This window comes from Oncorhynchus mykiss, chromosome 9, assembly GCF_013265735.2.
Source record: "Oncorhynchus mykiss isolate Arlee chromosome 9, USDA_OmykA_1.1, whole genome shotgun sequence".
Classification (NCBI taxonomy): domain Eukaryota; kingdom Metazoa; phylum Chordata; class Actinopteri; order Salmoniformes; family Salmonidae; genus Oncorhynchus; species Oncorhynchus mykiss.
The window spans coordinates 55,231,331-56,231,523 of record NC_048573.1 but is presented as its reverse complement, the minus strand read 5'-3'; the positions used below and the strand labels follow the sequence as shown (position 1 = coordinate 56,231,523).

Below are 1,000,193 nucleotides of genomic sequence, written 5' to 3'. Positions count from 1 at the left end.
CACCTGTGTGTAATCAAGTCTCCGTATAAATGCACCTGCACTGTGATAGTCTCAGAGGTCCGTTAAAAGCGCAGAGAGCATCATGAAGAACAAGGAACACACCAGGCAGGTCCGAGATACTGTTGTGAAGAAGTTTAAAGCCGGATTTGGATACAAAAATATTTCCCAAGCTTTAAACATCCCAAGGAGCACTGTGCAAGCGATAATATTGAAATGGAAGGAGTATCAGACCACTGCAAATCTACCAAGACCTGGCCGTCCCGCTAAACTTTCAGCTCATACAAGGAGAAGACTGATCAGAGATGCAGCCAAGAGGCCCATGATCACTCTGGATGAACTGCAGAGATCTACAGCTGAGGTGGGAGACTCTGTCCATAGGACAACAATCAGTCGTATATTGCACAAATCTGGCCTTTATGGAAGAGTGGCAAGAAGAAAGCCATTTCTTAAAGATATCCATAAAAAGTGTAGTTTAAAGTTTGCCACAAGCCACCTGGGAGACACACCAAACATGTGGAAGAAGGTGCTCTGGTCAGATGAAACCAAAATTGAACTTTTTGGCAACAATGCAAAACGTTATGTTTGGCGTAAAAGCAACACAGCTCATCACCCTGAACACACCATCCCCACTGTCAAACATGGTGGTGGCAGCATAATGGTTTGGGCCTGCTTTTCTTCAGCAGGGACAGGGAAGATGGTTAAAATTGATGGGAAGATGGATGGAGCCAAATACAGGACCATTCTGGAAGAAAACCTGATGGAGTCTGAGACCTGAGACTGGGACGGAGATTTGTCTTCCAACAAGACAATGATCCAAAACATAAAGCAAAATCTACAATGGAATGGTTCAAAAATAAACATATTCAGGTGTTAGAATGGCCAAGTCAAAGTCCAGACCTGAATCTAATCGAGAATCTGTGGAAAGAACTGAAAACTGCTGTTCACAAATGCTCTCCATCCAACCTCACTGAGCTCGAGCTGTTTTGCAAGGAGGAATGGGAAAAATGTTCAGTCTCTCGATGTGCAAAACTGATAGAGACATACCCCAAGCGACTTACAGCTGTAATCGCAGCAAAAGGTGGCGCTACAAAGTATTAACTTAAGGGGGCTGAATAATTTTGCACGCCCAATTTTTCAGTTTTTGATTTGTTAAAAAAGTTTGAAATATCCAATAAATGTCGTTCCACTTCATGATTGTGTCCCACTTGTTGTTGATTCTTCACAAAAAAATACAGTTTTATATCTTTATGTTTGAAGCCTGAAATGTGGCAAAAGGTCGCAAAGTTCAAGGGGGCTGAATACTTTCGCAAGGCACTGTATATATATATATATATATAACATTATACTGAATGCTAGAATTTTGTATAATGAATCGAAAATGAAAAACTCTAAGTTTTGAATCCGGCGTCATTTGTGTATCAGTTCATAAATCATGTGCCATGGAATCAGTAATCGAAAATCTCTTCCCAGCTATTTTGCAATCTGTATGGCACAGCTGTACATTTTTTGGTCCTTAAATTAAACTGGAATACTTTTTGATTTATCACAATTTTCTTTAACCAATTTTGGCAGGGCTGACAGACATGTTCATTACTTTCTCCCCCTTCCACTTGCCTCTTGTATTTTCGGTAATGCTGCAATTAGCTGGTTGTCATTTTGGATATAGCAGACATTTCAATATATTTGTGTTAGCTGCATGTGTGACAACCTCACCAGTCCTATTTATGATATCCTTTACAAATATTATACCGTAAAAAAAAGAAAATTATCCAAATATGTTTTTTTTTAATATAATTGGTATATTTGATTTTATGTACAAAAGCTGAAGAACACATATGCACATCCAGGTACTTTCTGCCGGTGCTGGAGTTGAAGTCCAACTCATGGAAATCAGAAAGGAAAACAGCTAATTGGCACTCCCACACGAGCAAACAGGAAGGGTAAACGTCAGTCCAGCCATAATCCTAGAGAGCCACTAACGTGGCGATCAACCAAGTCCCTCACATCTGACTCCAGTGACCAATCTTTTGTGGGAAATCCCGATGGACGACGTCCTCGAATAAGCCGTCATCCCGACCACCACCCACATTCGTGTCCCCGCAAGAAATGTAGGAGAGGACTACGTACGAAGACAGCAACACCCGAAATGCCCACCCCACACACGGAGCAAGACACGGTAATAAACTTGATACATGTTCATCTGACCTAGGTAAGGGACTATTGTTTGTCCCAACATCATAGGCCAAGGACTTTGATACAGTTATAGACTTTCAAAAGTTTTCCTCAGTTTGAGACTGACTGCATTTTTTGGTAATGGGTTTGCTCCCTATGCACCTGCCAATGTTAATCTATTGAACAATATTAATAACCAGACTGTCAAGCCCTGGTCTTAGTATTTTGTGTTTTCTTTATTATTTTGATCAGGCCAGGGTGTGACATGAGTTATTTTATGTGGTGTGTTTTGTCTAGGGGTTTGTTGTAGGTTATGGGATAGTGGTTAGTGGGGTTGTCTAGAATAGTCTATGGCTGCCTGGAGTGGTTCTCAATCAGAGGCAGGTGTTTATTGTTGTCTCTGATTCGGAACCATATTTAGGCAGCCATATCCTTTGAGTGTTTCGTGGGTGATTGTTCCTGTCTCTGTGTTAGTTTGCACCAGAATAGGCTGTTTAGGTTTTCACGTTACATTTATTGTATTGTTCGTGTTCATATTCATTAAAGATCAATCGAAATAACCACACTGCATTTTGGTCCGCCTCTCCTTCGACAGAAGAAAACCCTAACACAGACAGGAAACAGTGCTAACATTTTCCCATTGATAACCTGAATGACAATGAACCCGACTTTCGCCCTGAGGACATGACAAGGGAAAATACATATTTTAACAGGAAAATAACATTTTTACCACCTAAAAGAAATCCCTCTCTTGAAACATATTGCCGCCTAGTTGAAAAATATGTATATAATCTCCTGGCTAAGAAAATATGTCCACAATATGTCCAAAGCAGAGAAAGAATATCTTAAGGAACTGAAAAATGACTCCAGTATCATTATAAAACCTGCCTACAAAGGAGGTGCAATAGTGATACTAAATGCAGCAGACTATGAAAAGGAAATTCTAAAACAATTTAGTGATGATGAATTTTATAAAAGACTCCCAAAGGAGTTACATTTTTGAATGAAGGGGAAATTACAAAGACCGAATATGAGATCATGAAAGTTGACTGCCCAACCACACCTCATATACTCTTTACCCAAAATTCACAAGAGCATGACACCACCTATACCAGGCAGGCCCATTGTGTGTCGTAATGGATCTCTGACAGAGACCATTTTGTGAAACCCTGTGTTATCTCCCTCCCCACGTATACTAGAGATTTTTAAAAAAAATCTGTGGACCATATACCTGAAAATTCTATTCTGTGTACTTTTGATGTTACCAGTCTATATACTAACATCCCCCATCAGGGCGGCCTAGAGGCCCCCATGTTCTACCTCAATGAACGTCCCCCTAATGCTCTATCCAGCACCAATTGTATTATGGACTTGGCTGAACTGGTACCAACCTCCAACTATTTTCTCTTCAGAGGAGACTTCTTTCTCCAGACCAAAGGGACAGCGATGGGGAGCACTATGGCTCCTAATTATGCAAACCCATATCTAGGAATGTTTAAAAAACAGGTGGTGCTGAACCCTTTCCTCTCCAATATTCTCCTAATTTGGAGTTATTGGATGACATTTTCGTGATCTACACAGGCACCCAGGAAGAACTTTTGGAATTCCATCCTTACCTAAACTATATTAATGAACACCTTCACTTCACCATTAACTAGGACCTATCACAAATCAGTTTTCTTGGTGTGATGATTATTAAGGACAAACCCTCCCTCTCTACAGATCTCTATAGGAAACCTATGGACAGGAATACCCTCCTTAGAGGTGACAGCTTTCATCCACGTCCACTTATTAAAATTCTCCCTATAAGTCAATTCAGTCGTATCAGAAGAATATGCAGCTCTGATGCTTCTTAAGAGAAATGGACCACGGACCTCACACAAAGATTCAAGGAAAGGGGGTATAAAGACAATTGGGTAAAACATGCCAATGATCTTTTTGAAGGTCTTTTTGAAGGTCAACCAACATTCAAAGGAAAAGCAGAACATGTCCCATCATGCTCACCATTACTCACTATTGGGGGAGGCATTTAAGGACATAATCAGGAAGGACTGGTACATTATTGATACTGACCCACAATTGAAACCCATTTTTAAATATTCCCCACATGTGGTTTTTAAAAGCCCCTCAAACGTGAGAGATATTGTGGTTAAATCTGAGGTTCCGGAAGGTAATTACAAATGTGGCCAATTTGCTCAATGCAGCTTTACGTACAAATGCAACTAATTTACCCTCCCCCTCACAGGACAAATATTTAACATCAAGGGCCTGATTACCCGCATGTCCACCAATGTTATTTACATGTTGAAATGTCCTTGTGTTCTGTCTTACATAGGGAAATCCCGCAGAAGCCTTAAGACACAGATCAGTGAAGACCGCAGCAATATATGGACAGGTGAGTCAAAAAATCTGGTTGCTGCTCATTTTGTACAAGCTGGACATCCAATTAGCTCTCTGAGATACATTGGAATAGAAATGGTCAAGATGTCACGCAGGGGACGGGACATTGAGAGAAAACTTCTTCAAAGGGAATATTTCTGAATGCACAGGCTCAACACACTGTCTCCTCGTGGCCTTAATGAGGTGTTTGACTTGAAACCGTTTTTATAGTTTCAATATGTGTATATTGTGTTGTTTTTTAATCCTAATTGAATATTGTATGTATATTACTATAAATATTGATCACATTCCCTGTGTATAATCATATAATCACATAATATTGTGAAACTATTTTATACATTTTTTACCTCATGTCTCAGGAAGTGATGTCACTGAGTACTGCCCCTATATATAGGACCTTCCACCCACACCTGGGATACAGATGCCTGATGAAGAGCAGGGCGATAAGCAAATAGGTAAACTGGGATATGACCAAAGAGTTAATCAGCATGATTTCTTTATTCTCATACTGTTTATTATAGCTTATAAGAGTCTACTGATGCACCCATGCTTCAATATAAGAAATATATATTTTTTTTAAAACACTCATCAAAATCCATCACTTTAAGCTAGACATATACAGTGCCTTGCGAAAGTATTCGGCCCCCTTGAACTTTGCGACCTTTTGCCACATTTCAGGCTTCAAACATAAAGATATAAAACTGTATTTTTTTGTGAAGAATCAACAACAAGTGGGACACAATCATGAAGTGGAACGACATTTATTGGATATTTCAAACTTTTTTAACAAATCAAAAACTGAAAAATTGGGCGTGCAAAATTATTCAGCCCCTTTACTTTCAGTGCAGCAAACTCTCTCCAGAAGTTCAGTGAGGATCTCTGAATGATCCAATGTTGACCTAAATGACTAATGATGATAAATACAATCCACCTGTGTGTAATCAAGTCTCCGTATAAATGCACCTGCACTGTGATAGTCTCAGAGGTCCGTTAAAAGCGCAGAGAGCATCATGAAGAACAAGAAACACACCAGGCAGGTCCGAGATACTGTTGTGAAGAAGTTTAAAGCCGGATTTGGATACAAAAAGATTTCCCAAGCTTTAAACATCCCAAGGAGCACTGTGCAAGCGATAATATTGAAATGGAAGGAGTGTCAGACCACTGCAAATCTACCAAGACCTGGCCGTCCCTCTAAACTTTCAGCTCATACAAGGAGAAGACTGATCAGAGATGCAGCCAAGAGGCCCATGATCACTCTGGATGAACTGCAGAGATCTACAGCTGAGGTGGGAGACTCTGTCCATAGGACAACAATCAGTCGTATATTGCACAAATCTGGCCTTTATGGAAGAGTGGCAAGAAGAAAGCCATTTCTTAAAGATATCCATAAAAAGTGTTGTTTAAAGTTTGCCACAAGCCACCTGGGAGACACACCAAACATGTGGAAGAAGGTGCTCTGGTCAGATGAAACCAAAATGGAACTTTTTGGCAACAATGCAAAACGTTATGTTTGGCGTAAAAGCAACACAGCCCATCACCCTGAACACACCATCCCCACTGTCAAACATGGTGGTGGCAGCATCATGGTTTGGGCCTGCTTTTCTTCAGCAGGGACAGGGAAGATGGTTAAAATTGATGGGAAGATGGATGGAGCCAAATACAGGACCATTCTGGAAGAAAACCTGATGGAGTCTGCAAAAGACCTGAGACTGGGACGGAGATTTGTCTTCCAACAAGACAATGATCCAAAACATAAAGCAAAATCTACAATGGAATGGTTCAAAAATAAACATATCCAGGTGTTAGAATGACCAAGTCAAAGTCCAGACCTGAATCCAATCGAGAATCTGTGGAAAGAACTGAAAACTGTTGTTCACAAATGCTCTCCATCCAACCTCACTGAGCTCGAGCTGTTTTGCAAGGAGGAATGGGAAAAAATGTTAGTCTCTCGATGTGCAAAACTGATAGAGACATACCCCAAGCGACTTACAGCTGTAATCGCAGCAAAAGGTGGCGCTACAAAGTATTAACTTAAGGGGGCTGAATAATTTTGCACGCCCAATTTTTCAGTTTTTGATTTGTTAAAAAAGTTTGAAATATCCAATAAATGTCGTTCCACTTCATGATTGTGTCCCACTTGTTGTTGATTCTTCACAAAAAAAACAGTTTTATATCTTTATGTTTGAAGCCTGAAATGTGGCAAAAGGTCGCAAAGTTCAAGGGGGCCGAATATTTTCGCAAGGCACTGTACACAGTGCATTCAGAAAGTATTCAGAACCCTTGACTTTTTCACAATTTGTTATGTTACAGCCTTATTCTAAAATTGATTAAATAAAACATTTTCCTCATGAATCTACTCACAATACCCCATAATGACAAAGTGAATACATTATTTTAGAAATGTTTGCAAATACATTACAAACAAAAACTGAAAAACATTACTTACGTAAGTATTCAGACCCTTTGCTATGAGACTTGAAATTGAGCTCTGGTGCATCCTGTTTCCATTGACAATCCTTGTGATGTTTCTACAACTTGATTGAAGTCCACCTGTGGGAAATTCAATTGATTGAACACGATTTGGAAAGGCACACATCTGTCTGTATGAGGTCCCACAGCTGACAGTGCATGTCAGAGCAAAAACCAAGCCATGAGGTCGAAGGAATTGTCCGTAGCGCTCTGAGACAGGATTGTGTCGTGGCACAGATCTGTGGAAGGGTACCAAAAAATGTCAGCAGCATTGAGGGTCACCAAGCACATGGTGGCCACCATCATTCTTGAATGGATGAAGTTTGGAACCACTAAGACTCTTCCTAGAGCTGGCCACCCGGCCAAACTGAGTAAATGGAGGAGAAGGGCCTTGGTCAGGGAGGTGACCAAGAACCCAATGTTCACTCTAACAGAGCTCCAGAGTTCCTCTGTGGAGATGGAAGAACCTTCCAGACAACCAACCATCTCTGCAGCACTCCACCAATCAGGCCTTTATGGTAAATGGCTAGACGGAAGCCACTCCTCAGTAAACGGCACATTTTACACAACCTGCTTGGAGTTTGCCAAAAGGTACCTAAAGGACTCTCAGATCATGAAAAATAAGATTCTCTGGTCTGATGAAACCAAGATTGAACTCTTCGGCCTAAATGCCAAGCATCACGTCTGGAGAAAACCAGGCACAATCCCTACGGTGAAGCCTGGTGATGACAGCATCACGCTGTGGGGATGTTTTGCAGCGGCAGGGACTGGAAAAGTAGTCAGGATCGAGGGAAACATTGAGGAAAACCTGCTTTAGAGCGCTCAGGACCGGTGCAAAGGTTCACCTTCCAACAGGACAACGACCCTAAGCACACAGCCAAGACATCACAGGAGTGGCTTTGGGACAAGTCTCTTGAGAGTCCTTGAGTGGCCCAGCAAGAGCCCGGATTTGAACCCAATTGAATGGAATGAAAATAGCTGTGCTGCTACGCTCCCCTTTCAACCTGACAGAGCTTGAGAGGATCTGCATAGAAAAATGGGAGAAACTCCCCAAATACAGGTGTGCCAAGCCTGTAGCGTCATCAGTTTGCTGGTCCAATCAGAGGGCCGAGTGTGCAATTCACAAGTCAATCTGTTGCACGTTATTTTTGCAAGGGCTTGCAATGTCTTTGGCTGCATGGAGAGTAATCCAATGAGACTCTGTGCCACAAAATAAGTGACAAAACATTACAAATCCTGGCCAGCTCATTTGAAGTCATCAGTCACAAGTCAAAGTCTGCTTTGGTGCAAACATTGGCAGAGCGGACAGACATACAATTGAAATTGTTAAAGACAGTCCAGACTCCAGACATTGTATCAGTGACCACCAATCATTTGAGTTAGATGTTGAACATTGGACAACTAGGATCCCTTCTCTCCTTTCTAAACACCTCTCTTTTCGCCAAATAAATGTTGTAAGCATGTGACTTTCAACGGGTGCCAGGCGAGTGAGGAGTATTATTTTAATTAATGCAGACGATTTGTGTGTGTGTGTGTGTGTGTGTGTGTGTGTGTGTGTGTGTGTGTGTGTGTGTGTGTGTGTGTGTGTGTGTGTGTGTGTGTGTGTGTGTGTGTGTGCGTGCGTGCGTGCGTGCGTGCGTGCGTGCGTGCGTGTACACCACTTGCTCTCATAACTCACCTCTTGGTGTCTAAGAGCAGGCGTGATGTGGATAGTCTGAGAATGCCTTCAGCTAAAGGTGTATTAAAACTAAAACCATTCATCAATGGACGTGTTGACTATGAGTTGCCATTGCATCGAATACAGATAAGCTCCCCGCCAAGAAAGAATAGGACACATACCAATGCAAGTGACCATCCTCCATTATGGAACTACAGATGTAGCATCTTCATTTGAGCTAGTTTGTTAAAGGAGGAAATGTATTCTGCAGCAAAAGGAAATGTGAATTATTATGTGGATTGTAATTAATGGACATTTTTGTGGGGGTTGATACATTTTTCGTATGTGAAAATCAAGTCTGAAATGTTTAAGTGGGAATTACCATCTTCAGAAACCTTTTGAAACCTGAAATACACTGCAACTTCTTCTGGGTAGGGGGCAGTATTCGGAAGTTTGGATGACAGGTGCCCAAAGTAAACTGCCTGTAACTCAGGCCCTGAAGCCTGATATGCATATAATTGGTAGTATTGGATATAAAACACTCTAAGGTTTCCAAAACTGTTAGAATAATGTCTGTGAGTATAACAGAACTGATATAGCAGGTGAAAACTCGAGGAGAATCCATTCGGGAATAAAACAAATTTGACCACTCATTATAATGGCTGTCTATGGGAATATCAAATAAATACCTCCCAGATTGCAGTTCCTATGGCTTCCAGTTGATGTCAACAGTCTTTAGAAAGAGTTTCAGGCTTGTTTTTTGAAAAATGAGCTAGAATTTGTAGTTTTTCTAGGTGGCTCCAATTTTGGCTGTAGTATTGTGGCGCGCTCCAGTGAGGGCGCGTACTTCGTTATTTATCTCCGGTAATGAACATACTATTCTCCGTCTTAAATTGTATAATTTATTTACCTATTAGGGTACCTAAGGATTGATTAGAAATGTTGTTTGACTTGTTTGGATGAAGTTTATTGGTAACTTTTGGGATTCATTTGTATGCATTTTGAACAAGGGAAAGCGGTGGAATACTGAATCCAGCGGCAACTAAACTGACTTTTTTGGGATATAAAGAATAACTTTATCGAACAAAACCACCATTTGTGATGTAGCTGGGACCCTTTTGATTGAAAACAGAGGAAGATCTTCAAAGGTAACTGATTTATTTTATCGCTATTTCTGACTTTCGTGATGCCTCTGCTTGTTTGGAAAATGTTTGTAATGCTTTTGTATAGCAGGGCGCTGTCCTCAGATAATGGCATGGTATGCTTTCGCTGTAAAGCCTTTTTGAAATCTGACAAAGCGTCTGGATTAAGTTAAGCTTTTAACTCATGTATAACACTTTTCATTTTCATGAATATTTAATATTATGAATTTTTTATTTTGAATTTCGCACTCTGCAATTTCACCGGATGTTGGCCAAGTGGGACGCTAGCTTCCAGGGGAGATACGTTGCAACATCAACAACCAAATGCTCCCACATCACGAAGCTGGAGGCAGCGATGCATCCAGGGCAGGTGGTGGCAGTGTCCCAGGGCCCTGAGTAGGTAAAGGCTATGCCTCTATTCTAGGGACAACTCCCAGCAGCTGTTGACAGGATATGAGTGGAAGAGTGGGGGATGGATAGAGAAGGGGAGCGAGATCACAAACTGTATTCATGAGGAGGATTCCAAAGGCTTAGGAATCACACAATGGCTCTGTCACTGTTCTAGGGACACCTCCCAGCCGCTAAGAAGACTGGCATGAAGGAATGGGGGATGGAGAGAAGGGGATATCTGACTAACTGTATTCGTAAGGAGGATTCCAAAGTTTTGGGAATGCCACAGTAATGTTGTTCCAAATATAGCCTGGGTTTATGGCCCTAAAAACAGCAGGCATGAATACTGCATCCGCTCTGTATTTCGCCACCTGTCAAGGAGCGTTAAGGCACACATGGATGGAGAAGGTAGGGATCTTTAGCATGAGAGATTTTCCATTCACCTATGATGCTTTTCTACACCTGCAGGCCAGATAAGAGGGATATACCTGAACATTTGCTTCCAGGAGAAGACACAAAATGCATTGTTGGAAAACATTGTACATTGTGCTGTATTTCCACTGCAGATGGAGTACTGAGATTTCAGTATACCCCTAACAAGCTTACTTTCTTCTCAACAGATTAATTGTTGCGTGAATCTGAGATAATTAATCCACCAAAAACATGGAGCTCAGAGCACAAACCATGCATATCAACAAATTCATTGACGCACATCAGCACCCCACACAAAGACATGATGATCGGTATGATTAGAGGAATATACACATGGGGTGGATATGTACCCCATTCCATTGTCTTTAATCCAGTCATTTGCATGGTATTCACACACAGCTATGGCAGTTTCTTACACATGCAGCTGCAGTGGTGTGTGTGGTGTGGCAAGCCTATGGCACATCACGCATTGGCTGGTTGAAGCTTGGCTGCGTGGCACGCTCCCCTGCACTCCTGAGCTGTTATCAGTTAGGGGGAGTGATGAGCTCTACAGCAGACTCACACAACTCAAAAACTGTTTTCTGAATTAGTAGATAACTGGCCCTTTTTCTGGGACTCCCCCACAAACAGGACCAAGCCTGTTTTGCTGAGAAGCCACGGACTCCATCCAAGCTGGAGGGGTGCTCTCATCTTATCTATCAACATAGACAGGGCTCTAACTCCACTCGCTCCACAATGAGATAGGGTGCAGGCCAGGCAGCAGGCAGTAAGCCAGCCTGCCAGCTTAGAGGAGTCTGCCACTACCACAGTCAGTGTAGTCAGCTCAGCTTTCCCCATTGAGACCATGTCTGTGCCTCAATCTAGGTCGAGAAAAACTAAACATGGCACTGTTCGCCTTAGTAATCTCACAGGAATGAAGACCTCCTCCATCCCTGTCATCATTGAAAAAAGATTGTGATAATATCTCACATCTCAAAATAGGACTCCTTCATGTTAGATCCCTCACTTCCAAGCCGGTCATAGTCAATTAACTAATCACTGATCATAACCTTGATGTGATTGGCCTGACTGAAACATGGCTCAAGCCTGATCAATTTACTGTGTTAAATTAGGCCTTTCCTCATGGTTACACTAGTGGTCATATCCCCGCACATTCCGCAAAGGTGGAGCTGTTGTTAACATTTACTACAACAAATTTCAATTTACACAACAAAAATGATTGCATTTTTGTCTTTGGAGCTTCTGGTCATGAAATCTATGCGTCTACTGTTTACAGGTATCCTGGGCCGTATACAGCGTTCCTCACTAAATTCCCGGAATTCCTATTAGACCTCGTAGTCATGGCAGATAATATTATATTTTTTGGTGACTTCAATATTCAACTGGAAAAGTTCACAAGACCCACTCCAAAAGTTTTTTGGAGCCATCATCAACTCATCGGGTTTGTTCCAACATGTCTCCGGACCTACACATTGCCACGGTCATACCCTGGATCTAGGTTTCTCCCGTGGAATAAATATTGTGGATCCAAATATATTTCCTCATAATCCTGGACTATTGGACCACCATCTTATTACGTTTGAAATCACAACAAATAATCTACTCAGACTACAAAAAAGGATTATCAAAAGCTGCACTTTAAATTCTTGGATAACTGAAAGATTCCTAGATGCCCTTCCAGATTCCTTCCACATACCCAAGGACATTGGAGTACAAACATCTGTTAATCTGTTAACAGAAAATACCCAAGCCTTGAAGCAAGCTTCCAGAAAGTTGGAACAGAAATGGCTCTCCACCAAACTAGCCTGGAAAGACAGTGATGTGCACTACTATAGTGCTGTGCACCGTAACGCTGCTCTATCAGCCTACTTTTTCAAACTGATTGAATAAAATAAAAAAAATAGAATAAAACAATCCCCAAAACATTTTTGATACTGTTGCAAAGCTAACTAAAAAGCAGCATTCCCCAGGTGAGGATGGCATTCACTTCAGCAATGATGAATTCATGAACTTCTTTGACGAAATGATTAGAAGGAAAATTACTGACTCCTCTTCGAATCTGTGTATTTCCCCAAAACTCAGTTGTCCTGAGTCTGCACAGAACTGCCAGGACCTAGGATCAATGGAGACACTCTCGTTTTTTAATCCTGTATCTCTTGACACATTCACGAAAATAGTCATGGTCTCTAAACCTTCCGGCTGCCTACTGGACCCTATTCCAACTAAACTGCTGAAAGAGCTACTTCCTGTGCTTGGCCCTCCTATGTTAAACATAATAAACAGCTCCCTATCCTCCGGATGTCTACCAAACTCACTAAAAGTGGCAGGAATAAAGCCTCTCCTGAAAAAGCAACTCGCTGCCATCCTGAAGACAAATAATGTCTACAAAACGATCCAGTCTGGTTTTAGACCCCATCATACTACTGAGACTGCACTCGTGAAGGTGGTAAATTACCTTTTAAATTACCAAGGCTTTAAATTACCAAGTCTCTGCATCTGTCTTCCTGCTCCTAGACCTTGGCGTCGCTTTTGACACCATCGTTCACCACATTCTTTTGGAAAGATTGGAAGGAGGAGGAATAAGGTTCTGGAGCTGTTTTTCATGGTTCAGGCTAGGTCCCTTAGTTCCATTGAAGGTCAATCTTAATTTTATAGCATACAGTGACATTCTTTGACAAATCTGTGCTTCCAACTTTGTGGTTACATTTTGGGGAAGGCCCTTTCCTGTTTCAGCATGAAAATGCCTCTGTGCACAAAACACCCATGCATACATCTATGTGGAAGAACTTGACTGGCCTGCACCTCAACACCATCTAACACCTTTGGGATGAATTGGAACGCCGACCATCTAACACCTTTGGGATGAATTGGAACGCCGACTGCGAGCCAGGCCTAAGTGCCCGACCTAACTAATGCTCTTGTGGCTGAATGGAAGCAAGTCCCCGCAGCAATGTTCTAACATCTAGTGGAAAGTCTTCCCAGAAGATCGGAGGCTGTTATAGCAGCAAATGGGGGACCAACTCCATATTAATGCACATGATTTCGGAATGAGATGTTCGACGAGCAGCTGTCCAATAGGGCTGTGGCGGTCATTACATTTTGTCAGACGGTGATTGTAAAGTAAATAACTGACGGTCTCAGAGTAATTGACTGTTAATTAACAAACACAAACCACTGATGCAGACCTTTGGAACATCTACATTTTAAAAAGTCAAATAAATGAATTAATATAGCCTACCCCATCACAATAAATACCTTATTTATTTTAGACAGGTGTAAAGAAACATGGTATGAAGAAAATGTAATATTTTTAAGAAGAACAGAACAGGATACTCTGAGTTGTCCTTATGTTATGCCCTGATCTGGCCATGCCATATGGCTGTGGGCTACACTAGTTCATTTAGCAGACAAGATTTCCTTATAATTCTGTGGCATTATTTTATAGTATGAAGAATCAACTGAAAATAGCTGAATAAAAAAGAAAGGATATTTTCTCGAAATGATTTGAGGGAGTGTCCACATGCGCACTATTCTGTGTTGAGCGGTTAACAAAGAAACAGATCCTCCCATATGCTTAATTTAGAATTCTTATTAGCCAATGCCTGTCACGTGATTGTGTATTTCTCACAGGCTACAAGTGAAGACAGATACATCAGGGATGCAACTACATGCGTCCTTATCCAATTCCGAGGCGCCTATTGAAGATATTGGAAGAACTGTCCACATACTTTTGGTCAGTCAACAAGATAAGTAGGCCTAACGGAAAGCAAAAGCACTAGGTTATCAACTTTTGAATTATGGGGGATAGTAGATTAACATATGTCAATCTGCTATCTAATATCCCCCATAGTGCAAAAGTTTACCTATTCTATTCTGTGTGAGAAAGAAATATTCCAAACATAGTCTGGGACAGTTGTGGGATGCGATAGATCCCAAATTAAGACAACCACTAGCATAAAAAAAATGTTTTAACCAATGAGGCTGACGCAACAGATCATTTACTTTAAAATGTTGATAAACTATCAGGATATTTCTTCACATTACAAGCGCAGTAATGCCCACACAGCAGTAGGCTATGAGCGTAAATGTTCCCAAATGCATTCAATATACGGGAAAACACCATTCTCAAAAGTAACCGCAAACGTGATTCTGCATTTAATGATTTTATTCTAAAGATGCATTTTTATGGTGAAAAGGATCTTCCACAAACTTGAAAGTCACGTATTGTATGGATTTTTTCCTAATAATAATGTAAAATTAACATCTGCACAGAAAGACTCATGTGAAGGCCAAATTACAGAGGAGGAACTGCTTGAGGCAATTGGGGCCTTTAAGGTTGGGAAAACGATGGCATACCAGTGGAAGTATCCAAAACATTTTTTGGTATACTCAAAGGACCATTATTAGCTTGTTTTAACCACTCCTATATAAATGGTAGATTATCAGACATGCAACAAGAAGGTCTGATATCATTATTACTAAAACAGGACCCAAGTGGTATATATAATGATCCAGTCCATTTAAATAATTGGAGACCTCTTACACTTCAGTGTTGTGGTGCAAAAATCCTAGCAAAATGCATAGCGCACAGAATTTAAAAAGTATTGTCAGATATTATTCATCCTAATCAGACAGTTTTTTTACATGGACGATACATTGGAGATAATATAAGACAAGTACTGGAAACAATAGAACACTATGAAATATCGGGGACACCAGGCCTGGTTTTCATAGCTGATTTTGAAAAGGCTTTTGATAAAGTACGACTGGAGTTTATATATAAATGCCTAGAACATTTCAATTTTGGGGAATCTCTTATAAAATGGATTAAGGTTATGTATAGTAACCCTAGGTGTAAAGTAGTAAATAATGGCTACATCTCAGAAAGTTTTAAACTCTCTAGAGGAGTAAAACAAGGTTGTCCACTATCGGCATATCTATTTATTATTGCCATCGAAATGTTAGCTGCTAAGATTAGATCAAACAATAATATTAAGGGATTAGAAATCCGTGGCTTAAAAACTAAGGTGTCATTGTTCGCTGATGATTCATGTTTTCTTTTAAAACCACAATTGGAGTCTCTCCCCGGCCTCTTAGAGGATCTAGATACTTTTGCCATCCTCTCTGGATTAAAATTAAATTATGATAAATGTACCATATAACGTATTGGATCACAAAAAAATGCTCATTTTACATTACCATGTAGTTTACCAATTAAATGGTCTGACGGAGATGTGGACATACTCGGTATACAAATCCCAAAAGAAAGAAATGATCTCACTCCAATACATTTTTATAGAAAGTTAGCAAAAATAGATAAGATCTTGCTACCATGGAAAGGAAAATACCTGTCTATTTGTGGAAAAACACCCTGATTAACTCCTTAGTTATATCACAGTTTACCTATTTGCTTATGGTTTTGCCTACACCTGCATTTTAAATTATATGAACAAAAAATATTGCATTTTATTTGGAACGGCAAGCCAGATAAAATTTAAAGGGCCTATTTATATAGCGAATATGAATTCGGTGGGCAGAAATTATTAAATATTAAAGCATTAGACCTCTCACTTAAGGCATCAAAAAAAAAGTTATACTTAAATCCAAACTGGTTCTCTAGTATATTGGTAGGAATGTCTCATCCTATGTTCAAGAAGGGCCTTTTTCCCTTTATTCAGATTACACCTGCACACTTTCGGTTGTTTGAAAAGGAAATAATCTCCAAAATATCTTTATTTTTTAAACAAGCCATAGAAAGTTGGTTGCAATTTCAGTTTAATCCACCTGAAAGGAAGGAACAAATAGTACAACAAATATTATGGTTAAATTCAAATATACTCATTGATAAAAAAACTGTATTTATCGAAGACATTTTAAAAAAAGGTATAATTTTAGTGAATGATATCATAAATGTGACTGGTGGAGTTATGTCACACATGCAGCTAACACAGACATATGGAAATGTCTGCTCTACCCAAAATTACAACCAATTAATTGAAGCCTTACCACAAAAATGGAAGAGGCAAGTAGAAGGGGGAAAAAGTAAGGAACTTGTATGTCGGCCCTGTATTAAAGAACATAAATGGTTAAAAAAAGCAATGCCATATAAATTGCAAAATAGTTGGGAAGAGATTTTCGATGTACCCATTCCATGGCACATGGTTTATGAATTGATACGCAAAAACAACGCCGGATTCAAAACTTCAAATTTTTCAATATAAATTATTATACAAAATTCTTGCAACTAATATAATGTTATACATATGGGTGATACAATCTTCCCAGCTCTGTAGATTCTGCTGTGAGGAGGCAGAGTCATTAGATCATTTATTTTGGTATGTAGCTTGTTTTTGGTCACAGGTCCAGGAATGGCTGAAGAATTGCAACATTTGCCTAGAACTAACCCTACAGACAGCAATACTGGGTGATTTGAAAATAATAGTCAATCAATCAATAATATAATCATTATTTTAGCAAAGATGTTTATTTTTAATTTACAATCTGTAAAGCTATGGGAATTGGAAGGTTCAATTATTTTGTGAAGCATCACAGCACAGTTGAAAAATATATGGCATATAGAAATCCGAAATGGATGATGTTGAGCGATAGATGGAGATTTGCAAATAAATTCATAAAAAATCCTACAATGTGATTTTCTGGATTTCTTTTCTAATTTTGTCTGTCATAGTTGAAGTGTATCTATGATGAAAATTACAGGCCTCTCTCATCTTTTTAAGTGGGAGAACTTGCACAATTGGTGGCTGACTAAATACTTTTTTGCCCCACTGTAGGTATGTGTATGTATATATGTGTATATGTATGCATGCGTGAATGGATATATATATATATTTACCAAACCGAATATGGAGGATTTTAAAAAAACTTGAAAGTCATGCGTGCCAGTCAGGCTCTACACCTGTTGTAAAGCAGATTCATGTGCTTAATTTTAAGAAGATATTTGGCCAATTTAGTTGTGATACAAACCTTATCAAAACATATAGGCCTATGGGCTACATGAGGTGTGCGACTATGATTTGAAAAAGTTGCAAAAAAAAGACATGCTCTGTTTCTTGAATTACTATTCACAAGCTGGGCATCATTCACTAGTGATAATATGTAATTCACAAGTGATAGGCTAAAGTTGTCCCCCATCAGACTATACTTGATTTAATCTTGTCTTTACATATACTAAATAATATATGTGTGAAATTTGTTTTGATTTAGAACTGACCATTGTCATGCACCTGTCTCGAACACAAAAAACAAAAAACAAAAAACAAACATGTAATCTATGCCAACCAGGTAGGTCGTTGTTATAAAGAGAAGCAATGTGCTTAATACTACGAAAGATGAGAAGTACTTTTAGTGGGTCTAGCCAATAGAAAACTGATGGGATCCTCCTCTTTTTAATTGAGGCCATCACTCTGTTTTCTTACACAATTGCATAGCGTATAGACTCATGGGCTCTCATGTAGTGTTTGATTAGATGTTCGAATACATTTACATTGTTGTCAGAGTGGTTAGAGGGACAATAGAGTGCTGTGAGTAACAGGCAGTTAGCAAGTTTGGTAGGCTACTAATGACAATCAGCAGCAGCAGAGCCTGTGTTTCAGACATAAGGAAGTTATTTTACTTTTAAACTTGGCCAAAACAGACACACGAGTTCTAGGTCCCAAGAAACAAAGACTTCTGCTGTTTGATCAGACAATTAATCAATTAATCAAATAAAACTATGAAGGACCTCAGCATTACTTTGGACCCTGATCTCTCTTTTGACAAACATATCAAGAATATTTCAAGGGCAGCTTTTTTCCATCCTCGTAACATTTCAAAAATCAGAAACTTTTTGTCCAAAATTTCTGCAGAAAAGCTATTACATGCTTTTCTCACTAGATTAGACTACTGCAATGCTCTACTCTCTGGCTACCCGAATACAGCACTAAGTAAACTTCAGTTAGTGCTAAACACAGATGCTAGAGTCTTGAATAGAACCCAAAAGTTTGATCACATTATTCCAGTGTTAGCCTCTCTACACTGGCTTCCTGTAACGTTTAGGGCTGATTTCAAGGTTTTATTGCTAACCTACAAAGCATTACATGGACTTGCTCCTGCAGGACTTTCTCATATAAAGCTCAAATTTTAATGGAATGGTCTGCCTATCCATGTGAGATAATGGTCTGCATATCGACCATTAAGTCTTTACTGAAGACTCATCTCTTCAGTAGGTTCTATGACTCAGGGCTGCAAAGGTGAACGGCAAGGCACTGGAGTGACGCACCGCCCTTGCTGTCTCTGCCTGGCCGGCCCCCCTCTCCCCACTGGGATTCTCTTCCTCTGACTCTATTACAGGGGCTTACTAATGCTCTTCCATGCCATCCTAAGGAAAGGTGCATCACGTCGTGCCAGGCTATACTCAACTTGAGTGGGATGAGTCCCTGACATGAACTTCCTGTCCGGTTTTGTGCCTCCTCAGGCTTGTGTGGTGGAGGAGATCTTCGTGGGCTATAATCAGCTTTGTCTCAGGGTAGTAAGTTGGTGGTCTGTTGATATCTAGTGGGGGCTGTGTTTTGGCAAAGTGGGTGGGGTTATACACTGTCTGGTTGGCCCTTTCCGGGGTTATCGTTAGACACGGCCACAGTGTCCCCCGACCCCCCATCTCAGCTTCCTCTATCTATGCTGCAATATTCTATGTGCTGGGGGTCAAGGCTCAGTCTGTCCTATCTGGTGAAATTCTCCTGTCTTATCTGATGTCCTGTGTGAACTTAAGTATATTCCCTCTAATTCTCCCATATCTTTCTCTCTCTCTCTCTCTCTCTCTCTCTAACATCCTTAGGACCATGCCTCAGGACTACCTGGCCTGATGACTCTTTGCTGTTCCAGTACCCAGTCCACCTGGTCGTGCTGCTGCTCCAGTTTCAACTGTTCTGCCTGTGGCTATGGAACCCTGACCTTTTCACCGGACGTTCTACCTTGTCCCGGACCTGCTGTTTTCGACACTCTCTCCCTCTCCCTCCCTCCCTCTCTCTCTCCCTCTCCCTCTCCCTCCCTCCCTCCCTCTCTCTCTCCCTCTCCCTCTCCGCACCTGCTGTCTCAACTAATGAATGCTCGGCTATGAAAAGCCAACTAACATATACTCCTGGGGTGCTGATCTGTTGCACCCTCTACAACCATTGTGATTATTATTTGACCCTGCTGATCATCTATGAATGTTTGAACATCTTGAAGAATGATCTGGCCTTAATGGCCATGTACTCTCAATCTCCACCCGGCACAACCAGAAGAGAACTGGCCACCTCTTAAAGCCTGGTTCCTCTCTAGGTTTCTTCCTAGGTTCCTGCCTTTCTAGGAAGTTTTGTCTAGCCACCATGCTTCTACATCTGCATTGCTTACTGGTTGGGGTTTTAGGCTGGGTTTCTGGATAATAACTTTGTGACATCTGCTTTAAAAGGGGCTTTCTAAATACATTGATTGAAATGTGATTGATTATTAGCAGTCTCTGTCAATATGACAGTGAGTCCCTTTCAGACAAGCACGTTTCTGGTGCCATAGTGTTCCCTTTTTACTGCTATCATTACTAAAGCATTAAGCATGTTGAATTATTCCCAGAGCTAGAGCTCTGGCTAGCTGGCACCATCTGCCAACCCTGGAGTCTCTCCTTTGTTTTCTGATTCATCTTACAGGGATCTACTTACTCCCAGCTTCAAAGGGAACTTGGAGAGCCTTTGGTCTTGATGACATGGATTTCATCCCTGGACTAAAGGTTTTATAGCAGTGTTCTTTCCGCGTGAAATGTGAATATGGGAGACATGCTGCATGACTGGGGTGAAGCTGAACCACCCTGTTGTGGAGATGTCAGAAGGAGCCTGGGGGAGCTAAGTAAAGAGATTATTACTAGATCCTCAAAGGCTCTCGACCCATAAGCCTCCACATGTCATCTGAATTGGGAGGAAAATGTGCTCTTATAGAAATTAAACCTACATTTGTGACAATCCTTCACAATTGATATCTTACAAAGGAAAGACGGAATACCGGGGTAGTATCGTTACGTTGAGAGTTCACAAGTAAATATTTCAAAGGTAACGAGACTCAGTGACCACAAAGCCCAATAGAATTCTACATTTCAAAAACACAAGATTAAGGTGCATGGACAAATGCCATATCTCTCCAGCGTAGTGCCTTCACAGTCCCTGTCTGGCTGTTCATGCTCTGACAATGTACTGGGCTAGCCTTAGGGCCCTGTCATTCTCTGATCCAGCCTAGCCTGCCATGAAGAGGAGGGCTTTGAATAGAACCATCTGACTGACCTGGGCTGTGTCCCAAATGGCACCCTATTCCCTATATAGTGCACTGCTTTTGACCAGAGCCTTGGACTGGACAGGGTGTTTGAGGCCAGCTGATGGGTTTATACAGAGGTTTCTATGACTTGTCAGAAGCTGTTGTTCACCCAGAGCTCTGAATCACAGGGACTAATTGGCGGCTGGCAGAGTTGTACAGTGTTAATGGGCTATTGAGAGGTGATGGCAGCCTGTCTAACTGTACATCAATCTGCATCGCACCATAGCATAGCATACATGGCCGGTGTTAACTGAAACTAAATGGAAAGGGAGTCTCCCTTGTCAGTTTTCATCTTCCTTCTACTTTTAACTCTGTTAAGGAAAATAATCTGCGTCACTGTCATCCTCATCATCATCACCAAAGTTACAGAGGTCAAGCGCATTGAACCACAGTTAGGGAGCCGCTGCACTAGAGGCTCTCTCTGTTTTCCCCATGACAGAGATGCCTGTGTACGTACCCCACAAATTTCTATTTACTCTTTGCGCTTTTCTGACTCTAACTTTTACAGTTGGTTCAGGACCAAAATCTTTCCCCCTCGTGCCAGCACGCATCCCTGAAATATTATATTATTCTTATAAGATAACTGTGGAGAATGAGAGACAGGTTGTAGTGGTTTCTCTCTCCCCGCACACACTCTCTCGCTCTCTACCTCCCTCTCTCCACCCCTCCCTAGAAGGCTACTGATTCTCTTATTTACAGGCTTGTTGTGTGCATCCTGGGTTTTAAAACAAAATACGACCCCTTAATTATTTACCTCCTCCTGCTTTATCTCAGTCCCTCGCTCTTTTTATCTCAGTCCCTCTCTCTTTTTATCTCTCCCCTCTGTCTCTTTTGCTGACTTCTCCACTGTGGAAAACAAGAGAGAGAAAACCTCCTCTTTGTAGCAGAGCTTGGCATGTACCACACCAATTCCGTGTAAGGCACAACTTTAAGTGGAGCTTGGGAGCTGATAATTGCCCCTTTCATCAGATAACATCAAACAAGAAGAGGCAAAGCTTGAATGGGACACTACAATCTAGCCTACTGGCTAAGAGGTAGACAGGTTAGCAGCCCCGAAATACAGCCACCTGTGCTGTGCTTGAGTAGGAATTACGTTTAATTAATTAGTCACTTGAGTGGTAACATTGGGTGTGCACCTGCTGAAAAGCAGCTGAGAGTGCAGGAATTACAGAGAAAGTTACTGGGTGTGTTTGAATGGGTAATATAACAATATTTCACAATCTGAAAGTAGCATTAAAAGGTAGCTAAGTGAATAGGAAGATAAGGATGGATCAATGACAATTTAAATATCTAGAATATGACCTAGAATGTGTGGACAACTACAAATACCTAGGTGACTGGTTAGACTGTAAACTCTCTTTCCAGACTCATATTAAGCATCTCCAATCCAAAATTAAATCTATCAGGTACAGTTGAAGTCGGAAGTTTACATACACCTTAGCCAAATACATTTAAACTCAGTTTTCACAATTCCTGACATTTAATCCTGGTAAAGATTCCCTGTCTTAGGTCAGTTAGGAACACAACTTTATTTTAAGAATGACTCAATTTTGTTGCTCCCAACCTAAAGACAGAAACTAAAACAGGAAACGCCGGTGCTCAGGTCTGTTCAACACTGGTCCGACCAATCGGATTCCACGCTTCAAGATTGCTTCGATCACGTGGACTGGGATATGTTCCGCATAGCGTCGGACAATAACATTGATGAATACGCTGATTCGGGGAGCGAGTTTATTAGCAAGTGCATCGGTGATGTTGTACCCACAGCGACTATTAAAACATTCCCCAACCAGAAACCGTGGATTGATGGCAGCATTCGCGCAAAACTGAAAGCGCGAACCAATGCTTTTAATCAGGGCAAGATGACCGGAAACATGACCGAATACAAACAGTGTAGCTATTCCCTCTGCAAGGCAATCAAACAAGCTAAGCATCAGTATAGAGACAAAGTAGAGTCGCAATTCAACGGCTCAGACATGAGAGGTATGTGACAGGGTCTACAGTCAATCACGGACTACGAAAAGAAAACCAGCCCCGTTGCGGACCACGATGTCTTGCTCCCAGACAAACTAAACAACTTTTTTGCTCGCTTTGAGGACAATACAGTGCTACCAACACGGCCCGCTACCAAAACCTGCGGGCTCTCCTTCACTGCAGCCGACGTTAGTAAAACATTTAAACGTGTTAACCCACGCAAGGCTGCCGGCCCAGACGGCATCCCAAGCCGCGTCCTCAGAGCATGCACAGAGCAGCTGTCTGGTGTGTTTACGGACATATTCAATCCATCCTTATCCCAGTCTGGTGTTTCCACATGCTTCAAGAGGGCCACCATTGTTCCTGTTCCCAAGAAATCTAAGGTAACTGAGCTAAATGACTACCTCCCCGTAGCACTCACTTCCGTCATCATGAAGTGCTTTGAGAGACTAGTCAAGGACCATATCACCTCCATCCTACCTGACACCCTAGACCCCCTCCAACTTGCTTACCGCCCCAATAGGTCCACAGACGATGCAATCGCAATCACACTGCCCACTGCCCGAACCCATCTGGACAAGAGGAATACCTATGTAAGAATGCTGTTCATTGACTACAGCTCAGCATTTAACACCACAGTACCCTCCAAACTCGTCATTAAGCTCGAGACCCTGTGCAACTGGATCCTGGACTTCCTGACGGGCCGCCCCCAGTTGGTGAGGGTAGGAAAAAACATCTCCACCCCGCTGATCCTCAACACTGGGGCCCCACAAGGGTGCGTTCTCAGCCCTCTCCTGTACTCCCTGTTCACCTATGACTGTGTGGCTATGCACGCCTCCAACTCAATCATGAAGTTTGCAGACGACACTACAGTGGTAGGCTTGATTACCAACAGCGACGAGACGGCCTACAGGGAGGAGGTGAGGACCCTCGGAGTGTGGTGTCAGGAAAATAACCTCACACTCAATGTACACAAAACAAAGGAGATGATCGTGGACTTCAGGAAACCGCAGAGGGAGCAGCCCCCTATCTATATCTACGGGACAGTAGTGGAGAAGGCGGAAAGTTTTACGTTCCTCAGTGTACACATCACGGACAAATTAAAATAGTCCACCCACACAGACAGCATGGTGAAGAAGGCCCAGCAGCGCCTCTTCAACCTTAGGAGGCTGAAGAAATTTGGCTTGTCACCAAAAACACTCACAAACTTTCACAGATGCACAATCGAGAGCATCCTGTCACCACCTGATACGGCAACTGCTCCGCCCATAACCGTAAGGCTCTCCAGAGGGTAGTGGGGTATGCACAACGCATTACCGGGGGCAAACTACCTGCCCTCCAGGACACCTACACCAGGAAGGCCAAAAAGATCATCAAGGACAACAACCACCCGAGCCACTCCCTGTTCACCCTGCTATCATCCAGAAGGCATCGTCAGTACAGGTGCATCAAAGCAGGGACCGAGAGAGTGAAAAACAGTTTCTATCTCAAGGCCATCAGACTGTTAAACAGCTATCACTAACATTGAGTGGCTGCTGTCAACACACTGACTCAAATCTCTAGCCACTTTAATATTTAAAAATTGGATGTAATAAATGTATCACTAGCCACTTTAAACAATGCCACTTTATATAATGTTTACATACCCTACATTACTCATCTCATATGTATATACTGTACTCTATACCATCTACTGCATCTTGCCTATGCCATTTGGCTATTGCTCATCCATATATTTTTATGGACATATTCTTATTCATTCCTTTACACTTGTGTGTATAAGGTAGTTGTTGTAAAATTGTTAGATTACTTGTTAGATATTACTGCATGGTCAGAACTAGAAGCACAAGCATTTCGCTGCACATGTGTATGTGACACTTTTTTTTTTTATTTGATTTTGATTTATAAGTGAAATAATCTGTCTGTAAACAATTGTTGGAAAAAATGCTTGTGTCATGCACAAAGTAGATGTCCTATCCAACTTGCCAAAACTATAGTTTGTTAACAAAAAAATTGTGGAGTGGTTGAAAAATGAGTTTTAATAACTCCAACCTAAGTGTATGTAAACTTCCGACTTTAACTGTGTATTGCACTGGTTATCCCCAAAGCCAACACTTCCTTTGGCCGCCTTTCCTTCCAGTTCTCTGCTGCCAATGACTGGAACGAATTTCAAAACTCTCTGAAGCTGGAGTCTTCTATCTCCCTCTCTAACTTTAAGCATCAGCTGTCTGAGCAGCTTACCGATCACTGTACCTGTACACAGCCAATCTCTAAATAGCACAGCAGACTACCTCATCCCCATATTATTACTTACCCTCTTGCTCTTTTGCACCCCAGTATCTCAACTTGTAAATCATCATCTGCACATGTATCACTCCAGTATTAATGCTAAGGGCCTATTTATTGCCTACCTCCCTACTCTTCTACATTTGCACACACTGTACATAGATTTTTCTATTTTTCTTTTATTTTGTGTTATTGTGTTGTTGTTGTTTTTGTCACACTGCTTTGCTTTATTTTGGCCAGGTCGCAATTGTAAATGAGAACATGTTCTCAACTAGCCTACATGGTTAAATAAAGGTGAAATAAAAAAAGAAAGAAATAAACAATGGCTGCAGAGAGCGTGATCACACAGTCGTCTGAAACAGCTGATGCTGTCATGCATGTTTCAGTGTTACTTTCCTCGAAGCGAGCATAGAAGTTATTTAGCTCATCTGCTAGGCCCATGTAACTGGGCAGTTCTCGCCTGTGCTTCCCTTTGTAGTCTGTAATAGTTTGCAAGCCCTGCCACATCCGATGAGCGTCAGAGCCGGTGTGGTACAATTCAATCTTTATCCTGTATTGACGCTTTGCCTGTTTGATGGTTCGTCGGAGGGCAAAGCGGGATTTCTTATAAGCTTCCAGGTTAGAGTCCCGCTCCTTGAAAGCGGCAGCTCTACCCTTTAGCTCAGTGTGAATGTTGCCTGTAATCCATGGCTTCTGGTTTGGGTATGTATGTACAGTCACAGTGGGGATGATGTCCTCAATGCACTTATTGATAAAGACAGTAACTGATGTGATGTACTCCTCAATAACATCGGAAGAATCCCGGAACATATTCCAGTCTGTGCAAAACAGTCCTGTAGTTTAGCATCTGCTTCATCTGATCACTTTTTTATAGACCGAGTCACTGGTGCTTCCGGCTTTAATTTTAGCTTGTAAGCAGGAATCAAGAGGATAAAACTATGGTCAGATGTGCCAATTGTCAGGCAAGGGAGAGCTTTGTATGCATCTTTGTGTATGGAGTAAAGGTGGTCTAGAATTATTTTCCCTCTGGTTGCACATTTAACATGCTGATATAAATGAGGTATAACTGATTTAAGTTTCCCTGCAGAGCTTTGACAGCTCTTATAACATAACTGCAATCTCAATGCACTCCATTGATACCACATCTTAGCTAAATCCATTGATACAGCTTAGCTAATGCTGACATAACTGTGTGCTTGTTACTACAGCCTGTCTAGTGCTTTAATATTTTTGGTTCTGAAGATTACCTTTAATAATGTATGCAGGTTTTGAGAACAACTCTTCTGCTAGCATTTATCACTTTGTGACAGCTCACCCTGAAGATAAAGTATTCGCTCTCCTGGCCAGAAGAAGAGGAGTAAAAATGAGAAATAAGGTCATAAACATGAAGCGCCTATTCAGAGGTAGTTAAAGTGTCCTACAAACAGGATCCTCCTGAAAACAATACCTCCAATTAGATTTAACCTTGATATCTATCCGGGTAAATCCAAGTCATTAACATAGGAGAAAACAAGGAGAATATCCCATGTATATTTCTGTGGATCCACCAGGATGTAGAGTCAGACACTCCACAGATGCAGTAGAAAATGTTAAACAGGGATGAAGGCTGTTAGAGCTGCCAGAGGAAACAGCTACTTTAGAGGTCGAGGAGGCCCTGAATACCAGTAAAGCCATTGGGGGAACTTGGTATCTTGAAAAACAGTGTGGTTGCTAGATACTACATATGTAGGATCTTCATTTGATCACTATTATGTTGCTGAGCATTTTTAGTGTATTCAAAGTTTGTCATTTACACTTTCAAATGTCTAAAAGAGATTCTAATAAAATCAAATAAAATCAAATCAAATGTCAGACTTGATTTGTCCTAACAAAAAATCTTTCAACCCCTTACAAAACATTTCCATTAATTATAATCCACAGAATAATTTATATCCTGTTGCTGCAGGATAATTTTCCAAACGGGCTCAAATTAAGATCCTACATCTGTAGGTGAGGTAGAGGAACTGATCATGCTGAGATAGACTGCAGGCCAAGGTAGTCTAGTGCAGTCTGTAGGAAAGGTCTGTTTGCTCAGTCTTGAAGGACAAACAATCTTTGGTTAAGCCTGATGAAAAAGGACCCAACAATGACCTATACTACATATTCGTAACATGCTATTCAGACTGCCATTCAGCAGTTGGTATAGGATCAATTTACATTTTGCACCAAATCAACACTCAAACAGCACCACAGGGCTTCCAAGCAAATTGAGGTCCTTGGCAGGCAGTATGAGAAGATTGAAGAGACCTCAACTAATGCTGTTCTCCGTTGCCAGTCTGCACGGCCACTATGCTTTTCCATGCAGTTTTTCTGTGTGGTTCAGTCTCTAGCTGAGAAATGGAGGTAAATAAAGGCATTAGAGTCTAAAGAACAAAAAAACTCTCTGTTTATATGAATACAAAATATGTACTATAGAGAAGTTAATGAAAAAATCAGAAATACTCCAGAGAAAAATGTCATTTTCGATGTCTGCATTAGTTAGAACCTCTGAAATGAACGGCCCAATTATCATCTGAGAGCCACTGATTCCACTAAGATGGTTTCAGCTGAAGGAGGCTGTCTTCAATGTACCTGTACCCACATTTACTGTACAGCTGTTCTCAAGCAAGGCAGAGAGATTTGCACAGTTACAAATGTGTGCTGTGGTCATACACTGCACAGAGTACCAGTAACATCCCTGCATTAACCCATCAATGTGGAGCTGGAGCATGTGTGCTCAGCAGTGCACACCAGAACGCTGCAGACCAGCAGCGAACGCTGTGTGGTGGTAGAGCCAGGGCTAATAGATACAGGCTTTGTCTTTGTAATATAAAGCTCTGTATATCTGATAATAAAAGTCCTGTCAGTTTATATCTACACTCTTAGAAAAAATGTGGTATCTATAAACTTAAAGAGTTGTTCACTTGTCGCCATAGGAAATGTAAATTGAAGGTTCCAGGTAGAACCCTTTTGGTTCCAGGTAAAAAACTTTCCACAGAGGGTTCTACATGGAACCCAAAAGGGTTCCTCCATGGAACCAAAAAAGTTTATCCCATGGGGACAGCCGAAGAACCCTTTTGGAACGCTTTTATATAAGTGTATGTTGCCAGCAGCTGCTTTGCCAGGCCTCTCCCCTGCTCTCACACATAACTCCCAGGGCTCGAAGCGGGGCATCACGGGGAGAGAACAAGGGTCACAACCACTGGACATATTAATCATAGAACCTGGGGAAATTTCACCACCCCCCCCCCCCCCCCCCCCCGGATTATGCACCCCAAGGTGTAGGAATAGGTGTAGGAGCTGCAGGGAAATGTCAGTATGGTTCCTGTCCAGGCACTCCCTACACTGGGAGGATGAAAGGGCCAGGGCATTGATTTCAGTTCAGGGAGGCAAGAGGGAGCGAGGGGGGAAAAGGGTACGAGAGTACAGAGAGCAAGGCGGACTGGAAAGGGCCTTCAAAGTAGCAGTCAGTCTATCCCCAACTGAGCGAAATGTCTGATAAAGTGTGGCAGTACCCAGGTGGATACAAATAAATAGCTCAGTACAAACCCAAATAATTCAGGTCACTTTTGGACATATCTTTTACACTACCTTGAAAGCGCAGTTGGACTTTCTTTTCAGCTACTTTTATCATCTTAGACCACATACCTGTACAGCAAAAATTTCACAAACTTACCACAATCAAATCCGATTCGGGGTTTGACGTGAGCCATGAAAAGCGCTTTGCAGCCGCACAAAGAGACATGTGAAATGGGATTTGCAGATGATCCATGACAGGTAAAGAGGTGGGATTGTCAGTATAGGGATTTCAATTCTTCATGAGGCTCACACTCCATAGCACACACATAGCATGAGGGTGCAGAGAGGTTCAGGTAGGTTAACCAACAGTAATACAGCAGGTCTCCTCACCACATTACCCATGGACGGATGTACGGGAAGCTCTATTGTTTGACCCATCCTGCCCCTAGAGCGAGGGGGTTCGCAGCCCTCCGGGCTGTTGTCTTAACCTGTGTGATTAATGGTGCATTAACGCCATGGCAGGTCTTTCATTTCTCTCTCTCGCGCGCTCTCTCTCTCTCTGTGGATCAGGCATCATGTGTTCACAGAGGCTCCCACTCTGCATTTCAGTGGGGGGTTTTCTCTTTTACTTTTTACATTTTGTGGAAAATGGCATGACTTCTGTTAGAATGGAAATCAGTACAACTTCTCTCCATGGAACACCTGGTGAATTTCCCTGGTTAGTTAATCACAAAAGTCCATGTGATTGGCTCCTGATTGGACCCCCCGCCCCCTTGTGGTAATATTCTCTATCCATAATGCACTACTTCAAGGGAAATTATCACAGCAATGGGAAGCGAAAGATCGCTGGTTCGAATCCCCAAGTAAACTACGTGAAAAATCTGTCGATGTACCCTTGAGCAAGTCGCTCTGGATAAGAGCATCTGGATAAGGTATAACTGTAATTATGTGTGGTCTACACAAACTAGCCTTGCTCATTTATCATCAATCCACAACAAACACGCTAGATAGAAATTATTAGGTCATCTCAGCTCATTTACCATATATCCAAAACAAACAGGCTAGATAGAAATTACTAGGTCATCTCAGCTCATTTACTGTATATCCCCAACAAACAGGCTAGATAGAAATGCCTAGGTCATCTCAGCTAATTTACAGTATATCCACAACAAACAGGCTAGATAAAAATGACTAGGTTATTTCAGCTAATATCAGGTTAACACAATCACGGCAGAGACAAATAATATGCTCCTCTCTCTTTACCTCCTTTAGCTCTGTTAGTGAAGACGTGGGAGTGAAACAGCTGAGATTTTAATCACACTGATTGACCAGCACATCGATTCCACCACACAACACAACCGAACTAAACAGGGGGCTCTCCTCTCGTCTGCTTCTTTTGATTAAAGTAATAAGGATGTTTACATGGAGATCTACAAAAGTATTCTCTCTTTTAGACATGGTAGAATCCCTGCAAGAAGAGCTCATGTACCTGCTTCTGTCATAGCTAACACACCCACATTCTGGACCAGCTTTACAGTCGAGTTGCTATGATTACAATGTCAGTAAGATGTAGAGATAAAGCGATTTGAGGCAGATTATTAACCTAAACATCTAAAAATGACATGACTATATGATATGTGCATAATATACTAGCACATATTCTTTGAGTTTATGTAATGGTTCAACAACTATGAGGAACAATAAACCAGCTTCTAGAGAGAAGGTTCAGCAGCACAATTCTACAAATGAGTAACAATCAGTGTGACCAGCTGTTATTATCCCTTCAGATTACTGTAGAACTGCGACAAAGGGGGCAATTAAAGAACGTTTACCTGCAAGGCTGGATCTCTGAACAGATGTAATTATTGCATGAGGTATAAATCTACACCATGTAGCTAAGTGTGCCCATTAAATGTCCATGTTGTAGCTAGTTAGTTACTCCTGAACAAGGCATAAAAGACTCCATATTAATCAAACAAATGTTCACCTTAATCAACGTAATAGGCACATTAAAACAGATTTGTGAAGCATAGTAAGCATAGCAAAGATTAACCAAAGTATACAGCCATTGTCTTGCTGGTCACTCAAATTAAATGGTTTGTGACCTACACCTACAATGAATAGCACCAAATAGTGTTACTTTTTACTTAATAGTGTCATTTTCAGAATTCACAGACACTAATATAATCATAAAAAGATGGATGACAATACTAGCCTCATCCCAGATCTGTTTGCGCTTTCATGTCAACCCCTGTTTTGGAATGCCAATGAGTGACATGATGGCACAAACAGACAGGTACCCAGGATATGACAATAAGTCTTGTGTCATGAAGATAAATATCCATCTCACATGATATCTATCAGACTGAATAATGCATGTGATGGCACTACACGTAATCACTTGTATGCCACAGAGATCTTGTGGATAGGATATTGTGTTTAAAGTAGAATTTCAACCACTCAAGAGTAGGGTTCACCAACTGGTGGCCCACAGGACTGGTTTTATTTGGCCCTCCAATTTTTCTGAGAAAAATATTTATTTTTATTTTTATTGCTGGACATAAAAAAAACTGTAAGAACACCAGTTATTTTAATTTGGGAAATCTGTTCCCAAGTATTCCCATGCAAAATAAAGAGACACGTGATCATATACAAATGTCTGCATAGTTTGAAATGATCATGTTTTTGTTAAATATATCTGTTTGGGATTATTGTTGTCAAATTGCAGTCAATGATTTGTAATTATGTTCCAGCCCCTCGACCATCCGCTCACAAAAACATCAGCTGAATCTAGTTGATGGTCCCTGCTCTAGAGTTTGCCAATATGTGTCATTTGTATTCTTAATCCAAGAGTTATTTAACTGACATTAAATTCAATATTCTATTGATATTGGCTGTTGGAACCATTGCTTTGGAAGAAAAATGTGTGCACAAAGTCATCCTAAATTAAAACCATGACCATCAGACACCATCAGATATCTATATCTAAAGACTGGCAGAATCGCAAGTTCATGAACCCCAGACATCATTGATCTCAACTGTGAAGTCGTCTTGGTGATATTCAGTTGTAAATAATATCTCATATCCTCAGCATACGGGCTGCATATATTTTCTCCACGTCTCTCTGTCTGTTTCCACTGGACAATGTTATCCCCTTCATCAGTCTCAGTGACTGGACCAGATGGCCCACCATCCTGAGTTAACACATGCCATCTGCCCAGTCAACCAGCCAGCCCAGAACGTAACTACAGTATGATTACCAGCACACTCACTCCTAAAGGGTGTGTGGTGTGTGGCGCCATTTTGTTATAATTTATATATCTTGTTTGGGATAGAGCACACATTGTATACTGATTGAATCATCTACAAAGATACAAAAAGTTGAATGCATGGCCTTGTAAATTGTTGAGTAAGCAACTCGTTGGTCAATGACATTTTTGAAGGGCAATCGAAGGCATTCATGTTGAGGTGATGCATTGCCTACTCTGTGATTGAAGTACAGTGCCTTGCGAAAGTATTCGGCCCCCTTGAACTTTGCGACCTTTTGCCACATTTCAGGCTTCAAACATAAAGATATAAAACTGTATTTTTTTGTGAAGAATCAACAACAAGTGGGACACAATCATGAAGTTGAACGACATTTATTGGATATTTCAAACTTTTTTAACAAATCAAAAACTGAAAAATTGGGCGTGCAAAATTATTCAGCCCCTTTACTTTCAGTGCAGCAAACTCTCTCCAGAAGTTCAGTGAAGATCTCTGAATGATCCAATGTTGACCTAAATGACTAATGATGATAAATACAATCCACCTGTGTGTAATCAAGTCTCCGTATAAATGCACCTGCACTGTGATAGTCTCAGAGGTCCGTTGAAAGTGCAGAGAGCATCATGAAGAACAAGGAACACACCAGGCAGGTCCGAGATACTGTTGTGAAGAAGTTTAAAGCCGGATTTGGATACAAAAAGATTTCCCAAGCTTTAAACATCCCAAGGAGCACTGTGCAAGCGATAATATTGAAATGGAAGGAGTATCAGACCACTGCAAATCTACCAAGACCTGGCCGTCCCTCTAAACTTTCAGCTCATACAAGGAGAAGACTGATCAGAGATGCAGCCAAGAGGCCCATGATCACTCTGGATGAACTGCAGAGATCTACAGCTGAGGTGGGAGACTCTGTCCATAGGACAACAATCAGTCATATATTGCACAAATTTGGCCTTTATGGAAGAGTGGCAAGAAGAAAGCCATTTCTTAAAGATATCCATAAAAAGTGTTGTTTAAAGTTTGCCACAAGCCACCTGGGAGACACACCAAACATGTGGAAGAAGGTGCTCTGGTCAGATGAAACCAAAATTGAACTTTTTGGCAACAATGCAAAACGTTATGTTTGGCGTAAAAGCAACACAGCTGAACACACCATCCCCACTGTCAAACATGGTGGTGGCAGCATCATGGTTTGGGCCTGCTTTTCTTCAGCAGGGACAGGGAAGATGGTTAAAATTGATGGGAAGATGGATGGAGCCAAATACAGGACCATTCTGGAAGAAAACCTGATGGAGTCTGCAAAAGACCTGAGACTGGGATGGAGATTTGTCTTCCAACAAGACAATGATCCAAAACATAAAGCAAAATCTACAATGGAATGGTTCAAAAATAAACATATCCAGGTGTTAGAATGGCCAAGTCAAAGTCCAGACCTGAATCCAATCGAGAATCTGTGGAAAGAACTGAAAACTGCTGTTCACAAATGCTCTCCATCCAACCTCACTGAGCTCGAGCTGTTTTGCAAGGAGGAATGGGAAAAAAATGTCAGTCTCTCGATGTGCAAAACTGATAGAGACATACCCCAAGCGACTTACAGCTGTAATCGCAGCAAAAGGTGGCCCTACAAAGTATTAACTTAATGGGGCTGAATATTTTTGCACGCCCAATTTTTCAGTTTTTGATTTGTTAAAAAAGTTTGAAATATCCAATAAATGTCGTTCCACTTCATGATTGTGTCCCACTTGTTGTTGATTCTTCACAAAAAAATACAGTTTTATATATTTATGTTTGAAGCCTGAAATGTGGCAAAAGGTCGCAAAGTTCAAGGGGGCCGAATACTTTCGCAAGGCACTGTACTTCTATACATTGAGCAGTCGGCCATACCTTTACAGTATTGAATAGATTTACAAGCATAACTATTGCAAATCCTGCATGCTTCACTGTGCAAATCCTACAATTTCCACACTTGCACAAGCAACCAGGAATTGTATAACCTGAATTCAGCATCTGCTCTCTCCTTTTAGGGAGCGCCATACCTTATTGTAAGGCTTTAATGTTTCATGGGATCCTAGCTTCCTTTGCTCCAGGGGAACCCACAGGCATATAATGCTGGTCAGCGCCATACCTTATTATAAGGCTTTAATGTTTCATGGGATCCTAGCCTCCTTTGCTCCAGGGGAACCCACAGGCATATAATGCTGGTCATGCCATGATGACAGGGAAGATGTCACTGGTGTAGAATCTTGATCATTAGCATGTTGACCTTTGATGACGGATAACCAGGGACCAGGGGACTAATGTTGATTGCCTGAAAGAAATTGATAGTAAGAAGGCTGTGGAAGCTGTTCTGTTAGACTTCAGTGCAGCTTTTGATGTCATTGATCATAACCTATTGCTGAAAAAAACGTAGGTGTGATGGATTTGCATCCATCCAGCCTTATTGTGGATTCAGAGTTACCTATCTAATAGAACACAGAGCATGTTCATTAATGTAAGCCTCTCTCATACAAATTCAGTTGATTCAGAGTTACCTATCTAATAGAACACAGAGCATTTTCATTAATGTAAGCCTCTCTCATACAAATTCAGTTGAGTGTGGTGTACCGCAGGGCACCCGGCTAGGGCCGTTATTGTTTTCTGTTTTAACTGATGATCTTCCACTGACCTTGAGTAAAGCCTGTGTGTCTATGTAAGCTGACGACTCAACAATATACATGTCAGCTGCAACAGTAAAATAAATAACTGACACCCTTAACATAGAGCTCCTGTCAGTTTTAGAATGGGTAACCAGCAATAGGCTGGTACTAAATATCAAAAAAATTAAAAGCATGCTTTTAGGACAAATCACTCACTCAACGCTGAACCTCATTTAGAACAACTGGATTACTGCCCAGCTGTGTGGTCATGTGCGGCAAAGAGGGACATAGGTAAATTGCAGTTGGTCCAGAACAAAGCAGCACGTATCGAACTTAGATGTACACAGAGCGCATGTGTCAGTAACATGCATGCCAATCTCTCCTGGCTCAAAGTTGAGAAGAGATTGACTGCATCACTATTGGTCTTTGTACGAGGTATTGATGTGTTGAAGGTACCAAACTGTCTGTTCAAGCCGCTGGCACACAGACAGACACTCATCGCTATAACACAAGACATACAACCAGAGGTCTCTTCACAGTCCCCAGATCCAGAACAAAGGCTGGGAAACGCACAGTATTTAATAGAGCCATGACTACATGGAATTCTCTGCCACCCCGAGTAACTCAAGCTAGCAATAAAAGCAGATTAAAAAACCTCATCAAAGAACACCTTACTGCTCAAACGGGACTGTGAAGAGACACACTGTGACACTGTGACATTTCCCCAAGAGGACTGCAGGTGAAATCTTAACTCAGTCCCTTTGCCATAGTGCCACTCACCTCTCGGTCAGTCACACACATGGAAATTGACATCTATGGAAAATAACTGAATCTGAAGCAAATCTGTCCAATAGATAAATGTGTGATATTTAAAGGCAGGGCAAGTTCAGTCAAGTCCACTGTCTTGCTAAGGTAGATTTTCCAGGCTGATCGTCTTTTCGGTAGTTGAGAAAGTTTGCCCTGATACAGAACAATACACACCAGGTTTGCAATCCATCTTCGATTTCAATGTTTTATAGTTTGCAAAGTTTCAAGGTTTTGAAGCTCAGTATTAAATGTAAGAAGCAGAAAGACATTGAGGATTCACATTCATTCTCATGTCACACCACGTGTCAAAGTAAGCTGTTTAGATCGAATAGCTCTGGAAGCCTTAAATTCCATAGTGTGCAAAACTTCAGTGATGTTTGATTGGGCAAGAGAGAGAACAAGAGAGAGAGAGAGCAAGAGAAAGAGAGAGAGTTTGGAACCAAGGACTGATCACCCCAATCCACAAAAGTGGAGACAAAGTTGACCCCAATAACTACCGGGAGATATGCGTCAACAGCAAACTTGGGAAAATCCTCTGCATTATCAATAACAGCAGACTTCTACATTTCCTTAGCGAAAACAATGTACTGAGCAAATGTAAAATTTACTTTTTACCAAATTACCATACGATAGACCACGTTGTCACACTGTACACCCTAATTGACGAACAAACAAAACAAAACAAAGGCAAAGTCTTTTCAAAAAAGCTTTCGACTCAATTTGGCATGAGGTCTGCTATACAAATTGATGGAAAGTAGTGTTGGAGGAAAAACATATGACATTAAAAAATCTGTGTACACAAACAAAAGTGTGCGGTTAAAATGTACAAAAAACACACATTTCTTTCTACTAGAATCTGAAGTCAGATACATACTATACATACCTTGCCCTAAACATCAGTGCCACATCTAACTTCCACAATGCTGTGAACGATCTGAGAGACAAGGCAAGAAAGGTCTTCTATGCCATCAAAAGGAGCATAAAATTTGACATACAAATTAGGATCTGGCAAAATATGCATGAATCAGTTATAGAACCCATTGCCCTTTATGGTTGTGAGGCCTGGGGTCCACTCAGCAACCAAGAATTCACCAAATTGAGACTCCGCATGCAGAATTCTGCAAAAATATCCTCTGTGTACAATGTAAAACACCAAATAATGCATGCAGAGCAAAGTTAGGCCTATATCCGCTAATTATCAAAATCCAGAAAAGAGACGTTAAATTCTACAAAGACCTAAAAGGAAGCTCTGTTCACAAACACAAACAGATCTCACAGAGCCCCAGGACAGTCTAATTGTGTTGCGGTCCTGGGGCTCTGTGGGGTCTGTGTTTCTGAACAGAGCCCTAGGACCAGCTTGTTTAGGGGACTCTTCTCCATGTTTATCTCTCTGTAGGTGATGGCTTTGTTATGGAAGGTTTGGGAATCGTTTCCTTTTAGGTGGTTGTAGAATTTAACGTCTCTTTTGTGGATTTTGATAATTCATGAGAAAACAAAAAGATAATTACTTGACACATTGGAAAGATTTCATAAAAAAACAGAGCAAACTAGAAAGCTATTTGTCCCTAAACAGAGAGTACACAGTGGCAAAATACCTGACCACTATGACTGACCCACAATTAAGGAAATCTTTGACTATGTACAGAGTGCCGAAGGCAGACCTGGCTCTCAAGAGGAGGCAGGCCATGTGCACACTGCCCACAAAATGAGGTGGAAACTGAACTGCACTTCATGACCTCCTGCCAAATGTATGACATTTTTCCCTCAGATTACACAGACCGACAATGAATTCAAAAACAAACACAAATCCAGAGTGCAATCACAGCAGCAAAATTTGTGACCTGTTGCCAGAAGAAAAGGGCAAGAAGAAAAGGGCTCCCAGTGAAGAACAAACACCATTGTAAATACAACCTATATGTACAGGTATACATATACATATAGGTTGTATTTACAATGGTGTTTGTTCTTCACTGGGTGCCCTCCTGTCTCAGCCTCCAGTATTTATGCTCCAGTAGTTTATGTGTCGGGGTCTAGGGTCAGTTTGTTATATCTGGAGTACTTCTCCTGTCCTATCCGGTGTCCTGTGTGAATTTAAGTATGCTCTCTCTAATTCTCTCTTTCTCTCTTTCTTTCTCTAGGACCATGCCTCAGGACTACCTGACATGATGATGTCCCCAGTCCACCTGGCCGTGCTGCTGCTCCAGTTTCAACTGTTCTGCCTGTGATTATTATTATTTGACCATGCTGGTCATTTATGAACATTTGAACATCTTGGCCATGTTCTGTTATAATCTCCACCCGGCACAGCCAGAAGAGGAATGGCCACCCCACATAGCCTGGTTCCTCTCTAGGTTTCTTCCCAGGTTTTGGCCTTTCTAGGGAGTTTTTCCTAGCCACCGTGCTTCTACACCTGCATTGCTTGCTGTTTGGGGATTTAGGCTGGGTTTCTGTACAGCACTTTGAGATATCAGCTGATGTACAAAGGGCTATATAAATACATTTGATTTTATTTGATTTATATGTATTCATTTATTTTCCCTTTTGTACTTTAACTATTTGCACATCATTACAATACTGTCTTTATTCTTTTGGAACTTTTGTGAGTGTAATGTCTACTGTAAATGTTTTATTGTTTATTTCACTTTTGTTTATGATCTATTTCACTTGCTTTGGCAATGTAAACATATGTTTCCCATGCCAATAAAGCCCGTTAAATTGAAATTTAATTGAAATTGAGTGAGAGAGATAGACCATTGTAAATACAACCCAAATTAATTTATTTTCCCTTTTGTACTTGAACTATTTGCACATCGCTACAACACTGTATATAGATATAATATGACATTTGAAATGACTATTATTTTGGAACTTGTGTAATATTTACTGTTCACTTTTTGTTTATTTCACTTTTGTTTATCCATTTCACTTGATTTTGCAATGTAAACATATGTTTCCATGCCAATAAAGCCCCTTGATTTGAATTGAGAGAGAGAGACAGAGAGACAGAGAGAGGGGGTGAAGTGAGAGAGAGAGAAAGAGAGGGGGGAGTGAAAGAGGGAGAGAGGAGAGAGATGATGGGGAGAGAGGGAGACAGAGTGAGGGCGAAAGATACAGGGCGAGAGAGAGACAGAGAGAGTAAAATAGACAAATCAATATTATTTTATTATTTGTCACATGCTTTGTAAGCAACAGGTGTAGACTAACAGTGAAATGCTTTCTTACAGGCCCTTCCCAACAATGCAGAGAGAGAAAAATTATAGAAAATATTATAACATAAGGAATGACACAATGAGTAACGATAACTTGGCTATATACACGGCTATGTACACGGGGTACCAATAGTGAGCCGACGTGCAGGGGTACGAGGTAATTGAGGTAGATATGTACATATACTGTAGGTAGGGGGAAAGAGAATAGGCAACAGGATAGATAATAAACAGTAGCAGCAGCTTAAGTGACGAGTCAAAAGAGGGTCAACGCAGGCAGTCTGGGTAGCTATGTGGTCAACTATTTAGCAGTCTTATGGCTTGGGGGTAGAAGCTCTCTCATCTTCACTCAATGCCTAGGTTTACCTCCACTCTATTCACATCCTACCATACCCTTGTCTGTAAATTATGCCTTGAATCTATTCTTGCGTGCCCAGAAACCTGCTCCTTTTACTCTCTGTTCCAAACGCACAAGACGACCAGTTCTTATAGCCTTTAGCCATACCCTTATCCTACTCATCCTCTTTTCCTCCGGTAATGTAGAGGTTAATCCATGCCCTGCAGTGCCTAGCTCCACTCCCATTCCCCAGGCGCTCTCATTTGTTGACTTCTGTAACCGTAAAAGCCTTGGTTTCATGTATGTTAACATTAGAAGCCTCCTCCCTAAGTTTGTTTTGTATTCACTGCTTTAGCACACTCTGCCAACCCGGATGTCCTAGCCATGTCTGAATCCTGGCTTAGGAAGGCCACCAAAAACCCTGAGATTTCCAACCCTAACTATAACATTTTCTAACAAGATAGAACTGCCAAAGAGGGCAGAGTTGCAATCTACTGCAGAGATAGCCTGCAGAGTTCTGTCATATTATGCAGGTCAGTGCCCAAACAATTTGAGCTTCTACTTTTAAAAATCCACCTTTCCAGAAACAAGTCTCTCCCCTTTGCCGCCTGCTATAGACCACCTTCTGCCCCATTTGTGCCCTGGACATGATATGTGAATTGATTGCCACCCATCTATCGTCAGAGCTCGTACTGTTAGGTGACCTAAACTGCGACATGCTTAACACCCCGGCCGTCCTACAATCTAAGCTAATCTCACAAAAAGTATCAATCAACCTACCAGGTACAACCACAAATCCGTAAACACGGGCACCCTCATAGATATCATTCTAACCAACCTGCACTCCAAATACACCTCTGCTGTCTTCAACCAGGATCTCAGCGATCACTGCCTCATTGCCTGCATCCGTAATGGGTCTGCGGTCAAACGACCACCCCTCATCACTGTTAAACGGTCATTAAAACACTTCAGCGAGCAAACATTTCCAATTGACCTGGCCCGGGTATCCTGGAAGGAAATTGACCTCATTCCATCCGTAGAGGATGCCTGGTTATTCTTTAAAAGTGCTTTCCTCACCATCTTAAATAAGCATGCCCCTTTCAATTTTTTTTAACCAGGAACAGATATAGCCCTTGGTTCACTCCAGACCTGACTACCCTTGACCAGCACAAAAACATCCTGTGGCGTACTGCATTAGCATCGATTAGCCCCCGCGACATGCAACGTTTCAGGGAAGTTAGGAACCAATATACACAGGCAGTTAGGAAAGCAAAGGATAGCTTTTTCAAACAGAAATTTCCATCCTGCAGCACAAACTCCAACAAGTTCTGGGACACTGTAAAGTCCTTGGAGAATAAGAACACCTCCTCCCAGCTGCCTAGTGCACTGAGGCTAGGAAACAGTGTCACCGCCGATAAATCCACGTTAATTGAGAATTTCAATAAGCATTTTACTACAGCTGGCCATGCTTTCCACCTGGCTACCCCTACCCCAGTTAACAGCCCTGCACCCCCCACAGCAACTTGCCCAAGCCTCCCAGATTTCTCATTCACCCAAATCCCGATAGCCAATGTTCTGAAAGAGCTGCAAAATCTGAACCCCTGCAAATCAGCCGGGCTAGACAATCTGGACCCTCTCTTTCTAAAATTATCCACCGCAATTGTTGCATCCCCTATTACTAGCCTGTTCAACCTCTCTTTCGTATTGCCTGAGCTCCCCAAAGATTGGAAAGGTGCCGCGATCATCCCCTCCTCAAAGGGGGAGACACTCTAGACCCAAAATGTTACAGACCTGTATCTATCCTACCCTGCCTTTCTAAGGTCTTCGAAAGCCAAGTTAACAAACAGATCACCGACCATTTAGAATCCCACCGTACCTTCTCCACTATGCAATCTGGTTTCCGAGCTGGTCATGGGTGCACCTTAGCCACGCTCAAGGTCCTAAACGATATCATAACCGCCATCGATAAGAGACAATACTGTGCAGCTGTATTCATCGACCTGGCCAAGGCTTTCGACTCTGTCGATCACCACATTCTTATCGACAGACTCAACAGTCTTGGTTTCTCAAATTACTGCCTTGCCTGGTTCACCAACTACTTCTCAGATAGAGTTCAGTGTGTCAAATCGGAAGGCCTGTTGTCTGGACCTCTGGCAGTCTCTATGGGGGTGTCACAGGGTTCAATTCTCGGGCCGACTCTTTTCTCTGTATACATCAATGATGTCGCTCTTGCTGCTGGTGATTCTCTGATCCACCTCTACGCAGACGACACCATTCTGTATACATCTGGCCCTTCTTTAGACACTGTGTTAACTAACCTCCAGACAAGCTTCAATGCCATACAACTCTCCTTCCGTGGCCTCCAACTGCTCTTAAATGCAAGTAAATCCATGCTCTTCAACCAATCGCTGCCCGCACCTGCTTGCCCGTCCAGCATCAGCCCGACGGTTCTGACTTAGAATATGTGGACAACTACAAATACCTAGGTGTCTGGTTAGACTAAACTCTCCTTCCAGACTCACATTAAGCATCTCCAATCCAAAATGAATCTAGAATCGGCTTCCTATTTCGCAACAAAGCATCCTTCACTCATGCTGCCAAACATACCCTTGTAAAACGAACTATCCTACCGATCCTTGACTTCGGCGATGTCATTTACAAAATAGCCTCCAACACTCAGCAAATTGGAAGCAGTCTATCACAGTGCCATCCATTTTATCACCAAAGCCCCATATACTACCCACCACTGCGACCTGTATGCTCTTGTTGCCTGGCCCTCACTTCAAATTCGTCGCCAAACCCACTGGCTCCAGGTCATCTATCCTTTGGCCGCCTTTCCTTCCAGTTCTCTGCTGCCAATGACTGGAACGACTTGCAAAAATCATATATATCTCCCTCTCTAACTTTAAGCACCAGCTATCAGAACAGCTCACAGATCACTGCACCTGACATAGCCCATCTGTAAATAGCCCATCCAACTACCTCGTCCCCATACTGTTATTTATTTTTGCACATTCATCTTCTGCACATCTATCACTCCAGTGTTTAATTGCTAAATTGTAATTATTTCACAACCATGGCCTATTTATTGCCTTACCTCCCTTATCTTACCTCATTTGCACGCACTGTACATATACATTTTTATTGTGTTTGTTTATTCCATGTGTAACTCTGTGTTGATGTTTGTGTCGCACTGCTTTGCTTTATCTTGGCCAGGTTGCAGTTGTAGATGAGAACTTGTTTTCACCTGGTGTACCTGGTTAAATAAAGGTTAAATAAATAAATAAATACTTTTTTAAAAAGCTGTTTAGGGTCCTTTTGGTTGCAGACTTGGTGCATCAGTACCGCTTGCCGTACAGTAGCAAAGAGAACAGTCTATGACTTGGATGGCTGGAGTCTTTAACAAAAGAGAGTGTATTCATCTCTTCTGAGAGGAGAGAGGGAGAGGGTAGGTGATCCATTACCTGGGACACCATGCTGACAACTCTTTGAAGTGTATCAGGGGTGTAATCATTCGTCAAACAGTTGCAAAATGTTTTGCAACTAAAATTAGAGTTTCTATTGGACAAATTCAGGTAGGTCACTTCGCCTTCTGTTTGCTTCCGTTTAAGAAACGTTTTGCAATGGAATCTGTGTAATGAATAAGCCCCAGACTTTTTATTATTTTGGCTTTCTGTAGAGAGTCGTTCATTAGGGAACACTGCACAGTCACACAAACAGCCTTCATTGGATTTGCACATTAAGCCGATCCATCGATCCACTTGGATAAAACTTTGGCCAATGTTGCTTGGCTGTTTCCTTGATTGTTGCCTTTCTATGTTCTTTCTGTCTTCATGCCACTGCACTTCTCTAGATGTTATTCTATGCCAGACCCTGTGTGATGTGAGACTTTATTCTGCGAGATCATAATATTCAAGCTGATAAATCACACATTTTGTGTGAAATTATGCTGTTGAGATTCACTTTAGGCTTTGATTCAAGCAAGCAATCATTTCATAAACCAGGGTGTGATTCATTGCCTGTACCAAGAGGAATCTCAATATTGACTTTCTTTTCGTGTCTCAATAAGACACGGCGAGAGAACAAATTAATTTCTGAAACTACATGGACAGAGACTTAGAGAGAGAGGCTTAGCAAGCAAATGAGAAATAGAGAGTGAGCAGTCCCTTTTGCGCTCAACTTTAAGCCTAGACCAGCAAATAGCTGTGTCTCCACAGCCTCACTGGAAAGTCAGATCCAATCCATTAAACTGGCAGTAGGGGAACTGTGCACAGCCCTCTGAGCTTCTGATGCGGGGAGCTGCCCCTTACCCACCAAGACCTCAGGCAGCCATGGAGGCATGACCAGAGGAGCCGAGGAGAGGGCCAGCGGGATGACCGAGTCCTCAATCAGCACGACGCCAACACTGTCCAGAATATTAATGCTGGGGAAAAACAATAACTTAAGTTGCTGAATGATAATATGGTTATAATTCCTTTATGTGTCCACACTGGGAGTACATTGCTATTTCCAGATTTACTCAGTCCTAGCAGCAGGTGCAACGCAAATTAAACATTGGGGACAGAGACAAAAAGTAACATAAGGTTAGGAGAAAGAATAAACTATCAAGGTAAATTGTAAATTAACAGTTTCATGGTTTAGCTTTGTTTTGGTGCTTGTAACAACACCAAAAACAAACTTTTCACCTGGTGTCAAAGCTTAGTAATTCTGTCCCCATGTGTTGTCATGTGAAGTAAACTCATCTCAGAGCTGTTTCCTTTCAATTATGTCTTGAAATGATGTAATTTAGCACAGCCAAGGGTGCAACCACAGGCCACTGAGAAGAACTATCCTGCCTACCAATTAAAGATTTCAAATGAGTAATCCTGCCCCGTTTGTTGCAACGGCAGACAGCAATAACCATGAAAAAAAATCTGAAAGATGTCTTTCAGGAATTATCTGAATCCATAAAATGGCAATATGCAAGAGACTAAACCATGTGCAATCAAGTATTATGCATTTAGCTGACTGAGATCAAGGAACGGTCATGAGAATACAAGTGTATTTAATTACACTTTAAATCAATTCATTAGGACCTAATCAATGGATTTCACATGACTGGGAATACAGATACTGTATGCATCTGTTGATCACAGATACCTTTAAAAAAGGGTAGGGGCGTGGATCAGAAAACTAGTCAGTATCTGGCGTGAACACCATTTGTCTCATGTAGCGCGACACATCTCATTCGCATAGAGTTGATCAGGCTGTTGATTGCGGAATGAGCCACTTCAATGGCTGTGCGAAGTTGCTGGATATTGCTGGAAACGCTGTCTTACATGTCGATCCAGAGAATCTCACGTCTGGTGAGTATGCAGGCCATGGATGAACTGCTACATTTTCAGCTTCCAGGAATTGTGTACAGATCCTTGGTACGTGAGGCCGTGCATTATCATGCTGAAACATGAGATGATGGCGGCAGATTAATTGAATGATAATGAGCATCAGGATTTCATCACGGGATCTCTGTGCATACAAATTGCCATCGATAAAATGCAACTGTGTTCATTGTCTGTAGCTTATGCCTGCCCATACCATAACCCCACCGCCACCATGGAGCACTCTGTTCACAATGTTGATATCAGCAAAAAGCTCACCCACACGATGCAATACACGTGGTCTGCGGTTGTGAGGCTGGTTGGACGTACTGCCAAATTCCGTAAAACGACATTGAAGGTGACTTATGGTAGATAAAATGAACATTCAATTCTCTTGCAACAGCTCTGGAGGACATTCCTGCAGTCAGCATGGCACCTGCATGCTCCCTCAAAACCTGAGACATCTGTGACATTGTGTTGTGTTGCAAAACAGCACATTTTAGAGTCGCCTTTATTGTCCACAGCACAAGGTGCACCTGTGTAATGACCATGCTGTTTTTAATCAGCTTCTTGATAGGCCACAGTTGTCAGGTGGATGGATGGGTATGCTAATTTGGTATAGAGCAGACCTAACTCACTCCATTAAATTAATCAAAACAGGAACATTTTACATTTGGCTAGAAATTCAAAAGCAAATGATCTTAACAGAGAAAAATGTCCTCCTGTGTGCTACCTATATCCCCCCTCTAGAATCCCCATACTTTAATGAAGACAGCTTCTCCATCCTGGAGGGGGAAATCAATAATTTCCAGGCCCAGGGACATGTACTAGTCTGTGGCGACCTAAATGCCAGAACCGGACAAGAACCTGACACCCTCAGCACACAGGGGGACAAACACCTGCCTGCAGGTGGCAGCATTCCCTCCCCCGTATGCCCCCCTAGGCACAGCTATGGCAACATATCCAACAAAAACGGGTCACAACTCCTGCAGCTCTGTCGCACGCTGGGTATGTACATGGTCAATGGTAGGCTTCGAGGGGACTCCTATGGTAGGTACACCTATAGCTCATCTCTTGACAGTAGTACTGTAGACTACTTTATCACTGACCTCAACCCAGAGTCTCTCAGAGCGTTCACAGTCAGCCCACTGACACCCCTATCAGACCACAGCAAAATCACAGTCTACTTGAACAGAGCAATACTCAATCATGAGGCATCAAAGGCAAAGGAACTGAGTAACATTAAGAAATGCTATAGATGGAAGGAATGCTGTTTGGAAACCTACCAAAAAACAATTAGGCAACAACAAATTCAATCCCTTTTAGACAATTTCCTGGGTAAAAGGTAATGGTGAAGGTGTAAACTTGGCAGTACAAAATCTTAACAGTATATTTGACATCTCAGCTTCCCCATCAAATCTAAAAATCTCAAATAGAAAACCAAAGAAAATGAACAACAATGACAAATGGTTTGATGAAGAATGCAAAAATCTAAGAAAGAAATTGAGAAACCTGTCCAACAAAAAACATAGAGACCCGGAAAACCTGAGTCTACGCCTTCACTATGGTGAATCACTAAAACAATACAGAAATACACTACGGGGAAAAAAGGAACAGCACGTCAGAAATCAGCTCAATGTAACTGAACCACCTCTGGGAAAATTGGAAAACACTAAACAAACAACAACACAAAGAATTATCTATCCAAAATGGAGATGTATGGGTAAACCACTTCTCCAATCTTTTTGGCTCTATAACAAAGAATAAAGAGCAAAAACATATACATGATCAAATACAAATCTTAGAATCAACTATTAAAGACTACCAGAACACACTGGTTTCTCCAATTACCTTGAATGAGCTACAGGACAAAATAAAAACCCTCCAACCCAAAAAGGCCTGTGGTGTTGATGGTATCCTTAATGAAATTATCAAATATACAGACAACAAATTCCAATTGGCTATACTAAAACTCTTTAACATCATCCTTAGCTCTGGCATATTCCCCAATATTTGAAACAAAGGACTGATCACCCCAATCCACAAAAGTGGAGACAAATTTGACCCCAAAAAACTACCATGGGATATGCGACAACAGTAACCTTGGGAAAATCCTCTGCATTATCATTAACAGCAGACTCGTACATTTCCTCAATGAAAACAATGTACTGAGCAAATGTCAAATTGGCTTTTTACCAAATTACCGTACAACAGACCATGTATTCACCCTGCACACCCTAATTGACAACCAAACAAACCTAAACAAAGGCAAAGTGTTCTCATGCTTTGTTGATTTAAAAAAAGCCTTCGACTCAATTTGGCATGAGGGTCTGCTATACAAATTGATGGAAAGTGGTGTTGGGGGTCAAATATACGACATTATAAAATTAATGTACACAAACAACAAGTGTGCGGTTAAAATTGGCAAAATACACACAAATTTCTTCACACAGGGCCATGGGGTGAGACAGGGATGCAGCTTAAGCCCCACCCTCTTCAACATATATATCAACGAATTGGTGAGGGCACTAGAAAAGTCTGCAGCACCCGGCCTCACCCTACTAGAATCTGAAGTCAAATGTCTACTGTTTGCTGATGATCTGGTGCTTCTGTCACCAACCAAGGAGGGCCTACAGCAGTACCTAGATCTTCTGCACAGATTCTGTCAGACCTGGGCCCTGACAGTAAATCTCAGTAAGACCAAAATAATGGTGTTCCAAAAAAGGTCCAATTGCCAGGACCACGAATACAAATCCCATCTAGACACCAGTGCCCTAGAGCACACAAAAAAACAATACATACCTTGGCCTAAACATCAGCGCCACAGGTAACTTCCACAAAGCTGTGAAAAATCTGTGAGACAAGGCAAGAAGGGCCTTCTATGCCATCAAAAGGAACATCAAATTCAACATACCAATTAGGATCTGGCTAAAAATACTTGAATCAGTCATAGAGCCCATTGCCCTTTATGGTTGTGAGGTCTGGGGTCCGCTCACCAACCAAGACTTCACAAAATGGGACAAACACCAAATTGAGACTCTGCATGCAGAATTCTGCAAAAAATATCCTCTGTGTACCATGTAGAACACCAAATAATGCATGCAGAGCAGAATTAGGTCGATACCCACTAATTATCAAAATCCAGAAAAGAGCCGTTAAATTCTACAACCACCTAAAAGGAAGCGATTCCCAAACCTTCCATAACAAAGCCATCACCTACAGAGAGATGAACCTGGAGAAAAGTCCAGAAGCAAGCTGGTCCTGGGGCTCTGTTCACAAACACAAACAAACCCCACAGAGCCCCAGGACAGCAGCACAATTATACCCAACCAAATCATGAGAAAACAAAAAGATAATTACTTGACACATTGGAAAGAATTAACAAAAAAACTGAGCAAACTAGAATGCTATTTGGCCCTAAACAGAGAGTACACAGTGGCAGAATACCTGACCACTGTGACTGACCCAAACTTAAGGAAAGCTTTGACTATGTACAGACTCAGTGAGCATAGCCTTGCTATTGAGAAAGGCCGCCGTAGGCAGACATGGCTCTCAAGAGAAGACAGGCTATGTGCTCACTGCCCACAAAATGAGGTGGAAACTGAGCTGCACTTCCTAACCTCCTTCCCAATGTATAACCATATTAGAGACATATTTCCCTCAGATTACACAGATCCACAAATAATTTGAAAACAAATCCAATTTTGATAAACTACCATATCTACTAGGTGAAATTCCACAGTGTGCCATCACAGCAGCAATATTTGTGACCTGTTGCCACAAGAAAAGGGCAACCAATGAAGAACAAACACCATTGTAAATACAACCCATATTTGTGCTTATTTATTTTCCCTTGTGTACTTTAACCATGTGTACATTTTGACAACACTATATATACTGTATATATATATATAATATGACGTTTGTAATGTCTTTATTGTTTTGAAACTTCTGTATGTGTAACGTTTACTGTTCATTTTTATTGTTTATTTAACTTTTGTATATTATCTACCTCACTTGCTTTGGCAATGTTAACACATGTTTCCCATGCCAATAAAGCCCCTTGAATTGAATTGAATTGAATTGAGAGAGACAATGAAACCATGGCTAGTCACACTGAGAGGAGATGTAAGGTTTGCTACCTTGACTAGATCCTCCAGGGCCTGTTGCATTTATTCACATAATATTGAAGTCAGATTGATGATTGTAGTTTATTATTATATTCAACATAATTTCTACATAATGGTTGGATAAATGGTGACCCCTCCTCAGCCCTGTCACTGTTCCTGGCCATCCCCCCTCCCCTCTCTAACAGCCAGGGTGACATGTCTCACAATTCTGCACAAAATACATCCTCCAGGAATCAGAGCATCAGGGTACAACCAAGTATATAGTAATATGTATGCAGAACAACTGGTCACATGGTTCTATAGAATATGCATTTTATGCAGAACAACTGGTCAAATGGTTCTATAGAATATGCATTTTATGCAGAACAACTGGTCACATGGTTCTATAGAATATGCATTTTATACAGAACAACTGGTCACATGGTTCTATAGAATATGCATTTTATGCAGAACAACTGGTAACATGGTTCTATAGAATATGCATTTTAGGCAGAACAACTGGTCATATGGTTCTATAGAATATTCATTGTATTCAGAACAACTGGTCATATGGTTCTATAGAATATTCCTTGCATGCAGAACAACTGGTCACATGGTTCTATAGAATATTCATTGTATGTAGAACGCTGGTCACAACATTTCTATAGGATATCCATTCTTCTTTGGCAAATGACAGGTGTGGCAAGGACTGGAATGTTAGTTTAAAAAGACTGGCACCCAGACTAATTCACTCCTCATAACCCTGGGTACTCTTTCTTGGCACTCAATCAGAAGAGAGCACATGATCCCTTGCTTCGCTATGGCACAACCCCAGAAGGCAGCCCTTGTTATGTAACCCACTGGCAGCAACTAGAATATGCAACAGATGCTGCAACAGTTAACAGGCAGATATCCCTTAATGAAGGCTAGCTACTGTAACTGTTGGTAGGCCAGACACAAAATGTCTGGGAGAGACATAAGATGCCCATACACAGCTCGTTCTTCCTTCTGTGGTTACAGAGACTACAGGGGGTATAATAAAGATTGTCTTTAACAGTTTAATGTATATCTGCTACGATTGGAGAAAAAAAAACAATCTTCATTCAAGGCTTAGGGCCCTCACTCTGGGTCTGTGAAACCAGCCCTACATGTGTCCTATTTCCTCACTCAGGCTTTGGCAGGAACATATATTTTCATACAGGGAACAGAGGCTACACACTGGCATGCCTGTGGTGCCCACCTGTCTGCATGGGTATGTGGTAAATAGTCCACTCCACCAATATGGAAGTATTTGCCCACTCAATTGTTAATTACCTCAGCTGCCAGTGCTGCCACCGTGGAGCTGGGCCATTAATCATGTTAATTATCAGCCTGTGCCCCGTCGAGGAGGGGATGGCAGAGGAACCACTGGGTTTGGCTGGCGACCCTGGTACTCTGGCACTGGATGGAGGACAGGCCAAGTATGGATCAACAGCTGGGTAAACTGTGTTTGTGCTAACAGTGCTGGACTGGCATTCTGAGGTGATGGCCCCCTCCAATGAGTGCTCTTGATCCCTCCCTCAGCGCAATAGGTCTATATGCATTTCAGTGTAGGCTGGTGAAGGAAGGAGTAGAAGTGATACCAACATTTACTGATGCAGTCCTCATCTGAATACTTGTCAAAAATAAGATCAGGAAATATTTCATAGATATACGGTAGCTAGGTGGTTTGAAGAACAACATTTTAGACGTTGAATTTCAGAAATTGTAGAATTCTAACGCTCTCTTAGAATCAGGTCAGAGATAAATACCCTTTTCCAACTTATAACAAATAAAAACCTGTGTTTATATTGTACCCTCTGATATTGGCAGCTGACTAATTCAAACTAATGGGCTTCCGAGTCTGATCATGGGTAGAAAAGGACAAACAGACAGACAGCTGTATGATAATTGTGAAATGATGTCTTGGTGAGAAATACAATAAATTCAGAAAGCTGCATGGAGAAGTCAATAAGAGCAACAGATTGTTGTCAGAGGGAAAAAACATGAATTCTTCTTGTGAATCCTGTCTTTATCTTATCGTAGCTTGTGACTCTTAACTGGAGCAAAATGAGCCTGTTTGTTTTACAACATAGAATCATAATTTGTCTTAACAGGCCAGTTAACCGTGTCCCTCCTGAGGCCTGCTCCACCTGTGTACTCCCCTTGAACAAAGAAGGAAGTGTGTATCAGCCCGGCAGATAAGAAAATGAGAAAAATTACCTAAACGTGGAAATGTCTGATAGGAAAGGGGGGGGGGGCAGTGAAAAGGAGAGGTGCCCTCCTCCCCTCCCTTCAGTGTCCATAGAGGAAGTATCAGGAAACTGGCAATAAACCTCCTGGATTGTGACATGAGGAGAGATCATGGTGCCCTGTCACCGGTACTCCCCTCCCATTGATTAAGGCTTTTCATCCTCCACTAGCCCCGGCTCTTAGCTCTGGGGGTACCAGTGCTTTCTCTTGTTACATGCGTAATTTCCAAACCGCCTTCATCCCATCTTGATAGGGAACTAATAGAAACTGTCTATCTCTCTCCTCAGTTCTTCATGTATATTACCACTTGATCAACTTGCTTTAAGGCGATTAGACATGTACCATGTGACAAAGGGGGGTGGAGAGAGAGAGGGGGGGGGGAACGGAGCAGCACTTTCTCACAAGCCTTTTGTTCCTGAGCCCCTTTGTTTGGTTTAAAGCCATATCAAGCTACAACTAAAAGCCAAGCAGCAGGATCTCTAGAGATTGATTCAACAGGGAGAGCAGAGTCAGTGTTCTTACGTTATCTGATAGCTTTACAGATAATGATATGAGTGCTAAGGGCTGTCTGCTGAGGCACGTTGACTGTAAGCAGTACATGGACAGTACATGATGTACATATTTTATTTAAAAAATGGCCTCTGCTCAACACAAAACTAAGTCAAACCTGAGATATGAAATCCACTTCCAAACGTGACCTCTTTGTTAACTTTTCTATTACAAAAGTGCTACAAACTACATTTACTACAATGGCACATAGTTTGTATAATAAGACTAAGTAGCATTATCTATTGATGTATATGGCTTTTGGATGACATCATTATGCTCTCCTCCTAGCTGACCTAGGCTACACTGACACGATCCTCTAATAATCCTATATTCACCCCTCAATAAACCCTAAGATCCTGGGGCCTTTCTTCTCCTTGGTGACTGCGCTAAACTGTTTGTTGTGAAAAGAATATCCCATATATAATTCAGTACTTCTCCCAGAATTGTTTTATATTTGCACAACGCAACCATGGTATGTCTTTCTTTTGTAAATGTTTCATATTTATTGACCCAGAGCATGCTGCATGTCCCAATATTATGCAAGCTTGTGATGTTTTACTGTGAAAAAGAGGAGCAAGAAAACATCTCTGTAAATATTGACTGTGTTGAAGACACTCTGGGGATTTGTTACCAGGGGACATCTGGGTTCTGTCTAATGCCCACCCATTAGTCTTTCCATTCAGACTATGCACATTTGGGTTAAATAATTTCCAAAAGCAACCATTTAACATCACAACAAAATGTTATGAGGGCTTATTTGATTTGACAAAGAAAAATGACTGGTTCTTACATTTTGTTTACTCTTGTGTATTCCAGCATAACCGGATCAAACACAGTTTATTTATGTTTTAGCTTTTTTTACTGTGGTGTTAAGTTCAGGGCACAGAATTCCACCAATGCATGACAGATAGTACACAAAGTTTCCTCCGAACTCAACATTTGTGAGAAATCTAAGGACTAGAGGGGATGCTCATGAGACAACTATTTTACGAGAGACATTGGAATAACGTGAGTCTGCACTCAAATCAAGTCTTTGATATTTTTTTTAGCCATCCTGAGGAAAACCTTTGCGCTGTATGAGAATCCACATTTCCCTCCTCAGCCTTGCCATGGGAAGTCAGTCACAACCCTGTGATGCCATTCAGTTTCACAGCTTCTCTCTGATTAAATTAGCTGGAGCTTCATGTAGCCCTGTGTTTGTGTTAGCAGCTTCCTCCTCTCCTTCCCTTTGTTCTCAAGGAAAGGCATCAGACCATCTAACTGTGATACTGTACATTTTCAAACTGGGCCCTCAAATTGGAGCTGAATCAGACAAACAACGTTCCAAACAACAGTTTCTTTTGATGATTTATCAAGACCCAACTGCAGTATTAATAATCAAATCAAAGTTTATTCATCATAAACACAGGACTGTAATGTCTGGGGTGTAGTGGAGGAAGGAGTCAGACGCAGGAGACAGAGAGTTCAGAGAAGGCTTTAATACACCGACCAGGTGAAAAAGCAGACGCCACTCAACACAAATACTCCAAACCACAGGGGAACTAAACCGTATCCAAAAACAGCTCACGTACACGAAACAGCCGTGACACACATGCGTGCACAACAAGTACACATAGAACAATCCCGCACACCCAGCAGGCGGGCCGGCTGGCTAATAAAACCCAACTAATAACCTAATTAACAACAGGTGTAACCAATAAACAGACAAGGAGGGGGAGGAAAAAATCAGTGGCAGCTAGTAGGCCGGTGACGACGACCGCCGAGCGCCACCCGAACGGGAAGGGGAGCCAGCTTTGGTAGGAATCGTGACAGGGACACAGTGGGGTTTAAAGGATGCAATTAAATGCTTACTTGCGAGCTACAGTACTTACTACTATTTTGAAGTCATAGCAGAGTAAAATCAAAGAAAACATACTAGTGTGTGAAAACAATATGCTAATGACACAATAATTAAAAAAAATATATATATAGTATACTGTCCATTTCCGTCAAAATACAGACTGTAGGATACCCCTCAAGATGGAAAATTACAAAGGAAATCATCTGGAGCCACCGAAAATACATATATAATATCCAAATGTGGAAAATACTTATTTTCCTGACATTTGAAATCAGGTTCATATTCGGTTCTGAATGAAAGTTGAAAAGGCTTTATTAGTCCTGATTCCTGTGACTAATCAATTTGGCTATTTAAGCTCTGAATATCAGCTACCCAACATTATCAGGAGAAGTTATCCTGAGCCTGTCACGGGTAACTTGGTGCGTGATGGAAGAATCAGGCGCAGAGAGCATATAGTTCCACAGGAAGACGTGCACTTTTAATATCGCACAGAAAATAATGCCCAACAAAACCGGGCGCGGAAAATGTGGACCAACACAACAGGGTACCAGGTCCAGAGCACGAACACCAAAAAAACATACACACATAACATATGAGTAATCCCGCACGAAACAAGGGCAGGTAAACGTACTATAAATAAGGAAGCCAATCAAGCACACAAATAGACAGGTGCAACTAATAAGACAAAACAAACAGACAACGAAAAAGAGATCGGTGTTGGCTAGTAGGCCGGTGACGACGACCGCCGAGCACCGCCCGAACAGGCAGGGGAGCCAACTTCGGTGGAAGTCGTGAGAGCCTATTTGCAATGTGTTTACACAGTGGGAAATGCAGAAGTATTTTCTTGAAACCACTGATCATGACAATTTAGCCCACGGGATGAAAATCCTGGACAGCAGCTGTGAGTAGCCTGACTGTCCATTCCATATTGTCCATTTACTTCTGTCCTGTTTTTAGGATATATTCTTTGTTAACATGTCAACAAATGTTTTATTTGATTGGGCACCATTTAGGTTAGGCTATTTGAACGGAGAAACCTGCATGATGTAAAAAGTTTCCATCTCATTACATTGTCATACATTGTATCTCCAGCCTGTAAGCTTAAAAGAGGTCACATACTCTTTCTACCATATCCTATATCTGCTACATAATTTATGTTAGATTATTTTTTTGACGGAATGTTGGTGGAGCGCTGCAGAGATGCATCTCTCCAACAGCACCCTGGAGAGGCACGCTTGGAATGGACATGCAAAATATTTTGCGCCCCTGCCTTAAACAAAGTGGACACTGCTTATCACAGGGTGGCATCAGAGCTCACCTAAAAAGCCCATATGCCACTGATTGAGAGAAAATGCCATTGTTTTTGGGCAGAATGATGTGAGGTTTTATGTGTTGTTGGAGGTGGGTCTTGGTCAGTTTAGCTCAGAAAATGCACACCGATGATGTCATTGGAAACACTTATCTTCCTCTATCTTTTTTCACTACAAAACATAGAAACGTTCCATTTTCACATACAGTATGTTGATGTTGGGGTGGTGCTGGAGATGGTGAATATGAAGTTGAACATTTTAGAAATGTTCCTTTCAAATGAAATGAATGCATTAAATGCACTCACAGACATGTAGGAGGAACGTTTCCTCTGCACGAGTCAGACGTTCAGGGATGGCTCGTCTGAAGCATTCGAAGAGAGCGGCAGTCGATGGTGCACTTACTACTTTCAGGTTTCAGGTTATGATGCTGTAGGAGCCTGCTTCCATGCTATAGCATTAGTATTGATTGGGGAGATTCTACAAAGTCCTTATTTCAGCACAGGTGTAAACAAAGAGCAGATACAGCCGATATGATGAGGACCTCACACCAGGTGCCGGTAGACTGGAGCAACATGCCTCTATGGAAGTTCACAACAAACATTGTGAAAAACCTGTCGTATTTGATTATGTGTTTGCCTGTACCTTTTCACTTTCTAGATGAACAAAACATATCACCCTAACAAAAAGGAGATCCAGTCTGCCAGAGATTGGGTCAGGGACCCAAGTTTAAAGAGTTTAAGCAAGCTTCAGGATCTCGAATCTCAGGAGGACGTTTTTAAATATTTTATTGTGGGTAATGGGTAGTCATAATTATATTACAAAGAGAGACCAGAGGTGTGAGACAAGAGCTCAATAGAGGAGGGATATGGGTGTTAGACAGACATATCCTGTGTCACTGACTAGTTCTCTGCATTATTAATCAGTGACTTAACAGCAGTGTAAATAAAGTCTCATTATCAGCTAGCTGAAATGTGGCGCTAGCTGGAGAATGGAGAGGAGAAAGGCCATGGTCAATGATGAGTATTCTCTCTGAGTAAGAAGCTCTCACATATTATCCAAGCCCCATTATGAGATATAGCCTACACACAGTAGCCCTTCAAACCAATAAGGAGACACAGCATATAGAGAGTAAAAGAACTGAGGAATCAGCCGCCTGCTTCTTATCACGATGTTTCAAGTTTTATTCGTCTTATGTGCAGGATACACATGGTATACACTGTCCATCAAAATGCTTACTTGCAGGTACCTTCTCGACAATGCAAGAACACTAAGAAATAATCAAATATAAGAATATGAACATAAAGTAAATGTCTCAGTAGAATATAATAAATATTTTGGCATAAGGCACAATTTATAGTACAATATTTACACATGTACAGTATCAGGGAAGATTGTAGCCTATTTGTGTTCAGAAAGGGAATTTGCTCATTTGCTCTATGGTGTGTGCACAGTACAGTAGTATGAACAGTGGCGACGTTCATTCAGGGCATGTGGTGTCGAGTCCCAGCTGTTTTGAGCCCCACTTGTTTCGCTAAAAAGATAAATACAAATAAAAACATTAGCATTTTTTTTCTTTCTGTTTTGCATGTTATTTTGGCAATTATACGTGTCACATATCAGTTTGCAAACAATGTAAAAAATATATACATATAATTTAGTTTATAAAGCCGCATACAAACAGTCTCATTTTTGCTTTCTTGAGTAAGGCAGCTCCAAAATGCAGGTGTTTCAGCCTAGCTCAGTGCTTTATGTGGTGGTGGGGCAGCCAGCGAAAAATATGGAACATAGGGGTTGGTAATGTTCTCTCGTTGTGCCGTGGTTGGCCCAGTGTTCTGTCATCATGGGGACACTACGTCACCGCAACATCACGGGTAGAGCTCGAAAAGTCTGTCGCTGTATATTTCAAATGTGCTGAAGAAATAGTTATATTGACTATGTCCGTTCTAGCTCGCTAATTAATGTCTTAATCGAAATTACGGATTGCCTCTCATCAACCCCCTTATGCCATAGTTTCTTCATCTCAATTGTCAGTAGAAACCACATTTGCAAGTCAGCCTTATCAGCTGTGTCTTTTTAAATGGCATTAAATGAGGCTGAATTAACTGTTTTGCTGATAGCCAGGTTTAGCAGTGTCTGAAAAGAAAGCTCTGATGTTGGGACAGCTTCATGTAGGCCCTAACAGTTTGTGGGCACTGTTTGTCACCGTTATAGTGCAATGAATGTATTGTTTAGTGTTGTGTTGTGTTGTGGTTTTGCTGGCATGCATCTCCAAACATTTTGGGGAGTTTGCCCCACCAAGATTTACATGCTAATATCGCCACTGAGTATGAACGATATAGAAATGCTATCCATTGTGAAACGTCTGCAACAAGAATAATATAATGGGGCTGTATTGTCGATGATCAGTCTGATCGACCAAGATCATTTTTTATTAGGCCTAAATGTGTGGGTTTGATGAAGCAAGTAAGATTCTAAAACAAGCTGAGCTGAGCACTCAATTATGTCAATCAAGTGGTTACAGTATGGTTTCATTGATGAACACACACTTCAAGTTATTGTCTCATACTTATCTTAATCACGCCAGATAATTAATGAGCATCTGCTGAGGAGGAGAAGAGAAAAGCCAACCAGACAGTAAGTTAGCTAACATATCCCTACAATAACTGATGCTACTTCTCCTTTCCCTTGTCCCTAGCTTCCTATTGTCCCTAGCTTCCTATTGTTTTGTTCACATTCGATTGAAGACAAGGAGAGCATAAGGATGCATAGTGAGTCATGACCAGTGTGTGCTGACAGTGAAACCTACATGGCTCTGCTGCCTTTCGCATTCATCTCTCTATAAGGCACTGCCAGACTAATAAGAAATGTGGATGTGAACAGTGGATCGATAAGCGTTTAAGGCGCATTATGGGCAGTCCAGAGTAAGACTTTGGGTCTTGGTCAGTTTAGCTCAGTTTAGCTCCCGAGTGCCGCAGCGGTCTAAGACACTGCATCTCAGTGCAAGAGGCGTCACTGCAGTCCCTGGTTCGAATCCAGGCTGCATCACATCCGGCCGTGATTGGGAGTCCCATAGGATGGCACACAATTCGCCTTGCGTTGTCCGGGTTTGGCCGGGGTAGGCCGCAATTGTAAATAAGAATTTGTTCTTAACTGACTTGTCTAGTTAAATAAAGGTTCAATAAAAAAATAAAAATAAATGTATTGCACCAGCGCAATAGTTAAATTAGATTAAAATAGTCTAGGACCAAAGGCTTTAAAGAACTCCAACATTAAACCACACAATTAAAGACAACAATATTCCATGTAAAAACCTTGAGGCAATAGAGCATCAACGCTGACATGATAGTCATGTTCCTATGCTAAAATAGATCCCCGGAAGGTGAAATAATAGTTAATTTCTTCCTTGTTTCCATGTGTTGTTGGATGCAGCCATTGCTGTGACATATGAAAATAAATCAAACCAGTGGGAGGAGCAAGAACTGGTTGATTGTTAAATCCAGGATTTAGTGGCTTTTCTAGGCAGTGTGAGCCATGACTTAGGAAGTACTAACTCTGACTCTCACTAGCCCCTGCAGATGGGCTGAAGATAGGAATTGATAGGCTGCTTTTCTGGAATTGATACAGATAGACACAGAAAGTGTTTTTGCAAGAGAAAGGTGGGTGACTCTGATATTCCTTATAATAGGGTAATTGGGTAAACAGGGTAAATCAATGTATTTTGCTGCACATAAAACCTATTTGTCTAAATAAGACTAATCACAATAGAAAGGGACATTATCAGGTCTTGGGGTGTGAAAGATCTATTCTTTTCAAGATTTCTGCTTGCTTGTGTGCCATGGAGGAAATTGATTTGAGAGAGCCACTCTCCATTTATGGATCTGTACCCTAATCATGTTTGTATGGATGTTTGCATACATGTGAGACGCCAGAAACACCCATGAAAACTTGAGTGAGTGTGCTCAGGGAAACAACAGGTGTGAATTATGACACCCCCCCCCCCCCCCCCCCCCTAAAACAATGACGAATGCCTCGACTTATGAGATGAGGAGGCCCCCTCGCGAGTTAAGAGAGGGGAAGCTGTACCGCCATACTGGGATGAATAAATTGTTCAGTCCATTGTTAATATCGTAAATCTCAGGAATTACCCACATGCAAACAGATGTCATCTCTGATCAGTGTCAATAGACTTCTAATGAAGTGGATCAAACTGTGGCACATTTCAGCTCTCATGTACTTGTGTGATCAGACTAGACACTGTTTGTTCACAGTGTAGAGACATGCCCACACACAAGCATGCACACAAACCAACACCGACAGCAGTAGGGGCCTTCACACGTTGACATCATATTAACATAGACAAATCGCAAATACCCACCCACTGGCAGAGCCATGTGGTTGTGCAGGTATAATGAAATGGTTGCTATTGTAACTGAAGACCACAAGCTGTGTCCAAATTATGCTTGATACAATCCTCAATGGTTCATGACTATGTGCCAAATGATGTCACGTGGACTCAGAAACTGTAAAAGTTGGACACAAACCGAAGACAGAAAAATACCAACTGCTCTATATTAGAAAGAATCTGCTATTATGAAAATATTTAAGCTTGTTAAAATACAGGCGGCATTTTGATCTGGTTTTAGGGGCATGTTGTTTTGGAGCTGAGAGATCATCAGACTGTGATAAACGCTCCGCAGGCACCAGGCCCCCTGATGAACAGATGGCCGTAGCCAGGAGCAGCAGATGAGCTGAACCGGAATGTGGACCGGACACTCCATGAACATGGAGTCATTAGAAAACTCCAAAGGAAAGAAAGTTCCTGTCTCAAACCTCCAAATATTTTGACTTGAGGGAACAAAGTGGCATCTGATGGTCTGATGGTCTGCTCCCCCAATATGTTGTTTTGGCTCTTCTAGTCAAAGCAGGATCCAGTAAACAGCATGTTGACATGTTCAATAACACACAATGAACCTGAAAAGGGATCATGAGGAACTCATTGAGATCCTTGACTTCGCATACTCTAACTGTAACCTGTGACGTAAGACGTAAGACGGACAACAGGTGTATGTAGGGGAGTGGGTCGGTGCATTAACGTTGAACTGTCAGTGCAGAAAATGAATTGTGTTTTTACCTAAGAAATTGTTCATTGAAAATCAAATTGTTCATTTAATCTCCTGAATTGACTGAATAAAAAATGGAACTGATCCCAACCTGAGCAGATATAAAATATATCTCCCACAAAAGACAATAAATCCACTTAAGCCAAGATAGTGTGAAAGAGTGAGGTTGTAGTGCATCCAGTTTGATTCTCTATTTCTATCTCTTCCACTCTCCCACTCTCTCTCTCTTTCTCTCTCAATACAACCTCTCTCTCTCAATAAAACGTATCTTACTCTCAATACAAACTATTTATGTCTCTCCACCCGCTCTCTCTTAATACAATGCTGAAACTGATTGGATCTGACAACCTTGCCAGACACTGTCCTAAACATACATTGTATATTATATGGAATCATCGTTGCATTGACACTTGAAAATAAAAGGGACGAACACCAGAACTTGGAATTATTGAGAAGCTGGTATAGCCACACACAGGCATATCCCATTACATGAATTATGCTTCTGGTGATAAGGTTTTCCAATGCATTCCAGCACATCTTGGAAATTAATTAAATCCAATATTCAACATTAAAATCTTAACAGGCACACAAAGCAGATATCTCACATGAATAGAATCTTAATTGAATTAATTGATTTCTATTCTGACTCATACCTGCTGCTTTTCAGTTGATTAAATCCCATTATCTATTCTCCTCTGAATAGCTGCTAAATAGAGCAGAGAGAACAGAGGGGCTTGCTAGGGGGGCTTGCTTTGACACCGCTGATGAAGGGGCTCATTGTATTGTGTAGCCTGTAACGAAGAATGTTAGCCTATTACAGCCCGAGCCCACTGGGCTTTAGAGTCCTTGGAGGTGATTCATCAGGTGACAAACCAAAAAAATAGAAAGGGATAAATGTATGTGGACTGCATGAGTGCACACACGGGCTGGTGCAACGGATTTGCACACACACACACACACACACACACACACACACTGAAATGAAACCAGTGAATATCCCTCAAACATTTAGACAGACAAGGATTCACACCCTCTGGATTCAGATCACTTGATGTCAAGGAACATCGAATAACTTTTTGAAATAGACTGCTCTGACCGTACTCTCACTTTGGACCCCAGTGCGCAATAATTAATCAAGCCAACTGTTTTCATAACTCAAATATCCATAACTCAAATATCACGATCCATCTGACATCAGGACAACATAACGTAATCTTTCTCCCAACCCCCAAGCTTTTTCAGTCATCTAAAGGATGAAAATCTACAACAGAGCGCAGCTATTCTGCAGCCATCATAAATATATATTTGTTTTATAAAAAAACCTAATATCAGCCGATGCATAATGTGTATGCATTGGATAAGTATTCATTCAATTAAATATCATCACGTGTAGCAGACCACATCATTCTTTCGCATGAGCTGAGAGAAAATTAACTCTTACCTTTGAATGAAACCAACTGGATTCTATTTCAGAGAAGTGAGCTTTATAAGAAAGTTGAATTGATAGCGTCCAAATGTCTGTTTTCAAAGACTGTCTTTCAACAGCAGATTTACGAATTCTTCCGAGAGCACTCCTGTTTGGTTAGAACCCGAGCTCGCACAAAACAGGTGTAACTGGATACAATGCAGATGTTTAGTCCTGTTGTGCGGGATACAAAGTATGTGCAGAAAAAAATCATGAGAATAGAACCTCCAGAATAGAACATGTCCAGAAAGCTCTCCAAATCTCACGGGTCTCTAGAACCCCTAACAAATCCTGTCACTTCTCGACAGCAAAACTGCCCAATGATTATGCATCCTGAAACCGCTGTCCATTGGCGAGTGGTGCTGAAAGGGATTCCTGCGCTGGAAATGTTCTACCTTCTGTGACTGTAGCCTACGAAGCAACCCCCTCCCACACTGGAGGAAATTAGTCTTTAACGGTTTACCACAAGAAATCCCTCCGAATGCTCAGGTTATCGTGCAATCCTGACACTGTCAATGAGAGGGATTGACAATAAATAGTATGCTCCATTCCAGCATGCTGAGGAGAGGGGCACCGCAACATCGATACGGTAAATATTATATCAAAATCAGTTGCGGTTTAATGTCCCCGAGGTCATGCTTCGGTGCAAGCGACTAGAAAACATCCTTAGTGGTGAGATACAAACGAATTATGAATTAACTTTAGAAAGATAGTAAGCAGGGAAAGTTGAACACCCACGAATCTCCTCTAATCTTTTACACACTTTTGTCTAGCCTTGTGTTAAAGCCTACGAAAGAAGCTTTAGGCCTACTATGTATAAATATGCGCATGTAAGTGAAGAAATTCCTTCAGGTGTCTAGACAAACTTGGATGCCTTTTTCCAGCACATTTTTTCTTCTCGTTTGCATTACCATCTCCTCACTGGTTGTGAAGAACAACATGTCGGAGTGTATATTGGGTTTATGATTGACAAAATTAGATTGTAATGAGCTTACGTCACACTGGCCATTCTCTTCGGGCTCTTGGCGAGCAATAGATGCTGCAAAACGCACGCACTCACGCTGATATTTGCATTATATCGGGCGCTTCAGCACTTAAGTTATGACGGTACTTTGGGGCCAGTGACACGCAGTTCGCTTCTGGGATATCCAAGCCCTGTCAAGGTTTTTGGAAAAAATATTTTTGGGGCCCCCCATCAAGGGGCCCAAAACAATGGGTGGCCCCCGCTTTATGGCTGAGAGACACATTTAAGTTTTAAAGTCAATTTCCTGCAATTCTACCCATTTTGCCATGGGGTGGAGATACATGTTTACAGTTTTAAAGTTACTTCCCAGCAATTCTACACATTTTGCCATGCTATGTTATTGATATCTGAGTGAGTAGCTAACAAAATCAATGGGGGTCAGTATTCGACCATGATTAGTACAAGTTTAGATAACTGGATAGACTAACTTACCAATCTGAAAATTGTTAGCTGACATCGCTAATTGAGTCACTGTCAGTGGCTGACAGAACAAGAGAAAAACTGCTGATGGACAACCACATTTTGAACTTACACCTTGTGTATTCTATTATTCTAACTCTCAACAGTAAGTTGAGAACCCAACTGAGTTTATTATATTATTATTTATTTTTTTGTGGTCGGTGGTCCCTATGCAGATGCTTATGTCGCTTATGCCTGGAGCCGACCCTGGTCATATTTAATCTATACCAAATTTTCCAATGTAAAGAAAATCAATATATTGATGCTTTGTGGTGTAAATGTTAAATGAAAAATATTTGGTCTAAATGCAACAATGCATACACCTATAATAATAATGATAATAACGACAACATGGCCAAACTTTGACTGCATTGACGTTGCCCGACTCTTTGGATCTGCAATCATGAGAAGTTGTCCTTGACTAATTTAAGAAGAGGACATTGTGAGACAGAGAGCAAAATGATACGCTGGGGGAACATTTCTTGCTATTTATGCCTTGGTCTGCAGGTTTTCTTCGATTGAAAGACTGTGTGGTGGAACTACAGGGGTGGGTGGAGTGCAGTAGGATTTTCCTCTGCGATTGGTCAATGAATTGCATTACATTCTGAAGGTGGAAGGCGCCGACTAGTGCCTAGTTTGGTCAACAACATGCTGTTCATCTAGAGTCTTGGCCCACTTGGCACACACTGGTTGAATCAACGTTGCTTCAACATCATTTCAATGAAATTACGCTGAACTAACGTGGAATAGACATTGAATTGACGACTGTGCCCAGTGTGGGGGTTACCTTCGACGTGTAGATTAACATAATTTCTGAGTGCTGACATTCTTGTTAGGCTACTCAGTTAGTGGTTGGATATTGGAACACCAATATCCTTCAATTGAGAAGAATAATCAAATATGACACACACACACACCATCCAATATGTACAATGATTAGAAACCTCTGTACAACCCTGAGGTTAATCCAGAACAGGCTTTTCATTGTTCATTAAGCTAAGGCTGCTTATGTTTGTCATTATCTTCCTGATTACAGATATTGATTCATTAGTCCCATGATCACTTCATCAGCCTGTTTACTGCGTCCTTCCAATAATGAGTGAACAGCCTCATTCCAGCTTCCCATTCCAATGGGAAAGCAGCAAATTGTTCCTGTTTGGGTGTCTGTCTCAGAACATTACCACAACACTGAGTAGCCAATTTATATCATTTTACACCATAGAGGTTCTATTCCATGTGTAATTCTATTTTTGGAACATTCCCAAACCATTCAATGGCCGTCACTAAATAACATACATTATGTAATTAACATTTTCCTGACAGCAGTATTACCCATAGCAGCCCCAGATAAAGGTAATCAAAACAAAAACAAAATGTCGGTCTCAAATTAGGACTGGGAACTATATTTATACTACAGAATATTCCTATTAATTTCTTCCCTTGTAACATAGATTTTTTTTTTTTTATATAATTTTTTTTCCCAACCTTTATTTATCCAGGTCATTTTTATTGAGATAAAACACAGCTGAAGTCTGAAGTTTACATACACCTTAGCCAAATACATTTAAACTCTGTTTTTCACAATTCCTGACATTTAATCCTAGTAAAAATTCCCTGTCTTAGGTCAATTAGGATCACCACTTTATTTTAAGAATGTGAAATGCCAGAATAATAGTAGAGAGAATGATTTATTTCAGCTTTTATTTCTTTCATCACATTCCCAGTGGGTCAGAAGTTTACATACACTCAAATAGTATTTGGTATCATTGCCTTTAAATTGTTTAACTTGGGTCAAACGTTTTGGGTAGCCTTCCCACAATAAATTGGTTGAATTTTGGCCCATTCCTCCTGAAAGAGCTGGTGTAACTGAGTCAGGTTTGTAGGCCCCCTTGCTCGCACACGCTTTTTCAGTTCTGCCCACAAATTTTCTATAGGATTGAGGTAAGGGCTTTGTGATGGTCACTCCAATACCATGACTTTGTTGTTCTTAAGCCATTTTGCCACAACTTCTGAAGTATGTTTGGTGTCATTGTCCATTTGGAAGACCCATTTGCGACCAAGCTTTAACTTCCTGACTGATGTCTTGAGATGTTGCTTCAATATATCCACATACTTTCTGTTCTCATGATGCCATCTATTTTGTGAAGTGCACCAGTCCCTACTGCAGCAAAGCACCCCCACAACATGATGCTGCCACCCCCGTGCTTCACGGTTGGGATGGTGTCTTTGGCTTGCAAGCCTCCCCCTTTGTCCTCAAAACATAATGATGCTCATTTTTGCGTGTTGGTGGCAGGGAAGTCAGGCGCAGGAGAACGAACTTGGTATAAACGGAGTCATTTAGTAAGTGCTCACAAAACTAAAAAAAAAAAAAACTAAATATACAAAATAATAAAAGTGGGTACAAAACCCATCGCACACCAACACATAACTTGCAAATAACATACAATCAATCAATCTCCGACAAGGACATGAGGGGAAACAGAGGGTTAAATACACAACATGTAATTGATTGGAATCAGGTGTGAAGGAAGACAAGACAAAACCAATGGAAAATGAAAAATGGATCAGTGATGGCTGGAAGATCGGTGATGTCGACCGCCGAACACCGCCCGAACAAGGAGAGGGACCTACTTCGGAAGAAGTCGTGACAGGCTGTTTTTGATTTGCACATTTTGTACCAAAGTACATTCTTCTCTAGGAGACAGAATGCGTCTCCTTCCTGAGCGGTATGACGGCTGCGTGGTCCATTGGTGTTTATACTTGCATATTACTGTTTGTACAGATGAATGTGGTACCTTCAGGAGTTTGGAAAATGCTCCCAAGGAAGAACCAGACTTGTGGAGGTCTACAATTTATTTTCTGAGGTCTTGGATGATTTGTTTTGAAATCTGCCAAAGCAGCAGTTCCTCTTCCTGGGGTCCAGCAAAATTATGCAGTTTATACCATTTTAAAAACATTACAATACATTCACAGATTTCACAACACACCGTGTGCCCCCAGGCCCCTACTCCACCACCACCACTATCTACAGTACTAAAACCACGTGTCTGTATAGTGCGTATGTAATCGTGTGTGTGTGTGTGTGTGTGTGTGTGTGTGTGTGTGTGTGTGTGTGTGTGTGTGTGTGTGTGTGTGTGTGTTCGTGTGTGTCAATGTTTGTGTTGCTTCACAGTCCCCGCTGTTCCATAAGGTGTTTTTTATCTGTTTTTAAATCTAATTATACTGCTTGCGTCAGTTACTTGATGTGGAATAGAGTTTATGGCTCTATGTAGTACTGTGTGCCTCCCATAGTCTGTTCTGGACTTGGGGACTGTGAAGAGACCTCTTGTGGCATGTCTTGTGGGGTATGCATGGGTGTCCGAGCTGTGTGCCAGTAGTTTAGACAGACAGCTCGGTGCATTCAACATGTCAATACCTCTCATAAATGTATGATTTTAAAAGCTGTCTGAGCTTTATCAAAAGCCAACGTCAAACTGTGTCATTCGCATAAAAATGTTAATCAGTTGTCTCAACATGTCTCCCAATGTTGTTGATCTAGATCAGTGGTTCCCAAACTTTTTATAGACCTGTTCAAACTCCAGCTGCGTACCCCCTCTAGCACCAGGGTCAGCGTACTCTCAAATGTTGTTTTTTTCTATCATTGTAAGCATGCCACACACACACTTTATGATACGTTTATTAAACATAATAATAAGTGTGAGTTTTTGTCACAACCCGGCTCGTGGGAAGTAACAAAGAGCTCTTATAGGACCAGGGCACAAATAATAATATACTAATAATCAATCATTTTGATATAAACTTTGATATAAAACTTTATTTGTTCATTGAAAATTGTGAATAACTCACCACAGGTTAATGAGAAGGGTATGCTTGAAAGGATGCACATAACTCTGCAATGTTGGGTTATATTGTAGAGAGTCTCAGTCTTAAATAATTTTCTAGAGGGCCGAGAATCCACTCTCACATAGGTACGTGGTTGCAAAGGGTATCAATGTCTTAACAGTGTGATTTGCCAAGGCAGGATACCCTGAGCGCAGCCCAATCCAGAAATCTGGCAGTGGTTTCTGATTAAATAACATTTTCATTGAACCGCTTGTTGCAATTTTGATGAGGCTCTCTTGTTCAGATATTGGTAAGTGGACTGGAGGCAGGGCATGAAAGGGATAACGAATCCAGTTGTTTGTGTCATCTGTTTTGGGAAAGTACCTGCGTAATTGTGCACCCAACTCTCTCAGGTGCTTCGCTACATCACATTTGACATAGTTCGTAAGCTTGAGTTAATTTGCACACAAAAAATCATACAATGATGGGAAGACCTGTGTGTTGTCCTTGTTAATGCAGACAGAGAAGAGCTCCAACTTCTTAATCATAGCCTCAATTTTGTCCCGCATATTGATAGTTGCGGAGAGTCCCTGAAATCATAGATTCAGATCATTCAGATAGGCCAGTCGTGTGAGAAACTCGCCATCATGCAAGCGGTCAGACAAGTGAAAACGATTGTCAGTAAAGAAAACTAAGCTCGTCTCTCAATTTAAAATAATGTGTCAATATGTACAATATGTACAACAGTATGTTGTGAAAGCATCACATGGTTGCTGCCCATATCATTGCATGGTGCAGAAAATACACAAGAGTTCAGGGGCCTTGCTTTAACAAAGTTAACCATTTTCACTGTAGAGTCCAAAATGTCTTTCAAGCTGTCAGGCATTCCCTTGGCAGGAAGAGCCTCTCGGTGGATGCTGCAGTGTACCCAAGTGGCGTCGGAATCAACTGCTTGCAAGTGCATTACCACTCCACTATGTCTCCCTGTCATGGCTTTTGCGCCATCAGTACAGATACCAACACATCTTGACCACCAAAGTCCATTTGATGTCACAAAGCTGTCCAGTAGTTAAAAAATATCCTCTCCTGTTGTCCTGGTTTCCAGTGGTTTGCAGAAGAGGATGTCTTCCTTAATTGACCCCCCATAAACATAACGGACATATACTAGGAGCTGTGCCAGGCCCGCCACGTCTGTTGACTCATCCAGCTGTAACACAAAGAATTCAATGGCTTGTATGCAAAGCAGTAATTATTTCAAAGCATCTCCTGCCATGTCACTGATGTGTCGTGAAAAAGCGTTGTTTAATGGAGGCCTTGCCTGTATAGTGTTTTGGGCCTTTTACCCCAGCATTGTCCCAGCCATATCCCCGGCAGCAGGAAGAATTAAGTTCTCCACAATAGTATGTGGCTTGCCTGTCCTAGCCACTCGGTAGCTCACCATATAAGACGCTTCTAGCCCCTTCTTATTAATGGTATCTGTTGCTTTTATACATGTCTTACTACTCAAAAGTCTTCTTAATTCTCACTCAAAAAACTCCCATGGCTTATTTTTGAAAATGGCATGTTTTGTTTCTGAATGTCTGCGCAAGAGTGAAGGTTTCATCGAGTTGTGAGATAGTACTTTTGCACATACAACACACTGTGGCTGAGGAAAGGCACTACTCCCAATATAAGTGAACCCAAATCAATGTAGTTCTCATCATATTTGCACCTCTGCGATGGTCCAATGTCCCTGTCTGTTGTTCGGTGCTTTCCCGGGTAAGTGGGCAGTAGCTCTTTGGCTGCATCAGAATCACCACTGTCAGTGTCCATGCTACCTGGGCTAACAACAAATGTAGAATTACTGATGCTAGCATTGGATGTGCTCGTGGAAGCAGAATAACTTGTGTCGTCGACAGGTACAGGTGTAGTTCTGCTGGAAGTAGCAGTACTACCAGTAGAGCTGGTATGTGTCTCTATGGACGCGGGCCAATTTATAAATTTTTGGTGCGAACGGAATGAGCAGCAGCTACGTTTGGCTACATAAGGACCGTTAGTGGAATTCCCATGAGAGAGTAACGGTTAATGTGATTGGATGTTAATTATTTGACTACGCTACCTGTATTTGACATTGTGATGTTGTTTCGCTGAACATTAGATCGTTTACATTTATTTTTGGCAGTGAAACAAGGCTACTCAGGTGAGAAAAAAAACTCACCCAAATGTATAGCCCCGTTGGAAAATATAAATGGACTGTTTGAAAATGTGAAGAAACGGCATTGCACATACCCCCACCAAATTTGGGAATACCTGTTCTAGGCAATAAACAACAGCAGACCTAAAATGGATCCTTGATGCACACCAGAGTGCAGCTCTATGATGTCAGACTTTACACACTGGGTTCTATTTGACAGGTAGTTCACAAACCACTCCAGAGCATGACCAGCAATCCCAATCCACTTCGGTCTCTGCACCAAGACAGTATGGTCCACGGTGTCAAATGCCTATGACAAGTCTATAAACACAGATACACAATGCAACTTCTTATCCAGGGCACAGTGAATATCATCCAAAACCTTCAAAGTTGCTGTAACAGTGCTGTGGCTTGACCTGAAACCTGATTGCAAACCACTCAAAAAATGGTTTTCTTGGAGGTAGGCCTTAAACTGACTATTGACTAGGGACTCCAATACTTTTGCCAAAACAGGCAATTTAGATATGGGCCAATAGTTGATCAGTAGAGTGGGATCACCTCCTTTAAAAAGAAGTAGGACAACGGCTGTTTCCACAACTTGAGGATTTCATTAAGAGAAGGGTGAGAAGGAGAACCAGGAGAAGAAGTGCTCGGGAGTGTCAGGAAATGTTGCAGGGGTTAAAGGTCAAATTTACCCCCCTTTCAAATAATCCACCTGCATCATGAAAATGCTGATTAAAAGAGTAGAGGTTTTCTCAGATACTACCTGTGAGTCTACCAGCAATAGTTTAGGAAGCTGTGCATCTTTTTTGCACTCCAAGCCTTTCACTACCAAACCTTTCACTACTTTCACGATTCAGATTATCACAGAACAAACATAGGTACACTGTAATGGTTTAAGTTGGAAAATTGTACAAGTATCAACAGACTCAATGTAGTCGGAGCTCCAGTCCACCCACATTCGTCGCCACTCAACTCGCTTGTACTTGTATGTGGATAGTTGAGATTTCCTAACATAGTCCATGCAGAACTTATCTCTGCATGTTGGAAAGAGACTGGTAGAGCAGACCCCATCTCCCTTACCCAGCAGGGTCAGAGCAAGGATTTGTGATGCCGAAGGGCTGCAGAATCTTTCCATATAGCCGGGTCACTGATTTCCACATCTCTAGGCCAAGGTGCTAAGGATGGCCAGAAAACCCAGCAGCAAAGATTTCATAACATGCCATTCATAATTAATGATTCAAGAAAAGCAATCTATTATTGATGATCTAATAGTTGCAAAAAGAGGGCTTTTCGTGTTTTGCGGCATAACCTGTCACTTTTAGTCACATAGAGAGAACCAGAGAGAGTACAAGCTCTTTTGTTCAAGGACATTTCTATGAAACTTTCCAAACTATTACGACTTCTAATGTGATTTCCTGTCCTTAATCCCCACCATAAAAATAGGGTCCCTTCACAGTTTGTTTCAAGCCGAATTACTGGTGATTCTTACAAAAGCCCATTCACATATAGTACCAGTCAAAAGTTTGGACACACCTACTCATTCAAGGGTAGTTTCTTTATTTTTCATATTTTCTACATTGTAGAATAATAGTGAATACATCAACACTACAAAATAACACATGAAATATTTTGTAACCAAAAAAGTTTAAACAAATTAAAATATATTTTATATTTGAGATTCTTCAAATTAGCCACCCTTTGCCTTGATGACAGCTTTGCGCACTCTTGACGTTCTCTCAACCAGCTTCATGAGGTAGTCACCTGGAATGCAAAGGGTGGCTACTTTGAAGAATCTCAAATCTAAAATATATTTTTAATTGTTTAAGGCTTTTCTGGTTACTACATCATTCCATATGTCTTATTTCATAGTTTTGATTTCTTCACTATAATTCTACAATGTAGAAAATAGTAAAACAAAAATAAAAACCCTTGAATGAGTAGGTGTGTCCAAACTTTTGACTGGAACTGTATATACATGTATATACCTTGACTCTTTCCAAAAAATGTTAGGTTTCGTCATCAATCTACACGCAATACCCCATCATGACAAAAACAACATTTTAAAAATGTTTGCAGTGTCTGACCCTTTACTCATTACTTTGTTGAAGACCTTTTGGCAACTATTACAGCCTTGAGTCTTCTTGGGTATGACGCTACAAGCTTGACATACCTGTATTTGGGGAGTTGCTCCCATTCTTCTCTGCATTTCCTCTCAAGCTCTGTCAGGTTGGATGGGGAGCGTCGCTGCACAGCTATTTTCAGGTCTCTCCAGAGATGTTCGATCGGGTTCAAGTCTGGGTACTGGCTGGGCAACTCAAGGGCACTGGCTGGGCAACTCAACTCTCTTCCATTTAAGAATGATGGAGGCCACTGTGTTTTTGGGGACTTTCAATGCTGCAATGTTTTGGTACCCTTCCCCAGATCTGTGCCTCAACACAATCCTGTCTCGGAGCTCTATGGACAATTCCTTCGACCCCGTGACTTAGTTTTTGCTCTGACATGCATTGTCAACTGTGGGATCTTTTTTACACAGGTGTGGGCCTTTCCAAATCATGTCCAATCCATTGAATTTACCACAGGTGGACTCTAATCAAGTTGTAGAAACATCTTGAGGATGATCAATGGAAACAGGATGCACCTGAGCTCAATTTTGAATCTCATAGCAAAGGGTCTGAATACTTTTTGTTTATCTGTTTTTTTATTTTTAATACATTTGCAAACATTTCTAAAAACCTGTTTTGGCTTTGTCATTATGGGGTATTGTGTGTAGGTTGCTAATGATGATGATGATATTATTTTTTATCCATTTTAGAGTAAAGGCTGTAACGTAACAAAATGTGGACAAAGTCAAGGGGTCTGAATACTTTCCGAAGGCAGTGTACACACACACACACACACACAGTGGTGGAGATGTTTCTTTTGTTCAGTGCTGTAGGGAAAGTGTGACCCTAGGAACTGATAGACGAGTGCTAAGCCCAATGACTCAGAGTAGGGTTCTGGACACCAAATCAGGGACATGCCAGGTTGTCTGCAGACTGCGCCATCGAGCCCTGCCCTCGAGGAAGCCCTACCTTGACACCGTGGATCACCTCCCATGCCAAGGTGGCTGCAGGTGGCCTTTCCTAAACACTGCTTCCTTTTACATGAGACTTGATTCTATCAAACCTGACTACTAAATAAGTGAGGATCATCATCTATAATCCTGACAGTCAACATTGTTATTGGAAACTACTGTATGTTACCAACCCATATACTAAATACTGTTCCTGACAAATAGCAAAATAAGTTAAGTGCACATTTGTAAAGCATATTGATTGGTGTATGGCGGGCACAACATTCGCAGTAGCTGAAAATAATAGGGCAGGTAAAGAAAATGGGTGTGACTTTACGTAAAGTCCTCAGGTGTACATGAGTGGCCATTACACCCATTGAAGACAATTCACTATTTGGATTTTGGGAGTATGGGTAATTGCATTGTTGTTACCCAGGTATAAGAGGAGCTTCATGTAAAGAGTATTGGAACTGATCCCGTATATAGCTTTCTTACTTTCTCGTGTTCTTCTTATTTCTTATTTGTATTTATTGTGTTTTTGATCTAGCTTGTTATTTTTAGTGCTACATTGATATTCATTACTGCATTATTGGTTTTGGAGCTGGCAAGAAAGACATTTCACTGTACTCGTGCACATGACATTAAAACTTGAAACTTACCACATTGGGTGTGCATTGCAGTTTTTCATATTTCCCCCTGTAGCTCTAGAAACACAAATAATAGCATGGGCTGAAAGCAGTGAAGTGACAGGGGGAAATATATACCTTCTATATACCTTCTGTAAGCTACAATGTTGAAAATGGATTGTAGTTCATGAGATATCCATGGAGCTTCCTCAGTGCTTCTTCTTTATCAGTCTCTGCAGCTCATCTTAGAGAGGGGTGTACATATACGGTACCAAATTATTACCATATTGTGTGAACATAATCTAATTTACAGAAGTATGTAGTGCAGCAGCTGAGTGTTATTGTTGCTGTATGTGTTGCAGGACCCTGCCTATTGGGTATACCAAGACAACTCTGCTATTGAAGCAGGATCAGGCATGAGTAGTATGTGGCTTTAATCTCAATTCAAGCAGTGCTAGTCGCAAAACAACAACAATACATTCAATTTAAGTTGGATGAGCCTCTAAGTAGCAAAGTGGTAAAAACACTAAAGCACATAATTAAACCATTCAAACATGGAAACATGGAAGGTAAGATGTTTTTCTGCATAAGGATTTGCAGACATAGCCAAATGCATACACAATCATGATGAGAACAAAACAAACTCACACACGCTGACAAAAACATTGTGTGGCGTACACCAATCAAGGCACCTGTTCCTCTTCTTTGATTTTGTACTTGCAATGACCCACCATCTCACTCCTTCAAAACAAAAACATATTGATGCAGTGCTTATAGAGCTTTTGATTCCAACCCAAGCCACAAACCAAATAATAGACACGGGTCCCCACTCCACTGCCCTCTTGCCATTAAATCCCAAGAACTTGTCTGTTCCCTTCACCCCTCTCCTCTGTTACATCATCTGTGACCTTTCTATTGGATGTGGAGGCAGCCAGACTTTACCCTGAGTGTACACATCATTGAGAGAAAGATAGAGGTCATTACAAGCTCTGCTCTCAGAGAGGGTCTGTACTTTCAGAGAAAACAAAGGTTGGGCCCTGGTCAAAAGTACTGCGCTATATATGGAATACAGTGCCATTTTGGATGAAGCCCTGGCTTTAATTGGCTCCTGGAGACTGTGATATGGCATAGACTGTGAAACAGTCTGGATGTGACAGTTAAGGCTAGTCCTTCTCTGCTGTCTGTTCTGCTCTTTGTGTCAGTCCCATTAACCTTTCTCTTCCCCCTCATTCCCTGCCTTTTCATGTTTAATTAAGGCCACTATTCAAATTAGTAGGGAGAGGGGAGAACAGCGGCTTTGTCTTAGATCATGTTTAAGGAAATAATTGCACCTAACTGTATCCTGATAGGTGTGCTATCAAGAGGTGGAGGTTCTTTGTATGGATAGTTTTGAACAAATTGCAGAGTATGTTGTTTTTATTGCAAACTGCTTTCAATACTCTTTATAGTGTATGCTTGGTGGTGTGAGTGAGTATGTGTACCTGCAGCCTGCCTGTCTGTGTGTTTGTTTTTCCGTATATTGTGCCATCTCACTACCCACCAATTACTCAGGTAGAAATCAATAACATTTTAAGACATGGAAGGCAGAGAACCCTCGCACCAAAACACGACAACACATTATAACAACAGCTCAGTACTTCATTGAGAAACTAAAAACTCCAAAATGAAGCTATGAAACTGCCCTTTGGGAGTGTGTGAGCTCTGGTCTGTTGTCAGTGCAGTGTAATTAATCACTGGCTGTAACTACATTCACAGGGTCCCCGTAGGTTAATTGGACTGCAGCTGCAGAATAGCATAATGGGATGATTTATGCATCTAGCCAGCCAGGTGGAATGCCACCCTGCCCCCCAGGTACTCAACCGCCTGCCCGGTTACTTGGCTGGATGGATGGTTCCCTCCTGTACCCCAGCTTCTCCCTGCTACTCGCTACCCCAGCTACTCCTGCATCCCCTAAGGCCGAGCAACTGAAAGGTCACACTCCCCAGATACCCTTAGGAGGGTTCAAAGGAGAGTAGAACAGTAAGGGAGAGTCATTGAAGGTGTGATTCCTGTACATGACCCTGGCCTGCACTGGACAGTTGAGGGTTCGAGACAGATCAAATCAAATTGTATTTGTCACATGCTTCTTAAACAATGGGTGTAGACTAACAGTGAAATGCTAACTTATGGGTCCTTTTCCAAAAATGCAGAGTAAAAAAAATGAGAAAAAAAATGAAATAATGACACAAGGAATAAATACACAGTGAATAATGAATAACAATAATGAGTACAAATAACATGGATATATACACTGAGTATCCCTTTTGCCCATAGAACAGCCTTAATTCATTGGGGAATGGACTCTACAAGGTGTCAAAAGCGATCCACAGGGATTCTGGCCAATGTTGACTCCATTGGTTCCCACAGTTGTGTCAAGTTGCCTGGATGTCCTTTCGGTGGTGGACCGTTCTTGATACACACAGGAAACTGTTGAGCATGAAGAACCCAGCAGCATTGCAGTTCTTGACACAAACCAGTGCGCCTGGCAGCTACTACCACACCCCGTTCAAAGGGACTTAAATATTTTAGCTTGCACACCCTCCATGTATCAATTGTCTCAGGTCTTAAAATGGTTCTTTAACCTGTCTCCTCTCCTTTATCTACACTGATTGAAGTGGATTTAACATCAATAAGTGATCATACAGGATCTTTAACCTGTCTCCTCTCCTTTATCTACACTGATTGAAGTGGATTTAACATCAATAAGTGAACATACAGGATCTTTCAGCTGGATTCACCCAGTCAGTCTATGTCATGGAAAAAGTAGGTGTTCTTAATGTTTTGTATAGTCACTGTACAGGTAGTACCAGTACCGTGTTGATGTGCGTGCGAGGTGATTGAGGTACAGTAGCTATGCTATACAGTGAGCTCCAAAAGTATTGGGACAGTGACACATTTTTTTAAATTTGTAATGATATAATGACAATGAGGTTAAGTGCAGAATGTCAGCTTTAATATAAGGGTATTTTCATCCATATCGGGTAAACCATTTCAAAATGACAGCACTTTTTGTACATTGTCCCCCCATTTTAGGGAACCAAAAATATTGGGTCAAATTCACTTACAGTTCCAGTCAAAAGTTTGGACACACCTACTCATTCAAGGGTTTTTCTTTATTTGTACTATTTTCTACATTGTAGAGTAATAGTGAAGAGATCAAAACTAGGAAATAACACATATGGAATTATGTAATAGCCAAAAACTGTTAAACAAATCAAAATATGTTTTAGATTTTAGATGCAAAAAAATGTGTCCTCCCTCATCGTAAACGGCACTGACCACCACTGGTATAGGTAAGGGTAAAGTGATAGACTGAGATAATAGACTGAGCTGTAGCAGCAGCGTATGTGGCACAGTAGCAGCAGCAGTGTGTGTGTGTGTGTGTGTGTGTGTGCGTGCGTGTGTGCGTGCGTGCGTGAGCGCGGATAGAGTCCAGTGCAAGAGAGTTAGTTCAAAAAAGGGTCATTGCAGGTAGTCCGGTTAGCCATTTGATTAGCTTTTGGCTTTGGTGGCGCAGTCGTGGCCCTCTTCACAACTGTGTGGGTGTGTGGACCGTGTAAATTAGTGATGTGGACACAAGGAATTTGAAGCTCTCGACCTGCTCCACTACAGCCCCATCGATGTGGATGGGGGAGTGCTCACCCCTCCATTTCCTGTAGTCCACGATCAGCTCCTTTATTTTGCTGACATTGAGGGAGAAGTTGTTGTCCTGGCACCACACTGCCAGGTCTCTGACTTCCCTGTAGGCTGCCTCATTGTCGTCGGTGATCAGTCCTACCACCGACGTGTCATCATCAAACTTGATAATGGTGTTTGATTAGTGCATGGCCTCGCAGATTTGGGTGAACAGGGAGTACAGGAGGGGACAAAGCACACACCCCTGAGCTGCCCCCGTGTTGATGGTCAGCTTGGAGGAAGGAAGTGTTGATGCCTACCCTCACCACCTCGGGGTGGACCATCTGGAAGTACAGGATATAGTTGCAGAGGGAGGTGTTCAGTCCCAGGGTCCTGAGCTTGGAGGAGACCATGGTGTTGAACGCATTGTAATCAATGAACAGCATTCTTACATGGGTATTAATTTTGTACTGGTGGATGAGGGCAGTGTGGAGTGTAATAGAGATTGCGTCATCTGTGGATCTGTTGGGGCAGTATGCAAATTGGTGTGGGTACAGGGTGTCTGGGATGATGGTGTTGATGTGACCCATGACCAGCCTTTCAATGCATTTCATGGCTATACTGTAGGTGTGAGTGCTATGGGGCGATGGTCATTTAGGCAGGTTACCTTGACGTTCTTGTTCACGGGGACTATGGTGGTCTGCTTGGAACAAGTTGGTATTATAGACCGGGTAAGGGATAGTTTGAAAATGTAAGACACTTGCCAAATATGCTTACTAATGATGGTGTGATCCCATTATTGGGTACAGGCCTGGTGATGATTTGTATAATTGTCTAAAATGCTTTGAATTTCAGATGGGTACAGCTATGCTCTGCCATGACACGAAGCAATACTAAGCAATGAGAAAGCTGTATTTTTTTGTCTGTAGGGTTATAAAAGGTAAAAGCTGGTCTTGATTTGATCAAAGCGTCTCATACTAAGTCATCACAAATAGGAGAGTTATTATGGTTATTTCCTTAAGTGTGCCTGTATCCAGAATGATTGTCTCATTTTAGATGACATTTTAAGAGAGACTTACAGGAACACGTAGGGTTATGTGCGTTGTTCAAGGGCACATCGACAGATTTTTCACCTAGACACTCTTAACCGCTAGGCTACCTGAAGCCCTTTCAAGAGCCTATATCACCTGACATGTTATACTGTATGTCGCCCATAAATTTGCTTTGACGCCTGGAGAGTTGTAGTGTGAGTGCCTATTTTCTTTCATCACAATGACACCACACATATCATGATTACTTACAGTCAGTCAGAGTATGGTGCAGAGAGGATCCTATAATGTAGAGTGGGAAGGCTCATACATCAAAGCTCAGACTACGCAATCTCTGGAAGGGTTTTCTCTCTCAGATACTGCGGTCCCATTACCCAGAGATAACCACACTTTAATAGTTAATGGAGCTGTGCGGCCCCCATCTGAATTACAAATATAGCCATCCGTCTTGCCCAGAGCCCTGCAGGCCAGGCAGTAGCACCACAGTCTGTTTTCAGACAGAAACCCTAAACATTCATCAATAGACAGCAATCCGACACCAGGGTCCAGGGTTACGTCCCAAATGGCACCCTATTCCTCAAATAGTACCCTACTTTTGACCAGGGCCCATAGGGCCCAAAGTAGTACATTATGTAGGGAATAGAGCACCACTGTGATGTGGTCAAGGCTAGAGACCGGCTGCCTGGTGTCGGGGGGGGGGGGGTCTGTTCTGACAACTGATATCACTCCAGACACTGGCCTGATGATTACAGCTGGATTTCTTGGGAGTGTCCATACTACACTTGGCAATCTCCTCACGATTGATGCCAGTAAAGGAAAAGTGTATTGACTTCAGCTTGTGATTGAAGTTCTTCTCTTTCCCAGACAGAGTGCCTCTTCAGACCAAAAGAAAGGAGGAAGTGTCTGCCAACCTTCCTTATCTGCATTTGGAGGAACTCCAGTATTACTGTGTGTTTAGATATTCACCCCTCCTCTACTTTGTTTGCAGGGATTTCAATGCAGAGGAACAAATGTTAAAAGTTGCACCTGCAACTCAGTCACTTTGTAAAACATATTTGTATACCATGTATCACTATGCTGTTGAGTCGGGCTCAAATGTGTCTTATCACAGCCCTCTGTAGAGATAGCCTTTATCTTCTACCAGAACAGACAGAAGGTTATGATAAATCTGAGCACGAACTGCGTCAGTAAGTAACCAGCAGCACCGATGCAGCACATTACCACCACCCCCTCCCTCCCCTGTGTCTACAGCTGCCACGGAGGGAGGCGACAGGCGGGCACCCTCTCACCTTCGATCAATCAGGTGAGAAGGAGAGGAGGAATTCTAAAACTCCAGATGTACTGTCGCCAAGGTGACTCTCATCCATTAAAGCTACAAACAGAGCTGAACATAAACTCATCAGAGTCATTGATGTTGTCTGAGTTCCAAATCCCTCCCTGGGTTTGCTGTAGACTGGCTCAAAGTAATTTAGCCTAGATAAACAGATTACTTTATTTGGCCCTTGATTGTAGTTTCAAAGGTGTTGAAGATTTTCACAAAACTGAAGGTCATGTAAATTTTGCAATAGTGCCGGTGCCACAACAAATGCAGGTTAAGGTGTGATTAATTTTCCTCAGCACAATTTTTTGTTGTTGTTTTATTGTTTTTGTATTTTTAATGTAAAAAATTTTTTATTTAGGCCTAAGGGCTTCCCTAATCACACGAATCCAGCTGCAAAACTGATCACACAATCTTTATCAAGGCAAGACTACCCTCTGCTGGAGTTCATGTAAAGAGCACTCTAGTATGTCTGTCTCCAGTCACTCTCTCTATTCAGAGAGGAAGAGGCGAAGCAAGAGGGTTTACTCCATCCAAAATCTGTCCGAGTTAAGCAGATAATGAATTATTACGCAAGTGGAGAGTTTTAGTATGGGGGCAATGAGAGAGTGTTGAATTTAGTCAAAATAAAAATGAATTGCTATTTTGATACGTGAGGCTTTTTGATCTAATAGAAGTTTTGAAATGCTTCGGTTGTTACGAGTGTACTGATATAAGTGTGATGCATGTGACATCCCGGATACTTTGAGAAAAAAACACTTCATATGGTCCTATTGAGATTCGAGACGGTCATTGGGTATTCATGAGGCTAGCGTAGCACATCACTCTCCATTGAATACAGGCTGTTATTCATTTAGTATTTAAAAAAGACTTAAAATAACGAGATGTATCCACCAACACATATAGGGCGGCAGGGTAGCCTAGTGGTTAGAGCGTTGGATTAGTAACCGGAAGGTTGCAACTTCAAACACCCGACCTGACAAGGTACAAATCTGTCGTACTGCCCCTGACTGACTTGCCTAGTTAAATAAAGGTAAAAAAATATACATATATAGAGGAATGGGCAGGACGTCCCGCTTGACGTCCCGCTCTGTGGACAATGAATCCCATTGTTAGGGCGGAGACACAAGCGTCTTGTCATTATATCCAGTATCTCTGTAGAGTAATGGCAGCAACCTGTATACCTCACCGGCCATGTTGCAAAACATTTACACAAAGACTGCATTCGTAAACTATTCAGACCCCTTAACTTTTTCCACGTCAATCTACAAACAGAAAACAGTTTTTTAGAAATGTTTGCAAATTGATTACAAATAAATAAAAAACCTTATTATAAATATTCAGACCCTTTGCTAGGAGACTCGAAATTGATCTCAGGTGCATGCTGTTTCCTTGGATCATCCTTGAGATGTTTCTACAACTTGATTGGAGTCCACCTGCGGTACATTCAATTCATTAGACATGATTTGGAAAGGCACACACCTGTCTGGATAAGGTCCCACAGTGGACAGTGCATGTCAGAGCAAAAACCAAGCCATGAGGTCAAAGGAATTGTACTTAGAGCTCCGATACAGGATTGTGTCGAGGCACAGATCTGGGGAAGGGTACCAAAACATTTCTGCATTATTGAAGGTCCCCAAGAACACATTGGCATCCATGATTCTTAAATGGAAGAAGTTTGGAACCACCAAGACTCTATTAGAGCTAGCCACCTGGCCAAACTGAGCAATCGGCAGTGAAGGGCCTTGGTCAAGGAGGTGACCAATAACCCGATGGTCACTCTGACAGAGCTCCAGATTTCCTCTGTGGAGATGGGAGAACCTTCCAGAAGGACAACCATCTCTGCAGAACTCCACCAATCAGGCCTTTATGGTAGAGTGGCCAGACGGAAGCCACTCCTCAGTAAAAGGCACATGACAGCCGCTTGGAGTTTTTCCAAAAGGCGCCCAAAGGACTCTCAGACCATGCAAAACAAGATTTTCTGGTCTGACAAAACCAAGATTGAACTCTTTGGCTTGAAAGTCAAGCGTCACGTTTGGAGGAAACCTGGCACCATCCCTACGGTGAAGCATGGTGGTGGCAGCAATAAAGTCCTGAGTAGGGTATGAATACAGTATGTAAATGTGATATTTACGTGTTTAAAAAAAATATATTTTGCAAAAAATGTCTAAAGGCCTGTTTTGCTTTGTCATTATGTGGTATTGTGTGTAGATTGATGAGGGTGAAAAACAATGTCATCTATTTTAGAATAAGGCTGTAACATAATAAAATGTGTAAAAAGTCAAGTGGTCTGAATACTTTCCAAATGCACTGTACATTTTACGGACACAGTATATTATACATTAGTAATCTATCTTGTTTTTGGGGGGCGTTTTTTGATCCCACCATTCAGCTCTCCTCGACCCCTCCCATCTATCTCTGAATACCATATAGTTTGGATTTCTATTTGCCATATATTTTTCAGCTGTGATGTTTTACAAAAGTTCTGAACCTTTCTATTATCATAGTTTCTACAGATTATAAATCAAATAAAAATATTTTTGTTAGAGTATTATATTATTGATCGGTTGACTATGACTTTTTAAATCACCCAGCAGTGCTATTTGCAGAGTTAGCTCCAGGTAAATGTTGCAATTCTTCAGCAATTCCAGAACCTGCGACCAAAAACAAGCTACATATAAATAGGCCAGTTTAATTTTGTCTGGTTTTCCATTCCAAATAAAATGTAATATTTTTTTGGTTATATAATAAAAATAAAATAAACAGTCATTAGAGTTAATCAGGGTGATTCTTTTGGCCATGTCTGGTTTTCCAATACCATATGATGTTGCTTTGCTAGAATACAGAGATAAAATCAGACGGCAATGGCATGGAGGAGGAAGGTTGCAGAGATTGTTGGTGAAGAGAGATATTCACAACAATCCCACTGGGCACACGCTGGTTGAATCAACATTGTTTCCACGTAATTTCAATTAAAGCATCCGAACCATTTGGGCTACAAACTAATATTACCACTCTGAAAATATGAGATTGTCACGAACACGTTTTACTCTATGACCCCTAAAAGTGTCGCGGGACTCGTCTGAAGGTAACCCGGTGCTGGTTAGGGTAAACACATGTCCCGGATTGTGCGGGCCCTTTGTCCAGCAAACAAACAATGTCCTACATTTTATTTATTTTTACCAAAAAAATTGCATTTGTTTCGTATTTCAGTCAGGCATTCCAGCCTGTCTCTTTTGCAGCAGAGCGCACGAGGCGAAGCGAAAAGTTTCTCTCGACAAAATCTGTCCAAAATAAACCCAATGATTTTCTCTGTGTTTATTTTAGACCTAAACTTTTCGACCGCCTTTGTGACGACGACTCCTTGTTAGGGCGGAGACATGCGCATCTCGTCATTATGTGCAGATCTCTGTTTGCAGTCACGTTGCTCTTTTAAAAATATATAAATCATAAGGATGAAACTGGTGATGTAATTAAACACTTCTCCATTCGTTGTTGAGATCTGATATTCTGTGCAGCGCATGTGATATGTAAACCAATGTTATATTCAACAACCAATCACATTTGTAAAATCCTTTCGATCTAAATTCCAGTTTAACTTGGAGGGCAGTTAAAAAGGTATTATTTTGGCATAAGAGCTACGAAAGTAAATAAATAACTATATTAGACATATTATATTTTGTCAAATTTGTGAGGCTCTCCATGCTTATTAGTTTCTCGTTTAACATATTTGCTGCTAATTCACTTAATCCGGTTTTCAATGTCTTCCTTCCCAACTGTTTTAAATTCCCTGATACCAACCAAAAATATTTCCTTGGTCAAGTATTCGCAGATTTTCATCACATTTGATCGCTCTTTGACTGTCTGTTGTGCCATTTATTAATGTGTTATTCGGTGCGTTCATATGGGACAAATTCAATATTTTATCAAATATATATATATATATATTTTTATACCTACAAGGGTCCTAAAATGTCTTGCTTCCCACTGTGCTACTACGTCCACAAGACGGTGCCAGACTCAAGCCCTTACTCAGCCATGTACACTACATGGCCAAAAGCATGTGAACACCCCTTCAAATTTGTGGATTTGGCTATTTCAGCCACACCCGTTGCTGAAAGTGTATAAAATCGAGCACACAACCATGAAATCTCTATAGACAAACATTGGCAGTACAATGACCCATACTGAAGAGCTCAGTGACTTTCAATGTGGCAATATAATTTTTTAAAACTAGGCAAGTCAGTTAAGACCAAATTCTTATTTACAATGACGGCCTACCGGGGAACAGTGGCCTTGTTCAGGGGCAGAACAACAGATTTTTATCTTGTCAGCTTGGGGATTTGATCCAGCAACCTTTTGGTTACTGGTCCAACGCTCTAGCCACTTGGCTACCTGCCACCCCGTCAATGTCATAGGATGCCATCTTTCCAACAAGTCAGTTTGTCAAATTTCTGCCCCGCTAAAGCTGCCCTGGTCAACTGTAAGTGCTGTTATTGTGAAGTGAAAATGTCTAGAAGCAACAACCCGTGAAGTGGTAGGCCACACAAGCTCACAGAATGTGACCGCTGAGTGCTGAAGCTCATAGCGCGTAAAAATTGTCTGTCCTCGGTTGCAACACTCACTATCCAATGCAGCACAAGAATTGTTCACCGGGAGCTTCATGAAATGGGTTTCCATGGCCAAGCAGCCGCACACAAGCCTATATCACCTTGCCCAATGCCAAGCATCAGCTGGAGTGGTGTAAAGCTCACTGCCATTGGATTCTGAAGCAGTGAAAATGCATTCTCTGGAGTGATGAATCACACTTCACCATCTTGCAGTCCTAAGGACTAATCTGATTTTGGCAGATGCCAGGAGAACGCTACCTGCCCCAATGCATAGTACCAACTGTAAAGTTTGGTGGAGGAGGAATAATGGTCTGGGGATGTTTTTCATTGTTCGGACTTGGTCCCTTAGTTCCAGTGAAGGGAAATCTTAATGCTACACCATACAATGACATTCTAGACAATTCTGTGCTTCCATCTTTGTGGCAACAGTTTGGGGAAGGCCCAAATGACAATGCCCCTTGCACAAAGCAAGGTCCACACCGAAATGGCTTGTTAAGATTGGTGAGGAAGAACTTGACTGGCCTGCACAGAGCCCTGACCTCAACCCCATCAAAGACATTTGGGATGAATTGTAACTCAGACTGCGAACCAGACCTAATCACCCAACATCAGTACCCGACCTCACTAATGCATTTGTGACTGAATGGAAGCAAGTCCCCGCCGCAATGTTCCAACATCTAGTTGAAAGCCTTCCTCTAAGAGTGGAGGATGTTATAGCAGCAAAGGGGGGGACCAACTCACTATTAATGCCCATGATTTTGGAATGAGATGTTCGACGAGCATGTTCGACGATACTTTTGGTTATGTAGTGTATGTATTTCTATAGATCTGAAAGGATTGTATAAGCAATATGCTAATAGTTCCACCATGGCCTCTGATAGGGTCAGTAGAATGTCTGCCATATTGCCAGTGTTGGGTTAAGCTACTCTGAAAATATAATTTACCAAGCTAGCAATTACTTCATGCTGGAAGAAGTTAAGCTATACACTAAAGCTAAATATAGTTTACTTAACTAAAGTTTCTTTGAAAAATAGTTCACCACATTCAAACTACTTTGTGATAAATTATCATATCGAAATCTGAAATGTCATAGATTAAAACATATCACTCTGGAGACAGATGTTAACAGAATGTGTAATTTAGCCCATTAAACACAAAAACTATGTTTCAAGCAGTGGAGACTGCTGAGGGGAGGAAGGCTCATAGAAATGGCTGAAATGGTGTCAATGGAGTGATATCAACCACATGGAAACCACATATTTGATGTGTTAGATACCATTTCATTTACTCCATTGCAGCCATTATTGTGAGCCGTCCTCCCCTCAGCAGCCTTCACTGGTTTCAAGTGAGAATTAAGCAGGCCTGATGCCGGAAATGCAAATAAATGATTGCCTACTTCACCCATATTTTATTTTATTTTTGCTAAAAAATTAGTGTGTGGTTTCAGTAGTTAGCTACATCGCTGCATGGCAAAAAAAAAGTCATGAAATACTGAAAACACTACCAAAATGTCATTTTAGCTCAACAACCACCAAGTTTCTGCAAATGTCATTAAATGACTAGTTGAGCTACATGTAGGTCATTACTCCCCAATACTACATATTGCTTACATGTATCCAATCCTTTCAGATCTACCATAGTGCATAGAAGGGTAGAGGATGGGCAGGGGTTGATTTGGTATAGGCGTTGAGATTTTAATGCAATTCAAATTCCATTTTACATTCAAAGATGCATTTTGTTATTCCTGTTATTATACTTACATCAGAAAGGTTTCAACCCAATTTTATTGTAAAGTTTTGTCAATTACAGCCTTTGCATAATGAAGGGCATTAGATGTAGGGAGGGCTATGCCTAAATGGCGCCAAAGTCTGACCCAGGAATGTCACCCAGAGGATCCTTACCTAGAGGGTTCAGGATGTGAAAATTAAAGTGGAGCTCTGACTCGCACAGGAAATTATTTTTCCGAATGATGCATCACGGTGAAATTAGGTAGTGCGATATGTTATTTCAGTTTCAAATAAATACCAGCACTTTATTCATTAAATGAGCAGCACGCGCCACTTCCTGTGTTTGTGTGAGTCAGCCATTACTCATCATGAACTTCAGTGAATCAGCCACCATCCGTTGCCACCTCACCTCCACCCGCCCCTTCCGCTTAGAAAAATGACACTCTCTTCCATCCCCACCCACCTTGCCTTGCCTCTGCATGCCCTGTTCCCTCGTTCACCCCTCCTGAGGTCCTGTCTGGACAACTGTGCTAAGTGTATGTTTATATGTCTCCCTCTTCTCTCTCTCTTTATCCCTTTCTCTCACTCCTTCTCGCTCTCCCTCCCTCTTTCTGTATTTCCCTCTTACAGGACAAGTGTGTGCGTAGTATGAGTCATTTCCAGATCCAGCCTGGGCCAATACTAGCCGCACACGCAGGGGGAAACCCAGGCGCAGGCAGGAATAGGATGTTTTGGTCCACATCTGTTAGTCAGTTTGGCTGCAGAGCTCTGTGGTTTGCACAGAGCCTAAAGGAGGAAGAAATATAGGAGAAAGGGGGTTAGCATGCCAAAGTGGGCCAAGACCCCCCCAGAGTTTATTAGGACTCCCATAGCCTAGAACTGCCTGTGATCGTCCACATGCCAGGAGACGGTTCTCCAGAGAGTGCTTTAAGTCTGGAATGGAGGTGATTGGCTTTTTGGTGTGTTTCATTTAGTGTTTTTGCTGAATTTTAACTGGAATGTTTTGCAGCCTTTTGTGGTTGGTGATAAGAAAGCCATTTGTTTTTAGTTCAACTGCAATTAGGGGAGTTTCCTTATCACTTTGTAATGCTGAATTATGCATGATTATTTATCCATTGAAATTAAAGTATTTATATTCAAGCTTGAGTGTTAACTGTCAACAGACTGCTTTTTACTGCAACCCAACTCACAATTTAGAATACAGGTGTTGTCTACTTGCGGTGAAATACTATTTGGGGTATGTATTTTAAATACTTTACTGGGGAAAAGTTTTTTAAAGTCCAACTCCAGTCTTCTTTTCAGCTCATTTATCACCTGATTTACTTCAAGGGATACTTCAGGATTTTGGCAATATCTACATCCCCAGAGTCAGATGAACTCGTGGAATTGTATGTCTCTGCAACTCTTCGTGCAGTTTAAGGAAGTTGCTAACTAGCGTTAGTGCAATTGCTAACTGGACGTCTATGGTAGCAGCTAACAGCTAGGGCCTTTCCTCTTTTGTTCTCTATTGTTCCTCTAGCAAGGGGGAGGCCGATGACATCAGACCAACTCCTTGAATTGGCTTACTCCATGAAGTAAAAAAAATAAAAATAATAACCATTTTCTCAAAACATATGTGTTCACACTTAAGTGTCAACATTATTGTATTTATACGTGGGATATTGTTTTTCAACAGGAAAGGTAAAGAAATAGTGAGTCTTTAAGCAGCAAGGCTCATCCAATCTTTGGGTGGAGGACATTCCTTAGACACACACTCACTGGGCTGGTTGCCCTGTGCTCATCAGTATAGAGAGCATGGCAGAGGCTTGGGGAGGATGGGGGGGTTGTGGGTGGATGAGTTAGGGGGACTGGGGGGAAAAAAGAGAGGAAGGAAATGAATAGAGTGAGAGGGGGAGCTGGCGTGCCAGGCAAGCACATGCTGAGCAGAACATTTGATCCATTCAGAAAAAGAGAACTTCTCTCCATTCATTCCCCATCTAGTCTCCCCCATTACCCACTCATCCTATTTGTCCACCATGTACTGTAGTATACATACACGGTATATCTCACCAGATACTGTACACACAGGCTCATACTCTGAAGCCCCTGTACTAACTCAATTCACCATAAACTAAAATCTCTATTTACCTAACTCTTTTGTTCACCTAACTATTTACATTTGAAACTAACACAATTTCTTTCAACAAGATACTTTTAAAAACAAATTGAAACTGGGTCAGAAAATGTGTTAAAAGTATCCTGTGAAACTGCTTTTTGTTTTGTTGTAATGTTTCAGTTGTACCAGCTGTTATTGAAATGATTCAATAATGTGTCAATTGCTAAATAAACATATCACACTGGTGGTTGTAATTACTGCATTATTACATTTTACTTCACTGTTCACTGTTTCTTTAAAATGACTACTTGAGCAACACATAGTACATTTAAGCAAATGTACATTCCAGTAATAATTGTTTTGTTTTATGTGTGCTTATTGGTGTGAAACTGAGTCCTAGACAGTCAGATGGAACCAAAGATAACAATATAGCAGCCTAGCAGGCACATGGAAAGCATTTGTTGAGCGGGGGGGATTGGGAAGTGTTCCTGTTCCGGCTTAGGAGGATGGGAGGTGTGTGTCTGGGGGAAAGGCGGCAAGGTGTAATACATTTCACCACAGTAGATGGCTCCTTGTCATCTGTCCCTTATTCTATGTTTGGGCAGAGTTTGGGATATGGAGCCATTTGCTGTTAAAAAGGTGTATTCCAATGGGACATCAGTTAATGGTTTGACACCTATCTCTCTCACATGCATTGTGAACCCATCAACTCCAGGTTGGGGGGGAGATTTACATTCAAGTAAAGCTATAGGTCTAGTCGAGAGGTCTACCAATGGAGGAGGGTGACTATGCATACACTACGGCGGCAGTTACGTCATGCAGTAACCACGCCAGTAAACATAATCTATCTGATAACAGACAGAGGTTTCCTTTGTTTCTTTTCATTTCATGTTTTCTTATCTAGCTTGTCTATCTCATATATTTAAACATCTTGTTACAGTTCACAGAACACACCTTAAGCCAAGTTTATAGCTCATAATATGAATCCTTAAGCTATATGGCCAAACAAAAATGAATTTTTAAAAATGGCACACAGTCCTGAATGAATTGAAACCATTAACCACACTATTAAAGCAAACTCCTTAATGTATAGATACACTCAAAGAGTGGGACACCATTTTTTATTTTATAAATGGAGAACATGCTAAATGTGATAGGCAACAAGCCTACTAGGCCAATTTACAATACTACTTTTTAAAAACGTGATTTCAAGGTACATAATTTCTTTCAAACCAAGGGAGATATTTCATTGTTTAATATTGCTGTGGGAACACTACAGACTGTAGCTTTTACCTGGCTGTAGGATTAAAGGCATAAAGAAATGTCAGACTACAGGTTAGCCACCTGGACGCTGAAACAATACATCTGGATGTGAATGGGGGTTGGGGATGGATGAAGGGGCTGGGGTGTTGGGTTGATGATGGTGGCCCACTTATCATATCTCCGCCCTCCAATGTTATAGCTCCTGTGAGGACGCCTCTTTAAATTGCCCTAAACTCCTTGAGACTGGCGCATTTTCTTTATCTTGGGGAAAGACAGACATCTATTTTTAGCACGCTTTGGATCTGCACTTTCGCCTGCTTCATTTTAAATAAGGTAATTTTAAACAATCCTACAGTATTTTGTACTTACTTACTCTTGTCTAGGGATTATCTTCTATAGCATACGTCTATTTGCTGTGCTGCACACTGGAATATAAAGGGGCGGATTTTGTGTAGCCGAGTCTCTGTCGAATAAAACAAGAGTTTTAGCTAAAGGATTTAACCGGTAAAACAAGCGAATGGTTTGTGGGTGAACCATTCGTTCTAATTCGGCGGAGGGCCATAATCTTCAAGGGATCAAGGTAGGAGCAATCCAACCTATTGCAACGAACACAAAACTGACCTTGCAGTCGGTCACGTTTTCATTCTATTTTGACATAGGATTCGATAGGCTGGAAGCGTAAATGTTGTAAATGTGATTCGATAACATTTTGTGGACTAAAATAACGATATTGCATACAGTCTTATTCCGATTGAATATTCCTCTTTTTGTTTTCGTTTGCGTATTGTGCTTGATGGAGCAACGGGGCACCCGTAGCGACTGGGTTTTAAACATTCAGCCTATACCAAACTAGGACATTTCACTCTGCTGTATCCTCGCATGCAGTTTGCATTTCTAAGTTATTACTATTTGTGCAGTTCTTGAATTGTGTCAATTGCATTCATCACATTGTTTTCGCTTAAATAAAGATTTCCTTGGTAGACTGTCTCCATTGTGCGCGGACTCCGTCTGTATGTAGTGTTATACACAACCGGTTGATGTCACCCCGTTTATTTATCAGTAGTCCACGGATGCAGCACAGATGAGACACAAATAGTGCTGCAAATACATTGGGACGTGTCAAATGCTTATGTCACTGTACTTACTATGTAATAACACTATTAAAGGACCCTACGGTAAAGTGTCAGTTTTACATACAACAATAGAGATTGTAGTATATGGAATTTACATGCATTGTGAAAATAGACACTATTATTATTATTCTTAGGATTACACCTCAACATGAGTGATAAGGGCACCATCTCAACAAAAGAGGGAGCAGAGAAGAGGGGACGTGGAAGGCCAAGAAAACAGCCACCGGTGAAAAGTGGTTCTGATGTAAGTGTCTTTATAACACAACATTACTTTCTCTGTGTATGGTAGATCATGTGTAGGCCCTGGAGTTTGCCTGCAGAGGAAAAACTAAGGCCCCCCCACCAACCATGGCTGTGTACATCTGTAATGGTCATCATGTGTTCTGGCAGGTTGTCCGTGATATGTAACCTGAACCCCTTAAACCAGTAGTAACCCACATACTCTTACCTCTGCTTCTAACTGATCGGTTTATGTAAGCAAAGTAGAAGCAATGTTTTCCCGTAGCAGTCTTCACTGGTCTTCATAAAGCTATATTATTGTTGGGTTATAGTAAGCCACTACTTCCTACATACATACTCTTATTGTATGGTTTGATTTAAACCACTGTCATTTCTCTAGAGCTTGTTACAGTAAATAGAACTTGGCAGCCTGTGACTGTGACCACCTGTTAGTCCTAAAGTAGCAACGGGTGTGAGTTGCACTGACCTTGAACAGCACACTCTTTGTGTCTTGAATAATAAAGTATTCAATTTAAGAAGGTGTGTGCTTCACATCATATACCCTGTTGTGTTTGCCCTCCAAAAAATACACTTAATTTATTGTTGCGCCCATAGTGTCAAACCTTGGGATGCAACAACTATAGAACCGCCATTTACATGTTTTCATCTTTGGCTGTAATGTTGTGCTGTCCGCCTGACCATTTCCCATATTTTTCTGCCAGGAGCCCAGTGGGTCCCCTACCCCAAAGAGGCCCAGGGGAAGGCCAAAAGGCAGCAAGAACAAGACTGTCACCAAGGGCAAGGTAAGGCAATTTGGTAGCCCTATTTTTACACAACTGAGTGAATGTGACCTGCTACTGTCACTTACGCTTAGCAGTTATCCTGCCAGAACCCGCAGGCCCCTGTTGACCACAGGTTACCATTAGGGTCAGATGGAGCAGCTGTCACAAGCTCCTATAGCTGCCCCTATGGTTTTAACTTGATATTACCTGAGTTTTCAACCTCATCCTCATAGTCAAGCACAAAGTAATTTTCATGTCCCTATGACGGTTGATGATGATTTTGTTATCACAAGGGGAGCTAACCTCATTAGTTTCAAAGGATGTCCTGTTGTTAAGTACGATTTATACGTTAACTGTACGTTTTGTCCCTTCTCGCCTCAAGCGTAAAAAATAACAGGACCATAGCTTCCCTTTCTAAGATCTTGGTTTACTGGCTGCTTGAAGAAACACTCAGTTTTGAGTTAATACTTCCCCCTGGCTTCCTGTCCTCCAGCTTCCTGTAGCTTGTCATGCACAGTGTGGTGCAGGTGCAGCAGGCTGCAAGACTGTTTCCAAGCTGACATTACACCCCCCCCCCCCCCCCCCCCCCCCCCAGAACACACATCCCTAGTTTTTTTCTCCCCGTTGTCACCATAGCAACAGGCGAGTTCTATTCCTCGCCCCAACCCCCACGCTCCTCTAAGCACTGTGTGTTGGTGTGTCTATGTGTATGTGCAGGGAAGGGATATATGTGTATATTTGCATGTGTGTTTAGGTTCAGGGATTGATCTGAAGTGGGCTAAGGGAAGGGATATATGTGCATATATGACTGTGTGTTTAGGTTCAAGGATAGATCTGAAGTGGGCTCAGGGAAGGGATATATGTGTAAGCATGCATGTGTGTTTAGGTTCAAGGATAGATCTGAAGTGGGCTTGTTTCTTCTTGCCCAGTTTCACCAGCTGTCTCTGAGCCCCAGACCAGGTGGCCAGCGAACTGGAGTGCCCTGTGTGCAGTTCCTGTCAGCTTTCAAGATAATAGCCAATGAACCTGATGCCCTCAAGCCATCTGCTTTCTTATAGTAGTATTAGTGCCCTCTAGTGACAGTAGATTAGCAGTTTTCTGTGCAGTTAGATTAATTGTTTGTTTTTCTTCCCTCGGTTTCTACAGAAGACACCAGCAGCCTCAACTGCAGGGATGAAACGCAGGGGAAGACCTAAGAAGGAGGTAAGATTATCATAGGTTTTAATATTATGGTTAACTAATGCCTCTCTCAGTAATGTCCCTTGACCCTGACACACTCCTAAATGAAAAACCCTTTTTTCATCGGTCCACTGTTATTACAGTTCCATAATGTTTTGCATGTTATTAGCTACGTTTTCAAGATATTGGACTTTCAAGAAGCAAAGTTTCATGTTCCACATTATGATTCTGAAAAACACATCATCATGGTGCTGCAAAACACATCAACATAGTGCTGCAAAACACATCATCATGGTGCTGCAAAACACATCATCATGGTGCTGCAAAACACATCATCATGGTGCTGCAAAACACATCATCATGGTGCTGCAAAACACATCATCATGGTGCTGCAAAACACATCATCATGGTGCTGCAAAACACATCATCATGGTGCTGCAAAACACATCATCATGGTGCTGCAAAACACATCATCATGGTGCTGCAAAACACATCAACATGGTGCTGCAAAACACATCATCATGGTGCTGCAAAACACATCATCATGGTGCTGCAAAACACATCATCATGGTGCTGCAAAACACATCATCATGGTGCTGCAAAACACATCATCATGGTGCTGCAAAACACATCAACATGGTGCTGCAAAACACATCATCATGGTGCTGCAAAACACATCATCATGGTGCTGCAAAACACATCATCATGGTGCTGCAAAACACATCATCATGGTGCTGCAAAACACATCATCATGGTGCTGCAAAACACATCATCATGGTGCTGCAAAACACATCATCATGGTGCTGCAAAACGCATCATCATGGTGCTGCAAAACACATCATCATGGTGCTGCAAAACACATCATCATGGTGCTGCAAAACGCATCATCATGGTGCTGCAAAACACATCATCATGGTGCTGCAAAACACATCATCATGGTGCTGCAAAACACATCATCATGGTGCTGCAAAACACATCAACATGGTGCTGCAAAACACATCATCATGGTGCTGCAAAACGCATCAGCATGGTGCTGCAAAACACATCATCATGGTGCTGCAAAACACATCATCATGGTGCTGCAAAACACATCATCATGGTGCTGCAAAACGCATCATCATGGTGCTGCAAAACACATCATCATGGTGCTGCAAAACACATCATCATGGTGCTGCAAAACACATCATCATGGTGCTGCAAAACACATCATCATGGTGCTGGAAAACACATCATCATGGTGCTGCAAAACGCATCATCATGGTGCTGCAAAACACATCATCATGGTGCTGCAAAACACATCATCATGGTGCTGCAAAACGCATCATCATGGTGCTGCAAAACGCATCATCATGGTGCTGCAAAACACATCATCATGGTGCTGCAAAACGCATCATCATGGTGCTGCAAAACACATCATCATGGTGCTGCAAAACGCATCATCATGGTGCTGCAAAACGCATCATCATGGTGCTGCAAAACACATCATCATGGTGCTGCAAAACGCATCATCATGGTGCTGCAAAACGCATCATCATGGTGCTGCAAAACACATTATTATGATGCTGCAAAACACATCATCATGGTGCTGCAAAACACATCATCATGGTGCTGCAAAACGCATCATCATGGTGCTGCAAAACACATAGTCATGATAATGTGATAAGTGACACTTTGCTTCTTGAACATCTAAAAAACTTGACTGCTGACATGCAAAACATTTTGGGACTGTATCAACAGTGGACTAATCATTTTTGAATGGATTTTTCCTTTAAGTCGCCACTGTTTGGTTCCCCTCCACATGCTCACTGCTGCCAGAAATCCCAACGGTTAGAATGCTTATGGCTAGTTCATACAAACAAAATGATGTACAACGAACAATCTAACTCGTCATCTGTCCTGTTCCCTGGCGTGTCCTAAACAGACACAATTTTGTAACCTAGCAAACTCTTTCCAGGTGAACTCCAAACCCACCACCCCTGTGATTGGTTGAATTAAGTTGGGGGAGGGGTTTCAGTGTCTACTACTTATCTTCCACTGCTATTCAGCCACCAACAAAACAAACATGGTGGCTATTGTGTGCAAATTAAAACATTCAACTTAACCTTTTCTGTTTGCAACAACCAGATGTGAAGTCAACTACACCTGGAGTATATTGCTTAATTTGAAACAATAAATATTCCAGACAACTTGCATTGAAGAAACATTCAGGATGACTTTCTTGCAACAAACACAGTTCTGATGAGGAATTGTTTAGTTCTGATGAGGAATTTACACATTTTGACCTAAAGCTGACCTCTGGGACTCGTCTTCATGCGATTCTGAAAGGACGAGGTAAGCAACGATTGTTGAATTCTCTAAACACAACACTATGTAAAATAAAACTATTTAAGACTTACATATATGACAATATAGTTTAGCTTGTTTTGAAGTAGTTGTGTTTTGCATTAAGGGGAATGTGTTCACTAGATGTTTTGTGGTATTGAATTTGTTGTTGATTAAACCTAAACCTTTAGCTGTCCTTAACTGTAGATAACTATCCTTTCATGATAACTCCTGTCATGACTCTTTATTTATCTTTAAGGGGGAACAAACACTGGCGGAGACCTGGGACTGAGGAGAAATATGAGCGTTGTCTTGCCAGCGCCAAAATGCATGCTCTGTATTTATGTCAGGACAAAGAGCTGGAGCAAGAGGGATGGAAGCTAGTAAATAGTTCTTATGCAAGGGATATGGTGGAAACTAGGATGCAACTAGTGGTCAGTTGTACGCCAGAGATGTGCGAATGTTTTAAGTCTGTATATCTCCCGGGCTTGATTGAGCGCCAGCAGAAAGAGCTCAAGGAACTCTTGGCAAGCCTGCACTGGACTGAGAGACTTATTAAGGCGTGCTATGCATCACTATGTACAGTTGAAGTCGGAAGTTTACATACATTTAGGTTGGAGTCATTAAAAACGGTTTTTCAACCACTCCACACATTTCTTGTTAACAAACTATAGTTTTGGAAAGTCAGTCAAGACATCTACCTTGTGCATGACACAAGTAATTGTTCCAACAATTGTTTACAGACAGATTATTTCACTTATAATTCACTGTATCACAATTCCAGTGGGTCAGAAGTTTACATACACTGTGCCTATAAACAGCTCGGAAAATTCCAGAAAATGGTGTCATGGCTTTAGAAGCTTCGGATAGGATAATTTACATTATTTGAGTCAATTGGAGGTGTACCCATGGATGTATTTCAAGGCCTACCTTCAAGTGCCTCTTTGATTGACATCATGGGAACATCAAAAGAAATCAGCCAAGACATCAGAAAATAATTTGTAGAGTCTGGTTCATCCTTGGGAGCAATTTCCAAATGCCTGAAAGTACCACGTTCATCTGTGCAAACAATAGTACACAAGTATAAACACCATGGGACCACGCAGCCATCATACCACTCAGGAAGAAGACACATTCTGTCGCCTAGAGATTAATGTACTTTAGTGCGAAAAGTGCAAATCAATCCCAGTAAAGGACCTTGTGAAGATGCTGGAGGGGGGGGGGGGGGGGGTGGGGACAAAGATTGTACTTTTTTGGAGAAATGTCCTCTGGTCCAATGAAACAGAAGTAGAACTGTTTGGCCATAATGACCATCGATATGTTTGGAGGAAAACGGGGGAGGCTTGCAGGCCGAAGAACACCATCCCAACCATGAAGCACGGGGGTGGCAGCATGCTGTGGGGGTGCTTTGCTGCAGGAGGGACTGGTGCACTTCACAAAATAGATGTCATCATGAGGACGGAAAAGTATGTGGATATATTGAAGCAACATCTCATGACATCAGTAAGTTAAAGCTTGGTGGCAAATGGGTCTTCCAAATGGACAACGACCCCAAGCACACTTCCAAAGTTGTGGCAAAATGGCTTAAGGACAACAAAGTCAAGGTATTGGAGTGACCATCACAAAGTCATGACCTCAATCCTATAGAAAATGTGTGGGCAGAACTGAAAAGGCGTGTGCGAGCAAGGAGGCCTACAAACCTGACTCAGTTACAGCAGCTCTGCCAGGAGGAACGGGCCAAAATTCAAAATTCACCCAACTTATTGTAGGACGCTTGTGGAAGGCTACCAGAAACGTTTGACCCCAGTTAAACAATTTAAAGGCAGTGCTACCGAATACTAATTGAGTGTATGTCAACTTCTGACCCACTGGGAATGTGATGAAAGAAATAAAAGCCGAAATAAATAATTCTCTCTACTATTATTCTGACATTTCACATTCTTAAAATAAAGTGGTGATCTTAACTGGACTAAAACAGGGATTTTTTACTAGAATTAAACGTCAGGAATTATGAAAACTGAGTTTAAATGTATTTGGTTAAGGTGTATGTAAACTTTCGACTTGAACTGTATGTTCTGTTATAGAGCTATTGAGGAACTGTCAAAGTTGAAAACTTTGTCAGCCATTTTATTTACAGAGAAAGAAAATGTGTCTTTGCCCTACAGACATGCTTTTATTGAGTCGATGGTGCACTAGAGTGAACCACTGTTACTTGTCTGAAACACAGATCAGTTGGTCTTTCATTTTACTTCATTCATATTGTATCTGCTTCGTATTATGTATATACTATTTTCTACATATTTACACATCCAACCTTTGTTGTCGTTACTATTTTTTTTTGCACAATTGTATGTTAAGTTAATTGTGAATAAAACATGCACTGAAAATGTTTGTCTTGAGTGAGTCTTTGACCCGATTAGGTATAGTTGACTCCTAATAGATACTGTTGTTTGTATTGCAAATCAGTTATTGTAGTTGAAAGATTAATGCACTGTCTGCTGGTGACTTAAGAGTATATTTAATCCAATTCCGTTTTGTTGTTGGTGTGAACCAGGAGAAACATGGGTTGACCGGTCTGTGTTTGGTGTCTTTTCAGGAAAAGGAGGAACAGACAGCCAAGGAATCATCATCTGAAGAAGGAGAGGAGGAGGAAGACCAGTAAACTTGCTACCTCGCTCAACATTCTGACTTCCTGTCAACCAGAGCTGGACTGAATCTCCAATACTGGTGCCACTCCAACCCCTGTTCTACTGTTCACTTTCTTGCCTTCTAGCCAAAGGAGGGTCAACAACACAGTTCATCCAACCTCTATCTGCAAATGCACTGGAAAACCAATGGATGTTTCTCGACAAGCATATATCTCAAAGAATCACAGGACAGGTGACAGACAACACTTTCTCTGTGGGTATGTCATGGTATTGCAAGTCTTTTATATTGGACTAAAGTATGCTCTGATGATGAGTTTTTGGACACACATCTTTCAAAGGACTGTAGCTTAGCGGTACTATTTTTTCCCTAACACCGGTATCTTGAGCTGGTATGGCATATACACTTATTTCCAGGTTTTCTATTGGACAAAAGGTGAGTTTTGCCTATACTTGCTTTTTAAGTGTGAAGTGGTTAATCTATCCATTACACCTACTTACCAGTGATCTCGAGGATATACAGTATGATCATTAAATATATGGTTATAGAAAAGTTATTCATGTAAATCTCTGTAGTAGACATCTATCTCCCTGTTACTCCTGATTGTGCAGAATTGTTCCTCCCTCCCACCCAAAATAAGCTGTCCCTTACTAGTCTCTCTGGTGTGACTTGTGCTTGTCTCCCTATAGCCTCTTTGGGGCGCCACTGGAAAAGGCTTGTGTAAACTAAAGTGTACTGTTATTAATCAAAGATCTGATCAGACTGATTGTTTTTTATCATGTTCCTCCGGGTCATTACGTGCCCTCAAATACCTGAGGAATTGTGCTGCTTCGACGTCTACGAAAACTCAACATAATAATGTCATAATGGCTTAAGGGTGGGTAGGCATTCATTGAGTGGGGAGCTACACTCCCATCAATCCAGGGAGCTTTTATTGAACTCTGGCATCTGCTGTTCCTCTTAATGTGGTCCTCCAGTCTACAGTACTTGTTGCGACCCATCGCCACTTGGTCAGTTCTAGGTGAAACAAACTGTGGTTGCCCAAACTAGGAGCTGGATTGTTACTATTCTGGCACTGTTTTATCCAATGGGTCTGTATAATAGCTGATCATTCCATTTCACCTCTTTACACGCCCAAGGCCGTGTCATCATCACTTTGTACAGGATGTTGAAATACTCTGCTCTGTCTGTGAGGATACAGTCAGTGTCTGCTGTCTACTCTAGAATAACTGTTTTTTGTTGTTGTTTCGTTGTGTTTCTCAGTGTCAGGGATCTCTAGATCACAGTCCAGTTACTGGGTCTCTCCTCAAACCTACAAGCTGCTACAAACTCAGTTATAAAAACCCGTAAAACTGCATTGTGCCTGACAAGGCCCAGAATCTCATACTCACTTAAGTTTCCCATATTGCATTCTTCAACTGGTTTCAAATGTACAATGTAACCTCTGGCAAGTGTTTGAGAAATGTTTGTATTACATAGTCTGTGTATTTTCTGTATTTTTTAATCTGACTGTAGCTTGGTATTCTAAAGACAACTGCCTAGCTACTAGTGAAAGTGTGCTCATTTGCCCCCCCCCCCCCCCCCGGTTTTTAAACCTGGCTTAGACAGGTCACTAAGCCGATGTGTAAAGTCAGGGAGGTCTGGCAGTTTTGCAAACTGTGTTCGCTGACTGTAGTCGATTAGCCAGCGTATTCTATCTTTTTAATAAATCTTACTTCTGGTGCACTGAAATGTTAGCTTGGTTCAGGTTGTCATGTGTGTGTTTAGTGACAAAAACTGGGTGTTCTCTCCAGCTTGTAATTCCCTTGTAGGCCTCGTGCAGCTTTGGAACCGTGCTCTTTTCCATGTATAAGTCCCTAATGGCACCCTATTCCCTTTATAGTGCACTACTTTAGACCAGAGCCCTGTTCAAAAGTAGTGCACTATATAGGGAATAGGGTACCATTTGAGGGGTATCATGTTCATGTGGAACTCCGGTAATGAAATATATCCAATCACAGCTGCAACTATTTTGACAATGTACGATGTCCTTATGTTCCAACATCATCCATGTACAATAATTCATGCAAAGTTGAGATGGGATCATTCTTTTAAATGTACAATGTCTATATTTCTATTGTGCCCTATGACAATTTGTATCCAGAAATGGTCAATAAATACAAGAATGTATAATTTGTTCAGTTGTCTTGTTCTGTATCCTTTTCACTTAAAATATATAGGCCTACATTGTGAGACTAACAAAAGCTAGACTAATGTATAGATTAGTTTATCCTTGGCTTATTGCAGCTCTTTCTCAGTTTCTCCCAATTGTCACTGACGTTATCAAATGTTTACATGTTTATATTTATATATATATTCTGGATTTCTTCAGAATTCGCCATGGCAATTCCCCAAAGAAACTGTTAATAGTAAGCAGGGTTGCCATGTTTGGAACAGTGCAATGCATTTTAATCAAATGCATTATTACAGTTGAAGTCAGAAGTTCACATACACTTAGGTTGGAGTCATTAAAACTAGTTTTTCAACCACTCCACAAATGTCTTGTTAACAAACTATAGTTTTGTCAAGTCGGTTAGGACATCTACTTTGTGCATGACACAAATTTTTCCAACAATTGTTTACAGTTTATTTCACTTATAATTCACTGTATCACAATTCCAGTGGGTCAGAAGTTTACATACACTAAGTTGACTGTGCCTTTAAACAGCTCGGAAAATTCCAGAAAATGATATCATGGCTTTAGAAGCTTCTGATAGGCTAATTAACATCATTTAAGTCAATTGGAGGTGTACCTGTGGATGTATTTCAAAGACTACCTTCAAACTCAGTGCCTCTTCGCTTGACATCATGGGAAGATCAAAAGAAATCAGCCAAGACCTCAGAAAACAAATTGTAGACCTCCACAAGTCTGGTTCATCCTTGGGAGCCAATTCCAAAACACCTGAAGGTACCACGTTCATCTGTACAAATAATAGTACGCAAGTATAAACACCATGGGACCACGCAGCCTTCATACCGCTCAGGAAGGAGACGCTGTCTCCTAGAGATTAACGTACTTTGGTGCGAAAAGTACAAATCAATCCCAGAACCACAGCAAAGGAACTTGTGAAGATGCTGGAGGAAACAGGTAGAAAAGTATCTATAGCCACAGTAAAAATGAGTCCTATAGCGGCATAACCTGAAAGGCCGCTCAGCAAGGAAGAAACCACTGCTCCAAAACAGCCAGACTACGGTTTGCAACCGCACATGGGGACAAAGATCGTACTTTTTGGAGAAATGTCCTCTGGTCTGATGAAACAAAAATAGAACCGTTTGGCCATAATGACCATTGTTATGTTTGGAGGAAAAGGGGGAGGCTTGCAAGATGAAGAACACCATCTCAACAGTGAAGCACGGGGGTGGCAGTATCATGTTGAGGAGGTGCTTTGCTTCAGGAGGGACTGTTGCACTTCACAAAATAGATGGCATCATGAGGACGGAAAAGTATGTGGATATATTGAAGCAACATCTCAAGACATCAGTCAGGAAGTTAAAGCTTGGTCGCAAATGGGTCTTCCTTATGGACAATGACTCCAAGCATATTTCAAAAGTTGTGGCAAAATGGCTTAAGGACAACAAAGATGGAGTGGCCATCACAAAGCCCTGCCCTCAATCCTATAGAAAATGTGTGGGCAGAACTGAAAAAGCGTGTGTGAGCAAGGAGGCCTAAAAAACCTGACTCAGTTACACCAACTCTGTCAGGAGGAATGGTCCAAAATTCACCCAATTTACTGTGGGAAGCTTGTAGAAAGCTACCCAAAACATTTGATCCAAGTTAAACAATTTATAGGCAATGCTAACAAATACTAATTGAGTGTATGTCAACTTCTGACCCACTGGGAATGTGATGAAAGAAATAAAATCTGAAATGAATAATTCTCTACTATTATTCTGACATTTCACATTCTTAAAATAAAGTGGTGATCCTAATGGACCTAAAACAGGGAATTTTTACTAGGATTAAATGTCAGGTATTGTGAAAAACTGAATTTAAATGTATTTGGTTGAGGTGTATGTAAACTTCCAACTTCAACTGTATATGTTTAATGTGCATGGGAATTAAATCATAGACTTTATAAATAGTGGAGAGTAATATGTAGCAGTTCGCATTCAGGAGAAAGTCAACTATTCATGTTTTAAGTTTCAATTCCACATTAAAATAAATGGAAATACCTGATGTACAATGCGTGTACAAAACATTATGAACACCTGCTCTTTCCATGACATCGACTGACCAGGTGAAAGCTACGATCCCTTATTGATGTCACTTGTTAAATCCACATCAATCAGTGTAGATGAAGGGAAGGAGACAGGTTAAATAATTATTTTTAAGCCTTGGATTGTGTTGTGTATGGACATGTATTGTGGATGTGTGCCTTTCATAAGGTGAATTGGCAAGACAAAAGATTTAAGTGCCTTTGAATGGGGTATGGGAGTAGGTGCCAGGTGCACCAGTGTGTCAAGAGCTGCAGCGCTGCCGAGTTCTTCACACTCAACAGTTTCCCGTGTATATCAAGAATGGTCCACCACCCAAAAGACATCCAGCCAACTTGACACAACTGTGGCAAGCATTTGAGTCAACATGTGCCAGCATCCCGGTGAAACGCTTGCGACACATTGCAGAGTCCATGCCCCGGCGAATTGAGGCTGTTCTGAGAAGTTGCAACTCAATATTAGGAAGGTGTTGTTAATGCTTTGTACACAGTGTATGTTTAAATTCTTATCAAGTGGATTCCAACATACTGTACATATACATGTGCTGATAAGGTGATTGATTTCAATGGAAGCCTTCATCCTTCTCATCCTGAATTCATGACAATCACAAATGCAAGGAGGAAAGGAGGGTAACTTAGAGCACATATAATTCAAGGATGAATCACTGGTCACTTATTTCTTAAAAAATATGGGTGGCTGAGGTTTCCTGAGTACTGTATACAGTCAGGCCTATGGTATTCTTCAAAAGAGATTATTCTGCTAGAAGAACAATCCTCCTGGTACCCTGTCTTCCCAACAGGAAATTTTTAGGGCAGTAGTCACAGCTAAATAGTGGAGGGGAGTGGGTGGGGTAGGGGAAGGTTGGTTGACTAGTTACATTCATTTGCCATCTCTTCTCTCTCTAGACATTCTCCTTCTGATTTCACCACCTTTTCATCATAACATACAGTATCTGTATGATGACGAGGAGGAGGTATTGTTTTGGTTGCTTTCATAATGGCATTCAAAGTGCCACAAACAGGGAAACAAAACAGCAACTTAAGAAATCAAATTGATTGATTGCATACCTTCTGTGTAACTTCTATTACATTGAATAGTGAGGGATATAGTAACCTAATTTTACACCACTAAAACTAGTAGTACAACGGTAAGCATCCCACCCAAGGTCAAGGCTTTGCTAATCTCACTGGAAACAATAGACATTTAAGGCAAATGTAACACCAGTGTCTTGTTTGGATGGATGGCACCATCTTAGTTTCAGTAACGCCCACATTATGACACACACAAACACAGTAAAACAAATAAAAAAAACTTGAATAAATAATCTCAAATAAATAAATGTCCACCAGTAATTACCCTAAACCACGACATGTTGGCTATGTCGCAGCTTTCGGGCACAGGGGCATGGCATCAGAGGTTCACAATCACATAATAACCAACCTCCTCTTAGCTTAGAGGCTGACGCTGTACAAAGTAAATGCTCCAACAGAGATGATGACTGAGGAGGAGCATGATGCGGAATGCATGACAGGCTCCATGCTTTTCCTAAAACCCCTTTATGTTGAATGACTGACAAATCTGGCATCTCAAGGGTTAACTCCACTGATCTGTATGATGTCACAGATCTATGTCCTGCTCCAACACACTCATGCATGGGTATCTTTCATCAACAGGGGTCTTTGCTGCTGGTATGATCGTGCCCAACCCTTCACCACCTGCAGACACAAAGTCACATACTAGATTCCAGATAATCTGACTGTCACCTGAGTTTTTCTTCATTACTGTTGTATATGGCATGCATTTGAAATAAACACTGTGTGCAAATACCTTAAGTGACGCACAATGTGTGCCTAAAGATGACTTGACTTACACCAGAGTTGGAAACGACAGGTCAAGCTCCAACAGATCCAGCTAGGGGAGTTTCCCCCACGCGTCCGACACACAATTCATACCGAACAGAAACGTAAAGTGATATCAAGTCGGGTGACAAGACTCTCTGGGAGTTAAATAGAAAGGCGTCCGACGCGCGGTCAGGATGCTCCGGATTATTATTCACATATAAGCGTGGGGTACATAGTTGTACCGCATCTCCGCAAAATAAACCTACCTTTACATTTTAGTCATTTAGCAGACACACTTATCCGGCAGACCAAGTTCTCAAATGTCTACATTCGTTAATATCTTCATTCATAAAAGATGTTTAAAAGGCAGCACTTTCAGAACTGATTTTTTTTTTACAAAGATGAAGCACAATGCGGCTCCATTTGATTCTACTACATTACATAAAAAGGCCTTTATTTATACGGGGCCAATGTTGCCATCTAGTGTTTGCAAAAGTGCCACATAGGGAAGGAACTCAGATGTTACTGTAGCCTATCAATTAATTCATAGACAAAGACGAGGGTTAAATCATACCTTAGTATCTTCCTCTTTCCACAGCATTTCCTGTTCAACTTCATGTAATTCTTCAGAGGGGTCGTAAGTATAGACTGGAAGCAACTGGTGCCGAAGCCTGTCAATTCTGAAACACACAACAGGAAAGGAGTATACCGTAACATGGTGACCAATGCAAGAACATAATTTTTTGACATTATTGTAAGATTTCTGTGTATTGTTCAAAAGGAGTTGGCCAATTTAAAAGTGCACTATGCATAAATCACTCCACCATTTTCTGGTTGCTAAAATTATAATAGTTTGCCTCATTTCAGTTTATGTGACAAAACAAGCAGACATTGTGTAGAGAATCCTTGTACCATCTAAACCGCTGTGAAATATATATTCCATAAGCAAAAATATTTTATTTTCAGCAGTTTAAAGCTGGCGTACAGTATCAAAAGCAAAAGACACAAAAACTAAACTTAAGGAAGCATAGAAATTAGCGCCCATAGAACAGATCTACCTCAGACTGGCTTTCAATTTATTTATATTTTATTTTACCTTTATTTAACTAGGCAAGTCAGTTAAGAACAAATTCTTATTTTCAATGAAGGCCTAGGAACAGTGGGGGGCAGAACGACAGATTTGTACCTTGTCAGCTCGGGGGTTTGAACTTGCAACGCAAGTCCAACGCTCTAACCACTAGGCTACCCTGCCGCCCCAGGGAATGAAAGCTCTAAAACGAACATTTCTATGTGAATTTGGCCAGGTCACCCAAAATGTTACATAATGTAGCTTTAATAAGTAACCATACACCTGCTGAGAGCAATAAGGAAGAGAATAAAAGGAAGTTACCTTCTCTTCTTGCGCACATACAGCACCTACAATAAAAAAGATGACTAGTTTAGCTGGTTCAAATAAAATACAGGAGATGTTATGTGGTCATTTTAAAGGTTATTAAATCAAAAGCTTTAGCTCATCAAAGTAGTACTTCTTAACTGTATCACTGTAGGCCAACATGTGATGTTCCTGTTAGCCACTCACCACAGCTGCAGCTATCCCGATGAAGGTGATCAGGAAGAATGGTACCAACAATGAGCTGACTGCCACATCCCTGTCTATGGGGGCAGGGGGCTGAGTAGTGCTGTTCATTGCATATGTGTGGGTAGAGGAAGAGTCAGGGGCTGCTAGGCTGTCCCAGCCAAGCTTCGGAAGCAGCAAATCCCCAGTCGGATTGACAAGTTAGGCGGTAGCAGTCCTCTCCCAGTTGTTTTTTCCTCATCCTTGTCGCTCATGTGACTTCCACATGGTCTCTCCCCTTTCACTAATCAGTGTGAAATATGCCTAAGAGGTCCAAAAGAAAAAACAAGTAGAAATCACATGGTTAGGCATACGAAAGAGGAAAAATGGCAGAGAAATCTTCACCCAAATTTGATACAGATAGATCAAAGTGCACAGAGTAAATAGTTTCACTAATAGCTAGCTATGATGGCAAACTTTTTTATGGAGGCCTCTAATCTGCTTTCTAGCCACCGTTTCCACATGAAACGGTAATAGTAGAGAGCATGACCCATAATAGAAGTCACATTTTTGGATATGTCCTACATTTTTACCTAGTAGTCATGTGGTCCACACAACAATGTCCATATTATTCACATGTGTGGGCCCGGGTAAAATGCTGCTCAGGTTGGACTATCTGATTTAGCTTTAGCAAACTAATACTCAAATTTCTAGCAAAATTATTACAAATAATTGTAACAGATTCAGATTTATCTTATGTGCGCAGCACCCAGGCCGAGGCACGTGAATAGCATACATCAAAAATACTGGCCACCACTACACTTGGTTGTATGATGGCTTTGGGTGGCCAAAACCGTGTAGGTCAAACGGGGCTTTAACCCGATGTTTGGTAACCTAGTAACTAGCTGTATTTCTTGGCTCGTTAAAGTTGCTACGCAAACAATGTCATGCATCGTGTGTTTAGCTTGCTGAATTGAACAGCTCCAGCTAACGTTGTCACAGACCAACTTGGTAGCACAGCTTTTGGATTATGCAGCTCAATTTATTTTTCACTTTGGCGTATTGCAAGTGTCTTAGAAGAGTACCACTGCGGATAACCATATTGCTAGCTCTAAATTATTTGTCCAATTTACCTTAAATCAGGAAAGTGATTGTAATGAACACTCACCGAACGTTGCTCCTCTTTCACTCTGCAGCTAACCAGGAAGAAAATATAATAGCCCTTTGATTGACAAGCCAATTCATGGAAGCAGGGAATGGGAGACGGAGGAATGCAGCCAATGAAGCGTCTCTGGAACAGACAGAAGCTGAGTGCTATGCACCTGATGCATCGGTACGTGTCGCCAAACTCATACTGTACACCATTTATTAAGGCCTGTCATATCAATTTACCAAATACTCTGGTATTTTAATAGGCCTATTGTATGGAGGAACTGGTAGTCCGTGCAGTGAGAGGGTTGACTTACAGCATTTCCCTCCTTCCATGAATGCAGAAAGATGGAATTGCAATTACATTATTTCTCAGAGCAACTCTTTTCCGCATCCCTCTCCCTCCATTGGGCTCTGCACCACCAATCCCTTCCCCTCACTAGGCCCTCGAAAACATAGCTCATGTAAACATATGACTCTATATCTGGCACATAGGCAGCCAGTTCAATACAAAGTTCAATACCAAGAACTGCAGGCAGACACAATGAGAGAAGGCCCAGGGCAGATAATGGACCACACTTGGTCAAATTGGGAGGGGAAACAAACATGTACAGTGTGAACCATAGACTAAGTAGACCATGGTGACTTATAGTAAACGTAAAGAAAAAAGATGAGTCCTTGCTCAGGTATGGAGAGGATGGGCAAAGTAAAGAGCAATCATATTTGGCACTGAGAAAGTTTGTACTGGTGGGAGACCTCTACTCATGTTGGTGCTTGGGAGATGAAATCATCTTTGTACTTGTGGTTCTATGTAAACCTACATTAAGGCATGGGCATTTACTGTACTTTGACTGGTTGCTCTGCTGTTTATGCATGATTTGAACCTAGAACATGTAGATTATTTGGGCAGTTATAAAGAGCCTATCTACAGCGGAGTAAGAGCATGAACTCTGGAAAAAAATATATATATTTTTTAAATTATAGATTGAATAAACATAAGAAATGTGTTTACATTAATCATACCTGCTATTTCAATAATTTACAATGTTTTGTTCAAGGACAGGGTCCTCAAAGTCACTTAATGGTAAGTAAAGCAGTAGATACAAATGTGTAGTAAAGCTATAAAGAACTGTAATAAAGATGTTTGATGAGACAAGAATGAATATGGCAAATTATTGTGAAAAAAAGGCATGAAAAGTCATTGTTCAAAATTATCTTAACCCACCCCCTCTCTTTCTGTCTATTTTTTTCTCTTTCTCTCTCTTTCTGTAGTTGGGTCTTTGAGTGGGAATCCGGTGTGGGTAAGTTGTGCAGCAGCCTCCAGGAATCCTCATTCCAGGAACTGTCATTCAATCGGCTCAACAAATACACACACAGACTCACTCAAACACCTCTGCATTAGTGAAATACCATATTACTACAGCATAAGCCCCAACCTTCTCTGTGCACACTCACAGCATTTTTCTGCAATGTTGTAAGCTACGAGGGGGAGATTGTTTTTGTACAATAATCAATGAATGCCCACATTGAAATGAAAGGAAAAATCTGAGACACTTCACAAAGACTCTGTGGTTGAACTGGAGTCAAACAGAAACAGGCTTAATCATTCTGGGAAAGGTATAAAAAAAAACTCCCCCCACTCCCTGCAACACACGCCCTCTCTCAGTTTCTATGGTTTCCTCAAAGAGCACTGCATTTTCCCTGTCTTTATTTTCCTAGAAAGAGTGGTGAGCTCAAGCTGAGCTGAGTCAACATCAAGGTATTAAGCAAAATACGGTTAAAATGCACTTTTGCTATTCTCAATCATTCTCAAGTGGCATATACAGAATCAGTTATAAAATAGGCAGTTATCAAATTTCTATGGCTTATCTAAAAAAAATGTTTTAGCTTCTGTCACACATGAAAACAGATCAATGCCATATCCCAATGGCTCTGCCAAATGGTTGCAAATACCATAAGAGGCTCATTTACACTGTACATAAGGAGATGTAGGAGAATTTTGGAAGTATTTTTTGCTCATTTCAAGAGATGGTTATTTCAGAATCTCGAAGATCTATAAAGGAACCCAAATTTAGACCTGAAATTGAGTAACACAATGCAGTCTTAAAAAACAACTAAAAGTGTAATCAGCTGAAACTACACAACCTTGATAATGACCAAGTTACACTGCAGGATTAAGAGAAAATGGGAATGGATAGGACACTCAGATCAGCCCCCTTTGCAGCATAAAGACATAAAGACACTATAAGACAACTAAGGCAAGACGATGGTCTGGAATCCATCATCAATCAAATTCAATCCAATTTATTTATAAAGCCCTTTTCACATCAGCATAACAAAATCCCCCATAATAAAAGCCATGGTACATCAGGTGAATTGGTTGAATACTGTATAGTGTTTTTAATTAATGTGGTCCATTATACAATAATCGTTCTTTAATACTGTTTATAGAACAATAACAAAGCTTTTATCTATTCCCCTTTGTCATGTTCTTCTAACTGTTATTTATTTCAGCATTCCATTTCAGTACTCTCAATTGTTAATTTAGTTTAACTAACCTAAGATGGTGATAGGTAGGTGAATTTTGCCTCTGATACATAGCAGTTAACAGCGTTGGGCCAGTAACCAAAAGGCTGCTAGTTCAAATCCCAGAGCCGACTAGGTGAAAAATCTGTCAATGATCCCTAGAACAGGGCACTTAACCCTAATTGCTCCTGTAAGTCGCTCTGGATAAAAGCATCTGATAGAGGACTCAAGTATAAATGTAAAAATACACGTAGGGATTTGCTAAATGATCATCTAGGAACCAGCATGTATACAGCTGAGAGCCAATTTTCAACACAACATTAGGACATTGATCATTGATGTCCAATTAAAGTCTAATTCAGGAATATCAAAACATCAGATGAGCATTTCCTACAGCACAAAAGGGTATTCCAGCAAGAGGTCATGTAGCCACCCTGGCAAGGGTAAGTCCTGGTGACAGCGAGAATGCTGGTTAATAGTGACGCGGCAAAAGTGCTGGAGACTAGGGAAAACTTTATGGAGGGGGCAGATGAGCTTGAGCTGCAGAGTTCTCTCTACTGGGGGCGGATGGGTTGCTCCTCCTGTTTCCTTTTGAGCCCTGAGTCTCTCCTTTTAACTGACCAGAAGCTTATAAGTCAAGGCATAGTGCTGCACCAGATCTACAGCCCCCTCAACCCTCCGCATTCGTGGCCATGCCACAATCACAGAGTCGAAGCCAAACATGCCAGTGCCATGCTCTATGTGGAGGTGTGTGGGGCCAAGGCTGGTCTTCACAGACAGGGTGAGGAGGTAGCCCTGGTAGGAGATGTCCCGCAACAGGAAAATACCCTCTGGAGCTTTATTCAGAACTTGTTTAGCCTGAGTAGCTGTCAGGGGGCCCCAGTACCAGCCTGAAGAACACTGAGAGAGGGGAGCATGAGGGAGAGGGACATGCGGCTGAGAATATTAGATTCATAAGTGTGCAATACGTTTAGGCTGTCAAATATTCTTTACTTAATGTCATCTGAATTTAAATGTTAGGCTACATTCATGTCAGATATAGCAGGCTATAAAGTTTCAATTCTGCTTATTTAAAAAAATACATTTCAATCTGTTGTATTTCAATGTAGTCTGAATATTCTAATAAAATGGAAAATGTGTTCAGAGTCCTTACACGGCAACTGAAATAGTCCATTAATCGAAATGTCGGCCTACAATAATGAAAATATGCTAACCTGACTCCCGAAGATGAGACATGGCTCTTTGCAACAGTGCGACATCCTCTCTTAGTCTTGACGCACTTTGACATGACTCCAGCTTGCAGTCCTTTAGCCGGATTGCGTTGAGGGATTTGTCAGGGGCACTGATCGGTATAATCATTGTGCATGACAGCAGTGGAACACTTGAGGATTTGAGCGTCCAAATGGTTCTCAATTTGTTTGTTGACCCAAGGTCTGGTAGGAGTCACTGTCTGCTATTTCAGACACGCACTGAGAATGCAAACAGACACACAAATCATCTAAAGTGCAAGTATTCATTTTGTTACGTTACAGCCTTATTCTAAAATTGATTAAATAATTGTTTTCCTCAATCTATATACAATACCCCATAATGACAAAGCAAAAATATGTTTTTAGAAATGTTAGCAAATGTAAAAAAAAAAAAAATCAACAGATACCTCATTTACATAAGTATTCAGACCCTTTGCTATGAGACTCGAATTTGAGATCAAGTGCATCCTGTTTCCACTGATCATTCTTGCGATGTTTCTACAACTTGATTGGAGTTCACCTGAGACAAATTCAATTGATTGGACATGATTTGGAAAGGCACACACCTGTCTATATAAGGTCCCACTGTTGACAGTGCATGTCAAAGCAAAAACCAAGCCATGAGGTAGAAGGAATTGTCCGTAGAGCTCCGAGACAGGATTGTGTTGAGGCACAGATCTGGGGAAAGGTACCAAAAAATTTCTGCAGCATTGAAGGTCCCCAAGAACACATTGGCCTTTATCATTCTTCAATGGAAGAAGTTTGGAACCACCAAGACTCACCCTAGAGCTGGCCGCACTGAGCAATCGGGGGAGAAGGGCCTTAGTCAGGGAGGTGACCAAGAACCCGATGGTTACTCTGACAGAGCTCCAGAGTTCCTCTGTGAATATGGGAGAACCTTCCAGGTGGACAACCATCGCTGCAGCACTCCACCAATCAGGCTTTTATGGTAGAGTGGCCAGACGGAAGACAATCCTCGGTAAAAGGCACATGACAGCCCGCTTGGAGTTTGCCAAAAGGCACCTAAAGACTCTCTGACCACGAGAAACAAGATTCTCTGGTCTGATGAAACCAAGATTGAAGTCTTTGTCCTGAATGCCAATTGTCACATCTGGAGGAAACCTGGCACCATCCCCACGGTGAAGCATGGGGGTGGCGGCATCATGCTGTGGGGATGTTTTTCAGCGGCAGGGACTGGGAGACTAGTCAGGATCGAGGGAAAGCACAGAGAGATCCTTGATGGAAACCTGCTCCAAAGCGCTCAGGACCTCAGACTGGGGCGAAGGTTCACCTTCCAACAGGACAACAACCCTAAGCACACAGCAAAGACAACGCATGAGTGGCTTCGGGTCAATTCTCTGGATGTCCTTGAGTGGCCCAGCCAGAGCCCGGACTTGAACCTGATCGAACATCTCTGGAGAGACCTGAAAATAGCTGTGCCATCCAACCTGACAGAGCTTGAGAGGATCTGTAGAGAAGAACAGGAGAAGCTCCCCAAATACTGTTGTGCCAAGCTTGTCGCATCACACCCAATAAGACTCAGGGCTGTAATCGCTGCCAAATGTGCTTCAACAAAGTAGTGAGTAAAAGGTCTGAATACTTATGTAAATGTGATATTTACATTAACTTTTTATACAGTGGCTTGCAAAAAGTATTCACCCCTTGGCATTTTTCCTATTTTGTTGCCTTACAATCTGGAATTAAAATTTATTTTCTGGGGGTTGAGCAGTGAATTTCAAACACATATTCAACCACAAAGACCAGGGAGGTTTTCTAATGCCTCTCAAAGAAGGGCAGACATTGAATATCCCTTTGATCATAGTGAAGTTATTAAATACACTTTGGATGGTGTATGAATACACCCAGTCACTACAAAAATACAGGCGTCCTTCCTAACTCAGTTGCCGGAGAGGAAGGAAACCGCTTGGGGATTTTACCATGAGGCCAATGGTGACTTTAAAACAGTTACAGAGTTTAATGGCTGTGATAGGAGAAAATTGAGGATCGATCAACATTTAAGTTACTCCACAATACTAACCTAATTGACAGTGTGAAAAGAAGGAAGCCTGTACAGAATAAAAATATTCTAAAACATGCGTCCTGTTTGCAACAAGGCACTAATGTAGTACTGCAAAAAAAATATGGCAAAGCAATTAACGTTTTGTCCTAAACACAAAATGTTTGGGGCAAATCCAATACAACACATTACGGAGTACCACTCTCCATATCGTCAAACATAGTGGTGGCTGCATCATGTTATGACTATGCTTGTAATCGTTAAGGACTGGGGTGTTTTTAAGGATAAAGAAATTAACGGTTTCCAACAGACACTGTGAGATTAATCCACCTTTCAGCAGGACAATAACCTAAAACACAAGCCAAATCTACACTGGAGTTGTTTACCAATAAGACAGTGAATTTTCCTCTTAGAGACTTACCCAGGAAGACTCACAGCTGTAATCACTGCCAAAGGTGATTCTAACATGTATTGACTCAGGGGGTTGAATACTTATCTAATCAAGATATTAGTGTTTTATTTTTCATAAATGTTTTACAAATGTAAAAAAAAAAATCTGCTTTGACATTAGAGTAGTGTGTAGTTCTTTGACAAAATGTTAATTAAATCAATTTGAATCCCACTTTGTAAAAACAAAATGTGGAAAAAGTCAAGGGGTGTGAATACTTCCTAAAGGCACTGTACATGCGTCCTACATGTGTCCTAATAATTCCACTCACTATATTGAATAGTATGGTCGTTGGACAAATCTTAGACTAAACTTTTAGTCCTATATATCGGCATTTGAAAGTGTGCTATTTCTCACCTACTAAGTGGGAAGACCCCAAAGGGCAAACCCAATATTTTTTTATAACTAACTAAATCTCATTCTTCTGTGGTTCAACCCTTGAAATAGCCTACTCGGAAGATCTTCTCTAACTCCTAGAACCAAATGACAACTTTTTCACGTTTTTCACAGTTTCAACGTTTCACAATTTTACATGAAAATTGTATAGTTTGCGGAACGGTTAGGCTGGATACCTAGGCTCTATATCGCCTACATCGTCAATTGGCAATATAGAACATGCTTACGAATACACTAATGAATATGCTGAGTAAAGTGTGATGGGATTGAACTGGAAAAGTATTCGTGTTAATGCTGCAAACAAAATATTGTGCTGAATCTCAACTCACGTCTCCCTGAGGCATGAAGCCATTTCCTGTCATAGAAATCGTATGGCAGTTACTCCTGTTTGGGCAACATACATTCAATAACACAGAAAATATATGTTTGGCTGCCACAACTGATCATTATTTTTACCTGCACTGGTTAAACAGGTCATGTCCTCCGAAATTCATGATTGAAGCCTTGAGCGGACACAACGATGGAAAGATCTGTTCTGGAGCACTTGTTTTGTTTCCAGCTGGATAATCAGAACATTTCAGGAATATAATCAACAAATCATCCACAATGTTCCCCACGAGCTGCCTGCCGTCTAAATGCACGATTTGACGCTCTATCGGTCTGGGCGATTAGTTGTTTTTTAAAAACATTTTACAATGTTTCCTTCTCTAGTTTTAATTGTTGATCGAGCGCACGTCTTTCCAGGAACATTCCCAGAAAGACCGGTCACGTGTGTGTGATTTGGTCTGGCTCCGTTCCAGCAATCCATGGCAAAGACAATGAAGTCACCCACAGACACAGTGGAGCGAACGGAAAAGGGTTTAGGCCCACTGAAAGGTGCATTCCGTAAAATGTGCGATATGACTTTACATTATAGCTCGGAATAGTGGCAATAACATGCTTACAATGCATAGCCTATTTATTCATAATTAAAACATTATTTGTTAATTTGCCAGATCCCTTTAATTTCAGTAGGCTATAATAATATTCTTATTTCAGGGTAATAGGTCTATACCATAGGCTATTTTGTGCTTGTATATAGAGGATAAACACGACTTGGAAGCCAGTGGGGGGAGCCATATGAGGATGGGCTCATTGTAATGGCTGGAATGGAGTATTCTAATGGAGTAGAACATGTGGTGTCCGTATGGTTGATACGTTCCATTTATGCCATTCAAACCGGGTGCGGCTCCTGGACTCAGAATGTAATACAAACCAGGTAAAACGAGACCAACCAGAAACATCACAACTGCGTTTATACTGTACGCTTATTCTCAAATATTGAAACGTGAATACCGAAATGTGTAGCCTAGGCTACGTTCGACTATTCTATCTCCGGTGGTGCGTAATTTACGCAGCTTTTTAATAATGGCGTCTGTACGAGAGATGCGACCAGGTCTTCAAAAATGAAGCGAAGAAGAAGTCTATTCTAGAAATTTCGAGACTTATACAGGGTTTCAGTAAGTGGGCTGTGAACGTCTTCCAGTGATTTTGTTCACTTTTTTCTTTTTTGAGACCCCGAAATGATGAAGATCAAATCGAATCAAACGCGGACATATGACGGGGATGGCTACAAGAAGCGCGCCGCCTGTCTGTGCTTCAGAAACGAGAGTGAGGAGGAGGTAAGTCCGAGGCTAGAGTGGTGTGGTGGAACGGGCCTTGTGAATAAACAGTTTGCCACGTTGCCAGCAGATAGTCTGGGGGTAGCGATTCCGAATGAAGAGAAGAGGGCGAGTTGTCAACGAAAGGCATATTTGGTGGCGAGAAGGCCTACATAGAATTGCTGGCAAGACGATCACCGGCGGTTGCCATGTTTTTGTGTCAAAAACTATTACAATTCTCAAACTGACATTAACCGTAGACGCCTAGATTAAATGTAATGTAATTGTATTTCCCCAGAGTTGTCTGAGTTTATGCAATGCCGTTTCAATTTAGTTTTGGGACATTGCAACAAATTCTGCAATGTGTGCATATCATCAAAGGAGTGGGCCAACAAAAAAATGTAAGGCATGGCGCAAATGCATCCATGACATGCCTTGTGCAAATAGAGTACCACAGTTTGAGTCATAATACCCATAAAACCTAGTGGTCGAACAAGGAAATGGTTCCAATCGTTTTTCCACCATTAATTTATCTCATATGAGATTTTAGAAACACTTAAAATAAGGGCTGTGTTTCGTGTATGCTTACCCTTGTGACGTTTTGATGATACAAATTTAAATCTCTCGGACAAGGTGAAATGTATCAATATATTCGCCTGTTTCCCCCACCAAAAAAAATGAAAAGCTAATTAGCTGCGAATGTGGCTATCATAAAGAACTACAAATGTCACGATGACCTGGATGAGACTGCCCCAAAAATAAGAATCTCTGGATTAACTATCTAATGTTAGCTAAATGTAGTCATGAAGAAATTGGCTACATTTCTTTAAATTGACAATTCTGTGAACTGTCTTGTGCAAGATTTAAATTGACACAATACCTGTTAGCAAAGGTGGCAGCTGGAGATGACTTGCAGGGATTTGTACTCTTGCTTGATGTCTACTTTGATGCTAATTGGCATTTTCGAATCTGAGAGTAAATGTAGCTGAAATATATTGATAAAAGTCACCTTGTCTGAGAGATTTACCTGGTTATCAAAACATCATGCCAGGGTAAGCCTACTTGAGCCTACAGCCATTATTTTAAGTGTTTCTAAAATTCCCTATGGGAAAATGAAAGATGGAAAAAATTATTGGAACCGTTTGACTGATAGGTTTTTTTTGTGGGTATTATAACACCTGGGGGCTCAAGTGCTTGATTTCTGTTATAGGCCTATATTAGTGCTCAAGTAATGGTATTCAATTAGAGCAACTCAATCTTGTGACGGTAGGGGCATATTATCTGAATTGAAATAACTGTCAATCCTACAGGTGTTGTTGGTGAGTAGTATCCGGCATCCAGGCAAGTGGATCGTCCCTGGTGGAGGGATGGAGCCGGAGGAAGAGCCCAACGTTGCTGCTGTTCGAGAGGTGTGTGAAGAGGTAGGCTGAATTACTTGTCAACTTGACTTGTGCATGCAGAGTTTTTATTAAGCAAGGAGCTCATGGGAAGTATAATTTCACTTCTGCACAGGTGGCCTTTAAATGGTTTGGTTTAGGCTTATTAATCTGATCCGATTTCCCCAAACATCCTGTCCTTCAGCAAAATTTTCTAGAAGGGTTACGCTCATGCTAAAGTGTTGCCTAAAGCTCTTAAGGAGGGTACATAACGTATTTCACTTCTCCCTAACTGAAGTTAGCGTTTTCTCTTATAACAAATTAGATCTTCCAGTCATTTTAAGTTTATTGCTTTTCCATTAAGTGTATTCAGCCTCTTTTGTGAGTTCCTTGTGATTGATATTTAGCTCATTTGTCAGTGAAACACAATCTGATGCATTGTTGTCTTTGCAAAATGTTCTTGCAGGATTTTTTTTTGTTGATGTACCAAGTTTATACCTGTTACCTTAGCAGCCCTTATTTCAAGCCTGAAAAATCTATGCGTTCTTTGAGTCTAGATGTTCCTCTATGGAAGCTATGGACTAAATGGGGATGGAGGAGCCTCTTGATTGAGAGTCCATGTTTATAAATAGAGTAAAACTGTAACCTGAAGAAGAAAGTACTACGATGACGCCATGTTAATAGGAACTGACCTCCCTCTCCTTCATGACCATACACAACCATGGCCTCCCCCCACCCCGTGACTGAAAATGGCATCAATTCTCAGAATCCCCAGGTCTCATCGGGTGAAAATGCAAAAACATTATCACAAGTGTCCTGCTTTTACTAAGAATAATGATTTTTTTTCTGCTGTTTCATTTCCACTGGCCATGTTGTCTTTTCAGGCTGGTGTCAAGGGGACATTGGGGCGTCTACTAGGAATTTTCGAGGTGAGATGAGAAAATTGAAGATTTTACATAATCCATTTTTTAAATGTCTGTGTGGTTGTCTTTAAACTTGGTGGGAGGAACTGCTCATTTATTTCCACTGATTGCCTCCTAACCTTGAGCACTGACAATTTCTCGATTTACTCAGAACACAGACAGGAAGCACAGAACATATGTCTATGTCCTCATCGTTACAGAGATGTTGGAAGACTGGGAGGACTCTGTGAATATTGGTATGTTGTTTCTAGTTTTTGTGGTGTTTGTGAAAGCTGTGATGACTGGACAATCATTTTTGTTATCAAATTGATTCATTGACACACAGATTGGCCAGTAGATCCTACTACTATTGTAGATCCTTCATAGTCATGTTTCAGTCCTTAGTTAATCTAGACTAAACCTGTTTGTTTTTGTTTTTTTCCCTTCCTGACTCCCCTTTGGTCTTTATCCCTCTGACAGGGAGAAAAAGGGAATGGTTTAATATAGAGGATGCCAGAAGAGTGTTGCAGTGCCACAAGCCTGTGCAGGCCTCGTACTTTGAGGCCCTACAACAGGGCAGCCTGAGCAGCAACGGGACACCCCTGGTGACCACGATAGGGGGAGAAGAGCACTCCCCTACCTACAATATCAACCAGAGCTCCAGATCGAGTATAAGATAACTAAAACACAGAAACTCCTGGAGACTTCTCCACATCTTTTACCTGCTTATTTTTCTTACTTAATCCTGCTCCTACTACTTTTTTATATCTTCAAAATATCAACAGAAATGTTTGCCTTGCCAGCCTTCTTGTGCCAGAGTGGAGGTACAGACTTGACAAGTGTTGGGCGAAGAAGATATAACACTTTGTAATTAAAATGTTTTTTTTTGTTGTTGCTTTTTACTAGTGATTGCATGAGATATTCCCAAACTCTTGTCCTCCTTTACCTCGGTTCCTCTCTCATAAATCTGAGGTTTGATGAATGAAACTTTCTGCTTTGGCGACGTAAAGTATTGGTATAGAATGTGTTTACAGAAGAAAACAGGCTTTCCAGGGTCGTGTTTTGCTAACACTACTTGAAGTTGCCACACCCCTTTTTATATGGCATTCATAAGAATGACAACCTCTCACCATATACCGTGACAGATCGTTAGTGTAATACCTACTCCCAACGGTGTTAAGAGTTATAAAGTATGAGTCTATTTCTGTGTGACATTTTCTATTGTTGCTTTTTTTCATATATTTCCTAATCCCCTAAGAATGAATGGCTTTAGGTTAGATAGGCTTGTGGGAAAGTTTCTTGTTTTGCATGTGTGGTAAAGCTACATGGGTGTGTCTTGTGTGACGCAAATTGTAGGAATGGAATTATCTGGTACAAACAGTCTCCCTTTGTATTACATTGTGAAGGTAGCACAAGCTTTGGTGTTTTGAAAGAGAAGCTTTGATAAGGGTCTGACAAAAAAAACTACTCCCACAGTAGGGCCTTTAACCACACTGGGGCACATCTAACCAGAACATTGAAATCTAAGTCATCTGCTGTCTCACATCTTGTCAGACTATGAAGATTTATTAATTGGTTTTATAATTCATTGACCAGAAAGACAGAGAATTGTGCATGTTCTCTGATCCTCAGGGGAAAGGAACAAGAACCCAGACTAGTCTTTTGAATCTGGTTGTGTATCAGGAGGTGGGGAGTAATGTCTTTAGGTGTTTGTGCTTGAATAGTAAGGCTAAATTAAAATGGCACTAGGAAGATTATGCCACTGCTGCATAACATGTGGACCCCACTCTAGACCCCACTCATTGTTATGGTTTCCACTTTATTCGATAATCTTATATCAATTTACTTTGTTAATATTCATATTTATTTTCTTATGTTATGGTGATTGATTGCAGATGACGGACATTTATCAGTCTGTACTAATAGCCTTTGTGTGTATTGTGTAAGTTGAGGGCTGATTGGTGTGTATTTGCGTGTGTGACTATGGATGCATTTAGACAGGCAGCCCAATTCTGATTTTTTTTTTTCTCCACTAATTGGTCTTTTGACCAATCACAGATCTTTTTCAGAGTTGATCTGATTGGTCAAAAGACCAATTTGTGGAAAAAGATCAGAATGGGCTGTCTGTCAAAATGCAGCCAGTGTGTGATGCAGGAAAAGAGGTTGCACAACCTGAGATGCAATGCCAAGGTAAATCACCTGCACGTTGGTGAGTACATTTACACTCATGATTTCATCAATTCTAAATTGTATTCCTAACAAATGTTTACACTGTGATGTAGTTCTGCTTTTTCCCTTAAATTAACACTGGACTTGTTTTTTGTCAGTGAGATTTTTTTTTTGTTTGTTTCTTGAAAAATACTTTTAACAGGTCTTAATATATTGTCTACTTTTGGTATGTTCATTGGTTGTTCAAATTAATCATTTAAATATTTTAAATGCCGTATTTCTGACGAATGGATGGATGCCGAGTCTCAGAACCATAGTGATTCTGGCCCTGTCAGGACTTGGGAACAAATAACTGGGATTGGTAGATATGTTAATGAGCTATAGTCTGTCAATGTAGAGAGCAAACTCTCCTACTGACCCTGGAGTTTGGTACTGTCGTTTGCTCGTCTCCCTGGCCCACAAATGAATGTGTAGATTCTTCTTCGCTCACACTTGTCATCTTGTAGTTGCTAGCTGGTTTTGATGAAGTACTTACTCCTGAGACCTCTGTGCTAAACAGCTCAAAACCCTGATGGGCTAGGTATGTGATCATTTCAATTATGTTTCAGGCCCACCAAGTTACTCTGCCAAGAACAAACAATGTAAGGTGTCATGTTGTCCATGGTGTGCGAAACTGTCTGGCTCTGGCAGAACAGCTTGTGCCACTGAGCATTTAGGCAAGTATTTGGATATTCTTGCTGAGCTGCATTGGTCCAAATTTACACATTGACCCAACAGATCTGGTACAAAGAGCTGTTCAGTTTTCAGCCTCCTTTTGTTCATCTTTGAACTGTCTCTTGCCAATGTTTAAGTTTTATACAGCCTCTTAACCTTTATGGCCCTAGCCCTGTGGTATCTTGAGCCCTCAGTTGGCTAGTTTTGCCTAGCTGCATTGCATTTCCTTCAGTTGGTTATGCAACATTTATGTATTAGTAACTGCCTATCATGTGGAGTTTTGGTCCCTTTCAACATTGACCCTGAACATAAGAATGTGACGTTTGCATGTGAACTGCATTTTAATTTCTTTTGACTACTTGCCTATGGCACATGTAAAAATAGAAAGGGTTAGGCCTACTCATGGTAGTCATAATATCGCACCAGGACGTAATGACATACATGGCTTTATTTCCCCACTATAGGGCCAGTAGGAATTTCATTATTTTCCTCAGTATGCCAATGTCTTGAGGCCTGTCATGAGGTTGTGCCATGTACTGGCTATGGGTCATCTAACCAGGTGATGGTAGTTATCGCAGTGTTTCCCCCATTCTTGATTACTTCAGTTTACTGGTAAGGTTAAGGGTCTTAACAGGATAAATCAAATGAGATATTTCTTGAAGACTGGTGTTCAGAAATTGTTAGTCGTTACGTGCAATGGTCCAGACAGGCATTTGTTCATTGTTCAATTGGCCTTGCAATTATATGGCTAAACATCTCCATGTTGTCAACTCAGATTTCTTCAATGGGTACAAAGTGTAAGCCTGAATGTAAAATGAATTGTGCCAATTAATAAAAACACCAGTATTTCAGTTCTCTTTTCTTTGGGTTTCTTTCAGCTGATGGAACAATTCGTTCGTAAACTAACCTACTTTGAAAATAAGCTTAGTCATTACCACCTACAAATTCAAGTGTATACATCTTATGATAATGAGCACTGACATCTCATGCAATTAAATTCATGACACATTGAGATTACACCAATCACCTTTTATTATGCTGTACAAGAACAGTCTGCTTTACTCCTGTGGTGGTTGCTGTCCTCTGCCACGTCCAAAACCGCCTCTCTGCAACACAAAGTTGGTATGTTTTCGGTCCTTGAAGATCTCTATTGGGCTACAATATCGCATGGCACCCATCCTTGGAAAAGTATTTACTTACGAATTGGAACTCATCTGCACCAGCACCTGCTTCAGCCTTCTTGTCTACACCAGCTAAAAGGACATTTGATCATCAGACAAGTAAAGTATTAGGTAACTTTCATTCAATTTACCATGTGTTGCAACGTAGGTCAGCCACCATGGAAAATATTGGTATTGGCCCAATGTTTCCATATTGGTGCATGCTTATCGAACATAACAGGTGATTTGGGTACTCACGTGGTGCAACAGAACGTCTAGTTGTCTCGGTCTCCTCCTTCACGGTTAAACTTGGCTGGCCTCTCAGCTCTCTCACCCTCCATACCTGAAACGGGAGGACATTTTACACCACTCATCTCCAACCAACTGGCATAACACCTGCAATGTTCACCACAATACATCCATGAAGGAAACATGCTAAGTATAGGAATCAGTCAACCCTGTAATACTGATTGGCAGTAAACTCAGCAAAAAAAGAACCGTCCTCTCATTGTCAACTGCGTTTATTTTCAGCAAACTTAACATGTAAATATTTGTATGAACATAAGATTCAACAATAGAAATAAAGTGAGTTCCACAGACATGTGACTAACAGAAATTGAATAATGTGTCCCTGAACAAAGGGGGGATCAAAAGTAACAGTCAGTATCTGGTGTGGCCACCAGCTGCATTAAGTACTGCAGTGCATCTCCTCATGGACTGCACCAGATTTGCCAGTTCTTGCTGTGAGATGTTACCCCACCAAAGTACCTGCAAGTTCCCAGACATTTATGGCCCTAGCCCTCACCCTCAGATCCAACAGGTCCCAGACGTGCTCAATGGGATTGAGATTGGGCTCTTCGCTGGCTATGGCAGAACACTGACATCCCTATCTTGCAGAAAATCACACACACAACGAGCAGTATGGTTGGTGGCATTGTCATGCTGGAGGGTCATGTCAGGATGAGCCTGCAGAAAGGCTACCACATGAGGGAGGATGTCTTCCCTGTAACGCACAGTGTTGATTGCCTGCAATGACAACAAGCTCAGTCTGATGATGCTGTGACACACCGCCCCTAGACCATGACGGACCCTCCACCTCCAAATTGATCCCGCTCCAGAGTACAGGCCTCGGTATAACGCTCATTCCTTCAACGATAAATTCGAATCCGACCATCACCCCTGGTGAGACAAAACCGCGAATCGTCAGTGAAGAGCACTTTTTGCCAGTCCTGGTGGTGGTGGGTTTGAGCCCATAAGCGACGTTGTTGCCGGTGATGTCTGGTGAGGACCTGCCTCTCTCAACCTATTGCGGACAGTCTGAGCACTGAAATCAAATAAAATTTTATTGGTCACATACACATGGTTAGCAGATGTTAATGCAAGTGTAGCGAAATGCTTGTGCTTCTAGTTCCGACCGTGCAGTAATATCTAACAAGTAATCTAACAATTTCACAACAACTACCTTATACACACACGTGTAAAGGAATGAATAAGAATATGTACATATAAATATATGGATGAATGATGGCTGAACGGCATGGCAAGATGCAGTAGATGGTATAGAGAAATTGTCCCTAGAATTTCTAAGCAAACAGCTGGAGGCAGGGCTTTCTCCTATTGAGCTCAATTTTTATGGAATGGTCTCCCTACCCATGTGAGAGACGCAAACTCGGTCTCAACCTTTAAGTCTTTACTGAAGACTCATCTCTTCAGTGGGTCATATGATTGAGTGTAGTCTGGCCCAGGAGTGTGAAGGTGAACGGAAAGGCTCTGGAGCAACGAACCGCCCTTGCTGTCTCTGCCTGGCCGGTTCCTCTTTCCACTGGGATTCTCTGCCTCTAACCCTATTACAGGGGCTGAGTCACTGGCTTACTGGTGCTCTTTCATGCTGTCCTAGGAGGGGTGCGTCACTTGAGTGGGTTGAGTCACTGATGTGATCTTCCTGTTTGAGTTGGCGCCCCCCCCTGGGTTGTGCCGTGGCGGAGATCTTTGTGGGCTATACTCGGTCTTGTCTCAGGATGGTAAGTTGGTGGTTGAAGATATCCCTGTAGTGGTGTGGGGGCTGTGCTTTGGAAAAGTGGGTGGGGTTATATCCTTCCTGTTTGGCACTGTCCGGGGGGGTATCATCGGATGGGGCCACAGCATCTCCTGACCCCTCGTGTCTCAGCCTCCAGTATTTATGCTGCAGTAGTTTGTGTCGGGGGGCTAGGGTCAGTTTGTTATATCTGGAGTACTTCTGTCTTATCCGGTGTCCTGTGTGCATTTAAGTATGCTCTCTCTAATTCTCTCTTCTCTCTCGGAGGACCTGAGCCCTAGGACCATGCCTCAGGACTACCTGGCATGATGACTCCTTGCTGTCCCCAGTCCACCTGGCCGTGCTGCTTCTCCAGTTTCAACTGTTCTGCCTGCGGCTATGGAATCCTGACCTGTTCACCGGACGTGCTACCTGTCCCAGACCTTTTATGATTATTTGAACATCTTGGCCATGTTCTGTTATAATCTCCACCTGGCACAGCCAGAAGAGGACTTGCCACCCCTCATAGCCTGGTTCCTCTCTAGGTTTCTTCCTAGGTTTTGGCCTTTCTAGGGAGTATTTCCTAGCCAACGTGCTTCAACACCTGCATTGCTTTCTGTTTGGGGTTTTAGGCTGGGTTTCTGTACAGCACTTTGAGGTATCAGCTGATGTACGAAGGGCTATATAAATAAATTTGATTTGATTTTGATTTGAGTACAGTATATACATATGAGGTGAGTAATGTAGGGTATGTAAACATTATATAAAGTGTCATTGTTTAAAGTGACTAGTGATACATTTATTACATCCAATTTGTCATTATTAAAGAGGCTAGAGATTTGAGTCAGTATGTTGACAGCAGCCACTCAATGTTAGTGATGGCTGTTTAACAGTCTGATGGACTTGAGATAGAAGCTGTTTTTCAGTCTCTCGGTCCCAGCTTTGATACACCTGTACTGACCTCGCCTTCTGGATGATAGTGGGGTGAACAGGCAGTGGCTCGTGTGGTTGTTGTCATTGTTTTTTTTGGCCTTCCTGTGACATCGGGTGGTATAGGTGTCCTGGAGGGCAGGTAGTTTGCCCCCGGTGATGTGTTGTGCAGACCTCACTACCCTCTGGAGAGCCTTACGGTTGTGGGCGGAGTAGTTGCCGGACTAGGCTGTGATACAGCCAGACAGGATGGTCTTGATTGTGCATCTGTAAAAGTTAGTGTTTTTGGTGACAAGCCAAATTTTTTCAGCCTCCTGAGGTTGAAGAGGCGCTGTTGTGCCTTCTTCACCACGCTGTCTGTGTGGGTGGACCATTTCAGTTTGTCTGTGATGTGTACACCGAGGAACTTAGAACTTTCCACCTTCTCCACTACTGTCCCGTCGATGTGGATAGGGGGGGTGCTCCCTCTTCTGTTTCCTGAAGTCCACGATCATCTCCTTTGTTTTGTTGACTTTGAGTTTGAGATTCATTTCCTGACACCACACTCCGAGGGCCCTCACCTCCTCCCTGTAGGCTGTCTCGTCGTTGTTGGTAATCAAGCCTACCACTGTAGTGTCATCTGCAAACTTGATGATTGAGTTGGAGGCGTGCATAGCCGCGCAGTCATGGGTGAACAGGGCGTACAGGAGAGTGCTGAGAACGCACCCTTGTGGGGCCCCAGTGTTGAGGATCAGCGGGGTGGAGATGTTTCCTACCCTCACCACCTGGGGGTGGCCCGCCAAAGTCCAGGACCCAGTTGCACAGGTCAGGGTCGAGACCCCAGGGTCTATGGTGTTAAATGCTGAGCTGTAATCGATGAACAGCATTCTTACATAGGTATTCCTCTTGTCCAGGTGGGTTAGGGCAGTGTGATTGCAATTGTGTCGTCTGTGTACCTATTGGGGAGGTAAGCAAATTGGAGTGGGTCTAGGGTGTCAGGTAGGGTGGAGGTGATATGGTCCTTGACTAGTCTCTCAAATCACTTCATGATGACGGAAGTGAGTGCTACGGGGCGATAGTCGTTTAGCTCAGTTACCTTTAGCTTTCTTGGGAACAGGAACAATGGTGGCCCTCTTGAAGCATGTGGGAACAGCAGACTGGGATAGGGATTGATTGAATATGTCCGTAAACACACCAGCCAGCTGGTCTACGCATGCTCTGAGGACGCGGCTAGGGATGCCATCTGGGCCGGCAGCCTTGCAAGGGTTAACTGGTGGAGGGATTGTGCGTTCCTGGTGTAACTCGGACAGTTGTTGTTTCCATCCTGTACCTGTCCCGCAGGTGTGATGTTCGGATGTACCGATCCTGTGCATGTGTTGTTACACGTGGTCTGCCACTGCGAGGATGATTAGCTGTCCGTCCTGTAGCGCTGTCTTAGGCGTCTCACAGTACAGACATTGCAATTTATTGTCCTGGTCACATCTGCAGTCCTCATGCCTCCTTGCAGCATGCCTAAGGCACGTTCACACAGATGAGCAAGGACCCTGGGCATCTTTATTTTGGTGTTTTTCAGAGTCAGTAGAAAGGCCTCTTTAGTGTCCTAGGTTTTCATAACCGTGACCTTAATTGCCTACCGTCTGTAAGCTGTTAGTGTCTTAACGACCGTTTAACAGGTGCATGTTCATTAATTGTTTATGGTTCATTGAACAAGCATGGGAAACAGTGTTTAAACTCTAGGGTATGTGGGACGTGTCCCACCTGGCACACATCCAGTGAGATTGCAGAGCGCCAAATTCAAATACAGAAATACTCATTATAATAATTCAGAAAAGACAACTATTTTGGTTTAAAGATGAACTTCTTGTGAATCCAGTCACGGTGTCAGATTTCAAAAACGCCGAAAGCATACCTTACAATTATTTGAGAACATATCCCAGCAGACAAATCATTACAAACAGTAACCAGCCAAGTAGAAGAGTTACACAAGTCAGAAATAGAGAGAAAACGAATCACTTACCTTTGATGATCTTCATATGTTTGCACTCAGAAGACATTCATTTATTCAATAAATTGTCCTTTTGTTCGATAAAGTCTTTCTTTATATCCGAAAACCTCAGTTTTGTTTGCGCGTTTTCCTCAATAATTCACAGGCTCAAACGCAGTCACAACAGGCAGACAAAAAAATCCAAATTGTATCCGTAAAGTTCCTAGAAACATGTCAAACGATGTTTATATTCAAGCCTCAGGTTGTTTTTAGCCTAAATAATCGATAATATTTCAACCGGACAATAACATTGTCAATATAAAGGTAAACAAGAAAGGCACTCTCTCGGTCGCGCGCATGAAAAAGCTCTGTGACATGGCAGGGTCCACTCATTGACTGCTCTTACTCCCTCATTTTTCAGAATACAAGCCTGAAACAATTTCTAAAGACTGTTGGCATCTATTGGAAGGCATAGGAACTCCAATTTGAGTCCTAAGTCAATGGATACTGTAATGGCATTGAATAGAAAACTACACACAAAAAATCCTACTTCCTGAATGGATTTTTCTCAGGTTTTCGCCTGCCAAATCAGTTCTGTTATACTCAAAGACATTATTTTAACAGTTTTGGAAACTTGAGTGTTTTCTATCCAAATCTACTAATTATATGCATATCCTATCTTCTGGGCCTGAGTAGAAGCAGTTTGATTTGGGCATGCTTTTCATCCAAAATTCCAAATGCTACCCCCTACCCTAGAGAAGTTAAACCCTTTACAATGAAGATCTGTGAAGTTATTTGGATTTTTACAAATTATCTTTGAAAGACAGGGTCCTGAAAAAGGGACGTTTCTTTTTTTGCTGAGTTTAGTTATATTTTTACAGTGCACCCTCATGAACAGTCCCCAGGTGATGAAACATATGGGCCTTTTCACAATTGGAAAAAGGTCAAAGGCAATCGAGGAGCGGCGGAGAGGGAAAGTGGACGAAAATGCGCTTGTATGAAATGAGACTCATCTAATCACGTGTCATCAGGCGCGTTGGAATCCCAAAATAAATGTATAAAGTGATAAACATTTGGCTAGTTATGCAATACATTTTATAGATTTAAATAGCATTTTGTTTTTAAATGTTTACATGATTTTCTCCTTCAAGAAAACAAAAGCAGATTCAAAGGGTGTGGCAGATTTGAAAACTCTTCCACAAAGGACTCTGGTAGGATACACTTGTGCTTCCTCGCCAAAGGAGACTATCGGAATGGAGAACAGTCTTCCGTTTGCCTAATAACGAATTGACACCAGCCGCATTCAAAACTGGGAACTCGAAAATCTCCAACTTCAGTGCGTTCAAAACAACTTGGAACTAAGGGGGGAAAAAACAAGCTCCGACTGGGAAAAATAATTTAAAAATGGTCATCCAACTCGGGCCTCTTTTTTGAACTCCGTCTTTCCGACCTGAAGATCACCGACATGATTTGACTTCGTATTTTTCCCAGTTGTTTTGAATGTGGCAACTCTCCTCGACCACTTATCGGTTTCCGGGTCATGAAGGAAAGTATTTTTCCCCAAATGAGAAAAGGCCACAGTCATGATATGCAGCCTACCTTTAGGCCTGGGCCTAGCGGTCTCAGGACGCATCTGGCGACGCAGAGTGGCAGGAACAATCTCTGGGGGCAGATGCAGGAAGTCCCTCAGGTACTGGATGCCCTAATTGGTCAGGTATCAGTAGAAGTGGCACCAGGCAAACTGTTCCTTCACATACCCAGTTGACTTCAAAGACCGCAGAGGGAGGGTCACATTCAGTTGGACATTTTTCCAACTAACCAGTATAATTTTTTACAGCTACATTACTGGGTGTCAAAGACAAATTTCCCCGTAGGGACAATAAAGTTGATCCTATCCTGGTTTCACTCTCAATCATGTGACACTATATGAGGCACCAGAATAGAGTACAAAATCTAACCTGCATGGCCTTCACAACGTGAATGTTGGGCACATTGTTATCGGCCAGCTCCGGGTGCTTAGCCAGATGCACATCCTTTTTTTGCCATCATCACTCCCTCCTTGAAGAGGAGTTCGTAGATGGCTATACAATTCTTCTTGGGCATCAGCATCTGAAGGGGCGGAGAAAAACATGGCCGTCAGCTGTTTAACAGACCGCTCAAGTTAACGTTACATGCAAGAAAGGTCAACAGGCATCAGCTGTGCCGTTGAGACTTCCCCCATGGCGTGTAAGATAATGGTCATACGGCAGCTAAAGATACTTGGAATGCCGGCTACCTCAACTGAATTGACCCACTGGGTAAATCAAATACATTTCTGATTCTGGGTGTGTATCCAAAAATTCAGGACATGTAGTTAGTTAGCTGACTAAACTACACAGCGAAGGACGTTTCTGATGACTCCAACAGTGGAGCAGAGACCAGGCTTTGTGGAATTTTGCTCCAACTACATCGATTTGCCCAATGTCAATACTTTCATAATTACACATTTTGTATCACCTACCATGTTTGTCATCTGAAGCAGCTTGCTGAAATCCATACTTTTTCAATAAACAATAAAATACAACTGACTGTTTGCTCATTTCTGTTGCTTTAAGATGACAACTCTGCTCAAATGCCAATTGAATCTCAACAAGGACAGTCTGTTGTGGTTCATGAACGTTTATTGAAAAAGTATGGATTTCAGCTAATAAAGGCATGCAACTACAGAGAACAAATATCTGTACAAGGTTTATTAAGCGTTCCATAATTACTTTTTAAATATTGACCTTGGGTGAATCATGTAGTCAGAAGATTCCACAAAGCCTGCTGCCTGGTCTTTGAGTCATCGGGAACTTCCTTCACCATGAGTGAGTTCAGTCCGCTAGTAGTGAGCTAACTAACACTAACTAGCCGGCAGCAAACACTTCTAACCTAAAATGGACCACATAGAAGAGATTAACCAAATATGGTATAAAGGTTGAACACTTGTCAGTGTCTCTAAATCATGGCAAGTATGCCTAGTTAGCTAACTGGTAGTTACAACTAGCTAGTTAACTACTCGCTTTGCTAACGTTACCCAACTAACAGTTAGCTAACTACATAATGCCTGGGTCCCTCTGGGGGCAGTGTAGCACTACACTTTTTTAAAAACATCGGACACAATGTTTAAGGCATACACCGGGATATAGGCGATAAAGTTACAATGAGCTAGTTATAAAGCCAAGACTATGCTACATTGTATTATTGTATCAGTGGAACGAATACAGCAGGGCAAGCCAACTAACTAGCAGCCGCCATGCATAGTTATAAGTAGTGCCGCTAACGCTTAGGTATTCGTAGAAACAGTCATAATAAGGGCCAAAAAAATAACATTTAAAAATAAATGTTAGACTGTTTCAAGAAGCACAATTTAGACACCACTTTCAGTTATGACAACGCCATGTCTCATGATGTTTGGGATCATACAGAATGATTAAAGTAAGCTGTTTTTGTACCTTGAATGCGTGTTTTGAGACCGGAGCCGAGAGACCGACGCATGCGTATTGATGTGATTTTATGCAGCACAGCCATGATAAATTAAAACATCCCTGATTATCGAACTGTCAATTCATAATTCAATATTAATATGTTTTTGTGCAGGTGTGCCAATGGCATTTTGTTTGAGTGTTATGGTTGTCTATATTTTACATTTATTTTTCAGCCAGGTACAGGACAGGGAGGGAGGGAGCAAGGGTGACTGGGTGCTGTGGTGACGTCACATCAGCAGCATTCATGATTAGGCTGCATTTCATAGGAAATTCATTATGTAATGTACTTTATGATACTAGCAAATATTGTGAGTGGACAACCGGAATACCAACCTGATCAGCTTTTGCCAAGGCAATGATAGGCTAAAGAAAAAGATTGCCCCTCACCCCAGCCTTTAGTGCCTTCAGAAAGTATTCACACCCCTTGCCTTTTTCCACATTTTGTTGTGTCACAGAGTGGGATTAAAATTGATTTAATTGTAATTCTTTTGACAATGAGCTACACAAAATACTCTGTAATGTCAGTAGAATAAATTCTGAGATTTGTACAAAAAAGTATGAAAAATAAAACGCAATGTCTTGATTAGATAAGTATTTAACCCCATGAGTGAATACATGTTAGAACCCCTTTTGGCAGCAATTACAGATGTGAGTCTCAAAGAGCTTTGCACACCTGTATTGTACAATATTTGCACATTTAAAAAAAATATATATTCTTCAAGCTCTGTCAAGTTGGTTGTTGATCATGGCTAAACAGACATTTTCAAGTCTTGCCATATATTTTCAAGCTGATTTAGTCAAAACTCTAACTTGGCCACTCGAACATTCAATGTCGTCTTGGTAAGCAATTCCAGTGTATATTTAGCCTTGTGTTTTAGGTTATTGTCTTGCTGAAAGGTACGTTTGTCTCCCAGTGTCTGTTGGAAGGCAGACTGAACCAGGTTTTCCTCTAGGATTTTGCCACTGCTTAGCTCTATTCTGTTTATTTTTATCATAAAAAACTCCTTAGTCCTTTCTGATGACAAGCATACCCATAACATGATGCAGCCAACACCCTGCTTTAAAATATGAAGAGTGGTACTTAGTGATGTGTTGTGTTTGATTTGGCCCAAAGATAACACTTTGCTTTCAGGACATAAAGTTAATTTCTTTGCAAACATTTTGGCAGTTTGACTTAGTGCCTTGTTGCAAACAGGATTCATGTTTTGGAATATTTGTATTCTGTAGAGGCTTCTTTCTTTTTACTCTGTCAATTAACTTAGTGTTGTGAAGTAACTACAGTGTTGTTGACCCCATCTTCAGTTTTCTCCTATCACAGCCATTAAACTCTGTAACTGTTTTAAAGTCACCATTGGCCTCATGGTGAAATCATTCCTCTCCTGCAACTGAGTTAGGAAGGATGCCTATATCTTTGTAGTGACTGCATGTATTGATACACCATCCAAAGTGTATTTAATAACTTCACTATGATCAAAGGGATATTCAATGTCTGCTTTATTTTTACCCATCTACCAATAGGTGCCCTTTGTGAGGCATTTGAAAACCTCCCAGGTCTTTGTGATTGAATATTTGTTTCACTGCTCAACTGTATGTGTGGGGTACAGAGATGAGGTAGTCATTCAAAAATCATGTTAAACACTATTATTGCACACAGTTATTCCATGCAAGTTATTATGTGACTTGTTAAGCACATGTTTACTCTTGAACTTATTTAGGCTTGTCATAATAAAGGGGTTGAATAGTTATTGACTCAAGACATTTCAGCTTGTCCTTTTTAATTAATTTGGAAACATTTCTAAAAACATAATTCCACTTTGACATTATGGGATATTGTTTGTAGGCCAGTGACAAAAAAAATCTCAATCAATGTTAAATTCAGGCTGTAATATGACAACATGTGGAAAAACTCAAGGGGTGTGAATACTTCCTGATGGCACTTTAACTGTCAGAGAGCAACACACAGTGTAGTTTATCTGTTATGTATGATGTAAACCCATAAACCTGTTGGTTACACTTACAAATATAGCCTAGTACTAGTATGCTATGCCCATTGAGACATTTAAGTAATTTTCAAGGGGTATTCAAAACATTTGCAATTACCAATATGTAGCAGGAAATCTTGATTGCACTTTTAACCTCTTAAATGTAAGGTCCCCATATTTTGGGACCCTATTAGATTTGTTTTATTCAATTCAGTCTGGTATGAGAACGGTAGCCCCTATCTGCAAAGCAGGGTGTACGCGGAAAGCTGAGTATCTTGGCTATTGATTGGTGTCTTAATATCTTTTGTATGACTTGCTACCATATATGGGTTTACGAAAGAATAAGGGCAGGCAGAGCAGATTACCTCCTTTCTAGATGGCTGCTACCTACATTCTGTTTAAGGTTGTGAAGCATAAACAAATTAAACACGGAATACGTTGATACACACCGAAAGCCTGGACTCCACAGATCATGATTATATCTTATTTGTCTGCCTGTGACCTACCATTATTGATCACCAGCCCCAAGAGTTAAAATGTTTATTTTACACATTGTTTTCACCAAACAGCGCACATCTTACAATGTAAGCTTTGTTTTGGTCTGTGTTTGAGCTATAGCTACTTCAAATTAATCCTTCGGTTGGTAGGAACAAATCTAGCCTATTGCCAATGTTATTTGATGATGTATGACTTAATAGCAACATCGAATGTCCAATGAGTGACTATATATTTGATGTTACCCGCTTAAGCGCAGTAGGGATCTATTACACAGGGGATTGGCTACTATGGCACCTTGACAGTCTTGTAGCCAATGAGATAAATTTTCCAGGGATATGCAGTTGACCTGGGTGGGACAAAGCAAGCCCTAGAATTTATATGTAATGCGAACTATTGCTACCTAGCTTAGAAACAACTCACGACCACACCTGATACCACTTACTAAAACATCTGTCCATTTATAGTTGTTAGTTTTATCAATCCCATTTTTTTCTGATATTGTTCACATGTTGTGGAAGCCATCTGATGTGTTTCCAGCTCTGGGCATCAATAATTCACGTATAGCTTGTCAATGAAAGATGACTTTAAAAATAAAAAACTGAAAAAATATATTTTATGTGTGCTTGATCTTATGTATTCTGAACTATGTAACTGCTATCTATCTTCTGATCATTTCCTCCCAAGCTCCCAGATGTCTTCTTTCCAGATATACTAAGTGTCAGAATCATGTAATTACACATGAGTAGTATTTACCTTGTGTATGACTAATTAGGCGAAATAGCCTTGTATGAGTTGTACTACGCCCATTGAGACATTTATGTCATATTCAAAGGGTATTCAAAACATTTGCAATTACCAATATGTAGCAGGACATCTTGATTGCACTTTTAATTATAGGAGTGGGCCCATAGCAATGGCCCATGACCCATAGTGAGCTACAGCCTCGCAGCATTCGCTAATCATATCACACCATAGGCTACAATGTGACTATATCGAAATTACTGTATGACCAGACCAAAATGTTTCCAATCCATCGTATTATGTTAATGACAAAACTCTGATTGTGGACAATATTGAAGCGTTTAAAGATACACGCGATAGCTTTTTGTTGGACCATCCCCCAATGTGCGCGAGTGCTTTGCAGCTCCCCCTTGCTGCGTGCATCGTGATCTCGCAGATGCAGAGCCTCTTGCAGAAGAAGCAGGGTCACCTTCTGTCATTCCAAAAAGAGAGCTGATAAACATTTAGAATATATTTGGATAACACGCTTAGCCTACACCCTGGTAAGTCAGCCATGCATGTTTGTCCATTGTTGGCGTTACATAGTGTCTGTCCATGGTTATATAACGCTAGGGCAACACAGGGATGAAGGAATCTCTCGCATGGTTCCTTCCCATACATTTTTCTCTCTAAACGACGTATTCTTCATAAATATGAAATGAATACTCTAATGTATTGTTGTCAAGACCTTGATATAGCCTATCTTATGCCAGGTATGTTGTTATTTTGTATGTTGTAGACTGTTTTATGTTTCACATGTCATTTCAAAAATGTGGTTGTGCTAAATTGTAACATATTTGGCAATTTCTTATTGCTTTAGGCTACGTTAATGTTTTTTTTTATTAAAATGTTTTGTTTCATGAGATTCTACGAGAGATTATGTTTTCCACCATGCAGATGTTTTCCTCTGATCACATACTGTCACTATTAAGTTATATTGCCTGGTTATTCCTGAGTTTTGACCTTATATGGGCTATATAGGCTCATGTTTTCCTTGAGAAATTGAAGCATGGCTAAGCGTTTTCTGGGGGTAATTGTAACAATATAACCTAAACTGTGTATGAATAGAGATCGAATAAAATTACTTTAGGATAAAAGACTACAGGCTATCGGCCGCAGATGCTATCACCACACGTCCTTAAGAAAACAGACTGACCAAGGTTGTGAGATTGCCGTTTATGCCCCCTCCTAGCACGAACAGTGAGAGGAACTAGACAATTGAGGTAGCCTGGACGAATAAGCAAGGTCGCAATGATGCTTCTGAAAACTATTTAATAAAGCAGTCGACCAACGATTAATAGTAGTCTATATTTATTGTTTAGTAGGCTATCAGGTGCAACATTTGTAATATGTAATGCCAGAAAATCGTAATGCAGAATAGGGTATGAATAGGGTATTGAATACTAATGAGGGCATTCCGGTCTGCTGTTATGTAATAGCCTGTCATAACACAGTGCCATCGTTACTCTATCGTCATTGTTTTTCTCGGTGGAAGCACTGCTGCTCGCCTCACGTATCAATAACATTATTGCCATTCATGGAATTGTATTTCCTATCGTGTGTCTTAAGGAAATATATCTCAGCACAGTCAAAACAGAAGATCTGGTAGTCTGGTAGAATGCACATGCCTAAACATTTATGCAGTTTGGAGATGTTTATATCATTAGTGATTCTTCTGCACCACTAGTGATGGCTGTAGGTGATAGCCAGTTCCCAGTTGTAGGCTGTGTTAAGGGGTTGAATAAGGGGATGTTAGGCACTTTAGAGAAACGGGTTGTTTATGCCTCGCTCATCAGGGTGTCAACACTGTCCATGAGGGGATTGACTGCCTCAGCATAGTTTATTGATGCTGAGGAAGGGAAGGTAGCCTATTACCGCCATCTGTTCTGTCCGTTGTCTCTTGGGAGCTGTCCATGGTGCTGAAATTGAGCTCTGGTGGACCGCACTGTCTGTAAGCCTGTCAGCAAAGGTGCCAGTGCCCCTGAGTGAGCGAGATGTGGCTGCAGAGGAGGGAGAGGATGGACATAATGCAGTGAGGGGAATAATCCAATTGTAGTGCGCCATAAGCAGTTGTAGCGGGTTCTTTTAATTAGCTGACTCCATGTACTCTCCTATACCTTGGAGTGGAGTCTTTCAACAGGAACCATTCAATATCAGTTGACTAAAATGAATCTCTCTTGTTGATTGAAACTGAGTCCATGCTTGGATTAATCTGGAATATTTTCTTTATTCATTGTGCATTGCAAAAACACACTTGCAGTGTTCCAAGTGCCCACACAATCTCTTGGAGGGAAGCTAGTCTTGTTGGCACCAACATTCAAAGAGGTCATGCACTGCATCCAAGTCTCTTGACATAAACTGTGTCCTGCCTTCACCCATTTGTTTGTTCTCACAGACAATGTCAGTTTGTCACTGATCTTGGATTAGTTGAGATTCTCTGTGTCATGTCTGTTAATCTCTTGTGGGCAGACTACATATGACCAATTACGTGATACTTTAGTTCTTGGTTAACCAAAATTACATGTCTGTGGGTGAGATGCTCAGTTCCTATAATTTCCCAAAATGGAAGCAGACAGGGAAGCCTCCACAGTGACATGATTCAAAAGCAAACTGCTACAAGTGCCATGTGTGCCCAGTGCCCATCATGTAATATGAGTCATCTGGAAAATGTGTCTATGCATCTCTGTTGTGATGGAAGAAGGCGTTAATAAAAGTGGGGCACCGGCCCTCAACACAAAGCTTGCCAGAGGCAAACACAACTGCCATTGATTTCTGGACTTGTATTGTGCTCTTAGTTTCTGAGAACCTGTTGCAATTATTTTTTTTCTTGTAATGACATACAGTAACTGAGATCAGAGAAGTGTGTGGTGGGCAATTAGTTAGAATTATAATATCTGCACAATTCACATGGTTATTGCATCCCGGTAGGCCCTTCTAACCTTTGTCTGTTTTCCCTAGCTTACACTATTATCTTCAATAGCCTACATTATTTCATATTTGAGATTCTTCAAAGAAGCCACCCTTTGCCTTGATGACAGCTTTGCACACTCTTGGAATTCTCTCAACCAGGTTCATGACGTAGTCACCTGGAATGCATTTCAATTAACAGGTGTGCCTTGTTAAAATTGTATTTGTGGAATTTATTTCCTTAATGAGTTTGAGCCAATCAGTTGTGTTGTGACAAGGTAGGGGTGGTATACAGAAGGTAGCCCTATTTGGTAAAACAACAAGTATTTATTATGGCAAGAACAGCTCAAATAAGCAAAGAGAAATGACAGTCCATCATTACTTTAAGATATTAAAGTCAGTCAATGCGGAACAATTCAAGAACTTTTAAAGTTTCTTGAAGTGCAGTCGCAAAAACAATCAAGCGCTATGATGAAACTGGCTCTCATGAGGACCACCACAGGAAAGGAAGATCCAGAGTTACCTCTGCTGCAGAGGATAAGTTCATTAGAGTAAACTGCACCTTAGATTGCAGCCCAAAGAAATGCTTCACAGAGTTCGAGTAACAGACACATCTCAACATCAAATGTTCAGAGGAGACTGTGTGGCCTTCATGGCCTTCATGTTCCAATTGCTGTAAAGAAACCACTAGTAAAGGACACCAATAAGAAGAAGAGACTTGCTTGGGCCAAGAAACACGAGTAATGGACAATAGACCGGTGGAAATCTGTTATCTGGTCTGATGAGTCCAAATTTTGGTTCCAACCGCCCTTGTCTTTGTGAGATGCAGAGTATGTGAACGGATGATCTCTGCATGTGTGGTTCCCACCGTGAAGCATGGAGAAGGTGTGATGATGTGGGGGTGCTTTGCTGGTGACACTGTCTGTGATTGATTTAAAATTCAAGGCACACTTAACCAGCATGGCTACCACAGCATTCTGCAGCGATACACCATCCCATCTGATTTGCGCTTAGTGGGACTATCATTTGTTTTTCAACTGGACAATGACCCAAAACACACCTCCAGGCTGTGTAAGGGCTATTTAACCAAGAAGGAGAGTGATGGAGTGCTGCATCAGATGACCTGGCCTCCAGAGTGAAGGAAAAGCAGCCAACAAGGGCTTAGCATATGTGGGAACTCCTTCAAGACTGTTGGAAAAGCATTCCTTATGAAGCTGGTTGAGAGAATGCCAAGAGTGTGCAAAGCTGTCATCAAGGCAAAGGGTGGCTACTTTGAAGAATCTAAAATATAAAGTATATTTTGATTTGTTTAACACTTTTTTGGTTACTACATGATTCCATATATGTTATTTAATAGTTTTGCTGTCTTCACTATTATTCTACAATGTAGAAAATAGTTGTTTTTTTTTAATAAAGAAAAACCCTTGAATGAGTAGGTGTGTCCAAACTTTTGACTGGTACTGTATGTATGTGAGTTTTATCCACAATCACATTTGTGGGTTGTTTTGTATGTCCAGTGCTTGACTTAGACAAGAGTTCACCGGAGCTGAGTACCGGCACCTCAAATGTTCTACTGCTTGAGCTCCTGTTCCTCTTGTAGAAAATGATCTCAAAAGTATTGTGAAGCTCCTGCACCTAAATATAAACAGTACCGGCACCGAGAATGAGTATCGGCACTTATTTCAGTCCAAGTCAAGCACTGTGTAGGTAGGTATAATAACATGCTTCACTTTTCTTGCTTCTCAGTGTGGTTGTGGAAACTGCTGCTGCTTAGAGCCTGAACGTTTGTTTTTTAGCATTCAATTATGATTTGTGCTCATGCATCCAAACGGCTCTTTCACTGTAGTTATCATCCAGAGCAGTGGTATTCAAGCCTTTTCAGCAAGGACCCAATTCTTTTTACCATAACTTTTGGGGACACAATTTTTCCCCTAAAAAAATACTTGCGACCCCACCACAAATCTAATGACACAATCGGTAAATACATTTAAAAACACTTTTTACATCAACAAATAACCTTGAATTCATTGCATTTATATCTCTTATCAAAATGAAACGAAACCAATAACTACATTTACATCTTTCTCAAAAACGTTTGTATATTGTCCAATACACAAATTTTGTTCCTAAAAAAATGACATGATTTTGTGTACATTTTGGCGACCCCACTGCAGGTCCCCCCTGACCCTGACTTTGAATGCCACTGATCCAGAGAGTAATGGAATGCTCTTTAATTCTGCTGCTAGTGACCGGTCTGTCCGAAGGAAAGCAGTGGGAATAGATAGCAAGCTTAATCACAACAGAGGAAGCTAACCATAATAGAATAGGGCACTCTATGTAGTTTTTAATCCCCCTCCTCCTCTTCAGTCTTTATCTGTTTTTTATGTGTTGAAACTTAACTGAGGATGAACAAATATAGCTTTGCGGAACATGGAAGATTACGTCACATTGTATTTCTGAGATGTGTCACTTGAAATTTGAGAAATATCAGATTTGCAAACTGGCTGTAAACGACAACAACTTTGTATGGTCAGTGCAACATTTTGGCAACTGTGTTATCTAACACCCAGCAGGTAGCCTAGTGGTAAGAGCTTTGGGCTAGTAACTCCAAGGTTGCTAGTTCAAATCCCTAAACCGACATGGGATATGCACTTTTCACACTACACACTTGTATAGGTTACATGGTTGTACAAGTGCGAAACAGGACAAATATAAACACGGTGTTGGGTTTGTTTGCTAACAGAATAACAGATTACCAGTCTCCATTTATATAAAACATTGGATGATCCTCAAAGATTGAACCTTGTTTTCATGAAGAGGTTGTTACGGTGACTATATATCACGATTAAGAGCAAAGGGCTGGTGGTGCTTTAACAAACAGTAGTATTAATATAATTTTTTTACATTGAAATTTGAGTAATTTAGCAGATGCTCTTATAGTGAGTGGATACATTTTTGTTTATAAAACAAAACAGTATTATCAGCGTTTCAGTGACACCAGAATGGACAGCGACCATTCAGCCAGATTCAGCACCTAAACAGCGACCGTTTTCTCTCATAGGTTCTGCTCCGAGGAAATCCCTAGCAAGATAATGGGGAGTAGGTCACAGGAGGTTGGTGGCACCTTCATTGGGAGAACGGGCTCGTGGTAATGACTGGAGTGGGATAATTGGAATAGTATCAAATACACCAAACACATGGCTTCCATCCATTTTTATGAGTCATCCTACCCTCAGCAGCCTCCATTCAAGTTGGCCTATCTAGGAAGCTGGGAGCTTGGATGGCGAATGGCTCCTCTGAGAACTACTGCTAACCTGATTCAGCCATATTGACTTTCCCAACCAAATGTTAGGAAGCCTTACTCATGTCTCAGTCAAATTATCCAGTGATTCATAAAACACAACACATTCACTTTCTGTGGGAAGCCCGGTACACTGACATTTGCCTTCACATTTGCCATGACTCACAGGCACCCTTGTCTCGCCTGCCTCTCTAATAATCCAAAATTAAAGTTCCAAAAGTGGAACAAGAAGTTGCACTATTAACTTATGTTATTAACTATTTTTATTTTCAAATGCAAAGTCTTCCAATGTAGATTTACTTATCAAATACACTTGTTTGTCTTTTACTCAGATTAGGAAATATGTTGCCAAGGTAACAACTTTTGGTTTGATCAGTTGATGTTCACTTCAGATCTCATTAGTTGAAATACAAGAGGGAGAGAGAGAGCTCCTGCTCCTCTGGAGCGAGAGGCCTTATTATTAAAGATGCAATATGCAGAAATCACTCCACCATTTCCTGGTTGCAAAAATTCTAATAGTTTGCCTAATTTCAGTTTATGTAAAAAAAAAATTCAAAAACAAGCAAGTGTAGAGAATCCTTGTACCTGTAACGAGTGCGCTGAGAGTCGGGAAGCAAGTTCAGGGAGAGACACAAGCAACGCACCGACATGAAAACAGAGTCAATAACACCTGAGGAAAGAACCAAGGGGAGTGACAGATACAGGGAAGAAAATCAAGGAGGTGATGGAGTCCAGGTGATTGTTATGAGGTGCAGGTGCGCGAGACGATGGTGACAGGTGTGCGGGATAATCAGCAGCCTGATGACCTAGAGGCCGGAGAGGGAGTATATGTATACTTTATATTTTCATCTGTTTGAAGCTGGTGTACAACACCGAAAGTAAAAGACACAAAAACTAAACTTAAGAACTGGAATCATAGAAATAGTGCACATCGAACAGATCTACCGCTTCTTAGACTTGCTTTCAATGAGAACTCACATTTCTATGGGAATTTGGTCCGGTCATCCAAAAAGTTACATGTTGCAGCTTCAAACCCGGGGCGACAGGTAGCCTAGTGGTTTGAGTGTTGGGCCAGTAACTGAAAGGTTGCTGGATTGAATCCCCAAGATGACAAGGTAAAAATATGTCATTCTGTCCCTGAACAAGGCAGTTAACCCACTGTTCCCCGTAGGCCGTCATTGTCAATAAGTATTTGTTCTTAACTGACTTGCCTAGTTAAATAAAGGTTACATTTTTATTTGATTTTAAAAGCCACGGTAGTGGTGACCTTTCACAGGACAGGCATGCTGTTATTGAGTGTCTATCTTGTTACAGCTCTCATATTTGTTGCATACAAACTGTGTATACCTAACATTAGGAACACCCCCACCCCCCTTTTGCCCCCAGAATAGCCTCAATTTGTTGGAGAAAGGACTCCAAGGTGTCGAAAGCGTTCCACAGGGATGATGGCCCAGGTTCACTCCAATGCATCCCACAGTTGTGTCAAGTTGGCTGGATGTCCTTTGGGTGGTGGTACACACAAGAAACTTTTGAGCATGGAAAAACCCAGCAGTATTGCCGTTCTTGAGACAAACTGGTGTACCTGGCACCTACTACAATACCCCATTCAAAGGAACTTAAATCTTTTGTCTTGCCTATTCACCTTCTGAATGGCACACATACACAATCCTTGTCTCAATTGTCTCAAAGCTTAAAAATCCTTCTTTAACCTGTCTCGGCCCCTTCATCTACACTGATTTAAGAGGATTTAACAAGTGACATCAATAAGGGATCATACCTTTCACCTGGGTTCACCTGGGCTGTCTATGTCATGGAAAGAGCCGGTGTTCTTAATGTTTTGTACATAATATAATGTGTGTGGACATGACCTATGTGATAGTGTTACCAAGAGAGAAGCTCTTGGATGGTGCGGGTCCAAGGGGTCCCACCGTGAGAGCCAATCTGTTAGTGGGAGGTGATAGTCATTTGTTGTTGCTGTGACTATATGGAGTCCTGTTCTCAGAGCAGGCAGTGGTGTCTGACAACCTGTGAAAGTGGAAGAGGGAAAGGAGGGAATGTGAGAACAGTGAGTCTGAAGGATAGCCCGGCTGTCTTATCTCTCTAGGCTGCGGGGAGAACAGGAAGGAAGTAATAATGTGATATCTCCCTTTATTGGCTGGGATGAAGCCTTTACCAATAGGTAGCTGAGGCACAGCTAATAATCATTATTCTCTTGTCTGTGCTTAAGACAAAATGCTTTATCTTCCAACCTCTGACATTTTATCTTAACATGATCGTTGGCCATTGTGAAAAAGATGACAATGATTCAGCTTCAGCCCCAGCCTGTAGGGATGGACTGGATGACTCAGCTTCAGCCCCAGCCTGCAGGGATGGACTGGACTGACTCAGCTTCAGCCCCCGCCTGCAGGGATGGACTGGATGACTCAGCCCCAGCCTGCAGGGATGGACTGAACCAGCTTCAGCCCCAGCCTGCAGGGATGGACTGGACTGACTCAGCTTCAGCCCCCGCTTGCAGGGATGGACTGGATGACTCAGCCCCAGCCTGCAGGGATGGACTGAACCAGCTTCAGCCCCAGCCTGCAGGGATGGACTGGACTGACTCAGCTTCAGCCCCCGCCTGCAGGGATGGACTGGATGACCCAGCTTCAGCCCCAGCCTGCAGGGATGGACTGGATGACCCAGCTTCAGCCCCAGCCTGCAGGGATGGACTGGATGACCCAGCTTCAGCCCCAGCCTCAAGGGATGGACTGACTCAGTGTGTCATACAAGTGGCTTTGGGCTTCCCATAATGGCGACCTACATGGCCTGTTTGTCTCACCTACATGGCCTGTCTGTCACGTTCAATGATCAGCGTTTTCTCCTAGCTTTGGTTTGTTTATTTTATTTCCTTTTGGATGGGTGGTAATCAAGGACGTATATAAACACATTTGTTTATGGTGGTAATACTGTAACCACCCAGGGTTGGTTACCCACTGAAGGGTTGGGTTTCAGGTGTGTCATTCTGAACACTAGGGGTTGTATTCCTCATTAACGTAGGGCCTCACTATTTGAACTGGTCAGCATTTGAGGTGTATCTGTTTGCATGTGTGTGCATTAGCTTCTCTTCAAATGTTCCAGATATGTTCCCATAATGTAATGTTGCCTTTGTGTGTCCTCAGTTCAGAGTGAGAGGCATGAGCAGCCTATATGTTTGTGGATGTGGGGGTTTTCATAGTGATGCTCACACTGACATTGTATATCAGAGGCAGTGTCTCTTTAAATGTTTGATCAACTGTGCTGCTGAGAATCCTGGCTACAGTCGGTTCCCTCTCACTAGGTCTGTGTGGGATGCATATGGAGTGGTATGATATCAGAGGCGACTGCATATTTTTATAGTCTCATAATTCCTTGTCCCAGAAGGTTCCTGGCCTGCCACAGAGTCAAACACAGAGACTGTGTCCTCCAAAATGTAAGTAAGCAGACTAGACATGCAGTCACACATTAGAGAGGAACATGGAGGGCACAAGGGAGAGATAATGGGCTGTGTTACCCTTTTAAAGGATTTGTAACTCATGGCTCCACAGTCAAGGAGGAGCAATTGGAGGGTATGGGTTTACTGTTGTAGCTACCAAAATGACTGTTATCGGCTTCAAAGTGGCACTTTGAAAACTTTGCCTCTCTGTTTCAGGAACAATTAGAATTTACTCCAGGGAGCTGAATATGACTTTAACAAAAACAGCTAAATGCATTTCTACAGTTTTGCTAAAGTGCATGGAAAGAGTGTGAGTGTAGGAGAGTGAAGAAAATATCATGGTTAGTAACAATTCTTGTGTTGGTGAATTATAAGAGCTGGTCGTTGGCTCAGATCCATAGACAGTCCGTCCCATCTTCTGTGCTGTGTCTGGTGGTCATGTGTTTGGCCAAGGAGACACACTGCCATCTTATCTTCCACATGCTGAATCATGGTCAGATCAGTTTTATTCAAATAAGACTGCAGAAAATAGAGGGCGTCCGCGACACGTATCCCTGAACCTGTCTCTCTGTCTGTCTCTCTGTGTAGGTGACCTCCTGTAAAGGACAGCAGCTCTCTCCAGGGTTTATGGAAACCTGATTTCTCATCCGGCGGTGAAGGTGAGTCTTCAACCTTGTCCTCTTTGTCTAATTCTCTGTAGGATTTAGTATGATTGTCTGTTTACATGGGATAGCACTGCAATGGTCATCAGGCTTCTCAGAGGAACCACATGTTGTTGGCTGTAGTTTAGTCTCTGAGGCATTGTTCTAATGTCCGTTTGGATCATGAATCTTTAACTAAGTAAGCACTCCCATTGGGCTAATAAAAAGCACATCAGCAACCCCACTAATATTTCATGAGGAGGTCATTCCGTTACAGCCCCGGGGTCACTGGGGTTTTCCTGTAAAAGGGCACTGCACTCAGATAAACAGCCATTCTATTTCCTGTCCATTCTATTCCATCCAATGTAACCTGTGACATACAGTAAATACTTACCTATGTCCACATACCCTAGACCTTCTCTGACTTGTTCTTCGTGTCCTCTAGTATTTAACCTTTCATTCCAAATTTGGTCTCACCTGGTCTATGGATTGCAGTTCAATCCTTTACTGCTGACTTCCCCTTGCAGTTTTGCCTGCAAAGTAAATGATAAAATCACAAGCGCTTTCATCATATCCCCTAAAATAGCACATACACTGTCAAACAATAATTCTGGAATAATTACAGAGTTTCTTGTTTGATCACTTCCTCTTTGTGGTCTGTAAAAGAGCACCTTCCTTCCCACTCCTGGGAGGTGATGAGAGGAGGCTGTGTTTGGTTAGCACAGACATGTTGTTTGCATATGCAGGGTCGTTAGAGTGGATTCTCTGCTCATCATCAACACATCATGGCCCGGATCTGTGGGTCTACTCTACTCCGGGAAGCACAGCTGTCTGGGCTGGGGAATAGAAGGGAGCTACATGGGAGCAAACTGGAGCCGAGAACAAACACAGGGGACCTAACCTGCACACTCCAAACCACTCAAGCATACTGATCTGTGTTGGTGGGAAAATAGGGACTCCAGGAATTGTGTGTGTGCATGTACAGTACATGCATGAAGTCCTGTAAATCAATAGCGTGCGATCCATCAAATGCACAAACTGCAAGAATGAAAATAGTTAGTCAGGTTACCCATTGTTCTTTTGTAGTCATAATGCATACACTGACTGTACGCGATAGTCAGATTAACCTTCATCAACCAAGACCTTAGACCTTAAAGTGACTGATCTCTCTGTGGACTTAAGAGTTGTGTATTAATAGAAGCATAAGATGCTTATGGTCTGCACATTTAGACAGAGCTCCTGTCTTTGTATCTCAGCTGTCAGGCATGGTTGGTCATGTCTGTTTGGTGCTGCTCATATACTGCCTTGATTGACTTGAGGTTGTGATACGACCAAACCCGTAGTAGACCCCGTACACTTTGCTCTGTATGTATGCATCTGCTAAACTCTCTCTGACACTTCTAAACTCTCTCTGACACACCATAATCATTGTAGTAAGGTAGTTATGTAGGTGTTATGTATAGGTGTTACAAAGGCTAAGCTGTAGATTAATGTCAGTAGTTTAGACATGGTTTTAGATAGCATGTAGATTAATGTCAGTAGTTTAGACATGGTTTTAGATAGCATGTAGATTAATGTCAGCAGTTAGCATGTAGATTAATGTCAGTAGTTTAGACATGGTTTTAGATAGCATGTAGATTAATGTCAGTAGTTAGCATGTAGATTAATGTCAGTAGATAGCATGTAGATTAATGTCAGTAGTTTAGACATGGTTTTAGATAGCATGTAGATTAATGTCAGCAGTTAGCATGTAGATTAATGTCAGTAGTTAGCATGTAGATTAATGTCAGTAGTTAGCATGTAGATTAATGTCAGTAGTTAGCATGTAGATTAATGTCAGTAGTTTAGACATGGTTTTAGATAGCATGTAGATTAATGTCAGTAGTTAGCATGTAGATTAATGTCAGTAGTTAGCATGTAGATTAATGTCAGTAGTTTAGACATGGTTTTAGATAGCATGTAGATTAATGTCAGTAGTTTAGACATGGTTTTAGATAGCATGTAGATTAATGTCAGTAGTTTAGACATGGTTTTAGATAGCATGTAGATTAATGTCAGTAGTTAGCATGTAGATTAATGTCAGTAGTTAGCATGTAGATTAATGTCAGTAGTTTAGACATGGTTTTAGAAAGCATGTAGATTAATGTCAGCAGTTAGCATGTAGATTAATGTCAGCAGTTAGCATGTAGATTAATGTCAGTAGTTTAGACATGGTTTTAAATAGCATGTAGATTGTCAGTAGTTTAAACACAGTGTTAGATAGCATGTAGATTAATGTCAGTAGGTAGACATGGTGTTATATAGCATGTAGATTCATGTCAGTCATCATTAGTCCTTCTGAAAAAAAAACCTAATTAATTTGAAAAGTCAAAAAAAAAAAAAATGAAATAGGGCTTCTGCCGTTTTATTTTTACCCTCCATTTACATAGAGTTATTTTTACATTTAGTTGTTTAGCAGACACACTAATCCAGAGCAAGTTACAGTTAGTGCATTCATCTAATAGCTAGTTGAGACAACCACATATCACAATCGTAGTAAGCACATTTTTCCTCAATAAAGAAGTAATCAGCAAAGTCAGTGCCAGTAGGATAAGAAGAAGGTGGGGCTAAGACTGAGATGTCTTATTTAAGATACTCTTTGAATAGGTAGGGTCTCAGATGTTTTTGGAAGATGGGCAGGTACTCCATTGACACACCGTGTCTGTGATCATTCTAGATTAACATGGGATTATTGTGAGAGTGTGTCAAGGTATGTAATGTAACTTTGTTATCACAACGTCAATTTGCACCTCAGTGCTGTTAACCATCCATCATGTATGTATTCCACAAACATTTTTTATTCTCTATATCCTCTTATTACAGACATGTATTCAGGTTATTAAGACCTATTGAAGCCAGGGGAACATTTGAGAGAAGGTGAGAACTCTGAGAAGAAAATGGAGAAGTTCTCTATTGAAGCTGTCTGACTTAGAATGAATGAACATCCTAATTCAGCCATGTTAAAAGAATCACACACACATATATATACACACACACACTCTGGCAGTATTTACCGTGCCTTTGAAGAGCCCCCATCAGTATTCTGGGGAGCGACATGCAGTTAAACGTAGAGAAGGAAGAAGAAGGCTGGTGTTTGAAGAGCTCCGCTCACAGATTTACTATCGCCTCCTTCCTTTCACTCCTTTCCCTGCTCCTTCTGTCTCTGTATCTCAGCCCCGGCTCTGTGAAAACCTGGACCGGTGTGAAGGGCCATGAGAGCCCTGTCCACATTCACTATCTCTCTCCCAGTTAGAAGGAAGTGGTGGAGCGGACAGACGTTGCTGCTTCCTGTACAGTGCAGCCAAAGAGGAAGAGGCGAGATCATCTTTGGTGCAGCTAATTTTCTTTCCTTCCTTTAAAACCCTTTAAAATATCTCAGTCTTCCTCCTCCTCCTCTCTCTTTCTCCTCCTCGGCTCTCCACCCTACTCTCTTCCCTCCCTCCATGGGTTTCTCTGTTTGCCACACTCAATGTCACCAGGAGGCTTGTGGGTTACATAAGCATTGCAGCAGCACTATCTGGACAGGGGTGTGTTAAATCAGGACTAGGCGTCACATGTGCTAAGGGTGTGTGTGTGTGGTGGTTTGATGTATGGGGGCAATACATGTCAGTGTTGTAGGTTAGCGTGTATGTGTGTGGATGGACGTGTGTGTCCAACGTATGTGCACTCTGCAATTTGTGCCTTGAACAAAGCTAACACCCTTGCTTACCGTGCGATATCAGCAGTGCCAAGCCTGGGGATCTACACACTATCCATTCAGCACCTCTCTCTTTTTCTTTCTCTCTGTCTTTCTTTCTCTCTGTTACCTGGACAGGGCTGTAGAATATGAGTATGATGCTACACAGTGGCTTCTAATAATAAGGCTTCTGTAACATTGGGGACATGCAGTCCTTAAATTGCACACACAGCCAGCAACAGAGCCGCCATCAAAATAATGAAAACCATGCTGCCCCATTGTACTCTGCTATACATTTGCATCAACATTTTGCTCTCCTTGAAGCTTTGTAATGAAAATGATTGCTAATCATAATGCAGTGTGTGCAGTGAGGACTTTCAAGACAGAGAGAAATGTGTAATGCAGTATGTGCACAGGGAATTCATACCTGTATATTCTGAGGCTCTTGATAGAAAACTGCTATTCAAACATTGCATTAAACTCTATTAATCTCTCAATTACAATGAATGGAACTATGTTCAGTATACCTTGACTTTGATCTCTTCATGTTGTAATTTTGACATTCCTCCATCTTACAGTTCCAAGATAGACTGTGAGTTATTTTATGTACATTCTCTGTTTTTTTTCCCTCCTTTTCTTTTAAGAGCTTTTTCACACCAGACCAGTCAGTCAATGCCCCCTCAGGGATTATGGAGTATGCAATGGTACTTTAAAATAACATTCTAATAGAAAATGGTAGGTTGTCGCTCATGAATTAACAAAATAATTTTCCACATATAACATCACACTAAGGTGTACGGCGTTCAATGTATAACAGGGGATGATAGTATGTCTATTTTGCTCCAGAGAAGTAGCTCATTGTTCCCGCGTTGGCCCAGATGCTAGGGCGGCAGGTAGCCTAGGGGTTAAGAGTGTTGGGCCAGTAAACGAAAGGTCGCTGGTTTGAATCGAATCAAGCCGACTAGGTAAAAAAGGTAAAGGTAAAATCTGCCATTTCCATTGAGCAAGGCACTTAACTCTAATTGCTCCTGGATAAGAGCTTCTGCTAAGTTATGTAAATGTATGTAAATTGTAAAGGCTTTTGTTTGTAATGTCTTTTTTGTTACGCGTCAGATCCAAGTAAGACTAGCTAGACTAGCTCTGGCTAATGGGGATCCTAATAAAATCACATAAAAAAACTCAAAGCTGCTTATTCCGATATTGCTATTCTAACATTATGGCAAGGTTTTGGCTTTGTTATAATCTCCACCCGGCACAGCCAGAAGAGGACTGGCCACCCCACATAGCCTGGTTCCTCTCTAGGTTTCTTCCTAGGTTTTGGCCTTTCTAGGGAGTTTTTCCTAGCCACCGTGCTTCTTCACCTGCATTGCTTGCTGTTTGGGGTTTTAGGCTGGGTTTCTGTACAGCACTTTGAGATATCAGCTGATGTACGAAGGGCTATATAAAATAAATTTGATTGATTGATTTGCTGCATGGCTAGTCTACTTGGCTCTGGCCTGTCTTGTAGCATATAGACATTTACTGTGGCTATTATACTCATCCTGTAGCTGTGTTTGTTCTCAGCACCATGCTCAGGGCTGGATCCGCTCTTTGTTGACACTGTGTATTGACTCTTGTTGATTTGACAGGAGTGATTTAGTATGTGGTGTGAAGGTGGGAAATGAATCAAGTCCCCCTGAGAACATAGGTTGAGTCTGCTTTACCCATCTTCATTTTCTCAGGAGAAAGAAAAGAAAGACGTAATGAGAAAGAGAGATATAGAAAAAGAAAGGCAGAGAGTCTTTTGACAGGGACAGAGGGCCAAATCTGTCTGTCCCTTGAATCTTAACAAGACCACAGAGTTCAATACTGACCAGGCTAAGCTTGTCCCATGTGACCGGGTCAGTGGCTCTTGCCTGCTGGAGCAATGACATCAGCAGCTGTTCCTGCTGTTCCTGTACTCTAACGGAATGCTGGGCCTGGGCTGGGCAGGCTAGGATGAAATATCTAGCATGAGAGCTCATCGTAATGGGGAGGGAAGCAGGGAAAGATGTGAGGGAGCTGGATGTGGTGGCTTTGTTCCTCCACCATCCAGGGAGAGATGGAGAGGTGGAAGGCCTGGCCCTGCAGCAAGCCCTAGAGCTCTGTTATCTACTGTAGGCCACCTCTGAATCAGAGAACTGAGTCACACGTTTGTCTCCCCAAATAGTGATCCCTTCCAGCCAGACCGCTCTGTGCAGACAGACAACTTAGGGAGCTTTAAAACATGTTTTAATATTTTGCAGTAACAAAAGAGAAAAATCTAATATTTACAAATGGTAATTCATTTATTTTTCCTGTGTGAGTTAGCGAGAGAGAGGGTGTGTGTATTCATGATGACAGAGATTAGTTGTATGAGCAGGATGTATTACATCTGTGTGTCTGTTTGTTAAGGCCAGATCTGAGTAGACATTTAGGGGCAATGTGAATGCAGTGGTTACTTGTGTATTTGTACTGAATCACTCTGGCTGAACTCATTATGATCATTGTGATGGTGTACAGCGCAGTCCCGCCCACATGCATTTCTGCACCATACTGGTTTCCCTCCCACTCACACGAGGAGGAATGTATCCCACGCACACAAACTGCAGTGCATTCACATTATGCTCAATACTGCTCAGATTCTGCCTTGGATTAGGTTTGCTTCCAGTCAATGTCCAGTCCTTTCTCCAAAGAGCTTCCAAAGAGCAGCCTGTAGAATGTATATCTCACTCAGTGCTGCAGCCCCTTCATTCCCTCTCTCTGAGAGGACATTTGAAATGTTGCAACAGTACTTCAGTCTCATACATCAGTGGGTGTGTAGTGGGGGTGGGGCAGTATGCATATCGTCGTCCTCATATGACGTTTCACCCTCCTCACATTGTTGCAAGGGTAGCCTCATCGCGAAACAGGCTTCCCTAAAACAGGAAGCCTGGAGAACTTCCATGGCAGAAATCAGCTAAAAAGACTGGTCGGAAGCTGATGTAAATCAGTGACACCTCGCAACACGTCAAGCCAATGAAATGCCTTGCTTGGGCGGCGCTCCAAATGTGTGCACCAGATTAGGGAAAGTTAGAAATTGAAGGTGCCATAGGGTATGGTCCAATTGAAGGTGTCATAGGGACTGGTCTAATTGAAGGTGTCATAGGGACTGGTCCAATTGAAGGTGTCATAGGGACTGGTCTAATTGAAGGTGGCATAGGGACTGGTCCAATTGAAGGTGTCATAGGGACTGGTCAAATTGAAGGTGTCATAGGGACTGGTCCAATTGAAGGTGTCATAGGGACTGGTCCAATTGAAGGTGTCATAGGGACTGGTTCAATTGAAGGTGTCATAGGGACTGGTCCAATTGAAGGTGTCATAGGGACTGGTCCAATTGAAGGTGTCATAGGGACTGGTTCAATTGAAGGTGTCATAGGGACTGGTTCAATTGAAGGTGTCATAGGGACTGGTCCAATTGAAGGTGTCATAGCGACTGGTTCAATTGAAGGTGTCATAGGGACTGGTCCAATTGAAGGTGTCATAGGGACTGGTTCAATTGAAGGTGTCATAGGGACTGGTTCAATTGAAGGTGTCATAGGGACTGGTTCAATTGAAGGTGTCATCGGGACTGGTTCAATTGAAGGTGTCATCGGAACTGGTCCAATTGAAGGTGTCATAGGGACTGGTCTAATTGAAGGTGTCATAGGGACTGGTCTAATTGAAGGTGTCATAGGGACTGGTCCAATTGAAGGTGTCATAGGGACTGGTCCAATTGAAGGTGTCATAGGGACTGGTTCAATTGAAGGTGTCATAGGGACTGGTTCAATTGAAGGTGTCATAGGGACTGGTCCAATTGAAGGTGTCATAGGGACTGGTCTAATTGAAGGTGTCATAGGGACTGGTCCAATTGAAGGTGTCATAGGGACTGGTCCAATTGAAGGTGTCATAGGGACTGGTCCAATTGAAGGTGTCATAGGGACTGGTTCAATTGAAGGTGTCATAGGGACTGGTTCAATTGAAGGTGTCATAGGGACTGGTCCAATTGAAGGTGTCATAGGGACTGGTCTAATTGAAGGTGTCATAGGGACTGGTCCAATTGAAGGTGTCATAGGGACTGGTCCAATTGAAGGTGTCATAGGGACTGGTTCAATTGAAGGTGTCATAAGGACTGGTCCAATTGAAGGTGTCATAGGGACTGGTCTAATTGAAGGAGGCATAGGGACTGGTCCAATTGAAGGTGTCATAGGGACTGGTCCAAGTGAAGGTGTCATAGGGACTGGTTCAATTGAAGGTGTCATAGGGACTGGTCCAATTGAAGGTGTCATAGGGACTGGTCCAAGTGAAGGTGTCATAGGGACTGGTCCAATTGAAGGTGTCATAAAAAAGAGCATCCCCCTCCCCAACGTAAAAAATATTTTCACATGACTCTCCCCTTGTACTGTAAAAAATTAGCACACCCTTCCCCTTCATAGAATTAACTCAAAATAATGTTTACGACCACAAATAACAATAACGATAGCAATCTTGTGTTTATAAACGTGGATATCGACTTTGCCCATTAAAAATACTTTTGTGGTAAAGTCAATGCCCCTGAGGGCTACGGGCCAGAAGGTTGAGGGTTCACTGACCACAACGAACAAGCTTAATCTCCCTGCCTGTTTCATTGAGGCCTACACTACAATCAGACAATCATTGGCTAGGGCGAAATCAGATTTTCAACATTTTGATGCCATATTTGTAGGTATATAAAATATATGCCCAAAAAAATCCACCAATAGGTTTGTGTGCCAATGCACCACACAACCAATAGCACAATAAATAGACTATGTCAATCTCAACAAAGTGCATTTGGAAAGTATTCCCCTTGACTTTTTCCAAATGTTGTTACATTGCAGCCATATTCTAAAATTGGTTAAAAAATGTTCTCATCAATCTACACACAATACCCAATAAGGACAAAGCAAAAATAGGTTTAGACATTTTTGCTAATTTATTAACAATTGAAAACTGAAATATGACATTTACATAAGTATTCAGACCCTTTACTCAGTACTTTGTTGAAGCACCTTTTGGATTATGTCGAGGCACAGATTTGGGGAAGGGTACCAACACATTTCTGCAGCATTGCTTCCATCATTCTTAAATTAAAGAAGTTTGTTACCACCAAGACTCTTCCTAGAGCTGGCTGCCTGGAAAAACTGAGCAATTGGGGGAGAAAGGCCTTGGTCAGGGAGGTGACCAAGAACCCGATGGTCACTTTGATAGAGCTCCAGAGTTCCTCTGTGGAGATGGGAGAACCTTCCAGAAGGACAACCATCTCTGCAGCACTCTGCACCAATCAACAGGACAACGGCCCTAAGCACACAGCCGAGACCATGCAGGAGTGGCTTCTGGACAAGTCTCTGAATGTCCTTCAGTGGCCCAGCCAGAGCCGGGACTTGAACCAGATCGAACATCTCTGGAGAGAGCTGAAAAAAGCTGTACAGCAATGCTCCCCATCCAACCTGACAGAGCTTGAGAGGATCTGCAGAGAATAATGGGAGAAACTCCCCAAATACAGGTGTGCCAAGATTGTAGTTGCACACCCAAGAAGACTCAATGCTGTAATCGCTGCCAAAGGTGCTTCAACAAAGTACTGAGTATAGGGTCTGAATAGTTTTTTTAAATACATTTGCAAACATTTCTAAAAAACTGTTTTTGCATTGTCATTATGTGGTATTGTGTGTAGATTGATGAGGAAAATGTAATCAATTTTAGAATAAGGCTGTAATGTAACAAATTGTGTAAGAAGTCAGGGGGTCTGAATACTTTCCGAATGCACTTTTTTGGACCAAGACAGGTTAGTTTTGAGAAAAGTCAGCTGACCTTGTAATCTACCTAGGTATAACGTAATAGCTAGTTCATTTTCTCTCACGATTATAAAGCCAACCAAATTTTTTATAAAAGGTTAGCTGTGTCTCTAGCTTATCCAGAGTCAGTGATACATAGAGCAACCATGTACTGTCTACAATATCTATGGGAACAACTGCAATCATTTTGCAAGCGACATTACTGTATAGAATTAAATAAAATGAACCTCATAAAATGTTAATACCTGTAATGCTCATCTCCCGTAGCCTAATTGTCATCTCCTTATTTTCACACTAAATTACAAGGGTTGGATTTGCACTAAACCAATGTATTTCTCAGCACTTAAAAGGCATGTAAAAAATCTGGTACATGGTTTGCCTCATATACATTGTCTACTGGTATCATTTTGAATTGAGAACATATAGCTCAACGTGTGAGTTGAGCTATTCTCTACTTCAGATGACAGATGCCCATAAGGCCAGTAATGCCGTCATACTGTAGGCCTATGGCTGCGTTGGCGATGCATGCCATATGAGCTGCAGAATGGATTCACATCGTTGATATACAGAGAGAGAGTGACAATCAAATAAAACACATTGGAGATCTTACAACTAGACAAAAAGGAAATATTCATTTGAAAACACAGACCCATTACAGACAGAACCCCTTCCCCTCTTTATTGCATGATTGTGATAGGTGATTAATCAACATTGACACTAGTTCATTTTGAATAAACACATCACTTCAAAGAATCAACACGTCATCACTTCAAAATGTACAAATAAGCAAACTCGTATGTAAAGATTAGACATCTTAGTCTAAACAACAATAGATAATTGAGCAGTAACAAGTAGGCTATTATTACAAAAACTTTATTTCAGGTAAAAAAAAAAACTCCATACCAGCAGTGGCCAACCTTGCTCCACTGATCCCTAATCTACTGATCTACCTTGCTCCACTGATCCCTAATCTACTGATCTACCTTGCTCCACTGATCCCTAATCTACTGATCTACCTTGCTCCACTGATCCCTAATCTACTGATCTACCTTGCTCCACTGATCCCTAATCTACTGATCTACCTTGCTCCACTGATCCCTGATCTACTGATCTACCTTGCTCCACTGATCCCTAATCTACTGATCTACCTTGTTCCACTGATCCCTAATCTACTGATCTACCTTGCTCCACTGATCCCTAATCTACTGATCTACCTTGCTCCACTGATCCCTAATCTACTGATCTACCTTGCTCCACTGATCCCTAATCTACTGATCTACCTTGCTCCACTGATCCCTAATCTACTGATCTACCTTGCTCCACTGATCCCTAATCTACTGATCTACCTTGCTCCACTGATCCCTAATCTACTGATCTACCTTGCTCCACTGATCCCTAATCTACTGATCTACCTTGCTCCACTGATCCCTAATCTACTGGGTGAGGAGACTTCTATACCAGCCCAGCAATAGCACACTTGATTATCAACTCATTAGATTTGAGTTGAATCAGGTGTGTTATTGCTGGGCTGAAATAGAACCCTGCAGACCTCCAGCAAGGTTGGCCTGCTCCAATTGTAATAGGTTTATACATTGTGAGTGATTAACTGTATTTTTGTATACAACATTTTCTAACATAGGTAGGCCTACACACATAACCCATGGCATTTAGGATATACCATTAGTCTCTTATGATATTCATTGGGACCTCTCTCTTAATTTGGAAACAGGCTTTCACAGCTTTCCATATCTGAGGACAGAAAACATCACAAAGAAACGGGTTTCATTATACTCAAATTAGACAGCACTTAACATTATGTTGCTATTATCTCCATGTCCTCAAAGTTTTCCCCTCTAGGTACTGGAACTGGTGAATCTTTAAAAAATGTCCTTCCAAAAAATGACCTCCCTTATCCAGTAGCCTACACTCTCCCTTTACTGACGTCTGGAGCTGCAATTTCATCCTCTTCCATGGCTATTATCTACAAATGCACTTGGGGACTGCATTTTTTTATTTACAGTGATTAAGATACCTAGCTAATAGGAAGATAGCTAGCTAATGACATTTAATTCACTTAGCTAAACAGTGTGTAAAGTTAGTTAGCTAGCTAGCTAGCAGCTTAGATGAGTTAGCCTACAAAGTGGCCTACTGTAGCCAGCTAGCTAGCTATCTATCATATAATACATCGTTTTTTTTATTGAAAAAATGTATTTACTCACTTGAATAGGTTCTCCAACTGCCTCTGTTTTTTGGGTTCTTACAAAAACGAAATAATGGACAATATCTTTGGTGGTAGCAAAGCGCAGCCAGCAACCATGTGGATCAAATAAAACGGTCAACCGAATTGTTTCTAGTCATCTCTCCTCCTTTCAGGCTTTTTCTTCTTTGGACCTTACATGGCGATTGTCATCTAATAGTATTACCATGACGATGATCGACCTCAGTTCCTCTTTCAATCACCCATGTGGGTATAACCAATGAGGAGATGGTATGTGGGTATCTGCTTCTATAAACTAATGAGGAGATGGGAGAGGCAGGACTTGCAGCGCGATCTGCATCACAAATAGAAGCAGCTTCTATTTTAGCGCCTGGCAACACAGATGCTCGTTGGCATGAGCAAGCAGTGTGGGTGCAATGATTGAATAACGTGTGGAAATGTATTTTGCAATGCGAAGCATGCACGCGACGTGAGCGGTGTGATCAGCAGAGCAGTTACCATTCCAGGCTGTGATGCAACTGGTCAGAATGCTCTCAATGATGCAGCTGTAGAACTTTTTGAGGATCTGGTAGTTCATTGGTGATGTGGACACCAAGGAACTTGAAACTCTCAACCCGCTCCACTATAGCCCTGTCGTTAATGGGGGCCTGTTCGGCCCGTCTTTTCCTGTAGTCCACGATCAGCTCCTTTGTCTTGTTCACATTGAATGGTGAATGGGAAAAAAGTGTCACTCGAGCGATTTAGAACATGTTGAGACGTTTGTCTTTAGCAGCGTAATCCACTTTCAATAAATATAAATCACAGACTGTCACCCACACTTTATAATGTGAAAACTAGCACTTGAAACTAGCATAGGCAGCAACTACCCGACAGGAAAACAGTAACGTTTACAGCACCCCTTCTATGGGCGTGTCAAAGGAGGGGTCTTGAAATGAAACATACAATCAAAATTGTGCCGCTGGTACCAGCAGACCATTCAAACCATTTTTTGCAATACAACATTCTCCAAATCTCAAAGGGAGGCATGACAACGACGTGATTTTGGAGGTGTGGCAACACAGACTACTGGAAGCAGCCATTGCATAGAACTGTACATGTTTGAGAGACAGATTTTTTTGACCCAAAATACATTTGAATCGTTTCAAGGAACATCTTCTGTTGTCTGGGTATAGCAGTACAGGTATAGAGGAGAGGGAGGCTATGAACATTTTCTGTTGTCTGGGTATAGCAGTACAGGTATAGAGGCGGCAGGGTAGCCTAGTGGTTAGAGCGTTGGACTAGTAACCGGAAGGTTGCGAGTTCAAACCCCCGAGCTGACAAGGTACAAATCTGTCGTTCTGCCCCTGAACAGGCAGTTAACCCACTGTTCCCAGGCCGTCATTGAAAATAAGAATTTGTTCTTAACTGACTTGCCTGGTTAAATAAAGGTAAAATAAAAAATAAACAGGTATAGAGGAGAGGGAGGCTATGGAAATGTTTTGTTGTCTGGGTATAGCAGTACAGGTATAGAGGAGAGGGAGGCTATGGAAATGTTTTGTTGTCTGGGTATAGCAGTACAGGTATAGAGGAGAGGGAGGCTATGAACATATTCTGTTGTCTGGGTATAGTAGTACAGGTATAGAGGAGAGGGAGGCTATGGACATGTTTTGTTTTCTGGGTATAGCAGTACAGGTATAGAGGAGAGGGAGGCTATGGACATGTTTTGTTGTCTGGGTATAGCAGTACAGGTATAGAGGAGAGGGAGGCTATGGAAATGTTTTGTTGTCTGGGTATAGCAGTACAGGTATAGAGGAGAGAGGGAGGCTATGAACATATTCTGTTGTCTGGGTATAGCAGTACAGGTATAGAGGAGAGGGAGGCTATGAACATGTTCTGTTGTCTGTGTGACGGGAGAAGGGGAGAGGGAGGTTATTTTTTAGATACTGCTGCAGTCTCCCCATCTGGATGGCCATGTCAGCTCTGATTTAACTCTCACAATCCATGGCCCAGCAAGCAGAGCAGAGCACAGGACCCACTGTAGAACACATTCCACTGATAAATACAACAATACCCCCCCCCCCCCCCCCCCCCCGTCACATTTACCCTCTGCCCCTTCCTTTCTAACAATCTTTTACAAACACCAATCTTCCATCCACACACACCGCTGAATGCCTGATGTGTTTACCGAGATAGTCTGCTCATTTTCACTGGACTGCAGGTGCTGTGCTGTTATGGATATGAGAAGACCCTATAGGAGTTGATTGCAGAGTCACCTGACGACACTCATCCACCTAACCACCCCTTATGTTTTTGCCTGAATGTGGATAATGGCCAGCTTCCCACCCTCATCTCATCTCCACTGTGATGATGCAAGCCCCCTGCACACAGCGCTGTAGCTCTGTCTGTCTCCTAGCAACATTCAACAGCCTGTTTATTCCACCCTGCCGCTGTAACCGCAGTGCCCGCACGCCCCGGAGATGAATCACGTCTCTCTCCTGATCTATTTAGCTACCACTCTGACCCGGTGGCACTCTCTATTCCGCTCACCAACTGTTTTCTCACAACAGCTTCCATTGCTCTATGCACCTGCTCCACCAAGTCTCATCTCCCTACCTCCCTTCCTCGCTGTCTCTCTCTCGCTCTCACTCTCTCGCTCTCCTTCAGAAGCCTCACTCTCCCCCTCCCTATCACTTTCTCTCTCCAGTTCCTCCTCTTTCCTCCCCTCTCTCCTTGAGTGTCCTCCCTATCAGCTTCTCAGTTGAAGGTCTTCTCAGAGTGTATTTCTGTCCAACAGTAGCCATGACAACCACCAGTGTTTATGGAATTCATATTGTTTAGATAAGAGTGAGTTATAGATGGGTTCAGGCGTATTTGAGTAAGCTACCTGGTTTGGTAATCAGCCTCATTTCTAAAACGTGTCAGAAAGGGGGATGGTAGGGTGTGAGAGAATAAAGTTAGAACCTGACTGAAATCTGATTACTGTAATAGGTTTACAAGTGTTTTGTGGTTCTCACTCACAAGGCTTTAGAAGAGCGACAAACAGCCCTATGACGAAAGTATGAACATGCTCTCCCATGCTACACAATATACGAAGTCATAGATAATATATCATTATGTTTAACAATACCACTCCTTATTCCATTATTCCACACCAGTCACCTCATCTAAGCATATACCATCTGTATTCAGGCAGTAGGTTTGCATGCTGCTTTTTTGCATACACAATCACACACACCGAGCACAGCCTCAATATATCTCCCTCTCTCTCTCACACACGTTTGGGATGCCTTGCACGTTTAGCTAGCTAGCCTATCAATACATAATCACATCCTGGTAGTTAGTGTAATCTCAGACTCCTTCATTGCATCCTCCTCTCTCTCACACTCTGCAATGCATTTATATTGCTCCTCCTATCTTTTCCTATCCTCTTCTTCACCCTCCCTCCCCTTCTAAGCCATTCAATTGGAACATTGCAGGATTATCTGTCCACCATTGAGAAACACTGGCTTGTTCACACTGGGTCGGGCCAAGACGGCCAAAAACAAAGAAGTTCAACAGAGCCCACTGTTCTCCCTGCTAATGAATTCAAACAGAAGCCAAATCTGGACTACAAAATAAGACTCGAAGAGGGAGTAGCCCGTGTATGGTTCCCACAAGGGCTTGTGGATATACATTTATTTTTGATAGTGTCCTTCAATCTGTTTTCATGGGTGCAAATAGGGTAAGCGAAAATCATTAATATTGTTGCTCATTTCTGAGCCATAATGGCTTTGACCTTTGCCTTTATTTCCTTCTGGCTGTGCTGTTAGACATGTTGATTGTACAGTGCAATATCCTGCAAGCTATGTCTTCAAGAGAGGTCGTTGATTCATTAATTGCCCAAGGATTGGATCAAAACTAATGGACCCAATTATATCCCAATTATATGACATTCGGATGTATGTCTCTTATCCAAGTCATTTAATGTTGCCTTCAGTTGGTCAAATCGTCTATCCTCTAGTTATTAAGGGAGAGACTGTGTACTGGTTGTGTTTTTTATATGGGCACCAAGTTTATATTAGAGATATGGTTTGATAAACTGTCAAGAAAACAGGGTAGCCTATTAGAACTGTTTGGATCATTTTTATAGGCCAATTCTCCTCATTAAGCAAAAGATACTCAATCATTTTTTTATGGTGGAAAAGGCTTGATACTAAGATCAGCTTACTGTATCAGTTTTAGGTACAGTAAGTGAAAATAACCTTTTGAGTCTTGATCTGAAAAGGAGAAGTAGAATCTGTTTGGACTGGCACATTTAGTGGCCTTGAAACCCACAAGCAACATGAAAATGATGTGCAATATATTGAAACTTTGATGTAGCTATTTTCATGTTTAGATTTGACACCTGTCATACTGAACATCAATTGATGTTTCAATCAATTAGGCTATTCTCTGTCTTTCTCATCTCCTCACCACGCATTGCAAAGGAAGACAATCTACTGGCAGATTGACCAAAATAATTAAGCAGCATGTCTCCCTACCTCCCAACTTTTTATATTTTTATTTTTTTTAAGTAAGAGAATATTTGCTAAATAAACTGAAGTTTAAAAAAAGTAACACAATAAAATAACAATAAAAAGGCTATATACAGGGGGTACCGGTACCGATTCAATGTGCAGGGGTACACATCCCCTCAAGTGATGATCACTTTTGTTTGTGGCACATGCCACTTTACAACCCTGAGTACCGGAGGATGATGTATTCTCATTCTGTAGTGTGACCATCTGAGCCTGAGGACCTTTGTGTCCACATTGTCCTTTAGTATTAACAAACATTGTGCCAGTAACCAATCTAGCAATAAGCATTTGACCCTATAATAGTTTGAGAGGTTAACCATGCATGAAAGGACTGTGACCTTCCATGTAGCTTGTCTCACAAGATGATTTTGGAATGGTATAAGTTCTGTTTTTCCCTTGTTATTTCACAAAAATGGTAATGCTGCTGAAGGTTAGGTGTGCTTAGTTAGCTTTTCAATGTCACAAGCGTGTTTACATGTAAATATACAGTATTAGCATTGTTAATGTAAAATGTTTTTTGTTTTTGTTTTTGCACATAAATACAGTAAATAACTTAACGCTAAAGCAAAGGTTTTATACAGTTTATTCAAAGAGTATGCAGTTATGTTTAGGTGTGGTTGATTGTTTATCCAATATAATTCAATGTATGGAAATGCCTGCAAAATGGAGCATGTTTGACAATGACATTTCACATTCACATACTTCACCCAAATTAATGAATGTTGAAAGCATAATCTAGCTTTATTCACATTTAGAAACTGCCTCACTATGGTATAATAACTATATTATAGTAGTGTGCGGTATAGAACCATGTGGGTTTCTTCATGAGCTCAGCTTTTAGAGCCTTGCAGGGGCTTAGCCGGCTCTGGAGGACAGCATGCCTCTTAGCCAGGGATCCAGAGGCTAATTGGAGGGCCAGACTGACAGACAGGTAGGCGGACCTATGATCTCACTGAAATGAGAAGCGCACCAATAATAATGGGCTGGTCCTAACTTGGTTGAGATTATCTAGAGAAACTGACCAGCGGGTCAAAGTGTGAAATGTCTTGGTTCCCCTGGATGAAACATTGTCTGCAGCATATCAAACAGATTTAATGCCTTGCTGAGTCACGACTTCTGATTACCATGCATGGTATATATCTTATTGCTCATAAAACTACAAGGCAATAACTCTGTGACAGTAAACAGTAAACAGCGGAGGCGACCGGTCCGCTCTGGATCCCCGGGATCGTCCCTGTGGTTGGCGTCCTGCGGCTGGAGCCGAACGCGCCGAGGAGACGGTATTGTCACATATGCTCTCTCTCCGGCCTCTAGGTCATCATGCTCCCACGCCTTAGCAGAGGTGACCGGTCCGCTCCTGTATTCACTCCCTGAACTTCCTTCCCGACTCTCGGAGTACATAGTTAAAAAACAAATCAAAATATATTTTATATTTGAGATTCTTCAAATAGCCACCCTTTGCCTCAATGACAGCTTTGCACACTCTTGGCATTCTCTCAACCAGCTTCACCTGGATTGCTTTTACAACAGTCTTGAAGGAGTTCTCACATATGCCGAGCACTGGTTGGCTGCTTTTCCTTCACTCTGCGGTCCAACTCATCCCAAACCATCTCAATTTGGTTGAGGTCGGGGGATTGTAGAGGCCAGGTCATCTGATGCAGCACTCCATCACTCTCCTTCTTGGTAAAATAGCCCTTACACAGCCTGGGGGTGTGTTGGGTCATTGTCCAGTTGAAAAACAAATTATAGTCCCACTAAGCCCAAACCATATGGGATGGCATATTGCTGCAGAATGCTGTGGTAGCCATGCTGGTCAAGTGTGCCTTCAATTCTAAATAAATCTGACAGCATCACCAGCAAAGCACCATCACACCTTCTCCTCCATGCTTTACGGTGGGAAATACACATGCGAAGATCATCCGTTCACTCACACCGCATTTCATAAAGACATCGCATTTCATAAAGACAATTTCCAATTTGGACTCATCAGACCAAAGGATTTCCACCAGTCTACTGTCCATTTCTCATGTTTCTTGGTCAAAGCAAGTCTCTTCTTCTTATTGATGTCCTTTAGTAGTGGTTTCTTTGCAGCAATTCGTGCATGAAGGCTTGACTCTGACAGTCTCCTCTGAACGGTTGATGTTGAGATGTGTCCGTTCACTTGAACTCTGTGAAGAATTTATTTGGGCTGCAATTTCTGAGGCTGGTAACTCTAATGAACCTATCCTCTGCTGCAGAGGTAACTCTGGGTCTTCCATTCCTGTGGCGGTCCTCATGAGAGCCAGTTTCATCATAGCGCTTGATGGTTTTTGTGGCTGCTCTTGAAGAAACTGTCAAGGTTCTAGAAAAATTCAATATTGACTGACCTTCATGTCTTAAAGTAATGATGGACTGTCGTTTCTCTTTGCTTATTTGAGCTGTTCTTGCCATAATATGGACTTGGTCTTTTACCAAATAGGGCTGTCTTCTGTATATCCCCCTACCTTGTCACAACACAACTGATTGGCTCAAACACATTAGGAAGGAAAGAAATTCCACAAATTACCTTTTAAGAAGGCACACCTGTTAATTGAAATGCTTTCCAGGTGACTACCTCATGAAGCTGGTTTAGAATGCCAAGAGTGTGCAAATATGTCATCAAGGAAAAGGGTGGCTATTTGAAGAATCTCAAACATAAAATATATTTTGATTTGTATAACACTTTTTTGGTTACTATATGATTCCATATGTGTTATTTCATAGTTTTGATGTCTTCACTATTATTCTACAATGTAGAAAATAGTAAAAATAAAGAAAAACCCTTGAATGAGTAGGTGTTCTAAAACCTTTGACCAGTAGTGTAACTGCCTTGGATTTACGCAAGATAGTGTGATGCGCAGTGACGATAACTGTTGTGTTTGTATTACTGCGGGGCTGATGCAGACATTGCTGTCCTGTATCTGCAGTATAGCTGCCCTGCCTGTGCTGCTGGGTGCTCCTGCTAGTCACGATTCATCACACAAGGAACAAAATGTTCCAGGGTTCCGATTGAGATGAGTAGCCCATCATCAAGGCTTCAAGGTCATATACTGCAGAAATGTGTTTGAAGAAGTAAACACACTGTCTATCTATATTGCCTCTCTATTGCATACTTTATCAAGTAGCCCATAGACCAGTGTTTCCCAACTCCACTCCTCGAGTACCACGAACAGCACACATTTTTATTGTAGCCCTGGACAAGTACACCTGATTCAACTTATCAACTAATCACCAAGTATTGTTAAGTTGAATCAGGTGAGTTTATCCAGGGCTACAACAAAAATGTGTACTGTTGGGGTTAATTGAGAAGTGGAGTTAGGAACCACTGCTATAGAATCCCAGGCACAACCACACAAACCACACAATTTCTGTCTTAATGTAGACTGTTCATGATTATGGTGACCTTGTAACAGATTATGGCTGAAAATGTGTAGCTGTTATCTATCAAGTGCATACAACTTGGCTTCTGAGATCCACCAATCCTCATCTGTAAGGTGTTAAAGACACTAATATGTCAGCTTGGCTCAAACTGATCACAACACTCACCTTATGTTGGTAAATGTTATGTTGGTCCCTCTAAGGATTTACTGAACATGGTCAGTGTGTAAGTCAGTTCACCTGGTGATTCCCTGTGACACAGATGCTAGATGGCAGACAGCCGAAGAACGAACAGACATGCCACCTTTACTTCTGTCCTCTTAGGGAGCATCACCAGAGAAAAATATGTCTACATGGCTTGCTAACTTAGCGTTTTACTCTACGATCAACCCAAATCCGAGATTGTATTGCTCCATTGTTTATGTTTTGTCATTTATGATTTGTAAATAAACCAAAGCTTGTTATGTAGCTTGTTCTGTTTCAAACCAAGTATTGGTGCTGTTGTTGGGCTGGCACACATGCTCAGGATTTTGTCTTTAAGACATTTCCTTCCTTGTTTAGGGACCATTTAATGTTGTTTTATGTAGTGTATCCCTCCATGTGCTTGCTATTTTGCACTGGGTAGTTGTGGAGACTTTTAGGCCTGAAGGAGGTGCCACTAATAAATAGTTCATTGAGACAGGAAAGGAGAGCAAAATAGATTAGGTTTCAATTAGAGCTCAATACAAGAATAGTCTGTGCTATTTTATTATTCGCAGGGAAACATCGACCAGCCGTCAAAGGAGTAGATACTAATCGTCTATTCATCTCAAATCTTGGAGGAAAGCCAGGAAGCACTATATCTTTTAGAAAGTGGAAAGGTTTACAAAGTAATTGGCAGTTGAATCACATTGTTAGAGGGCACCTACAGTTGTATAAACTTACACTAGATGTTAATGTGAAATAAATGTCTATTTTGGTCTCTTTTACTGTTTGATATCTAGGGCTGTATAACTTCTTGTAGACTTTTCAGAGAAAGGATATACAGTGTGTGCATCAGGGTTTCCATTAGTTGGCAATAGCCGGCTTTTGGCCAATTAAAAAAATGAAAAGGCGATAAATAAAAAACTGTTGCTGGCCAAAATGACCGGGAGGAAAAAAAAGCCAAAATAATCCTTTAATTTCCATTGCTATATCACCCCGAGGATTGGGGATTACTGCGAGGGAGAATGTTGGAAAGATTTTTCAAATAGCTTACTGTGAGAAACTATAGTTTTAATGTTATCATTTGCAATTGATGTAAAATAAATATATATATATATATACAGTGGGGAGAACAAGTATTTGATACACTGCCGATTTTGCAGGTTCTCCTACTTACAAAGCATGTAGAGGTCTGTAATTTTATCATAGGTACACTTCAACTGTGAGAGATGGAATCTAAAACAAAAATCCAGAAAATCACATTGTATGATTTAAGTAATGCATTTGCATTTTATTGCATGACATAAGTATTTGATCACCTACCAATCAGTAAGAATTCCGGCTCTCACAGACCTGTTAGTTTTTCTTTAAGAAGCCCCCCTGTTCTCCACTCATTACCTGTATTAACTGCACCTGTTTGAACTCGTTACCTGTATAAAAGACACCTGTCCACACACTCAATCAAACAGACTCCAACCTCTCCACAATGGCCAAGACCAGAGAGCTGTGTAAGGACATCAGGGGTAGAATTGTAGACCTGCACAAGGCTGGGATGGGCTACAGGACAATAGGCAAGCAGCTTGGTGAGAAGGCAACAACTGTTGGCACAATTATTAGAAAATGGAAGAAGTTCAAGATGACGGTCAATCACCCTCGGTCTGGGACTCCATGCAAGATCTCACCTCGTGGGGCATCAATGACCATAAGGAAGGTGAGGGATCAGCCCAGAACTACACGGCAGGACCTGGTCAATGACCTGAAGAGAGCTGGGACCACAGTCTCAAAGAAAACCATTAGTAACACACTACGGCAGTGTATCAAATACTTGTTCTCCCCACTGTATATACATTTCCCTACATTTCCACACGGCAGGCCAGGACCTCGTATATGTGTGCTCAGGTGGGCGTACTCCCTCAACATTGTCAGGAAAGAGAAACCAGACATGCTCATTGCTCACATGGAGCACTCCAAACAAACGACAAATTTTAAAAAGTCAAATCTCATAAATAACGGTTATGAAATAAACCAGGTCCTGGCCTGAGGTGTATTGGGTCATTGTCCTGTTGAAAAACAAAAGATAGTCCCACTAAGCGCAAACCATATGGGATGGCGTATTGCTGCAGAATGCTGTGGTAGCCATGCTAGTTAAGTGTGCCTTGAATTTTAAATAAATCACAGACAGTGTCACCAGCAAAGCACCCTCACACCTTTTCCTCCATGCTTCACGGTGGGAACCACACATGCAGAGTTCATCCATTCACCTACTCTGCGTCTCACAAAGACACTGCGGTTGGAACCAAAAATCTCAAATTTGGACTCCTCAGACCAAAGGACAGATTTCCATTGGTCTAATGTCCATTGCTCTTATTTCTTGTTCCAAGCAAGTCTCTTCTTATTGGTGTCCTTTAGTTTGCAGAAATTTGACCATAAAGGCCTGATTCACGCAGTCTCTATAACGATACAGGGTGAGACCCAGATGCCGACATTGGAGGCAGATGGTTCGAGTCTCTGATAGTTATTATAAAACAAGGGACTGTCAAAAGATCATAAACCAGGTCAGAGTCCAGGAGCTACAGAGTGGCAGGCAGGCTCGAGGTCAGGGCAGGCTGAATGGTCAGGCAGGCGGGCTCAGTGTCAGGGCAGGCAAAGGTCAGGACCGGGAGGACTAGAAAAACAGAGACTTGGAAACAGCAGGTTCACAGAAAAACCACGCTGGTTAACTTGACTAGACAAGATGAACTGGCAACAGATAAACAGAGAGCACAGGTATAAATACACTGAGGGTAATAGGGAATATGGGTGACACCTGGAGGGGGGTGGAGACAATCACAAGGAATTGGCAAGAGACAGTAGAGCCATTCTGGAGAGAGACTCGGCTGTATCTTTGCCACACACCCCTCCCTTCTTGTCTCAACATTTTAAATTATACTCAATCCACATTATCTTCAGACATATTTTAGATACTTTTCACTGACAGCCACAGCTAAATAATCAACTTGGCCTATTGCCACGCGAGCAATAGGGGTTTTGGGGTTTTCCAAATAGGCATAGTTCTACGAGCTTGTGATTTGAAACAATCCACAGCCCAAAATAAATAATAATAAGCTAATGATTATTCTTCTGTTGCTAAGTCTTGCTTTCTGGTGAAGTATTTTTCATTATTTCTTTATTTTAGTATAGACAGGAGTAATTATATTATTTTGTCAAATGTATTTCAATTTGCTTCCCTGTTGGACCCACCGCTTTGCCATTTCTCTTCTGTTCTATTGGTTTTAATGCCATCTTTCTTCCGTTGTCCAGAAGCCGAAAGTAGAATCCTAGTCATAATAGCAACCCAACCTAGTTGATTGCATCTTCAGATTCCCCGGTATGTCACATATGGAACCGCTGTCATGTATGCTGTTTAGAATGGTGTTTTCCCGCAAATTGTATTTTGGCGAATATTTGAAAAGGACGTTTTATTGGCTGCAACATTACATGAGTTGCATGTTCTGTTAGAAACATTTCCATAATCTAAATGGGATTTCTATAATTCTGAACTCTGTGGATGGACGGATTAATGGGTTATGCACCCAGTGCATATGGGTCCGGTAAATTTCTCAACTGGAAGGTAAATTTAAATCTTCCCGGTCACATTGTCTGGCGCCACATTTTCCAAACGGAAATCCAGGTGTGCGTGTCCTGTGTGTGTCTGTGTGTGTCCATGTGTGTGCTTGTGTCAATGTGCTCAGCCTTGCGTGCGTTTGCACACATGCATGTGTGTTAGTATGCCTACCTGTCTGTGTGCAGTGAATGTGTAGTGTTGCAGTCTTCCAGATGGAATATGTCAGGGTAGAGGAACACTTTATGCTTAGCTACTATGTAGTACAACGCAGGGTCATACCTCCATGATGACAGTGATGCTGTGGTGTCTGTGTGGTGTCTGTGCTATGGTTTCTGGGACAGGCGTGTGGAAAATGGCCTTTCTGTTCCCCGGGGCCAGGGAGTAGTATTCATGGGGACAGAATACTATTTTTACCTTACTATTAGAGCTGTCTCAGAGCCTCCAAAGGAAGCATTTCATCGGTGCTGCTCATTGAGTGGTTATAGAAAACATGGTTTCTGAATACCATAGAGAGCCCAAGTATTATTATTATATCATATCACATCATGTAAATGATGAATGTTGTACACTCTTAGAAAAAAAGGGTTCCAAAAGGGTTCTTTGGCTGTCCCCATAGGAGAACCCTTTTTGGTTCCAGGTAGAACTATTTTGGATTCCATTACCTGGAAAAAGGGTTCTTCAAATGGTTTTCTTATAGGGACAGCCGAAGAATAGTTTGAGGTTCTAGATAGCACCTTTTTTTCTAGGTGTGTAGGATGTTCTACTGTATTGCATTTATATAGCTATGCATTCTCACTCTTTCCTCCTTTTCTCCTCTTTCTCTCTCTCTTTCTCTTCCAGTGCATGAGGAACCCAGCTCTGCTGCTGACACATTTAGAGTTTAGCCTGCTTTGCCACAACCAGGAAAATGTCGGGGTCCTACGATGAATCTGCTGCTGCTGCTGACGACGCCATGGACAGCTTTTGGGAGGTACTTCAGAAAACACCATCCATGCTGTTCTTTTGGGCTGTGAAGGAAAACCTATCGACCTTTATAAGCCAAGTCAGACACAACAATCCCTCTTTAGGAGACATTAAACATGGACATGACTGGCCACCATCTTCTTTTCTCTGTTTGAAAAGGTTATTGACAACAGAAAACAAACATGATACAGTAGGTCATTTAATTTCCGCGAAGATCCATAGGAATATGGTTGCTTATTCCAATGCGTTGATATTGTTGTTGTTGCACAGAACATATCCAATTAGTGCTAATGAATTCACTGAACACAGAGACCCTTTTGTGTCATCGTATGGAGGAGGATCACAGACACACAGACAGACAGAGCCTCTCAGTTAGAAGCAGCACTGAGGGAGCCATTCAGCCTACATGCACCTGCCCTGTATAGATCTCTATGTGGCCAAGAAAGCCCTGGCCACAGCATAGTGAATAGCATAATGACTCTCACAGGGCTAGATGTTTTGATATGAAAAGCACATATCTGACAAAAAACACACCAAATACAATACTCAAATGGGCTTTGTTTTTAATCTTACATAGAGGACAATGTATGGCTACAGACACTGTTGATAACCTGAAGTTGAGAACTCAAGTTGATGTATGTCGGGTTGTTGTTGCTGCAATCAATCACTGTACCCTGTACCCCACACCTGTCCCACCCATCCCAGGGCCCATCCTGTCTGAATGGACAGAGTGGTCTGTGACTGTGGGCTGCATTCCTGTCTCTGCCTCGTCCTGTCAGTGTCCTATCCCTGATAATCTGTCTGCCTGCATTAGAGCAGAGTACAGGATTATAGCAGTCACAGTGCACAAGCACACACACAGACATGCGCGCGTGCACACAGGGACAAACACACTTACATGCACGGGCCATTAGACACACACACAGAGCGCACACACACTCACACAAAGCCACTGCCATTGCATAACTACACATGCACAGGCACGAGCCCCCCCCCCCCCCCCCCCCCCCACCACCTCTCCCTCCATCATGCACCATGAGCTCACGCCCCCTGCAGGCACTGGGGGGAGGGGCCTCAGATCTCTGTACTGCATATAATAAAGTCCTATTCCAGTCTCCCTTTCACCTAATTTAAGACCTGATTTACTTAATAAAAGGCACATCTCAAAAGGTGGTCCAGGTATCCTCATGACATGGCACAAGCTGGGGGTGGGCCTTTCCTATTTTGTTCTCTATCGCTCCTCTATTTTTCCTCAAGCAAGGGGGAAGGCCGATGACATCACAAAGTCACCATCAGACCAACTCCTAGAATGGCCTACTCCTTGAAGTTTGCAGGTGTCTAAAAAACACTATTTTGCTAAAAACATATTTTTTGACCCTTTAGTGTGTGCTATTCACTGTCATTGATTCTTGGGATATCACTTTTCAGCAGGAATAGTTCCAAAATCACTGGATGACGTCTTTAAGGTGGCATCTCTTAACGTGGCATCTCTTAAGGTGGCATATCTTAAGGTAGTATGAGAATGATGAAAGAGAGTACAGATGATTCTTTGTTACTCAAGGGTATTAAAAGATAATATATCATTTTTATCACTACATCAGAGTTGTAGTATTTAACTCCATTTGACTACATTTCTAATTTGACTCTCCCAAGAAAGAAAATTAATTTACAGTTTATGTTGGCCCATCAGATTAGTTATTTCCATTTCAAAATATCTTAGTGGTCTTAGAGATTTGGCGTGTTGCACTTACATATTTTAGATTTTTTTGTGTGCAAATGACTGCATCCTCATCCTCAATCATTGATACCAGTGTGTCAATTCAAGGAAAGCCTTGTGTTTTCCTATTTTATGTAACTTGGACCTTTAATCCAACCTCTCACTATTCTCAGGTGGGGAACTACAAGCGTGCCGTCAAGCGGATTGACGACGGCCACCGGCTCTGCAATGACCTCATGGGCTGCCTTCAGGAACGTGCCAAGATTGAGAAGGCCTATGGTGACCAGCTGACCGCCTGGTCCAAGAGATGGAGACAGCTGATCGAGAAAGGTCAATATCGGGATTGGAGAGGTTCAATCAATGAACCAAATCTTACTGTGTGGATTAGAAGCTACTCATATGGTGGCTTTTGTTGCAGTCTGTTTTGAGGTCTTCATCCCATATTAAATTAATTTGATTAATCTCACTGCTCAGCTGTATTGTGAGTGTTTTCTGTAAGATGACAACAGTCATATTTTCTGAAACATATATGTTTTGATTGAATGTAAGTAGCCTTGCATGAGCCAGAACACCTCATAGGAGCAGGAGCCTATTTCCTGTTTCTGTAGCGAGGCAGCTTGATGTACAAGTACACCCCCTAGACAGGATGTTAGTCTATCGCAGGGCCTTAACCCCAATCTATCTCCTTAATGCTTAGTGCCATGCACAAGTGCATTGGGTCTCATTTTTACAGTTTTTGGTATGACTTGGTCAGGGATCAAATTCCCAACCTTCCAATCTCAGGGCTAACACTGAGTTGGTCACGTTCATATTTTCCATCATATTTTTCTGCCACCTATATGTTGTGATTGAATGTCCCCCTGTGATATTCTCTAACCCCAGGACCACAGTATGGCACCGTGGAGAGGGCGTGGCTGGGTGTGATGACCGAGGCTGAGAAGGTGAGTGAGCTGCACCAGGAGGTGAAGAACGGCCTGCTCAACGAAGACCTGGAGAAGGTCAAGAACTGGCAGAAGGAGGCGTACCACAAGCAGATGATCGGAGGCTTCAAGGAGGCCAAAGAGGCCGACGAGGGCTTCAAGAAGGCCCAGAAACCATGGGCCAAGAAGCTCAAAGAGGTAAATGGACTGGAAGGGTTAGGGAAGGGGATCTGTTGTATCCTCCATGTGTACTTGCATTTCTAACAGGAAAACCATGTTATTCTTAAATCCAATACAGGGGACACTATATTTGATATGTGAGTAGGCATTTGATGCACTTGGCTGTTTTCATGACTGACCTCTGAGACCACAACTGGTTAGATTAGTTCATTTGGCTGTGCATCAGTCTGCACTCTTAGAAGAAAGGGTTCCAAAAGGGTTCTTCGGCTGTCCCCATAGGAGCACCCTTTTTGGTTCCAGGTAGAACCCTCTGTTGAAGGGGAACCAAAAGGGTTCTACCTGAAATGAAAAAGGGAATTCAAAGGGTACTTCTATGGGGACAGCCGAAGAACCCTTAAGGTTCTAGTTATCTCCTTTTTTCCCGAAGTGTGTGTCTGGCTGCAAAGGTACTGCATGTGTGTAGGATAGGTGACGCATACTACACAGTTGTCCTTGGACTAGGACCCACTTGAATCAGCCCTAATAGGGTTTACAGAGGCCATCTTAAAAACAATGGCTGTTTTACTTACATCTGAGTCAACATAAAAGTTGCTCTGCCAAACATCTAGGTACTGTAGCTATTGGCATATGTGTTAGTTCTGTTTTGTGTACCATAATGACTCTTGCTGCATCACTCATCCAAGCTTAGCATCAGAGAACAACATTGCCTTTGCGAAAGTAACTCAATTAAGTCACTGTCATGCTTAGATGTATTAGTATTTATACAGTTTATCTATAGGGATACTAAGATTCTGTGTGTGCTTCCACAGATGGAGACTGCTAAGAAAACATACCACATGGCATGTAAGGAGGAGAAACTGGCCGCCACCCGTGAGGCAGATGGGAAGACACAGGCCTCCGTCACAACTGACCAGCAGAAGAAACTCCACGAGAAAACAGACAAGTGCAAACACGACGTTCAGAAGGTGAGACAGAGAGGCTCAGGGTCTGACAAATGGAAGATAGAGCAACAAAATGACATGACAACCTTTTCTGTACAAATGTATGAAAAGGTAAGACTTTACACGATGCCATTTGACGTTCTCCATATCAAACAGGAGAAAATTCCATGTTATCTAGTGTCATTCCATCTGTTTTAAAACATATATGGTGCTATTAACACCATAGTGTGTGTTATTGCAGTATACTACCGTAAGTACATTCATCTGTTTCTGTTAGCGGCTTAAGTGAAATAAGCTGTGAAAAACAGAATCAATGCAGTGTGGCAGATTACTCTAGTGATCAGACAGGACATTCATTTTATTTAACTAGGCAAGTCAGTTAAGAACAAATTCTTATTTACAATGACGGCCTAGGAACGGTGGGTTAACTGCCTTGTTCATGGGCAGAACGACAGATTTTTACCTTGTCAGCTCGGGATTCGATCCAGGACCTTTTGGTTACTGGCCCCATGCTCTAACCACTAGTCTACCTGCCACCACAATCATCCATGAAGGTGGATCTCCCACTCTATTCACGGGCTCTGGAAACAAAAAGAGCAGAAATGTTTGCACTGCTATTGTTGATTATAATTATACATGACATCTATCTGCAGTAACACAGCTCTTCTCACCTCTTGTGGATGAAATACACTGTGTCCAACTCCTCGTGTTGTCCTTATCTTCCTCCAGGCTAAGGAGAAGTATGAGAAGTCTCTGTCAGAGCTGATATTGTCCTTATCTTCCCCCAGGCTAAGGAGAAGTATGAGAAGTCTCTGTCAGAGCTGATATTGTCCTTATCTTCCTCCAGGCTAAGGAGAAGTATGAGAAGTCTCTGTCAGAGCTGATATTGTCCTTATCTTCCCCCAGGCTAAGGAGAAGTATGAGAAGTCTCTGTCAGAGCTGATATTGTCCTTATCTTCCTCCAGGCTAAGGAGAAGTATGAGAAGTCTCTGTCAGAGCTGATATTGTCCTTATCTTCCCCCAGGCTAAGGAGAAGTATGAGAAGTCTCTGTCAGAGCTGAGTGCTGTCACTCCCCCGTACCAGGAGAGCATGGAGCAGGTGTTTGACCAGTGCCAGCAGCATGAGGTCAAGAGACTCACCTTCCTCAAGGAGATCCTGCTGGACATCAAACGCCACCTCAATCTCACTGAGAACCAAAGGTCAGTGACTGGTGTTATCCTCTATCGTCCCATACATACTGTAGCCCATCCTGCTGTATTAAATCACCTCCATCAACCTTTCCTCCCACATGGCCTTTGAATTGAAAGGTTATAGAGGAAAAACATGTGTGTCTTCAATTTCAGTTGGTACAGTACGTATACGTATGTACATATTATCAACTTGGAGTCATCTACACAACAGCAAATCTGCCTTGAAAAGATTTCTACATTAGTGTATCTAATATAGTCCGAATACCTTCATTACAGTATTGATCTCTTCTTTAAGCGCTCGTCGGCATTCCTTTTTGTTATTAGTCGTGTCTATGGATTAGTTGAAATATTACATTCAGAGGGAATTTACTCCAATGTGCTTATGATGTTGCTTTCATTACAGTTCCTGTCAAATAGATGAGTTTCAACACATTTCAGTCTTTCAGAGTCACAACACCAATTATACAGAGGATGCAGTTAATGACATTTCAGCCAAATTGCATCATGTCAGAGTGAACTCTTGTCATATTCTTGACTGTGGATCAAATTGCATGTGATACAAAGCCAGGTTCCATGGTGATTGGAATAAGGAGTTAATTCAAGCTGTTTCCTGGATGCACAGTCTTGGTTTATGATCTGAATGGAGGATGAGTATAGGCTTTTATAGTGTGGTGTGGAGTACTAACATGGGCCTTTCAGCCACAGTATTGGTGATAACCCATAAATCAACCATAGACAGGGTAATGGTAAGCTAATAGCTAAAAACCCAGTCCTCAGCTCCCTCTAATACAGTTATGCAAATGCAGACAGTGTCCCAGTGACAGCGGTGAAAAGAGAAAAATCACTTGTAACTTTTATGTGCTGTGAATGCATTTGAATCGTCCATTTTATTGTTCATTATAGCATCTTACTCCTCAATTCTTGGCAGTTTTATCACCATGAAATGTCGTCATTTGGAGGGCTTGACTGTCAGTTATTCTGTGTTTTTGTCTCCACCTTCTGGTGAAATAATATCCATCTGTCGAGACTCCACCTCACTACGCCAATTTTAATGCAAATGTACTGTCTGTGTTCTGTGTAGCTTCACCTCATGCTATGAATTGACTGAATGGCTTTGTTTTTCAATTATTTCACCCTGTTCTGAGTAGTGGAGCTTCATAAACAACTAGAAACTCTACAGGAAACAGCACCATTAGTGCTGGACAGTTGGCGCTGGCAGCCCTAATGTGTTATTGTCCCATAAAAACTGGATGGTTCAAGCCCTGAATGCTGATTGGCTGACAGCCATGGTATATCAGACCGTACACCATGGGTATGACAAAACAGTCAGGGCTGTATCCAGGCACTCCACGTTGCGTTGTGCCTAAAAACAGCCCTAAGCCGTGGTGTATTGGTCATACACCACACCCCCTCGGGCCTTATTGCTTAATTAAACAGGCTCCTTCTCTCTCTGCGTGTCACAATGTGCTCTCTGTCCTCCTCTCCCCAGCTATGGCACAGTTTACAGAGAACTGGAGCGCACCATCCTGGGTGCCAACACACAGGAGGACCTGCAGTGGTTTAGCAACCACCATGGCCCTGGCATGCATATGAACTGGCCGATGTTTGAGGTACTGCGGCCTATATACTCTGTAGTTCATCCATATGCTTGCTTTTCAGGATCATTTACAACATGTAACAAAGGTTCAGGTATTTTTAAAATTAATTCCCCCACAGATGCAAATATTGCTTTTTGTTACGACTTCTTAATACCGTTTCTTATATTTGTAAGATTGTTGATTTAGCCTACTTTCTGATTTAAAAGGAAAAGTGAAGGACATTGGCCAGATCTGAGGCTCTGCTTCAGTATAGACTTTCAGAAGTATTAATCCTCTGCTCTGACCTCCAGGAGTACAACCCAGATGCTACTGCTGCTGTTGTTAAGAGGGAGAAGGTGCAGAAGCCGGCTGGGGCCCCACCGACCCCCAGCACTGACCATGTGGCACCACCTGGAGACCGTGGCAGGTGAGAGGACCACTCCACTGGTCAAACTACTACTGACACAAACACACACACACACACACACACACACACACACACACACACACACACACACACACACACACACACACACACACACACACACACACACACACACACAATGACATGCCAGGGTTCATATCAATATCTCCTATGATGCCATATCATTTGTTTTTCTGTCTTCCTTCAATTGATCAGCATCAGCGCTGATCATGTGGCACCACCTGGTGACCGTGGCAGGTGAGAGGACCAAAACACTGATCAAACACCACTGCCACACACCTGCTATTGCCACACACACCTGCTACTGCCACACACACCTGCTACTGCCACACACACCTGTTACTGCCACACACACCTGCTACTGCCACACACACCTGCTACTGCCACACACCTGCTACTGCCACACACCAGCTACTGCCACACACACCAGCTACTGCCACACACACCAGCTACTGCCACACACACCAGCTACTGCCACACACACCAGCTACTGCCACACACACCAGCTACTGCCACACACACCTGCTACTGCCACACACACCTGCAACTGCCACACACGCCAGCTACTGCCACACACACCTGCTACTGCCACACACACCTGCTACTGCCACACACACCTGCTACTGCCACACACACCTGCTACTGCCACATACTCCAGCTACCTCCACACACACCTGCTACTGCCACACACACCTGCAACTGCCACACACACCTGCTACTGCCACACACACCAGCTACTGCCACACACACCTGCTACTGCCACACACACCTGCTACTGCCACATACTCCAGCTACCTCCACACACCAGCTCCTGTCACACACCAGCTACCGCCACACAAACCATCTTCCGCCACACACCAGCTACTGCCACATACTTGTTACTGCCACACACCAGCTACTGCCACACACACCTGCTACTGCCACACACACCTGCTACTGCCACACACACCTGTTACTGCCACACACACCTGCTACTGCCACACACACCTGCTACTGCCACACACACCTGCTACTGCCACACACACCTGCTACTGCCACATACTCCAGCTACCTCCACACACCAGCTCCTGTCACACACCAGCTACCGCCACACAAACCATCTTCCGCCACACACCAGCTACTGCCACACACTTGTTACTGCCACACACACCTGCTACTGCCACACACACCTGCTACTGCCACACATACCTGTTACTGCCACACACACCTGCTACTGCCACACACACCTGCTACTGCCACACACACACCTGCTACTGCCACACACCTGCTACTGCCACACACCTGCTACTGCCACACACCAGCTACTGCCACACACACCAGCTACTGCCACACACACCAGCTACAGCCACACACACCAGCTACTGCCACACACACCAGCTACTGCCACACACACCTGCTACTGCCACACACACCTGCAACTGCCACACACACCAGCTACTGCCACACACACCTGCTACTGCCACACACACCTGCTACTGCCACACACACCTGCTACTGCCACACACACCTGCAACTGCCACACACACCTGCTACTGCCACACACACCAGCTACTGCCACACACACCTGCTACTGCCACACACACCTGCTACTGCCACATACTCCAGCTACCTCCACACACCAGCTCCTGTCACACACCAGCTACCGCCACACAAACCATCTTCCGCCACACACCAGCTACTGCCACACACTTGTTACTGCCACACACCAGCTACTGCCACACACACCTGCTACTGCCACACACACCTGCTACTGCCACACACACCTGCTACTGCCACACACACCTGCTGCTGCCACACACACCTGCTACTGCCACACACACCTGCTACTGCCACATACTCCAGCTACCTCCACACACCAGCTCCTGTCACACACCAGCTACCGCCACACAAACCATCTTCCGCCACACACCAGCTACTGCCACACACTTGTTACTGCCACACACCAGCTACTGCCACACACACCTGCTACTGCCACACACACCTGCTACTGCCACACACACCAGCTACTGCCACATACTCCAGCTACCGTCACACACCAGCTCCTGTCACACACCAGCTACCGCCACACAAACCATCTTCCGCCACACACCAGCTACTGCCACACACTTGTTACTGCCACACACCAGCTACTTCCGCCACACACCAGCTTCTGCCACACACACAAGCTACTGCCACACACACCAGCTACTGCCACACACACCAGCTACTGCCACACACACCAGCTACTGCCACACACCAGCTACTGCCACACACACCTGCTACTGCCACACACACCTGCTACTGCCACACACCAGCTACTGCAACGCCGGGACCTACCCTAGTCCAACTATTTAAATTGTATCATACACCCTGGGATCTAACATGATGCCATGACTTTTTTTGCAGTCTCCATATAATTAACTGGATTGATGTTGATTATTTTTGTATTTCATTCACTCTGTTAATAACAGTTGCTCTAGTCTACGGTACAGCAATGTTTGTATTCTTGATACAATTCTCCAGATCAAACCCCTGTATCTTCCCTAACTCTTCCATTGCAGTGTGAGCAGCTATGAAAAGAACCAGGCCTACTCCACTGAGTGGTCCGATGACGATGCACCTGCAGCCTACTCAGGCGGTGAGACCAACGGGGGTGGAAATGGAAACTCCTTCGAGGAAGACTCTGGCAGTGCAGGGAAAGGGGGTGCAGGGACCGGGACCGCATCCGGGGTCCGAGTGCGTGCTCTATATGATTATGACGGACAGGAACAAGACGAACTCACCTTCAAAGCTGGTAAGCAACGACAACACTTCACCATCTTTGATGTCTCTTCATTTTTGCTACAATGCATTTGCAGCTAAAGCCTATTCTTCAGTCCAACAGTGTAAGACAAACTCTGTAATTGACACTATCAGTATCACATGGTGTATCATGGACAGGCTGGCTAGATAGGGGGTGGAGATGAGGTCACAGGAAATGTCCCGCTATCTCTGTTCATCCCATTTCGAAGCCCTTCTATTACTGGAGGAAGATAGTAGTGGTTTGTCAATAATGGCCATATTCCACTTCCTTCAATTACAGGCACCTGCTAGTTATTAGCAATTGTCTTCTGAATGTCCCTATGTTAGATGGTGTTAGTAGGGCCTTCATAACCACATGATGCACATCCTGCCTGATCTTTGCTAATAGTGACATGATAAAGGAAACGATGAAGGTGACCAGATGTACTATTGACCATGGAAAAGAGCATAGAATGCATGTTGACTAAGTAATGTACATATGTTCTTCACAGGTGATGAACTGACCAAGACTGAGGATGAAGATGACCAAGGCTGGTGTAGAGGTCGCCTGGATACAGGCCGAGAGGGACTGTACCCGGCCAATTACGTCGAGGAGATCTAATGACCCCAAAGGAGGAGGACATGCCATTGGAGGCAGCTCGGACTGTCTCATCCAATCGCACTGCACATAGCCAGAGACTTATGAGCAACACATCCCTTGCCCAACAGATGCGCAAATCAGAGTCTTGCCTAAATAAAATCTTAGTATATTAGTAGTATATTATATTATATTTATCCAGTATTTGGAGTGAGGAGGACATAAACACTAAAACAGGAGCAGCATTTATTCCAGAGTACACACACTCAAACATACTGTAATATCAAGCCAATGCAGGGACACATTTGTGTAGCTGTGTTCAATATAAAGATGATGCGGATGATTCAACGTTTTTGCAGTATATTCTCCTATAACAGTGTGACGATAATGTAACCAATTATATTTACCTGCCGGTTTAACCAGAACAAGCTACTCGGCCTGCGTTGTGTATATATGACACCGTTTTGTGTAGCAGTTTCGATGCTGTGTGTTCAGTCCTCCTCCTTACATTGGGAATGCTGTGTAGTGTTAAAAGTACCACAAAATGTATCCTAGATTTGATTATTTTCTCTTTTGTGATTTGGTCTCATCCCTTTTACCAGTTGTGCAGTGGTACAGTATCTGTTGTCTCTGTTTCTCAATTGGTTTGCAATAGCAGCATGTGCTATGCAACATGCATTCCCTTAACCTCCAAGCCATATTACGGCTACAAGATGCAACTAATCCCCTGATATGACCAATGCAGAGGACCAGAGTTCACCATTAGACACAGACACAGCATTGGAATAACACCATGAGCTTGTGTCTGCCTTCATCCCCGGAAGTGGAGAGGCTGGATAGCTGTTTTTCTCTCTCTTCCCCATCACCACCATTGAATCATAACGTCTCATTTCCATTTCATTGCGAGGTATTTTTAGAATATCTGTTCATTTGGATCTATTGCTGTGTTCTATCTAGAATACCTGTGAGGGAACATTTTAGGGTCAGTAGGCAAGGTATTATCACCAGCTTGCTTTGATTTAATCTGTCATGCTGACAAGAACGTTTTGGACAATTTGATTGTTCAGGTGAAGTATTCAGGCATATTTAATGTGAATTTAGTTGTTTTCCTGCTGTAGGGGGAAAACAGCATATAGGAAAAATGGCTTTGAACTATGTTACTGTTCGATGGTTGTCTCCTGGTAAAATAGGAACATCAATCTTGACGGTACCATGCTGCAGATCCTTGTCTTAAAATGGAAACGTGGACATGAATGTACTATTGTAGGGGCATGGAAGGAGACATGCTGTATTTAACTAGGCATGTTTTGCTCCATTGTCATAGAGAACGCTACCAGAAAAAAAAAGTGGTTTTGAGCCCCTTTACCTACTTAGGCCAAAGAATGACCGAAATCCGAAAATGCATAAAACTCTCTCTATCCATGCAATAACTCACATAACCCTGTCAAGGATTTTCTTGTCAAGATGCAACTCATGCAACTAACTGCTTCCTGTCCTCTGAATATTTCTGTGTTCATTCAATAGGCGATCCACATGGGGGAAGACAAGAGCATTTTATATTTATTTTTTATTTAATCTTTCTTTAACCAGGTAGGCCAGTTGCATACAACAGTGACCACAGTACATAATAAATCATGTCTTTGTCTACAGTAATTAACTCTACTTTAGAATGCTCCCAGTAGTATACTTCACATGCTCACACCTAATGCAGCACCCACTTTGAATACACATGTACTTTTACTGCTCTAATTACATTGGGAACCAGTTTATAACAGCAATAAGGCACCTCTGGGGTTTGTGGTATATGGCCAATATACCACGGCTAAGGTCTGTATCCAGGCACTCCGAGTTGCCTCGTGCATAATAAAAGCCCTTAGCCGTGGTATATTGGCCATATACCACACCTCCTCGTGCCTTATTGCTTAAATATACAGAAAACACTACAGTACTTGTTGAGAAATCAAACTTATCAGATGTTGTCCGATGCAAATATGGTTGCCAATGGTAAGCTGTTTAAATCAGATATGCAATGATGTTGTGAGAGCAGAATGCTCATGAACATGAGGTTATGCAGTAGGTCTCTCTTCAAGTTTGATGTCGTAGAACATTCTCTAACGACAGGATGTGTTTATGTTGAGGCTTAAGAGGAGACTTCACCAGGTTTTGGTATCACTGTTGAGAGATCACATCACCAGCTCACAAGTAATGTGTATTAGTGTAAGCTGTCCAGCCTAGCAAAAATAATTCATATCATTGAGATATCCTATGTCCTTTACACACGCACACACACACACAGGAACACACACACACACATCTCGGGTAGATATTTTGGGGTCAAACATCCTTATCATCATGAGTTGTGTAATTGTAAAGAAAAAAAAAAGAAAAAATGCAAGTGATCGAATACTAAGAAAAATGTAGTGTCATACATGTAAATGTGTTAACAGCAAAGGAAAAGCATATTAAGTAATAGGTACCATATCGTATGAATTTCATTGCAATGGAATTGTCAATGTACCAGAGCGTGACGTTACCCCACGCTGTCAGATTTGTATATGATGATGTAATTTAAAGATGATATTCTATTGTAACTGTACAACTGTGTTGAGTTGGAAAGGAAACCTAACTACATTGAGGCAGTAAAAACAGTGTATATGTAAATGCTTTTTAATGTTGATTTTTCTCTTCCTTATGCACACAAGGGGGACACGGCTCATGTCGTGAAACCCCTGTATTAGCAGTGTATGTATGTTTCTAGTTAGTGATGTAATTGGATCTCCTAACTGGTGTAGTGCCTGTTCATCTTAATGTAACAAAAGGTTCATTTAAATATGCATAAAGATGATTATGATTATGATAATAATTAAGATAGTAATGAAAATCCTGAATCAAAGTTGTTGTGATGGTGTCAATATTGCGATATTGGTTTGAAAGGGGAAAACAAGTTTGTTGAGAATACAAACAAAACGTTTTGTGTCATTTGTGTGTTTCTTGAATGGATTTTGACTGTACATTGTGATATGCTAGGATTGTAGTCTCAGGGTGCTTGATGAGAAAGCAGAAAAAATACACATTATTGTGTCATTTTATTTTAGACACATTCAGTATGTAAACACATAGAAGGGTATACAGTATGCTTTAGGTCATTATACCTAAATATTTACAAACGACATCTTGCTCACACTCATTATAAATATTCAATATTATGTTCTAACATGTGTACAGTATGGATTCAGTCACTAATCTCTAGCCCTGTTTATACCTGCCGTTAACACGCGTCCCTCGTCATGATCTTGACTTGATCTTGCCTGTTTACACTTATAAGATTTGATCATAATGTTTCTTTTAATCGTCTTCACTTGTCTAAAAATGTGGGCACAATCAGAATGTGGATAAGATCAGGACAAAGGCAGCATGTTAGAACCAGGTATAAACAGGGCTTCTATCACTGGTGTTTGTCTCTACATATGGATTCTAGCACTTGAAATGTGGCAATGATATTGAAATGCTTCTATTACAGTAGTTTACTGTATTCACAAATTCCTATTAGACTTGATTCTTCCGCCAGTGAACGGGCCCCGGAGTCAAATAATTTCTCTATACTTAAATGAAATTACCAACGTAAACATCAGATCTGTGTGATTAAACAGCTGTGGTTACTTGTGACTCATGAATAGCCCCACACATGGGAATACCACTACAGATCAGTAGTAAACACATTGCACACATTCACTCCAATATTCACCCGGCATGTAACAAAATGCCATGAACTGTACGAATGCTTTTATATCCGAGGGACATTGTGTAATGGTAATGAAAGAGGAACCACCTTAAAAAGTAACTACTGGTGGTTACAGTAATGTGAAGTCACAATCAGAGAAAAAGAATACAGACTTTGACCTTTGTGAAAATGAAATATTGGACAATTAGTATTGAAAATATTTGAAATGTAAAACTTTGCATATCTAATGCAATGTGGCAATAAAAAATAACAAAACCCCATATCCAATCAGTTGACCTAATAATATATGAATTAGGCAGGAATGCACAATGCAGGAAGCAGTCTATACACTGCGTTGCTGGAGCTAAAACAATCCTTTTGCCAAAACCTGTTTGGCTAGATAGTGGTCTCCAGTCATCATCAACACTAATCTTCTCTTCTGGCTGGCTGCCCCACAGCTTCATACAGGGTGGACAAACTGGTAGACCAGTCTCTGGGACACATCAGGCTTACGGATGATGCCCTTCTTGTAGTACTGTCGGATAGAGCGACTCAGCTTGTCATAGTTCATAGCTGGACGGTTCTTCCTGATGCCCCATAACCTGGACACATAAGCCGAGTCTTCTATTTTGAAGATTCCTGTTGATTATAAGAAAAACTACTTTTGAGAGATGGAACATTTCACCTTTTTCAGCAACCAATGCACAATAAGCCCCAATGTTGAATAATTCAAGTCAGCACCCATGGTAAACTTTTCTCACCTGTATGGTGTACATTTTAGGACACCCTCAGCCTCAAACCTAGGAGGGTTGCCCTAAAATGTACACCGTACACCCGCATGCACTCCACCCTTATGGCTTCTCCCTGCCCACTCACCTTTCTCCTTGTTGAGCCAGCGGATGCAGTGTCCGTAGTTGTGCGGCTTGAGGAGCAGCTCTCTAAGAAACTGCCACAGGTGGATGGGCTGGCCTGAGCAGGAGGAGTCTGCCTTTGGCCACGACTCCTCAGCACCATGTAGCCTGTTATCGCCTGGTGTGCAGGGCTCCTTCATGCATGCAGCTGTGACAAAACAACATAGAACAGAATTACACATTTGTGATCTTGACACAAGAAAATACCTGAAAACTACAGCGCAATCTGTGTAGTGAATGAACCAGGTATTCCTTCTGCTTGTGGCTATAAAACACGCAATACTTTTACAATGGAATGACCCACACCGAAGATGAAATACATGCCATGTTATGTATACCACAGTACAAGTAAACAGACCCATTGAAGGTTGTCAGTTGTCCTACCTGATCTCCAGATGTCCAGATGAGCGTATAGCAGGTCTCCACACTGCATTGAGCGCTGCCTAAAGTCCTCCTCTGTCATGGAGCACAGATCCTTTCCACTGAGCTCCTGGAACACCTTGCCCACCTGGGGTAGTCTGTACAGGTGCTCTGTCCACAGCAGCCACTTCTGGACGTTCCCACAATTCCACTCCATGGGGTCTGCACAGGAGAGGAGTTGTTCATGATGGACCAATATAATGGTAAACATTTATCCACAGCAAGTTATATATACAGTTAAATACAATGGCACTGTTGGCACCAATGATGTATATAAACCCTGTATTGCTGATGCTATGTACTGCCCAGTGAGAGGCATTGAAGCCACCAGTCGTCCATATTGGCACTCCCCCGAAGGAACAGTCAGCTAAATGTTTCAAGGACAAAATAACATGTATTTAATTATTTTTGTTGTTGTAATGGGGACAGTAACATTTTACATTTAAAAATATATACTATTAAGGATTAAATGTCTATACAGTTGAAGTTGGAAGTTTACAGACCGTAGCCAAATACATTTAAACTCATTTTTCACAATTCCTGACATGTAATCCTAGTAAAAATGCCCTGTTTTAGGTCAGTTAGGATCACCACTTTATTTTAAGAATGTGAAATGGCAGAATAATAGTAGAGAGAATGATTTATTTCAGATTTAATTTCTTTCATCACATTACCAGAGGGTCAGAAGTTTGCATACACTCAATTAGTATTTGGTAGCATTGCCTTTAAATTGTTTAATTTAGGTCAAATATTTCGGGTAGCCTTCCACAAGCTTCCCACAATAAGTTGGGTGAATTTTGGCTCATTCCTCCTGACAGAGCTGGTGTAACTGAGTCAGGTTTGTAGACCTCCTTGCTTGCACACACTTTTTCAGTTGCGCCCAGAAATTTTCTATAGGATTGAGGTCATGGCTTTGTGATGGCCACTCCAATATCTTGACTTTGTTGTCCTTAAGCCATTTTGCCACAACTTCGGAAGTATGCTGGGTGTCATTGTCCATTTGGAAGACCCATTTGCGACCAAGCTTTAACTTGAGATGTCTGATGTCTTGAGATGATGCTTCAATATATCCACATACTTTTCCGTCCTCATGATGCCATCTATTTTGTGAAGTGCACCAGTCCCTCCTGCAGCAAAGCACCACCACAACATGATGCTGCCACCCCCGTGCTTCACGGTTGGGATGGTGTTCTTCGGCTTGCAAGCATCCCCCTTTTTCCTCCAAAAATAACGATGGTCATTATGTCCAAACAGTTCTATTTCTGTTTCATCAGACCAGAGGACATTTCTCCAAAAAGTACGATCTTTGTCTCCATGTGCAGTTGCAAACAGTAGTCTGGCTTTTTTATGGTGGTTTTGGAAGCCACTGCGGCTTCTTCCTTGCTGAGCGGCCATTCAGGTTATGTCGATATAGGACTCGTTTTACTGTGGATATACTGTGGATATAGATACTTTTGTACCTGTTTCCTCCAGCATCTTCACAAGGTCCTTTGCTGTTGTTCTGGGATTGATTTGCACTTTTCGCACCAAAGTACGTTCATCTCTAGGAGACAGAACGCGTCTCCTTCCTGAGCAGTATGACTGCTGCGTGGTCCCATGGTGTTTATACTTGCGTAGTATTGTTTGTACAGATGAACGTTGTACCTTCAGGTGTTTGGAAATTGCTCCCAAGGATGAACCAGACTTGTGGAGGTCTACCATTTTTTTCTGAGGTTTTGGCTGAAGCCAAACCTTGACCCAGAAAATATATTTTTTTAAACTATCGGCCTATATCGAATCTTCCATTCCTCTCAAAAATTTTAGAGAAGGCTGTTGCGCAGCAACTTACTGCCTTCCTGAAGTCAAACAATGTATACGAAATGCTTCAGTCTGGTTTTAGACCCCAGCATAGCACTGAGACTGCACTTGTGAAGGTGGTAAATGACCTTTTAATGGCATCAGACCGAGGCTTTGCATCTGTCCTCGTGCTCCTAGACCTTAGTGCTGCTTTTGATACCATCGATCACCACATTCTTTTGGAGAGATTGGAAACACAAATTGGTCTACACGGACAAGTTCTGGCCTGGTTTAGATCTTATCTGTCGGAAAGATTGCAGTTTGTCTCTGTGAATGGTTTAAATTAAATGTATGCATTAATAAGGTGTCTGTAATCAAATAAATGTGGGAAAAACAAATGTAAGCATGAACAAATGCTTTTCTATAGCTTAAACATGGTGGGGGAGTGTCAAGATGGAGTCGCGGAAGCTTCAAAACAGCACCCCGTCAGTCATCTAGTCTATATATAAATCACTGGTTGGCACTCATGCAAATGCATAGGTTACCTATTCAAATGTGAGCTAGTGCATCTTTAAGGAGCCTTTGAGGAGAAGGAGATGAGGTGTGTGTGCATTGTACTGTACGCAATTTCTGAACTCATATTTGTGTTGCTTTATGACAAGTACCGAGTTGGTGAGTGTGTGAAATGATGAATTGTCAACAGAGCCATTTGCACAGGGCGGGGAGGCCCTAGACACTTCCTTTCATTGGGTTTAGCCTATCGTCAGTAGCATAAAGTCGGAGTGTCGCATGAAGAAAGACCAACCTAAGTGGTGACCTTCACTGTTTAGTTTGCTTTGCTGTAAGTAAGATCCAATAGTGCATAAGGAGGTACTTCAACTGTTAAAGTAGTGCATGAAAGGTGCTCTTTTCTCTGTGCTCTTTAATCCTTATCCTCAGCCAATCTACTGACAGTGACAGGTCACATGCTCAACTGTAGAGAACATAATAGACCCTGAGACTGATAGAGGCATGAGGTCTATACCTTTCGGAGAACTTAACATATGAAACGGTAGCACAGTTTATAGCACAGGATAAGGTGGTAATAACATGGTGTTGTATCAACTTACAGGCAAACAATAGCTTGGTAATTTAACAGTTTTCCTACCTGGAGTAATGTTGAGCAGTATGCAGGCAGTCTCTATGTCCTTCAGTACCTCTCCCAACACCATGCTCTGAACCTGCTCCAGACAGCGTTCCTCAACCTGTCCCTCTAGCCCAGAGGGGAGCCCCAGGCCCTGGCTGTTGATGACAGGGCACTGCTCCAGGGCCTTACAGGGGAGCACAGGGGGCGCTACGTCAGACTTCTTCAACAGCCACGAGCTGTTTTCAGTGAGGAGCATGTCGAAGCAGGGCAGGAAGACCCCTTGCAGACTGCGTTCAGGAGCGGTGTGTTTAGGCACACTTATCAGTCCCCGGGGCGGCTTGGTGTCCTCCTCCTTCTCCCAGGCCCTTAGGGCAGACCCACTGTGGGAGTAGTCACTGAAACTCATCAGGGGAAGGGGCACTGTGCTCCCCTCGCGGTCACAGCCTGGACTCCCCATAGCTTCAACAGTGCTGGAGAAAACAAAGGAAGACTTCCATCAGTCATGTTGTATAAAGGGATTTATACTGGATACACCTAAATATAATTTCGGTATCTCATGAGGCTCAATTGGAAACAATAGCGAACTCAATGGCAAACTGTTAATATATTGACATAGTAAATTAAATGAGTAAGAACAAACATTTTTTTTAAATAATATCTGATGAAGAACAGAAACTGTCATCCATGAGTGACACTTTCTATTTACACTTTTCTAGTCACTTTGTTTGACTGTTTTATCTTCCTTAAATTGACATGGAATTCTTTTCTCTCAGACAGTTCTGTCTTTATGCTGCATTGAAACCAAGACCAAATGGCCAAATATTTAAACAGTAGTAATCCTAAAGCAAACATGACATTTCATACATTTTCTTTGGTCTGTTGGTACTTTCTTCAAAATGTTGAATTAAACAATCTCTTTTCATAAAAACAACATTTCATTATGTAGAGTAGCACATTTGTGTATGGTGTGTAAGAATCTTGAATGCCTGACTTTTTGTGATGTAATTAGTAACCCTATAGGATGAAACCCTGCAGGTGAAACATGACAGTTCAGTTGGATACCAGAGTGACAGTTAGTTCAGTGAGAACAGAATTCTATGGGGTGGGGGGGGGACACTGACTCTCTTACCTTACCCTGAGGTAACAGACATGTTGTAATGTCAAGTAATAATGTCATACAATACTGTATCAATGACAGCTGAATCAGCACTTATTAACTAAGGTCTTAGGCCTAGGAAGTTTGGCTGGTTGCTCATGTGCTGGTGGACACTGACAGGGTTAAGTTTTTCAGGCACCAAGATTGATTTGAGCTTAATAGTAAAAAAGAAAGTCCTTGCCGTCATGGCATATTCGATAAAAGGTGGATAATGAATAACCCAGCCCATATCCATGGTGTGACCGCAACAGCTCATAATGCTGCCCTGTCCATGCTCACTTAGCGGGAGGGATTACACTGCTGAGAAGTGCTGTGCCTCTGGGCACTAAAACCAGAATGCACCATCCTTATGTATGACTTATGCTGCAGCTTGTACTGTTGCCATTGACACTAAGGTGTACAAACGACAGTATAGCGCAGCTGTTTGAGCCTAGGAGCTTTTCCTCCCAAAATGACTAGAGTTGAGAGAGATTATCATGGAAGAGATATTTACCCCTAGGTGTGTGTTTTCAGGTGCTTTTGTCTTTGGGTGATGGACTAGGCACGCAAGACCATGACACGCTTTCACGCCAATTATCTTAGCAAATCCATATCACATCAAATAACATTTTACTGCTGACTGACATGGCTTGTTAAAATACCTGTCCTTCCAGATATCACATGGGAAAGACGTTTAGGTTTTTACAGTGGTGGAAAAAGTAACCACTTGTCATACTTGAGTTAAAGTAAAGATACCTTCATAGAAAATGTCACCCAGTAAAATACTACAAGAGTAAAAGTCTAAAATGGTTTGGTTTTAAAAATACTTAAGTATCAAAAGTAAATGCAATTGCTAAAACATAAGTAAAAGTAAAAATAATTTCTAATTCCTTATACTAAGCAAACCAAACTGCACAACATTTTAGCTTTATATATATATATATATATATATATATACCGATAGCCAGGGGCCCACTCCGACACTCAGACATAATTTAAAAACAAAGCATTTGTGTTTAGTGAGTCCGGCAGATCAAAGGCAGTTGGGATGACCAGGGATGTTCTCTTGACAAGTGCGTGAATTGGTCCATTTTCCTGTCCTGCTAAGCATTCAAAATGTAACGAGTACTTTTGGGTGTCAGGGAAAATGTATGAGGTAAAAATACATAATTTTCTTTAGGAATGTAGTGGAGTTAAAGTAAAAGTTGTCAAAAATATAAATAGCAAAGTAAAGTACACATACCTCAAAAACTACTTAAGTATTTTTACTTAAGTACTTTACACTGCTGGGTTTTATTACTATTTAGTGCTTGAGGGGTTTGGTCAGATCATATGGCTTATCGTTTCCAAGACTAATTGTAACATAATTGGTGAGTTATTACAGGGAAGTTAATTGACTAAATACTGTAAAATGGGGGCCATTCATCTTCTATGGAAAATGAAATAGCTCATTAGAATGAATACATCTCAATTGAATTCTCAAAACTATTAAAACATGAATGATTTTACATGGTGTTCTACTCAAAGAATACTTTCCCTTTATTGAAGTGTCTTACAGTCATGCTCCATTTCTATGTTTTCCTTTGTGGGTATGTGTGCATGCACGTGACTATTATACTACACATGAAAAAAATACTGCTTTAGAACAAAGCACTGGCTCCAAAAATATACCTTGCTAGATAACAATGGTAAACTGATATCAGAGGAATTCAGTCGACATGAAGATATTTGGTCATGTATTACTCATTGCATTCTCCCACACATTAATCAAAGGGAGGGCTACTTTCAAATGCACACCTATTTCTTTATCTAGCTACTTTACCAACATTAAAAAAAAAATCTGAGTGTGTTTGTATTGTTCTAAACTTTCAATCAGAATTCAGGCACACATTATCATTAGCAGAGAGTGGTTAAACTCTCATTACAACCTGTTGAACTGGTTTTGTTCCCCTTGGGGTATTGTTAATAAAAATGAAAAACATTGCTATTGAGTGATTACTAACAAGCAGTTTTGTGCACTTTCCATGGATGCAAGAAAAGATCAGGAAATGTCAGTGCATAAAAAGGAAAGAAAATCACCTGCACTTTATATCTGAGGGGCATGAAAATGCCATGAAAAAGAGAATCACCTCTGATATTGCGAGTAAAAACAAGGGAATTTGAAAGTGCTCAAAAACTGTAACAGAGTGAAAAAGTGAATATAAACTTAGTGTTTCCTTCAAACATGCATCATCGGTGTCTTGAACTGTGACCCCTTCTGTAAAGAATGGCCTGGTACTGTAGCTACAACACCAATTGTCCACTGCTACAGTCTCAGTCCCGGGCTGAAACACATCCTATCAAACTGGTTTCATAGTTTGCTATCCTCATGAATACAACTCATTTTAAATCACACTGATCAAAACCACCACCTCTACATCCTTACATAGTTCAAGCAAGTCTACCACTTCATCATTAAAAATCCACCTAGTGGTTAGAGCGTTGGGCCAGTAACTGATAGGTTGCTGGATCGAATCACCGAGCTGAAAAGGTACAAATCTGTCATTCTGCCCCTGAACAAGGTTGGTAGGCTGTCCTTGTAAACAAGAATTTGTTCTTAACTGACTTGCCTAGTTAAATAAAAGGTTAAATAAAAAAAATTACAAAATTATAAACATCTCTCCCAAGCCCAGGTGTGCCTGTAGACTTACCTGGTCAGAGGTGTAGGCTGCTGATGCTGTCTGAGCTGATAGACTGTCACTCTGGATATCTGTCTTTGAGTCAGTCAAAGGACTGTCTTCTTGTCAAAGTGCTGAAGAGTTCCACAGTGAGTCACAATACAGATACCGGTTAGTCAGAAGCTCAAGTCCCAAGCTCCTCTGGTGGTGGATGAGTCTATGTAGGCTTTACCTCAGTGGTCCTCTCTGGTTGGCTGTTGCAGTCGTCAGGTTGTAACAGATGATGGTGGCCCTCAGGTCATGAGGCAGTGATGTGTCAAAGAGAGGGTCATTAGGATGCCTGGAGCCGTGTCTCAAACACTTTCAGGTGGTCGAAGCTCTGTCTGATGCTCTGACAGTTGTGAGGGAGTCCTTAGCTGGCTTGATTGGTTGAGTGTAAGGCGAGGTTATTGGTCATTGCCGGCCAGCCTTATCTGTAATAAAGTTCTCACAATACTGACAAATTCATGCCAGAGGAGGGTGTGTGCCCAAGCAAGCGTGCGCATAGGAATACTTGCTTCAATGTGACTTCAAGTCATATTTATAAGGCGCCATTTTACCCTATGTAAACAGTATGAATAATGTAGTTCTGCCTAGCCACAGGTGAATGAGCAACTCTGTGATGACATCTGTAGCTTTCCTCCCCTCTTAAGAAGAGTGGCAGTTAACTCTTTGCTGTCAGCCATGCCTTCTCATAGTGAAAGGAGGAGTTTTCTAAAAGTGTTCCCTTCAGTATTTGTTATAATCTATACAATGTTTGTGATTTGTGAATAAGAAATCATTCCATTGGCCTGAGGGGATTTTTCAAAGAATTCTCATCACTTAAAAATGGGCATAATGAATCAGGCTGCATTGTCTTAATAAGAGGCAGGTAACAACAAATGTGTCTACCAAATGAGCAATTACAATATGCAGTGATTTTTGACATGCTTTCTACTTTTTGCCATTTTAGGTGAAGTTGAGAAAAAAAAAAAAGAAAGTCACAAACTCTCTACATATACCGTATATTTCTCTCCTTTAAATATTTTTGAGTATAAAGCCAATAGAGCATGGGTGTCAAACTCATTCCACGGGGGTCGAATGTCTGCAGGTTTTTGTTTTTTTTCTTTCAATTAAGACCTAGACAGCCAGGTGAGGGGAGTATTTACTAATTAGTGACCTTAATTCATCAATCAAGTACAAGGGTGGAGTGAAAAACCACAGACACTCGGCTCTTCGCGGAATGATTTTGACACGTGCTATAGAGTGTGCTTTGTTTTTTTTCAAAATAACCGTCCTTACCAGCACAAATTACCATAGTAATTTACACCACATAAATATTTGTCTTTTTCCTGGATATAGTGTTACCCAGCCTATTCAACGGTGCCATATCAGATGTGATGAGGCAGCAGGAGGCGAGCCATGATCTGCAAGAGAACAGAACCACACCTGGAGGTTCTTTGGATCGCTACAGTGTTATCGTATTCATACAGTATGTCTGTATATCACTGTTTGCACAGAAAAAGCAGCTTACAAACTACATCTCAGACACACCCGTGAAAACACACACTCACACCCACACACGCCAGAGGAGGCTGGTGGGAGTAACTATAGGATTACGGGCTTATTGTGATGGAATGGAATAAATGGAATGGTATCAAACACATCAAACATATGGAAACCATGTTTGTTTAACCCTAACCCCTTCACTTTTTCCAAATGTTGTTACATTACTGTTACGTCCATCGTTAGATGAATGAGACCAAAGCGCAGCGTGGAAAGTGTTCATGATTTTTAACACTGAACTCCAACAAAATACAAAACCGAACGTAAAGTTCTGCAAGGCTAGACAGCAACTATGCAAAAACAAGATCCCCCAAAAAAAAGGGCTGCGTAAGTATGATCCCCAATCAGAGACAATGATAGACAGCTGCCTCTGATTGGGAACCATACCCGGCCAACAAAGAAATAGAAAAACTAGAATGTCCACCCAAGTCACACCCCAACCTAACCAAATAGAGAAATAAAAAGGCTCTCTTAGGTCAGGGCGTGACAATTAGAGCCTTATTCTAAAATGTATTTTTTTCCTAGTCAATCTACACACAGTACCCCATAATGATGAAGCAAAAACTGTTTTTGATTTTTATTCTAGCAAATGTATTCAAAATAAAAACTGAAATATCACATTTACATAGCGGCAAGAAAAAGTATGTGAAACCTTTGGAATTACCTAGATTTCTGCATAAATTGGTCATCAAATTTGATCCGATCTTCAACAGACAAACATAGTGTGCTTAAACTAATAACACACAAACTACTGTATTTTTCTTGCCTATATTGAATACGTAATTTAAATATACACAGTGTAGGTTAGAAAAAGTATGTGAACTCCTAGGCTAATGACTTCTCCAAAAGCTAATTAGAGTCAGGAATCAGCTAACCTGGAATCCAATCAATGAGATGAGATGGGGATGTTGGTTAGAGCTGCCTTGCCCCATCAAAAACACTCACAAAATTTGAGTTTGCTATTCACAAGAAGCATTGCCTAATGTGAACCATGCCTTGAACAAAATAAATCTCAGAAGACCTAAGATTAAGAATTGTTGACTTGCATAAAGCTGGAAAGGGTTACAAAAGTATCTCTAAAAGCCTTATTGTTCATCAGTCCACGGTAAGACAAATTGTCTATAATTGTAGAAAGTTCTGCACTGTTGCTACTCTGCCTAGGAGTGGCCGTCCTGCACAGATGACTGCAAGAGCACAGCGCAGAATGCTCAATGTGTCACGACTTCCGCCGAAGTCGGTCCCTCTCCTTGTTCGGGTGGTAAGGTGGTCGACGTCACCGACCTTCTAGCCATCATTGATCCATTTTTCATTTTCCATTGGTTTTGTCTTGTCTTCCTACACACCTGGTTCCAATCCCATTCATAACATGTTGGGTATTTAACCCTCTGTTTCCCCTCATGTCCTTGTCAGAGGTTGTTTGTTGTATGTAGGTGTGTTATTTGTTCTGGTGTGCGACGAGTTTTGCACCCTATTATGTAACTTTTGTATACTTTGGTTGTCGGAGGTTTTTTGAATGTTTAGCACCGTTTTTACCAAGTTCATTCTCCTGCGCCTGACTTCCCTGCCACCAGCACGCACCGCATTACACAATGAGGTTAAACACCTCATGTATGTTTAGCAAAAGCCAGCTTCTCATTTTTATTTATCGCCTTGCTCGGGGCTTGAACCAGCAATATTTCTGGTCAGTCTCTCTAACCTCAAGTCCAGGGCCCAGTCCCAGTCAATTATCAGACTGATCAGACAGTGTTCGTGTGTGCCAGGGGAGGCTGGTAGGAGGAGCTATAGGAGGAAAAGCTAATTGTAATGGCTGGAATTGAATAGGGCGCATTCGGAAAGTATTCAGACTCCTTTGTTTTTTTCACATTTTGTTACGTTACAGACTAATTCTAAATTGATTACACACAACACCCCATAATGACAAAACACAAACAGAAATACCTTATTTACATAAGTATTCAGACCCTTTGCTATGAGACTTGAAATTGAGCTCAGGTGCACCCTATTTCCATTGATCATCCTTGAGATGTTCTACAACTTGATTAGAGTCCAGCTGTGGTAAATTAAATTGATTGGACATGATTTGGAAAGGCACACACCTGTCTTTATGAGGTCCCACTGTGCAAGTCAGACGAAAAAAACAAGCTTTGAGGTCAAAATAATTGTCCGTGGAGCTCCGAGACAGGATTGTGTTGAGGCACAGATCTGGGGAAGGGTACCAAAACATTTCTGCAGCATTGAAGGTACCCAAGAACAGTGGCCTCAATCATTCTTAAATGGAAGAAGTTTGGAACCAGTAAGACTCTACCTACTTCCTAGAGCTGGTCGCCCGGCCAAACTGAGCAATCGGGGAAGAAGGGCCTTGGTCAGGGAGGAGACCAAGAACCCGATGGTCACTCTGACGGAGCTCCAGAGTTCCTCTGTGGAGATGGGCGAACCTTCCAGAAGGACTACCATCTCTGCAGCACTCCACCAAATAGGCCTTTATGGTAGAGTGGCCAAACGAAAGCCACTCCCCAGCAAAAGGCACATGACAGCCCACTTGGAGTTTTCCAAAAGTCACCTGAAGAACTCTCAGACCATGAGAAACAAGATTCTCTGGTCTGATAAAACCAAGATTAAACTCTTTGGCCTGAATGCCAAGCATCACATCCAGTTGTGGAAAAAGTACTCAATTGTCATACTTGAGTAAAAGTAAAGATATCTTAATAGAAAATGACTCAAGTAAAAGTGATAGTCACCCAGTAAAATACTACTTGAGTAAAAGTCTAAAAGTATTTGATTTTAAATATACTTCAGTATCAAAAGTAAATGGAATTGCTAAAATGTACTTAAGTATCAAAAGAAAAGTACAAACCATTTCAAAATCCTTATATTAAGCAAACCAGATGGCATTTTTTTTATTAACGGATAGCCAGGGGCACACTCCAACACTAAGACATAATTTACAAACGAAACATTTGTGTTTAGTGTGTCCGCCAGATCAGTGACAGTAAGGATGACCAAGGATGTTCTGTTGACAAGTGTATGAATTGGACCATTTTCCTGGCCTGCTAAGCATTCAATATGTAACGAGTACTTTTGGGTGTCAGGGAAAATGTATGGAGTAAAAAGTACATTATTTTCTTTAGGAACATAGAAAATTGAAAGTTGGCAAAAATATAAATAGTAAAGTACACATACCCCAAAAACAACTTAAGTAATACTTAAAACTATTTTTACTTAAGTACTTTACACCACTGGTCACGTCTGGAGGAAACCATACACCGCTCATCAACTGGTCAATACCATCCCTACGGTGAAGCATGGTGGTGGCAGCATCATGCTGTGGGGATGTTTTTCAGTGGCAGGGACTGGGAGACTAGTCAGGATCGAGGGAAAGATGAACAGAGCAAAGTACAGAGAGATCCTTGATGAAAACCTGCTCAAGAACACTCAGGACCTCAGACTGGGGCCAAGGTTCACCTTCAAACAGGACAATGACCCTAAGCACACAGCCAAGACAACGCATGAGTGGCTTCGGGACAAGTCTGAATGTCCTTGAGTGGCCCAGCCAGAACCTGGACTTCAACCCGATCGAACATCTCTGGAGAGACCTGAAAATAGTGGTGGGGCGACACTCCCCATCCAACCTGACAGAGCTTGAGAGGATCTGCAGAGAAGAATGGGAGAAACTCCCCAAATACAGGTGTGCCAAGCTTGTAGAGTCATACCCAAGAAGACACGATGCTGTATTCGCTACCATTCAACAAAGTACTGAGTAAAGGGTCTGAATACTTACAGTGGCAAGAAAAAGTATGTGAACCCTTTGGAAATACCTGGATTTCTGCATACAATTGATATCTTCATCTGGGTTACAACAAGAGACAAACACAGTCTGCTTAAACTAATAACACACAAACAATTATACGTTTTCATGTCTTTATTGAACACACCTTGCAAACATCCACAATGCAGGGTGGAAAAAGTATGTGAACCCTTGGATTTAATAACTGGCTGACCGTCCTTTGGCAGCAATAACCTCAACCAAACATTTTCTGTAGTTGCGGATCAGACCTGCACAACGGTCAGGAGGAATTTTGGACCATTCCTCTTTACAAAGCTGTTTCAGTTCAGCAATATTCTTGGAATGTCCGGTGTGAACTGATCTCTTGAGGTCATGCCACAGCATCTCAATTGGGTTGAGGTCAGGACTCTGACTGGGCCTCTCCAGAAGGTGTATTTTCTTCTGTTGAAGCCATTCTGTTGTTGATTTACTTCTGTGTTTTGGGTCATTATCCTGTTGCATCACCCAACTTCTATTGAGCTTTAATTGGCAGACAGATAGTCTTACATTCTCCTGCAAAATGTCTTGATAAACTTGGGAATTCATTATTCCGTCGATCATAGCAAGCTGTCCAGGCCCTGAGGCAGCCCCAAACCATGATGCTCCCTCCATCCACCATACTTTACAGTTGGGTTGAGGTTTTGATGCTGGTGTGTTGTGCATTTTTTTCTCCTCACATTGTGTTCTGTGTTCCTTCCAAATAACTCAACTGTAGTTTAATCTGTCCACAGAATATTTTGCCAGTAGCGCTGTGGAACATCCAGGTGCACTTTTGCAAACTTCAGATGTGCAGCAATGTTTTTTTGGACAGCAGTGGCTTCTTCCGTGGTGTCCTCCCATGAACACCATTCTTGTTTAGTGTAGAGCACAAATATTTGCTTAAACAAAAGAGCAATGTTTGTGCAGTGCTGTTGAAATATTCTAAAAGAGCTACCATGTGCCAACACAGTTGGATGAATCATCCGAGTAAGTTAACAGACATATCTAACATCTCAGTGTTGGTTTGATGCCAATGACAGATCATGCCCCTTGCCTATAGCAATTAAAATATTAAAAAACCTGTTATTGAATTTGTTGATGCACAGTTTCAATGGGCTCCACCCTGAAACAACATATACTTTATTTTTGTAATATATTTTCATTGAAAAGTTGAAAGTGCAGAAGAGTGACCCTGTTACACTAACTACGTCATTTAAACAACAACAAAAATCTATGTGATGATGTTTAATCAATGTGGGAAAATGATTGGATTTTCAAAAAGTCATCAATGTCAGGGAATTGAGTATTTTTAGTCATTACCTTGCTTCATAAATTTGAAGAGCACATGCAATTGATCTAAGATATTACCAAATGCCTTCAGGGGAAAACTGTAACATAGGCAGATTAGCTATGACAGGAGGTGTGGTTCTGGACAATGACACTGCTGTCACACTGACAAAGTACAGTCAATCATCCCTGGGTGCAAATTAGTTTTCTGCCGTTTGTTGCCCAACTGCCCCAATGCAATGAAGTAAATAGGAAATATTTGAAAAATGTAATCTTGCAAGCCAGGTTTTCAAAGTCAATCCCTGGTTGCAGATGGAAGGTGCAGAAGAGTAACACTGTTACACTGACTGATTGAATCAACGTTGTTTCTACGTCATTTCAACAACAAATAAATATATGTAATGACGTTTAATCAACGTGGGAAAATGATTGGATTTGCAAAAAGTAAACAATGTCAGGGAATTTTGTCGAAATTTCACAGAAATCAAAACTAACCGTTGAACTGGGTGGGTAACCTCTTCCATCCACTCAACCCCTGATCCAACCTACTATTACATATTATCATAGTAAGTAACTCATCTGGTCTTCAAACGTATTTTCACTGTCATTATCACGCTCTGCTATAGCCTTCTCCCCTGCTGTCTCAGGTGGATGAGCTCTAAGATATTTACATAATGCTCAAGGTCGCCAACATTCAAATGAGCAGCGTTCCCTGAGGCTGTATGCTCAGCAGATAAACAGAAACTAGTGAACTGTAGCATTTTGGCAAGTTAGCCCCGCAGACCTAGTGATTGTAACCAAAAACCTCTTTAAACTGAAAAAGCACTTTGGTTGAAACACCCACCCACCCTGTCCATCAATTATGCCCTGGGGGTTTGACACAGCATACTGTATGTGGAAGCTATCACCCTTTTCTTCAGTCAGAGCTCTACACTATCCATGCCTTATACATATGCAGTTTTTACCTTACAATAATGACGTTTATATCCTGGTCTAATTGGACATGTATTGGCTATTCATAAGATTGACTTTTCAGTCAAATTTTACCATGCCAAAAACATGTAGATCAATGCTACCTGAGATTCAATCACCCACAAGGTGACTGATGGCTGGGATTAATTTATGAATGAGGCTCTGTTACATTTGGTGCAGGGAAAATAATCCATTATCGTGGAGTGGAAACCTGAACAAAAACCAGTGACCGTCGTCATAACCTGAGTTTAGGACTTTTGATTTGGACACCTTATTGACATTAGTAGAGGAAAATGTACAGTTGATGAATGCAAGTTATTCATTCTCAAGTTGCTTGGTAAATATTACAGGCATCCATTTCCACTACCTATACACAGTAAATAAAAGTATTTTTGTCCTTATACGTCTTTATGCATGATTAAAGCTAATCAGTTGAAGAAATTCATCTGGAGAGAAATGTATTACTGTAACAATACTCAAGGCAAGATAAGTTAACATTCCAGTTCTTTAAAAAAATCATAAAACTGAATATTAACTCTAAAATAAAAAAACATTTACTGAGTCTATATATCTAAAGTACGTGCAAAATAAAGACCACGGAGAAATGCCCAGCATTTTGTTTTCAGTGATAATTTAATCATACAAACGTTCGTTCAAACATACAGGAAAAATGCTTTCATATCTTTGCTGACTCTGTCTCATAAATGTTCTGCTGTAGAATTCCAAAAGTCATCCATTCACCATTCTAACCCCTGAAAACTTCACAGAAAAAAAATCTATCATACCCCCTAAAAAAAAAGCAATGAATCACTCAATATGTGACATCCGACTGTAAACAAAAAACATACGAATGTGGGGTGTGTCATAAACGGTACCCTATATAGTAAGGAAACTATAAAGGGAATAGGGGGCAATTTGAGACACAACCAAGGAGATTAATGGGCAGTGTATACCTGTTACGACGAGGAGAAACATTTGTCATTAACTTGCTTCATAAATTTGAAGAGCACATGCAATTGATCTAAGATATTACCAAATGCCTTCAGGGGAAAACTGTAACATAGCTAATCTGCCTATGACAGGAGGTGTGGTTCTGGACAATGACACTGCTGTCACATTGACAAAGTACAGTCAATCATCCCTGGGTGCAAATGAGCTTGCTGCCGTTTGTTGCCCAACTGCCCCAATGCAATGAAGTAAATAGTAAATATTTGAAAAATGTAATCTTGCAAGCCAGGTTTTCAAAGTCAATCCCTGGTTGCAGATGGAAAGATAACAAAACAGAGGAGGACCACACATGTAGCCTACCAGGCATGTAGTGTCCCAGGCATGAAACTGAAGCATAAAGACAACTGGCATCATAAGGAGCAATAGTAAAATATCTCACGTTTGGGCTGGAGGCCAAACTACTCAGTGCATAGAGATTAGCCAGTTAGTGCAAGTCATTTAAAACATTCTTTAAAATATAGTCTTTAGAGGGACTAACAAAATGAAGGCCTGTATATTTGAATAAATGGTTGGGTTTAACATTGTCTGAACAAGAGGACACTGTCATTGTAATTTCAGAATTTTCTCTCAAGAACAGATTCATTTTCCTGGGCTTTGGAATAAATAATAATGAACAAAAAGAGTTAGAAAATCTGAAAACCTTAAATGAAGCTGTGTCTTCAAGGCAAATGTATAAGATCTTTGGGCAGATAAAACAAAAATGCTTCAAAACAACATAGCTCTACATTCAGCAAATACATTCAACTCAAAATGACAAAACCAAGAAACGACACTGCTTTGCAACATGTGAACTTTTGCAATCTCACAGAACAAAATGATGAAGCCCTATTAAAACAAATTGAACCTACAGTGTGGTGATATAATCTACTTTCCAAGTATTGATCCTGACATGAGTAAATGTTAGTTAATGTTTCTTTTTTTCACCAATTGGTAAGTGGGAAACTGCAATTTTGATAAAGACCTCCCTCTAGTGGATGGATATACTGTAGCTCAACTTCAGAGTAACAGAACCAACCAACAATCAAAAGTGAAGCTGCAGCAAATGGGATTTGCAGGTGAATAAGCTGTTCTTCCTTTGTTGTTACCAGAAAAACATCCAAAACAATACATGCTTATCAGGCTGCTAAATTTGCTGAATTATTCTCCTGTCCCTAAAAAGTATACACTGTGAAATTAGGATTTTAAAAAGTATGAAAAGAAGAGAGGTTACTTTTTTTTTTTTTTAAGTCAGCTTAGGAACTAGAGGATCAGTACGCAAAATAAATGGCTTTTCCTCCCTAGTCTGTCTCTTTCAGGTTGCATAAACCAAGCAAACACACATACCCACTCACATGCACACTCCGACGCAAACACACACTGCTCCTTTCATCACTGTAGTCTCAACAGCATTCGGACATGACAACTAAATAACTCAAAATAAAGACCAGAAAAAAAAACTTGTATCTCATCTCTTTAAAAAAAGATTTGTAGCACTCATTTTTAACTTAACATTCACACATGCATTCAATGGATGTGGGATCTTGTTGGTTGAGTCGTATGCTGGGAGAACAGAGCAGCTTTGTCTTCTGGTTTCCGTTTGTGTTGCGTAAAGTGGAGGGGGAACTTTGCATAAGTGTTTGTATGAATCTCAGGATACTCTACCAGCCACAAGTAAAGCCTCCTCCCACAATAGATGTTGTGGATCCAGGAACACAGTGCTGCCTGGATGTGACGATGTTTCCCATGTTTTAAGACTGCCCAAAAGGATAGGGTTCGTGAATACCCTGTGGGTAAAAGATAAAGAAACATTTTGTGGATATAGATTTTTTTTTATAAATACAAAGTTGTGATTGTACTGATGAGCTATGGTATAATTGAACAATGAAGGGTATCCCTAAAAGGTTTGCAGTTGCTTCACATAGGCCTTACCTGACTGTAAGTCACTAGGTTGCTTTGGAGCCCGTTTGTTGCTATATTCACAGAGTTGTGTGACAGTCCATTTTGCTCTTGCTGCATTCGGTCCGGGCCACCCTCCCAGACGTCCGCGGGGTCCTTGAGGCCGCTGTCGTCACGGTGACTGTTATCGTGGGCACCGGCGTGTTTCTGTGGCGAGGCGAAGGGGTTGTAGTCTCCCTCCACGTTGCGGGCAGGCTGGGTGTTGAACTCGGCCTGGAAGGAGGACATCTGCTGCGTCACGCCAAGGAGGCCTCCCACCTCCACGCTGACGATTACCCAGATCACATCTACAGTGGGGAGAGACATTAACACTCCACATTTTTCATCGGTAGAATTGGTGCGCTGAACGTTAAAGCAGCAAAAAATAAGATTTAGATACAGCCTATATGAATTCTACCTCATTTTAAGGCACATGTTATGCCCTAGAAAGCAATATAATAACTAGAAATGTAATATAAAGACATTAGTTTATTATAAAAGCTCAAATGTTGATACAAATCCCTGTTATTATTACAAAGTCATTTGTGGAATATTAGGTTTCTGTGCCCCCAAATGTTTGGATATACTGGTAATGTTAGCTAGCTAGCCAATTAGGCAGCATGACTGAACAAAGTGTAAACAAATGGTTAACGAGCAAGTAGTTTTACAACGGTCCACAACATGGTTTATGAATGGAAAATGCATTCCAGGATAATAGGAAGATAAAAAATGTTGCGCCTGTAATATGGGTCAGATCTTTTGACCTCGGGTACGTTTGTTAAATCACTTTTGCCATCTACTCCGATTACAGAGCACTCTCGTTTAAGTGTGCCTGAGTGCAGAATAACTGATTATTTTACGAAAGCGCAACACACATTAAATATGACAGGTGTCAGTAAACGTCGGGCAAAAACGTTTTTAAATAAATTGTTGCCAGCAGCACAGTTACAGTTACTAAAGCTCTAGACAACATGAAAACAGTCTAACCAGCTCTGCTATGGCAAGTAAATTGGTCAGAGTGGGGTGATCTCTCATTTGTGTCTGGAAGTAGCTTCCAAGCTAGCCAACTTTAGCCAGTTAGATTTGGCCATTGACTGCCGTTGTGAGGTCAGAATGCTCGGATCAACCCTACTCAGAACGAAATGCTCTGAATTTACAAACAAACAATCTGAATAGACTCAACGTACGAACGGCACAGAGTGCACTCTGACACACTGGAGGCTATCAGCAAGCCGTTTTCACTGTAGTAATGTTGCAACCAGGATGCTTTTTTTCTAGGGCACTCGGAAACAACAGTACAGCGAAGCCTTATCATTATCAACAATTATTATCTGGGAGATTTTTTTCCTAGTTGCACAGTGCTCCCAAAATTGTTATCCTGGTCGCACAGCAAAATATTTTGTCACACTTCAGAGCCCTGATTAGACCTTGAATATATTCAAGTGATGTAAACGCTAACTTTGGTGAATTCAACATTAGACTGCGGTAACACTTTACATTAAAGTATACTTTATAAAGGATGTATAAAAGTTTGAAACGATAAATGAATTTACAGATTATTATAATTGTTTAAATTGTTAACAACAGTTGTGTGCTTATCATTAAGCTGGTTGCCAAATGAAGTTTCTCACCCCCATAGAAGAGTCCGGTGGCTGTGCACATCCTCCACTGGCCCTGGTACATGCCAGGGGAAAGGGAGCTGCGCATCTGTACGCTGACATCAGCCATCTCCTGGGGGTTTAATGAGCGCACCATCACCATGTTCACATGACCAAACTGGTCCCCTCCAACATACTTCAGACATACCCCAGGGGGCCAAGACTCTGCTCCTGCAAGAGACAAATAATCAAAACATGCATGATGAAATTAATAAACAATAATCTCAATTGCCAGCTCCAGTGACTATCAGTAGCTTGTTTGGGATGCTGTTTACTACTAGGATGGAACTTTAAAGCCTGAAAGCTAACAGTAAGGCCTTGTCAACACTGTTGTCAACACTGTCTATGACTGTGTGCAGCTCCTAAAGGTGTTTTTTCACTACAACCAACCTGTGTTCTGTATCCTCCACGTCTTAGTGAAGGGCGTGTCAGGGGGCACAGACTCCCCCTCCCCGATCGTCACATCCCCAACAAAAGACATGCATGGTGCGTTGATGTTGGGGCTTTCAAAGTCATAGTAGGCTCCGATGGCTGCTTGTAAGTTCCTATAAGAAACATAACAATTTAGGGAAAGGAATGGATATCAGTTAATAGAATACAACAATCCCCAGAGGTTAAAAAGAGGGGGAAACTAGAAGCAAAAATCAATATAATATTTTTACCAAAAGGCCTGCTTATTGAACTGGCCAAAAACAGAGTGCATGGAGAAAATGTATGGATGACCTATTATGGCCTATTATGGAATAAATTGGTTTAAGTCAAGTCAGTATGTCAAATATGAATCTCAGCAGTGAAACTTGTATTGCCTCTTGGATCCCTCCCGTGACACACGGACATAATGACAGGGTGCCAAGCCTACTTAAGCCACCACCCCTAAAGGCCTTTACTAACAAGCTGGTCAACAGGAATTAAACCAAACATTATAAATATTTCTGAAATTCTGACATAAGAGGGTTTTCAAACATTCCTTCCTCATACAATTTGGCCAGATGTCCGAGTGGACATTGACCTTTTGAATTATGCATGTTTGTCAGAGCAACACTACAGAAATCTGAATGTGCAGCAACAAACCTACTGTCATAATATAGCTGCGTGTGCAGCAGTTCTAATTTTAGACAGCTCATTCTGGAAGTGCAATTACTAACTAATTATATTAAAAAACGAATTGTGACACGTTTCCACTGCAGAACACAGTTGTGTGGGGGTAAAGCTTCCACCAGTAACATTGTTGCACATGAAACTTGATTTGCACCAAGTTGTTACATAACACAGGCTGCAGCATGTTCCCTGATCTAAAGGAGGGTCTTGGAACCTTGTCGTGAGGCAGGCCTTGCTATCAGAGACCCTTGGAATGTCCCTACTCCATTGAAGTTTACATTTACAATTGTTAAGGGTAGTGTTTAGAGTAGGTACGTCCCAAATATCCCGTATAGCACTAGCGATCTTGTAATGACTGGGCACTTTCATGTGGTAAGAAATTCATAGCTGAAAAAGAAAAGCAGAATGGACAAACGAACCTCGTTGGTTGAAGCCTTCTGTTGCAGTTAGCTAGCTATGATTACTAGCTAATTATACTAGGCTCAGTTAATTCAAGACCCTCTCCAGACATTAGAATTAGTCTGACCATAACACAACTGAACATTGGACAATAAAGATATGTAATTTACACGTTCCCCTGTATAAAATGATAGAAAATAGACCCAGATCTGTCAATGATTTTTCAACCAAGGAAGGACTATCCTGGCTGTAGCTAATTAGCTAGCATGCAATCCAAATGTCAACCCAGTTTAATTACATTTTCCAATTAAGAATATACACGACAATATAGTTTTGTCTCGTTGAATTGTAAATAAAAAAAGAAAGTCACAAATAAACCGTGTTGGCTGACTATCCGTCATGCAACTAACAAAATCCTAGTATTAGCAATCACAGAGAGGCCACAATTACCCGAACTCACCAATTGGTCATGTCCAAGAAGAAGGCGCATCCAGCGGGGTTCAGTTGAAACCCAAGCATTCTCTGAAACTCGGCTATGAGTATGTCCTTATCGGTAGTGCCCATGCAGCTAAATTTTTGCATTAACTCCGGGTCCAGGTCCAAATCCATGCCCTCCATCGTGGATTTCCCTGGACAGAGACAGGGTTCCTTTCCTAATTTAGTCCGAGGCCTCAACCTGTCATAACAAACTCAACAACAACCCAAATGCGCATGTCATTGACAATTATGTTACGACGTCAACCCATGGCCTGTTCAAGATGGTCGATGTTGCAAGATAATCTCCAACAAAAACATCTGAGTAGGTCTCAGACTGTCCGCTATTTATTTTAGTACACATAATATATGATTTAATCTGTACATCGCTTTAATATCAAACAACATGTGGTGAACACATACACCTTGTATTTTGTAATCGAATCCACGCAGCGCCTAGCTCAGGCCGACCTTCTTGAACTAGGCCACAGTTGGCGTTCATAAATCCACCATGGAGTGCGCTCTGGGCCGTTCGGAAATTTAGAGCGTTGTCAGATTGTTTGTTCGTAAATTCAGATCGTTTCGCTCTCAGGGCGAGCGTTCTGACCTCACAAAGCAGTCAAGCACCCAAGCTATCTAGTTTGCGAGATACAATACTTTCTAACACGTGGGTGCGTTCGTAAATTCACTCTGGCTATTTATTCCGATTTCAAATCTGAGTGTGCTAGAGCGCAGAATAATTGATGAATTTACGACCATGCAACACCCGTTGAATATGACCGGTGTCAGTAAACAACGGCAAAAAAAGTAATTCAACTGTTCAACTATTGTCTTTCACCCATTAAGTCAACTACTCACCACATTTTAAGCACTGCAGTGCAAGCTAGCTGTAGTTTATGCTTTCAGTACTAGATTAATTATCTGATCCTTTGATTGGGTGGACAACATGTCAGTTCACGCTGCAAGAGCTCTGATCAAATCAAATGTATTTATTTATAAAGCCCTTCTTACATCAGCTGATATATCGAAGTACTGTACAGAAACCCAGCCTAAAACCCCAAACAGCAAGCAATGCAGGTGTAGAAGCATGGTGGTTAGGAAAAACTCCCCAGAAAGGCCAAAACCTAGGAAGAAACCTAGAGAAGAACCAGGCTATGAGGGGTGGCCAGTCGTCTTCTGGCTGTGCCGGGTGGAGATTATAACAGAACATGGCCAAGATGTTCAAATGTTCATAAATGACCAGCATGGTCAAATAATAATAATCACAGTAGTTGTCGAGGGTGCAACAAGTCAGCACCTCAGCAGTAAATGTCATTTGGCTTTTCATAGGCAATCATTGAGAGTATCTCTACCACTCCTGCTGTCTCTAGAGAGTTGAAAACAGCAGGTCTGGGACAGGTACCACTTCCGGTGAACAGGTCAGGGTTCCATTGCCGCAGGCAGAACAGTTGAAACTGAAGCAGCAGCACAGCCAGGTGGACTTGGGACAGCAATGTGTCATCAGGCCATGTAGCCCTGAGGCATGGTCATAGGGCTCAGGTCCTCTGAGAGAGAGAGAGAAAGAAAGAGAGAAAGAGAGAATTAGAGAGAGCATACATAAATTGACACCGGATAAGACAGGAGAAATACTCCAGATATAACAGACTGACCCTAGCCCCCGACACATAAACTACTGCAGCATAAATACTAGAGGCTGAGACAGGAGGGGTCAGGAGACACAGTGGCCCCATCCGATGATACCCCCGGACAGGGCCAAACAGGCAGGATATAACCCCACCCACTTTGCCAAAGCACAGCCCCCACACCACAAGAAGGATATCTTCAACCACCAATTTACCATCCTGAGACAAGGCCGAGTATAGCCCACAAAGATCTCCGCCACGGCACAACCCAAGGGGGGGCACCAACCCAGACAGGAAGACCACGTCAGCGACTCAACCCACTCAAGTAACGCACCCCTCCTAGGGACGGCATGGAAGAGCACCAGTAAGCCAGTGACTCAGCCCCTGTAATAGGGTTAGAGGCAGAGAATCCCAGTGGAGAGAGGGGAACTGGCCAGGCAGAGACAGCAAGGGTGGTTCATTGCTCCAGAGGCTTTCCTTTCACCTTTACACTCCTGGGCCAGACTACACTCAATCATATGACCCACTGAAGAGATGAGTCTTCAGTAAAGACTTAAAGGTTGAGACCGAGTCTGCGTCTCTCGCATGGGTAGGCAGACCATTCCATAAAAATTGAGCTCCATTGGAGAAAGCCCTGCCACCAGCTGTTTGCTTAGAAATTCTAGGGACAATTAGGAGGCCTGCGTCTTGTGACCGTAGCGTACGTGTCGGTATGTACGGCAGGACCAAATTTGGAAAGATAGGTAGGAGCAAGCCAATGTAATGCTTTGTAGGTTAGCAGTAAAACCTTGAAATCAGCCCGTGCCTTAACAGGAAGCCGTGTAGGAAGGCTAGCACTGGAGTAATATGATCAAATTGTTTGGTTCTAGTCAATATTCTAGCAGCCGTGTTTAGCACTAACTGCAGTTTATTTAGTGCTTTATCCGGGTAGCCGGAAAGTATAGCATTGCAGTAGACTAACCTAGAAGTGACAAAAGCATGGATTAATTTTTCGTCATAATTTTTGGACAGAAAGTATCTGATTTTTGCAATGTTACGTAGATCGAAAAAAGCTGTCCTTGCAACAGTCTTGATATGTTCGTCAAAAGAGAGATCAGAGTCCAGAGTAACGCCGAGGTCCTTCAGTTTTATTTGAGACGACAGGACAACCATCAAGATTAATTGTCAGATTCAACAGAAGATCTCTTTGTTTCTTGGGACCTAGAACAAGCATCTCTGTTTTTTCCGAGTTTAAAAGTAGAACATTTGCAGCCATCCACTTCCTTCTGTCTGAAACACAGGCTTCCAGGGAGGACAATTTTGGGGCTTCACCATGTTTCATTGAAATGTACAGCTGTGTGTCATCCGCATGGCAGTGAAAGTGAACATTATGTTTCCGAATAACATCACCAAGAGGTAAAATATATAGGGACAACAATAGTGGTCCTAAAACGGAACCTTGAGGAACACCAAAATGTACAGTTGATTTATCAGAGGACAAACCATCCACAGAGACAAACTGATAATCAATTTGTCAGAGCTAATGGTGGGAGGCTTCGGTGTCTCAGACCCCGTAACGGGAGGAGTAGAGTCCAGAGAAGGCTCGGCCTCTGATTCTGACTCGCTGCTTAATGGGGAGAAACGGTTGAAAGTTTCTGTTGGCTGAATGAGCGATACAGGTGGAGAATTTCTACAGCATTTCCTTCCAGTTGTCCGGCTGCGGGAACTGTGTGAGGGGATTTATACTACTATCTGTACTTACTGGTGGCACAGACGGTGTTTCATACTTTCCTACACTTAAATTACCCTTGCCTAACGATTGCGTCTGAAGCTGGGCTTGTAGCACAGCTATACTCGCTGGAAAGCGATCGTTCTCCTGTATATTATGAGTACAGCGACTGCATTAGAAGGCATCATGTTAATGTTACTACTTAGCTTCGGCTGGTGGAGGTCCTGACGAACCACGTCCAGATACTGTGTCCGGAGTGAAAAAGTTGAATGAAAAACGTTGAGCGAGGGAAAACAAGTCTCCAATTCAAACCACAGGTTTTCAATCTGCAAAGGTAGGACAGAAGCCAGCTGTCCTCTAGCTACACTATGACACTACCATACAGAGTGATGTTAAGGCTACTGTAGACCTTCATTGCAAAACAGTGTGTTTAACATTTTTTGGGGGTGATGTGAATATATTTAGTAAAGGTTTATTTTCATGAAATTCACTGAGGAGGACAGTATTCCCCTTCCTCCTCTGAGAGCCTGCAATGGTCCCCATTTAGACTTGGTCATTGTACTTGCCCTATCAGAGCTGGTTATACGGTTTTCATGTTGTCTTGAGGGTTAATGACTAACTGTGTAACTGGCACCAATTTATTTCTTTTTTTTTTTGCTGATGTTTACTGACACGTGTCATAACAACCGGATTCAAGGTCGTTCGTAAATACATAAATAATTTTGCACCCTCACACCAGTCCTCTGAAATCGGGAAGATTGCCAGAGCGAATTTACGAACGCACCCGCGTATATTGTAGATGTGCTAAAATTATTAGATTTCAGGATTTTTTGCACTGGAAAGGGAATTATTAGAAATACACACAGCCTTCACAAGATAATTCCAAATGGCCAATACAGTAATGAATAAAACATGATTCAGTCAGTGCCCTGCTGGTATAGTTTGTATTATTTGCAACACCTGTAGTGGGGGGTGGTGGCGCTGCAGTTATTATGAGGACTCATTATGGCGCACCTCTTTCCTTGAAAAGAGTCGTCGTTTAGTTAGGCTTCCGGTAAAGGGACGTTTTTAACATATATCTCAGTGCTTGTTAGCAAGGCTGCTCAAAATGCCGAAGTAAGTATTTATATTTTGTCTCCCTGTAGAGTATTTATTCTCTTTTGAAGGTATTTGACCTTAATGAAGACTGAACATGTAGATCTAATTTAACGACTCGAAGTTATAGTAGATTATTAAACCGGCCTCAGACATTTCAGCTACCTTTTGTTAGGGTCGTCACTAGTTACCACAGCCTCAAAGTCATAAACCCCGCCTATTTCTACAATTTCACGTTTTCAAATTGTCACGTGCAGAATTACGGTGAAATGTGTTTTTTCGAGCTCTAAACCCAACAATTCTGTAACCAATAACAATGTAATACTACACATATGTAGATAAAAAATCGTGAAATAAGAACTCGAGAAAGTATTTATACTATTATATACAGGGTCAGACTTACCATATTTACAATGTTCAGGGATACAGGAGTGATCTCTTCTTACAATTTGATCTTAAACACATCCATAACTACACTGCTAACCTTATGCCTAACCTTAAGACTAAAAATAATGTTTTTGTTTTTCACGATTTGACCATCTAGACAATTTTTGACTTTGGCTGTGTTATCTCTGTTGGCTGGGAAGGAAGTGTTAACCATCAGCAATAGCATCATTCATATCTTGTCTGTTTTGTTCCCAGTGATTGAGTTCTATTATGGGGAGCTAATACATTTATTCTGACTTTTCTGCCCAGCTGCATATGTTTTTATACTGTCTGGTTCTGCCTACGCAAATTGATCTACCATTCAATATGTCTGTTTATCATCAGGTTTTATTGTGATTACTGTGATACCTACCTTACTCATGACTCGGTAAGTCTGCATAACAATGCTAGTGGAAGTGTTTCCTGATTGCATGTGGTTGATTCTGTCATTAAGCTGAATGTGATGAGTATTTTTTTTATTCTCTTCTATCGCTCTTATGTGTAAGGAATGTTGGTCAACATTGATGAATGTTCTGTGTTTGGCAGCCCTCTGTGAGGAAAACACACTGCAGTGGCCGCAAACACAAAGAAAATGTAAAAGACTACTACCAGAAATGGATGGAAGAACAAGCGCAAAGCCTCATTGACAAAACAAGTGAGTAACACACAAAAAAAGACTGACCTGTCTTTTACCTTGACGTGTTAAGTCAATACCGTCCTAGTTGAACGGGGGCCTGAAGGTTAATATGTCAGGAGCTCTAACTTTGTCATTGTGTTTCTCTTAGCCGCTGCCTTCCAACAAGGGAAGATGCCCCCAACACCATTCCCAGGAGCCCCACCTCCAGGGGGTGCCATGATCCCTCCACCAAACCTCAGTAAGTGCATTAGCGTTCATGTATACTGAACAAAAATATAAACGCAAGATGTAAAGTGTTGGTTTCATGGGCTGAAATAAAAGATCCCAGAAATATTCTGCATGCACAAAAAGCTCTGAAATTGTGCACATTTGTTTACATCCCTGTTAATAAGCATTTCTCCTTTGCCAAGCTAACCCATCCACCTGACAGGTGTGGCATATCAGGAGGCTGATTAAACAGCATGGTCATTACACAGGTGCACCTTGTGCTGGGGACAATAAAAGGCCTCTCTAAAATGTCCTGTTTTGTCATACAACACAATGCTACAATGTCTCAAGTTGAGGGAGCATGCAATTGGTATGCTCACTCCAAGAATGTCTACCAGAGCTGTTGCCAGAGAATTTAATATTAATTTCTCTACCATAAGTTGCCTCCGCCGTTTCAGAGAATTTGGCAGTATGTCCAACCGGCCTTGCAACCACAGACCACGTGTAACCACGCTAACCCAGCACCTCCACAGCTGGCTTCTTCACCTGTGGAATTGTCTGAAGGGGGTGCTGTGGATTATTTCTGTCTGTAATGAAGCCCTTTTCATGGGTGAAAACTAATTTTGATTGGCAGGGCCTGGCTACAGAATGGGGGAGCCAAATTTATTTCAATTGACTGATTTCTTTATGGACTGTAACTCAGTAAAATCTCTGAAATTGTTGTATGTTGCACATTTTTGTTCAGTGCACATTTGTTAGGATGCAAAGATCGCATCCAAGAGCAACCAGAAGTATTTTCTTGGAAAGCAAATCTTACAGCCAATTTACTTTATATAAGAATATTTTGCTGCTAATGGTCTGAGTTTCCTGGTGGTTATTGTTGTTAATGTGTCACCAATAGATGGCCCCCCACGTCCAGGGATGCTACCAACACCCCAGATGGGTGGTCCTCCAATGATGCCCATGATGGGTGGAATGGGACCACCTCCACCTGGAATGATGGGTGGTCCAGGTAGGATAACCTCAACTCTTATTTTTGTGGTATACATACTCTTCACTTGTTTGAGTCTACGTATGCTTCAGTTTGCCAATATTGTTGAGGAAACATACCACTATCTAAAACTAAATACTATAATCTGAACAAATAAATGATTGAAACTACCTGTAAATGCTTTCTTTCCTACATTCTCAGGTATGCGACCTCCAATGGGTGGCCGAATGCAGATGATGCCTGGACATCACATGATGCGACCTCCCGGTCACCCAATGATGATGCGGCCAATGATGGCACGGCCAGACCGATAAACTCTCCCGACTCCCTCAAACACACCATGGGTTTGTTCCATATGATCAGTAAATCTTATTTTCTCACTTATAAAATCGGTTTGATTAGGGAAATCGATTGTTGAATAAGGTGGTCTCAAATATAAAATGTTTGTCTCTGACAAGTGCCACAGTTGCTCACATGTAGCTAGTTCATCGTATAATCATTGGTAACTTTGCATCAGCCTTCTAAGTAGATTTTAAGGTGAGGAGCATTACTGATCCTGTGGAACAAACCTTTTGGCAAATCCCTCCACTCTACAACTGTTTCTTGGACTTCACTTTACATAATACTGTGTTGGTTATCTTGCCTTTGCTGTACCATCCATTTTCCCTGGATGGATTTCATTTTTATTATTCTATAGATTTTATAATGTTCCCTCTGCTTATTCCCATTTCCCTACTCATTGTTATTTTGGTGTCTTGGCAAGTGCCAAAGACAAAACGGGAAGTTATGAAAATGTTGTTGAATGTGTTTTATCATTCACCTAGAGGTGTATTATAAGGTCTCCCATTTTATTTTGTTGGCAGTACCAGTCAGATGAGTCAGCAGCAGTTTCTTTTTTACAATTTTATGAGCCGTTACTATTGGCTTTGAATTTGTTGTATTACGGTCTATTAAACGAAAAGCAAAGTTCTCTGTGGTCGTTAATGTTTTAATCTCTGAACAACACCGTTGTCATTTTTTTTATACCTAGCTCTTCTTTATAAATTCAGCAGGGGGCGCCAGAATGTAATATTTGTGACCTAGGCACCTAAACCCAAGGCAGCATGTTTTTGCTCGCTATGTCTTATGGGAAAAATACTTTTTGACAAATGACTGTGCAATCGTAATGAATGAGAGAAGGCAGCCAGCTGGGCATTTCACTGAAGATAAGAGGGCGTGGAATGTGAAGAGATACAAATAAACAATTTAGCTAGCGATCTTATTCTCCCAATACCGCTATGGCAGGAATAATAAAAAAACAAATATTGAAACATTTGTCCAGGTAAGAAAGATTGCTTGCTAGCTCGGCTAACGTTAACCATCTTTGCTTTGACTGGCTAGCTACGTGGACTAACTAGGTATGTCAACCAGAGACGGCCAAAAACTATTCATTATTTGTAACAGCCCACGGTGTATTTTGTGCTTTATACGTCTGCTGGCAAACTCGCTAGCTAGTAGTGCAAGTCAGATTGATGCATGCCAACAGACGTTTTAGCTATTGGAAGAAGAGAAACGAGAGATTCTTAATGTCAGTTACCTTGCATAATTAATTAATATTGCTGACTGTAAAGAAATGAAACCAGTATTGATAATGGCACAATTTCTCCGGAGTATGACTAAATAAGAGTATGAATGGAACCCATGTTATTTTTACCTTCAAGTTCTCTGCTTGGAACATAACACTGTCAGTTAATTAATAGACGCTGCTTTTATGTAGACTTTTCAGGACCTGACAGCAGTACAGGTACAATCTAAGCTCCTGAACGGGGTTTAAACAATTGTCAAACCTCTGACATCCTTGCTAAGCAATTGAATAAGTGGAAATACTCCTTTAGAGAGAAATTAAGCTCAGGTGATTTCAGGACTATTACTACACTAATATTCCTTGTTTGAGTCAGAAAATAGTATCGGAATCAGACTGGGTCCTTGTAGTTGGTCACACCACACTGGGTGCTTGTGAGGACACATGCCGACTGGGTGTCATTCCAAGTTGGTGCTGAATGGCTGCCAGCCCTTCATCCAGTGTAATTTGTCATCACTTATTACAGTGGTTAGACTAACTTGTGGCAAATTTGCGGCGACCTGTGAACTTCTGGCTAACAATTCTGGGAAAATTGTGGCGAACATACTGTTTGCTGCAAACCCAGTCCGAATGTGGAAAATAGATTAGTTGTTTGGTTACTGTGTGTTTATAATTGAAATGTATCTACACAGGGGTGCAACTTTGGTTTTAGAAGTGTGGAGGGACAATTATTATAATACCGTTTTTTAAATCCAGCCTAGCCGACCGCTTGGAGGCGTCTGCATGGTCCTAAAGCACACAGTCCCTCGTTTTGTATCACTTTCCAATGATAAAACTGGGGGGGGGGACACGTCCCCAGTGAAAGTTGTGCCCCTGTATCTATATAAACCAAATCACAACTTTAAATGAACTTGCTTCTCACAGAGAACTAAATATACTAAACAATATGTATTCAATGTCTTAACAGAACTAAATCCAATACCGCTTGAAATCAGAATGCTAATGAAGAAAAGAGCAGACTGGATATTTCCCAAATAAATTGTTTATTTAATATTTGTATGTAGCTACAACATTTACATGAGAGATGTGGCTGACCGCCTCGATTTGGTCTTATGTAGCAAAATTTGAAATTGTTTTTTACATTGGATGAAGGTAGAGACAGAGCTAGAAAATTGTATATCATACACTGCAGTTGAGGAACAATGGGAAAGTAATTATGCTTTGAAAGTTGATAAACTTGAAACCCCACTTTTGAGAAAGTGGCCCTTGAATGTTTTGGTACACCTACTGGAGAGCTCTTTGTCTACACCCATTCAGCATCGTTCACACCCTCTTAAGCCTTAATCCCACCTAGGGTTGCACATTTTGGGGAATATTCAGAGGTGAAAACTTTATTTTGGAATTAATAGGAATATATGGGAATTTACAGGAAATATATGCGCTGACAAAGATGGCCGCCTCGCTTCGCATTCCTAGGAAACTATGCAGTATTTCGTTTTTTATGTGTTATTTCTTACATTGTTACCCCAGGTAATCTTAGGTTTTATTACATACAGTTGGGAGGAACTATTGGATATAAGAGCAACGTCAACTCACCAACATTACGAACAGGAATACGACTTTCCCAAAGCGGACCCTCTGTTTTGCCCACCACCCAGGACAATGGATCAGATCCCAGCCGGTGACCCAAAACAACGACGCCGTAGAAGGGGCAGACGGAGTGGTCTTCTGGTCAGGCTCAGTAGACGGGCACATCGCACAACGCTCCCGAGCATACTACATACCAATGTCCAGTCTCTTGACAACAAGGTTAGCCATCCAGAGAGACATCAGAGACTGTAACGTTCTTTGTTTCACGGAAACATGGCTCACTTGAGACACGCTATCGGAGTCGGTACAGCCAGCTGGTTTCTTCACGCATCGCGCCGACAGAAACAAGCATCTTTCTGGTAAGAAGAAGGGTAGGGGGTGTATGCCTTATGATTAACGAGATGTGGTGTGATCATAACAACATACAGGAACTCAAGTCCTTCTGTTCACCTGACTTAGAATTCCTCACAATCAAATGCCGACCGCTTTATCTACCTTGAGAATTCTCTTCGATTATAATCACAGCCACATATATCCCCCCCAAGCAGAAACATCGATGGCCCTGAACGAACTTAATTTGACTTTATGTAAACTGAAAACCACATATCCTGAGGCTGCATTTATTGTAGCTGGGGATTTTAACAAGGCTAATCTGAAAACAAGGCTCCCTAAATTCTATCAGCATATCGATTGTGCAACCAGGGCTGGCAAAACCCTAGATCATTGTTATTCTAACTTCCGCTACGCATATAAGGCCGTCCCCCGCCCTCCTTTCGGGAAAAGCTGACCACGACTCCATTTTGTTGCTCCCTGCCTATAGACAGAAACTAAAACAGGAAGCTCCCGCGCTCAGGTCTGTTAAACGCTGGTCCGACCAATCGGATTCCACGCTTCAAGATTGCTTCAATCACGTGGACTGGGATATGTTCTGCATTGCGGCGAACAACAACATTGATGTATACGCTGATTTGGTGAGCGGGTTTATTAGCAAGTGCATCGGCGACGTCAGGAAACAGCAGAGGGAGCACCCCCCTATCCACATTGACGGGACAGTAGCAGAGAGGGTAGAAAGTTTCAAGTTCATCACCGTACACATCACGGACAAACTGAAATCTTCCACCCACACAGACAGTGTGGTGAAGAAGGCGCAGCAGCGCCTCTTCAACCTCAGGAGGCTGAAGAAATTTGTCTTGTTACCAAAAACACTCATAAACCTTGACAGATGCACAATTGAGAGCATCCTGTCTGGCTGTATCACTGCCTGGTACGGCAACTGCTCCGCCCATAACCATAAGGCTTTCCAGAGGGTAGTGAGGTCTGCACAACGCATCACCGGGGGCAAACTACCTGCCCTCCAGGACACCTACACCACCCGATGTCACAGGAAGGCCGAAAAGATCATCAAGGACAACAACCACCCGAGCCATTACCTGTTCATCCCGCTATCATCCATAAGGCAAGGTCAGTACAGGTGCATCAAAGCAGGGGTCCGAGAGACTGAAAAACAGCTTCTATCTCAAGGCCATCAGACTGTTAAACAGCCACCACTAACATTGAGTGGCTGCTGCCAACATACTGACTCAACTCCATCCACTTTAATAATGGAAAAATTGGATGTAATAAATGTATCACTAGCCACTTTAAACAATGCCACTTCATATAATGTTTACATACCCTACATTACTCATCTCATATGTATATACTGTACTCTATACCATCTACTGCATCTTGCCTATGCCGTTCTATACCATCACTCATTCATATATTTTTTTCATGTACATATTCTTATTCATTCCTTTACACCTGTGTGTATAAGGTCGTTGTTGTGAAATTGTTAGGTTAGATTACTCGTTGGATATTACTGCATTGTCGGAACTAGAAGCACAAGCATTTCACTACACTCGTATTAACATCTGCAAACCATGTGTATGTGACAAATAAAATTTGATTTGATTTTGATTAATATTAATACCATTTAAATGTAGATGTTTTTTGCATTGGATATATTTACCATATCATATGGAGACAGAAACATAAACCTTTATCATAAGTAGACAAAATTGCAAAGGGTTAAATCCTTCCAATAAAAAAAACATTTAGTTCCGAATTGAACTTTAAATAAATGAGTTGACTCATCACATGGGATGATTTTACTAAACAACAAAAGAAAGGGAATATTGAATGATCCCCAATGATCCATCGCATCTCCCAAAAACGTTTTCAATATACATCTGTAAAATGATAGTTGAGAAACTAAAGCTTTGGTTGTCTTCCTCTCAGGCTTCCATGTCTTCTCCCTGGACCTCTTCAATGTTCACCTCTTGAACATGAGGCCTCATCTTCACTGTCACTTTCCAACCTTGTTGAGGATGTTTCGTTGTCAGCCTCAAATTTGCCCGGATGGCCACCAATTTCTCAACTCTTGTATTGGTCAGCTTGTTATGTGCTTTGGTGTGTGTGTTCCCAAACAAGGACCAGTTCCAATCTGAGGCGGCTGATGTTGGCGGGATTTGGAGGATGATGGAGGCAACAGGGGAAAGAGCCACAGAACCACAAAGTCCCTTCCACCAGGTGGCTGATGAGATATGTTGGCACGACTGCCATATTACATCTCCATCCCAAAGCCCTTGCTTGGAAGTGTACTTCACCAGACTACCAAGAACCTTGCCCTCATCCAGGCCAAGGTGGCGAGACACGGTAGTGATGACGCCATAGGCCTTGTTGATCTTTGCACCAGACAGGATGCTCTTGCCAGCAAACTTGGGGTCCAACATGTACGTTGTGGCGTGTATGGGCTTCAAGCAGAAGTCTTCACGCGTTTTGATGTATTTCAGAACTTTCCTCTGCTTGGAACAACAGTAATGTGGGCAGGGCAGTATGGATTTCTTCTCTTACATCTGCAAGCAGTCTGAACATCAGACAGGATGGCATTGTCTCCCTCAATCCGTGCGTGCAATGGCTACTGCTATAGGTTTCAGGAGTTTCAGGCTGCTTACCACTCTCTCCCAAAATACATAATCGAGGAGGATCCTGGACTGTGATATGGCCATTTCTTGGAGAGACTCCTTCCCCTCCAGGAGACTGTCAAACATGATGACAACACCACCCCAAATGGGTGTTGCTGGGCAGCTTCAATGTGGTGCTCTTATTCTTCTCACTTTGCTTGGTGAGGTAGATTGCTGCCATAACTTGATGACCCTTCACATACCTAACCATTTCCTTGGCTCGCTTGTAGAGACAGTTAAAACCTCTTTGGATAGGGGGCAGTATTTTCACGTATGGATGAAAAGCGTGCCCAAAGTAAACTGCCTGCTACTCAGGCCCAGAAGCTAGGATATGCATATAATTGGTAGATTTGGATAGAAAACACTCTAAAGTTTCTAAAACTGTTCAAATAATGTCTGTGAGTATAACATAACTTATTGGGCAGGCAAAACCCAAGGACATACCATCCAGGATTTTTTTTTTGTTGAGTTCACTGTGTTTTCTATTGGTTTTCTATGGGTAACTAGATGTATGAGGCCTGGTTGCAGTTCCTCTGGCTTCCACTAGATTTCAACAGTCTTTCGAAATTGGTTGATGTTTTTCCTTTGAGAAATTAAGAAGTACGACTATTCAGAATAAGTGTCAAGCCAAGTGGACTCTTTTGTTTGGGGCGCGTGACCTGGAGCTCGCTCCACTTTGATTTTTTCCACTATTGAACACAGTATATTCTGTCTTAAATTTGATCGATTAGTTACTTGTTGTTTGAAATGTTTGGACCAAGTTAACAGGTAACTTATTAGATAATTTGTAGTCATGTTGGGCGAGTTGGAACCGGTGTTTTTCTGAATCAAACGCGCCAAATAAATTGACATTTTGGGGATATAAAAAAAATGAGTTTATCGAACAAAAGGACCATTTGTGATGTTTCTGGGACATATTGGAGTGCCAACAGAAGAAGATCTTCAAAGGTAAAGCATGAATTATATCGTTATTTCTGACTTTCGTGTCGCACCTGCTTGGTTGAAATATGATTTTCATGTGTTTGTATGGTGGGGTGCTGTCCTCAGATAATCGCATGGTTTGCTTTCGCCGTAAAGCCTTTTTGAAATCTGACACGGTAGCTGGATTAACACCAAGTTAAGCTTTATTTCCGTGGATTGCACTTGTGATTTTATTTAAGTTAATATTTCTAATAATTTAATTTGAATTTCGCGCACTGCAATTTCAGCGGATGTTGTCGAAACGTTCCACTAGCCGTAACAGGTTAACAAAAAAGTAATGTACGCTACCGGTCAAAAGTTTTAGAACACCTACTCATTCAAGGGTTTCTTTATTTTTACTATTTTCTACATTGTATAAAATAGTGAAGACATAAACTATGAAATAACACATATTGAATTATGTAGTATAAAAAAGTGTTAAACAAATCAAAATATTGTAAATTTGAGTTTATTCAAGTAGCTAATATTTGCCTTGATGACAGCTTTGCACACTCTTGGCATTCTCTCAACCAGCTTCACAAAAATCACCTGGAATGCATTTCAATTAACAGGTGTGCCTTGTTAAAAGTTAATTTGTGGAATTTCTTTCCTTAATGTGTTTCAGCCAATCAGTTGTGTTGTGACAAGTTGGGGGGGTATACAGAAGATAGACCTAGTTGGTTAAAGATCAAGTCCATATTATGGCAAGAACAGCTCGAATAAGCAAAGAGAAACAACAGTCCATCATCACTTTAAGACATGAAGGTCAGTCAATACGGAACATTAAGAACTTTGAAAGTTTCTTCAAGTGCATTTGCAAAAACCATTAAAGCGCTATGATAAAACTGGCTCTCACGAGGACTGCAACAGGATTGGAAGACCCATAGTTATCTCTGCTGCAGAGGATACGTTCATTAGAGTTACCAGCCTCAGAAATTGTAGCCCAAATAAATGCTTCACAGAGTTCAAGTAACAGACACATCTCAACATCAACTGTTCAGAGGAGACTGTGTGAATCAGGCCTTCATGGTCAAATTGCTTCAAAGAAACCACTACTAAAGGACCTCAATAAGAAGAGACATGCTTAGGTCAAAGTTACACGAGCAATGGGTATTAGACTGGTGGAAATTTGTCCTTTGGTCTGGAGTCCAAATTTGAGATTTTTGGTTCCAACCTCTGTGTCTTTGTGAGACGCGGTGTGGGTGAACAGATGATCTCCGCATGTGTATTTCCCACCTTAAAGCACGAAGGAGGTCGTCTGATGGTGTGGAGGTACTTTGCTGGTGACACTGATTTATTTTGAATTCAATGAACACTTACCCAGCATGGTTACCATAACATTCTGTGGTGATACACCATCCCATCTGGTTTGCGCTTAGTGGGGCTATCATTTGTTTTTCAATAAGACAATGACCCAACACACCTCCAGGCTGTGTAAGGGCTATTTTACCAAGAAGGAGAGCGATGGAGTGCTGCATCAGATGACCTGACCTCCACAATCCCCCTACCTCAACCAAATTGAGAAGGTTATGGATAAGTCGGACCACAGAGTGAAGGAAAATCAGCCAACAAGTGCTCAGCATATGTGGGAACTCCAATAGTGTTGGGAAAGCATTCCAGGTGAAATTACTACATAATTCCATATGTGTTATTTCATAGTGTTGATGTCTTCACTATTATTCTACAATGTAGAAAATAGTAAAAATAAAGAAAAAACTTTGAATGAGTTTGTGTTCTAAAACTTTTGACCGGTAGTATATGTCATATAAAATATATTCACCCCACCCAGTATTGTAATCAAAACTTACCAGAAAGCATGTAGTCCTTGGCTCAGACAGTGTAGTAGTGTGGGCTCAATAGCATCTCATTAGTGTGCAAGATCTTGAGGATCAGTTGTACATGTGATGGAAGAATGCACTGTGCATGCAGAGGGTTGCAATTCCATTGAATTGGGGATAGTATAACCAAAATATGCCACAAGAAATAGAATTGCCTTATGCGTATCCCACAAAAAAGGTTCACTGTTATAACGTTTTTTGATGAATTTAAGCAAAATTCCCCAAATTCCCAAGCTTAACTTCCCATGGAAAAATTCATTTTGCAACCCTAGTCCCACCCATCTCTTTAAGGAATCACATGTGAGGCCATGTGGTAAAATCTAAGTTTGTCACATGCACAAATAAATAGAAGGTGTAAACGGTACAGTGATAGTACTTGCATAGTGGCAATATCCAAAAATAGAAAGTGTCCAGATAAAAATCATTTTTATCGTTATTAGATTACGCTTACCTGACACAATTGTCTAAATTGATGGGTCATGTGCAGGAAATGCTATAACCACCCCTCGCCCACATCTAGCTAAGTGAATGGGGCACTATTGTCTAGACATGTACACATGTTCATGAAATACAATAGAATCGAGGGCCGTAATCACCTCCAGACACACCTGCTAATTTGATGGGTCATGTAATAATCCAGCCAAAGTGGAGTCTTTTGTTTAGACATGTAGCTAGCTAGCTAGGTAGGTAGGTAGCTAAACAATGAACCGATGTAACCCCAACTCGTACTACTACCAATACAAACATTGCCAGTTGTAGTATGAATTTGCAGGTTGCTAAAGCTAACAAAATAGGTTCAATGTTAACTAGCTAACATTAGGCTATAACTAGCAATGCAGATACATTTCTGATTTGAATAATATTACTACACAGATCATACACGTAATGTTAGCTCGTGAGCCAGCAAGCTAACGTTAGCTAGATAACTAAAAATACGCTTTAACTTGCAATAAATTACTTTGACAAAATTAGAAACTTAAATATGGAAAATGTAGCTAGACTGTTACATGAACGCTTCACGGCAGACTGGAACCATTTTTAACTCCGGTTCACACTGACCGTAGCGTGTGCAGAATGTAGCACATCACTTTTTCCTACTGATTTGTTGATAGCACCTGCTAAATTCAGGGCATCAATGTTGTTGAGAAAAGTAGCAAAAAAACTTTTTTGCTCGATGGCTAACGTTATATCTTTCAAAAACGGTGCGGTAGAAAGGACTGTCAACACATACTGTGAACAGCTCATGTTACAGTGCCTTGCGAAAGTATTCGGCCCCCTTGAACTTTGCGACCTTTTGCCACATTTCAGGCTTCAAACATAAAGATATAAAACTGTATTTTTTTGTGAAGAATCAACAACAAGTGGGACACAATCATGAAGTGGAACGACATTTATTGGATATTTCAAACTTTTTTAACAGATCAAAAACTGAAAAATTGGGCGTGCAAAATTTTTCAGCCCCTTTACTTTCAGTGCAGCAAACTCTCTCCAGAAGTTCAGTGAGGATCTCTGAATGATCCAATGTTGACCTAAATGACTAATGATGATAAATACAATCCACCTGTGTGTAATCAAGTCTCCGTATAAATGCACCTGCACTGTGATAGTCTCAGAGGTCCGTTAAAAGCGCAGAGAGCATCATGAAGAACAAGGAACACACCAGGCAGGTCCGAGATACTGTTGTGAAGAAGTTTAAAGCCGGATTTGGATACTACAAAAAGATTTCCCAAGCTTTAAACATCCCAAGGAGCACTGTGCAAGCGATAATATTGAAATGGAAGGAGTATCAGACCACTGCAAATCTACCAAAACCTGGCCGTCCCTCTAAACTTTCAGCTCATACAAGGAGAAGACTGATCAGAGATGCAGCCAAGAGGCCCATGATCACTCTGGATGAACTGCAGAGATCTACAGCTGAGGTGGGAGACTCTGTCCATAGGACAACAATCAGTCGTATATTGCACAAATCTGGCCTTTATGGAAGAGTGGCAAGAAGAAAGCCATTTCTTAAAGATATCCATAAAAAGTGTCATTTAAAGTTTGCCACAAGCCACCTGGGAGACACACCAAACAAGTGGAAGAAGGTGCTCTGGTCAGATGAAACCAAAATTGAACTTTTTGGCAACAATGCAAAACGTTATGTTTGGCGTAAAAGCAACACAGCTGAACACACCATCCCCACTGTCAAACATGGTGGTGGCAGCATCATGGTTTGGGCCTGCTTTTCTTCAGCAGGGACAGGGAAGATGGTTAAAATTGATGGGAAGATGGATGGAGCCAAATACAGGACCATTCTGGAAGAAAACCTGATGGAGTCTGCAAAAGACCTGAGACTGGGACGGAGATTTGTCTTCCAACAAGACAATGATCCAAAACATAAAGCAAAATCTACAATGGAATGGTTCAAAAATAAACATATCCAGGTGTTAGAATGGCCAAGTCAAAGTCCAGACCTGAATCCAATCGAGAATCTGTGGAAAGAACTGAAAACTGCTGTTCACAAATGCTCTCCATCCAACCTCACTGAGCTCCAGCTGTTTTGCAAGGAGGAATGGGAAAAAATGTCAGTCTCTCGATGTGCAAAACTGATAGAGACATACCCCAAGCGACTTACAGCTGTAATCGCAGCAAAAGGTGGCGCTACAAAGTATTAACTTAAGGGGGCTGAATAATTTTGCACGCCCAATTTTTCAGTTTTTGATTTGTTACAAAAGTTTGAAATATCCAATAAATGTCGTTCCACTTCATGATTGTGTCCCACTTGTTGTTGATGCTTCACAAAAAAATACAGTTTTATATCTTTATGTTTGAAGCCTGAAATGTGGCAAAAGGTCGCAAAGTTCAAGGGGGCCGAATACTTTCGCAAGGCACTGTATATACAGAAGCGAGCTACATGGCAGACCAATCCAAACTCCTCTCCCGGCATGTACAGCCCATACATTATCTTTGCCAATTATGGCTAGTGGGAAGGTTCCTTTCTTTTTCCATGGCTAAACCAACTAGGCTCGTAATTTAACAATTTTATTTGTATTTATGGATTAAATACATGTTTGTTATTAAGGCACATAAAATTTCACATGTTCCTGAAGGCATTTCTGCCAAAAACAGATATAGTGACATACGACTAGTTTCCTGAAACAAGTCACAAATGTGAACACTTTTGGAGATGTTGATCTTGGGATGTTTAAAGGGGCATATACAGAATTTACATGAGCCAAGTGATTACTGAGCAATTTATTTCAACCAATGGATGTTTAAAAGATAAGGTAATTGACAATAAATAATTAAAACAACAAAAACTAAATTGAACCCAATTCAGAACAATTGCCTTTTTGAGTGGATGTTGGAGATATACTTGTTGAATGGATGCACTGAAATGATCCGAAAACAAAAACAGGATACTGAAACATTTTATGTTTTGGCATCTTTAAAGGTAGACTCAGCGGCTAATTGGCGGGTGGGTTTGGCTTTTGAAAAACTGGGTCAGCTGTTATGTTGCTATGCTTCTCACTGAAACTGTCATTCTTTGTATGTTTCAGCAAGGAAATAAAGTTTCTGCCTTGTATAAATGTGTGGCCACAGTATACACGATTTTTCTCCAGCCAAGCCCTCAACACAATTGATTCAAACTAATTAACTAATTATGATATTTAATCTAGACTGGGGACTTCAAAAGAAACGCAACATAAAATTGAGTTATGCCTAATATGGAAATTCATATTATTTTTCCAAAATGAATAATTGTTAACTGACATCTCAAAGCCATGCATGCATGAAGCCTTGACCTGGTGCACATTTCTCTGTCCTCAGTTTGATTAAAGGCCTCAATCTGTCTTTTTGCCTTGTAACTGATGGCTTCTAGAAAGAGAGAAGAAACAACACATGATCAAGATGAGTAGCTACTAGTTTACAGCAATGAAAGATCGAATTGTTGCAAAGATTAGGGAAATCATTACTTAGCTAGCTATTACAATAATTGCACAAAAATATAATAGCTAATATCATGTCTAGATAAGCGCCAGTCAGTGACACAAACATATTGAAGCCGGTATCAACAAAATGTGTTTCTTTCTATCCCATAAAACATGACATTGCTAACTAGGCATCAATTAGCTAACACTATTTTAAAATGTCCGGTGAGTGTTTAACTTATTACAACTTTGGTAGGTAGCTAGATAGATGGCTTGGTTTCCATTTTCCAACAAATCTTTCTAATCCCCTTGATTGGACGTCAACGGTGACTGGTCTTGGAACTTATGTGTTCCCCAGAAACGGCTTCTGGGGAACTGTTTGCCGCAAGTGGCAATAAATATTGTTGCCACAGATTCAAATAGAATCTTGAGAGAATTGTTTGCTAGAAAATAGACTCTGGGTGAACTGTTTGCCTCTAGTGGCAATAAATATTATGGTTGCCAAAGGCTTGCTGCAGATTCACCACTAGTGGCAAACATTTACAAACTTCTGGCAACATTTTGTGGCACACTATTTAGTTTGCAGCAAGTTTGCCACAAACTTGTGGGAAGTTTGCCACAACAAATACATTTTTGTACACAACAATATGTATTGCAATTCTCACGATTTGATATGTATTGTGATTTGATAGTGATTTTCATTGCAATTAGATTTCAACATATTGTTCACCATAAGGCTCCTGAGTGGCGCAGCGGCTAAGGCACTGCATCTCAGTGTTAGAGGCATCACTACATATGGTATTGATTGGGAGTCCCATAGGGCGGTGCACAATTGGCCCAGCGTCGTCAAGGCTTGGGGAGGGTTTAGCTGGGGTAGGCTGGGGTATTTGATGTCACAGTGTCTAATTGTTTTCTCCCTGCCATACAGAGGAGCTGAAGCTGGGCATGCATCAGTATTTTGATTTGGGTATCAGACTTTCTGTGTAAGATTAGATTGGGGCAGGGGTATTCAAGTTTCTTATCTACCTGATAGGCTGCATCCCACTTACTGAAGCCATTACGTAGTCACTTGTCTTTAAATGTAGTCTACAGCTGCACACCTTTGAATTTTGAGTTGTGTAAAAGCGTGAAGCTTTTATTTGCAGCAATATTGGTTTGTGCCTAGGTCTCTGACTGTCCTGTGTTTTTTAATGCCTGGCAAATTGTCAATCACTGTCAGTAAGGGCAGGGTGTTTTGTGTTGAAATGTGATGAGCTCATTCAGCTGTATGGGGAAAAGGCTAAGACTGGAGAGTGTGGTGTTTTTGTTCATAAGACATTGGCCTATTTCCAGTGTGTCAGTCTGACACATTTTGGCTTTGCTCTGTTTGTCCGTTGTGGTGACTGTTGAATAAATGAGAAAGATTGCGTACTAGATGGGAGGAGGTGAATGAGCCAATTCGCAATGGCATTGAGAACATCTAGCCTCTGGATTGCATAATGACAAATGTTACCCTTAAACATCCTTACCTTCTCTCTCCGTTATGGGACAAAATAAATGAGGATAATTTAAGGGCATGGTCTATTCATTGCTACTGCTTTGGTGATTATAGGACATTTTATTCAGACTTTGGAGTAGCTTAGTGATTTATTTAATCAAAGAAGCAACGTTGTTTTAGACTAGCTTATTTTTATGGGGAAATCTCTTCTGTTCTCTTTGAATACTCTCTTTGGGAGTGCATTAGTATGACTCATTGCCTGCATTGGGCTATTGTTTGACTGTTTCCTTCGCCCCTCCTTGCATACACATTTATAATAAAGGCTTGTCAGAAAACATACCTCTCTCGGAGTGTTACCACCTCACAAAGAGACTACTTTGTGTAATAGTTAGCGTGGCTGGCTGTTTCAGTCCTGTAAGTGTGAGGAAGATGCAGATGCCATGTTTGAGCTTGTCTTTGGTCACTCAGTCCCATTATACCCACTCAGCAACTCCCCTGCCTCTGGCTTCAAAACTCCCCTTCACTCCAGTAGCGTTGTTGATGTGGCCCTGCTTTGTTGGTAGTGTTGGGAATTACCAGGGACCTTACTATACAATATTATCATGATACAATATGTATTGCGATTGTCACGATTCTATACATATTGTGATTCAATTTTGCGATTTGATGTTCCAAACCAAGGTAACACGCACACCTTTTGCCAACATATCAAATTGTGTGGACAATATGTAATTTGGAGATTGTTTGCACATTGGGAAAATGTCGGCGAGACATTAGAATAAAATGTTGATGTCTGGCCAACCTGTAAACGATGTAGAACTGCGGAATTTACAATGTAGGTATTCTACATACATCTGCAAGACGTCTTGCCAATGAGCAACACTGTCTTAACGGCATCTTCCAGATTAGTATCCTGTATACATTGTGCCAATGTTGGGCAGACCTATGTGTGCTATCTGGGAACATTGCTTATGTCTGCTGCAGAGAGAGGAGAGGACACTATTTGTTGGCCTACCAGAGTGGAGGTCAACAACACTGCAGAATATTCTGTCATGTTCAATTTCACCCACTCAATCCCTTCCCTCACTCACGCAATCTTGGTTCTTCCACTTGGCAGAATGACAATAGAACCAAATCACCAGGCTCACCCAAGCGCAGGACACGTCACTGCTAGAGGCAGGCTCTGTGACTGAGATGACCAGGAGCTCAGGAGCCCTGTCTGTGCTCTGAATAACAGATAAGACTGGGAGATAACGTCTTGGCCTATTCTACCAAATCTAGGTCCTATGTTGTGGCAGAAGGCTGATGGAAATAGAACATTCCTCAGCAATCTTTCTTGTGTCTTCAAACCAAAGGATTATAAATATTTCCCTGGATTTTACATTGGGCCAGTGAGCGACAAGCGTCCAGGGAAACACGGAGTTGTGCTGTAAAGCTTAACCCCCAGGGAGTCTTTGTGGTCTCCATGGGGTTTTCCATCAGTCGCGTAGACAGCAAGAAAGAACTCTCCGGGAAAAAGAAAGGTGGAGGGGTATGTTTCATGATTAACAACTCATGGTGTGATTGTGGTAGCGTACTGGAACTCAAGTCCCTTTTGTTCTCCTGATCTGGAATACCTCACCATAAAATGCCGACCGCATTACCTCCCGAGATTATAATTTTTTGGTCAGCATCACTGCCGTGTATATTCCCCACAAGCCGACACTGCAAAGGCTCAATGAACTACACTGCAAACTGGAAACCGCACATCTTGAGGTTGTATTTATTGCAGCTGGGACTTTAATAAACTCAATCTGAAAAAAATGCTACTGAAATTCTATCAACACATCTCCTTCTGCTTCACGTGCTACACGACTCTGGACCATTGCTACTCTCCCTTCTGGAACAGCTACAAGGCTCTCCCCCACCCTCCCTTTAGCAAATCGGATCACGCCTCCATTCTGCTCCTCCCCTACCTATAGGCAGAAACTTAAGCAGGAAGCAGCCGTGGTAAGGACTGTTCAACATTGGTCTAACCAATCAAAATCCATGCTTCAAGATTGTTTTGATCACACGGACTGGGAAATATTCCGGGTCACCTCTGAGAATAGTATCGACATATACACTGACTTTGTGACTGTGTTCATCAGGAAGTGCATAGAGGATGTTGTTCCCACTGTGACAATTAGAACTTATCCAAACCAAAAACCGTGGATAGATGTCAGCATTTGCGCAAAACTAAAGGCACAAACCACCTCATTTAACTACAGCAAGGTGACTGGGAACACGGATGTGTACAGTAGGGTTGGGCGATATGGACAAAATATCATATTACAATTTTTTTGAGGGTATTTTACATTTTTGAATAATAAATGCTTTCTGAGTATCTCATGACCCTAGGGTGGCAACACAAATTATAAGTGATTTCAATAGGGCTTTCTCCATTTATACTATTCAATCCAACTCTAACCAAAAATAATTTTCAGCATTTTCATACATTTCTGCATTTCCTTCACTTTTATCATAATCTCCATACTGTGTCACGCAGCATGGTATGGGCAAAACATCTAGGCGTAGTTAATTGGTGTTGGAATCATGGAAAATAATGATTATTCTAATTCTATAGTTGGAATATTGTGGGCAGCACCTTGAATACATTGTTTGACCTGACAACGAATGAATAAGCCAGTGAGGAGTTATTGACAGGGTAGGAACCAAAGTGTTGGTCAGCGTTTCCAGGTGACCCTAATTAGATGTTACATTTAATGTTTTCTTACTTCATGTAGCTAGCTAGTTAACCAACATATTCATGCTTTGCCTATTCCTCTCTGACAAGTTATCGTTGCACAAACATGCTTATAAAGGCCTATACCAGCACTGGTACCAGGCAGTATAAGCTAACTAGCTACGTTTGCTCTGACTCTCAGTACATTTAGTTTAGCCAGCTAACTAGCGATTAGCGGCTAACACAAAAGACAAACTATTAAACAGTAGTGTTCAGTCAATAAGATACACAAACTAATAGTGTAATTATAGAACACTTGTGGAAAACAGCATGTCACCAACATTGTTGCATCATTTGATCTTGCAGAGTGAATGGCAAGTGCTTGTAACTCTGGTCGTGGAACTGCTCTCTTCTTGAGTGACGGGGCAAGGCTTGGTGTGGTTAGCGGCATGCAGAGGGAGAGACTACTCAAGTAGCAAAAAAGTCAAATATAAAAACAGACATTTTACATCCTGGAGTTGCTTATCACATTTAACAAATCAAACATATACAAATACCATTATAGAAGGTAAAGTAAAAACTCCAACCGGTCTGTGCATAAAACCGGTATATTGTAAAATACGGTATACAGCCCAGCCCTAGTGTACAAACCAGCTATGACTTCCGTAAAGCAATCGGAGGCAAAACGACCGTACGGGGACAAAGTGGAGTCACAATTCAATGGCTCAGACACGACGTACAGTGCATTCAGAAGGGATTCATACCCCTTGACGTTACAGCCTTATTCTAAAATTGATTAAATTTATTATTTTTTCTCATCCGTCTATGCACAATACCCCATAATGACCAAGTAAAAATAGGTTTTTAGAAATGTTCACAAATGTATTATCAAATAAACTGAAATACCTTATTTACATAAGTATTCAGACCCTTTGCTATGAGACACGAATTTGAGCTCAGGTGCATCCTGTTTCCATTGATCATCCTTGAGATGTTTCTACAACATGATCGGAGTCCACCTGTGGTAAATTCAATTGTGTATATAAGGTCCCATAGTTGACAGTGCATGTCAGAGCAAAAACCAAGCCACTATGCAGAAATCATTTAATTTATCAGCCATTTCCTGGTTGATAAAATTTTAATAGTTTGCCTAATTTCAGTTTACTGTTGAAGTCAGAGGTTTACATATACTTAGGTTGGAGTCATTAAAACTAGTTTTTCAACCACTCCACACATTTCTTGTTAACAAACTATAGTTTTGGCAAGTCGTTTAGGACATCTACTTCGTTCGAGACACAAGTAATTTTCCCAACAATTGTTTACAGACACATTATTTCACATATAAGTTAAATAATCTATCATAATTCCAGTGGGTCAGAAGTTTACATACACTAAATGAAATTATGTCATGGCTTTAGAAGCTTCTGACAGGCTAATTGACATCATTTGAGTCAATTGGAGGTGTACCTGTGGATTTATTTCAAGGCCTACCTTCAAACTCCGTGTCTCTTTGCTTGACATCATGGGAAAACCTAAAGAAATCAGCCAAGACAAAAAATTGTAGACCTCCACAAGTCTGGTTCATCCTTGGGAGCAATTTCCAAAAGCCTGAAGGTACCACGTTCATCTGTACAAACAATAGTATGCAAGTATAAACACCATGGGACCACGCAGCCGTCATACCGCTCAGGAAGGAGACACTTTCTGTCTCCTAGAGATGAACGTACTTTGGTACGAAAAGTGCGAATCAATCCCAGAACAACAGCAAAGGACCTTGTGAAGATGCTGGAGGAAACGGATACAAAAGTATCTAAATCCACAGTAAAACGAGTCCTATATCGACATAACCTGAAAGGCCGCTCAGCAAGGAAGAAACCACTGCTCCACAACGGCCATAAAAAAAGCCAGACTAAGGTTTGCAACTGCACATGGGGACAAAGATTGTACTTTTTGGAGAAATGTCCTCTGTTCTGATGAAACAAAAATAACTGTTTGGACATAATGGCCATCGTTATGTTTGGAGGAAAAAGGGGGATGCTTGCAAGCCAAAGAACACTATCCCAACCATGAAGAATGTGGGTGGCAGCATCATGTTGTGGGGCTGTTTTGCTGCAGGAGGGACTGGTGCACTTCACAAAATAGATGGCATCATGAGGGAGGAAAATTATGTGGTTGTATTGAAACAACATCTCAAGACATCAGTCAGGAAGTTAAAGCTTGGTTGCAAATGTGTCTTCCAAATGGGCAATGACCCCAAGCATGCTTCCAAAGTTGTGGCAAAATGGCTTAAGGATAACAAAGTCAAATTTGTGGGCAGAACTGAAAAAGTGTGTGAGAGCAAGGAGGCCTACAAACCTGACTCAGTTACACCAGCTCTGTCAGGAGGAATGGGCCAAAATTCACCCAATTTATTGTGGGAAGCTTGTGGAAGGCTACCTGAAATATTTGACCCAAGCTAAACAATGTAAAGGCAATGCTAACAAATAGCAATTGAGTGTATGTAAACTTCTGACCCACTGGGAATGTGATGAGAGAAATAAAAGCTGAAATAAATAATTCTCTCTACTATTATTCTGACATTTCACATTCTTAAAATAAAGTGGTGATCTTAACTGACATAAGACAGGGAATTTGTACTAGGATTAAATGTCAGGAATTGTGAAAACTGAGTTTAAATGTATTTGGCTAAGGTGTATGTAAACTTCCGACAGTAAACTAACTGTACTATATAGTATATGTGTGATTCATTTTTGATTTAGAATAGACCATTATCATGCAGCTGTATCAAAACAGGGGCAGTGGGAGAAAATACATGTCATCTATGCACTTAAGTAGTGAATGGAGGATGCTTTTCCACACGTTTTTTTTATGCCAGCCAGATAGTCTATACTGCTGTTGTAAGTACAGTGGGGAGAACAAGTATTTGATACACTGCCGATTTTGCAGGTTTTCCTACTTACAAAGCAGGTCGAGGTCTGTAATTGTTTGATCATAGGTACACTTCAGTTGTGAGAGACGGAATCTAAAACAAAAATCCAGAAAATCACATTGTATGATTTTTAAATAATTAGCATTTTATTGCATGACATAAGTATTTGATACATCAGGAAAGCAGAACTTAATATTTGGTACAGAAACCTTTGTTTGCAATTACAGAGATCATACGTTTCCTGTAATTCTTGACCAGGTTTGCACACACTGCAGCAGGTATTTTGGCCCACTCCTCCATACAGACCTTCTCCAGATCCTTCAGGTTTCGGGGCTGTCGCTGGGCAATACAGACCTTCAGCTCCCTCCAAAGATTTTCTATTGGGTTTAGGTCTGGAGACTGGCTAGGCCACTCCAGGACCTTGAGATGCTTCTTACGGAGCCACTCCTTAGTTGCCCTGGCTGTGTGTTTCGGGTTGTGGTCATGCTGGAAGACCCAGCCACGACCCATCTTCAATGCTCTTACTGAGGGAAGGAAGTTGTTGGCCAAGATCTCACGATAAATGGCCCCATCCATCCTCCCCTCAATACGGTGCAGTTGTCCTGTCCCCTGAAAAGCATCCCCAAAGAATGATGTTTCCACCATGCTTCATTGTTGGGATGGTGTTCTTGGGTGTTCTTGGGGTTGTACTCATCCTCATCATCCTTCTTCTTCCTCCAAACACGGCGAGTGGAGTTTAGACCATAAAGCTCTATTTTTGTCTCATCAGACCACATGACTTTCTCCCATTGCCCCAGACCGATGGTGATTTGACCGTCATCTTGAATTTCTTCCATTTTCTAATAATTGCGCCAACAGTTGTTGCCTTCTCACCAAGCTGCTTGCCTATTGTCCTATAGCCCATCCCAGCCTTGTGCAGGTCTACAATTTTATCCCTGATGTCCTTACACAGCTCGCTGGTCTTGGCCATTGTGGAGAGGTTGGAGTCTGTTTGATTGAGTGTGTGGACAGGTGTCTTTTATACAGGTAACGAGTTCAAACAGGTGCAGTTAATACAGATAATGAGTGGAGAACAGGGGGGCTTCTTAAAGAAAAACTAACAGGTCTGTGAGAGCCGCAATTCTTACTGGTTGGTAGGTGATCAAATACTTATGTCATGCAATAATATGCTAATTAATTACTTAAAAAGCATACAATGTGATTTTCTGGATTTTTGTTGTAGATTCTGTCTCTCACGGTTGAAGTGCACCTATGATAAAAATGACAGAGCTCTACATGCTTTGTAAGTAGGAAAACCTGCTAAATCGGCAGTGTATCAAATACTTGTTCTCCCCACTGTATAAGCAATGTGCCTAATATTAGGGTTGAGAAATACTAGGTTGAGAAATAAATATAGTAGGCCTAGCCTATAGAAAGCTGATGGGATCTTTGTCCTTTTTCTCCCGCAATTACATGTAGTGTTTGATTAGAATTTCGATTACATGAAAATCCTCAGCAATCTGCAAACAATACCCCATAATGACAAAGCGAAAACTGTTTTTTAGAAAATTTTGCAAATGTATTACAAATAAAAAACAGATACCTTATTTGAATTAGTACCATGATAGTCTGTGTGGTGTTCCAGACTACAGCCTATCAGGGTTCAATTCCATTTAAATTCTAGTCAATTCAGGAAGTACACTGAAATTCCAATTCTCCTCAGTGATTTTTCATTGGGAAAAATTGGATTTTGGTTTACTTCCTGAATTTAGGTTATCGTAATTGAAATGGAATTGACCCCAACCCTTCAGGCTATTCTTTATTATTTTCACCGCTCTTAAAGGATAGAAATACCATATTAAAATGCAAACGCAGTATTGTTAAAAGGGTTGAATCCCCAGGACATGTTGGATCCTGTGTGAGCTGTTTTGAATGAGGAATGTCTTTTATTTTCTTCTCATTATTGAGCAGGGTTAGTGTACACATAAAAGCTACTGGGTGTGCAGGCTTTTGCCCAGCCCTGCTTTAAAGGCTGGAACAAAACCCTGCATACCCTGTAGGTCTTCAGGAGGAGGCTTGGGCACCTCCCTGGTGAATGTCTATTTTCAGTCTTGGACATTTCATCATAGGGTGCTAAAGTGGTCTGTAGGTGTGTTGGGTGGATTGAAAGTGCTCCCTCAGGGAGAGAGAGGTTCCAGGCTGTGTGCACTCAGTGGAACAAGGTTCTGAGTGCACAGGCCTAGTCATAGTAGAGTAGCTTTAATCTCATTACAGCAGTCTAGTCAATGACCAGACCAGTATTGCGACTGAGATAGAGGTATGGTTGAGGGGTGGAGTGGTTCACCTGTTCACCTTATAGCTTAGCGCTCATTAATGTGGGCTGGTTAACCTCGTATAACACTGTTCTTTACAGCTAATGACTGGTAATAGTCAAGCTCCTTTACTGGAAGGCTAATTCAAATCTTGTTGGACTGAGGTTGATGCTTTACTCTGATGGTATCTCAGCTTTTCAAATGAAGCCCTCTCGTTAAAGGAATTCTGAGACTTGCTACATACTAAAGGCAGCACTAGGCTACTAGAAAAGCCCCTGACAACACCATCTTGAACCAGTGTCTCACTTGTCTCAGTAGCATTACAATATGTTACCCAGACAGTGTACTGGTGAGTCAGTCCAGCACTAGAGTCAGACCTCTTGTGTATTGGCATTTAGCTCTGTCACCACCAGCCAAAGCCCAAGAAACACCAGCCTTTGTGTTGGAGTCTGAAATGTCAGGTTTTAGTTAGACGAATGAGTGTGGAGTAAAGGTCATAATTTTCCAGTCATGGTGAGTGTGGTAGATTTGAACTATAAATGGTCTGTTTGTTGCCTCATCATTTTTTCAGAATATGTTACAGCTAGCCTAACACCACTGCTGTTTCACTATGGTAGGTTTTGCTCTGGCAAATGACTCAGCAGTTCATTTTTAGCTCTAGTGGAGGGTAAGGTCAATGAAGCCAGATGGGGAAAGTCCTATGGTGGGAATCTGGCAAAGACACAGTCTGTACTGCAGCCTGGGATTCAATTCAATTCATGCCTACAGCATGAAGCTCACAATTACATCTCACTGCCAATATCACTGCAAAAAGCCGACCTTGGTCAGGCTAGCATCTAATTTTAACCTCATTTACACTGTCCTCATATAGCCTCCGAACCCTCGTAAACCACACATGCATGACGTGTAAACTATTTTGGTGATCAGTCTGGTTTTTATGCCATGTTCTTATGCCATCTAAGTGACTCAAACATTATAACAAAATCAATGGGGTCTCCATGCTGACAGTTAGTACAGCATGTCCAGGTTTCATGGTAGAGTTAGTACAGCATGTCCAGGTTTCATGGTAGAGTTAGTACAGCATGTCCAGGTTTGATGGTTTCTTGAACTTACCCCTCTCTCATTCCTTTGTATGAAGGTTCACCAAGAACCTGTCTCCAGACAAGATAAACCTGAGCACACTGAAGGGCGAGGGTCAGCTGTCCAACCTGGAGCTGGATGAGGAGGTGCTGCAGAACATGCTGGACCTGCCTACCTGGTTGGCTGTCACCCGGGTCTACTGCAACAAGGCTGCAATCAGGGTGAGACAACTGTGTTATTCTTTTTATTTTCTCTGCAACTCCCCAACGGGCTCGGGAGGCGAAGGTCCAGTCATGCGTACTCCGAAACATGACCCGCCAAACCATGCGTCTTAACCTGGTAGCCAGCCGCACCAATGTGTCGGAGGAAACACCGTTCAACTGGTGACAGAGGTCAGCCTGCAGGCGCCCGGCCCGCCACAAGAGTCGTAGAGCGCGATAAGCCAAGTAAAGCCCCCCGGCCAAACCCTCTCCTAACCCTGACAATGCTGGGCCAATTGTGCGCCGCCCTATGGGACTCCCGATTACAGCCGGTTGTGATACAGCTCGGGATCGAACCCGGGTCTGTAGTGACGCCTCTAGTACTGCGATACAGTGCCTTAGACCGCTTGTGTTATTCTTATAATAATCCATGTCTTTCCCCGATGACAATGGCTGTGTACAGATAAGAAAGAGTGTTCCAGAATTATGTCACTGCATTAATTTAGTAGTTTAAGGTCAGTGTTCTTTCAGCAGCGGTGGAAAAGATAGTGTGGTGGACAGCGTGGTAGTGGACGTGGCCAACTGCACAGTCTCTGACCAAAGATTTTAAAGGCCCTCCTCTTTTCCTCTTTGCTGCAGACATTTTGCTGTTTCAAAGCACATTTCTGCAATTCTACACATTTTGCAATGGGGCGGAGAGAAAATGTCTCAGTTTTAAAGCTAGTTTCCTGTAATTCTACACATTTTGTCATGGGGCAGAGGGGATAAAAATCAGTTTTAAAGCAAATTTCCTGCAATTCTATACATTTTGCCATGGCTTATGCCGTGTTCTTGTGCTATCTGAGTGTCTCAAACATTATAACAAAATCAGTGGGGGCTCCATGCCATAAAAGTTTGGGAATTTTAGATTCTCTCTGACTCCTAGTTTTTATTGATGATTGCTAGTTCTCAAATATGATCTTATTTAAAAAATATTTAGCTCTTTTATCATTTCTACATACTTTATATCTGGTTTTAGTTGTCTAAGTTTAACTGACAATGTTTTACCATCCCAATTTTTTTCATATTTCTTGGCGGCAACTATTTAGCAGCGAGGGCCCGCCACTGCTAAATGAATATAGGGGAAACACTTGATCATATTTGCTGACCAATGGCAGATTAATATGAAAGCATTAAATCACGACCAGGCAAAAAACGTATGGTGAGCGGTTTGACAAGACCATGTCATTGGGGTTTCATAGTGTAGCCTTTAGCTACATCAATGAACGCCGCAGAGGGCATAGGCTACACACACTGGCAGCATGGCAGAGATAAGCCGCATTACTGTCCAATAACACTAAGATCAGTGGACACATCTCCAGGCCCACTGCTAGGCTCAGATAACAGCGAGAGAGCAGCATGAGGGGGAAGGACACAAAAGGCCAGAGGCTAGCACAGCACAGCACCACACCAAAGCCCTGAATGACCTGCTCAACCTGTTGTTTAGAAAGATGTGGACTGCAGATCAGATTTGAAATTAGCTGGGTTGTCTTTGTATGGCCCAGATCAGATGTCCCCTTATTATTGTTTTATCTTTAAGATTACTATTTTGAAGCCAGTCTAGGTCGGGTATAAGTCTACAAGGAGAAGCCTAAAAGCACAAGCCACTCTGTGTGTCTTGCACACAGTGAATGATAAACAGTCCAGCAGAACAGTGCTGAGGAAAGTGTTTGTGCCATCCTGACTGGTCCCCTGCTGTTTTGTCTCCCTCAGATACAATGGACAAAGTTGAAGACCAGCCCCATCTGCCTGGTATGAATTATACCCTTTGTTCTATTCCTCCATGAGTTTCTGTCCCGCTCATTCTCCTTATCTTTCTCCATTTTATTTCTCCTGTAGTAAAGTGTATTGGTTTACTATTGTAATACTACATCCACCCCTGCTGTACTGAACTATGGTAACTATGCACACTTCTTCCAACCCCCGCAGTTCCTGGACAAGGTGGAGGTGGAGATGAGAACTTGTGAGGAGCCCCGTGCACCAAATGGCCCCTCCCCTATTGCCATCACTGCTGGCCAGAGGTAAGCCTTACCTTTTCTGTCTGTTTGGAACCTTTTTGAGGGGAATTTGTGATAGATCCATTTATTTTATACTATTATATATTGTATATAACTGTTGCTCTGGACAGATATAATTTACTGAAAACCCACTGTCTTCAGTCATATTCTCATCTGTCTATTGTTGTGTCTTGCTGCAGTGAGTATGGCTTCGCTGAGAAGGTGGTGGAGGGTATGTCTGTCATCATCAACTCCATCACCATCAAGGTGCAGTCCCGTGCCTTTCGCGCCTCCTTCGAGCTCTGGCAGCTCCAGGGTAACAGTCTCAACCCCAAATGGCAGAAGACTGACCTCCGCTACACCCGCATCACAGACCCCAAGAGAGGAGAGGTATGCCCACAAAATTAGGTTTTATGTAGCGGTTAGTACAGTATGTCCAGGTTTCATGGTACAGTTAGTACAGTATGTCCAGGTTTCATGGTACAGTTAGTACAGTATGTCAAGGTTTCATGGTACAGTTAGTCCAGTATGTCCAGGTTTCATGGTACAGTGTCCAGGTTTCATGCTACAGTTAGTACAGTATGTCCAGGTTTAATGGTACAGTTAGTACAGTATGTCCAGGTTTCATGGTACAGTATGTTCAGGTTTCATGGTACAGTGTTCAGGTTTCATGGTACAGTTAGTACAGTATGTCCAGGTTTCATGGTACAGTATGTCCAGGTTTCATGGTACAGTGTGTCCAGTATGTCCAGGTTTCATGGTACAGTTAGTACAGTATGTCCAGGTTTCATGCTACAGTATGTCCAGGTTTCATGGTACGGTTAGTCCAGGTTTCATGGTACAGTTAGTCCAGGTTTCATGGTATAGTTAGTACAGTATGTCCAGTTTTCATGGTTTCATGGTACAGTATGTCCAGGTTTCATGTACAGTTAGTCCAATATGTCCAGGTTTCATGATACAGTTATTCCAGTATGTCCAGGTTTCATGGTACAGTTATTCCAGTATGTCCAGGTTTCATGATACAGTTAGTCCAGTATGTCCAGGTTTCATGGTACAGTTAGTCCAGTATGTCCAGGTTTCATGGTACAGTTAGTACAGTATGTCCAGGTTTCATGGTACAGTTAGTCCAGTATGTCCAGGTTTCAATGTACAGTTAGTCCAGTATGTCCAGGTTTCATGGTACAGTATGTCCAGGTTTCATGGTACAGTTAGTACAGTATGTCCAGGTTTCATGGTACAGTATGTCCAGGTTTCATGGTACAGTATGTCCAGGTTTCATGGTACAGTTAGTCCAGTATGTCCAGGTTTCATGGTACAGTTAGTCCAGTATGTCCAGGTTTCATGGTACAGTTAGTACAGTATGTCTAGGTTTCATGCTACAGTATGTCCAGGTTTCATGGTTTCATGGTACGGTTAGTCCAGGTTTCATGGTACAGTTAGTCCAGGTTTCATGGTATAGTTAGTACAGTATGTCCAGGTTTCATGGTACAGTTAGTCCAGTATGTCCAGGTTTCATGGTACAGTTAGTCCAGTATGTCCAGGTTTCATGATACAGTTAGTACAGTATGTCCAGGTTTCATGATACAGTTATTCCAGTATGTCCAGGTTTCATGGTACAGTTAGTCCAGTATGTCCAGGTTTCATGGTACAGTTAGTCCAGTATGTCCAGGTTTCATGGTACAGTTAGTACAGTATGTCCAGGTTTCATGGTACAGTTAGTCCAGTATGTTCAGGTTTCATGGTACAGTGTCCAGGTTTCATGCTACAGTTGGTACAGTATGTCCAGGTTTCATGATACAGTTATTCCAGTATGTCCAGGTTTCATGGTACAGTTAGTCCAGTATGTCCAGGTTTCATGGTACAGTTAGTCCAGTATGTCCAGGTTTCATGGTACAGTTAGTCCAGTATGTCCAGGTTTCATGGTACAGTTAGTACAGTATGTCCAGGTTTCATGGTACAGTATGTTCAGGTTTCATGGTACAGTTAGTCCAGGTTTCATGGTACAGTATGTCCAGGTTTCATGGTACAGTTAGTACAGTATGTCCAGGTTTCATGGTACAGTATGTCCAGGTTTCATGGTACAGTTAGTCCAGTATGTCCAGGTTTCATGGTACAGTATGTCCAGGTTTCATGATAGTTATTCCAGTATGTCCAGGTTTCATGGTACAGTTAGTCCAGGTTTCATGGTATAGTTAGTACAGTGTGTAAAGTTTTCATGGCTTCATGGTACAGTATGTCCAGGTTTCATGGTACAGTTAGTCCAGTATGTCCAGGTTTCATGGTACAGTTAGTCCAGTATGTCCACGTTTCATGGTACAGTATTTCCAGGTTTCATGGCACAGTTAGTCCAGGTTTCATGGTACAGTTAGTCCAGGTTTCATGGTACAGTTATTCCAGTATGTCCAGGTTTCATGATACAGTTAGTCCAGTATGTCCAGGTTTCATGGTACAGTTAGTCCAGTATGTCCAGGTTTCATGGTACAGTTAGTACAGTATGTCCAGGTTTCATGGTACAGTTAGTCCAGTATGTCCAGGTTTCAATGTACAGTTAGTCCAGTATGTACAGGTTTCATGGTACAGTATGTCCAGGTTTCATGCTACAGTTAGTACAGTATGTCCAGGTTTCATGGTACAGTTAGTACAGTATGTCCAGGTTTCATGGTACAGTGTCCAGGTTTCATGCTACAGTTAGTACAGTATGTCCAGGTTTCATGCTACAGTATGTCCAGGTTTCATGGTACAGTTAGTACAGTATGTCCAGGTTTCATGGTACAGTATGTCCAGGTTTCATGGTACAGTATGTCCAGGTTTCATTGTACAGTTAGTTCAGTATGTCCAGGTTTCATGGTACAGTATGTCCAGGTTTCATGATAGTTATTCCAGTATGTCCAGGTTTCATGGTACAGTTAGTCCAGTATGTCCAGGTTTCATGATACAGTTAGTACATTATGTCCATGTTTCATGATACAGTTATTCCAGTATGTCCAGGTTTCATGGTACAGTTATTCCAGTATGTCCAGGTTTCATGGCACAGTTAGTCCAGGTTTCATGGCACAGTTAGTCCAGGTTTCATGGTACAGTATGTCCAGGTTTCATGGTACAGTATGTCCAGGTTTCATGGTACAGTTAGTACAGTATGTCCAAGTTTCATGGTACAGTTAGTACAGTATGCCCAGGTTTCATGGTACAGTTAGTCCAGTATGTCCAGGTTTCATGGTACAGTGTCCAGGTTTCATGGTACAGTTAGTACAGTATGTCCAGGTTTCATGGTACAGTATGTCCAGGTTTCATGGTACAGTTATTCCAGTATGTCCAGGTTTCATGATACAGTTAGTCCAGTATGTCCAGGTTTCATGGTACAGTTAGTCCAGTATGTCCACGTTTCATGGTACAGTATTTCCAGGTTTCATGGCACAGTTAGTCCAGGTTTCATGGTACAGTATGTCCAGGTTTCATGGTACAGTATGTCCAGGTTTCATGGTACAGTTAGTCCAGTATGTCCAGGTTTCATGGTACAGGTAGTCCAGTATGTCCAGGTTTCATGGTACAGTTAGTACAGTATGTCCAGGTTTCATGATACAGTTAGTCCAGTATGTCCAGGTTTCATGGTACAGTATGTCCAGGTTTCATGGTACAGTATGTCCAGGTTTCATGGTACAGTATGTCCAGGTTTCATGGTACAGTATGTCCAGGTTTCATGGTACAGTTAGTCCAGTATGTCCAGGTTTCATGGTACAGTTAGTCCAGTATGTCCAGGTTTCATGATACAGTTAGTACAGTATGTCCAGGTTTCATGATACAGTTAGTACAGTATGTCCAGGTTTCATGGTACAGTTATTCCAGTATGTCCAGGTTTCATGGTACAGTTAGTCCAGTATGTCCAGGTTTCATGGTACAGTTAGTCCAGTATGTCCAGGTTTCATGGTACAGTTAGTACAGTATGTCCAGGTTTCATGGTACAGTTAGTCCAGTATGTCCAGGTTTCATGGTACAGTTAGTCCAGTATGTTCAGGTTTCATGGTACAGTGTCCAGGTTTCATGCTACACTTAGTACAGTATGTCCAGGTTTCATGGTACAGTTAGTACAGTATGTCCAGGTTTCATGGTACAGTATGTTCAGGTTTCATGGTACAGTTAGTCCAGGTTTCATGGTACAGTATGTCCAGGTTTCATGGTACAGTTAGTACAGTATGTCCAGGTTTCATGGTACAGTATGTCCAGGTTTCATGGTACAGTTAGTCCAGTATGTCCAGGTTTCATGGTACAGTATGTCCAGGTTTCATGATAGTTATTCCAGTATGTCCAGGTTTCATGGTACAGTTAGTCCAGGTTTCATGGTATAGTTAGTACAGTGTGTAAAGTTTTCATGGCTTCATGGTACAGTATGTCCAGGTTTCATGGTACAGTTAGTCCAGTATGTCCAGGTTTCATGGTACAGTTAGTCCAGTATGTCCACGTTTCATGGTACAGTATTTCCAGGTTTCATGGCACAGTTAGTCCAGGTTTCATGGTACAGTTAGTCCAGGTTTCATGATACAGTTATTCCAGTATGTCCAGGTTTCATGGTACAGTTATTCCAGTATGTCCAGGTTTCATGATACAGTTAGTCCAGTATGTCCAGGTTTCATGGTACAGTTAGTCCAGTATGTCCAGGTTTCATGGTACAGTTAGTACAGTATGTCCAGGTTTCATGGTACAGTTAGTCCAGTATGTCCAGGTTTCAATGTACAGTTAGTCTAGTATGTACAGGTTTCATGGTACAGTATGTCCAGGTTTCATGCTACAGTTAGTACAGTATGTCCAGGTTTCATGGTACAGTTAGTACAGTATGTCCAGGTTTCATGGTACAGTGTCCAGGTTTCATGCTACAGTTAGTACAGTATGTCCAGGTTTCATGGTACAGTATGTCCAGGTTTCATGGTACAGTTAGTACAGTATTCCCAGGTTTCATGGTACAGTATGTCCAGGTTTCATGGTACAGTATGTCCAGGTTTCATTGTACAGTTAGTCCAGTATGTCCAGGTTTCATGGTACAGTATGTCCAGGTTTCATGATAGTTATTCCAGTATGTCCAGGTTTCATGGTACAGTTAGTCCAGTATGTCCAGGTTTCATGATACAGTTAGTACATTATGTCCATGTTTCATGATACAATTATTCCAGTATGTCCAGGTTTCATGGTACAGTTATTCCAGTATGTCCAGGTTTCATGATACAGTTCTTCCAGTATGTCCAGGTTTCATGGTACAGTTAGTCCAGTATGTCCAGGTTTCATGGTACAGTATTTCCAGGTTTCATGGCACAGTTAGTCCAGGTTTCATGGTACAGTATGTCCAGGTTTCATGGTACAGTATGTCCAGGTTTCATGGTACAGTTAGTACAGTATGTCCAGGTTTCATGGTACAGTTAGTACAGTATGCCCAGGTTTCATGGTACAGTTAGTCCAGTATGTCCAGGTTTCATGGTACAGTGTCCAGGTTTCATGGTACAGTTAGTACAGTATGTCCAGGTTTCATGGTACAGTATGTCCAGGTTTCATTGTACAGTTATTCCAGTATGTCCAGGTTTCATGATACAGTTAGTCCAGTATGTCCAGGTTTCATGGTACAGTTAGTCCAGTATGTCCACGTTTCATGGTACAGTATTTCCAGGTTTCATGGCACAGTTTGTCAAGGTTTCATGGTACAGTATGTCCAGGTTTCATGGTACAGTATGTCCAGGTTTCATGGTACAGTATGTCCAGGTTTCATGGTACAGTATGTCCAGGTTTCATGGTACAGTTAGTACAGTATGTCCAGGTTTCATGGTACAGTTAGTACAGTATGCCCAGGTTTCATGGTACAGTTAGTCCAGTATGTCCAGGTTTCATGGTACAGTGTCCAGGTTTCATGGTACAGTTAGTACAGTATGTCCAGGTTTCATGGTACAGTATGTCCAGGTTTCATTGTACAGTTATTCCAGTATGTCCAGGTTTCATGATACAGTTAGTCCAGTATGTCCAGATTTCATGGTACAGTTAGTCCAGTATGTCCACGTTTCATGGTACAGTATTTCCAGGTTTCATGGCACAGTTTGTCAAGGTTTCATGGTACAGTATGTCCAGGTTTCATGGTACAGTATGTCCAGGTTTCATGGTACAGTATGTCCAGGTTTCATGGTACAGTTAGTCCAGTATGTCCAGGTTTCATGGTACAGGTAGTCCAGTATGTCCAGGTTTCATGGTACAGTTAGTACAGTATGTCCAGGTTTCATGATACAGTAGTCCAGTATGTCCAGGTTTCATGGTACAGTATGTCCAGGTTTCATGGTACAGTATGTCCAGGTTTCATGGTACAGTATGTCCAGGTTTCATGGTACAGTATGTCCAGGTTTCATGGTACAGTTAGTACAGTATGTCCAGGTTTCATGGTACAGTATGTCCAGGTTTCATGGTACAGTGTCCAGGTTTCATGGTACAGTTAGTACAGTATGTCCAGTTTTCATGGTACAGTATGTTCAGGTTTCATGGTACAGTATGTCCAGGTTTCATGGTACAGTTAGTACAGTATGTCCAGGTTTCATGGTACAGTATGTCCAGGTTTCATGGTACAGTATGTCCAGGTTTCTTGGTACAGTTAGTCCAGTATGTCCAGGTTTCATGGTACAGTATGTCCAGGTTTCATGATACAGTTATTCCAGTATGTCCAGGTTTCATGGTACAGTTAGTACAGTATGTCCAGGTTTCATGCTACAGTATGTCCAGGTTTCATGGTACGGTTAGTCCAGGTTTCATGGTACAGTTAGTCCAGGTTTCATGGTATAGTTAGTACAGTATGTCCAGTTTTCATGTTTTCATGGCACAGTATGTCCAGGTTTCATGGTACAGTTAGTCCAGGTTTCATGGTACAGTTAGTCCAGTATGTCCAGGTTTCATGGTACAGTTAGTACAGTGTGTCCAGGTTTCATGATACAGTTAGTACAGTATGTCCAGGTTTCATGGTACAGTTATTCCAGTATGTCCAGGTTTCATGATACAGTTAGTCCAGTATGTCTAGGTTTCATGGTACAGTTAGTCCAGTATGTCCAGGTTTCATGGTACATTTAGTACAGTATGTCCAGGTTTCATGGTACAGTTAGTACAGTATGTCCAGGTTTCATGGTACAGTATGTCCAGGTTTCATGGTACAGTATGTCCAGGTTTCATGGTACAGTATGTCCAGGTTTCATGGTACAGTTAGTCCAGTATGTCCAGGTTTCATGGTACAGTATGTCCAGGTTTCATGATAGTTATTCCAGTATGTCCAGGTTTCATGGTACAGTTAGTACAGTATGTCCAGGTTTCATGCTACAGTATGTCCAGGTTTCATGGTTTCATGGTACGGTTAGTCCAGGTTTCATGGTATAGTTAGTACATTGCGTCCAGTTTTCATGGTTTCATGGTACAGTATGTCCAGGTCTCAGGGTACAGTTAGTCCAGTATGTCCAGGTTTCATGGTACAGTTAGTCCATTATGTCCAGGTTTCATGATACAGTTAGTACATTATGTCCATGTTTCATGATACAGTTATTCCAGTATGTCCAGGTTTCATGGTACAGTTATTCCAGTATGTCCAGGTTTCATGATACAGTTAGTCCAGTATGTCCAGGTTTCATGGTACAGTTAGTCCAGTATGTCCAGGTTTCATGGTACAGTATTTCCAGGTTTCATGGTACAGTATGTCCAGGTTTCATGGTACAGTATGTCCAGGTTTCATGGTACAGTTAGTCCAGTATGTCCAGGTTTCATGGTACAGTTAGTACAGTATGTCCAGGTTTCATGGTACAGTTAGTACAGTATGTCCAGGTTTCATGGTATAGTATGTCCAGGTTTCATGGTACAGTTAGTCCAGTATGTCCAGGTTTCATGGTACAGTATGTCCAGGTTTCATGATACAGTTAGTACAGTATGTCCAGGTTTCATGATACAGTTAGTCCAGTATGTCCAGGTTTCATGGTACAGTTAGTACAGTATGTCCAGGTTTCATGGCACAGTATGTCCAGGTTTCATGGTACAGTATGTTCAGGTTTCATGGTACAGTATGTCCAGGTTTCATGGTACAGTTAGTACAGTATGTCCAGGTTTCATGGTACAGTATGTCCATGTTTTACAGTATGTCCAGGTTTCATGGTACAGTTAGTACAGTATGTCCAGGTTTCATGGCACAGTATGTTCAGGTTTCATGGTACAGTATGTCCAGGTTTCATGGTACAGTTAGTACAGTATGTCCAGGTTTCATGGTACAGTATGTCCAGGTTTCATGATACAGTTAGTACAGTATGTCCAGGTTTCATGATACAGTTAGTCCAGTATGTCCAGGTTTCATGGTACAGTATGTCCAGGTTTCATGGTACAGTTAGTACAGTATGTCCAGGTTTCATGGTACAGTATGTCCAGGTTTCATGGTACAGTATGTTCAGGTTTCATGGTACAGTATGTCCAGGTTTCATGGTACAGTTAGTACAGTATGTCCAGGTTTCATGATACAGTTAGTCCAGTATGTCCAGGTTTCATGGTACAGTATGTCCAGGTTTCATGGTACAGTTAGTACAGTATGTCCAGGTTTCATGGTACAGTATGTCCAGGTTTCATGGTACAGTATGTTCAGGTTTCATGGTACAGTATGTCCAGGTTTCATGGTACAGTTAGTACAGTATGTCCAGGTTTCATGGTACAGTATGTCCAGGTTTCATGGTACAGTTAGTACAGTATTTCCAGGTTTCATGGTACAGTTAGTCCAGTATGTCCAGCTTACAGAGTCACTGTATTTGTTTTTCAGGCCAGCAATAAATATCACTTAATTAGGCAAATTGTTCAGCATTTTATTGTTCATGATTTCCAGCCCCTCTATTTGAGATCAGGAAATGCGTCTGCGTTATCCTTATAAATGACCTCGTTTACATGGTCTCTCTGTTTTTCTCGTAAAGAGACTTTTAGGCCAGTGTACTTGTAGCTCGTCCCATACACTGGTTCCCTAATATGTATATACGTGTGTCTGTGTCTTTGTCTGTCTGTGTATGTTTTGTGCAACTCCCCAGGTTTTGACGTTTAAGGAGATCAACTGGCAGAGTCTGCGTATAGAGGCTGATGCCATAGAGAGTGAAGACCAGGACCTGGGCAGTATCCCACTACGCCTCATTACCAACCAGGGACGCATCCGCATCGCCCTGAAGCGCAGGGTAAGACTGGGCCATGGGTAGGCCAGGGAGGGTGGGGTTTACTTGATGTGACGTTTCCCCAACAGTTTAACCACGTTACATTTTCTTTCTCAAAAGCAACTGTTCTCAAGGTGCTTCAGAGTAAATTAACACACAGTCATTGAATGAATGTAAAATTGCTTCCTCTGTAACATGATGACTAACTAGGTTTCTCCTCTGTCTTTAATCATATCCCAGGTGAAGGACTGTAATGTTCTGGCCTCGAAGCTGCTCTTCATTTTGGACGACCTGCTGTGGGTGCTGACGGACTCTCAGCTCAAAGCTGTCATCCACTACGCCAAGTCCCTGAGTGAGGCCATGGAGAAGTCTGCCCAGCAGAGGAAGAATATGGCTGCAGAGTCTCTACAGGTACCGTCCTCCCGCCTTCCTTTTATATGTGTTAACAACAGCACAGTGTCTGCAGCCTGCACTTATTTTGTGCTACAGTTCTATTTCAAATGTAGCTATATTCAGTGGCGACCCGTCATTCAGGGTAGGTGGGGCAGAGCCTGAGCCCAATCTGTTTTGAGCCCTGCATATAAAACAAATAAAACATGTATTTATTCTCTGTGTGCCTGTTTTGGGTGTGATTTTGGCATTCATTCGTGTCACATATCAGTTTGCAAACAATGTAAAAAAAATTTTAAAAATCATCCTTGAGTTAATAAAGCTGCATACGAACGTGTTATCTTTCTTGAATAAGGCAGCTCCAAAATGCAGGTGTTTCAGATGAGCTCAGTGTTTTCTGTGGTGGAGGGGCAGCCAGCGGAAAATACTGAGTGTAGTGTCGATTAGTCTTCTGTAGTTGCGCCGTGATTGGTTCAGTGTTCTGTCACTCATGGGGACACTACGTCACCGTAGAATCTACAGGGAGAGCTATGCAGTTAAAGCCACCTTGGGTGTTGCCAAAGATTTACATTAGAAATCAAATCAAGTTTTATTAGTCGCAGACACATATTTAGCAGATGCTATTTTGGGTGTTGCGAAATGCTTGTGTTACTAACTCCAACAGTGCTGTAGTATCTAGCAATTCACAACAATACATACAATTTAAAAGTAAAAGAATGGAGTTAACAAATATACCAATATTAGGACAAGCAATGTCGGAGTGACATTGACTGGAAAACAATAGAATACAGATTAAATGAGTAAAATTGTATTTAAACATTATTACAGTGACCAATGTTACCTTATTAAAGTAATCAGTGATTCCATATCTATGTAAACTCAGCAAAAAAAGGACCCTGTCTTTCAAAGATAATTCGTAAAAATCCAAATGACTTCACAGATCTTCATTGTAAAAGGTTTTAACACTGTTTCCCATGCTTGTTCAATGAACCATAAACAATTAATGAACATGCGCCTGTTAAACGGTCGTTTAGACACTAACCGTTTACAGACGGTAGGCAATTAAAGTCACGGTTATGAAAACCTAGGACACTAAAGAGGCCTTTCTACTGACTCTGAAAAACACCAAAAGAAAGATGCCCAGGGTCCCTGCTCATCTGCGTGAACGTGCCTTAGGCATGCTGCAAGGAGGCACGAGGACTGCAGATGTGGCCAGGGCAATAAATTGCTATGTCCGTACTGTGAGACGCCTAAGACAGCGCTACAGGGAGACAGGACGGACAGCTGATCGTCCTCACATTGGCAGACCATGTGTAACAACACCTGCACAGGATCGGTACATCCGAACATCACAACTGCGGGACAGGTACAGGAAGGCAACAACAACTGCCCGAGTTACACCAGGAAAGCACAATCCCTCCATCGGTGCTCAGACTGTCCGCAATAGGCTGAGAGAGGCTGGACTGAGGACTTGTAGGCCTGTTGTAAGGCATGTCCTCACCAGACATCGCCGGCAACAATGTTGCCTTTGGGCACAAACCCACCGTCGCCGGACCAGACAGGACTGGCAAAAAGTGCTCTTCACTGACAAGTCGCGGTTTTGTCTCACCAGGGTTGATGGTTGGATTTGCGTTTATCGTCAAAGGAATGAGCTTTACACCGAGGCCTGTACTCTGGAGTGGGATCGATTTGGAGGTGGAGGGTCCGTCATGGTCTGGGGCGGTGTGTCACAGCATCATCGGACTGAGCTTGTTGTCATTGCATGCAATCTCAACGCTGTGCGTTACAGGGAAGACTTCCTCCTCCCTCATGTGCTACCCTTCCTGCGGGCTCATCCTGACATGATCCTCCAGCATGACAATGCCACCAGCCATACTGCTAGTTCTGTGCGTGATTTCTTACAAGACAGGAATGTCAGTGTTCTGCCATGGCCAGCTAAGAACCCTGATCTCAATCCCACTGAGCACGTCTGAGACCTTGTTGGATCGGAGGGTGAGGGCTATGGCCATTCCCCCAGAAATGTCTTGCCTTGGTGGAAGAGTGGGGTAACATCTCACAGCAAGAACTGGAAAATCTGGTGCAGTCCATAAGGAGATGCACTGCAGTACTTAATGCAGCTGGTGGCTACACCAGATACTGACTGTTTAATTTGATTTTGACCCACCCTTTGTTCAGGGACACATTATTCCATTTCTGTTAGTCACATGTCTGTGGAACTTGTTCAGTTTATGTCTCAGTTGTTGAGTCTTATGTTCATACAAATATTTACACATGTTTAGTTTGCTGAAAATAAACTTAGTTGGTAGTGAATGGATGTTTATTTTTTTGCTGAGTTTACATAGGGCAGCAGCCTCTAAGGTGCTGGGTTGAGTAACCGTGTGGTAGCCAGCTAGTGATGGCTATTTAACAGTCTGATGTCCTTGAGACAGAACCTGTTTTTCAGTCTCCCGGTCCCAGCTTTGATGCACCTGTACTGATGATAGCGGGGTGAACAGGCCGTGGCTCGGGTGGTTGATATCCTTTTTGGTCTTCTTGTGACATCAGGTGCTGTAGGTGTCCTGGAGGTCAGGCAGTGTGCCTCCGGTGATATGTTGGGCAGACCGCACCACCCACTGTGGAGAGCCCTACGGTTGTGGGCGGTGCAGTTGCCGTATCAGGCGGTGATACAGCCCGACAGGATGCTCTCAATGGTGCATCTGTAAAAGTTTGAGGGTCTTCGGGGCCGAGGACCTGGAAGCTTTTCACCTTCTCCACGCCGGTCCCATCGATGTGGATGGGGCGTGCTCTCTCTGCTGTCTCCTGAAGTCGAAAATCAGCTCCTTTGTTTTGTTGACGTTGAGGGAGAGGTTATTTCCCTGCCACCACTACTCCCTGTAGGCTGTCTCATCACTGTTGGTAATCAGGCCTACTACTGTTGTATCATCTGCAATCTTGATGATTGAGTCATAGGCATGTGTGGCCACAGAGTACAGGAGGGGGCTGAGCACACACCCTTGTGGGGACCCTGTGTTGAGGATCAGCGTAGTGGAGGTCTTGTTTTCTACCTTCACCACCTGGGGGCAGCCCGACAGTTCAGACCCAGGTCCCCAAGCTTAATGATGTGGAGGATACTGTGGTGTTGAAGGCTGAGCGGTAATGAGTGAACATCATTCTTACATAGGTATTCCTCTTGTCCAGATGGGATAGGGCAGTGTGATGGTGATTGCATCGTCTGGATCTATTGGGGCTGTATGCAAATTGAAGTGGGTCTAGGGCAGGAGGGGGCAATTCCAGTCCTCGAGGGCCTGATTGGTGTCACAGTTTTGCACCAACCTCAGCTAACACACCTGACTCCAATAATCACCTAATCATGATCTTCAATTTAGAATGCAATTTGATTAATCAGCTGTGTTTGTTAGGGATGGAGAAAAAGTGTGACACCAATCAGGCACTCGAGGACTAGAGTTGCCCACACCTGGTCTAGGGTGTCAGGTAAGGTGGAAGTGATATGATCCTTAACTAGCCTCTTAAAGCACTTCATGATGACAGAAGTGAGTGCTACACGGTGAAAGTCATTTAGTTCAGTTACCTTTGCTTTCTTGTGTACAGGAACAATGAAGAACATCTTGAAGCAAGTGGGGGCATCAGACTGGGATAGGGAGAAAATGAATATTTCTGTAAACTGGTCTGCACATGCTCTGAGGGAGCGTCTATGGATGCCGTCTGGGCCAGCAGCCTTGCGAGGGTTAACACGCTTAAATAAATGTCTTACTCCTGTCGGCCATGGAGAACGAGAGCCCGCAGTCCTTGGAAGCTGGCCACGTCGGTGGCACTGTGTTATCCTCAAAGCGAGTGCAGAAGGTGTTTAGCTTGTCCAGGAGCAAGACACTGTGTCTGTGACTTGGCTGGTTATCCCTTTGTAATCCATGATTGTCTGGAATCCACCACCACTCTCACCTTACCAGGATCCATCTGGACACTCCCAGCAGAGATGATGTACCCAAGAAAGGGGATGCCAGAGCGATGGAACTCTCACTTCTCTGCCTTGATAAACAGCTGGTTGTCCAGGAGGCGTTGAAGAACCTGTCGGACATGGAGCACACGTTCTTGGGGTTAGCGAGAGAAGATGAGGATGTCATCAATGTAGATGAAGACAAACTGGTTCAACATGTCGCGGAGAACATCATTCACCAGAGCCTGGAACACAGCAGGGGCGTTGGTGAGGCCAAATGGCATGACCAAATACCCATAGTAGCCGCTGGCCGTGTTGAAGGCGGTCTTCTACTCATCCCCCTCTCGTATCCGCACCAGGTGGTAGGCGTTCTGTAGATCCAGATTGGAAAACACGGTGGCCCCCTGGAGCAGCTCGAGGCCGAGGAGATGACTGGTAGCGGGTAGCGGTTCTTCACCGTTATGTCATTGAGTCCCTGGTAGTCGATGCACGGGCACAGAGAGGACGAAGGACGCATAAATCCTGAAGCTAGGGAGTCCCCAATGTAGGTATCCATAGCCTTGGTCTCCGGTCCCGACAGCGAGTACAGTCGTCCCCGGGGCGGAGTGGTGCTAGGTAGAAGGTCTCAGTCATATAGTCGGTGCGGCGGATTTTGAAGTGGCCCGGGCCTTGTTGAACACCTCCTGAAGGTCCTCGTACTCCACGGGAATGGTGGAGAGGTCCGGGGCACCTTCCGAGCCCCCAGGAAGACGTCCCGGGGCAGGTTGCGCTGACCTCAGACACTGGGCGTGGTAAAACAGACTCCAGCCCATGATGGCACCAGTAGATGAGGGGATTGTGTCGCTGGAGCTAGGAGAATCCCAATACCACGGGAATCTGAGGAGACTTGATGAGCAGGAATTGAATAATCTTGCTGTGATTCCCTGACACCCGTAGGTTGATGGGAGTGGTAATATGAGTGACCTGGCCTATAGAGCACCTATCCAGCGCTCTAACTTCCATGGGAGTGGAAAGGGGCTGAGTGGGGATGTTCAGCTCGGAAGCCAGGGTAGCATCCAAAAAACTGTCATCGGCCCCAGAGTCAATGAGGACCCGGAGAGTTTTAGACTGGCTTCCCCACAGCAGAATGCCATGAATAGGGGTGCGAGCAAGGGAAGTTGGAAAGTTCTCCATATGACCCACCAAAGTACTCATTCCTACCAGTGAGCCTGATCTCTTTAAAGGACAAGAGGACACAAAATGACCAAGAGTCCTGCAATACAGACAATTCTTAATGCTGATCCTGTATTGCCGTTCCGCTGGCGATAGCCCAGTTCTACCTAGTTGCATAGGCTCGGGAAGCGGGGACTCAGCCGTCTCCGGCGACTCTGGGGGAAGATCTGGAGGCCTTGGGTTCTCTCGGCAACGGGATGACTCGGAGGCAAGGTGGAATCCCTGGACGTGCGAGCGAAGTTGAATTTCCTTTCCCTCCGTCATTCCTGTAGTCGCCCATCGATTTGGATGGTCAAAGCGATGAGGGAATCGATATCCTGAGCAGCAAGCTCGTCCTTGACCTCCTCCGAGACTCTGTGCAGGAACATATTGAACAGTGCTTCTTGGTTCCAAGCACTCTCCGCTGCCAATGTGCGGAAATCCACCGCATAGTCAGCCACACTGCAGGAGTCCTGCCGAAGCTGGATTAGCCCCCGGGCAGCTTCTCTCCCGGAGAATGGGGCGTAAAAAACATTCTTCACCTCTCCCACAAACCCCTCCTCAAAATGCATGTAACCCCAAACTGTTCACACCCCATTTGTTAGAGTAAATCAAACATTTTATGATACTTGATTGACTCAACAAAATCAATGGGGGCCCTCTTGGGGTTGGTCGAGGCTCTTAATCAGGATAAAGGTAAGACCCAGATGCATACCGTGTCGAAGGAACAGGACGGCAGGCAGGCTCAGGGGCAGGCAGAGTGGTCAGGTGGGCGGGCTCAGGGTCAGGACAGGCTGGCCATGGTAATTAGGAGATTTAGATGACTGGTTATTATATTTTACCTACAAAGCTAACATGAGCTAGTTGATCAACTGGACATTTCTGACAGGTTATAAGTAGCTTCATAAGTTCTGTCAGTGAATGACAAACTGCCCATGCATTACCACATTTCAAACTCAAACTACTCTCAACAGCAGTAGCCTAAGGTAAAAGCCTGACTAATTTCCAAAATGTGTTGGGACCCATGGTCGGTAATGACCCCGTTCTGGGTCCGCCTGTTGAGTATGGCTGGTCTAGATATTATAATAGTCTTTGTGATAGTTAGAGATAATAATGGTATGATTTTGTGTTACAGACTGCACCCCCATCCCCTGGTATCCACAATCTATGGACAGACCCTTCACCCCCTCCCAGCGTTGGTGTACCCAGTACCCTGGACCAGTACTTTGATCAACACGACGTCAAAGAGTCCTCCTACCACACCTTCATCTCTCGTCTAGACCTGCACATATGCAACGACAGCTCCTCAGCAGACCCCGGTTAGTCCCACAGACTATCCCACAGACACCCCAAAAATGTTAGTGCACAGAATTAGCCTATAACAAAGGTCAAATCTATTTTCCCTGTTTCACACATGTACAAGTGTGTAACCTGTACAAGTGTGTGGTGCGAAATGGACATTTGTTTTTGCATATCCTACTCCCCCTGAGACACCCTCAGAGAGTATGACCTTTTCTGCCTGTAGAGATCCAATCTATACTTTCTGGTTGTCCTAATACTCTTTAATTAAAACAATTAGTCAGTTAGATCTTGATGGTGGAATTTAGTTGTCAGAGGTGAACAAAGCTTTTGACCTCTGACTTCTCATGTCACACAGATGAGCTTCCACCTCCTGGCTCCCAGGGTGCAATGCAGTTGACCTTCCGCAAGCTGGGTTTTGACTACTACCCCATCCACCGGCCCGGTGAGTGTACTTCAGTGTTTCCGCTGCAGTCATTTATATATTGTGCTGCGCTACGGCAAAATAATATGAAACATGACAAAATATTTCTGCCGAGGCGCACTTGGAAGATGATAGAACAGTCCACATTTACTTCTCCTTTGCAAACAAAACGAGTAAGGAATAGAAAAACCAGATAACCCCATAGTGGAATAGTTAACCGATTTATCTTGTCAGCTTGTTGTTGTGTGTGCTATGTGAGAGAGAGATTCCTCTTGAGCATTCACGTTACGAGTGCCATAGGGAGGGAAACGTGCATTCTGACAAGCAGTCAATGCACAAAAATGCAGTCATGGGGAAAACAACAGTTTTAATTAGAGGTCAACTGATTAATCGGCATAACAATCGGTTTTCACAACAATCGGTAATCAGCCTTTTTGGATGCCAATTATGGCCGATTACATTGGCCGATTACATCTTTGATAGAGCAGTCTGACTGAGCGGTGGTAGGCAGCAGCAGGCTCGTAAGCATTCATTCAAACAGCAATTTACTGCGTTTGCAAGCAGCTCTTAGCAATGCTTGAATCACAGCGCTGTTTATGACTTCAAGCCTATCAACTCCTGAGATTAGGCTGGAAATACTAAAGTGGTTATAAGAACATCCAATAGTCAAAGGTATATGAAATACAAATGGTATAGAAATAATTCATAATTCCTGCGGCTGAACATGAAAGGGGTTCCTTCGTTATTTTACCATTCATGTCTTCCATGGGGAATGTCTTGATCTACTTCAAATAAGGTCTGCGTTTCGTGCAGACTTAAACCGCCTAGGTGTTTTGAAACTCTTGTAAATCTCGCTAGGATAAGGTAATGTTTGTAAACATATGTTAATAAATCTACCCCACAAAAAAAATTATATTTGTTTATATTTGGCCAATATTGTTCAGAGTTACCTTGTCCTATGGATATCTACACAGATATCAAATTGACAAGGTGGTGTAAGCCTACATGAAACACAGACTTTATTTGAAGGGAATCTAAAAATATCCTATGGAATAAATGAATGAAGGAACCGCTTTTCAGATTTTGCTGGAAGGTGTCATGGGAATTATGACTCACACTTTGGTAGTCAATTCTTACCATACCCATTATTAAAATAAGATTTCCTGCATATAGAAATTACAGTTTTTGTTTTCAACATTCATCACAGGTAACTTAAACTCACATTTTTTATTACTCCTGCGTTGTCCTGGATGTGTGCTGAGGGTAGTTTTCCCGTTGGAAGGTGACACTTCACCCCAGTCTGAGGTCCTGCCTTTGAAAAATATCCCCACAGCATGATGCTGACACCACCTAGCTTCACCGTAGGGATGGTGCCAGGTTTCCTCCAGACGTGACTCTTGGCATTCAGGCCAAAGAGTATAATCTTGGTTTCATCAGACCAGATAATCTTGTTTCTCATGGTCTGAGAGTCCTTTAGGTGCCTTTTAGCAAACTCTTGGAGACCTTCAATGCTGCAGACATTTTTTTATACCCTTCCCCAGATCTTTTCCTCGACACAATCCTGTCTCAGAGCTCTACAGACAATTCCTTTGACCTCATGGCTTGGTTTTTGCTATGACATGCACTGTCACTGTGGAACCATATATATACAGGTGTGTGCCTTTCCAAATCATGTCCAATCATTTGAATTTACCACATGTGGACTTCAATCAAGTTGTAGAAACATCTCAAGGATGATCAATGGAAATAGGATGCACCTGAGCTCCGTTTTTTATTTGTAATACATTTGCAAACATTTCTAAAAACCTGTTTTTGCTTTGTCATTATGGGGTATTGTGTGTAGATTGAGGATTTTTTATTTTATTTAATCCATTTTAGAACAAGGCTGTAACGTAACAAAATGCTTCTCAGTCCTACTTCAAAAAATTATCCCCCCCTTCCCCGCAACCTTTTCGTCCCACTGCTACAACATTTTCCAGAGGAAACACTGGTGTACTTCCCCCTTTCTGTCAAGAGACTCGTGCTCCTATTTGTTATAATAGAGTTCATGTTTATTCACTGCTGTCTAGATAGTGCTCCCACTGAAAGTTCAACCTCCATTCAGACTTCTAGTAAGCCTCATCGACATTCATTCATGCAAACTAATAGCCTGGATGGAGAAGGTTGCATGCCCATTGCTATTATTCTCAGTGGAATTCCTCAACTATAGAATGTATAAAGCACCACAATCCCTTCCAGAACTCTGCTCTTCACTTCATCGGTACTACTGGTCTGTTACACAATTACAGAAAACCCATTTTAAGGGAGAGTGGATTGGTTTGCTTGCGCAATCATGCAAAATCCCAGATCAAATAGTAAAACAGAATCTTTGGAGAAGTTGATATGTATAACTGGTATGTTTTTTTATATTTTGATTAGGATGAGAGATGGGATTCTTTCAATAATAACCCTGGGGATGCACTGAACCCTATTGTATAACTCTAATGAATGACCTTTGTATGACATAACGTAGGGCTCCCGAGTGGCGCAGCGGTCTAAGGCACTGCATCTCAATGCTAGAGGCGTCACTATAGAGGCTGTATCACAACCGGCCGTGATTGGGAGTCCCATAGAACTTCGCACAATTGGCCCAGAATTGTCCGGGTTAGGGTTTGGCCGGGGTAGGCCGTCATTGTAAATAATTATTTGTTCTTAACTGACTTGCCTAGTTAAATAAAATAAAAATAACATTTGACCTGCAGCTGATGGCTGTCAGCACTGGGAGCGTCACTGTGGAGCAATGGAGTCCCGAGCCCAGTGGGCTTGCAGACTGCTGCAGGAGTTCCAGAGGAGGGTGGAGGCGTCAGGTATCCCTGGTCCACATTCTGAGATCCCCAACCAGGCCAAGGACTCCCCCGCCAAGAGGGCTCACGGTGAGATTCACTACCAGGTTATCTTACTGTAGTATGGATCTGATACACCAACAGACAGACCTGTACCTAGTGATGAGAATAGCTACATTGTGTAAGTTAAGTTATTAATAAGGAAAGAGAGAAGGCGTTGATAGATACTGAACAGGAATGTTTGATGTGGTCTTTTTGTCCTCACTGTGTCATTATCAGGCCCCAATTGTCTCTCTCTTGACACAGATGGACAGCCCAGCCCCCCTGACAGGGATCAGAGCTCCAGGAGGAACTCAATAGCACCTCCTCCCCCGGGGAATCCTCTGAAGAGGCTCCGCTCTAGCTGTGTGGTGGTACGAATGGACGACCTTGATATCCATCAGGTGAGACTGTGCTTGCTTTCTGTTTTTAGCCAGCTAGCAAGTAGCCTACAGCCTATTGGCAGGCACAAAAAGAGGTAATGTAAAACAAACCTAAACTTTCATTACATCATTCATTCATACATCATTCATTACATTACATACTATTATTAATAAATATGCAGTTGGTTTTCTTTCAGATTAGTTTACAGTGGGGATGTTTTCAACATCATTCTTATTTGCATTTACCACAAATGGGAAGACAACAGAAATAACATCTCTGCTGTCGCCCCCTTGTGAATGTTGCTATTTCATGGACAGGCAAAGTATCATGTTACCAAAAGGTGTGCGTTGCTCCAAAAAATCGTATTCCTCCCAAGTGCAAATCGACGTGCATGAACTGTGTGGACCGCTTAAGAGAGGAAATCCTTTTCACCTCGTCATGCTCGACCACCCTAAAGCATGTCAGCTGTGATGTAGAAAACCCCTGCCACCACAAATAAAGCTCAGTAGTTTCTTATTATCCAGCCATAGAATAAAACTGATTTAACATGCAGCATGACATGATTATGGGTATTTTTGGGTTGAGTTGAAAGTTGTTCCCTTTTTTCTCTGAAAAAAAAAAGGGAAAAAATGTTGCATTCGATGATGTATAGCAGGGGTCCCCAATTACATTCAGCCGTGCGCCAATATTTCCTTGAACGATGGTCGGGGGGCCGGAACATAGTTAGATCATTTGTACACTGCAAATTGACTGTAAGAAAGTCAAACAGGTATCGTATTTGACAAAAACAGAATTATTTCAAACCTATTTACATTGAGACACGATCGCAGATGCCTGTATTTATGCATGTGAATACTTGGGAACAGATTTCCTAAATTGAAATCACTTTGAGCTTGGGGGTCCCGAATAAAATCACCCCCGGGCTGAATTTGGGCCGTCTTACTGGTGTATAGTTAGTACTGCATTGAGTAATTAAGATCCTTGTGAGTTCCGTTCACTCTGACAGTCAGAAAACTCATTACTTCACTCCTGCCGATTGTTACATTTTCGATGTGAGAAAAGCACTTTAGAGATCAATTTCATATGAATCATTATTGCCACCCCATCCCCTCACACAGGTGTCTACAGGGGGACGCCACAGCAAGAAGACCCAGTCCTTAATATCCTGTAACCGCAAGGCCCTGAACCTAGCAGACAATATACCAGCCATCCACCTGCAATTCACAGAGTATTACTTCCCTGACAACCCTGGTTTGCCTGGTATGAGCTGACCACATTGTGTGTTTTATAGTAAACTGGTATTATCTTAGTAAATTACTGAAACAGTATTTTCTTGCAGATTCTCAGATTTTAATATTCCGTTTTTTTGGAACAAAAGAAACCATTAGAATATTATCTTACAACAACTGAACAAATGCTCCTCTCTCCATCCCCCTCTCATTCCCCAGTGCCCAACACTAACCTGTATGCCCAGCTGAACGGCCTACAGCTGTGCCTAGACCCAGCCAGTCTGCTGTGGGTCAACCTGTTCTCGCGGGGCCTGCTGCGTACCCTGGAGCAGGTCAAAGCCTTCTACCAACTCCAGGACGGCAGCAAGGCAGAGGAGCACGTGGACATCCGCATGGACGCAGCACAGATCAAGGTGAGATTGAATGAATGAAACCAGGCCAAGTTGTCAGGAGGAAGAGAGCTGCATCGTTGCAGGCTGTGTCCCTTTTAGCAGCAGAGTATTGCAGCTCATTATGCAACTTCTAAGTCATTGGAAATGTTGCAAACAGTTAGTGTTGTTCATGAAAATTGGTTGAAAATGTATGCCCTTCACCAATTTATGCCCTTCACCATTTTGTAATGTGGCTTGTGTCTTTATGATGAGCAGTTTTCTCTCTAGGGGCACATCATGTAAACGTTGGAGTTTATGTTATTGTTAGGTTAATGTATCAGGTCAGTAGATGACTGTTTCTGTGCCTCGCCCTGTCTGTCTGCAGTTGATTATTCCCCTGGAGTCATCCATCATGGACCACCAAGACAGGCCCCAGTCTCTGAACATCACTGTTCCCCAGACTGTCCTCAGCAACACCTGCCACTCCCCACACGGCACCCGGGCCGACCTCAACGCCACCTACAGCAGCTTCTCCACCTGCCACTTCTTCCAGTCCCCTCCCCCCTGCTCCTTCCCCCGAGACCAGAGCGCCTTTCTCCCCCTACCCTCTGCCTTCCTCCAGCACTCCCTGGAGATGGAGCCCCTGCCCTTTTCTGAGATGAGGCCCCTCCGGGCCAAGGACGTCTGGTCCCTAAGTCTCTCCCGCCTGTCCGTGAGCTTCGAGGGGGCACGGAAAAGCAACAAGGGCAGAGCTCACCCCTTCGTGGAGCCTTTCACCATGTCTGTGTGGATATGTCGTCCATGTGCGTTTAAGGGCTGTTCCCTGGTCTCCTCTCCCAGTGAACCAGCTCCTGTAGATCCCAACCATGGATCCTTAGAGCAGGAGAACCAGCTCCCTTCCAACCCTGACCACCACAACCAGGACAGTAAAAAGGAGGCTCCAGTGGCCTCTATTCACTTCCTGGCCCAGGCCATCACACCGGTCAAAGTGTGGCTCAACCACTACCAGTATGTGGCCCTGCTGCGGATGAAGGACACCCTGGCCAGGCTGGGGGGCGAACTGGGCCGGGACACCAGGGACGCTAAGCAGGCCAGGGGCCAGGAGTCTGAGCCCCCTACGATGTGCCTAGCCCTCCTAATGGACTCAGTGGAGCTGGGGCTCCTGCTACCACCTGCAGCCATGGAGCCAGAGGAGGAGGAGGCCCACACCCCAGGATCTGAAAGCCCCAGCCTGACAGACTCCGACCTCTCCCCCACTCACCAGGCTACATCGCCAGGCCCTCTTGAGGACAGTGGGATAGGAAATGGTACTGCCACCGTCAACAGCTCTCCTCCCATTGAGCAGGAAGTGGATGGTGTGGTAGAGGAGGCCAGCGAGGCAGTAGAGGTCATGGAGGGGGAGACAACCCAGGAGGATGGTCCTGTCGCCTCTCCTCCCTTCTCCCCTGAACACCATCCCTCCCTCCTGTCTAGGGACCCCTCTACCTTCAGCCTGGAGGAAGAGCTGTCCAACGCCCTCACCGCCACCAAGGACGTCACCAAAGATGCCTTTAGTGCCTCCCTGGACCTGACTAAAGGGGCGTTCTCCATAACAAAAGATGCCTTCAGCTTCATGAGTCGCGGGTCAGGGATGAGCAAGCTGTTCACTACACAGGCCAAGTAGGTTTCCCAGCATGCTCTCCTGCTTTGCTGTTGTCATTACACCATATGGTTAAGGTCTATCAAGTCCATAGTGTCAACTGTATGGATGTGTGGTTTTACTGGTGTGAATGACCATAAATGCTGTTTCCTGTTTTCTGTTTGTGTAGGGAGCAGCGCCCCGAGGAGGGATGCCCTATGGCCAGTTTGCGGCTCCAGTCCATGAAGCTGTCTCTCTCACAGTACTCATTTGACAGCGCCATCCTGGACGGAAGCCTGCCCGACGACCACCTCTCAGTGGACAGCGACTCTAGTGACAACATTCTCATGGATGGTAACTCCTCATCCAAACTCCACAACATAGATGCATATTGTATCAATATTTTATTGATTTATTCAGATTCCTGTTAGCTTTTGCAGAAGCAGCAGCTATTATTCCTTGGGTCCAGACAAAAACAGAAAACATGACAAGTAACAAAACACTGATAGACAAGAACAGTCACACAAAGACAGAACATTTGAAAAGAAACAGTATCTATCTCGCTAGTAACAGGGTTTCAAAACAATAGGCTGCTTAGTCTTGAATCCCACTGTCAAAGTCTGGTCATAAGTAAGCGTTTTCTTTGCCCCTGTGTGTTCTGTTCTGTGATTTCAGAGTCAGGAGTAGAGTCCATGATGCGACCCAACAGCACCCTTGGGCCCATGGACAGTGGAGGCAGCGCTGCCCCGGGGACAGAGGGAGGGTCATCAGCCGACCTGAGCAGCTCCCTGTCCCAGAGCATTGAGGACATCACACAGGACACAGTAAGTCCCATTTTACATACACACACTGTCTAGTGTGACATTACAGAGATCGACAGTAGAGGCATTGTCAGAAATAGGGCTGTTACGGTGACCGTATTACCACCACACTGGCAGTCACGAGTCATGACCGCAGTCAAATTCCACTTGACCGTTTAGTCATGGTAACTAGGCTTCTCCAAAACTGCGTTCTGATGCTGCTGATGGTCATTAGTAGCCTATCAAACTTGCTAACTGCTAGTCGCTAATGACCTGGTACTCAGCGATCTATTTTCCCTCTAGTCATTCTGACATAAATGAAAATGCAATCGAAAATCAAATCAAACACTTCATGAGAGCCCATTACTATATTTATTTCTCAACTCTCCTAATATTAAGCACATTGCTTTGCTTTACAACAGGAGTATAGCCTACATGACTGGCATTAAAATGCACCGTGGGAACAGCATCCTCCATTCACTATTTATGTGCATAGATGACATTTTCTTTCCCTGCCCCTGTGGTGACAGGCGCATGATAATGGTCCATTCTAAATCAAATCAAATTTCACACATATATTCTTTAGTATATGTGAAGACAAGATTAAATTAAGAATAGTCTGATGGGTGACCAGATTAGCCTATCACTTGTGAATGATGCCCAGCATCAAGAAACAGCATATGCCTTTATTTGTGACTTTTTAGTCGCACAGAGCACAGAGCCTCTAGGCCTAGGAGCCCTGGAACATGGTTAGAGAGCACAGAGCCTCTAGGCCTAGGAGCCCTGGAACATGGTTCGAGAGCACAGCGCCTCTAGGCCTAGGAGCCCTGGAACATGGTTAGAGAGCACAGAGCCTCTAGGCCTAGGAGCCCTGGAACATGGTTTGAGAGCACAGAGCCTCTAGGCCTAGGAGCCCTGGAACATGGTTAGAGAGCACAGAGCCTCTAGGCCTAGGAGCCCTGGAACATGGTTAGAGAGCACAGAGCCTCTAGGCCTAGGAGCCCTGGAACATGGTTAGAGAGCACAGAGCCTAGTGAAACGTGTTCCTATAAGCCCAGTCATTGCGTAATCGCATGTGAAAACAGAGTTTGGACTGGCCATTTTTTAAAAGAGGATTCCAGCTTTCTTGTTCTGATATATTTATTGCTGGCATACATAGGTGACGTGTGAGTTTCAAGTTAGGGGAAGCAAATTTTCACCATAAAAAGGAACCTTCATAATAAAGCATTCCAGGCATCATCTCATTTACAGACTTATGTAAGATTTTATTTCACCTTTATTTAACCAGGTAGGCCAGTTGAGAACAAGTTCTCATTTATAACTGCGACCTGGCCAAGATAAAAGCAGTGTGACAACAACACAGAGCTACACATGGGATAAACAAACGTACAGTCAATAACACATTAGAAAAATCTATGTATAATGTGTGCAATGTAGTAAGATTTGGGAGGTAAGGCAATAAATAGGCCATAGCGGTGAAATAATTACAATTCAGCATTAACACTGGAGTGATAGATATGATGATGTGCAAGTAGAGATACTGGTGTGCAAAAGAGCAAAAAAATTAAATAAAAAAAGAACGATATGGGGATGAGGTAGTTTGGTTGGCTATTTACAGATGGGCTGTGTACAGGTACAGTGATTGGTAAGCTGCTCTGACAGCTGATGCTTAAAGTTAGAGAGGGAGATATAAGTCTCAAGCTTTCAGTTCGTTCTAGTCATTTGCAGCAGAGAACTGGAAGGGAATGGCCAGTGAAATATACCTGCTGGAGCATGTGCTATTGGTGGGTGTTGCTATGGTGACCAGTGAGCTGAGATAAGGCGGGGCTTTACCGAGCAAAGACTTATAGATGACCTGAAGCCAGTGGGTTTGGCGACAAATATGTAGTGAGGGCCAGCCAACGAGAGCATACAGGTCGCGGTGGTGGGTAGTATATGGGGCTTTGGTGACAAAACGGATGGCACTGTGATAGACTACATCCAATTTGCTGAGTAGAGTGTTGGAGGCTATTTTGTAAATGACATCGCCGAAGTCAAGGATAGTCAGTTTTACAAGGGTTTGTTTGGCAGCATGAGTGAAGGAGGCTTTGTTTGTGAAATAGGAAGCCGATTCTAGATTTAATTTTGGATTGGAGATGCTTAATGTGAGTCTGGAAGGAGAGTTTACAATCTAACCAGACACCTAGGTATTTGTAGTTGTCCACATATTCTAAGTCAGAACCGTCCAGAGTAGTGATGCTAGTCGGGCAGGCGGGTGCAGGCAGCAATCAGTTGAAGAGCATGCATTTAGTTTTACTAGCATTTAAAAGCAGTTGGAGGCCACGGAAGGAGTGTTGTATGGCATTGAAGCTCGTTTTGAGGTTTGTTAACACAGTGTCCAAAGAAGGGCCAGATGTATACAGAATGGTGTCGTCTGCGTAGAGGTGGATCAGAGAATTACCAGCAGCAAGAGCGACATCATTGATGTATATAGAGAAAAGAGTCGGCCCGAGAATTGAACCCTGTGGCACCCACATAGAGACTGCCAGAAGTCCAGACAACAGGCCCTCCAATTTGACACACTGAACTCTATCTGAGAAGTAGTTGGTGAACCAGGTGAGGCAGTCATTTGAGAAATCAAGGCTATTGAGTCTGCCGATAAGAATGCAGTGATTGACAAAAGCCTTGGCCAGGTTGATGTCGAAAGCCTTGGCCAGGTTGATGAAGACGGCTGCACAGTATTGTCTTTTATCGATGGATGTTATGATATCGTTTAGGACCTTGAGCGTGGCTGAGGTGCACCACTTGACCAGCTTGGAAACCAGATTGCATAGTGGAGAAGGTACGGTGGGTTCGAAATGGTTGATCTGTTTGTTAACTTGGCTTTTGAAGATTTTAGAAAGGCAGGGCAGGATGGAAATAGGTCTATAACAGTTTGGGTCTAGAGTGTCTCCCCCTTTGAAGAGGGGGATGACCGCGGCAGCTTTCCAATCTTTGGGGGATCTCAGACGATACGAAAGAGCGGTTGAACAGGCTAGTAATAGGGGTTGCAACAATTTCGGAAAATCATTTTAGAAAGTGAGGGTCCAGATTGTCTAGCCCAGCTGATTTGAAGGATCCAGATTTTGCAGCTCTTTCAGAACATCAGCTGTCTTGATTTGGGTGAAGGAGAAGCGGGGGGGACTTGGGCAAGTTTCTGCGGGGGGTGCAGTGCTGTTGTCTAGGGTAGGTGTTAGAGGTCGACCGATTAATCGGAATTGCCGATTAATTAGGGCCGATTTCAAGTTATCATAACAACTGGACACCGATCATGGCCGATTACATTGCACTTCACGAGGAGACTACGTGGCAGGCTGTCTACCTGTTATGCGAGTGCAGCAAGGAGCCAAGGTAAGGTGCTAGCTAGCATTTAAACTTATCTTATAAAAAACAATCTTAACATAATCACTAGTTAACTACACATGGTTGATGATATTACTAGTTTATCTAGCTTGTCCTGCGTTGGATATAATCGATGCGGTGCCTGTTAATTTATCATTGAATCATAGCCTACTTCGCCAAACGGGTGATTTAACAAGCACATTTGCGAAAAAAGCACTATCGTTGTACCAATGTGTACCTAACCATAAACATCAACGCCAATACACAAGTATATATTTTTAAACCTGCATATTTAGTTAATATTGCCTGCTATCATGAATTTCTTTTAACTAGGGAAATTGTGTCACTTCTCTTGCGTTCTGTGCAACAGAGTTAGCGTATATGCAGCAGTTTGGGCCACCTGGCTCGTTGCGAACTGTGTGAAGACTATTTCTTCCTAACAAAGACAGTCAACTTCACCAAACGGGGGATGATTTAACAAAAGCGCATTTGCGAAAAAAGCACAATCGTTGCACGAATGTACCTAACCATAAACATCAATGCCTTTCTTAAAATCAATACACAGAAGTATATACTTTTAAACCTGCATATTTAGTTAAAATAAATTCATGTTAGCAGGCAATATTAAACTTTGGAAATTGTGTCACTTCTCTTGCGTTCATTGCACGCAGTGTCAGGGTATATGCAACATTTTGGGCCGCCTGGCTCGTTGGGAACTAATTTGCCAGAATTTTATGGAATTATGACACAATATTGAAGGTTGTACAATGTAACAGGAATATTTAGACTAATGGATGCCACCCATTCGATAAAATATGTAACGGTTCCGTATTTCACTCTAAGAATAAACGTTTTATTTTCGAAATGATAGTTTCCGGATTTTACCATATTAATGATCTAAGGCTCGTATTCCTGTGTGTTATTATGTTATAATTAAGTCTATGATTTATATATGATAGAGCAGTCTGACTGAGCGGTGGTAGGCAGCAGCAGGCTCGTAAGCATTCATTGAAACAGCACTTTTGTGCGTTTGCCAGCAGCTCTTCATGACTTCAAGCCTATCAACTCCCGTGATTAGGCTGGTGTAACCGATGTGAAATGGCTAGCTAGTTAGTGGGGTGTGCGCTAATAACGTTTCAAACGTCACTTGCTCTCTGACTTAGAGTAGTTGTTCCCCTTTCTCTGCAAGGGCCGCGATTTATCGGTGGTAACAGTGTTTTCTAGCCTCAGTGCAGTGGGCAGCTGGGAGGGGGTGCTCTTATTCTCCATGGACTTTAGTGTCCCAAAACTTTTGTAATTAGTGCTAGAGGATGCAGATTTCTGTTTGAAAAAGCTAGCCTTAGCTTTCCTAACTGACTGTGTATATTGGTTCCTAACTTCCCTGAAAAGTTGCATATCGCAGGGGCTATTCGATGCTAATGCAGTACGCCACAGGATGTTTTTGTGCTGGACAAGGGCAGTCAAGTCTGGGGTGAACCAGGGGCTATATCTGGTCTTAGTTCTACATTTTTTGAATGGGGCATGCTTATTTAAAATGGTGAGGAAAGTACTTTTAAAGAGCAACCAGGTATCCTCTACTGACGGGATGAGGTCAATATCCTTCCAGGATACCCAGGGCAATTAGATTAGAAAGGCCTGCTCGCTGAAGTGTTTTAGGGTCAGTGAGTGATGAGGGGGGTTTGTTTGACAGCGGACCAATTACGGACGCAGGCAATGATGCAGTGATCGCTGAGATCCTGGTTGAAGACAGCAGAGGTGTATTTAGAGGGCAAGTTGGTCAGGATGATATCTATGAGGGTGCCCATTGTTACGGATTTAGGGTTGTACCTGGCAGGTTCCTTGATAATTTGTGTGAGATTGAGGGCATCTAGTTTAGATTGTAGGACGGCCGGGGTGTCAAGCATATCCTTGTTTAGGTCACCTAACAGTACGAACTCTGAAGATAGATGGGGGGCAATTCACATATGGTGTCCAGGGCACAGTGGGGGCTGAGGGGGATCTATAACAAGCGGCAATGTTGAGAGACTTGTTTATGGAAAGGTGGATTTTTAAAAGTAGAAGCTCGAATTGTTTGGGCACAGACCTGGATAGTATGACAGAACTCTGCAGGCTATCTCTGCAGTAGATTGCAAGATAGCCTACTATTATTCATAATGTAATGAGTAGATTTGATAGTCATAATTTAGGCTAGTAATATAACTCAATCACTGTTTGTAAAAAAAGACTGTTCGATGGCTGAGCGCATATAGCGTAGAGTAGGCCTAGGCTATACCAGATACGTTTCTTCTTTCTTTGCATGGGAACATGAAGCTCTTTATAAACACATTTCATGCAATTCTACTACACCCTATATGACTGGAGACATTAGCAGAATGTTTTTTAATACAATAAATTACACGGTAGCCTACTCTGGTGACACTGACAAACAGATCAATAAAGACGACGTTGTCCATATAATAGGCCTACGAGATAGGGAGATAGGAAGGCCTACGAGATAGGGAGGCCTACGAGATAGGGAAATAGGGAGGCCTACGAGATAGGGAGGCCTACGAGATAGGGAGATAGGGAGGCCTACGAGATAGGGAGACACAAATGGAATATGGAAACTAGAGGAGTAAATTATTGTCAAAAAACAAACTTAAGTAGCACTGAATCAACAGTGATAAATAGTGAATATGTGCAATGCGCACTCACTGGGGATATTGCCAGGATCTCCACTGGTGCCAATAAGATAGGCTATACAGTTGTTTGCTCAATTAAGTTGAGAATTTTTATTTAAAATACAGATCAGTCTTTTCTTTGTCTTCTCTTTACAGCAATAACCATTTGCTTTCCAAACAATGTTTTTCCTACGATTTGTATTTTAATTTATTTCTGTATAGACAGGAGTAGGCTAAGCAGGCTATATCATTTTGGCAATTCAATTTACTTTAGGAAAATGGATGCGCTGCCTATGCTTGCATATTAAAAACGTAACCACACGTAACCTCCATTCGCAATGTTTTGTTGTTGTAGGCCACCCATAGTCTGATGGGTGAGAATATTATCAAATGCTTGTCAAATTGACTGATGTCTGTGTGTGCAGCCTGTGCAAGAAACAGAGCAGAGCTAAACTTTTTTCAAATTATCACAAGAGTTGCATCATGCAGCCTTAGACTGAATAATAAATCTAAACATACTGTATAGCATAACTAACATTTGCATCACAACTAAAGTTGCATAAATAACTCCAAATGAAGTATATAGGAGGGTCTGTTTCTCAACACAGAATAGCTGCCTGTGTTCACTCCCTCGGAAATCATTCGGAGAACATATCCTTTCTATTTTATTCAGCGATGTTCAATGGATTCTTCATACTATAAAATAATATAAGAATAATGCCATGGAATTCTAAGCAAATCTTGTATGCTAAATGAACTAGTGTAGCCCACAGGCATATGCTATTCTGTTCTTCTGAAATAGGATACATTTTCTCATGTTTCTTTAGACCTGTCTAAAATAAATAATTGATTTATTGTGATGGATTTGTTAAATAGATTAGACTTTTTTTAAAATGTAAATGTTCCAACGGTCTGCATCAGTGGCTTGTGTGGAAGCCAGGAGATGATAAACATGTTTATGTTAATTAACGGTCAATTAACACCAGCAGTTATTTGCATGATAATCACTGGCTGACTAAATTTAAGGACCGCCACAGACCTAGTCAGCACTCTCACTGTATATGCAATGGAGGGATGGTCGGGAATCATACTGTACTTGTAAGTTAGGTAATGCATAATTCTTATTGTGGGTAACTACTTGTCCTGTACTGTGCTGTGCAGGCCTCTGTGTTGTTGCTGGTGCTCAGTGGTATTGCCTGTGTGGCGGACCTGAAGGGAGAGGACCTGGTGGTGGCAGTGGAGGTCCAGCATCTCACCTCCAGACAGATGGGCAACGTAAGGGTCTCTGACCTGCTGGCCAGACAAATGTCAGGTAACCTCAAGTTACGGGAAAAAAAACAATGGTTCTATTTCATTCTGGTTGACCGCCAGTGGCAGTGCTTTCACTGGATTTGGATAATAAACAATGCCTCGTGACAGTCATCCAGAATGAAATAGAACTTATCTAGCTAAAGACACTGCACCTTACTGTAGCATCAGTCTAACTGAACAACTGTCACCAGCCACTGTCGCTCAACGTCTCCAATAATAGCTGTTCTTTTTGTTAAAGAATGCTTCCAACCTACTCTTACTTTCTCTCTTCCATCAGTGAATCACTCATACTCATATAGTCACATAATGACTCATGTAATCATCTTACTCTCTCGATCCAACTGAAGACTCAATGCTACTTTTAGACAATCACGTGAACAGAACATCCACTGTCGACCCCTCAGCCATAAACCTGATGCCCCAAAAGGCCATCCAACATCACCTGGACGAACCACTTAGATCTTTATGAGCATCTAGGCAACAAAAACTAGTCAACATCCTACTCAGTGATGGAATTCAAGGCCAGATCCACTGTGGTGGTGATAAGCCTTTCCCATCTCCAACAGCATCAAGTAAGAATGTGTCTTGGGGCCCGGTGCTGTTCAACCTCTTTTGACCACCTCACATATCTGGGAGGAGCACCATGTCCAAGGATGGCTCACTCAACCAATAAATAACTAGCAGAATCCAGAAAGAAAGCCAGTCATTGGGAGGCTGAGGAACAGGATACTAAATCATCACACTTTCCACAAATACAACTCTGTTGTATGGCTGTGAAACTTGGAACCTGTAAAGTCTCCAGGTCAAACAGCTGGAGACATTCCATACACAATCGTTGAGATCTATAATGGGTATCCAGTGGCAAGACATGGTGTCCTACCTGGAGATACTGCAGAAATCTAACAGCACCAGAGTTAAAGCTAAGATCATTAAGACACAGCTCCGATGGACCTGCCACACCATCAGGATGCCCGAACATCGTCTCTGAAGAAGGATCTTCTTTAGCGAGCAGCAGCAGGGGCACCATGAGACAGGCCGACCCAAAAAGTGCATCAAAGACAACCTTAAACACAACCTCAATTTCTGCCATATCCAGCCCAGCCAACTCACAGACATCACCTCGAACCGATCCACCTGGCACTCCAAAACCCACACAGCAGTAGACCACTTTGAGAGGGACAGAAACAACCGTCTAACTGCAGCCTGATCAAAGTACCATTCCCGCACAACCGGACCCACAACACCAGCGGAAGCACATGTCTGTCCTTCATGCTTCAGAGTCTGCGCTTCAAAACTCTGACTCCTGAGCCAGTCAAGAACCCACAATTAACCAAGTGACATGCACAAGTCGTCATCGTGGAAACCAACAGACTGGCAGGGATCCATATCTGTGGTACCCATTCTCTGACTATATAACTCACGCTTTCCTTGATGTCCTAATCTCCAGGTGGGTCCACCCTGGGACAGAGACAGGGCTGCAGGTCAGCTCCAGTGGTGGGCATGCGAATAGAGATGGGTCCCTCTGCAGCACGGCACGGTCCCCTCTCTGCGTTGGTAGGTCACCTGGAGCTGAGTGTGCAGGGCTGTCGGGCGGAGCTCCTGGCCTCCACCCTGGCTACCCTGGGGCCCTTCCTGGAGGATGAGCTCAGTGCTGATGTCCAGCCCATGAAGATCCGCCTGGACAATATCACCATCACTCTGAAGGTCAGCTGGGGGCACAGGGAGACTATGGAACTCTTTTGGGGTCAAATAACGTCATTTGACGTGCACCCTATGGTTTTTAAATGTGGTAAGACCCCAACAGCGATCCATAGGAGGCCGATTGAATAAATGACAGTTAGTCTGTTATCCATGCCATCCATGGAGCTAACCAGTTCATTCCTGTTTAGGATGATGGTCCCAAGATCTACCCGACGGCCCCCCAGCCCCAACCTGCCACCTTTACCATAGACCAGGTGGTTCTGGAGCGCTCTGATGATGGCTTGTTTAGAATCAAAGGTGATTGGGGGAGAGGACACGGACATGCCTTTGAGTATCACTATGATTACAATTATTTTGTCTCTCACTGCTTGATTGATATGGAATAACAGTTATGAGTCATCTGTTTTTTAAATAGATATTGTCGGTCTTGCAGGTGGTGCAGGCCCAGACTCTGCAGGTGGTGCTGTGGTATGTTTGGAGAAACCAGACAGTTCTTGTTCTGTCCAACCACAGCAGAGCACGGTATGAGCATTCAAAAACCTAAATACTTACATTCTCTATAACCACTGACTCTCTGGCTCACTCACCCATTACAGATTATTACAGGGTTAATGAACTCAAGATAATGACTCAAGATAAACAGACAGCACAAGCTGTTAACAAAAACATGATTGTGTTAGGGTGAGTAAGGATTAGGCTAGTTCTCACCACTGTGTAAAATGAAAGCGTTGCATAAATGGTGTTTATTTATGATAGCACAGTCCCTACAATAGTTGCATTGTACTTACAGTGGCTATATATTTTTTTGAACCTTAAATGTGTGTGAAACCGTTGATTTTAGAAATACAAACTCATAGGGCTTAGCTGGAATGCTGTAAGTTAAATGATGGATGATTAGATGAAGGTAAGTCCATAATTCCATCTACCATCTACTTATACAGATCCTGTATTCCTGTTGTAATAGTTGAAGAATCTGTTGCCAACGAGACAGTTGTAGTTCTCCTGTTCTTGTTATCTTGTTAAGGCTATGAGGGGCCAAATCAAGGCAGCAGGTATTCCAATTATAGCTGAATAGATATCTGGCTACTTGCCCTAGCAGAGAAACGTTATCGAGAAGTGAAAACTAATAAAGCCGACAACATTTTCCCTTCAGAGTCCATCCCAGAGTCCATCCCTGGGGTCCCAGCTATTGGAGGCTCAGTTGGCCCTCTCTCAAGCCCTCACTGACCGAGAACGTCTCCTCCTGGAGGTCAGGAAGTACGACCCCATGTTTGACCTGTGACCGCTTTACTCCGCCGACCAGCAGAGGGCAATATACTGACACTGCGTCAATAAGGGAGTAAAGGAACTGAATGAAATGTCTGGACCCAGGCATATGACAATTTGTAAACAACAAAGATGAGCACCCAATGGTGGAATCCACCCTGGTAGTTCGAAAGCTCAAGCTCTTGTAATGAATTGTACAAACAGTGTGTCACTTCCAGAGAACACATAGGGGGCCCTTGTATTAACAAGAAGCCCCACTGAAGTCACTCTTTACACTCTGAGGTACATAACAGGTACTAGTTTCATCTGACAATCTAAGCGTGTTCCCTTCTGCTGTACAAAGGCAGTTTTAATTTAAACCACCATAGAGAATAGTTAACTCATTGTTGGGCTGCAACTCAATGGCCATGTATCTTTGATTTTAAGAACACATGCCAAAATGTGTCTTATAAACTGGGTGGTTAAAGCCCGGAATGCTGATTGGCTGACGGCCGTGGTATATCAGATCGCATACCACGGGTATGACAAAACATGTATTTTTACTCCTCTAATTACGTTGATAACCAGTTTATAATAGCAGTAAGGCACCTCGGGGGTTTGTGGTATATGGCCAATGTGTTGTGCATAAGTACAGCCCTTAGCCGTGGTATATTGGCCATATACCACACCAATTGTGCCGTATTGCTTAATTATATGCACTGTGTCTTATATGCCAGAGAACAGTCAGAGTTGTAATTGATGTCTGTTGATTATATGTTTTCCTGTACAAATCACTGTCAGGCATGCTGTGTGAAGATCACTAGTGTTTTCGGAATCTTGGTGTGTGGGTTTACAAACATCCACAAAGCTTCAAAGATAAAACTGTTTGTCAATGTTAAGTAGGTCCTGTCCATAGTTGTACATAACTGTAGGTCTGTATAGTTAGGAGCTGGTATCTTAGATGCATTACTGTAACCATTGTTTAGAACCATAGTGTATTAAATAGAAAAGTAGGGAAAGAAAAGCACTTTGACTTCAAGCAGTACTGCACTGTATCCATGGAGCTCCTGTGAATGGGAGCACAAGACAAACCTGCATATCTATCCCTTTGATTGATTGGTTGTGTATCAGAGGGTAGGGCAAGCTGTCTCCACACTGTTCAGACTTTTTCAGACACCAGGTCATTCCCCAGTGTTATCTTTGCATCATAAAAAAAGTATCACATTTTGTGACTGTAAAACTATATTTGTATTCTTCGTTTAATGTTCAGATGACGCATGCCTTTTGAGGAAAGGTTCCACAATTTTTGCGGTACGTTAACTCATGTAGTTTGTTACATGAGGTGTACCCTGCCCTCAGACCAGTATTACTTGATCTCCTTAACTCACTCATCTGCATGGAGAAACACGCATTCTAGGCATTTACTAATACCTCACTGCATGGATGAAATGTAGTGTTATTCTTTTGATATGAACTTTTACAGGCATGTAACATGAATTTAACTTTTTGCAGCTATTGTCTTCTTAAAAATTATTTTCCATTAGACAGTGTATCTACTAGCCATTTCAAACAAACACTAGTGGCACAGCCATCATATCAAAGAATAGAGATAATGAATCTTAATTGTCTATATATGCACAATATATGTATAATACTAATCATTTCATATACAGTAAAACTGACAGGTGCATTAATGCCAATTTGTTCATGTATTCCACCCATTGGGTACCTTTCTATAACTATGTAAAAGTTGTGAAGCCTTTGTACTAATTGGAATAATTTCTAGTATTATTTAATGATGTGGTTATGTTTTAATAATATATTTTTGTAGCAATTCTAGGGTATGATGTGGCGGTGACATTAGAAGTATTTAAATTGTATTATTTGTATGGTTTTTTTGTATTTAGATTAGTATTTGGTCCTGATGAGGGAGAGGAGAGACATTGGAGTAACGTTACTTAGATCCAAGTCACATTCTGCAAAACAAGTGTGAGTTGTGAGAAACTCAAATGGATCAAGAGACGTGTTTGTGTATGTGGTACAGTGCTAAAACAAGTTAATAACTCCACAACCCTCAGTTGAGCTTTTAGCATCATTCTCCACTCTCTTCTGAGTGGTAGCTTGAGACCTCTGGTGGTCAGAATAATATGCCACTGATTTTCTGGTTGCCTTCCAATATGAATATGAATGACAGTGTTACTTTCTAATTGTGGGAAGTAGCATGAAGCAATAGGAGGAAGTCTGTTTTGCCCATATTCTGAGAGGGAAGTTTTTTATTTTTATGTACGAATGCCTAAGATTATAAAAAAATAGTCTAATAGTTGTTTTTTTCCCCATCCTGCATGTTTTGTATTTGAAAATTCCCTCAAGGTCAGTCAGTGTAACAAAGCAGTGATTCCGTTCTCAATAATATCAGCGCCCCAATTTTCTTGCTGATATTTGCTTTTTGGCATGGCCTTGGCTGTCAGTGTGATGGGGAATGAAAAGTACATCCCCAGTTGGAAGGATGCAGTTATGTTGACTGTGACTAAGTGTGTCTAAAAATCAACCCTCACCCCCTCCTTAGAACCCTGTTAGTACCTCTCTGTTCACAGCAGGGTGCCCACTCTGCCCCCAGCCAGCTCCCTCCTCACTGCCTGTCAAGTTACACTTCTGCTGCATCCCTTATCTTGCTTGGGTTACCATGATGTATGGGACTGGGACACCCGGCACCGCCCTACATGGGCTGCTTTCTCTTCGTCATCAGAATGACTTTGCAAAAATATTATCAATGTTGTGGAAGGAGTGAGTGCATGCATTGTAACTGAACTGATTGTTATTTTGCTCTATACCTTGTGGATTATTTGCACTTAAGTGTGGTATGTTCACTAGAAATTGCACTTGCTTAATGTGAATCACTTACCGAGGATTATCCCTGATATTTTCCTGATACTAATGTTGTGGGAGGCCCTCTGACAGTATTATGTAACACTTGCTTAGAAGTCATCACATCATTGAATAAGACTAAACTTGGTTCTGTGAACCAAATTAGTATGTGAAATGTTTCAAAGTGATAAACTATTGAACCAACTTTGTCATTATTTGTGTGCTATCTATATTCAGTGTAGGGTGGTGGGTGACTATTTACTCAGTATGGTTGTATTATGCATTTATTGGCCAGTGAGCAGGTTTAAAGTTAGACACATGCACACACAAGCTCATCTTACGAGACTTTACTGGTCTTCATCTAACAAGAGAAGATAACTCATTAACAAATGTGTCCTTTTATTTATTGAAATATGGCCCAAAATGATTGACCTGAGGTCTAATAAAATGGTTTAACTGAAACAACATTTTCCCAGGAAGTACTAGAAGTGACCAGTTTTGGATACTTCCATGCTTCACCAACATCTCAAATAAAATGTATTTTAGAACATTGGCACAAACCTTGATGCTGTGGTCATTTTATTATTGACCATTAGTATATCCAAGAAATGCCCTCAAATATAACAAAGGTTGACTTTGGAGTTCCTGACAACAGTATACTGCACTTGCCTTCATGGCCAAACCAATGGACATTGGAATAGAGAATGAACATGAAAGTGGTGTGTAAGATGCCACCATCTGAAAGGTGAATACATCACCGCTTGGATCTACCTATAATCAGCAGGGCATGAGTGGCTCAGTGAAAGAGGATGTTCTTGTGCTTGGTGTTGGGGATCTGCTCTCTGCTCTTTAGCCTCCTGACAGCCTCCCTCATGTGCTTGGGCTGCAGGGGAGGTGTGTCCCCCCACTTCTCACACACATCCAGAGCTGCAGGACCAAACAGAGAAGCATGTCAGAGTAGTCAAAATGCTTCAAAGCCTTCGTTGGTGAAGATACAAGACAAACGATCCAGATCTCATATCTGGCCAACTAGTCAATATTAACTCAGTGGTGTCCCTCACTGACCTTCCTCCACTATTTCTCCAGCGAAGACCTTGGAAATACCAGACATGGCGATAACCACATTTTGAGAGACTGAGGATCCTGTAATGGACTGTATCAGCTGTATCAACCAGGTAAAGAAAAGCATATATTGAAATACAATATTAAAATGGAACTGATTCTGATTAAATATAATTACATATGTCCCTAAAGGTCTTACCCTCTTGATGGCAGCTTTGGGGAAAGCAGAGCGTCTATACATCTCATAGCGGTTAAGCTGCTCCTCAGAGAAGGATGAGACCAAAACCCTGGACAACACCAGAGGGAAAAATATGTATGAATGCTTGCAACAAATAATTGTCATAGTGCAGTTACCAAACAAACACAAATGACAGTATCATAATCTTACTGCATCTTCTGTATCTCATCCTCGTCAACCTTTTGCCTCTTCTCCTTTTTCTTCTCAGGCTCCACTTTTAGTTTTTTGGAAGCTGGTTGATCTGAGGTTCCCTCATCCTCATCATCTCCAGCAACAGAGTCCTTCAGCAGGTCATGCAAAGTAAACAAAGGATTGTAGATATATACTACTATATCTTGAATGTGGTTGTAGGGACAATGTTTCAATATAGTTATTCTAACAAGCCACTTACCTGTTTGTGTTCGCGTTTGAGTGATTGTGAGGAGGAATCTTTTGATTCGGTGTCTGCATCCGAGGTCACAGGCACTTCTTCAGTGTCTTCGGTTTTAGGGCTTTCTCTAGCAGCCAATGAATTCTCAGAGTTGGATTCAGTCTTTATCCTAGCTGGGTCTGCCATAACTCATTCGAAATCTTACCACACCAATATAATGTATAATTATGCAACAGTCAAAACGGAAATGTTTGACTCGAGAAACATCAACAAGTTAGCTAACTGCTAGCAAACAACTTCACAGCCAAATACGCTCACTTACTATCCTCGTGACATACTATCCTCTTGGAATTCTGCGTACCACGTTTATTGATCAAAAAAATAAAACCGTTACTTTAGCAAAATATTAGCTAAAGCCCGAAAGATAAATGTTTTGAAGCATCATCAAAAAAACAACATGGAGAACATTCAGGCCGGAAGCTGCTGCTGAAATCAACTTCCGGCTTAAACCCTCTATTGTCCTTTATTGGGAGAGCATTGACAACAATTATATATATGTGGCGGTGACATTAGAAGTATTTAATTATAATATATATATTATAATTCTGTCCTTTCTTTGTCATTTGAGAAAAAATGCACATATTCCGTTATATTTGGTCCAGTGCTTTATGTACAGTGGCGTATTTCCATTAAACTAGTCATACTTGTACAGTGTTTGTTTAAATGGGAAAGAAAATACTAGGCTCTTTTTTAGATGATCAGTGCTCTAACTAAATGTAATTTGGTAATCGACGTTTTAAACTATATTTATATGTCAATAGCCTCGATAATTAACTTTACAATACATTTAACTCTCTGGAACCCATAAGGATATTTTTTGTTTTATGATTGCTCCTTCAGCGTCTCTCCAAAAAAATGTCAGGAGAAAGAGAGACTTAGCGTTGGACATGTAACCGAAAGGTTGGGTCCGAATACCTGAGCTGACAAGGTGAAACATCTGTTGCTGTGCCCTTGAGTAAGGCACTTAACCCTACTTTTCTCCAGGGGTGCTGACCTAATATGGCTGACCATGTAAAATAGCACATTTCCCTGCACCTGTCCAGTGTATGTGAAAATAAAACATATTTCTTTACCTTTATTATTGCACCCCTATGGGATGGCAGCTCAGCCCAGTCCAAGCTCATCTCTGTCCTGACCACCCAATGGTGGAACCAGCATCCCCTAAAGCTAGGACAGCAAAGTCTCTGTCCATCTTTTGAATGCACCTGAAACCCTACCTCTTCAAAGAGTATCTTAAATAATCCCCCTCCTCACCTTGAACCACCCCTCCCTTTCTAGCGCTGACTTTATTGATAGTCACTTTATTGAGGAGGTGTTTTATTTATTTAACCTTTAGACTAGGCAAGTCAGTTAAGAACAAATTCTAATTTACATTGACGGCCTACGCCGACCAAACCCTAACCCGTGTACTTATTATGCCTGTCATATGTGGTTGTCTCAACTAGCTATCTTAAAATGGATGCACTAACTGTAAATCGCTCTGGATAAGAGTGTCTGCTAAATGACAAAAAATGTAAATGTAATGACCATGTACTGTGCACTTCAGCACTTATATATGTTGTACATTGAAAAATGTTCTGGATGAATTTTGTGCTTTTATAGTTGCAGGAATATGATTAATATGTTCTTTGACATTGGTAGTAGAATATAATGGAATACAATAATCACCAACTAAATACAATAATGCAAGATTATGAACAAACTGATTGATCGACGTCGTCAGATAGGGGCAGTTTTGAGGAAGTGACGCGCGCTTGAGACAGGGCGAAGGAAGTTTCATTTGGCTCTGTGGTGCTTAACTAAAGTTTTCCCCGGAGTCACAGTGGGGGATTAGACATTCTGTGAAATTGTAACGCTGGAGAGACTGATCCAGCGGTGGAGGGAACCATCGTTTTCTTCGGCGTTGAAAGAACAAGTACGTCTGTGAGATTAGTAGAGGACCGCAAAGGATTTTTTCTCCCGCTTTCCAACCCCCTCTTTCCCAAATCCTCCGACCCCCTTCTCGATCCGAGATGGGGAAGGAGCAGGAACTCCTAGAGGCGGCGCGCACAGGAAATCTTGCCGCCGTAGAAAAGCTTCTCTCTGGGAAACGACAATCGACTGGAAGTGGAAGTGGATCATCGGGGACTGGTGGAAGCAGCAATAGCAGTGGTCATAATGCTTCGCACCCGCTTTCCAGCCTTCTCAGGTAGGGGAGAGCAGCGGATGAATGGAAGGCAGAGCGAGATGGTTCCGACCTAGAACGGTCGGTGGTCATAAAGTGTGTTGTAAACGGCAAAGCCACATTCAGTAAACAACCCCCCTGATCAATAATTTTATTGTATTTTGCAATCACAGCAGTAGATATTCATTTGCTAATTTGCATCCATGCAGTGGACCCTTACATACTTACCATGTTTAATAATAACACATTAACGTTGCATGCGCAATGGAGTGCCTCTTTGTTAGATTATCGTCAGTGCAAAATACATAAATAAAATGCCACATGCAGCAGAAACCTAATTACATACGCAAGATATTCATATCATAATGTTACCAGTATGTCGTATTGCAAACTCTAGTCCTCCATTTAATCGTAGCTAACTAGTCAATGGTTTTGGTTTGTCTATACATTTTGGACCGTTGTCATTGAGAAATTGTCTACAAACGCCCAAACAATTTATTTTTATCATATTGATGCCATACTCATTCATTCTCATATGCCAAGATTAATTTGGTTCACATAAACCGCGATAAACGCAATGAAACACGAGCTGTCAGTGAAATGGAACATTCTTCCCCTGGCATTGTTGTTCCATGCCCTCCCGGAGCTAGTCTCTACTAGCAAGTGGGTGGAATGCAGTGTGTCGGCGGCCTGGGCAGTTGCATGCTGTTTTTTACTTGATCATGCAGGGAAAAATATTGGTTTATTTTAACCACAGTCCATCTTGCTCAGGGTTCTTTGTGCTAATAGGATTACATAGGCATAGATGAAGTGAGTGCACTTGAATGCCCACTGAGTGGTGACAATGTCAGAAGTAATAATGTTGGTGGCACCTCTACAGCCCTTTCAGGGAAAGGTTGAAGAGAAAGGGAAACATTGAAAACACAATGACCTAGACCTAGGCTACCTCAAGCCCTATGAGACTGTCAGTGCCAATTCCACTGGGCTTGGAGTCATTCATTGCCCTGGGACCTGTGGTGCCCTATTGTCTACTCAGTAACATACTCCGAGGGGCTTTAAACCTGCCATGTTAATGGTCCTTTGCTACTTGGCAAGCTAGCAAAGGGCTGTTGGGTTGGTAAAGCACCTCCTGACCTTAACCTCTTACAGAAAATGCACAAGGACCAACTGCCCACCCCTACACAGTAATGTTTAACATGGAAGATTGGAGGTAACATGGTCATAACATGGAACTTCCTCTTAAATTCTCAAAAGGTTTTATGCCATGATATTCCTTCCATCTCATGTCTTTGGCTAAGAAACCGTGTTAACCACAGATAGGGCTTTAATTTGTTATTTTTCATTCTAGGACCAATTAAACCGATGACAATCAGAATGCTGACAACATACAGGTGCGCAGCAGCCCTGTCAATCAACCTCCAGTGGGGAGAACAAGTGTTTGATACACTGCCGATTTTCCTACTTACAAAGCATGTAGAGGTCTGTAATTTTTATCATAGGTACACTTCATCTGTGAGAGACGGAATCTAAAACAAAATTCCAGAAAAATCACATTGTATGATTTAAGTAATTAATTAGCATTTTATTGCATGACATAAGTATTTGATACATCAGAAAAGCAGAACTTAATATTTGGTACAGAAACCTTTGTTTGCAATTACAGACATCATACGTTTCCTGTAGTTCTTGACCAGGTTTGCACACACTGCAGCAGGGATTTTGGCCCACTCCTCCATACAGACCTTCTCCAGATCCTTCAGCTTTCGGGGCTGTCGCTGGGCAATACAGACCTTCAGCTCCCTCCAAAGAATTTCTATTGGGTTCAGGTCTGGAGACTGGCTAGGCCACTCCAGGACCTTGAGATGCTTCTTATGGAGCCACTCCTTAGTTGCCCTGGCTGTGTGTTTTGTGTCGTTGTCATGCTGGAAGACTCAGCCACGACCCATCTTCAATGCTCTTACTGAGGGAAGGAGGTTGTTGGCCAAGATGTTGCGATACATGGTCCCATCCATCCTCCCCTCAATACGGTGCAGTCGTCCTGTCCCATTTGCAGAAAAGCATCCCCAAAGAATGATGTTTCCAGGTTGGAGTCTGTTTGATTGAGTGTGTGGACAGGTGTCTTTTATACAGGTAGTGAGTTCAAACAGGTGCAGTTAATACAGGTAATGAGTGGAGAACAGGAGGGCTTCTTAAAGAAAAACTAACAGGTCTGTGAGAGCTGGAATTCTTACTGGTTGGTAGGTGATCAAATACATATGTCATGCAATAAAATTCAATTTAATTACTTAAAAATTATACAACGTGATTTTTGTTTTAGATTCCGTCTCTCACAGTGTACCTATGATCAAAATGACAGACCTCTACATGCTTTGTAAGTAGGAAACACTGCCGATTTTGCAGGTTATCAAATACTCTCCCCACTGTATAAGCCTCATCAGGGTGCCTACGTCTCGTGGCTGAGACAAGTGTTTGCTAAAATCCCCAAGGTTATGCATCGCTGTGCTACTCATGCCAGGCTGTACACTACACTGACTGTACTCTAGCTAATTACATTAAACCTTCTTAATCGGAAATTCAGGGATGTCATGATTCAGTCAAGGCTGCCTCCATCCCTGCCTCTCTGTTACTGATCTGTGGGCGGGCATGGACTGAAGAGCCCATTGTATCATCTGGTCTGGCTCGCTTAATCAATGGCTGCCAACCTTCCTCTTGGAAATGATTGGCTAGCACTTGTTGGATATAAATAAAAACGATGGTCTAACCATTGACTGTTAAGCTTCACTACTGCAGCCTAATATCACTCAATTCTCTGAAAGGCTGTGGGCCCTTCAGCCTTTAAAATATACCATTAGCATTGCCTCTAAGTATATGTGAGCTATACAGATTTATTGACATGTTTACCACAGAGAGGCTCAGGGGTAGTGTTTGCTGTTGTATGTGACATTTAATTTAGCACATGTATTGAAAATGTCAATACGTTTAGGGGCATGAATGTGAATTACCATTCGTTTGACAACACTGTTCATAAGGTTTTAAATGTTATCAAACTCAACCGTTTATAATTTCCAGTGATTAAGACATGGATGTCTCATGGTATGGGGAGGTATGCAAAATTGGTCAACTTTGAACACCTTTGAACACTAAAAAATACACTTTCTGACCACTTCTTCCATGGGCAAACATGTATGGAAAGTTTTGTTTAAATCAAAATGGATTCTGTCATAAAGTGATTAAATTCAAATGGATTTACCCTAAAGATGGTTGGTTGGTCTGTGTAGTGTGCAGCTTGCTCAACTTATTTTCATGATGGAAAAGCACTAACCTATAGGCCTAGGCTCAAGTCTCTGCATATTCTACTTTCATGTTGCACTTCTTCCCACCAGCTACTGGAACACTGACATCTGTTTATAGCACAGGCACAGCATAGGTAGTTGCTCTTCTTTGCATAACGCATGCAACAGTTTTTTTTATTCCCACATTTACTATCATCATTGGCGAAGGTGTGTTGTGTTTGTGCTGAATGTTTTGCAGTTCTTTCTTTGGAATGGAACACGTGTTGAGACTTGTTGCTTTTGTAACCAGGCAGGAGCACAGCTTCACTCTGCAGATTGTCTACTTTTCCTGAATGCCTGAATGGAAAACTCAATTGGACAGACACAAGCCCATCATGTTCAGAAGCCCCACATGTGCTTTGTATTACTCTGAAACAGAAAGATAATTTAATGGAATGGAATGGGACTGGCACTGGATGGCATTCCCCGCAGCTATCATGGTAGGAGACAGGCAGCCCAAAGTGTCAACATTACCTGCTCCCTGCTCGGCATCAATAACAACCTTTCAGACTGAACAGCAGCAGAGTGGTGCATGATAAGGCTTCCTGATCACCAGGGTTGGATTCAATGACATTTCACTGTCAATTCCAGAATAACCATGTGCTATTCAGTTCACAAGTTGAATATCAATGCACTTCCTGAATTGAAATCCATTTCAATATAGTTGACCACCACTGTTTTTTGACTACCACTGTGCTCGTCCTCTACAATAAACACGTGATTGGCCCTAGGCCAATGGAGGTGCTTTAATCCAGAGGTTTAAGACTAACTAAAGATGCAGAAGTGGTGAAACAAATGACTGAATCTGAATGTCATACATTAACTGCAAGCTATGCCTTTACAAATAGTGTACTGTACATTTACTGAAACATAATGCCAGGATCTCACTTGGGCTCCATGACCCGTCTCGATCCTGCAGGTCCACAGGAAGAACTCCTCTCCGGAACTTCCTGTACCAGGTTGTCCAAACAGCCCCAGCTGCTGTGGCTGGGCCAGGGCTGGGGTAAGTTGAGTCCATAGCAGGCCAGGGAGAGCAAGAGAGAGCCTGGCCTTCCCACTTACGGGAAATTAACAGAGGAATGCATGGAGGAGCACTAACTGAACTGACACTCACCAAGCTTTGTCAGATGAAGGGCTGTGTATTGTCTCTTAAATTAACAGCAAGCTCCTTTATCCCATTGACACAACATCTAGAACAGCCATTTTTTAAATATTTTTATGAGTCCTCAAGGACCAGTCTGGGCATTTTCTAGGCTCAATGTCCAAGTGAAGAAAGAGCTGTCAGCTGTAGAAAATACATTTTTAAATGCATTCTCTTTTCTCCAAATGGGCTCTTTTTTAAATTTAATTTTGAATTTTTTTATATATATTTTTTAATAGTACTATAGGTAGAGATGTAACGATTCACCGATACGCATCAGTCCCCGGTTCAAATGCAAATGCAAGGTCTGAGGGACCCCAAACCTATCCAAATGTATCACGCATCGGTCAGAAAAAGTTTTTAAAAAATTGTCCATTAAAATAACATGAAATTGATCAGAAATACAGTGCAGACATTGTTAATGTTGTAAATGACTATTGTAAATGGAAACATTTTTTTAAATATAATATCTAATATCTAGGCGTACAGAGGCCCATTATCAGCAACCATCACTTCTGTGTTCCAATGGCATGTTGTTAGCTTATCCAAGTTGATAATTTTAAAAGGTTAATTGATCATTAGAAAACTATTTTGCAATTATGTTTGCACAGCTGAAAACTGTTCTGATTTAAAGAAGCAATAAAACTGGCTTTTAGACTTGTTGAGTATCTGGAACATCAGCATTTGTGGGTTCGATTACAGGCTGAAAATGGCCAGAAACAAAGCAAACTCATCAGTCTATACTTGTTCTGAGAAATGAAGGCTATTCCATGCGAGGAATTGCCAAGAAACTGAAGATCTCATACAACGCTGTGTACTACTCCCTTCACAGAACAGCTCAAACCCTTTCGAACCAGAATAGAAAGAGGAGTGAGAGGCCCTGATGCACAACTGAGCAAGAGGACAAGTACATGTAGTATCTAGTTTGAGAAACAGACGCCTCACAAGTCCTCAACTGGCAGCTTCATTAAGAAGTACCCGCAAAATACCAGTCTCAACGTCAACAGTGAAGAGGCGACTCCGGGATGCTGGCCTTCTAAGCAGAATTGCTTGGAATCTCAGACTAGCCAATACAAATAAAGGATTAAGATGGGCAAAAGAACACAGAAACTGGACATAGGAACTCTGCATCTGCTCCTCCCCTCCGGCGTACGATGTAGCCAGAATACTAACCACTGGTCCTGGCATTCATCATTACGCACACCTGGCACTCCTCATTACGCCCACCTGTTAATCATTTATGATTCACACCTGGACTTCATTACCATCATCATTTCCTCCCCTTTATGTCACTCTCTTATGTTCACTCACCAGTTGGTATTATTTTTGTGTACTGGTGTGTAGCCACATGGAATTGTCTCCTTCCTGGTTTTGTTGTTTTATTAAATGTTCACCTGCTTCCCGACTCACAGCTCCATTATTACACGAGTTCACGTGGAAGGATTTCTTTGAACAACAAAATAAATGGAATGTTGAATGATCCCCAATGATCCATCGCATCTCCCAAATAAGTTTTCAACATACATCTGTAAAGTCTAGAAACTAAAGCTTTGGTTGTCTTCCTCTCAGGCTTCCATGTCTTCTCCCAGGACCTCAATGTCCACCTCTTGAACATCAGACTCTGAGGCTTCATATTGACTGTTACTTTCCAACCTTGTTGAGGATGGCTTGTTGTCAGGCTCAAAAAGCCTAATTTGCCTGGATGGCCACCAATTTTTCAACCCTTGTATTGGTCAGCCTGTTGCATGCTTTGGTGTGTGTTCCCAAACAGGGACCAGTTGCGATCTGAAGCGACGAATGTTGTTGGGATTTGGAGGATGGAGGCAACAGGGGAAAGAGCCTCAGACCTACAAAGTCATTTCCACCAGGTGGCTGATGCAATATGGCAGTTGTGCCAACATGTCTAATTTCCATCACAAAGCCCTTGTTTGGAAGTGTACTTCACCAGACTGCCAAGAACCTTGTCTCGCCACCGTGGCCTGGATGAGGGCAAGGTAGTGATGACACCATAGGCCTTGTGGATCTCTGCACCAGACAGGATGCTCTTGCCAGCATACTTGGTGTATGGGCTTCAGGCAGACGTCGTCACATATTTTGATGTATTTCAGAACTGCAGTTTCTCCTTGGAGCAACAGTGAAGTGGGCAGGGGAGTACATGTTTCTTCTCTAACATCTGCAAGCAGTCTGAACATCAGACAGAATGGCATTGTCTCCCTCAATCCATGCATTGGCTACTGCTATAGGTTTCAGGAGTTTCAGGCTGCTTATCACTCTTCCCCCAAAATACATCATCCAGGAGGATCCTCTTGATGGGGCTTTCCGTATCGGCAGACAGTAATATGGCCATTTCTTGGAGAGACTCCTTCCCCTCCAGGAGACTGTCAAACATGATGACAACACCATCCCAATGGATGTTGCTGGGCATCTTCAATGTGGTGCTCTTATTCTTCTCACTTTTCTTGGTGAGGTAGATTGCTGCTATAACTTGATGACCCTTCACATACCTAACCATTTCCTTGGCTCTCTTGTCACCAGTTTAAATACCAAGGTCATTGATGACTGCCTTCAGCTCATCTGCAATGTAGAGACTGGTGTGTCTGTTGTCCCTTGTGTCTGTGCTCTTGTAAAATACTGGTTGAAGGGTGGAGATGATGTAGTTAATTATTCCTTGCCCACAAATATTCAACCACCCATCAGAGATGATTGCAATAGTCTGCTTTCTCTATGATTTGCTTGACCTTCACTTGAACTCTGTTGAACTCTGCATCCAGCAAATTAGTAGATAAAGCATATCTGGTTGGAGGGGTGTATGCTGGGCGAAGAACATTCAGAAATCTCTTCCAATACACATTGCCTGTGACCATCAGAGGTGAACCAGTTGCATACTGTACACAGCTCGAGCAAGAGTAATTTCTCTAACTACGTTCCAAAAAAACTTCTGATTCCAGGAGGACAATGAGCTGTTGCTATTGATAAGGTGTCTGATTCACCATTTACACCTCAAATAGAAGTAGAGGGACTTTTGTCAGAGGTTGCTTGTTGTGAGCGCTGAGGGAACTTTATGTACTTGGCCAGATGATTTTGCATCTTTGTTGCATTCTTCACATATGATTTGGCACAGTATTTGCAAATGTACATAGCTTTTCCTTCAGCATTAGCTGCAGTGAAATGTCTCCACATCAGATAGTGCTCGTGGCATTTTCCTGTAAAGATTAGAACAAAATGAGTAAAAAAAAAACATATACAGATAAATATTTAAGCAGTTAGATTAAACAATTCCTTTGTAAGATAAATGTTTTAAAATGAAACATGTATGAAACAGGTGAATTAACACTCATTTAGCAGGCTCAAGCAAGCTAAAACGCACATGGTAGCAAAAACTAACTAGCAGAAATTGTTAAAAAGTTAGAAATGATTTAAACACACTGCTGTAGGCTACTATATTTACTAGTTTACAAAAAATCATGTATGTCATATAAAATATATTCACCCCACCCAGTATTGTAATCAACCTATCAGAAAGCATTTAGTCCCTGGCTCAGCCAGTGTAGTTGTGTGGGCCCAATAGAATTAGCTATACGTGTGATGGAAGAATGCACTGTGCATGCAGAGGTTTGCATTTCCATTGAATTGGGAATAGTTTAACCAAAATATGCCACTAGACCTAGAATTGCCTTGTGTATCCCACTAAAGTGGTTCACTGTTAGAAGCTAATTTAAGTAAAATTCCCCAAATTCCCGGACTTAACTTTCCCATGTAAAATTTCCCAAATAATTCAGGAAATTTCTTGGAAAGTTTACTGACCCTTATTTTAGCAACCGACCCTTATTTTACCAGATCTTCCTTTAGCTGGTGGAGGTCTATATTTAATCCCTTATAATTTCTGCCAACTTTATGAACGAGGTGAAATCTCTTAAAATTCCTATTGTCAGACTGCTCTACTTTGTTAAGCAATTCAAAACTAACTTGTTGATTTGTTGTGTGGCAGATTCAAAGCCATATTAACTCATTGCAGAATATATCCATACTTTGATGACAATGCATCTTGTCACCCGTCAAACACCTGAACTCCCAACAGTTACATTGATTTAACAAAATCAAAATAGTAAACGATGCAAAGATATTTCTATTATATACAGTGGGGAGAACAAGTATTTGATCCACTGCCGATTTTGCAGGTTTTCCTACTTACAAAGCATTAGAGGTCTTCAAATTTGATCATAGGTACACTTCAACTGTGAGAGACGGAATCTAAAACAAAAATTCAGAAAATCACGTTGTATGATTTTTAAGTAATTAATTTGCATTTTACGTTCGCGTTAGTTGCCCTGGCTGTGTGTTTCGGGTCATTGTCATGCTGGAAGACCCAGCCACGACCCATCTTCAATGCTCTTACTGAGGGAAGGAGGTTGTTGGCCAAGATCTCGCGATACATGGCCCCACCCATCCTCCCCTCAATACGGTGCAGTCGTCCTGCCCCCTTTGCAGAAAAGCATCCCCAAAAAAATGATGTTTCCACCTCCATGCTTCACGGTTGGGATGGTATTCTTGAGGTTGTACTCATCCTTCTTCTTCCTCCAAACACGGCGAGTGGAGTTTAGACCAAAAAGCTCTATTTTTGTCTCATCAGACCACATGACCTTCTCCCATTCCTCCTCTGGATCATCCAGATGGTCATTGGCAAACTTCAGACGGGCCTGGACATGCGCTGGCTTGAGCAGGGCGACCTTGCGTGCGCTGCAGGATTTAATTCCATGACGGCGTAGTGTGTTACTAATGGTTTTCTTTGAGACTGTGGTCCCAGATCTCTTCAGGTCATCGACCAGGTCCTGCCGTGTAGTTCTGGGCTGATCCCTCACCTTCCTCATGATCATTGATGCCCCACGAGGTGAGATCTTGCATGGAGCCCCAGACCGAGGGTGATTGACCTTCATCTTGAAGATTTTCATCTTCATCTTCCATTTTCTAATAATTGCGCCAACAGTTGTTGCCTTCTCACCAAGCTGCTTGCCTATGTTAAGGGAATTATTTTATAAACACTTAAGTAATTGAAGCCAGCATTTTCTATTGTTCTATTGGTTTTCAAATCAACTTTCTTTCATTATTCAGCAGGCAAAGACATAATCCTAGTCATATTAGCTACCAATGCTAGTTGTTGCATCTTTAGAGCTTCCCTCTTTCAACATTTCGAATGGATATTTACATCTGTCACATGAAACTGCTCACATGGGCCGTGCGCTTTTTAGAATGGTGTGTTCCCGCTAATTGCATTTTGTAACGTTCGCGTGTAGCCGACTGCCATGTGCGCATTGCTGCGCTTATAATGTGAAGAAATAATAATACTTTATCAACATTAAGCTTAACGTTCTGATCTATTGCATTATTATTGCATTGCTTATTTTTTGATGTTCAATAGTATGAATTTTGTATCTATCGTCCCAGAACTGTCCCAGAGTCTGTTTGAAAGGTCTCAATTGTGTTTGATCCGCTCTCGCTCCCTCTGAAACTGGTGATTTGTTTCTGTCCCATTCTGTGTTGGCTCCTGTAGGCTAATGATTGGTTAGACTGGGGGTGGTCAGGATACAACGAACGAGGCAAACTAGAATTATGACGTAGAAGCATGTAGCTAGCTAGTGCTAGTTAATTTGTTTGTTCTCACTCTACTTGTCATGACTCCCTGCTGCAGCACACTCTCTACACCGATGACCGTGCTCAATTCTCACATTCACAGATGAGGGTTGGATTAAGTTGTTCAAGTAGGCCAACTAAAATAAGTAAGCAAGGCATTTAGCCTCTTTTAGTCACCATTAGTAACGTTTTAGGAAGTTTGAGTTAAGTCCTTGCCCTGAGTGACTCAGAATTAGCTTAAATCTGCATAAAAACTGCATTTGAAAGAAAAAAAGTAGGCTAAACAGAAATTGCAGAGTGCAGACATCAGATGAACCCTAACCCGTAACCACAGAGGAAGGGACTGGGAGGAGAGAGAGGTGTGTGTGTGTGTGTGTGCGAGCCAGGGTCAGGTTACTCAGCTGTGGAGGTCTCTTCTGCTCAAATCAGAGTGGTGATCACAATAAGCCTTACGCTGTAATTGTGAAAGCCATAACCTCTCAAATGTTCTTGCAGGGTTTCTGGATGGTCTCTGCGTAGTTTGGACTACCCTTGAGCTGTTATCTCTCGTCAGGAATTTGCCCTTTTAGCAGTGTTTGGGAAGCTACTCTAACTTGCTAGCTAACACCTTGAGACAAAATAGCCAATGCCTTGTTAGCACATGTTAGCTTAGGCTACATTTGTTGTTCAATAACAACAAATGTGGTTGCGGTGTGATCAATGATACACGTATGTAAACTGATATGCTTGCCTATTATCTTTCATTCAGCATGAATGGCTTGTCCACTTTGTGCAATTGAGTGTTCATATCTGTATTTGGGAGAGAGGCAGTGAATCAGAGAGAAGGATGTCATGATGAGTAATCACTCAGTCATGTCAGCCACTCAGGTGAGCATGGTGTCTCCACATACCATAGAGCTCTCTGTCACTCTGAATGCCCAGCATCTGTGTGTCTGTGGTTTAATGTTAACAACATGACACTACCCACCCAGGCATGTGGTGAAGCAGGAAGAGAATGCTCATGAAATGGTAGTTTAATAGAGTGCCTGGCACCTAGGTATTTGTGGAATAGCTGCTGCCTGTCTGTCTCCAGTAGCTAAGAGCCAAGTTATGAGTTTGGCAAATAGCATGCAGCAAGTGTCACGCTCAGGGAATGGAAGGATGTCCTCTGTACGGTCTTTCGATGTTGTCGTTCCACCCAGGAGAGCGAAGTGGTAGCTGGGAAATCTAACACCTGTGTTGGCATTCTTGGAGTATTTGAGTTAGGGGTGACACTGACAGTGTGAATGCCAGGCCATGTACGGTTTACGACCAACATGTTTGTCTTGTCAGAGAAAGCACTAGGCTAATAGATGCTGCTGACAGCCCTCCTTTATGCATGATGAATTCCACAGTTGTGTGGAGGGTAGGGGTGGGGGGAAGACAGATACTTCTGTGAAGAGGCCTCTCTTGGCCCTGTCATGTACAGTGGCGCATTCTCTTTGCTGTGACCATGACAATTGCTGCCGCTACACATCTCTAAATAGGTTGTTTCACTGCAGAACTGTGATTGCGATTGCTGTTCATCTTTCAAAAAGCAATAGACTGTATGTAAGAAAAAGGCTAATTTAAGTCATTGCCTTAAATGATCATCATTGTGGACTGGGAGCCTAAACAGAATATAACTTGTCCATAATTGGGTTATCAAATTTGATTTTGCAATTTGGGTGGGGGATTTTGGGGTAGTTTCCAGAAAAAATGCCTTTCCACAAAATGTTTAAATTCCATTGTTATTTTCTCAGCCCAAAATGAGAAGGCAGAAATAGAAACTAATCTTGACAGGAAAACTACAGCGCATTAGTTCCAAATAAGAACATGGATCTCGACAGAAACCAGTGTTATTTATAGGCTCCCACTGCATTTACTGTGTTAAAACAAACAGAAAAGGCCTCCGCCTCTCCATGATTGGCCTGGTGTTTCACAAGAGAAACAGACTAGAGGTCGACCGATTATGATTCTTCAAATACCGATACCGATTTATTGGAGGACCAAAAAAGCCGATACCGATTAATCGGCTGATTTTTTTTTTAAAGTTTATTTTTATTTGTAATAATGACAATTACAACAATACTGAATGAACACTTATTTTAACTTAATTAAATACATCAATAAAATCAATTTAGCCTCAAGTAAATAATGAAACATGTTCAATTTGTTTTAAATAATGCAAAAACAAAGTGTTGGAGAAGAAAGTAAAAGTGCAATATGTGCTATGTAAGAAAGCCAACATTTCAGTTCCTTGCTCAGAACATATATGAAAGCTGGTTGTTCCTTTTAACATGAGTCTTCAATATTCCCAGGTAAGAAGTTTTAGGTTGTAGGAATTCTAGGACTATTTCCCTCTATACCATTTGTATTTCATTAACCTTTGACTATTGGATGTTCTTATAGGCACATTAGTATTGCCAGTGTAACAGTATAGCTTCCGTCCCTCTTCTCGCTCCTCCCTGGGCTCAAACCAGGAACACAACAACAACAGCCACCATCGAAGCAGCATTACTCATGCAGAGCAAGGGGAACAACTACTAGAAGGCTCAGAGCGAGTGACGTTTGAAATGCTATTAGCGCGCGCTAACTAGCTAGCCATTTCACTTCGGTTACACCAGCCTCATCTCGGGAGTTGATAGGCTTGAAGTCATAAACAGCGCAATGCTTGACGCACAACGAAGAGCTGCTGGCAAAACGCACGAAAGTGCTGTTTGAATTAATGTTTACGCTCCTGCTTTTGCCTACCACCGCTCATTCAGATACTTAGATACTTGTATGCTCAGTCAGATTATATGCAACGCAGGACACGCTAGATAATATCTAGTAATATCATAAACCATGTGTAGTTAACTAGTGATGCTAGCTAGCAACTTACCTTGGCTTACTGCATTTGCGTAACAGGCAGTCTCCTTGTGGAGTGCAACGAGAGAGAGGCAGGTCGTTATTGCGTTGGACTAGTTAACTGTAAGGTTGCAAGATTGGATCACCCGAACTGACAAGGTGAAAATCTGTTGTTCTGCCACTGAACAAGGCAGTTAACCCACTGTTCCTAGGCCGTCATTGAAAATAAGAATGTGTTCTTAACTGACTTGCCTAGTTAAATAATGGTATAATTATATATTTTTTTAAATCGGCAAAATCGGCGTCCAAAAATACCGATTTCCGATTGTTATGAAAACTTGAAATCGGCCCTAATTAATCGGCCATTCCGATTAATCGGTCGACCTCTAAAACAGACACCTCTAATCAACCCTTTCCAATGTGTTTGTTTGTATGACTCTTATTTCACCCCTTACAGCCTCAACAGCACTGGAGGACAAATGTGCGTGTCCCTAATATGAAATACAGTGACGTGTGCATAATTATTTGAAAATGTGTGTTTGTAACTAGGTCCAGAGACGTACAGTAACAGTTTCATCCAGGCATGTGTCCCAGCCCAGGCGACAGGTAGCCTAGTGGTTAGAGTATTGGAACAGTAACCGAAAGGGTGCTGGATCGAATCCCAGAGCTGACTAGATACAAATCTGTCATTTTGCACCTGAACAAGGCAGTTAACCCACTGTTCCCCGGTAGGCCATCATTGTAAATAAAAATTTGTTCTTAACTGACTTGCCAAGTTAAATAAAAAAATAACGAAAAAGCTCCTGCCCCAGATATTGGGCACACACTGGTTGTTTCAAATAAATGACGTTCAACCAACGTTGAATTAATTATCAATTCAACGTTGGTTGAACGTCATTTATTTGAAACAACCAGTGTCTGTGCCCAGTGGGTATGGTCTCCCTGGACTTCCCTGGCTGGTGTCTCTCCGTCTCCCTCCCTGCTGCTCTCAGCACTCTCCTGCCCACCTGCTGGGACTGCGGCAAGACTTCTGAAAGCACCATCCCCTACTCTCAGACTTCAAACATGTTTTACTTGGAGTCAGAAGAGAAAAATGTATTTCCTCAATAATAAGCCACCAATTATCCCCAGCTCGTTTTAACTTCTGCTTTGCTTTCACTTTCCTGCCTTTGCTAGCCCAGTCTTATTTATTTAGTCTGAGGAAGTATTTTTTTTTAAATTAATACATGTCAGCGCTAAAATGGTTGTCTTGAACAAACCAGCCTAATCTGTATTCTCCAGAGTCTATTTGCACTTCCCACCATCATGTTGAGGTTTCTTCAGTGTATTCTGGATGTTGGTATGATGACTAATGGTTGACATTTATTTTTTATTAGACACTTCCTTTCCCTAGCCTGATCTGTTGAGATAAAGTAATTGCCCCACCCCCACCTCTCTTTACGTACAACATACGTCTGATATGGTGTCTGTGGCCAACATCCAGCAGCGTCGGGAGGAAACGCAGAGATACGAGATGAAGGCTTGGGTCCTGTGAGATTACTGTCGGCTGATACATAGGGTTTCCGTTCCATCGCTGATTCATCATTCAGGACCGGAGGTGTTGCTCTCACATTGCAGCTCTTTATAAAGATATTACATTTTCTCTATACTCAGCCAAAGCATTAGTTGGCAAAATAACTTAGACCTTGCCGAACTAGAAAATATACAAGTTCTTGAGCTATTTCCAGATGGGAGAAGTGGGTCATCGGCATCACTGGGAATTGCTGCTGCCTTGTCCGTCCAGTTGGATTGTAGCTGAAACTAAACAGCAGCTCACTATTTCAAACAAAATGTTGATAGAGGTTATACAGTGCCTTCAGAAAGTATTCACACTCCTTGACTTTTTCAAAATGTTGTTTTTACAGCCGGAATAAAAAATTTATTAAATTGAGATTTTGAGTCACTGGCCTACACACAGTACCCCATAATGTCAAAGAGGATTCATGTTTTTAGAAATGTTTACAAGTTAATACAAAATTAAAAGCTCAATTGTCTTGAGTCAATAAGTATTCAACCCCTTTGTTATAGCAAGCCTAAATAAGTTCAGGAGTAAAAGTATGCTTAACCAATCACATAATGTGTTGCATGGATAACAAAGAAAAACACTGTCAACCTTTGCCTTGATGTCAACTGAGTAGGTGTCAACTTTTGACTGGTTCTGTAGTTACTCCACAATACTAACCTAATAGACAATGTGAAAAGAAGGAATCCTGTACATAATAAAAGTATTCTAAAACATGCATCCTGTTTGCAACAAGGCACTAAAGTAATACTGCAAAAAATGTGGCAAAGAAATTAACTTTATGTCCTGAATACAAAATGCTATGTTTGGGGCAAATCCAACACAACCCAACACATCACTGAGTACCACTCCTCATATTTTCAAGCATGGTAGTGGCTGCATCGTGCTATGGGTATGCTTTTCATCGGCATGGACTAGGTAGTTATTTAGGATAAAAATAAACTGAACCGAGCGAAGCACAAGCAAATTCCTAGAGGAAAACCTGCTTTCCACCAGACACTTGGAGACACATGCACCTTTCACGAGGTCAATAACCTAAAGCACAAGGCCTAATACACAAATACACTGGAGTTACTTACCAAGACGACATTGAATGTTCCTGAGTGGCCTAGTTCGTTTTTTTCTTAAATCCGCTTGAAAATCTTTAGTAAGACTTGAAAATGACTGTCTAGCTATGATCAATAACAAACTTGACATAGCTTAGAGAATTTTTATAAAGAATAATGGGCAAATATTTTACCATCCAGGTGTGCAAAGCTCTTAGAGTATTACCCAGAAAGACTTACACCTGTAATTGCTGCCAAAAGTGATTCTAACATGATTCATACACAGGGGTGTAAAGACTTGTGTAAATGAGGTATTTCATTTTCAAAAATGTCTAAAAACATGTTTTCACTGTCATTATGGGGTATTTTTTGTAGATGGGTAAGGGGAACAAATAATATTTTAATACACTTTGAATTCAGCCTGTAACACGCATTCGGAACAAGTCAAGGGATATGAATACTTTCTGAAGGCACTGTAGCTTGGATTGTAAGATTGTCAGGGATGTGTAGTTACTGCTGTGGCATCTGGTGGGAAATCAGTGTGGGAAATGCCAGCCTGTCTGAGGGACATGCTGAAAGAAAGAGTGACATTTCATTCATGATTTTACACCTCACCTCTTTCAAAGTTTGTTTTTTCCTTCCTTTTTGGTACCAGCATTTCTTTGTAAAAGGATGTGGTTTTTTCTGGTTTTCCTTTGGCCCATTAACATGCTCTGCTATCAGAGCGGCGTGTGGTGTAAGCGGTTTATCCTTGCCTTCTGCTGCATCACAGATGATGTGTGAAACAGACGCTCACTGAGAGCTGTTCACGTGCAATAAAGACTCAATCGTGATGCCCAGACACACAGGCTGAACTGTTGCAAAGTATTCTGAGTTATTAACTAGCTAAAACTGTCCACTAACTATACTGAACAAAAATGTAAACACAACATGCAATAATTTCAATGATTTTACTTGCGTTACAGTTCATATAAGGAAATCAGTCAATTGAAATAAATGCATTAGGCCCTAATCTATGGATTTCACATGAATGAACAGGGGCGTGGCCATGGGGAGCCAGGCCCAGCCAATCAGAATGAGGTTTCCCCCACAAAATGGCTTTATTACAGACAGAAATACTCCTCAGTTTCATCAGCTGTCCAGGAGGCTGGTCTCAGATGATCCCGCAGGTGAAGAAGCCGGATGTTGAGGTCCTGGGCTGGTGTGGTTACACGTGGTCTGCGGTTGTGAGGCCAGTTGGACGTACTGACAAATTCTCTAAAACGACGTTGGAGGCGGCTTATGGTACAGAAATGAACATTCAATTCTCTGGCAACATCTCTGGTGGAAGTTCCTGCAGTCAGCATGCCAATTGCATGCTCCCTCAACCTGGGGCATTGTATTGTGTGACAAAACTACACATTTTAGAGTGGCCTTTAATTGTCCCCAGGACAAGGTGCACTTGTGTAATGATCATGCTGTTTAATCAATTTCTTGATATGCCACACCTGTCAGGTTTATGGATTATTTTGGCAAAAGAGAAATGTTCACCAACAAGGATGTTTTTATGCGTATGGACATTCTTGGGATCTTTTATTTCAGCTCATGAAACATGGGACCAACACTTTACATGTAGCGTTTATATTTTTGTTCAGTATATGATGGCTAATGAGCCTATACTGCGGAAATTGTATTGATCTAATGGCAAGGATGTTCCCCTTGTCAAAATACATTTTCTTATTCTCTAAAAATCTCCTTGTAAGTGATAGGACTACTTTTACTTACAATGTTTTTTTCTGCTGTATGCAATATTATGGTAAAGCAATGTGTTTGTTCTTTCCTGAAAAAATGCAACTTTAAATGGGCAGAGACGGAAACCACAATATTAAACAAATCTTTCATGGTCTGAGCAAAATGACTTGCTGAGACATCAGACTTGAATATAAGACCATGTCATTAGAAATGTTCGAAATATTCCCTTTCCCTTCATTTTCAGTGTTGCATCATTATTCCAGTCCCAGACCTGACAGGCACACTTGTCAGTCTTGCCTCAAGCTACTGGTCTTCTCGGATACCAAAATTGAGATTCAAACCGAATTGGATCCACAAAATATTTTTTTGTGGGGATTTTTAGGACGCTGAATCCGCTTTGGCCTGCAATGACTAATTCAAGGGTTTTTCAATTATATATTTTTTACTATTTTCTACATTGAAGAATAATAGTGAAGACATCAAAACTATGAAATAACACATTGAATCATGTAGTAACCAAAAAAGTTCTAAATATAACCAAAATATATTTTTGATTCTTCAAAGGAGCCACCCTTTGCTTTGATGACAGCTTGCCACGCTCTTGGCATTCTCTCAACCAGCTTCATGAGGTACTCACCTGGAATTCTTTTCCAACAGTCTTGGAGTTCAAATCAAATGTATTTGTCACATACACATGGTTAGCAGATGTTAATGTGAGTGTAGCGAAATGCTTGTGCTTCTAGTTCCGACAATGCAGTAATAACCAACGAGTAATCTAACCTAACAATTCCAAAACTACTACCTTATACACACAAGTGTAAAGGGATAAAGAATATGTACATAAATGTATATGAATGAGTGATGGTACAGAACGACATAGGCAAGATGCGGTAGATGGTATCGAGTACAGTATATACATATGAGATGAGTAATGTAGGGTATGTAAACATTATATTAAGTAGCATTGTTTAAAGTGGCTAGTGATATATTTTACATCAATTCCCATTATTAAAGTGGCTGGAGTTGAGTCTGTGTGTTGGCAGCAGCCACTCAATGTTAGTGGTGGCTGTTTAACAGTCTGATGGCCTTGAGATAGAAGCTGTTTTTCAGTCTCTCGGTCCCTGCTTTGATGCACCTGTACTGACCTCGCCTTCTGGATGATAGCGGGGTGAACAGACAGTGACTCGGGTGGTTGTTGTCCTTGATGATCTTTATGGCCTTCCTGTGACATCAGGCGGTGTAGGTGTCCTAGAGGGAAGGTAGTTTGCCCCTGGTGATGCGTTGTGCAGACCTCACTACCCTCTGGAGAGCCTTACGGTTGTGGGCGGAGCAGTTGCCGTACAAGGAGGTGATACAGCCCAACAGGATGCTCTCGATTGTGCATCTGTAGAGGTTTGTGAGTGCTTTTGGTGACAAGCCAAATTTCTTCAGCCTCCTGAGGTTGAAGAGGCGCTACTGCGCCTTCTTCACGACGCTGTCTGTGTGGGTGGACCAATTCAGTTTGTCCGTGATGTGTACGCCGAGGAACTTAAAACGTACTACCCTCTCCATCTGATGCAGCACTCCATGACTCTCCTTCTCGGTCAAATAGCCCTTACACAGCCTGCAGGTGTGTTTTGGGTCATTGTCCTGTTGAAAAACAAATTATAGTCCCACTAAGCCCAAACCAGATGGGATGGCGTATCGCTGCAGAATGCTGTAGTAGCCATGCTGGTTAAGTGTGCCTTGAATTCAAAATAAAGCACAGACAGTGTCACCAGCAAAGCTCCATCACACCTCCTCCATGCTTCACGGTGGGAACCACACATACAGAGATCATAATTTCACCTACTCTGCAAATCACAAAGACACAGCGGTTGGAACCAAAAATCCTCTGAACAGTTGGTGTTGAGATATGTCTGTTACTTGAACTCTGAAGTATTTATTTGGGCTGCAATCTGAGGTCCAGTTAATTACAGATTTCTGAGGCTGGTAACTCTAATGAATTTATCCTCTGCAGCTGAGGTAACTCTGGGTCTTCCTTTCCTGTGACGGTCCTCATGAGAGCCAGTTACATCATAGCGCTTGATGGTTTTTGCAACTGCACTTGAAGAAACTTTAAAAGTTCTTGACTTTTTCCAGGTTGACTGACCTTCATGTCTTAAAGTAATGATGGACTGTCGTTTCTCTTTGCTTTTTAAGCTGTTCTTGCCCTAATATAGACTTGGTCTTTTACCAAATAGGGGTGGTATACAGAAGATAGCCCTAACTTGTCACAACACAACTGAGTGGCTCAAATGCATTAAGAAGGAAAGAAATTCCACAAATTAACATTTAACAAGGCACACTTGAGTGTGCAAAGCTGTCATCAAATCAGTGGGTGGTTACTTTTAATAACACTTTTTTGGTTACTACATGATTCCATATGTGTTATTTAATCGTTTTGATGTCTTCACTATTATTTTACAATGTATAAAATAGTCAAAATAAAGACAAACCCTTGAATGAGTAGGTGTGTCAACTTTTGACTGGTACTGCATATATACATATTGTTAGGCTATTTCTGGAACTCAATTCTAATTAATAGTAGGTATAAAGCCTTTCCTGAAAATACTTAGCCAATACAGCCTGAGATTAGTTTGGATGGGTTTAATAGAGAAGTCATCTGCGCACCACAGTCTGGTGTGAATACAAGAGATGTAGCCTAGGATTATCGCTCGGATAGTTAAAGATTCATCAGGAGATGTTGTCCTGATATTTCTTATACCTATCCATGCCTTACGCAATCAATAAATCGGCAGCCTTTCAACATTAGGCTACAATATTTTCTGTTGATAAGCCTAGGCTATCAGTCTAACACACACGAGGAGATTAACTTGGTCCAAAATGTTCTTTATCAAAGACGACCGTAAAGAATGTGTCGGTAATGCTGCATTATACTATAACTTCATTATTTTGAATGAAGCCAGGCTGTATCACATCTGCCCGTGATTTCGAGTCCCATAGGGCGGCGCACAATTGGCCCAGCGTCGTCCGGCTTTGGCTAGGGTAGGCCGTCATTTTAAGTACAAATTTGTTCTAAACTGACTTGCCTAGTTAAATGTAGAAAATAATAATACTAATGTAAAATCCACAAAACCAGAGTATGAGTGAGTAATCTTTATGCTGACATATCAAACTTGACTAAAGTCATTCAACATTAGTTAACAAAATAGCATATGGGCCTACAAAATAAGCCAATCCTCAACAAATAAGTAATATGTAAACTAGCACATTTTATAAATGAAATAAATACATTAAATAGCTCAGGTCTTCAAAATATGGACCAAGAGCAGCACCAACCTTTCCCTTCTGTATCCAAATCAAAGTTTATATGTCACGTGCGCCGAATACAACAGTGGAATGCTAACTTACAGGCTCTAACCAATATTGCGGAGGGAAAAAAGTATGTGTGTGTAGGTAAGTAAAGAAATAAAAACAACAGTAAAAAGATATTTGAAAATAAGAGTAGCAAGGCTACATACAGACACCGGTTAGTCAGGCATGGTTAAAGTGACTATGCATATATGATGAACAGAGAGTAGCAGTAGTGTAAAAAGAGGGGTTGGCGGGTGGTGGGACACAATGCAGATAGCCCGGTTAGCCAATGTGCCGGGAGCCAATGTGCCGGGAGCACTGGTTGGTCTGGCCAATTGAGGAAGTATGTACATGAATGTATAGTTCAAGTGACTATGCATATAAGATAAACAGAGAGTAGCAGCAGCGTAAAAGAGGGGTTGATGGGGCACACAATGCAAATAGTAACCATGTGGTTACCTGTTCAGGAGTCTTATGGCTTGGGGGTAAAAACTGTTGAGAAGCCTTTTTGTCCTAGACTTGGCACTCCGATACCGCTTGCCATGCAGTAGTAGAGAGAACAGTCTATGACTGGGGTGGCTGGAGTCTTTGACAATTGTCAGGGCCTTCTTCTGAAACCGCCTGGTGTAGAGGTCCTGGATGGCAGGCAGCTTTGCCCCAGTGATGTAATGGGCCGTACGCAGTACCCTCTGAAGTGCCTTGCGGTTGGAGGCTGGTAACAACAACATCTTCTTCCTGTCCCACATCGAGCTATAACCTGTTTCACAGAGTGTGCACTGCGCAGGGGCTCGTGTTCATAAAGAGAATATGCCGTTTTGTCACAATGATATTTTCACACATTTGGTTTGAAACCAATCATTTTAATAGAATAAAACATAAATATGTGAAATTTGCATTTATGTTGTTTAGGAACTAAAGTTTTCAAATATTATTTTGGATCCTGTTGGCATTTCACATACAGTATTTTCACACAGGTCCGAGGTCCGTGGCCACAGAGCTGGATTCGACCTGGGATCAGAGGGTTAACTACAACATTTTGGATCTGACCCGGGATACGACCAGGTTCGAAATGTTGTATTTCTCGGGTATTCGGATTCGGATAGATCCGTGAAGACCTCTTGCTTCTGTATTCTACACCCCCGAGCTCATTAAGTCAATGTGATTGAGTATAATCCACTGTAGGAGCTAGGACATTGGCAGGTAGAGAAGTGTCAGTCTCTCTAATGGGGACTGGAGGCTGTACAATACAGGTTGGACACTCACTGAAAGGCATGCTGAGCTACTGTTTGGCAAATGGTGCATCTGGTCTCAATGTTTGGCCGGCAGTCCTCCCACCGCTTAATTAAGCCCTATTGCCCTGGCAGTGCCCTGGCCCCCGCCATGCGCCAGGCGCCCTAGGGCACTGCCTCGCCCCTAATCCCTATCTGTGTGGTCACACTGCTTAATTGGACTGAGGACAAATCTGTTTATTTGACAGATCTCAGCCTCACCTGGTCTTTCCTCCCAGCAGCACAGCATCTGAATCCCTTTAGTCCCAGTGGGACTCCTGCTTTCCCTTTCCACTGCTCCATTCACCTCACCAGCTGTTCTTTTCGTTGTCATGTTGTAAAATAGAGTTTTTTTTTTACATTAGCTACTACCTTGAAAACCAGAGGGTTGTTTGGCTCACAGTACTGTAGATGCTACTGTAGTGGATCCTGAAGAGACATAGACAAATGGCAAGTAGAGGGCAGCAACAAAGGCTAAAAAGGGATTTCCTTTCAAGTTTTTAGGAGAGTGACAGAGGAAAAAGGCAATAAATGGGGTCCGTGAAGATGTCTTGTGCATCCGTGAGTAGCTTCAGCAGTCCTCTCCTTATACATAAAGAATGCAAGAAAGAGGGAGAGGAATGGTATTATTATCATTTGTCCTCTTAGTGGCAAGGCTTTGTGCAACGCTGAATTACAGCCTGTAGAATCTCTTTCAGACTTCAGCCTCGTCAAGTTGATATTCCCTCAGGGAAATTAAGGATTAGCTCTTTCCTTTCAAAGTGGAATTCCCTCAGTCCAGTTGTTGGTTCTGAATCGCTCTAGCTATAAGAGGATGAAGTGGATTGTCAAGTGCCACTACCTCATGCCCTTGAGTTCTGCCCTACTAAGATGCTCAGGGGAGGTGGTGAGCCTTACACAAAAGCCTTGTTCACACTGCAGGCCTCAATGCTCAATTTAGTTTTGTTTTTCAATACATTTGAAATGAATATTGACTGTTCCAACAGCACGTTACAAGTGACTAAATCAGATTTGTGTGTGTTCAGACAGCAGTCATTTGCTGACCCAGCTACTCTAGCTGTCATAGTGACGGCGGGTGTGCGCACAGTGGTGTAGGCTGATTGGTGGTGCTCATGTTCCCTATCACTCAGAAGTTATGTAGCAAGCTAAGGTGACAACAATGCCTGCCGTGGACGTGTCCCAGTTGCTTTGAATGTTACAAATCATAGTGTAAGAACACTTTTAAAGCCTTTTATTTGTAAACAATTAACAACAAGCTAGCTAGCTTCTACGTCATGTTCTTGTTAAACTGTCAACAGAGTAGCTAGCAAGCAAGAAGATATGTCAAATAACAGTCTATGGCCAGGAATCAGATTTGTATTGCGTGAAATATCCGATTTCCTTTTGGTTGTTCAGACTGCGGGAAAAATAACCGATTTCAAATCGGAAATGCAAAAAAATGGTGTTTGAGTCATTTCAAACTGCCAATGTGAACAAAGCTTTAGAGGTGGTAGGAGAAAGGCCTCTTGTCGCCACGTTTTAGGCTACATTTCACACTGCTTCCAGTCATAGCCTATAGTATGCAATAGAGACAAACAGCCTTGCATGCTTGCAGTCAGCACGACCAGAGCAGTTTTTTGATTTGGCTATGCATTATTTGAAGTAAATTGTTATATAAAATCTATTTCTAATCTGGGACAGCAACTAGCGAGCGGACAGTTTTTGTGTATGATGTGTTCAGTGGGCATGAAACTGGAAATGTGCCCATCCAGTCAGTCCAAGGCAGTACTCTTCACTACTTAGCTGAGGTGCATTGCCGGTGTGGAGGGATTTGCATTGAACCTCTAGAGTGATTTCCTTCCCCTAACAAAATTATATCCTTCACCATCATATCCTCCTCACTCACTCTGCTAGTGTAGCTTCAGCCTGTACCACTGACAGAGCCACTGGCATCCTTATCAACTATGGCTGACTGTGAGATGCCTTTAGCAGGCAGGCCTATAGGTCCATACAGGCCTGTAATTGGGGTTGACTGTATGGGAATGACTGGACTAATGCACAGTGAGTGCACAAAACATTTCCATGAGATAGACTGACAAGGTGAATCCAGGTGAAAGCTTTTATCCCTTATTGATGTCATTTGTTAAATCCCCTTCAATCAGTGTAGATGAAGCGGAGGAGACTGGTTAAAGGATTTTTAATACTTGAGTCAATTGAGACATAGATTGTCTGTGCCATTCAGCTGGTGATTGGGCAAGACAAAAGATTCAAGTGCCTTTGAACGAGGGAGGGCAATAGGTGCCAGGCGCTCCGGTTTGAGTGTGTCAAGAACTGCAACTCTGCTGGGTTTTTCACGCTCAACAGTTTCCCGTGTGTATCATGATTTATATATATTATATATATATATATATATTTATTTCACCTTTATTTAACCAGGTAGGCCAGTTGAGAACAAGTTCTCATTTACAACTGCGACCTGGCCAAGATAAAGCAAAGCAGTGCGACAAAAATCAACAACAGAGTTACACATGGGATAAACAAACGTACAGTCAATAACAATAGAAAAATCTATATACAGTGTGTGCAAATGGAGTAAGGAGGTAGGCCATAGTAGCGAAGTAATTACAATTTAGCAAATTAACACTGGAGTGATAGATGTGCAGATATGATGTAGAAGTACTGGTGTGTTTTTGCTATTTAAAAAAAAAAAAAAGTCAATTAAAAACAATATGGGGATGAGGTAGGTATTTGGATGGGCTATTTTATAGATGGGCTGTGTACAGCTGCAGCGATCGGTGAGCTGCTCAGATAGCTTAAAGTTAGTGAGGGCGATATGTCTCCAACTTCAGCAATATTTTAAAATGTATTTATTTTTTTTGCAACTTGTTCCAGTCATTGGCGGCAGAGAACTGTAAGGAAAGGCGGCCAAAGCAGTAGTGGGTGGTATAAGGGGCTTTGGTGACAAAACGGATGGCACTGTGATAGACTGCATCCAATTTGCTGAGTAGAGTGTTGGAGGCTATTTTGTAAATTACATCGCTGAAGTCGAGGATTGGTAGGATAGTCAGTTTTACGAGGGTATGTTTTGCAGCGTCAGTGATGGAGGCTTTGTTGCGAAATAGGAAGCCAATTCTAGATTTAATTTTGGATTGGGTTATGCTTTATATGAGTCTGGAAGGAGAGTTTACAGTCTAACCAGACACCTAGGTATTTGTAGTTGTCTACATATTCTAAGTCAGAACCGTCCAGAGTAGTGATGCTAGTTGGGCGGGAGGGTGTGGGCAGCGATCGGTTAAAGAGCATGCATTTAGTTTTACTTGCATTTAAGAGCAGTTGGAGGCCACGGAAGGAGTGTTGTATGGCATTGAAGCTCGTTTTGAGGTTTGTTAACACAGTGTCCAAAGAAGGGCCGGATGTATACAGAATGGTGTCGTCTGCGTAGAGGTGGATCAGAGAATCACCAGCAGCAAGAGCAACATCATTGATATATACAGAGAAAAGAGTCGGCCCAAGAATTGAACCCTGTGGCACCCCCATAGAGACTGCCAGAAGTCCGGACAGCATGCCTTCTGATTTGACACACTGAACTCTATCTGAGAAGTAGTTGGTGAACCAGGCAAGGCAATAATTTGAGAAACCAAGGCTGTTGAGTCTGCCGATAAGAATGCGGTGATTGACAGTGTCGAAAGCCTTGGTCGATGAAGATGGCTGCACAGTACTGTTTTTTGTTGATGGCGGTTATGTAATTGTTTTAGTACCTTGAGCGTGGCTGAGGTGCACCCATGACCAGCTCTGAAGCCAGATTGCACAGCGGAGAAGGTACGGTGGGATCGAAATGGTCAGTGATCTGTTTTTTAACTTGGCTTTTGAAGACTTTGAAAAGGCAGGGCAGGATGGATACAGGTCTGTAACAGTTTGGGTCTGGAGTGTCACCCCCTTTGAAGAGGGGGATGACCGCGGCAGCTATCCAATCTTTAGGAATCTCGGACGATACGAAAGACAGGTTGAACAGACTAGTAATAGGGGTTGCAACAATGGCGGCGCATAATTTTAGAAAGAGAGGGTCCACCACCCAAAAGACATCCAACCAACTTGACACAACTGTGGGAAGCGTTGGAGTCAACATGGGCCAGCATCCCTGTGAAACACCTTTGATACCTTGTAGAGTCCATGCCTCAACGAATTGAGGCTGTTATGAGAGAAAAAGATGGTGCAACTCAATATTAGGAAGGTGTTCCTAATGTTTGGTACACTCAGTGTATGTGACACTATATAGTGGATGAATTTTCCAGTGTCTCTTCTTTGGCCTACAGAGCCTTGGCCTGTATTGTTCTGAAAGCTAGAATGCAGACACTTATTTAACGGGACTGCTCCGACTGGGTAATTGCAGGCTTCTCTCAGAGCTATTATGGGAGATTTATTTTAGGGGGCAAAAGCGGCCATTACAAAACAAGAGGGTTCTCATCAGAGCGATGCTCCTGTGGAGCTGTGCAGGGATGAAGGGAGCATTCTGTTGCCTGTGTCCTCTTACTGCCTTGTGCCCCCCTCTCCAATGGCCATGGTGATGTCATCATGTTGTCACTATCATCGCCCCAGCCATTAGACCTTTCTGAGATTGAACATGTCAGCAATGTAAGTGTGTGCATTTTTTAAATTAAATTTTTTTTTTATTTTACCTTTATTTTACCTTTATTTTACTAGGCAAGTCAGTTAAGAACAAATTCTTATTTTCAATGACGGCCTAGGAACAGTGGGTTAACTGCCTGTTCAGGGGCAGAACGACAGATTTTGTCAGCTGGGGGATTTGAACTTGCAACCTTTCGGTTACTAGTCCAATGCTCTAACCACTAGGCTACCCTGCCGCCCCCAATCATTGCGTGCCTGTCTTCAGTTTCTTTTTTGTTTTCAGCGTTTTCAGCGTTGAGGATATGGATTAATGTTAAGTCACATCAATGTTCATCCTATAATCTGGCACATTCCAGGGGTTTTATCATAGATAGATGACATGGTTGCATGGTGGTGCAGCAGCATCATCCTCCCTACTGTTGGTAGAATCCCTCTCTTGGTTCCATTTCAGTGCTCTCATCTCCTTTTCATTTATCTTCACGAGATCCATCCCATCTCTCCTCTTTCTCAGACCTTTGTTTTTCCAGTGCTAGGCTGGATTTTCTTTTCAAATGATGTATTTTAGGAAGTGCTCTGTGTGCAGCCAGATCCCATTGTTACTGTTGACCTGCTGCTGGCATGGCATGCTATCCTCCCAGCTCCCAGGCTTCCTTTGCCTGTTTAATTACTCCCTCTCTCCATTTCTCTCTTTCTATCTGCTGATTAAAAGAATCAAACCATCACAGCTGACAGCTGAGTTCAGCCTTAAGTGTATGAGAGATCTAGGCCTATATATATCCTCCAGTCCAGACCCTTCAATTCAAGCAGTGGAGGATAGAATGAAGTGAGTGGTTGATAATTACATTAATGCATAGGGGTGGATTTGGCGCATGTGCACTTTGTCAAAAACAATACATAGATTATTTCCAGACAATACTCTTTTTTTGATTATAAAAAAAGAAAAGAGGGAAAAAAGGGCTTTTTTTTTGGAAGAGCATACAGGGCGGCATGGCAATAAACGATAGTTTCCCAGCAAAACTCCATATTTGGTGAATAATGAAACATATTTTGACATTATTACGCTTGCAAAGGTGTGTAATGGGAAAATGAATGGTAGTTAACTGGGCTAGAGAGGAGACTCGTCATATTCATTGTCTCCTCCTCTACTCAGATATGGGTTCAATGCGACCCCAGAGCACTAATTATGCGCACACCGAAATGAGGTGCTTTTTACATGACATGTTTTTGCATTTTCATTGTTGGACATAAGACTGTTAAAAACACCAGGAAATTAGCTCCAAGTGATTTTAATTTGGAAATCTGTTCCCAAGTATTCACACGCATAACCCTATAGGGCAGGGTTTTCCAACTCTAGGCTCACGGGTGGTTTTATTTCTATTAAACATACAGTACCAGTCAAATATTTTGACACACCTACTTATTCCAGGGTTTTATTTAATTTTTACTATTTTCTACATGGTTCGTAGCTTCAATCCCGCAGTGCGCACGTGCACACACTTTCAGTATTATGTCTATCTCTGATAAGCTACCCAGGAAAGGGCTGAAAATAGCCCATGTTAATATATGTAGACTTAGAAATAAAGTTCATGAAATCAATAACTTGCTCACATCAGATAACATTCATATTAGCCATTTCTGAAACTCACTTAGATAATTATTTTGTTGATACAGCAGTAGCAATATAAGGATAACAACATCTATATGTAACAGTTTAGCTTTTGTCCCTCTCCTCGCCCCTACCTGGGCTCAAACCAGGGACCCTCTGCACACATAGACAACAGCCACCCTCAAAGCATCGTTACCCATCGCTCCACAAAAGCCGCGGCCCTTGCAGAGCAAGGGAAACAACTACTTCAAGGTCTCAGAGCGAGTGACGTCACCGATTGAAACACTATTAGCACGCACCCCGCTAACTACCTAGCCATTTCACATCGGTTACATATAGAAGAGACTGAAATACTTATGGGGGAGGTGTTGCTGTATATATTTAGAGACATATCCCTGTAATGCTTAGAGAAAATTTTATGTAAAGTGTTAATGAAGTGTTGTGCTTGCAGGTTCACTTGGCACATCTACAGCCTTTTCTTTTGGGGTGTTGCTATAGGCCACCAAGTACGAACAGGCAGTATCTAAATGATATGTGTGAAATGCTTGATAGTGTATGTGATGTAAACCGAGAGGTCTACTTTCTTTGGGACCTGAATATAGACTGGTTTTCATCAAGCTGTCCGCTCAAGAGGAAGTTTATTACTGTAACCAGTGCCTGTAATCTGGTTCAGGTTATTAATCAACCTACCAGGGTGTTTACAAACACAACAGGAACAAGATCATCCACATGTATCGATCACATTTGTACTAATACTGTAGAACTTTGTTCTAAAGCTGTATCAGTACCCTTTGGATGCAGTGATCACAATATAGTGGCTAAATCCATGAAAGCTAAAGTTGGTTCGGTTGGACTTAGGTTGGAGTCATTAAAACTCGTTTTTCAACCGCTCTACAAATGTATTGTTAATAAACTATAGTTTTGGCAAGTAGGATAGGACATCTACTTTGTGCATGACACAAGTCATTTTTCCAACAATTGTTTACAGACCGATTATTTCACTTATAATTCACTGTATAACAATTCCAGTGGGTCAGAAGTTTACACACTAAGTTCACTGTGCCTTTAAACAGCTTGGAAAATTCCAGAAAACTATGTCAGGGCTTTAGAAGCTTCTGAGAGGCTAATTGACATCATTTGAGTCAATTGGAGGTGTACCTGTTGATGAATTTCAAGGCCTACCTTCAAACTCAGTGCCTCTTTGCCTGACATCATGGGAAAATCAAAAGAAATCAGCCAAGACCTAAAAAAAAAAATTATAGACCTCAAGTCTGGATCATCCTTGGGAGGAATTTCCAAACGCCTGAAGGTTCCACGTTCATCTGTACAAATGATAGTACGCAAGTATAAACACCATGGGATCGCACAGCCATCATACATCTCAGGAAGGAGACGTGTTCTGTCTCCTAGAGATGAACGTACTTTGGTGCGAAAAGTGCAAATCAATCCCAGAACAACAGCAAAGGACCTTGTGAAGATGCTGGAGGAAACAGGTACAAAAGTGTCTATATCCACAGTAAAACGAGTCCGATATCAACATAACCTGAAAGGCTGCTCAGCAAGGAAGAAACCACTGCTCCAAAACCGCCATAAAAAAGCCAGACTACGGTTTCCAACTGCACATGGGGACAAAGATTGTCCTCTGGTCTGATGAAACCAAAATAGAACTGTTACACCAGCTCTGTCAGGAGGAATGGGACAAAATTCACCCAACTTATTGTGGGAAGCTTGTTGAAGGCTACACGAAACGTTTGACCCAAGTTCAACAATTTTAAAGGCAATGCTACCAAGTACAAATTGAGTGTATGTAAACTTCTGACCCACTGGGAATGTGATGAAAGAAATAATACTATTATTCTGACATTTCACATTCTTAAAATAAAGTGGTGATCCTAACTGACCTCAGACTGGTGATTTTTACTAGGATTAAAGGTCAGGAATTGTGAAAAACTGAGTTTAAATGTATTTGTCTAAGGTGTATGTAAACATCCGACTTCAACTGTAGTCATTGGCCCAGAATTTCCACATCAGTGCATCCCAACTAACTAATACCAGTAAGAAGGTAAACCTACTGTATGTAGAGATTATACTGGACCTATAGCCTATAGGCCTATTTATTTATTTATTTTAAAATTGCTGTTGACAAACATCGGTCAGAAAACAAATCTGTGCAACCATAATTATTGCCCACCCCTGTTCTATGTGGTGATGTAAAAAGCCTTCACTAGTGTAGGGCATTTCAAGTCTTTTCAGTTAGCCTTTTCATTCTGCTTAGTTCACCTAAAAGAGCTGGCTCCAAACAGCTCTACCTTCAGTTGCAATGATTCTGTAAAATATACATGGGGGGGGGCAAAGACTGGCTTCTGCCTGGGGCCTCCAACTTTACTGCCCTCCTGCTGTGTCTTAGTGTGGGCGTGTGTACATACCAACCCCATCCGTCCTCTGCTGCCTGGTGCTGCTGGCTTGGCCCGTGCTTCCTCATTCCTTTCCCTCTCACTCAGTGCTGTGGTTCAATTCCTCAGGGAACGCCTCTCACCTGGGTGTGAGCTGGCCTGGGCTGGGCTGGGCTATGAACCTGGGCTGGGCTAGGCTGTAAACCATGGTACACAACTTATAATGTAGCATGACTGCCAATGACACTGAGGGGCTAGGACCTGCCATTTTGATCGGCAACATGTCACAATGTTTGCCTACTGAACTTCTCTCTGCTCACGCTAGCTTTAGGCTCTTCCCTCAGCTGCATTATACTGTTATATGATCTAATATTCCCTCTCTCTCTCTCCCCACAGTATCTGGAGGGGTCCTAATGTGAACTGTGTGGACAGCACTGGATACACTCCTCTACACCATGCAGCCCTAAACGGACACAGGTAGATCTAGAGCTCTGTTGTCATGGGAGTTTAGATTAACTGACAATGATGTGCCTGAGGTCAGCTAGTGGGAAATACCATATTTGTGTGCTTAATATTGATATAGTACACTGTCATCAGCCTACATAATGTTCAACTCTTCTGACAGTGTCTGCCTGTCCATTCCACAGTGAAGTTGTGGAGTCACTGTTACGTAACGAGGCCTTGACCAACATCGCCGACAATAAGGGCTGCTACCCCCTGCACCTGGCCGCATGGAAGGGGGACCAACGGATCGTCAGGCTGCTCATTCACCAAGGCCCCTCACACCCCAAACTCAACGAGCAGGTCTGACTCCCCCCCCCCCCCCCCCCCCCCCTGCTAACTGTGGCTCCCTTCTTCTCACTCCATCTGTTCCCCTGATACCTCCAGGAATCGGTCTTCCTCTGCTCACAGCAGCAGTGGTTTTTGATCTGATCTGTGTAACAGTGTGAAGGAAGGAACAGGTCGAGTGCAAAACCACATAACCCTTCACTATTTCCCCTGTTAACTAGAGTCAGTGAACTTTAGTGTTACACCCAGTTCCTGTCACATGGATGGACATCTATCCTATACAACTCATCATTCATATACAGTGTCGACCTCACTATGCTCATCTCTATAGAATGCATTTTAACTGGGTACACGGTGGACCGTGTTCCTCGTCTCGCTCTGTCTGTGGTTTGCAAATACCATTTGCCGTTTTTGAGAACATATATATATATTTTTAATACAAATGAAAGTAGGACAGGGCTTGTTCATTCAGTGCAAGACCATACACATTAACTGCATTGCGTCATGAGTTTGACTGCACTAATATCTGTCTTGAAGTGACTTGACACCAGCCAAGTGAATGTGTCATGTTTGAACTAATGGATTGTTCTGTTTGATATGTAATGTGTTAGTCCAGGCATGGTGTGTAGAGACTGTCCACTGTGTAACCACCAGCAACACCTTCAGTATTTACCTTGTCCTGTCTGTGATCTCGTGTTTAGTATCTTTACCATTTTGGCAGAAATGACCCATTATGAGGCAATTGAACAAAATCAATCATAGCCATAGAGCCAAGATCCCATTGATAAAGTACGACATCACTGTAGTACTTCCCTGTAGTACTTCCCAGTATTACTTCCCAGTAGTACTCCAGATACATTTGAGTTTATTAGTCTGTCACTGGAGTCATGATATTGGAATAATCCTCTGATCCATTGCCAGCTCATTTTGTGTCATTTCTGTCAGCCATCTCTATGCCTGTTCATGACATCTGTTTGTTCATTAACTCAACTTTGTTCATATTTCTGTTCATTTATTTTGACTCAGCCTTGCAACTGACTGTCATGCATTGCCTGTGTGTGAGTGAAAAACCATTGCTTCATTTTTCTTCCCTCCTAGAGCTCCTCTGTAGAGCACAAAGAGTTGAAACGCTGTGGGCCCTTTGACCTGCATATTAATGCCAAGGTGTGTACCCAGCCAGCCAGCCAGCCAGCCAGACATACAGCTGCTCAGAAGGCTGCTGCCCTCTTATTCTCCTCCCTGCTTCCATTGTACTCACACAACTAGTTGCACACAATCTCTTCGCCATGCATGATTTTGGTGCTTGGGTTTGATGCATAGTTTTGATGCTTGTGTTTGATGCATGGTTTTGGTGCTTGGGTTTGATGCATAGTTTTGATGCTTGGGTTTGATGCTTGCTTAGCTTGCACTGGCAGTCTGTTGTAGAGATCAGGGGACTTGCTTTGACCTTTTCTGGGTACATTTCTTGTGATTTCTTGGGGTTCTCTCTCGATACTTTCACCTGATAACTGAGAAGAATTGGAAAGATGAATTTGCAATGTTATTAGTACTACTGCAGTTGTGTTCCATAGTCAGTTTTCTTGTTTATACAGTTACGTGATGTTGAAGGACTCTGATGTATGTCTCTTTGGGACCGTCCTCTCTCATTAGTTGTAAATATGAACAAGGCAACAATAAACATGTCTTCCCCACGAATGATGCAGCCCCCTGTTGGGCCAATTGAGATTGTGTGTGACCACAGATTATCCATTATATTGACCAGATTGAAGTGGCCGCTGTAACAATTAAAAAGATACCAGTCTCTTTAACTAATCCACTTCGTGTACTCCATGTCAAGTCTTTGGCAATGACAAGGTGTGGCAAGGAGTGGAATGTTACCTAAAGATACTGTTACTCAGACTAGAAGGCAGTCTGGAGGAGGCAAGATCAGGTGGGACCATACTAGCCAATGAGAGGGCAGATATGCTTGTGAACAACAGGCATAACTCTGATATAAAGGGTTTTTTCTAAAAGTTGTCTGGATGTCACGTGTCCTACCGATATCCGTACACTTGTAACAACCTAAGCACTGTAAAACTTCTATTCAATTAAATAAGCCACACCTAGCAAACAAGCCATTACATTTTTTTAAAACCAAATTTTACACTCAGTGACCTCCATACAAAACGTCCTCGCTTGGTGAGCAAATAAAATAAAAAACCTGTTGGAGAAGACTTTTGGGCCTAGTTATCCCTCTCGCTTCCTCTCTGGTGTGACAAATTTCAGTTAATTACTATAGCTCCCGCCTTTGGCCAATCAGTGTCATTTTGTAAATGCTGGATCTCTATGGCTGTGTTTCCCAACCCTGGTCCCCCAGTACCCCCAACCGTACACTGCTCTATGGCAGAAACACTGCTCTATGGCAAGACACATTATTCACCCAAGTTTCGTAAAAAATGGGGCCATTGCTGTCTGAGAGATTGCGTGTGACTAACGTATGAACAGATGGACGGAGACCAATCCACAGTCCCCTCCCCGATTTTATCATGGGGAACAATTAGTCCCTTGGGGACAGAACCACAACATAGAATAGAATGGATGTGATTTCAGTGACATAGGTGTTACGTGTCAGTAATTTCTGACCTGTGTGTTTTCCTTGGTGTTTCTCTCTACATTTGACCTTGTTCTAGACGTGTATGTGCTCATGCTTGTCTAGGGTCATTACGTCCTACTGTATGTGTAGAAGCCACATTCACGCTTAGACAGTCAAGCTCAAGTCAGAGAGTTTTCCCCCCGGAGATTTTGAATTATTGAACCGTTAACACTTCATCTAGCTTACTGACAGAGGCAATGTTACCTTCACATCAAATTGAGGCTAACACCATCACTGGAGTGTGGAGAGGTCAAAGCTTGTGTTTTGAGGAAAGCATCTGGAAATCAAACTATTTTTAAAATGGTGTCACATTTCCTCAGTGCTAACTCAAGCCTCTTAGCTTCGGTTGCCTTAAAGCGACATGCAGCATGTGTTTACCAAACACTGAATCCTCATTACATGTCCTCTAGTGCTGTATAATTGTTGCTCCTCTTAATGCAAACGTTTAGGATGTGGTTTAGTTGACAGACTGACCATTTGACGTCTGTGGGGGTTAGCTTCTCTGTTGCTTTTGGAATACAGCAGTATGGGGTCCAATACCTGGCTACAGCAGACCTAAATAATAGATAAGCTGTTATGAACAAATCAGAAACATGGATGGATGCAGGCTGGATGGATGCTCTGGCAGTGATGGTGATGGCATCATGTGACTGTGGATCTCTCTTTGGATCACCCAAAAGAGTCTTTGGGTTCATAATATCTCAGTGTTATAACAACCAGAGAAATGTCTTCCAAGGAGAGGGTGCTTTTCTGTGTACCAGTCTCTTTGTATCAATGTCAGGCAGTGTGCTCTCTGCTCAGTGTGTGTGTGTGTGTGTGTGTGTGTGTGTGTGTGTGTGTGTGTCTCTCTCTCTCTCTCTCTCTCTCTATCTGTTTTTCTGCTTTTGAGTCTGCACCACTGTGGAAGAGAGCAAGGGAGAGGTGGGATGTTGTCATGGTAACGGTGTCACGGCTGATTGGTCTTGCAGCAGCAATGACTGACCCAGTGGAACACGCAGCAGGAGAGAAGATAGGGGTGTGTGTCATGGAGTTAGCTAGCTAGAAACGGGAGGGGTGGTTGTGGGCAGAGGTTTATGGGGAAGGAGGGGGCTTTAAGTGCAGGCTCTCCCCCTCAGGGAAGCACCGTAGCTCAGCCTGGACACAGCTCGAACAGCCCCTCTCTCTCTGTCCTCCTGGCCTTAGTGCTGCCTAGCTGCAATGTTTATTAAGTGTTGCTGCAACGTTCTCCCAGTGTTACCATCTCCAATGGGCCTGCCACTTGATGATATTCCGATAGTGCCCCAATTGATTTGATAACATTTGATTTGGAAGGAAAAGTGATTTATCATGGAAGCTTGATTGTAATATACAAATAAAATATAACACTTAGTCATCATTTCTCTGCTTATTGTTATTTCCCATCTCCTATTTTAAAAACAATTTCTTCCATTGAAAAAGCCTGGTGTCTGATAGTGGTATTTTCAAGGAACGTGCGGTACTGCTCTTGAAATATGTCAAAGCTGCAAGTCTAACAGTCCTCTGTCTCCAATATAGGTCACCTGCCTAACAAAATGTACTGTACCTTCAGATGGTTGGCTGACTGTGGTAAATATGAACACCGACAGTCATGCAACCAGCTTCCCAGCTTATACTACACAGAGGGAGAATGAGATGGCAGTGGCACAAAGTTAAACGCACAGTGTAATACATACTGTACACACTGCTTGCAGTAGGCTAACAGTGCCCTGAAAATAACACCAGATAACCTAAAAAGTGAACAGTGTGAAATTTCAGACAGGCTGCGATTCACACCAGGTATGAGAGCTAGTATTGAATGACAATGCAATATGCCTTTAAAAAAAAAAGATTTTGCCTTCTAATCGGATGGGCCAGCTTGTCTGAAGAGGGGAGGATATTTTTAAAATGTTTTTATTTAACCTTTATTTAACCAGGTAGGCCTGTTGAGAACAATATCTAATTTACAACTGCGACATGGCCAAGGTGAAGCAAAGCAGTGAGACAAAACAACAACACAGAGTTACACATAAAAAATGTACAGTCAATGACAAAATAAAAAATCTATGTACAGTGTGTGCAAGTGTAGAAGAGTAATGAGGTAAGGCAATAAATAGGCCATAGAGGAAAAATAATTACAATTTAGCATGAACACTGGAGTGATAGATGTGCAGATGATGATGTGTAAGTAAAGATACTGGTGTGCAAAAGAGCAAGAGGATAAGTAACAATATGGGGATGAGGTAGTTGGGTGTGCTATTTACAGATGGGCTGTGTACAGTGATTGGTAAGCTGCTTTGACAGATGATGCTTAAAGTTAGAGAGGGAGATAAAAGACTCCAGCTTCAGCTCCAGATTTTTGTAATTCGATCCAGTCATTGGTAGCAGAGAACCGGAAGGAAAGGCGGCCAAAGGAAGTGTTGGCTTTGGGGGTGACTAGTGAAATATACCTGCTGGAGCACGTGCTACGGGTGGGTGTTGCTGTGGTGACCAGTGAGCTGAGATAAGGCAGGGCTTTACCTAGCATAGACTTTTTGATGACCTGGAGCCAGTGGGTTTGGCGACGAATATGTAGTGAAGGCCAGCCAACGAGAGCATGCAGGTCGCGGTGGTGGGTAGTATATGGGGCTTTGGTGACAAAACGGATGGCACTGTGATAGACTACATCCAATTTGCTAAGTAGAGTGTTGGAGGCTATTTTGTAAATGACATCACCAAAGTCAAGGATCGGTAGGATACCCTCGTAAAACTGACTATGTTTGGCAGCATGAGTGAAGGATGCTTTGTTGCAAAATAGGAAGCCGATTCTAGATTTAATTTTGGATTGGAGATGCTTAATGTGAATCTGGAAGGAGAGTTTACAGTCTAACCAGACACCTAGGTATTTGTAGTTGTCCACATATTCTAAGTCAGAACCGTCCAGAGTAGTGATGCTAGTCGGGTGGGAGGGTGTGGGCAGCAATCAGTTGAGGAGCATGCACTTAAGAGCAGTTGGAGGCCTCGAAGTAGTGTTGTATGGCACTGAAGCTCGTTTGGAGGTTTGTTAACAGTGTCCAAAGAAGGGCCGGATGTCTACAGAATGGTGTTGTCTGCGTAGAGGTGGATCAGAGAATCACCAGCAGCAAGTGCGACATCATTGATATATACATAGAAAAGAGTCAGCCCAAGAATTGAACCACATGGTACCCCCATAGAGACTGTCCAGACAACAGGCCCTCCGATTTGACACACTGAACTCTATCTGAGAAGTACCAGGCGAGGCAATCATTTGCCTGGTGAACCAGGCGAGGCAATCATTTGAGAAGCCACGGCTATTGAGTCTGCCGATAAGAATGCGGTGATTGACAGAGTCAAGCCTTGGCCAGGTCGATGAAGACGGCTGCACAGTACACTCTTATCGATGGTGGTTATGATATTGTTTAGGACCTTGAGCGTGGCTGAGGTGCACCCATGACCAGCACGGAAACCAGATTGCATAGTGGAGAAGGTAGGATACCCTCGTAAAACTGACGGTGGGATTCGAAATGGTCAGTGATCTGTCTGTTAACATGGCTTTCGAAGATTTTAGAAGGGCAGGATGGATATAGGTCTATAACAGTTTGGGTCCAGAGTGTCTCCCCCTTTGAAGAGGGGGATGACCGCGGCAGCTTTCCAATCTTTGAGGATCTCCGACGATACGAAAGAGAGGTTGAATAGGCTAGTAATATGGGTTGAAGCCTGCGCTACTGGCACACTGCCCCACAGTCTTTTAGCCTTCTCATTGGCTTTAGCTTAGCACCCGTGTCCGTCTCTGTCGACTGCCACACATCAGATCCGACACCAACCCTTTTTCTCCATCATATCTCCTTAAACATTTCTACATACATCCATGCAAGCTAGAGCCCCTCAGAAGGGCATCTGTCCATTTTGATGGACAGGTTTCTTTTCCTTCATCCTTTATGCATAATCACATCCAGCATATGCCTGATTTTCGGCTGTAGATTGAGTTGTTACTTTTGGCCAGTGGAGGAGAAGAGAGAGGTGCTGGAGAAAGCTACCATCTACTTGCCTGATGATTTAAACTGTTCGCCACATACTTCAGTCTGAGACTGCCATCGTTGAAGTTGATTGTGGTGATGTCAAACTGAAGGGTGTTGTACAAAACAAAGTCATCAGCGATTGGCTCATCTCTAACAAATCAAAGTAGCAAAGCCAATTGCCTAAATTGTCTAAACGCTGCTTTACCCACTTGAATTCTGTCTCTGGAGAAGAAACTAACGTCCGTGGGCGTGGCGTAGCTGTTGGCCGAATCAAGGAGTTTGTGTTGCCTGGCAACCCAATCTGCCATCTTCAGTTTCCAGGCATTTGAGATGAGCTTGCCTCTGTGTGGACATGTGAGAAACAGGGATTTACAAATATGTGTGCATACTACGAGTAGTCGCGTGCAGCGTTTGGGCAACCCTGTGGCCACAACAGCTGCTTGTCCCTTGCCCCACCCCCCTTAACCAGAGGGCAGAGCATGACGTAACCCCTCCTATTCCTCACTCCGCCAGCCCAGCGAGCACATTACATGCCAGAGGTCACTAGTCTCTCCTCGTTAGCATCTCAGCCAGTAGCCCTACAGTACATACAGTCGGACTGCAGCACCTTTCTTCTCTTCCGGAATTGGAACATTCTAGTGTGAGTGTGATTGGCATCACAACAGTGCAGAAGTTAGGCCTCATCTCCAGATGTTCCTGGTTAGTGTTCTGTTCAGATTTAATCTGAGAAAGCACTTTAATCTGAGTGTGTTTGACACGCACTGGAGTCTAGATTAAGATGAAGGCCCATTTTATCATGCTATTTAAAAAAATTAAATTAAAAAAATGTTTAACTTGGCAAGTCAGTTAAGAACAAACTCTTATTTTCAATGACGGCCTAGGAACAGTGGGTTAATTTAAAATTGCCTTGTTCAGGGGCAGAACAACAGATTTTTGTCTACTCGCGGATTCGATCTTGCAACCTTTCGGTTACTAGTCCAACGCTCTAACCACTAGGCTACCTGCTGCCTATTGTGCACCTATTGTGCATCTACCACTGTTGTTCACACAGGCTTCATACTGTGTACTATCCTGGATTACATCATAGTGTACTAATCCTTCTCTTGATTGTAGCTGCCATCACATCAGTCAACTCCCCAATGTGGATGACCAGGACAGGAGTGTATGTGTGGCCGTCTACTTTCTTATGTTAGCATTTGAACAGCTGTTGGTTTGCAGGCTCACGTGGACCCCTGTGCAGTAGGCTAGTGTGGAGTGAAGGAGGCGTCACAGGGAAGGTCTGATTCATGCTGCTCACCCTACGCTTTGCTCTGCTCTGCTGCTGCCCAGAGAGGCCAGCCGTGGCTAATATGATCAGATGTTGTCAGACTCAAAGCCACAGAACGAACCACACTGGCCACACCACTGAGACAGAGAGGAGGGGATCCTCTGGAGTCTCAGACTTCATTGGTGATGATGTGGTTTTTGGTGTCTTAAAACTAGACACTGATCATGTGTTCATGATATGGCAAATATGTCTCTCTTTTTGCCATAAATCTTGAGGAAGTCTTGGTTTTTGCAGGTAGAATTCAATCGGCCATAATCCGAGCAGTTAGCCAGCGCACATAGAGGTTGAAGCCGGTTTCTATTTGGATATTGTTATTGCAGATTTATCCGGGCTGTGCAAGTAAACCTGTATACCCAAGGCTATAAAACCCAAGGCTATAAAACCCAAGGCTATAAAACATGTTCCTCTGAAGTAGCCTGCATCTAACAGTTGAGAGTTGAATCTATTAAAAAGCTTGTGATGACAAAACAGTTGACGGTGCGTCACAGATGCGAGACGCCATGCTCCTTTGTGTGTGGTCGTTTCATGCTCCTGCAGCAAACAGGGAAAGAGAAACAGAGACGGACAGAGAGAGGGAGACTGAGAGAGAAACAAAGATCAAACCTTAATTTAGACCAAAAACACAGAGGATAAGCAGGAAGGAACAATTAGTCAAATCCCAAACCTTAACTGACAAAACCCTAGCAGGCTTGTGGTTTATTTCCCTAACAGAGGCTTTTTGTTTTGGAGTGTTCTTCTGTTCCGTGGTCTTTGTTTGTTTAGTACAGCTCACACAGGGTCAGACCAAGCCTCTCTCAGCCAGCCTCTCTCTCAGCCGGCCTCTCTCTCTCTCTCTCTCTCCCCGTCTTTCCAGAAAGGCAGGTGTTGTTTGGTATTCCCTCGGATTGTACATTTTTATTTCTCCTCCTTTCATTCAGCTCAAGCTGTAACCTGTTTTTGCCAGTGTAGTAGGACTCTCTCTCTTTCTCTTCTCTCTCTCTCCTCGCTCTCTCTCTTCTCTCTCTCTCTTCTCTCTCTCTCTCTCTCTCTTCGTCCCTCTCTCTCTCTCGCTCTCGCTCTCTCGCTCTGTACCTTGAACAACACAGGAGTAGTTACCTACTGATCTTTGTGTTAGTCAGAGGGGAGGGGCCAACACCTGTCCTGGGTGCCCTGTAACCTCCCCCATACCCCCGTCTCCATGATCCTGCCTCTGATGGCAGAATAAAGACTCAGCTGGCACCTCCTCCTCCAGGGAGCAACCCAACCTAGAACACAGTGTGTGGGTATTCTCCTGCCAGCTGTCGGCTGCTCCTAGGTGTCTGTGGCATGTGTGGCATGACTGGCACTCCGGGCATGTTGCAGACTGGCATTGTTGCCACACCCTGGTACACAATTGTTGTTGACTGGCACAGAGTGGCTAGCCTTGGGGGAGGTTATGGTTGGTCTCTTACAACAGTTATTCATTCATTACCTTTAGGTTTGTACTGTGTTTACAAACTGTCAAACCTGCATGTTGTACACAGCATACGGCTAGTGTTGTCAAACCTGCATGTTGTACACAGCATACGGCTAGTGTTGTCAGCCACTTGAGTTGACTGGAATGTCCTGTGTGTTAGCTAGTGTTCCCAGTCTGCCCTTCTAGGAACATGACCTAGCATCAAATAGCCTTTGTGATGAATCTGAGAGAGAATGTAGTGTCATTACATATACATTGTTTTGAGTTGGATATGCATTGGTTATTAAGACCATTATTTTGCCTCCGCTGATGTATCAGGCTGTATTGTAATCTCCCTCTTCTGGCTGCTGGTGGGAGTACTTGGTAATAAGAAGTAAGGAATGGAGATTTGAACACAAGTCCACTCTACTGAATATGCTGCTGACACAGGCTAGATACAGTGCCTTGCGAAAGTATTCGGCCCCCTTGAACTTTGTGACCTTTTGCCACATTTCAGGCTTCAAACATAAAGATATAAAACTGTATTTTTTTGTGAAGAATCAACAACAAGTGGGACACAATTGGATTCAGGTCTGGACTTTGACTTGGCCGTTCTAACACCTGGATATGTTTATTTTTGAACCATTCCATTGTAGATTTTGCTTTATGTTTTTGATCATTGTCTTGTTGGAAGACAAATCTCCGTCCCAGTCTCAGGTCTTTTGCAGACTCCATCAGGTTTTCTTCCAGAATGGTCCTGTATTTGGCTCCATCCATCTTCCCATCAATTTTAACCATCTTCCCTGTCCCTGCTGAAGAAAAGCAGGCCCAAACCATGATGCTGCCACCACCATGTTTGACAGTGGGGATGGTGTGTTCAGTGTGATGAGCTGTGTTGCTTTTACGCCAAACATAACGTTTTGCATTGTTGCCAAAAAGTTCAATTTTGGCTTCATCTGACCAGAGAACCTTCTTCCACATGTTTGGTGTGTCTCCCAGGTGGCTTGTGGCAAACTTTAAACAACACTTTTTATGGATATCTTTAAGAAATGGCTTTCTTCTTGCCACTCTTCCATAAAGGCCAGATTTGTGCAATATACGACTGATTGTTGTCCTATGGACAGAGTCTTCCACCTCAGCTGTAGATCTCTGCAGTTCATCCAGAGTGATCATGGGCCTCTTGGCTGCATCTCTGATCAGTCTTCTCCTTGTATGAGCTGAAAGTTTAGAGGGACGGCCAGGTCTTGGTAGATTTGCGGTGGTCTGATACTCCTTCCATTTCAATATTATCGCGGTTTTTGAGTGTAAAAGCTGTGTTTATAACGCTATTGATTTAATGTTGTTCTAGTGAACATATAGTTTTGATCCTTGCTCTCTGCACTTGGAGAATCTCTTTAAAAAAAAAAGTATACATATTCCATCTATTTCACTCATAGTCTGTATCCCTGTGCAGTCAGAACTTTGACCTCAGGATTGCCATCATCTCTGTTACTAGCCAGTTCCTCAGCCGCTGTTCTGCTCTCAGGACCATAGATTGTATTGACGTATGAGCCGTGTCTCTCTAGCACTATCTCGCTGGGTCACCCTGGTAAAGCATGCCTCCTCTGCATGTGAAGCACTGCATGGATCACACTCACTACACTGTCGGTCACCACACCACACCACTCAACTCTCTCACACTGGCTGTCACCCCTACCTCTGTCTGCACGAAGCAGTTACTTAAACAACCAAGCAACACATGACATATTGTCATCACAGAAGTGTCTTTCCTTATTATCGTGGCCTTTACTAAATGTCAACAGCTTGTCCTTTCGTCACATTTACAGCAGGTCATGCCCTATAAGAAGCAGGTGTTAGACAGTTCTACTCAACAGGGACTGTTCCCAGTCATGACTTCAGTCCCCACCCCCCAGCATCCTCCCAGCATCCCTTTCTCTCAGCTAGCCAGCGCTTTTCTTGGGCCTCATCATCCTGATTGGTGCTCTTCAGTGACCTTTAGACATACTGGCTAATATGGTGGTTGCTAAGCACTGATTGGCTTAACCGACGTGACACAATCATGAGTCCTCAATCACTGCTGGACCATGACTCACTTAATGCTCCCTCCCTTCTTTCCTTCTTCCTTCCCAATATCTACCCCCACCTCTTTCTCTACTTCCTCTATGTGGATGCTCACCCCCTGCCTCCCATCCCTCCCCCTTTCCTTTCTGGTCCCCCTTCCTCCCCCCTCCAACAGAACAACGACAACGAGACCCCTCTCCACTGTGCCGCCCAGTACGGCCACACCCAGGTGGTGCGTCTGCTGCTAGAGGAGCTGACCGACCCCACCATGAGGAACAACAAGTTTGAGACGCCGCTGGACCTGGCGGCGCTCTACGGCCGGCTGGAGGTGGTCAAGCTGCTGCTCACCGCCCACCCCAACCTGCTCAGCTGCAACACCAAGAAACACACGCCGCTGCACCTGGCCTCACGCAACGGACACCTGGCCGTGGTGGAGGTGCTGCTGGACGCTGGCATGGACATCAACTATGAGGTGAGGACCGAAGAGAACACTGGGTCTGTTGTCTCTCCTGCCTGTTCAATGATCAGGTTCAGTGTGTTGTTGTGAGAGCGTAGTTATGTGGATATATAGAGACTGAATGTGTCCATAATGTTATGTTGTGGACACACCATTGCAGCATTTAGGCCTACAAACTCATAGGCTCTTGACTCAAACCTCTTGAGCTCTTTATTTAGACTAAAGAACCAGTGTTTTATTTTATTTAACTTTTATTTAACCAGGAAAAGCACACTGAGACCCAGAGTCTCTTTCTCAAGGGAGACCTGGCCAAGAAGGCAGCAACAATCAATACAATACATAATTCAAATATACAACAACACAACATAATCCAGCATTTACATTCCTCCGTAACAGAGTTTCCCATCAATATTTTACTGTTTAAGGGGGCTTCTGGCCCTCTTCTCTTCTTATACCAGACTGTGCCATCCATCAGTCGTGTCCTACCTCCACTTCCCTCATCTCTGCTCTGTAGCAGGTCTGGGCCACCAAGAATCCTTCAGGTCTTGCGTCCTGCGGTTTCCATTAGCATGGCGCAGCGAGCTGGAAAATAATCTAGTTTGATTCCTCAACCAAATAATTCGCCACAGCAAAACACACCCACCGGGGTGGTGTCCGCTAGCGGATAAATAACCAAAGCCAAACTTCTATTTCACGCTGATCAAACCTGTCCTGTGTGTTCAGGAAGTATCCTGCTGGTTTAGCTTTAAGCTGTATGCCCTAGCTGACCAAGATGAGAGGAATCAGAATCAAAGCTTAGTGGCGGGCTAGATAGCAGGTCTTCATCTGTTCCTCTCAGCAGGGAGGGTTCGGGTTAGAGATCTGACCTCTGCTGTTCTGTATGTTGCTGACCTGGAGTCTACTCTGATGTCAGGTTTTGTTATTGCACAGCCACAGCATTGTTTTGATTATGGTCTGTTTGTTGTCTCTCTGCAGACGGAGAAGGGCAGTGCCCTCCATGAAGCGGCACTCTTTGGGAAAACCGATGTGGTGCAGAAACTTCTGAGGGAAGGTCAGACACTGACGTCTCCATTTAGTCAACATGCTTATAAGATACAACTCGTTTCTACCCGCTGAATAATGCAGATATAACCCCCTGCTCGTCTCTCTCTCTTCCCCTAATCCCCTGCTCTGTCCTCTGTGTCTCTTCCCCGTCCTGCTCCAGGGGTTAATGTCAACATGGTGGACAACAAGGGCCTGACTGCGCTGGACACTGTCAGAGAGATGCCCTCTCAGACGAGCCGGCAGATAGCAGCTCTAATTCTGGGTAAGAAAAACAGACATAAATGGTTCCCTATGGGATTATAAAGAAAGATGACCTTACCTTAACCACAAACTGATTTCCCAAAAATGTTTTTTCTGACTAATGATATTATTTGAATGACCTTTTCTTCTTTATCTCTCTGCAGGTCATATGTCAGGAAATCCCCCTGTTTTGGACTTGCCTCCTCCCCCTCTCCCTCCACCTAATGAGAGCCCTAGTCCGAGGAAAAAAGGTATGTCGTATCTAATACAGAAAACCTAAAGGGAAGTGAGCCGTTAGAGGATATGGTGTTAACACGTAACCACCAGCCAAGGCTCTCTACCTGTGTGATGCTGTGCATTGCCACCTGTATTTGTACGAGTATCAATATGTGTGTTAAAATGTGTGTGTTGTAGGTGAGATGGAGGTGGTGAGTGCACTGCTCTCGGGGCTGGCCCCGGGGCCTGAGGAAGAGAGCCCGTATGAGGCTCTGTTTGAGGCCACCTCCTGTCACTCTCTAGACAGCCTGGCTAGCGGGAAGTCCTCCGACAGGGACTCTGGACGGCCTGACAGTGAAGCTGGAAAGGTTGGTCTGGAACTCTGCCTTCCACCACAGAAACACACAACATGTGACTCAAGAAGTTTGCGTGGCTGGGCATCTAAAATATTTGTTCTCCACTAGAGGGCAATAGTTCTCTGCATTTAATTGTTGTTGAGTGGACTGGATTTAGAAATTATGACAGCATATCTCTTTATCACTAGAAAAGCCTGGGACAATGACGAGTCTTTTGGACGTCAACATTCTAACAGTCTAATAAATACATTTCATATAATAATTTGGTTGTGTTTATGAAGGTCTTAGGTAACATTACACTACGAAAGAAAATGTATTTCAAAGTACACAGTAGCATTTTCATTAGTTTATGTAACTGTAGGCTATGTGTACAAATGAAAACCACTAAAACACCACAATTCAAGTGTTAAAATCCATTAAATAAAAAAAATCGTTATTAATTTGTTAAGGACCATTTATGAAACTAAGAAAATGCATTTCAAAAGAACAGAATGGCATCTTTTGAGTTTAAATATATTACTGTACTTTGAGTGTTGCGAGTGCATGTAGGGAGTTTATGGAATCGCCATCATTCTGCCAAAAAGGCCCGCGGGGGTGTGGTATGTGGCCAATATACCACAGCTAATGGCTGTTCTTAGGTACAGTGCAACGCGGAGTGCCTGGATGCAGCCTTTAGCCGTGGTAAATTGGCCATGTACCGCAACCCCCTGTGGTATATTGCTGATATACCACAGCTTTCAACCAATCAGCAACCAGGAGCCAAACTACCCCGTGTATAATTTGAAATAATAGAGCTCAAGGGTTCATTTCTAAGAGTGATTTGGAAACTGCAGAATCTGCTAGACATCAAAACGTCTTACCTGCTTGTGACCCTGTAGAAGTTTGAAAAAGTCACTTTTTGGCGCTCCGTTAAACTGCCCTGTTCATCAGATTCTTCATATATTGATACTATTCTCACCCATCAGACTATTGTCAATGTAATCTTGTTTTAAGCTAACTCTTAAGCTAGTTATATGTGTGAAATTATTTTCGATATACAGTGCCTTGCGAAAGTATTCGGCCCCCTTGAACTTTGCGACCTTTTGCCACATTTCAGGCTTCAAACATAAAGATATAAAACTGTATTTTTTTGTGAAGAATCAACAACAAGTGGGACACAATCATGAAGTGGAACGACATTTATTGGATATTTCAAACTTTTTTAACAAATCAAAAAATGAAAAATTGGGCGTGCAAAATTATTCAGCCCCCTTAAGTTAATACTTTGTAGCGCCACCTTTTGCTGCGATTACAGCTGTAAGTCGCTTGGGGTATGTCTCTATCAGTTTTGCACATCGAGAGACTGACATTTTTTCCCATTCCTCCTTGCAAAACAGCTGGAGCTCAGTGAGGTTGGATGGAGAGCATTTGTGAACAGCAGTTTTCAGTTCTTTCCACAGATTCTCGATTGGATTCAGGTCTGGACTTTGACTTGGCCATTCTAACACCTGGATATGTTTATTTTTGAACCATTCCATTGTAGATTTTGCTTTATGTTTTGGATCATTGTCTTGTTGGAAGACAAATCTTCGTCCCAGTCTCAGGTCTTTTGCAGACTCCATCAGGTTTTCTTCCAGAATGGTCCTGTATTTGGCTCCATCCATCTTCCCATCAATTTTAACCATCTTCCCTGTCCCTGCTGAAGAAAAGCAGGCCCAAACCATGATGCTGCCACCACCATGTTTGACAGTGGGGATGGTGTGTTCAGCTGTGTTGCTTTTACGCCAAACATAACGTTTTGCATTGTTGCCAAAAAGTTCAATTTTGGTTTCATCTGACCAGAGAACCTTCTTCCACATGTTTGGTGTGTCTCCCAGGTGGCTTGTGGCAAACTTTAAACGACACTTTTTATGGATATCTTTAAGAAATGGCTTTCTTCTTGCCACTCTTCCATAAAGGCCAGATTTGTGCAATATACGACTGATTGTTGTCCTATGGACAGAGTCTCCCACCTCAGCTGTAGATCTCTGCAGTTCATCCAGAGTGATCATGGGCCTCTTGGCTGCATCTCTGATCAGTCTTCTCCTTGTATGAGCTGAACGTTTAGAGGGACGGCCAGGTCTTGGTAGATTTGCAGTGGTCTGATACTCCTTCCATTTCAATATTATCGCTTGCACAGTGCTCCTTGGGATGTTTAAAGCTTGGGAAATCTTTTTGTATCCAAATCCGGCTTGGTCCTTGTTCTTCATGTTCTTCATGATGCTTTCTGCGCTTTTAACGGACCTCTGAGACTATCACAGTGCAGGTGCATTTATACAGAGACTTGATTACACACGGGTGGATTGTATTTATCATCATTAGTCATTTAGGTCAATATTGGATCATTCAGAGATCCTCACTGAACTTCTGGAGAGAGTTTACTGCACTGAAAGTAAAGGGGCTGAATAATTTTGCACACCCAATTTTTCAGTTTTTGATTTGTTAAAAAAGTTTGAAATATCCAATAAATGTCGTTCCACTTCATGATTGTGTCCCACTTGTTGTTGATTCTTCACAAAAAAATACAGTTTTATATCTTTATGTTTGAAGCCTGAAATGTGGCAAAAGGTCGCAAAGTTCAAGGGGGCCGAATACTTTCGCAAGGCACTGTACACTCACCGGCCAGTGTATCGCTTCTACAGAAAGTGAGTAACATGGCCGTGGCTTGCTATATAAATCAGGCAGACAGGCATCGAGGCGTTCAGTTACTGTTCGATTGAACATTTGAATGGGAAAAACAAGTGACCTTAACGACTTTGAGCGTGGTATGATCGTCGAGTCCAGGCGTGCCGGATCCAGAATCTCAGAAATGGCCTCGACAAACAAAAATACAGCTTGTTGATGGGAGAAGTCCAAGAATGGCAAGAATGGTGCAAGCTAACAGGCTGACCACAGACAAATAGCTGTGCAGTAGAACAGTGGTGTGCAGAACAGTATCTTAGAATGCACATCTCGTAGGTCCTGGTCACGGATGGGTTATTGCAGCAGACGACCACACTGGGTTCCACTCCTATCAGCTAAAAACAAGAAGAAGCGGCTCCGGTGGGCATGTGATCACTAACACTGGACAATTGAGGAGTGGAAAAACATCACCTGGAACATCACAGCGAGTTTAGTTTACTTGAGTGGCCAATGCAGACCCCAGACCTCAACCCACTAGAGCCTCTTTGGGATGAGATGGAACAGGCTGTTCACAGCTTGAATGTACCGCTGTCCAATCTGCAGCAACTGCGTGATGCCATCACGGCTGCATGGAGGTAAAGGGGTGTCCGACCCGGTACTAGATGGGTGTACCCAATAAACTGTCCGGTGAGTGTAGTGCCATTGAATGAGGGTAGACATAAAAAACCAACGTCCTCTTAAAACGGCTTATAAAACCAATTCTGCTTGTGATATCAAGATGAAAATAATTACAGTGTGTTATCTAGACTTACTTAGGAAAAGTACGTGGGCGGGGGGAGGACATGACTAAAATGTATAATTAGAAAAGTACATTAGTTTTGCGTCCACATGACACGCTCTCAGCTTTTCTAGTGTTAAAGCAAAAATCTTTGTTTGATTTCAATGCTCCAGTTCAACCGACCTTCTACAGTACTTCATGATATGTGTCAAGCTAATGTCTGAGCACAGTCAGTGATTTCGTTCTCTGTTTGTCAATTACAGAAAGACCGGCTGGCTCACCAATCCCAACCTGCCCCAGGCCATGTAGAGGAGCTTAGCTCAGAGGTCAGAATCTATGGTCATTAACGCTCTGTTTTGATGGACATTGTTGTAATGGTTGGGTTAAATGCGGAAGACTCATTCGGTCGAAGGCATTCAGTTGTGCAACTGACTAGGTATCCCCCTTTCCATTACTTTTGGCCAAAGCAATCAATTAGTTCCTGCTAGTTTTGTGTGTAAGGAACGAGCTAAGGACTGTGTGGATGACCGTAAGGTCTAGTACAACCATGAGAGGGCACTGTGATTTATCTCACTGTGTGAGTCCTCAGCATCACAGGACAGTCTGAGATTAATGCTGCACAAGCCTAACAGAGGTGGTATGGGTGTTCTGTACTGTGCTGACCCTGTCTCCCATCTCTCCCTCACAGGCCCTATTCACTAACAGCAGCATCGATGAGAGGGGGGAGACTGAGGAGGAGGATCACACGTATGAACTGCTGCTGTCCGCCCAGACCAAAGTCCCCCAGTCCGCACTGGACCCCCCATCCCAGAAAGGTACACACTTAGACAGGACAAGGGGTGTAGAAAGTGATTTGGATTGGATCAAGGATGATATTCAAATCCCTTCATGATTCCTAATTGATGGAATATGATGTGTGATAAAACACTGCTCCCTCAGCCTGAAGAATAAGGAGCACTTGCAACCTCTCCCCCACTCCACCCACATCCCCCCTCCCTGGTGCTTTGCAAAGTGTCACCCCTCATTCCTAGCAGCATTACACCAGGGATGGAATGGAGAAGGGGTCAGTTTTCCAACCGCTCCCTAAACCCCTCCTGCTTCCACTCTGTCTGGTTGTAACCCTTTACCCAAATACAGCTCAGGTTTAACCTCAACAGCATCAGTAGGAGAGAGCTTGGAATATGCTAATGTGTGATATCCTACTCAGGATGGTCATAGCTGTATCAGAGGACTCATTCCTTAGCTTTGGCTTTTGAATGACAGTGCGTTTCATTGGATTAAATGGGATTTAATTAACAGCACATTGGAGTCCCTGTCTGTTGATATGAATGTTTTTAAACCGTCCCCCAGGCTTTCTGTTCTGTCACATTCCTAATAAATGAATTGTGTGTCACTAAACAGTGTCATAGAAATGAATGTGGAGAGCCTGATTGCTGATGTAATCACTTCCCCTTTTATTTTGATGAATGACTAGATGTCCAGCCCTTGACTTGCGTTCCTCTGTTATGTTGTTAAGATGTTTAATGGGTTGGTTTGAGGAAGGCTCATCTTTGCTGGCTGCTTAATTGTCTGCTCTTCTTTCTGTTTTAAAAGTGTCTGTCTGAGTGTCTGTCTGAGTGTCTGTCTGGCCATTGTCTCCAATACTACCCACAATACCATGTGCATAAAACATGAGCTTTAATATACTTCCCTTTCCTATTCACTTTGCATAATATCATCCCTGGCAGTCTTGAGATTGAATACATTGAATAGAAATGAAATATGATAATTGTACTACCGTACTCATGATGACCTAACTAACTGCTGTCTATCCTGCCTCCCCAGAAGGGAACACTACAGTCAAACAGTCTTCCAACAGTCTCCTACCTCAGGTATGACCTGCATCTCCATCTCATCCCTCCATCTCATCCCTCCCCTCATCCCTCCATCTCTCCCCTCATCTCACCATGGCTGCCATGCTGCCTGTCATCTGACTCACCTATGCTCTGGAACGCTGTGTGATGAATAAGATGTTATTTACCTCTAGTAGCTACATATCAGGGCACCAGGTAGCCTAGCAGTTGGAGCATTGGGCCAGTAACAGAAAAGGCATTAATAGGAAAAATCTGCCGATGTGCCCTTAAGCAAGGCACTTAACCCTGATTGATAATGTGGCCGTGACCCCACACTCTAAGGGTGTCTCAGGGAGAGTAGGATATGCAAAAAACACATTTCCAATTCATAATTATGATAATGATCTTTTCTCCTGTGTCACACACTGCTTACACAGAGAAAGACATGGACAAAGACCTAAATAAAGGTCCCTGGGCTCCTCCACGTTCTGCTTTGACATGAAATCTAACCATGGCGTCTGACCTTTTCCCCATAACATTTCTTTTTCCACCATGGTACTGCTCCATCCTGCGAGGATGAATATCTTACATACAGGTACTTCATCAGGAAATACGTCTCCCTGACTGAGGTCCTCTGTCAGTCTGTGTCTCTGTTTAGTAGCCAACCCTGGCCACCGGGACTCCTGGAGAGTTACAGCCTCTCCCCTCACTCCTCTCCTCCCTCTCCGCCTCGCTTTCCTCTCCATCTCTTTTAATTCCCCTTCTCCTATCCCCGTCTCATCGAATGTAACTGGAGGGCCCTATAAAGCTGTCTTTTCTATTTATTATCCTATCATATCTATTTATACTGCCTTTTTATTATACAGTTAGCTGCCACAGGGTTTTTATTTGCGTTGCTCTCCCCCGTCCTCCCATAACTTCATCTCAAATCAGTTTTTTTTCTTATTTGGAGCAACTGTACCTTTGCTGCCTCATTTTTTTTTCTCAACAAGTCTCTGTGTGGCTGACTGGCTTGCTGGTTGAATGGCTGGCTGAATGGCTGGTGTCCTCTGTGTTCTAATCAGCTAATCTGTGTTCTAATCAGCAGCCAGCCATCTGAGGCTATCATCCATATTAGGAATGATGATGCACGGCAACGTGGAAGCAATCACTGGGATGCTTTCTTAATTTAATATCATAGTGTGGGGCTATTTCGGGCTGTGCTAATCGTCTGCTATGCTGTGATGGTGGTTTTAGTTGGGATTGACAGCTGTTAGTGTGCTCATCTCTCCCCTGGTCTCCTCCAGCAGCAGAAGCCCACTGCCCCTAGTGACCTCAGACCACCAGGCGAGACGGACAACACTCTGAAGCTCCCCGGACCTTCTGTGGTTGGGCCTGGACGGACGGGACTCCGCTCCACTGGCGGTGAGTTCCACCCTCTACATGCTCTACCTACTGGATGGCAGTCCCAGGTGGGAGAGATGTGCTTGTTTCTAAGCTCCACATTGACCATAGATGCAGTAAAGGGCAATGTTCCCTCTAAGCTGTGCGTGTGCGTGGGCACACAGCTCCCACGGTACTGCCAAGCAGAAGAAATATCAGCCTGCAGAGAAGCACGAGATTGAACTTCACTTAATTTTCTAATTTTCCCCTTTAGTTAACACTATCAACGTGTCCCTCTATTGTGGGAATTGCCAATATAAGCCAACTTCAATGCAACAAACTGAAACAAAACTGACTATGCAAGACTTAGTATGCAAAACTAACTATGCAAGAGATTTTCTTGTAGGCACCGGAGTAGGATTCTATTGCATTGACAGGCAAGACTCAGCCCATACTATACAGACCAGTGCGGCTTAACCGATCAGAGCTGCAGTATACCTTTATGCAAATAGACCATTGCCATATATGGATCTGTGCCATTCCTTTGAACTGGACCGTGTTTACACCATAAGTGGTGGTGAGTAGATGTTTGTTTTGAGATCAAAGCGAGAGCTGCATGTAGCCACGTGTGAACATTTGTTCATATTCTTTGCTAGTAAGTGTGTGTTTAGCCTAGTTATATCACACCAATGGGGAGTGGTTGCTTCCTACAAGACCACCAAACATGTCATTTCTAGCCATCTTTGAAAAGTGAGTCAGGTAAAGAGCATTTATTTTTCAGTCTTAAAGGGGCAGTGTTGTATTTTGAGACAAGCTTGAATAGGCTAAGTAGCCAATAGGCAGAGGGTAGCAATTTGTCTGGTTCTCTGTAATAATGGTAGCGTAATAATAATGAACTTTATTTTGTAAAGTGTTTTCTTGCATAAATCAACACATTTTCAGTCACCTCCTTGTCTGAATGACAAGTGGATAAACAGCTTAATGTCAAACCCTGCATAAGTCTCACAGAATGTAGGCCTACATTAAACACCACACATTGGCTGCTACTGTAGACTGAATGATAGAACAGCTATTTCCATGTTAAAATGTTATGGGATACATTTTCTCCATTATTTTTGATAGTGGGCCGCTATGATAGGCCTACGTTATGATCAAATAGCCACAGTAGCCTACTGTTATAACTGTAACTCAAAGCAGGTACAGCCTAAGTGTTCACAATAAAAGCGCGCCAGAAGTTGCACAGAATTTTCACAATGTTCAAGTTTGCGCTCAGCAGACCTGAAATTTGCTCAGTGCTGGAAAAAATTGGAAATGCCATGGAAACGTGTGGAGGAAAGATGCCGTTGGGGAAAGATCCCGAATGTCCTCATTGCCCCCCAGCAAAATTATCCTACATTTAGGCTGTTGTTTATATGTGTATTTCACACTATGTTGAGGTAAAAATTGGAGGATAATGCTGTATGGATGTCAACCCCAATACATGTTCATGTTATTTTCACAAATCTACTGCATTACATTTAAAAACGACTTTGACTACCACCACTGATTTCGCTAGGCTATCAGTTTATACGAACACAAGTTACCATTTAGCAGTCACTTCTTCTAAACCTGAAAAGGGACAACTTCTCAATCTTATGCAGCGAAAACACATTGCGGGCCTGTTACAATACAAAAATCATGATGGATTTGACAAACATCCTTATTGTTAGATCAGATTTGTTAAATGTGCTCCAATCCAACATCCTTCTATCCCCATGGTCCCAGATGTCTCACTGCTATACTCTAGTTACAGCTACTGGGTCACGAGCAGCTCTGTGCTCTTCTCTGACTCCGAGGAGCCAAAGGAGACAGGACATTTGCTTGAGAAACATGCCAGACTTGGCCGAACATAACCCGTGCATGTCGCTGTAACTATAATGTAAGAAATGCATTAGCATCTGACTGCAGAGTGAGATTGCTAGGGTTGGATTAGTGCTGCCTGGGAGTGTATGATTGGCATTCCAGAGGCCCAGCAGCTCTGGGCCTGGATTAGGCTTGTTTAGATCAGGCTGAATTGACATTCTCTGCCAAGCCAGCTGAAGAAAACTAATCTGGTTTGTTACATGGAAGAGAATTCTTGGTCAGATTTGACCATACACTGTATTATTATCTAAGAACCTCCAGCCTACTTACACTACTAGAAATGCAACGTTGTACACTTTATGCATTGGTTGGAGATTGGACAATCTTTATCTTATCCTCTTCCATCTTGCTGTCTAGTTCTTTGTTTATCTTGCTGCGTTTGCCCGTTCTCTCATACGAACACCATAGCAGGCTCATGCATATCCAAGCAGGGCATAATCATGCTAACACAGACACATAGCGACACATAGCTAAGCATGCTGTGTCTGTGATAGATGTGTGCTGTTTGGGGACTGTGTCTGTGATAGAGATGTGTGCTGTTTGGAGACTGTGTCTGTGATAGAGATGTGTGCTGTTTGGGGACTGTGTCTGTGATAGAGATGTGTGCTGTTTGGGGACTGTGTCTGTGATAGAGATGTGTGCTGTTTGGGGACTGTGTCTGTGTTAGAGATGTGGACTGTGTCTGTGATCGAGATGTGGGCGGTGTCTGTGATAGAGATGTGTGCTGTTTGGGGACTCTAATATAAACCGGTATGCCCAGTCCCTCTCCATTACCATCTGAAAGCAGCTGCCTCTCAGGGATTGGGATTAGGGCCCTGCTCACACTCCCTGCTACTCTTAACCCCCGCCCCTTCACATCTCTCCCCCATCGAGGCTGTGTGTGTGATGGAGACATGCCTTGTCAGCAGCAGCAGAGAGCAGGCAGAGCACCTGTCACACACACACTGTCTTCCTCAGGAGGAAGGAATCACAGAGGATGCCCAACAGATTCCACATGCCTCCTGTTTCACAGGTATCTAACATCACAGTGCCCTACTCTCACGCACAGTCAATTGGGTGTAGAAGAGATTTCACATACTGAAAAGTGATAAAGTTATCTGCCATAGACATATCTTATGACTATCAGGTTATGTGGCCTTGGCCAGAGTGAACTCACACAGGAGAGGCTAGCGTCACTAGATAGCCTGCTAAATTCTCAGTGCATATCTGTTTGCTAGCTTGACTGTAGTGAGAACCACAGCTGTGTTTAGTGGTTTCTGCCTGCTGTGGGACCTGTGGAGAGTGGAGCACACTGCCCATCCTGGCCTTGCACTTGGCCAATAGTGAATGACTAGAATTGGGATGTTCTCGAGCACCCAAACAGACTAATCAATGTATGTCAGTTTAACATCAACAATGTCCATTACATTCTCAGTTTCTATCACATATACACAGGTTCCCCACTAACGTATAACGTCAATTAAGAATGAGGTCAGAATCTCAATAGTTTTGCGCCTGTAGTTTTAAATGTCATTCTAACACAAGACATACAGAGCTAAAAATGCTCTCCACTCTGAGTACAGAAAAACAATTTCCCCAGGGGCTGTAAATAAATAAATACATACTGTCTCTCTGTGACATCAATGCAACAGTAACTGTATAATTAACATGACATCACTGCTCACAAGGCCACCAAATGAAACACACACACACACACACACACACACACGTGTGTGTTCTCTCACCAGTGACCTCATCCCTCCATAAAAGCAGTGTAAATATCCATATGTCTCTCATTGGGTTACTGAGTATCTCAATGTTTCCAGCCCCGGTCGGACCGTTGGATCATGGGTGTTGTAGTCTGGGTCCTGTCGGTTGAACACACTAGGGGATTGTTGAAGGGAGCCATAGTGATTCGCTCATTAGTCATTCACACTCTCCAGCTGCCAAGGACAGGGTGGGTGTTTGGCTGTGGTCTCTCCATATGTTTATACACACACACGCACATATCTTTCCAAATTGAGTAGTAGGCAGCTGAGCGTAGATGGGCACAGGGCGTTGGTACTGGGCACAGGGCGTTGGTACTGGGCACAGGGCGTTGGTACTCTGCCTCACTGTAAACGGCCTGTAAGCTAAACAGTGCATAGAGCAAAGTGTACCAGCTCCTAGTTGAACTGTATTCATCACTACCAAGCTGACATACAGGGTGGAGTAACGATTACTATTTCACCTGGACAGATATTCATCTCTAACGTAACTCTTTTTAGAGTTGAATGTATTGTTTTGAGAGCTGTTTGAATGACTGAATGGTGTTGGAAACACTACAGTGCCTTGCGAAAGTATTCGGCCCCCTTGAACTTTGCGACCTTTTGCCACATTTCAGGCTTCAAACATAAAGATATAAAACTGTATTTTTTTGTGAAGAATCAACAACAAGTGGGACACAATCATGAAGTGGAACGACATTTATTGGATATTTCAAACTTTTTTAACAAATCAAAAACTGAAAAATTGGGCGTGCAAAATTATTCAGCCCCTTTACTTTCAGTGCAGCAAACTCTCTCCAGAAGTTCAGTGAGGATCTCTGAATGATCCAATGTTGACCTAAATGACTAATGATAAATACAATCCACCTGTGCGTAATCAAGTCTCCGTATAAATGCACCTGCACTGTGATAGTCTCAGAGGTCCGTTAAAAGCGCAGAGAGCATCATGAAGAACAAGGAACACACCAGTCAGGTCCGAGATACTGTTGTGAAGAAGTTTAAAGCCGGATTTGGATACAAAAAGATTTCCCAAGCTTTAAACATCCCAAGGAGCACTGTGCAAGCGATAATATTGAAATGGAAGGAGTATCAGACCACTGCAAATCTACCAAGACCTGGCCGTCCCTCTAAACTTTCAGCTCATACAAGGAGAAGACTGATCAGAGATGCAGCCAAGAGGCCCATGATCACTCTGGATGAACTGCAGAGATCTACTGTCTGCAAAAGAGTCTGCAAAAGACCTGAGACTGGGACGGAGATTTGTCTTCCAACAAGACAATGATCCAAAACATAAAGCAAAATCTACAATGGAATGGTTCAAAAATAAACATATCCAGGTGTTAGAATGGCCAAGTCAAAGTCCAGACCTGAATCCAATCGAGAATCTGTGGAAAGAACTGAAAACTGCTGTTCACAAATGCTCTCCATCCAACCTCACTGAGCTCGAGCTGTTTTGCAAGAAGGAATGGGAAAAAATGTCAGTCTCTCGATGTGCAAAACTGATAGAGACATACCCCAAGCGACTTACAGCTGTAATCGCAGCAAAAGGTGGCGCTACAAAGTATTAACTTAAGGGGGCTGAATAATTTTGCACGCCCAATTTTTCAGTTTTTGATTTGTTAAAAAAGTTTGAAATATCCAATAAATGTCGTTCCACTTCATGATTGTGTCCCACTTGTTGTTGATTCTTCACAAAAAAATACAGTTTTATATCTTTATGTTTGAAGCCTGAAATGTGGCAAAAGGTCGCAAAGTTCAAGGGGGCCGAATACTTTCGCAAGGCACTGTATGTCCTGTTGAGAGAGAGCTTCATTAGAATGCTTGGAGTAACTGCAGTCTTTTTGTAGCTGTCTTTTGCTCCGAAGGACAAACTAAAACACACTGAAGGGGCCACTGCCCCGCTGTGACGTCACTGACACTGTCCCAGTTTCCCTGTCACCAAACACCACGACCCTCTCACCGGAATTGGCAATGAGGACACACACACAGGGCAGCACGACATAACAGCCCCCCTACCCAATTTCCAACACACACACACATTAACCATGTGTCAGAAGCCTGATTATCAGGATGGTGGCTGAGAGTCAGACTGGATGGAGTGATCCCAGAATTACAGTCCCAGAGATGCAGTCAGCGGCTAGTGAGTTGGGACAGGCAGGCAAAGAGCTCACACAGCTACAGCTCTACGTAGCTTTGGTTTACACAGCTCCGGCTCAGGGAGAAGTACAAGAAGGGAGGGACAGAGGGGGAGCTTGACAGGCAGAAGGGGAACAGAGGCACAACCTGGCTCAACTCTCATCCGGTGGTCGATTTGATGGTGGAAAAACAGGCTTGGGTGTCAGTGTCTCCTTCGAGGGGGAGAGAAAGAGGGCCTGTTGTTGTGAGGGGAAAAGCGTATTGTTTTCAATTGGATTGGCTGTACAGGATCTGTAAGCAGGGATTGTTTTCATGCTATAGCTCGACGCAGAAGAAGTAAGTTCCTGTTTGTTCTTGTGTTTCTGTCTGTGTCTGTGTCCGTGTGTGTGTGTCTGTGTGTGTGTGTCTGTGTGTCTGTGTGTCTGTGTCTGTGTGTGTGTGTCTGTGTGTGTGTCTGTGTCTGTGTCTGTGTCTGTGTGTGTGTGTGTGCGTGCGCACAGATTCTGCAGAATGCTTGTTGTCTTGCTCCCATCCGGTTTCTTCCTTTGCTGATTTCCTGTGAGGATTCCTCAGTGCTGTATCATTTCTGTGGAACTTGACCTCAAACAGGGGCTGCTGCTGGTTATCTCAAAGGGAGTGAGACACACACAGAGACAGGCAGGGATGGAAGAGTGGGAAAAAACTGGCAGAGAATTGTGTAATGTAACAAACCTCCAAACATCCAGAGAGATGGTTGCAAGCTGGGATTGGAATTATCTGTCTTCCAGTGCTTCGGACAGCATTCTGTAGGTCCGTCTCTCCTTATCTCTCATGCTCAAACAATCACAGATCTGTTTCTGGGACTGTGGGGACGTTGTTATTAGTCCTGCTAGATATCTACCTTCAGTCTCAGTCCAGCCTCCTGCCTGCCTTGACTCACTACTCCTTACTCATTACTCCCTGCTCTTTAGTCTCCCCTCCTAACTCTCCTGGTCTCATCTCTACAGATAACTCCCTACTCGGCCAGGACCTAGTTGCAGTACCTGAAGTGTTCACAGGCCTCTTGCACGGCTCCTCGCCTGTCTTTGACTGTCAGGTGGAGCCCCTCAGCAGGCTGCCAGGTGTGGTACTGACACAGTCCAGCCAAGGCCAACAGCCGGCGCCAGCTCCAACGGTACCCACCAAAACAGAAGCTCCGCCTCTGCCTCCTCCAAACATCAACATGGCTGCCATCCTGACAGACTGTGACCCCAAAGCCATCTATGCCACAGTGTCTAAGGGGGTGCCCAGGGACAGAGACAGAGACAGGATGAGGGACTTTGGGTCTGGGGCTGTGCCTGCTGGCAGGATGCGTCCCCCTGGGGACCTGAAGCTGGCCCGCAGCCTCTCCAAGTCGGACTCGGACCTGCTGGTATCGCCGCCTAGCGAGGAGGAAGGAGGGCTGGGCAGCCGGAGTGAGTCCGTCTCCAACTGCAGCGCAACCAAGAAGCGGCTGGAGAAGTCGCCCTCTTTCGCCTCTGAATGGGACGAGGTAAGACGTTTGCTTCACTGTTCTGTTGGACTTATGTTATAATATGGTGTTCTGTATTCATAGTTTATACACTCACCTGGGTGAGTTCTCATGGATGACTTCTATACCATCACCATATAGTGTTACAGGTGAAAGGACACTACATGGTCACATAACAGCTCCATGAGGAGGGCTATAGTCTAGTTATTGAGGGGTTAACCTGTAGAGTAGAATGACATCATGGAGCTGAGAGACTCGGGAACATTAGGCCTGCATGAGTGAGATCCACACACACCCCTCTCTTTAGCCAAGTTTTCTCATTCATATCTGCCGTTTTTCTGCCCCTAAACTATGTATTAACCCTGCTGAAATAGAAGCCAAACCCGCTCTATCACTGCAGTGAGAAGATAATATTCAAAAGTGTATATAGCCAGCCATTCAGAACTGAAATACCCTGTCTGAGATAACAAATAATAAAGAGCCAGGGAGAGGAGAGAGATTAGAAGTGACGGAAAGATGGGGCTAAAAAGTGAGGAGGATCTGAAAAAGTAACAGGATAGATAGGCCTAGACAAAGAGTTGGAAAGTGAGACGAGGAGAGCGGAGGAGAAGGTCATTGAGTTGCAGCTCTATCCTCCCTTTAGGACTGACCCCGCCTCCTCAGGTTGCCATGGTGTTACACTCCAACCTAATCTGGGCCCCCCTGGAGATGGGCAACTGTTTTTAGGGTTGCCTTGAACACACACACTTTTCATTCAGTATTCTAAAATAGAGCCATTTGGAATAAGCGTTATCCGCAGCGTTGTGTACGCGTGTAACTGCACCATTATGGTATTTTGAGATGCAATCTGCATGGATTGTTAAATCAACTTTAAATCTTCCACTATTTACATCCTTTGTCTGCGAACTGGCGGTGTAATGACTCCACATGACTCGATTCCCCTATTATATCTGTGTCAGAATCAGCCATGATGCATTTGTGATGCCGAGCAGAGGGAGTCAGCCAGGGGCTCAAGTAACAGGCTCTCCACAGTGACCAGATCGCGTTGCTCTGCGGTCAGTCGGTGTACCTTTACACAACCCTATACCAACAGGCACTGAGAGCCGTGATAACGGGAAAGTTGGGGGTCGATATCCTGGTTTCTCGTCTCTGTGGTTAGCATGCAGGTGGCCAGAGCAGAGCCTGCCTGTGTTACCGACCTTGTGTCCTACACAGAAGTATGCTTTTAGATGACCCCTCTCTCTGACCTCTCCAAGAGGGGTGGTGGAGCAGGAGAGAATTGTATTTTTGTTCCATCAGCCAAAATAATTGATAATCAACCCAGAGTAGAACCTTTTGTGCCCCACCTTCACCTCAGCTGAGAGGAATGACAACAAGAGCTAGGCTATAGCTGTATCCAAGTTAGCACTTTATTCCCTATATAGTGTAATACTTTTGACCAATTTCAGACACACAGCTCAGACTCAGCCCCAGTAGTATAGTTGTGATGACAGCTGTAGAGAGGAAGTGGATGGACAGTCCGTGAGTGTGACACGCACCACCACTCAGGGAACTGAACCACAGATCATTATCTCAATAGCCTGTTTATTTGAGCCATTGATGCCTCTCCTCAACACACTCAGCTATTTTATCTACAAAAGGCTATTACATTCAATGCAAAGGGAATGTATTTATTTATATACAATTTATTGGCATGGGAAATATATTGCTGAAGCAAGTGGAATAGATAATAAACAATCAAATTAACAGTGAAACGTTTTAAAATAATAGACATTTCAAATGTTATATTATTGTCTATGTGCAGGGTTGTAACAATGTGCAAATAGTTGAAGTACAAAAGGGAAAACAAATACCACTCTGTGGTATCCCATCTGTGGTATCCCATCTGTGGTATCCCATCTGTGGTATCCCATCTGTGGTATCCCATCTGTCGTATTCCATCTGTCGTATTCCATCTGTCGTATTCCATCCAATAGATATGGGAGATAAGTCAAAGCTTTCCTTAATTTTGTGTCAGTCACAGTGGTCAGTTATTCTGACACTGTGTACTCTTTGTTTAGGGCCAAATAGCATTCCAGTTTGCTTTGTTTTTTGTTTAGTTCTTTCCAACATATCTTAGTTTTCTCATGATTTGGTTGGGTCTAATTGTGTTGCTGTCCTGGGGATCTGTGGGGTGTGTTTGTTTGTGAACAGAGCCCCAGGACCAGCTTGCTGATGGAACTCTTCTCCAGGTTCATCTGATCTTTTAGGTGATTGTCTTTTCTGGATTTTGATAATTAGCTGGTATCATCCCAATTCTGCTCTGCATTCATTATTTGGTGTTTTATGTTGTACACAGAGAATGTTTTTCCAGAATTCCACATGTAGAGTCTCAGTTTGGTGTTTGTCCCATTTTGTGAATTCTTGGTTGTTGAGCGGTCTCCAGACCTCACAACTGTCGAGCGCAATGGGTTCTATAACTTATTCTGTAAGTATTTTTTTTGCCAGATCCTAATCCTAGATCCTTTTGATGGCATAGGCCCTTCTTGCCTTGTCTCTCAGATTGTTCACAGCTTTGTGGAAGTTACCTGTGGTGCTGATGTTTAGGCCAATAGTTTTTTGTGTTCTCTAGGGCAACGGGTGTTTAGGTGGAATTTGTATTTGTTGTCCTGGCAACTGGACCTTTTTTGGAACAGCATTCATTTTGTCTTACTGAGATTCACTGTCAGGGCCCAGATCGGACAGAATCTTTGGAGAAGATCAACGTGCTAATCTAGGCCCTCCTTGTTTGGAGATGAAAGCACCAGATCTTCAGCTAACAGTAGACATTTGACCTCAGATTCTAGTTTGGGTGAGGCTGGGTGCCGGCAGACTGTTCTAGTGCCCTTGCCAATTTGTTGATATATACTGAATGTTGAAGAGGCTGCGGCTCAAGCTGCATCCCTGTCTTACCCCACGACACTGAGCAATGAAATATGCATTTTATTTGTATACATGGATTTAAGGTTTTTCTTCAGCACCACTTTCCATTAATGTATATAGCACATCCTTATTCCAAATAGAGTCAAAAGCTTTTTTGAAATCAACAAAGCATGAGACGACTGCGTTTGTTTGTTAATTAGGGTGTGCAGGGTGAAATATGTGGTCTGCAATAGAGAAATGTGTTAAAGTCAATTTGACATTTGCTCAGGAAATGTAGGTGTCTGCTGTTAATGATAATGCAGAGGATTTTCCCAAGGTTGCTGTTGATTTCATGGTCAAATTTCTCTCCGCTTTTTGGGATTTGGGTGATCAGCCAGAGCTGAGGATGATGTTAAAGAGTTTAAGTACAGCCAATTGGAATTTGTGGTCTGTATATTTTAGTTAAATTTGGATACCATCAACTAGGGATACACCGATATTACATTTTTGGCTGATACCCATAACCCATATTTAAAATTTGAGCAGCCTTTTAAGCATTCTAGTACAGTTAAATAGTTGAAAAACACACATACACTACACATCCTGACCGAAAACTTATTTTGTTGGCATTTACATATGTCCCCAGTAAAACATAATCAAAACCTATTTCTTTCACCTACTTGCTGTGCTGTTTCAATGTTCATTTGTTCAGTCTCAAACAGGATAAACCCTGTTTCTTGTCTGCATCGAAGTAGCGGTCCTTGTACCTAGCATCGAGAATGGTGGCGACACAGTTGAGGCTCAGAGAGAATGCCACCAAATCGCTTGTTCACAGTCTCTAGTAGAGTACATTTCCAAGTTAACCCAACGGTCTGTGTTGACATTTTTGTTGAGCAGGCGTTTCAATGCCATGACAGGGTATCACGTCTGCTGCAGACGCAGTTGAGCTTATTCCTCCAGTCAGTTGTTCGAATGGAGCTGGGAGTGTTCATGTTTACAAGTTTCAAACATGTTCTCAAATGCCATTGAAATAGCTGCAGCGTTATGAGAGAACCAGCACATTCTTGAGCATGCAATGCGGCTTTCCTCAGTACGAAATCCTCATCGACCCACTGTGCTGTCAGACTAATAATGCTCATGGGGTTGACATCACTGGTCCAAATGTCAGTCGTGAAGCTAATAGCAGTGACGCCCATAGCAAGTAACGTTAGCTCATGGATGTGAGTTTCAAAAATACTGTGTAACTCCGGTAGGGCAACATCTGAAAAACAGCGCCTACTTGGTAGTGTGTGCCGGTGCTCGACCAGTCGGCAAAAGCCAACATCACCCACGACAGAGAACGGTTGATTGTCAAGGGCAATGAATCCTATTATCTTGGCTTTAATGGATTTCGCCTTTGAGTTGTCTCGCTGAAATTTTATTACTCTTTCAAATGATTTGATTTGCTCGATTTGTTGACTGCTCGATCCACACGGCAGACATTGTGGGCTAGGTTAGGAATGCTGTGTTTCACGTGTAACGCTATATATTTTTTTGCCAATGTTGCCTTTTTTAGCTAAAATCGGCTGATTCCGATATGCTTACCGATATATTGTGCATCCCTACTATCAACACCACAGACCTTTTGGGGTTGGAGGCTTTGTATTTTGTCCTGTAGTTCTTTCAATGTAATTGGAAGAACTACCAGTCTATAACACTCTGACAGTGGGAGAGAGAGGAAGGGAGGATTGTTTCACTTTTGTATCGAGACTCCAGTCATAACATTCTGTTTGTACAACTGTAAGACATATTATATGTATTCATTCACCAGTTAAATTACTTTCATGAAGCTACTGGTCAAATGTTATGCTGTGAACTTCATGAATACGTCTGTGTCGCAGCTGTCGTCAAGGGCATTCACCTTCTAAATAGATGCAGTTCATTAGAAGTTGCACATAATTAACTTTGTCCCATTACTTCAAAGTGCTCTGTCATTCCAGTCCCCTCCTGCAGGCACAGTGTTAGTATTATCAGTGTGGTTCTTCTCTCTGTTGTAGAGCATTCAGTCCCAAGTGGGTAATGGGGTCACCAGACTGGAACAGCTTGCCGACTTGAATCTTTAGTTCCCCTGCTGAAACGTTCAGCAATATGAGGATACTTTATACCCTCCTGATGATACTGTAGCTACTGGGACTAGCCTACATTATGAGTGACACAGGAGCCAGTTCCGACTCTGTACACTGTAATCACCCACAGTTTGATTGAACACCTCACCTTATGAAGTCCTGGAGCTGGAAGATGGGATTCGGCCTTTCCTAGAGGCTGCCTGTGGATTAAGTCACTACTGATCAGAGCAGCACCAGCTATACTCCTGCAGATGTTATTTCCTGGTCGGCTCATCTTTATTATACAGTCTGTCTATTCTACAGTTAGATATTTAGATCTGATTTGACTGAGCTTAATAAGAATGTCACGTTGCCAAGCACAACAAAAAGGTAAGGCAAGGATGTAATGTAAACTGAACATTTTGTGTAAATTGAAATCTCGTTACACTGCTCTCCTTAAATGTCCGTCAATGAGAATAGCCTCAATGGATCGGGTTGCGTAATGTAGGAGTTGAACCTAAGCAGCAAATGAAAGAAGAGGGTTATCCACTTGGAGACTAGTGTTCCCTTGCCTGTGGCAGGATCTAGTCACAGAGCAGCTAAAGATCCTGGGACTAAACACCTCCCTCTGCAACTGGATCCTGGACTTTCTGATGGGCCTCCCCAGGTGGTGAGGGTAGGTAGCAACACATCTGCCACGCTGATCCTCAACACTGGAGCCCCTCAGGGTTGAGTGCTCAGTCCCCTCCTGTACTCCCTGTTCACCCACGACTGCATGGCCAGACATGACTCCAACACCATCATTAAGTTTGCAGATGACAGTGGTCGGCCTGATCAGAAAGGGAAAAGGAGGACCTAGCACACCCCCATTCTCATTGACGGAGCTGTAGTAGAATAGGTTGAGAGCTTCAAGTTCCTTTCTGTCCACATCACCAACAAACTAGAATGGTCTAAACACACCAAGACAGTCGTGAAGAGGGCACGACAAAACGTATTTCCCCTCGGGAGACTGAACAGATTTGGCATGGGTCCTCAGACCCTCAAAAGGTTCTACAGCTGCATCATCGAGAGCATCCTAACTGGTTGCATCACTGCCTGGTACGGCAACTGCTCGGCCTCCGACCACAAGGCACTACAGAGGGCAAGCTGCCTGCCACCCAGAACTTCTACACCAGGCATCAGAGGAAAGCCCAAAAAATTGTCTCAGACCCCAGCCACCCCAGTCGTAGACTGTTCTCTCTGCTACCGCATGGCAAGCTGTACCGGAGCACTTAGTCTAGGACCAAAAGGCTTCTCAACAGCTTTTACCCCCAAGCCATAAGACTCCTGAACAGGTAATCAAATAGCTACCCGGACTATTTGCATTGTGTCCCGCCCATCTTAATCTTTTCTTTTTATTGGCAAGTCTGAGATGAGGCCTTTTCTTTGCAACTCTGCCTAGAAGGCCAGCATCCCGGAGTCGCCTCTTCACTGTTGACGTTGAGACTGGTGTTTTGCGGGTACTATTTAATGAAGCTGCCAGTTGAGGACATGTGAGGCGTCTGTTTCTCAAACTAGACACTAAATGTACTTGTCCTCTTGCTCAGTTGTGCATCAGGGCCTCCAGCTCCTCTTTCTATTCTGGTTAAAGCCAGTTTGTGCTGTTCAATTGCCAATTTCTTTAGCCTTAATTTCGCAGAACAAGAATAGACTGACAAATTTCAGAAGAAAGTGCTTTGTTTCTGGCCATTTTGAGCCTGTAATCGAACCCACAAATGCTGACTCTCCAGATACTCAACTAGTCTAAAGAAGGCCAGTTGTATTGCTTCTTTAATCAGAACAACAGTTTTCAGCTGTGCTAACATAATTGCTAAAGGGTTTTCTGATGATCAATTACCCGTTTAAAATGATCAACTTGGATTAGCTAACACAACGTGCCATTGGAACACAGGAGTGATGGTTGCGTATAATGGGCCTCTACGCCTATGTAGATATTCCATTAAAAATCAGTTGTTTCCAGCTACAATAGTCATTTACAACATTAACAATGTCTACACTGTATTTCTGATCAATGTTTTTTTAATGAACAAAAAATGTGCTTTTCTTTCAAAAATAAATACATTTCTAAGTGACCCCAAGCTTTTGAACGGTAGAGAACATGTACATATTACCTCAATTAGCCCAACTAACCAGTGCCACTAACCACTAACATTGACTCTGTACCGGTACCACCTGTATATAGCCTCGCTACTGTTATTTTCACTGTCATTTTACTGTTTTTTTATTTGTATTTCTTTACTTATCTATTGTTTACCTAATAGCTATTTTTTGCTTTAAAATTGCACTGTTGGTTAGGGCCTGTAAGTATCCATTTCACTGTAAGGTCTACCTACACCTTGTATTCGGCACACGTGACAAATAAGCTTTGATTTGATTTGAGATGGAGTTGAGTTCCTGTGTGACAGAATCTAAGTTGGTACGAGGAGAACTTCTGTTGTGTTCATTTACATACTGCAACCTCTTGAGTGCCCTGACCTGTTTTGAGTACTTGTACCTCCTATGAGTAGTGGCAGCATTGCTTCATATTTGACCGTTCTTTTTTTCTTCACACACCTTTCATGTAAAGGTTTGAAGGTTACCAGAGATCTCAGTTCCTTTAACGCCCATTATTAGCGCCTTATCTGTATTCACAGGCTCCCTGTCGCTCTCTCTGTCACCCCCTCAGCCTGAAGGTTGTCAGCTGGTCAGGTAGGATCACTTATTGCGGTGTAGCAGACCGGAGAGTTGACAGTTTGCTCAACAACCTAGCAGAGGTGAATGCTAATACAGAAACCCTGAGCTGCGGTGTTCAAGATAACAGCCAAACGTTGCCTTTCAACGCATCACTCGGATTAGCATGTAGCCTGTCCGTGATGCGTATGTGTGTGTAAGAGGGAGTACGGTATGCAAGTTATTTCCTTTGGCAAGAAAAAGTTCATTTTCAGATTTTTTTTATGTCCTCGTTTTCACAACTTTTCTATTTCTTCTTTTTTTTTAATAGGGCTGTAATGCTCATTCACCCAGGAGGGGTTGCCCTGGGTTACATTCTACCTAACTCATTACCCATTGGACAGTTTTCTTAAAGGTCTAATGCAGGCATTTTTATCTCAACATCAAATAATTTCTGGGTAAGAATTAAATACCTTACTGTGATTGTTTTCAATTAAAATGGCCCAAAATAAACAAATTGCTTCTTAGCAAAGAGCAATTTCTCAAGCTGAAACTCTGTTCTCGTACTGTTTTCAAGAAAACCTCAAGTACTCGGTCTGCACCATTGATGGAATGTTTAACAAATGAAAGCAATATTAAGCAAAAGTATGTTTTCTAACTTTCCCCATCCTTTGTTTTAGTTATTTAGAAGCCTGCGAATATCCTCTGTAAATAGGTCAGTTTTTAAAGTGTAGCCCTTCTCTATTTTCTCTATCCCTCTCTTAGCCGTCTCTCCCTCCCCACTGTTGCTGTGAGGAGCAGCTAGCCTGGCTGCGGGCGGCCATCTTGCTGGTCACGGCTGGCTGCTCTGGAACACTCTACTGAGCTGTGTGACAGCGTGTGGACGAGGGGGTCCCAGGGCACCAAAAAAAGCTATTTCATTGTGTGTCTGGGTCTGCTAACTCCTCCTTTTCTCACACCCTCTCCTCTTTACACACACAGCCTGCCTTTACAGACAAGGAGATTTTACTTGCATGAGGTCTTGGCCTGCGCATCTGCATTTAAGTGTGTGTGTGTGTGTGTGTTTTAAAGCCCATGCTAATGCAGGTTTGTCTCAGTCTTAGGATCATACTGAACATGACAATCCAGGGGATACATTGTTTGGGCCAGTTAGAGTAGACCCACAGATGGGAGGGGATAGAGAGAGAAGAAAGAGAGCGGGAGAGCGACACATAGACAGAGACTGAGAAGAAAGGATAGTCATCTAACAGCCCACTTCACTTCTGCTTCGTTTCTTGTCCTGCTCCCCAAGGATCCCATGGCCACTATGAAGCCAGCTTTTGTGAGTATATTGATTCTCTTTACACAGTGTCTTTCAATTTTCCATTAATAGAAATTATGTTGTAGTCTACCTCTTTTTCTTTTAGGATATTTTTTCATTAATATTAATAATATTGTAACATTTTCTCTTCCATCTTATTAACTAAGCCAATGATGTTTTCCTACTTTAGCCAACCTCATTGATCAAGACTTCTGTCTAATCTTCTGTGGCATTTTAAACTCCACAGGCTGTTTTTTGAGGGTATATCAATGTTGCTATTATTGTTTTTCTGTATCTGTTAGCACTCTGTTTGTTTGGAGAGGGTTAAGCTCTTTTCCCAGATTCTCCCTCTGAGAGAGGAGATGGCCTGAGACCCTGTAGAAATAAGAGAGTTAAATCCCCATGCTGTGGGTTAGGACCTGCTGCTGGGAGCAAACCAAACTCTGTGTGGTGTGTCATCGCCTGGGGTGACCAACGGAGGGTCACTCTGGGGCATTTGGTGGATGCTATTGATTGTGCTGTGTACCAGTGTCAGTGTAGATCCCGTGGCACCTGTTCAGAGGGTGTTGTGTTAGTGTTTAGGCCCTCTGAATGGCCTCTCCAGGCCCTGCTCTCGGAGCCAGCTTGCTAATGTGAGGCTCGGCTCCTAGATCTGGGCACGCTTTCCATTTGGAAGACCTTTATTTTACCTCCAACACACTCTGCCAGTTGGCCCTGGGTCTCGGTGCCTAAGGGCTCTCTCTGTCTTTGTCTCTCTCTCTATCACTCTCACTCCATTTCCATCTCGCTCCCGCTTCCAGAATATTTTTTATCTCCATCACTCTGACCCCAACCCCACCTGGTAGCTAACCCACTCCCTCCTCAGCTGTTGACCTTTAACACCCCCCTGATCTCTGACCTCTTCTCATCCTATCAGGTCGATGGTGCCCATAGACACTAGAGAGCCCCTCTCACAATGGATGTGTCTCTAGGACCTATATATGGATTAAAACCTTCTCTCTTGTCTCAGCTCTGTGTTTGGTTATGAGTATCTATCCCAGTGAGAAGCTTCCTTGGCTGTGTATGTAGGCCTATAGGCCGTACCTTGAGGAACCACCAGGCCGTTATATCCTCTGCTCAGATCGAGATGTATTTACTTAGTCTCTATTAGACCTGTCTGTTACAGCCAGCCAACTGCAGCCTTGAAAGCTGATTCTTATGTTGGATGAAGGGTGCCAAAATATCAAGGTTGAATGGTGCTAGCACCGTGTAGTGTGTGTGTGTTGGGTGCATATGTGTGTCTGTGTGTGTCGGAGCACAGCTTGGTGTGTGTATACAGCTGTGTGATGTACAGTAATCAATCATTTCTTCCTATTGGCACCTTTCGGGTCCCATATGCTCGGAGGAGGTGTATTCAGGGTATTGTCCTGAATCACAGGCTGGTAGACCATTACAGAGAGGTACAGGGTTTGGCAGTCAGGTTCTAGAGGGGGAGATAGAATCCAGACATCTCCTCCATGAAAGAATGTAGCATAACATTACTCTAGCAGTTTCCCCTGAGAGCCACAGCTCCTAGCCAGATTACCAGACAGCAGCGTATAGCACAGCCACTCAGACAGACAGAGGATGCTGGCTGGGCTGTATTGTCCAAAACTGCTCATTACTGGGAACTGATGACACTCAAGGGTTTTATTCTGCAGGCAAACAGAGAGCCTATAGATCTGAATGAAGCCACAGTCCTGTCATCTTTATCTGGGCAGGCCACACTTAGAGCTTTGTGTAACCACTTTACAGGAGACCTAGCATTCCTCCACAGAGTGATAATTGTCCCAACTCATCAATCTCTCTGTTTAATTGCAACATCAGGTTTGGAAGGGAAGCAATGCAATGACATTTATGGACACTAGAGTGAGCTAAATTATATTTTACACAAGCTATAAATAGATATTTAGAAAATAATGTCCTCATCCTGTGAGAATAGCAGTATTAAGGAAGGTATCCTTATGGAGCTTTTTGTCTTTTATTCAGCATGATATATGGTTATGACATCCATTGTTCTCATAGTTATTTTATTTCTTTCTCATTCCCAATGCTCCTCCTCCCCGAGAGAGTTCTACATAATAAACCTGTCCTGTTTGAAAATAAACATCCCTGCTCATGAGTGTCTAACACACATTCGGAAAGTATTCAGACCCCTTGACTTTTTCCAAATGTTACAGCCTTATTCTAAAATTGATTAAATTAAAAACAATCCCCAGCAATCTAAACACAATACCCCATAATGACAAAGCGAAAACAGGTTTTTAGGAAACATAAATACCTTATTTACATAAGTATTCAGACCCCATGCTATGAGACTCGAAATTGAGATCAGGTGCAACCTGTTTTCATTGATCATCCTTGAGACGTTTCTACAACTTGATTGGAGTCCACCTTTGGTAAATTCAATTGATTGGACATGATTTGGAAAGGCACACACCTCTCTATATAAGATCCCACAGTTGACAGTGCATGTCAGATCAAAAACCAACCCTAGAGCTCCGAGACAGGATTGTTTCTAGGCACAGATATGGGGAAGGGTACCAAAACATTTCTGAAGAACACAGTGGCCTCCATCATTCTTAAATGTAACAAGTTTGAAACCACCAAGACTCTTCCAAAAGCTCTCCGACCGGCCAAACTGAGCAATCGGGGGAGAAGGGTCTTGGTCAGGGAGGTGACCAAGAACCCGATGGTCATTCTGACAGAGCTCCAGAGTTCCTCTGTGGAGATGGGAGAACCTTCCAGAAGGACAACCATTTCTGCAGCACTCCACCAATCAGGCCTTCATGGTAGAGTGGCCAGATGGAAGCCACTCTTCAGTAAAAGGCACATGACAGCCAGCTTGGAGTTTGCCAAAAGGCACCTAAAGACTCTTAGACCATGAGAAACAAGATTCTCTGGTCTGATGAAACCAAGGTTGAACTCTTTGTCCTGAATGCTACTAAGTGTCACATCTGGAGTAAATCTGGCACCATCCCTACGGTGAAGCATGGTGGTGGCAGCATCATGCTGTAGGGATGTTTTTCAGCGGAAGGGACTGGGAGACTAGTCAATATCGAGGCAAAGATGAACAGAGCAAAGTACAGAGAGATCCTTGATGAAAACCTGCTCCACAGCGCTCAGGACCTCAGACCGGTGCGAAGGTTCACCTTCCAACAGGACAACGACCATAAGCACATAGCCAAGACCATGCATGAGTGGCTTTGGGACAAGTCTGAATGTCCTTGAGTGGCCCAGCCAGAGTCCGGGCTTGAACCCGATCGAACATCTCTGAAGAGACATGAAAATATCTGTGCAGCAATGCTCCCCATCCAACATGACAGAGCTTGAGAGGATATGCAGAGAAGAATGGGAGACACTCCCCAAATATAGGTGTGCCAAGTGTGTAGCGTCATACCCAAGAAGACTCAAGGCTGTAATCGTTCCCAAAGGCACTTCAACAAAGTACTGATTAAAGGGTCTGAATTCTTATATAAATGTGATATTTCTGTTTTCCTACAAGCCTGTTTTTGCTTTGTCATTATGCGGTATTGTGTGAAGATTGAGCGTAAAAAAAGGGGTCAAGGGGTCTGAATACTTTTCGAAGGCACTGTACATAGCCTATCTATAATGGGGGAGGGATCTGTCATTCCATGGCGTTTTCATTGTAAAGAGAACAGTGCCAGTGCCATGGAGGGGACTAGTTAATGAGGAAGGAGGGGCAGAGTGAAAAGAGTGGGATCAAAAAGCTGAGTGAACCCCCCCCTATTCCACAGATGGTTCAGGCTAAACCCTCTTGTCCCCTTTCTTTTGAGCATGCATGTGCCTCATCCTTAGTGAGCACACAGAGAGGAGAGCCAGTATGGAGGCTGCCAGTTAAGGCTGATATGGAGAACCAGCAGATGGTGATGGGAAAGGTAGTTTAGTCCCATCTGTTTCAAATTAGGCTACCTGAATGAGTCAGCCAGCGTGCCAGCCAGCTTGTCGCTTGCTGTCATAGTCCCATTTGCAACCTGCCGCATGTTTTTACAGGTTAAAATGTGTTTATGCTTGTTATGCTATGTTCATTTCTGTTGGTGAGCAAGTTTCAAGTTATTGTCACATGCACAAGTACAGTGAAATGCCTTTCTTACCAGCTTTTTCCCAACAATGCGGTAATCAATATCAGTAGTACTATAAAGTAGAACAAAAACACGAGAAAGAAAAACACAAGAAGTAAGCTATATACAGGAACAGTTCCAGGGTCAGTGCCAGTAAGCTACAGTACCAGTCAAAAGTTTGGACACACCTGTCATTCCAGGATTTGTCTTTATTTTTTATATTTTCTACATTGTAGAATAATAGTGAAGACATCAAAACTATGAAATAACACATATGTACTCATGTAGTAACCAAAAAGTGTAACCAAATAAAAATATATAAAAATATATTTGAGATTCTTCAAAATAGCCACCCTTTTCCTTGATGACAGTTTTGCCCACTCTTGGCATTCTCTCAACCAGCTTCATGAGGTACAGTAGTTACCTGGAATACATTTAAATTAATAGGTGTGCTTTGTTAAAACTTCTTAGGGCTGCAATCCCGTTAACGGGATCGATATGACAACAGCCAGTGAAAGTGCAGGGCGCCAAATTCAAAATGACAGAAATCTGTTATTATTAATTATTATTATTAATCTTATACCGTTTTAAAGGTAATATTGTTGTTAATCCCACCAGTGTTCAATTTCAAATAGGCCTTACAGCAAAAGCACCACAAACGATTGTTAGGTCACCACCAAGCCACAGAAAAATACAGCCTTTTTTCCAGCCAAAGATAGGAGTCACAAAAGGCACAAATAGAGATAAAAATGAATCACTAACCTTTGATCTTCATCAGATGACACTCATAGGACTTCATGTTACACAATACATGTATGTTTTGTTTGATAAAGTTAATATTTATATAAAAAAAATCAGTTTACATTGGCTCGTTACGTTCACTAGTTCCAAAAACATCCAGTGATTTTGCATAGCCACATCAATTTTACAGAAATACTCATCATAAATGTTGATGAAAATACAAGTGTTACACATGGAATTATTGATATACCTCTCCTTAATGCAACCGCTGTGTCAGATTTCAAAAAAACTTTACGGAAAAAGCAAACCATGCAATAATCTGAGAACGGCGCTCAGGAAAAAAAAAAGATTTATCCGCCATGTTGGAGTCAACAGAAATCAGAAATAACATTATAAATATTCCCTTACCTTTGATGATCTTCATCAGAATGCACTCCCAGGAATCCTAGTTCCACCATAAATGTTTGATTTGTTCGATAATGTCCATTATTTATGTCCAAGTAGCTACTTTTGTTAGGGCGTTTAGTACACAAATCCAAACGCTCGTGCAGGTCCAGCCGAACGTCGGACGAAAACTTAAAAAAGTTATATTACACGTCATAGAAACATTTCAAACTAAGTATAGAATCAATCTTTAGGATGTTTTTATCATAAAACTTCAGTAACGTTCCATCTGGAGCATTCCATTGTCTATAGAAAAGCCATGGAGCGCAGGTCGCTCTCATGTGAAATGCGCATGACCAGGACATGGCTCTCTGCCAGACCACTGACTCAAAGAGCTCTCATCCGGCCCCACATCACAGTAGAAGCCGTATTCAAGTTTCTAAACACGGCTGACATCTAGTGGAAGCACTAGGAAGTGCAACATAGCCCTATCGAATACACAGTGGGATATTGGTTGAGTTCAAAAACTACAAACCTCAGATTTCCCACTTCCTGTTTGGATTTTTTCTCAGGTTTTTGCCTGCCATATGAGTTCTGTTATACTCACAGACATCATTCAAACAGTTTTAGAAACTTCAGAGTTTTCTATCCAAATGTACTAATAATATGCATATATTAGCAACTGGGACTGAGGAGCAGGCCGTTTACTCTGGGCACCTTATTCATCCAAGCTACTCAATACTGCCCCTGCAGCCATGAGAAGTTAAAAGTTCATTTGTGGAATTTCTGTCCTTCTTAATGCGTTTGAGTCAATCAGTTGTGTTGTGACAAGGTAGGGGTGGTATACAGAAGATTGCCCTATTTGGCAAATGACCAAGTCCGTATTATGGCAAGAACAGCTCAAATAAGCAAAGAGAAATGACCAGTCCATCATTGCTTTAAGACATGAAGAAGGTCAGTCAATCTGGAAAATGTCAAGAACTTTGAACGTTTCTTCAAGTGCAGTCGCAAAAACCATCAGGCGCTATGATGAAACTGGCTCTCATGAGGACCGCCACAGGAAAGGAAGACCCAGAGTTACTTCTGCTTCAGAGGACAAGTTCATTAGAGTTTTCAGCCTTGGAAATTGCAGCCCAAATAAATACTTCAGAGTTGAAGTAACAGACACATCTCAACATCAACTGTTCAGAGGAGACTGTGTGAATGAGGCCTTCATGGTCAAATTGCTGCAAATAAACCACTACTAAAGGACACCAATAATTCCACAAATTAACTTTTAACAAGGCACGCCTGTTAATTGAAATGCATTCCAGGTAACCACCTCTTGAAGCTGGTTGAGAGAATGCCAAGAGTGTGCAAAGCTGTCATCAAGGCAAATGGTGGCTACTTTCAAGAATCTTAACTATATGACTCGTACTGTATATACAGGATCAGTTCCAGTATCCGTTCCAATACAATATTTGCAATGTGCAGGGATACTGGAGTGATAGAGGTAGATATGTATAGGGGTAAGTTGATTATGCATCAGGATGTATGATGAACAGAGTAGCAGCAGTGTATATGATAATTGTGTGTGTGTGTAGAGTCAGTATGAATGTGTGTTCTTGTGTGTAGAGTCCTGTGAGTGTGCATAGTGTCAGTGAAAAATGTTAATAGAAGGGTCAAGGAGATTTCCGGGCCTACCTTCAGCTCCAGTATTGTTCTAAATGGAAGAAAAGACATGAAACAGTTTGACACCTGGAGAGTAAAACCCTCAGTAAAACGAGAGCTATCTCTGATGGTACTGTATGGAGAGGTGTGTGGGTGTTTCTAATAGAGCTGTGTCCTGCAAGTGGAGTAATACGCGCACACGCACACGCACTACCACACACTTCAGCTCTTTAAATGATCGGCCGGATGGCTGCATGATGCTGGTTCATAGTTTACAACAATCAAAAAATGATCTAATATGCATTAAGATCTGAGCATCGCTTATCAACAAAGTATTCTCACAATTGCAGTTTGTTTCTTGATGCAGGATGTTCTCCTTTCCAATGAGGATGTTTGTCATGGCCATATGGAACGTTGTTTTATGTTTTCCATTTTGAATGTTCTTCAAATGTAGGAAGTCAGGTCTGGTCTCTCACATTTTGCTCTGCTGAGCCAAAAAATTAGAATGTGGAAATGAAAACCAAACAACAACCTGACTCTCTCCCATCAGATGCCTCCCACACTACCTCCTCGGAGATCTCAGTCCTCTGAAAGTGTAAGAGAGCACGCCCTTCATATATCTCCGTTGGTGTTTTTTGGGGTCCTGTGGTACTCTTCTCTTTCTGGTGTGTGTCTTTCCTTTTCTTATTGATGGAGGTGAATACGATTGTTCTTTTTTGGGAATAACCTTTTTGTGAGACTCTTGTTGCTCTAACAATCTAACCTTTTTAGTCTGTTGTTCACTGCTTTGTCTGTAAGGCAAGACGCCTACCTAAGTAGACTCCACTGCTTGACCTTTCATAGTCAACTTATTTTATTGCGCCAATTGTTAGCTACCTCTTCTCATGATGATTTAACCGTGATCACTCTGAACGCTAATTTCCACTATCTTTTTTTGCTGGGAAATATACATAGACTGACTGCTCACTAAGTGTCAAACTGACTAAGGTATCCAGTTAAAGTCATTTCCAAGGTAGCCCTCTCATGTGGAATTGGGACTAATGCATTTCATTCTCCTCCTTTGAAATGTAAAGTTACATAATAGAGGCCAGGCCTGTTCTTTGTGCATTGACCTGAGAAACTGGCAATCACATTTCATTATTCTGGTCCGATGTGTATAATGTGGGATTACTTCCCATCTCTTCCTTTAGTTCTAGTGGTTGAGAATGGTAGATAGTATTATTAAGTTGTTAACAAGAGTTTATATAAGGCTTCCTGTTCTCCTAGTGCCTCCAGGCAGCAGCATGCAGTGTCTACCAGAGGCAGGGCTCTACATTGTGACCATTGTACTTGCGTATGTGCCTAAATATTTTCCTCTGCGACCTGGAATTTTAATTTAGGGGCACCAGTGCGCCTAGAAAAATTAAGGATTTTAGCTTTAATATCTCAATTATTTGCCATTGTGCTCCTAAATCTTGTCTTGTATGTCTTTGCATGCGCCAACATTGTTTTACTTAGGCACACAGGTGCTCCTTGTAGAAAAGGTCAGCGCAGAGCTCAAATCAGACATGCTGAGGCAGAGTGGCCCATAGCTAGTCTGCATCGAACCTCTCACCTGGATAGAGACCAGGCTTTTCCATAAACTATAAAGTGCTCTAGGTAGGGAAATTCCATTGCTTTTAGAGTTTTAGCCTTTTTCTTTACAACTGTGCAAAAGCACTGTTGACATTTACATCAAAACCCTACAATTATTCCTGTGTGAAATGACATCTCTCCTTGAAAATTATCACTGATTTGAAATAAGTGTCAGTCATGTGGAACAGCCATCTGTTCCAAACTAAAGGGGCCTCATGTAAAGAATAGAGCCCGTCTCTCATGACGGAGCACATTTGTCCTGCAAGTGGAGACTGAAGTGTTTGGGGGACACTGTGATAGTGGCTGACAGCTCTGACAGCAGTGTTTGTTGGTCGACTGTCTCTGCCCTGGGTCCACAGAACTAGAATGGGGGATTTTATTTCTCATGTTGGGTCGGCCTGTCGGCCTTTCTGCTCTATGGCCTATTGATACTGCTGCTTCGCTGTTGAATGAGTGTGAGGGAGATGGGTTTGGGACAGGTGTGTGTGTGTGTGTGTTTCCGGTCTTATGCGGATTCATGGTGAATTATACCTTATCAGAGTACCTGAGCATCATCTATAGTTGGATGATGGATGAGATGGGGGAGGTGTGTTCTGTGTGTGTTAGAGGCATGCTTCGTTGGGGAATAATCAATAACAAGTCCTCTTGGGTTCGGGTCGATTGCCATATTTCTGTCGTATATTTAGAAAGGAGAAAGAAGGAAAAAGAGTTCTCTGAAGTAGGGAAATAATAGCTAGATCATATGCAGCCCCAGTTCTTTTCCTCTAACCAAATGTGTGTTCTTTCCTGTTGAAGTCTGATTCTGTTTGACATCAGGTACTGTAAATGAATTAATGAAAGAATGGCTCGCTGGCTGCTGCTGTAATATCGAGCCTAACTACATTGTTACAATGCTTTGGCTGCAGGCTGCAAAGGCTCATAAGACAGAAATGTTGAAATTAAATGAATTAGACTTCCCTGCAGTCCCTCTAAAAATGAAGTTGTAACATGATACTCAGATGCGTAGCCATTTTTGATCAATTCTTAATAACATTTCTATGTATTGGTTAGCCCATTCTCTTTTCACAGCCCCCGGTCTCAGACAAGTCTGGTCAGCAAGATTATGCATTATTTAAGGGTTCATTTACAGTTACTGTACTGCAGTGTGGGATTCAATGCATGTGGGTAACTATTGTCCCTTTGGTGAGAGGTGTGGCAGCCATCTTGTCTTTCCCTCTGACACTCTGCTCTGTTCCTCTCCTCAGATTGAGAAGATCATGACGCTGATTGGCGCAGGCATCGATTTCTCCAGAGACCAGCAGTACGCTACCCCAGGTACGGTAAGATGACAGTCCCCTGACCCAAAGCATTTTATGTAACATAACATGCAGTATTATCATAGCATATGCAATGCATCCACTTACTCTGTTTTGTGAACATGGTACAGGTTACATTTCTCCTGTCACTTTCATTGAAGAACATCCCAACCTAATGTCAACTTTTATTTCCCTGGTCTACTATTGAAACTCTCTCTTTCTGGTCAAGACTCCCATGATCCATCTTTCCAAAGTCCAGCTTTGTATTATCTTTCCTGTAGTCAGTTCTGCGTGTTGTTGGGTATAAAGAGAATCAATACATTTGATAGTTTCTTTCCTCTAGGTCTTTATCTTCCTTTCCCATCTTGTGTAATCCATTCCATCCCAGTTAGAATGGTGTGCTCTGTGATTCCAACAATGTGTCCCTGGTGCTATAAAGTAAAACCTTTTCATTACACGCCTGGCTATTTTGGCCGAGATAATTCAACAAGTAAATTTTTTTTCCAGAATGTTCCATTTCACTGCTTTCTGTTTTCTCCAAAGCCATGGCCATTAGTCTTAATAAAGTATGTAATTCAGTTGCCATTGTCGTTCACGCCTTGGCATCCTATTTGTGCTTGTGTGTGTCTTTTAGGCATTCTGTTAGGGGACCCACCACCACCACTTCATGTGTATGTTGTTTGGGCTTTGTAATGGTCCCTGGAGACCAGTCATTTGAGCCATGTGAATAGCTTAAAGCTGGGGAACTGAAAGATACTGTAAATACATGAATCATGATACCCACACTGACGGCATAGAGGGAAGGGGCATACCTAGTCTGAATGCATTCAACCAAAATGTGTCTTCCGCATTTAAATACCAACCCCTCGGAATCAGAGAGCATGTGGGAAGTGATGAATGGGTTGATGTTAGTGATGACTGAGTCGGACCATCCGGGTGGCAGCTGGCTCTTTGAATAGCACACGAGGGACCTGTTATAATAGTGGGTGACCAGAGATTACATTAGTACCAGTGAAGGACGTGGCCATATTTTGAATGTAGATTAATAGTTGAGTTTATTCAGCCATTGTTAGAAATTACTTTCAACAATTCCCAGTGTGTTCTATGTAACCTAAGAAGAAGGTTTACTGTAAGGACATGAATCCATTGGCTCACACTGTGGCTGTCCTTGCTTTAAGGCTGTCTCAGACACTGTTTTCTGACCCAGATTGGTACACCACTTCTGCCAAAATGTCTTCACTGGGGGTCCGACACTGTACCCCCCACTCGCTGGCTTTGCCCTCGTTTCCTTTGTGGCTCCAGGACAATATGGCTAAACTTGGAAGGGACCAAGTGTATTTCCGTAAATTAGATTTACTATAGACCCATTTTAACAGATATCTGTGCAGTCACAGAATTATGTGCACTGAATATACCACCTATGTTAGCCTAAAGTACAGTCCGCTACTCTGCTGCAAAGCTGTCCTTTAGCTCTGATGGATAGTCACTCAGGGACCAGGGGACTGTGGGAGTGAACCAGAAGCATGGCCTCCATTCCTGTCAGCCTCCTCCTCCATCCTCCTTCTCTGCTCCTCTCCACAACATGCTGCTTCTTTACAGTCACAGAAGGAAGATGAACCAGCCTTGAACGTTAAGCCCACGGCGATGTTCCAATGAAGAAAGAGAAAAAAGGAAAACCGTTGGCCATCTCGTTATTGCATTCTGGCAGTTTTTCGCTTGTTTGTTGTGGTCTGCATTTGGAGTGAGCTGTTAAAATATTAAGAGGCATGTATTTCAGGGAATGAGCTCATTTTACCTTGCAAACTTGCATTAAGGCAAGAATAAGGCAATCCCACTGCAGTAAAGCTGTTGCCCAGGACGGCTGCGCTTCGTGGGCTGTTTGGGTTGTTAACCTTCCTCTGTGAGCCTAAATCAACGAAAGCATATTTTCCACCAGCCACACCCCTTACCACCATCTCAATGAGTTGACTGTCATGGGATCATGGGACCTGCTGCTAGGAAATGCTTCTTTGAGAAATGCTGTCTTTCTGTTGCACACCATGTGAAAAGACTCTCTGTCTTCTGTCTTCTGATCGAGTTCAGTGTATTCCTTCTCCACAGTGGTGGTGGTAGATAGCGGCGGAGCTGTGAAGTTCCCCATTGCTGGTCCCTATAGAACCTGTCCCAAGTCCCTGTCCTATTCTTCCCTGCTGGCAGATGGAGAGATATAGAAAGAAAAAAGAAAGGGATGGTGATCAAAAGATCAGGGACTAACAGAGAACAAGTGAAAGCAGTGAGGGACAGGGTTCCCTGTAGCTGAAAGGAATGGCAGCAGCTCACACTCACAGACAATGAACAGCAGCCCTGTGGTGTCTCAGAGAAGGAGAGAAGGAGAGAGGGGAGGGAAAGGGAAGGGGAGGGAGTAATGGATGAAGAGCAAGCGAGTTGGAAGTCGGGAGTCAGAGTGAGCGAGAAAGAGAGAGAGAGAGAGGAATCTCAGGCAGTAGTACTGTGAACAGTCCAGACAATGGAAAGACCCCACCTCGAGCATCTCTAGGATTGTGTGCGGACCGTCCGTTTGCCTGAACACCTTGAGTGGAGTATCTGAGTTAAAGCAGAAGGGAGCCTGCCGTTAGACTCGAGGAGTGACAAACAGACCGTGTGCCTGAAGAACTGCGGTCTCAAAGCTTTCATGCCGGCAGCATAGGAGTTTAACCTGGAGACTTGCAGCAGGTCTTAAAGTAGTGGACTCTGGATACTTGCTAGATTTGTTCCTAATCTGAAGTGTAGTGGCTGTGGACAGGACTGAAGTGTGTGTGTGCTGTGAGGACTAACGTTTGTGTGTGTGTGTGTGTGTGTGTGTGTACAGGATCAGAACTCTGGGTTCACTCTGACAGGACAGGGTCAGGGGTTGTAGTAGCGTTTCTATAGGTTAACAGCGTATTGATTGTAATATAGATAGTTTTGCATTAGATATCTCTGTATTGATGACTTAAATCTACTGTATCTATTACATCATTTCGGCACAGAAATCATTGATTCTCAAGATTGTCCTGAAAGCAGCGAGTGCCCTAATTTTTTAATATTGAAATGATTTGCAGTTCATTTGAAGGATACTAGACCAGCTGTTTGGGGCACAGATTATTTTTGCTGGAAAGTTTTAATATTCTGCTTTGAGTTAAATGAGTGATGTTGATCCCAAGTCATGCAAGCGTGTGACCATTTACAACCTAAATCGTTAGGATTAACTCAAAGGTGCATGTTTTGAGTTAGCTTTGATCAGAATGAGTTACTTCATGTATTAGATTAAATTGTTTACAGGTCCAGAGTGAATGCCCCATCTCAGGACTTACCCACCCCACTCCAGTGTCTTCTGTTTCAGGGGTCACATGTAGACATTCAGTTAATTCTAAGCAGAGCTAGTAACCTTGATTGATTCATCATAGCCATCTAAAGCTAATTACTGTCACTCTGTTTTCAATTATCACCGCGGTCTGTCGTTCCTCTCTGCCACGCTGGGTTTCCTGATTCACACATGTAGTCCAGGTGGGAGACTCCTGCCTGGCGTGTGATCTGCTGACCGTGTGGAGAAGTGGCGAGAAACTGGGATGGGCCACGGATGAACTGTCTTAATCGTTCGTCTCCTGCTGCTCCGTGCGAGTTCTAAAGAACTTTTCACTGGGAGAGAAACCCCCCAACTGCTGTGATACGCTTCTCTCTCGTTTCAGAGATCCTCTCCCTCATTAACAACTGGAGCAAATCAGCGGGAGGAGAAATCAGCAAGCTCGCAACTTTAGACAGAATAGCCTATTTCCTGTTTCAAGGGAACCCATCTTGTGTAAATAGAATGTAGTATATGGACCATTTTTGTCTAAGCAGGAAAATGTTACATGTGTGGCTGTTCTCGACCCTGTTGAATGTATTTCTGTTTTTGAGTGCTTTTGAGCTGGTAACCACAGCAGAGTGGACACAGCATTCTAGCTGTTAACTAGGAGAGGGGACCAGAAGCCCCTCGCCCCCTGAGACCCAGTGGTCTTTAACTCGATCCCAGGTGAAAGTGGTTTGGCCCCCGCTGTTGTGCGGGAGCCACTGCCTGCCCACTGTGGTGCCACCGTCACGCTGTCTCCCCTGCCCTCGTGGTGCTGGTGCGCTCGGTTCTGCTGGCCCAGGATGATGTGGCAGTGCCATGTGTCGTCGTCGGAGTGCCGCTGCTACCGGCTCAAAGGCTTCTCCCTGCTCAAGCGCTTCCCTCTGTCTGCAGGTGGGGCGGCTGGGCGGCTGCTGGATCAGCCCGTGGGAGACTGGCTGGAACACGTGGGGCTACCGCAGTACGAGAGCAAGCTGCTGCTCAACGGCTTCGACGACTTGCACTACATGGTGAGTCAATCTCACACACACACACCCCTCCTTCCTCTCTCGCTGTCTCTCTCGCTCTCTCCTTATCCTCTTAAATTGTACCTACCTCACTCCTTTGTGGGCTAATCTGGGGCTGTCTCACCCCCGTCTTCCTATCTCACTGCCTCTTTCTCTCATCTTCTGGAACTCTGTCTATTCTTTTGTTCTGCCTGCCTACCTCCTTTCAAAGTCAGTCAAACCTCAGAGAGTCAGTCTCCTCTTCTTCCTTCAGTTGGTATTAATCAAGTATCGATGCAGCCATCCATTAGCCTTAGCAGATCCCATTAGCTTTCCCTGTAAATTCCAATTTACTGAAACCCCCCCTGAGATCCCTGCCTCCCTCTTTCATTCAATCACATGTTCCTGATTCTCCTCTGTGCAATAAGACCCAGGTCCTCAAGGGGTCCTGTCCTTCCTTGTGTGATGTCTTTGTCAGAGATCTCATTCACGCCAGGAACTTTTTGAAGAATTGCCGTTTCACACAGGTTAAAGCTTATGTTGCGTAATTGATTGCATCATTGTGTTTCATGATTTAAGCTTCATCTTGAAAATAATTGAAAAGGGTGTTTATGTATGAAATGTCACCAAATATTCCACGCAATTTTCTTCATTGGATAATTTAATACAGTTAATCAAATTCCCTGCTCAGATTACATGTGCTGTACAGTGTTGAGGCATGCATCATCTCATTGGAAAGGTTACCTTTTAGCATTGCCCTTCTGACAGGACTGAAGCAGTTGGTTGGTTTGATGCTTGGAGGTTGATTTATTGGGTCCCCTCCTCTCAGTGGCTGTCTGATTAGATGATGTTCTCGTGGTTGGTGACATTGGCATCGAATCCCCTTAGTGTGATGTTCCTGTTTACTAAATTACTCTGTAAACGAAATTAACGAAAGCATTTAAAGATGAAAATACCAGTGAACCCCCTAGGCTCCCTCTCTCTCTCTCTCTCTCTCACACACACTATTTCTAACACACACACACACTGACAGTCAGTCACAACTGCTGTGAATAAATGACTGTTAAATATTTCCAAGGATAGTGCCGTGATTAATAAAGAGCCGCAGCCAAGAGCACACCACAGCAGTGCAGATGGAGCAGTTAGGGTTTCAAAGGTTTATTACTGGAAACTTTACCAGTAAACTACCAGAGGGTGTATTACTGGAAACATTACCAGTAAACTACCAGAGGGTATATTACTGGAAACTTTGCCAGTAAACTACCAGAGGGTATATTACTGGAAACTTTGCCAGTAAACTACCAGCAGGTGTATTACTGGAAACTTTACCAGTAAACTACCAGCGGGTGTATTACTGGAAACATTACCAGTAAACTACCAGAGGGTGTATTACTGGAAACATTACCAGTAAACTACCAGGATCTTGATATCTTTCAAGGATTTTATGTAATCTTTCACAAGACATTAAGTGGCCCTTTTGGGTACTTGAGATTATCACAGGTGTCTGTAATTATCTCTAGCCCACTGTGTGGCCTTATCACAAGTAAAATATTTGAAATAATTAAATAACATGATTTTAAGGATACCATATATTGACAAAGCGGTAAGACGTTATCCTAAATATAAACCATCAAATCAGTGAATACCATTATTTTTTATACACACTTTATTTATTTCACTATGTCAATATGTATTTGTTGTCAATGTTTTGGCATCCAACTGGGGGTAGTTGCGAAATAAGTCAATAGTTGGAAGATTTGCAGAGTTAATAGAAAATAATGCCATTGTTAAGATTTTTTCATTAATTAGGCTATATTCTAATGAACCATATGGTTTATCTACTAGAAATTCATGGACAATATGGACACATAAACAATGAATACTATATATGAATATATCTTCTTTTTTTTTTTAAGTTATTCAAGTATACTTTACCAAAGTTATGATAGATTGCCATAGATTTTCTGTTAATTACCAAAATTACAGAACATTTCTGTAACTTTGGTAAATTATCGGTAGCTTTGCAACCCGAGTCAGGGTTGAGCGAGGGGACAAGGAAAGGCTTAACACTCAAGAGGTATCTAGGCTCTGTGCCAAACAGAAAGCTGCACAGTACACACAAACCTATTCAGCCTGTTCACAAGTCCAACACAACCTGTGTTATCACGCAGCTGGCAGCAGTTATGCGTTTGATGCCATTATTACTGTTGAGAGCCCCATTGTGCCTAACTCTCACCTTACAGCTGCTCAGCCAACACTTCCACAGTCTCACATTCTTTGACTGCCTGAGTACCAGCTGCTGCCTCACCATAATTGAACTGTATGTCAATAACTGGTGGGTTGGTGTTATTGTGGTGTTGCCAGGCTGACAAGGGTTATCCAGCCCCTGGTGTGCTGTGTTGTTGTTTTCCAGCCATGATGGTTTTTAGCAGCTTCAGTAATGATTGATGGAGGAGAGGATGGAGGTCCCTGCTGGCCAGGCAGAAGAGTAGGCCGTTGGGCCGGGAGCTGTAAATTAAAGAGCCATGTTGTGTCAGAATGAAGATGTCCCTCCTCACCTAGGCTTAACTCTCTATCCTACACACACACCCACACACACCTTCCCTGAAACATTCACCTCTCAAGAGAGTTAGTGTCTCTGTTCTTCTGTCTGTGTGGGCTTGTGAGAGAATATTTAGAGGCTACTTCCCCCCTTAAAATATCTACAGTGACAGTCACAGGTGCTGAATGTGTCCTTCCCCACAAGTGATGCATAATTTGAACACTCAAATTATGGTAAAGGGATGCAGTAGCAGCACTTTCTGTTTCCCCAGGTCTTTCCTCTCTTCTCCAGACAGTGAAGGTCAATGGGAAATGTTGATTGTTTGCTATGGTTACAGTCAATTCCGTTAGCGGGCGGTCATCAATTGTAGCCTACCGATTGGGTCTCTGAGAACAGAGAGAACAGACTGCCTTCCCTTGTTCTCTCTCCTTTTATTCCCTGGTTGTTTGTATCCTCCCTCAGTGGTTTAGATGTGCCCTTGTACAACAGACACTAACTAGACTTTGTGTTTAATTAACGCCAATCTGATGTATTATCCAGCTCTGCGGTGTACTTTGGATAAAAGTCAGCCTCGGCTTCAACACAACCTTGGAGACAGCAGCCTGACCAGGAGCAGCTTGGCCTGGGTTTATGGTCCTGACCTGCCCCTGGCCTTGTCTATACTGCCACTTTGGTTTAATGGCTGAATGGACCAGCTGTGTCAGAGTGGATACGCTACATGAAAATGCACCTGCTATGATTATCTTTAATGAACTACTACATTATGAGAGCATACTCTGCATATGCCAGTGAATTGCAGATCATTCTCCAGTGGGATTTTAAAGGGCTGAGTTGTTTACATTTTCTCTCACCTCCTGATTGGTTTATTTCTCTGGGTTTCTGCATGGCTCTGATCTTCCTCTCCCTTCATTCTCTCCCTCCTCCTTCCCTCAATCCTCTCCAAAGGATGGCACTGCCAATTTCCTACCTTTTTTATTAGGCTCAGATACCACCTGCTTTGCCCAATTCTGTAGGAGGGATTTGGATAAAAGCAGTAACTTTTTTTGTAGCATTTCTTCTTGTCAGATATTTCAGTAAATGGTGACCTTTTAAGAGTTCTCAATTTGTGCCTGGAAATAACTTTCCTCATGTTACTTTTCCAACCCCCCCCCCCCCCCCCTGTACAGTCTTTCAAATGTGTGTGGACTGGTTTGTAATCGGTCAAGCATTTCCAGCTTGAGACACATAGAAGCAAATGTAATATTTTGGGCCAAGGATGTGGCAGCACTGGGCCTACAACAAGTGCCATGGATGCTAAGCACCAGTGACTCTACATCCCTCCCTATGCACTATGAATATCTGATGTGCACAAATCATCAGGGAGGCATGGGGAGAGTGTGTGTATGCCCAAGCTTTTCTTCGTGTCTCTGTATCGGTTAAACCTTGTGTGTATATATATCTGCTCGTGCCAACAGTACTGGGCCTATATCTGTTGCCAAATTTGGAAGGAAGATGATGGTCCTTGCCAAAAGTAATTAAAACTGTACTTACCAGACAGATGAACCCCTTTATACTAATCTCCTGGTCCATTACCAGTAGGTTTTGAAAGCTGCATAAGCTCCTCATATACCCTTCTCATTAATAAACCTTCACAGCACTGAGTCACTCTGCCACATGTCTGTCAATGGGGTACAAAAACAGACTCCACACACATTTTTTTTGTGTGTGTGTGTGATTAAGACCTCTATTCCAGCTATCTGACAACTCACAGCTTTTAGGTTCAGCTGCTCAAAGAGTCTGCTGTCAGAAAATAATTAAAATACATTTTAATCAGTCCCCCCCCCCCCCCCATCTTCAATTCCTATTGACTGCACAAAAATGCATGTGAAATTAAATGATGGCTATCTGAGAACAATCCATCTGAAGATTTTACCCCTGGTTTTGGGGGAGTCAGTGTTGTGTCTTAATGTGTGTTGTACAGAGCGGCCTTGAAGTTTCCTAATTAAACTCAATTTATTCCAGCAGTCTGAGTACTGTGATGTCTCCTTGGCCCTCAAGCTGCTCCCAGCACCAGATCAATACGATAACAGTGATTGTGTGGTCGGATACGAGTGAAGGAAAGCCCTTTAAAAAAATTACGAGATGCGTTTCTATATCAGATCATGACTCCGTATTCCTGCTTCCTCAAACAGGAAGAACCCGTGACTCGCTTCTGTTGAGAAATGATCATCAGAATCAGATTATGCTTTGCTAGCGCTGATTGGAATATGTTCCGAGACTCTGCCGATAACATCAACAAGCTAACCACCTCCGTCACTGGCATCATAAGGAAATGCATTTGCGACGTTTTCCCTGCAGTGAATGTTCGCTGCTTTCCCAATCAAAAACTCTGGATTAAAACAGATTGGCGCTAAACTAAAGGACAGGGCTACCCCACATGGGGCCATCGCAGACCACCCTGAGGCTACGGCTGGGGACCGGAACAAGTACAAGAAGTCCCACTATGACCTCCGCAGAGTCATCAAATGAGCAAAATATAGGAATAAATTGGAATCCTATTACACAGGCTCTGACGCCCAACGCATGTGGCTGGGTCTACTGTCCATTAAGGATTACAACGGAAGACCCAGTCGTGATCTACCAAACGAACTCAACACATTTGATGCACGCTTCGACAATTAGAGCACAATACCGTGCGTGAGGGCCACCACCAATCCAGGTGATCTCGCTCTCTTAGGCCGACTTGAGTAAGGTCTTTCATCAGGTCAACACTCGCAAGGCCGCGGGGCTGGATGGTATTCCAGGGCACATTCTCAGAGCATGCGCAGATCAGCTGGCAGGCATATTCAGTCATTTTCAACCTTTCCTTGTCCCCGTCTGTAATCCCCACAGTTGACCACCATCATCCCTGTTCCTAAGAACTCGAAGGCTTTCATGCCACAATGACTACCGCCCTGGAGCACACACATCTGTAATCATGAAGTGTTATGAGAGGCTGGTTATGGCACACACTAACTCCACCATCATACCAGACACCCTAGACCCACTCCAATTTGCATACCGCCCCAACAGATCCATAGATGACGCAATCTCAATTGCTCTTCACACTGCCTTCATCCACCTAGATAAGATACTGTGCCTATGTGAAAATGCTCTTTATTGACTACAGCTCAGTGTTCAACACCATTGTCCCCTCCAAGCTCAAGACCCTGGGACTGAACACCTCCCTCTGCAACTGGATCTTGGACTTCCTGACGAGCTGACCCTACGTAGTTAGGGTAGGCAACATCACCTCCGCCATGCTGACCCTCAACACGGGCGTCCCACAGGCGTGTGTGCTAAGTCCCCTCCTGTACTCCCTGTTCACCCACAACTGCGTGGCTACGCACAACTCCAACACTATAATCAAGTTTGCTGATGACATGACGGTGGTAGGCCTGATCATCGGCGATGATGAGACAGCCTACAGGGAGGAGGTCCATGACCTGGCAGTGTGGTGCCAGGACAATAACCTCTCCCTCAACATCAGTAAGACCACGGAGCTGATCGTGGAGAAGGCAAGACAGCACCTCTTCCCCCTCAGGAGGTTGAAAAAGTTTGGCACAAGCCCTCAAATTTTCCAAAGGTTCTACAGCTGCGCCATTGAGAGCATCTTGACTGGCTGCATCACTGCTTGGTATGGCAACAGCACCGCCCTCAATCGCATGGAGCTACAAAGGGTGGTGCGGACAGCCCAGTACATCACTGGGGCCAAGCTCCCTGCCGTCCAGGACCTCAATATCAGGCGGTGTGAAAGGAAGGCCCAGAAAATTGTTAAAGCCACCCAAGCCATAGACTGTTCTCTCTGCTGCCACACGGAAAGCGGTACCGGTGCATCAAGTCTGACACCAACGGGCTCCTTAACAGTTTCTATCCCCAAGCCATAAGACTGCTAAATAGCTAACAAAATGTCTACACAGACTATCTGAGTTGACCCTTGTATTTATTTTGATCTTTGCACGGCCTCTAGGCACACTCACAGGACTCTGCACACTGACACTCCAACACACACATAACACACATACACATTTATACTGACTCTACGCACACACACTCACGTACAATCTTCATTTATCTGCTGCTACTTTATCTTATATCCTGTTGCGTAGTCACCTTACCCCGATACATATCTACCTCTATCACTCCAGGATCCCTGCACATTGTAAATATGGTATTGGAACTGACCCTGTATACAGCTTCTTACTTTCTCATGTTCCTTTTATTTTTATTTCTCTTGTGTTTCTACCTTGGTATTTTTTTTGTGCTACATTGATATTGATTACTGCATTGTTGGGTTTGGAGCTGGCAAGAAAGGCATTTATTTCACTGTACTTGTGCACATGGCATTAAAACTTGAAACTTGAATCTATATTGACCCAGAGAGAGAACGAGTGGAAGAAGCAAGCAAGCATCCATCTGTACTCTGCATGCTGTCAACTGGACTGGTAATGCCTGTCTCAAGAAACGAACACCTCTTCCTTGTACATAAATGACTACTCTAACGTCAAAAGCATCCTACTAGTGGCAGGCGGTACTGTGATAGAAACGAGACTGAGTTAGCATTCTCTTATCTTCGTTGAGGCTCCCGCTCTGTTGGTGAGACTTCACAGCAGTAGAGTGTGTGTTCATCAAGGCAGCCAGGGAAAATGTATTTCCTTGAAGTCTCTGAGATCAGCAGAGAAGTCGCAGGCAGGCGCACTGTACCGGTAATGATTGCCCAGGGAAGAGGCTCCGACTCCTGCTCGGCTTGTAATCAAACATCACAATGATGCCAATGAGCAATATCAGAGGAGAGGAGCAGCCTGTCCTTCCTCTGTTAATACGCCAGCCTGTGTGATCCTCACAGTCTCTTCTGTTTGGTTTGGCACAAAGTAGTCACGTAATGAACACACCACAGCCTCTAATGGGAATAATATTTCCATGACCTATTCTTCGGAGGCGGGTTATAGTGAGAATAAATGACAGAGAGAGGACAGACTAACTGCCACACCCGGTAAACTCTGGGATAGCGGAGGAAGGGCCTAATTGATTTTTACATTGTTGTGTGCGTTGAGCTATTTAAAAAGGATTAGCATTAAGTTGGAAGGGAATTTCTTGATTGAGGTCCATTTGTCAAAACATTTTCACAATCTACACACACAACCCCTCGAGCCCACCACTCACTCTTTTCTTCGGTTGGCAGAACATAGCCTGACTAATGGATCATATACCCACCTAACTGCCTCAGTCCCCCAGGCTCATGGCACAAGACTGTCTGGAGCAGTCGTATTCCAGACGGAGCATGTCCCCTTCAGTCCGTGGTGCTGTAGTCAGCTCTATGTAATGTATTCTCACTATATTCTGCAACGCCTGCTCTGGAAGAGGTCTGATTCTCCCAGAGTTCCCAGTCGTCGGAGTCTGATTTAAGACTGTTTATCACACGTTCTCTTGCAGTTTGTGGCCTTGGTGGGTTGACCGATGAACGCTTATACAGCAGGGATAGGTTGGGGTGAATTTTGCATTTTGTCTCATATCAGGCAGTTGGAGAATTTCCTCCGCTCAATTGCCTTTCATCAGAAATGAGATAATCCATTTAAAGTTTATTTTGACATTGAGGCAAGGGCCCTTCTCTAGTCTCTGTGGTAACTGGTGTAGATGTGGGGGGGTTCTCAGAAGGTGTTTAGTATGAGTGTCAGGATCAGAGAGATGCAGACAGCCAGAGATGAGGGATCTATGTGTGTCTGTGTTGGTCCTGGAAATCACTCTGTCGACATGGACGGCAGCCTCTGACACTAACACTGCAAACACACTAAATCTTCCAAACATAGTCTGCAATAGAAAACAACCTTATGAATGTATTATGAATGCTATTACACTGTTGAATAACTCCCCTTTACGTCTTGGTTCCTCATATGATGGCCTGATTTGAAAATAAACTGATTTGTATAATTTACCATTGCCTTGCACCATGTTGCCTCGTACCTCTCACTGACTCCCCAGCCCAGCAGTAGAAATGTATCAGTATGTGTTCCATAGTGGTCTTTTGTTATACCTGTTGCGTAACGTAATTGAATCCTGGTGCTGACGGATAGATGGGGCTGACGTGAATGGTAGCTACTCCTCCTTTTAGTATTTCATACACAGAAAGAGCCATTGATCGGCTATAGTCTCATCTGCACCAGCAGCAGTAGTACCGTCTGTGCTCCAGACTCTAAACACGCCAAGGAAATGTGGGCAGCTGTACTCTGGCTTCATTCCCCTCATCATTGTATTGTTCAGTCATCAGCTGGGGAGATGACTGAAGTGATCAGATAAGGTGTGAGTGTAGATGTCCCCAGAGCTGTCATTCCACTATGAGTTATTAGAGGAATAAAGGAGTCACAATGAGCCGTTGTCTAAACGTTTTACTGTATTTCCTCTTCTCATCTCTCTCTCTCTGTATCTCTCTCTCTGTATCTCTTTCTCTGTATCTCTCTGTATCTCTCTCTCTTTCTCTGTATCTCTCTCTCTTTCTCTCTCTCTTTCTCTATCTCTCTGTATCTCTCTCTCTCTGTATCTTTCTCTGTATCTCTCTCTCTGTATCTCTCTCTCTGTATCTTTATCTCTTTCTGTATCTCTCTCTGTATCTCTATCTCTCTCTCTGTATCTCACGCTCTCTCTATCTCACCCTCTCTCTCTATCTTTCTCTCTCTCTCTCTCTCTCTCTCTCTGTGTATCTCTCGCACTCTGTGAGTCTCTCTCTCTCTCTCTCTCTCTGTGTATCTCTCTGTATTGCTCTCTCTATGTACCTCACTCTGTATCTCTGTATCTCAATTCAATTCAAGGGGCTTTACTGGCATGGGAAACATGTGTTTACATTGCCAAAGCAAGTGAAGTAGATATACAAAAGTGATATTAACAATAAACAATAAACACAAGTTCCAAAAGAATAAAGACATTACGAATGTCATTATGTGTCATTATATACAGTGTCGTAACGATGGGAAAATAAATAAGCATAAATATGGGTTGTATTTACAATGGTGTTTGTTCTTCACTGGTTGACCTTTTCTTGTGGCAACAGGTCATAAATATTGCTGCTGTGATGGCACACTGTGGAATTTCACCCAGTAGATATGGGAGTTTATCAAAATCGGGTTTGTTTTCAGATTTTTTGTGGCTCTGTGTAATCTAATATGGTCATACATTGGGTAGGAGGTTAGGAAGTGCAGCTTAGTTTCCACCTCATTTTGTGGGCAGTGTGCACATAGCCTGTCTTCTCTTGAGAGCCATGTCTGACTACGGCGGCCTTTCTCAATAGCAAGGCTATGCTCACTAAGTCTGTACATAGTCAAAGCTTTCCTTACGTTTGGGTCAGTCACAGTGGGCAGGTATTCTGCCACTGTCTACTCTCTGTTTAGGGCCCAATAGTATTCTAGTTTGCTCAGTTGTTTTGTAAATTATCCCCAATGTGTCAAGTAATTTTCTTTTTGTTTTCTCATGATTTGGTTGGGTTTAATTGTGTTGCTGTACTGGGGCTCTGGGGTCTGTTTGTGTTTGTGAACAGAGCCCCAGGACCAGCTTGCTTAGTGGACTCTTTTCCAGGTTCATCTCTCTGTAGGTGATGGCTTTGTTATGGAAGGTTTGGGAATCGCTTCCTTTTAAGTGGTTGTAGAATTTAACGCCTCTTTTCTGGATTTTGATAATTAGCGGGTATCGGCCTAATTCTGCTCTGCATGCATTATTTGGTGTTCTACGTTGTACACAGAGGATATTTTTGCAGAATTCTGCATGCAGTTTCTCAATTTGGTGTTTGTCCCATTTTGTGAGTTCTTGGTTGGTGAGCGGACCCCAGACACCACAACCATAAAGGGCAATGTGATCTATAACTGATTCAAGTATTTTTATCCAGATCCTAATTGGTATGTCGAATTTTATGTTCTATTTGATGGCATAGAATGCTCTTCTTGCCTTGTCTCTCAGATCGTTCACAGCTTTGTGGAAGTTACCTGTGGCGCTGATGTTTAGGCCAAGGTATGTATAGTTTTTTGTGTGCTCTAGGGCAACAGTGTCTAGATGGAATTTGTATTTGTGGTCCTGGCGACTGGACCTTTTTTTGGAACACCATTATTTTGGTCTTACTGAGATTTACTGTCAGGGCCCAGGTCTGACAGAATCTGTGCAGAAGATCTAGGTGCTGCTGTAGGCCCTCCTTGGTTGGTGACAGAAGCACCAGATCATCAGCAAACGGTAGACATTTCACTTGAGATTCTGGTAGGGTGAGGCCGGGTTCTGCAGACTTTTCTAGTGCCCTCACTAATTCGTTGATATATATGTTGAAGAGGGTGGGGGTAAAGCTGCATCCCTGTCTCACCCCATGGCCCTGTGGGAAGAAATGTGTGTTTTTTGCCTATTTTAACCACACACCACTTTCCATCAATTGTATAGCAGACCCTCAAGCCAAATTGAGTCAAAGGCTTTTTTGAAATCAACAAAGCATGCGAAGGCTTTGCCTTTGTTTTGGTTTGTTTGTTTGTCAATTAGGGTGTGCAGGGTGAATACGTGATCTGACGTACAATAATTTGTTTAAAAGCCAATTTGACATTTGCTCAGTACATTGTTTTCACTGAGGAAATGTACGAGTCTGCTGTTAATGACAATGCATAGGATTTTCCCAAGGTTGCTGTTGATGCATGTCCCACAGTAGTTATTGGGGTCAAATTTGTCTCCACTTTTGTGGATTGAGGTGATCAGTCCTTGGTTCCAAAGAGCTAAGGATGATGTTAAAGAGTTTTAATATAGCCAATTGGAATTTGTTGTCTGTATATTTAATCATTTCATTGAGGATACCATCAATACCACAGGCCTTTTTGGGTTGGAGGGTTTTTATTTTGGCATGTTGCTCATTCAAGGTAATTGGAGAATCCAGTGGGTTCTGGTAGTTTTTAATAGTTGATTCTAAGATTTGTATTTGATCATGTGTATGTTTTTATTGGTTGTTCTTTGTTATAGAGCCAAAAAGATTGGAGAAGTGGTTTACCCATACATCTCCATTTTGGATAGATAATTCTTCGTATTGTTGTTTGTTTAGTGTTTTCCAATTTTCCCAGAAGTGGTTAGTCTATGGATTCTTCAATTACATTGAGCTGGTTTCTGACGTGCTGCTCCTTCTTTTTTCATAGTGTATTTCTGTATTGTTTTAGTGATTCAGCATAGTGAAGGCATAGACTCAGGTTTTCCGGGTCTCTATGTTTTTGTTGGAGAAACCTGTCCAATTTATTTTTTAGATTTTTGCATTCTTCATCAAACCATTTGTCATTGTTGTTCATTTTCTTCGGTTATCTATTTGAGATTTTTAGATTTGATAGGGAAGCTGAGAGGTCAAATATACTGTTAAGATTTTATACTGTCAAGTTTACACCTTCACTATTACAGTAGAACATTTGTCCAGGAAGTTGTCTAAGGGATTGAATTTGTTGTTGCTTAATTGTTTTTTGGTAAGTTTCCAAACTACATTGCTTCGATCTATAGTATTTCTTAATATTACTCCATTCCTTTGGCTTTGATGCCTCATGATTCAAGTTGACTGTGATTTTGCTGTGGCCCACTGACACTCCTATCTCTCTCGCTCTCTCTGTATCTCTCTCGCTCTCTCTATCTCTCTCGCTCTATCTCTCTCGCGCTCTCTCACTCTCTCTCTGTGAATCTCTCTCTCTGAATACCTCTCTGTATCTACCCTCTTCCCATAAACACATATATAATCCTAACAGTGGAAAATACCTGAGTCATGATCTTCATCCCTGCACATGCTCAGGTTAATACAGTAGAGCCAAAAGAAAGTGTGCATACACACAAAATCCCCTCCCTGCCATGGCTGAGCCACAGTCCCCATGACTCATTTCACCCCTGTATATATTACGCTGTGTAACACACACACTGATGCCCCCTCCCTCCCACTCCCTTTGCCCCTGCAGCTACGCAGCTTGTCAGCTCCTGACCCTCCTGACAGGGCTCATGCACAATACTGTTGCAGGGTCCATAGAGCTTTACACACTTTTCTACTAAGTGTGTGCCAGCAGCAACTTCCAAGTCAGTCATTTGAGTAATGGCTAGTAATTCCTCTTTCATTTGACCACGTCAGGCCAATGGAAGGACCCATCGAGTGACCCTGATGAATGACACTCGGTGGAGGGAGGCTAACCTTCGTGGTCAAAGTCATTTAGTGCTGCCTGCGGTTGTCGACTCAGTAGGACTCCGCTCTTCCCACCTTGTTCCTCCCTGTCCCCCTCCTGAAGTTCCCTGAGGATTAGCCACCCATTGTTCCTGCCGGCTGTCTCAGCCTTGGAGATGGTATTGTGTGGAACTGTAGATGTTTTTGTTTTTTACCTTTTTTATTTAAAGTCGGTTAAGAACAAGTTCTTATTCACAATGACACCTAGGAACAGTGGGTTGACTGCCTTATTCAGGGGCAGAACGACAGATTTTTTTTTTACCTTGTCAGTTCGGGGATTCGAACTAGAAACCTTTTGGTTACTGGCCCAATGCTCTGACCACTAGGCTACCTGCATGAGCAAGGTTTGACCCTTGCTCATGCTCCCTGGTGCTTGTCCCCCTCCCTCCCCTTTCCTCTCTCATCCACTTAAATTACATTTACTAGAGGGATGTATTGACGTTTATTTCAGTGCTGTAGTCAGCTGTATGTTCTCTCTATGGGAGAAGGAAGAAGTGCTTGACACTCCAAAGAAATGGACCCCTTATTTTTGCAATGGCGGCATTGGGGAGGCAGCTCACTAACCAACCACGTGGGTGTGTCTTTGTCTGGGTCTGGTTAGCCTTTTAACACTAAGATGCTGTGTTAGATTTCTATTGACAATATGAGAAAACCCTCTCCATTGAATTATTGTGTTATCAAATTCCCTGTCCAGTTTACACAGCTAAGCCTGTTACGGCAACATTGAAGCCATGTTAGTATGGTCACTGTGATGTCATTTTAACCCAATCGGTCCTCTCTGTTACAGGGCAGTAATGTGATGGAGGAACAGGACCTGAGGGAGATAGGCATCACTGACCCAGGACATCGAAGGAAGATCCTGCATGCAGCTCGGTCCCTGCCAAAAGTGAGTCTCTCCAAACTCCTGACTTTAATGAGTTCCCCTATGGCCCCATGCAGTAGCTCTAGCGAGTGTCATCAGCCCTGACTATGTAGGGAGTGGAGTGATCAGTGTGTGACTGTCTCCCCCTGCAGGTGAAGGCCCTGGGCTGTGACGGAAGCATCTCTCTCTCCTCCTGGCTGGACCTCCTGGGCCTGCAGGAGTACCTCCACAACTTCCTGTCCAGCGGATATCGCAGCCTCGACTGTGTCAAGAACCTGTGGGAGCTAGAGATTGTCAACGTGAGTGTGTCTCTCTGAAATTTACTTTGAGAGAGCACATTTTGAAATAGTTTGTTCAGTGGTTAGGGCTGTTTTGTATCTTCCAGGTACTGAAAATCACCTTGCTGGGACACAGAAAACGCATCATCGCATCGCTGGCAGAACGGCCCTATGAGGAACCTCCTGTCAAGCCCCCCCGCCTGTCCCAGCTCAGGTGTCAGGACCTGGTATCCCAGACCTCCTCTCCCATCAGTCACATGGACTCCTACGCGGGTCGTTCCATGGACCCCCTCCTGCCGTTGGGGGAGCCTGGGAGGAGGAAGGGGCCTGACCCAGCTTACGATGTGGACCCCCACCGGCCCCGCAGTGGAAGACACCGCTCACATGAGAGGTATGAGGAGCGGCATCGGGAGCCCCGTCTGACCCTGCGACCCCCCAGCCTGGCAGCACCTTACACCCCTGTACAGAACTGGCACCACCAGCCTGAGAAGCTCATCTTTGAGTCCTGTGACTATGAAGCCAATGTAAGTGACACCTTTTCCTGCAGTAACTCACTAATGTCTTTCTTTAATATATATGGTTTCTCACTCTGTATTACTATATTAATGTTTCTCACACTCAAAATCCAGTACCTGGGATCTATGCTCATCAAGGAGCTACGTGGGACAGAGTCCACCCAGGACGCCTGTGCCAAAATGAGGGTAGGTCACGCCTTTAACTACTACTCTAGTCTCCTCATGTTTAGAGAGACATCATTCTCTATCTCTGCTGAAAGGACCCAGACTAATCAATCCCCCCCCCCCCCCTCCCAGAGGTCGACAGAGCAGATGAGGAAGGTCCCCACCATCGTCCTCTCCATCACATACAAAGGGGTGAAGTTCATTGACGCAGCCAATAAGGTTGGTTGGCTGGGTGCCCCTTTTTCACCTTGGACCTGATCCATACGGTGATATCTGAAAACTAGATAGACACACACACACCTGTCCCAGCCAGGCAGACTTGATACCAGGGGAGGAGGAGGCTGCCCAGCATCACATCACACCTATCACATGGATTCTGCCCCACCCTCTCCCTCCTTCATACTAAATGTCACCCCTGTCTGTTAAGTGTATCATATACATGACAGATAGGCCTTTTTTGAGGGTAGAAACTTCTGTGTCGCCATTGCAATTAAGAACGTATTGACATGTTCTTCCATAATGGAGATGTGAATGTGATCTTTATTGATGCCTCTGTGACTATACATACAGTATACTCATTGTAGTGTCTTGTTGGACACTCCTCCAATACAGAACATCATAGCTGAGCATGAGATCCGGAACATCTCGTGTGCGGCCCAGGACCCAGAGGATCTGTGCACATTTGCCTACATCACCAAGGACCTGCAGACCAACCACCACTACTGCCATGTGTTCAGCACAGTGGACGTGGTGAGAATACATGCCTACACAATCATCCCACTCTAACCCGATCACTCCAGCGTGCAGTGACTTGACTTCATTGTATGTTTATACTATCGCATTCGTTTCAGAATATGTCCAAACTAAGACATGTATTGCCGCACCACAGCTCAGTACATATTCAAATATCTTTCAGCTGTAGATTCAGGTCCATACAGAATGGTCTGTGATGTCCTCTCCTCTGTCCTCATGTTGGTTCCTTCCCAGCCACCTTTTTTAATCCTCAGAGGAGATGTGATTCTGATTGGCAGCAACACAGCATCACTGTTCTCTTTACTCTCTAGACCAGCTTATCTACCTGTGAGGTTTCACACTTCAGCAACGCTTGCTTGCCTTTTTCCGATAGTCATGCTGCTAGGTGGCCATCACTAAACTGCCAACCTCCACCACGCCGTTCCTCCTGAGAACTGATTATTTGTCTAAACCAGGATTCCCCAATAGGCAGGCACACATGTTTTCTGAGTGAATCTTTGAGGGGGGGGGGTATTTACATTTTTTTTATGTTGGACATTATTAAGGACTGTAAAATCACCAGGAATTCAGCTCAAAGTGATTTTAATTTAGGAAATCTGTTCCCTAGTATTCCCACGCATAAATAGAGAGGCATATTTGATCATATGTAATCAAGGTTTGAAATATGTTCTGGCCCACCAACCATCTGCTCAAGAAAAAATTGTCCCGTGATGGTGATCGTATTACCGCCACACTGGCGGTCACGAGTCATGACGGCAGTCAAATTCCACATAAACGTTTAGTCACAGTAATTAGGCTTCTCCAAGCTCTGATGCTGCTGATTGTCATTAGTAGGCTACCAAACTTGCTAACTGCATGTTACTCACAGCACTCTATTGTCCCTCTAACCACTCTGACATCAATGCAAATGTATTCAAACATTTAATCAAACACTTCATGAGAGCCCATGAGCTCATGTTGCGCAACATTTCTATAGGCTATTCAATTGCATGAGAAAACAGAGTGATGGCCTCTTAAAAAGAGGAGGATCCCATCCGCTTTCTATAGGCTAGGCCTGCCTACTATATTTATTTCTCAACTTTCCTAATATTAGGCACATTTGGTTCTATTTACAACAGGAGTATAGCCCACCAGGCTGGCATGAAAATTAACCATGGGAAAAGCGTTGTCCTTTTGCTATTTAAGTGTATAGATAATATGTATTTTTTTCCCGCTGACCCTGTTTCGATACAGGTGCATGATAATGGTCCATTCTAAATCAAACCAAATTTCACGCGTATATTATTTAGTATATGTAAAGACCAGATTAAATTAAGAATAGTCTGATGGGTGACCAGATTAGCCTATCACTTGTGAATGATATATTATCACTTGTGAATTATATATTATCACTTGTGAATGATGCCCAGTTTAAGGCAATAAACAGTGAATCCTGTGCAAAGAACAAAGCAGAGCTCATACCTTTTTTCAAATCATAATTAGTAGTATCATGCAGCCTTAGAATCTTTTAAAAATCAAAACATATAGCCCATTTATGTATTAGACTTTTTAAAATGTAGATGTTCCAAAGGTCTGCATCAGTGGCTTGTAGGCTGTGTGTGGAAGGAGATGCTAAATGTGTTTGTTATTTAATTGTAAATTACCGTGAGACCGGCAGTTATTTTCTTGACAATCACTGACTGACAAAATGTTATGACCGCCACAGCCCTACCCACGGCTGTGTGTAACTCTAAAGCTTTTCACATGTAATACTGTAGAGGTCATCTAAGGCCACTGACAAACTACTACAGAGGCTGGTCCAATAGAAATAACATACCCATTAAAGTCAATGGCTGTTTTTCTATGGCAGGTCCCACTTTTCTGAGAGGTCTGCTGTTGGCCCTGTGGCTTGTGTTGTACTCAATAGGGCTGTGAACTGAGTGGCCTCAGGGGTAATGCAGTAGACTGATGACTATCTGAGATGAGGTGAGGTGGGGGAGTGTAATAGCCCGGAGATGTGATCAGAGCTTTTAAACTGTATTGACCAGGCTGCTATCGGACGCCACAGGCTCATTTTTCACCAGCCCACACAATGGGACGGATCTCAGATCAGATCAAAGGAAGTAAACAAAGAGAAAGTTCCTCGGAGACACAGACTAATAATCAGCCTTCTGTTTTTCTCAAGCTGGAGTTGTTCTGTTACTTAACTTTACAAGAATATGTTGAACAGAGCCAATCAGGTGGTGTCTCACTGGACTGGGTTGAGCTTCCAATGGTGTTGTATGTGTCAGGGACAAAGAGTATCAGAGGAAGCCATTAAAATCCATCTTTCTCAAAACAAATGGAGGGCTTTTTGGGTGTACAAATAAATACACACATGGACCCCCCTCAGTGTTTTTGTCTCTGGTCCCAAGTGCATGTTCACCTTCAGCTGCACATTTCCACTATGTAGAATCTGAGTGTTTTAATGTGATTCAGCTCCAGCCTCAGTGGGTTGCAGTAGCATGTGTTTGCAGTCAGGCGACAGAGAGAGAACCGCTTGCTGTCTCGCTACACTTCCTCTCTACCTGACAGCTTTCTCTGCCATTCAATTAAGTCGGTTTACAAAGTTGTACAGGCAAATCCACTTTAGAGTAAAGTATTCGATGCCATTGTCTGACTGAGCATATCTCCTGGGTCTTTGGAGGAGACTGTCCACTGAGCTGAGATTGTGGCTTGTTGTCTCATCCACTCAATGTGTATGCTTTTAAATACTGTCCATACTTAGAACCCTGACTTGTCTTACCTAGGAATTCTAGATGCACCATATGCCTGTGTTTACTTTCATAATGACTAAGACTCCGTCTGCTGTAGAGTGATGCAGCAACATTATATTCAGGAGCACTAGTGCATGTCTGTCTGTCTGTTGACACGTAACTTAACATAGCAGGCGTAAAAGAAACACCCGAGCGGGGTCCCCACATCCGTTTTTCAGGGGAAAAGGAAGCTAGGTTGAACATACTGTATCCCTGAGAACCGGATGTTTCTGGTTTCCCCCAACCCTACTGAGGGTGGTTGATATGGGAGACGGGAGGAGGGAATAGAATACTGAGGAGGATTCTCTCTCCTCCCCCTCTGGTAGAACCTGACCTATGAGATTATCCTGACGCTGGGACAAGCTTTTGAGGTGGCCTATCAGCTGGCTCTCCAGGCCCAGAGGACCAAACAGCACCAGGTCATCCCAGCAGGACCTGGGACAGAGGTCATCGAGACCAAATCCAGCCGGCCCGTTCCTAAACCACGGGGCAGCGTAAGAAAATTAGGGGTGAGTTTGTCATACGCAAACATTTACATTTGATTAATTTAGCAGGCGCTCTTATCCAGGGCAACTTACAGGAGCAATTAGGCTTAAGTGCCTTGCTCAAGGGCACATCGGCATATTTTTCACCTAGTCGCCTCGGGATTCAAACCAGCAACCTTTCGGTAACTGGCCCAACGCTCTTAACCACTCGGCTACCTGCCGACACACGCTCACACAATTCTCTCATTGTGAATACATTGTGAAAATCTGCCAGTAGCAACACCCCATTAGCATTAAAACATTAAGCGATGGATTGCTTCTGAATGATAATGTTACAATCACACAACTGGGAACATTCATTAGATATAACAACCAGAATGTGTGTTCACACACAATCTCATCCTGCCTTTAATGGGAATGGTGTTATTTTTGCTTGGCATGAAAACCACACAAAACAGTTATGTACTGATGTTATTGTAGCGGAGCGGGGGTTGATTCACCACAGCATGGGCACATCACTCCCATCCCTCTCATCGGTACACACACCTAAAACCACACAAAACAGTTATGTACTGATGTTATTGTAGCGGAGCGGGGGTTGATTCACCACAGCATGGGCACATCACTCCCATCCCTCTCATCGGTACACACACCTAAAACCACACAAAACAGTTATGTATTGATGTTATTGTAGCGGAGCGGGGGTTGATTCACCACAGCATGGGCACATCACTCCCATCCCTCTCATCGGTACACACACCTAAAACCACACAAAACAGTTATGTACTGATGTTATTTTAGGGGAGCGGGGGTTGATTCACCACAGCATGGGCACATCACTCCCATCCCTCTCATCGGTACACACACCTAAAACCACACAAACATCTCGTGTCCCCCATTAACCAGGGTCTTGTAAGAATCTGTCCCTACCCTCTGTCTCTGTCTCTCTCTCTGTATCGCTCTGTATCTCTCTCTCTCTTGTTGTCCATTCACTTCCTGGCTGTCCTGTCTGTCTCTCCCAGGACTCTCCTCCCCAGCTGGACACTCACTCCTGCTGTTACTGTCACACCTGCACCACCCACCGTCCCTCCTTTCTTCCGCTGCACCATTCTGCCAGCCCTGCCGCCCAGGTGCTGCTCTTTCTCCCTCTCCTCATCCTTTCTCTCTCTGCATCCTTCTATCATCTACCCTTTCTATATAATGTTACCGCTTTGCCCCCCCCCCCCCCTAACCAATACAGTTCTCACATTTTCTCTCCTCACCTTCAATCCATCCACATGACTCATTTATCTCTCCTCTTCACACCTCATTCTCTCTGTTTTTGTCTCAACGGGGCTCCTAACCTGGGATCACATTATTATTATTTCTTTCAGGAGATGATATTTTGAAACACCATCAACTCTGTTGATTGCTGTGTTCTTTACTAGACCCCTTGGTAGTTGTAAGACCCTTAGGCGCCCCCTAGTGGTATGAACATTCCAGGTTGGTAATCACACTTTTGATCTGGTGATGATGATGTGCTATAGCTTTTCCCTCAGTGGTTCTGCTGTTTATATTTTCTTAATCACACTTACTTAGTACAATGAGTAATTTCCTCTGATGATTTCTCTGATTTCACAACGCTTTCAGGGAAAGGAAATTATGATCTCAGAATGACTAACGTAGCTCAGCACACCGATTTTTCATTTGTTGGCTCTCTCACCCTAAGTCTGACTTGTATCCTGTCTGACCCCCCCTGTGTCCCCTACCCCTACAGGTGGACCCGTTGGAGCTGGTGGGGGACTCCCAGTCCCAGGGCAGTGCCACGTGGCTGGTGGACCCCGTTCCCAAGGACTCCAAGAGGACCATCAGCACTAAGTACGAGACCACCATATTCTGAGTAGACCTGCCTCCTCACCTCTCCTCTCCTGACCTTTTACCTTGGATCTGACCTCCTAATCTACTGTACCTTTCCTCCTCTCCTTCTCCTTCTGTGTGCCTTTCAATGTGACTCTGCCTGTCTCCACTCCAGGCCTGACCCCTGCTCTCCTGTCTCCCTCCACCTCCTTTCCTCTCCCCTGCCACTGTTGGACCCTGCTGTCTGAGAAGTTCAACCCCCCCCCCCCCCCCCCAGTTAGTCTACACATGTACCCTCTGCTCTCCTTGCCACTGTGCTGTCTTCCCACAACCACAGCCCTGACTGTGGGGACTAACTGCTACTGGATTCTCTCCTAACTGGAACACTTACCTCTAGCTTCCCTCTAATGAATTAGTCCTGCCAACTACTGGGCCCTGAATCCTTCCAACCTTCTCTATGATTGTGAAGCAATCATCAACCGTTCCCCAGGCATTTACTGTAGTTCCTCTTGCCTTTGTGACCAAGAAGCATGAGACCTTATCCTTCCACAACATTCCCTCTGTTTCGTTTTCTCATGAACCCTGTGCTTCCTCACATTCACATTGGCACTGCATTAGCCCTGCTTTCAATTTTGTAATGTATGGTGCTGTTATTTGTTGCATTTACCAATGCTAATAGGCTCAGTGGCATTATCTGACCGATCCAGTACAGTAGCTGTGAAGTGTGTAAGACAGCAAATGTAATCCACAAGTCACTGATTAAGTTTGTTCAGTGGTAGCGATCTCCATTCTACCTACAGTACCTTTTCCTTCTATATATCCCTCCTTTCTTTTTCATTCCTTTTACTCATCAATCTTGTTTTCTCCTCTGGGTGCTTTTCCTGCTCTACCAGGCGACGGCCACTGTGAGATGCTCTTGAAGAACTTTACCTCCTTGTTTTCTGAACAATAATCTCCTGACTCCAGTGCTCAGAAAAAAATATATGATTCTCTACAGCCAAGGATCAACTACCTGGATGAACATTGTTTTCTAGAAGAATCTGTAAGAGACCGGCTCTTCCATTGTTCTAACTCTACACACATTAGTAGGAACATTGCCTGTTTCCCTGCAAGGGGATGGATGACAACCTTGTTGCACAGGACTAAACTCTAAACTCATTCCCCCTGGGATTGGTCCATTTGGGTTAACAGGGGGAAGGGCACGTACATGCGTATCCTGTTAGACTTATTTACATTCTTTGTGTCGGTTTACCGGAAACTGTCTGGAAAAACTGGCCCTCTGTGTCAGGCTGCCAAAGGAGGCTAGGGCCCAGCACTGTGATAGGAGATCTCTATTGGGAACTAATGGAGTTAACATTGATGGGGCCTTTTGTTAGGGAACAACAGTGCGCAGGATAGGACACAGAGGCTCACACAGAATATAGTGTCCTACGTAGAGGTGCTCACTGTTATAGACAGACAGCCGAGTGGGACATCTATTTGAGCATGCCTTTCTCTGTTTATGACTGAGATGACTTTGATTTAATATCTAGTGCAATCCTAATTTGGAGTGTCATGAGCACTTTTTGTGAATGCTTGGACGCTGGGGATATATTGTGTGCATCCAAGATGATATGAAGAGAAATTGAATTGACTGTTAATTTAATAGAGTAAGAACCAAAGAGATGCCGAAATGCGCGAATTCTGCTCTAGCCACCCGTAATTGACCTGGGTGATGGTCTTAGGGTAATAACTCAGCCTAGCTGGTACATCAGTCAATATAGAGCTGGTTAGTGCCAGTAACCTTAATGACGAGGAAGAGAGCTCATTAAATCTCTGTGGAGAGGTTAGATGAAGTACGTAAAAAAAAAATATACCATTGTTCACAATCCAAGCATGTCTTAATGGACTGAAAGAGGAAGGCATTAGGTTGGCAAGGCACTGATTCTACATATAGACATAATAAAAGTACATTACTTACTGTTGCTGTGCTAGGTTCAGCTCATTAAGTGTTCAAATCACTGTTCACATCCATCTAAAATTCTAACTCATTGCCATATTCCAAATAGTGTTAAGACCCAATCAACCCACTGTTGAAACTTAAACCCAGCAGAATGGGGGACTTTCCTTTCCTTTTCCTTTTCAGAGCTCATGCCTTCTTGATGTTCATGTTGTCATTAATGGATGTCTGTCTGTGTTTCATCAGTCAATATTCAGAGTGCTAACATTGATCATCAGTTGATCATTATCCAGAAAAATCCATAATTTTTATATCTCCTCCGTTTAGTTTTCAGTTGGCTCCGTCATGTTTTTACATTATTTTAACCCCAGTGCTGTGTTGGTGTGTATCTCCCTTCCATGTAGCTGACTACCATGACAAGACACCCCGCCAGAGTGAGAGGTCAGGGGTGCCCAGACCAATGGTATTTTGTTGTGGGGCAGGATGCCCTTTTGGAACCAAGAGAAAGGTCAGGCCCACTTTCCATGCACCCCTCCACCCACTGGGGGTCGTGCTTGCATACACCAGGAAGGCCCTACCTGCTCTCTGCCGCCCCCGGCCCTCTCCTCATCCTCCACTTCTTCAGCTCCAGGGGTCAGCGCTGTAGCTCTGTAGCAGACAGACAGGAAGTCCGCTATTGGCTTCTTCCACCCTGTCCTGTCCTTTGACCACTGTGACTGACTGCCCCCAGGCAGTAAACCGAATCAACCAACACCCTCACTGCGTCCACTTACATATACTGAACAATATGGACTCAATATGTCAAAACTTGGTCAGTTAACTAGAGCTCACAAAGGTGGGTGTTTGTTTGGTACGTGTCCCTCTTTCATTGTGAAGCACTCAACTTCAACATCCCTCATCTGTTTTTGGTACAAATTAAACATGTTTATCCTTTACAGGCCTGTGAATGCTGTTCAGACAGACAGGGTATTCTATTTATGGGTACGAGAGGGACAAGTTCCCAGTGTTTTTTTTGCCAGACATGTTGTGACTTGTTTATCCATTCCATGAGAGGTGAAGATGGTTGCCTCCTCTAGATTGGTGCCTCAAACAACTCCTCCTCAGAGAGGCCTTCCCCATACACTTAAATGTGTCTCCACTGGGGGCTAAGCTAAGCTACTCTTTACTCTGACAGTGATAGTAATCAACATAAATTATAGATTTTTGAGCAGAGAAAATTGAGATCCTACCTGACTATCTCAATGAAATGCCTATGGGAAATGAGAGACAAATTTGGGAAGAATTGGGTAAAATGATTACCATGTGAGATGCAGCAGTACACTCACAAGGCTCTCTCCTGTCCATCCATCCAAGCACCAGGTCAGCGACATCAAAGCATCTCTTCCTTATTTTCATTTCCTCATTCATAACATACAGAACTGTGATAAATAATGGAATAGTGTGCGGGAGGAATTTTGGACAGCTGTTAAACTGACACTACAGATCATATTTAAACAGGGTGAATGGCTTTTATTTGATCAAAATAATAGTAATGTATTGTCTTTTTGTACGTTTTAACTGTCCTGATGCTGGATACTATATGACCAGGCTGGTGTTGTGAGGTAGTCCTACTAATTGCATTTTATTCCCCCTCACTTTATTTCTGAATGAATTTTGAACCAGTCAAACCACAAAACCAGTAATGTAAGATTTTAGGTACAATAATGTAACAAGCATTTTCTCCCCATACGCTATCTCTCCTGGTACTCTGTGGGCAGCTAGTGATGAACCTCTGTTGGTATGTTGACTAGTTATGGTACACTCAATATGGTACACTGGCTTCAACTGGTTGATAGCACCTGCAGCCATCAACCTGGTCCCATCTTCGCGTTTGCACATTTACTAAGGATCATTGGTAGTACAATGTGACTATTCTGATGATATTGATTATGAGAACAATATTGGATTGTAAATTAATCTCTAGCAGTCTGTATTTTGATACTTGAATGATTTTGCTTTTATAGATATCTATATATATATAGATATCTATATATATATATATATGTATGTATGTAATTTTTTGCCACATTTGTCGTAAAGAGAAAAAGGACTGTCTTATAAAGTTCAACATATCATGATACCCAACGATTGAAAACAAACAGAGAAAGAACTTGGAGCGACCGCACTAAAGAAACAAAGAAAAAGATTGTAAATAATCTTGGGCTTCCAGTCTTTTTATGATTATTATTTTTCATAATTGTACAACTAATAAATGAAGAAATGATGAACCAGATTCTTGATTTCTTTTTTTCCCATGACAATCATTCAGCCATGAAGAGTTGCATAGTACTATCCTTTACATGTGCATAGTCCCAGACAGGCAAAAGGTAATGGTGATGATACTGTAGTATGACAAGCCAACATGAACAAGTCTGGGCCAGGAAAACGGACAGGCTTGACGGTGCATCTTTTGAAGCAGCTGATATGGAGCTGTGTCAAAAGATGCACCAAAATGAATTCCTCATTGGACTAAGTTGGTAGTGTTAACTGAGGGCCGGGATAGTCAATAACAAATATATTTCATGTTTCAATAAAATGCCGGTGAGGAGGAGAGCAGAAGAAGAGCTCGACAATTGGTTGGGAATGGGACAGGTTTACATTTTTACAGATAGGGTTTGTTTAATTGCTTTATATTTTTAATTTGCATCTGTAATAGCTGAGCTGTGTCATGCTAGTCAGGTGCTTAGGAGCATAAAGCCAATACACAGGTAAAAGAGCTTGTCTGTGTAACGTTAAGATGTAAGAGGTGTAAGGACAACCTGTGACTGAGAAAAGGTGTTTTTCAAGCCACAGGTACAAGAAGTAAAATCTTTTTAAGGAGCTGCGTGACAGTCTATACCAGGGGGTCCTGGCACTACAGAGCTAATTCAAATAACCAATTCATCAAGGTTTGATTATTTGGATCAGCTGTGAAGTGCTAGGGCAAAAAACAAAATGTGCGGGGGGGGGGGGGGGGGTCGAGTTTGTGAAACCCTGGCCTCTATACCTGCTGGAGAATTTTTAAATGAAGCATTAAACCTGCATGTTATTTCTCATCTCTTTCAACTGTTAATGCAGGTACGGTATTTTGATTTGTCATAAGTATATTCAGTGGTGGGAAAAGTACACAATTGTCATACTTAGTAAAGATACCTTAATAGAATATGGCACATAAAAAAGAGTCACCCAGTAAAATACTACTTGAGTGTAAGTTTAAAAGTATCCAGTTTTAAGTATAAAGGCTGGAATGAAGGCTCCCAAAACGTTTGACCCAAGTTAAACAATTTAAAGGTAATGCAACCAAATACTAATTGAGTGTATATAATCTTCTGACCCACTGGGAATGTGATGAAAGAAATGAAAGCTGAAACAAATAATTCCCTCTACTATTATTCTGCCATTTCACATTCTTAAAATAAAGTGGTGATCCTTACTGACCTAAGACAGGGATTTTGTACTAGGATTACATGTCAGGAATTGTGAAAAACGGAGTTTAAATGTATTTGGCCAAGGTGTACGTAAACTTCCGACTTCAACTGTACTTTCCTGAATTCTGTGTTGTGTCGATACTAGATAATGGTCAGATGGGCTACTATGATTCCAATGCATGGATATGTATCTCTAAGACCGATGGGATCTCAGATGAAGCCTTTGAAGGAGTAGCTCAGAATAGGTTTTGGGACATGTTCCTCAGCATGAGGAAGCAGGTGTCTTTCTTACTGCACCATTTTAATAACCCCTGTTTTTTGTTGTCTAAAATGACACCCAAATCTAACTGCCTGTAGTGAAATTAATGGAGGAGACACAGCAGGGGCTCAAACTGTAGAACCTAGTTCCTACATTTGAATATGAAAATTGATTTTATCAACCAAAAACTATGCTACATTTTATCTCTGGGACCCTCAGGATGACAAATCAGAGCAAGGTTACTGAATGTAGGTACATTATTTGCCTTCAGAGTGGATGTATCAAACCAGTTGCCTTGATTGTTGTTGTGCACTCTCCTCAAACAATAGCATGGTATTTTTTACTGTAAATTGGACACTTCAGTTGGATTAACACGAATTGAAGCTTTCTGCCCACATAAGACAAGTCTATGTCCTGGAAAGTTGGCTGTTACTTACAATGTCATTCTAGTCACATTAGCGCACGTTAGCAACAACCGTCCCGGTATAGGTACACCGATCCCGTAGAGGGGAACTACACATCAGGTGAGCACACTAATAAACAGATTTTTCTCTGTTTCCGACTAGCTGGGAATCTAGAACTTTTGCCTCAAATATTTGTTCTTTACTTTTACTCCCTAATTTATTACAGGAATATTTGTTCTTTACTTTTACTCCCTAATTTATTACAGGAATATTTGTTCTTTACTTTTACTCCCTAATTTATTACAGGAATATTTGTTCTTTACTTTTACTCCCTAATTTATTACAGGAATATTTGTTAATCAGAGACATTGTGGTTGTGAATTGTTGGACAACAATGAGCAGGGCCAAATCATGATAAAGGAATCTTTCAATGGATTTGATGGTGCTCTGAACTTCAACAAACTGCAGTACCATCCTAAGTGGCCCGAACTTGTGTTTAATCAACATAGGACACAGTACATTCAAATGGGCCTTGGAAAAGCTTCACCTTCCCATTTGCATTAAAACATTAAAAGACTACCTGAAAAAAGGGGAGATGCTTGTGATGAGAAGAGGTTTGTGGACATACCATTGTATATTGTTATTCCATGTGTAAAAAAAAAAAACATTAGGAATACAACAGGAGCAAATCTATAGTGGATCCATTGATACACATGTCTTCCTCATCCTCAGTGCATCCCAGAGTTAGAATCATTCAGAAAACAAACCTAGATTCTGGAGGGGACAAGCTTTTGGTTTCTACCCATGCCACATCAACCTAACCCTGCTGAGAAATGGCCAGCGGGTGGCAGAGCATGATCTCACAGGGGGGCAGCTGCTGCCCAATGGAGACAGGCTGTAGCAGCTGAGGATGAGTCTGACAATCAGTGCCCAGGAGCTGAGAGAGAGAGAGAGACATTACACCTGTACTGCCACTCATCTGTCAGGACAACAAGTTGGATGTCAGTTGGGGTAAAAAGAAAAACCAAGGGGTGCCCTGAGATATCATCAGATTATGTGCTATTTAGCAACCACTATAGTCCACCTCTAGTCCACCGCCTGGTTGCCATCTCTGTTCAGCTTTTACATTCTTCTCCTGTCATTTGCCAAAGTCTTTGATAGGAGTTGCAAGTCGAGTGTTGGCTAAAAAGACTGGTACCCAGACTAGTCTAATCTAGTCTTTTTTTAGAGGTTACAAATTACAAAGTTGTTCCAATAATAAATACAAGTATTGTAATACTGTTTGTATTTATTGACAGGTCCTGATACTAGGCCCAGATAGCGTTTCCATCCTTGCAGTCGTCCCGGTGGTGGCAATGGTATTAATTCTGATTGGGGGCCTATCCTTTATTGTCTTTGGCATGTGGAAGTGGAAACGCACAGGTGAGATGGGGTTAGAAGTAGAGAATGGTGGTTACAGATGCTGACAAAGTGTTTGGGTAGTGTTCATTTCTGTACTTGGAGTGATGTACATTAGTTGAACGAATACAATGATTGCTGCAATAAGGCTACACTCTTCCGGTGGCGAATGGTCTAACATGGACATATCTTCACGTTTACAGGATGACTATCTTTAATGTTTAACATCTTTATCAACAATGTAATTAGTGGCCGATAGAACACGTCCCATTGGTGACCTACCTGTGTCAATGTGTTGTTCTTTCCTCCATTTTATGGACCGACTTACTCTGCTGCCAAGGGTACCGGTAAGTATGTTAGACTGTATCTTTACTCTGTCCCTATTGCATCATTGTGGCGTGTACTCAATCATTCCTGTCCAGTACTACTCATATCATAAGGAGAAGAATGCAATGTTTTTTTTACTTCTCTTCCAGAGACAGAACAGAGCAACTCGTCTTTAGAGATGGAATCAACAGTCTTGATACAGCTGTACTCCAACCACCATCATACCATATTATGGTAATACCATCTCTGATGGAGATGAAATGAAGTGAACGATGGTCCCTTTTTTTCAAAAAGGAAAATGAAGAAATCCACAACTAATTGAACAAGCAAGCTTTGCACTGCTCTGTTGCTATTTAATGAGACTTGTTATATGGCCAGTAATAATTGCCTACACTTTGTAAGTGAATGGTGTATACACTCCTCTACGTATTTATTTGGACAGTGAAGCTGAAACTTTTCATTTGGCTCTACACTCCAGCATTTTGAATTTGAGATCAAATGTTTCACGAGGCGACAATACAATACCTTTTATTTGAGGGTATTTTCAAACATATGTTCTACCGTTTAGAAATGAAAGCACTTTATGTATCTAGTCCTCCTTTTTGAAGTTGTCATAAGTGTTTGGGCAACTTTACCTATGTGTATTAAAGTAGCCAAAATTGTAGTATTTGATCCCATATTCCCATAGTAGTACGCAGTGACTACATTAAGCTTGTGACTCTACAAACTTGTTAGGTGCATTTGCAGTGTGTTTTGGTTGTGTTTCAGATTATGCTGTGCCCAATAAAAATGAATGGTAAATAGTGTGTGGAAATACGTGCTATTATGGAACAGCAGGGTGCACCATGAGACATGTCAATAAAACAGCTCAAATATGTTATTCATTATTTGATACACAAAATACAACAACAACAAAAAAATTGTATGCACAGGACATGTTTTTGTTTCTATTAGACTATTTGCTGGTAATGTGTTTGACATTATTTATGTTAAACAATGGGCAAAATTATCAGCCCTGTAGTGTGTAGTAGTACGCTTCATAACCTTGTATCAAACATGAGTTTGGCTGCTTGTCAGGTCAAGTGCTTTCAGAACTAGGGATTCATAGCTCTAAAACTGAACCACATATAGAAGCACAATACTTCACTCTAGTTAATTAGTGACTGGCTGGCTGGGCCTCATGTCAACAAGGCTAACAATGCCATACCACTATTTTCCCGGAGAGATCTCTCTGTTTACCATGGCTTTATTAAAGCACTCTTGCAAAATGCTTGATATGTGTTTGTTGATACTTAATAATAAGTGGAAATTCAGGTTGCACAATGCCAAGACAAACATTGATTTTCAATATTTGAGGAACAGGGTTGCAAACACGTAACATATACCTCACTTCTCATACCAGACTCATTAGCAGGCACCTCTATTCATGGACGGAACAGCATCCTTAACTATCAGTGTCTATTTCAGGGTAGAGCCGGGACAACAGTCATCATCATCATGCAAATATGAGATGGCATCACTTTTTGTTCCAATGGAAATAGTATGCAAATTCTAGGATTTTCATAGATATGCTAAAGACGTCAACCTGCTTTCAGTGTCAGAAAAGACTCATCACAAGAATTGATCAAATCTGCATGCCATTTTTGGAATGACAGCAATGTGAGTGAGATATGTAATGGAAAATTCATTGTAGTTCATGAGTGTTGCAGAGAATCTATACTGCATCAAATGATATGTGCGTGCAATAAAAATCTATATCATTCATAAAACAATTTCAACAACGATTTGAACAAGATATAAGAAAATTACAATTATGAATCCAGGTTCCCAATTTAAAATGGTATTATAGTTTTGATTCATTAACCCTGTAATACAGAATCATTCGATTTGAAATGTGGGGGTGTTCCTCTGTTACCCCATTGGTTCTTCCAGAAACACGGTCGATCAAACATGTGCTGATTGGCCACAAAGATATTATGGGGAGGGACAAAGTGAGCCTCGCGCGCTCACCTGGAATTCAACAACGACTGCCAGTCTTCCGCACTGCTTTAGTAAAGGCTTATTGCATAGTTTCACAGAAAAACGGTATTGTATTTCAATAGGTTTGGATAATTGTGACGATAGTACGTTTCTTTGAGTGCAAATGCACTTTGTGGACAGTGAATAGTATTATTCTACTGCTCTCAGGTACGTTTAACTTTCTATACTTTTATTCTCTTTTGAAGTATTTTTCCTTTTTCCTTCCTTTTTTATGCTTTCAAGCATGATTTGACACATCAAATTGAATTTGTCACATGCTTTGTAAACAACAGGGTATGTTTCGTTAGAATTCTATGCGATGTGTAGATTAGACACAGTCTGAGGATACACTGGTATTGGTAATGGAACAGGAAACTTTACTGTACAGTTGTTTTTATATTATTTCGACCAAAGTTCGACTATTGGCCCCGTTGTGAATGTGCCTATCTATACAGAGGCGTAAAAGAGCCTAGGCTACTACTATATCTAATATGTTTTACACGGCTGTGATGATATCAGGGGCCTGCCATGGGATATACCTCTCTCATCAAGAAGACTGATAGACACAGATGTTCGTTCACACTGCTGTGGTCATGTTATCTTATGGTTCACTGCTATGGTTGAGACACCACCCTGGAAGACAACAGAAAAGCGCTGAGTTGCCATTCAGTTGGTCAATTATGGGAGAGATAGATTCAGACAGGTGTACTGTGGGAAAGTTTTCCACAAGAAAGATGATTGACACAATTCAACACCATAGTCACTGTTATGTCATATGGGGACCAGACCAAAAGGCAAGCTCTAATGTGGACTATAGATTAGTGATATGTGCCAATGCGTACTTGAGATTTCAATGTTTGCCAATCAATAAAACTATTCCCAAAGCCTGGACATTGACATTTTAATGGTGCAGACTGAGTGCCAACTGCCAAGCTAACCATTAATGGAATATTTCTTCATGCATGTACTCTGTGCAGGTTGGGAGTTGCACAACATGGTGTGGATGTCTGTTATGAACCTTTATTTACTGTAAATGATTAACTAGTTCTTTACTTAACCATTACATGCCCAGGTTAGTCTTTTTTTTTTTTAGATCAAATATATTTTTGAAGAGATACCTGGTCCAACCAAGACAGCAGCAATGCTTTTGCTCAGCCTGTCCTTCATGTCACAGGACATACTTCACATTTCTCTTTCTGGCCTCTTTTATCGCCACAATAAGATCACTGTCACTCATTGAAATGGAACATAAGGCAATCCCCTTCCTGAATCCCAGGGCTTTCCAGTGGTTCAAAGTGCACTGAAGATCAGGCCATACAGTGGACACCGTGCTACCCCTTTCATTTACAGTGCACCTAATCAGCTCTCTCTATTTCCCCTTCTGCTTTGTAATTTACTTGAAATGCACAGAGGTACAGTCTTAGAAAAAAGTTGCTATCTAGTGAACCCTTTGAAGGACCCTTTTTGGGTCGATGGACAACCCTTTTTCCCAGGGATTCTATACTGAACAAAAATATAAACAAAACATGTAAAGTGTTGGTTTCATGAGCTGGAATAAAAGATCCCAGAAATGCTCCATACGCACAAAAAAGCTTATTTCTCTCAAATTTTGTGCACAAATTTGTTACATCCCTGTTCGTGAGGATTTCTCCTTTGCCAAGCTAATCCATCCACCTGACAGGTGTGGCATATCAACAAGCTTTTTAAACAGCATGATCATTACTCAAGTGCACCTTGTGCTGGGGACAATAAAAGTCCACTCTAAAATATGCAGTTTTGTCACACAACACAATGCCAAAGATGTCTCAAGTTTTGATGGAGCATGCAATTGGCATGCTGATGCAGGAATGTGCACCAGAGCTTTTGCCAGATAAATGAATGTTAATTGCTCTTATAAGCCGCCTCCAACGTCGTTTTAGAGAATTTGGCAGTGCGTCCAACCGGCCTCACAACCGCAAACCACGTGTATGGCATTGTGTGGGCGAGTGGTTTGCTGATGTCAACGTTGTGAACAAAGTGGCACATGGTGGCGTTGTGGTTGTGGTATGGGCATGCATGAGCCATGGACAATGAACACAATTGCATTTTAATCTATGGCAATTTAAATGCACAGAGATACCGTGACGAGATCCCGAGGCCCATTGTCGTGCCATTCATCTGCCGCCATCACCTCATGTTTCAGCATGATAATGCACGGCCCCATGTCGCAAGGATCTGTACACAATTCCTGGAAGCTGAAAATGTCCCAGTTCTTCTATGGCCTTTATACTCACCAGACATGTCACCAATTGAGCATGTTTGGGATGTTCTGGATCGATGTGTACAACCGCGTGTTTGAGTTCCCGCCAATATCCAGCAACTTTGCACAGCCATTAAAGAGGAGTGGGACAACATTCCACAGGCCACAATCAACAGCCTGATCAACTCTATGTGAAGGAGATGTGTCTTGCTGCATGAGGAAAATGGTGGTCACACCAGATACTGACTGGTTTTCTGATCCACACCCCTACCTTTTTTTTAAAGGTATCTGTGACCAACAGATGCATCACTGTATTCCCAGTCATGTGAAATCCATAGATTAGAGCCAAATTAATTTATTTCAATTGACTGATTTCCTTATATGAACTGTAACTCAGTAAAATCTTTGAAATGATTGCATGTTGTGTTTATATTGCCCTTGACAATCAACCGCTCTCTGTCATGGATGATATTGGCTTTCACCGACTGGTCGAGCACCTTGAGCCCTGGTGCACACTACCAAGTAGGCGCTATTTTTCAGATGTTGCCCTACCGGAGTTACACAATATTGTTGAAACGCACATCCCTGAGCTACTTGCTATGGGCGTCACTGCTATATTAGCTTCACAACTGATATTTGGACCAGCGATGTCAGCCCCATGAGCATGTGGGATTTCATACTGAGGAAAGCCGTATTGCATGCTCAAGAATGTGATGGTTCTCATACCGCTGCTGCCATTTCAATGGCATTTGAGACTTTGAAACATGAACACACTAGCTAGCTCCATTCGAACAACTGACTCGAGAAATAAGCTCTTCAACTGTGTCTGCAGCAGACGTGATACCCTCTGTCATGGCATTGAAACGCCTGCTCAAAACTGCAGACAGACCGTGGGGTTAAAACTTGTAAAAGTCCTTTACAAGAGGCTGTGAACAAGCGATCCGGTGGCATTCTCTCTGAGCCTCTTTACTGTGTCGCCACCATGCTTGATGCTATGTACAAGGACCGCTACTTCGATACAGACAAGAAACAGGGTTTACATGAAATGTTAGACACAGCTGGACAAGATGGAAACGGACACAGTGACAGTGCCCCCCGAGGTAGAGAGGCCACGGACAGACAGAGCTGAAACTTCACTGCTTTACATAAATGATGAAATCCTGGTTGAGACTGAACAAATGAACAACGCAGCAAGTAAGTGAAATTAATATGTTTTGAATATGTTTTACTGGTAATGGGGACATAAATGCCAACAAAATAACTTTTTGGTGTGTGTGTGTTTCAACTATTTAACTGTACTAGAAAAAGCCGCTCAAATGTTAAATATCGGGTTTCGGTATTTTTTTGGCAAGGAAAATATTGTGTATCGGCCAAAAATGTAATATCGGTGCATCCCTAATTTAAATCACTAATACAGTCTAATCATTTATCCGTGGAGCTAAAATCCTCTGGTGACACAGAAATGTAAAGCTGTGTATCGTCTGCGTAGCAGCGAAAATCAATGTTGTACTTACTGATAAATCTGCCAAGGGGTAACATATACCAACTTAACAGTACCGGACCCAAAATCAAACCTTGTGGAATGCCACATGTGATATGAATTTTCTTTGAGTTATGTTCATCAAGGGTGACAAAAAAACTCTCGACCAGTTAAATAGGTCCTAAACCAATTTAGAACTGGACCGGAGAGGCCAACCCACCTCTCCAGTCTGTCCAGAAGCACATCATGGTCAACAGTGTCGAATGCAGCACTTAAATCCAAGAGTACAGAGACAGAGCTGTTTGGCATTGGTGTTGGCTCTAAGATCATTTACCACTTGAACTTAGGCTGTTTCTATTGTGGTGGCCCGAAAACAGTTTGGAATATCTTGAATGGAATGTTGGAGATTGGCTGAAATTTGCTAAGAGCTGAAGAATCTAGATTCCTTTTTTTTAGTGCAGTGGGAAAGTAGGGAGTCATTAACAATAGTTTGCACTTCTTCAGATTTGCAATTAAAAACTGTTTTGAAGAAGGTGGTTGGATAAGATCGAGAAGGCTTAACTTGTGATATCACTTTCCTGAGTATTTCTGTGTCAACCAGGGGAAATAAATCTATAGTGTCTTTGCAATGGTAGGCTAGGGCACATACAATCAAACCAATATGGGTCCTCCTATGGGGACAGCCGAAGAACCCTTTGGGAACCCTTTTTTCTAAGAGTGTACGTCAGAGCATAGGGCACCAGCCAGGGCGGTTAGTTAAATGACAAAACATGTTTTCTGGGAAGCAGGCAAAGTCACATTCCTAGGTGTATTAAAGCTTTGAGGTTGGTGCAGTGAGGTTGTCTCTCCCACTACAACCCTGTAGGTGCGTAGGCTGGGACTCAATGGGAGGTGCAAGCCTGGTTGCCGTCTCTGTTTAGATATTTTGTACTCCGTGTCCTTGACAGGAGTGGAATGTTGGCTAAAACGACTGGTATCCAGACTAGGGAGGGGCAGGTTCTGGGACATTTTCTCTCTGTCTTTTGCTCATAGTATTATTATGTCTCGTTTGGGTGGGGCAGGAAGTAGGTCTAAATATGAGCACTAGACTAAATGGGAAGGAGGGAGCCCTGGGATACTGTGTGAACTAGAAAGCCCACTATTTGTTGTTGCCAACACCGTACTGTGTGGCCTATATTGACCCACATGTTTTGCTACTGTCAACATGCCCATATTTCCATTGTTATTGACTTGCTAAAGGTGCAGGTAGACTCAGATACATGTCATTCTGAAAAGCAAAGGAAAATTCTGTTTATTGGAACCATCCAGGTGAGGGGCTGAAAGGAAAACTCCTTAAAGAAATTGCCATTTCACTTGCAACTCCCTTGATAAATAACTTCACACAGCTACAGAACAGAGCATTTTGTTCAGTTGGACCTTATGACGTCTAAATGTGACATTGTTGGGTGGGGCGATATTTGGCAATTGCTTATATTTGTGTAATCAAAATGGCATAGGCCTAATTGTCCCAACCCTAACCCCATGCAATTCAGCAGCATTGAGTGCCTTTTTGATGGATCAGCAATAGTCTGGGTGTTTCAGTGGAAATCGAGTTAATGATGTACCGATGACACATTTTACAATGACTTCAATGGAAATTCACTATCATTACTGTTCCTCTCTGCTTCTGTATGTGTAATCAAATGATAGAGGGTAATAAAACACAGTTGCCATTGACACTGGCACTGAACCATCTGAATGTGCTGAACTACTGTATAGGCCTATGCCTGGATAAAACTGAATAGTAACTGATGGTAAAATGTAATTTGATATGTTTTGTTCTAGTAAAACTGCCCAAAAATCCCTGCTATGCATATTTATCACCACTAGTACATCTACAGTATTTTAACTACAGTGTAAGCCTAGATGTCAACAGGTTGTTGGTGGCATGACATGGTGTGGCATGTTGGTGATTGGGTTCACACAGTGCCACTTGGTACGGTTTAGTAGCTTCAGTGAGTATGTGGCTGGGTTAAAGATCTTAATCCTCTTCGATCCCTGTGGAGCATAAGGCCACAACAAGATCCCGCCATATGCCGGATGCTCCTTTGCAGTTTAAAGATATAGCATGAATCAAAGGCTAATAATCAGCTGTCCTTTGCTCACTGCTTGAGCTTTGTCCACGGCTTTGTCAGTGTATCCCTCTATTGGATAAGGGCACATAGAGGCTAAATAGGGAGACAATATTGGTGATGTAATAATCCTGCCTGTAAGCTGCTGGCTGGCGTACTATTGTCCCTCCTGTACACTGATATACTGTACTGTATTAGAGACGTGTAACAGGATTCCTGTTTGTTGTAGAACTCTACCATGATATCACTGATCAAATATCAGTGCTAAGAAAAGACATGGTTTAAAAACATGAATAAGAGTATGTAACATATGTGTCCTAGTCTTTACCATGGGCTGTAATAGAGAAATACCACCATTTCCGCTCGGGAAGCTCTGCTAAATGGAGCATCATGATGATGTAATGATTTTTGCCTCGAGCGTTAAAACTTCTTCTCTCCTTCCTTCTTTTTTTTCAGTTACTTCCCCATCTGGACCAATCAGTGACTTTCAGCCAATTAGCAGAGGCCCCCTGAACCCCTGGCACCTGTCCCTGTGCCATGCCGAAGAGTGACACGTGGCCGGGCGGTGTTGCCATGGAATCCTTGATCAGTATGGACAGCACTGGGAGCTGTGACAGTGTGGTTAGCATGAACTCTGGCTTTGTGAGTGCTGCCATAACCCTAGCCTTCCCCCTTTTCACGCCAACTGTTATTAGCACTTGCTGACCAGGAAAATGTTTGAGACCCTGGTTTTACCCGTTTCTAGTTTATTTAGTTGATGTGCTGCACTGCTGCCTTTGTGCTAAACACTTAGGGGTACTTTAGAAAATATTTAAATGGCGTGGCCTCCCGGGTGGCGCAGTGGTTAAGGGCACTGTACTGCAGCGCCAGCTGTGCCATCAGAGTCCCTGGGTGTCGTAACCGGCCGCGACCGGGAGGTCGATTGGCCTAGCGGGTTAGGGAGGGATTGGTCGGTAGGGATCTCCTTGTCTCATCGCGCACCAGTGACTCCTGTGGGCCGGGCGCAGTGCGCGCTAGCCAAGGTGCACGGTGTAGCCTTTGTGCGGCTGGCTTCCGGGTTGGATGCGCGCTGTGTTAAGAAGCATGACGCATGACATTCAGCCTTCGTCTTTCCCGAGCCTGTACGGGAGTTGTAGCAATGAGACAAGATAGTAGCTACAATTACTAATGCAATTGGATACCATGAAATTGGGGAGAAAAAGGGGTAAAAAGAAAAAGAAATCTTAGATTTAATATTGACTATTATAAATGAGCATGTTCAATCAATACATTTTATAAAGCCCATACCCAGCCTAGCCATACCCAGCCTAAAACCCCATAGAGCAAGCAATGCAGATGGATAAGCACAGTGGCTAGGAAGAACTCCCTAGAACGCAGTGTACAGTAGATAGGGTTCAGAGCCACTGTCTCCCAATTATAAGAGTCAGTGAGCTGCTGGGCTTGTTTCATGTTGGGGGTGAGAGATTGTAAGAGTCAGTGAGTTGCTGGGTTTGTTTCATGTTGGGGGTGAGAGATTGTAAGAGTCAGTGAGCTGCTGGGCTTGTTTCATGTTGGGGGTGAGAGATTGTAAGAGTCAGTGAGCTGCTGGGTTTGTTTCATGTTGGGGTGAGAGATTCAGATGTTTGTTCAGAGAGAGAGAAATAAGAGAGAGGGAGAGAGAGAGACCGCTTTGAGGATGATCAGAACCTAGTCTGTTTAGTTCAGAGCTGTTCAGAGGCCACTCATTGAAATCCACTGCAATACATTCCTCTGGCAATGCAGTATAGGATACAAGCTAGCCAGGAGCAGTGCTGTGGTACATTGTCTTTCCATCGGTGTTGTGTGAAAGGTAAATGTCATTTTGATCACCTCTGTGTATCCAATCTCACTGGGCCTCAATGTAATTTTCAGCCTAGCTGGAAGCAACAGAGAGACTGAATAAACACTGACTATTAACAACTGAAAATCAAGGCAAAATTGTTTGAAGGCCTCACCTAACATTATACAAGGATATAGTGTACACAGACATTCCTGGCATACATCTCCACATAGCTATGTAATCTTGATTAAAGAGGAGCACTTGATTGCAATGGTATCTTTATTCTGAATCTGTTTGTTCTCTACATTTGCAGTTTGTCTACGTTTCCGTGTTTCTTCTTTGTGCTAATTACGTGTGTATGTATGTATGTGTGTATGTGTGTATGTGTGTGTGTGTGTGTGGGGGGGGGGGGGGCAGAGTGATGACAGTCTGGAGCACCTCTCTGCTGAGGAGCGGGCATGCCTCATGTTTCTGGAGTCCACCATTGAGTCCCTGGAGATGGAGGAGGACAGTGGCCTGTCAAATGATGAGCCAGACCCCAGCAGCCTGGCAGCCAAACCTGGCCACCTTTCTATGGGACAGGCCAGATTGGAGGGTGAGTATCACCAAAAATATTTTGTTCAATTCTATGTTGTTGTTTTATCAGGAATTTATCATGCAGGAGACTAACAAATGTTTCCAGGTTTTGGGTCATGATTGTGCGAGCCACGCTTAGGAACCTGTGGGAATTTGACAGTAAAATAATTGCTTTTTCTGCTTGCCTTCTAGATGTATCAGAACTCCAGCATTCTGACTCAGGAAGGGATCAGAAGTCCTTTCTGAACTGCATAGCGCCTACACCACTTAGAGTGGCAAATAGCCTTGCCAGTATCCAGCTCAAAGCCCCAGGTTCTGCCACCCAGCCCACTGCTCCAGCTGCAGCAATTGAGCCTAGAGCCCCAGCCCCAGTAGTAGCAACCCAGCTCAATACCCCAGGGGTATTTACTGATCTCAAACCTCCAGGGGTAGTCACTGAACCCACAGTCTCAGAGGTAGTCACAGAACGTAAAGCTCCAGAGATAGCAACTGTGCCTAAGTCCCCAGAGTTGATGACTGACATCAAATCTCCTGGGTTGGACACTATTTCAAAAGTTCCGGTGTTGTCCACTGAGTCTAAAACTCCAGAGTTAGCTGCAGACCCAAAAGCTTCTGCCTCGGACACGACCCCATCCTCAGCCACCTCAGATAATTCTGTGGACAACATGCCTAAAGGAGTCTCTGTAGACACCAAGTCTGCAAAACGGCAATCTAAGGTTCACTCTGAGCTGGATCTGAAGCTGATTCCCCCTCCCTCAGACTTCAGGGATGATGAGCCAGAGGAGGAGAGTGAACTTCCAGTGCCTGCAGTACTCCGAGTTCCACTAACCTACAGTGAGCTGGAGCAACTACGCAGGAGAGCTCCACCAGCCTCGCCTGGAGCCCAACAGACACCACCTTCTAAACCTCCTGTTGATCTGCCTGTACCTGTTAGTACCAACTCACCACCCTCCCACTCAGAGGCCCTAACCATCCCCATTTCTGAGACCCTGGAAACAAAGAACCCACCTGCCGTGGCCCCTAAGCCCAAGAGGCTTCCCTCCAACATCATCCAGAAGTCACACAAGTCAGATAGTCACCCAGGCCCCCCTCTCTCCTTGCCCATTGACAGGTCGATCATTGACCCCCAGAAGGTGCGTTTGGAGGCTCTACGGAAGCTCGGGCTCCTGAAGGGTGAGGATGGAGACTCAGGCCCTGTAGTTTCACCCAAATCCCGGAAGTCATGGGCACCCACTCCCTCTCCTCGCAGCCCAGATGCCACCCAGACCCAAGCCCCAGCCCAAATCCCTACTACTTCCCCAGCCACTACCCCTGGCCAAGTCCCAGCCACTATCCATACCCCAATCCCAGTGCCTGCTGCAGTTGCTGTCCCAGCTACCACAGTACCAGCCCGAGCCACTACCCTTGCTCCACTTCCAGCCCCAATCCAATTTAGTGACAATGCCAAAGCTCTGCTCTTGCCCCTTACAACCCCTCCTTCACCACCCAAGCATATTCCCCCTCCCGTAAGGGTCAAATCAGCCACTCTGGAGCGCTCCAGCATGGGCCAGAGAAGCTACATGGCCAGCAATGCCTCCCTCAGGGCAAACCAGGCTCCCAGTGTCCCTTTGTCCCCCAGAGACCAGCGTAACTCTAGACCCCGCCCGGCCTCCCTAGGAACTGGGAAAGACTTCATGAATGTTCAGGGTGAGGCCTGCCACCCCCAACCAGGTCATGGGGAGTCTCAGAACAAGCTGCCCCGCTCCCATGGTATCAGTGTGCTGATCTGCCCCAACAGCAAGAGTGGAGAAGACCGACGAGAGGCCTTGAAGAAGCTAGGACTGCTGAGCGACTGAGGGAAGGGAGAGGGGAAATGGAACTGCACCATTATGAAATCCATATGAGGGGTGAGGTCTGAGGGGGAGGAATGTCCTTAATATGGATTCTGTATAACTAAGCCCTCCTCTAGTTTTTGACACTGAAACTTATAGGAAGATTACTCTCTCCATAAGGCCTTCTTTGAAGCAACATGCAGAGAGCACTATTTGTTTGATGAAGGATTGTTTAGCTTTACAGAAACCTGTATATTTATGGAGTGTATTTTTGCCTTCTTGCTGCACAGAAATGCTGTATGTACGCTAAGACTGGCTTTCATGAATAACCTGTATCATACTACTATGAGATACTACTCTAACTACAGTTTGCAGTACAGTGAGTATGTATGTATATTCCTCGTGAAATGTGTTAGGCTGTTTGTGAATCTAATTTGACATTCAGTAATTTGATCATTGTCTATTTTCTAAATAAAATATAATACACTTTATGTAAGGATGTTTGTGTGTCATTAACTCGTTCATAATATATACAAAAATATGTGGACACCCCTTCAAATTAGTGAATTTGGCTATTTCAGCCACCATTTTCTGTTGACAGATGTATAAAATCGAACACACACAGCCATGCAATCTCCATAGCGAAACATTGGTAATAGAATGGTCTTACTGAAGATCTCAGTGACTTTCAATGTAATAGGATGCCACCTTTCTAACAAGTCAGTTTGTCAAATTTCTGCCCTGCTAGAGCTGCCCTGGTCAACTGTAAGTGCTGTTATTGTGAAGTGGAAATGTCTAGGAGCAACAACGGCTCAGATGCAAAGTGATAGGCCAAACAAGCTCACAGAACGTAACCACGAGTGTGTCTCTCCTCGGTTGCAACACTCTCTGGAAACTGTCTCTGGAAGCAACGTCAGCACAATAACTATTCGTCAGGAGCTTCATTAAATGAGTTTCCATGGCCGAGCCACACAAGCCTAAGATCACCATGCGCAATGCCAAGTGTTGGCTTGAGTGGTGTAAAGCCAGCCACCATTGGACTCTGGAGCACTGGAAACGCATTCTCTGGAGTGATGAATCACTCGTCACCATCTGGCAGTCCGACGGACAAATCTGGGTTTGGCAGATGCCAGGAGAGTGCTACTTGCCTGAATGCATAGTGCCTACTGTAAAGTTTGGTGGAGGAAGAATAATAGTCTGGAGCTGTTTTTCATGGTTCGGGCTAGGACCCTTAGTTCCAGGAAAGGGAAATCTTAAATCTACAGTATACAATGACATTCTAGACGATTCTGTGCTTCCAACTTGGTGGCAACAGTTTGGGGAAGGTCCTTTCCTGTTTCAGCACGACAATTCCCCTGTGCGCAAAGCGAGGTCCATACAGAAATGCTTTGTCGAGATCAGTCTGGAAGAACTTAACTGGCCTCAACCCCATCGAACAGCTTTGGGATGAATTGGAAAGCTGACTGCTAACCAGGGCTAATCGCCCAACATCAGTGCCCGACCTCACTAATGCTCTTGTGACTGAATGAAACCAAGTCTCCGCAGCGATATTTGAACATCTAGTGGAAAACCTTCCCAGGAGAGTACAGGTTGTTATAGTAGCAAAGGGGGACCAACTCCATATTATTGCCCATGATTTTGGAATGAGATGTTCGACAAGCAAGTGTCCACATACTTTTGGTTATGTAGTGTATGTTGTGCTCTTATGAAGAACAATGCACAACCCTTTGTGCTGTGTTTTCAAATGGAGAGGTTAGGGATGTGCCTTTATAACTTCTCCTTTCACATATCCTTTGACATGAACATTGACAGCATTGGTTGGACTTCATTTCCTAAAGTTCCTCTAATTCCTAAAAAAAATGTGGAACCATGCCAACCAGTGGAAAACGGATCTGATTTGCTCATATTATTTTGTTTGGTGTAGTGATTGGCAGTTGTAAAGGAACCAAATTATAAGGTAGAGAAAATGTACTACTACGTAGCCTACAGTACAGTAGATAGAAGCTTCAGTAGCCAGCCAGTCAGTGATAGAAATCTGAAATGTGGTTTGTGTGGTTTAAGGTGTGACGCACATCAAAACCCATTATACAAACTGGTTGTTGAGCAGCAATATAGGTCTGTAAGTGGTTAGCAGATGACTGAAATACTGTTTGTCTAGTTGAGAGAGAGCTGGTTCCTCTTTTCTGGTTCCTAAAATTGTATCCCCTTTTAAAATAACATCAGGTTGGGTTCATATGGTTTCTAATCATTGTCTGTCAAAACTCATCATACTCAAGTCAAAATGATGAAGTATAGCATTTAGAATAAGCGACTCATTAAGGCCTAGATTTAGTCAGATCAAGCATTAACCGGCGATAGTCTACACCCGCATAGCTGATGTTTTGGCGGTGTCGCGGGTAACGGTTGGAGCTGTCAAATTGGTGAGCAGTTGTTCTTGACCATTGTCATGAAGCCACACCCGTCCCACTCGTGTTAAAGTTTACAGTGAGAAACTAGGCTAAATAGAAATAATGACGCTCAAATTGTAAAATGATTAAACACAATAGTGAGGATTCTATCAGCCTAATTGAAGTGTAGATTATATCTCACATTCCAGTGTTAGAACTTGTAAACAAGGCTGCATGGGATTTATATTAATGCGACTCCGTGCATCCAATGGCAATGTCCGCTTTAGGTACAGCCTAAAGCTGCTTGTGGATTTGACAGCTTTAACGCAGTTCCACCTCCGACACCATGAAAACATCAGCTATGCAGATGTTGGCTAAAGCGGATCTGACTGGAACAGGTGTTCCCAATGGCAGGACTTACTAAACCATGTCAATGGTTTGTTTTGGAAAGAGAGAATAGACCTTGATACCCTTTGTATATGACCTCTTCAATTTAGACAACACTTTAACGTTATGAGTGGGGTGTAATGCTTGTAATATAAAGAAATGCTTGGTCCAATGAATTTTAGTTGTGAAACAAAAGGTGACTTGTAGGCTACAGATAGAACAGCACATTGTTGATACGGACCCTTCAAAGTAGAAGAATGTTAATGGCTGTTAATCTGTCAGCTGCATTGGGCTTTGTCTACTGTGAGTGTCCCCAATACAGGCCCTGGTTTGTCATGTCAACACGTATACGGTCAACAAATTGGTGTCACAGCTGCAGTGTCAGCAGTTCTATCTGATGACACAAAAGTGGAGGAACCTGTTAATTAATGAGCTCATATTAACCCTTGTGTGCTGAAACAACCTTTCTATTCTATTGATCTCTGTTTAACCGTTGTGTAGCCTTAACATTCTGTATACTCCCCTTGTCCCAAGGGTAAAAAATGACCCGCCTTCACTAAACCCCTAAAATAAAGCATGGGGCGGCAGGGTAGCCTAGTGGTTAGCGCATTGGACTAGTAACTGGAAGGTTGCAAGTTCAAACCCCCGAGCTGACAAGGTAAAAATCTGTCGTTCTGCCCCTGAACAGGCAGTTAACCTGCTGTTCCTAGGCCGTCATTGAAAATAAGAATTTATTCTTAACTGACTTGCCTAGTTAAATGAAGGTAAAAATTGAATTTTAAACCCCAAATCTATTTTTCTATGAAGAAACAACCTGTCATTCATCCCAAACGTTGTGAATATCTGGGTTTTCCCTCTTCACAATGCAGGAAGACTGCATTTCATCAGTGGACACCACTCATTTTATTACAACATGCCTGTCATAATGGTTTTCTTTACTAAAGTAGAGGTTTATTATTGTTATTGCTAAAGGTACTGCAAAAGTGTAAACAAAAATTTTTACCACGAGAGCAGTAGTATAGCCTAAGAAAGTAGCAGAAATGTGCAGAAAGTAGTTGTGACTGCATTTTATTGAAGGGAAACAATAACAGTCTTGAACTTTTTTGGCAACATAGTGATATATTCTTATATACTGTACAATGAGGAATTCAACTTCAAAGTACTAGTCTTCTCCCACAAGGTGTATAAACAACAACAATAAATACAAATAAAATAAGATAATAGATACAAAACAAAAATGTGAAGAACTTAAATCAGTCAACTCTAATTAGCACATGTAGGACAGTATGCAAGTGTGTGTACATGGACTTTACAGATGTATTTCTCACATGTACAGCACATAGTATTTGTTTTACAGTCCTTCTTTGGGGGCAGAATTGGCATCTCCACCTCTTGACTGCCTCAGATGCAGCCTCAGGTGGATCAGGACAAGATTCAGCCCCCTGAACAGCTTTCACCAGCACTGCAGAGGCTGCTGTGTGGGGAAGGCGCTCCCTACTTTGAATGTGTGGGGTTACAAGTGCCTTTCTCAGCTGCTTCAGGAACACCCTCCTCTTGTTCCTCTTATCAGGCATCCAGGTAGGGTTGATCTTGTTCCACATCACGAAGGCATTGTATGAGGACACATCAATGATGTTATGGAAGATGACCAGGGGCCAGCGGGCAGTCATCCTCCTGCAGCTGTAAGTTCCAATCACCTTGTCCAGGTTGTCCACACCTCCTTTGTTATGGTTGTAGTCCAGGATGATGGCTGGCTTCCTGTCCTCACGATCACTGATCTCAGCTGTTTTGTGCAGTGTACTCAGGAGGACCACATTGTTGTTCCTCTTTTGGGGGGTAAGAAACTAGAGTGGTGGTGGGGCTGAAGGCAAACTTTGATGAGAAGGTCTTTCTCCTCCTTGTTGTGAGGAGTGCAGGGGGGAACTCAGGCTTGTTCTTTCTAACTGTGCCAATCATGGTGATCTTCCTATTCGGGAGCTACTGGCTGAGTTCATAAGAGGTGAAGAAATTGCCACACGTGACATTGTGCCTCCTCAGTCCATCTGTCACATCAAGCACAACCCGCATCCCCTGGTTCTTCTCCAGGCCTCCACTGGTCGGCTTCCCTGTGTAGACTTTCATCTTCCAAGCGTAGCTGGATTGTGCGTCACAGGCCACCCATATCTTGATGCCATACTTTAATGGCTTGCTGGGCATATACTGCCGGAAAGGACAGGGACCTTTTGACAAGTGAGATAACTATCAGTAATTAGTATCAGTGTCACAGAAAACAATCACATAAATCAATGATATTACAGCAATACATAATAAAATGAACAGTGGAAATCACTTACATTACAGAATGGAACCAGTTGCTCATCCACTGTTACTTCAGGCCCAGGGTTGTAGAGGTATGGCAGACGCTCCACCCACTTCTCCCAGACCTTTCCTATGGCTCCACCCACTTCTCCCAGACCTCTCCTATGGCTCTACCCACTTCTCCCAGACCTCTCCTATGGCTCCACCCACTTCTCCCAGAGCTCTCCTATGGCCGCCAGTTTGTCTCTCACACGTCTTGCAGGTCTTGACTCCCGGTTATCAAATTGCAGCATTCTTGAAGCATTCATGCTTCTACACCTGCATTGCCTGCTGTTTGGGGTTTTAGGCTGGGTTTCCGTACAGCACTTTGAGATATCAGCTAATATACAAAGGGCTATATAAATTGATTTGATTTGATTTGATTTGAGAAAGTGTGAAAGACTTTCAGTGGCATCATGGCACGTAAAATCGCCTTTCCACTCTCTGCATCCCAGAGACTACATGTAGCCTCGCCTCGGGACCTATACACACCCGCTAAGATTAGCAGCCCTATGTAGGCACACAGGTCAAAATCTGATCTACGACCTGTTGGGCACTGAAACATGCACTTATGGCTTCAGCAGCACCTTTATAGCCTCTGACTGCATTTCCCATTAGTAAACAATGCTTTCAAGAAATGTTAATTTTTTCTGAAATGTTGTTTATTTTGTCTGAAATTGTTTTTATTTTGTCTGTGAACTTGAGTCATGTGTGGGGTCGTGGGGGGGAGATGCACAAGAACGTTTTAGTTTTGTCTGAGTTCAATCAGTAGCACACAATCTCAATTTCTCAATGTGTGTGTGTGTGTGTATGTCTTTGTGGTTTTTGTGGTGTGTAAATGATTTTATAACTACCGGGTCAAAAATGACCCTAAGACAATCTTTGTACCCTGGTGGTGTACAGCTTTCATGGAAATATGAACAAAGGCGATGTTTCACTTTTTCTAATGTTGGGGTCACTCTAGGAAAGTCAGTATCATTTAGGGGGCTTTCTCTGCTGTTAAACATAGTTTAAGGGTCTTTTTTGTTGTTGTTACCTTTAAGACAACACAAGGGTTAGTATGACTTGATTTAATATTGTATCATTTCGAGACATTATACATGGTTTAAAAAACTTGTTGTACTTCTACAGCACTGGATATAATCTCAGCACAGTTTTGGATGAAATTGATGCTCGAATGATTTTCTTGTCTGTTTCCATTCCAGTTTCAAGGGTGAGTCAGAAAGACCAGTACACAAACCTAATACACAAAATAGTACCTGACACACCCCTTATCTGCTCCAATTGTTTTTAAGAGATGGTTATTGTCTACCCCCGTTTATATCTGGTGCTAACATGGGTCCTTTTTCCTGATCTTGTGTACATTCTGATTGTGCCCACATTTCCAGAAACGTGTTGTCTACACATAGTATTTTAAATGTATGTTATCTGTCCACTGTGTCTGTATTGTGACCAGATATCCTGGTACCTTGCTTTAGGCACATTATGTCACAGCTTTTCTTTCAAAATAAGATATGTTATTTTTTGTAAGACACATATTGATATAATCAGTCAATGCCGCAACCTGTCAATGATTTTAGAGGGTGGAATAATTATGATTTAAATGGTTTCTCTGTCCAGAGATGTTTGACTACCTCTGGAGGTGGCGAGGAGGATCTGATCAGAATAAGATCACAATGTGTCTTTTGATTGTCTACACCTGACTAAAAATGTTGGCACATTCAGAATGTGGACAAGATCAGGACAAAGGATGCAAGTTAGAGCCAGGTATAAGCAGGGCTTCTGAGATGTCCACCTTAGTCTCATAAACATATTTAAAGAAAAGGGCTACTTTGACATCAAATAATATTAGAAATTAAACTCAATTACAGTATGTTTATTTTGAAGTGTTTTTGACAGAAACAAGCTCGTAATCTTGTTTCATTTCATCTCTGTACATACTTTTTAATATTTATTTTGTTGTACAGTTGATAAAGGTACATGCACGTGTGCATCTTCATCTTCATGGGTCGAACACAGTAGGCGAGCATTTAGAGAACAAACGAGAGCTACAAGAAATGTAAGAACAGCAATTCCATTCATTTAAAAAGACAATACAAAATCCAGACATTTTTACATGAGCAATAACAATTTTCAAGTGCAAATACCATTATCAACTCTATGATACATCATAGCAAACTCATGTAAAAAAAAAAAAGAATAATAAAAAAAACTCAACCATCTGATTTGTTCAGGCTGCAGGGACAGAGGGATGAAGAGAGGGAAAGGATGAGTTGAGACAGGTGGAAACAGTGAGCGCTATGGACTGTTTGCTATTGACATCGAAATGTTGGAATTAAAAAAACAGGGTGGTATAAATACTAATGGCAACTTTAAAACAAACATTCAAAAGAACACAGATATGGCAGATGTTCTGTGATGTGTATTAAACAGTTCCTTCTGACTATGACGTCTGCATGGCTAGGCCACGCTTGTCTTGCAATTTAGCAATGTGGTCAAAATCCTTTTCTCTTATCCAGAAGCACCTGTGCTTACAACTATCTAAAGGTATTGTGCAATAGCTTTTACCATTTACACGGTTTATTTTCTCTTTTATTTACAAAAAAAAAGTTTCCAAGGGAAATCCATTATATTTAAGAGCCGTAGCTAACATGTTGATTCTTCTTCAACAAAGGTTTGAGTGTATTAGGATTACTTGTTATCGTTGTCATTTGTTTTTACATTGCAATAATTCCATTGTAATAGTATTGCATTGATCAACTATATTCATTTTTCAGCATTATTGTAGTGGGATGCTGAATATAAGGTAACTTCATTCAAAACCCTAACGCCAGTCACAATTTTTTTTAAATGAGTCCAAGAAAAAACAAACCTTTGTTATGTTTTGACAAATATTAACATTGTTTTTTAGTATTTCTTTGGACACAAAGAGAGGAGTAGCACAATGGAGACTTCATTCATTGCACTTTTACAACAAAGGTAGGATGACAGGCTCTAGATCTAGTGCACGAGATAATAACTAGGCTTTTGCCGTGCGGACAGTCTTTGGAAGAGCTGGTCTTATTGGGACAGAATCTGATGTGGGTGTTTGGGGAAAAGGGGGCTGGTGGGGTGGGGGGGGTCTTTGGATTAGGGAGAGGGTGAAGAGGACATGGAAAGAAAATAGTTTGGGGATCCTGCTCAAGTTTATTTAGATTAAAAAGGATTTAAAACGTGTCCATTTTTTCCCATTATTTACAAGATTGAAAGAATAACATTACAATCAGTTGGTAATCCATGGATGAAGAGGCAAATGTGATATGACTTTCAACTTACATGAGGACCGGCGGTAGAATTGTATTTATACTTATGATGCATCTCTCTGAACACAACATTCTTTTATATTAATGCAATGGACTATTAGTGTGATGCGAGCACAGAAAGACGACTTGAAATTGAAGAATTAAAGTGACCTTTTTAAGAGAAGCAGCAAACATATGTCCCTCATAGACATTTCTCTGTCTCTCTCTCACAGTTGTGTCCAATAAAGAAGTTTTCTGTATCACAGAACCTTGCCCTTTAATTAAGATGTATCTATGTTTCACTCACTAGTCATGAACCATAGATACATTTATCTGTCTCTCCCTCACCAGTCATGGACCATAGAGACATTTATCTGTCTCTCCCACACCAGTCACGAACCATAGAGACATTTATCTGTCTCTCCCTCACCAGTCAGGGACCATAGAGACATTTATCTGTCTCTCCCTCACCAGTCATGGACCATAGAGACATTTATCTGTCTCTCCCTCACCAGTCATGGACCATAGAGACAATTATCTGTCTCTCCCTCACCAGTCAGGGACCATAGAGACATGTATCTGTCTCTCTCCTCACCAGTCATGGACCATAGAGACATTATTCTGTCTCTCTCCTCACCAGTCATGGACCATAGATACATTATTCTGACTTTCATCTGTGATTCTCACAAATCTAGTTTTCTATTTCTTTTCCAAAATGTCCATCACCTTCTGGATTTTTTAAAAAATAAACTACAATTTCTACACTTTGTATAAGTTAACTTGGATATAGACTAACAGAAAATATCTGTAGGTAGGCAACAGACAGTTATACAATCTGGACAGAAGAAAGAAAACATAGAACAACTGTTTTAACAGTAATACCTTAACAAGAAGTTGCTCTAAGAGCTCAGATATAGTAAGGCTTTGAATGTTGTGGAATGTTACTATGACAGGAAACTGACAGGTCCTTCTCCTTGAGGACTGCTTATGGAGGCTATAGATATACAAAAGGTTATTCATTTATCAAAACAGACTGTCGTGGTTAAAGCTGGAATTCAAGTGAAAGACCATTTATTAAAGCACGTTTACGATAACCCTGTTCCAGCTCAAAACAAATGTGACAAACATATTGCCCTTACATCCTTCTTCCTGTTTGACATAAATGCCTCTACCGTTGTCCATTTTGTCAACAAACAGACAACATGCGTCATCTGAAATGCACACATATCCTTCTAATTATGGATTGCTGTGAAAATGACAGACAAGGCCATCTATGCTATGTGATAATAGAAACAAGAATGACAACAGCAACAAACCAAAAAATACAATGACACAAACATATTGGAGTCGTGATAAATATTCAGAAAGAAGAGATGGGCAAGAAAGCCTGTACTGTACTTTGACTCAAGTTGGTTGGCTTCAGATACTGCATGGTTTTGGAGAAATTAAAATGGCATACAACTAAATACTGCAAAACAGATTGAGTATGAGACTGCATAGTGAAGTGTGTCGTCAAAGCCTACAGTATGAAAAAATAGAAGAAAAAAATAGTTATTTTTGTCAACTTGTTAGAAGTCCTGTGAGAGTTCGTTGTTTGGCCTGTTAGAGGGGGGCGGGATCTGGTCCTTCAGGGGCGGGGTTTGATGTGGAGACTACTTATATGGTCGCAAGAAGGCGGAGACTTTGCTGCTTATGAGGCGCAAGAAGGAGTGCGGCAGCATCTCGCTGAACTCCCGAGTGGTGTACTTGAAGTAGTTGTTTGGGTGGGCCAGCACATCGAAGAGAGTTTTAATCAGCTTTTTATCCTGATAGGAAGAAGAGAACAACACAGCACACTTTACTGAGAAGTATTCAAGTATACAAAAGTATTTATTCAGACAATACCTGACTTGAACATGAACATGACCCACTGAGGGATGCAGTAGTATGTATCTTAGCAGCAGACACCAACCTTTAGGATTTCTTGATGGTTTTCAGAGGCGTAGAGTCTTCCATCTCTGACAATGTCCTCTACAAGCTGTTCATAATCCTCTGTGAATCCACAAAAACACATGATACAGTAAACACCTCAGAATCTGAAGACTTGCCCCCTCTGTTTCCTCAGTGGGTTTCTGTGGTGGGTGAGAGTTTACCGTCATAGGTGACATAGGGGATCTGGAAGCCTCGGGCACTGTTAGCCTCATTGGACTTGAAGTTGATCCAGAGTCTGCGGGAGCGGGCGGTGAAGGCTATAGGTCGCTCGTACGTCTGACACGTCTCATAGGTGGTGATGGATGTGGCCGACCCTGGAAGAACAGACGAGATACAGAGAAGATTGACAAAATACTTTGCACATTGGGTATGCAGGCACTCAATCTCAATCTGCTCTTATGATAATTTCCTCAACTTGAAAGCTTCTCAAGTAGACGCCTTAAAAACTAAAACCTTACAATTGAACTATGTATATTACAGCATTTGTTGTTTGAGAATTTTCAGTGTTTATTGAAACCTAGATCCAATCTCTATAGAGTGGATTAATATCGTGGTTGTGGAACACCCCACTGGGTTGAGAGGAGGCTGGTGATGGGAGGACGGCTCCTCCTGGAATGTAGTGAATGGAATGGTATTAAACACATGCTCTGGGTTATATGAGAGGTGCTTACAGTTCTTCCTCATAACCAGTACGTCTCCACACTCATCCTCTGAGGGCAGGAAGATCTCAGGCACCACCATGAGGATCTTGCGCTTGTTGGGTGGGTTGATGATCCAGATACATTCCACATTAGCTGGGTAGTTTCCGGGGTAGTTGGGCGACTCAATGTAACCTGTGAACTCTCCCATCTCTCCTCTGCATTCTCCGTCTAATGTATGCGCGCGCGAGCGCACACACACACACACACACACACACACACACACACACACACACACACACACACACACACACACACACACACACACACACACACACACACGTTATTTCTATTTCTATTTGGCTAGGTAGATAAAATAAATAATTACATTTGTTACGTGTGGACCAATTCCCTTTAGGGTAGTTTATGCAACCTGGATTTTTAATTTAATATTCATAGAAAAGGTATGCAAATTAAGGCTCAAGGCTACATTTTTGAAAGTCCAAAATAAAAAGTGATTCTGTCAGAAAATGCATTCTGTATGCAAATAGCATGTTTATACAATCAGGAACGTACTCTTGCACTGAGAGACACTGGTGGCCCCATCAAAGTCTGTAGTGGTGTTACCAGGACAGGTGATGCAGTAGTTCTGTCTGAACTCTGTCTGGTAGCTGCCCAGAGGGCAACGAATACAGCGGTGCACCGTAGTGTTGTAGTAGTGGCCAGGGGAGCACTGAACTGCAGAGAGGAGAGGGACACACACATACGCACACTTACAAACCAAATCTGAGGTGAAATAATATTGATGGCACAGGATAATATGACGTAACTGACCTTTGACCTCACAGTCATGGAAGGAGCTGGACCCCTCCCGTTTGGTGCTCAGCCCCCCTCCGCAGGGAAAGCATAGGGTCCGTCCCAGGTCAGGCTGGTAGGAGCCAAACGGGCATGGCTGGCATGGCTGAAACCCATCACTGGAGAAGTAGCCAGTAGGGCACTGACCTTGATGTAGACAATAGTAACAAGACACTTTCAGTCAAATAGAGATGTACAGTACCCTGTGCTGCACTTCACTATAGGTTACTTTACAATGTTGGCACATGCAGACATATGAATGGATAATTAGTGCAGTCTGCCATCAGGGGTGTGTATGTACCTGCACAGGAGGAGATGTTGCGTGCCCCGGCAGGTCCATGCCCATCACTGCCAGGGCACAGGTCACAGGCCAGCTGCCCCTCCCTCTCCTGAAAGGTGCCAGGTGGGCACTGGATGCAGCGCTCCTGTTCCCCTTGGTAGTACGATCCTGGCAAACATCTGACTGAGAGAATAGCCAGGAGGGGTCTGGTGAGAGTACAGTACACACACTGACACCAAACACTCCTTGCTCCAAACTAACTAGCACACCACAGCTCTGAAGATGTTTTTGTATTCAGTACATGAGACTATAGGAATACATAAGTACACACAAGTCATAAATAGTCCTGAGAACCTATGTCAGTTTATGGTTTGTGTCACGACAGTGTCTTGACTGTTTATGCCATCTGTGATATAATAACATTTTCGTACAGAATCATGGTCTGCATGGTAACTGGTGACAGAGAAAGATGGCCAAACTGGTCTTTCTTACCACAGCGTCCGCTGTCCTTCTCCCGTCCTGGACCACAGTTCTCGTGGCCTGAAGCGACCTGGGGCAGCTTCTGGGCCACCTCGTACTCCAGCCCAGCCACGCGGATCAGGAAACGCTCCTGGTTGATCGACTTCTTCAGGGCCTTGATGTATGTCTTCACTTGCTTCTCCATGCGCTGGCGCAGGCAACTCAGGTTACAGCTTCCTATGAGGGAGAAGGGACAGTACATTAATTAATTAAGCAATGAAAAATGAATCAATCAGTCAATCACAGTGTCAGGGAGGTATATCAAAGCAGACATCTTGTAAATCTCAGTACTGATTGACCTGTGGTGTCTCCTGGCTTGACCTCCGCCTCGAGCTCCAGGGTGATGCGTGTCACTTCTTTGTTGGTGGGGTTACGGACACGACGCCCTTTGCCCTTCTTGGAGGAGTCACATTTGAGGTTGACAAACGTAACCAGGCAGTTATTGCAGGGCTGTCCACTTCCTAGAGACACATTATTGTAAAACAACATTGTAAGTTACTGGGTGTCAACATCAATGCTGGGTCTTTCATGGGTTAGGGGTGGGGAGGTAGCGTTGGTCTGTTAGCAGCATATGTTAGACAGATTACTGGCTTCATTGCACATAATCACAGTGAGGGTTACTATGTAGCAAATACACAGAGACCCACTTACCTACACATTTGCTGTTGAATATGCACACACTGAATATGAGACATACAGAAAAAAAGAATGCACTGTAGTTGAATTGTCAGTTTTTTTGTAAGGCCATCATTACCAAGGTCTGGAATGTAGGCCAGATGTGGCCCCTCACCTGGCCCCAGCGCACGGCCCCTGTCCTCAGCCCTGCCTGTCAGCTTGGGGTGCAGGTGGCACTTGGCATCTTTGATCTTGAAAGAGGCGGTCTGCTTCACTGGAGGGGCCCCTGTTTCTACAGGCAAACAGAACAGTGCAGGTGGATGGGTGTAGAGGAGGACCACACTACAATAGAACCATTCCGTCCACAACAGTTGCATATATGCAGTGGCACAGACAGGAACAATATACAAACCCATTGATACTGACCACAACCCCTAACCCTAACCCTAGATCCAGCTGCAACCCTAACCCTAACCCTAGCTACATCTGCAACCTTCTGCCTAAGTCCTAAGAATGCCTCTGTAGGACACTGTACCTATGCAGCTCGGACTGCTGCTTGTGTTCAGCCTGGCTGGGGATTTGCCTCGTAGGATGGGGATGCCACAGCTCACTGTATAGCTGCTGTCAGATTCTGTAAATGATTCAACATATCGTTACAGCTTCAGTCAGAAGTCATTTAAATCAATAGCACACAATATTTGAGATAGAAACTGTAACAATGTGTATTAACGCTGATATTGTATATGGATGCCTCTACCTGCCAGATAGTGAGCCTTGGAGGTGCAGGTGAGGGAGCAGCTCTCTTTCTTGCCGGTTTTACTGCAGGTCAGAGTGGTCTTGGGAGCTAGGCCAGGCAGACATTTCACCAGCTCTGGATGAACATAAAAACAACACCACAATCATACACTACTCATCAATTACAACATCCTTTCCATGACTTTGGAACCACGCCTTAATGTGTGTTTCTATGTCCTGACCACCGGGTGGTGGTGTTGTTACATACCAATGCAGTCCTTCCTGTTCCAGTGCAGCTTGTATCCAGTTGGACAAGTACACTCATAGCTGCCCTGAGTGTTGACACAGCCGTATTTACAGCTACCGCGGTTTATACTGCACTCATCAATATCTGCAGAGGAAAATGGACAGTTATGACCATGTACAGGTAAACTTCAGTAAATACTTGAGATAAAAACTTGAGATACAAAATACTTTGAAACCCAGCGCTGAGTTAATTAAGCAATTAAAACATCCCAGAATGCTTAGGGTTATGTATAAAAATGACCAGTTGCTCGTTATTTTGGCTACCATGGCAAGAAGAAATACATATCTCAAAAGGGGTCTCAAATGAGAATGGGGTATAAAGGGTGTGTGTCTCAGTCACCAGATCTCAACCCAATTGTAACACCAATGAGAGATTCTGGAGCGGTGGCTGAGACAGCTTTTTCCACCACCATCAACAAAATGGAATTTCTCATGGAAGATGGTGTCAAATCCCTCCAATAGAGTTCCAGACACTTTTATTATCACAGTTACCTGTGTCTAGACCCAGCTACCAAAACACTCATATGAGTGGAAATCCACAAGGCAACAATTCAACACATCAAACACATAGACATACAGTACCAGTCAAAAGTTTGGACACACCTACTCATTCAAGGGTTTGGAATGCTATTCCAACAGCCTTGAAGGAGTTCCCACATATGCTGAGCACTTGTTGGCTGCCCTTCCTTCACTCTGCGGCCCAACTCATCTCAAACCATCTCAATTGGGTTGAAAATAGTAAAAATTAAGAAAAAACTTGTGTGTGGCCAAACTTTTGACTGGTACTGTATGCACACTCACTCACTCACTCACTCACTCACTCACTCACTCACTCACTCACTCACTCACTCACTCACTAACTCACTAACTCAGTTCTACTGTCAGTGATCACGTCTACAAAATATGAATGTCTGTTTTTATAAACAGGCCTGATTTCTCATTTGAATCCAGGACGTGATATCACTGCTTTGCATTTCCCCTTGGTCAGAAACTTCTCTTCCCACCAAAATTCTCTCTCTTTGGGAAGAAGAACACTTGGAGGGACTTTACAGAGCCAGAGAGGAGTAAATGATAATAACTTTTTAACACACATAAACCAAAACCAAGGCAAGGCGGTGTGGCTCGGTTCTGAGGATGAGGAGGACAAGGCAAGGCAGTGTGGCCCGAGCCTGAGGATGAGGAGGACAAGGCAAGGTGGTGTGTCTCTGGGCTGAGGATGAGGAGGACAAGGCAAGGCGGTGTGGCTCAGTGCTGAGGATGAGGAGGACAAGGCAAGGTGGTGTGGCTCGGTGCTGAGGATGAGGAGGACAAGGCAAGGCGGTGTGGCCCGGGCCTGAGGATGAGGAGGACAAGGCAAGGCGGTGTGGCTCGGGCCTGAGGATGAGGAGGACAAGGCAAGGTGGTGTGTCTCTGGGCTGAGGATGAGGAGGACAAGGCAAGACGGTGTGTCTCTGGGCTGAGAATGACAAGGCAAGGGGGTGTGGCTTGGTGCTGAGGATGAGGGGGACAAGGCAAGGAAGTGTGGCTTGGGGCTGAGGATGAGGGGGACAAGGCAAGGCGGTGTGGCTTGGTGCTGAGGATGAGGGGGACAAGGCAAGGCGGTGTGGCTTGGTGCTGAGGATGAGGGGGACAAGGCAAGGCGGTGTGGCTTGGTGCTGAGGATGAGGGGGACAAGACAAGGCGGTGTGGCTTGGTGCTGAGGATGAGGGGGACAAGGCAAAGGGGTGTGGCTCGGTGCTGGGCCAAGCCAAGCTTAGTGACAGGGACACCAGGAGAGAAACACAGATAATAACAGTGATTGATGATGTGGCCTGCTGATAGAATATCGATTAGCTTGATTATTCAGCGTGAATCAAACAGTCTGCAAGCCTCCACTGCTCTCTCCCACCATGAAGATGATGACTTCATCAATAGTGTTTGGCTGGGGTTGTGTTGTCACAAAGCAAAGGAGATGCATCTGTCTGTCAAGCTGCTTGTCTGAAGAAATCTGACCTTCACCTTGAATAACTCCATTTAGAGTTTTTCTCAATTGCTAAAACACGATTTCTGAAACCTTGCTTCATTTCCTGAAAACATTAAACGCAAAACCTCATCTTCAAGCACTATTTACATAACCTCTGACTCCTCTTGCAAAATGAAACATTCGCCTCAAAACAGTTTTACCTGTGTTCAAAATCAAACACTGCTCTCAAAATTATATTCACTCTCAAGCAGTCAGTAAACAATACACCGAAAAATAGAAAACACATTGTTCAAAACATACAATTCTCAGGGAGAAGTACATTTTTAATCTAAAAAAACATTCATATTTTTCCGTCATTGTCTTTTGATGAACGAATACATGTTCTATCATAGTAGCTCAAAACTGATCAGGAATTACTACTCTGCTTTGCTCTTTGCAATTTTGTTTTTTGTTCTTCCTCCTCCTTGTACCCCTATTTTTACAGTTCAGATCTCACAAACTTGTCCTTTGTCTCTGTGATACTGTAATTCTTGTTCTTTGTTGATATGAACCTGCAACCAGTCAAAATCTATTGAGCAGTCAGTACTGTTAATAAATGGAAAGCACAATGTTTAGGGCCATACAATTAATCCATTGTACAGTATACAGCCTACAATGCACTGTACAACAGTATCCATTCTCAGACTTTCTCCTTCCCACCTTCAACAAACTGTTTGCTCTCTGAACTGGTTTATATTGGTTGTGTCGCATCATTTGAAACAGGTTAAATCAATTTTGAGTGGTTGTGTTCAATCAATGACATATGTTCTGTATTTGTATTTGATTGTTGCCACTTGTGTTTACCAGTATGGATGACATGTGCATTAGAGTGCAGAATGTGTTTTGAGAATGAGAATGTGTTTAGAGTTTTGCTGAAAAGTCTAAGTGAGATCTGTTTTATCATGTGAAATGGTTTAAGGTATTGACAACAGACTGCATAATTAGCTAAATGAGTCCAGGCAACTGAGAACTTTGTTCAGCCAATGGGTTTTAGTGTTTTAGCAATTGAGAAAAACTGTAATGAGAGAGAGAGAGACAGAGAGATTGAGAGAAAGAGAGAGTGAGAGGCAGAGAGTGAGAGACAGAGAGTGAGACACACAGAGAGAGAGAGAGAGAGAAGAGAGAGAGAGAGAGAGAGAGAGAGAGAGAGAGAGAGAGAGAGAGAGAAAGAGAAAGAGAAAGAGAGAGAGAGAGAGAGAGAGAGAGAGAGAGAGAGAGAGAGAGAGAGAGAGAAAGAGAAAGAGAAAGAGAGAGAGAGAGAGAGAGAGGGAGAGAGAGAGAGAGAGAGAGAGAAAGAGAAAGAGAAAGAGAAAGAGAGAGAGAGAGAGAGAGAGAGAGAGAGAAAGAGAGAGAGAGAGAGAGAGAGAGAGAGAGAGAGAGAGAGAGAGAGAAAGAGAAAGAGAGAGAGAGAGAGAGAGAGAGAGAGAGAGAGAGAGAGAGAGAGAGAGAGATAGAGAGAGAGAGAGAGAGAGAGAGAGAGAGAGAGAGAGAGAGAGAGAAAGAGAGAGAGAGAGAGAGAGAGAGAGAGAGAGAGAGAGAGAGAGAGAGAGAGATTCAGAAGAATAAATCAACTCATTCATCCCAGAGGCCAATGTGGGATTGGAGAATGAGAGTGAAGAGTCAAAGAGAGAGAAGAAAAAGACATTCAGATTGACATGAATGCTGACCTCATGCATCATTATTGTCTGTGGATGATATCATCCGCTGGTGTCAAAGGCATTACTCCAACTCCAGGGGGGAACGAAAAGAAACATGAAAATGAGCTAGCTCACCCGCCGGCTCTTGCTTTCTTCAATAGGCATCAATACCTGTCATCTCCCTGACACGCAGACACACATTCTTCTGCCCCAGACTCCAGTGAGACTGAGAGGCTGTAGAATAGGCTAATCACAGTTTGACTGTGAAGGTCAACAGTAAACAGAGGGCACCATGTCTGTAGAGAATGGGGTACCTTGTCTTCTTAAAAACTTCTTAGTCCTAGGGGGCGGTATTCGGAAGTTCGGATAACTGACGTGCCCAAAGTAAACTGCCTGTTGCTTAGGCCCAGAAGCTAGGATATGCAAATAATTGGTAGTATTGGATAGCACACATTCCGAAGTTTCTAAAACTGTTAAAATAATGTCTGTGAGTATAACAGAACTGATATGGCTGGCAAAAACCCGAGGAGAATCCATCCGGAATTCTTTTTTTTGAGGTCACCACCTATTCAGACACTTGTCTATGGGATATTCAAAGGAAATCCTCCCAGATTGCAGTTCCTTTGGCTTCCACTAGATGTAAACAGTCTTTAGAAAGGGTTTCAGGCTTGTTTTTTTTTATTTAAATGAGCTAGAATTTGTAGTTTTTCAAGGTGGCTATCATTTGGACTGTAATCTTTTGGCACGCGTGGATGAGGGTGCGCACTTCATTATTTATTTCCGGTATTGGACATACTATTCTCCGTCTTAAATTGTATCATTTCTTTACATATTAGGGTACCTGAGGATTGATTAGAAACGTTGTTTGACTTGTTTGGACGAAGTTTATTGGTAACTTTTGGGATTGCTTTGTCTGCATGTTGAACGAATGGAATGACTTTTTGGGGATATAAAGAAGGACTTTATCGAACAAAACTACCATTTGTTGTGTAGGTGGGACCCTTGGGGTTCCAAACAGAGGAAGATCTTCAAAGGTAAGTGATTTATTTTATTGCTATTTCTGTCTTTTGTGACGCCTCTGCTTGTTAGGAAAATGTTTTTAAAGATTTTATGTGCAGGGCGCTGTCCTCAGATGGTATGCTTTCGCCGTAAAGCCTTTTTGAAATCTGACAAAGCGGCTGGATTAACAAGAAGTTAATCTTTTAAATGATGTCTGACACATGTATTTTCATGAATGTTTAATTTTAACAATTTTTTTGTATTTTGAATTTCGTGCTCTGCAATTTCACCGGATGTTGTCGAGATGGGGCGCTAGTGTCCCACCTAGCCTTAAGAAGTTTAAGTCTACTCAATGCTTATCAAGTGATTGTAACCAAGTCAAATTCAACACATATTTAAGTTGTATTCTAATGATATCTAATATCAACTTGGTTTTATGTAAACAACATATTGATTCATTCAGATGGAATAATCAGACTGTAACATCTACTCTACAGCTACCGTACCACCTCAATACATGCCTCTCTCACTTTAACGCCACAATGTAACTCCACCATGTGGTTTTCCTAATGTCTCAGTCAGGGTAGTCTCTCTCACGTCAGCTGAAGCCAGTGATGACAGGCCTCCACAGCAGGTCACTGACCTAATAGGGGTTATTTAGGGTGAGTCCATTGTTAAGCACTGAGCAGCAGTCTCTGGCGTGTTTGGCAGCTATATTTCAACTGATAAACTACGGTGGGGAATAACACAACCTTGGTTACTGCTGTGGAAGAGGAGGTGCAGGGGAAGCAACATAAATCTCAGGGTTATCTAACAGTTCCGACAGTGTAGACTAGAAAAGGGAGGGAGAGTCATTCATCACCAGTAGGACTTTTCTAGAATGGCACACAGATACACACACAGCTCTTATGCCAGGCAACTATTCTGCCCTCTCATTCACACATATTACATTCCATGTGCTGGAAATATTCTATCATAACATTCCTGCATTGATAGACCTGTCAAAACAAACAAGAATGGAGAAGAAATAATTGGAAAGCTATGTGTTTTGTGTGTGTACATAGTCTGTCTCTCTGTCTCTCTCTCTCTCTCTGTGTCTCTTTCTCCCTCCTCTCTCTCTGTCGCTCTCTCTTTGTCTCTATTTCTCTTTGTCTCTCTCTCTCTCTGTCTCTCTCAATTCAATTTCAATTTAAGGGCTTTATTGGCATGGAAAACATCTGTTAACTTTGCCAAAGCAAGTAAAGTAGATAATAAAAAAAGTGAAATAAACAATTACAATTTACAGTAAACATTACACTCACAAAAGTTCCAAAAGAATAAAGACATTTTAATGTCATATTATGTGCAAATTGTTAAGTACAAAAGGGAAAATAAATAAACATAAATATGGGTTGTATTTACAATGGTGTTTGTTTTTCACTGGTTGCCCTTTTCTTGTGGCAACAGGTCACAAATATTGCTGCTGTGATGGCACACTGTGGTATTTCACCGAATAGATATGGGAGTTTATAAAAATTGGGTTTGTTTTCAGATTTTTTGTGTAATCTGAGGGAAATATGTCTCTCTAAAATGGTCATACATTGGGCAGGAGGTTAGGAAGTGCAGCTCAAATTCCATCTCATTTTGTTGGCAGTGAGCACATAGCCTGTCTTCTCTTGAGAGCCAGGTCTGCCCACGGCGGCCTTTCTCAATAGCAAGGCTATGCTCACTGAGTCTGTACATAGTCAAAGCTTTCCTTAAGTTTTGGTCAGTCACAGTGGTCAGGTATTCTGCCACTGTGTACTCTCTGTTTAGGGCCCAATAGCATTCTAGTTTGCTCAGTTTTTTTGTAAATTATTCCCAATGTGTCAAGTAATTATCTTTTTGTTTTCTCATGGTATGCTTGGGTCTAATTGTGTTGCTCTCCTTGAGCTCTGTGGGGTCTGTTTGTGTTTGTGAACAGAGCCCCAGGAACAGCTTGCTTAGTGGACTCTTCTCCAGGTTCATCTCTCTGTTGGTGATGGCTTTGTTATGGAAGGTTTGGGAATCGCTTCCTTTTAAGTGGTTGTAGAATTTAACGCCTCTTTTTCTGGATTTTGATCATTAGTGGGTATCAGCCTAATTCTGCTCTGCATGCATTATTTGGTGTTTTATGCTGTACATGGAGGATATTATGCTGTACATGGAGTCTCAATTTGGTGTTTGTCCCATTTTGTGAATTCTCTCTCTCCTCTTTCTCTGTCTCACTCTGCCTCTTTCTCTCTCTCTCTCTGTCTCTCTCTGTCACTCTCTCAATGTCCTACACCTCCTCTGAGAGACCCTCTGCTGAGAGGTCTCTGGAGACAGCTTCAGATTCAGACCCGTGATAAACAGACCATCAAAGGACCGCTGAAACAGCCTGATGTGCTCAAACAGGTCCCTCCCTCTCTCTACCCTGCAGATCTAGCACACACCTGTCGTCTGGAACTACCAAACCTCTACCACACTGGAATAGATTAACTTTACCACAGCATCAAGCACGTCCTCTATTAAGAGTTGTTTGTTTTAGTGCAACAGGTGGAGCCATGGGTGCTACTGTGTACTACTCATGTCACAAAATCAAGGCTAAATCAGTCTTCCTCCAACTCGGAATTGCATCAGCATTAGACTGACTGGTCTGATGAGCAATATGGAATAAGGAGCCATACAAACAGACTACACAAAATACAGCTGGTATAGAAACTAGATGAAGTAATGCCAATGAATATTCAAGTTACGAGGGATAACGGTCTAGAGAAGTGTGGTGGACTGGGTGAGTAATAGTGTACAAAGCCCTGGAGAGGGGGGATAAGTGTCACCTTACCTCCACAATGTGCCAGACCGTAGAGAACATAGCCTTTATGACAGAAGCACTGGAAGCTGCCAGGGGAGTTGACGCAGGAATGGTCACACGCCCGGTCAAAAGAACACTCGTCAATGTCTGGGAAGAGGGAAAATATAGAGAGACAGGTATGAATTCACATTATTCACTTACACAACTTCTTACAACTCATTTAAGATTTTATAATGAGAAAAAAACACTATTTATGGCAGCTTGGATTAGTAATAAATTGCAATGCGACCTGGCAAATAACAAAACGTTTTTTAAAATTGAAAATCATTTTGTTTGGAATGAGACATTGGTTGACAGTCTGAGCAGGAGTACGTTTCCCCTACTGATAACAGGAGCTTTGGCCCATTTTTCAATTCCCGAACTACCTGTCGATCATTTCCCCATATCCCTGTTTCGTCCTCTAAAAAAAATACAATTTAATGAACGTTCCCTCTAGCTCACTATCTTGCAAACTTCTCATTATTTTGTTCTGAAGCCACTTGGAAATAATTTGTCTGAGAAGCAGAGAGTCTTGAATATGTCTGTCTAAAAGAAATAGCCCATACCACTCCAGCCAACTTCCCTGCCCCCTGCCCCCCACCCAGCACTACATTGTTACTTTCTCTATCTGTATTCCCTGACCCTGCCCCCTGCCCCTGACCCTGCCCCCCACCCAGCACTACATTGTTACTTTCTCTATCTGTATTCCCTGACACTGCCCCTGCCCCTGACCCTGCCCCCCACCCAGCACTACATTGTTACTTTCTCTATCTGTATTCCCTGACACTGCCCCCTGCCCCCTGCCCCCCACCCAGCACTACATTGTTACTTTCTCTATCTGTATTCCCTGCCCCTGCCCCCTGCCCCTGCCCCTGCCCCCCACCCAGCACTACATTGTTACTTTCTCTATCTGTATTCCCTGACACTGCCCCCTGCCCCTGTCTGTCTAAAAGAAATAGCCCATACCACTCCAGCCAACTTCCCTGCCCCCTGCCCCCCACCCAGAACTACATTGTTACTTTCTCTATCTGTATTCCCTGACCCTGCCCCTGACCCTGTCTGTCTAAAAGAAATAGCCCATACCACTCCAGCCAACTTCCCTGCCCCCTGCCCCCCACCCAGCACTACATTGTTACTTTCTCTATTTGTATTCCCTGCCCCTGCCCCCCACCCAGCACTACATTGTTACTTTCTCTATTTGTATTCCCTGCCCCTGCCCCTGACCCTGACCCTGCCCCCCACCCAGCACTACATTGTTACTTTCTCTATCTGTATTCCCTGCCCCTGCCCCCTGCCCCCTGCCCCCCACCCAGCACTACATTGTTACTTTCTCTATTTGTATTCCCTGCCCCTGCCCCCTGCCCCCTGCCCCCTGCCCCCCACCCAGCACTACATTGTTACTTTCTCTATTTGTATTCCCTGCCCCTGCCCCCTGCCCCCTGCCCCCTGCCCCCCACCCAGCACTACATTGTTACTTTCTCTATTTGTATTCCCTGCCCCTGCCCCCTGCCCCCTGCCCCCTGCCCCCCACCCAGCACTACATTGTTACTTTCTCTATCTGTATTCCCTGCCCCTGCCCCTGACCCTGCCCCCCACCCAGCACTACATTGTTACTTTCTCTATTTGTATTCCCTGCCCCTGCCCCTGACCCTGACCCTGCCCCCCACCCAGCACTACATTGTTACTTTCTCTATCTGTATTCCCTGCCCCCTGCCCCCCACCCAGCACTACATTGTTACTTTCTCTATTTGTATTCCCTGCCCCTGCCCCCCACCCAGCACTACATTGTTACTTTCTCTATTTGTATTCCCTGCCCCTGTCCCTGACCCTGACCCTGCCCCCCACCCAGCACTACATTGTTACTTTCTCTATCTGTATTCCCTGCCCCCTGCCCCCTGCCCCCCACCCAGCACTACATTGTTACTTTCTCTATCTGTATTCCCTGCCCCTGCCCCCTGCCCCCTGCCCCCTGCCCCCCACCCAGCACTACATTGTTACTTTCTCTATTTGTATTCCCTGCCCCTGCCCCTGACCCTGACCCTGCCCCCCACCCAGCACTACATTGTTACTTTCTCTATTTGTATTCCCTGCCCCTGCCCCTGACCCTGACCCTGCCCCCCACCCAGCACTACATTGTTACTTTCTCTATTTGTATTCCCTGCCCCTGCCCCTGCCCCTGCCCCTGCCCCTGCCCCCCACCCAGCACTACATTGTTACTTTCTCCATTTGTATTCCCTGCCCCTGCCCCTGCCCCTGCCCCTGCCCCCTGCCCCCTGCCCCCCACCCAGAACTACATTGTTACTTTCTCTATCTGTATTCCCTGACACTGCCCCCTGCCCCCTGCCCCCCACCCAGCACTACATTGTTACTTTCTCTATCTGTATTCCCTGACACTGCCCCCTGCCCCCTGCCCCCCACCCAGCACTACATTGTTACTTTCTCTATCTGTATTCCCTGCCCCCTGCCCCCCACCCAGAACTACATTGTTACTTTCTCTATCTGTATTCCCTGACACTGCCCCCTGCCCCCTACCCCCCACCCAGCACTACATTGTTACTTTCTCTATTTGTATTCCCTGCCCCTGCCCCCCACCCAGCACTACATTGTTACTTTCTCTATTTGTATTCCCTGCCTCTGCCCCTGACCCTGCCCCCCACCCAGCACTACATTGTTACTTTCTCTATTTGTATTCCCTGCCCCTGCCCCCCACCCAGCACTACATTGTTACTTTCTCTATTTGTATTCCCTGCCCCTGCCCCCCACCCAGCACTACATTGTTACTTTCTCTATTTGTATTCCCTGCCCCTGCCCCCCACCCAGCACTACATTGTTACTTTCTCTATTTGTATTCCCTGCCCCTGCCCCTGACCCTGCCCCCCACCCAGCACTACATTGTTACTTTCTCTATTTGTATTCCCTGCCCCTGCCCCTGACCCTGCCCCCCACCCAGAACTACATTGTTACTTTCTCTATCTGTATTCCCTGACACTGCCCCCTGCCCCCTGCCCCCCACCCAGCACTGCATTGTTACTTTCTCTATCTGTATTCCCTGACACTGCCCCCTGCCCCCTGCCCCCCACCCAGCACTACATTGTTACTTTCTCTATTTGTATTCCCTGCCCCTGCCCCTGACCCTGCCCCCCACCCAGCACTACATTGTTACTTTCTCTATTTGTATTCCCTGCCCCTGCCCCTGACCCTGCCCCCCACCCAGCACTGCATTGTTACTTTCTCTATCTGTATTCCCTGACACTGCCCCCTGCCCCCCACCCAGCACTGCATTGTTACTTTCTATATTTGTATTCCCTGCCCCCTGCCCCCCACCCAGCACTACCTTGTTACTTTCTCTATTTGTATTCCCTGCCCCTGCCCCTGATCCTGACCCTGCCCCCCACCCAGCACTACATTGTTACTTTCTCTATCTGTATTCCCTGCCCCTGCCCCCCACCCAGAACTACATTGTTACTTTCTCTATCTGTATTCCCTGACCCTGCCCCCTGCCCCTGCCCCTGCCCCCTGCCCCCTGCCCCCCACCCAGCACTACATTGTTACTTTCTCTATCTGTATTCCCTGCCCCTGCCCCCTGCCCCCCACCCAGAACTACATTGTTACTTTCTCTATCTGTATTCCCTGACACTGCCCCCTGCCCCCTGCCCCCCACCCAGCACTGCATTGTTACTTTCTCTATTTGTATTCCCTGCCCCCTGCCCCCCACCCAGCACTACATTGTTACTTTCTCTATTTGTATTCCCTGCCCCTGCCCCTGCCCCTGACCCTGACCCTGCCCCCCACCCAGCACTACATTGTTACTTTCTCTATCTGTATTCCCTGCCCCTGCCCCCCACCCAGAACTACATTGTTACTTTCTCTATCTGTATTCCCTGACACTGCCCCCTGCCCCCCACCCAGAACTACATTGTTACTTTCTCTATTTGTATTCCCTGCCCCTGCCCCCCACCCAGCACTACATTGTTACTTTCTCTATTTGTATTCCCTGCCCCTGCCCCTGACCCTGACCCAGCCCCCCACCCAGCACTACATTGTTACTTTCTCTATCTGTATTCCCTGCCCCTGCCCCCCACCCAGCACTACATTGTTACTTTCTCTATCTGTATTCCCTGCCCCCTGCCCCCCACCCAGCACTACATTGTTACTTTCTCTATTTGTATTCCCTGCCCCTGCCCCTGCCCCCTGCCCCCTGCCCCCCACCCAGCACTGCATTGTTACTTTCTCTATTTGTATTCCCTGCCCCTGACCCTGACCCTGCCCCTGCCCCCTGCCCCCCACCCAGAACTACATTGTTACTTTCTCTATCTGTATTCCCTGACACTGCCCCCTGCCCCCTGCCCCCCACCCAGCACTACATTGTTACTTTCTCTATCTGTATTCCCTGCCCCCTGCCCCCTGCCCCCTGCCCCCCACCCAGAACTACATTGTTACTTTCTCTATTTGTATTCCCTGCCCCTGCCCCCCACCCAGCACTACATTGTTACTTTCTCTATTTGTATTCCCTGCCCCTGCCCCTGCCCCTGACCCTGCCCCCCACCCAGCACTACATTGTTACTTTCTCTATCTGTATTCCCTGCCCCTGCCCCTGCCCCCTGCCCCCTGCCCCCCACCCAGCACTACATTGTTACTTTCTCTATTTGTATTCCCTGCCCCTGCCCCCTGCCCCCTGCCCCCTGCCCCCCACCCAGAACTACATTGTTACTTTCTCTATCTGTATTCCCTGACACTGCCCCCTGCCCCTGCCCCTGCCCCTGCCCCTGCTCCCTGCCCCCCACCCAGCACTGCATTGTTACTTTCTCTATCTGTATTCCCTGACACTGCCCCCTGCCCCTGCCCCTGCCCCTGCTCCCTGCCCCCCACCCAGCACTGCATTGTTACTTTCTCTATCTGTATTCCCTGACACTGCCCCCTGCCCCTGCCCCTGCCCCTGCTCCCTGCCCCCCACCCAGCACTGCATTGTTACTTTCTCTATCTGTATTCCCTGACACTGCCCCCTGCCCCTGCCCCCCACCCAGCACTACATTGTTACTTTCTCTATTTGTATTCCCTGCCCCTGCCCCTGACCCTGACCCCCACCCAGCACTACATTGTTACTTTCTCTATCTGTATTCCCTGCCCCCTGCCCCCCACCCAGCACTACATTGTTACTTTCTCTATTTGTATTCCCTGCCCCTGCCCCTGCCCCCTGCCCCCTGCCCCCCACCCAGCACTGCATTGTTACTTTCTCTATTTGTATTCCCTGCCCCTGACCCTGACCCTGCCCCTGCCCCCTGCCCCCCACCCAGAACTACATTGTTACTTTCTCTATCTGTATTCCCTGACACTGCCCCCTGCCCCCTGCCCCCCACCCAGCACTACATTGTTACTTTCTCTATCTGTATTCCCTGCCCCCTGCCCCCTGCCCCCTGCCCCCTGCCCCCCACCCAGAACTACATTGTTACTTTCTCTATTTGTATTCCCTGCCCCTGCCCCCCACCCAGCACTACATTGTTACTTTCTCTATTTGTATTCCCTGCCCCTGCCCCTGCCCCTGACCCTGCCCCCCACCCAGCACTACATTGTTACTTTCTCTATCTGTATTCCCTGCCCCTGCCCCTGCCCCTTGCCCCCTGCCCCCCACCCAGCACTACATTGTTACTTTCTCTATTTGTATTCCCTGCCCCTGCCCCCTGCCCCCTGCCCCCCACCCAGAACTACATTGTTACTTTCTCTATCTGTATTCCCTGACACTGCCCCCTGCCCCTGCCCCTGCCCCTGCTCCCTGCCCCCCACCCAGCACTGCATTGTTACTTTCTCTATCTGTATTCCCTGACACTGCCCCCTGCCCCTGCCCCTGCCCCTGCTCCCTGCCCCCCACCCAGCACTGCATTGTTACTTTCTCTATCTGTATTCCCTGACACTGCCCCCTGCCCCTGCTCCCTGCCCCTGACCCTGCCCCCCACCCAGCACTACATTGTTACTTTCTCTATCCGTATTCCCTGCCACTGCCCCTGCCCCTGCCCCTGCCCCTTCCCCTGCCCCTGCCCCTGCCCCCTGCCCCTGCCCCTGCCCCTGCCCCTGCCCCCTGCCCCCCACCCAGCACTGCATTGTTACTTTCTCTATCCGTATTCCCTGACCATGAGCTAAAATAAAAAATCCCAATTCTCTCTTTGAGGGAGCATGCAATTGGCATGCTGACTGCAGGAATGTCCACCAGAGCTGTTGCCAGAGAATTTCATGTTAATTTCTCTACCATAAGCCACCTCCAATGTCATTTTAGAGAATTTAGCAGTATGTCCAACCGGCCTCACAACCACAGGCCACGTGTAACCATGCCAGCCCTCCACATCCAGCTTCTTCACCTGCGGGGTCATCTGAGACCAAAGTGGGTGGGCCTATACCCTCCCAGGTCCACCCATGGCTGCGCCCCTGCCCAGTCATGGGAAATCCATAGATTAGGGCCTATTGAATACATTTTTATTGACTGATTTCTTTATATGAACTGTAACTCAGTAAAATCATTGAAATTGTTGCATTTTGCATTTATATTTTACGAATGCGTCATAGACACAGCCAATGAGTTTTCTACTTGTAAGAACACCTCCAACTAAAGAAGTGGGCTTGGGTTGAGATTAAACGCCATTTCCATTAAGTGATCAGTTTTCAAAAGAGTAGACAGGGAGTCTTCAGTGTGTCGAGAGGAACACAAGCTGATGTCGAACATTTCAAACACCCGTAAAAGGTTTTATTACTGCAATTTGGCATAAAGAGGAGATATTCACTCAGGTAAAGAATTGGAAGCGATCTCCACTTCATGTTCACACTGTGAACTCTCTTTCACAATACCTTGAATGGAATCATGTTTCTGTTTAACACTGGGCTACTGAGGAAGAGATGCTTTTCATATAATACCACATTGGTTTATTACTTTGGGGCTCAGTAGAGCTTTAAGGGGCAGTGCAGTTACACATTTGATTGTACATTTTTGTAATGGTATTTCCACACTATGAGGTCGAAATAACACTCAGAAACGGTGAAAATTATGATAATGCCCTTGTTGTCTTGTTTGAATGAAAAATCCTGGAATTTCAACCTGTGGGATGGAGTTCTTGACCCAAATCATGAAATCCCAATCTTACCAATGACCAGTCATCTTATATATGTATCATATTATATATGCATCTTATTTGCATAAGTACTTTGAATGGGTAAGTGGGTTTTGACTAAATGGGATACAGCATTTGTCAGATTTGACTTTTCGTAGCAGGTTAAGATAACTTATGCAGCAGGTTAGGAGAATTAACGTAGCAGGTTAGGTGAAATAGGTTAAGGTTAGGAAAAGTTTTGACGGCAATTTGACAAAAGCTGTATCCCTTCTAGGGTAAGCTGGGTAGGCTCTAGCTGTGTATGTATATATATTTACATTTGTATCAACACACCAACACGATCAGACAGAGCATTTCAATGGCAAAGGAGGCTCATGGAAATAAATTATAAATTTTATTATTATTTTCATTAAATACAAACACACATTGATTCATTAGTCATACAGTGATGATTTAAAAATACAGTAATGATTTTTTTTTTAAATCTAAAATGTAAAGACTGCATGGGGGCTTTAAGAGCTAACTTTTACATAGCTGTCAAAAATATAAATGAATTGGCATCTAAATGGTATAATTTGTTTCGTTTGAAAGAACTCCTCTGGGATATTGGGATGCTAGCTAACATCTCAGGACTGGGGTTGACTGGGTACATGCTTTGCTGCTTGGACATACTCTATCCAGCTCTGATCAATATGATTGAATGGGAAGAAGCAACCTGTAGCGTTGTATTGTACTACACTGTACAAAGTAAGGGATGGGCTTGGATGTTTCAGGATGCCTGGGACTATGTTCGTTGTTTACCAGCAGGTAAGGTGAGGTATGCAGTGGTTGGCAGGGCTTGAGACCCATGGTGTACGTGCAGATGAGGAACACACTGAAGGAACAGTGGCTGCTGTTTTTTTTAACACAACACAGGCAGAAACCCCCTTGCTTGCTCCCTCCATCTGAACAATCTCACATTTCTACAATTGTGTTATTTATGGGGTGCCAGGCATATGACTGCATAAGATAAAATTAAAAATTAAAAAACAAAGCCACAGGTTTGTTCCGCCAATCCTCCTCCGTAGCAGCAATTACGCTGACTCACGCTGTGCCAAACTGGCCTACGAATCCCCCCACCACCTCCTCTTCCCCCCTCAGCTACAAAAAAATAACAATCCTTCAGAGCAAATCAATGTTACAACAATAGAAGGGTGAAACAATGCTTGGCAGAGGCTGTTTACACAGAGTAGATAAGGCCTTGATGCTCCTCCTAGGGGAGACCTAGGAGGATCTGATAAGGGCCCTCCGACAACGCCCTCATAGGGATTAGCAGGGGATGAGGGGTGGGTAGGGGGGAGGAAGGGTCGAGGAATGCCTCCAAGCCCTGGACCGGGCCAGACATGTCACGTCTTGATTGATGGGCCGTGGGCCGCTGACAGCTGGGAAACACAGTGTCCGTTCAAAGCAAGATAAACAGGGTTGTGGAGTTCAGTTTATACATCCCAACACCTTACCACAGTATGCACTTTGTGTACTGTAGTAGGTTCTTCTTTTTACCGAACAGCACAGCCACATCTCTAATAAGTCAGGATTTATTAGGATTGTTTTTATAGCTATTTTACTCACGCATGGCACTGTCTTCAGGTGGTATAGATAAGAGTGTTATTTGGGCCTATGCTTAGCACATTTCCCTCTTCCTTTTTGCTCCCCAAAGTTCCAAACAATAATGGCCAGCCATGCCAGATCTCAGCTAGCTAGCGTGGGAGATGGTCCCTGCTGTAGTCACCCAGCTGGGTCTTGGACTGAGGAGGTGCTGACCACACACCACTTTCCTAAGAATTATACTGAACAAAAATATGAATGCAACATGCAACAATTTCTAAGATTGTACTCAGTTACAGTTCATATGATGAAATCAGTCAATTGAAATAAATGGATTAGACCCTAACACAGATACAGATTCCAGGGAGCGTTCACCGAGCATGCACAGAACAGCTTATATATATATTCATTTTCAACCTCTCCTTTTCCCAGTCTGTAATCCCCACATGTTTAAGATGAGCACCATCCTTCCTGTCCCCAAGAACTCTAAGGCTTCATGTCACAATGACTACCGCCCTGTAGTACTCACTTCTGTAATCATGAACAGTAGTGGAGAAGGTGGAAAGTTTTAAGTTCCTCGGCGTAAATATAACGGACAAACTGAAATGGTCCACCCACACAGACAACCTGGTGAAGAAGGGGCAACAGCGCCTCTTCAATCTCAGGAGGCTGAAGAAATTTGGCTTGTCACCAAAAACACTCACAAACTTTTACAGATGCACAATCGAGAGCATCCTGTCGGGCTGTATCACCACCTGGTACGGCAACTGCTCCGTCCACAAACGTAAGGCTCTCCAGAGGGTAGTGAGGTCTGCACAACGCATCACCAGGGGCAAACTATCTGCCCTCCAGGACACCCACACCACCCGATGTCACAGGAAGGCCAAAAAGATCATCAAGGACAACAACCACCCGAGCCACTACCTGTTCACCCCGGTATCATCCAGAAGGCGAGGTCAGTACAGGTGCATCAAAGCAGGGACCGAGACTGAAAAACAGCTTCTATCTCAAGGCCATCAGACTGTTAAACAGCCACCACTAACATTGAGTGGCTGTCACAACTTCCACCGAAGTTGTGGTCGATGTCACCGGCTTTCTAGCTGCCACCGATCCATGTTTCATTTTTCCTTTTGTTTTGTCAGTTTACACACCTGGTTCCCATCTCATAATTAGGTTCCTTATTTAACCCTCTGGCTTCCCTTTCTGTTTTGTGCGTGATTGTCTTTCGTGTGTTGGAGTTTGAGTCCTGTTTTGTCCTTGTTTTGTAACGGGATTTTTGTTACGTTCTTGGGTTGAGTAAATACAGTGTTTTTTTACTCTTATCTGTGTCCTGCGCCTGACTCCTTCACTATCTGCTAGATAGACTCTTACCTGTGTCCTGCGCCTGACTCCTTCGCTATCTGCTAGATAGACTCTTACCTGTGTCCTGCGCCTGACTCCTTCGCTATCTGCTAGATAGACTCTTACCTGTGTCTTGCGCCTGACTCCTTCGCTATTTTCTAGATAGACTCTGACAGTGGCTGCTGCCAACATACTGACTCAAATCTATAGCCACTTTAATAATAAAAAATTGGATGTACTAAATGTATCACTAGTCACTTTAAACAATGCCACTATATATAATGTGTACATACCCTACATTACTCATCTCATATGTATATACTGTACTCTATACCATCTACTGCATCTTGCCTATGCCGTTCGGCCATCGCTCATCCATATATTTATATGTACATATTATATTCATTCCTTTACACTTGTGTGTAAAAGGTAATTGTTGTGAAATTGTTAGATTACTTATTAGATATTACTGCATGGTCAGAACTAGAAGCACAAGCATTTCGCTACGCTCGCATTAACATCTGCTAACCATGTGTATGTGACCAATAAAATTTGATTTGATTTGATTTACGAAGTGTTATGAGAGGCTGGTTATGGCACACACTAACTCCACCATCATACCAGACACCCGAGACCCACTCCAATTTGCATACCGCCCCAACAGATCCATAGATGATACAATCTCAATTGCTCTTCACACTGCCTTCACCCACCTAGATAAGATACTGTACCTATGTGAAAATGCTCTTCATTGACTACAGCTCAGCGTTCAACACCATTGTCCCCTCCAAGCTCATCACCAAGCTTTGGACTCTGGGTCTGAGCACCTCCCTCTACAACTGGATCCTGGACGTCAACACAGGGGTGTGTGTTTAGTCCACTCCTATACTCCCTGTTCACCTAGGACGGCGTGGCCACACATGACCAACACCATCATCAACTTTGCTGACAACACGATGGTGGTAGGCCTGATTACTAGCGACGATGAGTCAGCCTACAGGAAGGAGGTTAGTGACCAGGCAGAGTAGTGCCAGATCAACAGTGTCTCCCTCAACATCAGTAAGACCAAGGAGCTGATCGTGGACTACAAGGAGGGGAGGACTGCAGTGGAGTAGGTCAAGAGTGTCCAAATCACTAAAGACTTAAAATGGTCCAAACACACATGCACAGTAGTGAAGAAAGTGTGACAGCGCCTCTTCCCCCTCAGGTGGTTGAAAAAGTTCAAAGCTGTACCATTGAGAGCATCTTGTCTGGCTTTATCACTGCCTGGTATGGCAATAGCACCACCCTCGATCTCATGGCGCTACAGAAGGTGGTGCAGACAGCCCAGTACATCATTGGGGCCGAGCTCCTTTCCATCCCAGACTTCTATATCAGGCGATGTGGTAGGAAGGTCCGGAAAATCGTTAAAGACTTCAACCACCCAAGCCATAGACTATTCTCTGTGCTTCCACAAGCGGTACCGGTACATCAAGTCTGGCTCTTGAACAGCTTCTATCCCCAAGCAATAAGACTGATAAATAGCTAACACAATAGCTAACACAATAGCTAACACAATAGCTACACAGGCTATCTGAGTTAGCATTGTATCTTTATTGACCTATTTGCATTTTTGTACTGTATCTTTGCACACAGAGAGGGCCATACACATTCACAAACACTAACTCCATCATCAGCTCACTCACACATACATTTATACTGACTCTACACCCACTCACATACAAGCTGCTGCTACTCTGTTCATCATACATCCTGTTGCCTAGTCATCTTACCCCTATACCTTTCTACCGCTATCACTCCAGTATCCCTGCACATTCTGAATATAGCATTGGATCTGACCCTGTATATAGTATGCTTACTTACTTATTGTGTTCTTCATATTTCTTTTTATTTCTTGTGCGTTTTTCTAGTATTACATTGTTATTGATCATTGCATTGCTGGGTTTTGAGTTTGAATTTCACTGTACTTGTGCATGTGACATTAAAAACATTAAACTTGATATGCATCTGTTGGTCACAGATACCTTAAAAAAAAGTAGGGGCGTGGATCAGAAAACCAGTCAGTGTCTGGTGTGACCACCATTTGCCAGCGCTAAATAACTCCTTCACATAGAGTTGATCAGGCTGTTGATTGTGGCCTGTGGAATATTGTCCCTCTCCTCTTCAATGGCTGTGCAATGTTGCTGGATATTGGCGGGAACTGGAACACGCTGTCGTACCAGAGCATCTGAAACATGCTCAATGGGTGACATGTCTGGTGAGTATGTAGGCCATGGAAGAACTGGGACACTTTCAGCTTCCACGAATTGTGTACAGTTCCTTGCGACATGGGGTTGTGCATTATCATGCTGAAACATGCATTTGCAATTGTGTTTGTTGTCTGTAGCTTATGCCTGCCCATACCATAACACCACCGCCTCCATGAGGCACTCTGTTCACAACATTGACATCAGTAAACCGCTCCCCCACACGACGCCATACACGTGGTTTGCGGTTGTGAGGCCGGTTGGACGCACTGCCAAATTCTCTAACACAATGTTGGAGGAGGCTTATGGTAGAGAAATTAACATTAAATTATCTGGCAACAGCTCTGGTTGACATTCCTGCAGTCAGCTTGCCAATTACATGCTCACTGAAAACTTGAGATATCTGTGGCATTTTCTTGTGTGACAAAACTGCACATTTTAGTGTGGCATTTTATTGACCCCAGCACAAGGTGCACCTGTGTAATGATAATGCTGTTTAATCAGCTTCTTGATATGCAACATCTGCCAGGTGGATGGATTATCTTGGCAAATGAGATATGCTCACTAACAAGGATGTAAACAAATGTGTGCACAAAATCTGTGAGAAATACACTTTTTGTGTGCATGGAAAAACTCAGGGATTGTTTATTTCAGCTTATGAAAAATGTATGTTTTCAGTATAGTATATTGCTGTTGATGTTAGGACATTGGATAAAGGTGTCCACTCAAAAAAAGATCTGCATAAAAAACATTAAGAAAGAATGGCCAAGCACTATATTGACAGTTACCTATATCAAGGAAATACAGTAAGATCATGTGGGACTACCTAACCATGATATATTGAGGAACAAAACACCTCTTCACACACTGTAAACAAACAGTACACTAGAATAACACTATAGACCTGCTAAAATCCCTGTCTCCCTGCCATGGACCAATCAGTCAGTCAGCCAGTCAGACAGTCACCCAGGTATAGCAGACACCCAGGATTACTGCGACAACCTGACAGCAATTTAGAGAAATTAAGCTTTTCTCTCTTTTTCTTTTATTTCAGTTGTCAGGGAGCGCAGGAGGGATATGAGCTGCCGGAGTAGACTAGACGGATGAGTCTGTAGCCAGCGTGGCGCGGTGTAGCACGGGGTGCAGCAGAGCATGTTGGCCTGACAACGCCTCACTCAACAAGAGGCCAGCTTTATCAACACCTCTCATCTGCAGACAAAACAAACTGTTCCTGACAATCTCCACACTGTTCCCAAGTAGCTCCCCAGACATACAACACAACACCACCCTTCTCCTCTCAGCTCGGAATATTCCCAAGACCATATGGCTGAGTTGGTTGGAGGGAACATTAAAGATGTGTTATCTCCCTTGGGCCATATTGTATGTGTTAAATGTGAAACGCTTTGGGTAAAAGCATCTGCCAAATTACGTAAATAGATTCCAAATGAGGAGAGAAAGATTCCTGCCCCAAATAGTCAGGTTGATGTAACTTTACATGCTCTAAAGTTACATTATAGAAACAGTTGGTCTCCATACAGTGAGTTGAACAGCATACTTGGTATAGATGTGCATGTTCTGGATGATGTGCTTCAGTGTTGAGCCCAAGGCATGTCCCTGATATGCACCAGCCTTGACACTGATTGACAAGGCACATCGTCTATTTTTCCACTCAGAATGTCAGTTAGCTCAGTTCCATAGTTGCATGGTTCCATAGTTCTGCATGGCACACTCTTTATTTGTTCTGCAGCTGGCTCCCCCGGCTCCCACTGAATCTCAGAAACAAACAAGCCAGATAGAGGCCTGGTTCTGCAGCTTCCCTCAGCGTGCTGAAGCCAAAACAATTAGGGAGGAGGAAGTCAATGTATTATTATCACGACTATGCTATTACCTTCCAATTCACCTCAGTAACATGGTGAATTAACCTGCTGAACTCATAAACATCTGAAATCTATGTCATTAGCTGAAGGGCACACAGAACAGGTAGTGGTCACTGGGACATTGGATCATGAGCAGTATGACCAGGTCTTGTTAGGTCTGTTTTCTGACCGATGATTGGTTGGAGGGATGGGATCCTACCTTGGCATGTCCTCTCATTGGTCAGCAGCTTGTAGCCCTTCTTGCAGCTGCACTCGAAGCTGCCCACTGTGTTCCGACATACGTGATCACACCCCCCGTTGTTCAGGCGACACTCATCAATATCTGCGGACAGAAAACACATACAGTACATAGCATTCACTTTAACGCACTGACGGGGAGAGAGAGAGATGGGGATGGGAGAGAGGGAGAGGGGCAGAGAGAGAGAGAGAGGAAGAGCGAGAGATAGAGGGTAAGGATGTGATGTGTGTTTGATGGCTGAAATATGAATGTGTGATAGATGACTCTGGGGCCCAGGCAGCAGGCGAGAACAGCTGAGTGGAGATCCATCCCAGAAAGAGAAGAGACAGTTGCACAAGGTAAGTGCATTAGAGATTTTCCCTTAGGGCCAGCATTAAGACGAGTATGATCTGGGTCCACATGTTGTTAGAATAATCACAGGTCTTACAGAGAAAGCCAGGGCAGAACTATGTCTCAGCGGCACAGCCCGACACAGCTCGACCGTTCTTTTCATTGTCAATAACCAATCAATACCAACCCTGGCAGGTTGGGTCATGTTTCAGATTAAATCTTAAATGAGGCGTTTGTTTCTTGAAGGAGAGTTCAGTCCATCATCTGGTTAAAATAAATGCCTCAGAAATGGAATAAAATAATAACTCTTTCTCTCTCTCTCTCTCTCTCTCTCTCTCTCTCTCTCTGTCTCTTTGTCTTCTCGTGCCAGTGCTCTCTGAGGTTGTTTTCCTTTTGTTTCCTCTGAAACTAAACTAATAAAATCCAATGTACTTTTATCAGAGTTGTTAGCTTTAACGTTATGAGCACTGGAGGGGAAGCAGACTCCTATTCTTGGCTTCTTGGCAGCATCAAAAGTCTTGAGTTTCTACACAGAGCTCTTCTGCTTCTTCTTTTCTCTCTCTGTCTCTTCTTCTAGGTTTTCATCTTCCCAAAATGTACTCCTAATCTAAATCCTTCTTACTCCAATGCTCTTCTTTGCATACATTTACAAAAGCTTTTTGATAAGTTTTGAGAAAATTAAGCTATTTGTGTTTAACAGCAGTAACAGGATATGGGCAGCTTGACAAAAGGATGTGCTGCCAACGCAGTACCCATTACCTCAGGGTTATGGTCATACGAAATATATACACAGCATTAAATTGTTGGCATCCTGTTGTGAAATTGTTAGGTTAGATTACTGGTTGGTTATTACTGCATTGTCGGAACTAGAAGCACAAGCATTTCGCTACACTCGCATTGACATCTGCTAACCATGTGTATGTGGCAAATAAAATTGTATTTTATTTTATTTGATAAGGCCTGGGCTACCCCTCAATCCCAATGTGAGAGCGCTGAAAGAACTGGGCTACCCCTCAATCCCAATGTGAGAGCTCTGAAAGAGACAGAGGCAGCCAATAAGACAGAGGGGAAGAGGAAGGGCAGGGGAGGGAGGCAGAGTAGGGTGGCAAGGTGAGGTCAGGTGAGCCACACCTGGGGAACCAGACAGCGGCAGTCCTACGCGCCTCAACAAGCCCACAATGCCTCCCTGATTAGAGTCTGTTAGGTCCCTGATTCCCGTGGCCACTGTGACTGTGGACACAATGTACATGGAGGGCTGTGGGGGTGGAAGGGGGGCCAGTAAAGGAACCAGCAAGATAGATCAAAAGGAAAACATAGAAAGAATGATTGATCTGCAACCAGGTGATTGACAGGTGATTTTTGTTTGATAGGGTGAGGTGAGAAGGTGTGTGTGTTAGGTTACCTTTGCAGGTCTTGCGGTCTGGCTGGAGAGTGAAGCCTACAGGACAGCTGCAGCGGACTCCGGTCACTGCATCGTGACATGTGCTGTCACAGCCACCATTGTTCACTAAACACGTCTCTGCAGAGAGAAACATACATCACAGTTTGTCACGCCCTGACCATAGTTTACTTTGTATTTTCTATGTTTTGATTGGTCAGGGTGTGATCTGAGTGGGCATTCTATGTTTCATGTCTTGTTTGTCTATTTCTATGTTCAGCCTGATATGGTTCTCAGTCAGAGGCAGGTGTTCGTCATTGTCTCTGATTGGGAACCATATTTAGGTAGCCTGGGGTTCACTGTGTGTTTGTGGGTGATTGTTCCTGTCTATGTGTTTTTCACCAGATAGGCTGTTTTAGGTTTTCGTTACGTTCATCACGTTCTTTATTTTTGTAGTGTTTGCATTGATTCGTGTTTTACGTTTGTTCATTAAAACATGGATCGTAAACCACACGCTGCATTTTGGTCCGACTCTCCTTCTCACGAAGAAAACCGTTACACAGTTAGACACACGCACGCACGCACGCACGCGCACACACACACACACACACACACACACACACACACACACAGGGATTTTATAGGTGGTGTAACTTTTCCCAAAACCGGTTGCTTGTTTCAAAGATGTCTATTAGTGTACAGTGTCGTTTCAAAGAGGATAAGAACAAGACAAATAAGAGACAGGAAGTGCTGAAGTAGTTTTCTCAGGGGAAGTGGACAAAGAAGACAGAGTTAGATAATGCACCGGACTAACAACAACACTATGGAAAATAAAGGATCAGAGTACTAAGAGCATAATGTCAAGACATAAACAAATGATTGTGTGCATGTTTAGCTGCTCTTGGGAGCAGTGAGTTAAAAAAAACACCCCCATTCCTCCCCCAACTTCCTCACAGGACATCAACCAACTCCTCTCTTCCTCCAGACAGTTGTGGTCAAAATATATATTTTTTACTCTGGCTTTGACAAGAGCTCCAAGGCATTTTGGGGATAAAAAAGCAATTTCGCCAGGCCAGTCCGTGCGTTAGAAAGATTGATTTGAGGAATGGAGGGTGGTCAGTCAGGGAAAGGAGGGCAGCTTGGCTGCCAGGCTATGCCTCATGACCTCATCTACAGACGCTGACACATTTCACGTAGGAGATAGGAGATTTTTAACAAATCGCAGAAGAGAAGAAATTTGATCACACTTTAAAGAGCTTGGTGTCCGTCTACTGTTACATTCTTTTGGCAGCCTTCACCAATAGCTTCAAACACTTTGGAAAAATAACACCATTAAAAAACTAAACCTCATATACGATATCTTGCTCTAAGGGCAGCTGATCACTCACAGAGAAGCACATTGCATCACTTTTCCTCTAATAAGCTGAGGGATACCAGTCGGCAGTTAACTCAAAAATAAGTCTATTAAAGACCCAAGAACCTATCTCATAAAGAGCACCGGAACAGCTGGCCTGGCTGTGGGCTTCATCACAGACTGCTGAGAGGGATGAGACCGGTATGGAGAGGTCTTCTCACACGTGACACCACAGAGGAAGCACAGCTGCCCAAATCTCCACGGAGAATAACTTTATATTTTGGGGGAATACCTAGGCTAACATGACATTATGCTGCAGCGAGCAGCCATGATGAGGCAGACCAAACCGTCAAGGATCATAGATCAAGGAATTCTATCTAAGTGGGAGAAAGTGTTTAAGCATTTGTTGCTTGTTTCACTTCTGGTGACAGACAGTGGTATCACAGCAACACTGTGACAGAGACCCCAGGCAGTGTTCTGCTGGTATGGGCCTTCATGGGCCTGGCTCTGGCTGTAATTTAAAGACGATGGCTCAGCCATCCTGTGAAAGTCCAAGGGCTCTGCGCTGGGGTAGAGAGAGAGAGAGAGAGCATTCCTAGTGAACCACGGTAGTGTTGTGTGGTGATCAAATCAAATCAAATCAAATCAAATTTTATTTGTCACATACACATGGTTAGCAGATGTTAATGCGAGTGTAGCGAAATGCTTGTGCTTCTAGTTCCGACAATGCAGTAATAACAAGTAATCTAACTAACAATTCCAAAACTACTGTCTTGTACACAGTGTAAGGGGATAAAGAATATGTACATAAGGATATATGAATGAGTGATGGTACAGAGCAGCATAGGCAAGATACAGTAGATGGTATCGGGTACAGTATGTACAATGAGATGAGTATGTAAACAAAGTGGCATAGTATAGTATAAAGTGGCTAGTGATACATGTATTACATAAGGATACCGTCGATGATATAGAGTACAGTATATATGTATGCGTATGAGATGAATAATGTAGGGTAAGTAACATTTATATAAGGTAGCATTGTTTAAAGTGGCTAGTGATATATTTACATCATTTCCCATCAATTCCCATTATTAAAGTGGCTGGAGTTGAGTCAGTGTCAGTGTGTTGGCAGCAGCCACTCAGTGTTAGTGGTGGCTGTTTAACAGTCTGATGGCCTTGAGATAGAAGCTGTTTTTCAGTCTCTCGGTCCCAGCTTTGATGCACCTGTACTGACCTCGCCTTCTGGATGATAGCGGGGTGAACAGGCAGTGGCTCGGGTGGTTGATGTCCTTGATGATCTTTATGGCCTTCCTGTGACATCGGGTGGTGTAGGTGTCCTGGAGGGCAGGTAGTTTGCCCCCGGTGATGCGTTGTGCAGACCTCACTACCCTCTGGAGAGCCTTACGGTTGAGGGCGGTGCAGTTGCCATACCAGGCGGTGATACAGCCCGCCAGGATGCTCTCGATTGTGCATCTGTAGAAGTTTGTGAGTGCTTTTGGTGACAAGCCGAATTTCTTCAGCCTCCTGAGGTTGAAGAGGCGCTGCTGCGCCTTCTTCACGATGCTGTCTGTGTGAGTGGACCAATTCAGTTTGTCTGTGATGTGTATGCCGAGGAACTTAAAACTTGCTACCCTCTCCACTACTGTTCCATCGATGTGGATAGGGGGGTGTTCCCTCTGCTGTTTCCTGAAGTCCACAATCATCTCCTTAGTTTTGTTGACGTTGAGTGTGAGGTTGTTTTCCTGACACCACACTCCGAGGGCCCTCACCTCCTCCCTGTAGGCCGTCTCATCGTTGTTGGTAATCAAGCCTACCACTGTTGTGTCGTCCGCAAACTTGATGATTGAGTTGGAGGCGTGCGTGGCCACGCAGTCGTGGGTGAACAGGGAGTACAGGAGAGGGCTCAGAACGCAACCTTGTGGGGCCCCAGTGTTGAGGATCAGCGGGGAGGAGATGTTGTTGCCTACCCTCACCACCTGGGGGCGGCCCGTCAGGAAGTCCAGTACCCAGTTGCACAGGGCGGGGTCGAGACCCAGGGTCTCGAGCTTGATGACGAGCTTGGAGGGTACTATGGTGTTGAATGCCGAGCTGTAGTCGATGAACAGCATTCTCACATAGGTATTCCTCTTGTCCAGATGGGATAGGGCAGTGTGCAGTGTGGTTGAGATTGCATCGTCTGTGGACCTATTTGGGCGGTAAGCAAATTGGAGTGGGTCTAGGGTGTCAGGTAGGGTGGAGGTGATATGGTCCTTGACTAGTCTCTCAAAGCACTTCATGATGACGGATGTGAGTGCTACGGGGCGGTAGTCATTTAGCTCAGTTACCTTAGCTTTCTTGGGAACAGGAACAATGGTGGCCCTCTTGAAGCATGTGGGAACAGCAGACTGGTATAGGGATTGATTGAATATGTCCGTAAACACACCGGCCAGCTGGTCTGCGCATGCTCTGAGGGCGCGGCTGGGGATGCCATCTGGGCCTGCAGCCTTGCGAGGGTTAACACGTTTAAATGTCTTACTCACCTCGGCTGCAGTGAAGGAGAGACCGCATGTTTTCGTTGCAGGCCGTGTCAGTGGCACTGTATTGTCCTCAAAGCGGGCAAAAAAGTTATTTAGTCTGCCTGGGAGCAAGACATCCTGGTCCGTGACTGGGCTGGGTTTCTTCCTGTAGTCCGTGATTGACTGTAGACCCTGCCACATGCCTCTTGTGTCTGAGCCGTTGAATTGAGATTCTACTTTGTCTCTGTACTGGCGCTTAGCTTGTTTGATAGCCTTGCGGAGGGAATAGCTGCACTGTTTGTATTCGGTCATGTTACCAGACACCTTGCCCTGATTAAAAGCAGTGGTTCGCGCTTTCAGTTTCACACGAATGCTGCCATCAATCCACGGTTTCTGGTTAGGGAATGTTTTAATCGTTGCTATGGGAACGACATCTTCAACGCACGTTCTAATGAACTCGCACACCGAATCAGCGTATTCGTCAATGTTGTTATCTGACGCAATACGAAACATCTCCCAGTCCACGTGATGGAAGCAGTCTTGGAGTGTGGAGTCAGCTTGGTCGGACCAGCGTTGGACAGACCTCAGCGTGGGAGCCTCTTGTTTTAGTTTCTGTCTGTAGGCAGGGATCAACAAAATGGAGTCGTGGTCAGCTTTTCCGAAAGGGGGGCGGGGCAGGGCCTTATATGCGTCGCGGAAGTTAGAGTAACAATGGTCCAAGGTCTTTCCTCCCCTGGTTGCGCAATCGATATGCTGATAAAATTTGGGGAGTCTTGTTTTCAGATTAGCCTTGTTAAAATCCCCAGCTACAATGAATGCAGCCTCCGGATAAATTGTTTCCAGTTTGCAGAGAGTTAAATAAAGTTCGTTCAGAGCCATCGATGTGTCTGCTTGGGGGGGGATATATACGGCTGTGATTATAATCGAAGAGAATTCTCTTGGTAGATAATGCGGTCTACATTTGATTGTGAGGAATTCTAAATCAGGTGAACAGAAGGATTTGAGTTCCTGTATGTTTCTTTCATCGCACCATGTCACGTTAGTCATAAGGCATACGCCCCCGCCCCTCTTTTTACCAGAAAGATGTTTTTTCCTGTCTGCGCGATGCGTGGAGAAACCTGTTGGCTGCACCGCTTCGGATTGCGTCTCTCCAGTAAGCCACGTTTCCGTGAAGCAAAGAACGTTACAGTCTCTGATGTCCCTCTGGAATGCTACCCTTGCTCGGATTTCATCAACCTTGTTGTCAAGAGACTGGACATTGGCAAGAAGAATGCTAGGGAGTGGTGCGCGCTGTGCCCGTCTCCGGAGTCTGACCAGAAGACCGCCTCGTTTCCCTCTCTTTCGGAGTCGTTTTTTTGGGTCGCTGCATAGGATCCACTCCGTTGTCCTGTTTGTAAGGCAGAACACAGGATCCGCGTCGCGAAAAACATATTCTTGGTCGTACTGATGGTGAGTTGATGCTGATCTTATATTCAGTAGTTCTTCTCGACTGTATGTAATGAAACCTAAGATGACCTGGGGTACTAATGTAAGAAATAACACGTAAAAAAACAAAAAACTGCATAGTATCCTAGGAACGCGAAGCGAGGCGGCCATCTCTGTCGGCGCCGGAAGTGATGAGTGGCACAGCCTGTGTGTTTGTCCAAGGCACAGAGAGTTGGCAGGCACGGTGATGCAGAACTGTCACGACATGCCTCCAAAATGCTTAGTGGGGCAGTTATCACACAAAACAGTAATGATCATGTGTTAAGAGGGTAAAGAAACATTTATGATGATTATGGCTTGCCAAAATAAAAGAGAGCGACACAAGCCCTGGTATGTGTGTGGGTTGGGTCTTCTGGATGAGGACCAGCCATGTCCACAGCTGTGGGCAGACCAGCCACGTCCACAGCTGTGGGCAGACCAGCCACGTCCACAGCTGTGGGCAGACCAGCCACGTCCACAGCTGTGGGCAGACCAGCCACGCCCACAGCTTTGGGCAGACCAGCCACGTCCACAGCCGTGGGCAGACCAGCCACGTCCACAGCCGTGGGCAGACCAGCCACGTCCACAGCCGTGGGCAGACCAGCCACGTCCACAGCCGTGGGCAGACCAGCCACGTCCACAGCCGTGGGCAGACCAGCCACATCCACAGCTGTGGGCAGACCAGCCACGCCCACAGCGGTGGGCAGACCAGCCACGTCCACAGCTGTGGGCAGACCAGCCACGTCCACAGCTGTGGGCAGACTTTTGTAAATTGTACAACAGAAAGGCTCTGATATGTACAGTGTTGATCAGTTCCATATGTGGATGTAAAGTACAGTACACCTCTCTCCCTGAAGCAATATGTTGGGTTAGCAATATAGCAATATGTTGTCATTTGACTGGCAAAAAGCTTTGGTTGTTTGCCAAGGGGCGACATACCTCTAGCTGGCTGCTAAATAAATACAATTGACTTTGGGTGGACATAGGCAATATGTCCTAAGTGGTCAATGCTCACCAATTGGATAGTCAAACAAAATATTTCATAAGCATATGCAAACAAACACATAGGCACACACACACACTCTCTTCCAAATCCAAGCATCTGAGTTCACCTAGCAGTAGACATGCAGTTAGAATTGGGTTATTATGAAAATAGTACACAAGGTTATTTGGAAAGAAGGAAAATAATGTAGCAAATACTTTTTCAATAATAATTTTGAAAAAATACAATAGGATGATGACCATCCCTGAAAATGGTCTGCAAATATCCTCTACCACCGCAGCAGCTTTGAAAGCAACCAAAGGGTGAGCTTTTGTCAGGCTTGGCAGTATCGATTTCTGGGCTCATTTAGGGAAGCTCTTTGAGCTCTGTTTGAGCTCACTGAAACCCCGGCAGAGAGCACGAGCGACCATGGTAACAACTTACTTTTACTATTAGTTTAGACAAAATGACTTTATCACTCTTAAAATACCTTGAGAGTGAATCTCCTTAGAGAATCCCTCTCTCTCTCTCCCCCCTCTCTCTCTCCCCCTCTCTCTCTCCCCCTCTCTCTCTCACCCCCTCTCTCTCACCCCCTCTCTCTCACCCCCTCTCTCCCCCTCTCTCTCTTACCCTCTCTCTCCCCCTCTCTCTCTCCCCTTCTCTCTCTCATCAGGTTCCCCCACTATTTGGAGCTTTGTAATTAAGTCATAAATCTCTCTGATATGCAGTGGTCTGATTCATTTATACAGATTTATGTGCTTATTTTTCTTGGCATTTCTGTCAGATCATAACAGCATCATTTATCAGCAGACAATTTGGGTTGAAGTGCATTTTTCATGATTTGAATTGTTATGTAATAATATTTGATTGTTTCTCAATACAATTGATCATAATATTGTGTTTGATGGAGAAAGAGTGACTCTTATATACTATGCACCCCCTCTTAAATGTTCAGATAAATCTTGAAAGAAAGAAATAAAACCTGTACTGTACATTTCTCCAAGTGGAAGTATACATTCCACACTATGTAACGGGATACATTTACAGCACATGATAACTTCCAAAATACGTGATTCTGTGCATCCAAAAAGTTGGATGGTGTAGGCCAACATGAAACTTTAGAACAAAGAGGTATTCTGTATTCCGTCTATTGTGTGGCTGACTGTCAAGTCATGGCCATGCCTCTGGCTCCCTCTCAAGCACTAATACTCTGTGATAGCATTTCAGAACCGGCCACGGATAGCTGCTCGGCACAGGGCTTAATTCCCTTCATGGCAGTTGTATCAAAACACAAATAAACCACGGGGTCCTTCCTTGGCCTGTTTCTAAACAGCCATCACAGTAATTGGAAGAGAGGTTGAGGACTTTGAGTCAGGTTATTCACTTAGCCCAGCTATTACCAGCACATCCATTTACAGCTATCAAAAGATAGGCATAGAACGTTTATGAAAAGGTCAGACAGAACAGATTGGCTAAGGATTAAGGTTGGGGAGGGCTGTTCTGTGATACAGAACCAGGAAGTCCATTCTAAAGCCTCTATATTGTAGTGTTCAATAGATCCCATATATCTCTTACCTGTCTTTCATTTTCCTCAAACTGTGTTGTGCTGGTAAGATGAAGGCTTCTTCCTAATTCAGCAGCGTTGTTTTGAAAAGGCAAGGTTTGACATGGGCATCCACCATTGTTATTGAAAGGGCATTCACAGAAGGACAAGGAAAGTGGGAAGGTTTCAAAGGTCAGGGGTCAGAGAGGGATGATGCCCCTTTGAGAGGGGTGCAATGTGTGTTAGGTTAGTTAGTTTCCCCCGGGTCGGTCGGCCTTCAGCCCACACCCACATAGACGTACGAAGGGGCGCAGTCAAGAGTCAGATGGTCAGTGGAGCCCCCAGAGAGAAACCAGAGGAACAGAGATATTTACCATTGGGGAACAGCTGTGGGGCTGCCTGGTTCTGGAGACTCCTCTCCCCTGCACACACATACACATACATTGCAAAAACACTGCTTTAGTGCTCCAATTAGGACCATGGGCCAAACATCGGTGATGTCATCATGAGAATAATTCTGTATGTATATAATACTATACATTAGTGGTACACTTTTCACTGGAATTGCCCCCATTTCTGGGCTGGTTGACTAAGCAGGCGTATTCATGAAACACATCAAATAGGTCATCTATTTCTACTGGATGAAAAGCCCAGAGGAGTTTCAGAAAACCATTGATTTATCACAAGGGCAAAACTATTGATACACAGCGCTATTGATAATGACTGACCAAAGAATGGTGTGTACTTTCTAAATCAAACCAGAAAATGTCTATGATAGATCATTCTCTAGAAGAAGAGGGTCACCTCTAACGACAAAGGCAGAAAGAAGCCATCATGCACATATAAGAGCCACGCATTCAAGAGTTGTAGGGTGGAGGCAGACTTGAGGTAACACCAGGGGTGTCGTTCAGTTAGTTCAAGCTCTGCAAGCCATTATAGCAGGTTAGTGGTTAGTAAGAAAAGGCAGGTCAGAAACAGTCAGATTCACCCTAATGCTTTGCTAGCAGACTTTCGGGGTATTAAAAAAAACTGGAAGTTGTGACGTCACACAGCATGGTGCTACTGTTGTGTTATGTTGTGTGAGTGTGACACTACTCTCCTCGACGTGCTTAGAATCTCTTATTCGTCTGAACCACTTGAAAAGTTAGTACGGTATGTAAGAATGGATATACAGTATGAACCACTTGAAAAGTTAGTACGGTATGTAAGAATGGATATACAGTATGAACCACTTGAAATGTTAGTACAGCTGGTAAGAATGGATATACAGTATGAACCACTTGAAAAGTTAGTACGGTATGTAAGAATGGATATACAGTATGAACCACTTGAAAAGTTAGTACGGTATGTAAGAATGGATATACAGTATGAACCACTTGAAATGTTAGTACAGCTGGTAAGAATGGATATACAGTATGGGCCACTTGAAAAGTTAGTATGCATGTGTGTGTGCGTTTGAGCAAGTGGAGTGTGTGCACTCTCCACACATACATTTGTGTGTGTGTGTGTGTGTGTGTGTGTGTGTGCGCGCACGCTTGTGAGTGTGTATGACAGGGACAGCATAAATGTAGATATGCTGCATCATGCTAATTTTATGTATGTGTTTTTCCCTATATATGGGCGCTCTACTGATACGGAAATGTACAGCATATAAAAGTAAATGTCTTGAGACTTGCACTATAAACTCTAAACCCCCAACAACGTACTAAAAGTGATAGATAGGAAAGATGAAAAGGCAAACCGTTTCAAATAAAAGAGGCCTGCGTCGTTGCCCGTTATTGTTGAATAAATAAAAGAGGCCTGCGTCGTTGCCTGTTATTGTTGAATAAATAAAAGAGGCCTGCGTCGTTGCCCGTTATTGTTGAATAAATAAAAGAGGCCTGTGTCGTTGCCTGTTATTGTTGAATAAATAAAAGAGGCCTGCGTCGTTGCCCGTTATTGTTGAATAAATAAGAGGCCTGCGTCGTTGCCTGTTATTGTTGAATAAATAAGAGGCCTGCGTCGTTGCCCGTTATTGTTGAATAAATAAAAGAGGCCTGTGTCGTTGCCTGTTATTGTTGAATAAATAAAAGAGGCCTGCGTCGTTGCCTGTTATTGTTGAATAAATAAAAGAGGCCTGCGTCGTTGCCCGTTATTGTTGAATAAATAAAAGAGGCCTGCGTCGTTGCCTGTTATTGTTGAATAAATAAAAGAGGCCTGCGTCGTTGCCCGTTATTGTTGAATAAATAAAAGAGGCCTGCGTCGTTGCCTGTTATTGTTGAATAAATAAAAGAGGCCTGCGTCGTTGCCCGTTATTGTTGAATAAATAAAAGAGGCCTGCGTCGTTGCCTGTTATTGTTGAATAAATAAAAGAGGTCTGCGTCGTTGCCTGTTGTTGTTGAATAAATAAAAGAGGCCTGCGTCGTTGCCTGTTATTGTTGAATAAATAAAAGAGGCCTGCGTCGTTGCCCGTTATTGTTGAATAAATAAAAGAGGCCTGCGTCGTTGCCTGTTATTGTTGAATAAATAAAAGAGGCCTGCGTCGTTGCCTGTTATTGTTGAATAAATAAAAGAGGCCTGCGTCGTTGCCTGTTATTGTTGAATAAATAAAAGAGGCCTGCGTCGTTGCCTGTTATTGTTGAATAAATAAAAGAGGTCTGCGTCGTTGCCTGTTATTGTTGAATAAATAAAAGAGGCCTGCGTCGTTGCCTGTTATTGTTGAATAAATAAAAGAGGCCTGCGTCGTTGCCTGTTATTGTTGAATAAATAAAAGAGGCCTGCGTCGTTGCCTGTTATTGTTGAATAAATAAAAGAGGCCTGCGTCGTTGCCTGTTATTGTTGAATAAATAAAAGAGGCCTGCGTCGTTGCCCGTTATTGTTGAATAAATAAAAGAGGCCTGCGTCGTTGCCCGTTATTGTTGAATAAATAAAAGAGGCCTGCGTCGTTGCCCGTTATTGTTGAATAAATAAAAGAGGCCTGCGTCGTTGCCCGTTATTGTTGAATAAATAAAAGAGGCCTGCGTCGTTGCCCGTTATTGTTGAATAAATAAAAGAGGCCTGCGTCGTTGCCTGTTATTGTTGAATAAATAAAAGAGGCCTGCGTCGTTGCCCGTTATTGTTGAATAAATAAGAGGCCTGCGTCGTTGCCTGTTATTGTTGAATAAATAAAAGAGGCCTGCGTCGTTGCCTGTTATTGTTGAATAAATAAAAGAGGCCTGTGTCGTTGCCCGTTATTGTTGAATAAATAAAAGAGGCCTGCGTCGTTGCCTGTTATTGTTGAATAAATAAAAGAGGCCTGCGTCGTTGCCTGTTATTGTTGAATAAATAAAAGAGGCCTGCGTCGTTGCCCGTTATTGTTGAATAGTAATTGAGTTTGTGTGGAGAGACAGAGACAACAGAATGAAGATGTGGTAAAGTGCACATGAAACACCACCCTTAATGGATATTCCACTAAAACTACACACTGTTGGACTACCGACAGTGTGTAGATTTTAATGGGATATCCATTAAACAAAACTCCCACCAAAGGTGGCTCCCCTGCCTGTTCGAAGGTGGCTCCCCTGCCTGTTCGAAGGTGGCTCCCCTGCCTGTTCGAAGGTGGCTCCCCTGCCTGTTCGAAGGTGGCTCCCCTGCCTGTTCAAAGGTGGCTCCCCTGCCTGTTCGAAGGTGGCTCCCCTGCCTGTTCATGCGGCGCTCGGCGGTCGTCGTCGCCGGTCTACTAGCCGCCACCGATCCCCTTTTCCTTTTTTGTTTGTTTGGTCTTATTGGTTGCACCTGTCTCTTATTTTGTTTCTTGATTCATGTCTATTTAAGCCTGTTAGGCCCGCCTAATTTTGTGCGGGATTTTTTTTCTGTTAGTCAGGTTGTGCGTGCTGTGTTCCTGTCCGTTTGTGCCCTGTGTTTGGGTTGGGCTATTTTCTGTTGATTTTTCGCCCATTGTTTTGGCCGTTGGTTTTGGGTATCCTAATAAAGCCGGTTTCCCCAGTATCCTCTGCTCTCTGCATTTGACTCTGCACCCACCACTCCAGGCGTTTGTGACATCGTGCTGTTCATATTGCCAACTAATCTTGGTCAACAATGGTTTAGTTGGTCCTGTTCCAGTGTCATTAATGGGACTGAGAGCATTGAAGTGGAAGCCCGGTTCAATGAAACTACTGTAGTTTCGTATGTATATTAAAGCTAAATGGTTTTTGGTTTGGTTGTTTTGTCAACCATCATCCTACACTACCACTATAAAAAATGTACGAAAAACCCTCTCCCATTCTTATTTGGTGACATTTTCACTGAGGAAATGTATTTTCACTCAGAGTCTCCATCTTCCAGTCTGTCCTGTCTGTCTGCCTGTAGTAATGTTCGTGCCTGGCTGAAGCAGTCCCAATTATCCTGTCAGTCAGCCTGCCGTCAGGGGCTGGTTTGGCGGTTTGTTTATTTTATTGTTGTTTTATTAACTAATAGCCCCTCAGATAGATGGATGGCACTAGCACTAAACCGCAGAGTGGGCTGCTACCACCCCTCCCCCTGTCCCCCGTCTCCCCCTACTCCAACCCTACTCCCAGAGCCTGTAGAGGGAAACCCAAGACCCTAACTGCCTGAGCGCTCCCTAATCTGTCACATCAGGCACACATGTTTTCGGTCTTGGTAATGGCGGCTCAGACATCTAGTTTGGCCACAGCGGGCTTTGTGGAGTCCCGGCAGCCTCGCTAGCGTACGGCAGTAATGATAGGATGGCTGACCAGTTCTTGACATGGGTCTGCATCTCATCAGCACCGTGGTGGAGAGGGTAGAACCAGACACACTGAGCAAACATGCCAAGCAGCGACCTACAACAGCCAATTAGCCACCAGCCAACCAGCCACTGAAACCAGCCAACCAGCCACCCAAACCAGCTGACCAGCTACCGACACTTTAGCAAACCAAACCAGTCAACCAGCCATCCAAACCAGTTGTGCTGAGCGATTAGTGCTTTTTGAGGTCGGTTCGATTTCGGTTCGATTATTTAAAAAATAATCACGGTTTTTATTCATCAAATGCATTATGTGGGTTGAATGCTGTAACAAGACAGAATAAAACGGGTAATAAAAGTCCCATGATGGTAGTGACCGCCCATTACTGCTTATTACTTATTACATTACTTTACTTTAATAAAATATTTGTATTATTTTACGATTTTATTATTTAATTCTAAGTCATCATCTCATCTCTATAGAGCTGCTGTCTGACTAAAACACTATTTTGTAGTTCTTCAAAGTACATAAGGCATACTTTTACGACTGCTAAATACCAACTATCAATCACTAGATCATGTATTTTCAGGTAGAAATACCTCGCAAAGCAACTGATTTATATCCCTCTCGTACGTTCACTCTTCTCTACAACTCTGTCAACGAGGTCTGGTCAAGTAAGCGGGCGAGCAATGGATTATGGTCATTGTAGTTAATGACCACATTTTCTGCTCTATGTATAATATTGGCCTGTTGGAAACTACAACTACTACATCGCACAGTAGGGCTTGATCTGATTTTTCTCTACAGAAACTGAGTATCGAGCTCACAGAAACTGAGTTTCGAGCTCACAGAAACTGGGCATAAAGCTCACAGAAACTGGGCATAGAGCTCACAGAAACTGAGTATCGAGCTCACAGAAACTGAGCATAGAGCTCACAGAATCTGAGCATAGAGCTCACAGAAACTGAGTATCGGGCTCACAGAAACTGAGCATAGAGCTCACAGAAACTGAGCATAGAGCTCACAGAAACTGAGCATAGAGCTCACAGAAACTGAGTATCGAGCTCACAGAAACAGAGCATAGAGCTCACAGAAAAAAAACGTACAAAATGGAATTCAAATAATGGAACCGACATCAGTTAATTACAGTGCATTCGGAAAGTATTCAGACCCCTTGACTTTTTACACATTTTGTTACATTACAGCCTTATTCTAAAATGTATTAAATAGTTTTTTCTCCTCATCAATCTACACTCAATAGCCCATAATGACAAAGCAAAAACAGGTTTTTAGTAATTGTTGAAAATGTATTACAATTAAAAAACTGAAATATCACATTTACATAAGTATTCAGACCCTTTACTCAGTACTTTGTTGAAGCACCTTTGGCAGCGATTACAGCCTTGAGTCTTCTTGGGTATGAGGCTACAAGCTTGGCACACCTGTATTGGGGAAGTTTATACCATTCTTCTCTGCAGATCCTCTCAAGCTCTGTCAGGCCTCTCCAGAGATGTTCGATCGGGTTCAAGTCCGGGCTCTGGCTGGGCCATTCAAGGACATTCAGAGACTTGTCCTGAAAACACTCTTCCGTTGTCTTGGCTGTGTGCTTAGGGTCGTTATCCTGTTGGAAGGTGAACCTTCACCCCGGTCTGAGGTCCTGAGCACTCTGGAGCAGATTTTCATCAAGGAGCTCTCTGTACTTTGCTCCGTTCATCTTTCCCTGGATCCTGACCAGTCTCCCAGTCCCTGCCGCTGAAAAACATCCCCACAGCATGATGCTGCCACCACCATGCTTCAACGTAGGGATGGTGCCAGGTTTCCTCCAGACATGATGCTTGGCATTCAGGCCAAAGAGTTCATTCTTGGTTTCATCAAATCAAAATCAAATCAAATGTTATTTGTCTCATGCGCCAAATACAACAGCTGTAGACCTTAATGTTAATTGAGGTAATATGTAGGTAGAGGTAAAGTGAATATGTATGAATAAAAAAGAGTAGCAGCAGCGTAAAAATGGGGGTTGGGGGGAAAATGCAAATAGTCCGGGTAACCATTTGATTAGGTGTTCATGAGTCTTATGGCTTCGGGGTAGAAGCTGTTAAGAAGCCTTTTGGTCCTAGACTTGGTGCTCCGGTACCATTTGCGTGCGGTAGCAGAGAGAACAATCTATGACTAGGGTGGCTGGAGTCTTTGGATTTTTGGGGGGCATTCCTCTGACACCCGATGGTATAGAGGTCCTGAATGGCAGGAAGCTTGGCACCTGTGATGTACTGGGCCATACGCACTACCCTCTGCAGTTCCTCGCGGTCGGAGACCGAGCAGGTTCCATACCAGGCTGTGGTGCAACCAGTCAGGATGCTCTCGATGATGCAGCTGTAGAACTTTCTGAGGATCTGAGGACCCATGCCAAATCTTTTCAGTCTCCTGAGGGGGAATAGGCATTGTTATGCCCTCTTCTCGACTGTCTTGGTGTGTTTGGACCATGATAGTCTCCACTACAGCCCCATCGATGAGAATGGGGGCGTGCTCAGTCCTCCTTTTCCTGTAGTCCACAATACTCTCCTTTGTCTTGATCATGTTGAGGGAGAGGTTGTTATCCTGGCACCACACTGCCAGGTCTCTGACCTCCTCCCTATAGGCTCTCTCATTGATGTCAGTGATCAGGCCTACCACTGTTGTGTCATCAGCAAACTTAATGATGGTGTTGGGAGTCGTGCCTGGCCGTAAAGTCATGAGTGAACAGGGAGTACAGAAGGGGGCTGAGCACGCACCCCTGAGGGGCCCCCGTGTTGAGGATCAGCATGGCAGTTGTGTTGTTACCTACCCTTACCACCTGGGGGTGGCGCGCCAGGAAGTCCAGGATCCAGTTGCAGAGGGAGGTGTTTAGTCCCGGGGTCCTTAGCTTAGTGATGAGCTTTGAGGGCACTATGGTGTTGAATGGTAAGCTGTTGTCAATGAATAGCATTCTCACATAGGTGTTGCTTTGTCCAGCTGGGAAAGGGCACTGTGGAGTGCAATAGAGATTGCATTGTCTGTGGATCAGACCAGAGAATATTGTTTCTCATGGTCTGAGAGTCCTTTAGGTGTATTTTGGCAAACTCCAAGCGGGCTGTCATGTGCCTTTTACTGAGGAGTGGCTTCCGTCTGGCCGCTCTACCATAAAGGCCTGATAGGTGGAGTGCTGCAGAGATGGTTGTCCTTCAGGAAGGTTCTCCCATCTACACAGAGAAACTCTGGAGCTCTGTCAGGTTCTTGGTCACCTCCCTGATCAAGGCCCTTCTCCCCCGATTGCTCAGTTTGGTCGTGCGGCCAGCTCTAGTAAGAGCCTTAGTGGTTCCACACTTCTTCCATTGAAGAATGATGGAGGCCACTGTATTCTTGGGGACCTCCAATGCTGCATACAATTTTTGGTACCCTTACCCAGATCTTTGCCTCGACACAATCCTGTCTCGGAACTCTACGGACAATTCCTTTTTGCTCTGACATGCACTGTCAACTGTGGGACCTTATATAGACAGGTGTGTGCCTAATGTCCAATCAATTGTATTTACCACAGGTGGACTCCAATCAAGATGTAGAAACATCTCAAGGATGATCAATGGAAACAGGATGCACCTGAGCTCAATTTTGAGTCTCATAGCAAAGGGTCTGAATACTGTTTTTTATTTTTAATACATTTGCAAAAATGTCTAAAAGCCTGTTTTTGCTTTGTTATTATGGAGTATTGTGTATAGGTTGGTGAGGATTTTGTTGCATTTAATCCATTTTAGAATAAGGCTGTAACGTAACAAAATGTGGGAAAAGTCGAGGTGTTTAAAAACGGAAAAATATCTGACATTTTGGTTAATCGCTCAGCACTACAAACCAGCCAACCAGCCTACACACAGCCTCAGTTCAAGCGCTGAAATAAAAATCATTCTACACAGCCTCTATTTAATTAGTTCATGTCAACCACAGCAAATAATATTAACACACCAATGAAGGTTAAGGTTGGGTTTCAGTGTTACATCATTGAGGAGTTGACCCTAGGTCAGAAAGAGGTTGGGTTTCAGTGTTACATCATTGAGGAGTTGACCCTAGGTCAGAAAGAGGTTGGGTTTCAGTGTTACATCATTGAGGAGTTGACCCTAGGTCAGAAAGAGGTTGGGTTTCAGTGTTACATCATTGAGGAGTTGACCCTAGGTCAGAAAGAGGTTGGGTTTCAGTGTTACATCATTGAGGAGTTGACCCTAGGTCAGAAAGAGGTTGGGTTTCAGTGTTACATCATTGAGGAGTTGACCCTAGGTCAGAAAGAGGTTTGGTTTCAGTGTTACATCATTGAGGAGTTGACCCTAGGTCAGAAAGAGGTTGGGTTTCAGTGTTACATCATTGAGGAGTTGACCCTAGGTCAGAAAGAGGAGCTGTGTATGGCTGCATATGGTGTTGAAGAAGAACCAGAGGAAACACACTGTCCAGCGAAGCAGGGAGAGACAACAGAACAAAGCAAATGCAGCCGCATAGAGAGAGAGAGAGAGAGAGAGAGAGAAAGAGAGAGAGAGGGAGAGAGGGAGAGATGGAGAGAGAGAGAGAGAGAGAGCGAGAGCGAGCGAGCGAGAGGGAGAGAGGGAGAGAGAGAGAGAGAGAGAGAGGGAGAGAGAGAGACAGAGAGAGAGAGAGAGAGAGAGCGAGAGAGAGAGAGAGAGAGAGAGAGAGAGGGAGAGAGGGAGAGAGGGAGAGATGGAGAGAGAGAGAGAGAGAGAGAGAGAGAGCGAGAGAGAGAGAGAGCGAGCGAGAGAGAGAGAGAGAGGGAGAGAGGGTGAGAGGGAGAGAGAGAGAGAGAGGGAGAGAGGGAGAGAGGGAGAGATGGAGAGAGAGAGAGAGAGAGAGAGAGAGAGCGAGAGAGAGAGAGAGCGAGCGAGAGAGAGAGAGAGAGAGAGGGAGAGAGGGAGAGAGGGAGAGATGGAAAGAGAGAGAGAGAGAGAGAGAGAGAGAGAGAGAGAGAGAGAGGTGTCACAGCTGTAGACTGCAGCACCACCAACACCAGCAGAGAATGGAAGCATTTTGTATTGTGTGTGTGAGAGAAGAAGCAGCAGTAGAGACTTGGACATAAAATAGGTACTTGTTTATCTAAGTGAAAGGAGTTGCATGCAGTCATTATAAAGCTCAACATTGCCTCTGGAGTAGCCTGGTAATGTGTGACTAAGGCTGTGAAGATGAATGATTCAGTACATGCAGATCACATCCTTTACTCAGTTCTCCTCCACAACCCATCAAATGTGAGCTGACTCACCTACACATGTCTTTTCATCGGTTTGCAGGGCAAACTTCATGTGACACGCACATCTGGGGCCGTGGTCCGTCTCCTCACAGATGTGCTGGCAACCCCCGTTGCCGTAGTTACAGGTCACTGCCGAGGAGCACACAGTTAAAGCAATAGGAACATGATGTACTGTCATCCATGCCTGGAGGTGTGCTGTGACATCATCACCCTCTCAACCTCAGTGTGATAAAGATGTTTAGAAACTCCTCCAGTTCACACCTTGGTATGAAGGATCTCACACCACTAAACCGTCGCCTACTTAATGGAGCGGAGCTGACTGACTTCAGAGTTTCATTCTCACTAGAAGACACTAGTTCCACTTTGGAATACTGGTTCTTCAGAGTGACACAGAAAAATTGGAATGTTCATAACTGTTAAAAAGACGAATCTGGGTGTCAGTTACACTGTGAGTTTGTGGTGTGTTGAGTGTCGACATTAGCACTCTGAATACACCTGTGATGACAGAGCCAAGGCTTCCACCACCATCCAGTCTACACAACACTACCCCTGTGCCTTTTGGCCTTAACCTGGGCTATCGTCCAAAAAATGTAGACTTCTAAACACTTCTCCAACCATTATTCCAACATAGGCAAATCACCCATCAGCCCCGACCCCAGCCCTGAAAGGACGAGCCATGTTGCAAGGCAACAGGAAGTGTGTGGTGTCCATCACCGGCTCTTTCTCAGAAACCTGCTTCCCACTCCCTTACACCAGTTCTGTCGGTTATCTTATCGGATGCTATAAACCATTTAGTGTGATAAACTGGCAGTATCATTTGGAAACAATCACTGTAAAATGGCTTTGTTTCTGACGCTGTGTGAAAATCTGTTGGATGCGTCTGTTGGATGGTAAGTATCTTCATAACCCTACACAATGTACACGTTGGCACCACATAAACCATGTATTATCATGTTAGAAACCTATGTACGATAGAGTAGATCATCATGTGGTGCCAATGTGTTCATTGTGTAGAGTAATGAAGGTGGGTAATGTGGGTTGATGGAGGGGGTTCACACTTACACTTGCAGTCCCTCATGTTCCTGGTGAGCTGGAAGCCAGGCCTGCACTCGCAGGCGATGCCTCCCTTTGGTGTCTCCCGGCAGATGTGAGCACAGCCATGGTTCTTATCCATGCAGGTGGGGCTCTCCTTGGTGCCCTCTGGTCGCGCTACAGGGAGAAGAACATGAGTTAGAGGTGACCTGATCAGAGTTTCCAACACGTACTAGGTACTAGTCCTTTCCCCGATGCCACGCCCCCTTACATGACTGAATACACACACACATGTACATTTCCAGGGTGGATGATAGCCTGTTAGAACACACTGCATTGTGTCAGGCTATAAAAACTAGCCCGTCTAAAGAGGGGATCAAACTCCCACCAGGAGCTGATCCTGCAGTCCTGTAAGCATAAATGAGGTAATCCCTAACAAACAGAAGTAGGCATTTTAACTCGCAGACAAATTCTTCAAGCTTCGAGGCAAGAAGGGCTCGGGTCGGAGCGGAGAGGCCTAAAAAACACATCTACAGTATTTCCAGAGGTTTACCACACTCTAACCACTATGCTTTGGTTCCGTTAAAATGGGTCCGTTTTCTGTGGATGCATGGATCCGTTATGAGTCTAAACACAACAAAGGGATGCTTTTGTTGGCCTCCATTATATAAAGTCATCTCACAATACTTGAGTGTTTTAGCGATTCTAAGCTACTCTCAAAGTGCCATGCAGATACATCATTTTTATCTCATGTATAAATGTATGAAAGTCGCTTATTCAACACATCCACAACTCAAGAGGATTCCATTCCAGGTCTCACTTGTGTTATAAATTATAACAGGAGTCAGTGGCACATCTGTTATGCCACTATGTATTACGTGTGACACCTTTAGGGATCAGAGCTGAGATTTGCCTCCATCCGATGTGAGATAATGTCACTATTACAGATGCAGTGACAAGACCCAAACCTACTGTCTCATTAAAAACCAAACCCATCTCTCATCCCCCACCCCTCTTCCTCTATGTGGTGAGCAGACACAGAGGTTGACTTACAAATGGCACCCTATTCCCTATTAAGTTCACTACTTTTAACTAGGGCCCGTAGGGCTTTGGTCCATAGTAGTGGCCTATGTAGGGAATAGGGTGCCATTCAGGATGCAACCCAGGCAGGAAGATGTCTCAATTGAGACTCACTGGACCTGCTGACTCTCAGAAGGATGTTTGGGTCTACACTTCAGAGCAGTATACTGTTCTAGTCACACACATGAATATTGTAAATCTCCTTTTTGATTGCATGTGTACATGCATGTAAGCACATAAGGCCAAGGGCCCCACGTCATTCTCACAGGCCACCCATATGTAAAAGTATGCACAAACTACTGAACGTTGCTTTGGATAAAGGTGTCTGCAAAACGGCATATTGTTATTAGTAGCAGTAGTATTATAAATGACATGTCATAGAGGACTGCACTTTTCTGTACATAGACAATCATTCTACAGTGTGTTCATGTGACTGCCCTGTGGACATATGGGAAAATGCTATCAGTATGTGTAAATGTGTTGGCGAATCATGGCAAAGAGCCAGAGCCTTGTATTATCCTCAATGACTTATTTATGTACTTTAACACCTGCCTCAATAGGCTTCTTTTAATTACACCCTCTTGTTTTCCACGTGTTCTGCCGACAAACTGCACCGGCCCTTTTATTTTGTTTCACTTAGTACGGTAGGGCTGATGTCAGAGAGACAGGTATATTTCCACCTCCTCTCTACTTTTTGTCTAGTTGACGAATCAAGAATCATAGGTTGATGTCTCGCATTAGTGCTGTCCATCACCTCAAGCCTGTTAAGAGGTTAGGCTTCAGCCCTTCTGACAGGCTTCTCTGCTTGTGCTTTTCTGATCTGTAAAAAGGGGTGATGGCGAAGGCAGAAAAATGGGAGAGGCTGAGCAATCAGACATTGAGTGCTAAACAGTCCTAGGACAGAGGGTCACCTCTGAACAAAAACACCATTCCACCACCACGGCCACTGAGACAGTAAATACAGGGACAATGACTGGAGTCCACTGACCACATAACAACACACCCTCTTTAAGGTGCAGCAAACCTCAGGAGGTCAGTGAGAGGGGAAACTTAACGGTCCTTTCCCACTGCTCCGTGTCTGTCTGAGGGGGAGGCGAACCCAACACACAGACAGAGGGATGGAGTTTCCCACTTGGCAGCCCTTAAGAGACTCAAGTTCACTTACCAGGGTCACAATATGCATCCCCCAAAATCCCCCCACTCTCTCCCCACCTAGAGTATATGAGACCCCTGTCCCCTAATACCGCAGACTCATCCATCAATAGCGGGTGGGGCTAGGGCCAAAACCTGGCCCTGCTCTCTCTCTGAGGACCTAGAAGTGTTGACACAATAGCCCTTTTCTCCCTGGCCAAGCTATGGAACCACACTTTGTGGTTCTGTTCAACTGGCTGCCAAATACCGAAATGTTTTATTATTACTACTACAGCTATTATAATTTATGCGGGGTCTCTTGTTGAGAAATGAAATATAAATAAATAATAGGGACGTAAAAAGAAAATCACGGCCCGTGGAGAAGTGAGCTGGGGAAAGATGTGAAGCAAAGAATAGGACTGCGGATTGCGAACACCGCCAGTCCACTAAAACAAGCCTTTGACCCATGAAACAACTTTATATGTAGAAGCCAATAAGAAATATCACAGGGCACTTTATAGACTGATCGCTGGATAAGCAATATCTGTTAAAATCATGGAGCCAGAGGGGAACCTTCCAAATGGTTACCAGGGGACAGACTGGACATTTGTTCTCACACAATTGAACATGGACAGCGATCATCGAAAACTACTGACTGCACCGGTGGAAAAAATAACACCCGGCAATTAGATGCAAAGAACAGCATGAAAGAGAAAGCTTTTCCCCAGAAGCGACAACAGCTACAACAGCAGTATCCAACCAAGACAGGTCGTGACCTGCCCACCAGACACTCAGGAGAGGCTTGTAACTCAAGGACTACTGCACTGCAGTGCCACCTCAGCAGCCCAAAGCTAAAATACTGCCATCTATAATCCCCCTCTCCCTCCCAGCTCCAGACACAATACTGTTCAGGCTCAAGGCTAAGGCCTTTAAAGTGCCCCGGAACACAGTCAAATAAACAAAAACAAGGCCATTTGGAGACTTCTCAAGAGCTTCCAATAATACCATAATTTTCTGTGCAACTCTGACAATTACAGTACAGGGACACTTCCCTGCAAAAAAACTCCTCTCTAAAGAGAAATAGAAGAGGACAGGATTTAATGAGTGTAGAAATAGGCCTAGACGTGCTGCCTGGAGAACGCTTCTGTTTGTCTCAATGTTCAGACCCCATCAGTAACCAAAGTTACTCCCCTCCAATGTGGTCCTTTAGATTCATCTGGAACTGAACACAATGTGCCTTTATGGGCCATTCTACACTAACACTCGTTCCTCTTATAGCACTTCATTAACACTGCCAACTAAGTGGAGCAATTTAGGAAATTGATATTACTACCTGTATTATACAACAGGTTGTAAAACGAATAGGGTACAATCATACCCCTGGACTGTTATAGTAGGATTAAGGCAGTCTTTTGTTTATGTAAATGATTTATTTGCAAATGTTTTGCAGGATGAAACTTTCCACCTTTGGCTACAATATTGGCTACGATCCCATGTGGAAAGTGACCCTCAGCTAATGAAGAAGAAACACATTATATACTGTAGTCCCCAATTCTCACTGAGGTGGAGACAGTTGGGCGCCTGGAACAAAGCCTCCTCACCAGCGCTTCCCAACAACATGAGGGCCTGGTCAGTAAACTTTAGGGCCATGTATTGGAAAGCTCTCCCTCGCCCTCCATTTGGCAAATCTGACCACAATTCTATCCTCCTGATTCCTGCTTTACAAGCAAAAATTAAAGCAGGAAGCACCAGTGACTGTCAATAAAAAAGTGATCAGATGAAGCAGATGCTAAGCTACAGGACTGTTTTGCACAGACTGGAATATGTTCCGGGATTCTTCCGATGAAGCCAGTCACTGGCTTCATCAATAAATGCATTGATCAAGTCGTCCCCACAGTGACTGTACGTACATACCCCAACAAGAAGCCATGGATTACAGGCAACATCCGCACTGAGCTAAAGGGCAAAGTTGACGCTTTCAAGGAGCGGGACCCTAACCCGGAAGCTGATAAGAAATCCTGCTATGTCCTCTGACGAACCATCAAACAGGCAAAGCGTCAACACAGGACTAAGATCGAATCGTACTACACCAGCTCCGACCCTTGTCGGATGTGGCAGGGCTTGCAAACTATTACAGACTACAAAGGGAAGCATTTCCGTGACACGGGCCTACCAGACGAGCTAAATTACTTCTATGCTCGCTTCGAGGCAAGTAACACTGAAACATGCATGAGAGCATCAGCTGTTCCGGGCGACAGCTGTTCCTCTCCGCAGCCGATGTGAATAAGACTTTTAAACAGGTCAACATTTACAAGGCCGCAGGGCCAGATGGATTACCAGGACGTGTACTCCAAGCATGCGCTGACCAACTGGCAAATGTCTTCACTGACATTTTCAACCTCTCCCTGTCTGAATCTGTAATACCAACATGTTTCAAGCAGACCACCATAGTCCCTGTGCCCAAGAACACTAAGGTAACCTGCCTAATTGACTACCGACCCGTAGCACTCACGTCTGTAGCCATGAAGTGCTTTGAAAAGCTTGTCATGGCTTACATTAACACCATTATTCCAGAAACCCTAGACCCACTCCAATTTTGTTATTTTACTGCTGCTCTTGTTATTTTTTAATTTTTTTGTGTGGTATTTTCCTTAAACTGCATTGTTGGTTAAGGGCTTGTAAGTAAGCATTTCACTTTAAGGTCTACACCCGTTGTATTCGGCGCACGTGACAAATATCATTTATTTGATTTGATTTGAAGAGTCCCACACGATAGATTGTAAAGTGATAGGACATGCTGGGGTTTTATAGGCGTAGTCAGTCTAGGTGTTTGGGCTGGTGACAAGGAAGGCTTGTTGTATGACCCCAGACTACGTCATACAGGACAGAAGCCCCTGCAAGGGAGAGGGAAGCCCCATGGTCTTGACACAGCACCACTGGGACCAGGGCCTAAACATGGAGCCACCAGGCAATTAAAGCAGCATTCCTTCCTCATAGATAATAGGCCATTAAAACTTTTAACAGGAGGATAAAGATGTCAGAGTCGGAAAAGGCGGAGAGGGAGTCTGGACCGGGGCGAGTTGCAATGGGCCGGGAAGTGACAGGGCGTCCAGTGGGTCCACGTCACGGCACAGTGCCGTCCTGATGGCAAGCAGATGCCCCCAAAGAGAGACGACAGAGCCATCCCACTGAGCCAAGCGCTACTATTTGGGCCCTTCTGACAACCGTTGGTTCCCTTCAACTCCTGAAGGCCTAATAGTAGAAGCAGCAACATTACCTCACTGGGAAGAGGTCTCAGCCAGGGAAGGTGGCAGTTGATTGTGGAATATTTTCAAACAGGATACATCTGCATGTCTGTGGTTAGGATGACAGGCACCTGAGCTACCAACAAACCTAATGACATGTTAATTTACATTCTATAGCTGTGTTTCCAAAACAATCCCTGCATAGTTTCCTAATGATCCTAACTATGGTATAGCCAAGTGGTTTAAATACTTTTGGTGTAACAGACTAGATTAGACCTGATTTATTATGTGGCTGTGTTTCTCTACCTGTGGGTGCAAATGTTCTCTATTGTTGCTGTTGACGTTGTTGTTATTGTGGTTGTTCTTATCATTGTTTCTGTTGAGTGTGTGTATCTCTTTGTGTTATTTATTGTATACAGTATATGTGTATATTCTGCGGCACCTGCTGTGGGACATGCCCCTCTCCCCCTCACTCCTCCTCTCATCACTTCAAGGTCACCTCTCCTCTCCCAGCGGACCAAGCTTATCCATTATCCCCCTCCCCCGACAGAGAAGAACACAGAACAACATAAAGCTACACACTGCAACAGAAGGATAGCATGCCTGCACAAACAAGGAAACTACACTCTCTCTGTAATAAAAAGAGATATGTTATTTCAAAGCCACATTCTTCTTTAAATCAAAGGTAGACCAGAGAGGAGAGGGAGACATGATTCATGCTGGCCCTCTGGGTAAAGCAATGACAGAAAAGCGTTAGTGGAAAAATCCCACTGGCACTAAGGCAGTCCACTGCGGCATGCTGGCCCGGCTAGCTTAGAGATGGCCTTCAACAAAACCGCACTATGAAAAGGGATGTCTGCCACAAAAGAAGTATGGAGGATTCAGCAGTAGGGCAGCCAACATTTGCTAGAGCCCAAGCCACTGATGTACAGCAGGTATATATTTGTTCAAGTGTGGAGAGCCATGGGGCCTATGAAAGCCCGGTCTAGACAAAGAGGGGGTAGCAACTGAAGGTAATTTAGAGACAGAGAGAAGGAGAGCGAGAGGAAGGGAGAGAGAGGGGGAGAAAGAGAGAGGGAAAGAGTAAGGGGAGGAGGAGAGAGCATGAGGGGGAGAAAGAGGGAGAGAGAGAGAGAGAGAGAGAGAAAGAAGGAGAGAGAGAGAGAGAGAGAGAGAGAGAGAAAGGAGAGAGAAGGCGGAGAGTGGGGGGATGAGAGTGAGAGAATTTTAAAGAAAGAGCAAAAGAGAAAAAATATGAAAGCGGGAGGGAGAGAAAAAGACAGAGAATGGAGAAGAGGTGGAGTGTCCTGAACTGTAGGTGTGCCGAAGAAACAGTCTTTGATGCTGGACTAATGGTGAGACTTAATAGGTAGCCCAGAATAGGAAAATAGCCTAGTTATACGGTCGGGCTGCAGAGCAATGGTGCAGCCACTCCTGCAATTGTAAAAACAGCTCCTCGGCCAGCATACAGCCAGACAGGCAAGCAGACATGCTGAGACACAGCTCCAGGAACGACAATACAAGCCCTTCAAAGTAAGGACACCAGACAGGAGAAATAGAGGCTTTTCTTTTCACACGACTGCCATAGCCAGCCATGGCATGCCCTATTATATAATAAGAATACAAAATTATGTGTCAATGCTTTCAGAAAAGAAGCAGAAATAGAAAATAAGACTGTCCCAATAGCAGTAATAGAAAGTCCTGTGTGCAATGTATAAAACAAGCACCTGATACTCTCCACGGCAATGCAGATAAATTAGTGATAGAAATTAGGGAACATTAGCTGCTACTTTGTTAAGGAAGTGTTTTACATGTCCCCTAGTGATCACTGCCACCAATCTCAGCTTTTATCATACTAAACGAATGTAGCCGGCTAGCTGCAGTGAAGCAGCAAAACTAACTAAGTATATGATGGCACCATGTGTAATGGATTCATCACATTGACTGCAAAATGCTATGAACTGCTGCAGTTACGGCTGGACATCATGCCCTGAAGTACACATAGCGTGTTCTGCATCCGAATGCTATAATAGAATGTATCTCAAGAACTGGGCCTAAAGCTAAAGTCAATTAAAAACTTGTGTGTGTGTTCGTGTGTGTTCGGATCCGTCTGTATGTGTGTGTACACATGCGTCTGTTTGTGTATGCGTGTGTGTGCGCTCGTGTGTATGATAGACAAGATGAGAGACACTGCCAGCAAGTCTCATTGCAAAAGGGCCACAACCCCCCTGGGAAGCTAATGAAAGCTCCAACCACAGGAAGAGGTTTTCAATGGCAAAATAAACATTTCCAGGAATGGCAAGGATACTCATGTTCTACAGTTAAGGAAAGAGATTATTAGAAATTCATTGGTTGTACCCATGGTCAGGTAGATGACTAGAAATGGCTGGATGTGAATTTAGTGGTAAACGTCCAACACACTTCAAAAATATAGCCAATTGAGTGGTATTTTTAGTGGATACCAAACTGCTCTCAATGCCCTCTCCAGGTGATCTCTCTAAACCTGATATACTGAGACTACATTGAGTTCAGTGAACAAGTATGTGTGGGTGTCATTTTCTATTTCTATATTTAAACCAAACCATCAGGCACTGGATCGCGCTTTGCCTAGGCCTGGTGTCATGAAGCACCTGTCATCAGTTTGATTGTGTGATTGGGAGTGTAAGGTATTATTCTAACACTCATTAAAAGTTATATCACTGTTCTCTTCTGTAATGAGTTCCCACAGAACATCTGCTCTAGGAGATTATAATTATCAGTGTAGGTATAGAATTATAATGAGGTGGGTGCTTATATTTGTCCTATTTCACAAATGTGTATTATACATGTCCGATTTGGAAATGTGTTTTTGCATATCCCAACTCTCCCTGAGACACCTTCAGTGGGGTGTCCCTCTTAGTTACTGGCCCAAAGCTCTAAGCGCTAGGTTACCTGCTGCCCACAACAACCACTGCTTAAGGCATATACAGTGGCTTGCGAAAGTATTCACACCCCTTGGCATTTTTCCTATTTTGTTGCCTTACAACATGGAATTAAAATAGATTTTGGGGGGGGGTTTGTATCATTTGATTTACACAACATGCCTACCGCTTTGAAGATGCAAAATATTTTTTATTGTGAAACAAACAAGAAATAAGACAAAAAAAACTGAAAACTTGAGCATGCACAACTATTCACCCCCCCCCCCCCCCCCAAAAGTCAATACTTTGTCAAGCCAACTTTTACAACAATTACAGCTGCAAGTTTCTTGGGGGATGTCTCTATAAGCTTGGCACATCTAGCCACTGGGATTTTTGCCATTCTTTAAGGTAAAACTGCTCCAGCTTCTTCAAGTTGGATGGGTTCTGCTGGTGTAGAGCAATCTTTAAGTCATACCACAGATTCTCAATTGGATTGAGGTCTGGGCTTTGACTAAGCCATTCCAAGACATTTAAATGTTTCCCCTTAAACCACTCGAGTGTTACTTTAGCAGTATGCTTAGGGTCATTGCCCTGCTGGAAGGTGAACCTCTGTCCCAGTCTCAAATATCTGGAAGACTGAAACAGGTTTCCCTCAAGACTTTCCCTGTATTTAGCGCCATCCATCATTCCTTCAATTCTGACCAGTTTCCCAGTCCATACCGATGAAAAACATCCCCACAGCATGAGGCTGCCACCACCATGCTTCACTGTGGGAATGGTGTTCTCGGGATGATGAGAGGTGTTGGGTTTGCGCCAGACATAGAGTTTTCCTTGAAAGACCAAAAAGCTCAATTTTAGTCTCATCTGACCAGAGTACCTTCTTCCATATATTTGGGGAGTCTCCCACATGCCTTTTGGTGAACACCAAATATTTTTTTCTTTTAGCAATGTCTTTTTTATGGCCACTTGTCCGTAAAGCCCAGCTCTGTGGAGTGTACGGCTTATTTTATTTATTTATTCACCTTTATTTAACCAGGTAGGTTAGTTGAGAACAAGTTCTCATTTGCAACTGCAACCTGGCCGAGATAAAGCGTAGCAATTCAACACATACAACAACACAGATTTACACGTGGAATAAACAAAACATACAGTTAATAATACAGTAGAACAAAAGAAAACAAAAAGTCTATATACAGTGAGTGCAAATGAGGTAAGTTAAGGAAATAAATAGGCCATGGTGGCGAAGTAATTACAATATAGCAATTAAACACTGGAATGGTAGATCGGCAGAAGATGAATGTGCAGGTAGAGATACTGGGGTGTAAAGGAGCAAAATAAATAAATAAATACCAGTATGGGGATGAGGTAGGTAGATGGGCTGTTTACAGATAAGCTAAGTACAGGTGCAGTGATCTGTAAACTGCTCTGACAGCTGGTGCTTAAAGCTAGTGAGGGGGATTTGAGTCTCCAGCTTCAGAGATTTTTGCAATTCGTTCCAGTCATGGGCAGCAGAGAACTGGAAGGAAAAGCCAACCAAAGGAGGAATTGGCTTTGGGGGTGACCAGTGAGATATACCTGCTGGAGCGCATGCTACGAGTGGGTGCTGCTATGGTGACCAGTGAGCTGAGATAAGGCGGGGCTTTAACTAGCAGAGACTTGTAGATAACCTGTAGCCAGTGGGTTTGGTGACGAGTATGAAGCGAGGGCCAACCAACGAGAGCGTACAGGTCGCAATGGTGGGTAGTGTATGGGGCTTTGGTAACAAAACGGATGGCACTGTGATAGACTGCATCCAGTTTGTTGAGTAGAGTGTTGGAGGCTATTTTATAGATGACATCACCGAAGTCGAGGATTGGTAGGATGGTCCGTTTTACGAGGGTATGTTTGGCAGCATGAGTGAAGGATGCTTTGTTGCGATATAGGAAGCAGATTCTAGATTTAATTTAGGATTGAAAGTGGTACTATGGACAGATACTCCAATCTCCGCTGTGGAGCTGTGTAGCTCCTTCAGGGTTATCTTTGGTCTCTTTGTTGCCTCTCTGATTAATGCCCTCCTTGCCTGGTCCATGTGTTTTGGTGGGTGGCCCTCTCTTGGCAGGTTTGTTGTGGTGCCATATTATTTCATGTTTTTAATAATGGATTTGATGGTGCTCCGTGGGATGTTCAAAGTTTCTGATATTTTTCATAACCCATCCCTGATCTGTACTTCTCCACAACTTTGTCCCTGTCCTGTTTGGAGAGCTCCTTGGTCTTCATGGTGCTGCTTGCTTGGTGATGCCCCTTGCTTAGTGGTGTTGCAGACTCTGGGGCCTTTCAGAACAGGTGTATACAGTGCCTTGCGAAAGTTTTCGGCCCATTTGAACTTTGCGACCTTTTGCCACATTTCAGGCTTCAAACATAAAGATATAAAACTGTATTTTTTTGTGAAGAATCAACAAGTGGGACACAATCATGAAGTGGAACGACATTTATTGGGTATTTCAAACTTTTTTAACAAATCAAAAACCGGAAAATTGGGCGTGCAAAATTATTCAGCCCCCTTAAGTTAATACTTTTTAGCGCCACCTTTTGCAGCGAATACAGCTGTAAGTCGCTTGGGGTATGTCTCTATCAGTTTTGCACATCGAGAGACTGAAATTTTTTCCCATTCCTCCTTGCAAAACAGCTCGAGCTCAGTGAGGTTGGATGGAGAGCATTTGTGAACAGCAGTTTTCAGTTCTTTCCACAGATTCTCGATTGGATTCAGGTCTGGACTTTGACTTGGCCATTCTAACACCTGGATATGTTTATTTTTGTAGATTTTGCTTTATGTTTTGGATCATTGTCTTGTTGGAAGACAAATCTCCGTCCCAGTCTCAGGTCTTTTGCAGACTCCATCAGGTTTTCTTCCAGAATGGTCCTGTATTTGGCTCCATCCATCTTCCCATCAATTTTAACCATCTTCCCTGTCCCTGCTGAAGAAAAGCAGGCCCAAACCATGATGCTGCCACCACCATGTTTGACAGTGGGGATGGTGTGTTCAGGGTGATGAACTGTGTTGCTTTTACGCCAAACGTAACGTTTTGCATTGTTGCCAAAAAGTTAAATTTTGGTTTCATCTGACCAGAGCACCTTCTTCCACATGTTTGGTGTTTCTCCCAGGTGGCTTGTGGCAAACTTTAAACAACACTTTTTATGGATATCTTTAAGAAATGGCTTTCTTCTTGCCACTCTTCCATAAAGGCCAGATTTGTGCAATATACGACTGATTGTTGTCCTATGGACAGAGTCTCCCACCTCAGCTGTAGATCTCTGCAGTTCATCCAGAGTGATCATGGGCCTCTTGGCTGCATCTCTGATCAGTCTTCTCCTTGTATGAGCTGAAAGTTTAGAGGGACGGCCAAGTCTTGGTAGATTTGCAGTGGTCTGATACTCCTTCCATTTCAATATTATCGCTTGCACAGTGCTCCTTGGGATGTTTAAAGCTTGGGAAATCTTTTTTTATCCAAATCCGGCTTTAAACTTCTTCACAACAGTATCTTGGACCTGCCTGGTGTGTTCCTTGTTCTTCATGATGCTCTCTGCGCTTTTAACGGACCTCTGAGACTATCACAGTGCAGGTGCATTTATACGGAGACTTGATTACACACAGGTGGATTGTATTTATCATCATTAGTCATTTAGGTCAACATTGGATCATTCAGAGATCCTCACTGAACTTCTGGAGAGAGTTTGCTGCACTGAAAGTAAAGGGGCTGAATAATTTTGCACGCCCAATTTTTCAGTTTTTGATTTGTTAAAAAAGTTTTAAATATCCAATAAATGTCGTTCCACTTCATGATTGTGTCCCACTTGTTGTTGATTCTTCACAAAAAAATACAGTTTTATATCTTTATGTTTGAAGCCTGAAATGTGGCAAAAGGTCGCAAAGTTCAAGGGGGCCGAATACTTTCGCAAGGCACTGTATATACTGAGATCATGTGACACTTAGATTGCACACATGTGAACTTTACGTAACTAATTATGTGACTTCTGAAGGTAATTGGTTGCACCAGATCTTAGTTAGGGGCTTCATAGCAAAGGGGGTGAATACATATGCACGCACCACTTTTCTGTTTTGCTTTTTGAAACAAGTCATATTTTCATTTCACTTCACGGATTTAGACTATTTTGTGTCTGTTCATTACATGAAATCCAAATAAAAATCAATTCAAATTACAGGTTGTAATGAAACAATATAGGAAAAATTCCAAGGGGGTGAATACTTTCGCAAGCCACTGTACACGTGTATATGTAAATACGTATTTTCTCTACAATGTCAGGTTACTTTTCTGTGTAATGAATGTTGAAAAATCTGCAGTTATCCTGTTAAAAAGTAGACAAGCTGAAACTGGACATATGAACTTATATAGTAGCTCATCAGTATACACCATAGGTACTGCCATACAAGATATTTTCAAATGTACTGAAACTGAAATTATAGATGTCTGAATTGACTGAGCAGCAAGGAATTCCTAAGGGAGGCACTCAAATCTGCCGGACTCAATCTCACGCACATATGTGGGTAGCAAGGACCCTGTTATCTCCCCAACACATGAAAACAGGAAACAAGAAATACAGTTTTTATGTCTTGACTGGGAAGACATTTTGGGCAAGAATAAATGAACTGTTACATTCAGCCAGCAGGGGAATAGCCTGGTAGCGCCAAGCCCCATACCAAGCCCCAGCCCTAACCCAGCACCAGACCAAGCCCCAGCCCTAGATCAAGCCCCAGACCAGCCCTAGCACCACACCCAGACCAGCCCCAGACCAGCCCTAGCACCACACCCAGACCAGCCCCAGACCAGCCCTAGCACCACACCCAGACCAGCCCCAGACAAGCCCTAGCCCAGTCCCAGCCCTAACCCCAGCCCAGCCCTAGCCCAGTCCCAGACCAGCCCTAGCACCACACCCAGACCAGCCCAAGCCCCAGACCAGCTACAACATCCCCTATGAGCCTCTCCAACTCCCTAACTCACCCAGGTAACACCTGATCCATTGATGAAAGGAATGGGAAGCTGATGTCTTCCTAATGAGGGTGATAAAGCTAACTGCACCCCAGGCCTAACACGTTTAAGGAGTTGGCTGGCCAGGGCAGTATTTATGAAAGTACTGAGGGTCTCCTGTAAGCAAACTTGGCAAATACACTCAAGAATGTATGTTTAATACCATATTTTCTCTTTGTGACTTTTAGTGTAATCAAAAGAGAACCATTGCACTCTCCCAGAAGTTTGTCTGGTGCGTAAAACCCCCAAATGGCTATTAGTGTAGCCTTTGCCACTGAAACATAACATTTCAATACGCTGAGAATGGTAATGCTGAGGATGAGTTAGGATTATTGTCCAATAACTCGGCCGACTGGCTTCTTCCTTTTCCCTATTAGCACACACTGTTGTAACAATAGCAATAATAATACGACCTGCTGTTGTTCCCAATGTCTTTTCTAGAATAATGGAAAAATGACAGGCAGTGAGTGATCTGTTGCGTGAAGTGAGTTTGTAGATGTATGGCAGCTTTAATCTCTCTGTCCAAATGTAGCTCATCTGGAAGCAATAAAACCAATATTATTCACATGAAAAATGTAACATCAATGGGGTACTTCATCGAGAGAGAGAGAGAGAGAGAGAGAGAGAGAGAGAGCAAGAGAGAGAGAGAGAGAGCAAGAGAGAGAGCAAGAGAGAGAGAGAGAGAGAGAGAGAGAGAGAGAAAGAGAGAGAGAGCAAGAGAGAGAGAGAGAGAGAGAGAGCAAGAGAGAGAGAGAGCGGGAGAGAGAGAGCAAGAGAGAGAGAGAGAGAGAGAGAAAGAGAGAGAAAGAGAGAGAGAGAGAGAGAGAGAGAGAGAGAGAGAGAGAAAGAGAGAGAGAGAGAGAGAGAGAGAGAGAGAGAGAGAGAAAGAGAGAGAGAGAGAGAGAGAGAGAGAGATAGAGAGAGAGAGAGAGAGAGAGAGAAAGAGAGAGAGAGAGAGAGAGAGAGAGAGAGAGAGAGAGAGAGAGTAAAATTAGCCTGGTTAGGCAGTGCTATCTGCCTGGTCCTGATGATGTGTCTCTGACAGACAGCGAGGCAGACAGACCCTTACCTTTGAAACACACAATCCAGCCATTTGCTACACTCAAATAACACTGTGCTTATGAAACCTAAACATTGACAGTGCACTAGGCCATATTGATCTCATAAACCAGGCTTCCAAGATCCCTACATCAGACTGAAACTAGATCCTGTAGTGACATCACTGGTCACTGTCCCAGACCTCAAGACAATAGAGCTCGCTAGCTTGTAGTCCTAAAACCCAGAAATAAGTTACCTCTGGTTTGTTCAGCCATCCCTATGGATAAGAATTATGGTGAATGTATAGGGTTTTGGAATAAACACCGAAAATAAGGTCTGAGGTTAACACAGGCTTATACCCTTTTGTTCTATGAGATAACATCAGTCAGTTAACATGACCTTTATGAATCATGAAGCCTTTATGTGCTTTTTATCATTACATAACTTCTTCAAAATTCACAAAAGTTGACATCAGCTGATGAAGATTATCTCCTAGAACAAAATGTATAAGATCTCCTAAGCCTGGGTTCACCACACAACTTATTTTCGGTGTTTATCCAAAAACCCTCCAAAAAACACCATTTAATCTTAGAAAACCTTTTAAAATGGAAGGACTTGCACCGTGTCATTCAAAACGGCATTCATTTTCCCCATAGGCTTTGTCCAACGAACCATGGCGGAGTAAGTACCTACAAAAAGACGCCATTACTAATTATCTCTATACAAAAGACTACACCATGTGGACACGAGCAAAATATTGGAGAGAGAGCAGAGAAGAAAAGAGAAAACACTTGGGTAACGGCTCACACACCCACACTGCAGCCAGCAGAGCACACAGAGAGCAAACAGAGGGCAGACAGAGAGCAGACTGGGAGGAATCAGAGAGCAGACAGACAGCAGACAGAGAGCAGACTGGGAGCAGACAGAGAGCAGACAGAGAGCAGAATGGGAGCAGACAGAGAGCAGACTGAGAGCAGACTGGGAGCAGACAGAGCGCAGACAGAGATCAGACAGAGAGCAGACAGAGATCAGACAGAGAGCAGACTGGGAGTAGACAGAGAGCAGACTGGGAGCAGACAGAGAGCAGACTGAGAGCAGACAGAGAGCAGACTGGGAGCAGACAGAGAGCAGACTGGGAGCAGACAGCGAGCAGACAGAGAGCAGACAGAGAGCAGACAGAGTTCAGACAGAGATCAGACAGAGAGCAGACAGAGATCAGACAGAGAGCAGACAGAGATCAGACAGAGAGCAGACTGGGAGCAGACAGAGAGCAGACTGGGGGCAGACCGAGAGCAGACAGAGATCAGACAGAGAGCAGACAGATAACAGACAGAGAGCAGACTGGGAGCAGACAGAGAGCAGACAGAGAGCAGAGAGAGAGCAGACAGAGAGCAGACTGGGAGCAGACAGAGAGCAGACAGAGATCAGACAGAGATCATACAGAGAGCAGACTGGGAGCAGAAAGAGAGCAGACAGAGAGCAGACAGAGTTCAGACAGAGATCAGACAGAGAGCAGACAGAGATCAGACAGAGAGCAGACAGAGATCAGACAGAGAGCAGACTGGGAGCAGACAGAGAGCAGACTGGGAGCAGACCGAGAGCAGACAGAGATCCGACAGAGAGCAGACAGAGATCAGACAGAGAGCAGACTGGGAGCAGACAGAGAGCAGACAGAGAGCAGACAGAGAGCAGACTGGGAGCAGACAGAGATCAGACTGGGAGCAGACAGAGAGCAGACAGAGATCAGACAGAGATCATACAGAGAGCAGACTGGGAGCAGACAGAGAGCAGACTGGGAGCAGACAGAGAGCAGAGAGAGATCAGACAGAGAGAAGACAGAGGGCAGACAGAGAGCAGACTGGGAGCAGACCGAGAGCAGACAGACATCAGACAGAGAGCAGACAGAGATCAGACAGAGAGCAGACTGGGGGCAGACAGAGAGCAGACAGAGAGCAGACAGAGAGCAGACAGAGAGCAGACTGGGAGCAGACAGAGAGCAGACAGAGAGCAGACAGAGAGCAGACTGGGAGCAGACAAAGAGCTGACAGAGAGCAGACTGGGAGCAGACAGAGAGCAGACTGGGAACAGACAGAGAGCAGACAGAGAGCAGACAGAGAGCAGACAGAGAGCAGACAGAGAGCAGACTGGGAGCAGACAGAGGGCAGAAAGAGAGCAGACAGAGAGCAGACTGGGAGCAGACAGAGAGCAGACAGAGATCAGACAGAGAGCAGACAGAGAGCAGACAGAGATCAGACTGGGAGCAGACAAAGAGCTGACAGAGAGCAGACTGGGAGCAGACAGAGGGCAGACTGGGAGCAGACAGAGAGCAGACTGGGAGCAGACAGAGAGCAGACAGAGAGCAGACAGAGAGCAGACTGGGAGCAGACAGAGAGCAGACAGAGAGCAGACAGAGATCAGACAGAGTTCAGACAGAGATCAGACAGAGAGCAGACAGAGATCAGACAGAGAGCAGACAGAGATCATACAGAGACCAGACTGGGAGCAGACAGAGAGCAGACTGGGAGCAGATCAAGAGCAGACAGAGATCAGACAGAGAGCAGACAGAGATCAGACAGAGAGCAGACTGGGAGCAGACAGAGAGCAGACAGAGAGCAGACAGAGAGCAGACAGAGAGCAGACTGGGAGCAGACAGAGATCAGACTGGGAGCAGACAGAGATCAGACAGAGATCATACAGAGAGCAGACTGGGAGCAGACAGAGAGCAGACTGGGAGCAGACAGAGAGCAGAGAGAGATCAGACAGAGAGAAGACAGAGGCAGACAGAGAGCAGACTGGGAGCAGACCGAGAGCAGACAGACATCAGACAGAGAGCAGACAGAGATCAGACAGAGAGCAGACTGGGAGCAGACAAAGAGCAGACAGAGAGCAGACAGAGAGCAGACAGAGAGCAGACTGGGAGCAGACAGAGAGCAGACAGAGTTCAGACAGAGATCAGACAGAGAGCAGACAGAGATCAGACAGAGAGCAGACAGAGATCATACAGAGAGCAGACTGGGAGCAGACAGAGAGCAGACTGGGAGCAGACCGAGAGCAGACAGAGATCAGACAGAGAGCAGACAGAGCGCAGACAGAGAGCAGACTGGGAGCAGACAGAGAGCAGACAGAGAGCAGACAGAGAGCAGACAGAGAGCAGACTGGGAGCAGACAGAGAGCAGACTGGGAGCAGACAGAGAGCAGACAGAGATCAGACAGAGAGAAGACAGAGGGCAGACAGAGAGCAGACTGGGAGCAGACCGAGAGCAGACAGACATCAGACAGAGAGCAGACAGAGATCAGACAGAGAGCAGACTGGGAGCAGACAAAGAGCAGACAGAGAGCAGACAGAGAGCAGACAGAGAGCAGACTTGGAGCAGACAGAGAGCAGACAGAGAGCAGACAGAGTGCAGACTGGGAGCAGACAAAGAGCTGACAGAGAGCAGACTGAGAGCAGACAGAGAGCAGACTGGGAACAGACAGAGAGCAGGCTGGGAGCAGACAGAGAGTAGACAGGGAGCAGACAGAGATCCGACAGATAGCAGACTGGGAGCAGACAGAGAGCAGACAGAGAGCAGACTGGGAGCAGACAGAGAGCAGACATAGAGCAAACTCTGAGCAGACAGAGAGCAGAATGGGAGCAGACAGAGAGCAGACAGGGAGCAGACAGAGATCCGACAGATAGCAGACTGGGAGCAGACAGAGAGCAGACAGAGCGCAGACTGGGAGCAGACAGAGAGCAGACATAGAGCAAACTCTGAGCAGACAGAGAGCAGAATGGGAGCAGACAGAGAGCAGACTAGGAGCAGACAGAGAGCAGACAGAGAGCAGACAGAGATCAGACAGAGAGCAGACAGAGAGCAGACAGAGGTCAGACAGAGAGCAGACTGGGAGCAGACAGAGGGCAGACAGAGAGCAGACAGAGAGCAGACTGGGAGCAGACAGAGAGCAGACAGAGATCAGACTGGGAGCAGACAAAGAGCTGACCGAGAGCAGACTGGGAGCAGACAGAGGGCAGACTGGGAGCAGACAGAGAGCAGACTGGGAGCAGACAGAGAGCAGACAGAGAGCAGACAGAGAGCAGACTGGGAGCAGACAGAGCGCAGACAGAGAGCAGACAGAGAGCAGACAGAGTTCAGACAGAGATCAGACAGAGAGCAGACAGAGACCAGACAGAGAGCAGACAGAGATCATACAGAGACCAGACTGGGAGCAGACAGAGAGCAGACTGGGAGCAGATGAAGAGCAGACAGAGAACAGACAGAGAGCAGACAGAGATCAGACAGAGAGCAGACTGGGAGCAGACAGAGAGCAGACAGAGAGCAGACAGAGAGCAGACAGAGAGCAGACTGGGAGCAGACAGAGATCAGACTGGGAGCAGACAGAGAGCAGACAGAGAGCAGACAGAGATCATACAGAGAGCAGACTGGGAGCAGACAGAGAGCAGACTGGGAGCAGACAGAGAGCAGAGAGAGATCAGACAGAGAGAAGACAGAGGCAGACAGAGAGCAGACTGGGAGCAGACCGAGAGCAGACAGACATCAGACAGAGAGCAGACAGAGATCAGACAGAGAGCAGACTGGGAGCAGACAAAGAGCAGACAGAGAGCAGACAGAGAGCAGACAGAGAGCAGACTGGGAGCAGACAGAGAGCAGACAGAGAGCAGACAGAGTTCAGACAGAGATCAGCCAGAGAGCAGACAGAGATCAGACAGAGAGCAGACAGAGATCATACAGAGAGCAGACTGGGAGCAGACAGAGAGCAGACTGGGAGCAGACCGAGAGCAGACAGAGAGCAGACAGAGAGCAGACAGAGGCAGACAGAGAGCAGACTGGGAGCAGACAGAGAGCAGACAGAGAGCAGACAGAGAGCAGACTGGGAGCAGACAGAGATCAGACTGGGAGCAGACAGAGAGCAGACAGAGATCAGACAGAGATCATACAGAGAGCAGACTGGGAGCAGACAGAGAGCAGATTGGGAGCAGACAGAGAGCAGAGAGAGATCAGACAGAGAGAAGACAGAGGGCAGACAGAGAGCAGACTGGGAGCAGACCGAGAGCAGACAGACATCAGACAGAGAGCAGACAGAGATCAGACAGAGAGCAGACTGGGAGAAGACAAAGAGCAGACAGAGAGCAGACAGAGAGCAGACAGAGAGCAGACTGGGAGCAGACAGAGAGCAGACAGAGAGCAGACAGAGGGCAGACTGGGAGCAGACAAAGAGCTGACAGAGAGCAGACTGGGAGCAGACAGAGAGCAGACTGGGAACAGACAGAGAGCAGACTGGGAGCAGACAGAGTGTAGACAGGGAGCAGACAGAGATCCGACAGATAGCAGACTGGGAGCAGACAGAGAGCAGACAGAGAGCAGACTGGGAGCAGACAGAGAGCAGACAGAGAGCAGACAGAGAGCAGACAGAGAGCAGACAGAGAGCAGACTGGGAGCAGTCAGGGAGCAGACAGAGAGCAGACTGGGAGCAGTCAGGGAGCAGACATAGAGCAGACTGGGAGCAGACAGAGATCAGACAGAGAGCAGACTGGGAGCAGTCAGGGAGCAGACATAGAGCAGACTGGGAGCAGACAGAGATCAGACAGAGAGCAGACAGAGAGCAGACAGAGAGCAGAATGGGAGCAGACAGAGAGCATACAGAGAGCAGACTGGGAGCAGACAGAGAGCAGAATGGGAGCAGACAGAGAGCATACAGAGAGCAGACTGGGAGCAGACAGAGGGCAGACTGGGAGCAGACAGAGAGCAGACAGAGAGCAGACTGGGAGCAGACAGAGAGCAGACTGGGAGCAGACAGAGAGCAGACAGATTTCAGACTGGGAGCAGACTGGGAGCAGACAGAGAGCAGACAGAGAGCAGACTGGGAGCAGGCAGAGAGCAGACAAAGAGCTGACAGAGAGCAGACAGAGAGCAGACAGAGAGCAGACTGGGAGCAGACTGGGAGCAGACAGAGAGCAGACAGAGAGCAGACAGAGAGCAGACTGTGAGCAGACTGGTAGCAGACAGAGAGCAGACAGAGAGCAGACTGGGAGCAGACTGGGAGCAGACAGAGAGCAGACTGGGGGCAGACAGAGAGCAGACAGAGATCAGACAGAGAGCAGACTGGGAGCAGACAGAGAGCAGACTGGGGGCAGACAGAGAGCAGACTGGGAGCAGACAGAGAGCAGACTGGGAGCAGACAGAGAGCAGACTGGGAGCAGACAGAGATCAGACAGAGAGCAGACTGGGAGCAGACAGAGAGCAGACTGGGAGCAGACAGAGAGCAGACTGGGAGCAGCCTGCGCAGACTGGGAGCAGACAGAGAGCAGACTGGGAGCAGGCAGAGAGCAGACAGATATCAGACAGAGAGCAGACTGGGAGCAGACAGAGAGCAGACTGGGAGCAGACAGAGAGCAGACAGAGAGCAGACAGAGAGCAGACTGGGAGCAGACAGAGAGCAGACAGAGAGCAGACAGAGAGCAGACAGAGAGCAGACAGAGAGCAGACTGGGAGCAGTCAGGGAGCAGACAGAGAGCAGACTGGGAGCAGTCAGGGAGCAGACATAGAGCAGACTGGGAGCAGACAGAGATCAGACAGAGAGCAGACTGGGAGCAGTCAGGGAGCAGACATAGAGCAGACTGGGAGCAGACAGAGATCAGACAGAGAGCAGACAGAGAGCAGACAGAGAGCAGAATGGGAGCAGACAGAGAGCATACAGAGAGCAGACTGGGAGCAGACAGAGAGCAGAATGGGAGCAGACAGAGAGCATACAGAGAGCAGACTGGGAGCAGACAGAGGGCAGACTGGGAGCAGACAGAGAGCAGACAGAGAGCAGACTGGGAGCAGACAGAGAGCAGACTGGGAGCAGACAGAGAGCAGACAGATTTCAGACTGGGAGCAGACTGGGAGCAGACAGAGAGCAGACAGAGAGCAGACTGGGAGCAGGCAGAGAGCAGACAAAGAGCTGACAGAGAGCAGACAGAGAGCAGACAGAGAGCAGACTGGGAGCAGACTGGGAGCAGACAGAGAGCAGACAGAGAGCAGACAGAGAGCAGACTGTGAGCAGACTGGTAGCAGACAGAGAGCAGACAGAGAGCAGACTGGGAGCAGACTGGGAGCAGACAGAGAGCAGACTGGGGGCAGACAGAGAGCAGACAGAGATCAGACAGAGAGCAGACTGGGAGCAGACAGAGAGCAGACTGGGGGCAGACAGAGAGCAGACTGGGAGCAGACAGAGAGCAGACTGGGAGCAGACAGAGAGCAGACTGGGAGCAGACAGAGATCAGACAGAGAGCAGACTGGGAGCAGACAGAGAGCAGACTGGGAGCAGACAGAGAGCAGACTGGGAGCAGCCTGCGCAGACTGGGAGCAGACAGAGAGCAGACTGGGAGCAGGCAGAGAGCAGACAGATATCAGACAGAGAGCAGACTGGGAGCAGACAGAGAGCAGACTGGGAGCAGACAGAGAGCAGACAGAGAGCAGACAGAGAGCAGACTGGGAGCAGACAGAGAGCAGACAATGGCTGCAGGTGTAGATAATCTTCCTCACTGTGACTTCACCTTCCCTGAGACCTCAAGGACTGTCGTACTCAAATCATAGAGGCTAGTTTTTTTCTGTTTTAGTGGTACTGAACAATAGAGTAAAACAGCATTCAAGGTTTCCCTTGTGAAAGAGACCTTGGGTTTCCTTATTCAGGTGGATGATTCAGTGGAAATAATCTTGTTATTTATGAATTTACATGCAACCCAAACTAAAAGCATGATAGTGTACTTATCAGTCATGTTATTGGGAGCAGTCATTATTTTTCTTCCTCTACAGGTATGTCTATGTATGACTATGATAAGATTGGCTCTCCACCTTCCATTCTCTGACACATCCATCCCAATCCCACAGGAATTCTCCATAAACAAGTCTTGTTCCTGCTCCTGGCTACACATTTAATAGTTTATTTTCTCTCAGCCACCCCAAGGCCATTCATACCACTGGCAGTCATGTTTCAAAAAAGCTGTCAGACTGCCAGATAAGATCAGTCTCATTTGAAAAGGACAGAAAATAACAACACACAGCTTTCCTCACAGCTCAGGTGTTTTCTAAGCACTCATACTGTTACCTTTGTTCACCTTTGCTGCAGGGCAGGCCTGTTAGGGCGGATCCTGCTGTCAAAGACCCGGTTTGATTCCCTATCATATCAGATCAGTCACAGAAGACATACCTGCAGGCCAGCAGTATTGCTACAGTTGTGATGTGTCCGAAATGGCACCCTATTCCCTATATAGTGCACTACTTTGACCAGAGTTCTATGGGCCATATGGGCCCTGATCAAAAGAAGTACACTATATATGGAATAGGGTGCAATTTAAGATGCAGACTACAGCCCTTCACTTGTAGTAAAACTTAAACAAGGCTTAATGAAAATGCACCATCTCAAGTGTAAATGATACTTCCCCTGAATGGGACCATAATGAGGTCATGACCCCAGCAGTTTAATAGGTACCTTCAGGTCAGAGAGCAGGACTAATGAGCTCGTACTGGTATCTTCTCCTGCACCATAAGTCTGGAGCAGTCCCTTCGCTGGAATGCTTGTGTGTGTATGTGTATGTATGTGTGTATGCGTGTGTGTGCGTGTTGAGGATGCAAGGCTAACCTTTAGGCCTTTGGATGCAGGTGTGCTGGTTGTCGCTCAGAAAGAATCCTTCTCTGCAGCGGCACTCGTAACTGCCCATCATGTTGACACAGATCTGCTGACATCCACCATTCCCCTCTGAACACTCATCCACATCTGCAATGAAACAGGAAGTGAACAATCATTACAATCATAGAAAACAAATGGGTCCAGGAAGGAGGAGAAGGAGATAAATCAGTATGGTCAACTGGAGTAAGGGATCTACTCTGCAGTTATTTTTTTGCACCCAGTCAGTTAGATTTGACTGAATTCAACTAGATATGATGATATACTGTAACAGCGACATAACAAAATGAAAGATTATTGTCATGGAAGCATTGACACAGGAGAACACAGTTGTTCATTGTAATTTCTGGGAAATGACGAGCAAAATAACATGCATATTAATGCAACTGCACCAGGGGAGTGGTTTAGTGGTTTCAGCAGTGTAGACTGCAGAGGTCACAACATGAGGGGAGATATGAGACATGGTCAAGAGAAACCAGGAGGGGGTTGTCTAAAGGCGTCTGAAGAGTTGATGTCTCAGTTCACAGTTATCTTGCGTGGCAGAAGACGGAGCGGAGGGCTCACAGTTTGAAAGCCTCCAACTGTGCAGCACTAAGCCTGAGCAGCACACTCCCCCGGCAACTGTGGTAACCTGATCCACCTGGGGCAGAATACCTGTCGATGACGAGCCTCTGTCAGCCTCTCCAATGAAGGAATGCCACGAGAGAGGGGAGGGAGGCGGGAGGAGAGGGGAGAGGGAGAGAAAAGAGGGAGAAGAAAGGGAGGGGAAGGTGAGGGAGGGAGGGGAGAGGGAGGGGAGAGGGAGGAGGGGGTAGAGAGGGGAGGAGAGGGAGGTGAGCCACTTGAAGCCTACTGAAGTGCAGCACACAGCAGCAGTCTGTACAGAGGTATCTCCGGGGGCTATGCTTTGCCACAGGGCATAGCGCCTTAGACTAATGAGTAGGTTCTAACACAGTAGGTGCTGACATAGCATTTAATCCCACTGAGACTTCATTGTGCCTCTTACTCTTTATAAGATATTACTAGAAGTGTTCTGAGACTACACCCAATCAGTGGTAACAACTAACAACTTGTTAAAAACGTCCGAGCTCACAGGTCACTACATAGGGTATTGGACCAAAGTGCAACCAGATGTAAGCTCTTTTATATTTTTAGCTTCAAGCCACCATTTTATGGTGCGGAATAAATACTCAACAGTATCAAATTAGTGACCTCTGGGGCCATCCACTAATCTTAGAAAATCTTATAAAATGGAAGGTCTTGCACAGTGTCATACAATATTACATACAGTATATTTTTATTTAACCTTTATTTAACCAGGAAGTCCCATTGAGGTCAGAAGACCTCTTTCCCAAGGAAAGACCTCTCTCCGTCATTAGATGTTAGTAATGTTACTAGCCAGCCCAGCATCCCCTTTACGTGACAGTGCCTTGACTCTAGGCCTCCTCCTCCCCTGGAGACCTGTGCTCTGTTCCTGGAACCCTATCCATCCCCATGCTCGACACATCAATAATCTGCTGTATACACAAGGCTTTTTTTAATAAACTGTCATGTGAAACTAATTTTCTGCCTATTTTTCCAGTCTGAGAAGGCCTCTGGATGAAGTTTCCTTTCTGGGGGATTCTCAGCCCAGCATAGTTAGAAATTAAACTTCACTCTGTCCTCCTCTCTTTCACACACAGACGCACACACACATGCATAGACACACACACACACACACACACAAACACACACACATACACCTCAAACTCCTGAGTGATGTCAAAGTGGAACCTGACTAGACAGAAACCTCTGGGGCAGCTAAGTGGGTTAGTGGCATGTGACCCTCCTGACCACAAGTCTAGTCCTCTGTTCTCACACTCCATCAGCACCGATGCCTCCCTCCTCTCAAAACAATGTCATCATGTCACTCAGGCCCACTGGGAAAACCTGAGCACAACTGCCATCCAGGTGACGTGTCTGTCCCTGCATCCTTGAAAAGAGATGCTAAATACACTTAGTGTTATAAGGACAGACTGGAGGGTCTATGAAGGTTAAAGAAGTTGGAGTCATTTCGTGCTGGAGTAATGTGCTCCATTTAAGCAGAGCTGCAATCCACCCCAGCCTCAGTGCAGCTGCTTTGGCTTTGACTTTGAGTCTTTCTCCACAGTGAGAGAGAGGGAGAGTGGCAGCGGTGACACCTTTCAGTTTAGCTGCAAGGAACCTGCAGCTGCACCTTTGCAGATAAACTGTAAAGCCAAACACCAACCCCCATGAAACATACGCCCAAATACACACACCAACACAAGTGGGCTCACACACAAGTATGAGTGTACACGAGAGCATGCACACATACACACACACACACACACACACACACACACACACACAAACACACACAGAAATACACTCATGAGACATGCAAAAATGCACACCAAATACGCAGTCAGCCTCAAAAAGGAAATATCTTTCCAAACCCCCAGTGCATTAATGATGGCTTAATTTCCTGATTCCCTCATCCCTTCAAATGTGGCATCACATGTCAGTAGATCTCTCCTGTTAAAATAGCTCCAATAATTGCCCGTGTTTTGTGCTGGGCAAGGCTGGCATCCAAAGCAAATATTTCCAAGTGGAAAGGGATTCTGGCATGACCAGGAGAAGTGCTCATTTATTTGGATTTAAAACGTTAACAACAAAAATATCTGTAGAGGATGGAATAACGTCTTAATGAAGTCAAAAGGGCTGCCTCAGTTCAGAAAAATGAGACATCTCTCCATTCTATCCCTCGATTCGCTGCGAGGAGGAGAGGGGGAAATGGGAAGATTAAGAGATTGGTTGTGTTTGCGGAGGCCATGTCCACTGGTTTCTCAGATAGCCTTGACTGTATATATAACATTTGGCCTTGTGCTGAGCTTCGGAGCCGTGTAAACATGGCGATTGAGTTACAGAACCTCCTCAAGACGTATTTTGGAGACGCGTTCGTCTTTTTTCTAAAAGGGTTCAGTGACTCTCTGGGCATTTATTGCTGACCCAGCAGCAGAGTTTTGAGGAGAAAAATAGAAAACTATGTGTATCTCCTCCTCAGTGCTGAACAAGATTTGTGTTTCAACAGACACAACCGGCAGACAGACAGACAGGAAGGCAGGCAGGCAGGCTGGCAGGCAGACACAGGCAGACAGACAGAAGTCTTTGTGGTCCAGACCAGAGCAGACATCCCAGAGAAATGAGGAGGTGAGACCGAGGCCGGCCATTCACCCTATTTGTGCTTTTCATTTACAGGGGTTTAAGAAACACACGCTACCTAATAAGGCAGCAGTAAGGGCCAGTCTGAAGGCATGCTGTCGGAGCTGCTCTGGTAGGTGAAGGAGACATTATGAGGATAAACATCCCTTTGGCTTCGCTGAGCATCGGTAGATGGGAGGGAGGGAGGGAGGGAGGAGCATAGTCCCAAATTAAAACAAGATCCTTTCTCTTTTAAACAGGATTAGAGGATTTCCTCTGTCCTCTCCATTGCTGCTGGAGTCACAATGACATGACTCTTTCCACCCTCTTCACTGAACGGTGACCACGGCGCCAGGTTTGAACCGAGCCGCGTCGCTCTGAGAGTAGCACTCAGTGCACACAGACACTGGCCACGTGTAAACAAACACACAGCACTAATCAGGCACTTGTCAGCAGGAGGATGCACAAGTTGATGTGTTGCCTGAGGCCACGCGTGCTCTCTGTCGGTTAGCTGTGTGGGTAAGAAACTGAACTCAGAGCAGTGGGAGTGCTACTAGACTAGAGATACTTTGTGTTGCTTAATCAATGCACTTCCTTAGGTTAAGCCAATGTGTAGTGTTGTCTGTTCAGGTCACTTTTACTCAGGAGGATTTAAACCCTGACTAGCGTGACCACAACACACAAAAACAAACAAGGCTTTGCTTAGGCTGTATTTAGATTTGAATTCAGTGGAACAGCTTGTTGTCATACTAACACGATATAAACAAAGCTAATGCTGCTTTGATTGAAACCCAGCCTCCAACGATGCGCTCGTCGCTCAGGTAACGATTTTTGGTAAATATACACAGAGAGCCTGAACTCCCACTGTCTCACTCAGTTATCCCATAAATGAAAAATGAGCTTTGGTCATACCAAATGGTATTCCTCAGTTCCTCCAAAAGAAGTCTGGAAGTATTTTAAAAACAAACCCTGGGATGTGTGTTTGGGGTGAACAGGCTGGTGCCAAGAAGACAAGAGGCCCTGACGTCTGCAGCCTGACGGCTGGCTGTCTGCTGGGTGCTTACATCCCTAAAGACCAATCCCAGGCTTGACTTTCCCCTGCCAGTCGGCTCAGATGGAATTGTTAATGTCATGGTGAATGGGGCCGAACAATCCTGAGGGAAAGAGAGTGTTGATATCCTCTTCAGGAGCCAGCTAATACACCCAACTCATCACTCCACCCTCCATCTCCACCTCCTAAACTGTGGAAAGCCTCCATGCCCAAACCTGATCTGTGTGTGTCACAACAACAGCAAATTGATAGCACTGGGAGGGTACCTGACTAGAAAGCTCTGGGTATCTGCATTTGCAATGGAGAGATGGTGGAGGGGAGGTTTATTACTAAGAGCCTAGACTTTGTGATTTCCCCTGAATCAAACCAGAGGAGTGATAGCCTTTCCTCTTGGCCATGCTAGGAGAGTAGAGGGATTAACCAATGCATCATTATCTGGGCTCCCTCTCAGATAGCCAACAGACTGACCCACATGATGACCATAGGGGAACAGTGAGGGTAAAGTAATCTACTTATGTCCAGAAGAGAATAAAACGCTATCTGTCAAAATCTAGTCATGTTACACTACCATTTAAAGTGTAACAAAATCACTTAAAAGTGATGCATCAAAGGATGCGTGCTTCAAAGAGTGAGGATGGAGTGAATCAACGTGAGGCTCTCTGATGACTGGACTTTCCCATCAGCCCCCTGGTCAATAATACATCAGGCTGAATCCTGGCAGTTTGATTAGCCAGCCTTAGAACAAGATCCCTGGGGATTAGAGGTACAGGCTCAACCAAGCGATCACTCAAAGCTGTCACAATAGATTGGGGAGAAAACACTTAGTCAGAGGGCTGTTGCCATGGGAATGGTATTATCACATGATAGAATAAGGACATTTCATGCAGACGACTTTGGTTTGAGGTTGAAACAGAAGAACAGTGAATACTTTGACTATACAGTAGTTCATGCTCTTCATTGACAGAAGATGACTGAGGATAATCAAGTGTTACATCATTGAGGAGTTGACCCTAGGTCAGAAATAGGTTGGGTTTCAGTGTTACATCATTGAGGAGTTGATCCTAGGTCAGAAATAGGTTGAGTTTCAGTGTTACATCATTGAGGAGTTGACCCTAGGTCAGAAAGAGGTTGGGTTTCAGTGTTACATCATTGAGGAGTTGATCCTAGGTCAGAAAGAGGTTGGGTTTCAGTGTTACATCATTGAGGAGTTGATCCTAGGTCAGAAAGAGGTTGGGTTTCAGTGTTACATCATTGAGGAGTTGATCCTAGGTCAGAAAGTGGTTGGGTTTCAGTGTTACATCATTGAGGAGTTGACCCTAGTTCAGAAAGAGGTTGGGTTTCAGTGTTACATCATTGAGGAGTTGACCCTAGGTCAGAAAGAGGTTGGGTTTCAGTGTTACATCATTGAGGAGTTGACCCTAGGTCAGAAAGAGGTTGGGTTTCAGTGTTACATCATTGAGGAGTTGACCCTAGGTCAGAAAGAGGAGCTGTGTATGGCTGCATATGGTGTTGAAGAAGAACCAGAGGAAACACACTGTCCAACGAAGCAGGGAGAGACAACAGAACAAAGTAAATGCAGCCGCATAGAGAGAGAGAGAGAGAGCGGGGGAGAGAGAGAGAGCGGGAGAGAGAGAGGGGGGGGGGGAGAGAGCGAGAGAGAGGGGGGAGAGAGAGAGAGAGAGCGGGAGAGAGAGAGAGCGGGAGAGAGAGAGAGAGCGGGAGAGAGAGAGAGAGAGGAGGGAGAGAGAGAGCGAGAGAGAGGGGGGAGAGAGAGAGAGAGAGAGAGCGGGAGAGAGAGAGAGAGAGAGAGAGCGGGAGAGAGGGGGGAGAGAGAGAGAGAGAGCGGGAGAGAGAGAGAGAGCGAGAGAGAGGGGGGGAGAGAGAGAGAGAGCGGGAGAGAGAGAGAGAGAGAGAGGAGAGAGGGGGGAGAGAGAAAGAGAGAGAGAGAGCGGGAGAGAGAGAGAGCGGGAGAGAGAGAGAGAGAGAGAGAGAGAGAGAGGGGGGGGGGAGAGAGAGAGAGAGAGAGCGGGAGAGAGAGAGAGAGAGCGGGAGAGAGAGAGAGAGCGAGAGAGCGAGAGAGGGGGGGGGAGAGAGATTAAAAAAGGTCGCCGCAGGCAGACCTGGCTCTCAAGAGAAGACAGGCTATGTGCACACTGCCCACAAAATGAGGTGGAAACTGAGCTGCACTCCCTAACCTCCTGCCAAATGTATGACCATATTAGAGACACATATTTCCCCAAGATTACACAGAGCCACAATGAATTTGAAAACAAACCCAATTTTGATAAACTCCCATATCTATTGGGTGAAATACCACAGTGTGCAATAACAGCAGCAAGATTTGAGACCTGTTGACCCAGTGAAGAACAAACACCCTTGCAAATACAACCCATATTTATGTTGATTTATTTTACTTTTTAAAAAACTTTATTTGCACATCGTTAAAACACTGTATATATGATATATGATACATGATATGACATTTGAAATGTCTATATTCTTTTGGAACTTGTGTGAGTGTAATATTTGCTATTCACTTTTTATTGTTTATTTCACGTTTGTTGATCCATTTCAATTGCTTTGGCAATGTAAACATATGGACCGTACCAATGGGGTTCTAGAGAACCATGTAAAAGAAACCACATAGCTCATCAATGTGGGGACATTTGTACCTTAGTGGGGAATACTGGACACCCTGCATTTGCTTTTCATTCTTATGCGAATGTGTGTTTTGAATTGAATTCAAAGAAAAAAATAATGATCCTATAGGCTACTTTTTAAGAGCATAAAAAGTCCTTCTCTCCCAACATCATTATGCACTTGTGGTGGTAATTTAGTAAAGGCCTTTAAAAAAAGTGATTTCGCTCATAAAGAATATAATAACATTGTTTCCGCTTCACTCGTCGTAGAGATCTCGAGACATCAGTGACTACAGAGCGTACCATGAGGTAAATTATACAGCGACCCACAGAGACATCTTACTCCACATGCACAGATTCACTGTGCTGTGACATCACATTGCTTCCACCTGAATTCCTGACTTCCTGATGTCTTTGTGAGGTGTGTAGGGCTCTGCCGCCTGCCACTGCCGCCCAACATCATTAACACTGCTAGAGCCAATTACCAGGAGTCATGTGGTGCTGGCCGGTCGGTGGGGGCCAGAAGAACGTCTCGTTGGCGACTCCTGCCTAGCCCAACCTGGCCCCTGGCCTGACTAGCAAACACAGCAACCCCTGCTGGCAGAGACCAGGACCGTGTGAGAGATGGCAACAGGAGAGGAGAGGAGGGGCTAGGGCCGTCTGACAGAGGGCAACAAGAGAGGAGAGGAGGGCTAGGCCCGTGTGTGAGAGGGCAACAAGAGAGGAGAGGAGGGGCCAGGGCCATGTGACAGAGGGCAACAGGAGAGTAGAGGAGTGGCCAGGGCCATGTGACAAAGGGCAACAGGAGAGGAGAGGAGGGGCTAGAGCCGTGTGACAGAGGGCAACAGGAGAGGAGAGGAGGGGCTAGGGCCGTATGACAGAGGGCAACGGGAGAGGAGAGGAGGGGCCAGGGCCGTGTGACAGAAGGGCAACAGGAGAGGAGAGGAGGGCTAGGCCCGTGTGAAAGAGGGCAACAGGAGAGTAGAGGAGTGGCCAGGGCCATGTGACAAAGGGCAACAGGAGAGGAGAGGAGGGGCTAGAGCCGTGTGAGAGAGGGCAACAGGAGAGGAGTGGCCAGGGCCATGTGACAGAGGGCAACAGGAGAGGAGAGGAGGGGCCAGGACCATGTGAGAGAGGGCAACAGGAGAGGAGAGGAGTGCCCAGGGCCATGTGACAGAGGGCAACAGGAGAGTAGAGGAGGGGCCAGGGCCGTGTGACAGAGGGCAACAGGAGAGGAGAGGAGGGGCCAGGACCGTGTGAGAGAGGGCAACAGGAGAGGAGAGGAGTGGCCAGGGCCATGTGACAGAGGGCAACAGGAGAGGAGAGGAGGGGCCAGGGCCATGTGACAGAGGGCAACAGGAGAGTAGAGGAGTGGCCAGGGCCATGTGACAGAGGGCAACAGGAGAGGAGAGGAGGGGCTAGAGCTGTGTGACAGAGGGCAACAGGAGAGGAGAGGAGGGCTAGGTCCGTGTGAGAGAGGGCAACAGGAGAGGAGTGGAGGGCCAGGGCCGTGTGACAGAGGGCAACAGGAGAGGAGAGGAGGGACCAGGGCAGTGTGAGAGAGGGCAACAGGAGAGGAGAGGAGAGGAGAGGAGAGGAGAGGAGAGGAGAGGAGAGGAGAGGAGAGGAGAGGAGAGGAGAGGAGAGGAAGTGCCAGGGCCACGGCCATGTGAGAGAGGGCAACAGGAGAGTAGAGGAGTGAGGGAATCAAAGTCATTCCAAGCATGTGAATCATCAACCTCAGGTGTTAAACAGTCAATGTTTCTGTTGGTAAGAGGGAAAGGGACTTAGCTCTATGTGAACTTTGGAGGATCAGTTCAGGTGAATCACTCACTGATTAAAGTGATACATCTGTCCTGTCTTGTCCAGGTGTCAGTCTGTTCTCCAACCCACTAGCCAGAGCCTCAATTAGGTCTGATCTCCTTTGGGCACCAGCTGCACAGCCACTCCAGTTATAGGCCAGTAGAAGTAATCTTATTGAAGGGGTCTAAAAGCACTTAAACCTGTAGGAAATTGAGAGGTAACATGAAACCCCCACCAATGCTTCTTCCTCCCCTGTTTCTGTGGTAAGGATGAATCTCTTAGCATTCTGGAGCGGGGATGTGTAAGGTTTTCTTTCCAAGGGTAATTGCTGAGAAATAATAGGTGGCGCTCGGAGACGAGAAACCTTTTCAGCACCCTAACATGCCTTACCCACTCAAAGTAGTTCAGCGCTAATTACATGCTTTACATTTGTTAATCGTTGAATGCGTGGAAAATAAGTTACATCTGTTTCATTGAACGTGTTATTGCACTGTCTCTATGGGAGGTCAAACGATTCAAATGATTCAATGATGGTTCATCCACTTGTTATTTACATCTGTGGGGGGACTAACCACGGCTTAACACCAGTGACACCATGTGTAATGCAGAAGGACAAGGACTCATTTTATACATCTAAATCCATGAAAACCTGCAGAGACCTGGGAGGGAGTGAGAGGAAACAGGAAACAGGGTCAGTTGGATGATTTCTCTGCCTGCTGGCCAACAGGTCATCTGTGAAGAACACTGAAGTAGAACCGTGGCAGGAATATTTATAGGATGATACACACGTAACAAATCATCCTCACACGAACACACACACACAAACAAACAATTGAATAGAGAACTATGTGTGTGAGTATGTGCAAGGGTGCGTTTATGCAAGGGTGTGTACATCTCTGTGTACGTGATTGCGTGCGTGTTTGTGTTTGTCTGTGCGTGTGTTTGCCTGCACATAAAACAATTGCATGGATGATAAGACAGAGGGAAATATATCAAAGGGATTGATGGAAGCTTGGCCTGAAGAGGCAGCAGGCTTACAACCGCAGATACTCCAGTTACACACCTGCATGCAAGGGAAGAGCTCATCCACAGCATAGCAACTGATCCACACACAAATAAATAGGCCATGCTAAATGACTTGGAAAATAACCCTGCTTCAGACTGTACACTTGTTTTGAGTTAGGAGAGAGAGAGAGAGAGAGAGAGAGAGAGAGAGAGCGAGAGAGAGCGAGAGCGAGAGAGAGAGAGAGAGAGAGAGAGAGAGAGAGAGAGAGAGAGAGAGAGGAAAAAGAGTGAAAGACACTGCTACTTTCAGTTCTTTAAGGGCATGAGAAACATACATGAGTGGTTGTTGACTTTTACCGCCCACGATGTTGATAAGTAAAGTTGTAGGTTAAGTGCTGATAAATAGTTTATCTACTGTTCATGTTAGCATGCTAGAAAGAATACACTGATTTAATTCACCACCAACCCATAATCACTCTATCCTGCACCAATTAAGCATTTTGTAAACTGACAATAATACAGAGAGACAATGATTTACAGAGAAGAGAGAGAGAGACATCTGTCAACACATAACCTGTCTATGACAGATTAGAGTAGTTATTCTCATTCAAGGTCAACACACAGCAACAAACAACATACACGTTTCAAATGTTTCATGATGAGGTTCAAATCAATGTTTCTGTCTGAGGAGAAGCCAGGTTTGGCTTGAGGTCTTGGAGCAGGGAGAGGGAGCCTGTGGGAGAGGGAGAGGAGGGAGAGGGGAGATGGTAGAGGGAGGGAGGGTAAAGGGAGTGGGAGACTGTGGAGAGAGGGAGAGAAGAATAGAGGGGGAGAGGGAAAGGGAGGGTGGCTATGTTTAGCACCTGAGAAGAACGAGTTTCCCTTAATTCTGTAACCTTTTAAGTTAAAGGTGAGCTCCATGGGGCTGATATGAAGGGCACACTGTTGTAGTACTACCCTGACCTGTTGAAAAAACAGGAGGCTTTATTCGCATGTGGAAAAAATAAGTTGTGAGAGCAAAGTCTACCTGCTATGTGGGACCAGGAAACCAGAAGTGAACTACAGTAGTAGAACAGATTTCTATAACTAACCCAAGATAGACCCGAACCTGTCTTTTTAATGTGAGCAAATTAATCATAGTGGGCAGAACGAGCAAGAAAGTGGGCAGAGTCAAACACAAGCTAGTGAGATCCTATTGGCTTGTTCCAGCATATTTGCATATTTCCATTAAGGAATGCCTACCCTGTGAAGTGCGCGTGTGCAACAACTAAATTGGCCCTTGCTCTCCTAATCAAGCGATGGAAATGGGTAAAGTCTACTAAACGCAATCCACTCTGTTTATTACAGAGTCTAGTTTGGAAACAGAAAACTCTATGGAGATCAAATGTTTTATTGATGAGAAATTTTGCAGAATGCTGACCAAAATCCATCTCGCTCCTTCTTCTCCCACCGTCGGTCACATGGCTTCCTCTCATCACCATATTTGGGAGTGACTGAAAACGCCAACCGGATGCTTCACATTTATACGTCTGGTGAAATATCTGTCTCATTGTTCTATCTGTGGTAGTAGTCTAAAAGTCACACATTAGCCATGACAAATAAATCATCCCAGCCTCAAAGCCCTTTTTTCAGGTATGATAGACATCCAGTCTGGAAGATACATTCATGCAACAACATGAATTATGTCAAGTTCAATATTTAAGACTTGCACATGTACCGTTGAAAGGAAACCAAGCATTTCCTACTCAGGGACCTTATGTGCGCAATAATCTAAACGCGATAACAGTTTCAAAGATTTTACTGAGTTACAGTTCAGAGAAGGAAAACAGTAATTTGAAATAAATAAATTAGGCCCTAATCTATGGATTTCACATGACTGGGCAGGGGCGCAGCCCTGGTTGGGCCCCATTCCTTAGACGATCCCGCAGATGTAGAAGCCAGATGTGGAAGTCCTGGGCTGGCGTGGTTACACGTGGTCTGTGGGTTGTGAGGCCGGTTGGACATAATGCCAAATTCTCTAAAATGACATTGGAGGTGGCTTATGGTAGAGAAATGAACATTCAATATTCTGGCAACAGCTCTGGTGGACATTCCTGCAGTCAGCATGCCAATTGCATGCTCCCTCAAAACTTGAGACATCTGTAGCATTGTGGTGTGTGACAAAACTGTACATTTTAGAGTGGCCTTTTATTGTCCTCAGCACAAGTTGCACCTGGGTAATGATGATGCTGTTTAATCAGCTTGTTGATATGCCACATCTGTCAGTTGGATGGATTATCTTGGCAAAGGAGAAATGCTCACTAACAGGGACGTAAACACATTAGTAGACAAAATATGAGAGAAATAAGCTTTTTTGTGCGTATGGAACATTTCTGGGATCTTTTATTACAGCTCATGAAACATGGGACCAACATTTACATGTTGCGTTTATATATTTGTTCAGTATAGTTCTCTCCTTGAGCTATCCAGCAAAATGACTGTAAGGACACAAGGTCATACATCTGTTGATCAGCAAACACACACCAGGAAACACTCACACACACTCACCAAGGCAGTTGTGTCCGTCGTGTGCCAGCCGGAAGCCGTCATAGCATATGCACCTGTAGTTCCCCGGGATGTTGATGCAGTCATGGACACAGCCACCGTTGTACTCACTCGCACACTCGTCTAAATCTGCAGGGAGGAAGAAAGGGTATGGGTCAGGACTATGGGATGTTAATGATTGACCTGCACCCCACCACCCTTGGTTTCACTCAGCATATAGCCTGAGAGGGTGTTGTTGTTCAAATGAAACGTAGATTGGTATGACAAACTTTGCTAATTGTAAGACATGTTTAAGGAGTATTTTATTTCAACAATTGTTTGCATTCAGGTCGGAAATGTTGCACGTATCCCTCATGAAATCTGCATAAGCACAACAAATCCAAGAGCAGAAGACAAAAAAGATGCACATGAGAATAGACTGAATCAGTGAGTGGGTGTGATGGGAGTAAATGGGTATGAAACAAGACCTGATGTGATATATGTAATGTACTACAAATATTAGTAAGTCAAGTTCTGCCTCTAAAGGACTCAACCTTTAGAGGCAGGCAGAGAGGGTACAGTAATTGTGGATGGGGAAAGTGAAGAGAGAGAGAGATTGTTGGCCAGTTTAGGGCCAATAATCTGGGTGGTTCAGCTCCTCTTTGCAGCTGACGGATACAGATGCCTCCGTGCTTGATTTGACTTGACAGCAATGGGCTGAGCCTGGACCAGTGCACTCTCCCTCTAACTCCCAGAGCTGCCTGCCACCACAACGTTCTACTGCTCCATCCCATGATGTCACACAGGAGACACTAATGCCAGTCTCACTCTCATCTACCCCAGGCTAAGAGCATCTCATCCCCTCGATGAGTGGAGGCTTCCTCCCTCTTGTTCACAACACTGTCATTCCTCAAGATCAAAATGATTCTATCCACCCAACTCCATTGTTCAGACTGTTACAGACCAATTTGACTCATGAATGCAGCACCATCAAATTCCTATCAAACAGGTGGATTTACTCAACGGGCAATACCAGTGAGATAAAAACGAAATCATGTTCTAGGGGTGAAAAGAAAGAGAGATCAAGAGAGCGAAAGAGAGAGTGAAAGAGAAAGAGAGAGGTCTCTGTGATGACTTGGACAGGTGACTTTGCTAAGAGGCACTGAGGCATGATGCAGCTGCAGTGTTTCCCCTGCTGATGGACTAGACTAGATTGAGTGGATAGAATGGTTCTGGACCAGCCTGTCATGTTTCCTGTTCCCTGCTCTCCCTGACAACCTCCCTGGCATCTTGAGACAGAGGGTGTGCCCTGCCAAGGTGTGTTTGCCAGCCTCATGTCTGCCAGCCTGCCAATAGGAGTCTCAGTGCAGCACGTCACCTGAGACCACTCTAAGGACCCATCAGCAAGTACCATATCTAGAACTAGCACATGAATATGTATTATTCTCCTCTCTCCCTGGTTTGCTTTCATTATCTCCTCTCTCAGCAGAACTCTAAGAACCTATAGTAGCAGGGTAAAAATACTGTTCCTGTGCTTAACAGTCGGTGAATGCTTACATTTGTTAATAGTATTCTAATGTTGAATACAGAAGGCTCAACATTGGTGTTATTGCATGGTTAAACATGCAGAGAAATAGGCAAAAATATGCAGTATACAATCCAGCATATATGCAAGCATTATCTACAGGGCGCTTTGGTGTGTGTGTGTGTGTGTGTGTGTGTGTGTGTGTGTGTGTGTGTGTGTGTGTGTGTATGTGTGTGTGTGTGTGTGTGTGTGTGTGTGTGTGTGTGTGTGTGTGTGTGTGTGTGTGTGTGTGTGTGTGTGAGAGAGAGAGAGAGAGAGAGAGAGGGACAAAAGGAGTGTCTGGTGTGTGTAACGTCTGCTTCCAACTCACACCCGCAGACACCTAGATCCCCTGAATGCAGCTCACTCTCCGGATCCTAATCACCAGAATTCTAATCACCTGCTCACACACCTGTATGTCATTTTCACACACTATTTAGTTCTGTTCTTTGCACCCCCTCACTGTGAGGTATTGTTTGTTTTGTGACACGTCTTTCGGAGCTGGGGTTGCACAGGGGGTTCCCTATGATTTACTCCTCCCATGTATGATCATTTTTGCCTGCCTCACGACGCCTATTCCCTGCCTGTACTTTAGCCTATTGGATTTCCTGTTATCTACCTATTGCCTGATCTCTTGGACTACATTACTAGCCTTTCCCTGCCTGTACTGTTGCCTAATTGGACCCCCTGTGCATGACCTTCTGCCTGCCCCTGGACACAGCTACCTGCCTCTTCCTGTGGTCCTTTGCAATAAACACCTGCTGCGCTCTGCGCTTGAAACCAGCTCTCTGTCTCCCCTTGTGTTCATTAGTGTGTGAGTGAGTCCGTCATTAAAATCAAATTGTTTCTGCAATCATAATGAGGTCTTTGCAGATGTTAACTCCGTTACCGTATGGTAAATTATCGCCTTTAGCCTCCAAGACAAAGAATCCTCATCTAGTACCTGATGTGGGATAGAGAGTAGATGATAGACAGACTCAGGCTATTTCAGCCACACCCGTTGCTGACAGAGCTCAGTAACTTTCAACGTGGTACCGTTCGAACAAGTCAGTTCATCAAATGTCTGCCCTGCTAGAGCGCTGTTATTGTGGAGTGGAAATGACTAGGAGCAACAACGGCTCAGCCGCAAAGTGGTAGACCACACAAGCTCACAGAACGGGACCTGCGAGTGCTGAAGCTCGTAGCGTGTAAAAATAGTCTGTCCTCGGTTGCAACACTCTACTGAGTTCCAAACTGCCTCTTGAAGCAACGTCAGCACAAAAAATGTTATTCGGGAGCTTCATGAAATGGGTTTCCATGGCCGAACAGCTGCACACAAGGCTAAGATCACCATACGCAATGCCAAGCGTCAGCTGGAGTGGTGTGAAGCTCGCCAAAGTGGAAACGTGCTCTCTGGAGTGATGAATCACGCTTCACCATCTGGCATCCGATGTACTAATCTGGGTTTGGCGTATGTCAGGAGAACGCTACCTGCCCAAATGCATAGTGCCAACTGTAAAGCTTGGTGGAGGAGGAATAATGGTCTGGGGCTGTTTTTCATGGTTCAGGCTGGGCCCCTTAGTTCCAGTGAAGGGAAATCTTAACGCTACAGCATACAATGACATTCTAGATGATTATGTGCTCACAACTTTCTGGCAACAGTTTGGGGAAGGCCTTTTCCTGTTTCAGCATGACAATGCCCCCGTGCACAAAGCGAGATCCATACAGAAATGGTTTGTTGAGATCAGTGTGGAAGAACTTGACTGGCCTGCACAGAGCCTTGACCTCAACCCCATCGAACACCTTTGGGATGAATTGGAACGCCGACTGTCAGGCCTAATCGCTTGGCATGTAGTGTATACTACCAGTAATCCTCTAGTGTGTACAGTTTCAGAATGAACTGAAAAGCAACACAGGGACAGTATATTTGAACAACTATCCTAATATCTCAATTTCCACACTTCTTAACCCACAAGCAAGAGGCCTACGCGTCAAATGTTATGATAGCAAAGGCTGTAATTCTAGCTCAGCATATTCAACCCATTGGCCTATGCTTTGCCAGGGTTTAAGGTGTTTGTTTCAGGAACACCATATCAACACCACTACAGTATTGCATCTACTGCCCCACTTGCGCAGTTTTTGAATGGAGTTGAAACCTACACTGGTTAAATTGTAGAACCTAATCTGGTTAAATTGTAGAACTGGTTAAAAAAAACTGAAAATATCAGGTTTTTATTTGATTAAAGTGTACTTTGAATTAGGTAATAAAAATGAAGGAGAAAAAAAAATGACAAGTCAATGCATTCGTTAACAGTAGACCAATAATCACAGTCATTGATACAGAAATGAAAACTAATGATTGGCAAAGAGATTAAATTCAAATGAAAAAATAAAACCAAATCACGATCATACATTTGATTTCAGGCCACACTTCTCCTGTCCTTAGTATAAACCAGGTAAAGTCAATAACAACTCAGTGTGTAGAAACCAGGGCAGGACCAATAGCCTTGTACTGTACTGCACTACCTTCTACCTTCTATGATTATAAATATAATTATTAACCCCAGTCAATCCAAGAGAGGAAGGCAGCTCATGGCCAACTACACTGATACTGATGGTTTTAATGGGCCTGGAGGAGTCTATACAGATGTGCTGCTATTGAAGAGAGAGAGGCACAGACTGTCAGAAATCAGCTCTCTACTCGGTCCTCACCTTAGATTAGCCTTTCAAATGGGCAGTTTTTTATTTTCCTTTTTACGTTAAATTCAAAAGCAAACCTTATAACCTGAAGGAAAAGAGCAATGACAAACACAGTCAAATAAATTAAAGAATTATAATAGCAATGGGGAAAAAATGACATTGTGATTTGGTCCTGCAGTAATACTAATAGAAATGGAGGGAAATAACGGTCCAGAAGCTTTGAACGCTCCCTGCTAAAAAAACAGGGTTGTGTCTGACAGACTAGAGTCACAAGAAGCCCTGGGCTGTGGAAATATCTCTGACCAATTGGCAGGCAGAGGCCTCTGGCTGCTGTTTCATCCGCTATCTTAATTCTATTCTCTAAAATGTGTAGGAAATGTACTGCTTCATTTAATATTTGACACAAAAGAGCAGTTGGCTGCACCTGTCTTTTTCTCTCTCTCCTTTCCACGCAGCATCTCTATCCTCTCTCTCAGGTCTGAGATTTAAAGCCTATGAGAAATGTAAAGCATTATGTGTGTGTGTGTGTGTGTGTGTGTGTGTGTGTGTGTGTGTGTGTGTGTGTGTGTGTGTGTGTGTGTGTGTGTCTGTGTGCGCATGGGGTGCGTCTCTGACACCTTACCTTCACAGTGCTTGCCATCCCCCTTGTAGCCCGACTTGCAGATGCATTTGTATGACTTGAGTGTATTCTGGCAGATGGCATCGGTGCTGCAGTTGTCAATTTGCTCTGCACACTCATCCACATCTGACAGACAGGGAGAGATGGAGGGAACAGTGAGGTCTAAGGACAATAACAACTAACAATGTTTACTACCCCCAGGTGGCTAATGTACAGTAGGGGAGGAGGGTCAATCATCCATCTGACAAGATATTCACCATATAGGATGTTCACTGTGGATACACAACCTCTGTAAAATACCTGGTCAGACAGACAGACCACCACAAGAATACAAGCAGTCACACTTGATAAAGACAAAACAACTCAGTTCAGTAAACCCTGCTACACTGTGGTATGTTTGACAGCTTAATAGTTCTCCGAAACCATGGTACAAATAAACAGCTCATTCAGGCGTTTTTGAAGAACCGATTGCTTCATAACAATAAATAAGTAGTTGAGCAATTATTATAATGCGTAAATAAACAGTCTATCATTGATTGACCTGTGATGAACCTCTGTTTGACTGGCTGCTGACTTGGACAATCTGTACCTCTGATACATGGGTCAGGAAATTGAGTAAGAAGCCAATGCTTTCATTGGGAAGATAGGATAGATAGCCCTCTGCCATGGTAATGGACCAGAGTTAGAGGGAACAGTTAAGTCTATAAATATATAATCAGGCATGTGATCAGGAAATAATATAAACTCAGGACAAATAGGATATTCGTTTGAGATCACTTTAAATACTTTATGAATAGAGGAGGATGTACAAATCCCAACACTTGATCATATATTGTCATAAAAGATCACGCACAAATTATGGGTTTAATTAAAAGAGGTAACTGGGGAGTGAAGTGGGGCGGAGTTGGCTCTATGGTGCCCTCCTTCCTAATCCCACCTGATCCCGGTTAGAGAGCCCAGGTGTTTGGGATTACCCCCCCCCCCCCCCCCGTTCACAGGGTGGAAAAGCTTAACAAAGTTTACACAGCTTCCAATATCGACCCTTATCACAAATCTTCTCTCTGCTGGGGCCCGAGGACTGATCCCAGGGGAACACTGGCTGAAATCTGAGCCCCGTTAGCTTAGCATCTACCCTGGGAGCCATAGACCTCAGTTCCATTGGCATGACCACAGAGGGCAATGACATTAGAAAACACATGCTGTTCTCCTCAGGGACAGAAACAGGCTGGATCTTTTCTACTCACTGATCATCCTTAAAGATGAACAGGACGACCACCATTTGGAAAGGTTCTGTGATAGTCAAGCAACATTCCACATAAAAACAGATTAATCTTTTAGCCAGGTGTAAGGATTCTAAGGCTCTATGGTGATTCATATTAATTAACAACAAAAACTAAAAAATCTCACATTTCCACTTTACATTAATGCTCCTATCCGGGTCATCAATTCAACTCTAGATCATTAACTGTCTGGAGAAGGTGCACTTGGTTTTACTGCTAAATAATGCTTTGTTTTTATTAACTCATTGTTCTAAACATATATATTGTTACATCTCAGACAAGATGCAATAGAACACTTTTCACAACAAGAAAAACTGTGGTATAATTTCTGCGTTCAAAAATCAACCATTTAGGATTTGAGGCAACACACCTTGGAATTAATTAATATGCTGTATGAAAAGAGTGTCAGGCTATCTGTCAAAATATATCTTAATTGTGCATGCAGTCAGGCTTTAAAATGATTCAGATGTAAGACTATTAGTGTAGCTCCAAGATGTGAATCTTTTTTTGAAGTATCATGCTTGATATGCAACTCTGAGCTGTTGACAATATAATGTCCTGTATTACATAAACCACGAGTGAACTGTACGTATTTCCTAACAGACATACTAAATCAATAAAAAACTTCAAACAGACTTCATAAACCCATTATAAGGTCAATATAGATGCTTCAGAAATCATGTATTAGCTAATACAGTGCAGTTCTATTATGATCTATATGACCTGACTGTTCTCAACTTTCTATTTCTTCTGGTATCACCAATCTTGCAGAGATCAACCTCCTCAATCAGCAAACCTCCTGTATCAGCAGACCCAACCATCAGGAGCAACCACTTCACTCAAAACGCACAAGAGTGTGTGGGAAACTAATTTCTAAGCAAAGCCTACACAAACTAATCTGTTGTCTAGACTGGCTGAAGCTAAACTCAACATTTCAACCAGCTCTGCCATACAGATAATATATTTCCACAAATCTGGACAACATTCAATTACATTGAACCTCCCTCCCCTTCACACTTAAGAACAGAGCAGAGCCAAGCTCAGTGTTTGCTGTGCAAGGCCAAGGCTCTCCAACCTCAACATTTGTTCAATGCTCATAATATTATTCTACAATTAGATAGCATTGTACAGGAATGAGCTTCCAGTTTGATCCACCTCTATAACGGATACATTTCTGACTACCATGGAACAAGCACAACTCTGCTAGTGCTGTGTTCTTGAAGGCGACAGCAATTTGTGTCCCCCTAATTAGCTAAACGAGAGTGAGGGAAGTGGGTAATTATGCCAACACTTTGTGAGCTCATGAGCTGTCAGGTTAGATCAGGGAACAGAGTAATATATATGTTTTTATTCTACTTGAGTTCATATCTTGTTTACAGAAACGGTCATTTTTTTTAATGACTCACAAATAATGGCAGTTAGTTAGTCACTCAAACTCCAGGAGTAATTCAATAAAGTGGCACTTTGAGCAAAAATAGAATCCTAGCCATAAAAAAAAGAAAAGAACATGTCAGATACATGTTAGTAATTTAGCAGACGCTGTTATCCAGTGATTTACAATTAGTGCATTCATCTTAAGATTGCCAAATGAGACAACAACACATCACAATAGTATCAAGTGCATTTTCCCTCAACAAAGTATTTATCAGCAAAGTCAGTGTTAGTGGGAAAGAGAAGTGCCTTTTTTTTCATTTTTCAGGGGGAGGGGGTTCAGGTAGGGTTTCAGACTTTTTTGAAAGATGAGCAAGGACTCGGGCAGGTGCAGGTGCTCTGGTTGGAAAGTAGGGTTTGAGCATAGCTTGAAGGTAAAGAGGGGTAGTTCTCCTGGCTGCTCCGTAGGAAAGCACAAGGGTCTTGAAAGTGATGCAAACCTCGACCGAATGTCAGTGGAGTGTGCGGAGGTGCAGGGTGACATGGGAGAACAAGGTTGAACACCAGGCGGGCTGCGGCCAACAGAGAGTTGCAGTAGCCTAGACGGGAGATTTCAAGTGCCTGGATTAGGACCTGTGCCACTTCCTGTCTCAGTAAAGGTTGTACTCTACGGATGTTTTAGAGCATGAACTTGCAGGATCGAGTCACTGCTTTGATGTTTGCAGAGAATGACAGAGTGTTGTCCAGGGTCCCGCCAAGGTTCTTTGCACTCAGGTAGGGGCACACCGTGGAGTTGTCAACCGTGATGGAGAGGTCTTGGAGCAGGCGGGCCATTCCCAGGAGGAAGAGCAGCTCAGTTTTGTTGAGGTTGAGCTTGAGGTGGTGGGCCGACATCCAAGCTGAGATGTCTGCCAGGCACACAGAGATGTGTGTCGCCACCTAGGTGTCAGAAGGGCGGAAGGAGAAAAGTAGTTGAGTGTCATCTGCATAGCAATGATAGGAGAGACCATGTGAGGATATGACAGAGCCGAGTGACTTGGTGTAAAGAGAAAACAGGAGAGGGCCTAGATCCGAGCCCTGGGGGACACCAGTAGTGAGAGCACGCGGTGCAGACACAGATCCTCTCCACGCCACCTGGTAGGAGCAACCTGCCAGGTAGGATGCAATCCAGAAGATAGGATGCGTTCTTAATTTTACCTGTCACATTATTATGAAGCTTATGGTAGTGCCCAGTCACCTGTCACGTGGTGTTTGTTTAAAAGCACATAGCGACGAGAGACTTCAGCCTTGTTGTGCAGCATGCGCCAGATGATCTAGTTACAGTATGGAATTCACAACTAAATGTTTGCCAGCTAGATATCTTATAACTATTAAGTTAACTGTCTAAAATGTGCTAAATGCTCTGCAGTTGTGCATTTGCTTTGTTAATTTAGTAGCTAGTTAGCTATCTTCCAAAATCAAGCATTCGCTCGCTTTTTTAACAGCAGAGAATCCACTCCTGGATCAAGAGTCTAGCTGGCTAATATTTGTTTTGTGTGAGTAGCATTTTTGAGTTACTTGTATACATGTATAGTTTAAGTCAGAAACTATACAAAATGTTTGCAATAAGACTGTTAGCATTTAGTTAACATTCTCTATGGGATTTTACATGTACTTGTTAGCATTGCTAACCTTCGGATTAGAGAGTATCGGTGGGGTTTGAAAACAGCGCCCCTTGTGTTCAGTATTACGGAATATCCCACTATGGCACAGGGTCGGTATGAAGGTATGATAATCTGAATACTGCCCAAACCTAGTAGGGAGGAGGATCTGACATTTCACAGTGTTGAAGGCAGGGTATAGATCTAGAAGGATGAGAACAGAGGAGAGAGAGTCAGCTTTGGCAGACCAGAGAGCCTCTGAGACAAAGGAGAGCAGTCTCAATTGAGGAGGGGAGCGACTCTGACCATCTTGAAGTCAGATGGGACGCAGCCAGTGGTCAGGGCTGAGTTGATAAGGGAAGTGAGGAATGGGAGAAGGTCTCCAGAGATGGTGTGGAGAAGTGAGGCAGGGATGGGGTCAAGAGGGTAGTTGTTGCGCGGCCGGACATGACTAGTTGCAGGATTTCATCTGGAGAGGGGAGAAAGAGGTCAAGGCGTAGGGTAGTTCTGTGTGAGGGACCAGTGGACCCTGTAGGCTGAGTGAATGAGAAGTTGGTTGTTTAAATAAAAATGCAACCACCTAGGGAATTGGGTGCATTCCCTTCAACACATGCACAACAAAAGCTGAAAGAAGTTATTAGAAATCCAAAAGGCCTTTTTCCCTGTGAAAATAAACATGTCAGAATCAATAGGTCCTACGGTTCAGTCCCGAGGACAACCCTCTGAACACTTCAGAAACAAATTTGCCGAATGCATTCAGTAACGCTGCCCTCCAAATTGACTCATGCTACAGATGAAAAGCTTTGCTTTTTCAGGCCGTCTGTGTATGTAGATTTTTTTCTTCGATGCTGATGTATCAAAGTTGTTGGGAACAAGTTAAGGCAGCAGATGTTGAAGTCAGTGATTTGAGACTAGGATGAATAAACAAAGTCAAAACAACCAAAGGAAAGAACAAAAAAAATGTGAATTGGGAAATGGTCAGCTGTTTACCCAATTCCCTCATGAAAATAAATGTGTGAAATGTTGTATTGTTGCTGTAGTTTTGTTTTCATGTAGAAATTCAGTTTTAAGTTTAGAAGTCCAGAAATACATACTTTATGTAAGTAAGTTGACCTTTCTGCTCAAAGCTTGAACCTACGGTTGGATCCCTAGGAAGACACGTAGGCCAATGCACTTTCTCTGAGTAGAATCCCTGTAATGAGGCACATCATTCAAAGTCTAGTCTCTTCCCTTCATAGCTGGGCCGGGGTAGCTGGGTGCTCTTAATACCGCATGAAGTGAAAAAGAGAGCATGTCATGCACTAAGCCCTGGTTTAACAACCCAAATCCAGGAAAGCTGCTGTGTCTCCAGGCTTTTCTTATCGTCAGCCTGTAAATCAGTCACTGTGACTACACATGCTCTAGTCTTGACTGAACAACATTTCTCCTAGACTAGAGAGCAGAAGGGGAGATAGCTAATTGATTGAATCAAGTTGATTATTGCCTTGGTTTAACAAAGATCTTCGGACAAATGTGGTTCCATCCTCAGCATCATAGTACTCAGACATAGAGTAAGTCAAGGAGTTTGTTCTGATATTTCGAGAAGAACAACCATACAACTCTCTGAGTCCGCCGATGTGCAGCCACGTCCAATACACTCCCCCCATGTAAGCCAGAGAGAGCTTCTAGGCCAGGGCTGTGGAGGTGAGATGTTGTCAGAGGTGCTTTCCCACTCTGATTAATGGGCAGGTCCAGGGATAAGAGGTGTATTTAGCTGGGCCGTTCGGCTAAAAGGAAAGGGGTGTGTGAGTGGGAACAGGGCTGAGGGTAGAGGTGATAGAGTGTGTGGGAAATTTGCCAAACTCAAGGTGTACAGTTAAAACACAGGGTAATGTTTACTTTGTGTGTTGAGACCCTGACTGTATGCTCGAGCAACAAGGACCGCCCCTGCCCTGTCCAGGGCCAACCCCCTTCCTCCTCCTACCACAGAAATAGACTGAATAATGCTGGGACACCCTATAGGGTAGACCCTTGGCAGAACAGAACGGCAGGCTAGGACTAATGTAACGACTGTCTTCGGGTGAAAGAGAGGAGGACCAAAATGCAGCGTGATGATAATCCATATTTTAATGGGATACTTAAACAACGAACAAAACAATAAACCAACAAATATCAACAAAGATGAAACAGTCCCGTAACGTGACCACTAACACATAGGAACACTGGTAACAGGAACAATCACCCACAAAATACCCAAAGAATATGGCTGCCTAAATATGGTTCCCAATCAGAGATAACGATAGACAGCTGCCTCTAATTGAGAACCAATCTAGGCAACCATAGACTTAAAAAAAACAGATAGGACACACCCCCATAAACATACAAAACCCCTAGACAAGACAAAAACACATACAGTAATAATAGAAACAATAAACAGGATGGCCAGTCCATCATCACTCTTAAATCGTTTTTTAATAATACCAATGGCAGTACTGATGGGGCTTGCGACTCAACACCATCTGTACATCAACACACCTTCTGATCTGCACACCTGATCTGCCCCGACTAGGTCAGGAGACCGGTGGTCTAAAAAAGGGTTTGATGAAATGCAGACGTCAACATTAGTGCACTTTTTTTAATCCTCCCCCGCCCCCACCCAAATCCTCCCCCGCCCCCGCCCCTGCCCCCGCCCAAATCCCCTCCAGCTCATGAAGGGATGCACTGTTTGACGTCCGGGCAAAGCTTTTAAAAGCTGTGAATAAAAATATAAACTGTAAAAATATATGGGCTGTTTCACCCATCCTTCACACACTCTAAATGTTTAGGAATCATGACCACTGACTTGATCGTAATCTTCTAAAAACAATGGCACCAACTTCAAACCTCTTCCCAGCTGGGTCCACCAACCATGCAGCGAAAGAGTCTACTGTAGATGGGTCTCACCGTACGGTAATAAGAAAAAGCAACAAAACGGAACACGATAGAAGAAAACAAACTGTTAAGAGTGTACTGTAAATAAGAGCTGTAGCAGCACTGTAAATTGATTATCCTGGTCTAATTTGAAACAGCACGGCAGGTGTTCATATCTAGCCAGGAGTAGCTACCATTCTACTGACACTAAATGAGACTGGGTAGGAAGCTCACAGGGTAGAATGTTGACACGCCATTGGGGTCAACATTCTACCCTGTTGTGAGACGTTGTGAGGTGTTGGGCAGCTCAAGCTCATGTTATACTAGAACAGTATAGCTCTTTGGCTCATAAGACCTGGGAGTGCATTAATGTGTGCCTTTCTCTACCAGAAAACAAAGAAGAACAAAGTTCTCTCTACCGGAGAACAAAGATCACTGGGCACAGACGTCTATTCCATGTTGATTCAACGTCATTTAATTGAAATGAAACAATGTTGATTCAACCAGTGTGCCCAGTGGGAATGTCCTTGCTCACCATCTGTTGCTTGGAGACCATCGTGCCTGGAGATGCTTTGAGTGAACATTCTATTTTTACAGCCTTGAATGAGCAGCTACCCTACAGCTACCCTACAACTTCAGCTCAACCTTTCTGAATGGCGATCAATGCTCTGTGGCTTTCATGGGCTACATCCGGTGTTTGGGGTGCCATGCTGTGCTGTGTCCATATAATTAGGATGAATGGCTGTGACGTGTGGCCACACTTGACTCATAGACCCTCCTATACCATGGAAAAATCTATTACAGTAATGAAGGACGCCACTATATATACCTTATAGTACTGTTATATACCTTAAACTAAATACCTTATAGTGCTGTTATATACATTATAGTGCTGTTATATAACTTATACCATATATCTTATATTTTACCTATATACAGATCATCCAGAAAGTATTCTGACCCCTTCCCTTTTTCCACATTTTTGTTACGTTACAGCCTTATTATAAAATGGATTAAATAAATAAAAAATCCTCATCCATCTACACACAATACCCCATAATGAAAAAGCAAAAACAGGTTTTTAGAAATGTTTGGAAATGTATTAAAGTTAAACAACAGAAATACCTTATTTACATGAGTAATCAGACCCTTTGTTATGAGACTCAAAATGTATTTCAGGTGCATCCTGTTTCCATTGATCATCCTTGAGATGTTTCTACAACTTGATTGGAGTCCACCTGTGGTAAATTCAATTGATTGGACATGATTTGGGAAGGCACACACCTGTCGAAATAAGGTCTCAGTTGACAGTGCATGTCAGAGCAAAAACCAAGCCATGAGGTCGAAGGAATGTCCTTAGAACACAGTGGCCTCTATCAGTCTTAGATGGAAGAAGTTTGGAACCATCAAGACTGTTCCTAGAGCTGGCCACCCAGCCAAACTGAGCATTCGTGAGGAGAAGGGCCTTTGTCAGGGAGGTGACCAAGGACCCAATGGTCACTTTGACAGAGTTCCTCTGTGGAGATGGGAGAACCTTCCAGAAGGACAACGGTCTCTGCGACACTCCACCAATCAGGCCTTTATGGTAGTGGCCAGACGGAAGCCAATTCTCAGTAAAAGGCACATGGCAGCCCGCTTAGAATCTCAGACCATGAGAAACAAGATTCTCTGGTTTGATGAATCCAAGATTGAACTTTTTGGCCTGAATGCCAAGTGTCAAGTGTCTGGAGGAAACCTGGCAACATACCTACGGTGAAGCATGGTGATGGCAGCATCATGCTGAGGGGATGTTTTTCAGCGGCAGGGACTGGGAGACTAGTCGGGATCAAGGGAAAGATGAATGGAGCAAAGTACAGAAAGATGCTTGATGAAAACCTACTCTGGAGCGCTCAGGATCTCAGACTGGGGTTCACCTTCCAACAGGACAACAACCCTAAGCACACAGCCAAGACAATGCAGGAGTGGCTTCGGGACATGTCTCTGAATATCCTTGAGTAGACCAGCCAGAGCCCAGACTTGAACCTGATCTAACATCTCCGGAGAGACCTGAAAATAGCTGTGCAGCGATGCTCCCCATCCAACCTGACAGAGCTTGAGAGGATCTGCAGAGCAGAATAGGAGAAACTCTCCAAATACAAGTGTACCCAAGAAGACTCAAGGCTGCCAAAGGTGCTTCAACAAAGTACTTAGTAAAAGGCCAGAATATTTACGTAAATGAAATATTTCCGTTTTTTTTTTACATATACTGTACATAAAACTGTTTTTGCTTTGTTATTATGGGGATTGTGCGTAAATTGTTTAGAGTATGGGCCTGAGTCATACCTGTCAATGCAACAGAATCCTACTCTGATGCCTTCTGCCTACAACAAAATCTCTTGAAAAGTCTCTTGACTGGGAATACATATATGCATCAGTTGGTCACAGATACCTTAAAAAAAAGTAGGGGCATGCATCAGAAAACTAGTCAGTATCTGGTGTGACCACCATTTCCCTCAGGCAAACATCTTCTTCGCATAGAGTTGATCAGGCTGTTGATTGTGGACTGTGGAATGTTGTCCCACTCCTCTTCAATGGCTGTGCAAAGTTGCTGGATATTGGCAGGAACTGGAACACGCTATCGTACACATCGATCCAGAGCATCCCAAACATGCTCAATGGGTGACATGTCTGGTAAGAATGCTGGCTATGGAAGAACTGTGTCATTTTCAGCTTCCAGGAATTGTGTGCAGATCCTTGCGACATGGGGCCGTGCATTATCATGCTGAAACATGAGGTGATGGTGGCTGATGAATGGCATGACAATGGGTCTCAGGATCTCATCATGGTATCTCTGTGCATTCAAATTGCCATCGATAAAATGCAATTGTGTTCGTTGTCCGTAGCTTATCTCTGCCCATACAATAAACCCACCGCCACCATGGGGCACTCTGTTCACAACGTTGACATCAGTAAACCGTTCGCCACACGACGCCATACAAGTTGTCTGCCATCTGCCCGGTACAGTTGAAATCGGGATTCTTCCGTGAAGAGCATTTTCCCGTTGAAGTCGGTTATGACGCTGAACTGCTGTCAGGTCAAGACCCTGGTAAGGACGACAAGCACGCAGAGACGGTTTTTGACAGTTTGTGCAGAAATTCCTCGGTTGTGCAAACCCTCAGTTTCATCAGCTGTCCGGGTGGCTGGTCTCAGATGATCGCTCAGGTGAAGATGTAGAGGTCCTGGGCTGGCGTGGTTACACGTGGTCTGCGGTTGTAAGGCCAGTTGGATGTACTTCCAAATTCTCTAAAACGATGTTGGAGGCAGCTTATGGTAGAGAAATGAACATTCAATTATCTGTCAATAGCTCTGGTGGACATTCCTGCAGTCAACATGCCAATTGCACGCTCCTTCCACTTGAGACATCTGTGGCATTGTGTTGTGTGACAAAACTGCACATTTTAGAGTGGCCTTTTAATGTCCCCAGCACAAGTTGCACCTGTGTAATGATCATGGTGTTTAATCTGTTCCTTTATATGCCACACCTGTCAGGTGGATGGATTATTTTGGCAAAGGAGAAATGCTCAACAGGGATATAAACAAATATGTGCACAAGATTTGAGAGAAATAACCTTTTTGTGCATTTGGAAAATCTCTGGGATCGTTCATTTCAGCTCATGAAACATGGGATCAACATTAGAGAAAGGGAAGGGAAAGGGGGATACCTAGTCAGTTGTACAACTGAATGCCTTCAGCTGAACTGTGTCTGCTGCATTTAACCCAACCCCTCTGAATCAGAGAGGTGCTGGGGCTGCCTTAATTGACATCCATGTCTTCGGCGCCCGGAAAACAGTACATGTTGCATTTATATTTTTGTACCTTATAGTGCTGTTATATGCCTTACAGTGTTGTTATATACCTTATAGTGCTGTTATATACCTTATATAGAGAAAAAGTATTTGATACACTGCCAATTTTGCAGGTTTTCCTACTTACAAAGCATGTAGAGGTCTGTAATTTTTGTCATATGTACACTTCAACTGTGAGAGAAGGAATCTAAAACAAAAATCCAGAAAATCACATTGTATGATTTTTAAGTCATTCATTTGCATTGAATACCCATGGTATACGGTCTGATATACCAAGGCTTTCAGCCAATCAGCAATCAGGGCTTGAATCACCCAGTTTATAATGTGCCTTATAGTGCTGTTATATACCCTATAAATACCCTACATTAAACATCTCCAATCCAACATTTTATCTAGAATCGTTTCCTATTTCGCAACAAAGCATCCTTCACTCATGCTGCCAAACATACCCTCGTAAAACTGACTATCCTACAGATCCTTGACTTCGACGATGTCATTTACAAAATATCCTCCAACACTCCACTCAGCAAATTGGATGTAGTCTATCACAATGACATCCGTTTTGTCACCAAAGCCCCATATACTACCCACCCCTGCGACCTGTATGCTCTCATTGGCTGGCCCTCGCTACATATTCGTCGCCAAACCCACTGGCTCCAGGTCATCTGTAAGTCTTTGCTAGGTAAAGCTCCGCCTCACTGGTCACCATAGCAACACCCACCTGTAACACGCGCTCCAGCAGGTATATTTCACTGGTCATCCCCAAAGCCAACTCCTCCTTTGGCCGCCTTTCCTTCCAGTTCTCTGCTGCCAATGACTGGAACAAATTGCAAAAATCACTGAAGCTGGGGACTTTATACCGCCCTCTCTAACTTTAAGTGTCAGCTGTCAGAACAGCTTACAGATCATTGCACCTGTACACAGCCCATCTGTAAATAGCCCACCCAACTACCTCATTACCATATTTTTTTATTTGATTTTTTATCCTTTGCACCCCAGTATCTCTTCTTGCACATTAATCTTCTTTACATCTATCACTCCAGTCTAATTGCTATATTGTAATTATTTCGCCACTTTGTCCTATTTATTTCCTTACCTCCCTAATCTTACTACATTTGCACACACTGTACATAGATTTCTATATTGTGTTATTGACTGTACGTTTGTTTATCCCATGTGTAACTCTGTGTTGTTTCTGTCGCACTGCTTTGCTTTATCTTGGCCAGGTCGCAGTTGTAAATGAGAACTTGTTCTCAACTGGCCTACCTGGTTAAATATAAAAAATAAATGTACCTTATAGTACTGCTATATAACTTGCATTATATATCTAAATGTGATGTTATATACCTTATAGTATTGTTATACACCTTATATTGTTGTTATATACAGTACCAGTCAAACGTTTGGACACACCTACTCATTCAAGGGTTTTTCTTTGTTTTTTTAAACTATTTTCTACATTGTAGAATAATAGTGAAGACATTAAAACTGCGAAAAAACACATGGAATCATGTACTAACCAAAAATATACTTTAGATTTTAGATTATTCAAAGTAGCCTCCCTTTGCCTTGATGACAGCTTTGCACACTCTTGGCATTCTCTCAACGAGCTTCACCTAGAACACTTTCCAACAATCTTGAAGGAATTCCCACATATGCTGAGCACTTGTTGGCTGCTAATCCTTCACTCTGTGGTCCAACACATCCCAAACCATCTCAACTGGGTTGAGGTTGGGTGATTGTGGAGGACAGGTCATCTGATGCAGCACTCCATCACTCTCCTTCTTGATGAAATAGCTCTTACACAACCTGGAGGTGTGTTGGGTCATTGTCCTGTTGAAAATCAAATGATAGTCCAACTGAGCGCAACCAGATGGGATGGCATATCGCTGCAGACTGCTGTAGAAGCCATGCTGGTTAAGTATGCCTTGAATTCTAAATGAATCCCAGACAGTGTCACCAGCAAAGCACCCCCACACCATCACACCTCCTCCTCCATGCTTCATGGTGTGAACCACACATGCAGAGATCATCCGCTCACCTACTCTGCGTCTCACAAAGACACGGTGGTTGGAACTAAAAATCTAAAATGTTGACTAATCAGACCAAAGATTTCCACCAGTGTAATGTCCATTGCTCGTGTTTCTTGGCCCAAGCAAGTCTCTTATTCTTATTGGTGTCCTTTACTAGTTGTTTCTTTGCAGCAATTCGACCATGAAGGCCTGATTCACGCAGTCTCTTCTGAACAGTTGATGTTGAGATGTGTCTGTTACTTGAACTCTGTAAAGGATTTACTTGGGCTGCAATATCTAAGGCTGGTAACTCAAATGAACATATCCTCTGCAGCAGAGGTAACCCTGGGTCTTCCGTTCCTGTGGCGTTCCTCACGAGAGCGTTTCATCATAGCGTTTGATGCTTTTTGCGACTGCACTTGAAGAAACGTACAAAATTCTTACATTTTTCATATGGACTGACCTTCATGTCTTAAAGCAATGATGGACTGTCGTTTCTCTTTGCTTATTTGAGCTATTCTTGCCCTAATATGGGCTTGGTTTTTTTTTACCAAATAGGGCTATCTTCTGTATACCACCCCTACCTTGTCACAACACAACTGATTGGCTCAAACATATTAAGAAGGAAAGACATTCCACAAATTAACGTTTAACAAGGTACACCTGTTAATTGAAATGCATTCTAGGTGACTATCTCATGGAGAATGTCAAGAGTGTGAAAAGCTGTCATCAAGGCAAAGAGTGGCTACTTTAAAGAATCTCAAATATAAAATATATTTGGATTTGTTTAACACTTTTTTGGTTACTACATGATTCCAAATGTGTTATTTCATAGCTTTGATGTGTTCCCGATTATTCTACAATGTAGGAAAAAGTAAAAAATTAAGAAAAACCCTTGAATGAGTAGGTGTGTCCAAACTTTTGAGTGGTACTGTATGTCACGCCCTGATCTGTTTCACTTGTCTTTGTGCTTGTCTCCAACCCCCTCCAAGTGTCGCCCATCTTCCCCATTATCCCCTGTGTATTCATACCTGTGTTCTCTGTTGGTTTGTTGTCAGTTTGTTTTGTTTGTAGAACCTACCTGCGTTTTCCCCCTTGCTCCTGTCTTGTCTAAGTTCCTGTCTTCTAGTTTTCCCGGTGTTGTCCCTGCTTGCCATCCTGTACCTTTTCCCCACTACTCTGGATTACCGACTTCTGCCTGCACTGACCCTGAGCCTGCCTGCCTGCCGTCCTGTACTTTTGCCCCTGTAAACATTGTTACTTCGACAGTCTGCATCTGGGTCTTACCTTAAATGTGATAGTATGCCGTGACTGTACTTTCAATAATCTGATGACTGTTATTTATCTAATCAACTAACTATGTTAAATTGTTACCCTTTTTTAAATTAATCATGCAACAATTAACTCATTCGAATTTGGGGTACTACGAGAACGGTTGTTTAAAGAGTTACCATCTCCCGAAATAAACTCTAAAGGTCTTTACCTATCACATCCATAAACAGTCAATTTATTAATCCTAACCTCGTATCATATCATCATTCTGAACAGTCGTAACCTTGCATCAGCAAAATCCAGAGCCTTACTTATGATTCAATACTACACAAATTGGTTTAATTAATTATTTACTAGCTAACTAAATGGTAACACAGAATTAACATGTTTCTCTCCTAACCGGGCCTTCTTGGAAAGGGGTTTGTTGGGCCTTTTCACGGCACGCTTGTAAGGCTCTGATTGTCCAAAGGGGTCCCCACCCGTCTTCTACTGTTTTCCTCTACAGACATCTGGGATCTGGTGACTTGCTGTGTAGTCCTGAACAGAACTACAGTGTATTCTACTTCCATTTGCTCTGGAAGATGCTTCTTTGAAGATAGTCTAGCCAGCCGTGTCGATGGTTCTCAGTGGGAGAGTAGCATACTATGGTGATTTGAGAAGGGTGGTAGAATGATCCCACTAAAATTTGCTTTTCTTGATACTTTACTTAGGATAGCTAATCAACTGTACCAGTGATTGTCCGGGAGGTGACTTTATCGTCTCTACCTCGTGTTGAGATTTCAGAGTTCAAACCACTTTAAACGTGAGCTGCAGCTCAATGTCTCTCTGGTCTGATATGTTAATTATTAACCCATCATTTTAAACAGTTTGTTAGAAAGGGAGGCTCCGTCAGGCTGACACGCTCTCTGACCTCACTCAGGGGCGTGGTTTGTCACTGTGCAAAGTTATGTAAAACTATGATCTCTTATGGCACAATGCATCGGATGGACACTTCACACTTTTCAAGTTACAGTATTTCCTTTATAACATTTTTTTTTACATAACAAAATAACACATAATATGACATTAGTGTTCAAACGAAGACACATTCCTCTGGTGAACATTGGAGAGGGAGAGAGCTGAATGTTCTGTCCTTGATTACAACAGGGAGTGAACTGTCAACCCCCACCAGTTCCCTTCTCCCCCTCTGTGGGTGAGAGCGGGTTTGGTTGAACCTATTTATTGCAAAGCTGATCTGACCTACTTGGATCCTCACAGGACAGTCATGACACATACCTTATACTGTATAGCTTATATTGCTGTTATACACCTCATAGTGCTGTTATATATCTTATAGTGCTGTTATATATCTTATAGTGCTGTAATTAAGCAATGAGGCCCGAGGGGGTGTGGCATATGGCCAATATACCAGGGCTAAGGGATGTTCTTATGCATAACACAACGCGGAGTGCCTGGACACAGCCCTTAGCCGTGGTATATTGGCCATATATCACAAACCCTTGAGGTGCCTTATTGTTATTATAAACTGGTTACCAAGGTAATTAGAGCAGTAAAAATACATGTTTTGTCATACCTGCGTTATACGGTCTGACATACCATATGCTGTCAGCCAATCAGCATTCAGGGCTCGAACCACCCAGTTTATAATAGACCTTATAGTGCTGTTATCTACCTTAAAATGTTGTTATACCTTATACTACATACCTTATAGTGTTGTTATATACCTTATAGTGCTGCTATATACCTTACAGTGTTGTTATTTAGCTTATACTATAGACCTTATAATGCAGCTATATACCTTATAGTGTTGTTATATACCTTACACTATATACCTTATAGTGAGTACTGTTGCAGTATATACCTTATATAGCTGTTATATACCTTATGGTGTTGTTATATACCTTATACTATATACTGTATATACTGTAACAGCACTCACTATAAGGTATATAGTATAAGATATATAGCAGCACTAGAAGGTATATAACAACACTATAACATATTTAACAGTAATATAAGGTATATACTGTAACATCACTCACTATACCTTATATTGCTGTTTTATACCTTATAGTGTTGTTATATACCTTATATTGCTGTTTTATACCTTATAGTGTTGTTATATACCTTATATTGCTGTTATATACCTTATAGTGTCGTTATATACCTTATATTGCTGTTTTATACCTTATAGTGTTGTTATATACCTTATGTTGCTGTTATATACCTTATATTGCTGTTTTATACCTTATAGTGTTGTTATATACCTTATATTGCTGTTATATACCTTATAGTGTCGTTATATACCTAATATTGCTGTTATATACCTTATGTTGCTGTTATATACCTTATATTGCTGTTATATACCTTATAGTGTTGTTATATACCTTATATTGTTGTTATATACCTTATAGTGTCGTTATGTACCTTATATTGTTGTTATATACCCAATAGTGTTGTTATATACCTTATAGCGCTGCTATGTACCCAATAGTGTTGTATTTTGCTGTTATATACCTATCTATACAGCCAGCGCTAACTGACATGACACTCTCCCCTGTGCACACAGCAATTAAATTCATTGGCGGCTGCTTTAGCAAGATATAGTACCAACTATAAAGAGGGCAACATAGCAATTACAGCAGAACTGTTAGTCTGATATTTTCTAGCTGCTTCCTGTCAAACTATGAAATATAAAGGGAATGGCTTTCTGTGTGCGAGTAGAGCATGGCAGTTCTAATCTGACATACACTGTGTGCACATGACATAGACTGACCAGGTGAATCCAGGTGAAAGCTATGATCCCTTATTGATGTCACTCGTTAAATCAACTTCAATCAGTGTAGATGAAGGTGAGGAGACGAGTTAAAGAAGGATTTTTAAGACTTAAGATAAATGAGACATGGATTGTGTATGTGTGCCATTCAGACAGTGAAAGGGCAAGACAAAATATTTAAGTGCCTTTCAATGGGGTAGTAGGTGCCAGGCGCACCGGTTTGAGTGTGTCAAGAACTGTAACGCTGCTGGGTTTTTCACGCTTAACAGTTTCCCATGTGTATAAAGAATGGTCCACATGGTCCACCCAAATGACATCCAGCCAACATGGGCCAGCATCCCTGTGGAACACTTTCAACACCTTGTAGTCCATGCCTGACAAATTGAAGCTGTTCTGAGGGCAAATGGGGGTGAAACTCAATATTAGGAAGGTATTCCTAATGTTTTGTACACTCAGTATATACAGCTCAAGGAGCTAATGCCAGATGAGTGAAATTCTATCAGGGCTGTCCCCGACTAAAGAAAATCTTGGTCGACCGAGAGTCATCCTGTTATTTCGATCAATTGATTGGTTGAAATATTGAAACTTATTTTTACACATAGAGGCAGTGTTTGAATAAAATCAACTACATATGCACTGAGCTTGTCTGATGCTTTAAGCACACTGCTTCATTAAATAATTAAGACACACAAATGACTCAAGAAAGAGCCCGATGGTCACACTGTGTTAAAAAAAATGACAGTGAGAGTCTGTGTGACTGGCGCATGTTGTCTTGCTCTCCTCCCTACTGCAGCGAAAAGGCACCAGAGCACAGCAAGTGTTTATTGCGCTGTCCGTGCTGGAGCTGCAACATTAGTTTCTTACTTGTTTCTGACTGAAAAGTTCTGCTTCTAAAATCCCTAATTTGTTAAGGAAAAACATTCCCTATTCCCTCATCCCTGCACTCTTTACATGAAACATGTAAGCATCGCATGCATGTAACCAATAGGGCCTGACCGATAGCCTATCATAATTACATCAATAAATTGCTTATAACAAACTCCGAACAGTAATGTCGACAGCAAAATGAATGCGGAAGACGTGAAAAAGAAACTCGAAATGGGCGAATGTTTGTTTACTGGTTGCTTGGGAGGGAAAGGGAAGTCAGATCTGTGGAAGACATTTGACATAGTTGTGGAGAAAGCATTCTGCGAGTATTATGTGTGCCAAACAGTTGCTGTTTGATTACAATATTACCATTTGCAACAGTGACAAACAACAGTAAATAAATAAGTCTACCAGAAACTGTTCATATATATTTATTGTTTTGGCTAATTATTCAAAGCTCCCTTTGTTATTTAATTTTAAAACTAAAATGCTTGATTGCATTTCAAAGCATGACTATCTCGTATGCTGTGTGATAGCATGAACAAATTAATGCTTGATTGATTGATACAGTAGCCTATTTTTTTGAAATATAGGCCTAAGTTAGTTAGGTTATCAAGACTAAACAGGAGGTGCTCTTAGTCCTACAGCTCGACAGTGCTTATACAAGGATACTATACTCAGCCTACTAATGATAATGACATTAATGATTATTATAATGATGATCACAATAATAATTGTACTAATAACAAGATCAAGAAAAGGGAGGGTATAGGAGCGAGAGCTGTGTGTATCTTATGTGTGACAAACAGGTGCTGTTAGATTACAATGTCATTTTTCTGCATGTTTGGAACAGTGAAACAATGTAAATAAATGATAAGTAATACCAGTCTGTTCTATCGAATTAAAAAATGGTAAAGCCTTTATTACAGCATAGCAAAGATTCAAAACAGCTGAATCTGTGAAATTACTATATCCGACATTTTGCATTTGCATGAGGCTTGGTGCTCACAGATTCAATCGGCTATTAAACAAACACTCAAACAGGCAACAGAAGCTAGATTCCTTATTTCTATAGATATATACGGATGATTTATAAAGCCAGGCACATTTAACACTTGATTATTGATTATAGAGCTAAGGCAAGGGCTGTTTCCTCGTCTCTGCTGCTACATTGTTCTCAATCCCAATACGCTGGTTAACTTTGCTGTTATGCACATAGCAACATAGGGAAAGGTGCCAATTCTACTGGGAACTAAGGAATATGTTTCAGAACCGCGGACAGCGGCCGTATCCAACGCGGGAGAAAGCACATTTTTTATAAAATAATATTTGATTTATTAGTGTTGCACCATTAGTTTTTACATAATATGACCATATACAATTTCAGTATCACATGTCTTAGAGTGATGGATTGTGCTATCCCCGTGGCCTCCAGAATGGATCAGTCCACTGAGACAGGCGCGACTGCTTGACTAAAGAAATCTTGGTCGACCAACAGCCTATCGACTAAGCAATCGACCAGTCGACTAAATGGGGTCAGCCCTAAATTCAATACACTGTTAACAAGTAGAACGCATTCTTCACTATGCTCAAATAGTTCTAATTACATAAAAGTGTCATTAGAGACAAACACTACCGTATATGGAAAGATTGTTAATTATGACGTGTGACTGACATCCATTACACAACTCTGTTTCACATGAACGGCATTGCAATGTAAGACAGTCCATCTGGCTTCTCCTAATAGAACCATCAACACACTACTAAAGATAAAATAAAAGGGAAATAGAGAAGAAAACTGTCAATTTAAGAGTACATGGAAGATATTGGTTGTCGAACGGGGTAGTGCAACGTCTGGCACAGACTTCGAGCTATAGGGTATATATACAGTATAAAGTGTTAACATCCTGGGATATCTTTCTACAATTATCCTCAATTTGAGAAGATCACAGCTTTTCTCATGACTCCTCTCATTGAGGACGTATCAGTTTCATTAGTGACGCCACCACTGTCGTTTCAGACCTAAAAGCTTCAGCCAAACTCCATGAACTGCACCAAATAAATCAGCTAGTTTTTTTCATACAAAACATTCCTTGATATGTTGTGTTTTTCCATTACTAAGCAGAACAAGAGCATTTCCTTTCATATACAGCAGTCCCCAAAGCTGGCGCTAACCTCAAGGAATGTAAACACAAGCAGTCTGTAAACAAGACTCTCTCTGGGCCCCCAACCCCCCTCCAACAAAACTGACTGACTGACCACCACAAACCAGCCTAATGACATCCCTCACTGACCCCAAATTTCAAAGAGAGGCGCAGCTGCATTATTAGGCCAGGCCAAAAGGGTCTCAGGAGAAAGAGGTGTAAGGAGGAGGAGGAACGTCAGAGACAATGGCAGCAAGGCTCTCCTCTGTCCTCCACTCCACTCGAATAATGTTGAGCCTTAGTTGTGGAGAGAACAGAGAACTAAAGCAGACAATGCCACAGAGCAGACACTCACTCAGTGGATCCCACCATTGCCAATCAGTGAGTCATGGAACAGAAAAATGGGGGGATTAATGATCTGAGAGCAGCCCCAGCTGTCGGCTCCTAACGGGGGACGGACAGGCCGGCCATCCAGTCGCTTGGAAGTTCTCCTCTCCTTGCTGGAGCCATCAGCACTTTGAAGACGGGGTTGTAGAGTGGCTCGGGCCCAGGGCTCAGGGCCTGGGTTCAGTGTACCATCAACTATGTTCTATATCCTCCCACTAACCGATGGGGACGCTGTCAGTGCCTCCACACAGAGAACAAAGGGCACACAGAGAGAGAGAGAGAGAGAGAGAGGGGAGAGAGAGTGGAGGAGAAAGTGACAGAGAGAAAGAGAAAGACAGAGAGGGAGGGAGCTATCATACGTCCCACCACAGCGCAGAGAACAAGTATTACAGGCCTCATTTGAAGCACACTTATTACTTTACAACCCAATAAATAAATGGGCTTCTAAGAGCTAGGGGTCTCCATTTGGGAGGGTGTGGAGGAACAGCCTGAGTCTGGCCCCATTGTTTGGATTTGTGTGTTGAGTGTGTGTGTTGAATGTAATCATGGCAGTAAATGTTGGTGTTTTCACGTGCTTGTCCATGTATTTATGTAGGAAGGGAGGGAGGGTGAGTGTGTATGTTGGGACAGATTTTCACTGTGCTGTCCATGTAGAAGCTACCTCCTCTGTCAGCATTAAGACCATCCTAATTGAGCATAGGAGCGCTGGAGCACTGGCATTGTGGGGTTGATCTGCTGGGTGCTGATAAAGTGGTTTCTCTGCTCCAGGGGAGAAGAAAAGGTGCCATGACAGAGTTATGAGGCGTGTAAAAAACCTGATTGCTTCCCCTGGGCAGTGGGCAGGTTCTGAATGCCCCATGACAACCCAGACCTGATTGCTTCCCCTGGGCAGTGGGCAGGTTTTGAATGCCCCATGACAACCCAAACCTGCAGACACAATCTCACACATCCAGAACAAGGCTCAGATGCCAAGGAAGGAGCACTACTTCAGTCAAACCCCCAAACCGACTCACAAATTACATCTAAATAACTTATTTCATATAACGTAATACATATTTCTCTTTTGGAGGGAGCCCCAAATCTTGTCAATCAATTAGAACCTGTGTCTGACAACACTGCGTACTGGCAAACCGTTTTCATTGGCTAACCCAAGCAGCGTTTTCTTAACAACCTAGAGTGTAACAAACACCTTAGAACAAACAGACTTGTGTTTTTCCTGAGCTCAACACAATAACAAAAATGTTACCCCTTCACCCAGGCCAGATGGATACATTTGCTGTGAACGCTTCTGACATGTTCTCTTTAGTAACCAAGAGTGGATCAGTCACAGAGAAAGAATAGTGATCCCATGCAGTATTTTCCTAGTTCTGACACTTTAAATATTTCACACACTGTTGGCAAGGAGAAAGTGCATTGGTTTTACATTCCAGCAGCCAGGATGAAAGCAATAGACTGGCCAGTGGTGGGGCCACAGAACTGGCCTGGGTCATAGCCTGTGCCAGACAGCCCAGCTTTTACACATGGCTGTAAACATGCATGCTAACTGGCTTACTGTGTCACGGCCGTGGAAAGAAGTGGACCAAAGTGCAGCGTGGTGAGCGTACATTTTCCTTTTATTTAAAAGGTCGCCAACAACCGTGAAGACACAACCGTGAAGCTTACAGGGCTATAGTGCCACTAACAAAAGTCAACTCCCCACAATGACAAAAGGGAGAAAAAAAAAGGCTGCCTAAGTATGATTCCCAATCAGAGACAACGATAGACAGCTGTCCCTGATTGAGAACCATACCCGGCCAAAACATAGAAATGCAAAAACAGAAAACAGAACATAGAATGCCCACCCAAATCACACCCTGACCAAACCAAATAGACATAAAAAGGCTCTCTAAGGTCAGAGTGTGACAGACTGTGTTGTTTTCTACCATGCTTTGCCTCCACTATGCCCCTCTAGAACCTCTGTCAAAGAGAAACTTAGAAACAATAGCATCATAGACAATAAAGACCATGGCAGTCCCACTCATTAGGCAGGATTATGCGGCAGATTAACGAGGGCGGCATTTTCTGAGCTAAACTGACCAAGACACACCACAAACAACCACACATAAAACCTCACAGAATTCTGCCCAAAAACAATGGCAATTTCTCTCAACCAGTGGCATATGGGCTTTTTAGGTGAGCGTTGATGTGATAAGCAATGCCCACTTTGCCCACCTGTGATAAGCAATGCCCACTTTGTCAAAGCCAAATATTTTGATTGTCCATTCCCGCCTTTCCAGGGTGCTGTTGGAGAGACCCATCACTGTGGTGTCCACCAACGTTTAGTCCACAAATGATCTAACATAAATGGTGTAGCAGATACTGTATAGGATATGGTATAAAGAGTAGGTGGCTTTTTCTGTAGCCTATTCTGTAGGAGATAAAATGTATGGCAATTATTTGTTTTATTTTCTTATTTTTTTTATTGCAAATAGATTGGGGCTTCTATCAATTGAAATTGTCTGCATCATTTCCAATCCTCCAAATATATATATATATATATATATATATATATATATATATATATAAATAAATATTATTTTAAATATACAGTTGAAGTCGGAAGTTTACATACACCTTAGCCTGACTCAGTTACACCAGCTCTGTCAGGAGGATTGGGCCACATGGATAAGCATTCATAAAATTCTATTTCGGCTGACATGGTTGCTACACCCACAAGCCAATGTCTTTTGGACGTCTTAATTTGGTCCTGTACGGACGTCTTTTTTTGGTGTTTTACAAATGGTAGGCTTACCAAATAGACGGGCATTCCTAAAATTATATTTCAGGGAACACTGTAGGCTACACCTCAGTAAGCTTGGACCGACTCCAACGTCTTTTTTGGTGCACTCCGGACTGGCCTTGATTTCCACATTGTTTTTTTAGTCCAGTCCGGACCAAATCTTAACCAATCATAGATGTCTATGTTTGGATCAGATTTGGTTCGTTCCAAACTAGAGCTTTGGCGGTCATGAAATTTTGTCAGCCGGTTATTATCAAAAGACTGCCGGTCTCAAGGAAATTGACCATAAATTAACATAAACACGTTTAGCATCTCCAAGGTCTCCACACATACAAGCTGCATACAGTGCCTTGCGAAAGTATCCGGCCCCCTTGAACTTTGCGACCTTTTTCCACATTTCAGGCTTCAAACATAAAGATATAAAACTGTATTTTTTTGTGAAGAATCAACAACAAGTGGGACACAATCATGAAGTGGAACAACATTTATTGGATATTTCAAACTTTTTTTAACAAATCAAAAACTGAAAAATTGGGCGTGCAAAATTATTCAGCCCCTTTACTTTCAGTGCAGCAAACTCTCTCCAGAAGTTCAGTGAGGATCTCTGAATGATCCAATGTTGACCTAAATGACTAATGATGATAAATACAATCCACCTGTGTGTAATCAAGTCTCCGTATAAATGCACCTGCACTGTGATAGTCTCAGAGGTCCGTTAAAAGCGCAGAGAGCATCATGAAGAACAAGGAACACACCAGGCAGGTCCGAGATACTGTTGTGAAGAAGTTTAAAGCCGGATTTGGATACAAAAAGATTTCCCAAGCTTTAAACATCCCAAGGAGCACTGTGCAAGCGATAATATTGAAATGGAAGGAGTATCAGACCACTGCAAATCTACCAAGACCTGGCCGTCCCTCTAAACTTTCAGCTCATACAAGGAGAAGACTGATCAGAGATGCAGCCAAGAGGCCCATGATCACTCTGGATGAACTGCAGAGATCTCTGCAGAGATCTATGGACTCTGTCCATGGGACAACAATCAGTCGTATATTGCACAAATCTGGCCTTTATGGAAGAGTGGCAAGAAGAAAGCCATTTCTTAAAGATATCCATAAAAAGTGTTGTTTAAAGTTTGCCACAAGCCACCTGGGAGACACACCAAACATGTGGAAGAAGGTGCTCTGGTCAGATGAAACTTTTTGAACTTTTTGGCAACAATGCAAAACGTTATGTTTGGCGTAAAAGCAACACAGCTCATCACCCTGAACACACCATCCCCACTGTCAAACATGGTGGTGGCAGCATCATGGTTTGGGCCTGCTTTTCTTCAGCAGGGACAGGGCAGATGGTTAAAATTGATGGGAAGATGGATGGAGCCAAATACAGGACCATTCTGGAAGAAAACCTGATGGAGTCTGCAAAAGACCTGAGACTGGGACGGAGATTTGTCTTCCAACAAGACAATGATCCAAAACATAAAGCAAAATCTACAATGGAATGGTTCAAAAATAAACATATCCAGGTGTTAGAATGGCCAAGTCAAAGTCCAGACCTGAATCCAATCGAGAATCTGTGGAAAGAACTGAAAACTGCTGTTCACAAATGCTCTCCATCCAACCTCACTGAGCTCAAGCTGTTTTGCAAGGAGGAATGGGAAAAAATGTCAGTCTCTCGACGTGCAAAACTGATAGAGACATGCCCCAAGCGACTTACAGCTGTAATCACAGGAAAAGGTGGCGCTACAAAGTATTAATTTAAGGGGGCTGAATAATTTTGCACGCCCAATTTTTCAGTTTTTGATTTGTTATAAAAGTTTGAAATATCCAATAAATGTCGTTCCACTTCATGATTGTGTCCCACTTGTTGTTGATTCTTCACAAAAAAATACAGTTTTATATCTTTATGTTTGAAGCCTGAAATGTGGCAAAAGGTCGCAAAGTTCAAGGGGGCCGAATACTTTCGCAATGCACTGTACAAGCCACTGATGTGTGCCTTTGGAACATATACACTTAAAAAAGTATAATAAATACATTTAATATACACCATCACAATAAATACATTATTTATTTTGTCAGGTCTGAAGAAACATGATATGACAAAAATGTATTTCAGAAGAATAGAATATGAATTGTTATCTCGCTCTGCTCCATGCCATAGGCTGTAGGCTTGTTAATTTAGCAGACAAGATATGCTTATAAGTCCCGTGCCCTTGTTTTATTTTATCTGATTTTATAGTAAGAAGAACATAATTGAACTTAGCTGAATAAAAAATCAAGTATATTTTTACCATTCTGGAGCGAGTGCACATATGAAATGGTTATGTTTGAGCGTAGAAGTGATCATTTGAAATAGGTCAATTTAAAGTTATTTGGCAACTTTGGTTGTGAATGATACAACATTTAGAATGTCTTAGAACTCAAAAAATATATGGGCTGCATGATGTGACAATAGGCTATTGATGGTTTGAGAAAGTAGCAAAAAAAAGCTTGGGCTCTGTTCCTTGCCTCTGGCTGCACAGCTGGTCTCTCATCAAGGGATCATATTTTCACCCATCATACTATTCTCAATTGAATCTTGTCTTTACTAATACAGTAACAGTCAAAAGTTTGGACACACCTATTCATTTCAGAGTTTATCTTTATTTGTACTATTTTCTACATTGTACTCTCTGTTCATCATATATGCATAGTCACTTTAACCATATCTACATGTACATACTACCTCAATCAGCCTGACTAACCAGTGTCTGTATGTAGCCTCACTACTTTTATAGCCTCGCTACTGTATGTAGCCTCGCTACTGTATATAGCCTCGCTACTGTTATTTTTCACTGTCTTTTTACTGTTGTTTTTATTTCTTTACTTACCTATTGTTCACCTAATACCTTTTTTTGCACTATTGGAGCCTGTAAGTAAGCATTTCACTGTAAGGTCTACCTGTTGTGTTCAGCACATGTGACAAATAAACTTTGATTTGATTTGATTAGACTAATAGTGAAAACTATGAAAAAACACACATGGAATCATATAGTAACCAAAGATGTGTTAAACAAATCAAAATATATTTTATATTTGAGATTCTTCAAAAGCCACCCTTTGCCTTGATGACAGCTTTGCACACTCTTGGCATTCTCTCAACCAGTTTCATAATGTAGTCACCTGTAATGCATTTCAATTATCAGTTGTGCCTTGTTAAAAGGTCATTTGTGGAATTTCTTTCCTTCTTAATGCATTTGAGTCATTTGTGTTGTGACAAGGTAGGGGTGGTAAAAGACCAGGTCCATATTATGGCAATAACAGCTCAAATAAGCAAAGATAAATGACAGTCCATCATTACTTTAAGACATGAAGGTCAGTCAATCAGGAAAATGTCAAGAACTGTCAAAGTTTCTTCAAGTGCAGTCGCAAAAACCATCAAGTGCTATGATGAAACTGGCTCTCATGAGGACCACCACATGAAAGGAAGACCCAGAGTTACCTCTGCTGCAGAGGATACGTTCATCAGAGTGACCAAACATGAGCAATTGACATTAGGCTGGTGGAAATTTGTCCTTTTTTCTGATTAGTCCAAATTTGACATTTTTGGTTCCAATCACCTTGCCTTTGTGAGACACAGAGTAGGTGAATGGATGATCTCTGCATGTGTAGTTCCCACCGCAAAGCATGGAGGAGGAGGTGTGATGGCGTGAGGGTGCTTTGCTGGTGACACTGTTTGTGATTTATTTAGAATTCAAGGTATACTTAACCAGCGTGGCTACCGCAGCATTCTGCAGTGATACGCCATCCCATCTGGTTTGCACTTAGTGGGAGTACAATTTGTTGTTCAACAGTACAATGACCCAACACACCTCCAGGCTGTGAAAGGACTATTTCACCAAAAAGGAGAGTGATGGAGTGCTGCATCAGATGACCTGGCCTCCAAAATCACCTGAACTCAACCCAATTGAGATGGTTTTGGGATGAGATGGACCACAGAGTGAAGGAATACCAGCCAACAAGTGCTCAGCATATGTGGGAACTCCTTCAAGACTGTTGGAAAAGCATTCCAGGTGAAACTGGTTGAGAGAATGCCAATGATTTGTTTAACTCTTTTTTGGTTACTATATGATTCCATATGTCATTTCATTGTTTTGATGTCTTCACTATTATTATACAATATAGATAATAGTTTTAAAAAATAAAGAAAAACCCTTGAATGAGTAGGTGTGTCCAAACTTTTGACTGGTACTGTATGTGAAAGTTTTGATTTAGAATGGCCCATTATCAAATGGGCAGGAACCGGGCAGGGGGAAAAGTACATGTCATCTGTATGCACTCCAATAGCAAATGGAGGCTGCGCACTTTCTGCTGGTCCATTTTTGCCAGGTAGGCTACTTCGGTTTTATACAGTAGTGGAGCATGTGCTTAATATGAGCAGCTGAGAAATAAATATAAAAACACTTATTTCACTCCATGCATCAACCACTGTTTGAGGAGCATTCTCTCCCTGCGCGACAGGTGATATTCCCCCCAAACTCTGTATGTCATGGGCTCTCAAACCTTGTTGTTGCAGCTACCCAATGCTTAATTTGGGAAACGAAGTGAAATCTGTTCGGGAACATCGACACTAACATGTTTTCACAACAAAAAAATATTTAACTCAAGTGTTGGCAGCCGCTCTGCGGGCTCGAGAAAGGAATAAAGTAGAGAGAGGAGATAGAAATGCATAGTGGTGAGATACTCTGTTTTGCTAAAAATGTGTCACCCAATTAATTATGACAATATGAAAAAAATCCCTATTACTAGGCTATTCAAAATTGCCCTGCACAATCTATGAACCAACAGCATGGCCTAGGGCTACACATTCTCTCCAAGACTCCTAGATCGACATTTTGTAGCGTAGCATATTGTAACCAGTCCATCCAGTATGCATAATAATACAGTCCACACTCAAAGGCAATTACTCAAATTAGTTTAATTTTGGAGTATAGGCTAGACCAATTATGTACCAAAGACATATTAAATCAGTTTTGTTTTATGTTTTAATTAAATGCGTAATGGAGGGACAATAGAGCCCTGAGTACCAGGCCATTAGGACCTAATGGACGGACAATAGAGCCCTGAGTACCAGGTCATTAGGACCTGATGGAGGGACAATAGAGCCCTGAGTACCAGGCCATTAGATCCTGATGGTTGTTAGCCTGAGTACCATGCCATTAGGACCTGATGGAGGGACAATAGAGCCCTGAGTACCAGGCATTAGGACGTGATGGAGGGACAATAGAGCCCTGAGTACCAGGCCATTAGATCCTGATGGTTGTTAGCCTGAGTACCATGCCATTAGGACCTGATGGAGGGACAATAGATCCCTGAGTACCAGGCATTAGGACGTGATGGAGGGACAATAGAGCCCTGAGTACCAGGCCATTAGAACATGATGGTTGTTAGCAAGTTGGGTACTACCAAAGCATGTCCAGAGTGCATAACAGCCATAGTCCAGACAGCCCTAGTCCAGACAGACCTAGTCCAGACAAACCTAGTCCAGACAGTCCTAGTCCAGACAGCCCTAGTCCAGACAGCCCTAGTCCAGACAGCCCTAGTCCAGACAGACCTAGTCCAGACAGACCTAGTCCAGACAGACCTAGTCCAGACCGGCACTTACATATTTTGTCTTGCCCATGAATGGCACACATTCACAATCCATGTCTCAATTGTCTCAAGGCTTAAAAATCCTTCTTTAACCTGTCTTCTCCCCTTCATGTACACGGATTGAAGTGGATTTAATAGGTGACATCAATGAGGGAACATAGCTTTCACCTGGATTCACCTGGTTAGTCTATGTCATGGAAAGAGTAGGTGGTTTAATAGTTGTACACTCAGTGTATATCAATATGCAAACTAGACCAATATCAGATCTATGCTTGTCCTAACGTCATCCCCACCACATGTCGTTAAAGATCAAAGCCATGTTCACTATTCAGACTGTATATTTGTCTTGGACGGAACTGTTATCAATGGTTTCAACCACTCAACCACTGCAGAGATTATGATCTCCCTCCTTTCACTCAGCTGCTCTGTAACAACATGTACAGTGGTATTGGAGCACCACTTCACAGGCAGGTCGTATGCCAATATCCATTCTCAGAGTGGTAAAGCACAGCTAAATTGATTGTCTACTCTACACTCATGAAGATCAATGACGCTGACAGGCTTCCATGACGACCGTGATGTATTGATTAGGAAGAAGAAAAGGACAGCAAAGAGAAAAACATACACAACAGCAGCAAATATCTTAAGAGATGTAAATGTAATTTCATACACCCATTTGAATATGTGACCTGGAGCTATATTGAGTAAATAATAAAGAAAAAGTATTCTGAGTGCCAAATAGATATGCCAAAACCCCTGAATCCCTAATACCTTGGCAAACTGAAAGGGACTTTGACATCAGTGCGCTTTTGAAGGCACATATCAACTCTGTGAGTAGATAACAATACTGTAATAGCACAACAAATACCACGGCTGTCTAGACAAATGAATGCTCACAGCCAGCACCTAAGAGTGAATGTGATGAGATGAGTGCCAAAGTGGGAAAGGACTGGCCATGGTCCACGATGATCACAGAGAATAGAATGTTGTCTCCACAATAGTTGCATTCTTCTTCTGCGGTGTTCTTAGGGTGGTCCAAGCCCAGAAAGCTGAGCAGGAAGAAAAGCACCATTTAAACAGATATTTCCATGTGGCTTCATATGTGGTTACCAGGAACCATTACCAAGAGATCACAAGAGATGTCGGTATTTGACATCTTCATTAATTGTACAGCTTTGACTTTCACAGGTGAATGCCTGCAATATTTGCTAAGAAAAGCAGTGCAAATCTATTAACTTCTTCACCTTCCACGACAGAGAATGTATGAGGACCAGACAGATCTAATGATTTACAACTAGAGGATAACAAAATGAGGAATAGGAGCCCCATTAAATAGAGCTTGTGCATGCCTGTAACACACACACACAGCCATAGCCTATGGCAGACGGTGGAATCAGACATGACTAATTAATTTAGTATAAAGGAAAGAAAAAGAAGACAAAGCAAACAAAGAAGATGAGGGATAAAAGCAGAAGGGGGGGGGGGAAACCTCTGGCCATCCTTCCATCCCATTCTTTGTGGAAGACACACCACTTCTAGGCCTCCCTCCCTCGCTCCACTTGGGCCTCATTTTGCTGAGTCGCTCCCTCCAGGCCAGGGCTGGTTGGTTCCCACATTGTGGCTCAGGGCTGAGGGCTGCTGCCTCTGGCTCCCTCCCTGGCTGCAGTAGGAGCTCTGCCTTCCAGAGAGACCCTCGGGCCCAGGAGCAAAGGTTACACCAACACAGCCAACGCTCTGCACCGCACCACAGCATGTCAGGACATCACCAACGGTTGCCTTGGCGCTGTATTAGCTAGCCAGGAACTTCCGACTTGAGGTTAGCTCAAAGACTCAGTGATTTGCCTTGTCCGAGGCCCTTCACTATTTTCCTTTTTCCTTTCTCGCTCGCTTTCTCTCTCTCCACCAGCACCTCTAACCAGTCTAATTTCCCTTCTTCATCTTCCTCTTTTTCTACCTGTTCTTCACCATATCCTCCACAATATTCCTTAGTTCATTTGATGAAGGACAAAGGGGCTTGTCACCAACATCTTTGTTGAATCAATATTGACCTGACAAATTGTACCTTTTATTGTTCCAGTATCTGTCTCTCTCTCTTTCTCATCTCTCCTCTCTCCTCTCGATCTCATCTGTCTCTCTCTCTTTCTCATCTCTCATCTGTCTCTCTCTCTTTCTCATCTCTCATCTCTCTCTCTTTCTCATCTCTTCTCTCGATCTCATCTCTCTCTCCCTCTCTCTCTCTTTCTTTCTCTCCTCTCGATCTCATCTCTCTCTCCCTCTCTCTTTTTCTTTCTCTCCTCTCGATCTCATCTCTCTCCCACTCCCTCAATCTTTCTCCCTCTCTCATCTCTCATCTCATCATTTCATCTCTCCTTCTCCATCTCATCTCTCCATCTTATAGATGTCTAAAGATAAAAAGCCATACAAATATTACTAACTGCACATTATTCATAGACTATCCTCCCACTCTTAAGACTTCTGTATTCACAGAGTTCATTCTCTGCCAGGCTACTGTATGTCACTTAGGCTGCAAACAGGTGCATGCCATTACTGAGTGATAACACTGTTCCGGTAACATTCCACATGACAAGCAAGTGTGTAATCGATGTTGTGGGAAATTAAGTTAGAAAAAAGTAATTATAATTGCAAAATGTAAATATTCGGTTTTCTCACAAGTGGGGGCCGACCACCCAGGATGCTAAATAGTCCCCCCCCCCCCCCCCCCCCCACACACACACACACACAACACACACACACACTCCTGGCCCAGGGATGTCTTTTTGTGTCTATCTGTGTGTGAAACATAACCAAACATAATCAAAGCTGCTGAGGCTTGCACACACACACTGTGCTCTGTCCCTGGCATATATAGATGTGGTTGCTACAGATTGACGTGAGTAAGCATATTCTTATTATTCTTATTATTTAAAGAGAGAAACAGACAGAAGAGGGGAAATAGTAAATAGGTAAGAAAACAGCACCTAGGCAGCAACTTATTTCAGCCCTTTTATTGTGTGGATGGATGACTTATAACTGCAAGTAAAGTGTTGTCCTATGATCTGCATCGTGCTCGCATTTTCATTGACTTTCATTACCCTAATCCTCAACATCTTTAGTCTGAGTGCTCAATGAGGATTTGGAGTTTTTCACCTTAACGCCTTGAGGCACAATCTGTGTATGAATCAAACAGAGGAGGCAGGACATGAAAGCATCCTGGGTGCAGTACTGTAGCCTAGCTCAGTGGAGGCTTTGACAGAGAGACTAGGGAGAGCCCTGCTGCTCCATGTGAGTGTTACAGAGGGTTTTCAAATACTTGGCTTGGTAGTGATAAATACATATTGATGGTCTCTCTCTCTTTCATTAACAACTATTCTGTTCTTGAAGTTCTCAACAAACCTGTTCTGTTCACACTGTTGCTGTTTGAAGTGTCGCCAGTTTATCTCCATGGTGAGAAAATGGGAGTGTCAGGGGGATTTAAACATTGATTAACGGTTTTGGATCAGACCTATAAAACAGGTTAATTTGCCACTTTTGTGCCAGTCTCAGAAAAGTGCAGCAGTAGCTTAACCATCATGGGGAGACAAATATAGTCTGGGCATGCAACAGAATAAATGATTTCCTGATCTCAGGACACATGCCAGTATAAAACAATATTTAAACAGAGTGGAATTTCCTAGGTACTTAATACATAAACATATTTTGCATCAGCCTTCTAAAAGAGTTTTCCATTTGCTTACCAGTGTGCCTGTTCATTAAATATAATATAATGCTGAATAGGATTAATGAGGCATACTTTGTTTTTTTTTATATTTTATTGTGAGATGCTGAATTTATTGGTGTGTGTGTGTGTGTAATCTTTAAAACATTAACTAATTTGTAACTCAATGGTCAGGCATTAGCTTACAAATTCACAATGCACAGCGGATTGAGGTAATGAAATCTGCACTCAATAACCATAGCTGCTCCCCAGGGTCTGAAAGATAAAGCCTGGAGAAATAAAGGTATTTTGATGGGAAAACTTACCTTGAGTGGATTTGCCTCCTGAAGCGCAAGCTGGCTGTTGGACAAAGGCAAGCAGACAGAAACCGACTAATCCAATGCTAGCGCGCATTATAATGTGCAAATGCATGGCTATTTTATACTGTAGTTGGACTGTTATAGTTAAACACCCACTTTAAAACGCTTAACACGCACAAACGGACGGTATTTTTTTTTTATAAGAAAAACGTGTTCTACCTTTAAAAATATATTGTGGTAATATGTCCTTTCCTTTGTGTCTGTTTATTGTGTTTCAAGTGATCGGGTTTTGCGGAATGCCCGACAATGTGCAGCAATAGAGAAGCGGTGTTCTGTGATCCTGTTCGACCCAGACCAATTTCAATATAAGAGAGAGGCAGAGGGACGTTTGAGAGAGATGGAGTGAGGCAGAGAGGAGGAAAGGGGTGGAGAGATGAGGATCCGCGCATTGCTCCTGCTCTCGCTCTCCCACACGCGCACTCGCTCTTTCTCCAACTACTTGCAAGTATTTATTTTTCTGCAGGAATTTACAATCAGCTGCTGGTTGGAACGAAGTCGCGGGTTGTCATGGAGGAGAAAGGTCAAACTCTGGGTGCAATCTATGGACCGCGCGCCACACCACAACCAACTTGGACACTTTCCCCACAGACAAGGAAAAAGAGCGGTGCGGAAGAAAAAAAATGAAAACCTGCAACTGACACATACAATGACAAATATAAGGAGTTGTGTTGATAGCACCCGATGCACAATGATCGCGAACAGGTTGTAGTCTCAGCGTGTGCTACGCGAGCTTTCGTGTACACTCTATCTCCCATGATTGCTTCTCATACAAACTTATTATTACCTATTTTTGCCATCTCACAAAAAGCCAGGAGCAAATCGCATTCAAAAAGATCTAGAGAGCAATAAACACCATGACATGATCTGCTATTTAGCAATAGCTTGCAGGAGATTCAGTTTAATTATCACACCTTTCTCATATATTTATTCTGCTGGACTTACATGCTGGCTTTACATAAATGAAAAACACAAGTCATAGGCCTACTCCTTTTTCAAATGAGTTTGTAATTTGTCTGCACCACCACTTGAATTTGCCTATTGCTGTACCCATGTGTAGGCTACACAAGGCAGACACAGAACAAGTATTACATTTCCCTGGCCACACCTCACACATAGGTTTTCACATCTTCTAAAACCCAGCAATGGATATCTCCAAGCAGCCGGCATTTCACATCACCTGCCTGTTAACATCCCTCAAATGATACATTTCCTTTTTATTTACAGCAGGCCAAGCCTATACTGCTTGCCTCCTAGAGGATAAGTGTCCCATTAATGAATATGTCTTTGTGTTGTGCAGCTAGTCTCTACCTCCTTGTCTCTTTTAAATAATCAATAAAAGCTGAACAAAAGGAAATGCAAACAAGAATCAGCATGTTCCTGTTCTTTCGTTGTGGCAGTGCATCATGGGTGCTTTTCAACTTGAGTTAAAAGAAGCCTGGAGATTGGAACATGGAGATTAGATTCAGCACTGAATCAGTATTAGACAGAATATATGCTTATTATATTTCATCTCCTCTAGGATTTAATCTGCTGTACTGATGCATTACGCTTTCAGTTCACTTTTGTTTTGAGAAAGATAATGCTGAATAATGATGTTCTCTAGCTCCCCTGTTTTATTTCTCTTTAATCAAAAATGCAATTAGGGTCTCGCATTAAAATTGATTTGGAGATTTAAAAAAATCTATTTTCTACAGGCTTAGTAAGATAACGGAAACTTTTGATAGCAAACAATCTGATAAAAGCTTTGCCCATAAAGATGGATATCTCTGTGGCTGATAAAATGAAAACATTTTTCAATTGTTCAAAGGTACAGAGGAACATTAAGGTTTCTTTCTTATTCTTTTTTTTTTTACCCAAGTTTAATCTTCGATTAAGTATTTGTTCTTTGTTTTTGTCTTGCAGGATGGAAGACACTTTCTGGCAATGTCTAATGCTCCATATTAATATTTGGGTGGTAAAATGAAGCCTGATCATATACTATTTTATGGACGTGCATCTAATTTTGAAGAAAAAAATCAACATGGATGGTACTCCTCTGTTGTGAACCTTCATGTCGTGAATCTTAATGGTTTCCCTAGAGTTGTTTTTATAACCAGGAATAATCAGACAAAGTATAAAAATGCCCTTTAAAAGAAATCCCTCTTGGTTTGTAACATACATAATTTGAAAGGATTCATAGTAATGACCATTCAGATCCAAATTATGAAGTCTGGCAGCCCTGCCTGTGTAATTATAATAACATCTGTCAGAAGAAATATGTAAATATCCATATCCCAAACCCCAAATCTCCAGGTAATTGTGAGCCCCTGTATAACCAAATGAGCTGAGAATCACTGGGGAGCCAGAGAAAGTCAGGCCACAGTGGCAGGGGGGCCTGAGCCTGGGAGCTGTAAGTGATGCATAGTTTTTCATATAGGTACAGCAGTAACACTTACTTCATTAATGGTAGAGGGGTGTGCATGGGCATCACTCTACACACAAACATACCTATTTTTACTTGAACAGACGCATAAGAGAAGCCCAGGTAATGTTTAATTTATGACCCTAGTTGTCATGAAAGGACTTCAGTTACACTGTGAATCCGGAGGAAAAGGAATGAGTGTGCCGGTAGGGTAAAGAAAGAGACTGGGAAAATACAGCTGCAGGCTGCAATACAGGCTTCTCCTATTAGATAAGCACACAGCCACACTATGTAACCAAATGGCATCATATACTTCAGCAACGGGACTCACTCCACCATACCATTTTACATGTAGTAGTGCTTGCTTAAATTTACAGTAATGCTTGCTTACATTTTCCTACAACACTGATGTTGCAAACGCCATGCTCTAGCAATTGAGCCACACAGGACCAAGATGGTACATTACTCATTCCCCATCTTCTCCCTCCAAGCAACACAGCAGGGTATTTGGGCATTGACCATGCTAGCTCCACAGGGGATCAGATGGGGGGAGGTAAACTTAGAATCGATTGAGGGTTAGATGATTTGGAACCTTTGCATGAGTAGGAATGTCAATCTCCCACATGTTTTGGTGGTGACCTATTTGAAAGAGCTAAATAGGCTGGGTAAGAGCTGCATACTCAGTAGTGGCTTTACTGTACAGACTGCAGAGCATCTCCACGAATCCCCCTATGATCAACTAAGTTCCAGCCTGAGGCAGACCTTCCACACAGGTACAATCAGAGGATGAGACCTGCCAATCTCCCACACAGGTACAGTCAGAGGATGAGACATGCCAATCTCCAACACATATACAGTCAGAGGATGAGACCTGCCAATCTCCCACACAGGTACAGTCAGAGGATGAGACCTGCCAATCTCCGACACAGGTACAGTCAGAGGATGAGACCTGCCAATCTCCAACACAGGTACAGTCAGAGGATGAGACCTGCTGCAAGAGCGACCAGGGATTATGGGGAAGTACCATGACCTCAGTGTCTAGCTATACGACACAACGTGTATGCCTTTATCCCAGTCAGCATTTAACAAGGCCTACAGTAGATGAGGGTCATAGATTTCTGCTAGGTTTGTATCTTAACCAAGTAGAAAAGCTCACAGTAGAATGACATGAAACTTTTCTCCTTTTGAAGAAAGACGTTATTTGAAAATACATCTCTAAGGCGTTCATTCACTCCTCTCCGTCTGATCCCTAGAACTTAACCTTGACAAGCAAACCGACGAGAGAAAACACAAATGCAGAGATGGTGCAGAGATGCTTTGTTGAGTAAAAGTTGTCATACAAAACATTCAGACTAAGTGGCACAGGTCAAGATCAGTCCAAACATCTTTTTTTTACTCTGGAGAAAATAAATGATTCCTCTGAAAGAGATTTAAACAACCATGCCACTCTGAGCTCTCTGGGTCACTCTCCCATATGAAAAAATACTATAGGTGTCACGCCCTGATCTGTTTCACCTGTCCCTGTGATTGTCTCCACCCCCTCCAGGTGTCGCTTATTTTCCCCAGTGTATTTATCCCTGTGTTTCCTGTCTCTCTGTGTCACTTCGCCTTGTATGTTTACCAAGTCAACTAGCGGTTTTCCCGTTCTCCTGATTTTTGCTATTCTCCTTTTTTTGGTCCTCTGGGTTTTGACCCTTGCCTGTTTCTGGACTCTGTACCTGCCTGCCTGACCGTTCTACCTGCCTTGACCACAAGCCTGTCTGCCACTCTGTACCTCCTGGACTCTGATCTGGTTTTGACCTTTTGCCTGTCCACGACCATTCTCTTGCCTACTCCTTTTGGATTAATAAACATTGTAAGACTCCAACCATCTGCCTCCTGTGTCTGCATCTGGGTCTCGCCTTGTGTCATGATAATAGGATACTATGGTATAAATACTATAGTATTCACTGTACTGTAGTATTTACAGTTAACTATAGTATAAATACTGTAGTAAAATAACTGTATTATGTACTATAGTAATTAATGTGCTGTTTTTGCAGAATGTAGGGGGTTTCTAGAGTTTTTCCTAGCCACCGTGCTTCTACACCTGCATTGCTTGCTGTTTGGGGTTTTAGGCTAGGTTTGTGACATGAGCTGTTGTAAGAATGGCTTTATACATTTACATTTGATACATACTTAGTATATACATAGTATACTATCAATACATTTGATTAATAGTATACTGTTGTATTTACTGTAGAGTTTTTGGAGAATGTAGTATCCTGCAGTATTTACTGTAGTGTTTTTGCAGACATTACTGTATTTACTGTAGTTTTTTTGTTTTACTATCTTTGACATGAAAGAGGAGGCTTCCTCCTTCAGAAAACCTACTGAAGAAATACTAAAACAGAACATTTCCATAACCTGTAGGTAGGATTGGAATCTGAACAGAAAGTTCAGCACTTCTGCTCTTTTCTAGGGAACACAATATGGTCTTGTAGGTTTCTCACTTAGGGGTGGGACAAATTACAACATGGGGGAGGGGAATGGGCAGGGTACATGCAAATGATGTACTGTAGTATTTACTATAGTTAAAAAAGTGTAGGGTTTTTGCAGACTGTAGTGTTTTTGCGGACTTTACTGTAGTATTTCGTAGTTTTTTTCCTTCCAGATAATACTGTAGTATTTACTGTAGTATTCAACAGTATACTACAACATTCTATAGTAAGTACTACACATGATAGAGGGTTACTACAGTGTGTAGTATAGTATTCTACAGTAGCTTATACTACAGTTCATTATAGAATTCCACAGTAAGTACTGAAGTATTCTACAGTATACTGTAGTATTTTTTCAGGTGGGCAGGGTCAGCCAAGGTTTCACTTTTTGAGGCTGCAAAACAAATTGGTTTTTGTTACTCAGCTTTAAGACTTAATTTTAAACCTCCAGTGGAAGCAGGTTGACGTTTATACAAGGCAAAATAAAACACAATTCAACAGTTCAACATTTATACTGTTAACTGGATGCATCTGTTAATTTAAGTGGAGGCAATTCCTCTTATTAATGAGGTACAAATTACCAACATTTTGTACACAATTAATTACTCAATGGCTTATGATAAATGGTATGGAATATGAAACACATTAAACACATAATATTGACATTACATTAGTGGACATTAGTCATTCATTCACTACTCATGTATTGCTCTGTGCAATCGCCAACAGCCTACAGACGGAGAATTCTAATGGCATTATATAAATATAATTCTAATGGTATTATATAAATATAATTCTAATGGCATTATATAAATATAATTCTAATGGCATTATATAAATATAATTCTAATGGCATTATATAAATATAATTCTAATGGTATTATTGAAATATAATTATAATGGCATTATATAAATATAATTCTAATGGCATTATATAAAATATAATTCTAAAATATAATTCTAATGGCATTATTGAAATATAATTATAATGGCAATATATAAATATAATTCTGATGGTATAATATAAATATAATTATAATGGCATTATACACTGCTCAAAAAAATAAAGGGAACACTAAAATAACACATCCTAGATCTGAATGAATGAAATATTCTTATTAAATACTTTTTCATAGTTGAATGTGCTGACAACAAAATCACACAAAAATTATCAATGGAAATCAAATTTATCAACCCATGGAGGTCTGGATTTGGAGTCACACTCAAAATTAAAGTGGAAAACCACACTACAGGCTGATCCAACTTTGATGTAATGTCCTTAAAACAAGTCAACATGAGGCTCAGTAGTGTGTGTGGCCTCCACGTGCCTGTATGACCTCCCTACAACGCCTGGGCATCCTCCTGATGTGGGATGGCGGATGGTCTCCTGAGGGATCTCCTCCCAGACCTGGACTAAAGCATCCGCCAACTCCTGGACAGTCTGTGGTGCAATGTGGTGTTGGTGGATGGAGCGAGACATGATGTCCCAGATGTGCTCAATTGGATTCAGGTCTGGGGAACGGGCGGGCCAGTCCATAGCATCAATGCCTTCCTCTTGCAGGAACTGCTGACACACTCTAGCCACATGAGGTCTAGCATTGTCTTGCATTAGGAGGAACCCAGGGCCAACCGCACCAGCATATGGTCTCACAAGGGTCTGAGGATCTCATCTCGGTACCTAATGGCAGTCAGGCTACCTCTGGCGAGCACATGGAGGGCTGTGCGGCCCCCCAAAGAAATGCCACCCCACACCATGACTGACCCACCGCAAACCGGTAATGCTGGAGGATGTTGCAGACAGCAGAACGTTCTCCACGGCGTCTCCAGACTCTGTCACGTCTGTCACGTGCTCAGTGTGAACCTGCTTTCATCTGTGAAGAGCACAGGGCGCCAGTCTTGGTGTTCTCTGGCAAATGCCAAACGTCCTGCACGGTGTTGGGCTGTAAGCACAACCCCCACCTGTGGACGTCGGGCCCTCATACCACCCTCATGGAGTCTGTTTCTGACCGTTTGAGCAGACACATGCACATTTGTGGCCTGCTGGAGGTCATTTTGCAGGGCTCTGGCAGTGCTCCTCCTGCTCCTCCTTGCACAAAGGCGGAGGTAGCGGTCCTGCTGCTGGGTTGTTGCCCTCCTACGGCCTCCTCCACGTCTCCTGATGTACTGGTCTGTCTCCTGGTAGCGCCTCCATGCTCTGGACACTACGCTGACAGACACAGCAAACCTTCTTGCCACAGCTCGCATTGATGTGCCTTCCTGGATGAGCTGTACTACCTGAGCCACTTGTGTGGGTTGTAGACTCCGTCTCATGCTACCACTAGAGTGAAAGCACCGCCAGCATTCAAAAGTGACCAAAACATCAGCCAGGAAGCATAGGAACTGAGAAGTGGTCTGTGGTCACCACCTGCAGAACCACTCCTTTATTGGGGGTGTCTTGCTAATTGCCTATAATTTCCACCTGTTGTCTATTCCATTTGCACAACAGCATGTGAAATGTATTGTCAATCAGTGTTGCTTCCTAAGTGGACAGTTTGATTTCACAGAAGTGTGATTGACTTGGAGTTACATTGTGTTGTTTAAGTTTTCCCTTTATTTTTTTGAGCAGTGTATAAATATAACTAATGGCATTATATAAATATAATTATAATGGCATTTTATATATATAATCCTGACAGTAACAGGGAGCATTCTTTCCCATGAGAGAGCAACGTTACAGACTGTTTATCCCCCCGTAGCTTTTGTTTTTCGATGACTGTGCTCACATCACCTCATTCCTCGGCAACAATAGAAAATACATAAATAAATCCTCATTAAATCCGCACCATATGCAGCATAATCCTGTTTGAAACACTCTGAAGCAATTTGGTCATTATGAACATCTAACAGGGGGCTATGAAAGAGGATGACGGTAAAGCCCATCAATTTGTTTTGAAGTCTGTTTGTTCTGCCTGCCTGTTTGTTCTGCCTGCCTGAAATTATTTCAGATCAGTGCTTGTCGGGACATTATGATTACAACAGGCAGTTAAGTGCAACAGCTGTTAAGTGAGTGAAGTGGTAAAGCTGTAAGTAGACCTGTGTAGCTGTGCACATGAAAATAAGGGCAACGCCAGCAGTCCTTCATAAAGTGGTCCGTAAACAGTACGTTGTCTTCTATCAGCACATGCCGTTACAGCCTCAATCATGACTGTGCATTACCGCATCCCTCTATAGTCTCACTGTACCAGTCTGCATATACATCTGCTGTGAGGAGAGACTAGTCTGCATAGGTTTACAGACGACTGCCTACACAACTATTCAGCAGAAACCATCCAGCACAAACCTGGACTGCCCTCTAGTGGCAGCATGGTGCTCACACAAGCTCTGAAGGTTGACCACCTGTTTCTGACCATGTTCAATATGAAAACGTTCTTTATTAACGTTGCAGACAGAAATATCAATAATAGAGCTGATGGGATTCCTTATTCTACATGTCAGACATGCATGTTTGTTATAAATAGCATATTTCGATCATCATGTCACCATCATCAAGGCTGTATCACATTCGGCCGTGATTGGGAATCCCATAGGGCAAAATTGGCCCAGCGTCATCTGGGTTTGGCCGGGGTAGGCTGCCATTGTATATAAGAATTTGTTCTTAACTGACTTGCCTAGTTAAATAAAGGATATATAAAATAAATCAAACATAATAATCATGTCACAGAGAAGCACGAAGCACTCTTATGTCTGCATTTGCTCATCAATGATTCCCTTTAAAGCAGCAATCAGCAGTTGAAGCAATAAAGTGTACAACACTGTTTCAGTAAAAAGCTGAGGGATGGGGTTGGAGAAATGTAACCACTCTTACATTAATAGACAGAGCTCTGGATGCAAGGACTAACCATCCATTGATATAACATGTGTAGTTTAACCATGTTTTGAGGCTATATCGTGTTTGTTTACATTTACTTCGTTTTCAAACATTGGAGGAAAACAAGCTTATATTTTGGGTTCTGATGGGGTACAACAGATGAAGGCATTTACAAGTTATATTCTTTAAGAATCAATGGGTACATATCGTTAATTTATAAGTAAAACAATTATGTAGCAACCCCAGATTACCCCTTTATCTGGTCCTCCTGCTCTAGGCCTGAACAGTGAAGGGAGGAAGTGCCTTAGGCTGGGCTCTCATTGGCACAGAGACAGACAGTGCCAATGCATACTGTCAGTTTGGCACGGACTCACTCATTCACTCCTGAAGCAACATGCACATCAAAGCTGCCCCACCTCTCAGGGAATGTGAGCCGAATTCCACAGAAAAAGTTTAACAAACCATACAACTCTATGCACAAGGACTACTTTGAACAATTTACACAACACATTTCACAGAAACACATTTACTGGAAGAACTGTGCAGATGCAACGTTTGGATACAGAATGACGGTCAAATCTCCCTCAGGTTTTTATGTGACCACGTTTTCCAAAAACTAAATATCTACTCCGAGTTAAGATTCAAAGATGTCTGCAGAAAGAATTGGATGTCAGCTACAGAAATGCATAATTATGGATATGAATATCGTTCTCTTCATGGTGATGCATCCCGAAGGGCGGCAGGTAGCCTAGCGGTTAGAGCATTTGGCCTGTAACCGAAAGGTCGCTGGTTTGAATACCCAAGCCGACAAGGTGTAAAATCTGTCGATGGGCCCTACAGCCAAGCACTTACCCATAATTTGCTCCAGGGTCATCCCGATACTATGGCTGACCCTGTAAAACAATCCATTTCATTGCACTTATCTGGTGTATGTGGCAATTAAACAGATTTTAAAACACTATAACTAATTGGTAAGTTTACCTTTACTTGTTACTTCTTTTAACTTGAATTATCCTCCACACGAGGGAGAGAAATGAGAAAATATATTAAAGATGTGTGGGTTTTTAGTAACAGAATTACAAGTTACAAGGCAATGTTTCTTAAACTTTCTTAAACTAAATCATTTCTCCAAAACTAAATATGTGTTTATATTAGTTGGCAGGGGTCTTCAGTTCAATATTAATGTGTTTGATGTATTTCGAATAACTTTTAAGACTTTTTCTGGTAGATGTCGAAGACCCCTTTTCCATATATTGTACCAAAATTCAAAAGGCACTCGCACATCTGAGCTATCTTTGGTGCAGGTTCATGGTCACAGTTGAACAAGATGAGAAAAAAATCAGAAGCCTGCACACTGCTCGTGATCCTATCACTGCTCTTTAATAAGCTTTATATATCAGACTCAAGGCCTTCGTCAGAGCTTTTGTGAGTAAAAAAAAAAGAAGAGCACCCTTGTGTAGACATAGCTCCACCCACATCCGTACCATGCTTCGAATGGGTTTGGAGTCGATGGAGAATAAGTAAGTGTTACCAAATATAACAATGTGAATGTTATAAATATTCTACTAGTGTACATAAAATGTATTAAACATGTCCGTAAAACCACAATGAGGACATCGAACCACCAAGCAAGTTTTCATAAATCATTGGGTACAATGCAAGAAAAAGGTCAGAGTAATTTGAAACGGGGGTATTCATTCATGTGTTAACTAACCTCCAAACGAGCTTCAATGCCATACAACACTCCTTCCGTGGCCTCCAACTGCTCTTAAACGATAGTAAAACCAAATGCATGCTTTTCAACCGTTCGCTGCCCACACCCGCCCGCCCGACTAGCATCACCACCCTGGAGGGTTCTGACCTAGAATATGTGGACAACTACAAATACCTAGGTGTCTGGCTAGACTGTAAACTCTCCATCCAGACTCATATTAAACATCTCCAATCCAAAATCAAATCTAGAATTGGCTTTCTATTTCACAACAAAGCCTCCTTCACTCACTCCGCCAAACTTACCCTAGTAAAACTGACTATGCTACCGATCCTCGACTTCGGCAATGTCATCTACAAAATTACTTCCAATACTCTACTCAGCAAACTGGATGCAGTCTATCACAGCGCCATCTGTTTTGTTACCAAAGCCACTTATAGCACCCACCATTACGACCTGTATGCTCTAGTCGGCTGGCCCTCGCTACATATTCGTCGCCAGATCCACTGGCTCCAGGTCATCTGTAAGTCTATGCTAGGTAAAGCTCCGCCTTATCTCAGCTCACTGGTCACGATAACAACACCCACCCGTAGCACGTTCTCCAACAGGTATATCTCACTGGTCATCCCCAAAGCCAACACCTCCTTTGGCCGCCTTTCCTTCCAGTTCTCTGCTGCCAGTGACTGGAATGAATTACAAAAATCACTGAAGCTGGAGAATTACATTTCCCTCACTAACTTTAAACATTAGCTATCTGAGCAGCTAACCGATCACTGCAGCTGTACATAGTCCATCTGTAAATAGCCTACCCAATCTACCTACCTCATCCCCATATTCTTTTTATCAATCCAGTGTTAATCTGCTAAATTGTAATGAATTCAATTGTAATTACTATGGCCTATTTATTGCCTTCCTCCTCACGTCATTTGCACACACTGTATATAGACTTTCTTTTTTTCTATTGTGTTATTGACTCTATGCTTGTTTATTCCATGTGTAACTCTGTGTTGTTGTTTGTGTCGCACTGCTTTATCTTGGCCAGGTCGCAGTTGTAAATGAGAACTTGTTCTCAACTAACCTACCTGGTTAAGTAAATGTGAAAAAAAAAATGAAAAAAAAGAATGTTCACATTTACAACATAACATAACATTTCATCATTAAGACCTTCAGGAAAGAATGTCTGGAGGGTGAACATCCCAAAACATTCTCTTTTGTTCAGAGTATTATTTATATCACCTCCCCTGCCTGATATCATAACTTTATTCATGCCACAAAATCTAAAAAGGTAGAAATGTCACGTTTTTGGTCATTAAAATGTACTGCAATTGTATAATCGCTGTCATTTCTCCTGATTGAACTTTAATGTTCACTAATTCTCTGCTTGAAAGAACAAGAGGCTTTACCTACATACCACAGCCCGCATGGACATTTAATCATGTAAATAACATGGGTGGTAGAGCACGTAATAATGTAATTAATTTGGAACCGTTTTCCTGTATGTGGGTGGCAGATATATTCACACTTCATCATGTTGTTACACTGTGCGCAACCTCTGCATTTATGGCTACCATTCGGGCTAATTGGCATGGACCAATTTGATTTATTTTTTTACCATATATTTGACCAGAAATCAAAGCCTTTGCTTATATTACATTTTTAAGATGGAAAATGGCTGTATATATGTCACAATGTGAATAATAATAATAGACTCTTAGCTTTCATTTGACACACAATTTGACATGCTCCTATGAACTTTGTACTCATGGGTCCTTTTACATGGAAATGCCCTAAAGTAAAACCAGTGGTGGAAAAAGTACCCAATTGTCCTACTTGAGTAAAAGTACAGATACCTTCATAGAAAATGACTCAAGTAAAAGTGAAAGTTACCCAGTAAAATACTACTTGAGTAAAAGTCTAAAAGTATTTGGTTTTAAATATACTTAAGTATTAAAAGTACATATAATTGCTCAAATATACTTAAGAATCAAAAGCAAAAGTACAAGTATAAATAATTTCAAATTCCTTATATTAAGCAAAACAAATGGTCAGGTACACACTCCAACACTCAGACACCATTTACAAACAAAGTATGTGTTTAGTGAGTCCGCCAGATCAGAGGCAGCAGGGATGACTAGGGATGTTCTCTTGAAAAGGTTGTGAATTAGACCATTTTCCTGTCGTGCTAAGAATTCTAAATGTAATTAGTACTTTTCAGGTTCAGGGAAAATGTATGAAGTAAAAAAGTACATCATTTGCTTTAGGAATGTAGTGAAATAATAGTTGTCAAAAATATCAAAAGTAAAGTACAGATACCCCAAAAAACAACTTAAGTAGAACTTTAAAGTATTTTTACTTAAGTACTTTACACCACTAGATAAAATGGATTGAGTTGAATTATTATGGTAAAGTTGTTGAGTTAGTGCCATTCAGGATAATGATCAATTGTAGCTGACTTTCATTTCTTCCGGTCTGTAAAACAAGATTTTTAAAAATACAATTTTATACAATGCACTGGAGTTATGTATCAACCAAGCCTACAAAGTGTTATATTGTCAGTGAATAGAACATTCAGAATTACTCACATTTTCATGTGGTAAGGGCAGGAGTCCATTTCCCTTCCAGGCCACATGTGATGGTGCCTGGTCCATCCATCACCATGCCCCTATCACAGACAAATGCCACAGAGTCACCAAACTTAAGAGACATTCTTGCTCCTCTTCTCAATTGAGCATTTAAATGACAACATATGTTTTCATTCTATTGTTTTTAAAGGGGATGAGCGGTTTGTTCCCTAACATTACTCTCGGGGCCAAGTTCTCAACACCTAAGGGGTGTTCCTAGTTTGCTAAAAAACATTGCAAAATAGTGCAGCTGGAGAAGCTATAGACTTGAAAAGGATTTGGAACCTTTGCACTCTGGAGGTGGATCACTCCATGTCCCATCTTTGGTACAGTAGATCTCTCTCGCTCCAATCAGTTTCCCTACGCGACATCGATAGCCAATCACAGTGCTGTACAAGTAAGGTGGTTCCAAATAGCCATTTGTTACTCCATTTACCACCGTAGGAGGTTCAGCACACTGCACAGCTGAAAGACACACATTTACATGATTTTACATGATTACATTACAACAATTTAGAAAATATTATGGTGACAGTATTGGAAGTTCAGGGATGTTATAAACTAAAACAATGATACCTAAAGCAATTTACCTATGACCCAGATACTGTGTGGTGCAATAGGGCGATTCGGTTCCACGCCAGCGAGAGCAGAAAATATTTTTGGTATCTCAGACTGTTCTGGCAAATCTCACATAAAAACTTCATTGGGAGGAAGGATGCTTGAAAAGCTTTTTCCATTTGTATCACATACCATTTTTGAGAAAATCATGATGAAAGTGGATATTTTAGGCCCTTTTTAGAGCTATACATACCTCCTGTAAGGCCCTGTGATCTGTGAACCGTACACAATACAGACAACATCTTGGTGTCATTATACTCCTTACAGTGTTCTCTACAATATGGAGTATGTCTAGATTCTGAAATACACATTTTCACATTCATTTATTCAACATTTTGCTTATTTGTAGACATATTGTTTGTAACAATATACTCTTCAAACATGTCAAATTTCTAGAATGGTCTCTCTGGTACTTTTAATGACATGACCCATTTTATACATAGAAATGTATATTATAGGTAATTAACCAATCACAGCCCTCCTTTAGGATTGCACATTCAGCAAGTCACCAGCAGAGGAAATTTCCCATTCACTGTGTTGATGGTGCTCATAAAATGTATAATACCTTCAGAATTAGCAGAGTGCCAACTCTGGAAATTGTATGTATATACTTGTACAGTATATATTGTTACAAATAATATGTCTTAAAATGAACAAAATCAAAAAGAGTAGTTTTGAGATATTAATATTTCAATGTTGAATAAATGAATGTGAATCATTATATTTCAGAATCTAGACATACTCCATATTTTAGAGAACACTATAAGGAGTATAATGACACCAAGATGTTGTCTGTATTGTGTACGGTTCACAGATCACAGGGCCTTACAGGAGGCATGTATAGCTCTAAAAATGGCCTAAAATGTCCACTTTCATCATGATTTTCTCAAAATTACTTTGTGATACAAATGTAAAAAAAACATGTCAAACATTCTTCCTCCCAATGAAGTTGCTATGTGAGAATTGGCAGGACAATCTGAGATAGCAAAAATATTTCCCGCTCCCGCTGGTGTGGAATCGCCCAGTAGCCTATGTAAAAAATGTATGTGACAGCCTACCTTCACAGACCGGAACACGCCCATCCCAGCCATCAGCCATGCAATTTCTTACATCCCGTCCAACCAGTTGATACCTGGTTAAAAAATGGGCACAAAAAGTGATTTAATCTGGCAATGCATAATTTTATTTGTACACTGTAACAATGAGGGTTAGGTAGCCTCGAGAGAAAATAGACATAGTAACAGAATACTTACCCCTCATTACAAACCCCTGTAGCTGTATCCCCAAACTGTACACCGGTATAAATGAAATCACCACAAGAGATCTCTCCAGCAGATCCACATGATTTGCCTTTGGACAAGAAACTTTCACAATAAACTTTTTGGGAAAGAACAAAATAGACAAACCTTCACTCCCACAGAGTGATATAATATAGACTAGCTATGGATCTGCTGCCACCTAATGGTTAAACAAGATAAGTGCAACCTCCTTAACACGCTACCTATGAGACAGAGCAGTTGCATTTTGTTGCATGTTCTTTATGTACTATATACTGTTTATATACATTTAATATATTCTGAACATCATTAATACTTCTCCTTATGGGTTCTTACGTTCACATCTCAGAGTTACTGGCGTCCACTTCCCACTGACACAGGTACTATAGTAAGCGCCTCCTGCTCTCACGTATCCCAAGGCACAACTGTAACGGACCCGTTCACCAGGACCAAAGTCTGTCTGTGTTATATAGCGGTCAGAAAGGTGTGCGTTGGGGAGGTACGGTGGCCCTCTACATCTGCCTAAAGGAAAGGGAGATGGACCATTTTGACAAAAGATAGAAAGTACATCTAGTATAATACCAATGCATCATAACATGTATTATATTTTTCAATGATCAAAGAGAGAGATCTTGGATGGTGTTATGTTTACCATCAGGCTTGGAGCTTTGAGTTATATCAGAGGAATGACAGAGTGGGAGCTGGGGCTGCCACTGGCCATCTGGTCCACAGGTAAGCTGCTGGGCTCCAGTCAGGAGGAAACCCTCAGAGCAGGTGAAGGTCACTGAGTCTCCGACCCTGTACACTGAGTCAGCCTCACTCAGCTTCACACCATTGGCCACAGAAGGATCAGGGCAGGTCACTTCTGCTGGAACCACTTGTGGTTTACCTCCTACTATAATGAGGACATTTAAAATGTTAGTGGTTTTGTTTAATTCATTGTTGCATCAATAATGACAATTGTTAATGTGGCTCATTTTGGAGATGCCTCCATGGAGACAATGAGCTTATGCTTTGGTTAAAAGCATTGCAGTACAGTAGATAGGACATTAGCCATGCTGTAGTAGCCTAAAGAAACGTTTGTTTATGTGATATTATCATGCTTTTGAGATAATGGGACAACTACGGACTGAATGTCCAAGGCCAACATGGTCAAGTCTCAACAGGAGTATCTTGGTGTGTGGTGCCTACAATCTCTTAGACAAGTACAGGGTCATGCCAGTCTGGTATTTCATACAGCAGGGCCTACTACATTGATTAGGAGGTGTGTTATGTATCCTACTTAGAAAGGGATAGATCTTATTGCTGCATATTACTGTAAGATTTGGTCATTGAATGTTGCACACCTTCACAAGTGGGAATCTCTCCACTCCAGCCAGACTCTTTACACATTCTGTATTCCATCCCCTTCAGTGTAAACCTGTTCCAATATCACAGAGAGGATGAAAACAAATCTCAGGCTATATAATGTGAATTCAACGTGAAAACAACAAAAAATGTCACTACTTCATTTAGTTTAAAAGTTAGGTGAAAAAAAAGATGAAATGCCCTTCTAGATGACTTTTTGCAAATCCAATCAGTTTTCCACATTGATTCAATGTCATCACATAGATTTTTGGGGTTAACATTATGTGGAAAACACATTGATCGAGTCAGTTTTTGTCCAGTGGGATACTTACCCCTCATTGCACACTGCATATGCCTTGTCCCTGAACGAAGCCCCTGTGTAATCATAGTGTCCATTGAACAACTCCCCAGCAGATCCACACGTTTTCTCTAAGGAGAGGACACATTCAAAAACAGCAGAGCAGTCAGGGAACGAATCCAGGGTGGATGCGCCAAACTCAACATAAAGACTCATAGAGAGAGGTGTTAAGACAGCGACACTGCAGCCCTCAACGACTGAAGAGAATATACATTCAACTTCCCAAATTTCCTCTCTTTGCAACCAGCAGAGTAGTGTCAAATGATAGCTCCTTGCCACAAAAGTCTCATCCCACACATCACAGACTCAGACAGAGAGACACTTATCATAACCATAATGATATGATGACATGACATTCATTGAACCAGTGTTATGCACAACAACAATACACTGAGCTAAATGCTTAGCTGTAGCCTATTACTTACTTTCACACTTCATGGATAACATTGTCCATTTTCCAGCTTCACACATGATAGAACGAATGCCTTTGTACCGAGTGTAGCCCTCAGCACATCTGTAGAGGACTTTAGCTCCTTCGCTGAATACGTTTTTCTGTCTCAGGTATTTGTCCCTGACTTGCATGTGTGGAAAGGACGGCGGCGTACCACATTTTGATGGAACTTCAGCTGTTTACAAACAAATGAGCCACACCAGAGAGGTAAAGAAGAATCAGAATCAATCAAGAGTTAGCTAACGTTGTTGAATTTTTTTATTTTTTTAAATAACTATTGACTTTCTGCTTCATTACGAAATAAACTTCGATGTGTTTTTGGTTGTTGAGACAATTACACCATGTCCATTCCAAGCTTATCTTTCAAAAAAAAAATTACAAAGTTATTTCAATATATTTAGGCAAGTTAGCTGGTTAACTCATTTATCCTGCTTTGTAGTACTCATCAACAGGGGCAATTTCAATCACCGCATTAATAAAGATTAATAACAATTCTAGAAATTACATTGTCGGTGTTACAGTGGTCTGTGCAATGTTATGTTTACGAATATAATAATCTTACCTGAGGGATGTATGGCAATTGATAAAAAGAACATGATTTTATATCCCAGATTCATCATTTCATCCACGTTTATTGTGCATTCGGATCTGTAGGCCTACCCGTTGAAATGTTATTGTGCTTAATAAAATACTATCTAGAGTAGGCTGTATTTTATAGTTGGAGGGTGGAGTAGACATGTAATTAGGCTTATTTCTATTCAGATGTTTATTTACGTCAGCTACTTAGGCTTTACTCACGGGGCGTGTTCGTTTTGCATGGCCTGGTGCCCCGGGTGGGCGGAATTTGCACATTTCAGACCATTCCATTGGCCTTAAGTGTAATCTCCACCCAACTGGGTCACTGGGCCATGCTAAACAAACTGGCCCATTAGTAAGCTACATTGTTTAGTCTACAACCTGTGTTTTCCCACTGATATTTGTAAATCACGTATGATTTGTGGACTAAGATGCACTCCAAAATAGGAGTGAGTCAAAGTTGATATGTTTTACATATCAAATTTCTTCCTGAAATTCTAGTTGCACACGTCTGTTAAGATAAGAGTGGAAAGCTCTATGGCCCATTTCCCTTTGGGGACAAATCTAAGGGCCAAATACATAGGACCAAGATTGAAAAAAAAGCTTGACAGAACATGATTTGTTTACACTAGCATTGTCTGCCTCTTCACTGATTTCCCCTCCACTCCTGATCCTCCAATTTCACCCACATTTCTGCTCTAGCCTGTATTCATGTTGCAGAGCAGATCCACAGAGAGAAACACTCCCATTTTAGTAAGATTATACAATTCTAACTTCTGCACACAAAATGCAGTGAGGCAAGATCATGCCACTGAACTTGTAGTGGGAGCACTAGATTACCACACCCTCTGTTCTGTACATGCTTTGGACAGACAAAATATGTTTCCTATGATGGTAGTTAAACTGGCAGGGCAACCCAGTTTCCACCCAACCCAGTTCCCATAAAACTTCTTATTATCAAAACATAATTAATAAAAGTCTAGCTTGTCAACTTGTTTACTGTCCCCAATTGTATTTGTATAAAACTGAACTACACTGAACAAAACTATAAACACAACATGTAAAGGGTTGGTGCCATGTTTCATGACCTGAAATAAATGATCCCAGAAATGTTCCAAGCGCACAAAAACCTTACTTCTCTCAAATGTTGGGCAAAAATGTGTTTACATCCCGGTTAGTGAGCATTTCTCCTTTGACAAAATAACCCATCCACCTGACAGGTGTGGCATATAAAGAAACGGATTAAACAGCATGATCTTTACACAGGTGCACCTTGTACTGGGAACAATAAAAAGGCCACAATGCCAAAGATGTTTCAAGTTTTGAGGGAGCATGCAATTGCCATGCTGACAGCAGGAATGTCCACCATAGCTGTTGCCAGAGAATTGATTGTTAATTTCTCTACCATACGCTGCCTCCAACATCATTTTTGTGAATTTGGCAATATGTCCAACTGGCCTCACACCCTAAGACCACGTGGAACCACACCAGCCCAGGACCTCCAGAGCTGGCTTCTTCACCTGCGGGATGGCTGATGAAACTGTGTTTGCACAACTGAAGAATTTCTGCACAAACTGTCAGAAATCATCTCAGGGAAGCTCATCTGCGAGCTTGTCGTCCTCACCGGTGTCTTGACCTGACTGAAATTCTGCGTCGTGAACGACTTGTGGGCAAAAGCTCACCTTCGATGGCCACTGGCACGCTGGAGAAGTGTGCTCTTAAGATGAATCCTGGTTTCAACTGTACAAGGTAGATGGCATTGTGTTGTGTGGGTTTGCGGTTTTCTGATATCAATGTTGTGAACAGAGTGCCCCATGGTGGCGGGAAAGGCATAAGCTACGGACAACGAACACAATGGCATTTTATCTATGGCAAATTGAACGCACAGCAATACCGTGACCAGATCCTGAGGCCCATTGTCGTGCCATTCATCCACTGCCATCACCGTGACCAGATCCTGAGGCCCATTGTCGTGCCATTCATCCACTGCCATCACCTCATCTTTCAGCATGATAATGCACAGACCCATGTCGCAAGGACCTGTACACCATTCCTGGAAGCTGAAACTGTCCCAGTTCTTCCATGGCCTGCATATTCACCAGACATGACACCCATTGAGCATGTCTGGGATGCTCTGGATCAACGTGTACAACAACATGTTCCAGTCCTTGCCAATATCCAGCAACTTCGCACAGCCATTAAGAGGAATGGGACAAAATTCCACATGCCACAATCAACAGCCTGATCAACTCTATGCGAAGGAGATGTCACGCTGCATGAGGTAAATGGTGGCCACACCAGATACTGACTGGTTTTCTGATCCACGCCCCTAGCCTTTAAACATTTTTTATTTTTAAAGGCATCTGTGACCAACAGATCCATATCTGTACTCCCAGTCATGTGAAATCCATAGATTAGGGCCTAAATCATTTATTTTAATGGACTGATTTCCTTATATGAACTGTAACTCAGTAAAATCTTTGTTGCGTTTATATTTTTGTTCAGTGCATTTGTGTAGACTAGCCATGTTATCAACATTTGATTACTGATGAACCACTCATCCAAGGACAGGATGCCTATAGGCGGAGTACTGATTTATTTTGGTCCTCGGTCTGTCATTGGTTTATAGCAGGGGTGTCAAACTAATTCCATGGATGGCCTAGTGTCTGCTGACTTTTGTTTTTTCCTTTCAATTAAGACCTAGACAACCAGGTGAGGAGAGTTCCTTACTAATTAGTGACCTTAATTCATCAATCAAGTACAAGGGAGGATCGAAAACCCACAGACACTTTGACACATTTATAGAAAGCACCATTTAAGTTCCCTACACATCAGAAAACCCAACAATTTATTATTTCTATTCCAACTATAGTTCAGATTTGTCCTAATTTATAAATACAGTAAAACAAGTTAATATATGACTCATAAGGTTTCATTACAATGTCTCCACACCTTAAAGTGTTGTTGGTTTAGGTAAATTGTTGCCTCGAGTGTAGTACAATGCAGTCTTGCGAAAGATGCCCACTGATACACAAACAAGGCTGTGAAAGCGGTAATGCGTGACAAGGACATTACTGCGTCCAATAACAGAAATGAAAAAAAAAATAATATTGTCAAAAGGAGGCACCCCTGCTGATTGAAGCAAATAAATACTTCCTGTGAGAATAATGTACTGTATGCTTCAGTAGTTCATGCTATACACAGACAAGTTTCAGATGGTAGTATAACAATGAACCAACCCATTTCCCTATGACACACCAGTCTGGAAACATTTGAACATCCCCAATCCCCTGCTGCCACCTTCCCTTTATGTCCTTGAGACACTTATTGTATTAGTCCTCTTTCACAGATACTGTAGGTCAAATATGAGAAGATTGAGTCATCTAGGTTATTATTCCCAGGAAGCCACTCCCAGTCTTGCCCCATAGCCAGGGTTCTGCCACAGGCTTGCCCTGGCTTGAGAGAGACAGGGAGTTGTAGTGGAAACATCTAAACAGGATGACACCTCCCAATGAGCTCAATACATCTGGCCACATTATGTACCAGAGAACCAAGTCAAGTCAAACTGCCATGAGCAAGACGTTCTGACAGAGTACAACATAATTTCTTCAATAATTTACACTTACATCAGATAATTCTAGTGATCTAAAAATATCTTACAGCATCATACCATTATATCATTCAGTATGTTGTAGTCTTACAGGCTACTGACTGACTGCCTACTTATATAATAACATTGTCTTGTAACAGCCACAAAAGTAATGTTGCTAAACACCAGCACAGAAGCACTTTAGAGCAGCATTGAATTTAACATTATCAATGTGGCAGTAATAAACAAGATGCACATGGTTGGACACAATCAGTGAACTGTAAGTATGAAAGTACCCATCTTCGATTGCGCTGTGCTTTTTCAAATGTCAGTATAGCACATTTAAGAATAAATATTCCAAAATGTTGATGGCATGGCATGTTGACTGTAACTACAGTAGTACTGTCTAAAAAATATTTGCCCCCTTAAATCATGTTGCCATTTTAGCTGAGGACATGCAATTGATACATTGATAATGCAAAGACATGGGTGTTTCATAACATGGCCATGAATATGTGACAGAATTGCAGTGTGAAATGTGAACTCTATACACACACAGTAATGTAACATGTAAAAGTAACATGTGACTAACTAATAACATTAACTCTTAAGCCAAAATGTTAAATCCTGTATGGTGGTCTTTCAGCATTTGTACTCTCACTGAGGAAACAAGGCTGGTCAAGTATGAGAATGTTCAAAAGAGATGATATTCAACTATCCAATTAAAGGGGTACATATACTGAACAAAAATATAAAAAGACAACATGTAAAAGTCTTGGTCCTATGTTTCATGAGCTGAAATAAAAGATCCCAGAAATGTTCCATACGCACAAAAATACATTTCTCAAATGATGTAAACAAATGTATGCACATCTCTGTTAGTGAGCATTTCTCATTTGCCAAGACAATCCATCCACCTGATGGGTGTGGCATGTCAAGAAGCTGATTAAACAGCATGCTCATTACACAGTGCACCTTGTGCTGGGGACAACAAAATATCACTAAAGTGTGCAGTTGTGTCACAACACAATGCCACATATGTCTCAAATTGAGGGAGCGTGCAATTGGCATGCTGATTGCAGGAATGCCCACCAGAACTGTTGCCAGAGAATTTTATGTTAATTTCTGAGGACTATTTATGTCTGTAATAAAGCCCTTTTGTGAGGAAAAGCTCATTCTGATTGGCTGGGCCTGGCTCCCAAGTGGGTGGGCTTATGCCCTTCCCAGGCCCCAATGGCTGCAACCTTGCCCAGTCATGTCAAATCCATAGATTAGGGCCTAATTTAAATGTACTAATTTCCTTATATGAGCTGTAACTCAGTTAAACCATTAAAATTGTTGCATGTTGCATTTATATTTTTGTTCAGAATATATTATTCATAAGATCTTAAGTAATTGTTTATAAACTACATTGTAGAATTAAAGGATAATAATTTAAGGATAAGACAGTGTTTGTAGTCAGTGCTTTGTTTTTGATACATTTTTCAGTGTGGCAACCCTCTCCATTAGTTAGTGTAAATTAAATACATTGTAATAGACAAATCACTGAATGTCTCAAATCTACTGAGACAAATAATCTCAAGGATGTCCTCTATTCAACATTCTAAAGTTCTGTTCACAATAAATTAAACGTTGACTGTTGATAAGTGTGTGTGCGCAAGGTCATGTTTGTCTCAAATCACATCGCTCTTCACCCACACACACCATCTATCTAACAGATGGCAACAGAAATGGAACTGTAGAACAAATTCTGGCCACTACAACAACCACATTCCATACCTAATTTGCTGCTAAGACAGTGTGCTTGAACTCCTGCTTGACAATCAAATTGGTAAGGCTGGCATGGTATGAAGCAAGCCTGAGCAGACAGAGGGTACCTGGGTTCAAATAGTATTTGAAATAATAAAAAATAATTTAGCTGTGCTTTATAGCGCTTCACTGTTGCAATGGAATCAGCGGAAAAGTCCCCAAAGTGCAAACACTACCCACCTGGCACTCCAGGCAAGCTAAAGCAAACACTGCCCACCTGGCACTCCAGGCAAGCTAAAGCGAACACTAAAGGTATTTAACAAGATTTCTAAATTGTATTTGAACCCAGATCTGATGGCAGCGAAAATGTGGGGGAGTGGAGACACCCTTCTCAGTCCTCTTCAACTGTGGACAGCATCTTCTGGGCTGAAGCAGTTGAGAGACTCCTTTAAGAGGCAGAAGGAGGGGGAAACAGAGTGTTACATCCATGCAAAGCTGTGCCAAGGCCAGGGGCCATCCTCATAGTTTGTTTTGACTGGCCTCTGCTACACTTGAGCTCAGACAGAGGAGGGTGAGGTCAGTCACAAGACACAGCTTACTCTGTTTTTATAATAAGCTGTTTTTAGAAATTATCAACTTTAATGAGGCAAATGGGGAAACTAAAACTGCAGATTAAAAAATAAATAATTTTAACCCTAAAAGCACCAACAGGGGTAAACGGTGAGGTCCTTCTGATCCTTCTGAAAATGTTAGGGCTTTGTCAAGCAACTAGTTACAGACAACAACAAAAAACAATTTAGCATAATTTACATGTTAAAAAAAGATGAATGAAAAATATATTTTGTATAGTAGTGGTGTGCGGCGAAACAAAAAATGTGGACTCAATAGTAAACTTTGTGACAAAAGCACCAAATTTAGCACAGAAGTAGATGTATGTATCCTGAAATTACAGTCGTGGCCAAAAGTTTTGAGAATGACACAAATATTAATTTCCACAAAGTTTGCTGCTTCAGTGTCTGGATATTTTTGTCAGATGTTACTATGGAATACTGAAGTGTAATTACAAGCCTTTCATAAGTGTCAAAGGCTTTTATTGACAATTACATGAAGTTGATGCAAAGAGTCAATATTTGCAGTGTTGACCCTTCTTTTTCAAGACCTCTGCAATCCACCCTGGCATGCTGTCAATTAACTTCTGGGCCACATCTGATGGCAGCCTAGTCTTGCAGAATCAATGCTTGGAGTTTGTCAGAATTTGTGGGTTTTTGTTTGTCCACCCGCCTCTTGAGGATTGACCACAAGTTCTCAATGGGATTAAGGTCTGGGGAGTTTCCTGGCCATGGACCCAAAATATCGATGTTTTGTTCTCCGAGCCACTTAGTTATCACTTTTGACTTATGGCAAGGTGCGCCATCATGCTGGAAAAGGCATTGGTCATCACCAAACTGTTCCTGGATGGTTGGGGGAAGTTGCTCTCGGAGGATGTGTTGGTACCATTCTTTATTCATGGCTGTGTTCTTAGGCAACATTTTGAGTGATCCCACTCCCTTGGCTGAGAAGCAACCCCAGACATGAATGGTCTCAGAATGCTTTACTGTTGGCATGACACAGGACTGATGGTAGCGCTCATCTTGTCTTCTCCGGACAAGCTTTTTTCCGGATGCCCCAAACAATCGGAAATGGGATTCATCAGAGAAAATGACTTTGCCCCAGTCCTCAGCAGTCCAATCCCTGTACCTTTTGCAGAATATCAGTCTGTCCCTGCTGTTTTTCCTGGAGAGAAGTGGCTTCTTTGCTGCCCTTGACACCAGGCCATCCTCCAAAAGTGTTCGCCTCACTGTGCGTGCAGATGCACTCACACCAGCCTGCTGCCATTCCTGAGCAAGCTCAACTGTAGAAGACAGTCCTGGCGCTTGCTGGACTTTCTTGGGTGCCCTGAAGCATTCTTCACAACAATTGAACCGCTCTCCTTGAAGTTCTAAATTATCTGATAAATGGTTGATTTAGATGCAATCTTGCTGGCAGCAATATCCTTGACTGTGAAGCCTTTTTTGTGCAAAGCAATGATGACGGCACGTGTTTCCTTGCAGGTAACCATGATTGACAGAGGAAGCACAATGATTCCAATCACCTCCCTCCCTTTGAAGCTTCCAGTCTGTTATTCGAACTCAATCAGCATGACAGAGTGATCTCCAGCCTTGTCCTCGTAAACACTCACACCTGTGTTAAAGAGAGAATCACTGACATGATGTCAGCTGGTCCTTTTGTGGCAGGGCTGAAATGCAGTGGAATTTTTTTTTGTGGGGGGGATTCAGTTCATTTGCATGGCAAAGGGGGAATTTGCAATTAATTGCAATTCATCTGATCACTCTTCATAACATTCTGGAGTATATGCAAATTGCCATCAAACAAACTGAGGCATCAGACTTGGTAAAAATTAATATTTGTGTCATTCTCAAAACTTTTGACCACGACTGTACAGGGCCTTCAGAAAGTATTCATACACCTTGACTTTGTCCACATTTTGAGTTACAGCATGAATTCAAAATTAATTAATTAAATTAAAATTAAAATTAATTAAATCTATTGTTTTCTCTCACCCAGTTACACACAATACCCCATAATGCCAAACGAAAACACGTTGCAATTTTTTTAGAAAAAATTAAATCTATAAATATCTAATTTGCATAAGTATTCTCATCCCTGATGTTAGAATCATCTTTGGCAGTGATTAAAGCAGAGACTTTCAGGGTAAGTTTAAGAGCTTTCCACACCTAGATTGTGCAACAGTTGCCCATTATTCTTTGCAAAATTCTTCAAGGATTGTCCAATTTGTTGTTGATCATTGCCAGACAACCATTTTCAAGTAGATTTAAGTCAAAACTGTAACTAGGCCACTCATGAACATTCACCATCTTCTTGGTACTGTAATCAACTCCAGTGCAGACTAGGCCTTGTGTTTAGGTTATTGTCCTGCTGAAAGGTGTATTCATCTCCCGGTGTCTGGTGGAAAGCAGACTGAACCAGGTTTTCCTCTAAGACTTTGCCTGTGCTTAGCTCCATTCTGTTTATTTTTTACCCTGAAAAACCCAGTCCTTAACAATTACAAGCATACCCATAACATGATGCAGCCACCACTACGCTTGAAAATATGGAGAGTGGTACTCAGTAATGTGTTGTATTAATTTTTTGCTGTATTACTTTAGTGCCTTGTTACAAACAGGATGCATGTTTTGCAATATTTTTAGTCTGTACAGGCTTCCTTTTTTTCACTGTCAATTAAGCGTCCTTCCTAACTCCAGCATCTGAGTTAGGAAGGACACCTGTATCTTTGTAATGACTGGGTGCATTGATACAACATCCAAAGTGTAATAAGTTCACCATGCTCAAAGGGATATTCAGTGTCTGCTTTTCAAAAATGTGTACCCATCTACCAATAGGTGCCCTTCTTTTCGAGGCATTGGAATACCTCCCTGGTCTGTGGTTAAACCTGTGTTTGAAATTCACTGTTTGACTGAGGGACCTTAAAGATACTTGTATGTGTGGGGTACAGAGATGAGGTAGTTATTCAAAAATCATGCCAACCACTATTATTGCACACAGAGTGAGTCCATACAACATATTACATGACTAGTTAAGCAAATTTCTACTCTTGGAACTTATAAAAAAGGGGTTGAATACCTATAGACTCAAGACATTTCAGCTTTTCAATTTTAATTAATTTGTTTAAAAAAAATGAAAAACATAATTCCACTCTGACATTATGGGGATATTGTGTGCTGGCAAGTAACAAAAAAATATATAATTTTATCCATTTTTAGAGAATCTTGTTTCTCATGGTCTGAGTGTCCTTTAGGTGCCTTTTGGCAAACTCCAAGTGGGCTGTCATGTGCCTTTTACTGAGGAGTGGCTTCCGTCTGGGTCTGATTGGTGGAATGCTGCAGAGATGGTTGTCTTTCTGGAAGGTTCTCCCATCTCCACAGAGGAACTCTAGTGCCCCGTCAAGAGTGACCATCGGATTCTTGGTCACCTCCCTGACCAAAGCCCTTCTCCCCCTGCTCAGGTTGGCCGGGTGGCCAGCTCTAGACCTGATATAGACAGTGTGTTCTTTTCCAAATCATGTCCAATCAATTATAATTACCACAGGTGGGCTCCAATCAAGTTGAAGAAACATCTGAAGGATTATCAATGGAAACAGGATCCACCTGAGCTCAATTGAGTATCATAGCAAAGGGTCTGAATACTTATGTACATTTTTATTTTTACTCGCTTTGTCATTATGGGATATTGTATGTAGACTTTATTTAATCAATTTTAGAATAAGGCTGTAACGTAACAAAATATGGAAAAAGTCAAGGGGTCTGAGTACTTTCTTAATGCTTTCTAAAAGGCTGATGGCATCGGCACCCACATTGCCCATATCGGTGGCCATCTTAGGTCATACCGGTATGTCAGATTAGCTCTAAATCACCAATTTCATAGCTTCTGAGTATCACAGAAATACAACACTTTGAATGAGTAACAGACAAAATGTTCATAACATGTGGCTATGGATGAAATGCATCAAATTAACAACTTAAATTAAAAATATATATTTTGAAACATTAAACTTGTGTGGGACAAATTGTGTGGGACCGTCCCGCATTTTGGCCCTTTGTTCCACGTCCCCCAACCAAACAATCATGTCCCGCATTTTATTAACAAATTCAAACACCACTAATTTAGAAAAAAAAGGTTGATTTGTCCCATATTTCAGTCACACATTCCAACCGGTCTCTTGCAGTCATGTTGCGCTTACATATACAGTTGAATTGGGAAGTTTACATACACTTAGGTTGGAGTCATTTAAACTTGTTTTTCAACCACTCCACAAAATTCTTGTTAACAAACTATAGATTTGGCAATTCAGTTAGGACATCTACTTTGTGCATGACAAGTAATATTTCCAACAATTGTTTACAGACAGATTATTTCCCTGTATCACAATTCCAGTGGGTCAGAGGTTTACATACACTAAATTGACTGTGCCTTTAAACAGCTTGGAAAATTCCAGAAAATTATGTAATGGCTTTAGGAGCTTCCGATAGGCTAATTGACATGATTTGAGTCAATTGGAGGTGTACCTGTGGATGCATTTCAAGGCATACCTTCAAACTCAGTGCCTCTTTGCTTGACATTATTGGAAAATCAAAAGAAAATCAGCCAAGACATCAGAAAATAAATTGTAAACCTCCACAAGTCTGGTTCATCCTTTGGAGCAATTTCCAAATGCCTGAAGGTACCACGTTCATCTGTACAAACAATAATACGCAAGTATAAACACTGTGGGACCACGCAGCCGTCATACCGCTCAGGAAGGAGACGCGTTCTGTCTCCTAGAGATGAACGTACTTTGGTGCGAAAAGTGCGAATCAATCCCAGAACAACAGCAAAGGACCTTGTGAAGATGCTGGAGGAAACAGATACAAAAGTATCTACATCCACAGTAAAACGAGTCCTATATCGACATAACCTGAAAGGCCGCTCAGCAAGGAAGAAGCCACTGCTCCAAAACCGCCATAAAAAAGCCAGTCTAAGGTTTGCAACTGACATTTTTTTAGAAATGTCCTCTGGTCTGATGAAACAAAAATAGAACTGTTTGGCCATAATGACCATTGTTATGTTTGGAGGAAAAAGGGGGAAACTTGCAAGCCAAAGAATACAATCCCAAACGTGAAGCACGGGGGTGGCAGCATCATGTTGTGGGGTGCTTTGCTGCAGGAGGAAAATTATGTGGATATATTGAAGCAACATCTCAAGACATCAGTCAGGAAGTTAAAGCTTGGTCACCAATGGGTCTTCCTAATGGACAATGACCCCAAGCATACTTCCAAAGTTGTGGCAAAATGGCTTAAGGACAACAAAGTCAAGCTATTGGAGTGGCCATCGCAAAGCCCTGACCTCAATCCTATAGAACATTTGTGGGCAGAACTGAAAAAGCGTGTGCGAGCAAGAGGCCGACAAACCTGACTCAGTTACACCAGCTCTGTCAAGAGGAATGGGCCAAAATACACCCAACTTATTGTGGGAAGCTTGTGGAGGCTACCCAAAACATTTGACCCAAGTTAAACAATTTAAAGGTAATGCAACCAAATACTAATTGAGTGTATGTAAACTTCTGACCCACTGGGAATGTGATTAAATAAATAAAAGCTGAAATAAATCACTATTATTCTGACATTTCACATTCTTACTATAAAGTCATGATCCTAACTGACCTAAGACAGGGAATTTTTACTAGAATTAAATGTCAGGAATTGTGAAAGTGAGTTTAAATATATTTGGCCAAGATGTATGTAAACTTCCGACTTCAACTGTATATATAATAAGATGTTGTACTGGAGATGTTAAACACTTCTCAAATCATTACTAAGATCTGATATTCTGCACAGACATAGGCCTATCGTCAACCAATAACATTTCTCAAATACTTTCCAGCAAAATTCGAGCTAAACTTGGAGAGGACAGTTGCCTAACTACTTACAAAAATGTTGCTTCTGACGAAGTGCTACAAAAGTAAATAAATAGCCGCGTTAGACTGAAATAAGGTAATTTGATCTAACTTGTGAGGCTCTACATGCTCATTAGTTGCTCATTTAACATATTTGCTGTATAGCCCCTTTGGAAAATGTAAATTTATTGTTGAAAATGTGAAGACAAAAACATTTTTTTTATGTGAATCACATTTTTATGTGAATAACAACAGCATTGCCCCCAGTTTGGGAATATCTGCTCAAGTAGAATTCACTCTTCTCCTACTCAGGTGTTTTAACAGTTGATAATCAGATAGAATTGACATGCTGTACCAAAATGAACGAATGGCAGGTGTCAACACTATCGCGCATTAGATGACACATTCAGAGTACTACATTTCACATACTATAAAAACCTTTTTTTTTTTTGCATACTATTTAGTACGCTAGTATGGGTATTCAGAAACACCCAGTGTCTTGGAAGATCACAATGATTAATTAGTATTCTACATAACCAAATTTAACAGCATAGTATAATGTTACCGTTTTACAATGGTTAGCTGAATAGACAAACAAATACACGCTACTGTTCGAAAGTTTGGGGTCACTTAGAAATGTCCTTGTTTTTCTGTGAAGGGAGTAGCACACGGTGTTGTATGAGATCTCAGTTTCTTGGCAATTCCTCGCATGGAATAGCCTTCATTTCTCAGAACAATAATAGAGTGACAAGTTTCAGAGGAAAGTTATTTGTTTCTGGCCATTTTGAGCCTGTAATCCAACCCATAAAATGCTGATGCTCCAGATACTCAACTAGTCTAAAGGTGGCCAGTTGTATTGCTTCTTGAATCAGCACAACAGTTTTCAGCTGTGCTAACATAATTGTGAAAGGGTTTTCTAATGATCAATTAGCCTTTTAAAATGGATTATCTAACACAGCGTGCCATTGGAACACAGGAGTGAAGGTTGCTGATAATGGGCCTCTGTATGCCTATGTAGATTTTCCATAAAAAAATCTGCCGTTTCGAGCGTCATTTACAACATTAACAATGTCTACACTGCATTTGTGATCAATTTGATGTTATTTTAATGGACAATTTTGTTTTGCTTTTCTTTCAAAAACAAGGACATTTCTAGGTGACCCTAAACTTTTGAACGACAGTGTATATTGTGGACAAAATACAAAGGCATTTGCCACTATGCAGAATATGCTTGTATTGAAACTAAATACAGGAAGAATATATCGGTTGTTAACACAAATCGGCTCTAATTTGCTCACGTAAAAAATATTTGAAAATCAAATGAAGGGTTTACAGGTGGACATTTAATCTGTAAAATTCTGCCAACATTTTTTATTCATGTAGTCGCCCCTCCCCCGCGATTTTCCGCAAAATCCTGCTGTTGGTCACCCTAAATTGTACAATAAATGTGTGATAATAAATAAATATCTGGTTATTTGGGGGAATTTTAATGTTTTACTGCTTGAAAGACAGTGTCTCTTTGCAATCATTACCAATTTGGGGTCAATAATAATAACCTCCGTTGGCGCCCCTTAAGCAAAAAATATGTTGGGTGCTTTTAGGGTTAAAAGGTAGAGTCAGTGATGCACATAGAGAGCAGAATCGGGCCGACTTCCGCAACAACTAAGACTGCGAAGCATGAGACAAAATAGTTTTGGTCCTGTAGCTATTGCCATGCAGCAGCGTGAAGCACACCCGTGCAGATTCTATGAGTGCATCATCGTCTTGCATTGTGCTCTCCTGCAGTAACTGACGTTTATCCTACTGCTTGTGGAAAGGTCATATCACCGAGTCTCAGTTGAAGGACATAAGTAACATCATAAACATATTTAAAAGAGCGAGACATTCATACAGAAAGACAACACTAACTTGGCTTTGTGCCAACTCTGCTCCCTCAGGGTCCTCAAAGGACTGCATGCTGGGTAGAAAGGGGGCCAGGGGCCGTCGAGATTGAGGTAGGTTGCCAGCGCTGTAGAGGCGCGGTCGCTTCACCTGGTCGTGACTGGACAGCGGGGTGAAACTGTTCCTCCGTAGGAATGTGGCAGGAACGACGTCATTACGGACTTTATCCTGGTGAGACAAGATTAAGGAAAGAGAATCAGAAATGAGAGAAATAAAGTATGTTTCACTGTGTGTGTGTGTGCGTGCGCGTGTGCACACGCCTTGCTTGCTACACTTCTTGTGAAAACAATCCAGCTGGAACAAACAGAAGATTGAAGGCGCTTTGCGGTTCCTTTCCCAGACATGTTATTCTCCCTCCATTTAACAGGGCTATTCTCAGGAAAAGGCAGTGTGGTCATTTTTATGAGTGTGACGCCCACACCACCAGGGACATCTGGTTAACACACTGTACTGGGGACAGCACTGAGGTCTGTTCACACCAGAACTACAATCCCATCAGAAAATATTCATACCCCTTGACTTATTCCACAGTTTGCTGTGTTACAATTAAAACATGGATTAAAATATGTTTTTTTCTCATCCATCTACACACAAAACCCCATAATGACAAAGTGAAAACAATTTTAGCAAATCTATTGTAAATAAAATACAGAAATATCTCATTTACATAAGTATTCACACCCCTGAGTGAATACTTTGCCGAAGCACCTTTCGCAGTGATTACAGCTGTGAGTCTTTCTGGATAAGTCTAAGAGCTTTCCACACCTGGATTCCACACCTGGATTGTCCATTATTCTTTTCAACATTTTTCAAGCTTTGTCAAATTGGATATTGATCATTGCTTGACAACCATTTTCAGGTCTTGCTATAGATTTAAATAGATTTACAGAGTACCAGTCAAAAGTTTGGACACCTACTCATTCAATTGTTTTTATTTTCTACAATGTAGAGTAATAGTGAAGACAACAAAACTAATAAAATAATGTTAAATATATATATATTCTTCAAAGTAGCAACCCTTTATCACAGCTTTGCACACTCTTGGCATTCTCTCAACCAGCTTCACCTGGAATGCCTTCCAGTCTTGAAGGAGTTACCACATATGCTGAGCACTTGTTGCCTGCTTTTCCTTCATTCTGCGGTCCAACTCATCCCAAACCATCTCAATTGGGTTGAGGTCCGGTGACTGTGGAGGCCAGGTCATCTGATGCAGCACTCCATCACTCTCCTTCTTGGTCAAATAGGCCTTACATAGCCTGGAGATGTGGTGGGTCATTGTCCGGTTGAAAAACAAATTATAGTGGGACTAAGCGCAAACCAGATGGGATGGTGTGTCGCTACAGAATGCTGTGGTAGCGATGCTGGTTAAGTGTGCCTTGAATTCAAAAGAACTTACTGATAGTGTCACCAGCAAAGAACCCCCACACCACCTCCTCCATGCTTCTCGGTGGGAACCACACATGCTCAGCGTCTCACAAAGACACGGCGGTTGGATCCAAAAATCTAATTTGGACTCATCAGACAAAAGGACAGATTTTCACCTGTCTAATGTCCATTGCTCGTGTTTCTTTACCCCAAGCAAGTGTCTTCTTCTCATTGGTGTCCATTAGTAGTGGTTTCTTTGCAGCAATCCGACCATGAAGGCCTGATTCACGCAGTCTCCCATGAACAGTTGATGTTGAGATGTGTGTTACTTGAACTCTGAAGCATTTATTTGGGGTGCAATCTGCGGCTGGTAACTAATGAAATTATCCTCTTCAGCACAGGTAACTCTGGGTCTTCCTTTCCTGTGGCGGTCCTCATGAGAGCCAGTTTCATCATAGAGCTTGATGCTTTTTGCAACTGCACTTGAAGAAACTTTAAAAGTTCTTGACTTTTTCCGGATTGACTAACCTTCATGTCTTAAAGCAATGATGGACTGTTGTTTCTCTTTGCTTATTTGAGCTGTTCTTGCCATAATATGGACTTGGTCTTTTACCAAATAGGGCAATCTTCTGTATACCACCCCTACCTTGTCACAACACAACTGATTGGCTCAAACGCATTAAGGAAATCAATTCCACAAATGAACTTTTAACAAGGCACACCTGTTAATTGAAATGCATTCCAGGTGACTAACTCATGAAGCTGGTTGAGAGAATGCCAAGAGTGTGCAAAGCTATCATCAAGGCAAAGGGTGGCTACTTTGAAGAATCTCAAATATATTTATTTGTTTAACACTTTGTTTGTTACCACACGATTCCATTAGTTATTTCATTGTGTTGATGTTTTCCCTATTATTCTACAATGTAGAAAATAGTACAAATAAAGAAAAACTAACTTTGCCTCTCAGGAACATTCACCGTCTTCTTGGTAAGCAGCTCCAGTATAGATTTGGCGTTGTGTTTTAGGTTATTGTCCTGTTGCAAGCTGAATTCATCTCCTAGTTTCTGGTGGCATGCACATTAAACCAGGTTTTCCTCTAGGACTTTGTCTGTGTTTAGCTCCATTCAGTTTATTTTTTATCCTGAAAAACTCTCCAGTCCTTAACGACTACAAGCATACCCATAATATGATGCAGCCACCACTTTGCTTGAAAATATGGAGAGTGGTACTCAGTAATGTGTTATTGGATTTGCCTCAAACATAACACGTATTCAGGACAAAAAGTGAATTGCTTTCCCACATCTTGCAGTATTACTTCAGTGCCTCGTTTAAAACAGGATGAATGTTTTGGAATATTTGTATTCTGTACAGGCGTTCTTCTTTTCACTCTGTAAATTAGGTTAGAATTGGAGAGTAACTACAATGTTGTTCATCCATCATCAGTTTGAGCCATTAAACTCTGTAACGGTTTTAAAAAGTTACCGTTAGCCTCATGATGAAATCCCTGAGCGGTTTCCTTCCCCTCCGGCTACTGAGTTAGAAAGGAAGCCTGTATCTTTGATGTGAATGGGTGTATTACTAAACCATCCAAAGTGTAATTAATAACTTCACTATGCTCAAAGGGATATTCAATGTCTACTTTTTATTTAAAAAATTCACATCTGCCAATAGGTGCCCTTCTTTGCGAGGCAATGGAAAACCTCCCTGGTTTTTGTGGTCGAATGTGTGTTGAAATTCACTTCTCAACTGAGGGACCTTCGATAATTGTATGTGTGGGGTACAGAGATAAGGTAGTCATTAAAAAATAATGTTAAACACTATTATGCACACAGAGTGAGTCTATATTGTGACTTGTTAAGCACATCTTTACAACTGAACTTATTTAGGCTTGTCATAACAAAAAGGGGAAATACTTACAAGACATTTAATCTTTTCATGTTTAATTAATTGGTAAAAATGTCTAAAAACATAATTCCACTTTCACATTATGGGGTACTGTGTGTAGGCCAGTGACAAAAAAACAAATATTTAATCAATTTTAAATCCAGGCTGTAACAACAAAATGTGGAAAAAGTCAAGCGATGTGAATAATTTCTGTATGTACTATACTGTATAACCAGAACAGATTACATGACATGAAATAGGCTGAGGGTGGAGAGGGTGTGCTGGCTTTTTATAAGAACAATTTCATTACAAAATAGAACGCTTCAAACCACACCTCCACAGCTCAGCCAGGTGGTAATGACTCGGCTGTTTACTGTCAAACTGACCCTTGAGGGAAAGTCTTCGGATCAGTGATCAGAACTGGCTACATCCGTTACCGAGAGGGAAACAGGAAATAAACCTATGAAATTAAGAAGAACGCACAGTAGATTGAACAGAGATATGGCAAGGAGAGCAACTCACTAATGGCCTATCCCGGTGAGTGTTCACAGCCTTCACTTTCAGGTCAAACATGTCCACTTTGCAACCTGGCCGAGAGATGGAGAGAATAACAGTCCATGTTAACCTGAGAGAGGGAGGAGAAATATGTGGATTCTGAGACAGGGTAGTCTTGGATGAGATATCCTACCATAAGCCACAGGGGTGAGCTTTAGAACCGTGTGGAGGGGACACTTCAAGTAGGGCAGGTCATCTGTGCCAACAGAAACAAGAATGCCAATGACTTCACTTAGAACATTACACGTGAGATCTATGCATCATCTCAAGACAACTCAATCTTATGCATTTCAATGACACATGACAGTTAATGATACATATTTATTTTTCAGGGATTATATTTAGATTAGATGATATCATTACTCAATAGTTTGCATTACTTCCCTTTCATGACATCTGGGATGAGGCAGTGACAGACAGAGGTGCCCAATGCCCAGTTACAGACTTTACTAGCATTTAAAATGCTCTTTTAGGTACAAACCACTTTTGCTCCTGACTTGACAGACCTTTAAGACCTTGACATTGTTTAGCCTCAACTTAATTACCTCGACTAACCAGTGCCACCGCATATCGACTCTGTACCAGGACCCTCTGTATATAGCCTCACTATTGGTTACACAAAACATGCCGTTTAAATTTTTTATTTTTTTTCCATTGTTGGTTAAACGCTTGTAAGTAAGCATTTCACTAAGTATTTGACACATACACATACAGTTTTATTTTACTTTTATTTCTGTCCTGTTTCATCCAGGATGAACATGAGCAAGTGTTTTTTCACTCAAAACAAGCAGCTGTAAATTAAGAGGAGTGTGTTTGTATCCTAGCCAAAGTAAATTAGTTTCCTAACACAGGGCTGTGTCTATATGCGAATCTCCATGTTTATATAAATGAGATTGTGTTTGTACCTGCACTCTTATCCAGGAAGTAAGCGAGCAGGCATCGCATGACAGCCTGGTGGCAGATGACCAGCACGTTGCCTTGTCTCTCCAGTTCCATGATGACCGGCTCTAACCTCTGCACTAGGTCCTGGTAGGACTATGGAGGGGGGAGGGACAAACTGAGCTCAATGACTCAGATGAATAGGCCAGATAGATCTCTGTAGAGAAGAAAGAAAGAATTACCTCTCCCCCTGGGTAGCGGTAGTGGTACTTGTCCTGGTCTCTCAAGGAAAACTCCTCAGGGTAGGTTTTCTCGATTATATCATAGGTCATCTCCTCACACACACCCTGAGACACAGAAATATGTCATTTTAAAAGACAATCATGATTTAACAATGTAACCACTACCATGTTTTGTCTAGGGGTCATTAGTGCACTGTGGTACTGACTGCATCGATCTCGTTGAGTATCTTCCACTGCTCGTAGGGCACCCCAAGCTCCTCAGCAGTCTGGATGGTCCGTCTCAGCTGGCTGGTCCACACCTTTAGGTCCGACAGACCATGCTCCTCCACAAAACCCTTAAGCGCTCCAGCAAACTGAGGATTAGAATAGGCATAGTAGGTTTAATAGTGTACGTAAGAGGGAGATGTCATATAGTGATTTAAGAACACCTTCCTAATATTGAGTTGCACCACCTTTTGCCCTAAGAACAGCCTAAATTTGTCAGGGCATGGACTCGACAAGGAGTTCCACAGGGATGCTAGTCCATGTTGACTCCAATGCTTCCCATAGTTGTGTCAAGTTGCTTGGATGCCCTTTGGGTGGTGGACAATTCTTGATACACACGGGAAACTGAAATCCAGCAGCGTTGCAGTTCTTGTCACAAACCGGTGCGCCTGGCACCTACTACCACACCCCATTCAAAGCCACTTCAATCTTTTGTCTTGCCCATTTACCCTCAATGGCACACATACACAGTCCATGTCTCAATTGCCCAAAGGCTTAAAAATCCTTCTTTAACCTGCCTCCAACCCTTCATCTACACTGATCGAAGTGGATTTAGCAGGTGACATCAATAAGGAATCATGGCTTTCGCCTGGTCAGTCTGTCATGGAAAGAGCAGGTGTTTCTAATGTTTTGTGCACTCAGTGTACATACAGTGCCTTGCGAAAGTATTCAGCCCCCTTGAACTTTGCGACCTTTTGCCACATTTCAGGCTTCAAACATAAAGATATAAAACTGTATTTTTTTATGAAGAATCAACAACAAGTGGGACACAATCATGAAGTGGAACGACATTTAGTGGATATTTCAAACTTTTTTAACAAATCAAAAACTGAAAAATTGGGCGTGCAAAATTATTCAGCCCCTTTACTTTCAGGGCAGCAAACTCTCTCCAGAAGTTCAGTGAGGATCTCTGAATGATCCAATGTTAACCTAAATGACTAATGATGATAAATACAATCCACCTGTGTGTAATCAAGTCTCCGTATAAATGCACCTGCACTGTGATAGTCTCAGAGGTCCGTTAAAAGCGCAGAGAGCATCATGAAGAACAAGGAACACACCAGGCATGTCCGAGAAACTGTTGTGAAGAAGTTTAAAGCCGGATTTGGATACAAAAAGATTTCCCAAGCTTTAAAACATCCCAAGGAGCACTGTGCAAGCGATAATATTGAAATGGAAGGAGTATCAGACCGTTGCAAATCTACCAAGACCTGGCCGTCCCTCTAAACTTTCAGCTCATACAAGGAGAAGACTGATCAGAGATGCAGCCAAGAGGCCCATGATCACTCTGGATGAACTGCAGAGATCTACAGCTGAGGTGGGAGACTCATAGGACAACAATCAGTCGTATATTGCACAAATCTGGCCTTTATGGAAGAGTGGCAAGAAGAAAGCCATTTCTTAAAGATATCCATAAAAAGTGTTGTTTAAAGTTTGCCACAAGCCACCTGGGAGACACACCAAACATGTGGAAGAAGGTGCTCTGGTCAGATGAAACCAAAATTGAACTTTTTGGCAACAATGCAAAACGTTATGTTTGGCGTAAAAGCAACACAGCTGAACACACCATCCCCACTGTCAAACATGGTGGTGGCAGCATCATGGTTTGGACCTGCTTTTCTTCAGCAGGGACAGGGAAGATGGTTAAAATTGATGGGAAGATGGATGGAGCCAAATACAGGACCATTCTGGAAGAAAACCTGATGGAGTCTGCAAAAGACCTGAGACTGGGACGGAGATTTGTCTTCCAACAAGACAATGATCCAAAACATAAAGCAAAATCTACAATGGAATGGTTCAAAAATAAACATATCCAGGTGTTAGAATGGCCAAGTCAAAGTCCAGACCTGAATCCAATCGAGAATCTGTGGAAAGAACTGAAAACTGCTGTTCACAAATGCTCTCCATCCAACCTCACTGAGCTCGAGCTGTTTTGCAAGGAGGAATGGGAAAACATTTCAGTCTCTCGATGTGCAAAACTGATAGAGACATACCCCAAGCGACTTACAGCTGTAATCGCAGCAAAAGGTGGCGCTACAAAGTATTAACTTAAGGGGGCTGAATAATTTTGCACGCCCACTTTTTCAGTTTTTGATTTGTTAAAAAAGTTTGAAATATCCAATAAATGTCGTTCCACTTCATGATTGTGTCCCACTTGTTGTTGATTCTTCACAAAAAAATACAGTTTTATATCTTTATGTTTGAAGCCTGAAATGTGGCAAAAGGTTGCAAAGTTCAAGGGGGCCGAATACTTTCGCAAGGCACTGTAGAATACAGAGCAACATAGCAAGAGCTAGCACAATTTGACTCTACTTGTATTGATGTACTTAAAGAGAAGTCGGGGTACCTTTTTCCCTTGAACAGACAGCATTGCGTCGCCCCCGATGCGTCCCTCCACGTTGTGGTCGCTCTCTCCGTGCCGACACAGGTAGATAGAGTGAGAGTGCACGTGGATGTTCATGAGGTAGTACACGATCTTGCTCTGGATGTAGTCCTGCACCCTGTTGACCAGGAAGCTCCGGCCCACATTGATGACCTGGATGAAGGACAGGTCCCTAGGGGTCAGAGGTTAGACTGGAGGTCAAGATGTGTGACCTGATAGCATCTTTATCCCATGCAGACTGATCATGAAGATATACTCATCTGTAAAATGAATTCTCAATAGTTGGGAGCAATCAAAGAAATTGAGACATACGAACATTCAATAAAATTATACTGAACATGTTTCATGAGCTGAAATGAAAGATCCCAGACATTTTCCATACCGCACAAAAACACATTTCTCTCAAATGTGCAAACATTGGTTTACATCCCTGTTAGTGAGTATTTCTTCTTTGCCAAGATAATCCACCACCTGACAGGTGTCGCATATCAAGAAGCTGATTAAACAGCATGATCATTGTCTATTGATCATATTATTTCAATGTAGAGCCTCTAGCCCTGCTCAATATACCTTATCCAACCCTTTAGTTCCACCTACCACACATGCGATGACATCACCTGGTTTAAATTATGTTTCTAGAGACAATATCTCTCTCATCATCACTCAATGCCTAGGTTTACCTCCACTGTGTCCACATACTACCATATCTTTGTCTGTACATTATGCCTTGAATCTATTCTATCGTGCCCAGAAACCTGCTCCTTTTACTCTCAGTTCCGGACGTACTAGACGACCAGTTCTTATAGCCTTTAGCCGTACCCTTATCCTACTCCTCCTCTGTTCCTGTAGAGGTTAATCCAGGCCCTGCAGTGCCTAGCTACACTCCTCTTCCCCAGGTGCTCTCCTTTGTTGACTTCTGTAACCGTAAATGCCTTGGTTTCATGCATGTTAACATTAGAAGCCTCCTCCCTAAGTTTGTTTTACTCACTGCTTTAGCACACTCTGCCAACCCGGATGTCCTAGCCGTGTCTGAATCCTGGCTTAGGAAGACCACCAAAACCCTGAAATTTCCATCCCTAACTATAACATTTTCCGACAAGATAGAACTGCCAAAGGGGGCGGCGTTGCAATCTACTGCAGAGATAGCCTGCAGAGTTCTGTCTTACTATCCAGGTCTGTACCCAAACAATTTGAGCTTCTACTTTTAAAAATCTCTCACCGTTGCTGCTTGCTATAGACCACCCTCTGCCCCCAGCTTTGCTCTGGACACCATATGTGAACTGATTGCCCACCCATCCATCTTCAGAGCTCGTGCTGCTAGGTGACCTAAACTGGGACATGCTTAACACCCCGGCCATCCTACAATCTAAGCTTGATGCCCTCAATCTCACACAAATTATCAATGAACCTGCCAGGTACAACCAAAGCAGTAAACACGGGCACCCTTATAGATATCATCCTAACCAACTTGCCCTCCAAATACACCTCTGCTGTTTTCAACCAAGATCTCAGCGATCACTGCCTCATTGCCTGCATCCGTAATGGGTCTGCGGTCAAACGACCACCCCTCATCACTGTCAAACGCTCCCTAAAACACTTCAGCGAGCAGGCCTTTCTAATCGACCTGGCCCGGTATCCTGGAAGAATATTGACCTCATCCCGTCAGTAGAGGATGCCTGGTTATTCTTTAAAAGTGCCTTCCTCACCATCTTAAATAAGCATGCCCCATTCCAAAAAATTTGAACCAGGAACAGATATAGCCCATGGTTCTCTCCAAACCTGACTGCCCTTGACCATCACAAAAACATCATGTGGCGTTCTGCATTAGCATCAAATAGCCCCCGTGATATGCAACTTTTCAGGGAAGTTAGGGACCAATGTACACAGGCAGTTAGGAAAGCTAAGGCTAGCTTTTTCAAACAGAAATGTGCATCCTGTAGCACAAACTCAAAAAAGTTCTGGGACACTAAAGTCCATGGAGAATAAGAGCACCTCCTCCCAGCTACCCACTGCACTGAGGCTAGGAAACACTGTCACCACTGATAAATCCACTATAATTGAGAATTCCAATAAGCATTTTTCTACAGCTGGCCATGCTTTCCACCTGGCTACCCCTACCCTGGTCAACAGCCCTGCACCCCGCACAGCAACTCACCCAAGCCTCCCCCATTTATCCTTCAGCCAAATCCAGATAGCTGATGTTCTGAAAGAGCTGCAAAATCTGGACGCCCTACAAATCAGCCAGGCTAGACAATCTGGACCCTCTCTTTCTAAAATGATCTGCTGAAATTGTTGCAACCCCTATTACTAGCCTGTTCAACCTCTTTCGTATCGTCTGAGATTCCCAAAGAATGGAAAGCAGCCGGGGTCATCCTTCTCTTCAAAGGGGGAGACACTCTAGACCCAAACTGCTACAGACCTATATCTATCCTACCCTGCCTTTCTAAGGTCTTCAAAAGCCATGTTAAACAGATCACAGACCATTTCGAATCCCACCATACCTTCTCCGCTATGCAATCTGGTTTCAGAGCTGATCATGGGTGCACCTCAGCCGCGCTCAAGGTCCTAAACGATATCATAACCGCCATCGATAAGAGACAATACTGTGCAGCCGTATTCGTCGACCTGACCAAGGCTTTCGACTCTGTCGCTCACCACATTCTTATTGGCAGACTCAACAGCCTTGGTTTCTCAAATGATTGCCTTGCCTGGTTCACCAACTACTTCTCTGATAGAGTTCAGTGTGTCAAATCGGAAGGCCTGTTGTCTGGACCTCTGGCAGTCTCTATGGGGGTGCCACAGGGTTCCATTCTCGGGCCGACTCTTCTCTGTATACATCAATGACGTCGCTCTTGCAGCTGGTGATTCTCTGATCCACCTCTATGCAGACGACACCATTCTGTATACCTCTGGCCCTTCTTTGGACACTGTGTTAACTAACCTCCAGACGAGCTTCAATGCCATACAACTCTCCTTCCGTGGCTTCCAACTGCTCTTAAATGCAAGTAAAACTAAATGCATGCTCTTCAATCGATTGCTGCCCGCACCAGCCCGCCCTTCCAGCATCACTACTCTAGACGGTTCTGACTTAGAACATGTGGACAACTACAAATACCTAGGTGTCTGGTTAGACTAAACTCTCCTTCCAGACTCACATTAAGCATCTCCAATCCAATATTAAATCTAGAACCGGCTTCTTATTTCGCAACAAAGCATCCTTCATTCATGCTTCCAAACATACCCTCGTAAAACTGACCATCCTACTGATCCTCGACTTCGGCGATGTCATTTACAAAATAGCCTCCAACACTCTACTCAACAAAATGGATGCAGTCTTTCACAGTGCCATCCGTTTTGTCACCAAAGCCACATATACTACCCACCACTGCAACCTGTACGTTCTTGTTGGCTGGCCCTCGCTTCATACTCGTTACCAAACCCACTGGCTCCAGGTCATCTACAAGTCTTTGCTAGAAGTCTACAAGTCTTTGCCCCGCCTTATCTCAGCTCACTGGTCACCATGGCAGCACCCACCCGTAGCACGTGCTCCAGCAGATATATCTCACTAGTCACCCCCAAAGCCACTTCCTCTTTTGGCCGCCTTTCCTTCCAGTTCTCTGCTGCCAATGACTGGAACGAACTGAAGAAAAAGAAATCACTGAAGCTGGAGACACATATCTCCCTCACTAGCTTTAAGCACCAGCTGTCAGAGCAGCTCACATATCACTGCACCTGTACATAGCCCATCCAACTACCTCATCCCCATTCTGTATTTATCTTGCTCCTTTGCACCCCAGTATTTCTACTTGCACATTCATCTTCTGCACATCTACCATTCCAGTGTTCAATTGCTATATTGTAATTACTTCACCACCATGGCCTATTTATTGCCTTTACCTCCCTTATCTTACCTCATTTGCACACAATGTATATATACTTTTTTCCCTGCTGTATTATTGACTGTATGTTTGTTTATTCCATGTGTAACTCTGTGTTGTTGTGTGTGTCGAACTGCTTTGCTTGATCTTGGCCAGGTCGCAGTTGTAAATGAGAACTTGTTCTCAACTAGCCTACCTGATTAAATAAAGGTGAAGAAAAAAAACAGGTGCACCTTGTACTGAGGACAATAAAAGGCCACTAAAATGTGCAGTTGTCTCACACAACACGTCTCAAGTTTTGGCAGTATGTACAACCCGGCCTCACAACCACGTGTAACTGGCTTTGCACAACCAACACCAACTGTCAAAAAACGTATCAGGAAAGCTCATCTGCGTGCTTGTCATCCTCACCAGGGTCTTGACCTGACTGCAGTTCGGCGTGGTAACCAACTTCAGTGGGCAAATGCTCACCTTCAATGGCCACTGGCACGCTGGAGAAGTGTGCTCTTCAGGGATGATTCCTGGTTTCAACTGTACTGGGCAGATGGCAGACAGAGTGTATGGCGCCATTATTTTGCTGCTTTTACTACACTGCTCAAAAAAATAAAGGGACCACTAAAATAACACATCCTAGATCTGAATGAATGTTCTTATTAAATACTTGTGCTGACAACAAAATCACACAAAAATTATCAATGGAAATCAAATTTATCAACCCATAGAGGTCTGGATTTGGAGTCACACTCAAAATTAAAGTGGAAAACCACACTACATGCTGATCCAACTTTGATGTAATGTCCTTAAAACAAGTCAAAATTAGGCTCAGTAGTGTGTGGCCTCCACGTGCCTGTATGACCTCCCTACAACGCCTGGGCATGCTCCTGATGAGGTGGCGGATGGTCTCCTGAGGGATCTCCTCCCAGACCTGGACTAAAGCATCCGCCAACTCCTGGACAGTCTGTGGTGCAATGTGGCGTTGGTGGATGGAGCGAGACATGATGTCCCAGATGTGCTCAATTGGATTCAGGTCTCGGGAATGGGCGGGCCAGTCCATAGCATCAATGCCTTCCTCTTGCAGGAACTGCTGACACACTCCAGCCACATGAGGTCTAGCATTGTCTTGCATTAGGAGGAACCCAGGGCCAACCGCACCAGCATATGGTCTCACAAGGGGTCTGAGGATCTCATCTCGGTACCTAATGGCAGTCAGGCTCCCTCTGGCGAGCACATGGAGGGCTGTGCGGCCCCCCAAAGAAATGCCACCCCACACCATGACTGACCCACCGCCAAACCGGTCATGCTGGAGGATGTTGCAGACAGCAGAACGTTCTCCACGGCGTCTCCAGACTCTGTCATGTCTGTCACGTGTGCTCAGTGTGAACCTGCTTTCATCTGTGAAGAGCACAGGGCGCCAGTGGCGAATTTGCCAATCCTTGGTGTTCTCTGGCAAATGCCAAACGTCCTGCACGGTGTTGGGCTGTAAGCACAACCCCCACCTGTGGATGTCGGGCCCTCATACCACCCTCATGGAGTCTGTTTCTGACCGTTTGAGCAGACACATGCACATTTGTGGCCTGCTGGAGGTCATTTTGCAGGGCTCTGGCAGTGCTCCTCCTGTTCCTCCTTGCACAAAGGCGGAGGTAGCGGTCCTGCTGCTGGGTTGTTGCCCTCCTACGACGGCCTCCACGTCTCCTGATGTACTGGCCTGTCTCCTGGTAGCACCTCCATGCTCTGGACACTACGCTGACAGACACAACAAACCTTCTTGCCACAGCTCGCATTGATGTGCCAACCTGGATGAGCTGCACTACCTGAGCCACTTGTGTGTGTTGTAGACTCCGTCTCATGCTACCACTAGAGTGAAAGCACCGCCAGCATTCAAAAGTGACCAAAACATCAGCCAGGAAGCATAGGAACTGAGAAGTGGTCTGTGGTCACCACCTGCAGAACCACTCCTTTATTGGGGGTGTCTTGCTAAATGCCTATACATTTCCACCTGTTGTCTATTCCATTTGCACAACAGCATGTGGAATCTATTGTCAATCAGTGTTGCTTCCTAAGTGGACAGTTTGATTTCACAGAAGTGTGCTTGACTTGGAGTTATATTGTGTTGTTTAAGTGTTTCCTTTATTTTTTTGAGCAGTGTATAAGGAAATGTGCAATTTAACCCAGGTCCTGACATTTCTACCCCATCTGACTTTAAAAAGTCAGAATTGTCTGAGGTTTCTGCTCATAAATGTAAGACATTTTCTTCAGGAACATGATTTTGTGAATATTTGGGTAAAACAGCAGACCCAGATGTATTTATGCTTTCCGGTCTGATCGTGGTGGTGTTGCTATATACACATAAAAGACACGTTTTCAGCTACCATTCTGACTACATTCACCAAAATATCCATCTTTTAATTTTAATCCTAGTGCATACTTAAATATTGTTCTCTTTTTACCGCCATCTGCTATTGCTGGCTCTCTGGACTGTATTTTAGAATTATTATCACGTCAAATCAGAATTTTTGCTTATGGATGACCTGAACCTAGACTGGTGGACATCCAACTGATCAACTCAATAATCTATGTAATACCTAGCTAGCTAACAAGCAGCTCATTAGCCTACACACAGTAGCTTGCTGTAACTAGCTAGCTAATAAAACAGAATAGTATACATTTTTTGAATGTACCTACGACAAGCTAGTTAAGAAGCTAAAATGAAGTTCTTGATGAAGGTTAATTTTAAATTAAAAACCTCACTACAAATGCATTGGAAGAGTGTTATAACAGAAGAGGGTGATAGGATGTTCTGCTCCAGCTGTCAGAAAAGAGAATAGGTGTACTAGTTAGATATGGCACGTTGTGGGATGACATTACGCAAATATTCTCCAGTTTTAGTCCCTAGAGAGGAACATTATGAAGACAGACAGAGATGATAGTCAGGGATCTTACTTTGTTATATCTGTTCTCAGATATGGAGAGCTGCAAAAGCCTGTCTGCAGATGAAGAGGTCCCAGTGAATGTCCCAAGAGACTGCTGTCACATTCTTGTATGCCATGGGTTGCATATGTGCTTAGATTAGCAAATGTTGTACACAACAATACAGCTAAAATGTCACACACAATGTAGGCTACAAACTTATTACAACTGTAGCAGGCCAATCCTTCTGCTGGAGGTATGCAGGCTTCTGTTACAGCCCAGCACTAACACACCTGATTCAAGTTATCACACCTAATGAGTTGATAATGTGTGTTATTGCTGGGCTGGAATAGAAGCCTGCTCACCCAGTAGATCAGGGAGTGGAGCAAGGTTGGCCACCTCTGGTATGGACTTTTGTTGTTCACCTGAAATTATGCTTTAATAATAAATTGCCTACAGAATTGTGATCTGTGATGAAAGAACTTTAACATTAGTTCATCTTGAATAATGTTTTTAAGATAACAAGTTTAAACACTTTACTTCAATGAATCAACATTGAATTCATCAAAATATAATTTCAAAATGTACAAACAATTAACCTGTTTGTAAATGTTTGTAACATTTACAAACAGGTTAATTGTTTGTACATTTTGAAATAAAAAGCAATAAAAAGGTGTGAAGGGGATCTGTCTCTAATTTGTCTGTGTTTCTGTTTTGCTTTCACAAATGAACATTATTTTGATGTCCAGTTGTGAGCTCTCCAATCTAAAATTACACCAGTATAAGCTAACCATAAACCAGATTTTCTACATTATTCTTCTGACATGAAATTGTTCAGTGCAAATCCAACCCTTGTATTCTTGGTACATTACTGTACATGAAAATAAGGAGCTGCAAATTTGTTGGCTAATAAAAATGTCAAATAATGTGGTGTGGGGAGCGTTTATTTGCTGAGAATTATTTTAGAACACAGAGACGAATTCTGAAGGGCAATGGCACGGAGGAGGATTGCAGAGATGTTGGTGGGTTGAAAGAGATTTGCACAACAATGTTTGCAAGTCAAAGCCACAATTTCCTTTACCCAAAGTACCCATTGGTGTATTTGACAGGAAGTGAGCTATCAACAATGTCATGACACCAGTATAATGAAGGAACCATAAGCTACAATGAGAATCATAAAGTTAAGATACTATAATCCAATGTGTAGCACATTACATGGAAATTCATGCCTAGTGTATCATTTACAATGTTACATTGCATGTTACTGGCGATTCCCATCTTTTGGTGGGGAAATTTCACAACTGCATCTTTGATCACAGTTCTGACTTCATCTGGTGAATTCGGAAGTGGTTGAAACCTTACGTAAAGGTCTAAGTCATGGAAAACAATATTTTGAGTGGTATGCAATTAGGTTTCAGGTCTGGCCACAGCACTATCACAGCAACTTTGAACGTTTTGAATTATGCTCACTGTGCCCTGGATGAGAAGTTGCATTTTAACATCATTCAACAGAATCTGTCAAATTTGAAGCTTGTTTTGAATTCCTTTAAAACAAAATGCATGGTATTTTCCAATACTAAACACTCTGAAAACCATGTAATTACAACCTTGGAAGGAAGTTATATAGAGCAAGTCAAAACGTACAAATATCTGAGAGTTTGGGTGGTTGAGAAGTTCAGCTTCACAAGCCATGTAGAAAACCTTGTCAGGAAACTCAAACTGTGTATTGGGTTTTATTACACAAAGCTTGCTTTTCCTTTGTCGCCAGAAAATAGTTGATCCATTGTACTTTTATTTCTGTATTGGACTATGGTGATACTATTTATGTGAAAGCCTCAAGCTCTACACTGAAGGCTCTCGACTATCATGAAGCCCTTCGTTTTGTCACCAATCAGAACCTTCTAACTCACCATTGTGATCTCTACAGTGCTGTCGGGTGGACAAGCATTTCGCTACACCCGCAATAACATCTGCTAAACGCGTGTATGTGACCAATACAATTTGATTACTAGCAACACGTAGTCTCAAACACGGGTACATTCTTATTTATAATGCCGTTTTATGAAAACTACCATTTTATCTACCCTCTTTTCTTGTTTGAAAAGAAAACATACAAGCTCAGATCTCAATCTTCTTGTTTTATGCTAAGAGTCCCAAAAATGTGAACTGAGCCTGGAAAAAAAGGACCTTTCATTAGGCCCCTCCAAGCCAACCTAAAACTCCAGGGCCTGGTGTCACAGGAAGAGTTCAAATGACAAATAGATGAACAGATTGTTGAAACATATTGTTTCTAGTTGTCACTAATTTGCTCTGAGTTGTTTAACTTTTCATGCACGCACACACCACATCCACCCACTGTTTGTCTGCTGTTGTACTTGCACTGTTGCCAGTGTCTTCTCTCTGTTGTCAGTTTTTATTCTATCACAGCCCCCGTCCCCACAGAAGGCCTTTTGCTTCTTGCCAGGCATCATTGTAAATAAGAATGTTCTTAATTTACTGGTTGGTTAAATTAAACATTGAAATTATAATAACATCGTATAGTCTCGAAATGAGAATTCTCTGGATCTGCGGGGGTTAGGAATTTTATGAATAGTGACTAAACAATATCTACATTTGAAATAGAACTATAACTAATTAAACTTATTCTCTGTTATCATATCTGATTAATAATGTTAATTCATAAGGAATGGATTGTGGGTTTTAAGTAAGCAGAAAGGATCGTTAATCTATGGTTGAACCGACTCAACTTAGCTCTGGGATGTTTAGATAAGGCAGCGAGTGTTTTCCTGGGTTTTCCATTATCTGGTACTGTCTTCTAAATAGTGATGGATGAAGGTGAAGATTCCAGAAGTTGATCTTGATAAGTGTGTGCCTGGAGTGAGCGAGCGAGGGGGTTGGAATAAACTTTTGAACCTGTTTTGCCCTGGTCGATAGGAGGAAGGACATTTTATAACCTATGACGTCATATTTTGTATATAAACTGTTGTTTTTGGTTCCATGGCAGGGAGCTCCGAGAATAAATACTATTATCTAATTTTGATAAGACTGGTGGTCCCTGTCCATTTTATACAAATAAGAATCTTACAAATTCTTAAAAATTATGAAATTCCTGTGACAAGTAGGAAGGTGAGAATAAACAAAATTATGGAGCTTGAAAAACAGCAGGAAATATTCATTTGAAGCAGATTATATTTAGCTAAAAATACATATTTGAAATATACTAAACCTCTCTCCTGCCACAAAACAAAAGTCTGGTCAAGCTTGGATGGTAAAAATGTATGGTTGTTTGTGTATTGTTTCAGAAGGGATCTAAAAGAAATACTATGGTGGAAAAGCAATAATGACCAACGAACAAGAAACGGTTTCTGTCAGGAGGATCAGAACTGGAAATCAGACCAATGATATGATGAGTCAATGTAGCCACCAAGCAGGCCATAACAGAAAAACAACCTTTGTCAATCTTGCGCGTCGTCTCCACCTACTGGACAAACTGGAACTCTTGAAAAATGTTTTTGAATGCAAATGCATGACTGACAAAATTAATAAATTAACCATTTAAAAGAGAGAACTAAGCAGAATGTCTTACCTGTCATTTTCATCTGGGTCTAATGGTTGGTACGTGACTTTATAACATTCTATTCTCTTCAGGAAGTCCTCCATCACACTCTCTCTGTGTCTCTCTGGGTAGTCTGGACTGGATACCTTCACATCCTGGGGAGGAGAGAGTGTGGTGCACAAGACTTAAAGTGTGGAAATACCTTGAAGATTATAAGAGAATGTTTTAACGAGAAGTAGTACTCATATTTTTTAACATTCTAGTTAATTTACCATAACATTAGCAGCAATGACATCAGGGTCGTCGCACAATGACTCCACAAAAAACACCTGCAAAAGAGACCAATCTATGAAGACCCACTTCAACAAACCATTGACAATAACAATTGAGAATAGTTTCTATACCCAACCCTAGTAACATGTATGAAACTGACTTTGTAAGCATGTTCCTTTGCAAAACTAAGGAGTAATTCTCTCCTCTCTCGGGTGGTGTTTGTGGCATCAAAGACCTGAAATACATAAGACAGTAAACACGTTAAATACATCAATCACATGTCACTGATCTCTAAAATTAAGCTTGTCTTTCAGTTTTATATCACTATTTTATCTCCAATTACTCAAAACAGAAAGAGCAAAGAGTAGATCCTCACAGCGATCTGGCCCCCCTCAGTCAGATAAGCTTTGACATCCCGCAGAGCTACCAGAGCACACCGCCTGCAGGAACACAGTGACCCACTTCAGTAATCCACATCAATAACAATTTAAATGAAAAATCTGTAACACTTCACTTAAAGCCAATAGATATTATGCACTATGTGGCTATAATGAATTGAAAGAGGACCCAATTACGCCTTAGTAACATTTATGTTCAATCTGTTAAAATGTACAGCATAGAAATACATAACATATTACAATCCCTATTATAATATATTATATGGTTCATATAAATGATTGTAACAGTTAGTCTAGCAGCCAGCACTAAATACTAAAATGAGAGACTAGGAAAATGACAGTCTGCCAGGTGACTAACAATGTGCACTACTTAAAACGTAATTACATAATTTTTTTTATATCAGGTCGGGGCCTTGTAAACCTCCGCAGGTTTTGTAAATACAGAAAACACCTGCCTGGAGCTGTGGAAAACATGGAGGGCATATTCTAGAAAAAAAGGGTTACTGCAATACTGTTTAACTCATCAAAACAAACAAATTATTCTGCCACAGGTCCCAAAAAACGGAGGGGAGGAGGACCACTCACTTCCTGATTTCCATGGCCTCCTCGTTGTCATGTCTGAAGAAGTCATAGGATTTGTAGGCTTTTACAGCCTCTCGCCTGTAGACCCCCAGGTTGAACACTGCAACACAATACAGGACCATCATCACAAGCCTCAGGTGATGAAAGGCACGACATGTTCTTGTAAATCATGTGACATTCTACTGAACAGTGGAAGGAAGACAAACAGGTTCTGCAGCATTGCAGTTCAATGACATCCTCCACTATAAATAGTTCTACACAAAATAAATCCTTTGTTAGTGGTCTACACAAATGAATTATTTTACACATCGTAGAGAGTAGTGGTTCCCAAACTGTTTATTTTTTTAACAGTGACACACCTTGATGGGATAACAAAAATATTGTGGCACACTTAAAATGTCCCTATTAATGTATTTAGTGGTCATGACCTCCATCTCATCTGATGCACACTGTAAATGATCCATTTCCCATAAAACATTATATTTATAGATTAATTAGGGTTTCCTTGAAGCATTTTCAGAGTTCCTTACTCATGATTAATTTGTGTGTATCCCTTTAAGAGCATTAAAATAGGTCTTTAGGTTTAAACGGTTTGGGATAGAGACAAGCTGTTTTCTGCATTTTAAAGGTTCAACCACGGACATAAAGCTATGCTCTGTTTGTTTCTATGCTAGAGCCTGTGGTAAAATTAAGCCTAGTCCGACTTGCCTGTGCTAATGGTTCTCACAGGCAAAGAAAAATGATACAAATGACTTTGCTCATGATGCGCGCTCCTCAAACTATACAAATGTATAAGCCTGTAACAGCCTGAGCGTACAGGCCTTGAAAGAATGATACAGATGTACTATTTGAGTGACACTGGTGCCCCCAATTCAAAAATCCATGTTCATTCCACAGGTCACACTTCTAAGTGAGTGTTTGAAACTGGAAAGTTCCTCACGGCACACCGGTTGAAAACCACTGGTATAGAGGATTATGATTGGATTGAATAGTGACATGAAGAATGAGGAAGGTGTTGCTTCAATGCATATCTTCCGGTTGGAAGGTTCTGGAACAAAATGTAAATACAGTGATGCCTTTATACTAACCCTTGGTTGGCACTCCTATCCAGTTGAGGTAGCGGGTTAGCTTCTTGGACATGTAGGTTTTCCCTCTGGCAGGAAGACCAATCATGACAATCACAGTGGGGGAGTTGGTCATATAAGAGGCCCATGCTGTTCACAAAGACACATCACTCACAACCAAACTACTTACTTTGAAATACCATTAGAATGTAGGCCAAGGTATAAACAATAAGTCCATCTTTAAAAATGAAAGTCAAACAGTTTATCCATTTTCAGTTATTCCTGTTCCCCCCCCCCCCCCCATTCAGATGTTATCACTAGTAGCTGCTTAGCAACTGACTGTCCACAGACACTGTTACATCCTTGCCCAGAAAAGTACAAATATAGCCTGGCGTTATGAGGGTTATTGTCTCTCTTCTTTAGTATGTTACTGTAGATTCAAGAAAGCCCACTAACACCCATCCTCAGTCCATTGCAAACAAACCCTTGCTATGCTTAACAAGGCCATGCATGACGGTCACATGTTACATTTCTAGAACCAGCAAGGCGGTTTAAAAATCTAGATGTTATCGAGCAGCCAATGAATATGTTTGTGTGAGTATGAAGTATGAGTCTCCAGATTGCGCAGAATGGACTGGAAAGTTAATGCAAGACTTGTTTAACTGGGGATGACATTTTGTTATTGCCAAAACACTCACTGGTGACAAAATACATCACATATAAATCTACAGGTAACTGCCAAAATAAAGGAAACACTTGAGTAAATGAGGGATAAAGTGTATTGAAAGCAGGTGCTTCCACACATACTTAGGGCCATGTATAAAAATGCCTATTTGCCCATTATTTTGACTACCATGGAGACAAGAAATATTAGTGACTTTGAAAGAGGGTTCCCAAAGGAGCATAGGGGGTTAAAGGTGTGTGTTTGTGTGTCCCAGTCACCAGATCTCAACCAAATTCAACACTTAAGCGACAGTGTTTTCCACCACCATAAATAAACCAAATGATGGAATTTCTCATGGAAGAATGGTGTCGCCTCCCTCCAATAGAGTTCCAGACACTTGCAGAATCTATGCCAATGCGCATTGATGCTGTGCTGACGGCTCGTGGTGGCCAAACGCACTATTAAGACACTGTTGGTGTTTCCTTTATTTTGGCAGTTAAGATATATCTATCGAGCACCTTTCACACGCTATAGAGGCAGGTAGGGAGACAAGAGATGCCTAGTGTCACGTTGCATCACAGGGGAGGGAGGTTAGTGACATACGATCGCACATGCACCTGCTTTCGCCTTTTGAAAGTCAGCGAGACAAAAGAATAGGACTGATTACTATCTAAAAAAGGGCACTTTGTATTCATTTCTAAATGTAAAATTTGCACAGCAGCCCAAGACCAATTCAATGCACTTAATCAACACAATTGCATTATATCGTGACAACAAAAAAAAGGTCTGAATGGTTCTGCATTTAGAGGAAGACAGCTTACACTGAATACCCAAAGATCAGATTGATGCATCTGGCAATGAGTTAACATTTAACCTAATTGGGTTAACACAGGAAAGAGACCAGACTAGAACATGATACTGGAAGACCCAGACACACAGTACTTACAGCATTTCTTCAGTACTTCATTGGCCCTGAGCTCTGTTCGCTTTCCCTCTGTTGAAGTTTCCAGCACTGCAGTGCCTTTCTGCTGGCTGGCAGCCATGATGCTAGTAGAAATTGAACACTGTCACTGTGGGACCACCCATACGTAAAATGTATGCACGGATGAGTGGCTTTGGATAAAAGCGTCTGCTAAATGGCATATATATTATACTATTGTGCTGTCCAATGACTGGTTCTGTCACGGCTGGGTTGCCTGGCTGAGGATGATCTGGGACTGGGAGGTCAGGTCACTAGCTGAGTGAGGTCATCATCATCTCTCTGCAGAGGATTTTACAGATAGTCGATGTTGAAGGTTTTACTTTTTAAAACAATGGTACACTGGGAGAGTACAATACGCTTTAGTAACGTACAGAGATGACAACACTTGGCTGACAAGGCTTGTAAAAGATCAGTAACGCTTAACATCTCAAACTTCTAGGCTAAATCAAATTACTTGAGAAATCCCTGCATCAGCATCTAGCTAGCTAGTTGTTTAGTTCATCTTCCCACATTAATTTGTTTACTTTCAATCATAGCTAGCTAGCTGAGTAGATATACACGACATGGTCAAAAGTATGTGGACACCCCTTCAAATTAGTGGATTCGGCTATTTCAGCCACACCCCTTGCTGACAGGTGTATGAAATTGAGCACACCTTCATGCAAACTCCATATACAAACATTGGCAGTAGAATGGCCTTACTGAAAAGCTCAGACTTTCAACATGGCAGCGTCATAGGATGACACATTCCCATCAAGTCAGTTCATCAAATTTCTGCCCTGCTAGAGCTTCCCCTGTCAACTGTAAGGGCTGTTATTGTGAAGTTGAAAAATGTCTAAGAGCAACAACGGCTCAGCCGTGAAGTGGTAGGCCACACAAGCTCACACAACAGGACTGCCGAGTGCAGAATTAATAAAACTAAATTAATTGCCTCTGGAAGCAAAGTCAACACAATAACTGTTCGCAGGGAGCTTCATGAAATGGGTTTCCATTGCCGAGCAGCCACACACAAGCCTAAGACCACCATGCGCAATACCAATTGTTGGCTTGAGTGGTGTAAAGCTCGCCACCATTGGACTCTGGAGCAGTGGAAACACGTTCTCTGTCAGTCCGACAGAATCTGGGTTTGGCGGATGCAAACCCTACTTACCCCAATGCATAGTGCCAACTGTAAAGTTTGGTGGAGGAGGAATAATGGTCTGGGGCTGTTTTTCATGGTTCAGGCTAGGCCCCTTAGCTCTGGTGAAGGTAAATCTTAACACTACAGCATTCAATTTAGACGATTCTGTGCTTCCAACTTTGTGGCTACAGTTTGGGGAAGGCCCTTTCCCGTTTCAGCATAACAATGCCCTGTGCACAAAGCGAGGTCCATACAGAAATAGTTTGTTGAGAACGGTGTGGAAGAACTTGACTGGCCTGCACAGAGCCCTGACCTCAACCCAATCGAACACCTTCGGGATGAGTTGGAACACCGACTGCGAGCCAGGCCTAACCGCCCAACATCAGTGCCCGACCACACTAATGCTCTTGTTGCTGAATGAAAGCAAGTCCCTGCAACAATGTTCCAACATCTAGTAGAAAGCCTTCCCAGAAGAGTAGAGGATGTTATAGCAGCATGATTTTTTTAAAACGAGATGTTCGACAAGCAGGTGTCCACATACCTTTGACCATGTAGTGTATTTCACAAGCAGTTTAGCTAGCTAGTTAACGTCAGCTTTAGCACTGTAACAGTAGGCAAATAGGCTAAGTAGCTAATGTTAGCTAGCTAAGCATGTTGAGTCCCACTTTACATCTGAAGAAAGTGACCGGTTGGTTTATTTTTTTTACATGTCCATAGCTATGACTTGTTTTATACAATAACTTGAGGACTTAGCTTTATTTTCACTGCAACAACATAGCGATTCACCTACGCAAGGCAGATAGTATTCAGCAGCACTTACCAAAATGACGATAGACGAGTCCACACAAATGTAGCTATCTCTTTGGTGAGTCACTTTTGATTCAGTACAGTATTTAATCAGTTCGCTCCGAGGTGTTCCTCATCCTCTTAATGTTTGGCTCCTCCCGGCGTCCGCAGGAAACGAATCAATATGCGCGCTGACAATGCACACACGAGTAATATGATATTATGGTCTCCATTTAGGAATGAGAAACGCTCTGTTTTATGTCACACACACATTTTATTGGTATATCTAAAAAAGAAAAGAAAATAGCCTTTAATTTTCTAGTTTGTCTACGGTCAGTTAGGCCTACCATCTTGAAGCCAGTAGGGGGAGCGCTATGATACGTTTCATTCATTTAGTTACTATACATTGTTTTGCTTACTCAACTGTATTCACACACTTGAAAACGAATAGGACATTTTACTGGTAATTACAATTCTTTATTCTTTCAAAATAACTAGTATACCATAACATATGAACAACCCCGTATCAGTAGAATATGTGCTTGATTTGTAAAATAATGACCGGTAGTTTCTTAATGGCCCTCTGTCTAATTTGTTTATGCATGTTTCACTATTTGCATCTCTCAAAGAGGAGTTGGCCAATGGGGATGGTGTAATCACCTGTGACAAGTCTAAGGAGGTATATCCACAGTCAGGTAGGTGAGATTTTCTACTACCATAGAAAAGTTCATCAGGGAATTTATTTAGTGTCCCATCATTACCCCAAAAGTGATGCATGGCAAAATGTTTTTGACATTATTGATACAATCCAGACCATTAGTTCAAAGAAATCCAAGCCAGATGGCTGAAGTGTTTTGTATTGTCCAAAGTCACTGTCTCAACAGGGTATATGACATCAGGGGTTGCCCCTTCATATGCCCATTATAGCCCTTTATAACACAAAACATACTGTATACAAACTGCCTGAATATCCCTGATCAGGCCATTTTCTCCTGAAGGTTCCATTCTTCCAGGCTCCTGATTCTGAAGGAAACAATGTTCTAATCTAGGTTCAGATCTAGATTCTATGCTATGCCAGTACCATGCAGAGACCAGTCTAACACTTCTGACTGTATGGTTGAAGAGGAGAACATGCAATCTGAGACCAATTCACCAACCCTGAATGACATGAGACTGAATACAGACTAGTCTTCATCCCCAGACAGACAACACATTGTGATTGGTGCTATGATCTCAGTAGGATCTTTGCATGACTCTTGTTCTAAGCTATGAGGAAGGCCATTCAAAAGAGAGATAACCTTAAAACATGAGCTAACATACAGCTAAATATCATTGAAGACAGCGATTTTATCTGTAATATTAACATCTCAGCTAATATTACATATAGCAATGAGTAGAATAATGTTGGTGACAAGGAGATGTAACAAAGGGATGTTTAATGATTTCTTTGGACAATGAAATGTACACGTCCATATGATGTATTACAAATAAACAATAATTAACATACTGGTGCCCCTGCATCAGCTGCTTTCCCAGTTCTACTAATTGCCATATTTTACATTATGAGATAAAAATACAAAACTGACTGTGGATCACACAAGCACTTTGAGGGCAGCCTTGTTGTGGCACAGGTGTTAGCCATTTAGGAGGAGAGCCAGCTCTTCAAGGGGACAAGTTGCATTGAGATCCTGAAATTGCAGATCTTTATCAAAATTCCAAATCAATCCCTCACATAGCTTTGCGCAAAAACGTAATCGCGGCACTTTGCCTTCTGATCAGAGGTTATTTGCTTCTGACAGAGTGGGTGGATTTTCTCCATACCTATCCAATCATTTCAGATCTAACAGGAGTGCCTAGGCTAGAGGGTTGATTTGGAATTCAGCGAATGAGTGGAACATGGCGAATCATGAGAAAAATAAATGCAAAGCTGAAAGCTCATATACACATGTATGCTGTAGCGTGATAGTGTGAATACACCTCTTTTTCAGTGATGCTGACATGTTTCTCTAGGAAGGCATTCAAACTCCACACCATCTCAGTACAATCCTATACAGCACCATCAATTCTCTCCAAATCCAGAAAAATACCAATATAACCTGTGGCAAAGGTCAAAACAGTCTAGTGTGTTTTGGCTGACTGCATGGTCAATTCAAACCAGTCACAGAAAATGTCTCATACAAAATGTTTTTAAAAATTATCTCCACAATGTGCCTCGATCTGTACACAGGAATAAGAGGTCAAACTGCCAGCCAGACACCATAATAAGAGTACATTAATTCAGCTTGAGCATAGTCTGAAATATTTAGATTCTTAGACCTTTTCAATGCACAGATAAGTGATACATAGCAAATGCATTTCTTAGTTTATAATGTATGCTATGTTGTCATTCTTTTGGATCATTATTCATTTGACAGTTGGTGGTAAGGCTTTGACCAATGAAGTAGTGGTTATTAATGGTGTATGACGACCAAAGCGCTGTTATGGTTCGTTTGACTGTTGGCTTGTTTAGTGACTGAGGGCTCACCTGGAGAAAACAGCTCATAGCCTAAGCATTAGACAGGAGGAAGAAGAATAGTTGAAGCTCCTCATGGAACATTGTAAGACAAGGTAGACTCATCACATATTGTTTGACTTTCACCTATCACTTCAGATCTGAGAACACTGAAAGTGTAGGGGCTAGGGGTTGTTGCTTTTTGACTGGGCATCGGAATCATTTTTACATTGCTAGTTCAAACTTGCCATTTTACTTATTGCTTATACGAGTTCTCTCCCAACACCACTGGCAGAGCTCTGGCATATGCCACTTAAAATAAACCAGTCTTGGTAATCAGGAAAAAAGGAGAGCTTATAGTTGATTCCACTTTATGATTCAAATGTACTGGAGGTTGAGTAGGAAACAGGGAATGTTGTAATTAAGTGGTGCACAATACCTCATGGTCCCCTGCAACAAATATGGGTTAAGTAACCAGGTAAACAAGTGGCATGACAGGTGCAGTTATCAAGTTAATTTCAATGCATGTTACATTCCTACCTTAGCGCACATCAACTGGCCCTGGTAATCTCTCTTCTTCCCTCAAAAGGGCATAGAAGATGTAAAACATGAGTCTGCACAGACACCGACAGACAGCATATTGCGTGTTTATGAGAGAGAATGATTGCATCATGTGCGAACATCATCACGACAGTACATGTACTTGGTCTATAGAAAAACTACCTTAGTACTGAACACTGGACCTTGTCTAACAATCTGGTAAAGAACATTTACAAAACTATTATGGTAACCACTTTGAGATAGATAGAATGCTACGGTCTTCCTTAGTACACGATAACACCATCTCATATATATTCCATACAGAGTAAAGCTTATCGTCCACAACCAATGGAGTGGCAGCCTAATACAAAGAGAAAATAGGAAGACTGTGTGGACAGTGAATGAGTACACCTGTGTGTATCCTGAGTGTGTGTGGTAAACGAGAGAGGCTGCCTGGACTAGCCCAACCCAGCTCGCAGACTCAGAAGAAGTGAGGGGATGAGAAGAGAGTAAACTTCTGGGATACCAAGATTCTTCAGCTGACAAGGAATAAGGATGTCCTTTTATCCCAGATGCACATTTAAGACAGTCTTGATGCATTTCAGGAGGAGATAATAATAATAATAATATTAATAGTAATAACAATAGTATTGAATGTCTGTTGAGGTCTCCATCTCCATGGCAGCCAGGAAGGAAGTGGTTTTGCATTGTTCTGTATTTTTAGCATGCCTGTGCTCTCCTGGGTTCTACTCTGATTGTATGCTGCGCTGCCATTAGGGGACCAGGCTCTGTACCCCGGGGTGTGTCTAGTGCATGTGTGAGGCTGTTCCTTCATGGGGAGCAGTGTGTATGTGTATGTGTGTGTGAGTGTATATGTGGGTGAGAGAGGCCGTTCCTTCATGGGGGAGCAGAATGCCGGTGGCGGTCTGTTCTCAGAGGCGTGTCTGGGCCTCGGGGACGTAAATCTCAATGCTGTCTGAGCTTTCCGTGGCAGAGTTCTGTCGTACCGACGCCGCGCGTTTGGCCGCCATCAGGCGTTTTCTGGCCTCCTGCCGCTGCTTGTCCACCACAGAGTCCACGCTCCGGTCCTTCCCAGGGGTCAGCTTAGGCGTCTTCTTTGGCACAGAGGGCGGAACAACCTTCCTCTCCACCTGAGGATGAGACAGAGATATTAGGATGAAGAGACATTGGAATTGTTGGACTCAAACCAATTAAGAATATGTAGGATGTGTTTGTGCGTAAAGTGTGTCTTTTTAAACATTAAATAGAAAGCTGTTTGGATGATAATAATAGTAATAAGTCATCAGGATCTATCAAGGTGATATGTGGTGTGAGTCCAATACCTTATTCTCTGGCAGCTGCCAGTTGTTGGCCTTGAGTTGCCAGAGCTCGTCAAACTTGACACTGATGTCCTCTACAGAGAGCTGCAGGAGGTCCCAGAACCCCGCCAGATCCTGGGCTGTGGGCCGAGGGTTGGCATTCACATTCTAACAGACAGGATGTGACAGGAAGGACAGTTCTAGTTGGCTTGTCTAGACACACTGACATTACAGAACATTATTCAGTCCTTTCCAGCCATGGCTCACTTTCAGAATACAGATTTAACATCAATATTAGCCATCCGTTACAGAGATGGATGTGTGTTGCCTCATTGCTTAGAAGAAGTATGCCTCCATTTGGTATGTATGTATTTTGACACCAGGGGGAGCTCTAAACCAACTCAACCTGCTGAGACTGAAAAAGGTGCATTGAAATGTGCCAGGCTAAGAGGGCATTGTAGGGTTAGTACTACTCACCAGGTTCTCATCACAGAGTCCTCTGAACTGCTGGAACTTCTGGGCTATGAGGAGCTGGGCACTGCCCACTGCACTGCGGACCGTTCCCATCACTACACACAGAAAACAACAGCCAGTCAGCCATCACAACAACATGCAGGTTCTCTAAATGGGCACAGAGCGCAATATTTTTTAATGGCAAAATAAAATGTCCTTAAAATTGTATGGTTATGTGGCATTTCTGACCTTTGTCCTTAATTACCATTGTCATTACAGCGTACAATTTACATTGCTGGTGACACACTTCATCCATAGAATAAATTACTAACCTTTATTCCCCCAAAAGTTATAAAAATGATTTTTTATACACTTTTATTTCATTATTAACATTTGCATGAGTAAGATCATACAATACAGGTCTGCTGAGGAATAACCTGATGTGGGAGTCAATACTGTTCATTACACATTCAATAACTGCAATGCAGAGGTAGATTATCTACCTGCCTGACGCAGAGGTAGATTATCTACCTGCCTGACACAGAGGTAGATTATCTACCTGCCTGACACAGAGGTAGATTATCTACCTGCCTGACACAGAGGTAGATTATCTACCTGCCTGACACAGAGGTAGATTATCTACCTGCCTGACACAGAGGTAGATTATCTACCTGCCTGACACAGAGGTAGATTATCTACCTGCCTGACACAGAGGTAGATTATCTACCTGCCTGACACAGAGGTAGATTATCTACATGCCTGACACAGAGGTAGATTATCTACCTGCCTGACACAGAGGTAGATTATCTACCTGCCTGACACAGAGGTAGATTATCTACCTGCCTGACACAGAGGTAGATTATCTACCTGCCTGACACAGAGGTAGATTATCTACCTGCCTGACACAGAGGTAGATTATCTACCTGCCTGACACAGAGGTAGATTATCTACCTGCCTGACACAGAGGTAGATTATCTACCTGCCTGACACAGAGGTAGATTATCTACCTGCCTGACACAGAGGTAGATTATCTACCTGCCTGCCTGAGCCAGATCTTGGAGGATCAAAGAGTCTGTCTGCAGTAGTGCCATTAAACTGAAGGAGGTAATGAGCAGCGTTTGCCGTTAACTATTAGCATTAAATGAGCCTGTCCTGCCTTCTCCAATCTCCACAACAGACAGGAGTTTATATGGACTGTATTGTCTTAGGGCTTCAGGGATGAGGACATCATCTCAATACCAATTCCACATGTCATAGAACTGACAAGACATTCACTGATAGGAGATTGTATCTCTGTCTAATGTATAGAGGTCTCCTGTTTAGAGTGAGTATGATAGACTGTCTCTTACTCCATGAAAAACCTCTATGCCTATCAGAATGAGTAGTCTACGGTCTTGTATACATTTAGCTGGTTAGTGTGAGTATGGTGTACTGTGTCATACCCTCCTCTGAGATGTCCTTGTCTTTGGTCTCCTGCTCCATCTGTTGACACCAGCCCTCCATACGTGCAGTCTCAGCCTGTAGTAGTTTGAGGAACCAGTTGCCATCCCGGAGGCAGGTGGGCGTGCCGGGCTGGGCTGCATCTCCCTGGACACTGCCATTGCCACTCTCCAAGCTGGGGTCTGGAGGGGGCAGGGAGGAGGGGTCCAGGGCCGGGTCCATTCTCTCTGGGAGGGAGGCAGACACTCTCGCCGGGACTGGGGCATGTTTGGGAGGATGCCATGCCATCGCGCTGTCCTCACCGTTGGAGGCAGTGAGGGCGGGATCTACCGGCTGGCTGTTGCAGTTGGCTCTACTGTTGTTTTCTGAGGGATGGGTGTCTTGTTGAGAGTCCTGAGGCTCTGTCTCTGTGTTCTGTCTGGAGGCCATGCTGCTGGCCCGGCTGAGTCTGGACGGACACACACAAATTAGTATTGGTGCAGTTCGGAAATCATTTACTGTGGATGTAATAAGGTTGACCTTGGGGCCTGACGACCACAAATCACTGCCCCAATCTCTGACTACTGTGGTCCAGAGATTACTGGAACACACTGTGTTAATACATAGACCAAGGACAGTTTGTATTCAGCCATTAGTGCTAGGTCAGACTTCCTCTCCCAACGACAGGCATACAGAAAGCCATCATTATGAAGTGCAGTTTGACTGATAGATCAAGGACATGAGTGCTGAGAGCACATTGCCTTTCTGTTTGCCTCTGCAGTAAAAGCAGAGACGGCATGATGAGAGGGTGACTGAGTAAGCATGCAGGAAAGCGAGAAAGATGAATCGAGAGTGTGAGGGGGAGAGAGCGAGGACAAGATTACAACTTTCAGTGATAGGGAGAACAGACGGAATGGGCATACTGTCCAACCAATGTGATTAGGGAGCATTACTATGTACTGGGCTGTTTAAATGGCCAGTTCTTCACAGCACTCTGCCTCCTCCACTGTAGCCAAAACAACAAAGGCCACCAATCAGACAGACCGAGAGAGAGAAAGACAGAGAGACGCTACACTAATACTGTACTGCTGCCAGCGCGAGCTCAGAGTGACTGCTGAGTGACCTTGGTAACTGCCTGGACCAAACAGGCTGAAGCCATGCCAGGGCAGGAGGGGAGGGACTAAGGGAGGAAATAGGGATGAGAGGGTGTGGATGGATGGATGAGTAACAGTTGAACACAGCGGGAGATGCACAAACACATGTGAAGCAGTTCAATTTAGAGATTGTGAAGGAAACATCAAGGTCTCCAATGTGAAAATGATAGGGATGTGCATCTTTCCCTTTCAAGACGATTCGATATGCATCTAGATACGATATGATACAGGAACGATGCGTTTTAGTTTGAAACGATTCGGTTTGATTAGAGAACGAATCGATGCGTTTCGGTTGGATGCAATACGATCGGTTATATAAACGCATTCATTTTCCATCCAAAACTCAAAAGGTGCTGCTGATGGAGCTCATGAGCTGGATCTGTCTGAGTGTTAGGGCTGTGACGATACCAGTATCGCAATATTCTTTCCATGGCAAAAATGAAAACACGAAGCGGCCCTAGTCAGTCCTTTAAGAACCTGCTGTATGTAAAATATTGTGTGCTATAGCTTGGAAACAATGATGTTAAATCCTCTTCGTGTTTTGTTTTCTTGCCACAACAGTAACGAGTATCGCGATACTGGTAACATCCCGGCCCTAGTGTGTGTGTGTATAAAATGATGTATGTACCATGTAGGCACCTGATCTGAGCCATAATGGAGACTAAGCATCTACCACCCCACTACTATCAGATTGGGGGGGGAGCGCAATGTTGCCCATGTTTTCTCTCTCCCCACGTTGGTTCTGATATCACCAGCACCACCTAATTAACTTGTAATTTCTGCAGATTATGTGTTTGGGTTAGTAATAGTGCTGAGCGATTAGTGCCTTTGGGCCCCCGAGTGGCGCAGCAGTCTAAGGCACTGCATCTCAGTGCTAGAGGCGTCACTACAGACACACTGGTTTGAATTCAGGCTGTATCACAACCGGACGTGATTGGGAGTCCCATAGGGCAGTGCACAATTGGCCCAGTGTCGTCCGGGTTTGGCCGGTGTAGGCCGTCATTATAAATAAGAATTTGTTCTTTACTGACTTGCCTGGTTAAATAAAAAGTTACACTTATTATTTTTAAACATTGAGGTTGGTTTGGTTTTGGTTCAATTATTTAAAATAAAAGTGGCAATCATTTGGGTTGAATGCTGTAACAGAATAAAACAATTAATAAAAGTCCCATGATGGTACTGACTGTCCATTACTGCTTATCACTTATTAACCATAATTTATTCACATCACTTTTATAAAATATTTCAATTGTTGTGTATATTACATTTGTTTATTTGATGACTATCATTTCATTCCAAGTCATCATCTCATCTCTACAGATCTGCTGCCTATTCGGTCTGACAAAATAACTATTTTGTAGTTCTTCAAAGTAAATAAGGCATACTTTTATGGACTGCTGAATACCAACTTTCAATCACAACAGCTGCTCTCTATATCCCCTCATGTTCATTCTTGTCTCTTCCGCATCAGGCACAAAAGAATGACCGGACAAGTAGATGCGCAATGGATTATGGTCATTGGAGTTAAAAAATAAAATGTAACCTGATCAAAATAAAATCTATCGTAAGCGCCGCTCAGCAGGTATAGCCAGATGATAGTTAACTAGCTCACTAACAAGCTTGTGTCTGCAGAGTGGCACCAGAATTCAAATAAATTGAACGATGAAGATGCCACGTAGATGTGCAATATCAGGAATAGGCAGCCTACTTCGCGTCGGTCAGCGGGTGAAACTGGGCACAGTGCAGTTTGACTAGACTACTGATTTTGCCTGGGGTTGTTCAGCATGCAAAATGACTTGTAGATCAATGACTGTCAATGCAGTTACATGCAGTTCGACACTAACAGAGGACGCATCAGTTGTCACCAGAAATGTGAGGTATTTTCAGAAGGTAGAAAGAACGTAATATGAGCAAAACATTTTAGGGAACCAGCGATTCGTAATGTTTGAAATCGGGTTTTCTGACCGACGCATGCCTAGCATGCTAAATTTGCATTGGTTTGGTGTCTGTGGACCGCTGCACTTGCATCTTAAACATTTGAATCAAGACCGATGCGTATAGGTGAATCATTACATCCCTATAAAATGAGAAATTACTATTACGCAAGTGACTGAACAGCTGATTGAGTGATCAGCTGATTGAGATTATCTTGTGTTGATAAGGATTTGACTTACGGCCTGCCGTTCTCCACCTGCACTCCAATAGACTGGAACTTGGTCGAGGGGGGCAGTTGAACCTCTCTCTGGATTGGCTGAACGCAGTCCACCTATGAGTTAACCATTACAACGAATGTCAGTCAATCTAAGCATCCTCCCAACAGATTACAGTGCATCACAGACATTAAAGCTGAACTAACAGTCAATTTCGAAAATTGATTCCTGTGCTCACCTGGATGCCGATAGACGAGAGCTTCCTCTTTGTGGGAACAGGCTCTGGAAGGGTTAGGGACTGGTCTGGAGTGAGGCTGGGGCCTGGGTTTAGAGTGTCATTCTGGGGCTCAACCTGGGTGCCGGTACTTGTGGTGGTGCTGAAGAAGGGAAGTGGGAAGGAGTCTCTTGGGGCAGGGATGGGGGCTGGGGCCCGGGGTTGAGAGCCCTTGGCCAGGCTGCCTGTACGCAGGCTGCAGAGGCTATCAGAGGAGTTGCTGCGGCCTGATTGGCTGTTGGCCTCACTGCGGTGGTCCTGTTGGTCCAGGTATGTGTCCTGGGCTGACTCTGTGCTGCTCTGCACCGTCACAGAGATGTGGGGCTTGGAGGTGCTGCGCGGTGGGACCGGTGGTGGGCCCTTCTTACAGGAGCGGCTTACACACCTAGGGAGTGCTGGGAAAGAGGAAGGAAGTGCCATTAGTTGAAACCTGAACCAGGACAAAGCAGGACGTTAATTAAAGTAGTGCCAACTGAACCACCACAACAGCTAAACTGAGTTGTAAAAGAACAGGGCAGATCAAAGACAGCCTGCTCTAAAGCAACTTCAAAAATACAATAAAAACATACCCAATTTTCAAAAACATATTTTCCCATGCCTAACACACACACACCTCCATGTTTCCTGTAAACCCGCTGTTTCAGTTCCATTGACGTCAGTCAATCTGTCCCTATGGGAGGCCCTTACCTGCCTAGTAGTGCCTACTGCCTACCCTCCCAATCGTCTTTCTCAAGGGACTATAAAGTGGGGAAAGTCAGACACATTCTGTGTCCAATGGAAATGCGCTATTCTTCATTATGGAAGTAGCAGTAGGATAGTTCAGGGAACCATTGACCATTGACTCCTGATAAACTGCACAGATAGATTGATTGTGTTGTTGAATGAATAGCATGAATTTTTCTGCCATAGAAACCCTTGGTTTCAAAACTGTACAAAAAAAACCCAGTCCAAACTACAACAAAAATGAAAAATGCTTTCAGTGTAAACTTAAATGACTAAAACCAGATAAAGCATGTATAAAATATATTATTCAAAAATTACAATAAAGTCTTTGTTAGTTCTCAATCACCAAAACAAAAGCTAGACAGTCAGGGGAATATAAAATTCCCAAGACAATGAATTTATCAGTATTGATTTTGATATTCAGTTTCAGCAAAATAACATAGCATTAGCCATGGCAAAATGCATAGAACTTCAGGAAATTATCTTTAAAACTGCACAATTCTCTCAGCCCCATAAATTTCTGGAAATTTGCTCTAGAACTGCAACATTTTCTATCAGCTCATGGCAAAATGTGTAGAATTGCACAGATTTAACTTTAAAACTGCAAAAAATGTATCTTGGCTCAATGGAGAAATTCAGAAAATTGCAGGAAAGTTGTGGGGGGGGGCTCTAAAACTCTCAAATTCAACTGTGCCGACCGTGCCCATTGCCACGCTCCCTGCCAAACCCACCACCTAAGCCCCTTTTTGATCCAGAAAACCCCTGAATAAGCCTCCTCATTTCCCCTGGAGATACCAATAACACACTGACAAACAATCATGACACTCCCCGGGCTGATCTTACTGCAAACATTTCCAAGAGGAGTCAAAGAGGGAATTACCAGCAAGAGAAATAATAGGTCTGACACAAGAGCAGGGGATTTCACTCTAGCCTAGTGCTTGAGGGTGGACCTGGCCCCTGTTCTTGTCATCAGTGACTGATTGGAGGGTTACTGAGTGAAACAGAGAGGTAATTACCATAATACAACTCAAAAGAGAACCCAGAAACTGGGTCAGGCAGGGCATATGCTGCTGCTAGATATAAAAATGCAAACTAAAGGAGAGGCTGGCCCTTTTTGTAAGAAATAAGTTGCCATTTAAACTAGGGCTGGGAACTGCCAGGGACCCGATAGTTATGTGCCGACACAATACGTATTGCGATTCAATGGTCCAAACATATTGCTCACCATGTGTCCACTGAAGAGGGACAAGAGAGCCATGAGAACGAGTTGATTGGTCATGGAAATTAAAGTGCGGAAAACAAATTGGCTCCCTATTTAAAAGAAGACGGAGAACAAGCTGTGAAAGAAAAATACTGCCGTTTTGGTCAGGTTCAAAAAACTAGCGCGGAAATAATATGCCGACATTGTTAAAACGATCGTCAAAAATAATATCCCGATATGTAACCGTATCGATTCACCCCCCACCCCATCTAATTTAAACAGTTGGCCGTGTGGCTTGGTGGGATCAACAGATCCTGGAAAGAGAGAGGACTGACAGGGCTGCCTGGGAAAATGGGAGAGGAAAGGAGAATTACACTGGTCTGGTCCAGTTACAACATTCACAAAGTCACATTGGCGCCAAGTATACTCCCACACATGACTAAACACACAGGCTGAATGAAAAAAAAGTTTGTAGCACTATTACCGGAAACTGTAGGGAATAACCTACATACTTTACTACAAGGACAGGGTTATTACATGGGTTTGTCTAGGTCCATTTCACAGTTGATACACCGGTATGAAAAGGGCAATGCCTGGCCTATATAGGTCAATGTTAGTGTGACCAAACATCCTTCAAGATCCTTTGTTTATAGCAACAGGGAAGTGTAGACATGAGATCTGTCATCAACAAATGACAGGCTGCTCCATTTCATTTAACACTCAAATGTCACCAACGCACACAAACATGCCTGTGGAATCCAGTGGCCACAGAGAGAAGAGCTGTCTCACACGTTGCTCTAACAGCAGCAACCGCCTCAGCCCTGGGCCTGGCGCCAGCCGAGGATAAAAGGACACCTTTATTCGCCGAGAACGGGACCCATTCCTCAAATGCCCAGCATAGACACACAAGAGTCCGACGAGTTAATTAATGTGGCGAGTTCGGTGTTGTCACGTTCTTCTTAGTACTACAAGCCTCTTGATCCCCATGTCTACGTGGCTGGTACACATTCGCTAGTGTACCACACAAACATGTGTACACAGTCCAGACAGCCTACTCCCTCACCAAACAACTGACAGAGAAAAGGCCATCATCTGGCCATAATCCATCAGTAACACCAATGACAGAGGAAGTGCTGTTTTTAAGCACTAACGCTGTAGAACTACCTATTATTCATACTATTGGCAGAAAGGCTCTGTCCAGTCCTGCTGTGATTTGTATTACTGAACTATGCTTGCTCTGCCCTTCACCATGGGCTGACTGCCCAGAGGTGATTATGGGGTAGATTAACTAAGCTGTCTGGAACCTCTTCTCCTGTGGGGCAGTGCCAACCCTACTACCCACCCACTGGTCTCATAGACAGCATCAGCTATCCAGGGCTGGCATCAGAAGGGACAAACATCAGAAAACACTGAGCACTTGGATATCTGATAAGTATTGCTAGTGAATGAGTCTGTGAATCACACCTCTACTTTGCATTCAATGCAAAACCAGTCTGGCCTAGGATATGTTAATGCACATGAGGCATGAGTGGATTACAGAACTGGACTTTGATCAGAAACAAAGTAGTTTTACAGTCTATTGTTGATTATAACTGACAGGGAGCAGTCCATGATGCACTGAAGAATGGTGCCGAAGGAGATGGCTGCCGTTTTACGATCGCCATAACCAACTGTGATATTGTGCATGTTTTTTTGCATTATTTGTAAGTTATTTTGTATATAATGTTTCTGCCAGCATGTTTTATGACTGAAAATAGCTTCTAGATATCAGGACAGCGATTACTCACCCCATACTGGAGGAATACTTTATCTTCAACGAGTCAGGCGGGTAGGAATTACTTCAGACGGCCGACAAGGCCCTCATCCCCACCATTCTTAGGAGAAAGAGATGGTGGTATCGTTGACGAAGATCCGGATGCCTTGTATCCGTCGCCGAGTGGGTAATCTACCTTTACCATCAGTCCTATTAGCCAACGTGCCGTGCCAATCAATCGCTAATAAAAAAAATAATTAAAAAAACACAAATTACGGTCACCTATATCCTACCAGTGGGACATTAAAAACTGTAATATCTTATGTTTCACCGAATCGTGGCTGAACGACGACATGAACAACATACAGCTGGCGGGTTCTAAGCTTTTTCGGGTGGATAGAACAGCAGCCTCTGGTAAGACAAGGGGTGACGGTCTATGTATATTGATAAACAACAGCTGGTGCACAAGATCTAAGGAAGTCTTGCCGTTTTGCTTGCCTGAGGTAGAGTATCTCATGATAAGCTGTAAATCACACTATTTACCAAGAGAGTTTTCATCTGTATTTCGTAGCTGTCTCCATACCACCACAAAACAGATGCTGGCACTAAGACCGCAGTCAATCAGCTGTATAAGGCCATAAGAAACTCAAATCCATTTTACCTCAAATCTACCAGCATGTTACACGTGCAACCAGAGGTGAAAAAAAAAAACTCTAGACAACCTTTACTCCACACAGAGACACGTACAAAGCTCTCACTCGCCCTCCAATTGGTAAATCTGACCATAATTATATCCTCCTGATTCCTACTTACAGACAAAAACTAAAGCAGAAAGCACCAGTAACTCTGTACCTCCTGTATATAGCCTCGCTATTGTTATTTTACTGCTGCTGTTTAATTATTTGTTACTTCTGTTTTCTTTTTTTACTGATCACGTTTTTCTTCTTAAAGTATTGTTGGTTAAGGGCTTGTAAGTACGCATTACACTAAGGTCTACTACACCTGTTGTATTCGGCTCATGTGACAAATAAAATCTGATTTGACTGATGAAAAAGGTGTTAGGAGAATAGACTAGCTAGGCAAAGGGTTCTCTCCCTGTGGGGCTCATGGGGTGTCTCCTGCTCTGAAAGCAGTTAACATCCATTATAGCAGTAACAGCACTGTCAACATGTTGATGATCATCACGTTAACCTACATTGGATCACTCGTTAAAAGCAATGCAGTGAATTCTCCAAGACACACTCTAGCTCTATAATCATGTGTGTGAGAAGTATCTGATTACCAGCAACCAGTTATATTATGGCCAGATAAATGACACTGAATAATGTGACCCAGTGTAATTTCATCCTCTCTGTCTTTGTGGTTTGTAACAGAGAGAGGCGAAACAGGAGGTTTTACATTGCCCAAAATCTGTCCACAAAAATAAGCCCATTTTTTGTATGAGATCAATGAGGGTTTGAATTTGGTCAACAAAAATTGTAAACTGAACAAAAATCTAAAATGCAACACGTAAAGTGTTTCAATTTTCTAGGCATATTTGTTCATATCCCTTTGCCGAGATAATCCATCCACCTGACAGGTGTGGCATATCAAGGATCTGATTAAACAGCATGATCATTACACAGGTGCACCAACCGCTCTTTTACGCTACTGCTACTCTCTGTTCATCATATATGCATAGTCACTTTAACCATATCTACATGTACATACTACCTCAATCAGCCTGACAAACAGGTGTCTTTATGTAGCCTCGCTACTGTATATAGCCTTGTCTGTTTACTGTTGTTTTATTTCTTTACTTACCTATTGTTCACCTAACACCTTTTTTGCACTATTGGTTAGAGCCTGTAAGTAAGCATTTCACTGTTGTATTCAGCGCACGTGACAAATAAACTTGGATTTGATTTGGAATAAAAGGCCACCATAAAATGTGCAGTTGTCACAAAACACAATGCCAGAGATGTCAAGTTGAGGGAGCGTGCAATTGGCATGCTGACTGCAGGTGTGTCCACCAGAGCTGCTGCTGGAGAATTGAATGTTAATTTCTCTACCACAAGCCACCTCCAACCAACATCATTTTAGAGAATTTAGCAATACCTGCAACTGGCCTCAACTGCAGACCACATGTAACCACATCAGCCCAGAAGCTCCACATCCGGCTTCTTCGTCTGAGACCAGCCACCCGGACAGCTGATGAAATTGAGGAGTATTTGCGTCTTCAATAAGGCTCATTTGTGGGAGAAAACATTCTGATTGGCTGGGCACCTGCCCAGTCATGAGAAATCGATAGATTGGGGACTAATGAATTGACTGATTTCCTTATATGAACAGTAACTCAGTGAAATTGTTGAATGTTGCGTTTATATTTCTGTTCAGTATAATTGCTCATTTGCTACGTGAGGATTATTTATTTGAATAGAAGTTTCGTAATGGTTAGGTTGTTACGAATGCTCCCTCAACTTTCAACAATTATCATAGTAACAGTAACAAACGTGATTGAGAGAAAAACAAGGCTTTTCGGCAAATAAAACCAAAAATTACTATCTGAGTTGCGTCCGTTGAGGACTCATCATGAATATAACCTGTTGTGGCATGGACGTTGCCCATGAGGCCTTCCACCATTTAAAAATAGTCAACTGGGTGGGAATTCTTATGAGTTGGGAGCAATCAGCCAATGAAGAAGAAAATGTACTACTTTTAAAATGGAGATTGCCTCAATGGCACTGCCCATGCTGTCACAGACACTATAATAGCACAGATACAAAGAGGAGTCCTTTATCCATCCCTCTCGATGGCCTGTTGTACACACGAGTATCTGCTCTCACATTGGCTAGAATGGTCCCACCTGACCTGCTTTACATCTGATGACATGTAAATCCATTGTTAGACCAGTCACTATCTTGTCAATATAATACACACTCTTTTCGTAACCATAGACTTAAAAAAATATATAAGTTCACTGTTCTCTACCATCTTGAAACATCAGTCTCTGAGATTGCAGTGGGATTTAACATGGTTTAATTACTGTTGGTCTTATTTTTGTGAAACCCTCATCCTACCAGTTGAGATGTGTGTTAATTAAGCAAACTAGCCTCAAGTGGGCAGATGAGACATGGTGCTGATTTGGCTGTTTCCCAACCTGGAGGGCACAATAAATTCTAAACACTGCAAATAGAAAAAAAGAAACATGCATGTTCTTTCTCTGAACCTGTATACCGTTGCACCCCACTGAATGGGACCTTGGTCTGATGACTCCAGAGCTGCTTCCTGCATCTCTTCCTGTCTGCACTAAAAGCATTTGCATGCTTCCCAGCCTAAACATTTCGGAAGAGTTTGTGCATATTAGACAACATTGCGCTGTTTTTTTTCTTTTTGGCCTATGGTAAGGGTTTTTTCGGCCACACAAAAATGTTTCTCCGGGCAAGCCGAAGTCTACGCCCCTTGGTCGGTGATTGGTAAAGAGTAGGGATTCTTCAATAAAGTATTGTCATTCAACGAGAGACGACTAGTTTTTCATGCAGATTTTTTCCACTTAGAAATAATTTATCAAATATATCTTAGTTAATGTAAAACTAAGATCCTCTGGACCAGAAAAAGTAGGGCCGAACAGGCCCCCATTCACATCGACGCGGCTGTAGTGGAGCAGGTTGAGTGCTTCAAGTTTCTTGGTGTCCACATCACCAACAAACTATCATGGTCCAAACACACCAAGACAGTCGTGAAGAGGGCAAGACAGAACCTTTTCCCCTGCAGGAGACTGAAGATTGGGCATGGGTCCCCAGATCATCAAAAGATGGTTCTACAGCGTCGAGAGCATCCTGACCGGTTGCATCACCGCCTGGTAAGGCAACTGCTCAGCATCCGACCGTAAGGCGCTAGAGAGGGTAGTACGTACTGCCCAGTACATCACTGGGGCCAAGCTTAATGCCACCCGGGACTTTCATACCAGGCGGTGTCAGAGGAAGGCCAAATAAATTGTCGAAGACTCCTGTCACCCAAGTCATTGACTGTTCTCTCTGCTTCCCCCCTGAAAGCGGTACCGGAGCGCCAAGTCTAGGTCCAAAAGGATTCTAAAAACAGCTTCTACCACCAAGCCATAAGACTGCTAAACAATTAATAAAACGGCACCCGGACTATTTACATTGTCACCCACCCTTTGTTTTTACAAAGCTGCTACTCACTTTACCCCTACCTACATGTACAAATTACCTCGACTAACCTGTACATTGACTCGGTACCAGTACCCCTTGTATATAACTTCGTAATTGTTATTTTATTGTGTTACTTTCTATTGTGTTTGTTTAGTTAGCAAATATTTTCTTAACTCTATTTCTGGAACTGCATTGTTGGTTAACTGCTTTGGGACTGGGGGGGGCAGTATTGAGTAGCTTGGATAAAAAGGTGCCTAGAGTAAACTGCCTGCTACTCAGGCCTAAAAGCTAGAATATGCATATAATTAGTAGATTTTGATAGAAATATGAGGTTTGTAGTTTAAGTCGTTGCCTATCGAATATAGTGTCTACGGCGTCATATTGCACTTCCTAAGGCTTCCACTAGATGTCAAAAGTCTTTAGAACCTTGTTTGATGCTTCTACTGTGAAGGAGGGGGGGAATGAGAGCTGATTGAGTCAGGTCTCTGGCAGAGTGCCATGAGCTCAGTCTCGCGCGTTCACGGGAGCGTTAGCTGCGTTCCATGGCATTTCTACTGACAAAGGAATTCTCAGGTTGAAACATTATTGAAGATTTATGATAAAAACATCCTAAAGATTGATTCTATACTTCGTTTGACATGTTTCTACAAACTGTAATATGACTTTTCTTCTGAACTTTCAGCTGGACTTGGCAGTGCGCGTGAGTTTGGATTTGTGTACTAAACGCACGAACAAAAGGAGGCATTTGGACATAAATGATGGACTTCATCAAACAAAACAAACAATTATTATGGAACTGGGATTCCTGGGAGATGCTTTGGGCAGACTGCACCACCCTCTGGAGAGCCCTGCGGATGTAGGTGGTGCAGTTGCCATACCAGGATGCTCTCAATTGTGCATCTCTAAAAGTTTGGGGGTTTTAGGTGCCACGCCAAATTTCTTCAGCCTCCTGAGGTTGAAGAGGCGATGTTGTGCCTTCACCACACGTTGTGTGTGTGTGGACCATTTCAGTTTGTTAGTGATGTGTACGCCGAGGAACTTGAAGCTTTCCACTGCGGTCCCGTTGATGTGGATAGGGGAAAGTCCATGATGAGCTCATCAGTTTTGTTGAAGTTGGGTGAGAGGTTATTTTCCTGGCACCACACTCCCAGAGCCCTCACCTCCTCCCTGTAGGCGGTCTTGCCATTGTTGTTAAATCAGGCCTACTACTGTTGTGTCGCCTGCAAACTTGATGATTGAGTTGGAGGTGTAGGTCAACAGGGAGGACAGGAGGGGGCTGAGCACGCATCCTTGTGGGGCCCCAATGTTGAGGATCAGCGAAGTGGTGATGTTGTTTCCTATCTTCACCACCTGGGGGCGGCCCTTCAGGAAGTCCTGGACTCAGTTGCAAGGAGCGGGGTTGGGACCCAGGGCCTCGAGCTTAATGATGAGTTTGGAGGGTACTATGGTGTTGAATGCTGAGCTATGGTCAAGAAACGGCATTCTTACATTAGGTATTCCTCATGTCCAGATGGGACAGGGCAGTGTGCATTGCGATGGCATCGTCTGTGGATCTATTGGGGCGGTAAGCACATTTAAGTGGGTCTAGGGAGTCAAGTAAGGTAGAGTTGATATGATCCTTGACTAGTCTCTCAAAGCACGTCACGATGACAAAAGTGAGAGCTACGGGGCGATAGTCATTTAGTTAAGTTACCTTTGCTTTCTTGGGTAAAGGAACAATGGTGGACATCTTGAAGCATCTGGGGACAACAGGCTGGGATAGGGAGAGATTAAATATGTCCGTAAACACTCCAGCCAGCTGGTCTGCACATGCTCTGAGGACGCGGCTATGGATGCCGTCTGGGCCAGCAGCCTTGCAAGGATTAACACATTTAAAATGTCTTACTCATGTCGGCCACGGAGAAGGAGAGCCCAGTCATTAGCAGCGGGTGGCATTGTGTTATCCTCAAAGCGGGTGAAGGTGTTTAAGCTTGTCCGGAAGCAAGACTGTGTCCTCGCGTAGCTGGTTTCCCCCTTTGTAGTCTGTGATTGTCTGTAGACCCTACAACATACGTCATGTCTGAGCAGTTGAATTGCAACTCCACTTTGTCTCTATACTGACGTTTTGCCTGTTTGATTTCCTTAAGGAGGGAATAACTACACTGTTTGTATTCGGCCATATTCCCAGTCACCTTGCCATGGTTAAATGTGGTGGTTCGCACTTTCAGTTTTGCGTGAATGCTGCCATGTATCCACGGTTTCTTGTTAGGGTAGGTTTTAATTGTCATAGTGGGTACAACATCTCCTTTACATTTCCTGATAAACTCAGTCATCGTTTCAGTGCATTCGTCAGAGGCTCCCCGGAACATGTTCTCAGAGGCTCCCCGGAACATATCCCAGTACGCGTGATCAAAACAATTTTGAAGCGTGGATTACGATAGTTCAGACCAGCATTGAATAGTCCTTAGCACGGTACTTCCTGTTTGAGCTTCGGACTATAGGAAGGGAGGAGCAAAATGGAGTCGTGATCAGAGTTACCAACGGGAGGGCATTAGAGGGCCTTGTAGGCATCTCGGAAGTTGGAGTAGCTGTGGTCGAGTGTTTTAGCAGCGCGAGTACTACAGTCAATGTGTTGATAGAACTTCGGTAATGTTTTCCTCAAATTTGCTTTGTTAAAATCCCTTGCTACAATAAATGCAGCCTCAGGATATGTGGTTTCCAGTTTGCATAAAGTCCAGTGAAGTTCTTTGAGGGCTGTCATGGTATTGGTTTGAGGAGGAATATACATGGCTGTGACTACAACCGAAGAGAAATTCTCTTGGGGGGGTAATACGGTTGGCATTTGATTGTGGTATTCTAGGTCGGGTGGACAAAATAATTTGAGTTCCTGTATGTTATCACACCATAAATAGTTAATCATGAAACATACACACCCGCCCTCCTTCTTCCCTGAGAGATATTTATTCCTGTCTGTGCAATGAACGGAGAACCCAACTGGCTGAACGGACTCAGACAGTATATCCCCGAGAGAGCCATGTTTCTGTGAAACAGAGTATGTTTACAATCCCCTGATGTCTCTCTGGAAGGAAATCTTCGCCCTGAGCTCGTCAACTTCATTATCCAGAGACTGAACATTAGCGAGTAATCTACTCGGAAGCGGTGGGTGGTATGCGCGCCTCCTAAATCAGACAAAGTCCACTCCAAGTACCTCTTTCCCACAGGCAGTGTTTTGGAACAGCCTCTGGAATCAGTTCAATTGCCCTGGAGGGTACGAGCAAAGGATCTGATTACTGGTCGTAATGCTGGTGAGTTACCGTCGCACTGATATCCAAAAGTTATTCCCGGCTGTATGTAATAACAAACAAAAAAATCCTGGCCTAATAATAATAATAACAACACGTGAAAACAAAATACTGCAAAGTTTCCTAAGAGCTAAAAGTACAGCAGCCCTGTCCGTCAGTTTCATTAGGTCTCTGACGAATCTGGATTTGGCGGATGCCAGGAGAAAGCTACCTGCCTAAATGCATAGTGCCAACTGTATAGTTCTTGACGGAGGTATAATGGTCTGGGGCTGTTTTTCATGGTTCGGGTTTTGCCCCTTAGCTCCAGTGAAGGGAAATCTTAACGCTACAGCATACAATGACATGCTAGACGATTCTGTGCTTCCAACTTTGAGAAAACAGTTCAGGGAAGGCCCTTTCCTGTTTCAGCTTAACAATGCCCCTGTGCACAAAGCGAGGTCCATACAGAAATGGTTTGTCAAGATCGGTGTGGAAGAACTTGACTGGCCTGCACAGAGTCCTGACCTCAACCCCATCGAACACCTTTGGGATGAATTGGAACACTAGGCCTGGCTCGCAATCAATCGCCCAACATCAGTGCCCGACCTCACAAATGATCGTGGCTGAAAGAAAGCAAGTCCCGACAGCAATGTTCCAACATCTAGTTGAAAGCCTTACCAGAAGAGTAGAGACTTTTATAGCAGCAAAGGGGGGGGCAACTTCATAGTAATGCCCATGATTTAGGAGATGATATGATTGACAAGCACAAGTCCATATACTTTTGGCCATGTTGTGTGTGTTCTAAACATCAAATCGCAATACATATTGTATCAGCACCTAAGTATAGTGATATTGTATTGTGAGGTCCCCATCCATTCCCAGCCCTATCTACAATGTGATGACACTATGTTGCTCCTTGCTGAACCAAGAAAGTTGTTGTAGCAAAGGAGACTTCTGCTTCAGCAGCACATGCAGTTAGGAGAAGAGAAAATGTGCACCTTAAAATTGATTATTTGAATTATTATTTTTCTATTCTAAAAATGGTACAACGGTGCCCATTTGGCTGACCTTATCAGTCATCCAAAATTCAATGACAGTCACAGCCCTACTTTTAATAGGTGCTCCTGAGAGTGTCTAAGTGCTACTAATCGGCACACGGCAAAGGGTTGGATCAGCCCCAGATTAACAGCATTATAGTGACTGTGTAGCAAGGTGACAGGCTGCTGGAGAACTAGGCTGGTGGTCCAAGACCAGAGGGGATAGACAGGGCTGGTGAGAAACAAAAATGTAGACAGGCTGGACAGGGCTAATGGTGAGTAGTGCTACTGAGAGACGGAGGCAGGCAGACTGGACAGGGCAGCCCAAGAACACACCAACAGGAAGACAAAAAACACAACACAGCAATGGTTTACAAAGAGAGTGGTTAGAATATAAACACCAATGGTAATTCTAGTTTATGATGAGTGCAACAACAAGCTACAGCCTCTATCCATACAAAGACTGGAAACAGCTGTCCAAAAACTAAGTAACCAGTCAAATCACTTAACTGGAAAAATACTTTGTAAAAATCTGCCCGCCCCACAAAAACAGGTTTAGAACAAACTAGTTCTACTCTCTTACAGCACAAGTGTTGGGGGCTGCTTGTAGTGGTCCGTCCAGTCAGTCATAGTGGCGTTACTCCAGGAAGGTATTAAAACGCTAATTATGTCCTGTGGAGTTTCCAGACCACCCTGTGGGGATTGGTGCCAGCTTGGTGGAAAGCCTAATTAGCTGATGTAAATACCCAGAATCAGTCCTGTCAGGTGTCAAGAGGAAGGGGCTCGGGTGGGACTGGAGCGGTGTGTTACCAGCCTACTACAGCAAGGCAAATCCTTCTCCAACACCAGACAGAATGTCTCTTTTGCTCAAGCACACACAAACACACACAAACACACTTCCTCTAACCCCTTTTAATCTTGTGTTCAACACATACTGTAGGATTAGGCGACCCTCATTTGTATGGCTGTGTGTGTCACGACCAGCTACATGAGCGGTATTACATTGTCAAGATTACACAGGCGGAGCTGTTGAGATTGAACTATGACACCATAGATGCAAGAGATCCTCCTTGTGACCCAATTCTTACAGATTGGTCACTTGAATACGACAGGATTCAGATTCTGCCAAACCAAATACCAAGGACTTACAGACTGAGGGGTTGCATCATTGTACTGTTCTCTATTAATTTCTCTGTAGCACAGTCATTTTACTACTCATCCCTTTAGAATGTCTGTTTGAAAATTGTCATGTAACTATAGTGACTTCACCCACTGACTCACCAATGACCTCATCAATGAGTCTGTACACAGCCAGACTGTGTGTATTGCCAGAGCATGTGACTCAATGTCTGTGTATTCATGTGCTGACCATGTGTTATCTGAAGCCTTTGAATGAATGGCCATCTGATCCCAGCCCTACAACAACTTTCAAGCTAAACAAAGTCAGGGTTGCTACCATGGTCCCTGGTATACAGAGCACATATTCAAGCCTCTCATAACAGGTCCAGCTGTTTGACTGCAAAGCACTTAAATTAGCACATTGTCCGGAAGCTGTTCAATTATTGATTGTATGCTCAGAAACCAGACAATAAATGGCCTTTAGAGACAAAATGCAATAAAATAAAAAAAGACATGGGATTCCTCTTGAAATAGTTGCTGGACTTCCAAGTGACATCTGAGGAAGAGTTATGAAAATGCACCATAACTAGAGGTCGACCGATTAATTAGGGCCGATTTCAAGTTTTCATAACAATCGGTAATCGGCATTTTTGGACACCGATTATGTCCGATTACATTGCACTCCACGAGGAGACTGCGTGGCAGGCTGCCTACCTGTTGTGCGAGTGCAGCAAGGAGCCAAGATAAGGTGGTAGCTAGCATTAAACTTATCTTATAAAAAACAACCAAACTACACATGGTTGATGATATTACTAGTTTATCTAGCTTGTCCAGCGTTGCATATAATCGATGCAGTGCCTGTTAATTTATAATTAAATCACAGCCTACTTCGCCAAACAGGTGATTTAACCACCACATTCCCGAAAAAAGCACTGTTGTTGCACCTATGTGTACCTAACCATAAACATCAATGCCTTTCTTAAAATCAATACACAAGTATATATTTTTAAACCTGCATATTTAGTTAATATTGCCTGCTAACATGAATTTCTTTTAACTACGGAAATTGTGTCACTTCTCTTGCGTTCTGTGCAAGCAGGGTCAGGGTATATGGAGCAGTTTGGGCAGCCTGGCTCGTTGCAAACTGTGAAGAGCATTTCTTCCTAGCAAAGACCGTAACTAATTTGTCAGAAATGTACATATTTATGACATAACATTGAAGGTTGTGCAATGTAACAGCAATATTTAGACTTAGGGATGCCACCTGTTAATACGGAACGGTTCCGTATTTCACTGAAAAAATAAACATTTTGTTTCCGGATATGACCATATTAATGACCTAAGGCTCGTATTTCTGTGTTATTATAATATAATTAAGTCTATGACTTGATAAAGCAGTCTGAGCGGTGGTAGGCAGCAGCAGGCTCGAAAGCATTCATTCAAACAGCACTTTCCTGCATTTGCCAGCAGCTCTTCGCTGTGCTTCAAGCATTGTGCAGTTTATGACTTCAAGCCTATCTACTCCCGAGATTAGGCTGGCAATACTAAAGTACCTATTTGAACATCCAATAGTCAAACGTATATGAAATACAAATGGTATAGAGAAATAGTGCTATAATAACTACAACCTAAAACTTCTTACCTGGGAATATTGAAGACTCATGTTAAAAGGAACCACCAGCTTTCATATGTTCTGAGCAAGGAACTTAAACGTTAGCTTTCTTACATGGCACATACTGCACTTTTACTTTCTTCTCCAATAATTTGTTTTTGCATTATTTAAACCAAATTGAACATGCTTCATAATTTATTTGAGACTAAATTGAGTTTATTGATATATTAAGTTAAAATAAGTGTTCAAATCAGTGTTGTTGTAATTGTCATTACTACAAATATATATATTTTTTAAATCGCTTTTTTTGGTCCTCCAATAATTAGTATCGGTATCGGCGTTGAAAAATCATAATTGGTCGACTTCTAACCATAGCAGTTTGTTTTGGTTGGCTCACAAATCGCTAACTATCCACCTTCGCTTTCACCATAGCAGTAAAAACAAACAAATGAATGCATTAAAACATTTGGCAAGGAGGTAGATCCTTGGCACGGGTGAGGTCGTACTACTTAGCAACCACACATATCTCTTATGATGCAACTTAAACAAACGGCAGAATAAACAAGATGGTAGGTTAAACAAGCTTTTTAGCTAACTTGACTGGATATGCAGCCACGGGAGATAACGTTAGCTGGATATTACTAGCTAGATCATATGATCATGGTCACAGTTTGGTGAGTTCGAAGCTGGAAAAATGACTGGTGGAAAAATGTCTGACCCGAAGCTAGTAATTTAAGTTTGCCAGTCTCTCTCAACTCACCAAATATTGTGATAGCTGCCTTTCTAATTTTTTGATTCAATCTGTGGTTGACAGCGCTACTAGCCAACTAACTATCCACTCTGCTTGCAAGGATGGGGTGCTGGTAGCTAGCTACAGTAACGTTAGCTCATTAATTAACAAGGCGGTTGCTGTCAGGCATCGCTAACATTAGCTATCTAACGTAGCTCAGGGCTGATTAAATTAATCAAAGCTTGATGATGAGTTGGCTATTTGAATCAGCTGTCTAGCGCTACGGCAACAAAACAAAAAAAATTACACCAGCGTGAGGCATGACCGAGTTTTGGAAACCCTGATCTAGCGAACATTAGCTACACCAAATACATTATCGGGTGCTGGATTGATTGTATAATGTTATTCGCTACACCTGCTAATAACGATAGCGAACTGATTACCACGACAAAAAAATAATTATAGCAGTGGAATGAAGCATTTGTACGAGTCGTGGAGATTTAGCTCCCTAACCTAGTCTAACATCGCTGCTAGCTAACGTTACCTACAATACGTGGATCCCAGAATCAGGGCGATTCCTCTCATCCACGTTAGACAGGGTAGTAAAGCTAGCGTTCGTCGCTAACCACGGTCAACACCAATCGATCCAAATCTCAGTTCAGACACGAGTACATTATAAAATATTTACGCTTACTTTGATAAAAGCGAGACAATATATCCGTATTTTCTGTTCATTCATTCGAGGTTGTTTTAATAGACAGATGCATAAGCTACTGTGCTATTTCTAACTGTTCACACAACGTTCCTTGAAGAAAGGAATCAAAAGGGACACGCCCTTGAAGTAAGGGATTGGAGTCCACCTTTTGCATACTGGCACACACTACAACGCCATTGGATGTCGATGGTCATCAATCTCACCATAGACGAACAGGATTGGTTTAAATCTCCAGTCAACAAAGGGCGTCACGTTTCCCCGCCTTTTTAGTCCACGACAACGGGTTTCTTAACGGCCATTGGATAATATCTGTGTCTGTTTTTTTGTGTCTACAATTTCCCCGGCTTGGTCGTGTACGTTCCAGCCTCTATATTTACGTTTAGGATTTATTCAGAGCAGTTATTGGTCATGGCTAGAAGGGATCCAGCGTTTGTTAAATTAACGTCACAAATGGAATTGTTTTGCATTTTAGTTAACCCTAAGCATTTTCCTAACCATGTATCCAACCTGCTACGGTAATTATCCTAATCTGCTGCGTAAAGTATCCTAACCTGCTACAAAAACCAAAAGTCTAATCTGATTTCACAAAACCTGGATCCCTTCTAGCCATGACCGCAGTGATTTGCAAGTAAAACGTTCCTCAGCAGTTATCAAAAGAAATCAGTGCTTGCAAGAAAAGACAAACGCGCAAAAGACAAACGCGCAAGATATGTTCGATGGAATGGAACATGTTACTTCGATTGGCTGAAAACTATGATATTGCAAGATAATTGCTGTCAAATTATACATGTATTTGAATGAACTACAGGTCTAATGTTCAGATTGACACTTTTGAATATTTATAATGGTCTACAAAAAAATTGAATGGCAGCAATAGTCTAACATTTCAATTAAGGGGTGCCCTGCCCTTGTAAAACATTTTGATCAGTAGGCCTACAAACACTTTGTTTCAGCATGATTCAGGAACAGAGCACTTTGCAGCCCTGGCTAGACCAACTCCATTGCCCCTGCTCGAAACCCACCACAGTCTTCCCTAAGGCAACTTCATCTGGGCAAGGGCTGCTTTTGTGCTGCAAACAGACTCCATCATATGACACAGTGATTCCTATGCTGATCAGACTCTGCCGGGGCTCCTCTAACCTTTTAAACCACCGCCTGTAATCGCTGACTGCATGCATGGCATTTTCATAGGCCTTGATGTGGTAACTGACAACAGCTGAGCCACAGAAGTGAATCTGATGCAAAAATGAAAACAGCGATTGATGGGGGGAAACAATTATGTGTTTTATTAATACTCTACCTATGATTGTCATGCTTTGGGCTTTTTGTTTTTGAGGCATCAAAAAACATTTTGATATGTTTGTATGTTCACAGACTCCAGTAGTGGACAGACCACTATCTGAGACCACCCACATCTGTGAACTGGCTTGACATTTGAGAAGTTTTGTTCTCATGCATGGAAAACATCCGCAGCAGCTCCAGTGCATGTGTGTGTGAGAAACAGGTGTGCAAACTCACCATGATGTATCGCCAGACAGCATATCCCCCTGCTCACTGTTGTGTAATGGCTATGGATGAGTTAGCTGGCACCAGTCCAGTCTTGCCGCATCACCTCCCTCTACAATGTCTACTTTCACACTGGGCTGATAGGCCATTCAGTGCCACCAGCCAGAGACCAAAGACCAAGACAGCTTTTGTGTGTGTGTGTGTGTGTGTGTGTGTGTGTGTGTGTGTGTGTGTGTGTGTGTGTGTGTGTGTGTGTGTGTACGCGCCCGCGCGTGCCACTGAGTTCATACCCCTTACAGCGGAATAAGTACAGTCCCTCACACCCTTCATATACATTTTCCCTGCTGGATTTGAAAATACATCAATGCATGTGGGAATCTTACATCATAGTCCTTATCTTAGAGATACTACTACCCTTTTCAAACAAAACTATTATGCCTACAGTAAAGGCATAAAACCTTTGTCTGTCCAATCCCCAGTGCCCAGCCCACGCCCATCCTGAACAGTACAGTATACTCACTGGTGCTGGAGATATGGGTGCAGCCGGTGGTGGTGGGTGGAGGTGAATCAGAGTCCACTGAGGCGGTGTCCTCATCCTGGGAGCAGCCAGCCTGGATGGCCCGCAGGTAGCTGTGGCTGCGGGAGCGGAAGTACGTCGGTGTGGGCAGGTCCAGAGCCTCCACCGCCTGGGACTCCGCCTCGCAGTACAGCGAGCGCCCACAGCCCTGCCCACACACCTGAAAGGACACGTGCAGGTTGACAAGTTGGGGGCGGGGACTTAGGCGACCACTAGATCTCCGCCGCCTGTGAGGCGAAAGCAGTGCCAGTCTCGGGTGGCGGGGCATGCTGCTGGAGTAAGGTGGTGGTGTATGGTCAGAGAGTGTGAAGGATCCTGTTCGTCTCAGCTCACGAGAGCCCAATCAAAAGGACTGTTAGATTTACCAAAGAAACTCATGCACTGATAATGGACATTTTTACTATCTCTAGAGGAAAATGGGTACAGGAGTTATCATGCACGTTCACGATTTTACTTAATGAAATCAATTGATCAAAAAGTAAATCTGCAGTGACCTTGTTGAAAACATCTCATTATTTAAATATTCTGTTTGAGCTTTGCGTCCCCTGATAATCAGTATACTCACTGTACTGTATCTAATGTGAAATACCACACAGAATGTTTAATCAGTGATGATAAGCCAGCAGCGTCAGATTTCACTTAACTCCTCATGCCAGGAGCTAATACAATCACTGCTACTGAGGCACCAGCAGCCTCCCACTACAAGCTGTTCACTCTCTCCACATCATAGTCGTAGTGGTAGGGGTGGTGTCTGGTTTTGCTCAGTTCAGCGGTGCTAATGATCTACAAGACGTTTATTGGTGTAGGACATTTCCAGTCTCTGGCGTTGACAACATGACATGTTCACATAACAGCAGATTCATCAGCAGGAATATATCATAGTACATCTACGTAGCCCAGGGCCAGGGATAGGTTGAACAGGGACAAGGTATTGTCAGACCAGCTGAGTCAACTTCACCAGTCCGTCCTGGGATAAAGGCTTGTTTCAGTTCAAACAGTGCTAGAGTGGAGAAGGAGGAACAATGATAGCTTATTACACCCCAGTCTTCTATGCCAGGCTCCTGTGATGTTTACCGTTTTAATGATGTTGGTAGCAGGTGGAGTCTCTATTTGTTCATCCTGCTTTTCATTGCAGTGTGAGAGGAGGAGACTGGTGCCAGAGTTGGCACATGGTCATCATTGTGTCCCCCAAGAAAGAAAGAGGATGTAACATGGATGCTCAGTATTCAAAATCCATTCTGAAACTTCATGTAAATCAAATGATGAAACTTCATGCCATTCCATGATTTTTACAATAAGAGCCTATTCCTTGGTTGCTGCTTATCCGTTATTTGATCCGTTTGAATCTTGCAATACTTTTTATCATGGTTTTGGAATGATTATTACCATCTTGAAACCATCTTTCCGGTCTATCATTTTAGCATGTAAACTGATAATGTCTGTACTTCTTTGTATACCCAGTGAAAATACTTGAAGGAAAAGGCATCAATGTGTTACAACCTTTCCTATATTTGATTTTATGCGCATTTACCTCCATGTACAACAATGCAGATCATTTGAAGCCTGTTCTCCTGCTATGGCAGCCATCATAATCCATCAGATATCAATCCTGATAAAACGTTGCAGTTCATTTAGAAAATACTTGCTTTTGTCCCAAAACAGATTTTACTGTCATCTCCCAAATTCAATTACTGAAATATGATAATAAAAAAAGCTTCCTGTTAGGTAAAGAGCGCAATTCCATTGTTGTCATCTGTAATATTATGCCATTTTAACTCCATGAGCAAAAGTGGCTCCGGATGTTCCATCTGAAAGGAGTCTGCTGGTTTTGATAAAAACAGAATGTCCTCAGGATTAGAAGGAGGCGCATGTCCCAGTCTTAACTTCTGAAAATTACTTTCAAGCATCATTCCTGTTCTTGTCTCTTCTGGCTTACTGGATGTTTAACCAATCAGCGTCTCACACATAATCTGAAATGTTCTATCCCTGCCTGCAGTCATAGAAATAGAGGATTCGGCTGTCAACATCCCACTCATTTCTGGTTGTTGTTTCAGGCTTGAGGCTTGTCTTTGCACTGTCTGAGGGCATTCTTTATGAATAATTCATTTAATACAGTTGTACTTTTATTAGTTAATTATGCCTACATGTATCTGTCAAACTGTTATGATGTGTTTGTTGTATGGGGGTACTATTCCTACACACACTGACAGGCCTGTTTGAGACCCTGATTGATAAAGAGTGTAATGAGTGAATAGGGAGAATGGATTTACAGTACATACCTGAGCACTGCTCATCATGGCCCTGCCCAGGGTAGCATAACCTTGGTGGTAGTCTCTGCGATCGTCCCAGTGCCGCATGGCCATCGGGGGCTCGCACGGGCTCACCAGGCAGTCCAGGCTCCGATTGGTGGAGAGTTCTCTCAGGGAGGGGAGACAACTACAGGGGTAGAGGGGAGAATTAGTTGCTGAAAGAACCCCTCAACCATAAGGAAAAGACCTGGATGAAGGGTGGGGAGGATACGGGACATCTTGGGTTGATGAGAACCGCATCCATTTTCAGCGGATGCTTTGAACGTCCCCAAATTTCTTGTGATTTTGTGAGATCAAATACCAGCGAGATGAGAGGATAGCAGAGTGGAGAATAGTTGGGTATCAAAATGACAGCACAGAGGACACATTGAGTCGTCAGCAAACATCAAAACAAAAGGGAGAGAATTTGAGTTATTCTTTTGCTTTGTAATCATCGATGGAATTTGCTGAGACAGAGTGGTTGTTTCCTTTGTTCTGAGTTGCCTGACGAGGAGGCACCTGTTAGTGGGAATGTGTGTGCAGGTGCGGAGGGTGGGGGTGGAAAGGGTTTGTATGGGGGATCAGTGGTTTATGATGAGAGACGTGACAGGAGTGGCTGTGGCTGGGATACTAACACACCACTCAGAGCAATTGGTAATATATGGGGTGTGGGCAGGGGAACAGGACAAAGCACTGGGTTGGTTAGAGAAGTGGCAGCAGAGGTGGGCATGTGTGAGTGGAGGGCCGTGCTGCCTCCCTCCCTAAGACACTGACCTGGGCAAATGCTGCATTGAGCATGCACTCTGTAGTGGAGACCACAGTATCCCATTATCCTCCAGCATGGGTGCATAGCCGCGAGGCCTGCCGGTGCGAGCGGTGGGGAACATGACAAAACATTTCAAATTTTTGACCTTAAATGGAAACGTTTGGTTACCTGTTGTTGGTAGGTGATTTCCTTTTTCTATAATTGAACAGCCCATAAGAACATGTTACGCTGATATAGTTGTATCTAGTCATGAGCAGGAGTCTGCTGCAGCCTGCAGGTTTTACCCTGCACACATTATGTAGTAAATGTTCAATGTCAGTGTCAGGATGCTGCCCTCTGCTGTCCATTTGTGGTGTTCACTTTCATTTCATTCTATTATATTATATTCACTCTCCATGCAGGGTGTGTGTAGCTACTCCTCTGTATAAGAATAAGTTCCCCCAGACATCCCATGTTATCTGTTCTGTCATGACATAGATTGCTAAGGAAAATTAACTCCTCTTCAGAAACATACAGTATCTAAACAGTATTAACTACAGTATGATCTACATGCATATTTCCTCTTGTATCTAGCTCTCTCACTTGTGTGGTGGTGGAGGCTGATGCTCGCTCAAGGACTGATGGGTGGCCTTCAGGTAGCTCTGGCGGCGGGCGGCTGTTTTGGGCGAGGGTTTAGGACTTCCCTCTGAGTCCTCGCTGTCCTGGTCCACGTCCCCCATGGCCTTGACGTAGCTGCCACTACGCATCCTCCGGCAGGGGATCTCAAGGCCCCTGGATCGGCCCCGGCCCCCCAGCGTAGCACTCCAGTCACCCAGTGGAACCTACAGACAGTATGGGGCCACACACCATCCCACTGTGACTCACTGAGCCACCACACCTTCATCTCTACTTTATCATCTCCACTTTAACTACTTTAAAGACCCAGTGCAGTCAAAAACGTGATTTTTCTGTGGTTTATATATATTTATACACTATGAAATAATAATGTGAAATTCTGAAAATTATGATAATGCCCTTTTAGTGAAATGTCAGCCTGTTTTGGTGGGATGGAGTTTTGGCTAATAAGGCATTTAATTGTTACCCAGAAATAGTTTGATATTGAGGTAAAAATGGCTGCATTGGACCTTTAATGCGACAGACCTTGAATGTGTAATTTCCTTTCATTTGAATGTATTGTGTGGGTATTTGTAATGAATTTGAATAATGGGATTATAGACCGTAAATGTCACGATGCTGCTGAAGTAGTTAAAAGGGATTCAAATGAATTAGGTTTTAAAACAAATCTCCTAATTTCCGAGATTTAGTGGCTGTGGCTGCTAGTGCCTAATGTGAATAATACTCACTGGGCCTCCTACCTGGAGGTACTGACAGGTCAGGTCCTGGTGACACGACTTAGATTTAAGCAGCGTCCTGTTGACAGTGGCTGAACCCTTCTGGAGCACCTGCCTGGCCTGGCTGAGGGTCAGTGTGGACCAGGAGCCTCGCTTCACCAGGGTGCTCTCTCTGCCTCCTCCTCCCACCAGCTCCCCTCCCCTAGTCCCTGTCATTGCTTGCGGGCAGGCCAGGTATTTGAGGTCGCTGCTGCTCTTGGAGGCCTTGAGTGTGTGGGCAGAGATGGTGTTGTAGCCATGTGGGAGGTGCCTGGGAGGAGCCTGGCTGTCTGACACCGCCCTGCCCAGCGTCATCATGCTAAGTGGGTTACGGTAGCCCACGGCGATAGTGCCAACTTTGGTGGTTGTGTCACTATCCAGGGCATCATCTGAGCTCCAAAGCCCCAGTGCATTTTGCCTGCTAGGTCGCTGCTTCAGCGTTTCAGTCTTAGCACTGTCTTTACTCTTACTCCTGCAGGTCTGCCTTGTCCCCTCCTCACCTCCCCCTGTAGTGCTGTTCATGTTGCCCTTGACCACCGAGCCCTCCAGCGACTGGGACTTGTTGAATAGCTTCTGGACAGAGTGCATGATGTGGCGGATCCGTCCGGGACTCTCGCTGCGCTGCTTGGCCACCCTGCCCCGGTGGAACTGGAGGGTACTGAAGCCATCCCTCTGCAGGGGCAGGTGCTTCTCCAGCTGGTCTAGCAGGTTAGATGGCAGCCGGTTCATCTTGGCCGCTGCCGCAGAAGAGATGGTAGCTGATCCACTTGTGATCATGGGAGCCCCACTGAGACCCAGACCCATGCCCATTGACATGGAGGTGGACAGGGTGCCCACCCGGCTGCCACCAGGCCTACCTCCGCCCCCAGCAGGGACCATGCAGCCCTGGGAGTAGTCAGACTGTTCCGGTTGGGAGGTGACGTGGAGTCGGGGGAAAGTGCTGCTGTTGGACATCTGGTTCAGGGGCAGTAGGCACTCCGGAGGCAGGGGTTGGGGGTTGGAGGCCTGGTAGTGGTGGAGTTGGTGGGGGTCCAAGGTGCCGTAGTGGTTAATGGTGGGGCTCAGGAGGAAGGGACCATGGGGGTCAGAGGTCAAGGGGTACAGGGCCTTCTGGGGGCCCCCCGATGGCTCACAGGAGTCCGACAGGTGACGGCTGCGATTGGCACCTAACCCTTTCATGGTGGCCACAGTGCAGGTCTGCTGCTGCTCTTAGAACATGTCTCCAGCTGGGGCGCGTCTACAGCCCTGGAGGGCTCATCCTGGAACAGAGGGGAATAGGATATCTATTAGAATATACAGTATAAGAAAGAGGAATTGATTGTTACAGTATGAATACGACTCATAGTACGACTCAGTATGAGTGCGACTCATACATTACACTTTCCCCTCTGCTGTGATGATGCTGGAGCAGTAAAGAACAACCTTTAGTGTTTATAGTACGAGGCTCTACAAATCCACTTAAGCTCATAAACACAGAGTTGGAGCTCATGAAGCTCTTTTAAGTACTGTAGTGGAGCACTAACTTAAGAGACATATTGAGAGCTTGGGACTATAAGGTTGTGTCTGCAAAAAGATGATTCAGAGATAATTGGCTTTAAAGTTCAGTAACATTTCAACTAACTATCTACTAACCCTAACCCTCATCCTAACCCTAAACTTAACCCTTACCCTAACCCTTACTCTAACGTTAATCCTTACACTAACTCTTATTCTAAACCTTACCCTAACATCAACCGTAACCTTAGCAAGCAGTTGCTTATCAACAGTTAGTCAGTTGCTTATCAGCAGATACTTTGTTGATAGTATGACCATCTGTAGACTATATGGACTCTCCAAATATAGTAGGACCTGAAGTTCCGAACCCTCATTGGTTTGAATTGTGTCAGCAATTTTTTTTAAATCTTGTATTCTTTTGAACTTAACAACTTGAATTGGGGTATTTAGAGATCTATATAGGTAGAGAACATTGAACAGAACAAGACTATGTCAATAATTACATTTTGACAAAAACACAGATAGAACCTTATAGAACCTTATAAGCTCTTAATATGTGTCACACAGCACTTCTTCAGCCATGTTTTTGATAAAGCTAGACCAAAATGTGCTGTAAAACACAGAGGAGTTGCCCTCTGCCAGCAGATTTTTTGATCTTCTCCGAAACACTGGCCCACACACATCACCATGTCCGCACGGTTCTCCAACTAAGCAGCAGGTGGAGCTACAGAACAAACCAACAGCATGCAGGAGTCAAGGGTAGGCCAGGGATTAGAAAACATCAGTGCGTCCCAACTGAGCTCAGGACAGAGAATTTCTAAGTACATACCGGTATATGCTCTGTTCATAAAAATTACATGACTATCTTTATATGCAGACTACATCAAGTGGGAAATTCAAATTTACCATCTGTGCTTGTAAGTATTTTAACGGTCACTGCCTATTTTCTTATGGCTTTGATACCGCTAACGGAATCGATATGACAACAGCCAGTGGAAGTGCAGGGCGCCAAATTCAAAACAACATAAATCTCGTAATTAAAATTCCTCAAACATGGAGGTATTTCACACCATTTTAAAGATAAAGTTGTTGTTAATCCCACCACAGTGTCCGATTTCAAAAAGGCTTTACAACGAAAGCACACCGAACGATTATGTTAGGTCTGCACCTAGTCACAGAAAAACACAGCCATTTTTCCAGCCAAAGAGAGGAGCCACAAAAATCAGAACTAGAGATAAAATGAATCACTAACCTTTGAGGATCTTCTTTAGATGACACTCATAGGACATCATGTTACACAATACATGTATGTTTTGTTCAATAAAGTTCATATTTATATCCAAAAATCTCAGTTTACATTGGCGCGTTACGTTCAGTAATGTTTTGCTTCCAAAACATCCGGTGATTTTGTAGAGAGCCACATCAATTTACAGAAATACTCATAATAAACATTGATAAAAGATACAACTGTTATGTATGGAACTTTAGATAAACTTCTCCTTAATGTAACCGCTGTGTCAGATTTCAAAAAAGCTTTACCAAAAAAGCACACCATGCAATAATCTGAGTACTGCGCTTAGACAATAAAACAAGCCATACAGATATCCGCCATGTTGTGGAGTCAACAAAGTCAGAAATGGCATTATAAATATTCACTTACCTTTGATGATCTTCATCAGAATGCACTCCCAGGAATCCCAGTTCCACAATAAATGTTTGATTTGTTCGATAAAGTCCATAATTTATGTTTGTGCGTTTAGTACACAATCCAAAATCATGACGCGCAGGCAAGTCCAGGCGAAAGTTCAGAAGAAAAGTCATATTACAGTTCGTAGAAACATGTCAAACGAAGTACAGAATCAATCTTTAGGATGTTTTTATCATAAATCTTCAATAATGTTCCAACCAGAGATTTCCTTTGTCTGTAGAAATGCAATGGAACGCAAGCTAACTCTCACGTGAGCGCGCAAACAGCTCATGCCACTCTGGCAGACCTCTGACTCATTCAGCTCCCATTCCCCCTCCTTCACAGTAGAAGCATCAAACAAGGTTCTAAAGACTGTTGACATCTAGTGGAAACCTTAGGAAGTGCAATATGACCCCATAGACACTGTATATTCGATAGGCAATGACTTGAAAAACTACAAACCTCAGATTTCCCACTTCCTGGTTGGAGTTTTTCTCAGGTTTTTGCCTGCCATATGAGTTCTGTTATATTCACAGACATCATTCAAACCGTTTTAGAAACTTCAGAGTGTTTTCTATCCAAATCTACTAATAATATGCATATATTAGCAACTGGGCCTGAGTAGCAGGCAGTTTACTCTGGGCACCTTATTCATCCAAGCTACTCAATACTGCCCCCAGCCATAAGAAGTTATTAAAGCACCAAATTAATATCTGACTGAAATTCAAAGGCGATTAACTTATTTTTATGATTTTATCAAGCTTATTTAGCAATACAAATATAAACTGTGTGTGCATTTCACTGCTGAGAGTGTAACCCTGTCTTCCACTCTGTCTGCCCATATGTTCTGGGTTTGGTGCGTAGGAATGCAGACCTTGCTGCCGCAACCACCCTGTACAAGTGGAAGGTGAACTGCAGGTAGAAACAGATTCAGGTTCACAGAGGTTAACATGGGGAATAAAGGAAACATCTACAGAAGTCCGACACGGGTTGTTTTTTTGCTAACCCTAACCCTTTTAGCAAACCCTTCCCTTAACCCTAAACCTTACTTTACCATAATCTTAACCCTAACCCCTAGCCTAGCTAACATTAGCTAACTAGCTAGAATTTGAAACATATCATACGTTGGGCAAATTGGTAACATATTGTACGTTCTGCAAATTCGTAACATATCATACAAATTGTAATTCGTAACATATCATACGAAATGGGTGATGGACATCCACAAATTAATACATACCATATGAAACTTAACATATCATACTAAATGGTGTGTGTCGGATTTACGTACAGAATAATACGAAATGCTCTGAGACCAGGTTGGATGGCTCCTCTCTCTCTCACTGCTGAATGGCTGTTGTGACATCACCTCTCTAAGACAGGAGACAAGGGGTCCTAAAGCTCTGATGAATGTGGGCCGTATTGTCCTGCCATGGAATTAAAGTCCCATGTGGCCTGTCTGTCAACACGGATAGTGGTTTCCACAGCAACAGGCAGTGCTGGCAAGGTTAGTCAGTCTAGACACGTCTCTCAGTATGTTCGTTGGTTCTCTCTTGCTGGTGCTTCTGACATCCCAGCGCTGCCTGGCAAAAAAAATGATCTCCGGTACAATGACTCAGGTTACATGCAGCTGGAAGCCTAAAGCATGCTGAGGAAATTGATGATGGAACTGTATGTGGTCACAAGAAAACTAGTGGTAGCCTAGGAATGATTTTTGGAATCAGGAGGGTGCCATGTTTTCCTAGTAGCTCAGAGTAATCGGTTCTTCCTTAAAGCTCTGTAAACATTACATTAAAAAATATTTTTAAAAAGCCCATATTTATTTGAGACTACTGCTTACCATGCAAGTTGCTTCCTAAAGGAGTAATAACTGTATCATTGAACACACTGCATGGTCATTCAGCATCTCCCTCTACAGCATAGTTGGAAATAAATCCTGCCTCGGAGTTGAGCATGTAGCGCTCACATTTCATTACCACAACATTAGTTTGGGGTTTGTTTCCTTTATCTAACCTTGTGCACCCCATCTGCTGTATGAGAGCTCCCACTTATCTCAGTCTGTGTCAGCTGAAGCAGAGCAGCGTCGTGACAAATACAGCAAGCTTTACAGCAATATATGCTTTTGTAATTTATCTGCCTAAGCCACACACACACACACAAACGGACGCACAGGAGCCCACACGCACACTAACACATGCACGCACACACATGCATACACATACTCAAATACACAGATACATAGACACCCGTACCCATACACACAGCACTCTATAGAGAGATGGTGAGAAGTGCTGCAGCGTAAAGGAATCCATGCATTCCTTGTTCCCAGGGTCAGCCTGACTTGTCTATGGAACCTGGACCACAGGCTCAGAGTTAATTATCAAGTAGAGGGAGGATCCCCTGGGCCCAGGCTGTAAATGCCTGTCACCAGTTCACACACACACAATGGGGAAGCACAGGCTTAGCGTTAGTGTCATGGGAGCTGTGGCCTGCCTGCCATGGTAAAAGAGATGTACACTGAGTCAAGGGCAAAACGTTGGTGTGGGTCCTCCTCCATTTATTTTTTTACATTTTAAATATATTTCCTGCAATTCTACACAGTTTGACTTATTATGCCTCTCTTGACGAGTATTTTGAGGGTTATATGGAGATGTATTTTGAAGGCTATTTTGAGGGGTATTTTGATAGATATTTTGAAGGGTATATGGAGGGATATTTTGAGGGTTATATGGAGATGTATTTTGAAGGCTATTTTGAGGGGTATTTTGATAGATATTTTGAAGGTTATATGGAGGGATATTTTGAGGGTTATATGGAGGGGTATTTTGAGAGGTATGTGGAGGGATATTTTGAGGGGTATATGGTGTATTTTGAGGGGTATATGGAGGGGTATTTTGAAGGGTATTTTGAGGGATATTTTGAGGAGTATATTCCTGCATATTTTGAGGGGTATACAGTATTGAGGGATATTTTGAGTGGTATTTTGAAGGACTTCTACAGGGGAATTTTGAGGGTTATATTGAGAGATATTTTGAAGGACATCTGGTATTGTGCTGTGTGACAAAACTGCACATTTTAGAGTGGTTTTTTATTGTCCCCAGCACAAGCTGCACCTGTGTAATGATCATACTGTTTAATCAGCGTCTTGATATGCCATACCTGTCAGGTGGATGGATTAGCTTGTCAAAGGAGAAATGCTCACTAACAGGGATGTAAACAAATATGTGTACACAATTTGAGAGAAATAAGATTTTGTGCATATGGAACATTTCTGGGATCTTTTATTTCAGCTCATGAAACACTGGACCAACACTTAACATGTTGTGTTTATATTTCTGTTGAGTATATAATGCTATTCTACACATTTTGTCATGAGGCTGAGAGAAACATTATACGTTTTAAAGCTAATTTCCTGCAATTCTACACATACTTATGACGTGTTCATATGCTATCTGGGGGGCCACTGACCTCCAGGGTAATCCCAACCCCCCAAAATATTTATATATAAAAAATAAATAAAAAATATTTTAAATAAATTATTGTGGGGGACGAATAGACCTGTCCACCCATCCCATGTGACAATTTCGCCCATGCCCTGAGTGACAAGACTGCTGGGTCTGTTTAAGCAGCAAGCTGTTTGCCTCTGTGTGTGTGTGTGTGTGTGTGTGTGTGTGTGTGTGTGTGTGTGTGTGTGTGTGTGTGTGTGTGTGTGTGTGTGTAAACATGTAGATGACAATCATTTGTTAGTGTACTTTATGTGATATGCATATTTGTGAGGAGGAAAAGGAGGGGTATTGGGGAGTATCACTATTGAATGTGTATAGCCCTATTCAGTGGTGGGGTTTTCAACAATGAGCAGAGCACAGAGACACTTCCAAGCCTAATCAGCAGCCTTCAAGCCACAGCTGGCTGACATTAACCTGTGTTAGTGAACCCCCAGTGTCAGACACTGTTTATCATATTCCACACTGGGAGCAGAGCATACTTCTGCTCTCATGTCTCCCTCCTATGGATCTTTGATACTATAGGACTCCCCGTTGATAGAAATGATGCTACTATTTGAAAGCTGCTCCGGACGTTCCTACATACCGTGAAGTGTCAGTGAATTTCAGAATGCCATATTTTCTTGGTTTAAGTAAATGGCATGGTGTTTGATGCATTGTGTAAGGGTTGATTTTTGGTTGTTTGGAGACTGAAATCCAGCAGGTCTGTGAACTACTAGTGTGTGAAGTGTTTGGTATAAGCCAAGGGCACAAAAATCAATATAAAATACTATAGAAATTAGATTGGACATGTGTGGTGCAGTGTGCACCCACACAGAGGACGCCAGTGATCAAGGTGTTTTGGTGCCATTCAAGTAAATGGAAATTCTTCAGGCTGTGCATTGCTTGCTGGATGCAGATTAAAAGGTAAAACAGCAAACCTGCATAACCTAGAAAGTACAAACACCCTTTACTAACACCTACCAGGTAGAGGAGTATGTGTCATTTGATGTTGCTGATTTGGTGCAGAACAATTCTAAGAAGAAACATGTGACAGCAAAAAAGCAAGGGACATTTGTGTTGTTTTGGCACACATATCATCTACAGAGGCATATGAAATCAAAGAGACAGAGATCTCTTTTAATTCACATTCCTGCATATAATACTGTTTGATGTTTGACATTGACTCATATCTCTGTCATCAATAATTATTTAACAGACAAAAAATTGAAATGATCCTTTAATAGCCTCCCCCCCACCATATCTAACAGAATCACATTGCAGAGATGAGATGGTAGGAAACCTATCACCTGTCACCGATGAGCATATTTATTAGTATTATTTACTATTTGATGAAAAAAGATGAGGAAATTATCCAGGTCCGTAAGGAATGAATAATTCCAAAACTGCAATTTTAGTGGTCGAATGATTATGAGGCAAAGGTACACAAGATTTCAATTGATTTCCATTGTTCAAAATGTTCTAACTCTGACCACTGCACTTCAAGTGATTTTGTCCTGCAGTAGGCTGAAAACACTGTCACTGTTTCTAATCATAGATAGACAGCACATGAAGGAGACTGGACGGGACGGTTAAGCTAACGTAGCCTAATGTGATTAGCATGAGGTTGTAAGTAACATAAACATTTCCCAGGACATGATATATCTGATTTGGGCAGAAAGCTTAAATTCTTGTTAACGTAACTGCACTGTCCAATTTACAGTAGCTATTACAGTGAAATAATTCCACGCTATTGTTCGAGGAGAGTGCACAATTATGAACTTGAAAATGTATTAATAAATAAATTAGGCACATGTGGGCAGTCCTGATACAATATTTTGAACAGATATGCAATGGTTCATTGGATCAGTCTAAAACGTTGCACATACACTGCTGCCACCTAGTGGACAAAATCTAAATTGTGCCTGGGCTGGAATAATACATTATGGCCTTTCTCTTGCATTTCAAATATAATGGTACAAACCCCCTCCCAAAAAACTTGTTTTTTTCTTTGTATTATTTTTTACCAGATCTAATGTGTTATAGTCTACTACATTCATTTCACATTCCACAAAGTTCAAAGTGTTTCCTTTCAAATGGTATCAAGAATATGCATAACCTTGCTTCAGGTCCTGAGCAACAGGCAGTTAGATTTGGGTACATTTTAGGCAAAAAATGAAAAAAATTGGTTTTAAGATACAAGCTCTCACAGTCTCAAGTCAGAATTAGACGTTCATCCATGTTTCTCAAAAGTCAAATTTCAAAGTGTTTAAGATTAAGTTTAGACATTAACGGCTAATGGTTAAGGTTTGGGATAGTCTTAAAACCAAAATATTAAAAACAACTTCTATTGTTGGATTCAAACATGAAACCTTTGAAATCAGAGGTAGATGCTTACACCTATTCACCATCCACGTCCACAATGCACTATCCAAACTGAAACCTATGTGAAGGTAACAGTGCTCAATGCTGCACCTAGTGGCCGGTTTCCACATCATCTCCCGACGCCCTCAGACATGGTGAATACTGACACACACACACACACACACACACACACACACACACACACACACACACACACACACACACACACACACACAGTCTTTTTAAACACAGTCTGAGGCTGATTGTGACACAAATCAAGCTTTGCATCACACAAAATATATTCTGTAAAGGCTTAGTTTGGAAGCACATTTTTTGGTGACTGCCTCTCTGCTTGGCCTTAAAGAGCTTTAATTTGCGTAACACTGAGTTTATTAGGTGCAAATAAGATACAAGAGAGCGGGGGACAGACTGTCAAAAATGAGCAATGTGCCTTCTTTGATGAAGCTTCTGATCTGAAGAGTACAAAAGAGAGTCAGAGAGGGTTTCGTCTTCCAGCATCAGATCAGTCTATTTAGTTTAGCGCTGTAAGATTTGCACACTAGGCCCAGTGCAATCAAAATGTTCCTGTGTTTTGTATCATATTGTACAACAGCTGTAAAAGTGTGTAGAAATTGGATCAGCATTATTTCCTAATAGTTGATGTTTGAAAATATAATCTACACAGGACCTTCTAATTAGCGGGCGGGAGTTTTGGCTTTCCATGGTGACATTACCATGCGGTAAATTGGTTAATAGACCAATAACAAAAATATTTCCATACCTCTCTGCCAATTTCAGCTTGTTTTCAGTTAACCCTCACAACTCAGATCAGTCCCAGCAAAATTCTTGCTTGAGAAATGTTTGCCCATTTTAATGGAAATCTATTACAGTAAGGTACTTCTTTGTTACCCAGAAATTATTTGATATTGATATAAAATGAGAATTCTGAAGATTTGATCTGGCTCTGGTTAATGCAGCAAGCAGCTACACAAATAGTGACGACAAGCCAGTATTGAACTTTATTTTCCAGACCTGAACCCGGTTAGGCAGTGGAGCCAGGGATTTATTACCAAGCCAAACCCCACAGTGTCCTGCCACTAACCAGGCCTGTAATGAATGTGCAAAGTAGCAGTGCATTTCCCCTTCAGTCTGTGGTGAGGAGGAGGACAGAGGTATTGATCCAGGCCAGGGACAGCTCCTTGTTCAGGGGTGAATATATAGCTGCCTGCTGGGCATCGGCTTTAGAAAACACTCCTTAAATAATCACCTCCCTTTCTCTTTCCTTCACTCTCTCTTTCTCATGCGCTCTCTCTCTCTCACTCTCAGACCTTGGCATCAAGGTTGTGTATATCACCCAAATGCTTTGGGATTTTGTTATGTGTGGTCTAATAGTTTTTTATGAACATATGGACTGAATCAGTAATACATTTTAAGGGCATTCATGGCCAATGCCTGGGTCTCAAAGATAGCAAATCATAAGGACTGACATTTACACATTCACATGGCACTTAAAAATTCATAATCCTTCCAAAATTCATGAAGCCCCTGTTCACCCAGGATTGACACTTTACATAAGAGCACACACGTCATTAGTCCCATTGTCTGCCAAGTAGCTCCCAGTCGCCTGTTTCTGTCACAAGTGGCTCTTTTTGTTAGAGCCAGTCCCAGCTGTATTCCCTTGGGGGATGGGGGGGGGGGGGGGGGGGGGGGGGGGGCTGTCTGAGCAGCAGAGACCCAGATAAGGCTGAGGATGACAAGGCTAATCAAAGGACAACCATTAGCATTGTGTTGTTTATTCAAGAGCCTCACTTCCAGCTCAGATATGATTATGATTAGAGAAGGACACATCTCAGACTGGAGCTGTAAACAAGCAAGACTTTACTATTTATCCTCCACAGAGTCTGCATTATTAGATACAAGAAGTAATGTAGGCTAGCCTTGGATTTGTGTCCCAGAATGGGCAATTACAGTGGGTTGTGAAAGTATTTACCCCCCTTGGCATTTTCCTATTTTTTTACATTACAACCTGTAATTTAAATTGATTTTTATTTGGATTTCATGTCATTGGACATACACAAAATAGTCAAAATCGTTGAAGTGAAATGAAAAAAAAAACTTGTTTAAAAATATACAAATAAAAAACCCTGGAAAAGTGGTGCATGCATATGTATTCCCCCCCTTTGCTATGAAGCCCCTAAATAAGATCTGGTGCAACCAAATACCGTCACATAATTAGTTAAATAAGTTAAATAAGCAATCTAAGTGTCACAAGATCTGTCACATGATCTCAGGATATACAGTGCCTTGCGAAAGTATTCGGCCCCCTTCAACTTTGCGACCTTTTGCCACATTTCAGGCTTCAAACATAAAGATATAAAACTGTATTTTTTTGTGAAGAATCAACAACAAGTGGGACACAATCATGAAGTGGAACGACATTTATTGGATATTTAAAACTTTTTTAACAAATCAAAAACTGAAAAATTGGGCGTGCAAAATTATTCAGCCCCCTTAAGTTAATACTTTGTAGCGCCACCTTTTGCTGCGATTACAGCTGTAAGTCGCTTGGGGTATGTCTCTATCAGTTTTGCACATCGAGAGACTGAAATTTTTTCCCATTCCTCCTTGCAAAACAGCTCGAGCTCAGTGAGGTTGGATGGAGAGCTTTTGTGAACAGCAGTTTTCAGTTCTTTCCACAGATTCTCGATTGGATTCAGGTCTGGACTTTGACTTGGCCATTCTAACACCTGGATATGTTTATTTTTGAACCATTCCTTTGTAGATTTTGCTTTATGTTTTGGATCCTTGTCTTGTTGGAAGACAAATCTCCGTCCCAGTCTCAGGTCTTTTGCAGACTCCATCAGGTTTTCTTCCAGAATGGTCCTGTATTTGGCTCCATCCATCTTCCCATCAATCTTAACCGTCTTCCCTGTCCCTGCTGAAGAAAAGCAGGCCCAAACCATGATGCTGCCACCACCATGTTTGACAGTGGGGATGGTGTGATGAGCTGTGTTGCTTTTACGCCAAACATAACGTTTTGCATTGTTGCCAAAAAGTTCAATTTTGGTTTCATCTCACCAGAGCACCTTCTTCCACATGTTTGGTGTGTCTCCCAGGTGGATTGTGGCAAACTTTAAACAACACTTTTTATGGATATCTTTAAGAAATGGCTTTCTTTTTGCCACTCTTCCATAAAGGCCAGATTTGTGCAATATACGACTGATTGTTGTCCTATGGACAGAGTCTCCCACCTCAGCTGTAGATCTCTGCAGTTCATCCAGAGTGATCATGGGCCTCTTGGCTGCATCTCTGATCAGTCTTCTCCTTGTATGAGCTGAAAGTTTAGAGGGACGGCCAGGTCTTGGTAGATTTGCAGTGGTCTGATACTCCTTCCATTTCAATATTATCGCTTGCACAGTGCTCCTTGGGATGTTTAAAGCTTGGGAAATCTTTTTGTATCCAAATCCGGCTTTAAACTTCTTCACAACAGTATCTCGGACCTGCCTGGTGTGTTCCTTGTTCTTCATGATGCTCTCTGCGCTTTTAACGGACCTCTGAGACTATCACAGTGCAGGTGCATTTATACGGAGACTTGATTACACACAGGTGGATTGTATTTATCATCATTAGTCATTTAGGTCAACATTGGATCATTCAGAGATCCTCACTGAACTTCTGGAGAGAGTTTGCTGCACTGAAAGTAAAGGGGCTGAATAATTTTGCACGCCCAATTTTTCAGTTTTTGATTTGTTAAAAAAGTTTGAAATATCCAATAAATGTCGTTCCACTTCATGATTGTGTCCCACTTGTTGTTGATTCTTCACAAAAAATACAGTTTTATATCTTTATGTTTGAAGCCTGAAATGTGGCAAAAGGTCGCAAAGTTCAAGGGGGCCGAATACTTTCGCAAGGCACTGTATACACCTGTTCTGAAAGGCCCCAGAGTCTGCAACACCACTAAGCAAGGGGCACCACCAAGCAAGCGTCACCATGAAGACCAAGGAGCTCTCCAAACAGGTCAGGGACAAAGTTGTGGAGAAGTACAGATCAGGGATGGGTTATAAAAAATATCAGAAACTTTGAACATCCCACGGAGCACCATTAAATCAATTATTAAAAATTTGAAAGAATATGGCACCACAACAAACCTGCCAAGAGAGGGCCGCCCACCAAAGCTCACAGACCAGGCAAGGAGGGCATTAATCAGAGAGGCAACAAAGAGACTAAAGATAACCCTGAAGGAGCTGCAAAGCTCCACAGCGGAGATTGGATTATCTGTCCATAGGACCACTTTAAGCCGTACACTCCACAAAACTGGGCTTTGCAGAAGAATGGCCAGAAAAAAAGCCATTGCATAAGGAAAAAAATAAGCAAACACGTTTGTTGTTCGCCAAAAGGCATGTGGGAGACTCCCCAAATATATGAAGAAGGTACTTTGGTCAGATGAGACTAAAATTGAGCTTTTTGGCCATCAAGGAAAACCATGTCTGGCGCAAACCCAACACCTCTCATCACCCCGAGAACATCATCCCCACAGTGAAGCATGGTGGTGGCAGCATCATGCTGTGGGGATGTTTTTAACCGGCAGGGACTGGGAAACTGGTCAGAATTGAAGGAATGAAGGATTGCACTAAATACAGGGAAATTCTTGAGGCAAAGCTGTTTCAGTCTTCCAGAGATTTGAGACTGGGAAAGAGGTTCACCTTCCAGCAGGACAATGACCCTAAGCATACTGCTAAAGCAACAGTTGAGTGGTTTAAGGGGAAACATTTAAATGTCTTGGAATGACCTAGTCAAAGCACAGACCTCAAATCCTGCAGTGCCAGACGTGTCCCCCTGCTTAAGCCAGTACATGGCCAGGCCCGTCTGACGTTTGCTAGAGAGCATTTGGATGATCCAGAAGAAGATTGGGAGAATGTCATATGGTCAGATGAAACCAAAATATAACTTTTTGGTAAAAACTCAACTCGTCGTGTTTGGAAGACAAAGAATGCTGAGTTGCATCCAAAGAACACCATACCTACTGTGAAGCATTGGGGTGGAAACATCATGCTTTGGGGCTGTTCTTCTGCAAAGGGACCAGGACGACTGATCCGTGTAAAGGAAAGAATGAATGTATCGTGAGATTTTGAGTGAAAACCTCCTTCCATCAGCAAGGGTATTGAATATGAAACGTGGCTGGGTCTTTCAGCATGACAATGATCCCAAACACACCGCCCGGGCAACGAAGGAGTGGCTTCGTAAGAAGCATTTCAAGGTCCTGGAGTGGCCTAGCCAGTCTCCAGATCTCAACCCCATAGAAAATCTTTGGAGGGAGTTGAAAGTCCGTGTTGCCCAGCAACAGCCCCAAAACATCACTGCTCTAGAGGAGATCTGCATGGAAGAATGGGCCAAAATAGCAGCAACAGTGTGTGAAAACCTTGTGAAGATTTACAGAAAATGTTTGACCTCTGTCATTGCCAACAAAGGCTATATAACAAAGTACTGAGATAAACTTTTGTTAATGACCAAATACTTATTTTCCACCATAATTCGCAAATAAATTCATTAAAAATCCTACAATGTGATTTTCTGGATTTTTTTTCTCATTTTGTCTGTCATAGTTGAAGTGTACCTATTATGAAAATTACAGGCCTCTCTCATCTTTTTAAGTTGGAGAACTTGCACAATTGGTGGCTGACTAAATACTTTTTTGCCCCACTGTATGTATTGATTGGACATAGTTACAAAGTTCATACAGTCTGGCTCTGATAAGGTGACTGTAGTGAGAGCATAATTGTATGACAGCCTGCTGCTGCATGCCTGCCTTAAGGGTCTATTATATTCCAAAACGTGTGCGCATACGCACAGCAGTGTTCTAGAACATTGGACCGTTGGCTTCCATACTTTTCAAATTCTCTGTGCAGCTCAAGCAATTTCTCTAACTGTCAACACATTCAAATTAATAGAGGACGTGTACCAGAGCCGCGTTGGTTGGTAATTGGTGCGCGTTCGGGCTGTTCGTCTCCTGTGGATGGTGGTCTCAGAGCCACATAGCTCTGTCACAATAGCTCGCAGGACTATCGCGTCTCAGCGTCTGTGGACTTTGATTTACGCTTTACCCAGCAGAACACTCCATTGCCCATGCATACAACATAGCCTAATGTCAACTTCTATCAATAGAATGATTTCCCCAGTAAGGCTGGTACATTGGAACTTGAAGCATATGGTACAGATGTTCCATGAAGACAATGGTGGCTGATGTTTTGTACAGAGTGAGTGTTAAAAGGCTTCAAGGCACATTTTGATTGGGCATCATGGATAGCTAGAGAGTTTCTAGAGAGAGTCAGTTAGAGAATGACAAAAGGCACAGGGATATCCAGCCAGGGGAACCTACTCACCTGCATGGGTTATAGCAAGCACTACAGTCATACAACCCTGGCTTTGAGTTACCAGGCAGAAGCCTTTGAAACAGTTGCCTTCAGGTTTAAAGACACTTGCCTGCATAGGAACTGTGGAGACTGTGTGGTGGCATGCACGTCTCTATCCAAAGCCAACGACTCTCATTGTTACGGCATGGGAGACATTTTAAAATGCTAAGTCATGTTGAAACATTCAGAGCGAGTAGCATTTGGCATTTATAGGACGCTCATCAACGCTTTGCCCATTAAGGCAATCCCCATGCACATGCAGCTCTCCCCTCTCCTTCATTTAGTACTGCATGTACTTTAGTGGAATTAGGGGAAAGGCTGTGTGTTTGTTTCCTCACAGCATTTAACTTACCATCCTCACTGTACTGCTGTTGGCTTCTTTTTCCTTCTTCTCCTGCTTGCTACTATATGAACACCATGTAAAGTCACAATCAATCTCCAGAGATCTAAGCTTACAGTACTGTGGCCAAGCATGCGAGTTGCTGTTAGCTAGTTGACATGCTGATCCCACCGTCACCAATTTGTAACGAACCTGTAAGGCCACAGAAACTCGCACGCTTGGCACTAATTGTCCATGAAATAATCAAGTTGTGTTTTCTTTGGATGAACAGACAGAGCACCCCAAAACTGACCCGCTGCACAAAAAGCCTTCTGAAAAACTCTCTCAACATGCCTCCCACATTCTCACGCACAACCACTCATTTGCATAACATTGTGCGATAGGCTTTCGAATGTGTAAACATTACAGTACTAACAGTTATCTATTACAAATGTGAGGAAACATTTAAACTACTAGGTGAAAAGCTCTACTCTCTGTGTCTTCAATAGTCTCAGTGATAAGACTCTTAACATCTTAACTGTCATATTGTGGACCAACAGCAGAGTATTTCCATTTTAGTCATTGTTATCCAGAGCAACTTACCATAGTGAGTGCATTTTTGTGCTGGTCCCCTGTGGGAATCAAACCCACAACCCTGGCATTGCAAGGGCCAAGCTCTCCCAACTGAGCCACACAGGAGCAGACAAGGCAACAGTGACTAAGTGTGTTGAAACACCACTTTCTGACTCAATGACTTTGACAGTGTAATGGTCTCAAGGCGAAATGAGATTCACATAATTTAATAAAGAAGGCACATGCATTAACTTATGTGCTGCTGTGAGAGGCATGCTAAGCAACACTGCTAAGGGTCTACAGATCTGAAACATGTTAGCCTTACAGTGTACCCGCTTGGCCTACGGGATCTATTGCATGATATTGGGTAGTAGCTGGCAGGGCATTCATTTACAATGTCGTCAGTGCTTTAGAGTTGAAAAGTCATTCTCCTCTGGAAGAAAAATTTGGGAGAAAAATTAGGAAGGAGGACATAGAACAGGACACATAGGAAGCAAAGGGCAAAGCAAAACTGTTTCCACTGTAACAATGGGTTCAGTTTGAGAGTTAATCAGAGTTAAACTTAATCTGCTGCTGTCTGGCACCATCTTAATGGAGTCCCTATGCAACCCTAACCCATTTTACCAAACAGTTTAGGTTAATTCTTCGCTGGGGTGATTAGATTTGTCCATTTGATTGTCATGCCATACCGTCTTATCTCGACCAATTCTGACTGACCCGTCCCTCTGGATTGGAGGAAAACAATGACCTTCAGTTATGTAATCAGAATAATGTACTACGAATCCGGTTCGAAAGCTAACTTTGGTCAACTCTGAGATAAACTCGGGATAGCCGGTGACACGAAAGTGGCTCACCTTTTAGCCAAATACATTTCTATGGCAAAAAAACCTTCAGAACTAACCTGAGGGGTATACTACAAAGCCAGCTAACTTTGACAAACCCAAAATAACTATTGATTTTCTGGTTTATTAAGAAATCTAAACTTAGATATATGTTTTTAATTGTTGAGTCAATTTTACCTTTATTTACCAAGGCAAATTCAAATTCTTATTTACAATGACAGCCTACCCCAGCAGCACTGGGCCAATTGTGCGCCGCCCTATGGGACTCCCAATCACGGCCAGATGTGATGCAGCCTGGATTTGAACCGAGTACTGCAATGACGCCTCTTGCACTGAGATGCAGCGTCTTAGACCACTGCACCACTCGGGAGCCAAATGCTGCTTTGTAGTATACCGCTCTGCTCCGGGGCAGGCTAACTCAGGGCTAACTCCATTTATCCTGAAGGAAGTGTCTGAGCCGCAAGTTGAGGACCAATAAAATCAGATTCCTATCACATTACACATTTAGTAATAATAGGATACATTTGCAACTTCCCGCACAATAAAACTTTTGTATGACTTAATACAATTATTTTATCCATGGGAGTGGGAAAAATGGTGCTTGTGGATTGATAAAGCACACCAAAGACAGCATTAACTGTCTTTGGTGACAGCCTACCCCAACGGTAAGAAAAGAAAGATGGCACTTCCCATAGCCTATTTCACAACATAGCTTGCTTACTTTGCTATTTAATAACTTCTTAATTTTGATTTCAGCAAAAATCTGACCCTGACTCGCCCATGGATTGATGTTTTAGCATTGTTTCAATGAAGAGTTTGGCATTAAATTAGCCATGTGCAACATGAATGTGCAATGTCAAGCCTGGTTCGAGCTCGAGTAAGTGACGGGTGCACAATCAATATCCACCTTTGTAACATGGATGAAGCCTGGGCTGGAATGTGAAGCTAACTGAAGCTAGCTAACTTCAGAAATGTCTGAGTACATCTAGCTAGATTCGAAGTAAACCACTCTGGTCTCATTAGCAAGGTGAATATAACCACGAGCACACCATTTACTTAGAAGACTGAAATAGGATAATTAGGCCTCAGGTCCAAGTCTAACCAATAAGCACCTATTTGCTATTGCTAACTAAAGGCATACTATCCTGAGAGAGCTCTGTACAGTAACAGTGTAATAACCTAGCTCTCTCTGCCCAGGGTCTCACATTGAGTGGATTGCCCAGCAGCAGTAGCAGCAGTAGCAGCAGTAGCAGTAGCAGCAGTAGCAGCAGTAGCAGTAGCAGCAGTAGCAGCAGTAGCAGTAGCAGTAGCAGCAGTAGCAGTAGCAGCAGTAGCAGTAGCAGCAGTAGCAGCAGTAGCAGTAGCAGCAGTAGCAGCAGTAGCAGTAGCAGCAGTAGCAGCAGTAGCAGTAGCAGCAGCAGCAGTAGCAGCAGTAGCAGTAGCAGCAGTAGCAGTAGCAGAAGCAGCAGCCTGGCTAGACCTCTGTAAATACCAGAGGAACACAGATCAGGGACGACCACACAGCGTCTGTCCCACCACTGTCCAATTGGCCCGGGCAGATGAAATGAATATGGAGTTTTGCTTCCCCCTTGTGTAAAGGGATTAGTCTCATATGTGTATCCAGGCAGAGAGGGAGGGAGGGGACAGGGACCTCTCTGACAGAACAGTCCCTCAATAACACTGGTCAGACAGAGGAGCAACATCAGAAGTGTGGTGTGGTGGCTGTCCTGCCTGTCTGTGTATTCAGGCAAAGCCTCTTGTTGTGACAGGACACTGAAGACGATTTGGGAAGATTACATCAGGGTCACACAGACATAATACACATACATAACAAGCTGCAATCTAATCAATCTTATCATCGATATTACAGCATTTGTAACATGATATATAATACCTTGCTGCTGCTTACTGTGACAATCAAACAATGTTGCATGACAAGGGCAAAGTGTACAGCATTGTATACAAAAGCAGGGGGATGACAATGTTCCAACACCTGATTTTAACAGTCTGTTAGCAAAGCATACACAGTGCCATTTCTCCCCTCAGTGAAGGTAAACAGCAGCCTACGCTCTCTGTGAGCTCACAGCAGACCTCAGAGTAAATAAAGCTCAGAGATTTCGATCAAGGAAGGCGCTGGAGCAGGCAGGGGGGAAAGAGCAGCTAGGCTGAAAGGAGGAGAGTAGCTTTTAGAGACACAACAATTACTGGGAGTCCACCAGCAGCCTTTCAATACAGAACATGATGCAGTGAAAGGACTAGTAAGTCGTAGGAACTCGGAGCCTTGGACGGATATTGATTTAACCCAGCATAGATGACAAACCATGACGAGAACTATTCGTGTCCCATGGTTGTATGGTCGTAGTACTACATGAGGTGGGTGTGTAGGCAGAGGTAAGACACACAAACCAAACAGTTGAGTATGACAACTTTTTACACTCGTTAGATATAAAAAAGACACACTTGTTTAGTTTGAAGGTAGCAAGCACCAAGCATCCTCCTCTGTCATCATTTGCATTAGAATGTGTTCCATAATGAATGCCTCACTGGAGACATGTATCAGTAGCACCAGCAGGAAGGAGAACGTGCCTGCCGACATAATCCTCACCACTAGTAATTCCCATAGACATAATTACTGTGCTTAGCCCTGCTGTACCAAAGCATTCCCTAACAATATACCAGCTTGACTCCTCTTTTATCCCCATTAAAGTCACAACGTGCCTGCCAACACAGTGCATGTAGGGTACAGTGGAGGACTTGCATAATTTTGCACAAGAGGAGGAACTCTCTGTAAATGAACACCAAACAACAATTCAATCTACCGATACTGTGTGTTGAATGTTGAGGATGCATCTGATTCACTTAACAAACGTTTTAAATGACCTGAAATCGCCCTATCAAAATTAAGAGCTGATGTCAAAATTGTAATGCATACTAAAATGTATGTGTCTCTCCCAGTGAAGTCCCTTGGACTTTAGAGAGCATTAGTCACTTGGGAAACTAAGAGTCACGGCAGTGATACTGACGGATAATTACAGCCTCTGTCTTCTGTTCTCTCCAACTGATACTGTAAGAACTCTGACGGGACGTCAGGGAAACATGTGCTTTGTCCTGCTTCCGTCTGGCCAGCCAGACTTTCGAAGAACACAGCATTGAGACACAGGCAGCTCTGAGAGAGCTTGAGGAGCAGTCCCTGTGGTCTGAGAGAGCTTGAGGAGCGGTCCCTGTGGTCTGAGAGAGCTTGAGGAGCGGTCCCTGTGGTCTGAGAGAGCTTGAGGAGCGGTCCCTGTGGTCTGAGAGAGCTTGAGGAGCGGTCCCTGTGGTCTGAGAGAGCTTGAGGAGCGGTCCCTGTGGTCTGAGAGAGCTTGAGGAGCGGTCCTTGTGGGGTTGAACGTACACACCGCACACCGCAAAGTTGAGCCGGTTCCAGAGACGCTGAGAGGACTTGTCATCCTGGCTGCAACAGTAAGCTACAGACAGAGACAATATTATTAGTAGCTAGGTAGACTACACACACTGGCAGAGAACGTCTTCATCTGTGTGGGTGCAGCCTCTGTTACAGCATACAGCTGACTTCAAAAGAGTGAGCAGCATCACACAGCAGCATTTCCTTTGCTGGCTAATGGCTTTTCTTTAAGAGGTTCTTCCTTTCCTCTACCTGACAAGGCAGAGAACACCATATTTTCAGCCTACTGTACCTAATTCGTGAAATAAAAAGAGGAAACTGCCATGACTGCTGATATGTAGGGGGATATTACGTTGACTTCTGCACGAGAGAAAAAGTGAGATGTCAAAAATGATTTCATTTTACGGCACAGTAACACGTGCACGACTCAGAATGTGCACAAATAACTGCACTTGGTTAGATGAAAGGAAACGGAAGATCTTTTCAAGAGCCCTCATAGAGGAAATAGTCAAGGACATTTGATAGAGTTTTGAGTATTCTTCCTTTTCAAACCCAGGACACTTTAGTACAGGGGTGTCAAATATACGGCCCTTGTGTGAATATGTAGGTCCAATCTGGCCTGCCAGTGTTTTCAGTCAAATAAAAAAATAAAACAACAAACAATGAATCACAATCTCTCCCTCGCTCTCTCTTTCTCTCTCCCCCTCTCTCTCTTTCTCTCTCTCTCCCTCTCTCTCTCTATCTCTCTCTCTCTCTTTCTCTCTCCCTCTCTCTCTTTATCTCTCTCTCTCTCTCTCTCTCTCTCTTTCTCTCTCCCTCTCTCTCTTTATCTATCTCTCTCTCTCTCTCTTTCTATCTCTCTCCCCCAAAGAGCATGCACTTTTACTCAACCATCTATTTTAGACAAAGAACACCATGTCATTGCTCAACAACAATAGTCATCACAAAATATGTCTAAGGAAAGGTCACAGAGTAAACTGTCACTTCAGCTCTTCAACATTGCAGCATTCCATCATACACTGAACCCCAACACATCGTTATACTGCAGTCTCAATCAGTGCAAACTGCCCACACTGTAAGTACTATCTCCTGTATAATGAGAAAAACCAGGTATTACATTTGTTTTGAGGCGCCTGCTGAAATTACAATGACAGCTCCCATTCAATTCAAACCTATGGCGAACATAAACCCTTTGTCCTTGAGTGACACTAATCCGAAACTCAGTTCCAAATATCCATTCTACTGTCATTGAGTGTCTATTGCAATGTCAATTGTTATATCCAATCCGAGCCACTTTATAACGATGTGATTGTGTTACAGTGTAACATAGCCACAATCCTTTATCACAACAAAGAAAACTCTTGGCTCACCACACCATGCCATTAGTACACGATCATACAACAATATAAACATGTTTTCACTTCAAAGATTTTCAAAATCCCAAAACCAGCTCACTGTAGTATTGTTTTCCTCAAAACCAAATTTGATTGGTTCCGCAAAAGATCTACCTTTTTCTTTCAGTCTGACATAGAAATATAATTATTTACAAAGCATAATGTGAATCAGCACTTCAATGAGTGAATAAGTAGTGGGACTAACTGACAGAAGGACATAAATATCTATCATTTGACTAACCCCATAACAGGATAAGGAAATGAAGGGACGAGGAGATGGACAGACTGGATGAGTGCAGAAGGGCCTTCTATGAGTGATGAACGTGGAGCATGCAGCGTTTCCCAGAGTCCCCTCTGCTAGGAAGGAAACTAATTTACCAGATTGATGGGGTGTATTATAGCCCGCCACCCTCTCTCTCTCTCTCTCTCTCTCTCTCTCTCTATATATATATATATATATATATGTTCCCCATCTCTCTCTCTCTCTCTCCCCCTCTCTCTCTATGTTCCCTCTCTCTCTCTATGTTCTCTCTCTCTCTCCCTCTATGTTCCCTCTCTCTCTCTCTATGTTCCCTCTCTCGTTCTCTCTCGTTCTCTCTCTCTCTCTCTCTCTCTCTCTCTCTCTATGTTCCCTCTCTCTCTCTCTCTCTCCCTCTCTCTATGTTCCCTCTCTCTCTCTCTCTCTCTCTCTCTCTCTCTCTCTCGCTCTCTCTCTCTCTCTCTATGTTCCCCATCTCTCTCTCTCTCCCTCTCTCTCTATGTTCCCTCTCTCTCTCCCTATGTTCCCTCTCTCGCTCTCTATGTTCTCTCTCTCTCTCCCTCTCTCTCTATGTTCCCTCTCTCTCTCTCTATGTTCCCTCTCTCTCTCTCTATGTTCCCTCTCTCGTTCTCTCTCTCTCTCTCTCTCTCTCTCTCTCCCTCTCTCTCTATGTTCTCTCTCTCTCTCTCTATGTTCCCTCTCTCTCTCTCGTTCTCTCTCTCTCTCTCTATGTTCCCCCTCTCTCTCTCTCTATGTTCCCTCTCTCGTTCTCTCTCTCTCTCTATGTTCCCCCTCTCTCTCTATATTCCCTCTCTCGTTCTCTCTCCCGCTCTCTCTCTCTCTCTATGTTCCCCCCCTCTCGTTCTCTCTCTCTCTCTCTCTATGTTCCCTCTCTCGTTCTCTCTCCCGCTCTCTCTCTCCCTCTCTCTCTATGTTCCCTCTCTCGTTCTCTCTCCCACTCTCTCTCTCTCTCCCTCTCTCTCTATGTTCCCCCCCTCTCTCGTTCTCTCTCTCCATCTCTACTGTCATTGAGTGTCTATTGTAAGGACTGACAGGGTGAAGCATGGCACATTCATTTCTTAAATTCAATGTCAATTGTTATATCCAATCCCAGCCACTTTATAACGATGTGATTGTGTAACAGTGTAACATAGCCACAATACTTCATTACCACAAAGAAAACTCTTGGCTCACCACACCATGTCATTATTACACGATCATGTATGTATATGTATGATATGTATGTATATGCATGATATGTATTTTCTCTCTCTCTCTCTCAATGCGCTTGTGAATGCTTTCAGTAGGACTCATGGCTCTTGACTTGCACCTAACCCCCATGCTCAGACTCAGGCACTGAGCCCTGCTCATCAGCAAGCAAACCAGCCAAAGATGGGACATGCACACCACTGCTAAGGGAAGTTAGACATTTGAAATTGTAATGACTCTTTTTTTGTTGTTTAAAAAAAAAAAAAAAAACATTTTTAATTTACCCCTTTTTCTCCCCAATTTCGTGGTATCCAATTGTTTTTAGTAGCTACTATCTTGTCTCATCGCTACAACTCCCGTACGGGCTCGGGAGAGACGAAGGTTGAAAGTCATGCGTCCTCCGATACACAACCCAACCAAGCCACACTGCTTCTTAACACAGCGCGCATCCAAACCGGAAGTCAGCCACACCAATGTGTCGGAGGAAACACCGTGCACCTGGCAACCTTGGTTAGCGCGCACTGCGCCCGGCCCGCCACAGGTGTTGCTGGTGCACGATGAGTCAAGGATATCCCTACCGGCCAAGCACTCCCTAACCCGGACGACGCTGGGCCAATTGTGCATCGCCCCACGGACCTCGGGGTCGCGCCCGGTTGCGACAGAGCCTGGGCAGGAACCCAGAGTCTCTGGTGGCACAACAGTACAGTGCTCTTAACCACTGCGCCACCCGGGAGGCTGTCACTTGATTCTTGACTAATCTTTGTATTTACACTCAAAACAGTAGAGGAACAGACTGATACAAAGAAAGATACTAAGAGACAGATGGACAAAAATATCAAATACAGTACAAACATTCATGCATACAAATGTTTTAATTTCAAACAGCCCTTTCATCAGGAAGTTAGCGCTCTCTGCAGCCAAAATGAAAACAGAGATCAGCTGGAATTGTGTCACTCCATGCATAATTAAAGACCACCTTGGTGTCGTCCTGTCACACCTGATCGCCCTCCTACACAAACACACACGCACTATGCAGTGTTCACACACACAAAATGACTTATTCATGCGATAACGCCACCCGTAGCTGAACATGAATTGCCAGTGACATATGCATTTAATCCCCAGGAGATGTGAGTGGTGAGGGGGGAGAAAACACATGGCTACCAGTGAGATGGCAGTCAATGCCATGGAGCTCTCTGCCTCCTTGACCTTTTGGGGGGTGACAGGGCTAAGGGTAAGAGGTGACAGGGCTAAGGGTAAGAGGTGACAGGGCTAAGGGTAAGAGGTGACAGGTGACAGACAAGTACAATGTTGACCTCAGGGGCTGGGTGTCATAATGTATACATTCTAGTACAATTACATGTACTGTAATATGTCGTTCTCTCTATGGTACAATTACATGTACTGTAATATGTAGGTCACTCAATGTACAATTACATGTACTGTAATATGTACAGTGCCTTGCGAAAGTATTCGGCCCCCTTGAACTTTGCGACCTTTTGCCACATTTAAGGCTTCAAACATAAAGATATAAAACTGTATTTTTTTGTGAAGAATCAACAACAAGTGGGACACAATCATGAAGTGGAACGACATTTATTGGATATTTCAAACTTTTTTAACAAATCAAAAACTGAAAAATTGGGCGTGCAAAATTATTCAGCCCCTTTACTTTCAGTGCAGCAAACTCTCTCCAGAAGTTCAGTGAGGATCTCTGACTGATAAAATGTTGACCTAAATGACTAATGATGATAAATACAATCCACCTGTGTGTAATCAAGTCTCCGTATAAATGCACCTGCACTGTGATAGTCTCAGAGGTCCATTAAAAGCGCAGAGAGCATCATGAAGAACAAGGAACACACCAGTTAGGTCCGAGATACTGTTGTGAAGAAGTTTAAAGCCGGATTTGGATACAAAAAGATTTCCCAAGCTTTAAACATCCCAAGGAGCACTGTGCAAGCGATAATATTGAAATGGAAGGAGTATCAGACCACTGCAAATCTACCAAGACCTGGCCATCCCTCTAAACTTTCAGCTCATACAAGGAGAAGACTGATCAGAGATGCAGCCAAGAGGCCCATGATCACTCTGGATGAACTGCAGAGATCTACAGCTGAGGTGGGAGACTCTGTCCATAGGACAACCATCAGTCGTATATTGCACAAATCTGGCCTTTATGTAAGAGTGGCAAGAAGAAAGCCATTTCTTAAAGATATCCATAAAAAGTGTCGTTTAAAGTTTGCCACAAGCCACCTGGGAGACACACCAAACATGTGGAAGAAGGTGCTCTGGTCAGATGAAACCAAAATTGAACTTTTTGGCAACAATGCAAAACGTTATGTTTGGCGGAGATTTGTCTTCCAACAAGACAATGATCCAAAACATAAAGCAAAATCTACAATGGAATGGTTCAAAAATAAACATATCCAGGTGTTAGAATGGCCAAGTCAAAGTCCAGACCTGAATCCAATCGAGAATCTGTGGAAAGAACTGAAAACTGCTGTTCACAAATGCTCTCCATTCAACCTCACTGAGCTCGAGCTGTTTTGCAAGGAGGAATGGGAAAAAAATTCAGTCTCTCGATGTGCAAAACTGATAGAGACATACCCCAAGCGACTTACAGCTGTAATCGCAGCAAAAGGTGGCACTACAAAGTATTAACTTAAGGGGGCTGAATAATTTAGCACGCCCAATTTTTCAGTTTTTGATTTGTTAAAAAAGTTTGAAATATCCAATAAATGTCGTTCCACTTCATTATTGTGTCCCACTTGTTGTTGATTCTTCACAAAAAACTACAGTTTTATATCTTTATGTTTGAAGCCTGAAATGTGGCAAAAGGTTGCAAAGTTCAAGGGGGCCGAATACTTTCGCAAGGCACTGTAGATCTCTATATGGTACAATTACATGTACTGTAATATGTAGGTCACTCTATGGTACAATTACATGTACTGTAATATGTAGGTCACTCTATGGCACACTGTATGTAGGGCAGGGTGACTCATCAACCACTCACATTAAAAATAAATTAATAGTCATATTCACTGTATGATAAATTAATGTATGATTTGAGTTTCTGCTTGCTAATGTCACCTAGTAGGAGATAAACAGGAAGAGGCAGGACCATCATAACAAATAAACAATTAGAAAAAGGCTGCTTTAACTTCCCTTTCCCCCTCCCTGGTGATTAAATTAATTAATGTGAATCATCTGACACTAGGTTAGTCTTAAATTAGTCCTAGTATCCTGCCAGTGAGGCTTGTCTTGCCAGACCTCTACATCGATGGATGCTCCTTCTGCAGTGGGACCATTAAAAGTGAGGCGATCATCACCGATTTCTCTTTGGTAATTATCATTTATCACGTTTTAGACATTGGAGGGTTTAATGCAGCATCACAAATGGCTTTCTGATTAATCTGAGCTGCTGGTGCTCAGCTCTCCTCTCCTCTCCTCTCCTCTCCTCTCCTCTCCTCTCCTCTCCATCTGTACTATAGCACTGCGGATCTCCTCTCCTCTCCTCTCCTCTCCTCTCCTCTCCTCTCCTCTCCTCTCCTCTCCATCTGTACTATAGCACTGCGGATCTCCTCTCCTCTCCTCTCCTCTCCTCTCCTCTCCTCTCCTCTCCTCTCCTCTCCTCTCATCTCCTCTCCTCTCCTCTCCATCTGTACTATAGCACTGTGGCTCCCCTCTTCCATGACTTTCTCTCTTCCTTTCCTTTACCCCCTGCCTCAAATTAATTAAACATTTCCAGAAATACTTTGAGTCGCTAGAGTCGAGCCATTGACCCAGAGCCATAGCACCAGGCTCTAAGCAGCACAAAGAGAGATCCCAGCTGTCTATTGAGCAGCACCAGAGGGCAGGACCTAGGACAGCGCTCTGAACACACTGCTGATCAATATTTATCTGCCTTACTGACGATCAAATCCAGAAGAATCTGCAATTCAATCTAAATGGCAGCATAGCAGAAGGGCTTTTGGGGTTTAACATTAGAGGGCAGAGATCCACAAACCTATATGGGGCCTGCCCTCATCTTATGGCCTGGAATAAATGTGCCGTTCATCTTTTGCTGTAATATCTATTTCATCTGTTTCTGTGGGTCAGAGGTCATGATCTCCCTGTTAGCACTTCATCACACTAAACACAGTACCTTTTTTACTGACGGAAATAAAAGCAAATACGGTACTTAAGCTGTCTGGGTTAAAGCCCACCCAAACACCTAATCTAACATATGGTACATCATTACCTTTTATGCCCTTAGCTCTTCAGATGTGAATCTCTATGACGACATGTATTAAAAAATCAGTGCTAATAGAATCAGTATGATTAAAATCAGCAGTAACAAGGGAAGTTTGTCTGTGTAGCAACGAAGGAAGTACATTGTGTCCACTCAGAGTCCATTATCTATTTAAAATAGATTCACTAACAAACAATAATGAGTATATTGATTTAGCTAATGAACTAATGGGCTCCTTGCACCACACAGAAAAGTCCTTCAATAATGAGGTCTTCTCTGCTGATGATACTACACCATCTAATAAACAACAAGCTTTCCTTGTGATGAGCTTGGTGCTCTGAATTGCAATATTTGCTGTAAGAACAGTTAGGGCTCTGTGATAAATCCTCAACCGCTCTCGAAATGATTGTTCAACAAATAAAAGGACTGGTATTGGCACTTCTGCTGCTGTTTTTATATATCTCCATAACTGTTATATACATACATAACTGTTATATACCTCCATAACTGTTATATACCTCCATAACTGTTATATACATACATAACTGTTATATACCTCCATAACTGTTATATACCTCCATAACTGTTATATGCCTCCATAACTGTTATATACCTCCATAACTGTTATATACCCCCATAACTGTTATATACCTCCATAACTGTTATATACCTCCATAACTGTTATATACATACATAACTGTTATATACATACATAACTGTTATATACCTCCATAACTGTTATATACCTCCATAACTGTTATATACCTCCATAACTGTTACATACCTCCATAACTGTTATATACCTCCATAACTGTTATATACATACATAACTGTTATATACCTCCATAACTGTTATATACCCCCATAACTGTTATATACATACATAACTGTTATATACCTACATAACTGTTATATACCTCCATAACTGTTATATACCTCCATAACTGTTACATACCTCCATAACTGTTATATACCTCCATAACTGTTATATACCTCCATAACTGTTATATACATACATAACTGTTATATACCTCCATAACTGTTATATACATACATAACTGTTATATACCTCCATAACTGTTATATACCTCCATAACTGTTATATACCTCCATAACTGTTATATACATACATAACTGTTATATACCTCCATAACTGTTATATACCTCCATAACTGTTATATACCTCCATAACTGTTATATACATACATAACTGTTATATACCTCCATAACTGTTATATACATACATAACTGTTATATACCTCCATAACTGTTATATACCTCCATAACTGTTATATACCTCCATAACTGTTATATACCTCCATAACTGTTATATACATACATAACTGTTATATGCCTCCATAACTGTTATATACATACATAACTGTTATATACCTCCATAACTGTTATATACCTCCATAACTGTTATATACCTCCATAACTGTTATATACATACATAACTGTTATATACCTCCATAACTGTTATATACATACATAACTGATATATACCTCCATAACTGTTATATACATACATAACTGTTATATATCTCCATAACTGTTATATACATACATAACTGTTATATACCTCCATAACTGTTATATACATACATAACTGTTATATATCTCCATAACTGTTATATACCTCCATAACTGTTATATACCTCCATAACTGTTATATACCTCCATAACTGTTATATACCTCCATAACTGTTATATACCTCCATAACTGTTATATACATACATAACTGTTATATATCTCCATAACTGTTATATACATACATAACTGTTATATACCTCCATAACTGTTATATACCTCCATAACTGTTATATATCTCCATAACTGTTATATACCTCCATAACTGTTATATACCTCCATAACTGTTATATACCTCCATAACTGTTATATACATACATAACTGTTATATACCTCCATAACTGTTATATACCTCCATAACTGTTATATACATACATAACTGTTATATACCTCCATAACTGTTATATACCTCCATAACTGTTATATACATACATAACTGTTATATACCTCCATAACTGTTATATACCTCCATAACTGTTATATATCTCCATAACTGTTATATACCTCCATAACTGTTATATACCTCCATAACTGTTATATACATACATAACTGTTATATACATACATAACTGTTATATACCTCCATAACTGTTATATACCTCCATAACTGTTATATACCTACATAACTGTTATCCAGAGTGACAGAGATCAGAGAAATACGTTAGAGTGTGCAGTACAGGCATGGCTGTCTATTGTTGTTTTCACTGTAGGATATACGCTGTAAGATATACAGTATCATAAATTGATCATATGACACTGTTCAGTTGAATGGTGTTTCAACCAGCAGACAGTGTAAAAAAAAAGAGCTTGTTTGTCTCCATGAACTTCCTGTCCTTAACACTTCATAAATAGCTCCACAAAGGTCCTCATCGACCTGCCTGACTTTAATGCCAAAAAATCTCACTCAGGGGGGAACGATTACCTTCAAAACAACAGAGAGGAGAGAGAGAGAGAGAGTGTGCGCGAGAGAAATTGAATGAAGACAGAAAATGAAAACATGTCCTGTATAATATGAGATTTAAAAATAATAAAAGCAGGGACATGACACATGAGGTTGTGGCATAGTCAAATCTGTTTCCAATACAAGCTTCAAATAACTACAAATAATTTATAAAAGGAGAGATGCATTTTAAAGATACTTTTGGCAGTTGGGTATTCTCATTCATATTTACTGCACATCAAACACATCACAAAACATGAGGCAAAATGTCTCCGTACACCTCCAACCCCAAGCCCTCTCCAGCTCTGTTGCTCTTCTCATATCTCCAACCAACCTAGAATGAATTATTCATGCCAGTTGAGATAAGGAATTATGTAAAAGAAGCAGCACACAAATCTCTATGCACAACCTAGCAATAGTTCAACATAAACCATAGGGAGGGAGGAGGAGACGAGAGGGGGTATGCTAGTGGACAATGATTATAGCCTACTACTGTGTATTAAAAGTAGCTATTCGGCATTGCAGTGCTTATTGCTTTTCTCTGGGTGAGAGAGTTTGAAAGGCCTCACTGAAATGGGGGCCATTCTCATTTGAGCACGTTTTAAAGAACCGATCTGGGCAATAGCAACTCAGAGAAACTCACTAAGGAATTTAAAAGTTTACTTCACTCAATTCTAGAGAAAAAGTGAAATGATAAATCCCACAGACAGGTGGAGGGAAATAATCAATTTCCCAGGTAGGTTTGTATTGCACTGATTTGAGAAAGAACCTGGAAAAATAACAACACTGATTGTGACCAGTGGTGTAAATTACTTAAGTCAAAATACCTTTAAAGTAATACTTAAGTAGTTTTTTTGGGTATCTGTACTTTACTATTTATATTTTTGACAATTTTGACTTTTACTTCACTACATTCCTAAAGAAAATAATGTACTTTTTACTCCATACATTTTCGCCTGACAACCAAAAGTTACATTTTGAAAGCTTAGCAGGGCAGGAAAATTGTCAAATTCAAGCACTTATCAAAAGAACACGTGCCTATCCCTACTGCCTATGTTCAGGCGGACTCACTAAACACAAATGCATCTTTTGTAAATCATGTCTGAGTGTTGGTGTGTGCCCCTGGCAGTGTCGGTGTGTGCCCCTGGCTATCCATACATTTTAAAAACAAGAACATGGTGCTGTCTGTTTTGCTTAATAGAAGGAATTTTAAATGAGTTATAATTTTACTTTTGATACTTAAGTATATTTGAGCATTTACAATTACTTTTGATACTCAAGTATATTTAAAACCAAATACTTTGACTCAAGTAGTATTTTACTAGAGGACTTTTACTTGAGCAACTTTCTACTAAGGTACAGTATCTATACTTTTACTCAAGTATGAGAATTGGGTACTTTTTCCACAACTGATTGTGACTAACACAGCAGGTCAGTGGGTCCCGGCATAAAAGTAGTTCAACAACTGTAGCAGTTAGCCTAATCATAAAGAGCTATTGTTGCAAGGAAGCGACAGTGCTCTATGGGTTTAAACATCATGCCTCTGGGTGATAATAGAGACTAAGGTAAGGCACCCAATTAGAGAAACTAAAGATGTGGGAGGAGGAACAACAGACAAAAGAAGTGTGATTGCATTGAATTATAACTGATTCGTGAGTGGGAGGGTGATACAATCTGTTGGTTATGCATGAGACTGCAAAACCCAAATGAATTATCTATAAACAATAGGGAGCTTTATCACAAACAAATATCAAACATTTGTTTCCATCCAGCCTGTACTTTATGTAGCCTTTTTTATGACACATTATACAATAGTTTCTGTAAACTACAGAATACATAAGGTACTTCTATAAGCAGGACATTTTTATGTAGCCTATAGTATATAAGCACTCTGATAGTAATATATAGGAACTAGCTGGCTGTTATTTATTTTAACAACACTCAACACTACAGGTAACTGCCAAAATAATGGAAACCCTTGAGTAAATGAGGGATACAAAATATATTGAAAGCAGGTGCTTCCACACTGGTGTAGTTTCTGAGTTAATTAAGCAATTAACATTCCATCATGTTTAGGGCCATGTATAAAAATGCTGGGCATGCCATTATTTTGGCTACCATGGCTATGCCCCCATAGGATGATAATGCCCCCATCCATAAGGCACGAGCGGTCACAGAATGGTTTGATGAGCATGAAAACAACGTAAACCATATGCCATGGCCGTCTCAGCCAGCAGATCTTAAACCAATTGAACACTTATGGGAGATTCTGGAGCGGCGCCCGAGACAGTGTTTTCTACCACCATCAACAAAACACCAAATTATGGAATTTCTCGTGGAAGAATGGTGTTGCATCCCTCCAACAGAGAATCTATGCCAAAGTGCATTGAAGCTGTTCTGGCACTTAGACCCAGGGTGGCATGTTAACTTGAGCATGGCAGGTGTTGAAGTGTCATAGTGCATACATCAAATCTTAAAGAGGCGTGAGTGCTGCTGAGCCAGAGAATGCTTGCTTCCTCCTCCTCCACACCCAGTCAGTGACACACTGACAGAGAAAGTGGTAGTGGTAGGAATTGTGGGTAATTGAATGACACTACGGCTGGCTGGGGAAGGAGTAGTGTAGAGGCTGCTGGGAAACCATGTACTGCTCTCTTGCCTGTAAGAGACTCAACTCAGAACCATCGTACATGGCATCATATGTCCTCTTGATATTGATCAACTGCTACTGCTGGTACTACCAACATTGAAACAGCCGATACAGTAATAAGTATTATGACAGCATTAATGGTAATACTGTTAAAACTCATATCTGTCATATATTTTTTGTAATCGTCATACAGCATGACTACTGCTTTCTAGTGAGTGTGCCAGAACCCTGGTGGCAGCCCTGTGTGTAGCATGGCCAGAGGTCACTCAGTCAAACAGCCCAGGCTGACTACTAGTGAGAGATAGCAGATGGGTTTGAATGAAGATCTGGCCTGACACACCAGCCTTGATGTTTAGCGGGCACTGAGTGGCTGGTTGGCTGAGCTGTGTGGACAGGGTTAGAGATGTGACGATTATGGGCATTTGGATAACGATTAATTGTCAATGAAATGGACACGGTTATTGTCATGATTGTCATTTTTGTTTAAAAATGTTTTGAGCTTGTAATGCTCGATAATGCATTTTTTGAAATGAGCTACATCATACCTAATGAATACAACAAAGCTTTGGTGAAACCCCTGTCTCAAAAACGAATAGTTTTGACCACTTTGAACTGTCATTCTCCTACCGACTGTGCCGTTCTGCTTGTAAAATGAATACCAACTTTACCCACTTCATGCAAAAATGAAAAACTGCTATTGGGTAAACTATACCTACTTGAAAATAAAGTTGAATGAATACTCCCTTCTTCTAAAATAAATGCATTATGATGATTATTAAGACATAGTTATTGTCCATAATTGTCGGTTACATGATTATACAATAATCGTGCCAGCCCTAGACAGGGTCAGGTCTGGAAGGTCAGAGCCAGAGCTGGGCTTCATCAATTAGGCTCCTGTTATAATTATAGGGCCAAGGGTGGTGGTGCCAGTAAGATCCCTCTGTTATGACATGTGTGCTGTGGCAGAGGCCATCCTGAACACTGCTGAGAGACAGACAGCTTCAATCTGATCCAACATGCACAGGGAGCAGCAACAGTGAGGGAGAGAAACGTTGCAGTAAATATGCTGTGATAATCCCTTGCTCCTTAGACATTTCAGCCCAGCATGCTTTGGACTATTTCTGTTGTCTGACAAACTAAACCATCCTCAGTTTGTCATCCATAATTCAGATGTGCTTTCACTTTGCATACAGTATGTTTGTTTCCGTAAATGATGGCAGTCTGGAAGACTGACCTGAGAGAAAAGCTGAATTAGAGTGGTGAGAGCAACAACACAGAGCACAGCACACATCACAGAAGTACAGTTGAAGTCGGAAGTTTACATACACTTAGGTTGGAGTCATTAAAACTATTTTTTAACCACCCCACAAAATTCTTGTTAACAAACTATAGTTTTGGCAAGTCGGTTAGGACATCTACTTTGTGCATGACACAAGTAATTTTTCCAACAATTGTTAACAGACATATTATTTCACTTATAATTTACTGTATCACAATTCCAGTGGGTCAGAGGTTTACATACACTAAGTTGACTGTGCCTTTAAACAGCTTGGAAAATTCCAGAAAATGATGTCATGGCTTTAGAAGCTTCTGATAGGCTAATTGGTGTAATTTGAGTCAATTGGAGGTTACCTGTGGATGTATTTCAAGGCCTACCTTCAAAATCAGTGCCTCTTTGCTTGACATCATGGGAAAATCAAAAGAAATCAGCCAAGACCTCAGAAAAAAAACTGTATACCTTCACAAGTCTGGTTCATCCTTGGGAGCAATTTCCAAACGCCTGAAGGTACCATGTTCATCTGTACAAACAATAGTACGCAAGTATAAACACCATGGGACCACGCAGCCGTCATTCTGCTCAGGAAGGAGACGCGTTCTGTCTCCTTGAGATGAACGTACTTTGTTGCGAAAAGTGCAAATCAATCCCAGAACAACAGCAAAGGACCTTGTGAAGATGCTGGAGGAAACAGGTACAAAAGTATCTATATCCACAGTAAAACGAGTCCTATATTGACATTACCTGAAAGGCCGCTCAGCAAGGAAGAAGCCACTGCTCCAAAACCTCCATAAAAAAAGCCAGACTACAGTTTGTAACTGCACATGGGGACAAAGATCGCACTTTTTGGAGAAATGTCCTCTGGTCTGATGAAACAAAAATAGAACTGTTTGGCCATAATGACCATTGTTATGTTTGGTGGAAAAAGGGGGAGGCTTGCAAGCCGAAGAACACCATCCCAACCGTGAAGCACAGGGGTGGCAGCATCATGTTGTGAGGATGCTTTGCTGCAGGAGGGACTGGTGCACTTCACAACATAGATGGCATCATGAGGATGGGAAATTATGTGGATATATTGAAGCAACATCTCAAGACATCAGTCGGGAAGTTAAAGCTTGGTCGCAAATGGGTCTTCCAAATGGACAATGACCCCAAGCATACTTCCAAAGTGACCCCAAGCATACTTCCAAACTTGTGGCAAAATGGCTTAAGGACAACAAAGTCAAGGTATTGGAGTGGCCATCACAAAGTCCTGACCTCAATCCTATAGAAAACACCAGCTCTGTCAGGAGGAATGGGCCAAAATTCCCCCAACTTATTGTGGGAAGCTTGTGGAAGGCTGCCCGAAATGTTTGGCCCAAGTTAAACAATTTAAAGGCAATGCTACCAAATACTAACTGAGTGTATGTAAACTTCTGACCCACTGGGAATGTGATGAAAGAAATAAAAGTTGAAATAAATCATTCTGGGGGGCGCTAGAGAGCGTGCTATGGTGTAGACGTGCTTTGCTAGAGCTCTGCTCTATTTTGAAACAAATTAGTATTTATCTTAACCTCTCACAACCTATAACTTCAAACAAATATGACAAAGGGAAAAGGCACAAAAAAAGGGAGCGCTAAACAAGATCATTTGAATGAGATAGACAACGAACCAATTTCAACGTCGCCGACCCACGAGGAGTTGGCTGAAGAGGCTAGCTTCCAAGAGTTCCCCACAGATCCTACTCAAAGTGACATACTGGCTGCCATAAACTCACTAAGCAAGAAGGTGGACACAAGGTTGGCTGATATCTCAAAGAGTATTGGGACTCTGGCCGAAACTGTGAAGGCAACTAAGGGAAGGGTGCATGAGGTTGAGCAGACGACAGTCAATCACGAGGCCAGGCTACAGGACATAGAGAAACAGTGCACAACGTAAAAAAATTACAACAAAACCCTGAAAGTCCGACTGGAAATGCTCGAGTCGCATTCAAGACACCAGAACATCTGAATATGTGGGATCCAGGAGGACACTGAGAAAGGGAAACCCACTGAATTTGTTTCGGAGCTGATACTGGCATTGCTGGGGAGTGAACACTTCAAAACGGCCATCCTGATCGACCGCGCACACAGATCTCAGGCAACGAAGCCGGCCAAGGGCGGGCCACCAAGGCCAGGCCACCAAGGCCATTCATTGTACGGCTGCACTATCCCCAGACCAGGGATCTCATCCTCAAGCTGGCTAGTCAAAAGTTCCCCCTTAACTACAACGGAGCCAGGGTGTCTTTCTACCCAGATCTTACCTAGGAGGTGAGGAACCAATGGAAAGAGTATGATGAGGTACGCAACAAATGCAGGGGGGCCAACATCTGACATGGATTTCTCTTCCCAGCCTGGTTTAAGGTGACAGTCGAGGGATCAACACGTACGTTTGACAACCAAAAAAGAGGCCGATCTGTTCTTGACAAGCAAGCTCCCTGGCTGAGGATACAGAATGGCTGTGTCAGCCGGCTAAATGGCCAAATACAGGCCATGAATGTGTCTGAATTTCCGGCCTATGTCTTTTCGATCAGAAATGGGGACTTATATGATAGGTGAGATGTTGTGGCTAATATAGCATTGTTTAGCATATCATGTATTAGCGCCACTCACCCCCTAACGTGAGAGTTAAGTGTTAAGTGTTATTTAATATTAGTTTATATGCAGAGCATCTATAGACGAGTTAGTTCAAGCTGTATGTCTAGACACCCTAAGGTTTGTGTGTTAGCCAAGGAGTGCTTAGTTTGGGGAAGTCACTCAATAAAGGGAGGGGGGATGGGGTCTGTGTTTTATGTTCATGTTTATTAATACAGGTGGCATGACAAGCTCCCGCACGGCGGGCGTTTTTCTACTGGGTTTTGTATGACAGCAACAATTTGCTCTAAAATAAGAAATGCCACATAGTGACAGAGCACAGAGTAGACCAGGTGGAATAAAGATAGTCAGCTGGAACTGTAATGGCTTAGGGCATGTGGTGAAACGAGCTAAGGTTTTCTCTCATCTTAAATCACTGGGTGCTGACATAGTGTTTCTTCAAGAAACTCATATTAAACGCTCCGCTCAGGCCAAGCTACGAGTCGGCTGGATCGGTCAGATATACCAGTCTAACTTTGATGCAAAAGCGAGAGGGGTAGCAATCCCGATAAGGAAAAACATTCCTTTTGTTTACTCATCCTCGATTTCAGATCCTAATGGTCGGTATATTATTGTGACTGGTACACTGAAATCGAAACCAATAACCTTCGTCAATTTATATGGACCCAACATCAATGATCCATTATTTTTTCAAAGGGTATTTAAGGCCATACCAAATGGATACGAGTGTTATTGTGGGAGGTGACTTTAACTGTACGTTAGATCCTCTTTTAGATAAACAGCTATCAAGGTCACTTCAACAATCAAATGCCAGTGTCTGTCTAAATACATTGATGACAAACCTTAACATTGTCGATATTTGGAGACTGACGCACCCAACACACAGGGATTATTCTTTCTTTTCATCAGTTCATAAATCATATTCCAGAATTGACTATTTTTTGTTGGACTCCAAACTAATTTCAGCAGCTGAGTCGGTTACCTATCACCCTATTCTAATTGCGGACTACTCTCCTCTGTCCATGGTGCTGAAACCCGACAATATGTCGACAGGTCGGCGACCGTGGTGCTTAGACGCATACCTGTTGAAAGATGAGGCTTTTTGTCAGTATTTGAAGGAGCAGATTGCCTTTTTCCTCGGAACTAACGACACGGGGGATGTTGACGACTCCACCCTTTGGGAATCTCTAAAGGCTGTGATTAGAGGTTACATTATTTATTATACATCAGAGAGGAAGAAACGTGCCAATACTAGGCTGAGAGAAATTGAAAGAGAGTTAGGGGAACAGGAGAACGTTTTTAGGACGAATTCCTCGTATACAGTCCTTGAGAAGATCAAAGTTAAAATATGAATACAATAACATCCTTTCGAAACGGGTGGGCTCTTTACTTGCTAGAACGCAATAAAGTTATTTTGAACTGGGTGACAAACATAAATTATTAGAAAGACAGCTAAGGCATGTACAGGCATCTAGAGCTATTCACAAAATAAAAGACAAGAAGGGTAAAATAGTAACAGATCCGCAGGATATTAATAAATGCTTTGCACAGTTTTACTCAGAGCTATACCAATCAAAATGCGATGCTACTGATCCACAAACTATGGAACGCTTTCTCGCTGAATGTGAACTTCCTAAACTAGACAGGGGGGCAGCTGCTGCACTTGATGCAGGGATAACTTTGGAGGAAATTAACACAGCGATAGCACAATTTACAAACAGCAAGGCCCCTGGGCCCGATGGATATGTAATAGAATTCTATAAGAAGTACTGCGCCAGTCTAGCTCCACTTATGTTGCAAATGTTTAAACAATCCAAAGAAAATGCCAAACTCCCGCAAACACTGTATGAGCTACAATAGCTCTGATCTTGAAAAAAGATAGAGATTCCATGGAGATGTCGTCTTATCGCCCCGTGTCGTTACTCCCCATAGAAAACAAGGTGTTGACAAAGATATTGGCAAACCGATTGAAAAAATATATTTCCGACATCATACACCCTGACAAGACAGGTTTTATCCCGGGCCGACATATATACTACAATTTGAGACTTCTTATCACGATCATAAGGTTGAAGCAGTGGTAATAGCTCTTGATGCAGGGAAGGCATTTGATCAGATTGAGTGGAAGTATATGATGTTGGTTCTGGAGCATTTCGGGTTTGGAAAGGAAGTTATTAATTGGATAAGAATTATTTATGCACACCCAATGGCGTCCGTGGTAACCAATCAGGAAATGTCGCAGTCATTCCGCCTGTTCAAGGGGTGCCGACAGGGGTGCCCTATTTCCCCTGCTCTCTTCGCTATAGCCATGGAACGCCTTGCTACTCGCATTCGGGCATGTGTCGATATAGCTTCTGTTAAAATAAAAGACACACAGCACAAAAGGTCCCTATATGCAGACGATGTTCTTTTGTTTTTGTCCAAGCCTAAAACTTTATTCCACCCTTACTTAACTTGATAAACACATTCGGCTCCTTCTCTGGCTACAAGATAAACTGGCAAAAAAAGTGAGTTGATGCCAATATCACGGCCTGTGGATATGCAATTTCTGCAATCTACCCCGTTTAGAACAGTGAAGGACAAGTTCACAAGCCTTGGCATTGTAGTGACAAGAGACCTTGATCAGCTTTTTAAAGTGAATTGGGACATGAAAATATATCAGCTTAAACAAAATATATATTTTTGGAAAACTCTGCCAATCTCCTTGGTTGGTCGTATAAACGCTGGTTGTCCTACCCAGGTTTCTCTACCTCTTCCAATGTCTACCCAATTTCATACCACAAAGCTATTTTAAGAAACTGGATTCAATAGTAACTCCATTTTTATGGGATAACAAGGCAGACAGAATTTCAAAGAAGCAGTTATGCAAGTACAATATAGAGGGGGGCTTTGGCCTTCCTCACTTCAAACTGTATTATTGGGCTGCTAATCTGAACATTGTGTCTTTCTGGAGGGAAAGCTTACCTGCGATGAGACAGAAGGATATGCCTTCAATGGCTTTTGATTGAGCAGGCCTCCTGCCAACGTTCCTCACTCCCTGGACTTGTTAATAGTCCATCATATGTGAAAAAAGACACTTATGACTCTAATCCAGTGATTTGTCATACGCTTAGGATCTGGAAACAGATGAGGTATTTTCCTAACATACCCACTGTTTACATTGACAGCCCAATTTGCCTGAATCATGCTTTCCACCCTGCATTGGATGATGTGGTGTTTTCACAGTGGAGGAAGAAGGGGCTCACAACAATTGGTAATCTATACATAGATTGTCAGTTAGCTTCGTTTCAACAATTACAGGGAAAAGTTCAACATGCCAACAACACGTTTTTTCAGATACCTCCAAATCAGGAATTTCTTAAGGACACATCCCACAGTATGGCATGAAGCCAAATAGTCCTACATTAGATAGCTTGATCCTTGTCAAACCCCATTCAAAAGGGTCAGTCTCTAGACTGTATGATGTGCTACAGGCCCACATAGAGGTATCCACAGACACCATTACAAGGGCTTGGGAACAATAACTTGGTTAGGAAATCTCAGATGAGGACTGGGTAGAAGCTCTCAGGAGTATAAACCACAGTTCAGTGAATGCCAGACACAACCCTGTACAGTTTAAGGTGATACACAGGTTACATTACTCAAAAGTAAAACTGCATAAAATATTCCCGGACACCTCACCACTATGTGAGAGGTGCAAGCAGGATGAGGGGACGTTGACCCACTTATTCTGAACATGCCCTAAGTTACATGCTTACTGGGCTCTCATTTTTGATTACTTATCTAAAGCCTTTGATAGAGTTCTAGCCCCAGACCCATTGATCGCTCTGTTGGGTACAGTTGATGGGAATAACCAGGAAGGGAAGGCTGTCTCTCTTTGTACTCTATTAGCCAAAAGGCTCATATTGCAATTTTGGAAATTGGAGACTGTACCTACCTTTGAAATGTGGTTACGGGATTTAGGGAATGTAATACATATGGAAAAGATACGATACAATACCTTTCTACTAGGATTAAATGTCAGGAATTGTGAAAAACTGAGTTTAAATGTATTTGGCTAAGGTGTATGCAAACTTCCGACTCAATTGTATATTTGGCCTAAAAGTGCCTTTTTATGGGCTTTGCGTCATCATTGTTAGATTTTTTCCCAAAAGGTTTGCTTTGAGTCTCCCAAACATCCTTAACTTAAGGGGTTAAATAGTTCAGTCCACAGGACCAGAAATATAGCCCCAAAAGAGCCACAATGTTCTCTCATCATGTCAGCATCCAGAAATACATCAGGCTTGACTGTGGATCACGTAAGGGCTGGTGGGTTAGTCTCCCGTGCTTTTGTAGGATCATCAACTGTAGTAAAGATGACCTGCCTTCCTGAATATTGTGAGGAAATGAACACCGCACCTGCTGGTTTAATGGATGCACAGTAACTCAGGACCATCAGTGTGATCATGGTGAATTAACACTACAGAAACCAGGATTAATGTCGTCATCTACTTGTCTGATAGATAGATATGATAGACATGGAGGGAGCTGTGTTTCTGGGTAATTAGAGCTTTGAAGTTGAATCTGAGGCTGATGTGTGTCCTGCAGAGTGAGGTGAATGCTCACAGGAGCGGAAGTCCCCCTCCACTGTCTGTCTGTCTGGCTCCTCTCTATACACACTTAGAAAAAAAGGTGCTATCTATAACCTAAAAGGTTTTTTTGGCTGTCCCCATAGGATAATCATTTGAAGAACCATTTCTGGTTCCAGGTAGAACCCTTTTGGGTTCTATGTAGAACCCTTTCCACTGAAGGTTCTACCTGGAACCAAAAAGGGTTCTACCTGGAACCAAAAAGGGTTATCTTATGGGGACAGCTGAAGAACCCTTTTGGAACCCTTTTTTCTAAGAGTGTAGTCCTAGTGCTTGGCCTGCCCAGTCCATCCCTTTAATGTTCAGCCTGTTCCTCGTAAGCACCGAGTCAAATTTCACTTGTCTATAGATTTCCATCAATGCCAGAATGTCTTAAAACAACCCTCTCTCCCAAGAGAAAGACTAGCACTACCAGATATTGACCAATAGCAGCTTAGGTATCTCTCCAACATAGGTTCAAATTAGCGGCAATAACATGGTTGTGTGGTTCCTTCAAATTACCATAATCATATTAAATGACAACCTGCACTAATTCAACATCACCCTGATGTAAGTGATAATGATAATGCTCTGGAGGTGTTTTTCATGGTTCGGACTAGGCCCCTTAGTTCCAGTGAAGGGAAATCTTAATACCACAGCATACAATGACTTTCTAGACAATTCTGAGCCTCCAACTTAGTGGAAACAGTTTGGGGAAGGCCCAAATGACAATGCCCCTGTGCACAAAGCGAGGTCCATAGAGAAATAGTTTGTCGATCAGTGTGGAAGAATTTGACTGTCCTGCACATAGCCCTGACCTCAACCCAATCGAACAGATTTGGGATGAATTGGAATGTCGACTGCAAGCCAGGCCTAATCCCCCAACATCAGTGCCCGACCTCACTAATGCTCTCATCTAGTGGAGTCTGTTATAGCAGCAAAGGGGGGAAACTCCATATTAATGCCCAATTCATTTTTTTAATGAGATGTTCGACGAGCAGGTGTCCACATACTTTTGGTTATGTGGTGTAACTCAGACTGAACAGATAGGTGTAATTAATGGTCTAGTTGAGGGTGGGTGACCCTAGGAATTATACAGAGCCAGTCACAATCACACTGCAACATGTGGGTCCAGGAGATGAGGTGAGGAGGAAATAACATGTTATGGTAATCATGTACAATGAGGAGTGTGGAGATTGCAGCAGTTTCATCATTTGGGGGAAAATGTTTTTGTCAACTTTGCCACACCTCTGCGTGTTCATTTGCATATTACTGATGCTACTGAGGGAGACGTGCTAGAACGATATACTATACGTGGGTAGAAATAAAAAGGGCTGCTGCTGCACACACACACACACACACACACACACACACACACGCACACACACACATTCACAGACATACACACAAACACTGCTAGTCATTCACACACTCTCTCCCTTTTCAAATGCTAAATAAAAAAATGTGCTGACTGAGAAAGGGATGACACAGTAAGAATAGCTGCTCTGAATATCTAAATTAAAAGTAGTCTTGTGTATTGTCTGAATAATTCATGAAGAGGGTAAACTGTAGCTACGCTGCTGGAACGCAGGCGCAGCTCTCTGAACTGTGTTCGACGGACAGCTTCATTTGACTTGCTAAGTTGTTCACTGATAATTACTGAATTACAGGCCACTCATGAACACATTTTAGATGTAGACTTGTATAAAACGTGGTGTTGGGAGACATGATAGGCTAATGTAAGAGACATGATAGGCTAATGTAAGCTTTGCCAAAACTACCACATAATTAGACACAAGATATGTGCTTCTGTGTTCTAAAACAAATAGAAAATGCCAGAAACTAAAGGCCAAGGCCTCAAAATGCAAGCAAAGGATTACAGGTTACATTAAATAAATCACATTATGAATATATTTTACACAGCTTATCCACAAATGGCATAAGTCATTTATTCTGTCAATAAACTCCTGGAAACAGACTGAACTCATCCTGTATGTTCTCATACATTCTGGAGAACATTCCCAGAGAGAGTAAATGTTGCATGTTACAGTAGGCTACTGACATATGGTTAATTTGCATAAGTAGTGAGTGACAGGTTGATGGCAGTCCTCAGAAGATAGAGAGATAAAGATACAATGAAAAGAGAGGGGGAGAGAGACAAAGAGAGAGAGATAAACTCATGACACAATGAGGCATGAACAAAACCTTTCAGAGGTAAATGTGCAAGACTAAAGAGTAATTTGTGCCTCTGTTTGAATGTGGGGGCCGTCGTTTTATCAGTCCTCCTGCTGAGCCTTTGAATCTCATCCACTTCATGAGAGGCACGTCTTCGCCTAGATAATGAATTATGGATCCCAGCCTGCCTCTGTGATATTCAATATTAGATTAAATGCACATCCCTATTTGGTGACAACGATTGTGCTGCCATGAGGGACAATCCTCTTCCTCATTTCAACAGCAGCCCTGAACCCAGCAATACAGAGAAAAAGCTCATTACCATCCATATTCATGATGGGAATGCGTATTGAGCATGTGGGGTTGTGCATGTTTGTACTTAATGTGCTGCTTACCATGCATTAATAAGTCAGCCACTGTGCAGTGTGTGTGTGTGTGTGCGTGCGCGTGCGTGCGTGCTAGCTTGCACATAAAGTTAATGAATTATTGCTTTGGCTGCCTCTTTGGAGCAGGCCAGTTAATTCTGCATGGTATTTATAAACGGGGAGAGAAGGATAGAAGTCCCGTCACTACATAACGCACTGTGCTGTCGTTCCTTCTGCCTGAATACACTTGAGTGGCGAGACAGATGTTTCCCCATGTCTCAATTTGGCGAAAAAGACAGACAGAACACACACATATACAGTACCAGTCAAAAGTTTGGACACACCTACTCATTCAATGTTTTTTCTTTATTTTTACTATTTTCTACATTGTAAAATAATAGTGAAGACATTAAAACTAGGAAATCACACATGGAATCGTGTAGTAACTCAAATCAAAATATATTTGAGATACTTCAAAGTAGCCACCCTTTGCTTTGATGACAGCTTTGCACACTCTTGGCATTCTCTCAACCCGCTTCATGAGGTAGTCACCTGGAATGCATTTCAATTAACAGGTGTGCCTTGTTAAAGTTAATTTGTGGAATTTCTTTCTTTCTTACTGCATTTGAGCCAATCAGTTGTGTTGTGACACGGTAGGGGGGGTATACAAAAGATAGCCCTATTTGGTAAAAAAACAAGTCCATATTATGGCAAGAACAGCTCATATAAGCAAAGAGAAACGACAGTCCATCATTACTTTAAGACATGAAGGTCAGCCACTCCGGAAATTTTCAAAAACGTTGAAAGTTTCTTCAAGTGCAGTCACAAAAACCATCAAGCCTATGATGAAACTGCCTCTCATGAGAACCACCACAGGAAGGGAAGACCCAGAGTTACTTCTGCTGCAGAGGATAAGTTCATTAGAGTTACCAGCCTCAGAAAATGCAGCCCAAAATGCTTCACAGAGTTCAACTAACAGACACATCTCAACAACTGTTCAGAGGAGACTGTGTGAATCAGGCCTTCATGGTTGAATTCCTGCAAATGAACCACTACTAAAGGACACCAATAAGAAGAAGTGACTTGCTTGGGCCAAGAAACACGTGCAATGGACAATAGGCCGGTGGAAATCTGTCCTTTGGTCTGATGAGTCCAAATTTGAGATTTTTGGTTCCAACCGCCGTGTCTTTGTGAGACACAGAGTAGGTGAACGGACGATCTATGCATGTGTGGTTCCCACCATGAAGCATGGAGGAAGAGGTATGATGGTATGGGGGTGCTTTGTTGGTGATTTATTTACAATTGAAGGCACACTTAACCAGCATGGCTAGCACAGAATTCTGCAGCGATACGCCATTCCATCTGGTTTACGCTTAGTGGGACTATCATTTGGTTTTCAACAGGACAATGACCCAAAACACCCCCAGGCTGTGTAAGGGCTATTTGACCAAGAAGGAGAGCGATGGAGTGCTGCATCAGATGAGCTGGCCTCCACAGATGGTTTGGGATGAATTGGACAGCAGAGGGAAGGAAAAGCAGCCAACAAGTGCTCAGCATATGTGGGAACTCCTTCAAGACGGTTGAAAAAACATTCCAGGTGAAGCTGGTTGAGAGAATGCCAAGGGTGTGCAAAGCTGTCATCAAGGCAAAAGGAGGCTACTTTGAAGAATGAACAATATATTTTCATTTGTTTAACACTTTTTTGGTTACTACATGATTCCACACAGAAGCGTACAGTCGTACACTTAAAACAGCATGGACCAACAGACCATCTCAAAGTTCAGTGGTGCGTTACATTAGACAAGTACAGGAAAATGTATAGTGACGCTTGAATCTCTGTAAACCAACATCAGTCTGGGAAAAATCTCCACTGCATATTCATCTCAGGCAAATCATATTTTCATATGATCATCTTAATTTTGTATTTGGAAATATCAATGCTACTTTTCATAAGCAGCTTAATTGTCTTTCTGAGCTGTAAAATGTTACTCTGAAAATAAAATAATTGTACAGTCTTCAACATGTGACAAAAATGAGTGGGATTAAAGCTACACAAAATAAGCTGCATAATTTGCTTAATAAGACAGAAACTTTTAAATCTCCAGTTTTAAAAGTATACATCAGAGAAACTAGAGAGATTCCAAGAACACAGGATGAGATGTTTCTATCCTTTGTGCAAGCACTTCCAAGAGTTCATGAACAGTGAGCCTGGTGAAATTTGGGGAGCGCATCATCAGTAGTGTACCTTTGGTTCCTAGGGTGTTTCGGCCTTTCACACTATACACCCTCCCCAAAGGCGGCCAGCGACAGGGTGATCAATCCTACGCTTGCGTCCCATTCCCAATTAGTCATAGGAGTTGCCTTGTTGTTGATAGCCAACATCCCATGGGAGCGTCCTCCTCCCTGAGTCAAGCATTGTTGACCACATACCTCCTGGCCCTCTCACTTCGGGGCCCAGCTGGGGTCTTTCCTCTTCATCCAGAGCCACTGACTGCTGCCTTCTGCCGCCTCCGATACAGCTTTGATTGCCGAACGCTGGCTCTGGCCCTTAATTCCCAGGTCTCTAAGCAGTCAGGGTTGTAGATGTTGCCACAAAACCTCTGCAGCCCACCTCCACTGGTCGGACTTCTGTGTTCCAGCCATGATGCCGTGCTTCAGCAGCTAGATCGGCATAGCACAGATGTTTTCGCTCATAAGCCTCATCTACTGAGTCCTCCCAGGGTATTGTGAGCTCAATGATGAAGACCTTCTTGAGTGAACGGGACCAGAGCACCATGTCAGGTCTTAGGGTGGTGGTTGCGATCTCCGGAGGAAACACAAGTTGCCGGCCAATGTCAGCTAGTATTTTCCAGTCGCGGGCCAAAGAGCGGCTCTAATGGTGTAGAGCCGCTCTTCGGTGGTTTAGCCCCTTAGCGGACAAAGATCGTCCGTAAGAGGTGTGATGCTGCTAGGGGTGGTAGGGAGTTGGAGTCACAGTAAGAGCTGCAGTTCTGCTCTGATTCCATGGCTGGACCGAGTCTGTCAAGTGTAGCATCCTTGGGTGAGGCTTGTTTTACACCCTGTGAGAATGTGCCTGAGGTTGGCTGGCATGGAACAGAGGGCACAGTCCGGATCTTCATCATACCATTGGTGAAGATTAACTGGTGTTGGAAGGACGTCATACTCTGGCTGTGAGTAGGAAGTGCAGAGTCATCTAGAAGTGGATTATTGCACTCCTTTGCACTGCAAAATAATTCAAGACTGGAGACATTTTCCTGTTGTTAATCATGATTATGTGCATCCAGTTGTTTGCTTATTAAGTTAATAACATTAAAAGAACATAATAAAGACAAACGTTTCCTCCAGTTGTTTCAGGAAGTATATAATGACAAAATTTGTCCAGGCGTGATGTCCCAGGACTGAATGAGTGTTGGTTGATAGTGTTGTTCTGATATTACAGTCTCGGTCGGAAATTCATTGCTAGTGGATTTTAAAGTAAAACTGTTTGAAAAAAACAGAGGGCCTGAAAGAGAACATTTTATGAATGCTGCATGTGCTTCATGCTCTTGACAAAACTATGTTTACTGGTCTGTAAAACAAAATACACTCACTTGCCTATTACTGTGATTGATACAGGCTAACTTCTGTATGGGAAGAATGCTATTTTTGGAGTTGGAGCTGTGTTTGAACCTTTTCACCAATGATGTTATTAGCAAGTCCTTTCCTTTCCCCCCATTTCTCTGTCTATCACAGTTCCAAACAGAACTGGTGAGTCATCTACTAAATCTGACTGAATGTGACTTTATTTATTTACTGTTACATCACTTCCTCACAATCCTCTCCTGTTCCTGACTCTGTTGTTTAAATAGATCATGAAGGGCAAAGAGAGAGAGGAAGTGAACCGTGGCCCATTATGCTACAGGACAAAACTTTTTATTATTATTATTTATTTTTATGTCCTACAGTGAAGACACATTCTAAACCCCCTGAACATTCATCATACACTCACTGTTAGATACCGTTAGTTAAAAGAGTAACGGGAAGCCTGAGCCAGTCAGGAGGAAGTAGGAGGAAAATGACTATGTTCCACTTTTAAATATTTCCATATCAATATTGAATGATATTTGTGGAGGGTAGTGGGGCAGTGGGGAAGGCTGAGGCTCCCAGAAGGGCCTCTCAAAAAGCTTTAGTGGTAATGAAGACTGCAGACTGCATCTGTCAAGCATAGTTTAAAGGATTGTTCTGGTCAACACACATTTGTGTTGTCAGAGAAAGCTTTGAACTGCTTCTTGGATTTAGGAGTTCAGGAATCGGGGTATGTACTGTTCAATGCCAAATTAAGTTTTTCAACAGGCAACTACAGCTACAGTTCCATCAGAAAGTATTCATACCCCTTTACTTATTTAGAATTTTGTTATGTTACAGACTGAATTCAAAATGGATTAAAGAAAACAATCAATTTCATTAATCTACACACAATACCCCCATAATGTCAAAGTGAAAACATATTTTTTGACATTTTTGCACATTTATAGAAAATGAAAACCATACATATCTAATTTACATACAGTTGAAGTCGGAAGTTTACATACACTTAGGTTGGAGTCATTAAAACTCGTTTTTCAACCACTCCACAAATGTATTGTTAACAAACTATAGTTTTGGCAAGTCGGTTAGGACATCTACTTTGTGCACGACACAAGTAATTTTTCCAACAATTGTTAACAGACAGATTATTTCACTTATAATTCACTGTATCACAATTCCAGTGGGTCAGAAGTTTACATACACTAACTTGACTGTGCATTTAAAACAGCTTGGAAAACTCCAGAAAATTATGTCATGGCTTTAGAAGCTTCTTCATTTGAGTCAATTGGAAGTGTACCTGTGGATGTATTTCAAGGTTTACCTTCTAACTCAGTGCCTATTTGCTTGACATCATGGAAAAATCAAAAGAAATCAGCCAAGACCTCAGAAAAATTATTGTAGACCTCCACAAGTCTGGTTCATCCGTGGGAGCAATTTCCAAACGCCTGAAGGTACCATGTTCATCTGTACAAACAATAGTACGCAAGTATAAACACCATGGGACCATACAGCCGTCATACTGTTCAGAAAGGAGACGCGTTCTGTCTCCTAGAGATGAACATACTTTGGTGCAAAAAGTGCAAATCAATCGCAGAACAACAGCAAAGGACCTTGTGAAGATGCTGGAGGAAACAGGTTGAAAAGTATCTATATTCACAGTAAAACGAGTCCTATATCAACATAACCTGAAAGGCTGCTCAGCAAGGAAGAAGCCACTGCTCCAAAACCGCCATAAAAAAGCCAGACTACGGTTTGCAACTGCACATGGGGACAAAGATTGTACTTTTTGGAGAAAGGACCATCGTTATGGGAGGATGCTTGCAAGCCGAAGAACCCCATCCCAACCGCGAAGCACGTTGGTGGCAGCATCATGTTGTGGGGATGCTTTGCTGCAGGAGGGACTGGTGCACTTCACATAATAGATGGCATCATGAGGGAGGAGAATTACGTGGATATTTTGAAGCAACATCTCAAGACATCAGTTAAGTTAAAGCTCGGTCGCAAATGTGTCTTCCAAATGGACAATGATCACAAGCATACTTCCAAAGTTGTAGCAAAATGGCTTAAGGACAACAAAGTCAAGGTATTGGAGTGGCCATCACAAAGCCCATACCTCAATCCTATAGAAAATTTGTGGGCAGAACTGAAAAAGTGTGTGTGAGCAAGGAGGCCTAAAAACCTGACTCAGTTACACCAGCTCTGTCAGGAGGAATGGGCCAAAATAGAAGGCTACCGGAAACATTTGACCCAAGTTAAACAATTTAAAGACAATGCTACCAAATACTAATTCAGTGTATGTAAACTTCTGACCCACTGGGAATGTGACGAAAGAAATAAAAGCTGAAATAAATCATTGTCTCTACTATTATACTGACATTTCACATTCTTAAAATAAAGTGGTGATCCTAACGGACCTAATACAGGGAATTGTTACTAGGATTAAATGTCAGGAATTGTGAAAAACTAAGTTTAAATGTATTTGGCTAAGGTGTATGTAAACTTCCGACTTCAACTGTAAGTATTCACACCCCTGAGTCAATACAAAGAAACATCTTTGTCAGTGATTATAGCTGTGAGTCTTTCTGGGTAAGTCTCTAAGAGCTTTCAGCACCTGGATTGTGAAACATTAGCCAATTATTATTTTCAAAATTCTTCAAGCTCTGTCAAATTGTAATGCACGGGGTGTAGTGGAGGAAGGAGTCAGACGCAGGAGACAGAGAGTTCAGAGTAGCGCTACTTCTTTCTTCACCAACCAGTTGAAAACAGACGCCACTCAAAACAAATGCCCCAAAACACAGGGGAACCAAACAGTCCCAAATATAACTCACGTACACAAACAACCGTGACTTACAGGCGTGTACATGAGTACACATAAAACAATCCCGCACACCCAGCAGGCTGGCTAATAAAACCCAACTAATAAACCTAATTAACAACAGGTGTAACTAATAAACAGACAAGGAGGGGGAGGAAAAGATCAGTGGCAGCTAGTAGGCCGGTGACGACGACCGCCGAGCGCCACCTGAACGGGAAGGGGAGCCACGTTCGGTAGGAGTCGTGACACAAATTGGTTGTTGATCATTGCTAGACAGCCATTTTCAGATCTTGCCATAGAATTTCAAGAAGATTTAAGTCAAAACTGTAACTCGGACACTCAGGAATATTCACTGTCTTCTTGGCTAGCAACTCCAGTGTAGATTTGGGCTTGTGTTTTAGCTTATTGTCGTGCTGAAAAGAGAATTAATCTCCCAGTGTCTGGTGGAAAGCAGACTGAACCAGGTTTTCCTCTAAGATTTTGCCTGTGCTTATCTCCATTCCATGTATTTTTTATCCTGAAAAACTCCTCAGTCCTTAATGATTGCAAGCACACACATAACATGATGCAGCCACCACTATGCTTGAAAATATGTAATGTGTTGTATTGGATTTGCCCCAAACATAACACTTTTTAATCTGGACAAAAAGTTAATTGCCTTGTTGCAAACAGGATGCATGTTCTAGAATATTTGTATTTTGTACAGGCTTCCTTCTTTTCACTCTGTCAATTAGGTTAATATTGTGGAGTAACTACAATGTTGTTGATCCATCCTCAGCTTTCTCCTATCACAGCCATTAAACTCAGTAACTGTTTTAAAGTCACCATTGGCCTCATGGTGAAATCCCTGAGCTGTTTCCTTCCTCTCTGGTAACAGAGTTAGGAAGGACGCCTGTATCTTTGTAGTGACTGGGTGTATTGATACACCATCCAAAATGTAATTAATAACTTTACCATGTTCAAAGGGATATTGAATATCTGCATTTTTTTTTACCCATCTACCAATAGGTGCCCTTTTCTGCGAGGCGTTGGAAAACACCCCTGGTCTTTGTGGTTGAATCTGTGTTTGAAATTCACAGCTCGACTGAGGGACCTTGCAGATAATTGTATGTGTGGGGTACAGATATGAGGCAGTCAATCAAAAATCATGTTAAAGACTATTATTGCACAAAGAGTGAGTCCATGCAACTTATTATGTGACTTGTTAACCACATTTATACAACTTAACTTATTTAGGCTTGCCACAACGAAGGGTGTTAATTTATAAAAATGTAAGAAAATGTTATTCTACTTTGACATTATGGGGTATTGTGTGTAGATCAATGACACAAAATCTCAATTTAATATATTTAAAATTCAGGCTGTAACACAACAAAATATGGAAAAAGTCAAGGGACGTGAATACTTTCTGAAGTCATATTAGTTTTAAATGTGATGGGAGGTCCAGAAAAGCACATACAGTAGGTTCACTTTCTGAAAATTTTTCCCGAGGCTAAAGAGACCATTGAGACTTTTACAGTATATCTAAGGATTTCATATCACTATGTGATACTGCATAGGATCACAGTATAGATCCTATCCACCAAGTGACAAAGCATTGTCCTTGCATGGTCAGGCATATAGTTCTTTGTCGCAATGCATTCCAAAGGACAGCCCTGCTGTCATGCTGCAGCAGCAAGGACTGCTCGTTATCTTGTGTCATGTGGCAGCAGCAGCATCTCTGAATCATTTGACCCTCGTAGCTGAACCAAGAGGAGGGGGAAACACACAGCCAGGCACCACTAAACGCAGGACGACAGGGAGAGGAAGGGAGAGACGAAAATGTCCTTGTCCCTTGTGGATTACGCAAGACATTTCACTGGTGTCAATCAGACACTAATAGCCATTGGGGGTGAAACCCTCCCAATATAATAACCTTAGAAATGGATTTGAATGTTCTCTCTCTCTCTTTCTCTCTCTCTGTGTATGTGTGTTTATGCATGGGTGCAATTTAGTCAGTCCACATTTGAATTCAACTGCGTTACTAACTCAGTCAGCATCGCAGAAACACTGTCAATGCCTTCTCTGTTTTGGCTGACATCTCTAGTGAAATGTTCTCAAATTGTATGTTTTACAAAAAGTATGACTCAGCCACAAAGTCTTGATGCGTCAAGAGAGGGAGAAAATCTCAGCATGTACTCTTTGCATGGACTACAGAAGCAAGTACACAGCATGAATACACACACAATTTGGCTACAACTTCTGAAGCTAATGCTGGGTGGTCAAACTAAATGATACAAATCAATGCTAAAAATTGTAATTAAGGCAACATTTTGACAACTTTACATTTTCCCCTCTCCTTAATGTAGTTGTTAGCTTGCGGCAGGGCTGAGGCAGGGCTGTCAGAGTCTGTGGTGTGGCATAATGATCTGAGAGTCTCTGTGTGTCAGACTCAGCAGCCAAAGAAACGGGAGAACATGACAGCAGACTCCAGACAGCTTTGGAACATCAAGGCTCTTCACACATCTAATACAGCATGGACACTAATGTATGGCATGAACTTAAGAGTAAAACATGTTTGAGCAGACAGCAGAGTTAGGAAACACTGCTGCTAAATGTATGATATGAATTGTAGAGGGTCTACAGACACAAAATGTAATATACTACACAGTGAATCAGAAAATACCATTACTAGAATGAATATAAACTAGAGTTACATTAAACATCTGGAGTGTTCAGAGTTTAGAAATACAGCCATTTTAATGATGCAGTGCAGGACTATCAAGACAATTCCACACAGGTCTTCAATTCATTTTTATTCTCCATCATTTTGTAACATCCAAACATGGAAGAAATTAGATTACAAATGGACACTGTTCCAGGCCTAAATTATCCTGCGGGCAAAACTGGTTGAAATGACGTCATCACAACCATCACATCCTTATAACCAGATTTGCCTGGTATCCTGCCTTTTCAAAGAGCACTATAACGCAGCATTCTGCCCTTATTAAAACCTCCAATCAATCAATAAATTAATCAACAGTATAATTAGAAGAATAAAAGAAGGAACTCATGACCCCTGCAAGCCCTCCAGGCCTTAGGATGCAGAATTGAGTTAGTGGAATTCCTAATGCAGTAACCTTCCTGTGCCGCAGAGAAAACAGAGATAAATCTAGTGAGTTTATTGGTGATTGAACCGAACAGGATCCCAACGCTCCCAAGGAACTGAGCACAATTGATTGCCTCCCATGTTGTCAAGGAAACCAAGCAGCCCTCTGAGGTAAGGAGGGTGTTTAAACCTCATAACAACCTCAGTCGGCATGTGTGAGTGCGTGCGTGAGAGAGAATTAAAGAAAGGTTAACCACAATAACTACCATTCTATTTACTATTTTAACTGCATGAAACATTTCTTGTGGATGGGCTCTATAGTGCCACAATACAGCAGGATTTCCAGTGCTGTGGAGTCAATATCATATATCAATAATATGGAGGCAATATCATTGATATAAATCAATTTAACTTAGACAAAAGCTTGTCCAGGAAAAAATTGATGTCATGGTTTGAAAGATGACTATCAGTCAACATTGCTTTGCATTTACACTAGTTCATGAAGACAGATGCATCACTGAGTCTGAACAAAATGTATCCCACAAGGGTTTCCAGGAAATACCACTCAAGGGAATCGAGATCCAAATCTCTTGGAATTTGATTGGATTCAAGACTTGCATCTACCCTATTGATTTTAAAGTTAGATCAAGCCCTAAGTAGTCCTAGAGTCCAAGGTGAAACCCCTACATGGTTGGACTTCAAGGCTAGTGTAAGGATAGGATCCCATGTCCTTTACAACTCCAGGCAGTCAACATCATCAGACCAATAGATAGAGAGTGATAGGGGAGAATCTATCACTTGTATGTGCAATCCTCTTAAACTGCTACATTTTTTACTGTCGTTTTCTGAAACATTGGTCAATAGTGTTGGCAATAAAAAGGGGTGTCATTCGACCGTAGAACACATTACACAATACATCTTATTCATGATGACATGGTTTTCAAAGAGGATGGATAAATTAATTGATACGGGTGCACCACTCAATTTCCTTACTTAATTGTATGTAGGAGGAAATGTTGCTTTTGTGTATAAAGAACAGCATGCCATGGGTTGAATCCTAAATGGCACCCTACTCCCTACATAGTGCACTACTTTTGACCAGGCACCACTATATACATAATAGTGTGCCATTTGGGACACAGATAAGGAGTATGAACTGCCGCTGTGCTCTCCTCATTACTCTGGTCAGGCTTCTGCCTGCCAGGACTCCATCACACACAGCCATCAAACCAATGTCATCTCAACCTGCACCATGACACACATCTCCACAAGGAGACACATCACATCCCATACTTCCTGGCTGACACAGCTTATCACATGGCATCTCAACCTTAGAGAGAGAGAGCTATAGAGGGACATCTATCATTACAATGACACACCCATTCATCTATAGGAAAAATTGTAATCCTTTAAATTGACTCATACTGGTACTCTCGCTCCCAGACAATATTGTAAACAACATGACAGTGTATTCATACATGTACTGTATCTCAGCCCTCTACAGGAAGTTGATGCTCAGCCTTTCTCGGGGTGTTCTTTACATGCCCAGGTCACACACAGAGAGACAGGAACGACACAGACTAGACACAGTAGAGCCTGGAGGTATTGTGATAGTACCCCAGATGTGAACAATTAAACCCTGCAACAACAAAATGTTACAATTAGTATAATGATCAGTTCTCTTTGCTTGAATTTGCATCTTTTGTAAATTGAGCCTAATCAGACATATATTTAAATAAAGTTGGCTGCAATAAGTAATGGTTATTTAAGTCAGACCATTGAATGAAATGTGCAGCAAATTCAATAACCAACACTGGGGACAAGCTGCTGACATAATCTCCATTGATACATGTCAATGAGAGTGAATAATGCTGAAAATGAAGCATTTTTTTTTATTTATAACTGAAGCGGAGTCATACAATGAACCCAGAGTTTAAGAGCATTACTCCAACATGTGTTGAATAACTAACAAGTGTTTTTGATGGTTGGTTAATTAACTCTCATTCTAGCCTGAATGGCTCATATTTAATTTGACAGCTGTCTCATCAGTAAATGTGTTGGAAGCTATACGGTCAACTAGATTGAGCAGCGGGAAGCCCAAACAAAAGTGTTGAGCGGTTAACAAAAATGTATGTCATTTTTCATTTTTTAGTCAACTAATTGACCGATGTCAGTTCAATTATTTGAATAATAATAATAATATTTTAGTTTTTTTCCATCTGCAGTTTCTGAAGAGATAAATCAGATCAAGCCTGAACTGTGCAATGTAGTAGGGAGTTGCAGTTTCCAACAGGCAAAATTTGACATAGTTTAGTGCAGAAAATGTGGTAATTAACTACAATGACCATAATCCATTGCGTGCCTGCTTAAACTTGTCCGATTGAGAGGGATAGAAAGCACTTAGGGTACAGTGGATGGGGTCAAAATTCATGATTTTGATAGTTGGTATTCAGCTGTCATAAAAGTATGCATTATTTACTTCGAATAACTACTAAAATATGAATTGTGGGGGCAGAAATGCATTCTGGGACATGTGAAATTTGATGTGACTTAAAAACAAACTTGTATGCCATCTGTAAATATTAATAAAATTGTTATATTACGAGCCAAGTAGGTTTAGTCACTGAAAAAGTCAGCAACCTTCCCACTAGTCATGATTGGCTGAGATAATGAGTGGGCTGGACATGCCAAGAGAAGAGTTCGGATTGGTCTGCCATACAGCACACATCTGTCTATTTGAGCTGGTCAGTATGTTTAGGTAAACCTGTCTAACGTGGCTTAAAAAAAATATATACTGATAATAGTAGACCTGCATAAGTGTTGCTCTCCACTTTCTGGAGGATCGAGTTTTGAAATCAGTGGAATTAGAGTATGATAGCTAAGAAGATGGAGAAAACACCGGTCTCCGGATTACATCTTAAAACTAAGGGCAACCATGGCATCTGTGACAGCGTGAAGCTTCCATCTATGATGGATATGGGTAAGATAGTCTAGCTAGTTACATTTTCAGATATTACACATTTCTAATTTTGACAAAGTCATTTTAATTTCAAGTTAAAGTGTACTGTTAATTAGCTAGCTAACGTTAAATAAGTATTTGGTCAATAACAAAAGTTTATCTCAATACTTTGTTATATACCCTTTGTTGGCAATGACAGAGGTCAAATGTTTTCTGTGAGTTTTCACAAGGTTTTCACACTCTGTTGCTCGTATTTTGGCCCATTCCTCCATGCAGATCTCCTCTAGAGCAGTGATGTTTTGGGGCTGTTGCTGGGCAACATGGACTTTCAACTCCCTCCAAAGATTTTCTATGGGGTTGAAATCTGGAGACTGGCTAGGCCACTCCAGGACCTTGAAATGCTTCTTACGAAGCCACTCCTTCGTTGCCCGGTCAGTGTGTTTGGGATCATTGTCATGCTGAAAGACCCAGCCACGTTTCATCTTCAATGTCCTTGCTGATGGAAGGAGGCTTTCACTCAAAATCTCACGATACATGGCCCCATTCATTCTTTCCTTTACACGGATGAGTCGTCCTGGTCCCTTTGCAGAAAAACAGCCCCAAAGCATGATGTTTCCACCCCCATGCTTCACAGTAGGTATGGTGTTCTTTGGATGCAACTCAGCATTCTTTGTCCTCCAAACACGATGAGTTGAGTTTTTACCAAAAAGTTCTATTTTGGTTTCATCTGACCACATGACATTCTCCCAATCTTCTTCTGGATCATCCAAATGCTCTCTAGCAAACTTCAGACGGGCCTGGACATGTACTGGCTTAAGCAGGGGGACACGTCTGGCACTGCAGGATGTGAGTCCCTGGCGGCGTAGTGTGTTACTGATGGTAGGCTTTGTTACTTTGGTCCCAGCTCTCTGCAGGTCATTCACTAGGTCCCCCCCGTGTGGTTCTGGGATTTTTGCTCACCGTTCTTGTGATCATTTTGACCCCATGGGGTGAGATCTTGCGTTGAGCCCCAGATCGATGGAGATTATCAGTGGTCTTGTATGTCTTCCATTTCCTAATAATTGCTCCCACAGTTGATTTCTTCAAACCAAGCTGCTTACCTATTGCAGATTCAGTCTTCCCAGCCTGGTGCAGGTCTACAATTTTGTTTCTGGTGTCCTTTGACAGCTCTTTGGTCTTGGCCATAGTGGAGTTTGGAGTGTGACTGTTTGAGGTTGTGGACAGGTGTCTTTTATACTGATAACAAGTTCAAACAGGTGCCATTAATACAGGTGGAGGCCAGTGGAGGACAGAGGAGCCTCTTAAAGAAGAAGTTACAGGTCTGTGAGAGCCAGAAGTCTTGATTGTTTGTAGGTGACCAAATACTTATTTTCCACCATAGTTTGCAAATAAATTCATTAAAAATCCTACAATCCTACAATTTTTCTCATTTTGTCTGTCATAGTTGAAGTGTACCTATGATGAAAATTACAGGCCTCTCTCATCTTTTTAAGTTGGAGAACTTGCACAATTGGTGGCTGACTAAATACTTTTTTGCCCCACTGTATGCTAAGAACTTGTTGGCGGTTTTTCCTTCCCTCCGCGGTCCAATTTATCCCAAACCATCTCAATTGGGTTGAGGTCGGGTGATTGTGGAGGCCAGGTCACCGTATGCAGCACTCCATCATTCTCCTTGGTCAAATAGCTCTTACACAGCCTGGAGGTGTGTTTTGGGTCACTGTTGAAAAACAAATTATAGTCCCACTAACCACAAACCAGATGGGATGGCGTATCGCCGCAGAATGCTTTGGTAGACATGCTGGTTAAGTGTGCCTTCAATTGTAAATTAATCACTGACTGTCACCAGCAAAGTACCCCCCCACCATCATTCCTCTTCCTCCATGCTTGACGGTGGGAACCACAAATGAAGTGATCATCCGTTCACTTACTCTGCATCTCACAAAGACATGGCGGTTGGAACCACAAATCTCAAATTTGGACTCATCAGACAAAAGGACAGATTTCCACCGGTCTAATGTCCATTGCTCATGTTTCTTGGCCCAAGCAAGTCTCTTCTTCTTATTGGTGTCCTTTAGTAGTGGTTTCTTTGCAGTAATTCAACCATGAATGCCTGATTCACGCAGTCTCCTCTGAACAGTTGATATTGAGACGTGTCTGTTACTTGAAATACTTGCTATCCTCTGTATAACCTGTATAATCTCTCAACGTGATCAAGACAAATGAGATGATTGTGGACTACAGGAAAAAGAGGACCGAGCATGCTCCCATTCTCATCGACGGAGCTGCAGTGGCACAGGTTGAGAGCTTTAAGTTCCTTGGTGTCCACATCACCAACAAACTAACATGGTCCAAGAACACCAAGACAGTCGTGAAGAGGGCACGACATAACCTATTTCCCCTCAGGAGACTTAAAAGATTTGGCATGGGTCCTCAGATCCTCAAAAGGTTCTACAGCTGCACCATCGAGAGCATCACTGCCTGGTATGGCAACTGCTCAGCCTCCGACCGCAAGGCACTACAGAGGGCAGTGCGACTGGCCCAGTACATCACTGAGTCCAAGCTTCCTACCATCCAGGACCTCTATACCAGGCGGTGTCAGAGGAAGGCCCTAAAAATTGTCAAAGACTCCAGCCACCCTAGTCATAGTCTGTTCTTTCTGCTACCGCATAGCAAGCAGTACCGGAGTGCCAAGTCTAGGTCCAATAGGCTTCTAAATAGCTTCTACCCCCAAGCCATAAGACTCCTGAACATCTAGTCAAATGGCTACCCAGAATATTTGCATCCCTCCCCCTCTTTACACCACTGCTACTCTCTGTTGTCATCTATGCATAGTCACTTTAATAATAATAACTCTACCTGCATGTACATACTACCTCAAATAACCGGTGCCCCCGCACATTGACTCAGTCTCGGTACCCCCCTGTATATAGTCTCGCTATTGTTATTTCACTGCTGCTCTTTAATTATTTGTTACTTTTATCTCTAATTCTTATCCATATTTTTTTGAAACTGCATTGTTGGTTAGGGGCTCTAAGTAAGCATTTCACTGTAAGGTCTACACCTGTTGTATTCGGAGCATGTGACTAATACAATTTGATTTGAATGAGTAGGTGTGTCCAAACTCTTGACTGGTACTGTATGTACAGTGCCTTGCGAAAGTATTCGGCCCCCTTGAACTTTGCGACCTTTTGCCACATTTCAGGCTTCAAACATAAAGATATAAAACTGTATTTTTTTGTGAAGAATCAACAACAAGTGGAACACAATCATGAAGTGGAACGACATTTATTGAATATTTCTAACTTTTTTAACAAATCAAAAACTGAAGAATTGGGCGTGCAAAATTATTCAGCCCCCTTAAGTTAATACTTTGTAGCGCCACCTTTTGCTGCGATTACAGCTGTAAGTCGCTTGGGGTATGTCTCTATCAGTTTTGCACATCGAGAGACTGACATTTTTTCCCATTCCTCCTTGCAAAACAGCTCGAGCTCAGTGAGGTTGGATGGAGAGCATTTGTGAACAGCAGTTTTCAGTTCTTTCCACAGATTCTCGATTGGATTCAGGTCTGGACTTTGACTTGGCCATTCTAACACCTGGATATGTTTATTTTTGAACCATTCCATTGTAGATTTTGCTTTATGTTTTGGATCATTGTCTTGTTGGAAGACAAATCTCCGTCCCAGTCTCAGGTCTTTTGCAGACTCCATCAGGTTTTCTTCCAGAATGGTCCTGTATTTGGCTCCATCCATCTTCCCATAAATTTTAACCATCTTCCCTGTCCCTGCTGAAGAAAAGCAGGCCCAAACCATGATGCTGCCACCACCATGTTTGACAGTGGGGATGGTGTGTTCAGCTGTGTTGCTTTTACGCCAAACATAACGTTTTGCATTGTTGCCAAAAAGTTCAATTTTGGTTTCATCTGACCAGAGCACCTTCTTCCACATGTTTGGTGTGTCTCCCAGGTGGCTTGTGGCAAACTTTAAACAACACTTTTTATGGATATCTTTAAGAAATGGCTTTCTTCTTGCCACTCTTCCATAAAGGCCAGATTTGTGCAATATACGACTGATTATTGTCCTATGGACAGAGTCTCCCACCTCAGCTGTAGATCTCTGCAGTTCATCCAGAGTGATCATGGGCCTCTTGGCTGCATCTCTGATCAGTCTTCTCCTTGTATGAGCTGAAAGTTTAGAGGGACGGCCAGGTCTTGGTAGATTTGCAGTGGTCTGATACTCCTTCCATTTCAATATTATCGCTTGCACAGTGCTCCTTGGGATGTTTAAAGCTTGGGAAATCTTTTTGTATCCAAATCCTGCTTTAAACTTCTTCACAACAGTATCTCGGACCTGCCTGGTGTGTTCCTTGTTCTTCATGATGCTCTCTGCGCTTTTAACGGACCTCTGAGACTTTCACAGTGCAGGTGCATTTATACGGAGACTTGATTACACACAGGTGGATTGTATTTATCATCATTAGTCATTTAGGTCAACATTGGATCATTCAGAGATCCTCACTGAACTTCTGGAGAGAGTTTGCTGCACTGAAAGTAAAGGGGCTGAATAATTTTGCACACCCAATTTTTCAGTTTTTGATTTGTTAAAAAAGTTTGAAATATCCAATAAATGTCGTTCCACTTCATGATTGTGTCCCACTTGTTGTTGATTCTTCACAAAAAAATACAGTTTTATATCTTTATGTTTGAAGCCTGAAATGTGGCAAAAGGTCGCAAAGTTCAAGGGGGCCGAATACTTTCGCAAGGCACTGTATATGTATATAATTTATTCATTTATTTAGCTCAGAAAAATTGGGGGGCCAAGTAAAACCAGTTGGGGAACCCTGTAGTACAGTATTATTCAGAGACCAGACATAACACCAACGCTTTACATGACACCTGCCGTCAATAAACTGCTTGTTTCATGTACTTAACAGTAAAACAGCAAAAGTTTGTCTAGCAAAGTGACTCAGTTTCTACTGTGGTCAGAGAGTATCATTAAGTATCACTTTCTCCTCCGTGACTGTCCTCCAGTGTCGATGACATTGGCATTGCCTAGCCAGAGGTCCTTGTCAGCTGTGATCCCTCCCCCACTCTGATGTCCTGTGGGAATATAATGACCATATGTTATGGGAACAGAGAAAGCTCACTATTAGCATACTAAACATTAAGTACATAAATAATGTAGAGATTACACTTCATCTTTCAAGGCTACATCAGTCATAGGGAGAGATCAGCACTTTTTGGTGCCAGTGTGCCTTTGCCCTGTGAAAGCTTTGATCATGAAACAGGGTATGTAAATTCTGACCACATGTTGAGTGCCAGGCTCAATAAGTGGAACAAAGTGGCCAGGCACAATCAATAGTGGTGTCCAAGTCCAATGGATAAATCTCCAGGAAAAAAGTTACAGTACATCGATCTCCGCTCACCTTTTGTCACCTTCCTTTATTGAGGCTTGAAACTTCGTACAACAATGTGATATAATAAACTGAGTAGCAGAAGGACAAGAGGACTTTCAAGGAGGAGAGAGAGGCTCAAGTCAGTACAGAACAAGAGCAGCATAAACTTGGCCAGGAATAACTTAGTGAGTTGGCATAGCAAGAGAGACTGCACAGGCCTGATTCTCCATCCTCCACTTACATTTTAGCAAACACTCTTATACAGAGCGATTAGGGTTAATTGCTTTTCTCAAGGGCACATCGACAGATGTTTCACCTAGTCGGGTCAGAGATTCGAACCAGCAACCTTCTGGTTAATGGCCCAATGTTCTTAACCGCTAGGCTACCTGTCACCCATCATCATCATGACTCCCCCCACAGAGCCTTCCTCTGTGGTCTGGCATGCTATGCAGTCTGCACTCCTCCTCCTGCTCCATCCCTGTCCCATCTACTGTATCCTCCTCCTTCACCCTATTCCCCTGTGGAGCTCCAGCTGGTGACAGATGAGCCTCTCCTGACCTGTCTGCCTCCCAGGACCTGAGCACCTGACCCTTGCCCCGTCACTGTCAAGCCTGGCCCCTGGAGAGGAGACTCTGTCCAAATCGACTAACTGAACCATACATTCTCATCTCACCCTGGGTAACATGATTCAGTAGTAAGGGGAACAAGGAAGGATTCAGCAGAAATAAGGACATGTTAGTCTTCAATTTGATCAAAGTTAAATGTGATCAAAAGATGAATGTAGACAGGGAGGGGGGAGTGAGAGAGAAAGAGAGGGTTGAGAGAACAGACTGGTAATGGTAATAGAGAAAGAGAAGTAGACAGGAATAAACAGACAAGGAGAGGCATAGACGAAAGGAAGAATGTGAGAAAAAGTCACTTTGAAAGAGAAACCAAAATGTACTGAGAAGAGACCGTTGAAAATGTACTGAGAAGCAATGGTTTGAACCCAAATTATTTCCCAATTGCTTCGTTGTAAACAGAATCACTATTTTGGGGGGTTTCGTTCCACTGTTCCAACCAACAAAATAACGTTCTGAAAAAAGTAAAAGTTTATTTCATTCCTTTTTTAACCTGTGATATCAACCGTTTTTAAAAAAACATTTAGCTCACTAAATTACTTCCCCAATCAGTGCGCATAGAGCAGGCAAGCTAGTTGCTTACATGCGTGATGGACAGACAAGTGGTAACTATGGCGCAAGACGAGATTGACATTTTGCAGGTGTGGAGAGAGCGAGAGAGGATTGAGGAGGCTTGAAGGCATTTTATGACATGTATTATATGAATTAGGTCCACAGAATTATACATAGGAGGAGCAGCTTCTATGGAGGAATTTGAAAGCCAGTTGAGCTAGCTAGCTAACAAGCTTGTGTGTGCAGAGTGGCATCGGAATTAAAAACACTTACCTTTATGTAGTTAATAAATCCAACGTGAAGTGTGATAAGGATACTGTAGGCCTAGTTAACTGGCATTGAAAAAGTTATTCCATTCTTCTTAAAAATCTCTCTCACTATCTTTCGAAATCAAGCTTGTAACGTCAGGACAGTAGGGGGGGGCAGGTAGCCTAAACACTTACAGGAACAAGATTTTCAATTTGACAGAGTGAGGGCTTTGCATAGGCGCTTTGTTGCGTTGTTGTGGGACTAGAAAAAAATGCCTGGAACGTAAAATAACGTTATTAACCGATTCCCATGCCTTTAAAATAGCAGTTGTGCCAGGTTCCATTTCTGTTCCCTGAAAAATGTTATTTTCAGGTTATGTTCAGTTCCCTGAACCGGTTCCTACTCCTGCTGAGAAGAAAGAGAGACTGTATGAAATGTACTGAGAAGAGAGACAGAGGGCAAATCGAGAAGGAAAGAGACAGGATGAACAGCATAAAGGATGCAGGATGAATGAATGGGTGAGCAGTGAGTGATAAGCCGAGGGCCCTGTCCACAGTCCTGTCAGCTGGTGATGTATAGGCATCTTATCTCAGAGGACCAAACACATTATCAAAAACATGAAGACAATGGGTCAATACGTCTCATGGCCTGGACATGAATAGCAAATAAGGGGTTGTCAGTGACAGTGTCTGCCTTGCCTTAGCCAGGGTTTGTGATGCTTGCCTTGTGGTGGAAGTTTTGCTCTCGCTCCAGTGACTATGGTGCATGTTATATAGTGAGATAGAAAATTCTATGAAAGCATGACAACATTGAGAAAAAAACTGGAATTAAATGTCTTGAGGTCAACTGTGATGGAATGGTTTTACATTCAATATAGCCCAGGCTGTCACTGCTTTTTAGACTTAGTGACAGTGTTCATGTACTAATTCACGCTGCGTCATATGAATTGCTGGGTGATCCTCTATCGTGAAATGTTTTGTCACCGCCTTTGGCAGTATTGTTGTAGCAATACAGGCCAAAACATTCATATTGGCTTACAATAGACACTGCTGCTGCACCGAGGTGGCATTGCAAACGCAGTGGAGCCTCATCCGATTGTCATGGAGACAAGGGCTGATTGAAGCTAGGCCATGGATGAGGACATAGGCAGAAGGAGAGAGAGGGATGACGGAGAAAGAGACTTATGCTCTAGCCTTGGAGACAGAGATGCATCAGACTGCATACAGAGAGAACACACCACACTTCTCTCACCCACCAACTTTACTCAGCTGATCATTCCATCCATCCATTAATTTAAAAGTGCAGAATAGATTTCCTTTCATCAGATGAGCTAGTGTGCTGCAAATACCTCTAGGAATGTGAAAGTAAAGGGTGAACAGACAGGAGTGCTTGAAAGGCAATTAGATGGCAGACCAGCAGCACCTTGTCATCATGTCTGAGACCAAGGTGTCAATGAAGAGCATGATCAAAGATGAGCCAGCTGTCTTAATCATGTTGGAGCTTTCTGCAACAAAACGGGAGGAAGGTAACATATAACACAGCAAGAAATGAGCAGAAATCTAAGAATGATTGTGGCAGAACTACACACGCACACTAACAAATTATTCAGTCACCATCGGCAGTTTGACCTCAGATTTGGGCCCTTGCGTGCTTTGTGTTCTGAGAATTGTGTGCACCTCCCTCCATCCCCTCCCTCTTTCCTTACAAAAGCAGAAGTTATATTGTGCATTACAGTAAAGATCACTGGCAAACTCCCTCAAACTCCCCAGGGGCTTGATCCATAGCTGACAAACGTAGCATGGCACTGAAGTCTAAAAGGCTCCACAATGGTTCACAAAGACAAACGTTGTGTTACAAATTCCACCCTATTCCCTTTATAGTGCACTACTTCTGACCAGGGCTCGTATGGAATAGACTTCCGAAAGAAGATACCTACCAGTCCACAGAACAGAGGTACCAGATGCTGGCCTCACTTCCAATCATACACAATAATTGCTGGCAGACAGATACAAGTACAAAGGGATCCCCATTAGGTACATGGTGCCACACATGCAGTAGTGTTAACTAATGCCACAAAGCTTAATGACCTTCTTTAAACCTGTTGACTGAATCACTTCACCACCAGATGGAGGAAGGAAAGGATTTTACACTCTCCACTATCAATGCACACACACACACTGGCTCTGACACGCATCAGATGTGGCAGGGCTTGTAAAATATCACGGATTACAAAGGGAAACCCAGCCATGAGCTGTCCATTGACACAAGCCTACCAGACGATCTAAATGTCTTCAAATTCTAGCTTTGAGGCAAGCAACACTGAACCGTGCGTGAGAGCACCAGCTGATCTGGACGACTGTGTGTCACACTCTCCGTATCCGATATGAGCAAAACCTTTAAACAGGTTAAGTTGAACAGGCCCCAGTTGTAACCAGATGGATTACCAGTCCACATACTTAGAGAATGTGCTGACCAGCTGGCAAGTGTGTTCACTGACATTTTCCACCTCTCCCTGACCCAGTCTGTAATACCTATATATTTCAAGCATACCACCATAGTCCCTGTGCCCAAGAACATCAAAGTAACTTGACTAAATGACTATTGCCTCGTAGCACTCACATCTGTAGCCATGAAATGCTTTGAAAGGCTGGTCAAGGCTCACATCAACACCTGGGGCCGTTCCCAGGTGGTGAGGGTAGACAACAATACATCTGCCACGCTGACCCTCAACAGGGGCCCCTCAGGGGTGTGCTTAGTCCACTTCTATACCCCTTGTTCATCCAAGACTGCATGGACGCACACAACTCCAACACCATCATTACATTTGCAGACATGATGGTGGTAAGCTGTACCAACGACGATGAGAAAGCCTTTAGGGAGGAGGTCAGTGTGTTGCCATGACAATAATCTCTCCCTCAAAGGAGCTGATCGTGGACAACAGGAAACAGAATGTTTAGCTTGCCCCATTCAAATCTACGGGGCTGTAGAGTAGTGTGTCGAGAGCTTCAAGTTCCTCACAGTCCACATCACTAAGGATCTATCATGGTCCAAACATACCAACACAGTTGTGAAGAGGGCACGACAACACCTCTTCCCCCTCAGGGTGTTCGACAGCTTCACCATATGGCCCAGTACATACTGGGTCCAAGCTCCTTTCCATCTAGGTCCTCTATACCAGGCGGTGTCAGAGGAAGGCCCCCCCCCCCCAAAAAAACTGTCAAAGACTCCAGCCACCGAAGCCACAGACTGTTCTCTCTGCTACCGCATGGCAAGCAGTATCAATACACCAAGACTGGAATTAACAGGACCCTGAACAGCTTCTACCCCCAAGCCATAAGACTTCTAAACAAGACTGCTAAATAGCTAATCAAATGAGACTAATTTCAGAAATCTAGGAGTATATCACGGGTCATTACCTCACAGGAGAGACGTTTGAATGTAAACTTCTTTTTTTTTATCAAATTTTGTTTTAGGGCAGAAATGCTTTCTCCAACATATGAACTTTCATGTGCCTTAATAACAAACTTGTTTGCCATCTGTAAATATGAATACAATTGTTAAATTACGAGCCTAGTTGGTTTAGCCACAGAAAAATACATTGGTCTGCCATATAGCTCTGGCTATCTACTATGATTTCAGAGCATGAGTAAGATATCGTGGCTAGATAAATTCAGGTATTACACTTTTCTAATTTTGAAAGTCATTTTCATTTCAAGTTATGGTGTACTGTTAGCTAGGTAACGTTAAGTATATGATCTTATCATTTGTATTGCAGCCATTTGCTCTGCTAGTTATAGCCTAATGTTAGCTAGCTAACATTGAACCTGGTTGGTTAGCTACCTGCAGATTCATTCAGGGTAGTAACGTCATGAGTTGGGATTATGGTTCATTGTTTAGCTAGCCAGCTACATGTCTTAACAAAAGACTCCACTATGCAAGTACCCATTTCGGGTGCGTTCATAAATTCACTCTGGCCATCTACTCCGATTTCAGAGCACTCTCGTCAGTGTGCCAGAGCGCAGAATAACTGATGAATTTACGAATGCTCAACACCGTTGAATATGGCCGGTGTCAGTAAATGCCTGCAAAAAAAGCATAATTTAATTGTTGCCAGCAGCACAGTTAGTCACCAACGCTCTGGATAACATGAAAACAGCCTAACCAGTTCTGCTAGGGTGAGTAAAATGGTCAGAGTTTGGGTGGGGGTTAAAGCTTAAAAGGGTGTGAACAATGCTGAATGGTGTAGACAAAGAGCTCTCCAGTAGGTACCAAAACATTCAAAGGCCATTTTTTCAAAAGTGAGGTTACAAGTTTGTCATGAACTCGAAGTTTGTGTAAAGAAGAGGTGTATTTATCCCCGGACAAACCCGGGCCCTGGTGTGTCCCACGTCTCTGATGACACTCCCAGCTCCGCCCGCCGACATACTAATAAGGAAAACAAGCGCAAATAGAAAGAATACGGCAGACAGAGTGGGAGGTTCGTCACATTATCAACTTTCAAAGCAGAATTACTTTCCCATTGTTCCTCAAATATAGTGTATGATATACCATGTTGTAGCTCTGTGTGTCTGCTTTTATCCAAAGTAAAAAACACAATTTCAAATGTTGCTACATTAGATCAAATCAAGGAGGTTGGTAACAAAAGGACTACCTGCATTGACTCTTTCTTGCAATAACTATTTTGCACTGACTCTATACACACACATACTGGACTCTACCCATACACTCACTCACTCTACCCATACACTCACTCACACATACTTACACTGACACCAACACACACACTGCTGTTAGTCACTTTACCCCTACATATACAGTCCATAGCTGCCTCAATTACCTCGCACCCCTGCACATTGACTCAGTACTGTTACTCCCTGCATATAGCAGTGGAGGCTACTCAGAGGAAGGGGAGGACCATCCTCCACAGTGAATTTCAAACAAATAAAAATGGTAAAACATTGAAAAAGTTATCCATTTTAGATAAAAATACCAAATATATTCACGTCACCAAATAATTGATTAAAACACACTGTTTTGCAATGAAGGTCTACAGTAGCCTCAACAGCACTCTGTAGGGTAGCACCATGGTGTAGCCGGAGGACAGCTAGCTTCCGTCCTCCTCTTGGTACATTGACTTCAATACAAAACCTAGGAGGCTCTTGGTTCTCACCCCCTTCCATAGACTTGCACAGTAATTATGACAACTTCCGGAGGACAGCCTCCAACCTATCAGAGCTCTTGTAGCATGAACTGACATGTTCACCCATTCAAAGGATCTGAGAATGAATAGTACTGAAAGCATAAGCTACAGCTAGTTAGCACTGCAGTGCATACAATGTGATGAGTAGTTGACTCAAGAGAGAAGGACAAGTTTTGAACAGTTTAACAAATGAATTTCTTCAAAAATGAAGAGCAAAAGAGCTAGCAAATGCAACTGGCTAGTTTAGTTACTCAAACACCCGGATCAAACAGATGGATGCTATGGTAGCTAGCTGGCTATGACTATCCAACACAAACACTGAAACTCTTCCAAGTCAAGGTAAGCTATTGGTTTTATTAATGTATTGCCACCGGGGCCCGCCGGTGTAACTGCTTACTGACTATACACTAACGTTACATGATTGTAGTGGGTTTACTAACACATTAGTTATATTAGCTATGTTGACTAGGACGTTACTTTAGCTAATATGGAGACAACGATGTAGGCTGTGTGTAGCGGATATGACATGGTTTGGCTTGGAAAGTTTTTTTTTCGCCTGGTCACATACAGCTGATGTGTTGTTCATTGAAGTCCACAAACAAGGGGAAAAGCTGAGAGGCGGAGAGTGCATAGAGGATAGAATGAATACAACATGGCTGCTATAAACAGGGGTGTATTCATTCCACCGATTCTGTTGAAAATGTTTCTTAAACTGAAGCAAACAAAAACAGATAAAAAAAATACCAAAATTTGTCCAATAGAAACTCTTGTTTGCAATTGTTGGACTAATGATTACATCTGTAACGATTGTCTTTGGGAGAAGGAGAAGAGGACCAAAGTGCAGCGTGGTACTTATTCATAATACTTTTAATAAAGATGAATAGAAAGATGAATACTGAACAAAAACAACAAACCGACAAATGAACAGTTCTGCAAGGTGCAACAAAAGCACTAAACAGAAAATTACTACCCACCCCCAGGCGGGAGAACCTGGAGGGAGGAGACGGAGAGACAGCCTGGTCCTCGGAGGAGGCACAGGATAGACCGGGCCGTGGAGGTGCGGGCCGTGGAGGTGCACTCGAACCCAACCCGTCCTGGCTGGATGGTGATTTTAGCCCGGCACGTGCGGGGCGCAGGCCGCACTGTGCAGACACACGGGAGACAGTGTGCAGAGCCGACACAGGATATCCTGGCCCGAGGAGACGCACTGGCTGTCTGGAGAGCAGTGCTGGCACCATCCGCCCTGGCTGGATCCTCACCCTAGCCCGGGGAGCTGGGATGTAGCGCACCGGGCTAAGAACGCGTACTGGGGACACCGTGCGCTCCACTGCATAACACGGTGCCTGACCAGTACAACGCCCGCCACGGTAAGCACGGGGAGTTGGCTCAGGTCTCCAACCTGACTCTGCCACACTCCCCGTGTGCCCCCCAAAAATGTTTTTTGGGGCTGCGTCTTGGGCTTCCTTGCCAGCCGTGTTTGTGACGCCAACTCCATTCTCCAGTAACCCTCCTCGCACTGTTCTAGAGAATCCCAGGTGGGCTCCGGCACTCTCCCTGGGTCGACCGACCACCTCTCTATCTCCTCCCAGGTTGTCTCATACTCCAGATAAGGCAGCTCACCTGTCCAGGAGTCCCTTTCACCACACTGCTTGGTCCTTTGGTGGTGGGTAGTTCTTTAACGATTGTCTTTGGGAGAAGGAGAAGAGGACCAAAGTGCAGCGTGGTACTTATTTATAATACTTTTGATAAAGATGAATACTGGACAAACAAACAGTTCTGCAAGGTGCAACAAAAACACTAAACAGAAAATAACTACCCACCCCCATAGTGGGAAAACAGGCTGCCTAAGTATGGTTCTCAATCAGAGACAACGATTGCCAGCTGCCTCTGATTGGGAACCATACCAGGCCAAACACATAGAAATAGAAAACATAGAACAAAAACATAGAATGCCCACCCCAACTCACGCCCTGACCAAACTAAAACAGAGACATAAAAAAGGAACTAAGGTCAGGACCTGACAACATCCTAGATAAGCTAGATGAAGGCAAGAGTGTGCAAGGCGGTATTGAATGTGTCAAATATTTCTCTCGACCTGTGTGCACCTACGTTGTAAACGTTCACTCATAGGCTAGGTTGTAGCAGCCTCATGATGGGTATAGGGCAAACTATGATGTTACATTGACGTGGGTGAACGGAATATGAATTACAGTCATCCAACATGCTGTAATAGAAATGAGGTCATGCTCATGATTTTATTTTTTTAAATAAACGGCACTGACCTCCACTAGTATATAGGAATGCTATTTTCTACTCCCCATATATAGCCATGTTGTTTTTACTCTTTATTTTTATTAGTTATTCACTGTGCCACTATTTCAATTATTATATTTTTTTGTAATCTTATCTATAACTGCATTGTCGGAAAATGACCTGTAATTAAGCACTTCATTGTTAGTCTACACCTGTTGTCTATGAAGGGTGTGACGAATACAATTTGATTTGAGTTGACACACGCACGGACAAGCACACATGCATGGAAGCATGCGAGTATAAAAGACCCCACACACATGCACACACAAACACACACACACACACACACACAGACACACACACACACACACACACACACACATTCACACACAAACACACACACACATACATACACAGACACACACACACACAAACACAAACACATGCTCATACAGTATCCTTGGGAAATGACAAACAGGGGATCTGCGCTCCAGCCATCTGGGGACAATGCGGCAGCAGCTACAGCAGATCCATTACAGTAACAGGGTCTGGCATGGCAGGCAGATTCAGCTGAAGGAGAGGACAGGCATTGACACCCATACTAATGAGACTACACATTAGGCAGTCAGTAACCGACCACGTACTGTAGCATGCAGGGCTCGATGACAGCAGAGACAATCACATCTCTACGAGAAAGAAAGCTATTATCTCACAATGGAATCCCCCTCGCATACCCATTCAATAAAAGCTATTTGCTCTGGTACCTCTATCAGTTCCTTGAACAACTGTACTGACACATTTCCATAGATCTACTACTGTGCTCCGAGCTTTTGTAAAAGCACGCCCCTAAACCTCATTGATGTTCACACTGATTCAGAGATCCACAGTGGATGTGTTCGATAGTGGATCCTCATAGAGCTTACGCCAGAACCTTAATGACAATATCCTGAGTGACTGGGACTGACATAACTGATTACGTCTTCATTTGGGCAGTTGAGTAATTATCAGATTGTGGGTGTGTGAGTGTGTGTGTGCGCGCATGTGCATGAGTGAGAAATGCAAATAGTTGAGTCAGTCAGCAACCTTCGAGAGCCCTTGAAAACCTCCAGATGAAATTCATTGCATCCCCCAACGGTTTAATAAGGCACAGCATTGCCTTATGATGACAGACAGATGCTTTCCATGCAGGGAGGCAGCCACTGATCGACTTGGTTCAATTATTAATGTCAACTCCCGATTCCAGTCTGTGCCTTCCCCAGGTAAAAAAAACAACATTTGAAGACCTATGCATCAGAGTCTGGGATGATTTTTATAAATTTTATCACATAGCTGAAAGCCACATAGTACAATAGCTCCAGTCCAAGGGCCAGCCACAAAAGGACATCCAGTTGGGGACATTTGCATGGGGTGGGTGTGTAGACGGTGCACCTTTGCACTGCCTGCACCAACCCAAACTATCAATCTACCCCCCGGTCTCCAGTGGAGCGAGAGCCCCATTGTGCTGCCCCATTACCTGCCTGTCTTAAGGAGGGAGCAGCTGTGAATTATGCAACAGCTGTGTTTCTGTTTACAATAAAAGTGTAGTGCTTCGGTAAGCAAACAAGGACATCTAACCCCGGAGGACGGCTGGGTCTGGACTGTCTTTTCCTGCCGTAGGTAGGGATGTCAAACAGACAAAACTCACACTGACCTCAGGCTAAAGTCACAACACAAGAGGTCTGATGAGGACACATGAGGACGAGACAAGATGTTGCAAGACAGCTCAATTGACAGCCTCGCGGTGTGTGTGTGTGTGTGTGTGTGTGTGTGTGTGTGTGTGTGTGTGTGTGTGTGTGTGTGTGTGTGTGTCAGTGACAACCCAAGCCATCATTCCCTAGCAAGAGGAGAACTGAATTCTTTGCCTTGGTTGCTAATATTGCCGCAGTATAGAACTAGGATGGATGAGTTAGTGTATTACATCATGCTCTTCACTATAAATCCCACAGGGTACAGTCACCTCATGCTAATGAATGGGGAATAGCATAATTTCTTATATTAATTTGTGGTTTTCACCTGTAAGTTATGTATTCTACAGCTTTTTCCATCCTATCTCCATACAATCTCTGTCTATGCAGTGGTGCTAAATGATAATGACTGAGCAATCCTATGAGTTGTTCAGATGAGTTGTTCAGTTGCTTGTGCGTGATTAAGTATGCCTTCTATGACTTTGCGTGATTCTTTGTGTTTCAATACTGTGTGTGTGTGTTTGCTAGTAAATTTACAATAAAAGGTACAATGAATGTACAGTAGCATATCATAAAAGTAGGGGAAACAATGATATGCACTACTGCCATCATTAACATTATGTGTGAAGATAGGACCATATTTGAATGGAAATACCTCTGAATGCTTAGACTAGATAAAAGAAGGCTGGCTGTGAGCTATACTAGGGCTGTGATTGTATATATCGGCTTAATTTGATGACCATTTCAACCTCAGGGATTAGTAAAGAAAAACCCACTGTTGTTGACCAAAATTCAAACAGCCTCCAGGAAGGAGAATATCTTTTCACAAACAGACCTGTCTGTGTATGTGATCAGAGAGAGGCCTTTCATACTATTTTTCAGCTCCCAATGGGGCATTCTCACAGCATATTACAGTGACAACAACCTCAGAGATAACTGGGAGGAGAATAGAGAGAAACATTTCGGAGTATCCCCAGGGAGACTTTGTAAGTGCTACTAAATGCAACAATCTACATGATTCATGTATTGTGTGAGTAAAATGTTTTTGTTCTTCTTCAGTGTGATAAATGTGCATATAAATATTGCAGTCTATTCATATGAGCCATAGTTATCAAATAGCATCACTTAACTTCTTCAGCATTTTATTGTTTAAATGATAAGAAATCCATGTTAGTCGTGGCCTACAGTAATAATTCTGTAGGCTATGTATTTTGTATTATGATCTTCTTATATAAAAGACACTTTGGCCGCAACTGAAAGCTACTGCAATGATCCAATCCACAGGAGGAGCTGCAGAGAGAGACCCTGAGTCCTGAGGATGAGGGGAGAAAGAAGACACCAATTGAAAAACAGCTGCATGGATTTGGAGAATACCCAAAGGGGAGATTGTAAGACGTTTTATATCAAGGTCACAACGGGATGGACACAAAACGATTGTGACTGCTAGTGTTAGAAGTTCTGAGAGACATGTTGTACACACACACACACCGGTTCTCTTCATGAAATTGCCTGACCGTTACTTAGACACAACATCTATGACGGTGCCACACACTCACCACTCCTAGCAGCCATTGCCAATGGCTAAGTGTTACTCTTGACCCAAAGGGTCTGAAAAAGATGGGCCAGTATCAACTGTACTTGGCACACTCACCCGATCTACCCCTGTGGCACGATTCTTATATTTAAAAAAGGAAACTAAACACCAATGTTCCCTATAATTTTTATAGGCACTGAGAACATTTCAGGTCTGCTGAGCGCAAACTTGAATGTTGTGAAAATGCTATGCAATTTCCAGCGTGCGTTTACTGTGCGTTAACACGTGCCTGTTCTTAACTGACTTGCCTAGTTAAATAAAACGTAAATTTAAAAAAACACTGAGGCAGAATCCGCTTTAAGTTACAGTTTTACAGTCTTAACAATGGCCCAGTAGGCTACTATGGATATTTGCCAAATAAATATAAATATTTTTTTCCCATAGCATTATTACAGTGATCTAAAAACAAGCGCATCTACTCAAGACCGCTCATGCTGTCCAGTTCAAAGTAAACGGCACAGATCCATATATGGCAATGGTCTACTTGCATATAGGCCTACTGCAGCTCTGATTGGTAATGCCGCATGCAATAGAATCCTACTCCGATGAGTTCTACCAACAACAAAACGTTCCTTTTGTTTCGGTATGTTGCATTGAAAGTGGCTAATATTGCATTGATTCGATCACAATTGCCACAGTAAAGGGAAACGGTGATAGTGTTAACTAACAGGGTAAACTCTACAAAGCTGGATGAAGTACTATCTGGTGCTTCTCTATGTGTGATATTTCTTCTGCGCAGTCCTGGGTTGGAGCTGCGCGGCAGTTTCTGGGTTGGAGCTGCGCGCCCGCCCATACGTGCAGTTTAGAGGGAACATTGCTAAACACCATAGTAGGTATTCAGAAAGCACTTATAGAAGTACTGTATATCCTATCCTATGCTTGGCTGCAGTGTGAGCATGTCATTGACTTTCCTCTGCCTTTGCATTCTCAAGCAGCAAGACATTCAGAGAGGCAGCATCAGTGACAGCCTCTGAATATCATCTCCCAGTCTCCCAGAGAATCACACATACAGTGCCATCGGAAAGTATTCAGACCCCTTGGCTGTTCCCACATTTTGTTACGTTACAGCCTTATTCTAAAATGGATTAAATACATAAAAAATCCTCAGCAATCTACACAGTTGACAGTGCATGTCAGAGCAAAAACCAAGCCATGAGGCCGAAGGAATTGTCTGCAGAGCTCCGAGACAGTATTGTGTCAAGGCACAGATCTGGGGAAGGGTACCAAAACATTTCTGTGGTATTGAAGGTCCCCAAGAACACAGTGGCCTCCATCATTATTAAATGGAAGAAGTTTAAAATCACCAAGACGCTTCTAAGAGCTGGCCGTCCGGCCAAACTGAGCAATTGGGAAAGAAGAGCCTTGGTCAGGGAGGAGACCAAGAACCCAATGGTCACTCTGACAGAGCTTCAGAGTTCCTCTGTGGAGATGGGAGAACTTTCCAGAAGGACATCCATCTCTGCAGCACTCCCCAATCAGGCCTTTATGGTAGAGTGGTCAGACGGAAGTCACTACTCAGTAAAAGGCCCATGGCAGCCCGCTTGGATTTTGCCAAAAGTCACCTAAAGACTCTTAGACCATGAGAAACCATATTCCCTGGTCTGATGAAACCAAGATTTAACTCTTTGGCCTGAATACCAAGCGCCATGTCTGGAGGAAACCTGACACCATCCCTACGGTGAAGTGTGGTGGTGGCAGCATCATGATGTGGGGATGTTTTTCAACGGCAGGGTCAAGTACAGAGAAATCCTTGATGAAAACCTGCTCCAGAGTGCAGGACCTCAAACTGGGGCAAAAGTTTACCTTCCAACAGGACAACGACCCTAAGCACACAGCCAAGACAATGCAGGAGTGGCTTCGGGACAAGTCTCTGAATGTCCTTGAGTGGTCCGGCCAGAGCCCGGACTTGAACTCGATCGAACATCTCTGGAAATATCTGAAAATAGCTGTTCAGCAACGCTCCCCATCCAAACTGACAGAGCTTGAGAAGATCTGCAGAGAAGAATGGGAGAAACTCTCCAAATACATGTGTGCCAAGCTTCTAGCGTCATACCCAAGAAGACTCGAGGCTATAGAATAAGGCTATAACGTAATAATATGTGGAAAAAGTCAAGGGGTCTGAATACTTTCCGAATGCAATGTATAATTCTAAAATATAAAACTGTTGAGATGTAAATGCACCGGGAACATTTTCATGAGAAGTCGTTACTATACGTAACAGTTCATTTGTTAAGGCAATAGTTCACTAAAATGACAAATATACTATTCCCTATGGAGAACTAGCAACATTGCTAAAGTTTAGCTCTGGATGAGTAAACAGATATATTGTTATATATCCCAAAGTCAGTAAACTACTACTAGTTATCAATAAAATGTGGTAAGTTTGTAATTTTTGTGAAATACTATTTTCTGGAGGTTTTCATATTGATATAGAACAAGACAAAAACAGCAAGGCCTATCCAATGGGCTTTAAACATGCTCTAAGGTAAATGTATTTCTTTGTTTTTATCATTAAGAGCTTAAGTGATGGCTATTCTTCTGAAAAAGGGGTGAAAAAAATCAGAGTATTTGCAAAAGAGGACCAGAACCTATGATGAAAAATCAAGGACTCGGCACTATAAGATCCTATCTGCAAAATGTATGGTCTTGAGATAATGAGTATTTTTCCTATTAGTCCCAGATGTCAGAACTGTTTTGTGATGTCTTCCAATACCAGCACTCAAAAAGTACATCACCTTACAGCAATGATGTTTTATTAACAACCCAGCATTGTGTTATTAGATTGCAGATATACCTTATAGCAAGCACCAAGGTCAAAGGTATTTGAGCAGTTAGAACTTTATTATTATACCTTTTTTTATTCATCGTAAATTGATTTTCAGATCTCATACTCAAGTTTAGCTTAATCTAGTGGTTCAGAAAGAGGATGTGGATTCCTTGACTCCTAGTCAGAAAGTCCTCCACTGGGTTCATGAACAATAATCAAACCAGACACTAATCTAACTGAGCTATGTGAGCTGTGTGTGAGTAACATAGGCATCCCTTGCATTTTTAATTACACTGGGAATCTGTGCAAAGCACTTCCAGTCTGATGGACTTTGGGATTAGGGATAAGAAGAAAAAATGAAAGAGAAACCATACCAATGTTCCCTAGAAGGTACTTAAAATGATCTCTGTTTTATAATTATTGTAACATTTAATATGTTATCAGTAGAACCAATAATATATTAGGCTATATGTCAGTTAAATAGGCAACCAACATAAAGAATGGTCGTGGAAACCAATCTTCCAATTAATAATTGCACTAGTCCTGACTGTACTGTAGTCTAGCAAGCCTACAGCTAATCTAAGAGTATCCCTTACATGAGATTGCTGCTTGGCACCAGGGCTCTGATGTTACACAATCTGGTGTAATCTGAGAATGGAGTCACAAGGTTGGCATCCTGCAGTGTTAATCTGACTACAGAGGACTCATCTCTGCTCACTGACATTCAATATGTTCTAGACCCTGTCTGTAAAAAGTATGTCTGTGATGAAACACCTACAGAGTACTATCTCAGATGACAAATAGCTCAAGCCAATTCTTTTAAATGAAGCATGAAATAATTGTGAAATAATACATTTCCGTGGCATGCGCATGGAGGAATAATCCCAAAAGAGTTTTCTTGTGGTTGCATTTATGTGTAGGTAGGTCATCACACATCACATTCACAAATCATATTCCCCTTGATTCCCCTTGATTCCCCATTGACTCCCCTTGACTCACTGCTCTCATATTGTTGCCAAACAAAATGAGAGAACTAACTTGGTGGTTTCTGCTTGCAAATTTCTGAAGATGACCTTCTTGCTGCTTGAGCAGTGGCTACTGAGTGGGAGATGATTCTATAACAAACAGAAGACATCTCACAGAAGTATGTTAGGAGAACATATGGCTCTTCCTTCTACATAATCTTCCCTCTTCCTAAGGAAACATCCATCCATAGGGGTAATGGATCTAATAAGGTAATAAGGTCTGTTAGTGGGTGTCAAAATGTTTTTAAAAAAACCATTTAAATCAACTGAGTTATGTTACTTTGTGTGTGCGTGAGTGCATATGTGAGTGTGTGTGTCTCAGCGTTCATCAAATACATTTTATATGCTGAACACCCACAGACACTAAATCACCAAGCAATGTCCCTGAAACGGCAAAGAGAATAACATAAATGATCTTTGTAGTTACACAACAAAGTAACTCTCTCTGCATTGAATGTAGCGTACAGCCCTGCAGTACTGTATACTGTACATTCATTTTTCTCCCACCATCACCGCCTCCTCTTCCTGACAAACAACTTATCTTCTTACTAATGTAATTAACTGCTTGGAGGGTTTTCTCTCTGAGTCTTTTTATTTCCTTAACATTGCTGTAACTGTATATGATTTAGCTTGCAGGCTTTCTGTTATGGCTGATTCTAAGTTAACTACAACAGGGTAAGACATTTTCCAGAACCAGGGCACAAATAACTGACTGTTTCATTTTCAGAAAGAAGAGAAAAACAGCCTGCATGAAGCTACATTTTATGATTTAATTGCACCGCTACTCATGCCACAATTACAGACAATTTTTCTCCTCAAAGTTGAGTAAATATTACAGAATGCCAGAAAAAGCTCACTAAATGGAACAAACAGCTGGTCCAGCATATTCCCTGTGTTGGACGCAGGAGACGTAAATTAATCACCCAGGGACAAAGACTCATTAATTGCTGTGTTGCTGATTAATCGTCCCTTGTGAGCGACGTTTAACTTAACATGCAAATCTGTGTCAGAGGATCCTTTCAGTGAGAGTGGGGAGGGAGCAGGGAAATACTGGAGACAGACACTACACCCGTGGGGAGAAAACAGCTAACACAAAGTCCATCAGGTACGGAGAACAGCTATTTCCAACATTTAGACAAGGTAGAAAATGTTAGAAATAGAAAGCTATGAATAAAGGGGGGCCGAATGGAGGTAACCAGAGGTAGAGGGTTTCTTTAGAACACCACTTCTAGTCGTCAAGAGCTGTCTAAATGAGCACACTGTATTTAGATCCTTTTTTTTCTGCCCTTCTTGCTTTCTTTGACGCAGTGAACAGACTGTTGAGACTTGAGAGGATGAGAGAGAGAACAATGGAGAGAGAACAGTTTGCTGAGGGACAAGAGGATTGTTGTACAATCCACTAATCTGCTAGCAGGAGCTGTCATTGACTCAGCAGAGAACAGCACAGGGACAGGATGCTACAGTGTCAATAGAGCCAGCAGCCTGCAATTAACCACCTCTTCCTTCCACTTCATCAGTACTAATATGGGATGTATGGAAAGAGACATTAAAAAGGTAGTCATATCTCAGAGGAAATGAGACGCTCCTCCCCAAGACAATGACACCATTTTATAGGACGCTTTCAAGTCCTCTAGATCAATAGGTTTGTGAGAGGGATGGCACAGGGCAAGGGCAGGAAAGAGACATTCTTACTGAACCTAAAGGAGCAAACCACAAGCATGTTTATCATGACCAAGGTTTTGTGACATCTGGTGTGCAGTAAATTGAATTTTCCACATGGATATCGACTCAAACAAATCCATGAAATCAAGTGATTGAAATCCACTTAATCTAATTTAGTGGGACACTGAGTTAACACTGACACACGTGGTCATCATCTGCTCCTGCCTCCACACTGTGGTGCATACAGAAGCCTAATACATGCTCGTCAACAGGGAGCTTTTATCCATCTTCCTCTCACTGATCTCCTCTCTATGTCCTCTCAATCTGCCTCTCATCCAGGCCTTGTTTCTATGGAGAAGAAAACAGATATGAAAATAAGCTATTGGTCAAGAGTCTAAAAATACACCCCCACTCAAGGACAAAGTTTGACACAACAAAACCCCATGAAGACATTTCAGAATGTCCTCTCCTTCCTTTTACCCCTTTTCTCCCCAATTTCATGGTATCCAATTGGTAGTTACAGTCTTGTCTCATCACTGCAACTCCCGTACGGACTTGGGAGAGGCGAAGGTCGAGAGCCGTGCGTCCTCGAAACACAACCCAATCAAGCCACACGGCTTCTTGACACAATGCCCACTTAACTCGGAAGCCAGATGCACCAATGTGCGGGAGGAAACACTGTACACCTGGCGACCGTGTAAGTGTGCACTGCGCCCAGCCCGCCACAGGAGTCTCTAGTGCGCGATGGAACAAAGACATCCCTACCGGCCAAACCCTCCCCTAAGCTGGACGATTCTGAGCCTATTGTGCGTCGCTCTAATGGGTCTCTCAGGCCGGCTGCGACAGAGCCTGGACTCGAACCCAGAATCTCTAGTGGCACGGCCGGCTGCGACAGAGCCTGGACTCGAACCCAGAATCTCTAGTGGCACGGCCGGCTGCGACAGAGCCTGGACTCGAACCCAGAATCTCTAGTGGCACGGCCAGCAGCGACAGAGCCTGGACTCGAACCCAGAATCTTTAGTGGCACGGCCGGCTGCGACAAAGCCTGGACTCTAACTCAGAATCTCTAGGGCACGGCCGGCTGCGACAGAGCCTGGACTCGAACCCAGAATCTCTAGTGCCTTTAGACCACTGCACCACTCTGGAGGCCGTCGTTTCCTTCCTTGCTGAATATATTTTGTTATTTACTATGAATACATTCGATTATACAGGGTCACTGAGCTGCATGTGTACTGGGCACAGTAGATGAGACAGACACATTTAGGCACTTTGATTTTCATGTAATTTTATTTTTACAAATGGACCCAAAAATGTACGAATTGTGGTGGCGCCACGACACGACAAGCTAGCAAGGGTTTTTGACAAAGTGAGCTTCACGCTTCAGTGTGCATAACAGCACAGGCAATTTGGTTCTCTGTGTCCACAGGAGTGTCCCACAACATGGTTACCACGGTGCACTCCAACACAGTGTAGTCACAGAGTAGTGTAGCCAGTGACACATGAGGCTGGCTGGTGGAGAGAGGCTCTGTAATGTAATTGCCTTGCAGTGTACCACCAGCTGACCTACACCCACTACATGGTGTACTGTACTGCTGAGAGCAGTCAGATAGGTAGCTAGGGAGTGGAAAAGAATACAAAAAAGGATTCAAATTAATGTGAACGAATTCGGTGCTCGAAGTTATGAGGTTTACGCAGTATATGCTGCATATAACATCTGTTTTTACTTAAAAGGTCAGAATAATTCTAGTCGCTTATACATATGTAATAGCCTTGGTTATAGGAGAAAGAAGAGAAGAGTAGAGAAGAGATGAGAAGAGTAGAGAAGAGATGAGAAGAGATGGGGCAAGACGACCAAGTACCATCTATTGGGTGACTACATACAGCTCAAGGCGAAATGCATGGTGACATCGTTGCTCTGTCTCCCGTCATGATACAGTTAGGTTGCCCAGCAGTTTAGCAGTAACAGTTCCTCTCTTGGGAGTCTCCATGATGATGTCACAGAGAGAGAAGACAGTAACAGGGTTATGAAAGGCCTTGGTCATTGGAGACTGGGGTCAGAGACAGTGTCTGTTCCATCATTCATATTCAGTTCCCCCCCATGAGCAGCATAGTGGAACATAGATCAGTCAAGCTATCTTATCATGCATCATTTGCTTGCTGTAAATAATCAATTACAATTGTTTTTCATTGACTGACTTTACTAGACTGTTCATCTTGGAATATTGATATCAATAACACCTTGCAGAAATGTTTTTCTCTGTTCTCTTCGAATATGACGAAATCCTGGTACATCAACATTTCATAGCAACAGCCTTGCTTTTAGTTGTCTTGACATTTCTACATAATGGCCTATTCCCCAGTCACAGGTGTCATTGAGGCTCATGAAACCTGATTAAATGCATCTCACAATGAATAGTCCACAAAAGGGAGAGCGAGAGAGGTCAAACCCAAGGTCATGGATCTCATATCACAGAAGAAAATATTGTCACTTAGAGCAATGGCTAATGCAACGTTGGTCCCTATAATCATGTCATAGTGGTCAGTGATACATGATACTGTATGAAATGGCTGTGTATCGCTCTACTCATCCTGACTATGACAACTACCTGGAGAACACCCACTATTCTGGATGTAAGCCAGCTCCAGTTCCCTTAAAGGCCACTAGCAGTGACATCATTGCTGGTAACTCCCTGGCAGCAGATAGAACACTGGCACCACAGTGACTAAGCAGAGAGAGAACCTTCAGCAGAGAAGGATGATTTAATTAGTGTCACTTCAGCGTGATGGAGTAGAAGCCATCAAACCTCCAGAGAGGCTCCTCAACATACAGTGATGTAGTATGTGTATGGTGGTGGGAGCTTGTACTGTTCGCCAGAACCTGCAGCTATAACATTTGAATGAAAGACAAAAGGAAAATGTTCAGCACAATTGTAATTTATGTTTTAGTAATTTAGCTAGCCTCTTTTTTTTCAAGGTCTGACATACAGACATGCTATGACCTATTCACAGCGAATTCAATGCGACAATTTATTCAAACAATAATCTGCCAACATGCCAACACCATTTCACATGGTTAAAACATGCTTAAGTAGCATGTTCTTCTGAAATGTCGTAGAGCGGGCCTCTGATTAGCAGTCACAGTTAAGGTTGCAAAGCTACCGGTAATTTACCAAAGTTAACCGGAATCTTCAGTAATTTACGTAATTAACAGAAAATCTATGGCAATCTATCATAACTTTGGTAATTTATAATTGAATAACTTTTTTAAAAATGTATTAATATATAGTATTAATTTATTATATTTGTGTCCATATTGTCCATGAGTTTCTAGTAGATAAACCATATGGTTCAATAGAATATAGCCTAATTAATGAAAAAAGTATCTTAACAACAATGGCATTCTTTTCTATTAACTCTGCAACTTTTTCACAACTGCCACCAGTTTGACACCAAAATACTGACATCAAATACATACTGACAGTAAAATAAATACAAAAATGTAGAAAGAATATTTAATGATGAAACCCTCACATTAAACACCAATGGTATTCACTACGTTGATGGTTTATATTTAGAATATTGTTCTACAGATTTGTCATTCTATTTTAAAATCATCTTATGTAATTATTTCATACACGATACTTTATATGTGACAAGGCGACACAGAGGGCCAGACACCTGTGATTATCTGAAGTACCCAAAAGGGCCACTAGATGTCTTGTGATAGATAACTTTAAATAATTGAAAGATACCAAAATTCTGGTAGTTTATTGGTAAATTCTGGTAGTTTATTGGTACACTTTGAAAGTTTCCAGTAATATACCCTCTTTTTGTAACCGTTGTCACAGCTCTCAGCTGCCCAGAGCTCATTGAAGGTCTGCCTGCAGCAGCAGCAGTTGGGAGGAGAGTAGAGCACAACCAGGCTGCTACACTATGACATCCCTCAATATGCCTGGCGATGATTTGTTGCCGAATTAAGCTGCGGATGAATTATTAATCACTCCTCCAATGACAAAATAGGCTTTTAATTGCTGGAAGTCCGGTTGGACTACAACAACAACAACAACAGCCCGGACCCCGACGGATGCAAACTCATTCCATTGACCTGCCCCTGCTCTGACTTCCCCTGGCCTCCTCTGCTCTGACTGAGACAAGTGTGCCAGATTGCATGCTGTAGAGACAGGAATCCATCTGACCAAGGGGAAGGCTGTCCTGCAGTTCTTCTATGTTGGTCTGTGCTTTAAGGTGTTAAATCTCATACAGACTACAGTATTTTTCTCTAATGGTATGTTAATGTTTCACCCACAATTGGGATTTGTACTAAAGCTTTTGTGTTATTACATTTGCAAAAATGAAAGAAAAAGGAAACAAACCTCAGATAATTTAGTTAGACTGCAAGGATTTGTTATGTATAAAAACAGAACCACTTTTTCAAATACTCCATCAATTAGAGTAGAGATGGGACAGGACAGAGAGGGGTATTAAAAAAATAGATATTGTGCATTGCATTTAGCATGATGTATTAGGTTACGTTAGGTTACATTATGAATGGAAGAATTATAAGACGTGTTGTATCATACCTCTTACCAGGTTGTACAATAGCATATGAATTGGATGACGAAACCTATCATACATTTTGGTGGATGTTTAGTTTTATATGTTTTTCTCTGGGGCCAGGTTTCTTTTTGTGCCATAACAACAAAATATAATTATGGGGACATTTAAATTGGCAGTTAGGGGAAATAATGACAAAGGTTAGGATAATTTAAGTAAAAGGTTAGGAGAACGAAACAAAAGTTTCGGTGAATTTAGCAGGAATAGATGAATTTGGTCACGTTTAGAATACATGTTAGGGGCAGGATTAGCTAAAATGCTGCAGTTGCCCCCAACCGGATTTGAACACGCAACCCTTGGATTGCTACCGAGACAGTCGCGGATTACACACACACACGCACCAACCAGACCTACCCACCTACTTTCGTTTCTGTCTAAAGTAAGTAAACCATTAGTAGATATCAAATTTATTAGCGGTGCTGATAAATCCTGTACGTAAAGTATGGTTCCTATGACTTTGATGCCAGGCTGCATTACTGAATCTATACACGTTGCTTTGTATGATTTGGATTACCTGACAGTAATTAAAAGGAAGTTATAGCAATAGTCAATGTTATAGTCTTATTCTGAGAATATGGCCAGTACTTTAGATTTGTTGACATGTTGACCAGCTACAACTGTAAAGTTTCAAACATATCAAACAAACTGGCATCACGGATAAGTTCTGGGTAGACAATATAGGACACATACATTCCCTACTGTACATCCACACAAATTCAGGCTGTATTTGGATTATGCTCTTGAGTTTGACAAGATGGTATAGCATATATAAGCACCATACATTGAAATCAAAGATCAATACCTTCACCATCTAATTCTCCATTGACTAGAATACCAATTAACTCCACATAGAGATGTGCAAATAGCCATACATATTGTACACACGTAACATACATTACTAATTTATGCTGCGTAAAGTAGCCTAAGTTATGTGAAATGTAGCCAACTAAACTGAACATGAGAGAACCAGCAGTCTGTGACTCTATCCATGTAAACTCGACTGCAACATAGTAACATAATTCGCATATCTCGCAACATTCCTCACACAAAAATAGAGGCAATTATTCAATAGCTTACCTTATTTCATCCTTGACTGTTCGGTGGGTGTCGGTCACACAAGACTTGACTTACATGTCCCAAAAATATATATCCTTTTTATCGACAATATGACTGATGAGTAGGTAAACTGCGCTGATCTAAAATATCGCACAGGTTTAGATTGGCAGCCCTTCTCAGTCTAATGGAATGAACATTGTTTTCTGTCCTCCGCTGTTGTGTCCCCCTGCGTGTCGAAGGATAAACGATGCTAAATTGGACCCCACAGCGGTAGACTACCCATCACAGAGTCTCATTCATGACACGTTTGCAGTGGAGAAGCGTTTCTGTGGCAGCCGGTAATGCTGCGGCGTTTGGTCAATGGAGACATGGGATGAGAGGCGGGGGTGTGGGCAGTGGGCAGCACAGGGCCCTGAAACAGAGCAGTTCAATAATTACTATAGTGATCAGCTCAATTTATAGCAAACTGTAATTTACAACAAGGACATCTGCATTTGACATATTAAATGAATTAATATGAATTAATATTTGTTGAAACCAAATACTGCATGTGTGCAGTGCATGTCTTATAATAAACATTGTGTGTGTGTGTGTGTGTGTGTGTGTGTGTGTGTGTGTGTGTGTAAAGAGTGTAAAGTGTGTGTGAGCGAGAGAGAGAGAGAGAGAGAGAGAGAGAGAGAGAGAAGGGGGGATATGTGGAAAGGAGAAAATACTTTACTAAAAATATCATGCTACATTTTAGATGGGCTTGGGTATTCCAGGTCCTAAAAGATCAATCATGTTTTCTTTTTTATTACTACTAGTTCTTTAATACCATCCTCCAGCCAGTTAACCATTAAAAGGTATCATAAATGGTCTTTGCTCTGGTCTAGCCACTGTCATCTAGTTGATTGCAATAAGGAGCACTCGGCTGACTAAGCAATTGGATCTGGTATCCATAGAACATATTACTGTGCATGGTGTGCTGGTCAATTCCCAAAGTTATGACATACTAGATACAGTATCTGTGCAAGCATGTCATTTCTCCTGGAAGCAGCAGCCAATATAGGCTTTGCAAGATGCAGGGCTTCCATTGCTGAAATATTGATTGGATTACGTGGTTATCATTTAAGAGGCTGATAAAGCCATGTCCACTGCACAATCTATGTTATGAGATGGCCCATTTCATAGAGCAAAAGCAGGCTTGCCTCAGGGGTGGGAGTTGTATATGTGTGTGACTGATTCCATGTTTGAAGTTGTGGTCTTTCGTCATCTGCGACAGTCTGAGCTCTTCGGTGCTCTATATGGTATACTTCATGTTTTCACAAGAGTAAAAACACATATACTGTATGCTGTTGCATATAAGGCCTAAAGCAAATTTCACCATAACCCTAACTCTAGCTTCATGTCCACATCATGGTTCAACCCTAACCCTAGCTTTATGTCCACATCCCGGTTCAACGCTAACCCTAGCTTCATGTCCACATCCCAGTTCAACCCTAACCCTAGCTTCATGTCCACATCCCAGTTCAACCCTAACCCTAGCTTCATGTCCAAATCCCAGTTCAACCCTACCCCTAGCTTCATGTCCACATCCCAGTTCAACCCTAACCCTAGCTTCATTTCCACATCCTGGTTCAACCCTAACCCTAGCTTCATGTCCACATCCTGGTTCAACCCTACCCCTAGCTTGATGTCCACATCCTGGTACAACCCTAACCCTAGCTTCATGTCCACATCCTGGTTCAACCCTAACCCTAGCTTCATGTCCACATCCCGGATCAACCCTAACCCTAGCTTCATGTCCAAATCCTGGTTCAACCCTACCCCTAGCTTGATGTCCACATCCTGGTACAACCCTAACCCTAGCTTCATGTCCACATCCTGGTTCAACCCTAACCCTAGCTTCATGTCCACATCCTGGTTCAACCCTAACCCTAGCTTCATGTCCACATCCTGGTTCAACCCTAACCCTAGCTGCATGTCCACATCCCGGTTCAACGCTAACCCTAGCTTCATGTCCACATCCCAGTTCAACCCTACCCCTAGCTTCATGTCCACATCCTGGTTCAACCCTACCCCTAGCTTCATGTCCACATCCTGGTTCAACCCTACCCCTAGCTTCATGTCCATATCCCAGTTCAACCCTAACCCTAGCTTCATGTCCAAATCCCAGTTCAACCCTACCCCTAGCTTCATGTCCACATCCCAGTTCAACCCTAACCCTAGTTTCATTTCCACATCCTGGTTCAACCCTAACCCTAGCTTCATGTCCACATCCTGGTTCAACCCTACCCCTAGCTTGATGTCCACATCCTGGTACAACCCTAACCCTAGCTTCATGTCCACATCCTGGTTCAACCCTAACCCTAGCTTCATGTCCACATCCCGGATCAACCCTAACCCTAGCTTCATGTCCACATCCTGGTTCAACCCTACCCCTAGCTTGATGTCCACATCCTGGTACAACCCTAACCCTAGCTTCATGTCCACATCCTGGTTCAACCCTAACCCTAGCTTCATGTCCACATCCTGGTTCAACCCTAACCCTAGCTTCATGTCCACATCCCAGATCAACCCTAACCCTAGCTTCATGTTCACATCCCATATCAACCCTAACCCTAGCTTCATGTCCACATCCCAGTTCAACCCTAACCCTAGCTTCATGTCCACATCCCGGATCAACCCTAACCCTAGCTTCATGTCCACATCCCATATCAACCCTAACCCTAGCTTCATGTCCACATCATGGTTCAACCCTAACCCTAGCTTCATGTCCATATCCCGGTTCAACGCTAACCCTAGCTTCATGTCCACATCCCAGTTCAACTCTAACCCTAGCTTCATGTCCACATCCCAGTTCAACCCTAACCCTAGCTTCATGTCCACATCCTGGTTCAACCCTAACCCTAGCTGCATGTCCACATCCCGGTTCAACGCTAACCCTAGCTTCATGTCCACATCCCAGTTCAACCCTACCCCTAGCTTCATGTCCACATCCTGGTTCAAACCTACCCCTAGCTTCATGTCCACATCCTGGTTCAACCCTACCCCTAGCTTCATATCCACATCCTGGTTCAACCCTACCCCTAGCTTCATGTCCACATCCCAGTTCAACCCTTACCCTGTAGCGGTATTTATTAGAGAGGGGTAAAGAAAGATTTTGTTCGGGCGCCAGGCAGGTATTAACCATGCCGAAAGTTAAAGAGTAGAATAGAGAAACAACCACGACCTAGAGCGATTACACCGATGATTGAGTTAAATACTCTATAAACTACACACGCTGAAAACAAACAAAACTTCTGCAGCACAGCACACACAATCAAACTGTCGCGCCACCAAAGAGCCCCTCCCCAAAGAGCTGAATGAGCTCTCTTAATTTCCTCATTCCTTACTGCTCATGCGCTCTTAAAGTGGCAGTGCACGGTGAAGGCTCCGTGCAGATTTCGCCACAACCCTAGCTTCATGTCCACATCCTGGTTCAACCCTACCCCTAGCTTCATGTCCCCATCCCGGTTCAACCCTAACCCTAGCTTCATGTCCACATCCTGGTTCAACCCTAACCCTAGCTTCATGTACACATCCTGGTTCAACCCTACCCCTAGCTTCATGTCCACATCCTGGTTCAACCCTAACCCTAGCTTCATGTCCACATCCTGATTCAACCCTAACCCTAGCTTCATGTCCACATCCTGGTTCAACCCTACCCCTAGTTTCATGTCCACATCCTGGTTCAACCCTAACCCTAGCTTCATGTCCACATCCCAGTTCAACCCTAACCCGAGCTTCATGTCCACATCCTGATTCAACCCTACCCCTAGCTTCATGTCCACATCCTGGTACAACCCTAACCATAGCTTCATGTCCACATCCTGGTTCAACCCTACCCCTAGCTTAATGTCCATATCCCAGTTCAACCCTAACCCTAGCTTCATGTCCAAATCCCAGTTCAACCCTACCCCTAGATACATGTCCACATCCTGGTTCAACCCTAACCCTAGCTTCATTTCCACATTCTGGTTCAACCCTAACCCTAGCTTCATGTCCACATCCTGGTTCAACCCTACCCCTAGCTTCATGTCCACATCCTGGTACCACCCTAACCCTAGCTTCATGTCCACATCCTGGTTCAACCCTAACCCTAGCTTCATGTCCACATCCTGGTTCAACCCTAACCCTAGCTTCATTTCCACATCCCGGATCAACACTAACCCTAGCTTCATGTCCACATCATGGTTCAACGCTAACCCTAGCTTCATGTCCACATCCTGGTTCAACTCTAACCCTAACCCTAGCTTCATGTCCACATCCCAGTTCAACCCTAACCCTAGCTTCATGTCCACATCCCAGTTCAACCCTAACCCTAGCTTCATGTCCACATCCTGGTTCATCCCTAACTTTAGCTTCATGTCCACATCCCAGGTCAACCCTAACCCGAGCGACATGTCCACATCCCAATTCAACCCTACCCCTAGCTTCATGTCGACATCCTGGTACAACCCTAACCCTAGCTTCATGTCCACATCCTGGTTCAACCCTACACCTAGCTTCATGTCCACATCCCAGTTAAACCCTAACCCTAGCTTCATGTCCAAATCCCAGTTTAACTCTAACCCTAGCTTCATGTCCACATCCTGGTTCAACCCTAACCCTAGCTTAATGTCCACATCCCAGTTCAACCCTAACCCTAGCTTCATGTCCACATCCCAATTCAACCCTAACCCTAGCTTCATGTCCACATCCTGGTACAACCCTAACCCTAGCTTCATGTCCACATCCTGGTTCAACCCTACCCCTAGCTTCATGTCCACATCCTGGTTCAACCCTAACCCTAGCTTCATGTCCAAATCCCAGTTCAACCCTACCCCTAGCTTCATGTCCACATCCCAGTTCAACCCTAACCCTAGCTTAATGTCCACATCCTGGTTCAACCCTAACCCTAGCTTAATGTCCACATCCCAGTTCAACCCTAACCCTAGCTTCATGTCCACATCCCAATTCAACCCTAACCCTAGCTTCATGTCCACATCCTGGTACAACCCTAACCCTAGCTTCATGTCCACATCCTGGTTCAACCCTACCCCTAGCTTCATGTCCACATCCTGGTTCAACCCTAACCCTAGCTTCATGTCCAAATCCCAGTTAAACCCTACCCCTAGCTTCATGTCCACATCCCAGTTCAACCCTACCCCTAGCTTGATGTCCACATCCTGGTACAACCCTAAACCTAGCTTCATGTCCACATCCTGGTTCAACCCTAACCTTAGCTTCATGTCCACATCCTGGTTCAACCCTAACCCTAGCTTCATGTCCACATCCCGGATCAACCCTAACCCTAGCTTCATGTCCACATCCTAGTTCAACCCTAACTCTAGCTTCATGTCCACATCATGGTTCAACCCTACCCCTAGCTTCATGTCCACATCCTGGTTCAACCCTAACCCTAGCTTCATTTCCACATTCTGGTTCAACCCTAACCCTAGCTTCATGTCCACATCCTGGTTCAACCCTACCCCTAGCTTCATGTCCACATCCTGGTACCACCCTAACCCTAGCTTCATGTCCACATCCTGGTTCAACCCTAACCCTAGCTTCATGTCCACATCCTGGTTCAACCCTAACCCTAGCTTCATTTCCACATCCCGGATCAACACTAACCCTAGCTTCATGTCCACATCATGGTTCAACGCTAACCCTAGCTTCATGTCCACATCCTGGTTCAACTCTAACCCTAACCCTAGCTTCATGTCCACATCCCAGTTCAACCCTAACCCTAGCTTCATGTCCACATCCCAGTTCAACCCTAACCCTAGCTTCATGTCCACATCCTGGTTCATCCCTAACTTTAGCTTCATGTCCACATCCCGGATCAACCCTAACCCTAGCTTCATGTCCACATCCTAGTTCAACCCTAACTCTAGCTTCATGTCCACATCATGGTTCAACGCTAACCCTAGCTTCATGTCTACATCCTGGTTCAACTCTAACCCTAACCCTAGCTTCATGTCCACATCCCAGTTCAACCGTAACCCTAGCTTCATGACCACATCCCAGTTCAACCCTAACCCTAGCTTCATGTCCACATCCTGGTTCATCCCTAACCCTAGCTTCATGTCCACATCCCAGTTCAACACTAACCCGAGCTTCATGTCCACATCCTGATTCAACCCTACCCCTAGCTTCATGTCCACATCCTGGTACAACCATAACCCTAGCTTCATGTCCACATCCCAATACAACCCTAACCCTAGCTTCATGTCCACATCCTGGTACAACCCTAACCCTAGCTTCATGTCCACACCTTGGTTCAACCCTACCCCTAACTTCATGTCCATATCCCAGTTCAACCCTAACCCTAGCTTCATGTCCAAATCCCAGTTCAACCCTACCCCTAGCTTCATGTCCACATCCCAGTTCAACCCTAACCCTAGCTTCATGTCCACATCCTGGTTCAACCGTAACCCTAGCTTCATGTCCACATCCCAGTTCAACCCTAACCCTAGCTTCATATCCACATCCTGGTTCATCCCTAACCCTAGCTTCATGTCCACATCCTGGTTCAACACTAACCCGAGCTTCATGTCCACATCCTGGTTCAACCCTACCCCTAGCTTCATGTCCACATCCTGGTACAACCATAACCCTAGCTTCATGTCCACATCCCAATTCAACCCTAACCCTAGCTTCATGTCCACATCCTGGTACAACCCTAACCCTAGCTTCATGTCCACATCCTGGTTCAACTCTACCCCTAACTTCATGTCCATATCCCAGTTCAACCCTAACCCTAGCTTCATGTCCAAATCCCAGTTCAACCCTACCCCTAGCTTCATGTCCACATCCCAGTTCAACCCTAACCCTAGCTTCATGTCCACATCCTGGTTCAACCCTACCCCTAGCTTGATGTCCACATCCTGGTACAACCCTAACCCTAGCTTCATGTCCACATCCTGGTTCAACCCTAACCCTAGCTTCATGTCCACATCCTGGTTCAACCCTAACCCTAGCTTCATGTCCACATCCTGGTACAACCCTAACCCTAGCTTCATGTCCACATCCTGGTTCAACCCTACCCCTAACTTCATGTCCATATCCCAGTTCAACCCTAACCCTAGCTTAATGTCCACATCCCAGTTCAACCCTAACCCTAGCTTCATGTCCACATCCCAATTCAACCCTAACCCTAGCTTCATGTCCACATCCTGGTACAACCCTAACCCTAGCTTCATGTCCACATCCTGGTTCAACCCTACCCCTAGCTTCATGTCCATATCCCAGTTCAACCCTAACCCTAGCTTCATGTCCAAATCCCAGTTCAACCCTACCCCTAGCTTCATGTCCACATCCCAGTTCAACCCTAACCCTAGCTTCATTTCCACATCCTGGTTCAACCCTAACCCTAGCTTCATGTCCACATCCCAGTTCAACCGTAACCCTAGCTTCATGTCCACATCCCAGTTCAACCCTAACCCTAGCTTCATGTCCACATCCTGGTTCATCCCTAACCCTAGCTTCATGTCCACATCCCAGTTCAACACTAACCCGAGCTTCATGTCCACATCCTGGTACAACCATAACCCTAGCTTCATGTCCACATCCCAATTCAACCCTAACCCTAGCTTCATGTCCACATCCTGGTACAACCCTAAACCTAGCTTCATGTCCACATCCTGGTTCAACCCTACCCCTAACTTCATGTCCATATCCCAGTTCAACCCTAACCCTAGCTTCATGTCCAAATCCCAGTTCAACCCTATCCCTAGCTTCATGTCCACATCCCAGTTCAACCCTAACCCTAGCTTCATGTCCACATCCTGGTTCAACCGTAACCCTAGCTTCATGTCCACATCCCAGTTCAACCCTAACCCTAGCTTCATGTCCACATCCTGGTTCATCCCTAACCCTAGCTTCATGTCCACATCCTGGTTCAACACTAACCCGAGCTTCATGTCCACATCCTGATTCAACCCTACCCCTAGCTTCATGTCCACATCCTGGTACAACCATAACCCTAGCTTCATGTCCACATCCCAATTCAACCCTAACCCTAGCTTCATGTCCACATCCTGGTACAACCCTAACCCTAGCTTCATGTCCACATCCTGGTTCAACTCTACCCCTAACTTCATGTCCATATCCCAGTTCAACCCTAACCCTAGCTTCATGTCCAAATCCCAGTTCAACCCTACCCCTAGCTTCATGTCCACATCCCAGTTCAACCCTAACCCTACCTTCATGTCCACATCCTGGTACCACCCTAACCCTAGCTTCATGTCACATCCTGGTTCAACCCTAACCCTAGCTTCATGTCCACATCCTGGTTCAACCCTAACCCTAGCTTCATTTCCACATCCCGGATCAACACTAACCCTAGCTTCATGTCCACATCATGGTTCAACGCTAACCCTAGCTTCATGTCCACATCCTGGTTCAACTCTAACCCTAACCCTAGCTTCATGTCCACATCCCAGTTCAACCCTAACCCTAGCTTCATGTCCACATCCCAGTTCAACCCTAACCCTAGCTTCATGTCCACATCCTGGTTCATCGCTAACTTTAGCTTCATGTCCACATCCCAGGTCAACCCTAACCCGAGCGACATGTCCACATCCTGATTCAACCCTAACCCTAGCTTCATGTCCACATCCCAGTTCAACCGTAACCCTAGCTTCATGACCACATCCCAGTTCAACCCTAACCCTAGCTTCATGTCCACATCCTGGTTCATCCCTAACCCTAGCTTCATGTCCACATCCCAGTTCAACACTAACCCGAGCTTCATGTCCACATCCTGATTCAACCCTACCCCTAGCTTCATGTCCACATCCTGGTACAACCATAACCCTAGCTTCATGTCCACATCCCAATACAACCCTAACCCTAGCTTCATGTCCACATCCTGGTACAACCCTAACCCTAGCTTCATGTCCACACCTTGGTTCAACCCTACCCCTAACTTCATGTCCATATCCCAGTTCAACCCTAACCCTAGCTTCATGTCCAAATCCCAGTTCAACCCTACCCCTAGCTTCATGTCCACATCCCAGTTCAACCCTAACCCTAGCTTCATGTCCACATCCTGGTTCAACCGTAACCCTAGCTTCATGTCCACATCCCAGTTCAACCCTAACCCTAGCTTCATATCCACATCCTGGTTCATCCCTAACCCTAGCTTCATGTCCACATCCTGGTTCAACACTAACCCGAGCTTCATGTCCACATCCTGGTTCAACCCTACCCCTAGCTTCATGTCCACATCCTGGTACAACCATAACCCTAGCTTCATGTCCACATCCCAATTCAACCCTAACCCTAGCTTCATGTCCACATCCTGGTACAACCCTAACCCTAGCTTCATGTCCACATCCTGGTTCAACTCTACCCCTAACTTCATGTCCATATCCCAGTTCAACCCTAACCCTAGCTTCATGTCCAAATCCCAGTTCAACCCTACCCCTAGCTTCATGTCCACATCCCAGTTCAACCCTAACCCTAGCTTCATGTCCACATCCTGGTTCAACCCTACCCCTAGCTTGATGTCCACATCCTGGTACAACCCTAACCCTAGCTTCATGTCCACATCCTGGTTCAACCCTAACCCTAGCTTCATGTCCACATCCTGGTTCAACCCTAACCCTAGCTTCATGTCCACATCCTGGTACAACCCTAACCCTAGCTTCATGTCCACATCCTGGTTCAACCCTACCCCTAACTTCATGTCCATATCCCAGTTCAACCCTAACCCTAGCTTAATGTCCACATCCCAGTTCAACCCTAACCCTAGCTTCATGTCCACATCCCAATTCAACCCTAACCCTAGCTTCATGTCCACATCCTGGTACAACCCTAACCCTAGCTTCATGTCCACATCCTGGTTCAACCCTACCCCTAGCTTCATGTCCATATCCCAGTTCAACCCTAACCCTAGCTTCATGTCCAAATCCCAGTTCAACCCTACCCCTAGCTTCATGTCCACATCCCAGTTCAACCCTAACCCTAGCTTCATTTCCACATCCTGGTTCAACCCTAACCCTAGCTTCATGTCCACATCCCAGTTCAACCGTAACCCTAGCTTCATGTCCACATCCCAGTTCAACCCTAACCCTAGCTTCATGTCCACATCCTGGTTCATCCCTAACCCTAGCTTCATGTCCACATCCCAGTTCAACACTAACCCGAGCTTCATGTCCACATCCTGGTACAACCATAACCCTAGCTTCATGTCCACATCCCAATTCAACCCTAACCCTAGCTTCATGTCCACATCCTGGTACAACCCTAAACCTAGCTTCATGTCCACATCCTGGTTCAACCCTACCCCTAACTTAATGTCCATATCCCAGTTCAACCCTAACCCTAGCTTCATGTCCAAATCCCAGTTCAACCCTATCCCTAGCTTCATGTCCACATCCCAGTTCAACCCTAACCCTAGCTTCATGTCCACATCCTGGTTCAACCGTAACCCTAGCTTCATGTCCACATCCCAGTTCAACCCTAACCCTAGCTTCATGTCCACATCCTGGTTCATCCCTAACCCTAGCTTCATGTCCACATCCTGGTTCAACACTAACCCGAGCTTCATGTCCACATCCTGATTCAACCCTACCCCTAGCTTCATGTCCACATCCTGGTACAACCATAACCCTAGCTTCATGTCCACATCCCAATTCAACCCTAACCCTAGCTTCATGTCCACATCCTGGTACAACCCTAACCCTAGCTTCATGTCCACATCCTGGTTCAACTCTACCCCTAACTTCATGTCCATATCCCAGTTCAACCCTAACCCTAGCTTCATGTCCAAATCCCAGTTCAACCCTACCCCTAGCTTCATGTCCACATCCCAGTTCAACCCTAACCCTACCTTCATGTCCACATCCTGGTACCACCCTAACCCTAGCTTCATGTCACATCCTGGTTCAACCCTAACCCTAGCTTCATGTCCACATCCTGGTTCAACCCTAACCCTAGCTTCATTTCCACATCCCGGATCAACACTAACCCTAGCTTCATGTCCACATCATGGTTCAACGCTAACCCTAGCTTCATGTCCACATCCTGGTTCAACTCTAACCCTAACCCTAGCTTCATGTCCACATCCCAGTTCAACCCTAACCCTAGCTTCATGTCCACATCCCAGTTCAACCCTAACCCTAGCTTCATGTCCACATCCTGGTTCATCGCTAACTTTAGCTTCATGTCCACATCCCAGGTCAACCCTAACCCGAGCGACATGTCCACATCCTGATTCAACCCTACCCCTAGCTTCATGTCGACATCCTGGTACAACCCTAACCCTAGCTTCATGTCCACATCCTGGTTCAACCCTACACCTAGCTTCATGTCCACATCCCAGTTAAACCCTAACCCTAGCTTCATGTCCAAATCCCAGTTTAACTCTAACCCTAGCTTCATGTCCACATCCTGGTTCATCCCTAACCCTAGCTTCATGTCCACATCCCAGTTCAACACTAACCCGAGCTTCATGTCCACATCCTGATTCAAACCTACCCCTAGCTTCATGTCCACATCCTGGTACAACCATAACCCTAGCTTCATGTCCACATCCCAATTCAACCCTAACCCTAGCTTCATGTCCACATCCTGGTACAACCCTAACCCTAGCTTCATGTCCACATCCTGGTTCAACCCTACCCCTAACTTCATGTCCAAATCCCAGTTCAACCCTAACCCTAGCTTCATGTCCAAATCCCAGTTCAACCCTACCCCTAGCTTCATGTCCACATCCCAGTTCAACCCTAAACCTAGCTTCATGTCCACATCCTGGTTCAACCGTAACCCTAGCTTCATGTCCACATCCCAGTTCAACCCTAACCCTAGCTTCATATCCACATCCTGGTTCATCCCTAACCCTAGCTTCATGTCCACATCCTGGTTCAACACTAACCCGAGCTTCATGTCCACATCCTGATTCAACCCTACCCCTAGCTTCATGTCCACATCCTGGTACAACCATAACCCTAGCTTCATGTCCACATCCCAATTCAACCCTAACCCTAGCTTCATGTCCACATCCTGGTTCATCCCTAACCCTAGCTTCATGTCCACATCCTGGTTCAACACTAACCCGAGCTTCATGTCCACATCCTGATTCAACCCTACCCCTAGCTTCATGTCCACATCCTGGTACAACCCTAACCCTAGCTTCATGTCCACATCCTGGTTCAACTCTACCCCTAACTTCATGTCCATATCCCAGTTCAACCCTAACCCTAGCTTCATGTCCAAATCCCAGTTCAACCCTACCCCTAGCTTCATGTCCACATCCCAGTTCAACCCTAACCCTACCTTCATGTCCACATCCTGGTACCACCCTAACCCTAGCTTCATGTCACATCCTGGTTCAACCCTAACCCTAGCTTCATGTCCACATCCTGGTTCAACCCTAACCCTAGCTTCATTTCCACATCCCGGATCAACACTAACCCTAGCTTCATGTCCACATCATGGTTCAACGCTAACCCTAGCTTCATGTTCACATCCTGGTTCAACTCTAACCCTAACCCTAGCTTCATGTCCACATCCCAGTTCAACCCTAACCCTAGCTTCATGTCCACATCCCAGTTCAACCCTAACCCTAGCTTCATGTCCACATCCTGGTTCATCCCTAACTTTAGCTTCATGTCCACATCCCAGGTCAACCCTAACCCGAGCGACATGTCCACATCCTGATTCAACCCTACCCCTAGCTTCATGTCGACATCCTGGTACAACCCTAACCCTAGCTTCATGTCCACATCCTGGTTCAACCCTAACCCTAGCTTAATGTCCACATCCCAGTTCAACCCTAACCCTAGCTTCATGTCCACATCCCAATTCAACCCTAACCCTAGCTTCATGTCCACATCCTGGTACAACCCTAACCCTAGCTTCATGTCCACATCCTGGTTCAACCCTAACCCTAGCTTCATGTCCACATCCTGGTTCAACCCTACCCCTAGCTTGATGTCCACATCCTGGTACAACCCTAAACCTAGCTTCATGTCCACATCCTGGTTCAACCCTAACCTTAGCTTCATGTCCACATCCTGGTTCAACCCTAACCCTAGCTTCATGTCCACATCCCGGATCAACCCTAACCCTAGCTTCATGTCGACATCCTAGTTCAACCCTAACTCTAGCTTCATGTCCACATCATGGTTCAACGCTAACCCTAGCTTCATGTCTACATCCTGGTTCAACTCTAACCCTAACCCTAGCTTCATGTCCACACCCCAGTTCAACCGTAACCCTAGCTTCATGTCCACATCCCAGTTCAACCGTAACCCTAGCTTCATGTCCACATCCTGGTTCATCCCTAACCCTAGCTTCATGTCCACATCCCAGTTCAACACTAACCCGAGCTTCATGTCCACATCCTGATTCAAACCTACCACTAGCTTCATGTCCACATCCTGGTACAACCATAACCCTAGCTTCATGTCCACATCCCAATTCAACCCTAACCCTAGCTTCATGTCCACATCCTGGTACAACCCTAACCCTAGCTTCATGTCCACATCCTGGTTCAACCCTACCCCTAACTTCATGTCCATATCCCAGTTCAACCCTAACCCTAGCTTCATGTCCAAATCCCAGTTCAACCCTACCCGTAGCTTCATGTCCACATCCTGGTACAACCATAACCCTAGCTTCATGTCCACATCCCAATTCAACCCTAACCCTAGCTTCATGTCCACATCCTGGTACAACCCTAACCCTAGCTTCATGTCCACATCCTGGTTCAACTCTACCCCTAACTTCATGTCCATATCCCAGTTCAACCCTAACCCTAGCTTCATGTCCAAATCCCAGTTCAACCCTACCCCTAGCTTCATGTCCACATCCCAGTTCAACCCTAACCCTACCTTCATGTCCACATCCTGGTTCAACCCTACCCCTAGCTTGATGTCCACATCCTGGTACAACCCTAACCCTAGCTTCATGTCCACATCCTGGTTCAACCCTAACCCTAGCTTCATGTCCACATCCTGGTTCAACCCTAACCCTAGCTTCATGTCCACATCCTGGTACAACCCTAACCCTAGCTTCATGTCCACATCCTGGTTCAACCCTACCCCTAACTTCATGTCCACATCCTGGTTCAACCGTAACCCTAGCTTAATGTCCACATCCCAGTTCAACCCTAACCCTAGCTTCATGTCCACATCCCAATTCAACCCTAACCCTAGCTTCATGTCCACATCCTGGTACAACCCTAACCCTAGCTTCATGTCCACATCCTGGTTCAACCCTACCCCTAGCTTCATGTCCATATCCCAGTTCAACCCTAACCCTAGCTTCATGTCCAAATCCCAGTTCAACCCTACCCCTAGCTTCATGTCCACATCCCAGTTCAACCCTAACCCTAGCTTAATTTCCACATCCTGGTTCAACCCTAACCCTAGCTTCATGTCCACATCCTGGTTCAACCCTACCCCTAGCTTGATGTCCACATCCTGGTACAACCCTAACCCTAGCTTCATGTCCACATCCTGGTTCAACCCTAACCTTAGCTTCATGTCCACATCCTGGTTCAACCCTAACCCTAGCTTCATGTCCACCTCCCGGATCAACCCTAACCCTAGCTTCATGTCCACATCCTAGTTCAACCCTAACTCTAGCTTCATGTCCACATCATGGTTCAACGCTAACCCTAGCTTCATGTCTACATCCTGGTTCAACTCTAACCCTAACCCTAGCTTCATGTCCACATCCCAGTTAAACCGTAACCCTAGCTTCATGTCCACATCCCAGTTCAACCCTAACCCTAGCTTCATGTCCACATCCTGGTTCATCCCTAGCCCTAGCTTCATGTCCACATCCCAGTTCAACACTAACCCGAGCTTCATGTCCACATCCTGATTCAACCCTACCCCTAGCTTCATGTCCACATCCTGGTACATCCCTAACCCTAGCTTCATGTCCACATCCTGGTACAACCCTAACCCTAGCTTCATGTCCACATCCTGGTTCAACCCTACCCCTAACTTCATGTCCATATCCCAGTTCAACCCTAACCCTAGCTTCATGTCCAAATCCCAGTTCAACCCTACCCCTAGCTTCATGTCCACATCCCAGTTCAACCCTAACCCTAGCTTCATGTCTACATCCTGGTTCAACCCTACCCCTAGCTTGATGTCCACATCCTGGTACAACCCTAACCCTAGCTTCATGTCCACATCCTGGTTCAACCCTAACCCTAGCTTCATGTCCACATCCTGGTTCAACCCTAACCCTAGCTTCATGTCCACATCCTGGTACAACCCAAACCCTAGCTTCATGTCCACATCCTGGTTCAACCCTAACCCTAGCTTCATGTCCACATCCTGGTTCAACCCTACCCCTAGCTTGATGTCCACATCCTGGTACCACCCTAACCCTAGCTTCATGTCACATCCTTGTTCAACCCTAACCCTAGCTTCATGTCCACATCCTGGTTCAACCCTAACCCTAGCTTCATTTCCACATCCCGGATCAACACTAACCCTAGCTTCATGTCCACATCATGGTTCAACGCTAACCCTAGCTTCATGTCCACATCCTGGTTCAACTCTAACCCTAACCCTAGCTTCATGTCCACATCCCAGTTCAACCCTAACCCTAGCTTCATGTCCACATCCCAGTTCAACCCTAACCCTAGCTTCATGTCCACATCCTGGTTCAACCCTAACCCTAGCTTCATGTCCACATCCTGGTACAACCCTAACCCTAGCTTCATGTCCACATCCTGGTTCAACCCTACACCTAGCTTCATGTCCACATCCCAGTTAAACCCTAACCCTAGCTTCATGTCCAAATCCCAGTTTAACTCTAACCCTAGCTTCATGTCCACATCCTGGTTCAACCCTAACCCTAGCTTAATGTCCACATCCCAGTTCAACCCTAACCCTAGCTTCATGTCCACATCCCAATTCAACCCTAACCCTAGCTTCATGTCCACATCCTGGTACAACCCTAACCCTAGCTTCATGTCCACATCCTGGTTCAACCCTACCCCTAGCTTCATGTCCACATCCTGGTTCAACCCTAACCCTAGCTTCATGTCCAAATCCCAGTTCAACCCTACCCCTAGCTTCATGTCCACATCCCAGTTCAACCCTAACCCTAGCTTCATGTCCACATCCTGGTTCAATTCTAACCTTAGCTTCATGTCCACATCCTGGTTCAACCCTAACCCTAGCTTCATGTCCACATCCCGGATCAACCCTAACCCTAGCTTCATGTCCACATCCCAGTTCAACCCTAACTCTAGCTTCATGTCCACATCATGGTTCAACGCTAACCCTAGCTTCATGTCTACATCCTGGTTCAACTCTAACCCTAACCCTAGCTTCATGTCCACATCCCAGTTCAACCGTAACCCTAGCTTCATGTCCACATCCCAGTTCAACCCTAACCCTAGCTTCATGTCCACATCCTGGTTCATCCCTAACCCTAGCTTCATGTCCACATCCCAGTTCAACACTAACCCGAGCTTCATGTACACATCCTGATTCAACCCTACCCCTAGCTTCATGTCCACATCCTGGTACAACCATAACCCTAGCTTCATGTCCACATCCCAATTCAACCCTAACCCTAGCTTCATGTCCACATCCTGGTACAACCCTAACCCTAGCTTCATGTCCACATCCTGGTTCAACCCTACCCCTAACTTCATGTCCATATCCCAGTTCAACCCTAACCCTAGCTTCATGTCCAAATCCCAGTTCAACCCTACCCCTAGCTTCATGTCCACATCCCAGTTCAACCCTAACCCTAGCTTCATGTCCACATCCTGGTTCAACCGTAACCCTAGCTTCATGTCCACATCCCAGTTCAACCCTAACCCTAGCTTCATGTCCACATCCTGGTTCATCCCTAACCCTAGCTTCATGTCCACATCCTGGTTCAACACTAACCCGAGCTTCATGTCCACATCCTGATTCAACCCTACCCCTAGCTTCATGTCCACATCCTGGTACAACCATAACCCTAGCTTCATGTCCACATCCCAATTCAACCCTAACCCTAGCTTCATGTCCACATCCTGGTACAACCCTAACCCTAGCTTCATGTCCACATCCTGGTTCAACTCTACCCCTAACTTCATGTCCATATCCCAGTTCAACCCTAACCCTAGCTTCATGTCCAAATCCCAGTTCAACCCTACCCCTAGCTTCATGTCCACATCCCAGTTCAACCCTAACCCTACCTTCATGTCCACATCCTGGTTCAACCCTACCCCTAGCTTGATGTCCACATCCTGGTACAACCCTAACCCTAGCTTCATGTCCACATCCTGGTTCAACCCTAACCCTAGCTTCATGTCCACATCCTGGTTCAACCCTAACCCTAGCTTCATGTCCACATCCTGGTACAACCCTAACCCTAGCTTCATGTCCACATCCTGGTTCAACCCTACCCCTAACTTCATGTCCATATCCCAGTTCAACCCTAACCCTAGCTTAATGTCCACATCCCAGTTCAACCCTAACCCTAGCTTCATGTCCACATCCCAATTCAACCCTAACCCTAGCTTCATGTCCACATCCTGGTACAACCCTAACCCTAGCTTCATGTCCACATCCTGGGTCAACCCTACCCCTAGCTTCATGTCCATATCCCAGTTCAACCCTAACCCTAGCTTCATGTCCAAATCCCAGTTCAACCCTACCCCTAGCTTCATGTCCACATCCCAGTTCAACCCTAACCCTAGCTTCATTTCCACATCCTGGTTCAACCCTAACCCTAGCTTCATGTCCACATCCTGGTTCAACCCTACCCCTAGCTTGATGTCCACATCCTGGTACAACCCTAACCCTAGCTTCATGTCCACATCCTGGTTCAACCCTAACCTTAGCTTCATGTCCACATCCTGGTTCAACCCTAACCCTAGCTTCATGTCCACATCCCGGATCAACCCTAACCTTAGCTTGATGTCCACATCCTAGTTCAACCCTACCCCTAGCTTCATGTCCATATCCCAGTTCAACCCTAACCCTAGCTTCATGTCCAAATCCCAGTTCAACCCTACCCCTAGCTTCATGTCCACATCCCAGTTCAACCCTAACCCTAGCTTCATTTCCACATCCTGGTTCAACCCTAACCCTAGCTTCATGTCCACATCCTGGTTCAACCCTACCCCTAGCTTGATGTCCACATCCTGGTACAACCCTAACCCTAGCTTCATGTCCACATCCTGGTTCAACCCTAACCTTAGCTTCATGTCCACATCCTGGTTCAACCCTAACCCTAGCTTCATGTCCACATCCCGGATCAACCCTAACCTTAGCTTGATGTCCACATCCTAGTTCAACCCTAACCCTAGCTTCATGTCTACATCCTGGTTCAACTCTAACCCTAACCCTAGCTTCATGTCCACATCCCAGTTCAACCGTAACCCTAGCTTCATGTCCACATCCCAGTTCAACCCTAACCCTAGCTTCATGTCCACATCCTGGTTCATCCCTAACCCTAGCTTCATGTCCACATCCCAGTTCAACACTAACCCGAGCTTCATGTCCACATCCTGATTCAACCCTACCCCTAGCTTCATGTCCACATCCTGGTACATCCCTAACCCTAGCTTCATGTCTACATCCTGGTACAACCCTAACCCTAGCTTCATGGCCACATCCTGGTTCAACCCTACCCCTAACTTCATGTCCATATCCCAGTTCAACCCTAACCCTAGCTTCATGTCCAAATCCCAGTTCAACCCTACCCCTAGCTTCATGTCGACATCCTGGTACAACCCTAACCCTAGCTTCATGTCCACATCCTGGTTCAACCCTACACCTAGCTTCATGTCCACATCCCAGTTAAACCCTAACCCTAGCTTCATGTCCAAATCCCAGTTTAACTCTAACCCTAGCTTCATGTCCACATCCTGGTTCAACCCTAACCCTAGCTTAATGTCCACATCCCAGTTCAACCCTAACCCTAGCTTCATGTCCACATCCCAATTCAACCCTAACCCTAGCTTCATGTCCACATCCTGGTACAACCCTAACCCTAGCTTCATGTCCACATCCTGGTTCAACTCTACCCCTAACTTCATGTCCATATCCCAGTTCAACCCTAACCCTAGCTTCATGTCCAAATCCCAGTTCAACCCTACCCCTAGCTTCATGTCCACATCCCAGTTCAACCCTAACCCTAGCTTCATGTCCACATCCTGGTTCAACCCTACCCCTAGCTTGATGTCCACATCCTGGTACAACCCTAACCCTAGCTTCATGTCCACATCCTGGTTCAACCCTAACCCTAGCTTCATGTCCACATCCTGGTTCAACCCTAACCCTAGCTTCATGTCCACATCCTGGTACAACCCTAACCCTAGCTTCATGTCCACATCCTGGTTCAACCCTACCCCTAGCTTCATGTCCACATCCTGGTTCAACCCTAACCCTAGCTTCATGTCCAAATCCCAGTTCAACCCTACCCCTAGCTTCATGTCCACATCCCAGTTCAACCCTAACCCTAGCTTCATGTCCACATCCTGGTTCAATTCTAACCTTAGCTTCATGTCCACATCCTGGTTCAACCCTAACCCTAGCTTCATGTCCACATCCCGGATCAACCCTAACCCTAGCTTCATGTCCACATCCCAGTTCAACCCTAACTCTAGCTTCATGTCCACATCATGGTTCAACGCTAACCCTAGCTTCATGTCTACATCCTGGTTCAACTCTAACCCTAACCCTAGCTTCATGTCCACATCCCAGTTCAACCGTAACCCTAGCTTCATGTCCACATCCCAGTTCAACCCTAACCCTAGCTTCATGTCCACATCCTGGTTCATCCCTAACCCTAGCTTCATGTCCACATCCCAGTTCAACACTAACCCGAGCTTCATGTACACATCCTGATTCAACCCTACCCCTAGCTTCATGTCCACATCCTGGTACAACCATAACCCTAGCTTCATGTCCACATCCCAATTCAACCCTAACCCTAGCTTCATGTCCACATCCTGGTACAACCCTAACCCTAGCTTCATGTCCACATCCTGGTTCAACCCTACCCCTAACTTCATGTCCATATCCCAGTTCAACCCTAACCCTAGCTTCATGTCCAAATCCCAGTTCAACCCTACCCCTAGCTTCATGTCCACATCCCAGTTCAACCCTAACCCTAGCTTCATGTCCACATCCTGGTTCAACCGTAACCCTAGCTTCATGTCCACATCCCAGTTCAACCCTAACCCTAGCTTCATGTCCACATCCTGGTTCATCCCTAACCCTAGCTTCATGTCCACATCCTGGTTCAACACTAACCCGAGCTTCATGTCCACATCCTGATTCAACCCTACCCCTAGCTTCATGTCCACATCCTGGTACAACCATAACCCTAGCTTCATGTCCACATCCCAATTCAACCCTAACCCTAGCTTCATGTCCACATCCTGGTACAACCCTAACCCTAGCTTCATGTCCACATCCTGGTTCAACTCTACCCCTAACTTCATGTCCATATCCCAGTTCAACCCTAACCCTAGCTTCATGTCCAAATCCCAGTTCAACCCTACCCCTAGCTTCATGTCCACATCCCAGTTCAACCCTAACCCTACCTTCATGTCCACATCCTGGTTCAACCCTACCCCTAGCTTGATGTCCACATCCTGGTACAACCCTAACCCTAGCTTCATGTCCACATCCTGGTTCAACCCTAACCCTAGCTTCATGTCCACATCCTGGTTCAACCCTAACCCTAGCTTCATGTCCACATCCTGGTACAACCCTAACCCTAGCTTCATGTCCACATCCTGGTTCAACCCTACCCCTAACTTCATGTCCATATCCCAGTTCAACCCTAACCCTAGCTTAATGTCCACATCCCAGTTCAACCCTAACCCTAGCTTCATGTCCACATCCCAATTCAACCCTAACCCTAGCTTCATGTCCACATCCTGGTACAACCCTAACCCTAGCTTCATGTCCACATCCTGGGTCAACCCTACCCCTAGCTTCATGTCCATATCCCAGTTCAACCCTAACCCTAGCTTCATGTCCAAATCCCAGTTCAACCCTACCCCTAGCTTCATGTCCACATCCCAGTTCAACCCTAACCCTAGCTTCATTTCCACACCCTGGTTCAACCCTAACCCTAGCTTCATGTCCACATCCTGGTTCAACCCTACCCCTAGCTTGATGTCCACATCCTGGTACAACCCTAACCCTAGCTTCATGTCCACATCCTGGTTCAACCCTAACCTTAGCTTCATGTCCACATCCTGGTTCAACCCTAACCCTAGCTTCATGTCCACATCCCGGATCAACCCTAACCTTAGCTTGATGTCCACATCCTAGTTCAACCCTACCCCTAGCTTCATGTCCATATCCCAGTTCAACCCTAACCCTAGCTTCATGTCCAAATCCCAGTTCAACCCTACCCCTAGCTTCATGTCCACATCCCAGTTCAACCCTAACCCTAGCTTCATTTCCACATCCTGGTTCAACCCTAACCCTAGCTTCATGTCCACATCCTGGTTCAACCCTACCCCTAGCTTGATGTCCACATCCTGGTACAACCCTAACCCTAGCTTCATGTCCACATCCTGGTTCAACCCTAACCTTAGCTTCATGTCCACATCCTGGTTCAACCCTAACCCTAGCTTCATGTCCACATCCCGGATCAACCCTAACCTTAGCTTGATGTCCACATCCTAGTTCAACCCTAACCCTAGCTTCATGTCTACATCCTGGTTCAACTCTAGCCCTAACCCTAGCTTCATGTCCACATCCCAGTTCAACCGTAACCCTAGCTTCATGTCCACATCCCAGTTCAACCCTAACCCTAGCTTCATGTCCACATCCTGGTTCATCCCTAACCCTAGCTTCATGTCCACATCCCAGTTCAACACTAACCCGAGCTTCATGTCCACATCCTGATTCAACCCTACCCCTAGCTTCATGTCCACATCCTGGTACATCCCTAACCCTAGCTTCATGTCTACATCCTGGTACAACCCTAACCCTAGCTTCATGGCCACATCCTGGTTCAACCCTACCCCTAACTTCATGTCCATATCCCAGTTCAACCCTAACCCTAGCTTCATGTCCAAATCCCAGTTCAACCCTACCCCTAGCTTCATGTCGACATCCTGGTACAACCCTAACCCTAGCTTCATGTCCACATCCTGGTTCAACCCTACACCTAGCTTCATGTCCACATCCCAGTTAAACCCTAACCCTAGCTTCATGTCCAAATCCCAGTTTAACTCTAACCCTAGCTTCATGTCCACATCCTGGTTCAACCCTAACCCTAGCTTAATGTCCACATCCCAGTTCAACCCTAACCCTAGCTTCATGTCCACATCCCAATTCAACCCTAACCCTAGCTTCATGTCCACATCCTGGTACAACCCTAACCCTAGCTTCATGTCCACATCCTGGTTCAACTCTACCCCTAACTTCATGTCCATATCCCAGTTCAACCCTAACCCTAGCTTCATGTCCAAATCCCAGTTCAACCCTAACCCTAGCTTCATGTCCACATCCTGGTTCAACCCTACCCCTAGCTTGATGTCCACATCCTGGTACAACCCTAACCCTAGCTTCATGTCCACATCCTGGTTCAACCCTAACCCTAGCTTCATGTCCACATCCTGGTTCAACCCTAACCCTAGCTTCATGTCCACATCCTGGTACAACCCTAACCCTAGCTTCATGTCCACATCCTGGTTCAACCCTACCCCTAACTTCATGTCCATATCCCAGTTCAACCCTAACCCTAGCTTAATGTCCACATCCCAGTTCAACCCTAACCCTAGCTTCATGTCCACATCCCAATTCAACCCTAACCCTAGCTTCATGTCCACATCCTGGTACAACCCTAACCCTAGCTTCATGTCCACATCCTGGTTCAACCCTACCCCTAGCTTCATGTCCATATCCCAGTTCAACCCTAACCCTAGCTTCATGTCCACATCCCAGTTCAACCCTACCCCTAGCTTCATGTCCACATCCCAGTTCAACCCTAACCCTAGCTTCATTTCCACATCCTGGTTCAACCCTAACCCTAGCTTCATGTCCACATCCTGGTTCAACCCTACCCCTAGCTTGATGTCCACATCCTGGTACAACCCTAACCCTAGCTTCATGTCCACATCCTGGTTCAACCCTAACCTTAGCTTCATGTCCACATCCTGGTTCAACCCTAACCCTAGCTTCATGTCCACATCCCGGATCAACCCTAACCCTAGCTTCATGTCCACATCCTAGTTCAACCCTAACTCTAGCTTCATGTCCACATCATGGTTCAACGCTAACCCTAGCTTCATGTCTACATCCTGTTTCAACTCTAACCCTAACCCTAGCTTCATGTCCACATCCCAGTTCAACCGTAACCCTAGCTTCATGTCCACATCCCAGTTCAACCCTAACCCTAGCTTCATGTCCACATCCTGGTTCATCCCTAGCCCTAGCTTCATGTCCACATCCCAGTTCAACACTAACCCTAGCTTGATGTCCACATCCTGGTACAACCCTAAACCTAGCTTCATGTCCACATCCCGGTTCATCCCTAACCCTAGCTTCATGTCCACATCCTGGTTCAACCCTAACCCTAGCTTGATGTCCACATCCCAGTTCATCTCTAACCCTAGCTTCATGTCCACATCCTGGTTCAACCCTAACCTTAGCTTCATGTCCACATCCTGGTACAACCCTAACCCTAGCTTCATGTCCACATCCTGGTTCAACCCTAACCCTAGCTTCATGTCCACATCCTGGTTCAACCCTAACCCTAGCTTCATGTCCACATCCCGGTTCAACCCCAACCCTAGCTTCATGTCCACATCCTATTTCAACCCTAACACTAGCTTCATGTCCACATCCTGGTTCAACCCTAACCCTAGCTTCATGTCCACATCCTGGTTCAACCCTAACCCTAGCTTCATGTCCACATCCTGGTTCAACCCTACCCCTAGCTTCATGTCTTCATCCTGGTTCAACCCTAACCCTAGCCTCAACCCTAGCCAGACAAACATTTATATTGTGGTTTCCAACTTAATAACAGTCCCTATGGACCATTGTTTTAAGCATAATAACTACATTTGCCCTTTATTCTAAGTATATAACTCTACCTTCCAATGGCCCGTATACAAATAACCCATCACTTGCCTAAATAGTAGGTATGTTTTCGGTCAGGCATCTTGCTTTTTTGTGACCCCGGTGAATGGAATGTAAAAATAAATACTGTGTCTCTGAAATAGTAAACTATGGTACTTTAGTTATGTGATAGAATTGTCTAAGCTTTGACCGCTATATTTGAATTCTGACACACATAATGGGACACTGTTAGCTTGCACCATACGTCTGCAGTGTGAGTAATCCCCAGTTTGAATTTGAACTGACAAAAACTCTCTGTCCTGTCTCTGTCTGTCTCTGTCCTGTCCTGTCCTCTCCTGAGAAATGGGAGGAACATAAAGGATACATAAATGGGATAAGACCATGACTTGCATCTCAACATCTAGTAAATATGTAGATTGGCCAAGCAGCAGCCAGTGGGTGAGTTATACACTACCTACCTTTTGTAAAAGATTCCAAGGGATGATCAGACAAAGTCTTGTCACATCCCTTATAAACACAATTCATTGGTCTTTTTTGGTCTTTTTTACCCCTTTTTCTCCCCAATTGGTAGTTACAGTCTTGTCTCATCACTGCAACTCCCATACGGACTTGGGAGAGGCAAAGGTTGGGAGCCAAGCATCCTCCGAAACACAACCCAACCAAGCCGCACTGCTTCTTGACACAATGCCCACTTAACCTGGAAGCCAGCTGCACCAATGTGTCAGAGGAAACACTATACACCTGGTGACCGTGTCAGCATGCACTGCGCCCGGCGTGCCACAGGAGTTGCTAGTGTGCGATGGGACAAGGACATCCCTGCCGGCCAAACCCTCCCCTAACCCGGACAACGCTGGGCCAATTGACACCACACCGTGGGTCTCCCGGTCACCTGCAACAGATACCCAGAGTCTCTAGTGGCACAGCTGGCACTGCGATACAGTGCCTACCGCTATGCCACTCGTGAGGCCCCACGATTTATTGGTCTGAAGAAGAATTGTTGCAGTTAGTTAGGGAGAGAGGTGGAGAGGTAGACAGACACAGGCACAGCTGTAGCAGGAGGATGTGAGGCCTTGACATGCCTATCAAGAGACAAGCAGACCCTGGCTAATTAGTTTAGCGACAACAGCCTGTTTAAGTCAAAATATATTGATGCTTCAGTAGACTCAGGTGTTTGCAAAGTACATAAGTAATTATTGCGTTTTTCTTGCCTGGCCTTACTAACACAACATTTTCTCAGTAATTGTGCATACATCCTTGCAGTTCAGTATAATTATGTTCACGGATGGATAAGGATGGAAGTATAGTAATTCATTTACTTCCAACATTTTGCAAATTGGTACCTACTATGATTACCTACAGTAACTTCCATACTGTACGTGCATCACAATGCTTGTCTGTTGAACACATCTGATGGTGGTGATGGAAAAGAGACAATGAAAAGCTTTCAAGTAAACCACCCACATTTCTGATAGACATATCTGCTGCTCATGGCACTCTATTCTGCACAACCAAACATCTCTTTTCCGACTAGGAACAGGCTATTCTCTCTGCCTTCTTACTGTAAGTCATGCACATACACTTTACACACCAAAGAACAGTACAGGATTTGTTGAGCATTAGTATCTGGGGAGAAGTGTTCCTGTCGACTGCCAGACTCTGCCCTGAGAGGATCAAATTAGCCCGTCTCGTCATTGACAAGCTGTTCCCTATGCACATCTCCTTACACAGTTACCCAGGACCCAGTCCAGGACTGATAAGCTGTATGTCTGTCAGAGGACTCACAAACAATAGGGAAAAGCATATACTATATGGAACATATTTTGCATTATACCTGATATCAAATCTGAGTTCACTTGGAATATTATACATACGATGACAAAATCTGAACTAAAACATATTACTTTTGAGCTTTGTTGATGCATAGTGGAGTTCAACACCAAATTCTTAATTCTGAGAGAGGGGAAATATGCATGTTTTGACAGAAAATGTGAGAATAGAATACAGATATGCATATGACTCATATTCATCACTCTATCCTGGAAATATGACATCACTGTGTTTGCTCAGTTTTATTTTTTTTATAGCTAACCCAGCACTCAATTATCGTTCTATGGTTTACATGAATGATTCAAAATATACATGAGAGCCTTGATTCAGCTAGATGTGAAGCACTCAGATTTACAACAGAAGAGAGGAGCTCACCATGCCAGTTTTGAGAGCTGAGAGTGTTTTTATTGTGATGAAATATACATGACTCTATTCTCATAGCTGCATGTTATACTATGTCACCTGGAATATCCTCATGCAGACAGAAATGTGCAGGCAAAGTCGGAATTTATTGAATCATGTTCGTCTTCAAATTTGTAAGAATTTTTCAAGGTTGACATGCAGTACTGAAACTAGTACAATGTGCACTTAAACATTAGATCAGTTTGTGAGGTTTTGTGTGAAAAAAATGTGCGCCAATTCGTTCCATTTTAGCATTATTCATTATCCACAATACTGTACAGTGCATTTGGAAAGTATTCAGACCACTTGACTTTTTCCACATTTTGTTATGTTGCAGCCTTATTCTGAAATAGATTTTTAAAAATCCTTAATTGATCTACAAACAATACCCAATAATGAGAAGGAAAAAAAATAAAATAAAATTATATATATTTTTTAAGGATCACATTTACATAAGTATTTAGACCCTTTACTCAGTACATTGTTGAAGCACCTTTGGCAGCGATTACAGCCTTGAGTCTTCTTGGGTATGACGCTAGAAGCTAGTCACACTTGTATTTGAGGAATTTCTCCCATTCTTCTCTGCAGATCCTCTCTAGCTCTGTCAGGTTGGACAGGGAGCGTCACTGCACAGCTATTTTCAGGTCTATCCAGAGATGTTCGATCGAGTTCGAGTCCGGGCTCTGGCTGGCCAACTCAAGGACATTCAGAGACTTGTCCCGAAGCCACTCCTGCGTTGTCTTGGCTGTGTGCTGTTGGAAGGTGAATCTTTGCCCCAGTCTGAAGTCCTGAGCGCTCTGGAGCAGGTTATCATATAGGATCCCTCTGTACAGTACTTTGCTCCGTTCATCTTTCCCTCGATCCTGAATAGTCTCCCAGTCCCTGCTGCTGAAAAACAACCCCACAGCAGGATACTGCCACCACCTTGCTTCACCGTAGGTATGGTGCCAGGTTTCCTCCAGACGTGACGATTGGCATTCAGGTCAAAGAGTTCAATCTTGGTTTCATCAGACCAGAGAATATTGTTTCTCATGGTCTGAGAGTCTTTAGGTTCCCTTTGGCAAACTCCAAGTGGGCTGTCATGTGCCTTTTACCGAGGAGTGGTTTCCGTCTGGCCACACTACCATAAAGACCTGATTGATGGAGTACTGCAGAGATGGTTGTCCTTCTGGAAGGTTCTCCCATCTCCGCAGAGGAACTCTGGAGCTTAGTCAGAGTGACTATTGGATTCTTGGTCACCTCCCTGACCAGGGCTCTTCTTCCCCGATTGCTCAATTTGGCTGGACGGCCAGCTCTTAGAAGAGTCTTGGGGTTTCCACATTTCTTGCATCAAATCAAATCAAAGTTTATTTGCCACATGCGCCAAATTACAGTGAAATGTTTACTTACAGGCTCTAACCAACAGTGGAAAAAAGGTATTAGGTGAACAGTAGGTAAGTAAAGAAATAAAAACAACAGTAAAAAGACAGTGAAAAATAACAGTAGCGAGGCTATATACAGTAGCGAGGCTATAACAGTAACGAGGCTACATACAGACACTGGTTAGTCAGGCTGATTGAGGTAGTATGTACATGTAGCTATGGTTAAAGTGACTATGCATATATGATAAACAGAGAGTAGCTGTAGCGTAAAAGAGGGGTTGGCGGGTGTTGGGTGGTGGGACACAATGCAGATAGCCCGGTTAGCCAATGTGCGGGGGCACTGGTTGGTCGGGCCAACTGAGGTAGTATGTACATGAATGTACAGTTAAAGTGGCTATGCATATATGATAAACAGAGAGTAGCAGCAGCGTAAAAGAGGGGTTGGGGGGGTGCACACAACGCAAATAGTCCGGGTTGCCATTTGATTACCTGTTCAGGAGTCTTATGGCTTAGGGGTAAAAACTGTTGAGAAGCCTTTTATTCCTAGACTTGGCACTCCGATACCGCTTGCCATGCAGTAGTAGAGAGAACAGTCTATGACTGGGATGGCTGGGGTCTTTGACAATTTTTAGGGCCTTCCTGTGACACCGCCTGGTATAGAGGTCCTTCGACCTCATGGCTTGGTTTTTGCTCTGACATGCACTGTCAACTGTGGGACCTTATATAGACAGGTGTGTGCCTTTTCAAATCATGTCCAATCAATTGAATGTACCACAGGTGGACTCCATTCAAGCTGGAATGGAAATGGAATGGAAACAGGATACACCTGAGCTTAATTTTGAGTCTCAAAGCAAAGGGTCTGAATACTTATGTAAATAAGGTATTTCTGTTATTTTTTAAACAGTTACAAAAATTTATAAAAATCTGTTTTCGCTTTGTCATTATGGGATATTTTCTGGAGATTGATGAGGAAAATGTTTTATTTCATCCATTTTAAAATAAGGCTGTAACGTAACAAAATGTGGAAAAAGTAAAGGTGTCTTTCCGAATGCACTGTATATGCCTGTAACATTTAGTCAACCCTACTACCCCTTCTTCTGAGATCAGTCCTGACAAGAGTCAGTGTTTCTCTAAACACAGGCCTGAGAGTTTGCCCATTGGTGTGTATAACTAGTTTTTCCTGTGGAGGGTTGGTATAAAATTGCAGACTGCTCCTCATGCTAGTGCCCCCAAGATGTCACGCCAATTATTTGTCTCTGTGGGAGCAGCCTATTTGTGGAGGCTTTTCTTAAAATAAGAACAGGAAGTCACAGCCTCTCTGTATCCCCCCCTGTTCCTGAATGGACCGATAGGCAGACCATGCTTCATCTCTCACTGTGGGCCCTGTAGGGTCAGCCTACCAGAGCAATGGCATGGTTATGACATCACAGCCCACGTGAACCACAACCTATTTGTTCCATTCTCACCCACTGAAGAGTCATACTTCAGTCACTGAGCTTCTCTGCTGCTCCATTTTGGCCATTTTCAGACAGATATTTTACCACATAACCTACTCAAGGCTCTGTCAAATATCAAGCCTCCCAATCCTCTGCCAGTGGGTAGATTTGATTTGAAACAAATTTGACATGTCCTCAGTTGACTGTCCCTGTACTGGAGCTTAGCATGTAGTTGCAAGGATTCTACAGCCTCCCACAGTGTCATCCCTTTACCTGAGACCTGTAGTAGCTGATGGCCTCCATATTATAAAATCTGTAGTTTATAGTACTGTAGTTTATGCGACACTCGCCATAATATACAGCCATGATCCCCTATATTTAACTTTAAGACAGGAGCATATTAAGAGGGGTAGACAAGGTAAGATACTTGACTAATAGACAGAAATGGGAAGCAGTTGGATGCCATAAGCAGCTGACAAGAGGATGTTAGGTGGGGGAGAGAAATGTTGCCATGGAATCTAACATAATGATCAGTCAATGGTGATGGAAATAGAGAGACAGGAGGATAGGAGCGGAATGAGAGAGTCAGTTGGCATCAGTGGAGGCTGGTGGGAGGAGCTATAGGAGGGCAGGCTCATTGTAATGGCTAGAATGGAATAAATGGAACAGAGTCAAACATGTGGTTGCCATATGTTCGATGTGTTTTATATCGTTCCATTTATTCCATTCCATCCAATCCTCCTATAGCTCCTCCCACCAGCCTCGTCTGAATGGCATGTCAGATAAAGCAATGAAGGAGAAAAAAGGGAACTGGAGAAGGCTGCAGGGGGTAGAGTGCAGTTGAGAGGGGAGCATGCACAAGAGACAGAATTCCAGTGAGAAAGGGAGAGGAATTCAAGTGAACAAATGATTATGTAAGAGATTGGTCGACAGGAAGAGACACACATAAAAGAGGGAAAGAGGCCATGGAGGCTGGAGAGCCGTAAGCCCACACCGGTCCTAACCAACTCTATAATCTGGCTTTCACTGATTGCTCTTCAGATCAGAGTGGGACTCTTTTAACCTAATTAAACAGGCCTCATGTTTCATAAGGACTGGCAGTCACGGGTAGTGAGGCATGGTAACTGACAGGCATATACACTCTCAATCTCACAAACATGCAGGTTATTCTCTCTTTGCCTGTCATAAAGAGATATTGAGTATCTACAAACAATTCTCAGAATGCTTCCAAGAAATGATGTACCATAATTTCTGTGAAATAGAGATTTAGTCTTGCCATGTCTCCAAGGATTAGTGCTTTTTACTATCACTCATGTCTGTGTTATCTTTTTTCCATCTGTCCCTGTGGTCTTCTTTATGTTTGGGCTGACCTGTAGTTACAGTAAGTACCTAGAGCTGGTCTGTCTCAGTTTGACCCAGCAGCCAATGGTTCTATCTAAAAACAACATCAGTGCTGTAATCCTGGCACCACTGAGCCAGTACCACAGATGGCTCTGTGAAGCCAGCTCCAACATCTACTGGCCTTATTTATGTTGGACAAATGAAAGGGGGAGAAAGTATTTTTTGACATTTCTGAATGTGTTATTCAAAGCTTTAGTAGCAAAAGGCAAAAATCAATATTTGATCAAATATATTTTTTCTATACAGTACCAGTAAAGAGTTTGGACACACCTACTCATTCAAGGGTTTTTCCTTATTTTTCCAATTTTCTACATTGTAGTATAATAGTGAAGACATCAAAACAATGAAATAACTGATTTCCACCAGTCCATTGCTTGTGTTTCTTGGCCCAAGCGAGTCTCTTCTTATTATTGGTGTCCATTAGTAGTGGTTTCTTTGAAGCAATTCGACCATGACGGCCTGATTCACTCAGTCTCCTCTGAACAGTTGATGTTGAGATGTGTCCGTTAGTTGTGTTTATTTGTATTGTATTTATTTGGGCTGCAATCTGAGGTGGAGTTGACTCTAATGAACTTACTGTGGCGGTCCTCATGAGAGACAGTTTCATCACACTGCTTGATGGTTGAAGAAATGTTCAAAGTTCTTGACATTTTCTGGATGTCTTAAAGTAAGGATGCTGTCGTTTCTCTTTGCTTATTTGAGCTGTTCTTGCCATAATATGGACTTGGTCTTTTACCAAATAGGGCTATCTTCTGTATACCACCCCTACCTTGTCACAACACAACTGATTGGCTCAAATGCATTAAGGAAAGTAATTCCACAAATTAACTTTTAACAAGGCACACCTGTTAATTGAAATGCATTCCAGGTGACTAACTCATGAAGCTGGTTGTAAGAATGCCAAGAGTGTGCAAAGCTGTCATCAAGGCAAAGGGTGGCTACTTTGAAGAATCTCAAATATAAAATATATTTTGATTTGTTTAACACTCTTTTGGTTACCACATGATTCCACATGTGTTATTTCATAGTGTTGATGTCTTCACTATTATTCTACCATGTAGAAAATAGTACAAATAAAGAAAAACCCTGGAATGAGTAAAGGCCAATAACAAAGAGACTTCCAAACCTCTGTGCCAATAACAGTTTTTGGTCCCGTCCCCCCCCCCCCCCCCCCCCCACTCAGACCACTCCCAGGCGGTCCTAGCTAAATTCTTGCTTGTGAAATAGTTTTAGGCCAAAAAACTATTTTTGCCCATTTTAATGGAAGTCTATTACAGTATGGTACTTAATTGTTACCCAGAAATGATTTGACAGTGATATAAAAACAGATGCATTGGGCCTTTAAATTTGATTTAGTCCCAGATACAGAAAAAGCTACTCTGTCCATCCATTAGCTAATTGTAAAATGGTTGCTCTGCAACAAGATGTGTATCAGAGTAATGAGTGTGTGGTGGGGGAGGTCAGGCAGACTGCTCTATCACTGTCTCCATAGACATAGTGTTGTGATTTGCTTGCTTTTATTTATGTTCTCTCCTTATACACATCAACCTTAATCCTAACTGAGGTACAAAACTTCACACACAATTCATTGCATTAATTGCCACATCAATCATTTGACAAAACATCTAAATATCAGCAGCCTAAACCGAAAACAAAGCAATCCATCATAAAAAGTAAAATCATCAATCATACAGTGAGTGAAGGAGACAAAAAGCCTTTTATGCTTACACAGCCTGAATAAGTGGAGAGGAGTTAGTTAATTTTGGGTAAAATATTGATCTCCTCATAGGGGCTACCTTTTAGTTTAAAGTAGATATATTTTTATTTGTTTTACTTTGTTGTCAAAACCTCCCATTGTTTCTAGTCTTTCTTGTTGACAAGAACCAAAACACAATAAATGATGCACACACTGATTGATGCTCCTAACAATGATGGAGTTTAATTTTCTTCACATTGTTGGTTCCAACTATTGGCTGGTCTTCCTCAAGCAAGCTTTTGTCAATTAAACCCCATCCAATGTATAGTGTCTCATTATGCCTATAGGCCTACTATGCCAGTCTGAATTCATTTACATTGCTGCTCCTAAGAGGGGCTAAATCTCTCCTAAAGACTCTTACCATCAAAGGCATCTTTTCTGAAGATACCCTCTTATCCACATCATATAAAAGGCAGGATATATTAAAAATAAGATCTTTTATTGTCTCATACTGTATACTTTATTTTATTTATTTTACCTTTATTTAACCAGGTAGGCAAGTTGAGAACAAGTTCTCATTTACAATTGCGACCTGGCCAAGATAAAGCAAAGCAGTTCGACAGATACAACAACACAGAGTTACAAATGGAGTAAAACAAACATACAGTCAATAATACAGTATAAACAAGTCTATATACAATGTGAGCAAATGAGGTGAGAAGGGAGGTAAAGGCAAAAAAGGCCTTGGTGGCAAGGTAAATACAATATAGCAAGTAAAACACTGGAATGGTAGTTTTGCAATGGAAGAATGTGCAAAGTAGAAATAAAAATAATGGGGTGCAAAGGAGCAAAATAAATAAATTAAATACAGTTGGGAAAGAGGTAGTTGATAGGGCTAAATTATAGGTGGGCTATGTACAGGTGCAGTAATCTGTGAGCTGCTCTGACAGTTGGTGCTTAAAGCTAGTGAGGGAGATAAGTGTTTCCAGTTTCAGAGATTTTTGTAGTTCGTTCCAGTCATTGGCAGCAGAGAACTGGAAGGAGAGGCGGCCAAAGAAAGAATTGGTTTTGGGGGTGACTAGAGAGATATACCTGCTGGGGCGTGTGCTACAGGTGGGAGATGCTATGGTGACCAGCGAGCTGAGATAAGGGGGGACTTTACCTAGCAGGGTCTTGTAGATGACATGGAGCCAGTGGGTTTGGCGACGAGTATGAAGCGAGGGCCAGCCAACGAGAGCGTACAGGTCGCAATGGTGGGTAGTATATGGGGCTTTGGTGACAAAACGGATTGCACTGTGATAGACTGCATCCAATTTGTTGAGTAGGGTATTGGAGGCTATTTTGTAAATTACATCGCCAAAGTCGAGGATTGGTAGGATGGTCAGTTTTACAAGGGTATGTTTGGCAGCATGAGTGAAGGATGCTTTGTTGCGAAATAGGAAGCCAATTCTAGATTTAACTTTGGATTGGAGATGTTTGATATGGGTCTGGAAGGAGAGTTTACAGTCTAACCAGACACCTAAGTATTTGTAGTTGTCCACGTATTCTAAGTCAGAGCCGTCCAGAGTAGTGATGTTGGACAGGCGGGTAGGTGCAGGTAGCGATCGGTTGAAGAGCATGCATTTAGTTTTACTTGTATTTAAGAGCAATTGGAGGCCACGGAAGGAGAGTTGTATGGCATTGAAGCTTGCCTGGAGGGTTGTTAACACAGTGTCCAAAGAAGGGCCGGAAGTATACAGAATGGTGTCGTCTGCGTAGAGGTGGATCAGAGACTCACCAGCAGCAAGAGCGACCTCATTGATGTATACAGAGAAGAGAGTCGGTCCAAGAATTGAACCCTGTGGCACCCCCATAGAGACTGCCAGAGGTCCGGACAACAGACCCTCCGATTTGACACACTGAACTCTATCAGAGAAGTAGTTGGTGAACCAGGCGAGGCAATCATTTGAGAAACCAAGGCTGTTGAGTCTGCCGATGAGGATGTGGTGATTGACAGAGTCGAAAGCCTTGGCCAGATCAATGAATACGGCTGCACAGTAATGTTTCTTATCGATGGCGGTTAAGATATCGTTTAGGACCTTGAGCGTGGCTGAGGTGCACCCATGACCAGCTCTGAAACCAGATTGCATAGCAGAGAAGGTATGGTGAGATTCAAAATGGTCGGTAATCTGTTTGTTGACTTGGCTTTCGAAGACCTTAGAAAGGCATGGTAGGATAGATATAGGTCTGTAGCAGTTTGGGTCAAGAGTGTCCCCCCCTTTGAAGAGGGGGATGACCGCAGCTGCTTTCCAATCTTTGGGAATCTCAGACGACACGAAAGAGAGGTTGAACAGGCTAGTAATAGGGGTGGCAACAATTTCGGCAGATAATTTTAGAAAGAAAGGGTCCAGATTGTCTAGCCCGGCTGATTTGTAGGGGTCCAGATTTTGCAGCTCTTTCAGAACATACAAGATAGGTGCAGTGAAATATGTTGTTTTAAGGGGTCAGCCAGAGTAGTACAGTGCCCTGGAGCAAATTAGGGTTAAGTACCTTGCTCAAGGGCACATGGACAGATTTTCACCTTGTCTGTTTGGGTATTTGAAGCATCGGTTACTGGCCCAACACTCTAACCGCTTGAACAGAGGCACAGCATGACTGCAAGGTGATTCTCTAGTCTTCCCCCATTATTCTTCCTCCTCCTGTCTCCCACACTCAGCTCTCTGCTCTTCATTCTGCAGATACTGTATCTGACCTCAAACAGTCGACCTGCACCTGCAGGGCCTAACAGGGAGGGGGACAACCCAACTGAGATTGATGAGCAATTGCAGCCCCGACCAACAAGCTCCCCTGCGGGAGACATCACAGCCATGGTGAGTGGGCCTGATCTCCGGGTGATGCTTGTTCCAGTCGAGACAGCGGGGAAGAAGCTGTGCATTTCCGATCTATTCCTATTTCTTCTTCCTTTGTATATGCATAATCAGAAACTCAGCAGGGGCACCAGGGCGTTGGGTGCATAGAGGACTCCATAACCTGAGTCCTCTCCACAATCATCTTCGTGCTGGGGTGGCCGCTCCCGCTCTGCTTAAAGCCCTGCATCATTTACTCTCATGCGACTCTTTGCACCTATTTGTGCCCACAGGGAGCAGGAAGCCATAGACAATGGCTGAGAAAATGAGTATAATAGTCCCCATTTCAGGGAAGAACACATTACTGCAGAGAACCTCATTATTGATATGCAGCATTACGTGCAGTCCTCCGTTCTGGTTTCAGTAGTTAGCGTTAGCCTCTCCTGCAGAATGCAAAGGGATGATGGGTTGTTTTTTGTAGGATGTGTGTGCAGCTTAACCTAATGCCCAACACCACCATCTGCTCCATACATGATATAGCATTGTATAATACTATATAATTATAATTCCTCACATAATACATAATACTATATTGCTAACATAACTTGCATTAACATGTAATAGGTTAATACTACACACTGAGCCGTGTTTAAAATTACCTTTTAAAATCAATTTCTCTTTCAATGATGTCTTGAAAAACCCCTTTACGTAACTGTGTTTGATTGAGTTGTGTTGTGATGAATTTGATGTGTGTTTTCTGTCAAAACAACATATTTATGTATCCATGCATTTCGAGGCCAAACTTTGACTGGATATAAATGACAGTGTAGTCAGAGGCAGACAGATTGTTCTCATTTTCAATCTCAGTTGCATAATTTCACAAATCTATTAGAGTATGCTCTCATTTTATAGTGTTATGATATGGGGGGTACTTTAGTGTGAGACACATAGATGGACAATATACTACACTTCCACACCTCTTCCCCGGGGGCAGCAGCAATAGGTTTAGGTGATGTGCTCTGCCAGGAAGCCTTCATCATTCTCAGGTGTGAGCGATCAGATGGTTGTCTCTTTCAGGGAGAGAGAGGAGGCTGACCTTTGGCTGACCTTTGTGTTAGTTAACCACTTTAGTTGGGCATGTCTTTTATTATTTTTTTGTACATATTTATGTTGTCACCATGAACATTATGAAAATTTGCTTGGACTGGCCGAACAGAAGTTTTGTTTCCTGGGCACATGTTCATACAGCACAGTCCTCATACGCTGATTTCTGACATAGATGCATACATTAAATCAAGTTACACACCAGTTAAGTAGGTCTAAGACCCCTAATCAGTACAGCAATATCAGTAGACTAGTTATTGGTTTCGTAACAATAGGTTTTTTTATCATTTTGAATCAATCTAAATACACAGTATATAGAAATGAACCACATGGCTACATAGCAGCCTCAACATTGTCTGTTGCATCTGCACAGCAAATCATAGTTTTGTCAGCTCTCTAGTATCTTTCTTCACTATCTCTCGTCGTACTTTAGAATTGTAGGATGAAAGAATGCTGTATGTGAGTTTGTCTGTCTGCCCTGCAGGCTAGAGTGGAAGGTTCCACATCATTTTCTATTTTCAGACTGTAAAGTCGCAGAAAGTCATGTGTGGAAAATCTGTGGCATTCCATAACAGATTTACAACAGAGTCGTGCAAGTTTAGTGACTATGTCATACCAGAGGTGTAAAGTAACGAATTACAGCAAGTCTAGTTACTGTAATTTTAAGAGTACTTTTTTTGTGTTTTTCAAAGTCAGTCATTTTACTTCTACTTTATTAAATATGAATGTAAGTAACAGTACTGTTACTTGAGTAGGATATTACAGTACTCTTTCCATAGCTGATTTTAATTGTTTTACATCCTTAATTTATTTTAAAATTTTATAGTATATTTTTGACAAATCCTTTGTTTTTTTTACATACAGAACTGTCTTTGAGGCGTTCATGTGCTATCGGAGTTATCAGAAGCTCCTAGTTCCCAGTGGGAAATTTCATTTGAATGACCCTCCAAGACGGAATTACAAGTCGGAAAATGTTGTTACCCGAATTGCCTTTTTAACCAAAAGATGTTAACAAATCAGTGTTTGACAATTACAACCTTATCATATGTATAATGTAAACTCAGCAAAAAAAGAAACGTCCTCTCACTGTCAACTGCGTTTATTTTCAGCAAACTTAACGTGTAAATATTTGTATGAACATAACAAGATTCAACAACTGAGACATAAACTGAACAAGTTCCACAGACATGTGACTAACATAAATTGAATAATGTGTCATTGAACAAAGGGGGGTGAAAAATCAAAAGTAACTGTCAGTATTAAGTACTGCAGTGCATCTCCTCCTCATGGACTGCACCAGATTTGCCAGTTCTTGCTGTGAGATGTTACCCCACTCTTCCACCAAGGCACCTGCAAGTTTCCGGACATTTCTGGGGGGAATGGCCCTAGCCCTCACCCTCTGATCCAACAGTTTCCATACGTGCTCAATGGGATTGAGATTCGGGCTCTTTGCTGGCCATGGCAGAACACTGACATTCCTGTCTTGCAGGAAATCACGCACAGAATGAGCAGTATGGCTGGTGGCATTGTCATGCTGGAAGGTCATGTCAGGATGAGCCTGCAGGAAGGGTACGTCACCTGAGTGGGTTGAGTCACTGATGTGATCATCCTGTCTGGGTTGGCGCCCCCCCCCCCCCCCCCCCCCCCCTTGGGTTGTGCCGTGGCGGAGATCTTTGTGGGTTATACTCAGCCTTGTCTCAGGATGGTAAGTTGGTGGTTGAAGATATCCCTCTAGTGGTGTGGGGGCTGTGCTTTGGCAAAGTGGGTGGGGTTATATCCTTCCTGTTTGGCCCTGTCCGGGGGTGTCCTCGGATGGGGCCACAGTGTCTCCTGACCCCTCCTGTCTCAGCCTCCAGTATTTATGCTGCAGTAGTTTATGTGTCGGGGGGCTAGGGTCAGTTTGTTATATCTGGAGTACTTCTCCTGTCCTATTCGGTGTCCTGTGTGAATTTAAGTGTGCTCTCTCTAATTCTCTCTTTCTCTCTTTCTTTCTCTCTCGGAGGACCTGAGCCCTAGGACCATGCCTCAGGACTACCTGACATGATGACTCCTTGCTGTCCCCAGTCCACCTGGCCGTGCTGCTGCTCCAGTTTCAACTGTTCTGCCTTATTATTATTGGACCACGCTGGTCATTTATGAACATTTGAACATCTTGGCCATGTTCTGTTATAATCTCCACCCGGCATAGCCAGAAGAGGACTGGCCACCCCACATAGCCCGGTTCCTCTCTAGGTTTCTTCCTAGGTTTTGGCCTTTCAAGGGAGTTTTTCCTAGCCACCGTGCTTCTACACCTGCATTGCTTGCTGTTTGGGGTTTTAGGCTGGGTTTCTGTACAGCACTTTGAGATATCAGCTGATGTACGAAGGGCTATATAAATAAATTTGATTTGATTTGATTTGGTACCACATCAGGGAGGAGGATGTCGTCCCTTTAACCTCTCTGCGCAACGGGATTAAATTCGACAACATACGGTGATCGCTACATAAATAGTCATATTAAACATTCATGAAAATGCAAGTGTCTCACATGGGTCGAAAGCCTAGAATCTTGCTAATCCAACTGTATTGTCCGATTTTTTAAAAATGATTTACTCCGAAAGAATACGATGCGATTATCTGAGAACAAAGACACATCATTTTTTTTATTTCAACCAGCACAGGCGTAATAAAATCACAAATTGCAATAAAATAAATTGTTTACCTTTGACGATCTTCCTCTGTTTGCAATCCCAATGCTCATTGTTACACAATGAATGGTCTTTTGTTTGATAAAATCAATTTTTATTGCCTAACACGAAACATTTTGTGAACCGCTTGTGTTGTGAATTCCGTCTCATTCCATTTTCGACGACACATTCAATGTAAATACACACACTAAACGTGACTTTATCCAGTCATGTTTGGTTTCATTGCAATCAAATGGTTGTTTGTAACACAACCAAACTTGATGGGTCATTTTGCGGGACGTATTGACTGAAAGAAACCGATTTGAAGACAACAAGTAATGACATCATTGTGCACCAATGATATGACCGCTGTTTCGTTGACTGACTGTATTTTAACCCAATGGCCACTGATCTTCTTGAAATATAGCTGGGTAGATAGTCAATGAGCTGAGGTAAATGGCAATATGTAATGTTTATGTGTTGGAAGACAAACCCAACCTGGGGTGGCAGGGTAGCCTAGTGGTTAGAGCGTTAGACTAGTAACCGGAAGGTTGCAAGTTCAAATCCCCGAGCTGACAAGGTTGTTCTGCCCCTGAACAGGCAGTTAACCCACTGTTCCTAGGCCGTCAATGAAATGACTTGCCTAGTTAAAAAAAATGTAGTAAACTCTGGCATAAAGAGGGTCATTTGCCATTGAAGATTCATACCAGAAGGAGTTACGCACAGCATTATTTTAGTAAAGCGCATCTTCAGCTGTTTATATATCAATCAGTATGGCGACTAAGTCAGGGAAAGCTAAATCTATGTCTTCTACGTTTTAGAAGAAATTGATCGGGAAAGTGAGACAGATTGTTGGAGGACGATTCATGGATGTGCAGCGATTTTTAGGGTTTGCCAATTACTACCGGAGATTTATCCGGGGTTTTGGACAGGTGGCTGCTCCCATTACCTCACTGCTGAAGGGGGGTCCCATACGGTTGCAGTGGTCGGCTGAGGCGGACAGGGCTTTTGGGAAGCTAAGAGCTCTGTTTACTTCGGCTCCTGTGCTGGCCCATCCGGATCCCTCTTTGGCGTTCATAGTGGAGGTGGACACGTCAGAGGCTGGGATAGGAGCCGTGCTCTCACAGCGCTTGTGTACACCACCAAAACTCAGCCCTCTGTGTTTTCTTCCCGAAGAAGCTCAGCCCAGCAGAGTGTAACTATGATGTGGGGGACCGGGAGCTGTTGGCTGTGGTTAAAGCGTTGAAGGTGTGGAGACATTGGCTTGAGGGGCTAAACACCCTTTCCTCATCTGAACTGACCACCGCAACCTGGAGTACATCCGGGCAGCGAGGAGACTGAATCCTCGTCAGGCAAGGTGGGCCATGTTCTTTACCCGTTTTGTGTTTACCCTGTCCTACAGACCAGGTTCCCAGAATACAAAGGTAGACGCACTGTCCCGGCTGTTATGACACAGAGGAGTGGCCCATCAGACTCCCATACTCCCGGCCTCTTGCCTGGTAGCGCCGGTCATGTGGGAGCTGGACGTGGACATTGAGCAGGCGTTGCGTACAGAGCCCGCTCCCCTCCAGTATCCTGTTGGGCGTATGTACATTCCGTCTGCTGTCCGTGACCAGTTGATCTATTGGGTCCACACGTCATCCTATCTGGTCATCCGGGGATCGGTCGGACGGAGCACTGTCTGACTGGGAAGTACTGGTGGCCCACCTTGGCTAAGGACATGAGTGTTTATGTTTCCTCCTGCTCGGTGTGTGCCCAGTGTAAGGCTCCAAGACACCTGCCCAGAGGTAAGCTACACCTCTTACCCGTTCCACAACGACCTTGGTCACACCCATCTGTGGATTTTTTAACCGATCTACCTCTTTCACAGGGAAACACTGCAATCCTGGTCGTTGTGGATCATTTCTCTAAGTCCAGTTGTCTCCTCCCTCTGCCCGGTCTTCCTATGGCCCTACAGACTGCGGAAGCCCTGTTTACTCACGTCTTCCGGCACTACGGGGTGCCTGAGGATATAGTGTCTAATCGGGGTCCCCAGTTCACGTCGAGAGTCCGGAAGGCGTTCATGGAACATCTGGGGGTTTCGATCAGACTTACCTCGGGTTTTCACCCCGAGAGTAACGGGCAAGTAGCGAGAGTCAACCAGCATGTGGGCAGGTTTCTGCGGTCCTATTGCCAGGACCGGCCGGGAGAGTGGGTGGCGTTCGTGCCCTGGGCCGAGATGACACAGAACTCACTTCGCCACTCCTCCACTAACCTCTCCCCCTTTCAGTGCGTATTGGGGTACCAGCCGGTTCTGGCGCCGTGGCATCAGGGTCAGACTGAGGCTCCTGCGGTGGACGACTGGTTCAGGCGCACGGGGGAGACATGGGTGGCCACCCATGTTCACCTCCAGCGAGCCGTGCTTCGCCAAAAGACCGGCACGGACCGTCACCTCAGTGAGACCCCAGTGTTCGCACTGGGGGACCGGGTCAGGCTCTCGACCCCGAAACCTGCCCCTCCGCCTGCCCTGCCAGAAGCTGGGTCCGTGGTTTGTGGGGACATTCAAAGTCCTGAGGAGGGTGAACGAGGTGTGCTTCAGATTACAGCTTCCCTCTTCCCTCTGTATTAACCCCTCGTTCCATGTGTCTCTCCTCAGGCCGGTGGTGGCTGGTCCGCTCCAGGAATCTGAGGTGCGGGAGGTCCCTCCGCCCCTCTGGACATCGAGGAGGCCCCGGCGTACTCCGTTTGTTCCATCCTGGATTCAAGGCGTCATGGAGTGGGAGGGGTACGGTCTGGAGGAGAGGTGCCGCCCCGGTTGCGGATGTTTTGGACCCCGAACTGCTGCGAGAGTTTCACCGTCGCCGGGCCGGATAGCCCTGCGCCTCGCCCTCCGGGTCGTCCCCGAGGTCAGTGTCGGCGCCCTGCTGGAGCCGCGCGTCAAGGGGGGGGGGGGGGGGGGGTACTGGCACGACTTCCGCCGAAGTCGGCTCCTCTCCTTGTTCGGGCAGCTCCATTTCTCATTTCTCCATTTGTTTTGTCTTGTTCCATACACACCTGGTTTTCATTCCATAATCATACTGCATATATTTAGTCCTCTGTTCCCCTGCATTTCTTTGTGTGTAATTGTTTATTGTTATATGGATATTGTCAGGCGCCATACTTTTGTTATGTTCCGTGTTTTTGGCACGTTTATGTTTTTATGTGCTGTCGTTTTTGGACAGGAATTAAAGTGCGCCTGTTTACTACACTCTGCTCCCCTGCACCTGACTTCACCTCCCGTACACACCCCTAACATTGAGGGATGTTTGTACAACTAATTATCTCATTCAGGCTGCCTGACAACATACTGTTTGTAGGATATGGCAATGGTGCATACATAAAGCTGTCCCAACAGCAGTCCCAACATCTTACCACTGTTACACCTGGCTTTTAATGGAGCCTTGTCTGGCAGCAAAACAGTTCATTCAGCCTAATTTACTGCCTTTTAAAAATATAGCTGATATGGCTGACTTACTTAAACAAATGTGGTTTCTAATGACAATTGAGATGTACAAACTATGGCATAAGGGGACAACAAGTGCACAAGAGGCAATCTGTAATTTCGATTAAGATATTAATGAGCGAGCTAGGACGACGTAGTCAATATAACTATTTGTTTAGCACTTTTGAAATGTACAGTGACATAATTCAGAACATAGGCCGTTCTTACAGTGTTCTCCCTGTGAACCAAGTCAGAAACGTAGGATAAATAAAGGGGGCACATACGCAGACAATGAAAGCTCCTACAAAATTTGATGATTAAATTTCACAAAAACAGGTTATAGGCTACTGTACATGTGCACCACCAAGTCAGAACAGTAGGTGGAATTAAGAGAGGTAAATAGACCAAATTATTAGGGTGAGGCACATGTGCTACTAACATCTTGCTACACAACATACACTTAGTATTACTTTCTTATCTACAGTATACATATCTCCCTGGCATATACATAATTTATGCAGTAGCATACAAGCCATTTTTGGACTTGTTGTGCTGTGCTCACTTCATTAGGAAGGTGGCATGGCGGTCCTTTGTGGGCAAATTCTGTCATCAAAGTCTGGCATTCTCTGTATCTATGGTGCTTTCAAGACAACTGGGAACTCATAAAAAACAAGGTTGAATCATGATGACATCATTGATCTTCTGGTTGTAGCTCTAGAAAGAAGGTTGAGTTACAATTCTGAGTTGGATGACTATTCAAAATGTATTTCCCAGTCGGAGCTAATTTTTTTCAGGAATTCCTAATTGTCTTGAACTCACTGCAGTTAAATTTGCGCCCTTTCGAGTTAACAGTGTGTTTTGAGCAAGGCAGAAATCAGGCTTCATTGACAGCATGGGCAATGTTGAATTTTTATGATTTTAAACTTGGAAAAGAGACACTTAATCCCAGATTTGGGACCACACAGCCACTTCACTGAATAGCAGGCTAGTGATTGCTTTGCAATGCTTGCAGTTAGACACTGTCACTGATTCCTTCCAAACCACTCATTGCTCAATTTGGGATTTCCAACTTGTTGTGTAATGTTTATGTCCAATGGCCAATTTCTATTCATTATTTATCTTCATATGACAAGGATTAAAAAGGATTTGCCAGTAGATTGTCGACTTGATTCATGATGATGACTGCTAGTTAAGATTTTGAAAGTATGATGTTGACATGATCAGTCCAATCAAAGCTACTGTAGATATAACGTGATTTGACGTCATTTTATCTGTGGACACTGACCTTGAGCCTTCTTGGATGGGCATTTCTAATGTAACTTCATGGCAGCACCCAAGGGGCTTGAATTATCGAGGTCTACCCTTAGACTTGGTGGTGACGTACTCTCCCCATGAGTGGCAGAACACTGAGCTAATCATTGTGCAACTAGAGAACATTACCAACCCCTAGGCTCTGTATTTTCCGCTGGCTACCCCACCACTACAGAAAGCACTGAGCTAAACTGAAAAACATGCACTTTGGAGCTGCTTTACTCAAGAAAGTAAAAAAGAGACCATGTTTGTATGCTGCTTTATTCGATTTTTATTTTACATTGTTTGCAAACTGATATGTGACATATATTAATGCCAAAATAACAAGCAAAACAGGTAAGGCCAAAACACAAGACCCACATTGTTTAGCTAAAAATGTGGGTCTCAAAATGGCCCTGAATGACAGGTCACCACTGGTAACATTATAAAATGCCAATAATTGTCTGAATGCATAAGTGGAGGAAGTGTAGTGGTTCATGCACTGACAGCTGTGTGACATAAAAAAGAACACTCCGTTCAAATTACTACATACATAAGTTCATAACTTCATGCAGGTGCAGTAAGGAAGTTAGTCAAACTGCATTGTCATCTCTTAGAACAGCTCATTACATATTTTATTGGGTAACCACCAATAGCAGCATCGTTTGCATATTTCATATCAATACGTTTCAATTTAGACCACACACACAACCTTATATTGCCATCTGCTGTTTTTAAATGGGTCTGCAACACACTGCTTGTGAAACAGTTATCTTTGGGAAAATTTGAGAGACATAAATTGCAGTATTAGATTGTATCTAAGTGAAGAAGGGTTTGCAACAGTTGTCACACCAGATCATATCTGAACATTTAAGATGGAGATGTATTTTAGGGCAATGCTGAAACAATGTTGGTAATTTAGATCATTTAGTTACTTTGGACTTGATTACTCTAATTTAACTGGCAAGTCCAATAATTTAAGATTATGAATAAATTGAAGAATAGCCTATGTTAAGGGGAAAAATACATCTCTTGTTCTTGTTCCCAAGAGAAATACTTGAATGATATAAACAGGGTTGGAATGTGAAGCATCATTATACTCTACAAGAGGGCAAAACTATGCTACATGGAACTTAAAATAGTGCAAAAAGGCATTAGAAACAACATAGATCTGTGAATAATGTTTGTTTAAGCTTTGGACATGCTGATCAACAGAAATAACTGCATTTTTTGGGATCATTCCATGATCTGAGATGATGTGTACAGTTGAAGTCGGAAGTTTACATACACTTAGGTTGGAGTCATTAAAACTCGTTTTCAACCACTCCACAAACGTCTTGTTAACAAACTATAGTTTTGGCAAGTCGGTTAAGAAATCTACTTTGTGCATGACACAAGTAATTATTCCAACAATTGTTTACAGACAGATTATTTAACTTATTCCAGTGGATCAGAAGTTTACATACACTAAGTTGGCTGTGCCTTTAAACAGCTTGGAAAATTCCAGAAAATGATGTAATGGCTTTAGAAGCTTCTGATAGGCTAATTGACATCATTTTAGTCAATTGGAGGTTACCTGTGGATGTATTTCAAGGTCTACTGTACATTCAAACTCAGTGCCTCTTTGCTTGACATCATGTGAAAATCAAAAGAAATCAGAAAAAAAATTGTAGATCTCCACAAGTCTGGTTCATCCTTGGGAGCAATTTCCAAATGCCTGAAGGTACCTTGTTCATCTGTACAAACAATAATACGCAAGTATAAACACAACGGGACCACGCAGCCGTCATACCACTCAGGAAGGAGACGTTTTCTGTCGCCTAGAGATGAACTTACTTTGTGCAAAAAGGGAGAGGCATGCAAGCCGAAGTGCAAATCAATCACAGAACAACAGCAAAGGACCTTGTGAAGATGCTGGAAGAAACAGGTAGAAAGTATCTATATCCACAGTAAAACGAGTCCGATATCGACATAACCTGAAAGGCTGCTCAGCAAGGAAGAAGCCACTGCTCCAAAACTGCCATAAAAAAGCCAGACTACTGTTTGCAACTGCACATGGGGACAAAGTTCGTACTTTTTGGAGAAATGTCCTCTGGTCTGATGAAACAAAAATAGAACTGTTTGGCCATAATGACCATTGTTATGTTTGGAGGAAAAAGGGGGAGGCTTGCAAGCCGAAGAACACCATCCCAACCGTGAAGCATATGGGGGTGGCAGCATCATGTTGTGGGGGTGCTTTGCTGCAGGAGGGACTGGTGCACTTCACAAAATAGATGGCATCATGAGGAGGGAAATTATGTGGATATATTGAAGCAACATCTCAAGACATCAGTCAGGAAGTTAAAGCTTGGTTGAAAATGGGTCTTCTAAATGGACAATGACCCCAAGCATACTTCCAAAGTTGTGGAAAAATGGCTTAAGGACAAATTCAAGGTATTGGAGTGGCCATCACAAAGCCCTGACCTCAATCCCATAGAAAATTTGTGGGCAGAACTGAAAAAGAGTGTGCGAGCAAGGAGGCTTACAAAACTGACTCAGTTACACCAGCTCTGTCAGGAGGAATGGACCAAAATTCACTCAACTTATTGTGGGAAGCTTGTGGAAGGCTTTCCGAAAGGTTTGGCCCATGTTAAACAAGTTAAAGGCAATTCTACCAAATACTAATTGAGTGTATGTAAACTTCTGACCCACTGTGAATGTGGTGAAAGAAATAAAAGCTGAAATTAATCGTTCTCTCTACTATTATCCTGACATTTCACATTCTAAGAAAAAAGTGGTGATCTTAACTGACCTAAGAAAGGGAATTTTTACTAGGATTAAATGTCAGGAATTGTGAAAAACTGAGTTTAAATGTATTTGGCTAAGGTGTACGTAAACTTCCGACTTCAACTGTATGTCCTCAATCATATCCTATTTTTTGGTATAAGATGATAACCTTTCCGACTACCTATTTCAATTGGATGCGTACAGTAGGCCTTCATGTAGACCTATACTAATTGAATCAATAAAAACAGACATTTACATTTTAGCACATGCTCTTATCCAGAGCAACTTACAGTAGTGAGTGCATACATTTTTACACTGGTCCACTGTGGGAATCAAACCCACAACTTTAACATTGCAAGCGCCATGCGCTACCAACTGAGCTACACAGGACCAGGAAAAGGAAAGGAAAGCTTCAAGAGAAGAGAGATAATGTGTTGTTAAATTAGGACTACGAACCAATCCATGTTTGGCAGTGATTTATTTATTTATGGGAGAGACAGAACAGAATGCCCTTGTTTAGAATGGAGTGACCTAGGTTCATGTAAATAATCTTCTTGAAGAAAGACTGCAACATTCGGAATCACTGAGTTCCCACACTCATATCCTGTTCCATGAATAACCCACTCTTGCTATGCTGCCATGTGCGTAAGAGTTTTTTGTTTGTTTGAAAAGCTGTGAATTCAGCAGAAGAACACTAGTCACATTCCACAGCTGTAGGTTTCAAGGTTGATTTCAACAGATCTCACCAAAAAAATATGAAAGATACAGTGGAGACATCATGGCACCAGAGGGGTGGGCACCATTATTGATCTGAGCAAAAGGACCTGTCAGACAGTCATAACTGAAGAGCCTCGGAGACCTTTCGCACTTGCTGCTGCAACTGCACGCATTCCCGCAGCACAGACACAGTGTGAAACAGGCCTAAATCGGAATGCAGCCTACTGAGCACCGGCAGAGATGTGTCTACCCGTCGACAAGGTTGCATTAAGGGTTTCTTCCAAATCAATAACCTTTGGGATTGGTTGTTAGAATATTAAATGAGTGACATAGACACAGATAGGACAGGTAAGTGTCTCACTCTGACATTTTTCTTCCGAATTGATCATTCAATCATTCAAAATGTTGGTCAGATTAATAAAAGCATATCAGTGTAGGGTTAAATACTGTACTAATGTGCTATTATAGGCTACAGGCATAAAGTACTCAGCCTATTGCAGGCTACTGGTCCAGAAAAAGTTCTGTATGTGGTTGTATTTAGTTTGGCAAAGTTTCTGTGATGATCAGTTGTGGGCAGGAGCTGTATAGCATACTCAGGACAGAGTCTGCTTTCAAACTTAAATGTTTACTGTTTGAGTTTTGCACAGTGGCAAATAAAGGCATGTTTGTTTGTCACATAAAGGAGTCACATTGAACACTAGGGGCCTTATTACATTTTCTCAGGTTCAAAATGTACTCTTGTACAAACTGTCTAGTCTACAACTCCCATGTCTCCTTTGTAAAGGGGTGCAGAAATGGCAATGAATGAGTCTATTGGACACAGCATCACATCCATGTCTAAAGACTAGAACATATAGATATTGACGATCATCGCCTTTACATAGGCCTATAAAATAAAGTACACACACTGTTATGTACATGGTCAGGTGGGATTTCACTGTAAGAAATAGGACTTTCAGTGAATATGAAATATCTCATTACAGCCTGCAAGTTCTTTGGTAATTAAATTATTCCCACACACTCTTCGTTATGTAAGGAGATGAGGTCTGGTGTTTATTTTGACACTGGTGCTGCTCTGACAGCTCCAGGCTAAGGAAACTGTGCTGAGCACTACCACATAACAGTAAATGTGTTTTTTACATTTCTGATGTTAAATAGCAAGTTGGCTCGATCAGTTACTGAAGTCAACTTTGAAGACTTTCCCTGAATTTTTCGTTGGTGTTGGTATTTAGCAGAGGTGGGACCAAGTCATTGTTTTACAAGTCACAAATAAGTCTCAAGTCTTAGCACTCAATTCCCAAGTCAAGTCCCATTTGAAGACAGGCAAGTCCTAGTCAAGTCTCAAGTCAAGACCGTCAAGTATCAAGTCAAGTCTCCAGTCCTAAACTTTGAGTTTCGAGTACTAAACAAGTCATAATGTGCTCTTCACCAAATGTAATACCATTTCATATTTAAAAGAGTAATAGTATATTAAATTTACGCAAATCATGAATGCTTTTAAATATATATATATTTATTACTTTCCAAATAAACTTTATATTTCCATGGAAATACATGGGTAGCCATGAGAAAGACATCAATATGACAACAAAAACAAAATATTGTAGTGCTCTCTCTCCCTCTATCTCTCTCTCCAGATATACTCTAGACACCTAAAATCCTGCCATAAAGTTACAATCATTTATTTAAAGGTACATCTAAACAACTGACACTGAACTGAGGCCTACAATTTGAACAATGAATGTCTGAGAAAAAAATATAGATCCCAAAGACGGGAGATAAAACCTGAACATGGAGACTACATGTGTGTGTGTATAATGCATAAACAGTTGAATTTTTTCTCTTATCTCAGGGCCCTATGATGCATTGCATTTGCAAAAGACCAAATTCGATAAAAGTCTGTCAGTCATTTGTGCACGATGAGGCCGCAGTATGATGCCACCATGGATGAAGACATGCTCCACCGGAACACTGGAGGCAGGCACTGCCAAGACCCTGATGGCCACTCGGGACAGTGAAGGAAGAGCCTTCCTGTTCATTGCCCAGAACAAGAGGGCATTCTGTCCTTCGCATTTGTCAAGGTAGTGACTTAGCTGTAGTGCTGGAGTGGTCCCAACAGCTTTCTTCTGCCTCTTACAGCATGCTGCAAACAGCCCTTCTTCTTGTCCAAGACTATGGTCCTCTCACTCTTCCTCATCAACAAGAGGCACAGCTTGCTCAGTCCCTGTAGCATCTTGCAGAATCAGTTCTGGCAAAACATGTAAAAGCATAGCAGAAACAAAAATGACGGTATTAGAGTATTGGTGATGCAGTGGATTACAATGAAAAAGTATTATTGTTGCAGTCAATTGGATTAAATTATGAGAAAAAGTTACATTCAACTCAATAATATTTACCTTTCACTCTTTGTGCCACCTCCTCCTTGACCTCCTCCTTGACCAGCACATGGTGCTCCACCCACATCAGAGAAAAATCCGGATCCAAGGCAGCTGCTTTGAGGTAGACTGGATCTGTTATCTGTTAAGATATCAGTTTGTCTCTGTGAATGGTTTGTCCTCTGACAAATCAACTGTAAATGTTGGTGTTCCTCAAGGTTCCGTTTTAGGACCACTATTGTTTTCACTATATATTTTACCTCTTGGGGATGTCATTCGAAAACATAATGTTAACTTTCACTGCTATGCGGATGACACACAGCTGTACATTTCAATGAAACCTGGTGAAGCCCAAAAATTGCCCTCGCTAGAAGGCTGTGTTTCAGGCATGAGGAAGTGGATGGCTGCAAACGTTCTACTTTTAAACTCGGACAAAACAGAGATGCTTGTTTTAGGTCCCAAGGAACAAAGAGATCTTCTGTTGAATCTGACAATTAATCTTGATGGTTGTACAGTCTCAAATAAAACTGTGAAGGACCTCGGCGTTACTCTGGACCCTGATCTCTCTTTTGACGATCATATCAAGACTGTTTCAAGGACAGCTTTTTTCCATCTACGTAACATTGCAAAATTCAGAAACTTTCTGTCCAATAATGATGCAGAAAAATGTATCCATGCTTTTATTACTTCTAGGTTAGACTACTGCAATGCTCTACTTTCCGGCTACCCGGATAAAGCACTAAATAAACTTCAGTTAGTGCTAAATACGGCTGCTAGAATCCTGACTAGAACCAAAAAAATTGATCATATTACTCAGGTGCTAGCCTCCCTACACTGTCTTCCTGTTGAGGCTAGGGCTGATTTCAAGGTTGCACTGCTAACCTACAAAGCATTACATGGACTTGCTCCTACTTATCTTTCTGATTTGGTCCTGCCGTACATACCTACACGTACGCTACGGTCACAAGACGCAGGCCTCCTAATTGTCCCTAGAATTTCTAAGCAAACAGCTGGAGGCAGGGCTTTCTCCTATAGAGCTCCATTTTTATGGAATGGTCTGCCTACCCATGTGAGAGACGCAGACTCGGTCTCAACCTTTAAGTCTTTACTGAAGACTCATCTCTTCAGTGGGTCATATGATTGAGTGTAGTCTGGCCCAGGAGTGTGAAGGTGAACGGAAAGGCTCTGGAGCAACAAACCGCCCTTGCTGTCTCTGCCTGGCCGGTTCCCCTCTCTCCACTGGGATTCTCTGCCTCTAACCCTATTACAGGGAATGAGTCACTGGCTTACTGGTGCTCTTTCATGCCGTCCCTAGGAGGGGTGCGTCACTTGAGTGGATTGAGTCACTGACGGGATCTTCCTGTCTGGGTTGGCAGAGATCTTTGTGGGCTATACTCGGCCTTGTCTCAGGATAATAAGTTGGTGGTTGAAGATATCCCTCTAGTGGTGTGGGGGCTGTGCTTTGGCAAAGTGGGTGGGGTTATATCCTTCCTGTTTGGCCCTGTCCGGGGGTATATTTGGATGGGGCCACAGTGTCTCCTGACCCCTCCTGTCTCAGCTTCCAGTATTTATGCTGCAGTAGTTTATGTGTCGGGGGCTAGGGTCACTTTGTTATTTCTGGAGTACTTCTACTGTCTTATCCGGTGTCCTGTGTGAATTTAAGTATGCTCTATCTAATTCTCTCTTTCTCTCGGAGGGCCTGAGCCCTAGGACCATGCCTCAGGACGACCTGGCATGATGACTCCTTGCTGTCCCCAGTCCACCAGGCTATGCTGCTGCTCCAGTTTCAACTGTTCTGCCTGCGGTTATGGAATCCTGACCTGTTCACCGGACGTGCTACCTGCTGTTTTCAACTCTCTAGAGACAGCAGGAGTGGTAGAGATACTCTTACTGATCGGCTATGAAAAGCCAACTGACATTTACTCCTGAGATGCTGACTTGCTGCACCCTCGACAACTACTGTGATTATTATTATTTGACCATGCTGGTCATTTATGAACATTTGAACATCTTGGCCATGTTCTGTTATAATCTCCACCCGGCACAGCCAGAAGAGGACTGGCCACCCCTCATAGCCTGGTTCCTCTCTAGGTTTCTTCCTAGGTTTTGGCCTTTCTATGGAGTTTTTCCTAGCCACCGTGCTTCTACACCTACATTGCTTGCTGTTTGGGGTTTTAGGCTGGGTTTTAGGCTGTACAGCACTTTGAGATATCAGCTGATTTATGGAGGGCTATATAAATCAATTTGATTTGATTTTGATTTGATCTGAAAAGGGGGCAGTGATTCCATCTAATGTCCTGGCCATTTTCACATTGATGAAGATTCCATAAATATTTTGTTCGGGGATGCCTGGAGACTTCTGACCAGGCCGCTCAGGAAATGGACTTGAGGCTTCCGCTACTCCAGGTGGTGATTCAGGGACAGGACCGAGGGAACAACAGAACTGATTGTGACTATCTTCTCCCCCTGTGTCATACCTCTTGCTTCTCCAACTCCTTCAACTTATTCTACTCCCGTACTGTGAACAACAACTCCTTGTGCCCAGCTTTTTCTAGAACATGACTGAGCTTTCGAGGGTCACATGGGATAACTGCCTTCACTTGTCTCAGTGTGGAGTTCCATGTTGTGTTGACAGCAGCAGGGATGCCTCTTTCCCCAAATTCAGCCTCAAACACCTCTTTCAATGTTGTGCTTATATGCAGCAGTGAGCTGATTTTTGATAACTTTGAAAGAGAAGGAGTCATCACTTTTGTTTCTTTCAAGCCATCTCCCACCACCAGCTGGAGAATGTGGGCAAAACACTTGTAAGCGCTGTTTTTTTGCAATAGCAGCATCCACTGTTTGCTGGTCTTCCAGGGTTTGGCCATTCCAGAGCTCTGGGTCATCAAGGTGATCTTCGTCATGTACTTCATCTTCTTGTTCTTGTTCACACTGTGAATGCTTTTCTCATGTTTGCAGCATTGTCACTAATGATATAGTCCAATTCATCTTTAATGCTGTACTCACCACATATGGCCTCAAATTGCTCACAGATTATTTTGGCCTTGTGTGGGCCTTTGAAGCGGTCACAGGCCAAGAGATTGGACTTGCGCTGTATCCTCTCTCCATCTTTCTCCATACAGTGCACAGTGACACCAAGGAACCCCCTCATCTTTCGGTTGGTTCCAAATGTCCACTGTGACTGAAACATGGTCTGTGTTGCTCAACTGAGTTTTCGGTTTTCAACGTCTCTCTGTAGCGAGGTTCTCTACTTTTGATGTCAATGTTCTACGACACACTGGGCTGTACTTACTGTCAACCACTAACAGAAAGGGACTAAAACTCTTGTTTTCCACAACAGACAGAGTTGCAATCGATAACCAGGTCGGACAGTATTGCATTGTTGATAGCTTTCTGCTGTGGATGTTTCATGCTGTACTGCCCTACACGGGTCTCCATGAACTGTGAGATTGGAGACTGTTGTGGTTCACTTGTGACACTTTTGTTCATCTGGTATTGTTCAAATCTGTAAGCATATAAAAAAAATAATTGAGCGGGGCAGTAGCACAATCTTGCCTGGTCTCAATCTTGGGTGTAATGATCACGTTCCTGCACTGACTGACTGTTTGGAGGCTCATTGATTTAACATTCTGTTAGCCTACATGCTATACTAGCAAAGTTATATATAGCTGTCGGCTATATTTGCCACGATTTACCGTTCTTTGTGCAGCTTCAACTGTCGAACAAAGTTGTAAGTTGTTGCGCCTCCATCTGTAATTTTCTTCCCTCATGTTTGGCAAGTTGCAATCTGTTTTTTTGTTGACTACAACATTGTCTGTATATCTGAAAATAATAATTTTGGGTATCATCTTTCCAATGGCTCAATCTGAATTCACCCGCCGACGTTCCTCTGCATTGCCACACACAACTTTTTCTCCGCTGGCACAATTTGATTGGCTGCTGTCCGATTCAAACTGTAATCCGTTAAATGAAGAGTTGATGCGCTGCACACTTTTTAATAGCATCATTTTTTATTTGGCCTTGGGGAGGGTATCAAGTCAGGTCGAGTCATAAGGTCCAAGTCAAGTCACGAGTCATTGGTGTTAAAGTCAAAGTCGAGTTGCAAGTCATCATATTTGTGATTCGAGTCTAACTTTAGTCCAAGTCAATTGACTCGAGTTCACTGGGATTTAGCATTATGCTATTTACACTGTCAGAACGCATTTCCACCATCTACCATTTGTTGGTCACCAGTTTTTACTCATTATTTACTTACATAATTTACCATCTGATCGGTTGCTTCCCGCATTAGAATATATCCCTGAGTGGATTACCGTTTCTCTTAATCGCTTTGGAACCATTTTCACAAGTATGTGGTACATTTTCACAGCTCTTAGTACAAAACTTCAAACTGGTCACACTTGTATCGCAGCCAGTCTTTCATTCAAAACCTGTCATTGTGCATTCATTTCAATTGTAAACATCTCTCACCACACAACCACTGATTGAAAATATACACTACCGTTCAAAAGTTTGGGGTCACTTAGAAATATCCTTGTTTTTGAAAGAAAAGCAAATATTTTGTCCATTAAAATAACATCAAATGTATCCTAAATACAATGTAGACATTGTTAATGTTGTAAATGACTATTGTAGCTGGAAATGGCAGATTTTTTTATGGAATATCTACATAGGCGTACATGGGTCCCATTATCAGCAATCATCGCTCCTGTGTTCCAATGGCACGTTGTGCTTGCGAATCAAAGTTTATCATTTTAAAAGGCTAATTGATCATTGGAAAACAATTTTTCAATTACGTTAGCACAGCTGAAAACTGTTGCAATAAGCAATAAAACTGGCCTTCTTTAGACTAGTTGAGTATCTGGAGCATCAGCATTTGTGGGTTGGATTACAGTCTTCTGAAACTCGTCAGTCTATTCTTGTTCTGAGAATGAAGGCTATTCCATGTGAGAAATTTCCAAGAAGCTGAAGATATTGTACAACGCTGTGTACTACTCCCTTCACAGAACAGCGCAAACTGGCACTAACCAGAATGGAAAGAGGAGTGGGAGGCCCCGGTGCACAACTGAGCAAGAGGACAAGGACATTAGAGTGTCTAGTTTGAGAAACAGACGCCTCACAAGTCCTTAACTGGCAGCTTCATTAAATAGTACCCGCAAAACACCCTTCTCAACGTCAATAGGCGAATCCGGGATGCTGGCCTTCTAGGTCGAGTTCCTCTGTCCAGTGTCTGTGTTATTTTTTTAACCTTTATTTAACTAGGCAGATCAGTTAGGAACAAATTCTTATTTACAGTCACAGCCTAGGAAAAGTGGGTTAATTGCCTTGTTCAGGGGTAGGACAGATTTTTACCTTGTCAGCTCGGGGATTCAATCTAGCAACCACTTGGTTCCTAGCCCAACGCTCTAACTACTAAGCTACCTTTTGCCTATCTTAATCTTCTCTTTTTATTGGCCAGTCTGAGATATGGCTATAAAAAATGTAGATATTCCATGTAAAATCAGCCATTTCTAGCTACAATAGTCATTTACAACATTAACAATGTCTACACTGTATTTCCGATCAATTTTATGCTATTTTAATGGACAAAAAATGTTTTTCTTTCAAAAACAAGGACGTTTCTAAGTGACCCCAAACTTTTGAACGGTAGTGTACGTTTATTGTGAAATGTAATGAGAACATTAGTTTAATCACCAAAACACAATAATATATTTTCTAGGGGTGTACGTTTTTATCCCTTTTCCCCCCAATTGGTAGTTACAGTCTTGTCCCACTGCTGCAACACCCGTATGGCCTCAAGAGAGGCGAAGGTCGAGAGACACGCATCCTCCAAAACACAACCCTGCCAAACAGCACTGCTTATTGACACACTGGTCGCTTAACCCAAAAGTCAGCCGCTCCAATGTGTTGGAGGAAACACTGCACAACTGGCGACCGAGTCAGCGTGCATACAACCGGCCCGCCACAGGAGTCGCTAGAGTGCATTGGGACAAGGACATCCCGGCCGGCCAAAGTCTTCCCTAACCTGGACGACACTGGGACAGTTGTGTGCTGTCTCATGGGTCTCCTGGACACAAGCCTGCGACACAGCTCAGGATCAAACCCAGATCTGTAGTGGCGCCTAAAGCACTGAAATGTAGAACCATGGACCACTGCGCCACTCGGGAGCCAATGCTATTTTTTCTATTTAGCTCTTTTTTACCTTTTTTAAAAATGTGACCCCTTTTTCTCCCCAATTTCGTGGTATCCAATTGTTTAGTAGCTACTATCTTGTCTCATCGCTACAACTCCCGTACGGGCTCGGGAGAGACAAAGGTTGAAAGTCATGCGTCCTATGATACACAACCCAACCAAGCCGCACCGCTTCTTAACACAGCGCGCATCCAACCCGGAAGCCAGCCGCACCAATGTGTCGGAGGAAACACCGTGCACCTGGCAACCTTGGTTAACACGCACTGCGCCCTGCCCGTATTCTTGGGTATTCCTGTACCCAAGAATGCAAAGGTAACTGAACTAAATTACTATCGCCCCGTAGCACTCACTTCTGTCATCATGAAGTGCTTTGAGAGACTAGTCAAGGATATCACCTCCACCTTACCTGTCACTAGGCCTGGGCAAAGGTCGGCCCGGGGACCGTATGCGACCTGATTCAATACGGCCCGTGGAATCATGCTCAGATCACATTAAGAATTTGCGATAGTAAAGTTTTGAAAAAAGTATTTGTTATTCATATTAAAAGCCCAATGAATACTAGCCTTTGTATAATGATTTAACTCCCACCGCTTGTCGGACATTTATTTTGAAGGCACGTATAATTAACAACTGCAAGAGGACAGACAGTGACTGACACACACATCTCAGTTACAAATAGTAGCTAGCTAGAAATTGCGCAAAAATTTGTTTTTCAACAACAACAATAAATAAAGGAAAGTAGACAATGAATGTAGGGTGTTTTTTGGCCCTTTTGCACATCAGATGTACAGCCTTGTCAAAGCTTTCAAGGGAAAATGAATCCTCCTGACCCGCCAAGTAGAAGCCAACAATCTCACCCACCTTCCGACACTACAAGTCTGTTCCCTGTCAGATGACCAGCGGGAGAAGTATACATCGATGCTGCGTGCTTTGAACGGTGAGTTTTCTTGTCATTTTGAGGATTTCAAAGTGTTGGAAAACGACATGCTGTTGATTTCCTCTCCTTTCACCTTTAATGTAGATAACGCTCCCACTGACCTGCAACTCGAACTTATCGATATTCAGTCTGATGCAGTGATTGGAGTACTATTGAAAACAATGTCACTGACGAGGTTCTATGCATCTCTCAATGAACAAAACTCTCCAAAGATTAGGAGTCATGCTCAGAAGATACGTGTATTTGTACTGTTTGGGTCAACCCATGTTCATCACAGACATTTTCAGTGATGAAATATAACAAGTCAAGGCATAGATCAACTCTTACTGACTCTCACCTCTCAACAATCCTTCGCATAGCGACGTCAGAAACTATACCTGACTTCACAGCTATAGTCAATGCCCATCAGAGACTTCACTCCTCACACTGATTGAGTAATTTAAATGTGATGTTGAGCTCTTTCTCTTTCTTGTGTTTTTGTAAATACCCGTTAACAAGAGTTCTGTCCATGGTGTACTTTTCCCTCCGTGTAGTTCATTGCATGTTTAATAATGAAAATACCTACCAAAAGGAGAGCATGGATGTAGTTTATTTCTGTGCATGTTTAAAAAAAATAAAAAATAAATTGTAGCATATCTGGACTTGATTACAGTAGATATATCTGTCAACACAGTTCTGGCCCGCGATGGCAAAAATATTTTCTAATGTGGTCCTCCATGGAAAATAATTGCCCAGGCCTGCACTAGACCCACTTCAATTTGATTACTGCCCAAATAGGTCCACATACAATGCAATCACCATCACACTGTACACTGCCCGATCCCATCTGGACAAGAGGAATACCTATTTAAGAATGCTATTCAAGCGTCCCGGGTGGCGCAGTGGTTAAGGGCGCTGTACTGCAGCGCCAGTTGTGCCATCAGAGTCCCTGGGTTCACGCCCAGGCTTTGTCGTAACCGGCCACGACCGGGAGGTCCGTGGGGCGACGCACAATTGGCCTAGTGTCGTCCGGGTTAGGGAGGGCTTGGTTGGTAGGGGTGTCCTTGTCTCATCGCGCACCAGCGACTCCTGTGGCGGGCCACAGTGTTTCCTCCGACACATTGGTGCGGCTGGCTTCCGGGTTGGATGCGGCAGGGCGGCTTGGTTAGGTTGTGTATATGAGGACACATGACTTTCAACCTTCGTCTCTCCCGAGCCCGTACAGGAGTTGTAGCGATGAGACAAGATAGTAGCTACTACAACAATTGGATACCATGAAATTAGGGAGAAAAAGGGGTCAAATTAAAAAAATAATAAAAAGAATGCTGTGTGACTGTTTGAGGTTGTGGACAGGTGTCTTTTATACTGATAACAAGTTCAAACAGGTGCCATTAATACAGGTAACGAGTGGAGGACAGAGGAGCCTCTTAAAGAAGAAGTTACAGGTCTGTGAGAGCCAGAAATCTTGCTTGTTTGTAGGTGACCAAATACTTATTTTCCACCATCATTTGCAAATAAATTCATTAAAAATCCTACAATTTGATTTTCTGGATTTTCTTTCTCATTTTGTCTGTCATAGTTGAAGTGTACCTATGATGAAAATTACAGGCCTCTCTCATCTTTTTAAGTGGGAGAACTTGCACAATTGGTGGCTGACAATACTTTTTTGCCCCACTGTATATACTGTATTCTATACTATCTTTTGCATCTTAGCCTATGCCGCTCTGTCATTGCTCATCCATATATTTATATTTAGATATTCTTATTCCATTCCTTTACTTAGATTTGTGTGTATTGGGTATTTGTTGTGGAATTGTTAGATATTACTTGTTAGATATTGCTGCACTGTCGGAACTAGAAGCGCAAGCATTTCGCTACACTCGCAATAACATCTGCTAACTATGTGTATGTGACCAATAATATTTGATTTGATTTGACTTCATTAGACACAACAATTCCCTGCCGAATGCCTCCATCTATGATGTCCACCTCTTTGACAGGGCCCATACCCACCTCTTTGATGGGGCTCATACCCACCTCTTTTACCACCTTGATGGGGCCCATGCCCACCTCTCTGACGAGCCCCTTGTCCACGAGCTCTTTGATTTCTTCCTCTTCCTTGCTGTCTATCCTGTTTCAATGTTCACACATACCCTTATATGGTGACCAATTGTGGCCACGACTATGTGAAATCAATTAGCGATAACGAGTAGTCATTATGTATGGTTATCATATATGATACATGTCATTTAGATGTTTATACTTTACAAACACACATATTATTTTTGTATTTCCCAAAATCCATATATAGTAGACAAGCCAGTTGAAAATCTATAGGTTTACCAAAACAGTTATGTGATTAAGCATTAAGCACAGTTTAATTAAGTGATGGTCAAGTGTATTTAAGCAAATGAGAAGATAATCATATGAAAAGTAGTATGAGCATTACATTGTAAAAGGCAATTTCTTTATATGAATGGTATTTCTATCTGAATTTGATTAGGTTTGGTGAAAAAAATGACTGTGTAATTTGGTGTGTTGTACCTAGTCAATTGAAAATGTGCTTAGAGTTGTGAAAAAAATGACCTTTTTGATTATCTGTTTAGAGTTTTGTGCTGCATTTTACCACATACAGTACATGTGAAAATAGTACCAAAGCATTAAAAAAAGGTCAAACGGTAAGCCCGTTAGAGGGAGCTACACTTTCCCTATAACCTATTACAACCAACACCAGAACTGTCCAGGTATGAGAAAATTAGTCATTTGCTTGACGAGCTCAGCTAAATATTATCCATCCTTTTCTATTTCCATTACATATCTTCCATCCCTCCAATGGTCCCCCACTGTACTGCTTTTTCTCTGTTCCTTGCCAGCTGTTGCTGTCCGTATCTCTCCACTAGGACTGCCCCTGTGCAACAAGTTATAAATAAAATGCCAAGAAGTGCATCCCAGTAAGACATTCAGCCGTTGTGTTGTTTAAGCAGCTGCACACTGTCAGTCCAATCGTTCTATTAGAGAAGGAGGAGAACAGCTAGGGGTGGGGGAGAGGAGAGAAGGAGGCCAGGGTGAGTCAGGGAGGAGACCTGCCCTGGCAGCCTCCACAGAGTGCATGCTGGGAGAGCCAGACAATGAATGTGTGTGGGGATGAGACCACCAGCAGGGTTGGCAGTCTATATGATCCATGGGTCATATTAGATTTAGTTTCGGGTACATGAGGAGGGTTGGGGTCACAGTGACGCCTTATTACCAGCAGACTCCATGCTGTTAAAATGTGATTGGGTTGTCCATGGGTGAGTCATAATAGAGAGGGCATCATTAGAGATACCCTGGAGGACATGTATGAGTCAAAAACAAGGCTCCATGTCAATTAGCCTGAAGGAAGACAGTGATGACTCATAGTTACCTTGAAGTAAATTGTCTTCTAATTCAACATGGATTCTTCATTCATCAGTAACCCCTGTATAGATAAAGGGTTATGGTTATATTCAGCATTTCAGCTGGATATTTAGAGTGAGTGAAGATTGCCCAATGCCTCCCCCTTCCTCCGTACTTAGCACGTCTAACTTGTCTTGTAACTCACTATCATTACATTCCTAGCCATCAGTTTTGTCATTTATTGTGTCATCTAGAGTTCTGTGGTCTCTGAGGTTTTTTCCAGGCGGTTCTCTCTGATGCCTCAACTACCAACTGTCTGGATGCAGCTGGACGTGACAGTTTAACAAACATTTCTTATCAAGTGGCTGAACTCCCCTCTATGTTGTTCCAGACCAGACACAGGTCAGTTAAAAAAACAAAAGTACATGCACAGCAATGTGAAAGCTTAAAAAAGGGATGCAGCTGCTTTTCAAGCCAGACCTTTTGAATCAAACCAAACAGGCGGGTGATTTACAGTGACAGGGTCAGAGTTCAGCCTAAGAGGCTGGGTCAGGGTTTCACACAGCCAGTTAGATGAATGCCAAAATAGACCTCTCCCACTGAGTCTATCTATCTCACTCATCATATCTGTCATAGAAAAACAAAATTAAATGTGCTTTGAGTTTCCTAATTAGGCCTCTATTGTAAATAATACGATCAGCCACTGATTGCTTATTCAAGGCATTTCGTCTCATATGTTAACTGCTTTGTTAAATGACAATGTCGCGTTAGCTGCTTTAGCCAAGTGTTTGGTTCATACATGCCATACGTTCAATGGATTCTCAAGTCAAAAATAGTGTGGAGGTGCGAGGTCAGTTTGTTTCCGAAGGACCAGCATTAACAACACTATGACCATAAACAGTCCATTCCACAGTGCTACTGTTATAGACACCTGCAGACTACTAGCAGTGTTCTTTGTGTAGACTGTCTGTGACTGTCGACTCCTGTGGGTCACAGTGGAACTGTGGTCACCCGTGGGATATCAGGTCAATGATACAAGGTCAACCAAGACTTGGCTAACTAATGCATAAACCAAGGACAACTCCCCTGGCCATAACATGCTGGTCCAAATGCCAGAAATGTGGCAGCACATTCTTCATGTTGCCCATGGGCCTAGCCGGAGATGATGTAGGGAGAGAGTGAATGTTTTTATGCCCAGTATGTGTTAGTCAGAGCAATGCACTGCCTTCTAGCATGAGCAAACAAGCAAAGGCCAAGGAAAAGTGAGTAACGTACTTATTACACACGTATTACAGACAACAGGAAAGCCTGGTCACTAGGACACATTGGCTGGTGACCGTCACAAGGTAGCCTGCTGAAATGCAACCATAATGGGAGTATAAAATTGATCATATCATCCTCACCATGGATTAAGATATCTCTCTGATGGCCATGGGGGTCAACATTTACTTCATCATCCCGTTGCCAGTCTCTGGATTGTTTGATAGGATAATGGATAATTACTATATGCTTTGTATAGTACTAAGTCAGGTAATAATTAATAACTGCTCATTTCATTTTTGTGAAAGAATGATTTTGCTATTACACTGAATAAGCTGTGGCAAACACTTAAACATTGTCCACAAGGGAGAAGCTGACTCCTTTAATGTGTTTAGATATTAGCGCATTATAAGGCCTGTGGAATGAACCTGCGAAAACTGGGAAACGTGTAGATATCTATCCCTTACATATACTGTAACCACACACAGACACAAACACACTTCCTGTCCTTTGGATGAACTGAGCGGTGCTGTAAGCGGTAGAGGAATGTGCCGGTTGGGTCTTCTCTCCCACGGTCAGGGTCAGATTCAATGCTCTCCCCTCCCTGGCTGGCTCTCCAACTACTCTCTCTGGCCAGGTTTTCTTATTCAGCCGTACGGACCAGATACATGTTCCACTTCCTTTAGAACAGTTACTCTCAACTGCTGTGAGTTATTAGGTATTTCATCACACACCCCTCTCTGTTTGTACAGTTCCACCCTTTAGACCACAGAGTTAGGACAAGTAAATGGACTGATGACTTTCTCCACTCCTCCCCAGTGTGGCTTCCTGTCTGGAGTCTCTACGTACATATTGTGTAAAGGATTGGCCAGAAAGCGCTCCTGGTATTCTAAACAAGATCTATCCACACAATGAAAATGTACATTTACCGCAGGGAAAAGGGGTCCAATCAGTGCACACTAAGCAGAGAGAGAGGGATGGAGGCTCTGTTAGAATGTAGTCTTAGAGGGTTATCTTGTTTCTTCAAAGGACTAGAATTTATCTCTCAACACACTGTCATTAAGTGCAGGATGTCTGGGTATAAATTAGAGATCTCTCTCCCTGTGTGCTCTGCAAGAGCTGGTCCATGGGAGAGTGTGCTTGCACACAGCTCTCTATACAGAGATAGTATAGGGTCGCTGGGAGGGCAACAATGACTCTCCAAATCCACATACAGTGGCAAGAAAAAGTATGTGAACCTGGATTTCTGCATAAATTAATCATAAAATTTGATCTGATCTTCATCTAGGTGACAACAATAGACAAACACAGTCTGCTTAAACTAATAACACACAAACAATTATACGTTTTCATGTCTTTATTGAACATACCATGTAAACATTCACAGTGCAGGGTGGGAAAAAGAGGATTGACCCTCCTTTGGCAGCAATGACCTCAACCAAACTTTTTCTGTAATTGCGGATCAGACCTGCACAACGGTCAGGAGGAATTTTGGACCATTCCTCTTTACAAAACTGTTTCAGTTCAGCAATATTCTTGGGATGTCTGGTGTTCTCTTGAGGTCAGCATCTCAAACAGGTTGAGGTCAGGACTCTGACTGGGCCACTCCAGAAGGAGCATTTTCTTCTGTTGAAGCCATTCTGTTGTTGATTTACTTCTGTGTTTTGGGTCGTTGTCCTGTTGCATCACCCAACTTCTGTTGAGCTTCAATTGGCAGACAGATAGCCTTACATTCTCCTGCAAAATGTCTTGATAAACTTGGGAATTATTTATTTTTGTCGATGATAGCAAGCTGTCCAGGCCCTGAGGCAGCAAAGCAGCCCCAAACCTCGATGCTCCATCCACCATACTTTACAGTTGGGATGAGGTTTTGATGTTGGTGTGCTGTGCCTTTTATTCTCCTCCATACATATTGTTGTGTGTTCCTTCCTTCCAAACAACTCAACTGTAGTTTAATCTGTCCACAGAATATTTTTTCCAGTAGCGCTGTGGAACATCCAATGCATTTTTGCAAACTTCAGACGTGCAGCAATGTTTTTTTTAGACAGCAGTGGCTTCTTCCGTGGTGTCCTATCATGTTTTACGTATCATAGACTCTTCAACAGAGATGTTTGCACGTTCCAGAGATTTCTGTAAGTCTTTAGCTGACACTCTAGGATTCTTCTTAACTTCATTGAGCATTCTGCACTGTGCTCTTGCAGTCATCTTTGCAGGACGGCCACTCCTAGGGAGAGTAGCAACAGTGCTGACATTTCTCCATTTATAGATAATTTGTGTTACCGTGAACCGATGAACATCAAGGCTTTTCAAGATACTTTTGACTTTTGTAAACCTTTCCATCTTTATGCAAGTCAACAATTCTTAATCTTAGAGATCTCTTTTGAGGCATGGTTCACATCAGGCAATGTTTCTTGTGAATAGCAAACCCAAATTTTGTGAGTGTTTTTTTATAGGGAAAGGCAGCTCTAACCAACATCTCCAATCTTGTCTCATTGATTGGTCTTCAGGTTAGCTGACTCCTGACCCCAATTAGCTTTTGGAGAAGTCATTAGCCTAGGGGTTCACATACTTTTTCCAACCTGCACTGTGAATAATTAAATGATGTATTCAATTAAGACAAGAAAAAAAAAAATAATAATGTAATAATAATAACAATAATGTGTGTGTTATTAGTTTAAGCACACTGTTTGTCTATTGTTGCAACTTAGATGAAGATCAGATCAAATTTGATGACCAATTTATGCAGAAATCCAGGTAATTCCAAAAGGTTCACATACTTTTTTCTGCCACTGCAGATGCCATGTATCATTTTAGTCTTTGTCTGGACCTGCAAGTGCTTATCCACAGTAAGGATACCCAGTCCAGTGGCAGGACATCAATGACAGCAAAGTTCATCAGTGGCTACATTGTTTGTCTGTCTCACTCTTAATGGTGAAATTAGTATAGTTTCTGGTTGTTTCTCTCTCACCTCACAGCTGTGATAAGAAAACCTGGTCATATATTGTCCATGAGTTTAATGTGCAAGGTAATGTGAGCTTGAGAAAGCTGGTTAGAATGCCAATATGAATAAATAAAAATAATAAACCACAGCTAGGCCTCCTGAGTGAAATCACCTGTATCTACAGTATATCCACCCTGTTCACATTCTCTATGCTCATAGTGCCATACCAACAAGCAAATTTAGTTAATATGCAGCCAAGGAATGGAAAAGTGGAAAGGTGCATGTGTGAGAGAGTGAGAGAAAGAGACAAGAGGATAGGTAGCGATAAAGAGAGAGAGAAGGAGAGGGAGAGGTGAGATGGAGGTTAAGAGTAACGCCAAAGAAAAGTAAGAAAGAATCTTGAGGCGATTTCCTTCTCCCCTTCCCTCCCCTCCCCTCCCCTCCCCTCCCCTCCCCTCCCCTCCCCTCACTCTCTCTCTCTCTCTCTCTCTCTCTCTCTCTCTCTCTCTCTCTCTCTCCCTTACTCCTACATGCTTTTTCTCATACTCTGCATGGGTCATGCTGCCTCCTCTCAAACTGTGGGCAGACAAACATAGCACCAGGGAGAGCTATTAGCAGCAGCAGAAGATCACCCAGGAGCTCTAAGATGTTTATTTATTAGAGTCTTCCTGTTGCTTAAAGTCCTGACCTCCTCACTAAGCAATTTGGAGTCAATGTGGACAGAATGGCGAATAGTGTGATCAGTTTGTCAACTTCTGAGACCCGTCGGTCTAATGATTATTCTCCTGACTGGACTCCGTACTCACAGTCGTCCCTGCTTAACTGGACAACCAACACACTGTAGGAAACATGGTAATGTAACTGTTGCTAAACATGGCCTACTTTGACTTTATGCCATTCCATTTCATATGTGTTTATTGTCAGTATTTGCTGTTTTGATATGATTTTCATCATTGTCCATCATGTTTTTACATATTTTACATTTACATTTACATTCAAATGTCTAAATTGGCCCTATAATCTCTGTCATTACAAACACACGTGTAGGTTTGATGCTCCTGTGCTCCCACTTAACATAGCTAGCTACACAGCAAAATGTTTTGACTCAAGGTGAGGGTTTCAAATTACTGTGCATTCCCAGTGATTTCACAAAACACTCGCTGTATTGGTTGGCCTGCATCTCCCCTTTTAAAAGCAAGGCATGAGTCTAGCACACAGAATTACAAGAAGGATCCATTTGGGAAGAAATTACTGAATTAATGTTTTGCTGTTTCAAGTGCTACTCAGACTCTGGAGAGGGGATGGCTATATGTTTATATTCTTTATAGCTCTGGATGAGAGTACATTGGAGAGGTAGGCTTAGGAACTGAAGTGACCATCATTCCAGTATGTTTCCACTGAATCAACACATGAAAACAAAAGTTCTTTCTTCAGCAGTAAAAATGATGTACTGTCTTGCCTGGTTACCTCAGTAAGCTCTCAAACACTGAGGTCACTCATGGAACGTCATACAATTCAGGCTTTAAGTTAATGCTCTCGGTGTACTTGTTATATCTGTGATCATGGGAGAGAGGGAAAACGGGCAGTTTGAACAACACTATGTTCAGCTGTGACTTAATTACAGGTAGGACGATGTGCAACTGATCCCCCACTTTTAATATAATGAAGTGTTTTTAAGATCACTGCTACTGCTGGACTACTGGTTTGCCACCAACTTCAAGCCTTTCTGCTGCTCAAGGCATCATAATTAGCATTTGCACGCAAGAAAGGCCACATTTGCAAAGCAAACGGAATATAACATCTGCTTTTTTTAGTGGCTAAGTGATGGTTTAGAGTAGAGCCACAAGATTAGGCCTGTGTTTATTTTCTCTCATGTCATTAGGCGTGTTCTCATGGAGGGCGTTAGCACGTTCTAACCTGAGGTGGTTAACTAAGATGTTTAGGAAATCTGCTATGCAATTAAATGCCTGTCTGTACATGTTGCTGTGTAATGCAAGATACTTGCCCTCAGCATGTTATGCGCCCCTGGCCAATTTACTTCAGGTAACATGTAGCATGACTTTGTTCCGGTATTATCAAGGAGAAGTTATCTTTAAATTCTACCCTCTATTTAATAATATAGCTAGTTCCATTATTATGGGGACAAGCACAGTTTTCAAGGAGCCAATTTACCTGGAGAGTTGAATTAGTGTGTAAAAGTGCAGCAGTCAGTCTGCCCCCCTCAGGGTAACCATTTATGGAACCCAAAAGACACTAAACCTAGACCGCTCCTGATTAAGTGTCTGTAATGATTCGGCAGTGTATCTTTAGTGCAGTTGGGCTGAGTTTCATTTCAAATTATGCAATGAGATCATTCTGTTAACTGGCCCGTAAATTAAAACAATGTTACAGCAATATTGATTTATTTAGATCACAGATATGAATGTCACGGCACGCCAGTACATTTAAATAGTCAAAATCTGGGCACAAAACCCAAACAGCACAGACGATTGAGCTTACAAAGAAAACTTGTTAAGTACTGTGTTAGTTTGCATTGTTTGCCTTAAGACTAAAGCACATAAGAATAAAGCACATCATCAACACAGGGACCGTAAAATGAACGCCAGTGTGCTTTTCTTACTGATTCACTCCCATATTTTATTGAAAGAGGTTCCTTCTAAATACAAGCGCCGTGGCTTTATGTTAAGGTCTTATACTTTGGATACATGGTAGGTGCTTCTCAGCTTCTCAACTGAACAGATGTATAGCATCTTGGTTGGTTATTGACAGGCAGCTCATCCCAACTAAACAATACACACTTTTGTTCTCATCTCCAGTGTGAAGCATTCCTAAAAAGCTAGTATGTGTTGGTTGCTTAGTGGTTGCCACAGCAGGCTATAATTTGATTCAAAAGCAGTCACACAGAACTGACCCACGTGCTAAAATGTTGAATAGAAACGTGAATAATGTACCAGAATGTAGGATATCAGAGATACACAGGGACGGATGCTATAGCAACCCTCTATTGGTCAAGCTGCTATTCCAGTTCACCATTCATTTTGTGTGTTTGTGCCTGTCTGCCCTGGAGAATCACTGAGAAGGATGTGTGGTATTTGGACGGTCATCCTGGGGGTGGCTGACAGGACAGTATTATCTCCTGATGACCATTAGAGAGCTGTTGCTCAGACATCACAAAGTTAGTTGGTCTGGTCTGGGAGAACCCGCATCCGATTTGTTGAACTTTTAAAAAAACAGACAACACAGGAAATGTAGCTTTTGAAGTTATATTGGTGTCAGAAATGGCTCACATGCTCTGCTAAATTACATAATCCATGGGCTCGCTATTATACATAGTATTTCTCCTAGACATTATGTATACAAGATCATTTATACTGAAATACTTGAAGATACTTCAAAGTCCGCCACCGGCTTAGAAGGAGTTGTTTGAGTAAGCTGGTAAGTGAAGAGAAATGTTAAATATCAGAATGTACTCTACCCACACTGGGATATCCTAATGCAATAAACTGCAATCTGAGACAAGACATTTATTTTAGTGACCGAGTGTGAGGGATGTGTATTTATTTAGTCCCCAGTGTTTCTTCAGCAAAATGTCAGCACTCAGCAGCAGACCGTTAGGCAGGCTTGCTGTTTACACCCACAGGGTGCTCTCTTGTTGCTCAGACATAACAGTAACCATGAGTCATGAACCTGCTAGCCCTGCTAATGCCACTTTCCCACATTACAAACCCTTGGATGCGCTCATCTTTTTTCCATTTCATACCAGAAGTGACCTGTCATGCTTTTCTTAGAGCTTGTCATCATGCCTTGATAAAATAGCACTGTAGGGCAGGTTACTTATGTGCAGAGATCAAGAAGCATTCAACCATAGTATGACATAACACAAGAGCATTATTCAGAACCCCCTACAGGTGCTGGAAAAGTGTTTTCAGGTCAGTGGCATGTTCCAATGGGTCAGCCCAGGATATGATTTTCTATTGATCCATCATCAAGCTCCACCCTGCATCACATCCCTTGTCTTGTTTGGATTTACACTCGGTTGAGTTGTGAATTCAATGTGAAATCAACCAAAAATGTCTCCCCGTCATTGGATTTAGGTTAAAAGTTGGGTGAAAAAAAAGACCAAAATTCCCTTACACTTATGACTTTCTGCAAATCCAATCAGTTTTCTGCGTTAATTCAACGTCATCACATAGAATTTTTGGGTTGAAATGACGTGGAAACAATGTTCAGACTATGAAGAACAAAACAATCTTTCACAGAAACTCTCTGGACCCCGAAGCAGGTGTTTCTATCACCTTCAGGAGGAACACAGCTTTCCAAGACAATGATCCAAATATTTATAAAATGAAAATCTCACATGTACAGAATCTCCACCACATTCTGAATTCTAAATAATTATGAGCCCACCATCGGATACAGGGGACCCCAGTCCAGTGTGATGTCCTACCTCCTCTACACTTTACTGGGGAACGGTCTGAACTGTGGTGACCCAGTCATGCCAGATGGTTGTTGTCTTTGGAGGTATCAAGAGGGAGTGTCCATGTTATTTGCAGAAATGGTCCTGAGATTTAGGAGAGGGTTTTAGAGGAGGACTAGTCTCTTGTTTCATAAAAGTGTACAAATTGAGTAGCCAGAATGCAGATTTGGTTACTGGGTGCACTGCAGGGATTTGTATTTATTATGGATCCCCATTAGCTGCTGCCAAGCCAGCAGCTACTCTTCCTGGGGTCCGGCAAAATTAAGGCAGGTATACAATTTTAAAACATTACAATACATTCATAACAGATTTCACAACACACTAAGTGTGTGCATTCAGGTCCCTACTCCACTACCACATATTTGCAACATAAAATCCAGGTCTGCGTGTGTGTATAGTGCGTATGTTGTATGAAGACTGCCCAAATGTTCTTAATTGGTTTATTAATACATTTTCAAGTTCATAATTGTGCGCTCTTCTCAAACAATAGCCTGGTATTCTTTCATTGTAATAGCTACTGTAAATTGGAAAGTGAAGTTAGATTAACAATAATTTAAGCTTTCTGCCCATATCAGATATGTCTGTGTCCTGGGATTTTTGTTGTTGTTATTTACAACCTCATGCTAATCACATTAGCCTACGTTAGCTCATCCGTTCCGTGGGAACGACACCAATCCCGTAGAGGTTAAGCGTTGCAGTCATTTCAGTCTCTGTAGTAGCTGACGTGTATAGTGTTTAGTCATCCGCCTTTACTCAAAGCCAGTGGCATGTCGTTAGTAAAGATTGAAGAAATTAAGGGGCCTAGACAGCTGCCCTAAGGAATTAGACAGGTAACTTTTTATCCACAATATAGCAAGGGGTGTAAAGCCATAACACATACTTTTTTCCAGCTGCAGACTCTGATCGATAATGTCAAAAATCACACTGAAGTCTAACAAAACAGCTCCCACAATCTTTTTATCATCATTTTCTCTCAGCCAATCATCAGTAATTTGTGTAAGCTTGTTGAATGTCCTTCCCTATAAGCGTGCTGAAAGTCTGTGGTCAATTTGTTTACTGTATAATATCATTGTATCTTGTATCTGGTCAAACACAATTTAAAAAAAAACTTTACTAAGGGTTGGTAACAGGCTGACTGGTCGGCTATTTGAGCCAGTAAAGGGGGCTTTACTATTCTTAGGTAGCGGAATGATTTTTGCTTCCCTCCAGGCCTGAGGGCACACACTTTATAGTAGGCTTAAATGTAAAAAAATAAATAAATAAATTAAAAAGGCAAATAGGGGTGGCAATATCGTCCGCTATTATTCTCAGTAATGATAAGCCAAGATAGTAGCTACTAAACAATTGGATACCACGAAATTGGGGAGAAAAAGGGGGGTAAAAATTCAACAAACAAAAAAACACAAAAAAAAAGTTGTCAGGTGTTTTGTCATTATTGATAGACAACAATCATTTTTTCACCTCGTCTACACTCACTTTACAGAATTCAAAATTAAAATGTTTGTCTTTCATAATTTGGTCAAATATACTTGATATGTAGTGTCAGCATTTGTTGCTGGCAGTCATGCCTAAGTTTGCTAATCATGCCAATTAAGAAACAATTAAGTAGTTATATCAATATCAGTCGGTTTTGTGATGAATGAGCCATCTGATTCAATTAATGATAAAGCTGAGTTTGCCTTTTTTCCCAAAATGTAATTGAAGGTGCTCCAAAGCTTTTTACTATCATTCTTTGTCTTTTATCTTTGTTTCATAGTTTAGTTTCTTCTTCTTTTTATTCAGTTCAGTCACATGATTTCTCTGTATGTTTGCCAATCAGTTGTGCAGCCAGACTTATTTGCCATTTATTTTGCCTTATCCCTCTTAACCAACCAATTTTTCAATTCCTCATCAATCCACGGGGAGTTTTTACAGTCATTTTCTTAATGGGTGCATGCTCATTAGTAACTGGGATAAGCAATTTCATAATTGTGTCAAGTGCAACATCTGATTGCTCCTCATTACACACCATCAACAAATATTATTTACATCAACAACATAGGAATCACTACAAACCGTATTGTATGACCTCTTATACACTATATTAGAACCAGCTTTGGAGCTTTGGTTTTCCTAGATATGGCTACTATATTGTGATCGCTACATCCGATGGATCTGGATACTGCTTTCAAGCACATTGATATAGCATTAGTAAATATGTGATCAATACATGTTGATGATTTCATTCCTGTGCTGTTTGTAACTACCCTGGTAGGTTGACTGATAACCTGAACCAGGTTGCAGGCACTGGTTACTGTTTGAAGCTTTTTCTTGAGTATGAATGTCATACGTTACAAGCAAGTGATTAATTTCATGAACCTTGTTTCTTAAGCTACATATGTTAACGTGGGCAATTTTTTGCACTTTTCTGGGATGCTTGTTTGTTTTCATTGCTTTACTGGGAAGCTTAGTAGATATTGTCATGTTATTTATGTTAGTGCAGGGTGATCTGCACACAGTGGACTACCTACTAGGGCACACAGCCTCAGTGCTAACAGCATAAATCTGGTTCATAGGCACATGATTGCTGCATACAATAGCTGTAGGATCAGCAGAGGCATGCAGGGCAGTTAGAGGGACATAAGTTACATGTACATTTGCTAAAGCGTTATGATGACTCAGCGACACAATGGTAGGGATTAACTGAGCTGGGCTTGGGTCATTGATAAGTCATTGTCTCAACACAGCCTTATAAGGCTCTGAAAGGATCCAGGAACCCAAATGATTTGGGTGGATCCCATCCTCCTTATAAAACGTGTTGTTTCCAAAAGGTATCAAAATTGTCAACAAAAGTTACACCTATTGAGCTTCAATAATCACGTAGCCAGTTGTGAAGAAGAAACCTGCTAAAGTGTTCAATGCCACAATTCAGAGAGGGTATAGGGCCAGATATGATGGCTATTTTATTAGTGTCTAGCAGAGAGTCAATCAGCTCTTTGATATCCAGTTTCAACTGCTCAGAGCTGCCCTTCATAATGTCATTAAAACCCACATAGACTATGATAGAATCAATGTCCATGTCCTGACGTAGTACATTCTGGAGCAGCTTAGTAATGTAATTTACTCCAGCTCCAGGATAGGACATTGTTTTTGCACCAGGAACAGTCACATTCCTTACCATGGAGCTGCCCAAAATCAGGGCTGGCAAGAAAGACGAGGAAATCTGCCCACTCCCATGCTTCACAGGATTCTGAGAACCCTTTAAGGACAGGCAAGAGGCAGGATAACTTGAGTCCGTTGTTCCCGGCACCTGGTGCAGGACTCCGACAGATGGAGAAGCCTCGCTCGATCCAGAGCAGGGACAGAAGGTTGCCGACGTCGATTTTGAAATCGTAAGGGAAGGAGTAGGAGTAAGCCGTGCGACCACAGACACAGGTACCCCCAGCGACCAATGTGCAGGAAGATCAGGGCGGTGAAACTATTTGTTGTTTGTATCCACTCCAGGCCTCTCTTGCTGTGTTCCTTCGACTCCGCTATTGGATGGGGGAAGAGAGGCAGGAGATGCCTCCCCTGGCGAACGAACTCTGGGCAACACCGGCCAGCCTGATAACAACAAACGACAAAGGTTAGGTTTTTCTCCTTTCCAACATAGACTAGTAGATGGAGTAATAACGGAGAGCTTTAAAGGAAGTAGGCTAGTCAGCCAGACAAGGTCCAAAGGGATCATTCTGATCACGACCTGATATGCCCAGACTCTCCCTCCATCTCCACACCGGAGCTGGGATGCACTGAGTTCTGTGGAATGGTCTGTGGAATCATCACAGTGGTATTTCTCCATTCAAGGTGCATCTTCTTTGATGCACCTTATGTCTAAACTTCTTTACAGTGAAATTATCTTGATTGGTGATCTCAACTGGTGTTGGTTAAAGCCGGTGTCTGGTGAATGAAAAATGTTTTGTAATTCTATGAATCTTACCCAGTTGATTAACTCAACTATTCTGCGGTTGGTGTTTTTTGTAATGATTTAAGTGACCATTGTGCTGTTGTTGCTGTTAGAAATAATAATGTTCCAAAGACAAACCCACGTTTTATTCGTAAGAGAAATTTGAAGTGTTTTAATTAGCAGGCTTTTTTTGTTTCATGATTTGTTTTATTTTGACTGGGGCAAGATTGAGCTTATCCCTAATGTGTTTTTTTCCAAATAGTTAACAAACATGCCCTATTCTGCAGGTTCAGGGTTAAAGGGCGGTATAATCCATGGTTTTCTTCTGAGCTGTCTTGTATTATTCACGACTGTAATCTAGCCTGGACTAAAGCAAGGAAATAATGTTCTGATAGTGATTGGCTTATTTTTTGGCAGTTGCTAAATAAGTGTTATTTTCTTCTCAGGAAGGCCAAGTCTGAATATTTTATGTCTGTTACCACTGATAACCTGAATGACCCTAGAAAGATTTGGAAGGCTATTAAGTCTATGTCTGGTAACAGTAATGTTCATGAATTATCGTCATGTGTTTTGAAGGACTCTGTTGCTGTATATGACAAAACTGAAATGCTGAATTGTTTCAATGAGCACTTTGTATCGTCTGTTAGGCTGTTTGATTCAGTGTTCTCTGTCTCTGTACAACCCTGTGTGGATGAACCAGTGAGAGCTGGTCAAACTTTTAGCTTTTTGACATTCTCAGTGCAGGTGGTACATAAAGCCCTGAAATCCTTAGATCAGAGAAAGCCTTCAGGTCCTGATCTTTTGGATCCCTGCTTTTTAAATCTGGCAGCTGATTTCATAGATGAACCACTGACATATTTGTTCAAACTAACCCTGGAATGTAATGAAATTCCAAAAATCTGGAAATCAGCATTTGTGCTAACACTTTTAAAAGGGGGAGATCCAACTCTTTTAAATAATTATAGGCCAATCTCAAAGCTATCACTCCTGGTGAAAATACTTGAAACCCTTGTGAGTGAACAGCTAAAAGAGTTTTTATTTACTAACTCTATTTTATCAATGTACCAATCGGGCTTCAGGAAGAAGCATAGCACAATTACAGCAGCCATGAAGGTTTTAAATTATATCACTGAAGCCCTTGACAAAAAACAGCAGTCTCACTTTTTATTGATCTCTCTAAGGCTTTTGATACAAGAGATCATGCTATACTAAGGCAGAGATGGCCGAGTGTAGGTCTTTCAGAGCATGCAGTTGCATGGTTTGCTAACTATCTGTCTGATAGAACTCAGTGCACTCAATTTGATGGGCTTATGTCTGTTAAATTGTCTGTCTTTAATGGTGTGCCCCAAGGCTCTGTACTTGGTCCTCTCTTATTCACTATTTATATAAATGATTTAGACAAAAATGTCCAAAATGCGCAACTTCATTTTTATGCTGATGATACTGTTATTTACTGTTGTGCCTCGTCTCTTACAAAAGCTTTCCAGAACTTGCAAACTGCTTTTGATACTGTTCAACATACCTTGTGTCAATTGAAGCTTATCCTCAATACTGACAAAACAAAACTAATGGTGTTTTCTAAAGCAAGAAATAGACCTCTGAACCTTTCACCTATTACTACCTGTCAGGGCAAGGAGATTGAGGTTGTAACCTCTTATAAATATCTTGTAATTTTAATTGGTGACGGCCTCTCTTTTAAATTGCATATTCAACAACTTACAAAAAAATTGAAGCTGAAATTGGGATTTTATTTTAGGAATAAGGCCTGTTTTTCTTTTGAAACCAGAAGGAGGCTAGTATCAGCTACATTTATGCCTTTACTTGACTATGGGGATATTTTATATATGAATGCTTTCGCTTAGTGTTTGAGATCAATTGACACCCTTTACCATGGCACTTTGAGATTTATTTTAAACTGCAAAATCCTTACGCACCACTGCATTTTGTATACCCGGGTTGGCTGGCCTTCTCTAGTCACTCGTAGGCTCAGGCACGGGTATACTTTCATTTACAAAGCCATTTTGAGTTTACTACCTTTTTATTTGGGCATTTTTATTGTTCAGAAATGTGGTGGGTACTCCCTTCGTACGCTGGACTTTATCCTGCTAACTGTTCCAAATGTCTGAACGGAATTTGGTAAAAGGGCTTTTATGTACTCTGCGCCATCGTCTTGGAACTCCTTACAAAATACTTTTAAACTGGAAGAACTTGTCCCGATTAGTATTTTAAATCACTGATGAATGATCTTGAGACTGATTCCCTGACCTGTCAATGTTTTTAATTAGCTGTTTTTGATTTTGTTATACTCTTGTGAATTTTATGGTTTTTACTAGCATACTTTTAGTTTTTCATGTTGTCTGTCTGTAATTTTTGTAATGACTTGGTGCTGCCTATCTTAGCCAGGACGCTCTTGAAAAATAGATTTTAAATCTCAATGAGCCCTTCCCAGTTAAATAAAGGTTAAATAAAAAATAAAAACAAATTAAAAACAAACTCATCACTATGAGCAAGTAGGCAACATATTTTCCCATTGAGGAAAATGTGTATTGTTGATAAAATGGCTTCATAACTCTATTGTGTAAATGTATTCTAATTCACAATCTGTTGAAATATAATTGAACAATAAAGAGGGTGGTGTCTAGTAACATTTGCCAGTCATAATATCCCTACAATTATATTGAAATCAGTCTACGTAGCTTGGCAAGGCATGGTAACCACATTGCACCAGGGACCATAAGAACCATGTTTCCTCCTACAGAGACTCTCCATTGAGACAAGAAACATCCACATATACATTTACCTCCCACAGCAGATGCATGGCTTTCACAAAGCTAAATTAAGCAGGGCCTAAAAGTGGTTGATGGGCCACCATGGAGGTCAGAGAGAATGTGAAACCATAAACCAGGCCTCTCCTCTAGCAGAGACCCCCAGTCTGTTTATGGATGCTGGGTATCTGCCGAAATGCTGCTTATGCTGCTCAAATATCTCATGTGATACTGTAGCCACCCTGACATCCACAGCAACTTTGTCCTTGTCAACGTCTCTGGTGAATGGTTATGGATTGTTCTGTGTGAAGGAAGAAGGAAAAAGGTCTGAGGTCTTACTGGAAACATACTAAGGGATGCCAGGAACAAAGGATAGCAGACAATGGTGTTTGTGTGTTTTATGACCTTCAATTAAGCTTTTCTTTAAAGGGATGCAGAACTGCTTTTAGATGTTCAAAATTCGATATGTGATACAAATGTACCGCAGCCTATGTATGTGAAAAACAACTCCTGTCTGTTCCTAATCTTTATCTCCATCTTTTCTTAGGTCAAAAAAAACGTTTGAATATTTTAACTTATGTTTGTGCTGACCTCAGGCCTGTCTCTTATGTTAATAGAACCCTGAGTCTCTGGACAGGTCCATCCAGAACACCCTCTCAGACCTCTACCCTCCCTTCGAGGCCACAGCCCCCACTGTCCTGAGCCAGCTCTTCCAGGTCATAGAGGAACGTTACCAAGGAGACGCACTCAAGTGTCTGCTGGACTTCCTCATTACAGCCAAACACATCCTTGAGAGTGTTCAGCAGGCTGCCTGTGTGAGTCAACAGCCTCCGAGTTATACACATCAACACAGATGCTATACAAAAAATACATAACAGTTCACCATACACATTATATACAGGCATTTAGGCTCAAATAAAGACCAACTACACAAAACAAAGTTACCTCAATTACAAAGCTTGCAAAGTCATGCTAAGTGTAAAGACAAATGAAATGGTAAAGAAATGTCTGTCATTTTTCCTGTCAGGCCCAGTACTCTGATGTGGTGTTCCGCTGTGAGGGTTGGCCTCTGTGTCTGCATGAGAAGGTGGTGATCCAGCTTGCCTCCATCAACCCCTTATTGCTGCGCCCAGGGGACTTCTACCTGCAGGTGACACCCTTTTCTGAACAGTCCGCCCGCATTGTGGTCCGGAGCCTGCTGGGGGAGGAGGAGGGACAGGGTCGGGAGGTAGAGGAGACACCCATCCCTGAGACCTCCTACCCCTGCATCTTCACTGAGGACTGGCTGGGGGAGCTCAACCATGGCCGCCATGGCACCCTTCTCAGCCACTGTATCCTCTCCACAGACCAGGGCATGGTGAAGGTGCCATGGGCACAGGTGGCTCTACCTGAGTTTGTGGATAAACCCAGAACTATGGCCTTGTCATCTCCTAACCCTGCTGCTACTCAACAGGAGAAAGTGGCAAGGCCAGTGCCCTCGTTGGCGCTGCCTCCCCCTGCCTCTGGGTACTCTGTGGAGACTAGGATCTCTCCTGCTAAACATGGCATTGCGGTGTCGCTGTGTCTGGTGGACAGTAACTGCTCCAGGCTGGTTAAGGTGGATCAGGATAGGCCTGTGGCTAAGCCCATCGGCTGGGTGTCTCCCAACACATGGGACAGCCGCAGCAACAACACCTCTGAAGTTGAGGGGGAATACATAGACTTGGTGGAGTTCACTAAGCAGAAAGAAGCGTTGCTCAGTGGGGCTCACAGTCACACACACCCCAGAGCACCCATATTTAGGCCTGTTACCCTCAACAGGCCTGGTGTTCCTTCGGCTCCAGCCCTGCCCCCGCCCCCGGCCTTGGCTCCTGCCCCCCACCGGCCCCTCAGGGAACCGTTACACTGTGGCCGGACCGTCCGATTCCCCGAAGACCCCCCCTGCACCCCTTGCATGAGGAGGAGAATGGGCCAGGTGTCCAAAGCACAGGAGATCAGGTGCCGGTACAGAGAGTCTTACCATTCAGCACTGCAGAACCCTGTTACCTTTGAGAGAGACAATAGACTGAATACACTGGCGGTTCTGGAGGAGGCTAGTCTATGTGAGGGGAGACTGGGACCAGAGGGTAAAGAATCATGTCCTGGTCCCTCCCAGCAGTGCTACTATCCAGACCCAGGTCACCATGACCAGACTCCCCCTGTTAGCACGGTTCCCTGTTGGAAGTCTGGAGAAAGTAACACTATATCCAGTGGAATTTTACAAGGCCTGAATGACACCATAGAGGATGATGGGAGATGTCCCTCCTCTCTGTCGACCACTATTGTGGACATATCAGAGAAGTGTGAAGTTGTGATACAAGGAAGAAAAAGTAGGGACATTGACTTCAATACAAAGATGATTCCCAGCTTACATGTAGTGAAATGTAAAAACACGACAGCTTTTGGACTGGTTTCCCCAAAGATGAACAGGCGGAGACTGCCCAACCAAGGTAAGAGGTCTACAGAATGGCATGTTGTTGTTATTCTGTAGTATATTAAATATATCACATACCTCTGTATGATCCCTCTTTCCTAAAGATGTCTCCCAGGCTGGCCAACCCTTCATACCCGTTACAAACGGACACCAGACCCCTCCAATTGAAATTACCCAGCAGCCCCTGGGTCACTATGCTGTGCCCAGTTCTAAGGTCCTGTTACCAGCCTCAGCAGAACACAGCACTCACCATCTCCAGATGGGAGTCGCATGTCTAACTGGTATGGAAAAACCCCTTACATGGTTTGCCATAGAGACAGAGGTGTATGATATCTGTCCAGGGAAAGTGTATCAGATCCTCATGTTCCCCTCTCCCATATTCAGGTGGCAGAGACAGGACAGGTCGGTTGGTGGTTGAGGTGCACGGAGACAAGGAAGGATGGAGATCTCCTTTCGTGTCAAGTCTGGAACTCAGCAAACTTCTGCTCTACCTCCACTCTGTAATCAAGTATGTATGATACCCCCTGGGCTGGTCCCTCTCTTATGTAGCCATTGGATTGTATTCTTAATTCATTGTTTTCATCTTCATAATTTATAGGCGAGAACTAAGAGAACTTGGAATGACACTAGTTATTGATGCTCGGAAGACTCCACCTCCACCACAGTTCAATAAGGCCTTGTTGGTGGTTCAGGTAAGAAGACTTGGCATCTTCCTTGTCATTTTGGAATCATCACTACACAACATCAACACAAGAGGGTAGCAACTATCTAAAGAAGTATTCCCTTGTAATGTCGAGATCACAATTTATTTATCTCAGTTGTTATGTCGAGATCACAAGATAATGAAAAGTACCACGCATCATCCATTCATTTGTTCAGATGCACAATAACCACTTCATCAAGGAGCTTTGTGGCTGCATTGATCGCAATGCACTCCTGGGGTATGTCTCCCAGGCTCCGTGCTGGCCCCCAAGACCACAGCCAATTGCATGAAAGGAACAACACAGCTAAATTGGCTAGTCTGGTGAGCTAGCTAGTTAGCTAGGTAGTCTTGTTAGCTAGCTAGCATGTTATCTATGCTGGTTGTTAGCTTGCATAACAGATATGTTTAAAATTATAAGAGACACTTGTTTTGTGGATAATATTTACATTTACTGTGGGTGAGCTCCATTCAAGACAGGCTGATCAGATTCAATTTCAGCCTCTAAGGCTGAAAAGTCAGGATGCTGCGTTGTAGGCTGTTTTATAATTAAGGCTCCTTGCAGGCAGATTAACTGTCTAAATGCTTTATAGGCAGATGCATGTAATCCAGAATGGGTGAGCTCAATTCCTGGCAGGTTGATCAGATTCAATAGTTGCCCCAGAGGCTGATCAATCATAATTGTGCCTTTGCTGACAGATTCCAAGGCTGAAATTATCAGCCTCTGAGGCTGAAATTTAATCTGATCAACCTGTCAGGAATGGATACAGCCACTCTGTAAATGTAAATATAATCCATAAAACATTAAGTGTCACTTACAATTATACACATACTGTATGAGTTATGCAAGCCAACAACCAGAATAGTTAACAAGCTAGTCTAGCTAACAGAACTCCCTAGCTAACTAGCTAGCTCGTACTCAGTCACTCATTCACTCACAAGTCTAGCCAAGTTAGCTGTGTTGTTGCTTGGGGGTGGCAAACAGGCTTTGCCTGCCAGACATCGTTCAGGGGTTAAACGCCTCAGGTAAGGTAAGGGACATTTAACTTGCTAACATTCTAAGTTATACACTGATAATGAGCGCCAAACACAAATGAAAGTGTGATGTTAGCATGAAATGTACCATCCCTTAGTGTAGCAATCAACATAAATGTATGCGCTGATCCACCATGGGCTCTGCTGCCTCAGCCATACTGTCAATCTGTCATCAATACATCCACAATATGTCCACTCCTATTTTGCTATGTCGTGATCATGAGAAAATTATTGTGATCTCGACAAAATAACTTTCGTTATGTAGTGATCATGAGATAAATAAATTGTGATCTTGACATAATGAGGTAATTATTTTATTCCTACCCGGACTCTGGACTTTTCCCTCTGTTTATTCTTGTCTTTACTCCCCAGATTGTGCTCAGTTTTACCTGCAGTTATAGGCTACTGTATTTACTCATACCTATTTATTACTGTGAGGTCTCCTATTTGGATTATGTTACAGGAGCAGATTCCCCATGCAATACACAGTGTCTTAATCCTAGTGGAGAAGGAGAGCTGCCATCGCACAGAGAAATGTCCTAGACTACAGGTCAGATCTGAATCAAGGGTTTCCTCTAATGATTTCCATCAAGCTTAGAATTTTAGAAATAGTTAATGCATTCATTCTGGGTGGCTTGCTCTCTGATGTCACTGACTGTGCCATTCTCTATCTATAAGTAGATTGCTGTGGTGACCTCACTGAAGGGGTTGCACAAGCTGGTGGAGGGGAGTCAGCTGACCTCAGGCCTAGAGGGTACCCTTCCCTACAACCACATTGACTGGCTGCAGCTCCATCAGGTAGGCCCCTAGAGGACACCATGTCCTAAAGCCACCAGGACTGGCTGCAGCTCCATCATGTAGGCCCCTAGAGGACACCCTGTCCTAAATCCACCAGGATTGGCTGCAGCTCCATCATGTAGGCCCCTAGAGGACACCCTGTCCTAAAGCCACCAGGACTGGCTGCAGCTCCATCATGTAGGCCCCTAGAGGACACCCTGTCCTAAAGCCACTAGGACTTGCTGCAGCTCCATCATGTAGGCCCCTAGAGGACACCCTGTCCTAAATCCACCAGGACTGGCTGCAGCTCCATCATGTAGACCCCTAGAGGACACCCTGTCCTAAAGCCACTAGGACTGGCTGCAGCTCCATCATGTAGGCCCCTAGAGGGCACCCTGTCCTAAAGCTACCAGGACTGGCTGCAGCTCCATCATGTAGGCCCCTAGAGGGCACCCTGTCCTAAAGCTACCAGGACCGGCTGCAGATCCATCAGGTAGGCCCCTAGAGGACACCCTGTCCTAAATCCACCAGGACTGGCTGCAGCTCCATCATGTAGACCCCTAGAGGACACCCTGTCCTAAAGCCACTAGGACTGGCTGTAGCTCCATCATGTAGGCCCCTAGAGGACACCCTGTCCTAAAGCCACTAGGACTGGCTGCAGCTCCATCATGTAGGCCCCTAGAGGACACCCTGTCCTAAAGCTACCAGGACTGGCTGCAGCTCCATCATGTAGGCCCCTAGAGGGCACCCTGTCCTAAAGCTACCAGGACTGGCTGCAGCTCCATCATGTAGGCCCCTAGAGGACACCCTGTCCTAAATCCACCAGGACTGGCTGCAGCTCCATCATGTAGACCCCTAGAGGACACCCTGTCCTAAAGCCACTAGGACTGGCTGTAGCTCCATCATGTAGGCCCCTAGAGGACACCCTGTCCTAAAGCCACTAGGACTGGCTGCAGCTCCATCATGTAAGCCCCTAGAGGACACCCTGTCCTAAAGCTACCAGGACTGGCTGTAGCTCCATCATGTAGGCCCCTAGAGGACACCCTGTCCTAAATCCACTAGGAATGGCTGCAGCTCCATCATGTAGGCCCCTATAGAGCACCCTGTCCTAAAGCTACCAGGATTGGCTGCAGCTCCATCATGTAGGCCCCTAGAGGACACCCTGTCCTAAAGCCACTAGGACTGGCTGCAGCTCCATCATGTAGGCCCCTAGAGGACACCCTGTCCTAAAGCCACTAGGACTTGCTGCAGCTCCATCATGTAGGCCCCTAGAGGACACCCTGTCCTAAATCCACTAGGACTGGCTGCAGCTCCATCATGTAGGCCCCTAGAGGACACCCTGTCCTAAAGCCACTAGGACTGGCTGCAGCTCCATCATGTAGACCCCTAGAGGACACCCTGTCCTAAATCCACCAGGACTGGCTGCAGCTCCATCATGTAGACCCCTAGAGGACACCCTGTCCTAAAGCCACTAGGACTGGCTGTAGCTCCATCATGTAGGCCCCTAGAGGACACCCTGTCCTAAAGCCACTAGAACTGGCTGCAGCTCCATCATGTAGGCCCCTAGAGGACACCCTGTCCTAAAGCTACCAGGACTGGCTGTAGCTCCATCATGTAGGCCCCTATAGAGCACCCTGTCCTAAAGCTACCAGGACTGGCTGCAGCTCCATCATGTAGGCCCCTAGAGGACACCCTGTCCTAAAGCCACTAGGACTGGCTGCAGCTCCATCATGTAGGCCCCTAGAGGGCACCCTGTCCTAAAGCTACCAGGACTGGCTGCAGCTCCATCATGTAGGCCCCTAGAGGGCACCCTGTCCTAAAGCCACCAGGACTGGCTGCAGCTCCATCAGGTAGGCCCCTATAGGACACCCTGTCCTAAATCCACCAGGACTGGCTGCAGCGCCATCATGTAGACCCCTAGAGGACACCCTGTCCTAAAGCCACTAGGACTGGCTGTAGCTCCATCATGTAGGCCCCTAGAGGACACCCTGTCCTAAAGCCACTAGGACTGGCTGCAGCTCCATCATGTAGGCCCCTAGAGGACACCCTGTCCTAAAGCTACCAGGACTGGCTGTAGCTCCATCATGTAGGCCCCTAGAGGACACCCTGTCCTAAATCCACTAGGACTGGCTGCAGCTCCATCATGTAGGCCCCTATAGAGCACCCTGTCCTAAAGCCACTAGGACTGGCTGCAGCTCCATCATGTAGGCCCCTAGAGGGCACCCTGTCCTAAAGCTACCAGGACTGGCTGCAACTCCATCATGTAGGCCCCTAGAGGGCACCCTGTCCTAAAGCTACCAGGACTGGCTGCAGCTCCATCAGGTAGGCCCCTAGAGGACACCCTGTCCTAAAGCCACTAGGACTGGCTCCATCAGGTAGGACAGTCAGAGCATCAAAGCAACCTCAGACTAGGTTCTGTTTGCTCCTAGCAGAACTCGTCTAGGCTTTAGCGCACGACTGTGATTGCATACTCCCTTAGAGACCTTCCCTTGAAAAATGACCAGTTGATCAATCACCGACAAAGGGGGCTGATAGGTTATAAATTTGACTAAAGTATACTTCGCCTACCAAACGTCAACTTGCCTTGAGAAAGTAAATTGTGTGCGCCGAAGAGCAACAAAAAAAACACCAAAACGAACAAAACTGGCACAACATTTAGTCACGGTTCGACTGGATATTATGCCACGGCCTTTTAACAGACACTACAGACCTCTTGTTTGTTCTGCTTTGACGTCTGATGTTCAGAACATTTATCTTTCAGAAACTTCATCCCTTTATGTCAGATCTCCAGGAGGCCTCAGGTTTGCTACTAACAGCCATCAGGAAACTAGAGGAAGGCCGCAAGATTGACACAGTGCAGGTATTGGATTTAACCTTGACGACACTGTATTATTGAAAACATGTTGGAATGGACTAGGGTTTCTTATTATCCCCAAACCCTTCTCTCCCTGTGTGGCAGGATGTACAGAGGTGTATTCTAGAACAGAGAACTCTGATGAAGGATGTTCTGGAGGACAGAAAGTTGGTCGTTTTGCAAAGGGAGGGGGGAGCCATGCTGGCTAGACTGAGAAGGGAGAGTGACCTCAGATACTCTCACTGTGAGGATTACAGGTATACTACCTCTCACTGTTTATTATGAGCAGGATAATTGTGGGCCTTCTTCAAAGGATGCTTATCAATGTGTTATTCCCTTGACCTATGACCGCTTTGTGCAGTGATGCAGTGGATTCTGTGACCTGCATGTACAACCATGTAGAGGAGCAGGCCCATGTGCTGGTGCACAGATCCAACATGTCCCTGGAGCACCTTGAATACCTGCTCCAACTCAGAGAAATGGAGGGCCATTTCTCTAAGGTACATTCAGAGGCTCCTCATATGGTATACATACTTTATATCCATTAGGTAAACACTTAGGATATTTAGTAAGCCTCCTCCCTTCTGTAGATCAGGGAATGGTTTGATGCAGAAGGGGAACGGCGGTTGTTGGAGGCAGAATCCGTGGAGGACTCTAGAAAAAGAGTGGAGCAGACTCTCCTTAGTTTCAGTGCATTCCTCACTAAAGCCAATGTAAGTCAGTCTATCTCCACTCACCCAATGACGCAAAGTGGTGACACTGTTTCATGCAGAAATGGAAGTGCCCATGAAAGTCCATGTTTCAATTGAATCACATATTTACTGTAACTGTCCATTAGGAGCAGAAGCACACGGCTATGGCCCTGGTGATGGAGGCAGAGAAGATCCAGGGCCCATCCCCATACCCTGAGACTGAGGTGTTCAGGACCATGGTCTGCACCTTCAAATCTGGCCTGGCTGACTTCCTCTCCCGGGCAGAGAGGTGCTGTAGTGAGCTGGAGACTATGGTCACTGTGTGCAACTTCTGTGAGCAGGTTGGTGTCTATTCTGAAAACTGGATTGGTTGTTGTTCCACGTTGTTTAGTAAACATTTCAGTCAACTCTGTTGTCTCTTTCAAGGTTTTTGAATAGGCTGAGGCTGCGGATCTGACATTTCTGGACCTGAATTTTGGCCACATGAAAGAAAAATGTGACCATTTGATCTCAATTATCCTAAAATCTTATAAGAAATTAGGTGGTGTTTTTGTCTTACAGTAGCAAGGTTATGCTATTATATTCGGTCCTGCTATGTAGAATACTATCATTGTGTGATCTTGCAGACGTTGATTCAGCTTTGATCTAACTTAAAGGGATACTTCTGGAGGCCCCTTGTCTATTACCCCAGAGTCAGATGAACTCGCGGATACCATTTTTATGTCTCTGCTTGCAGTTTGAAGGAAGTTGCTAACTAGCTCTTGTACAATTGCTGGACACAGGGGAAAAAAAACATGTTATCTACAAGTTCATCTCACTCTGGGAAGTAGATAAATGGGCTCATTGCCAAAATCACAAAGGTTCCCTTTAAACAAGCACCATTCACCAGAGTAGCCTGTTCTCTACGAGTAGAGCAGAGACTGTGCGTAAAGTAGAGAATCACACAGACACTTCGGTAACTTTAGCTGTCGGGAAGAAAGTTCCAGAAAAGTCGGATCCACAGCCACTCCATTTGGATAAGTATTTTGCCTTTCTTCCAGGCTACTGAGCTGGCCAAAGACTGCAGACAATACCTGGACCAGGTTGTCAGACGCCCAGAGACGGATGATGTCTCTACACTCCAGATGTACCAGGAGAGCTTTGTCCAGTTCTCCCCAGAGCTCTTCCAGGAGGTGAAGGGCCAGGCGTGTGCTCTGAGGGGGTCCAGGGGCATGCGGGTGTGGAACGTAGCGTGGCTAAAGTGTCAGGAGGTTAGGCAGCAGCTAGAGGAGAGACTACAGAATGTGGAGAGGGCCTTGCGGAACACAGGCCCCTGGCATGAACAACTTAGAGCTGGTGAGGATGAGGCCTTGGTTCATACAGTGACTCATCATGATGGAGCTCTGGTACTGCCCAGACCTGGTCCACCACACTGGTACAATCCCCCATCAGGCTCTATGATGGGAAGGTATCACGGGGCCTTGGAGAGCAGGAACAACTCTGTGACCTGCTGTAATATAAACTTCAAGCCTGAGAATAACAGACCTTATAAACGGTCAAAGACCACCACAATGCCAGCCTCTCCCCATATCAGATCCATTAGGAGAGCGGAGAGAGAGCCCAGTGGGAGAGAGGCCTGCCGAGGGAGGAGCACAGAGGCCGCCACCCTTGCCAACTTGCACACAGTGGGCTGTGAGTGGTTCCCGTGGCAACGCGGGGGCCTGGGCCGGTCCATGAGCGAGGACTCGTGTGCGACCGCCACGTCCAGTCAGTCTGAGTCTTGCGTCCAGACGCCTTCCTGCTCCCACGGGAAACCCTCCTGTCGGATCCTGCAGGCCGCTCAGAAGTTCCAGATCTCACGGCATGGCAGCTTCTGCTCAGAGGAATCCTGTAGTGTCCGAGAGGGGACAGAGAGGACCTCTTCAAGGAATACTAGCCCATCAGTGAGGAGGTGTGAGGGAACAACATCATTGGCAAGTTCAGAGGAGAAGGCTGGCAATATTATGTGAGTTCCTAATGGAGCAAGACCTTCACCTTAGATTGACTCAATGTGTTTTTACTTTTGCTCCATCTACTCTAAGCTTGCACTATCTTGACAAAGGTACATTTCAATGATTCATTTTCTATTATTTCCAGAGGACTGAAAATGTGTGTTTGGTGTAACTTTATCTGTAGAAAGCTGCAGCGGATCATGGCGGAGCTACTGTTAACAGAGAGGGAGTATGTGCGCTCCCTGGGTTACATCCTGACTCATTACCTCCCCCTGCTGGAGAGGCCTGACGTGCCACAAGACCTGCGGGGCAAACGTGGAGTCATCTTTGGGAACCTGGAAAAGCTGTATGACTTCCACGGCCATTTCTTCCTCAGAGAGCTGGATGCCTGTCAGACAGAGCCTTTACAAGTGGCTCGCTGCTTCCTGAGACACGTGAGTTACATGTCTGTGTCCTATAACTCTGTTGTTTAGCTGAATTTGCTACTGAAGTTGAATACATTTAATATTCCTGTTGTGACTGTAAACTCTTCCTCCTATATGTAGAGAGACAGTTTAGGCCTCTATGCTCTCTACAGCAAGAACAAGCCTCAATCGGATGCCTTAATCCTTCACCATCGCCCTGACATCTTCAAGGTGAGGTACTCCCATCAATGCTCAATGTCAAAGATCAATGCTCACTTCGTATCAATGCTCTCGCCATCCCTACTGTGACCAATCCTCTGTCTCCTCTCCTTCCACCCCAGAGGAAGCAGCAGGAGCTGGGGGATCATATGGACCTGTCCTCCTACCTGCTGAGGCCCATCCAGAGGATCAGTAAGTACAGCCTGCTTCTGCAGGACATGCTGGGGATGTGTGGGCCTCAGAGAGACAGGGAAGAGCTCCAGGCTGCAGCCGAAGTGGTTCGCTTCCAGATGCGTCATGGCAACGACCTCCTCACCATGGACGCCATCCAGGACTGTGACGTAAGTTTACCATTCAAATCATCACAACCTCCAAAATGTGTCACTTAAATGTGGGCATATAAGTGGGAAATGATCACCCATTATTGAATGAACAGTATGAAGGATTTTCAGGAATAAACATGGATGTATTTGTCTCCACTCCTCCCTCCGCCACCAGGTGAATCTGAAGGAGCAGGGCCAGCTGATTCGCCAGGATGAGTTCATCGTGTTCTTCAGAAAGAAGAAATGCTCCCGCCGTATTTTCCTCTTCCAGGATCTCATCCTCTTCAGCAAGACCAAGAAGACCAATGTGGGCAATGATGTGTACATCTACAAACAGTCTTTCAAGGTGTGTATACCATATTATAAAAAATTTAAAAACGAACATAAGACCCAATTTACAGAATGGATTTTGCAGCATTGTAATTATTGTTCAACAAAAATAATGCTATCTTAACTGCCTTTATGTTTGCTATACAAAGACCAAGTCATCCAGCCCTTATGTTGACATTGGTAACAGCAAGCATTCTTTATTTAGTATTTATTTCACTTCTGTTTCTGTCTAGACATCTGATATCGGGATGACACATAACTCTGGAGAGAGTGGTTTCTGTTTTGAGATCTGGTTCCGGCGGAGGAAGTTCCAGGACACGTACACTCTGAAGGCTGACAGGGCGGAGGTGAAAAGGGCCTGGACCAGAGACCTGGAGCAGATCCTCTGGGAACAAGCTGCCTACAGCAGAGGTGAATCCTCATTTTTGGGGGGGGAACTCAGTCTGGCTTTCAACTTAATCTTGAAAGTTGTAATAGTAGAATCACAAGGTGCTATTTCTAAATTGGGTCGTGCATCATCAGTTCCTCTTGTCATGTTAGTCATTACATACCTTAGAGAGATATTTATAACTTGTTATAAATGTCCAGATCAACTAGCCCATGTCAGCTAATGTTCTGTAGCTAGGTTTTTTAGCCCATCGATTTTCTTGTAATGTTTGAGTCACTCAAATATCACACGAATAAACATTAGACATGGAAAAATGTATAGAAGTGCAAGAAAATGTGCTTAAAACTGCACTATTTTCTCTGCACACCATGACAGAATGTGTAGAATTGCAGGAAATAAGCTTTAAACCTACAAATTTTTCTCTCCGCCTACAAGAGGGGTGTGAACAGTGTGTCATGAACAGTGATTGTGTCCATAGAAATAGATGTGGTGCCACGTTGGGGATTTTCCCCAATGCTGGAATGGGAGCCCGAGTGAAAAGATTTGGGAACCCCTGTGGGGGTGCAATTGTGAAGAAATGCTATATCAGACATTAAATACATCCAATTGATGTTTTGGTTGAGTAAGTTTGAGCATTAAGACTGGTGTTGTGTTTGGTGTGTTGTAGAACTGAGGATACAGGAGAGAGTGTTCATGGGCACGGGGAGGAACCCTTTCATGGACATACAGCCTAACGAGGCAGCCATCTGTGACAGTGCCACCAACTGTGTCCTGCTAGGAAGAGGTAACAAGTCCACAGCCAAGTCCCATACCCAGGAACTGACAACACAAACGTGTAATGTACTCACTGACTGAATTGTCTCTTTGCTTTGTCAGCTCCTGTGCCGTCTTTTCCACAAACAGATCTTGAATGTCTCCGGCCCAACTCCATTGGTTCAGGCAGTAGTGCCTCTACCTCCTGCAGCCACTCATCTTCCTCCTCTGGACGAGGTTCTTTACCTCCTGTAGGTTACCCTGGTAACCAGATACAAGGTGGGGAAACCAATCACATTGTCTATTCCTCCCCGGAGACTGTGACTGAAGATGACCCCAATAACCATCACAATCACCAGAAACAAAACCTTCATCTTCTCAGTGAGTTTTCTTGTTCTTTCATTAGGGCCCTGTGTTTTGGCTAATCGTGCCAAATTACCTGAATTTTAACCTTTGCTTTAAGTCTTTTCTAGAAATGAGAATTAGACCAAAGTAAGTAAGTAATTGTCTGAGGATGGTGCTGGACCATCTGACATAAAAAGAAAGGGGACAGTGATGAAAAATCTTTAAATAAAAGGTTGAAATCCAGGTAATGTGACATGATTAACCAAAACACAGGGCCCTATGCATGGTGCATGACTGCAGACTAACACAAACAGACATACAGAACATGACACTTGATATGTGCAAGCATGTGACTAAACATGGGTGATGCCATATCTACTTACCTTTCTGTTGATTCCAGTGGACAGCATGGAGTCGTCAGGTGAGAGTGGCAGTGTGTTCAGCAGCTCGGAGTGCAGCTGCCTCTCTGCCATTGGTGGAGAGGTGGAGGACTCGTCATCTGTCCTGTCCCAGAGCTCCCAGTCCCGTGTCACCCAGAGAACAGCAGCACCCAATCTCAGGAAGAACAGCTCCCCTGCTACGATCAGGAAGAAGCCCTCCATTGCTCCCAAACCACCAGTGCTAGCTGCTCCTCAGAGTCTGCAAAAGGTGTGGTTAAATGATGTAATCATGCCAGTAATTGGACCTAATAGTAAACCTTCATAATAATTACACTGTACATTTTCAAATGGATCATTTTAGTTACATATTTTATATAAAATCTCTATAATGATCAAAGAAAACTTACAGCCAATAATTTCTTCACAGGGCAAAAAAATGGTTGCTATAGGAAAATCAACAGAAGTTTAACCAGTGGATTTAATGGGTGAGTTGAGACCAAATACAGTACTTTTTATTACCATACAAGGTGCATACATGTGCAATGTAGTTGTTTAACATATTATGGGATTGATTTCCTTCTAGATGGTTCATCCTGTGGATCTCTGAGCAGTGATGATGGAGAGCAATACGGCTGACAGTCAATTAAAAACTATGATAACAGACTGAATGGACCCCTAGTTGACAGGCACTGAAGAGAAAGTGACTTTTTGTCTTTGAAGTACTAATGTATCTGGAATATTCTAGCTGAAATATCATGAAAAGGAACACATGATGTATTGTGGTCAGTTTTTAAAGTGCTTATGGACAACATAATAATACTTCTTAAGCAACCACTTCTTTATCAGATACTGCTTTAACTGAATGGCTATTGTTTTGCTGTCATTGGTTCATAGAACATACTTTTTTTGTCTTTGTAACACTAGTAGTATTTCAGCTGTTAACTTTTACAAGGGATTTCTTTGGAATTTACACATCATTCTCACCATGTCATGTTGACTCTCTTGATGACCCCATATTGATGACCCCATCTCTTGATGACCCCATATTCCCATGAAATGTCAAATATGGGTTAATGTTTTTTTCTTCAAATTACACACATTTAACACTGTTTATAATGTACCGGTACACATGTCAAACTCAAACAACTGACTATAGAAACAGTTGTTCCCATCAGTATTCTCTGCAGGCTCAGGACAACTTGTCAGTGGCACTCTGACATAATTTCCTGCCCAGATGTATAGATAAATTAGGGATCAACTATTGATGTCCAGGTGGGATAGCAGAGGAGCAGCAAGTTACTTAATAATTTTTTCCCATTTTTCCCCAGCTTTGTACTGTATTGCTGTGAAAAATGTCTGGAAAGGGAGAAAACCACTAAATTGGAATAATTTAAGGGGTCCATCTGGCATTTTCCACTCATCAGAAACCAGTGTCTTCAGATTTCTCCAGTTGTTCTAATAGTCAACATATTAATTTACAATATTCATTACAAACCATGTATATTATTGAGATCTTTCTTTTCTGTGAAAACTGAATGAGCAATTTTGCTTAGGGCTAGGTTCTATAAGAACTGCGGTAAACAACATCTGCATAGCGGTTGTTTTGGTGATGCTGTTTTTGGGGGGGGGGGGGGGGGGGGGGGCCTTCATGATGAGTTCAGATTTTTGTGGCCCCCACCCCCATCAAAGTTGCCCATCCCTGTTCTAGGCTATTGTCTACACTTCAAACAGGCTATAAATACCCCCATTCAAATGAACATTGATAGCGCCTACACTTTCTATCGCCGTTTTGAACACACGAGCAGCCGTTCTCCAATTTGTCAACTCATACTGCAGTTACGGCCAACGCAGGTTAACTCTTGATCTGATTGAATCACAGTCTATCTTTTTAACATGTCAATATGGTGAGACTTTCTTTGAAACCACTGTCATCAATGTTAGTTTTGTTCATTGTCCACACTTTTGGGGTTATATTTTGTTTTTTATATAAAACCCAATGTATATAATTCTCACAGAAAAGCTATTTATTATAGGATCAGTGCCATTTTTGTAGAGAATTTTGTACTTTTTCCTGTATTTCTCCAGCAGCTGGTTTGAACATCAACTCACACTGATGTTGTGCAATCAGAAGAAATGGGAACAACCTCCTTCAATGGAATGTGAATCCTGACACAGAGGTCACAGGCCATGACTAAACATTGTGACCTGACTGACCAAGCGTAGCCCTTTTGGTCAGCACATAGCCATCGGTTAAGCATCAGATAACATTGTTGTGTAGGTCACCCTGTTGAACTGAACGCTCCTCTACCATAGCCCCCCTCCGCTGTCCTGAACAGTTTGTGTCACAAATGGATTACATACAATATCAGTAAACAAATTACTCATTGAGATATTCTTTATTTACATTTGGGTAGTCAGTTAATTATAACCTCTGTGTTTATTCATGCATGTGACATAAAACAATAAAAGGTTAATGAATTTTTTAAAAGTTAGTTATTCTTTTTGGGAAGTTTAAAAACAAGTTGTTGTAAAGTATATGCAGACCTGCATGCAGGTGTGAAGTTTAGATGTGAGTCTTTAAGATTTGAGATTCTTCAAAGTAGCCACCCTTTGCCTTGACGACAGCTTTGCACACTCTTGGCATTCTCTCACCCATCTCCACCGGGAATGCTTTTCCAACAGTCTTGAAGGAGTTGCCACATATGCTGAGCACTTGTTGGCTGCTTTTCCTTCACTCTGCGGTCCAACTCATCCCAAACCATCTCAATTGAATTGAGGTCAGGTAATTGTGGAGGCCAGGTCATCTGATGCAGCACTCTATCACTTTCCTTCTTGGTCAAATGGCCCATACACAGCCTGGATGTGTGTTGGGTCATTGTCCTGTTGAAAAACAAATGATAGTCCCACTAAGCGCAAACCAGATGGGATGGCGTATTGCTGCAGAATGCTGTAGAAGCCATGCTGGTTGACTGTGCCTTGAATTCTAAATAAATCACAGACAGTGTCACCAGCAAAGCACCCCCACACCATCAGACCTAATCAATGCTTCACGGTGGGAACCACACATGCGGAGATCATCCGTTCACCTACTCTGCGTCTCACAAAGACACGGCGTTTGGAACAAAAAATCTCCAATTTGGATTCATCAGACCAAAGGACAGATTTCCACCGGTCTAATGTTCATTGCTCATGTTTCTTGGCCCAAGCAAGTCTCTTCTTCTTATTGGTGTCCCTTAGTAGTGTTTTCTTTGCAGCAAATCGACAATGAAGGCCTGATTCACGCAGTCTCCTCTGAACTGTTGATATTGAAATGTGTCTGTTACTTGAACTCTGTGAAGCATTTATTTGGGCTGTAATTTCTGAGGCTGGTAACTCTAATGAACATATCCTCTGCAGCAGAGGTAACTCTGGGTCTTCCTTTCCTGAGGCGTTCCTCATGAGAGACAGTTTCATCTTAGAGCTTGATGGTTTTTTGACTGCACTTGTAGAAATGTTCACGTCTTAAAGTAATGATGGACTGTCGTTTCTCTTTTCTTATTTGAGCATTTCTTGCCATAATGTGAAATTCCACAAATGAACTTTTAACAAGGCACACCTGTTAATTGAAATGCATTCCAGGTGACTACCTCGTGAAGCTGGTTGCGAGAAGGTCAAGAGTGTGAAAAGCTGTCATTAAGAGAAAGGGTGGCTACTTTGAAGAATATCAAATATATTTTGATTTCTTTGACACTTTTTTGGTTACTACATGATTCCATATATGTTATTTTAAAGTTTTGATGTCTTCTACAATGTAGAAAATAGTGAAAACAAAGAAAAACGCTTGAACGAGTAGGTGTGTCCAAACTTTTGACTGGTATTGTATAGTAAGTGGTATAGCTTTACAATACAAACTTACGTTTCACTATGGCATCTTTATGTGATGAAAACCATTTGAACCATGTTGAGGAAGGAACTAACGTGACCAAAAAAAGCTTCAAGGAGGACGTGGCTTGACAGACAAAATGGTCATATTACAAATACTACAAGTATCCCTGGAGTAACATTGAAGCGAGGATATCATCAAGCACACTCTCTAGACCAGTAACACCAGACATTATTTAAACTATTGGATCAAGGTACAGACTTACTGCCACGCTCTGATCTGTTTCACTTGTCCTTGTGCTTGTCTCCACCCCTTCCAGGTGTCGCTCATCATCCCCGGTGCATTTATCCCTGTGTTTTCTGTCTCTCTGCCAGTTTGTCTTGTTTGCCAAGTCAACCAGCGTTTATCTCCTAGCTCCTGTTTTTCCCAGAAGCACGTTTTTCCTAGGCCTCCTGGTTTAGACCCTTGCCTGTCCTGGCCATTCTTCCTGCCCTGACCTCGAGATTGTCTAATGCCCTGTACTGTTTGGACTCTGACCTGGTTTATGGACTCTCGCTTGTACCCGACCTGCCTTTTGCCTACTCCTGGTGTTATAATAAATATTGGAGTTCAACCATCTGCCTCCTGTGTCTGCATATGGGTCTCGCCTTGTGTCCTTATACTTACAGTAGATAAAAACGTACTATGGTTCTACAAAGAAATGTCTGGTGTTTACTGATGAAAACACTCCAGGGTTGACACGTTAGTTGACAGGTTGTTAAACAATTGATGACTTATTTTGCAATGAAACACCATCAGCAGAAAAGAAAATGTACATTTTGGAAGTTGTTGCAGATGAAAATTGATGTCACTTGTTTAATCCACTTCAAATCAGTGTAGATGAAGGGGAGGAGACAGGTTAAAGAAGGATTTTAAGCCTTGAGCCAATTGAAACATGGATTGTGTATGTGTGCCGGTCAGAGGGTGAATGGCCAAGACAAAAGATTGAAGTGCCTTTGAACGAGGTATGGTAGTAGGGGCCAGGCGCACCGGTTTGAGTGTGTCAAGAACTGCAACGCTGCTGGGTTTTTCATGCTCAACAGTTCCCTGTGTATATCAAGGATGGGGGGGGGGGGGGGGTGCAACTCTATATTAGGAAGGTGTCCCTAATGTACATTACTACTTAAGAAAATGGTCTTCATACGATTGAAATGTTTTTTATTTGGCTTCTTTCACAGCCTTGGATATAGAACAATGCATTTCGAGAGTAAAATCAGCATGACTGCTCACCACACCGAACAGAATGGGTTTGACCAACTGATAGTGAGAAGAGGCCTGCCATTCACCATCACTTTGCACCTAAAATCTGGGAGTCACTTCCAAGCAGGCGTCAGCACCTTCAGGTTCATAGCAGAGACAAGTACAGTACTGTGGACACAATATGAAGACCTCATTAGTCGGGGAATCCTTGCTTGAACATTCAGTATTTAGACAGCAAGACTGTAGATATGACTTTACAGGTATGTACTTTTAGGTGTCTCCTTTCTGCATACGGTCCACTGATATGTCCTGAACACATCTGTCCTGTGTATCTTTCTACAGGGCTGTTGCTGAGAGATGAGTTAGGCACCAAGGCTACCTTCAGCCTGACTGACTCTGCATCAAAGACAGGCTGGAGTGCATTCGCTACTACTCCCTCTGGGAATGTCATCTCAGTATCTGTGTCCTCTCCTCCTGATGTCCCCATTGGACTGTACTTCTTGACTTTGGACCAGGGCCAGAAAGTCAAACTGTGGGAGTTTGTACTGCTGTTCAATCCATGGTGTGCCAGTAAATCATATTATTTTCAATCCCTGGTGTGCCTGTAAATCACAATATTTTGTTACAAAGTGCTATACAGAAACCCAGCCTAAAACCCCAAACAGCAAGCAATGCAGGTGTAGAAGCACGGTGGCTAGGAAAAACTCCCTAGAAAGGCAGGAACCTAGGAAGAAACCTAGAGAGGAACCAGGTTCTGAGGGGTGGCCAGTCCTCTTCTGGCTGTGCCGGATGGAGATTATAACAGATTATAACAGTACATGACCAAATGTTCATAGATGACCAACAGGGTCAAATAATAATAATCACAGTGGCTGTACTGTAGAAGGTGCAAAAGGTCAGCACCTCAGGAGTAAATGTCAGCAGGTGCGGTAGAGAGAGAGAGTCGAAAAGCAGGTCTGGTACAGGTAGCACTTCCGGTGAACAGGTCAGTGTTCCATAGCTGCAGGCAGAACAGTTGAAACTGGAGCAGCAGCATGACCAGGTGGAGTGGGGACAGCAAGGAGTCAGGTAGTCCTGAGGTAGCCCTGAGGTAGTACTGAGTAGTCCGAGGCATGGTCCTAGGGCTCAGGTTCTACGAGATAAGAGAGAAAGAGATAGAGATAAAGAGAGGAAGAGAATTAGAGGGAGCATACTTCAATTCACACAGAAGATAAGACAGGAGAAATACTCCAGATATAACAGACTAACCCTAGCCCCCCGACATAAACTATTGCAGCATAATTATTGGAAGCTGAGACAGGAGGGGTCGGGAGACACTGTGGTCCCGTCTGACGATACCCCCGGACAGGGCCAACCAGACAGGATATAACCCCACCCACTTTGCCAAAGCACAGCCCCCACACCACTAGAAGGATATCTTCAAACCACCAACTTACTACCCTGAGACAAGGCCAAGTATAGCCCACGAAGATCTCCCCCACGGCACGAACCCGAGGTGGGGCGCCAACCCGGATGGCATGCAAGAGCACCAGTAAGCAAGTGACTCAGCCCCCTTAATAGGGTTAGAGGCAGAGAATCCCAGTGGAGAGAGAGTGGAACCGGCCAGGCAGAGCAAGAATGGTTCGTCGCTCCAGTGCCTTTCCGTTCACCTTCACACCCCTGGGCCAGACTACACTCAATCATAGGACCTACTGAAGAGATGAGTCTTCAATAAAGACTTAAAGGTCGAGACTGAGTCTGCGTCTCTCACATGGATAGGCAGACCATTCCATAAAAATTGAGCTCTATAGGATAAAGCCCTGCCTCCAGCTGTTTGCTTAGAAATTCTCAATCAAATCAAATTTATTGGTCATATACACATGGTTAGCAGATGTTAAGGCGAGTGTAACTAAATGCTTGTGGTTCTAGTTCCGACAGTGCAGTAATATCTAACAAGTAATCTAACAATTCCCCAACAACTACCTAATACACACAAATCTAAAGGGATGAATGAGAATATGTACATACAGTGCCTTGCGAAAGTATTCGGCCCCCTTGAACTTTGCGACCTTTTGCCACATTTCAGGCTTCAAAACATAAAGATATAAAACTGTATTTTTTTGTGAAGAATCAACAACAAGTGGGACACAATCATGAAGTGGAACGACATTTATTGGATATTTCAAACTTTTTTAACAAATCAAAAACTGAAAAATTGGGCGTGCAAAATTATTCAGCCCCCTTAAGTTAATACTTTGTAGCGCCACCTTTTGCTGCGATTACAGCTGTAAGTCGCTTGGGGTATGTCTCTATCAGTCTTGCACATCGAGAGACTGACATTTTTTCCCATTCCTCCTTGCAAAACAGCTCGAGCTCAGTGAGGTTGGATGGAGAGCATTTGTGAACAGCAGTTTTCAGTTCTTTCAACAGATTCTCGATTGGATTCAGGTCTGGACTTTGACTTGGCCATTCTAACACCTGGATATGTTTATTTTTGAACCATTCCATTGTAGATTTTGCTTTATGTTTTGGATCATTGTCTTGTTGGAAGACAAATCTCCGTCCCAGTCTCAGGTCTTTTGCAGACTCCATCAGGTTTTCTTCCAGAATGGTCCTGTATTTGGCTCCATCCATCTTCCCATCAATTTTAACCATCTTCTCTGTCCCTGCTGAAGAAAAGCAGGCCCAAACCATGATGCTGCCACCACCATGTTTGACAGTGGGGATGGTGTGTTCAGTGTTGCCAAAAAGTTCAATTTTGGTTTCATCTGACCAGAGCACCTTCTTCCACGTGTTTGGTGTGTCTCCCAGGTGGCTTGTGGCAAACTTTAAACAACACTTTTTATGGATATCTTTAAGAAATGGCTTTCTTCTTGCCACTCTTCCATAAAGGCCAGATTTGTGCAATATACGACTGATTGTTGTCCTATGGACAGAGTCTCCCACCTCAGCTGTAGATCTCTGCAGTTCATCCAGAGTGATCATGGGCCTCTTGGCTGCATCTCTGATCAGTCTTCTCCTTGTATGAGCTGAAAGTTTAGAGGGACGACCAGGTCTTGGTAGATTTGCAGTGGTCTGATACTCCTTCCATTTCAATATTATTGCTTGCACAGTGCTCCTTGGGATGTTTAAAGCTTGGGAAATCTTTTTGTATCCAAATCCGGCTTTAAACTTCTTCACAACAGTATCTCGGACCTGCCTGGTGTGTTCCTTGTTCTTCATGATGCTCTCTGCACTTTTAACGGACCTCTGAGACTATCACAGTGCAGGTGCATTTATACGGAGACTTGATTACACACAGGTGGATTGTATTTATCATCATTAGTCATTTAGGTCAACATTGGATCATTCAGAGATCCTCACTGAACTTCTGGAGAGAGTTTGCTGCACTGAAAGTAAAGGGGCTGAATAATTTTGCACGCCCAATTTTTCAGTTTTTGATCTGTTAAAAAAGTTTGAAATATCCAATAAATGTCGTTCCACTTCATGATTGTGTCCCACTTGTTGTTGATTCTTCACAAAAAAATACAGTTTTATATCTTTATGTTTGAAGCCTGAAATGTGGCAAAAGGTCGCAAAGTTCAAGGGGGCCGAATACTTTCGCAAGGCACTGTACATGTGATATGAGTAATGTAAGATATGTAAACATTATTAAAGTGGCATTATTTAATGTGGCATTGTTTAAAGTGACTGGTGATCCATTTATTAGTGTCCAGTGATTGGATCTCAATGTAGGCAGCAGCCTCTCTGAGTTAGTGATGGCTGTTTAACAGTCTGATGGCCTTGAAGCTGTTTTCAATCTCTCGGTCCCAGCTTTGATGCACCTGTACTGACCTCACCTTCTGGATGAAAGCGGTGGGAGCAGGCAGTGCCTCGGGTAGTTATTGTCCTTGGTAATCTTTTTGGGTGCTGTAGGTGTCCTGGAGGGCAGGTAGTTTTCCTGATACTAAAGTGGAGATGTTGCTATTCTAATTTCCGCGACGCATAAAAGGCCCTCCCCCACCCTCCTTTCGGAAAAGCTGACCACGACTCCATTTTGTTGCTCCCTGCCTACAGACAGAAACTAAAACAAGAAGCTCCAGCGCTCAGGTCTGTTCAACGCTGGTCCGACCAATCTGATTCCACACTTCAAGACTGCTTCGATCACATGGACTGGGATATGTTCCGTATTGCTTCCAACAACAACATTGACGAATACGCTGATTCTGTGAGCGAGCTCATTAGAAAGTGCAAGATGTAGTTCCCATAGCAACGATTAAAACATTCCCAAACCAGAAACCGTGGATTGATGGCAGCATTCGTGTGAAACTGAAAGCGCAAACCACTGCTTTTAACCAGGGAAAGGTGACCGGAAACATGACCGAATACAAACAGTGTAGCTATTCCCTCCGCAAGGCAATCAAACAAGCTAAGCATCAGTATAGAGACAAAGTAGAGTCACAATTCAACGGCTCAGACACAAGAGGTATGTGGCAGGGTCTACAGTCAATCACGGATTACAAAAAGAAAACCAGCCCCGTCTCGGACGAGGATGTCTTGCTCCCAGGCAGACTAAATAACTTTTTTGCCGACTTTGAGGACAATACAGTGCCACTGACACTGCCCGCAACCAAAACCTGCGGACTCTCCTTCACTGCAGCTCACGTGAGTAAAACATTTAAACGTGTTAACCCTCGCAAGGCTGCAGGCCCAGACGGCATCAACCAGCCGCGGCCTCAGAGCATGCGCAGACCAGCTGGCTGGTGTGTTTACGGACATATTCAATCAATCCTTATCCCAGTCTGCTGAACCCACATGCTTCAAGAGGGTCACCATTGTCCCTGTTCCCAAGAAAGCTAAGGTAACTGAGCTAAACGACTACCGAACCGTAGCACTCACTTCAGTCATCATGAAGTGCTTTGAGAGACTAGTCAAGGACCATATCACCTCCACCCTACCTGACACCCTAGACCCACTCCAATTTGCTTACCGCCCAAATAGGTCCACAGACGATGCAATCTCAACCACACTGCCCTAACCCATCTGGACAAGAGGAATACCTATGTGAGAATGCTGTTCATCGACTACAGCTCAGCATTTAACACCATAGTACCCTCCAAACTCGTCATCAAGCTCGAGACCCTGGGTCTCGACCCCGCCCTGTGCAGCTGAGTACTGGACTTCCTGACGGGCCATCCCCCAGGTGGTGAGGGTAGGTAACAACATCTCCACCCCGCTGATCCTCAACACTGGGGCCCCACAAGGGTGCGTTCTGAGCCCTCTCCTGTACTCCCTGTTCACCCACGACTGCGTGGCCATGCACGCCTCCAACTCAATCATCAAGTTTGTGGACGACACTACAGTGGTAGGCTTGATTACCAACAACAACGAGACGGCCTACAGGGAGGAAGTGAGGGCCCTCGGAGTGTGGTGTCAGGAAAATAACCTCACACTCAACGTCAACAAAACAAAGGAGATGATTGTGGACTTCAGGAAACAGCAAAGGGAGCACCCCCCTATCCACATCGATGGGACAGTAGTGGAGAGGGTAGTAAGTTTTAAGTTCCTCGGAGTACACATCACGGACAAACTGAATTGGTCCACCCACACAGACAGCGTCGTGAAGAAGGCGCAGCAGCGCCTCTTCAACCTCAGGAGGCTGAAGAAATTTGGCTTGTCACCAGAAGCACTCACAAACTTCTACAGATGCACAATCGAGAGCATCCTGTCAGGCTGTATCACCGCCTGGTACGGCAACTGCTCCACCCACAACCGTAAGGTTCTCCAGAGGATAGTGAGGTCTGCACAACGCATCACCGGGGGCAAACTATCTGCCCTCCAGGACACCTACACCACCCGATGTCACAGGAAGGCCATAAAGATCATCAAGGACAACAACCACCTGAGCCACTGCCTGTTCACCCCGCTATCATCCAGAAGGCGAGGTCAGTACAGGTGCATCAAAGCTGGGGCCGAGAGACTGAAAAACAGCTTTTACCTCAAGGCCATCAGACTGTTAAACAGCCACCACTAACATTGAGTGGCTGCTGCCAACACACTGACTCAACTCCAGCCACTTTAATAATGGGAATTGATGGAAATTGATGTAAAATATATCACTAGCCACTTTAAACAATGCTACTTAATATAATGTTTACATACCCTACATTACTCATCTCATATGTATATGTATATACTGTACTCTATATCATCTACTGCATATTTATGTAATACATGTATCACTAGCCACTTTAAACTATGCCACTTTGTTTACATACCCTACATTACTCATCTCATATGTATATACTGTACTCGATACCATCTACTGCATCTTGCCTATGCTGTTCTGTACCAGCACTCATTCATATATCTTTATGTACATATTCTTTATCCCTTTACACTTGTGTGTATAAGGTAGTAGTTTTGGAATTGTTAGGTTAGATTACTTGTTGGTTATTACTGCATTGCCGGAACTAGAAGCACAAGCATTTCGCCACACTCGCATTAACATCTGCTAACCATGTGTATGTGACAAATACATTTGATCTGATTTGATTTGTTTCATACCTTCACCACCTGAGGGCAGCCCGTCAGAAAGTCCAGGACCCAGTTGCACAGGGCGGGGTTAAGACCCAGGGCCTCCAGCTTGATGATGAGCTTGGAGGGTACTATGGTGTTGAATGCTGAGCTGTAGTCAATAAACAGCATTCCTACATAGTTATTATTTTTGTCCAGATGGGATAGGGCAGTGTGCAGTGTGATGGCGATTGCCGGTAAAGTGGCGCTGATATGATCCTTGACTAACCTCTCAAAGCACTTCATGATGACAGAAGTAAATGCTACTGGACCTGATTATTACACAATTACACTATTGCATACAGACTAATTGCATTAGTCTGTACAAAGTTAGAGGTGCGCTATTTGATAGATTCCCCTGCTCCCACTACCTCGGGCTTCCAGTAGGGAGACCTGAGGTCCACCTACCCCCGCCTCCTCCCCATCTCGTACTTCTGAGTGGGAGACCTTCCCAGGCAGTAGCCTGCCTAGCTCACAAACTAGAATCAGGGCAACAACTCTGACAAAGTTAATTGACCCACAGTCCCACACGCTGGAGAAATACGCAGATTTAAAGAGGAGCTCGTAACTTGCTTTCTAATGCTCATGATCTTTTCATCAAAGAAGTTCATGAATTTATCACTGCTGAGCTGACTACACTGACTGTGCTAGTGGCAGACTCCACTAAGCTGGCAGGCTGGCTAACAGCCTGCTGCCTGGCCTGCACCCTATCTCATTGTGGAGCTATGAGATGGTACAAAGTAAAAGTGTTTACTTTGCACCATCTGTCGCCATCATTAGACCAAGGAGCTGTGTAATGAATATGATCTGTAACCCAGATGTCTATTTTTCTTGGCTACAGAGGATGCAGTTTACACGGAGGAAGAGAGTGACAGGTAGTGTTATCCCAGGCTTGTCTCATCTACAAATTTACAACGAAACAAATCAAAGCCTCCCCGTGGATGTTTTGCTAGGTACAGGAGGTTGGTGGCACCAACCTGTAATTGGGGAGGACTGGCTCGTGGCAATGACTGGAGCGGAATCACTTGAATGGTATCAAATACATGGTTCCATGTGTTTGATGCCATTCAATTTGCTCCGTTCCAGGCATTATTATGAGCCTTCCTCCCCTCAACAGCCTTCTGTGGCACACATGGTGCTTCCATCGAAGATCGTTATGTGATAGATACAATAAATTCTGCACACATCATGGGGAATCAGAATGACGTACATTAGAAGACAAGCCATAGCAATCTTCCTATCATCCCTATGTCCTGGTTCTCCCTCTGCAGTTTGAGCATGGGATGTTGGATGTGTTCTCCTGGATAATGTCAGATGCCGATGCAGACTGTTCTGGAAGGAGAATGTGAGTTTATGTGAGTCAGTACCATGGTAGGTGTGAGCACTAAAGTACAAGGATTTGTATAAAATCCGTATATGAGGAAAAGGGAAAGGAGGATACCTAGTCATAGGCATCAATGACTGTGTAGCAGTGGTCAGAGTGCTGATAACAGCTTAGCTTCCTCTGCTGTCCGACTGCCCCATACCCAGATGAATCTGGTAATGAATAATGTAGCTCTTGAGAATGTAGAGGAGACTAAACTTATTGGTGTTGCCTTCATGGTCAATGCATATTGATTCTGTTGTTGGAAAGATGGAGAGAAGTCTGTCTGTGATAAAGAACATTTTAAACATCTCATTCAACCAAACAAGTCCCGCAGGCGGTGGTTTTTATCACATCTTGACTATTGCATGGTTATATAGTCAGGAGCTGCGCAAACAGACCGAGGAAAGCTCCGGTTGGCTAAGAACAGAGCAGCAAGTCTTGCCCTTCACTGTACACAGAGGGCTAATATCAACAGCATCCATGCCAGTCTTTCCTGGCTCAAAGTAGTAGAGAATTGACTGCATCATCTCTTGTAAGAAACATAAATGTCTTGAAAATTCCAAATAGTTTGAATAATCAACTTACATACAGCTCTGACACACATACTTACCCCACCAGACATGGCACCAGGGGTCTCTTCAGTCCCCAAATCCAGAATGCACTCAAGAGTACTCACAGTATTGTACCGAGCGATGGTCACATGGAACACTTCCAACTCGGGTCACTCAGGAAAGCAGCAAAACAAAGTGAGGCAACACCTCACGGCACAATGACTCTGACCTTGTACGACCTAAACAGTTGTGTGTACAGTATCTGCTGTACATGAATATGTTGTGTGTACAGTATATACTGTACCTGAATGTGTTGTGTGCACAGTATATACTGTACCTGAATATGTTGTGTGTACAGTATATGCTGTACATGAATATGTTGTGTGTACAGTATATGCTGTACTGTACATTAATATGTTGTGAGTACAGTATATACTGTACCTGAATATGTTGTGTGTACAGTATATGCTGTACCTGAATATGTTGTGTGTACAGTATATGCTGTACATGAATATGTTGTGTGTACAGTATATGCTGTACTGTACATGAATATGTTGTGTGTACAGTATATGCTGTACTGTACATGAATATGTTGTGTGTACAGTATATACTGTACCTGAATATGTTGTGTGTACAGTATATGCTGTACATGAATATGTTGTATGTGTAACACACACCGTCTCTTATGGCCGAAAATAGCTTCTGGCTATCAGAACAGAGATTGCTCACCTTGTACTGGACAAAGATTTGTCTTTAACGAGTCGGACACGAAGGATTTTCATACACCGACCAAAATCCCTGTCATTCGTATGAAGAAGAGACAGAGATATAGGGGACACAGGCCGTGGTGCCTTATGTTTCACAGAGTCGTGGCTGAAAGATGACATGGATAACATACAGCTGGCTGGGTTTACGCTGCATTGGCAAGATAGAACAGCTGCCTCCGGTAAGACTGGGGTGGCGGTCTGTGTCTATATGTCAATAACAGCTGGTGCACAAAATCTAATATTAAGGTTTTGCCTGCCTGATGTAGAGTATCTCATGATAAGCTGTAGACCACACTATTTACCAAGAGAGTATATTTTTCATAGCTGTCTATTTACCACCACAAACCAAACCTGGCACTAAGACCGTTCTCAACGAGCTGTATAAGGCCATAAGCCAATAAGAAAATGCTCATCCAGAGGCTGCGCTCCTAGTGGGCGGGGACTTTAATGCAGGGAAACTTAAATCCGTTTTACCTCATTTCTACCAGAATGTTACATGTGCAACCAGAGGAAGAAAAACTGTAGACCACCTTTAGTCCACAACACAGAGTCACGTACAAAGCTCTCCTCGCCCTCCATTTGGCAAACCTGACCATAACTCAGAGATCTGGCAGTGTGGTGCCATGATAACAACCTCTCCCTCAATGTGAGCAAGACAAAGGAGATGATTGTGGACTACAGGAAAAGGAAGACCGAGCATGCCCCCATTCACATTGACGGGGCTGTAGCGGAGCAGGTTGAGAGTCTCAAGTTTCTTGGTGTCTACATCACCAACCAACTATCATGGTCCAAACATACCAAGACAGTTGTGAAGAGGGCACGACAAAACCTTTTCCCCCTCAGGAGACTGGAAAGATTTGGCATGGGTCCTCAGCTCCTCAAAAAGTTCTACAGCTGCACCATCGAGAGCACTCTGACCAGTTGCATCACCGTCTAGACTGTAATCTGCACCTACTTGTAATATATTCACTGCCTTCATGGGTCAAGCGATATGAAGCACACATTTAATATCTCTTTGAGCATGGTGAAGTTATTAATTACACTTTGGAGGGTGTATCAATACACCCAGTCACTACAAAGATACAGGCATCCTTTCTAATTCAATTGCCGGAGACAAAGGAAACCGCTCAGGGATTTCACCATGAGGCCAATGGTGGCTAAAAAACTGTTTCAGAGATTCAGAGTTTAATGTTTGTTATAGGGGAAAACTGAGGATAGATCAACAACATTGTAGTTACTCCATAATACTAACCTAAATGACAGAGTACAGGATACAATTATTCCAAAACATGTATCCTTTTTTACAATAAGGCACGCTTGTCATCGGTAAGGACTAGAAATAGAGCTAAGCACAGGCAAAATCCTATAGAAAAACCTGGTTCAGTCTGCTTTCCAACAGACACCGGGAGACAAATTCACCTTTCAGGAGTACAATAAGCTAAAACACAAGGCCAAATATAGTTGCTTACCAAAATTACATTGAATGTGTTAGTTTCGACTTAAAATCGACTTATAAACCTATGGCAAGACTTAAAAATTGCTGTCTAGCATTGATCAACAACCAATTTGACAGAGCTTTAAGAAATTTGAAAATAATATTGTTGTACAATCCAGGTGCGCAAAGCTCTTAGACTCACCCAGAAAGACTCACAGCTGCAATTGTTGTCAAAGGTTATTATAACATGTATTGACTCAGGGGTGTGAATACTTATGCATTTGTGAGCGCTACTTTCAAAACTACTGGTTGAAATATACAAAACCTATATAACACATCGTTAATAGAGTGCCACAGTATGAGTCATAATACCTATAAAACCTAGCGGCCAAACAGGGAAATGGTTCCAATCGTTTTTCCACCATTCATTTTTTCCCATAGGGGATTTCAGATTTTTTTTAAAAAGGGCTGTGTTTTGTGTAGGCTTACACTGGCGTGGGATTTTGATACCCTTGTAAATCTTCTCGGACAAGGTGACATTTATCAACGTTTGCCTGTACGCACTGCCAAATTCTCTAAAATGACTTTGAAGGCAGCTTATGGTAGAGAAATAAACATATTCTCTGGCAACAGTTCTGGTGGACAATCCTGCAGTCAGCATGCCAAATGCACACTCAAAATTTGAGACATATGTGGTATTGTGTTGTGACAAAACTGCACATTTTAGTGTGGCCTTTTATTATCCTCAGCACAAGGTGCCCCTGGCTAATGACCATGCTGTTTAATCAGCTTTTTGATTTGCCACACCTGTCAGGTGGATGGATTATCTTGGTAAAGGAGAAATGTTTACTAGCAGGGATGTAAACAAATTACTGGACAACATTTTAAGAGAAATAAGCTTTTTGTGCATATGGAACATTTCTGGGATCTTTTATTTCAGCTCATGAAACATGGGACCAACACTTAACATGTTGCATTTCTATTGTTGTTCAGTATATATATATATATTTATTTTTTTTCGTGAACGCTGTGAAAGTCCATCGTCTTCATGGATGAGTGACGCCACCTGTCGGAAGACGCTGGTGAAAGTCGATAGATGCCAAACGTCCACCCCAAAAAATGAACAGGTCCAGCGTATCAATGTCACATTACTCAGAGTATAAACCAGTCAGCACAGCTCTTTCCAAATGGTTCCATTTTATTTCTATCCATGGAATTATTTTATAAGTGAAATGACTGCTGTAGTAAAGTATCGGCAGAGAGAAATACATGCCACACAGGTCTACCATCTGTAGTAAAGCATCGGCAGAGAGAAATACATGCCACACAGGTCTACCATCTGTAGTAAAGCATCGGCAGAGAGAAATACATGCCACACAGGTCTACCATCTGTAGTAAAGCAACATTTCCATGGGCAGATGTCGTATTACTATTCTTCAACATGGGGAAACACTTATCTCTCAGGTCTGTGCCCATAATCCAAACTAGTGACAGAACAAACCATGTTAACTTTCTGCTACTCTTCAAAAAAGTCTGAATAATGCTGAATAAGTAGTGGCCGGGCCAAGTCCTGAAAAGCCTCTTAGTTTGACATTTGTACCAAGTGATACAATCATCTGTGACAAAGGATGACATCAGCAGAGCTCAGCAAAGACAGTGAGCATCTCAATCTGCCCCAAGTTTGCTCAAATAACTTCAATCAGTCACTTGTCTGAGGGCTAAACTATTTCACAATGGATTGAGAAACACCACTACATGGATGAAATGTTATTGACCGATGATTGGCCACTCAGTGCTATGTATGACAAACCTGAAAGGTAAGGATATTGTTGTGTGTTGAACTGGAATTACAGAGAATGGTAAATAATGACAACCTACATGGAAAAACAGGCCCCCTCCCTACATACACCCTAACAAAAAATCACCTGAAATTTCATCAACATTAAAAAGCAACCAACTTAAAGCCGTTAAAATAAATGTGACGTGTCTCTTCACAAAGCTGTCCCGACGATCTAGTGCAGGGGTGTCAAACTCATTCCATGGAGGGTTTTTGCTTTTCCCTAAGACACAGAAACAAGGTGAGGGGATTTCTTTACTAATTAGTGACCTTATTTCATCAATCAAGTACAAGGGAGGAGTGAAAACCCACAGACAGTTGACCCTCCGTGGAATGAGTTTGACACGTGATCTAGTGTGTGTGCGAGCCACCATCTCACCATATGAACACAAAAATGGAGATTGGCTAATGACCCAACATTTCTCTTCAACACAGAATCAGTTAGCTAGCGTTTGACTGGCGTTCAGAATAAAAATGTAAAGGAGATTTGTCCAAGCTGGTGGAACGGAATCTTCAACAACCATTGTCTCTCCCACCAGGGATGTCCCCAAGCTTCCAATGTCCCTCTCAGTCTCTCCCTAGGGTTCAGTAGCTAGTGAGCGGGTTCGACAGGGAGTGTGTGCCCTGGCGAGAGGCAGGGTGTGACAGGGAGCAGGAAGCTCAGTCGGTGGAGAACAGGTCTCCAGCAGAGGGTAGAGGGGCCAGGCCTCCCGTCACATTGGGCAGCAGAGAGAGGTCAGGCAGGCTCTGGATGTGAGACTTGAGCTCCTTGCGCACCTGCGTGACTCGTGCCAGCTTCTGTTTGTACTCCTGCAATACAAAGAACAGTACCCATGTCAGACGATACCCATGTCAACATCACTTAGAAATATCCTTGTTTTTGAAAGAAAAGCACATTTTGTCCATAAAAATAAAATTACATTAATCAGAAATACAGTGTAGACATAATGTTGTAAATTACTATTGTAGCTGGAAACTACATTTTTTTAATTTTTTTTTTTTACATAGGCCCATTATCAGCGACCATCACTCCTGTGTTCCAATGGCACGTTGTGTTAAAAAGGCTAGTTGATCATTAGAAAACCCTTTTGCAATTATGTTTGCACAACTGAAAACTGTTGTTCTGATTAAAGAAGCAATAAAACTGGCCTTCTTTAGACTAGATTAGCTAACACGTGTCATTGGAACACAGGAGTGATGGTTGCTGATAATGGGCCTCTGTACGCCTATGTAAATATTCCATTTAAAAAAAAATCTGCCGTTTCCAGCTACAATAGTCATTTACAACGTCTACACTGTATTTCTGGTCAATTTGATGTTATTTTTATGGACAAAATGTGTTTTTCTTTCAAAACAAGGACATTTCTAAGTGATCACAAACTTTTGAATGGTAGTGTACATTTTTCACATTCTAATTGCTTGTTTGTAACAACAAAACAATGATTTTGATGGTTTAGACTTGCTTCTAGTTTCTTCTCCCTCTCTGTGAGGGCTTCCTTCTGGCTACCGATGTACTCGGTCAGCATGCGCGCCAGCTGCCTCCTGTCCTCCAGCTCAGCAGCCAGACGTCCGTTATACTCAGCCAGCAGTAGACAGGCCTCATCCACTGTCTTGGAGAGTTTATCAGCTGCCTCTTTATCTATAGGGACAGGGTGAGTCAAGTCAAATAAGGTGGAGTTTTTACTTAGGCATAATATTGAAACAATTGAATAGAAACAACATTAAGTTTGAGAAAACACAATCCCTTAGGCCTACAATACACATTGAGGTTGGAGAAAGGTGGGGGTCAAGTTTCCTTGTGCTTCAGGTACCATGAAGGCTTCCTTACCTGTGATCTTCTCCAGCAGGGACACATCCTGCACCTCCTGTGGCAGAGAGGCAATCTTCTGGCGCACCGCAGCATCACCCGAGGCTGCATTCTCCAGGTCCTGCAGGGCTTTGACCAGCTCCTCCGTCTGAGGGGAGAGGGAGGGAAGGAGAGAAGGGTATGTGAAAGCGCTGGCCAACAATATCCAATTTTCAAGCTTGACCATTTTTCTAAACAACAATTCACAACCAGAGCACAAACTACAAGATATAATCTTCCAAATCAAGAGTCCATGGGACAATCTTTGTATCACTGACACCTAGAGGAGAGTTGGGAGATAACTTCAGCTGGTGTGAAAAGCTGTCACAAATTGCAGTGTAACAGACAAAGTACTGGTGAATGAGCTAAAGGCTTATGGAGTTGTGTTTGTTCAGCCTACCAGCTGTGGCCCTGAGAAGTCTGAATTCTGTGGGGACATGTTGCCCCTGTAGTCATCTTCTTCCTCTTCCTCCGGCTCTTGGATCATCTTCTGATAGGTCCGTTTAGGGGCCTTCTTCTCCTCTGCAAAAGAAACCACAGATTTAGAAAGAAAACACCCATATTCACAAAAACAACAAATTCAACGTGCATGTTTCTTGGAAATTCTGACATCCAAAATGCCTACATAAGAAACAAGCCTATGTAAAGCTGAACTGCTCCGTCAGTGGAGACCCAGGGGACTCTGACTGTACCTGTGGGTTGGTGTTGGGGGCTGTTTGAGTCTTCGATAGCGAGCTTCAGCTGCTGGATGAACTCTGCCTTGTAGAGGCTGCGCTCCTGCCAGATAGTGAGCAGCCTGTCGATGGGCCTTCTACAGCCATCATCTGCCTCTCTGGAGGGAGAGAAAGAGACAGAGATTCATCATGAAATTCAACTCTTCCTCACCGAGCAACTCAATAACTTATTTGATCCTCTTTGTTCTTGTCTTGTTATGCTGCTGTAGAAGACAGTAGCCGTGTAATCCATTTACCAATGTTTTGAAGCAGGTTAATGTCTAATCAGGGCCTACAGTTAACACCCCCAGGTAAATTTTGGCATTGTAAAATATTGTGTTCTATAGCTTGCAAACAAATGTGACTCTAGGTGACAACATAGGGCTGTTTTTTTCCAACACAAGGACTGTTTTCCTTAAGACATTAAGTCTGCTTGATGTTTTGTTTCCTTTTCTTCTTTACTTCCTAGTATCACGATATTGGTATCGTGACAACATTAATTAGCCATATACTATAAACCCCTGAGGTGACTTGATGCTATTATAAACTGCTTACCAACATAAATAGAACAGTAAACATGTATTTTTGCATCATACCCGTGGTATAGTGTCGGATACACACATGGCTGAAATGCTGTTGAAGCTAATCAGCATCCGGTACCCTAGCTCTCAAAAACTCTAGGTGACATTCTGCTTTCTCCCTACAGTTTTCAGCCATCATCTTTGCCCACGACTAACTCATGTGAACTACAATCCCGACGCTATGCTTTAACGTTTTGTAACGTCAATAATCATTGCTTGCGATACGGCTTTCGAAACATATGGTCCTTATCTTTCATCAGCGAGAAAGAATCCTTAAAAAAAATAATTTAAAAAAGGTACACTTACTGTAGCAGTTTTTCACAGATCCATACTGCTATGGGTTCCTTCATCCGATGACACTACACTTCCGAATGACTCTCACAAACAGGTGTTCGGAGCATGCCATGTACCTAATTGTATGTAAACTTTATTTAACGAGGCAAGTCAGTTAAGAACAAATTCTTATTTACAATGACGGCCTACACCGGCCAAACCCAGACAACGCTGGGGCAATTGTGCGCTGCCCTATGGGACTCCCAATCACGGCCGGTTGTGATACAGCCTGAATTCGAACCAGGGTGTCTATAGTGATGCCTCAGGCACTGAGATGCAGTGTCTTAGACCGCTGCGCCACTCGGGAGCCCCTAATTAGCACAGGTGCTCGCCTCATCTTCCATAAACAAGCCCTGTAACATGGAGATATGGCCATGTGAGAACACTAATCCTATCAGGGTGTATCAATTTAACCTTTTGATTTTTGAAACATTGTAGCTGATATGAAAGTCCTTATGCTTCCAAAACCGTACCGCACGCGATGGGTGTTAATGTTCAGATTGAGCATAGGGGCTCTTACCAAAACTCCCATGTACAGAAGATGCCTTCGTCTAATGACTTATGTGTATGGTAATGGAACTGAGAGTCCTGATCAATGGCTACAAGTACCCAAACTACCCAGTTTACAATAAAACATAGGCCTGCATCACAAACCTGCACATTTCAGTGCTAGACAAGTTTAGCCCTGAAACTGTATCATACCAGACCACATACCTTGCAACATGAGAGCAAGCGTCAACAAGGACTGTCTCAAAGTCTTTGGCGAACTCTGGACCTTTCTTCTTGCTGTTTTGAATCACGTCATTGGCAAGATACAGGAAAGTCAACTTCCTGCTGCTTTTTGCTGAAAGACAAATACAGAACGTAGACCGGGTAAATATGGTTTGGCATACTTCGTGTGACAACGTTTCAGTGTGTAAATAGCAGTTAAAGAATGCTGTCGAGGTGGCGACGTTCATAAGTTCTCACCTTTCTTCAGTTCTCTGTGCCATACTTTGACGATGAGCGGCGAGTGTTTGCGGTGATGAATGATCCACAGAGACAGCGTCTGTACGCTTTGCTGAGAGTTGCTGAGCTCAGAAAGCTTCTTCTCCAACGCAGACTCAGAAAAAGAAGACATGATGTGCCCAGAAAGTACTCTTTGATGTACCGTTACACACCCCACAACTTTGAGGTTAACTGAGGAAACCAACAATGTCCACAAAAACAAAGTTCCCGCCAGTTAAACACGCAACCTGCTGCATAAAACTGTCTAGCTACTCGTTAGTAGCTAATCGCCTGTCTATGCTTCTCTTCGCTAACAGGATAGCTACGAACCCGTGTAAAATATACATGAGCATTTACATTGATGAGTGTGTAAGCTTGTTTACCTAGCGAGACAACTATAATAGCTATCTGTTTACAAATGGCCAACTAGAAAGTCCTAGATAGGTAGCCTAGCAAGCTAGCTAATCTATCCACTTGCTTTGTTTACTAGCTAGCTACTACGATACTAGATGTAAGTTACTTACCAATACATCTATTTATAATTTAGTAATGTGCCGTTTGAATACATGTAGCTGTAACGTTTCTTCGTTAGCTACAGTACTAGTATAGTAGCTAGTTAACTAGCATTCTAGAAACCACCACAGCTCTCTGGGTCGCTTCAAAGATGGCCGCTTGACCTTTCACCCGACACACAGGGTTCAAAGTCTGTTCAAAACCCTTTGTGAATCTTGTGAAATTAGATCATGACTAGAAACATTATTCAAACGACTTAAAATGACATGCAAAGTTGCTAGCTAGATCAACCGACGTCGGTCAAGACTATGCTATTATGTTATTGACTGTACGTTTGTTTATGTGTAAATCTGTTGTTGTTTTTGTCGTACTGCTTTGCTTTATCTTGACCAGGTCGCAGTTGTAAATGAGAACTTGTTCTCAACTGGCCTACCTGGTTAAATAAATGTGACATTTACATTTTTTTTAAGACAAGTACAGTATCATCAGCAAAAATGTTGCGCTAGCTAGCTTACTGTTAGTAAGTTAGCGTAGCCAAAGAGTATCTCAGGCTACTCGCTTAGCTACCTGGGCGAAGTGAACTTTGATCTGAAAACCGTTGCAATATCTTTCTTTTAAAGTATGAAGTGCACCAAAGCTCGCTAACAAGCATGGGAAGCATACACAACTGTATGCGTCGCAGAATAGTGACGTCCTACAGGAATAGTGATGCTTGTGTGACGGACAGCAGGGACCATCAGTGGCTAGGACAGCTAGCCTGTCTTCATTTAGTTTCAGTGCTGTATCTCGAAATGAGTTCGTCTCAGATGTCCGTCACTAAATATATACTAGCAAAGGTAAGCTTATTTGAATCTTACTTTGTTAGGTTGTTCTAGCTTTGTCATTTTAAGCATTCCATTAGCTAACTAAGATAGTTCGATACTGTATATCTGACTAGCTAGCTAACTAGCTTTAACAATGATGGTAACTAGCTTTAGCAAGGGTGGTCAGGCAAAGTTCTGCTTTGGGTGATTAGCAGACCAAATTTGACTTATAAAATGAACGTTTAGGTAACAAAGATATACCTCTAAGCTATTATCCTGATAAAATTAATTTGCTAGAGTGCATTGAGCAGGCATACTGCTGAACAGCATCCTACTACTTTCCTAAAGAGTAAATGGTAGCTATGATTCTAATATCTTACTTTTCTGTTTCAGTGAGTAACATCTGTCTTCAAAGAATGGACCATCTGATTGACGACTCAAAGCTTGCTTTTGCTTACCTCCGTCCAGCCTGTGTGCTTCTGGCTCGTGAGCCCACGGTGGGCAATGTGGAGCACACAGCTGAGGCATGTAAATGATAGTCCTGCAGCTGCTGCAGGGTTCCATGTCCTTTTCACGCTCTGCTTCGCCCTCAAAAACCCGGGCCCCAAGCGGGATGGCTTGGTCCAGGCTGTGGCCGAGGCCATGGGCTTCGTCCTGGAGAACACCTGTGTACGGAGCTGGGAGACGCTGAGGGATCTCCTTTCTGAGCTTCTGCCTCTGCTCCCCCATGGACCCAAGGAAGCCAGCACCCGCCTCAGAGGTGCTGAAAGCTGCAGTACTGAGGTACATGGATGCTCTGCTGCATGCAGCCTACCGTGACGTGGTCTTCAAGCTGTTTGAGCCCGCCATGCTGCCTGGCCTAGTGGCCGCTATCTCTCTGCTGCTTGCCCTGGGAGAGCAGGAGAAGTCCCTCGCTGCACTGAAATGCCTGCAGGCCTTGACCCTCCAGTGTGACTGTTCTCTGGACCATGTGTCAGTGGGTCAGTAAGAGAGGCATATCCTAGGCAACACCGTGGCTTCTTTCTTACCTTGGATCGCTGTGAGCCATGTGATCACTGGGAATATTAGGCATGGACACACTGTTATTGTTAGGGCAATAAAGGTGTGGTTCAAGACAGTGGGACTGGTGATGGCTGACGACCAGCTACAGAACAACAGGGCTGGGAAGATACAGCCCTGGGAGCTGGGGAGAGTAGGGGAGCTAGTAGTGCAGAGGACTCGGGACTGGGTGAGAAACACCCCTGGGAGGCTAGCCTTAATGTTTAAACAAATTATAATATCCTGCACCTCAGCTCATCAGCACTGGAGAGTGAGGCTTGACATGGTCAAATTCTCAGACCACCAGCGGGTGTCTAAGTTCCTGATACAGGTGTTGGAGTTGAACGTGATGGATGTCCGCATCGTGGAGGAGAGGAACTCTTTGGTTACCATGGAGACAGGGCCCCACGGGGCACATGCTCAGAAGAAACATTTCCTCTACTTCAGAGACCAAAGGATCTTCTCAAGGAGATATGCAGGATGTTAGGTTACTATGGAAATGTGTATCTCCTAGGGGATCACTTGATGGATCTGTACAAGGAGTCGTCGGTCTACAGGAAGCAGGCTGCCATGGTGATGAATAAGATGGTCACAGGGACAGCGAGCATCGGGGTGGCAGGGGGCACGGACAAGCAGGGTGTGCCCAGTCAGGAGGACTTGAAAGCAGCATTGGATTCCATCATAGAGGAGTAAACCAGCCTGAGCCACTGGCACCTGTCAACCCTTATTAGTGAGGAGTCTGACAGAGGGGCACAGGAGCAGCTAAGTCAGTCTAGTCTCCTCTCCATTTCTAATGGGGTTGAAGGGAAAGGGAATCCCCTCCAGTTGGTCCTAGTAGTCCACAAGAGCTCCACAATCCACGAGCTGAACAGCAGCATCTGGCAGATATGCATCCAGTTGGAAGGGATAGGCTGCTTCACCCAGGCCTTGGGGATGGACTTCCATATAATTCTGATGACATCACCATACCCGGTTCTGGAGAAGGCCGGGGATGAGGTGCTGTTTATCAGCCAGGCAGCACTGAATGCCATGTGGGACATTAACCAGGCCTGTGGATACTCCTCCCTGAAGGATCTGATCAATGAGAACTCTGGCTACCTGCTGAACAATGTGTCTTTGAACCTCCAGAGGCTGGGCGTCCGCCCCCAGGGTCCTCACCGTCATGTTTAGCCACTCCGACCCCAGCCTGCTGCCTCTGGTGGGGGGACATCGTCCAGGATGTGTTTCTGGCTCTGGACATGAGTTACGACGAGATGTCCCCTCTGTTCTGCACTGTGCTGCACTCACTTATGAAGGCTCTAGGTAAAGTTTCCATAACTACTTAAATGTTTTTCCTAGTTTATAACGTTGTTAACACCATGTTATGCAATACTTTTTAATAGGAGAACTTAGAGGAAATTGAAACACAGGACAGAAAATGACAGCCTTTAGCTATAACACAGCCTAAGTAACACAATCTTAATCATGTTTCTTTTCAACCACAGCGAGATGGTTCCTCTCTAGTGTTTGGGGAACCAGTGAGAATAAAGGAACCAAGAAGGCGTGGCGTGAGCAGGACCAGCTGAATGTGCACCGGTTTCTCCTGGACTACCACAAACAGAAAGATCTGGTAGAGCAGTGCACAGAGCACCCAGGTTAGTTGGGGCTCTCTCTTTCTGGCTGCCACACTATTCCCCTGGGAGATCATTTCTCACACTAATGCACAACATTAATGCTATGCTTGGTGAAGCTTCTTAGTACTACTGCGCCATGTCAGACCTGAATAAGTTTCACTCATGCTGTTTTCCTCACAGCTGGGTCCCAAGTCAATGCTCTGCTTTTTAGGGATCGGCAGATTTTGTGTGGTGTACTTCTCCCAGTTCAAGTCGTGTTTCACAAATGTCTATTGAAAGCTGTTCTACAGAAATCAGAATCCATCAGTGTTATGACTCGTTCCTTGCACTGCATTGAAGTGTTCTGTGGTTATTATTTCAGAGATCCCACCTCCGGTGGATTTTGAAGAAGACATTGATGGTCCTGATGTGAAAGCTGAACTCCCAGCCCACATCGCCAAAGAAGCCATGGAACGCTGCATTCACCTGCCCACCGACCCCCGACTCAGCCTCAACATACAGTTGTAGAATGTTTAGCACTCAAACCTAAGGAGCTTGAAAACTGAAAATGCAACTAGTTTTGCCACCACATGTTGCTGTGTGTTTAGTGACACCAGAGCAGTTGGTCCCCATGTCCCAGGCTCTGTAGAGCTGACCCCGTGAGTGTATTGCAGGTCGTGGATGTGCTGGAGCTGTGTGTCTGTGTGCTGATTGAGAAGGAGAATGAGCTGCTCACCGCTGCTGGCCTGACCTCCTGCTCCGACTCACTGCTGATGAGCCGTTAGTTGCCCTCCAAGCCTTCAGGGTATCTCACTACTTCCACCACTCTGATTACTAGTACACTTCTATTTAACTCAGTGGAATAATTATAATTTCATGATTGTTTATATAGTTTAATAATTGATGACACCTGTGTCCAGAGGTCACCAACACACTCTCACTTCTTTATTCTGGGTCACACTCAGCTCTTTTTTTCATAATTGTATTGGGAATGTTAAAACTATTTAAACTCAGCAAAAAAATAAACATCATCTCACTGTCAACTGCGTTTATTTTCAGCAAACTTAACATGTGTAAATATTTGTATGAACATAACAAGATTCAACAACTGAGACATAAACTGAACAAGTTCCACAGACATGTGACTAACAGAAATGGAATAATGTGTCCCTGAACAAAGGGGGGTCAAAATCAAAAGTAACAGTCGGTATCTGGTGTGGCCACCAGCTGCTTTAAGTACTGCAGTGCATCTCCTCATGGACTGCACCAGATTTGCCAGTTCTTGCTGTGAGATGTTACCCATTCTTCCACCAAGGCACCTGCAAGTTCCTGGACATTTCTGTGAGGAATGGCCCTAGCCCTCACCTTCCGATCCAACAGGTCCCAGACGTGCTCAATGGGATTGAGATCCGGGCTCTTTGCTGACCATGGCAGAACACTGACATTCCTGCCTTGCAGAAACTCACGCACAGAACGAGCAGTATGGCTGTTGGCATTGTCATGCTGGAGGGTAATGTCAGGATGAGCCTGCAGGAAGGGTACCACATGAGGGAGGAGGATGTCTTCCTTGTAACGCACAGCGTTGAGATTGCCTGCAATGACACCAAGCTCAGTCCGACGATGCCACCTCCAAACCAATCCTGCTCTAGAGTACAGGCCTCGGTGTAACGCTCATTCCTTCGACGATAAACGCGAATCCGACCATCACCCCTGGTGAGACAAAACCGCAACTCGTCAGTGAAGAGCACCTTTTTCCAGTGCTGTCTGGTCCAGCGACGGTGTGTTTGTGCCCATAGACGACCTTGTTGCCGTTGATGTCTGGTGAGGACCTGCCTTACAATTGGCCTACAAGCCCTTTGTCCAGCGCCTCTCAGCCTATTGCGGACAGTCTGAGCACTGATGGAGGGATTGTGCATTCCTGGTGTAACTCGGGCAGTTGTTGTTGCCATCCTGTACCTGTCCCGCAGGTGTGATGTTGGGATGTACCGATCCTATGCAGGTGTTGTTACACGTGGTCTGCCACTGCGAGGATGATCAGCTGTCCGTCCTGTCTCCCTGTAGCGCTGTCTTAGGCGTCTCACAGTACGGACATTGCAATTTATTGCCCTGGCCACATCTGCAGTCCTCATGCCACCTTGCAGCATGCCTAAGGCACGTTCACACAGATGAGCAGGGACCCTGGTCATCTTTCTTTTGGTGTTTTTCAGAGTCAGTAGAAAGGCCTCTTTAGTGTCCTAAGTTTTCATAACTGACCTTAATTGCCTACCATCTGTAAGCTGTTGGTGTCTTACCCACCGTTCCACAGGTGCATGTTCATTAATTGTTTATGGTTCATTGAACAAGCATGGGAGACAGTGTTTAAACCCTTTACAATGAAGAGCTGTGACGTTATTTGGATTTTACGAATTATCTTTGAAAGAGAGAAATGTCCCATTTTCAGGACCCTTTTTCTGCTGAGTTTAGCTTTTTGGCCACTAGGTGTCAATCTTGAACTGTTTTTGAATTACAAAGTGTGTGTCCGATAGACTGCATTGAATGGTGTATGTGCATGTAAATGTCCCCAACAGAGCTCCTAAGTGAAAAAGACATCGCTGCTGCCTTAATCAAGGGAAATGGAGACACACACAAGGCAGAGCCACCATGATACCCACTGGTTTTCAACAGTAGATCGGTTTGGATACACTTCAACTAGCTGAGTCGATACATGGTCTTCCTTGGTGCTTGAAGATGCTGCCTATTTCCTCATCAGCCCCAGAGGAATACAGCTGGGTAGGCTGAAGTTGAGACATGGAGAGACAGAGGCTGCAGAAGCAGTACAAGAACACACTGGTAAACATTGGCTCCACCTCACCGCTGAAACGTCTCCAGAAAGGCAATTACTAGCCAGGCCACAGAGAAAGAGAAGTTCTCCTAATGTGATATGCTTTTAGCTTTATTTACCCCATAGAGAAACTCCTGGGCTGGACTCTCCCTCAGTATTTCGCTGTGTTTCCCTCCTGTTTCCACACGAGACAGAAGGGATAGGGATACAGGATAAAATGAATGCTGAAATAATCCCATTTACCTTTTGAAATATGCACCAATGTATTCAGGCTTGTTTTTCAACCGTGTGGGTTGAGTTGCCAATAAGCAAAGCGTCGCTAAAGACATTGAGGAAGATGCGATAAGACTTATTTTGAAATGATGTCTGAATGGTGGCCCAGTTAGGAGCTTAGGGAATATGTGTCTGTGGGGTGGGGGCTACTACTACAAAGTGATGAAGTTGCCATGACTATGAAAGGTACTGAGAGTGGGGAGTGGATGTGTGAAATCTAGGGCTGGAGACAGGCTGCTGTGAAATTCCCAGGGGATTTCAGCAGTTTCTCCTCAACACACTCCATTTTTTTCCCCGTTTTTTTTTCTTTCTTCTTTCTTTCCCTCGGTTTTCCTTCTGGTATATGTGTTGTATTTGCAGGGGACTCAGACCTGGATGCTGTAACGGAAGCCTGCCTGCCCTACCTCGGCTGCAGACAGCCACCCAAACTGCAAGAGGCATGTCTCAGGTATACGTGTAAAGCAATAATACATCTAGAAGTACAATATATTACAAGGCCTTGTCATCAACTATATATACAAAAATATGTGGACACACCCTCAAATGTGTGGATTTGACTATTTCAAGTCATCAAATGCTGACAGGTGTATAAAGTTGAGCACACAGCCATGCAATCTCCATAGACAAACATTGGTAGTAGAATGGCCTTATTGAAGGGCACAGTGACTTTCAATGTGGCACAGTGACTTTCATAGGATGCCATCTTTCCAACAAGTCAGTTTGTCAAATGTATACCCCGCTAGAGCTTCCCCAGTCAACTGTAAGTGCTGTTATTGTGAATTAGAAACATATTGGAGCAACAACGGCTCAGCCACGAAGTGGTCGGCCACACAAGGTCACAGAACAGGAGTGCTGAAGTGCGTAGCGTGTAAAAAGCATCTGTCCTCGGTTGCAACATTCACTGCAGAGTTCCAAACTGCCTCTTGAAGCAATGTCAGCACAAGAACTGTTCATCGGAATCTTCATGAAATGGGTTTCCATGACCTAGCAGCCGCACACAAGTCTAAGATCACCATGTGCAATGCCAAGCATTGGCCTGAGTGGTGTAAAGCTCACTGCCATTGGACTCTGGAGCAGTGGAATAGCGTTCTCTGGAGTGATAAATCACACTTCACCATCTGGCAGGCCGAAGGACAAATCTTATGGCGGATGCCAGGAGAACGCTACCTGCCCCAATGCGTAGAGCCAACTGTAAAGTTTGGTGGAGGAGGAATAATGGTCTGGGGCTATTTTTCATGGTTCGAGCTAGGCCCCTTAGTTCCAGTGAAGGGAAATCTTAACGCTACAGCATACAATGATATTCTATATGATTCTGTGTGGCTTTTTGCGGCTAAATGGAAGCAAGTCCTCGCAACAATGTTCCAATATCTAGTGGAAAGCCTTCCCAGAAGAGTGGAGGCTGTTATAGCAGCAACGTGGGGACCAACTCCATATTAATTCTCATGATTTTGGAATGAGATGTTCGATGAGCAGGTGTCAACATACTTTTGGTCGTGTAGTGTATTTTAATACATCATACGTTGTGGTTCAATTTATGACCTTATTATCAGCTTTCTATTATAATTTTATTCAGTTAAATGTATCAATGTGCTATTCTGTGCCGTGTCTTCCGGCACCTGATTTGAGGTGGACCCTGATGCCTTTTGGTTGACTCTGAACGTTCTCTACTATCCCTGCTCCTACACCCTACCCTGACCTGCAGCCTGTGGAGCTGAGTGGGATGGGCCTTAAGTAGACCGAGTACACAGACATCCTGAAACTCTTGGGAGGATTTTGGGTTAGCTCTGGACACACAGCCAGCAGCAATAGAGATCCAGTGATCTGCACCAATAAAGAGTTCCCCAGTCATCCACCCGACTGTCCCCAGGCGGAGGAAGGAACACTACACTGACGACAGCCACAGGACCACAGCGTGCCCTAGTCTTCCCCAACCTCTTTTCAGGGACTGTACCTTGCAGACATCATCCTATAGTTTAACAGTGACTTTGAAACACAAATGTTAAGTGCTTATTCTGTGCAAGTGTTGTGTTGGGTAAAGGTGTACATATTCCAATGTGCTCACAAGGGATGGACTTAAGGCCAGTATTTTGAATGTTAAAGTAGTAATTAATAGTCTTTATTATAATATATATATTTTTTAAATGCCTGACCTTCATTGTAACTGCTTAGCCTTTCATACAAGTAGATATAACAATCGATGTCATATTCCACCATAAGTAGAATGGCAGAGCATTCATTTTGCCTTCCATTCCAGCTTCAAATTCACATCTTGGTTCCATTCCTCCTTTAATAACCAGACGTCATGGTCATTCCACACAAACCTCCCATTGATTCACACAGAATAGATCTGCTACTTGCTGCACAAATGCCTGATTGAAAGTTGTAGCATGATTTTGAATACAACTTGAACTCCCCTGAGGGTTCAAGTGTAGGTTACAGCCCGGGCTTGTTTGTCAAGTCTTGTTTAGACTGAGGGGTCTGGAAGAATCTCTGTGACATCATAATGAATGTGCGTGCCGGGGAAATGGGAACAGGGTTGCCACGTGTTTTGCGTTGGTGAGGGAGCGCTTTATCTCCTCCGTACTTTGCTATTTATCCAGCTGACAATGCTGACAATAGCGTCATTACTCATCAACCATGGAGGGCCTGTCTGGCAGCCCATAAAAACACAGCCAGGGATAGGATAATGCGATATCCCCCACAACCAGGCTTTTTATTCTGTTAATCATGAAATCATCTGACACAAGCATGGCTTGACTGATTAGGCAGGCACTGCTTGGCACACCAATGGATAAATAATACAGTTCTGAGAAAATTACATACTGTAAGACCGAATGTGTTGATTGCTGCTCAGGATACATGGGCGTGAGGAAGGAGACTGGCGAGAGAATGTGTGACTGCCTTATGAGGTAACTGTGATGGAGTATTCTGAATTTGAATAATTGTCTTTACAATGGCAGCATATAAATGATAGGAAGGTCAGACGTCAACTTTTCAGGAATGTAACACAAACATTTTTGATCTATCAACGTCTCAAGGGCTTACATATTACAGGTACTGAATTATTAAATATATTCTGAAGGCAGATCACATTCAAGTCGCAATAGATAGGTTCATGTACACTTTATTTAATTTGATAAAGGCATAAATTTAGTGCGAGACCAACATCCTAGAAGACATTCTAAAATGTACAACATTTTTACAATGATTTCTTACAAAACATCAAAGCAAAGGTTAGAGCAAGAAACAATTCCATTATCCATCAGGTCCTTCTCACAGCCACATTATCTGTTGGGAAAGCACAAAACACAATGAACAGGTTTTACTTTATAAACATTGGTTTCAGCTCCAACCAGAGCTGGATGGAAATCTGGACTTATCTGAACTCTGGATTTACCATGGAGAAACAGCGAATGAACTGCTCAGAAAACAAACCCAAATGAATAAAGCAACAAGTAACCCTTCCAGCTTATACATCCTCTTAGGTGATTGAAAAAGTTTGTAAGAAAACATGTTAAACATGCACTTTTTATCATTATATACAGTAACATGTACAGTGTAGACAATCTAGAGCAGGGATGGGCAACTGGCAGATCAAACCCAAAACAATTTATTGAAATAAATAAATAGGAACTCATTCGGGGGAATTGACTGTTGAGAGTTAGGTTGTGCATCAGCCGTTTCTATCTTATGTCAGTCACTGAAACTCACTCAATTAGCTACACATTTTTAGATTAGTAAATGAGTCTAGCCAGCAATCTAAACATAGTAATCATGGCCCCCCATCAATTCTTTTTTTTGTCACTCTCACTCAGATATATTAACATGGCATAAGTCAGAACACAATGTGTAGAATTGCAGGAAATTAGCTTAAACACGGCTAATATGTCTCCACCCCATGGCTAAATGAGTAAAATTGCATAAAATGTGTTAAAATGGCAACATCTTTTCTACACCCCATGGCTAAATGTGTAGAATTGCAGGAAAGTAACTCTAAAACAAACCAAAAATTCTCTCCATTGTTAAAAGTGGGGGATGCTAAAATGTTTTGCTCGCAGGGTGGGGGGCCCCCCAACAAAATGAAGCTTAGGGTGAAAAACACTAGGGCCGGCTCTGACTGTATGTGTGGGTATGGATGTGGGTGCGCACACTGTGGTCACTCAGGATGAGTTCAGATTTTTGGTGGCCCCCATCCCCATCAAAGTTGCCCACTCCTGATCTAGAGGGTTGTGGTAAAGAGAAGGGGTGGGAGAGTTTGGCCTGGGAGAGGACTTGGGATGTTTTTGATGGGACAGTGTGAGGGCAGAGGTCAGAGATATAGGACTGAGGTGGCACTGAGATATAGTCCCTTTGGTGTCAGGAGCAGTGGTAGGGGTGGGTGAGCAATCAGCTGGGATGAATCAGAGGTCTGGGTACATTGTGTTGCGGCCCTCTGGGACTGGAACTACCCACCCGGGGTGTGGGGCTGAGGCCAGACCAAACAGGCAGAGGAGGCTATGGGTGAGCTGTGAGGTGTAGAGGACAGCTGTCAGTACAGTCAGTAGCGCTGCCAGTCTCTGCAGACCTCTTCCTCAGCTCCTTGCCAGTGCCTGTTGGTTTGTGGTGGCTGTGGTGGGCTGCTGGCGAGTGCTTGCCATGCTCCGGCTGGTGCCTGCTGCTCGCCAGTCCCTTGGTGTCCTGGGGTTGGAAGTTTTCTCCATGGTGGCGCAGCTTCGGGTTCTGGTTTCTCTCTGACTCCACCTGCAGGTAGGCCCTCACCTTGTGGTGGCGGGCGTTGCTGTCGGTGTCGCTGAAGTCGATCACGCGGCACTCGTATGTGCCCTCGTCAGACGGCTTCACGCTGGACAGACAAAGCTTGTGGGAGATGTTGCTCCCGGCAACCTTCACCACCTGCAAAACAGACCAACAAAATGATATTTCATTGGTTGACATCCAAGAGTTAAATTATACATTTTGGTCCATGACTGTATACCCTATCTATTACAAACAAAAACTAGAAATCCTCACATCATGATAACTCAACCCTAATTTGTCCTCCAGCTGAATTTCTCATTCAGATCTGAAAATACTGTCTGTATCTGTTGTTATTCAATTTGCTCCAAAAAACAATAAACTTCCTTGTGCATCTCCACCATCACCCCCTTCTCTGTCCCTGCATCCTCTGTGTGTGTGTGGATGAGCCAGGCTGACTGGTCCGGATGAGGCTGGCAGACAGCTCTGTAATGAAATGCTGGCTGCGTTACCACAGATGCACCACAGTGCAACACTTACAGAGCAGCTGCCCCTGCCTCCCCAAGCCCTGTACTGCTGGCAGCCCCACCGAGCCCAGTAGTGTCCAGCCACCCGGCCCCTGCGCTCAATAAAGCTGTCTGGCAACCAAACAGATTGAGTGGGCATGTGAGGAGGCATGTACACACACACACACACACTCAGAACAATGTCCTATTATAGGCGCCAGTCCCTTTGTTTCCATGTTGCAGACAGCTGTTCCATTTGCTCCCTTGAACAAATGAGGAGATGCTGTGCCCTGCATGCTGTACATACATAACATGCCTTTACTGGGTAAGGATGTAATAGTTCAGGGGCTTATAAAAGGCTGCGAAAAATATATTTTATGGTGTCAGATCTTAGATAACACAAAGTGATCACATGCTGTGGGAATGTCATTGGTTGTGACGCACCAGGATATAAATCCAGTTGTCTTTATTAGCTCCCTCCCATTCAGGTAGTGTACCCAAGGCTGATGATTTGTCTGTGGCTGTCTATCTCTATTATCAGTCCAGAGTCTTCTAGGCTTACAGGGAAAATCACACAATCACATTCAACCTTAAGACCAATAAAACAGACCAAAATACTATTTTAGGACTATAGTTTGTACAGTGCCTTACAAAAGTATTCACCCCCCTTGGCATTTTTCCTATTTTGCTGCATTAAAACCTGTAATTTAAATGTATTTTTATTTGGATTTCATGTAATGGACAGACACAAAATAGTCCAAATTGGTCAAATGAAATTTAAAACATAACTTGTTTCAAAAGTTCTACAAAATAATTATAAAAAAAACCTTTGCTATGAAACCCATAAATACGTTCTGGTGCAACCAATTACCTTCAGAAGTCACATAATTAGTTAAATAAAGTCCTGTATGCAATCTAAGTGTCACATGATCTCAGTATACAGTGCCTTGCGAAAGTATTCGGCCCCCTTGAACTTTGCGACCTTTTGCCACATTTCAGGCTTCAAACATAAAGATATAAAACTGTATTTTTTTGTGAAGAATCAACAACAAGTGGGACACAATCATGAATAGTACGACATTTATTGGATATTTCAAACTTTTTTAACAAATCAAAAACTGAAAAATTGGCCGTGCAAAATCATTCAGCCCCCTTAAGTTAATACTTTGTAGCGCCACCTTTTGCTGCGATTACAGCTGTAAGTCGCTTGGGGTATGTCTCTATCAGTTTTGCACATCGAGAGACTGAAATTTTTTCCCATTCCTCCTTGCAAAACAGCTCGAGCTCAGTGAGGTTGGATGGAGAGCATTTGTGAACAGCAGTTTTCAGTTCTTTCCACAGATTCTCGATTGGATTCAGGTCTGGACTTTGACTTGGCCATTCTAACACCTGGATATGTTTATTTTTGAACCATTCCATTGTAGATTTTGCTTTATGTTTTGGATCATTGTCTTGTTGGAAGACAAATCTCCGTCCCAGTCTCAGGTCTTTTGCAGACTCCATCAGGTTTTCTTCCAGAATGGTCCTGTCTTTGGCTCCATCCATCTTCCCATCAATTTTAACCATCTTCCCTGTCCCTGCTGAAGAAATGCAGGCCCAAACCATGATGCTGCCACCACCATGTTTGACAGTGTGGATGGTGTGTTCAGGGTGATGAGCTGTGTTGCTTTTACGCCAAACATAACGTTTTGCATTGTTGCCAAAAAGTTCAATGTTGGTTTCATCTGACCAGAGCACCTTCTTCCACGTGTTTGGTGTGTCTCCCAGGTGGCTTGTGGCAAACTTTAAACGACACTTTTTATGGATATCTTTAAGAAATGGCTTTCTTCTTGCCACTCTTCCATAAAGGCCAGATTTGTGCAATATACGACTGATTGTTGTCCTATGGACAGAGTCTCCCACCTCAGCTGTAGATCTCTGCAGTTCATCCAGAGTGATCATGGGCCTCTTGGCTGCATCTCTGATCAGTCTTCTCCTTGTATGAGCTGAAAGTTTAGAGGGACGGCCAGGTCTTGGTAGATTTGCAGTGGTCTGATACTCCTTCCATTTCAATATTATCGCTTGCACAGTGCTCCTTGGGATGTTTAAAGCTTGGGAAATCTTTTTGTATCCAAATCCGGCTTTAAACTTCTTCACAACAGTATCTCGGACCTGCCTGGTGTGTTTCTTGTTCTTCATGATGCTCTCTGCGCTTTTAACGGACCTCTGAGACTATCACAGTGCAGGTGCATTTATACGGAGACTTGATTACACATAGGTGGATTGTATTTATTATCATTAGTCATTTAGGTCAACATTGGATCATTCAGAGATCCTCACTGAACTTCTGGAGAGAGTTTGCTGCACTGAGAGTAAAGGGGCTGAATAATTTTGCACGCCCAATTTTTCAGTTTTTGATTTGTTAAAAAAGTTTGAAATAACCAATAAATGTCGTTCCACTTCATGATTGTGTCCCACTTGTTGATTCTTCACAAAAAAATACAGTTTTATATCTTTATGTTTGAAGCCTGAAATGTGTCAAAAGGTCGCAAAGTTCAAGGGGGCCGAATACTTTCGCAAGGCACTGTATATACATCTGTTCCGAAAGGCCCCAGAATCTGCAACACCACTAAGCAAGGGTCACCATGAATGCCAAGGAGCTATCCAAACAGGTCAGGGACAAAGTTCTGGAGAAGTACAGATCAGGGTTGGGTTATAAAAAAATATCCAAAACTTTGAACATCCCACGGAGCACCAAAAAATCCATTATTAAAAAATTGAAAGAATATGGCACCACAACAAACCTGCCAAGAGAGGGCCGCCCACCAAAACTCATGGACCAGGCAAGGAGGGCATTAATCAGAGGCAACAGAGACCAAAGATTACCCCGAAGGAGCTGCAAAGATCCACAGCGGAGATCTGTCTATGGGACCACTTTAAGATGCACCAGTGGCCAGAAAAAAGCCATTGCTTAAAGAAAAACATAAGCAAACACGTTTGGTGTTCGCCAAAAGGCATGTGGGATACTCCCCAAACATATGGAAGAAGGTACTCTGGTCAGATTAGACAAACATTTTGCTTTTTGGCCATCAAGAAAAACGCTATGTCTGGCGCAAACCTAACACCTCTCATCACCCCGAGAACATCATTATGGTGGTGGCAGCATCATGCTGTGGGGATGTTTTTCATCTGCAGGGACTGGGAAACTGGTCAGAATTGAAGGAATGATGGATGGCGCTAAATACATGGAAATTCTTGAGGGAAACCTGTTTCAGTCTTCCAGAGATTTGAGACTGGGACAGAGATTCACCTTCCAGCAGGACAATGACCCTAAGCATACTGCTAAAGCAACACTCAAGTGGTTTAAATGTCTTGGAATGGCCTAGTCAAAGCCCAGACCTCGATCCAATTGAGAATCTGTGGTATGACTTAAAGATTTCTGTACACCAGCGGAACCATCCAACTTGAAGGAGCTAGAGCAGTTTTGCCTTGAAGAATGGGCAAAAATCCCAGTGGCTAGATGTGCCAAGCTTATAGAGACACACAGCTGCAAGTCTCTTGGGGTAATTGCTGCAAAAGGTGTCTCTACAAAGTATTGACTTTTTGGGGGTGAATAGATATGCACGCTCAAGTTTTCAGTTTTTTTGTCTTATTTCTTGTTTGTTTCAATAAAAAAATATTTAGCATCTTCAAAGTGGTAGGCATGTTGTGTAAATCAATTTATACAACACCCCCCCCAAAAAAATATTTTAATTCCAAGTTGTAAGGCAACAAAATAGGAAAAATGCATTTTAATTCCTAGTTGTAAGGCAACAAAATATGAAAAATGCCAAGGGGGTGAATACATTCGCAAACCACTGTAGGCCTGCATGGTTTAGTATAATCTCATAGCATCAATAGAACATGAAAATACTTAAACTTTTAAGGCCATATACAAGGTGCCGAAAAGCTTATTGGTGTTTTCAGTCTGGTTGATGCCATTAGCTATACTTGTGGGGAAACATGAAAGGCTGGTATGCATCCATGTCTGCTGGAACCGATGACTCTGGGCTGGAACTCACGACACCGTTTTACCAGCTGAGCGATGGCCCAGTGGCATCCTCTTCCACACCACAGCTGGTGGTTTCATTATAGTTAGTCAGCAGCAGCTAGCCAGCCAATAGGGAATTGAACCAGGGAGGAAACATCAGATCAGAGATAGGCTTAATCTTTTCCTGGAGACAATGGAGTAGAGGGAGAACCTGGTTTATACTCCTCCACACACAGCAAGATGAATAGCTGCTGTTCGAGCACAGAACTAGCTGATAACAAATCATTACCCTCAGTCAGCCTGGTGGCAACAAGGAACTACGCCACGCCAGATGAGCTATCAAAAGATCCGTTGACTCTCTAATCATTCTTCAGCAGGGAGCACGCAGTCTCTCTTTTTTTAAATTAAGACAGCAGATCGCACTTGTAAAGACAGCACTTGTAAAGTTTGGCCCATTCATGCTTTACTGAGAGAAGAAAATAAGACCTTACTGCACTGTAGCCTCTGTTTCCTATAGATCTGAAACACACAACTGTAGCAGAAGCAAGTGTACTGACAATCAGCTTCCAAGAAATTGCAATATTTATTGATTACTTTTAAAAATGTTGTTTGATATTTTATTTAGGGATTAGATCAGCTTTAATATTGCAGATAGATTGTGGCTTCCATCAATGTAATTGTCTGCATATTTTCCAATCCCCCATATATATATTTTGTAAATACATATATACAGTTGAAGTCGGAAGTTTACATATTCGTTTTTCAACCACTCCACAAATTTCTTGTTAACAAACTATACTTTTGGCAAGACAGTTAGGACATCTTCTTTGAGCATGACAAGTTATTTTTCCTACAGACAGATTATTTCACTTATAATTCACTGTATCACATTTCCAGTGGGTCAGAAGTTTACATACACTAAGTTGACTGTGCCTTTAAACAGCTTGAAAAATTCCAGAAAATTATGTCATGGCTTTAGAAGCCTCTGATTGGCTAATTTACATCATTTGAGTCAATTGGAGGTGTACCTATGGATGTATTTCAAGGCCTACCTTCAAACTCAGTGCCTCTTTCCTTGACATCATGGAAAAATCAAAACAAATCAGCGAAGACCTCAGAAGAAAATGGTATACCTCCACAAGTCTGGTTCATCTTGCGAGCAATTTCCAAATGCCTGAAGGTATTACGTTCATCTGTACAAACAATAGTACGCAAGTATAAACACCATGGGACCACTCAGCCATCATACTGTCTCCTAGAGATGAATGTACTTTGGTGCGAAAAGTGCAAATCAATCCCAGAACAACAGCAAAGGACCTTGTGAAGATGCTGGAGGAAACAGGTACAAAAGCATCTATATCCACAGTAAAACGAGTCCTATATCGACATAACCTGAAAGGCCGCTCAGCAAGGAAGAAGCCACTGCTCCAAAACCTCCATAAAAAAGCCAGACTACAGTTTGCAACTGCACATGGGGACAAAGATCGTAGTTCTTGGAGAAATGTCCTCTGGTCTGATGAAACAAACATAGAACTGTTTGGCCATAATGACCATCGTTATGCTTGGAGGAAAAGTGGGAAAACTTGCAATCGTGAAGCACGGGGGTGGCAGCATCATGTTGTGGGGGTGCTTTGCTGCAGGAGGGACTGGTGCACTTCACAAAAGAGATGGCATCATGAGCATGGAAAAGGATGTCGATATATTGAAGCAACCTCTCAAGACATCAGTCAGGAAGTTAAACCTTGGTCGCAAATGGGTCTTCCAAATAGACAATGACCCCAAGCATACTTCCAAAGTTGTGGCAAAATGGCTTAAGGACAACAAAGTCAAGGTATTGGAGTGGCCATCACAAAGCCCATACCTCAATCCTATAGAAACATTTGTGGGCAGAACTGAAAAAGTGTGTGCGAGCAAGGAGGCCTACAAACCTGACTCAGTTACACCAGCTCCTTCTAGGAGGAATGGGCCCAAATTCATCCAACTTATTGTGGGAAGCTTGTGGAAGGCTATCCGACATTTTTGACCAAGTTAAACCATTTAAAAGCAATGCAACCAAATACTAATTGAGTATGTAAACTTCTGACCCACTGGGAATGTGATGAAATAAATTAAATCTGAAATAAATCATTCTCTCTACAATTATTCTGACATTTCACATTCTTAAAATAAAGTGGTAATCGTAACTGACCTAAGACAGGGAATTTCTACTAGGATTAAATGTCAGGAATTGTGAAAAACTGAGTTAAATGTATTTGGCTAAGGTGTATGTAAACCTCCGACTTTAACTGTATATAATAAAAAAAAAATATATATATGTAAATACACACACACACACACACACACACACACACACACACACACACACACACACACACACACACACACACACACACACACACACACACACACACACACACACATACATATATTTGTTTTCCCCCTAACCCTACCATTTATTGTATAATTTTGGTAATGAGGCCTCTATTGGACACTAAATGACCAACAAGACAAACAAATGTGTAAAAGAGACACCAGAGAGGTAGGAGATATAACATATAATGCAGTAAAGACTCACACTTATTTTGGTAGCATCCTTTGACATCTCATCCTGGGGTACAACCTGTAGGAAAATATTTCAAAGAATGAGAAACATTAGACATACTTTTATAACATTTTCTTCATTGCGTAAAAATGCCTTACATCAATGAGTCCACTTCCAGGCCATTTGATCAGAGCAGAACAATGGGCCTAATAATGCCCACTTTACAGGTAATTGCATCAAAAAGGTACAGCTGGACTCAAAATGACATAAACCCAGTGTTCCTCTGTGCATAGTCTGCATACTGTATGCGGAGAATCACCACTCTATTCAGAGCAATAGATCTAGAAGTGAGACCTGTGTTTCCCCCCAAGGTACTCATCTCCACATTCGTAGCATAACTCACATTTATAATATGAATTCAAAACCAAAAAAAGTATGCAATACATTTCAACCTGAGAGGAACCAATATATTATCCTGTAGACATGGTTCATCCAGGAAAAGAGTGTAGGCCTGACTACATTACAACACAGACTGTACAGTATTCTAGGCCAGTAGCACCACCTGGCCCACGCTCCAGCAAGGGAGGCATGGTGTAACAGCCAGTCCTCCAGGGGCACGTCATGAATAATGAATCTGAGTGAGGTGAGAGGAAGTTTCTTTACATTTCTCCCTTTTCCAATTAAAAAGTGTCGAAAGACAGCAGGAGGCCTGGAAAACGTCACGTCCTTATGGAAAACCTGCTCTGCTTTGCCCAGCTCAGGTAGTCCTCCTGATGAAATACTTCCTCAGCCTCCTCTTCTGTTCTTGTGCCTCCGGGGCACCTGGGGAACCTGCTGCTATTTCTGCCTACTGCAGTGATTCATGTGTGGTTTGTTACGTGCTGCTCACCTCACTCAGTTTAGCTCTGTGTCCTTTATTAGTTGGTCCTGATTCTGGCCTATAGCTGTGCACGATGGCAAACTAAAGATTGAGACTGAGTAAAGGAGTTTGTGTGCATATCCTACACTACTTACTGCTATTTGCTATTTACATTGTGATTTGCAATGAAGGAGAATAGGAAGACTGTTCCACAACTATCCATGCTCTGCCGCATCCCCGTGATCACTGATCACAGAACACCTCCTCAGCAACATTCTCTAAGCAGTGACAGAGAGCGAGCAGTCTCTTAATGTGTTGAAAATCCCAAATTGTTTGCATTGTCAACTTCCACACAGCTCCGACACACACACTTACCCCTCCAGACATGCCACCAGGAGTCATTTCAGAGTCCCCAAATCCAGAACAAAATCAAGAAAGCGTACAGTATTATATAGAGACATTATTGCATGGAACTCCATTCCATCTCATTTTGCTAAAAAAAACTGCAAATCTGTTTATAAAAAAAAAAAAAAAGCAATACCTCACAACGCCTCTCCCCTATTTGATCTAGATAGTTTGTGTGTATGTATTGATATGTAGGCTACGTGTGCCTTTAAAAAAAGTTTATGTATTTCCGTCCTTGAGCTGTTCTTGTCTATTAATGTTCTATATTATGTCTTGTTTCATGTTTTATGTGGACCCCAGGAAGAGTAGCTGCTGCTTTTGCAACAGCTAATGGGGTTCCTAATAAAATACCAAATACCAGTCTAGCTACCTGATTGGTGGTCCAGGGCTGTTTCTCTGTCCAGTCTCTGTGGTTTCTGATGTACCACCACTGGATCTCCAGGGAGTAGGAGGGGCCTGCCCCCCGGAAGGAGCACGCCATCTCCACGTCCTGACCACTCTGTGCTGTGATGTCATGGGGAACCTCTGTGAACACAGCTGTATGGAGAAAAAGCAGTTGGCTATGAAAAAGATGACCCAGTTCTCTCTGAAGACAATATCGCTGTTTTGCTCATTGATTTACAGTGATAATACACTGTGATTGTAAAAGTCTCAAATAGAATGTTGAGTAAACCCTAGTAATAGTGTGCATAAAGAAATTGTATTTCCGTGCTATAGGCCTTCTGCAAATACAACACTCTTTAAGGAACACAATCCATAAAGACTTGTGTTTCTAAGCAACTATGAGGAATTTAAATCATAAATTCTCATTTACTAGATAAAACATTTATATTTTGATGAATCTCATTGTGCTCACCTGGCTTGCTATTTAGTTAGTGTAATTATTCAATGTTTGTAATAAAAAATGTTGGTATTAATATTACCACTCTGCATGTAATCTAAAGAAGGCATTACTGTCAAAACAGCTCCCTTGTTGCTGTTAAAGAAGCAATACTATTGTTTTGTTTTTTTCAGTTAAGATATAGCTTTGAACTATAACAGACAGCTTTGGTATATTTTCAAAAGTAGTTCTGATAAGCAATGTCATAACTGATTAGTTCAGCCTTGCTGAAGGGCTGGCAAACTAAAGAGGACTTGGGTGTATCTCTCTCCAGCATAAAACCACACTCAATCTGTGATGGAGTGCTTACTAAACAAACGCTCAGATAGTTGTGAATGTGTTCACAAACACAAAGTGTAAATATGCAGTGCAATAATAATACAGTTTACATAGCCTGTCATAATAATATAATGTAATAATACAGTTGCAAGCAGCAATGGACGGGGTTCACAGGATAACAGAAAGAACACAAGATCAGTTGGATAACAAAGCAAGCACTCTATCATGTATGAACTATCTTAATTTATGTGCAATCAGTGAAAGCTTTACAATGTTTATCTCAATACCACAAGCATGACACAAGTGAAGTTTAGTCTAGTGCTCTAGGTTGATTTGAATGCAGCAGGTAAATCATTCTTAAAGTCATCACTTAATGTATTGAGTTTATATACTGAACAAAAATATAAACGCAACATGTAAAGTGTTGGTCCCATGTTCCATGAGCTGAAATAAAAGATCCCAGAAATGTTCCATATGCACAAAAATATTCTTTAAAATTTTGTGCACAAATTTGGTTACATCCCTGTTAGTGAGCATTTCTCCAACGCCAAGATAATCCAAAGTCACAAAAAACTCAGATGGGTGTGGCATATCAAGAAGCTGATTAAACAGCGTGATAATTACACAGGTGCACCTTATGCTGAACGCCACTCTAAAATGTGTATTTTTGTCAAACAACACAATGCCGCAGATGTCTCAAGTTGAGGGAGTGTGCAATTTGCATGCTTACTGTAGGAATGTCCACCAGAGCTGTTGCCAGAGAATTGAATGATAATTTCTCTACCAATGTCGTTTTAGAGAATTTGGCACTATATCCAACCGGCCTCACAACCGCAGACCATATGTATGGCTTCGTGTTGGCGAGGGGTTTGCTGATGTCAACGTTGTGAACAGAGTGTCCCATGGTGGGATTATGGTATGGGCAGCCATTAGCTACGGACAACAAATACAATTGCGCAATTTTATCGATGGCAAATTAAATGCACAAAAATACTATGATGAGATCCTGAGACCCATTGTGAGCCCATTGTTTTTAAAGGTATCTGTGACCAACAGATGCATATCTGTATTTCCAGTCATGTGGAATCCATAGATTCGGGCCTAATGATTTTATTTCAGTTGACTGATTTCCTCATATGAACTGTAACTCAGTGAAATCTTTGAAATTGTTGCATGTTGCGTTAAATTTTTGTTCAGTATATATCAATTCTGGGTTCAATTTGATTAATGGATTAGTGTTATTTTCCTGATATTTCACATTCTAATGTACTTGTCCTCTTGCTCAGTTGTGCACCGGGGCTTCCCACTCCTCTTTCTATTCTGGTTAGCCAGTTTGCGCTGTTCTGTGAAGGGAATGGTACACAGCGTTGAACGAGATCTTCAATTTCTTGGGAATTTCTCGTATGGAATAGCCTTCATTTCTCAGAACAAGAATAGACTGATGAGTTTCAAAAGAAAGTTTTTTGTTTCTGGCCATTTTGAGCCTGTAATCGAACCCACAAATGCTGATGCTCCAGATACTCAACTAGTCTAAAGAAGGCCCGTTGTATTGCTTCTTTAATCAAGACAACAGTTTTCAGCTCTGCTAACATTGCAAAAGGGTTTTCTGATGATCAATTAGACTTTTAAAATGATAAACTTGATGGTTGCTGATAATGGGCCTCTGTACGCCTATGTAGATATTCCATGAAAAATCTGCCGTTTCCAGTTACAATAGTCATTTACAACATTAACAATGTCTACACTGTATTTCTGATCAATTTGATGTTATTTTAAATGGACAGAAAATGTGCTTTTGTTTCAAAAACAAGGACATTTCTAAGTGACCCCAAACTTTTGAACAGTAGTGTACATAGTCAAAAAAGTTAATTGTTAATAGTTTCCTTATTTTTTAAGATATGCCAAACTTAACATGGTTCATCATGGCAATGTATATGATGACCCCCAAACGTTTTAAGTTCATAGTTCATTGTGGAGTGGATGTACAAAAGATGTAAATAGACAGGTAAAATCAGATTTCCTGATTCGTCAATAACTCAGCCATCTCTTAAAACTAGAACCCTTAGATACATTTTTGGACTTAATGAACTATATATAACCATTGATTCTTATAACTTGCCACATGAGCTTAGTTCAACTGTCGTACCCCATCAGAACCAAAAATATAAGTTTGTTTAACTCCAATGTTAGTAAAATAAGTAAATGTAAACAAACACTGTATAGCCTCAACAGATGGTTAAAACTATAATCATGGAGGGTCATCATCGCATCATCTCTGTCTATGAATTTGAGAGTGGTTACATTTCCCCAGGCCCATCCCACAGCTTTTTTAAAACCAAAATAAAGGTGGGGTGACCCTTTGTTATTGTTTCAATTAAGAATTATGGCTTTAACCAATCCCTTAGCGTTTCTCAAACTAAGTTAACAGATGTATTTGGACATAGGTTTCATTAGAATATGTTTTTCAAAGGTTTTCAAAAATGTCCTAGGAGGGAAATAATGACAGACCTTATGGGCAAATTTGTTCATCATGCACACAAAGTTTCAAGTCTTTAGGTCAAACAGGGCGACATACTGTATCTGTGAGACTGCTCATAACAGTGCCCCTTATAGGTCAATTGGTGCCATTATTTTTGACCAAGTTACTCATGGCCTCTAGCTCTTACTCTTTTCTGTGTGCCAAATTAGAAAACAAGTTACCAGTCTATGCTTGAGTCATTTGACCATGTTAAGAAAAAAAGTGAATAAGAATTCAGACAATAACAGTGTGTTCACAGCTTTGCTGTGAACCTCTAAATATATGCCATTTAGCACACACTTTTATCCAAAACGACCTACAGTCATGCGTGCATACATTTTACACATTCGTGGCCCCGGGGATATAAGCCTGCATTAAATGTTTACTCTTGCCCACGTGGATATCAGCTAACCTACTGAATGTCAAAAGAGCGTAGCACATTCTGAAGTAAGAACATCTTCTGTTTCCCACTGTAATTCACATGGAAGTGGAGCTAGATATGGGCCTCCTTCCAGACATCTGCCTGGGTGGGAGGAGAGCGGGGAAGCTGCCTGGGCTGAGCTGGCTCCTCTCCATGTATAACACGGGCTAAAATCCCTCACATGGGTAAACTAGCTTTAGCAGAATGAAGACATCAGTTTTTCTGATCGCAGCACATCTGCCTATTAACTGGGCCCAAATCCTCTTAAACACTCTCTTAAACACATTTTTAATTTGTAGCTAATCCCCTTCATGGTGACGGGGGCTCAGAGGAAGCAACCACACAACCCCACTGGTGTACTGCTGCTCACACTGTTTGAAATCTGTCTAACACTGGTGAAAGTGTCTTTCCTCGGCAGACAACGGAGTCAGCACGGCAAACCATTGTGTTCTAGAAGTAACCTCCAAAAAGTCACAAAAAACTCAGATGGGTAGCACAATATCAAACTCTAGCAATGCCTCAAATAGTACACTTTCCACAGGGAAGTGCTGGAACATAATTGGTGCTTCTTAGAAAACACTACCCTCAAAAATCACATCAACCTTGAGTATTCATGAGAGACAGAACTGAGAGAATGAGAGACAGAACTGCATTCAATGTGAGACACAGAGAGCAGGAGCTGGCCATGGTGCTGAAAGTCCGGTGCTCCTGCTAGCTTATCGTTAGCTCCCAGGTGGTAGGCCTATTCAATCTCCACTAGGATACCGGAGGACATTGCATAGAGGCAATAAAGAAATTCCATTTCTTCTTCAAATTTCTATCTAACATTCTTTGTCTCCCACTCCGGAAAGCTACAAGCCCTCAGTCATATCTCACTTGTAAATTGATCAAACCCCTTTGTATTTTTCATTTGCCAGACACAAAACACACTTTGCATTGATTCAGCATTACATGGTGGGAAGTGGAGGAGCAGCAGCCTAAGGGCTCTATTCAATCAGATTCGCTTTAGCCAACATCTGCATAGCGGTTGTTTTGTCGGTGGAACTGAGTCCACAAGCGGCTACTGGTATTATACCTAAAGCGGAAATTGCCATTAAGAGAAATCCCATGCATTAAGAGTCACATTAAGAGAAATTCCATGTAGCCTTGCTTACAAGTTTGAACACTGGAATGTGAGATGTAATCTACACTTCAATTAGGCTGATAGAAATCCTCATTATTTAGTTTGATGATTTTCAATTTGAGCGTCATTATTTCTATATAGCCTACACTTTGTCATTGTGAACTTGTAACAGGAGTGTGACAGGTGTGGCTTTGTGACAATGATCAAGAGCAGCTGTTCACCGATTTGACAGCTCCAACACAGTTACACCTCAAAAACATTAAGCTACAGTGCCTTGCGAAAGTATTCGGCCCCCTTGAACTTTGCGACCTTTTGCCACATTTCAGGCTTCAAACATAAAGATATAAAACTGTATTTTTTTGTGAAGAATCAACAACAAGTGGGACACAATCATGAAGTGGAACAACATTTATTGGATATTTCAAACTTTTTTAACTAATCAAAAACTGAAAAATTGGGCGTGCAAAATTATTCAGCCCCTTTACTTTCAGTGCAGCAAACTCTCTCCAGAAGTTCAGTGAGGATCTCTGAATGATCCAATGTTGACCTAAATGACTAATGAGGGTAAATACAATCCACCTGTGTGTAATCAAGTCTCCGTATAAATGCACCTGCACTGTGATAGTCTCAGAGGTCCGTCAAAAGCGCAGAGAGCATCATGAAGAACAAGGAACACACCAGGCAGGTCCGAGATACTGTTGTGAAGAAGTTTAAAGCCGGATTTGGATACAAAAAGATTTCCCAAGCTTTAAACATCCCAAGGAGCACTGTGCAAGCGATAATATTGAAATGGAAGGAGTATCAGACCACTGCAAATCTACTAAGACCTGGCCGTCCCTCTAAACTTTCAGCTCATACAAGGAGAAGACTGATCAGAGATGCAGCCAAGAGGCCCATGATCACTCTGGATGAACTGCAGAGATCTACAGCTGAGGTGGGAGACTCTGTCCATAGGACAACAATCAGTCGTATATTGCACAAATCTGGCCTTTATGGAAGAGTGGCAAGAAGAAAGCCATTTCTTAAAGATATCCATAAAAAGTGTTGTTTAAAGTTTGCCACAAGCCACCTGGGAGACACACCAAACATGTGGAAGAAGGTGCTCTGGTCAGATGAAACCAAAATTGAACTTTTTGGCAACAATGCAAAACATTATGTTTGGCGTAAAAGCAACACAGCTGAACACACCATCCCCACTGTCAAACATGGTGGTGGCAGCATCATGGTTTGGGCCTGCTTTTCTTCAGCAGGGACAGGGAAGATGGTTAAAATTGATGGGAAGATGGATGGAGCCAAATACAGGACCATTCTGGAAGAAAACCTGATGGAGTCTGCAAAAGACCTGAGACTGGGACGGAGATTTGTCTTCCAACAAGACAATGATCCAAAACATAAAGCAAAATCTACAATGGAATGGTTCAAAAATAAACATATCCAGGTGTTAGAATGGCCAAGTCAAAGTCCAGACCTGAATCCAATCGAGAATCTGTGGAAAGAACTGAAAACTGCTGTTCACAAATGCTCTCCATCCAACCTCACTGAGCTCGAGCTGTTTTGCAAGGAGGAATGTGAAAAAATGTCTCTCGATGTGCAAAACTGATAGAGACATACCAAGCGACTTACAGCTGTAATCGCAGCAAAAGGTGGCGCTACAAAGTATTAACTTAAGAGGGCTGAATAATTTTGCACGCCCAATTTTTCAGTTTTTGATTTGTTAAAAAAGTTTGAAATATCCAATAAATGTCGTTCCACTTCATGATTGTGTCCCACTTGTTGTTGATTCTTCACAAAAAAATACAGTTTTATATCTTTATGTTTGAAGCCTGAAATGTGGCAATAGGTCGCAAAGTTCAAGGGGGCCGAATACTTTTGCAAGGCACTGTATGTGGGTGTCGGCTATGGACGGTTAACGTTAGATCTGATTCAATCTAGACCTAAAGATTTATTTTATTCAAAGCATTGATGTAAACGGTCATTAAATGGATAGGCTCTTTGTAGTGGTTGTTGATCACGTTTCTGTATGAATCGGGATGACACATTTGTATGACATGATGCCAAATATGGGTTTAGAGGGAAAATATGTGAATGATTGACAATACAACAGTCTGTGTATATTTATTTGATCAAAGCCTACATGAATGACTACATTAATTTGGATACAATGCTAATTCAAAGATGGCGTGTCTAATAATTAACACCCTATCTGCATATTTTAATTAGAGGCCTCAATGGACTTTAGAAATTAGATCTGAAATGTCTGGAGTAATAGAATAAACAAATCACTTCAATAATTGCTGGAAAAAACTGCAACAGAAAGACAGACGAAGGGGAGCAGGATAAGATGGAGAGGAATCTTTTAGGTTTGAGAAATCCTGGGAGGACTGCTGTCTTCATCTTCCGTTGAAATGTGGAGTTATTATTGTGCGTTGATCAAAGCTAGAGGTGGCTCATCATGGTATTGTCTTAATGCAGAATACCTCAACACTTGAACTTTTTTGTAAGATTTCACTAATGACAGACAAATAGAGATTCACCACTTTCTCACTGCACGTAACCTTTTCTTAAATCTTTCTATTTTCTTTGTGGTTATCTTGAGAAAATGGCCGAAAGGAAGGGGGATTGCAGCCCACACTATGCTGTAAGTGGAGAGATGGATATCTATTTGATTGGACAGTATGAAAAATGACTGAGCATGGCTGGGATGGGAAATAAACCATTTATATCATCTATTCCCATGAGATCTAATGAGCGAGGCGAGCTGTGTGGTAACTTGCTTATTAGAATCTACAGCAGCAGCTTATTTGAACTCAGGTGGAGGAATTCCGCTCAAGGCTCCAAATAAGTAATAATTCCAAGTTGCAGTCTGATAGTCACACTGCACAGCACAGACAACATCACGCCATTACACAACCATCATTTGCATTTTCCTATTCTGATCCATATTCTGGGCTGGAAGTTGCTGTACCACAACAACTCATCCAAATTCCACTCTCACCCCCATTGAATTCCATCACAACAGTCTTCCCCTTTCACTCTCTTGCTTTTTAAATATCTCATAACACTGCAACCACAGTCACTAGGTCCACCTCTGAATATAAATGCTTCTATTCTGTGACATGGTTATGAGTTTGAAAGTTTAGAAATTATCCTTCCCTTGTTTTGGTGGTTAGACAACAGTTGGTAGACAACATTTGCTGGGATGGTGGCCAGATGAGGACTGTGTGTTCGTTGCTGGTTCTCCCCGGTAGCAGAGAGCGAAAGAAGTCCCACTGGCTTTGAACAACCAATTATGGAGCAATAATTCTGATGCCAAAACTTCAGCGCTGTCTCTCATTACACCCAGCAGTACCATCCACATCCTTGACTTGGGCTTCACCTAGATACAGTGCATTCGGAAAGTATTCAGAGCCCTTTACTTTTTCACATTTTGTTGCATTACAGCCTTATTCTAAAATGGATTAAATTGTCCCGTCCCCCATCAATCTACACACAATACCCCATAATGACAAAGAAAAACATGTTTTTATACATTTTTGCAAATTTATTACAAATACAAAATGGAAATATCACATTAATACAAGTATTCAGACCCTTCACTCAGTACTTTGTTGAAGCACCTTTGGCAGCGACTACAGCCTTGAGTCTTTTTGGGTATGTTGCTACAAGCTTGGCACACCTGTATCTGAGTTTCTCCCATTCTTCACGTACCGCACATACACAGACAGGGGGAGTTATCCATTTTAGAATAAGACTAACGTAACAAAATGTGGGAAAATTCAAGGGGTCTGAATACTTTCTGAATGCCCTGTATGTACATATAACTAGGAATAAAAGTAACAGATAGTAAACAGTAGCAGCGGCGTATGTGAGGCTGCCAAAAATGTTAGTGCAAAAAAGGGTCAATGCAGGTAGTCTGGGTAGCTATTTGGTTAACTATTTAACTATTTAGGAGTCTTATGGTTTTGGGGGTAGAAGCTGTTCAGGGTACTGTTGGTTCCAAACTTGGTGCATCAGCACCTCTTGCTGTGAGGTAGCAGAGAGAACAGTCTATGACTTGGGTGGCTAGATTCTTTGATAATTTTTAGGGCCTTCCTCTGACACCGCTTGGTATAGAGGTCCTTGATGTCAGGGAGCATCAATGGTACAGCTGTATAACTTTTTGAGAATCTGAGGGCCTATGCCAAATCTTTTCAGCCTTCTCGGGGGAAAAGGACTTGTCTTGCCCTATTCAGGACTGTGTTGGTGTCTTTGGACCATGATAGAGCCTTAGTGTGTGGACATTGAGGAACTTGAAGCTCTCGACCCACTCCACTACAGCCATGTCAATATGAATGGGGGTGTGCTCGGCCCTCCGTTTCCTGTAGTCCACAATCAGCTCCTTTGTCTTGCTGACGTAGAGGGAGAGGTTGTTGTCCTGGCATCACACTGCCAGGTCTCCGACCTCCTCCCTATAGGCTGTCTCATTGTCGTCTGTGATCAGGCCTACCACCATCATGTTGTCGGCAAACTTAATGATGTTGTTGGAGTTGTGAGTGGCCACACAGTCGTGGGTGAACAGGGAGTGCAGGATGGGACTAAGCACACACCCCTGAGGGGTCCCCGTGTTGAGGTTCAGAGTGGTGGATGTATTGTTGCCTACCCTCACCACTTGGGAGCGTCCTGTCAGGAAGAGCTTTGTGCGTGGAGTAAAGGTAATTCAAGTTTTTTTCAGCTCTATTTGCACAGAGGACCTGCTGGTAGAAATGAGGTGAAACGGATTTCAGTTCTCCTGCATTAAAATCACAGGCCACTAAGAGTGCCGCCTCTGGATGAGCTTTTCATGTTTGCTTTTGGCCCTATACAGCTCATTGAGTGCGATCTAAAAGTGCCAGCATCGGTTTGTGGTGGTAAAAAGACAGCTATGAAAAATCTAGATGAAAACTCTCTTGGTAAGTAGTATGTTCTACTGCTTATCATGAAGTATTCTAACTCATCGGAGCAGAACCTCGAGACTTCCTTAAAAGCTGCTGTTAACAAAGACACACCCATCCACCTTGAGCATAACCGACGCTGCCGTTCTGTCCTGCCGATGCATATAGAAACCAGTTACAGTATATGTGTATTATCCATGTCCTTATTCAGCCAAGTTTCCGAGAAACATAGGATATTACCGTTCTTAAGTTAGTCACCGGCGTAGCTTCATTAAGGTGCCTGCACGCCCGCCTCTATATCGCCGTCTCTTTCTCTTCCCGAGTCTCGGGCATTAGGGCCTTGTCCGGGGTGAACAGTGCTGTATGTCCTGTGCATTCCACTAGTTGAAGTAGAAATCTTCATCCAAATCGAGGTTAGTGATCGCTGTTCTGATGTCCAGAAGCTTTTTTCGGTCATAGGAAACGATGGCGGAAACATTATGTCCAAAAAAAGTTTGGATTAGCGAAAGAAAACACAAAATAGCAGGAGCTTGCAAACCTGCCGCAATACATTCCAACACCATTCTATAACATTGGGCAATAGATTTTGCGTGTAGTAACTCTTTCCAGTGTGCATCAGCAAGAGCCAGTTTTTTTTTTTGCAGTATTTTTGTAGCTAACATGTGATGATAAATACCCACTGGATTGATGTAAACAATCATGATATCATTCTGCCAGGCAAGCATAGGCTACTTTGTAATTAACATTTAATTGAGAAGGTTTTTGGGAAATTGTTTCCATCTACCAGAAGACTTTTCATTAGTATCATCGCTAACGGCTACACAAAGTGGTAGATGCACATACACAGACAAGGGGAGTTCTCGTTGCCTCTTCAGAAAGTTGCAGGAAATACGAATCACTGATACATTCTGTTCAATATATTTAGTTGATTCCCTACTGTTCAATGTATTTTTTTATTTTGTTAACTTCCAATTTAATATCTGGATTTCGTCCGCGTTCTTTGTATTGTAGATTTTATAGGGCCTTAAAATATCTGTTGTTTCAGCCATCATCCACAGGGCTGAGGATTGTTGAATGTTGTATCACTAACAGTGACAGGTACATGTAAAACCCCAGCTCTTAGAGCCGTGATGATCCATGCTGGGGGTCTGCCTCTAACACTTAGAGCTTCTGCTACTGTAAGATGAAGTATGATGATATTGTTCCTTACAGCACAGCCTGTCTGGTATCTATAAAGCAATCGAGTGATGTGAGTCATGCCATCATCAGGCCTCTACATAAGATGTCAGTGTTCTACATTACACGGGGGGAGCTCTAATGAACTACACATTTCTACTGATCTGGAGCCAGAAACTCAGGGATTGTAGATGACACTTTGGAAAATAGAATGTAGGTGCGGGGAACGGAAGCGAGGGTGAATAGAGAGAAGGTGTGTTGGATGACAGAGATCACAAAGGGAGCGAGAGACGGAGAGAAACACACCACGGGTGAAGATGGTGTCAGGAGAGAGAAAGAGAAAAGTGAAAAGAAAAGGGACAGTTAAATGAAAAAGAGGATCTGGAGATGGTGGAGAACAGTGACATTTAAAAAGACGGCATTGCACTCAGGTACCACATTCAGGGCCCTGGGAATATAAATTAACTTACAAAGAATGCAGAACTCTGTACACACAAACTAGTGCATTGCATTTATAATCTTGATACTTTTAACTAAACAACACTCATCCAAATGACAGTATCTACACACAAAAATAACTAGGCAGTAAATTCAGCTTTCAACCCTGGATAAAAAAAAGAGCAGGAAAAACCCGTTATGAGAGTGACGTGCTTTGATACTCTCTCCCTCCCTAGATGATAGCTGGCCTAGCAGATTCATTAACCTCTGGAGTTGCCCCCACAGACCCAGGCAGAGAGAGGCATGTCTCTGAGCTCAGCCGCTGCCTTTGATTTCTCACTTACCACTGGCAGGCCAGTTAGCCAGCTCCATCCACTCCACTAAAATAATTGCCTCTTCTAACGATGCTCTCTTGAAATAATGTAAATAGCTGTGTCCATTTTCAGACACCTGTAAGCTTCCTGAAGACACAGTAAACAGACAGCGACTGATTATCCAAAGGTAATTTAATGTATATTCCCCCTTCTGAAATGAATCTTTCCTGAATGTCTTTTGCTTTCGTTCTTTTCAGCTGAAATGCTATGTAGATATTTCTGTTTGTAATAAATAGCCTACATGTTTAGGCCTAGTCACTTTCCAGGGAAAAGGGGTTGTACATCTTTTGGAGAACAGTGGAAACCGGGGTAAGTCAAATCAAATATGATTACATTTCCAATTCACAATTTTGACACAAGACAGAGTTTGGATTTACGCAGCTGATTACAAAAAAGTCAACAGTTATCGTACATAACCTCATGAAGCTGGTTTGTCACCTGGAATGCATTTCAATTAACAGGCGTGCCTTGTTAAAAGTTCATTTGTGGAATTTGCTTCCTCCTTAATGTGTTTGAGCCAATCAGTTGTGTTGTGACAAGGTAGTATACAGAAGATATCCCCATTTGGTAAAAGTCCCTATTATGGCAAGAACAGCTCAAATAAGCAAAGAGAAATGACAGTCCATCATTACTTTAAGACATGAAGGTCAGTCAATACGGAAGATATCAAAGTTACCATCCTCAGAAACTGCAGCCCAAATAAATGCCTCAGAGTTCAAGTAACAGGCCCATCTCAACATCAACTGTTCAGAGGAGAATAAGGCCTTCGTGGTCAATTTGCTGCAAAGAAACCACTACTAAAGGACACCAATAAGAAGAATAAGAGACTTGCTTGTGCCAAGAAACACGAGCACTGGACATTACACCGGTGGAAATCTGTCCCTTGGTCTGGAGTCCAAATTGGATATTTTTGGTTCCAACCGCTGTGCCTTTGTGAGACGCGGTGTGGGTGAACGGATGATCTCTGCATGTATTTCCCACCGTAAAGCATGAAGGAGGAGGTGTTATGGTGTGGGGGTGCTTTGCTGGTGACACTGTCTGTGACTTATTTTGAATTCAATGCACACTTAACCAGCATGGCTACCACCACATCCTGCAGCGATACGCCATCCCATCTGGTTTGGGCTCAGTGGGACTATCAATGATCCAACACACCTACAGGCTGTATAAGGGCTATTTTACCAAGAAAGAGAGTGATGGAGATCTGCATCAGATGACCTGGCCTCCACAATCCCCCGACCTCAACCAAATTGAGATGGTTTGGGATGAGTTGGACCGCAGAGTGAAGGAAAAGCAGCCAGCAAGTGTTCAGCATATGTGGGAACTCCATCAAGACAGTTGGAAAAGCATTCCAGGTGAAGCTGATTGAGAGAATGCCAAGAGTCTGCAAAGCCGTCTTCAAGGCAAAGTGTGGCTACTTTGAAGAATCTCAAATATAAAATATATTTAGATTTGTTTAACACTTTTTTGATTACTACATGATTCCATATGTGTTATTTCATAGTTTTGATGTCTTCACTGAAAATAGTAAAAATAAAGAAAAACCTTTTGAATGAGTAGGTGTTCTAAAACTTTTGACCGGTAGTGTAGGCCTATATTACACCACAATGAGAGATGTGTAATATATTTTATAGACCTTTTTTAAAGCATGGATTTGGGTCACAACCAGTTACTGTAACAAGCACAAGCAACATCTAAATGGTTATAAAACAGTGATTAATGGCCTGGGAGGTTAAAATGATCTAGTAAAAATGCCAATGCTTTATAATCCAGTCATTGATAGTAAAACTAGCTACTTACAACATATCTAACAGTCAAAATAGTGATATTCAGAATGATCACATGATAATTCCACGAGACTATTCACTTCAGTAATTTACTGTGAGGTGTTCATTGGTTATTGTTGTGCATACGAAGTACTTTTCTTATTACAGCACTTGGGAGAAATTGGTTAAAATACCATCATACCTAAATGGATTAAAAACCAACACTGCTAAAATTATCCAATGGGAGAATATGTTAAATACTTTGTCACCGTTTCATGGAATGTCTGAGCTAAAAGGACAGAAAAATACAAAGCATGTTCAACTTGGCTAAACACAAATGAGTGGGATGAATATAGGTGGTATCATTTTTTTTCATCACATGACAGACACACACTGGGCCCCATGCTGTGCTGCCTGCATAACAATAAGCAGTATGCTTTGAGACATGTAGGGCTCTGGGGGCTTTTGAGTCCATTGACACATGCAAGTCGTGTCTCCCCCATCGTACAGTTCCAACTGTGTTTCAGCCGTCACGGAGGAGAGCAATTAAATAGCCTCCCCACAACAATCAATGAATTCAGAGGCAAATACCTCACCTCAGAGATAGGACAATCAATAATCACAACAGTAGTGCCTACTAAAGGCATCCAGAAGCTCTATCAGGACTCAGTAAACATGGATTCAAAAAGCACATATAGCAATACATCCACACACAACAGCCTACACAGCTAGTTAAAGTTGTGAAATCCACTGACATCTTTTGAAAACTAAAAAGGAAAATGAAAACCAAAATGAGCATGCTCTTTAAATCTCCCCAGCCAGCTAGCGAGCCAGCAGCCAGCGAAGCCAGGTCTCTGGGGCCAGATACAAATGGTGTGATGCAGCGCTACGAGAGATATCAGCGTTTGGTATCTAATCTCCTCGCCCTTCTAATGCACCCAGGAGTCTCTCTCTCCAGCAGCTGAGACAGAGAGGGGAGCTGACAGTTCAGAGAGCCAGCCAGGGCCAGGAGAGGAGGAGAGGAGCTGAATGTGTACCCGACAGTGATGCTGAAATTCACCTCCACCTAAATCTGCTTCTCCTCCGTTCCCAAAGGGATTCTCATTGGGCGGCCTGACACCAAAAATAAGAAATAAACGGCCTTCTTCAATAACATGTAGTCAAGGGGATTCAACAAAACAGCTCTCTTTTTCTTCTCCATCCATTTGTGGTGACTTTGATGAATGATGTAGCTCACTGCTTATGTTTAGAGCTCATCTGAAATGAATGGAACCAGACAGGAGCAAGCAGGCGCACTGCAGATACCGAGTCAGAAGTCCTATATAGACAGGAAAGTCTTGTTGGAACATTCCAGGTTATCGAATACAATAGCAAACAGTGATTTGCTGTTTCCGAAAGGTAAAAACAAGATAGGGAGAGATTTTTGTTAAATGTGTACTTTTATTACACATTTTCAACATGATTACAACCATGACTTAAAAAGTACAGTTAATACCTGGATTTTATTTTTTACATTTCACTGTTATTCTTATACTCAGTCCTAGCATACCATGAGCTCCATCCTTGATGAGCTATCCTATTTAATGACTGCAGAATACCAGCCAATATCCTTCACAAGAACAGAACGCCAGATAAATAAAAGACACCCGTCCTACTTTTTCATTCCATCCATTTAAAATAAAACACTTCTGCGAACTCTGAGACAGAGACTTTCTCTCTGTCCTTGAAAAGCACAGAACACCATCCGGCCTTTCAAGAGTCTCTCTCGATGCCACATCAGTGGCGCCTGTGACAGTGTGGCTGTAGAGAGAGCGCAGCGATGAGTTTGACGTGCCATATTAAAAAGAATAACAGCCATGAAAAGTGTCACATTTGATTGGCCGAAACACATCAACTGTCTGCAGAAAAGTCCCCAGACATCCTGAGAGGGTGAATATGACGTCCTGATAATAATGTATCTGCAGCAGGATGTATAATATCTTGTAGCTAAATGTATTTCCCTTCTAAACATTGTCCTCCATTGATGAAAAAGCCTGGCCAGCTAAAGTGATGACAAGTTCAATCACGTCTAACAACTGGGGGGGATAAGCTAGCTATTAACTGCTCATCACAGCAGTGCACTACACTCCAAAAATGCCTACATGAATCTAAACTTGTGTGTCACTGCACCGAGTAACCCTATGGTCATTATCTTTTAATATCACACCAACATCTCACACTCATTCTCCCCCCCCCCCCCCCCCCTCTCCATCTTATTCATTTGAGGAGCTGCCAGGTTGTTTTCCAGTCTGACAGTTCAAGACGAGCGTGAACTTTACCACTGACACAGGACAGCTTTGCACCTGTCACAGCTTGTCTTGCTGAGGGGGAGCAGGTGCCTCTGCTGGTTATGGCAGACACAGAGATGTCTATGGAGTCTACTTTAAAAACCCTATAAAACCTCTTAGCACCTCCCCAAGACCCCACAGCTAGTCAGACGGGGGTTTATGGATCTGACAGATTTGAGATGCATAGGGAAATGTGGATTTGTTTCAGATGATAGATGCTCATCTGTTTTCCTGGTTTAGAATGACAAATACCCCACAAGCATAAAATATGCCTTAATGTTATGGTATTGTATAATTGTGTATGATATGATAGCCAGATGGCGATCTAATTACATGTAGCAAAAGCCCTATTTGGTGTAATGAACATATCATTATTGAACGGTCTGTCATTGGATAAAGCACCCATCTAATAACAAAGTAACTGGGTAGAGACAGCACCCGAAGGGAGATGCTTGCATTAGCTCTGAGCTGCAGGAGGTGTGTGCAGTCAAGCAATACAAAACCACCAAAAATATAATTTACTATTCTACATTACTGATAGGTGCAAGCCATCCAGCCCAGCAGCCTTTTGAAATACCAAGTAGCCCCTCAAAGGTTTCTGACAGCAATTAGAGGGACTGGTGAAAGACAGACACACTGAATATGAAAGACAGGAGCTCTGCATCGCTGGCAGACAGCAGAAATAACACTACTGGTTGGTATTCAAATGATGCTGTGAATAACATGCGACATGCGTGCAGATATCAATTCCCTGTATTAATGCTTGGTCGTCATATAGCCTGTCCTACTAAACTGCTCACAGTTATTCCAACGTTTCTACAACATTATCTGCTCTTGTTGTGTAAAATGCAGCCTTGTATATCATTAAAACTATGAAAATATCATAACACCATGAGACACATTGTAAATACACAGAGAAACAGAGTGAGTCTCCTGTGTATTCCCATCTCCCCCTCTGGGTTAGTCAGTCCACTCCCAGAATGAGATGATTGAACAGCATTGCTGGGTCTCCATTCACCCACTGTGCGTGAACTAGCCGCTCCACAGCAGCATAATTAGGGTTGGTCACTTCACAGAAATAGAGACATTATAATGGATGTCCCTGTCTCAACATGGCCCCAGGCCGGCCTTCTAATTGAGCCAGGCCTCTGATATGATGTATGGGAACATGGTGAATGGTTAACGTTGTATTTCCACCATGATAACATTGGGTTTTTTTAACACTGTGTAGGCTACCAGACTGAATAATACTGGAAGCTAGCCTACATACTTTCAATAGCTACATACTGTAAGCAAAGCAGTTACATGAATATGGATCTATATTGTTTGTACTGATGTGACCCAAATCCATCTCAATGTGTTTTTCTTCAAACCCTTGAATGTTGTCTAATGCTGATTATGGGAGTAATAATTTGTTGGTGCCCATCAGCCATGTGATACTGATGTCAAAACCTATGAATCATCAAGAGTGGGCAAAGTAGTTTCCATGATGGTGAAGTGTCCAACTCCGTGCATATGACTGTTATTTAATGATGACTTCAGACCTAATACTGACAAAAAAGGAAGAGCTTCCGACCTTATAAAAGCTATTTATCACACTCAAAATAATTTTATGTGTGGCTTGTCCTTATAAACAAAATAGATATTATACTGAAAAAGGAGGAGCTTCAGACCTTACAAAAGCTATATATCACACTCAAAAAACATACATACATACATACATACACATATATACAGTTGAAGTCAGAAGTTTACATACACCTTAGCCAAATACATACATTTAAACTCAGTTTTTCACAATACCTGACATTTAATCCTAGTAAAAATTCCCTGTCTTATGTCAGTTAGGATCACCAATTTATTTTAAGGATGTGAAATGTCAGAATAATAGTAGAGAGAATGATTTATTTCAGCTGATATTTCTTTCATCACACTCCCAGTGGGTCAGAAGTTTACATACCCTCAAATAGTATGCCTTTAAAAAGTATGCCTTTAAATTGTTGAACTTGAAGCCTCCCGGGTGGCGCAGTGGTCTAGGGCACTGCATCGCAGTGCAAGCTGTGCCACCAGAGACTCTGGGTTCGCACCCAGGCTCTGTCGCAACCGGGAGGTCCGTGGGGCGATGCACAATTGGCCTAGTGTCGTCCGGGTTAGGGAGAGTTTGACCGGTAGGGATATCCTTGTCTCATCGTGCACCAGCGACTCCTGTGGCGGGCCAGGCGCAGTGCACGCTAACCAAGGTTGCCAGGTGTGGCTTGTTTGGGTTGTGTTTTGGAGGACCTTCGTCTCTCCTGAGCCCGTACGGGCGATGAGACAAGATAGTAACTATTTACAATTGGATACCACGAAATTGGGGAGAAAAATGTAATGTAAAACGTTTCGGGCAGCCTTCCACAAGCTTCCCACAATAAGTTGGGTGAATTTTGGCCCATTCCTCCTGACAGAGTCAGGTTTGTTGGCCTCCTTGCTCGCCCACACATTTTCTATAGGATTGAGGTCAGGGCTTTGTGATGGCCACTCCAATACCTTGACTTTGTTGTCCTTAAGCCATTTTGTCACAACTTTGGAAGTATGCTTGGGGTCATTGTCCATTTGGAAGACCCATTTGCGACCAAGCTTTAACTTCCTGACTGATGTCTTGAGATGTTGCTTCAATATATCCACATAATTTTCCATCCTCATGATGCCATCTCTTTTGTGAAGTGTACCAGTCACTCCTGCAGCAAAGCACCCCCACAACATGATGCTGCCACCCCCGTGCTTCACGGTTGGGATGGTGTTCTTTGGCTTGCAAGCCTCCCCCTTTTCCTCCAAACATAAGGATGGTCATTATGGCCAAACAGTTCTATTTTTGTTTCATCAGACCAGAGGACATTTCTCCCAAATGTATGATTTTGTCCCCATGTGCAATTTTTTATGGCAGTTTTAGAGCAGTGGCTTCTTCCTTGCTGAGCAGCCTTTCAGGTTATGTCGATAAAAGTACTCGTTTACCTGTGGAAATTCATCCACAGGTACATCTCCAATTGACTCAAATTATGTAAATTAGCCTATCAGAAGCTTCTAAAGCCATGACATCATTTTCTGGAATTTTCCAAACTACTTAAAGGCACAGTCAATTTAGTGTATGTAAACTTCTGACCCACTGGAATTGTGATACAGTGAATTATGAGTGAAATAACCTGTCTGTAAACAATTGTTGGAAAAATGACTTGTGTCATGCACAAAGTAGATGTCCTAACCAACTTGCCAAAAGTATAGTTTGTTAAGAAGAAATTTGTGGAGTGGTTGAAAAACGAGTTTTAATGACTCCAACCTAAGTGTATGTAAACTTCCGACTTCAACTGTGTGTGTGTGTGTGATATATATATATATATTTTTTTTTACGTGTGGCTTGTCCTTATAAACAAAGAGGTATTATACTTCCGAAATTAACTCAAGCTGCTGTCTTCGTCGGTTTGTTTTGGGACACCCATAGGGGTAAGCAAGCTATTTGGAGAAGCAAATATCAGCTGGACTCCACTAAAGCAAATCAACACGACTCCACTCCTCATGCTGACAGCCAACAGATGAGCCCAGCCAAGCCCTCCCCAGGAGGTCTGCAATGGCCACCACAGCAGTCATGTGTTTAATGTGAGACAAGATTGCTCACTCTTCCAACCAGAGCCCAGAAAGTTCCCTCCATCCACTCATCTTAATATCAAGATTGGAGGAAATATGGTTCAGGGAGAGCCAGAAAATCGGTGACTCCCAGAGACACTGGCATGAAAGGGACATAAGAGAGACTCTCTGACTCCGTATCACCAGTTGAAAGGGAAATAGTTCCTTCTCCAAGGTGCTCTGGGAATATGTTTGACCAGAGACATAGGACATGAAAGGGAAATAGTTCCTTCTCCAAGGTGCTCTGGGAATATGTTTGACCAGAGACATAGGACATGAAAGGGAAATAGTTCCTTCTCCAAGGTGCTCCGGGGATATGTTTGACCAGAGACATAGGACATGAAAGGGAAATAGTTCCTTCTCCAAGGTGCTCTGGGAATATGTTTGACCAGAGACATAAGGACATGAAAGGGAAATAGTTCCTTCTCCAAGGTGCTCTGAGAATATGTTTGACCAGAGACATAGGACATGAAAGGGAAATGACGAGGAAAATATCTGTTCACTTTGAGGCGCTTACACTCCACAATAACCATCAGAACTGAGTACTCAGAGAGAAAACACATTGAATGACCCTCAGAGAGAAAACACATGTTTGCTGACCCTACAGTTTGTACTGGGCTGTGTTTGAGGTGGGCAATCTGGAGAGAGAGGAAAGGGAAAAGGAGAAAGAGAGCAAAAGAGAGAGATGGTTGTATCAGGAAGACTGTAATAGGGGCCCTGCTCATTCAAGTACTTTGTGCTCCTTATGCTGCTGGACATTATGGTCAATCCACTGCTACTGTAGGATAAATGGTGGTAGGCTATATAGAACCAAAAATAGTTCAATGGTTTGCTTCATATAAGGCCCTCAAAATACACACAACACAGTTGTTGTTTTTTTGTTGTGTAATTACTTTACATCTAAACGTCTAATATATATCCTCCCACTCAAATAACAGAGTGAATTGGAGGTGTGTCATTCAGAGCAGCTTATATAGCCTGGTCTCAGGGTAACCTGGTCAGGCTGTGGCCTCAGTCCCCTTCCCAGCAGAGGGACATCTGTCCCAGGAGGATTCCTCCTGGCTGGGCCTGGCAGGGAGAGGAGAAGTGTTGATACCAGCCCAGCCCAGCCAGGGCCCCACCGCTGAGAGCAGGTCAGAGACCAGCCTGTCAGCCTATCCTTCTCAGCGTGAGCCTGGCTAATGAATAGTCAACACAAACTGCTGAGGCTAAAGCAGAAGTTAGTTGAGGGCTCGAGCAAAGAGCAGAGAGAGGACATAGACGTTTGGTGGCTGTTTGTTTGTTTTATAGCAGCCCTAACTATTGTTGAAGAGGAAATTCCATTTATTCAATTGGGTTGAAATAATGTTACTGTTACAGTGGGGCAAAAAAGTATTTAGTCAGCCACCAATTGTGCAGGTTCTCCCACTTAAAAAGATGAGAGAGGCCTGTAATTTCATCATAGGTACACTTCAAAAATCCAGAAAATCACATTGTAGGATTTTTTATGAATTTATTTGCAAATTATGGTGGAAAATAAGTATTTGGTCACCTACAAACAAGCAAGATTTCTGGCTCTCACAGACCTGTAACTTCTTCTTTAAGAGGCTCCTCTGTCCTCCACTCGTTACCTGTATTAATGGCACCTGTTTGAACTTGTTATCAGTATAAAAGACACCTGTCCACAACCTCAAACAGTCACACTCCAAACTCCACTATGGCCAAGACCAAAGAGCTGTCAAAGGACACCAGAAACAAAATTGTAGACCTGCACCAGGCTGGGAAGACTGAATCTGCAATAGGTAAGCAGCTTGGTTTGAAGAAATCAACTGTGGGAGCAATTATTAGGAAATGGAAGACATACAAGACCACTGATAATCTCCCTTGATCTGGGGCTCCACGCAAGATCTCACCCCGTGGGGTCAAAATGATCACAAGAACGGTGAGCAAAAATCCCAGAACCACACGGGGGGACCTAGTGAATGACCTGCAGAGAGCTGGGACCAAAGTAACAAAGCCTACCATCAGTAACAAACTACACCGCCAGGGACTCAAATCCTGCAGTGCCAGACATGTCCCCCTGCTTATGCCAGTACATGTCTAGGCCCATCTGAAGTTTGCTAGAGAGCATTTGGATGATCCAGAAGAAGATTGAGAGAATGTCATATGGTCAGATGAAACCAAAATATAACTTTTTGGTAAAAACTCAAGTTGTCGTGTTTGGAGGACAAAGAATGCTGAGTTGCATCCAAAGAACACCATACCTACTGTGAAGCATGGGGGTAGAAACATCATGCTTTGGGGCTGTTTTTCTGCAAAGGGACCAGGACGACTGATCCGTGTAAAGGAAAGAATGAACGGGGCCATGTATCGTGAGATTTTGAGTGAAAACCTCCTTCCATCAGCAAGGGCATTGAAGATGAAACGTGGCTGGGTCTTTCAGCATGACAATGATCCCAAACACACCGCCCGGGCAACGAAGGAGTGGCTTCGTAAGAAGCATTTCAAGGTCCTGGAGTGGCCTAGCCAGTCTCCAGATCTCAACCCCATAGAAAATCTTTGGAGGGAGTTGAAAGTCCGTGTTGCCCAGCAACAGCCCCAAAACATCACTGCTCTAGAGGAGATCTGCATGGAGGAATGGGCCAAAATACCAGCAACAGTGTGTGAAAACCTTGTGAAGACTTACAGAAAACGTTTGACCTCTGTCATTGCCAACAAAGGGTATATAACAAAGTATTGAGATAAACTTTTGTTATTGACCAAATACTTATTTTCCACCATAATTTGCAAATAAATTCCTAAAAAATCCTACAATGTGATTTTCTGGATTTTTTTCCCTCATTTTGTCTGTCATTAGTTGAAGTGTACCTATGATGAAAATGACAGGCCTCTCTCATCTTTTTAAGTTGGAGAACTGGCACAATTGGTGGCTGACTAAATACTTTTTTTCCCCACTGTATATTCATGATCTGTATACACTGTTGGCTCTCAGTATCTCAGTCTCTACGTGGTTGTTTTCTTTCCTCTTTAGCACTTCATTGATTAATGTCATTGATTGACTAGATAAAACCCCCTCTGGATATTCCTGGCCTAAATGAGGATTTAATTGAAAAGTAACAACCAAAACAGTTGTTGATGCAGACTGCATAATTCAGAAAATCTGTAGTGAATTACAAATATTTACACTTTCACGATGTGATTTTCAGCTTCGGGAAATGCTAACCGACTCTCTGTCAACAGCAGGGGCACTATAATACTTAACCCACCTTGGAGCCCTCCAGGTCTAGTGTTCCCCACCCCTGCTTTATGCTAAGTCCCTGTCACATTTAGGTAAGAGGCAGTGGGAGAGTCATGCACCTGTAGTTTGGTTTGTCTGGGTCCAGCCCACTGGCCAGAGGTTGACCCACACACCCTGGAGGAGCAGGTAATGAGCTGCTCACACCCTGATGAGGGGCTCAACTTTTTTTCTACACATTCATTTTTGGACACCAAGATGCTTCCCGTTTTTAAACTGGTTTACCCAATGATGTTTTACCAGGGCAACATATTCCATGGTGGAATAACATCAGGCAGTTTTCCTCCCTCTGCTTTTCCTTGGATTAAAAGTTAATGAGTCAGAGGGATCTCACTTCTGTCACTGATCACACAACCCAATCAGAGAAATGATACCATGCATGTTATCATACTAGTATCTGCTAGTAATACCAGTGGGCACAATGGTGATGGTAGAAGAAGATTTGGCAGAAGTAAGCCCGTGATATTCACTTTGTTATAGGGGATCATCAGTATCTTGCTCAAGGGCATGGAGGCACTTAGCCCCACACGCAATCTTCTCTTTTCGACAGTCCATTTTTCTACCCATGCCAAACGTCTGCCCACACATCTGCTGAGCTGACAGCCAAGCAGTTGGGATCCCAAACACAAGATGATAAAGCCAGACAATACACTTTTAGCTGAATGATGCAATTGTAAAATAGACAAGAGGAAGCCAGATACAGTGCTGGTGCAACATCAGAGTATGAGTCTCCAGCACAGATATTTTGGCCCTCCAGCTAAGTAAGTCTTTTGACTTATTTGCATTGTTGCGGGGGAACGAACGAAGGGGCCTCCTTCACCAAACTAAAGTTGGCACTATGCATTTGGGCAGGTAGCGTTCTCCTGGCATCCGCCAAACCCAGATTCTGTCAGACTGCCAGATGGCAAAGCGTGATTCATCACTCCAGAGAAAGTGTTTCCACTGCGCCAGAGTCCAAAGGCGGCAAGCTTTACACCACTCCAGCCGACACTTGGCATTTCGCATGGTGACCTTAGGCTTGGGTGTGGCTGTTTGTCTATGGAGATTGCATGGCTGTGTGCTCGATTTTATGCGAGTCAGCAATGGGTGTGGCTGAAATAGCCGAATCCACGTGTCCACATACTTTTGTAGATACAGTGTATTTCTGCTTCCACTCTTGTACTGCCATGAGCATTGTCAGTGTACTAAATATGAACTATTATTTGACAGAAAACGGTAGGCTATGTAGATTTGACCATAACAAAATGTAGTTCAATAACTGTGCATATATAGAACATGAATTAACCCAAGGCGCTTAACTGATATTAATGTACAAAATACATAGCTCATCCTCCTACCTCAGGTGTTCCCTTATAAAGAAAAACACCTTCGCATCACTTGCCTCCACTCTGAGCACACTCACTCCCTCTATACCAGCAGCATCTTTCTAGTGTTTACGGTTTCCTTTGTGAATTTTTCTCACTCATATCATTACAATTGAACCAAATGAAACATTAGAGCGCAGAAACATACCGTTCCCGGAGATGTGGTTCACTAACTCTGCGTGTCCACCTTGCCTTGTGGAGGCAGTAAGTTGGATGTAGAGTCCCATGTAATGTAAAGTCCCTACTATCACCCCAAAGGCACCCATCTCGTTTGTCTGAGATTCCAGTATTCTTTGCCACTCTCTCACATTAGGTGTAGTAAGTTTACAAAATAAAATCCAGTTAACGTGTTGTAACGGTTTGAGACTAAAGCACAGGTCGCTGATTAGAAGCGGTGTGATGGTGCAGCCGCCCGCTAGTTGAAGTCGCTGATATGTCTCTTCAGCTTGATCGGCTTTGGATGCGACTGAGGGAGATTTTCCTTCACACAAAAAGGGGAGTGCCTCGGCTTGCAATGGGGAATATCAATTAGACGGAATGATCTGAGCGAGTGATTTATTGAATAAACTTTTACAAGACTGTAATTCTTAGAGCTGTAGAACCATCTGTCATTGACAAACTGTCCGTATGAACTGCATAAGCATAAAGACACGATGCAAAGCGAAAAAACAAATTATGACAATTGACGCAACAAAAGTACTTGGTCAATTAAGCCTGTTGGATATCAACAGGTGGACGAGTAATTAATGTCTTTGCCTTCATCAGCGACATGTTGCTAATCTCAATTCGAAGGCAAGTTTTAATGCGATTCAAAAATAAATAATGTTATGACTGGTGTATTTAGGTTTTGGAGGTCTGACTGCATGCTGTGTGGTATTGCGCTCATATGATCCCCCTAAAGCGAGTGACAGAAACATCCTATCACTGCTTTGCTATCATCAAACATTCCATGCGCCGCAAAACTCAAGCAATGTTAATGTCAATAATAATGTAGGCAGCTCCGCATGACAGTTAATATGGAATTTGAGAAAGAGGTATACTGAGGGCAATTTATAGTTTTGGGAGGAAATATTTTCCTGATCGTCAAGCCTAACATAGGCTATTGTCTCCAGTTTGGTCGTAAAAGCACACAAAGGCATCAATGCCATTTCAGCACCATGGACAGCACCAAATGAACAGGATGAGCCCTGCACCCCGAATGCAGCTGCACACAGCACATAGTGAACAGACTATGGGATAGCATAGCACCATTGGGAATGGAATTGCTTCAATTATCTTCTCCATAGAAATATAATAAGTAACACACTATGTAAATATTCTGTTGCAGCCAGGAACATTGAACAATGTATTCCTTCTCATTAACTTTGTCTTATCATGTTCAGAGATAGTGTTATTTTGTTATAATAGCCATTCAAGGCAAACAGTCTAGAACAAGAATCTGGTTAATAATGGTAATTCAGTGTCCATTCCATGAAAACTGTAATGATTTAAGGGTCTTACATTGAATCTTCCACAAGAACTCAATATATTAAACAACATTCAAGATACAGTTTGTCTTCCCACTATGTACACTAAGGAAGCAGGGACAAAAATCACAGCACAGTTCTATTCAATCACTTGTAAAACACAATTATTCTACCTCCTCGCAGCTGTGAAAATGCTGTACAGCAACTGTTAACACGGAGGCGTCATAATCACTGATAAGAGATACATAGGGTGTGTTCCTGAGAATACAATATGCAAATTACCATTCTCTAGTTATAAGCAATATTAGAGCGTAGGTTGCAGAGCAGCTGTTACGCTGTTGGAGAATGGCCTCCTATGTCTCCTCCCCGTCGTGACGCCGCCACAGCAACCCGAGACATGAGTGATTGGCATGGCAAGATTGCTCCCACATGCTCTTGACAAGCATCACTATGGTGATGTCCTTGAGTCTCTGCATGAGCCTGGGCCGGTGGCTCGCTCTCATTTGCATGTTAAGTTCGATGCTGTGGCAAAGAGAGCATCAATAAAAATGCACTCCCTCATATGACACCCCCGATCACATATGGCCTCTAACGCATCACACACACAAACTGGATTTATTAAAACTACTTTAAGATTCTAGTTACCAGGGAGATGGCAGTAATTGAGTGTGAAAAGTGTTGGGATATCTTGGAAATCCATGACCTATTGCACCAGCAGAGCATTAGACTGAACAGCTGTGAGCAATATGAAGCATTCCATTTCTAAAACTGAATTTTTTATGTAAACATCTATGCTGAGGAAAGTGGCATTAGGGGAGCATGGGGCATAAGCACTGAAGAGTAAACAAAAACATGGGACAGAAAGCTGTACTATTGAAGAATAAGCATAACAATTTTCTGTATCACATTAGCCAGGAGGGAGATGTTTTGTATGAAAAGGCTCTGCAGGCCTTGAATTTGAGAGAGGAGAGAGAATGGTCTGTGCCCAATGTAGCTGTGTGTGCTTAGCTATTCTGCTTCCTTCAACAACGGCAGAATTGCATGAAATCCCTCGTTACTCTCCCAAGGACAGTGCAGACAAGGTAGTGTGGGTTGACAAGGATTTTCACACATTTGCACATGATCAAACCACAGAGCCCACATATAGGAATGTTTTCCAAGCACACTTCATTTCTATTTTAAATGTTACTTTTGTTTTCTTTTAATAAGATGTGCGAACAAAGCCAACCCGGCCTATTCCACTGGGATTCACTGGGAAATAATATGAAAATACATGCTGCAATATGATACCGGGGCATTTATGCCATCATGGGAATCCCAGGCATCAGACCACATTACCACTCTATGTGCAGGATATGTCCCCCCTGTGACTTCACAATCCAACTGCAGCAGTCCTTCTGTGTAGAAGAGGCATATATTCAGACATCATTCTCCCTTGAAGTGGAGATACAGCAAATGCCATGTTTAAAAACATTACATGTGTATACTTGAAATAATAATACCATTCTGGTCTTACCAGTTGATGGCAAAAGGCCTGAGTGGATGGCTAGGCATCTTTTCAGGTTGTATGTCATCATGCCCCTGGCCTACACTGGTCTTTCCTCAACCTCGCTTACTGCAAATACAACCCTGCCAACAGTAACAAAAGTTGGAATGCCATGTAATTAATCTGCACAAAAAACTATGTAACAGAAATCTTTCTACCTTATAACTTAAGTATTTTTCTCAAAATAATAACTGAAATGAGGTGTAAATGAGGGTTTTGTTTTCACACAAAAAAAACATCTTATCCAGATAGGATTTTATTACCAAATGTTTATTATAAAACACACAACTCAAAACACCACAAAGCTTAAGACTGCGTATCTTTGTTAATATATTTTGAGTCACTATGGTCCATCACATGTTCCAGCCCAGAGAGAGCAATCAATACACCTTCTCTGCACTTGCTGGACCCTGGTATCTTCTGTCTGAGTGTGTGGAGACCCCCCGTCCATGTCGAAGCTGACCGCTGGTCAGGTCACTCCCCCCAGTGGTTGGTTAGGGTTAGAAGTTCTCCAGCAGGTCCATGATCCTCTTCTGCTCGCTCTCTTTGAACTCCTCACTCTTCCCATCACCAATGTTTTCAGCATACTCTGAAAAAGACACACCCCCAAGTTGAGTTTGGCTGACTATGAGCTCTTCATGTAGTCTTCTTTTAATCAAACCTCTCCATGGACATGGATCCTGTAATCCACACACATCAAGGGAACTCAACCCTAGGAGGATGTTCCTGAATTACAATGACAACTCCCACTCTTTTCCTCTCTCTCACATCCAACCCCAGCATTCGTGTGTGAACACAGAGCACACACCCAGTTCTCCATACGTGAGTAAAATAACCCAGAGTTTTGTACCAAGACCAGACTACAAAAAGGAGAGATTTGGAAAAGGCTGCAGTCTAGAAACCTAGAAAAATAATTGGTGGTATACCTTGTTTAAAAAAAACCCTGAAACTGTATCTCCAACCCGATGTTCTAGCCTGTCAATCCAGTGTTATCAGTGCAGTATACTGAATTTTTATTGCTACATCCCCTGACTTACACCTCGTCTCTCAGGGGTACATAACTTCAGCCTATATCCCCTGACTTACACCTCGTCTCTCAGGGGTACATAACTTCAGCCTTTATCCCCTGACTTACACCTCGTCTCTCAGGGGTACATAACTTCAGCCTATATCCCCTGACTTATACCTCGTCTCTCAGGGGTACATAACTTCAGCCTATATCCCCTGACTTACACCTCGTCTCTCAGGGGTACATAACTTCAGCCTATATCCCCCGACTTACACCTAGCCTCTGAGGGGTACAGAACTTCAGCCCATGTTCCCTGCCAACTCACACTATACTAGACACTTCTCTGACTGAGGCAAACTCGCTGTGGAAATCCTGTCACACAGGTGTAGCCTCAAAGCAGCAGTCTATTTGTGAGTAATGTGAAGGAGAGTTTGCAAAGGCCAAGAGTAGGTAGCTCCCACTTGCAGGATTACCAGTTAAGCCCTGGGACCTTGAGAGAGGATTGCCCCAAAAAAACATTATTTTAAAATGCCAGAAAATAAATAATAAATTAGTTTTTCTGACAATGGCCTGGGGCAAGAGGAAAAACATGCTTCCAATAAAATTCTAGGGTGAATCACAAAAAGCCTGCACACAGAGAAGACTCATCTCCTCATGAATTTCACTGTCCACAGCCACGACCATGAGCAGAAATTCAACACTAGACACAGTGGTATCAAGCAGTAACAAAAAAAAACGATTCCAAATTGTTTCTTGAAGTCCAACAGTCTACATCGCACCTTGCTCATTCAGCTCAAATGTGTGTGTGTGAGCTAGCAGGGTTCCTTAAGTCACCCACACAATTCCAACATCCCCTGGAATTAGCTTCAAGAAGACAGACTCACTATCCAGAACCACTGGCTGGCATTCTGAGGCACTCCTCCTGTCACCACGGCAACCAGGCTGAGGGGAATATGGCGTGACAAACGCTGCCACCATTTGCCGGGTCACCAAATAGTGCTTCCTGCTCGGTCACAAATGTCAAACTTAATTTTCGTGCAAGTCTCACTGTTGACAAGTAGGTTAATCATCCAAGGGCATCTTGCAGAATGGAGAAACCTTTGAAAATGAATGTCTCCTGACAATTTCATCTGACTACTGACACTTTCAACTGTCACCTCTGATGTGTCACTGATGAGGTTACAAACTGAAGATAACAGGGCGTGCAGACTGCTGCAGTGCTTGTCAAGACACTGGAGAACTGCAATGCTACATTTCCACCAAGAACAACACGTTTACATCTGTAGTTAGTAGTCTGGAAGACAGAGGACATGACAGTCACACACAACATGACCATGGGATCATTATGATTCTGGATGGCACCGTCCACCACACAGACTTCACAGGTTGGGCCCTTTTACTGAGCTTGCTGTCGATCTGAGCTAGTCTATGAGGCCACAGCTGGTGCTGGGTAATTTGAGAAAGCTACATTCTTAATTCCCCAACACAGTTTCATTGATACCTTGCTTTCACAGAACCTCCCAGACTGAGCTGAGGGCCAAAAAGCCCCATCCGGTGGGAGCGAGTCAGACAATAAGGTCATTTGACCCAGCATGGACACTGGGGCTGCTGGACAATAGAGGCCTGGACATACAGTGCCTTCGGAAAGTATTCATAGACTTTTCCACCCTCAAAATTACGTTACAGCCTTAATCTAAAATTGATTACATTTTTTTTATCTTCAGAAATCTATACACAACACTCCACAATGAGAAAGCAAACAGGTTTTATTTTTTTTATATATATATTTTTAAATGTATACAAAATAAGAAACAGAAATACCTTAAGTATTCAGACCCTTTGCTTTTGTGACTCAACAACAGGTGCATCCTGTTTCCATTGATCATCCTTGAGTTGTTTCTACAAATTGGAGTCCACCTATGGCAAATTCAACTGGTTGGACATGATTTGAAAAGGTACACACCTGCCTATATAAAGGTCCCTTAGTTGACAGTGCATGTCACAGCAAAAACCAAGCCATGGGGTTGAAGGAATTGTCTTTAGAGCTCCAAGACAGAATTGTGTTGAGACACAAATTTGGGCAAGGTTACCAAAAAATGTCTGCAGCATTGAAGGTCCCCAAAAACACAGTGGCCTCCATCATTCTTAAATGAAAGAAGTTTGGAACCACCAAGACCCTTCCTAGAGCTGGCCGCCCGGCCAAATTGAGCAATCGGGGGAGAAGGGCCTTGGTCAGGAATGTGACCAAGAACCCGATGGTCACTGACAGAGCTCTAGAGTTCCTCTGTGGAGTTTATTCCAGAAGGACAACCTTCTCTGCAGCACTCCACTAATCAGGCATTTATGGTAGAGTGGCCCGATGGAAGCCTCTCCTCAGTAAAAGGCACGATAGCCGCTTGGAGTTTGCCAAAAGGCCCCTAAAGACTCTCAGACCATGAGAAACAAGATTATCTGGTCTGATGAAACCAAGATTGAACTATTTGGCCTGAATGCCAAGCATCACGTCTGGAGGAAACTTGGCACCATCCCTACAGTGAAGCATGGTGGTGGCAGCATCATGCTGTGGGGATGTTTTCAGCGGCAGGGACTGGGAGACTAGTCAGGATCGAGGCAAAGATGAACGGAGTAAAGTAGAGAGAACTTTGATGAAAACCTGCTCCAGAGTGCTCAGGACCTCAGACTGGGGCGAAGCTTTACCTTCCAACAGGACAACAACCCGAAACACACAGCCAAGACAACGCAGGAGTCTCAATGTCCTTGAGTGGCCAAGCCAGAGCCCAGACTAAATGTAATATTGTAAATGTGATATTTCACTTATTTTTTTAATACATTAGCACCAAAAAAATATATATACTGTTTTTGCTTTGTCATTATGGGGTATTGTGTGTAGATTTATGAGGGAAAAAAACGATTTATTCAATTTTAGAATAAGGCTGTAACCTAACAAATCTTGGAAAAGTCAAGGGGTCTGAATACTATCCGAAGGCACTGTATATCCTGCATCATCTGGAGCAGACAGAATGTAATATGCCTAGGGTTTCCCAAACTTGGTCCCGGGGACCCCAATGGGTGCATGTTTTGTTTTTTCCCCAAGCACTACACAGCAGATTCAAACAATCAATTGATCCTAAAGCTTTGAACATTTGAATCATCTGTGCCGTGTTAGGACAAAAACCAAAACGTGCACCTCTTGGGATCCTGAGGACCGAGTTTGGCAAACGCTGGCCTAGTGTATAATGGAATAAAACTGATTACATAAGTATTAATTAAAGAGCCATTGACATCCTCACTGCATCTATTTAACCTTTTCATACTGCCATTTCCAATGCAGGAGTCAGCCTTTTAATTGGGGAGGTCAGGGGTGAGCATCCCACTCTGTGGGCGCGCACACACACATCTGAGCATGAATATAAAGTGTCTCGAGGGACAGGAGACCGGGGATGAGGGGCTCGTGCTGCAGATCAACTTGACATTCGCTACCCTGTCCAGGCTGTGACACATGACGGATGGCTCCATTTACACCACTACATGTCACCACGGCTGAAAGAGCCATGCAGTCCACAGCTTCCCAGAATTAGTTGACAATGACATACAAGTCAATAAATAACTGAAAATACAATAACATGAATATATCAACTAAAACCAGAGAGGACAGATGTATTTATGACCTTTAGGTGAAGAAGGAAAGAGTGAGGCTGTTAAATATACTAGTGTTGTATGGCTTCGGAATAAATCCATGTCAGTGCTAGTCTCTCTGCCTCTAGCAGGGTGGGGAGTGGACTCTCACCTCTCATGATGTGCCGCACCACTTTGACAGAGCCTCCCCTCAGGTTGAGGATCTGATGCACCCTCTGCTGCAGCTGAGAGGAAAAAAGGAAAGACAGGGTCATGACTTTCACCGAATCCCTGATAACGGTAGCGGACTGTACACTGTGACATACAGTTACACTATTTCACTCAGAGGTTTCGCTAAGAAGATAACTAGAAGGTACCAGAAGCAGGAGCTGAATCTCCATATACAGTGCCTTGCGAAAGTATTCGGCCCCTTGAACTTTGCAACCTTTTGCCACATTTCAAGCTTCAAACATAAAGATATAAAACTGTATTTTTTTTGTGAAGAATCAACAACAAGTGGGACACAATCATGAAGTAGAACGACATTTATTGGATATTTCAAACTTTTTTAACAAATCAAAAACTGAAAAATTGGGCGTGCAAAATTATTCAGCCCCTTTACTTTCAGTGCAGCAAACTCTCTCCAGAAGTTCAGTGAGGATCTCTGAATGATCCAATGTTGACCTAAATGACTAATGATGATAAATACAATCCACCTGTGTGTAATCAAGTCTCCGTATAAATGCACCTGCACTGTGATAGTCTCAGAGGTCCGTCAAAAGCGCAGAGAGCATCATGAAGAACAAGGAACACACCAGGCAGGTCCGAGATACTGTTGTGAAGAAGTTTAAAGCCGGATTTGGATACAAAAAGATTTCCCAAGCTTTAAACATCCCAAGGAGCACTGTGCAAGCGATAATATTGAAATGGAAGGAGTATCAGACCACTGCAAATCTACTAAGACCTGGCCGTCCCTCTAAACTTTCAGCTCATACAAGGAGAAGACTGATCAGAGATGCAGCCAAGAGGCCCATGATCACTCTGGATGAACTGCAGAGATCTACAGCTGAGGTGGGAGACTCTGTCCATAGGACAACAATCAGTCGTATATTGCACAAATCTGGCCTTTATGGAAGAGTGGCAAGAAGAAAGCCATTTCTTAAAGATATCCATAAAAAGTGTTGTTTAAAGTTTGCCACAAGCCACCTGGGAGACACACCAAACATGTGGAAGAAGGTGCTCTGGTCAGATGAAACCAAAATTGAACTTTTTGGCAACAATGCAAAACGTTATGTTTGGCGTAAAAGCAACACAGCTCATCACCCTGAACATACCATCCCCACTGTCAAACATGGTGGTGGCAGCATCATGGTTTGGGCCTGCTTTTCTTCAGCAGGGACAGGGAAGATGGTTAAAATTGATGGGAAGATGGATGGAGCCAAATACAGGACCGTTCTGGAAGAAAACCTGATGGAGTCTGCAAAAGACCTGAGACTGGGACGGAGATTTGTCTTCCAACAAGACAATGATCCAAAACATAAAGCAAAATCTACAATGGAATGGTTCAAAAATAAACATATCCAGGTGTTAGAATGGCCAAGTCAAAGTCCAGACCTGAATCCAATCGAGAATCTGTGGAAAGAACTGAAAACTGCTGTTCACAAATGCTCTCCATCCAACCTCACTGAGCTCGAGCTGTTTTGCAGGAGGAATGGGAAAAAACTGATAGAGACATACCCCAAGCGACTTACAGCTGTAATCGCAGCAAAAGGTGGCGCTACAAAGTTTTAACTTAAGGGGGCTGAATAATTTTGCACGCCCAATTTTTCAGTTTTTGATTTGTTAAAACATTTGAAATATCCAATAAATGTCGTTCCACTTCATGATTGTGTCCCACTTGTTGTTGATTCTTCACAAAAAAATACAGTTTTATATCTTTATGTTTGAAGCCTGAAATGTGGCAAAAGGTCGCAAAGTTCAAGGGGGCCAAATAATTTCGCAAGGCACTGTACATTGTGCATACAGACATCCTACCTGGGATATCCCAGAGTTGCTGATCTCCACCATGATATAACAGAGGAGCTGGAGGACAAACAGTCCAGCATCCAGCCTCCGTAGGTAGAACTCATCCTCCATCACATCATCCAGAATCTCACCACGTTTAACCATGTCCTGTCACACACACACACACACACACACACACACACACACACACACACACACACAAAGGGAGGGATAAAAATTGAAGGAATCATTAATTCAAGTGTTGTTTCTCAACCTTTGCACATTCAATTTCTTTATTGATCATGTCAACCTGCAAATCAATTGATTAAAGAGTTAGGTGGCTAGAGGGTCTGCTCTGTTGGCATGCACACCTACATAGTTATCAATCTTAACAAATCGGTCCGTATGCCAATAATGTATGGCTGTCAATGCACGACGGCCACATTAATCATCATTCTGAGCCATTGAAACAGACTGAGAAGGGGCTTCTAGCATGTGGTGCCTAACTCCTAACAATGACGACTTGACAGTGAAGAGCTTCAACAGAACTCTGATGTGCATGTTAGCCATTACCCTGCTTCCAGCCCAGGTGGGGAACATGACAGTTGGCATTCTTCAATGGATATAATCACACTGCTGGACATTGGCCTCCTCCCTCAGGACTAAATCTCCTTTCAAGGGATATTCTGGCATCAGAACCCCTTGGAGAGGGAGTCATATTTCTGGCATGCACACAGCAGCAAAAGTGTGCTTTAGTAGACGAACAAAGGGCATCTAACAGGAAAATGAACTCGACGCTCTATATATGTGCAAACAAATAGAGGATCCTTTAAAGGGGTTTGTGATGAAAACAAATTGCTCTTCAAATGAGGAGCCAAAGGGTAATACTGTGTGCTTGACATTTAGATTCAAATACTGAAGCTGGTCTGTCTGTTGGTTTGAATTTGAAAGCATTACAACATTTAAGGGCTTCATCAATTCAAATAAATCATATCAAGACACAATTCAAGCTAGAAAAATGTATGACGTTAATCTTACAATATCTTTAGTCTGTTTCACAGCATAAATCCAGATAACTATTTTGGGAACTTGCAAGAATTTGCAACTCTAGCCTGTTTAGATGTAAAACAATAGGCCTGCCCATGATTTAAAAAAACTATCTTAAATAAAACCAATAAAATGGAGGAAAACTTTTCCTCTGGGGAGAAGGCTGGTGCAGCTTTCAGAACAAAACGGCTGCTTGTTCCAAGGCGGTCCTCTCACGCAGGCTTGCTATTGCATCAGATCCAGTGGATAAAAATGGCTGTATATGCTAATGTATAGCAAACCCTAGGGACAAGGGGACTAGCAAACATACCAGTTAGTCCGTCCTCATTACACAGTAAATTATTGGAGTGAAGAAAAACGTTTTCAAAGGAAGCCTGGATGACTCAATTAAAGGCATAAAGGTCTGACAACCGACTGCCAAGGAGAAAGTAATAAGGACAGATTCTTATTCTTTTCCCTTTCCACATCCTATTCCGGCGCAGGTGTTAATATGACAACAGCAAAATGGAACGAATGCTGGCTCCATGCTTTTCCTCTGGTGGGATGCAAAGACTGAATTAATGTGACTTCCTTGTCAGCACCCCCTTTGAGCTTACTGTAGCCGTCTGTAGGGCTTACTGAATCCTTTCACTTGTGTTGTGTAAGAGTAGCTGAGGTAAAGGGAGAAAAACATGCTAAGGAGAGAGATGCTGATTTTCCCTTTTGATAATCGCACAGATGACCATGTAGGTCAGGGATCATCAACTAGATTTCTTTCTGGAGTGGATGGTCAGGAGGCCGGAACATAATTACAAATAATTTGTAGACTGCAAATTGACCGCAAGAAGCCCAAACAGATATCCTATTTGACTAAAACAATTATTTTAAATCTTGCTTAGATTTATATACAATAACATATTATGCAGGGGAATACTTTGGAACACATTTCCAAAAGTAAAATCTCTTGGAGTTGATTTGCTGGTGTTTTTACAGTTCTTTTATGTCCAACAAATCAAATAAAAACTTGGGGGGCCAAATAAAGTCAAGTGGCCTGCATCGCCAGTTGGGGAACCCTGATTTAGGCTTTTCAGAAATCAAATGGCATTTTCCACTAATTTGATCTAACCTAGGTAATAGAGTCCCAGAAATACAGGCAACCACCCACACACAAACATAGCTGTCTACACACACGCACACACACTTTAAGCAATCACAAGGCTCAATAAGACTCCAGCAGTTGGCTGGGAGATGAGTCAGAGTTATAGGACCTTTCCAGGCATGATCTTTACCCAGCTCCCATCAATCCCTCAGCACACAGCCAGAGCCCTCCTGCACACAGAGGCTGAGGTAATGGATGTCTGAGCTACAGCTCCATTCCCTTAATGAGGCAGGAGCAGGTCAGGGGAGGAAGACAGGAAGCAGGGAGAGAGAAGGGCAAAAATAGCCAATGCATTGAAAACCAACCACGTACACTTAAATTGGAAGAAAGGTATGGTAGGCTATAGGCAAGGTGGGGGAAGGCGAAAGCAAGTTGCATTTCTGGATCCTTTGAAATCCTTTCTCCTTTGAAATCCTTTCAGCCATGAAATGCCCAGTTATGAATGTAGTTTGCAAGCCGAATGTGCAGGGTGTGCATGTCTACATCTATAGCATGATCATTAGGATAGTGTGGCTGACTACTAGTTAGTGGTAGTTAAGACTCCTCCTAGGTCCCTGCCTGCAGTCAGTAGAGACCTGACTAACCTGACAGTGGCTGCAGCAGGGTTTCTGTTAGGAAAATGTGTCGCCAGACATTTGACCGGCAGCGTTTTATTTTATTGGACATTTGAGAAATTTACCGGATCTATAAGCATTGCGTGTGTAACCTAATTATGCCCTTCACCCACGGTGCTCAGAATGACAGAAACCACATTTGGGTTATTTTAATTCATATTAATATGCAAGTCGAGGATGCAACAATGTGTGGTCCTTCTTGTGCACTTTAAAGATATTAGAACAACTGATCACATTTACTTTTCCTCAGCCAACAAGACGAGTAACGAACAGCAACATCACTATCCTATTTCAATCTACTATCCCCCATAGTTGAACATTTTACCTATTCTATTGGTCAGTTTGTCAAGAAAGAAATAGCCTATTCCAAACAGACACTCGGACAGATTATACACTAAGTATATAAAACATTAGGGACACGGTCCTAATATTGAGTTGCACCCCCACCCTTTTGCCCTCAGAACAGCCTGAATTCGTCGAGGCATGGACTCTACAAGGTGTCGAAAACATTCCACAGGGATGCTGGCCCATGTTGACGCCAATGCTTCCCACAGTTTTGTCAAGTTGGATGGATGTCCTTTGGATGGAAGACCATTCTTGATACACACAGGAAAATGTTGAGCGTGAAAAACCCTGAAGTGTTGCATTTCTTGACACACTCAAACCGATACACCGGGCACCTACGACCATACCCCGTTCATAGGCACTTCAATCTTTTGCCTTGCATATTCACCCTCTGAGCGGCACACATACACAATCCAGTCTCAATTGTCTCAAGGCTTAAAAATCCTTCTTTAACCTGCCTCCTCCCCTTCATCTACACGGACTGAAGTGGATTTAACAATTGACACCAATAAGGGATCATAGCTTTCACCTGGTCAGTCTCATGGAAACAGCAAGTGTCCTAACGCAGTAGGCTAAGCATTAAAGTTTGTTCCATAATGCAATTAGCTGGAAAACCACATTGTCAAAAGCACACCGCACACAGGAGCGGTTTCATGTGACATCTAATGGATATTTTCATCCCTATTTAGAAAGAGGGGAGTTCTAATATGCAACAACTAACCTGAGCTGCTAATATGACTAGGATTGCGCCTTTGGCTACTGGACAATGAAAGAACGTTTATATAAAATAATTCCACGGATAAGGTATGATTTTGGCTAGGCTACTTTGAAGCAAGGTAAGATACGCATCATAATATGTAGTAAAGCGTTCAGGTTTCAAACAAATATATGTTTTCAAAATGCACACTGTCTCCAGCTCATTGCAAAGTGGTGTGTAACACGCTGATGAAGCCTGCCTTCTGTTGCCTAAGCATTTGCTGTGTAACACGCTGATGAAGCCTGCCTTCTGTTGCCTAAGCATTTGCTGTGTGAGATGCTGATGAAGCCTGCCTTCTGTTGCCTATACATTTGCTGTGTGAGATGCTGATGAAGCCTGCCTTCTGTTGCCTATACATTTGCTGTTTGAGATGCTGATGAAGCCTGCCTTCTGTTGCCTATACATTTGCTGTTTGAGATGCTGGTGAAGCCTGCCTTCTGTTGCCTATACATTTGCTGTTTGAGATGCTGATGAAGCCTGCCTTCTGTTGCCTAAGCATTTGCTGTGTGAGATGCTGATGAAGCCTGCCTTCTGTTGTCTATGCATTTACTGTTTGAGATGCTGTAGCAGCAGCTCTCGCGCTGTCTGACAGATTTTCCGCTTCAAAAGGTTCCGTATCTGTATGTTGTACGCGTGTGATTGAGATACTGAACAAAATATACTGTACACACACGCCAATTAAATTCCACTAAATTAACCTAACCGATTAGCATGACCAGGCAAATGTATTTCCATCAATGAAGAGGCTAAAAAGCATTATTTCGAAAGAGGATTTTTTTCTTCAACTCCCGGACAATTGGCCTGCGCCCATTTTATTTATTGGCTTTTCTAATAAATAAAAAAACTGCCAAAAGCTAGCTATTACTGGCTAACAGAAACCCTGGGCTAGCAGTAATTACTTGTCAGCACCAATCAATTGCACAGCAACTTAGCACTTTCTGTCTGCCTCCCTCTGCCTACCTGCCTTGCAATAAGACATGAGAGAGTGGGGGGCGAACGACAACGTGGGGACTAATTCCAATTCACAGTGCCTTTCTTAACACAACCATTAAATAGAAGATGAGATGAGTTTCATTTGTTGCAAACAGACAGACCTTTCTGGGTTCTCAATACCGCACTAAGGAATTTTGCTCTATGCATGACAGATTGACCAGGTGAATCCAGGTGAAAGCTATTATCCCTTATTGACGTCACTTGTTAAATCCACATCAATCAGTGTAGATAAAGGGGAGGAGACAGGTTAAAGAAGCCTTGACACAATTGAGACATGGATTGTGTAAGTGTGCCGTTCAGAGGATGAATGGACAAAATATGTAAGTGCCTATGAACAGGGTATGGTAGTAGGTGCCAGGCACATCAGTTTGAGTGTGTCAAGAACTGCAATACTGCTGGGTTTCCCGTGTGTATCAAGACTGGTCCACCACCCAAAGGAGGGGGGGGGGGGGGGGGGGGTAGCAACTCAATAGTAGGAAGGTGTTCCCAATGTTTTGTACACTCAAAGTTAACCAATTGATTCTTGAAGAATAGAACTTAAAGTGCCTCATTCAACTGCCATACCCCATCAGAACCCAAAATATAAGCTTGTTCTTACAGCAATGTTAAAAACAATGTTAATGTAAACAAACGCTGTATAGCTGTAAAACTTGGTTAAAACTATCATTTTGATAGCATGGACGGTCAGCCATTGCATCCATAGCTCGGTCTATAAATTTGAGAGTGGTCACATTTCTCCAGATTCCATCCTTGAGGTTTTTGCCAAAACAGAGGCGGGGTGTCAACTTTGTTATTGTTTGAATTAGGGACTCTAGTTTTAAATCACTCTCAAATAGCATCCTTACTATTCCCACCACCAAGAAAAAGCAAGACTGGCGGAATAAGGAGCTTATTAAATCCAGTCCTCAGATGCTGAGAAGTATACTCCTGTGGAATATCTGCTCATAATATGTTGCAGAGAGGAAAAGATTTAGCTTACCACCCCAAAATAACATCCTAACGAAAGTGGAGTGATAAAAACAGAACTGCTGATGGCAGCCAGTTGTACAAAACAAACGAAGTGGAGGAGGGAGATCAGGACACAGCAGGAAATGTCATCTTTATAGATACACCATATATACAAATGAATGTGGACACCCCTTCAAATTAGTGGATTGGGCTATTGTAGCCACACCCGTAGCTGACAGGTGTATAAATCGAGCACACAGTCATGCAATCTCCATAGACAAACATTGGCAGTAGAATGGCCATACTGAAGATCTCAGACACTTTCAACGTGGCACTGTCATAGGATGCCACTTTTCCAACAAGTCAGTTCATCAAATTTCGGTCCTGCTCAAGCTGCCCCGGTCAACTGTAAGTGCTGTTATTGTGGAGTGGAAACGTCTAGGAGCAACAACGGCTCAGCCGTAATTTGGTAGGCCGAACGGGACAGCCGAGTGCTGAAGCAACAGCTCACTACGAGTTCCAAACTGCACCTGAAAGCAGCGTTAGAACAGTAACTGTTCGTCGGGAGCTTCATGAAATGGGTCTCCATGGACGAGCAGCCGCACACAAGCCTAAGATCACCATGCGCAATGCCAAGCGTCGGCTGGAGTGGTGTAAAGCTCGCCACCATTGGACTCTGGAAGAGTGGAAAGGTGTTCTCTGGAGTGATGAATCACACTTCCCCATCTGGCAGTCCGATGGACGAATCTGGGTTTGGCGGATGCCAGGAGAACGCACCTGCCCCAATGAATAGTGCAAACTGTGAAGTTTGGTGGAGGAGGAATAATGGTGTGCTTCCAACTTTCTGGCAACAGTTTGGGGAAGGCCCTTTCCTGTTTCAGCATGACAATGCCCCCATGCACAAAGCGAGGTCCATACAGAATTGGTTTGTCGAGATCAGTGTGGGAGAACTTGACTGGCCTGCACAGAGCCCTGACCTCAACCCCATTGAACACCTTGGGGATGAATTAGAATGCGGACTGCGAGCCAGGCCTAATCAGCCAACATCAGTGCTCGACCTCACTAATGCTCATGGCTGAATGGAAGCAAGTCCCCGCAGAAATGTTCCAATCTCTATTGGAAAGCCTTTCCAGAGGAGTGGAGGCTGTTATAGCAGCAAAGGCAAGACCAACTCCACTCATTGACCAACTCCATTAATGCCAATGATTTTGGAATGAGATGATGTTTGACAAGCAGGTGTCCACATACTTGTAGTCATGTAGCGTACAAGACAACATCCTAGCCAGGACTGAAACAAGATACTCAAAGATACTTCAACCTATAACTAAACATTTGAACAATGAAATAGGGGTATCCATGTGCATCAAGATAGTGAAGACAGAAAATCGGCTCTTTGGTTATTACTTGGTTATACTTGCCCTCAAATGAATGTCAAGCCGTGTCAAGCTGTCCCGCTTTTTTTGCAAAGAATTAATCTCTCATCAGATATGAATCTGAAAGCTATCTTCCCCTTAAAACTCTACTACCTTCTCCTTCCCTCTCTCTCCTGCTGGAGAAGAGACTCCTCATGTCTTATCTCGCTCCTTCCACCTGTCTGAGTGAGCCCAGCCTACAGACTAATCTGGACCTCACACATTCTCTAGGACCACGGGGCATCAAACTGAAACACTGCCTTGTTTAGCTGAGGCTGATCGGATCTTATTGGCAATCTCTGTCCGTAACAATGGAGAGGGATTCTAGCGACAACAAAGAGACATCACCCACTCACACCGCAGCATATTCTGAGTGGGTCCATGCAGTAGGAGGTGGAGAGCTTCTTAATGTAGACAATGACTTAAGGCACTAGATTTGAATCAAGGATTCCAGCCCCTCTCCAAGCTAGCCTCTAGTCCTGAAGTTGTGACAATTACAAGCCTCTCTAAAAGGACTTCTTATCTAGACAGTTGGAGCTGCTCTTGTTTCAGAGATATTGCCAGTCAAGGTTAGAATGCAAGCTGTTGATAGCAGGGGGAGGTGTAGGACTCCTACGTGTTTCTCTCCTTCTATCCTCTTGTCAGCCAACTGAACAGCTTCCAGGTACTTAAAATGCAGCTCCATCAGTCTATCAACCTGTAGGACAGAGGGAGAAGACATCAGACACCAATGCAAGGCGCTATGCATACAAAACCCCATGGAGGGAGAAAATAAGATTCAGACAGCCAGAGGCTAGCATGTAGTATGTCTATAACCATGTGTGTGTGTCTGTAGCACCACTCAAGTAGCAGAGGGACTATTGTCTCTATCACTGGTGGTGATAGAGACAACAGAGGATCAATATTTTAGTTGTTAACAGTGACCAGTCACAGGCTGATCAATACATACTCACACCTGTACAAGGGGATCTCTATCAGGGAAGTGAATATGTAAAACCTAATTTTTCCTGATTTGCTTTTTAAGAAATATTGCTGTGAAAATGATCTGCCAACAGTGGTGGATCAGTGAAGATCTCACCTTCTCACAGTCGTTCTCAGTGAACTTGCTAAGGAGCCTCGTCCTCTGCTGGGCTTTCAGGTTCCGCAGGCAGGAAGATATGATGGAACACACGTGTTCTGCAAAGGGAGGAGAACAATATCAGTGCCACTGAGGCTTCATCAAGGTAGCTCAGCTTCATGGGGGGTTAGAAGTAGCCTCGTGTTACTGAACCCACAGTGATGGGAGCCAATATTATACTGTATGTGAAAATATTATGCATTTTCAGAATTCATAGGAGTAATAGACTATTGTAAAAACGTATATTCCAAGACCAGGTTATCATCTGACAGTGGCAGGAATGGAAAAATATGATTACAACTGATCATTTGCTGGAGAATATTAACAGGGAAAATATTTTAAAAAGTTATGACAAGTAAAAATCTATTTTCATTAAAAGGCTGTAATGCTCCACAACTGTTATTCTTGTCATCTAATTGAATTTCTGGTGGTGATAAAAAAAGCCTTCTGTAGAGGGTGTGTGGTCATTTAATGAGCTTGGGCTCCAAAACATCTGGTTAACAGACAAAATCACTAACAAAAGAGGCAGTTGGTCCTAGAACTACTCTTGTTAACCTAATACAAGCATCACAGAACATTTACTCTACCCCAGAGACACATCCATGTTGTTATAGCTTACACTTGCATCTGACATTTAGGGCTAAATCTGACTAAATAATAAATAAAGAAAATATGGAGTAATAACAGTCACATGTTGGTATTAATTAGAGGTCCATTTTTAAGTTCAACTCATCTTGGAAGTTGCTGAGCAACAAGCAAAAGACTTGATTCTTGATATTAAACCGTGTCTTCAGCATGGTGCTCAATACTGCTCTTCCATGTGCCATTCATTAAACACATTTTGAAGAGAGATAAGTGCCACACAAAGCAAGCTCACACCTCTATTCATTAGTGTTATCATTTACTGTTTGTGTTCATTATGAGAGTTAACTACCATTGTAATGTCACCAAGTGGACTGCCCCTCTACTGTGTGCACATAATGAAAGGAATGCAACTTCCGGGGACACTAATTTGTCAACATAACCCGCGTAGCAATTGTAGTCAGCATCTTGTGGTGTGCTGTGGGAAGTTACTGATCGCTACAGGGCATCCTCCACATACAGAACACGGTTTCCTGAAAATTTGGGGGCGTCTGGCGTTTGTTGCTCAAGATCGATACTGATTAAGACACTTGTCATCTGGTGAGGGTGGAGTTAGACTACCGATGGCATGAGAGGAGCTGCCGTCACCTCTCAAGCTTTAGGAACTCACCTATGCTGACAAGAAAGAAAGTCACAGTGATAAGCCTGTACAATCAGAGGGATTTCTAATTCAGGAAGTACACAAACAGAACAGCAGCATGTTCATCAAACAGCACCACAGAGAAGAATTGCCATCTCAGCTCTTGCTCTCCTGCCCTCCAGAGGACCAGTGTCACATGGGCACAGTGGGGGTGTGGTGGATAAATTAGGACATTATTAGAGACTGAATAAATAGTGTTTCTGCTGAAGGATTGGGACCGCTGCTAAAACTCTCCCTAGGCTGGAGCATGCTGTGGGAGACGAGCTGGACTGGAGAGTGGCAGCTCATCTCTGAGATAGTCTACTACTGTATGTAAGACAGAATCTATGCCCTGAGCTTCACTGTAGGCCAGGCCTGCCCCTCTCTGTTACGAGGGTAAAAGGATAGGGTGTGTGAATGAGTTAGCTCATTAAAGTGCCACCAGACCACGGCACGCTCCAGAGCCCCTCAATGAGAAAAGCCATTAGCAACAGGGTCATGGTTGCAGTGTGACTTTCCACAGCCTGATGATTACATCCCAAGTGTGATAGAAGGCTTCAGCTTCAACACCTTAGTGCAGTAAGCATGGCTCCATTACATGTATGTAAGTAACTCAGTCACAATATTATGAATTGCTGCCTGTAGCAGGTTGTTGGCCTACATACCACATTTAATACCATGTGTGACCTGTTTGGTTTGAAGGGGTGAGGTTGAGACATGTTCCTGTTAAAGTCATTTCTATACCCAAACTTGGTTGGTTCAACATGGTTGGTCCAACTTTGAGGGGTTATGTTTGGCTAAATGTGGTCACAAAGATGATAAAGCTCCAATGTAGTTATTGTAGGAATAGGTGAATGTGCTAAATTAGTGAAATATGGTTGATTAAATGTATCGTCAGTGATTTATCCAATTCTCTCCTTATCACAAATCTATAAAACATAAGGCAGATAAATGCCATTTCAATCAGTGAGTCAAATACAACTCCCTGTGCTCACTAACAAACCATTAGGCAAACAAAATGGCTGTCAGTTCACTTAAATACAGATTCATGTGTTAATGGAATCATGCAACTGGTAAAGAAAACGGCTGACAAGATTGATGGCACCAGCGCGGGAGATGTAAGTAAATTACCCCATTACCCTTGCTTTTACACAACCAACAACAAGCAAACCACCAAGAACAAAGAGCAGCAAAAACAGAATGGTATATCAAATACAGGCACGGTGCATACCAAAGGCACACATAATAATGACAGTTTAACCCCATTCGCTCAATACAGGAAGGCTGCATTGGCCAACTGTTCATTAGATGTGACCTAGAAAAATGATGCAGCTCTATTACCCTTATCAAAGGCATATCACAATAAGATATAGCATAGACTGCAATATTAGTCTTAGGTCTCCCAACTGATAGAGGACCAGCATGGTTGATGCTGCCGGTTTCTCAGAGAGTAGCTCAATGCTGCAGTGTGCTTTTACAAGCTCCAACGGCATCCTCCCCTCCTTGGTGAATGATGGGAGGATATGCATGTTGCACATTGCTGGTAGAACTCATCATGAGCTTAGACAACACATAGGCTATGCCACCACCCTGCTCCCTCTACCACAATCCCTAGTTCCCCCTCTTCCATAAGTCAGCAGCAGCAGAGACTGAGAAAACAATGCTTCCCGTATTACAGCCACTGCAGCACAGAGTGAGGGACAAGTGAAAAACATTCATGAGGAAATAATACCTGTCTCTGGGAGAGCTAGGGTAGCGTCTGTGAACAGTCTCAGTCTAGAGTGGTGATCATATTCATGAGCACTAGAGACTTTCTGTTCCATGTCTAATGGAACCACAACCAGGTGACCCAATTTGACAAAAAAAATGGTCCATGTGTAACCGATGTGAAATGGCTAGCTAGTTAGCAGAGTGCGCACTAATAGCGTTTCAATTGGTGACGTCACTCGCTCTGAGACCTTGAAGTAGTTGTTCCTCTTGCTCTGCAAGGCCCGCCACTTTTGTGGAGCGATGGGTAACGATGCTTCGTGGAAGGCAGTTGTTGATGTGTGCAGAGGGTCCCTGGTTCGAACCCAGGTAGGGGCGAGGAGAGGGAAGGAAGCTATGCTGTTACACATGCTACTACTTACTGTATTATCATCAACATCGGTTGAAAATCTCATCTGCATGAAAACCAGAACAAATACCACACTGAACAAAAATATAAACGCAACATGTAAAGTGTTCGTCCCATGTTTCATGAGCTGAAATAAAAAAATCCCAGAAATGTTCCATACGCACAAAAAGCTTATTTCTCTCAAATTGTGTATACAAATTTGTTTTAGCGTTGTCCCCGTCTAAGAAAACATTTTGGTTGACCGAAAGTCATCTGTTCTTTCGACCAATCGATTACCTTTTTTTTTAAATTACATGTTTTTATGCATGCATAAATTTAAAACTTAACCTGACCAAACCATTCTCCTCCTGCTGGCTTTCGCAGATTCTGCTATTACTCTCCTGAAGTTGCCAGTAATAGGCTACATGAGGAGTCAACAACATTTCTCATATGGAATGCCAATTTATCTTACCATTTCTACTGATCAGCGCGCCAGTTACAGTTTTCATATGCACATTTTCATGAAAGTTTAATTTAATTTATAATAACGTCTTCATATCGCAAACTCATTGTCATGTGGTTCATGAAAATTATATCCAAATCAAAATGATACCAACCTAAAGTTACTTTTATTGCCAACTACGTAAAAACAGCCCACAAAGCCAACAAATAAAAGCATTGCAGCGTATTTCCTATGAATCACATTGCCTACACATGGCCTGTCTGCAACGAACTTGAAACATTGTATCAACTATTAACTTGGGTCAGGCCAGAAGCTAGAGCTACCGAACTTGCAACATTGTATAAAATATTCTAGGCCCTCAGAGTTTCCTGCACCAGTGAGCTCAGGGCAGACACAGCTATAGGCTATTTGCTAAAGGGATACAAAGCAGTGCTTGACTTGGGCAGGAGTTCACCAGAACTGAGTACCTGCACCTCAAATGTTCTACAGCTTGAGCTCCTTGTTCCTCGTGTAGAATATTAGCTCAAAAGTATTGTGGCACTCCTGCACCTAAATATAAACAGTACGAGCCCCCAAATTGAGTACCGGACCCTATTTAAATCCTAGTCGAGCACTGATAAAAAGCCTATTTTATGGTGTTTTCACTGGATCAGAGTATGAAATTTTTCTCTTTCACACTGAGTGATTATCAAAAGGGAGAGAGGTGGAAAGGTTCTTTAAATACATTGAGGAACTATTGTAATTTTCAATGGATGTAAAAAAAAAAAATGTTTAAAAAAAAAACTTACATTTTCTTGATGTTTGAGACGAAGAAAACATTACTTTGAGAAGCTCGACAGGTGGTGGTGCGTTAAGCCAATCAGAAATACTAATCAGAGAACTTCTAGAGCAAGGTTCTGAGCCTGTCTGGCAGGGGTGGTCCTGCAAAGCCACAGCCCCCTGATGGGAGAGCATAATATACAAGGAAATTCTCAAAGCTGCTAATGAGATCCTTGACGACCTTGTACCTAGCCGGTGGGGATTCCGGTGGGGTGCCCCCACCCAGGCAGTGGCAGAGATAGCAACACTAGCTGTAGTAACCCATGGGGGGGGTCACACTCGGACATTCACGGAGGTACAAAATCAAAGGTCTGACTGCATGGCGATGCTTGGGAATACGGTCACTACGGGGGACCATGTTGTAGGTATTTCAGGGGATAGGGGGTATATCTGACCTCCATCAGGTGGTTAATAAAATCTCCCCATTTTTTGCTCAGATTTGCAGGCCTTCTCATACAGCTGCAACTATATACATTCGTAAATCAAGACCTTTCTTGAGTTGGGTTCTGGGATGGTGCAACTGCTGAGAATCTGTGTATATGGTTGTTGTGGGGGAAAGGGGTGGAGTGTGTATCCCACAACTGTTGCGAGGGAGTAAAATATGTTAGGGACAATATAGGATGAATCACAATAATCTTTTGCTAACATAATAATTGCTTGCCATAATGTAATTTTGTTAATGGCAAGAGGTAAAAATCCTTTGCATAAACTGCCTACATTACTACAAATGTGAATAGCTAATTATGGGGGGATAAAAAGATAAACAGGATTAAAAAAGATACATATATACATACATACATACATACAGTGGGGCAAAAAAAGTATTTAGTCAGCCACCAATTGTGCAAGTTCTCCCACTTAAAAAGATGAGAGGCCTGTAATTTTCATCATAGGTAAACTTCAACTATGACAGACAAAATGAGGGGGAAAAAATCCAGAAAATCACATTGTAGGATTTTTTATGAATTTATTTGCAAATGATGGTGGAAAATAAGTATTTGGTCAATAACAAAAGTTTATCTCAATACTTTGTTATATACCCTTTGTTGGCAATGACAGAGGTCAAACGTTTTCTGTAAGTCTTCACAAGGTTTTCACACACTGTTGCTGGTATTTTGGCCCATTCCTCCATGCAGATCTCCTCTAGAGCAGTGATGTTTTGGGGCTGTTCCTGGGCAACATGGACTTTCACCCTCCAAAGACTTTCTATGGGGTTGAGATCTGGAGACTGGCTAGGCCACTCCAGGACCTTGAAATGCTTCTTACGAAGCCACTCCTTCGTTGCCCGGGCGGTGTGTTTGGTATCATTGGCATGCTGAAAGACCCAGCCACGTTTCATCTTCAATGCCCTTGCTGATGGAAGGAGGTTTTCACTCGAAATCTCACGATACATTCATTCTTTCCTTTACACGGATCAGTCGTCCTGATCCCTTTGCAGAAAAACAGCCCCAAAGCATGACGTTTCCACCCCCATGCTTCACAGTAGGTATGGTGTTCTTTGGATGCAACTCAGCATTCTTTGTCCTCCAAACATGACGAGTTGAGTTTTTACCAAAAAGTTCTAGTTTCCTCTGACCATATGATATTCTCCCAATCTTCTTCTGGATCCTCCAAATGCTCTCTAGCAAACTTCAGATGGGCCTGGACATGTACTGGCTTAAGCAGGGGGACACGTCTGGCACTGCAGGATTTGAGTCCCTGGTGGCGTAGTGTGTTACTGATGGTAGGCTTTGTTACTTTGGTCCCAGCTCTCTGCAGGTCATTCACTAGGTCCCCCGTGTGGTTCTGGGATTTTTGTTCACCGTTCTTGTGATCATTTTGACCCCACGGGTGAGATCTTGCGTGGAGCCCCAGATCGAGGGAGATTATCAGTGGTCTTGTATGTCTTCCGTTTCCTAATAATTGCTCCCACAGTTGATTTCTTCAAACCAAGCTGCTTACCTATTGCAGATTCAGTCTTCCCAGCCTGGTGCAGGTCTACAATTTTGTTTCTGGTGTCCTTGACAGCTCTTTGGTCTTGGCCATAGTGGAGTTTGGAGTGTGACTGTTTGAGGTTGTGGACAGGTGTCTTTTATACTGATAACAAGTTCAAACAGGTGCCATTAATACAGGTAATGAGGAGGACAGAGGAGCCTCTTAAAGAAGTTGTTACAGGTCTGTGAGAGCCAGAAATCATGCTTGTTTGTAGGTGACCAAATACTTATTTTCCACCATAATTTGCAAATAAATTCATTAAAAATCCTACAATGTGATTTTCTGGATTTTTTTCCCTCATTTTGTCTATCATAGTTGAAGTGTACCTATGATGAAAATTACAGGCCTCTCATCTTTTTAAGTGGGAGAACTTGCACAATTGGTGGCTGACTAAATACTTTTTGCCCCACTGTGTGTGTGTGTGTGTGTATATATATATACAAATATAAATAATACAAATTGAGGTGAGGGCGATGAAAATGCATTTTGCGGTTGATCTGCTTCTGTTCTGTGGGTGGCACTGCTATTTTCGAAGGATGGTTCCCGGTCTTTCCGGGGTGGTCTACCGGGCATTGGGATGACAACCCAACTCGGGATGAGGGGTTTTAGCGGGTGGAATAGTGGGGACCAATTGGAGGTTTACTTAGTAGCAACGTAAATATCAAGGTACAGCTTATCAGGTACAGTAATCATGTTACTTTTTAAATGGTACATCTAAAAACAATATATTATGATTAATAGAATTGAAACTTATGTCTCATTATAGTAATTGGTTAAATAAGTATAGCCAGTTATAATTGTCATGGCTTAGCAGATAATAAGAAAAGAAGATCAGTACTTACCTTTATTTATTTATTTTTTATAGTACTTACCTGGCTAAAAGAGAAGGAATATAATATCAATTGTTTACAGGAAACTCATTCAACAATTTTAGATTCACTTTTGTGGAAAAATTACTGGGGGGGGGGGGGGGGCAAAGAAATTGAAAAGGGGTGATGATATTAATTAACAGTAATTTTGATCCAAATGTGCAAATTGTCCAAACAGATCAAGGAAAATGGATGATTTGAAATGTTATTGGACCATAAACAGATATGGCTTATTAACCGATACGGTCCAAATAATGATGATCCAAGCTTCTTTGAAAATATATATAAGAATTGATCAACTCTACAAGCAACACTAGATTATTATTATGGTTTGAGATTTTAATACGGTTTTAAATACCTCTATGGACCGTAAAGAAATCAAAATACAAACGATCATCCCCAGACACTTAAGGAAATCATGAATGTCATGGATATATTGGAATTAGTGGATATATGGAGGCTTAAATACCCTGACCTAGTGAGATATACATGGCGGAGGCTTAATCAAGCCAGTAGTCTTGATTACCTTCTTATATCATTATCTCTGGCACCAAAAGTTAAAAAAGTGTTGAAAGGGGACAGAATGCCGTCAGACCATCACATAATTGGAATCTAATATATATACACACACACAATTGGAAATGTAATCAAAGCATACTGGATGATAACTTGTTTTTAACTAGGACAGAAGAATTTATAACTGACTTTTTCTGACATAACATAGGTACAGCAGAACCCTTTATTGTATGGGACACTTAAAATGTGCCTTTAGGGGTCTTGCAATTCAGTACTCATCTATAAAACAAAAGCAACTTAGGGCAAGAGTGTCCATATTAAACAAATTCAATTGAAGGACTAACAGTACAGATAGATAGCAATAAAAACTGTACCATAAAGGCACAGAATAAGTTGGAGGAAAAACAAAAATAAACGGTGGAACTTATCAAGAAAGATCCAGTGTAATATATTATAAAAATAAAGCAAAGTGGATGGAATATGGGGGAAAATGCACCAAATTATTTTTCAATCTTCAACATAGAAATGCTACCAAACATGTATTGAATCTTGTTACAAATTAAGGGAGTCACTCATGATTCACCGAAAGAGGAAGTAAAGTACTTTAAGAATATGTTTTCGTTTCAGTCTCCTCCTTCTCCACTAACCGAAGCTAATTGTATGGATTTTTTTTACTATTAATAATGTAAAATTAGCATCTATACAGAAAGACTAATGTGAAGGGCAAATTACAGAGGAGGAACTTCTTGATGCAATTAAAGCCTTTAAGTCCAAGAAAACTCCAGGGCTGGATGGCATACCCGTGGAAGTATACAACACTTTTTTTTTTTTTTTTTTTAACTCAAGAGGACTATTATTAGCATGTTTTAACCCCTCCTATATAAACGGTAGATTATCGGACACGCAACAAGAAGGTCTGATATCATTATTACTGAAACAGGACCCAAGTGGTATATATAAAGATCCAGGCCTTTTACACTTCAGTTTAGTGATTAGGGCTGACGGTATTTCAGTTTAGTTGGACGGTATGACGGTATTTTTAGTTTTTGAAAAATACAAGTTGTACATTTGCTTTATGAGTAGTGAGTGATCCTGGGGAGGCAAAACATACATTCTGAGTGATTTCAATGAGTCTTTTTCCATTCTGATTGTTTTATACTGTTCAATTCAAATTTCAACACTTTAATCATTTCTGCATTTCCTGCACTCAACTGCAGTGGTGGAAAAATAATCCAATTGTCATACTTGAGTAAAAGTAAAGATACCTTAATAACTTGTTAATAGAAAATTACTCAAGTAAACGTGAAAGTCACCCAGTAAAATAGGACTTGAGTAAAAGTCTAAAGGTATTTGGTTTTAAATATACTTAAGTATTAAAAGTATAAATCATTTCAAATTCCTTATATTAAGCAAACCAGATGGCACCATTTTCTTGTTTTTATTTTATTTACAGACAGCCAGGGGCACACTCCAACACTCAGACATAATTTACAAACCAAGCAATTGTTTTTAGTGAGTCCTCCAGATCAGAGGCAGTAGATGACCAGGGATGTTCTCTTAACCACGGCGTGAATAGGACCATTTTCCTGCCCTGCTAAGCATTCGAAATGTAAGTACTTTTAGGTGTCAGGGAAAATGTATGGAATAAAAAGTACAGTATTTTCTTTAGGAAATGTAGTGAAGTACCAAAAAAAAAACAATTAGTACATGAAAGTATTTTTTACTTAAGTACTTTACACCACTGCTCAATTGAGATAATATCCGCACTGCCACGTAGGGCTCCACGATATGGGCAAATAATCTAGGACTTTTTCTTGACCAAATGTTGCAATTGCGATTTGACTCGCAAATCTGAGCAAAACTGTTGAAATCATGGATATATAATGACTATTATATAGTTAGAATATAATAGTGGGCACTTTGAATACAGTGTTGTTTGAGATGACAACAAATTAAAATGCCAGGGAGGAGTTATTGTGACAGGTTAAGAACTAAAGTGTTGGTACGTGTTTCCTAGGGGACCCTATAAGCTTTGGCTATATTGCATGTTGTTTTCTCTTAGCTACTTCATGCAGCAAACATATTCTTCCTTTGCATATTCCTCTTTGATTTAGAAGATTCTGTTGCACAAACAACATGCTGATTTAGGTCTATACCATCACTGGTATTATCAAGCTATATTAGCTAGCTACGTTTGCTCTTACCCAGTACATTTATGTGCTAGCTAGCTATTAGTGGCTAACAATTAGCATCTCACAAGATTTAGGGCAACTTGCTAAGGAAAGACAAACTGTTTGCTGATGTAAGAAGCAGAAACGAAGTGTCATTATAGAACGCTAATGGATTTATATTAAGAAGCAAAGTGAAAATAGCATTGTTGTTATCAACATTGTTGCATGTGCTGCATTGACCATGCAGACCGAACACAAATTACTTGTGATTGAGGAACATCAAATGCGCTCCTTGATGGCTGATGATACCACCATATTTTTAAGAGACAGGAATGAGATTTCCAAAAGCAGTTTCCTGTATTGAAGATCTTTCCTTAGTTTCGGTTTTGAAAATGAATATCAATAAGTCAGTCTTATTTCCACTCAAGGATTGTGTTTTACAGGAAGTATATGGTATCCCAATTAAAGATAAGGTTACTTATCTTGGAATTGTTATATGCAAGGATCAAAAACAAAGGAGTGAATTGAACTTTAACCCCATTATTAAGAAAACAGAAGAAATTGAACCTCTGGTTGATGAGAGATATTTCGTTGTACAGTCGGTTTTATTCTCCAAAGCTGAAGGGTTATCCAGATCGGTTTATGTCTCGTTATCACTTGACGTATCCCCTAAATATGTAAAGAACTTAGATAAGATTCATAATTTTATTTGGAGGAACAAGCCTCACTATCTACGAAAATATATTCTCACTAATACCGAAGAACAAGGAGGTCTTGAGGTTTTATATTTCAATACTCTCAAGTAATACTTATAAAATAAATTGGATTCTGAAGTATGTTAATAACCAGAACATTATTTGCCCTAAGCATTTATTTGACTCTGTTGATGGTTTAGAATTTTTTGCTTCGATGTAATTTTGATGTTGATAAAATCCCAGTAAAGTTGGCAAAATTCCATAAGCAGGCCATTTTAGTTTGGATGTTAGCATATAAACACACATTTTCCCCTCACAGATACATTTTATGGAACAACAAAGATATACGATGTAAAAATAAGACTTTTCTTCATAACTGGTTTGAGAATAAAATTATTTGTTGGTCAGTTACTGAATAAGGATCTACTCTCATATGGGGAATTTCTTTATAAATTTAAAATTCCAATAACCCCGAAAGAATATGCAATTGTTTTTAATGCGATTCCAAGGGGGGTTGTAATCTCTTTTAAATTCCCCTGTGGTTGATGTAAGTAACATAGATTTACATGAAAATATATTTATTGGCAATATTAACATCAAAAGATAAATGTAGTAATAAACAGATTAGGAATATTGTTTAAGATACTACAATTCCCTCAGCAAGATTATTTTGGTCAAATATCTATGGTGATATACAAAATGGGGGAAAGCATGGAAAATTGCTAACAAATATTATATCAGTAACAAAGTAAAGGAAGTTTCATTTAAAATGTTACATAGAATTTATCCTGTGAAACATGTTTTGGAAAGATTCAAGCCGAATATTTACGATACCTGTGATTTATGGGGAATGGAGGAGGAGACAATTTAGCATTTTTTTTTTTGCCTGTATTTATAGTAGAATTTTTGGGATTGACATACAGAATTTTGTTACAAAAAAAATAGGTCCAGTTATACTATAATGGTTTTGATATGTTTTATTTAAATTCTGACATAAAGATGTAGTATATTTAATTCAACTGCTAATAATACTAGGTACATTTCATATTCACAAAAGCAAATGGTCTAATTCACAACCAAACTTTTTTCACTTTATAAATGAGTTTAAACAATGGCACTACTTTACCTAAAATAAAAAACAAAAAAGGCAATTAAAACTTGTATTATTAATTAATATGATTTGTTTAGGATTCCTGGCAATGTAAATAGTTTGTATGCTTGTTTGCATGTGACTATTCCTCTTTTGTTTTATGATATTTGTTAATAAAAAAGAACAATGCGCTACTTGAGTGACAGGGGGTGTGGCTAAATCTGTGTAGAAAGTGGCACGGTGAGAAAGAGCGGAGAGAGATGACTCAAGAAGTGAAGTAAACTATAACAATTGACATTGCACATGGCGTATCACATTTAACAAACCAAACATTCAAATACCGGTATAGAAGGTAAAGTAAAAACCAAACCCGTCCCTGCATCAATACCGGTATATCATAAAATACGGTATACTGCCCAGCCCTAGTTGTGATGCTAAAAAAGGTTTTGTCAGATATTATTCATCCTAATCAGGCAGGCTTTATTTGAAAATGGAAGATACATTGGAGATAATATAAGACAAGTACTGAAAACAATAGAATACTACGACATATCGGGGAAACCAGGCCTGGTTTGTATAGTAACCCTAAGTGTAAAATAGTAAATAATGGCTACATCTTTTGATAAAGTACAACTGGAGTTTATATATAATTGCCTGGAATATTTCAATTTTGGAGAATCTCTTATAAAATGGGTTAAAGTTATGTATAGTAACCCTAGGTGTAAAATAGTAAATAATGGCTATATCTGTGAACGTAAAACAAGGTTGTCCACTATCGGCATATCTATTTATTATTGCCATCGAAATGTTATCTGTTAAAATTAGATCCCCAACAATAATATTAAGGGATTAGAAATCCATGGCTTACAAACAAAGATGTCAGTGTACGCTGATGATTCATGTAAAAAAAAAAAACACAATCAGAATCCCTCCACAGCCTTAGAGGATCTAGACACTTTTTCTAACCTCCCTGGATTAAAAACAAATTTGTGGAGTGATTGAAAAACGAGTTTTAATGTAAACTTCCGACTTCAACTGTATGTATGTATAATTGAAGTCGGAAGTTTACAAACACTTAGGTTGGAGTCATTAAAACAAATTTTCCCACCACTCCACAAACGTCTTGTTAACAAACTATAGTTTTGGCATGTCGGTTAGGACATCTACTTTGTGTGGGACACAAGTCATTCTTCAATCAATTGTTTACAGACAGATTTCACTCATAATTCACTTTATCACAATTCCAGAAGTTTACATACACTAAGTTGACTGTGCCTTTAAAAAGCTTGGAAAATTCCAGAAAATGGTGTCATGGCTTTAGAAGCTTCTGATAGGCTAATTGACATCATTTGTGTCAATTGGAGGTGTACCTGTGGATGTACTTCAAGACCTACCTTCAAAATCAGTGCTTGAAAACATGGGAAAATCAAAAGAAATCAGCCAAGACCCTCAGAAAAAAAATTGTAGACCTCCACAAGTCTGGTTCATCTTTGGGAGCAATTCCCAAACGCCTGAAGATACCACGTTCATCTGTACAAACAGTAGTACGCAAGCATAAACACCATGGGACCACACAGCCGTCATACCGCTGAGGTAGGAGACACGTTCTGTCTCCTAGAGACAAACATACTTTGTTGCGAAAAGTGCAACAGCAGAGGACCTTGTGAAGAGGATCTGCATTCTCTGTGAGAGCTTCCCATGTCTGGAATACATTGCCATCAGACACACATAGCTGCACCACATATCACACTTTCACAAAATGCTTGAAGACATGGCTAAAGGTCAATCAGATTTGTGAACATGGTCCCTAGCTGTGTGTTGCCGCTTTCCATGTTGTCTGTTGTCTGTAGCTTGTGAGGTGTGGAAACAATGCTTTTATGAATTTTGTCTTGCTGCTTTTTGTTTTATGTTGCTCTGTCTGTATGCTACGTCTTGCTTGTCCTATGTTGCTCTGTCTGTATGCTATGTCTTGCTTGTCCTATGTTGCTATGTCTATATTGTAATTGTTTTTAATAACCTGCCCAGGGACTGCGTTTGAAAATTAGCCGGCTGGCTAAAACCGGCACTTTTACTGAAACGTTGATTAATGTGCACTGTCCCTGTAAAAATAAAAAATAAACTCAAACTCAAGATGCTGGAGGAAACAGGTACAAAATCTATATCCACAGTAAAACAAGTCCTATATCGACATAACCTTAAAGGCCGCTCAGCAAGGAAGATGCCACTGCTCCAAAACCGGGTTTGCAACTGCACATGAGGACAAAGATCGTACTTTTTGGAGAAATGTCCTCTGAAACAAAAATAGAACTGTTTGGCCATAATGATCACCGTTATGTTTGGAGGGAAAAAGGGGGAGGCTTACAAGCAGAAGAACACCATCCCAACCGTGAAGCATGGGGGGGGCAGCATCATGTTGTGGGGGTGCTTTGCTGCAGGAGGAACTGGTGCACTTCACTAAATAGATGGCATTATGACGGGGGGGGGGATTATGAGGATATATTGAAGCAACATCTCAAGACATCAGTCAGGAAGTTAAAGCTTGGTCACAAATGGGTCTTCCAAATGGACAATGACCCCAAGCATACTTCCAAAGTTGTGGCAAAATGGCTTAAGGACAACAAAGTCAAGGTATTGGAGTGACCATCACAAATCCCTGACCTCAATCCTATAGAAAATGTGTGGGCAGAACTGAAAAAGCGTGTGCGAGGAAAGAGGCCTACAAACCTGACTCAGTTACACCAGCACTGTCAGGAGGAATGGGCCAAAATTCACCCAACTTATTGTGGGAAGCTTGTGGAAGGCTACCCAAAACATTTGACCCCAAGTTAAACAAATTAAAGGTAATGCTTCCAAATACTAATTGAGTGCATGTAAACTTCTGACTCACTGGGAATGTGATGAAAGAAATAAAAGCTGAAATAAATAATTCTCTCAACTTTTATTCTTACATTTCACATTCTTAAAATAAAGTGGTGATACTAACTGAACTAAGACAGGGGATTTTTACTAGGATTAAATGTCAGGAATTCTGAAAAACTGAGTTTTATTGTATTTTCTAAGGTGTATGTAAACTTCCGACTTCAACTGTATATACGCATGCACGCACACACACACAGATAAATATACATACATACCTATAAATTATATGGATTTATTACTGTTCGACTAAAACAATCTCGGTTGACAAACAGCCTAACAACCAAACAATTGACCAGTTGACTAATTAGGGTCAGCCCTAAATTTTTTACACCCCTATTTCGCTTTTGCCAAGATAATCCATCCACCCGACAGGTGTGGCATATCATTAAACTGATTAAACAGTATGCTCACTACACAGGTGCACCTTGTGCTGGAGACAATAAAAAGGCCACAAATAATGTGCAGTTTTGTTACACACAGATGTCTCAAGTTGAGGGAGCATGCAATTGACATGCTGACTGCAGGAATGTCCACCAAAGCTGTTGACAGATAATTGAATGTTCATTTCTCTACCATAAACGGCCTCCGCCATTTTAGAGAATTTACCAGTACATCCAAATGTCTTCACAACTGCAGACCATTTATAACCACGCCAACCCAGAAACTCCACATCCGGCTTCTTCATCTGCGGGATCATATGAGGGGGTGCTGAGGAGTATTTCTGTTTGTAATAACCTGGAGCAGCCATCAGGTTAACATGCAAAGAGGGCCACGAGGCAGGCAATTGAGCTTGGAGGAGGAGGAGCAGTAGAGGAGGTTGACAGTGGCAGGTCCTGACAGTTCTCTGCTGGGGACAGATTGAACCTGAACCAGCCGTGTCCTGAGGAAAGCAATCAACCGAGCCCGGCCAGACCAAAGGCACCCCTGCAGGGTACGAGTTCTCGTCTACACTGTCTGAGGCAAACTTCCACCATACCTGACTAGAATAGTCCAGGGGAAGAAATCACTGACAAGGCTGGGCTGCGTTTCATAAGCTATTTTGATGGTTGACAATCATGTGATGGCTTCATTATGGCTCCTGTCATTGATGGGTATCAGCAACATCAAAATTGACTGACCAAGTTTCAAACCAATTCAAAGATATGTATGCAGGTATGGATGAGTTCCCATTATCAAATTCCCTCATTGACAACACCGGAGACTATGAACAGTTTGAGTTAAAAGGAAAGAGACTACTGGTAGATTGGCCAGCAGCTGGCTTGCCTCTGAAGCTAAACAGGGTTGGTCCTGGTCTGTCCCTAGATGTGAGACCAGATACTGCTGGAAGTGGTGTTGGAGGGACAGTAGGAGGAACTCTCTCCTCTGGTCAAAAAAAATATCCCAGGGCAGTGATTGACACTGCCCAGCGTAAGGTGCCTTCTTTCGGATGGGACATTAAACAGGTGTCCTGACTCTCTGTGGGCACTAAAGACCACAAGGCACTTATTGTAAGAGTAGAGGTGTTTACCCCAGTGTCCTTGCTAAATTACCAATCTGGCCACCTAATCATCCCCAGCTTCCAATTGGCTCATTCATCTCCCTTGCAACTATTCCTCAGGTCATTGCTGTAAATGAGAATGTGTTCTCAGTCAACTTTCCTGGTAAAAAAAGACTCAAATTAGTGCAGTATTTTGCACTGATCACAATATCTGTTAATTAGGCATATTATCTGAAACAAAGTTATAAAAATCTAATTCCATTACAGCTCCTATTCTTCTAATGTAGTTGTAGTGTAATGTGAAAACAAGAAGATAGAGATTTTAAAGCACTCAGCAGCGTTAGATCGACATCCAAGGAAAACAAAACAAACTACAAAGGGATTCAGTGCAGTCAGAACTAATGTAAATGGGGTGTTTACTTCTGTTCCACCACACTGTGTGTGCATCATTAGCCTGCTAAATATAGTCTGCCAGAATCTCATTCTATCTATGCAAAACATTAGGACATGGAAATGAATACAGACCTTAAAAAGGTACGCTATTGTGAGTCATCACATTCTGCAAAGATCCTCTGCAATATTTTTTCTCAAAACCACTGTATGCAAATGTGGTCCGACAATTCACAGCCACTGGGCCTCAGTATAATTTTCAGAGGCGATTTAATGGAGATCAATCTCTTTATGATGGAGAGGGGTTTGGAGTGCTTTACCTATTAATTACTTAAACTCTCATTTGTGTAGCCCCTGATAGATTAATTAATTATGACTGCATTGTGTTATTTTTGAGAACCACTTTCTTCTGTTTAAAAAAAAAATCACTACAGCAGAGGAGACACTAATCACTGTCAAAAACTATGACAAATCAATCATGCATCCTCAAAACAATATCAAATGAATTGTAAAACATTGCTGCTATGAAAAAAGCTGTGACTTTCAAAAAGTTGAAAAAGTGGCAAATAAAGCTAACACTAAATAATTGGTCATCACTCACAATAATAAATAAAATACAAACGATGTAAGGACAAACATAACTAATGCTTAGTATCATCGCCATTTAGTAAATAGGCCTATCTCAGTCAAGAAATTATGCAATGCATTAGGGACATCTCTAGGAATATTATGGTCCAAAGGTATGTTACGAGCTGTAGTCCACTGCTCTATAGCCTAGATGCCCTCCGGCCTCAGCCCACAATTATAGTGAGCATTCAAAGCTGCACACAGCACAGCAGCGTAACCACACTTCATGGCAGTTTGGCTTGGCTGTGACTAGTAGGAGGTCTATCAGTGGGAGCACCAGGGGGATAAGCTTTAGCGGGCCCTGTTATGTCTGGCCCCTACTTGGAGGTTCAGGCAGGTCTCAGGTTAATTCATTCTGTCCCCCAGATGAAGGAGACAGACAAAGGAAGCCAATTTGTTCACCAAGGGTGGGCCGTACGGACGTATGAGATATAATTAAAAGACAGAGAAGGCAGTGTTTCCCCTATATTCATTTAGCAGTGGCGCCGCTGCTAAATCGAGGCAGCCACTGCAAAAACCAAAAGGGGGGAAGGGAGGGGTGGCTGATAAGCGCTGATGCTTTCATTATCTTATTTCACAACTCAAGAGTGGATTCTGAGAGGAACAGGAGAAAAATCAATCAAGGTTAGATTGATAACTTAAATCGACAGACGAAAAAGCCATTAGACAAACCTGATTAGATCTCCTGCCTTGTTAAATTGTGTTTTGGGTACAGACATTGGACAACTGTAAGCAATTGCCCTAAACTCAGACAAGCAAAAATATTTAATTGTTTATAAAAGGACATTTGGAGAGTATAAACATTTGCAAACCTTCATGTTCTTTGTCTGCGGCCCCAGCTTTCCTCATCTTCTTGGGGGTCTTCATGAACAGGGGGAAAATGGTCCTCAAGCCCAGGATGTCCACAAACTTGTGGCAGTTATCAGAACCCTCTGGGCCAATCATGCCATGGTCTAAGACCCTCAGAGCGCTGGTCCGAGACATTTTCTTTTCCCTGGGAAGAGGCATCGCAAAAATAATAAAAAATTATAATAACTATAAGGGCTCAATTATCTCAGGCACAACAGCAGCAAGGTCATGATTGTCTTTTGCCAGGCACACAGACTCCACTATATATACAAAAGTATATGGACACCCCTTCAAATTAGTGAATTTGGCTATTTTTTTTAATTTGTCATTTTATTTCACCTTTATTTAACCAGGTAAGCTAGTTGAGAACAACTTCTCATTTGCAACTGCGACCTGGCCAAGATAAAGCATAGCAGTGTGAACAGACAACACAGAGTTACACATGGAGTAAACAATTAACAAGTCAATAACACAGTAGAAAAAAAGGAGAGTCTATATACATTGTGTGCAAAAGGCATGAGGAGGTAGGCGAATAATTACAATTTTGCAGATTAACACTGGAGTGATAAATGATCAGATGGTCATGTACAGGTAGAGAGATATTGGTGTGCAAAAGAGCAGAAAAGTAAATAAATAAAAACAGTACGGGGATGAGGTAGGTAAAAATGGGTGGGCTATTTACCGATAGACTACTTCAGCCACATCCGTTGCTGGCAAGTGTAGAAAATCAAGCACACTGCCATGCAATCTCCATAGACAAACATTGGTTGTAGAATGGACTTACTGAAGAGCTCAGTGACTTTCAACGTGGTTCTGTCATAGGATGCCACCTTTCCAACAAGTCAGTACGTCAAACTTCTGCCCTGCTAGAGCTGCCCCGGTCAAGTGTAAGTACTGTTATTGTGAAGTAGACAAGTTGAGGAGCAACATCGGCTCAGCCGCGAAGTGGTAGGTCACACAAGCTCACAAAATGGGACCACCGAGTGCTGAAACGCGTACTACCGAGTTCCAAACTGCTTCTGGAAGTAACGCCAGCACAAGATCTGTTCATCAGGGGCTTCATGAAATGGATTTCCATGGCGGAGCAGGCACACACAAGCCTAAGATCGCATGAGCAATGCCAAGTGTCGGCTGGAGTGTGTAAAGCTCGCCGCCATTGGACTCAGGAGCAGAAGAAACGCATTCTCTGGAGTGATGAATCACACTTCACCATCTGGCAGTCAGACAGACTAATCTGGGTTTGGTGGATGCAAGGAGAAAGCTAACTGTCTTAACGCATAGAGCAAACTGTAAAGTTTGGTGGAGGAGGAATAATGATCTAGGGCTGTTTTTCATGTTTGCACAGAGCCCTGACCTCAACCACATTGAACACCTTTGGGATGAATTGGCATGCCGATTGTGAGCCAGGCCTAATCGCCCAACCTCAGAAATACTCATTGCTGAATGGAAGCAGGTCCCCGCAACAATGTTCAAACATCTAGTGGAAAGCCTTCCCAGAAGAATGGAGGCTGTTATAGCAGCAATGGGGGGAACCAACTCCATATTAATTCCCATGATTTTGGAATGAGTTGTTTGACAAGCAGGTGTCCACATACAGTACACTACATTACCAAAGGTATGTAACCTAGCTACAAGGAGTCCCTTGCAACTTGCAGTCCTTTAAGAAGCTTATGAGGAAGTAATTTTTTAGACAAAGTTAAACAGTTTTAAGAATTCAGATAGAGGCAATTATAAAGATGCCTTCAACCGTGTTCCTAAGCTCATATTGCAAACCCCTTGATAAATCCTAACCTCTACAAAAATAGAGAAAACTATTGAAGCAGAGGTGCAGAACTTATGATTCTGTGAATCTCAAGAGAAGTAAAAAGAGAGAGTTACGTGTTGCTTGCTAGATAACCTATTCTGAGAGCCTTCTGTGGATGATTTAAAAGCGGGTTTTGCATCGCTAGAATTAGATATCGATTTGGGTTTTAAATCGGTCTGCCTGCCAGGCGTCGTCGTGATGATTAGAGCTTGGGCATGGAGGGTTTCATAAATACATGTAATGTCTCTTTATTGCTCTTTAAGGTCCCGTCGTAGTGCTGCAGCGCTCTGTCGGCTGATTGATTGGACTGGCAGCTGAGCAGAGCCAGAGACATGCTGTGCGAAAACAAAGACATCACTCAACCCTGCCACTCACTAGGGTTCATGGTGCGCCCTCTGACAGCCTTAACAGCAAACAAAAGTTGAGTTCAAAGAAATCAATTGACATATATCCCTACTGCGTAATGATATCAGATCACCAGTGACCCGTGTGAATTGAAAGGAGGGTTGAAATTAGAAAAGGACTACAGCCAAGCCGGGGAACTGTCCATCTCTACATTAGGCCTCCATTGAGGTACTTGGATGAAGATTTGTTTTAGCTGAAAAGCTTAGGATATTAAATTATTGAAACATTCAAACTCAGCTGTGTGTGGAGACTCATTTCTTCAGGAGGTGTTAAACATCTGGGTCTTTACCTAAGCATGAGGTTCATGAGCTGCAGACCCTCTCCCCTGAGGAAGCGATCCCGGTTGGAAGCCAGCATCAGACAGGAGCACATGGCATCAAACAGGTTCTCCATCATCTCCTGCTCCTCCGCTGTGGCTGGGTTGTGGCGTTTGAACACCTGAAGGAGAATGACACAAACACTTCTACAGTCTATCAACTGTGATGCTGGTAAATTCAGTTTAAATGATGAGAGTTTCAACAGTGTAACTGGAAATCATTTTGGGGTGTGTATGAATCACCTCACATAGATAGACCAGTATTCAACCAAATGCATTTTAGGTGCAATGCTGTGTAGTGCCCTGAGAACTAAGGACACACTAAAAGCTTGCAACCAGCATCGCCAACAGAGTAAGAGACTTACAAAGCACAGCAGAAAATCTGTCTAAACATCAAGTTACACTTCTAAGTCTTATTCATTTGCGTCAGACATCATTATTACTACAGGCCTTGAATATATCAAATAGTATAATAATTAGCCAAAAGGCTAATTGGCCGACGTCTTTTCAATTACATTTAGTTGGGGTTTTTGTGAGCCCAACATAATTTCTCTCTAGAGACACGGTAAGTCAAGAACTGTGGGATGCTGGGCTGAAGGGAGTTGTGTTTTCATCAAGCAAATATTCCTAGAAGTTCAGGGCATAAATGTTGCAATTAACCACAATGACCAAAATCCATTGCACTTGTTCTTTCCGGCTAGGACAGAGATGGATATACTTTTACACCTGCTACGTTAGGTTAGATAAACACAGACTGCATAAGAGAGGAATGTACACAACGAAAGAGACTGATAGAGACTGTTCATGAAAGTATGTACTTTGATGAACTAGTCAAATGATTTTACCAGACAGCTCTGCAGAATACTTAAGCGGTCAGCATGCTTTAAACCGCTTTAGTTCGGCTGGCGCCTTGCCGAGTTGCGAACAGAACGAGTGTGCTCGCATCGTCCCTTTACAATCCTCTTCCCTTGAAGATTTTGAAATGGAAAAAAAAGCGGCAAGTGCTGTTTGTCCATTTTGAGTCGCCGTAGCCAGTATACACATCCTCAAAATAGTCAGAATTCATCTCAAATAACGCAAGAAAAATGTTAACGTGGTTTGCTGAGGAAATCTTAGTTGCGCAATTTTACATCTAACAAAGACTTTAGTGCAGTATTTCTCAATGGAAAAAATGTGCATGAAAACAAGTCATCTCTCGTTGAATGACAACAAAGACAATTTTTTATTTATTTTATTTCACCAGGTAGGCAAGTTGAGAACAAGTTCTCATTTACAATTGCGATCTGGCCAAGATAAAGCAAAGCAGTTAGATAATAATTATAATATAATTAAGAATCCGTACTGACCAATCACCGACAAAAGGGGCGTAGACTTCGGCAACCGACTTCAGCTTGCCTCAAGGGGGGAAAAAATGTGTCCCCGAACAGCCAAAAACGCCCTTACCGAAGTCCAAAACGTCACAAAATAGTCATAATATGTGCACAAACGGACACCTCTAGACTGGCTAGTTTAGCTAGATAGGATGACTAAAGACAGTACAGTATGGGGAGCACAGAGATAACGTTGTCTGGCTGGCTGCTACTGCCTGAGTAGAGATGAGATGACGCCTTTAAAACCAGTTGCATCTCTAGGGGCGCTATTTCATTTTTGGATAAAAAACGTTCCCGTTTTAAGCGCGATATTTTGTCACGTAAAGATGCTCGACTATGCATATTCTTTCATATTCATATACCGTTTTGGAAAGAAAACACTCTGAAGTTTCAGAATCTGCAAAGATTTTGTCTGTAAGTGCCCCAGAACTCATTCTACAGGCGAAACCAAGATGAAACGTCAAACAGGAAATTAGCAGAATTTCTGAAGCTCTGTTTTCTAATGTCTCCTTATATGGCTGTGAATGCGACAGGAATAAGCTTAGACCTTCTGCCGTTTCCCCAAGATGTCGGCAGCATTGTGACGTATTTGTAGGCATGTCATTGGAAGATTGACCATAAGAGACTACATTTTCCAAGTGTCCGCCTGGTGTCCTGCGTCGAAACTGGTGCGCAAAGCCAGGTGCAAGTATTTTTCCATTTGATTGGGAGGAGAAACCATGCTTCCACGAACGATATATCATCGAAGAGATATGTGAAAAACACCTTGAGGATTGATTCTAAACAACGTTTGCCATGTTTTCAGTCGATATTATGGAGTTAATTTGGAAAAAAGTTTGCGTTTTGAGGACTGAATTTTCGTTTTTTTTTGGTAGCCAAATGTGATGTACAAAACGGAGCTATTTCTAATACACAAATAATCTTTTTGGAAAAACTGAGCATTTGCTATCTAACTGAGAGTCTCCTCATTGAAAACATCCAAAGTTCTTCAAAGGTAAATTATTTTATTTGAAGGCTTTTATGTTTTTGTTGAAATGTTGCGTGCTGGATGCTAACGCTAAATGCTACGCTAGCTAGCTACTTTTACACAAATGATTGTTTTCCTATGGTTGAGAAGCATATTTTGAAAATCTGAGATGACAGTGTTGTTTACAAAAGGCTAAGCTTGAGAGATGGCATATTTATTTCATTTCATTTGCGATTTTCATGAATAGTTAACGTTGCGTTATGGTAATGAGCTTGAGTCTGTATTCACGATCCCGGATCCGGGATGGGGAGATCAGAAAGGTTAAGGAATGAAAAATAAAAACTCATCAATTAAAAATTAAGTAATATACACAACTGAAATAGTGCATTATTTCATAAGGATTTCCTGTATTTCTATTGATGTCCTCTCAATGTGGATTTTTTCCCCCAATGTTTTGGCAATTGGACGTTCATTATTTTTCCATTAAAAAGCTCTAAAATATATATTTTTATGTCATTATTTCATAATACATTGACTGCAAATATATTTTAAATAATCAAACCAATCTAGAAGCGACCTCAAAAAGCACTAATCGCTCAGCACGATGTGAAGAAGGAGGACATACAGTCGTGGCCAAAAGTTGAGAATGACACAAATATTAATTTTTAACGTCTGCTGCCTCAGTTTGTATGATGGCAATTTGCATATACTCCAGAATGTTATGAAGAGTGATCAGATGAATTGCAATTAATTGCAAAGTCCCTCTTTGCCATGCAAATGAACTGAATCCCCCCCCAAAAAATTCCACTGCATGTCAGTGACTCTCTCTTTAACACAGGTGTGAGTGTTGACGAGGACAAGGCTGGAGATCACTCTGTCATGCTGATTGAGTTCGAATAACAGACTGGAAGCTTCAAAAGGAGGGTGGTGCTTGGAATCATTGATTTTCCTCTGTCAACTATGGTTACCTGCAAGGTTACCTACATGCCGTCATCATTGCTTTGTATAAAAAGGGATTCACAGGCAAGGATATTGTTGCCAGTAAGATTTCACCTAAATCAACCATTTATCAGATCATCAAGAACTTCAAGGAGAGTGGTTTAATTGTAGTGAAGAAGGCTTCAGGGCACCCAAGAAAGTCCAGCAAGCGCCAGGACCGTCTCCTAAAGTTGATTCAGCTGCGGGATCGGAGCAGCACCAGTACAGAGCTTGCTCAGGAATGTCAGCAAGCAGGTGTGAGTGCATCTGCACACACAGTGAGGCAAAGACTTTGAGGATGGCCTGGTATCAAGAAGGGCAGCAAAGACGCCACTTCTCTCCAGGAAAAACATCAGGGACAGACTGATATTCTGCAAAGGGTACAGGGACTGGACTGCTGAGGACTGGGGTAAAGTCATTTTCTCTGACGAATCCCCTTTCCGATTGTTTGGGGCATCCAGAAAAAAGCTTGTCCGGAGAAGACAAGGTGAGCGCTACCATCAGTCCTGTGTCATGCTAACAGTAAAGCATCCTGAGACCATTAATGTGTGGGGTTGCTGCTCAGCCAAGGGATTTTTTGCCTAAGAACACAGCCATGAATAAAGAACGGCACCAACAAATCCTCTGAGAGCAACTTCTCCCAACCATCCAGGAACAGTTTGGTGATGAACGATGCCTTTTCCAGCATGATGGCGCACCTTGCCATAAGTCAAAAGTGATAACTAAGTGGCTCGGAGAACAAAACATCGATATTTTGGGTCCATGGCCAGGAAACTCCCCAGACCTTAATCCCATTGAGAACTTGTGGTCAATCCTCAAGAGGCGGGTGGACAAACAGAAACCCACAAATTCTGACAAACTCCAAGCATTGATTCTGCAAGAATGGGCTGCCATCAGTCAGGATGTGTCCCAGAAGTTATTTAATAGCATGCCAGGGCAGACTGCAGAGGTCTTGAAAAAGAAGGGTCAACACTGCAAATATTGACTCTTTGCATCAACTTCATGTAATTGTTATTAAAAGCCTTTGACACTTATGAAATGCTTGTAATTATACTTCATCATTCCATAGTAACATCTGACAAAAATATCTAAAAAGACATTGAAGCAGCAAACTTTGTGGAAATTAATATTTGTGTCATTCTCAAAACTTTTGGCCACGACTGTACAGTTCTTATGATCTGCTGAAACTTCAACAGTGTGAGGTGAGTTTGAGACATGGCTGAATCAGAGAGAGAGAGAGAGGAGGAGCTAGGGTTGGGCGGTATCAAGTTTTCCATACCGTTCCTGTACCATACCGGGGAATATGGTATTACCGGCACAATTTCTACCAAACATTTTTTTTGTATGTTGGAAGATATTGCGGATGCTAGCTAAATACTAACAAGCGAACATAAACTAAATGCAAAGTCAGACAACACAGCTCATGAAATTATACAACTAGCTATCTCAAAAGGCTACTCACACTTAATCCAGGAGGAGTTTGATTGTCTCTGCTGTAACCAAGAAGCTTAATCTTGCAAGCTAGCCACCTATAGCTAGCACTATTGGTTAGAGCCTGTAAGTAAGCATTTCACTGTAACGTCTACGCCTGTTGTATTCGGCACACGTGACAAATTAACTTTGATTTGAAGTTAGTAAACCAAATGCATAGCTGGAACACTGAGCTGGAGAAAATGTATTTGGCACATCTTAGACCGTTAACTTATAGAGTTATAATATGTTTAGCTGGCAAACAGTAGTGAACTTTGATCTCTTTTGTGCTGCTCAACATTGGATTGTCACATTACGTTTGCTCCATGTGCTCTTTGAAAAACAAACATACCATGTGACATGCTCATATGAATTTTTGTTAATACAATTTTTATAAATAATAATACTTTTTGGGGGGGACATGGTATTGAAAATCATACAGTCAGTACTTCAAAATACTCCGGTATAGGGTATATTGCACAAGCCTAGGAGAAGCAGTAGAACATGTGATAAGACAGGCTTACAGAGAGCTGCTGCAGTAACACGTCAATTCCATCCAGCTCCCCCAAGAGCTCCCTGGTGCCTGGAAGTAGAGTGAGAGAGAAGAGGTGGGAGGAGAGGAAAAAATAGAAGGGGAGGATGCAGGGAGTGGAAAGGAGAGAGAGGGAGAGAGAGAGAAATGGAAGGAGAGAGAGAGACGAACTGTTGAAGGAGTATGGCGCATAAACATTGAAAAACATGGTGATAAAAACCAAGGGAGAAGATGAATCGATCCAGCTCTTGAGCTGCTATATGCAACACAGCACAACCAACCCAGGTAGCTAAACTCACTCAGAGGGGAACAGAGAGGAAAATGAGATAGAACTCAAAAATAATATCAATGTATCCCAGTCCATTACTGATCTGGACATGGTGCATGTCTGTCATCCTGCAGCACTCCAAGGTCTTCTAGACCCAGCCACTCAGACAAATAGTATACTTTAACCGGTCATGATACTCTACTATTTTGGTCCACAGCCACAACAATCACCTCTACGGCTGACTACATTAGATGAAAACCATTTTCATCACATTGTACAGCAACTAGAGAAAAGGGCTGGAAACGTACTGTCATTGTTTTGAAGCAAGATAGCCAAGACTTCACTGCAGTACAGCTTGTTTGCATCGAAAGGAATCTTTGCCTGAAAGAGAGAGGGGGAAAATCAGTGATAACATGACAAAATATGTGACAGCATGAGTAATTGAAAGCCTATATACACACCATACTGTAGGTATAGTTCTATAACAGACATTTCAACCAGACATATCGACGCAGACTACATACGGCATCAATAACCAATGGAATGTGTCATCTTCAGTTATAGCCTGACCTTGATTCTTTTTAGCAACCACTGCATGAGTCCTTGCTGAGCTGCTTCTGTGCACAGGCCAGGCCTGAACTCTGCCATGTTCTCAATGATGGCTGATGGAGAGAAGAGAGAGGTGAATATGGGACTATCAAATAATGACATTACCTCCTGAGAAGTATAGAAGTCTCAGATACCTTTGCTAATATTTGCATTATAAAGCCGTCTGAGACACCTCACTCATTCAGCAGAAAGGCGGCAAAACCCCAATGGAAAAAAGAGAAAGAGAGAGAGAAGGGAGAGACAAGTAGTGGGAGAGATGGAGAGAGAGAGTGAGTCAATGAGTGAGAGACACACAGAAAGAGAGACCTGTTGGAGGAGAAGGAAGGCTTTATCACTAATTCCAACTGAACAGACACCATCCTGAGGACATGAGCCTGTAAGCCCCAACCAGGAGGCAGACAAAATACTTATTCAAGCCTGGAGAGCTGCCTTGATATACACCATAAAAACACAAGAAGTACTGAGCCCAAATTACATTTTACAAAGATAAATAATCCCCATATTTTGTCCAATCATGTACACATTGTGCAGTGCGGCTTACCTAACGTGTTGTAGACTCCATCAGCTTCCTCCTTCACCAGCTCATCCAGCCTCTCCATGTTCTGCACCAGAAGGGCCACAACCTGTCCCTCCAGCTACAGTTAGAAAAGGAGACAGGTTGTCATCACAGGATTATGGGATACTGTGTCGTGTGTGACAACATTAAAGGCTCATGCCTCATTTCCGCTGCTAATTTATAAGTCGTGTAAGACCAGAGCGATTTGACCTTTGCCTCCATGGACTTTTTAAATGTCAGCAGACTTTATGACGGGGCACTCAACCTTTCCCAGAAAATGGCCAATGACTTTGCTGCTGTCAAAGTGAGTACAAAGGGACAGCTAGAATAGACCATTTTAACTATGGCCATTAGCTGGGATTGAATGTGCGTTTTCTATTGTGTTCATTATAATCAGCATCAATATGGTTGTGGATGCATGAGAAATAAGAAAATACCAGAACCAAAATGCATGCATTGATTATATACAAACAAACTGGACTCACCAAAGAGTCTATGAGTACTTCAGCCCCCTCCTCACTTTCATGAAGTGTGTCGATGTCTGTCAGCTCTTGTAACAAATCAACCACTGCAATGGCTATATGTAGGAAAGGCTAAGGATTTTTTCAGTTTATCCTGGGTTCAGTCAAATGCATAGAATAACATAAATACAGGTAAATTAACTGAATTAAAGAGTGAAGGATGCTTAGTAAGCCATATTTGAAGGAAAGGATATCTGTGTTCTCATGGCTGAGTAAACCCAGCAGGGAATGGACAGCATTGAGCTCCACCAACAGGTGGTAGAGATCAGGCATGGTGGCTATGACATGCATCTCCTGGATGATGTCATTCAAATCCAGCTCTGTTTCCATGAACCTGGACAGCGGAATAATAAAATATGTTGTACATGGAAACTAAGTCGTCTTGTTGAATGCAATGTCATGTTATTGAATCAGCAAGTCAATTTACCCTTACCATAGATGGATAACTTCTTAAGCAATAATATTTAATGTATAGCTGAACTCAGGATGAATGTTTCCCTCTCATTAACTTACCTTCCTGGGGTGTCTGGGAACTTTATCCTCAGCTCTTGGTTCTTGTAGGACCTTTTTTCAAAGGTCAAGATCATTTTCTTCACTGAACTTTCATCCACTGGTTCACCCTGTATAATTACAACAACAACAAAAAAGAGTGCCCTTTAGTGAAAAGTGTTACAAAGACAACAAAAAAAGTATTTTAGGAACAAGATCAGCACATTAAGCTATGTATGCATGCATTATCATGTCACTTAAGCTTTTCCCACCTCTTGGTCATCTGCGTCCTCATCATCATCCATGAGTTTCTCCAGTATTCTCTTCCTATCCCCACTCGGGTCTTCACTGTCATCTCCCTCCAGGTTTCTGGCCAGTTCTCTGCCGGCCTTTTTGTTTCTGGGGTCATCATCATCATCATCACCAGCCCGTAGACGTTTTGCCCCCCTGTCAGGCTACAATGAGCATTAACACATGTTAAGCAGGTACATCAAAACAGGAAGGTCATATGGCTTTGTAATGTATCTATTCGAAGAGTTGGCCAACCAAAAAGTAAAGAATGGCGAAAATTAAAATGCATTCATCGTCAAATGTAAATAGTACTTGATTCCTATAACATAATATTAGTTTTTATATTTGATGCTCAAATTATATTCCATGAGAGGGACACTGCTTTACCTAGCTAGCTAGCTAATACAGCTGAACTAAGCAAGAGTTTATCAAACTAGTTACAACAGTAGAGTTGGCTAGCTAACGTTAGTTAACTAACTAGCAAAGTAGCAAGACTAACTTGCCATCTTTTTCATCTGTCACATCCTTAACTAACTTAGCTAGTAAACTTGGTTTATTAGCTAACTAGCAATCATGTTAGCCTGTTCGCTAGCCAATGTGGCTATGGTCAAAGACAATGGCGGTGGCTTAAACATTTATTTTGCTAGCTAGTCAACAATTGCAGCAAACACTAAGGATATGTCTCACTAATGAACGTTACCTGATAATTCAGTAGCTCGCCTACATCCATGATAAAAGGTTATCCAAAACGTGGAAAAATAAACCATTAAATGTTAAGTTATCGGCAACAGTTAGCAAGCTCCAGCTATCCACAATGAATACAGGCTAACTTGCTAGTCTTGCAATTTTCCGCTATCAACTCAAAACAGAAAAATCTGTCGTAAAGAACTTCGTTGTCGTGATATTCTGAGGTGTCATGGAAAACTGCAAACATGAGTGTCTGGAAGTGGGTGTGTCAACAGAAGTGGGAGGCTGAACCGAACTTGGTGTATGGAAAGCGAATCAGCTAATTGGACAGATTTGTTGCCGCTCAAAACCGTTTTGAGTGGCTGCTGTGTGTTTTCAAGCTTTCGGAGTGTGGTCTTGGTCGGCAGAAATGATAGCAAGAAGTGTCAGTTAGGCTAATTTTACCATGAACTTTGAGCTGTGTCTTTGGTGTAGCTACCTGAGTTCTTTGTAGGTGTATACAAGCTAGCTTTTTATTGCTGCATAACATGAATGTGACTATAATCTACCAACCTAGCCTGTTAAAGTACACTGAACAAAAATATGAACGCAACATGCAACAACTTCAAAGATATTACCGAGTTACAATTCATATAAGGAAATCAGTCAATTGAAATAAATTCATTAGGCCCAAATGTATGTATTTCAGGTGATTGGGAATACAGTTATGCATCAGTTGGTCACAGATACCTAAAAAAAAAAGGTAGGGGCGTGGATCAGAAAACCAGTCTGTATCTGGTGTGACCACCATTTGCCTCATACAGCACCACACATCTCCTTCTCATAGAGTTGATCAGGCTGTTGATTGTAACCTGTGGAATATTGTTCCTCTTCAATGGCTGTGCGAAGTTGCTGGATATTGGCGGGAACTGGAACACGCTGTCATACACTTTGATCCAGTGCATCCCAAACATGCTCAATGGGTAACATGTCTGGTGAGTATGCAGGCCATGGATGAACTGGGACATGTTCAGCTTCCAGGAATTGTGTACAGATCCTTGTGACATGGGGCCGTACACTATCATGCTGAAACGTGAGGTGATGGCGGCGGATGAAGGGCACGACACTGGGCCGCAGGATCTCGTCACGATATCTTTGTGCATTCAAATTGCCATGCAATTTGTGTTCGTTGTTCGTAGCTTATGCCTGCCCATACCACAACCCCACTGCCACCATGGGGCACTCAGTTCACAACGTTGACATCAGCAAACCCGCTCGCTCGCCCTCACGACACATTACACACTGTCTGCCATATGCCAGTACAGTTGAAACCGGAATTAATCCATGAAAATCACACTTCTCCAGCGTGCCAGTGCCCACTGAAATTGGTTACGATACAGAACTGCAGTCAGGTCAAGACCCTGGTGAGGACGACGTGCACGCAGATGAGCATCCCTGAGACTGTTTCTGACAGTTTGTGCAGAAATTCTTCGGTTGTGCCAACCCACAGTTTCATCAGCTGTCCGGGTGGCTGGTCTCAGATGATCCCGCAGGTGAAGAAGCTGGATGTGGAGGTCCTAGAGTGGTGTGGTTACACATGGTCTACGGTTGTGATGATGTTGGAGGTGGAAATGAACATTCAATTCTCTGGCAACAGCTCTGGTGGACATTCATGCAGTCGGCATGCCAATTGCACACTCCCTCAACTTGAGACATCTGTGGCATTGTGTTGTGTGACAAAACTGCACATTTTAGAGTGGCCTTTTATTGTCCCCAGCACAAGGTGCACCTGTGTAATGATCATGCTTTTTAATCAACTTCCTGTAAATTGGATGGATTATGCACAACATTTGAGAGAAATAACTTTTACCCCTTTTTCTCCCCAATTTCGTGGTATCCAATTGTTGTAGTAGCTACTATCTTGTCTCATCGCTACAACTCCCGTACGGGAGTACGGGAGAGACGAAGGTTGAAAGTCATGCGTCCTCCGATACACAACCCAACCAAGCCGCACTGCTTCTTAACATAGCACGCATCCAACCTGGAAGCCAGCCGCACCAATGCGCCAGAGGAAACACCGTGCACCTGGCCACCTTGGTTAGCGCACACTGCGCCCAGCCCGCCACAGGAGTCGCTGGTGCGCGATGAGACAAGGACACCCCTACCGGGCGGCGCTAGGCCAATTGTACGTCGCCCCCGGTTACGACAGAGCCTGGGCGCGAACCCAGGAACTCTGATGGCACAGCTGGCGCTGCAGTACAGCGCCCTTAACCACTGCGCCACCCGGGAGGCCAGAAATACGCTTTTTGTGCATTTGGAACATTTCTGGGATATTTTATTTCAGTTCATGAAACATGGGACCAACACATTATATATTGTTTATATTTTTGTTCAGTGTAGTTGTCATCACCAAGAGTCCTGTTTGTGGTTAGCGATTGTTAGCTAACGTTATCAACACATCTAACTAACTAGCCAGCTTGCTAAACTACACTACATGACCAAAAGTATGTGGACACCTGCTCGTCGAACATCTCATTACAAAATCATGGGCTTTAACCCTTGTGTGGTGTTCGGGTCTGTGGGACCCATTTTCAATGTTTACTAAAATAAAAATTAGACAATTTAATAATGTTTTCAAACTGAGACTCATTGGCCTTGCAAATGTTCTATGTAGAACATGTAAAATAACACATTTTCACTGAGTGCACACTGCATTCCCCTACACATTTATATTACAACTGTGGTGTTCAGGTCCACTGGGCCCGAGGGTCATAAAAATGTGGAAAAGTGTGTCTGTAGGTGAAAACAGGTAAAAATTGTAAAAAAAACATTGCTGTGTGCCTTCACTCTGTCTTCCTCCTCCCTGGGCCTGCTGTTTTAACATAGCATCAATAACCTGTCTGCCTGTCTCCTGCTTTTCTCACACTCTTTACCCTTTGTAGTGTGTGAAACTACACAATGTCTTGTGCAAACCTACACAATGTTATTACAATACATTATTTCAATACATTGTAAAAATGTCAGTATTTTCCCATACTCCAGCTAGGTGCAAATTGAGGGAGAGACAAATAAATAGCTTTGCGTGTGTGGTTCCTTACCACAATCAATCAGTATGGAAAAAATAATCTCTGCTCAGAGGGCCTTAGAAATCATTTCTGCAGAGAGAGAAGCTGGTGTGGAAGGAGTCCACTTTGGAAGATGAATAATTTTCCAAATATGAGGATCATGTCTCTTTCAGTTCGGAGTTTGACAGTGAGATGGAAGAAGAGGATGAGATTGACCCTCAGCCAGCCCCAGGACCAGCCCGTCAGCAGCCAGCCCCAGGACCAGCCCGTCAACAGCTTGCTCATCAGTAGCCTGCAGGAGGAGAAATATGGATGTAAAAAAAAAAATAATGAAATGTAATGGTCTTCTTGCTGAAGGAATGAGCCACCCCGCATGGCTGCCAATGTGATAAGGATACAACCAGGGTCAACGCGGATGGCGATTACTCATGTGCAGGACATAATGTCTTCTTTTGAACTGTTCATCCCAGCCACCACCCCAAAAATCATTCTGCACTGCACTAATTTGGAGGGACGGTGTGTTTTTGGAGAGCGATGGGCCAAACTCATTTACATGCATACTTTGGGGTTCTTGTCCTTGCAGGTGTTTTCAGATCCAATGGGGAATCTACAGAATCCCTGTGGGATGCAGAAGCTGGCAGATAACTTTTCAGTGCAACAATGTCTCTGGAAAACCTCCACATTATTTCCAGGATTATCCTCTTCGATAACCGAGACACCAGACCAGCTCGGCGGCAGAGAGACCAGCTAGCTGCAATCAGGTCAGTGTGGGACAAGTAGGTGGACCGCCTTCCCCTTTTTGACAACCCTGGGCCCAACGTTACTGTTGAAGGAGCAGCTTATGCCATTTAGGGGGCGCTGCCCCTTCAGGCAGTACGTACTGTCTAAACCATCAAAATATGGAATCAAGATCTGGGCTGCCTGTGATGCTGCTTCATCAAATGCGTGGAACTTGCAATTGTATACGGGAAAGCCAGATGGGGGAGCCCCTGAGAAGAACCAAAGGATGCAGGTTGTCCTGGATGTGACACAGGGACTCCGTGGCCACAACATCACATCCAATAACTTTTTTACTTTGCACAAGCTGGGACAGGAGCTCCTCAAGAGGAAGCTGATGATGGTAGGAAGAGTACGAAAAAACAAGCCAGAGCTCCCACCTCAGCTATTAAATACACGGAACAGGCTTATCAATTCCTCTAAATTTGTGTTCACGGCCGACACGTGCCAAAGAAAGGCATGAATGTGGTACTCGTCAATACTCTGCATAGTGATGGGAGAATCTGTGGCCAGGAACATCAAAAACCAGAAATCATAATGGATTACAATGCCACAAAAGGAGCGGTGGACAATTTAGACAAGCTGGTGACTGGCTACCGCTGCAAAAGAAGGAAAACCCTGCACTGGCCACTTGTGATATTCTTCAACATCTTGGACATCTCACCGTACAACGCGTTTGTCATCTGGAAGGCGTTGAACCCAGTTTGGAACAGAGGGAAGCTCCAGAGAAAATGTCTCTTTCTCGAGGAGCTGGGCAAGGCATTGGTAAGACCTCAAATCCAGGGGAGGCAACATATCCCAAGGATGCCAGCTTCTGCAGCCATCGTGAGGAGGATTCAGGAGGAGGATACTGGTGCCCCATCCACCCGACCCACAGAACCAACAACTCCAATACCAAAAGTAAGTGTGAGTGATGCTGTTGCATGTGTGTCAGACTCTCCTACCTTGGCCTGCTGTAACCATATATGTGAGTGAGATGTTAGTAAAATTCCTGAACTAAGTGTTTTAATCATTCTGGATTGCAGCCGGTAGCAACAAGAAGCGCTGCGATGTGTGTGGGCCCAAGAAGGACAGGAAGACACAGTACACATTCATCAAGTGTACTCGGCTTGTATTTCACAGATGTCGGTGAGAGTTTGAACATCTAGCCCTTCTTTCTGCCTCACGTCATCTCGCCATCGGCCATCTTACACCCTCTCTGGGAGATTGCGTTAACATGACTCTGTGTCCGTGTTCCCAGTTCTTCCATCGATTCTAATGGCCTTAGCTGTAGGTCTCCATAAATTGAGGCAACAAGTTTGCACAGATACCATAGAGTGACATTGAATTTAGATGTTATATGGTAATTATACAGGTGATCACTTTTACGGGAATTATTCATTTGATTTTCATTATTTGTTTCCTGCCCGTATCTGTAATTTACAGCATTGTAATTACATAATCATAATACGGTTATTAATTATAAAATAATTACAGAGCAATTATGGCATGATGCGACACACACACACTTACACAAATACACATACACACACTGTGCAGCCTTGACAGTCCTCTATAGATGCTCCACCAGTGTCTGTTTACAACAAATTCAAAATAAAGATTCAGAGCAGGGCCGCATGTGAGACAAGCAGAAAATCACCTTTTCAATCTGCGTCATTCAGGATTTATGAGTGTTGTCTGGCAGGGGCCTCCATCTTGTCGCCCTTCACTGTGACCAGCGATCTGTGACAGTAGTGCAATAGCAACAACATCCAAACAGGAGGCCATTGTAAACCAGTCAAGCTTGAGATCCCATCAACTGCCAACGTGATCTCAGGGCAATTTATATTTGTTTGTAAGTAAATGTGTGACACTCCATTTAGTATATGTTAGATTATAAATGGAATAGCGGTCGTACAATATCATACGAATTAGAGGACATATAGTATCATACCTCTTACCCGGTTGTACAATAGCATACGAATTGGATAATGTAACTTATCATACATCTCGGAGGATAGTATTGTACGTCTTTATCTAAGACACCAAATGATAATTAGAGGAGAATTTACCTTGGTTATGTGAATTTATGTAGCAGGTTAGGTGAATTGGGTTAAGTTTAGAGTAAGGGTTACGGGAAGGGTTAACTACAATGCTACAGTTGTCCCCGACGTGACTCGAACATGCAACATTTGGATTGCTAGACTGTCACAGATTATGCCCACCCATCCTCCTCGACCAATCTCCCTACTTTCGTTTCTGTCTCATTTAAATAGACCATTAGTACTGTAGGTATCATACGTCTTGGAGGTGCTCAGAAATATGTAAAGTATATTTCGTATGGCTCTGAGGCCAGGCTGCAGCAACACGGGGAAAAAGAGAAGGAGACGGGGGTAGTAAAATCCTAATATACTGTACATTGAAAGCACAGGCAGTTTGGCAAAGCGAAATATGCACACTTCATGGTGCTGTAATTGATGAAAAATATGTTTGTTCTTACCAATCCAGTGAAGATAACCCTAATGTATAAAAGCAGGGTATTGATAAACATTTGTCGAAAAGGACAAAAGGAGAAGTGTGAATGGCTCTCGTAACTGGTCAGCAATGTCTCCCTGCTATATATGTAATTAAAATCTGTCTTAACTCACACTCCACATGGAAATATACCATAAGGTCTCTAAGAAACACTGCTGGAGGTGACATCTCTCATAACCATGGCAACTGTAAATGGTTGGCTACTGAGAATTACTCCTTTTTGCTGTAAGCAGTGTATGTGGTAATTCAAAATTAAATGTAGCTATTTCTATTTCATGGAGTGCACAATTGTTATTTTTAACGTGCTTCATGTCTATATTACTTTAGTTTGTCTGGATTCTTTGCTTGAGTAAAAGTTTCCTGCGAAGACATGAGAGATGAACTGTAGATCTACTGTGAAGGCTTGAAGTCATAGAAAGAACCCAGTTGATGAATGGTACAGCATTACAAACCAGGCCCAAGACATATTTTGAATGAAACCATTGGGACATCTATTAAATATGTCAAATTAATCTTTGGCTGAAAATACATTATCCAGAGACCTAATTAGCAAAAACTGTTATGCTTCTCTGAAAAAAAACTGTTATGCTTCTCTGAAAAAAAACTGTTATGCTTTTCTATTAACTCCCTCCTAAAGCAATAAAACAAGGCCTGATACAATGCTATTATTTCCTCTCTAGCGACCTCCAGATGTATAACTTGATTAACTGCAGGTAAAACTTTGTTTAATCTTTAATACACAGATACAACATCAACTATTGTTTTAAAGAAGTTTACCTGGTCCTTAACGTAAAGATGGTCAAGGGAACCGTATAAGCCTACAACTGCACTCTATTATATTAATAAACATGTGATGTGGTTACTGATTACCGTTTCCTCCATTCTGTCCTTATGGCATTCAAATCAACATGCAGGAGCATATTCCGAAAAGTGGCTCGGCTCTGACAACAATGTTAATCAACAACCAACTGCAAAGGGGATCCCCTGACAGAAGGAAAGCCAGAACTTTATGTAGTTTGCTTCAAAATTAGTTTATATTCAGCTCCTCAGGTGCCCACACTAAATCGTCCTGCAGAAAGACATGACACACATTGATCTCAAAAAGTGAAAAACAAATAGACCTACTGTATGTAGGGATATTATACTAACGGTAGAACCTTGTCAGTGCCATTAGGCATGCATGCCTGAGGAGACAGAGTCCGTGAAAGTCAGGTACTGTAAAACATAAAACAGGAGGACAGGGTTTTTCCTGTATCTACAGCTGCAGTACGTACAGTCATCATGTGAGCAATGAATTTCAAGGACAATTTGGCAAAAACGAATAAAAAAGAAAACCTTGAAATCAATCCACTCTTGTTTCCTCCTGCTGAACCACAAAGCCACCATTAATATCCCCTGTTCAACAGAATGATTAACTTGTACCATGATCCCTGAAGATGTTGGGCCTTTTTATGCGGAGTCTTCTGGCTGTGTTAATAACATCTCTTCCCCCCAATGTATTTGGGCTGTGCCACTGGATAATTTCCATAGAATAAGTTCCACTGAATGATCCATCCTTCCAAACGGAACAATATAATTTCACACAAGCTGTGAGAGCTGATTAACCTAATCCGCTGAGGTCACCAGTGATTGCATCACAACAGAGCAGCTACACTGAGTGCACCCGAATCCACACTGTGACTCCATTATTTAACATCAGGGTGATCTGGTGGCCTGAATTAGTCAACTACAAAGCATTGTTTGACTCCACAGTCAAATGGTGCAACCACAAATTGCACATTTCACCCTGAGATACATTGCATTCAGAAAGTATTCAGACCCCTTAGCTTTTTCCACATTTCATTACGTTACAGCCTTATTCTAAAATGTCTTAAATGTAAATTTAAAAAATCCTCATCTACACACAATACTCCATAATGACAAAGGAAAAAACATTTTTAGTAATGTTTGCAAATTTATAAAAAATTAAAAAACAGAAATACCTTATTTCAATAAGTATTCAGACCTTGTGCTACGAGACTCAAATTGAGCTCAGGTGCATCCCGTTTCCATTGATTATCCTTGTGATGTTTCTACAACTTGATTGGAGTTCACATGTGGTAAATTCAATTGATTGGACATTATTTGGAAATGCACACGCCTGTCTAAGGTCCCACAGTCAAGTGCAGAGTCAGAGCAAAAACCAAGCCATGAGGTTGAAGGAATTGTCCGTAGAGCTCCTAGACAGGATTGTGTTGAGGCACAGATCTTGGGAAGGGTACCAAAAAATGTCTGCAGCATTGAAGGTCCCCAAGAACACAGTGGCATCCATCATTCTTAAATGGAAGAAGTTTGGAATCACCAAGAATCTTCCTAGAGCTGGCCACCTGGCCAAACTGAGCAATTGGGGGAGAAGGGCCTTGGTCAGGGAGGTGAACAAAAACCTGTTGGTCACTCTGACAGAGCTCCAGAGTTTCTCTGTGGATATGGGAGCACCTTCCAGACGGACAACCATCTCTGCAGCGCTCCACCAATCAGGCCTTTATGGTAGAGTGGCCAGACAGAAGCCACTCCTCAGTAAAAGGCACATCACAGCACGCTGGGAGTTTGCCAAAAGGCCCCTAAAGAACTCTCAGACCATGAGAAACAAGATTCTCTGGTCTAATGAAACCAAGATTTAACTATTTGGCCTGAATGCCAAGCGTCATGTCTGGAGGAAACCTGGCACCATCCCTACAGTGAAGCATGGTGGTGGCAGCATCATTCTATGGGAATGTTTATCAGAGGCAGGGACTGAGAGTCTTGCCAGGATCGAGGCAAAGATGAAAGGAACAAAGTACAGAGAGATTCTTGATGAAAATCTGCTCCAGAGCGCTCAGGACCTCCGACTGGGCAAAGGTTCACCTTCCAACAGGACAACGACCCTAAACACACAGCCAAGACAACGCAGGAGTGGCTTCGGGACAAGTCTCTGAATGTTCTTGAGTGGCCCAGCCAGAGCCCGGACTTGAACCCAATCGAACATCTCTTGAGAGACTTGAAAATAACTTTGCAGCGATGCTCCCCATCCAACCTGACAGAGCTTGAGAGGATCTGCAGAGAAGAATGGGAGAAACTTCCCAAGTACAGGTTGTGCCAAGCTTTTAGTGTCATACCCAAGAAGAGTCAAGGTTGTAATCGCTTCCAAAGGTGCTTCAACAAAGTACTGACTAAAGGGTCTAAATACTAAAAAATGCCATTATGGGGTAATATGTGTAGGTTGACGAGGGAAAAAAACGATTTAGTCAATTTTAGAATAACGCTGTAACGTAACAAAATGTGGAAAAAAGTCAAAGGGTCTGAATACCTTCCAAATACAATGTATGTCCACCTTCCTCTTGCATGCTATCCCTCCCCAAAACAATTTACGTTCAATTGTTTCAGGCCTATACATGTAAGTGTGTGACAGCTGTCAGGGTGTGTCAATTGAGGAGTCAAATGGTTCCCACTAGATAACACAACCACAAAGTCTAAATGGGTAATAATGGTAAAAAAAATATGGGGTAAAAAAAAAAGTGCTTTTTAATCCTGTAATTTAAGGATACGATTAGGCCTAAGGTTATCAGTATGTTTCAGGATAGGGTTCAGGTTAGGTTTAAAATCAGATTTTAAAACAATACATTTTAGAAATAAGCAGGGTTTATGACTTTATGGCTGTGTTAACTACTGACAACCGATTCACATACACTATATATACAAAAGTAGGTGGAAACCCCTTCAAAAAAGTGGATTTGGCTATTTCAACCACACCTCTCTCGTATCACATCGAGCACACCGCCATGCAATCTCCATAGACAAACATTGGCAGTAGAATGTCCTTACTGAAGAGCTCAGTGACTTTCAACATGGCACCGTCTAACAGGTCAGTTATTAAAGTTTCTGCCCTGCTAGAGCTGCCCCTTTCAACTGTAAGTGCTGTTATTGTAGAGTGGAAACGTCTTGGAGCAACAACGGCTCAGCCACGAAGTGGTAGGCCACACAAGCTCACATAACTGGACCGCTGAGTGCTGAAGTGCGTAGCGTGTAAAAATCCCCTGTCCTCAGTTGCAACACTCACTACAGAGTTCCAAACTGCCTCTGCAAGCAATGTCAGCACAATAACTGTTCGTTGGGAGCTTCATGAAATGGGTTTCTATGGCTGAGCAGTTGCACACAAGCTTAAGATCCACATGCACAATGCCAAGCGTTGGCTGGAGTGGTGTAAAGATCTCTGCCATTGGACTCTGGAGCAGTGGAAATGTGTTCTCTGTAGTGATGAATCACGCTTCACCATTTGGCAGTCCGAATCTAGGTTTGGCAGATGCCAGGAGAACGCTACCTGCCCCAATGCAGTGTGAACTGTAAAGATTGGTGGAGGAGGAATAATGGTGTGGGGCTGTTTTTCATGGTTCAGGCTAGACCCCTTAGTTTCAGTGAAGGAAAATCTTAACTTTACAGCATACAATGACATTCTAGATGATTCTGTGTTTCTAACTTCGTGGCAACAGTTTGGGGAAGGTCCTTTCCTGTGTCAGCATGACAATGCCTCCTTGCACAAAGTGATGTCCATAGAGAAATGGTTTGTTGAGATCAGTATGGAAGAACTTGACTGGCCTGCACAGAGCCCTGACCTCAACCCCATCGAACACATTTGGGATGAATTGGAACGCCGACTGCGAGCCAGGCTTTATCGCCCAACATCAGTGCCCAACCTCACTAATGCTCTTGTAGCTGAATGGAAGAAATTCCCCGCAGAAATGTTCCAACATCTAGTGTTAAGCCTTTTCAGAATAGTGGAGGCTGTTATAGCAGCAAAGGGGGGACCAACTCCATATTAATGCCCATGATTTTGGAATGAGATTTTCGATGATCAGATGTCCACATACTTTTGGTCATGTAGTGTACTGTATATTACAGGGTATCACTGATACTTAATCACTCAATACAAAATATGATGACTAGAATTTGTGGGGAAATAGGTTTGCCAGTTATACTCAGTGGTGTAAAAATTACTCAATTGTCATACTTTAGTAAAAGTAAAGATACCGTAATAGAAAATGACTCAAGTAAAAGTGAAAGTCACACAGTAAAACACTACTTGAGTAAAAGTCCAAAAGTATTTGGTTTAAAATATACTTAAGTATCAAAAGTAAATGGAATTGCTCAAATGTACTTAAGTATAAAAAGTATAAAGTATAAACCATTTAAAATTCCTTATATTAAGCAAACCAGATGACACCATAAAAAATATATATATTGACAGATAGTCAGGGGCACACTCCAACACTAAGACATAATTTAACAAACAAAGCATTTGTGTTTAGAGAGTCCGTCAGATCAGAGGCAGTAGGGATGACCAGGGATGTTCTCTTGATAAGTATGTGAATTGGACCATTTTCCTGTCGAAATGTAATGAGCACTTTTGGGTGTCAGGGAAATGGAGTAAAAAGTACATTGTTTTCTTTAGGAATGTAGTGAAGTAAAAGTTGGCAAAAATATACATATTAAAGTAAAGTACAGATACCCCCAAAAAACGACTTAAATAGTACTTTTAAGTATTTTTACTTAAGTAGTTTACACCACTGGTTATACTGTAAACAGTGGTGTAAAGTACTTAAGTAGTACTTTAAAGTATTTTTACTTAAGTAGTTTTTTTGGGGTATCTGTACTTTACTTTAATAGTTATATTTTTGCCAACTTTTACTTTTACTTTACTACATTCCTAAATAAAATTCTGTACTTGTCACGTTCTGACCATCGTTCGTGTGTGTTTTCCTTGTTTTAGTGTTGGTCAGGACGTGAACTGGGTGGGCATTCTATGTTGGATGTCTTGTTTGTCTATTTCTATGTCCGGCCTGATATGGTTCTCAATCAGAGGCAGGTGTTAGTCATTGTCTCTGATTGGGAACCATATTTAGGTAGCCTGGGTTTCACTGTGTGTTTGTGGGTGATTGTCCTTAGTGTTAGTTTGCACCAGTTTAGGCTGTTTCGGTTTTCATTACGTTTATTATTTTGCACTGTTTGTATTTAGATTCATGTTGCTATAGTCACAATAAACATGGATCGCAATCTACACGCCGCATTTTGGTCCGACTCTCCTTCACACCTAGAAAACCGTTACAGAATCACCCACCACAAAGGGACCAAGCAGTGTGTCAACAGGCAGGAACAGCCCAAAGTGGAGTACAATATGGACTATACTTCTTGGGAGGAGATAGACAGGTGGGCGGTTGACCCAGGGAGAGTGCCGGAGCCCGCCTGGGATTCGATGGAGCAGTGCGCGGAAGGATATAGGAGAATGGAGTTTGCGAAGCAAGCAAGGCGGCGCGGACGGAGGCCCCATAGTCAGCCCCAAAAATTTATTGGGGGGGGGCTCAGGGAGAGTGTGGCAGAGTCAGGAGCCAGACCTGAGCCAACTCTCCCTGTTTATCGTGAGGAGCCAAGGAGGAGACCAGAACCAGAGCCGGTGTTGGAGGTGAGCGAAACAGAGACTGTGAAGGAGTTAATGGCGAAATTGGAGGAGAGAGAAATGAGGGAGTTGCTGTGTTGGTGTTTTAAACATGGAATTCGCCCGACGGAGCGTGTCGGGGATTTGATGGCACCTGGGTCAGCGCTCCATACTCGTCCTGAGGTGCGTGTTAGTCGGCTGGTGAAGATGGTGCCAGTCTCACGTACCAGGCCTCCTGTGCACCTCCATAGCCTTGCACGTCCTGTGCCAGCACCGCTCTCAAGATCTCCAGTACGCCTTCACGGTCTAACCCATCCTGTGCCACCTCCACACCCCAGCCCTCCGGTAGCAGCTCCCCGCACCAGGCTTCCTGTGCGTGTCCTCGGCCCAGTACCACCAGTGCCAGCACCACGCATCAGGCCTACAGTGCGCCTCGCCTGTCCAGCGCTGCCAGAGCCTCCCTCCTCTTCAGCGCTGTCGGAGTCTCCCGCCTGTTTAGCGCTGTCAGAGCTTTCCGCCTCTACAGCGCTGCCGGAGTCTCCCGCCTGTTCGGAACTGCCAGTTTGCAAGGAGCTGCCAGTCTGCAAGGAGCTGCCAGTCTGTAAGGAGCTGCCAGTCTGTAAGGAGCTGCCAGTCTGCATGGAGCTGCCAGTCTGCATGGAGCTGCCAGTCTGCATGGAGCTGCCAGTCTGCAAGGAGCTGCCTTTCTGCAAGGAGCCGCCAGAGCTGCCTTTCTGCAAGGAGCCGCCAGAGCTGCCTTTCTGCAAGGAGCCGCCAGAGCTGCCAGTCTGCAAGGAGCCGCCAGAGCTGCCAGTTAGCATGGAGCAGCCAGAGCCGCCAGTTAGCATGGAGCAGCCAGAGCCGCCAGTCAGCATGGAGCAGCCAGAGCTGCCAGTCAGCATGGAGCAGCCAGAGCTGCCAGTCAGCATGGAGCAGCCAGAGCTGCCAGTCAGCATGGAGCAGCCAGTCAGCATGGAGCAGCCAGTCAGCATGGAGCAGCCAGAGCTGCCAGTCAGCATGGAGCAGCCAGTCAGCACGGAGCAGCCAGAGCTGTCAGTCAACCAGACTCTTCCAGATCTGCCAGTCGACCAGACTCTCCCAGATCTGCCAGTCGACCAGACTCTCCCAGATCTGCCAGTCGACCAGACTCTCCCAGATCTGCCAGTCGACCAGACTCTCCCAGATCTGCCAGTCGACCAGACTCTCCCAGATCTGCCAGTCGACCAGACTCTCCCAGATCTGCCAGTCGACCAGACTCTCCCAGATCCGCCAGTCGACCAGATTCTTCCAGATCTGCCAGTCGTTCAGACTCTTCCAGATCTGCCAGTCGACCAGACTCTTCCAGATCTGCCAGTCGACCAGACTCTTCCAGATCTGCCAGTCGACCAGACTCTTCCAGACCTGCCAGTCGACCAGACTCTTCCAGATCTGCCAGTCGACCAGACTCTTCCAGATCTGCCAGTCGACCAGACTCTTCCAGATCTGCCAGTCGACCAGACTCTTCCAGATCTGCCAGTCGTCCAGACTCTCCCAGATCCGCCAGTCGTCCAGATTCTCCCAGATCCGCCAGTCGTCCAGATTCTCCCAGATCCGCCAGTCGTCCAGATTCTCCCAGATCCGCCAGTCGACCAGATTCTCCCAGATCCGCCAGTCGACCAGATTCTCCCAGATCCGCCAGTCGACCAGATTCTCCCAGATCCGCCAGTCGACCAGATTCTCCCAGATCCGCCAGTCGACCAGATTCTTCCAGATCTGCTAGTCGACCAGGATCTGCTGAAACCGCCAGCCAGCCAGGTTCTGGTAGTTTCTACTACCTGCCTGGGCTTCCTCTCAGTGCTGAGCTTCTTCTCAGTGCTGAGCTTCCTCTCAGTGCTGAGCTACCCATCTGTCCCGAGTTACCTCTGTCCCGAGCTGTCCCTCTGTCCCATGTTATCATTGTGGTGGGTAACCTATTTAGGGACGTTTAGGAGGGGGATTAAAACTGTCATGGAGTGGGGTCCACGTCCAGCGCCAGAGCCGCCACCGCGGACAGATGCCCACCCAGACCCTCCCCTATAGGTTCAGGTTTTGCGGCCGGAGTCCGCACCTTGGGGGGGGGGGTACTGTCACGCCCTAACCATAGTTTACTTTGTATTTTCTATGTTTTGATTGGTCAGGGTGTGATCTGAGTGGGCATTCTATGTTTCATGTCTTGTTTGTCTATTTCTATGTTCAGCCTGATATGGTTCTCAGTCAGAGGCAGGTGTTCGTCATTGTCTCTGATTGGGAACCATATTTAGGTAGCCTGGGTTTCACTGTGTGTTTGTGGGTGATTGTTCCTGTCTATGTGTTTTTCACCAGATAGGCTGTTTTAGGTTTTCGTTACGTTCATCACGTTCTTTATTTTTGTAGTGTTTGCATTGATTCGTGTTTTACGTTTGTTCATTAAAACATGGATCGCAATCTACATGCTGCATTTTGGTCCGACTCTCCTTCTCACCAAGAAGACCGTTACAGTACTTTTTACTCCATACATTTTCCCTGACACCCAAAAGTACTAGTTACAGTTTGACAGGAAAATGGTCCAATTCACGCACTTATCAAGTGAACATCCCTACTGCCTCTGATCTGGCGGACTCACTAAACACAAAAGTTTTGTTTTTAAATAATGTCTGAGTGTTGCTGTGTGCTCCTAGCTATCCGTCAATAATAAAATAAGAAAATTGTGCTGTCTGGTTTTCTTAATATAAGGAATTTGAAATTATTTATACTTCTACTACTTTTGATACTGAAGTATATTTTAGCCATTCCATTTTTTTGTGTTCTTAAGTATATTTAAAACCAAATATTTTTAGACTTTTACTGAAGTAGTATTTTACTGGGTGACTTTCACTTTTACTTGAGTCTTTTTCTATTATGTATCTTTACTTTTATTCAAGTACGACAGCTGAGTGCTTTCCACCACTGACTGTAAACATACGGAGGAGGAATGGTTGAGTGGGGTGTTTAGGGATAGGGTTTGTCTGAATATAAACAATTGTATTTTGGAGGCTATGAATGTGGCAATCACTTAACTCGATTGTTACAGAAAGGCTGAAATAAACCTACATTTTAAACCCATATACTGTACATCGTTGACAATTTTGAAAACAAATTAGCTCAGCTAATTTAAATAAGTTAAACTTTCCGTACATACAGGCCATTTGTTTTTCAAGAACATGGATGACTAGGAACCCACTGGGTACAGGCATCAGTTCAATGTTTAGTTTTGATTTACATTTGGTTGAGTTGTCAACTAATGTGAAATCAACAAAACATTTCACCATGTCATTGGATTTGGTTAAGAGAGAGAGAGACTGTTCTTTGGAGGATGGCTAGAGGACCAGGTGCTGTGCTTGGGGCAACAAATCTGCATACACACACACACACAAAGTCACAGACACAGAGACATGCACAGACTTTTATTTGTTTTTATTTATCCTTTATTTAACTAGGCAAGTCAGTTAAGAACAAATTCTTATTTATAATGACAGCCTACCCCGGCCAAACCCTAACCTGGACGATGCTGGGCCAATTGTGCGCCGCCCTATGGGACCCCCAATCACGGCCGGTTGTGAAACACAGCCTGGAATCGAACCAGGGTCTGTAGTGAAACCAATAGCACTGAGATGCATTTCCTACAGTTTAGAAAAACCAGAGGATAAAACAATCTCAGATCATTTTGCACAGACACACACAAACACTTCAGTTTCTGGCAAATCCTTGCTGTGTCTATCACCTCCACTCTTGCTGTGGGGTAATTTCAGCCACAAGTGATGCTGATAAATCTCATTTCCATAAGCTTCTATATTTTCTATGAATAATTTACACTTGAAGAATCCAAACCAGTGCCAGACATGAGATGTGGCCAGACATGAGAGGTGGTCTCTGAATCCATTACTGCCCCTAAAAACAGGAACATGCATACCTCGCTATAGCATTTGATAGACAGATACAGTGGCAAGAAAAATTATGTGAAGCCTTTGGAATTACCTGGATTTCTGCATAAATTGGTCATAAAAGTGACAACAGACAAACATAGTGTGCTTAAACTAATAACACACTAATTTTGTATTTTTCTTATCTATATTGAATACATCATTTAAACATTCACAGTGTAGGTTGAAAAAAGTTAATTGGAGTCAGGAGTCAGCTAACCTGGAGTCCAATCAATGAGACCAGATTGAAGATGTTGGTTAGAGCTGCATTGCCCTATAAAAAACACTCACAAAATGTGAGTTTGCCATTCACAAGAAGCATTGCCTGATGTGAACCATGCCTCGAACAAAAGAGATCTCAGAAGACCTAAGATTAACAATTGTTGACTTGCATAAAGCTGGAAAGGGTTACAAAAGTATCTCTAAAAGCCTTGATGTCCATTGGTTCACGGTAAGACAAATTGTCTATAAATGGTGAAAGTTCAGCACTGTTGATACTCTCCCTAGGAATGTCCGTCCTGCGAAGATGACTTCAAGAGCACAGCGCAGAATGCTCAATGTGGTTAAGAAGAATCCTAGAGTGTCAGCTAAAGACTTACAGAAATCTCTGGAACATGCTAACATCTCTGTTGGCGAGTCTACGATACGCAAAACACTAAACAAGAATGGTGTTCATGGGAGGACACCACTGCTGTCCAAAAAAATCCTTGCTGCACGTTGGAAGTTAACTAAAGAGTACCTGATTGTTCCACAGCACTACTGCCAAAATATACTGTGGACAGATGAAAATAAAGTTGAGGTGTTTGGAAGGAACACACAACACTGTGTGTGGAGAAAAAAATGCACAGCACACCAACATCAAAACCTCATCCCCACTGTAAAGTACGTATGGTGAAGGGAGCATCATGGTTTGGGGCTGCTTTGCTGCCTCGGGGCCTGGACAGCTTGATATCATCGACGGAAAAGTGAATTCCCAAGTTTATCAAGACAGGAGAATGTTAGGCTGTCTGTCAATTGAAACTCATTAGAAGTTGGGTGATGCAACAGGACAACGACCCAAAACACAGAAGTAAATCAACAACGGAATGGCTTCAACAGAAGAAAATACGCCTTCTGGAGTGGCCCAGTCAGAGTCCTGACCTCAACCCGATTGAGATGCTGTGACATAACCTCAAGAGAGCGGTTCACACCAGACATCCCAAGAATATTGCTGAACTGAAATAGTTTTGTAAAGACGAATGGTCCAAAATTCCTCCCGACCGTTATTGCTGCTAAAGGAGGGTCAACCAGTTATTAAATCCAAGGGTTCACATACTTTTGCCACCCTGCAATGTGAATGTTTACACATTGTGTTCAATAAAGACATGAAAACGCATAATTTTTTGTATATTGTTAGTTTAAGCAGACTGTTCGTCTAATGTTGTGACTTAGATGAAGATCAGATACAGTGCCTTGCGAAAGTATTCGGCCCCCTTGAACTTTGCGACCTTTTGCCACATTTCAGGCTTCAAACATGAAGATATAAAACTGTATTTTTTTGTGAAGAATCAACAACAAGTGGAACACAATCATGAAGTGGAACGACATTTATTGGATATTTCAAACTTTTTTAACAAATCAAAAACTGAAAAATTGGGCGTGCAGAATTATTCAGCCCCTTTACTTTCAGTGCAGCAAACTCTCTCCAGAGGTTCAGTGAGGATCTCTGAATGATCCAATGTTGACCTAAATGACTAATGATGATAAATACAATCCACCTGTGTGTAATCAAGTCTCCGTATAAATGCACCTGCACTGTGATAGTCTCAGAGGTCTGTTAGAAGCGCAGAGAGCATCATGAAGAACAAGGAACACACCAGGCAGGTCCGAGATACTGTTGTGAAGAAGTTTAAAGCCGGATTTGGATACAAAAAGATTTCCCAAGCTTTAAACATCCCAAGGAGCACTGTGCAAGCGATAATATTGAAATGTAAGGAGTATCAGACCACTGCAAATCTACCAAGACCTGGCCGTCCCTCTAAACTTTCAGCTCATACAAGGAGAAGACTGATAAGAGATGCAGCCAAGAGGCCCATGATCACTCTGGATGAACTGCAGAGATCTACAGCTGAGGTGGGAGACTCTGTCCATAGGACAACAATCAGTCGTATATTGCACAAATCTGGCCTTTATGGAAGAGTGGCAAGAAGAAAGCCATTTCTTAAAGATATCCATAAAAAGTGTTGTTTAAAGTTTGCCACAAGCCACCTGGGAGACACACCAAACATGTGGAAGAAGGTGCTCTGGTCAGATGAAACCAACAATGGCAACAACAATGCAAAATGTTATGTTTGGCGTAAAAGCAACACAGCTGAACACACCATCCCCACTGTCAAACATGGTGGTGGCAGCATCATGGTTTGGGCCTGCTTTTCTTCAGCAGGGACAGGGAAGATGGTTAAAATTGATGGGAAGATGGATGGAGCCAAATACAGGACCATTCTGGAAGAAAACCTGATGGAGTCTGCAAAAGACCTGAGACTGGGACGGAGATTTGTCTTCCTACAAGACAATGATCCAAAACATAAAGCAAAATCTACAATGGAATGGTTCAAAAATAAACATATCCAGGTGTTAGAATGGCCAAGTCAAAGTCCAGACCTGAATCCAATCGAGAATCTGTGGAAAGAACTGAAAACTGCTGTTCACAAATGCTCTCCATCCAACCTCACTGAGCTCGAGCTGTTTTGCAAGGAGGAATGGGAAAACATTTCAGTCTCTCAATGTGCAAAACTGATAGGGACATACCCCAAGCAACTTACAGCTGTAATCGCAGCAAAAGGTGGCGCTACAAAGTATTAATTTAAGGGGGCTGAATAATTTTGCATGCCCAATTTTTCAGTTTTTGATTTGTTAAAAAAGTTTGAAATATCCAATAAATGTCGTTCCACTCATGATTGTGTCCCACTTGTTGTTGATTCTTCACAAAAAAATACAGTGTTATATCTTTATGTTTGAAGCCTGAAATGTGGCAAAAGGTCGCAAAGTTCAAGGGGGCCGAATACTTTCGCAAGGCACTGTACATTTTTATGACCAATGTATGCATAAATCCAGGTAATTCCAAAGGGTTCACATACTTTTTCTTGCCACTGTACATATACGTACTGTAACATGCTGTTAAAAAGCTGAACCTTCACTTCTAATCAGGGGTTGGATCTGGTTCAGGGAATAAAACCGGAAAATAATAAACATTTTCAAGGAACAGAAACGGGACCGGTAATGAAAGTGATCCATATTCCATACAGAAAGTGATCCATATTCCATACAGAAAGTGATCCATATTCCATACAGAAAGTGATCCATACAGAACCGTTATTTTAAAAGCATGGGAACCGGTTATTAATGTTATTTTACATTCCAGGCTATTTCTTTCTAGTCCAACAAAAAAACGCAACAAAGTGCCTATGCAAAGCTCTCTCTGTCACTCAGAAACTTGCCAGCATGTGTATGTGTTTAAGGTACCTGCCCCTCCCCCCTCCGAAGGATAAGCTACTGTACTGACGTTAGAAGCATGATTCAGAAGATTGGCTAGAGAAGAATGGATTCACTCTTTGAATGCTAATTAAGGATACTATAGGCCTAGTTATCACATTTCACATGACCATTTCAAAAAATGACCTGCCCTTTTTTCCCCCAATTTCGATCTTGTCTCATTGCTGCAACTCCCCAACGGGCTCGGGAGAGGCAAAGGTGGAGTCATGCATCCTCAAAAACATGACCCGTCTAACCACGCTCCTTAACACCCGCCAGCTTAACCCAGAAGCCAGCCGCACCAATTTGTCGCAGCAAACACTGTTCCAAGTAAAGCCCCCTCGGTCAAACACTCCCCTAACCCGGACAACGCTGGGCCAATTGTGTGCTGTCCTATGTGATTCCTGGCCACAGCCGGTTGTGGCACAGCTCGGGAATGAACCTGGGTCTGTAGTAACACCTCTAGCACAATGCAGTGCTTTAGACCGCGGCGCCACACAAAATACACAACTTTTATTTTTGTATGATTAAGCTGTGAAAGGCCTCACCTATATAGTAAGGAAGCTAATTGAAACAGATGTGAGGGATCAGAGAGGAACACAGAGCCATCAGCTGCAGGGGCCCAGGGAGCAGGTTTGAGGAGGGCCAGGTCTGGATACATGATGGGACTCACATGTGAGCAGAGCTGGGCAAATCAGGTGTTAAACTGCAATAAGAGCCAGGATGAAAATGTAATTAAAATAAACTCTTATGGAGGCTGATAAGACAAAAACGTCAAAAAGTATTAAATACATTTTCACTTTGTTTTTTAATGGCTTTTTAAGGCATTAGTGACATTTTATATTATTTTAAATTACTCTCTGGTGAATCTAAACACAGCTACAAAGAGTCACATCCTGTTCTTTCTCTGACAAAGTCAAAATTATTCCTGCAAGGTGTCGTCTTTGTTGATGCGAGCCACGGAGAGATCTCCCCTCCTCTGAGAGCACGATCCTGGCGGCATGAAATCAAATGTTGAGAATTGCAGACCCTATCAGAATGCTGAGGAGGTAAGGACCATGGTAACCAGACCACTGTGGTTTGTTGCCTGTCGCCATGGGGCATTGAAGAGTGCATGGCCCTAATGCAAATGTGCCTGCATCTCATTAGCTCTCCACAGGCATATGGAGGGAGGGAGAGCATGTGTTCTTAGGACATACAATACATGCTACAACAAACAAAACTTAGGTTTTGTCTTATCTAGCATGTATGTCCTTATATTTACACTGTACAGGTGAACATGCTCTGAACCCAGGAAGGGACTAAGGAGAGGGGCAAGGGCAGAAGGTGAGATGAGATCCCCATCTATGACTGCCTAAGCCATCTCAAACCGACAGGCAGGGAGGAGAGAAGGAGCCTAGATGTGATCTTAACTCAATATGCTGTTGTCCTCTTCTTTTCCACAATATAGCAAAAGCATGTATCAAATATGTTAATTATAGTACATGGTTTGTTAACACGGTCAGCGTCTCTGACTCTGCATTCAGGTATGGTTATGTCCTATGTGGGTAGAGAATTTAAATATGAAATATTGTAAAACTGTTGACTGCATTTCGAAGCTTCTACATTTAAAAATCCCAGAGTTTGTTTACCACCTGAAATGACTGAGTCATTGCTTTGCAATACTAATGAAGTGAGGATATTGGAAATTGGAAGGTTAATGAGATTTTCACTAAGTGTCCGTCTAGCGGTTTGAACCAAGATTAAATTGACACACTATGATTAAAATTAATTGACCTGTGAAAAGGCTGTGCCCCTGAACAGTTAGGGATTGATATAGGAAAAATAGAGATGGGAGGAGAATAAAGCAGAAACATGGCTGATAACCTCCTCACCAACCAGCAAACAGGAGAGAGGTTGTAAGGGCCCCAAGGTCACAGGAGTGACCTATACTGTAGATGCTCCCACGCAGGCATGGCACAACCCAATACAATATATTTGCCAACTGTAAATATGAGGAATAAACCAAGAGTGCGTGTAGGTCACTGACATTGCTTAGCTGACACTGCAGCAAAATAAAGCAAGCAAACTAGAAAGGAAGAATCCTCAAGTCCACCTCTTCAAGGGGACTCAAGACATTGAAGTACAAGTGAAAAGTTCCACGAAGGGACAAAAGTCTGCGGAGGATGCAGACGGTTATTCACATCTTTCTCTTCCTCTGAAAATGCACATCTTTCTCTTCCTCTGAAAATGCACATCTCTCTCTTCCTCTGAAAATGCACACCTCTCTCTTCCTCTGAAAATGCACATCTCTCTCTTCTTCTGTAACAAAACAAACTGTCAGAAAAATAATAATTATACTAGCAGTGTCATAAAGCTGTTAAAGGACTCTCATATCAATGCTTCGCATAGGGCAAGATAATTCTTCACAGATATAACAAGAAACATGATAGTAGGTACTATAGGCCAATGAGCGGGACATTTTTTCCACCCAAGCTATAGTAGCTAAGTCTGAATGGATTGCATTTCAGCTTGAATTTCATGGTTGAAATGGCTTTACTGCAAATCGAGAATTGTCATGGTATGGTGGATGGTGAGGACTGACAAGAGGTCAATCTTTGTTTGAGCTCATTTACATATCTCTCTCTCTATCTCTGTCTTTATCTCTACTACAACATTTTACTTAATGTTTTATTAATTTAGTCAACCAGATCTGTCAAAGCAACATTTACACTGTGAACAACAAGTTTTAGCACCAAGCTACACAATATTATTCACAGCCAGGCAAGTATTATTTGTTCGGTGCAACCTTTGCCACTCTGACTTGTTATTATGCAAATCACTTTTTTTCCTCAGTTGGTGGTGACATTGCATAAAGTGAAACGTAGCATGAAAATATAATTAATATGCAAATCAGACATGAAAATGACTGCCGATCGACTCACATTGTACCGTCTCTGTCATATACCATCTTGTGGTTTGGTTGAAATTCAAATCCCTAGTTGGTTTACTGGTGTGGCTGTACGCCTCAGACAGATCTTCAAAGGGAATAAATAGTATTCACATCAACAGGCTAGAGAAACCCATTGAGTTAAATTTTAAAAAGATGCATGAAAACCATGAAAATAAAAATCACGCATAACATCTCACCAGGCACAAATTAGTTGAGTCAACATGGTTTCAATGTTATTCCTCAATTTCTGGATGTATCACATTGGGTCAAAGTTTTTAATGCATTTAAAAAAAGTATCAATATAAGTACAGTGTTCTAGTATACATTTCAAGGTATGTTTAATGCATGAAGCTCTACAAACAATATTTTACATAAAATGCTTGCTTAGACTCAGGCAACCAGAGCAAGGGTTGATGATGAACAGTTGTTGTCAATGTACTTTATTTACACCACAGGAGGTTGGTGGCACCTTAATTGGGGAGGACTGACTCATGGTAATGGATGGAGCAGAATGAGTGGAATGGTAACAAATACATAATTTGATAACATTCCATTCGCCCCGTATTGGCCATTAGTATGAGCTGTCCTCCCCTCAGCAGCAACCTGTGATTTACACATAACAGTAACCCTTTTGTGGTGAGTCACTGGTCTCTTCAGTTCAGTGCAGCTCTAGCTCCATGCAGCACTCCAATGCAACAAGGCAAAAGGCTGGATTGTTGCTATAGTAACATCTGCACAGAATAAAAGTTGAGATACAGAGAGCATCTTTGTATGTTAATTTTCTTCTTCTGATTCTTTGTTGCCAAGTGTGACTCTAGGAAATTATAACTATTCACTGGCAGTTTATGACCATACAGCAGGCAGAGAAGGATAATTACTGTAAGTGACAAATTGGACTTATTTGTCCACAGTCAAAATGTAAATGATTAAATCAAACTTGTTACTTTTGTGGCCATAACAATAGGATGCATATGAGCCATTGAAATGAACCCAACGCACAGATCAAAACACACAGATAAACTTACATGTTGACCACAATGATTGCCTTATATGCGCGTTGCGATTATTATAATTTTTTTACACATACATGTTATGCAATAATTTAATCCAAACTGCTCACACACATCAACGAGCGTCTGCGTAGCCAGGAGCTAAAATATTTTTGACTCCTGACCCGCTGCAAGTCCCTCCTGTCCCATCTCCTCATTGGTTTTTAGGAGCACATACCCACATGGGTGATTGAAAGATGAATTGAGGTCCACACTCCAGTCCAGTTGGTGGTGATAATGCACCTTAAAGTTGGTTGCCAACTGCTATATAAAGTCCACAGAAGGAGAAGAAAACTGAAAGAGGAGAGATTTCTAGAAATAAACTTGGTTTACCTTTTTATCTGTAGATGAATTATCGGAGTAGAGGACCTTGTGCATTTTAGGTAAAATAACAACACAATGTTTATATCCCAGGACAAATTAGCGAGCAACAGCAAGCTAGCTATAAAAATGGCCATGAATGTTAAATGTGTTTCGACCTGTCCCCAAATTATTATAGTTGGTTCAGAGTTCGTTTTGATGTTTAAACCTGCACATCCTGATCTCGTCTGGTGTGGATGGACAAAATCAACATGCGGATGATGGCGCATGCACGCTGGTGCCCAGTCTAGTCAGCATGTTACAGGAAACCAGAACAGCCACATAACGTGTGCGAGCGTTGCAAAATAAATGTACGTGTACGTGTTATTCAATAATTTCATCCACACTGCTCGCGCTCGTTGCGTCTGCATTGGCGAATGCTAAAATAGAACTTGGTTCTATTTGAGATGCTTAACGTGCTTCAAGTCCTGCCTCTCCTGTCTCCTTATTGGTTTTCACGAAGATACAAACCCACATGGGTGCTTGAAAGATGAATGGGGGGAGATTAATCAAATATAAGTTTAAAAAAAACTAGGTTTCCTTTTTTTATCAGTGGATTAATCGTCAGAGTAGAGAAACACCTTATTTTGTATGACTCCAGTTCAAAATTGTACAAAGAACCAGCTAAAAAGACCATATGCATGTCAGGTGAAATAACAACTCAATGTTCATCTCCCAGAACAAACTGCTAGCAACAGCTACTTAGCTAAATGTCATGAATGTTCATCTCCCAGGACAAACTGCGAGCAACAGCTACCTAGCTAAATGTCATGAATGTTCATCTCCCAGGACAAACTGCTAGCAACAGCTACCTAGCTAAATGTCATGAATGTTCATCTCCCAGGACAAACTGCTAGCAACAGCTACCTAGCTAAATGTCATGAATGTTCATCTCCCAGGACAAACTGCGAGCAACAGCTACCTAGCTAAATGTCATGAATGTTCATCTCCCAGGACAAACTGCTAGCAACAGCTACCTAGCTAAATGTCATGAATGTTCATCTCCCAGGACAAACTGCTAGCAACAGCTACCTAGCTAAATGTCATGAATGTTCATCTCCCAGGACAAACTGCTAGCAACAGCTACCTAGCTAAATGTCATGAATGTTCATCTCCCAGGACAAACTGCTAGCAACAGCTACCTAGCTAAATGTCATGACGGTTTTGACCTGCCCCAAAATGTATATAATTGATTCATGATCGCGTCTGGTGGGGATAGACAAAATGATCACGTGCACGCAGACACGCGTGGGGCCGGTTTGGTCATGGTGTTAGCTCTATCCAAATGGGTTGGATCTTTATTATCAATCATGTCTGAACACCCAATAAAGTTTTGCACTTACTGTGTGCCTACATGGATGGTACTTAGTGGTGTGGGTGGTGTGTTGAGTTAAATGACAGGGGATATCACAGGCCTTCCAGCTCAGTTCTCCATCCTAACAGAGGTAATCATTTATCGCTGATGGATTCAGAGAATGACTCTGCTACTGACACTGTGATGAAATGATTTTCTACTTCAGCGCTTTTCAATTCACATTAAGAGAAATGTGCACTGCTTTAAAAATGCCAGAAGGTAAATCGTTCGTTATTAGTCCAAGTCTGGAGAGCTAGACTTCTTATCCCTACCTACATGGCTTCATATTTGGGGCTTAAATGTGCTACTTTGGTCCTCTTACTTTATATTCAAATCATACAGAATACTAACTCAGGAAATGTCCTACAGTATCAACAAATTGTATATCAGAGGAGGGAACCCCTTCCCAAGGAAGTATCTCTTCCATCCAGGTGACCTTTAAATTGGGTCAGTTGTACACTGAAGATGAGGTTGCTATGGTCACTAAATTGAATTACCCATTTGCTTTGTCCTCTCACTCTCTCTGCTGGTATTGTCCTTAGTTGTCACTGGCACAATACAAATTCCACCTCAAAACTTCAGCATTGACGAAATCACATTGCCCACTGCCAGAAACCATTTTTTTGGATTAGCGCACTCACAGAGATGCCAAGGTACAGTTGGCATCAAGGAGTGACTGTAGGCATTCAGTAGTGGTTCAGTAAGCCCTTTCAGAGAAGATGATTCACAACACAACATGAGACAGAATTATCCCAGGCATTGATATTAGTGATGCAAACTGAGTGTTTTTATTTTTTTTATTTCACCTTTATTTAACCAGGTAGGCTAGTTGAGAACAAGTTCTCATTTACAACTGCGACCTGGCCAAGATAAAGCATAGCAGTGTGAACAGACAGCAACCCAGAGTTACACATGGAGTAAACAATAAACAAGTCAATAACACAGTAGAAAAAAATAAAAAAAATAAAAAAAGAGTCTATATACATTGTGTGCAAAAGGCATGAGGAGGTAGGCGAATAATGACAATTTTAGCAGATTAACACTGGAGTGATAAATGATCAGATGGTCATGTGCAGGTAGAGATACTGGTGTGCAAAAGAGCAGAAAAGTAAATAAATAAAAACAGTATGGGAATGAGGTAGGTAAATTGGGTGGGCTATTTACAGATGGACTATGTACAGCTGCAGCGATCGGTTAGCTGCTCAGATAGCAGATGTTTAAAGTTGGCGAGGGAGATAAAAGTCTCCAACTTCAACGATTTTTGCAATTCGTTCCAGTCACAGGCAGCAGAGAACTGGAAGGAAAGGCGGCCAAATGAGGTGTTGGCTTTGGGGATGATCAGTGAGATACACCTGCTGGAGCGCGTGCTACGGGTGGGTGTTGCCATCATGATCAGTGAACTGAGATAAGGCGGAGATTTACCTAGCATGGACTTGTAGATGACCTGGAGCCAGTGGGTCTGGCGATGAATATGTAGCGAGGGCCAGCCGACTAGAGCAGTGGTGGGTGGCATAAGGTGCTTTAGTAACAAAGCGGATGGCACTGTGATAAACTGCATCCAGTTTGCTGAGTAGAGAATTGGAAGCCATTTTGTAGATGACATCGCCAAAGTCGAGGATCAGTAGGATAGTCAGTTTTACTAGGGTAAGTTTGGCAGCGTGAGTGAAGGAGGCTTTGTTGCGAAATAGAAAGCCGATTCTAGATTTGATTTTGGATTGGAGATGTTTGATATGAGTCTGGAAGGAGAGTTTACAGTCTAGCCAGACACCTAGGTACTTATAGATGTCCACATATTCTAGGTCGGAACCATCCAGGGTGGTGATGCTAGTCGGGCGTGCGGGTGCAAGCAGCGAACGGTTGAAAAGCATGCATTTGGTTTTACTAGCGTTTAAGAGCAGTTGGAGGTCACGGAAGGAGTGTTGTATGGCGTTGAAGCTCGTTTGGAGGTTAGATAGCAGTGTGTCCAAGGAAGGGCCAGAAGTATACAGAATGGTGTTGTCTGCGTAGAGGTGGATCAGGGAATCGCCCGCAGCAAGAGCAACATCATTGATATGTACAGAGAAAAGAGTTGGCCCGAGAATTGAACCCTGTGGCACACCCATAGAGACTGCCAGAGGACCGGACAACATGCCCTCCGATTTGACACACTGAACTCTGTCTGCAAAGTAGTTGGCGAACCAGGCAAGGCAGTCATTAGAAAAACCGAGGCGACTAAGAATATGGTAATTGACAGAGTCGAAAGCCGATTTTGCAGGTTTTCCTACTTACAAAGCATGTAGAGGTCTGTAATTTTTATCATAGGTACACTTCAACTGTGAGAGACTTAATCTAAAACAAAAATCCAGAAAATCCCATTGTATGATTTTTAAGTAATTAATTTGCATTTTATTGCATGACATAAGTATTTGATACATCAGAAAAGCAGAACTTAATATTTGGTACAGAAACCTTTGTTTGCAATTACAGAGATCATATGTTTCCTGTAGTTCTTGACCAGGTTTGCACACACTGCAGCAGAGATTTTGGCCCACTCCTCCATACAGACATTCTCCAGATCCTTCAGGTTTCGGGGCTGTCGCTGGGCAATACGGACTTTCAGCTCCCTCCAAAGATTTTCTATTGGGTTCAGGTCTGGAGACTGGCTAGGCCACTCCAGGACCTCGAGATGCTTCTTACGGAGCCACTCCTTAGTTGCCCTGGCTGTGTGTTTTGGGTCGGTGTCATGCTGGAAGACCCAGCCACGACCCATCTTTAATGCTCTTACTGAGGGAAGGAGGTTGTTGGCCAAAATCTCGCGATACATGGCCCCATCCATCCTCCCCTCAATATGGTGCAGTCGTCCTGTCCCCTTTGCAGAAAAGCATCCCCAAAGAATGATGTTTCCACCTCCATGCTTCAAGGTTGGGACGGTGTTCTTGGGGTTGTACTGATCCTTCTTCTTCCTTCAAACACGGCGAGTGGAGTTTAGGCCAAAAATATATATTTTTGTCTCATCAGACCACATGACCTTCTCCCATTTCTCCTCTGGATCATCCAGATGGTCATTGGCAAACTTCAGACGTGCCTGGACATGTGCTGGCTTGAGCAGGGGGACCTTGCGTGCGCTGCAGGATTTTAATTCATGACGGCGTAGTGTGTGACTAATGGTTTTCTTTGAGACTGTGGTCCCAGCTCTCTTCAGGTCATTGACCAGGTATTGTTGTGTAGTTCTGGGCTGATCCCTCTCCTTCCTCATGATCATTGATGCCGCACGAGGTGAGAACTTGCATGGAGCCCCAGACCGAGGGTGATTGACCGTCATCTTGAACTTCTTCCAATTTCTAATAATTGTGCCAACAGTTGTTGCCTTCTCACCAAGCTGCTTGCCTATTGTCCTGTAGCCCATCCCAGCCTTGTGCAGGTCTACAATTTTATCCCTGATGGCCTTACACAGCTCTCTGGTCTTGGCCATTGTGGAGAGGTTGGAGTCTGTTTGATTGAGTGTATGGACAGGTGTCTTTTATACAGTTCAAAAAGGTGCAGTTAATACAGGTAATGAGTGGAGAACAGGAGGGCTTCTTAAAGAAAAACTAACATGTCTGTGAGAGACGGAATTCTTACTGGTTGGTAGGTGATCAAATACTTATGTCATGCAATAAAATGTTGTTGCCTTCTCACCAAGCTGCTTGCCTATTGTCCTGTAGCCCATCCCAGCCTTGTGCAGGTCTACAATTTTATCCCTGATGGCCTTACACAGCTCTCTGGTCTTGGCCATTGTGGAGAGGTTGGAGTCTGTTTGATTGAGTGTATGGACAGGTGTCTTTTATACAGTTCAAAAAGGTGCAGTTAATACAGGTAATGAGTGGAGAACAGGAGGGCTTCTTAAAGAAAAACTAACATGTCTGTGAGAGACGGAATTCTTACTGGTTGGTAGGTGATCAAATACTTATGTCATGCAATAAAATGCTAATTAATTACTTAAAAATCATACAATGTGAATTTCTGCATTTTTTTAGATTCCGTCTCTCACAGTTGAAGTGTACCTATGATAAAATTTACAGACCTCTACATGCTTTGTAAGTAGGAAAACCTGCAAAATCGGCAGTGTATCAAATACTGTAGGTCTGTAACAGTTTGGGTCCAGGGTGTCTCCCCCTTTGAAGAGGGGGATGACCGCGGCAGCTTTCCAGTCCTTGGGGATCTCAGACGATATGAAAGAGAGGTTGAACAGGCTGGTAATAGGGGTTGCGACAATGGCGGCAGATAGTTTCAGAAATAGAGGGTCCAGATTGTCAAGCCCAGCTGATTTGTACGGGTCCAGGTTTTGCAGCTCTTTCAGAACATCTGCTATCTGGATTTGGGTAAAGGAGAAGCTGGGGAGGCTTGGGCGAGGGGGGGGGGGGGGGGGGGGTGGAGCTGTTGGCTGAGGTTGGAGTAGCCAGGAGGAAGGCATGGCCAGCCATTGAGAAATGCTTGTTGAAGTTTTCGATAATCATGGATTTATCGGTGGTGACCGTGTTACCTAGCCTCAGTGCAGTGGGCAGCTGGGAGGAGGTGCTCTTGTTCTCCATGGACTTTACAGTGTCCTATAACTTTTTTGAGTTAGAGCTACAGGATGCAAATTTCTGCTTGAAAAAGCTGGCCTTTGCTTTCTTGACTGACTGCATGTATTGGTTCCTGACTTCCCTGAACAGTTGCATATCGCGGGGACTATTCGATGCTATTGCAGTCCGCCACAGAATGTTTTTGTGCTGGTCGAGGGCAGTCAGGTCTGGAGTGAACCAGGGGCTATATCTGTTCTTAGTTCTGCATTTTTTGAACGGAGCATGCTTATCTAAGATGGTGAGGAAGTTGGGTAGTTCTGTTGGGTAGTGGTAGCCCCTCTGAGTGTGTACTCAGTGGCAGGTCTGCAGGAGGAGAGGGGAATGATGGGAACACAAGGGCCAGTGTAATTACCCACTCTCTACTATGGGACATCTGTTACACTGATAAGCCCTCTGTTCATCTATCTCTCTTAAAAATCAGTTGGCCTTCAGAAAGTTGGCTTGAGGGCTTGGCATGGCCTGAACTGGCCCGGCCTGTTGTGTGTGTGTGTATGTGTGTGTGTGTGTGTGTGTGTGTGTGTGTGTGTGTGTGTGTGTGTGTGTGTGTGTGTGTGTGTGTGTGTGTGTGTGTGTGTGTGTGTGTGTGTGTGTGTGTGTGTGTGTGTGTGTATGTGTGTGTGTGTGTGCGTGCGTGTGTCACAGATGTGGCAGTAATTCCACCCCCTGGAAAGCCCTGAGAAAGCCCTCGATCACACTGAGCACAAACCGGCCACTCATTCTCATTCCAGGTATCCCCTCTGTCTTTCTTTCTGTCTCCATTCAGTGTTTCCACAGTTAAGTACTATGAATGCTGATTTTAAATACTCTGAATGCAGCAACCCCTAGAGTTATCATATTGAAATATGAAATACTGTATCTTCAGAGCTCACTGTATCTATGCATACGTACAATTCCGTCATTAGGTGTTCAGAAAACAATATATCAAGCAAGATATAAACAATTTGGAAGGAATGCATGTCCTCTAAGAGATTTGACTGACAGAAAAACGTGTTGGAAAAATAGATCTTGCTGCTGTGTCTTCTACCGTACTTCCCATTCTCTTTACTGATGATACCAATTCGATTTTATCACACATACAAAAATGGACCCTACAAAAATGTATTCACTAGTTAATGAAGCCAACCCGGGAATGGCCAGATTTGCTGAATGGTTCCAGATAAACAAATGATCTATAAATGTAAAAAAATTCTACTTTATTGTATTCCCTAGTAAGAATAGGAAATATTGTCAATTGATGGGAATGAAATGGAACAAGTCATGTCCACTAGATTCCTCTGAGTTGTAATTGATGAAAAGTTATCCTGGATCATATTCAATTTGTCTGCAGCAAAGTGATGAAATCTGTTGGTATTACCAGAAGGATTAGTGGTTTGGTTCATCAGAGTTAATTTACCCATATCTCATTTACTGTAATATTGTCTGGGCCAGTACATATGCCTCCTGCCTACACAAATTACTCATCAGACAAAATACATTTGCAAGACTAGCCACCACCTCTAATTACCTGGCTCTATCTGCACGTTTGTTTAAGAAACTCAATATCTTGTCTATTTACGACATTCATGTAAGCCAATTATGCACTTTCATCTACAAATATTCATACCTCCCAGACAGTGTACATAAACTCTTCAATGGATTCTTCCAGGTTGAAATCCATCTATATAACACAAGACACTGGAATAACCTTCACCCTCCCCACAGCCGCACCTCACATAGTCAATTCTCTATCAGATACAGAGGTACCATACTCTGGAATTCTTATCTTCACATTGCCAAAACATCATCATCCCTCAATAACTTCAAGCGAAGACTGGGGGGTCAGCCTGATGAACCAAACTACTCAGTAATCTCCTCCATATAGCCTAACTCTCACACACTCACATGCACACATACACACCAATTGTCACGCCTTGGTCGTAGTATATTATGTTTGTCTTAATTTATTTGGTCAGGCCAGGGTGTGACATGGGTTTTTGTGGTGCGTTTTTGTCTTAGGGTTTTGTGGGGTGTCTAGCATAGTCTATGGCTGCCTGAGGCGGTTCTCAATCAGAGTCAGGTGATTCTCGTTGTCTCTGATTGGGGAACCATATTTAGGTTGCCTGGGTTTCACTGTGTGTTTGTGGGTGATTGTTCCTGTCTCTGTTTGTCACAAGATAGGCTGTAGAGGTTTTCGCGGTACGTTTGTTTTGTGTTTGTTCGTTTGTTCTTCATTAAAGAACATGAGTAACCACCACGCTGCATTTTGGTCCGCTCCTCTTTCAACAGACGAACGCCGTTACACCAATGGAGACTAGTGGGAGGAGCTATAGGAGAACGGGCTCATTTTAATGGCTGGAATGGAATTCATGGAATTGTATCAAACATATGGAAACCCCATGTTTGACTCTGTTCCGTTCATCCATTCCAGCCATTAAAATGAGCCCGTTCTCCTATAGCTCCTCCCTCCAGCCTCCACTGATGCACACACACGTTTAAACTTATTTATTGTATTGTTTGTGGTTTTTATATAAGCCCTTGGGCTTCCAACCACACCTGCACAGCGTTTATTTTTTATTATTTGTATCTGTATTGTTGTCTAGGACTTGTTTTCTTTGGTATAAATAAATCAAATAAGAGTCAAGGTAAAGGAAAGAGCTTCATTGTGGATGTTTCTGGGCATTCTAAGCTCTGTAGCTAAATGTCAACTAACTTGAGTACTTCGGTTAATCTCTGTTATAATCAATTGAATTTGAAATGTTGATGAAGACAAAAGTTCTCCAAAGTAGCTCAGGTTGAGAATCAATGAATCGAGGGATAGATGGATGGCCAGACTTCCAACGAGGCAATCAAGAGTCCATTCTTGTTACAACTATGGCAAAAAGTTACTTTGGTTCCACTTACTCTTGATTTGTTCTCTAAATGTGATAAATTGCAGTAGTGGGTGGAAGTAACATTCTAAACTGTATTTGAGTTTTGTTTCTCCCAAACCTTAAAACAATGAAGGTATTCCAAGTTCTTTCTGGTCTTAATTACTTTCATTTTTTGGATGCTTTTAAGCTAGAACTATAGGATGCATTGATTTAAATCCCATAATAAGATTCTAAGCAGAAATAGCAAACCCACATCTCTCTCTCTTCCTATTCTCACTCTCTTCTCTCACACTTTCTTCTCTACCTCTCCCGCTAACTCTCTCTCACACACATGTCAGAGATACACACACACGTCACACACCCCTGCTCTCTTTCTTTCAATAAATGCATATAACGAAACTGAGTAACACCTTAAAGACAGCATAACAGATTCGAACAAAAGCAATATTTCTTAATTTGAGGCAGATTACTATAGAAATCATGGCTCTCTCTTGTCCCTCTGCATCAGACATATGGTGAGCAATTTATTTGGAACATATTCGCAATAAAATCAGAGTCACGAATCACAATACATATCGTATCGGTACTTAAGTATCGTGATATCTTATCGTGAGGACCCTGACAATTCCCAGCCCTAGTTGCCAGGCAACAGCCTTATAAAACAGAGATCATGCGGTAATGCAACCTGGCACTCTGTGATTTAATCAGTGCACCCACTAAACCACAAATCATCATCAGCTGTGACTTATTGCACCTTAAGACAGCCCGTCTCTACACCTACCTGAGAGACTCTTAGACCTAAGCCCATTGGCTATGCATGAAGGCCACTGGTGTAGCTGCACATTCTCGGGGAAAAGTGTGAATCAAAAACAACACAGATTCTGGATTGAATACTCAATGCGCTTGGACATTATGTGGAGCACATTACTATGGCAGCCACACGTATCTCTCTACCCTGATCTGCTAATTCATCTACCTGACCACTTTTCCCTGTCTCTCCCCTGCCTCCTCTTTGTGTAACATCGATCATTCATGGCCTCCTGGTTCTTCAGGGTTTGGGGAGGCACAGGTGACTGTACACCTTATCTGAATCCCACAGCTGTGTCCCCATCGCCGGCTGGATCATCTGTCGAGGGGAATTTAGTTGGGGGTGTTTAAAATTAGATTTAGCATCTATCATTTCCCTGGGCTGAATGGGTTTATGTCAGCACTTGGCAGGGGCAATCCTTCACCGGGTGTCCGTCTGTCCTGGCTCAATAGCCCATCAGTCAAGCCTGCGAGAGCAGCAAGGTGACAGAAAGAGGGCCATCTGTGAGAGGAGGGGCATGGGAGATAAAATATCACTGCAGGACAAACCACAAATACACTGCGAAGTAAAACACAAAAGATGCCACTGGACAAGCGAAGCGAATGTCAATGATATGAAAACATTCCTTTCGTAACTCTCAAGAGAATCCACAGGAAGGTTCCTGACATGTGTCTGTGGTCAATGGGAAACAGGGAGGGAGAGAGGGCATAGACAAAGGACTTTATTTGTCTATTCTACAAGGCTTCAGCCATCAGCCAAGAGATACAAGGTAAAGCTGGTCTTAACCTTGATGATCCCTCGTGATAATTCTTCTTTTTAAATGTCATGCCACCTCTCCTGGTCCAGTTAAAAGGCAGATCCCCTTGCTTCCTGTTCCTAAAGTCATCAAAATAATAATCTGTTTTGAATAGGTTGGTTTTGTAAGTCAGTATTAATTGACCATGCAACTGTGTATGATCACAGATAGAGTATAATAAATATTAAAAACCATGACCTATTCCTGAAAGATACATGTATTGATACAGTAAGATGGGGAAACTAGCAGAACACAGCATTTTCCATCTTTAGATGGCCAGCAGAGAAGCTAAGCAGAGATGGTCCTGGTCAGACCTTAGATGGGAGGCCAGATGTTGCTGGAGGTGGTGTTGGAAGGCCAGTAAGAGGCACCCTTTCCTCGGGTCTAAAAAAATATCCCAATGCCCCAGGGCAGTGATTGGGGACATTGCCCTGTGTAGGGCAGCAGTCTTTCAGATGGGACATTAAATGGGTGTCCTGACTCTCTGTGGTCACTAAAGATCCCATGGCACATTGTAAGAGTAGGGATGTTAACCCTTCCCAAACTGACATTCATATCATCATGGTTACCTAATCATCCCCATCTTAAAATTGGCTCATTCATCCCCTGTAACTATTCCTTCTGTTTCTGTAAATGAGAATGTGTTCCCAGTCAACTTACCTGGTAAAATAAAGGATAAATAAAAAGATGGTCATACTATCAAACTATTTATTGATAAGCAACTGATTATATGTTAATAAGCAACTGCTTAGAATAAGGGTTAGGGCCTCCCTAGTGGCGCAACGGTCTAAGGCACTGCATTTCAGTGATCGAGGTGTTACTGCAGACCCGGGATCATTACTGGGCTGTGCCACAGTTTGGCCGGTGGGCCGGTCCCCTCCTCTACTACCTGTTCACTCATGACTGCACGGCCAGGCACAACTCCAACACCATCATTAAATTTGCCGATGACACAACAGTGGTAGGCCTGATCACCGAAAATGACGAGACAGCCATAGGGAGGAGTTCAGAGACCTGGCCATGTGGTGACAGGACAACAACCTCTCCCTCAACTTGATCAAGACAAATGAGATGATTGTGGACTACAGGAAAAAGAGAACCGAGCACGCCCCCATTCTCATCGACGGGGCTGTAGTGGAGCAGGTTGAGAGCTTCAAGTTCCTTGGTGTCCACATTACCAACAAACTAACATGGTCCAAGCACACCAAGGCAGTCATGAAGGGGGCACGACAAAACCTATCCCCCCTCAGGAGACTGAAAAGATATGGCATGGGTCCTCAGACCATCAAAAGGTTCTACAGCTGCACCATCGAGAGCATCCTGACTGTGTTGCATCACTGCCTGGCATGGTAGTGCGAACGGCCTAGTACATCACTGGGGCCAAGCTTCCTGCCATCCATGGCCTCTATACCAGGCTGTGTCAGAGGAAGGCCCTAATAATTGTCAAAGACTCCAGACACCCTAGTCATAGACTGTTCTCTCTGCTACCGCACGGCAAGCTGTACCGGAGCGCCAAGTCTAGGTCCAATAGGCTTTTAAACAGCTTCTACCCCCAAGCCATAAGACTCCTGAACATCTAGTCAAATGGCTACCCAGACTATTTGCATCCCTCCCCCCTCTTTACACCACTGCTACTCTCTGTTGTCATCTATGCATAGTCACTTTAATAATAATAACTCTACCTACATGTACATACTACCTCAAATAACCGGTGCCCCCTCACATTGACTCAGTCTCGGTACCCCCCTGTATATAGTCTCGCTATTGTTATTTCACTGCTGCTCTTTAATTACTTGTTACTTCACTTTAAATTATCTCTTATTCTTATTTGTATTTTTTGAAACTGCGTTGTTGGTTAGGGGCTCGTAAGTAAACATTTCACTGTAAGGTCTATTCGGCGCATGTGTATTCGGCGCATGTTGTATTCGGCGCATGTGACTAATACAATTTTATTTGCTAGACAAGAGAAGACCAGAGTGTATTTGAACAGTGAAACTACAGCAGTATATAGATGTCTGACTGTATGTCAACGCTGAGAAATTGATTACACAGAAGAGAGTTGTGAGAGGTAATTATTAATCTAGCATCAGATCTCTTCAAAATATCCTTACGGAAAAGGTTGTTGTGGTCTTTTGGTCCATCACAAAGACATTTTTAATATCAATAGATGTGATGTGCATTTTTTTTTACAAGGATGTATGTATTGCAATTACATCAGCACGTTACTCATACATTGATTCACTTGTGCATGTAACTAATCTATCCTTCAACAAACTATGTAACCAACATTAAGTTCCCTCTGTAGTGGATAGGGAGGACATCTCTCCATAATATGCTCTGTAGTTGCATATTCTTGCGTTACAATCTCTCGCCGTCTGTGTGTGTGTGTGTGTGTGTGTGTGTGTGTGTGTGTGTGTGTGTGTGTGTGTGTGTGTGTGTCTGCGTCTCCTACACAAAGCATCTGTGAGCTAGGTTGCTCCATCCGTTGCTATGGAACAAGCATAATATCAGCCTCTTTTAGCCTCAAGGAGTTTATTGACCTTGGGAGATGTGGCTCTCCCTGCCCGGTTGTTGACATGGATCTCAACATACTGAATGAGTCCATGGGCTTCAGTAGACATTTTCAACCTCTCCCTGACCCAGTCTGTAATTGTAAGGGCAGATTTCCTCCTCTTCGTCTGAAGAGGAGTAAGGATCGGACCAAGATGCGGCTTGGTAAGTGTTCATGACAAATTTTAATAAGAAAAGCATGAACACTATGAAATACAAAACAATAAAAGATAACATGAAATAAACCAAACCGAAACAGTCCCGTGTGGCACAAACACAAACACTGACACAGGAAACAAACACCCACAAACCAACAGTGAAACCCAGGCTATCCAAGTATGATTCTCAATCAGAGACAACTAACGACATCTGCCTCTGATTGGGAACCATACTAGGCCGAAACAGAAACCCAAACATAGAAACCCAAAACATAGACTGCCCACCCCAACTCACCCCTGACCATACTAAATAAAGACAAAACAAAGAAAATAAAGGTCAGAACATGACAGTAATACCTACATCCCTCAAACTCAACTCTGGACCTCAAAGCCAGCTGAGACTGGTGTCCCAGTCTAGACCTGGGACACCAGGTAGGTGTAATTCATTATCCGGTAGAACAGAAAATCAGCAAGCTCCGGATGTTGTAGTGTAAGAGTTGAATTCTTCTGACCAACATGTTTCAAGCAGACCACCATAGTCCCTGTTCCAAAGAACACGAAGGTAACCTGTCTAAATGACTGTAGCACTCACATCTGTAGCCACAAAATGCTTTGAAAGGCTGGTCATGGCTAACATCAACACCATCATCCCAAGCACCCTGAACCCACTCCAATTCGCATTTTGCCCCAACAGATCCACAGATGACACAATCTCTATTGCACTCCACACTGCCTTCTCCCACCTGGACAAGAGGAGCACCTATGTGAAAATGCTGTTCCTGACGGGCCGCCCCCAGGTGGTAAGGGTAGGTAACAACACATCTGCCACTCTGACCCTCAACACAGGGGCCCCTCAGGGGTATGTGCTTAGTCCCCTCCTGTACTCCCTCTTCTCCCACGACTACAACGCCATCATTAAGTTTGCTGAAGACCTGATGTTGGTAGGCCTGATCACAGACGAAGATGAGAGAGCCTATAGAGAGGAAGTCAGAGACCTGGCAGTGTGGTGGCAGGACAAAAACCTCTCCCTCAACGTCAACAAGACAAAGTAGCTGATTGTGGACTTCAGGAAACAGAGTTCCGAGCACGCCCCCATCCACATTGACGGGGTTGTAGTGGAGTGGGTCGAGAGCTTTAAGTTCCTACGTGTCCACATTACTAACTAATTAACATGGTTCACACACACAACACAGTCATGAATAAGGCATGAAAACCCTTCTTGCCTTCCCCTCAGGAGGCTAAAAACATTGGGCATGGGCCCTCAGATCCTCAAAAAGTAATACAGCTGCACCATTGAGAGCGTCTTGAGTGGCTGCATCACCGCTTGGTATGGCAACTGCTTGACATTCAGCCGCAATGTGCTACAGAGGGTAGTACGTACAGCCCAGCACATCACTGGGGCCGTGCCCCCTGCCATCCAGGATCTCTCTAACAGGCGGTGTCAGAGGAAGCTCCTAAATATTGTCAAAGACTCCAGTCATCCAAGTCACATACTTTTCTTTCTGCTACCGCATAGCAAGTGGTACGGATGCAGTTTGGAACCAACAAGATCCTGAAAAGCTTCTACCCCCCAAGCCATAAGACTCCTAAATAGTTAAATAGTTAACCAAATAGCTACCTGGACTACCTGCATTGACCCTTTTTTGCACTAACTCTTCTGTCTCATCACAAACGCTGCTGCTACTGTTTTTTTTTAATCTATCCTGTTGCCTAGTCACTTTATCCCTACCTATATGTACATTTCTACCTCAATTACCTCGTAACCCTGAACATCGACTTGGTACTACCCCTAACCCTAAGTATATAGCCAAGTTATCGTTCATTGTGTATTTATTTTTGAGTTATTATTTCTTTCTATATTTTTCTCTCTGCATTGTTGGGAAGGGCCGTAAGTAAGCATATCAGTGTCAGTCTACACCTGTTTAAGAAGCATGTGACAAAGACCTAGTAATTTGATAATTGTTTGTTTGAATCACCTGTGAGAATATATACTGTAGATGCAGAGGTTAGCGCTTCAAAATGCTATTCACACTATTAATGAGTTCATATGTACATGTGGTTCTGGACTAAAACGTTGCCAATAGATCTGATTAATGCGTTTAATGGCTAATTGCAGCTAATAAGTAGTCATTAGATCTTAGTCATAAGGCCATCTACCATCAGAGTCTGAACATTAATCACCACGGTCAATAGAATTTGTGTCTTCTTTCCCCCATTTTTACTTCATCTATGATAGCATCAAGTCACCTTTGTGATAACCTATTCTGAGCACACTTAGGAGAAGAACACAGGGATACATCTGTTATTCTGTCAGTACAGTGTCCTGAATGTGTCACACTCATAAACTCCCCACATACAGTAGTGCAACAAGGTGACTGTTAGCTGACCGCTCGCTCATTACCATGGTGAAACTTACATGAAAGGCTGACATACATACCAGATGACTGACATGATGACTGACAGATGACTGACATGATGACTGACATACATACCAGATGACTGACATGATGACTGACAGATGCCTGACATGATGACTGACAGATGACTGACATACATACCAAGGTTTAATTTTGTGACATTTTTTATTTGACACACAAATGTGAGTGCGCGCACACACACACACACACACACACACACACACACACACACACACACACACACACACACACACACACACACACACACACACACACACACACATACACACACACACACACTATCCATCTTAATATATTTCTGACAAGCAGTGTACCTTTGGATCCATGTCAACAAGCAGAGGTCGGCAAACAATGACCTTATATTCTACAACAAAGTCAGGGATGATTGATGACCTCAGCATGTGACCAAGACCTGCAACATGCTCTGTAAAATGCAACAAGCCATCCATCTACATCTACATATTCCAAATTCCAAAGTTGCCAGACATGCTTCACTTCTCCTTTAATATATGTGGTTCATCATGCATTTGATTGAAACAGTTCAGTGGTTAGAGTGGACAGTATGTTGATTGAAACTGTCAAAGCACTATAGTGATATTACACAATCTGAAAAACGTGCATGATCATGCGGTTTTAAGCTGATTTCTTTCAGTAACAGTTACTACTTCTCTCAGCTGATGTTTAAAAGCCAGATGTGTACACAGCTAGAATAGTTTTCACTGTGATATACTACCTGCAGTTTGAGCTTGTACTGCTTGGGGATGTGCAAGTGATGATGATATTTTATGTCTATTGATTTCAGAAGAGAGATTTATAGAAAGCATAATGTCTATTGATAGGAATAGATTGGCAGCCAGGGTTATGGGCGGGGCTGGTCCCACTTTCGCTCCAGTAAAAAATAACTAACTACCCTAGAGGGCCTAAATCAATGTCTCATTCGTTCTCCTTCAGGTATTACTCTGCTGAAAACGAATAAGAATGTAAATACAAAGATGGCAGAAAGCACTCCATACAGTACTTTGACTTGTGTTTTGATTGCAATCTGTCAATTTAGAAATAAATGAAATTCGTAAAAATCGACAGGACACACTCTTTTTATGGTACTTCGATACAAAGTGATTTTCATTGCAGGTTAGGGGAGCATTTCCCTAACCTACTACGGAAAGAGTTCCCCAAAAATCTACAGCCAAAGCAACAGCAACTTGATGGATGTCCATCCAAAACTACTTCACACAACAATACATTTTGCATACAAGTCTAATTGTGACAATCCACCAAATTACTGGAGTGTTGCAACACAGCAGAGACTACAAAAGAGGTCTAAAGTCGATATCCTTGGCCGTGAAAAATTTTTATGAGCATAATAATAAATCCTCATCAGTCTTTCTCTTTAAGCTAACCTAACGTACCATGGGTAAAATAAACGCCTGAGCAGGGTTCCCGCCATTCAACCCTAGAACATGCCTCTTTTTGCGCTACAATGCCCACAAGCCTTGCAAGACTGAAGGTAACCCAGTACCGGGCAAAAATGAATGGAATTAAATAGGGCATTTCCATGTTAAAGGTATACCAGTCAATCCACTGAGCTTTCTTATATCGCTCAAATACTTATTTTTGATAATTGTTTTTACTAAATGTTTTGCCATGTATGAATGTTATTCAATGTGTTTCTATGGGTTAATAGCAGTATGGCCAAATTCAATGGGGTCCTACAATTCCAAATCAAATAGCTAATGGTCCATGGTAAGACCATGTTAAACAATTGCACATGTTAGCTAAGTAGAACTTTGTTTAAGCACCTTTAGAAGTGATTATTGCCTCAAGTCTTCTTGAGTATGGCGCAACAAGCTTGGAGTTTCTCCCATTCTTCTCTGCAGATTTTCTCAAGCTCTGTCAGGTTGGATGGGGAGCATCGCTGCACAGCTATTTTCAGGTCTCTCCGGAGATGTTCGATCAGGATCAGGTCCAGGCTCTGGCTGGGCCACTCAAGGACATTCAGAGATTTGTCCCAAAACCACTCTTGCGTTGTCTTGGGTGTGTGCCTTGGGTCGTTGTCCTATTGGAAGGTAAACCTTCGCTCCCAGTCTGAGGTCCTGAGCGCTCTGGAGCAGGTTTTCATCAAGGATCTCTCTGTACTTTGCTGCGTTGATCCTGACTGGTCTCCCAGTCCCTGCCGCTGAAGGCTGCCACCACCAAGGCTGCCACCACCATGCTTCACCCCAGGGATGGGGGTGGCAGCATCATGCTATGGAGATATTATTGGCCAGGTGATGAGCAGTGCCTGGTTTCCTCCAGACGTGACTCTAGGCATTCAGTCCAAATAGTTCAATCTTGGTTTCATCAGACCAGAGAATCTTGATTCTCATGGTCTGAGAGTCTTTTAGGTGTCTTTTGGCATACTCCAAGCAGGCTGTCATGTGCCTTTTACTGAGGTGTGTCTTCTGTCTGGTCACTCTACCATAAATGCCTGATTGGTGGAGTGCTGCAGAGATGGTTGTCCTTCTGGAAGGTTATCCCATCTCCACAGAGGAACTCTGGAGCTCTGTCAGAGTGACCATTGGGTTCTTGGTCACCTCCCTGGGCGTCCAGCTCTAGGAAGAGTCTTGGTGGTTACAAACTTCTTCCATTTAAGAATGATGGATGCCACTGTGTTCTTGGGGACCTCCAATGTTGCAGACATGTTTTGGTACCCTTCCCCAGATCCGTGCCTTGACACATCTTGTCTCAGAGCTCTATGGACAATTCCTTCGACTTCATGGCTTGATTTTTGCTCTGTGGGACCTTATGTAGACAATTGTGTGCCTTTCTAAATCATATCCAATCAATTGAATTTACCACATGTGGACTCCAATCAAGTTGTGGAACTATCTCAAGGATGATCAATGGGAACAGGATGCACTTGAGCTCAATTTTGAGTCTCATAGCAAAGGGTCTGAATAGTTATGTAAATTATGGTTAAATTATAGTTATGTAAACAGGTATTTCTGTTCTGAAAACCTGTTTTTGCTTTGTCATTATAGGGTATTGTGGGTAGATTGATGAGGAAAGCAATTTATTTTAGATTAAGGCTGTAACATAACAAAATATGGAAAAAGTGAAGGAGGTCCGAATGCACTATATGTTGAGGGAAGAGTTAATTGAGAGCTGCACATGTTTTATTTAATGTATGATTTTATGTCCTGCTTTGTATGTACTGTATAGTGAGTTTTCAAGGCTTTGAAAGAGAGAAAAGTTCCTCCCAGACCAAGGCATCCAGCTCCATGTGCCTTTTGGTAACTGGATGGGGCTCAGGGACAAGTCCAAGCACATGCTGTGGTCTGTACCTTATGACGCTATCTCTCATCATCCCCAAAAAGCGGTTGGGGCCAATGCGACTCAAGGTTTTCACAAGAGCACCACTCTCTGCGTGAACACATTGCCCGATGCCAGGGTAAACGTCCTGATTATGCTCCACCACTCACCACTTTCCGATCAATGCTTCACTTAGATCTTCAATAGGCTGGAAGGCGCTGTGAGATGTGTTGGATTTTCCATTTTTGTCTGACTCTGATTTTTCAACCAGAGCTGAAACAGCTGCAGTGATGTGGAAAGGACCAGAAGCAACTGAGTATCGCCCAAGTTATCTCTCCTGGACTGTGGGTGATGATCTGGAAACACAGGAAATTCTAAAAGTTATGCAGTTCAAAATATGGAATGACAGCATAGCCTAGTGATACAGAGTGTAGTGATAATATGTTCGTATAACAAATGTGAGATTTGACATAAAATAACCCACAACTTTAACTGATGTAGCTTCATAGTCCCCTTTCCTTGTTGTTGCTCTAATGTTGTCATGACGTTCATATAATCTAGTGATTTTCTCTTCTGTGGCTGTGCTAATTCTGTTACATTGCTTTATCCTGGAGCATTGAAGACTTGTTGGGCTGTTGTCATTTGCTCTCATTGCTTTTGTTGAAAATCCAAATCTTCTGTTTGCGGCTTTGACCAGGCCATACTTTCTCAGGATGTTGCTTCTGAGCATTTTTGAAGACACTTGTTTGTCCTTGGCACTGCATTTTTTGATACTTTAACTCCGCAACGATGGCATTTTGAACCTATAAAATCCTTCTCAAGTTTTTTGAAGTTCCCTTCATTTGCTGTTTTGTCTTGGTCTTTGGGGAAGCTTGTCTCTCCATTTACTTCATCAGTCAATCATACCTTTTTTGTATTTCTCAGTTTTCCACAAAGCAATATCAAGTTTGACATTTGTCATGAAAAGATCTCTGTAAAAGATCTCTTCCAACCTTTTTCCTTCCAGCAGGTATTCGACTACTCATTCCTGTTGCAGACGATTAGGAAGGGGTATCAGAGCATACATCAGGGGTAGGCAAGTTAGGGGCAGGTATGTTGGCCTCATGTTCTGGCTGCAAGTTATCTGGTGACTGAGGTGGTGTGTTGCTTGATAGGTAGGTGTCCATTGCATCTGTTCTCTTTAAAGTCTGTCTTCTATTCCGTTGCATTTCCGCTACCTTCTCTTGCTTCTTTGTTCTCGCTTTGTAAGCTCAGAGATAGATTTCACTTCTCCTTTTTCTTTTTTCTTCCAGTATCTCTCCCTGTCTTTTGCAGATGTTCCTGGTATCATATAGGATTTTTTTTTTTTTTATTAAAACTATATGTCTGTGATCTCTGTGCTGTTTTATGTGGCATCTTTTAAAAACAAAAAAATGCTACTAGTTTTTTGTAACATGTTCTGGATTAAATTAACTTAAAACATTAAATAAGCATAAAGTTTTTTTTAAAAGTTACAACTAATAAGATGATGGATTTTTGTCATTTCTACCACGTTGTCATTTCCACCACAGTAGAGTTTGTGATGGAAATGACTGTGATGGAAATTATGCTTCTACAGTTTTTGGAGAAAAATTACAGACTCCTTCCTTATCATTCTTTGGCTAGTATTACAGCTAGCATATAGTTTACACAAATTACATAAAATATACATTTTTCCACAAATTAAATAAATTATAGCCTGTTTGGAAATTACTGACAATAAAAATATTCTCTACACGAGCAATATTTACTTAGATTTTTCTTTCACTTCTGGACGTCACATCTGGAACAACTGTCTGCTGCAGCCATGTGCTTCAGTGTCACAATACGTTTCCATGGTAACTAAATTAACATTCTCTTGAAAAAAATATATATTAATGAGGAATAAGTCCTCAGTGGTTGAAATGACACCACTAACAAAGGACAGGTATATTTTGTGTAAAAAAACAATGTAAAGGGCATACTCACAATAAATATTGATATAGATTTGATTTTAATTTACTCTTTCTCTAGTAGATAACCTTATATAATGTGTCATTTGTAATGCTTTCTCATATAAAAAGATAGTAGTATCTCAAAAGTCTGGGTAAGGGACAGGAGTGTAATAGTGAAATTTAACATATAAAGAATGTAAAAAAATGTTTTACCCAGAGGACATAGAAGTGCCTGCAGTTGCAGAATCACACACCTACAGTGCCTCCACACACTCCTGTAACTGCCTGCATTTAAAATTGATTAAATTTAGATTACATTTTTTGGGGGGACTACACACAATTCCCCTATAATGGCAAAGTAGAATTATTTGATTTTTGTTTGGTACAAATTAATTTCAAATGAAAATCGTACATTTCTTGAGTAAATAAGTGTTCAACCCCTTTGTTATGGCAAGCCTAAATAAGTAAACATTTTCTTAACAAGTCACATAATAAGTTGTATGGGCTCTCTCTATGTGCGATAATAGTGTTTAACATTATTTTTGAATGATTACCTCATCTCTGTACCCCACACATACAATTATCTGTAAGGTCCCTCAGTCAAGCAGTACATTTCAAACACAGATTCAACCATAAAGACCCGGAGGTTTTTCAATGCCTCTCAAAGAAGGGCATCTATTTGGTAGATACAAAATAATATTGATCGATAACAAATAAAAAAAGCAGACATTGAATATCTCTTTGAGCATGGTAAAGTTATTAATTACATTTTGGATGGTGTATCAATACACCCAGTCATTACAAAGATACAGGCGTCCTTCCTAACTTAGTTGTTGGAGAGAAAGGAAACTGCTCAGGGATTTCACCATGAGGCCAATGGTGACTTTAAAACAGTTACAGAGTTTAATGGCTGTGATAGGAGAAAACTGAGGATGGATCAACAACATTGTAGTTACTTCACAATACTAACCTAATTGACAGAGTGAAAAGAATGAACCATGTACAGAATACAAATATTCCAAAGCATGCATCCTGTTTGCAATAAGGCACAAAAGTAATTCTGCAAAAAATATGGCAAGCAATTCACTTTATGTCCTGAATACATGGTGTTATGTTTGAGGTAAATCCAATACAACACATTACTGAGCACCAGTCTCCATATTTCAAGCATAATGATGGTTGCATCATGTTATGGGTATGCTTGTAATCGTAAAAGACTGGGAAGTTTTTCCGGATAAAAAAGAAACGGAATGGAACTAAGCACAGCCAAAACTTGAAAATTGTTATCTTGCAATGATCAACAACCAATTGGACAAATATGGTACAATCCAGATGTGCAAAGCTCTTAGAGACTTACCCAGAAAGATTCACAGCTGTAATCACTGCCGAAGGTGATTCTAACATGCATTGACTCAGGGGTGTGAACACATATGTAAATGAGTTATTTCTGTATAAAATGTTCAATACATTTGTCAAAATGTCTAAAAACATGTTTTCACTTTGTCATTATGGGATATTGTGTGTAGATGGGCAAGAAGAAAAAAACGATTTAATACATTCTGATTGCAGGTTGTAACACAACACGTGGAATAAGTCAAGGGGTATGAATACTTTCTGACGGTACTGTACATGGGCAAAAACCCATGGTGTCTGTTGAAAGCAGAAATCAGAAACAATTCATCAGGGGAGAAAATCTGGTAATGCCGTCATTGATTTACATTTATATTTTGGTCATTTAGCAGACACTCTTATCCAGAGCGACTTCAAGTTAGTGCATACATCTTAAGATAGCTAGGTGAGACAACCACATGTCATAGTAAGTACATTTTTGTCATGTATTGTCATGTTGTGTCTTGTTTCTGTCCTTTCCCTTCACCCTGTCTCCCTCTGCTGGTCGTTATTAGGTTACCTTTTCTCCCCCTCTTTCCCCCAGCTGTTCCTTGTCTCCTCCTAACTACCTCGTCACCCCTTTTCCCACCTGTTCCCTTTTTCCCTCTGATTAGTCCTCTATATCTCTCTCTGTTTTTGTTTCTGTCTTTGTCGGATTCTTGTTTGTGTTATTCATGCCTGAACCAGACTATCGTCATGTTTGCTGCCGGTCCATCTGAGCCTACGTATGTTTTGTCATTAAAGAAGCCCTGTTTACGTTAGTTCGCTTTTGGGTCCTCATTCACGCACCTTAACAGAAGAATCCGACCAAGAATGGACCCAGCGACTTCGGATCCTCTCCACTCAGCCGTCGAGATCCAGGGAGCGATGCTAGGCAGACACGAGCAGGAATTGTCTGCTGCTCGACATGCCGTTGAGACCCTGGCCACCCAAGTCTCCAACCTCCCAGAACAGGTTCACCATCTCCGCCTCGATCCACCGGCCACTTCCAGGGCTTTCGAATCTCCGGAGCCCAGAATCAATAACCCGCCGTGTTACTCTAGGGAGCCCACTGAATGCCGCTCGTTCCTCACCCAGTGTGATATTGTGTTTTCTCTCCAGCCCAACACTTACTCCAGGAGCACTGCTCGTGTCGCCTACGTCATATCTCTCCTTACTGGACGGGCTCGTGAGTGGGGCACGGCAATCTGGGAGGCAAGGGCTGAGTGTACTAACCAGTATCAGGACTTTAAGGAGGAGATGATACGGGTTTTTGATCGATCTGTTTTTGGGGAGGAGGCTTCCAGGGCCCTGTCTTCCCTATGTCAAGGTAATCGATCCATAACAGACTACTCTATTGAGTTTCGCACTCTTGCTGCCTCCAGTGGCTGGAACGAGCCGGCTTTGCTCGCTCGTTTTCTGGAGGGTCTCCGCGCAGAGGTAAAGGATGAGATTCTCTCCCGGGAGGTTCCTTCCAGCGTGGATTCCTTGATTGAACTCGCTATTCGCATTGAGCGACGGGTTGATCTTCGTCACCGAGCTCGTGGAAAGGAGCTCGCGTTCTCCGTTGCCCCCCTCTCCGCATCACTACCATCTTCCTCTGCCGGCTCGGGTGCTGAGCCTATGCAGCTGGGAGGTATCCGCATCTCGACTAAGGAGAGGGAACGGAGAATCACCAACCGCCTCTGTCTCTATTGCGGTTCTGCTGGTCATTTTGTCACTTCATGTCCAGTAAATGCCAGAGCTCATCAGTAAGCGGAGGGCTACTGGTGAGCGCTACTACTCCTGTCTCTCCTTCAAGATCCTGCACTACCTTGTCGGTCCATCTACGCTGGACCGGTTCGTCAGCTTCCTGCAGTGCCTTAATAGACTCTGGGGCGGAGGGCTGCTTTATGGACGAGACCTGGGCTCGGGAACATGACATTCCTCTCAGACAGTTAAGGGAGTCCACGGCCTTGTTCGCCCTGGATGGTAGTCCTCTCCCCAGGATTCAGCGTGAGACGCTACCTTTAACCCTCACTGTTTCTGGTAATCATAGCGAAACCATTTCTTTTTTAATTTTTCGTTCACCTTTTACACCTGTTGTTTTGGGCCATCCCTGGCTAGTTTGTCATAATCCTTCCATTAATTGGTCTAGTAATTCTATCCTCTCCTGGAACGTCTCTTGTCATGTGAAATGTTTAATGTCTGCTATCCCTCCTGTTTCCTCTGTCTCTTCTTCACAGGAGGAGCCTGGTGATTTGACAGGGGTGCCGGAGGAATATCACGATCTGCGCACGGTGTTCAGTCGGTCCAGGGCCACCTCTCTTCCTCCACACCGGTCGTATGATTGTAGTATTGATATCCTTCCGGGAACCACTCCCCCCCGGGGTAGACTATACTCTCTGTCGGCTCCCGAACGTAAGGCTCTCGAAGATTATTTGTCTGTAGCTCTTGCCGCCGGTACCATAGTCCCCTCCTCCTCTCCCGCCGGAGCGGGGGTTTTTTTTGTTAAGAAGAAGGACGGGTCCCTGCGCCCCTGCATAGATTATCGAGGGCTGAATGACATAACAGTGAAGAATCGTTATCCGCTTCCTCTTATGTCTTCAGCCTTCGAGATCCTGCAGGGAGCCAGGTTTTTCACTAAGTTGGACCTTCGTAACGCTTACCATCTCGTGCGCATCAGGGAGGGGGACGAGTGGAAGACGGCGTTTAACACTCCGTTAGGGCACTTTGAATACCGGGTTCTTCCTTTCGGCCTCGCTAACGCTCCAGCTGTCTTTCAGGCATTAGTCAATGATGTCCTGAGAGACATGCTGAACATCTTTGTTTTCGTTTACCTTGACGATATCCTGATTTTTTCACCGTCACTCCAGATTCATGTTCAGCACGTTCGACGTGTCCTCCAGCGCCTTTTAGAGAATTGTCTTTTTGTGAAGGCTGAGAAGTGCTCTTTTCATGCCTCCTCCGTCACATTTCTCGGTTCTGTTATTTCCGCTGAAGGCATTAAGATGGATCCCGCTAAGGTCCAAGCTGTCATTGATTGGCCCGTCCCTAGGTCACGCGTCGAGCTGCAGCGCTTTCTCGGCTTCGCGAACTTCTATCGTCGTTTCATCCGTAATTTCGGTCAGGTGGCAGCCCCTCTCACAGCCCTTACTTCTGTCAAGACGTGCTTTAAGTGGTCCGTTTCCGCCCAGGGAGCTTTTGATCTCCTCAAGAATCGTTTTACATCCGCACCTATCCTTGTTACACCTGACGTCACTAGACAGTTCGTTGTCGAGGTTGACGCGTTCGAGGTGGGCGTGGGAGCCATTCTTTCTCAGCGCTCCCTCTCTGACGACAAGGTCCACCCTTGCGCGTATTTTTCTCATCGCCTGTCATCGTCGGAACGTAACTATGATGTGGGAAACCGCGAACTGCTCGCCATCCGCTTAGCCCTAGGCGAATGGCGACAGTGGTTGGAGGGGGCGACCGTTCCTTTTGTCGTTTGGACTGACCATAGGAACCTTGAGTACATCCGTTCTGCCAAACGACTTAATGCGCGTCAGGCGCGCTGGGCGCTGTTTTTCGCTCGTTTCGAGTTCGTGATTTCTTATCGTCCGGGCTCTAAGAACACCAAGCCTGATGCTTTATCTCGTCTCTTCAGTTCTTCAGTAGCCTCCACTGACCCCGAGGGGATTCTCCCTGAGGGGCGTGTTGTCGGGTTGACTGTCTGGGGAATTGAGAGGTAGGTAAAGCAAGCACTCACTCAAACTCCGTCGCCGCGCGCTTGTCCTAGGAACCTTCTTTTCATTCCCGTTCCTACTCGTCTGGCCGTTCTTCAGTGGGCTCACTCTGCCAAGTTAGCCGGCCACCCTGGCGTTCGGGGTACGCTTGCTTCCATTCGCCAGCGTTTTTGGTGGCCCACCCGGGAGCATGACACGCGTCGCTTCGTGGCTGCTTGTTCGGTCTGCGCGCAGACTAAGTCCGGTAACTCCCCTCCTGCCGGCCGTCTCAGGCCGCTTCCCATTCCCTCTCGACCGTGGTCTCACATCGCCTTAGATTTTGTCACCGGACTGCCTTCGTCAGCGGGGAAGACTGTTATTCTTACGGTTGTCGACAGGTTCTCTAAGGCGGCTCATTTTATTCCCCTTGCTAAGCTTCCTTCTGCTAAAGAGACGGCACAAATCATCATCGAGAATGTTTTCAGAATTCATGGCCTTCCGTCAGACGTCGTTTCGGACAGAGGTCCGCAATTCACGTCTCAATTTTGGAGGGAGTTTTGCCGTTTGATTGGGGCTTCCGTCAGTCTCTCTTCCGGCTTTCACCCCCAGTCTAACGGTCAAGCAGAACGGGCCAATCAGACTATTGGTCGCATCTTACGCAGTCTTTCTTTTCGCAACCCTGCGTCTTGGTCAGAACAGCTCCCCTGGGCAGAATACGCCCACAACTCGCTTCCTTCGTCTGCGACCGGGCTATCTCCTTTTCAGAGTAGCCTCGGGTACCAGCCTCCGCTGTTCTCATCTCAGTTCGCCGAGTCCAGCGTCCCCTCCGCTCAGGCTTTTGTCCAACGTTGCGAGCGCACCTGGAAGAGGGTCAGGTCTGCACTTTGCCGTTATAGGGCGCAGACTGTGAGGGCTGCTAATAAGCGTAGAACTAAGAGTCCTAGATATTGTCGCGGTCAGAGAGTTTGGCTCTCCACTCAGAACCTTCCCCTTAAGACCGCTTCTCGCAAGTTGACCCCGCGGTTCATTGGTCCGTTCCGTATTGCTCAGATCATTAATCCTGTCGCAGTTCGACTTCTTCTTCCGAGTTATCTTCGTCGCGTCCACCCGGTCTTCCATGTCTCCTGTGTCAAGCCCGTTCTTCGCGCCCCCACTCGTCTTCCCCCCCCCCCCCCCCCCATCCTTGTCGAGGGCGCACCCATCTACAGGGTCCGTAGGATTTTGGACATGCGTCCTCGGGGCCGTGGTCATCAGTACCTAGTAGATTGGGAGGGGTACGGTCCTGAGGAGAGGAGTTGGGTTCCCTCTCGGGACGTGCTGGACCGTGCGCTGATCGATGATTTCCTCCGTTGCCGCCAGGTTTCCTCCTCGAGTGCGCCAGGAGGCGCTCGGTGAGTGGGGGGGTACTGTCATGTATTGTCATGTTGTGTCTTGTTTCTGTCCTTTCCCTTCACCCTGTCTCCCTCTGCTGGTCGTTATTAGGTTACCTTTTCTCCCCCTCTTTCCCCCAGCTGTTCCTTGTCTCCTCCTAACTACCTCGTCACCCCTTTTCCCACCTGTTCCCTTTTTCCCTCTGATTAGTCCTCTATATCTCTCTCTGTTTTTGTTTCTGTCTTTGTCGGATTCTTGTTTGTGTTATTCATGCCTGAACCAGACTATCGTCATGTTTGCTGCAACCTTGTCCTGTCCTGTCGGAATCTGCCGGTCCATCTGAGCCTACGTATGTTTTGTCATTAAAGAAGCCCTGTTTACGTTAGTTCGCTTTTGGGTCCTCATTCATGCACCTTAACAATTTTACCTCAATAAAGTAGCTATCAGCAAAGTCAGTGCTACTGGGGAGGGTAAAGTGCGAGTGTTAGTTTGTAAAAGGCAAGTTTTTTTAGGGGTGTTTGCAGGATTTCACCTAGAGTGAGAGGGGAGAAAGAGGTCAAGGCGCAGGGTAGTTTCTTTTCAAAGTGGTTGACAAAGTTGGAGGGGAGGTAGGGGGAGGAGTGAAGGACTAAGGAGTTAGGAGAAGGTGGAAAAGAGTTTCCTAGGGTTAGAGGCAGAATCTTAACATTTTGAAAATGGTGTTAGCAGCGGATACAGAGAAAGGGAAGATAGCGAGGAGGAGGTGAAAGGATGATAGGTCCTCCGGAAGTTTGGTTTTCCTAAATTGTCACTCAGTTGCCCGCAGCCCTGTTCTATAAGCTCGCAATGAGTCACTCAGCCACGGAACAGGGTGGGAGCCGGCCTAGAGGAAAGGGGACAGTGTGAGTCATAGGTTGCAGAAAGTGAGGAGAGTAGGGTCGAAGAGGCAGAATCAGGAGACAGGAGGAAGAGCGATTTAGCAGAAGGGAGAGATGATAGGATAGAAGAGGAGAGTGTGTGTCAAGCTCAAACCAGTGTCAAGCTCATTGAGGAACTCTCTAAGGGTACCTGATGGGCGCCAGATGGAATTAAAATGTGTAGATGGACAGGTGTGTGAGGGAGAAAATATAAAATCTCCACTTAGGTGAAATGAGTAGCCACCACCGTGACAACCAGATGCTCTCGGACTATGAGAGAACAGTTAGTCAGATGAAGAGAGAGCAGCTGGAGTAGCAGTGTTATCTGGGGTGATTCATGTCTCCGTCAGGGCCAAAAAGTCTAAGAACCGAAGGGCAGCATAGGCTGGGATGAACTCTGTGTTCTTGACCGCTGATCAGCAGTTCCAAACGTTTTTGGAGACCAGGAATTCTACATGGGTTGCAGGCAAGAGGTGGGGAGACCCTACAGGGAAAGGAGCGAACAGGTATAGAAAACACACACATAGTTGACAAAGCTACAATTAGCAAAATTAAGTCATCTGAAAATAACTAGGTAAGATACTCAAGTGAGAGAGTGGTGTGGAGCCTTCCTCTCTTTCCTTCCTCGAATAACTCCGCAGAGCAACTTGGCAGAACCGTCTTTGTTTTGTTGATGAGATTTCCTGCTCTAAGGGGAATTGATATAGAACATTTCAACTATCCTTCAGGCAACTAGCTGGAATGAAGAAAAACTCCAAACTCTGTGTTAATTGTTTTTTTAAAACCAGTTAAATTAGACTAAATGTAATCAAAAATGTTATCTGCGTAATCCACAAAAGTAATTATTTATCATGAGGGCCATAAACAATAACTATTAATGCTGCATACTCCAAGAAATGTTAAAATCTCACCTTTCTGGTGAAAATAGTTCTAACTTGCTGATGTGTAGTCACTTTTGAGGACACAAACTCAAGTACACAGTACACATATGATACAAATCTAAAATATTTTATTTTATCTTAATATCTTATTCAACAAAACTTTATGAATAAAGCTTGAAATGACTTATACCTGTATACTTTCTAAATATAGTATACTCAAATTATAAAATGACTAACTATAAGACTTCACCTTTCTTATAACTGTCAAATACATATTTGTATGTTTGTGTTTAGAAATGTGCCTATTTCTAAATGTCTCTCTTGATCAAAATGTCTGCCCTTGTCACTGTGAACGTCTCACAGAGCTCTAGCTTAGCCTCCTGAACTCGGTAGGAACTCACAATGTTTTTTATTTATTTTAATGTATGAATCATTTTAGATGAATAGCTATATTTCGATCTCTGGATGTGCTACAATGTAATGGTTTGTCAGTGGCTGTGACATAGGGTTCAGCCAGGAGTTGATGGACAGTCGGAAGAGCGAATTAAATGGTAGGAGGGACATCCCAGCTTCAAGTGGTTTCAGATTTCACGTCCTACGTGCTCAGAATACATGCTGCTGTGTCTGTGGGAACCAGGGCTATTGCTCAATGCAAGCCATTTCGATTACAGTGTCCACAGATCGATGTATAAGCGGAAATGTCGGTTGGAACCGTTACCAGAACCACGCAGGTCCCCTAAACAGGGGACTTTACATCTAAGAGGTTTTAAGACCCAACACCATGGAGGACTCAACAGGCCAGACAACACAGAGGAATATGAATGGCACACAAAAGTGGAATGCCCTCAAAGTCAATCTCTTCACATTATATCTGACACAGCAGACAGAGCAAACATCAGTTATACCCCTTCTAAAGCAGAGGAAAAAACATCTAAGACAAGTGAAGTAAACAAATGCCAAAAAAATAACCTCTGAAATAAACTTTTTCTTCTTCTCTCTCCTTTGTGTGTGGCACTTACATTCTCTCTGTTAGTAACTCTTGACAGAAAATTAAACGTTATATTTTCTCTTCTGGCTGGTATCAGGGCATTAAGCGTGAAATTAAAGGGAATGCATTCTGAGTCCAAAATAAATGTGCTCCTCTGATGAGGTTGGAGTTCTTCCAAGCCACTGAGATGAAATGCTTTTACACTTATTTCCCTCATAGGAAAATTATCTCCTGCTTATTATTGTTCACAATTCATGATTCCTTCTCTGGGGAAATGGAACTCTGTGCCAAAGGGAGCTTACTGGAGGAAATCAGACTTTTGGAGAGTTTTACAATTGACTAGTCACAAAATCACTTTATTTCCAGTTTTTCCACATTTCTATTTTGTATAGCATTATAGCTCAGTCCTAAATTCTCACAGTAATCTTTGTCCTTGTGAAAATTGTGAATACACATCTACAGTAGTAGCACACATCCATTAATTTACAGTAAATGGTTTATTTGGGTGATAACCGATAACATTATATAATGCGCTTCTGTAAAGACTATCCATTCCTGCAAATTCAGTGTAGCTCATCACAACAGAGGAAATAGCTAAATGTCAACATGTATAGTAAACTACAACTAATTTGGTGGCATGTACAGTACCAGTCAAAAGTTTGGACACCTAATCATTCAAGGGTTTTCTTTACTTTTTACTAGTTTCTACATTGTAGAACAATAGTGTGTCACACCCTGATCTGTTTTACCTGTCTTTGTGCTTGTTTCCACCCCCCTCCGGGTGTCGCCCATCTTCCCCATTATCCCCAGTGTATTTATGCCTGTGTTCTCTGTTTGTCTGTTGACAGTTTGTTTTGTCTGTCAAGCCTACCAGCGGTTTTCCCCTTGCTCCTGTCTTTTTCTATAGTTCCTGTTTTCAAATTTTCCCAGTTCTGACCATTCTGTCTGCCCTGAGCCTGCCTGCCTTCTGTTTTTTTTTTTGTTTTTTTTACTTTGATCTGGATTACTGACCTCTGCCTGCCCTTGACCTGTTGTTTTGTCTGCCCCTGTTCTAGTGATACACTTTTGTTACTTCGACACTGTCTGCATCTGGGTCTTCCCAAACGTGATGTAGTGAAGACATCAAAACGATCAAATAACACATATCATCTACAATCATGTAGTAAGCAAAACAGTGCTTTCATATTTTAGATACTTCAAATTAGCCACCCTTTGCCTTGATGACAGCTTTGCACACTCGTGGCATTTTCTCAACCAGCTTCACCTGGAATGTTTTTCCAACAGTCTTGAAGGAGTTCCCACATATGCTGACCAATTTTCCTTCACTCTGCAGTCCAACTCATCCCAAACCATCTCAATTGGGTTGAGCAAAGGTGATTGAGGAGGCCAGGTCATCCGATGCAGCACTCCTTCACTCTCCTTCTTGGTCAAATATTACACAGCCTGGAGGTGTGTTGTGTCATTGTCCTGTTGAAAAACGAACGATAGTCCCACTAATCGCAAACAAGATGAGATGGCGTATCGCTGCAGAATGCTGTGGTATCCATGCTGGTTAAGTGTGCCTTGAATTCTAAATAAATCACAAACAGTGTCACCAGCAAAGCAGCCCCACACCATCACACCTCCTCCTCCATGTTTCACGCTGGGAACCACACATGCACAGATCATCCGTTCACCTACTCTGCGTCTCACAAAGACACTGCGGTTGGAACAAAAAATCTCAAATTTGGACTCATCAGACCAAAGGACATATTTCCACAGGTCTAATGTCCATTCCTTGTGTTTCTTGGCCCAAGCAAGTCTCTTCTTATTATTGGTGTCCTTTGGGGGTAGTCTCTTTGCAGCAATTTGACCATGAAGCCCTGATTCATGCAGTGTCCTCTGAAATGTTGATGTTGAGATGTGTCTGTTACTTGAATTCTGTGAAGCATTTATTTGGGCTGCAATTTCTGAGGCTGGTAACTGTAATGAACATATCCTCTGCAGAGGTAACTCTGTGTCTTCCTTTCCTGTGGTGGTCCTCATGAGAACCAGTTTCATATTAGCGCTGGATGTTTGCTTAAATGTTGTTGTTGAAATGTTCCACATTGACTGACCTTCATGTCTTAAAGTAATGTTTATCTTTGTCCTTGCCATAATATGGACTTGGTCTTTTACCAAATGGGGCTATCTTCTGTATACCCCCTATGTCACAACCTAGGGGGGTATACACAACACAACACATAGGCTCAAACACATTAAGAAGGAAAGACATTTCACAAATTAACTTTTAACAAGGCACACCTGTTATTTGAAATGCATTCCAGGTGACTACCTCATGAAGCTGGTTGAGAGAATGCCAAGAGTGTGCAAAGCTGTCATCAAGGCAAAGGGTGGCTACTTTGAAGAATCTCAAATATAAAATATATTTAGAATTTTTTAACACTTTTTTTGGTTACTTCATGACTCCATATGGGTTATTTCATAGTTTTGATGTCTTCACTATTATTCTACAATGTAGAAAATAGTAAAAAATAAAGAAAAACCCTGGAATGAGTAGGTGTGTCCAAACTTTTGACTGCTACTGTATATTCTGACAATTATATAGATTTACCTCTAGAATAGGTAGATAGTCTTGGCATGTTGCCTGTTAAAGAACATGAAAAGCATATGCATAACCATTGTAGCAATTGAAAGGGAACAGTTTGGAGATAATGGGAAAATGATTAGATCAGAGGTTGAAATAAGTCTGAGTCTTCACATTACACTGATGATTGTATGTGCGTTTTACATTTCCTGTGTATTTTGCCGCATTTACTGATATTGAAATCAGAAAATACACTGGATACATTCAGTAACAGGATATGAATATTCATAGAAAATATGGGGTAAGTGCAACATAAGACAAAGAAATTACAAGGGTTTGAGTGAGAGGACTAACTGGTGTCTTCAAGTGGCAATTTCAATGCACTTTTATGATTAGAAGAATCTGGGTCAGGTGGGCATGATATGAAAGCTTGTTCTATTGCCAACATGACTAGCTAAGTTATAAAATATGATCTTACAGTGTTAGGCTTTTCACAAGGCAATTCAGGGAAACAGATTGTAATTTTGGTGTGCATAGAAAGGAGTCATCAGTGCATTCAGGTGTGAATACCGTTGCAAATGTTCTTCACAATAAACAAACATAGGCCTTTTCTGTTCAGAACAATCCAGGGTATGACGCCATGGCATCTTGTAACTGTACATCAAACATAGTGATCATAAATGTTGACAATGTATATGACATGAGTGTTATGATATGGAAATGTGAAGTGCACATTTGTGTTTGGCTTGCTTGTATGACATCAAAGCAGTATTTATTATAATCCTCAACATCTCATCTTTCAAAATACACAGAGACATCAAAATGTACAGCATTTCCCTTACTCAGACAACATGTTTTGTTGCAAAAGTTGCCCAATTACAGGGAGGGATGGGGGCAACGTCTTGTCATGTGCGGTGCTCAAGTTCAAAACTGCTGTCAGTCAAAACCAATACAACGCTGTGAAACGCAGAGCCAGAGCTCTGATGTCATGTATTCCATGTTAATGTACAGCCACTACGTTCCAATTTAGGCACTTACAGTATTAGTGCCCAAATCTGCCATTTTCAACCCATATATGGGTACGAGTGTAAATGGCTACATAATCATTCAGACGAGCTATCGCTGTGTAGTTTGATGTCATAACCCCAGGGGGACGGGACTGATATACAAACTCGTCAGGCTCTGTTTGGCTCACCTGTAAAGTCACATTCTGATTAATAATCCCTCTATATTAAAATGGGAGAGCCGGGGACTTAATTAAACCTCATGGCATGCTGCTCCATTTGTACAGACACTGCTTATCCTAAAGCTCCCTTTGTATTCTACGGGAAAATGTATTACACTCTACTTATTTCTGGAGGAAACAGTGAGGTATTATTAGAATATTAATAAAATGTAGTGAACATTAACTAGAGAACCTTGATCAATGCTCAGCAGCCTATATGACCCAACCCACTGAGCACAGATGTCAATTCAACATTTATTCCATGTTGGTTCGACGTACTTTCATTAAAATGACGTGGAAACAACGTTGAATCAACCATGGGGAAGGTTATGGATTATCAAGAAGTTGATCTCTTGACAAGATGCTTATATTTTAACTGATGATTACATGAATACTTGGCTACCAATATTTGTTTGGATTGAATTGAATTTTGTTATGCACTTATGCCGTGTATATGTATCCTGTTTTCTTTCTTGACTTAATCATACAAAATGGTCCCAACTCACAGCCCACTTACTGTAATTAATAGTGGGATGATACTGGTTGGTTGGCCAAATTCTGTGTTGGCTCTAGTTCTGCCAATCCTGCCATATTCATCATCCGCTGGTCTAATTGATTGATTAAAACCTTATAAATATAGTGGCTTACAAATAAATGGCTGACTTGCATGTTACAGATGGGAATGATGCAAGTTTTCTATTTCTCTACTGCAATATTGTATTGCGTCACATACTGTATGTCTAAATACATGCTGCTATTCTACAGCACAGAGCATGACAGTGTGGTATCACATGACCCTCTATTGTAACGTAACATCATTTATGATACTAAAAGGAGGAATACAAATTTACATACCAAATCCTACATAATGCCCAGAGGCCAATTTGGCCTATCATGTCCTGTGGTTCTACAGAGAAGTAATAGCATTAACATGAGAATGTGTTGCGAGTCAAGGCAGGACAAGGTGGGCTGGACAGAGGTCAAAAACAGTTTGTGGCGAGTATTGATTTGGCCATGAACATGGCAACAAATAAGGTGTCGTTTTAGGGGTATCATACTTTGCGGATACGGAGACAATCACTCAAATTACAATTCATGTCAATGCAGGTGACCATCCCAATCCTTTCCTCCAGCCAAAAAACAGAGACCTGGGTGTGAATGGCAATGTTCCCATCAATTAATTTCCCCTTTGGTATTTCAGTAAACCATTGAGAAAGAACGCTGTTGTCATCCAGACATCAATTCTGCCTGTGATTTATGGTGGTAAGAAAATAGCCATTTCCACAAACGTCATCCCAGACCAGTCGCCATATCACCAGCCTGAGGACCTGTCTCTCTACAGGTGTGGCTCTGGAGCCATGAAAACCCGGTGATTCAAGATGAGTGTTAGTCAACTACAATAGCCTTTATAACAGAATAGCATTCTGAATAAATACAAAAACAAGCTCCAAGAGAGATAAGCTAAGCACTCAGGAAAAATAGTACAGGCTTTATCCACGGGGTGCCTCGGCCCAGCAGACTGTACCATGGACAGTGTGAACATGACCAATAAAACAAAGCAAACACAGAACAAAGGTCTCTGCTAGACCTGGCTACATCTCCATCAATCTGCACCTATTAGCACAGCCCCCAGTAATTCCACTCATATTACCTAGCCTGGCCAGGAGTTGAAACATTTTGTGTCAGAGCAATTCGAATGACCACAGGCGACCCTCTCTTGGCTAATGAAACAATGCAGAGTTAGTATCGGTAGCATTGGAAATACCCTCACTCACCTCTCCAAGCATTCATAGATCATAATGAAACACAGAGATCAATGGCGTGAGAGGAAGCAAGGCAAAGGCAGTGACATAGTTGCAGAGCTAAAATAATGGACTGTTTGACCAATGCGTGGCACTTCTGGCACATAAGCCAATGTTAATAATTAGCTATTGAAGCTGTGACCTCAGGGAAAATCCCATTAACGGGTGACGACGGATGGGTCGCTACTAGATTCATTATCACAGTCATTAAAGTCTGATTACTCACATTTCTCAATCAGGGGGTGGGAGCTAGGGCTGCTAGGGGACTATTATTGCCACCAATGCAATAGCTTGAATAATTTCACTCTGAATTCCCCATTATATGTCCATATTTGTAATAGGTGACGTCATTTGGAAGTGGAACTCTGTAAAGGCTTCATTGAACTGTTCTCTGGAAAGATAGGGCATACTTCAAAATCATACACTATATAGACTACAGAATATTGAAAAGTAAAGAGAAATCAGTCCTTTTTTATCCCAAACTATGAAACCTAGCACCCTCTCTGCTTGTCCATAAGAGTTAATGGACTGACACTTTACTTTGCAGCTTCGTCATTGTTCAGTTTAATACATCAACTATATATCTGCTCTCTCACTTTGTTTCCCCCACTCCTCTGTGAAGTTCAGAAACATTACCTCTCAACTCAAATCTCAGTGTGAAGCTCTTAGAAATGGCAGAAGGAGGGAGAGAAGAAGCTGTTAAAGGTCCAATGCAGCCATTTTTATCTCAATATCAAATAAATTCTGGGTAACAATTAAGTACCTTACTGTGATTGTTTTCAATTAAAATGGTCAAAAAGAAACAAAAATAGCCTGTTAGCAAATATCAATTTCTCAAGCAAGAATTTTGTTAGGACGGCCTGTAAGTGGTCTTAATGGGAAGGGGAAAACTAGCTGTTATTGCCAGAGAGGTTAGGAACTCTCTTTCTTGTTGGTCTATTAACTCATTTATCGCCTGGTGGTGTCACCAGGCAGGCCAAAATTTCAGGCGGTCTTTTTAAACAGGTCTTACACTAAAAAGGCATTATCATAATTTTCCCAATTTCACAGGGAAATCACGTTTTTGACTGCACTATGCCTTTAATAATTTATGGTTGCCTCAGCTTTTCAAACACTGGAGTGGTCCCACTCCCCGGTTTCCCCCTGACATTTAATTTGTCTGAAAATCAGCAACCGTGCAGTCTGATTATCGCACACATCTGCCAATATGACTGCGTGTGAAAGCTCCACGGCACCAGAAGAGAGAGTTCGCAAGGATGTTCAAAACATCAGCCTTCACCCACCATTTCTGTTACACCTAGCCTAGGCTATAGACTTCAAATTGACTTCAGCAAAAATCATGCTTATTATTTTCTATGCAACAGCAGAACATTTGTCAAAACAATGTTGACATTAGAAAGAATTTGAAATATGACACCTTGCCCTATTCACACAGAAGGGATACAAAGGCAAACACACACAGAGACAAGAAGGTGACATTAATTTTGAGACTTCAATACTGCCATCTAGTGACGACTCAAGATCATAACAGGTAGGACTACTCCACGGTACACACACCTCAAGTCCTATAAGCTGATCCATACCCCTGGTCCTTATAGGCTTGTTAAAGAGCAGGCAGGAAATACCAACATCGAACAGTGAGCCATCATATTCATGCATAAAAAAAAAGAATGAAAGAAAAGCATTGCAAGTTTTAATTTTGTAAAGTTATTGTTATCGATCAATAATGAAACCGCCTGGCATTGACAACTTGGATAGAAAGCTACTGAGGATGGTACCTAACTCTATAGCCACTCCTATCTGTCATATCTTTATTCTGAGACTAGAAGAAAGTCTTTGTCCTCTAGTCTGGAGGGAAGCCAAAGTAATTCCACTATCCAAGAGTGGTAAAATGGCCTTTACTCGTTCTAACAGCATAAGCTTGCTGCCAGCTCTTAGCAAACTGTTGGATGTTTTTTCATACCAAATACAATGCTATTTCTCTGTAAAAAAAATAACAACAGACTTTCAGCATCCTTATAGAGAAGGGCACTCAACATGTACTGCACTGACACAAATAGCTGATGATTGGTTGAAATAAATATATAATAAGAAGATTGTGGGAGCTGTACTGTTAGATTTCAGCGCAGCCTTTGATACTATTGACCATAACCTGTTGTTGAAAAACATACGTGTTATGGCTTTTAAAACTCTGCCATATCATGGATTCAGAGCTATCTATCTAATAGAACTAAAAGGGTTGTCTTTAATGGAAGCTTCTCTAATGTCAAACCATGTAAAGTGTGGTGTACCGCAGGGCAGCTCTCTAGGCCCTCTACTCTTTTCTATTTTTACCAAGCTGCCCACTCAAGAAAAAGCTTTACACTGTAACCAGTGCCTGCAACATGGTTCAGGTTAACATGGTTCAGTCAACCTATTATGGTAGTTACAAACAGCACAGGAATGAAATCATCAACATGTATTGAGCACATCTTTACTAATGTTGCAGAAATTAACTTGAAAGCAGTATCCATATCCATCAGATGAAGTGATCACAATATAGCCTTAATGTAGCCTTATCTAGGAAAACCAAAGTTCCAAAGGCTGGGCCTAATATAGTGTATAAGAGGTCATACAAGAAGTTGTGTAGTGATTCCCTTTTTTTTATGTAAAGAATTTTTGTTGGTCTGTGGTGTGTAATGAAGAGCAAACAGACACTGCACTTGACATTTTTATGAAATTGCTTATTCCAGTTACTAATAAGCATGCTGCTATTTAGAAATTGACTGTAAAAATGGTTAAATCCCTGTGGATCGATGAGGAATTGAAAAATGGTGTGGTTGAGAGGGATGCGGCAAAAGGAATGGCAAATAAGTCTGGCTGCACAGCTAACGTATTGCAAATTGAGAAATCATGTGACTAAACTGAATAAAAAGAAGAAGAAACTACACTATGAAACAAAGATAAAAGACAAAGAATGATAGTAAAATGCTTTGGAGCACCTTCAATTACATTTTGGGGAAAAAAAGCAAACTCTGCTCCATCATTCATTGAATCAGATGGCTCATTCAACACAAAACCAACAATTATTGCCAACTACTTGAATGATTTTTTAATTGGCAAGATTAGCAAACTTAGGCATGACATCTAAGTATATCTGAATATATTAAGAAAGACAAGCACTGTCATTTTGAATTCCGTAAAGTATATCACTGGGGCCAAACTTCCTGCCATCCAGGACAGGACATCTATACCAGGCGGTGTCAGAAGAAGGCCCTAAAAATTGCCAAAGACTCCAGCCACCGTAGTCATAGACTGTTCTCTCTGCTACCACACGGCAAGCAGTACCAGAGAGCCAAGTATAAATCCAAAAGGCTTCTTAAAAGCCGTAACTCATGAATAACTTTTCAAATGGCTACTCGGACTATTTGCATTGATTAAAACTACATTGTTGGTTAAGGGCTTTTATGTAAGCTTTCACGATAAGGTCTACCTGCTGTATTCTGTGCATGTGACAAATAAGATTTGATTTGATTTGAGATTGACTTCATCACTACTTGTATTTATTAATGCACAAGCTGTCTGTTGGCGCACAGCTCGGACACACATACATACCCCACAAGACATGCCACAAGAGGTCTCTTCACAGTCCCCAAGTCCAGGGGGGGGGCACACAGTACAACATAGAGCCATGACTGGAACTCTATTCCAAATCAAGTAACTAATGCAAGCAGTAAATTTTATTTAAAAAACAGATAAAAATACACCTTATGGAACAGCGGGACTGTGAAGCAACACAAATATAGGCACAGACAAATGCATACACACGATAACATACGCACTATACACACGTACACATGGATTTTGTACTGTAGATATGTGGTAGTGGTGGAGTAGGGGCCTGAGGGCACACAGTGTGTTGTGAATTTTGTGAATGTATTATATTGTTTTTAAAATGGTATAAAATGCCTTAATTTTGCTGGAACCCAGGAAGAGTAGCTGCTGTCTTGGCAGCATCTAATGGGGATCCATGATAAATACAAATGACCTGCTACTGGCATTAAACAAAACATGTGTGGCCATGTGTGCTGATAATTCAACCATATAAGCATCAGCAACCACAGCTAATGAAGTCACTGAAACCCTTAACAAAGTTGGTCTGTTTTGGAATGGGTGGACAGTAATAAACTGGTCCTGAACATCTCTAAAACTAAGAGCATTGTATTTGGTACAAATCATTCCCTAAGTTCTAGACCTCAACTAAATCTAGTAATGAATGGTGTGGCTGTTGAACATGTTGAGACTAAATTACTTGACGTTAGCTTAGAATGTAAACTGTCATTGTCAAAACATATTGATTCAATGGTTGTAAAGACGGGGAGAGGTCTGGCAGTAATAAATAGATGCTCTGCTTTTTTGACACAAAACTCCAAAAAGCAAGTTCTGCAGGCTCTATTTTTTTCTTATCTTGATTGTTGTCCTGTCGTGTGGTCCAGCGCTGCAAGGAAAGACCTAGGTAAGCTGCATCTGGCACAGAACAAAGCGACACGTCTTGCTCTTCATTGTAATCCGAGGGCTGATATCCAGTGCTTTCGGAAAGTATTCAGACCCCTTGACTTTTTCCACATTTTATTACGTTACTGTCTTATTCTAAAATGGATTAAATGTTTTTTTCCCTCATTAATCTACACACAATCCCCCATAATTACAAAGCACATTTTTGCAAATGTATTACAAATAAAAAAACTGAAATATCACATTTACGTTAGTATTCAGACCCTTCACTCAGTACTTTGTTGAAGCACCTTTGAAAGCGATTACAGCCGCGAGTCTTCTTGGGTATGATGCTACAAGCCTGGCACACCTGTATTCGTCAGGTTGGATGGGGAGCGTCGCTGCACAGCTATTGTCAGGTCTCTCCAGAGATGTTTGATTGGGTTCAAGTCTGAGCTCTGGCTGGGCCACTCAAGGATATTCAGAGACTTGTCCCGATGCGACTCCTGTGTTGTCTTGGTTGTGAGTTTAGGGTCGTTGAACTGTTGGAAGGTGAACCTTCGCCCCAGTCTGAGGTCCTGAGCACTCTGAAGCAAGGATCGCTCTGAAATTTGCTCTGTTCATCTTTCCCTTAATCCTTACTAGTCTCCCAATCCCTGCCTCTGAAAAACATCTCCACAGCATGATGCTGCCACCACTATGCTTCACCGCAGGGATGGTATTGACCAGGTGATGAGCGGTGCTTGGTTTTCTCCAGACGTGACGCTAGGCATTCAGGCCAAAGAGATCAACCATGGTTTCATCAAACTAGAGAATCTTGTTTCTCATGGTCCAAGAGTCTTTTAGGTGACTTTTGGCAAACTCCTAGAGGGCTGTCATGTGCCTTTTACTGAGGAGTGGCTTCCGTCTGGTCACTCTACCATAAAGACCTGATTGGTGAAATGCTGCAGAGATGGTTGTCCTTCTGGAAGGTGCTCCCATTTCCACATAGGAACTCTGGAACTCTGTCAGAGTGACCATTGGGTGTTTGGCCACCTCCCCGACCAAGACCCTTCACCCCCGATTGCTTAGTTTGGCCGGGTGGCCAGCTCTAGGAAGAGTCTTGGTGGTTACAAACTTCTTCCATTTAAGAATGATGGAGGCCACTGTTTTCGGTGCTACAGACATTTTTTGGTACCCTTCCCCAGATCTGTGCCTCGACACAATCCTGTCTCAGAGCTCCACGAACAATTCCTTCGACCTCATGGCTTGGTTTTTGCTCTGAAATGCTTTGTCAACTGTGGGACCTTATATAGAGGTCCGTTAAAAGCGCAGAGAGCATCATGAAGAACAAGGAACACACCAGGCAGGTCCGAGATACTGCTGTGAAGAAGTTTAAAGCCGGATTTGGATACAAAAAGATTTCCCAAGCTTTAAACATCCCAAGGAGCACTGTGCAAGCGATAATATTGAAATGGAAGGAGTATCAGACCACTGCAAATCTACCAAGACCTGGCCGTCCCTCTAAACTTTCAGCTCATACAAGGAGAAGACTGATCAGAGATGCAGCCAAGAGACCCATGATCACTCTGGATGAACTGCAGAGATCTACAGCTGAGGTGGGAGACTCTGTCCATAGGACAACAATCAGTCGTATATTGCACAAATCTGGCCTTTATGGAAGAGTGGCAAGAAGAAAGCCATTTCTTAAAGATATCCATAAAAAGTGTCGTTTAAAGTTTGCCACAAGCCACCTGGGAGACACACCAAACATGTGGAAGAAGGTGCTCTGGTCAGATGAAACCAAAATTGAACTTTTTGGCAACAATGCAAAATGTTATGTTTGGCGTAAAAGCAACACAGCTGAACACACCATCCCCACTGTCAAACATGGTGGTGGCAGCATCATGGTTTGGGCCTGCTTTTCTTCAGCAGGGACAGGGAAGATGGTTAAAATTGATGGGAAGATGGATGGAGCCAAATACAGGACCATTCTGGAAGAAAACCTGATGGAGTCTGCAAAAGACCTGAGACTGGGACGGAGATTTGTCTTCCAACAAGACAATGATCCAAAACATAAAGCAAAATCTACAATGGAATGGTTCAAAAATAAACATATCCAGGTGTTAGAACGGCCAAGTCAAAGTCCAGACCTGAATCCAATCGAGAATCTGTGGAAAGAACTGAAAACTGCTGTTTACAAATGCTCTCCATCCAACCTCACTGAGCTCGAGCTGTTTTGCAAGGAGGAATGGGAAAAAATGTCAGTCTCTCGATGTGCAAAACTGATAGAGACATACCCCAAGCGACTTACAGCTGTAATCGCAGCAAAAGGTGGCGCTACAAAGTATTAACTTAAGGGGGCTGAATAATTTTGCACGCCCAATTTTTCAGTTTTTGATTTGTTAAAAAAGTTTGAAATATCCAATAAATCTCGTTCCACTTCATGATTGTGTCCCACTTGTTGTTGATTCTTCACAAAAAAATACAGTTTTATATCTTTATGTTTGAAGCCTGAAATGTGGCAAAAGGTCGCAAAGTTCAAGGGGGCCGAATACTTTCGCAAGGCACTGTAGATATATATATAGCGATTGTATGTTATTGTTTCATCTTATTGTATGAGACAGGCATTATACAACCTGTGTGACCTTTTTAGTTTGAGGTCAAAGTCCTATGATGCAACCACACGCATTAGTTCCATGAAACTGACAACCAAAAGCATACCTGGTGACATACCAATACTACGTTTCTACAATACTTCCTCAAGAACAGGTGTTTTAGTTGTCATTAAAACAGAGAAAGTGTTCAACTTAGAATGTGTTCCATAGAGACAGAGAGCTCAATGTCTTATTTGGTTTTTCAGAATAGTTTAGAATATAATCAGTTTCTTGGTCTTCCGGTGCACGATCACTTACTTTGTCTGGTCTTTGCCCTTGATCAAATCAAATCAAATTGATTTATATAGCCCTTCGTACATCAGCTGATATCTCAAAGTGCTGTACAGAAACCCAGCCTAAAACCCCAAACAGCAAGCAATGCAGGTGTAGAAGCACGGTGGCTAGGAAATACTCCCTAGAAAGGCCAAAACCTAGGAAGAAACCTAGAGAGGAACCAGGCTATGTGGGGTGGCCAGTCCTCTTCTGGCTGTGCCGGGTGGAGATTATAACAGAACATGGCCAAGATGTTCAAATGTTCATACATGACCAGCATGGTCCAATAATAATAAGGCAGAACAGTTGAAACTGGAGCAGCAGCACGGCCAGGTGGACTGGGGACAGCAAGGAGTCATCATGTCAGGTAGTCCTGAGGCATGGTCCTAGGGCTCAGGTCCTCCGAGAGAGAGAAAGAAAGAGAGAATTAGAGAGAGCACACTTAAATTCACACAGGACACCGAATAGGACAGGAGAAGTACTCCAGATATAACAAACTGACCCTAGCCCCCTGACACATAAACTACTGCAGCATAAATACTGGAGGCTGAGACAGGAGGGGTCAGGAGACACTGTGGCCCCATCCGAGGACACCCCCGGACAGGGCCAAACAGGAAGGATATAACCCCACCCACTTTGCCAAAGCACAGCCCCCACACCACTAGAGGGATATCTTCAACCACCAACTTACCATCCTGAGACAAGGCTGAGTATAGCCCACAAAGTATAGCCCTTGATCAATCCTGAGCCTTCCACTGTCAGCACAGCACCGCTCAAAGGATTAGCCAAACCATCAGTGGAAGAAACCAGGCTCCTGTGCTCCTTCTCCAGCTGAATGTTATCTCCACCAATGACCTGTGGAATAAAAACACTTCAGAAACTCTGACTCTGCCTTGGAGGTACATCCGTTAAAGACTAGATAAGTTGTTAGAGAGCATACTATAGAGATATGTGTTGGGATGATGTTTAACTCTTCTGACACTGGGACTCGCTCATCCTTTATGACCACCGCCAAGTTAAGCAAACCCTCACCCACAAGCATGTTCTTATACTGAGGGTGTGGGATCTGGTGATGAACTGTCAGAACCGGAAGTAACACAGTAACAACGTAAATAGAGTAGTAATGAAAAGAACAACAAACTATTTTATTATGGGGGACTACTAGATTTGGTGTCGAGCATAGAGGGTGTCAAAATTAAAACAGATGGAACATTTTTCTTAAATCAGGATTGTAATGATTTTAGTGGGCTTTTTAAAATGGTTGGTGTTGAGCTAGGGTATGGCGACTGCCATCCCAATTGGAACCCCTGGTTGTGACTTGTTACCTGCACATGTACTATATGAAAGTGCTTGTGTGCCTCCCAGAAGAGTTCCGCGGGCTGCCATTGTATTCTTTTGTTTGAGCATTGAGATTTTCTTTCGGAACCTTGGGGTCTTTCGACCTGTTGGTGACAGTGACACACAAGCAGTGGTGGCAAAAGCACCCAATTGTCATACTTGTGTAAAAGTAAAGATACCGTAATAGAAAGTTACTCAAGTAAAAGTAAAAGTCACCCAGTAAAACACTACTTGAGTAAAAGTCTAAAAGTATTTGGTTCTAAATATACTTAAGTATCAAAAGTAAATGTAATTGCTAAAATATACTTAAGCATCAAATGGTAAAAGTATAAATCATTTTAAGCAACATTTTCTTGTTTTGTAAATGTATGGATAGTCAGGGACACATTCCAACACTCAGACATCATTAACAAACGATGCATGTGCTTAGTGAGTAAGTGCCTGAATTGGACCATTTCACTTTTGGGTGTCAAGGTACTTTTTGGAGTCAAGGAAAATGTATTGAGGAAAAAGTACATAATTTTCTTTAGGAATGGAGTGAAGTAAAAGTAAAAATTGTCAAAAATATAAATAGTATAGTAAAGTACAGATACCCCCCAAAAACAACTTAAGTAGTACTTAAAGTATTTTACTTAAGTATTTTACACCACTGTGCACAAGTAAATGTTCTCCCCCAACCTTGCCACTGTCTCAATCTTCAAGGAAACCTACAAACTCTGAACTGTTGCTACGGAGAGAAATGGACAGAGGATGAGGTGTGACAAACAACAAAATACACACTGGAAAAACTACAACCAAAATGATTCCCTTTTACATTTTTACAGATACGTTGCATGGGTACCTGAAACAAGTATACTGTAAGTATGTCAGACCTCTGTATCTTGACAGCAGAATCATTTTTGTATAGTTGTGATTTAGTTGGGTGGTATTTCCTGATGTTAGCACTGTCTTACTTTAAGCACACATTCCTAGTGAGTCCACGTTCTTAGTGAGAACCGACCCTCTGTGTGTACACACTCGTCCCCAACACCATTCCTCACTATCACCATGACAACCTCCACATTGACCGACGCATAGATGACTGGAGTATCGATCAAAGAGTCATAACATCGCTTTCTGAGGCCTTTCACTGGACACGGACTACAGCTGAATATTCCTGGAGATGTTGCAGATGTTATCATTCTATTCATTTAAAGACATGTCAGAATGATCATAGGCTATCTATTGAAAGGGCAAACATTTGACAATCAGATATTTCAGAGAATCAAAGGTCAAAATGAGATTAAAACAGCATAGTCTTAATTAGCTTTCAATCTGTCATCTTAATGATTTAATTAACAGAAAGTGATTATTGAATAGAATAAGGTATTTGACCTGGATCCAAAAACCTGCCAACCGCCAAAACCTTGGCACAGGTCAGTTCCTGGAAATATTTGTATACATTTAGGACATACATGACTGCACCCCCCAAAATAATAAAAAGCTAAATACTATAAGAGGTGATGCAACCATCTCAGATGACATGATTTTTTGCAGACCAAAACATATTACATTTTGAACACCAACTCATATGCTGTCCTTAGAGAAATAATTTGTTTACATTTTATTTTTCCCCCCCAGTGTTGGTGTAATATTCCTCGATGACTATGTTTCCATTGGTGTCATGGGCGGAGTTAAAAACTTCTTATGGCTTGAATCCCGCTAACGGGATCGATATGATAACAGCCAGTGAAAGTGCAGGGCGCCAAATTCAAAACAACAGAAATCTCATAATTAAAATTCCTCAAACACAGAAGTATTTCACACCATTTTAAAGATAAACTTGTTGTTAATCCCACCACAGTGTCCGATTTCAAAAAGGCTTTATGACGAAAGCACACCAAATGATTATGTTAGGTCTGCACCTAGTCACAGAAAAACACAACCATTTTTCAGACAAAAAGAGGAGTCACAAAAAGCAGAAATAGAGATAAAATTAATCACTAACCTTTGATGATCTTCATCAGATGACACTCATAGGACTTCATGTTACACAATACATGTATATTTTGTTCGATAAAGTTAATATTTATATACAAAAATCTGAGTTTACATTGGCGCGTTATGTTTAGTAGTTCCAAAACATCCAGTGATTTTGCAGAGCCACATCAATTTACAGAAATACTCATAATAAACATTGATAAAAGATACTACTATCATGCATGGAATTATAGATACACTTCTCCTTAATGCAATCGCTTTGTCAGATTTCAAAAAAGCTTTACCGAAAAAGCACACCATGCAACAACCTGAGTACAGCGCTCAGACAACAAATCAAGCCATACAGATATCCGCCATGTTGTGGAGTCAACAGAAGTCAGAAATAACATTATAAATATTCACTTACCTTTGATGATCTTCATCAGAATGCACTCCCAGGAATCCCAGTTCCACAATAAATGTTTGATTTGTTTGATAAAGTCCATCATTTATGTCCAAATACCAATAATAATAATAATCCAAATTCATGACACGCAGGCCAGACAAAAAGTCAAAAAGTTCTGTTACAGTCCGTAGAAACATGTCAAACGAAGTATAGAATCAATCTTTAGGATGTTTTTAACATAAATCTTCAATAATGTTCCAACCGGAGAATTCCTTTGTCTGTAGAATTGCAATGGAACGCAGCTAACTCTCACGTGAACGCGCGTGACCAACTCGTGGCACTCTGCCAGACCACTGACTCATTCAGCTCCCATTCCCCTCTCCTTCACAGTAGAAGCATCAAACAAGGTTCTAAAGACTGTTGACATATAGTGGAAGCCTTAGGAAGTGCAATATGACCCCATAGACACTGTATATTCGATAGGCAAAGAGTTGAAAAACTACAAACCTCAGATTTCCCACTTCCTGTTTGGATTTTTCTCAGGTTTTTGCCTGCCATATGAGTTCGGTTATACTCACAGACATCATTCAAACAGTTTTAGAAACTTCAGAGTGTTTTCTATCCAAATATACTAATAATATGCATATATTAGCAACTAGGCTTGAGTAGCAGACAGTTTACTCTGGGCACCTTATTCATCCAATCTACTCAATACTGCCCCCAGCCATTTATTTTTTATTTTATGGGACCCCCAAAACTGTCATAACTGAAAAAAGAAAGAAACACACAAAGACAACTCAAGACAATGATATGTATATTGCCACTGGAAAGGCCTCTAATGGTGAATGATATTCAAGTGGATAGTCAAATTTCAGTTAACTGTACACATGACAGAGGCAAAGACCCAGCATTGGCCGTAATGCACAGCGCTGAAATTGGATCAGCTCCAGTTGGCACTGCAAGTCCATTCCATCTGGGTAACTCCATCTTTAAAGTTCCCTGACCAGTTCCCTTCAAAACACCTGACCATCTTCACAGACACTAAACAAAGAAAAGTGGGAGGGCATCAATCACAGTCATAGACTGGGTGTTTGTGGTGAGAATAGACTTAGGTATTTCAAACATAACTGAACAGTATCTGAGGATATTTTAGGTCTTCTATCAAAGTACATAATAGCCAGCCTGGCCTCAGAGCCATACGAAATATTATTGACATATTTCTGAGCACCTCCAAGACGTATAGACGGGTTGACTGACGTCCCAAAAATAATGTGCACGCGCAACAATGACAAGAAGCTGCCATGTGAGGAATCGTAGGTGGCTTGTTTCAGCTACTTTTATCTTGTTGTTGATACCATGTCTGGTTTTGAGGTGTTTTGAATGATTTCATGTCAATGCTAATATGGCAAAAAAAAATGCAAGCTAGCAAACCAACAATTTTGTATTTGAGAGACAACAATTGCTCATTGTGCAAATGTATTTATGTTTTGAATAAACATGTGGAAATCAAATATAGTTACACGTCAAAAATCTAAGCCAACACCTCTGTTTTGCACCATAGTTGTGTATGCGTCAGTTTAGTTACTAAACAACCAACCCATCTACGATACCTACTAATGGTCGAGTTACTTGAAACGGAAACAAAAGTAGGGAAAGTGGTCAGGGAGGATGGGTGGGCATAATCCACAATGGTCATCTCCAAAACTTGTATGTTACAGTCTTGTCGGGGACAACCATATCATTTTAACTAACTCTTCCCCTAACTCTTATTCTAAATTTAACCCAATTCAGCTAACCTGCTACGTAAATTATTATTCTACGATAAACTCAGCAAAAAAAGAAACATCTTCTCACTGTCAACTGTCTTTATTTTCAGCAAACTTAACATGTGTAAATATTTGTATGAACATAACAAGATTCAACAACAGACATAAACTGAACAAGCCTCTCTCAGCCTAGCATTGATGGAGGGATTGTGCGTTCCTGGTATAACTCGGGCAGTTGTTGTTGCCATCCTGTACCTGTCCCGCAGGTGTGATGTTCGGATGTACCAATCCTGTGCAGGTGTTGTTACACGTGGTCTGCCACTGCGAGGACAATCAGCTGTCCATCCTGTCTCCCTGTAGTGCTGTCTTAGGCGTCTCATAGTACAGACATTGCAATTTATTGCCCTGGCCACATCTGCAGTCCTCATGCCTCCTTGCAGTATGCCTAAGGCACATTCACGCAGATGAGCGGAGACCCTGGGCATCTTTCTTTTGGTGTTTTTCAGTCAGTAGAAAGGCCTCTTTAGTGTCACGAGTTTTCATAACTGTGACCATAATTGCCTACCGTCTGTAAGCTGTTAGTGTCTTTATGACCGTTCCACAGGTGCATGTTCATTAATTGTTTATGGTTAATTGAACAAGCATGGGAAACAGTGTTAAAACCCTTTTACAATGAAGATTTGTGAAGTTATTTTGATTTTTTATGAATTATCTTTAAAAGACAGGGCCCTGAAAAAGGGACAATCCTTTTTATGCTGTGTTTATAATGGTGGTACGCAAACAAACGTTAAAGGTGCATGCCGCCATCTACTGTGCTGGAGTGTGTTGTCAACCACGGTTTACAACATTTCTAAATCCTACCTAACTCAGTGCTTCTGAGAAAATAAAAAGAGCCCTACTAACTTCAAATATACCCTCCCCACCCCCAAATCCCTTAAAAAATATTTGAACCCCGTCCAACCACAATGAACCTACACTTCAATCTTTCCCTCTCTTCAACATACTTACAACAATATAACATTCTCCACCGTTTCATCGACCAGACACAAACCATTCATATGCTTGCCAACCAGATGTAATAACGAGTTCAATGTACAATGGAGCAAACACCACCTCTTCCTTCCTAATCTGACCTTTGAATCTTGGTCCACCGACCTTTCTTAGGAGGCTATTTTAATACCGGCCCTTGGGCTCAGAGTCCCATCTCTTCTGCCACACATCTATCAAAATGTCTCTGATCTTACATTTGGCCTCACTTCTACCCAGAGGAACATTAATAGCTATTTTATCGAGTTTCAAAGCTCTTTTGGCTAACTGGTCTTAAATGTCCCTTCCACACCCGAATGTGCTGGGACCCAGCAGGATCTCACTACTACACCCAGTCTCTCAATTCTCCATAATAACATTAATATCTCCAATAGTAGGTCACTCCTATTTTTATTTCACCTTTATTTAACCAGGTAGGCTAGTTGCAAATGCATTTGCGACCTTGCCAAGATAAGGCATAGCAATTCGACACATACAACAACACAGAGTTACACATGGAATAAACAAAACATACAGTCAATAATACAGTAGAAAAAATAAAACAAAAAGTCTATATACATTGTGTGCAAATGAGGTAAGATAAGGGAGTTAAGGCAATAAATAGGCCATGGTGGAGAAGTAATTACAATATAGCAATTAAACACTGGAATGGTACATGTGCAGAAGATGAATGTGCAAATAGAGATACTGGGGTGCAAAGGAGCAAGATAAATAAATACAGTATGAGGTAGATAGATGGGCTGTTTACAGATGGGCTATGTACAGGTTCTGTGAACTGTGAGCTGCTCTGACAGCTGATGCTTAAAGCTAGTGAGGGAGATATGAGTCTCCAGCTTCAGTGATTTTTGCAGTTCGTTCCAGTCATTGGCAGCAGAGAACTGGAAGGAAAGACGACCAAAGGAGGAATTGGCTTTGGGGGGGACCAGTGAGATGTATTTATTTATTTTTATTTTACCTTTATTTAACCAGGTAGGCAAGTTGAGAACAAGTTCTCATTTACAATTGCGACCTGGCCAAGATAAAGCAAAGCAGTTCGACAGATACAACGACACAGAGTTACACATGGAGTAAAACAAACATACAGTCAATAATACAGTATAAACAAGTCTATATACAATGTGAGCAAATGAGGTGAGAAGGGAGGTAAAGGCAAAAAAGGCCATGGTGGCAAGGTAAATACAATATAGCAAGTAAAACACTGGAATGGTAGTTTTGCAATGGAAGAATGTGCAAAGTAGAAATAAAAATAATGGGGTGCAAAGGAGCAAAATAAATAAATAAATTAAATACAGTTGGGAAAGAGGTAGTTGTTTGGGCTAAATTTTAGGTGGGCTATGTACAGGTGCAGTAATCTGTGAGCTGCTCTGATAGTTGGTGCTTAAAGCTAGTGAGGGAGATAAGTGTTTCCAGTTTCAGAGATTTTTGTAGTTCGTTCCAGTCATTGGCAGCAGAGAACTGGAAAGAGAGGCGGCCAAAGAAAGAATTGGTTTTGGGGGTGACTAGAGAGATATACCTGCTGGAGCGTGTGCTACAGGTGGGAGATGCTATGGTGACCAGCGAGCTGAGATAAGGGGGGACTTTACCTAGCAGGGTCTTGTAGATGACATGGAGCCAGTGGGTTTGGCGACGAGTATGAAACGAGGGCCAGCCAACGAGAGCGTACAGGTCGCAATGGTGGGTCGTATATGGGGCTTTGGTGACAAAACGGATTGCACTGTGATAGACTGCATCCAATTTGTTGAGTAGGGTATTGGAGGCTATTTTGTAAATGACATCGCCAAAGTCGAGGATTGGTAGGATGGTCAGTTTTACAAGGGTATGTTTGGCAGCATGAGTGAAGGATGCTTTGTTGCGAAATAGGAAGCCAATTCTAGATTTAACATTGGATTGGAGATGTTTGATATGGGTCTGGAAGGAGACTTTACAGTCTAACCAGACACCTAAGTATTTGTAATTGTCCACGTATTCTAAGTCAGAGCCGTCCAGAGAAGTGATGTTGGACAGGCGGGTAGGTGCAGGTAGCGATCGGTTGAAGAGCATGCATTTAGTTTTACTTGTATTTAAGAGCAATTGGAGGCCACGGAAGGAGAGTTGTATGGCATTGAAGCTTGCCTGGAGGGTTGTTAACACAGTGTCCAAAGAAGGGCCGGAAGTATACAGAATGGTGTCGTCTGCGTAGAGGTGGATCAGAGACTCACCAGCAGCAAGAGCGACCTCATTGATGTATACAGAGAAGAGAGTCGGTCCAAGAATTGAACCCTGTGGCACCCCCATAGAGACTGCCAGAGGTCCGGACAACAGACCCTCCGATTTGACACACTGAACTCTATCAGAGAAGTAGTTGGTGAACCAGGCGAGGCAATCATTTGAGAAACCAAGGCTGTTGAGTCTGCCGATGAGGATGTGGTGATTGATAGAGTCGAAAGCCTTGGCCAGATCAATGAATACGGCTGCACAGTAATGTTTCTTATCGATGGCGGTTAAGATATCGTTTAGGACCTTGAGCGTGGCTGAGGTGCACCCATGACCAGCTCTGAAACCAGATTGCATAGCAGAGAAGGCATGGTGAGATTCGAAATGGTCGGTAATCTGTTTGTTGACTTGGCTTTCGAAGACCTTAGAAAGGCATGGTAGGATAGATATAGGTCTGTAGCAGTTTGGGTCAAGAGTGTCCCCCCCTTTGAAGAGGGGGATGACCGCAGCTGCTTTCCAATCTTTGGGAATCTCAGACGACACGAAAGAGAGGTTGAACAGGCTAGTAATAGGGGTGGCAACAATTTCGGCAGATAATTTTAGAAAGAAAGGGTCCAGATTGTCTAGCCCGGCTGATTTGTAGGGGTCCAGATTTTGCAGCTCTTTCAGAACATCAGCTGAATGAATGAATGAAACGTGCTGGAGCGTGTGCTACAAGTGGGTGCTGCTATGGTGACCAGTGAGCTGAGATAAGGCTGGGCTTTACCTACCAGAGACTTGTAGATAACCTGTAGCCAGTGGGTTTGGCGACGAGTATGAAGCGAGGGCCAACCAATGAGAGCGTACAGGTCGCAGTGGTGGGTAGTGTATGAGGCTTTGGTGACAAAACAGATGGCACTGTGATAGACTGCATCCAATTTGTTGATTAGCGTGTTGGAGGCTATTTTATTAATGACATCGCCGAAGTCGAGGATCGGTAGGACGGTCAGTTTTACAAGGGTATGTTTGGCAGCATGAGTGAAGGATGCTTTGTGGGAATGGGAAGCCGATTCTAGATTCAATTTTAGATTTATACTTAGATTTACCAGATGATAAACTATTCAATACAGACACAGAATCTGAGCCTACTATAATTCTAACAGGTTGTACGTCCTCGACTCACTGAAGGGCAACTAATATCGCCAACAGTCCCACTGAGTATACTGACAGTTCATCTGTTAGTCTTCTACATATCTGCACATCAAATTCAGGAACATAAATGCTTGCTCCTGTGGGCCATCTGTGAAAAGCAGTAACCATGGAAGTGGGAGTAACCATGGAAGAAAACCCTCTATCACCACAGAAGGGCCAACCTCCAACTCCCTCAAATTTCTCTCATCAGCAATCTTTCCAACTGTCCAACCAAAACCACTGCCTTGTCTACTAGTATATTCCCAACAGGCTAGAACAGTAGCAGTGTGATGCTCAACCTCACAGTCTTTCAACCTAACCCAATAGGCTAATGACCATTTTGTATGCCGTATATCTAAAGGCATCTCACCTGTCTCCACTAGTAAAGCACATACAGATGTTGATTTAAATGCACCATTTAGTTTTCAAGCCCTCTAATCTCCCACCAATACCAAGTATTTCTGTCTTAAATCAGTAGGCCATCTTTCCACATACTGTTATAAGCCTTTTCAATGTCAAAAAAAGACATTAGCCATTACTTCTTCATGACCAGAGTTTTTTTTTCAACTTCACTGCTTTCTAACGCATCCAAAGTAGATCTACCTTTACGGAATCAATCCACTTTGACATTGACTGAATAAACCTCTATGTTCCAGGAAATATGACAATCTGTTGGCTATCATCTTTTCCACCAGTTTACACAAGTTAGAGGTCAGTGCTATTGGTCTCTAACTACCAGCACATGAAGGGTCCTTAACATGCTTTACAAAATATTATATTACTGCACGTTTACAATCAGAAGGTATAACCCCCTCACTTTAAATCTTACTAAATAATCCCAGGAGAACATGTATGACCTCATCATGTAAATGCTTAAACATTACATAGCTCAACTGATCATTAAGGCTGAACGCATCTCATGTATGGTAAACACATAATCCAAAGAGTCAACAGTATCCCTTATTTTATACACATTAACATGAGCATTTCAAATCTCACACCTGCGTTACTTATAGGCTTCATTCAAAGTAACCCCACTATGTACCCTCAACATAGACCATACATCCCCCAGCTCAGTACCACGCTACGTAAATTCACCTAATGTTTGTCGTTTTAGTTTCGCTAACAGCCAATGTAAATTGATGCAACAAGCAACGTGACACAGGAAGGGAGACTGGGGGAGTGGGCTGTCTAGGGATTGTCATTGCCAGAGAGGGGAATTGTGGGGTTCCCTGAAGTTTGGGGAGAAGAGGCCCCTCTGTACGGGGCTAACCTGTCCCAGTGCAATGCCTCCTTTCTCACCCTGGGAGAAAGCTGCACCCAGTAAACAACCTCCCCTACCCTCTCCAGGACACTGCAGGGTCCCACCCAGTGACTGTCCAACTTGGGGCATCTGCCTTTCTTTCTCAGGGGGCTGTAGACCCAGACCAGCTCCCCAGCCACAAAGTGCCTTCCCCGGGTGTGCACGTCATAGTTCCTCTTCTTCTTCTCTTCTGCCTAGTTGTGATTTAGTTGGGTGGTATTTCCTGATGTTAGCACTGTCTTACTTTAAGCACACATTCCTAGTGAGTCCACGTTCTTAGTGAGAACCGACCCTCTGTGTGTACACACTCGTCCCCAACACCATTCCTCACTATCACCATGACAACCTCCACATTGACCGACGCATAGATGACTGGAGTATCGATCAAAGAGTCATAACATCGCTTTCTGAGGCCTTTCACTGGACACAGACTACAGCTGAATATTCCTGGAGATGTTGCAGATGTTATCATTCTATTCATTTAAAGACATGTCAGAATGATCATAGGCTATCTATTGAAAGGGCAAACATTTGACAATCAGATATTTCAGAGAATCAAAGGTCAAAATGAGATTAAAACAGCATAGTCTTAATTAGCTTTCAATCTGTCATCTTAATGATTTAATTAACAGAAAGTGATTATTGAATAGAATAAGGTATTTGACCTGGATCCAAAAACCTGCCAACCGCCAAAACCTTGGCACAGGTCAGTTCCTGGAAATATTTGTATACATTTAGGACATACATGACTGCACCCCCCAAAATAATAAAAAGCTAAATACTATAAGAGGTGATGCAACCATCTCAGATGACAGAGAAAACAGTGTTATTTTTTGCAGACCAAAACATATTACATTTTGAACACCAACTCATATGCTGTCCTTAGAGAAATAATTTGTTTACATTTTATTTTTCCCCCCCAGTGTTGGTGTAATATTCCTCGATGACTATGTTTCCATTGGTGTCATGGGCGGAGTTAAAAACTTCTTATGGCTTGAATCCCGCTAACGGGATCGATATGATAACAGCCAGTGAAAGTGCAGGGCGCCAAATTCAAAACAACAGAAATCTCATAATTAAAATTCCTCAAACACAGAAGTATTTCACACCATTTTAAAGATAAACTTGTTGTTAATCCCACCACAGTGTCCGATTTCAAAAAGGCTTTATGACGAAAGCACACCAAATGATTATGTTAGGTCTGCACCTAGTCACAGAAAAACACAACCATTTTTCAGACAAAAAGAGGAGTCACAAAAAGCAGAAATAGAGATAAAATTAATCACTAACCTTTGATGATCTTCATCAGATGACACTCATAGGACTTCATGTTACACAATACATGTATATTTTGTTCGATAAATTTAATATTTATATACAAAAATCTGAGTTTACATTGGCGCGTTATGTTTAGTAGTTCCAAAACATCCAGTGATTTTGCAGAGCCACATCAATTTACAGAAATACTCATAATAAACATTGATAAAAGATACTACTATCATGCATGGAATTATAGATACACTTCTCCTTAATGCAATCGCTTTGTCAGATTTCAAAAAAGCTTTACCGAAAAAGCACACCATGCAACAACCTGAGTACAGCGCTCAGACAACAAATCAAGCCATACAGATATCCGCCATGTTGTCAACAGAAGTCAGAAATAACATTATAAATATTCACTTACCTTTGATGATCTTCATCAGAATGCACTCCCAGGAATCACAGTTCCACAATAAATGTTTGATTTGTTTGATAAAGTCCATCATTTATGTCCAAATACCAATAATAATAATAATCCAAATTCATGACACGCAGGCCAGACAAAAAGTCAAAAAGTTCTGTTACAGTCCGTAGAAACATGTCAAACGAAGTATAGAATCAATCTTTAGGATGTTTTTAACATAAATCTTCAATAATGTTCCAACCGGAGAATTCCTTTGTCTGTAGAATTGCAATGGAACGCAGCTAACTCTCACGTGAACGCGCGTGACCAACTCGTGGCACTCTGCCAGACCACTGACTCATTCAGCTCCCATTCCCCTCTCCTTCACAGTAGAAGCATCAAACAAGGTTCTAAAGACTGTTGACATATAGTGGAAGCCTTAGGAAGTGCAATATGACCCCATAGACACTGTATATTCGATAGGCAAAGAGTTGAAAAACTACAAACCTCAGATTTCCCACTTCCTGTTTGGATTTTTCTCAGGTTTTTGCCTGCCATATGAGTTCGGTTATACTCACAGACATCATTCAAACAGTTTTAGAAACTTCAGAGTGTTTTCTATCCAAATATACTAATAATGCATATATGCATATATTAGCAACTAGGCTTGAGTAGCAGACAGTTTACTCTGGGCACCTTATTCATCCAATCTACTCAATACTGCCCCCAGCCATTTATTTTTTATTTTATGGGACCCCCAAAACTGTCATAACTGAAAAAAGAAAGAAACACACAAAGACAACTCAAGACAATGATATGTATATTGCCACTGGAAAGACCTCTAATGGTGAATGATATTCAAGTGGATAGTCAAATTTCAGTTAACTGTACACATGACAGAGGCAAAGACCCAGCATTGGCCGTAATGCACAGCGCTGAAATTGGATCAGCTCCAGTTGGCACTGCAAGTCCATTCCATCTGGGTAACTCCATCTTTAAAGTTCCCTGACCAGTTCCCTTCAAAACACCTGACCATCTTCACAGACACTAAACAAAGAAAAGTGGGAGGGCATCACTCACAGTCATAGACTGGGTGTTTGTGGTGAGAATAGACTTAGGTATTTCAAACATAACTGAACAGTATCTGAGGATATTTTAGGTCTTCTATCAAAGTACATAATAGCCAGCCTGGCCTCAGAGCCATACGAAATATTATTGACATATTTCTGAGCACCTCCAAGATGTATAGACGGGTTGACTGACGTCCCAAAAATGATGTGCACGCGCAACAATGACAAGAAGCTGCCATGTGAGGAATCGTAGGTGGCTTGTTTCAGCTACTTTTATCTTGTTGTTGATACCATGTCTGGTTTTGAGGTGTTTTGAATGATTTCATGTCAATGCTAATATGGCAAAAAAAAATGCAAGCTAGCAAACCAACAATTTTGTATTTGAGAGACAACAATTGCTCATTGTGCAAATGTATTTATGTTTTGAATAAACATGTGGAAATTAAATATAGTTACACGTCAAAAATATAAGCCAACACCTCTGTTTTGCACCATAGTTGTGTATGCGTCAGTTTAGTTACTAAACAACCAACCCATCTACGATACCTACTAATGGTCGAGTTACTTGAAACGGAAACAAAAGTAGGGAAAGTGGTCAGGGAGGATGGGTGGGCATAATCCACAATGGTCATCTCCAAAACTTGTATGTTACAGTCTTGTCGGGGACAACCATATCATTTTAACTAACTCTTCCCCTAACTCTTATTCTAAATTTAACCCAATTCAGCTAACCTGCTACGTAAATTATTATTCTACGATAAACTCAGCAAAAAAAGAAACATCTTCTCACTGTCAACTGTCTTTATTTTCAGCAAACTTAACATGTGTAAATATTTGTATGAACATAACAAGATTCAACAACAGACATAAACTGAACAAGCCTCTCTCAGCCTAGCATTGATGGAGGGATTGTGCGTTCCTGGTATAACTCGGGCAGTTGTTGTTGCCATCCTGTACCTGTCCCGCAGGTGTGATGTTCGGATGTACCAATCCTGTGCAGGTGTTGTTACACGTGGTCTGCCACTGCGAGGACAATCAGCTGTCCATCCTGTCTCCCTGTAGTGCTGTCTTAGGCGTCTCATAGTACAGACATTGCAATTTATTGCCCTGGCCACATCTGCAGTCCTCATGCCTCCTTGCAGTATGCCTAAGGCACATTCACGCAGATGAGCGGAGACCCTGGGCATCTTTCTTTTGGTGTTTTTCAGTCAGTAGAAAGGCCTCTTTAGTGTCACGAGTTTTCATAACTGTGACCATAATTGCCTACCGTCTGTAAGCTGTTAGTGTCTTTATGACCGTTCCACAGGTGCATGTTCATTAATTGTTTATGGTTAATTGAACAAGCATGGGAAACAGTGTTAAAACCCTTTTACAATGAAGATTTGTGAAGTTATTTTGATTTTTTATGAATTATCTTTAAAAGACAGGGCCCTGAAAAAGGGACAATCCTTTTTATGCTGTGTTTATAATGGTGGTACGCAAACAAACGTTAAAGGTGCATGCCGCCATCTACTGTGCTGGAGTGTGTTGTCAACCACGGTTTACAACATTTCTAAATCCTACCTAACTCAGTGCTTCTGAGAAAATAAAAAGAGCCCTACTAACTTCAAATATACCCTCCCCACCCCCAAATCCCTTAAAAAATATTTGAACCCCGTCCAACCACAATGAACCTACACTTCAATCTTTCCCTCTCTTCAACATACTTACAACAATATAACATTCTCCACCGTTTCATCGACCAGACACAAACCATTCATATGCTTGCCAACCAGATGTAATAACGAGTTCAATGTACAATGGAGCAAACACCACCTCTTCCTTCCTAATCTGACCTTTGAATCTTGGTCCACCGACCTTTCTTAGGAGGCTATTTTAATACCGGCCCTTGGGCTCAGAGTCCCATCTCTTCTGCCACACATCTATCAAAATGTCTCTGATCTTACATTTGGCCTCACTTCTACCCAGAGGAACATTAATAGCTATTTTATCGAGTTTCAAAGCTCTTTTGGCTAACTGGTCTTAAATGTCCCTTCCACACCCGAATGTGCTGGGACCCAGCAGGATCTCACTACTACACCCAGTCTCTCAATTCTCCATAATAACATTAATATCTCCAATAGTAGGTCACTCCTATTTTTATTTCACCTTTATTTAACCAGGTAGGCTAGTTGCAAATGCATTTGCGACCTTGCCAAGATAAGGCATAGCAATTCGACACATACAACAACACAGAGTTACACATGGAATAAACAAAACATACAGTCAATAATACAGTAGAAAAAATAAAACAAAAAGTCTATATACATTGTGTGCAAATGAGGTAAGATAAGGGAGTTAAGGCAATAAATAGGCCATGGTGGAGAAGTAATTACAATATAGCAATTAAACACTGGAATGGTACATGTGCAGAAGATGAATGTGCAAATAGAGATACTGGGGTGCAAAGGAGCAAGATAAATAAATACAGTATGAGGTAGATAGATGGGCTGTTTACAGATGGGCTATGTACAGGTTCTGTGAACTGTGAGCTGCTCTGACAGCTGATGCTTAAAGCTAGTGAGGGAGATATGAGTCTCCAGCTTCAGTGATTTTTGCAGTTCGTTCCAGTCATTGGCAGCAGAGAACTGGAAGGAAAGACGACCAAAGGAGGAATTGGCTTTGGGGGGGACCAGTGAGATGTATTTATTTATTTTTATTTTACCTTTATTTAACCAGGTAGGCAAGTTGAGAACAAGTTCTCATTTACAATTGCGACCTGGCCAAGATAAAGCAAAGCAGTTCGACAGATACAACGACACAGAGTTACACATGGAGTAAAACAAACATACAGTCAATAATACAGTATAAACAAGTCTATATACAATGTGAGCAAATGAGGTGAGAAGGGAGGTAAAGGCAAAAAAGGCCATGGTGGCAAGGTAAATACAATATAGCAAGTAAAACACTGGAATGGTAGTTTTGCAATGGAAGAATGTGCAAAGTAGAAATAAAAATAATGGGGTGCAAAGGAGCAAAATAAATAAATAAATTAAATACAGTTGGGAAAGAGGTAGTTGTTTGGGCTAAATTTTAGGTGGGCTATGTACAGGTGCAGTAATCTGTGAGCTGCTCTGATAGTTGGTGCTTAAAGCTAGTGAGGGAGATAAGTGTTTCCAGTTTCAGAGATTTTTGTAGTTCGTTCCAGTCATTGGCAGCAGAGAACTGGAAAGAGAGGCGGCCAAAGAAAGAATTGGTTTTGGGGGTGACTAGAGAGATATACCTGCTGGAGCGTGTGCTACAGGTGGGAGATGCTATGGTGACCAGCGAGCTGAGATAAGGGGGGACTTTACCTAGCAGGGTCTTGTAGATGACATGGAGCCAGTGGGTTTGGCGACGAGTATGAAACGAGGGCCAGCCAACGAGAGCGTACAGGTCGCAATGGTGGGTCGTATATGGGGCTTTGGTGACAAAACGGATTGCACTGTGATAGACTGCATCCAATTTGTTGAGTAGGGTATTGGAGGCTATTTTGTAAATGACATCGCCAAAGTCGAGGATTGGTAGGATGGTCAGTTTTACAAGGGTATGTTTGGCAGCATGAGTGAAGGATGCTTTGTTGCGAAATAGGAAGCCAATTCTAGATTTAACTTTGGATTGGAGATGTTTGATATGGGTCTGGAAGGAGACTTTACAGTCTAACCAGACACCTAAGTATTTGTAATTGTCCACGTATTCTAAGTCAGAGCCGTCCAGAGAAGTGATGTTGGACAGGCGGGTAGGTGCAGGTAGCGATCGGTTGAAGAGCATGCATTTAGTTTTACTTGTATTTAAGAGCAATTGGAGGCCACGGAAGGAGAGTTGTATGGCATTGAAGCTTGCCTGGAGGGTTGTTAACACAGTGTCCAAAGAAGGGCCGGAAGTATACAGAATGGTGTCGTCTGCGTAGAGGTGGATCAGAGACTCACCAGCAGCAAGAGCGACCTCATTGATGTATACAGAGAAGAGAGTCGGTCCAAGAATTGAACCCTGTGGCACCCCCATAGAGACTGCCAGAGGTCCGGACAACAGACCCTCCGATTTGACACACTGAACTCTATCAGAGAAGTAGTTGGTGAACCAGGCGAGGCAATCATTTGAGAAACCAAGGCTGTTGAGTCTGCCGATGAGGATGTGGTGATTGATAGAGTCGAAAGCCTTGGCCAGATCAATGAATACGGCTGCACAGTAATGTTTCTTATCGATGGCGGTTAAGATATCGTTTAGGACCTTGAGCGTGGCTGAGGTGCACCCATGACCAGCTCTGAAACCAGATTGCATAGCAGAGAAGGCATGGTGAGATTCGAAATGGTCGGTAATCTGTTTGTTGACTTGGCTTTCGAAGACCTTAGAAAGGCATGGTAGGATAGATATAGGTCTGTAGCAGTTTGGGTCAAGAGTGTCCCCCCCTTTGAAGAGGGGGATGACCGCAGCTGCTTTCCAATCTTTGGGAATCTCAGACGACACGAAAGAGAGGTTGAACAGGCTAGTAATAGGGGTGGCAACAATTTCGGCAGATAATTTTAGAAAGAAAGGGTCCAGATTGTCTAGCCCGGCTGATTTGTAGGGGTCCAGATTTTGCAGCTCTTTCAGAACATCAGCTGAATGAATGAATGAAACGTGCTGGAGCGTGTGCTACAAGTGGGTGCTGCTATGGTGACCAGTGAGCTGAGATAAGGCTGGGCTTTACCTACCAGAGACTTGTAGATAACCTGTAGCCAGTGGGTTTGGCGACGAGTATGAAGCGAGGGCCAACCAATGAGAGCGTACAGGTCGCAGTGGTGGGTAGTGTATGAGGCTTTGGTGACAAAACAGATGGCACTGTGATAGACTGCATCCAATTTGTTGATTAGCGTGTTGGAGGCTATTTTATTAATGACATCGCCGAAGTCGAGGATCGGTAGGACGGTCAGTTTTACAAGGGTATGTTTGGCAGCATGAGTGAAGGATGCTTTGTGGGAATGGGAAGCCGATTCTAGATTCAATTTTAGATTTATACTTAGATTTACCAGATGATAAACTATTCAATACAGACACAGAATCTGAGCCTACTATAATTCTAACAGGTTGTACGTCCTCGACTCACTGAAGGGCAACTAATATCGCCAACAGTCCCACTGAGTATACTGACAGTTCATCTGTTAGTCTTCTACATATCTGCACATCAAATTCAGGAACATAAATGCTTGCTCCTGTGGGCCATCTGTGAAAAGCAGTAACCATGGAAGTGGGAGTAACCATGGAAGAAAACCCTCTATCACCACAGAAGGGCCAACCTCCAACTCCCTCAAATTTCTCTCATCAGCAATCTTTCCAACTGTCCAACCAAAACCACTGCCTTGTCTACTAGTATATTCCCAACAGGCTAGAACAGTAGCAGTGTGATGCTCAACCTCACAGTCTTTCAACCTAACCCAATAGGCTAATGACCATTTTGTATGCCGTATATCTAAAGGCATCTCACCTGTCTCCACTAGTAAAGCACATACAGATGTTGATTTAAATGCACCATTTAGTTTTCAAGCCCTCTAATCTCCCACCAATACCAAGTATTTCTGTCTTAAATCAGTAGGCCATCTTTCCACATACTGTTATAAGCCTTTTCAATGTCAAAAAAAGACATTAGCCATTACTTCTTCATGACCAGAGTTTTTTTTTCAACTTCACTGCTTTCTAACGCATCCAAAGTAGATCTACCTTTACGGAATCAATCCACTTTGACATTGACTGAATAAACCTCTATGTTCCAGGAAATATGACAATCTGTTGGCTATCATCTTTTCCACCAGTTTACACAAGTTAGAGGTCAGTGCTATTGGTCTCTAACTACCAGCACATGAAGGGTCCTTAACATGCTTTACAAAATATTATATTACTGCACGTTTACAATCAGAAGGTATAACCCCCTCACTTTAAATCTTACTAAATAATCCCAGGAGAACATGTATGACCTCATCATGTAAATGCTTAAACATTACATAGCTCAACTGATCATTAAGGCTGAACGCATCTCATGTATGGTAAACACATAATCCAAAGAGTCAACAGTATCCCTTATTTTATACACATTAACATGAGCATTTCAAATCTCACACCTGCGTTACTTATAGGCTTCATTCAAAGTAACCCCACTATGTACCCTCAACATAGACCATACATCCCCCAGCTCAGTACCACGCTACGTAAATTCACCTAATGTTTGTCGTTTTAGTTTCGCTAACAGCCAATGTAAATTGATGCAACAAGCAACGTGACACAGGAAGGGAGACTGGGGGAGTGGGCTGTCTAGGGATTGTCATTGCCAGAGAGGGGAATTGTGGGGTTCCCTGAAGTTTGGGGAGAAGAGGCCCCTCTGTACGGGGCTAACCTGTCCCAGTGCAATGCCTCCTTTCTCACCCTGGGAGAAAGCTGCACCCAGTAAACAACCTCCCCTACCCTCTCCAGGACACTGCAGGGTCCCACCCAGTGACTGTCCAACTTGGGGCATCTGCCTTTCTTTCTCAGGGGGCTGTAGACCCAGACCAGCTCCCCAGCCACAAAGTGCCTTCCCCGGGTGTGCACGTCATAGTTCCTCTTCTTCTTCTCTTCTGCCTAGTTGTGATTTAGTTGGGTGGTATTTCCTGATGTTAGCACTGTCTTACTTTAAGCACACATTCCTAGTGAGTCCACGTTCTTAGTGAGAACCGACCCTCTGTGTGTACACACTCGTCCCCAACACCATTCCTCACTATCACCATGACAACCTCCACATTGACCGACGCATAGATGACTGGAGTATCGATCAAAGAGTCATAACATCGCTTTCTGAGGCCTTTCACTGGACACGGACTACAGCTGAATATTCCTGGAGATGTTGCAGATGTTATCATTCTATTCATTTAAAGACATGTCAGAATGATCATAGGCTATCTATTGAAAGGGCAAACATTTGACAATCAGATATTTCAGAGAATCAAAGGTCAAAATGAGATTAAAACAGCATAGTCTTAATTAGCTTTCAATCTGTCATCTTAATGATTTAATTAACAGAAAGTGATTATTGAATAGAATAAGGTATTTGACCTGGATCCAAAAACCTGCCAACCGCCAAAACCTTGGCACAGGTCAGTTCCTGGAAATATTTGTATACATTTAGGACATACATGACTGCACCCCCCAAAATAATAAAAAGCTAAATACTATAAGAGGTGATGCAACCATCTCAGATGACAGAGAAAACAGTGTTATTTTTTGCAGACCAAAACATATTACATTTTGAACACCAACTCATATGCTGTCCTTAGAGAAATAATTTGTTTACATTTTATTTTTCCCCCCCAGTGTTGGTGTAATATTCCTCGATGACTATGTTTCCATTGGTGTCATGGGCGGAGTTAAAAACTTCTTATGGCTTGAATCCCGCTAACGGGATCGATATGATAACAGCCAGTGAAAGTGCAGGGCGCCAAATTCAAAACAACAGAAATCTCATAATTAAAATTCCTCAAACACAGAAGTATTTCACACCATTTTAAAGATAAACTTGTTGTTAATCCCACCACAGTGTCCGATTTCAAAAAGGCTTTATGACGAAAGCACACCAAATGATTATGTTAGGTCTGCACCTAGTCACAGAAAAACACAACCATTTTTCAGACAAAAAGAGGAGTCACAAAAAGCAGAAATAGAGATAAAATTAATCACTAACCTTTGATGATCTTCATCAGATGACACTCATAGGACTTCATGTTACACAATACATGTATATTTTGTTCGATAAATTTAATATTTATATACAAAAATCTGAGTTTACATTGGCGCGTTATGTTTAGTAGTTCCAAAACATCCAGTGATTTTGCAGAGCCACATCAATTTACAGAAATACTCATAATAAACATTGATAAAAGATACTACTATCATGCATGGAATTATAGATACACTTCTCCTTAATGCAATCGCTTTGTCAGATTTCAAAAAAGCTTTACCGAAAAAGCACACCATGCAACAACCTGAGTACAGCGCTCAGACAACAAATCAAGCCATACAGATATCCGCCATGTTGTCAACAGAAGTCAGAAATAACATTATAAATATTCACTTACCTTTGATGATCTTCATCAGAATGCACTCCCAGGAATCACAGTTCCACAATAAATGTTTGATTTGTTTGATAAAGTCCATCATTTATGTCCAAATACCAATAATAATAATAATCCAAATTCATGACACGCAGGCCAGACAAAAAGTCAAAAAGTTCTGTTACAGTCCGTAGAAACATGTCAAACGAAGTATAGAATCAATCTTTAGGATGTTTTTAACATAAATCTTCAATAATGTTCCAACCGGAGAATTCCTTTGTCTGTAGAATTGCAATGGAACGCAGCTAACTCTCACGTGAACGCGCGTGACCAACTCGTGGCACTCTGCCAGACCACTGACTCATTCAGCTCCCATTCCCCTCTCCTTCACAGTAGAAGCATCAAACAAGGTTCTAAAGACTGTTGACATATAGTGGAAGCCTTAGGAAGTGCAATATGACCCCATAGACACTGTATATTCGATAGGCAAAGAGTTGAAAAACTACAAACCTCAGATTTCCCACTTCCTGTTTGGATTTTTCTCAGGTTTTTGCCTGCCATATGAGTTCGGTTATACTCACAGACATCATTCAAACAGTTTTAGAAACTTCAGAGTGTTTTCTATCCAAATATACTAATAATGCATATATGCATATATTAGCAACTAGGCTTGAGTAGCAGACAGTTTACTCTGGGCACCTTATTCATCCAATCTACTCAATACTGCCCCCAGCCATTTATTTTTTATTTTATGGGACCCCCAAAACTGTCATAACTGAAAAAAGAAAGAAACACACAAAGACAACTCAAGACAATGATATGTATATTGCCACTGGAAAGACCTCTAATGGTGAATGATATTCAAGTGGATAGTCAAATTTCAGTTAACTGTACACATGACAGAGGCAAAGACCCAGCATTGGCCGTAATGCACAGCGCTGAAATTGGATCAGCTCCAGTTGGCACTGCAAGTCCATTCCATCTGGGTAACTCCATCTTTAAAGTTCCCTGACCAGTTCCCTTCAAAACACCTGACCATCTTCACAGACACTAAACAAAGAAAAGTGGGAGGGCATCACTCACAGTCATAGACTGGGTGTTTGTGGTGAGAATAGACTTAGGTATTTCAAACATAACTGAACAGTATCTGAGGATATTTTAGGTCTTCTATCAAAGTACATAATAGCCAGCCTGGCCTCAGAGCCATACGAAATATTATTGACATATTTCTGAGCACCTCCAAGATGTATAGACGGGTTGACTGACGTCCCAAAAATGATGTGCACGCGCAACAATGACAAGAAGCTGCCATGTGAGGAATCGTAGGTGGCTTGTTTCAGCTACTTTTATCTTGTTGTTGATACCATGTCTGGTTTTGAGGTGTTTTGAATGATTTCATGTCAATGCTAATATGGCAAAAAAAAATGCAAGCTAGCAAACCAACAATTTTGTATTTGAGAGACAACAATTGCTCATTGTGCAAATGTATTTATGTTTTGAATAAACATGTGGAAATCAAATATAGTTACACGTCAAAAATATAAGCCAACACCTCTGTTTTGCACCATAGTTGTGTATGCGTCAGTTTAGTTACTAAACAACCAACCCATCTACGATACCTACTAATGGTCGAGTTACTTGAAACGGAAACAAAAGTAGGGAAAGTGGTCAGGGAGGATGGGTGGGCATAATCCACAATGGTCATCTCCAAAACTTGTATGTTACAGTCTTGTCGGGGACAACCATATCATTTTAACTAACTCTTCCCCTAACTCTTATTCTAAATTTAACCCAATTCAGCTAACCTGCTACGTAAATTATTATTCTACGATAAACTCAGCAAAAAAAGAAACATCTTCTCACTGTCAACTGTCTTTATTTTCAGCAAAATTAACATGTGTAAATATTTGTATGAACATAACAAGATTCAACAACAGACATAAACTGAACAAGCCTCTCTCAGCCTAGCATTGATGGAGGGATTGTGCGTTCCTGGTATAACTCGGGCAGTTGTTGTTGCCATCCTGTACCTGTCCCGCAGGTGTGATGTTCGGATGTACCAATCCTGTGCAGGTGTTGTTACACGTGGTCTGCCACTGCGAGGACAATCAGCTGTCCATCCTGTCTCCCTGTAGTGCTGTCTTAGGCGTCTCATAGTACAGACATTGCAATTTATTGCCCTGGCCACATCTGCAGTCCTCATGCCTCCTTGCAGTATGCCTAAGGCACATTCACGCAGATGAGCGGAGACCCTGGGCATCTTTCTTTTGGTGTTTTTCAGTCAGTAGAAAGGCCTCTTTAGTGTCACGAGTTTTCATAACTGTGACCATAATTGCCTACCGTCTGTAAGCTGTTAGTGTCTTTATGACCGTTCCACAGGTGCATGTTCATTAATTGTTTATGGTTAATTGAACAAGCATGGGAAACAGTGTTAAAACCCTTTTACAATGAAGATTTGTGAAGTTATTTTGATTTTTTATGAATTATCTTTAAAAGACAGGGCCCTGAAAAAGGGACAATCCTTTTTATGCTGTGTTTATAATGGTGGTACGCAAACAAACGTTAAAGGTGCATGCCGCCATCTACTGTGCTGGAGTGTGTTGTCAACCACGGTTTACAACATTTCTAAATCCTACCTAACTCAGTGCTTCTGAGAAAATAAAAAGAGCCCTACTAACTTCAAATATACCCTCCCCACCCCCAAATCCCTTAAAAAATATTTGAACCCCGTCCAACCACAATGAACCTACACTTCAATCTTTCCCTCTCTTCAACATACTTACAACAATATAACATTCTCCACCGTTTCATCGACCAGACACAAACCATTCATATGCTTGCCAACCAGATGTAATAACGAGTTCAATGTACAATGGAGCAAACACCACCTCTTCCTTCCTAATCTGACCTTTGAATCTTGGTCCACCGACCTTTCTTAGGAGGCTATTTTAATACCGGCCCTTGGGCTCAGAGTCCCATCTCTTCTGCCACACATCTATCAAAATGTCTCTGATCTTACATTTGGCCTCACTTCTACCCAGAGGAACATTAATAGCTATTTTATCGAGTTTCAAAGCTCTTTTGGCTAACTGGTCTTAAATGTCCCTTCCACACCCGAATGTGCTGGGACCCAGCAGGATCTCACTACTACACCCAGTCTCTCAATTCTCCATAATAACATTAATATCTCCAATAGTAGGTCACTCCTATTTTTATTTCACCTTTATTTAACCAGGTAGGCTAGTTGCAAATGCATTTGCGACCTTGCCAAGATAAGGCATAGCAATTCGACACATACAACAACACAGAGTTACACATGGAATAAACAAAACATACAGTCAATAATACAGTAGAAAAAATAAAACAAAAAGTCTATATACATTGTGTGCAAATGAGGTAAGATAAGGGAGTTAAGGCAATAAATAGGCCATGGTGGAGAAGTAATTACAATATAGCAATTAAACACTGGAATGGTACATGTGCAGAAGATGAATGTGCAAATAGAGATACTGGGGTGCAAAGGAGCAAGATAAATAAATACAGTATGAGGTAGATAGATGGGCTGTTTACAGATGGGCTATGTACAGGTTCTGTGAACTGTGAGCTGCTCTGACAGCTGATGCTTAAAGCTAGTGAGGGAGATATGAGTCTCCAGCTTCAGTGATTTTTGCAGTTCGTTCCAGTCATTGGCAGCAGAGAACTGGAAGGAAAGACGACCAAAGGAGGAATTGGCTTTGGGGGGGACCAGTGAGATGTATTTATTTATTTTTATTTTACCTTTATTTAACCAGGTAGGCAAGTTGAGAACAAGTTCTCATTTACAATTGCGACCTGGCCAAGATAAAGCAAAGCAGTTCGACAGATACAACGACACAGAGTTACACATGGAGTAAAACAAACATACAGTCAATAATACAGTATAAACAAGTCTATATACAATGTGAGCAAATGAGGTGAGAAGGGAGGTAAAGGCAAAAAAGGCCATGGTGGCAAGGTAAATACAATATAGCAAGTAAAACACTGGAATGGTAGTTTTGCAATGGAAGAATGTGCAAAGTAGAAATAAAAATAATGGGGTGCAAAGGAGCAAAATAAATAAATAAATTAAATACAGTTGGGAAAGAGGTAGTTGTTTGGGCTAAATTTTAGGTGGGCTATGTACAGGTGCAGTAATCTGTGAGCTGCTCTGATAGTTGGTGCTTAAAGCTAGTGAGGGAGATAAGTGTTTCCAGTTTCAGAGATTTTTGTAGTTCGTTCCAGTCATTGGCAGCAGAGAACTGGAAAGAGAGGCGGCCAAAGAAAGAATTGGTTTTGGGGGTGACTAGAGAGATATACCTGCTGGAGCGTGTGCTACAGGTGGGAGATGCTATGGTGACCAGCGAGCTGAGATAAGGGGGGACTTTACCTAGCAGGGTCTTGTAGATGACATGGAGCCAGTGGGTTTGGCGACGAGTATGAAACGAGGGCCAGCCAACGAGAGCGTACAGGTCGCAATGGTGGGTCGTATATGGGGCTTTGGTGACAAAACGGATTGCACTGTGATAGACTGCATCCAATTTGTTGAGTAGGGTATTGGAGGCTATTTTGTAAATGACATCGCCAAAGTCGAGGATTGGTAGGATGGTCAGTTTTACAAGGGTATGTTTGGCAGCATGAGTGAAGGATGCTTTGTTGCGAAATAGGAAGCCAATTCTAGATTTAACTTTGGATTGGAGATGTTTGATATGGGTCTGGAAGGAGACTTTACAGTCTAACCAGACACCTAAGTATTTGTAATTGTCCACGTATTCTAAGTCAGAGCCGTCCAGAGAAGTGATGTTGGACAGGCGGGTAGGTGCAGGTAGCGATCGGTTGAAGAGCATGCATTTAGTTTTACTTGTATTTAAGAGCAATTGGAGGCCACGGAAGGAGAGTTGTATGGCATTGAAGCTTGCCTGGAGGGTTGTTAACACAGTGTCCAAAGAAGGGCCGGAAGTATACAGAATGGTGTCGTCTGCGTAGAGGTGGATCAGAGACTCACCAGCAGCAAGAGCGACCTCATTGATGTATACAGAGAAGAGAGTCGGTCCAAGAATTGAACCCTGTGGCACCCCCATAGAGACTGCCAGAGGTCCGGACAACAGACCCTCCGATTTGACACACTGAACTCTATCAGAGAAGTAGTTGGTGAACCAGGCGAGGCAATCATTTGAGAAACCAAGGCTGTTGAGTCTGCCGATGAGGATGTGGTGATTGATAGAGTCGAAAGCCTTGGCCAGATCAATGAATACGGCTGCACAGTAATGTTTCTTATCGATGGCGGTTAAGATATCGTTTAGGACCTTGAGCGTGGCTGAGGTGCACCCATGACCAGCTCTGAAACCAGATTGCATAGCAGAGAAGGCATGGTGAGATTCGAAATGGTCGGTAATCTGTTTGTTGACTTGGCTTTCGAAGACCTTAGAAAGGCATGGTAGGATAGATATAGGTCTATAGCAGTTTGGGTCAAGAGTGTCCCCCCCTTTGAAGAGGGGGATGACCGCAGCTGCTTTCCAATCTTTGGGAATCTCAGACGACACGAAAGAGAGGTTGAACAGGCTAGTAATAGGGGTGGCAACAATTTCGGCAGATAATTTTAGAAAGAAAGGGTCCAGATTGTCTAGCCCGGCTGATTTGTAGGGGTCCAGATTTTGCAGCTCTTTCAGAACATCAGCTGAATGAATGAATGAAACGTGCTGGAGCGTGTGCTACAAGTGGGTGCTGCTATGGTGACCAGTGAGCTGAGATAAGGCTGGGCTTTACCTACCAGAGACTTGTAGATAACCTGTAGCCAGTGGGTTTGGCGACGAGTATGAAGCGAGGGCCAACCAATGAGAGCGTACAGGTCGCAGTGGTGGGTAGTGTATGAGGCTTTGGTGACAAAACAGATGGCACTGTGATAGACTGCATCCAATTTGTTGATTAGCGTGTTGGAGGCTATTTTATTAATGACATCGCCGAAGTCGAGGATCGGTAGGACGGTCAGTTTTACAAGGGTATGTTTGGCAGCATGAGTGAAGGATGCTTTGTGGGAATGGGAAGCCGATTCTAGATTCAATTTTAGATTTATACTTAGATTTACCAGATGATAAACTATTCAATACAGACACAGAATCTGAGCCTACTATAATTCTAACAGGTTGTACGTCCTCGACTCACTGAAGGGCAACTAATATCGCCAACAGTCCCACTGAGTATACTGACAGTTCATCTGTTAGTCTTCTACATATCTGCACATCAAATTCAGGAACATAAATGCTTGCTCCTGTGGGCCATCTGTGAAAAGCAGTAACCATGGAAGTGGGAGTAACCATGGAAGAAAACCCTCTATCACCACAGAAGGGCCAACCTCCAACTCCCTCAAATTTCTCTCATCAGCAATCTTTCCAACTGTCCAACCAAAACCACTGCCTTGTCTACTAGTATATTCCCAACAGGCTAGAACAGTAGCAGTGTGATGCTCAACCTCACAGTCTTTCAACCTAACCCAATAGGCTAATGACCATTTTGTATGCCGTATATCTAAAGGCATCTCACCTGTCTCCACTAGTAAAGCACATACAGATGTTGATTTAAATGCACCATTTAGTTTTCAAGCCCTCTAATCTCCCACCAATACCAAGTATTTCTGTCTTAAATCAGTAGGCCATCTTTCCACATACTGTTATAAGCCTTTTCAATGTCAAAAAAAGACATTAGCCATTACTTCTTCATGACCAGAGTTTTTTTTTCAACTTCACTGCTTTCTAACGCATCCAAAGTAGATCTACCTTTACGGAATCAATCCACTTTGACATTGACTGAATAAACCTCTATGTTCCAGGAAATATGACAATCTGTTGGCTATCATCTTTTCCACCAGTTTACACAAGTTAGAGGTCAGTGCTATTGGTCTCTAACTACCAGCACATGAAGGGTCCTTAACATGCTTTACAAAATATTATATTACTGCACGTTTACAATCAGAAGGTATAACCCCCTCACTTTAAATCTTACTAAATAATCCCAGGAGAACATGTATGACCTCATCATGTAAATGCTTAAACATTACATAGCTCAACTGATCATTAAGGCTGAACGCATCTCATGTATGGTAAACACATAATCCAAAGAGTCAACAGTATCCCTTATTTTATACACATTAACATGAGCATTTCAAATCTCACACCTGCGTTACTTATAGGCTTCATTCAAAGTAACCCCACTATGTACCCTCAACATAGACCATACATCCCCCAGCTCAGTACCACGCTACGTAAATTCACCTAATGTTTGTCGTTTTAGTTTCGCTAACAGCCAATGTAAATTGATGCAACAAGCAACGTGACACAGGAAGGGAGACTGGGGGAGTGGGCTGTCTAGGGATTGTCATTGCCAGAGAGGGGAATTGTGGGGTCCCCTGAAGTTTGGGGAGAAGAGGCCCCTCTGTACGGGGCTAACCTGTCCCAGTGCAATGCCTCCTTTCTCACCCTGGGAGAAAGCTGCACCCAGTA

At 42.8% G+C, this 1,000,193-nt stretch overlaps 19 protein-coding genes, 1 long non-coding RNA gene and 3 pseudogenes across 52 annotated transcripts; 8 read left to right on the top strand and 15 right to left on the bottom strand.

Moving 5' to 3' along the window:
* Window positions 1-88,118: 88,118 nt before the first annotated feature.
* LOC110532429 (high mobility group protein HMG-I/HMG-Y) lies at window positions 88,119-98,400 on the top strand. 2 transcript variants are annotated; one of them, XM_036988392.1, is made up of 5 exons: window positions 88,119-88,276; window positions 89,211-89,320; window positions 90,018-90,098; window positions 91,224-91,280; window positions 96,175-98,400. In XM_036988392.1, exons 2-5 carry the CDS (start codon window positions 89,225-89,227, stop codon window positions 96,238-96,240), a joined length of 300 nt encoding a protein of 99 aa, XP_036844287.1. In that variant the 5' UTR covers window positions 88,119-88,276; window positions 89,211-89,224; the 3' UTR covers window positions 96,241-98,400. The 2 variants fall into 2 exon arrangements, with proteins under 2 accessions (XP_036844287.1, XP_036844288.1); XM_036988393.1 differs by lacking the exon at window positions 88,119-88,276 and adding an exon at window positions 88,322-88,523.
* A 2,710-nt stretch (window positions 98,401-101,110) lies between these two features.
* Window positions 101,111-105,770, bottom strand: LOC110532427 (small integral membrane protein 29). Its single transcript, XM_021616322.2, has 5 exons — window positions 105,043-105,770; window positions 103,899-104,198; window positions 103,710-103,735; window positions 102,894-102,999; window positions 101,111-102,193 (listed from the first exon to the last, which is right to left on the bottom strand). Exons 2-5 carry the CDS (start codon window positions 104,004-104,006, stop codon window positions 102,125-102,127), a joined length of 309 nt encoding a protein of 102 aa, XP_021471997.1. The 5' UTR covers window positions 104,007-104,198; window positions 105,043-105,770; the 3' UTR covers window positions 101,111-102,124.
* Window positions 105,771-107,310: 1,540 nt separating this feature from the next.
* LOC110532426 (suppressor of cytokine signaling 2) lies at window positions 107,311-112,519 on the bottom strand. Its single transcript, XM_021616321.2, has 3 exons — window positions 112,117-112,519; window positions 108,764-109,018; window positions 107,311-108,449 (listed from the first exon to the last, which is right to left on the bottom strand). Exons 2-3 carry the CDS (start codon window positions 108,806-108,808, stop codon window positions 108,162-108,164), a joined length of 333 nt encoding a protein of 110 aa, XP_021471996.2. The 5' UTR covers window positions 108,809-109,018; window positions 112,117-112,519; the 3' UTR covers window positions 107,311-108,161.
* Window positions 112,520-112,759: 240 nt separating this feature from the next.
* Window positions 112,760-119,312, top strand: LOC110532425 (diphosphoinositol polyphosphate phosphohydrolase 1). Of its 5 annotated transcripts, none has more exons than XM_036988389.1 (6): window positions 112,760-112,918; window positions 113,215-113,321; window positions 114,611-114,721; window positions 115,543-115,605; window positions 115,751-115,835; window positions 116,059-119,312. In XM_036988389.1, exons 2-6 carry the CDS (start codon window positions 113,223-113,225, stop codon window positions 116,256-116,258), a joined length of 558 nt encoding a protein of 185 aa, XP_036844284.1. In that variant the 5' UTR covers window positions 112,760-112,918; window positions 113,215-113,222; the 3' UTR covers window positions 116,259-119,312. The 5 variants fall into 5 exon arrangements, with proteins under 5 accessions (XP_036844284.1, XP_036844286.1, XP_021471994.1 ...); XM_036988391.1 differs by having other exon boundaries at window positions 112,764-112,918; window positions 115,561-115,605; XM_021616319.2 differs by lacking the exon at window positions 112,760-112,918 and having other exon boundaries at window positions 112,926-113,321.
* A 167-nt stretch (window positions 119,313-119,479) lies between these two features.
* Window positions 119,480-127,959, bottom strand: LOC110532428 (annotated as a pseudogene).
* A 3,704-nt stretch (window positions 127,960-131,663) lies between these two features.
* Window positions 131,664-179,344, top strand: LOC110532422 (protein kinase C and casein kinase substrate in neurons protein 1). 4 transcript variants are annotated; one of them, XM_036988383.1, is made up of 12 exons: window positions 131,664-131,797; window positions 141,542-141,612; window positions 165,914-166,043; window positions 167,927-168,083; window positions 168,636-168,871; window positions 169,663-169,818; window positions 170,819-170,994; window positions 172,475-172,595; window positions 172,874-172,989; window positions 173,203-173,244; window positions 175,548-175,780; window positions 176,280-179,344. In XM_036988383.1, the coding sequence occupies exons 3-12, from the start codon at window positions 165,981-165,983 to the stop codon at window positions 176,387-176,389; spliced, it is 1,410 nt and encodes a 469-aa protein (XP_036844278.1). In that variant the 5' UTR covers window positions 131,664-131,797; window positions 141,542-141,612; window positions 165,914-165,980; the 3' UTR covers window positions 176,390-179,344. The 4 variants fall into 4 exon arrangements, with proteins under 4 accessions (XP_036844278.1, XP_036844277.1, XP_036844280.1 ...); XM_036988382.1 differs by lacking the exon at window positions 131,664-131,797 and having other exon boundaries at window positions 140,380-141,612; XM_036988384.1 differs by lacking the exons at window positions 131,664-131,797; window positions 141,542-141,612 and adding an exon at window positions 156,814-157,055.
* Window positions 179,345-179,535: 191 nt separating this feature from the next.
* LOC110532424 (SAM pointed domain-containing Ets transcription factor-like) lies at window positions 179,536-188,692 on the bottom strand. The gene is made up of 5 exons (XM_021616317.2): window positions 188,145-188,692; window positions 184,341-184,789; window positions 181,382-181,579; window positions 180,963-181,145; window positions 179,536-180,725 (listed from the first exon to the last, which is right to left on the bottom strand). Exons 2-5 carry the CDS (start codon window positions 184,774-184,776, stop codon window positions 180,547-180,549), a joined length of 996 nt encoding a protein of 331 aa, XP_021471992.1. The 5' UTR covers window positions 184,777-184,789; window positions 188,145-188,692; the 3' UTR covers window positions 179,536-180,546.
* Window positions 188,693-196,370: 7,678 nt separating this feature from the next.
* LOC110532421 (protein ILRUN) lies at window positions 196,371-202,987 on the bottom strand. The gene is made up of 6 exons (XM_036988387.1): window positions 202,733-202,987; window positions 202,294-202,462; window positions 200,727-200,881; window positions 200,310-200,507; window positions 198,673-198,986; window positions 196,371-198,527 (listed from the first exon to the last, which is right to left on the bottom strand). The coding sequence occupies exons 2-6, from the start codon at window positions 202,449-202,451 to the stop codon at window positions 198,492-198,494; spliced, it is 861 nt and encodes a 286-aa protein (XP_036844282.1). The 5' UTR covers window positions 202,452-202,462; window positions 202,733-202,987; the 3' UTR covers window positions 196,371-198,491.
* Window positions 202,988-206,600: 3,613 nt separating this feature from the next.
* On the top strand, window positions 206,601-269,763 carry LOC110532419 (UHRF1-binding protein 1). Of its 2 annotated transcripts, none has more exons than XM_036988368.1 (26): window positions 206,601-206,753; window positions 207,504-207,546; window positions 207,705-207,813; window positions 207,944-208,033; window positions 208,904-209,014; window positions 209,195-210,314; window positions 232,398-232,560; window positions 234,292-234,330; window positions 234,508-234,599; window positions 234,776-234,965; window positions 243,629-243,769; window positions 243,986-244,156; window positions 250,393-250,576; window positions 250,915-251,001; window positions 253,722-253,892; window positions 254,109-254,245; window positions 255,344-255,485; window positions 255,674-255,867; window positions 256,211-257,484; window positions 257,634-257,797; window positions 258,119-258,267; window positions 265,425-265,575; window positions 267,022-267,278; window positions 267,464-267,572; window positions 267,709-267,797; window positions 268,429-269,763. In XM_036988368.1, exons 6-26 carry the CDS (start codon window positions 210,271-210,273, stop codon window positions 268,555-268,557), a joined length of 4,077 nt encoding a protein of 1,358 aa, XP_036844263.1. In that variant the 5' UTR covers window positions 206,601-206,753; window positions 207,504-207,546; window positions 207,705-207,813; window positions 207,944-208,033; window positions 208,904-209,014; window positions 209,195-210,270; the 3' UTR covers window positions 268,558-269,763. The 2 variants fall into 2 exon arrangements, with proteins under 2 accessions (XP_036844263.1, XP_036844264.1); XM_036988369.1 differs by lacking the exon at window positions 206,601-206,753 and adding an exon at window positions 206,941-207,050.
* Window positions 269,764-271,653: 1,890 nt separating this feature from the next.
* On the bottom strand, window positions 271,654-273,563 carry taf11 (TAF11 RNA polymerase II, TATA box binding protein (TBP)-associated factor). 2 transcript variants are annotated; one of them, XM_021616309.2, is made up of 5 exons: window positions 273,077-273,560; window positions 272,836-272,966; window positions 272,647-272,734; window positions 272,451-272,547; window positions 271,654-272,312 (listed from the first exon to the last, which is right to left on the bottom strand). In XM_021616309.2, exons 1-5 carry the CDS (start codon window positions 273,239-273,241, stop codon window positions 272,182-272,184), a joined length of 612 nt encoding a protein of 203 aa, XP_021471984.1. In that variant the 5' UTR covers window positions 273,242-273,560; the 3' UTR covers window positions 271,654-272,181. The 2 variants fall into 2 exon arrangements, with proteins under 2 accessions (XP_021471984.1, XP_021471983.2); XM_021616308.2 differs by having other exon boundaries at window positions 272,451-272,734; window positions 273,077-273,563.
* A 1,297-nt stretch (window positions 273,564-274,860) lies between these two features.
* On the top strand, window positions 274,861-381,917 carry LOC110531211 (ankyrin repeat and SAM domain-containing protein 1A). 11 transcript variants are annotated; one of them, XM_036988374.1, is made up of 26 exons: window positions 274,861-275,303; window positions 306,170-306,250; window positions 306,421-306,577; window positions 307,661-307,726; window positions 318,185-318,481; window positions 319,442-319,517; window positions 319,671-319,772; window positions 319,915-320,001; window positions 320,165-320,334; window positions 324,004-324,066; window positions 324,429-324,555; window positions 325,565-325,611; window positions 326,859-326,976; window positions 333,704-334,227; window positions 350,584-350,628; window positions 352,892-352,961; window positions 357,183-357,298; window positions 370,811-370,909; window positions 371,038-371,184; window positions 371,271-371,687; window positions 371,793-371,864; window positions 371,976-372,062; window positions 372,456-372,593; window positions 375,697-375,879; window positions 377,612-377,712; window positions 380,035-381,917. In XM_036988374.1, exons 1-26 carry the CDS (start codon window positions 275,128-275,130, stop codon window positions 380,036-380,038), a joined length of 3,570 nt encoding a protein of 1,189 aa, XP_036844269.1. In that variant the 5' UTR covers window positions 274,861-275,127; the 3' UTR covers window positions 380,039-381,917. The 11 variants fall into 11 exon arrangements, with proteins under 11 accessions (XP_036844269.1, XP_036844268.1, XP_036844267.1 ...); XM_036988373.1 differs by lacking the exon at window positions 380,035-381,917 and adding an exon at window positions 378,585-378,983; XM_036988372.1 differs by lacking the exon at window positions 380,035-381,917 and having other exon boundaries at window positions 326,862-326,976; window positions 377,612-378,983.
* A 5,548-nt stretch (window positions 381,918-387,465) lies between these two features.
* Window positions 387,466-397,989, top strand: LOC110532417 (specifically androgen-regulated gene protein). Its single transcript, XM_021616307.2, has 4 exons — window positions 387,466-387,651; window positions 393,770-393,955; window positions 395,529-395,706; window positions 395,880-397,989. Exons 2-4 carry the CDS (start codon window positions 393,851-393,853, stop codon window positions 397,520-397,522), a joined length of 1,926 nt encoding a protein of 641 aa, XP_021471982.2. The 5' UTR covers window positions 387,466-387,651; window positions 393,770-393,850; the 3' UTR covers window positions 397,523-397,989.
* A 3,950-nt stretch (window positions 397,990-401,939) lies between these two features.
* LOC110531209 lies at window positions 401,940-404,093 on the bottom strand (annotated as a pseudogene).
* Window positions 404,094-404,470: 377 nt separating this feature from the next.
* Window positions 404,471-527,939, bottom strand: LOC110532416 (signal peptide, CUB and EGF-like domain-containing protein 3). 6 transcript variants are annotated; one of them, XM_036988363.1, is made up of 23 exons: window positions 527,274-527,939; window positions 494,368-494,490; window positions 489,527-489,652; window positions 477,236-477,370; window positions 454,226-454,372; window positions 453,176-453,292; window positions 443,581-443,628; window positions 435,390-435,506; window positions 433,619-433,741; window positions 419,269-419,385; window positions 411,772-411,894; window positions 411,526-411,639; window positions 411,304-411,399; window positions 410,908-411,054; window positions 410,453-410,614; window positions 410,127-410,330; window positions 409,656-409,817; window positions 409,334-409,501; window positions 409,076-409,237; window positions 408,533-408,730; window positions 408,023-408,175; window positions 407,842-407,921; window positions 404,471-407,695 (listed from the first exon to the last, which is right to left on the bottom strand). In XM_036988363.1, exons 1-23 carry the CDS (start codon window positions 527,377-527,379, stop codon window positions 407,543-407,545), a joined length of 3,081 nt encoding a protein of 1,026 aa, XP_036844258.1. In that variant the 5' UTR covers window positions 527,380-527,939; the 3' UTR covers window positions 404,471-407,542. The 6 variants fall into 6 exon arrangements, with proteins under 6 accessions (XP_036844258.1, XP_036844260.1, XP_036844256.1 ...); XM_036988365.1 differs by having other exon boundaries at window positions 410,944-411,054; XM_036988361.1 differs by having other exon boundaries at window positions 410,908-411,060; window positions 527,274-527,938.
* An 11,836-nt stretch (window positions 527,940-539,775) lies between these two features.
* On the bottom strand, window positions 539,776-546,270 carry LOC110532415 (complement receptor type 2). The gene is made up of 11 exons (XM_021616304.2): window positions 545,001-546,270; window positions 544,413-544,613; window positions 543,962-544,058; window positions 543,629-543,702; window positions 542,935-543,177; window positions 542,619-542,804; window positions 542,259-542,355; window positions 542,064-542,137; window positions 540,673-540,852; window positions 540,349-540,428; window positions 539,776-540,235 (listed from the first exon to the last, which is right to left on the bottom strand). The coding sequence occupies exons 1-10, from the start codon at window positions 545,056-545,058 to the stop codon at window positions 540,418-540,420; spliced, it is 1,221 nt and encodes a 406-aa protein (XP_021471979.2). The 5' UTR covers window positions 545,059-546,270; the 3' UTR covers window positions 539,776-540,235; window positions 540,349-540,417.
* Window positions 546,271-547,816: 1,546 nt separating this feature from the next.
* LOC110532413 (6-phosphofructo-2-kinase/fructose-2,6-bisphosphatase 2) lies at window positions 547,817-582,755 on the bottom strand. Of its 6 annotated transcripts, none has more exons than XM_021616300.2 (16): window positions 582,600-582,755; window positions 580,624-580,938; window positions 579,038-579,163; window positions 577,953-578,049; window positions 577,346-577,409; window positions 577,130-577,204; window positions 576,969-577,025; window positions 576,727-576,851; window positions 566,320-566,527; window positions 563,915-564,061; window positions 563,709-563,813; window positions 563,493-563,622; window positions 562,721-562,783; window positions 562,555-562,619; window positions 558,751-558,951; window positions 547,817-550,798 (listed from the first exon to the last, which is right to left on the bottom strand). In XM_021616300.2, exons 2-16 carry the CDS (start codon window positions 580,718-580,720, stop codon window positions 550,754-550,756), a joined length of 1,605 nt encoding a protein of 534 aa, XP_021471975.2. In that variant the 5' UTR covers window positions 580,721-580,938; window positions 582,600-582,755; the 3' UTR covers window positions 547,817-550,753. The 6 variants fall into 6 exon arrangements, with proteins under 6 accessions (XP_021471975.2, XP_036844253.1, XP_036844252.1 ...); XM_036988358.1 differs by lacking the exon at window positions 547,817-550,798 and having other exon boundaries at window positions 557,913-558,951; window positions 580,624-580,724; window positions 580,832-580,938; XM_036988357.1 differs by lacking the exon at window positions 547,817-550,798 and having other exon boundaries at window positions 557,913-558,951.
* A 1,227-nt stretch (window positions 582,756-583,982) lies between these two features.
* Window positions 583,983-700,491, bottom strand: dlgap4a (discs, large (Drosophila) homolog-associated protein 4a). The gene is made up of 11 exons (XM_021616299.2): window positions 700,214-700,491; window positions 615,147-616,432; window positions 614,386-614,624; window positions 613,029-613,185; window positions 610,693-610,909; window positions 592,330-592,760; window positions 592,116-592,207; window positions 588,811-589,256; window positions 587,393-587,484; window positions 586,940-587,083; window positions 583,983-586,747 (listed from the first exon to the last, which is right to left on the bottom strand). Exons 2-11 carry the CDS (start codon window positions 616,350-616,352, stop codon window positions 586,529-586,531), a joined length of 3,243 nt encoding a protein of 1,080 aa, XP_021471974.1. The 5' UTR covers window positions 616,353-616,432; window positions 700,214-700,491; the 3' UTR covers window positions 583,983-586,528.
* Window positions 700,492-748,747: 48,256 nt separating this feature from the next.
* Window positions 748,748-758,784, bottom strand: LOC110533022. Its single transcript, XR_002474920.2, has 3 exons — window positions 758,701-758,784; window positions 749,577-749,697; window positions 748,748-749,428 (listed from the first exon to the last, which is right to left on the bottom strand). It is a non-coding gene; the product is annotated as an uncharacterized LOC110533022 (long non-coding RNA).
* Window positions 758,785-764,760: 5,976 nt separating this feature from the next.
* Window positions 764,761-790,999, top strand: LOC110532411. 3 transcript variants are annotated; one of them, XM_021616295.2, is made up of 25 exons: window positions 764,763-765,091; window positions 772,200-772,320; window positions 776,021-776,218; window positions 776,431-777,871; window positions 777,960-778,136; window positions 778,240-778,363; window positions 778,454-778,547; window positions 780,054-780,140; window positions 780,272-780,388; window positions 783,129-783,227; window positions 783,327-783,478; window positions 783,583-783,721; window positions 783,812-783,934; window positions 784,060-784,254; window positions 784,954-785,897; window positions 786,068-786,317; window positions 786,429-786,518; window positions 786,629-786,847; window positions 787,005-787,175; window positions 787,393-787,570; window positions 788,215-788,331; window positions 788,424-788,681; window positions 789,046-789,293; window positions 789,453-789,510; window positions 789,609-790,999. In XM_021616295.2, the coding sequence occupies exons 4-24, from the start codon at window positions 776,758-776,760 to the stop codon at window positions 789,492-789,494; spliced, it is 4,938 nt and encodes a 1,645-aa protein (XP_021471970.2). In that variant the 5' UTR covers window positions 764,763-765,091; window positions 772,200-772,320; window positions 776,021-776,218; window positions 776,431-776,757; the 3' UTR covers window positions 789,495-789,510; window positions 789,609-790,999. The 3 variants fall into 3 exon arrangements, with proteins under 3 accessions (XP_021471969.2, XP_021471968.2, XP_021471970.2); XM_021616294.2 differs by lacking the exon at window positions 772,200-772,320 and having other exon boundaries at window positions 764,761-765,091; window positions 788,451-788,681; XM_021616293.2 differs by lacking the exon at window positions 772,200-772,320 and having other exon boundaries at window positions 764,762-765,091.
* A 14,958-nt stretch (window positions 791,000-805,957) lies between these two features.
* Window positions 805,958-812,201, bottom strand: LOC110532410 (regulation of nuclear pre-mRNA domain-containing protein 1B). The gene is made up of 8 exons (XM_036988355.1): window positions 811,601-812,201; window positions 811,059-811,268; window positions 810,804-810,933; window positions 809,155-809,294; window positions 808,863-808,984; window positions 808,445-808,571; window positions 808,080-808,255; window positions 805,958-807,426 (listed from the first exon to the last, which is right to left on the bottom strand). Exons 2-8 carry the CDS (start codon window positions 811,207-811,209, stop codon window positions 807,277-807,279), a joined length of 996 nt encoding a protein of 331 aa, XP_036844250.1. The 5' UTR covers window positions 811,210-811,268; window positions 811,601-812,201; the 3' UTR covers window positions 805,958-807,276.
* LOC110531208 lies at window positions 810,907-815,807 on the top strand (annotated as a pseudogene).
* A 5,417-nt stretch (window positions 815,808-821,224) lies between these two features.
* LOC110532409 (V-set and transmembrane domain-containing protein 2-like protein) lies at window positions 821,225-856,349 on the bottom strand. Its single transcript, XM_021616291.2, has 4 exons — window positions 855,824-856,349; window positions 831,539-831,705; window positions 829,938-829,982; window positions 821,225-823,006 (listed from the first exon to the last, which is right to left on the bottom strand). Exons 1-4 carry the CDS (start codon window positions 855,939-855,941, stop codon window positions 822,611-822,613), a joined length of 726 nt encoding a protein of 241 aa, XP_021471966.1. The 5' UTR covers window positions 855,942-856,349; the 3' UTR covers window positions 821,225-822,610.
* Window positions 856,350-858,936: 2,587 nt separating this feature from the next.
* LOC110532408 (beta-catenin-like protein 1) lies at window positions 858,937-903,412 on the bottom strand. The gene is made up of 16 exons (XM_021616290.2): window positions 903,178-903,412; window positions 902,459-902,641; window positions 902,211-902,317; window positions 901,892-902,031; window positions 901,662-901,759; window positions 901,162-901,255; window positions 900,582-900,673; window positions 900,320-900,392; window positions 899,736-899,794; window positions 894,400-894,548; window positions 891,865-892,046; window positions 873,648-873,745; window positions 873,186-873,266; window positions 865,346-865,483; window positions 863,484-863,556; window positions 858,937-859,276 (listed from the first exon to the last, which is right to left on the bottom strand). Exons 1-16 carry the CDS (start codon window positions 903,205-903,207, stop codon window positions 859,188-859,190), a joined length of 1,686 nt encoding a protein of 561 aa, XP_021471965.2. The 5' UTR covers window positions 903,208-903,412; the 3' UTR covers window positions 858,937-859,187.
* Window positions 903,413-1,000,193: the final 96,781 nt, after the last annotated feature.

Excerpts from the sequence above, each read along its gene's own strand:
- LOC110532429 (XM_036988392.1), top strand. The coding sequence starts at position 89,225 with ATGAGTGATAAGGGCACCATCTCAACAAAAGAGGGAGCAGAGAAGAGG. Across the intron at positions 89,321-90,017 it reads CGGTGAAAAGTGGTTCTGAT|GAGCCCAGTGGGTCCCCTAC; the intron begins GTAAGTGTCTTT and ends TTTTTCTGCCAG. Across the intron at positions 91,281-96,174 it reads GGGGAAGACCTAAGAAGGAG|GAAAAGGAGGAACAGACAGC; the intron begins GTAAGATTATCA and ends GTGTCTTTTCAG.
- LOC110532427 (XM_021616322.2), bottom strand. The coding sequence starts at position 104,006 with ATGAACAGCACTACTCAGCCCCCTGCCCCCATAGACAGGGATGTGGCA. Across the intron at positions 103,000-103,709 it reads TATGTGCGCAAGAAGAGAAG|AATTGACAGGCTTCGGCACC; the intron begins GTAACTTCCTTT and ends TGTGTGTTTCAG. Across the intron at positions 102,194-102,893 it reads GGAAAGAGGAAGATACTAAG|GTGGTGAAGGGTTGGGCACG; the intron begins GTATGATTTAAC and ends TTGTGTCTGCAG.
- LOC110532426 (XM_021616321.2), bottom strand. The coding sequence starts at position 108,808 with ATGTCGCACTGTTGCAAAGAGCCATGTCTCATCTTCGGGAGTCAG. Across the intron at positions 108,450-108,763 it reads GTCTCATCTTCGGGAGTCAG|TGTTCTTCAGGCTGGTACTG; the intron begins GTTAGCATATTT and ends CCCCTCTCTCAG.
- LOC110532425 (XM_036988389.1), top strand. The coding sequence starts at position 113,223 with ATGATGAAGATCAAATCGAATCAAACGCGGACATATGACGGGGATGGC. Across the intron at positions 114,722-115,542 it reads TTCGAGAGGTGTGTGAAGAG|GCCATGTTGTCTTTTCAGGC; the intron begins GTAGGCTGAATT and ends TCATTTCCACTG. Across the intron at positions 115,606-115,750 it reads GTCTACTAGGAATTTTCGAG|AACACAGACAGGAAGCACAG; the intron begins GTGAGATGAGAA and ends CGATTTACTCAG.
- LOC110532422 (XM_036988383.1), top strand. The coding sequence starts at position 165,981 with ATGTCGGGGTCCTACGATGAATCTGCTGCTGCTGCTGACGACGCCATG. Across the intron at positions 168,872-169,662 it reads GGGCCAAGAAGCTCAAAGAG|ATGGAGACTGCTAAGAAAAC; the intron begins GTAAATGGACTG and ends GTGCTTCCACAG. Across the intron at positions 170,995-172,474 it reads AATCTCACTGAGAACCAAAG|CTATGGCACAGTTTACAGAG; the intron begins GTCAGTGACTGG and ends TCCTCTCCCCAG.
- LOC110532424 (XM_021616317.2), bottom strand. The coding sequence starts at position 184,776 with ATGGGGAGTCCAGGCTGTGACCGCGAGGGGAGCACAGTGCCCCTTCCC. Across the intron at positions 181,580-184,340 it reads ACTGCTCAACATTACTCCAG|ACCCCATGGAGTGGAATTGT; the intron begins GTAGGAAAACTG and ends TCTCCTGTGCAG. Across the intron at positions 180,726-180,962 it reads CTGGCTCAACAAGGAGAAAG|GAATCTTCAAAATAGAAGAC; the intron begins GTGAGTGGGCAG and ends TATAATCAACAG.
- LOC110532421 (XM_036988387.1), bottom strand. The coding sequence starts at position 202,451 with ATGGAGGGCATGGATTTGGACCTGGACCCGGAGTTAATGCAAAAATTT. Across the intron at positions 200,508-200,726 it reads GTGGAGGATACAGAACACAG|GAGCAGAGTCTTGGCCCCCT; the intron begins GTTGGTTGTAGT and ends TGTCTCTTGCAG. Across the intron at positions 198,528-198,672 it reads ACCTAGTGACTTACAGTCAG|GGTATTCACGAACCCTATCC; the intron begins GTAAGGCCTATG and ends TTTTACCCACAG.
- LOC110532419 (XM_036988368.1), top strand. The coding sequence starts at position 210,271 with ATGGCAGGAATAATAAAAAAACAAATATTGAAACATTTGTCCAG. Across the intron at positions 255,486-255,673 it reads TGACAACCCTGGTTTGCCTG|TGCCCAACACTAACCTGTAT; the intron begins GTATGAGCTGAC and ends CTCATTCCCCAG. Across the intron at positions 257,798-258,118 it reads TGACAACATTCTCATGGATG|AGTCAGGAGTAGAGTCCATG; the intron begins GTAACTCCTCAT and ends CTGTGATTTCAG.
- taf11 (XM_021616308.2), bottom strand. The coding sequence starts at position 273,241 with ATGGCAGACCCAGCTAGGATAAAGACTGAATCCAACTCTGAGAATTCA. Across the intron at positions 272,735-272,835 it reads GATGAGATACAGAAGATGCA|GGTTTTGGTCTCATCCTTCT; the intron begins GTAAGATTATGA and ends GGTGTTGTCCAG. Across the intron at positions 272,313-272,450 it reads TGGAGAAATAGTGGAGGAAG|CTCTGGATGTGTGTGAGAAG; the intron begins GTCAGTGAGGGA and ends TTGGTCCTGCAG.
- LOC110531211 (XM_036988370.1), top strand. The coding sequence starts at position 275,128 with ATGGGGAAGGAGCAGGAACTCCTAGAGGCGGCGCGCACAGGAAATCTT. Across the intron at positions 306,251-306,420 it reads GCAGCCCTAAACGGACACAG|TGAAGTTGTGGAGTCACTGT; the intron begins GTAGATCTAGAG and ends TCCATTCCACAG. Across the intron at positions 320,002-320,164 it reads CCCTAGTCCGAGGAAAAAAG|GTGAGATGGAGGTGGTGAGT; the intron begins GTATGTCGTATC and ends TGTGTGTTGTAG.
- LOC110532417 (XM_021616307.2), top strand. The coding sequence starts at position 393,851 with ATGCCGAAGAGTGACACGTGGCCGGGCGGTGTTGCCATGGAATCCTTG. Across the intron at positions 393,956-395,528 it reads TTAGCATGAACTCTGGCTTT|AGTGATGACAGTCTGGAGCA; the intron begins GTGAGTGCTGCC and ends GGGGGGGGGCAG. Across the intron at positions 395,707-395,879 it reads GGGACAGGCCAGATTGGAGG|ATGTATCAGAACTCCAGCAT; the intron begins GTGAGTATCACC and ends CTTGCCTTCTAG.
- LOC110532416 (XM_036988361.1), bottom strand. The coding sequence starts at position 527,379 with ATGCATTTGCACATTATAATGCGCGCTAGCATTGGATTAGTCGGTTTC. Across the intron at positions 477,371-489,526 it reads CGACGGACACAACTGCCTTG|ATGTGGATGAGTGTTCAGAG; the intron begins GTGAGTGTGTGT and ends GTTTCATTGCAG. Across the intron at positions 433,742-435,389 it reads AGACCGCAAGACCTGCAAAG|ATATTGATGAGTGTCGCCTG; the intron begins GTAACCTAACAC and ends TTCTGTCCGCAG.
- LOC110532415 (XM_021616304.2), bottom strand. The coding sequence starts at position 545,058 with ATGATGAATCTGGGATATAAAATCATGTTCTTTTTATCAATTGCCATA. Across the intron at positions 543,703-543,961 it reads TATGCAGTGTGCAATGAGGG|GTTTACACTGAAGGGGATGG; the intron begins GTAAGTATCCCA and ends ATATTGGAACAG. Across the intron at positions 543,178-543,628 it reads AGAGATTCCCACTTGTGAAG|TAGGAGGTAAACCACAAGTG; the intron begins GTGTGCAACATT and ends TCCTCATTATAG.
- LOC110532413 (XM_036988357.1), bottom strand. The coding sequence starts at position 580,720 with ATGGCTGCCAGCCAGCAGAAAGGCACTGCAGTGCTGGAAACTTCAACA. Across the intron at positions 578,050-579,037 it reads GATAGGAGTGCCAACCAAGG|TGTTCAACCTGGGGGTCTAC; the intron begins GTTAGTATAAAG and ends ATTGTGTTGCAG. Across the intron at positions 576,852-576,968 it reads TCATTGCTGCTAATGTTATG|GATGTGAAGGTATCCAGTCC; the intron begins GTAAATTAACTA and ends TCTCCTCCCCAG.
- dlgap4a (XM_021616299.2), bottom strand. The coding sequence starts at position 616,352 with ATGAAAGGGTTAGGTGCCAATCGCAGCCGTCACCTGTCGGACTCCTGT. Across the intron at positions 614,625-615,146 it reads ACCTCCAGGTAGGAGGCCCA|GTTCCACTGGGTGACTGGAG; the intron begins GTGAGTATTATT and ends TACTGTCTGTAG. Across the intron at positions 586,748-586,939 it reads GGCAGCTGCCAGAGAATAAG|GTGGAGAGGAAGGTTGTTCC; the intron begins GTATTGGACTCA and ends TCTCATCCTCAG.
- LOC110532411 (XM_021616293.2), top strand. Across the intron at positions 783,228-783,326 it reads GCAAGATTGACACAGTGCAG|GATGTACAGAGGTGTATTCT; the intron begins GTATTGGATTTA and ends CCTGTGTGGCAG. Across the intron at positions 786,318-786,428 it reads CTCGCTGCTTCCTGAGACAC|AGAGACAGTTTAGGCCTCTA; the intron begins GTGAGTTACATG and ends TCCTATATGTAG.
- LOC110532410 (XM_036988355.1), bottom strand. The coding sequence starts at position 811,209 with ATGTCTTCTTTTTCTGAGTCTGCGTTGGAGAAGAAGCTTTCTGAGCTC. Across the intron at positions 810,934-811,058 it reads GCACAGAGAACTGAAGAAAG|CAAAAAGCAGCAGGAAGTTG; the intron begins GTGAGAACTTAT and ends TTTGTCTTTCAG. Across the intron at positions 807,427-808,079 it reads AGAGGGAGAAGAAACTAGAA|GAGTACAAACAGAAGCTGGC; the intron begins GCAAGTCTAAAC and ends TTTGTATTGCAG.
- LOC110532409 (XM_021616291.2), bottom strand. The coding sequence starts at position 855,941 with ATGGGTGCCTTTGGGGTGATAGTAGGGACTTTACATTACATGGGACTC. Across the intron at positions 831,706-855,823 it reads GAACCACATCTCCGGGAACG|CTGTGTTCACAGAGGTTCCC; the intron begins GTATGTTTCTGC and ends TTCTCCATACAG. Across the intron at positions 829,983-831,538 it reads AGCCCTGGACCACCAATCAG|GTTGTACCCCAGGATGAGAT; the intron begins GTAGCTAGACTG and ends ATTTTCCTACAG.
- LOC110532408 (XM_021616290.2), bottom strand. The coding sequence starts at position 903,207 with ATGGATGTAGGCGAGCTACTGAATTATCAG. Across the intron at positions 902,318-902,458 it reads AGGACGCAGATGACCAAGAG|GGTGAACCAGTGGATGAAAG; the intron begins GTGGGAAAAGCT and ends GTAATTATACAG. Across the intron at positions 901,256-901,661 it reads AAGTACTCATAGACTCTTTG|CTGGAGGGACAGGTTGTGGC; the intron begins GTGAGTCCAGTT and ends TTCTAACTGTAG.